The following is a 982117-nucleotide window of genomic DNA, read 5'->3' as shown; positions in this document are numbered from 1 at the left end:
GATACTATGGCGTGCGTGCGTCAAACGGCACGTGCACTTGCGGTTCTCGAGAAGTGTAGAGTACATCGAAATTATGTGAAAACATAAATTGAGAATTAAAAGATATCAGCAATCGAAATGATTAAAAACAGCTTTTGCTAGAAAGAAAAAAAGGAAGAGAGAGAGAGAGAGAGAGAGAGAGAACGATAATTGATAAACAGCATTTCGTCTAATGGTAGCCGCAATTTTTTTATATTAAAGAAAAATACCCGTGAGACTAATGCAAAGTTTCATAAAGTAATATCTGAAAAAATATTATATTCAAGAAGGAAGGAAAAAGAGAAGCAAAATAAGCATGAAATAAAAATGTAAAACAATTCGTGATATTAATACATATTAAATATCTATACATATAACTAAGCAACGTATATAATGATTACAAAATCAAAAGCCAGATTCAAGAGACCAAGTTGCAACTCAATCAGGTGCACCTTTACTTCATTTCAAGCCATCTCGATTCGACAGCTACTATTAGGCGCGAATGCGTGGTCATCTGTCGTGACGTTTTCGCGTCCGGCACTTTTGTTTTTATAGCGGCGGCGCACGCACCATCAGGATATCATAGTGTCGATGCGGTGGTTCGTGGCAAGCGACAATGATGATGGCACGAGGATCCCCCGCTTGGAATCGTCGTGGGCCTTACCGGCGACGCGACGCGACGCGTTCGCCGTTCGAGCGCAGCCGATTCAATTTGTCCCGGCTGAAGAAAGATAAATCGCGCAGATGTCAACGGTATTAGGGCGACATGATCGCGAAGGAAGTCTCGGGGACCGGCGGCCTTCGAATCCCACCGCAAATATGCCGCGGCGAAAGCCGACAATCGAGCCTTCCTCGATAGAGAAACCCCTTTTAATAAGGGCTCCCAGTCAATCTAGCCAGTGCCGAAATGCTCTTTGCGAAGTTCGATACTTAACTGCACGCGAGATACGTCGAACTGAAAGTTCGTTTTATTTATATACCGACCTTGGAGGTCTTTAGAATTTTAGTGAAAATAATAGTAGATCTTTTTATTCTATACATATAATAAAAGTACAAATAATACAGCTTATTAAGCAATAATAATAAATGTGAATAATACACGTCTTCAGTGCTTGCTGGAGTTTACTGACAATGAAAATAACATATTGCTTCGTAGTTTCTCATAGTTCAAAGAGTATTAATATTTTGCTTACAACGGCCTGAAAATGTCAACTTCTTATATTAAGATTATCTGTTCAGAAATCGTGAGAATGAAATTATTTTTCCATTTTCTCTCTTTTTCTTTCGAATCTATTGAAAGTAGAATTATGTTTCGATTGGCTTGAAATTATTTTGATTAAAAGTATTCTCAGATTATTTTAAATAGATAACAGTGGTCTCTTTACAATCATCAAACTTTAATAGATTAAGTTTCCTAATCATCCTATCATCATCTCTCAGTTTGCATAATAATTGCCGAGATGTGACGACTCCGTCAGATACCATTAGCAAAATCCCGATACGGACCTAAGATATACGCGTCAATCATGGGCTTGCCCTCGCCCGAGTCAGTGCCCCGTCCAAATCGATCGTCGTCAATCAACAGCCAGGTGGATACCGTTAGGTATCAGGGCGTCATGAACGAGGAGTAATTTGCAGAAAGCGGGTGCAAGGAGTGAATGATCGCGGTGGAGTTAGCATTTGAAAGAAGCATGAAGAGAGAAGCCAGGGCTTAAGACGATTTTTACTGTAGGTCACCGGATTATCCGTGTCGGTGTGTATTCACTCTCATTTCGCGTCGCAACGAAGAAGAAACATGCTCGGGATCGGCACTCGCTCGACGTCCATGGTATCCTCTCCTAAAAACACCGTTCAAACGGATAGCGAGTAATGTCCGATATCGTGCTCGTAGTTCTCTCTCTTTGTTTCTCTTTCTCTCTCTCCTCTCCTCTCCTCTCCTCTCTTTCTCTGTTGCTCTCTCCCTCTCTTCACGTCGACTCGGAGAGAATGGCCGCGAACGAGCGTCTTGGCACGCGCCAAGAAAGCTGAGGACAATGGAGCGACTTCTCCGTGTCACAGGGTAATATGAACCCGGAGAAATCGCCGGGCCCTGATCGATCGGCTAGGGACGCAGCCCCCCGTCGGGGTATCGCGTGCACGGCCAAGGAGGCCGGCCGCGACCTGGGTCAATCAATCGAGAACAAAAGAATCTCAGTGTGCCGTAACAGGGCAACATGCCCGCCTCGCTCGCTGGTCCCGATCGATCTCGTCGTGGTCGACGTGGACGGACGACGTGGGGATATTGATGAGCGTCGGGTCGTTCTCCGGTGACGTCACGGTCGATGATTCAAGCGATGCGTCAGCGATGGCCATCTCTCGGTTACCGGTACGTCTTGTCGATAGTAGACTTTCGGTCGCATCATCATACATTCATCCTCAAAAAATACGAAAACCCCAAAATGCGAGAATCATCTGCCCATCAACCATTTCATGTTTGAAGTAGCATTAGTGTAGAATGGGAATTTGATTGACATCAATTCTATCGAGTGTCAATGCTTTTATCTGATACACGTGACAATTCTCTTTCCTAGAGAATTCGCGTAAGACGCGGTCGCCCTCGGCTCTCTGGACGGCGAGACTAATTGAGCCTGCTGGCTGAAGAGTCGCGTGAGTTCCTCAGACCCGCGGCTTTCACGCCTGACTGATTCCGCATAAAAGGAATGCGGTGACAACGATCAGGACGTCATAATGTCCGAGCATCTGGAGGCGCAAGTGCACCGCCATCTTGCCGCCACAACCCTCGATGGGGAGGTGCCGACCAGCCCGCGGTCCGCCCGCGCGTGTAAAGACGCTCGTGTCCATTTCACCGCGATCGATGTTACGCATTACCGCTCGCTGGTCGAGTTTCGGCAATCGTTCCGCGCGGAAATCGCGGCCGAACAAACGGTGGAGAAACGGCGAAAGGGTTGTGGGCGGTAACGGAACATTCATAGAAACTCTATCCGGCAGTTAGGAGCACGAGGAGGCGATTCGGCATTTGCTCCCCCTTTACGAATGCCGGGTCGCCGCCTCTAATTGCGGTTGCTCCTCCACGGCTCGTATTCGGCACGTCCGGCGCTCAACACATCCGCACGTAGTGATTTAGGTACGTACGTGTGTCTGGAGGAAATTAGATCGATAAGTACTCAATGAAGCGTTTGAGTAAGAGCCCTAGATATCGACTGTTCAAGACTGTGCCCCTTTACTTGAATTGGTTTGTACGTAGGATTCTAATCTTCTATTATTATTGTAATACATGATGGCACCTGGAAAGTGCGAGATACACATAAAGCGTGCGGATCATTGCGATCGGATTCTATAATGAGAGTGGAGAGGGTGTACAATTATCAATCACTTTTGAAAATCTATTGCACGAGAAAAATTGTAATTTTCTTTAAAAAAATAGAGAATCTGCGCTAACTTCCTGAAAAGAAAAAGCTGACATAAGTACACCGGTTAATCTAATTGGAAGTTACAGTAAGTCTAAATAATCGATAATTGTGTGATTTATCTCAATATGAAAATGAATGAAAATATGACGAGTTCACTAAGCACATTTGAGATAAAACGATTAATCTGTGTAGTCGTATGCGTATCATTGATAAGTGCATGATAAATATAATGCATACAAACGTGCCGCACGTTTGATATTTCAATAAAGCGACGTCGCACAGTTACATTTCTTGCTGCGTTAGTATTAAGTGGCACTGATTGTTCAGAACCCAATAAACCGTACGTGGGTCACGCCTGCCCTTGTTCGACGCGTTAGAGAGAAGAAAGGGCTACCACCTATCGACGCATGCAACCCTAGGATTTTCCAACAGTTTCCTTTGTTCGTGAGATTATCATTATATCCCATTATGCGCGATTATGTACGACTGATGCATGGTCACGGATTCGGACCGCAGTGTAATTGGACGGATTATTAGCGGATAGAGGAGGATTATCGGTAAGGTAAACGAACTGTCAGGAAAGCAGAAAGCGAGACGAAAGCCTATCGCGGCGATCGATCGATGGTCGCTGCTGTGTCTTGTGTCTTTTTGTTTTGTATTATTTGCATAATTGAGAATCGTATAATTTATAAATAATTTTATATCGCGATATTATAGTATGATGGATATAAAACAGATTATATTCCAAATTATTAGCAAGTTTGTTAAGATGGAGATTAAGAATGTAACTCTTTTTTCTATTCGGAAACATAATGTCTGTTTGTTTTTATTTGCACGTGATAAGCACAGTAAAAATTTATTTGAGCGTTTTATGATGTTTCTGCTGCGAATTAGCAATGCAATGATAAAAAACTGTTTGTTTCCAGTTTAATTTTTACTGAAATTCGCGGCATGTACATTTTTACCTAGCATTCGTATCTAAGCAAACGTATTTATGTTTTAATATCAAAGTGTTTCGTATCCATCCACTTGACGACGTTCGCCAAGAAGCTTCTGCATCGCCTATCATTCGCGAGAGCTTCCTCTGGTTTTTTTTTCGACACCAGGACGGTATGGCGCGCGGGGGTGTACGGTTGTCCGTTCGGCGCGGCGATCAGGCGGAATTCGCTCTCTCTCTGGGTGGGTGGTTTCCAATCAATCGGCCGCTTCCGGCACTATCAGAGCAACATGAGCCGGCCGGGAAAATCGAACTTTCCTATCATTTCCCGTTCGCGCGCGCACGTGTGTGAAAAACGTGCGTGTTCCCGGTCAACGATGCGTCGCTCCTGATAGACGGCGACGCGTTCAAGACTTTTAAAACCGCTCAAAGGAATCGCCGTAAGAAATCCGAGGGGGATTCTGGGGGGGTGATGCTGACGAGACACGCCGCACGATCGCGCACCGCCTTCACATATGAGGACGATCGCGCGGCTAAGACAGAAGGAAAGAGTTAGTCGTTCAAGTGCTTCGAGCCACACATCGCGACAGGGGCATCATGAAGCGGCAGAAGGTTTCCTAATATTCGTGAGGTCGTTACCCCGAAAAACCCCTCGACCCCACCGGAAGGCAGATGGACAGCAGTGACGCAACCAGGAGCTTCGACAGCCCCAGCCCAAGCCGTCACAATTTGATATGTTTGCCCTAGTGTTTACCAACGGATAGATAATCTCTGAAGAGTCATGCTTTTCACGGTGGATTCTATACTAGGTAGCCGCTTTAAGTGAAATGAAGCGTGAAAAATACGAAAGGTAAAAAGGGTACGACGTGTGAAATGTATTATCGCCACTTTAAGCTTGGCGCTTTTCATATTTGCTATTTCGTCTAAGAATACATTTATGTGTAATATTTTCATCAAGAAATTTACTATTAGGTCTTTCTCTTTAAGATACCTGCTTTGAGTGCACTGAAAAATAAGTGATTCTTGGCTGAAAAGAAGTTTATGTTACATATAATTAGAATACAACCCTGATACAATCATGAAATAGTTGAAATACTAATGTAATATAAACAATGAACGTAGGTTTTTCTTAGTTGCTGACTAAAATCACAATAAATTCCATCAGCATACATTCTTGCAATCTTCACTTTGCAGCTTTTCAATTCCCTCGAAGAGGGAGAATCTATCCGACCAGTTCCAGCTGCAAAACCGGTTTGACCGCGGAGTTAGAATTCTCAATGGCCGAATGCTTGGCGCCTAATTGACACGTTCGGTTCGCCAGCTGGGTGATCACGGCTGACGTTAATCGTGGGTTGTCAGGAGGCCGGCCGTCAGATCGATGGCATCAATAACACGGCTGCGGAACAGGCGAGAATCCTGGCGAAGGAGGCGCGTCTTGAGCCGCATTCCGGATTCGCCTTCCTTGAGGCGAATCGTTCGATCGGCCGTCGTCGATGCCGGGAGAAGCGGAGTATCAATCGCTCCGATAATCGGAAGGGCTATCGGCAGTCTATTGGTTTGATCCCCCGTTCCCAGGCTAACAGAAGCGGCCGAGTGGTCGTACGAAATTCCCCGGGGGCCTCGTCGTCGTGGTAGTGCGCCGTCACGGTCATCACGCGCACGCACTGCGCACAGCACTGACCCCCTCGTCGCCGGTCATCGTCTCCTCGGAACGTCATCACCATCGCCGCCGGTTGGTCTTGGTATCATTTTTTACGTTGGTCATGGAGCTTTCTCCTTGGTCGTACCAGAAGAGGCCAAACGGGTTAATGAGCGCCGCGGGTATACGAACATGATTGCCATGATCTTCCAATGAAATTAATGACCGTGGGATTAATAGCCGTTTCATGAATCTTCCGTTGAGTGTTGAACTAATGATCGTCACTTTTCACTGATTGCATGATGGTCATTAATTTCATTATGAGAATCGCGTGTGCTGTTTGCCTCGTACTCTCAATTTTTTCTACTCAGGTTATTTCTGGGTTTTATTTTTATTTGTGTATGTGTGTGCGTGCGTGTGCGTGCGTGTGCGTGTGCGTGTGCGTGTGCGCGTGTGTGTGGATGGATATTAGGGTTTTTAAATAATAATATAAAATGTCGTTACTTATCATGCATATTTTGCGTTTTATTATTCCTTTCTATACGTATAATAATCTCTTGGAGAAATTTTCATTTATTATATTATATATTACATTATATCTTATAATATTATATTTATTACATTCTATTAAAATTTTTAATTATTGCAATATTTTAAATATTCTGGAAATATATTTCTAAAATATCATTTTTATATATAAATATTTTTTATTCTACAAATAATTATATCTGTGTACGTGCTCTCTTAGCCAGCTACACGTGGAAAACGATACTATATTATATAATAGAATATAATCCTATCTATTTATATATATATATATATATATATATATATACATCTACTATTTCTGTTTATATATATAAAAGAAACAGCAACGTGGTGTCTATAGCTACATAAGTCCGACATTTCAGATGCAAATCGACTACTCGATCGCTCGGCAGTGAAATCCGGCGGTTCCACGTCGCGACAAGGAGAGCGGGCCTCGCCGGCGACAACCCCGCCGCGGGAATAATTTAATCCCGCGCCTGAGGGAAAGGGTTGAATAAAATATATTCACATATTCGAAGCAGGCGAGCATCCCGCGCGAGAAAGTTGCGCCGCGTTCATTCGTTCGTTCGTTCGTTCGTTCGTCCGTCCGTCCGCTCCCACCGCGCGGTCGATCGTTGACGATGGCCGCGACTGATCGTCGTCCTTAGGGACTCATGCTGCTCTGATCGTTGTTCTCGCTCCTCGGGAACTGTCGTTTCGCCCGGGCGCCTCGTCCGCCTCGTCGAACGAGGACGCGAGAAAACGAAGAGGAGGAGCAGAAGGAGGAGGACGCGATGTTGCGGAGAACCCTTGACGTCGCGAGGAACACCTGGATACTCACCGGCTACGGTTCTTCTCCGGGTCGCCAGGGTTGGAGCGAAAGGGTTCGCCTCGTCGGGATTCCACCCACGCTTTTTTCACAGGGTAACATCCGCGCGAGAAATCCGGTCCGCCGCTTTCGGTCCGAGAGAGAGAACTCGCACTCGCGAGGTCGATGACATCCTGTTGAAGTACCGACCGCTTGAAGTGCTAAATATAAAGCGCATCATTAGATTGCGTACGCATCGCTTTGTGTCTTGGGGAAGTATCGTATCGCGTATGTTTTCGCGAAGAATGTCAATAAATTTCTTGGTTCGCATAGAGTGATATCTCGAACGTGTGCTTTAATCACACGTATTACAGATGGTATTAAATTAATAAAAACAGAGATGGTTTGAGTATCTAGATGTTAGTATATACTTACACGTATAATTATTTAATCAACGATAAAAGATTCTGAAAAATAATTCAATTTTACAATTTCACGCAAATCTCTGTTTATCTTGTAAATGCAAAAACATTCTCTGAATCTAATAAAATATATTCTTCTCTTTCGTAGAAATATTTTTCATATTCCATATTGTACAAATACGTATTTTATTTTTCATAGCTACGTCGAAGGGTTTTTAGGGTTGCCGCCTTATTCGGCTTGGGTGCCTGAAGACCTCCTGCGGCCTGATGAGCGCCTGGACGTTGTCACCTGCGGTGTAATTAATATTCATACGTACCCATTATGGGTATGATCGTTCCTACTCGCGTGGCTGCGTTCGTACGTCGCTTTTATTGGCTCTACGATATTTTCACGAAGCGACATTATGTCGAGTGCACGGGCGTCATCGTCATCGATTCAGGTCACGGCCGGCCATCTAACTGGGGTCCTCCGTAGGAAACCCCTTGAACCCATTCGCGGCCCAAGTATATCAGGGTACCATAAGCGCGTCGCGGACCGCTATTGGACACCATGCAAAAGTGGTAGGCGAGCATAAATCGTTGGCTTCCTCAGGTGATGACGGGCCCATGTGACCGATCGATAGGCTGGCGGAAGTGTGAAAACGAATGATGATTTCTTGATGACCTGTGACGATCTTAGACAATACAAGAGTAAACAAGATGACCAGGTGTGCATGGAGCGTGCGGAGGTGGCCGCTCGACCCTCGAATTAGGGTGCTGAAATAGGGGTGGCATGTAGAGGCCGGCTGTAGTCCCCACCATGAGGCGGTTCGGTGGTTTAATGGCTTGAATCATCGTGGGTGACTGGCAGTTAGAGTGGAAAACGACCAACACGATCTACCACGCCATCATCCCCAGTCATGCTTGCATTTACATTCATAAGTCTGTTTTATATGTGTCTGTATAAAAGACATAATTGTATTAAAATCGATGTTATATCATTTAAATAAAAATCACATAAACTATAAAAATTACAGTTTTTATTTAATCAACAAAATAAATGCATCAAATTATTATAAGCATCTTATCTGTGTAGAAATTACTTGAATTTCTGTCTGATTATTATTGTATCGTTTGTAAAAAGAATCAAATAATTTGACATACAGATACCTGTACGAGTTATTCTTATATTTACTTAATTATTCATTTAAACGTGGCGCACTGACAAACATTATACTTTCACGTAATTATACGACTCACACAGCAAGAAGAATCGTAATTTCGGTAAAATTAGCTCGTTTAAAGAGCAAGCTTAAACGAAACCGTGTCAAAGTCCGCCTTCTGCGCTGTCCAGGCACATCGCGCAACGCCCAGCAAGGTGCCGTCTTCTAATCGTTGTAATCAGAGAGGGGTTCGTTCACCTACCGACGAGGGTCTCCTACACCGCGTCTTCTGGGCGTATATCTGGGCCACACACACGAGTACGCCTTATCGTCTGGGCGTTTCCGTCTCCCTCGAAGCGGCCTTTCATTTGAAAGAGTGTCGCAATTTCTTTCTTACCATTGTCGACGTTGTCGCCTGTTTACGCCGACAATTCCTCCAGATTGATCGACGAACAATGTTCTCCTTTCACATGATAACGATCAGTTTCAGGAGGTATTAGCATGATTTTTAAATAGTGTCACGGTGTGTTGGCACGCGGTTCCGCACCGCCTCTTCATGTCAGGGTTCCGCCCCGCGAGTTTGACGGCCTGCCCTCCGCGGGAGCCGCCCCCGCTCTTTGAACAGGAACACAGAAATTCAAAGGAACTGACCACCCGCGGAAGACAGTACCGATTGGTGAACAGGCCTTTGAATATGATCAAGTGCAACTCAATTCTTTTGGTGCATAATGGTGATGAAGCTCATTGGACGTCTCTTCGTTCGCCATCAAGCCGGATGACTGTTAACACAGACCTTTAACGCGGACTACTGCAACGTCGACGCGAAAGTTTTTATTCTAGCTATTTTAATCAAGTTACGTCATGATTTTTGTGAATTATATAATATAATTATATATAAATATTATTTGGATTTTTCAACAAATATACGCAGCTCCTTATTTGTTACTGGAATTTTTATTTCCACTGAATTAGAAATCCCACCGTGTTAATTGACTTTTCCATATAGATTATTTTATAACGATATAATGGTTTCATGTTATCTGTATTTCATGCACTTTGACGTTGACAAAATATATAATAGATAGTTGTACGAAACGTTTTTTCATCTCATAACTTGTTGAATTGATTTTATAGTGACGTGCGACGTGATAATATACAACAGTTATACTATAACAGATTTTTAGAATTAAAGTTTTCGTTACATCGCGATTGAAATTTATTTATAACTAAGAATTCTACATCGTGTATGTTGGATTTGTAGAGTGTGATGTATAGTTTCCGCCGTAGTGAGATATATCGTACAATGTAATGGATGCGATGTTAAAAGAGACCGTGCTTCATGTTCTCCTAGCTCTTCAAGCAGACGTACCGTTGTAATATCGGTGCAATATCCTGATTGCGATCCTCTTGTACATTCCTGTTTCGCTGGCTAGATCGTATAACGTGTGCTTAACGTGGAGTTAAAATAATGTGCATCCTCTGAAACATTTTCATGCATTAACATTAGCAACGCAGAAAATATAAGTTAATATCTTATACAAGAGACAAAGAGACATAATATGAATAATAAAAATAAATCAATAAAAAAATAAAAGTAAATCAAAATCCAACCTAAGCATTCTAAACAATTAGTAATTACATTTTATATTTTATTGAATATTCTCTTTTGCATTCTGAAAACAAATAGATAGAAATCAATTTGTAGATATTTTTATTAAAATAATGTAATATTTTCAGATTTTTTGATTAGCAATAGATATATATACTATGCTAAAGAGATCAGTTTATTTAGTCAATATAATTTCGTGCACTTTATCCAGAAATTACAAAACGTCGAGACAAGCACAGCTGAAGCCATCGCTCTTAATCGACACTACTACCCTGAGCATCGTAGAGGTCATCTCCAACCCCCAAACGAGCATCCCGGCCTGCAATCGATTTATCCGTCCTGGAAAGTCGCCACCCCAGGGACGCAAGGACCAGCCTTCCCGCCTGCCCTCGCTCAAGCCGGCAGAGCCGGGATCGTCTTTTCGACATGCGTAAACACGGGGAGTGCACCCCGTGAAACCGCCGCCGGGGTGGAGAGCCCCTTCCAGAAATCCCTAATGAATCGCGCAGCGCGCATTGCGCATTGCTGGTCGTGTCCCGGCACGAAACGTCGTGGGTAGGGTCCGGGACGAGGCACACGAGCATGCGTGAGAATCGCCCAAAAGCGTCTGTCTGTGTGTACATGCGAAAGGGTGTGTATGCAGTGATGGATTTCGACGGCGAACGCCCGGTGCCGAATCCAAATTGTAAAGACCAATCCTGATTAGTAATTTTTCTAAATAGATCCAAAACATTTTGAAGAGCGTGCAGTATTGTTACCCTCCCTCGTTAGAGGGAAAAATTATGCGATGAAGTAACAATTTAAGATATTAAGATTTAATTTTGATCTGTCAGAAAGGGAAACGTATAGCAGGTACCTTGAAGAAGACACTGAAAAGATGATTTCCATTAATTGAGGAATCTCCAAGGGACAGGAAAGCTGAGCTTTCTTATCTCCGAGGGAACCAGGCGTGCGCCTCGCGCGGCCACACGGCGATCCGCCACTGTGTACGTGTGTGCGTCCTGGCGTCGGAGCAGCGGGTGCCGGTGTCGGGGGATCGGTGGCGAGGATAGGACGAAGGGAGCTGACTGGACCAGCCTCACGGCTCCGAAGGATCGCGCAGCCGACGCGAAAGGAGGAGAGAGCCATCGGCGGCGGTGTGGCTCCCGGGGAGCGAAGCTGGTCGGCCGATGCGGCTGGGAGTCGCAAGGTTGGACGAAAGGGCCGGGCGCACGAGCCGCTCGAAAAAGGGTGCGACCTTCGGCGGCCTCGGCCAGCCCTCGGGGAGACCGCGCCCACGCATTTTTAGCAGGATCCCAGGAGTCGGCTGGAGCTCGTTTGGCCTTGGATGTCTCTCTCTGGCTCCCCCTTCTTGCCGGGCCGCGTCTCTTCCTCCGCGTCCATCGCGATCTCGCTCCCGACCAGGCCCTCGGAAGGGTCATGTCAAGGGCCGCCGTCGTTTAGCTGTCTCCCCACCGCTCGGAGAACCGATGGCGAGGAACGGCGCCGTCGAGTGCTTGGCAGAGTTCGAAACGAGTTCTCAGAGGCGATTGGCCGCTGCGCTCGGATCAGTTTGCGTTCCCACTTGCCGGAGACAAGAGTCTCGGAATATCGCGTTGCTTCTGATGCTGCCACGATGCTCGAATTTTGGATCCCTGATATCGTGTTACATCAAAAGGCCGAAAAACGCATGAGGACACGCATGCACTTGCGAATTTTGCCAAGTAACACCTTGATGTCGATCAATGGTTTTACAAGACTTACAGTTACACACTGAGAAAAAAATGTAATTGATCTTACGAAATGTTTTGTCACGGGCTGCCAACAAAATATATACTTATTTCAACAAGTTATATATTGAAACAAATATGTAGTTCTTGGATTATGGATATGGATGTGTAATCACACATATGAGAATTATAATCCAACAATTATATATTTGATTCAATATATAACTTGTTGAAATAAGTATATATTTTGTTGGCAGCCCGTGACAAAACATTTCGTAAGATCAATTACATTTTTTTCTCAGTGCACATACTCCAATTCTAGATTTATAATGAGTTTCACATTTTTATGTGGAAGGACAGTTGTGTGTAAGAATCGAACAGCGCAGTATTGTGAATGTGGATATAGCTACATTTTAGAAAATAGCTTTCTGATATTGGATATTGAACATCCTCTTTGAAATTTACCGATGCTCAAACTTTGGATTCCTGATACTGCATTACATGGATAGTAAAAGATCAAAGGACATGGAAATAGCAAAAAAGAATATGGTTATATTGAAAAATTACATAATGATGTTGAATATTTTGATTAAGATGTCATTTTCTAGAGAAATGCGTTAATTACAGTCTTTAATTTATTTATATAAAATCTATGTGTGATAAAAGAGTTTCCTATGATATAACATATGTACTTACATAAGTATATATATTTTTTTCTACATAGAGTTATTCAAAAACACATATATGGCGAATGGTGAGTAGAATTCTTGGAGAAATACAAGAAGATATCATGCACCATGAAAATATGATACTCGTGTCATAATCGTAGCTCCTGTACATCCTGCTTTCCTATCTTGCGACATATGAGAGATATGAATCGCCCTATCTACGGTCTTTCTTGATCGTAGCTATCCCTCGTGTCCCTCATAAAAACTTCTCCGTTTGCACTCACATTCCGCATATCTATAATCCGGGATTACTCTAATTAATATTATCTACAGTGGTTGGAAAATTCCGGTTCAACAGGTTGTTAGCAGCAGGTTTCTTCAAATAGATATTCTGCATGAATGTATTGTTCGAATGCATTGATGATATTAAAATATCAAAAACCCCAAAAATAACATGTTGGCATAATGTGTCTTTGTCCATCACGTACAAATGTATCACGCTGATAGTTGTTTAGCTACATTTTACAGAAATGGTATTTCGAATTGTAAGTGCTCCAGATAATTCAATCGGAAGTCATCTAATACACGTAATGAAAGACCAGGACGCTACCTCCTTGCTTCGCGATAATATGTGACTCTGGTTCGTGGTTTCCCGCCCTACCACCTCTTCAGTGCGTTTATTCTCCTGCTACCTCGATGTAACGGAGTTGTTTACACTGCGCATGTAATATGGGGGCATCGATGCGTTTTTCTTTCATCATAATTCGCGTCGCTGTGAGGATCACGAACACCTGGAGCTCTACGCTCGGAGGTGCGCCAATTCTCCCTCGATACTCTTTTTACAAAACGCGCGACACCTCAATACAGCGTGTAATTTACATAATATCGTGCCATCGGGAAACTATATAATGTCGTTTTGCGTGTTAATCATTTCTCCGCATCTGTTACACTATTCTTTTCTTCATGCGAGGTACGATCGATACCGTCGACGTTTTCGCAAAACACGAAACAGCAGGGGCGCATTATCGCGAGGAACTAAAATGTCCCGACGTCGGGATAGGCATCGCCGAAAATACGAGCCGCGCAGGAGTATTAAAGGAACAAGTTCAGGTTATCGTGATATATCTTTCACCAGGAGCCCATCGCGACTCGAAGCTACACTTCAAGGCAGGAAACAGGCCGTTTACGTGAAAACATGTTACGGGAGCGAAACACGATCGTGAATGAAAGCTAGAGAACGAATGGCGATACATGACAGATCAGGATCGCAGCCCTTCGTGGAAGGGTAGTCCGTTTCCGGTGAGCATGAGAGGGTGCGTTAAGTTTCTAATGTAACTTCGTATACTGCAAAAGTGAACAGGTAATTGAAATTTCCCCGTTTATTCCATTACGGTATTTACAGAAAACAATATAAGAAATCGCACTGCGGAATTAAATAATCATACTGTATTATTTTTTTGGTGAAATAATGCGGATGCAAATACGTAATTTAAATATGCAGTATTTAATGCGTTACCCGCATTATGAAAATTCTTTATTGTTCCGTCAAAAGGAATAAAGTTCGTTGATGAGCATTACGATCTGTAATGCCGTAAACAGGGCTGTTTATTCTGTCAATTTCCCATTCCAACCTCAAACCATAGAAACCCGACGATGAGATATGAAAAAAATGAAAAGTGATATCCGCGCTAACAGGAGACCATCATCATCACGGAGTTGGCCGAAGAGGCTGGCTTTTACATTTCCCCGAAATCACTCCGCTATTTTACACGACACGACTAAAATGTATTTTTATCAATTTTTATAATCACGAATGCTTAATAAAATTGCGAGATGTTACTGGTGATTAAGGTACAAGATACAGAATTTTCTTGCTACAAATTTTCCGCCATTTGTTTTTCGCGAAACTGTAGAGAAATGGGAAAAAAATATTTATTTCAAAAAAAGTATATCTTAAATAACGCATTTTCAATAAATATCGCAAAACAACGAAAATACGATTTTAATCGGAAATATAATGGCATTTCCACGCGTAACAGGTAACAATGTACGTACCAGCACGCACGGACTCGTCGTGCGCATTCTGGTCTTCGGATTCGTCGGTGGAATCCACGATGGCGTCATAATGACGGCAATTAGTTTCGCTCCATTGAGTTCTAAATGCGGAGACTCGGCCATCAGGGATGCAGAGTGCCCGAGGAGGCTCAAAGGATCTTTGGCTGCCGGTGTCGGCCAGGAACCACAGCGGCGCAGGTTCTCCTGCGGTTTCATCCTACTATCCTGGCCGCTGTCGCCGTCTTTCTTATTAATATGCTAATTTTACACGAATGTCGGCCCCAATTATGAATGAGATTCCCGCGGGCCTGACGATCGCGTCGGAACCGACCATAATGCCTCGACGCCGTCGTCCAGGGTGTTCTGGGGATTACAGCCACGTGTAACACGAAACACCTGCGATCAGGGAAGTATAGAGCTATGCAAAGTGGACTCATCATCCCTCAGGAGCCACACCTTCGAGACGCGCGATGCGTATCTTGAAAATAATCACTATAATCAATTCTGAGACGTCATTATGTTCGGCGCATCTGCAATGTAAATTCATCTTTGCTTGTGAGCGACGTAATCATCCCAACACAGTAATCAGCATCGATTTCCGTTTCTATTTCCATTATTGTCTATTTCAGCGTGTATATTTGACGAAAATAATTCCGTAACGAAAGATCAGATTTGTCGTTCTCAACATTCTCTACACTTTCTTTTCTCTGGTGTTTCTTCCCGTTTCCGCTAAATTTCATGTTTATAAGTAAAGTTTAACTTTCTATCTTATGAATTTTTATGAATTTCTTGCTTATAGAATAACTTAAGTCTTAATATATACTGTAATATAAAATATCGAATCGATTCACCTCGCACAAGTGAATAAAGCACCCGCATGAGCCAGCCTAATTCGACTATCGCTTGTGTTTCTTAGTGCAGCGTATATGCATCTGAAGGGTGCGACTCGTCCCTGAAGACGATTCCAGTAAGATCGGGATTACATCAGGCTTCAGGATCGCTCATGAGTGCCTAATCGGCCGCCCTTTGTTAATCCCCCGGAGGGTAAAAAGATTTGCCGCTTCAGTGGCTTTGAAAGAAAGTGGTACTGCCAGTTGATCAGGAGTGCACGAGAAGATGGAGGCAACCATCCGATGGGACGCGCGAAGATGACGTTACGAGTTCTTTCGTACAGTGATAGCTTCCTGAAAGCAGTTCTCATGTAAAGCAAGTATACATGCACTGCTCGAAGATATTATACGAAGATGTTTCTTTTACTTCTATTACATTATAATGACACTTCTGAAAGTAACATTTGCACTTGCAATCTTTAAATAAATCAAAAAGAGCATCTGAAAAATATTGTATGTGTGTGCGTTTCATTTTTAAATTTCATTTTAATAATAAGTCTTTTATGCAAACGCGGCGGTGAAGTTTTTCAAAATAAATGCGATGCGTGCGTTTCGAAACATAATTTGAATAATTTATTTTAAGCAGGTTTCATTGAGATTTAATTATAAATATTATACAATATATACTCGTATATAATATTATCTAACAATAAGAGAGAATTCATCAACATAATTTTGTTAAAAAATAATTTACATCAAATTAATAAAGATCCTGATTAAGAAATCATCTAGAGAATTTTCTATATATTATGTAACTGCCATATATTACAATTAATTAATATAAAGGAAGAATATGCACGCGCGCAATACTAGAGCGATCCGCCCACTGCCAATGGACGCGTGATCACCGCAGTACCATCACTGTTCTCAGCGCAAAATGACGATGCAGGATTCTCGTTTCGCTTCGTGACCGGTCCTGCTATCGGCAGCCATTTGATACCAAACTCAGACTGCACCCCACCAGGGTATCATGAACGCACCATGCATCACTTCCGCCGCGGTCATCAAAACTTGTTCGTGTCCAGTAGCACCAATCAGTTACGGTCGAGCAGGTTCGAACGAATTTCATCCTGGCCTCCAAGGATACCATAAATAGCATGGCGGTCCTCTCGAGAGAGCGTCGAGATCGTCTCTTTCCAGTTCGGTGGTACACTTTCACCGTCTACGAGGCCGTACCACCGTTCTTCACGCGAGCGATATCCATGGCCGATTAGGGTTGTACGGAACATGATTTCACGACTGGCCGGTCTGACGTGTCCGCAAATGACCGCTGGTACCGATCGCGCGTGTTTTTACAAGCGGAAGGAACTGAACCGGCTGGCGCATGCGATTAGGAGCATATAAGACGAGCAGGATGAAAGACCTCGAAAGGGGTGGCCGACCAGTTAACGCGAGTCGTGTTACTTTAGCCGTTTGGATAGCGTCGATTTGGCCTCACATGATCAGGAAAGCATCTCGGCGAGGGTGAGGTGGACGGTGCACGGTGGTGCGACACAGGGAACAGGAAACGAGTAGGCGTGAGTTATGATGACGACGACGCGAGCTCACTGGCCTGGGCCATTTGCGACGTCTACCCGTTGCTCCATGAGTGGGTCTAGCTTGGGACAAGCACGAGAAGTAAATGCCAAAAGCGGCGAATAGATAAACAACCTTATGGGGATCTTAGAAGCGGACAGAAGGTTGAACGCGTGCTAGAGCCTCCCTATACCGAGCCCGAGCTCAAGGGCTGTCCTGCTTCTCGTAAGGCTACATTGGTGGTACAAGAGGCTGGAAGTTTACACAAACAGATAGCTCTTATCTGGAAAAGATCAAGTTTCTCTGCTTTACAAAGAAGAGAAAGAAACTTTTTCAGATAAAGGAAAGATGAAAGTAACGTTACGTATTTTGCACCGCAATTAACGCAATTAGCAAAATGATCTTATTGCATTTGAAAATCTTTAAACTTATGCGCAACACTGGATTGATATCGTGTTTGGTCATGTTTGCAGTAACGGCGAATGTAGTATAAGATAATCGATTAGCCATGCGGTAGACGATTGTCTTTTTGCAAGCAATTCGAAAGGAGCAATTTATTAGGGATATTTTATGTGTGTAGATTTGTAGAAAAGTGTTTAAACGAGGTTATGAATTATGAAGTTGTTTGCTGAGCCGCGAGTCACGATCAAGAAACGGTTCGAGATATTTATGCGATATAGCAAACTCGTTAAATTGGCTACCTGTCTGGAAAGGATTAGGAAACTGATCGAGCCGGCGTCGAGCACGCAAACCGGAAGGCAAGTGCGAGCTGCGGTGCTACACGGACCTCGTAATCTGAAATTAGAATACATTCCTGAAGAAGTGATCCAGCCAACGCAGGTTCTGAAAGACAACATTTTTTCATGCTATTTCTGTTAGACATTTTATTACATATTAATGTCATATGTAGGTAATGTCATAAAGTGTCTTACTAAAAGAGTCTGACAGTTTCACATCTAATTCAAGATTCCTTCTCTATTTTACTGCACACACTCACATGCACATGCATGCGTGTACATACAGACACAGAATATTGTTACTTCCTGCTCTTTAAGTGAAATTGCAATTGCTGTACGGACACATAGGGGGTAACCATATTTGCATAGCAAATTCTGATCTTTTGGTAAACCTTGACATCACATTATATATCGTGCTATCAAGACCTGACCGTGGAAATTCACAAAGACACCGCAACGGTACTCGCACGTCGCCTCGCCGTGAAAATTTCGCTTTCACTTAAGAATCGATTCGCGGTCGAACACGAAGGTTAAAAGTCGCCAGCTGAAATGCAACGTAGCGATAGACACTTTCTCCGTTCGCCCCGGCGACACGTCGTTCTCGTTCCACGCTTCCGGTCTCAAAACTTCGCCGATCTTTTGCGCTGGAATTAACGTCGACTCGTCGTAAGGTCCGCGTGGACGTGCGCTTCTGCGGGCTGACCGGAAGCGACGTGCTTCTGTGGCGTGGCGAACACCGTAGAACCCCGGAACCGACCATGGTCCTCGGTTTTCAAGTATCGGGCACGATCCTGGAAATGGGCGGACTGGCACACGAACAGACAGACTATCAGATAGGCGAGGAGGTCGTCGTGCACAACTATCCCGCCTGCAGCGGTTTGGCTGAAACCTGTCTAGCTCATTACAGGGTAAGGCAAAATTGTCTAGAAAAACTAACATTACTTTTAACCGTACCTTTAGGTGTTTGCAAAAGTTTGAATCGGCGCGGGATCAAACTATTGTCCGAAAGATGGCAAAAGATTATTGATAGCAACGGCCAATACTTTGATTAAAGTATTATATCACCTCATTGTTATTAATAAATAAAAATAGTTTTTATCATTAATGAACTTTTGCAAACACCTAATAGAACAGAGCTAGATTCATTCCTACTATGTGAGTTACTATGAATTATAGTGTGCCAATATCTTGCCGTTAGAGTTCATAAATATCATTCTTTATACGCCACGTTGACTGCTCCTGCTGGAAGAATAACTGAGTGGAGTAAATGTTAGGATGTATTTAGGATATATTTAGATTAATGGGACGAGTGAGCATGGAGAACGCGGCGGTCGTTACGGATGATTATTTCTCGGCTTTGTTGGCGATGGGTCGTCGAGCTCGCATCCAGAGAGACGAGAGCTTTCTCGTTAACGCGAAACACTCGCGTTCTGCCCTGGCTGTCATCGATCTTGCTGTCAAAGTGTTTGGAGCGAAGGTATCCATGTCATCCGTCTGCTTACCATTTTTGCTTTGTCAGAAGGACGCGTTTCTCTTCTTTAAGGAATATTTATAACCGTTGTGTAATGAAGCACGATTTTTACAAATTTATCACGTGAAGATATTTCTTTGAAAATTTTGAATTCTCGTGAATAATCATTAGATTGAAAGATCAAACTGTCTTCTTTTTTTTCTCAGCCGATAGCTATATGTGATGATGCAAGGCGGGCCGAGCTGTGCGTCGAACTTGGTGCGTTAGTGATACGTGATAGAAATGGACGGTGTTTACCACACAAATTGAAAGAAGTTAACGGAAAAGAAGAAGTGCGCGTGATAATCGAGACCGAAGGCGGGCCGCACTTCCGGAACATTATCAAATGGTGAAATCACACTGTCGCGTTATGAAACTAGCGCAAGTTTCTTTCTATCGATAGTATCAAAACTAGGAAAAATCATATTGCAGAATCGTGGAAGCTAGATAGGTGGAAAGTAGGCTACTAAGACATTAAAACAAAGATACGCGACATAAGATGAATTATGACTTTCCAATTGTTAAACACGGCATGAAAGTCCGTTACGACACCCGATGTTATGTTACATATGTGTGCACTTTTATTGCCAGCTTGGAGCACGACGGTCTCATCGCTTTTCTTGATTCTGCCCGCAACAGACGACATCTAAATCTTTGTTCCATGTCGTCGAACTACACGATATTCGTCGTCGCTGCGGAACACTATAAAATTGCTGACACATTAATATATCGGTTGGTAGCAATCTAAAACGTTAGAAAGCGAAGCTAATGACATGTGTGTATATACATAATCAAAATTAATTATATAATGTACGTATATATTATTTTTCGATAGGGAAACTATGCAGCATTTGTTGGATTATCAATCAGAATGCGTAATTCGTCCTCGTATCTCGGCGATTTTCGGATTACATCGTGTAAATGATGCGTTCAAGTATTATATGAGGGTGCCAAGCGGACAAGTGTTAATTGATATGAAAAATTGTAATCGGTTAACTCTATGCGACGAGCGTTAAATATTAGTCGAGTAGATAATACTTAATGTAAACTAGTGATAGAAATGTAATATTGTATGAAATAAAATATTTAAATACTTTTTCATTTATTGTTTTAACGAATTTCAAATCATCGAGAACTCTCTAGGCAATATGCCAAATAACAATATAAATAGCACAGAACTCCTCGGAAAAGAAAAAAATTTTAATGGCTAGAACTATTTCATTTATTGTTTTAACGAATTTTAAATCATCGAGAACTCTCTAGGCAATATGCCAAATAACAATATAAATAGCACAGGACTCCTCGGAAAAAGAAAAAAATTTTATAAGCTAGAACTTTTTCATTTGATTGGTTTTTGGATCAAGAACTTGGACCAATTTCTAGCATCGTGTATGTACACAAGGCCTAAGCCAAATTGTATATAATGCACGTGCGTGAAAGAAGCATATCATATTGTTGTCAGCTGTAGCAATATACTGTAATTGACGTTAATTGACATGGTTGACAGCAGGTACTAGTATAATAAAATGTTAAAGACTGATACATGCACAAGAGTTTATTTAAGTTTTTATTCAAGTTCATATTTATTGAAAAATGTGCAGAAACGTAGTGGTCTAAGTCTTCTTAAAATTCTTAAAATTTTCCTCCAGAAAAAGAAATAAGAATATTGAAAAGGGCCATACATTAATGGGGAAACTTTTTCAACATCTGTCGTAAAATTTTCATCTTGTTCTTTGAGTTTTTATTTTATCCCTCTTATTTCGAATTATATTTCTAAATTATAAATTTAAAACGGAAAACTTTATTGTTAAATTTTATAAGTATGATACATGCAAAAACGATCAGCCAAGAAGATTTGGAAAGAAGTTTGGAAAAGATCTAACAGTTTGTAATGACGAGTGTCAAACATTTGGCAATGTTGCGTTGAGTCATGCGATGTATTATCGACTACAGATTCATTTACCATAACAGTTGCACTTCTTACTTCTTACCGACGCGAAAAAGTTGTAGCATAGATTACCGATAAGGCTAGAATTCGAATTTGATGTCACAAGTGAGAAAAGTCGGAAGTTCTAGGTGCAACCTAATACATCGAAGTTTAATCCTGCGTTTCTATCACAGTTTTCAGACTTTTCAGTTTTCCCATTAAAAATTTAAATTTTTGTCTTCAGAAGTGCGAAATGTATCGAAAACTTTGTTTTAGTGATGACACAGTGTTGGAATCGTGGTGTTAATTTTTATAGGTCAATTATTAGAATCGTCATGACAGCTACGAAATTATTCTTATTTTGGGAATTATTTTACAGTTGTACGAAATGTATCCTGACAGATCAGAGTTTTCAGCACATCTTACAAGATTACAAAAATATTATTTTGGAAAAAATAAATCTGTAGGACGAAAGAATCTTGCATCATGTCATTTCTCGCATTTAACGTCATTAAATCTAAATAATACCTTAGAGACAGCTTAAGACATTAAAATATTAATTTCATTAATTTCCATTACATGCTTACTTACGCTGTTCGCTTTTCTTTCTCACGCTCTCTAAAGATGAAACGCATTCTCTACTCGCGTTAGGTGTAGAGAGAGTAATTAAAACGAACAGTATGTAACTGCCGCGATGTGATTGGTCCATTACTTCGATACTACGAGAAACAATAATGCACTGGGAGAATTTTTGAATTGTCGCCAGTTACAGGACGTGTCGCGATGGATTATGGTGCCGGTTTCGAGTCGCTCCGTATTTTTCGCGATTGTTACCGTATAAAAGTGATTCTCGCGCGCGGAAATTAATTACAAATATCACGAAAACGAAAACGCAGCCGCGAGTGATCATTATTACGCACCAAAACCCTATAATCTTGTCAACGATCTGCTTCAGAGTGCTTGGAATTGATCGCGATTCTTACCTCACATTTCACGCCGCCATGTTTTCGTCAAAAGAGCAACGAAGGTGCGCAATCACCGACAGGTATGTAAATGCCATTCCATAATTAGTTGCATCGACAATTTTTTGCAATAACGGTGCTAGCATGCCTGACTCGATGTGTATTCTGTACTGCGATTTTATCAATCTCCCGATCGATCTTCCGATTGCTTCGGGCTCTACTTGTTAATTGAGCCTTACTTGATGTTAATTGAACCTTAATTAATTTTACCCGGGGCTGCAAGTTTTATATAACATTTTGTCGATGTAGGTAGGAATGCAAATAATATTTTACCATTAACCGGTTTAAGTGGATCAATACTCGCAGTATCAGCTGCAGATGAGATACGGACTTTTGCATATAGATGAATATAATACTATATAATCAGGATATTAAAACTATTCGCACTAAAATAAAATAAGGATCACATGGGGCCAAGCCTTTCCTATTAATGTAACGGGGACTTGAAGCATCCGTTTTCCAAACGATTATTGCTTGAAAAGAATATACAAGCAGCTCAACATTTAATATATCATTTTAATATTCGCACATCGCATTTTCCATTATGAAATCTACACCTTTATTCCCCCCCCCCTCTCTCTCTCTCTTTATACCTAATTCTTATCTTTCTTTTCAATTTGAATTTCGCCGGATCGCGTGTAACGAATGAGAAGTTTGGTCGCGATTCCCGTGCGATGGCAGCACGCTGCGCGAAACGGCGCGCCGAGCGACGATGCACCTCGCGGCCGGCGCAGGCCAAGGTAAGCGGCGCGTGTCTGCACCGTGGTTACGCGTCGTGTCGTAGTGAGGCTCCCCTCCACCCCCGGGCGTGCTGGCGGCATCGCGAACGCGTATCCCCTGGTCGGTGCATCTTGGTACGTATGTTGGGAGCCCGTTGACGCGTCGCGTCCCTCCGTTCCTCGCTTTGTCGATTCGACTTCGAGATAACCGTTGGTGCAGTACCGCGAGTGCAGTACCGCGCTGCCCCGCAACTGCTCCTTTCTCGCGCGCCGTGCACGCGACTCGGCGCAGCTCGACAGAGACGTACTCGCGGAATAATACTCGCGCGTGTGACGGAGCGAGAGGGAGCGCGGGTGAGCGAGAGGGACGGAAGGGGAGGAGGCGAGACAGAGCGCGTGCGACGAGTATCGCGCGGCGCCGCGGTTCGCGCTCGTCCGTTGTCTTGCATCGTGACGGTTTTTCCCCGGTTTTCCCTCGCACGTTGTCTCGCCGTCGTCCGTTCGTTCCTCCATTTGTTCGTTCGTTCGCACGTACGTTCGCCCATTTGTTCGTACACTCGCATGCTCGTTCGCACGTAAGTACCTTCGTCGATACGTCGTCCGCCATATCTCGCGTCGATCTCTCGCGACGGGGACGGCGGTGCAGTACATGCAACCTGTTGTTTTCTCGCACTGCGCTCCACCGCCCGATACGCAGCCGTGCTGAGCGGCCGTGCGACGACGTGCGACGTGCTGGCGGCCGACCTAACCTCGCACCCGCCCTGGGAAACGCGCCGGTTCGTCGACGCTGGGAGCTGACGGCAGTATGAACGGGTAAGACGACACTCTGATAAATGTTGTGCGAATTTCTGCCTCGGAGCGTGCGAGAAAGAAAGAGAAAACGGGGAATAGAGCGAGTGACAGATGGAACTGGAAGGGGGCGGGAGGAGAGGAAGTGAGAGTGACAGCTGAATGCACGCATGGACGGATGGGAGAAGGAAAAGGTGTAGCTATGTGTCGAAATGCGACATTGTACTAGAGAGAAAGAGCGAATGGGAGAGGTAGAGGAAGATAGAGAGAGAAACGATGCATTGATTTGTGATTGTCCATAGAACGAGAGAGGTTATCCTGTCGTGTAGAGAAAGAGTGAGAGAGAGAATGAGAGGAATGAGTGAGGCTCCTCATTGTCACGTGTCATTTTTTTCCTTATTCTACTCCGCTCTCTCTTTTTCTCTCTCTGCTCTTTCTTTTCTTTCCTAATACTCGATCGCTCCTGTGAAGGTACAGAGTACTTGTATTTGGCTGTCTCTACGCTGCAATCGTGCAGCGATCGCGTGCGATTTTGCGAGGTGAAAAAAAGAAATTTGCTGTTGAAAATTAATTAAGTTACGTATCACAGTCCTTTAATCTTCAATACTAGGTCGATTATGTTTAATTACAGGATTGCATTTGCTGTTTTAAAATGCCCTTTGTAACACCAAAAGCTTCTGTCCGCGAGATTCATGCTTTTTTCCGATCACGTTCCATTTTTGATAATACAAAGGGAACATGATACACTTGATAGGAATATCACAGTGGCTTTCGCCACTCGAATTTAATCGCAAGCCGCACCGATTCGCGCTAATTTTCGCAAAGCGCAACAATCGTCTCCCTCATCGCGAGCGCGCAGCTTTCAAAGCGAATCGGCGGATCTGAACGGCGTCGCCTTCATAATTTCTCGGAAATCGAAACTGTTGCGTGTGTATTACTGTGAAATATGTTTACGTGGGTGTTGCGCTCAGTTTCCGAATGGAAAGCCCGAGCTTTTAGTTGTGTTTACGCAACAACGTACAGTTTGCTTCCACGCATTTTATGAATAATATTCGATTACACCGTGCAACAGTATCCAATATGTGCAACGTGTTCATTCCACGCTGTTGGTGTCCAATGGCTTTTGCCGGTGAGCGAGCGAGCGAGCTTGGTAACTCCATTCTACTTATTTTTTTCCCCACCATGAATAGTACCGTGCACTACCGTAAAATCGCGGTTTTTCATTCTCGGATAAATCCAACATGCGAGCGTATCCTAAGCTTCCTGTAATCTGGCTTCTTGGATTTTTATTTGTATTGCATATTTAACATTAAACACAGTCTGATTGTCTGGCTGACGGCAGCGTGTTTAATGTTTGCTCGAGAAAAGGAAAATAACGTACGTTAAATACAAGTGTATTCAATATCGAATACGTGGGGAATATGCAACTTAATTAAAAGCACCTGAAAAACAAAATTAAAGAGAGAGAAGATTATTTTGACTTGATTGTAGCAGTATTACGTGCGCGATTTCCGTTACAATTTCCGTAATTTAAATGCAACCCTCTTGATCGCATTTGTTTCAAGCCCGATCCTCGTCTAATCAGTTTTCCCCGAGTTTTAGAGGAGTTTCCGGTTTTAAAACCAGTATTATATCCAGATATTAACGAAAGAGCTCGCGTCGGTCGGAAGAGTTACATATCTACGCTACACACGTAATACGATTAGCGCGAGCCCGCGTTACGTTTTTCCGAATGATTATCGAATTTCGCTCGCTCCCAGAATTTAATCCTTTTCGTTTCCGAACACGGCGGAACAATACCGCGCATATTTACGGGCAACGGCAATGCGACATTTCTGCTGATGGAACTGATTTTGCGGTGCGGCACGGACGCGCCGACCTCACGCAATTTCGCACAGTTCCGATGAGGCTGTTCGCATTGCTGTGGCTTTCGCGGCGCGTTGTGACACGCGGAATTCTCACGTGTCGCACGCACGCACTTCCGCGCATTACACGCTCACGCACGTAAATTGCACCACGTTTGACTCTTCGGTCGGTATTTGGCCGTGCACGTGGTAACTTCTTTCGTACAGACAAAGGGGTTTTATCAACTCACGGTCACGTCGAAATCTCGAATTCGACCAAACGTTCAATATACTCCTATCGTTGGATGATAAAAAAAACCTTCTTTTTCTCGATCCTTTCTCCTTTTCTTGATCACTGTGCGTGTGTGTGCACGCACGATGCTCCTCCGCGCTTGTATCTCAAACCGCGCGAGATGCGCGGAATTAAGCGAGAGCTGTTACTTTAATTAAGTCGGTGCTTGTCGACGTCATGATTCACGCCGGGTGATTAATTGAACGTCGCGTCGGATCGCCGTTAGAGTTTACTATGTCACGAATGCGGACGCTATATTTATTTCGCAGCAGGCGACGCTAAGCCGCAATTAGATTTCGGCGTTTCGCCGCCTTACTGCGGAACATGCAGTAAGATCTTAAGTCCTGGCAACCGATCGCCGTGGATTCGCGCCAGACGATAATTTACACTGTGGAACGTGTGTCCGGCGTTCGCGACACACGATTCGCTTCATCTGATTCGCCGTCGCCGGATTTTAAGACGGTGCCTGCGCTCTGACGCCCGCAACGTGATATCGGATCTGACAAACTCCGTTGCGCAAGATATTCGACAAGTCGAGCCCGAGCCACGCGACGGGCATAGCAAATTCCGCATCAAAGAGCTTTCTCGCGAAAGCAAACTTCCATGAAATTTTTCGCGAGACGCGCGCCCGAAAATTCGTGTCTTTGCGTTACGTTTTTTATTCACGAGAATGCGCACCGAATGTGTGGCTCTTTCCTGGAGTTTTTCATCGCGTGCGACACGAATCGAAAGACTTGACTAGTACATTATAGATTGGTGCTTCGCCGATGAGTCACCGATAATGCTCTTTACACTATCGATACGATCAAGGCCATGCATTCTTTTTTTTACAGTGTAAAGACTGTATTTCCTTTCGAGGTTGAAGCCGGATCTCGGATTTATATTTATTATATTACATTATTCTATATATGATTATTTGGACTTTTTACTACAAGGATTTGTCAGTTTTTCTAATTTCAATCGCGATACTCAAACATTGAAAAGTAATTTAATCATTCCGCGTATACATTACTAAATTTGTCATTCAGTTAGCGAGGCAGGTTCAGGTAACACATCAGACGAATGAAAAATAATTTGCGTAAGTGTGGTAGTGCGCGGCTCCATTGGCACAACTGTATTTTCGAGTAGAATCGTCGTGACGTCGACGTCGCGTGTTGAAAGTGCTCCGTCTAGCCGTATTCATCTTTTATACGTGTAATGACGCCACGTCATTAACTCGCACGAGAACTGAATGCTGGCTGCGGGGCTTGCTTGCTGTCTGTCTTCGTGTCTGATATTGTGCTTTACTGCGGCCGCGCATTGATGCGGTTGGAGTTGAGAGGTTGGTTAGTAGTGCTCGATCAGATGATTCTCTGGAATTATTAGGTATGAGCTTTCACATCGAAATCAACGTGCATTAGATCTCGCTGGCGTTATTGAAAGCGAAAGGATCATTAAACTTTAGCTCGCCAACTGTTGTAATAATATTCGGGAAATGTTCGCAGCGATGCAACACCGTAATCCGGAATATAAAAAAGCGTACGACTAGATTGATGAACGAGAGTCGTCACGTTCATTGATGCGAATGTCGATGCGAGGTGGTTGCATCGAGCGGTTCGATTGACAGATACACGACGACGATCGGTAATACATCCAGTCGACGAAACTGCACATCAATCCGGTCTACGAAGGGATGAAACTCTACGGCGCGGCGGAAGAAACAGCTGTGCAAGGGAAATGCAATGTAATGAAATCACGGATGTAGCTTCGCTGCTGCGGAACGCGCTTCGTCCCTGTGACAGTAATTATTGTGCGTTCATGTCGCGGAAGTGTCTCTCTTTCGTTCACACGCGTTACACCTGTACAATCTGGCATTGCGCCAAGCGCGATTCAAATGTGGCCTGCGCGATACCGAAAGTCGTATCCAGCTAAATCGCGCGATAGCTCGTTCCAAATTGGTCGAATCCTCATTACTCGCAGAATTCATATATTGTCGTAAATCTTGATCATCGTTGCTATTAATGTCTGACGAAGATCTGCTTTAGATTATTATATTTTGACATACGAGATGGAGTTATAAATTGACTATTGAAAGATGGAGTAATTCAAAAGCAACTGAGAATGACTCACGAACTGCTAATTTAAAATCCGATCGAACCTTGATCGATATATCGCTATATCGCCGTTACCATTCACCCGCGCCGTTAAACTATCGTTTCGTTGCGAAGCTTCACCGCCGTTGCGTCAGGCCTTTCTTCGTGAAGCATGCACGTGCGTGCCGTGGGTCAAACTTCACGCATCGCCACAGCTTCATAGAATAGCGTACTAAATGCATAGAGAACCCGCATACGGTGAGAGCGCCGCCCGCATTTCGTCGCTATCGATGCGTGCATCGAACCGCGTGCGCAGCCTTCTGCCTCGGGTAAATGCTTATCGGAACGGCCTGCAGCGCTTGATGATAATTAAAATAGGCTCGCAATAGCGTATGCAAGTATCTCAAGCGAGCATCAACAACCGTCAGCGATCTGCCACGATATTCCGTATTTAATAATGTACGGTCTCCCTCTCTCGATGATACCTTGTCGCATAATGTTGCTTGCGAGAGCAGCGAGTCGTTATTGTTCGCGGAAAATTGATAGTCGAAAAATTCAGAGGCCGCTTTGCCTTTTAACGATGATTCTCTTGAGAAAAATGCACCAGCTCCCACGTATTGTCACAAGAAAAATATAAACGAGCACCTCGAACATTCTCGACTTAATTTTTGGAAATTGCAGCATCAAGCCCGTCTTCGTGCACCTGCGTCGAAGCACAGCGTTGATTATTTGAATGGCAGTTGCGGATCTGTATGCACCTGCCTCGGATAGAGCGCGTTCAGAATGATGAATTAATTTTAGACAATAGCCGAAAACATTATGTTCATCTATATGTAATGCCGCTTTGTTAAATATTTCAGACTACGCTTTGTAATATTGCTCTACATACATATTTGAATTATCATAAATCATAATATGGTATTTCGCGAAACGCGACGAATTTAATTTCAGTGTCATTTCATGACCAATTAACATAGCCGTTCACTTCCCGCCTTAATGTGTACAGTGTATGTAGTTGCCACGTTGTAAAATACGGTATTTTAATACGGAGAGCGAGCAACTCAGTCGGCATTAATCTCGATTTGGTTTCATCATAAAACGAAAGTGTGCCTTCACATGCTCCTAATGTTATATAGAGTTACTCGGAATGATTTCCATTGAATGCAGGTGTTGAAAACCGAACAAAGAAAAATATTTTGCGTTCAACGAAGTATTCAAATTAAAAATGATTCAAAGTTTTACAATAACCTAACTATTATTATTATTATTACAAAGAAAACTGAATTCCAAGATAGTTTTTAGAAGATTTAAGATTGAAATTATTTTTCATTAAACTTGCTTCTCACAAATGATCTTTATTTTGCTACAGAGTGTTGATTATATTTCATCAGGGATGCGAACAGATAAATTTACAGATAAGTCTAATATTGCAATCGTACAAACATTCTCGATCGAATTAGAAAATCAACTTCAGATTAGCAAAGAAATCTGCTTTACGAGACCATGATGATAGTTTATAAAACATCCTGTAGTGACAAAACGCGTGTCTTATGATCTTTGGAATCCCATCGAACGTGAATAATCGCACACGTGAGTGCTCGCAGGCAACGATGATTCGACTTTACGTCTCTGCAAATGGTCGATGGACGGTCGGTGCCCGCGGAATTTTATTAACGACCGTAACGCGCCGACGTCCCGATATTTGATGGTTACCTCGGCATCGATGTCGGCGCGTGGGTGTGCACTAATTAAAACTGACGCATGGTGTCCCATGACGCATATCCGCACCGTGGTGCAAACGATGCTGCCGGTCCACGTCTCACGCTGACTTCATTGATCCCGCATTGTCGGCCTTTCACTTCGCCCTCGCTTCGTTTAGCCCACCATCATGTCGCGTATCGCATCAACCGACGTAAACGTCCCTCCGGTGGAATCAACTGAAAGACATGGAGAAATTTTCTGAAATCTTTAATAATTCAATTAAATTTAATTCTGTCGAAGATTGCAATTAATTTCTTCAATGTGCTAAATTTTTTATAACGTGATTTTTATGTTTTATCGTATTCTGTATTTAAAATACCATATTCAAAGTAACGAGATGAAAGAGACTAGTTCGAGTTTCATATCATATATATTCTACCCCGATCTCGAAAAACTTCGAATCAGATTAACGCGCAGGTAAAAATATTTATCACGTCATGATCGAATCTTATTCGCAGTCGGCTCTTATATCCGTTTTACCTTTGGCTGGGCTCAGCGTCTCGAAAATCACCGCCTTGGGAGGAAGTCACATCGGAGAGAGGGGAATATCTCGATTCGACAAGCCGTCCCGATATTTCGATCCTAAGAGCACACAAAGCGCCACTCGAGGGTGATGCGCAAATGACAAATCGTTCGGCAAATAATAAATCGAAGACGACATTCGGCCCGGGATTCGAAGGGTCGACAACGGAAGCGAGGTCGAGGGTCGCGTTTACGCGTAACGCGGGTCGGCAAGGTATTGAATATTCCTTACGTCCTCCACGTCCTCTTTTCGTCAGCCGCGGTTAAACTTGGGAATATCTGGATGGAATATTTCCTCTGAAGTGACGGAAATGTGATTCTCGCGTGAGCCATCGAGATATATCGTGTTGGACGACTCAGTAAACTTTCGACAAAGATGTCCATTCAGGAATTAGGCTATAGTGTCATAAATAAAGACTCGCGAAGGACACTATTTTAGATTATCATCAGTTAAGAAAATTGACAAATTTTATTGATTATCATAAAACTTGAATTAGGATTATGAGAAAATAGAAAAATCAGCTTCGGATTCTTAGATGATTAGAATCGTAGTTGATTGACTTGTAACGAAAGTTGCAAGTGTTACTTCACAGTTTGTACAAATTACTGTATATAAGCTTATAAGCTATTCAAGGCGATATATCTGAATTTTATATTCTTTTGTAGAATTAATTATCTAGACTGACGATCGAGCAGTATATCTAGTATACATACTATGTGATCCTGATTTGAAGGGTGTGCTGCAAATTATTCTCAATTATGCTGCATCTTCAAGGATCAAGCATTTCTATTATTGATCATCATCTCTATCGATAGTCACCCTCGGGGAACATCAAAATTCGAGAGAAATCAATTCTCCCCGTGAATCTCCCCCGCGCGTATCGGGTTCGCTCGTTTCGAACATTTCCTAATTATTCCGCAATTTGTGCAGTCGCGAGCCGTAGGCGAGGGTGCGGATTTCTAGTTTTCGGCATTATTATGTTAATTGGAATCGAATAGTCCGGCAGGGTGAAATCGGATTTGCGCGCTCCGAGATCGGCGCGAGTCGTCGTCGTTTTCAGCAACGGCGTAGGATTCTCTAATTTCGTTCTAAGGGTCCGAGGTTTGCACAGTCGCTCGCTCGCTCACGTGTACCTGCTAGTGCTGGCTTCTCGGATTTAACGGGATTTAGCGGGCGATATTACGTGGCCCTGATGGACGTGAAATCGGAGGCGATGTCGAAGAGGCGGGTGAAGAGGCATCAACGAGAGCTCGACGTTCGTTTCATCAGTCACATGATTCTCAGAGCTCAATGCTTGGATTCGCATTACTTTTTTGTTTTCATGCGCAGAACGCAGTACCGCGGCGAAATACATGTAATCTGCAAAAAACGAAACATTATTTAGTTCGCGTATGATAATAATCCTGAATAATCTAAAGAAGACATGACTCACTCTCTTTCTCTCTCTGAATAAATTACTTTATATTATTAGTGTCTCTGAATAAAGTACTTTATATTATTCACTTCGATTTAATCGTATAATAAATTAACAATATGATACGTAATGTAACGGTGTTGTAAAATCAAATACAATTCGGAGAATATATGTTCTATAAAAAAGAATCATAGAATTATGTCGCTAATCACACATTTCTTTTGCTAGTTCTTGAGCAAATTGAAATTTGGCTCTGCCAAATTTTTTTCAACATTCAATATTTTTGTAACCAAGTCTAGAATCAAAATATTTCCGCGGAAGCGGAAACCTGTCGAAAGAATCGAGCGAAGATCTACGCTTCACCTGTTCGTATCCCGAAATTAAATTGCTACGATTCGCTGCTTCATGCTGCCGCACGTGGAAGCAAGTTACATTCTCCCGAGTTTTGCCTCAAGTATCCGTAATGGAGAGATAGTGCGCGATACCTGCGACACCCCGTACACTTCTCTCTCCCTTTGGACGAGCGAGCTGCGCCACTGTGCGTTGCCCGAGCGCGTACCCTTCGACCGGAAACCCTCCGTCGGGATTAACGGCTGGGAATGGACAGTTGGCCCGCGAACGAAAAGCCCGTGGGGATGGCGAAGGTCCGCCTGGGCTCCACACAGAGAGCCCTCTCGATAGCGTGCGACCTCTCGCCGTTCGTTTCAATTTCGATCACGCGATCGTCCGTATACAAGAGAGAGAAAGAGAGAAAGGACGAGAGGTACGAAGGGAGGGACGGAGGAAAGAGAAGAGAGAGCAAGAGAGAGAGAGAGAGAGAGACTCTCGTTCGTACAAGATTAACTCCGTACCCGTCGAAAAGTCAGTCGGATGTAGTAAAAGGTAAATACACAAGATGGGAATTTTACCCCTTCAATCGATCGATCACTCTCGTTCCTCTCGTGGAATAATGAAACACCGTTGTTATATGCGAATGGAAATGATATGAGGTTCGAACTCGACCATAAAATGGGCATCAGCCGTAAATTGGATATTCGATATAATTTCCTATAACAGCTCCGTGATTGTGACGGGCGTTTTGGCGTTGCTTACTGCGCCGTGGTAAATGCGGGTTAATCACGCTGCGACCTCCGAGATCTGTGTGACATTTAATTCCTTTCAGGTATGTTCTTATGAAAAAGGAATGTTGAACGGGTTAATTTTATATTGCGCGCACGTTATCGTATATATCATAAATATAAAGAGATTTGAGAAAAATTTGAGATATATTATCTGCAACATTGCCAGTCAGATTTCATTGACTTAGTAATGTAATAATCCCTTTTTGAAGTTAATAATTTTTAACATTCGCAAAATACCTGTGTTGCAAGCAGACCAACTGTAAAGCCATTACAAAACTAAATCAGTATTTCTGTCCAATTTTAATTCAAAATTCGATTCAACCCATTTTAATGTTTAAATTGCGCAGCCGTAGTGTAACTACCGGATGTGTAACGGCATTTGCGTAGCTTATTCTATTCCGGCGTGTGTATCGAATTTTTACATAGTTTGACGTCGGTATTTTGCACCGACATGAGGTAAAAGGTTGATTTTCCTCTGAAATTTATACTTCTATCGCTTGTCGGATGCTTTGAATAAATCTAAATTTTATTTTAGATAAAACGCGAGTAAAAAGCTTTAGATTTCATGTATTTCGTATCTGTTCATGGCTCATATTGCTAAATTCCCCATTAAAACAAAATTACATAGCTTGCGATGACCCAGCACGCGCGCAAGTGATCTGGACTCTCTATCTGTTGATGTAGCAATCTCACGGCCGATTAACTGCAAATTAATCGATATCACCTTCACATTTCTTTTGCCTTCGTTACAAAGAGATAACCTTTCCCCTCGTCTCGATCACTTTACCTCGCTTTCCTTATCGCATCTTCGTGCGTCTATGATAAGAGATAAGTGATCCCATCAATGCACAAGCGCTTGCATTACATTCATTGATCAGAAATGATGAATTTGCAAGATTGGATCGATAATCATAACAGTACGTGATAACCGTATAGACTATAAGGTTTTTATTAAAAATGCGTGGTAATTTGAATTTCCTCTTTAGTATAAAGCATACATTTCAAAAGCGAAATTGAAATGGTTTAATATTTGGTTCAATAAATGTCAGTATCATGACGGCAGCGTAAAATATTTAAATCTCTTTGATATCGAGTGTATTTCGATACGCTACGCGTGAAAAAGGGGATGGTTGTAAATTACGTACGATTCCGTCTGCTCTTTACTCTGTAAAACTGTACCAGTATCCGATTTAGAGTGCCTGCATCATTTGTTGTAAATGGAGCCTCTCGTTGAATTGGAGTTCTTATCCTTGTAATGGTGAAGTGGAAAAATATTGGATATTAAATATTTTTGCCAATATCGCAGTTTGTTATCGCCTGCCGTATTTTTCTCTTTCTTCCTCCTCTCTTTTTTTCTGCCTCTGGCGCTATAATAGATTTAATGAATAAATCTTCGTGGGCTCGCGTTTGTTTGACGCTTGTTTTCGGACTGCACGTGGACGGTAATTTTCTCATTAGAATCATGATGAATTACGAAATTACGAATCCCGTGGCGAGCCAATCAGCCACGTTCCACCGTTCTGTCAGATTAATGAAAAACGTTCCCGACTCGTCGACACTCGAGAAGTGTAGTTTCGGTTAACTCGACGTTGGTCGGTCGTAACGCGATGTACAGCAACGTAATTATCTGTCGCGCGGCTGCCCGACAACGGCCGTATTAAAAACGGAACGATGAGTATGCAAACGAGCGTGGTAGCCTCGTTAGTTTCACGCAAACGGGAAAAACTGTGTAGTATCGACTTCGTCAACGTGCCTCGGAGACACTGTCTCACTGACACAAACGTGTCGACGTGAGACACGGACGCAGCCGCTGGACCGAGGCGAGATGGGATAAACGATTAAAATGCTAATTTTTTCTGTCGACACGCACGCGCGGCTACGCTCTTGCACGCGGCTACTCTCTTGTGCGCGTCGAGGAAATTTTGCTTATTCTCGATCGAAGTTATATTACAGTATAGATATAAATGTATATATGTATATATATTACAGAAGTTATATTACGGTAGTATATTACAGAAGATTGACACGAAACGCGCGGATTTTTTATGTGGAATGGTATAAATCATTGTAAATCGGATCACTGTATCAGTTTTATCCGCGGAGCGGGAAGTCTATGATACGTGCAGTTAACCGACTGATGAATTCAATTTGGGATGCAAACTCGTCGATTTTTCAAGGTGAAGCTGCAGCGGGATTCGCTGGATCTTCTGATGAGATCTTTTTTCACGTGCATCTACGAGAAACATTCGACTCCAAGAACTTCGACGTTGAGCTCGCGTTTCTGTCTCGCGTTCTCGAGCGATCTGACGCGCGATGTCGTCAAATATAACCGAACACCCAAAAACAACTTATCTTGATGACATTTGCTACTTTCACGGCGAATCCAATATTCGTGGCGGTTTTGTCGCGGGCGGACGATGTGAAAAATTCATAAGACCAACCGCGCCGGGCGCGTCGTCGCCCGACTTTCGTCAGTGTTACGTCGTTCCGTGTGCGGTGCGGCATTGTGCGCGGAACAATGCATGGGCCACGGCCCCGGCGATTATGTGCCGCTTTGTGTCCGATAGATTCTTACGCTCTTACATATTTCATGTTGAACTCTGCGCGTTTCCCCGCGTTGCGCCATTAAAAGTTTCTACTACTGCCAAGCGGTTCGCGCCGCACCGCTGTATTCTTCCTCCGATTCGCTCCGCATCGCCGGACTTAATCGCTGTCGCTTCTAACTTCTCTCTTCAAGATCTTTCTCTGTTTCTCTTTCTCTCGCTCGCGCGTTCTCTCGCAGTCCTACGGAAAATCGTCGTAGCCCGGCGACCTGGCAAACTTCGATAATTGCACCGCGGATTATTGTATATCTGACATTTTCCGTTTTCCGGCTGTAAGCGGCGCCGGTTTCTAATTACCGATTTCTGTTGTCGAAGTTTCTTGTCTTGTGGTTCTGTGAAATGTCACAAGTTCGCCAGACACGTAAAGATTCTAAAGACACGTTTCCTCTATCCGAGACGACAACACACCGGGACGCGCACATTATTATTAATAAATCAGTGCGGTTATAACAAGCGAGTCTCGCTACATTCCGTAAATATATGTATATAAATGCACACAGACATTTCTAGATTGTATATAACAACTGTATAACAGCTGATTTGAGAAACTTGAGGAATCTACCTTTAGACTCTACGTTAAATATTGAACATCACTGAACTCGTCAAATACATGCCATTTTACAATTTTAACATCGTATTTTTACTATTAGATACTAGGAAGGATTTTTTTAACCGAAAAATTGTCGCTACTGGCTGCGACTATAAACAAGCTATGAAAAGACATGTATAACACATCACTATACGTTTTGAAAGCCGCTTAAGCCCCTTCGAGATATTCTCGCGCAAATACTCGTTTGGTCGCGACCGTAAATTCGGGCCGGTTTGGTGGTCGGATTAACGGCGGGATAACGAATAATAATTGTCCTCGCCATTGGAAGTTGTTGCACCATTCGTTGAAAATCGAAGCCTAAGCTTCAATTAATAACGTTCCGCTAAACTGAGGAAAAGTACTCGCTCAACTTTTTCAACCTGAAAAAAGCTCTCATTGATGCATGTCCTTTTAGGGATTTTCTCAACGAACTTAAAAATAAGCCTGTGATTTTTCTTCCTTTGTTACTTGCCAACATGGACGTTATTTCATTCAACTTAACAAAGATATTGTAATTAAGAAAGGTAAATTTCGTGTCACTTATTATTAAACAATTGCGTATGCACACAGTTCTGAATCATTGTTCTCTGTACAATTTTGAGCCGACGTTTGCTCTTCGCATAGAACTTTCGAATGCAATTATCGTTAAATGCATTTGTTTGAAATTTTTCTGTTACACGCCTGGGGTGTGTAAAAACTTCGTGGCATATCGCGATTTTCTTGGGCACTTTCCTGGAAATTTAACATTGAATGAAACGATAACATTGTTTTATATAATAATTTATCTGAATTAAAAGTAAGGGAACAAAGGAAGGGGGGCGGGGCAGCCGCAGGCGTCGCGATGCGACGACGATAATAAATGGAATTATTAAAGAGATCTCTTGTCCCCCATTTCTTTCTTATTCGCAATATTCTTGGATAAGGTACATAGAAAAGAATAATCAATATTACAAATAAGTGAGAGGTAAAAGGATTAACCAAGGAAGGAAGTATTCTTCGATTCTGATTGCGATTGTCATTTACAAATTAGAGTTGCCCGTGTATTAGGACCTTAATCTTTCTGGAAACTTATTTAAATACTGTGAGAAAGTTCAATATTAATAAATTAGCTGCTCATCATGCTGTTCGGTGCTTAAATAGAGAGTGCAAATCGAAACACAAAATTAGATGGTGATTTTGAAGCCAAGTATGAGTAGTGCTTCTCATCGCTCAAACTTCTCTGCACTCGTACACAGCAGCCAAGGAAATGAAATATTCAGCAGCAATTTGGTAATGCTACTTCCTTGCCTTCTCAATTTTCCTCAAGTTATTCTATGCAATATCGCAATTATTTGATATTGGCAATTAAATACACACGTGTTCAGTGTTAGTCTGCGAGATAGCGCAATTATGCGCATGTAACCGTTTATAGGAAAAATATTTCGAGAATTATTGCCATCTAACATTCTCGTGAAGATTAAAAATAACAAGAGTTGTTTGTCATCTCGCAGCAGTAGATTTTCCTTTCATAACCATGCATATTATCACTTAAAATGCCTGAGAAGGAAGCCCGACCTGATAATTCGCGTGTAGCGAAGCACGTTGGCCATTCCGTTTCTTTAGTTAATTTCAGCACGGGCTGGCCTTTTGCGAGAAGAGAACAATGTATTATCCGCACTTGACCCTCTCATCGCCGTAATTAACTGCCGTATAATAAGGCCGGACGCGGAGGATATTAGGAGGTGGGTCACGGGAACAGACAGCTTTGATATTTAATCACGTTTAACGCAAGCACACCGAACCGCTTTTAATTCTGTTTGTTTCGCGGAAAGATAAATGTCCTGGGTGGCTTTTCTGCATCCATCGCAATATTAATCTCTCTACTATTCCTTCGTCTGTACATTTGATTCGTAAATTATGTGATCTCGATTATATTAATGCTTGCCCCGAATTTCACAGTAAACCTAGAATCTCTTTTTTCCTATGAAAAACTCGATTATGCGCTGAGCATACACGTGCATTTTAATTTTTAACGTTAGCGATATTCCCCGATAATTAAAGTTTAAATTAAATTTCTATTATAGCAAGCGATAAAATTAACGGGAACGCAAGATCTTTCTGTCTGTTTATGCCTTCGAGACTTAATTGGCAAAAGCTTAAATTAAATTTCTACTTCTTCTGTCTGTTTATGCCTTCGAAGCTTAATTGACAAAAGCTGAAATTAAATTTCTATCCTTATTTCTCGATTTAATTTAAGATGAAAACAAAACTGTTAGCGCTATATTTTAGCGATAATTTTACTCTGTTTATCGTACTTTTCTGTGAAAAACATGACATTAACGTATTCAGTAGGCAATCTAAAGTTTTAATTAATACGAGCACGCTTTAAAAAGCGCGGTGGTCGCGTATGTGCGCGTCGAAATTAACTAAACTTCGTGTGTTTTCCTGTCGTAACTAGGTAATCAAGTTCAACGGAAACGTTAAATATATATCGCGCATGTGCGATGTCTAGAAGTCATGAAACATTAACGTTGTATACATTTTTCCTCCTTTCCTACGAACTTCCGACTAACTATCAAAGTCGCAGTAAACAAATTTCTCGTTATTATCTCTCAAGGGTGATGTACTATCCTACACACATTTCACAAGGGTCGTATTCTCTGAATGTAATATGTTATATAATCAGGAATCGATGATAACTACATGCGTATTATAGATACATTTATTACAATTTCAGTTTTTATAAAATCACTTCAAATCTCAAACTTTTAATTAATAGATATTTTATCTCTTGATTCAATCCTTTCCTCATTTTTTCCTTTATTCAAACAATAATCATGATACTTTCTTCGAAATTTGCCCGAGAATTGTGTGGCGAGGATAAGATATGGGCTGACGTAATGCCGTAGGGTTAGTTAGAGGGTTAATGAGGAGCCCTCGACGTGTTTGGGGGATTTCGGGCAACTTCCAAAGTTTTGGGCGCTATAATAATAATAATTGTATTTACTTGGCAATCTGGTCGACGTGATGGTACTCGTGTATTTTGCGAGCCAGTGGTCGTTCCGCGTGTTCATGTGTTCTCGTCCTTGACAATCCCGGTTCTAATGGGACTGCAAACATTTGTGCATGAGAATCAAATAGAATACCTCGCCGATGTCATCACGTCGTGCGTGCCACATCGTCATCGAGTCGTGTCGCGTCGCTGATTGCGCTACGTTCGCCAACTGCGAAACTTGTTGCTTGTAGAGAGAGAATTTAGAATAGTTTCGTCAATTTATTCTTTTCAAACCAGTTGCGTGAGACTTACAGTGATTTGTTTTAGTTTTAACTGGATGGGAGAAGGAGCGATATTGCGATTACACGTATGATGATCGCGCGTGACTCGCCATTCGTTTGCGCGCTATGCGACAGACACGCTAATCGTGCGAAAATACAGGGCGGGAAATGGGATGTTCACCGTCGTCGCCGAGTTCATCCGGGAAACCTTCAAGATCCCGGCGATTACTCCGCCTAGGTTTTTGAAATTAGCTCCGCCACCTCGCTGCCCGAAGTAATCCCCCATTTATTCGCTCGTTCGGCTACCTCTTTTCCAACCCCCTCCCTCCACTTCTCCCTTTCATCCCTCTGGCCAGCTGTAATACTTTTTAATAATGAAAATCCCGTCTGGGGAGGGGCAGGGCGATCCGCCGCTGCGCCCTGCGAAGACGAGAAGGATGAGAAGGAGGAGGAGGAGGAGGAGGGAGGCACTTGCACGGGCACGAGCGGGAACTTTTTAATGAGCGAAAATGTAGCCGATATACGGCCAACGGCTCTCGGGAAATGGGATGAGCAGCTCGTAAAAAACACCATCGAGTTCTCCTTCACTCCTTCTCCTCTCCCACTTTCCTTCCTACTCCCGCTGCTCTCCGTCCAAAAAAGAGCAGAGAAAAAAAAGGAGAAAAAGTTAATATCGAACTTCGGTCTATCGCGCTCTCCGACGAGGTGAAATTCTGCGCGGCGTTGGTATTAAACTTTTAACCCGATAGATGCGCGCGGCGGCGGCGGCGGCGGTGGCTTTGCCGATTTTATCAGTTCCCATCCGATAAATAAAGTCCCGCGCCCTTGCGTCTGCCGCGAACACTTTACGTTGCAGCTCTTTTTACGATTACTTCGCGATTTAGCTCGGACACTAGGATATCAGGACGAATTATTTATCGCTATCTCTGCGCTCCAACGCCATTCATTATCTGCTTATTCGAGACAATCTGCACAATACGTTATTTTACAATACCACTAATCTTCGATGACGCTTAAATCGCGTTATGGTTTATGGAAGAGCCGGCAGCTGACAAAAGTTGGGAGTTTGGACCACGGTAATCACGAGTTTTTATTTGTAATTTTGTAAAATAATGGTTTGCCGTTGAAATGATCGCGATTATTTTGTTACGTGTGCATTTTCCACAAATCATCGATCAATCAAAATTACGCAGTGTGGAATATCGAGGCAAAGGGAAGCCGTAACGCGTGTTGTTTGCTGTTCCTTAATAATCAACTTAAACATGTATGTGCTGCGATAGTACAAGTTGACAAATTAAACCGAAATTCGCTGCTTAAATAATCAATATTTGTCATTAATAGCGTTTGATGACTAATATTTACGATTAACATCACGTTTAACCCTTTCTGTAAGATTTGCGTTGCTATTCCATAAATTGTAGCATGTGGTGCTAATTTTCCCTACAACGGCATTGATAGAAATAGCATTGATTCCTTTCATGTAAAATGTAAAAGCCATAATTTAAGTCACGTGTATTTTCATAATTAATATCAACGTGGAATCCGCTAAGTCTCTTATTTGCGATTGTACACTTGGGAATCTACGCTCGTCAGAAGAGTGCGTATAAAATGAATACACGAAGATTATGTTTGGTAATGTAACGTTTGTTAAGCGGAACGCGATGTGCGTTGCGTGATTCATATTTTTACTCTGTGCATTTGCATAACGGTGTGCAATTATATTATAACACAGAACTACAAGTCCATTTAATAAAGCGAGCAAACGTGAGGATTTTTTGTGTGACGATGTTAAATTAAATAGGCAAAGCTGAATGAGGTATTGTGCTTCATCCATTCTTCCACTCCCCCTGCAATTAAATTTCATTAATTACTTTCATTTAATTTTATACACCGTTATCGCGTCAATTAATTGTTTATGAAACGTGTGTAATCAATGGGGAAAGCGCAAGGGATTATAATATGATGCAGAAATAAACTTTGAAGGTTTTAATTATTTGTAAATTATGAAATTACATTCAGTATTAAATCACGTAAATTAAACAATTTATTTTCTATAAACATGTTTATACGCAAGAAATATTCGTACATTATGCATAGGAAATTATAAGTCCTCATTTATTTCATGTCGTCTTCGTTCTATAATAATTTCATCGTTGAAATTTTCATCTCTCATTCTGACGTTTCAACGTAATATTCTTGAGATACTTTAGCTATCAGTCAAACCATTTCTTACGGATCACCTACCGGGAAGCCCTTCTAGATATTTATCTAAAACTATGCCAATTAAGTCGGGAAACTAGGATCAATTATCGCGAGCTGCGGAGCTCTCGAAGCGTTTTTCCATTAATTCTCGCGGCACCGACAAGTGCAAGTGCATCGGTCGTAGCCGCGTTGTAGCCGCGCGCGCCTCATTTGCATCGCCAACGAAAAAGTTTCTCGTTCGACTCATTAGCGTCGTGAATTCTCGACGTGGTCGTCGAGGCCAGGCCCATGAACCGAACGAGAATGGTTGTGCAATCCATTTTCACAACTGGAAAGTTGACAAATCGAATTCTGTGTTTCGATCAAAGTTATTCGTCTCGCGGGCGTCTTTTATCTTGTTTTCGCAATTTATAAAATCGTGTTTCCAAACGATCCGTTATTTGTAGCACTTTATCTTTGTGTTGAGAGTCAGAGTATGGTTGTGTCGATGTTACTGATTGGTGTGTTGTGTTTAAAGTCGCATAATGCCACATGAAGAACATGCTTTATGAGTTTTGATATTGCGTTATATTCTACAAACAATTCAGCGCGGAAAATGTATTATTATACGTCAACAATTCCTGACTCATCATTAAATACATGATAACGTTCTCTGTATCATGTACCAACGGTATATATCCCTTTTTATTATGATATAATAATACATGTACGCGCGCGTACGCTGACAAAAAATAAAAGCGGAGTAGGATACATATTTTACAATATGTCGCGGCATTAATAATTCTGAATTTTATTTTTACGCTTGACGGAATGAATTTCTCTCTCTTTTTCTCTTGCATATTGCTCGTTTTGGCCGCGTGAAATTGAAATCATTTTACTGTTGCGCTTATTGCCGAATGGCGAGGAAAAAAAGGTTTGTTCCAATCAACGTGCATCAGTCGTACGGTTAACCGAAATATCAATTGTTATACGTCGCGGCCGATGCGTCGGTTTCATTAAATGAAAACAAAGTGCAAAACGTAGTTTCGGTCTTGGTTCGAGGCCTACTAAAATAAAAAAGAAAATAAAATATTCAGGCTATATGAAATCTTTTGGCACTAACTTTTCGTTAATGTGATAAGCATTTCACGAGAGAAGATCTATCGTCTCATTCTTACTTTTTAAATGAAATGCAGCTCACATGCCATCTTTTAGAATAATGATTTTCTTCTATTGCGAGTTTAACCGAACCAAAAAGGGAAAAGATTGTTCGAACATATTCAAATCCGCGTAGAATTAAATTCTCGTTTAACTGAAATAAACCTGCTCGGAAATAAACCTAATTTTGATTAATAAAGGAAGAAGAAGAAGGCACAGAGTTTATTTTCACAGAGAAAATGTTTGCTACTAAAGTAGATAATTTTTACGGCTTCCACAAGAGAGGAAGAGCTTCAAGTCGGAACATCAAAATTGCACTTGGTCTCTCATTGTATCGCAGCCATATAGTTCTAGCAATTAAACTTGTTAATTTAATTAACGAATAATAGTCTTGGCGCGGGATTAAGCGATTAGTCCTCAAACAGATGGTGACGTATAAAGCGACTCTCGCACTACAGATGCGCCATCGATTACGGAAGATTAATGCTCGATGATGCAGAGACTGGAGTGTTTGCCGTCGCTTTGCGACGGGAAAGGGGGATCACGAGAAATGTCATCATAAGTGCAGTTTGTGTACATGCATGTATGCATTAGCCGCTTGGCGAAGCATGTAAGCAACCCTGTCAGTTTGGCGGCGCGTAATAACCAAGTAATTGAACTGTCCGAGATATTGGCAACAATAGTTTGCTTCCCCGGCACTCCCTTCATGCAAGCCTTGTCCCTCTGTCCCTCGTGCACCTCCTCCGCTTTGTCTCTGTCCCCGTCTCTATCTATCTATCGACAGTCGCTCACGATGGTTCATCTTGCAACTTCGATGTTCGCGGCTTAAATGGAAATTTCATGCGTCACGGTTCGCCAGCGTCTCCTCGTTAATGTACGTGCCCCGAGAAAATCGCGTCTCGATCTTGAACTTCGTCGATTATCACGCCGCATCTTCGATTGCGGGTCACAGAGCTCAGAAATTGAGACGTGAGCGCGAGACTTTCGCATTCGCTCTTCGTCTCGACGATCAACGATTTTTCAGCTCTTCGCGATGATCAGCCTCCCAGAATCACGACACGCTGCGAGAAGGAACGGCGAGCGCGCGATCAATCCGGCCAGGGGATCATAATCCCGTCTTACGAGGTTCGTCGCCGTCGCCGAGTCCAATCGCTGTTCCGCCAATCGTAGTCCTGGTAGCTCGGAGCTTTCTCGTCGGCCGAGCATCCGCCGGAAGAGAGCTATCGGCTCGGGCAATTAGACAGCCCCGCGCGCTTACCATTCGATCAATCCCTAATTACATTTACCTGTAGTTGCTGCATCATCCTACCTCTCGCTTATCCACCCTCCTCCCAGGGGCGCACGTACACAATCGCAATCACCCTCGGTGCGGCACACACATACATATCTAGCCCGATCGACGAGGATGTCATATACGCGGCATCGTCGAGTGCCAATTCCGATGTGGTATCCGTCGATGGGTGTGCGCGCGCGCACGAGTGCATACATATATGTGTACGACTCTCAAGTGCCTGCAAGTAGATGCCGGTGTGCGAGCCCGGGCAAAACACGTTCTACATGTCACACGTGCATTATCGTTTGTGGGTGGGCGTAATACGCTGAGGGAGCGGCAGAAAGATGAAAGATCGCGCGCGCTCAACGACGTTAGCTTTGTCATGAAAATTTCGCGCTGTCGCGTAAAACGATGCGATACTGGTGACAAACCGTCTCGATCGCACGCGGAGAGAAAGACGCGACATCATAAACGTGCGTTCCGCAATAAAACGGTGGAGTTTTATTGAATCGGCATTACACGGTGTGCGCTTCCGTAATCCAGTTGCTGCGCGCCCGTTTGTTGATTTAATGCCGTTAATTAATAGCATAATTAATGCAACGATGTGTGTCACGCTATTACAGTATTCGATTCCGGTGTTACATCGTACGCAGGACATCGATGATACATCGCACATTAAGGGGACCGGCACAATCAGCGTACTCCGATTCGGTACTTCGCGCGAGATGTTTGCTTACGGCTGTAGCACGTGTATAATCGGACTAAATTATAACGCAAACCGTCGCTCCGTCTCGTATGCTCTTACCTGGTCCGGCATTAAGCTTATTTGTAATTATGGAGAATTAATGGAAACTTCACCATCGACGAATTTAGATCGTATTACTGCGATATCAGGAAGATCGCCTTATCAACATCTGCATTTGTTGTTTTACTGGCTAATTAATAGTGTTACTCGTAATTAGCGTATTACTCGTCGCTTCTGTTACGTTCAACATTTACTTAGGTTTCGATAAAATATACAAAAGCATTACGAAATTATTTAACAATCCCAGGATAAACTTTGAAGAATAAAGCGTTAACAAAAAGATTAATAGCCACTTTAATAGTCACGTATTTACTGTCTCGGGCAAAACCTTGGGGGCTAATTTCTTTACCCGTTATGGCGGGATAAACTATATTCTGCGACTTGAATCGCGGTTTACCCATCGTTCGCGTCCTAAGTCGAAATTCCGCTTAGTTCCTTGCGCAGCTTTGGTCCTCACGCTAGGGGAGACCACCGCGCGTTATCGGGGACCAACAGGCAACAATTCGCGAGGGGTTGATAATGCCGGCGACGACGTGCTGACTAATTAGAATTCGTTGCCAACGGTACGCAAGCAAGACGCGCAAACTATACACGGGGCACTTTGCCGCGCCTCGAAAAATCGTCTGGACTATCGCGGACCGGAAGCCATTCCGATTTCAGTGCTGCTGCCTACGTAAATAGTACTTAAGGGGGAGACTTTGCCGTACATAGTGGACTAAATCATCTCGAGCGCCGTTTTTGCGTCGTAAAAATAAATTTCAATTAGTATTAATGTGGAACTATGGAAAGGCGATTGAGGTTTCCACGGTTCAATCTGTGCGAAGAATTATTTTTGTTGCAGGACTTTGGTGCTATGTATGTACATATGTAATTACAGCGTTTGTAGACGAAACAGAAGTTTGAAGTAATTACACTATAAAGAAGTATTTTCGCCGCTTTAAATTCATGTTCGCTTTTTAAACGACACGGATGTTACATTTATTTTTTCGTTTGTTTTCAGTTACTTTAATTTGGGCAATTTTCTTCAATTTCTTTCAGACCGAAAGCTGCAGCCAGTGATATTGGGGACGGAAGAAGCCGTGTTTAGCCATCTGTAGGTCTGGTTTCATACGTTTTGAAATCTTAAATTGTAAAAATGGAATAAATAATCTTGTGGGATATATTTTTGTTTTTTTTATTTTTTTTCATTGGACCTCTTATACATTGAAATCGTACATAACCGTATTAAAGAACTTCACAAGTTGCAAAAATTTATATTTCTCTAATAATATCTATTTCGTTAAAGTAAATATTCAATTGATGAAATTTATTTATAAAAATCTTAGCCCATTCCACCACTTTATCTATGTGTGTCACTTCTCTCTTTTCACTTCTGTCACCCACTTTCTGTGCTTTTCTCTTTCTCTCTCTCTCTCTCTCTCTCTTTCTCTTTCACACGCCTATCTTCACATTATTATGATCTTTATTAATAAAATACAAATGACTGTTTCAATTTAGATTCGTGTCTCGCCTGCTATACCCGCTCTCTACCATCTATCGTATTTGTATGTACACCTTCTCTAACTCTTCTCTTTTCTGTTTTACTTTACAGAGATACTCTTCACAGCGGGCAGAAGGTACGAGCTCTCCCGTATATACGTCACGTTTTTAGTTCTCTCTTTTTCTCTCTTTTTTTTTTACTTCTGTTTCTCGTAAAACTCTCTGTATATCTATCACGCCCTTCCTTTTCTCATTCTCTTTGCATCTCTATGACTGTCCCTGTCTCTCTTTCTTATCATTTCTAGAAGTAGTAAATCCCGAAAACATAATTGAAAAATATAATTGAGAAATTCGTGGATATAAGAGATAAGATTTGAACGAATTCTTTATTAAGTTTCACATTATCTAAGAAAAGAGCAAAGAGAATTGATTGAATACAATCAATATCGATAAACTTCTCTTCGTTAAATTGCTTGCAAATGAAGTTACGTTAAATCGTTGATATAGTATTGATCGAGAATATAAAATTATGAAGTAAACTTGATGTGTGACTTAAACAAATTTTTTCGTATATATGGAAGGAGCGTATAGTTTAACAAATACAAAGAATAATATGGTATAGTTTAACAAATACAAAGAATAATATATTGCACTGTTTGTAAAATAGTGCAATGATTATTTTACCGAAGTCATTCGATTCGGTCTTGATTTCGATCTCTTCCACTTGTAACGATCAACCCGGTCGATGTGATGTCCATCCTGCACTCGAAATCCTTCCATCTGTCTTCTTGAAACTTCTGCCATTCACGTAAGTAGACATTTTTTTGTTTTTTTATCGCTTTGCGAATTTTTAATTGCGCGATCGTTTCTTTATCGTCGCACGAGATTGATCCGCTTGACTCTAGTTGCGGAAACGACTCGATAACGTAAGCGAGAAGAGCCGCGCGAGTTTATTTCGGGACAAGTTAGCTCTCGGAAGATATCGTTTGCGACGAAACTTCATCTCCGAGTCTCCGTGCGAACGTCATTCGGGGGGTTAATAAAGGCAATTTATCAATCATTCCGCTGGATCGACAGCAAATAGGATTTCCTGTGCTTCCGTGTTATTTATTGTCGGCCCCGGAGAGACCTCTGACGAAGGAATAAGGAGGAAGGGCCTGCGTGTATCGCGGGACAGATTTTTCCGATCAATTTTCGGGACCACAAGGCTGATGTCGAGTATGTAATCGTCTGTGTGTATGTATGTGTGAACACGCTTGACATTTTTCTTTAAAAATCTCTATCGACGTTATATTCCGCGCACTCAGCTAATTATCATGCATCGAAATGCCGCTGCAGTTATCATTTCCGGTATATCGAGGCACGATTATTCACCATGAGCGCATTTGTAGCTCTTCTTCTGGTTACCCAAGTAAGTTGACGCTACCGAATAGCGAACGCGATACCAAAGTTTCCCCCGAAACGCGGATCCGTTGATACCCGACCATGTTGGATTCCTGTGCGACATGCGAGTTTCGAATGTGATCCCTTCTGGTCCTTTGTCCATCGTGAATCCCCGCTTCTTTGTTCTCCGGGTTCGACGTAGTACGTAGGTACCATTTCCACGGTAACAGGACGACGTTTGTCCGCAATGAATTCCCTTTCTGGGTTACTCCGGTGTAGCTGTTTATCGTCGGATTAGTATCCGATACTTGTCCAATTTAGAAGTTAGTATGTTTGATTTTTCGTATATATGGAACATTTTCTATATATTTATTATGAGTTATCGGACGCACTTAGCAATATTTCAATTCTATCTACCACTTCATATCAATTATGGATCGCGATAATAAAACGAGAAATTTCAGGTATTCAGGGGGTGTTACGCGATAATGCGGACAGTATCCGGATTTAACGGATCAACAACGGGCCGTTATTCAAAGTTTTCGAGCGGCGTTAAAACGCGCTCGCGCAATTTTCCCTCGCTCGAATATTCGGTGGATATCGCGGTCTAACGAGCTCCAAGCCGTTTAACGTTTTATCCATTGCGGCATCGTGTCGTACGGATACGCGGCTCCCACTGCGACGGCGCTTCCGGTTTCGTGGAGTGCTTGCTAATCGCGCCGGTACACCTCGGTCAAAGCGCCGAGAGCGCTTAAACGTATGCGTAGGCAAATACGATTCAAAGGTCCGGTGCTATATACTGTAGAGGACTATAAGTCAAGAGATAGCTGTATAATTCGGGGTTTCTCCTGAGCGCAGCTAATGAATAACATAACAAACGGAATAGTGCGGCAAGTGCAAACTATCGAGCAGCTGAGGATTAACCATGGCCGCGGTAATTGTCGGCCTTCCTTACCGTAATAACGCTTGCAATATTGTGTTATGGTCTTAACGGATTACGTATGGACCGCCTAATTGCGACTGTTTTCGTTCGATGTCGCGCGCGAGCGCAAATGTGCCTCCGTATCCAGTGCACGTATTTTGCGCCGTCGAGACCCGATATTTCGCGGAGTAACGCATAAAGCGGATCGCCTGTGAGCCAGATGCGAGCCAGCGCGAACGCAAAGCCGGATTTCTCGCTAGACGTAACGTTAACGCCTCGGTTCCGTTTGCCTAGCAAATTATCGGACGGACTGCATTCGCGCCACGTGCGCGAGTAATGTAAATCTTGGATTAAGATGTCCCAAGGAGAAATTGTGAGCGTAGAGCGCAATTCAACGATAAATAAACTATTCACGCCCGCGAGTCTCTTGCATTACGTGTGCGTTGTGTGCGACACACTTGGTACTCCCATTTCTTGCGCTAAAGAAGATCCAATATTTATTTCGTCGCGTAATATGCTTTCTCATAAACTGCTTTGTCTCGCATATCAAATGATGCGGTTCAAATGTCGACACGTGTACGAAGTCTCACACGTGTGCGATATTCATATTTAATCATCGGACGCGATCTCGTTCCTGCGATCGAGCCGCATCAGCGCGATTACGAACGCGTCCGCATCCTTCGTCCTCGGTATAATTGCGAGCATTTGCACCGTCGTGTCCGCGGCGAAATATTATTCGCAACGGGCTCACGTGCCGACAAACTGAATCGCCTGTGTGAAAACTGTGAAAACGAGTCCGTCACGGCGGCTGGTGCCGCGTGCCGTCACGGTTCATCGGGATGCGTCGACACGCGCGTCGCATCCCGTCGATCCTCCACGCATATTTGGTAACGATGCACCAGCGGTCGATGCGCTCGTGTACGCCACGGACAGAGAAGCGGACAGAGACTGATTTCCTGACGCACGATATACGCCACGCAGAGCGTGCAGTATACTGCATTGCGCTCCGAAATTATGTAAACTTGTTTTCTGTATGAACTATTTAATTCTCCGTCTATGCGTTGATTGTTGTGTACAGTCAAGTTGGTTAAAGTTACAAAACATTCGTAAGATACATAAGCGCGTTGTTAATCCGAGTCAATAATTAGATTAAAATTTGGCTTTCATAAAAGAATCCTTGCCCGGCGCGTGACTTTTTTGCAATCTTCTTATTATAAACTTTATAATAAGAATTATGAGAAAATAAGAAGAAAATTGACGTGTTTTGTATACTCTAATTTACGTTAACTGCATTCCTGTTATTAACTTTTTATTGTTCGTTGTTTCTGTTGTTGCTCCTCTCTTTATATTGCCCCTCGTTGTCTCTATAGCTTTTCCGGTGATCTCTTGATTTCGAGGGCTTTATTGAGTCAACATCGGCACTCCCGAAAGCCATCATTAATCTCCTCGAATCGTTAATTAACCGTTTGATGCCCCGCTCTTGCACTTGCATTGCGCGCGCGTGGGAGAGTGGCTTTTGCCATAGCCACTTGAAATCTGTTTGTTATTCGTGACAACGAAACATCGTTTAGCAGTTTGATAATCCTCGACGGGGTTCGAACATGAACGACGCCGCTCGGACTCGTTTCCGATTGGACGATAGCGGGAATGAGGTTTACGGGTCGTGCGGATTCGACAGAGCGATTGAATTTCGTTTGCTTTGTTGGTTTAACGGTGCCGATTCATCCATGGCGAATAGTTATTGCACAAGCAACTAACCTGCCTTTCTATTTGCATTTAACAGTGAACAATTAGGATCATAGAATTCTCAGTAAGAGAATCTTAATAATCATAATTTATCCGACAAAGCTTACTCCTCATTTTGTTATAATTGATTGTTATTGTTCGCGAAACCGGTACTGACTTCGAGGGCTTAAATCGTACAATTAACTAAACTAGCTTGTATTGTATTTTTATTCACGTATATGTTCGAGCAGAGACAATATAAATATTTCTCGCTCTACTTGTGGTAGATTCCTCAAATAATAAACAAGGAACGTCTACCCCTTATTTACTTCTCCAAGCTTTAACCTAAATAGTTCAGTTTAGTTACCGTTGATTACTGTCAAGCAGAGCTCGTAGCTTGCCCGAGTTTGGTAAAGTTGTGAACTATAAAACGTATAAATTATATTTGTGCTTTGTAACAAAGTGTGTATGATCAGTGCTCCTTATTGTCTCTCACTATCAGTTGCATCGTTGCTCCATGTTAGCAGGCTTTTCGACAGCATGATTACAGACATTAACAAAATTAACAGCTATAAATATTTACGCCAAAGTAATTACAATAAATTATACTTTGGAGAAAATGGCAACTTGTTATCAGTAATTTTTATTATGATTGATTTGCGCTTAATACAATTCGATATCAAGACATCTATTTTTACGCAAGGCGATGATACGAGCTAATAGAGTAAGCTGCTTGATCGATTGGCGAGAGTCGATTTTCTCGGCAGATTAGTGCAAGAGACTTGGTAGAGAATAGGCGCGAGAAGCTTAACGGACATACGTCCACCTTGGGCCGGCCGTGTAAGCGCGTACGTAGTCAGATAATTCAGGTCAGCGTGGGTTAGGCTGTTGGGGTCACGTCTGCACTAAGGGATGATTCCTCCCCTCGATACACAACAATAGTCATTAACGGATTAGATGCGTTGACGACAACGACGACAACGGCGACGGCGCCGATGACGTTCATGACAGCGACGAAGAAGACGACAGCGATGATAATGACAGTGATGACGACAATAATGGGCATTGATGTTCCGCTTATCGAACCGCACAAAGCTGATCTATAGCTATATACTAGTAGTCTAGCGTGCATCAAAGACCCTTTACGAACACTCCGTTGATTCCTTGCGGAAACTGATACTGGAAATTTGTCTCATTATAGGATGCATCGGGCACTTGCCTCGTGAAGCTTAACTTAGCTTATCTCTTGATATGCCTAAAGTTAATCTTCAAACCGAAAGAGGAACAAAAGAAATGCCGCGAGCAGACAACTCTGAAACTATTATCATTGACAGACTGTTACGCAAATCTTGATTTTAATCTCGGAGATTCACGGACTGTAATTTACGCGTAACGGAAATCTCCGCAAGCGTCTCCCACGAAGTATGTAAATCATGCGAGTGTTCTCGATGAGTGAAAAATCTACGCGAGCGTTAATCGCGAGCAGCTCGAGGGCCATCACGAGATCCATAATCAGAACCCTCAGGATTTGTATCTCATGTATAAGGATGCGATATGCCGGAAGGGATTTCGCCGTGTACATTCCGCTATATTCATACATACGTGTACATTATGTATACGGATATATAGATCGCATCAGCGGCCGTCACCTAACATGTACATTAAAAGGGACCGGACCTCTTCATGAAAGATTCAAGGTCCGCTTTTCTCGCTGATCCTGACATATCCCTGTGAAGCTTGCCTTCTGGCAAGCATATCTACTCTGTTTCGCATCGCCTTGATGTCTTGGACCGTTGTCGATTAATTAAAATATTCCTCTCTGTGGTAGGAAATCATTTGGCAAAACTGAAAAGCGAACGTACCATGCATTCCAACTTGTCTAGTATCCTTAAAGTTTTTATATGTACAATTATCATATATGCGTTAATATGTTAAATCATTACTATCGTTGTTGCTTACTAAGTTTTTTTTTTCATTAATCTGTTTAACGAGGACGCGTTTTCGTTCTTATCCGACAACGCGATTTAAACTTTTCGTGCGATACTGCAGCAGTCGACTCGAGCTCTTTTCTACGTCGTTCTTAGCTGGAAAGTTTCCAAGCCAATCCAGAAGGTAACGCGCAATTTGGCCAGGGTATCCCGATTTGGCTTAATAATTCTTGCACTCGTATATATCGTCCATGGGAAAAATTAACGGTTGAGTGGCGGGAATGCTCGTTAAGCGACTTGGATACGCGCCATTCAACCGTAAAAATCCGTCATTCAAGCATTCCTCTGTATTTTGCTCTGTACAATAATTGGCCATGCCCAAACGGCAGTATAACAGCTGTATTATTAAATTTGATAGTTATCCTTCCGATTCACTACGCAACCGGATTTTGTTATACTAGTTGGTTGAAAACATTTCCGACCAACCATATCAAATATTTTAAGCTACCGTTATTTTTTAATATTTTCCACCGCTTCAAAAAACCGTGGAAAAAATTCGCGAAAGCTACTTTGCCCAGGGAAAACAAGAGAATTTGTCGCTAACACGATTTCCAATAATAGGATTTATTTCTAACACTTTCGTGTTACAGATCTCGTGAATGAATCGAAAAAGTTGACGGGAAGCGTGCGCACCGAGCTAAGAATTTTCGTTAGACGCAACTATCCCATTCGTCGTTTCTCCGCGCCACTCTTCACGGTGTACAAACAATCTTAGCACAAAATTACCCCCGTCGTCTTTAGGGGCTGACTGCTTTGGGGTAGATCGAGGGGGCGAAGTCACTCGCGCGCAAAATGAAAGTCGGCCGGGAAAAGAGCTTGCGGCCCCTGCAGTCGTGGGCTTGCGAACACGCAACACTCGCAAGCGCAAAGCCTCCCTTGCCCGACGACGGTGCCGACGAGCTTAATAAGCTGCGAGGCTTAATTTCGTTCGACGTTGCGCGCGCTACATATCCGTCGCTCAATGCCACGGTACCGTATAATTCCTTTAGTTTCACAGAATATGTTACTTGCACACGAATACGCCTAAAGCGGCACATGCACACTGCACAGGAACTGCGCGAGAATGAAAAGTGTGAAGAGAAAGACAAACTATGATATTGCGCGATAATTTCAATTATGAGTTAATTAATTATAATTGTCATAAAAAGCCTTAAAGCTTGCAGAGTACTAGTCGATTCTTAAAGTTTACTATAGGGGAATTTTCTTTTGTATTATGCAATATTCAAAGCACATAAAGTACATAAAGTACAGTATATATGAGGTACATGAAGTAGAATGTTGCAGATAATTTTCTTCCGTTTGTTATAATTAGCGTGCCGTTAATTTACGTTACAATTGAACGAGCGTCTTACGTTATTGCGATTACCAGCGTTGCTCATATAGTCCTAGTGCCTTCAAGCCCTTTGTCGTAATCGGATATCCTTTCCGGGAGCCGTAAATGTTTATACCGATTTTACTGGCTCAACGGGGGAGCACCCTCTTCGTTAACGCATTAATTAACGTCCCTGCTGACGACGCTGCGACGGGATGGCTATAAAGACTTCGTTACCGCTGCTACCGAGCTTTCGTTCTAACATTGAATTCCGCGTCACTTAACGCCGCGCCGTGACTCCGCTCGGATTATACGTGAGACGTTTCTCCGCGCGGCGAATATCTTTAGGATGAACGTCGGGGATTAGCGGACGAGAAGGATTTTGCCATGGAAATCGGTGCGTGATTGTAATAAACTTATCGTGATTATAACCGAGGACGAATACGAAGAAACTTCGCCCAATCGCGCAGCCGTCGTTACCATTGCAATCAGATTAATCGGAAGTCGGATAAGTCGGTCGGCTCATAAAATCAGACCGAGGAATACCATAAAATTATCTCGACTAGCTTAAATCGCCAGGGTCAAATTCTATGTAGACTTACGACGCGTGATAAACGCGTTGGATGAAAAGTAGATGATACGTCAATTTCGATGTAATCTTTATAGGATGATAAAACAAACGTAGTAAAATTAATTAACAAATTACGAGGTAACAAATTACGCCCGCTAATGACAACAGTGCTTTGCTACATTGAAACGTGTATTGAAATCTAATAATGCAATTTTTCTTTCTCTGTCGGTTATGTTATATCAAGTTTCTTTGAAGAGTCACTATATTAAAAAGATACTCGAAACTATGAAATTAACACGTATCCTTGCAACAGTACTCTAGTAGCTTCACATCTCCACAATCATGGAAAACTATCAAACTACACCATTTCGAGATTCATGTCAGTCGGCGCGCTGCGTTTTCGCGCGACGGCGCGTTAGAATGATTAATGTCGTGGTCTTAGGAGCGCAAGGAAGCGTCATTGTTGCCACTGTCGACTAATAGATACAAATGTACGCATTATGCGCTGGGACGTAATTACCGTTTAAGCCGCGCGGGGCCCGGCCCGTGTCGCGAGCGGGCGAACCCATTCCGTGCAACCACCATCACCACCACCAGTTCCCATATTGTCCGAGCGCTCTGGAAAACGCTCCGGTTTATTTAGCACCGTCCGCGTCGGGGAGGACGGCTTAAGCCCTCTGTCCACATTTCCTCCGTTAACCGGCATCCTAATAAAGTCGGTTCCTCTTCTAGCCACGTTCCCCTTCCGACTTTCTTGTTCTTTTTCGTCGTGAAGTCGTCGCATCCGAGTAAGCCGGGAATTTCATCGCTAAGAAATTTGCTTTCATTGAGCTCTCTCTCTCTCTTTCTTCGTGCACGAGCTATTATATTTCATTGTGTCAATTTAGCAGAGGTGTTCGCCAGTGAATAGATCTTTCAGCACGGTTTAGAAATTATGGAGCATATTTATACAGATCGAATAGAAGAGTTCAAGTGCAATATCAAAGTAACTTTCTGCTCCAAGCAAATATCAACGTATCGTCAACATCTCTAATTACCGTGTCTGCCCTATATTCCCGATTAAAAGATGCAAATGAAATGAGTAGTAGCAGCACTGCTACGATAGTAGTAATAGTGGTGATCCCCATGGAGCGATGATTCTCGCCGTTTAATTTCCCCGTTTTGCAGCATGTCGGTTGCAGTGTCAGTTGCTCTGTTCTCCATCTGTAGAGCGATTCCTATGCGTATTTAGCGAAAGGAGGCAAAGAAAAGCGAGCAGAAAGGTCACGGCGAGCAAGATCGTCGTCTCCGAGTCGACGCGCGAGTTATTCATAGAGAATATATTACGCGGGACTTGGCTTTGATCTGGACTCCAGACCTCGGATTATGCGGGCCTCTCCGCACTTAGTTGCGGAACGCGTCCATGTGAACCCTTGGTCGACGAGGTGATGTGCGAGTACCTTCGCGCGCGCCTAAATGTCTGTATGTACGTGTGTATGCGCGGAAGCCTACTCGGGCAAAGTGCATTACTCATACAGAATAATGTACGAGCGTACTGGTTATCAGAAATTCGCGGAGAAGCTTAGAGAGGTCTTATGCCGGAAACAGAGGATGTAAGTCTGCAGAATTATTGCCATAGGCTTTTGCGCTGGTCGAGTGCACACCATACATATCGATGAGACAATCATTATGACCAACGCAATTTCTTATCATGGTGTGAGTCACATCAAGCCGATACTCGTCTTGCATGTTGCGAATGTTCAGAAGCTCGTGTAAGTAGAGTATTTCTTGCTAAAGATAACACATATGACACAGAGATGTATACGATAACGCTAGTTATTAATTTACTTGGCGATTTTTCCAGCGTGATATAAATAATTAATGACTGCAATAATTAATGACTGGTCGAATATTTGACGTCTTGAATTCCGATTTCGATAGAATCTTTCTCTTATACAAATTGCATACATTTGGACTGGTTTATTTGGGTAAATTGAATTTTGTTCGATAATTTATTCGATCTTGGTAAATAAAGATCCCTCAACGCGAGGCCGAGAGAGTGTCACAGCGCTGATAAGTCTGACCTGTTACTTGTATTTACTACTGACGCAAGCTTGTGGGTCTATCTGCGGGTCAACGGCATGGCCACGCTATCATTGCTTAATTTCGCTTGACATTTATACGGATCGACGTGACACAGCGGTAGACGAGGATATATTCGGACATCCCCAAACGGTTTCCGAGCGATCCGGTGCCCTTCTTCATGACGACATGACGATGTCTTACCTCTGTCAAGTAGAAAATCCATTTTCCCGAGGACCAGAATTAAATTAAACTTATCTGCACGTTTGCACCGATCCTGATTTTGTTACGAGCGAGCGTCGTAATGAGGTTTTGCCTTCGTGATAAGTGAAGTCGACGGCAGAATCGCGCGAATTTCTGTACCAGGCGTTTCCAAATTATCGCATGCGTTTCACATGGTGAAGTATATTTTCACAATTTTATGTGGCATTACCATTACAAACGTCATAATTAAAGTAGATACGACGCGTTAATTTGTACTTACGCGTCACTCGAATTTACCGCTTTTGAAATTCGCATTCCCGTTTAAGCTCAGACGAAGTCGACGACGTTATTCCCGGGGATGAAAACATACCGTCATACGGGCGGACGTTTCAGTGATTTTAGTTTGTCGCTGTAGGGAAACGCGAAACGAGGAAGAACGTTTAAGCACCACGGAAAATTCAATTTGGAAAAGCGATCCGGTCTTGCGTATCTCGGCTTCAATTTACCAGTCTCGAAAGGATCATGCTCCTGTTATGGATACTGCGGATTCGACGTGAACTCCATATCGCGTTGCCAATAGAAACCAGAAACCGTATCAACCCCCGGGGCTGATAGAGCGCCGCTTTGCCGTAACAGAGGCAAGTTTATTTCCGCATGTCGGCTTCTTAATTTAGAACGATCTGTTTCCGAGAATGTTGCGGAGCGTATGCTGATGAAATTGTTTCTTAGCGAACGAAAACGCGCATGCACGTTCATTTTCAACTGCAATCTTTAACGCATTCATATCATTTTCTTTTTTACATTGTTACATATCAAATATCCTCCGATAAATTTTATTCTTTTTATATTTATATATTTTTTATATTTTTACATTTTTATACTTTTCATATTTTCATATTTTTAAAGCGATCTGAAATATGAATATAATAAAAATAAATACACGTTTGGACATTTACTTTGGCGTTGCGTCGGTAATTAATCTTCGTGTTTCAATACTATTATTATGAAATTAATGCAGTCAGTAATATAACAGCAGTATAATAGTGTAATCGAATAGGAATTACATAAGCATGAAGCCATTTACTTATCTGGCCATTGTACTCATCTTTCAATATAGTTCCCGTCTGCGATTAACGATATCGATTGTTATACTTCTCTTAGCTCAAGGAGCAGGCCATCAATAGATATATATTATATAACGTCGCATTAGAATAGCGATTGTGCGTTTTGAAACGATCCTTTTCAAACCAGACTTTGGCTCTTTGAAATGGTTTTTTATTTTTTTCGCGTACAATGATTATCAACGTAGTCCAGTATAATCGACGTAATTGAAAAATACGGCGAGATAAAAATTTAATTTTCGCAAACTATTATGCCGTCGCACATTGTACGCAACGTGATAGTATCATACATATCAATGTATCTTTTTAAAGTATTATAATACTTTCAGGATAGAATGTGAAGAGAAATTATATTCTTTTTTATTTTTATATTTTATTTTTATACATTAAAGTTATTAATAAAATTGTAACAAAATTATATTAGATAATTATTGTACGTTATTTATGAAATAACAACGATTATAAATATTACTAGAAAAAAAGACACATAATGCAATGATCCCAGAGTAAGTACAAACCAAGTCTGCCCAACATGCATTTCGTACTTCGGATAACTGTGCTTCAAGTTTGAATGTCACACAGTGTGTTAGAATATGTCGTTTGCTTTTCGACGTAGGACGCAGGGAGTTCTCAGTTGAGCTTATTTCATTTCATCGACGCTGAACAAAGTTCCAGATAACGTTGTAAGTTAGTCGGATCAGACTGCACTCGCAATCAACCTGTCAACCGGAATCGTACCAAAGCCCACAAGCAACGTCCACGCTGTCTCCATGTAGCGTACAGGCAATCAGCGATGCGATATCCGTCATCTCGGTACAAAGGGAATCGCAAAATATGCCGGTATTGCGTCCTGATTTGGTGATGCGTTACTGGAGTGTCATTACAATCTGCTTAGTAAAGGATTCTCTCTCTTCCTCTCTCCCCTTCCTTCCGCCGGAAGGTATATACCTAAATGCAACGTCATGGTACCGTAAATCAAAGCATCGATTCATCACAGTCGCAATTTACTGTCGCGTATAATTACATGTGGAATTCAGATTCTATCGAATTTAGATTCGTATTCCCTCCGCTTAATAATAAATCTCAATGATAATGCGTTTCAAGCTTGTTAACTGACGAGGCTTTCGTTAATTACATACAATTACGCAGTAACATACATCTACACATGATAATCATAACGTATGAGTTTAGCATACTCCGTGGAGCACTTGGCTGCGTTAAGCATCTCTTCCAACTCGCATAAGTCAGCACGCGCTCGTTTATCTTCGTGGCCGCGGCGAGATGTATTCATTTTCGCGAGATCCGCGAAAATTCGCCGGGCACAATCCGCGATTTTTCAGTTGTGTTAACACGGTTATTCAGTTCGCAGGTCCATCGCGGATTTCATTACAGAGGAAATACAGTCGTGTCGACGGAACGAGATTTTGATGGACATTACAAGCCGGCGCATTGTTGCGGACTAATAATATTCAAGCGCGGAGAAAGAGAAACGGAATGGCGCGTTTGAAGTACATACATTGTTAATGAATTGCGTAATTATGTGTGCACAGTAGGAACGGTAGAAATTCGGTTTCGTGGAAATGCCGGACGGCGGCTACGAAATTCAGGCTCTGCCTCGCGTTAAATCTACGCTCGGGATTGTTGCTCTTTGTGTCCGGGATACTAATAGCTGCGTTGATGCGGACGCGGTCAAAGTTATCGTGCAGTACGCAGTAAATGTTTAATGCGTGACCTCTGACCTCGTTCGTTCGTCGTTTGGGCTAGTGCACGTACCATACTCGCGACAGGAAATAAAAGCGCTGGCGTTTCCGGTACGTGAGCTTACGGCTCGAGTTCCCTGGTTAGTTAGGTTAGGAAAAATGTGCGAGTCCAAAACCTCAAGTGCTCCCGGGGGATCGGGACATCCGGCGATTAGGTTTTTATTTTTCCATGCGATGTATCCAGCGGCAGCGTGGAAAAGCCGACTCCGTGCGAGCGGTTTATCCCGTGTTCTGCTCCGCGATCTTCATCTTTCTGTCATGATCGTAAAAGACACGCAGTAAAGCTGCAAGACGGGGATTATGGAAACTTGCTGAAAATCGGCCACTTCCCGTGATTGCGGCTACCCGATAGCCATTCTTTTTCACGACTTTGTGGGTTATTTACGTTGCGCACGAGTTGTCAACTGTTTTTCTTCTTATCCTCCTACTTTATGCCGAAGAGGACGCAGGTGTAAGCGGAAATTTTCAGTTTTTAATTTTTCTCCCGTTGTCGGGCTGAGATGCACTTTATTATCTTTCAGAATATGTATGCAATGGATTTACTCGATTTCTTTTCCGAGTTTTATCAAACATGCGTACATGACATCGATATTTACTTTGGATACAATTCAAGATCTCACGTAATATTAATCGTACGTGGCTTATATGCACTGCTTTACGAGACGACTTTAATTAGCTAATTGATTTAATGTATAATGATTCCATGTTACAGTTTCATCGAATCGCACTCACATTAACATCCTTGATACGCTCATCTATGCGTCGAAAAGCCGAAAAGGCTTTGACGTCCATTTCTCCTATCTATTGTTTCATCCCACTGCCTTCAGAATGGCACCGCCTTTGTCATATGTACGCGCACTGTTTAATTACGAATTTACAGCGAATTTGCTTGGATGCATCAGTGCGCAACAATGCAGATAAAGCCTTTTGTGAACTAGTCCATCCAAATGAAAAAACATAAGCACTGTGATTGATAAAACAATATCTATCAAAGTGCTTATACATGATGGAATAGTGTACAAGAGACTTTACACACAACGCATTCTATCAGATAATGTGACGACGAATTACTGAACTCCGCGCGGACCCATCTAATTCATTGACGTACAATGCATAGCACTTTTGATGATTTGTATACGTGATGGCCAGTTACAAGAAACCTACTTGTACATTCTCTCTTTTGTCACTTTATTCATTTTTTTGCCGCGACATTTATACATTGTTTCAGGTTTTCCATTAAATCCAACTAAGAAAAGAATAAATTAATAGTATTAATTCATGTTAGGTATTACATCTATTTTTTTGCCTCTGCATAATATGGGATACATGGCCATACATGGCTATATGGGACTAATATAACGATATTTTCTTTTTAACGATACATTTTAGCGCAACTCCTAAATCAACTACAACGATGTACGTAATACGCTTTCCACAGATTTCACTTAGTTCCATAGAGGCAGATTGAAATGTACAGGTTCGTAGATCACGGCCGTATCTCTAGGACTTATATAGCTACCACGAAAAGGCACGGTGCACCGGCAAAAATATCGCAGTCCTTTGGCAGCGGTAAGTCGGTAGTTTTTGCAGTGGGGAAGCGCAACAATCGCGATACTTTTTGCTTGAGCGACGCGCGGTGGAACTTCCGCCAGCGGGGAATATTAACGCCGAGCTTTCTCGGGAAAGCCGCTCGCGGTCAGCGACAACGACAACGACGAGGATGACGATGATGACGATGATGACGACGGCAAGAGAGGCGAAAGGCAGAACGAGCGTTCGGACGCTCGCGAAACATGCAGGCTAGGAATAATAGGAGCATCGTCGGCGGTTTTGGACGGCTGTGGTTTCCTCTGCAGTTCGCAAGCCTGGCTTTAACCTGCGGTCGCACCTGTCGATTTCGCCCAGCGAAAAGCTACCTGGTGACCGCACCGCCTTTTAGTGCCACGGTCCCCCGAGTTGTCGACGACTTAGTTTGTTCGGCGATGTTCGTTCGGCAACTTTGGCACGTCGAGTCTTCGTGGCTTTCTTCAACGACAGCTCGCGCAGCCGGGGAAGTCGCGTTTCTCGCACTGCGGTAGTAAAAAGTTGCACGGCCGAGTGAAACTTTGCCAGCCGGAGTTAAGAGAGATCATTGTGGTAGGGCCCTCGCAATGTCGGTGCTCTTACGTCACCTATAAAGTTAATAACATTACTGAATGCATATCTCCAACTGGCAGCTTACAAAATGTTATTATCCCGCGGTCAGTTTAACTTAAGTGCATGGTAAGTGCGTGGAACTGGAAGGTAAATCATATTTCCCTTTGCAGGACAGAGAACCGTGACCAGTTTGGGAAAAAGTAATCTATATTAAATCACATTTTATCGCGAGCACACGAACATTGAAATGAAATTTGTCAGAAAATTGAATTATGTTTTAAGGATTCGACTAAAGTTTTGAAGATACATAACATTTTTACTTATTGCCATAGGCTCTTACATCAGCAGCGTTAATCCTGTCGATTAACTAGCTTCGATGACACAGGTTCCTTTATTTCGGCGCAGTAAAGTCAACTCTCGTCAATCTTCGGAAAGATAAGCGATAGCGAGAAAGGCAAAGTACTGTGCCTGGAGGAAGGGAAACGACAAAGAATGGAACGGTCGCGTGCGCCGCCGTTTCGTCGCTCTCGCGAGGAGACGTTTCTCGCTCGAACGGGACAAGAAATAGGGGCCCCGCTAATTGTTGGAATAATGAACAAAGTTCCTCACCGTTCACCGTCGCCCTTCCTCGCGCAGTTATTTCAGTCGCGTATACACGCGCACCTGTTCGCGTCGTTATGCCAGCAGGTTCTTCGTTGTCGTTCTTCGTTGTCATTCGTCGTCGTCGTCGTCGTCGTTGTCGTCGTCGTCGTCGTCGTCGTCGTCGTCGTCGTCGTCGTCGTCGTCGTCGTCGTCGTCGTCGTTATCGCCGTAATCCTTCGGCGCTGCCTTTCATACCTCGCTGAGGCTTTTGTCCTTTCAGAGAAATCCGAAAGATCCACTTTACGTCTCGTGGGAGCTGCTCCTTATTGTTAGTCGCGGCTTACAAGTTGCGGAGCGTTAACAAGCCGGTTTCTCCGAAGCAGTTAACATCTGTAAGCTGCGGGCACGCTTTCGTATCATTCGATCGTTATGATTTCTTATCGCAACGTGTCAAGTGCAGTAGTAGTCGGTGCAACTAGCGACTGGCGGATCTATTTTATGCGCTTGTAATTTGCATGCTTCGCGAAACGCTCGCGGATTCGGTGATAGTAATATATAGATCTCTCTCGTTTCCTCTCGGTTAGCAGGATGGATGTCCGGTAGCTAATGACGTAGGTTTCGTTCAGCAAGATATACAGCGAACGAGGAAGGAGCTGGAGGTACCATATTGATACTATTTCACTGCTTTCTGCGGATGTAACGAAAAGAAACGGGATTCGCGTCACAGGATGCAGCGCTGTTCCATCTTCACTTGAAGATGGGTTTCTACTCGGTGCCTCGCTGCCTTGCATACGTTCGCTCGAATTTGTCTTTATCTTAGAATTGCAAGCAGCCGTAGCGCGCGTTGCATTCGTTCGGTATGGAAATTCCCAGGCTAATGTTGCTCTTGTCACACTGGTACGTTCGTACACTCGCGCGCGTATTTCTGCCGGTGGTGGTGACGAAAGATCGTTTCAATTATTCAGTACCTGAACCCGATGCATATCGAGGCGATCGCGCGGTAGATACAGCTGCGACGTAAACGCTGGTGCGACTTCCCGACAATCCTCGGAGCTGGATAGGAAGCTGCATATATGGATTGCATGTAAGCGTGCAGTTTTACGGACGTATTTGACGTCACGTCGTCTAAGCGCGGATTATCCGAGGCATTTTTCCGACGCTAAGAACATCTTTTCTGGATACGATAACTTTAGATGCGCACGAGAAATGCGCTATACGTCTGTCACGAGTGTTTGAATGTTAATGTCGTACTACTGCGATCGTGCCTGTACGATAGAATGGATTTTAATACGGCGTTACGGTCGCGCGTTGTGAAACATCATTCCTTTAAAAATTAGTACTTGTAAAACTTATTCAATACGTACAACAGGATCATCTCTCAATGTGTTCAACATACCTTCTCGAGTATCACAAACATCTCGAGTTTCTCGCCATTTCTCTGATCAAAAAATGGTCAGTGATGTTTTTACAGTTACCTTTGCAAAACGTGTTCGCTAGAACGCTCTCTCTCTCTCTTTCTCTCTTCGTTCCCGCGCTCTTTTAACGAACGTTTCGAGTGTCGGCCACGTTCTTTTAGTGAGCTTTAAAAGCCCGTGTTCCCTCACATAGCGCCGCTTTTTCCAGCGCTTTTCGTCCCGTCGAATAAGAAAATACGCGGTACGGATATCGAGAGCTCGCGAAAAGCCACGGGCGAGAGAAGAGGAGTTCATCGGTCGTGACATGTACTACCGAAAAATCGATTGTCCCTCTTTTTCCCGATCCGCCCGGCCGCCCTTCCGTTTTCCCGGCTTTTCCGGCGAGGCGAGTTACCCCACGCGGTGGAAGCTACAGACAAAAAAGGCGCGACAATTAACCTCTCTTCCGCATCGAGTAGCCGAAAATGCAGTCTAGCGCGAAACACATGTACGTCGACGAAGGGTCGAGAGCACATCGGGAGGACTCGCTGAAAGAGAAAGCGAGAGAGCGAAGCGGACAGAAAAGAGAAAGAGAGAAAAAATATATAGGGGATGAGAAACAGGGTGAGAGGTGGCTCGTGCGGAGAGTATGGGTTAGCTCGCATCGCCGGAGGCTTCCGCAGCTTCGGCTCACCTCGATACGTGACATGTAAATTCGTGCTGCGGCGAAGCCCTCCTTTTTTATTCTGCATGCACGCGTCCTTTCACCGAACTCTCCCTTGTTCTCCACCTCCATCGTACTCGTGGTTGATACTCATGAACGCGCTACGTGACTCCTGTTTCATGGCGAGACAAAGCTTAAACAGCGAGCGTTGTAACTTTTGTTCCGCTCTCTGATCTTTCCAAAATTTGTCGCGAACCGATCGTGCCCGTGCGACGCGAGAATCCTTGTTGCCAGAATTATTAAACGATCGATTTCCGTGCGTAGTGTATCTTCGCGTTTTATAGAAGTAACATAATTTTTTTCGAGCTCCCTTGCGCGTGATCGAAGCTCGCTTCGTATTCACGCGAGCAATGAATTCGGCGCGAATGATTCCACCTTCTTGGATCACGATTTTCGAGACCGCGAGCGAACGAGATGGGAGGTCTTAAGACGGAATTACAGGTAGCGAGATTAGAAAGCTGCTCTCCTCTCTCCTCAGAATATTCGCGTACTGCGAGACGTACATACCTAGCCATCCACCCTCGGATCTTCAAATATTCATTTTCTCATACCGACCGCCCGCGAATGCATCTGCTCCCTCCCGTTTCGACGCCGCAGCTTCCGCCGCAACCGCTATCGTCGAGGGATGTAATGTTACGGATTACGCGGTAGTACTGTAACGTTTGTATCTCCCCGAGGTCCGCGACGGTGTTTGTAAAAGCTAAAGGGATGATTCTGCGGGACTGTTGTCCACGATATCATGAAGGACAGTAGTAGCATAAAAAGACATGAGGTCTGTAACATTAGCAAAAAGTACCAGGAAAAGAATTACAATTATAATTGTAATAAAAGTATTAGAGACTTTTGTACGATTAAATATTTATTTATTATCGAATTTGCTTTCCTTGAAAAGAGCTATCTGTGATCTCAGTTGGAGCACAATCGTCAAGGTTCTGGTTTCCTTCTGATTTTTTCCTATTGATAGCTCCATATGCCAGCTATCACTATAGGGTCGACGATATCATGAAGGATGGTAGAGCGTGCGGGCTTCCCATTGTCGAGCGAGTAACGAGGGGCAATTTTTGCAGCGGCGAACAATATGTCGCATTAACGTATTGTGCTAGCATGACATCGACTAGTTGATGCTGTCATGCGACACGCTAGTATCGCAGTTCCGATGCTGTGCAATTTGCATCTTGTGAAAAGGCGAATTCCAGCGTATTCGAGCCGCGGAATCTAGAACATTTTTATCGTCGCCATTCTTCGAGTCGACCTGGAAACTACATGTGAAATAACCATTATAATAAAAAATTAAATCATGTGGAAAAAAGTAGCTTTAATTTCATGCGCACAGTAACAAGATATAAATATTATACTTTCTGAATCGTACAGTTTAATTAAAATGTTAATTATAAAATTTGCTTTTCTGAAATGCGTTATGTCTGTTTTATATAATAATTGCATCTGCTATTTTTTCATCATTTAATTATGTATAAAATAGTTTTCTTGTTAAAAGTTATCGAATACTCTACTTACGAATTTCAAATTTGCATAGTTTTGTAGTAGTGAGCATTCGATTTCTACAGGAAATTGACACCCTGACCGGTCGGTTCGAACTCCAATGAATTCGAAGGTGTCCGCGCATTTCCTCTCACGTACCGTGTACACTTTCAGCTCGGGACCGCTCCGAAAACAATCACTCGCCTGTCGCGCAAATAGTAGCGGCGGTTGGTTGGTCTCTTCGAGGCTTATTTGCCTATGCAAATTGCCAATCAACGGTGTTTCTCTGTAGTTCCCTTTTCCTCTCCTATCATTCGTTTCAAGGCGAATTTACATGGTTCGCTCTTAACGAAAAAGAAATGTGACTGTAAACATTGTCATTAACGTAAATGATCTTCCATATGCACAAGTCCGACTTTGCACCCGTCGTTTTGCTTCCACGTCTCCATTTATGCATGCAATCATTTTCACGATTCTTTTGGCGACCTCGAAAAACACACGTTCCACTGTCCGCTCATCCTTCCGCATGTCCGTCCTTTTTTTCCATCGTGTTTCTGGGATCTTTCTGTATTCACTCTCACAACGTCCTTTAGCTCAAACGGTAGTACATTTTTCACGTCAAAGCGCGTTTTTCGTACGCACGTGACTGGGAGCGCAAAAACAGACTGGAAATACGCTTGCAGCCGCGCGGGTTTCCCAAGTATTGTCGCTGTAGACCGCGACAAAGGCTGAAATTACAATTAAAGCTCGACGCTGCAACGCACGGAAGAGTGCGTTCGCAGAGATAATTCGAGTTTGAGATAACAGCAATTTCGTTTCGTTTCGCATGCGTATAATGGCACATGGACAAAACAGATTAGTCCAGAAAGAATCTAAAGTCCCGATACGTGAACAAGGTCGCGAAAGAGAACATTATTCTACTTTATAAGGTATTTCATATTTAGGCAAAAACGGAGAAAGGCGAGAGAAAATATGATACATATATTATGGTATATTTCTGCCGGTCGATGTGTCGGTGCATTGTCGAGCGTGACTTCGTGTTTCGGTTAAACGCGATATTTGCGCGGGATTCTCATTTCGCGCGATGGATCCGCGAATTTTGAATATCGCATTAACGTGAGGCATCTCGCGAATCTAATTCCGAAGCCACGAAACACCGCGACTTCGCAGTCGCGAGCGCCGCCGGCAGAATTCTATTCATTAGCAATAGGGAAAATGGATTAAGCATCGACTGTTTCGAACTTATAAAGAACACTATCTCGTCGTATTAAACTCGACAAATCCTATTTCGGGCACGGAGCTTCGATCGCGTCAACCGTCCGAGCCATTTCATATAGATCGCAAGTTATCCTGTTACTTTTATTTGTCAAAAATGAACAAATTAAGGAAGACGAAGGAAGAATCTCTTTGCAAAGTTATGAAAGTATTCAGCTTTATGCAAAAACTTTTTCTATTTTATTCGTGACTTTAAATCTATTTTTTTAAATCATCATTCTGTCGACAAAAAGTTTCTCTCTCTCTCTCTCTGTCTCTCTCTACGTTTTTGCATACATGTGACTGTGATAGCTTTTAGTTTCCGCTGCTTTCTGTCGTCAGGTGCAACAATATTATCTTTGCGGACGTCATTTCAATTGGCGCGGTCATGTATACTTTAAAACGATAGAAGTTTGGTCGTGTTTAGTTCCGGCTTCCCGTTTGGTCCAACTATTAACTAGTTTTGCATTTTGAGCGTTCAATTAAATGTCTTACAAATGAAACGATTAAAGTCGAGCACTGAAACAATAGATGATAGGATAAAAATGCTCTTAATTGACAAATGTAAACGAAACGTTAAACTATTAACATGTTACCTGGTTTTCGAGTCTTCTAATTTTACTGGATATATTTTTACACTGCATAATTTTTGCATCGTTTACACGAATTAAACAACTTATACATGCATAAAAGCGCATTCTTAATTAGTTTTCTGATCCCCGCTATTGACGGTCGATGGTCCAAGTTTGCATTTCTGAAGTATCGGATATGCAAGAGTTGGAGCTAGTAAATATTTGCGCAAACAATGATGAAAATATGTAGCATTTGAATAAGGCGGCTGGTTCAAGAGAAAGAGGTGTATCGGTGCTCTTTTAATAATAATAAAATATCGTTGAATGCGATATTTCAATGGCGTATCCAGCTAGAATTTAATAACACACACATATTCTCAATTTTTTGTCTTTAAAATATGTATCGAATATTCTTCGTTCAATCTCGTGCTCGCGTTTCTTCACTTTCCGATAATTCTCGCAAAAAATCGCGGATTAGTACTAACGAAGAGATAAGTAACGTTTTACACAACATCAATCGTACATTTTAGCGACTATGGAGAACCGTAAATAAGCTGGAGCGGAATGCATCTGGTCGCCGACAGTTGTACTTAAGTTCACTCCGTCACAGTGTGATTCGCGAACGGTGGAAAGCTGTACGGTAATCCGCGGCGGAGTCTCAGATCTCGCGGGTTTACATGGCTGTTAGCACTTTTCATCCTTAGGAGAGACAAGGCGATATGGTCTCTTGGTCGTGATGGTACTTCGTGGGCGACGATGCGCGGTGTTTGTCTTCGTTTCGTCGTCGTTGCATAATCATTGCACGCGGGAGGACGCCCGCGAGATCCCTCGCTCGCTCGCTCGCAGCTCTTCCGCTCGGCGCGATACGCGTCCGGAAACGGATGGAAACGGAAAGAAGACAAACACCGGTTGCCTAGGGCGGATGATTAATTTCCCTGAGCGCACTCGCGCACCGCAGGTTTCTCGGGAAAGCTGGGGGCTGCATATTTTATATACGCGTTAACTCGTCGTGTGGCGAACTTAATTTCTGGCGAATTTCATTATGCCTTTCGTTTATTAGGCTGCCTTTAATGCGGTGCCGACGGCTGCGGCACCGATCCCGTCGGGGATTTTTGATGACGTTAATTTCGGCTGTAATTGCAGCCAGAAACGTGAATGGCTCTCAGGGGTGGTCGTGCTGCCTCGGCGCGCCCTGATAGAATCATGATTCCACGCTCGCTTGTTGTATATGATAAAAATCTACTAAAAATAAAGTTTTCGTGAGAAAATGACATGTACGTTCATTAATACTTGAGCATACAGCACATTGAATTTGTAATGTAACATTTGCAAACTATTGAACGTGGAGTAAAAATGGAATATAGAACGTTTCGAAAATTTTATGATGCAAATCAATAAAAATCAGCTTACTTATTCGCGATACAGAAGTATTTATTTACGCAGTTAAATTCGGAATCTCCTAGCTTTGACAACTTTATCGATGCTATTAGCAAGTGTATCGCACTTTCACGCCGTGAGAGAGAAGCATCAGATACTAAACGAAGCAGCGTTGCGCTTCGTATTTACTATCATCGTTACTTTTACTGGTGCAAGTAAACTAGTCTCTGCGGAAAGTGCATCGAACTGCAAACATATGTTGAACCGCAAGAAGGGAACGAACTCGTGTGTATTCTACATCTGATATATAGTACTTATTATGCATATTTGACTTATGATATCATTCTTAACTTTTTAATAACATGATACTTTATTAATTAGGAGAAAGAAAGGATCTCTGATAAAGATTCCTACAAGTTACATGAAAAAGCTACATTTGCACGCGATTCGTGTCACAAGTATTTTTCTCGCATAATTTAATCTGGGATTTTTATCTGAATTGGGCAAAGAAGTAAAAATCGTTTAAATAAGATTACATACGACAATATTTACATATATCTGACACAACACGTGCTGGGATTTGTGTACTTAGACGATTGCTCAATAGCAAGTTTACGTAATCTATCACCTTTTACTGCGTAATTCGAGCGTAGATATATTTCTATTTATACACGAAACAGAAAATAATTATTAACGATAGAAAATGAGTTGTTAACCCGACAACGTTTGCACTCGCAATCGCATCTGGAGGAGTATTAGGAGGAGGATTAAGAGGAAAAGAATCGTGTTCTATCGATTCCGCCGACATGTTGGCCGACAACTTCTCCCAGAACTCCATTCTGTTGGACAGGAAATCGGTTTGCACCACAATATCCGGCGATATGTCAATTCCGAACCTCATGAACTCATGATGATCACGGTAATCGGGCCACGCGGGGATCTGCCATGCTCTCGGTACTCTGTAAATATGTAATAATAATTACAAGATCATTCGCCGTCGCATTGCCGATATGAACTGGTATTTCCTAGCGATAGATGTATCCCTATCGGCTTTACACAGGTCACGCATAAATGATAAGCGTGTCAGTGCAAAACGAGGATCTAATATGCTCGAAAGACTTTCAATTTTGCAATATTAATTGGTAATAAGAGATTATTATTTGAACCTTGAGAGTCCATTAATATCATATGGATTTTCTTAACATTGTATAGATTTAATACATGTCGCATAAAAAGATTAAATCGTACATCTTTTATCGCATCCAATCGTACATCTTTAGGATATTTATGGTATGTACATTTTATGGTACTGTTAATCATAGTTACCCTTCTTTCGCAAAATTTGTCCACATTTCCGTCATGATATTAATCATAGCAATATCATTCTCCGTATTATGTAGCAATTGATCCTGATGCTTATTGTTCAGTATGGGAAATAAATAGTTCAAATCGTCGCCGTGAGAAATTCCTAAAAATATATTTTAATATGGATTTACGTGTCCGAATAAGTGGGTTCGTTAAATTTATGTAATTGCAATCTCAATTTCGATGTTGTGGGGATCATTGCGATCGTTACGGATAACGTACCATAATGAATCGGGATGCCCGAACTGAAGGTATATGAAAACGTGCCTTCATACGCGAAAAAAGATAGGTAAATACTGGAGTTTCCTTTTTTCAATTGATATTGCAAAGCTTGATATATTGGCCATATCAGAACAGCATCGCTCACTAACTGAAAAAATAATCTCGTCGTTAAACGTTGCTTCGCCTACTTGATTTGTTCTTGTAAACGTACATCTGTGATGTTGCTCTTAAAATTCAACATTATGTTTCCCTTAAAGTAAAAATCCTTTATCGAGCCGGCTAAAACACTCATATTGAAAATCGTTGGTTCATATTCCAATAAGGGGGGCAAGTATTCTTCGAAGTTTTTTAGAAAGTCGTTCTCGGCATTCAGATCTGTAAAGAAAACTGAAACAAACATATAAACATATCAGTATCATACGATCTCTTATTTCGTATTGAAATTAATGTTTATGAAAGGACCCCGCACAAACCTTATGGAAAATGGCTTTCGGTGAAATTGGCTGAAACACATAAGCCCGGCTTACTAGTTATGAGTTATGTGTATACCACCAATTCTCTGTTTAAGACTCAATTATGATAATAAAATAAAATGCGAAAAAAACAATCTCTGTTTGGAAACAATTAATTCATTTTGTTTCGCGTTGCTATTTTTATTTTCTTATTTCTGACAGTTGCACCCGCGCGCGCGCGCGCACGCACACGCACGCAGCACACACACACACACACACACACACACACACACACACACACACACACACACACACACACGTGCGCGCACGCACGCATACATACAGAAAGGGTCAGATCCATGCTACGTCCATGTCGTTGACTCCTAGAGCGAGAATGTATTATAGACACTATTAACAAACTTTGGGCCTTTTTAGAACAAGAACGGCTCATAGGATTGACTTGTTGCAATGGTAACTTTCGATCAGCATCACTTCAAGTACAAAATGGCAAAGTTTCAGCCAATTTCACCGAAAGCCATTTTCCATAAGGTTTGTGCGGGGTCCTTTATGAAAAATAATTGATTAAAGCCAGTCCTACAGATATTTTAAACATATAAAAAAGTGACAAATTGTGCATTTAATTAAATATAATAATATAATATAATAATATAAATCATATAAATATAATTACATTCTGCTCAAACAAATTGCCTGTTGCCGTTAATTAATTTAACTTGAATGACAATTTTAATTAACTCGAATATTAGCAGGATAAGTAATAACAGAAATTACCGAGTGATTTCAGCAAACCCTCGTCTTGCACGACTTGTATTATTGCTGGTATATCGCGGAATAAACCAGCCTTCATTATTTGCAATGGTGGCATCGTTACAACAGCGTCTTCTGAATCATCCTCCAATGTGGGACCAAAGACACACATTGGATTGTCTTTCCAAATACGCTAACACAAAATAATTTGTTATACACGGACATGTTAACACACTTCTAATACCACTGATAGTACTTACAAATGAATTCGCCATTCTAATTATTTCCCTCGCATTAATTCTTGTCATACATTTCATCATATCTTCATCATTATCCGCGATATAATTCTCTACAGAAGTTTCGTTGGTCGTTTCGTTTGACATAATTATATCGTCATCTATTTTTGGTAGGCAGCCGACTCGCCTTGCTAATTCCAAACAATATTGTCTATATGTTCTCGTAGGATGATAAGTCCACGAACCTAAAGCGGATCCGCTGTGCAAAATATATCTGTGGAAGAGTCCTTCCGTTTTGTTTGAGAGGGCGAGTAAATGAGTCGCCCCAGCGCCTGCACTATGTCCCATAAGGGTTACCGATCTGGGATTTCCTTTGAAACTATGGATATTTTCCTGTATCCATTTGAGAGCCATTTGTATGTCCTTAAGGCCATAATTACCCGGTGAAATTTTATTCGTTGTGCTAAAGAATCCTAAGAACAATCGCGTTATTATGTTATTATCTATCACGATAAAAATCTACTTTCAATAATCATTTTGAATAGCTTCGAAAGCTACGCTTATGTCAAATTTTTTCTTACCTAAAGCATTAAGTCGATAATTCATCGTGACAAGGATCACTTTTTGATCCAGCAAATAATCGGGCGCGAGTAGTTTGCTATCGCTGCTGCCGGTATTATATCCACCACCATGTACCATAACCATAACCGATAGTTTCTCCTGTGATGTGTCTGGAATCTATGTAGATTTCTAATAAAATTATGTAATAATCATAAATATTCTACATATGCAAACGGAAGCACGGAATATGCATTTCATAGATTGCACTAAACGTTTAACGTGAAACCACCAGAATGCCGCAATAATAACGTAACCTTGATTCGTTTAAGTTTAATTAAGTCACCGGATGGCCTTGTGATCTAATTGCGTTCGTTCTTGAAATGTCGCAATTCTCTACCTGTTTTGTTGCAACTCTCTAAATGAATTTGGCAGAAGTATTTTTTTCGCGAAATTTACATGCAACGCTAATTACTTGTTCAGAATTAATCATTTATGTGAGAATTTACGCTCACTTTCGAAGTGATGTTCTTTTATTAATATTATAATATTAGTTATAATATTAGTGTTACATTCTAATCACATTACGATTAACATTTTTTAAAGACAAAAATATTTTAATATGACACTTTACTTACGTAAGGAACGAAGATATTTAAATAAAGGCAATCCTCGTTGCCAACAATTTCAGACTTATACCGATCCCATTGAACGCACTTTTCCCTATCAAACGTAGCGTCATAATCTGTCATCCATACGCGATTCCAACGTTGTGGGCTCTATTAATAAAAAAATTGTAAACATTTGATCAAATAATCTTAAATCTTTCGAAGTTTTGGATTTTAATTCGAGTATCCTTTTCTTCTTTTCATATATTACACAAACTAAAGAAAGCAGTAATAAAGCATTAGCTCTTTTGTTAACGAATTAACGATTAAATTTACCCGAAACATTCTTTTCTGTATATTATTATTGTTATATTACATTATTTTATATTTATTATATCTGATAACTTTGGCTATTTGAGAAATATATATAATAAAATATCAAATATGTACCTTAAATCTCAAATTGCCGACCGGGGGTAGCGCATACGGTATCCCGAGAAAATTCGCAACCGTCTGATTACGCACGGTCCAGCTCCACTTGCCGCGGATAAAGCCCCATTTCGTGTTGGTTACCGGATAATCGCCGAGACCACCAGTGACCATGAAAAGGAGCACGAGGGTGCACGTACACCACCACCAGATCCTTTCGTTCAAGCAAAGTGTTGGCGCGTTGTAGTGTGCATTCGGCGATTTAGGATATTGACGCTGCATGTTCAGCGATTATGCAAGCACGCGTCGTACTCGAATAACACAAACCAACTGATATGAAATGTGGTCTTTACCCGTGTAAAAGCGCGGAATCGTGTTATCGCGGGTGGTGACGGGAGACTCGAATGCAATACGTTAATTCACATATGAACTATACATGATGCCGAGCCGAGCCGAGCCGAATCATCGCGCCGTTTACAGACGGATTCTATGGGTGCGTTCCGAGTCGCGCATATGCGCGCATTTATCTATAATGAATGTTACGTATAATATATATAATACGCGCTTCATGCGCGACTCGGAACGCACCCTATGTGTGGGATTCTGTCGTGGTTTAACAACTGACGAAGCTTGACATTATTATGCACACAAACGGCCGCGAATTATAATTGTTAGGACCTGAGGAAAATTTCGAAACTGGAAGGGAGTCCGGAGTAAAATTGGACGCTCGCGGTGCACAGCTGATGTTCAGAAATTAGTTGAGGTATACTTGTACTTGTAATCCGTTGTCAATATCTTGTGCATCGTACACACTGAACACGCTAATCGCGTTACATGCAATGCGCTCGGCTTGGAAATTGGCTCAGAAATTCAGTCATTTACCAGAGAAAAGTTTGAAGCGTGTTGCACAAAGTCAAGTTTGAGTGCGAGAGGAAAAGATAATATAATTCAAAAATTTGAAACTTTCGCGCTGGTATAAATTTTGGTTTCCGGATTTCCATGTTTCCTGCCACTTTGAGTTCAACGTTTCGTGAACATTTCAGTCCACTTCATCAAGGGGCGAGAAAAAACCTGATATTGTTTCTCGATAGCTATCTCTATATAGGTATAAGTAAAATCTGGCTATTTAGTGGGTGTTGGAAGGAGAAAGAAGGAAAATTTAATTGGTCACACAATCGAATTAAAAAAAATTTTTAATTTCTAAATTTAAAAACATTTTTTTTAATTTTATTGACCAATCAAATTTAATTAAATTGTTATCAAATTGAAACGGTTTCGTGTATGTTTTGTAATATACAAAAATCAATATCATTCCTTATTGTGTTGAAAAATAATAGGTTAACTACGTTAGACAATTGAAATTTGCAAATTAACTATAATTAATGCATAAACGCAAAATGAGTATGATTTTATACATCAAAAATAAATTTCGAAAATCTGAGAAAATTATGAGAAAGAATAATGATTAATAAGAATTAAATAATGATTAATATTTGCGAAAAACTTAACCAACATTATTTTAAACATATTGTATGCGACATATTTAAATAATCACTCATACCTTATTGTTTAATTTGCCAGAGTAGAGATGGGTTTAAACACGAAAGTAAGCTGCCGTACATGCGTATCAACGAATTAATAGAGTCCAGTCATTAATCTACTGACTTAATTCGCTGGTGTCAAGCTCGCATCGTAATGGTACGCATAGTCACGAAATTGTTAGTGAAACCAAAGAAGTTCCAAAGAAGTTAATTGATAAGCGTGTGATCTATTTAAATAGCCGACTTATTATGCATCTACTATCCTCAAGATTAAACATACAGAAAGCAAATATAATTTTTTGCGATTTACGCGTTTACGTGTAGTTTATTTACAAGTTTATTTCTTGTTAAGTCTTTCTTAGGAAACGATTAAATATTTCGTATTCACCCTCGATGCCTGCGTATCATTTATTCACAGGCAGGATCTCTATCAACCGTGACGTATTATTAAGCGAGAGGTAATGCGGCTTTTGGCGGAGCTTAGCTACACACTGCACATTATTATAGATGAGCAACTTAACCTAGGTTACTCCTAAGCATTTCATTATTCAACGCGTTGCAGTTTTAACTCTACGTCATGTCACTATTTTACAATGTTAACAATAATGCGGGAATATCCAAAATAAGTACCTAACAACTGTTTTGTCACTGCTGTTATGCTGTTGTATATCCGAAATGGAATAATTATGTACAAAAAAATATATGCAATATTATATGCAATTAAAGAAAGTTTAGTGTAGAATAATAAGGATCTAACATCCATTTCTTTAAGAACTTTGGAAAATGTATTATAAATGGAGAAAGTTCTAGAAAATTTTTAATCTTTCAAATTCTAAAAGATTATTTTCATAGGTCCTTAGGAAAAATCAGTCAAGCCACTATTACATAAAGTCCCTTAGTTTTAGGATTAATAAGTGCAAATATTGTAAGCTTTTTTGAGCCTTCTTCAGGTCGAATATCCTAAGCGCGATGTCGCTCATATTTCCTCGTATTTCCGAAACGTCGCATGAGGAACTTTGAGGAGTGATCGTTCTTTATTTACCTCAAGTCGTGCGACCATCTAATTCGGGTTTTACTGGTACTCTTACCGCATCCCGTGGGTCTTCTTTCTTGGGTTTTCTACATCGACCATCGTCGCCACCGCGGCGGCAGAGGATCCACTTCCGCCGGCGGTGGAGGTCCTAACAATTTCCTGACAAGGGGTTTCCCTCGAGAGTTTCCGGTCCGTTTCCGCGCGGAATCTCCACGGCACCTGCACTCGTTACGCGTCGTTTGCAGAGCCGTTTATCTCCTCATCATTAGTTATGCCGTGTTACTTGGCCACGAGTTCCCGCAGTTGGCAACAGAAAAATTTACGAAGATACGATTATCAATGTATATTCGCGATGCTATAAATTAAGCACATGAAATGCGTTCCCATTTTAAGTTCTGTAAATCATTCATCAAATTGTCATGAATATGCTTACAATTATGACATATCATTTATCTATTTCTTTATGTTACTTTTATTTTATCTGCGTACGTGCAGCATGTAGAACGAAACGCATGTTGACCCTGAAGAAAGTAAAGTTAGCACATGGTTTAGTTTTCTGTTTTCTGCATTATCCTCTTTACTGTTGTTATTATGTATCGCAAAATCATATCATAATTTTAAAAACTTTACCAATATTTTGTTTGCATTTGCCTGACAATAAAATGGGACTCTATCAGAGACAGAAAATAAGTATCAACTTAATTCCTCGTCCAAATATGTCGGAGTACATCATTCCTCGTAATGGGATGAGTCTCAAGTAGTGCAACGGGACAAATCGAGTGTCAATACGATCGAATATCAGCGTCTCCATGTCCACGTGCGCGTGGCGAGACGTCGTGTTTGATTAAAGGCGAGCGTCGTAGATTAATTGTAGCACATGATGCAGCCATGCATCACAACGGCAAAAACCGTCCGGAAATAGTGCGACGCTTGCCTCCACTCGAGAATCCACGTTCTAGCTCCATCATTCTTGACGACTTTTATCACTCCCGCCGAATTCCACCATGATTGTTTTGCGCTTGCGAGATTATACGCTTTCTTATACTTGTTATTCACATTGTCGCGCGTAGATCCGCAATGATTATCTTTATGAGCATTATAAACTCTGATAAGATTGTTTGATGCCATTTAAGACACGCATAATGAAAATCGCTGTTACTAATAGTTTCGTTTTCTTATTATTTTCCTCTTGCACCTATTCAAACGCGATATAGACGCACATCATACTGGATCTCGTGAAACGTAAAGCTTCTTCCGGCATTGCGTCGAGTTATTAAATGAAGGCGGAGAGATACATAATTTTTGATGATCATGAATACGTTATAATAATGAGATATAAACCGAGCATTTCCGTGGTTTAACGTATGCGCCGTTCGTGTTTCAAGAGATGGGACGAGCGCGGTTTTTATCGCGGCCGCACGATAAATCTCGCGGGGATCGTGATGACGCGTTTGCGTAACGAGACGATTTCCAGGGACGAGTCGGCCGCAAATTTTTCCGCAGCACGATGCCGTCATCGTCGGATGGTGCAGAATGCGTTCTGCGCATTCCGCGTTAATTTGCGAAGCATCCTCGTCGCAGCGGCGATGAAGCGGCGTGAACATTTTTCGCTTCGCGCGTCCGTATGATGGGGGTTGCAGCTTTTATCATCGGTCACAGTGTCGCGTGCAGTTATGTCGATAATGTTGAATTTAATGTAAACACGACATTACTCGCACTCGTATAGATGCGCGATTAAACGAGAAAACGAATTTACCGCCGATGCAAAATTATATTGTAATGCGTCACAGGAATAAATATGTGGAAACATGCATTAAATGTCGTGAAACAATGTATTAACGGACGCAAATGGTCGCCACCGTGAAATTATTAATTGTGATGTTATTTATCGACGCTCGAGTTTCCCTTTGCCGTCTTCGTAATGCGTCGTCTTTGCACGACGTCATTATTATGCATTCCGACTAAATATCTTGTTATTTTTTTATTGTTGTGTTTTATCCTCATTTAATGCTGTTGTTGAAAAGAGCACGTAAAAGAATTACGAACAATGGGAAAATGGGAACGCTTGGTCAAATGAGAGTCGTACGTCTTGTTTTCTCTTCTTTTTATCCTTTAAAAGAAAATTTTGTTTGAGGCGAATCGTTCTGACTCGCTGACGTTTGCAAATGCTCGAGGAGAGAAATACGAGATATAAATATTGTAATATACGAACAATTATATATATATATATATAATGCAAAGCCACTAAAATATCAAAACAGAAATTGAATCCCAATAGATCATGGATGTAATTTCTGTTTTGATATTTCAGTGGTTTTGCAAGTTTTAAAAATCAGAATGTTCGTAATTCATTTTCTAATTGTGGCAACATTAACGATTAATGGCGAATGCCATTTCGTGTAAATGTATGAAATTATTATTATTGAACGTTTCATTTTATTAATCTGATTTTCTCATTTTGATTAAGAATGATCGGTTCTACTGAGTAGATAACATAAATTTTACGTGAAGATCTTTTTCAGTTTACTCTTTTATAATCTAATTTATTATCATTTTGCCAGTAGCAGTAAGTTAGTGTCATGAAATATGCATTAGATTCCTTTATATTTTTTTTTTATGATGATAATCTTCTTTGTCGAGAAGTCAATACGGGCAAGAAGTTTTGATGCTGTCGAAAATGCGACGGCCATGTAAAATGTTCCGAGGGTCAAGAGTGTTTCATTCCCGCAGAGTTATTTTCGTCAAACGCCATAAGCGCTTCCCACACTTACTTCCCTTCGCGCCTTTCGTACGCATTAGAGCGTTCAAGGGCAAAATATCAGGGGTGCGGAGGTGAATAATACATGGGAAACCCGTCGAAAAAAAGTTACTTCCATGACCTCCATTCGCGACGCGTTTATTGTAAAGTACAAAGTTTAGGAATATCCCATATATATATATATATATATATATATATATATTTGCTTGGTAATGTCTTTCTCATCTCCTTTTCTTTATTCCTTCGAAGTGTGACACTGAAATCATGTAGTTTCTAATAGCAGTTACGGGGGTAATATTTCTTGATAATCATAAAGATGAAAAGCAGCGAGATAAGAGGTCTATTATAAGAGATTGTAAATCAGTTAGACATATATCTCCAATTTGAGATAACGCAATACTTTGCGTACTTTTCGACACGATGAAAAGATATTTGGAGTGTAAAGAGCTTCTGTTATCGCTGATGCAATATCGGTGTTGCTGTTGGCGCGTGAACGAAGTAGTCGCGAATTCCTTGGGAGCGCGAAGAAAGCGCCAAGATTCCAAATTGGAAAGGTCCTTTGACGTCGCTTCTCCCGTCACGCTCTCGAAATTCCCTTTAATTCGTCTGCTGGCCGAGCCGAGCGCGAATCTACTCGAGAAAGCGGAGGAGCGAAAGAGAAAGAGAGACAGCCGGTGACACCTCGTCGCGCGAAAGTGAAATATGTACGTTAGACTGCCGGCGAGGCGAATCACCAACGGCAGTAGCAGCAATGGCAGTAACAGCAGCAGTAACAGTAGTTGCTTTCGACTTGTATGCCGCAAGCCGCGCGCAAGTGCATGCACGCTGCATGCATCGCGGCGCGTACTCGAGAAAGCACTGCGGCTCGGTGATGCATTGCCTCGGGAGATTAATGCATCGCGCCGCACAGTTTGTTAGAGTGAATAACGACCAGTCGCAATAATGATATCGCCATTAACCTGTCCGCGAAGGTCTCGCGATTCCTCGAGTTCGCAGCAGCGAAGAGCGTGCCGATCGTTCGGATTGTACAGATGATAGATTCGAAGTATCGGTATTTGGAGAACGGTGTCGTTTCGGACGTATTCCATGAAACATCGGCTGCGAGCTCCGGAGAGCTAACCATTTTTCAACTGAATGATATAATACTCGGTGTTGAAAATAGCGAATGTAGATCGTCGAAATTTGAGAGGGGTCTCGGGAGTATCTTGGGAAATGTATAATCCCGTAAGAAAAATCGAGAGGCACATGGATCCCCGTATGGCGGATCCGATGAGAGTCGGGAGTAATACGAAGCACATCTTAAAATTGCAATGCGCCCGCTTTAATGTTCTCCGAAGAATTCCCCGCTGCATGTAGCGAGGCACGAGCTTGAAGAAAATTAGCTGCAAAGGTCAAAAGTGCACGTCAGTCGTATGCTCGCGAAATGAGCATCAGGTATAGAAGCGGGATGATTTATTAACTTGGCAGCTCGATTTTATATCTCATTACCGTTTTAAACAAACGAGCCTTCCTAACGCCGATCCGTGCATAGGAAACATTAGTCTTTTTTTCCGGCAAAAAGAGTGGATTTGCTGTATCGCGAGAATATTTTGCCGTACCGCATAAATCTATCTCGACAAGATCGCGCGAATCTACGATCGGGAATTTACCACAGAGTGGTAGGCGGTAATGATACCCCGCGAGAAGAGTTATCACAAGCTCAGCGCGAATCTACTCGCTACCTTTAACGCTCGTTAAGGAGTTGCCGTTATCATTTTTTGGCGGTCGCGAGATCTTCGTTTAATACTTTAACACGACCAAGGAACGCTCGCGCGTCTTCTCGTAACGTGCCGCTCATAATAGCGCTGTTGATTGCAACTTGCCGGCACGAAAATTATAACACAGTTGACTTAATGCCGGCCGAGAGAGATGGAGATAGTCGAAGCGATTACTCGGCTGCCTTAATGACACTTAATGTAGCCCTCTGTAGCGATTTCTCGTGTTGGCGCGAAGGGAGTGAAGCGGGCAGGAAGTACAGCAATGAGAAAGAAACGCTGCGCGTGCCACACGGGGGTTGCTTCATCTGCTCTGCGATTTCTCTCCACCGTCTCTTGGCCACTGGGGTGCACTAACGCGCTAATGAAGTATTTACCATTCTATTACTACGTACCGCGAGCTCGCCGCCGTTACTGTCGCTTCTCGCCACCTTTATCGCCATCTCCCCTCGTTCTCAGCCACCCTCGCGTTTCCTCACCGGCTCACCTCGTCGGTCCCCTCGATTGCTCGGAAATGAATCGCCCCTTACGGGCGTGAAGCGATATGGACTTGCGAATCACCGTAGGCATTTTACGGATTATAGGTATTTGCAGCTGCAATGCTTCCTGAATCTAAGCTAAGCGAAATTCTTAGCCGCGTTCGGTTTTAATCTTTAACGCAACGTTTCAATCGACTTGAAGGCGATTCGGATTTTTTTACGTAACTTTTATCATTGCATAAGTTATCATCCTGCGGTAATAATTGTTTCGCGTCGCACATGACTCTTGTTTCACGCACGTATCATTATTCCTGTGATCTATCTCTACCAGTGCGAGAAACGAGACGAGATTGTCTCGCAATTTCTTTCCAACATTCCAAATCGTTTGCCAAGTACGTAAGGACAGGCCGCGAGCGAGCTAATGAAATTTCGCGATAGTTGCTGCGAAGTTACTCCGCGCGCCGGACTGTCTGCTTAAAACTACTCGGAACATTCCTTAACTACCGACCGGAGTTTCGAAGTTGTTCACAGACGATTCCGCGTCTTCCCTGAGCAGCACACACGCGCGTGCGACGATATTGCGTCACCGACTACGCGCCGGATAAATATTTGATATCGGATATGTACAGCTACGTGTATTCTTGCAATGGGAATAAATATGTATTTTTCCTAAAACGTGCAGATATGTGTGCGTGCATGCACCACGATGCAAACGGCGCCTCTATCGAGATTCACATACCGAAGTGTTTGCCTCGTTCCTCGATTCTCGACGGCGGTCTCATCTCATCTCTCAGACGTCGGCACGTATCGGAAAGAGAGTATGTGTGTGTGTGAGAGAGAGAGAGAGGACGAGAGAGAAAAAAAATTTCCGCTCGGTGCACTTTTCATTAGTTTCCGTAGCATTGACGGAACATAACCGCACGACGGATAACCCGAATATTGGCGGTGGCGTCGCTGGTGGAAGCGGAGCAACTTTAATCTACGCAATCCGCCGGCCGTATTATCGGAGCGTCCGCGAAATTCAGCGGCGGCTCGTTTCAGAATTCCGCTTTGCGGCAATGCATCCGCCCGATCGCTGATCGCGCATATTATTAGGCGAAGTATCGACAGTTACGTCGATACGCCACTAAGGATCCGCCGGAAAACTCATGCACGATTGGTCACTCTTCAAAGCAAGTTATGACGCTGCGATCACGAGTTCACAACTTTACGCGACACCAAAACGATTCGCGTGGCGTATCACGCTGAAAGAAACGTTAAAAAAAGCAAGATATAAATCAGGATGCTCTTTTTTATTTATTTGATTGATTAGAAATATGTAAATTTAAAATTTAGGTCAATTGGACTCATCTCTACTTTTATGCGATTTTCCTTGCGTATCGCTCTGTCCAACAATATAGGTAAATATTACAATTGACAATGCGTAATGATATCTGTGATCTGATGACAGCTGTTTACCATGAAAAATACATTGGACAGGATTGAAATATTTATTATTGTGTAACAGAAAGAAAGACGGACTTATCGTATGAATACACTTGTATTTTGAGCTATGACTCTTTCGTAGTAACTCATAGATATATCGACGCACACATGCATGCATGTCTCGCGGCGCGTCAATCGCGCAGCTCAATTTTTTGCATGCCGCGAGGTCCAGCGTTTAGCGATGGTCCGTCAGAAATGGACGGATCCGAACTGGCTTTATTCCATCTTCGTCGACAGCGTGCGATGGGTGCATCCGCGTCAATTCGACGATATCGCGTGTAAAAGCGCGCTGGTATCCGGTGGCGCGAAAGCAAAACATGCACGAGCGCGCCTTGGGCTATATCGCGCTTTCCGATGCTGCGCTTTTGTAAGCCAAATAAATTTGCGACGCGAATAGATCGCAAAAGAGTACTTCCCGTGCTGCCTGATAATTTAACGTGAAAATTGCGATCTTTGGTATCAAGCATCCCACATAATTCTTTGCGGACGCGATAACGAATTCACTTTATTATATTTTGATCTGTATCACTACATTACATTTTATTGTGCAATCAAAATCTTACGAAGGTGGATGAATAAATGCGCTCGGCACCGCTCTGCGATTAATGGCACGATTTCGGAGCCGCGTCTCAGATGGGGTGGTTCTCCATTTACGTGTCGTGCATGTCACGCGCCATTATCATCCCGATCCCGAAAGAGACCGTAATAAATCGAACACGTTGGGCACGGCAGCACGATAGTTGTATCGAGACTGGAAAAAAATAGCGATCGTTTAGACGTAACGAGCCATACGTGCAATCGTGATGCGAGCGGAAACTATCGTTAATGCTGAAACTCCCGAAATCTCGATAACGCGTTGCGAGATAAAAAATCGTGAGATCATCGAGAAGCAGCATCCTCTATTGCACGTTTGAATGACGCGAATGACGTGCTTGTTATTGCCTGATCAACTCATAAAAGAAACAAATGGTCGTTTTAAATAAATATGCAATGATACATGTACATAAATACAGTTCGCATTGCAATTGTTTATTTAAAATGCGCTGTTATAGAGCTGCGTTGCAGAATATTTTTCTCTGATTTTTCTCCACATAAAATCACACGTGGTGCGGCATTTGCGACGTTCGTGCCTGATCATCGATTAGCAGGTTAGCCTGGAATTACGCTCCATTGCCGTAACCCACTTTTAATTCCGTATAAATGACACAGATGCACTTTCAAATATGTCACAAGTGCATGTACAATTAAAACAATTTACGAAATAGACGCGCGCTGCATTTTCCATTCCGAGTACGTGTAAATAGCGATGTGAGTCACGCGTCGCCTTTGTAACGCCATTGTTGCACAGCCGCGATCAAATATGCACGCCTGCATGCATGCAATCGCGTATATACAAGCGCTTACCGTGTTATCTTTGCGAGGGTCACATTCGCCATCTCTTCCTCTATTCTGCTCTTTTCCTCGTCCGCCCGGAGTTATTCACTGCGCGCGAATAACTCCGATTGCTGGTCTCTTTTTTTTCGCGTTTTCGAAAACGGAACTCGTCAGCATTTCTATATGTGCTTTTTACGAAAGATTCTGCAGCACCACATGCGGGGAAAAAACGCCGCTTCCGTTGCGGCGCTTTTTTCGCACACTTGCACGGTTCGCATACTCCATCTGCAAAACAATAATGCCTCGAACGGAAGATAGTTCTCGCGTTGTTCACGCAATGGTACCGGGTAAAAAACATTGCAACAGTGCAAGGAAATGATTTATGAGGTTGCACCGAGTCGCGCGCAATCGCCGTCATATCACGCCTTTATGAAAACAATATTTAAAAAAGGATATTAAGTTTATATTAATCGAAAAGCGGCATGAAAAACAGATCAAAGCTGAGACGGGTCACGCTTGACACCTATCTAACTATCTAATTAACAGAATACAACGCTTAATTTTTCTTGTTGCTTTAATTTTCATCGCAACGGGAAGCACGAGCATACACGATCCGAATTTGTCCTCGACGAACCCCCCGTCGATTCTTTCTCCGACGCGGCATCCCGAGCTGGGTCGATCCGTTGGATAGTTCCCGCGAGTCGCGCCCCCGCTCGCGGGGGACGAATAAATTACCGGCGACACGTGAATACTCGGGGGCGAGACGGGGCCGGTTGAGTCGCGCGAAATCCTCATGCATAATTTTCCAACGTCCTATTCGAACACGCGTTTACACGCGCGGGGATCGCGGCAGGAAGAGGATACACGTACGCGCCGCGCGGACGTGCGTGCAACGTGGGCTGAAAACGCGCGTTGACCCGCGCGTGCACTCGCGCACTCGCTCCCGCGTACGACGTGCGATGCAAATTTCCCGACACAAAACCCGGTCAACCGCGGCCACCCTGTATGCAATCCTGGTTCCGTCGTACTGACGAGAATCGGCGGCTGTGCATAGACGTTGGATGCTACTAGTGCCGCTACTAGCATTGCAGCTATTGTTGCTGCTTCTACTGCTGCTACTGTTGCCGCGCTTGCCGCAGGCACGATTGATTTTTCCGTGCGATTATGCCGCCGGGAAGCGTGTTTGCACAGAAACAAAAGCGCTACCGGTTGTCGATGTATAGAGTAAAAAGTATTTTAGAATAAAAGAATTAAGGCATCATTCATCGAAATACGTCTTGGTATAGTCTACCTCGTTTCTGACTTTTTCGAAGCTCACCAACGCTACTGAGGAAAGTTGAGCGTTTATTAAATCAGAATGTTAATTTGGATCCATAAAATTTATTTTGAGCACCTGGCTGCTCGAGATTTTCATTATTTCTTACATCTTTAGAGGATTTAATGTCATTTCGTTTACGATGACATATTATTAAGGGGATAATTTCGTTTTCCTATTATGGTAATAATTTTCAGAAATTTTAAGTTTATCTAATTAAGAGACAAATATTCTCTCTTTTATTGCTGAGAAAATTCAATCATAATTATAGAATGTTTTGAAAGTAAGATTACGAGATCGAATCGTCAGAAGTAGCGATAGAACCATTGGGTTTGCGCATCATCGCGTACAACACCATATTGGAAACTGATCGGACATTATTGAAGTGTTCTCGATCTTGATTACGCCGGGCATTGACGAATAGCGGACACATTTCCGATGGACATTCCACCTGAGATCAAAGTTAATCCGGGCAGCCATGGTAACGCTTGACCTCGAGTATCGTGGATCACGGGGGGGCTATTAATAAAATCTTGATCGTGCTGAGTGCGCAATTATTCGCAGTCATGATCATCCTTCCGGTGAAATGGCATATTCGTGCCATTTTGTTGACAGGCTCCGTACATTATAGTGACTCTACCGTGTGAGCGAGCATAGATAATTAATTATCGTTATCAGAGAAATACATTAAAATTACCGCGAATGCTCAATATTAGAGAATATCGTTCATAACATTATGTGATTCTTTCGTTTTGATAACGATCGATTATCATTAGCAGGCATTGTAAAATACTTCAGTAAACTGTGTATCAAATCTTTGCGTGAAAGTGATTAATTTAGCGATTTTTAAAATTTTACACGTGCATTAAAAGTGTTTAGTTTTTCGTTTTCTAGGCATAATTCGAAATTTTCGAGAATTGGCATTAAATCAAGCGTGCACTGGTCTGCTAGATCAAAATTCGAGTCTGCGCTAATCGAGCCTTGCGCGCAAGAGTACTGCAAGCAGAGGCTTTCAAATAGGAAACAATGGCGGAATCGTCGATTACCGCTATCGTGGTTGCACACCCAATTCCGTTTGGAGTGCATGGCATTTTAGGATGCAGCGTCGCAGAGCGACAGGTCGTGGTGACCGTTGATGCGATTAATGACATCGGCTTTATGGCTGTGAGAATTCGCGCGATAATTACGTTTATACATGAGTTTAATGTCGATCTAAAATAAACTTGCGAAGAACAATCTGCAATGTGATAATAAAACGTTCATAGGAAACGGCAAGAATAAAAAACTAGTGACGTTTCATACTCTTTATTTGATGATCTCCTTAAAGTACAGCAATTAGTAGTTTATTATCTATATTTCCATCATTATTAAATATAATAGTTTATTATATTTCCATCATTAGTTTAGGAGTTTTGCGTAAAAATAAATTTAACAACATAATATATCAACAGCAGCACAAAACAAAATATTATATCACAAAAAATTTCTTTATTTCTTACAATAAACTTCACGGTAAGATTCGTAAAAATCCGATCTGCCTCAATCAATCTCGCTTGGAAACATCATCAACATTCGCTGCTATGTGTTCTCGTCTTTCACCGCATCTCTTTCCGCTGTGTGCGATGTACGCGGAAGCGGAGCGCACCGTCGCGTCGCGCGGGAGCCCGCATGTCAAATCACGCGTATATCGCGGGCAACGGGTGATTCGTCCATCGGCCAATATTGTCATGTGGGTAATGAACGGTCGTGCGTTGAATAAACACGCACCCATCGGGCGCACTTGAGGGCTGCACGCGAGCACGCGCATGCAAATGACGATGATCGTTGTGTCCGCGGTCGTGGATGTCATTCGCGCGACCTCTTCCACCGGATCCTTTGAAATAGACTTCTACCCTCGCAGAAAGATCAGGAGCGACTGCTCTCTCCTCTCCTCTCGTTTATATCAATGTGGCTTTGAAGTCGCCGACTCGTGTCGTAAAGCTCGTGTTTCTCAAAGATGGCACACGTAGTAGACAACTCATAAAATTCTTTATTACATGCATTTCACCTTTAAAACCATTCCTACGTTGTTAAAATTATGTATTAATTGATTTAAAGAAACGAATGTTTTTCAGTTGAAATTGGAAATTATCTAAATTCTTTTATTATTGAAATTAAAGATAATTTATTGATAGGATTTGTACCAAGCTTCCTAGGCAATTCGCCAAGACATTCTGTAAGCATCGACTTGTTGTAATGGTGTGACATTTATGAAGCCATATACTTTGCGTTGTGATTGCTGGCTCGACACATATATATTAGACGTTTTATTAAACTACGTCGTCGTTCCGTGAACGTGACTGATCCGAATATTGATTATTTTAACGAGCAATCTCAAATAGAGACCAGATTACGGGATTATGGTAGTCTCCGGATATGTATTCGCATGCCCTAATAAATAAATACAATGATCGTAAACGCGCGTTGGTGAACAGCAACATATTTTGTGCCGCGCGGAATATTTTTATATACAAATATAATCTTGTCCGATAAGATATCTGATAAAACACGTTAAATAAAATACCTTGACGGTGCCACGGATGTCGCGCTAAAAATACTGCCGAATTGTCTTACCAGGCGCAAGCAGAAAAAAGGAGAGGATCGAATAATCGGCGGTGGCTCGAAGGGTGTAGAATTCAATAAACGAATCCATTCAGCGCTTATCTCGTACAAACTTGTAGACACAACGCAGAGCGTACAATACGGTTCCCTGTTTCCACGGGGGCACATAGGTGCCGTCGTGCGGGTGTAGTGGTCCATATGGCTGCACGTACGAGTGAAGCTGCTTCCTCTATTCGTTCGCGGAACGAGCATTCCGCTGGTACCACGATACCGAAATCGGGGTTCTCAACCTGCAAGAGAACCGAAGAACTTGCACTAGACAACCAGACTGGAGCGAGACCAAATTCTAAATTGGCGTTTAATTATTAATACTCGCGAAAAATGTGATCTTAATAAAATCGATCGCAAGCATGACAATCAAGTGTCACAAGATAGAAGTACATCTTTCGCAAGGCAGATTCCCTTCTTTTGCGGAGGTGAAGTGATGGCATCGTCGAGTGCATTCGTGCCTGTATGTGTTTCGAGCGAAATGACTGTCTCTGCCCTACGACCGTCCGTGTGTGCCGTTTCCGAGAGTGCGGCTGTAGAAATGCGTGCACCCGCGCGATTCGCCACGATACGCACTATTATCGTTAATGTATGCGGCTCGCGTGTACGGGAACTTACACCAAGCGAAGTCGGTTATCAATCATCGTTGAAGGAAGGAATACGTGCCAGCAATATCGAACAATAGCTACGCCAGGCCTGAACTGCGCACAATATCGGCGTTACTCGCTTTCGTCGGTTTTCGCGAATTCAGCGAATGTTTTCGTATGTTGTCGATGCATAAGTTTTTCGCTCGGCCGTGTGGATGTGTGTTTGTCCCGCGCGTTACCATTCAAACGTATTGGAAATTACGTTTTGTATTTTTTCCCCCGCTTTTGCCACTTCTTGTTTGCGCGCGAGCGCGCGCACGAGCATTCCGCACTATTCATCCCTTTGCGCCCGCCACTTTTTGTTTCCCTTATCGCGTTATAAAATTTGTTCAAACGCGAAGGGTGGATGGAAATACGAAAGATAAAATTCCTGCACTCGCGACGGGCGAAATTTAATTTGCCTTTGCGGTCGGTAGGAAAAAACAGTCGCGGTACCGTTGCGCCGCGCGCCACGATTCTTGCGATCCAAACGAACTCTGGCCGGATATTATTCTTCCGTTGCCGTAATCGAAGTCATTCAGATTTTTGCGCGCAACTTCGTCGACCAAACGACAAATAAGACGTCGAGCAAATTGTTCACGGTAATGGCGAGGCCCCGATACGCACACCTGATAAGAGCCGCAAATGCGCCTTGCGCCGCTCGCAAAGAACACGCAGTAGACGGTTCACGTAATCGATATTACCATCTACCACGATTCGCCATTAATGTAATTACGAGCCTCCATCGTAAAGCCAACGCAGACCCACGTTGATCAAATTTCCAATATTCGAAACATTATACCTTCCGATCGGATTACCGTGTCGCGTAGATTCGGAATTACGAATTGATTTGATAACGAATAGATTCGCCTGCTGTATCCATTTTGGAAATATACATCATCGTTGTATCATTGGTTAAGCTGCCTGAGAAAATGTGTTTTGGTTAGAGTCACGTCAAAGAGAATGAGAAAGAGAGAGAGTCAGGAAAGATTTATTTCCACATATGAAATACTAATAGCTAACATTAAATTGAATTGGAAATTTCAAAACCCACTCTTTGATTCGCTGTGGAATAAAAGAAAAGTACATAGAAATGCTTAAACGATTTTTAATTAAATGCTCCGCCGTGAGCGTTTGGAAAATTAAGGAAAGTAATTTTGATTTTGCTTCTGACGGGGGCAGGGGCAGGAACAAGGAAGAGGGTGGAGGATGAAATGTTGCCGTCAACGTCCGGCTCGCAACAAGTTCCTTTATGTATATTTGAATCCTCACAGAGAAAGCTATTTTGATGCCGCAATTTCACCATTTTCTGTTTCAACGCGACACTGCACAAATTTAGTTACGTAACTCTCATTCGCAAAATCATCCCAACTTTTGTACACGCTCAGTCATACGTCACTTGCATAATATTCGTGTAGCATTTACAGTTGCAATATTTTTAATCATATAACACTTAAGTGTATAATACTTTGTACCATACGTAATGAAAATACAACATGAAAAAAATCATACGCTCATACCATTGCGTTTGACGAATGATTGCGTGCGCAGGTGGCGTAGCAAGTGAAACCCCATAACCCTGAGAACCCGGATTTACGTGCGTCTGCGGACATGGGGTAATCGCGGGGCGTGAAGAATCGCTCCTTAAATTCGCGTCGGTTGTCGAGGGGTGGAACGATTGTTCTTCGTCCGTTCGTGCTGCACCCCTTGTACCATTAATTAACGCCGACGAATAATAATGACATTATAATAATTACGATCATAATCGTATTAATTACGATAATAGCCGTAATGTAACCGCACCTTTCGCTCACGCGAGTAGAAGCTCGCTCGATTCCGTAACGTAAAGGGCTCCAAAAGATCTACATTTTTTTATCCTCACATGGAGATTTTCTTGTGCAGATACTTATAATGACACAGTTCCAAATTTTGTGTCAAAATTTTCTGCTAACATAAAGTCAGACTTGTGAGACTCCCAAGTCTCCATACGTAGACTCACGTAGAGTTATAAACTGATATGCGGGGTAGTTTAGTTTCATCGTCAATCTTTAATTGTAAATGCGGATGCATAAAGTATATATATAATTGCATGCTAGTGTATTATGTATGTATTTATTTATTTATAAGTATTAAGATTCCTGAGAGTTCCCTTCCACCGCGTTTTTCTTGCCACCAGAAGAAGTAGAGATTTATCTGCGAGAAAAGCGAGTGAAAATCGAAATGGGGTGCACGCGGGGGTGTGTAGGGCGCAAATTGCGGGTCACGCATACGGTGATGCCCCACTCGTAAGAGGCGCGGGATACAACAGGTATAGAAAAATAATGAGTGGCGGGAGGGAGAGCGGCAAGAGGGTATCCTAGCTCGCGGATGATATTTATTGATTCACTTAAAAGCACTGCCGCGTGTCCGTGTGACGACACGCTACCACCCCATATTTTTAGATCGCGCTGTTCTCCACTTAGAACCGTTTATTTTTCTTTTAGCGTGTCGTCAGGAAAAAACGAAGCGTGCGGTAGCGGGTGACTTTAAGGTCACGTGACATTATCGTACGTGCATGACGCAGCAGCTGGCCGGTGGTGGACATGAGGGTCGATGAGGTAACATTGGTCGTTTTACGCTTTATCGATGCAAATTGCATCGTTATTATATCGTAGTGTTGTCATTTGCAGTGAGCTCGACAATTTGCGAGGACATTTCGCGTCCTATATTCTTGAGCATTTCGCGCTGTACAATGCAATATGATTTCTGCTTCACTATGTAGAATCCTTTATTTTTGTTACACTTTTTTCCTTAAGATTTTTGCTAAGAAAAGATCGACTTTTTATACGTTCAAGGGGCTGAAAGATAGGCTTTATTAATGGCTGAAATAGTATACTTAAATCATGCATTTCTTTCTCTTTTTATCTTTATTATGTTTTTTACCCTTTTCATGTTACATCTGGTAATGATCTCATTATTCTAACATTTGTATAGCTGCGACTGTAGGCATAAGATATTCAACGCGACCTTCCTTCTCAGCCAATGGAGCGTGATATATCGCCCAAGTTTTAATGAAGGGTCTCTAATTCCGCCATCTGCGAGGAACAAAAATTAAAACTTGCGCCGAAACGTCAGGGCGGCTATAATCGAATTGTCGTGCAAAAGTTTCAGCTTTCGCGCGTAACTAGATTTATTTCGCGGAATATCCGTGACTAAGGGTGCCGATGATTCAATTTAATATCCGATATCCAATTTAAATTGTAACGTGCATACGGATTAAAACGAATATACTGCCTGCAAAAAAATTGCGCTCTCTGTGCCCGCGACCGGAAACGCTCGCGAGACTGTTTACGAAGAAAAAAGGAGGAGGAATGCAGAAAGCTTGTTATCACCGTGCAACCGAGTTTGTAATTAATTCGCGCCGTAAATGATACGCCGTGCTTTTTACAAATATAATCTGGGAACTCCGGGATGAACTTGGTACCCGTCGTCGTGCAGCTTTGAAAGTCACTTAAGCGAGCTTAACCGCCTCGCGTTCCCTGCTATCATTTGCGATGCATGCGCGACGTGGTTCTTTTCTTCCTCTTTTTTCAACTTTTTCTTTTCATCGCAAATGAGATTACCCGTGGTACGACGTTCAGATACCATCCCGTTCGTTTTTGTTCACCGTTTACGACTCCGTTTTTGTCGTTGTGGAAATTTTCGATGCGCCTTGACACCATCACGAACCACGTAAGATACGGAGGCGGTTCTGAGGCGCGCCTACTATAGTTCGGCGGTGTTTATGCGTTTAAGTAAAGGCGTCAAAATACACGGAACGTTCCTGGTAGGCGCTATTTGAACGACGCAAAGTTTTGGCGGAATCGCTATGTCGGTAAGTCAAACAGCGACCGAGCACGAAGCCCGTGTTCATGGTTGGGCGAGGTTGGCCACGAGCCCGGCTTACATTTTCGCCGACACAGATATGGGCGGGCGGACGGGCGAGGAGATAGATAGATAGATAGGCGGGTGGGTAGGCATGCATCACGCGAGAGAAAGAGAGAGAGTAAGAGACAAAAAGCGAGAGACCGGGAGGATCCGATGCCAGATTCTAAGACCGCAGCGGGTCGTGCGTTTAGTAAGAGACTCTGACATGGCGGTTAATTAACTCGCCATACTGCGGTAAGCGCTGCTCGGAATTGACTTGTCTGCGACAATTAACGCTCCCGTAGTTTCCGCAAAAATAGCCCGCGACGATTTATGACGATTCTCTGCGTCACGCTCGGTGAAATCATCGCGAGTCATCGTCGTGTCGACAAATATACTTTAGTCATGAAATTATAACGTGAAGCGTATCGCTCGAGATGAACCCGAAGCGTTGCTAGACATGCCAAGCGATTAAAAAATCGCGACTGATGTCTAGCTGACGGAATTAGAAATGACTCAAATGATTCCAACGCATTTTTTTTTGAGCGCAGTCAGATTGTCCTTATCTCTTATTGCGAATTAGCGTCTTATTAATGTGATAAGACGTCGGTTAAGAGTTTGGATGGTATCGCGGTTGAAGACTCAAATCAGTCAGTCTTGCGATTAATAGCGTCGGAGAACGCGTCAAAGCATTAAATGTCAGCGACGTCTATTGATAGCAGTCGTATATTCAACTATATGTGTATGTGTGTATGTATATACATAAACGAGATTTCGTAAACGATAATACATAAAATTACTCGAGTGAATCATGAAGTCACTCGTCGAGTTTTATATCCCTTCTCCAGCCAGTTTATTGCATTTATTTCTGACATCTTTACGATATTCACCCGCGCATGCTGTGTTTCGCTGTTTCGGACAAGCGTCGCCCGTAACGATGGAAGAAAACAATGTATAAGGAGAGCAGAGTGTAAGCGGACGGATTAAACAAGCGAGTCGATTAATTAACCGAAAGACGGATAGCAGATGGTGCATGCTGTGGAGATGAAAGGCATGGGAAAGGGCGAAAAAGAGAGCGAACAAATGGAGGCTGCTGCAACGTCGTTTTTATAGAATTGGAGACCTGATGCATCGGCAACACTCCAATCTACATCAAACGAAAAATGTGTAGACGTCCTTAGTTTTTTATACATCATTTCTCGTTCCTAGTATTGCTCTGCTTCAATATCTTAAATAAATAAAATTATTTATTTAAATACTCTAATATTCTCCAAGTCTAAGTAATGTGGTGCTCGGGAAAATGTTGATGAGAACAAATGTGAGCGTGGGCATTCGTTCTGAATTTATGAATATTTGAATATCGAGGAAAATTGATCCAGTGACGAAAATAAAAAAAAGGACAAAGCATTTTAACTTCGCGGCGAAGGATTTTTAGAAATTGGCGAGGCATTTTCTCAGCAGAATACGATACTGGATCGCGATGACTGGACTGTGTTGCGGTCTAGCGTCGACGTTCTTAGCGTGCGGGGGAGCGTCATTACTTAATTTAGATTAATTTCAGTTCTCTTGCTTCTGCGGCCGGTCGCTCGTGCAATTCAACCGTGAGCGTTCCTCGAAAAATTCACGATGCAATGTGCAGAAAGAATATCACGCGGTGTTTTCTTTAACAATTCTTGATGAATATTGTAATACATCATTAGACGAGACGTCAGATCAGGATCTTGCTGACGACATATGTATAGAATTTCAAACATATTACAGGACGTAATGTTGATGCAACTAATCGATAAGTATCGGTTTAAAAGCCTTGAAATTTAGTATGCGCGCACATCCATCTTCATATACGGCGTATAAAGCATCGATATTTCATCGACTATAAATATCCGCCGTGGCCATAGCAGTGTCGTCGCAGTGACGCTTCACACGGTAAATAAAAACACATTCGTAGGAAATGGGCACCCGATAAATTGTCGGACGTTAAAACTTATCGGGGAGGAGGAGATGCGCCGAAGCGGATAATATTTCTTGCAACGCGTCCTAAATTGCGATTGGCATGATGCCGCAATTATTTCCATAACTTCATAGTTATTGCGCGATTTACTTTGCAAATATGCGGCGGCATAATTCGTTCCAATCATTTACTATGTATAAACCAGCCCCTCGCGCGCGCGAAATTTATTGAATGACGATGGAATGCGCGGGGCAAGTGTACGACGTACCAATTAGGACAAGTCTTACCCTGGATTCAGGTTCACGGTTACTCGATCGCGATAAACGATAGCACTGCGTCCGGTCGACTCGTCTAATCATTCGCGTTTCGCTTCGATCACTTTCATCGAGCGAGCACACGCCGAGCGATTTCGTTGCATTTCAAATTTACTTTTGTCCGGAATCATTCTTTTCTGCCTAGAAAAAGGAACTTTATTACGGAAGACTTAAAAAAAACATTTATCTTTCGCATCACTGCGAGTAATTATAATATAAGCGCGTCAAAATACCTATTTCTGGTAAATAATTGTTGCGTTTCTGTAATTATGATAAACGTTTCTGTAATTATAATAAACGTGCACATTCGTCACTTTTAATAAATCCGCATACATTCGTTTAAATGTAAAAGAATTGTACGTATGAAATGTTTTGAATTGTTAGAACGTTTCGGTTGAAAAACAAATTTAAATATTTAATAAATGCTTCTCTCTCTATCTCTCAGCGTATATATTTATTTTATTCAATAAATCTCCAAATTGCGCATCGCGATGAAATATTTATTTTAGATTTGCATGTGAAATATCGGCTATAGAAATTGATAATAGAAACGAGACTTTACAGTCTCGCCAAACAGCTGATTGATTTACAGCGATCCACTTAAGGCAGATTTTTCCGGGTCCGTGTGTGAAGTCTAATCGCCTGCTCGAGCGAGCATTTCTAGCTGTTCATTCGTGTGATGCATGACGCCACTTGTGCCAAGCATGTGTCGTCTACGTTGAGACAATTTGCGATCGTAGGTGTTCGCTTTTCATCAAGCTTCAAGACGTCTTTGCTGTCTTGGCGAAACTCACGGAAAACTTCAAACGAAGCCTTATTTAAGAGAATCCTTACAGTTTCCAGAAAGTTTCCAGCTTGATTCAGTTCGTAATGTTTGCGCTCGGAGGTATAATGTTGGAGAATGTTGGAGACATACTCCAACATTACACGTATACGATGATTTGTAATTATGGTTTCATCTTAATGCCGAAAGATGATTCCGTAATCAGCGAGTTCTCTGCCAGGGCTACCAACGTAATATGGACGACGCGCGAACTTACGGCGAGGCCCATAAGTCTTCGTCGTGACTTTACGGCAGCGCGAAAAGGCTTCTTGGTCAAACGGCGGCCGCGATAAATCTTAATTCGCACGTTGAAATGCGGCGTTTAGCGTTTCACACCGGGTGAGATATGGTCCGCTCCGCTGTCTCTCCTTTTCGTGCCGCGAGTGCTGTTTCGAGGTTTGAAGCTGCGAAATGCACGGAAAATCTGCAGGCGAGAGCTCGCCTGGTTTCTGTCTTTCTCTCTCTCTGTTGCGCGCGCGTGCGACCTCATTTGCGTATTTTATTACAGGACCGATGAAAATGTATTTCCGCCGGGTCGCTCGATAGGGTCAAATAGATTCTCAGCCATGGATCATGTGATAATGATATGAATCACTATCGTGCCACCTTCGGTAATGCACGTGGGAGTGGGATTTGCCGTGACATGTTTTATATCTAGGACAATAGCTAAATATATATCGGATGTTACTTTTGTGACAAAGTTTCAGATAATTTTTTAACATTATTTTAATACCATTACTAGGTTTCTGTTAAAGTCGCGCGAAAATTTTGTCTTGAAATATACTTTATATATGTTTTTTCCGTTGCACTAGAGAGAGAATTTCTGCGTATAAATATTCATAAGATGAGATACTGAGAAATTGGCGGATGTTTGTTGGCTTAAACTTTTTTGCAAATCGTCTTGAATTTTATTTTTATTCCGGGAATGAAAAGTGTTGGGCGATGTTAACCTTGAGGGCATAACGTGATATCGTGGGCGACTCGATAAAATAGCAAGCAATTTAAAATAATCGCTCTGCGCCATTAAAAAGATTAAATTGTTAGTAGCTTTCTTTCCAAACGATCACGACAGTTCTAAAACAAACGTTTTAATTTACTCGCCATTTGATGAAATTAACTTCAACCTTAGAAAATAATAATCGTCAAAGATATATGCATACATATAGCATAAACGGGTATAGATTATATAGCAGGAAACAAGTACATTACAATCACATATGACTGTATATAACAAATATGAAATTGCATGATTATCTCTGATGATGGCGATGCATGATAAGCGTGCCTAGATAAGTGGGTCATTAATAATTATGTACGACGAATCGATGAGCAATATGTTTTCCGCTTAGATGCTTAGAAGCTTGAAAAAAAGCGATGCAAGTAGAAAGTAAAGAAGCTTCATATCGGAATTCAGCAAGATCAATCCTGTTATATTTCAAACAGATAAACTTTCAATTACATTTCAAATCAACTCTTCACATCGAAGACATTGCAATAAATTGAAACAGATTTGACGGCTCGAGCTATTTTTCTTCTTTTTCGTAAATTATGGCACAACAGATGCAAACCAAGCAGAAACGTGGAATCGAGTTATGCTAACCGACACTAATATGATTAAATCCGCGGGAACGGCTGACTCAGGATTCGTTAACTTGGACTGTTGCAACTCCGTGTAACTCAGTATCTGGAATCTACTCCTGCGCGAGCAGGTTCGTAACCAGCTGACTTTATCAGGATAAATCTGCGACCCATAAAACACTCCTGTCCCCGTACCTTGATCCGGTACCCTCTATTCCCGATGTTAAATCTGCCCCGAGCCGAGAACAGACCCGAACGAGGAAGTCGGCGGTGTCCCTGCCCGTTTCTCGGGCGGGAAGGGTTCGCGCAACCCTCGCGAAATGGAAAGTAACGATTCTACCCCACGAGAAAACGGCGCATCCTCTGCCGGCGGTATCCTTGAGCCTACATTTTTTTTAACGTAACCCTGAGACTCTCTATCTCTCTTTCTCCCTTCCTTTCTTTCTCTCATTCTCTCTCTTTCTCTCTCTATTTCTTCCTCTTTTTCTCTTCCTGGCACGTACCTCCCGCTGATGCAAAAGGAACACATACACGTATACATTCACGGTCCATACGGGCCGCGGTACATACACGGGCGAGCGCGCGAGCACGAATGTGCAATCGCTCGCGCGAGTATGCGCGCGCGCAAAAGGTGGCTCGCTCTCGTCCTTTGTGCGCGAGCGGGATCCTGTGGGTACGTTCCCATGCAAATATGCAGGGCCGCACGATCCAGCGCTTCCTTTGTCCGGCGTGATGCCAGCCGTTCCGTCACATGTTACGTCAATATCGCACCTTCGGAATGAGACTGACGTTAAATGCCTGATGCTCGAGCGCAGGGAGAAATTGACGTTGTCCTGGAAAAAGGAGTCTTATCAGATCGAGATTCGCGGCTAGGATCACTTTTTCTAAATCTGCAAACTTTTTTTAAGTTTCATCAATCTGTGCTTTAACGTAGGCAGAATGGTAAAAAACTCCATGTATAAACGTGACTTACGAGACTGCGGCGAGCAGCGCTGACTAATACGGCTATTTATAAGTAAACACGCATCGTGCTAAGAGCAAGCGACACTCGCCAGTCGATAATAACGTTATTGGGTAAACGAATCCGTGTAATCTTTACAAAGCCGCGTTTAATTCGTTTTAAACACTGGAGGTGTTTCGGGTCACGCGTTGCATAACGGCGTTGCAGAGTTTCATGTGCGCGCACGTCGTTAATGAACGAATTTTACTGATTAGTCGGTTGATACATGATATATCCCTGGCTTACATTTGCTTTTCGCAAGGTACCACGGCGATTTCGTCGTCGCCGACGTCGAGCTTCGTTTGACGCGCTCCCACCGTTACGATTTGCTTTCCAGTTCGCAGGTGTGCACTACATACGTCGCGTACGTGCTGTAACTTGCAGAATTGAAATGCAATCATAACGTATTCATCATATATCATTGGCACGTCTTCGGAATTAATTCTGATGTATATCTGTCGATATGTAAAAAATTGATTTGAAAATCAAAACTATTCCGATATCCAAACTGAGGCAGAAATGAGGCAGAAATGAGGCAGAAATGAGGCAGAAATTGAGGATGTGAAAGTGAGACATTGAGCAATCCTCAACTACAACTACAAAACAGAAAATTACTTTAATTATACCAAGATTTTGAAACAACGGCTACGTAATGTCACGCTAGAAGCGTTCAGAGAGAGAGAGAGAGAGAGAGAGAGAGAGTAAAGCACGTTCTAGCGCAACTTTTTTTATTTTTTCGTCACCGCGCCCTCCACGTGTGTCGTAATTCGTTTCGTCAAGCTACATTAATGCGTCCTTCGATACATCGATCGAACTTCGACACCGTCTCCTTTCGATCGGCCGCGCGAAAATCGCAACGTTTATTTCCTAGCGGATTCTGGAGAGGCATCTAATAGGGGCATCGGTCCAAACTCCTCGGATCCGTTGTCAAAAATACGCGGTCCGCGGCTAAAAATACTCTCGCGGGCGAAAGTGCACGAGAGGAACGGGGGACCCGTATCGAGTAACACACATCGCGTCGAAAAATACCCCCGGCATTCAAACGCAAAACGCAATCCGGTTTCCGCGCGTGGTCCCCCGGCGAACGAGAAGGGGGGCCAGGAGGACAGGGGTGAGAGGGAGGGGGCAACAGGAGGAACCTCGTCCGGGGAAGTAGCCGTCTGAGAGGGCCTTTATGCGCGCGGTTCGCAGACGGTTGAGGGCCCTCTTGCCCCCTTCTCCCCCTCTTTCTCTCCCGATTTCCCCCTCCTGCCATTGGCAGGCCCGCTCTTCCCTTCACGCGACTGCCATCCGACACAAAGCATCGTTCCCTACCAGCCGCCGCGGTGTGCAAGGTCTCCCGTTCGTTTCCCCGGACACCCCTGCCACCCCTCGTCCCTCTTACCGCCCGCTATGTTCATCCCTCTCATCACTTTTTCATGGCGCGTACCGTTCTCGTCCCACCAACTCGCTTCTTCTTCCCGGGGCCCGCGCCGCGCCGTTCCCTCTTTCACCTTGCCGCACCGTATTCTTCTCGTCTGTGTGATCGTTGTGCACGTGTATGCATACCGGGTGGGCCGCGCAAGGATTTTTCCGTGCGCTCCTTTGTGCGACGGGCTTAGATGCCAGAGGGTGCCGAACAGGAAAGTTCGTGCTCAGTTGAGTCTGTCACGAGCGAGGATGATTACTTCGAAAGGAATTTTGGTAAATATTCACTTATGGTCAGCACCCGCAAATGTCAATGACCTTGACATATGTTATAGAGGTCATCATTCTAAGTAACCTTCTGCAAGTTTTAGCCGTCGCTCGTTGTTTATTAAAAAGTTATTAAAAAAAAGTTTAATGATTTCGCACGACTTTTCAGCTGTCCACGCGAAGCAAGAACGTGATATTGACATATATTACAAAGGTCACTTTCTCGAATAACCGGCACTAGGATTTAGTTGTCGATCGTTGTTTATTAAAAAGTTATTAACAAAAGAAGTTCAAAAATGTAGTAGTTATTTTGAATATTCAAAGACATAAACGACGAATATGTGTATGAACGAAGGAAGGAAAGTCATTTAAAGCAGTGAATCGTTAATATTTAGAATAGTTTGTTTTAATATAAGTACAAAGTATTCTCTGCTTTAACCTAACCTAACCTAACCTAACCTAAGTTTTTAAGTAAGGTCCTTTAGAGAAAATCTTTGAACTACGATAAATAAAAACTTGGAATGTCGAATAGATTACTACGTCATAGATAAACACGACTGTTCCTCATTTACAACTCTCCTATACCAACTATTCTTTGCTTTAATAAAAAAATATATTAATGATTCACTGCTTTAAATGATTTTCCTTTGTTCATACATGTACTATTTTACATACACATTAGTAGTTTATGCCCGATACCGTGTGTTCTGCCAATAATTGTAGTCAAAGGGTATGTCCTTGACAATATAAATTTAATGAAAATCCTTACCATGTACATGGTGTCCAATAATTACGTATAATTTGTAAGATTTATTTTGTTAATAACTTTTTAATGAACAGTGAGCGACGGCTAAAACTTGTTGCCTGTTACTCAGAAAGGTTACCTCTATAACATATGTCAAGGTCATTGACATTTGCGGGTGCTGACCATAAGTGAATATTTACCGGAATTTTTTTAATAGTTAGAAATTTAATTTGATTAGAAACTTGTGATGCAAGCATTTTTCCAGTATGAGGTTTTAAATTAAATAATGTAAAAATATTATTTTTGAAAAATATTTAAAAAAAATGTAAAAAAAAAGTTGTTTCTACACGAACAGGAAACGTGAAAATGGCGTGGGACGATTTGATTTTGATTTACGGTCGTTTGTCGTGACATCGACGCATTAATAATTCCCGCCGGACATGTCAACTAAATATTTTCGAACGGTAGAGTATTACTCGCCGAAATAAAATCGAAATTTGGATTATGCAAATACCAACAGCACCCATATTATGCAAATCCCGCGAAGATGCATGCCGCGCAAACTCGTATTATGCAAATGTTCACGGTGAAATATTTATTTCCACTTTCCTACACGAAAATTCTACACACGAGTTAACGATCTTTACAGCGTGGCAAATCATTTCACCAAACGTTGCAACTAATTGAATCGCGACGAAAGCGTTCACATGTGCAGCAATCGCCAACAAAATCGCTCCGCGTAGCCGCTGAAAGGATAGCGCGTGATTGTTGGCGGATCTCGCGGACACCCCGTATACACCCTAGCGTGCCTCCTACGTCGTTCTCCACACACATACGCGCATCAGCGGTGACGATACATCGTGCCGTAAGAGCAACGGAGACGACGTCACCGCGACACGGAGACGCGCGAGAGAGATCGCGATAGATCGAGTCGAGTCGGCTGTTGCCGGCTGCGAGTTTGCCCCTCCTCTCTTTCGTAGGAAGCCTAACTTCCCCCTCTACTGCCCGGAGCGTCAGTTGCCCCGCGTCCCTCTGTTAGGACGGAGTTGTGTTGTGTCGTTTCCGCTCGCGTCCCCGCACTGCCCCTTGCCGCAAAGCGCGCGCTCCCGACTACGGTAAGCTTCCCCTCTCTTCTTCTCTATCTCTGTCTCTCTGCGCGAACCTCGTGCCTAACCTTCTCCTCATAGAGAGAGTGAGAGAGAGCCGCCGTCTCGAGCGCATCCCCTTCGCCTCTCGTCGGCGTTCTCGCGGCGTGCCACGACTCGTAGCGAAGTTTTAGCGTTGCCCCTCTCTCACTCTTTTTCTGCATCTCTCACTTTCTACGGTCGTCCGTACGGCGTGCCTACGGATTTTAACCGGATCTATCGCGCGAAGTTTTCGCGGTTACGCGAGCTTCGAAGAGTTTCTCGTTGATCGCCGTCTCATTTTGCTGGTACTATACTTCGTTTTTCTCTCGCTTCTGTTTCACATCACCACGTGTTTCGTGGCACGCCACAAGCACGTTATTCTATTTTCGTCCTTACATTTCTCTGACCTTATTGTTAATTTATTCTGCCGGTGTGTGTTGTTTCTTTTTCTCACTCGTGCGGTGTTTACCCCCGGTGAAACGAACGATCGGTTGATGCATAGACGGCGTACACAACGTGACGCGATCGCACGTACAGTCGGGCTCGGTATACCCTCGTGTGGGAGAGAGTCACAGTGAGAGGGGCAGGCGGATAGAGAGAGACGGCGGCCGCACGTAGCTCGCAGGGAAAGGCGGAGAGAGGAAGGAGAGCAGTAGCTAGCCGGTGGTGCGTCGTCGTCGTGCGCTTCCTAACCTCCAAAACGGCTCCTCGCGACAAGCGACGCGTACGTACGTGCGGTACAACGGAGCGACGCTGCCACCTCGACGCGCGCGCGTGTGTGTGCCTGTGGCTCTCTCGTGACGTTGTCTTCGATTCGTAACGAATGATCTGCAGTTTGCTGCTGTCGCTGTCGTCGTCGTCGTCGTCGTCCTTGTTGTCATTCTCATCATAGTTCAAGGCGGTATTTTCTGTCGCGTGTGTGCAACGTGCCAGCATCCTTCGGCACAACGGGAGTAAATTAATCGCGAGGCGAATAATCGGGCAAAGAAGGAAATCGCGAAGCCGAAGCTTTCAAGTTCCCGAGAGCTTGTCAAGATTGTCAAGTGATCGCGGCGATCAGTGAGTGAGACGAAAGCGGAAACTACGTTGCTTCGACGGATATTTCACGGTGTTTGGCCAGAAGGGTTGCTGCTTTCATCCTCTGCGTTGTCATTGCCGTTGTCGTCGTTGCCTGGGAGCCTACCGTGGACACGGTGAGTACAAATGGCGAATTCGCGATCGGCCGGCGGGAGAACCGCCGGCTTCTCCACGTTGCGTGAGCGAGTTTCGTCGTGCGGCGCGCGCGGACCCGCTCCGCTGCGCGCGCTCCGAAATCGCGTGGACTTCTCTCCCTCGCCCCCGTGGTCGCCCGTGTGCGCGGGGTTGCGAAAGGCGCATGTCCGTCGTTCTTCCGCGTGTCGAAGCTGGCCGCCACGATGTTAACCTGCTCGCCGGTCTCACGCGTGACTGCGAATGTCGGCGCCGGCTTCGCGTTTCGATATTCCATTCTTCTGTCGAACGCCCGAGCGTTAACGCGTTTTTGTCGCAACGTTCACTCGCTACTTCGATTCTAGTCTAGTTTCTAACAAGATAGACGCTACACTTGCAGATTTCGCGTAGACTTCAGAGCGCGCAGCCGAGTGGAAGAACGGTTCTTCTTTTGACAAAATGAAATTGTGTTTGTTGCCTTGGCAGATTCTTGTTGAATTCTCGCTCTGGGAAATAATTTGGGTATGCAAAAGAGCTTTTGCGTAAATTGATTAGCATTCTATAATTTACTCACTTATTGAACAAAGTTGGAGATTGATGTTAGAATGAAATCTTTAACTGATTAATTGATACAAAGATCAGATATGTCTTATTTATTTCCACGAATAAATATAGCGCGAGCAATCACACGAGATCTTAAACGGAGCACTTTGTTTATCCTCTCTCAATATCGAGAGAGATCTATAAATCGTATTTATAACTCATCTATACAACAACATTGAATATTTATACTACATCGCTCATTAACAAATGATTTTCTAAAGCAATTTTCCTCGCATTTTTCATCGCATTGCGCGAGGTCTGCGAGGTAGCATACGATCATCTTTTCTTCCTCGATAGAAACCTGAACCACATAGGCGTGTGTGGCAACCGTCATTTGCCCGCACCGATAAAGGATCGTCATCGTTTGGGCGGAAAAACGAGACGACAATGACGAGCGACGTCAATGAGGATCGCAGCGCGTTGCACTCGCAGAGAAGAGGCGAGCGTGTTTTTGCGGAGCGGTGGGCGTAAAAATTGCTGCCATAAACAGTCCGGCTTGACTACCGGTGGTGCATAGTTACGCGGCTTATCGCGGCGCCGCATTGCGCGGCGCAACTGCGCGTTCCTCGAACCCGGCCTCTGTACGTGTACCGCCGTGCGCGTGTATTGCACCTGGCTACGGTACCCTGGCATGATAGGTCGGATTGGTGCGTCAGGTTCCCTGGGACCGTGAGAATCGTCGTGCTGCCCGCGGACGACGGTACCCCCATCGTCTGCTCAGTCTCCGCGACTTAAGACGCGAGATTCATCTGCTTCTCGTCCATCGCCGGGATAAAAATGTGTCTGCCGTTATTGTTAGTCCGCTTCTCGATCTGGGTTGGCAGTGAGACAGATGACTGACGCGCGTGTACCGCGCGTCTGTCTATCCGCGGCGTTCCCGAAACGTCGAGAGCCGAGAGACGGGACGAAAGCTTAATCAAAGATCTCTTCTTACGCGGTCACTCGCGTTGCGACTGGTGACCGAGTTGCGACTGGCTCCGGAATTTTCATTCGCGCGTTGGGATATTAGCTTCCTCCGGAAAATACTTCTGCCCTGCAAAATACCATCCCGCCTCCGGGGTGCGTAATTTGCTGCGAAATGCAGCGTTGTGTCGGGTGCTTAGCTTGCTCCAAAATTCCAGTGCCGTTGCATTCATGATGCGAGACCGAAATTTGTATCCTTTCGTCCCGCGCCTCGTTGAGCAAGATTGTCGTCGTCGTCGTCGTCGTCGTTCTCCTCCTTGTTGTCGGCGTCGTCAACGACGCCATTGTTAATAGAAACTAGGCTGCAAACCGGCAATCGAGCGCACCTCCTTGCAAGCCAGCCGAACGCGAGCGCGGCGCGAGTCCCGCGAAAACGACCGAGTGAGGAAACTTAGCACGTATAATTGCTTCCCCGGGAATTAGAAACCGCACCTTTTGCGTTCGCAGTCGCGAGTCTCGCAGCTCGACGAAATAGGAAATCCACTGTAATCGCAATTAGCCACGGTACAGTTTCTCTGCGGACGAAAATGGCGAGGTTCGTGAGATCGATTTTAAGCGAGTTCATTAATCATGAGCAAATAAATACATCTGCGTTCACTTTCGAGACGCTCGATTCGGCGAGACTATAGGACCAGCGTGAGGACCGAGAAGACATTTTCTCTTCGATAATTTTTCTCGCGCGCGTCGAAAGGGTTTTCGCCTCGCAATTCTTCGCCGCACGTCGCCCTGAAATTCCACGACTGGCGATATCGGCCGTAATTGTGGCCGTGATCCGAATATCGATGACGAGGGACCCTCTCGGGTGTATTTTTGCGCGAATGGTAATCGCGCAGCACTCTCGCGAAACCGAGAGCTATTTTCTCGCGATGATGCGCCGACACCTGTGTCAGTGTGCCGCCTGGGTCGTGCACTTGGGTTATGATTAAACCATTTTTCTACCGATGTTCGTCATCGAGGCCGCCGGCAATCGATGATGACGATCGCCGAATCGCCAGAACCGGTTCCACGCTATCGCGGCCCTCTTTCTGCTGGCTTTATCGTCGCGCTGTAACCGAGACTGAAATCGCCACGGCTCATCACTATGCGGAACGCGTTTCGCAATTCGACGGAATTCGTGCTCTCCGTTTAGCCTCGAGTGCTCTTGACGACGAATCGACGTTAGGCGCGACTTTGCCTTCACCTCCACGTCCGCGAAAGTACAATATTTGCCCAACCATGATCGCTCAAAACTCTCTCTGTCATGGTAGAAGAATCTCTCGACAAGTGTGCGATGATTTAGTTAAAGATAGCGAGCCATCGAGATGTGCTTGTACCTGGCTGATCTGTAATCACAGAAATTGGAGCAATTGCGATGTTTAATGGGTACATCGACACATCAGAAGACGCGATTTCACGGATAATCTGCGATGAATTTTATCGGCTATTTACGTTATTATTATCGAGTTTTAAAGAAGCGCTGACCCGTTGCGGATACTCGTTCGCCAATATTTTATGATTGCACCATGAGTCGCGCGCGTTAGATGTCTCATTTTACCTTGATATCGATCCGACGTGTCTGTCCATCCCTTTTAATCTTTTCTTTCTTTTCGTCGCTTCGTTCTCCTGCGTCGCTTAGTGTTAAAGCACTCCGGCCGACGTTTTCAGGACGTATCATACTCGCAATTTATGGGAACCCTATGCCGAGAATGCCGGGCATGCGCTGGAACGATCTTACGGACCTACGAGGCGACTAAATGCCTCTCATAACCGAGATATTAAAAGATTTATTATTAAGCACGGGGAGTCAATTTGGCTTGGGGTCATTTTTGCAAGTTAATCGTTTCCTCTTGGACACATTTTTTTACACGTGAATCAGTCATCATTAGGACTGTAACTGTTATCTCAGTCAGGACTGCGACGATCGTCCATGATAATTAGATTGTAATGTTCCGTTTGCATTATCTCATTATCTACTTTCCTTACTGATATGGCGTAATAATTGTTTTGCACGCCATCAAAAGGACATGTGATTCAATTTATAGTTTAAGATCTGTATCACAAATATGATAATGTTAACCTTGTGTTTTGCATTAATTTTTATTTTTTATTTATGAATTACCATCATTCGTTACGAAATATGCGTTATAAATATTCATAAAATTTATGCATGCCTATCTGACAGCCAATCACGTGGTACGCGAGTTCTTGCGATCATCAAGATTGTTCAACTTCGTAGAGCAATCTATCAATTCTCCTTTACAGTAGCGCGAATAGAATATTTCCTTTCAAAGTTCTTCTCCTCTTCTATTTTCTTCCCGCTGAACTTGGACCTCTCGTATTTCGGGTTTGCGAAGCGCATCATATTTTTCCATTCCGACGTTTATGGTCGACGTGTCGCGTCCCGTCGATTTTTCTTTCGCGATTCGAGATTTGTAAGCACGGATTATACCCGAAAGTCCTCTCCGTAAGGGACGACGGAAATTCCCAATAAAGAATTTGACACACGTAACATCCGGCGCGCGTCTCGATTAGATTTTCTAGCTTCACTTTTCTGTTATTTATCAAATTTTCTTCGCGATTTTTACGTATGCACTCTGCTGAGCGATCTCGCACGAATTTTCAAGTATCCACGTATTTATAGCCGTCGATCTGGACTCCTTCCAGCACTCGTTTGTCAATGATCGCATCGGTTGTCCATCGAGGTTATTCCGCTACGTTTTCGCGAAATGCCTGCCTGATGTATGTGTGATAAGAGAACGATTCCTCTGCGAGTAATTGATTGCTCCCCGTGTTTCTCTTTCTCTGCGTGTGATTTTCGCGATTCGCGGTTTTCGGATCGCCGCCTGGCTTTCCGCGGAAGAGAGTAACATTGCGAGAGGAGCAAACGATTTTCTCTATCCCGCTCGTTGCCTCTGTCGGAGTCTTCCACTCGGGTAAACACCCACCGGAAACTATCTCGTGGAAAAATAAGCAACGCGCGCACGGGTTTGCGTGGCATTGACGTGATGTTTCGCGGGAGGCGGAACGCAATTTCATTCGGCATGAAACGCGTGTAACTTAAGAGCCGCCATCACGCGAGAGCCTTTTAACCCGCGAGTGCCGCACTCTTAGATTTTACGGAGTGATTGCACGAGGTCCTATCTTGCGAATAACTTCATCTTTACAATGCTCGGCATGCGCGATCCGCCAAAGTGGAAACGATGTGCGCGTTTCGATTTCTCCCAAGTAGAAATTTTCTCGCGTATTTGTCCGTCGATTCTTCTTCCTTAATCCGCCTCGCAGTTCCTGAACGTTGTTCTTCTCGTTCGCGAGATGGACGAGAGGCTTAATGTTTAGGCGCGTCTCCGGCAAGACCGGTTCCATTTTCCCGGACGATCGAACGTCCAACAGGGTACTCGTAACTCATGTCGCGCGAAATTAATTAATTAAATCGCCCTCGTTGCGCGCCGGATGATCGATACTGAAAATTAACTGCCGCCGTAATACTCACGGCGCAGGCCCGTCTGTCTTTCGTAGGGATAGCCTATCGTCGACGGTGACGACAAATTAGCGGACGAGCTTGTAATCATGAATTCGCGGCCGATCGCGCGATTATTCAGCTCCAGATGGAACGACAATCTTCTGGACGATCTTCTCAATTTACCTGCAACTTTACTCGATGATCTTCGCAATGCAATCTTAATTTTGTAAGATTCGAGTGTATTTTATATGTGTATCGCTTTTCTCGCACGACTGATCGCCATTTGTTCTCAGCCAGACGTTGCATATAAATTAATTTTCCAAGATCTCAAGTCGCGAATTATCAAGTCGCGTCTCGATGAGTTGCCGCAATACTGCTCGCGATGCAACGATAATCGACAATCGGTCCGATCAAATATCGCTCTGATTTCTGGAACGCGGCCGAAATAAAGGATTCGTTCGTCGCGTCCGTGCCGTAAATAAATCGACAGAATAGCGTCCCGGCGAGCCGCTGAAAATAACGCCATGAGCCGCGCAGCTCCATCGCCATTCGTCAGCGACGTTTGTCCGACAGTTTCAAAAACAATTTCGTCGCGTACACAAAATCGCCGATCGCCAGCACCGCGCGTCCAATAATGCAAACTTTCGATAATCCGATCACGTATCTTTGTTAATTAGATCGGATTACCGAGATTGCGCGGCCGTGAGCGCGATTTTTGGTCGTGTGGACGAGAACGCGTTTCGCTCGCTCTTTTCACCTCTTTCTCTTTTTTCCCGTCGCCGAAAATCAATCTCTTGTTACGCTTAAGCTGCAAAAACGTTCTCGCGATCATGTATTTTTTTATATATCCCTCCCAGGATAATAGTTTTCGGTGCATACCTGGTGAAATGGAGATTTCTTGCTCTACCTGCAATGTGAACGGCAAATTTCTGTCGTGGAGAAATTTTCGCGATAATCTATGACTTGATGAATATTAGTATTAAAATAATAGACTCTATTTTGCGGTATGTAGCGAATTCTGCTTATTCCGGAAACAATATTCTAGAAATGTGACGGAGGGGAACTGCTAGACTTCCCGGCGTTATGAACGTAGTATTTTGCTGTGCATAATGCTAATTATTATAGAAAATGACGCGGTGTAAACGGAGCTTAACGCGCGCCGGTTCTCGCGTCGGCGAACACAATCCCGAGGCTCTTCAACCAGGAAGCGAGTAATTTCGCTATCCCGCACGTCCACCCACCGGGCGGAGAGAGATACTTAATTAATTCTACCGCGCGGTGAACACCGCCGATATTCTTGCGCGATAAAAATGTCATGATATAATGACAGCTGCGCGAATTTCATTGGGGATAAATAACGAGGAAATGTGACCTCGGTAATATCCGTAATATAAGATTTGGCGAAGTGCGATATCGCAATCTGATTATTGCTTCAATATTTCTATCAGTTTTTTTTAAGCGAAAAGTATTTTACGTGGGGAAAATATTAGCAAAATAATTTTGTCTTTTTTTGTTGCAATAGTTTTTCAGAAGTGTCCATGCTGGATGGTCTTAAAAAATCATGATGTATCTGTGTCAGGGCGGCATGTCGCGCATTCTCGAAACTGTTAGATTCTAAGAGTCATTAGTGACTATGAACAGACGCTGGATTGCAAATAAACGATCGATCTTACTCAGCTGCTAAAACCAATAGATATATATTATATACTGTTAGCGCCGTTTATTTGAATCTATATTGAGGCTGGGTTTCGTCAATTCTGACTCAGATTAACACAAGTCAATCTTTTCTCTCTATTAATAGCATGGAACACAAAATATGAATAAACCGCATTCAGATCAAATCTGAGTATTAACTATGAACTGACTACTATATGGAAGCCACATTTGAATCTTTCTCGTAATACTTAATAATTGAAACATATCGTAAAATAAAACTTATCATAATTAAATTTCTCTTGATATCTCGATTGCGCAATTTGTACAAAAATTGTACAAAAATCTCGGCATATTCGTACGAGATGCGCGTTACGAGATGCAAAATAGCAGTATTTCGAGACCGTCTGTCAAGTTAAGATTTGAAAATTCGATACTTCGCGACAGCCATGTAATGTCGCAAAATATTTCTCGGGTCCACGTGTTGGCTGGTATCTGGTATCCGTGATCGTTTATTAGTTCCGGTCGAATAACCGAGCGGCATCGGCAGCTGCCTTACGTCAGATATCTCCGATCATAACCCAGTATTCTCGTCGAGCCGTTCCTCGTCTATGGATCGCTTCACGAATACGACCTTTCGAGTCGGCGAAAAGGTTACTCGGGGGATCGGCGTCTCCGTTCGCGCGCCCTAAATCGTCTCGCCCCAGAAGAACCACCGGACGAACGAGTGCAGCTGCTCGTCCTGACGTTATTCTTGCAATGTGCATTACACACATACTCGAAACACCGGTGTTTACATTGTTACAAACGCTTCACTGTCACGATTTTGGACAGCTGCACTTGCCCGTTCCGTCCGCGACTTTTTAACTCGCGATGGCTTGCATACGTTCCGTGATAAAAATAAGGTGTTAGTCGTTTTGTGAAGTGTTAAAAGCTACGCTTACGAGAGGTGTGCGAAGCTCGTATAAATAATCGCAGCGGAAAGTTGGAAAAGTACGCGTGATCGACAAGGCGGTATAACTTTGAGTAACGTGACAGCTCGCGATAGCTCCGCGTAGAAGTCGTATAAATGAATAGGTATCTTGCTTTTGTAAACGCCGTTTTAGGATGTAACAATGATGCGAGAGGCTACGGAATATAATGAAAAAAATGAATAATGAAGTGCATATTACCACGAGACGACTGCGTTGTGCGACAAGATGTGCGCCAACAATAATTTCTCTCGAAACGCGCTGTATTTCTGTATTTTCACGTAACGTGACGAGGTAGGCGTGACAAAACGTGCGAGGATAGAATGCGACAAGCAATCATCGCGTGAAATAATCTGACGGGTCTTCGCCGACAATTTGCGCTGAATGTCGCGCGGTCCATTCGCGAGCGTATCATTGCGCATCCTCGCTCGCAAAGGTGCCGCTCGGTATAACGCTATGAGATTATTGCGAAATGAGGCATTGTTGCCGACGCATTCTTCGAAACAATATATCGTGCTCGGATGGACACGTTTCGATTATTGATGGACACCGTAATCTCATTTTGCGTGCACAATTGCGCATTCGATGTGCTTAGCTATGCCTAAATTCCGCATTATTCGAGACCAAACTGATCAGACTATCAAACTATTCAACTGTTTCAACTGTTTTGTGACGCTAATTTTGTGACATCTCTCTCGTGCTAGTAAAACTTGATGATAGGCATTTTCGAGATAATCGCTTTGTTCACATTTGGGTGGTTTTATGAGATTAATATAAGCCAATTCAATATCAGAATCGGGCAACTGCTGCATTTAATCGGTTAATATTTTTAAATAAAATATGTATTTAAAGTGTCTTTTCTCTAATCTCGGATTAACTTTAATGTTTAATTAATGTTTGATGTTTAAGTTTTGTCTTATGGAATTTTGAAGCTAAAAGAAAAAATCGCACTGTTCTTTTTTAAGTTTTAATAATCAGCCGGCGTTTTTGCGCGAAGATAACGTGTGCCGATCGTGGCTGGTAGCGTTCTTCGATTACATTATGCCCGTGTCGGCGCGGAAACGAGGTTACCGTCTGCGTGACGGTGATTTAATGAAAGTGACGTCTTGGCACCGGGACGCACCGATCGGAGATTAATCCACTGCACTGTGTGTGCGAATGCACATGTGCGCACGTGTGACGACCGTCGCATTACCGAGAATTACGCTCACACGTAATGCGCGCGTAGTCGTGCGCGTGCACACGCACGATTTTAAGTCGGCTGTCTATGTTGCCTCGAGGCGAGTGCACGCTTTTATCAGCTTATCTTTGAAAGCGACGGTAAACATTTGAATTATTAAGCCGGCTCTACGCTTTGGTACGCTCCGCTTGCTGGATGAGCCCGACGAAGAAAAGAGCGTGGCGGAAAGAGGAGCGCGAAGGGGCACCGACATAATGGCCACGGGACGAACAAAGGGGGCCCCCGAGCAACGTCGAATGCAAGAAATTAACCCTCCGTGAACCAGGGCGATTTCCAGCTGGGGTAACTCCGGAAATGCGGTATTTTCATAAGATGAGATCCTTCGAATTATAGGCCTGCGTGGCTTGAAGAGAAAATCCCGTGCTCGAAATTTTCGCGATCGCCCGTTCTCATTTAAAATGCCGCGCGATATTTGACGAATATGCAGTTTAAGTTTGCATGGTTAATTTCGGAATATTGTTACGCGGGGATACTTTGGTGCGTGCTATAAATCGGATTACAGAGAGATAAAATTCGCGGAACACGGAAAATTTAATAACCAAAACACGCGGAATATTGCATTGCTTGTTATTTGATACGTTTGACGTCATTTGTATCCGATGATATACAGCGTGTCCCGCGTAAAACGAGAATGGTATCGTCAGCTGGGAAAATATTACGGATAGAAAGCACCATACAGAGCGAAACACCTCCATCAATGAAAAACATTGCGCCGATCGCGCAATATATCTTGGATACTTTATGAGCGTTTCGCACAGTAACAATTTTTCACGTACGTTTAATATTCAACGCGATTAAGCTGAAATACGCATTTATGATTTCGTATGTAAACCGGTGATCCTGGATAACAATGGACGATGGATTTGTAAGAACGCTTCAACAGTATGTAATGGTGGGTCTTTGGGTTAGCGAGGGAACCCAGCGGAGAACAAAGGAGAAGGTCCTCTTACCTTTTCCGGCATCCCTGTGCCCTCTGAAAAACGATGCAACAGTAGTTCTCAACTCTCGGCGCACGTACGTGCTCATTATTGTTACTCGTCTTAATGATGTAATCGATGAGAGATGGAATCTCAACGTCGGAATTGGTACGTGCGACGAGTAAGTACAACACGTTAGCGATGTGCCGGCACTAGAATTATCCCTATTGCGGTCAACGGTTCATTCACCAGGTTTGTGAATACTCGGGAATTCTCAGGGACAGTCTCTGAATTCTCACGGTGAATAAAGCGCACTCGCAGATAATGATGTTTCGAAAATCGAAACTGTAATTCAAAATTCATTGTATCTTTCTGCAGACGTTAATATTTGACTTGTCGAGACATTGAGCAAACTTCATTAAAAATTACGACTTTGATCGATCGAATGAAATGTGCCGCGTTTGACTTTCGAGAGCAAAAATGTAAACACTCATACAATCTTCAGTGACAACGTTCGTTACGATGTTACTGACGTAATATCGTCTTCGGATTTATCCCGTCATTACGAGCGGAGTTTGCAAGGGCGAGTAGAGGAGCAAAAACTTTCGAGAGAAGTTGATGAGCTTGTTAGAGTTCTCGGGGCTTTTTCAGAAGGACTTCCACCGTAGAACTTTCGCCCTCGATACCTGCGTGCCTTCGCTCGCGGCTCGATGTTGGCCGTGGTTAGACTTTTGGTCGACCATCTTCGTCGATCGCGCGTTACGATGTACGAAAGGAACGGCACGCAGACTCGCCTTCTTGCTCCTCGAATGGAAAAAAAGTGAAAGTATGTTGGTAGGTCAAGTGTAGCTAGGGAGTCTTGCGTAATTGCGAGTCGCGATCCGTCTCGTTTTCTCGAAGCTATTCAGTCGAATGTCTCGTCTTTAGCTTTTCTCTCTTTTATTGTCAAATTTGTTACTTATTGTGATCCGATCGTGTCAATTTCTGTTCTGGAAATTACAATGAACCAAGACTCTCCACTGCTCGCGAAAAATATCGAAAATGCTTGCCTTAGTGGCTTCTGACTAATGATCAAAGAGAGCATACTTTGTCCGTAAGATATATTTCCGTAAAATATCTCCACCTACACCTACCTATAAACTACCTGTTTGCACATAAAGTATCGACATTACGGCATTGATACTTTCGCGCCGATATCGAAACTTTTCGTTGATAGTTTCCTGTTATCTAAACTACCGATACTTTCCAAGTATCGATCCCGTGCCCCATCTTCGCTACGTGTTCGCGCGTATTCAGAGTGCGGGCCACGTTTTCGTAACTTCTCTCGGTTACCTTCCCAGGTAATTTCCCGAAATGTTCAAGGCCATGAAGTCGAAGCCTCCACAAGAACGAGGACCACTATAATGGATTCGTAAAGAACACGCAATGATTTCTAGGAACCAGTTTCTCTCTCTCTCTCTCTCTCTCTCTCTTCTATTTTCTCTTTTTCTCATTCCTCATTTCCTCTTTGCTCATCCTCTCCTACTCACGTTTGCTTTGCGCTTCATCGGCTCTCTACGTCTCTTGCTGTCTTTTAAGCGTCTGTATGCGCAGGCACACGATTATTCGTCGCTCCGACTGTAATTGTGGCTGTGGCCGACATCTTGGCCGACGATCACAGATGTTCCTCGAATTTTAAGGACTGTGGGTAACACGGGCGAAGGACTACCAGGTGCCTCAGGTTTTTCGTGACTCGCTCGTCCGAGGGTCGACATTCTTCAAACCGGTTAACTCTCACTCCCTTCGCTCCTCCTCTTGCTGACTGTCCTTGTTCTTTATTCCGTGATCCCGCGCGTTTCGACCAAAAATTTATCTCGTGATTTTTAGAAGCTGTCGTCTCCTAAATAGTTCCATCAGCGTTGGATTTTGTCGTGCGAACTGATTTTCTTCAAGTAAAAATTATGTTAGTCATCACTCGTTCTCGTGACTCTTCAACGTTGAAGATTGCCGTTTGGCGTAACGTGTATCTTCGCATGAGTTGATGCGCAAATACGCGATAAAATGCGTGTGCCTCGCTCGGGTCGTTTGGCAAACGACTGCGCGCATGCACGCACTCGGCCAATCGATTAGTGCTTTATCCCCGATTAATTGCGTTGTCAGGTTAACAAAAGGTACGAGACTCAAATAGCCTTTATCCCGGGGTGCGAGTTTATAATTATGTAACGCGAAACGCGACCCACTTTGAAAACGCCGACGGGGAGGTGATAATTATAAGCGGCCGGTTTGCTGCCCGATAAGCCTATTCGGCGACCGCATCGGCTAATGCGGCATATTATTCACTTTTGCACGCGCGCATCGCCTCGGTAACGCGCAAATATTAACAGCCCGTTATTATCCGAGCGAGTGCGGCGAAAACAGCGAGCGTATACCGTATTGCGTATAAATATGCATACGGGCTATTTGTCCTCGTATTTGTCCGTTATACGTCCTGGACGCGTGCAACTGCTGGCCGTCGATGTTCCGCGCGAAATACGAGATTAAAGCGTGTAGACACAGCGTGCAGGATTGTCAGACATTGTGTATTATTTAGGTAAACGGCAAAGTGTATGACGAGTAGCTGAATATTTGATGCCGGAAACTGTCTCTTGCTGAACATTTTTTAGTAATTGCGGAATCAGGTAGGTTGCGCAAGACGGACAATAATCGATGGGCGACTCACGTAAATATTCGCAGGTAATGATCGCGTGGACGCTTATATTGACAACGGTCGAGAGAAAGAGAGGGACTTGCAATTTTGCATCGCGACAAACGCTTCTTTTCGCTTCTTTTTATCGAAGCAACCTTGAAGATCTGCGATTGAGAACCATCGGTAAAATAAAATAACGTATGCACACGGTGCGTCAGTGTCTGAACGTGGCTTCGATGCGAGCTCGATGGGAAATACTTTCTTCGATCGATCAAAATTCGTCATCCGTACGACGGAAGTTTCCTCACAGTCCACGCCGTTGTCGGATGCAACCTTAAACGCACCAGATGCGTGAGATCCTCGCGTGGTATTTACTTCTAAATTAATATTGGATTGTAACATATATTCCTGTTTTTTAAGTATTTTTAATATTTAATAAAATTTAATAATATTAAAATATATTTAAAAATATTTTAAAAACAGGACGAATATATAGTACAACCCAGCAATACACACGTCGCGTACACATCCGTGTATTACGGAGAGAAACTGAATAAAATAATTCCGGCCGATAAAAAATAAAGATCTCTGGGATAGAAATGCGATGTCATGCCTTCGTATGGGAAAAGTATTCATTATTAATCACACCCAGGTTCTTCACGGAAAGTCATAAATGTTGCGGATTACGCAACACGGATCGGAACTGTTTACAGAATACATGTGTCATCGAAGGCCTGCGACTTATCGCGTGAGGAACGATTGTTTCTTCATTTGTTGCGCGACTCTCGTTTAGCTTAGCCTTCACCTTGTTCATTTCAATATGTTTTCGGTGATCGATGAAATTCTATTAACCATTCGCACGCGATATATGTGTGTGCATTTGTGAGACTGTGGATAACGCAAGTGGTATCTCGCCACTTGTCGAATTTTTATCGTGAATTAGAGAGTTCAGAAGACATTCTGCGTTTTGCGTATTATTTGGTCGAAGCAGGGAAACAAGATATTTCTCTTCTATTTATACTTAAAAATTCGCATGCGTGAGACATCGCTGGCAGCGAGACGAAAGCTTCGTCGATACTTTGCTCGTTCCACGTGGCTCGCTCTTGTAACCTTGTCCGACATTTTTTGACGCGTGGGATGATTGTATGGTCCGGGACAATGGAAAGTTCGTTTGCGACGGAGCACGTGCTCGAAATTTAACAACGATCGCACAAGTCGTTGCTTTCCAATCCTGAGGATGGGCCTTGTTCATAAGTTAAATATGACAACAATTTTATTACGAAGTTTTATCTTACTTTAATTGTGCAGAATAAATCGATAAATTTTGTTAGTAGCAAATTACACGTCTGCGTGCCAAAAGCATTATGTCAAAAAGGAAAAAACTGCAATAATTGAAATTAATTAATTAGATGAAAACAGCGTGATTTTATAGATTGTTTTGTCATGTTATATATAAATGATCGATCACAATTATCTCTCTATTCGATTATTAAATTCTTGGATCACGATTCAATTTGTAGACTTTAATTAAAAATTTTTTAATTCAATCTACATTATTGACTAAGCTGTGTGCTTTTGGAATTTAATCAGGCAGATGCCTTGAGAAGTACAAATCATTTTTAATACGCCCTGTGATTTTCAATGAAAATACGTTATCACGCATGGTATGGTTACGTGATCGCGCAAATGAAACTAAAACGGCAGTGGACAGCGTATTCGCGTGCGTGAAAAAAAAATATCGTGATTGTATCTCGGTGTTGTAGCGTGGCGGCGAGTTACGCGGTCGGTCGATCGATCGAATCGTATGAACATCAGGTATAGAGTTTATACGGGCCGTTTGCACGATCTAATCAGCTGTGCGAGGGGGGGAAAGGGCCGGAGAAATCAATATCTTGGTCGATGAGTCAGTCTGCGCGGCGTCACCAAGCACCTCCCATAAAATTTACCAACACACTTTACGCTAATCTCACGCGACTGTAATCACTGCAGAACCTCGAGAGCTCGTTCCTCTAATTGCCATACCGCTTGGTTTCTTGTGCCAGTCAGTTCAACAGGTTTCATTACATCCTAACGACGAACGTACGAAAAACGCGATTTGAAAACGTCGCCTCTTAATCTCGTTTTACGACGCATTAATTTTTCAATCACGCCCTGACCATCAGGAAGTTACTCGGGACGAAGCGGATTCTGCCGATGTATCTAAGGACGAAGGTAGAATATTATTATCTTGAGTTAATACTCGCATGATCGTTATTCACTCTCTGGGAAACGTTCGTTGGTCGCAATAGCGTAATAAATTGCGGATATACGCTTCTTTATTGAATTGAATGAAATTTCTCTCTCTCTGTCTCTGTCTCTCTCTCTCTTCTGTTAATTGTTCTCTCGAAATGTTAATTGACTTCCGAAAAACACCGGGTTGTCATCAATCTCTTTGCTCTACGCGTAAAACGCACCGGTTATTCAATCGCCGGTAAATATATACATATCCGTCCATCGATATCGTATTTGCTTAGCCAAATTGGTGGTCGCACGTGAAATCGAACAAATTTCAAAGCGACCACTGGCCACTGCGTGTGTCGGAATTCACGTCGAAAAGGATCAGCCTCTACGAAAAATAATTTATTGTCAACGACACGGAATTTGCTTGTTAAAACGCAATGCATTTCTTTGAATTTTCAAGCTGCCTGAACGTATTTATCATTTGTTTAATGTCCCATTGATCAGGCATGAAATCTATCTAGTTTAAATCGCCTTTATCCTCGGATCAAGCGCGGTGTAATTATATTTGGGCATCGTTTTGCATAAATTTATCGATTCGCGAATGTATTACGTCTCGATGATGAATATTATTAAACCAGCTAAATTTACGAATACGATTGCCGCGGTTATTGATTAATTCGCGTACATCGCGCGTAGGCGAAAATAATTATTTATCTGGCCTGGTTGCACGGTTTATGAAATCTAATTAGTCGCATCAACAAAGTCCGACATAAAGCAGCAATCTTCACGTAACAATAAATGTATCTTATTAATGAGAAATGCATTCATTTCGACACTAATGCGTACCGGATGTAAATAAAATTGCAATATCGTACTTCAAACGTAGTTGGTACATTAAGCAAATAATAATTACCGTTTAATAATTACCGATTAGGATAATTGTCACTGCGCATGCTGGATATTTCCGCGCACTCTCTTAGTTCCATCATATCGCTGAAATAAAGCCACGCGCGAGTTCGAGATCCGAAATATTTGCGATTCAGGGAATGTCATCCCGCATTCGTGAATGCGAAATTGACCAGGGACGGCGGTATCGATTCTTCGGCTAAAAGGAAAACCGTGTAATGGAGAGAATAGCGAGAATTACATAAATGCCGGGAACCGCAAAGTTTACACGATGATCGAATTACACGGCGTCGGTTTGCTGGCCGACGGCCAATCGGCTTCACGTTGCCGTTTCGAATTCTTTTTGTCAGTTACGCGAAGCGAGCAGCTGCACTGGCATTTTTTACATTTTGCCGAAACGGATTTTTGGCAGACTGTATTTTCGGACTGGGCCAATGCGCACGCGAAAAGAGAAATGTGTTTGAAGCACCGGCTTTTTTCGGTAAAGTAACGTTCTTTCCGGACGTCAGCCGAACGCGAATCTCACGTGAATTTCAGTTTCCTCATGAACGAATGAACAAACGAACGGACGAACGGACGGACGGACGGACGTGGAAAAAAGGACGATCAACATTCCGCATTTCTTCCGGTAAAAGTACTTCATTCTCATTACCGGTTGCGACATCAGTTAGGCAACAGCCCGCGCGGTGACACGGATAAGAACGAAATTGCTATACCCACGCAAAGTGCCCCGATGGAATTACCGGGGAAACAGCCACCTCTAACTCGTAGATTGTACCTGCCAGTTGCGATTTTTTAATCGAGTTAGCAACTCCCGCTTATATAGCGCCGGCCAAATGACGTAACGCTGCCCAACCAAACTTCGACCTTTGTGTTAAAGTAAAGTTTAATTTACCGGGAATTAACCGTGGCATATAAAATGTACGACTTTCTCGTAGGACTAAATTATCCTCGTTTTCATGTTTGTGAAAAACGCTCTACGTAGTAGAGAAGTAGTCGTCCGAAAATAAGAATGAGGCAAAGCTTCCGCAATGCATGTTGCAAAATCGATGACATCCTGATGAATATTCCACGAGCATCTGGGAATTCCTACGGCACCGACCTGTCGGGAATTGAATTGTTTTTGCATAAAGCAAGAAATTATCACATTTGGGACACGTGTGTCCCGCCATTGTTGATAATGCCGTTGCGCGTGCACGAAAAGTTGCACGAGACTGCTGCAAGCTATTGGCAGCGATCGCAGACACATCGGCGGCACAGTTGTAGCCAGTCAGTCTTCTGAATTATTGAAGTCGAGTTTCGACGTAGCTCCACGTAGATACCACCAGCTATTGCCTTTCCCTTCGACCTTCGAAACGGCTTCGTCGACGTGAGAACGTCCTAGAACAGTCGATTCTTCGACCTTGCGTTTGTTTGCAGAAATCATTAGGAATAATCGCTATTTGCCTAATGGACGTGATCAGCAAGAAACAATGATCGCCAATTGCATCGCTGGGAAATAATGCGCCGTCACATTTTAACCGAATGTCGCAATCGCTGATTGATCATGCGAGTGATGCTGACAGATCACGCGCGATAATAGCGGTGTAATAGCGGATAATGATGTGTCACGTGAATTCGCGAGAGTGACGATGCCGGAAATTCGATACGGAGATTCATCCGACCCTCGTCGCGACCCCGGTCACCGAGAATAGATTTTTACCGCGACAGAGCTCGGCGGCGCACCCCGATGTTGCGCGGCGAATTATTTACTTGTTGCCAGGAATAGGCCGGCCGGAAATTTATTTATCCACTGTCTCCGCTCATAGGGCGCTCGACCGAAATACAGTTTCGTTTCCGAGAGGCTCTCGCTCGCTCGCCTTTGCGTTGCTCATGGTCTTGCCTCGCTCGAAGCGTTTCAGCGCTTCGACGCCGGCGAATCCGCCCGTCCCGGGACAGGTTTCCTGACATCCAGGCGACTTTGGTGGTTTTTGTCGCTTTATACGATGCAGTGCCTCTCAATGTAGCAACCAGCTGCTTTCGATCTACCTTGTTGCGATCTACCTCGCAGCGATCCTCATTCCCGATTGATTCGTACGTCGCGATCGATAATCGATATCACTCCGATGATTCAAGAGCACAAGTTTAGAAGAATAAACTTATAATTATTTTCATAGACATGAAACTTACAAGAAACGAATGAAAATCGTTGCGAGATGTGATAATCATAACTTCTTGCTCTCGAAAGAAGGCGATAATAGTTTACGGTTAATATATACATTACGCTTTTTTAAATTTACGATCTTACGTAGTCTCGACGTGGCTTAGGTCGTTGTTTATCTGTCGCGGCAAAAATCAAAATGCACATCTTGTTTTTTCATCGAGCATGAAGCATTGAAAGTGAACAAAATGTGTCGGAGTACTCGCGGAAAGTGCTAGGTGGGTGGAAGGTGTGACTTGGAGGACGCGCGACGTGATAGACGAATGAGCGCGGCAACGTTGGCCGACAATTGCCAATTAGTCAGCCCGACCTGTTAGGTCAATTGGAGCCGCGTTTCCAGCCGATTCAGGAGTCCGGTCATGTCCTACCGCGAAATTACTCGTTGGCCACACGTATCGCCGGTGCTCTCCTGGATCGCCGTCTTCATCAAGGCACGTCGTGATAAATGTCGTCATTTTCGCAAACAGAGGCGACTTTAATAATTTACAACGTGTTACCTTAGCCTCGCATCAAGCTTTAGCGAAGTGACAGGGGAAAATTAATGATGCAATATCGTTAAACTCACCAGGTCACGGAATTACGTTTACATTATAGAGAGAAAAATATAATTCCATTTCTCGAGGAGAAAAGCAGGCTTCCTAGGCGGAAAAGAAAACTCATCGCTGATCGTCAGCTGTTACTCTGTAGCGGTTCGCGGACCGATTTTTGCCCGAGGCTGTACACGCACACGTGTATCCGCGAGACGCATGCATGTTCGCCTCGACGACATATGGCAATGCTCCAACAAGTGGCGGTAAAAACGAACCATGTGCACGCATGTGTGCGTGCATGTGCGTTTATATGTATATGTATATGTGTGCGGGCAGATATCGGTTGTACACGTGACGTGACGCCTATTGTCCGCAGAGGTGGTCTGTAAAGGGGTGTCATATACTTCACCCCATCGATTTTCTATTCAAAAATTACACTCTCGCGGCGGCGACGCGATGCATCGTGCTCGGTATTCTGCCCGGAATTTTTATTCGGCGCGATTCACAGAGAACACAGTCCTTCGCGATTTTGCGAAACTCGGGGGAACGAGCAACCACGGGCGCACTTATCGATCCCCGGAAAAATCCAGGCCGATGCGTTCTATTTTTTATGAACTTGCGAAGCTGCGCCCCTTTATCCTCATCCCCTTTCCGCATCTCGATATTTATCTTCGTTTGCAGTTTTGCGTCTCGTTCGCCATTTGTAATCGTTCCGGGCCGTGCGATACGTCGTCAACGTAACGAAGTTACACAGGCTTACCGATCTGTTAATTCCATTTGTTTCTTGATGAGCCTGCGGATTAAGAATAGTTAATCGGTTCGGGGAGGTCTCGGGAGGACCCCTCGCTTCGTTACCGCACGAACTCGCGAACTTTGTCCGTTTCATCCTCTTTTTTTTAAACTTTTCAAACTTTTCAAACGTTCTTTCCAAACAAGGTACATCTGCCTCGAGGCCCAAGATTTATGACTATCTTACGAGAGATGACGCGTCGGCAACGTGATGAAATTAAAACGAGGATTCGTTGCTTCAATTTCTTTGTATTTCTTTTTCGAGATCAGGTTCAAAGCAAACGATCGATCTTCTGCGATCTTCGGATTCCGATTCCTGTAATAATCTCTCGCGAAGTGACGAGCTTTTCGTCATCGCTTTTATAGCCCGCAAATATTTGTTTCGTTCGTTTTATAATCAGCGCGTTGGATGTGATCAGAGCACAGATACGAATCAAGAGGAGAGATTTCTGCTTCTTCCTTACGAGACGGTCGATTTCTCCGTTTCGACGCTGGTGTGTCTATATTTTATTTGCGAGCGGCATTTCCTTTATTCCATTCCTATCTGCGGTCGTCGCGCAGATTGCACGGTGTGTACTTTGGGCGATTTATTTTGCGCGTGCTCACACAAGTGAGACGCGCCAGACGCGCGCGATCGTCGCCATGAACGACCGGCAACGTGCGAAATCACCAAGGTCAAGGCCAACCAGTGCCGTATCAAGAAATTCTCGTTCCATCTGGTTTCTCTCCTCGCCATTGTTCCTCGAGGAACACGGCGAATATCCGTTGATTATCGTCCCGGACAATCTGGCGCAGGGGCGCGTGAAGAAGGGAGGCGAATTAAAAACAGAACGGCAGGAAGACGAAGGAGAGAGAGGGGAAAAGGAAGAGGCAGTAGAGCGGAGGAAGCATGGCGGCGCTGCTCCGCTGGTTCGGCGAGGGCAGGAAAAGAAAAGGGAAAAGCAAGGGTAAAGGAAGCTGAGGAAAATAAATTGCCGCGCACGGGGAAAAGCGGAACGCGTCGCGTCGCGGTGGCGGAAATTTAGCATAAAATTACGCAAGAATGGCGGGTGGTTAACGAGAGCCGTTGGACGGATGGACGGATGGACGGACGGACGGACGGACGGACGGATGGATGGATGGATGGATGGATGGCACGGCGTGATGCGCCGATTGTAATTCAAATCGCGGCTCGCTATGCGGCGATGTACAATCGCCGGCAAAAGTGCGTGAGAAGATGCGAACGCGATGCGTAGACTGCGATAGATTTGCGATCCTGACGCGAGAATGACTCGGTGAATCAAGGATGGTACCGATGTTCCGAAATAACGATCTCTGATCTGAAGTCTTGGCAAGAAGAAAATTTGCCGGAAACGCCCAAGGTTTCTTACATATCCGAGTAGTTCTCAAATTTCCGGATCTTTGAGTATCCCTGACCGTTTAGAAAGTGAAAACATTCTTTTCCCGAATATTCGAAGCAGGCAATAATCTCGTGGAGGAATAAGTTTTGGCCGTGACAAAGGATTTCTAGTCGGTACGACGCATTGTTTCATTTTCCTCGTACGCTTCCTTACCGTCAGCGGACAAGCCCGGGTTCTATTTTATCCTCCAGCGGCTCAAGAGAGCCAGTCCAGTCAGCTGTTCGAGAGGAAGCCCGCCGATTTGACGGCCAGACCACATCAAGGTGAACGGCTAATCAAATAGTGCGACTTCGGAAGTCGCGAGCATGACAGTTCGCAGAAATCACCCATGGTCATCTTAGTACAATGAACCTAGGACAATGTCCTTTCTTTTCCTCGAAGCCTCCTTCCTCTGCATCACTTCCTCCTCGCGTCACGCGTTCCCACGTGATTCACGCTCCGCAACTTTCACGTTTGATCACGAGGCAACTTGCCATCCACGACGAAAACGCTCGTGAAGATCGTAGGATGCGTTTCTGTTAATTGAAAACCTCCGCTAATTACGCTACGCGAAAGTTTCGGATGCCTGACAGGAACATCCAACTCCCGACATGCTTGCGAAGTATATCGAAATACAGATGCATTAATAACTTTGGGGGATCGTATTTTCATTGACGCCGAATCCCCCATAGAAAAGCCCCATTAAGCAACGAGATTTGGACACGCGCGTCCGCGTTTTCTCCTTGGCTGTTCCTAATTTTGTTGCGAAATACATATGTCATCTAGTTTATGAAAGGCCGCGATCCTAATTCTCAGTTTTCGCTAAGCTAATAATTTACTCCTCGTTGAACGTTAGTACCGAATTTAGATACGAGTTCAGAAAAGGTGTTAGTTACAGTTGTACAGATAGAAATCCATTTTCAGATCAGTCCCCAGATATGTTGAGTGATTTAGACACACGGAAGCAAGAGAAGGGCGATTTAAATAATAAAATTGCCATACAATGCCTCGAGCCCTGCACTTTGATCTCTTCATTCTTTACCGACGCAGTTTGCATTCCACATTGCGTACAACTAATAACGTATCCCGAGGAAAGGGATGGTGGCCGTCATGAATAAATTGGAACTTCATCGGGGTGGGCGGCGTCCGCAGAAAAGCCTGACCGTGTTGCCTCATTAGCATGCAAATGCTGCATGGGCGGCGGTGTCAGATGCTCTCCTCGCTGAATTGTTCTTCTTTCGCGTCTTCTTCACTTCTTTCCCCTTACCCATCCAAATTTTCTGCGACCAAGTCGTTTCGACGATCCTCCTCGTGTCAGCAGCTCGAGTAACTGCGACCGTCACCGGTTATCTCGTCCGGGGATTACGTTACCTGATAACGCACGTTCGTGTTTCGCAGCAGCGATTCTTGAGGACTGCCTGCCACGATATATTTGCAAATATTTTAATCCGCCGCCTGCGATAATGCGCCCGTAAATAATGATCCATCTCGTCATTGTGCATCAAGAAAATGAAGGAGACTAAAGTTTCCGAAAGAATACAGCGTCTTTCGAAACATTCGTCTTTCGAAATGCGGCAGTATTAAGCTGGATAATAATAATAATAATAATAATAAGATACCGCAAGTGGCGTAGCCTGAGTTACCGAGATTCGCGTTTGTTAAAATAGTGGAGATATCTTCGCGGCGCGGTATAATAACGTAGCTCAATTGATTATCGTAACCAGAAGAAATCTTGTTAAGAAGGAAATATGTTACTTCGCGATGGAGACATCCCCGTTTCTTGCTTATATCCGCCGCGGTTTCCTCCGCCTTTATTGCGCCAGCAGGGAAAAGCATAGAAACTTGAATTATTGCTCATTAAGGTCTCGTGCCACGAGAATAAAGGCCGACTTCCGCGGTGCGGGAGCAAGAGCGGAGGGATAGGCGCGATTATAAATTCGTGAGATAATGGCGGCGTGGTACTTTTAATTAAAAAGCCGCGCGGCTCGGTGCCATCGCGAATTACGTTAATACGGGGAAAACTTGCGCTCCGCGACAGCAACCGTTGTAAAATTCGTGTCCTTCGCGATCTCTTTGCGCTCGCGGCGCTTATCGTGTACATCTCGACCAACGACAAATAACGGCGATGCGAGACGCGAGAGATTAACGGCACGTGTATTTTTCCTCTTTCTTTAACGGACAAACGCGAGGATTATCTTTGCGGAACTTTTACGCGGAACTTTTACGTGGAACTTTCGTGGCAGCTACTTCTTGCAGGATTCCTGGAGCGAGATCATTTGCCTATATGATTCTTCCTCATTTTCTTTCGCTCGCGGAATAATTCGCTCGGCATCCGAGGGGTTAATCGGCGGGAGGCGACAGTTAACATAGTTCGCGAGCGAAACGCGCTAAATTTAGGCGCGGTGTCGCGCGAGGGAAACCTACCTCCCGTCGTCGTGTCTCCCGAACGACATCGTGGAAACTTCGACTGTGGAAGTTGGAGCTTTGGCCGCGACAAGTTGAATCGGCAAAGTTACTTCGGGAACGTTCTCACCTCGCGCAGCTTTCGTCTTCCTATGGGGACCAAGCGTTTTGAATCCGCCGCCGCCGCCGCCGTCGTCGTCGTCATCGTCGTCGTCGTCGTCGTCGTCTTCGTGTTTCGTTCTGAAATGCCGGAATTGTTCCAGAATTGTGTAGGGACGAAGGGCTGCGAAAGCGTCGGGCATTCGTCACCGGCGCTTAAAGGCGCACAATGTGAACGCGGGTAAAAGTAGTCCGCTTCTACCCGCTCCGCGTACTCCCCTTTCTTCGCTCTTTCTCCGCTCCGTCCTTCCTTCCTTCGATTGAAGTGCACGTGGAAGCACGTGGGCGCCGGAAACTCCGCGATCTTCCTACTCTCCGGAAATTCCGACAGAATCGCGATGATACAGTGTATAAGTAACATTCTCGGTGACTTACTCGTGCGTAATCGCGAAGGTTTGCATAGGGTAACACGAAAGATGAAGGAAGACGTGGGAGGATTTCCTGCAGAGATTATTGATCGATTGAACCGAACGCTGGGAATAAATGGAAATATATTTTTTTACCTCTCGTTTTAACTACTCGGAGTACCTGTAGAAAGGTTCCTGTATATACGATTTTATAACTTTATTCAATAACAGACAACGCTGACGCTAATAGAAACAAAAACAAAAAATAACAGTGGAACAAAGGTAAAAGCCTGTGCCAAATACATATATATATATATACAGGGTGGGGCAATAACTATTACCACCTTAAATATCTTCTAATTTATAAGGTCCAGAGGAAAATTTATGTAATCAACATTATACGGTACGAAGGGGGCTAACATATGGCGATAATAATTTTTGTCCTGGTGGAGGCGCTTCGAAGATATCAAGGTCAACTTCATTTTTTTTAATAGGTTCGGTATGTTTTTTTTCCATAATTTTAGCCCCCTTCGTACCGTATAATTTTGATTACATAAATTTTCCTCTGGATCTTATAAATTAGAAGATATTTAAGGTGGTAATAGTTATTGCCCCACCCTGTATATGTTTTATAATCAAGTGAGATAAAACCGCGCGGGATTCACGTAAACGTGTATATAAATATATCGCGTAAAAGGAGCGTTGTCTCTGTACATAGAATATTTTAATTTCGCGCTACGGCCGTTTCGTGATGCAAACGTCCGCGGGTTAATTTGTTCGGTGACGGTGCGAAACCGCTGTCACGCGTCGCATTCCGCTCCGCCGCGCGTTCCCATTCGCGGTGCGCGTTGCGACGAAACGCGAGCGTCCACGTGCGATTTGTTGCGACACGTACGCGACAGCCGGCGTGGAAACGAGCGGCGTGCCACGCACGCCACGATGAAACGTGCGCCGGGAACATCGCGGTGCACGAACGCAGCCTCCGGGCACCTGTTACACGACCGTGACAAATCTTGTAACGGTTCGTTGCGCGCGGGCCGCGATAAAGCCCTTAGCCACGATGACTGTGCGAATTGTCAGTGAATTATTGGGCTGTCATCTCGTGCCGATGGCAAGGTGGAGAGAGCCGCTATATGCGATCGTTTTGCAGATCTTTCAGGTTTTCCCATGTGCACAAGCTCTCTTATCAGTCGCGTAATGTGTACGTCGTTTGACTCGAATTAAGTGTAAAAGCGAGTATCTCGGAATGCGCGAAAACTGATTTGTTAAAATTTTAATAATCGATTTTTGTAGATTGTGTGAAATCCGTTTTGTGTGAAATCTGATTGTTTTTGTTTTTGATTGAGATATTGGAGCATTAAAACGTTTCCAGCGATTGAAGAGAAAATTCAATGACTTTTTGGCTTTTCCGAATGTTACGTCGAAGTTTAATTGTCATAACAGAATTGAATCCGCGAATCTGCTTTACCGTGGATTCAAATATCAGAGATGAAAATCTGCAATGTTACAGCTACGTGTTGTGACGTTACGCTCGCTTTATATTACAGTTACGGAAGTTTAATGTTTAGCATAGATCCGGTTACATCCAGTGCTTCTTCCGGACGTTGGCAAAGTTCCGTCAATTCCTCGTTCTAAACTCGTGGAATTTTTCGCTGCCCGGAGCGTGCAAATGTTGTAAACGGAGCGATTGCCACGGAACTCGAGAAATTTCTTAACGGAATTACAACGACTTTTCGTTGACAAAATTTGTCAATGTAGTAGGATTGACACATAGCTCGCATTATTACTTGAACATGCTGCTTTTTATGGTTGAAATGTTACTTTTTAACATTATTACTTTATTGTAATTGCTTAATAATGACAATATTTACGTTTTCTTGTACATTTATATGTACAACGTTGCATCTATCCTTGATGCTACTTCTCCATGAATCTGATCGATTCTGATCTTTTTTTTGTTTTTGTTTCAGGTGAGTTTGCTTTCTTGAGGGACTTGAGCGTACTCAGTTGGTAAGTTAAGGTCGAAAGTTCTGTAAAGATCTTCCTCGATGGACACGGAGGTACTCTGCCGAGAGGATCTCTCGGTCGGACGAGTTGAACAATAAGGTCCTCTCCTTCAGTATCTAGATGCTTCCTCCGCGTCCATCGAAAGTGAGATCACAAAGAGGAGTGAGAATGTGCCGAGTGTTCCAAGCAAAAACACTAATTAGTAGAATGAATCGCGTTGTATCATCACGCAGTGATGACTGGCGTATTTAGATACACAACGAGACTCGCGTCTCATGCAATTTCCATGATATTACGCACCTGAAATTAAAACGTACGTTTCTATTATTATATATGCGAATTCTCCGTGCGATTTCCATTATTTGCAAACACACTCGCGTTTTCGGCGCGAGGGGCCCGATCAGAATGCTTATTATGCGAACGGGGATGAAACTCTGTCCGGGTCAGCAACTCGCTCGTTTCCGTCGAAATTGCGGAAAGCGCGTTTGCCCAATGCTCACTGAAGTAAGCAAAAAGTCCGCTGCCCGCAACGCGGGTAGGTCGGACGAGCGAGGGCGATTGGGAAATCGTTGGGCCGTGTCGGGAGCGCACAGTCGCGAAATTCTAAATAACCGATTGTACCCTCGGGTACACCGCACTCCGCTCACCCCTCAGCGACCAGGCCGTTCTTGTTGGCGCGTTCTTGGAGAGGGCGCGAGAAGGAAAACGGCCGCCGTGGCATTACGCATTTACAAAACGGAATTGCGTTCTTCAATCTGCTAGATCTCGAGCCCTCGTTGATTTCTTCATGAGGCTCGTTCCGCTCTCCCCGTTCTCTTATTACCAAGCGAACGCGCGAGCGGATGAGCGCGAGTGAATAAGTGGCCTCGCCGCGGAATGCGATACGGTTTTGTCGAAAAATCTCGGTTGAGATGAGCTCGCTCTCCCGCGCACCACGGTACTTTCTGCGAATGTGGAATGTTCCGTCTCATTTTAAGATTAAAATAAATATTGGAGCGAGTTCGACGCGTGCGCTTCGTTACGGAGCTCCTGACGGCTCGTGCATACTCAACTTTTTAAGGGAGCACGTTTCGCTTTATTATGGTGATAGCAGTGCGGCGATAAGGCACGTTCGAGATAAATTTGCTAAGCTCAACAAGGAACTCCTTGCGAGCGGTTGACTGTCGGAAATGACGAAATCGCTCGAGATACGACGGTGGTTTCCCTCGCACGCGCGCTATCCTGGTAACGAAGCCGTGGAAATTAATTGTAATTCTTGACTCGACGTGTGGCGTGTTTTCGACCACGTGTTGGAATTTATGCAGCGAATTGTCGTAATTTGGCACACGAACTGTTTAGTCTCTCCGGCCCATAAAATAGTTTATGATTAGTAAGATTCACCGAGTAAACGTATTCTTGGCATAAAATTTCTGTAAACGCTGCTACGTGAATTATGTGGTAATTTGCATGTAAACCATCGTAATTAAAGTGATATTAAGTAAAAGTGAAAGTTGTGGATTGAGTAAACGTGCTTATACTTTTTATAAAATATTGTTGCAAATCGCGACGCGAAAAACGAAGAGAAACATATTTTTGTCGTGTTTGGAGTTACCTTTTTGCCGAATTATTCAATTCCTAATAACGCACCGCGAATCGACGCATGCATCGTTTCGCGAGTCATCATCGATTTCCCGCGCGGTGCTGTTCTCGCGGGAATCGCAAATTTGTTCGACGCCATTCGTTCTACGATCCGATGCCGGCATTCTCGGCATCAGAAAGCGGGTCGGAAGATGGCCGGCGAAAACGAAATTGCGTTACCGTGCGCGGTTGCGGGAAGTTCGGGGGGGGGGGGGTGCAGAGAGAGAAGCCGGTGGTGGGCAGCCGGTGCGTGGAAATTTTCCCCACCTGTTGCCAAACAATTCCCATGGAAACGAAGTTACGGCCACGGTTTCCGGCGGATAAATACCACGCGTGCAGGTAACAACATACGCTCGTCCGACAATTCGCTCGACGAGAAATGCGTTTCCCGAATGAGAGAATGAAGAGAAAACGGTTTTCGTCGACTTGCCGTAAAAGGAACCCGGTCCTGATTACATCAGCATCGATTAACGCTCGTTATCTTGATTAACGACTCTCGTTAACTCGATTTTTTTTCGTCCGTGTTAATAATTCAGATCTGGCAAGCTCGATCTGAAAAGAAATAGTAACTTTTTTTACTTGAGACTTAACTGAGACCAATTGTTTGCAAATCATTCATAATTATTGTATCAAATATTAAATATTGTATCAAAATTTCTCGGCTATTGAATTCTTCTTTCATCATTTGGCGTAATTTTTGATAAATGCTTTTACGGTGAAGAAGATTTTTGTATTAATTTTGCCGATTGATGAACAGACGAACAAAAATTTTGCATGAAGGTGATTCGAGGAATTTAATTAAGAATTTATATTACTTTAATGAATAATTTTCCGTATAATTAACTTTGAGAGCAACGCTTCCTTTACGAACGAAAACGAGATATTTACTTTCTTTTTTAAATGGCTGTTGTGCTCACTGTCACACCGATGGCAGGTGCTTGTCGAAAGCATGCTGGACTTAAAAATTCAGAGATTTTAATTAGAGGCGTCTCTCGTCGTCGCCTCGAAGATCAGAGTCGTAATATAAGGGTTGTCGCCGCCGACGTCGCAGGTTGCACTGTAGGGGGTGCAATATACCGAAGGCCACGGGGGGGTCGAGGAATTGTTTCACGTCGGGTTATGGCGATGCGATTTATATTTTTTAATCAACACTGCCGTTCCTACACTGCAATGTTAGTAACTTTTAATTCCTTTTCGCTCTGGTAACGCGAATCCAAATTGTGATGGCAGCGAAAAACGAAGATTTTGTTAAACTTACCTGCTACGTTCTATCTCTAAATTACAAGGATGAAAAGTATTCATTATGGATTCAATATAAAACAGAAGAGAATGGTTTTTGTATGTATATATTTATACTGAGTTGTCATAATTTATTATTGTTAATCTTCTTCACAAATCTTCAAAAATAAAGTAAAAATCTCAATTTCTTATCTCCAAGAATTCAACATCCGGAAATGAACATATTCGCAATGTAAATATTCGCAATGGTATCAGACGATACCGCGCACGTTCACGTGAACGATAAATAATCTCAATCGTTAATAAACATCGCGAATTCCGGACGTGGGAGAAGCGCGCGAGGCGAGGTCTCCCTTTCGAGAAATAAATTGCACCGTGTACATCTTGCTTCGTGGCGTAAGCGGCGATGAACGGCTACAAGATGCTTCTAATAGAATTTTTCCCCGGCAAAGCCGCGCGCGAGGACGCGGCCGGTGATTTACGGCATATACACGGTGTCGCTGAAGACGACGCCGAATTAATCGTTATTTTCCCGCGGGACTGGCCCGGGATGTCGGACCGACGTAGGGGTGCGGAACGCAGGGGCGCGACATGTCTTACCGGGTACATACATACCTGTGTATCTACAGCTTGGTTGGCTACAGATATCACCTGGGTGCGCTTTATCGCTCGTTGAAGACGCGACGGGCGGTGGCCTTAATAATTTACAGCTACAAGGACGCGCGTCTCCGTTATTGGTCCATAAAGAACCCTCGCTTTACCATCATTCCTCTCTGTGTTTTATACCGTAGCGTTCGGTTCCTCGTCGTTGCCGGATCGCCAAGATCATGTTGACTCGCGGAATGAGGATTGTCACCCGCACGTCGAAACGAAACGTCACGAATATCGATGTATTCTACTTTCAGCGGTCGCTTCATCATTTCGCAGCATAATTTCACGTTGATAAATTAATGAAACTTTGCATCACTTCGATTAGGACCGAAGAGAGAGATTGGAACCAGCTTGAGCGTGACTCGACGCGGCGTAATTTACTTTAGGTAATGAACACGAGGAAAAACTAGATATGCTCCGACATACATCTGTACAGCATATGCTCTCTTATACGCCGGCAGTTTGCTCGTAGACGACCATTAACTTCGCCTTTATTATTTTTACCGGAGAAGTAACGTCGCGACCGTAAAACGGAGTCTCACGACGTTGCGTCGCGTCGGCGAGAGGTCAGTGCAAAGCCATCACGCTCGTAAACGCGATTATTTTAGGGTTTTCCTCTGTTTCTCGAAACGATCTTGCATCCGCGGTGCTTTGTAAACCGCCTGATATCTCATGCGTTCGTTCGGCGAATTATAATTCACGGTTGTCGGACACGTTAAATTACGCATTAAATAGCCACCGTGTCGTTTTACGTCGGTCAGATCATTCCGTATTGTCGCGTTACCGTTACCGTGCGCTTTGTTACATCACGCGTACGTGAGCGTGCGATTTGATTAACGGCGAGTTAAATTGAATTGTGATATCGGGCGTTTGTACGGTCCAATTCACGTCGTTTAAGCTTAAACCAATTGACACTCTCTAATGAATGAAAAATAGAGTTACACTGACGTGCTCGCAAAATGATATTCTTACATGTTCTCCCTCTTTCCGTTGTGTCGGCGTCGATACTTTGGTTTAAAAGACCGTCTTGAATGCCTCTTAATATTAAAGTCCGGGGGACTAGCGAGTGCCGTTATTGGTGCCCTTATATTAATCCGGTTATGTGTAGTATGTATCGCGGAAATTTGTAGACCATAAATTTTAAAACTCGCTTACGCACCTGCGTGTATGCCAACCGCTTCCGACGGTTTAATCGTACGCATCGCGACTGTTTTATCCGTCGCATAATTTTATTGAGAGCAAATTACGCCACATCTTTGTTCCATCCCCTTCCGAACGAAGAGATACAAATCCCGGGAAATCTTTGAAATCATTTAATCCCAATTGTTTTTCCAAATTCACGGAAAAACGAGTGATTTCCGTCGCGATGACACGGCGAGTAGAAATCCCGTGTAATTACGAATTGATTAATTATTGTATTAATATTTTATGATGGGGCAGTGGCGCAAACGTTAATTATGTAACACGCTTGATTATGCCCCGTTTCAATAGCTTATTAATGCCTCATTATGCGTGTACGATGCGGATGTTAATTATTAATGTAAAACGGCGTGCCACGTATGCAGCTATTGTTCTTTTCGCAATGCGGAATAGCTAATCGTTGATAATCATTGTTTATATAATATTTTTCTCATTGAGCATTTCTCTCTCCCTCTCTATCTCTCGCTTTCACAGTAGACATTAAAATAGGAAATCATTGTTTACGTCTGCAATAATTTTATGACAAAATAAAACAGTAAATTACCGCTATTAAGTTGATAAATGTATAATTATACATCGAGCATTACTATTGTTTAATATAGCTCGAAATATCTAAAACGAGGTTCCAAGTGGAATTTATCGCATTACAACATCATTCAGGTTCGTTATTCATTCAGGATTAACGTCGTTTCCAATTAAATTGACTGGAGACTCGTCTGAGGGTTATCGTCGGTCCTGATTGGCCTACTATTAACGACTATTGTAGCGCATGACAAATATAAATTAATTAATAACATCCATAAAGCATTCGTAGGAGTGGAGTGGCTTTAACAGTGCCGCTCTTGAACGGGGTTAGTTAATACCCGTTAAATTATCTCCGGCATTTGTGCAAAGACCATTAATTTATATTCCGATCATTAATGTATCTGTACTCGTATGCACATATGTGAACAAGAGGAGGCAGACGCAGACACTCGTTACAATCATATCTCGATGCACTCAAACTTGAGTGCAAATTTGAGAAAAAATTCCACGAATTACGGGATTTAGTTTGCGCGTTTAAAATTTCACAAAAATATAAATGGCGCGTTTCGCACGGCAGAGCGCGATGGATGGTGTTACTTTCTAAATAATGACCACCACACGGGAGAGCGGTTTAAATACTAGAATTGCGGGAAGCGCGCTTCGCAGCGCGGCGCGCCGCGGTGAAATGTTTCGCCGTCTAACAAATTCTCTCGAAAGGGCTTTTCTTTTTTTTCTTTGCCAGCTCGTAACGGCCCTTCGTTCCTTCCTCGCGCGAACCGGAAGAGATTAAAGTCTAAACGTCGCGCGCTTCGTCGAGAATGGGAGAGATAGAGAGAGAGAGAGAGAGAACGACAGGAGAGATGCAAAGGAAATGCAAAAAAGGAAATGATGCCAGAAGGCGCGGCGGATAAGGTGCTCCTTTAAATCCTCTAGCTGCGAGCGTGCTCTTTAAAACGATTGCACGCGCGCGTTTTCCCTGATTGACTTCCACTTTGCAGAAGATCTCCCGGTGTATGCAACGAGTGGAGGATGCTTCGGGGCGTCCTGCCCCTTTCCCCGCACTTGCACTGCCCTCGGAGCACTCGCGTCTATTTCGCGTTGCTACTTCTCGCGCGAGTTCACCGCCCGTAATTACTCCGGTTCGAGTCTCGCTTACTTACTTCGCTCGCCTTTCTTCGTCATCGACCTTTCCGGCATTTCCCGTTTCTGCGATTAAGTGATTGCAACTCGGAGCGTTTCCTCTCACTCTCTTCTCTCTCCCTACTTCTCCTTTCCATTCCTTTGCTCTCTCCGGGGATCGACTGGTAATTATTCATAATTAACGCAACAATTAATCGATAATCGTCGTTCGATAACGAAGATCCTGTCGCGAGGATTTGTACATATCATGTATTGATAAATTAGTTATAATTACACGTTTGGTAGAATTGGACAAACAATGAAACGCGAAATCATTTTTCTGCATTTAAAATCGTATAATGGCATGCGAGAATTTTATGTTGAGCAAATTTCCGTCAAAGTTCTGTAGAGAATTTCATGAGCTTTATGGTACAGTCTTCATATTTAACTCCAGAAATATCGGTACCGCTCTAAAGCGGCTGGAGAAAAGGAATTTGTCCCTTGAGGATAATTCAGTATTTTGAGGAGTATCGATATAGGAGCATGTCCAAATTATATAAACAAGTACTTGATGTATTATTTGATGAACGGAAATTCACTTTACAGTAGTCTATTTTAATGTGGCATTCAATCGAATTGAAATGCAAGCAGAAATAAATTCTTCAGACGCTTCTCTAGCAGAGTAGATTGCTTCTTGACATATTTATTCTGCAAAATATCAATTTATTCCATTTCTGTCTATTTAATTACTTATACACACAGAAATAAGCACGCCTAGTTTACTCGATTATCTAACTATCTATGCTATTAGAGCAGATTGCTTATAAAGAATTCATAAATTGTTATTGAGAAAAAGATATAAGGATCAAAGTTGGCCATTACAGTCACCCGTGCATTAAAAGCTTCAGCGAATCGACAAATCGAATCGGAATGCGTAATAATTGTTAATCGCTCGGTAGCTCGTACGACAACTAGTGCGTTTTTATTATGACAATGCCGATAATACGAGACTATTATTTTCTGCCGCGCGTGCATGCATTAAATGAGGAGCATTAAATCGGATACTAAAATCGAGCCACGCGAAGTACATCCAACGCCAATGTGGACACCTCGCGGTTTCTGGTCGATCGTTAAAACATGTCTGCGGAATGACCGGCCGTAAATCAGCCGCGGATTCGAGCGAGTATTCATCATGCCACGAATAAGGATCTTTTTTCATTCATGTCGACCGATAACCGAAAAAGAATGGCACAGTGATACGGAAAAAAGCTTATTAGATCTGTACTTTTCAGTTGCATTTGATGAACGTCCTTTCTGTTCCCCTTTCTCCCCGCGAACTGCTGGAACTATTTTTCTAGGTCGATTTAAACATGGAAAATGTGACTTAAAAGGAAGGACGTAATATCGAGGTTGCAGCAGAGGGCACAACTGCGTAAATTGCGAATCAGTCTATTTTAGTCGATGTTAAATTGCCGCTGAAATTGCGGTTCAATTAGCAAACGGAAAATGTGTTCGAAAATTCATAGAGGGAAGCAATGAGAATGGAAAAAGCCATGTCCACGCACAACGATACGTGCGAAAAATGTGTACATTTACTGGTCAAGACAATTATAATTTTTTCGAGCATTGGTTATTAATTACTATTTGTCAAACACACAGCGTACGCGCATGTGAAAGATGTTTATGTTGATCACTCGTGTAGTTTGCTTTATATTGTTTCATAATTTCTGCGTCATTGTTGCTCCGCGTTTTAATCCATATTTTTACCGGGGCACAATGTACAGTCTTGCATATTGCATGAAATTCAGTGTGCAATATATCACCGTAGCACAAACGTGCGTCTTTGACCGCGCCAAGTCGCATTTAGTTCCTGTGCTCTTGCAGTGATCTAATAATTATAAATCTCCCTCTTTCACACGTGCTTATTATTATTTAACGTGAAAGCGTAGCGTGCTTTCCGGAAAAGGCGCAACTAAGCAGAAGCACTCGATGTTTTAATGATCTTGTGACAGTGCGAGATTTTCCCCGGGCAAGTTCGCGACGACGTTTCTAGAGTGGACGTCGATTTGCGAAAAATTTACCAGGCTTTGACGAGTAGTCGTCGAGAGTTCTAGAAAGAAGCGGAAGCAGGAGATGGCGGAGTTGTGTCGTATAGACAGACGTCGCTCTAACTTCAGATCAAGTGTCGGTGGCACTTAGGTATAGTTCATTAGTTTCCGGTGGTTGCACCTGAAGTTGACGAGGGGGTTATCTGTGGTTTTTCACCTCGATCAGCACGCACATCCATCGCTCGTCAGGCGACCGCTCGCGCGACATAACTTCCGTTCTAAGCATTGGTTCCGTCTATATAATTAAATCGACTGCGACTTGATCGTTAGCATGACGTTAATGTATTGTTTAATGTATTGTTGCAAAAAGTCGATTGCATTCTTATTTTAATATCTTTTTTTCTTTTTTTTGCATAAAAATTTAGTGAATGAGACACGTGGATTTTTAAACTCCTTAATATAAAGTTGAATTAACGCTATAATAATGGAACAATATTAACATAACGATGTTCCGTTGGTATTGTGCCAAAGTATCTGCTCTTTTCCGCAGTTTCTTGAAACATTATTCTCATAATGTATCGATTGTCATTGATAAATGAAGGGAGTCAGTCGAGTATGTGCGATCGAGGCATCTTTCTATTAGCTCAATTAAAGTTTGCCAGTAGTGGTGAGATAAGTTCGCGAGTGTTTTATGTCGTAGGAAAAGTTCCCCGCCAGGCGCAGAAAGAATCTTTTTAATGAAAAGGGATAATTTGCCGTGCTGTGCTGGGGTAAAGATTCACCCCGGCCAAACTTCGTTCTTGAAGCCCCGATTGGGCGAGTGGCAGTTCATATAGATGAAAGCCTATGCGCAATTTTATAACTAATGACCGGTTACTACGCGAACTATTACGTCGCAGATGTCGGAAAAGTTCGCCGAAGTTTCGGGGCCGGGCACGCTCGTCCGAGCGGGATTTTTAGCGATTTTTCACGCGTCGTTAGCCTTCAAGCGGATCTCGTAAGAGCCGTTACAAGTCGTTTCATATATCGATCGGTGTCTTCTGTCGCATGAAACATCGCGCGTCTGCAAGGCGTCTATTCTCGCAAGATGTTCCTGGCAAGATGGTCGTCTTGTCAAGTATTTCCGTAAAGTAAAGTCGCTTTCCATAAATAGTTTCCTTTACATTTGCATAAATATAGCATTTTTAGAATTGCAGCATTGCGCAAAAAGTAAATTTAAGTAACTGACATCCTTGGGATGGAGACTTGGAATTAAAACTGAAGGGACGCTTTTGCTTTAAGCTTCGCGCGCTGCACTTCTGACAGAGCTTTTTCAAAAGTGCCGATTAATCGGGAAAGACGTAACGTCAAAACTATGCGTCTACGGTGACACGAGCGCTCTTTATGGTGCACTGATGGCTTTTCCAATGGGCGCCACGTGCGCGAAAAGGCTCCTTCACCGGTACGTATCCGCTGTCGTGCTCACGACCTCCCGAAATACCTTCGTGACTAATGTACGAAACATTCCTCCGCATTGGTTCCCCGAGAACGTCTCATTCGATCCTCCTTACGAAATTGTGTATGGGAAATACCTCGTGGTCGCATTTTATGGCACCTGCGACGAAATTGTTTTTAAGAATTTTACATCCCCATGATTGCTCTCGATAATTTGGACGCGTCGCTTTTCGCATCACGAATTAATTAACTTTTCAATTGTTTGATGTTTTTCCTTTCACCATATTCATTTCACTGCGCGATCATATAGCCAAAACTCGCTAGATGAGCAAGTTCAATTGTTCCCTGCACAAATATAACGCTAATGGCGACTTTGAAACGTTTTGTACGCGCGGCATCTTAAGAATATCATCGCAATTTGGAAGTAGTGAATTTTTATCGGGACGCAACTCACATTTATAAGCCGAAGCTGTAAAATTTTTCGTGACATTCCGTGCGATTTACAACATTGCAGATACAAGTGCGAGAATATATGGAGGATTTTTTATACCAGAAAATTCTCATATACTCGATTGTGTATGAGTACAAATCCAGAAGTTTATGTTACACTCCTGCGAATGGGCATTAAAGTTCCGGCAGATATAACTTTTCCAGACTTTAACAAATTTAACTCCTTGATAAATTATATTACGCGCAGCGATACCGAAGTATTTCGCAACTTCGAGAAGCGGCAATAGAATGGTTGATGGTGCGTTCGTTCGGTATCGATGCTCAAACTCGACTCGCCTGTCGGCGTTTCGTTGTCTCTCCGAAATCTCGCGGGACGTCTCGTACGTGCAGAAGCGAAAGGAAGATGTCAATGTTTCGAGTTTGATTTTATTCCCCGTGGATTTCTTGACTGCGTGACTTCTTGCGCCTTCTTGGCGTCATCAAAGACTCCCACGTTTCTTTCATTAGTTCTTTCATTTTATTGTTTCCGATTTCAATTAGATTATTTTCATTTCTTGATTGTTGACTTAAATATTCCTTTCACGTAATCTATTTTTTTCAAATATGCACTTTGTCTATTGAAAATATTCCGTTGTTTAAATTATTGTAATAATTTACTCTGGTATTAGACACTAGTTTATAAACCGGTCTAAACAAAATACAGCAATATAGTAAGACAATGAGCTCGTTCGGCATCACAGATCATCTTGGCATACTTTTTTTTAAATCAGCCTTATCGTTAGATTCAGGAATTGTGAAATTGCAGTTAGATGGACCATAATTACTGTTGCGTGGAATAATATCTGTAATATCAACGATTTAATAGGCATTGATCTGATTTGGTTCTTGTACTCAATCGACTATTCGTTGCCTCGATAAACGCACGGTGTATTTTTTCTTAAGGGAGAGATGAAGCATATCGTGGAAAAACCACGGACGCACGTTGGAAAGGGATTGCCAATACACAGTCGATACGCTATATCAATCAGCTGGCATTCAAACGGCGCGGAACGTGCAAGTCGAATGTTCTAAGTGCCGCGAGATCGCCGATAGAAAACGCCGGAAAAGTAATCCGAGTAATGGCCCTCCAGAACTCCGGACGAACCACTCGCTGCTTTCGGATTCATGGAATTATCGGCACATCCACGCGGGATTCCTATCCGGAATAGTATAGCGCGCCACCATTTGGCTCTCGCCTTGATCCCCAAGCGGTAATAGAATAATAGACGAGGGCGAAATTAAAAAGAACCGAATAGCCGCCGTGCACCCCCGTCCCGAAAACGCGGCATCTAATTTTCGTGAATTTCCGCTCGCGCGGGTGATGAAAGACACATTCGCCGACTCGCGAGTCAGTCGAATTCCAGAAACGTTAGAGCTCCCGCTACTGAATAATCCGACGTCTCATATACAATGTTTAATATTAAATTTTGACTTTCTCCTTTTCTTTTTCATCTGAAGAATGTTTTTCGTGAAACGTATCTTGCAACAGCGAGATCCGATACCGTGTTAAACGCCTTTTACGTGTTCGCCGTACTTTGTGTGACCTGATATCTTCGAGCGATGATCATTACCGTGCTTAACGAGTCACGATCTTAAAAATCCGTTGTTTCCCGGCTCGCCAGTCGCATGCAGCACGATCGATCGTGATCGGCGCGTCGACGACTCTTCGCGCTAAGACGCTCAAGCTTCCGGGACCTCTCTGGAGTCACTTCGACGTGCGCTCCGTTGCGCTCGCGTGCGGAGGGCGGTTGCTGCCTCGTCAAGAGTTGCTAAACCCGGCCCAGCCTAACCCAACTCAACCTCCAGAGTAAACCCCTTAGCAGCAGCAGGAATTAATTAAATATTGAGTAGGGAGGCAATCCCGAGTCCCCGACAACGTCGCTGTCCTCTCGCCCCTTGCGCCCGGTCGACTCCGCTCGCGTCAACCTCCTCTCCGATTCTCTCGCGTCGCCCCTCGTCGTTCAATCTTCAACGTCGTTCAATCTCTTGATCTTCGACGGGCAGGATGCCGGTCCGTCATTCAATTCCGGATAAATGATGCAGCCAGGCGACCGGATTGTGTTACGCAGACATCGCGCGACGTCACGCGAGCTCGACGAATAGTCGGCCGGTCGTCAAGCGGAATCGCGCGATTGCTCAAGCGGAATCGTCTCCTCGTGGCATCAGGTCCACGCTGGATCGCCTCTTATAATGTCAATTTGCGATGCGTGGATTATTAATCCTCATGATTAACGAGATATCGATGCGTCTCGCGTCGCGACGTTCGCGATTCTTGCACGGCCAGAGGATACGAATTATTGAGAATAAAAACTTCTCGCACGGATAATATTGAACAGATATTTCCGCGTTGCACGATGTACAATAGCTTCGATGGACTGTGCTCTTTGTTAGATGTCCGTATCGTGAAATGTCGTTAATACACACGTCCGATTAATCTTTTATTGACCGCGCAGTCTTAATTGAGATGTCATCGCGCGTGATACGATTCGCGCTTCGTTTTTGTTCGCAGCGAAATTAATCTCTGAAATGAATTCGATCGCAAACATGTGTCGAGTTTATCGATGCATCGACCAGAGAGAATATTTGATTTGTCGCGCAATCGGCGAAGATCGGCGGTAACGATAACAGCGGCGATGCGTTTATTGTATAATTTGAATACGGATTTGAATGCGTATTCAACGAAAGCGTTTTCGTGACCGTCGGTGAGAATCGAATCGGCCGTTACCGCAACAAATGCGCGAACTGTTGTTCAAAATACACGTTGATATTTACCTCGTGCTCTATTTGCGTGTTCTTTTTTTAATTAAATTAAGCCTCGTGTTTGATTTTCATCTGCTTTTGAAATAACACGAAAGTGAATTTTATTAAATTAGAGTCACGAAACGCTCACAAGCACCTCTTGTTAAAATTTGCCATCGTATCTCTCGAAAATAAATTGTTCAAATTAAATGATCCGCGGCGATATCTGTAATTATATTAACATATGCTTTTTATAATACACACTTGTCGTAACTAATTAAATAATAATTGAATCGCATTATTTCAGCGATTAACGCACCCGCAAATTACATATGTATTATATTTTCTTTACATGAGCAACGAGTTTTTGATTCGATATGTGTCACCGTGTATAAACAACAGGCGAAGATTTTCTTCTGAAATATGCAAATGCTGCTGACGGAATAAATAATAGCTGACTATTATAGCAAGTTTTTTCATTGTTACGGCGACGTATCGAATCATTAGCGTATTTCCGCGAAAGTAAGTAAAACCATCATTATTCTTTATTCCTACCTTCTGAAAGCAACCGAAAGTCGTTTTGCGGGAGAAAAAGTAATAAGACCGACAACGGACTCTTCGCGACATGGTTTTTGCTATTGTCTCTCCAACTCTAATTTGTCGTTATTGTCTTTTCATTATCATAATAATGTGCCTCATAAACTATAACACAATACGAACGACAAAACGTACTGTTCATGCCGTTAAAAGTTTCGATAATTTTTAATATCACGTAGATTGTAACGTACATGACTCCTTTTTACTGATATTTGTGCAGAAAGGAAGCGATAAAAGCCAAGAACCAGGGGTTAATGAAAAGCTGATGCATAAATTGAGCTTGCGCTCTGAATCTCGTTACATCGCTCGAGATGCAAACGCGTGCACGTCATCGCTAAACGAGAGATACGAGTTTCCGCGTGTATATAACTCGGCTACTTGAGCGCGGGCGCGCAACCTTCACCCTTCTGACGCGAGTTTCTGAAATTCATCCCCCGCCTGCCCTTCTCACCCTCTCCCGCCGCCGATGCATCGTCGCGACGCGAATGCACCCGCAAATCGAACTACTACCGAACTACTCACGGCGATTAGTAATAACTAATTAGACATCGAGGGCGTGGGCGGGCTGTTCGTCGCCATGGTATTCGAACTGCTCGAGAACTTGCCCGGATCTCAGAACTGTATCAGTGTCGTCAGCAGAAATCGCAGACGCCTGTCAAAATAGCGACGTGGGACCACGGGAGCCACGGTACATATTGGAAACGTGGTCGTTATTCTTAATGGGTTTCTGTCGAATTCCAGTAGTCGAGACGACGACTGGTCGGCTCGTCCATCTGACCAATTTTTCGCGATCAAGTAGTATTATATTAGGTGCAAATCTGTGAGAAATGATATTTCGCGAATTTCAAGAATTATTTTAATTTTCGAGACTTTTGCTAACAATGTACTTAGGTACGCGCGTATACGTTACAAAGGAAATTCTTCATAATCACAGTTCGCGTGCACGATTTTGGAATATGGAAAGATTAAACAAGAAACTCCACTCTCAATGCAAATTAGTCGCTTTAGACGCAAAAATAAACTCACGTCTCTCGGGCATCTGTAATCCGCGAATTGCCTCCCGACTGAAGTGCAAGCTCCGCGCGGTTACGGGTTAAATACCTTCGCCGCATTGCTCGACACAAAGAGATCTCCGGGCGAATCAAAAAGCTTTTCCGTGTATTTTCCCGCGGCAACAAAGACAGAGACACGTTGCTACCGGCAAGAGGAACGAAGAACTGGGAATGCCGCGATTTCCGGACGAGCGAGAGCGGAGAATCGGCCAAACCAACCGATACATTCATCGCATTCAATCGACTTTCAATTAGTGTCGAGCTCCAATTTTCCGCTAGGACGAAAGCGCGGTAGAGAGAGTGAAAAACAGGGATGCACCGATACCATCCGTTCACGCGGTAAATAGTGCTTGTTTGCCTGGAATGTTGTTAATGTTATCTTCTTTCGTCGCGTAATTCCGATGTCTTGGGTCTTGTTGCGTCCGGCATACAGGTTGTAATCTCGTAACGGAAAGATTCTCAGGTGCGGAGAGGATAAAACTTGTATATGTGCTTCTGTACAAGCAATTCCATGATACATGGAAATGATATGATTAGCATCCAAGCAGGATGCTCTAGATTCTTTGCATCGTTGTAAGGATAAAATCCTTGCGATGCTCAACATTCTTAACTCATAAGTGTGTGCCGGTGAAATCCTTACATCTAATGATGTCCTGAGACATTTTGAAAAGACATTTTTGAATAAGAAGAGGATTATTAGCAATATTATGTTACAATTATGCGGAATGCACTGGCGGTTGTGCACTTTACGCACATCTCGCGTACGAATTCTTTGAGCATTTTGGGGTTTTTCGTAAGAAAGGAGCTTTTTTGGTAACGAGATTTTTCTTTTTTAATCTCTTTTTAAATACTCTTTTTAAATAATCGTTAATTGAAGATTCTATTTTAAATTTCATTATTTTTGAATACGTTCTACTCAATGATCCCTCGTAAGTATAATTGCCAAAACATAACGCGCGTGCATCTCTGTGATATTTACACCGATAATTGTACTGATTTTTGCTAGTCGCACATTAATTGGGATCTCCTAAATGTTTATTCGAAATGGTATTGGTGGAAATATTCAAATGAAATCTGCCAAATGCAGTGCCATTTTGTTGCAGGCGCAATATCTATTCTCTCTAAAACTTATGATGCTTCCATGTAATCGCTGGATAATTAAATAAATTTATTAATAACCAATTAATACTTGATATTCGGAGAAAATACATGATTACATTAATTATAAAATTAATGCGTCTTATTGATGAAATTATTTTAATAAATTATTATAAATTAATAAAGGTGCAAAAGAGAGGATCAATCTTCTTGCGTACGTAATCCGCTTTCGTAGATGCCCTTTTTTTCTAAAGATTTAGTATTCATGAATCTCACATGTCATGATTTGTCATTTAACATTCGTGCTGATAGATCGATTGAGAATTTTGCTTTTCGATCAACGACGCGTACGAGAGCTACCGTCGAGTCGATTAAGCACCGAAACGAGAATCCACGACGGAATCGCGGCACTTAGTTACAAGGACGAACGAGGTTAACCGGAATTGGTGCTTCGAAGACCGTCCGAAGTCCGGAGACTGGAATCTCGGTTATTCTGATTAAGTCTTCGTCCCAGTAGTTGCGGCGGCTGGGATACACTTGGAAACGTAACGCCGCGTATTTCGCGTCTCTTCGTAATTCGCACGATTGATCACGCGATCCGAGTATCGGATCGTCATCCCTCGATTATCTCTTCAATCCTTTAATCTCGACGTGCCGATATTGAACGTTGAGCACGCTCTCACATGCGTTATTCCTAAATGCTCGTCGTCGTTGCGATCTTAAATTCCACACTTGCATCTTGACGTGCTCTAACGTTAATGAATATTCTTAAATAAGAAAGGCATGTATAAAAAAACACGAAAACGCATCGTCATAAAATGAGCGTCCAGATGAAATCGAACGCCGAAGTCAAAGATATCGGCTTTCGGCTTTTTCGGTGATCCCGGATTCGTTAATTTGGTAAACACACAGAGGGTGCATCAGGATGGCCTCGATATTAAACGAGGCGAAGGCAAAGGTAAACGAGGATCGCGAAGGATTCGTCAGTTAGGGGCCGCGGGAGGCAAGAGACGAGGTCCTGACAAGGCAAAGCCTTCTCTTTTGCGAGGTATAGAAGCGAGCGCCCGCTTCCTTATCGAAATTCTTAATTAGAAAATTTTAATTATGTTTTGAGGCTGCAGCGACGGCGTCAGGTCTAACATATAAAGCAGGACGTATACGTGTGTACACGCGAAGAATACACGTGTGTGCGCGTAAAAGAGGAGGGCAGGAAGGGGCCGTAGCTGTGGCGCGAGGGTAGTTCTGCGCCAGAAAGATAGTGAATTTCTGTAGGAGGGCGCGATAGAAGAGCCGGGTCGGGCGAGGGTGAGTTGTTGCTCTTGAAGACGGGGGCGCGAGATGCCGAAGGTAATTAAGCTTGCGCCTCATAAAGATGTTCCGACGGCGTTGTCTTTTTGAGCCGATATTAAATCGCTGCGCCGCAACGCGTCCCCGCGGCAAGATTATTAAAGAAATCTTGTCCTCACACTTTGCTCAAACAAACGGCGGGTCTTGTGGCGCACTGTCTCTTTCCCTCCCTCTTTTTCTCTTTCTTCTGTCATTGAAAGACAGACACGATAGGATTTTTACGGTTTATTACGAAGCTGTAGAATTTTTATTTCAGTCGTATGAGAGCAAGCTTTATTATGGCACTTTCTTTTCCCACGATTATAACAATGAAAAATGTAAGGTAAAATTTTAAAAAAAATTCTTTCCCCTTTTAATCTCTTTTAAAATACAATTTTTTTATCCCTCCCTCTCTCGTTATTTTATGTCAAAATATTCGAGCGTTGTGCCTCTTAAAATCTCTGACATTGTTATTAACTTTAACCACCGTTCTCAGCTTTGCAGCTCAAGTATCAGCATCAGCTTTCATTCTTGCGTGTTTGTCGTTCAATGGCCATAGGGCACATTCTTCGTAGCTGTTCGTAACCAAAGGGCTAACCTGCCGATAATAATTCGCCGTGTCGCGTAGCGTGTCGTGTAAGGGGAAGCCGTCACCGTCGCCTCTTCGTAATTCCATCGACAGCGGGGGTGCCGCTAGACGAACTCCATTAACTGTTTAACGAACCGCAATTTATTACGTTATAAACCCGCGCACGCTTTCGCGGAGATGACGCCGCCTTGGCTGGGACGCGTTTCCTTCGGTCGCTAAAGGATCACGCGTTCCGGTACAAGACGCTCGGAGAGAATTTGTCATTTACAAACGACTCCCTCGATATTCCACCCTCCAAATTTACGATAGTTACGGTAAAAGAGCTTAATTGTTATCCTCTTTTTTTATAAACGCTGATGTTAAACGCGAATGTATTAATCTTGGAAATTGTGTATATTCACTGCCACCGGGCTTTGGGGTGTGCGAAATTGGGGTGCATGACTTAGCATAAGCCACCTTTGTTGGCACAATATTTCTGCGATACTTCGGTATACTATGTAAGAAACCAACCTGTCGAGCCACGACATGATTATGCAGGGGTTCGTGCAGCAATTTAAATACTTGCACTTATTTTTGCCCGTGCAACATTTTGCTCGACCACCCATGCACGCCATAGATATCCCGTAATTAAGCGTGAAGCGCAAAAGCACCGCAAAAAGCATCACGTAGTAATCGCTAGTTCCGTAGTCGAACTACGGACTCTCGGCTGAGCACGAAACAATGGCGATCGATTATCCGCGATGACGGCGGTGCGCTTTAATGTTGTAACGTGGCGCGTGCCGCCCTGCAATCGCATTTACAATCTGGTTGGAATTCAATTCGGGCCGCGGTCGTTGCAGCGAACCGCGCGGAACCTGTTGCCCGGGATTCGCCGGTCTCGCGAGGTCGTGCGGATAATCGTGAAACTCCGGCCGTGTATCGACGTCGATTACTTTGATTACGAGTACATTAGCATCCGCTAATGTTCCGTGCGTTTCTATGTGCACTCGCGCTCGCAGAGAAATCGAACCGCGACGCTGGCGCTTTGTCGACGTTATCGTTTCAGCAACAATCGTTCTACTAATAATAGTCCGGCTACGATAACAGAAAGCGATTGCCTGACGATCGTGCATTTCCTTGTATCAAGATATTTCGGTGAGCGACGTTAATGGCTTGATTCTCCATCAATTTAACGATATTGATCGATATGATCGTCCAATGCTCTGCTGTATGGAGAAAAGAGCGCGTTATTGTACTACGATTGTGCATATTACCAAGTCCCACGTGTATTGATAGCTCGGGAGATTAATTTATTCGCGTGTTGCGCGCTAATGGACAGTCCATAATATTCTTAGATGGTTGTTCGATAAACTCGTAGTCAAAATAGCCAGAAGACGATAGCTGGAGGATATCAGGTAAGTAAGATTGCAACTGTGCCCTAACCCGGCATATTCATAGCGGAATTAACGATCCGTGCCGAACTTCGGTTCCCGTTATTCCTCCGGGAGCAACCAGAAGGCGAGAAGGTTTCCTTAGGATCCCGTAGGGGTACGTGCCCTCCTTTCTAATCTCTCCCTGCTTATCCTTAAAGTGATGGAAACGTCCGGCAGATTAGTTCCCGTTTTTGCCAGGGCTGTTGTAGTTAAAAGGACCCTGAAGATAATGATCAGCTTCGCACATTTGGTACGCGCAGATGAACGTAGAACAATTTATACGATATAATGAAAAAACAAATTAGTACCATCCAATACGGGCTAAACGATCCAATAATGATCCAAGATTTATCTAACATTAGGTATCTTTAGCATGCGATGGCCAATCAATGCCGCACCACTGTCGAATCCGGCAACAGGTACGTTAACTTTGACGAAACGACGTGAAATCGGCGTTTTGTGTGGAGAGAGAGCGAGAGTATGAACATTAAAGCGAGAAGAGGCAGGAAAAAGGGGAGAGAGAAAGAGTATGCGCATGAGGGAAAGAGGAATGAACGAGCGAGGGTGTGTTACGGTCGACCGAGCTGACGGCGCGGGAACGGCTCGAATATTGGCCAAAAATGTAAATTGCCTCGACACCGCATACCCCGACGGTCTTCACAACCGCTTCGACGCACCCTCTCGGATCGTGCCGCACTGCGAAATAATTGAAAACACGCGTCATCTCCGGCCGCTCTCGCTGACCAAGAGCCGGCCGCTTCACCACATTGACGTTGCTTCCGTTCTGCTTCCACTCTGCGTACTTTCGACGTACACTGTACCCTTCCGGGGAAATACGGAGGGGAAAAAGAGTAAAAGACGAGTGATCATGGACTTGTGAAAATTGTTGTCGACAGTCGTCGAATTAGGATATTTGATGTGCGCACGAAGTGTTATTAATTGAATTATAATATATCTGTTTTATTATGCATGTTTTGTAAAATTGGTATTTTTTGGAAAAAAAGATTATAATAGAGCTAGAAATTTTATTGTTATAAACGTGTTTATAACAAATTATTTTTTTATTATTATACATAGTTTCTCTAAAATGCTTTATTTCCTGGATCGACCACTGAATTGCTTATGTGTGACGTGAGCGTACACCTGGATGCAATAAGATATTGAAAAAACGTTATACATTGCATTTATTTTCATGCATTTAAATTTTTGTATTTTCAAACGTTATGGTAAATTGCGGGAATAGCAAATGTATCGGTTTATGGAATACGTTTGGAAGCTACGACTATTCACGTCGGGAGGGAAAGGAAAAACGCGATCATATTTTCGTAGCTAGAAACGTCGTCGCTCTCACCGATAATACGTCACCGTGTCATACAACGGTCGGAAAAAACGATTTTTCCAAAATTCCCCCTGAAAGCTGCGACACGTTCAATTTATCATTGAGGAGGGAAACGTTTCGTACCTCCCGAAATAACGCGCACATTAACGTCGACCCTTGACCATCGACTTAACATGTTTGACACTTTTATTTTCATGTCTGTCTCCATTAGCAGTTACGTGCTTTTTTCTTTAATTTCTTTTTTCTTTACGTGAGTGATCTATCAGAACGATTCTTTATCTTATTGAAAACAAGAGCAAGTGAAATCCTTTCTAAAGATCCGCGTCACCAGCACAGAATTTAAAAAAGATATATATAAATATTCTTTGTGTGCGTGCGCGTGCATGCGTGCATGTGTGTCTATCCACGCGTTTCTTGAGAGGAGCGGAGTTAATCGGCTCCGAATTAAATGCAGGTGAATAGAGAATTAACCAAACGCAAATCGTAGCGAGAGGAAAAGTGCTGGCGCGCAAGGGGGCGGAAGCGAAAAGAGGAGGCTCGCAGCAAATTGAACGAAGGGCAAAGAAAAAAAGCAACCGGAAGTCAAGCGTGATCAGGGGAAAACGCGCGATAAAGGGTGGAGAACGGGAGGAACCCAAGGGGCGGTGACGCACATGGGAACACGAGAGAAATAGAGGGAGGAAGAAGCGGCGAGGGAGGAACGATATTACGTGGGCGAAACTCGTAGGGGAAAATCGCGCGATGGATATCGCGTCGTGGTCGCTTTATCCGTCGGTATTAATGTGGAATAACACTCGCGATTGTCGCTTTGAGCGTGCGGAACGTGCGCTCCGCCTGCATTCGTCGTGAGGGATAACGAGAGCTGGACGATCACTTGTACGCATATTATATGCGTTGAGGGTTCACCACCATCGCGCCATTACCGTTGCTTTGCTGATTGGAAAGTCGATCTCCAAAAGACCGTTCGCCACTACTAATACGCGAGCGAATTTTTCAATGAATCCGTGTGCATTGTACATTAAATCCGCGCATCGAATCCTCTCGTTAAGAACGAGCCTACGGACCAGCCTATTAGCCGCGGATATTTTAATGGCCACGAATGGCAAACACGGTGGCGTCAATAGCAGCGAAATTACGAGGAAAAGACAGAATAGATTTCCGCGATTGGTATCAAAAAATCCGAACGAGAATGGATCGGATCATCACGACGGCGGATTGTTAGATCGATAATTGGCGCCCTCAATTATGAGCGGTCCAATTAGATCAAAGTTACTGGATAACGAAAGGTCAGGTTGCCCGGCACTCGATTCACCACACTTATCCTTGGGTTCGATCCGCGGACCGAATCCATCAAAAAAATTCGCTCGTGTATGTCTAGCTATTGACACGGGATCGAGTCGGATTAAAGGTCGTGATCCCGGATGATGAGTGCTAGCGGTTATGCTCGTTGTCAAGGCTTCGAATCGATATGCGCGCTTACAAAACGTAATGCCGCGAGTATCGTCGACTGAAGGACCACCCGATATTATCTTAATTGGCGATTTGCACGATTTTCCTGGTTGCCTCTCTTTCTATAAGCTGTGTGGATTCATGTCCTGTCTTTATGACACGGATGAACGATACAATATTTAAACAAATTCCTAGGATATCTCTAATATTGATATTACGGTTGCTATAAGTATCAGATATTGATACAGCTCTTCCAGCTATCTTTTATCAATTCTACGTTTAAAGCGAACTGGGACTAGAATCGATGCATCTTGCCTATCCATACGTTGTATTTTTCTATATAGTAGATAACGTACATCTTAAGGTGCACGATTTTATAGCGAAATATATTTTACATCGCTGCATTCTCATGTGATTCGCTGTTAAACATGAGACAATACGGGATAAAAAAATTAAGGCTGAAGACTAGATTATCTTTCCATTATGCAAGAATGAGCTTTAATTATACAGAAATAATAGAAATCTCTACAGCAATCTTCTACGTCATTATATGATCATGCATAATTAATTAGTTAGAAAAAGTAGCTTTAATTGGATCGACATCAAAATGTATTATCATTAATTATTACATCATTATTATGATACGATGATGTTATCAAATTGATATGTTCGTATGAATTGCATTTGCATGTATTTTTATACGTGCGGCATGCGAATCGTATCGAACGTAATCCGCTAACTTGCCCAACAAAGTCTGTTTTTTTTCCTACTGCCGCGTCAACAAATGGATGCCTCGTATTTATTTAAAAAATGCTCGGACTTCGTTATTGTAAAATGATCTCTGCGAGATATGCCGTAAGCACGATGCGCCGAGTATCGCTTACACATGTGTGCGTACTATTTTTCAAAATTCGCTTTATCTCCCGCGGGACAGCGCGCATACTCCACATATTTTCATCGGTATTCGCGCCGCGAAAAAATTCGGTGACAAGTGCATCTCGCAATCTACTGCGATACGATTTAACACTTCGAATGCGACGATACCGTCCGTCATGATACGACGTCACGCGAATTCATGTGCGAAAACGGGTAACGAGCTTATCGTAAGAATCTGAATTCAAGCGATCGTGAAATGAAGTACCAAGAAAGTTTACAAATTTTTTCACGAGTATGCAATTTTAAAGAACAAGGACAGCACGGGGGGAGCGATAAGGACGGAAATTGTATGAGATTCTATACGCTGGACCACTTCAGTAGATGATGTACTCGGGACATTAATGAGCCAACGTATCTGGTCGGAAATTGCATTTAGAAGTCCCTTTCGGGATTCGATCGTGACGCGGAGATCTCGTTCTCCGTCCATAACGGAACTTCTCGGCCGTGTTCCGTGGTGTTCACCGGGAGAGAGGGTTGTTTTATGCAGGTCTTGGATTTTATGCAATGAGACTGCAATATCAAACGGCGCGAGAAGCGGAGTGCCGCTGAATAAAATATCTGGGGCCGTCGAGAAAAAAGCACGAGCAGTGCGACGCGGGGTAGTGCGAGGCGGGGAAACGAGGCGAGGAACGGCCACCAGAAGCATTTCGATTTCCCTATACTGGCTGTTGCACAATAGATACATGGGAGATCTCGTGGGTGCATTAAAGTGCGCCTCATATTCCCGGCCGATCGTTGCAGTAATTTATTACGCGCGTTCGATCGCTCTCCACGCCGTTGTTTTCATGTTCATTGAAACGGGCGACCGCAGTGTTATCGTCACCCGCGTTTTTAACCCTTTTGATACACCCCCTTTTTATTCATTCTTTGGGGAAAATCGAAGGGGAGAAACAGAGGGAATTTTTCACGAGTCGCGTTTCAACGCGACAGCGGATATCGCGTGAATTTCTGAAAGATTTCGGAGTAGATTGAGATCGGGACATGGGGTCTACTACGTACTCGCGTCCTATTTTTCGTGCGAGATTCTTTTCATTTGGCAACATTATTTTGTTGATTAGTAACGCGCCGCATCGCACGATTATTTTAAATTAGTGGCACAAAGTGGGCTTAAAAGCGCAATATGCGCTACAAATGAAACGTCGTCTGATTATAATGTACCGGTACGCTTTATTCGCGTAATTAATACGTAATGTACATATCCAGTAATTGATCATTTCAACGATTATATCAACTATGTCCCGTCTCTATTGTATACGGTCATTCAACGTCAGCGTATAGCAACTCGAGTTTCCGTGAATAATGTCGTTTGACGTCATGAAATCGGGAAATGAGACAGTGCAAAAGCTATAGGGTGCACAGGCAAGGCATTGCGAAATAGGGACGATGCAGGCGAGAAGGAGAGAGAAAGAGATACTCTGAAACTTAGATTGGCGTCACGTGACTCTCGGCGATCTGAGAGTAAGAAACGGGGGCGACGGGGGAGGAATGCTAAGGAGAGAGTGCAGGAAAGAGCTAAGCAGAGATTGAGAGAGAAAGAGAGAGTGAGAGGGACGGGAATGCTGTAACAGCACGATCCGAGGCGGCTTAACCGACAAATCCGAGGTAAGATCCCTCGCGAAATCTCTATTTCCGCGAACGCCATGTTTCCACGGTGTTCCCCGTATACCCATAGCCGCCGGAAGTGCTCGTTCACCCGTTTCCCCCTGCTCTCGGCTCGTTCTCTACAGCCGATTCTAAAACCCGTGTCTGCCTGCGCCGCGGGCGCATGCCTTCCATGTAAATCTTAAAGGATTATGCTCATAATTGCCTGCGTCGCCGCGTAATTGAAGAGCACTTAGACCGGCTCAGAGCAGCGCGATACGTGACTGCCTCGCCTTAGGATCGAAGATCCCACCAAAACGATTCCGTCGCGGAATCCTCAACACGAGGGGAAACCGTCGCACGATGTGTGAAAACATGGCAAAACCCTCTCAGGCACCTCGTGTCCAAGCGCATCCACGACGGTGTAAATTATTAAGTTGCAAACACGTATTTGTACACGTTACTCTCATCTGTCTATCTTGCAGAGAAGCAAGGACATTTCGAGAAGAAAACTTGACAGATTTTGAAAGTCGGTCAATTAACGTTTGTTCGTTTCCACGTTATTTGACGAAAAATGTTACGACGTCCGGGAAGCGCATAATTTTGTCGCTGTATTTATTTCGACGGCGATTCAATCGAGCGCTCCTTCAAATCTTCGGTGCTGAGATAATCTGTTCCGAATTCTGGACGGGATTCAGTCTGTGGCGTTATTAACTAATGCAATCGTAATCGCGTGATCTTACCGCGACTCGTTGATTTTCGCGCGATCCAATCTGGATGCCCGAACTCGCTCAATCGCTATGCAAGCCTAATCATCGGAGTCCCGTTGGGTTTAATGGATTAATTTTGTAATTGGGTGTGGTTTGTATCGTAATTGAAGTTGCAACTACGCAGTTAGGACTACAGAGACGAACGCAGCGAGGGCGAGGGACGAAATTTTCACGGCGAGCTCTCCGGGTTTCCTGATTCTGTCGAGAGTTTTGGACTATGCTCGGAAATGTCAACAGTGCGTTACCGGTTTATGGAAAAGTTGTGGTACGAAACTATTCCGGTCCTTTGTCGGGAAGCCTCCACCAGTGCTTTGTAGCACCACAATCGATTGGCGTTTTAGCGATTTAACGACAAACCGACGGTCCGTCAGTCGATGCGGTCACGGCGAATATTATCCGTGCGTGAAACTTTCGTAACTGTCATTTTTAATGAATTTTACAGTGTCGCTAATAATCAACCGCTGTGTCACATTTTTATTTCTTGTTTCTCTCGTTTTAACTTGCTTGATATATCTTAATATATGTTGAAACATATACTTCTAATCATACCACTTCTAATCTAATATTTAATGTTCCATTTCTTTTTCGTGTTTCAGGTAGGTCTAATAGGCAATAGAATTGATCTGTGTACAATACACCAGCGGAAAATTCTTGTGAGGAATTTAGACAGTATGATGATGGCAAACCTACCCCCTGTTATGCTGCCACCTATTACGGACTACGGGATGCTGACGCCTACTCTTGGAATAAAGGTGAGTCTCCGACAACCTCGAACAGCGAAGAAATGAGTTAACACAGATATGCAATCGAGTCATTAGCCATTTTCGGTTGTGCTTCAGTTGCATGTTTATTTCATCTCCATTAGTAGTGCATATAAAAATTTACAAATTGCAGTCTTATTACATTAAAACTGCTTAATCTTATTACATTAAGCAGTTTTAATCGATATTTTCTTGTGAAATTTTGTTAACGAGACAAATACAAAATTATTGCAGATGAATTTTAATAATGATTGTAATCATTTTAATCGTATAAAATACTGTCGCGCGTATCAGAACGCTTCTTTTCGTATTTTCCTCCTTCGAAGCAATCGGGATCTTTTACCAATATAGTAATATAAAGACACCTTTAGCAGGTTTTGGAGCATCGCTTTTCATTTCTGGGGTTTTGTAATTTTACGTTGTACTCGTGCGAGCACTCTACAAGCCGCGAGATGTTAATTAAAATTCCGCCCGAAATACTTGCGAGGAAGAGCGAAGGGTGGCACGATGTATTGGCTAATCGGCGTTTGTGCCGACGCGCCTAATTTACTCGGCGATTTTCTGCGTTCTGAGATACACAAGTAGCTATAGCTAACATTCCATTATGCTACTTATGATAAGTTCGCATTAGAAGGCTCATGCTTATCTAATCGTCTTCAATAAAGGATATGATTAAAACTTAACAAGTTCAATGAAACAGATTTATCTTTCACGAAAAAAATAATGTTAAGATATAGGATAAATTTGTATGAAAATTGAACAGAAAAGACTACGAATTATACCCGTGGAAAATGTTATTGTCAGTTTTGTTATAAAAAACATTGATATCTGCACGTTACTGCATGCTATTTACATTATTATATAATGTTAATATCCACGCACGCCTTTTTAAAGATTAGCGTAGGATTTTTCATTTTGAAGCACAGTATAATGTATACAAGAGAGAGAGAGTTGTTCATAATTTTTCTAAAACGAAAACTGCAGAGACTGGTTCGTGAAAACAGTTTTTTGCGCATTCTTGCGTAAGGGAGTCTACCGATTTACTTTCATATTTTCGGTATGCCGAACAACGAAAAAACGGGCTTGTAATTGGCGCTGCGGGTGATGCTTGAATTCCGTCAGTTGTTATTCGCGTGCACGAGCGTTATAATCTGTGCTCGCGAATTTTTTGGCATTTCGTTACTCCTTTCCTTGCTCTGTTGCTGCATCCCTTTTGCTCAATGCACATTTGCGTTGTTACGTGCAGTTTACTGCTCTAACTCGCAAACACGTGTCGTCTTGTACTTTTTACGATTACTGAATACGAATTTCCATAAATGTTATCGTTTTTCGAGATTTTTGTTGAAAAAGAGCGATGAAAGTTTTTGTGTGAGACGCGTGACGTGATGCATAGAATGAGAATTTGTCTCGAATGCAGTCGACTATGAAAAATCATGAAAGATAAAATCTCATTACATCGGGTATTTATGTAACTTACTTTTATCATCATAAAAAGACACGTTTTATGTTTCCTTTATGAGCGTAAGGAGGAACTTTTCAAGCGAGTCTACGAAGCGTACTTTCAACGATAGGTAGTTAGCGATTGAGAGGATCCGAGGTACTCTTCGCTTTATTCTCGGTTCTTTCTCTTTGTCGGCCGAGCCATTGTGTTTTTTTCCACAAGATCGCGATCTGTGGTTTTTCTTACTTTAATTAAACTATTTCCAGTAAAAGATAAGAAACCGGATAGAATGTAGTTATCATGCTCGTAAGTCCGACATAAATGTTATCTCCATTATTGCGAAAGTCAAGTTTGAAATTAAATAAAGACATTTTCCATTATTTGCGCTTGTCTCGTGTTTCGCTGTTTCGATCTTTTACTTAACAAATCGAGAGAATCGACCGTTCGTGCGTGATAGTTTCTCTGTAGTGTTTCACATGCTTCGATATTGATAGTAATTACTTACAGCTCGCGTTCTCTCTCGAATAGCTGAGAAAGATCGGGTTTGCTCCGGGACACTTCGCGTAAGCTTTTCAGCGTTCGGTGCAGAGAAGTTCGTCGGCTCGTCGCGGGAAATATGCAACGTGCAGACTCGCGTTAGGAAGGGAGAGAAAAGAAAGCATTTCGGGCTACAGCAAAGGCTGTACGAACCGCTTCTATAGGAAGGCCGCGAACAAAAAGCTGAATAACATTAACTCGCTTAATGTATTCCCTTAATTTTAATACACAATGCCCGCCGGTACGCGACCCCTAGCTGCGTTCTCGCAGCAAACCTCCGGCAAAGATTTTTATTCCTGTTAACCTCCCCTTACATACCTCTAATCTTTTTGTCTGATTAATATTTATATTATATTAACATCAGTCTCGTTTTTCATTAAATAGAGAGACCTGTAATGGCATTTATTACAGTTGTTAAAATATATCGAGGACACAAGCGGGGCGAGTGCTAAATCTCTGAGAGAAAAACGATCTTCGTTGCAATCTTGCATAATTAAAATAAACATCATGATTCGTTTCTCGTACTTGCCTGCCAAGATATGGCGATACAATATCCACAATGATCGTTTTTAACAGCATCAACTTAGCATTGTCTCGGCTCTTGCGAGCGCTTGCAAGTACAGCCTTGTACCTACATGTTTCTCCATACATATCTCTCTCTCTCTCTCTCTCTCTTATTCATATAGTAGCTACACAGCCCTATTGCCCGTTGCGTTTTCCTCGTCATCGCTGTTTGCAACAGCATTCATGGACGGGCCCGCGGGGGCCCCGCTTGATGTTTCGCGCAGCGAAGATTACGTTGGGGATCGATTTCCCGCGCGTCACTTTGATCAATTCCGCGACCGTTCGACCGGAAGGACTTTTCATACACCGACGCTGCTCTCGCGCCCAAAGGGCGCATTGCTTCACAAAGGGCCCTTTCAGCGAGCCTGCCAAGCTGGGCCGAGCCGAGTCAAGCTGCGCCGTGCTGCGCCGCGCTACACCACGTCTCGCCACCCTCCCGTCGGTTTCGTATATTTTCTTTGCGTTAATTGCGTCCAGGTCGGTTGATTCTACATACACCGGGGTCGCGTTCTAACTCCCGAGGCGTTCTGACGTCATTCGTATTATTTCCACCTGCACTCCGTGCGCCGCATCGCCCACCTGTCAGACGCATGCATTGCGAGCAAGTGAGCGAGTGCGCGAGTATCAATTTCGGAGCGATTTGATTGTTGCGGGGAGCGGCGAATTAATTTCCATCGCGATTCCAAGCGTGTGGCGTGCTCCGTTCCACGTTTGCCTCTATAACAATCGTATTTATTAATAAACGTTACGGTTCTTGATATTTGTTCCACGCTGAAAGAAATATCGACTAACCAGTTAACAAACAAACACACGCTACGCCGTAATAAATGCGCGAGGATTTTTATGTATTCCGCATTCCGCGTTCTCTCTAACGTTTATTTATTATTCCGTTCTTATCCCCCTGCTGTTTTCCGTAATTTGTCTGTTATTCGTTGCGATATAAAAATCCGCGATGCTATGTGCGAACGGATCGTACGAAATTCCATTCATGTGGTATTATCCGAGAGGGTAATTTGTATATTATGTGATATTATATATTTTATCGAATTATGCTATATTATAACGGAGGACTTGTTTTTCGCGAAACATGTTCTTAGCTAGTTGGGATTGGTCACTTGATCGCTTGCACATGTATACGGTTTATTGTACATGATGCACGATAAAACGAAGAGGACGGGAACGTGCATGAATATCCCGGCATGAACACCTCGTCGGTGACCTCGTCTCTTCGTTTGCATACGCAAACAGAGGAATTAGGACCGGACACGTTGCGCTGCATGCTCGATCGGCGGTCCTTTACCCCAGGGAGCGCGTTATTGTCGTCTCGAGCAGGTTATTGTCGTCGAAACACGTCAGTACAATCGACAATATTACCCGAAATTCGACGAGTCCTCCGGGTCTCCACTGGCAAGAACATTAAACGCCAAATTTGCCGGCTCTTTTGTCTCGGTCGCTTTCGCTCACATAAAATATTTACTTCGATTATATAATTGCTCCATTTTTTCTAACGAGTTCAATCAATTTTTGTAATTTCATCTCCTGGTTTAGCTTCTCTCGCGATAGATTCATTTCTATTTCAATAAATTCTTGATAATGTAATGAGAGATAGTATTTATTAAATTAATGTTACAATGTAATTTGTTAAAGTAATAAGATTTGAGGTTAGTATCTAATTATTCATCTCGGCTTTTGCAGCATATCCGGACAATTCTAATAATTTCTATTGCACTTCAATTCTTTTATTTTTATTGTTCGAATAATACAAAGTATTTTTCATTAATGATTTGAAAGTAGTCTGAAGGGAAATGATTCACGAATTAGGGATTGCTCGCGAAAAATTCCTCGACGCGGCGGAGGTTAATTTGAATTTTTCACGTCGGCCCAGCCCCGCAGCATCCTTCGCGTGAGACACGTCATATCGAATATTCCATAAATAAATCGACGTTTAATAGAAAAATCGGAGAACTGCGAGGCACCTCATCGCTCACTGTCACGGCGTTGCGCTCTATACCGGTAGCTAGTATCTCAATAATATTCAGTTTATAAACTTGAAATGGATCCCTTATTACGTTCTCGACGTGGCTCGGTTCGTCCTTCATCCACTCCCTTCTTCCTTATTATCATTCTCTCTATCGCACCAATTTATTTGGTGTCAAATGAATATTTAAGTACTTTTGTATCTTTCTTCATCTTTATTCACATTTTCTTCCGTTTATGCGGTCTATCTCGATTTTTATGCATTATAATTGAAAGAAAGCGTCAGTGTTTCACGAAGTCGTCAAAGTCTTCTCATTGATTGATGTCTAATTGTGCGCGAATGTGGCTTAACCGATGTAATAATGATATGCTTGCGCCGAGTGTCAATTAAATGGAAGGATCCATCACAATCGATCAAGTATTGTTCGTGTCCCGATAATTTAATGCTCAAGCAACTAACGACGTATCTCGGCCCATCCGTCTTTTTCCGTTTCCGCCCGAATTTCGCGCGTGAAGATACAACTTTCTCATCCCGGCGAAAAAAAGAAGAAACGCCTATCTCCTCCTAAACAGGCGAATTTCCTAAATAGACTGTCGATATTCCCGAATAGGCTTTCGATATAAACATATAGTTCAAACAATTTTTGTCGTACCTATCTCGTGCCGTTAAATGTCGCGAACCTGCCAAGGTTGAGTTCGTTGCGATTACAAGCTGTCGTGGTAATTTTCGTCTTAGGGGCTGATATTATCATTTATCCTACACGCGACTCGACGCGACATTAGAATTTATTGTGTATCCAAGGCACGTTATCGCAATGAGTTTCCCATAAAAGCGTCCGCCCGAAAATGCTGGCGGGTAAAACACTTAACTACCCTCGCGCGCGCGCATCGTGTAAACTCCTCGATAAACATCGCGCGCAATAGCGAGCGATAAATAGGGCTTACGTGACAGTGGACACGGCGCTGGAAGCGACCATTTGCCGCATCGGAATGGCGAACGGGGGTGAGCTCGGAGATGGCCTTAGGGGGTGAGTTCGGAGCGAGCCAAGCCGCGATTGCTCTTTCCCATTGCCTACCGATTTTTTTTGCTTCCGGCTCGGCGCGCTTGCAGCTCCTCTTGCCAATTTTATTACGTTCGGTCCTCTCTTTCCGAAACAATAACCATTGTTAGACTCTCTTGCGGCATTTCCAGGCGTGCCGCGTTTGCAGGCGTTGCGCGCCCTCCGCAACTTTCCGCTTCGTTTGCCTCGGGACGAGCGTTGGAATAGTCGCGATGGAGGAGACGATGTAGGACGATGCGGTAGCTTTCAAACGAGTGTGTCAGTCCTCCCCCGATTTTCCAGCGGCGGTAACCGTCACTGCTAACCATTCGCCACCCCCTGTTTGCTTGATCGGCTCCCGGTTGCTTTCTTTCCACGCTGCGGTTCGCAATGCGAACCGTTTCGAATGCACGTAACTTTTTAATTACATAGATGGCCGGAAGGCCGATTTGCGATTTTGCATAGAAATAGGGTGTTTTCCGATCGATTTCCGCCCGCTGTATATCGTCCCACACTCTTTCGCATGATTTACATGTTTTCGCTATGACTCTTAATCTTGTACAATCTATTTTTTCCATTTTCTTCGATTGCAAAGGCGATTACTGTCAAATTATTGAAACAGTGTTATTAAAGGAAGTCGACTCCAGGTTGAGAAAGAATAAAGTGATCTCGGTCAGTATTATTACATGTGACGGCGCATCTATACATGCGAGCGATATACGAATACGCATTCGTCTTTCGATAATGATGGGGCGCAAGTTTCTATCCTCGTGGAATTGCCTCGTAGCTGCTGTCTCGATTGCAGCTCTCTGAAAACACGAGTCTCTATCGACATTGACTATCCTCTTCTCCCCATTTCGTAATTAAACTAATGGAAATCAGACTCGATGCTTTTATGCGACTTCGCGCTATGTGTGTACGAGCGAGTCTCAAACACCGAAACGCAATCCATTCAAGATTCTGGAACGACAAGCGAAAACCACGAAACTCCGCAACTTTGGACGCGTGTGGTGCGATTATAGCGATTAAACGCGATTCATGCGCTGATATCTCTCCTAAGAGAACGTGGAAGGTTGGATTAAAGATTATTCAATGTAAAAAATTATATACACTTTAAAGCAAGACTTGTTGCCTCGAAAAGATAATTTCTTGTGAAAAAATTTATTACTAGATTTCTTATCCTTTTATCTTATTTTTTAGAACTGTTTTTTCCTGTCTCCTCTGTGGTTGCGAAAATTGTTAATGCGATTCTTTTGCGCTAGATCAAAATTTAGAGAAAAATGTTACGTGCTTAAATCAGTCCAGCCTAATGCACGTTGCGGTAAATTTGGTTTGCAAATGCTGGCCGCTTTTAGGAGAGCGCGAACGCAGCCCGCTTGATAATAACGATAACGGAAGTGAGATAGCCGTCGCATGTATTGCATTACACGTAATGAAAACAGCTATCGCATTACGCATAATTACGATGTTATTTCATTATATGCGAAATAATTTGCGAAAGTTTGCGAACGCGCAGAGTAATTGAGGGTTGAACCAGCGTTACGTAAATGAACCGGAGATAATTGCGCGTCATTGTTCATTATTTTTATTAAAAGCCAGAAACCGCTTCGTTACCATCGCTTTGTGAAAATATTTTATTGTTTTTAATTAATGCCGCATAACAGAGAGAGAAAATAGCGTGATTTTTACATCGCGCCTTTCGGGGCGATTTTCCACCGTTCGCACGCGAATCGCCATCGGCTCGATGTCGGGTCTCAATTAATTTTAATTATCGTTAATAAAGTGCCGAAAAGATGTAACGTGACACGCGCGCGCCCGTTAAAAATTAATGATGTTCGTCAAAATTGGATGCTAGAGTAAACACGTCGACCGATACCGAAAAACTCGCGAGTCAATTAATTGCCCTGATGGACGTGATGATGTCGCATAAACGTCGCGTTTGTTTCATGCTCGTTGTTTTATATCACCGTGGTTTCACGTGAAAATCGACTGTGCTGGCGTCGTTGTCACCGCTTTCCATTCGCTCGGTATTTTGTTCAATCTTTTGCGAATTGCGCGAATTTGTATTCCGGAATCAGCTCGCTCTCCTACGGCATTTTCAATATTATCTGTTTGGCGTATTATATGCGTATTATATACAGCTGACGCGGCGATTGCTTGCTTTTCAATCTGCAAGCTTCATTTTTCCGATGCCGGCCGACTTTAAGCTGCTGTCGAGGGTCGGATTATTATAGGAATAAACGTCGCTCGACAGAAGCGATTGAGCGGCGATTCGCTTCGAAAGAAAACACAACGAGACGATTTCAATAAAAATTTTATTGTTCTAATTTAATGTCTGAAAATTTTGATAATTGATATATTATACTCGCGTGCGAAATTATCGATAAAGGAACGCTCAATCAAGATAAGAATGTTTTTTTCTTTTGAAAAAGATTTGTTCCTTTTTATAATCTCCACAGATAATCAAGATTAATATTGTTCCTATAAAATTATATGATAGAAAATATAGAAATGGTTTACACTCGCAAATAATTTTTATTGTCGTGTAATTTTTTTATATGTACAATGTGTATGTACAATATGTGTTTTGTGCTACTATGAACAAACAATCATGCAAGATTAATGATTGAGCGATTTTTTTAGAAAATATATATACAACAAATGTAACAGATGATCAATATTTATACAGCGTAATATAAAGTCAGAAAAATCTTTATCATAAATATTTTTTATAACTGTGTTATAATATCTGACAGGTTTTAACATATAATGTTAAATCAGAATTGAAAGAAAAATAAAGTTTGTGCCATCACTATTGAATTATCAGTGATTACGACTGACATTTTTCACTAGTTGCCGCGTATTGTATGTACATAAATGAATATCAAGCTACTTTCGAATCCATCGTCGATGATACATCTTAATGAGATACAATTAATGATGCATCTTACTAAGAATCGGGACGATATCAACGGAAATAACGATTTGCCGGCACTCTCTTCTGTTCTTTCTAACATATTGCTTGCGCATTCAGTTTGACAACTTTTCAGCACTCGAACGACAAAGTTTCCGCGTGAGAGATAAAGAACGAAATGGCACAATCAACGGCATAAACGGGATTTTTAGATTGCCAATGGAAACAGGAGGTTGATGCGTAAGCACAGTTGGAAACTTGTTTTCAGAAGTAAGGGAGAGGGTCGGGAAAATAAAACTCGTCTCGCATCAATATCCGATATTTACAGATGGAAGTTCCTGCGCGAGCTTTTAAGACCGTCTAACAGCCCGATAATTTATTCCGATGAGAATCGATTATATTTATTCGTCGCAGAGAAAATTCCGCGAGTCGAATCGCGGTAGTTTCCGGATTTAACTGTGACTTTAACGCGTTTGTAATCCACGCTGATTGTCACACTCTTATTTTGATATTGATTAACACCGAAATCAGTGTCAGTCACATTGATAGAATTTATAGCTAATGAATGTGATTAATTTCTGCTACTTTATAAAGCAAGATCAAAGCGCTTCCATTACATGATTTATAGTTTATCGTACTTCACGAACGTAATAGTACTTCATTGCTGTATTGTGTAATAATTTTAATTTTCAATTTGATGCAAACGCGTCATCACAGTTTGCACAAAGAGCGGAGCAAGAGAATCACCGAGGAGTAAATCAAATTTTAATTACATTAACGTGTGCCACGGTGTATTCAATTAATCTCGACTCCTTGCTCGATGGCGAAAAGTTTCATACGCGAGAAATAATTAAAGTTTCCCTCCTCTTTATTGTCTGCGGGCTTTTCGATGCAACCACGAGCAACGCGCCTCTTCAAGTTCAAGTCATAGGAAGCGACTCATCAGAAGCCGGTCGTCGAACGTTTCTAGCCGACGTTGTGGCCGATTCGCGAATCCCGACTAAAGTATCGGATTTTTTCGTCCGACCATTGTCTCCGATGCACTCGAGACAAGTAGTAGTAAACAAGCATCGGTGGTTTCGTCATAGACAATGAGGTTGTCACGCAATTCTCCCCTGGGCTCCGCCATCTCCCGCCGGAAATCGGTTGGGCAAGAACTGAGATGCCACGGGACGATATTGTCCGTAATGCTCCTGAATCTCTCTAATCGATGCAAGCTCCGCGGAGAGTTTAAGTCGATTCGGTTGCAACTGTCCGATGCATGAATCTGACAATGAACATCTGTCATGATGCGAAAATGGATAGTTGATTTCTTCGGGCAGCCCACGAGAATGGAAGCATTCTCAGAAATTCCGAAGAAATTTTGCTTGAGAAAGCTTCTCCAATTTTTACTTATATATAATTCTTCGTTGATGAGGAAAGAAGGTTTTATCCCACGCATTAAAGAGCAGTAAAAGCGTAGCTCGGCACGGCCTTCCAATAAACGCTTCCGCCACAATCCTAGAAAATAGCGAAATTGAAGTATCCACACTGGTAGCAAATGGAAAATTGAGCCCTCGTACAATTTTAGTGCGGCACGTGTCGGATCTACGAACGCATATTGGCCCGGCATGCTGCTATCTCGCGCCATATCACATAATGCTCCTTGGAGCTCGCATTTCCGAAGATGGTAAAGTCTATAAGTATAGAGAACCATAAACGACTAGCCAGAGAACCGTGTAACTGCACGATACACAGTATATGTTCCACGCAACATTATTGTCGCAGTATTTAATGAATGGTTATGGAAAGCGTAAATCGAAAATCGACTTTGCATTCTGAAAAAGGAGAGAGATCCTGCTCATTATTATTACAAACAAATATATACAAATTTAAGATGCTTTTAATAATGCTGTTATTACGAATCAAGATCATAAAAATCGTAATTTCTTCGAGATTTTCGGAGATTTTGTCAATGATAATTTTTTCAATCAAATCTCTCTCTGAAATCGTTAAGAATGAGATATCTTGCTTCCTTTTTTTCTCGCGCGTGCCGCCTACGTTGACGTACCGTAAATAAACTTTCCTTTAATCTAATTTTTGATGTCTTATTTAGGAAAAAGTTACGGACGCGGTCGTAAACTTGCAATACATGAAAGTCGTCAACTTGGGAATATGTACTCTTAAAGGGAAGCCACCCAAGTTATACCTTTTCTTACTTGTTACGTTCTCTCTCCTTATACTTTCTCCTCGGCGCTCTTCTCGTTCTTCTTCCTCATTTATTCCTCCTCTCTCTCTCTTTCTTTCTCTCTCTCTCTCTCTCTCTTTCTCTCTCTCACTTTAATTCGGTTTGCGCGAAACAAACAGTTCACTCAGCCGGCGTATAATTTTCCGTAATTCGATCCTCTAACGCAGTTTAAACGCAAAAACTCGCGCGTGGCACAGCCTCTGCCGGGTTGCGGTGCGGGTCCGAGCTGCGCGCTCATGTGTTTAATTGAGTGTGCTAATTAAGGGTGTGATTGAACCGTACGTGCGGCCTCCGAGCTCGTGTGTGCTCTTCTCCGAGCGCAGCACGTCCATCCGCACTCCCATCCGGGCACTTGTGTCTCTCTCTCCCTCTCTCTTTGACTGTTTGGATCCATGTGGATCTCGTGTGCGTGTGCCCATGAGTGGTTGAGTGGTGCCTGCTCTGATGCTTGTCCACGTGGGTGGCTGCGCTGGTCCGACCGGAAAAAGAAAAACGAAAATACAAGTACTGAGCGAGGTTTGCCGAATGTTTTCGCTTTTCCCCTTTTTTCCCCCGAAAATCATTTGCGCGCAGCGCGACGATACGCGACGGTTGTGTTGCACTGCGAGACGTAATTTTCATGGCTAAATGTAAATCAGTCGACAGCGTGACAGTTAATCGTTTCGTGGATGTGTTACACTTTTTTTTGTATTGTATATCGTGACCTTAGGATATGGCAGTTTACTGAATTTTGTCGTATTTCGTGCGCTTATCGGATAACGCGTAACATCGACATTTGGTCATCGTGTTACATTATACCCGCTTCTTGGATAAGATAAGTGTACAATGAAACAGTGCATTAAAGGGATGTAATGTGGATGTAATGATGCGCAAGTAAAATCTCGTTGCGTATTTTTAACTGTTGCACACGTGGAATAACATCAGGCATTATTCTCGCATGACTTACACTTGGAAACATTACGCGATTGCGGAAAATATCATTATCATTGCGAGAAATTAACAGTCGCGATCTGGACGCGATTTTGCAAATTTATGTTCCGAACTTGAAACGTATATTTTTTTAATGTGGATTTAATTGCGCATATGATAATAACCAATTGCAATGCGATGTTCAAATAATAAAATCGATAAAGGGTAATTAAATTCATTTTCATCGTTTATACTAAATAATAATTTAATTGCTTATATTACATATGTTACTTTTTCTCTCGTTACTGTTTCGATATTATATCATTAAACGAATGCAATAAACAAAAAACTTTCCTTCATGTTGTCGGAACAGGAAACACTTATTTTAAAACATTACAAAAAAAGTCTAATGAGACACTGTTTAAGAGAATCGCTGATCTCTCTGTACAATTAGAGATGCGTGATAAAAATAGCAAATTAATTACGAATTGACATTCTAACATTCTATGATGTAATCGTTTACCATACATCTCTCTGTATATATGTATTTGTCAATTTGTATGATACCCGCAACGCTGTCGCATTGTATCTCTTATTTACTATCAGATTCGCAATCCGCACGCTTATGTGTATGACCACGTGCATAAGATTACGATGCAATAACATAAAAAACGCAAATGGACGCGAGATGGAAACAATATAATAAATATTGTGTATGAAATATCATGGTAAACGAAACACGTTCCCCGCGAGTGCGTTATCGTTATTATCATTTTTATGGGCAACGCAAAAGCGACGGAATCTCCGTGTTCCATTATACGCTTCGCGTGGCACAGGCGCGTGTGAGATTAAAGGGGAGAGAATGCGCTTCATGCATTAGGGACAAATAGGGATTCAGTGGCAAAACTAAGAACTCAATAGCACCCCTTCCTCTGTTCCTGTCCCTGGAATTGTCAAACGTTGGTCGAAGGAATTACGCCAATTTGAGACGCGAAACCTTGGACTAAGACTTCTCGCGCAATTAATCAAAGTCAGCCAGCTGCTTAGAGAAACGCTGCTTCACTTACAGTTCATTTGCGGATTACACTCCTTATTTTGCATTGGGTCGCGCTTAAACGTTTCATTTAATGCGGCTTGTCTGCATCAAAGCAACTCGCAACGGCGGAGCAGCTAGCCTTCTTGATGAAACGACGAATCGTTCCACGTGCACGAATTTTTCGAAAAGTAAAATTGGAGAAGATGGAGGATAAATTAAACTGCGGTTAAAGTTGAGAGTATCAAACTTGTCTGTTTAATGTTCGAGTGATTGGTGTCAGCAGTACGGTGGATGCTTTAGTGAATTTTACTTCCCATTTAATCATTAATCATGATGATCGAGAATTAATTGGAGTTGGGAGAGCGAACTTTAAATTTCGATCCTGTAACCGTTACGTGAATTTTCCATATTTTCCCAATTCGATTAATTTTATCGAGTTTTTAGGTCATGAGGAGAGTTTCTGTAGCTTCCGTAGTGGTTTATTTTGACGGTTCTCTCCGAGGGAAGTTGTCCCGATTCACACGAGATAACCATGAGATCGAATGAGCAACCGTCTTTGAAGTCGCCCTTCATGCCTTTTTCACTTCATGAATTTAATAGGGTTAGGGCTTATTGAATCCGAAAATTACGCGAGGGTCAGTCTATCTATGCTGCCATCCCGCTTTTATTTTACTTCCTGTATTCTCTGACCGTAACGCCGGCTCTCACCCTCGTCTCTTCCCTTCCAGGTCTATTCGCCTGTGTTTCTCTGCTTCGAGCTATTAGATCAAGAATTTTTATGGAATGCAGTAAAAATGCCCGGATAGATCTCGAATAGATCGAAGCCGTGGGCGCCGGCTCTTAACGGAATAATATCCGAGTCCAAAAAGTCCGAAAATCGATTAGGAATCTATTTTCCTCGCCACGAGGCTTGCACGAACCTCTCCTGAGTTTGCTCTTCGCAGATTGTCCGATCGCAAATTCCGTACATTCCTCTCACGATGATAGTTTTGCGGGAAGAACGTGTTTCGTCGATCCATGAAACTGCGTTGTTGCGATTCTTAATGAAGGTGGAATTTGATACGCTTGGAGTTAACTTTTCGAGGAGTGTACTCAGATACACCGTAGAACTATGCCGAATATTTGTAGATATTGCCGACACAACAATCGAGTTTCTAGAAGATTGGGACAAGATTTAACGTGCGTTTATAAAATCGAGTCCGCCTTTGAGATCTATCGGTTACATGAGAAGAGAATGAGATATGTTCATACTCTTTTGGTCTTTGATATTTTTATCGTAATCTTGTCACCACGATGAAGGACAAAATGAAATTACATCACGCTTTATCGTATAACTCCGCGATTAGCAATCGCGACTTCGTGCGTTCCGCAGGGTTTTGATGTATTCTTTGCACTAAACGGAACTCGAAGAAAACAAAGTTGTTACGTCGCATAAATTGTGGGAATAATTGGCCACGCTCAAGCTAAGACAAAGTGGACGAAGAACCCAGTTTAGCCTAATGAGTGTACAAACAAGCGATATCTAGTGAGAAGATTGAAATCCTTCGCTCCTGCGCTCCTTAATTTTTCGTGAGATTGAAGCAAACCAGGGGCTCGTGATCGTCGGAATCGCGAGACGCGAGGAATTGTTTGAGGATGATCTGCTAGTAATTTAAGGGTGGCTTCACGCCATCGTACCTCGCATCTGTTACCTGATGATAGTCCTCGTTTCGTGTTCCGATCCTGACGCAATTGTCAGCGAAGAGCCAAGCTACGTACATTGGCTCGGCTGGGTGTGCAGGTGCCGAGATGTACATGTACATGTGTACACGTCGGTGTGTATCTCGGTCTCTCGAACGAGATCTTAATCGAGAGCCATGGCTCGCTGCACCAGGGGTAAACTCGAAGACGTCGGAACTAGACGGTGAAGATCGCGGGGAGACGGGTACCGGCGCAATTCGTGGCGATGATTTATTTACTCGGGTGGGTAGGGTAATGAACTGATGGAAACTTGTTAACCCGGAAATGCCCTCCCGCTCCCGTCCGTCGTGCGACAGCACGTTTACTTTCGACCGGCAAAAGTTGGCGAGTCGCGACCGAATCACGCGACGCGAATGACGCATCTGTGTTTTCTCGAGATTAAACCTCTCGCTTTAGAGTTTATTCTGTTGATGGATCTGATTTATGTGTGTGTATTTTATATATATACATGACGAAAATAGCTGCGCATGAATTATGTAATTATGCGATGTGTAATGACTGAAATACCTAAATGCGAGTCGATATTGACGAGATAAAGGGTTAATTGCAGATATCGCGCAATGGTGATACCGGGTGTCGTTAACACCTGACTGTTTGGTTAACAAGAGATACACGGGAAATGTTTTTCGTTGCTTTAGTCGTGCAAACAAGCTTTTTCCCTTCACCGTCTTGCGGACTTTGTTGGACGACGACGGGATTCTATTTGCCCGTCGGCTACAAATCACCCGAGTTTCCGATCCTCGCTAATCCTTTGGTTCTGAGGGTGAGCTATCGACGAAAGGGATTTTCGTCTCCGGACCGGACTGCCCTGAGCTTCCACTTCCTGTTGCGGATTTTCTGGCGAGATGTTTTCCCTTTTTTCGCCGTTTCGCCGTGTGTTCTTATATTTGCATCTTGATACATATACCCCTGCAATAAATTTTTGAGACAACGTGGATTCATCCTTGTATCGATTCTTCGTATTATTCCGATTAGCAATGTTCATGCTAAACGACCGATTACGAATTACTTGATTGCCGAGATTTTTAAGCCGCCACATTGAGATTCCAAAGTTGAAAACCCCGGCTCAAAATTCTGAAATGCCTTTGAAGGAGGATCATCGCGGTCTTCTTGAGGCGATAATCTGGTGAGCCAGATGGCGGATAAGAGATAAGGCGGGGGGATGACCGGCGAGGCTGTCCAGAAGTGTAATCGGCCTGCTGGGAACCAGGGAGGCATGGAAATCGCGACGACGGACGGCGGTAACTCTCACGGAAACGAAACCGGCGGAAATAGAGAATCGACCGGTGGAGAATCGACTGAGCGGTCGCTCAGTCTGCATCCTATCTCTCTCTCGCTCTCGATACACGCGGATGTGCGCCGGCCGAATCCCCCTCGCGCGTTTAAATCCCATCGGAAACGCCAAGTACTCTCCGTGCAGGCCGCGGACGGCCGGTCGCTCGGGGCTTTAAATAAATAAAGAGTGACTCGCGAGAGAGGAGTGAATGGTAGGTTCGGCGGGTCCGAGAAGGATAGCGTTGGGGGTAAAAGAGGAACGGACGATGGTCGCTCGACACGCGGGGGTGGTCGGAAGAATGGCAGATCGAGAGGGACCGCGCCGCGCTGTGGGAGCCATGCATCAACCCCCATTATCCGCGACAGCCTAACTATTGGCTTCCCGCCGGCTGTAACTGAAATCTACAGGAAACCCGTCCACGTAGTTGCCGCGGCCCCCAGATTAGGCAGATTCGCGATTCCGTAGCCACATTGGCGAAAAAAGATAGCGCGCGCGATCGGCGCCTCATTGTCAAGCGGAGAAACTTTAGTTTTACCCTCGAAAAATGTGCGTCGAGCGGAAAACCTCAACTCATTTTTCTTTCTCGTTCCTCGCACCTTAGGCTTTGCGCGTGACAGCAATCCCCAGGATCAACGTTTCCACATATCCAAAAGGCGCGCATCTCTTTTGCCTAAAATTCTGTCACGAGACCGTGTATATCTCCATATTCGTCATTATAATTCATTCGTCATCGTCGGTTTATTTCATCGTGTTTCCTGTTACCGTAAAAACCTTTCCGTCTCGTTTGTGAAACCGTGACGACTGGCCGTAGTAGCGATCACGAGATGAAGGGGCGGTGCGCCGTAAGAATTTTCCGCACGTCGCGTGACTTCCTCCGGATAAAATCGGTCTCGTCAAAAAATCCGCTGGAAAACCCCACGAACTTTTTTGATCGCCGGGGGATGATTAGACTGGCTAACTAACTGGTACCGTACACGTCGCGTGTAAAGTATCTCGCGGTTGTTCCTGCATCTCTGTTTCCTCGACAAAGCGTAAAACGATACGCGTGCGCTATTTATTACTGAACGACATATTTATATAGAGGGTAAGATCGCTACTCAACTGCGTTACACGCGAAACACGAGCCTTCCTTCTCCCTACGACCCCTCGAATAATGAATTGCCTGTTTTGGCAAAGCATGCGATTACGTGTTTTGGTTAACGAGCTCACCGTTGTTGCTCATCGTATCGCTTTTCCGTCGTCGCATTGAAATGTTTATCTGACGAGCCCTCGTTAGCGCGAATATCGAATCGCTATGAATTCACATGTAGAGTAGAAGCGGTGCGATGTGCCGATTAATATCGGAGATTCGTTAACTGGCGTCAATTCGCTTGGCTATTCGATATCTGGTCCATTTGACTCTCAATAAGCTTCAAAAATTGAATCGTACAATTAAATTTCAGTCAAATTGGCCGAAATACGTTTCGTGATATGAGAAATAATTATCAAGCATTGAGATGTATCCTGTTTAATTAAATAAAGAAGCTGAAAAGAGAAAACAAGATCGGCAATTATTTATATGCCTTAGATAATATCATATTTATTAAACAAATTACATGTTGTCGGAACAATAAATTGTATCAATGCAATTGCCCGATTAATTAAGAAATCATTAGATCAACTAACAATATATTTTATTAATCATGTAATTCCTTCAATTAATTCAATGTTCTCATTTGTTGAATTTTGTCGAATATTTTCTCAATGTTTCACGAAAATGCTCATCTCCTTACATCATTACGTTTTGATTGCGTATAATTGACCCGATGACGTGTGACCAGAAATTCATCGTGACCTGGTCTGCTGATTTTCGTGTACGAAAATTCGATAATCGTCGTGCAGGGAAACGGTGAGGAAAGAGTGACCGGGTCAATCGCGCGTATTTTCCTGCTAGAAACGAAGCGGACTGTACGAGCAAATTCTCCAGGGAACGGAAGTTTTCCGCGCGAGCGAGAAGGGGAACAGTGTATCGTTTTTTTCTCTTTTTTTTTTAGGGTATTCGATAATTTCTACATGGGCACGTCGACTGAATTTAGCGGACCAAACAGTTGTCGATCGGAATCGACGGTGCATAATTTTGTTTGGACGAATCATTATTGCGGTCATCCGCTAACGGTGCGCCGGCAGCAAATCCGTTTACGCGGCAGCTGTCCCGCCCGCTAAATTACGGCGCATGATTGATGTCGAGTCCGGACGATTGACGGGAAGATCGTCCGGAGTGAGCGCAAGAAATCGTAATGGATTATTATCGGGGACGATTCATCGTTTATGAAAGTCAAACACGGTCCGAGCTACTCAAAATCGAGCTCCATCAAGAATACGCCGGTAAACGATTTGTCAATACTAAATTATTCAGAGATTGTTGCCATTACGGTAATTTATGTATAATCACTGTCTCTCTATCATCTCTTTATGGTGCGCACAATTATTAATATAATATTAACTTGCTTCTTAATATTATAGTTTATTATGCACTATAATATTATACTGACATTATCCGTTTACATAAACTCGTGCTATCGAATTATAAATTCTTCCATAATACATTTTACCCTGTCACATTTTTTTCCTTTTAGAGGCAACATTCAGAGAGAGAAAGGAGCTTATTTCTTAATTGATATTTAAGGCTGTAGGTTTCTAGATTTAGAGTTTCGCGTACCTCTTATTACACAAGAACTGTCCAAATAGAAGCGAGAACCCGAGTGCTGGTGCGAGTTGGTATTTTTCATAGGAGCCGTCGAAACGTTGGCTCCGTCGCTAAACTCAGGGGAGAGCTCGACGGGTTTCCAGAAATAGTTGAAGGGGGCGAAGGGCCCATCAAATAGATTAAACGGCGAGTGCCGCAGCTGTCGCGCGGCGTTTCGACTTCCCGATTTCGCGCAGATCCTCTTTGCGCCCCTCCGGGCCGGCGCCCAAGTTAATCCTTAACGTACGTCGCGATTTCGCGATCTGCATACTGCTTACTCCCCGAGTAATTTCACTGGGGCTTAGAGAAGGGCGGCCGTGGGAGGGCGCGAAACGGTTTGCCCGACGTATTAAGTCGTCGGCACGGCGGGATTAACGATCACTCTAACGTTCCTCGCGATTTCGTTTGCACTTACTCCCGACGGGACCGCGATGCGCGCGACTGTATGTGTTATTAGAACGTTATTAGCACTATATTAGAACTGGTTTGTCGCAATTCGCAGCACATATCGCGAAGCCGATACTGTCCCGAGAACTACTAGGTCCTGGAGTTGGCTGAGCGAGCATTAAACTCCGGAAGTTTAGCATTAAATGCGGTACGGCTAAGCTGGCAAACTTTACACTATATCATAATGAAATACATCAAAATATATATATATACACACACACGCGCGCGCGCGTGTTTTACGACATATTAAGCACATACATCTTTCCTTCGCAATATATCCATAAAGTTCACATTTCTGTCATGAACAGCAGAACAAACAAAATCAGTAAGGTCCATATTCTCAGCTCACTTTTATCAATAAATGCGCGTATTTATTTCTGATATTCTATAATATATGTAACGTGAACTATATACTAAATGCATGCATCTATCATAAAAGTGAGCTGAGAATATGGACCTAAGTGTTTAGATCCTTGGTGATTCACACAAACTATGTCTAATTTTAATAATAAGTATATGAGTTTAAGATGTCTCAGACTGTTTTGGCTTTCTGAACTTTTTTTTTATCACTGATTATGAATATTTGAGAAATGTATATCTCACATACATACTGCATTACTGCATATAAAGCCTTCACTGAAGCAAAGAATCCATTGGAGAAAAGCGCAAGAGTTTCTCCTTCATCATCCTTTTGCGTGCTTCTGATAATTAAGATGTACTTGTACGCGCAAAGTTACCAACCACAGTGGAAAGTACAAGCACTGAGTGCTAATTAATTAGCCTCAGTAATGTGCAATTAGATATTTTTGAGAAAATTCACATGCTTCATACAGATAGGTATATTTTGCAAACATGTGGAAAGGAAATTTGCAATTTCATTACTCACTCTTGCGTAAATCAGGACGGTAATAGTAATTAATAATAAATGTATTATACATGATCACAAGCGTGATCTATATATTGCTATATAATATATTATTCCACATTTACTGTACAGTCTTTTATTTGCGTCTGTATCTACATTACTATTACAATAATGCAGATAAGTTAATTATTGAACATACGAAAAAGTATCTAACGGCAAGCTGCAAAAAGCCACTTTTATTATTAATTCCATTTCTTTATAATCCACATTATTATCTCTGGACAGAAGTCTCGTTACGTGAATCGACATGTAACGTATTATTGTATTAATACCACGACATCCGTGTTCCATATATAATTCTCGTATTAATTTTTGTTACAGGTAAGCACTGCCGGTCCCTTTGACATCGTTTTCTCTGGCACACAAAGCTTTTAAGTAAGTTAATTAAACTTTCCACAAGGAGAGGCGCAGCGGCTGCCTCTCAGCCGTGTGGCTTTAATTTCGTTGACGTAATTAAAAATATGTACAAAACGCGGTGGATGCCCGATAATGAACGTTAAAGTGATTGTGCGATACGTAGATCTAGTTGGCCGTAGATCAAAGCAAAATTAACTCGGGCTAATTTGCCAAAAATTGCGCATGATGTTCTGTCACGTCGCTTGACAAGTGCGCCTGGATTTCCAAGACTTTACGGATCGTGCAGTCACAATTTTCTAATAATGAGTATCATCTCTCTCATACGTGGGCCACATTTCATCCCGCACAAATTTAATCAAGGATTACTGGATATTTTTGTGTCATTTAACCTTAAGTTTATAACGCATTACATTTTTATGCAACCACGGCAAATAGTTGAAACTGCCTGAAACGTTTTATTTTTGTTTCATTGTTCGTCGTTCGCTTTGTATTTTATAGCGTTTCCACTGTTCTATATTTGACAATACGTATTTTAAAAGTGAATTTCAAACGCCATGACATTTGAAAATGCAGATAGAAAACAGTAATAGCGCGCTGCGGAGTTTATTAAAAATCACTGGAATAAATCTGCGACGAGTGTGTTCGAAGAGTACTGCGACTTCTAATTTAAAATCTGCAAATGTTTACCAATTTGTTGTATGCGCAATACGTTTTTATATAATTTTGCATGACAAGCTTGATACTTCCGCGTCGCGGGAAGCAGACAAAGCGCCCTTTATAAAAGTTGCAAGCATTTACAATGACACTCCAGTTTTAGCTTTTATAATAGCATTCTATTGACGTCACCGACTCACTTTTTAAACGGAGGCATACTCGATGATGTAACAAAACTTTCCGGAAAAATTCTTCGTGCTAATCTGTTAAAATGAATCTCAATTGTTATGCGTTCAGAGAACTGTGCGTTTTTAGCGTGTTTAACATGTCTGGTTGTATCAGCAAATAAGTATCCGTTTATCATTTCGTCGGTTAAATCTCGCCCGACGTAAGAGAGTTAGATATTGATGCGGAGACAACTCAAGTTTTCTAAAACCTGGTAACATATTTCTTCTTCTCTCAAACACATTTACTGGTCCCTTCAAATCTCTCTTTAGCAGCCTCTCGTCGCGACAGTTTCGCCTTTTCGGTAACCATCGGACAATCAAGTTACCGCATTAGGCGGTTAACAAAGTACCCTCGTAAACGCCCGATTTCGGCAAATCGTTCGTGTGCACGCGATCGATCCTGATCAAGGTCCGTTTCCAGAGCATTGAATTCGTCGATCGAACAATCAGCCCCAAAGAACCGTCGAAACTCTTCACGGTAGGTGGTCGTTCTGCCGTTCCATTCCGACGTCGAGGACGTCGAGAGATCGAGGGAAGTGATTATGCTTGAATCTCCCTCCTTCTCCTCCCCGTTTCTCTGATGCTTCTCCGCCTCTTTACGTCTTTCTTCCCGTGTGCCTGCGCTTTGTTTCTCTCTCTCTTCCCTCGCGAAAAACAGTAATCTCCGCTTGGAACAAACACTCCGAACTCTCGTTGAAGAGTCTCCCTCGCAATGCGCGGCCGTTTCCCTCCTTTCCTTCACACTTACACCCTCCTTTTTCTTCGCCTCGACTTGAGAATCAACGATTCACCTCGGTGTTCCCACCGCTTCCCGGCCCATTCTCGCGGATGCACTCACGAGGCTTCTGTTTACGCATTCCTCTCCGTTATTTGTCTCGGAAACTTTTTCATCCGCTCGACTCGCGAATGCTCGCTACGCGAAAGTTTCGGTTGTTTCAACGCGCCCAGCCTATCGCCATAACGCGCCGGACTGAGTGGAGGCGACCATTTGCGACGTCGGTGCTTTATCGTCATTCGTTGAAGTTCTTCAGTGCTTTTCCGGGAGAGCGCTATCGTTAAGCGGCGCGCACTACGATTGTAAGTACGACGGCGAACGTTAAAGGAAACGGGTTTGCTGATGTTTAACCTTAAACTCTGGCTATTATGCTAATTACCCTCGGTGAATGGCACCTGCTCGAGTAATACCGAGAACGTTCCCGCTCCTACATCAATTTTCAGGTCTGCGTTTGGAAAAGTGCAAGAAAAATTAGAATCGCTCAGGGGAATGAGAGCCAGCGATCGGGCCAGATGTTAAATCAATTCTCATCTTGTGAATCATGATATCCTGACATATCTATAGTAATACGCGTTTAATCTAGATACTACATATTGTTCGACAATTTATCGGCGAAACCATTGATTGATATAATTGGGATTATCAGGTCTTCGATAATTTCATATATTAATGGGCGATGTTCGTGTTTTAGGATAAAATTTCGCAGATAGTTTTATCATCGCGTGTTAATTGTACATCAATCGTTGCGTCACGTTCCTCTCCCAAGATAATTCACTCGGGATTCGTACGGATATTAAAACGCGATGTAGCTGAAATCGCTCAAACTAGTACATCCTACTAAATCTTCCGAACGTGCGGTAGATGGTCTTCGCGGAGAGGAGCCGAGTAGAATCTAGGCTCACTCACGGAAGATCTAGGATCCGTTCTAGCGCATAATAAATACAAGCTCTTTCCTAGCCCGCAACTCCCCTCCCCACCACTTTGTGCCGGCGCTCCGGATCTGTTTCGTGGCGGCAGGGTGGAAACTTAAGAGAGCGGTTTCGGGATCGCGGTGGCGCTCTTAGATGGACGGGTCCGAGCGCGCGGGGGTGTAGCGTGTCGAGGCTTGTGGAAGGGCTTCACCAGGCACCACGAGAGAGGAAGGTGGTAGTTCTCGGCGAAGGCGTGGAAGAGGCGGCAAGAGAGAAAGAGGCAAAGAGGGACGGGACTCGCGAGAGTATCTCTGCCGCCGCCGCCGCCGCCGCTGCCGCCACCGCCACCACCGCCGCGCAGACTCGACGGGTCTCGTGTGAGTTCGCGTTCTCTCGGTGTGCTATCGCACCCCATTGGTCGCACGCCGCCGCTCGTGCGGTGGGGGCCGAGAAAGGCGCGTTTGAAAGGCGCGTATACGCCGTAATCCGACTCGGCGGCATCAGCAGCGGTGGCGGCAGCAGCAGCAGCAGCATCATCATCAGCAACAGCAGCAGCAACGGTGGCGGCGGCGGCGGTGGCGGCGGTGCGGCGCGGAAGCTTACGCGGCGCCGCGCGAGAGAGACGCTCCTCAGTTGTGTCAAGCTAGGCGATCGAGTAGGACGCACCTTAATCGTTCCGCCTCCGAGTTTCTCTCTCTCTCTCACGAACACACACACATACACACGCCTCACACACATACACTCACACACACTCTCCTCTTCTTTTTTTCTTCCTTCCTCTCTTCCTCTGCCTCTGCCACGTCTATCTCATTCCACGCCACTCTTCCACAGTACCGATACACAGTCCGTCACGGAACGCACGCATACACAAGCGCCAGGCTCGCAGCATAAACGCTCGTACGATAAACGCACACACAGACAGACACACACGCGCCACTCATCAGCCTTGCCCGCTTCCGTCTCTACGCGCCAGCACTCGATTTTCCGCTTTCGTTTTATCCCCTTCTCGTCACGATCGGCGAGGCACGCGCGCGTACGAGCATCGTACGAGAATCGACAGACGGCCGTCCTCGTCCACGTCGTCGTCGTCGTCGTCGTCGCACGCCGTCTCTCCGCCTGCGACCACTGAAAATACGCGGTGCGAAGAAGAGAGGAGGCAAAGAAGCAACACCAGCAAGACCACGTGATCAGCGCCGTGGAGGGACTCTCCCAGCACGCTTAACGCTACCTCATTCTCCCTCTCTCTATCTCTCTACCTTTCTCTCTGTACGCCAAGTACGCATGCATAAAGCAACCCTCTGACTGCGCGCCCATTGTCTTCTCTCTGGGTCCGTGTGTGTGTGTCTGTGTGTGTCGAGCGCGAACCACCGGTTGTCGTGAAGCGACAGCTTGCTGGACTAAACTGCGAAGCGGTTCAAGGTCGTTATCGTTGACGCTGTCGTCATCGTCGTCGTCGTCATCGACGTCGTTGTCGTCGTCTTCGTCATAGTTGTCGTCGTCATCGTCGTCGTCATCGTCGTCGATTCGTTTTGTGGCACACACATGTCGACCGGGGATAAACTGGGCTTCACGAGGAACTGTTCACAAGGATTGGCTCTCCTAACTCTTTTCTGATCATCATCTGGTTGCTGCTAGAAGGAATATGTCAAACTGAATGAGAGATCACTGCATACAGTCACGAGAACTCCACGAGAATTCGACAAGAAAAGCTTTCCCTGTAGTCGAGGAGAACTTGGCACGAGACGCAAACGTATCTCCGCAAAAAGACGCGAGACCGACCACGCGACTTCTCCCACTTGAGCAGTTCTCCCGCCGTTAGTCTCGAGTCCGAGGAGCGATCGAGAGATATATATATATATATATATATAAAGATAGAAGAAAGCAGCGCGGAAAGAGACGTTTCTTTGCTCTGGCAATTAAGAATATCGTTAATTAAGTCACCATTAAACGGTAGTCGTTCGGACGTTAAATTATCAAGAGAGCGACTTCCCGAGACTTAATAGAACTCGAGTAACAGTAGTAGAAGAGAGAGTCTCGATTTTTAGGTACGTACGTGTGTAAAACGAATCTCATCGTTAAGTCTTAGGCTACAGATAGGAGTAAAGATAAAGATAAAAATTAATATCGCGTCATCTGCGCCGTAGGTGACCGTCGAGGAATAAAGAGAATCGCGTCAAGACAATCAAGTACTGTAGTGGGTTGGGACATATCGAACGAAAGAGAGGGGAAGTATATGCGGTCTTTTTTTCGGTCGTAAAGGATCGTAATGTACGTGTCCGTTACAAAGTAAGGGCTTGAGCGATCGGCCTTCGTGTCTTTATGTGATCTCCACAGCCTCTGTGCCGATTCTACTTGTGTATACACACGCTCTTATCAATATCTATATACACACAATCAGCATATATATATATATATATATACATACATACATACATATATATATATTTACACCTATATACATACGTTTATATGTATACAACCCTTGCACATATCCGATCGATGCGCCGCGAATCGCTGGCGCGTGATTCGAGTCCGGCAGGATAACCCTGAAGAAAAGGGTACGCCACGGGAGATCGAAGCCGGTTAGGAGATAAAGAAGGAACTTGTGAGGATCTCTTTCCCCGGTCCAGCGATAAGACTATTCTCTGTCAATCTTTGTGACAATCATTTTCAGCTAGTTCTTTTAGCGCGTAACTCGAGGTGTATCACCTTTTTTAATAGGATAACATTCGCTCGACGAATTAATAGGAAGGAATTAACGTGGAGAGAAAGAAGTAGAGAAGAAGGGAGGATAGATAAAAAAAAATATTTCACGTACCTACGTCGTTTCAATTACACGTACGAGCAAGAGAATCGTGCGAAGCGAGAGACGAGGCTGCTCTCCGTCTCTCTCGCGCCTCTTCCGCACTCTAAGTACATATTTAATCCGCACGCGTTTAAATTCCCCTCTCTTTCTGTCTTTCGCCCGTCACCACCCGCCCTCGCGGACCTCTTTTCCTTCAGCGCACACTCGTGGTTGTACCTCTGTCGCCCCTCTGCTCGCTCACATACTGACAATCACTCGAAGTGAATTCACTCACGACGACACTTCGTCCGTTCATCCTAGGATAAATTCTCGCACACGCCCATTTAGGGATCTCCTCCGGCTGTCTCGCGATTGCACGTGTAGATAACGCTTAGATCACGTTGCCGTTGTATCGATATTCTTATAAGAGTAGCGCGTGTGTACGTTAAGTGTGTATGTGTGTCGATAGTAGACTAGGTAGAGTCCAGTCCGTTCAGTGTACTAGTCCTTCGCGATCGTTCGCGAACCACAAAGAGGCTAAATAATCTACCGCGTGTCTCTCTCGTCCGGACGACTACGCGTAGACTCGATCTACCGATCGCGATCCGTCAGCAAGTGTACTCTCTCGTCGCTGCTCCATCGAGATCGGCGCAGCATTCATCGTAACGAGAGAGATCGGCCGATCGACGAGCGTTGATCGGTTCGCCGTGCGGAAGGAAGAGCAACCTAATAGTCAGTCGGGCGTCCTGTCCCAAGGGGAGGACGACGTGGAACCAACAAAAATAAGAGAGACACGAGGAAGACGGGCGTCCCTGAACAGGGACCAGCGGGGAGAGGATAAGGGAGAGTACTTGTTCAAGCTGTGGTGGCCCTCGTTCGAGTGGAGTCGCTCGTGCAAAACGGAAGCTCGCTGCCAGGCCGCGTCGCTGGAACGCGCCTGCTGGAACGCACAGGAACGCGCGCGGACCCTTTGGGGCCTGCAACAGGCGAATCGCGGCTTTCTCCTGCACCCATCGAGCAAGTCCTGGCTCGCGGAGACGATCATCGGCGCCGACGAGGCACGCTCCTCCATCACCACGTATTTTCATTCGTACCCGTTCGTCCCGGGTGGTGCGGTGCCCCTGCCCCCGCCCCTGCTAAACGGCATCAACAATCCGGCGGCCGCAGCGATCACCCCGGGGCTGGTAGGACATCTCTTCGGTGCCCAGCAGGCCTGCAATCTCGCCTGCACCTGCTCTTGCAACATCGTTGCTAACTGCAACCCCCATCATCAGCACCACCATCAGCAGCAACATCAGCAGCATCAGCAGCAACAGCAGCAGCAGCAGCATCATCACAGGACACTCGGTACCACGGCGGTTCTGCTGCAACCAGTTGATCATATCAAAGACACTATGGTGAGTCCATCTCTTTCCATTTAATCGCTGAGGAATCGCACGAGGAACAAGCTGCCGAAGATTGGTCCATCTTGGTTGCACGTCTGACGGTGAATCGGAAATTTCCAGTTTATTTATTTACATGATCCATGGCTAAATTATTGTAAAATTCGCTATGGAGATGATGTCTTACACAGTTGTTACTGCTTGATTTGAAACAATGCGGATATACCCGCGACAAGCTTGCTTAGTAGCCGTTGGCTTTTAGATTGTGAAAATTTATCAAGCAATCAAGAGGTCTCGATTAACCCGATTCGCGATTGCTCGCGCAATTACGTCGATCACATGAGACCCGTTGTCTTTCGGCATCGCGAATGCTATATTCGCAATCTTGACAATGGCACGCTCTACCTAGTGGGAATTTCGAGCATCCGCGTACTCCACGTGTCTCCGAAGACAAAGCTCTCACGGGGGTTCCTTGAGGTAACGAACCCTCCGGCAGCCAGTAACGAGGGTACTTACCACCGGGCAGGAGTAATACCTCCGAGCGGAGGGGTGGAGACGGCACAGTGAATCAGGAATGGATTTAGTCGCGACGAGACACGATGAATTACTTCCTACGTTTGCCGTGTAAACAGGATAGAAAGGGAGGGCGAGAAGGAAGGGAAGTATCCTTACCGAAAATCCGTGACTAGTGCGAACCCACCGCCTTCGTTTACGTTCTCGCTTCCTATTTCTCCTTACCGCCCCCTGTCGCTTGGTAAACGTTTCGCGGGCGGTGCTTTAAATCCCGGACTGTCTACGGGGGCATCCTCTTTAATCCTTCGATCGACAGGTGTCGAGCGAGAGAGAAGACGCGAGAGCGAGAGAAGAGAAAGAGAGAGAACACGAGAAAGAGAGCAAACAGGGGGAGGAAGGGTGAGAAAACGTGGGCAGGCGAACGTACCGCACCGCGACGTGACATCCCACGCGATCGAGAATCCCGAACAAACCTACCCTTTCCACCTGATCGGATGATCGCGTCGCGATCCATCGATTCCATCCCCCCGCCTGGAGAACCTAATTTTCTTAGCCGTTTCGCGCCTCGAGCTCTTCGCGTTTCCGCCTCGGCCTACCACCAATACCCGTCGTTCCATCTCATCCAGCTTCGTGCCCGAGTTGCCGCGTCTCGTCGAGCACGTAGTGAAAGAATCGCATTATCGCCGCCGGCGGTAGCACGGCATAGCCGACATCCCGCAGCCTCCACTGCACATACATGCGGGCGCGCGCGCGCGTTATGCGCATTTAATTGGCGCACGTGTAATCTCATGCCGCGGTTGTTGGAGCGCGGAACTTCCCGCGCGAGTGTGGGAGCCGAGACGGGCGTGTCGGATGAGATCGTGGAGTTTGCCTCACCAGGATCGTACGTGGTGCCGAGATCCCGGCAGATAGCACGAGCGAGCGAATCTAATTTCGTAATCGTTCGATCTGTTGGAGCACGTAATTTTGTGTACCGCCGGGATATTTGCCGTTCGGATTTGTCGACTCAACCGCGAAGCAAAGGGCTAAAAATCACCGTCCGGCTCATATAGCTGGCTCACGTTCTGCCAAATATTCCGGTTATTCGCAGTTCTCGCTTCCTGTGAATTCCTATGAATGGAGCTCGCAGCTTACGCGCTCGAGAAGTTGGCGGGAACGGGGTCGTTACCTTCATGACGAGTCGTTTGAGTGCGTCGTTTGCGAAAAGATTTACGCGCGCCCCGGATTTGCGTGAGTCGTGATTTTACGACATTTAAACCAGCAAGGCGTCGCGCGTATCTTTCTCATCTCGTAACTCGTTTCGTGAGAAACGAATCGGTCGTCGCTTATGCAGAATACTCTGTTGATACTTGATCCACCGATGTTTCATCGCACAGATCTGAGATATGAACTCGACGTATTATGGAATATACTCTATGTGGCGCGATTTACGCGCTTCGAGTGAAGTGCAGGATCTTTGTGGCAGACTAATAAGAGCTAATCCACTCGTCGCTCGCTCGTAATGCGTTTATGCATCAATTTGCAAGTATCGCTCGCTATGCACTTGGATCGTCGGTGCAAAGTGCAAAGCTTATTGCGATTATCTTGGCGTAAACTTGCGGGACCATAACTTTTCACGAGTGGAATTATTCTAACACAAAAATTAATTTTAACACCTAGGATATACGTATATCTTTAGAAATTACGCCGTTGTGATTTGCGACGTTTAAAAATGCTTGTTGACACTACGGTCGTTTGTTGACGAGTCGGTCTCGGTGACAATTACTTGTGCATCTCATCAAGTGAAGTAATTACGTTAAGTGCCTCGTTCAGACGTTTTGAAGGACGGAACGATGCGCGACTCATTTTGTAACGATATGCGGAGCTTCCGTTTTCCCCCTTTCCCCTCGTATTCTTCCGTCTCTTTCGTATTTACGTTTCCGATAAAATGGGTCATGCTGTCCCACAAGGAGAGTATATACGGCTCCTTCCTCCTTTCGTCGGAGGAGACTCGGAGGAAACGTCAACAGAGCGATGAGAAAGATGGAAAAAGCGCGGGAAGGGAAACTCGATAGAAATCTCCTCTTTGAATCTGCTTTTTTTGCTTGTTATCGCAATACTCCTCGCCGGTGCACTACTATTAATGTAACACGCGTGTTACGCGGAAAATGCTATGCTCGGTAAACGGGACGCATAGTCGCGTCAAGGAAATTCGATGGAATTTGATTGAAAAGGGGCAGAAATCGTAAAGGGTCAGGGTGAGGCGCAAAATAACGCGTCAATCAGGTTTACCTCTCGCAAACATCTTTTAACATTACATTCGCGGAAGTTATGAGATAATTTCAGTCTGTCAAATCTGGTAAACTGTAACGTACAATGATGTTCACATCAATTTTATATAAAATTCAATAAAATATGAGAGGAAAGAGTACTTCGATGTGACTGATTTATCTCGCTCATGCTACATTCGTTCAACGCGCTGTCTTATACATTTACAAGCAGAAAAAGACTGCGATACGCGGACATACTATTCCCTGTCCGAACAATCGATATTTCTGATCACTGCGACACGAATATTCATATGCACGAATACCGTATTGCTTTTTCAGTTTTCATCACGTGTAATCGTCGACAGACAGATCATAGCTTAGAAGAGCGTATCCGCGAATTGAATCAGGTAACGTTGCTTTAAACGAAACGCCGTTACTAATCAAAACGGAGTGTCGCCGCGGGAGATAATTATCGGACATCGCAGCCGCTTTTAAACGACCTCGAAACCAGCGGTCTTTTCCCACACACACAAGTGCATAATCCTTTCCTCTGACCCCGCAACACCGGCGGCTACCATCACGATCGTCCCGCTTAATCACCCCTTGTATTCCGTCGGCGAATTCGCCGAATGGCGCGCAACTCCGTGCCAGCAGTCGGAGTGAAAAGCTGGCGACGCGTCGAAATGAAAATGGACGTAAACTCCCGGACGAGAACCGTTTCCACGCGACTCCGTCCCTTGTTCTCCTCGCATCTCACCCTGTCTGTCTTCGTACGCGCGTTCACCAAGTGTGACGTGTGCATCAACCCGCCATCGCCAAATCCGATACACCGTATCGCGACGGGAAACGCGCGGGCGTCTCTCCATCCCCTATCTGCCTGAGGAAGAAAAATTGAAATTCTTGCCGACACTCGGGGATTTTGTGTAACCCTTGTTCCCTATTGGCGATCGTCACGGTGCCGGTGCCAGGAGGAAAAAGCAACGATTGAATTTAAACGACGAAGAAAGAGAAGAGATCGAACTCTTGTTCGCACGTAGACAAGCTATTTCGGAAATGTTGCGTTACAACGTGTTTCTTGCGCAACGGTAACGCACCGGCGCTCTCATTTTGCGCGGCCGCTGGAGTTCACCTTCACTCTCCCGTATATTAAAGTGTGAAAATATCGTTTATATCGTGGCGTTGTAATGACAGCGATAATTTCGTCTTGCGCCGTTCGAGTACACATAATTAGAACAACGTCATACGTGACATAACGTGCGCGCCAACATGTAGCCACGAGCGCGTGAGCACATAAGCTCGGTAAACTCCAACATGGTATATTCATCAGGAAACTCGCGTTCAACAGTTTCTCATGCCAAGTTAAATTGTAGCGAAGAACCGTCGCTTGTGTTGCGACCGCATTGGCCGACCGTCACATATCCCTCGCTCACACGTTGCTCATGCTTCTTCGGGAATTTCGGAGTTCCTGTAGGACCACGTTTGACCGAGCTACTCGGTTCTCGCTAGTGTGGCGTTCTCGATTGCTCTCGAGCTTGGTTAATTTCGTCCTATTGTAGACGTCCGTAGTAATGAGGATGTAGACGTAGTAATGAACGAACTGACAAGAACGAACGAAAATCAATATAAAATATCTACGACGGAGTAATACAATTTTTTCTGAGTTTTTTCTGTTATTTTTCGATCTTCCTCATTTTCTCAAAATGTGATTATTTTCCAGCCACGACATATATATCTATTTTGACAGAAAAATTTGTATTCATGGACAGGTTGTACAGGAATGAAGCAGTAACATCTAGCAAGAAAATGTATTCTTATAATCATCCGAGGGTCTTTTATGGCCAAAACGCGATAATAACCGCTCGTATAATCGCGTGAACGTTGTAAGATCGTTGTAATACGGCGAGTATCCACGCGTAATATTCCGGTATATGTGTGTTCGCTCGCGTCCGTCGAATACGAACTTTACGAGCGCGGATCGCGTCCGATCCCGGCGATGCAGCTCGATGCGGCTTCGATGCAGTTCGATGCGCGGTGAATTTCACTGGCGGCACACCGATTCTCTTCTTTACGAGCCGACGAAACAACGGAGCTCCTGCTAGTGTATCCAGCGCGCGACATAGTTTTATCGACGAGATCCTACGAGCCGTGCCGTGTTTTTCCCGATCCCGGAATAAAAAGATCGCGACCGGCTGAATTGTGTGTGCGCGCGCGCGCGCGCGAAAAGAGCGACTCACACGGGATAAATTATTCGACACGTGCAACGCGCATTGATAATTCGTCGGAGACTTTACGTTCTTGCGCACGAGGCAAGAGCTTTCTGTATTCGTCGGATTCGCCGACGCGAGTCGTTAATTGAACGTTGTACGATTTTACGGCGAACGTAATTTTCTAGGAGTGAACAAAGAGCGAATTGTGCATAGGTCCGCTACGCGTTTGCACCCTCAAACACGTCCTGTCTTTTTCATGAAGCGTGAAATTCGCACACGTAATGGTGTTTAAGTGCTGGCCGCGCGTCTTCACCGCGTTACCTAGTAGACTGACCGGTAAAAAGCTTAATAGTATCACCACGCCGAGCGGAGCAGCTGCTCGATAAGCACGCGACGTAATTAAAATCCGTAAGTAACGAGAGCTTACACGGGCGGATCGACTCGAGTGATCCGTATAATGCGACGCGCGACCCAAATCCGCGTAATAGAGTTTCCATGGCGAGGGATAAGAGCTTGAAAAGGAATACCTATGCTCCCCTTTACTTGTCGTTCTTTTCCTTTCTCTCTTTCTTTTGCTTTTCCTCACTTTCTCAAAGGGAAAACGCGAATCTCGTTTCGCTCCCTTTTATGCACATCGCGGGCCTACTTTCGATCTTGTTCTCGAGGATCGACTTCCATCATGCGTCGCACATACTTTAACCGTTGAGTGCGATTCCGTCGTAGATGAAACAGGGCCGAGAGCGCAAAAGAGAGAGAGAGGGAGATCGGGGCGTGGGTGCTGAGAAAGAGGATAGGGACAGGGGGATGATATCGTAATGCAGTATTGTGAAGACGTGCCTTGAGGGTCGCGAGACAAGCGACTCTTCCGGCGCGCAGTTACGTGCGCTAAAACGAGCTTTCTCAAAGGGTTCTTTCCACTCAAATACCATTTACGTCTTGAAATAAAAATTGTTGAATTATAGAACTTTTAACGTAACGTATGACACGTATATAATTACAAGCGCAAGATTAATACGTGGAGAAATGAATACCTAAACCAATCAATCAAGATATCATCGTCAGGTATTCTGCATTTTCTCTCGTTCCTTAGCGTACGTTTGAAAAGTGCTACCCCAATCTTAGAAATGCTACGTGCCAGAGTATGCGAAAAGAAAATTGCGCGTGGTGGATGTGTGCGCGACAGCGATGGCTACGAGCGAATTTTCGCGGCTTACTCGACGTGGAAAATTCGTTGCACGACGAATGGGGTGGTTTCCGGGCTCGGTCGAGCGGAAATTGGTAATCCGATTTCGAGCGCGCGAACGTCGGCGGGACCGGTAGATTTTAGTGTCGATGGATTTCGATTCTGCACTCTCTGCGGAAAAGATGCGCCGCATGCGTTCTTTTTAAATGTACTTGAAGCTAACAATGGAATTGTAGTCAGGGAAGTCGGGGAATAAGAAAGATTCGATCTAAATCTTAAACTTTCTCGAATGCATCTTTAAGTTTTTAATTGATCAATGATTTACTTGCTCAGCAAAATGCTCTGGTTTTCATTTGTCGAAATTGAATAACGGAAATAATGCGATTAATACTGTAGCTCAGGCAAGAACGCATTTATATTTTGATTTATTTTTTTGTGGACTGTTGATGAACACTAACGCGACTAACGCAACTATAATTCACTTATGGTATCAGTTGTATGTTGAAACATTTAAATCAATACGTCCCTGCACTCATCTATGGTACTTCATTTTTATTTCAAACTGAGTTTATTAGAAAATTGCTTTCCACTTCACGTAGACAATTTTTCTGTGAACACGACGTATGTAATTTCCATTTTTGGATGATGAGTAAAATAGACGATTTCAATTTCAACGGGATAAAAAAAGATTACAAAATTTTCCAGGCTATTTTGTAACATTCAAATATCACGTGTCACTTGAGAGCGTTTCGGGATCATTCGATGTAAGTAACAATTTCAGGATCGACTAGCAGACACATCCCGTGGCGACTCTCTTTCAGAGGCGAAAACTGCGAGTTTCCGCGATTCTAGCGAGCCACATCCCACATTTTCTTCGGTACATCGGAGAGTGCACTCCGTGGTATCCCGGTTATGTATCCTGCGGGCGAAGTGCCACGAGTAGCTATCGCACCGCAGTAAATGGTATGAGAGAAAGGGACAGAAAGAGAAAAAAAGAGAGAAAGAGATGGAACGTGTATGTACGTGGCGTATCAAGCATATTCTTGCGCGGCTCGAGTGGAAACACGAGTGCCAAAGAGTTCCTGTAGGATTACGCGGCCGTCTCCTGCGTTCTACTTAAGGATCGATAGTGTCCTGGCATTAGCTTACCGGTGTCCGACATCGAGAATAACCCTGCGGCGTCTCTAGGAGTGAGCTTATCGGCTTACCACGTCGAAGATGCCGACCGAAAATGCGTCGGACATGTCTTCTTTCCCCGCGCAAGTGTCCGCGCGAATAGTACGTGGGGTGAATTCCAATTTCGATCCGACGCTCGCACGAAACGCTTACTCTATCCGTTTCTCGAATAAACGATGCGCGAATGCAGTTGAAACGTAGCGAGGTCTGAGACGTCGACCGTGGACGATGTATCAAGGCATTTTTCGTAACTGTACACGCTAATGGCGCGTATCGACTTTGTGAAATTCGGTGCTTCACGTGACGATTGCCATTGAGCTGGCCAACCCCCCGATCGGCGCGGTGATGCCTCACGAAATGGAGAACCAATTTGGCGGTAGCTCAAGGTTTCAAGGGAGACTCTCTCCTTGCTCTTCCAACTCTTGCGACGTGCGATTCCTTCTCGTCCACGAGCACGGTGATTTAGGGGAATCCATCACGGGCCGCGGCTGTCTAGATCTATTATTGGGCGCCAGGACGTAAGTTAGCGGCCGCGGGGTAAGTCGGAGGGTGGGCGGCTCAAGGGTTCGCGCCGATGGTGTCTGGGGATAACGCGGCGGACGTATTAGGTAATTGCGGGGGCGAGTTCTGCCGGGATAGGGAGCAGATGGGGGTTGCGGGTGGCGCAGGAGAGGGCGGCGGAGGGATGTGATTTATATCGCCGGCACGTGACGCCGGCTAGAAATTATCGTTAGCCACCTTACCGCGAATCGTCGAGCTTTTACGTTCGCTGCCCGCCACGGCAGCGCGATACGCAAGCTCTCGCACGAGTTTACGTGCGTTTACCCTGGTTTTACCGCGGACGAGACACGGCCACGACGTCACCGTGTATTTTCGGTTCACCCCGTGCTCTCCCCCTTTCTCTCTGGTCACCCTGTGGCAGTACATTTTCGAGGACGACACGCCGGTTTATATACGTCGGCTTGTGCATGCGGCATGCACTTTCGCTCAAGCATGACCGTCTCGCGTTGCGCGCTTTATTTGTGCCACATGAGACGTTTATCCGGTGCAACGAGGAACAATTGCGTTAAAGTGCGTAATGCCAAGTATATTTATGTGACATTATTCTATTGACGCTGCTCGGATTTCTCGTATTTTCGCGATGAATAACATGTTTCGTGCAATAATGGGGTATTCTTAAAAGCATCTTGTGTTTATTCTATTAATAATTATTATCGATTATTACGTTTTTCCATAGGCACATCTGACAATCGTGCGCGGTATTGTGTTTCGATCGGTGGTTTGTTCGAAAGCGATGCTAGAAACGAAAGTATATTTCCTTTCGGAGCGAAATGACGCGCTATTATGACCGTAGGGAAATATTGTGCAATCGTCTTGAATGAAACCTCCACCCGAAGGACGTAGCAATTTTCTACTAGCGATCAATAAAGCGAGAAGCGTCGATTAACCAACCATTCCTTCCCCGCACTATATTACATTTCTCGTTTCCAGATTTAATATTATACCGCTGTAGAGCTATCGCTGCGCAATCTTCTAAACAGTTATGACGTTAATGCATATTTTGCATGGTTTCAGTTCCTAAAATTGTTATTTATTTCTACTTTATATTTTGTGTTCCAAATTTATCATATTACAGCGATATATTGCAAATTTCGATACGTCTAATGCGTTCAGTTATATATTTTTAAGTCATCAGATAATAATATTAATAATATTAATTTTATATTAATTTTACAAACATCTAAGTTTATATTAATTTAGACATGGTATGAAATATACTGTTCAATGAAATATATTGTTTAATGAAGTATATTGTTGCCACGAAGTTTGCAAAATATTGCGTAACACTATGTCCTCGAAGCTCGCCATTAACTTTTTTGAAGCGGCCATCTCGCCTGCGCGTCCGATAAATTTAATCAACATGTACCAATTAATTGACCGGAATTCATTAATAAATTTGTTCGCGGAGTATGTCTCGGGCACCGATACACATCTACAACGTTTCATGTGTTACTTTCGCGTGGCACTTGCGAAAGTATATCGTGTAGCTATTATATTTAACATCTCATTAATTACCCAGCGCGCATCGTCCACGGCTATCTGTCACGAACAAAGTTTCTGTCTCCAACGTGTCGAGTTTACCATCTTCCTTCCTCTCTCGCTCTCATTCTCTTTCATATGGTTCTCTTACGTGGTGAAACGTAACTCGCTCACATGTAACCCCAAGAGGCGTGCGGTCTACGTATCTAATTACCTAATGACGTTAGTTAGAGTCGAATGGCTGAGGATTCGCCTTTATCCTCGCCACGGGCGGTTTCGTCCGCTCCACCCTCTGTCTACCTCAGTCCACTCGGTCTCTCTTCTTTCTCTTCCGCGCGCGTGCGTGCGTATCTCTTGCGGCATCCCTCGCATTCAACCTTTGTTCGCATGTACTTGTTTACGTGCAGAGTTACCCAGTTCATGATATTAAACGATGAAGAAAACAGTGCCATTCATCATCTTTGTGCAACTATTCAATTCAATCAGATTGACGCAGGAAGATTTATAAGCGAAATTTTTTATGATTAGGGGAATTATCTGTGTATATGTTATAAATAATTATACATATACATTTCAAGATATGTTTTTAGCATAAATTTTTCTATAACCCATGACTAGTTAGCTGCGTTGTATCATTAATCTCAAATTTTTGCTGCATCCACTGTACGACACATTTGAGTGATATAGTTTTTACGTAATATTTCACGTCGATTTGTTTGACCGTAGTCTTTCCGCTGAATGAAACCGGCGATAGAAAGCGAAATGTTTAATCCCCGACGCTCAGATAATAATTAATCGCGTTCCAATTTAACGCTGGCACTGTAAACGGTGGCGCCGAGGAACGAGGGGGAGATTGGAAGTCGCGATATTGGAGGTAATTCCAAGGTGTGGGGCTGTAATTTCGTGCTAACGAGTGGTTATACCGAATGAGCGCGTTTTAAGCTGCTGTTTTTCTCGAGTGACTGCGTCGACCGTGATCCGCTGGTTTCCCTTACGTCATAAATGTTGAGACTCAGAAATTATATCATGTTATATACCACGTAATAATTGAAATTAACCACATCGTACATAATAAAAATCATACAGTAAAATATATAATTCCTTTACCAGACGAAAATATTATACAATTTACTTATTCATGCAAGCATTGTAAAATAAATTTTAACTTATTATATGACTCGATGCTGCGAGTACTATTATTACTTAATTACATAGTATTAGCTGGTACACCTAGCTCGAGATGAAAAGTTTCACGTAATCGACATTAGCACGTTTATATACTCCGGGTTGTTCTTGCTCGCGACGTATCTTGGAGCGAGTTTCGTCGACGCACGGCGGTTAATGACGAGGGTAAGGTAACCGAGTCGGCGGGGGTGATGCAGCAGTAGCAGCAGCGCGGGAGACAGTGACAGAAACCGGGGCGGCGAGGGGGCCGCGACGGTGGGGCCCTGCGGTTTGTCGGTACGTTACTGCGGTACGCGGTGCGGTACCGAGCCGTCAAGTTCATATTGCCGGTTTCCTGTCATTAACGCGCCGCATCGGGCGCCAGAGCAGGCTCCGCAGCCTCCCCGATCTCGTCCCGAGTGTTCTCGAAATACACGCCACCCGTAGCACACGTAGCACCGCACATCGCCGGCGTATATCTAACGTAGTTACCCGGCGACTCTGACGTGCGTAATCCCGCGCGTGTTGACGCGCGACACGTTCGTTTTCACGGTTACGCGGCGACGAGCGGTGACGTAAGTTGCATTCACGTGGCCTTTTACCTCCTGCTGTATCGAAAAGATTTTCTTGCGGAGGTAAATGGAGAGAGAGAAAGAGAGAGGGGGGAGATTATTTGGCTATTTTCGTGCAATATTGTGGGATGCAACGGGAAAGTGTACGTGTACAGCCTTAGGGTGTTGTAAACGGGTTGTTTGGGGCCTCGAACGTTGCCTGGAAACGCTTCTGAATGGATAGTTGGAATAGTTGGCGATAAATTGGGAAAGAATGCAAGTGAAATAACTGTCTGACGGATCAGAGCGGGATATTGCCAATTTAACACGAATTCCACGCGAAAATTTCATTCATCTATGCATCGTTATATGTATTAAGTGAAGCAGCCGAGACTTGCAACATTTGTGCCAAATATGCGGGCCGATATACCCGCTGTAAAGTCGATGTTCCAGAAAAAAAATGAAATGTTGAGATAGCAGAACGGCTTCGTTGACGCGTTGTCCATTCTACGTGCGAGCTGTCACGTTGACCTTAAATCAAAATCACTCGTTGAAAAATGGGACGTGGATAGGACTTGATGACGTGCGCGGTGAATTATTTCTGATCCGTGCGCGACTGCAAGGGCACGAGCGTGAAGACTGAAAGAAATCACGCAAACGGCGAGAGTTATCGAGCAAAATAAAAATGCGCCTTTTTGGGAAATTTCGTAATAAAAAATAAAGCAAGAGGTCTTTCGAAATGAACATCCGCGCGTAGCAATTGCACGAGAGATAAGCTCTCTCACCTATCGCACACTTATCGCGCACCTATCGCACCCTAACATTTCATTTACTGATACGAAACGTCAGGTCAGGTGCAGTTGGGGAGGAGGCGGGAAAACAGGTGGCCCGTTTGAAACCTCGATAACTGGAACTTGTCACCTTGTCGACGGCCTCTGCATTCGTAATCGCACTTCCTCTGCCCTCTCTCTCTCTCTCTCTCTCTCTCTCTCTCTCCCTCTCTCCCTTGCCTCTCTCTCTTCACGCCGATCTCTCGCTGCTAATCGCCAGAATCTTCGGATTAGCACGTAGCTGGAGTGCCGGTCGAAGTGCGGAATTCCGACCCGGCTTCCCAGAGATCTGCATTGGGAACGGTGCAGAGTTTGACGTTCCTGCGAGGCTCATGTCACTCGTTTGCGTTGCGTTACGTTACGATAATTTAATTGCATTGCTCTTTTAACAAACGTGCTCCATTTAGCATTTCTAAAGTTATTGATTTTTTTTATATAAGATATATAGAGCACTTTTATCAGTTTGCAATCAAATCGTGCGTTTTATTAGGAATATAAACGTTTCCTTGTTTCTATTCTCGATAATTAGTTTCAACGTGAATAAGATTATCAACTGCTCGTCGCGAATTCGGAGGTTCTTTTACATCTTTTCGCCTGGTTGTTCTTCCGTGGCGCATTCGGGGACCATTTCACTTTGTAGCGACGATACGCATAAACTCTTTCAGCTTTCTTATCCTCTCTCGCATAGAATGCCGAATGAACGAAACGCGTGCGCGCGTCTTCGCGCAAGAACAACGTGGAAAGCGACAAAAAAATTTGTCGTCTTCCTTGGATACCATTACGCGGCTTGCTACAATATGACAAAGAAGTTCGGGCCACGTAAACCCCTTTAAAGCAGCCCGCGCGCGTCTGTACGTGGTAGCGTCGCGGGAGAAAAAGATGCGTCACTCCCCGTCGCAGGCTTCATCTCCTCCATCCTTTGTCTTTATGCCAGCTTTCCATTTTCCCTCTTGTATTTTTTTCTTTCTTTTTTTCCGTCTACGACATCTTCACGTCCACGTTTTTATTCTCGTCTGCTGGTTCGGCGAATGGTGCGTTCTAGAAAAATTATAGTATAATCGAGTACACAAAGGCGTACGCTTAACCATGTTCTAATTAATTGTACAATCATTGTGCCGTCATGCAAAGTCTATTTAATTTTTCCGTGTGAGGAATTCCCGTTTAAAAAAGTGCTGGTTTAATGTTTGACGCACGGAGTCGCGTAATTACACCGCATCTTTCATGTAACTACTCCGAGCGATCCGTAAGAGGATTACATTTGTCGGAGCTTGACGGCAGCAAGTTGGAACGTCGGGCGGACGTTCATGAAACGATTCTTGGCGGAATTTCCTAATGCACTCGCGCATGGTGCAGCCCTTTCGACTATCCGCTCGTTGTGACGAATTACCATTGTGCCCGTTTCAACCCCGTCATGCTAATGCGCCGTACCGTACTTGCCGGCGGGGGTAGAACTGCTTTATTGCGGAAATCGGTGGTTCCTTTGTAGTCGATTGCATTCCTCGAGGATCTCCATTTCCCGCGTGTCATCGCGATTTTTCTGCGAGTGCCACACGTGTCTCCTGAATAAGATATCTTCTCCGGAGGTTGCGCGAAAAGTTACTTTGCGAAAAAGTAATAAGCGTTCTTCGAGGTTCATGCGTCCCCGATCTCTCGATCTCCGACGCGCAAAAATGCCATTTCCTCTTTCCGGCGTGATGAATTTCTCGAAAATGAGAAGCATCGTTTTGATAGTATCAGTGTGATGTGTTTACTGACACAACATTCGTTGCCATTTTTGCAACCATTGTGACGGCGAATGCATCCTGCGGTGTTAGTTCATCGAGGTGTAAACGTTACCTCGAGATAATGCATGCGCGATAATTTCCATGCAAGTAACTATAAACCATGGACTGTAGCTAGAAGCGACTACGCGGTATACGCGATAAAGCTTAAATCTACGCTTACATCTGATGTTGTATATGCACCCAGGTAAATATTATTTCGCTGGGAAACTCGCGAATAACAGCAAAACCATTTTCCACGACGTAAAACTCACGCGATATCGTTTGCTATCGTTCCTTATTCGGGGCGAGAAGATACATTTTCATCCTGACAAAATCGCACTATCTCAGAAATATCTGTCGATTCCGAGGAGAGAACTACGAAGAGCATGTTCTCGTGAATGAATAAATTGAAGCAGAAGAAAGGGGGAACTCGTTGCTTTATGAAGGAGTTTTGCAAGTTTTGCGAAAAAGTAGGAAAGGGAAGTAACCGGTTTCCAAAAGCCATATAAAATCTGCGAGATCTTTTCAATGCAGAAACGGCACCCGAGATTAAATTTTCTTATTTAAAATAGGGACGTAATATTCTTTGCCAGTATGATATTTCAACATCTCGTGGCACGACGCGGAGCATGTGACAGAAAGTTGCGGTGACACAGGGAGAGAACACGGTCCACGACCCATTTTCTTTACTCTCGGAGTTACTGCTTTCTCTATTATTACGATAACCTAGTTTCCTTTTATTGGACACACGTATGCGTTGTAGACCGTCAAGGCACACAGGATTTAACAATGCAAATGGACATCTTGTGGATTAAAGGACGAAAGGCGAGTCGAATGCTTGCGGCACCTTCTGCTCCTCGCTTCTCGCGGATCCGAATTTATGCCCGCTCGTTTTATGCTCGCTCGCTCGCGCGAGTATCGGTGTGGGACGAGCTCCTTCTCGGCCCTCTCGTGTCGCGGCGAAAGCTATTTCTGGAGATTCTTGGGAGGATTATTGCGGCGCCGCAAGGCGAGAGCGGCGAAGTAGTCTCCTAAGTCTACTTAATGCTCGAGTTGCCGGCGAATCGTTTAATTATTTCGCACCGTGATGCTCGGCTGCGCGTCCGCAAGCGTTTTTCGCGCGCGGAATACGCGCGTTGAAGTTGCTCAAAATTATTGCTTGCGCCCAAGTTGCGCTGTTTTAATAATGACCCCGCCGATCGCGCGGGGATGAACGTCGTAACTTTGTGTACGTCAATATCTCGACTTGCGAACGCTATAAAATACTTTATTGGTTCGCTCATGCTCCCCAATTTATCATTTCTATATTTTCCCTTCTTCCTTCCACCTTCCAACTGAATTCAGTCGCAAATTTAGTAAAAGTTGCTATTGGAATGTTTGTATGCAACTCTGTCTTCTTCATCTATCGATAGCAACTATCGCGATGAAGAATTTCAAGGAATTAGTCGTCGCTACTTGGACTACTTGTGCTACTCGTACTACTTGGACAAAGTTGCCAGTACATCCGACTGATTCTTAAGGGTTAACGCATCACTTTCGCGAGGCTTGCTCACTGAGAGGCGCATACTTGTCCCGTTGTCTGAAATTCTCCCTCACAATGGCGGGCCGTATTCTCTCTTCGACAGATCCCACGGCGTCTCCACGGCGACGAAGGAGCGTCCGGCGTCGCAACGTCTGTCTCGCTTCCTTTCCCTTCTTCGCGTTCCTCTCGCAACGAGGTTTCCTAGCGCTCGGCTGCGGCCCCGTTTCGATCCTATCGCGCGTCATCTTATCCGTGAATATCTGCAGAAGGAATATGTAAATAAGCCGACTGAGATATTCATGCCGCTTCCCCTGTTGTATCCCCTTCACCATCCCGATCGTCGTCATCTGCCTCGCGGAAGTATGTTCCGCGATGCACATCTGACGATGCACACGCGAGATCGTTTATAGGATTCTGCCGGAATTCTCTCGCCCAACTCGGTTCGAGTTTTCTCATGATTTTAGAATAGGCGCTCTCTTGTCAATCATTTTACGACACGTCGGATCGCGATTTCTTATTCACAACATTCGGTCAATTAAGATGCTAAACCTTGCAGCAATTAAATTGCAGATACGATCGACACAATTATTTCGTCGCGGTCGTCGCGCCAAATAATTTACAGTCACGCCGCAGGAACGAATATTGCTCGTCGGGCTTGCAAGGAGATGAATCTTCCGAGATGTCGACGTGCTTGAAAGCTTATCTCTTATTATTTCTTAAGGTTCAAGCATTGTCGAGACGCGATCATTACCTGACGTCTACCTGCGTGGGGATGCCTGTTTCTTCTTCGCGAGGAAGACAGCCACGTGGAAAAATCCTTCCGATCTCGCGGAGAGACACGATTTCGCCGGGTTGTCTTCCTTCATATCTTCTCTGTCCTCTTCCGTTTCAACCCGTACATCCGCCGTTCTCGTAGGTTTTACTCGGCATGAAATCGGGCGGCCAAATAAAGCAAACTGTCGTACCTTTCTCGCCGGGTGACGCCGGCGACGCGAAAACGAGGGCGTCGCGACGCCGCTAAGGGCTTTCGCTTGTTTCTCGGCTGTCACATTACCGTGACAGTCCACGAGATCGCGTTGTTGCTACAGATGTCAGGGCTCGCGGGTATCCTCTGCTCCAAGCAGCCGTTCATCCACGTCCGAGTTCTCGTTCATCCCGCGATCGTTATCATCGAACGAAAGATATACCTTGTCTAATGACAGATGTCAAGTCGCGCCGGGAACGGATTCTGACATGCATTTCGGAACAATACTAGATGGCACGCTGCTGAAGGTGAAATATCATCTTTGCTCAGGATTTAATTATACACAATGCCCGACGGTCTTCGTGATGCTAAGTATCCTCGTGATTGGGCCTCTCTAGTGACGGTAAATCTCTTGAAAGATATTGTGAACTCGTCAAGAAATGTATTGGGCAACCCACGTCCCTGAAATCTTAATTGCGAGGCGAATGCAGACCCGCAAGTTGTCGATATTACAGTCGTGATTCTACGGCGCAATATAAATCGTAACCGTGAATTATTTCGGATTACTCGGACGGAGAAAAAGGTGACTTTTTACCAGTTGGAGATGCACTTTCACGAGCGATGTGTCTATGTACCTGCGTCTCTGTGGAGAACCCGTTTAGAAGGACGCCTGGTCGTGGGCACGCCGTGATTACAGACTCGGTTGCCCCATGGCGGTCAACCGCCATTGTGCACCGCTTCGAAAGCTCGATGGACATGCACCCGGGTAGCATATACCGGCGTATAATGCAATAATGTAATAACGCGTCCTGACCTTCGTGTAGGCTTACGAAGTTCGGATATTGGTTGTACCGTGTTAGAACCCGGCGCTATTATTGTGTGCGTCGCTCCGTTTAATCCTTTTCGTCGTGGTCTCTGCGAACTGCAATATTACGATGCAGCACCGTTTCCAGCTCGCTGATAAAACGATACCTCAATGAAAGCACGTGTGCATCTCGCGAAAATCGATCGAAAATATAGAAGTTTCGCAGTTGCGCGTTTGAACGACTTTTGTGCTTGTCAAGAATTTATCGCCGTTGAATAATCGATAAATTGTACCCATCAAATTTGACAATTATTTTCTATCACGCTGTTCGAATCTCACGTGAGAAGTTATTGCCGCGCTACTCCCGCTCATATTTCAAAGCGCGCTTGGTGCTTCGCGCGAGCTATTTCGACTGCAGTTTATAGCAGCGTCGCTTTGAAAGTAAAATTCGGAAGATAGGAGCTGTAAGTCTTTTATGGCATGTACTGTGCGAGTGGAGGAACGTACTCGCCTTGCCATCGCGCTCTTTCGATCTTGCACAACCGATGTTCCTTCGGAAAATCAGAAAAAGATCACTTATGCTATCTTCAGCTTGGAGTGCACTTTCAGCAAGAGACTATCCGAGACTCACGATTCCAAAACACTGGCAGGATATATCACATGTAAAAGAATAAAAGGATGTAGGAGGTCGGATTGCCACTTTGACTCGTGTATAACTCTTCCCTCTCTTTGATTTAGAACAATTCTTGTCTTTCTTCGTCACGTTTCGCTCGTATACTTTTTATTATCTTTTCGCAACTTGTGCTTTTGTAATCTTTTATAACGTCTTAAAATGATTGACTTCCTACGTCATATATGTAAAAGATGTAGATGAATTTGTTGCGTCCAAGCATCATTATTAGATCAATTTAAGAGAGTAAGCTCCTCTTGATATATCATTTTTCAATATATCAAAGAAAATATTTCCATTAAATTTCCATTGTGATTGTGACGATTTCTAAAGAGCTCATGAAAACCACTCGTTGTACTATCGTTTTCTTGATAGAAGAATAAACAAGATCAGATCCTTCTAGGTAATATTAGTCAATCTTTAATCTTTTCTTCAGAAATCATTTGCCTTGAGAGATATACTATGGCGAAGATATTTTTTCTTCTCGCAACAGGAACTTTCAAAAGGAAAGAAAGTATAACAGCGAGTGGTAACTGCATCGTTGATAAAAAATTAGTTGAGAATTTATGAACTGTTCTCCAAGTTTTTGCTGTTGAGTTCCTTAATGTACCTGAAAAAGAGAAAAATTTCTTTCTTGATACTAATTACCTTATACTTTATATTCATTATGCAATTTTTTATTTAAATAAAATATATTTTTTTATAGAAGAACATGCTAGCACGAAAAGAGTTTTAGTACAGAAATTTGCGCGGAAATCTCGGAATCCGCGGCTACGAATCAGAAATATTTTTTAAACTCGATATCGAAACTTTTCCGTTTAAAATCTGTATTTCCATATGCACATTATGTATATCTTCCACGCTTTTCTCTGCAAAACTTTTATTCTCTTCGATGTTGGCTCCTCTTCCTACGAGAGTTGAAATTGACTGTTCGATATCCTTTTTAAACCTCCCTTATTTTTTATTGAGAACTTACTCCAACAATAATTCGAGCAGCTTAAATCCGGCCGAGAAAAAAGCAGATTTCGTGAGTCTTTTTCTATATACTTTATGAAATTGGTTCGAGATATGCGAAGAATCTTCAATGCTGCAACAAAGCGGAAAGTTTACACGCATGCAAATTTCTTGGAATGTTTAACTCAAAGTGTTTCCATTTCACACGAAGCTCTTGCGTATCTGCTGACTTTTTTTGATATTGTATCTCTCTCTCCCTCCTTTCTTCAATAATTCCTTGTACATGCGATTGTGCGATGTCAACATTATATTGACGTCACACATACATATATACAATAAACGCTGCAACGTACGCTACATAATCTGTCATTAACCTAATTTAGCGCCATTCTACGAATAGTATTCCGTCCATTACGTTATTGCATTTTCATCAAAATAGCAATCCGATAATGCGTGCTAAGACGAGGCACTATTTCGTTGATAAGCACTCGATAAAGCGAGAATTGCCGGAAGAATCGAACAACGCGCGTGCGAAGAATTGGAGTGGTCTCCGCTCTTGTACCATCGATTCCTGCAACTCATTGCACGTGCAACCGCAAATCTTAACATCGCGCAATCCTGCAGCGGTCTCCAGGGGGTTGCAGCTGGGGTGTGCAATTTTTACGCAGTCCGAGACCGGCCTAACCGATTGTCGCGGCTTCCCAATCCACTTTCTTTCGTTTTACGTGCGCGACCGTCGTAGACATATATCTTCTTCGCGTACGCCATCGCGTAAAAAATGAAATCACGCCGAAGGCAACCACCGTGAAACGGCCATGCAACAGATCCCTGTCACATCCGGCCGGAAGCAGACGTCGAGGCCGAAACAGGAGCGTTGACCGATGTTGCGCGTGCGGATTGTATCGTAATGCGCGTTATGTCGATCTTGTTTCACGGTCACGCTGTGCTAATTCCGCATGAATCTTGAAACGGCGCTCGAAATTTCACACTGGAGGCACGCGGTGATTTAAATATTTTTGCAAATGCGGAAAAACCGCGCGCAATTCTGCGACGTGTCATTCCATTCGAATGTCACACATTTTGTCCTGAATTTTCGTCAAGTTTGAAACACTGCTTCGCTTTTGTGATCGCGTGGAACTGCTTCTCCACGGTTTTCGGATTCTCCGCGGTGATCCGACTTCGATACCGGAACTGAAACGCGTGTCTTTGTGCCGAGATGCAGAATCGTGATGATGGTTTCGCGTTTTGTCGCACTGTCTGGAAGCAGTCGCGGGACTCCAGACGATGGATACTTAGATGTACCTTGACCTCAGCCTTGAAGCCGCGGAATGTGCACAAGAGTATAACTACTGTTCGCCCCCCACCGCATCGTGACGTTCTCGATTTATGCACTACGCGTTGCGCGTCCACGTGCGCTTGGTCGTTGCACTCTCCTTGTCTTTCTTTTGGCCTGTCTCCCCGCAGCAGCCTTCCTAACGCTTTGAGACTCGCGCGTTCTGTCCTTGCCACGCTCGTTGCATTCAGCTTGAGACTTCGAGCCTCCTATCTCGTTGATCGACGGATGCAGTTGGGCTTGTAGATTCAATAATAAAATAAAAACGTGTTTTAACGAAGAATGATAAATAATTAATATGGATAATAAATACTCCCTGGTCCTAAGATTGAACAGGTGATAAAGTTTCTTTAGTATACTTGTACAAGAGTTTATCTAAATCCTTTAAGTATGTCGGTGTAGACATAAAAATTGCAAGACAATACTTTAGCAAAATTTTAGCAAAAAGCTTTTTGTCAGTTAATATCCCAGATGGAATGATCTCTTTGGCAAATCCAAGGCAGAGAGGAACGCGTCCTCGGGGACAGAATGGCGTGATTTGTTTCTTCGATGTGAGAAGTATGGCAAGGCAACATGGTAGAAAAACTGGCTGCCCTTGTCCTTGCACCACGCTCGGTTTCAAGACATTCTCTGGACGACCGAGAATACGGCTTCACTTCGTACTTTCCCCATGCAATCCGAAAAAGCATGAAAAATATGCTTGAGAATATAAAAATTGCGTCGGTTGTACATCATCGGTGCGATTGATTTATGCGACAGGAATAAACTCTGATCTCACTTTTGGAGTTTCAGTGAACCGATACATTCCGATAAATCACAAATCGTGTACACTCATTTAAAAAAAAAATAAAATAAAAGCTCATACCATATATGTACGAGAATCTGGAATATCTCTCTGTACCATCGTGTACATTCACAAAGAGAGAGGGAGAGAAGAAAAAATCGTTTCAATTAATTCGCTTAAACTGATAGAAACTGATATTTTATCTGTTTCTTTAAATCCATCAATAAACGACCGTCGTAAACGTATCGGGTAAAGTTTATTTCAAAATCAGATTGATCCTATTTTTTATCTTCCCTACGAATAAATAATTGACGTGTACACCGTTAAAAATTGTGCGTCCATATGTTAAAATTTTCTTGTGTTGCCATGTTTTGATTACTACTTCAATGTAAAATTAACATACAACTGATATGTTATTATTTTTATAACAATTTTATATGTTACATTAATGTTAACTTCATAACTCGACATTTTGTGTATGTCTCTTAGAAATGGAATATTATTTGAAATACTTTTAACACAATAATTTTAAACAATCAACATGTCACAAAGTCAGTTTAACATTCTAAAAGAAGTTGAAGTAAATCTTCAAATAATCATGAACTTCGACATATAAAATAATCAAATTTACTAAAATTAAATGTTTCTATCAAAAATAATTTAAGTTGAAATAATTACTATCATGTGTTAATATAACATAAAAAGTAAATGTTCATATTGTATGAACGAAAATGTTCTATCAACTTTTCTGATGAGTTATTGTAACTTCTCTTCCATGTAGTTTTCAATTACTTTGTATGTTATTTTTACATCACACTTAAAGTTACAATAACAAAAATAAATGTAAAGTATTGTGTTAATTACTTAACATTTCTAGTTTGTCAAGAAGTAACACATGACGAATGAATTACTTTCATTTAAAATTTAGAGTGGACTTTCTGGGACATGCAAAAAATGTTAAAATTAACATTTTATTTTTTACTGTGTACGAGAAACGATTCACAATTACGCTGAGACTACGCTGACGCGATAACGATAGTTGACCAATAACCCACGCATAATTTAATGATATTTCTCGGTCCAAGTCTTCAGTAATTAGATTTCGGATGAGCCTCAACCGTTACCAGCAGCAAACACAGTAGACGACGGGCACGTGCGAAGTAGTAAAACAATTTCATAGCAATTTGAAGTTACCAAATGGACGGTGCCCGTGATTTCCCATCTCTCCGTATCTCCGAATTCAACAGGTTGCAGCTGGTGGCTGGAGGAGCGCCTCCTCGTTCTTCTTTTACTCGCCCTTGCCTTCATTCCTTCCTTCCTTCCTTCCTTCCTTCCTTCCTGCCAGCCTGGCTGGCTTCCTTCGTTCCCTTTTCTCGTTTCAATTAAGCGGCCTGCGACCTTCTCGACAGCTTCTTTCAGCCACGAGCGACACGCTCCGATCGCACGTTAATTGTTCCCATGCAATCACCAGCCACTTATTGTGCACATGTATCTGTGTGAATGTGCATGTGCACTACGTACAGTCGCACGCATATGACTGTCCGTCTGCAGAATGGCGTGAACAAGCAGGGCCTAGCACGCTGAATAATGTCTGATGAATGTTAATGAACAATAATGTTGATGAACATACGAATCTGTTTATTGCAAATTTATGACGAGGAAACAACCGTGGGGGCGTTTTGTAATTCCTTCGTAAAAAACTCAAGCGAGCAACTATTGCGTCTCTCAATAAGTTTCTTGCAAACAACTCGCGTTTGCGGAACCGGCCGGAAGGAGTATGCAGACGGGCAGGGAAGATGGTAGAATGAAGAATCGAATTGCACTTCCTGCCGACTCGCAACAGACCGTGATAATCAGACCTGAGTCGACGCGTGCTTGTCTGTTACGGCTTTATTCACTTATTATCTCTTTCGCAGCATTTAATGCAATTATGGGGAAGATTTATCATACATGATTATCGATGTTGAAAATAATTAAAAAAACAAAAGAGGATTGGAAAATATACTTTTTACACATTTCAAAAGATATTGTTATGTAGTCATACTTCTTCGCTTGTCTGTTGCAGGTAAGAATTCCAGACCTTTCGAATTTTCGTCCGTTCCCTACAGCACCGTTTCCGGTGGTAAGTTTGACTCACATCATATACACACTCGCTATATAATTTTTAAATGTAGCATTATAAATGCAACGTTTACACATTTACACGCAGATATTTTTGTACATGAAATGATCTATATTTATCCTGCATATTTGATCTAAATAGTTCCAATTTCGGATTACGATGTCGAATAATTTATAACCGTCGATTAACGATCATTAATGACCTATTACTTGCGGTCGGAGACTCCGTAAGGTGATTTCCGGCGCGAGTCGAGAACGTTATTGAGCTATGCAAATGTTATCGCGCTTCCATTTCTCTCTTGCGAGGACGAAACAAATGTCGCTCCATTACGTGCTTCCGTTCGACTACGTGACCGTTTTATCGCTGCGTTACGACATTTGTTTTATCGTTCTTTCACATGCGCTCGCGACTCGGGAAACCCGCAATGCCACCAGTTGTAGAAGAAACAATCGACCACCCGCGGAATAAGTACAGCTTCCGTAATCGTAAAAGTGCGGGCTATAACGGAGCGTGAGCCTTCGGCGACATGATAACTGCGATATCTTTCCGCATTGCGTTCCTCCATGATCCCTTTCTTCCTATGTCGCTGCAATATCTATCGGCCGGGGCAAAGTGCTCGTGTTTGCTAGATTGTGCGTGTTCACCGCAGGATTTCAATCCGCGAGTTTCACCCAATGATGGTGAACGGGTCAATTTCCGGGTATGGTGAGAATTATAATACGCGTCTGCATTTCCTGATGTCGCAATTGGTCCCGCGCGTTACGAACGTGAAGAGAGTTAATCGAGAGTTTCGTGAGCCACTTGACCAGCGCGATACTGACCGCATTAATATTTTTGTGTTCACGACCGAGACGTTCTGTACGTCGCGCAGAAAGAAGCCAAGGTGCACGCCGGGTTAAGGAGAACCGGTGGACCGTGGGAGGGAATGCGAGCTGATGGATAATTGCTCACGGACCGCGGCAACGGATCGAGGGCCGTCGTTGCAATTTAAACGGATTTATGGTACTCTCGGTACCTTTAACTCAGCCGTTCCCTCGGGCATCGAATTTTCGTAGCAGCTTGCTTGTGTGTGTGGGTGTGCATACGTGTGTGATATGCATACGCGGGTGTGTGAACCACTGTGCTAGACGCTCACACGAACTTTTCTGTCATGGTCGATCGTGTTGCTTCACGCTTTGGTAGAGCACGAGGGGCCTCACTGAGAGGCTCTTGAGAAGAAAAGAGTGAGAGAATCGGAGAAATTTCGGGTCATTTATCACGATTCCGGACGTTCCACCATTTTCGATATTTATACCGTAGGCAGGTTGCTGCACGAATTCAAACTGCATTCGGACGAGTCGCGAGAAGTGTTTTATCGACCCCGAAGTCTTCCCGGAAGAGCAATATCGTGCCGTAAGAAACGGAAGCGTAACGATCGCAAGAACTCTCCTAGCTGTATTACCTTTCCTGCATGGTATTTTAATAGTTTATTGCATAGAACGCCTTTTCAGTATGTCTATTTTCACGCGAACGAGATTAACTAATTATCGAACAACGAATGATACTGGATTATGTCCGAGAGTTCGTTGCAGAAATAAACGTGATAAAACAGCTATTTACTTAATTATTGAGTTTGTCAGAATTGCATTGTTAATTTTCTCCTTCAGCATAAGGTTTTACAATTACTTGACATTTGACTACACATAATTTTATTTCAATCTGTTTTCAACGATGTGTATCGTCGCAAATATCTTTACAAAAATGTCATGCGTCAGCGTATCAGCATTGCAGTCTTTGGCAAGTTGTAGTCATTTTAACGACGTTAAATCTAAACTGAGATCTCGGAGAACTGTTAAAAGCGGCAACTACGAGAGACCCGTGCACCATTTAGTAGAATAAAGTGTTCGCTTCGCCAGTTTCAGCTTCGACAGGAAGGAGCAACTTGAAGACGGGTCATTGTTCTGCATTCGATAATCGTCTTCAAAGTACTGTCGAAGCTACGTGTTTACCCACGCCTCGGAAGCAATCTTTTCTTTAAACTAAAACGAAGTCCGTCAGAGCGGCACTAATCTGACGGCGATAGAGAAGCAAAGTTTCCGATTCTCATTCAACTCGCACCTCCTTGCTTTACCCGCCAAAATTTCGATTTATCGATTTTGTCAGGTCGATTATTTCAGTCTATCAATACTGACAATGCTATTTTCACGCTACACGATCGTAACAAAATGTTTGAGATTTTAGATGATTGCAAGCAAATGATCGGAACACGATATTAATGATTTGTAATTTTTTTAATACCTTATGGCTTAAATACGATATTCGTCATCGAATGCGGATATAAATTGCCATTTTTCATGTGGATGACATAACGATTTTATAACGTCGAGAGATAAATCGCTCCCTTCTTGTCGACAAAGTTCTTCCCCCTTTCTTGCGGAATTTTAAACGCGAACATCGTCGAGACGACGACGCTCGTCGACGGGACAACAGTGGGAATACGGTGCGCGGTCCCGGGACGCAAACAGTTTCCACTTTTCCGTGAGAAATTCGCGGCATTATCATGAGCAAATTTGACTTTCCGCTCTTCCGCTCCCGAAGATTTGCCGCGCTCGCTTTCCCCTCGAGAAGCTCCTCTCGCCCACATAACTAACCGATGGCGCGGCGGGTGGTTCCCCGAGGGGCTGAACCCACCACGTGCATCCTGCTTCTCAGCATCCGCCTGGTAACCGCCGCGGGATCGACTATGCATCAGGCGAATTCCGGTGGTCCGCCAATCCGCGCTTGAATCCCAAAGATTCCGCCGCGGTGAATAAGGACGACGGATTGACAGATGAATGTTTGATACTTTGTTCCGGCGCGGTTGCACGATTTTCGGAACCGTTCGGAATCACCGGAGCGAGATTTTCTCAAGGTTCTAAAACCGGCGAAATCATCAGTTTGGATGCTCGTCTCGCGACGACGAAGCTCACAGTTTGATAAATCTGTCGCTAATAATGCTCAGACGGAGAAATCATCGGAGAACAATTCGAGTTTTCTTGGTAGGCAATTTTTGTCATTCATCGCGCGTAAGGTAGTAAACTGCACTCCCATTCGGTGCGTATTCAGCGTACTTTTCATCCATCGGCAGACAGGCGCAATCTCTCGTAGTCGATTCAACCGGAGGCGGCCCTTTTCGTGCTTTTATTCACACGTTTCAGAACTCCGGCGTTTCCTTCTCTCTCTTTCCCTTCCCTCGTCGATACTTCGCATGTCGCGAGAGCTGAAGAAATTCACGCTCGAAGGTGCATCCTCGCGAACAGTTTCTCCTGCTCCCGTTCCTCCATCCCGCACCGTTCTCCCTCGAGCGGGCCCGAAGTGGATCGGGGGTTGGAAATTTACGCGCCACGGATTTCGCTCCCGTTTGCCCCACGGTCCTACGAAAGTCGAAGGTCGCTCGAGCGTACGGCGCGGATCGAGATATCTCGATTAGATATCTCGACCCGTTACTTCGGCTGAGCGGAAGGTAACTTTTCTTTCCGGGGATCTATCCGTCGTCTTGATAACGCCTTACGCCCGCACCCTCACGGAACTTCCCGCGCGAGAGAACCTCCACGCTCCAACGAGCAAATTTCATTCGCGAGAGGTATCAGAGTCTCGATGATGTCGAGCTTGCGGCTTGATGTCGCCCACGGTGTTTCGCGGGGTCGTTTTCCTTCTTCTTGAATAAATATCTCGTGCACCGTCTTTGCCGATAAAAGTCAGCCAACAAATCCTTTGCAGACGAAAGGTGATTTAATCAAAATTATATGAGCAAGTAGAATCTAAACCGCGATAGTCAGTATGTTATCCATATCGTATAAATGTTAATAACATATGTTAATAAGTAATTTAATTTGAATAAAGTTAATGTAACTGTTTTTTTAAACATCCTTTTAATCTCTGAGATCGACTTGGAATTAAGCATACTGTTTTCATTCTCACGAGGCGTAATGGACGACGTCTGATCGCGGGACTGTGCTTGATTACATGGCACTTTCCGTCCACCTCCTGGATTTGTTTCCCCCCGTTTGCCACTTAGAGCCACCCGCGGGACACGTCCGACGTAATTTTGAGAATGGAACGTAGCGGTGCGTGGCGTTGGCGGACGGCGCGTTGTTAAAAATTAAATGAATGACGCGGATTGCGCATTTTGCTGGGGACGAGCACTAGAGGCGCGGCGGGAGGGTGGTGCTGCTCGCCATCACGTGGTTTGAGGGTTGGATCAGCCGTGCAAACACGATTAGACCACCTAGGCTCCGCTGTCCGTTCTCCGGCCTATCCGGTTGGAAGTGATTCCAGGCCAAATGGACAACAAGGAACGCCACGTCTCTAGGGGATAAACCCTCGACCAGCGTGTTCGCGCCGTATCGCCCGTCCACCCTTCCGCCCCTGGCCGTGACTCGGTTACTGCGGGATTTCAAAAATCGCCGTGGTACGTGCGCAGAAGCCCGAAGAGGTCCGGCAACGGTGCTTCTCGACGACATAGAGACAATATGGAGATCCTTGATCGCCATCGGGAAAATTGCCCTTTTCTAGAAAATAACGTGCAGATCATCCCACCGTGATAATTGAAGATTATGATCGGGTATGATCGCAGGAATGAGAAAGCGCAATCGAGACTAGTCTGTTCTGCCGACCAGTCTGTCTACTTAAAAAGATTTTACTTACTCTTGCAGTTTAATTGTCATTTCGTATTCGTGTCGTGTTACGTCGTTTATTATGTCGTAAAGCGCGATAGACCTTTGCACTTTACACGAGGCGAAGATTGTTTCGATAAAAGTTAAATTTTCGGAACTCTACCCTCTCACGTCGTCGTAATTTCGTCCATCTACATTTTGACCGAACAATAGTTCTCTCGGCATCCCTAGACCGTTTCATGGATCCCTCTAATGGACTTTTAGAGAATTAGAGCATACGTCACGTGGAAAGCCCATATTAATATCGTTTCACAGTCCCCGTTCCTTCGTGAGGAAGTCCCACGGGAGCTTGACGTACCGTTGGTAAGCGCGACATTTACTTTAGAATCTAGCTTCAGAAATTTCTCCGCAGGTCTATTTACTAAATTGATCTTTTAATTCCGTAATTGCTGGTTCTTATAGCAATCGCGCAACAGTTCCAACTTTCCCCATTTTCAGAACAGTTGATTCTGAATTAATCTAGTGCATGGGCTATTTATCTCTCGATACTAAAAGGATTGAAATTACGTTTCTACTAATTTTGTTACGTATAAGAAAATAATGATGCGAAACCTTCTTGAGGAGCTTAAATGTATACGCTATTCTCAGAGCTTGCATCTGCAAGGAATTTATGAAAATGATGTTATCTCATTTATCATTATTAACCAGAATATCTTATTAGTAACTCAAATTTTACATTTATGACCTCATACATTCTTTTCTCACAGCTCACTCATTATTATCATAGCACATAGTATACTCGATCGTTCACGAGCATCGCGTTTCCGGATCTTTCCTCTTAGTCTTTCTCTCTATCCTCGCGGCATCTTCTCCTGCACGAGTGATCCTTTGTAATCATAGTTTCGAGCAGCATTAGTATCGCACAGTGTTAGATCGGTCAAGCGATGGCTTGCGCGCATTCCGCTCCAGAAATCTTCTCGTGCCGTGTTGGTTTACGGCGCGTCGGGTGATGCTCAGGGACCTGCAAAATAGCGTGCAGAAATGCCGCGGGGTGCATTGTTCAAGCTTGTGGCCTTGGTCATTAACCCTCCCGAACGAGGTTCTACAGCTCGCCGTTTCCTCTCCCATCCCTCCTCTCTCCCCTCTCCCTCTTCCTCTTCTGGCTACAAAACGCCGAGACCGACACGCGCCGCGTTCATCCCCTCAGTGCGCTTGTCCCTTCGGTAACGAGCCGGGGGATGCATGAAATGTTCGCATGAAATCTCGTTGAATACTTGGCCACGTTATATCGCTCGTCCGTAACGCGCTCGCTTCAACGGCACCGCTTGTGGCCATGGTGTCTGTCCATGTCCGCAACTACTTTGGTTTGTCGCTCAAATATTACGGTCTGATATGAGTTGATATGCAACCCGATGGAGGCATACAAGGGCACAATTATCTTATCACCTGTGATAATTTGTCGAAAATATGCGCTGCGTATTTTACAATTTATATAATGTACAATGTTTCTTAAGTGTTTATCGCGACGCGACGTGTATATTGCGTAATACGTAGGAGAGGGAGAGAGAATTATACGGTATATAAATAATTACTGCTTCCCTGCTGGGGAGGTGAAGAATCTCTGCGCTGAAACGCGATAGTAATTTAATATTATGGAACAAAACAGACGTTGAGCACGCGTTGCGGGGGAACTTTTAGTACGCTGCGATTTGTTTCGCGAGCTTTCGGAAAGTAATGCCTGGTCGTATAGTTGGGGAAGCGAAATTGCGGCCGCAGCGTCGTATAAACGCTCATCTTGACCAATAGGTACTCTTGTCCCTCCCTCTTTGCTAACTTACACGGTGATAAACCGGGAATCACGTGGGACAATGGTCATCCTTTATGACGATACTGTGGACCGCGGAATATTCCCGCGCATTACGCGCGTTGGGGCACCGGTCATACTTATAGCAGTTTGTTACTGGTCGAGAACTCGTAACGTGGAAATTACAGCGTGTTGCAGAGCGCGTATGTGTCAGAGAAAGACAGATCGAGAGAGAGAGAGAGAGAGAGAGAGAGAGAGAGAGAGAAAAGTTTCACAAAGTTTTATATGTCAGAGCAATAACAGACGCTATTAACAATTCAACACAATTGTATTTCGCTTCGATCCATTCGGTGACGTCAATAAAATGTTATATATTATATGACTTATAAATTAGATAAAATTACATTTGCGCGCGAATTTACAATATTCGCGTTCGGCAAATCCCCAACTGTTTCGGCCATTAAATTTCCGATAATTATTATATTGTTACGTTCATTATTTGTATATAATACAGTTTACGTTACATTTATCATGCAGACTCATTATCGCCGCTTTGATGTAACACACTGCGCTAAATATCCAAAAGCGAGAAAGATTCCCACGCGAAGCGCAGAAGCAACACGCTTCCATCAATCAGTCTCTCGATTGTCGACGAAATTTCTCGGTGTGTGCATTCCGCAACCAGCCGGCATTTCGACGCCACCGGAAACGAAACGGAAGATAAATAGTAGGGTACTTGTCTCCGGGGCTCATGGGGCGCTTCGTGTAAACGGGGGATTAAAATAGAGCGAGACACAGACCAGATGAGAGTGGAGGAGGGAAGAGGACGATTTTCGCGGTGGAAGGCACGCCGGAAATCCTCGGTCCTCCGCGAGTGGACATCGTGATTTCCTCATTTTCTCGGGACCGGAAAACCACGGGTACGGGGACCGCGATGGTATGCGTGTGTATATGTGCGTGCGTGCACGCGCGCAGGTCGGTTTTAATTAGAGAGCCCGCGTCCGGGGCTCTGCAGGACCGAAACAGGCTCTTCGATTAAATTATTAATTAACGTTCTAGAAATACCACATCGCGCGCGCGGCTTACACACACGCGCATGCACGCACACATGTGCACAGCGTGAGCTAACACGCGATTTCGAGCCGACAGTAACGTAGGAGCGGCACACGGAATGGAAGAGTGGAGGGAGAGGGTAGCGTTTTATGCGTATATGTGTACGATAGATGCATCATGTTATCTGCATCCAGTCGTTCGTGCAGCGTGACTGTGTAGTACGGGCGTGTACGCACGCACGCACACACGCGGCCGTTCCTCGTTGAAGCTCGAGCTCGTCGTCCCTCTCAGCGGTTGTTACACAATGCCTCTTCGAGTGCATTCACGTGACATCAACGTAAACACGACAAGAGGGAGAGAAAGAGAAAACCCGGGGAACACAAGTGTCCGATGTTGCACGTGGGGATTTGTTTACACCGCCGCCTTAACAACGATCGCCGTATCGCGGAACGCGTAAACGGCTACGTCGTGCATATTAAGTACATTAAAATTCAGGGGCGACCGCTTAAATGTTCGAATTCATTACGCGCGAGGGGGATGGGTTGCGGAGGGATAGACCGCGAGGAGCTTTATCTACCTGGCCTCCGAACCGCGAGTGTAAAAACCGGAAAACAAATCCTTTGCCCGCGCGCTTTACGTTTTATCACGCAGGCGGCGGGACGACGAGGGGATGAGAGGAACGGGGAAGCGGAATGGAGCGAGCGCGCGGTAAAACGCGCGGCTTACATTAGCCGGCGTGCGCGGGTTCGTCCCCGATACACACAACCCCTCCGAGCGAACGAGGTGGGCGGCCAGGCCGGGTGAGAGAGCAAAGAACGCGCACTGGCCGGCAGCCGGAAGGGTGCGGAAGGGTGAGAGAGGGATGATTTCAATGCATGAAAGTGCCCGTAGCGGCTGTCAAACCAATTAAGCTCGTCGCATTGTAAAGGCTGCTTTTAGGGGGTGGGCTTTGTTGCCGAGCGGCGGTTATAGCCGCGTAACCGTACCGTTGCATCTGTAATGGATCAGTTTTATGGGCGTGCGTGGACGACGCCAATGCGCTGCCGTGGTCCACAAAGCCGGCCACAAAGTTTGCCAAAGTGCATTGTGCCGCGGAACGCGGACAGATGGACAGATGCTATGATCGGTACGCCCGATTGCGCACCGATTCTGAAGATCATAGCGCGATGTTTCGCAGAATTATCATTGTATCGTTTCGCCGGCACGGAGTTGGATCCGAGCGCAAATTGAATGCACGTCGAGAGTCGGTTGATGGACGATCTCTTGATCAAGCAGCTTGACTTGGCAATCTCGCGTCTTTAGTTCGTAATCGTGGCTGAGGAGAAACGATAAGTCTCGTGAGACGTAACGATGCGATAATCGCGGGAAACGTCGGCCTGGCCGCGCGAATCTAATTACGAGCGTCAATCGGCGAGTCGTCTCGGTTTCGCGGTCGATTTGCGCTGATTGAAAGTGGCAAGCGCCCATGATGAATAATAAATGCTGATTAATGTCTGTAACACCCGTTTATACCACTCCCTGCCATAAATGTCTAATCAAGGGGCAAACTTCGGCCGTCTCCGGCAACCGAGATCCGCTCTCTCCTTAAACCGTCGAGTTAGTTTCCGGGGTAGTTTCCAGCATTCTACATTCAGTTCTCCGCCTCATCGCCTCTTTCTCCCCGCCCTTCCTCCCCTGGAAGGACTCTCCGTCCTTCTCGCCCTTATTTTCATCGACCCTCCGCTTCCGTCGGCTTTACCCGTGTTCCGCAGGGCCCTCTCGTCATATTTCTAAGTAAATTTCGTGGTATAATTAACGTTTAATAGCCGACACTCTCCTCGTCGACCGCCGCGCGGTTTACGTCACTAATGGAAGCGATCCCCGAACTAAAGCCAACCCCCCGTCTTTTGGTATGACGGATTAACCGAGCCGAACAACGGTGCAGGTTTAATGATTTGTCACCGGCATGGTGTGGCCCGGCAGCAATGGCGGCGAGAGGGCTTTTAGCTTTTCGCGCGGTCCCGCGATGAATCGCGCTTTTCCATCGAGCGAAAATTTCGACGAGATCGCGAGGAGCGTTTCCGACCGTTTCTCCCTCGTCGCTTCGTCTCGTCGTTCGACAGGAAACTCTGATCCGGTTCGCCGGCGCAATTGTAACAAATGTACATCGTCACAAGGAAGATTTCCGCACTTCCTTTCGTCGTACGAATGCGACACACGTTCATCGCGAAATAGAAGATACATCTTGCGGCCGGGGGCGCGAGGACATCTGTCGCTTTCGCTGTCCGTTCGCCTCGCCGACAGGGATCACGAGTCCTCCAGTCTTATCCTTTTATCGCCCCCTCCTCCCCTCGGACCGTATCATTTTTTTCCGCTTCTTCCTCTTGGCCTGTACGCACGAACCCCGGCGGAGATCCCGGCAAATCCGGAGATCCGGAGATGTATGCTGTGCGTGACGTATTCGAGCCGTTTTGCCGCGACACGATCGGGATCCCCGCTGTTTGTTCACGTTTATCGAATCCTTCGGGCGTTCTCGTTGCCACACATAAGCGACCTATAACCGCGAGAGATATCTCTTGGTGCTTTTGAAGTCGCGCAAGAAGGTTCTCAATGGTGAACTTGCAATAGATCGATTATATATTGTGTTATTTTCATAGATCACGCTCTATACACAATGTAAAGTACACGTGTGATGTGTGATGTGACGTATCTATCTTGAATCGAGATTTTCGCTGCACGTTCAGCGAATTCGAGTAGAACTAATTTCATGTACACGTAACAAAGAATTACTGCTTGGTAAGATCCAGATAACATAAATAAGTATCAATGCGGGGATTTCTGTTAAATATTGCAAACAGTTTTTCTCTTTCAAAAAGTCTTTCGTTGTTCGCTATTTACCGTGCAATTGAATCCGCCCCATAAGACCCGTTCGTTTTTCGCGAGCCTATTTCCGCTGCAAATCCCACATACGCGGGATATTGAGCGAGAGCCGCGGAGGATTAGACGTTCCCACTGTTTGTGCAGACCTCGTACCGCAAAATTTTCTCGCTCTTCTTCGCAGACGTCTTTGGGCTCGGGTAATCGGCCTTCGTGGATCCCACGGGATCGAGCCCCAAGACCAGATCCAATAGGATCCGCTTATCGCCGAAATAGGCGCGGGACCATTTGTAAATCGAGATGACGCCCAGCATGGAACGCCGCGTATTTGATTAATCGACGCCCCGCCGATGTCGATTAACCGTTTAACCGCCCTCAGTAGGTATCTCGTTTCGCCCCCGGTTCTTTCGAGTCCCTTTTACCACCCGCACGGACTTGTATCTCTCTTCGCGTATCCCGTAGGTTCCCACGGGGAATGCCACCGGTAAAGGGGACGAGAAAAAAAATGAGAGAGAAAGAGAAACACAGGGAGAAAAGAAACGAGCGGAAGCCGCGCAGAGATGGCTCCGTCCAAGAGGAGCTTCTATTATTTTTCAATTGCCCAGCCAGAGCGGGCACGGCGTGGGATTCCGGTATCCCGGGTGTAATTGGAGTTGGCTTTGCCACGGCGGATGTAACCAGCGATATAAGACGGCCTCCGGAGGAGCCGCGCGCGGAGAAACGGAGATAAAGAATGGATACTGTCCCGGATCGGGCGCGGCCGAGCCGGCGTTCCCAGCAGGGCGAACACGGAGATTTCGAGGAGGAATGGTCAGAGCGACGTGAGCGGCGTAACGTAACACGCGGGAAACAGGAACCACCGGGAGAGCGGTAACGAAATATGCACGTAGAACATGCCGTGCAAGTCCGCGTGATCGATTCCCGGGTGGCGACGACGGCGGCGCGTCCACATCCCGGATGCGGCTCGTCTCGATCCCGAGAAATATCGGGGAGCAGAAACAGAGGAGAGAGAGAAAGAGAGAGAGAGCGGGTCGGTGCGCGGTCGATGGCGCACGAAATTATTCACGACCCGCCGCGCTACGACTCCCCTTTATTCCTTTCGCTCGTCGTTATGTATTATTTAGCGTTTAATTTTACGCGCCGAACCGATCGAACCGGTCGGATGGCGTTCACAGCATGCACGGACGCCAAAAAATAAATTCCTTGACGAGTTCTCATCCCGGTTTCGTATCAAAACACCCCGTGCTGTGAACGTTCGTGACGATCCATCGGTTAAAGCATAGAAGAACGTAGAGCTCCGCTTCTTCAAGGTGGAAACGATTTCTCATTGGGCCGCGAGCGGAAGCGCTCCCGATTCCGAGGGATAGCCGGCGCGGCCGACTTTCGCCGCGAGTTTAATTAAACTCCGCGGCGCCCGTTACCTACTTTCCGCGGCGCGGACGCGAGCGTATTGTTAACGTACGCTAACAGCACGGAGGAGACAATTGGCGATCGTGTATCGCCATTGCCAGCCAGCCTGCGGGAAGTCGATTTCCTGGCTCGGCTCCGTTCTCCAGCGTCCTACCACCCCCTCGTCGGCCCCGTGCAACCCCCTTACGTAGCCCTCTCTGCATTCATTCTTCCCTTTATCAGCCTCGCATTGGCCCGAGGCTGCGAAGGGAAGTGACGTCGACTCGCTTCAACATTCTATCCTCCGTTCTCTCGAGCTTCGACTCGCTGTTTCTCTCTCTCTCTCTCTCTCTCTCTCTCGTTAGCGATACGGACCAGATACGAAACGCCATATTGTGAGCGAGGGCTTCAACCCCTTGCGACGTAGTCGTGTTTAGAACTCGATTCACCTTCAAAGGCAACGGTTGCAAACCATTTATTACGTTTGCTTATCAGTGGTCAAATATTCTTGAGATTCTTATTTAAGGACGTCGCAAGATTGTAACACGCTACTAAGACTAGTCAAATCGAGAATTTATTGTCTGTTGCATTGATCATTTGAACACTGATTATTCAATTTCGAATTTAAGATTGTAGTGGTTATCAAGAGGAAAAGTAGTGTAAATATTTAACTGCACTATACGGGTTATACGGAAAATACGGGTTATAAATATTATTACTCCGTAATTCATGGCTGAGCGAACTGTCTTTCATATGACGGACGAAACTGCATATGTTAATAATAACAATGAGCTGTCGTGAATAATTGAACGTCTAATACGTCATTTTGATTAAATTTCATTACACTCACAGCATTGTGAAATTGCGTTTCGTAAACACTGAATTAAATAGCAACATTACTATTATGACATTATGTAGTAATGCCGTTACTGTGTGTAATAACGGCTGCGCAGAATTTATAATGCAAAATTTCTCGTTTACCGCGCCTGCTTTGTAGTTTGTTGACCCGTGCAGTGGTACTCATTTCGTAATGTTCATTTCACGGACTGCTTATTCCAAAGTATAAGATACAACGCATCGCAAAATTGCATCTGCTATTTCGCAATTAATATTTTGCCTCGACATTTGTTGCTATTGCAATCTCTCTTTCCTCTCCTGCATCGGCTCATCGGCATGTATCTAATTTCTTATTATCTTACTCGAAAGTCAAGCGATCATAAAGCATGAGAGAGCAAAGCATTTAGCATGCAGCTATCTAAAACATTAACGGTGCCGCGATGGAAAAATTTACAGAGAGACCACATTTTTTATTCGCCGTGTGTTCGAGGATTAAACGCGGAATTAAAGTAGAATCGGAGAAATGAATTTCGATAATGTCATCCGTGCGCGCCACGCATGAAACGCAAGGTGCACCATGCGGCCATAAAATCGCGCCTATGTCCGTTCTCGTTCTGTATCGGTCGGGACAATTCCGATAACGAGCTTTTACACACAGTTTCGATCGGAACCTGCTTAATATCGAGGCAAGTCCGGTTCTCTAAGCGATACTAATGCACGGCCGCAATCATCGGTATTGTTACTTCAATCTGCCGCCTGCGGCGAAGCCGCGCGCGTGTGTGCGTTCGGGAAATTCGTTTCCAGCTTTTACCCTCGGAAAGCCATTCTTCGTATCTTGCAGAAACGAAATTTCGTGTTTCGCCGTCGATCATTCGATTTCGCGTGGCCGATATGTAAATAATAGACACGAGAGACGTATTTGCGGGCGTCATCGGCCTGAATCTACGGAAACTGGCGATTGATTTTGTATCAGTTTTCATTTATCACCGATTGCAGCTGCACGACGAATCTTTGTTATCATTTTCGTCTTCATTTACTTTGTACACGGTTTATGCACTCACGAACTGTGTTAAACGGCGACCGCGTATCGCGTTCCGAAATTTATCGTCGCTCCTCTGGATGCATTTTTCTCTCTCCCCCTATGCATTTTGCAACGAACTCTGTATCCATTTATAGATTTATGAGTCTTGTGTAATCTGTGAAATGATACGTTGAATAATTTAATTCACGTGAAATATAAATACGCAGTTATTTTTATTTCATTTCAATGAAAACTAGGACAACGCTGCGATGAAAGCTTAACTGTTTTTTATATTTCATGTAAAGCGGCCTTTTTAAATAGAAATTCGGACCTATTTGTGTGAAGCGCGTATATGAATTATAAATGTAACAAATAAAAGTTTAAATTCCATAAACCTGAAATTTTTCAGGTTTTTTTCAGGTTTCACATTCGCTGTATTACTCATATTGTAAACGAATCCATCAGTGCCGAATCGTCGATCGCGATTTACTGTCCCAAAACCACCATCGCGGATTGTCGTCGAAACGGCGATGCGCGTGATCGATCATATATCGATCCAATTTCCTTTGAGCGTGGCTGACCCAACACGGGGATTTCCACTTGAGACTTTGATCTTGCCGTTTCCGCGCGAAATTCTGTGTTGGCGAAGACGCAACGCCGGCGAAACGGAATATTGATGAGTTCCTCGTAATCGGCTGCCGGTTATCGCTATTAGCGGACATCGCACAAAGCGTTGCACTAATTAAAATGGATAATACACCGGTCCGCAAAGCGAGGCGGTAATTGGGCGTGGCTACGGGGGTTCATGCCCCATTATTATTAATTGCCTCGTTAATATACCGCCGGAGATCTCCGCCGAGTGCGATTCTTCTTTGTAGCACTCGCCGGAAATGAGCGATTCGGGATCGATGTATGAGATTAAACGTGACATTTATGGATCCGAACTGTTTGAGCCAAGTAAAATCTCTGCTCTTCTCTCGCGATCATGCCGATTAAAATAAACCGTGTACACGTCCCTTTTTACGTGACGCGTCGGTGACATACGCGAAGGAGATCGGCGAAGCACCGAGAACCCTCCACTGTGAAGAGTTCGATTTCCGACGGATCTCCCAACGAGCCCTTCAACGATTAACACCGCGATTACCAGCACCATCGGCGTTATCAGCTGCGTTTATCAAGTAGCGCTACGTTTCCCGTGATCTCGTTTTTACGGGCGATGGCACCGTTTCTCTTCTTCTCTCTCCCTTCCCCTCGTACTTTAATCGTACGTTTACGGGGAAAGTTCGTAGATTAGTTCGATCCCGATGATCGCATGCTCGACACGATTGAACGTTATCATCGTCGCGATAGGAATTACATTCCGGCGTGTCGAAATCGCGCCGTTTCGGCTCGGCACGAAGGGCGACCGCCCTTCCCCCTTTCCCGATACTGTCGCGATATGAACCTACCGACGGATCTACGCTGGATCTCCTCCTTCCTCGTAGGATCGGCAACTTGTCCCTTTTACGACGTGATATACCCGTGGAAACGGCCGCCCGGCAAACTTACGCCGTAAACTTGCTGCGCGCAGGGACTTACCGGAACCAACGAAGCGATTTCACCCGGTAACTTGCACCCCGTCCCCGATTGAGCGGCTCGTTTCCTCCCCGTTGGGTAATAAAACCCGCCGCGGCTGATCCTGATCTCAGCTGTTTGACAAGGAAAAGAATTGATTTAGATCGTAAGAGCCGCACCTCGACATTAATGTCGGAAGTGGCTTTCGACGAGTCGTTGCTGGCCGATAAGAATCGCGTCTGTCTCTTTCTCGGAGTGTTGCACTGTGGCTACATCCGGTGAGATACAGCCTCGAAGTTGGGTTTATGTCGCGGGTACAGTGCCGGTCGAAACTCTGAGGCATCAGCCAGCGAGTACGGCGAGACGTTATTGAAAAATAGATATAGCGGCAAGTTTTCTTTCATCTTGTACAAACTTTATTCTGTGGGAAGCGACGGAGACGTTTTGAGATTAAAGTTCAATAACTTAGTATAAGAGGACGCGCGAATTTGTAAAAAGAAAGAAAAAAAGAAGATGGTTCCGATTTGTTGTCGTGCAGCGTCGCATTTGACAGTCAAATGAAAAGTCGCTTTAATTTCAGTGACGCTTAATGAGGTATCAGACTTTTAATGAGTAATGTGAAGTTCTTCAAAGGTCGGACAGTTTTGAGAACGTGTTCGACCAGAGCCTCCAGGTAATCTCACGGTTTCTGAAAGGCATCAAAGGAGATTCGTTTTGCGTACTGAACGAGATTGGCAATAACTCTTACAACATCGGCTGATGGAGAGCGGAGAAAAAGCCGGAAAGGAGAGTCACGGTATTTTATCCTCTCCCCTCGTTTACTTAAGACGTACGGTGAGATAATTGCATCCGCGACAACCCTCGCCGACGGTTGCGTAATTTATTTACGCATTCTGATATCAAGTTCTCCTTTAATGTTTTTACTTCTGGGAGTAATTGCACTCGGATTTCTTTACGATGTAATATCGGGGAAACTAATAGGGTTTCCTCTTATCGTCCTTTTTTCAAACATCGTGCACGATGTTGGCGAGTCAAATCTCATTTTTTAAGATAAATATCTCGTTGAGTAAATAATATTTCAAAGAAAATTAATTAATAAAGGTAATTTTAAGCATTTTATAAATGCAGTAAATACTTAAAATTATAATCGAGACGATACACCATATATATATATCGTAGAGAATATCTTTCAGTTAAAGATTGTGGCACATCGAAAATATTTCCCATTTCGACGAAAGAGATTGCTCGTGTCAGGGAAAGTCAAAGTAAAAGCGCGAAGACACATGCGACAAAATCCGTCGTGCCATCTCCTGCAATTCCTTCGTTGTCTTCTTCATTTTTCGTTTCTTTTCTCGTCTTTGCTTTTTTCCTTGTATCGCGCTCGCGCGAATCTCAAAGCATGTTTGCTCCATACAGCAAAACGGGAACACACGGCGGCGGTTGGAACGGAAAGATGCGTATTGTTTTTCCTGACCGTATTTTTACATCGCGTCCCTCTCCGTGCGTGTTAACGTCCATCGCATGTCCGTTTAGTATCCGCGTACATTATGAAATAAACGGGTTCTTTGTATGAAATCCATTCGCTCTTTCGTTCCCCGCGCGTCCTTCTCTCGACGTTCTTCCTTTTCCCTTCGTTTCCCTGCACCGTTTAACCGTATTTCGTTGTGCTGGAAGTAAGAGTGCCCCGCCGGCAGTCTCATGTCTGATGTATGCACGAGATACTGTAAGAATGCGTACAACCGACGAGATTTCTTCAAGTAAATTAAAAAAGTCAATTTTTCTCGGAGAAAAATGTAATTTAGAGTCTTCGTCTACCTGTTTAAATGTTCATCTCGCTGAGAGACCAAATTCCATTTTTAAGTAAGAGTGCTCTTCGAACTCTTCGTAATCAATTTATTAGCCGAGACTTTGCTTTAATTTTCTTGTGTATAATCTTGAGGATGAATTTCATTCGTCGTTGTTTACATCGTAGAAGGTAATCCCCGATCTTTATAAGTCGAAAATTTCGCAGGCATCACGTGTACACTTTGTGGAAAATGTTCGCGTTGGTCAGCCGGCGGCGGCGAGATAATTTTCTTAAAAATTTGAAGAACCATCCTTGTACGTATGCAAACGAGAGTCGGAAATGGGTAAATAAACCGTTTGGAAAGATGGTTACCACCCGCGCACAGGGAAAGCCTTGGAAACCGCTCCGTCAGCTGATACTTAAATCTCTTCGTATCGCTGTCTGTGATCAGCTGGTGCTATCTCGCATTAATGGCTGCTACGTGCCCCGGAATAAATCGACTCACTAAACAGTTTTTCGTCAGTATTATTAACCGGCGAGCTTGGATCACTTCGCGAGGTTCTTTCAAGAGTAAATTTCCTCACGGCGTCTTCGGCACTATGAGAAGCGCTCAAGATAAATTGTTGTAGAAAATTACGTTACAACCGTATCGCGCACTCACGAGCACGCTTATATTTCTGCAATTGCATCCTCGACAAGAATCTTGAGAATAATTATCTCTGGATATAACGAAAACGCCGTCTGATCAATCAATGAAAGCGTGCACGCTACAATGCGCATTATGCGAGATGTTTCTCTCTCTCTCTCTCTATATATATATCTTTTTTTCTTTTTCTCGAGGATAAATTCGATAATAAGCTCCCGGACAGGATTTACCGATGTAGGCTACTGGCCCCAGTAGGTTGTCGCTAGTAGTCGAGCGAAAGGATTCTAAAGAGAGGAGGAGAAGAGGGAGGAAGACGACGGATACCGGAGACCCATTGAAGTGACACGTCTTTTGTGATTTTCTCATTACTGGAGTGGAAGGTCGATCCTGGAAGCCCATCTAGCTGCCGGGGTGACTTCCGCCTTCTCGCTTCTCGCTGCTTCGCCCCCTCTGATCCTTCTCCTTTTTCTCTCCATCTCGTCCGCGCCTTAATGTCCCGCAGATAACTTAGCCTGTGCCAAGAGTACCCGGACGCGATCGTGTACGTGGAATTACTTCTTTCATGCCGCTTCGTGGAATACGTATTCCCCGCGCCTAACTTCCGATCGGCGGCAACTCGGAAAATTATATTTCCCCGCGTCACCTCAATCGCCTTATGGCCGTTGAGCCTATCTTTTACCTTCTTCCCGCCTATTACTTATCCATTGTGTTCCTTGCACCTGTCTCCGCAGCGTTTTCAATAGCCGCTGCACCTCTTTTTCGCGCGTTCACATTGATTCCACGTGAGGGAAGAAAATGGGAAATCGGAAATGGGAAATTCGACGACGCTCGCGTGCGCCACAACGAATTCGAAGCCACAAAGACGCGGTTCCAGTGGGGACTCGACACTAATTTCTGCTTTCCGCTGATTCAGTAGAAACTGATTGGTTCTGTTGCGGAGACCAGAATCTGCAAAAAATCGAATAGCAAAAAGTACAGGAGTAGTAACAAAAATTATTTAATTACTGATTAATGAACCTCCGATCGTCTGTTAACGTGTGAGGTATTGAAGAATATTTAAATATTCAATCAATTCGTCAATATTGAACTTTTATTGAAAATAATAAGCTCCATACATTTAATTGCTGATGTGCATACAGTTAACAGAAATTTGAGCGACAGTTCGAGCGTCACCGAATACTTTGTCAACTCTAGAATACCGCGACGTGAATCGCCCATCAAACGACCAGCTAGTGCGAGTCGTATATTTCCAAAACGAGTTTGCATCGCGTCGACGTCTTTCTCGGTGATTCCACGACGCCAATTTGCGCTCTCGCGAAGGAGCGAGTCGTTACGCTGGCATTGTTCGTGCATTGTTGCCGAGGCATGCGCTGGCATTCTTCCTAGTGTCGTGTCCATTGTCGAGCGAGTTCGAGCGAGCTCGTAGGCGGAAGGGAAGAGAAGTCGAAGGCTTTTGTAAGGCGGAAGGGTGCACCCTGCGAGGGTGTCAGCTCGCTTCTACGGCTGATCCGGCCGTTCTGTCCGTCAACCGACATCAATTAGTATCGCAAGATGTTCGTGACTATGTATACATATACTCTTGCAAACCGACACGTTCCATGGAAGCACGCATTAATCCCTTCCGTGTACGTACATGCGGCAGATTGGCGTTATCCGATGGATTTTTTTGCAGTTTCTTTGTAATGAGAAATATCGGGAGAAATTAATTCACAACTTTTCAATTTTCAACATTAAAGAACTCTTTTCGAGTAAATCTGAGATTACAACTTTGCCTAGGAATTAAACGAATTATAAAACTTCCGATAAGAGATAAGTCACTTGAAGTAAACTGAAGAGTTAAATTCTCTTGTTCGTTTACACCACTGACGCTCGATTAACTGAGACATCCTTCTCCCGGCTTACAATAAAATAGCAATAATAAACCCAGTGCAGTTTGAGTTAATGCGCAATCAAGCTCGTGCAGCTGCTATTAGAAGACGAAACATTAGCGCGAAACATTTTCACGTGTGACTTGTACGGGGCAGCGATCGGTAATGCAACCAGTGCACATACATAGAGTGCATGTATACATACATATATATGTAACCTACGTAAGCTCGACGTGTGTACTTGTGCACAAGCAAACGGGCTTAATTTCACAAAGACGTTCGCACACGTGCACGTTCGATCGCGCACGCATTAATTCGTAGATTGCCGTACGCTCGGTTGCGTAAATACGCGCAAACAGCAAGCCGAGGTTGCTGCTTCCGTTGGTTCCATCGACATCCCGCCGTCGCGTCTCCTTGGGGCGTCATTATCATCCATTTGCTAATACGCCAAGATAAATTGCCTTTCCGCCGTCGCAACGTCATCTGACACAAGTTTTCTTCCTAAACCTACCCGGCTCATCCTGGGTTCTCCTCGTCATCCTGCTCGCTCGCTCGGATCCGCCCAGGTTCGCCGACGCCCTCGCCCCCGGAAGGATACGGCATCGAGTTTCGCCCGTCGACCGTCGTCGAGGGGCAACAGACTGCTCGTATAAAAAGTGTTGTTGGTTGGAATTCGATCCGACGTTGGATTCACTCCTTAACGCGCGGTAAATGGAATTCCCCCGGCGACATCGCGCTTCCGAGATGGATGGCCTCGCGAAAGTGCGGGAAACACGCGTAATGGAGCACCACCCGGTCTCTCTCCCCCGACCCGCGTAAAATTGTTCCGTGGCGGATGTGTCGAACGTGTTTTGCCGTACGTTAATTCTGCGTTCTCGATTCGCCAGTTGCAAAAGAGATTTCTGTCGATCTAGAATGGCGCGGATCGAGATCAGTGCTGATCCCGCTTCACGCAGCCCTCTTAAGGAAAAATCACGCACGCTTCGGCGATATTGATCGATACTGCGCCGCCGATGTGCACGTAATGCGTGCAATTAAAAATTTCCACGAGACCTACTTCGTCCTAAGTTAACTGAATGCATTGCAGATAAAAAGCACACCGGGAACACGAAGGCTCGCCGTATCGATTCTGTGTCGAAGAGTATGCAGCGAGGCAGCCTTGCGTGGCGAGAAAAGAAAAGGCAGCCAATCGTCAAAGTCGCGTGTCGGGAATGGCAAAATGCCGCACATCGATCGATCCTCGGCATTTACGCAAACACTGTCCGAGTCGCGTCTAGCCGGGATTCCCGTGCCGTTCGTTCGCCACGGCGACTGCCTTGTCGGCGGATCTCTCGCGATTATCGCGTCTATTATTCCGCGTGCACGCGGACAATTCGCGCTTTACGATGTTCGAGAGATTCCGCGTTTTTTACAGGTTCCCCGAATTCCCATACGCTTCTCCTCTTCGGTTTTACGTGGGCACTCTCGACTTTACGCACGCCTGTAAACGTCGCGAGCGTGCGAGCTCATAAAGACGGATTAAATTATAAAAAATTTTACGATGTCTTGTTCATTTACCACCCCGGCGGAGGCGAGATAAGCCTTGCGTGCCCTGACATTTTTGCGCGGTATTTTAACGGCAGTTGCTGACCGATGCAGATATTGCATGCGACGTGAAAATAAGTCCCGCGTCCCGCGCAACGACGAGCATAAGGCGGATTTTCGCGCTCGGTGAGCGGGAAATTAGGCTGTCCGTCACGAAACGAGGCAAACCATGACGCAACGCGTGCCTGATTTGGTCGATAGATTCGCTGGTCGACGTGTTAATCTGGCTATTAGGTGACGCGACCGAGATATCTCGCGCATTCAAACCGCGTGTGCCAGATGGCACGATCGAGATAGCTTGCCATGCATCTCACCAAGAATATCATCCATATTTGCTGAAAACCATCGCGTCCTGACAGAATGGGTCGTCGAACGAATCGAACTTTACCCCCTCGCTTTTATCTTTACGCAACCGTTTACACCGCTGTAACTCCTTCCAATGGTAACACTTCTTTTCTGCTTTTATTGGTAAATCTCTCTTTCCTTCTTTCTCTTTATCTCTTGGTTCTGAAACACAGTATTGCGCTTTAAAGATAAAAATTGCGCTTTAGTGATAACTGACCGCAAAAGATACAGCGAATATGTGTCGATGCTGTAATAAGTACGTGGCATAAGGAGCAGAAAAGTCTTTATTGGGGAGATTATAGATCCGATAACTCTTGCAGGATAATTCCATTAAATTCAATCGGGTTTCACATCTTCTATTGCGATGCTGCTTTGTTTCTGTGCTGTTTTGCAGGCAAAAACGATCGAACTGTACCGCTATGAAACGATCAGAATTGTAACTCGGGACCGATAATTAATCAAGTCTAACAGGAATGTAATTGTCGCGTTGATCGGTAGTCATGAGTTTGTCCGCAAAATCGCGCGTGCTATTCGGTGCGTCGCATAACTTCGAAAGAGCGGAATTTCGGGGTTGTGGAGTAGGAAAAACAGGATTTACCCTGCAAGCAGGAAAGAGGCAGATTGGTGGAACAATTGTGCTGGGATAACTTCGTTAAACATCGTAACTCGACTATAAGCCAATCCGAAACCGACGTTGCTCACGCAATGAAAACCGTATTGATGCAACAGTAGTCTCTAATGACGCGAAATTGCGTGTATAATAAAGTCATCCTCCATAACAATTTTGAAGCAAAGTTTGTCACACGAATCTTTTGATTGTAGTTGAGTTACATTGTTACCTACGTGGACATAAACATTAATACACGTACAATGAATCTTTATTATGCTTGTATACTTGTACATATTCCAACATCCAAATAATTGTTAAGGATTTCTATTTTTATCGCGATCGTACGTAATTACATAGATTACGCAGACAAGAAGCTCAAAGAAGCTCTTTGATCGATGCAAGAGTACTCATCTCTCCGTTTTTCTTTCTGTTTCCAGGTGAGTGTCCAGGAATTCCAGTACGCTCGCGGGACGGGCGCGTCCCTGACGATGGTAAGCCATAAAGCAATGTATACCGTCGTTTTATTCGCGCGTTAGCTACTGCCAAAAGGCTCTTCCCGGGACGATGTAGTCGTGAAGGATACGGGAAGAGGTCGTAATATCTCGCAGGCACACATCCGTCTTAATTAACGTCGCGATACATCTCGACTTTCGCCCGCCATCGCTGCCGTTGCATTCGGTTTAATATGCGCGGACTTACTCCTAATAATCTCGCCACGAAATTACGACGGACAAAAATTACAACGGGACCTCGTTTCTCGCCCCATCAGTTTCGTAATAATGCTACGTGCATGGCACTCACTTGGTAATCCCTGGAAATCATATGAATGAAAGGGACAGCATGGTGGTTTCGATTTATTTTATTTCAGCGATGCGAACATTCCGCTGATTATATGTGTCACGTTCGATATGCTTCTGCCGGTGTTCCTGCGTAATCCTTGTAATTCTCTGCTTGCGCGACATTAATTATCGCGAAATATATTGTTGAATATGTGCGTCGCTTTATAAAATTGTCGTCTCCTGTGTGCTCTGATTGTATGCAATGCGAATTTCGTAATTTTATAAATTTTTGACGTTCGGCTCGATCGGTGTCGCTCTTTAGTGCATTACGTATAAATGGCGATCCTATTGGGACAGTATAATGATCGCACACAGGCGAATCAATCATTACGCAGTAATAAATATTGGCATTTTACGTATTGAAAACAACAGTTGCTCACTACGGATATTTTCCATCGCTCATGCTACTTGCATATTAAACCGATCTAATGCGTCAATATAACGTGAGCACAACCGAATATTACACATTCATCCACGTCGCAATGCTTTTATTAAGCATGCTCTCTCCCCCTGGCGCGACGAATCGCCACTCGTGCGCCACACAATTTTCATAAAACGCGGAAAGATTTCGCGGCGTTAATCAAACACGACGGCTTAATTAATTAAACTTTTATGGAAACGCCGTGTAAACAGCAAAGCTATTCCCGCTTCGTGTCGCTCTGTGGATAACCGGGGGAAAAACAAAACCAAGGATGGTCATTGAATGAAAATAAAATGGAAACCGTTTCACCGTTAAGGTCTCTCCCTATGCATTTCCAAGCGTGCGAGCGTGCACGACGACCGAGTAGCGTGGTTTCGGTTACTGCTGGTTCCAACGTTAGCTTTTATATCCACTCGGAACGAGCCTGAATAAGCTTTCCATAACATTAGTACCTTGCGACGAAAAAAACGACGATGAAAAAGGCGAGATACAGCTTCGTGAAAAATCGTTAAGACAACGGCGCGCGAGCGTGTACGTAAGCGTATTGCGGCTAACGAAATTGCTCTATCGACACATATGAAACATCAAATATAATTACGGGAGAATTTCGTCCGCAGGAGGGAAACCTCTTTGTTTGATCGTTCGCTTGTCTTATTTTTTTATCGTTGCTTCGGCAATCTTTACTGAAATAAGAGACGTTACGTAGGCGCGACAGTGACGAATGTGTTTGTATATCGCCAAGTTGTTCGTCGGGGGTGGCGCGTAATGCGCAAAAGAGTGTTGCGAGTGGATGACATGATGGTCGGTGGTTATGACATACACATCAAACAGAGGGCAGGAAATCTACGTTAATATCGGGAAGGAAGAAGACTAGATTTTCGGCGACATGTTGATCCAATCTTTTTTGTGTTTGCGTGACACTTTGGGGTCACTCGTTAGCCGATTTATGAACAGATGACCTTAAAGCAGATAGAGAAAACTTTCAACAGGACATTCTAATTTTATTTCTCTTTCGATCTGCTTGCATAGATAATATATTATTGGAACGGGAGAATGGATCGTGGATATTTAGATTAATGGATATTTACTCGCTACGAAGTATTCTGCTGCAACAAATGCAACATATTGCAAGAGAGAAAAAGAGAGAAAGAACAAAACTCACAGGGAAGAAAAAACATTTCGGCTCTTTTAATCGATTTTGAATCGATCACACGTGAGGCTCGATCGTTTGATTTTCACGCCGTACATTTATTATTGTACATTTTATCGTATTCAAATAAAACGAAACGCTCGAAGGAATGAACTTTTCGTTCGTGCCGCAGATTTCGAGAAACGTGGTTGATCGAGTCTGGAAGAATATAACAAAGCAAGAGAATGACGAATAACTCATAAGATATTCATATTGTAGCTTTCTCATATACAGTTTCTAAGAGCTCATCCGTCTCGTTCCAGATGGCTTCATGTTTCCACCGTATCATTGCATGCACGGTACGTTACACAACGGCCATAACGATCGCGATTGTTTCAGAATACTGTGCCCTTACGACATACGTCGACAGCGCGACGCAACTGCGACGTCATGACGCATCGGCTTATCTTTATTCCGCGCGTAAACTTGCGGGAGCACGGTTCTTATCAACGAGTAAGCCTCCAGGTATCGTTAGAGCGCAACATGCTCCCGGCATGCTGGCGAACAAGCTGACCATTAGCATTTATTCCTCCGTTACAGAACGCGCCAACTCTCTTTCCCATCTCATTACCGGAAGTTCCTCCGTGTTTCGAGAAATTATCGCGGATGCCTTGGGGCGTTTTCATCCCTGGCATCGCGCGGCCTCACGCATTACATGGTGTCCTAAGTCTTCTTTTATTTATTCCTGTCGATTGTTCTTACTCCGGAGATGTTAAATCTTTACTTGTCAAAAGACAAGTTTCGATGGCATGTATGTGTTTTCATTTGTTTTATTGTAAATACACTGCGATTGTGGCGAGATCAATTTTAGTCATGGTAATAATCTTGCGCATTACAGATGGAAGGTTAATACCGTCAATCCGGCGTACTAAATAACAATTATTTGCTAATGTGGATTATTAATGATATTGGCTGAAATCGGGATTTGATCGAAATAATCTGAATTAATGTTCGCAGTTGACAGCGACGTGCTTGCACACAATACTCTAATAAAATATTCACGCAACCCCCCGCGACCCAAAATTTATATCATCTGACCCGCATGCCGCGGGAAGACGTCTCTCATCTTCGGACGATTTCCTGCATGAAAACGCCTCTTTACCAAGTGTTTCCCCTGTGAAGCCGAGCCGTTCTTCTCTCATCGCTTTCGCCTTTGTGTCGCGAGCTTACGTTGTTCCTCAGGACATCAAAGCTTGCGTGGGGCTTGGCGGTTTCTCGCTCTCGCGATTTCCTGGCCGGCGAATTTCCCGAGAACGTGACGTACGAAAATCGCTTCACCGGGCGAATCCTTAGCCCGATACTTATCTGGGGCTCGTGGCCCTTTAACCAACTCGTCGCTTCCAGCGAGTGAGCAGCTTCAAGGGATGCCGCGAATGTATCACAATTTTGTCAGATTCCACATAGAAAATATTTTGGAATCTATTATAATTGGAATTTAGTTCGATAATCAGCTATCGTAAAATATCTTAATTTACCTCGCACACATGCGTTAATATTTCTTAAAATAACTTCTTAAAATAATTTCTTAAGCTTCTCTTCTGCGGTATGCGAATGCATTTTCTAAACATATATTCCTTAATTTTTTTTATTAATTTCCTCATTTATTCGTGCCACGCATCCTACGTTTGTTGTTCCCGTTCGTAATATTGCGGAGAGCAGAGCGCTACATTGTATGATAGATTACTTTTACCCGCACGCTGGCTGCTGCTGCCATTGAGCGGCTCAGCCGCGAATACGTCACTTTGCCGCGAAAATAGATTCCGCACGATTCGCGGAACGGAAATACTATTCGTCGGCATTGGAAGCGCATAGAGGTACCAGAAGTGGGAACGCAGAAGATCGGGAACCATCATCCTAAAGCTATGTACGTAGAGGTAGATACAGAGAATGCTAGCCGGAAGCAACGGAAACAAGTAACAGAATATTATTTTCTTAATTTCTTGGCAATTGAAGGACTTAAGCTTTATGCACTACAAAAAGTGTATTATAGAATAAAAATTAATAAAGAATTGACAAAAGGGCAATTTTTTATAGAATTAATCTTGGGATAATTCAGGTAATAATCGGAGCATTAGAAGACTGCATTGTTAAAACACCTGTAGCATTAAATACATCAAAAGTTAGCAAGGCTTCCTGAGATTTTCGTTGAAGAAAGTCTCCAGATTTATTCAAAGATTTAACTCACGAATCGGTTTTCACATTGACATTTCCACCGACGCCTCATATGGGTGCGCGTGTCACCCTGAATCTCCTTCGTGTCTCAGTCAGTAGAGAGGGTGACTCGATCTTTCGAGCGGCACGACTCAATTACCATCTCTGTGACGCGTGAAAATAGCTCACCACCATCGTTCCTCCCTTTTTCCATCCTTCTACTACCGTTCGCTTTTCCACGCTAAGTCACGAGCACGCCCTATTACACTCCGTTGCATCCGCTCGTGGTGCTCGTCGATTCGCATTTTTCACTATCAAGCACGAATCAAAGCCTTACCATCACTTCCCACGTTCGATGGATGATCCGGTTTTCCCGATTCTAACGTGGATTAACAATTCGTGATTTATGGTTACCGCTCGATACTTTTATGTGGCACACGATCGCACGTGGTGCACGTTGGTTAAATTAACGCTTCCTCCTTTGTGACGCGAATTAACAATTCGTGATTTATCATTACCGTTCATTATATACAGTAATCCTTCATAGATAATTTTGTGCACGCGTAATATGGCTTTACTGTTTTCTCTTTGTAATGCGAATTAACAATATCAATTATTACTCATTTTACATTAATTATAATACTAGCATGATGCGATTTGCGATTATTGAAGCTAAATTGTCACAAATTTATATTACTTATTATATTTATACTCTTACGAATCAACAGTTGACATCAACAAAATCAATGTGTTATTTGTAATTACAAATTACGCATTTTTTTCAAAATAATCTTATTCCACATGAAATAGTCATCGCTTTATAACGCTCTCTTCGTTGATCTCGTTGAAGGAAGAAAAAAATCAAACGAAATCACTTCGTGTCAACTATGTAAGACGACTGTGCAAAATAACAGCCGCAACGGTTTGTTAAAAAAATAACGTTGCGTTTTCTTTCCACTAGAGCAATCATCGTGCTTCGTCGCTTCATAAATGGGACATTGTTGCGAGGAGAGTATCATAAAACGACCGTTGCGTAAAATCTGTCCTTCGCAAGACACCGCGCACTTCCGCCACGTAAAATCCGGATAACTGTGAGATGTCTCTTGTTGTCCGTGCATGCACAAACCATTTGGTAGTCAGCCGTCCTAGTCTGGACGTCGTTGATGATGTTAATGAAATGAAGTTCCGGATGAAGATTAGTCATTTGTAATCTCGACGCTTCACCGCAAGCTCCGTCGCGTCGCAGCGCGAATCAGATTTTAACTCTCTCGTGGCTCCCCTGGGTAACTTCCCGCTTACTTTACAAGCTTGAAATGTCTCTTGATGACGTCTGCGGTAAATGTCGCACGTACATTTCTCTTTGAGAAACACCGTGCGGCGATTAAATTAAAAAATTCTTACATTAATGTTCATTTCAACGTGCGCCGTAAGTTACAGTTTCCTCGTTACGTCGTTTTTTTATAAGAGCACGGATTTTTTTATTTAATCCGGTTAGTCGCTGTTGTGATATGTCCGATAAAATAACTTCTTCCTTTTCGAAAGAATGCTTAATGCACAGCGCACGTGTCCTTCGTGAGACGAGAGTCTGCCCTTCGGGCGATGGAAAGAATTACGCACATCCGGTATGTTCGAATCTCAAAGTTCCGGGTGAAGCCGGGATTTCGAGGATCGAGCTGCATGGTATTGCACAGATCGAGACAGATAAAGTGAATTTCTCGGGGTTAGAGGGCACGGCGGAGCGGGGGGACCGAGAGGCAGGCGGAGAGGGCGCGAGGAGGAATAAGGGAGGATAGCCGGGCGCCGATCGGAGCTCGAACACGTAACCGCCATGTTATCTATTAGCTCTCCGCGTGATAAACGATTCGCTTCCTTCCACACGAACTTCGCACGTAAATCGCCTGGAAAAGGATAAGCCCCCTGCATGGAGCTCGCCCGGTACACTCTGACCTCGCACCGCCGATTTCCCGATCTGCTTTTTTTAAACGCCGCACACTCTCGTTCTCTCTTCGAGTCTCGCCGAATCTCATCGTTCTCCCATTCTCTCTTTCCCGAAAGTTTATCCGCGCACAAATAGAAACTCGTGATACTTTGTATGTCCCGTGTGTCTATTCTTTTTGAATCTTATATGTTATTATATAAAATATACTCTTTATATTGATTATAAAATGAAAATTAAATGAACAGTTTTATTTTTCGCACTCATCGTGTTTTCTGAGATGGTGATCAATTAATTTCTCACTTTGAGAATAATTTGGGATACACGTGTTTGAGGTTGCCGCGGGACAGTGTGTGACTTAAATTGAGAAGCGCAAGTTATAACGCGCCAATTACACAGGGTAATTCTGGCGAACGCGAACCGTGCCAAATTTATTTTCGCATAACGTGTCACGACGCTTTCGCGTCCGTCACGGCAAGGAAACGGCGAGTTGATCATCGTTTTGCGTAAAACAGAAAAAAGGAGCAGAACGGCTCTTTGAATTCTCGCTTCAAAGAGGATCAAGAACGCGATGATGACGTCACATGGGCAATCCACTTCCGGCCTCATTTAGTAAATCGACTGGCCAACCAAAGGAATGAGTTTCAAGAGGGTCGAGCAATAAATATATCCGTTTATAGGCGTCTAGAGGAGTTCCGCGAGTCATCAGAAACTCGAGACTCCGTATTTCCGGTGGAGTCCAATGAAATAGGACTTGGAGTTTGTCCCCGTGGATCTCACGTTGCTGTCTTCGTCAACGAGAAGAGAAAGAGAGCGAAACAGAAAAGCAAAGAAACAGAGAGAGAGAGAGAGAGAAGAGAGAGGGTGAGGAATCAAAAGTAGGAGTGTCGAGGTTTGTTAACAACCCTGAGGGTCGCTCTCGAGATCCCATAGGCCCTTCGTGATTTTCCAATATTAGCGGAAAACGTCTGTCGCTCAGCCAACTCGTCACCGTCTTCTTAAACAGGTCTTTGATCTCGATATTTGCAAATATTTGCGATGCTGATCGAAGAAACATCGTGATCGTATTATGCACGCGGCGGAAAATCGGGATATTTAATTAATGATGTGTATATAAATATCAGTGGAGATAAACGTCAATCTTCTTTCTCTCTATATATATGTATATATATATCTTCTCTCTCTCTTTCCTTTCTTTCTCTTGTGAGAAGGAGAAAAGTAGATACTTTGTTATTAAACGCGGAAGTCTGTTTAAAGTATGCTACGCACGGCCGCATCCGCCTGGCATAGTTTGTTAATAGAAACTTCTAAGCGTCTCGTGCAAAATTCATTTTTGCGGCCGATTGGTAAAGCAGCTTTCGTCAGGACATCAATTATTAAAGTTCGAGCTTAACGTTAATAGGATATTATATTATATGGAACATGGAGAGAAAAGAGAGACACAGAACGAAATAGAAATAAATTAAACGAACCTTTGATTTTCGGGAGATCGCAATTACAGTAATGGAAGGAATACTAATATTTTCTCCTTTTTGCTACCTGTTTATATATGTGTTTATTCAATAGCAAGATATATTGTTGTGCAAAATACATTTGTTTTTGAGGAAAAGCTATTTTTACTACAATCATTTTCTAGTGAAGAGAATGATTAATTTTGTACTATTATTTTTTCATTTACAAAAATAATAAGCGGGACTCTCCGCAAAGCGTATCCGAGAGGATTATGGATCAGATTCATGGAGAAGCTGAGTTCCTCCATTTAGACGGGGATTGGAACTATCAGAGGGGCTACCGGATGCGCTCTAAAACCTGTACTTGGTTGTATGTTGCATCACCCTCGTCGCACGGAAGGTATTTATCATCCGAAGAAGATAAAAGTTATTTTGCACCGAACATGCTCCCTTTTCTATACTCCAATGGTATTGTCCGCTCCCAAACACTTTAGCTCTGGCTTCAAAAGCGTTCGACGGGAGCGCGATGACCTTAAACTCCCTTAAAATCAACCCTCGACCCCAGCTAGCACCCTCTCTACTAGATAGATCTTTTTTGCTTGGCAAACGGAATGTGGTATGATGAAACATTCATGTTTAAGGGTTATTCCCAAGATATAACAAATATATAATGAAATTCTTATCCCTGGAATAGTTTGATGATCCCTCCGTAGTAGAAATTTAGTTTGTTTATCGGAAGCTTTTGTATTTCAATTTTTAGCATTAAATATTCGACAGAGATGTAGTTACATTTGATTAATTTAAAGTTTTCTCAAAGATAATAAATTTATATTATATGACGAACAAATTGAAGAATCAAATTCCTTGTTAATAACATATTGTACTTCCGGTTTTCATCTGCTTTGATTCACTCGTCACTCGGCCGCCGTGAAGGATACACGGTGCAGACAGGCATCCCAGTCTGGTTTCCTCTCGTTCTGCCTCGATTCCTCTGGCATTCACTCTCGTCAGACGCGCGAGGTGTGCCCCAAAAAGATAACCGTGCACAGTGCTCAGTTTCTGGTTAACTGTAGACGTCATGCGAACGAGGCTAGCATGATATTACGGCTCCTCTAGATAAGGAGACAATGATAGGGACAGACAGACACAGAGACATCTAAGAATTTAAAAATGTACACAGTTGAATCTAGTATATATAAAAACATATTAACAAAATCAATCGAATAATAAGGAATCTAAATTGAGTTCTCTTAATAAATTATCGATTCTTTCATTTGCGAGCCTCGGAATTATAACACAATAACGCAGATCGCACGTAACAGTTTTACCGTTAAGATCTATGAATAGAGCAAATAGCCAAAACTGAGGAGGAGAACTGAAGAAACGGAGACGAGAGTAACAGAGTGAAAAGGAAAAAAGCTGCTTGGACTATTGTTCTTCATATGCTTCGGGGAAGGTCGAGCAGCTCCTCGTGCTTTTACCTCGATAACGTCGCTTGCGTCGGGGCGTTAAAATAGCCGCTTTTAAACGAAAATGAAAGCGGTTCACCCGCTGTTAGTTGCATCAGGGTCAACTGCAAAATGGCGAGCGACGTTGTTGCAACGACGTTAGACGCCGGTACTCAACGACTCGTTATACCCTCGCCGCAATTGAGTGATATCATCGCGAATTTAATTTGAATGCCTCGTGTGATCCTTCATCGAAGAAACAGCTGCAACCGGTTATGACCTCGTTGGTCGCGGATCCTATTCTAAAAAAGGCGTGTTAACTTCGTGAAGTTCTTTTTTATCGAATATTGAGGCCTCTTTTTCGCGACGCTGATTGGTTCTCTCGCTTGGCTCGAACTTCGTGTGACTTGAACTTCGTATTGCGAATGTCAGAATGTCATAGTGGCTGTCAGTGCGGTTATATTGACAATTTTGTTTATTATATTATTTTTATTTTTATTTTTTTTTATCTTTTATTTTACTTATAGCGCGCGTAGCGCGCGCCTGTGTGCTAGTTTAATAAAACGCCCCTGTTCAGATCTCTTATTCTCGATTATGCGGATTTCAATAAACTTCCAGATTGGGAAAGACACATGCGGATGTTTGTATTCGAAAATATGTAAAGGATATGTAACAATCATTTTACAACAGATTCAGTCACACAGATTCCTTGATGATTTGTTTCTATGCATTCATTTAATAAGAAACTTTATTGCGGACTTTCAGGCTTCAATGATTGATATTTTGGTACAACTTGTACATTATGTTTGTCTATGCGTTCCATCATTATTGCGTTATCGTTGGCGATGCGTTTTGATCGATTTGTACATGTCGATCGATTTTCCCTCAACGGATTGCCACTCCTATTTATCCGATCTGATCTGAAGGATACCTCAGTGCGGGTTCATTCGTCTTCCTGATCCCATTACTGCTGCCAGTTAGTCATTCTCGTTTCTCCTCAATCTCCATGACGTATATAAGTTCTGCGCTCCTGCAGTATTTTACAAATCGCTCGTAAATCTTTTTCCAACGGTCGCCCCGATCCTTTAACGCGGCAACTTGTTGCCGTGTGCATAATAGGCGCCGTTATCTTTGCCGATAACCGCTATGCTGAACACATCTATTTTTTTAAGTTCGCAATTCCGCATCTGGGTATTTCGCTAAGCTACGAGATATCGCTTCTAAAATAAAGTTTGAAACGGTTTCGCGAGACGCAACTTTTTTTTTCATGATTATAGCTGGCAGTTTCATCAGGGCTAGGCTTCGCTAAGAATATAAAAGCAATATAAAAGAATATAAAAATATATCGTTTACCTTTATTAATTAAAAAAAGAAAAGAAAGGAGAAAGTTCAGCCCTTTCGCTTAAACGTCTCGCGATCCTCTGGGGAGTCGTATGTCGTAATTTAATAGACCACGATATAACAAATGAGGAAGAAATTCATCAAGACACCGCGGCTAGAAATAGCTTTTGGTCTCTATAAGCGCATTGCGGTAACATTTAAAGACTCCAATTGTGCGTTGCACGAATAAACACTTGATTACACTTGACGCAGTAATTTTTGAAATATGCACGCGTGTCTTTATTTTATTCATACCGCGTTTCGCAGTTGCATACATTATCGTTGTGTTGCGTCGCCGGCGACTTTTGACCTTCTCTATAGGGAATCTACATCGTTCATTCGTTACGCAGGATTAATTTCCATATGATAGCAGAACAAGATCTCACGATAAAATGCCGTGATGTGATACGTAGGCGTATGAAACGCGCGCTATGGTAATACTGTTTGAAGAATACTTATGCAGACTGTAGGATTTCAGAATGGATCATCCGTTATAGATAACACGTCAAAGAAGTTTAGTAGAAGGGGAACGCGCGTGGTGATATTGCGGGAGATAGGGGATGTTATTATTAAAGAATCAAGATAATGGGGAGATTAACCGAGGGAACAGCGCGCAAAATGTTACGCGTCCCACACAATAATCCCGCATCCGGTTATTTCCGCGTCGCGTTACGTTAGATTAATTAAATCCCCCCGCGATTAATTGGCGTTCATCCATACATCCGGAGATGCGTGTAATAAAATTTACCGGCGCGATAAATTGCCCGACGTTGTTTGCATAATTACGCGTTGTCCGCGGAATGAAGTTTCGGCGAATCGGAAATTTTGGTGGAGGTTTCGGAATTTATCATTGAGAAAACTGGTTCAGCTTATCTCAACGATCGGTCGGTAAATGAACATGCATGAGGATTCATTCCGCGAGAACTTTTTCTTCGAGTATGCAAGTACGTGTGCAAAAGCGAACATGATTCCGTCTAATCCAGATGCGAATTGTACTACTGAACGGAAGGACGATGGTCGAGAACGGGAAATATTAATGCGCTCATTAGCCTATGCTTCATATGCATGGCATGAAAATTCGTCGTTAATTATGTAACGAGCCGCTCGTTCGCGAAATCGGACAAAATGAGCCGGCGAATCTATTATCATAAACGGTAATCGACTATATATACCCGCGGCCGCGATGAAACGGATGTAATCGGGAGTCCCATCATTTTCGCCATCCGCGAGAATGTTACTTGTTGGTAAAGGTGCTAAACCGTTCCCGTGAATTCGGATTCGATGGATGGCAAATCAATAGAGCAGTCTTCATTACGCGACATTAATTGTTCTTCGGTCGGAAAGTGACCCGAATATTTCGATTTTTGTATTGAATCGAAAATTGTTCCAGGACATCGCACAATGCACGTGCAATGCAATAAATCATGTCTTGCAAATTCACCATTAGTACATGGTACGTCCAACATCTTTCGCGACTCGTGAAAGGTCGTCGTATTTAACCCGGCTCGCAATTAAGCGAGCGCCTAGCGTTACCAACAATTCTAACGAAACGCGGATTTTCGTCGAGCGCGATGATGCCCTTGTCTGAGGAATGGTCTGAAAAAAGAAGCCACGGTCGGCGCTGCACTTCGCGCCAGATTTGTTGTTTCTTTTCTCCATCATCCCCCAACTCACCCTATTCCGCCAACCGTCTTCTGTTCTGTTTCTCTCTCTCTCTCTCTATTTTTTTTGTTTCTTCATCCATTCACATTAATCACTCCGGCGAGAAAGCGCGGGAACGGTCCTCCTCTCTTGCGCGCTCTCGCTTTCTCGTTTTGTTCTCGCGCGCGCTGTGTTGCAACTGCTACCTTAATGGGTTTCCCCGTCTGGAAACGAAGCGGCGGATTATGGGGCAAACCTATCAGAACCGCCGCGATAAACTTCGATAAGGTCGACTTAAATTACCGCAACTTGCTTTTCTTCCCCTGACGCGTTCGCGTCATTGTTCGTTTTTCTCCTCTTTTCTTGTTATACGTGGTTGTGGTCGAAAGGGGAAATTTAACATCCCGCTGCTATTGTTCCCTTTCCCGATTTATGCAAAGCGGGATGTCCAATTCAATATTTCAACTTCCTGTTACGTGCATTTACATTCATACGGTAAGGCTGATGTGGGAAAGCAGTATTCTGATTGCGGATATAACGGAACAAAGTTTCGAGGAAATTATTATTTGAAGATCACGTTATCGCATAAAAAATTAAAAACAATTACAAGCACACGAATTATATGAGTTATACGATTATGCGAAAATTCTCTTTCGGACTTTAACGCAGGCGACAGAATTTCAAGCGACAAATAGACATCCCAGTCGAGACCGAATATCGATAGGCAACGACGACGACGTGTTACCGCGCCGGTGACGAACCAATAGCATTGACGTGCCACTGCAGCTGCAGCGACGAACGTTTCGTCAGAGACCGATCGAAACGCGTGCGTTAAACACTGATCAAAACAACCGCGCTCAATCGGTGGGATTAACATTTATATTTATTTGTGGCCGTCACCCTCTGATTAACACCTGAGCATTTTCAATTACCTGGTTTGCGGGGACTAATGCATTGTCATCTAATTACGCGGTATTTCTGAATCGATCAACTTGTCCTGCGAAAGTAATTTCGCCGAAGTTTCTCGGTACAAAATCAGATGTTTTCATATTTTCAGAAAGTTCCGATTCCTGTTTGCGAAATTTTTATTGGAAAAATCAGACGTATCTCCACGACTTTTTTTTATTATGTAGCGCGTCGCGATACTTCGTTGAATGCGGCGAGATTATCGCGCCTGCTGCAATTTCTCACATCTCCGCAGCCTCGTTTCTTTTTTCTCGTAGTTCTTCCAACACCCTCACGAGTAATTGCACCCAAGAGAGACGTGCAAGCGTGGCCGGCGAGAAATTTAAATTGTCCGTCTCTGGCTACCGCCTTAAATTGCCGCCGTCGGTCTTCTTTCTTCGTTCATCTTGCCGTCTTCCCGAAATTTATCCGCATCACCTACGCGCAGCCGTGTGGATAAAAGAGCCGGAGATAAAAGATCGGGCTGAGAAGAGCTGATATCCGAGGGAAAATTATATCGCTGTAAAAATCGAATACAACACAAGGATGTGCAACGCGCGCGTGCGTGTCTCGGCACTCTCGTGCGCTGAATGGAGCTGTCGAGAAGGAACAACAGGGTATACAGAGTATCCTTGTATCCTTGAGGTCCGTATCTCGATGTTGTCAGGAAAACTGATTTGATTCTGAGTATATCTGGGCCGAGAATTGTTCATGATGAAAGCTGAGTTTTCGCATTTGCTAATGATGATAAATAATAAATGATTAACAGAAATATCTGTCAGAACTTTATGATACTTTATGACACGATGGATACATTACGATGAATGATAAGTAAAAATTATTATAATTTATAATTGTGCTTTAATGACTAATGAATCAACTACGGAAACATTTTAATATGGTTGTAAAATGAAACATATGGCAGGATTGGTGGAGACATCCATGAGTGCATTTCTGTGTACAGGGTGAGATGTCAGTAAAATGTCATGTTGGGCGTTATCCGCGATGCACTGGATATCACATATCAAACTTGACGTTGTTTCAATCAGGCGGAAACTGCGTTTTCAAGTTGTCACGGGGAACTCGAAAAGCGTGTTCGATTTTTGTCGTAAGAATAAGAACTGCAAAGTACAATATTAGCCCGTGAATGGCAGCGTCATGAAAAATTATAATATGTTGCGTCGTTCACAGGAGCAGAATGTACTGCCGAATAGGTTCAATAAAAAAATTTGAAAATTGATTGCTGAATTTCCATCTATTTTTGTGCTTATTATCTTTATCTTTTCTGTCTGTTTGTAACAGATATATTTCATAACCGTTCGGATTATCGTATAATATCAGACAAAGAATATATCCAAGGGTGCGTTCTTGCTGAACCTCGTGCCGTATTAACGATAAATTAGACGTACAAGAAACGATTCAATTAACAGTGGAATTAACGTGACCGACAAAAAGGATCCACGAACGCGCAGATAGAAAGGGCGGATAAAAAAATGAAAAGAAGGAACATCGGGTTTTTTTCGGGCCGAGAAACAACGTCGTGCAAGTTTCATGACTCGACGCGCACAGGTGCTGCCCTCGAAAAACTCGCCCACCGAATAAATCGTATTGTTGCGGTTGTATGTATAACCGAGGAGATAGGAAAAAAAACGCGGATAGTAAACACAGAAGGGAACTGCATTTGCCTTATTTTTTCGGAACACATTTTTTACTCTCTAACTCTCCCCCATTCCTGACCAAAACCGCATAATTTGCCACATAACCTTATTTGAAGAAATAAATCTTCTTCACTTTAATTTAATTAAGCCGCGCGAACATTTAATTGTAACGTCGTAATTACACTTAAACAAGATTATCGCACTACGAGGTTTTATCGAAAGTGCGATCATTGCAGAAAAAAATTTCAGATATGAGAATGTTGGTACAGAAATAATTGTTTGGATGGGAGGTTTCAATTGGCCTCGATTTGACACAAAAATTCCTTCGTGTCCGTGAACGCAACGTTATTCTGCTAGTGCCAAATTGCATCGTTAATATTTAATGATTAGCCGGGGAATCGATAGTACTCCTCGCTGCAAACGAGTCGCTTATTGGCGTTATCGAAATAACAGCTTTAATAACGTATCATGTCGGCGAAATAAGAAGACACCATGGGGGCTAAGAATAAGCTGGATTCCTTCTACTTCGTTCGTCGTTGCGAATTAGCCGATCCCGGTATCGAAATTTGGTTCACCTATCGTCGAACGACCGTCCGCTAAACGAATCCAACCGATCCGTAGTATTTTGTAGGGAGAGTTATCGACGCTCGGGTGGCTTTATTAATTGATATATCTATTAGCGGCTTTATTCAAGCATACTCCAGTGAATCGAATTAATTAATCAATTATTGTGAAAATTATCAGCCGACTCATCGGGCCGTAATGTTCCTATACGTTCTTTGATCGTGATACATTTTCCGAGATACTTTTGCGCAACCACAATTGCAGCTTCATAGTTTTCGCACTAATAACTCCAATAAAACGAAACCACTAATTATTACATTCAAGTGAATTGCACTTACCGTTGATTATATTTAACATGCACATTTTTGTGTATGCAAAACTTATAAAGAATATGTTGTGTAATATGTACGTTGTACGTGTTGTATCGTATCGGTGGAATTGAAAAAAAGCACACCCAGTTGAAAGTTAATACATTTCAAATAATCTAGAATTAATTAGAAATATTAGAATTTATTAGTATCTGCTGTTCAATATATCGTTACTTAATCGTGCGCCGTTTCCATCAGAAAATCGTAGGCTTTCCCCTCTACGAGTCAGCTGATCGCACGGTCAGCCCCGTTTTCGACGCGGTTGATTCACGAGGTTGAGGCACAAACGAGACAGAACCCCCAGCTCTTGCAATTGGATTGATCCATGGTAGGCACCTGATTAAATCCAGGTCGAACGAATTGGATTAAACCCGTGGCATCACCGCGCTTCGACTCGCGTAGGCGAATTGCAAGCTGCCTCCCGGCGAAAGGATCGCGCACTCCCTTTTTAATCTACCACGCTCGCCTGAAGAAATTGCGTTAACTCCGTTCCGTCTGATTCTTCTCCCCCAGGTATTTTCCCGGTCGGGATAACACTCCAGCTTCCTCTAAAAATAATGCATGCTCCCTTATTCTCCAGTTCTCCTGCCGATATCTGGTATCTCAAGATATTTCTCTTTTGATTAGAACATTCTTGTATTCGCTTGTGTATGTACGTGACGTGACTTCATTAAAAATAACATTTTTGATATCCATACAGCTGACGAGAAGATGACGCCTCCACACTTGGATGCTTTTCATTCCGTTCTTTTGAAATGTGCGCATTCGTAAGCGAAAAAAACCGACCCGCAAGGATACCGTGAGCTGTATGAGAGAATAATAATGATGGCAAACACAATGGACAGGGGATTCCCAAATTTACAACAAAAGTAGAAGATATACTGTCAGTAACCCTAGGCTGGTAATGAGACCATGTTGATCTGGGAAACTGGGTTAACTGCGGCACGAATAAAGATCATGCCGTTCGGTTCGGCGATTTCTTGCCGTGGTATTTCCGTCACGATATCGCCGTCGCGTCCTAATTAAGCCGACGTAAGCTCGTCTCGCTGTAGTTTTACTATTAGGATTCATCGCGCAGAGCCGTCACTCGCTCTCGAGGCCTTCTCGGAGAATCAGTGTCTCGTGGAAAATCGGAAATCACACGGTGCGGATTCGGAGCGGAGAACTTGAAAAAGCCATCGAATTTTTTAATTCCATCCTCTTCCTTTCCAATCCGATGGTTGTCAGGTTGTCCAGGGTGTAACGTACATTGTGGTGTCTCCCCAATATTTTGCCACCCCGGAGAAACGCAGGGAAACGCAAAAGCGATACATGTTTGATACAGTTAAAAGCAGATCTCTCACGAGATCGACTTTCGTTCCGTGCGAATGACCCGCGACCTTCCGTATCCCGCGGCTGAGGTGGTCGGTTGCAATCGCCTGCAATATTAATTCGAGTGCTCTCAGATGGGGTGAAAATTCGATACCACCTACCTCCTACCTATCCCTACGCTGGAGCATTCCCGCTTGCCGTTGGCCCTCTAGTACTTTGCACGGTTTTCCTGCTACACATACGCGGTGTCGTACAACGCAAAAGTGTCTAAATTCTTTCTTTCTTTCAATCGATTAGGTATAAGTACAATTAAAAAAGAAACTGTTTTTTTTTAATCTTAATGGGAATGTTATTGCTATTCTTTTATCGACGATATTTGCATCCTTCAATGGACCACTTGGCGCTGTAAAGATCTTAATTGATCTTAAATAAATTTTAAAGAATATTTTGATTAATATTTTCTCCGTATGTCGCCATATATATCTCCTTTCTTGAGTTTAAACACGTGTCGAGTGTACATAGTAGTAGAGCTTGTTGATCAGCGACACCCTATATACACAGAGCCTCCTGGTAACGCCACGACGATGGGCATTACGCTGTACTCTGAATGTATTGCCAGGAGAGAATATTCAATGGTCTGGTCAAGTAAATATTAGATGAACCCGCACGACGACGGGGGTGGCGTTTCTCCCTTCGAGTGAATATATCTTGACGTCTCCTACGATGGACTCGACGCGGCTCCTCGTTCGATATTTTTTCAGAAATAGACATGACAGAATTTCGCAACGACGTACGCGGCATTAGCGACACGCACGATCTTCTTTCCTCTCATTCCGGAAAGCGTGTTTGCGATTTCATGTTTGAGAAATGCGACAACGTTTACGAGCAGAAGAACGGGCGCGCAAAATACGGCACGGTATTATCGCTCGAGCGCGTATCGCGCCGATACGATAAACCGGCGCGCGGTTTGTGAATGTCACGAAATATCCACACGGTAATCAACGGGAAATATCAAATATCAGCGACGAAGAGGCGTATAAAACGAAAACCAGCACAATATGCGAAGTCGCTCGGAGTTTGTTTATCCGGCGCAGGTAGGAAGGAGCTCAGCTGCATCATCGCTGACATCGCGCTACATTTCATGTGAACGACCTATAACTTTCGACATGATTGAGAGATTAAGAGAATGTCGAGCCGGTGATTTTCTCGTCGGCTAAACCATCGCGACGAGAGGCGCGACGATTTATCGGTAACGAGAAAAGAATGATCTACCCCGTTTTCTTCCTGCTTCCGCGTTCTCACAGAATTGCGAAAGGGAAAAAAGTTTCCGTGAAAACTGAATAATTAAAAAATCGCGAAAGCGGTAACGCGTTAGCCGTTAGATTTCCGGGGAAGCGTACTGTTCCTCCGTTATATAATGACACGCAAGAATCACGAGTATGTCTGGCTTGAAGCTTAATCTTATCCGGATCAAATTTTAATCTGTGACGTCACGCAGATTCAAGATGGATACAGATCTCGTATAAGCGTCGCGGAAACATTCGTCCGACGTGAAATTATCGTTTCAGCAACTGCCAATACATCGTTATCGCCGATTCGAAGCAACATCCTCGTATCCAGCGAAACAACGTGTCTTTCGCACCGCCATGAATTATGCAACGCTTTCATTAATTTCCCGAATATGCAAACGGCGTGTCGGATTTTTTTCCATCCTCCGCGAATGTCGACGCAATTTCGGGGCACGGGGCAAGTGATGGGTAGCGACCCCTGTTTTCCCGATATTTCGTACAAAGCCGAAAGGCGATTGAGGATCAGAGCGCTTTTTCGCGCTCGTACGTTTAAATTAATCATGGGCGAGAGAATCTCTCTCTCATTCTCTCTCTGTTTGTCTCTCGTATCTCTCTTTCGAACCCCGAAGCGATTCCGCGACGGGAGAAACGGGCGCGAGAGAGTGCAAAAGGGGTCGAACAACGCGAGTCGGCGGGAGGAGGGGAGAGGATCGCGGGTATATACAACACGGGGGTGGATGGATGGCGAGTGGGCGTCTGGGTGGATGGGGTCGTCCGCATAAATATGGAAATTTCGCAAATCAAGTTAGTTGGCGAAGTGTCGTCGAGTTTTTCAGGGAGATAGAGGGCAACGTTATTTCTCAATTTTCTACCGCCCCGTTTTTCCGTTCTTTTTTTTTCTTTTTTTTTGTCGTATCTTCTCGCTGTTGCACGGAGCTGCAGCCCGGACGATTTGGCGGCCAATTAACTGCCGGTTTATACTGTACGTTGCTCGGTGATTGTGTGCCTTTTGTTCCCGCGCGGGTTAATTAATTTATAAAGGATGCTGTCGTCTGTCTACGCTACGTTATCGTTTCTCGTAATGCTCACATTATATAAAATCGATATATTGCGTATTCCATAAGGAGAACAGATTAATCTAATCTCGAGACTCGAATTGATAAATTATTTCGTACTTATCACTAAATATAATAAGATCAAAATTTCGTTCATTACGTTGCAGAATTTATTTATTTTTAGATCTAAAATTATTGATGCATTAAGACCCGATTAAAAAACCTGAGTAAAAAATCGTAGTAGTTCGGCCAAAGAAATGTCATTCATCGCTGAATATGTCACAGTTTTCTTTTTCACGATCTCGTTGTTTCGTTGAGACGTGGCGGTACGGTGCACATGGACACATGGCTTCGGGTAATTTCGAAAGTGGATGATATTGAGTTAATCCGCGACCGGTCTGCGAGCTCGCAACAGCGCCGGTTTAACCGCCGGGACTACATTTGCCGATTTAAGCCGCTGCTTAAATATTAGTTCAAGCGCGGCGGCTGCGGCTTCCGATGCCCCGCGGATAATCGCGGTGCCTTCAGTGCCGCTTCCAAATGACCACCGTGTGCATGGATATGCTCTCAAAACAGTAATGCATTCAATGCAAATTAATGGATCCGAAGAAATAATCAAAAGCCTGAAATGGAAGCGTGGTTAAATGTGAAAAAGCAAAACAAAGGGAATTACAGACGAAATACATATTATTTTTATAAAATATCATTTATTTTGAAAGTATTTATTGCATGAAATACCGAAGAGTTTTGAAAAAAGTTCTTTTTCCGAAGCTTCATATATTATAGTATTCAGGATATTTCACGCAATTTTGGAGTTCTATTATTTATTACCCACGCAGAAAAGCAGCAGAAAAGAGTGCAAAACGCTGCGTTTAATCGCGGAGAACAGTTTATCTAATACGTCTGATTAAATCCGATTTATCTGTCACTTGACATCGTACACGGTAGCGGATCTTTCGCAAAAAGACGAGAATAATCGCGGACGGACCACGGAAACGATCGCTTCGCCTCAACGTCGTAATTGAATCCCGTTTTAATTCCGCGATCGATTAAATAATAAAACGCTGTCCTTTGCGAGCATCGAGGAGTACGTAATCCAATCTTCCGCCAGAAATTCGAGATCATAGGGAACATTGTAACCCGGGAACTATCCGTGTGTTCGTCATGGATTATCGGGAAAGTGAGACAGATGGATAGACAAAGCGGAATGCAATGGGAAGAAAGCACAACACACGGCAACGACAAGCAAACAACAAGAAAGGAATCGAATTAAAATCCAATTGTCTTCGGTTGCAGCTTCGTAGCTCACGCGACGCGGCATTGATTCGATTTCGGGGCGAAAAAGGCGGCAAGTCCAGGCAATGAGAGAGAGAGAGAGAGAGAGAGAGAGAAAGAGAGAGACTCTCTCGGCAGGTCCGGACACCATCGGAAACGGCACCCAGGGGAATTTTCCGTCGCGCGAGCTGCCGCCCATTCTTTGCGGTATTTCATCTCGCGTATTTACGTATTTCATCTCCCGCATGTGCGCCGCGCTTTCTCGCGACACGTGGGACATTCGAATTTGATTTACGCCCCGCTCGATGCCCGTACGTCCTCGGCAAGCCTGTTGCGGAATTTTTGAAAAATAATGCGCGCACGGGCGAGCGATACAAATTTCGAGGAATGCTACGGGGAAATCTGTGAGAGCGCAGTTATTGTGATTTATCTGTTGATCCCCGATCTTCAAACAATTTGCAGATATCTCTCGTGAATTCCGCGGACTGTTCGGTAAGGGAGTAATATAAGAGCCTTGTCGAGGAGAGAATAGTAATATATGTGTGTTCCGCATACGTCTGTGCAAAAAAAGTTATTGCAAACGGAGTATTTGCTGAGTGAGTTACATCATTGTCTTCAGCCTCGCTTTCGTGGGATCTCGTAGAATTGATTTCTTAAAACTCGTCGCGTAATCGCGTTCAACGTCTACTTTGTTCAGATTGTTATGCCCTACTTTTAGAATACGTTATCTCTTCAGATACTTTCGTCGCATGCAGTTTTAAGATTCCTCCAAGCGCATCTGCGGACTGTCGAACGGATTTTGTTCTCGTTGAATTCAGAGAAATGCTCGCTGAGTGTTGCTAAATAATCGAGTCATCCATGTTTATTCTATTTCTCATTATTATTTGAGATTCAGAGAATTATCTTTTACCTGCTTCTGTGAATATACATCTAAATAAATGAACAAATTAAAAAGGACGAATAAAAGAGGAGTGTTGGTGATATTTTATTAAATGTCCCCGGAGAAGCGGGAGCAAGGAAATGGTTTATTTGTACGTATTAAAAAATGATAAGGGACAGCAGCTCCGAGGCGTCCCCTATAATTCAATGTAATTTGATCCAGCGGATACGGCGCTCCCATTCGTGCCGTGTTTTACATCTGAAAGTTCCTTCCTTCCTTTTTTTAAATCGTGCCTTAATTATCTCGCCGCGCGGTCGCAATCTGCGGCGGACTTAACTGAGGCGTAAATTATCCTTCCGTCCGAGCAGGCGCGGAAAAATGCGCTTCATTATTGTCCCACGTGCTCGCGGGAATACCGGGCCGCGTATATATCGTCGCGATGGATTTCGAACGCGTGCGGCTAGAAAAAGAGAATCGCTTTTCGGGTTCAGCGCGATGAATGATTAAAATCGAATTCCGCGGCTCGGAAGTCGGGGAAAACGCTCCGACATAGTTACGAACTCCCAGACTGGGAGAAAACTGGTCGGACCCTCTCTCGAGTCGTCCAATGGAATTACTTAACTCATCCATCCGTCGCTCGAGGGGAAAGAAGAGAACCGAGGGTGAATAGTACGCTGGAAGCGAAAGGGAACCAGGCGGGTGGGCTACTGGGGAACGCTACGTCGCAGTTACAACGTTTGTTGATCGTTAGGTCTGGCAATCCGATTTGCTGGATCTCAAGAAAGAGACCAGCGAATCATTACATTCGACAAATTTCTCGCTGACGCTGGTTGCCCCTTCCTGATGTCAGATCAAATTTCGATACTCTTGATCTTCAATTACCGTGACTGAATTTGAGTAATTCGACTGTTGTTGCCAAAACCGATTGGTCGATTCGACTTCAATAACTGAACGGCGTTTACGTTGACAGATTGTGAAAAATTTATCCGTCGTTCTGCCTTCAATAATAAAGCATATATGGTATCTCCCCTAACGATCGCCAAATATTTTATCGCGATAATCCCTCTTTCAAAGTTTCTTTCATTATAGATAAATCGGGAATTAAGGAGGAAAGTAAATATGAATATTAAAAATCTATCTATCAGATCCAAGCAGCCAGCGTAAAGCTTTTAAAGCATTCGCTCTTGTAAATCCGCTCCCGATCAAGTATTGAGTATCCATTATTGACATATCGCATCGGCGCGAAAACTTGCTGTCTTTCGCTTCGGAGGCAAGTTTCCTCAAGACGGTAAAATTTCCTAAAGTCGTTGTGTCGTCGACACGGTTCAAGTATCGTCCACACATCCCGGATGATCTACCTAAGATTACTTCGCAAACTTCAGGAAATAACTGGCGTAGTTACATGCACGCCCGGTAAGTTCCACGGGTTAAAAATAGATTCGCCCGCGCAAATGTGTACATTGCATCATGTGCCGATGGATAAAGGATTGTTTTTAATTACGGATCTCCGCTCTGGCGCTCATCCTCTGTTTTTCGTCGTCGCGCGGAAAAAGTTACGCGACTGGTACTCCCGCCCTCCGACGAAGTTGGGAAAGTATCGAAGTTCAAACGACCATCTGTTGATCTCCACAATCCTCAGCCAAAGATAAAGTGGTTCGCGTTCGGTCGCGAGATAAAGTGAAAAACGTATCTTGAAATTAAATGGAAATGTTTGTTGTCCTTTGAGATGGTAGATAATGAATGAACTTTCAACTTACTCGAGTGTAGCAGCAAAAATGATGACTATTACCTTCTCCCTTCGTGCAGCACATTGTAATTAATTAAGTAAAAAGAACTCGCTATCATTAGATTTTAACAATTTTGTTAATTAAATACTCTTGAAGGCAAGAGAGAAAAATTAGAATTTCAGGATAGCAGTCGTAGCTCTTTGCAGACATCCAGTCGCATCAAATCGCGCGAGAATGGTGACGAGCTCCGAGTCTGAGGGCCAATAAACGCGCCGCTGAAATCGCGTCATCGTCGTTCTCGTTGTGGTCGTCGGAATCTCGGAGAGGAGCTTACCATGACGGATTTTCTCGTCGCGCTCGTCTCGCGAGATGCGTCGAAAAATCCGAAATTCAGATGTAGCCCGTCGCACCGCGTCGGTGCGTCGCGTTCCCGGCACGAGAAAAGCCGGGGGGAACCAACCGGAGAACGGGGATTGCTTCGCGTTCGCGGGGGTCGGGTCGCGAATGGAGAATGGGAGGCGTGGCCCGAAAACTTTTGATAACACTTGCAAATTGCTTTCGAAAATAGAATAACAATCCAATTTCGCCGCTCGCGGCGGTCGACTGAGGCTGCCGGCTCTCAGCGAGGCTGCGAAGGGGTGGATCGAGAGGGCGAATACGATGTGCGCGCTCGCGTAGGGGTTGGATTCGACGGTTCGACAAGCTGGACAGACGGACCTCGAAGATTACGCGATCGAAACGACGTTAACGTTTTAACTGTCGGGAAATTTTTTCACGCCTGGCTAGTTTAAGCGGTGTATCCTCTGTTGAAGGGTTGTTTGGATAAGGGTGCGCGCAGATAGAATAATTTATTGGAATAAATTTGTGCTTGGGCTGGAATCACAGAACGGGATGTACACGGTAAATTGACTTTAGTATTAAGGTTGGAGAAGTTTTGCTGGGAGATATCTTAGGAAGTTTTTAAGAACTCTTCTCGAACTTTTATAGTTTTCAAATAAATGTTAACTAAAGATTTTATTTATTTAAAATATGTAGAATATATCTATATTTTTCGTACATTTTAGGTAATTATAAGATATTAGTTTGCATTAACGATTTTATTCTCTCCAGTGATTTCTATTAGTTTGCCGATAAGAAATCTGAGGAAAATTCTTGTCGAAAATCGACATCGAGTCAGAAATGACGCTCTTGGAACCAGATAGAGTTCAGGTAAGAGAGTTGAATGGCCAAGAAAAGACGAAAATCGGCTTCGTGAAATGTGCCGGCGACGGCAATCTTCGTCGCCTTCCGGACAATCGGGCGACGTCTCTTCCGCTTCCGGAATCCATCCGTCGTTTCTGCCGATATAATTGCCGTTATATATCTCAAGGAAAATGCTCGAAAACGGTCATTTTATCGTCTATCGACCAGACAGACACATTTTTGTCACGTTAAACGAAAATCACGCGATTAGTAGAACAATTTTCATCCTTTGCTTAAGTCATTCTCGCGAGCAATTCACGGAAATAAAAATGTTCTCAAATTAATCTCGCAAATTTTAAATCTTGATAGACTAGTTTTCCAACAAAAATATAAACTCTATTTTTTTGGTGAAAATACACTAACTGTTTTTGTAATTGTTACGAGTATTCGAGTTTTTCTTTCGAACAGTCGAAATAAATTTGCGTCGAGTTTCCATTTTTCCACAGAAAGTGAGATGTTATGTCTGTTTCTGAAGAGTTTAGAGTAGTTGAAATTTAAGAGAACTTGTATGTACATGGAAAATCGCGCTTGTTGCTTAGGGTTAAACGCATTCGAAGAACAAGTCTCCTCGAGGAACAAGCTTTTCTCTCGCGTTTGTTCTTACTTGGCTCAAAAAGCAGACTGTAAACTGGCTTTTACGATCAAGCTGGCGACACTGTACAGTGAAAGCGTTATTTTACAAGTTCCACTCCCACAGGATCCACTCTATACCATGATACGCACGGCCACTTCAACCATCTTTAGCAGCTTCGTCGTTTATTCCGAAGTATTCAGCCTTCCATCGTTTTCGTTTTAGATAAAGGGCCAAGTATTCTTCAATTTTTTAATCATATCGTTCATTTAAAAAAATATTTCTTTCTGTTATTCTAAATGTTCAAAACATTTTTTAAATTCGCATGTGAAAATACTTATGGAAATATCTGCAATCTAATGAAAAAATGGTATAATGCAGAGTTAAGTACGTCAAGATGGAAAATAGGAAGTTATTACAACTTCGATCGATCACTTCTGCCTCTTCTCGAGCAATTAAAGATTCTTCATTAATCGATGGGTAATTACCGTCATTTCATCCCGTCGTTTGAATCATGTTATTTTCCGACATTAGCCTGTCTTTATCTTCAGACATTTCTTCTTAGCACTTCTGCCAATGATTTTTAATCAGTAACGGTAAGTTAAAAAAATCAATGAAGAAATTGTAGAAATTGTAACAATTGTTAGAAGAGTAGTTTTTACAAATTTATATTATATTTTCATATTATGATTGAATAATAAATAAAATATTCTTAAAGAAGTAATTAAATATATAAAATTGTTAATATTTTAAGGAGGATACATTATTAAAATTCAAGAAGTGGTATTAAAAGATTATTAATAAATTATATGCGAGTTTTTTTTATTTTGATGTCTGTTTAATTAAATAGATGACACTGCACATACATATGTAGAGATTGATTATTTAATCTCGTGGATTACCTTAAGATTTATCTATCGCGGTTCGAAAGCATTGAAATCGGCTTGTCAGGGGATTCGCGTTTTCTACATGAAAGTGAAATATCCGAACCGATAGCGACACGCTTTTGTAGCAGGATCGAGATATGCCGTGCATGAATGACGGAGCATATCTCAAAGGATCGAGAGAGGTGCGATACTTTAAATTTCATCTGCGCCACGTCCGACCTTAATCGCATCCGGCCGACTAAATTTCCCATTCAGCTTTTCCCGCGGGACCGTTTCCCGTTGCGGACTTCCTCGCAACGGAATTATAAAGGCGATCGCGAGCTCTCGCGAAAAATCCAAATTGTATCGTCCGTAGCTCGATGGCGGCATAATAGAACCATAACGACTTCTATGCAGACTCGGCACAATATTCGATTTTTCCGCCTTTTTTCCATTTCTTCAGGATTCTCGGCGGGATCAAATCAACTTAGATACTTATAAAGCTAAAAGATAAAATCCGGCAAAATCTTTTGAAATTTTCTTACGTAAACGTTTTAATTGAAAATTTTATTTCTTTGCTTATTCATGTAACAATCGAGACAATCACGATTGTATGACTTTGAATCTATTGGATATCTTTAATATGTCAAGGGTCATTTAAATCACTATAGTGATCATAATACGAGTATAGAGAGGTGATAAATACTACTGCTTCACCAACCTACGGTGTTGAGAACATCCAGAAAAATAGCAACAATATTCAAGAAGATAAAAAAGGATGAAAAAATTTAGAAAATAGAAAAATGCTTTTCAGACAATAAAACAAAAACATGGAGATTCCGGGAAAATTGATTATTCTTCCGTGGCTTCTAACTCGCAACTGTCTGAAGGATTTTCAGGGAAAGACAAGGAATTTACCTTGAAAAAAATTTGGTGCGAGATTCTACGCGCTTTACGCTTTATCCACTCGCACTCGCTTCCTCACTACTTCCAACCGATAGTCCAGTTTTAGTCCAGAGAGAGAACTTCTTGTTTCGACTAGCTTTTCGTCGAACTCTTCAGTTTTCGACGCTTTTTCCGAACGGCGACCCGCACTTTCGAAACTCGCGCAACGCAATCTCTTTCGAGAAGTACTTGGTTCGAAGCGTCTCGTACTTTTCTTCTCGATTCGATGCCATACCCCGGCAGAACGGATATTATTTTTGCGCCACTACGTTTACTCTCTCTCTTCTTTTTTCTTCTCTTCTTCTCTCTCTTATTGTTTCTTGTCGATGTCGTCGTCATCATCGTTGTCGTTGTCGTCGTTCGCTTAAGCTTTTTAGCCGGCACAAAGAACTCTTAAGTAGCTCTTGAAAAACCGTTGGTAAGTCTACTTTCTTCCGCGATTATGGCTTATTAAACCTCCGTGCCTTTATTAGGCAAGCCTCTCCCTTTTGTTCTCCAAAGATTTCACGATAATCGGCGTCCGTGGAGCAGACTTCTTCTCGGATTGTCTTCCATCGACGTCACCTTATTTATTTCTTTCAAAGTGTAATCGCTTGATTAATAAAAAAAATGCTACACACATTCCTGAGAGTAACGTATTGTCATCTCAATTTGAATTCCATAAAAAAATGACAGTAATGAGCGCGACGCATCTCGAAGTTTAGGTAGATAAAAAGCACTGTCGCTTCTTACTTGTTGTCTACGAGAAAAGTTAATATTAATCATGTGGCTCTCATGCGTGTGTTACTTGTCGTCGTGTTGTTATTTGAGCTCGTTGAAGCTATATTACTTTCCTCATATTTCTTACGCCGAGGGTATCGAAAATTTACAAGATACCCGCGTCGTTTTCTACATACACGCAACGGAAGTTTGCGAGACATAAATTACAATACGCAAGGCCTACACGACAAACTTTCGCGTACCCTCTACCCTTATCTTGCGCCACGTTCCCACAGGATGTAGCCAGAACGACAGAAACGGTGATATTCGGGGTCACCGGATGTTCTCTTCTCTCTCTTTTTCTCTGCCGCGCTTTCTCCCGGAGGTTCCTACGTATTTTTTTAAGAATGCGTTATTCTGAAATTCATGAAGTCGAACGGCGGGATCGCGATAAAAACGCGGAGCGTGAGGAAAGCCGTTGCGAGAATCTCATCTCGCGTATGAACATGCGAGATCGAATGGATGTTTCTTCTTTGAAAATTGAACTTTCCGCGATTTTCCCCAGCCGTCTCTCTTTCCTATAGTATTTTTATTACTATTTTACTATTATTTACAAAACTCAAAAGAGTATCTGAAAGTTTATGTAATGCAAGACTTTTATGATTAAAGCCACGTGTATACGTCTGGCTGGATTTGCTGTTTGCTCGACTCTCGAGGTTTTTAATAAATTTTCATTGCGAAGTTGCGTTCCTCGAGACTTAATTTACTCCACGAAAAGTCGACAAATTTCCGCGCGCGTCTCCAATCTTGTGTTTGGTTTTCGGGAAAGTTGCACTTGTCGCCACAAAACACACACACGCAGGTAGGGCTCGTTGTCATACGGGTTTTGCTCTTTCGTGAAGATGCTCGCGCATATTTCGTAGGCAGCGGGCCGGAGCATTATTTTGAAATTCATGAGGTCGAATGGCGTAACCACGTAAAGGCGAACTTCAGGGTAGAGGGACGGGAAGGTAGCTGCACGGGGATGGCGAAGTGGCCCGGTTGGAGTAACTTTTGTCGGCTACGGAACGAGGCAGCGGGAGGAGGACGGCCCGAGGAGGAAAAAAAGACGCCGCAATGCCTCTTCGGCAAACACATTCACTATTTTGCATGAGCCGGCGGAAAGTGCAGTGTCGATATTTGAATATCTATCCACGCGTTCCCGGGAATTAAATGTAATCGACGGACGTTATTTTTGTATCGGCGTTGAGCGAAGCTGCGAATGGTTCTTCCGACCAGCGCTTCCTGGCGAATTATTTTTCACGAGTTTTATGATCACAATAAATGTGAGTTTGGGTATAACTCACGATATAGTTACGTCGCGATTATTCTTCCACGAAACGTTTTTTAATTGTTCTTTCGATATTCAACAGGGAAAAATTGTATTTGTCTATCTGTCAGTCTTTTCAGGCGGAGCGTTTCAATATTTGTTATCGGTTATTCCGGAAGAAATCATGAAATAGTTCATAGAGGCATTTCGTGCCGAGTTCTGAAAACAGTTATACACGAATTACCGCAATTTAAAAGATCAAAATTAACGGCAAATTTTAATATGTGTGATACTTGAATAAGATAAAAATACTCCAACATCTGTTCGGTGCAACCCTTCGAACGTGTTTCTCGCATGTTTCAGGGTACGATCATCAATCATTGATCTATTAATTATGATGTGTTAGATCGATGAAAACCGACAGGCTTCTCCTGACCGCAAGATGCAAATGAAACCTCGCTAGTTGCGCGCTCTAATTAAGGCAAAATTCTCGTATCGACTTCATTAGCGGATAGATATTCCGGCCGCGCGGAAGGAAACACCACTAATGATGATAATCACGGCGGTGCGATAGCATATTGATAATGTCGATCGGCACTATTATGTACACGTTGAACTTTTCAATACGATCATCCTCATTCACGAGCATTAGATTAACCATCCCGTACATCAAGCGAATTTTCACTCGAGAGTGCTAAAGTGCGAGCTTGCATAATACGTCGCGTCCGAGAACCGCCGACATTTCTTTTATCCAGATGCACTTCGATCGATTAATTTTTTCCTCCACGCCAATTTTTTTCTCGGCATCTGGGCGGCAGGTTTTGTCCTGTGAATGATTAAAACCAGAAGCTCCTTGCCAACTGCGCCCACGAGGGATAAAGAAGCCTCGGCTTCTCCTCTAATTGATTGCGAATGAACATTACTTGAACGGGAAATTCGACGCGTTCGCGGAGTTGCGACGAGATCGGATTCGTCAAGGAATTCGTCGTTAACCACTGATTCTCGGGCGCTGTATTCTGATTTTGTATAATCCGGGCTGGACGTGGGTAAACCGCAAGCAAGACGCAAACCCGGTGATAATCCCAGCCGATAATCCGGCCTTCCATCTGCTCGGCCTGACTCGGGCTCGCGAAATACCAACGTGAATCTACGAAACACAAGACGCAATCCACTTTCGCGGCTCTTTGTATGTTTCGAATATCGGATATCGTTCTTCGTCCCTCTTTCCTTCGCCCTGCTTCGCGGTTCAGTGATGCCGAAGCAGGGCGATTCACAGTCGAAGCGTTTCTCCTTAACGAGCAGCTTTAATTTCTGCCCTCTTTCCACGTCATTTGCCGCAGAGGTGGGCTTCGACGAGAATCACGACTTGACGTGAAACTTCCGCTCTGTCGAATTACTCAGCTCGTAAGCGAGATGTGATACGAGTCGCGTTAAAGACTTTCCTTATTAGTCGTTGTAACCGATATTACCAATCTCATTATCTATTAGTTTCCGTTTCTTATCTCTATTTGATTTAATTTTTAATTTTTAATTTACGATGTTTTAATAACTTTTGCCAAAATTTTTTAAATTACAAGAGACAGAATGTCTCATAAACTTATACATTTAAAATTGATTAATAATTCTATATCTATAACCCATTAACTTGGTGTTCACTATTCTTTCTCCCTTTCTCTCTTCCGCCGTTTAATTAATCAACTCGTCTCTCGCAAGTATGAATTTAATAGGTCAATAATTTTCAATTCGTCGATGAAATGGAACAACGTTTATCTCCTCGCAGGTATCCTTTATTTACAATATTCAGGCTTTTATATCGCATATAACGACGGCCTGCGGTCGCAGGTGCGCGACGTCGATCAATCGTCGGTAAATTTCCGCCAGGCGTCATTCGGTATTAATAACTCTTTTCGCGATTGCCAATCGAGAAGACAAAACTTTATTCATCAGCAGGCATATCGCACGTATGCGAAACGGAAGACGCTCGATAGCGGATAATATCGGGAATGGGATCCGTACATAATCCCGGCCCATAAAATGAAGTGATCTAACTCTTTCCGATCTCAAAATCTTCGTAATCTCTCGACAGAAGTTTCATCCGTTGTTGTTCCGGGACAAGCACGTGTATCCACAAGCCATCCATCTCGAAGAGCAATAATGGCGTCCGCATCCTTGCCCCGACCAACCAGCCCTTTCCCTGGCAGCCTATCACGACGGCTATCTTCGGCCAATATTATTTTAGTGGCGCTACGTCGCGTGCTTCGCATCTTTCCGCCACTCGTCGTCGTCGTCGTCGTCGTTGTCGTCACCTGAGAGGATTGAGGCGAGAAAATTGACCTACCTACGGATAGACAATCGCCGGCTCGCAAGTGGCGAGTGACCATGGGATAACAGAATCGCGACTAAAATTGCTTCCGGTAACGACTTTGGGATTTAGATTTCGCGATGAAAATCCTGCCGTTGAATTTTAAATTTTCCATTTTTTTCTTTAACAATACTCGTTGCACTTTTCAGCGGTCGATCGTGAGTCGTTACGTTCGCGATCACGGTGTTTACTCATCTGTAGTCACCGATCCTCGGACGAGCTCGACAGAGCGTGTCATAAGGTTCCTCTTCTCGACAGCATCCGTGGCCGAAAGAGAGGACAAGAGAGAGAGAGAGAGAGCTCATCGGGCCCGTGTAGTCGGCGCGTGAGATTGGTTTGTCATCCGAGCGAAACTCGATCGTTCTTCCCGGTGTGCTCGCTCTCGTATCCTGACGTTCACTCAGCCGCGCGGACGATCTTGAGACAATTCCGTGCGGATCGTCAGGTACGTAAAACGCTCGCGCGCTCTACGCCGGGTCACACAGGAGATTGGTCTCTCGGCGGAGACCAAGATGACGAAAAACGAAAGGAAAACAGTGAGGCCACGATAGGGGAGGAAAGACAGAGCGAACGGCTGCTTCCTGGATTTAAGATCTCGACGATGGTTCGAGGATCGAGAGAAAACAACGCGCGATCTCGGCAAGTTGAAAGAGGAGGCGGGAAAGAGGATTGGGAGGATCGACTGGCGGGCAGTCGAGGGTTGATTCTCCGGAGCGAAGAATTGAAAAATATGAGAACAACGTCGAGATGGAGAGTCAGACAAAGAGAAACGAGGTCTACGATGGGGGTCTGTGAAGCGAAAGGGGAGCGGCAGCCTATAATCCATACGTCCACGGGAAATAAATAATACACAAGCACACTGAACGGTTGGCTCCACCGGATGTTGGCCAGAGGATGTTGAACCCCTGTCCCCTACATCCGTGAGGAAAATACGGAATCCGAGTTTCTCCTCACGGCTCGTCTCCATTCACGACCCTCTCTCTCTCTTCTTCCCTGTGATCATACAGAGATAGAGATTCTGTTCCGTACGAAAGCTCTTTCCTGCCACTCTTTGAACGATATTCCGTCTAACAGCGCGCACATGATGCGCTGTGAATGTTTACGGTGTACTTTTACAAGATAAACCGTGTACGAGATGTGCATCGTCGCAGAAACGCGTCTAATTGCACTTACGAAGACACTTATCTGTATTTATTTTTCGAGTTGGGATAAACACTTGCGACTTGCATGTTTCTATGTAAGATGTAGCCTATATCTAAATGTAATAGTTTTATATCGCAATCGTTCGCCGTACTTTGCGTGATGCTGTCTCGAGCGGAAAACATCATTAAATCCGGAAGAAGTAACGTTTCCCTTAAAGTCGAAAAAGTAATACTTCTTCGTAAAGTAGAAATTGCAGACCTTATCTTCCTTAATTTATACGAAAGCTTGCAAATCACAGCGTGACTTTGACTTATGCTGTAATTTTCTTCGTAAAATCAAGAGAAACATTCATAAGTAGAGATAAAATTGAATAATAAAATTGATGCTTGCCGTAAAGGGAAGTGATAAAGGGGTGCTTCGACTAAAACTTGCGAATATTAATATAAACGATATTAATCTATATTCAACAATTTTCTCTTTGGTATCACTTTCGATCTCATCTAATGCGAAGATTACTATAAATTAATTATTAACACAACGAGTTCTTTTAAATCGGATCAGCAGGATATCAAGAAAATACTTATAATGACTAACTGTAAGAAAATCCCATTTTTATTATGGTCATAGAAAATGTATATATTATTCTTTCTTTTATAGAATACGCTAAAATGGAAAAGATCGAGAGAGAAGATAAAAGTATATAAAGTTACGTGTTCTATAATTGCAACGTAGGAAGAAAGAAAATAATTTTTTTGCCAGCGTAACACTCACAGAATAATGAAGTCGGGGCTTGCTCTTTGCTCTTTGTTGCCCGATGACCCGAGGGGTAGATCGCGGGTGGTGAACCCGCAAGAACCGCATCCCCGTGGTTTGCTTTCTTTCACTTCGTCCAAGCGTCTTTTCCGTCTTTGATCTCGCATTCCGTCTCGACGGAGCCGTCGAAGTCCTCGTGGTTTTCCTTACGAGTTATGAATTATCTTTCGCGCACCGCTGCGGGGGATCTCTCGCTGTCAAAGCTCGCTTGCTGCAAATTTAACGCGGTGCGTCCGACCGCGGCTGCATAACGCAATCTGTAATTCGTGAATAAATGCAGCGACGCTCACTCTCTCTCGGCGCCAAATGCCGCCGACGAGAAAACCGCGACTGCATAATGAATCGCGTACGAATGTGAAAGTAGTCATCGCGACAAGATGAATACGTATGTACATGATCGTAAGTAAATAGAGCACGTTAAATTTTTGCAGAAAATCGTATTATTCCTAAATGAAAATTGTTTCCTGTATTATATAAAATACATAGACGTATAGCAAAATGCAACGAGAGACTAAAGAATTTGTAGATAAATGATTTGCGTACGTAAAGCGTAACGTAATCTGAACGTTCATTAAATTTACGATTAATTATTCTAGAAAATTGTAAATATAGCATTCACTTCGCGTGTTTATTCCTGCAAATCGTTTTTTTACTGTAACTACCGCGAGTCGATTAAGAGACCACTCGAAGAAGAGACAACTCGAAGGAGGGAGATTCTTCGTAGAGGATAATTTGCGAAGGAAGCGAAGGATCACATGGATTAATTATTAACATCTCGCGAGGGGCTCTTCCCTCTTTGCTCGAGTGACCGCAACGTTTCTCCTCGAGAGAGCCCGTTAAGCATTTAGATGCGGACTTGCGTTAAAAGCATCTTACCGCTGTATGCCCCCTGAAACGTTTCTTTTGACGCCACGTCCGAGATTTATCAGCGCTCTCAGGACGAGACAGCGAATGGATTTCGTCGAGGATTCGCAATACTTCTTTTCGCTCCTTAAGTAATCGAGAGAAGCTCGACGCGATAATTTATTTCAATTTCCTTCAAAGCTTCCGGAGTAAAACCGGAACGATCGGCGCGATTAGTGGTCGTGCAGCATTATATCGTCCGGCTTAATGTTATTTCGCAAATTACTGTAGTACTTCACGCGATTTGTATCTCGCGATGATATTGCCTGTGAAACACGTAATTAATAACGTCAAAGAACCTCGTAATGCGGGTTTATGCACGAACGCGGGTGGCATTCGCGGCAATTCTACGTTATTGCATGCGGACGTAAAATATGCGGCGCGTAAAAGTCGAATTTATCGAAAAGTCGTCGTGTATGAAGAAATTACTCATATCGCACGAATGCGTTCTATTGTTACAGAGGGGTAGCGATGAGCTTCTGTCGCAAAGCGGAGCAGTCAGCAATGGTGCTTCAATGAGTCCTCAACCTCATCACGCGGCCGACAACAACAATGACGCCAAGAAGGTAAGTGTTTTTAATTAATTAAAATATTGCGGGAACCAAATTAGACATTATCAGGGAGGAATAGATGAATAGATAGATAGAAGGTTACCAAAGTAAATAATTAGAATACTTTTTAAACAGAGTTGCAAAAGGATGTATTAATAATTATGTATACAATTCACAATTCCAATAACTTAATTGATCAACAAAATCGAAATTTTCTGGGAAATACAGCACATTGCTGATTCGTACGTATTTTCGTACGTAATTCGTAGATTCGTACGTTGTATTTCGATAATGTCCCCTTTCGATTTCGCCAAAACTGAGTTTAGTTCACGCAGCACGACGAAATGAAATACAAAGAATACCGATAACTTCCTTTTCGATCCGTCCATTTCGCGGATGGTATACGGTCGTGCGGAGCTTTTTGGGAGAGCCTTTTTTTATCCCCAGCTGCCTCGGCGACCCGACCGCAACCAGAGCGCGCAACGAACCATAAATCATTGCATACCGGAGAGAAATTCGTATGCAGTGACCCCGATTGAAATGCGTCCATTGAAATCTGATCGGTCGCTTTCGCATTCTCCAAAGAGTTCTCGCGTAGCTTTCAGCATTTCCGTCGCGACGGAGGTACAGACTGCCCATCAAAAGGATCGCTTTTTCGGACAAGTCGACTATGATGCCGAAACTTGCGCTGCTCACGGAAATTTGTGAAAAATACTGGCCGGGCTCACGGAGGGAAACTTAATTTTTCACACAGTTATTTTCCGCGCGTAACGACGCGTGTCAACGAGGGATGGGACAAATATTAATTAGTCTTGTGTGTGCGAGAGATAATCGACGGCCGATAGACGAAGAGAAATTATCGACGTGTAACCGTGCAAGAAAAATTAATTCCCGGCGCAACCCTTCGAGCCAATGAAAATTGCAGTGAAAAGAAAATGGCCATCCGATAGAGACTGACGATTATTAATCGATCTACTTACTACGGGATCAGCATCGCGTATAGATTATTTCGCGAGCGCCATTAAGCGCTCTATTTATATTTCATTGAAATTGATAGTCGCTTCAGAGGTAAACTTTATTCCATAGGATATAAGAGTCGCTGATAAATTTCTTATCTCCGATATAGATTTCTGATAGATGAAAAATTAGCCCATTGCTGAAACTATTTTATTAACATATCACTTAAATAGAATTAATTAAATCAGTATACAAAATATCTGAAATGTATACATAGAAAAAACATTTAAAATATTTAATAAAAGCGACAAATTAATGAGAGAATTAAAATTACCATGAATTTTGAAATTTCAAGAGATGCAAAATGTACAAAGAAAAAAAGCGCAACATTTGTTTCCACGAGAGTGAGGAGAAATGCGACGTAAGATACGACCTTTTAGCGAGGTAACGTACCTTAATTAATATTTTGCACGCGGCTACCGAGGCGACAGCCGTTTTACGGTGTAAGCTTTGCCACGGTGAAGAGGGCGGCGACACTTTTCTCGCGCACCTGCTCTCGTCACGTATGCTCGACGTCGTCACACGTCGTTCCGACGAGGACGCGAAAAAATGGTGGAATTTCCTGAACGAAAACGGCGCCGGCCGTGTATGAAAACCGCACGGGACGCCGGGCGTGTCCGGATCGTTTGGTTGCACGTGCAACATTGAATGTACTGAAAGTTCGACCCCATTCCTGGCGTCGTTAATCATTTTCGTATAGCTGAAAACAGAAGCAACCATGATGCGATATGTAACGGTTCGCCCTGTTTTCATTCTCCGTGGAATTTTACCGAAATTCCTGTTTAACTGAATCGAAGCGAGTTTATGCGAACTGTCACCTAAAAACTGCCAATACTGCGTTTGATTAATAGTTTAGCGGGATGGCCGCGCGTATTTCGGTCGGAAATGTATTAACCATGCACTTCGAAGCTATCCGCTTATCTTCTATCGTATATTTTCATAAATTATAAAGATGTAAGATAATACCTTCGATCTACCACCTTCCGTACTTGTGGTATTTTTGCGTGGTGATTCAGCATACGCCATTGTTCACGATAAATCGGCGAACCGAGCGATAACGTACATCATGTGTTATTTCTCTCAACTTTACCGTTATTTTTGATCATGATAAACAACGACATTTAAAAATGTCAAGATTTATAATAGCCTCGTTAAAATAACTGTCGGGGCGCGGCAGTTCCGACTAGTCTCTGATTTTTTAACTGGTAAATATGCGCGTGAAATATTGTTTTATACCGCGTTCCAGACACATTATAAATATGCTAAATACATTTTAATTATAAACTATCCATTACGAACGTTATGCCTTCTCAAAGCGTTCTAGAATACTTTCGACGTTGTTTCTCCGAAACGGCATGCTAATTAATTTTCCGCAAATGTCTTGATTATCTCCGACGTGTCTCGTTTGTGAGAACCGTCTTGTCATGAAATAATAGCGATTGATGTTTTTTATGATCGTTATTTATTGTTTCACATAAAGCATTCGCAGAAATGAAAATAATATCAATGCTAATATTTTTTTTCATAACGCACGTTACAAATTCAGGGATGCAAACGCATGGCGCGGATTGTTAATGTGAAAACGTCGCTTCTATTGGTGACTGTCGATATTTTTTTTTAACGTGCGTTTTGTACGTTTTTAAATACAGGGTGAGGCACCTAAAACAGGCCACCTGAATATCTCGGCTGTTATTGGTGATAGAAAAAAATGTGTCAGACCAAACTTGCATGGTTTTGAGGGACACATAATTTGTTCTAAATAGTTTTTTATTAGGTGGACGCGTAGAGATCATATGAAGGTCAACTTCGTTTTTTTAAATGGTATGATATGTTTTTCTATGTACCATCTAGTAAAGCGTTTGAAGATGCGCACATTGATCTAAATCTTGATCGGGTCAAAATCATTCAAAGTCACTGAAGGCTAAAATTTCTAAGCGCTAGAACTTTTTCATTTCTGAGTTTACGGTATTTTCAATAGCAGAGAACTCTAGGCAATATAAAAAATAATGATAACAACAACTCAGAACTTCGCGGAAAAAGAAAACATTTCTATTGCCTAGAGTTCTCTGCTATTGAAAATACCGTAAACTCAGAAATGAAAAAGTTCTAGCGCTTAGAAATTTTAGCCTTCAGTGACTTTGAATGATTTTGACCCGATCAAGATTTAGATCAATGTGCGCATCTTCAAACGCTCTACTAGATGGTACGTAAAAAACCATCATACCATTTAAAAAAACGAAGTTGACCTTCATATGACCTCTACGCGTCCACCTAATAAAAAGCTATTTAGAACAAATTATGTGTCCCTCGAAACCATGCAAGTTTGGTCTGACACATTTTTTTCTATCACCAATAACAGCCGAGATATTCAGGTGGCCTGTTTTAGGTGCCTCACCCTGTATGTAGATACATGCGTTTATATGCAATGTGTTCTCCGATGTGAAGAGAACGGTGTATTAAGTGGTACAAAGCTGATCCCTTCGTAGTCGCCTTTTTTACTTTGAAAACATACGCTCTACTTTTCCGACGATCGCGTACGACAAGAAAGCCCTCAGCAAATTATTCGTTGTTGACGAGCACACGTGCGTTCCGTGCCACCTAAAATCACGACATTTTTATGCGTCGCGCGGAAAAAATACCGCTGAAAAGAAATACTGAAAAGAAAAGCGACGAAAAAGAAGAAACGCCAGAAGAGCTACGAGGGGAAGCTTTACTAGATATTTGTATGTGTGAGAATAACGAAAAACAGAAGTAATGATTACAATGAAATTAAAAGAAAATATCTAATTCGCACGTTGGCACATAGAGATTTGTTTACGTGATATAATAACGTAATACAATAACGTAACGTGTAATGAAAATCTTTCTGTGTGCGTGCGCGCGTTTGGTGAAGAATATCATTGCAATATCACAGTTAAATCAATTGTGTTGTACAGAAAAAATATTCCAGGATTATTTCGTCAAAAAGGTTTCGCGATCGTCTCGGGTAGGTTTCAAAATCATTTCGCGTCTAACAAAGTAATCAGAATCACGATTTGTCGGCCGCTATCCCTAAACACTCGAATAACCCCCGAAACCTTTTTCCCGCTGCGGAATTGCCTCTGCTAGAGCAATTTCGACCCAATCCATGGTATATATTGCGGGACGACTCTGCCATAACACGTATGCCTCTTGTTTAATATAAATTGGTGCTCGTGAAAAAGGTCTGGAGGGTGCGATTTATCAGATGGGAAATCGAACTCGCGTGCTGCCCGCTCTAGCCGCGAAATCTGCTAAATATAAGGCAAGTCGATTCCTCGACGAGGGGGATGCGGGTCGCCCCGAGAAATAGCGCGTAGGGAACGTCCTCTTATAATATTCGGGGGTGGTGCGTTTTCATCTTTCTTTCCTCCTTGAAACCTGAGCACTAGCCGACGTAGATCATCCGCTCGCTATCATTGCGAGCGTGCGATACAGCAGGTGTTCCTTCCCTTCAACGTGTACTTTTCGCTCTTGTGTCTCTTTTTCTCTTGTTCTCTTTTAACGGTACTCTGTTTTTCCACACCGTAATCTTTCGTATACTTTCAATTTATTTTTGCGCCACCGGCCTAAAAGATTTTTCGTGTCTCTTTATTAAGTCTGGTAGTGTGCTTTTATGTGTTGATATGAAAAGAAAAAAAGAATGTGCTTTTTTTCTTTTTCAACTATCTCCCTTTCCAACGATTAATTAACTGTTCCTAAGTGTTCCTAATAGTGTTTACAATGCACGTTCGCGAGATTTATGCGAATTAATCCCGCCGCAGAAAAGTCAGAAACCGCCGAGGAATCACTATTCCACAGTGCTTAAAGTGAAAATCGGGTGCGAAGAGTCGACCTTTCTAAAGCAAGGCAACAGGAAGGTGACGATGAAAGGCGGGAAATGCTCTTTCTCTTGGCGGCTCGGCGCGGTGGTACTGACGAATGGCGGGGGTGGGCGGTAGGTGGAGATGAAAAAGGAAAAGAGTCCTGCCGATGTTCCTAGACGGTCTGAAGAGGTACGCTCGAGGCTCGTAGAAGCTCCCATTCATTGCGCCTTCCAGCGCTGAATAAAGCTTCGAGGGGAAAAGGAAAGAAGAGCGAGCGAGCGAGAGCGGGTACAACCTTCCTCCATATTTCTACTATCTTGCCTTCGGGGCTTTCTCCTCGATATCAATCGTTCCGGATTCACCTCCAGATTTGTCCTCCTCTTCAGCAAATCTCCGTGGAACGACTGTCCCCATCCGGTCGGGATATCGTATCAATCGAGGACGAGTCGAGTCCCGAGACAGGTTTCTCGATCGTCGCTGGTCACTTAGGATTCTTTACTCAACCCTCCGATCGATGATGGGATGCGTGTAGTAGTGGTCTCCTACGCTTGTGATTTGTTCTCCATTTAGAGACTGTCGTTTCTCAATTGCGCAACAGTATCGCGTAAAAAGGGACTCTCTCGCGACTCTCCACTTGCGTAATGCAAAACGCACGCGACGCGATGAATGCAACGTAACGAAATGCGAGAAATAGCGATGCGGGATGGTTCTTCTTGTTGACAGGTCGTAGTTCGCACCCTTTCTCGGATGGCACACACAACAGAAAATCGTATAACACGGTATTAACCATATAACGTCGCTAAGTGGATGCGGATCCGCTTTAATCCGGATTTTTAATTTGCTCTGTAAGATCCCGTCTACCGTGAATAATCGCGTTTGGGAAACGCGGATTAAACGGGGGTATATAAATTGATTAGTTGCACGCTCGGCTTAATGAGGACCGTGTAATTTACATTCCAGCCGTTGTGAATTGCTAATTTTAATAATCGCGAAACTGGACTCGCTGAAACGTAAATACGTCTCTATCAGCGTTTCATTTCCGTTTCGTAAATAACAGTCCATATAGAATTAATATTGCAATTTGTATTTCCATCAGTCAGAGCCGCATGATAGAGGCTGTTGCGATTCTTTCGAAAATTCCGCGTTTAATCTTCCGCCATTCTGCGTACGTTTCATGAATCATCAATTAGTTCTTCGTGACTCGCGTTTTATTAGGGATGAGAAAAATTGTAAATCACATCAACATGGTTTATGTCAGCAGTTTTTAAATGTTCAAATGGCATTTAATTATAGATGTTGAATCCAGTTACTTAATACTTAATAGATTGAGAATAATCAAGATAAATAATAAAAATATGTAAAAAACTGGAGGAATATCATGCATTTTCATCTAGAAATATAATTTTCATCTAGAAATAATCTTTACTTTCTCTTTACTCGTTAAATCCCTTCTGTTATCAGTTCGGTCTCAGCGAATACTTTCAAATTTTGTAAAGCAAAGGGTAAGATCTTTGGACGAGCGGTCCACACAAAAACAGCTCTAATGTGTTCGCCGGTCCACTTTATTAGGACGACAACGGGTTCTTTTGTCACCGTTTCTTTTTGATGTAGCATTTTCTGCTTCGTTCCGTCCCATTATCCACGAATAGTAGCCATGTCACCACTTATCCATCCGCGTGCTTATCCCTCGTGCCTGGACACCTCGGAGGACAAAAAGGAGAGAAAAGACCAAGCAGAGCAAGGCTTCATTAAGGGTGTTACGACACAGTTGATTATTAGCTCTTCACGACTTTGCTGTTTTCTCTCGATCATCTTTGACATAACTTGTAATTATCCCATGATTCGCATCATTATGCTCGTATGACATTTCGTTTGAGTTCCGTCATAAATATGATTCAAACACAATTAAAGTAAATTGAGAAAATTTAAAAATAGTTTGTCATCTATTGTTCCTTGTCATATTATAGAGCGATTTTAAATTTAAAAACATCAGATATGTTTTAGATGTATAAATAAAAGAGATCCAAATAATGCGGCTAGTAATGTCCTTTTTAAATTCTTACGTATGTATCTTTCCATCTTCGGAGCACGCGTTTCATCCTCGAACGAAAGTAATCCACTTGTTTGCAGCGACTCGAATCGATTATGATGTAACGAAGCATTCAATACGTAAGTCGATTATTATAAGAGTACACGCATACAAAGACTCCAAAGAACGATTCAAGTCGATCACGAGCATGAATAGCTTCATGCCAGCTTTGTATGATATGGTAAGATTAGATATTCTTATAGCCCTTTTGTCGATGTTGCGGTGCTCTCGTTTTGCCGATTAAGAGCGGCAGAGAAGGTCAACACGAACAGTGAACTTTATGAACGCCGTTTCTGTCGGAGAAACCGTCACTTCCACTTCCGGAGCGGCAAGCTAATTTCGAAAGCATCCAAGGAAGCTGCATTCGAGTCCCCTTGCTGCCATATCGTTTTTCTTTTTTTTAACGAACTTAAGCTTGCTTCTGAGTAGCAAAGTACTCCAAAGTGGAAGGCAACTCTAGAATTTCGATCTTTCGCGAGTTTGCGTTATGCGAAAAGTGCAAATGATGTCATATAATTACGTGCGAATGCTTGCTTCAAGTTAAGTTCCAATTGGAATATCCAAGTTAATCAGAAAGCATATTTTATTCAGCTACAATCGAAAAACGTTATTAAACACTATTAAAAATGTAACAAGCAATGCGAATAAATTCGGAGATTTCTCGCGAAATGTATCAGTTTTACGTTCTCCATCTTCGCATTTCCTGCTGGAGGAATGTCCGTTCACGTGTTCACGTGCTTACTTCCAACTACCAATAAGTTGACGTAGTCGTGTCGGAAACGGCGAAGTATTCGAGATTGCTGACGGCGTGCACGCGAAGTTGCCTCTCTGCTCCATTCTCTCCGCGAATCCTGGAATTTTATATTAAAAACGTATATACGCGGGCGAGCGGCAGGGAAGGCGGGGGCCAATCACCGGTGCGGGACGTCTGGAAACCGGACTGGAACTTCTCGCTGGCATGTCTGACATATTTCATGCCGGAATGTTTCTCTCCGAATGCACCGGAACATCGGGCACGATTTTCGAATGCCGGCCGTCCCTCGTGTGGATAATCTCGATTTCTCGATTCAAGAGCGGCAGTATCGTACGGTGCTGCGCTGAGCAAAAGTATCGCCGGCACGTTCGCTCGACCGGCAAATATTTCTTTTTACGGCGATTAATTCGAGTCGCGCGTGGCCGAATACGTCCCGTAACATTTTCCGATCTTCCACCCTCCTCCCGGGGCTGAATCGCGACTTCTAAAAACCCCGGGAAGCTCGACAACATGCAGGCACCTGATTCTGAGAACAAATGGAGTGCGTGTAGTGATAAATGACAATTTCGTTTATTGATCGCGTAGGCGCTATCAGTAGAGAGAATCAATACTTTAATCGGATAATCGGGAGGCTTTGGAAGCCTTTCGACGCGAGTTTATGCGAATCTGCACTGATAAAAAACGTTTTATAGAATGATGGATGTTTGCGCTATGTTCCAAATGCGAAGTCGAACAGAACTTTCAATCATGTTGGACAGAATCGCACAGAATTTTTTGCACGGCCATTCTGTTTAAAGTTTGCCGGCAGTGCATTTAGTAGCATCGATTAATACGACTCGTGACAAAAATGCAAGCGACATCGAATCGAAATAGATGATACAGCTTGGGGAATCAGGTTGCAGTTGTTTTGAGCCAGCACAAGTCGGAAAATAGCTGACCCGCGGCGTTTTCAGACATCAACGATTATCGATGACAATTCTACGTTTAAAAATACGTCATTGAGTTTATAATAAGCGTAATACGTCTGAGGACAGAATTAAGAAAGTTTGCATTATTTCGAGAACTAAGAGTATGATGGAGTATCTTTATCGATGTTTCGTCACATTATGTTAATACGTATCAGTATATCTCTCACATATCGATACATCGATAGCATCTCATTTTTAAATTAATAATTTTACTTTATTTGTTCATTGTACTTAGATAATATCGAAAAAGAATACTGCGGTTAACGATGTACAGCCGTAAGTTATAGCCACAGATGCAGCTGTGCTGATAAATGATAACGATCCACCCTCGCGTAAAGCGACGTCGGACAACGCGATCGGGATGATCATCCTTATCTTGCCGGTAAACCAGCAATCGTTACTGGACGCTGTTCTTGTCGGGGAAAAATTTTTTTACGTTCTTATTACGGGTTTAATGCGTTGACGTCACGTTTACTAACGAACTCGATAACGACGGTAGTAGTGTTAACGATACGGACGACACCGCACTCCGCCTATCTTTACGACGGCTTTTATTTGCCGGATAAGCAGAAACTACAGAAACATTCTTTCGCACCGGAAGCATGCCACTTATAGAGAGGAACGGCAGGAAAGTCTGTAGCACACGAACGGGGTCCGTCGTTCTCTCTTTCTCCCTGTCTTTTCCTCTGCGACGCGCGTAGTCGGCTTGAAAATGCGAAAGCGCGACGATGAATTTATCGACGTCTGTCGACGCGCAAGAAAGCTCTAAAGCAGCTTTCACAGAAAGAGGAGGGAAGCTCCTCGGAATTTCCATGCCGCAGAATAATGTAGAGAGGAAAATTTCGTCCCGCGAATTTTCGAAAGAGGTCCTTGTCCAAAGTTTCAAGTTTATCATCGTGCCAATGTAGCGTTCATTAACATGGCTCAGTTATGTATTATAATAATATTATTCGCTTCTGAAATATGGAAATTATAAACTTTCTCCCAGTTAGTTAGCTGGAAATTGTGAAATGTGTAGTACGTTTACGCGAGCAGCGAGTGTTTTTTCTGGCAAGTAGTGAATATCGCATGCATAATTGATCTCATTGAGCTCACGCTGGGGAGGCAAAACATGATAAATCGGATGAACACGCGGAGATTAGGATAATCGAATGGAGAACCGTTGCTACAAGTAGTATGAGACAGGTAACAAGATTCCTATTGAGATTCGAAGCTGCTGGAACCGTGCCAAGACGCGCCTTCTGAGAATGTGAGTAAAAGTGTTCACGTAAGTCGCAGTCGCATCGTGAATGACTCGAGCAAATCGTGATCTCGTCTGATACTATTGATCACTCAAATCAGCTTCATTAATTATTTTAGTGAAGCACAATAATTTTTTTATAAGATATTGATTCTGCTTGTCGCGCTCGACTGTATGAATAATCTAAATTAATATTCTTTCTTCAAAAATATCTAATATCAGTTTTCTTCGAAAAGAGAAAATATTTTGCCGTTTTTGTCTGCTAAATATAATATAAAAAGGAAAAATTAATTTAACGTCTAGCGTGTCACTTTATCAGTTAGTTTAACATTGAGTGGAATTTTTTAGACAGTTAAAACCACGAAGGTTGAAAATACCAAAAATTTCCAACATTTTTTACATAATTATGCTGCTCCATGCTATTTTTCTGCATTTTTGTCTTTAATTCGGAATCTTGGCGTGCACTCACGTGAATCATGTATTTCAAGAGCGTAATGAAGTTACTTGGCGTTTTCTGCTAACGAATAGTCATAACTATGCTGTTTCTAAAGAATTCTGAATTGCAAACTCTATCTGAATTGCCTGCCTTTTCCCGAAAAGTAGAAATATTTTAACATACACGCATATCTGGAAGAATTTTTTCAGCTTGTTGAGCAAGCATTGAAATACTCATATAAAGGTACGCATAAAAGCATTTTCTCAAAAGACAAGCTTGCGTATAATCATGTTACCTTGGCCAAAGCAATTTTTTAATTACGTTTTTTTCTCAGACATAAATAATAATTATGTATAAAAACTCCATCCATATACATCTGTGTTTTGATATTATTTTCATGACAAAAAGGAATTCTGAAAACTTGTACGTTTTATACAGTAAACAATTTTGATATTTTTATCGGAAAAATAATTTTGACGAGATGAACATTCAGTAATTTTATAAAAATCATTTATAATTATAGGAAAATATATGAGAAATATTTATGCAAATTGTAAAATATACATATTATGTAGAAAAACTGTAATTTTCATTATTAAATATATATATATGTATATATATCGTAAGAAAATGTGTATTACATGGAAATTTCTGCTTACTGTCGAAATATAGATATCGAAATTAATTAACATATGATTTTATGTTAAGCAGGCTTTGTCAGCCGAATGCTGATGAAATCATTATTAACTAATTCGTGTGGTGGAGGAGTTTCTGATAATGTATCAATGATTATGGTCGTATTGATACGTTATTAATGTAGTTGCAACACGACAGATATTAATTACGGTATTAATAAGTTATTAAACCGATCCGAGATGAAGGTACACGGACAAAACTTGATTGAATGAAAACTCTTAACGTCATGATATATATTTCTGGATAAAAGACGGATCATTACGACCAGACCGTGAAAGTTCGTAAGGTTCCATGGCGAGTCATTGTAGTTAACTCCATGATAACAGCTAATAGTAGAACAGAAGAGAGTTCTGCTTAGGTCAGAGATAATTAGGTGCTCGCGTTTCTCTCTTGTTTGTTCGCTCATGTAACATCCCAACGTAACGTTAGACAGCTTCGCTTTACATCAAGCTTTATATCAAGCTGACATGTAGGAATAATTGCTCTGGGATCACTTGAATCTTATGCGAACATCGCTCTATAAAATCTTCCGAATTCTACGTGTCCTAATTACGGCGAAACGATGTGAAACGTGACATCGCATTCGTGAGTAAAAAAAGCTACTGACATCCGGGGAAAAGCTCGATTTCGATTCCCCGTTGCTTTTTTGTCGCCATTTCCCGACGAAATTCAGCTTTTCGCATTTCTCGCGCGCGCGCGTATTGAAATCGTCGCACGTTGAGGCACAACTTCACTTACACGAATATTTTACATATCGACAAATATGTTTTTTTTTTCTTCTAGTGCGCTCTTGCACGTGTATACATTCATTCTGCGAGTTTATCCGACGCGTGTCCTGGCAACGCGTGCCCCGGATCGAGTTCTCGAACTTGTAGCACGCGTATACACGATGATATCCCGATGAGCCCCTCCAGGCTGTCGGAACTTACTCTTATGTTTGGACTTGTTCTACATGCTGGGAATTCTTGAGCAAATAGAGCTCTGCTGCGGTATTAATCGCAACGAAGAGGGATCCGCGCGTAATCAGGCGAGAGGCTTCGAGCGTCGCTTTGCAAACATGTCTAAGGCGATTGATATTGATGCAAGATCTTTTTTTTCATTCCGTACCTCGATATTAATAGGAAAACCATTGAAATTTTATACGTGATATAGAAATATGTATAAAGAAATATTCAGTTACATTAAAAAGTAAATTCTGTATTTTATATGACTAGATAAAAGTAGATAAAAGTTGTTTAAATCTGATAACGATGACAATGAGACAAGTAGCTTAGTACTAGTAGTGTTATTTAACTTGTAGTAGTGCCACTTATATTGGCAATAAAATCGCAATCACAGTAAATCCATGTATTACAAGTAAACAGAATATAAGATTGTGTTGCACAGCACATGTCCTCTCCCTCTTCTCTTGAAACAAAATAAATGTGTCTTTTTTGATAGTACTATTCTTAGTTTGTGTTACGAAGTCCATTTGTCATACGAGCGTTAATGACGAGAAACAAAGAAGCATCGATCAGGCTGTATGAATAAAGTAGTGAATTTTGCCGAACGCGACGCTCCGTTCTTTCATTTGCATTTAATCGAGGCATGATATCTACGGCGATATCTACATCATAATAATCCGCTTGATCCTGGAAACATGTCGACAAGCTCAAGCCGATCGTTACGCATACTGCGTCATTAAGTTTATGCATGCGGCGGCCGTAACTTACGCTTAATAACTCGAGCGATTGTTCCGCACGAAAGCCAGGCTACAATTAAGTAGAATGAAACCGAAAATGCGATCCCGACGTACTCGAGCGATGCAAGATATCAAGATTAAAAGCAGTTTTTATTTACGGTATCACCTTTCATCGAATAGCTTGTGATACATTTATGATATTGTTCGCTAATTACATAAATATTTTTTATATTTTTATTGTTCACATACTATCGCTGGAAAGAGAGAGAAAGCCATTCGCACTTTTACCATAATTGTTTTTAATTGATACCTGCAATATTCTATCAAGGATACCGTAAATAAACGCGCATTGATTGAAAATTGATTGGACTAATTTTGTGCACAAGCAACGTTTCATTAACGACGTCCTCGCAATTTCGAAGTAGCATTTACCGCGATTTATAGCGTAGCATCACCGTCGATCCATTTACTTCACGCACAAACGATCGAACCAGGTCCATATCCCCTCAGTCTCGCTAATCACTCGTGTGTCTTAATGTAATATAGCGCGGATTAAGTGTCTGTCATCGCAAATGAGCACACAATCGATTCAGTGTCCAAGAACTCGACGAAGCTGTTTCGATCCCACGCGCGTCTTTCATATCACGCGCGGAAAGAAAGAGCAGCGCGATTAATCACATTGTCGTGTATAAGCCGGCCACTGTACCCGAATATTCATTGTATTGCTCTGTGTGCACGCCAACGCACGCTAGTGGACATAAAGGGGTGAACGCGCGCGCGCGCGCGCGGAGGGTGAACGGTTCATCAATAACCAGCATTCGCTCGTCCGCCCACGAGTCTCCAACCCCTCTTGCCGTAAAAGCAATGAAAATGTAGGAATCTCCCATCACGGTATTCTACCAATTTATTAACCGACCCTGTCAACTTTTCCCGCCGACCCTTTCCGACGCTCCGCGTAGATGCCAATTGCGAAAGCTGGCTGCGGTCTAACGATTTTACGAAATGATTTCAACATTGATACACCCTTTACGGCGAATAAACTACTGCTTTCCGAATATATTGTATTTGTGCTGGATAATCGATGTTTCTTAATGGATTCACATGATTTGATTCACTTCTTCTGATTCAATCTTGGAACTTAATTGCATTTCTCGTGAGGGATTCCTTACATTTATCAATTTAATTATTGTGAATGTACGATCATCCCAGCGCGTGATCAAAATTGGCTCTCACGATATGTAGATTCATCTAAATTCGTGTATTATCCATCCGAGATTGTGGCGTCGGGAAAATGCATTGAACTCCCATCAATTATTCACAAAACTTTGATTTGGTTTAAGGCGACGCGCTGCCATTAGGAGGATATTTCCGTTTTTCAATGATCGGTAAACCGACTGTGTCTGTCACGTGAGGTTCAGTTCACCGGGTAAATTTTGATTCTGATTGCTGACGATTGCGATTGGAGATTTGATAATATTCTTGTTTAAATCCGTGCTATCCGGTTCGTACATTATTTACTTTGCCGCATCGAGCACGAAGAAGCGGGAATACGTGTCACGTAATAGGCAGATCGATCTTTCTGCCGTTTGATCGTGATTTATATAATCTCGGATGCGAAATCGCGTACATTTTGCGTATGCAACAATATCACGCGCGGTAAATTGACCAATGACGCCATTTACCACTGCCATCTTCCATAAACCCGACGTCTCTTTAACATTTTAGTATTGCTTATCTTTTCTACGCTTCCACGAGAGGTAGAATTAGTAATAACCGGCCTTTCGCTACCAATTGAATATTTAATATCTATCGTTATCGCGCATGTTATATAACGTTGTTACACAATTGTTGAATACATTACGGCGGTATACATATTTATCGCCGGCAGGCTGGTAAAAAGTATTCCGTAAATCTGATATCAAACGTAGTATTTGGTTTTATACCATTAATTATGATATTTCATTGTTCCTATTTAATACAGCAATTCATGAAAAGTTGAAGGTTGCAAAACGAAAAGCTCGACTATTTATGGGAAAATCGTACATGACATGTTATAAATTTTATTTTTATTTTAACCTCTCGCAAAACCGATTGTAGAAATATCTTGCACGAGATAGTATATATTAATCCCATGTCTGCGTCTACAATAAAAATTCGTCAAATCGTTCCCGAAAATCCGTCGACGGTAACGTTTCTGTCGGTGATCGAGCGTGTCAAATCGGCAAAAGAAAGGGAGTAACGAGCGAACCCTTTGCCGGAGGCAAAGGAAAGGATAGTTAAGGATAGTCGAAATGGCAGAAAAGAGAAAGAGAAAGAAAGAAAGGAACGAGCGGAGAGATTGCAGATTGTCGAGAGGATGCGCGGAGGGTTGAATCTCCCTAGAAGAGCCGGGGGAATGGTGTCGGGCCCGGGCTTCGCGAGTGGATGGAGAGACGGCGAGGTAATGCATATTGACGTTTTGCCGATAATTCCCGCGGCGTCCCGGCGCTAGGCGTCGAACGAGAAGATCCCCGGTTTGCGCGTGGAATTTGCGGGAAGGATGCGATTCTAGTACGAGGAAACGAGGGTGAAAAAATCGGAGTTGGTGAGCGGCTCGATAGAGGACACATGATTTTCCGATGGGGAAGCATCCTCGCCGAGGGTTGAAACGTGAACTTTTCTGTGTTGGAGAGTTCTTCTTCGTTTGTTATTTCTTAACAAGATGATCGAATTATTGTTCCCAGTTATCACGTGCTTTTAAATATTTGTCCTCTCGTAAACGGTTCACTGTAATATTACTATAAATTACGCTCGAAAAGCCGATTTAAAGTTTGCTCCGAGGAGTTTTTATCGCGCGAATAACACTCTATGTACGTTCGATCATACATGCGTCCACGCGTGGCACAGCATGGATGATATACTCCCCTATTTTTGTAGACATGGGTGTTTGTTTAACATTTAACAAAATACACCGGACGCGTATTCATAAACACCGATGGGCCGCGACCAACCGCCGTTGATCACCGTCATCACGCTTGCTTGTTTTCACGTTTGGGCGCGTGAATGCGATTTCACTGCGATACATCGGGCTGACAAATTTTTTCTCCAACCACTTTGACGTTCAACCCGACCCCAGGAAATTTCTAACGCGAGCGAGCGATATTATTTTTTGCTTTCCAACTGTCGAGTTGCGCGGCCACGTCGCAGTTATCGAAAATGCGAGAGCGCGCGGTTTTGCGCTTTCGAACGTTGTCCGGCGCGCAAATTATTCCCCGAATACAACTTGGTAATGAAGCGAAAACCGATTACCGCACTATTTTCACTTTGGAAACGTCCAATATTATCGATCATCGTTTTGCACGAGTCTGATGTGCGGATTCGTCCGGCTGTCCAAGTTACAATGTATGTAATGTATCATAATCACCGCATTATTATTTGTTGTAGACATCATAATTTTATTAATCGTTTATATGAGATTTAATTAGCTCGCGCCGTCCGATATCTCCTGCCACTCAATAATTACAGAATAATCGACTTCAAAATTGTCCTGCAGTCTGTTATTAAAAATTAATATCGTACTTATCGTATGGGACATTCTGCATACCGACAAAACATCAAATAAATGACGAGAAAGAGTTTTTGTAAATATGCTAGGAGAAATGGATTTGACACGTGACTAAGGTAGAAAAAGAAATTTAAAAGCAACATACGTCGGTTTTATTAAACGCCCGGCGTTCCCGTTCGGCTCCGTATTTCTAAAATTTACCGGACCATATTTACCCGGTCGGTTTCTCGATCGCTCCGTCAAAACAACCCCTTCATTCGTGTAGCTCGCCTCTGGCGTATGAAATTCGATCGAATTAATTAATCCGCGGTGGTGGCGGCCGTTACGCTATATATTCGCGCGCTTTTTCACGACAGCCTCGCAGCCGGTTAATTCCGCGGGTTCGTCACAGGGAAAGAGAGAGAAAGAGAGAAAGCGAGAGGGAGGAACGGTTCCCTGACGTTTGCGAGGGGGATGTACTGGTGGGGGTTGCGGAAAGACGGGACAGGGCGAGGGCGCGTTGTAGAAAAAAAAGAGGTACAAGTGTCCCATCGAAATCGATACCGTGGCTGGTATTCATCGGAGTTGAACTCGCACGATGATTGGCGACCGGTGAGCTGCGAGGGCGGATGCAATCGGCTGTTGCTGGGGTGTTGCGGGGTACGCTGGCGGGAACAGGCACCGTGGATGGGGAAGCGGAAGCGGCCGTTTGCACGACTGTACAATCGAGTGCGTTAATGCGGTTCCGGCGTGTTCACGTTCGAACTTCGCGCAATTCAAGAAGCGTGTGTAAAGACACGATTGCTCCGTTGTTCACCCCTGGCGAACAGCGGTAAGAATCGCTGAATCGCACCACGTACCCCTCTGACGTAAATCCAGACGCGCCGGACAGCATTAATGTATCCGCGTGTACACGGGACCAGGTGGTGCTTGCTCGTGGCGCAGAATAAGCCATACGGAAAATAACTCATTATTGGCGTTAATTAATATCGAGGACGCGGGTGCCCGCACGTTTGCAACGCCCACCTTCTGCCCCTTACCTTAACTCTTCCACCCCAACCCCTCTGGATACATTCCTCATCGCCTTTTCCCTCTCTGCCTTCACCGTTCTTGTTCTCGTGCGCTTTTCCGATCCTACTTTTTCTCAGTAGAAGACTGTACTGCAAGTTATCACCGTTCGCTCTCGCGCTCGATTTATCTTCTCGCTTACTTTCTTTTATCGTCGTGTGATTGGGATGGCTCGAGCCAGCTTTGTCTCCCTTTTGACCAGTTTTTGTCTTCCTTGAAGCGATTGACCAATTAAACGAACCGAAAATTCTTCTTCTCACAATTCTTTTGTCATTTTTTGGGAAAACTTGCGTCGATTCGTGGATTTATCGTAGTATTAATGATGATGACAGTACCACGAGCGATCGGTGTTTCTTTGTCACCAATCGCTTTCCTGCGTCTCCCGCGTTTTTCTGGGACGTCGGAAAAATGAGTTTAGTTCTCAATTCGTGCGCTAATTAATCCGTTCGATACGGCGAGGAAAGGCAAATCTATCGCTGATTCCGGCAACTTAAATTATGCACAGTGAAATGAATTTTTGACCGTCCGCTTTCATGAATTTTCCGGCGCCGCATATTAAATCGGGATAACAGAAATAAAAATACTCGTTTTATATTCACGCCGCGTATCCTGCACTAAATGTAATTTTGTTCTCCATTTTTTTCTGTTGTGCACTACATTCCATTCCGTAAAATATGTTGCTTATTACACAGAACCCATAAATATAAACCGAGGATACGCTGTAATTGAAAGCAAGTGCACACGCGGGGCGAAGAGATTGACGGTTTACTTTGCAGATAGCAAAATATTCGCAGCAAAGGATCACTCTCTCATGAACGTTTTACGAAGAATGATTTCGTTATCGGTACGTCAAAGAATCTGCGATGAAACTTTAACGGTGGGACGTCCGGTGTAAGCAGGTCGACGTCATAAGAAATTCGTCGTCAGAATGTACGTAAGGATGCACAAAGACTCGACGACTTGGTGCGCGAATGCATCCCATTGTGAGCGAAGGAAGTGCAGGAAGACCAAGCGGGAGGAGCGAGAGATGAAGGGGAGGTTTCTCCTTTCTGCGTCATCCTCGAATGCACTCGGGTGCATCTGTCGCGGGCTCTTGCGCTTATCTCGGAGCACCGGAGACGCTTTCGGGTGGCTTCCGAAGAAAGGAGCCCGGGTTATCCGCTTCGAGGACGAGGAATGAGGTTGGCCGAAGGGCACGGGGCTTCCAGCCGGCACGGGGTGGCGGAGCGGAATGGCGGGGGAGGGTCGTAAGTTCTGGAAACGGGGGACCGGGGCGCCTACTTGGATTTCTAATGGAGATACGACCACCCCATCGCCACCGTCGCCGCCGCAGCCTGTTGCGTCGTGGCACGTGCCGTCGAATCTAAATGCACTTGCACCATTAGACGACGCTTGCTCGCCCGTTCAAGTGACTCTTCGGAAAACGTTGTGCTATGAATTCGTGATGACGTAATTTCGCCGTAAGCCGCAGGCAGGTCTTCGCGCTGAAGAGAATTCGTGCGTCGAAAATGGAAAATGAATAAATGAATAATTGATGGATTTTATCGTTATACTCTTTTTCATTGGAACATGTTCACGTTGTAATAAATAATGTAATGTAATGTAATAAATAATATAATAAATAATGTACAATGAAAAGCTGAAATTGCAAAATGCCGCAGTTTGCAGTTACATTAGTTGAATATGTGCGCGGTTGAAATTTATAATATTGAATGATAAGCATATTCTTTTTATTTTTGATCTGCATTTGATCATTGAATTATCTTCATTAGGAATTCTAATTGTGAAACAGAAGCAAATTTAACTCCTCATTGACATTAACTCGTACCGGAGTGCTCTCGTGTGCAGAGTATCAAAATTCGCGAAAGCTCAAGCCAGACATGTCCATCACCTCTCTCTTCATTTGCATGAAATAGAATTTTTAAACGTTACCGCGCAGCTTTAAGGACTTTCTAGTTTCGTTTTAAATCGAATAAGTGGAAGTTAAATCGAAATAGTCCATAAAATAAACTACAATTTCTGCGCTTATCAGTCTAATTTTAACTACTAAAATTTCCTACTTAATTAGCTGTCGACTATTTCGATCAATTCTTTTCGTAACATAATTATGCCATTAAATAACTATGCAAGACTCAAACATATTGAAAAAAAATATCAGATGACCATGAAATATCTTTATATTGCATATCGCATTTACGTAACACCACAAACGGTACGCGTATGTTGCCTCGCAACGCTGAAGGCCAAGAAAACTATCGCGAATTGGTCGTAAATGCATCTGCAACAAAACGGGTGTAAAACGATTGCGGAAAAGGAAAATACATCATAAAAATTTCGTGTATAGAGGAGAATCCCCTATTATGAGATATGCTCCTAATATGAGATAATGGGGTTTCTGCTAAACTAGTGAGCACCATCTGTTAGTTCCACCATGAACTTATTACTCTTGGTGTAAAATGTATTTAGTGAAAAATTCATTGTTCGTTATTGCGTTTAGCCTTTGCAAGAAAAGATTTGTGAAATTGTGAACATGTCAAAGGAACTTGAGGTAAGTCTTTAAACCTTGTTTATTATATAATAAGGAAATGGTTGGCAATAAATTCAGTATGCAATGAATAGAGTAGAATCATAGTAACAGGAAAATACGCAATTTGTTGAATTGCTTAATTGTAGAGGTTAGATTTCATGATCGCGGAACCGCTAGGCGTGTGGCTCGTATAATGAGATATTCAGGGTACTCTTAATATGAGATAATTATTGCTCGAATATGAAGATTATGTAGTGTAATATAAAGAAAGAAAATACTACTTAAGGTTAAAGAAAAGTTAATACGAATTTATATTACGAATTTTTGTGTATTTAATTTTTATAGAATCTGACTATGGAGGTTAGAGATACGAGGAAGCGTCGACAGTGGAATCGTGAAGATTTGGCGAAGGCTGTGGCAGCAGTATTTTTATAAAACTATCTAATAAAGATTTTAATTGCAATACTGATGTATTTTGCTCTTTTAACACCGATTTCTCGAAGTATCTTATATTAGGAGCACACTTTCTTGATCCTGCGTAAAGCTCTTTTTTCAAAATTGTTTTAATTTTCGGAAAAAATAATATTTAAATTAGATTTTTCATTTTACCAATCTAAAGTTTATTAAATTCTCTTCAAGATAACGTATTACATTTTTAAATTCTGCCTATAGATTTCCTTACATTCGGCAAAATCGATATGGTATCTCATAATCGGGGACTTTCCTCTAACTATTATACATTTCCGATTTTACATCTATAATAGTTGACGCACGTCACGTTTGCGTCGGATGCACGAATGCGGTGTAATACCGGGCTCGCGGCGGCGGGCGGCGCGCGTCGCTGCCAGCCGAGATGCACCGAGCCGCGGCGGAATCGTCCGAGCGTCAATGTGACATCGACCGAACGGGTCACGCCGCAACACGTTGTTCCGCGGGCACGTTCGCGCGCGACGGATGCGACGCGGTGCGTCGCGTTGATGACGGCGACGGTGGCGACGGCGACGGCGGCGGCGGCGGCTGCAGTAATAACAGCAGTAGCGGTTATGTTTCGGTTTATTAACAAGAACCTGCTGATCGGGAGCGTGGAAATGGCGACGGTGGGCCCTGACGTCGGCGTCGAGCACCCGGTGCCGCGCATCCCGCACGATATTTATCGCGGCGAATCTCACCACCTGCTGGCGCTCCATGGGGGATCCATGGGCATGCGCGGTAGCCTCAAGCACGAAACGTGGGGCAGGAGAGGCTCGCATCTCAGGATGTACGTGGACCTTTTTGGCGTAAGTTTGTCCCTCACTCAACGGCGAATAATCGGTAATCCACAATTGCGTCGCGAAACGTGTTGATCCGAATCGTGAATTCCACGTTGATCGCTCGTTCTTTCCCGCGTGGAAGTGACATGGCGTCCACGATGCCGGAGTGAGTCACGTGGACCGAACGCTCGACGTTCACGCGCGTCGGTGATTTAAATTCAACTTTTAATCGAGCAGCTCGATACGATTTCGCTCGACGTGACTCTTGGACTCTCATTATGGGCGCTTGTCTTTCCTTCATGAAAAGTGCGAACAATGGCCGAAAACAATCGGTCGCGCCTTTCCCTTTCTGCTTTACGTCCCGCGCTCGCTTTGCGTCAGCGTTGCGAAACTGGGTCGATCTTTTCAATTGCATTTTTTTGCATTCTACTCCGAGTACCATTTATACGCGACGCGCGTGATGCGCGTCGTTATTTATTTACGAAGGAAAACAGTGTCGGCTCGCGAGACAACACTGACTCTCATTCGGAATATAGTGCGGTGCGATCCGTAAAAAGGAAATATTCCGCGATAGTTTTCTCACAAAACAGGTCGGCGCACACGTGCGCGCCGCCATGTTTACAATGAATCCAGTGAAACTTTTGCAACTCGCCGGAATCATATTCCGCGACCGGGAAAATAAATTTCAATAGAGAACGTGGCTCGCGGTCGGCCGGAAGCCGACTTACTTCGAATTCGGGGTCATCCTCGATCTTGCGCGCCCGGCGTGCCTCCCCTCGCCAATTACTGGCGACCGAGGTCGGAAGTTTATGGTTCGCGGCTACTGCGTAACATTTATCTTCCTCCAGGAGCGAGGAGAACGTGCGTGGAACGTGCGTTTCCCCGGGTTTCCCTTATTTTGGAAAATGCCGCAGGGCGAGCAAATGAGGCGAATGCACCGGCCGTCTGTTACGGGGTCTAAATCACGTTTTTCCCTACTACCCCTGCCGCCGGCTCTTGTGTCATTTGACCGCTTTCTGATATCAAGCGTCCGCTGCGTGGACCTTGGTGATTAATGTTGCGTTCAGATGTACGAAATGTGCAAGACAATATAATTTCAGTGAGACCTGAGGCGTTCTCGTATTGTTTCTGCTGAATCGTGGAATTTGGCGTAAGGCATTTATGGACTAAAGCCTGATCTACAATGTGCCCTTGTTTCTTGAACCTTTTCTCTTATTTGATGCTTTCTCGACGTACCTGTCTGTTTTGATGACAATTGTGTTTCTTGTCTATTCCACAGTTCGTTAACTTTTATCTTAAAATAGTGCATTAAGAAGCCAAAAAGTGAGATGAAAAGAGTAAGAAACAAGAAGCAAAGAGCACATAGATCAGGCTTAACGAACGCCGCAACTTTGTCTTCATTTTATATTGGGTCGTCCGGAAAGTTCGTGCCGATTTTTAATAGATGGCGTTGGAACATGTCTGAATATATCAATGTTATTGAAAACATACGATTTATATACATATGCTTAAAGGTGACATTTCAACGCATCTTTACGAAAAAAGTTGTTTCAGATAAATTGATTCGTGTCAGTTTTGTACTCTTTTGAAGATGGAAGAAAACAAAGAACATTTTAGACACTTGATGCTTTTCTATTACCGGAAAGGCAAAAATGCCTCACAAGTAACAAATTCGATATGTTCTGTTTACGGAGAAGGCGCTTTAGCTGAAAGAACCGTACGTAAGTGGTTCGCTAAGTTTAGAGCTGGTGATTTTAACCTTAAAGACCAAGAATGCTCGGGCAGACCCTCTACTACTGATAATGACCAAATCAAGACACTGATCGAGAATAACCCACGCTACACGACACGTGAATTAGCAGAGATACTGAAAATATCGAAAACCACTGTCCACGATCATGTAGTGAAGCTTGGTTACGTAAGTCGCTATTATGTATGGGTTCCGTATAATTTGACCGAAAAAATTTAATGGATCGCATTTCCATCTGCGACTCGCTGTACAAGCGCAACGAAAACGTACCATTTTTGAAGCAATTAGTGACGGGTGACGAAAAATGGATCATTTACAACAATGTAGAACGAAAAAGATCCTGGGGTAAGCGAAATGAACCAGCATTAACCACTCCGAAAGCCGGTCTTCATCCAAAAAAAGTCATGCTCTGTGTCTGGTGGGATTGGAAAGGAATCCTATATTATGAGCTCCTACCACACAACCAAACGATAAATGCAGATAAGTACTGCTCGCAACTGGACGAATTAAAGACAGCGATTCAGGAAAAACGTCCAGAATTAGCTAATAGGAAGGGCGTCGTGTTCCATCAGGACAATGCCAGACCTCATGTTTCTTTGACTACCCGACAAAAATTGTTGGAGTTTGGCTGAGATGTGCTACCTCACCCACCGTATTCACCAGACATTGCACCTTCAGACTTTCACTTATTTAGGTCTTTGCAAAATTCTCTTAGCGGCAAGAACTTCAACTCTTTGATCGACATAAAAAACCACCTTGAGGAGTTTTTCGCCGAGAAACCTAAGAAGTTCTGGGAGAATGGAATCTTCCAGTTGCGTGAAAGATGGACAAAGGTTGTGAAACAAAACGGTGCATACATAAGTCAATAAATATTTATCGACATAAAAAAATGTTGCCTTTGAATTTTCCTTCAAAATCGGCACGAACTTTCCGGACGACCCAATATTTGATTATAGCTGATGTTTATTTTTATTGTCCTTAAGTCTTCAGATCGCTTTGGCGAAGGCAGGTGTATTACAGTCTCGAGTACGCGCAAATAATTGAGATTTAATGTGTCGTTTATCTTATGCACTCGCGAGACAGAGAGTGCGAATTATTAATACACACACGTAAACACGGGGTGCACATTAATACGACGTAAAGTTGCTCCAGCCTTGAGGTGGAGGCGCAAAGCTCAGCCGGCGCGATTGATCCCATATTATATGCAACCGTGTAGTGTAGTGCGCGGGTTACATTATACTTGCTGAACGCGAACGTAAGTTCTCGGAACTGCACGTATCCTGTAATATAAGTGCATATGAATCATCCCGTTATCGTGATAACCATTGAAATTGCTGCAACATTTTGCCGCATGATTTTTTATCTTTGCCCAGTTGTTATATACTCGCGTTTCGTTTGGTAATCGTTATAAGGCCTTGAATGTCTTAACGAAGTCCGTAAAACGTTTCAGAATATTTCTTAATAAATTTGTTTAACGGAAATGTGCTCGCGCATTGCGAGAACGTATTTTGCAATAAGCATTATGCAATAAATATATGAAGTCTCGTATTTGAAATCTAACATCGTAATCTTTCATCTTATCGTCTTTACATCGTATTTAATTAACTCGCGTAGCGTTTCTACGGATATTAACTTTTTCAGATGGAAAGATAATGTCATTTTGCGCAGTTGCACTAACTGAGAAGCATCAACGAGATAACGACCTCTTTTCCAAGACTTGAAACTTAACTTTCATGCTGCTTATTGATCGCGAATGCCGAAAGATGCGAGATTCGAGATGGGATTCGCGCGGCAGATCGATGGCAACATACGTTCGTCGTTTTCTGTAACGATTGCTTTTCACGATCGACGTGACTGCCTAATAAGCCCCGTCCGTTACTAAGCCGCTCTCATTTACAGATACTTTTAAGACTGGAGGCATTCGCTTAACGGCAGCGGCGCCATAAAGGTTATTGGCATGTTAACTTCGCTTTTACACGCTTACCTTCGGCACTAGAACGCGCGGGAAGTTACGATCACGTGTTTATCGTCCGCGCAAGACTTCCTGCCGACACTTCATGGATAACACGCGCTTCAGATGTAACTCCTTGTAATACGCCACGGCGAATCTACAATTACTACCGCGGCTGTCTGGTTTACGGCGTCTTGGGTGCGTGCATCCCATGTAACACTTTATAAGGCACGTGTTTAAGACGCAAAGATATGCGTCTATCTCTCGGCAGCAATCTATTGAATTACGACATCGTAATTTTTTGTGTCTGAATAACACGTTTCATTGAATTCTTATATCATGGCGAAATATTCGAATGACACGAACATATAGATTCGTATTAGCAGTGATATTCATGTTATTAAAATTGAATTACTTTTTAGATTACTTTCGAATAACTTTAAATTAATTGATGGACATTTTTAACGAAAAATTGCATTATCAGAATTATTGTCATCGAAAAGTCTTTATCGACTGCTTGTGTAGTGTACGTGATGATGATGGTACGTAACGCCTTAGAGAATGTATGAGCCTGTGTCAGACAAGAATGCTATCGCGACCGTGCAGCGGTACATTGCCGATAAATCAGATCGCAGGTTCATGTTCGACTTTTGATGGCCGCTGTGACGCACGTAGCTCGCATAGCCTATTTCCTACGAACGATTTTCCACGAATTGCCTCTATTATTCCCAATTATCGGCTCCGATGAGAAAGAGCGATCAACGAGATCTCCGGCACCAAGATTGCGCTTTGGACAATTACAGAAAAAAAAAGAAACACTCACTTTTGTAAAGTAAATCTCGGTTGTCAACGTAGAAGTCTAGAGATTTAAAAAAGCGTTCTGGCTCTCTCTCTCTCTCTCTCACACACTACAGCTGTTAATGTGGCAAAGTTGCTAGTATTATCGCTTTACGAAATAATTGTACGATCATGAATTAAACAATTATCGAGCGCGAAAAAATCAACGCGAGAGAGGCAAGAACGTACAGCGAGCACGTCAGTGTTCACCCTTACACGACGAAAGTGGAGAAAGTGGAGAAACACGTTGTCCAAAGCTTAAGATGGGAAAGAGTGCGGTGATGGTTCTGGAGACCGTTCTCGACGGTGAATGAACGCCACTTGAAGCGAACCTTGTTTGCCAACGGCCACGTCTCCACGGCGTGGTTCGCGCCCGGCGCGGGCGGAGGAACATCGAGCAATTAGGGCGCTTCTTCTGGAATCGACAGCCACTCGTGTCGTACCGCGATCCTCTCTAGAACTCTCGTGGAATTCTTCGCGTCGCTCAAGCTGTCTGGTCCCTCGGATCTTTCGCGTTTAGAATCGATTGCTCCGTCGTCCGGTTAGCGTTAACTCTTGCCTTGTCGTACGTCTTTTCTGTTGTATCTATTGTAACACGAAATTCTTCGTGTTATGACCGTGACTGCACTGTAAGACGAAGGAACGTGTAAAGTTCTCTTGTGCTACGCTATTCTCTTTTATTTCTTCATTTATTGACGAAGACCTTAATGGGAAATTCGAAGTAGGAGATTAGAGAATTGTTACGCTGCGTAGGATAGGAGACGTAAAAAAGGGTTGTTTCCGTCCGCGATGGGATACATTTCTCGATTGACGATCCCAATTCAAACTCATTTTATGTAACAAATATCTTTCGTAAACAAGCTTTGTGAGATGTTAATTGTTAACAATCAGTGCATGAAATACTGTGGATGAATGCGATGTTTCTTTCTAATTCTGTTCTCAGAAATGAGTTTGAATATTGCAAGGAATCGAAACACGCCGTGCCGTCGCGACTTTGACCTGTTGAACCAGAAACGCTTTTCATGACGGGTTATCGCCGGCCACCCTCGTCATGGAATCCGTCTTGTTATGTCGGCACACCACCGCGATACGGCACGCCAACTCGTTTATAATCCGATTTCGTTGTTGTCGTCGACGCCGGCGTCGTGGCACACTTCGTACAAGCGAGATTAAAGCGACGACGTGGCCGCGTCATGGCCTCACGAAAAGGATTCCGGGAAAATTGAGGAGAGCGTAAAAAGGGATGTTGGCGAAGGTTGATTTTTAATTCATTCATGGATAGTTGATGCGACTGCCGGACTCAAGTTAATGCCGACGGTATTTATGAAAGACAAGGGAGACCGTTTAATCCGCATCGGATTTCTCTATTATGTATCATCAATTTTATTTTACATTAAACATTTTAATATTTCATTCTTTCTAAATGAATATATGTATATTTCAGTATATATATTTTAGGAAAGAGGTGGAGAGAATTTCAGTAATTGTTTTTATGATGCTTGATATTGTTGTTACTTGTTACATTTCATAAAATAATCACACCCACAGATTTTGAAAATTGATTGAATTTTTCACACAGATAAATGTGTATTATCCAATTTCAGAATCTCCATATCTATCACAAGTATATTTTATTTATTTTAAATATTTTATTTATACTTTCCGCCGATGGACTCGTTTTCGCGAGGCATCCATTAATCAAATCAATTATCCGTTAATAAACTGTAATCCACGAAGTGTTTTTAATTACTTCGCCGTTCTCCATTCCCTGTGCCTTGTATCGATTGACACGTTCAGATAGAAATATCTGCCACTCGTTCGAACTCCGTTCCGGGACGCGAAAGAGAGATGGATTAAGGATGGGGTGACTCTGAAATATCCATCTTCCTTAACCCGGTAAGAAGCGCGTTTTCCGATCAGTTAAGCTCGACTAAACCTCAGCGACGTTCCTAAGAGAGCCTCGGAACGACTGGGAGAGGAGGTAAGCAAAAAGGAGAAATAAGAAAAAGACGAGGGAAAACCAGCGACCCGGTGCCGGGAGGATAGGTTTCGGGGGTTCTCCTCGGAAGCGACGAGAGAGGAAACGCCAGCCTCTCGACCGAGTTCGACTAGATAGAGGCGTGATTGAAAAGTCCGCCCCGGGCGGCACGAGTCTCAATTTAAGTGTACACACGAAGCGTGGTACATATCTCCGGCGCGTTCTTCGACTTCCGACCGCTGCATATGGAGTAGCATAAGTGGCTGGGTTTGTAAATTCGATCGGAAATTCAATAAATTCCCTCCCTTTTCCCGCGCTAGCGAGGAGGATTGCGTGAAAGTCTCATCAGGTCGGCTGACCTCTTCTGTCCCAACGCACCATGCGCGAGTTAATTCCCCGCGCTCATATCGGAGGAACGTGACGCGGTTCGGAGGAGACAATTGATACTATCTCGTAAATTGTGTATGCGCGGGATATAGCTGTCACGTACCGACGTGCAGTCTCTCGAACGATGTCATGTATCTTCTAACTGTTTTCGTTCAGCGATTATTTCGATTCATGTGCTACCTTTTATCGTGTTTGCCACTGTATTATTTATTAATCTGTACATTTATGTGATGCTCACTGTCTAATTTTGATGTTTCTAAGAAATATTATTCGCGCCCAAAATTTTCAGGAATATTGTTTGCCATACTTATGTCGTGAATATTAACCGTAACCCTTCAATTTGTCAAAGTATGTTCTTCAACGTGATTACATCGTTAGGCTTAGGGTAGCGGAAACACAAGATTATATTCTTGGATATTACATGATCTCAACATTTTCTTTTATTTATGTGACCATTTATATTCTTTGTCTTTTGCGGGTTGTATATTTATGGCGAGCTAGACATTAAGTTCTCGGCCCTCGTTTTATCCGACGACTCACCGGGGATTCATTCTTTTTGTTCCAGGTTAAGCTCGACAAGAGTCACAGTGGCAAACCTTCGAGAGTCATTCATATCAGGAATATACCTAACGAGGTGTCAGAGGCGGAGATCATCCATCTGGGTCTGCCCTTCGGCCGCGTCACCAATGTTCTCGTTCTCAAGGGCAAGAATCAGGTGAGTGCATTAATAATAATACGTTCAACTACCGTTGAACTGTTTGAAATGCTGTTTCGCGCAGGAAAAACGTGTGTAGAATCATCGTAAATCATTATCGCGCTTATGGTCGCGTGAGTAGTTGAAGAATCAACGGCAGAGCACGGCACGAAGAAAAATATTCCATTTAACCGGTCACGGAGTTTTCCTGCTGCGAACGGCATCATCATTGCATAACGACGTCGTTTGCACGTACTCGCAAGTGCTGCGATCGTTCCTCATCACCGAACAGGACAGAGCAGAGACACGAATACCGCAACGCACTCGAGAGAGGGTTTGTGGTCGTACGAGTGACGCGCACGGTTGGCCGTGCAATAGCAAAGACAATCGAGTCGTCCATCCGATCGGTCGATCCCAGTCGGCGATCGCCCGTTCAAGCATTATCCATTATTATCCGTACCGCGCCAAAGGCGAATCAAGCTCGTCGGCCGATGGAAACGCACGCAACCCCCTCGATTGCACCGTCGTTGACTCTATCCAACCCCCTTCGGCACCCGATGTACCTACCTCGGCAGCGCGTCCTTTCAACGCTCGTTCGTGACGCTACACGCATCACGACCCTATTATTTCGCACGACGAGAGCCGGTTTATCGAGTTCCAGTTTCGGTTTATCGAGCAACGTTTCCTATCGACCGGCCCGTCCAGTTCTCCAGTTGTGATCCGCTGTAGACGCAGCTCTTTGAACGCGCTCGCGGGCTCCCGTGTCTCAATTTCAACAGGGTTAGCAAGCTATCTCCTTCTCATGTCATATTTACGTTGATTTTCAGAATGTCTCTTGTCATGTTCATGCGTAATATCGTTTTTTTTTAATGTGTACGTTTTTAGATGCCCGCTCCGTGTATGAAGTTTTCACGTGTCAATATCTGTTACTGGTTCGTGAAAATTTGAAAAGTTTCTCCTTTACCGTTATTGTAAAATTAAAACTGACAGAATAGCAAACTGCGAGCAATTTTCTGGCCTGCTCGTTGCAACGGTACGATCGAATTTTAGCGGACGATACTAATCGACCCATCTGCGATCTCGCGCGGTGTGTACGCTCGATTACGCCCAAACGAAATTACGTTTATGTGGACGCGCGAGCAGCCATTCCGGCCTGCGTGATCAAAATATCAATTCGCTTTGACGACATTAATTCCGTGCTTGCACGTGCGACAATACTCGCCAGGAGGTTAACGTTGCTTCATAAACCTCTGCAAATTTTGCGATGTGCGTCGCTGGTAATGACCGCGTATTCAAATAATGCCGCACGTCCATCCCTTGCCGCATCATGACTTTGTGCTTGTACTGCGTTGCGATATGCAATACAAGTGGTCATACGGACACATTCAGATAATCCATATTTGTTATCCATGGGCTCTTACACGGGTTATTTTTTTTTCACGGAAAATGCAGATATCGTTGTTCAGCCTCATCGACACAAATATTCATGACTTCATTTAGATGTAATGAAAAATGATGAGTGTTGTTAAAATCATCGTTATTCGTTGTATTCGTATTAGCTTAATGAATAATTTTGAGTAAAACAATTCTGCTTCTAAAAATTGCGAATAAACGTAATTTTTCTCAAATAAACTTTCTGTATTGCTTTCCGTTTCACGGAACTTCTGGTTTTTGAAAATAGAATTTAGTACAAAATGGACAAACAATGTGTATCATGCGCATCCGATGTACTTCATCAGGATGTCTCTACAAAATTTTACAATTTTCGGTGGCAATGGATATCTTCAATGATGTAAGCACGAGTTGCAAAAATGGGCCGACATCCAACAACTTCACTTTTGTGCATACGTTGTACCAGATTTCGAACAATGTAAAGAGAGATAGCCTCCGGTAACATACCGAAACTTCGCGTGTTTAAAATGCGCTACAAACCCATATTCACGATCTGCAATGCTTTAGGAATTAATTATATTTCGAAATAACATATATTTAAATATAACAAAATCCACTATTTTAATATCTTGCCGGTAATACAAATCAAAAAGCAATGTATAAAAAATGGTGATTTTTTTACATCGAGGAAAAGAATCTATTTAATTTAAACACATTTAGTAAATACGGAGCGAAATTTCACAGAATATTTTATTGATTTCCTTCGCAAACGATTACGTTTAAATGATACGGAATTGAGTTATAAACGCAGACATATTTTGTTCATCCCACGCCAATCGTTTGCTCGAATTCGCGAGTAACGTACAAAAATGTGTTTTATTGCGTATTATTCCGAGCTATTTTCCATTTTCGACGGATCTTCGGGTTAAAGCTTCGGTTTTTTGACAGAGCGAATTAATAGCAAATCGTCTAAAATGGGAGAGGGTCGAACACGCGAGGATGCGATTTAAACGCGGTGAGCTTCGAAGGGGATTAAATTGGAGCACCGAGTATTCATCATAGCTTACGCAGCGGACGAGAGGGAAGCGGAAAGAGGAGAGGGAATATTTGAATAACTTGTAAATCCCTCGAATACGTATTTGATGGTACGCTTCAGTTTCGAATTCTACCACAGGGTTCGTTTTGTTTCCCCCGTGCCGTTCCTTAATTTGATCACACTCTTTGCTCGAGCCCCTCGATGTCTCGCAGTAAGTTGCTGCATCGTTTTACTCAAAAGTTAGCTCATTACACCGATAAATGATCGGTACTCCTAATCTTATTTCCAAATGGTCGTTGGACCGAGTTTATTAGCGAAGTGAGCCGATACGCGAAACTTTGTTTTGATAAGCTCGGGAATACGATTAAAAGAAAGGCGACCTCGTGAACGTGCCTCTAAAAATTTAAACTAACATTTTGGCTGGCTTTGGTAAGCGGCGCAACATTTACTTCGCTAATCGGATTGTGCTTGTCATAATCTTATTGTACGAGTGTCCCGGCTATGTTGCGGACGCATTTCGAGAAATTTAAGTCCTTTGGGCACAAAATCAGCGATACGTGGAATGTATGGACCTTTCGCTGTGTGTATGTCGCTTCAAAGCGCATTGCCTAATCAGCGTGGTTAATTGCAGCATGCGCTTTGCGCGAGGTACGCAATAGGCGAAGCGTCCTATTTGGAATCCATTAAATGACTGCGCTATAAGCGGACACGGAACTCCTTCAAAGGAATGTTTGCTCAACATTATTACATTACGCTAGTCTTGCGTGGGATAATATTCGCGGAATATTCCTATTTTGCAGACAAGAAAGATTGGATTACTCCGATATCGAGCGTGCATGTTGCAAAAGAATCGACTTCCTGTTGCATCACACGAACAACACGAGTGTCGTGACGATCATTCTAGTGAAAATATCGTAATTAATTTAATCTTTTACGTTTTGCATTGATCTCACCACATTAAAAATTCATTTGTTATAACAATGTTACTACATGTCATATCTATAATACATGTTATATTAATAGAAAATGATTCCATACTTGTGATCAATGATTCGAAGAATTCTTGATGCTCGACGTCAACGATCGTATCGCGCTCCTTTGATGCGTCGTGCAAGATGTAATGTTGCACAGACATATACACGCACGCACACATACACCGATGCATTAAATACGCGCACATACAGAGTTATGTGTGCGGAGATCTCGCACGGTGCGTGAGCGCCGCTAATGCGTATGTAATTTGCACAAGGGGGTAAATCTCTTCATCTAGCTCAATGCGGCGAACCGGTGCATCGATGCATTACTTTAATCCCTCCTTCCCTCCCCTAACCACCCCCCGGTATAAACAGCAGTGCACGGCTCCGGCTCGATTCGCATTATTATACCTGTTGTGCACCATGAGAGAACCGATATTAGGGGGTGGTGGTCCCCGTATGCACGGGGCGCGACGCACGCGAGCATTAAACACACTCGCATAATCTCGGGATCTCGGGGGCGCACTGATAAAGCCCCGGCGATTCGTCGAAAGCCAGTCCGACGACCCGCGATTTCCCCAAATCAGTATAACGGAAGAGAATGCGGCTCTATCGACCGTACGCACACATGACGAGATCTGTCGTCCGCATTCCTGTGGCTATCTTTTCTCGGTACCGGCTCATTGCGCATCGATCCTTGTATCGGCCCATCGACTCTGCCGAGTGTACGAAACGTCCCTGTGAGTGATTTTTTTATGAACAGAGAGAAATAATTTTAATAATCTTATTTTTATTTATTTTAATCCCGGGAAGCAATCGCGAAAATTACAATTGGTCAGAGAAGGATAATACAGTCGATGTGATTCGTAATCGCATTACTATCGCGATAGTGAACAAGTTACGGATAACGATTAGCACCTTTAACCGAAAGGGATTTTCCAGTTAGGCTAACAGAAACGCGAATCGCAGAAATGCCCCTGCGTCTCCCGCAAATGCAATCTCCCGGCTGTTCAAAATCGCGATTTGCCCTCCTCGTCCATTCTCGACGGCGTGTCCGCCCGCGGCGGCCGAGACCATCCCGAAGTAACTCGATCAGCTGGGGAAACTCGCGTTATTATCGTACACCCGGGCTTAAGCTTCCCAATTACACGCAAACAGACGGCGCGTCCGCCGCAACGATGACGAAGACAAAGATGAGACGGCGGCGGCGCACGTGCATTACGCCGCAGTAGTAAATCGAGTTTCACGATGAACCGCCGTTCGGCCCGGGCTGACCCCCCGCAGGCACTTTCCTCGTGTTTGCTTTGATTCGAAGTTTCCGGTTAAGTTGGTTACCGGAACGAGCTCTTTGTCCGATCCCGCGCACAAGCTCCCGCGCCGCCGCTTCTCTTTCCTCTCTCTCTCTCGCTTCGTCCCTCTCCCGTCCCGTTTGCAGATTTTCCGCGCCGCTTGACGGCCCTGCAGGCCGACGGGATTTTCCTCGGGATACGGATTCGACGAAAGAAACGTGTATCATCCGCAGAGGGCCGGAAAACTTCGATACGTGCGCGTTTCAAAAATCGTCCGTACTACTAATATACGCGCCGTGCGCGAAACAATTTCTATCGATACGGTGCATGTGTATTTACTTGCACACAACGAAGTTATGCGGTAATAAAAGTATTTTTCTGCCGTTGTAATAAATACAGCGCATACCTCCGGCAATAGAACACCGTAACGTGAATCGTTCGAAAATAGTCTGGTTTATTCGTCGGTCCATGTCGTGCGCGGCGCGCGAGGTACTTCCTGTTTTGCTGGCGATTTTTCTCACTGTTGATCCGTCGTGGAGATCCGTCGGTTCCCTTCCGAATATATTTGCCGAAATAATTTACCGAGAGCTTCGCGCAAATATCAATCGATCGAACATGCTCGGCGTGCTTGATTTTCCTGTTTTTCTCAGTTTTAATTAGCTGACGAGCCACGCGACGACGGCCGCGCCTCCGCATCGGATATCCGATGTAGGGCGCGGCCCTCGGGGAAAGAAAAAGAAAGCGGCTATCGATCAACCGTTCCCGGCATTAGAAACGTATTTTTGCTGCGTTTTGTTTAATCCTTGGGCTCTGCTGTCGACGAAACGGAAGCGCTCGCCGCCCCGATGTCCGCTCGGCCTCTCCGACTTTTGCGCCAGTATTCAATCTACAAAAGCAACGACCCTGGCTATGGTATCCAAATAGGAGCACGTTGGCGCGTTTGTTATACCGGAACCTTCTAGAGTTTTGTTTTTCGTGCGTTGAATTGGATGCATCAGTTGTCCATAGATATCGTGCACATTGTCAAGAATATTTCGAAAGGAACACCGTTGACACGCTGTCACGTATAATTTAGTAGTATTGAATATAAGATCGTGATCTTATCGCTATACAGTCACTAAATATTTCTAAACGTCGGTACTTGGAAGAAGCGTTATTCAACGCGGATGAACGGCAAGATAAAATATTATCTTGCCGTTTATATTTATATTATAATATTTCAGCGGTATCCGACATTTTTTATATTCCGCATCTGCCGTCGACGTTAACTCTCGACTCTTTGCCGGGTATCTGTTTACCTTTCATCCTGAATCTCGTTGCCTGCGCGAGGAAAATATTCCGCGTGGCTCCGCGGAACCGCTTTCAGGGACACCGGCCGCAATCTCTCGTACGTAATTTAATTAAGAAGAGAAGGTAACGACAGAGGAAATGCGAAGGGAAACTCCCCCAATGGCATTCCCATATGATTAACGCGACTTTTCAATTTTTGACTTTGGCTAATTAATTCGACTGACGAGTGACGCGCTGTTAAAAGGATTGCAGGAAAAAAGAAGCAAAAAGGAAGTATCGCGCGCACTCGCGAGCTACGTGGTGGAGGTAATGTGAAGGGAGGATAGGAAATAGTGGCAAAGGGCGGAATGCCGCGAGCACGATAACACCGCGGGCGGGCTAACGTAATAACTGGCGACGATATTAATATTTTAAATTCAATTTAAATTCAATTAAAGTTAGATCTCGCTAGTAGCAGTCGTTGCCCATTGCCGGCGGAAGCGGAGATCACGTAACGGAAGGAAGGGTAAAAAAAAAGGAAAGAGGTCGGTCGCTTCGGTTTTGCTTTGTGCGCATACCCGTCCCTAATTATTGTGTCGCGTTCGTTTCTCCGAGCTTTCCGTTTCCGCGATGAATTTTTCCTTTTTTCTCACATTGCGCGAGTCCAATTAACAATTCTCTCTCGCTCGTCGATTAGTCACAACGATTCTTTGTCTTCGCGGAAAAAAAATTGTCGAATGGGAGAAAGACATCTGGTAACGCGTGGGAAATGATTGGCCGAGAATTTCTGTGTTGAACGTCAGCTTGAAGGTTTGTTAAACTTGCTGGCTTTGCGGTGTATTTTTCCGCGTACGTTAACCAACTTGCAAACTAACTTGCTTATCGCAAACGATAAAATTTTGTCTCGTTAGCGAGAAAATGCATATGCGAGCCTTCGTGCTTCGTCCGTAACACATGCTTCTGGGTTGTGTCGATACTTCGCAAGAAGGCGCCGGTCGCGGCACGTGAATTTAGATTGAAATGAAATTTCTATTATGCAAACGTACGGATGCATGGGGTGCGTGGTCGTTCGCGGGGCTGAGCTATTGATTTGCTCGTTGGCATCGCGTGCAACGCACTCGTTCATCTAAATACGGAGCCTGCCGTCTCCTCGAAACTCGACCCACTTTCAGCGCTTGCCAACGACATTCTGATACGCTTTTTTGTTCGTGATAAATCGTCGTTTTGATAATAAATATTATAATAATTTCCTCCATTGCGCCATGTATGTTTAAATACGTATGCGCGCGTGGAAAATCCACTATCTAAGAATGGACTCTGGGAAATCCTGGGAGACGGTCGCACAGACAAAGGAAGCGTATGAACTTTTCAAATAGAAGCGATGAAAGTTTTCTTGACGTGAACTTTATATCGGGCAGATGTAATCGGAACGCTCGCGCATGAAAAGAAAACGGTAGATTAAAAATTTATAATGCGAATCGATCATACTACAGATAACGTCGCGCATTCTGCGAGAGTAAGATATCTGAAATATATTCGAACGAAAGCTGTTATTCGCTTATACATAATGTACGATAATTTGTTTATACATGAAACATAATTCTCGTTGAATTTCGTTCCCTATCCTTTTGAGAACGAGCGATATGAGAAAAACGTCTCGCGGGAAAACTCGAGGATGCGGCTTGTCCCTGTTTCGCAAGTATATGTACGTCTCGCGGAATTTTACGGGCTAAGAGAAGAAACTGAAGTGTAACGGCACGGTATCATAAGGCTCGCAGGCAAGAGGGCGGAAAGAAAAAAGGCTCAGCTCGTGTCGAGTACAGAACACGCAGTAGTGACAGCGATTTCCGCCTCTTCCGCTATCGCGGGAAATTATTTGCGTCTTGCAACATCCTCACTGACACATTTCGGCGTATCATTCGCAGATTCATTTATTCATTCGATCCTAATTTATGCGGGAATTTCTCCTTTCTACCTTAACAATATACTTTGATATTGTTTCACTAAAGCTGTACGTTAATTATGCACGATCTTCCTAAGCGACATTCGATGGCTAATGCATTTTAAAACAATTGTTAATTTTAAACGTGGAGCTTTTAACGATCACGCAGGAATCGGTGAATTTATTCAACCACGATTTTTATTGCGCAATGTATTAATTTATTATATCCACTTACGCGGATTATGTGGGATGCTCCCGTCGTATTACGCTCCCGCGGATTTACGTCCCGAAATAATTGGCCGAATATCTTCCGCGGTCGCGATCGAACTCCCCGTTTAATCCCGTGATTTCGTTAGCAATCGTGCATTTTAATTCGCGGCCGCGCGATTGCCATTTTTCCTCCGAACATCCAATTTGCGCGAAACGTTAATCTCGTTTTCTCGTTAATACATCTCGGTCCTCGTCTCTCTCCGAGCATTGCGGAGAAGATAGAAATTCATCCCGCGTACGTGTGCGGCATCCTTTAAAGTTTACGACGACCGGTACGAGGGTCGGTGGCGGGATTGGGAGGGAGGAAAAGGAGGCACATACGTCGAGCCTCGGCTCAGGGGAAAAGGTCGGTCCTGGTCGGCCGCAAGCGCGTCGACAGCGACTGCAACAGCGTGACGGAACTAACCGCTCTCGCCTGTATTTTTTCTCTTTTTTTTTATATATGCTTCAAGCTGCAATTTGCAAGAGAACATATGATGCAGAGTTTCTTTACGGGCCGTCCCACGATGTCGTCTTAATTGTCCATTATGAGAATAATGATGCGGTAGCGTTGCAGGTGCTCCGCGTACGATGATACGACGTTGACGAATTTTAATTACAAGCAAAAACGCGCGTACGCAAAAAGACGATAAAAGAATGTCGTTAATCACGGTTTTCAATTACGATCGTGCGGTGCAGCACACGGATACCACAGTCTGGAATTATCCGCGAGAAGTTTCCGTGCGCGATGTTTTCCGCGCGCTTAATGACGACGACGCAGTTTTAGTAAGAAAGTTGTGCTCGTCCGTGTCACTTCCGTTTTCATTCCTGATGTTTATTCCTTCAGTTCGCTTTTCCTTCCTATTTTTTTTACAGCCATCTATTTCGTTTGCGATCAACACCGTACACCGATCGTACACCGACTTGGGTCCCTCTTAAAAACCTTTCTCGACGAAGCGGTATACCGCTCTTGGCGAACGGTACTAGCTGGAGCGCTACACGAATTTTTCGTCGGTCTTTGAGAAGAGAGGTCCTTTAGGCCGCGTCTACTCGCGAATTCGGACGGGCGATTCGGACGGGTCGTGAAACTCGGACGTTCGGATAACCCCGGCCGTCGTTGCGAAAATGTGTATGGTCGGAGCGGTACACGTTTAGAGAGAGTGGTCACGTCTGCGAAACGGGTTAAAGACTTTTACGACCAGCTCCCTGAAAACACGTTTCCCTGCCGTTTTGTGGGGTTGGGAGGAAGGGTTGGGTTCCCGGTTCGCTTCAGACGCCTCGCGAGACGGCTCCGCTCGCCGTGACGGAATTGCGGCGAGAGCACTCGCGCGTTCTTTTTATGCCCGTAAACGACGTAAAAAAAGGGGACAGAAACGCGACACTTAACGAAGTCGCATGTGCGCCTTTACTCCACTGTCGGCGGAAATTCGCGCGATACAGCCGCCGACAATCCGCCGTTGATCTGATCTACGTTCTACGAATGAGAGCAGCTCGGTTGTAATTGAATTGTACAGTGGTACGCGATATAGAACATTTTATGTGAATCTCGCACGATGCTATGAATTGGATCAATTACGAAAAGTTAATTGTGTGCTACTGTGTATGTGTTAAAAGTGATCTGGTAATGCATTTTACTATTAATTAGGAAGTTCTTAATGGTCCGCAAATTGTTTGTTAATCTAAATTGTGCGCGATGCGGGGATGCTTGTTTGAACAATTATCGCACGAGACACCCGATATACATCGTCACCTCCTCTCACGTCTGGAGCGCGTGGCAAAAATATCACCAGTCGACGTTGAAAAATACTCGTCGTAACTATGTTGTCGTGGTAAATAGTGAAGCGAAATAAAAACGGCGTGAAAATATGACGCGATGTATCCAGTGGGATACGACTGAAACTTCCGTTTCGAATTTTCAAACTGGAAGTTTGTTGGCTACGTGTTGCATGAAGAAGCACCTCGGAGACTTAGGGAAATTAATTACTCAAGATGAGAATGAAATTAATGATCTCTCTGAAAAAAGGGAAGCTAAAACGAAATTGCTTTGAGAACCAGAATTTATTTGACTAATTAAAAATTCTTCTGTGATCGTATATTTTTAGTTACTTTTAATATTTATTTTATGCTTCGGGAGAGTCAAACTACTATTCTACTATACGAGATTTTGCAGAAATTTTTCGAGATCCACCCGAATGCACGTCGAAATAACTCAGCATCTAAAACAAAAAGAAGCATCCTCGCTCTGTCCAGCGCGATACGATCGATTCGCTTGGACGCGCAAGGCCGATTAATAAATTGCTTCCGTTCAATTATAGGCTGTGATAAATCGAGCCGTCTACAGGTAGTCGCCTGGCTCGTCAGCGAGGAAATTGAGCGACGCCCTCCCCCGTTCTTCCTCTCTTTCTCTCTCTCTCTCCCTCTTTCTGCTCCTCTCGCACGATCAGGCACGTATACTCACACATACACGCATACAACGAGTCTACACCCTCGCAAAGTTGGGAGGGAAAATTGAAAAGTTAGTCCGTCGAGATTGACTTCTCCCGATCTCGGCGCGGACCGTTCGTGGATGTTTCCGCGGGAGTTAAACCCGGTGGAAGCTGCGCTCGGCGTCGCTGAAATCGGCTTTTTTGCGTTAGTCGTAATAATGCGGTTATCCGAATTCGATAGTGTCACGTAGCGTCGCGAATAAAGTTTGCGGAAACTTGTTTACGAAACCAAAGTTTTCCGGAAGCTCTCGCAGTCTTGGTTCCGCGTCGTTAATACGTAACATAGGTTCCGCACAGGGATTACTAGTTTTTCTAATAATATCGTACGTACCGTTGAAGACATTATCACCAATATCAAGAATGTCAGATTTTGAAACATATCGGCGATATTTTCACGAAATGAATCTGCGCGCGAGCGACCGATCGACGCTCGGCGTGCCGTTCTCGGTTGGGCGAGCAGCAAATTCGTCGTCCCGACGTCGTGGAAGGTAACTCAGTTAAGCGACAGGATCAATGCCGGGGTTATACCCGGCCCCGGTCTTAAGCGAGTTACTTTAATCCAATCGCAAACAGGATGGGATCCGATTAACCCATGTTAGCCGGCTATTTCCAGCGATCCCGATTTCCATCGAGCCTCGCGTTCTCACACTGCTCTCAGCTTACCCTTTCGTCCTTTCTTTCGAGTTCCGACAATGAGCATTCGTGCTGATCGAAACATGAAATATGTACACGCTGGGACTTGAGAGCACGTTACGAAAATTAAAATCGATGTAAATTTGATGAAGGAGATCTAGGAACGGGCAATAAATAATTTGCTCTCGCGCACTTTCTCTCGTTTTGCAATTGGAAGATCCGTGAATCCATTATCGCCCAGAAATCAGATCAATACGATGATTATGCAACGTCGAGGATATTTTACGCGTATGCACGGGTGTAATGCGATCGTTTTGTTACGGCTATTGGACGTCATAAATCGTATTATCTGATAACACTGCATCGCTTAAAGCGCTCTCCGCCCTGTAATGCGATTTTACACGCTTTGTTTGTCAGTGAACGAGGATATCGCAGGAGGGTGGCGCACACGTCATTCTTTGCTCTCCACAGTATTCGCCACATTTTCCGCATTGCAAAGAGAGGAAAAACGAGCCAGAACCGAGCTGCTTTATTGTACTGACATGGTGGTGGATACGGTGATCATTAGCACCATTAGTGCAACCTGCATTCGGGATCAAACGCTCCGCTACCGGGCTGCTTCGTCCCATCAATAATGACCTCCCATTGTTCGCGTTAGTTCTCCGCTCTCCTTCATTCTACGTCCGAACGAATCTCGTAAAAGCAGGAAAGAAGAGCGAGAAAGAGAGAGAGAGAGAGAGAGATGCAACATTTTTTTCTGCGCTGCGAATTGGCGTGTACAAAGCAACGAAAGGGAACGGTCGAGACACGGGGTGAGTTGGCGAGAGAAACGAAAATATGAGAAACGATCTGCGGTCGTACAATAATACAATATTTGCGGCGCATGATGCGACTCGTGATACGGAAGACGTATAAGTACAAAAAGGAAAAAGCGGGAGAGGTGAGAATTCAGAGCGAGGTAAGGAAAAACGACGGGGACGAAGATTGATTTTTAACTCGCGCTTATGCATATGCATAAACGAGCGTGCGCCCTCGTCAACGATTTTCCGCGCGTCGGTCTCAAAACGGAAACGCGCGTGCATGTGCACACGCGAAAGTGCACTCGATTGCGTCGTCGGACGCGCGGGACAGACGAGGAGTGCGCACTCATCAGCGTGCACTCGCATCGACGCTTACGCCGGGATGCTGCGCTTCGTTTCGCGCCTGGTCGACGGCCCAGCGGAAGGATCTCCCGTGGATTAAGCCGAACGAACGCGATTCCAACTCTTGAGAAGCTCTCTCGCAACCCGAGACGTTATTCCGCGGCGTTCGCGATTCAGCGATTCCGCTTCGCGAGCGAGATACTCCCATCAGATTACGCGTCTTTACACGTGGATGATAAATGCGCGCGGCCCCTTTACTACTCCGCGGCTTCATTTATCTGACGTCTTCCTCTCTTTTCCGCGTGATCTTTATATTCCGATTTTTACGCGAGATTTCTCTCTTTTTCCCGTTCTCCTCCTGTTCCCCTCCTCGCGTCGTTTATTCTTCTCCCGTAGCTGCAAAGACGTCGGAACCGGTCCTGTCGGACGAGCGCAGCGTGAAACCGCGTTTTATGCATCAGTCCGCTTTTTTCTGCGCTCGACTAGAGATAGAAATAACACCAGAAATAATGGAGATATCGCGAATACGAGACCACACGATTATTCGGTGAATTATCCAGGGAACGCATTCGCGCGATAAAAATGCAAATCGTTCTCGCTAATTATTAATTATTAATTATTCCGTATAACGATTTGCCGCTGTACCTGCGCGCCGAACTTTCTTCGCGGTGCAAATTTTCCGTATTAGAGAGCGCACCGAATAAATATCCTCTCCGCACACTCATGCACATGCATGTTTGACCTGCACGGTGATAATAACGAGAAACGTCTGAATAGCCGACGGATTACAGATGCACCGGTCGGGTAATTGCGCTCGCGTTCGGCGAGTTAAAATTTTCGATTCATTAGCGGACTCTTGCGCGTGTCTCCCTCTCTCTCTTTTTACATACACATATATAGATACGCGTATACACAGGTGATGGGAAAGCTGCAGCTGATCGAGAGGAAATAAACGACCCGCTTTTCGTGGCTACGTTGGTCTGCTGTGCGTTAAGCCGCCCGCATTAAACACGGCAAATTTGAGAACCCGCGCGTGCGAAATTCGTCGAAGTACAGTTGCGTCCCGGCGTTATTAAACCGCTTTAGAATACGATATATTTTTCTATATCGTTACCCTCTGGTGGTGTTTGCCCAGCGGGGAAAAATATTTTCTGCTGACTAACACCGCTAACAGATACGCTTGCTTTATTATGCCGCTTTAAAATGTTTTAAGTACCGAATATCTCGGAATTTTTTAATGTGCGTTAATTTATACGCCGCCCTTCAGAAAGCTTGATTCTCGGCGGTTCGATATCAGCGCGATAACGTTCAGATGATAGAGGACAACATCATACAATAAGTTCCCATTACAAGAAATAGGCTCTTCTAATTCTCGAAAATCTTCTGTGCATTTGCTCAACCTAAGAAGCCATTCAATCCGCTCTCGTTTGAGGGATCGTTCAAGTGCTTTGCGTCGTAGAGGGGTCCTGCTTTTTCGATCAACCCCACGTGAGCAGCTCCCGACTTTGGGGTTCGTTCTCGTTTGCTAATGATGACGTCCTCGAATTCCGGGCGAGCGCTTTACAAATGTGACCGGTCCTCGGCAACCCGAGGCAACCCTCGTTTTACGGACCAAGTTTTTAATCGTTTAGTCTTCAGATTCGCCTGCGGTTGCGTCTAATCACCATTTTACTCAAGCCTGCTATCTCCGCAAGTCTTCTATTCGTGGTTATGATGGAAAGAAATATGTCATTTTGCGTTTTTTTTAATATGTCTTTTATGGGCGATCTTGGACTTTATTCGTCGATTGCATTCTTACCGCACGTATAAAATCGTTTTTCTTAAAATTTATCCGCGATTTTTATAACGGTAGAATAGCGTTTTGCATGTACAGCATTTTTTGTCTTATCAAAAGTATATGCTAAGAGGATGAGCGAAATTGCACGTTTCTACTACTGTGTGTAAAAGAAAGAAATCTGGAAATATATGTAATGAACGTACTACATTATGAAAGTGGTTTCGATAATTAATGGAAATGTTGCGGAAAAGGATTTTAATGAATAAATTTCCAATCGAGATCGAAGAATGAATTCCTATATTACATGTTAAAAAAGCACTGAATTATGAAATGACCATCGCATGCGTGTCAGAAATATAAATTAGATTATCATTCTATTAAAATTTTAATTGATATTATATTCTCTAAAGTAAAAATGAAATAATTAGAGTAATGCGACTTATAAATATGATTTGTGATATTTTATTGAAACTATCGCAATGTTCACGAGAAAGAATTCGAAAGAATTGAAAATGAATTATAAAACCGTATTATCTCATAGAATATACATCACTAAAGTCAAAGTTAAGGAAAGAACAGCCCGAATCCAATATGTGCGCGAAAATCGCACGTAAAAGTGATCGTCGGCGAATGCAAGGAAAAAGGAAACTTCCGCGTGCGCCACGTCTCTGATAAAAACATTCCATAAAAGTTGCTTCCCATTTCCGGAGAAAAACGGGGCCGAACATATCATCGGCACGCACAAAGAGGTGGTTTCGCCAAGTGATCTAAGTAGCACCACGGGGCGAGAAGAGCGGGGAGAAACCTCGGAAGTGAACGAGGCAAGAGTCCGGATGAAAAACTTTCCCGCGGCAAGTTCCGCGCCGGGAGAGCGAGAAAGGGGAGCCGAGGGTTGGAATTCTGGTGCGCGAGAGGGAGGACAGGTACGACGAGGGTGGTGAATACCTCCGAAACGAAGAGGGATGAGGGAAATGCCCGTCGCCAGCGAGCCAATGGGAATCGAAGCCGCAGAAGAGCCTTTGGTGGGAACCCCCCCGGGTGGTGACCCTTTCACCCTCATCTCTGCGCCACTTTTCCCGCCGCGCGTCTCATCCCTCCCTCTGCCCGCCTCTCCCCAGCTCTCGCAACATTCCTCTTTGCCGTCGACAGAGTCATAGAAGTCGAGGAAAGCTGATCGTACCGCTCTGTATCATATAAGTTCCTTCCTCTCGCCCTCCTCCCTGCCTGTCACCGAATTCGCCCTCTAATATCCTCGGGTTCTGTCATTTCTCCCTCTTCCCTTCACCCCCATTCGCCGCCGCGACCGAAGGTTGGCACAAACGGAGGGAGCGAAACGCTACTCCCGCGAAGCACGATTTTTCGACGACTACGTCTTCTCTTTCACCATCATGAATCGTTCAGGCCTGTAGACCTGTAATTCGGGAACTGACTACTGATATTGAAGATCACGATTTATACGGCGGGTGAACGCGCGTTCAGTGAGATTTGCATGCAGTTGAGACATGCAATTCTTTTCCGAAATTTCCTCGCCGCCGACTAAGTGCGTGAGATTAAGCTTCGATACGGAAAGTTCCCGACACATGGTCGAACCGCTACGGTTTGATTAATTAATCAAAGGCTATTATCGGACTTTGAGACCCGAGTACTGTGAGGAAAGCTGCACTTTCCTTCCTCCTCTCTCTCCCCGAGAGACGCAAGCGAGTATGATAGTGCTGAACACATAGTTCGATTTCTCCGACGCTGTTTTCCACGCTGTTTTCCCTTTCTTTTGTTCCCTTGCCACTGGCAAATAAACAAGCATCCACTTGCCATTAAGATCTTTTTCTCCCCTCGGCCGATGGCAAAGTTTTCGTGCTGTCCCTTTTTACAGGGTGGGCAGATAAGCAAATAGTCTTACGACCACCATGACATTGTTTGGAAGTGTTGTTCCTGGGGCGAAACTAACTCGAGGACCCATCTCGCTGTTGTTATTAGCTAATGGTGTCTCCGGAAGTTTCGTGAAAATTCGAAAACAGGGTGCGAAGTGTGGAAGCAGTGGTAGAACATACACGTACGTGAAATTTGGCGCGAGTCTCCTCTAACAATCGTTAACAAAGTTAACGTTGCTAACAGGATTAATATTTTCCAAGGTAGACGTGAAGATGTCTCGGAATGCTGAAGAAGCTCTCAGAAACGCCTACACGCATAACGCATTCGTGTGATTTATACATACATTTATTTAGGACTGCCTCCAATAGTGCTGCAATATAGTTACATTTTATATCGATTGTTCAAGTATCGAACAAATTATTTATCTAGTTTTTAAATTGTTTCTCATTTTTTAATTTACTCTTTTGAAAGATTCTCTCCCGGTACTACTTTATTCAACATGATTCCCAATCGTTCTCTCATTCCTCTCGCCACTTTCTCATTTACCCTTCCCTTCCCTTCCTTCCCACATGCCGCGCGAATTACTCTTGCTACCATTTGGTAGATAGGTCGAATCACCACCCACTTCCCTTGCGCTCCTTTTCTCCTTTCTCGGTCGTCACGTAACCGTAAAATTTGCTTGATTTATCGTAATTGTCGTCAGCCTCGAATCCTGAGGGCACCGACGAAAGTACGAAGCGATTTGGTTTCCGGTTTGTGAAATGCCGCGAAGTCCACCGTTACCAAACAAGATGGACTCATGACGTTTTTCTTCTGGCGTGAGAGTTTCGGGACTGCTCCGCAATCCCGGTGCTTTATCTAATGTCGTCGCGGTGATCTCTCGGTATCTTAGTCTGCCGCTGCGAGAAATTACACGGTCGCGTGTAAATTACACCCGAGTAAACCTCGCCGTTCCCCAGAAATAATACGGAGTGCATTACGAGCGCATGTCATGGTCGTCGCTTAGTTTCCTGCGCGCCGGAATTTTATGATATCGTGACATCGTCGTGCACACGCGAACCGATTTCACGTGCATGCGCCGAGCTCGTCGGGCTTCATTCAAACCGGTTATAATCCGCTTATCCATCAGGGCGCTTATTACTTTTTAGACGAAATCGGATCGTCCCGAGTGGCGCGACGCACCCGATTGGCCGCAAAACGAGTTTGACAAAAAAAAAGAAAAAATACATAAAAGATGGAATAAACGAAGCCTGCACAGGGGTAATACGCGTATCGATGCGTTGATGGATGTCGATATGCAGAGATTTGTGAAATGGAAGATTCTCCTCCCTTCCACTGTTCCATCCTTTTTTTACTACTCTTGAAAATCGGCTGTTATACGGTATTTTGTGTACCGTCGACTGACGTTTATTCCATGGTCGTTGCGCCGCTTTTGTTCGCACTGCGGGCTCGAGGAAAAGGGAAAAGCTAATCGAGAGAAAAGGTATTGCTCCACTCGATCTCGTCGGAAAAATGTCGGGTTTTATAAAAGGAAATAAACGGCGCCGCGGCATTGCTCTCGCGAGCCCGATCCCGCGATCGCGAGAGGGTCATGTTGTTTTCTCTTATTCTTTATATATATAATATTCTCTCTCTCTATATATATATATAACATCTCCCATTGTTGTTGCTCGACTTCTATGGGGGATTATTATTTTTAGCGTCGATACTTGCGGATGAAGGAATGGGAATAAAACTCGGCTGTATACGTTAATGTAAAGTCATTAAAGCTTTGCATTGCAACAAAATGTAACATCACATATCACACAAATGGAGAACGGAGCTTTCGTGTAAATCCGATCTTTCGGTATAATATAATGCAAGTTGAATTTTTCCAAGCTCTTTCATCCGTCTCGTCCTGGACGAGTGTCCTGCACCGTTTTTCGACGTCGTTTATCCCGTCGAAAGTACGATCATCATGATTACCTTTTTACAACGGAAGTGTCCGCTAGAGCTTTCAAGCTTTGTCACGTATAACGGCGTCCAGTCATGTCTCGAGCTACCCTCAATGCGCCGATTTCAATTTTGCGGGATAAAAACGCATCGTTGAATGAGAGGACGATCCCTTACGTTGGTTTTATACGGAGAGGGTATCGGATGTCCCGCGCTATCCCTCGCGTTTGGCTTTCAATATCTACGCTGCGAAGAAAGTACAGCACTTCCGAAGACGTCCGTGTGTATCGATAACCCTGAATTTCGATACAAGAAAATGTAGCATCGTCACCGAAGGAACATATATTTCGGCGGGTGCGATAAATGACAGAATTAAAGTTGCAATGTCATCGTTAAAATGAACTCTGACCTTTTTTACTTTTTATTCCAATTCTGCACGTTCTATTAATATTTGCGCACACCCTTATGATGTTCTGTAAAATTCGGAAGAAACAGAAACGATTCATATATATAATCGATTCTGCAATAATTATAAACACGACCGCTTTTTAATTGAATTTCCCGAAAAAAAAACTGACGCACGCGTCGTGCGTGTTACGACGGCGGTAAAATTAATATTACTCTACTGTGTGTAATTACAAGGGATAATGGTTATTAATGTATTTTTAAAATGTCTATCTTTTGAGCGTAATGGACGTATAATTTATTCTAATTATGGAAGACGTTAATTTGGAATAATCCTCAGCGTTCGAAAATGGACTCTTTGTAGTTTTAGCATCATTTACCGGAGGTTTCTCACATCAATCTTGCAATATAGATAATCTTGAAAAAGCAAGCATCTTAGAAGAGTATTATTAATTCCACACTGCGTAATTAGCCTCGTTGAACTTTCTACACTGATGATCGACCAAAAAGATATTTTTTAAAAGCGGGATCTTTATTCAAATGAGGAAACATAAAAACAACCATGCTTGCTGATAAGAGACGGAAAAAGGTTTTTAAATTTTAGCTTAATTGCAGAACGCTTGATTTATGTAAAAAAAGGCAAAAACATATCGCCGCGATATGCGCAAGGGGAATATACGAGGAGGTTAACGAGTTCCAGCCAGGAGATATTGATATACGCAGGACGCATATTTTTATGGGACCCATAAAAATCGGTCGCGCTACACGATGGCAGCCCCGTCGAAATAATCGTAAAAATTTCACGCACGCGCGCAAGCCGCGCCCGTTCTGGCAGTCGTGCATTCTTTACTTAGTCACACACTCGCGATCTCAACGAACCTATAAGTCGTAAACAATAGTTACGCCCGGTATATAAGGCGCGTCAAATTATCAAGATATATATTCCTGAGGTGCCCCGGTGGCTGAAAGGCTCGAGGGTACAGTAGTATGGGCGCGAGAGGGTGAGGAGGGACAGAGAGAAAGTTGGATGGAGGCGAAAGAAGGAGACAGGGTGCTTTCGCGGAGCGGAGGGCCGGGGTGGCCTCGCTTGGGTGGTTGGAAAATCGACAGAAGGAGGCTAAGAGAGGGTGGTGCGCTCCACGCAGACACCCAGCGTCCCCATTGCACCCTGGGGTCTGTATTAATGATATAATATTTCTTTGATTCACCGGAGCGCCGTACCTCCCTTAACAACCACCCCCGTGGCCCCGAGTTGCTCCCAGTCCTCTCCGTTCGTCTCGCCTCCTCTCGCTTCTTCCTTAAGCAGCCGCGAGGAGATGGAGGAAGACAGCGGACGAGTTCAAACGTAGTTTCTTCTCGCTCCGGCCGTAGGAAAACCCGTTTCGCGTCCCTTATAGCGGAGATAAATTACATTCATGTTCTCCATCCCGCACGCCCGCACCCCTCGTGCCCGGAGCAACCGGGCAACCAGAGCAGCTCCGGGCTCGGCACGAGTCTTCGTTCGAATCGTTGGCGTTGGAAGACGAGATTCCGGGAACGTAGCGGAGTTTATTTAAATCAGAAATAACTCTCCTTATTCCGTTCCCTCCCCTCTGGAGTATGTCTCCCTTTCTCTCTCTTTCTCAGTCATTTTCAACCCCCGCATTTCCCTGTCTTATCATCCTCTCTGCATCGAGACTCACTAGAAACTTAACGGATGACTTATAACGGTTAAACTCCATCAATGGTAACGAAGTTCCGCTTTATCTGCTCTAATAACAACCCAATGACAAAATATCTACTTCTGCGAGGTATCGTGACATTACTATGGTATCCCTCGGCTAGCAAGTCGCAAAGTCCAATCGGCTTAAATCTTTTTTAAATTTTCTCTGAAAATTCGAGCTTCAATATTATTATATTATACAATGTCCCGCAATTACGTATAATGGAATTTAAATGAAAATTTTGTTGGACTTGATGTCAGAAGAGCATGGAAAAGAGACACGATCTTTTCGAGAATTGCTCATGATACACCCTACTTTGTACATCTACGTTTTTTCTCTTGCGCTTGCATAGTTTTTGCGAAAAGGCAATAGGGAGAAAGAAACTCTGGATGATAGTAATCTCCATGACCGCCGAATACCGCGCGATTATCGAACTTCCCAAAGGACCACCCTGAGACTTGCAAAATGCGAGACGTACCGCTAAGAAAGCACCCACGGGAATTCGCGAACTTGGACGGACTTATTCACCGGATGCGAATAAATTTCGGCGGAGCTCCGCTAGCGAAGTCGAACGACGCGGAAGGGAAGAGGGCAAAAGGATGGCTTCGAAGGGTCGATTTTCGCGCGAAGGCGACCCTCTTCGATCCGCCGGGACAGCCCATTGCCGCAGGACCTCTGTACACACGCAGGCACACAAACGCGGTTACACGTACGTGTACGCTGATACGCGTAATACGTTGGTAGATGGATGTTTATGGCGGAGCGCGAGTATTCGATCCAATAACGGCTTTATAGCCGACATCGAGCGCGAGTGTCGCGGTTCCTCGACGGCAAAATGTTAGAAAGCTCGTGGCCAGGCTCGCCGAATGACTGCCGGATAATCCGGGATCACAAAAGGCGAGGCGCCCGTCCGGATCGAGATTCGGGGAGCTAGCTCTCGGGAAGCAGAGGACACGAGAAGGGGAGCCTGGGTGCCATATGTCACGACGTGGGGATTATAGAATTTCGGTCGTGGCGAAACGTGTTTGTACCGGGATTGTCGATTTAATTCGATCTCGATGGAGGAGCTCTGGCGAGGGGAATATATATATCCAATCATAAATAAAAATTCCGCAATAACGAATTGACGTCGCAATTTTAAATTGTGATTGCGCAATTTGTATGGAGGAAAGAGAATCAGTGCGTCATGTTTCTCATAGCAAGAAAGGAAATGCGGATTCAGATTTGCGATGTTCGTCCTTCTCGATTTCGAAACCAAAAATAGACATCGCGTGCCGTTGTTTGAAGGTACCGATATATAAAATGTAGGTATCCGGAAAATAATAAAGTTGCTCCGGCTGCCTTCCGCGGTGATGTACGACCCCATAAATGTAGCCGGCTCCCTTGTAATGGGGTTCTGCCTACCGTTGGCGGTACGCCCGTACGATTACCACTGTGCCGTTTCTCGTTTCGAGGTTTTCCGCGATTGCCCGCAGCGTGTTGCTGCGCTTTCTGCGCGACATATTAAAAACTCGAGACTCGAAATCTGATTTTGAGAGAGAAATCGCGAGATTGCCGGAGCGAGAAGTAGGTGCGTCTGTCGAGCGAATAGTCGAGCGCGATGGCCGTCGCGATGCTTGATTAGGATGATCGATGGATTAACTTTAGCGAATATAGAAATAACCATCGTTACGGCGATGTGATGTAATGTTGATGGCATCGCGTAACAGATCGCGATATTTAATAGACTTGAAATCCACGCTCGCCTCCGCACACGCTTGAAAAGTGTGGCACCCTCGATCATAATTAAATACAGCGTGTTGCGCGGAGTGCGCGGCAACGAGTTACAAATGGTCGCTGGAAAACATTTCCCGGATAGTCCATGAAATCCGAAACGCTTTCGAAATGTCACGATAAAACGGCAAACAACGCGAAACATCCGCGCCAACGAGCGATGCGCGCCAGCCAGCTCGCTGCCAAAGAATGCTCTCATTTGCGTTTTATACGGCAGAATCGGGAGGGGGAGGAAGAGGGGAAAGCAAAAAAAATATACACCGGAGTACATGCCTGGCTTTGTAAAATGCAACGACCGACCATAACAGTGTAACCGTCTGCTCGATAATTATCGATACGTCGGGTGTACGCGCGCGTGAACGCGTGTGCAGTTTTGCGATGGGGCTTTGTTTCGTTCAATTCCCCATGTCGTTGTCGTGCGAAACGAAAAACACGGCGGCGCAAATCGCTCGCGAATAACACGCACAATAGGAAACCGCGACTTGTGACACGCTGCGATCTGTGAGATCGGTGTCGCGCGGCGGAGTTGTCACGCGAATTCCTCTCGACTGGCGTGAATGTCATCCTGATCGCAGTTACAAAACTGCACTGACTGATATTACTTCAACCGCAATTTCCGTGCTGTCCCTCAGTTTCGATCGACGCGATCGACGACTCGACGCGGCGACGGCGCCTCATTTCGCCGCTGCAAATCGATCATTGTGCGCGATCCTCGCGCGATCGACGACGAGTGAGCATCGCACGCGCGTCGTTAGGTGCCTGAATAGATCATTGTGTCGAAAATCGCAGCGCTTAATCGGCGACGCGAGCAACGTGATCGCGCGGCCGACCATGTGAGCTCGCCAACATAAGGGTTGATCCTGGATTCAGCGGATCCCGCGCGGAGGATTTCGTCCCATTCGCACGGAAACCCAATTGCGCGGCTCTATGCGTCATTAGCGCTGGAAATGGAGTTAACGCCGTTAAATCCGGGTCGGTCAGTCCGCCCACGATATTATTCGCACTTGCGTCTGCTCGCACGTTCGCTCGTTCGTTCGTCCGTTGATTCGTTGGTTCGTTCATTCGTTCGTTCGTTCGTTCGTTCGTTCGTTCGTTTGTACGGTCGCATGCGCAGCCCGTACTTGTGCAGGTGCGCGGCCGCTGCGCGAAATGACGACTCTGATGGAAATGCGAATGAATGATCGTTCATCCCGACTAACTCGATTTTCACCAACAAACTACGTACATTTTTCCCCTCGAGTCATCTCTCTTGTTTCTCTCCTCCGCAACTGCATTTCGTTTCTTTTCGAGGTTCCTCGCAACACTTTTCGCTCGGTACTAATTTGATGATTATCGGAGCATTATTATCAGGAGAAATAATCTTGGATTCGTTGACGTTCGCAGATAGTAGACGAATTTGATGATAGCAAATCTTGCATGGTATGTTCTTGCAAGCTGCTTGTCCGCCGTGAACATTTGACAATCCGGAATTGAATTTCGGTCTCACTGACCAGACGCGGGCAAGTAAAAATAACGCTCATCGGAAAATCTAAAGCAGCAATTTGGAAAGTCCCGCGCGATGATAATCGCGCGCAGTCTGATTTGTGCTTTTTGTACGGCAAAATGAATTTTTCTTATTTACGCTTTTGTGTGGATTTGCTGACAAGAAATTTGATTTCCTCCAACATTTTATCAATATCGAATCTCGCCGCGTTACCAATATTTTCTACTCGCGGCTCATTCGACAAATATTTTTGATCTGTAATGCGCGAATAAATCTGTGTCACTGCACAGGTAGGAAGAGTATTCGATGCTTTTACATCCTAATGAGCTTAAACACACGTGTAAATAATTTATGTATGCATAAATTAATTGGCGAACAATGAGCCGCTAAACATACTGCTTCATATTCGATAAAAGCACTTGCGCTTATTACGTGGGTTTTTCAAATATTTATTTTAATCGCGCGGATTTAATCCAATCCGTCAAAATAATTTGTTTATGGATACGCAACGTAGACGTCACGCATGTTGTTTATGCGTTATGTCGCGAATTGCAGCCATGCGTTCAACCTGCATTAACAAATTGCTTTCTCGTTAATTGAAAGATTATATCAGCTGCAGATCACATAGTGTGGATACAAAGGACAGTTTGTTGAAGTAAATACAAACACCACACATAAAGTAATACCATTGTTTGCTTAGTGTTTCAGTTTACAATTAATTAATTTGTCCGCGCTATGTATGCGCCGTAATTAGTGTAAGTGTATGGTCTAAATGGAAAATGTGTCGACGAGTGTGTTTAGATGAAGCAAATTTGAAATAGTGCAACTTGTGTGACATTATAATAATTCCCCGCGCTAACTCATTTTACGGAAGAGTGACATAATGGCGCATATTTTATGACGTGTTTGTTACAGCGACATTCGGAGTGTATAATGAACAAATATGTACAAGTTGCCTTTTGAATTTTACGGTAATTTTCGTTTTAAATTTCACGTAGTCTCCACAATAAATTTTTTAATGTTGATATCATTTGATTTGACTCGTTTCACTGCATAACGAATATTCATTTTGTCTCATCACGTTATCACGACTTATTTCTGTAATTTTCCTGAGACACGGCGAATTAAATTGATGCTTCTCTCTGTCCTCTTTTGCCAATTCCAGTTTATTTGCTAGAGTGTACCGCAGAAAACGCACGTTCAAATAATCTAACACATAATGGATGACTCCGCGATCGCAAGCTAAATTAAATATCGCGGACACTATCCCATCGATAATAATGCGCTCTCGATCTTATCGTTCAACAGAAAAAGCTAAAGATTTATAACAAGTTCGCGAACGTAAAAGAAAATATCAACATGCGGGCGCTATTTATTTAAAATTGTTTCTCGATATCAAGCTTTTTGAAGCGTTACAGTTTATATATTACAGAGCACAACATATAATATTTATTGAGGGATCATGTTATTTTCTCCGTGCTTTTATTTGCGCAAAGATAATGAAATTTTACGAAAATTGCATCACGTTAAGTGCACAGTGATGAGTATACATGAAGACATGCATCATTCTTCGCGGTGCTCTCTTTGTATGTAATATAATAATAAATAATAACAAATTTTGAGATTCGTCCGGATCACGATCAAGCTACATGCCCCGAGCTTTTCTATATAAAAAAGCTATCATTCGCGTTTCAATACCGTCTTTCTTCTTTCCGGCCATGACGAAGAGAAACGATGAGGCTTTAAGTAATATCGGTCCGATGTGAAAGGGCGAGTACACGAGTACAGGAAGACGAAGGAAGACGCTGGAAAGTGAGGAGAAAGCGAACCTTGCGAATGCATCGAATGTATTGAATTGAAAATGGATCGCGCGGAAAAGGAAGCACGAAGAAAAAGACGGAAAACTCGCGGAAGGCTCGGCAATAATGACGACGACGACGACGATGAAGAATATAACCACGATCTGTGCATAAACATTCTTCTCCCTCGTTTCCACCGTGTCCAACACTTTATCCATCGCTTATAGATTATGAGCAAATGCAGCTATCGCGAGACCTCGCTTCTCCGACGATTACGCGACATTTTATTAATTTTCTCTCTGTATCTCTTCCCCGAGCGAATCAATTTGCCTTCTATACTCGGCTCGATTTCTGCCTCAGCAAGATTGTGCCCTTCTCCTTCGTTCTTCGTGCATTTATCTGTCTATCTCCGTTCTCTTCGTTTCCCTTCGCTGGCCGCGATAATATAAAACGCTCGAGGGACGAGGCGGTGTGTAATGCTTTTTATTAAGCTTCCTCGATAAACGTACCACTTGACTATCGTGGATGGAGACTTCGCGAGCGTCTTCGGGGAATTTCCCTTTACGCCGAGTTGCGCGCGGCCACATTTTAGAAATGCGGGATTATTAATTTTATGAAGACTCAAAGGAGAAAAGGAACCCGAGCGAGAGAGATGCCGCGGCCGGAATGCTTTCTTTTCTCCGTTATACGATTTACTTTTATTTCCGATGTAGTTACGTTGGAAATTATTGTAACGAGTAATGTAGCATTATACATACAAAAAAAAACAGAAATAACTTTATGATAATATATTTATCTAAAAGAAGGATATATAGATGCACAATTTTTAGGACTATATTTAAAATTAATTTAAAATAAACTATATTTAATATAAAAGAGGTTTTTTTATTCCGAGCTAATTACAATTCCTTCGTTTCCACGACACGAAATTAAAGCGAAATTCTTGTGCGTACAAGTTTGCTCGAAGCCCACCCCTCGTCTTTCTCTGCCGTCCGCTTGAATTTTGTCGTCTGTCAGTGTTTATTCATACGCGAGTTGCAGATATTCCATTATGACTGGTGCTCCGAGGTAAATGTAAAAATGCTTTCTGTTCTACCCTTCATATTTTACCTCTTCGCGCATAAATCAGAAAATCTTAGCATAATTTCCCAAGATCAGTTCGGATTGACATAACTGCACGGATCATACGGTCGAGTGTCTTTTACTTCAAGTTGTGCATGAGATTTTACATAACGAAACTGCAAAGCGTGAACACCTTGCAATGTCATGCACATACGAGCAACGTCAGATGTTGATATATCGCGAGAGGATAGATAATAATAAGTTTGCGCGAACAGATGAGAAAGAAACTAGAAGCGATGAGTTTATTATAAAATATTCGTTCGAAGAATAATGTATATTTTTTCTTTTTTTTAAACGTCATAATTCTTCTTTTCTCATCAGATTTATCTTTCTTATTGCAGGCATTTCTGGAAATGGCGGACGAGAGTGCTGCCGCGACCATGGTGACCTACTACGCTTCCGGTATGGCTCAACTCAGAGGCAGAGCGGTTTACGTACAGTTCAGCAATCACCGTGAACTCAAGACGGATCAAACGCACTCTAACAACGCGGTCAGTAGCCCAACAAATGATGTCGCCAACACTTCTGAGGTCTGTGTCATACTTCTTGCTTCACTTCTTTCTTGCTTCACTAACCCGCGGGAATCTGCTGCATGAACCACCACGCTCTGCTCTCGAACTAACTTTCGACCGCTTCCTAACACTTGCATGCCTTTCTTCTGTCTTCTTGCGTATCTCGATGACACATCCGATACCGAAAGTGCTCAAAGCACAATACAAGGTTAACAAGACACGTTGAAATTATCGTCTCACGATGGTCTCACGTTTCATGAAGGTTGATTTCGCGCGGAATTCAATTCCATGTGAAAACTGGCATTTCAGCAACTGCGAATCGTTACATCTCGCATTTTTGTCATTCTAACGAGTACCCTCGTCGTTATATTCTGTTCATGACGGTGACTTCGATGCCCCGAGGCGTTAACCAAAGGTGGCAAGCGTGAGACAAGGAGGGTAGAGTCGAGTCGCCCCAGCACAATGGATGTTAACTGCGGCGTTCGGGTCAGGTCGTGTGCGTCGATAGCGAACCGCTTCTCGGCAGTGTGTTATTCATGTGGACTAGTTAATTAAGCCGATACCAGCCCCTTGCACATATCCTTGCCGCGACCATCGAGGCAACAACCGACGGCATTGGCGCGACCACGCAAGAGACGCCACAGCCATTTCACCGTCAAGTCAATCTAAACACTCGCGTCCACAAACTCCGTTATAATTAATGCGTCCATAATTTATGAACGATCCCTCGGGCGCGAGCGAGCGCGGCAGTGCATCCCGCCGTACACACCTCTTCTCGCATCCCTTCTGCCTCCCTCCCTCCCTCCCTCTCTGTTTCTCTCTTTCTCTCTTTCTCTCTCTTTCCCATAGTGTGACGCACCGTCTGTCACGCATACTTGCAACTTGCGCGCGTGTCATCGTGCACCACCGGTCATCATCGGAACTAGTTAACTCGTTGCGCAATTCGGCCGCCGTTTCCAATGAAATTTGTCGGCGAATTAATTAGCATGCGAATTCGTCGGCGAATCAATTAACGGAACTCGGTCAGAGAGCGTTAACTCACGCCTCACTGTCATCACGCGTATTTTTTTTTTTTTGAACAGCTCCCGATGCTTTAACGTTTTTCATCGAAATTTATTTGACCAACTGTTTCCACTCGGAAATCGAACGTGGACGTGATGCTAGAATTACGAAGTGCGCGCACGTGCTCGGCAGATCCGCAGCACCATTGTATCATCATCTTTTCGCCGTGGTCTTTCAATTTCGACCGCGTGACCAAGCCGATATTATCGTTAACCAGCCTTCGCCAATTCGCGTTGTCGCCCTCGTAACTCCGCAAGTTTCCCGATGCCACGGTGTGTCGGTCTGTCTGCTTCCATCCCCCTCGAAGCTACTCTCCTGAGTTACCGAACTGCCGTTCCTACCCTCGGGAGCGCAACTTCACGGTGGAAACGGACACCGATCCCACGGGGAATCCTCCGGGAAAGTTTCGCGTGTATCGGTGGGGTGATGGTCCGCACGAAAAATAATAAATAAGGGAGTAAATAGCCCGGCGACGCGCGCGGTCGCCGCCACTGTCGCCGTCGATGCTTCTTCTTGACACGCGGAAAGTTTTCGCGTGTAACCGTGAAAACTTTATCGTCGGCAATCCGTACATTTAGCTGTACCTTCACCACTAAAGTCATCACATATATATATATATATATATATCTTTCTCTTTTTATTCCACCTGTGTACTAATTTATTCAGAAATAAAAGTTCTCAGAATCCTCGACACTTGCAGAACTTGCAGTTTACCTTGTCATATCATTTTAGTGAAAACATTATTTCATAAAAAATGTATTTTCCTTTAAAAGCGTTTTTATCAAATCGCTGTAATTACAGATGCATTCTCGTGGTCTCATTTGCTAGCTTTACACGCTCAACGAAAATATCAAAAGCACTGAACGTTGAAGCGAGACATCATCTCGTATAACGGTGACATTAGAATTATCCCCGCATTTTCCCTGCATGTAGAACACGATGGTATTCCCGAGAGACATGCAAAGATGGTCGGCGTTTTGGTTTCTCGGCGAATTCGCTCGCTCTACGGCGGAATGATTTCTCGCCGAGCATCCGGGCTGACAAACGACGCCGAAAAAGCAATCGCCGTGAAAGCCCCGGCGATGCGCTTCTCGTGCGGCCTGTGTCTCTACGTGGGGGCGACGATGCCGGAAATTCCGCGGTCGGAACGCAAGACGAACGTCGCTATGGTCCGTGACCGATGCGCTCCTTCCGAGCTCGCCCTCGGTGTAGCAACAAAAAGGCAAAAGAAATCAATTTTACATGAACGAGGAAACAAATCCGCGACGACGGCTGTCACGAGACGCGCGCCTTTTATCCCCGATTAAAATATCGTTGCACGTTTCCAACAAGAGAGGGATGATTTATCCGAGTCCCGTCAGATTTCTCATCCCTATGTAATTTGGGACTACTCAAACTCCTCGCGCGCGCGACGCGAGCAGTTTCTATGCCTCTGAATTTCGGTTGCTCCTCGCGTACCGTACGATGCAATCCAGTTGTAAACTTTTAATGATTTAATACTTTCACATCTCGTTTACCTGAATTGGTATTTTTTCTTGCACATGCTCCGCTGCTATCGAGAAATAAGAACGAGCGAAGGAGTGAAACAGTAAAGAGGAATCAAATTGAGTGTAAGAGAGCGAGAAAAAAAGAGAATATATTTATGACACGCAGTTAATGCGACCACCCCTGGGGGCGATGTGTCGGTTAAGTAAATGCCCTACCGGCGAACTCGTTTAATAAAGACGCCGTGCGCCGCGGCGCCCCGGCATTGTTTAGTAATTAATTTAGAGCTGTGCTTACCGCCCCAGAACACGTTGCGGTGCTCTTTAGAGCAGGCACGAGCAGATAAAAAAAGTGTTTCGGGTAAGAAGTGATAAACGCGCGGGAGTGTTACAACGTGACGCCGCATTGCGCCCAAAAATAAATTATTATCAAGGGAGATATCTAATTAAAAGCCAAATTAAATCTCGTTAAGGTGAACGCTGTGAGCAATTAGGAGTCCTAATTACACCTTTTAAATGTATAAAATTACGTCGGAATTGGAATAATACATGCATTCTAATAATAGTTACTGAAATTAGGAAAGTTGAAGAAAATTGATATTAAATGTTTTATAATTGTATTATATGTGTAATGTATTAAATGTTTTATAATTGTATTATATGTGTAATGTATTCTAGTACTGAACTGTAATGTACTGAAAATCAAATTTAACATTGATTTTTTATAAAATCAAGTTAGGTATGCTTAGATTCATTTAATATGGATTTATCTGATTCTGTAGCCGCAAACCGAACGGGAATAATGAATTGTAGCAGCAACGTGTGTTGCGCAAACTTAAATCAGATAATTTATCGGATTAGTTTATTTCACATGCTTTATACATTTTACATGCTTTACACAGTAATGAAGTTTTAAAAGTATCGTCAATTTCTTCTTAAAATGCACCGTTCTCAAGTTTCCATGCTCGCGAGAAGTTTTCCGCGGGAATCTGGAAACCCAGAATTAAGAGGCATTTTTATGTGGCTTACCGCATAACATTGGTGCATTGCCGTGTTAGTTAGTAATTTAGATTAATTTTGGTATTCCGGACTCCGTTTCTGCGCGGTCGCTTTTATTGCTCCTGTCCTCGTCCAAATGATTTCGCTTTTGTGCTCGGAACTTCGGCCGGATTTAATTTGGGCTCGCGCGCAAATACCTTAGCGTGCACGGAACGGAATTTCATAGTAATATACCTGCTTATAACTGTGAACACGGTTATAGCAAGCGTGGCTTACATATGAGTTCAGCGAGAGAGCAGGTTTTTTTTATTTCGGAACAAAGAAATTTGAGATGTTTTCAACAAATCAATGCGCCATTTGTTCGCTCTTTTTCATATGTGTATACACTGTTATGTATTTATTTGATGCTGCTTAATTCGATATCGTTATTTAAATTTCACGATACGCGATGTTAGCCTCCGGGAGTATAAAACCCTGAAGCAAAAAGCAATCGGGAGTTTTTTAATTGTAACAGGCCGCGCAATACACGCCCGTATTTTATATTGTAACTTTACCTCGACGCTAATTGGTATTTACTTCGTACCTTTACGTATCATTGTCAAATATAGAGTAAACAACAGAATCGTAACCGTAGACCATACAGCTTTTCAATGCAGACTGTATCTTTTTTTTTTGTTATTCATGATGAAAATATCTCTCAATAGTGCATGAATTAAATATTGATCTTTTTCCATGTCATTGCAAAATTTGTGAGTATTTAAATGGATCATGTAACATTATTTCTTTCTCAATGACCGGTTTACTAAAGCACTCAACGAAAACCAACGAAACGTTTTACAGGATAAGCGACGCAAAAATTGCAATACACTATTCGTTCGGAATATTATTGCGTGCTCGCAAAATATTCAAATTGAATTTCCGTAAGCAACTTGACCGTATCCTTCCGTTTGACGCACACGTTTCGTTGACGGGTGGACGGCGTGCTCGAAAATGCGAGTTTTCGCCTTCGTGAAGCGCAGTCTGGCGCGGAAATCCGCGGAAAAGTTGGCCGCGCGATAGGCCACGCGCGAGCGGAAAATTTTTATCGCCTCGCCCGGTGACTCTACGGCCGAGGGAAGAAAAAGAGAGAGAGATGAAGAGAGGGAGGCTCTCGGTTCCTAATACTTTAAAACAGATTTACGCGAGAATGCGCGGTCGTAACAAAGCCGGCAACAAAGGCGCGTCGCCCGTCTGTACGCGAAAGGGAAGGCGCGCCGCGGCTAATGGTTTTTCCGACGAGGAAAACTTTCGGTAGCCTTTAGTAGTCGCTTGCTAACTAAACCCACGCCCAGTGAGAAGCCCCATAAAAGGCGGCCTCGTGTCCTGCTATAACGGCGCGACATAATTCTGCTTTACACCGTTGGCGAACAGGCCGAGCGGCGGCGACTTTTTTTCCGTTACGCCGGAAAACTTTCCGTCAGCAAAGAGAGAACGGTATCGCGATAGATCAGGCTCGTTTCTAAAACCCTCGTAGGTTCCGTACTCGCGCGGTATTAACGAAACGCGATTCTTTCGTAGCTTCATCTACGAGCAAAATTTATAGGGATTTTTATAACGCTTCGAGACCGCAGCGCCTATATAAATTTTCTGCGATTAACTCGTGTCAACATTAACATTTTTCGTCGGCATTTAGCAGCGTTGCGCGCGATAAACGCGGCAATCATGAATAAATCTACGTTACCGCGAACGCAAACGTGTCCGCTGAACAGCACATTTGACTAAAACTTTATCGTTGTCTTTTCTTTTTCATTATCGTTAGTATATTTTCGCGCATGTTACAAATGTTATGGAATCGGAAAGAGAGCGCGAAAGAGAGCACAAATAAACCAAGAGAGCGATTTTCAAATAGAAAAGGTAATAAGCAGTCAGAATGCAAAGTAACGCGGTTGAACAAGCTGGATAAACAGGACGCAGGAGCTCAAGAGTAGAAAAAGTAAAAAGCGAACAAAAATCTGAATATAGTCGATTTAATGGAGAGACGATAAAAATGGAAGAAACGTGCATACGCGTGCACGAAACGGTACGTGTATTCATGTAACGATGTACATACGATATGTGAAAATCTTTACGAGACGCGAAACGAACGTAGAAATAAACGGAAGATCGGGAACACACGATTGGCAGTTGTAATCTCGGATTTAACGGCAATTCTTGAAATCAATTCCAACGATACGTTACCTTCCCTGAAGAGCACGTAACGCTATTCCAATTGAAAAGTTAAATTACACGTACTAGTTTAATCTCGACAACGGTAACGTAGATTATTAATCTGTTCACCGCGCGGCCATTGTTTACGGGCTAATGCCTTCCATCGGGGTAATTGCGAGCAACATAAAAGCGGGCGTTAAAGCCGGAAAAGTGATCGTACATATATATAATCTTGCCGCGTCCGGAGGGAAACCGGCGATGGATCTCACACTCTTTTTCCCTTCGGGGCGGCGTATATACGCGCGGCAAAGTGGTGTAATTTGGGGCATTGTTCTCGAAGTAAATACAACGGGGGTACCTCAATAAAACCCTCCCTCCCTCTTCCCACCCGTTACATTAAATAATTAATACGTATGATACAAGCCTGCGCTACCATTACCACGATTGTTGGATACACACTATTTTATAGATACAGACGTTCCTTTTATATTCCTCGGTAGCATCTTGCTTTTATAGGAATCACTTTCCTTCCTTCGCACGCGCGGGACTTATTGGACTCGTAAATTTTTATATAAGCTACAAAGACAAAGAGAATCACGGAGAGTGGCAATTTTTGTTATGTGTTGATTAACGATAAATTAAATAATCCGAGTATACTTTTAATACACGTCTCACAACTCAATCGTCGTAGACACGTCGGTGGTGAACGGCGTGCGATTTTCCAGGGATTTTTCGGGATATTTTTGCGTCTACCGTGAGTGACGTGGAACGGGGGAGGGGGTGGGTAAGAAGACGGACGGAAGGAGGCAGGTGAGAAAAGAGGGTTGGGAGAACCGGGGAGATACAATGCACGGGGCGTCTCACAGAAACAATGCGGCGCGCCGTAGATCACCCGAGACACCCTCCATTAAAAATATTACGCCATCTTGCCCGCGTAGCCATCCACCGAGCCCTCGCCGTCGACCCTCTGCGTTCCCGTGGCCGGCAGCTCAACCCTCCTCCCCCTTGCGCAGCTACCCTGCTCCACTTCGGCTGACAGCCGCGACAGGTCCGAATAACAATGTGCCATTGTTAGACCTACATTCACTGCATCGAGCTCTGAAATATGCAAGCCACGAAGACCGTCGCGCTACACAGAGGCCGAGTCTTCCACGCACCCTTGAGCCACGAAAGCGCCACCCCACATTCACCCCCGTCCGTCCGTCCGGTCGCCAGTCCGAGCGAGCTTTATCGCCGAGAGGAAATGTTTCAACCCTTCTCCTCGCGGCGAAATTTCGGCTCGGCCGAGAATGTCTATCCGTTGCGGGACGAACGAAATTTCCGCACGGGAATTATCTTGTAACACCGGCCTGCACTTTATCCCGCTATATATGTACCACGCGATCGACTTGGGATAATAACAGACAATCGATTTTTGTGACGCCGATAATATACTAATCTACACGTCACAGGAATAGAGGTTCAGCTGTCAATTAATTTAATGGCGCGCAGTACGGTATATTTTTTCTTCTTTCTGACAATATTTACTTTGACAAATTTGGATTTCGCTATTTTCGGACCCACGATGGCCGTATTGCATTATCATGTCAGGAACGGCAAATTGCATGTAATTTTTTTCTTCGGGATGTAGCGCTCGAAATAGATGAGCTTTTCAGTGGCGTGCGAGAAAACTTTCCGACGTGTCGCGATTCGATGAAGTAGACTTTGTAATTTAATACAAACGGCCGTGTAACTCAACCCTCAACATTTTCGACAAAAGTAGACTTTGCGACGGTTGATTAACTCCCTCTCCCTCTCTCTATCTCTCTCTCTTTCTCTTCCTTTCTTCCTTTCACATCCATTTATTAATTCACGATCCGGAGCTTTATGAGTGCACTTTATTGCGGCCGGTGACATACAAGTAAACTCGTTTATTTCAGCGTATATGCCGCAAGAAAAAGTGACCTACGGTTTCTCGCTTCTGACGTCATAATACAGCTGCGGTGCATGCATAATATTTGATTTGAAAATAGATATTAATCACCCCAAAAATATGGAGGAAATGAGGTAATCATAATTGCTGATAACGGACGTTATTACAGTCGTCGCGTGGAGATAATGGTCGGTACTACCGTGAATGTAATAATTAGCTACATTATCTAGATCGTCGTCCAATGTGAAATATGATTTCACGTAATTTATCATCGAAACTCAAACGCATGATATGAAAAAAAAAAGAAAAATTAATCTTAATCTTTGTTAGCGCAATGGACATGCGAATAAGAAGCGCAGCACAATGCACGTAATTTTGAGGAAGCCTCTTTCTGTAGCAGTTAAAGAATAAACAACATCTATCTAATCCATCATTTCCACGTTCGACGCGTTTTCCATTCTACGTCATATTTCACCCTCGGTCCTTGTCGCCATGAGGGTGAGAGAGAGAGAGAGAGAGCGCTCTTGCGATGGCGAGAAAAATCGAATATTTTCCAGCAACAAATCTGAAAAATCGCCGTTCTCCCCCCTTCGAAACCCGAGAAGCGCGACTCATCGTCCACCCCCGACTCGCCGAAGCCTTTGTGCGCCTCCCTCGGTGTCGGGTCTCGTATCGATGGCTTTGTACGCGTATCGCGAAGCCGCAGACGCCGAGCCTATTGGCACTTTACCAATACGGAACAGAGCTGATGCTGGCCGCGGAAACAGATAGATTGTCACCATTTTTCCGCCGTTGTCAGCGCGTACCCCGTGGACGCACCAGGAGGGATGAACATGAAGACGTAGGAGCGTCTTGGGAACGCGAGCGGCAGTAGAACGTCCCCGTCTTTCCGCCAGAATCGACTTTCGTGTAAATTTTTTAGGCGCCGACTATTTCGCTGTTACATGGGCTGATTCGGCAAACACTACGCGTATAGGGATGAATACCGTCGTATGTAGGTGTCGGATGTGGGTAATTCCCAGGGAGCGCCATAGTGGATATTTTACATCGAATTACAATGTGATAGCGAAAGAGAAACACGAAATGGAAAACGCTCATCGTACATACGTCAAGCGGAAAGAAATTAGAGAGAAAGCACTCGGATCTTTTTCCAAAATTTATCATGCACTCTTTCCTTCTCTCTTGTCTGCTCAAGTTTACTGCCGAGTGCTGTAATAACTATGATGCTCGTTAGATTTTGCTCAATGTCGCGGTAGTTTCTCGTGTCTCGGTGAATCGGTGATTCTGGTACCGGCACGAGTGGTTCTGGGACAGGCGAACTGCTGGGAGAACGGGATAAAAAAGGGGTGACACTACAAGCCGGGAAGACTGATTATTCTGACTGCAGAAGAGTCCGTCTCTTTCTTTTTTTCGGCTGGACGGCCCACTCCATCATTTTGACAACGGCGAATCCCGCTCGTAATGTCGTCCAATGAACGCGGCGCGTCCTTTATCCCGCGAGCGAGCGACCGAGTGAGCACACGCTCGCGCGAGTATGTACGAGCATTGAAAAAGAAGAATGGGGACAGAAAGCGAAAGGCAAAAACCGTAAAAAAGTGAGACTAGAGAGCGACGGGGATGGCCGGGCTCGGGAAACCGGGCGCGTATAATGGAATCCGCGACGCTACGCGCGTCCTCGTAGGGCAGGGGGTGAGAAAATGGTGTCAGGGTTGTGCATGATTGAAATCGATGGTCGTACATCGACCGGGCCAACAAATTTTCCCCGGACCCAAACTACGCGCCGAACACACCGTCGATGTTAACGGCGTCGGCGCGTAAGCGAGGATTGATATCGCGCTGGAAATCGGTGCCGCGCGCATGAATTTCAGGAGGAATTTAATTTGACGAAATCGCACGTGGAATTGACGAAGTTTGGCCAATACGCCTCGTTCCTCGTTCGTTTGTCGTTTTGCGCGCGAATCGACGTGAATTGAATTAAATCTCGAAATGGACGTTTGAAGCGCCGGAAGCGCGCGATGAAAATGGAAGCGGTCGTACGCTGGGCGTTTGTACGCGACGTACGATCTTTCGCATCGGTCGGGCTCGCATTTTTCTCCGAAACGTCACGCGTTTCAAGAGACATTCGTTCCAAAAGAGAATAATTCCAATGCGAGATGGAAATCGGTACGACAGGGACACGAAATGATTTCGATGTACCGACTCCTCGGAGCTGCTCGAGGTACGACTAATCACGTCGTACCCTTCACTTTTTCACGGTGAAACCGTTTCAGGATTAAGCGTGGAACGTCGCTCTGATGAAGTTCGCCCGATTACTTTTTATTTCGCGCTCTTCACTGTCCGTTAGCGGTGATATACACGTTGGCTGCGCGCCGCCGTCATGGCAGCATCTCCGCGTACGTACGGCGGAAATTCCATCGCCGCTGGCCGATGAATTATTCAGGGAAAATTTCTACGTTGCCCGTGTAACGAGCGTGCAGCACTTCCCGCGCAGTTTTCTTATCGCGCTCCTCCGCGTTTTTTAACGATGCGCCTGTGTCTCTATTTCTCTCCGGCACGGCCGCGAAGCATCACGCGGATAACCGTGCTCCGCCGTGTTATCCTTGCTCGTTTCGCCAAGAAATCGCAGGACGTTTCCCGGCAATTCGAGGGGCTCCCTTCCATTCGACAATCCGCCGCGGCTTCTCGCTCCCAAGCGTGCATTAATTCTTAATCCCTTCGTTTCGCTTTGAAGTGCACGTTGCATCGCATGGGAAGGGCCGTTCCAGAATCAAGCTAAAGAGCGCGCCGTAGAGTAATCTAGTCGACGATATTAATTAAAGAACATGGAGCTATCAGGAAAAATGTTAATCTTCTCTTCATTCTCTCTTGAGGGAATGAAATCGCGCAACGATGTGGAGAAGAGTGACTCGCTGATGAACGCGAGGAATTTATGTATAATATAATAACACAATGAGATGTTAATGAGGCGTCGAGTTTTCTGGCGCCAATTAGTAACAAATCTTGTTTCGAAATGTCAAATTAATCGCGCAATTCGGAGCATAACGAGATGGCACCGCGACTTTGCGCCACAATTCGCAAAGATTCTGAAGCCGTCTGCGATTTCACGGAATCCTCTTATTTTCTCAGACACTATTATTTTCTCGGGCAATTCGACGAGCGAGTTGGAAACGGTTGGGACAGGAGATACTCTCGAAAATTCTCCTCATCGCAACTCTCATTTCGTCGAAACAAATAATTCCCGGACGAATGTAATTTATTTCGAGTCGCGGATCGAACGCAATTAAGCAATGGGGAGACACACAAAAAAAAGAGAAGTAACAATGGTCGGTATTAATCATTCTCTCGTAACCGCCGTTCCTTTTTTCAATAACTTTAGCGGTGAGAGCGGGCGTCATTACTCAAATTTGATGCAATTAAAGAGAAACAATATACCGTCGATCAAATAACTCGTTCCAATGATACGAAGCCTCTAAGAGAGAAATAACGTAAAAGAGAAAATGGTCCGCTAATAATCGTTCTCATTTTTCCATTCTAATTTGAAGTTTAAAAGCATTGTCGTTTGGTCGCTATCTTTATCATATCTTTACCAGTTCGCATTTTATCACGATTATTAATGCCGTGTGCCATTATTATTTATTATCTGGGCCATTTTCATCTAGTGCTCTCAAAGAGTGACGGTTCTTTAGCCGCGAATTCGTAGAAACTTCTCAGTTTTGAAAGGGAAGCAAAACCCATCGCGGCGAAAGATTTTTATCAACGACACGATGGAAACTCCGGAAACGCAGTTGGTTCGGTTGATCTTCAGTCAGAAATCTAAGAACCGCAAACCGCGGTTTTAGATCGTGACAGCCGAGCCAAAGCTTGAAGAATCGCAATCTTGACGAACGAGAGCGGAGATTTACCCGACGAGGAAGACTTACATAAATCATGACGTGTTCGTGCGAACGGATTGGCTTATTATCCCGCGTGAAGCACGACTTGTAAATTTTCAGATAGACTGGCAGTGAGAGAACGGATGAGAGATTGCGGGGAAAGAGAGAGAGAAAGAGAGATTGAGGAACACCCGCGACTCAGCCCTTCGCCAAAGGTCGCGTATAAAACTTTAACGCCCGCACGGCTTTTCGCACGGCGGCGGCGGTGGTTTTAAACGAAGTTTTACGGCGCGATTTCGACCGCAGCCAACCGAATGGTTTCCGGCGCCGCGGTACCAGCACCAGGATACGATTATCCGCGGTGTGGCGAGTAAAAATAGACTCGCGGGATCTTATCGGATGCAGGTCGGATGCAGAGACGCGTTGCGAGATAACGATCACGATTAGCCAAATAGAAAAGAGCAGAGAAAAAGAGAAAGAGAAAGGAAGAAAGCGAGAAAGTGTGGAAAGTAGAGGTGGATGAAAAAGAGGGGTGATAGATGGACGAAGATAGGGAGAGAGAAACAGAAGGAGCAGAGGATCAGCGGTAACGAGTAATGGAAGGTTATGGTAATGTTCTCAGTCTCGGCACTCACCGTTAGTTCCGAGGCCACGCTATCAAAGGGGGATAGAAACTACCCCTAGGAGTAGTTATTTCATCCCTTGAAAGCTGCTTCGGGCAAGTGCATAGTCGCGGTAACGATCCGGACCGGCGTTCCGCCACGGCAATCTTATGGCCTCGGAATGTTCGCCGTCTTACACGCATTGCGGATCACAGCATCGCGAAGCTGCTTTATCACTCCTCTTATCATTCACTGTGCTTTTTCGTGGTGCGGACTCTCGCGAATCACGGGACCGGCAAATCACTCCGGTTTTGAACTGGTTCTGGTCCTTCCCGCAATTCGTCCGTTGTTGCGTTCAAACATTGATAGAATCATGTCTGTTGAGTTAGCACCCCCCACCACACAAAATCGAAATACTAAATATACAGGAACTAAGTGCTCTTTATGTGCTAATTATGTGCTCTATTCACGATTTTTGTGCTCAAGCGGTTTAGCGAGAAATCGCAATTAAAAATGGGGGTGCTGACTTAACGTAAGTTAGCACCCCCACTCATTGAAAATGCATACCAAACCAAAAACTTGATACGCCAGAATTATGTGCTTTTTATGTGCTTTTAAGAGCATTACACAAAATTATCCTATTTGAAATAGTTTAGGAGATGCATGTCAAAAAAGATCGATACATACATCACTGATACAAGAGTAAAGTGCCCGTTAAAATAGAGATAGCGAAATGATTCTGGACTCAAAATGTGGCTCGATTTATGTGCTTTCGGAATATGCACCATGAGATTTTTATGCTCATGCTTTATATACATATATTATATATATAAAACAACAAAAAAACGTAATACAAAATACAATGTATGATTTCCACAACATTCCACGCGAAGCGAGTTCCAGTCCCACGCTACATCGAGGGGGGGTGCGGGTGGGGGGCCTAAGGTCCCCCGCACCCCCCTTCGGTGTGTGTGTGTGTGTGTGTACGCGCCGCAATCGCTTGTCAACCGGATTGCGATTTTCTCCTCTTGGTTAGGTTATTTTCTTCGAGGTGAGGTGCAGGAGGAGGGACCTAACTTACGTTAAGTCAGCACCCCCATTTTTAATTGCGATTTTTTGCTAAACCGCTTGAGCACAAAAATCGTGAATAGAGCACATAATTAGCACATAAAGAGCACTTAATTCCTGTATATTTAGTAATTCGATTTTTTGTGGTGGTGGTGCTAACTTAACAGACGTGATAGAATCAGCTTGAGGAAGAAGGACGAGACTATCAAATAGAATAATCGCATTAATGATCATCAATGCGAATTTAATTCGAGTAACTCACGCTCAGCTGCACGAAATAAAATGCCGGAATAGAAAGCGGGAAGGGATTTCCGAAGGGGTTTTCATATACATTTCTAAGTCATTTATAGCTGGAGGATCGTGGAAATTGAAAGAAAATGCGCGACGCTCCTGGGACACCCCGTGTATCACCGAGCTTGTTAAGCAGCCCGTCAGTAAAAGCAGCAGCAGCAGCAGCCGCCCGTTACTTCTCCAGGTTCTATTGTGCGATTCGCGATAACAATAATTAGGATTATTATTTCACGGCGAGAGTTTCGAACGAGAATGGTAGTTTTCGGATGGAAGACTCCCTTCGTCTCGTCTGAGGATCTTTCTTCGGCGGCTTAAAGGACGGCTTTAATTGAGCCTCTCCCAGGCCGCTCGCAGATGGTGACTTTATTATCGACATTCAGTATAATTAAGTCGCTCTAAGCGGCGGGGAGGCAGCGGATCCCTTCCGTCTTTTCATCGTAATCTGCAAGTACTGGAACGGAAACGTCTGTCTCTCTGTGTCGTAGTGACGTTTCATTGAACAATAGACGCAGTTATCGTTTTTACGGAGGAAAATGCAGAGCGAGAAACGCGGCGAAGCGAAATAAAATATTACCTTACTTATCTAATCGCGAGACCGACGTTCGGAGGTATCGTGCGTTAATTAAGTAGCACAATAAATCGCCGACACGATTTCTCCATTCTGTCCAAGTTTTATTTACGTCACCAGCTCTGCGTAGACGCGGAATAATTTCGTGCAAGGACGAAGGAGATCTCAGCGCGCGGCGCCGTACCACACACCATAAAGTTAGTATGACCATAATGCTGTAATTTTAATTAAGAACTAGTTAATATACACGTCGTGCACGACGGTAAATATTTAGTAATGTACTTGTAGGCACGTATGTAGGGATTATACATAGAAGTGCTTATTTCAATATTAATTCACGCGGCTCACGCGCCCGTGCAGATTCTCAACTAAAATAAGACGATGACAACTGTAACTTCGTTATTAATTTATGCTGCATTCTCGAGAGAGCGACGTCGATGAGCACGGGCGAGGTATAACGCGGAATAACGTAAAATCTTGGCGCGCAAAGTCGAGGGATTTATGGCAAATCCGAAGGGTTTGTTACGAACGAGGTGGGATATTATCCCGCTGCATATAATTAGCCGACGTCGCGCGTGAAATTCATCGTTGCTCTCGCACTAACGACAAATATTATACATTAGCGGGGCAGTCCCTTCGAACGCGACGACCGTGGAGTTCGCATCTCCGACACGATATTTGATTTCTGTCCCGATGAGCGGCAAATAAAATTAGATTTCGCGAGAGCGCGCTCAAGCCGGCGGAAAATTTCTTTTGCGGCTTGATGGGATTCCAGGAATCTCCCGATATCGCGTGTCTCTCCCGGAAGACGCATGGTTTCGATAAAAAGGATTGCACTGGGAGAGTCGATCCCGGGAATGCCTGGAAAAAAAGGAAAGGGATAGAAGAGGGAATGGGAAGATGGAAGAAAGACGGGGCAGTAAGAGCGCGGAGTGTCGGCGCGAATTTATGTTTCACACGCATGGGAATTTATGGGCCGCTAATTGGGGGTGGGATCGGCAGCAGGTGAAAAGATGGGAAACGAAGATGGAACGAGGCTTGAGGGGAGGAAGGCCAGAGGCCAAGAATATCTGCCGCGCCAACTGTTAGGATTAATTCTCGGATAAAACGGCCGGCCGCACGCCAGTCTTACGCGCGGATGGTCGGCTCGGCAGGGTGCGGGGAGCAACCGTCGGTTAACGTTTGTCAGGCTAATTAATTAGCACCTGGCAGACTTTCGCCCTCGTTCCTCACCCCGTCTCTTCTCGCTCGACGTCAGAAACGTCGAAATTAATCCTGCCCTCTTCGTAAGAAAGCGCGGCCGATCATTCGAGCGTTGCCGGTCTCGTGAAGGGTCGTCAGAACATTGCTGAGCCGTCTTCTGTACGCTTTTAGTTTCACGTGCGAATAATTTCCACGGTAAAATTGCCTCGTCCGCATTTACAGCGAATTATTTATATGATAGATGAGCGCAAAGCGCTCGGAGTATTTATACTTTAATTAATTTCGATCCGAGCTGTCTCGCGTCTCAGCTTGAATTATTCTCAACGTTCTCCGTTCAACGTTCGCTCTTATTTTATTATTATGTCTGATTTTATATTACATCAGATTTTTTTATCAGTCATGTGGAATGCATTTACAGTTGAAAACTGATACTCCTCGTTTAGGTTCCATCGACTTCGCTGCGTATAGCTGGAAGCTGCTTCGAATCTGGTAACTCATCTAAACCTCGAGCGCACGACGTGAACTTCAATTGCTCGTAAAATTATTAGCAGACGCGGTATATCTATCCATCTGCATGCTCACGACGGCGTTCCAATCTGCTTTACGTGGTAATTAAACGAACACGCGCGTAACGAAAACGACTCCTCGGAATCGAACTGTGGTGTAAAAGCCCCCGCGCTTTCGAGGGTTGCTGTCAAAAATTAAGTTAAGGGTGATAGTCGGACAAGAAAGGACGGTGCAATAAGACTAGGTTTAGTACGCCTGTAAATACCATCGATGCTGGACACTCATATAATTATTTAATTATTATTTAATTATTCGTTTGATTTCGGCAAGCTGCGAGAAGCAGCTGCGAAATATTATTGTACATTAATAAATTCATACATTGCTATTAATATCAGCATTCTTTTTCTCTGAGCAACTTGAGAGATGTTTGAATGCTAAAAAGTAGTTTTGCATGTTTTTCTTCCTAAATTATTTTCTTTTCGTATGATACATCTTCCAGTGACGTTCAACGCCGCAAGATGAAGGTGGAAATCATTATTGAACTTGTCCGTTTTTTGACTTGACGTATTTGAGAACTATCCTGACTTGTTCGAGCACATGTAAATGCAACGCTTGACATTACTGCAGATGGCGAAGGTTTTTACGTTTATAAAGATCCCTCGAAGTAGAATTTTACTCTCGCCTCGTGCGCTCGAGTTATTTCTTCGGTATTCCGAATTGCTTCACCATGGTTTGCGATCACCATCCGTCGCGAGGAGTTATACGTTTTGCAGCTTGGTTTTACTTCTTGCTTTTACGTTCTTTTTTAGCGCGCCGTATTTTTGAGGTCAAGACGTTGCGGTTAAATGTTACATTTTCTTCTGAGTGTAGTATTATATCTACGATTGTGTCTCTTCCTTGCGGATACGGTAACGTAGTTTCCGCCCGGGTTTGTATTTGTCTCGTGCTTGTTTATCGGTTATTTCAAATCGCTTTTATCGAGCGTCTCCATTAAAGATGTGTATACCGCTTCGTGGAAAACGCTACGAGAAACTAAATATTCCTTGCAACAATCTCGTCTTAAGTGGCTTTCGATAAAAGGCAATAACAATCGTTTACACTCGCAGTAATAATCAAAGATTCGAATCTACCTTCGAGTTCTCATCTCATCCATTGAAGCTGCTTTTCTTGCATCTGCTATTATGACTTCTTGAATATTCATTAGTACCAAAATTGGATAAATTGCTATCTCAGATGACTTAGTCTCAATCGGACGTATATATTCGTAAGAACTTGTTCGCTTGCAATAATCGGATGATTAGTTGCCGCTCGCACTCGAGAATTTAAGTTATCCGGAAACTCTGCGCGAACTGGGAGCGAGACGATTTCCTGTCGTCCTCCTCGTGGAAATTTCGTTAGGATGCTCGACTCGAGAGAAGTTATTTTTACGAAGTCAGATTTAGGAGCCTCGCCGGGTGGGTGCCGCGCTTTAATCTACATCGAAATTCTAATGTGGCGCGTTTCTTTAGCATTTTATGCTAATGCCCGCCGCGTCGTACCCCTTAAAGTTCACTTTGACAGCTTTACCGGCAGCGGCAGCTGATGAAAACGACGACCGGTCCACGAGATGCATTTCGCACGTACGAAGGATAGGAGGGACGAACGACGTTTCGTCGTTTATTTCTCTGTTCTTATGATAGCGGGATTTATCAAGAGAAACATTTCTGCAAATTTAAAAAAAATACTATCTCTTGGATGGATTAAATCTTAATTTTACTTTGCTAATTCTTGTTCGTTGACTTTTTGTCAGTTTTGAAAGAAAAATGTTCAAGTGAAATTTTTTAAAGCATTTAGTCGTTAAGAATGATATGGAGAAATAATATTCACACACACACACACACCAATCTGCAATGATTAGCCTGCAAATGTACTAAGATGAGTTGTAATAAAAATTGCACAATTCTTGTTTCTTACTATTTCTTTGGCACAATCTTAATATTACGGTCGAATGTACCGGGTGTTTCACTCGCTGATACTCGGCTTCTTTTAATAACTCAGCAGCGCCATCGTCCATTATATATACGGCTCTCACTTACAAAGTATAATGTCTCCTCCTGTTTTTACGCTCGGTATGCGTCTAATTTTAATACTCTTGCATCTATTTTTATTTGCTCTTCTGCACCCCCCTCACTCTTCTCTCTCTCTCTCTTTATATTTCTCTTTTTTCTCTTTCTTTATTTTTTTTCTGATGTTCGCTTTCTGCTTTTCGCTTCAAAGAATTCATTTTCCATTCCGCTTCATCACGTTCAGCAGACATACCGAGAGAGAATTTTCGTGATCCCTATACCCACATATGAAGGAGAAGGATCTTTCGTGCATCACATCAAAGCCGTAAGATACATATATTTTTCACAATGTATTTCTTAAGATATTGAATTTTTCTAATTATTTCAGTCTGAAAGACGGAACTATCTTGAGAGATATATATATATAAAGCGTTTATTTTTATGGTTTACAATAAAATCAATATTCTTTTATCTCCGATTTTTTATTTTCTCAATACGAACACATACAACATCTCAATACCAAGTACTATGAACGCTTAATATTGTGACAAATAACGTAAAACTTGTGATATTTGTCTCATCCGAGATATATTTGATATAATAATCATTTAAGTGCTGATAACCTGTTTAGTTCTGCGAGATGCTTAATTTGTTTCTATTTCTGTTCTCTGTTGCAGAATTCGAACAGTCAAGTTGCGATCCCTGGACAAAATCAGGTAACTGGTGCCGGCGAGACCCAGGGTGGACCCAACACGGTACTTCGAGTCATCGTCGAGCATATGCTTTATCCGATCTCGCTCGACATCCTGTATCAGGTAAGCACGCAACGAATCATCCAGTACATGACGACCGGCTCATGCATTATTTCTTCGTTTTATATTGAAAGCGGTCGCGGTCGCTACGCTGAATGCAGTATCGCGTGTAATGCGACGATGAATTATATACATATTCAAATATGTACGCGTGCCAGAAGAAGGCAGGAATTTTTCATGAGCTCCTACGTGACTGCGAACACTGCGAGTTTTTTGAGGGGAGTTCCTCAATGATCCGGCAGGACGTTTCAGGAATACAATCGTTAATTATGAGAAAAAGATTTCTCTGCGTACGAACTGTTCGCTCGCGTATTATTACGTGGCGAGGGGAAAGTACAACTCTGATTGGGGTACACCGGGGACAAAAGGGATAACATAATTTTATCTGACGACAGTTGTCGTCCCCGAAAAATGTCGCACGTACCGGCAAGCCAAATTAGACGAATTTCGTAGACAATCCCGTGGTCGTTAACTCGCTGGCGGATATTTGATCAACGTTTACAAGTCAGGCGTGAATTCTGCTTGATTAATCCGCGCGACGCGGAGTTGCGGCCGCGGCGAAGTTACATCGCGTTTTACATATTGAGTGCTTGTCGTCGTGAGCGGTACTCGGCGACTGTTTGCAGTTTTAAAATTGAATATACGCTGGCCGCCCTGCTGAGATAATTGAATTCTAAATAATTGATTGTCAAAGTTATAGAATAATCTCCCCCGACCGTCCACGACTGCCGGATTTCGTCGGAGCTGCCTCGTGCATAGCGATGGATCTTACGCGACATTCGTAAGACGCTAATTGCACTCGTAGGGAGGATTGACATTTCGCTTTGTTATTGAATTGCTTTGAAGATGCCGGAACTTAAATTGCAACGGTTTTAAACTGCCATGCCAAAGTAATTAATTTTATGCAGATTTATGTAAATACATTTCCTAAAGGCCAGCGAATTTATTCGCGTGAGACGAAAGGGAAATTATATCTTAAATGGGTAAATTAAAATAAGAATAAAATTAACAGTTCCATTTTTTTCTTCGATTTTCGATATGACGGTATCTAAAAAAATGATTGGTTTAATCTTTAATCTTTTATTTAATAAAATAAAAGCTTAAAAAATCCGAAAGGGAAGTAATTCTTCGTTTGTGGTAATTCTTAGTTTGCTTAATACATCCATTTCTGCAAATAATTTCCGCGTTCATAGAAATAAAACTTTTTTCTCGCAATCAAACGTGAGGTGCGTTAATGTGCGAGGCAGCGCACTGTTTTCCTTTCGAGGAAACAAAGGAGCAAATATCGCGAGTCATCATTAAGGGAGGGTGTGTCTTGTCCCGAGAGGATACTGGATAACAGGATAACACCGGAGTGCTTCCGGTCCGAGTTGAGTGGCCCATGCATTTTTAAGCATGCTCAATAGCACCACGAATAATATCCTCGGCGATGGTGTGCGTACACGAAAGCCGCTCTTTCTTACATAAGCACATGGAAGGAAGACGCTTTGTTCCGTCTTTGGCAAACGATATCGATCTTACATGATACCGATGAGAGACAGGCAGCGTTCAAATACATTTTTGATGAATCTTTATTGTCTCGTCGAATCAGTGTATATAGTGCCAATGTAACGTTAAAATAATATTAAATAGAGGAGAAAAGCAAAATTATAAATACATCGATGAGCGCGTTGACAAATGCAAATATTCGAATGTGCAATATAAAATGATAAATCTTTTTTGTTTTTGATATTTTGAAATTTATTGTAAAATGCAGTGCACATGTTATTTATTCGAAAATGTTTCTCGAAACTCTATAACGTCATTCGATTTGAGGCTTTCTGTTTGCCGGATGTCCAGGATGAGTTGCAAATGCGTATGTGCAGTGTATGAGAAAACTATCTTTAACACTATCGATTTACCCGAACCGCCTGGTACATAGGGTAGTGCTTCCTTTTTTCTCGCGTGGAATCGGGTCGTTGAGGAGCGGTGAGTGCAGCGCGGGGGAACCGTACTAAGCTGATAATGGACCGGCCAGAAAACATTCCCGGATTACGAACCGACGATTGGCCGGGTATATGTTCGGCTGCGTAAGTAGACTTGTACGATGGTTCTAGCAGCAGTAGGAACTGGATTTGTGTCCGGTTCCTCACGCGACTGTAATCAGCTCGAAGGATTAACTCGCGTCAACCACCTAAGAGCTTGCTTATTGGCCAGATGGATTTTTCGATCCGTTCGAATATCGAATAATTTTTAATCACAAAGAAAATCCCGTCACATCGATCGACACTTATCTCGAGAGATCCGAGATGACGCATGTTACCTAAGAATGTCGAATTTTTTTGGCGGAAGCATGGATTGTGAGGACACGTAATGTCGTATTCGATTGATGCGACTACCTTCGCGAGGGATTTTGCACGAATTTGTTATGTATAAGGCCCTTGTAATTCTAACTATTGCTATAATTTGTCATAAATCGCGTATTTTTAATTTTTCATAGGTAGATTCGTATTGCAACCAATTTTGTTCTGCAGCACAATGTCTCAATTCACATGAATTGAGCGATGTAGCTCGCGTGCGCTTTATCCAAGTCTGACGAAAGGCTGACTTATTCTACTGCACGTAATCCGATGTTCTCAGAGAGAACATACAAATGCTTCTTTCTCAAGTGGGATTAAGCATTGCCTTGAAATCTCAATACCGTATTCCGTTATTTAAAGCAAGTCTCACGATATATAAAATATATATTAAATAAATTTTCCAGAGAAATATAAATTACGTTACGTATAGCTACCTTTTCAGGATGTAGTCGAAGTTTTATTATTTTTGAGATCTCACGCACACGCTAAAGCGCATTTTAACATTTACCTTTTACATCATTCGCTTCTTTTTGTAAGGGTACTTTATGAAATTTCCAAGTATCTCCCCGGATTTCTCGACTTGGCTGAAACAATCGAGAATGCAGTTTTGCAGTTTTCGCGTCCAGAACTTCGATTGTTCCTGCCGGCGATTGAATTTTAACTTCGTCCTTTATTTGTTTCCGGTTTGTTCCTTGGTCGCCGCGCGACCTCTTCGCGCGATTAACCGGCAGCCTCCGGCGACAAAGCCAATTTACGTGGCGGCGGTGTTTCTCGCCACCCCCTGGCCGCGTGCTCCCTCTTAGAAATCCTCCTCCGATATTTAACTTTACGGTCTCCCGAGCCGAGGCGGCTAAATGCCGCGAAAAGTCCGTCCAAACAGGGTGGAAACTTCTCTCGCGCGACCCCCGGGAAGGAAGGAAAGACTGCGTCCCTGCGGGGGTTGTGAGAAAGGGATGCAGGTGTTCAGGTGCGCTCCCTCGACGCGAGTACCGGCGCTCTGAAAACTTCGTAATCCAGCCGGTGCTATTAGTCGGCGTCCTTGCACCGGAAAATTCTTAATGATCCGCGAACTCGATGAGAATGTATCGTGTAAAAAAATTGGACTTGGGGAGCTTTTCCTAATCAGGAGGCCTATTATTAATCAAATGTACATTATTTACCATATGCGCTATTTAATAAAATTTGTCTTCTTTTGAAGAATCGTGATTTTTTTGTTTCGTGGATTATCCTAATTAATCACAGGACACTTATTCCCTCGCGGAATTTGTTTTGTATAATCATCTACAGGGTAATTTTGTTTCTTTTTGACGAAAAACAATTTGCTTTCCATTTGCCAGTGCTCTCCTTGTGAGATATCCGCGAAGAAACGCTTCTCTTAGAGACACGGTTTTAGGATTGTACTATAAATCCGATTACACGGTTGATGGACGAAAACCGACATAAAACGATGGCGACTCGAACGAGTTTCTTCGCGGTAATTTCTATTCTGTATTTTTTCCCCGTGCACCCGAGCGATCTTCCTCTGACGGGGTGCATTTCTCCACACTCGACCAGCAACGGCCACGAAACCCTGTGTCTGAGAACGCGCCGAAGCTCGAATGTAAAACCGGTCGTAACGTTCGCATATCCGCGGAACATAACGGGAGAAACGGCGGGCTTTTAACATTTACGTCCCGGTTAAATGGTCCGGGAACTTCGTCGAGGTACACGACGGCATAAACTGCCACTACTGAGTCCCGGTCTGCCACCTGGGGCGCCCTAAATCTCGTCTTATTAAGGCCCACCCGGTCTGAAATAGCGACCGCGAGCGTCATCGGTGCTGAACGAAGGATTTAAGATTTAATTACCTTTCCTTCTTTTCCTTCAAGCACTGTCGGTCAAAATTTGGCGTCTTGTGAAGATTTAGTTAGGACTTAGAGCTGTGCGTGTGTTTATAGATTCTCGGAGATTACTTACCAGAAATATATTTCATGTTTAAATGTTATAATTAATGTGAATGTCAAGTGAGCACAGACGTACTGCATATAAAAAATATCAGTTTAGTACGTGGGTGCATCCACGGGAGGGCGCACGTTTTAATAAAATTATCCATACATTTTAAGTGTCTTCGATTTTATATTATTGATGTTAATATGACGAATTTTAAAGGAATCTCATTTATTCCATGTAATTTGCAATTGCGTCCTTTTTACATGTAAAATCGGAGATTATACTTTAGATTTCGTCATAAATTGGTATCGTAACGTAATGAAGCTTTTTTCTATACCGTGAATTATAAACATGATATAATGGATTTTACAAATGCACCATCATCGAAATTTTATATTCGATAAAATGTCTCTTTTTTCCAACACACTCGTACACGTATACACGTGCATACACATTACTTGTTATATTTTTAAAATGAGAACTGGTATATCAGAGGATTATGTCGCACCGTAATATGTACGATATTTTTCGCAAGAATAGAAAATTGCAATGGCAAAAGCGATAAATGAAAGACAGCTAGATAGATAGAGACAGAAAGAACGCGTGGTAAATTAATCATTCGCGACGATGGTAACCGGCAGTTTGGCTGTATGATCTCGATGGGAGGCGACGAAGGTACCGAAGAACGGTGACTCGAAGAAAACTGAGGGAGAGAGTGTGAAAATGGGAGATGAAAGGGGGTTGAAGTTAGCGCGCACAGAGAGGGAAACATTAATCACCTGCCTCCTCGTGCTGTATGATTAATGGTCGCTGGCAACCGTCTAATGTCTCGGTTCGATCGTTCCAGTTGTTCGTTCGAGTACGAACAAGCACCTCTGCGTGGGAATGTTTTACGCGTTGTCGCCCTGGATCCGGCTTTAAATCAATTGAAACACGCAATTAAAAGCTCCACCATTGGATAAATTGCAGCGATTATTTCGGCACTTACACGCTTTCCAATCAAACATGGAGTCTATATCATCTTCTCGCCTTTAATTACAAATAAAAATAAAGATTGGTCACGAAAATACGAATCAAAAGTACGAGAATAATCTTAATTAAAACATCATAAATCTAGATCATGCATTATAGTTATCGCATATTTACTATTTTTATATTATGAATTTTTGCATAAAGCGTTGCATAATGTATAATAGAACGATGAGATATGCGTTTCGCGGTAATCGACAAAGTTTTGCGCGATATTTACCTGGGATCTGCCGTGAACATTACCGTTACATTGTTGCCGCTGTTGATGTTAATAGAGAGTGAGATTGCGTCGTCAGAAGCGCAGACCTGCGAAAAGGGGTATACGCAAAAAGAATTTTACGACAATGTCTCTGATAGCGTTGTGTGTTTTCTTGGTGGCACACAGATATTAAAGATATAAAAGTTATCTCGCTAATGGGCGACGCCTATGACACAGCTTTAAAAGCCTGCTCGTGGCCATATAGTCATGTCAGGATGCATTTGTGGCGATTAATAATGCAACCGCGCGCGCGCGGCATTAACAGTCCCAGCTTATGTATTACACCCGTCATATAAGCAAAATGCACTCAAAACCTCTCTTGAATTCGAAAAATCCTTACACACCGCTTACACACAGTGCGCGATTCAAATATGATTATTATTCAACTACTCGATAATTCATCAAAAATGAAAGTTTTTGCGCTACTGAGCGACTGGTTTTTCTCAAAAATGGTCAATCTCATTATAGATGCATTTATTTGATACAGTCTTCTTCTTTGCACAGATAATACATTAACAATTTTCCGACGCGATCCTAAAGAGGCATAATGTTTTCTTTAATTTTTTCAAGTTCACACATCGAACGGAAGAAATCTGTCTCACCCGTCGGTCAACATCCGCGCCGTAATCGGCCCGCTCCTCTCGCAAGCCAAGAAAAATTGATCTCGCACGTAACTATAATTGCACAACTCCCGAACTGCAATCGTTGCGGCCGCAATACGAAACATATTTTCTGAAAGAGGAAGAACTCGCACAACTTGTCGGGGAACTTCGGCCAGAAATCCCTATCCATTTCCGCGCGGAACTCGTTCGTCGCGCGGGGGTGAGCCAAGAGTTGGAGCCTTTTCGCCCGTAAACTCCAACTCGTGCCGTCAGACATCGAACTCCCCCTCACGTTCCCTTCAACCCCCACGATCGGCGAAATCCCGGCGAGCCGTCATATCTAAATGAATAACGACGCATCGCCGCGACGGGGAATCGCGTAGCTGCTATTGCGCGTTATTGCATTACAGAAACCGCGGAGACACCGCCGCCGGCCGCCGATAATCGAGCACGCGAATTAATAACTGTTACATCAATCAATATGCCGGCGGTAATGGGCAGCTTTTGCGGACTGGAATGGAATGGATGGCGAGGGAGGAGTTCGGTCACCTGTAATCCCCCCCGGCATGGGGAAATCCCCGCGGGATCTGTGAGCGATGGCCGGCGGCCAAAGGGTCGCCCGTTCGATTTAATAACGAGCTGTTCCCTGGTATCTTCTACGCCCTTCCCACCTCGGTTCTTTCTCCGTCTCCGCCCTCGGGAGGGAGATTAAAAAAGAAAATAAAGCATCACGCGACTATGTGCTGCGCTGTCGCACATCGCACGTCGTAAATACTGGGAATTATTCTTTGATAAATTCACCGACGATTTATTTCGCTCTCTTTCTCTCTCCCTTTTTTCCCTTTTTCTCCCCTGCGAAGATTTAAGCTGAAATTTTCGGCTTTCTGTTCGAGTTATTGCGTCTGGAAATTTAGTTTTCTGCAATTATATTTCCACGAAGTGGAAGGTGTTAGCTGAAGGAAAAAGAGAGTCGACTTCTCTTAAATCCTGAAAGAACGCAGGTATCCCGTACGTGTAGAAGAACGCATACATTCGAGTTATTCGAGTAAATTTGCGCGAGCGAGTTGAACAGCCATGCTCGAAATACACGTAGGAATGTTTGCAGAAGAAAGGAATGATTCTCCGTTGATGAAATATCGGATGAAATTGTTACGCCGTTTGCAGGCAATGCGTTTCCGTGCGTTCCATTCATTTCTCCCACGCCCAGCATCGCCTTGTCGAATTCCAGGTCAGTCTTTTCACCGATATTAATCCTTGTAATATCACAAAAGGCTGTCAGCATTTTAATTTTTATAATATCATCCGAAATTGCGAGCGTAGATTTTTGGAGAGATCGTAACGAGGCATCGCGAGTAAAATCTGTAATTCACGGATTTCGGGGCGCATTACGTAACGACTGTAACAATGCGTTCAATAACGAACGTGGAATTTCGATTTCTGTTGTTTTCCCACTCCCCCTCTCCTCACCTTTTTTTGTGCATGCATTTTTATTGAAATTCTCTGCGTTTCTCCTCGTGTGCGTTTCTCCAGTTTACGTTTTCGGTACAATCGGGACGTCAAAGGTGTAAGCGACGAGCGCGGCGCGTGCGTTTCTGTCAAATAGTGGCCCGAATTGATTCGCATAGTCGACGTGCCTCGGCGGAATGGGGTTAAGGGGGATTGCGTTTGTAAATTAACGCGAGCACCCTTGAAATAAACGCGCGTTGGATATCTAGCACAGAGCAGATGGATGATCGCTTAATTCGGTGCATATCTTACATCATTAGAGAGGAATTCGTCGAAAGTCTATTCGTCTAAATTCCCAGTTTCTGCATAAAATTATCTGCTAACAGTAATCTACTTTGAGTTGTCTTCATATACTATGATATTGAACGTTGCATCACGAATGAAAATACAAAGCTGTTCTTTCTCCAAAACAAAGTGATACAAATTAACGATATAAATGATCATTTGTCGCGGATAATTCGCGACAAATTTCCATTTACAAGCCCCTTATTGACGAATAATACTCTCGATAGTGTAGAACAGATTCCGCTCCGACAAGTTTAAGATCAATATCTTATAAAAGTTTTTTCGTTGTGTACGAACTGAAAATCTCGACAATAGCGTCGTTCGGCTATTCTGAGCCGGAGCCAAGCGAAAAATTCTTAAGCCGTCGTGTGCACATTTTCCCGGTCCTTTTCAGAGAGCAACCCCATTTCGGGTGTGGATGCGGTAAGCCAACTGGAAACACAATGAAGGGAGTACAAGTAAAATACTAACGATAACTTTCACAAGGCACGTACAGACGAGCACGCGTGGGTTCGCACATACATTTGGACGTTGCGTGCATTGTCATCGAGATTGCGATTGCGCAAATGCTTTTTGTCTGCGATAAACAAAAATTGTTTATCCGAGGCGGCGCGTCGGATCAATTCGAGCGTATCAGCACGCACTAAAAAGGGAATTATTAAAAAATTCGATGAACCGTGAAAAATCACGTGCAGAGATAATCCTGTAAAAGGGTGGGCGCGTAGCGGGGATGAAAATTTATTTTGTTACCACGCCGCTCTAAAATTAAGAGCCCTAATTTTTTGCGATTTTATTATTGAATAATTCAGCTGTAATTGATTAATTATATATCCGATCTCGCGTAATCGCATATTGAATAACATGTATTTCGAGGCACATTAATTTCATCGGATTACAATCGCTCGTTAATGTAGAGCGCACTCATTCGATTCCAAGTTTCAATTACACGAACCTTAATCATTCGAATCGAATCAAGACTTCCGTTTCATAACGATACAAGTTGGTGAATTATTTTCAATTTATCAGTTGAGCGCTCTATTTCTAGTCTCAAGTTTGTTCTACTCGCACACTCGGGATCGATCGACGGCAAATCTTGTAATCTTGTAATTAATCGCGATTTTTTCGCATCTGTTTATTTTACTTCCGTAAGAAGTAGACTTATGCTGAACTAACTTTCAGTTTCCGTTACCAATCATGCTCCAAAGTGAGTTTACAATGATTAAAACTGGCTCTGATTAACGCGCGCTGTTTCCGCTGAGTTTCGCGCGCAGAAAAATGTTTCGATCAAACAAGATCTCCGATAACTCACGGTCGGTCTGATTGCAAAAGTTATTTGAAACGATGCTGTATCTTTCGAGCGTTCATCGGCGACGAACGAATGGATGTGCTCGCGCGTACGCGAACACAAACGCGCCGGGTGCAGATGCAGAATGCACATGCTGGATGATTTCCCGTGGGATTCTCGCCAACATGCGCACACACGCAACGATTCTACGTGTGTGTAGTCGTGGACTTAAAAATGTAACGCCACAACCAAGGGAAAACCTCGTGGTTTACGCACGAAACGAATGTTGTAACAGCTTGATTTTAGGGAAACAACCAGCAGCTTCGCTTAGAGATCTTTCCTCCGTTTCGCAACATTAATTATATCGCTGTTACATGTAATGTTATATTATTATTATATTATATATCAATAGTTATATTGTTGGTTCACGGTGACGATCTCAAGGCGTGATCTTCGCGAAATATCGCGTTCAGACTTGAGCGACTCGTCGAGGATCCAAATTAAACTTATATTTGCACGAGGAATCATTAATAGATTTCAGTGCTATTCTAGGATCAATCGGTCGCAATGCTTGACATTCCGCCGTTCCTGAAATAAGATATAGCACCTGGTTTTTGCTTGATTTTATTCTCACATTTTCTCCCCCGTTCCTCTTTCTCTCCTCGCTCGATATTCTTTATTATTCTAGCATTCAATGGCCTAATTTCCTTATTTTAGGCGTCGACGGGGAACTGTTTCACCGGCATCCACTTCATTCGACCCTCATTAAAACTTTTGTCGCAACCAATGCGCGCGCGCGTGTGTGTATGTGTATATGTGAGCAAGGGTGGCTGATTCGTCCCAGTTTCAATCCGGCGCAGAACTCGAATCGCAATTTTCTTTCTTTCACCGCCTGCCGAAGTACTGACTTATTTTCAGATTTCCCGATTTTCTCCGATTTCCGTTTTATTTACATTTAGGCGGGCGACGTATTTTGCTTCTGCTGAGTCGCCGGGGCGCGAAAGCGGATTGCTTTAATCCATTCGTTACAAAGTTGCACGAGCGTTGAAACATCCAATATTATCGACTACTTCCTGGATGCAGATATTTCACGACTCTTGTCTCGTTCTCATGAACGAAGCTGGAAATCAATGAGATATAAATTGAAAATAGCGACTCATCATGTCTGTAATACGTTACGTGCATTTCTACGAACGCGTGTCAAACATGAATCACAGTCGTGCGAGGTACTTGTTAAATAGGCTAAAATTATAAAGTGTATTACATTATTCGGTGATAATTGTTGATATGTCGTAACTCGTTGAGAGCGAAAGAGCGAAAGAGAGAGAGAGAGAGAGAGAGAGTAACGTAATTTCGGTCGCACGTGCCGCATGATGTATAATACATCGTAAAGTAGTAATACGGGAGTCGAGTATATTTCCCCTTAGCCCCTAATAAAGGTAGGAGGCAAATGCTGATAGCGGGATAGGGGAATAATAGTGCAATAACGGACGGGAGTTTGTGTATATTTGGTAGCAATCATGGAATGCGCATCAACTGCGTCGATAATAAACGTTACCGGCCGTACTGGGGCTCGAATTTCTCCCAAATTCACAGGGACAATTTACGCCGGTGCGCAGAAAGCGGAAAATTTGTCAGATTTCGAGTAATTAATTAAATACCGGTTTAATTAATTTTATTGTACAGTATGTTTGTCCGGACGCGCGCGTAAATGCCATGAAAGGACGAAAATTTCTCTCTCTCTCTCTCTCTGTTTCTCTCTATCTGTCCATTGCGCCGCCAACATTTATGCGCGCTCAATCCTCCGTTGGGTTTGTGTACCATTACGTAAAATAAATTACCCAAAAAGCGTCGAGTAAACGGAATTGAAAGTACTACGAAACTGATCAGATTTCTGATTGACTTTAGATCGAAGTAGAATTTCAGATTTCAATTTACGGTATAAAAATATTTGGAGGAAAGACCGTTGCTTGAGATCGCGGTGGCTCTCTACGAATTCATCTATAAAAACGGAATAATCACGGGGCTGCGCCGGGATTATCCCAGGATTAGCCCTTCCCGTTTGCGATCGCTCGCGATTATCATCGATCCATTCGTTTATTGACGCAATCTCTGGTAAATACTGACGGGAGCATCGCGACTTCATATCCGCTCGCGATCGAACTGTTTTCGGTCGGACGCATGCATCCCGAAGCCGGAAACATGACCGGCAAAAATTCGAATATCAAAATTGAAATATTTCCCGTTTTATCGGAAAACGGATAAAAACATGCACGGCCCGGCAGCGATGCCGCTGTTGCTTTCCGTATTACGTGTTGTAAATAGCGTACACGGTTACCGCTCTCCGACAAACGCAGGCAGTTGCAGGTGCAACAAGCGTGAGAGAGAGAGAGAGAGAGAGAGGGGAAGACAAAGAGGGGAAAAATAAGGCAGAAACAGAAAGAGAGAGAGGGAAGGGAGAGAGATCGAGAGAGGAATGTACATGGTCCAGCGAGCTATTACGAGCGAACTTGCGGCCTGTAATGGATGCTGCGGACGTATGGACGTAATGGATGGAACCGTAATCCATATATCCTAAGCATTATCATTGTTATCACCTTCCCCTTCGCTATCCCTGGTCGTTCGCTGAATCCGCGCACATTCGTGAACGATTTATCTACTTTTAATGTATCCACTTTACTATTTTCCTCGTAAGCGTGTAATATGGAGCAGTAATGCGTCGGGTCTCTGTTTAGTCTAACGCGAATCAATATGCAAAGTACTTGACTCGCCCGTAGCATTCGCATCTCGCGCGGGAATCCCGTAAAAGTCGTCGAATATCGTATATTCTCTCGCAGGTTTATTCGAGAATATCGTATTACGCGAGCATTATCGTCGACGTCCCGACCCGGACGGTGTTGCGCAGCATCACATCGCGGGAAATTAAAAGGAACAACGAGAAAGATTCTATCGCCGAGCGCGAAATTAAGGCATCGATACGTTCGCCGGTGTAATTGCTGTCGGCCGTCCCGGAAGCTCCGAATCTGCGCACAATTACCGTAAAAATGAATCTTATTGCTCGCAGCGCGACGTAAATGTAACGATAATGAGAATCTATTGTACTTGCGGGGAAGCGCTGATTTTTATCGTTATTGGTATTGCTTTAATGTAAGCTACAATGACAATAGTGGCCGTTTATTTCCGAGAAAATTTCGTGATTTCCCGCTAATGCGCGTTTGCAACGATTTTTGTGGATTAGGAAATTCACTCGCTCTTTATCAGAACAAGCTAATCATTGAATGGTTAAGAAAAGACTAGAGGAAATGCAGTATTTTTAGAAGTTAATATAATATGTGACTCTATTCGAACTAAAGCTACTACTACAGCTACTATTTAAAAGTGTCACTATAAATTTTAGATCTTTAACCAGAGATCAATCAAATTCAATAGAGAATGTATCATTAAAATTCGATGTTGGCATAATTGACTTGTCCGGTGTACTCATTCGTATAATGCAAATATCTCATCGATTCGATTCTATTTTACGTGATCGATAAGAGTATGAGAGTGCACTGTTGATTGTTGGTGTTACACATTCAGAGTTACAACGCGCTGTCGAGCTGTTAGAAAAAGCGACGTAGCCTCGGCTCTGTCAACCCTTCCTGCGCGGTGACACGCAAAAAGTCTTTGTTCCAGGTAGTATGCGTGCACCACGAATGCGGCACAATTACATACGTCTTTTCTCTCTGGAGTCCACTAAGTATGAAACCGTCGTGAAAAGCCCGAGGCACGTGTTCCTCATCTTTTCGGAGCGGTCCTCCTCCTGCTATGTACCACCCAAGCGCAGAATTCCATTCATTATTAGAACAATTTTTTCATTCGCGAGTGTGTTGTTCTTGTCGCGGAAATGTGCGCGTTAACGCGCGAATTCGGAATTAATCCCAGGGAAACGCGTCCGCCATGAGCTTGTTCTTTCGACATTTCCGCGCTCATTAACTGCTCCGGAAATCAGTTTTCAAATCCGCGAATTGCCTCTCTCGCTCGCGATCTTCCTGCGCCGGTTCTGTGAAACTCGCGTTTGTGCATTTTTCGACAACAGTGTCGGCTGAAGAAATTTACACAAATGTTGCAAAAATCACAAATATTTATTAAAGGCAGGCATACTGAGGAGAGTCCGCGTCCTTGATCAAAAGAAATTGCGACTTTAGAGAAAATGAACGTGTACTCTTTCGTGTTTTCTTCGGCACTGTCGACACTGCAGCTTTTTTCTACGCAGTTTTTCAGCGCTGTTTTTTATTTTTAATTTCATGAATTTATCATCACGTTAGCGGAAAATATATAGGTCCTCATTCGATGCACCGACGGCGACGCCCGCAGGCGTGCAATATTGAATATTCGGGAGTTAAAGCGCGTGACAGCGGCTCGCATTAGTGCGTTTTCCTCGCTGTTTTTTCCGCGGATCCCTCTCCCATTCTATCGAGAATTTTTCATTTCTCCTCGCGGTCACGCTTTTACGAGCTTTTACATATTTATTCACCGTGAATGCGCCCTTTCGGTCATCTCGAGCGCTTAAACCAATGTCACTCAACAGGCTGTTAACCGAGATCGTGGTAGGATTAAACTCCAGCACTTTGTGGGGGAATTAAAAAGATTCATCGAGACGGCTAAATCGACCGGTAGACTAAAAACTTCATTAATCGCAGCGCGTTGTTCAGGCCGAATCGTACACAATTGGCCGTCACGAATGCAACGGCTAGCGGGGCAAATATTTGCATTCGTGGCATTAATGTGATCATCGGCATTGTCGACCAAATATATGACAATGATGGCGGTTTGACGTGCACTGTGCGCGATTATTAGCCCGCGGCTCCGCGCCGGATACGCCTGTAAATATTGCGTGATACTGCGTCCGCTGCTGGCCCGCCACCGCTGCCGTCGCTGTTCGCCAAAGAGGCTTTTGAAAATTCATGCGACCGCCACCACGGACCTTTGAATATCGCCGGGTATTTATGCAGACCTGCCATTCCGCGCGTTCCCGCGCTTGTTTGTCGCGAATCAATTTTTTAGGACGCCGCCACCCGGTTGCCCGTTAATTACGAGCTCCATGGCTGGTTTTATCGACGATAATTGTCGCGTTATAAGTCTGATAATCCGCCACGTCGTTTTGCGGCCCGTTACCCCCGAAATAAATCGCTGTGTCGCGATATCCGCGTTGCAATTATTTTGCAATTTCGCCCCGTCGCGAAATAGACGTCGTCCGGCCGGGATTTGTAATTCTCGTCCCGGGAATTTTGTTCTGCACGGGCTCGTGTAACGATACGATTATGACGATTGTAACTTATGCAGACGTTAATTACGAGGCTCTGTCGAAGCATTTTCGCCGGAATATCGGTGTCGAACCGCTCGACGTCGCTGCGAATCATGAACGATATTACGATTACACCTATTTCCGACACATTTCCAGCGACGTTGTGTAACACGGTGTAACAACGAGATACTCAGTATCGAACTTAACGCTTAACGAGGATATTCTGCAGGCTACATAAACCGATCGATCGATATTTAATCCAAGGCTCTTTTTATCTGTTACAGATTTTCACGCGCTTCGGCAAAGTCCTGAAGATCGTCACTTTCACAAAGAACAGTAAGTACAGCGTTCAACGTATCGCCGTAGACGTATTACGTTCTAGAATCGATGTGGCAAAGGGAGAACGAGCAAGAGACCGTGGCACTCTCGGGCAGAGTTATAGATCCCGCACTCGCTGGCAGACACGCCACGGCACTTTAGTACTTCAGCGTGCTTGAAGTGCGTCCTGGCCCGCCGCCGTCATTGCGCACACTTGGTGCCGTTAGTACTTTCGGAATCGCGCCAAGTATGCGCCAAAGGGTGTCCCTGAAATACCCGCCCCGAAACAAGATCGTTACCGGCGAACGCACGTACGAATACGTTGTTGCAATGACGAGCGCTCGCGATTTGCAATCAGTCATCGATAATTTATTAGCATCATGAGACAAAATTTTCCGGGAACGATCGAGAAAAATGCATTCGATGTTTTCCATGTGCGCATTCAGCGCGCAATCTTCGTCGCACCCGTTACACAAAAGACAGAAGGGAGGCCGGCATGCAGCCAGCGAGTGCGTTACGAATTCATAGCTAGGTGGATGAGCGGGAGAGCTCATCATTTCGTCTGTGCGCAATTTTGCAAAAGTGCGTCGATGTATGTGTGTGTGTATGCAACGAGTGATGCGCGAGTCGTAATGCCGAGTCTCCGAGTGGTTGGGCACACGCATGTGCTCGTCGCCCTGGATCCCTTCAGGATTCAGCTGGGACCTCTTCTCGTTGCCAGCGATTGCCGACAAGTTTCGCCGGCAGAACGAGGGTTTACGGAGTCGTTGCGCAAACGCGACGAGACTGCATCCGGAAAATCTTGACGAAAGTGCGTTCCGCTGTCGGAAACTCGGTTGTCGGCGTCGCGCACTTCTGGGAGCTTCGCAACCCTTGCGCGGTACGCTCCATGCCGATTATTATTTTCTGTTACACGCGGCGAAACGCAATTTCCCGAGACGGCGCGAATTACTAATGATGATATTATTTCAATTATCTTTTTTTGGCGTAGCAAATTGGATTACCGGCACCGTTTTTGCTATATCATCCCGATTCCTTTTAGGTTTTTTATTTATTTATTTTTTCCTCACTGCAAGCGAGAGCTTGTAACGGACGAAATTGGCCGATGAACATTTATGAATGAATGAACATTTCTACAGTCGGTTACTGAGGCGCGAGATTAAATTTACACACAGCACGGTAAACGTTATCGCCGCGATTATCGTTACTGCAACTATTCATCCAACGGCTGCAATTGTCGTGGCGAGTCAAAAGCGCGAGCTTTCGCTTTGGGGTTGCTGCGCGCCGTGCTTCTTTCGCCGACATTCAACACACAGCTTTTTCACCGTGAAAGCTCTCCTTTTCGCTTTCAGATTTGAAAATTAAATAACGCCGCCTCGGGCCAATCCTTTGTTTCGTATCATGCGCGCTTTTTGCGTAATAAAATACTGCCGCGCGGCACAGTCGAAGCCACGCCACGAAAATTCGACCAACGCGAGATTAAAACTCGCGGAATTATGAGTTAATCGAGATTTAATGGCAATTATACAACCGGACCGCCATACGACGGACGCGAAGAGCGGCCGGTACTCTGAAATATTAACTTTGCGAAATGCTGCCTCTCGCAGGATGCTTTTTACGTTTGTCTTTTCCGTGATCGTTTATCTTGACGTACATTACATTCGTTCGCAGAATCCTCGCTTCGATGCAGATATCAAATTAGCAGGTCCGTTAATTATTTAAGGAATCGTTACTTTTGCCCAATTAGCGTCAGTTAATTCGCTCGACTGCGTTTTCTATTTTCCGACGGGCAGAACGTACGGCATTTTTAATCGAACCGCGTGGAACATCTGACCGCGTATTTCCGTACATTTCTCATTCTAACATCGTGCGATTATGCTATACTTGCACAACGAATTTAATTCAACGTTTCTTTTAATTCGCATAAAAGCAGAATTAATTCCATACGAAACGATTCGAGTTCGGAAATAAAAGGATTCCACACGCGAAATTGCGGTCATCGTGTACGCGCGCGCGTGCAAGCTTTCGTGTATTACTGTAAAGAGTTCCATTATCACGGTGGAGCAAATTCGAAAATGAAATAGCGTAGCCACCGGCTGGAACTTTGGTCAACGCTGCTAACGAAACAATTCCGGCTTTCCGGCCGCACGGGAAAAACGTATTATCATGACAGAGTTAGTTTCCCGCTACGCTCGCGCACTAAATTAACAAATCGCTGCTTTTTACCCAGGGCTGGCTTGGTATTTCGAATGTACGCATTTTACACGCGTACTATTTAACAGAAAAATCCGTCATTCTCCATTCCGAGACGTATTTTCAAGAGCTTTTTCTATCTTTAGAAGCACATTTTCAATAGTATTGTGTACACCCGCGCATTCCCAACGTCGCAGAAAATATTTCGTACTTTGTAAAATTAATTGTAGTTTTTATTTTACATTTTCCATCTTCTATATTCAAAATGCACTCGCGCGCGATGACTCGACCGACTCATTGTTGTCTTCGGGGCAGTTATGAAAAACAAACAAAAAAATATCCGAGCTTTGTACCAATTGTACCGCTTTGTGATTATTATAACTGCTGACCTGTTTTTCCGCGCAACTTTACCATGCGTTGACGTATTTGCAATGAATTTGTGTTAACCATCGCGATGATTTTCGAGATTTCGAGCGCGACTCGCAGAGCATGTAAAATTTATGTCGATCGATCGCATCTCATGATTTTTATCGTTTCTCTGTGTTTCAGGCTCCTTCCAGGCATTAATACAGTACGCGGACATGCTGTCGGCGCAGACCGCTAAATTCGTAAGTATCTACTTGACTTCGTCCTTCTCCCCGCGCCCTATCATTTCTTTTATTTCTTCCTTCCGCCATCAGTGCGTCCGTTGTTTTCCTCCTCTCTCGTCCGCTTTTCCTTTTCCATTTTTCTTTTTCTTTTACTTCTTCATCCGAGCATCGCCATACCGGGGCGGTGCTTATCCGCCGTGCTCCCGCGGGACAGATCGAAATTTTCCGTGGAACATCTCGCGTTGGAAAAATATTTTCCGACCCGCAGCTTCCCGCTCCTCGCAAGAAGGCCGCTGTACGGCGGTTAATTGCCGGAAGCAAGCTCGATGAACGTAATCGAAAGATCGATGGCGGAAGAAAATAATTCGATGCGGAGGAAGCAACGAGGAGATCGCGCGATGCGTACGTACATATATATGCATATGTATGTACACGACATCCGCCCTGATTTATGGAAATATCGGCTGCTTTACAAACCAAATTAACTCTTGGAACAGACGAATCGCGCAGATGCGCGGTCCATCGTTGTTCTCGCTCGGTTCCTCGCACTTCTCATACAAATCTTCGGTGCCACGAACTTCGCTCGAGACTCTCCGCATCTCTGCTCGCGTATCTCCATCGCCGATATTATGCCTTACCCGCAACTCTCTCTCTTCCATAATTGTTTAAAGTCTGCAAGATTTACAAGACATGATAATTACTTCTATTTGTTTTTTTTTTCTTTAAGGAGGTTGAGAAAGCCGTAGCATTAAACTTGCCGCTGCTTAAGGTACTGCGAATTGTGTCTCTGCCGTAAATTTGGTTTCGCCCGTAATCCCCCTGTGATCGTTTCGTCCCCGTAATCATGAACGTCCTGACGATACCTGCTTCTATCTTTCTCTCTCTTTCTCTTTTTTTCTTTCTCTCTCTTTCTTTCTGAGAAAGTTGAGAGACTCGCAGCGTTAAAGTCGGCACTGCTTAAAAAATGAAAAATGTACATGTACTTTTTCATTCTGAACTTTCCTACTATGAATAGAGTAAGAAATTTCTGCTGTAAATCCATTTACCAGTATCAATCTCTTAAGAATGCACGTTGTATAAGCTAGCGTACACCCAATGCTAACTATCTTTACTCTGAATTGTCTGAGGAATAAGAACGATTCTATAAACTTTCTGGAAAAAAGCTCGGATTAACCCTTTCAGATTCCTGACTGTAACTATGTATATTAATTCTGGCTTCGTTTCTGTTGATTTAAACACGTTTCCCCCAGCTGGAAACTATTGTACATACATATACATATTATATTTGTTACCGTCTATACTTTCTCAAGCAGATTCTATTGTCTTTTATGTGTGTTTGATAAAATAATAACTTTTGTGAAGTGAGTGTGAAACAGCTACTTTTCTGCCGTGTAAATATCTCGAATGTTTGTACTAATTTTTTGTATTATTACTTGATATTAATCGCTGTCACTTAAAGTTACGTTTATTTCTTTAGCAACTTGTGTTTTAACGAGATCGATATTAATCAATACACAAAGATATCTCTCCTTTTGGTTTCAAATTTTCTTTCTTTTTTAATGAAGGATGAAGGATTTGTACATCCAGAAAATCATTTTTCCGGCAACAGTACAGAAACCGTAGGTCTGGAAGGGTTAAAGCGGATGGCGATACAGTCTGCGTTTTTTAACAATTCGGAATTACTTGCTTCGAGTATATTCGCGTGCAGTACGTATTGCCGCATTGTTTTACAATTAATATTAATAACGACAAACCATCGTGAACGGAAGCTTGCCAGGGAAACTTCCTTGGTCTCGGACGCTTTCCGCAACCGTTCGAATTCACCCCTTCGCGAAATCTCTCTCGCCCGCCCGCCAGTCCACTTTTGCCACATCCGTGCAGTAAGCCGCAAACTAGTAAACCTACGCGGTGATCAAAGGGAAAATTAATTCGCTCGAAATACACCGGTTTCGCCGCCCACCATCCAGTATGCGCAAAACAGAAAATTAATTTAGCTTTGTTGTGAATATCCGATTTCCTGCCTCGTCCTCATTCTGTCCTCTCTTCTTCTTTTTTATGACGTATGGCACAAACGATTCAGCGATTCGATCCTGGTTTTCGATCTTTCGATACTTCATAAAGTAAGCCCGAATTATTGTTCGAGTCCAGCGAAACAACCGATATTCAGAACGTTGCAGTGGATTAATTTGTAACTACGCTGTAATCTCAACGTCGAGTTATATAATTAAATAATGTTATTCCAATGTAAAATATTACAAAAGATCTATATTGCAATGATAAATTAATTTTTTAATGTAAAATAACATTTCTACTTATACGAAATTTTAAATTAAAAATTATTTCTTCTTATCTTTTCACACAAATTATAAAGTCCGAGTTCAGTTTATCTCGGAATGAAACCCCATCAACACGATTAATGATGAGACTCACGAATGCATATGATGACGCGTCACGTTTATCCTTAGCTGAACGATTTGGAAAATTGCCATTTTGTTCCGAAAAACGTTGATACGAAATGGTCAGGAAAATCGACGAAATCAACTCGTTCGTTCATTATGCAGGTGCTCTCTCGGCCGCGAATAAACTGCCGCGAGGAACAGCGGGAGAGTGAAAGAGGGTGCACAGTCACCGCGCGCGCGCGCGCCGGAGGCTCGCGGCGCGGGCCGACCCGGTAATTATGTACGAAATTCATTAGCCCGTGTAAATATAGAGCGAGCGTGGCCAGGTACACACACGCATACGAGTATACAAATACACGCGTCGTCGCACAATACGCCACAATGCTGACCGACTGCTCAAACAGAAGACCGAAACCGGAGTTGCGTCCATATCAGCAACATGAAACATTCGCGAATAGTCTGCTACATGAATCCCACGATCCCAAAAAAGCTCGCGAATCAGTCGCAACGGATGCCTGATCGATCGGCGAGACCGGAATCTCGATCTGCTGCAACGAGAAATTGCAGGTCCGAAATTTTGCGAAACTGAGCGATTTTACAAGTTTGCCAAAGCAAAATGATGATAACTGTAATGTTCCAAAAATTTTATCTGCTGAAGAAATACTCGGCAAAGCGATACAATTCCGAGGGGTTGCGGAAGGGGTGAAGCGGTACGCGCGCGAGTCACTGCGGTCGCTGTATTCGCCACCTTGATCCCGAGCTTGAGCGTACTTTCCTTTAAGCTTTGTGAAAAACGAATTCCCACGATTTCTTGTGCAGTCGCTGGACGGGCAGAACATCTACAACTCCTGCTGCACGCTGCGCATCGACTACAGCAAGATGCAAAACCTCAATGTCAAGTACAACAACGACAAGTCGCGAGATTACACCAACCCGAACCTTCCGACCGGCGACGCCAATCTGGACGCGGCGTCGCTCGCCCTCGGCGGCGAATTGCTACCCCAATTGCTCATGGGTGCTGGTTCCCAGCCACGTGCTAGGATACCCGGTGAGTATAGTAATTACTTAATATTACATCATCGAAGATCCAAATCCCTGAGCGTGGGCGCCCTCTCGCTTCATTCACATTTGACCTATCGGATGAATCGCATATTTATTGGGTGTATTAATACTAAAACTGGATCGCGGGTATACGGGATGCATAGAACAATGAATGATGTTAATCTTGCGTGATTTTATATAATAATCACAGTAATGGTTGAATAGAGTCGGGGTCGAGTCGCGCGACGACCGCTTGCAAAATTCATCGTCATTAAACGGACCCGGCGAGATTGGACAGAAACAATTCTGAATGGTCATGTGTGACGCATGAACAATGAACGCGTATGTGTTACTCTTGAGCGATTTCATATAATACGCGGCACAGCTGAATACGCGCGCGTAATAGGCGCGTGCAAAATTCATCGGCATTAAATAACGACGTCAATCCGGTGGAATTGAACGGATGCAGGTACTGATTGTTCCTTTCTGGTTTCCCTGGAAGGAACTTTTGTTTTTTTTCGGCGGGAAAAAATTTCGCGCGCGCGAGAAATATTATTGAAAGGCCGAGAGGGTACAATTAGCGGCGCCGACGTCGCGTTTATCGGGGCTAATTGCATTAATGACGATGCCGATTCTCCGTCACGCGGAAATACGTCGCGCTGCATTATTATTACCGTTGTTATTATTATTATGATTATTATTATTTCGCGACGGCGATAGCAATTTATTAGCGTTTCGAACTCCGTCCTGTCCCTACACCGGTCGGACGTTATTATCTTCTCGGGTAAATTAATTACGGAGTACCCGGGCGAGCGATCCGGCTTGCCGAATCGTCTGGATTTTTGCGTTCGCGGCGGCAACGCTAGTTTAAATTACACGCTCCGCCGTGCCCGCGCTTGTTTGGATTAAATTAATTTCACGGCGCCGTCGACGCCGGTGTTTAATCTGTAACGGTGTAATCCACTTTGCGTCCCATCTATATCCCGTTGCGCAAACAGTCCGCCGATGATTGCCGATTAGGAAACTCCTCGCGGTGGTCACCAATCACCGGAAGTATAATCAAATGTGATTGTCGGTAAAGATGGATGGTCCACGCGGGAAGGGAGAAGTTTCATCCGCATCCGGCAGCATCGTGATTAGCGGCGCGAACTTCTTTGATTCCTGAAAGCGCAGTGCGGTCGGGCCGCGTTCCCGTTTTCGATTCAAACTCGATTCGCGGTTCCCAGTCGGTGTGCTGATTCACCACCCTTTTCACCGCGAGCGCAAAGATCTTATCCCCTTATCCCTAGAACAGGGTACAGGTCGACAATAATAATAACGTCATCTGAATTTCCTGAAGTAGAGTCCATTGCAGGGGCACCGGGTGTGCTGCCCACGCCCTTTGCGGCCATGCACGGCCTCCCCTCGCCCCTGGCTGGTCCCTACAACGGGGTACCTCCAGCCGGAGGACTGGCTGGCCTCGGCGGATTTCCTCTCGGTGCGGCCGGGTTAGGTGTGCGGGTGCAGGGAAACGCGCAGGCATCGGCTGTGCTTCTCGTCAGCAATCTCAACGAGGAGGTAAGTGCAAGGAAGTCTTTAAGTCAACTCCCTCTGACTGCCCTCGAACGCGTGGCTGCTACGACGTAAGGACGAGAGGCCGGAGATCCTCGAGGAGATGATGCACGAAGAAAAAAGCTGGAGAGATGCATATCCTGCGGCGTAATTTGGCAGTTCGTCGCTCTGTTTATTTGTCCGCGATGTTCCAGCGGACCATCGTAACGCTAAAAACTCTCTGCGTTCTGTGCCCGGGAGTTTTCTTCGTGTATTTTTTTTTCATCAATCGCGAAATCGCGCGGCGCACTGTCGATGGCACGATGGAAGCGGGGAGTTTCGCTTCTGCCGAGCGTCCACATCCGTTTAACTCTTCGTCTCGGAATGACCGAACGATCGAGGAAGTTTCGACTTTCCACGGGGAAACTCGAACAATTTATGAACAGAGATGATCACTTAATATACAATGCATGGGCAAATTATACCTGTATAAAAATTTAGGATATATTGAGAACAGCTAATCGAATTTTAAATCGACTGATGGGTTCTCTGAAGGCGATAATGATCGCATTAAGTGCAAGGTGATTGTTTAATGAAGAATATCAACAGATTTTTAAGCAAGAGACCACATGTACGTATACACATAAACATATATGTGTCTAAACGAGACGAGACGAAGCGTTAAATGGTGCACGCGACAATAACGGGAACGTTAGGCGAGTAAGTCAACGTAGCACTGAGAGAAGTAGACCACCGCCACATGCGAATAAGTGTCTCGTATGCGGGTATAATATCTGTAGTGTGGCATCTGTCGTGTCTCTATGCAGCGAAAGAGAGAGAGAGAGAGAGAGAGAGAGTGTGTGTGTGTGTGTGTGTGTGTGTGCATAGGTGGATGCGTGCGCGCGTGAGTCAGGGTGCATGTGCGCGGGTGTGCGAGCTACCCCCTGATCCGCCGCATCTCTCTATCTATCTAATACGTAATCGTCGTGCCCGTGTGCACGCACACACGCACAAACACGCCGCCTCCTCTTTATCTCTCTATAGAACTTCTCACTTCTTTCCCTCGCTCTATTCTCTTCCCCGTCTCGGACTCGTGCTCTCCGTATTCTCACCCCATCAGCCTCGGAGAGTAAGAGAGACCACACGCTATTTCTCTCAATGTGCGACACGCGCGTTCAGCCAAGACCCTCGTCCGGCACGTGCATACACGTATAATTACACGGCCTAACGAGCGAGTTACAACGTAGTGCTAAGTAGGCGTACCCCGCAGTCTCTCGATCCTTCGGCGCGATCTTTCTACCCCTTGGCTGGTCTCGGGAGCCGCAAATCGGACGATCTGATAGGAAATTGGCCAATGCACGAGCTTGCACGGTCAAATCCTATGATGTTTTACTCCTTCTCTTAAATTATTATTAATTATTAATATCAATAATATCAATAATAATTATCAATTATTATTAATTACTTTTTGTCATTAATTAATATATCTGAAAAATATACTTGGTAGCTATCATTCTCTTCAAAATTGTCATAAAGGATACGCGAAATGTACAAAGATATTTGTTTCGAAAGTAATGATATTTAGCGCATAATTCGATTAAATTAAGAAAAAGGAAATAATCTTTATTCGCAGAAATCTATTCTATGGGGATGAGTGAGATTCTCCGAGATCGCCCCGTTATCTTAGAGTAGAAAGATCGAGCCACGATGCGTATGTGCCCTGTTTCGTCACGAGACCTTTGATTCTGCCCTTATTTGCCCCGCTCATTCTCGAGACACATACAAATCACTCCAAAACGTCACCCTATCCTGCGCCCTAATTAATTCGTAACGTCGTCGACTATCAACGACGTTACTTCCTGCGAGGCGACATTCATCCTGGCACTTGCGATTCGATAACTTTTATCTGTGTTTTCATTCCACGTGTGCAACAGAGTATCACGTAATGTACGCATTTGTTTAAACAATATCTCGACGTTTCTGTCGAGGAGATTTATACGTGATCTTGCGATCGATTGCGCACGAACTTGGATACGGTGCACGAAACCAAAAAACCGTGGAGCATATCGCAGCAAGAAAATCACCGAGCGGATGATGAATGTCGCCCCGGCAAGAAATTGTGTGTCGACGTCACACTTCGCAGCTGCAACTTGTCACTACTGTACTATAACTGTGTGTACTACTATCGTTGTGACGCGCACAAGCTTCGTGAGTGATCCGGCGATTCTGTCCGCCGAATCTCGTTTTCAATTTTTGTGCATCTCCGTTATCGGGACTCTCGCCCCGAAAAGCCGATCGTGCGAAAGAGATTGCCGAAAATCACCGGCCGGGCAACATCACAATAAAGTTTCTTTATTGCATTGTCGATTTTTTCCGGCCGGAGTTTACGTGAAGATAATTGTATTTTTTCGTCCGTAACTTTCTCTCTTTCTCTCTCTCTCTCTCTTTCTTTCTCTTTCTCTCCCTCTCTCTCCTCTCTCTCTCTCTCTCTCTCTCTCTCTCTCTCTCGGAAAAAGCAGAAAAACGAATCTTGTGCGCACACCAACACTATACATTGAATCCTATTATACTCGCTGACTACTGACTGGACTCTGTCTGTTCTCTGTGTAGATGGTCACGCCTGACGCTCTCTTTACCCTGTTTGGTACGTCTCCACATTTATATTATTAATTATATTACATTATTATTATATTTACACCCTCGCGTTCTCTCACGCATACGCGCGCGCGCACAGAACACGCATACGCACACGTATACACATGCTCACACGCCACGTTCAAACGCGCGACACATCTCGGATACCTGCACGCGCGATTAAAGGTAAAAAAGAAACAGAAACTAGGCAAAGACAATCATCCGGAAGAAAACGTGGATTTTTCCCGGTCATGTGAATATTCTTCATGATACGAGCAAAGTACACTACACGCACAGACACACGCACGAACGTAGAAATTATTCTTACACAATCGTCACGTCCGACAGTTACATCATACGGAAAAGAAAAGATTTCTTCCTTTTTCTCCGGTTTTTTATATATTTTTTCTTTATATATATACATAATTGTATATATACATTTTTTTCTTCTCGGCAGCTCACAAAACTCAATCATCGTCACTCTTCCTTTCGTCATGTTTTACTCTCGTGAAACATCCGCCATAACATATTCTGATTTAACGTTTAATCCGTTTACTCTTCCAATATTTTCGTGATTTCAACTTATTTTATTACTACAAGCTATTCCATTTTGCAATTCACGTCATAACGTCATAACGTCATCGTCATACCGCCATTGGCCACCACCGAACACGTTCTCTCACGTTCTCTATTTCCAAGCATCTCTTCTAAATTATTTCATTAATATTTTATTAATATCAGTTCCACACACAACCTTAATATTACGTAAGCTTTCGCTTATTTTACGTAATTCCATAGGAACTTACTATTATAATGAGGCGCGCGACTCGGCTGCTGACGTGTTTTTCTGCGAGCAATTATTCCGCAGATTATGCCAAATAATTATGGACGAACGCAACGTTCATGTATTACATAATATTATGTTACAAAACGCGTTCTCAAAATTATTAAAATTTCTAGCCCTCAGATATTTATAAATATTTTCAAACTTTTGAAAATTCAACCTATTTTTATGCATTTATAATATAACGTTGAAAAATGTAAAATTTAATTAAACAAATAAAATGTAAAATTTAAATTGGAATCAGACTTATGCACAAGACGTGGATAACAGACTTGTTATTATTTTATTATTTTATTTTACTTCAACACATATTTTTATTCAATATTAAGATATTAATTAAAGGTATAACTATACAATAATTATTCATTAGATTACATCACGAAAAAAGAAGTTAATTCAAATTTCCCGAAGAGAATGTATTATTAAAAAAAAGAAACGTATCTATTATATATTTGCGTATTTAAAAAAATAAGAAGTTGGGATATTAGTGATAAAATCAATATTAAAATTATTCAGCTAAAATGTTCATTCTCTAGAAGAAATATTTCCAGCCGAATCGCTCGCTTCTTGCATGTCTCGAATCTTAGATCCGATCGTACCCCGATCTCGATCGACCGAATATTGTTCCCGTTCATCTTCGACAATCCTTAGACGCATCTTTATAAAAGAATACATAATTACCACTATCACTCGAGTTTACTAAAGAGAAATTTGCATATTGTGCATGTAGGCGTTTACGGGGATGTACAGCGTGTGAAGATCCTCTACAACAAAAAAGACTCGGCACTAATACAGATGGCCGAACCACATCAGGCGCTTTTAGGTGAGTGCACTTTATCAAGTGTAATATGCAAGTAATTTGAAATTATTATATAAATAATTTATTCGTAAATTAAATTTGTGAGATGATTCTTCACGTAAATTCACAAAGGATATAAACTTCATATATTGTATATAAAGAGATATCTCTCCGCTCTGTTGAAAATAAGAGGATTTAATTTTATATCGCACGATTTTATCCTACGTTGTGATGAAACCGCAGTTACATCGAAAAATATGAGAGTAAGAGTGTTTATATAATTGGTATCGTTCGTTTAATTAATCCGATAGCTCTGACCCACATGGACAAATTAAGAGTGTTTGGAAAGCAAATCAAAGTGATGCTGAGTAAACATCAAACGGTCCAGTTGCCAAAGGAGGGCCAGCCAGATGCGGGCCTGACGAAAGATTACACTAATAGCACCCTACACCGATTTAAGAAGCCCGGCTCAAAGAATTATCAGAACATCTATCCGCCGAGTGCGACTCTGCATTTATCAAACATTCCGTAAGTAATCCGACGTCGACGACGATCGGGAAGATCCGGTATTCACGCTGCATTTTCTTCCCCGCGGCTTAACGACGTTTAATTTACTCCTTCAGGGCTACGGTAGCTGAGGAAGAGATCAAGGATGCTTTCACCAAGAACGGCTTCACCGTGAAAGCCTTCAAGTTCTTCCCAAAGGACAGGAAGATGGCTCTCATACAGATGCCCAACATGGACGACGCCGTGGCTGCGCTGATCGTAAGTAGCTTTCGCAATTAACTCGTTACTCCCGCAAGGGAGGAAGGCGATAATCCTAATTTCCCACGACGGAAAATAAAACTCTTCGCGGCACTGAGCGCTTCGTTCTAAAAAAGAAGACGTACATCGAGTCTCCCTAAGGCGCTTTCATTTATTGAAGATACCCTCGAAAAGTAAGGCAAGCAGAAGAGAAATTTTTAGTTTCCCTTTTATCTTTCAAAGTAGAATCTATTAGCAGAACGTCAATTCCAGCTTCGATGTTCCTCAGGCCGATTTCTTGATGGGTTGAGAATTGAAGCAAATTCCGTCTTTTTCTCTTTTACAGAAAATGCACAACTACCAGCTCAGCGAGTCCAACCACCTCAGAGTGTCATTCTCCAAAAGCAACATCTAACAAGAATCGCCACCGCACGAGCAGCAGTGGTACCAGCCCTACGCCCTAGTCCCCCTTTGGTCACCCGCTTCGGTCTACGACTGATGGCCCTCCTGCAGTTGGATTCGCATAGGTGCTCGTCCGATTCTGCGAGAGTTGCGAGGCTGCTGTTGGTCAGCCGTATGGTATGCGAAACCCATACGGGACTGCATCGCGCACTCAGACTTCAGCAAAAGCAACACACGTGGACAAGAGCTTACCTCGTCCGAGCGAGCTTAGGATGCTTTCGAGGCCTTGCCCTTGTTGGGACATCTTTACGGCGCGAACTTTACGGCGGTATTTCCGGTCGATTCTGTCGATTCGAGGGTTGCTAGGGTGTTACGAGATGTACCAGGGCTGCAAGCGCGAAAGCTGTGGAAATGACGAAGAGATGAATTCGCGACGGCTTTCTCGAAGATAGTTTCGGTGCTGGCTTTCGAGCACAATTCAGTGCGAGATTTCATAATTGTAGAAGCCAAGTGAGGCGATAGGTGACATTTTTAACGAGACAAGACGACGAAGGAGAGAGAAAGAGGACGCGTGCACGCGCGATCGATTGATCATTCTCATGAAAGCCAGGACCGTCGCGCGAAGAAAGGTACACACACACAGAGAGAGAGAGGCAAATGAGACGAAGAGCCTGGCAGTCAGGCAGCGTTACGTAGAGAAAGCATGCCTAAGAGAGGAAAGAGAGATTAGGATGTAGACGGGAGCGAGGAAACGGCACAGTTCGACATACAGTCCTCGACTCTTGTACAGAGTTTACGCTAGGGAAGATAAGATATATTATTGTACGTGTAAAATTCACGATCGCGTGCGGCCCGATCGGGTCGTACCGACCGATCTACACTGATTACGGTTAAGGATTTTTCAAAGTTGCGTGGACACAAGGGCGACCGTCTCGGCGCCCGTGATATCAGTTCGGAAGCAGAACGTCTCCGTCGTCGACGTGCTCGTTCGACGAGCGAGCGAGCGAACCAACCAACCAACATGGAAAGGATGGTGCGCAAGGATGATCGCGCCCGACAATCGTCCCGGTCATGCTCGTCGTACGATCACACGCAACGCGGCAGCCGAGATCCGAGTGAACCAGCAGCGTTTCCCGCGAGACAATCTTCATTCTTCTGACGACCAAGAAAACGCGCGATCGAGCGTACTTCGTGGCTTCCGTTCCGTTCGAGCAGACAATACGATCGACAATGCTATGCATCGAGAAGTATGACGGGAACGGCGTGTTTGCATTAATCGTGCGTCTAAGCAAGAAAAACGGCCAATGTCACGGGACCCTTTCCATGCTTTCGTGAGGAACTATCATTCCGCCGACGAACTTATCGTCCTTGTTGATCTTACGTTACGGAATTTGAGCGGCGCTTGAGAAGAAACGAACGAATCCGAAGGGAGAAAGAAAAAGAGACAAAAACGATGCGACTAAATTCAGATCAGATCAAACGGCCTTGAAAGTTTCTTTCTCGCATTTGGATTCGTTCTCGCGGATGACGTTTCCATGGCGTTTCGACGGAAGGTCGCGATCCGTTCGTAAGGCGGAACCGATGCAATTATCAAAGTCGTTCGTTGCGTGCTGAGAGCTACTCTATTCGGGGGGACTCGACTGCGAGTGTGTCTGGCCCGCTCGACCCACGTTTATGCTTCTCCGAGGACGTGTTCCTCGGAGGTACCTCCAGTATTTTCGACAAGTGTCCGACACAGTCGAGCGCTTCTCTCTTTAGAAAGGGGTCGAGCGTGGGCCCGACCGCTTCGACCGGTCGAGATGAATCCTCCATTCGTGAGGACCACGTGGCGCGACTGCGCGCGTTGTCGTACGGTCGTCGCAGGTGGCATTTTTATAATTTGTACGTTTCAGTTCAGTGAATAAGTATTATCGCACCCGCACACACGTATCCGCGTCTTTACGAGACCGTACGGTTATGCAGTTATACATACACGTCTACACACACAAAACACACACGTGCATACACGTAATCGCGCACGCACCGCGCGCGAGATAAATGTATCGACCGCCCTCTGATTTATATATACGCGCATACATACACACGTACAGACATACAGACATACAGGCGCATAGATACAAGCGAATACGCAAATTTCTTAGTTAGAGTAGATGCTTAGGCATGTGTTAGGATCTTAATCGTATAGTAAGCGACTAGAAAAATAATTGACTAGGAGAGGAAGGAGTGAACCGTTGAACATATCGCTAATTAAAAGATTTGCAACGTGCGGAGCGCGCGCGGAGTGTGCGTACCGTGCGAGGCGGATCGGCGAGTACTGCTCGAGTACTGCCTTGAGGATGATTCGCGATGATGGATACGATATCCGTGCGAACGGAAGGGGTGCGCGTTACTTCCTCCCTCTCTGAACGAAGGATAGGGATCCATCGCGCGGCGCGGCCCGATCCTACTACCCCCACTGAGAGTTCCTGATGTCAAAGCATTCCTTCGATAGTCGACGATCGCGAGAGAGGTTTTACGACGCCGCGCAGTTAAAGCAAGCGAATGTCTCGAGCGAATACCGGGCGTGTGCGAGAGACGATTCAAGAGTTATCGCACTCTTGCTTGCACGAAGAAGCGACATAGCATACATAGACACGAGAGAAAGAAGCAAAGTAACAAGTTACAATCGTAGAATCGTGAATCTGACGGGAAATCCTTAAGTAAGCCGCGAAAATCGGGACGATTCTTGAGGAGCTTGAGACGTGATCGCCGAAAAGCCGCGCGAGACCAAGTTTCAATCGGGGGAGAAGGGTCAAGACTCGACGATGAGTCCGCAGGACCGCGCGCGCCCCAGCAAGACCTACGGGTTTCTGTCTGATTGACGTTCTGTTGGAGTCAATTAAATTTTACTGATATAACATAACTGATCGTATAGAGACAAATAGGGAGAGGGGAAAGCGAAAGAGCGCGCGTTGTAAGGAGACTGCTGTGCGAAGGCGTAATTGAGCGAACGGAAGAGAGAGAGAGAAAGAGAGAGCGTGCGTGTGTACACGAAAGAATGCAATTGCGCGAGTGCGAGAGAAAGAAGAAGAAGAAAACGGAGTAACAATGCGCGATTTCGATGGGCTATAAATTCTGCAGAGGGATGGGAAGAAGTTTTTCGTACCGCGCAGCAACCATTCGAGGCAGGGAAGTGACGAAAATGTGAAACAAAGGCGAATGCCGGCCCGGGTATGTGTTGTTTGTGCCAAAGTAGGCTAGCCGTTAAAACTCTGTAGACCGGGATCTCTCTTGGTGAACCGTGCGAACGGGGCATCCTTGTCCGATCGTGCGAACGTCGATTCCCGGGGTTCCCAGTGCAGCGTATCGACGACGATCACCTCGTACTTGACGGATCCCCGGGACGGATCGGCGTCCCGCTGATCGAGTACTGACCAATCAGCTAGTTGTTTAGAGACGTAGCGAGTAGCCGGCATGAGCGAAGGGGCCAGTCTTTATCATCTACGATCTTGCGTGTATCTTTTTTCCTTTTTCCGATATCTGGTTCACCGCGTTACCTACTACCGCGACTACTGCATTTGTACATTCTTCGAAGACGAAGTTGCTCCGTCTGCACACCTCAGACTGCAACGCCTCACGTTGCGCTCACGCGAGAGGTATATTCACGAGACTCTACGTGCACCGTAAGTAATGATCACGCGCGGAAACGCGTCCACACACGATCACCCGAACACACAATTAAGTACACGCGGACTCCAGCGCGCGATGCGTGTTTTCACGGTGCCTTGCCGTAACAATTGGCTCTCTCTGGCGTTTTTAACGATCCGGAATCTAAAGAAATCTAAAGGCGTTCTCGGTTTCACGCGCGGATCTTGATTTTGTCCGTTTCATCCCGATTCGTCTCTCTGTACTCGCAAATTGCAGCGACTCTTCCGCGTATTGCGCCCGTGCGCTGGTGTTTTCGCGCTCGCGTATCGCGGGAGCTTCCGTACAATTCTAACTTCCGGCACGATATCGTCTAAAGCGTACCTGAACAGCAGTCGCATAGAGTGCTACTACTCTACTTCGAGTTTTCATATCGTTTATCGCGAATCGCAACGTCGAGCACCCACCGTTCGCGCAAGATTACCAATTACATTTTGTCACTCTGCTGGCCGTTTCTCAGCACATTCCTTTTCGGCGCGTGCAAGTCACGCGTCCGCACACTCAAATCCACCATACACGCGCGCACACACACATGCATATACATATATGTGTGAGACACAGTACGATGCACGTGCACATGTACGTCCAGCGTTCTTTTCTTTCGTCGGGATCACTTACAGCACGACGGCCTACCGTCGTTCGCAAATCCTTTTTCCTTCAACAAAAAACGATATCGCACCACACTACTGGTGACAATCAGCTCTTTTGCTCGCAAGGGGGAATCGCGTGCGAGAGGGATTCCCCCGAAGTTATTGCCAAAGTAACTCGTTTCGCGAACGGCGCGAGTCGTTCTTTCGTAAGGGACTATTACTAGTAGAAACGTTGTACCGGAAACGGGAAAGTTGTACGGGCTATAGGTATCTACAGGGTGCCCGACGTTAAATCGCACAATTTTTCTGTTTGTTCAACCCGCCGTCGCCGTACGACACACGTTTAGATCGGCCTTCCTCCTTTTCCGCACGGGCGGTCCTCACCGTGATAGACAGAAAAGAAGAAGAACAGCAACAACAAAAGGAGGCACCCTGTAGACGGATAAATCGACTATATCACTAGCTGGGTTGAGGGGGGCCGAGGTGAGGGTTGGAGTAGCCAGCACTCGCTACATGGTGTCGTAGATTATTCAGACTCCGAAATTTCCCCAGACTCGTGGAAAGCGCGAGGAATCGACCGGTTGGAATCGGTAGGGATCGCGTTTGTCTCCACGTGAAGAGCACGGCGGTTTCCGGCAGAGTTTCAGGCGAGACTACGCTGGAATCGATACGAAGAGTGTCCGCAATATCTGTAAAAATGAAAAGAAATTGATTGTCTTTATTGCTCTTTCAGAAAACTTTTATGCTGACGAGTATAGCTTTCTATGATTGCGTATGATTTGCACTTGATTGCGAGACATCCGGATGGTCCCGATCTGACTCGGTCGATCGCTCGGTACGTTGATTCCGGAAGACGCGGGCGTGGAAATCGGCGACACGGCAATGCGGTGAAATATCGCACTCGGACCAAGGAAATTCGGGGTCTGATAGGGAGCCACGCAGTAGAGCTTAGCCTACACCTATACCAAATTCACACACTCACATACACATGCATACACAGAGGGTATACTTAAAACTATGTATGTTAACATAGAGCAAGATTGTACCCATATACATCCACATACGTACACACGCATGGACAGACGCGGAGACACACACACACACACACAAACAACTCTACACAAACTCGCACGACTTTATCTACTATATATTTGATATATCGCATTGTAACAGGTGTGTCCAAAATGCGCAGCGGCTGCATCCCGATAATCTATATTTTATTAATAAGGGATAAGATCTTACACATAGGATTATTAACGTTACGGATTATCGCATAAATTAGAAGAGAGAAGATTAATCTATATGAATATATTGTATAATTGCGCGACGGGGTTCAAGTACACTAAGCGTGAACGACGGAGATCACGCAAAGAGACGCACACACCCACCCACTCACACACGTGCATATACACTTACACGTACGCAACGATCAGGTGGAGACGTGAGATATATATGTATATGACGAATTTTAAATGAGCTATGTATCTGTGCTATCGTAGGTAATATCGTTGAAATTCAGGATACGATCCGCTTGCCTAATCGGGGCCTTAGGCGTCGTCGTTCGTATATACCGGGGAAGGAACAAGTCTAAAAAAAAGTAAATGGACGCGAAAGAGACGTCGAGACGTTCGGCGCATCGATCCGTCGATTTTAACGTCGATTGCGGATCGACTCCCCGTCCGACGTTCTCATATCAAATTTTTTCCGTGTTCTAGAGTTAGGATGCTGAGATTAGGCGAAGAGGCGGTCGGTTGCGCGGCGGAAGTGGGCCACGACGGTCACGAGGATCTCGAGGTTCCTCGCGAGTCGCTTCTCTATCGACGATATCGATCGTCATCCATCGTCGTCGTGCAATCGGCTGCTTTTTCCAAGATTCGGGGAACGGTTTGTGCATGTTACACGGTACGGGCGGCTGGCAGCAAGAAAACACCTCACGGGCACACAGAGTACACGTACACAGACACAGACACAGACACGTGGAGAGGAGCGCAGCTCGAAATTAAAAATAAGTATACATTAGTTTATCGCGAAGGGGGAAAAAGCGTTTAAAAGACACACAGGGTCTCCAGAGTGCGGACGGTGACGAAAATCTTTGAGATGGACAGTAAAAGAAGCGTTAAACGGGCATCTAACGCGCGAATTTAAGGATCGCAGTAGCGACTGTAGTCCGAATATCAATGTGCTGTAATGTCGGAACAATCGTATTATTAAGTAACACAGTTTGAAAGACTCTAAAGACTAAAACACAAGAAAAAGCATCAGTAAAGTCGCATGGATCATTAAAAAACCCTTTTCGGGCTGAATACTTATTAACTTTTCGAGTCATCAAATACCAAATTGGGCTTCTTAGAATTACGTTCAAGAAAGCGATGCTTAAATCGTGTTTATTACTTGAACGTCTATTTTCTCCGGCGATTTATTCGGTCGTTACCTCGACCCTTCGATTAGGGTGCGCGGATGAAGGGAAACAGACGCGAGATTTCTTCCTTAGCGTCCCGACGAGCACGGATGCGCGGATTATTCGTTGGTGTGCCTGTTGACTGAATGACACCGCGATTTTCTTGCCTGCTCTTACTTCCACGAGAATTACGCTAGTTTAGATCCTGAGGGTGCGAACACTCACGATGCAGTCGGGAGGGTGGGACGGACTGTGGGCGAACGCTCCTCTCTCTGCAACGCGCGAACGATCGATGAGATTCGCTTCGTGATTTTCGCGAGAGCGAGAAGGAGAGCTGCTCGACCGGCCCTCGAGTCCCGCACGACGAGTCCTCGGCGGACTTCCGCTTTAAAAGGGAGCAACGAAGAGAGAGAGAGAGGGGTCTCGATATTGGAGCCACTATCAATCGTTTAAGTAGAGTGTACCGCTGTCGCTATCATCACGCCTATGTAGCCGAGTATCGCGAGGGAAGAGTACGAGCATAGAGCACCGTATAATTCAACGGAGCCTAATTTACGAGATCACAGTAGAAAGAAGCATAGAGAAGGAGATTTTTTTCGCGATCGAGGGTGTAGAGAATGCTTGTTTCTTCTCGATAGACGGCACATTCGCATTTCGCGCGAGCAACAGCTAAATCGCGAGTGAAACGCTAATACGTTTATAGGTCGACGAGCGTCGTAGAAATTAATTAAGCCAGTAATCGTTACGCCGATGAGAAGCATGAGATGATGAGAAGTGAAGGGAAGAATAGGCGGGAGGAAGCGCAACCCCCGCACTGTGACGAGAAATATTAGCGAGATAAAACGTTAGTAGCGTCTTAGAGTCGTGTAGTAGCTTCTTTCTAGTTAAGCCTCCAGACTAAGTAATGTGTATAGTTAAATGACAATCACTCGACTCTCTGTATCGACAATTGACGACGGAAATCTCTGAGCCGTGATAAGCTGCCACGCACCGAACCCCTTTCTTCGTGTCCCCCTCTTTCCCCCTGACTCCTTATTCTTACAACGAGGTTTTTCCTTCTGCCCCGATCATCGGACCTTCTTTTCCCAAGGGACCCTCCACCGAGCTGGCGGACTACTAGCGCGAATTCGCGAGCTTTCAGAAATCAGAAGTGTAAATAAAAAAATGGACCTAAAAATCATGGATTCGTCTCTGATAAGTCGCCGTTGCCGCGACTTGTTTGTCTGAAAGTGTCTAGATCGACAAATAAGTCGATGTTTCTCGTGTAAAACAAAATTATGATTGTTGCATAATTATTGGATAATTTGTATACTCCGAGAGTATCATGCGTGTGTGCGCGATAAACTTTCTTTTATCTCGTAACCGATACTTTAACTCCACTGTGTGTGTATGCGTGTGTTGGCTCTCTAATTGGTTCTTTTAATCGAGACGAGAAATTGTTCGCACGGATATTTAAAAAATATTTCGTTTGATGAATTTGTTAGGAAGTTGAAGTAGCATTTTTGATATTTCGTGTTTCTCTCAGCGTTCGGAGATTTCACGAAAAATCTCAGGTTGTACATACACGAAATTTACTGTTTCTTCGATATTAGCACTCTAGCTTTATCAGCAATCTTGCCGTTTATATTTTCGCAGAAACTTCCAAATCTATCGTGTCAGCTGCGCCTTTTAACTCTCACATTTTCCAAATTCCGTGCCCAGGAAAATCCTTGATTTTCTGCGTCTACTTTCCTCCTTTCCTTCACAGTTTCGCAGTCGTCGTTCTCCGTTGCAATCGATGTCTGATGTCACAATTCCGCGCATCACTCTCGTTGAAAAATGATTTCCTGCTTGAGAGATATTTTTTAAATGTTTGAAAAGAAAAAGAACATCCATACTCTGGATGCTCTCTCTTTCTCTCTCTTGCAAATGATGTGCTTGCGGAATCGTGTCATCAGGACTTCGATCATCGGCGAGGCGCGCTCTGAAACTGATAGATCTTAAAAACAAAGAAGATACATGTGAGAGAGAAAACCAATCATGGGCCAGGAATTGCGTTGCAAGTCACAATCAGCTCGTCTCCGGCAAAACAGAGAATTTTCTTTTCGTGAGAAAACTAATGGGGAACCATTGTCAGAGCGGGCGTTTTACAGTTAAGCTCTTTCTTAGTAAGTTCGATTAGGGATTAATCTATCGGGTAGAGAAGACGGACATCGCGAGCGATCCCTCTGTTCGTCGCGCTTGCACCGCGATGCGATTCGTGATGCGAGTGCGTGGCAGGAGAGAATTAGGAAAAAAGAAGAGAATTATTCAGGGACAATTGTAACGCGGAGAAAGGAGGACAAGTAAAATGAAGGAGAGAGGAAATTTCTTTTTGGATCTCGTCGGCACGATCGACAGGTCGATTTTTCTATTATCGATCAGCATTTACGCGAGACACGCGCACGTCCACACATGTCACATTTATCACACACATACCACACATCGACACACATGACACGCGAAGACATACGATTGACGATCTTCCACGTGCCTTCTTGGCGCGACACGCTTACACAAAAATGAATACGTACGGTATACGCCGACGCGATATTATTAACAATATCGCCCACGACCTTTTTATAGCTCGACTCTTGGACCCCCTTTTATGAGAAATATTTTTTATTTTCTATCGACAGATCTGGAGATGCCTTTATCGTTCGGTCTCCTCCTAAATGATCGATGAACGTTTTCAATGAATGACGCCTCGCATAACTCAACTAAATGCAAATTCTGTATCTTGAATTCTTTTTCTCGAATTTTATACTTTATGGCCAGCTTGCATCGAAAATTGTACGTTTTGTCGCGAAATGTTTGATTTTATTATTGGAATTCGAATGATAACATTTTGCGCGGATTTAACGGAAAATTGCATGCGTGATTTATTATCTTATTTTTATTATTTTCGTAATGCGTATTAGGCGAAGGTAACTTTGCAGAAATTCTTGTGATTTGTCGAATCTCATCGCGCGGAAAGAGTTCCTTTACGTTTCACGTGCACGTGTAGAAAAGTACCTCAGGAAATGTTGTAAGGGAATTTGTACATATCACAAGTACGAGAATTTTGCTTGTACATTTGTATGATATCTTCCAGGTCTGTCTGTGTCAGCATCTTACGAATATCCCGTTCCTCACTTTGATGTTATCGGTATTATCATCGTTCACTTCTTCCCGCTGACATTATCGTTTCTTTTTTTTGCGTTACTCCCGCCTCTTTTACTTTTAATCTTACTTTTGTACTTTTTAATCATCGCCGGTTGCTATTATTATTTTCGCCACTGCGATCATTATCTTTATAAGCGCTAATTATTATTAATTGTCTACTCTTATTGTAATTGCCTTATTCTTACGTTTAATAAATTCTTTTCCTTTTTTTAATCTTAGCATTAACGACGCGCTTAATTATGTGCCGAGAGAGAGGCCACTCTTTTCTCGCTAAAGCAACACGTCTTTTAGTTCATGTATTCTTTGCGTAATCACCCTAATTTTAGTTCTCCTAAACTTTTTACTGGCGGTGCCACTCCGTTCACTATTCTCATCTATCATTATCACCTGCTACTACTCTGCTACTATTACTACTCTTACTATTATTCACTATTCACTACTTTCTACTATCAACACACTGTTACTCTTTTTGTTTCATATCTTTTCTTCTTCTATTAGAAAATCAGAACGGACCGCATTGCTTGCATCAATTTCAAATTATCAGCGTATTCTCAACTAAATTGCGAAAAATGGAATTATAAAAAAGTAAGGAAAAAATGTAACATATTTTAGATTTCTACATTATTCGAGATCAGTAGCAATGCGGATCGCAAGTCTCTACGTTTAGCTTCTATTTCATAACTATACTATACTATATTTACTTTCTCTCTTTGTCTCTCTCTCTTTCTCTCTCTGTCTTTATCTCTCTCTCTCTTCATCATCTACATACTTCTATTTCTCTTAATCTTTCTCACATACTCTCTCTCTCTCTACATATATTATTATTATAAATATATACATATATATACATCGTATGCTTTATACTACTTCTATTCTTATCATTACTATATTACTCTACTATTGTATTACTGTACTACTACTTATGAGTGCTACTGTTGCCGCTCCGACCAATGTTTGCTCTTACTATAACCGTCAATGCGTTTGCGGCTCGTAAGTAATTGTATGTCCTTGCCTGTTCTTTATTTTATCTCGTTTTAACAAAGCGACCTTTAATCGAATTACCACGTGTTTCCTCTGCATCCCCCTGCTACACATTTTGACCTTATACTTGGTGTTTTGCGAATCTCTGTACCATGTTTCTCTGTCATTTCCCCATCCTTCATCATTCATTCCGCCACTCCCCGATACGTTTATTTCTTCCATCGAATTCCCGACCCCGATATCACCGAGTGTCGAAGCGAGAATAAAAAGACTTCGCGCGAGCGAGCAGGACGAAAGTAACGTATACATATAATTAATCCGATTTGTCAAGAAAACGATTGAAAGAAGAAAAAAAATAAACCTACCCGTTTTTTGTGTTCTTTCTGTGTCTCCGGCTACCCGATCTACCAATCCCTCCGAAAATTTCTCCCCGAGCTATTTTCCATGTCGCGCGATTCTCAGGGGACGACCTAAGGACGCTGCGTATCAATTCATTCCGAATGCGATCTATTTTTTATTCCCAAAGAACGCGATGTATGCGGAGGAACTTTATGTCGCCCTTTAACGTGCGATCCTCACACCTCCCGCTCACGACCCTTTCCGTTTCATTTCATATTGGATTAATCGAAAAGTCCGTGAGGATTTTTTTAGCGAACTTCGAGAGAGAAACTTTGTATTAATTCTTAATGCAAAGTATTCTCTTTGAATGCCACTAAACAAATCCGCATGGACTTTTCGATCAACCTGATATTATTTTTCTTTTCTTTTAATTAATTCGATCGAGAAAATCGCGCCGATGTGGATCGAAACCGGACGGATCTAGACAGTCGTGATCCACACGTGCGCGCGCGCGCGCGCGCACAGCGATTCTTATGATCTACGCAGGAAGAAAGGGTAATCGAACTCGGTGTGTTTCGTATCTTTCGACGCGTCGGATAAAGGCCTTATCAGAAAAAATTATCAGGAAATAAAAGCGCGAAGACCGCAAAATTAATTGTTAACTGCAGATCTAAAGCAATTTTGCAAAATTGCAAGAAGCATATTTACAATAATACTTTAGAAGTACGTTAACATTTTTTAAAATCATCTTGTAAAATAAAATCACCTATATGTATATTATTAACATAGCTTCTGCATAACTCTAGCAGCTAAACTAATATTCATATATTTCATTTAAGAAGCTAGTTTTGTGAAAAAATACTACCATGCTACGTTAAAAAGTGAACAAGATCTCTCCGATGCGTCCGAAGATCGGGAAATGGAGTTCCGCCGTTCGGAAGTGAGGGATGATTTTCTTGCGCACAAGCTCGCCCAAAACAATCATTAGGAATTGTGCCTAGATGTTTAAAACATTGTATTCTATGGGATCAACGTCATTACCTTTTTAGAATCGAGGAAGAGGATGCGCGAAACGAAGCGACGAAGGAAAAGAGAGAGAGAGACAAAAAGAGAACGGAAGCAAATTGAGGCGTCTATGTGGTATTTGAGAGAGCGGATCGAGTCTCGATCCACAGATAATTTAATATATATATAAAAACATGCGTTGGTAATGTCTCTCCGCCGCGATCGACCGATCGAGTCGAGATTGCGAGCGCGATCGGAAGCCGTGCGATTATTTTGTTCCGGTGGCACAAAAATTTTGCCGAGGTATATATATATATATATTATATTATATATATGTACACACACCTTCCGATGCGCCAGAGATCACTCTCGAGGTCCATCCACGTCCTTCTGAAATAGGTATCGGCGAACGATATAAGGAAGTAAGCCGTTCTTTGCTCGTGATATCAAAACCGAAGAAAAGTATCAATATTCCGACTAGCGATTATTACTAACGGTTTTCTTAATTATTAATTAAAACAACTGTTGAACGGGCTTGGAAGACGAACTGGACGAATGTTGAAGTCTCGCTCGACAAAGAGATTGTTTCCACGCATCGTTGCAGAATATATCGTTGATGTAAATAAATGTATTTAATACGCATTGAACTTGACCGAATATCAAACACGAGAGATGTGCAGATTTAGGAAGCTGCGCCGTCGGATGGATGTCGTGTTTGTCTCTGACGAGCTTGACCATTACCGTACTAACGTTTTGTATTGTCGACAACCGTAGCTGCATAACTAAGTCTAGTGGCACTCTATAATTTCGTATTCCATATATCATGTTCTACTTGTACCTCTAGCGTTCCGTATATCTATGTAGTTCTACATCTGTCTGTATACTATATACATGCTATATATATACACTCTTATATCTCAATGTATATATATATGTACTATACCCTATCCTCTTCTACCATCTAAGACTTTCTCGACGTAATGCGTTCTTTTCTTTCACGTAGCCCGTTACGAGGGAGGCACCTCACGTTGCGCTGTGATGTTTGCAATCGCGATTCTCATTGAGATCTTAGAGCAATAATGTGACAATAATTTTCAATTGATTTTCAATGAATAATTTCAACAATTTCAATCAAAGATGAAATTTTCCGTTTGATGTTTCGTTTTGATTGAATAATGCTTCTACGTTTTCAGAGGTCGCGTTCTATTTTCGATGAGTAAAGTAAATTTGGCGTGGACTCGATTGTCTCGAATAATGGCTATTATTCGAGTTGGCTGAGTCTATTAATCTACTTATTGAATTTTATTTATCTCTTTTAGATCTATTTCAGTTCCTCTCTCCCCGATGACTCTTCTTCCAGCTCGAACTGATCGTCGAACTATCGCTATGCTACTGCCTGTCGTCGTCTTCCCCCTCGCCATCTACTTCGAACGGCCTACTACTAACTACTATTACTATACTACTACTATACCGCTATTACTATAATTCTACTCTATTACTACTACTACTATTGTCACTCTGTTATCACTGGAAGCTAATCTTCCCGGCACGTGGACACTTACTAAGGCACTATTATGTCGCTATTGGCTCGATTATGACGTTGCTATGCATGAGAATCAACTCTCTCTCTCACAATCAGTCTTTACCGTGAAAATTTATTTTGAAAGAAACATTATTGAACACCATGCTTAGCGTCGAATCAAGAACGACATGCAATCGGTGTCGCTGTGATTTCCAACTTCTGGACGAAGTCTTTCTCCTGCATGACGCCTCCTGTGTACATCATTGTGTTATAGACACACGCGAGACATACGTCCACAGACACACATGCACACACGCTCGCAAAGCAGAACAGTACGTTTAAACCGAATGCATTTTAGAGGTCGAATGCGTACGAGGTCAACGTCCGTCAATGCACTTCCGGTCGTGATTTAAATTACTTTGGACGATGAGGCTCGTCAATGTTCACTAAAATGATACGACGATCGGTCTAATCAATTAATCAGTTAATTGCCCGTTAAAATATATATCGTTGTGTGTGCGGTGGCCGAGCCATCGCGAAGGCTTCGCGTAGTTAAGCGTAGACGAACGGACATTCAGATTATGCGCTTTATCCACAGATGGGGACGAGTAGAGCGAACGTATTCGCACCGTAGAGAACAAACTTGGTCGAGAAATTTGTGAGGAGATCGACCGTCTCTCGGCGGTGTAGTCAACATTTAGATTGACGTTGATATTCGCAATGAGGAAGCATTGATCGCTACATTAGATAACTTAGATCATAGTACATAGCACGCTCACGAGGTATTCATAGTATGTATATATGTCCCTGTACTTGAGTGTTCCCGAAATTAATAGAGAAAGAGAGGGAGAGAAAGAGTAGTGGTTCAACTAATGATTAGTCGAACCAACATATAGCTTAATGTATAAATATAAGTACGATTAGTTTTCTTTGTGTTCCGTGCGATGGGAAAATCAAAGATGTCATTCCTTTGCGGTGGGACAGTTAATTAAAACATTTTATTATTTTTTCCAGAGAAAATATTAATTATTATTAAATTAAATTGCGGTTAATTCGAATTGTACTAATATTCATGATGCACAAGTTTATTAACATTAATAAGTCTTTCTGTCACTTTTCTAACATCCAATGATTTCCATTCGCTTAATGCTTTAATCATCCTTTTTTTAACCGTCAAAGTATTATTATCAGTATTAAAGGAATTTACACTCATATGGAACAGTATTAAAAAACGTACGAAGTTTGTTTGCAACAAGTTAATTGCTTTCTTAATCTGTCTTTACAACAGATAACTTATATATTATCGATATTATCTCTTTAGATTCGATTAACTTTTCTTGATGTGATATCTCTTGTAAATTCTTCTCGTCCGTCTAACTTGTTGCCGAGTAAACCACGTGTATCTTTTTTGTTTCACCGTGCAGTGATAATGATTCACCTTTCAACAATTCCTTTCGGCGAGAATGTACCGTGCGAATGACGACGAGGAATTCAGCGAAAGTACGTTAAAGGGCGCGAGGATTAATGACAATTCAGAGAAGAGTGTGAGAACGAGAGAGAGAGAGAGGGAGAGAATGCAAAGAAAAAGAAAAGGAGAGCTCATCGCCTATAGAATGATTAAAAGTCTTTTTAGAGACAAGCACGAAGTCAATTGTTCGTAATTAGCGTGCCACAGAACGTGCACGCCATTCGACCATAATCAATCGAAATCGTCGATGCGTTATAATTAAGTCACAGCGAGATCACCCGTGTTAATTACACTCACACGCGTATGCAGCGATGTGGACACCCCTAGGTACATACACACGTATACACGTACCACATACACATACAGGTATACAATTATACTCGTATATAACAAGCGCGAAGAGGAAATAAACAATAGCGAACTACGTAGAGAGAAAGAGAGCATTAAGTACTAAAATTTTATCGTCGTCAGGTAAGTCAGCAGTAATTTCGCGAGATTTAGCAAAAGAAATATAATAGAGAGACAAACAAAAGAGAAAGAGAGGAAAATTTATCAATATTCGATGGGCCGCGTTGCGCGTCGCTTTTTTCCATTCGGGGGAACCATAGGAAGAGCATTATTAATGAAATTTTCAAATTAAGGAATCACGAAGATTCACAAATCATAAATCAAATCACAAAATTTTTATAAGGCCGTACAGTGATACTGCACCACGGGCATGCGGATAAAGGCTCCGTCGAAGCGTCTTTTCTCGCGTAAATCGCCGGTGCCCTTGCGAGATCCGGGAAATTACGTCGTCCGATCATCTGCTTTTTCGTTAATATTTATCAGAGAAGACCATCCACACGTTAAATAGAGTAAGGCATTGCGATCGAAGGCACCGCGATCAAAAGCAAACAGACGATGCCGGTGAACGTGGTGCGTCCGATTCTCAGGATAAACTGACATTAGCGAGAGATGTAAAGCTGTGAAAACTCACGTAAATGGTCCTCTTGGCATGTAACATTTCCGACGCAGCAGATGCTGCACGACTGCTGTCGCAGTGCATTTTCGAAGGATTTACCGCGAATAAGTTTTATTGATTTTATTGAAGTTTAATCGTCGACTGATTAATCGAACAAAGTTCCCTGCCTTTTCGAAATCGCTCGTTCAGACAATTTATTTTGCGATCCTAGCGGCGCTCCTGAAGAAGAGAAGATCGACAGGTAATCTCTTCTCGAGACTATTTTCGCTACCACGAAGTGTCGCCAAGCATTTGTCAGCTAAGGGCAGCGGAGTCGATATAGATTTAGATGATTGAGCGATGGCAGAGACGATTGGACGTGAAGATTGTGTCACACGAACAAAAGGCTCACGGAGGAAAGGATATTGAGATATTGTTGCGATATTGCTCATGCACGTTAAGCGATAATATTTTATCTTTTGCAAAAGTATTCTGGTTGTTGCTGCGTGCAGTAACGGCGAACATCGTGATGAGTCGCGTTCGTGGTAGTTTGTGCTTATATATAAATTCTATATCTTGTTTTCGTGTATGTTCTGATATAATTTAGCTCGTGTAGACGTAAGGGATGGAACGTGAGATCCCCTTAAAACCGCGCGGGAGATTAATAAGAGTAGCTTTTCAGGGCATTTCTCGAACGATTTTAATTGCAGATTTTATTGACCTGCGCGATTTTAAGGCTTACGGATGTTCGGCGCGGCTGAGAATATTGCAGCAAGCAACGTTTATAGGTACAAATGTGTATTCGCCAGATATAAATGGATACTTTGAGAGGAATATATATATATATATATCTCCTAATTTAAATATATTCGAGACATTCGCGTAATGTTAGCCGAATATAATAATAACGTTCCGTACATTGCTGCAACTGATACATTATCTATCACTGCTAGCAGCATAGTGCATGCATATCGGAGGAGGGAAGAGAGTAGGAGGCAACCGAGCAGGTGATGTAATGCAGATAAGTAAATTAAAAAAGCAAAAAAAAACAGAAGGGTATGCGCGACGAGGATCGGAGGGTATCGATCAGCCGAGCTTCGAAGTCAATGCGTTTGACGTCTAGAACAAGTGTGTTATATATAAATATGAACATTATAAATACATATATTAAAATTTAGATTTATATATATATATAAATATATATATGTAAAAGAGAGAATGTTATGTATAGAAAAATGGCAACGGCGAGGCGTGCAGAGGTACAGATACCAATTTACGTCGTTACAACTCTTCCCCCAACACAAACGCGCGTCGCTATTAATATAATTTTATTAGTTTGTATTATTATTTTTGTATTATTACGTCATTATTGTATACACATAATTGCCATTATCATGATTATTAACGAGAGCGGTGAACGTGAATCGTACCGACAGCCATATCACATTACTGCCTGTTTCCGTTGTCCAGATTACCGCATCGATTGCGAGTGCGATTATGCCACTATCACGACGAGCGCAATTTCAGTATTCTCGCTTCGACGTGCGCGCGAGAAGCGGATATAGTTGCAACATCGATCTATCAGCTGTAATTAATTCCGGATGCGCCTGCAGTCGTCGAGATTCCTTCTGCCGTGGTAACGAATTTATTCACGCAGGCCGCGGTTCCTCGAGCTTACATCTTGTAATTATATTATGCAGCCCCTCCCGGCGCACAGGAATATCTAGGAATATAAATCGGGCCAATAAACCGTAGTTCGTGTAACTTTTCCGATTGACATTATTGTCTAACGTCTCGAAATTCAAAGAAGCGAGCATGTCTCCAGCGGAGCAGTTGCGTTGATTTCTTGCGTTCGGATCTCCAGCTGCTTTAATTAATTTCTTGGATTAATTCTGAGAATTCGAGAATCTCCTCAGAAACAGGTGAAACTGAGTAAACTTTTGAGACAAGGTATTTTTCGAGCCTGTAAATTGTCTCGTCCAAAATCTCCTAAATGTAATTAAAATATTGAAAACGTGATTTGCCTTAATCGATCATTAACGTCCTTTTGTGCAGAGCAGCTGTTACACGGCGCAGTTACGTAATTGATAATTTTATAATTAAGCATTACATTAATTATCAATTCCATTACGAGGAAGAAGCTGCGATCTTTTGTTTCTTTAATATCCCTTTTCTATTTAATACTATAACATTTTACGCCGATAAGTACCAATGTGTTTCCACTAGCGTAACAAGCGCGACGATGGTGGCGATGGCGGCGATGGTGGTGATGGCGACGACGATGCTGATTTTGATTATCCTTATCCTTAGTATCGATTACGCGTACTATTACTCCGTTGTATTGTCCGACAGCATCCTGCATTATTTTGTAAAGAAGAATAAAAATATCTTGACAAACACACGCAAAGGGGATATCAGTGCAGTCTGATTATTTCAGATCGTCCGATCTTTTATTTGTTCCACGTGCATGGTCGCGTATGGTATCGAGCTACACGTTCCCGGATACATTTCGCATTCACAGAACGTTGTACGTGACGTAGTGAAGAGATGCCGGCGATACGTATCTAATGAAACTCGAATGCGCGGAACTCAGCGGAATTACGCTCAGCGGTGCAATTACAGTATTGGCAATTTGAGCTTGTACATTTGCGCGTTGCGTCTGTGGTCCTGTCTTTATTGGCGTGGTTGCCCCCTCAATCGACGTTCCTCCGCTCTGCAGGGTGGTTGCCGCTGGGGTGATCACACCGGAAGCACCTGCGGAAAATGCGACGATTGTATATGCAGCGATATATAACTCGTATCTCATTTCGAGTGTTACTTTTTATAATTTACCCATGCAATTTAACGTGATTGTTGCAAAAGCGATCCGCGGTACTAACAAACGAGTTTATGAACCGGTCGTGATCCGAGAGGGGTGACCTCAGACGGTCTTTGGTCCCGGAAATACGATGGCCTTCGAAGAATGGCGGAAGAGGCGATCGACGAACGCGAACGAACGAACGATAATGAAATATTATATCGTGCAATCTTTTAATAACATATTACTCGATGAAAAAATAAGTTTAAAAATCCCGATTAAAAACCCAGATCAGACGTCATTGTTTTGTACGTTGAATTCTTTGTTTTTAAGGTATAATCACAGAATAATTTGAATGGCTGCACACGGCGAGACGCCACGTACAGCCGTTATAGGACACCATACCGCGCGATTGCGAAAGCTCGAATGTAGTTGTTAAAAATAACCCGCGGCGATTTAATATCTAATGTAATCGAAGTGGAAGAAGGAGAGTGAAGGGTAAACGAGTTACAATCGTAGCAACCTTGGGCGATCGATGACTCCGGAATGGCAGAAGGTTCGATCTCATGGTTTCCATGGGAGATCCGAAATACCGGCACCGCGTGTTGGCCCAGTGCCTGAGGTAACAGCACGTGAGAGGAAATTAATGGGATCGCTGGGATGTTTGCGCCGACGATAATTTCCTGCGTCGCCCTTCCGCTGGATTCCTGCTGGTGTTTTGAAGATGCCGTTGAGGAATTTTGGCACGAAAATATTCGCAAAATATCGAAATGCTAGTAGCTCGAATATTCTATTAATATTCCATCCATAATGTCCAAGAATTTACAAAATTTAAGGACTAAACTTTCCATTAGAAGTTTTACTTAAGAATCTTTATAACTTACGCAGAATCTACAAAATACGCAGAAAAAAAAACAAACTTTTAAAATACTTCTGAAATGTTTGATTGTAAATAATGTACGTTACGATATCATAATGTTATCAAAGGAAAAATCAAAGTTACGAACTGATATTAATCATTATATCATTAATTATTTTTACGCAAGTTTATCGTAAAAGATGTATACTCACAATGCGGATGCCCTGCAAATTCTTTTCGCTTTTCTTGTCGACGCCGCTTTTGGTAGCAATCGCTTGCAGAGTTTCATCATTTTCCTTTTGCGGTTCAAGGTTCCCCGTATTGTCCACTTCACTGTCCTGTTGCTCCGCTTTCAGCAGATCCTGCGCGGATTTAGCTTCCGGTTGTTCCTGTGTCTTATCGAGATTCCCGTCATCTTGGTTTCCTTCGATCTTCCTTTCCTGCGCATTCTCTCGATGTTCTCCGTGACTGTGTGCCTGTTCGTCTCTCCTCGTTGCCATTTCCAGAGCCTGGAGATGCGCGACGCGGGCAGCCATCACTTCCGGTGTATCCTGGACCGGAAGTGGCGCCTGTGGTAGATTTGTGGCAGTCACTCGGAAGCCATTTACACCGGCGACGTACTGTGCGGTCTGGATGACGCCGGTTTCGTCGACGTAGCTGTAAGTACCTCTGGTCGCGCCGTCGGACGTCCTGACCTCTGACCTGGCCGATCCCGGCGCGCTGTAGCCGAAACTGTATTGACCCAGGCTGTCCTGATAGCTGAGGAACACCGGCGGCCTGGCAAGGCCGGTAGCGATCAGACAAAGGACGAGCAAAAGCTGAAAACGCACTTCGGTCAGCTTACGATATGCACGATTTGCAATGGTGGCTTGTGCGATTTGTCAGGCTTGCGGGCGATCTTAGACGTTTAGAATTACGGATTAGAATATCCGCGGATGATATTACAGACGCCAGCGGTTCGTTTCGAGAACGACGCCAAGCCACAACCGCGTTTTATCTGTGTTTCATAGGGAATCAGTCGCGTCTCAAGACTCGAGTGTCTGCTTTTAAAAAAAATTCAGTTTTTATTTAATTATAATTTTATAATTATGTAATATTTTTATAATTATAACAGATCTATCTGTACGAAATATTAGGTACGAAATTCCACTTGGTGCGGTAACTCTTCTCAAGTGGAACTTTTTATATAGATAAAGTGAAACTTGCACGGCTAGAGTAAATCTCCACGATATATCGATCGTGTCTTCCCAGACAGCGAAAACGATTCTAGCGTAGGTACGTGCAACCCACGTAATACCACGAAGCGAAGTGTTCTGATGTGATATCGACAAGTTTTAGAGTCACGATCGTCCTACGCGAGGTATCCTACGTAGGATCAGCACTTACGGTTGCGCTCTTCATGGCGATCGTATCGAAGACACGGGTATCTTCGATTCGACGCAAAGCCAGGACACTTTATATATGCAGTGCCAGTGGCGTGCAACCACGCCCTGCGGTGTCCGCTTCTCTTCCTCTTCCTTCGCAAATTTGCGAAGTCGCCGACGTCGCCGAAGACCACCGCCGCGAAAACTGGTCACGCGAGTGTCGCCGAGGTCGCGGTCATCGGAATCCGGCTTCGTGGTGCTTGCTGTCCAGCAAGGGCCGGAGCTTTTTTCTATGGAGGCCGGGATCCGCCTCATCATGCCCGAATACGTCGATCGTCAAGGTCGCGATAATATTGCGCCGCCGCGGCGTGATACGGCGATTGCAATCGTTATCGCGAGGGGTGCCACACCGACGAGGAGGTGGACGTCATGGATTTTATGAATGTTAATTTATCGCCCGATTACCTCGATCGTGTACCCGCGTGGAACGTCTCTCGATCATGAGAGTCGTTCGCTGGCGCACGCGACGATCGACCGCTTAGGGGTGCGAAATTGGAATCTCGCGACTGGCTTGTCATCAAGCCTGTAAGGGTTCTCATGGAGACTGCGGTGAGATATGGAAAACTTTATTGTCATCTTGTGCATTTGCGTCTTGAGACGAGTCCGCGAATGGTTTGGGGCAAATATAAAAATGCAAAATGAAGGACTATATTGGAATAATGTAAATTAAAGTTTTTTGCTATATATTAATTTGATTTACATGATATTTATTTTTATACATTTAGGATACATATATAGAATGCATATATAATGATTTCCATTGAAAATTATCGTTTTACAAACAAGGAATATATAACGTCTGCTTCTATCATACCGATGACAAAATATTAACACATTATGTCCTTTATAGAAAATTTACAGAAACCAGTAATTTTTAATTTTTTAGGAAACAGTTTTATTAATATGCATATATATAATATTATATCGAGTAAAATACCTCAGAGATAAATTTTATAAGAGATGCAAGAGATATATCCCTAAGGGATATATGAGTTTATCCGTGGGATAATAGCAGTTTATTATTTAGTTGAAATGCAAGTATATCCAACGTAATAGTAAGTCAACTCAGGTCAGACATCAGCATGTAGACATTAAGATATGTCGCAGTGTCCACATCCTCTTCGAGTGTCGACGGATCCTTCTTCAGTAAACCAATCTGCCATAAGCAAGAGCCGGACCAGCGACCGCCAGGGCATCGACAGATTTCACGTTGTTCAAATTCCGATTGTCGTGCACAGCAACTTCCGGCGCATCCAGGGGCCTGCCGTCGACGCCGACGGGTACCAGGGCGGCGACAACGCCGTTGCCGAGCACCAAGGGTACCACGGCGCCATCCGCAAGACGCGCAAGAGTATCGCTGGTCCTCGCGATCTCGTTCGCCAAGTTGATCTTCTCGTGGGCGGTCCGGGCTGCTGCGACTTCCGGCGTGTCAAGAATCCTGCCGTCCGGACCGATCGTCGCTTCCGGCGTGGCTCCGACGTCCGCGCGGTCGGCGATTTCCGACGAATCGGACGCACCGGACCTCGCAGCCTCGCGCGCAAGCTTCAGCCGCTCGTTTGCGTGCGCGGCTGCGTGCGCCGCCTTGGCGACCGCGACTTCCGGTGTGTCCACAACCCTGCCGTCGACACCGAGGGGTGCTGGAGATGTTGAGACCCTCGGCGCATCGTCATGCAAAGACTGTTGTCTCCGTGGCGATCGCGCGGCCGCTAGGTTCGCCCTCTCGTCGATGCGCGCAGCCGCTTGTCGCGTCCCTGTGACCGCCACTTCCGGTCGACTGTCCGGCGTTCCGCTGTTGGTAATGATCTGCGTCCCGGGCGTTATGGACGCCGCGTACGTTAACGGTACGGGCAGGAAAGCAGGCTTGGCCGAAGCCACGCTGGTCAGACCGAGCACGAGTATGACCACGAAGCGCTTCATCTCGCGGTATTTGCGGTATTGTTCCGTCGCAGCACTCGATAAGTCGTATATCGAATGGTTTTGATTCCACGCGAATGGACGATCGACGACGAGCTGAGGAATTGGTCGCGAGATGCACTCGATGCACACTGGCGCGATCGTGGTCGGCAATGCGGCTGCCTTTATAGTCCACCTTAGATCCTCCTAGATCATGTAATAGGACAATCGATAGGGCTATCGAGGGAGGGATCTCGCCTGGTGAAAAGCTCACGTGCGGTTGGCTGCTTCCGTTTCGCCGGGCAAGGTAAGCCTGTCTGTAAAGCGAGAGCTTACGGCGAACGAGGAGAAGCGGCGAGGAGGGACGCGGCAGGGAGAGCGAACGCGGGATGAAACAGGAGAGGGATTTTCTTTCTTACGAGATCGGGAAGACGATCCCGTTTCCATTTCTCCACTGGATCGGCCGTGATCTACAAGGTTGCGCCGTCGACGTTGAAGGCTGCATCGATCGCGTAATCGGCACTAGAGTGGGCTTATTGTTGTTTTTGCTCGATTAAGCAAGAATGCCTGGCTCTGTCGGCCTGATGACGGGATTACTTAATCCCTAATTAAATCGCTGGAAACAGATTCCACGATCTGTCATCACGTGTTGCATGCTTGAGAATTTTTTGATTGATGTAACGTATACAGATTTCAAAGAACGCACTTCTCTTGATGACGTACATTAATTTGTTACAATTTTGTGAGCTAATTAAACAGCTATGACTTTGACACGCAATTTTGATAATTTTAAGAATGCATTTAAAATAGGAATTTTAATTGTTTATTCCTAAAGTTGCATATAATGGTATAAACTTATCTGAAGAGTTTCAAGACATTTTTAAATGCGCTTAATGGTGTACTTTATAGTATATACACGCAAGACTAAAATAGAGGACATTTCTTTTTGACAAAAAGCCATGTTATAGACCATGAACGTATGCAACCCTCCGAGGAACAAAGACTTTTAAGTATTGCATCACAAGTTTGCTGATTAAGCTGAGGACATACAAAAAAATCATCGAAGAATTGGCGACGTTGAAAAAGTGAACGCGACGAATCGCTCTTGGGTCGCTTTTACGCAGGTCCGATCGGTCTAGTCGCGGGACCAATTTAGGCGACTGACGGAGGTGATACGATTCGTGATTACATGAACGGGAGCAAGACGACGGGCGTCAATGTCAGATATGTCGGCTCTTTTATTTGGCACTTATTGGATTGGAATTTATATGTGCGATGGACATATCCTGGTAGCGCGCTGTTCGGCGCCGATGAAGTCTTTTTTTCTCACGGGGTATATAAAGCGTGGTGGACAGGATGGTGCACGACACATAATCCGAGTACCTTGGCGAGTACTGATCCTCAGCAGCGCTAAGGAGCTAAGCGATTTCGTTCGACAACATGAAGGTCTTTGTGAGTATCTAAAAGGATTCCGAAAATAGGAGATCTGCATAATCTGATTAATCAAAAATATTACGTCGACCATGTACCGTGATGTACGTATTGTTTTAAATTGATTTCACCTGATTGCTTGTACGGTAAAATCAAAGGAGAAGCATAACGGGATAATGTTAAATCTTTGTTTAATCATAGATTGCATAGACTTCTAAAAAATTCTTCTATAAGATATTCACGTGGAATGAATTTCATTTCTTATTCAAGAAATCCATGATGCAATTAATCTTTTGATCTTCTCGAAATTTATTTATTTATATATAGACTTTCTTGAGGAGAGATACGCAAGAGAACAAAAGAATACAGAAACCTGCCGAGTGTATCTTACTAGATTTAAGTTTTATTTTTCAATATTTAAGAAATACATGTTTCCAGTCTCTCAAATTATGCAAAACCTCAAGCAAACAATGTACACTTCTGTCCTTCTCAGATCGTTCTCTCCGCCGTTTTGGCTTGCGCCGTCGGTTCGCCACTGATTTACGCCAAGTTGGTGCCCGGTGCTCCGATCGGCCTGGACGGCCGAGTGGTGGACACCCCGGAAGTGGCGCTGGCCAAGGCCGAACACGCGGCCGCTCACATCAACGAGAAGATCAATCTGGCCCAGGAAGCCGTCAAGTCAGCTGATCAGCACGTGATCACTTATGCCGCTCCAGGCAGCGTGACAACCGTGCTTGGCGGGTCGGAGCTGGTGCAACCGGTAGTAGCGACGAAACTGGTCCCCGGCGCACCGATCGGACTGGATGGACGTGTCGTCGACACGCCGGAAGTGGCCCTCGCCAAAGCGGAACACGCGGCGGCACACATCAACGAGAGACTTGGCCACCAAGCCGCGAAATTGGCCTCCCATGAACAGCCGGCCATCGTTCTGGGTCACGTCGCATCCACTCCGTTCGATCCACTTTACATCATTTGAATCTGATTTGTCATCGATGCACACCAGTATTGCTCATGTTATTGTCGTGTAAATAAATTTGAATTCTCTTGCGTGGCGTAATCTTCAGAGTGTTTCATTTCGACTTCCTTTTTGAGACACGAGAATTTTTCCACATCTTGTAAACTTATTCTGTGGCTTCCGGGAAGCGTTTGAATAAATGTTATTCCTTATGATAAAATTTGTTACTGATCTCTTCTTTGTTTTATAATATTAATAAAGTAATGTTATTGATTATAAAACGAATGACTATGTCTTCGTCTTTAAGTAAGGTTTGAAAGTTTATATAGAAGCCTGTTGACTTGCAAAGAGGCAATGTAAGCGGCGATGTAATTGCGTACAATTTTTACTTTCTAATTTTTTGAAGAATGAGAGTACATTTATTAATATTTCACAAAAAAGACTCGGGTTTTACATATCATTGCCTACTGAGAAATTCTATTTATTGAAGAATTTTACTTCATTATTTTTATGCTACATTTGTTTTTTTTTCTTCGGAAGATTACGTAATGAAACTATAAGTAAACTTGATCCAGATACATAAATGGACGCTGAAATATCTCTCTATTATAATCATATTACATACATATACATAAAATCTTATTAACGCGGTACGAAAATTACCACGATCTTTTAGTCACTCGCGTGAAACTTATGAGGAGCTGTCAAAGTGATAAAGTAGTGCCATTAAAGAAAACCATAGTTGTTAGTTCCGGGAAAGGTCGATCGTTTGCACCACAATGAGACGTCGCAATAATTCATCCGTGGGATGCAATCATCTCGAATCGCGCGTGCCTCCTACGATTTAGCGTTCAATCAAAACCGTTGACCGTGAAATGGGATTAACGGGCCGGCCATTCTAGACATTTCGTCTGAGCCCACACCACATCACCAAACAACGATATCTTCTATAATTAATGTTACGGCGAGCGCTTTTCGTAAGACCGTGTGTGTCGCCAACAATACGTAATCTCGCTAATAATAATGATATAATCGCCGGCACGACAATGACGATGACGGACCTGTTGCGTACAGTTTTCGGCCGTTTCTTGCATGGTTGACTTTTTAGGTCAACTTCATCTATGGCGGTTCCACTACGCCACGTAACGGATTGACAGAAGACAATTCCTCGCAACGTGCAATCGTCGGGTTTTTCGCGAGTACTGCCGAAAAAAAAGAAGGACCGCTGCTTTCTCGTGTTACGTGCACACACGCGTTCACCGAGCGATTTAGCGACGGTTTGCGTTTCACCGAATGTGAAATCCGACCGAATCCGCGAGCAGAAAAATTCCACCTGCTTCGCTTCAGGTCGTTGTCTCGGACTTTTGTCATGGCTATACGTGTGAGTTTCGCGTTAGAATGTTGCAGCATGGTGTTGCGACAAGGCAGGCGACGAGTTGGCATTGAGCACGCCATGGCTATCTCACTTTCATAATGCTGATATTCTCCCTTTCGTTCGTTCGCTGGGCGAGACAGCAGCTTGGGGGTGGCCGATAGGTCGCTGGGATCTGATCGGGCGCAGCGATGCGGATTGATAAGGCGCGACAATAAATTAACGACGGGCGTTAACGAGCGAGACGACGAAGAAAGACACGGTCATGCGATATGTACGCATGTACCATGACAGAGAGTGTCACGTCACCTTGCTTGTCTACGTCTCCTAGCGCTCTTTGCAGCGTGGGTTTTTATTGTATGTCGCATAGTGTCAGAGGTGTTCACGCGAGACACACCTCTTGCATATGTCGCGCATATTCGTATTTAACGTTACGATATGTAACATATGTATTCCTCAGATACGCAACGTATCAAACTTATTATTTTTTTTAATTGAAATCCAAAACGCCACAACTACTAAGAAAAAACAGCTTCAAAACGCTATAGTTAATAAGAAAATGTAATAGTCGCGATTTTTAGAAGTGATCGTAACTTTGTAATATTTACATGAATAAATATGTATGAGCGAGTTAATTTGTAATAGCGATTACATAAATTCAACAGAAATTCAATAGAAATTCAACAAACAACCACGCGAGTCGCGGAGGTCCGGGTAGACCATGAATGCATTACGAGCAATGCGCTTTATATTGTGTGGGAATGCATTCTCAATACGGATTGTCCTTCGACTTCCAGTCCTTCGTTTGCTCAGGGCTGGTAAGTCGTTTAGCGTCATGCGCTTTTGTTGCTTCTCGACGTCGAGGTCCATTCTATCAGCGACGTGATTTAACTGAGATCACTCGAGGCAGAATAAACGATAGATATTTGTTCGGTAACGATAAAGATATCGAATTAACGCATACAACTCAACAAAATCATTAATTTCTTGTATTTAGAAATTTGTCGTATTTAGAAAAGATAAATATCTTAATAAATAATCATCTTAAAAAAACAAATAATATCTCAGCTTGAATCCAGCAAATGAAAATCCGATCAACGGGGGGGATTTAAGTCCATCGATGCACTCGAGATGCGATCGAGTGCTTCATTAGCTCTTCGACACGCTTCCGACTGCGGAGTGCAGGAACCGCGTTCAAATGTCAAGGTCACCAAAGGGGCGACGATAGCCTTCCCTTTTCCGATCCATGGGCGAACCTCCCCGGTTCATCGGTTTAGGCGATCACATCTGGCTCCCTCCAGGTCGCCGGCGATCCGCTTACGTGGGAGGGGACGGACGAACGCGACTATAAATGGTACCAACCGGCCGTTCTCCAGGAACACAAAACGCCGAACCGACGACCGGCCCGGGCTTCACTCCTGGGAGCGAGTACTGACAGACAGCAGCGCTCATTTTACCAGGAAGAAGTCGTGTGGGAGCCCAGCGGAGAACACACGCCCCTAGATCGTCATGAGAGGCCTGGTGAGTGATCCCGAGACAAAGAAAAGTGAAAGGGTTGCGGTAGGTCAAGAGGAACCGCCCAGTGAGAAATGTCGATCGGGACTGCGCAAACGATGACTTGATAAACGATCAGATGAGATACTAATCGCGTGTTAACGTCAAAACGTGATGGCTCTTAAGACACGTGCAGGAATTTCTTTCCTCTCTCTTTCTTTCGATGACTGTAAAAAGAAATAACTAAAAGTCGTCTCATAAAAATTTTGTAAGAGAAGAAGTGATTCTAATTTTTGATAATGGTGTATATAAAGTGTAAAAATATAATGGTCGAGCAAATGTGTATTTCTAAAAGACATAATTTTCTTAAATCTTAAGTAGTCTTCGTTACTCATCTGAATCGTTTCTCTTCCAGATTTTCCTGTTCGCCCTTGTGGCAACCTGCAGAGCCGCTTACGTTGGTTCGTCGCCGTACCCCTTGGTTCACCACGGTTCACCGCAGCAGATCGCTCCGAATTATGCGCCACCAGCTCCAATCGGCGAAGACGGCAACGTCATCGATACGCCGGAAGTGGCGCAAGCGAAGGCTGCACACTTTGCCGAATTTGCGAAGGCCGCCGCCCGTGCGGCCCAGGACGAGAAGAACAACCAGTCCCCCGATTACAACCCTCAGATCTCCTCGCCAACGTACAGTTATCAGGCCGTTCAACCGACCGCGGTGCCTTATCTGAGACAGGCCAGTTATCAGCAACCCACTCCGATCTACCAGACGCCCAATCATGTACAATCACCCATCTACACCCCATTGAACTACCAGCAACCACAGCCTCATTATGATGCCCGGGCTAACTTTGTGGGTCAGAAGAACTATGCGTTGCCCGTGAAGACGACCACCTTTATGCCGGCGCCATTGGCCGAGGACGGGACGGTCGTAGACACACCGGAAGTGGCGGCCTTGAAGGCAGCCAGACTGGCCGAGCTCGCTGAAGCCGAGGCCCGGGCTTACAAGCACGCGAGTGCTTATCCAGACGAGGACCAGAGTCAAGGTGAGCTGAAGAGGGGTTGGGTGGGATGATTTGCTGCGTGGATGGGTCAAGTGCGTGGGCCGCATAAGACGCGTGAGCATAAATTCGAGATTGACGTAGGGCGCAGATGGAGAACGCGTTCCCGAGTCCATTTGCAGCGGCGTAAGGTAACGCGGACTCAGAAATTCGATAAGACAAACGCTGATCATTAAAAACTCGAACGCTATCGAAGCGTAGAGATGTGTGAGTTATTTCAAAAAATAGTTCGGTAAGAAAAGTACAACGTACTGAGGATGAAAGTCTACAATCTCGCTCTGGAATAATTTATTCCATAATTTAATTTCGCTAATTATTCGCGTGCCTATTTTATTCTTTCGAAAGTTCTGTGATATTCATGTTTCATATACATATATATTTACATATGATTTTAGTTTACTCCGGATCACCAGCCGGTCCTGCGCCCGTCAACTACAACCCCGGTCTGGGACACTACGGTAGTTCCCGAGCGTTCTCAGGACCTGTGTACCCTGGAACTCAGCCTTACGCCACGCAGCAAGCATACAATCCGTCAGTGGGTTATCAGCCTCACCATTATCAGTCCCAGCATCTCATAGGAACTTACTGATCCTGACGGACGATCGGTCGATCGGTACGCTCCGCAGCCTGTACATACTCTAGATGAATAAATTGATTTCTTTTTTTACGAATCAATCAAGTCTTTTTACGACGCTGTCATTTGCAGACATTTGTACGCCTCTTTTCTAAATATCCGCTAATTGTGATATATAAAGACTGCTCTGAAAAAAGATTTCGTGACAGGATGAACCTGACTTCTTGTCCTCCTCTTGTCCTTATCTTTCCTTTTTTTCTCCCTCTTGCGGATATAAAATTAGTTGAAATTATTTTACATAATCGATAGGATAATTCGAAATAATTTAATTAGATCAAAGTTTACATGTCCACTGTAAATTACTCATTGCGATACATCGCTCAGGTTTGTTGTCAATTAACGAGTGTTGCGTGAGAAATATTTTGTAACTTAATATGACGATCGATATTTCTAATTTACTAATTAACCTGAAAATCCAAGTCTCGTTTACGCGCCAGTCGCGTTTCTCAATCTTGCATCGTATTTAACGTAACTTAATCATGGCGAGGATGTGGTCTCATTGCATTGAAACTGTGAGAATATTAATTCAGGACTGTAAAATTACCACGGATGCTTACAAATGTTTACACAAATAATGCCTGCAGAGAGAGATTGTGATATTTTTTTATTTCATATAATTAGCTCTGTTTCACATGCTCGCTGAATCTCGTATGTAATTAATTGCGTGTTAAATTTATATCAAGATAGATCAGTTGAATCACATTGCAGCACGGAACTATCGTTAGTACGCGCGAAAACAAAAATGAGATTCGCGAAAGATCGCATTGTGAGATTTCTCGCGGAAGAAATCGCGGCGGTTGCTTGTGATGCAACTCTCGTGCCTTAATCCAGATAAAAATCGGACGGACAAGAAGGGAGAGATCACAGATCGTCGTAAGGTTTCGATTAGGAAAGTTTTCTGTTTTCTCGCGAGACAATATCGTAACGATCGTCTCGAACGATTGCGGCCTACGCGCACGCAATTTTACGCAAGCCGAATCGCACTCGTCGAGGAGAAAAAAAAAGACGGAACCTTTCTGATGTAATACTTATGGTCGACCAACACCGTGCCGGTTTGCACAGCGATTTGCACATAACAAATAGATATCGGCGTTGCAAAATGCGTCAATAAGATTGTTGCTTGAACGCGCCGCGTTCTTCCAGAAAGCCTGTAATATTCGTGACACTATATTATAGTCGCAAGCTGAATCTCTGGGAACCGAGGAATATCCATGTAAATCCCAGCAAGTATTGAAACGTAGTCATCTCATAGCGTTACAGTTGCGGAGGTTGCCACATAGGTCACCGGTGTACGAAAGACGTGAGAAGAAACGAATGAGAGAGCGGAATAATAGCCTCGCGCGTTCATTCCTCGAGAATGAACTCGAGCATCGTAACTCGCGACGGAAAGGTCAGGAATTCGCTTATAATACGGAATACCTGCGAATCGCGAGAAAAAGGGATGGATCGTGTGTGAAGATACAATGGTCCCGGAATCAAAGAAGCAAACGGAACACTCATCAAGTAACGGGACCGAAAAGCAAACGTGACGTCATCGGTGATCGACGATCTCGCGAAAACTGATGAAAGTTCCCTCGGAAGAATAATCGATCGTATTCGCGAGAGAATGTAACTATGCTGCATACATCGCTAAATTGATCTCGACACGAAGGCGCGAGGGATATGCAACGCCCACCCATTCGGGAGGAACGAAACATCCCGCGATCCTCTTCGAAGGATCGGCGTTCGGATGCTGCGTAGAATATTCGCGGCCGCGGTTTAACTCGTTACGTGTCCTGTGGATTATGTATTACGAGACCCCGTTGTGCGCGCAGATTTGCGCAATCATCGCCCGCGACGCGCCAGCAGTCGGCCGAGTTCTTCTGTCTCACGTTACGCGCGGATCGGCGTGGATTTGCCGTAACGAGGGCAAGATCAAATAATCTTCTCCCTCGCGTTGTTCCACTGACCCCAAACTGACAGCTAATCTGTTTGATGTCATGCTTTATTGTTGGGAGAAGCAACAAAAGGATTTGCAGCATCCATAAATGTAACAAGCTGATTAATATCTGCAATTAATATTAATAATGAATAACTCTGAGAAAAATGAAACACATGTCATTTTGAAGAAAAATATTTGAATGATTTTGTTAACAGAGATTTATTTTTGAGGCTTAGATCTAACTTACGTGGATCCGTACCTAACCGATGGGAAACAGTAATTTTCAAAGGTTCCAAGGACGCTGGGCGAAGGAAGAGGACCGCCTTGAAAGGATCATCGGGTAATCTATGATCCAGGCTGGTCGTCCGTGAATCGGACGGTGAAGCGTGTTTTGCAACCACAGAAAAGTTCGGACGAATGCACGTTGCACTGTTGCGTTGCGGTGAGTAGGGTGGTTGCGTAAAAAACGTCGCGCAACAAAGGCGAGAAGCGAATCGACAAGACGACGAGCATCCCAATTGAATGATCATGGGCATAATTATGAATTGAAGGATACCTCCACAATTGTGAATTTTAATTCTTAGTCAAAAAGGAACATTTTATTCTCCAAAAGTCGATTTGACTGACAGTTTTCAACAGAAACTGGGGACAAAGATATAGACGCTGCACAGTGCGGCTAAACCGAGAGTGTGATAAAAATAATAGCAATTTAATTATGCTGAATGATCAATTTTTAAGGTCGCTGTAGCCAAGGCTAAACATCTCGCAGCTCACGCCCGCGCCGTGGCGACTGCAACGTCGTCGAGCTGCGAATTCGACGCCTACAAGCGTGAGGACTTGCTCTACTTGTCAGCGATCCATTTGGTATTACCGATCGTCTATCGGGGACCGTCGGCCCCGGATGGCCGGGTTGTTGATACACCGGAAGTAGCGGTGGCGCGTGCAGCCCACATGAAAGCCTACGCGCGCACAGTCGCGCTCACAACTGGCTATTATTGAAATTATTAATCAAGTTTTTCATAAAATTGATTAACGTTTTTTTATACATTTAATAATAATTAATAATTGACAAAATAATATAGAGGAAAGTCCCCGATTATGAGATACCATATCGATTTTGCCGAATGTAAGGAAATCTATAGGCAGAATTTTAAAATGTAATATGTTATCTTGAAGAGAATTTAATAAGCTTTAGGTTGGTGAAATGAAAAATCTAATATAAATATTATTTTTTCTGAAAATTAAAAAAATTTGAAAAAAGAGCTTTACGCAGGATCGAGAAAGTGTGCTCCTAATATAAGATACCTCGAGAAATCGGTGTTAAAAGTGCAAAATACATCAGTATTGCAATTAAAAAACTTTATTAGATAGTTTTATAAAAATACTGCTGCTACAGCCTTCGCCAAATCTTCACGATTCCACTGTCGATGCTTCCTCGTTCCTCTAACCTCCATAGTCAGATTCTATAAAAATTAAATACACAAAAATTCGTAATATAAATTCGTATTAACTTTTCTTTAACATTAAGTAGTATTTTCTTTCTTTTTATTACACTACATAATCTTCATATTCGAGCAATAATGATCTCATATTAAGAGTACCCTGAATGTCTCATTATACGAGCCACACGTCTAGCGGTTCCGCGATCATGAAATCTAACATCTACAATTAAGCAATTCAACAAATTGCGTATTTTCCTGTTACTACGATTCTACTCTATCATTGCATACTGAATTTATTGCCAACCATTTCTTTATTATATAATAAACAAGGTTTAAAGACTTACCTCAAGTTCCTTTGACATGTTCACAATTTCACGAACTTTTTCTTGCAAAGGCTAAACGCAATAACGAACAATGAATTTTTCACTAAATACATTTTACACCAAGAGTAATAAGTTTATGGTGGAACTAACAGATGGTGCTCACTAGTTTAGCAGAAACCCCATTATCTCATATTAGGAGCATATCTCATAATAGGGTATATAGAGGAGAATCCTCCTCTATGTACATATACATATTAAGGTTTGTCCATGAATGTCTAAAAGAATTAGAAAATGATTTGAATTCTATTCATAAGCTTCTTCGAATTGACGGAAAGACGATTTTGTGGAACGAAGCTCTAATTTCTGTTGATTCTGGTTAACGATAGGAAAGGAAATTGTATCACGAAGACGAGGCAGAAACCGGTTTCTATAACAGAGACAGCATGGAATAGTTCTTCGCTAGCCTAGACAGCTTGTGCCAGTAGTAGCAAGGACGTGATTAATCGTGCCTGACGAAGTATGTTAAGTAGATTACGATCTCTGATCGCATACTGTTGCGGAAATAGATTGAAATAACGGTACACATGACATGCACGAATAACAACACCGAAATAAATATAGGAAATAGCAGAAAATAACGGCAAAAATAAAATAATACGTTTGCGTTGAAACTGAGTAACGCACTCGCAACGCGAATATCCTTACATAAATTTACACAAAATTCTACATTTGAACTTGTAAATTGATATAAATTTTTAAAAATTGGATCTTTCATTTTTGCATGTTTAAATCGAAGGATATTGGATGTGGATGTGTAAGAAACAAGGAATAACCATCTTTTTATAACTACTGCTCTATCTCTCGTGTACATATATGTATATATTTCTTCCACCGCATACACCGGATACAAGTACTCACGCGTGACGATAGGAAACGCATGAAATGCAGCATTGACAGACAGAAAGTTCACTGAGGGATATATCAGCGAGAGGGCACCGCTCGCTCACTCGTGATCGGGGAGGTAGTCAATATATTCTAGTTTTCGAATTCTGAGGTAGCTGAGGAGGATCCCGAGGATTGTGCGAGTGGTCCAGCATGATCGACCGATCCATCGATCGCTCTGGAGCAACGGCGTCCATCGGACCAGCGGAAGTGCGTGTTTCGGGTCGTCTTGATCCGGTCGTCTCCCCGCGAACGGCGTTCGCTTTTAATAGTAATTGTGAACCGGGCCGTTCCAGGCGGGGTTGTAGGCGCCGCTGTTCCAGGACGGATCGTAGGCGCCGGAGGAGATTGGATCAGCTGGACCAGCCGGCACGCGCCGCGCTTCCGCATTGTAGAGAGAGAAATGAACGGCCTTGGCTTGCTGAACCTCGGGTGTGTCGACTACGCGTCCATCCGGACCCAACGGAGCCGGTGGTCCGCTGTAATGCCGATGAAAAGAAATTTTAATAAAATCAGATACTAAGTTTATTCTTGATGCTTGAATAAGATAACGAGATCGCGAAACGAGAATGTCGAAAACAAACCTGTAACGCGAGATGTAATTCCCAGAGGCATATGATGGGGTATACGACGGGGCATATGACCCATCAAGTCCGTAAGCATTTGGCCCTGGTCCCTTAGGTGCCCGCGCATTAGCCTCCGCCAGAGCGTTCAAGTGGGCAACTTTTAATTGTGCGACTTCTGGTGTGTCAACCACGCGACCATCAGAACCCAGTGGTGCTGAAGAAGCATGATGCCCATACCACTGTGGAGCTGCCTGAATGACGCTGGATATAGCGAGTAAGAGGATCTGTAATGTAAATCATACCAAAGTACAGTAATTAATTACATTAATTAATTACAAACTTAAGGCGATAAGATACTTACCTGCAAATTAAATTTTATAGTTTTTACTTGATCAACTTGTCGTTAGCAAGCATTAATTATATTATTTATTAAGTAAAATTAATTAAATTATATGATGTTAGGTAACAACATTACAAAACTGTAGGTTTTTCAGCGATTAGTATTAACAAAATTAATAATAACGTTAATCTTTTCTTTCTTTCGGCAAATTAATATAAATTTCCGGATAACAAGCATGAGAAGCCAGAAATTGAAACATCAGAACGTCACTTCACTGCACCTCCGAACTTCCGAGTATACTCACGAGGTATCCGATCATCGCGGCGAGTCTTGAGGAGGTACTCCGTCGTCTAGGTCTCGACTATGACTATCGACACATGCGTTTAGATCCGCATTAATGACTGCCATCAACGTGCATGGTGCAATTTATAGGAATACGGGCATGCTGTCGTGCCCCACCTGGACAACAGCGACTCGCGGGGTGCAACCACACCCAGGAAAATGCTCTCCTTAAACGAGCCCTGCCCCGTAACATTTACAGCGTGCGTTAACAATGACACCGTGATCCTGCGCGTGTCACAGATAAAAGTGCGCAATGCAGTTACATGCCACACGCAACATACATCATTTGCGAGTGCAATTCAAAGTCATTTGGGACTGCGGCTGATTTTTCGACTTTCGCCAAAGTGATTTAGGATTTCCCGAAGCAATAGAGTTTGTCGAGAATATAAACAGCTACTACTTCTTCAAGCGCAGCAAAACGCAAATTATTGCTCTTTTTTTAAATATTTTACACATTTTAAATAGCTAAAAAGTACATTTTAATTATAATGAGCTTTAATTTTAATAAATCATAAATATATTATAAAATTAATATTGATATCTTCAAAGGAGGAGACAATAAAGATATTTTATAAAAACCAGCATCGATTTTGAGCAAGATCGATTTACGATTGTGTCATGTGTTTTTAAATCGTATAATCGGGCAATATTCGTGTTACACCCACTATAGCAGTTTATGGGATTATACTCATACGTGTCGAATCAATCACAATAGTATGTCACATAGAGTGGCGATAACAATAGTACTTGAATTACTAAAACGGAGTAAAGCGATGTCGCAACTAACTGCTTGGTTCATCGATCGGGCCCTGTGCGTACGGCTGATCTGAAAGGAACTGCGCATTTGTCACCAACGCAATGCCGAGAAGGCGCGAGTTCAGGCATTTAGTCGAGCTTGGCGGAGTGTCAGTTGATTGCAAGTAATCGACACGTGGGATTGACAACTGAACTCGTGCCTTCGTAGAACAACTAGCGGATTTCATTTTGGCACATTGCCAAGAGCACTTTCTTTTTTCACGAAATTGAGCAATAGCAAGGAAGAGTGCTCGCATTATGGAAAAAGATGTAATTTCGTATGAATTTTTCAAAATAAAAAATGTCAAAGAAATTAATTCTTGCATTTCCCTATATAAATTAAGACCTATTCGCAATCGCAATGTTCTTGAATCGTCTTGACTGACAAGGAAATCGGAAGTATCATATTATTATCAGGAAGAATCTAGGAAAATCATCTTTTAGAAAGAATCTTGAGAATATCATAAAAAAGAAATTCACGTATTACTCATTGGTATTTTTTATTTACTCTTGCGACATGTCGTTAAAATGGCGTATACACAGAATATCTTGGAAATGTACATTTACCAGCCTTGCTACACCAGCACGCTACAAATAGAAATCCACGTCAACGCGCGTTCCCGCAACGATCTTCCGAAGCCTGCCTCTACTTTCTTCAATCTCTACTGCTACATATGAATGAAGTTAATTTCCTTCTGCAACGTCTCGACAAAGGATTCACCATTTGGCATGCGAATAGGGATCCAGATACGACAGATGAGCGATCTTGGAGAGTTCCTCAGCGTGAGCGGCCAAATGCGCGGCCTTGGCATGAGCCACTTCCGGCGTGTCCACCACTCTTCCGTCATGACCGAGCGGTGCCAGTGGTCCGTGATACGCGCCGTGATGTGCTCCATGATTGTCGTAACTTCCGTCTGCGGCATATCCCACGTTATATCCACCGTGATGCGCCGTTTTGGCAGCCTCCGCAGCGTACGCTGCCAGATGCGCTTGCTTGGCGTGCGCCACTTCCGGCGTGTCGACCACGCGGCCGTCGTGGGCCAGCGGAGCCGACGGCCCGTGATATCCGGCCCCGTATGCTTGATGATAAGGCACATACGCGGACAAAGCCAGCGTCGACAATGAGAGGCATGATAAAACGATCTGAAAAGACAGGTAGATAAGAGATTTAGTCAGTTTGTGAGAGATAAGTGCTGCGTTAATATTAATGGGAAGTTGCGAAGTACAGATGAGCGAGATGATGGTAACGGTAAGAGAAGTGGTACCATGATAAGTAACATGATGGTGATTGACAGATAGTACAAGTAGAGGGAGAATGTGTTGACCTAGATGTTATCGCCCTTCCGAGGTGGCACCTTTTTATAAATCTGTGACAGAAAATTGCAAGAGACTTAATGAGGGTATCTATGTACTCACGAGGGACTTCATGTTTGCGTGCGTCTATCTAAGATCAGACGAATCTCTGCCGATACGAGCGGGCCACGTGGACCTTATATAGCCGGCGAACAATACGGGCACCTATCTCGTTTGTATTAAATAGCGTAAACGTAACGTGGACACGGGCCCGGCTTGATTTTCACATAATAAGAACAAGGGGGGGGCCCAGTTTTTCTGTTCGGCTACGCGCGGCTCTGAGGAACGAGATGGAGATACATTGAAGAGACTACCTTGCGAGACTAGAAAAGAGACTAAAGTATCACGGTGCAACGAGGAGGAACAAGAGGGAGAGTGAGTGAAATGGGGGGTGCGATGAGGAGGGAGGCTGGAACGCCGGTAAGAGCGAAATTACGATTGCGCCAGCAACGAAAACGTGAACATTCTACAAACGATGTTGTACAATTGGCTCGATAAAAAGTGTCGGTGGCATGAAAACATTTTGGTGGAGATCGATCGAACGAGCAATCCCAATCTCGCCAATTCTGATTACGGACAAAAGCTTTGAAAAAAGACTCAAGGTTGAAGTCAATGGAAGTCTAGAGGAATGTTAATGCTTGTTGCAATAAATGAGCGAAAGTTTGTCCATGTATCTTTGATATTATTAATATAAAATGTAATGTCATCACAGACACAACAAAAATTTTCTGTAAAAGGAATGACTTGAAATGTTTAGAATTAAAATCACTTTTCATGTTTTTGCAATTAATATTGCATGACAAAATAAATTTCTATGCATTAATAACCGTAACAATCTGCGGTTATTATCATGAATTAAAAATTAAAAATTTATCCAAACACTATGTTAGCATTTAATTATATGTTATAATTATAATAATTTATATAGTTGATATTATATTGAAAAATCAATTTATCAATTATATAACTGTAACTGAATCTTGTGGTGCTGAGAATGCAAAAAATATCAAAAAATGTGCATCTTGACGCATTTCGCAAAAAACGATCGATTGTATTTTAGCTGAACGGTATTCGCATTGGTGGGGTGATGCTATTAGGTAAGATTAAATTGCCGATTGTATATAAACCGAGCATTTCACGCTCGATGGTTATAAAACAGTAGCATTCCATTTCAGATTGAACGTAACGATGAAGTCCTTGGTAAGCGATCTTTTCGGTGTACAATTGTTCTTGTCTTCTTGTTTTATTTAACAATCTCCTCAAAACGAAAAATCAAATTATGTTATATATTTACTTGTAATAAAATTGTTATAATCTCTACATAATCTCAGTTAGTTAAAAAATTTCTAAAATTATTTGGCGACTTCCAGAAAAATTAATTTGTTTAGCATCATTCATGATATTATGTACCATCACTTTTACACATGTTTTTTATTTTTATTAACAAATTTTTACACGTATAGATTATCTTAATCTCCATCGTTGCGATAACTTTGGCTACACCGACGTATTATCAATACCATGGACCACCGGCGCCCGTAGGCCACGATGGAAGAGTCGTGGATACACCGGAAGTGGCTCATGCTAAAGCGGCGCATCTCGCCGCCGTGGCGGAAGCTGCCGCGAAAGTTCCGCATAGTGCAGCTTCCTATGCAGAAGATGAGGACTATCACGGATATTCGAAACCTATATCCGTCGGCCATCGGATGTACCATAACGAACATAAATACCACGGACCGCCTGCACCGCTGGATCACGAAGTAAACAATTTTGTCGTATTTATTCTATCTGAAAATTGTCTTAAAAAGTTTAAACTAATTTAAATTTTAATTCTTTCGACTTTTTAAACAAGGGCACTGACTATAATATAGGAAAATTCGTTTCTTCAGCATCTCCTTTGTTTTCAGGGTCGCGTGGTAGACACGCCGGAAGTTGCCCGAGCGAAAGCGGCACACCTGGCAGCTTACAATCACGTAGCTTCCACGGCACCTGTCGCGGTCACCGACGATCGTTCGCAGATTTACAAGCCACCGGTTTACAACCACGGCTATCACGGCTCGACGGCCCCCTTGTTCCACGACAGAAGAGTGATTAATACCCCCGACGTCGGACAAGCTCATGCCAATGCAGTTCACGATCATGACAGTTACGACGATTATTGACTTTGTTAATTAAAGGAACGAAGAGTGGACGCGACGATGTGTTCGAGAATTGATTAATCCATTCGTGATTAATTGTTGATTATGCGCACAAAATTTACTTGTGGAATTACAAGATCGTTCGCAGTACTATTGCATAACTGGAGAAGGCGTTCCTCAAATTTTTTATGCAGAGATGTAGCCTGTTATATACGGTGCATATTCGAGTTTCTTACGAGACACGTCGTAAATCGCTTGCACCTCCGATCATAACTTTCAGACTGAGTCACAAGATTTATGTACTGGCTGGTACTTTACTTACTGTTATTAAAAACGTGTGTCTTAGCTCGTAAGTAATAAATAAAGCATGCTCTGTTGTTACCTGATTTGTGTTGTTCATTTGTTAATATTACAACTTTGACATTGCTGTTGAGTCAAATATCTCTTCAATTTGAAATAACTAATCTACAAAATAAAAACCAATTAATTTGCACGTTTATATACTCATTATTATATACTCATATAATAGATTAATCTTAGATTAATTAATCTTACGTTATAATAATGTAATTTATTTACTCGCTTTGATATGTTTTAATACGCGATCAAAAGTAAAATTAAATGTGAAACAAAATAAGGGAATGTTCCGCATAATGTTACTATTAACAGTAAATCTGCTTTGTGTGTAATTTACGGGCGTTAGAAGGAAGGATGTGATTTAAGAGAGATCCGTCAGCTCGGTGCAGGCGCTATAAATAATCGGCCGGTTGTCGAGAATCGACGTATGCAACAGGCATATACCTGTCAATATCCGCCTGCGGCCTCGCACGCTGGCAACATATCTCATCGTCTTTTTACGCTGGCGAATCCGAGAAATGATTGATCCGATCACTACATCCTGACTCTGTCGTTTGTTCCGAATATGTCACAGCCAAATTCGATTCAAAGCTCGCAACATTTCATCTCGCTTTCAAACAAATGATTCGATAAGCCATTCAGCTCTATACTTTACGTGCTATATGCAACGTTATTTGCAACATCACCGTGACAAATCCCTTCCAATCTGTGGAAAATATGGATTGCGAGTACTTAAAAAAATGAGAAACATTATCGTATAAATTTTTATTAAGCTTTATAGTTTTATAATAAACACTCGTTTTCTACTTTATCGCGGAATTTACGTTTATAATCGTGTAAGATATTAATTTTCTTATAATATGATATAATTTTTTATGTGATGAAGATTTTATTTAATTGTGCTCACGTAATTATCTTAATACGGAAACTGCTGTTCTATTTACAGCTGCATGATCTGTCTAGAGTCTAGACAGTATTTATGGATCGCTACAAGATCGATGTCCAGCCCACACAAACATGCTCGAAGGAAAACACCAAGTTAGCTAGATAATTATGAATGTCGTTTAATGAGCATTTAAGGTATTCGCCTCGATTGTACTTCATACGTGCATGTATGCTAACCAACAATAGGATCATTGGGCGTGCTGAGATTATCTCGAAGAAAAAGGGCTTTTGTTCGCTGAGTCGTTGCGCGATCCACGTGTTATTAAAACGCCTACATATAAGTATGGACAAAATTTTCGTCTGATGTTCAACCAAAAATCAGGAAAAATACATAAATTATGCCATGCATAAATTATGAATCCCTTTTTTCTTATCGATATCTTATTTTATTTCTTAAGCGACCTACTGGCAAGTTTTTAATTAATTATTTAAATAATTTACTAGACAGTAAAAAGTCAGTTAAAGTTGTAATACTTATGAACTTACTTCATTTATATGCAAAAATCATGACATTACTGATTTGCCATTATGTGCAAATGCAATCTTAACTCGATCGAGCATTGCTCAACAATGTCACGGCGAAGCGGTATAATGTAATAATTACAGAGATACTTACAATCTATTATTGACCTATCATACGATTGATTGAACAGCATTCATAACAGAAATAAATCGTTTAACTTTAAAAAGATGCGACTTTACAAAAGTTTAATTGTCTGTGCTAAAAGCTCCGATAAAAGTTTAAAAGGTTCTCAAAGAATATTCGATAATACGTGCCACGTAAATGATAATGTATTTTGATTTTCATGAAAAAGCTTTTCATTTCTAAGTGAAACGATTTTATTTAATTTTTAGGAAACTCGCTCTTGCGTGCGCTTTTAGCCCCGAGCGAGATTCAGACGGTACTCGCTCGAGCCGCACAAAGAGAGTTTCATCAGGAAGCAAGACCTTGCTGTCGGATTTTCGATGACGAGCAAAAAGGCGCGACCGATACTCGCCGAGTACGTCAAAACCGAGGGAGCAGTCTGCTCGTCCATTCAGGAAAAATCTTCCGCTCTCGAGGACGGACGGGCAACCTTCGTTTTGGCCGGCCGGCGCTCTCTTTTTCTACGTCGCACTTCATACATTTTAATTACGTCTTGTCCCTTTCCTTTCCACCTTTCAGCAGCTTCACTTTGATATCGACAAGGACGGCCATTGATCGGTCGTTTCTGGAAATATTGAGATAAGTTGTGGTAAACGGTGAATGGGTACTCTCTACTAAATGCGATGGTATGCAACCTTGTGCCGATCTTTTTTTTATAAAAATTCCTATTTTTTACTATGATCAGATCTATCACTGAAAAAATGATTAGGGTATTAACATTAACAGACACAAGTGTGTTACACGATCGCAATCGTTTGATACAGACGCGATGAGGCAATTATAGATGGGCAACAGAATTGCGTGATCTATAATCAAATAAGGCTGAATTAAATATTATTACATAATGTACAATTCGATATAAAAAAATTGTTAAGTCTCATTTTATCATATTTTTAATTTAATATTCTAATCATATCCCGATGTCATATCGTTACAAAATGTTTAACGGGAAAAACGACAAACGAGACGCTCATGACAAACGATACCCCATTAGCACGTTGCGTAAAAAAATGAAACATGTACGTGCGCAAAAACTGCTTTAGCACGTTGTAGTTACATTTAGCGCCTTGCAGTTACGTTCCCCATGAACATTCATTAGCCATTATTTTTGTGGTAGTAAAGGGTAGCCTTTACGGCCCGAGTCACCTTCCACACGATCCTTCCAACAAAAATTAATCAAGTCCGGCGAGCCGCGCCGAGGACTTTCTGGTTGGTCTCTCGGCATCAGCTACTGTTGTTGTTGATGATGATGATGATGATAATGATGATGATGATGATGATAATGCTGAGGATAAAAAAGAACAGCTAAGGAAGTTGTCGAGGACGCAACTGACCTCGGCGATGCATCCACATCTGTGGAATATCCCTCCCGGGCAGCTTCAGGCCGGGACGGTAGCAGGGTCTCATTAACGTAATGTCAATGTCAGCACTTTTGAGGTGTAACACATACTGCCAGGGTGTGGTCCCCTCCTACGGGTCGACGACTCCCTACCAGGATTCACAGATATAAAAGGAGATCCGAGGCTCGACACGGTACGACATAACAGTCCATGCTCTAGGGCGAGTACTGGAGATCATCCAGCAGCGCTCGACCACACTGATAAGACATGCAGACTCTCGTGAGTATCGCCAACTGACTCCGGAAAAAGCTAGCTAGCTACAAACAATAATTTTATTTAATTTAGTCACTCGCTACGTGACAACATTCTTAACATAATTAATAATATTTTTCCTTCAGTAATCATAAATCTCACATTAACGCCGGCGTTCTTCATTATCATTTTCTTTATTCGCAATTAATTTTCCTTGCAAGTACAAAAGTTCCCTTACAAAAACTTATAATTAGAGAGTTAAATTGAGCACATTTATCATGGAGCTTCTCGAGCTTGTCAAGCTCAATTGTTTTAAATTATTCATTTTACAGATCATCCTCTCCGCACTCTGCGCGATCGCGGCTGCAAAGCCAGCTTATCTAGCTTATCACATTGGCGTGTCGCTCGGACCGGATGGCAAGCTCTTGGATACGCCAGAGGTAGCCCGGGCGAAAGCAGCGCATCTCGCCACCCAGGCTTACGAGGCCGCCAGGAACACGCTCGGCTATGGATACGTGCCCGCTGCTGCTCTGGCCGTTTATGCACCTGCAATTACGTACGGCGCGCCCATCGGTGCGGATGGCCAAGTGGTAGACACACCCGAGGTCGCCCAGGCCAAGGCTGCCCATCTCGCCGCTCACGCCCAAGTACGACGATCTCGTTCAGCGACGAGATTACACAAACGACACAGTTATTCGCAGTTGTGCGCAGGAAGGGCTTGTCGTTCGATTTAACACTTTCGCTACTCTAGCTATCAACACCGTGCGAGCACTGCAGGTCTTTTTAATGTTCAAATTCCGGAGTCGCTCACGCAGCCTCAAATTTTTCAAGCTAGATCAGCCGACAAGAGCTGCTAATATTCATCGTTTCGTTGTACCAAATATTAACTACATCTCACATTTCTGAAAATATCGATACTTTGAGTTTGAAGTGATCAATGTCGATCTATGGACACATAACGTTAGGTAGTCATATGATAAAATGCGTTGTTGCTTGTTTCAGACCTCTACAATATTTGCATCATTAAAGTCTCCTTTTTTATTCCTTTGCACGACTGATCGACAAGAGATTTTTTAATTGACGCTTATTCACGCAGGAGGCTGCCAAAGCGGTCGGACTTCTCCCCTATGGTGCTCTGGCATATTCTACTTCACCCGCGTTCTATACCTATAATTATGCTCCACTTGGACCCGACGGCAGAGTAATAGACACCCCCGAGGTGGCGCAAGCTAAGGCCGCACACTTAGCCGCACACGCACAGGCAGCCGCCCGAAACGCTAATTGATGATCCTGACAACTGTTGGAAACTGATACGCCGCATATATTGATCAAAAGCTCAATCCGGAACCAATTCCAGATCAATCGGAGAAGAACGAGCGGAGACTCCCGTGCCATGTCTTGTCTATGGATCTGATATGTAGAAACGCTTTGACAATAAATGAATTTTGACAAGTTCGATGCTTTTAAAGGTGCATTATAGTAATTTATTGTTCCTCATTACATCATATTTTATCGTGACCAGTGTTCTTGGCAGTGTGGTAATGAGACCCTGTTTCTGGATTATAATTTAAATAAATTAATGTCAAATTAAAACGCAGTGTTTCGGGAGAAAACATTATTTTTTGAGCATATCAAAAAATTATTTTTCGAGAATATCATATTGATACGATGTTTCCTCTAAGCGCGACTCAAATAAATCAGTTTAAGTCGAACGTAAAAAGAGGAGTCGGGAATTGTTCAATAATCATTAACGACCTAGCGCTTATCAAACATTATTCCGACTTTCCGATTTCGAGCGCTTTACGCGCCATAGCCAACGCACCATCCCTGGTACCGTGACCGCCGATAAACCGATTGGCATGCACAAATCGGGCGCCTTCGATTCCGCAGGCTTCCACAAGCGCGTCGTTAGACAAACCGCCCCACTTCTCCGGCAAACACAGCCTGCATACGAAACTTCCCAACGCTACCGGCACGCATTGAACCCGATACGAGTCGTTGCCATCAAAAACAGCGTACTTTATCGGTGGCGATACGCTCATCTCCTTTTCCAGTAGGAACAGATGTTCCTTCCACGGTGTTGCCTGCGACAGTGCTATTATCTCTCCGCTCGAGTCGACCTTTAACATACGTATAAAAACACATGTTATTTTACACACAAAAAAACAATCGAAAATATCTAAAAGTCCGAAAAAATTGTTTTACCTCCAATCGATTCTCTATAGCGCGACGCACGATGTCCCTTGCTGGTAGCCAAATGTCCTTCGTGTATCGTACAAATTCCAGAAACTCCTCTAGGACCAAAGCCATAGCTTTCTTAAATCGTTCGTCGACATTGACATCCTTGCTGTTCCACTGAGGATTCAGACTGCTCACTCGGGAGCTTAAATCAGTGACAATTCGGTACCTGGAACAAAGAAACATGCGATACTTCAAAACAGTCTGTCTATAATACAGACATAGCGCTATGGATTTTATTTAGGGCACTTTTGTCTTACAATGGCTCTCCATCGTACATCAGCACACCGTTGTCTATAGCATCGATCTCTTTGATCAAGGTATCGTAGACCTTCATGAAGACCTCATCGATAACTTTGTCCTCCCTTACATCTGGAAGTACACTTCTCAATATTTCATGGCCGAAGTGACAATAGATCAGACCTGCACTGCTTAATTTTATTGTCCACTTATACCTTGGATTCTTCATAACGGTACTAACTGTCTCCTTAAATTCCCTTAAATACAAAAAGAACAGGGATCGTGAAACGTGTCAGGAGCAACGAAGGATTTTATAGCGTAATGCATTACCTACCTCATGTGATGGTCGTATCGGTGCCTGGAGGGATCATATTCCCGGCCGACGTCCACTACGATATCACAGGTATTCAAGATACTCTGATCTCGAGATCTAGAAATAGAACGTGACATCCACGGATGTTTCTTAATTCTTTTGCTTCTCATATATTTTAACGTTCTTTTAATGTTACGATTAAAATTGTCCTTTCTAATTTTGTCTCTTCCCTCGAACTCCTTAGTTACAAGTTTCAATTACATAGGATGATTACCTTACTATAGAGGCATCCTTGTACTGTGGCAGCAGTTTCAAGAGTGCACAGGCAAGTACTTCGTCGCAGTGGAAGGTGCCGTCGTGCGTGCCGATTTTCACCGCCGTCTTCTCCGACATCGTTCTGAACACGAAATTGAGCACCGATGATTTCCTCCACGGGAGAAGATTAGAGAATCTGCTGGAACATGTGCTCTTTAACAGATCGTTGCCAAGTTGACTGAAAACTCGAATCGTCATATTGAATTATGCTCTCAGGATTACACCACGTGATTGTATTCCATGAACGTGTAATTGTTAATTCTCACCAAATTTCGATAATGGAGCAAAAAGTGAGTCCAAACGGCGTTCTGAATTGAGGTTACTTCAAAACACGCGGTACAATGCATTTATAGCGCCACTGCGCCAGTCAGCACCTTTGAGGTGATCAAAATTCAATTTGTAATCGCGCTACTGTGCGAAAACCTTCATCTAATCTATTGTTTAATTGTACTATTTAGCAGTAAAAATTTGGCTTATTTATCATTGAGCAATATTACGTACAAATAAAAAATTCTTTCGACTCATTGCATACTATTAAAAAATAAATAAATATAATAAGTTGTTATACTACTGTGCAAAGAGGCTACGTTTGACATAACATTGAGTCATATTACTACCTCATTTCTCGACCAAAAACAGTGGAGGCTCGTAGCGGACTTTTTAGGAACTAAAAAATAAAAATCTGCGGCTGTGTTCAGTTAGTACTGTGAATGCTAATTCGCAGTGCTACTACAGTGTAAATACTGAAATAGCAGTACGATTTAATTTAGAAGCAGTTTTTATTTTTATACAAAACAATTCAACAACATAAAACGAAAAGATTTTGTTTTGAAGTACGGTTCTCAAAGGCACGTTAAACAAATTAAATTTTGAATAATGCAGAAAAGGAAAGAATGAGTGAATGTAGCAAAATGTAATTTATGAATCGAAAACTCGAGTCGAACACGTGCTGCGTCTGCTGTGACAGTATTGGCAAAATAATCGGTATATTCGGTTAATTGTCTAACACAAGTCTTGGAGATGCCGAAACGTGCTTGTCCCTACGATGGTGATCTGTTGCCGCAGATCAAGGTACACGTAGGACAGAAGGAGGTAAATAACGGCGTGTCCAGCGACGAACGGATGAAGGATGTTTATGGTAAGGAATACAATTTTCTAACCAATACTTATTTATTTTGATTAATCTTATTTATTCTATTTATTTTGCATTTGAAATAAAACAAATTTTCCATACAAGTTTTGACAATGCTCTTTGTTGCATCGTTTTAACTTTGATTTATTATTGGATTTTTCCAGATAGAACTCTAAACATGCTTAAGGCAGGCGTAAAGGCACTCTCCCATAGATTAAACACCTCAACGCAAATGGATCTGGATCTCGCACTGCCTCAATCACCGTTATTCAGTAAATCTAAGACCACATCCAACCTAAAGCAGATGTTATTGACTGACAAATTGCAACTGAAAGCTAGCAATAAGATTATTAATGTAGGTCTGGTATGATTATTGAAATCTGTGATTCCTTTCTGCAGGCTACTGCAATTTTGATCTTTTGCAGGATACGAGAACGGAACTCTGTGGGTGCTGCCGAATAATAGATCAATCAGCAATAAGCAAATGTTATTACTGCGATCAGACGTTGTGTTCTTCCTGTTTGTCTGCATGCGTTCACTGCTCGGAATTGTTTTGCCAAAATTGTTCTCTACCTGTGTAAGTCTCGAATCACTACGCGTGTCTTTACTAAAGTCTGAAATTTGTGCGTTTCGTAACTGCTTGACTAAATTTTTGTTTCAGATATAATCGCGAGGAACAAAATATGTGCCTGAATTGTTACCGATAACTATGAATGAGAAGAGAAAATGTTATATCATGTGAAAACTTTATGATCGTGAAGCTATTATGTATGTCAATGATTTTTTATGCGCGCGTATTATTTATTATTAAAATTATTTGTACATTTAATAATATAGAATTTGAGAATATATTTTACTAATCAGTATTTAAAAGTCTAAGTTCAGCAAAAGCAAAATGTTACAAAACACTCCATGTTACGAGTGCTATTTTACATTTTTGTGCAACACTTAACATCTCAATATATTTCCAGAAGAATTAACAAAGATTTAAAATTAAAGTATTAAACATATTTAAAATATGGAAAAAGTATTATTGTTTGATTATGTATTAGATTATTTTATTTATTCGTAATAAACTTTAAAATAAATTTTTACAGAAATCAATTATGTAAATAATATTATCATTATCTCCAATAGCATATGTAAAATTGTAAGAAATAAAAATCTAATTTTTATATATAATCATTTTCTTCTAAACTTATGTCAATCAAAGTCATAATGTGTCTCCACAACATTTTTATAGTATATACAACATTTTTATTAATTTTTTTATTGCAAAATACATTACTCCATGTATAATACAATTATTCGTGTTAAAAAAGTTTCGCTTATAATACAAATTTTATATCTTAAAATAGTTGACGCATTATATAATGCTGTTTAATATAATTATTTGATTGAATATATTAAATAACATGTTTATATATATTATATATATATATAAATTATATATATATATATATATATATAAAAGTGTTTTAAATTTTATTCTCAAATATCACATTTTTTTGTTGAATGTAAATGCTATAATTACAACATAGCATTTTTTTATCTCATATGTGCAATATCATTTGCAATATATAAACAGATCACGTGTTTTACTTTCAGTCGATAGAATGAGAATTTAATAAAAATATGAAACTTCTAGGAGATAATATTATAAAATATATAATTCAAAATTAAGACCAATTAAAATAGCGATAATGCGATACTATATTTGCAAATGTTTTCTATGATTATTTTCTCTTTTGTATATTTTATATAAAATGTAATTATATTACTGTTATGTTTGCTTTATGTTGTTTTAAAGTTTCAAGATTGACAAGAAATATATGCACATTTTTATAATAAATATGTTGTATTATATATAATATAATGTATAATACAAATAAGAAAATATATTTCAACCAAATGTGATTTTTCTCGCCTATTATATAAATTAAGTACATCTGCATAATGCGTGGAAAAGTACTGGTAAGACTTGTATACGTCTGGAGTAAGAATTGTTATCCTATTATCAATAAATTCTTAATTAAACATCACATTATGCATTTATAATATACAAAATCTACTTAAAAACATGTTGGTCAGTCATTGCATTTGAATATAAAGAATCATTTGAGATAACGCGAAACAACAAACTCTCGTATAGATTATTGGCACTATACTTCTGATGAAGTGTATTTTGAATGTGGCAGATAAAAGGTACGAGTATTGTTACAGAATTAATGCTTAATTATTTACAGTTTCTTCTGTTAACTTTATTGTAAGAGATATAATACTAAAAGTATAAGTGAGAGACAAGTTAACAGAAGAAAAATTTTCATCACATGTGGTTTCAAAGATTCATACAGGAGTTATATCCATAGGATCCTTTGCATTCTTACGATAATTCGCAAAATCTACGGCTAAATCAATTTCGTCTATTTCCTCGCCGAGAAGATGGCTCTCCACATCGAGTTTTGATTTTCCAAATAATCTGTAAATAGATTTCATAGGAAAGATGCAAAGTAATTTGATGATATTTATTACATTTATTTGTTAATTGATTATAATGATCAAAAGCATTCTAAACTAAATTGTCAAGTGCCAGATCTCACACACATGCATAAGTGTTATAAAAGTATCATTCTTTTTCAAGAAAGTGAAATAAAAGCCTCTTAAAACTGAAGAATTTTATTTTATTAATAATTAACCCAATACGTAAAAAATATACGCAAATATATACTAATATAGTATATTACTATACGAGATGCATGAGATATATTGCGAATGGTCTACTTTAGCAGATTATTTATGTTTATTGGAAATTTCCCATAGCATACCATCAAGCAGATAAAACACAGAAAAGTGAAGTTATTATATTAGTAAAATTAGTAAAATATAATTATGCTCCAAGTGATGAAAAATGGCAACTATAAGTATATTAGTAGAAGCTGAGTAATTAGGATTAAATAATGTTACATATCTATTCGCACAAAAATAGTTATGAGTATTTATTCAAAAAATATATATATATATACAATAAACAACAGGTAACAATTTAATATGTATATTGTATGTACTCCAAGAATTTATCAAATTGATGCTTTATTTACAAAACTTAACTTAAATATCATATTTACAACACTATTGCACAGTTAGACGATGTATTTTCTTCAAACGACATAATTTTCAGTCTCTTATATTATTGTTGTAAATATTTAGATACCCGTGAATGTTTTAATAAACAAACGATATCTTTTCATAGATATAATATCAGCCTTAACGCATCAACTTGTAAACTAATTTTATGTATAAAATGTCACAGCTCGTTTGTAAGGAAATATTATATTACCAATATGTATAAATGCTTATAGAGCAAAATGAAATATATCAAAAATATTACAAAAAGAATCAATGAGATTGTTAACTAGAATGTGCGTGATAAGGGTGAAAGATATTTACAATATTGAGCGTCAATAAAATCACAAGGTATTTTACCAGATATTTACATTAGTGATAATGAATAATAGATGATTGTTACAGAAGTGATTGTCGATTATTAGTTGTGCCTGATTTGATTTTGAATAACGTTATTCGCCAAATAATATCAATGAGTGATGAAGAGAAGCGCATATTCCATTATTAAGACTAAATCTACTGTACATGCTTGGTACAATAAATAAATGATTAGTGCTTCTCCCACGTTAGGATGAACCAGTTGTAAGTAACGCAGCATCAAGCAACGGAGTTATTACAGCTTTGCGAAACGTCTGAAAGCAGCAGATCCGTTCGCGCATACCTGGATAGTGTGGACGTCGACCTGTTCATGACCGAATCGTCGAGTCCACGATGAATCGATATTGTGTCTAAATTCATCATCGTGGAATTTGCGTTCATGGCTGCTAAATACTCCAAAGTCTCCAACGTAGCTTTCGTCGGCTTACGGTAACTGCACAGATAATCAGATGCATTGATTGCAAGCATCTCCGTATTGATTATGAAACAGATAATGCTTTCTTCATTTTGTCACAGAAATATCTTTATAAAAATCAAAGACTAAGAGCGTATGTACTTACAGCTTCAATAATAGAGAACTTCCTACCACTGACACTGAACTTAGCGCCATGGCGGCAGAAGACATCCATGGTTGCAGGAAGAAGCCGAGCGAGCTGAATATCCCGGCGGCTATGGGAATGCCCACAAGATTATAGACACTGGCAAACAAGAAATTCATTCTTATCCTGCGGACTGTTTTCCGTGACAGATCTAGACACGCGATTACATCCAGAAGGTCGTTCTGAAAATAGATTCACATCAATTTTGCAAGATTGCTCTCTCTCTCTCTCTTTCATTTTTTGTGGATGATTTTATGGTGCAAACTTACGCGCATCAGAACCACATCAGCAGCTTCCACGGCAACGTCCGTGCCCGACGCAATGGCAATACCGACGTCCGATTGTGCGAGTGCCGGACTGTCGTTAACGCCGTCTCCTACCATGGCGACTCTTAGGCCTTGATCCTGCAGCCGCTGAATCTTAGCTACCTTATGCGATGGCAACACTTCCGCGAAGACTTTGCTGATGCCGACCTGTACATCCCCAAGAGACAAAGTCGATTAAGAAAGGATTCCTCCTGCAGAAATTATATTCGCACGAGACCTCGTCTATACCTGTCTGGCAATTGAAGCTGCGGTTTTCCTATTATCGCCCGTCAAGAGGATCACTTCCAGTCCCATCTTCTTCAAAGTATAGACTGCGAGGTGCGCCTCGGGCTTCACGGTGTCAGCAACGCTAATCATGGCGACTAGAACGTTGTTGACGGCGGCTAGGACGGCGGTGTGTCCGAGATCCTCCTCGCTGCCCATCCTCGTATCCACCTCCTGCGGGATGCCGATCCCGTTTCGACGCATCCATTCTCTGTTGCCAATGCAGACCTCGTACACGTCGTTGACGGCATCGTGATCACCATATTGTGAGTCCGGACTTAACAGTAATTGCAGATCTAAGTTTTGCCTCTCCTGCGTCGACCCAGCGATCGGCACATTGTCGATGGGCACATTGTTGAGATTGTACATCCCAGCCGGTGCTCTGTTCGTTTGATTTATGTAGTTGACGATCGTCTCCGACTTGAGTGCGTCAGACAGAACGGCATTCAAGTGAGACACCTTGCACTTGAGACCGCAGCCGGCGACCGCTTGGAAGTTCGTGCACTGTCCGGTGGCTTCCGATCCGATAGTGTCTTTCACGTAACGTACAATCGCTTCAAAAAAATATATCAATGATTTATGATTCAAGCATGATGATTAGAAGTAGAAGAAACGAAATACTTACCTGATGCGATGGGATGCTCGCTGTTTATTTCTGCCGTGCAGACAATCAACAGCAACTTCGCCAGCGAGCAGATCTTCTCGTCCACGAAGAGGCTGATCTTAGTGACGATTGGTGTGCCGTGCGTTAGCGTTCCCGTCTTGTCGAAGACGATGGATTTAATTTTGTGCGCATTCTCCAGCGGCTCGGCACCCTTGATCAGGATACCGTTGATCGCGCCCACTCCGGTGCCGACCATAACCGCGGTCGGCGTCGCCAGGCCCAGCGCGCAGGGGCAAGCGATCGCGAGCACCGCCAGTGCACTTCGGAAGGCATACTGGAATATAATCTCCTCGCGGTTCATGCCGTGCTTGTTGATTTGATCGCCGTGTGATATCGGCAGCTGCTGAATATTCACGTAGCCGACGATAATCCAGATGAACAGCGTCACCGTGGAAACTCCTATGACTAGCGGTATAAAATATCCGGCTATCTTGTCCGCCAGCTGCTGAATAGGCGCCTTGTTCGTCTGCGCCTCCTCCACTAAGCGCACGATCTGCGCGAGCGTCGTGTGCTCGCCCGTGTGCGTGGCGGTGATCAGCAACGGCCCGTTCTGATTGATCGAGCCGCCGATCACTACCGAGCCCTTCTTCTTTGCCACCGGCATACTCTCACCCGTAATCAGACTCTCATCGCAAGTCGACTGACCGGACAGAACGCGCCCGTCGACCGGCACTTTGGCCCCCTGGACCACTTTCAGTGTGTCGCCGCGTTGCACCAGGTCGATGCTTATCAAGCGCTCGGAGAGTATCTCGTTGTTAGGACCCAGCGAGACCAGCACCGCATCCGTGGCTTTCAGGGACAGCAACTTCGAGAGAGCTTCTGACGTTTTTCCCTAAAAGCGAAACGCTTTGCATTATCCTCAGGGTGCATCATAAGCCTCTTCTCCAGAAACAATCGTTGGATAAGTACCTTTGCCACATGCTCGAGCCATCTTCCCAAGCTGATGAACACTAGGAGCATTGGTGGAGTATCGAAGAACGTTTGCGGACTGACATTCTCCTCCATTATCATTGCGGCGCTCAGCACGGCGATGGAATAGAGATACGAGATCGTGGTAGTCATCGAGATTAGAACATCCATGTTGGTCGTGCGGTGCTTGAGAGCCTTGTAGGCTTGCACGTAGAAATGCCAGCCGCCAAAGAACTGGAAAACAACGTAAACGATCGCTGTCGAGCAAACGCATGACGAGATAAGAGATGATCTATGCATCTCGTAGACGTACCTGTACTGGTGTGGAGAATACAAAGAGTATCAAGTTCTCCCAAGAGAGACCGGGTATCACGCAGCACATATCCTCGTGAGATTTGTCACCGACGGACATGACCACCATGAAATACGTCATGGCTATCATGCACGGAACACCAAAGATCAGTGACAGCAGAAACGCCGATCGCCATTTTCTTATCTCTTCCCTGCGCGAAACGCGAAACAAAATGATCGTCGTTAGAGGTTTCAACGTTGCGCGCACACATGCACGTGATCACGAACGTGCGTTATGCGTTATTACAAACTGTGCTTACTTCTGATCTAAGTAGTCTCTGTTCTCTTTATCTCGGTTGCTGAATAGGCTTGCGGTGAAACCTAATTTATTGATACTCTCGACGATATCTCTGACGCCAGTGTTTTCCACGTCGTACGTGAACTTTCCCCGTTGCGTCGCCAGGGCGACCACCGCTGATCGTATACCGGGTAACTTCTTTACGGTCGACTCTATTTTATTCACGCACGACGCGCATGTCATCCCCATGATCTGAAATGAATTTCATCAAGAAGTGCGAGATGTCCAACAAATTATACGTATAGTCGTAATAGATAAATAATTTAAAATCGCGTTTTTTCTATGTTTAAAAATTGTACTCATTATAAAGAAAGATCGATTCTGACACATAGTGTCTTAATTAAACGGAAAACTTTTTTTATTATTGACCTTTTTATTAAACTATTAATATTAACTTAAAGTTATAGATCCTTGTCTTACTTTTAACTCCACCTGTCCTTCTCCGGTTTCGGACTCCTCGATTAAAGTTGTTGGAAAACCCAATTCTGTTATACTGGAAGCGATATCCAGCGCTCTTATCTTGCTCGAGTCGTATGTAACCTCCGCCTTGGCAGCCATCAATGCCACTAGTATGCTGTTCACCCCGTACAACTTTTTACAATGCTTTTCTATAGCGGCGACGCAGGAAGCGCAAGTCATACCCTTTAACACAGACATGTAGATTTATCTTTCGGTTTGCTCGTACCGCAAAATACTGCATTGTTGTTGTACTTGGTAAATTCAATATCTAAAATTTATAAAGAGTGGAGCGTAACGTACTGTTATGTGCAGGAAGCACTTGGATAATTGTTCCTTCACATCACCGGCACCGTTCGCTTGCAATGCTACTTCCATTTTCTTCTTGTTATTCGTATCCGACTGCGGTCTCACAACTTTGTTGTTCACCTCTTTTACGTACGCAGTAAAGCCCATGTCTTCTATGTACATCGCTATCTGCTCGGCCGTTACCTCACTGCTGCTGTATGAAACTTTGGCTTCTTTACCTTCCAGGCTAACATCCACGTCCTTTATGCCGGGTTTTTCGGACAGAGTACCTACAGAAGATAAAGGCTCTTATTGGAAATGTACAATTCACAATGCGAAATCATGTTGTAATTAGTAATGCAGCATTCAGCTGATCTAATCTGAAGTTTAAAGTTCCAAGTTCCAAATTAGATCTAACAAATTTGCTTGCATCGCACTCTTTTTCTTTACGAAAAGAGAATATAAATTTAACGAATACAAGTTGAGTTCGAACTGGAGAACTCTGAAAATTACACGCCTCATAGTTGCACTTACCGGTGATATTTTTGACGCACGATGAACAGGTCATTCCGTCTACGTGTATGCTACAGGTACTGATGGCAGGTACTATCGAGAGATCCGAGACTTCGCTCGTTGCGTCGTTGGACGTCGGTAGGCTGGCAGTGAACCCCATGTCCTCGATCGCTTCCGCCAATTCCTGCGGTGTGGTCTCGTACGTCTTATACTCGATGTAACCGGCCTGCTCCTCCAGCACCACTCTGATGTTAACGACGTCGGGCCGCTCGCCGATCATCCCCTCGATATTTCTCACGCAACTCTGGCAGGTCATACCCTCAATGCCGATTTTAACCGTGCTGATCTCTTCCGCAAGCTGCCGCACTTCTGGTGCCCGTGGAACGCGCACCAGGTGCGTGGTACCTTCGTAGTCGGTGTCATCGTCGCCATCCCTTCACAGAATGTTATAGAACGTTTAGACAAGACACGAGTGATTTGTTATCTCGATAAAGAAAGAGAATACATTTTATTTTAAATGCATTTAATCATGTTTAATTAATATTCAACGTGATGTAAAGAATACCCATGTAAAATATTAATTATAGTGTAATTGAATTTTGCTTATTTTGATGTAGAAATATTTTTAAAAGTAAAGTGCCTTTTGTTATATTTAACGGGTAAAATTATGTTAATATTTTACAAACTGATGGAAATGGAAGAATAAACGCACGTGTTATTTTGTATTCACGCTATCTATAGAGAGATACATTTTAGAGATATCTAATCTTAGAGATCGATCGATTTCGTCCGCACAAAAACATCTTTTATTGAAATTTCGGCAGTTCTTACAAATTCTATTCTAATACACACAGAATCACAAGATACACGTAACTGATCGCGTTTGGTATCACGCACTTATCATCGCAAAATAAATTATCACGATAGTTTTGCAATATTTTAAACCGATTAATATTTTGTTTACCGTGTTAATTTCTTTCGTAAATTCGCGATAAGTCCGGCACGATAAGTCATAAAAAATTCCATGCTTATTGTTCCACGAATAAACAGCGAACAATGAAACCCGTAAAATTTTAATATTCACCAGCGTAATGTGACACAAAGCAACGGAAGGAATGCCAATCCGATCCAATGCTATCGTCGATTTCGTAAAAAATTCTCGCCCCTTTATCTGTCTAACCCGTGCCTGCAGATAACGACAGTATGTCGACCGCGGAAGTAGGTTTCTACAAATACTGAAAACAGCAGTTTGCGTATGCTAGAAACGATAGATAAGTTGACTCATGAAAGGACTGTAATAAATTAGGCAATGTAATAAAATATATATATTTTTAATCTAAATACTGTCAGAATAAATTATTTATATATGATTGCACTCTATTACATACAAATTCACTTGACATTCTGTCTCTTGTAAATTCTAGAAAATAATAATATAAATAATATAAAATTAATTAGTAGCTCAGATATCTTTGACTACCATTTGCGGAAACGAGAGAAACTGACGTATCATTTTCTTTGAAAAATTTTCTTCTGAATAAAAATAAGCAAACGTAACATTGCAACCGCCAGTTGTAATGCTCTCCGAAAAGCTTACCAAAGGGCATCGGTGGCACCGTAATTTTTGCCAAGAAGAGGCACTTTATCCTCACCCTTCATCGTCCGTCAGAGACGACTTTCTGGACTTTCGGACTTTAACACTACTGGAAATTAGAAACACTACCAGAGGCACCGGTTGCTCGTTCCCCAAAATTATCTATTTCCTATCATCCAATTTTAAACATGACAGATAAGCGCGAGGAAACTACGTCGTTTCTAAAATTCTTGTAGGCGAAGTTAAGTTTTTCAAAATTCGACGTAAATATTTAATATGTAAATTCTGTTCGGTAATACAATACGTAATACGACCGTCAGAAAATTATGGGTCCTTTGCGTGGATGACGTCAGGATTGAAAGACATAATTTCTCGAATTTCTGCGGAAGAGAAACACTTATCTCTTAGGCAATCAGGAGATTCGAGTACGACGATAATTTTATTTGCGCGCTATCATCTGAATTGGTGACACGTGCAACAAATTACTACGCGTTAAAGTAAACATTAGATTTTCCTCGGATGTAACGTCAGCTGATCGCAAAAGGAAAAGAAAAGCAGATGTAAATCGCGGGAATATTCTCGTATCGAAATGTTTGAGGAAAATTCTAGTTCATTGTTGCACTCCGATAAGGAGTCACGATACGGAATCGCGATCCAGCCGCGACAACTGGCAATCGGTGATCGAACCGGATTTATCGTTCAGTTCCTTGATCGCTCATTCACTGCGAAAACTTTTTAACGCGTTCATCTGGCAAGACTGAACGTGCCGCGAACGTTGAACGGAGCACATACGTGAACCGATCCTTCCCTGCGAAAATGCGAACTTTTTGGTATGAAGCTCAGACGATTCCGGCGATCTTGTAGAATATAGATCGTGATCTTCACGATCAAACGGGTACCGATGGCGGCACAAGTGGGGAAGACGCAACGCCGAAATATTACGCAGGATACTCGACACGAATTGATATCACCGAACGACTGATAAGTCCGGTAATCACCGATCGGTGTATCGCCACACGGCTCGTTGCTCACGATCGCTTTTTGCTCACGGCACTTATTTCGACGGAGAAGATCGTATAAGAGCTGGCTGATGCGGCGACCAAGCTGGCATATGTGACCGTGCTGTTCTGGAGATGCAGCAGGATCGCACGACGAAGAACGAATACTTGGAGTGCCATCGCGCCTGAGTATTTCGCGGGGGTGTGCCTGCCAGGATATCCCACCACGGCTGGTATTAATCACCCCATTGGTAAAGGGTGATGGAATGAAATTTTCCTCCAGCATCTTCCCCGTCGTAGTTTAATCTCGAGGAAGGAATTTTATTGATTTTAATGACGCCGATAATCTCTGTGCCGACGTAATTCATTCGCACGTGCCTCGACGCGCATGGACCGCGATGATAATGATCATTAGTTGAAATCATTGCCGAGTTTGTCTGATTTTTTTTCGTTTCTTTTGTTACGTCTTGACTATATTGAGTGAATTATTCACGTTCGCAGTGTCGTGTATAACTTTGGAGAATTGTCCATTCGAGATTAAATCAACGAATTTACAATGTACACCCATCACGCGAATATTTGAATTATACATGATTGGCAATATTCATGATTGCATAATAACGTTTTCCGTTAATGATAATGTTTCGCGATACGCAGAATAAATCCAAAAGATAAGCTCATGACGCGCTACATCATATCGTAATGTAATTTCTGATATTTCATTTTTGGACGTACAAGCGCGAAATTCTTTCTTTATTGATGTGGCATTTTATCTAACTAGAAACGAGCGATAAGTCGATCATTATCGACTTCCGGCAATTATCCAGACAGTATGCTTGTCGTAAAGCAAGGTCATCCGTGCATCTTACTTTTTGTATCGTGAAGCCTTACTAACACAGCATTAAATTCTGATTGTGCCATATACACGAATATGTGTATCTGTGTATACATGATAAATACTTGTATCTTATGTATCACATGTCCCAGAACTGCGTTGGCTTAATTTCAACGAGTGTGAAAGTTACTGCGATTTAGGTAAAAGGCCTTCACGCTTTCTGCTCGTGGTGAACTTTCGTTTGGCAGACCTAATGCATATCATGCGTGGTGCGCAATTAAACGTGCACATTGTAGAACGTGCAGACGTGGAACTAACGAATTTCATTATACTAAAATATGCTTGGTATCTTTTGTAACTCCTGAAAAGCTATCGAGTGAAATTCTCACATAAATATACATATATACGTTAGCACATAAGTACATATTGTAAATACGATAATAAACATTATTAATATTATCCAAATGTTTAAGACAAACGATTTCACCGAGGTAAATTAGAAATAGATAATTACAATAACCTCGTGCGAAACATTCTCAGTGAATGCATTTTATAAACCGAGAATATCCACTCAATCCACTTGAAAAAACAATTCTTCAAAATAATATAATTCAGTAAATGTAAAAACAATTTCACAGAGAAGTTTACACGTTTCTGCCACCTAAAGCAAAATTGAACTACAAGCTTTTTACAAACAACATTAATTAATAACGATGATTTACAAGGTACATGCATACTGACCCGAGCAGTCTCACGTTTTCGTACGATATCGAGTGGTGCATATTCGGCGTCGGAGTGTCCGTGAGATTGCGATATACCAACTTCACCCGATGAACTAATGGACCCCCAAACTTTGTCATCTCGCGTCGCATTAAGCAATACGACACGCCACACGGTTATGCACGTATTTTATGCACGTATCATGCGTTATCGCGGATTTACATTGCTCTCTTTGCGATTTCCGAGTACCCGAGTACCGATAATTTCAAGAAGTAACGCGATCAAAATAACGTTACAGATACATCACTAAACCTGCGGCAGGAACCTCGTGCGACCACGACCAGCGATAATTTACTGAAGCAATCATCGCGACTCTTCCGCAAGTCTAAAAAAGCACGGAGTCCGACGATGAAGCATTACTTCAACTTCTTAGAACCATTGTGACTATCATAAGTGCAACACTTTACAAGAATCGCGCACAGAGAATAGTTTTCTATCCAGAGAAATGCAGATAAAATACGTTGCACGATATATGAAAACGATACGTGTTTCAACGAGTATAAACCGAGAGTGAATACCGGGAGGTCCAGGTAGTTCCGACTACTTGGATCGACTACCCGAGACAAGTAACTCGAGCGAAAGAGAGAAAGGCGTGCTCCAGATCGTGGAACCTTCCTTGCGAGAATGAACGGGACTTTGTGCTAGTCGTAACATGCGTGATGGAGAGAGAAAGAGAAAAAAAGAAGTGTTTATTTCGGTAATGCAAGATAACTTGAAATACTGGTATAAAATTTTTTATTTATATTTTGAAGTAATAAAGTATATCTGGTCGGATCGGGTACCTATCACGTTTCAAATATGAGGCAATGCGAGGTAGAATCAACATTCTAAATTCTGTTGAAGCCATAGTAAGACTCAACTAGCTAATTTATTAGTTTACGTATTAGCTTACGTGTAGCAAGAAGGAAGTCTGAGATAACGTAATGCAAATAACTCGATAAATGGCTTCGTTATATTCCTCATCTCTAATTAACTTGCATAGTTTTAATAGGAAATTATCATCTCACGAATATTAATTCGTCGAGAGAAAAAGGTAGGTCATTAATTAAATGAATTAAATAAATAATTAATTAAATAAATTGATAATTGTCTGATGTTGCAGAGAGAAAGCAAGATACATCAAAAATATAATTTATAAATTGTGGTTGAATTTTAAACATTAAATTTAAGAAATAATGAAAGTACTTTAGCTCTTCTGCGTAAAGTTCTTTCGTAGAATCTGTTAATGACGTACGCACGATTTATTTCGTGTATTTTCAGGGATTAAATATGTGATAAACACCTCTAGCAAAACAGGAAACGTTTTAAAAGTCAAATACCGACTGTTTGTGAAGAATAATGCAATAAATTTTAAGACTAAATAAATAAATATACTTGACTAATTTGCAATTGATCTCTTATTGCTGAAAATCTTATCGAACATGTTATCTATCTTCATAAGAATTTAATTTTCCAGTATTATCTTTAATCGATCCTTTATCTGAGCAATACACAATTTAATAACTAACAAAGTTATATTGCTATTATGATCACGTCGCATGATCTCGCTTAATAGTTATTAAGCCGCGACTCGACATACTGCCACGTGCGTTGTTTGTCTGGAGACGTCAAGTATCACAATGCAATATGCTCGAGTTTCATAAAGTGAGAATGGTCACAAGAATTAATCTCATCTTACCACCATTTAAGATTGAATGCACTTTAAATTACAGTGCGTTAGATACTGCTATTGATATACATCGTCTAAGAAAATGCATTTGACTATGATAATGTGACAATTAAAAAAAATCTGATAATTAGCGAGATTCGTTTCATTGACAAATATCAATCAAAAACGTGGAGATCTTTGAAAAATCTTGCATTCTTGGATGATAACTTACCCAAAGGAAGGCACCTCTATTAGCACGTTGTATTTCCACATATCTTTAAACTTTCGCATTATTTTATATCACTCGAAAGAAATTCCACGAATTTTTCAAATATGTGTTATTATTCTCGATAAGTTTGTCCTATCTACAAAACGTCGTTTTATTTTTTCTAGTTTAGATAAATCTGTTTCTAAAGAAAACGTATATATTTTTAAAAAAGTTTCATAACGAAATTACCATGTATTATTACAGTTGGATCACACGCTATTACACCGAGCGATTTCGCGTACGTGATGAGGCGAAGGAAAACGCGAAGCACCTGTTAATACATCTACATTGCATTCCGCGTCAAACCGATTCGGATCAAATGCGACCTTACACAAGATTCCAGTTTCGATACTCGATCGGGGTTCCGATTACAAAAATGATGATGGAAGGGTATTACATCTACGTAACGTGTTATTAAACAGTATCATGTTTTTTCATGCTACGCTTGGTCTCTGTATTGCTTAGCGAAACAATTCAACTGTGAACAGCCTGTGAACAGGCAGAATAAAAAATCAATATCAATTCATATTTCATACATTCGTAATTGCGATTTGATAAATTTTGTTATACACATGCAAGGAAAGCAGCGAAAGTCATCAAAATCGTATTATCGGAATTATGAAATTTGACTGATGCGACGAGGAACTATATGGATACCGAACAATCAAACGTTTATTTGTTCACTGATAGAACAACGAGCTACAACGACTATTTAAAATAAACTTAGACCTCTTTCGTATGAATAAATATGAATAAGCATTGTATGATGTCACCAAACGCGATAACGGAACCGATCAATGTTGCAGCAATCATTCCGCCTCTCTACGCAATGTCAGAGCGAGAATTTTAATTAAACATGCAATAAGTAAATCGTTTTCGTGTGTAAATTGCGGTATGACATAAGTAAACTCGTGGCAGTCTATGAAACAGTCGCAGATAAGATAATCCAACAACAAGATTCTTAGCAGACCTTTTTTAAAAGATACTCTTTTTGTGACAGCGCTCTGTACCTTACAACGAGCTATTATTGTAAAACATTAAATCCAATGTCGTCTTTCCACACGACTTATTAGCCCTGATTCATTTATCTCAAGGTTTAGTGCGTTAGATGAATTGACGTCATTAAACCCAAATTGATTTAAAAGTCTATTTATCAGTATTCTTCCTTTTTTTAAGGAATTATGCATTTGTAATTTGAAACTCTTCAAAAAGAATTTCATCTTTAAAATATTTACATTTTTAAATTTACATTTTAATAAGTTGAAGTTTTAGTCAAGACTGATTCATGTGAAAAATGTATTTTACTCACTTTTCCTGCATAAGTTGATCTTCTGCCTTTGCGTCTTCAATATCACTCTTCTTCGCTATAAACAGATATAATTAATTAGTGATTTATAATAGCAATTAACAAACGATAATATATTTTAGTATCGAATCGAAATCATGCTCGGTAATTATTTATAATAGCGGACACAGCGCCGATCAACAGTTTCAATCATCGCTCGTTGTTTATTAAAAAGATTATTAACAATCGAAGATTTTTGTGACCCGGTGCTTCGAGCGCGAATCGGAATCTATAACTGGATATTTTTGCATATATTTTAAGGTTCATAATCTCGTCAAAAATGAATAAAAAATTACGTAACTAGAGGAAAACTTTACAGGAGGAAATTTTCTCATACTACTATTATACGTACTATTAAATACTTGTGCATTTAGACTGTGCAATATTTCAACTTTGATTAATAGAGATTAATAGATGTTCCAAGTTAGTTTTGCTTCTGATTTGAATCATTACAAAATCATTACTCTGAACACACATGTCATGGACATTGAATCTGGCGTGATTGTAAATGCAATTACCTGTCCTTGATTTATAATGACTCTTTAACAGACAATGAGTAACGTTAAAAACCTTCTGAATATTACTGAGGATCATGTCTTTGATAATATATGTAACATAATCAACTGTGTCTGTTATCGTAAATAATTACTTCATGCTCTCTTGTTTTGATCATGACACCATCAGCTTCACATAGAAATTTCTGTGATTTAGGAGCGGATGCCATGCAACAAATGCCATGAATAAACTGATATACCAGTAACTGGATCCACATGACCGACGATCCTCTGACACTCCTCTATCTGCGGCAGCTCCATTCTCCTCTGCAAGCAGACAAAGTTAGAGCGCGTTAGAGCCTCGATCTTACTAATCGTCCGGCTGTTTTCAACGTGCACACACACACGCACACGCACGCATCGCATGCATGGCGTACAGTGCACTCTTGTCAAAAGGACTAACTAACAGGGATGATTAGTATCTTTCATCGACCTCAAAGTGCGATGCTTTGTGTGATGCTGCACATGCACGTACGCTGCGTGACGCATGCATGACACACGACATGATTATCACCACAAACGTACCGTCCAACATGCGAGCTGCTTCCCGCAGCTTCTCACCGAATTATAACCTAAATGCCTCCTCGAGCTTACTCAGCGCGGACGGAATTTCGGAGCGAAGATACGACGCTCATCACTCTCTCTCTCTCTCGAATGCGACGGGATTGCTGCGACTCCAGTTGACAGAGAATCACATGAACACGTTGCTAGGAGCGGTAAGCCCGCAACGTTATCCCGGACACACTCGCGACTGTGAAACGCGCGGTATCGCACATGGAACTTGGAACTCGAACGAACGTACGAGTGAACGAACGGGAACAGCGCGAGGCGTCGCGTGCAAAATGCACACGCACGCTTCCGTCTGTCAGACGTCGCGCAATCCCACGTGATCTCGCAGCTAACTGTCGAAACGCCGTGGTCGACCCCGTCGATCCTCATCCAACGACTCTCAGCGCACAACTTCGCGTCGTTCACGGCGCTTGTAAAATAGGCTGCGAGAGATTGATATCTCGCATATGAATTCTGCCTTTTGGGCAAAATATAAACATTATATTATCTTTAATCTCATAATACTCATAAATTTTATATCTTATTTTAGTTTTTCGTCAAGGCGAATACTCGGCGCGTATACTGCGATGACCGAGACATTTATTATGTAGAAATCATCATGGACATTGTTCTCTGATAACTTTATAGGAAATTGTACGGCAGCTACTTGTAATTAATTGTAATAATAATGTTTCGTTAGCATTTTAGCGATAAGTTATCATGTTAAAAAGGAGGAAACAAATTGTTGTCTAATTCGACGCGCGACTTCACGCAACCTTACGTCAGTACTAGACAGCTGTCGACTAAAGTGTATCGAAATGATCACTGTATTTCCTTTCTATATTTCTCTAGTAAAATTATAAACATTGATATTTAAACAACATATTTTAATATGGATTTCAGTAATATATATTAGGGACAATAATAAATAAAAAATTAAATATTAAGTTTACTTGACTTTATTTTATTTAATCTGTTGTGCGTTTATTCGATAGAATTAAACTTTCGTAAGAGTCAAGTGTGAAAAGGAGTGGAATGAAAACCACTGTTACAACCTGCATCGAATGTAGTAATCGTAATTGCATGTGTTTGCAAGTTAAAATAATCGAGTAAAAGCGCTGTTTTCCGACGAGATAAAAGTCTTAAAGTTAATTAATTTAAATATTCCCTTGTCAATTGATACGTGTACCTGCGACGTACGTTAACTGTCAGTGAAAAGGAAGATGTGCAGGTGGTGAGGTTAATTCCCGTGCGATGTGAAGTGCGCGAGGTTAGTTTTCGCTCGTGGGAGATTATCCACGACGATAAGGATTAAAAAACGCCGCAATTACACGTCGACAAACTCAATTTCTTCGATGTACGAGTCTGCGAGTAGCCACAATCATGATTCTGTATCCCCTAATGTAAGGACACCACGTTTAACAGCTCATTAGTGTGATTCTCTGCATGGTGTGTAATTATGATTTGAGTTTCTCTAGCATTAAGGACCGTTCTCAATTAAATAATTTTTAATTTTTATCATTTTACCACTTTATCAGAGGAATCAGATTTTTATGTTGAATTATGACTTGGTTGTAAAATTACTAGCTTAAATGTTCTGTATTAATCCTTTCTTCTTCTTATTGTAGCAACATTAATTAAAAAATATATTGTTTTTATATCAAAATATGCCGTGTGGAAAATTTATTTCAGTCAACTTGTCATTACAGGACATCTGTCATCCTATCTATAAACATGCTGTTAATACTAGCTGCTTGTAAAGTATTTTGTATACTCATCCTCTTACCGATCCTACTGATAAAATGGAGAAAGTTTTATTCGAAGAAGCGCGACATGAGGCAACAGAAGGGAACAGTTGTTGGAATCTTTCATCCATACTGCAACGCAGGCGGAGGAGGAGAAAGAGTGCTCTGGGCCGCAATTCAAGCTATACAGAAGAGGTATGCGTTATAAGATTTATATTCCGTTTCAAGTTTATTTATTATAATGGCAAAGATACACGTTTCATGTTTATCAATATAATTATATCTCTATCTGTGTTGAATGCTTGCAGATATGCCGATGTACATATAGCTATATACACTGGCGATCTCGCTGCTGATCCCGAGCAAATACTTAAGAGAACTGAAAAGACATTCAACGTGAAGCTGCAGCCGAATATTGAATTCGTCTATTTGCACAGACGGAAATGGGTGGAAGCTTCCATGTATCCTTATTGCACGCTCCTGGGACAGAGTCTGGGATCTATCTGGTTGGGCATCGAGGCATTGAACAATCTGCCACCAGGTAGCAACATAAACTGACGCATATATATTCGCTCAGCAATTATTTCACGATCTCCATTAAGCAAAAAATAACATACACATAAAAGTACAAAGGTTTATACACATTACAGACATATACATCGACACAATGGGCTACGCGTTCACGTATCCCTTGTTCAAGTACATCGGCGGCTGCCGAGTGGGATCGTACACGCATTACCCCACCATTTCAACTGACATGTTAAAATACGTTTACAAAAGAGTCGTTGCGCACAACAATCGAGTGATTATCGCGAGAAATCCATTTTTCTCGGCGGCGAAAGTGATCTACTATAAATGGTTTGCACGGGTGAGCATACAGATTTAATCGTAATTCACTTTACGAAAGAAAAACAAACGGCTATTTGACAGTAGAATATTTCAGTTGTATGGGCTGGTCGGTAGCTGCGCCGACACCGTGATGGTGAACTCGTCGTGGACCGAGAACCACATCAACTCTATTTGGCAGTGCCCATTAAGGACGCACCTAGTGTATCCCCCGTGTAGCGTGGAACATCTGACGGCGCTGCCGCTTCTCAGCGACGAGGAGAAAGGCGGCAACATACGCATAGTCGCGGTCGCGCAGTTCAGGCCGGAAAAGAATCATCCGCTTATGTTGAGGACGATGTTCGAGCTGAGATCGATCCTCAAAGAGCAAGTCTGGGAAAGAGTAAGGTCTAATGGTTCGCCGGCTCTCGGGCATAGAGATACATTCTGAAATTGTTTCCACGTTGTTCAGGTCAAATTGATCTGCATCGGTTCTTGTCGAGACGCGGAGGATGAGATGCGCGTGAAAGATATGCAAGACTTGGCGAAACACTTGGCTCTGGACGAAAACGTCGAGTTCAAGCTGAACGTCCCGTATCCCGAGCTCGTGTCGGAGATGCAAAGGGGTATGATCGGCCTGCACACCATGTGGAACGAGCATTTTGGCATCGGCATCGTGGAGTGCATGGCCGCGGGGTTGATCATGGTAGCTCATGCTTCTGGTGGGCCCAAGTACGTGTGCTGAATTAGCTCCGCGAAAAACATCACGTGAGATTAATGAAGGGCGACTCAAAATTAAGTGAAAAATGTTCTGCGCTTCCAGGGCGGACATCATAGAGACACAGGCGGGGAGTGTAACCGGTTTCTTAGCGGAGGATGCTGAAGAGTATGCCAAAGTACTGGCGCATATCGTGCACATGCAACCGGACGAACGAAACGCCATCAGAATTGCCGCCAGGTAGACAGATATTTCTAATCGAGATTTCTGATTAATCGAGCAGATCTTTGTGATTATCTGATATTTTATTGTAAAAGTAAAAAGGATTTTATCATCAATGTCTCTCCTCAGATCATCCGTGGACCGTTTCTCGTGCCAACTCTTCGAGGGAGAATTCCTACGGACGATCGAGCCGTTTTTCCGAACGAAACAGGAGTAGCTTCGTTGCCTCGTAATTTCTCTAAAATGGTAAAAATCATGGATGCGTCGATGCGTGAATGGTCAATCTCAAAATCGGCATGTAGACCTTCTGTAGATGTTACATTATTATCTTATATGTACAAGTGAGGTGTAAACACAGACACGAATGTTTTCTATGTGACGAATTCCTCGTTTAGAGATACGAGAGGTATGCTCCTGCTCGATGTCCATTAATCTTAAGAATGTAGTGAAATGTTTCATTATTTATGTAATGAATTACATAAATAATTGTAATGTAAATTCTGCATTGTATAATATGATTATTATTAAAGTATATATTATTTATCAAAATGGCTTTTAAATTAAATCCTAGAAATATCAGAATCGTGTACGAAAGTCTGCTTGAACGATATTGTTACAATTTATTAGTAAACGATAAACGCAAACGCGAATTACAGTGTATAACACTTACATCGAGACGGAATCACTGAGTAAAACTGTCCCGAGTTTCATTGATCAGTCCGCAACCCTGGCACTCTAGAAAATAGGACGTGCTATCTCCGCTCTCGGCACTTTCCGATAAATTGAAGCGAAGTCCGCGCTTGCCTAGCATTATCTCCGCGACTTTCATCGCGGTCTCCGTGTGGCAAGTGAGCTTCTTATCACCGACCTTTATCCTCGAGGTGCCGTTCGCCAACGCCATTAGAATAATCATCTGCAATGAAGGGATGCGGCAAGCTGAGAGTTAAAGCGCCTTTTGCGGCGGCCTGCAGCGTCATTGCCTTACCTGGTCCTGCATATGTTCGTCGACGCACGCACCTGCCAGAAGGGGCTTTAAAATTTCATTAGCTGCCACTTCACCTGGGGGTGGTCCCCCCTGAGATCGTCCAGAGCCCAGGCCAGAGCCACCGAGAACGCATCCAGTACTGGTGTTGCACACTATGCTAATATTCATTTCACATGTATATTACTGGCATTTGCATTTAACATACATAAAGCTAGAGAAATTTATAATATAATAATCTCTTACTTGATGCCAGATCCATTTCCGACAGCCATTGCTCTGTCTTCCCTGTAAGCTTCGATGGTAATCGGCGGTACTCGAATGTTGCTCCTTGCTAATTTATTTGTTAGAATTGTTTTAGCATCGCTGGCCATCTTATGCGCTTCCTATAAAATGTAAGAATGCAATTAACTCTGTATCTGTGCGATTTCTTTCGAAACTTGATCGAAAGTGACGCATACATTTATGTGTACTGCTCCAGCTACATACGACCAGCCTGCTATCCCCCGCGGCACTCCTGCGTCGGTTAGCACGACTGCGTTCAAGCTGCCGACCGGCCTTACGCGCAAATGCAGTTCGCCTCCTCCCTTCGGATAATATCCCCTTCATTTGTTTAATTTTAGCGTAAGTGTGAAATGATATAGCGAAAACGTCAACAAGTCGGATACGATAGGTCAAACGCACGTACCTCCTCACAACTATGAAGTCGAAGTCTGCGCCAAATTTCTTCAGCATCGGCTTGAACACCTCTGTCAGATGTTCTATGTGCGGACCCATAGGAACGTTCGAGCCTCCCTTGAGAATAAGCGTGACTGCGTCGCGGCACGGAAAGAAGAGAGCGCACGGCAGAGCCACTTGGGCCAGCAAGCAGATACATCCAGCGGTCTGCGTATCCGCCGTGAATTCCGTCTTGTTCCTGTTCAGCGGGCCGGGACGGAATTCCAAACGTGTTGATCCTATGTAGCCACCTCTGACTTGGGCGTTACACATCTCTTTAACAAGCTCCACACCTGAAGCATCGCGCAGTCAATAATTTCAAGGCTCATGCGACTACGATAAGCAGAAACGTGGAATTCTATTTTCGTAATTATAATATGCTGTACCTTTTAGATGCTGCGCCGCGAGGCCAGGCTTGGGCCTTCCTGCGCGTATGTTTTCTATTTCAATGGGGACCCCATAAAGTGCACTCAGGCAGAGGGCGACTCTCAATACTTGCCCACCCTGCAAAAAGATTGCATTTTTCAAAGAGATAAATATTAACACAAAAGAAACAGTCAATTTTATACAATAACTAGTCGATGGCAAGAAACAATACAGCTGTCATCTGTGACATGTGTAAACCGCATTTATCTTGAAAGCCAGAGCTTGAATTAGATTTCATAAAATAAAATTAGAAATGTGAGTATGCATAGAATCGACATACTTCTGAGGAAAGTTGAAGACATAAATAACAAGAAAGATATAAAACATACTGCGTAACATGCACCATAGTGTATAACCTAACATGTCTCCAGCAAACAAGAATGACAAGGTGCTGGGCTATTGTTGCCGATGTAATACTTACACCTTCGCCCAGACTGCCGTCAATTTGCACGAGGGACGACATGACGCGACAGCTCCTCAGCATTCAAGCGGCTCGTCGCGTTAAAGAAACATCGGCTCCTAGCGATACGCACACGCCGGTTCCGCGTTTATTTTCAGCGCGCTGCGGATTATCCCAGCGCGTCGCGGATTTCTGCGGCAGAAAAATGTAAACCGTTGTAAGCGGTCGGCGCGGCCAGGCAGGGGGGGAGCGGACAGGCATTTACATCTAACTATAGAACGAATTTTGCTCGCCCGTAAACTTGCCGGGTTCCAATCCGCGCGCACGGGTCTTCCATTCCGCGACCACGAAGACCTGTCAAACTCACAGCGATCTCGTTCGCAGTAACGAACGAGATGTAAGAAAAATTGGTCTTTCCAAGAAAAAAAATCAATATAACAACTATCTTGAAATGGAGCATCAAAATGATCGAAATGCGCACATAAAACTTCAAATGTTTGATGTATGTACAAAATGCACGAAAAATACTCGAAAAAGATTAAGTAATTTTGCTCCTCTTCTTTTATAAAAGTGATTATTTCCAACGGCAGATTCCTGAAATTCCTGAATCACGGACCAATCAGTGTAATACTTCCCTTCTACTCGTGAAAATTGTGGGGAAACTCCACGTGAAGATTCAAATAATAAATTCAAGTGACGTGAATATATCTGTTTTAGACGCGCTTTCTAGATTCTGCATCTTTCTTCTTTTTTTTTATATAGATTTCGACATGTATTTCGAAGAAATGTATCGAGCTGCTGCTAAAAGAAGTCCCTTGCCGAATAAATATTCTCTAATTTTATTGCACCTTGCTCTTTGTTCTCGTCGTACCTGAACGTATATCCCGTATGACAAATGTTCGTATATACATCAATCTACATGACGCTTCGTACGTCTTCGTAGGAGGACGACAGCAGCGCCATTTGACAGTGCAACCGAGTACCTACCGAAGTCGGCCTTTATTCTCACAGAGCCCTTCGGTCCTGCTACGTGAAGTGCGAGGTTAAAAACAGCTGTTCTGCTGGATGGTTGCTTTGACAGAGAGATCGACGGATCAAGCGGATGATTTATCAGAAATCCAGGCTCTTAAATGATATCGCGAATATTCCGTGGGGAAAATGAGAATGTCGCGGTCAAACGCAAACGGCAAATCGACACTCTGAAAATCTTTAACGACAAGTAAGGATAATTCGTCTACGACTCTCCCGTCTCGTCATCGTAACCTCTCGTTAACCTCATTTGAATCGTATTACTGGTAATATTCGTTCGCGCTGCTCACATGATGACGAGTCGTCGCTCACATCGCGGAAATCGGATCGGATCGCTCGCCATACTCGTCCTCGCGGTGGTATCTCTCGATACGTCGAAACGATCCAACGCTCGTCGAGAATCGCGATCGCTTCCTATTGACATTTTTTTTCTTGACGTTGCATCGTTTTCCTAAATTGCGCAAACGTCGTGCGTCATTTGAATGAATCTTTTATAGTGCGGAAGAGAATGGAATTAAGTTGATGGATGGAACAGGAGACAAACATTGGCTCGTGATCGTTCTTGAATTTCGCTTGTATAATATTTATGATATCGTAACGTATAGTAATATGTTGCAGTGTAATAGAGCTCAGAGAAAATGTGGACTATCAAGTGGAATTTCAAGCTGGCGAAAAGCGAATGGCTATCGTGGTCTCCTTGTCGCCCAACTTCCCACTGGAGAAACCGGTACTCAGAGTTTCCCCACCGATAAGCCACCCCTGGTGTAACGAGCACAGTGAAATCACCAGTGCACCAGGATTACTGAACGTGAGTCATCAGAGTCATGAATATGTATTATATACCTCCTACAAATGTACATTTGTATGATTTATTGTCACCCATTTCTATTTTTATGCTTCATGCGTCTGGAAATGGATAACCATTTTGCTATTTCTGTGCCAGTTTTCAGTACACAGTGATCTCGGTCGGGTTGTTCAAGCCATTATCAGAGAGTTTAGTAAAAATCCACCACAACTGTTGGAGGACATTTCGCCTGGATCTAAATCTCACAGAGGTACCGCGCATCGTGTACTGAATTCGTTGCGCTTGCTTGTCTGCCAGCGGAATAATAATATATTGTTCGTGTATAATTGCAGACTTACAGGGAAGGAACTCACCGTCTTACTCCCTTCAGCAATATCCCGCCGAAATTCCGTCGACGTCGTTTAATTCGTACTACAATACGCAATTCCCACACTTGTCGTCCTCCAGTGCGAACACGTGCATTTATAATTATAACTATACTAACTCCGGTCACACGTACGTCTCGGACTCGAAATCGTTCGGTGGCACGCCGCATCACTCGCCGTACATCCCAAGCTCGAGGAACAATGCACTGCACAGCAGCACACCCGCGCGATACACCTCGAATCAGCACGGCACGCCTTACCTGAACTCGCATTACGTTAACGCCAACTATCAACAGCCGTTGCCGAGTCAATCGCAGGCGAAGGCACCGCAGAGCATAATATTCCCCGAGTTGAATAGTTTGACCAATGAGGAACTGAAGAGGCTCAACGAGGATGACGATCGGTTGGATGACTTTCTGGAGAAACATTCCCAAATTAAAGATATAAATGCAGCTATCGAGGATGCTATGGATTGGGTCGAAAAAACTGCTGGTAGGGGACGTTTTATTATTTTATTATTTAAATAATCGTGTTATATGACCGCCCTACACGTCATTTTCTTCTGCTTTGTTAAGTTAATATTCTGACTCGCGAATATTTCGCAATAAGTTGTTCGTATTTCTTTTCGCAGAAGCTAACGTAGCCAAAGAACCGGAGCTGAAGCAATTACAAGCTGACGTGGCAGACAAAGTAAAAACGGTGGCGGTGCTGAAAGCCAGATACGATCATCTCATACAACGATATAACAAACTGTCCGAGGTCTTTACGCCGGATCACATAAAGGAATGTCTGAGGCGAGAGGCGGACGAGAGTCACGAGGAGAGCGAGAAGATCGCCGAGGATTTCCTTAACCGGAAGATCGACGTCGAGCGTTTCCTCAGCACGTATATCGAGTGCCGGAAGTTAGGCCAAGCGAGACGAACGAAGGAAGAGAAACTGGCGCACCAACTAAACGAACTAAAGCGAGCCGGTTTCTGAGACAGAGATGAAGATGAGATGAAACGCATATAATCATTTTTTTTCTATAAATGGATCGAACAAAACTGTAAATAAGATCTAGTTAAATTAAACGTTATTGTGAATTTAAAATAGCATTCGTGATTACCAAAAATATCTGATGTGACTATAGAAGATTCGGCCGGGAGGGACGTACTTCGCGACGCGTAAATGTGTTTTACTCGCTTCTTATCTACGCTGCATTCTGCAAAAATTCGATTGAATCGCATAGCATTCCGCAAGAGAGAAACATACGCAAGTGGCGCTAAACGGGCGAAGTGCTTGAACACCCAGTGTTTCAAGATTCACCTCGACATGGATGTACCGTTACACCGTTACTCCGGACAATTTTACAAGATAAAGGGAAATAATATAGTGAATACAGTTAGGAAGAGAATGAGAGAGTTGAATCCGCCGTGTAACGTAACGTTGATCCAATGAACCACAGTGAAAACAAACATGGCTTTAATTATATTAGTTTTGCACATGTAATGTAATACTGTCGCGATCAATTCTGAGGCAGAGGTACGTTTTCTTACTGTGTAAATAAATGTGCAGGGGGCAAATGTGATTAAATCGATTTTTGAAACTTTGCTATTCGGCGTGACGTTACTTTTAATTATTTATCCTGCGAATGTTCCTAATATTGTAACATACTGACGAGTTGTATAGATACAATGAAAATTCGAAAACGAAAATGTCGAAGCGATTTAAACCTCCTCTTCCTTTCGGCCGTGCCTAAAAGTAGAAAATAAGAAAGAAACGATTAATAATATACAAGAGAGTAACGTAATACCTAGTAGGTTTAATCCTCATTGCAATAAATTTTATTATTGGACCGTTCATATTGTATGTTGCAAGTCGCTTAGTCATTAACAGATACGATTATTGCAACGATACGACATACATATATATTACAATTTTGTTATCTCGTATAAATTTGCAATCGTTAACTGTGAAACACGATTGGACTGCGCATTTACATTGGAGTACAAAAATAATATAATAATATTGTACATTGATTAAAAGCAGCTCTCCCCTTTATTAAATGCACTATTCGCTCCAGTCAGTGACGATTCCTGGTGATGACGATGAACACATTCAGGGTGGAGTTTCTTCCAGTGTTTTACTTCCTGTCTTTCTCCTCTTTTGATATTCTTCGTTCTAGATAGGGGCTTCTGCAGTTTTTCGGTACAGCGTGCTTCTGGCAGTGCGGCAGGTCTTACGACTCGCGGGTTGCGCTCGAGTTTTATCACGGATCCACGAAGGAGATCATGATGTAACGCGTTCCTGCAGTTACTCGCAGGCCCTCGTGATAGTGCGTCAATCTCCCGGGATGCATCAGCATCCAGCCGGGCTTCGTATCGGTGACCGAGCAGTTGTACCGGATAAATCTGCATCCACCGCCCTCGTAATCCACTTCCGCTTGATTCAGGGCGATGTTGATGGTGTAAGTCGAGGAGTCGTGATGAGGCTTTAAGGACGGTTGCTCGTCTGGACGATATCTCACGACGAAATTCATGAGCGACCGCGGTGGCTGTTGGGACAAAGGCGTTAAAACGGTTACGACATTTCGATCTCTGCTAAACACTTTTGGCTTTAAGTGATCATTTCTGGGCTCGTTCAGCTACTCAAGGTAATGCAGAAATTCCCCACTCGTCTGAAATACGAAGCGGTACGACTACGAGATTGTTACTTGACCCGAAAGCTGTGCGTTCAAAAAGTGCGTATATTATTTTGCGTGGATTGTGCGAGCTTAATATACCACCTCCGTATAGTTTTCCGATTTCAATGTCTTACATAGTCGTCGTAGCCTGTAAAGACACGCTGCTGCAGAGGACCGACATAATCTTTGAGAAATTTTAACCAGGCGCCCTCAAGCCCGACTTGGTTCATGTGAATGTCTCGAGTTGGTACCGCTTCGTATCCGGATTCCAGCCGGGGATCCTAAAACGATCAGCGTAAATCAAGTGAATCTTACGTCGTGGAAGTAGCCGGTGAAGACGAGTTCCTGCAACGGCCTAACGTATTCTTTTAAGAAGTACAACCACTGTGGTTCGTATTGAACTTGATTCATATGAATGTCGCGGGTCGGCACGTTCTCGTAACCACCCGACAATCGTGGATCCTGCCAGGGAGAAAGTTCATTGCAGTACAACAATCTCGATTGCGTCGCTAAAGCTAGCTAAAAGCTCGCGGGACTGAAGAGTCAATCAGCTTACGTGATTAGTTCCGTCAGACCACTGTCCATAGGACTCCACGATTCCTATGAGTTCTCTGGTGAACCTGAGAGTCGCGATGGGGAACCAATAGACGTCGGGACACGGCTGGAAACAATGGATTGTTGCACGTTACAGACAATATGAACGAGCAACGACACGAAGAAGCATTCACGTGCTGCGGCTATCGCTTACCTGTATCGGCTTCTTGTCAGGATGAAAACTCTCGCTGTAATTCGGATGAATGTACCGCTTCTCCCAGTCCAACTTGTTGTCCATGATTTGGTACATGTCCGGATGGGTAAGCTGGATGTTGTAGGTCTCGGGGTTGACGAGGTGGCCGAAATCGAGCCTGTTGCTGACGTACATGAACAGGCCGCTCCGCCGGTTACCTTGTGCAAACGCCATCTCCGTGTCTAGGCCACCATCCTCGTAGGACGGCCGCGTCGCCTTGTTCCCTATGATTGTCGCGTTGATCAGGTAGCAGTTGGTGACGAACGGTACGTTCCATAGTCCTCTGTAACGTACGTCTCAATGTGATTCGGTGAAACGCTGACGTTGAAGAGCAACGTGTGGGCGCAACGAACATACACGAGATACACTTGTTTGCCCACTAGGATACGCCGTGTTGTTTCCGGAGGTCAGCGCTTAAGTGTTTTGTAAGGTGATCGCTGGCTGCGGTTTGCCGGGATTGGCCGATGAACACACTTGGCAATGGGTTATGCATAATTATCCAATTGAGATTCATAACTCTGTCACACCAGCGAGTGCGTGTGTCCGCCGCGCGTCGCGTGGTCCATTCGTATATTTTAGGCGGTACGTACTAGCGGACCTGGTCTCCGTAATATACACTCCGTGTGTCAAAGGTCAGCCAAGTGCTCCGAAACCTCGGTAAGGGTATAAAACGCATGTCTGTGTAAATAACGCCGATAACTGCGTCGCGCGAGGAGGTCTACATTATAAATTGCGCTCATTGTTGCTCGTCGGAACACGATTCATTGATTTCATCATTGGATTTCTCATTGAATTAATATATATATATATATAATAAAGTGGCGGATCGATAGATATATAAAGTGGCGGATGAGTTTAAGGCTGTAATGTAAAGTGTTCGCGGTCGGGCTGCGTTGCAATTTCGGTTGCCAGTGTCGTCGAGAGTTTCTCTACTTGCAGATCAAATGACGAGATGCCGGCTGGTTTACTTGTTCCTATTAGCGGCTCTGATAATGGGCATAACAGAAGCGGCGAAGGGCGGCGGAGGTAGAGGGAGAGGTCGCGGCCGAGGAAGATTGTACGGCTCGCGAATACCCATCCTGATACCCAACCGCAATCCTGCCAGCACGCACTATTATGAGAACAAAGACGTGAGTCGGTTGTGCATTTCGTAGTCGCGTCATTTGGCGACGATTATTTTTTTTCGCAGGGTGCGAAGATCGTGAAGGCGTCACACTTTGAGCTGGACTACATGCTGGGCAGGAAGATCACGTTCTTCTGCATGGCCACTGGTTTTCCGAGGCCGGAAATCACTTGGCTGAAGGATGGCATCGAGCTGTACCATCACAAGTTTTTCCAGGTAAGTTTTCTAATTAACTTATTGGAGAACAGGTATTCGGTGTCCTAAAAAAGGATCCATCGTTAATGGGATATCTGTAATCGCGAGCACTTAAGGACGTTTAAATTGCTAGGTGCACGAATGGCCGGTCGGTAACGACACAATAAAGTCAAAAATGGAGATTGATCCCGCGACACAAAAGGACGCAGGATACTATGAATGTCAAGCGGACAATCAGTACTCCGTTGATCGCCGGGGCTTCAGAACAGACTACGTCATGATCTCGTATTAAATCGCTTTTCCGATTGTAGCACTGCGATTGTAGCATAGCAATAGGACGATTAACGTTTCAATGAATAGAATAGACAACGTTGTTACTGAAGATTTACTTCTTGGTAGATTTTTACCTGCCAAACAAATGCATGATTAGTTAGTTATTGTTAATACCTAGAATCGCGAAAAAAGATTTTAAGATATTAAGAACCACGAAATTAGTCGAATTTGCATTTGAATAATTATAATAAGACTGACAAGGCACTTCTTCACATGTTTTTAATCAGCGAAGTAAAATTCACGTTATTATTTAACATTGCGTAAAGTATTCTTTGTATTACCAAAAAATTCGTTTCTACAACGTAACATAAGCAAAAAGATTTTTTCCTTTGTTCAGAATTGTCAATGAAACATGCGGGAGAAAGTACAAATGCAAATCCGGAGATTCCCCACCCCCTCAATTCTTATTCGTTAAAGCGTGATTGACTGCTGGAAGGGTGATACGTATGTACACGCGAGGAATATATCGAAAATGGTTCATCATTGCGAATTTAACGAGGTAATTGTGTCGGGCCGCGCAAAAGTGACATGGAAGGGCATATTTCACTGCGTCGCCACCATCGAACGCGAACGATCTGTAACAATGTGTATTAAATGACCTGCACCAAGTACCATATGCGATCGCACTTATTTTCGCTTAACTGCAACTCCTCTCGTATTCCAGTCTTTAATTCTTGACGCGAGACGTAACGCGCTTTCCTGCACATTTCGGTTGTGCGTTTGAGTTGCCACAAGTGAGCGCTTTATCAGCTCTACTAACTGATCTAAAAATGATGATGAAAAATCGTAAACAGCATGGAAGATGAATCATCCGGAAGTAGCGGATACGGTACTTGAATTGATGGATAAGCGGTCCATAGATTTGATAGAAATAATAGCGCGGTCACGCCGTGTCAAAGGAATAACCAGTGCACATGCATAGCGCCCGACAATATATCTGCATATAAGTCTGTAATAGATACGAGAGGACACTGGGGGAGTAATGAGTAGGTGACTGTCAGTTACATCGGAGTTCCGTGTGATCGACGAACGTTGCAGCAGGCGGTGAGTACCCTCGACATGTTCGTTCCGATAAATTTGTACGTCGAGCACGATTCCACTTCGTATAACGCAATAAAACATACGCATGCTCTTCCGATGATTCGCGAGCATTGAGTTTAACTTCGACTCGCTGTTATAAATCAATTTCGATCACTTCGACCGCGGACTGTGACGATTACTTGCGAAGAACCGGGGGCGTATAACGCGACATTACGCGTGTTAATGTTCCACCTTAATCTTGTCAGATTATCATGTCACGCTTCATGGTGCTGCTGATTCTGCTGGGTATACTGTTGCTCAATTGCCAAGAGACACTCGCTCGAAGAGGACGAGGAAGGAGCAGGAGCAAGTCCCGCGTGCAAATTGGATTGCCCATCACCGGGAAGTACCGTGATCCAGAAAGCGATCAGTATTACAACAATAACAACGTATGTACACGGGAACGTGCACAAGAATTTTCGTCCGTGCATCCCTCGGTCGTTTCAGATCCTTTTCAGAAGCCAGATTAGAACCATCGTTGATATATATATATATTAACTCTTGCAGGGTGCCAAAATATTGCTCGCGTCGCACTTCGATCTGGAATACGTGCTGGGGCACAAAATAGCTTTTCTCTGCGTCGCTCGTGGCAATCCGCGACCGCACATTACGTGGTTCAAGGATGGCACCGAGATTTACACCCACAACTATCTGCATGTCAGTATTCTCAATACGTAAAGTATATGACTATAAAGATATGGATTAAGAAATCGATCTTGGGACGAGAATTGATCAGAGTTAAACCGCGAGTTTGCGATAAATCAATTACAAACCGAAACGATACCCTGTCCTTCTGCGACAGATACACGAATGGCAAAATGGACCTGACAAGGTGAAGTCGAAACTCGAAATCGATCCGGCCACTCAGATGGACGCGGGGGTCTACGAGTGCACAGCGGACAATATGTACAGCATCGATCGGAGGTCTTTCAAGACTGACTTCTCCATCGCTTTCGATTAGTATGCGAGTATCCGAGAGCCCCGAGACAAATACATAATTTAGGTGAAGTACGTAAAGTAGGTAAAACCTACGTAACGTAGATAAACCGTGTGTTGAATCTCGTGTAAAATCTCTACGATAGAGACCATAAAACTGAACCGTAGAATCTGAGAAGACGATTTAGAACATGAAATGTATTGTAATCGCATTGTAATGTGCAGAAAGATACTAAATTGCTTTAACTAAAGAATCTTTCTTGATCCTGTCAAAAAATGTGTCAAAAGAGTGTGGAAATTAGCGTCGATCTAGAGAGTAAGCTGCCTCCTGTCGAAATTATCACTATCTAGTCATACACGTATAATTCAAAGACAACGGATTAATATTCACGTTACCTGCGTTCGTTCTTTATTATCTCCATGTAGTCAAAGCTCCTCGCATAAAATGCGTCGTCCGTTATGGCCCCCCAGAAGTTACTCCACGCTTTGTACGGTCGAACCAGCAAAGGCGCAACGATACCCCTCTGCTGCTCCACCAGTAGCTTCAGCGTGTGTTCGTTGTCCAAGTGCGCGATCGCGTCGACCGACAGGTACCCAGAGCATTTCTTCAACAAGCAATGTTCCCTGTGAAACAGATCGCTCTTCAATATTCATCTACGCTCCCTTGCGTACGTTTAACTACAAACCGCACGTGTAAGCTTTTTCGCACCGGCAGATAAATGGCATCCACTTACATTGCCAACTTTCTCGCCTCGACTTCGCTGATCCCGTCATTCGGCAATACTTGCTTCGCGCTCAGATATTCCTTGCTGACCGACTCGAAAAAGTGATCCACCACGCTCTCGTGATAGGCAACATTGTTGTGAACGAATAAGTGTAGCCTCGACTTTGGATAAGTTTGACGATGGATAGCTCGGAAAAACTCTTCCAGGAACGGCGTAGGCTGTTCGATGAAAATGGCTATCAGGATAACAGGATACGTTTCCGGCTTGCTTCTGTCGAGCTCGATAGTTTGGTCCCAGCAGGCTAGACATCCTTCGTCTGGCGTCCAGGCGCGGGCTAGATAATTGCCCAAGGAATTTAGGACGAGTTTGCTGAGCCCGTTGCCGTGAAGTACCAGCGGCACCGTGTTGTAGACGATGTTTTGGAGATAAGACTCTTCTCCCTTAAACCTGAGCTCCACGTCGGCTGTAAAGATCAAACAACTTAGTATAACAATCGCAGATATAAATTAAATCTGATATTCTTTATCACGAATTCCGTTTGCCCTCACCTACCGCACCGTAGAGATTCTGGAATATCTCGGATTTGTGGTCCAGCTTGATCTTGTGCCGCATGCGAAGCTCACTACGTAGATACACAGTGGTGTAGAACAGTTGGTCATCGTCTTCATCCTTGACGTCGGCAGTGTCCAGAATCTCGTACACGTCGGTCGCATATCCGATGAAACCGCCCGAATTTAGGTACCGTTTGCCCCTCGATACGGACGGATAGTGGTCCGCCAAAGATTTGTCTGGCCAGCAATTCCTTTCCGCGGAGAACAAAACTCGCGCGCCGGTATCCAGGAACCGCTCGACGATAGCGGACAGACCGCCGAGAAATATCACGTCGTAACTGAAAATAAAACATATATATTTATAGGTGCTCTATACACACATCTCAAGAAATAGAAAGAACTTTCTCGCAATAGAATCCACATCAGAATGCACCAACCTGTCAGTAACTAAAATGATCTTTTTCTCATCGTTCCGATGCTTTTCCAACGCTTTTTTAAGAAGATTGACCTTATATCCACCGCCTAAACTTAACATATTGCCGCCTCTCCAGGTCTCGCCTAGCCCAAGTACGTTCAAGTTATCGCGAAATCCATGGATCTCGACTGACCGCAAGTACCTTCGGAAGCCGTCCGTTTCGTTGGAGGCAACAGTAAACACCAAAACATCTAAAACATACGACATTATAATTAATCGTAAAACAGAGAAGAAGATTATGATTTAAAATTGAGCAAAATTAAATAATAACTGCTGCTAATAATTTTTATAACAAAATTATTCTTCAAAGATTTTTCATTATCAGCAGTAACTATTGATATAAGAAATCAATCAACGAGTAGTTGGTTGATTTTTAGTTTCTGATTCGCTAAGAAATAATTGACAAAATTTCTGTTAAAAAAAGAGTTCATATTGCTGATGAAGGCACATTTTATATCTATCCTAGGGGCAATATCGAGTCGCTGAATGAAGTCGTGCCGATTTCGTCATCGTTACCCGTACGGTGAACTCGTTACTACGCCGAGCTCGTGATATCATGCTGAGTAGCGCCCACGAGAGCCGCGGCACGTACACCGGCTGCGTCAGTACCACGAAGGCCTGCTCTTTCCGCGCTCTGCTGTGTATTACTGAGCTGTCGATGCACTTACGCAAGCTACTCGAGATATTCTTAGAACGGACATTCCCGAATCCAGGAGAATTCAAGAAGAGCCTATTTTAAAAAGAAGTCGAAGGAAAACCGGAAATTAATTTGCTAAAAATGCGCATACGATGTTAGAGCATCACATTTTGAGAGATTTACTAAAAGATTATGCATAATTATCCAAATGTGCATAGACATAGTATTAACGTGTGTTAGCTTGCTACTTCAATTAGACAGAATACAGATTGCGCGCAAACTTTTAATCACACAGCGATTGTTAAGAAAAAAAGACTAAGCTTCTCAACTATTCGCATGATGAGCAACGCCGGAAATGGAATGATAAGGACCGTGCACTCGATCCAGTTACACGCTGACTGAAAGAACAGAATTAAGTTAGCTCGCATTCCATAAACGAAACCATTATGTCACGCTAGATATTTATTTGTGTCACTCGATCATTGCTGAGACTCAAACAATGAAGCGGTTTTATGCGTAAAGTGCAACTTGGAAAGTTTCGCCGTTTATGCTAACAGTAGTTGTGTTACGGTAAAAAGTAAAGGATTGGCTGAAATCGTCGAGACATCGAGATTAAAATGCGGTTGCGCCTTAAGAAACATACTATTTGAGATTATGTAACTTACATTACGAGATTATGCCTATTATAGATAGCCTTTGTGACTCTTATATCTTTGAATAATTCTTCGAATCCGCATTTACTCGCGAAAAATTCGAGTAATCAGATATTCGGGATATAAAGTTAATTATAACGCACTTAATTATAGAACATTGGTAATTTATGTCTGCAAAAGAGATGCAACAAAATTTGCCGAGTTCTTCGGAGTGGCGGTTCATTCAAGATTTTAGCACTTTAGTCTGCTTTCTAGTATCACCGACGAAGGAAACGAGGTGTGCGAGGTACGCTTCGCGAACAAGGTAAATTGTTTCAGGCACGTACTATCTCGAGAAGAAAAAAAAAAGAGTCGAAACTTGTCGCCAAGCGAATCGACGGGGTCAACGAACGACTTTCCCTGCCACTTCCCCGTGCTACCCCTTAAAAAAAAAGATATGTTATTAAACTTCTGTCGCAAGTCGGTTTATTTCTTTCAAAACGAAGCGAGATGAGATGCGACTACGACTAAAATAAGATTCCTCAGAACGGAAATTTTCATGGATCTACGCGTGGGTGTCGAACATGCATCGGGTCTGTGATTGTAAGCTAGTAAAGACCATAAAAAGAAGCGTAGGAGAGTCTATGAGCCATCCGCTACTATGAATATATCTTTTCATTAAAACTTATTTCTTCTTCTAATATTATATAAGTAATTTCGATTGAATAAATACTCGTGCGTAAATTGTTAATGATCACTTAATAAACTTTTATAACCCACATATCGTTTTTCCTCTTCAATGATTCTATCAAATCAACAGAAATCCTATTGAGGAATTATATATCTCCATAAAATAGGCGGCTGCATATACAGGGTGTTTCCTGTAACTGTAGCACTTAGAATATCTCTGCTTCCTTTGATGATATGAAAAAAGTCAAAGGACGAAAATTGTTCGATTCAAAGAGACTAGTACTCTGGTAAGAAAATTATTTTTTTTAATGTGACCTTTCACAAGATATCAAGGTCATGAACATTTTTTTAAATGAGATGGTATATTTTCCTTAACGAAATGATGTAGCTTGTAAAAAAACAAATTCAACCATACAGAATATGTTGACCTTCATTTGCACGGAACATACTCGACGAATCATTTCCTGATCGCTGGATTGGACGTGGTGGAAGAATTTCTTGGCCGGCTCGATCACCAGATCTTACGCCTCTTGATTTTTTTCTTTGGGGACACCTAAAACATGAAGTTTATCGCGATATTCCGACAACACCTGAAGATATGCGAGAAAGAATTCAGCGTGCGTGCACCGCAATTACTCCGGAATTTCTCAAAAACGTAAAACAATCGTTTATTCATCGAATTCGAAAGTGTATGGAAGTAAACGGTGATCATTTCGAACATCTGTAAAAAAGGTATATCTTTGTAGTTATACATACAATAAATAGAGTTTCTTTTCCTAAGCGTGATTTTTGTGGTTCAAAGTCATTTGAAGGTCAACATATTCTGTATGGTTGAATTTGTTTTTTTACAAGCTACATCGTTTCGTCCATCTCATTTAAAAAAATGTTCATGACCTTGATATCTTGTGAAAGGTCACATTAAAAAAAATAATTTTCTTACCAGAGTACTAGTCTCTTTGAATCGAACAATTTTCGTCCTTTGACTTTTTTCATATCATCAAAGGAAGCAGAGATATTCTAAGTGCTACAGTTACAGGAAACACCCTGTATAAAACAGTATATCCCATCTTTTTGATTGCATCATCGCTTTTTTCAACTCCTTTGTTTATTTCACGTTGCCCGCGCGGCTGCAAATGTAATGTGATGCAGCTGAGAAAAACAGAACCTGCTGGTATATAATAGGTTCAGTAGATCAAAATCTACTGAGGAACAAAGTCTACTACATGCAGATTATCAGAATTTTGTATATTCGATAAACGAAGGAATAATGTTCTCTCCTGCATCTCAATCTTTCAGGTTGCATCTCGCAGACTCGCGTGCCTCATTACGAGACTCGCGCGTGGACGCTTGGACAACGGTGAAACGAGCGGTACGAGGACGGTCCCCGCGTATCGATCTTCAGCGCGACACGCCGGCACGGATTTATCCCCGTCGGTGCTCTGGTTCGCCAATCGAAAGGGCAATCGCGCCATACCGTTAGTGTCGACCGCCGGTGCCTCGCTGTCCACGTAATACGCGAGGAAGACAATGCACCACACGAGCCAGCATCCGATTGCCGTCCTGCCGTCGCCGAGCATCTCTTTCTTCCTCCGTTTCTTTCTCTCTCTCGCGCGCGGGCGCACTGTGACTGACAACTCGGAGCTAGCGAGTCTCCACGCCGCTCCTCGACGAAGACGCGCGTCCACCGTCCACCACTCGACGTCGCTCAGTGTCGACTGTGCGCCGTGAGACGCGAAACCAGCGAAAACCGTCGAGCAGAGCCGTAGCTAGGAATCGCGGTGCCCATTGCGATGTCACGAGATTCTCGACGCGATGGGGAGGCTACTCCTGCATTTGAGGAAGATTGCTCAAAATGCGAGGTGTTCCTTAGCCGTTCATAGTTTCCAGAGTTTCGACTTAATTTATTTAATTTATGCCTTCAAGCGTCTTCAACGAACGAGAATTGCCATTCATTATGCAGGAGAAACGTGAGGAAATCTCTCCTCGAGCAACCGCCGTGGTGGTCAGCGACTATCGATCTTATTACTCAGTCGGCGAAATGAGATATCGCCCGCCGATAATTCACGGTAACCATAAATTAAAAGGATCAAACATGCCCGTGCGCTCCGGGGCGATTGTAAAAATAAATAAAATATTGCTCGTTGACGTATACTTTTGTGCGTATCAATTGTATACACGCGCACGCATCAAGCGTCGATGTTCCGTGACGGGAATTGTCGGTAATTCTACTTGGGTGGTAAAATACAAACATTTACGGAACGCAAGAGCAAATGAATACCCAGTAAGCAAAATGTGTGCAATCTGCCAGCAGATTGGCAACAGATTACTGCAGAAGTTGATAGCAAATTGGCATCCGTTATGTCCGCATTAGGATGGTGATCTGCCAGCAGAGCCTGCCAACAGACTCCGACAGCAGATTGGCGGCAGAAACCGAGCAGGATCTGTTAACATTTGACGTCAGATTGGCGGCAGAAACATAGCAAGATCTGCGCATGCGGAATCTGACGGCAGAAACCGAACAGAAGCTGCAGCTTTTGGCCATTCATATTTACGATATATTAAAGCATGTGTTTACTTTTAACACACTATAAATTGTTAGAAGAACGCATTTGTTTGTTTGTTAAATTAAAGTACATTTGGCTTGGTGTGTCTTTCTGACAGTTCGTTGCATAATCTCTCTCTTATTGTTAATTTATTCTAATCCGAAGTCCGAATTTTGCTTTCGAACTTCAGATTGCTTATGGCGTGCGTGAACTACATGGACGTTGTCCATGGGAGCCTCTGTGTCGCAAGTGCAAAAATTTTCAGAAAAATTAATATTATCGTGCCAAGGCGCGTATATTAACTTATATAACTGTTAGGCTAAATCTTAACATCGAGTAAGAACTCGACGTGTGCACCGCATAGCGGTGCGGAGCGAAAACACATATTCATAGCCGTGTAAATTTGAATACTGTCAAAAGCTGCAGATCCTGTTCGGTTTCTGCTGCCAATCTGCCGTTAGATTCCGCGCGCGCAGATCTTGCTCGGTTTCTGCTGCCAATCTGCCGTTAGATTCCGCGTGCGCAAATCTTGCTCGGTTTCTGTCGACAATCCGACTTCAAGCCATGTTTGCAGACTCTGCTCGGTTTCTGCCGCCAATCTGTTCTTAGATTTTGTGAGCAAGCTCTGTTACATTTCTGGCACCAATTTGTCGAATTAATCGTTAATAACAACTTCTGTATCAAATTTGTTGTCTTTTGGCTGGCAATAGTTGATAGCAGATAGTTGGCATCATCTGCTTTCGGCAGACTTGGCTATCTGGGTACGATCTTGTAAAAATATCTAGAATTTCGAAATAAATAAATTTATTTGTATTAAGCAATGCAAATATGAGTCGCGTACCTGTTACGTCAAAATCCGAGAGGCGACTGGACTCCTTATTCGGTCTGTATCGTTCGATGACGAGTAAATTGTCATCCGAGATAACATTATCCTGACACAGGTCGTTCGATGGCACGTATGCATCGTGGTTTGATCTCGACTTGCACACTCCTTCGATTCCCGTTGCGAAATCATTTCCATGGTGTAACAGTAAAATAATCGATAGCACCAATTTGTTCGAGACACCTCGCATTGTCATATTGCGTTATCTAACTGTCAACACGTCATGCATACACGAAAACGTTCTCTTGTTATCTCTCTCTTACACTTATCTCACTTAATCGTTCTTGCGATTGCCAAGATGCAGTTTTAATGCTAAAATTGTGCGTAATTTCACTTAATTTCTCTTTTTTTTTAAATTAATTTAAAACTGTTGTTTTGCTATTGTCTATTAACAATTGTTTAATATGTAATTATCTCGATATATTTAACGATGATAAAGTTATACCTCGTTCTTAAAATTCTTTAGTTCTTTTGCAGCGGTGCCGCTTGCTTTATCGCGCCGATCGCTGTTCGATGATTACGCCGAATTACATCGATCAGTATCAAAGATTCGGGCATTTATAGGAGAAAGTAGGAAACTCGAAAGCGAGACGATCGATGGTTTTTGTGGTCGAAAAGAGTTGCCGACTAACCGCCGCACCGTGTCGACGCTTTTTCGCTCGCGTGATTTCCTATTCCGAACGAACATGCCGTCGTCGACCCGTGAAGTTCGGTAATGCGTGAATGAAATTTGTTCCAATTTGTCATCCGGCCTGTAAACAATACATGTGAATTGATGTCGAATGAAATCTATTACATGTATGTCTCCAAGTAATTTCTTCCTACGCCCTTTTCTTGATAAAAATACAAAATCTGTCTTTTGTATTTTATGCTATTTAATTCTAGACTATAGTTTGTTTTTATTTTTGAAAAACATAGAAGTATATTATACTGAAAAAGCATTATATCATGTATGTAGGTAATTAAGTTACGAGCTAATGCCCCCGACAAATCGAATTAATTTAATACCATTACCGGGGTAGCGGGGTAGACGATCTTGCGGCTTCCTTTCTGTATCGTCGGAAATCGCTCGGTTTTCACGTGTCGTCAGTTTTCATTAAGTTATCCTGACCGCGTGAGTGAAACTGCGCCGCACTCAGAACAGGCAGAAATGGGGAAAGACGACGCCGAGACCGTAGCCCTGAAGAAGGAATTGGAGGACCTCATCAACAAGTGCAAGGTTTAAGCGGTTTCTGCAGGAGTTTATGACATTACCTTATAATATATTACAATTACGCGTAAGCCCTATGAGGGTATTTCTTGCAAGCTTGCCTTTAATCTTCCATTTACTCGTCCCATCCGCTAGGAAGAACAAAAAAAGCAGCAGGATACAACGTTAGAGGAGGCGTGCAGCGGAGTCGCGGATGCTCCGAAAGTTCGGCTGTCGACCAAGAAGTTGCTGAAGGGGCATATCAATAAAGTCAACTCGGTGCACTTTAGCGGCGACAGTCGGTCAGTTTCGTCAGCATTACTTCCTTGATTGCCAGCCGTTAAATACGTTTCTTGTATACTTCTTGCGCACTATTATTTTTCAATGGTCGACGTAGCAATAATCTTCGAAGTTTGTCTCGAAAATCCCTTGTAAGCTCTTGTATTTGAGACTAACAGCAAAGCAAATTTTCAGGCATTGCGTGACCGGATCGTTGGACGGAAAGCTGATCATCTGGGACTCGTGGACCGGCAACAAAGTGCAGGTCATCCCGTTACGTTCGGCCTGGGTGATGTCCGTGGCTTTCGCACCGTCCGGCAATTTTGTTGCGTGCGGCGGCATGGACAATATGTGCACCGTTTATGATGTGAACAATCGCGACGCCACGGGGTCGGCCAAGATTGTGAGGGAGTTACTGGGTTACGAGGGGTTCCTGTCGTCCTGCAGGTTCCTCGACGATAACAAGATCATTACTGGATCCGGTGACATGAAAATGTACGTAGTTTTGAACAAGTAAGCGAGGAACAATGTTTCGCAGGTAATTATAAACATTCAGTACGTTATCTTAGTTGCATATGGGACCTGGAGGCCAACAAGAAAACAGCAGACTTTGCGGCGCACGCGGGTGACGTGGTGAGCATCAGTTTGTCCCCCGACGGCAATACTTACGTCACCGGCTCGGTCGACAAAACTTGCAAACTGTGGGACTTGCGGGAAGAGAAAGCCAAGCAGACGTTCTTCGGCCACGACGCTGACGTGAATTCGGTTTGCGTAAGTTTTTATCGTTCTTCGAGGTATCTCGTACGTTCGCAGTTGCGCGGATTTATTCGAGACACTTCGCGCTCCTGGCTGATCCTGCATTCAAGTCGTCGCTTCGTTTCCGTAGTATCATCCCTCCGGGCAAGGCTTCGTAACAGCGTCCGAAGACAAGACGGCGAGACTGTGGGACTTGAGATCCGATCAGCAGTTAGCCACGTTCAAGCCGCCAAACTCGAATCCCGGATTTACATCATGCGGCTTGTCCCTGAGTGGCAGATTCATATTCTGCGGCAGTGACAATAATTACATTCACATATGGGATACATTGAAAAACCAACACAACGGTGAGTCCACCTGATTTGCCGCGGCAGAACGCCGCGTTACGCGAAATTACAATTAACAAAGTATGTGTATCTTCGAATCTCGCTATCGATTTTAACAGTTTTAAAAAGATGATGATTTTTACATAAACTCATTAATTAATACCAAATGAGTGTTTGCTCGCTTGTTTCAAGGTGTCATGTCGGGCCACGAGAATAGAGTGACGTCGCTCAGCGTCACTGGAAACGGGATGGCGATTGCCAGCTGCTCCTGGGATCAGTACGTTCGAATTTGGGTGTAAACGCAGCACACGCGAAAACTATCTGAAGTAATCGATAAGAAAACTGTATAAAATAATATGTTATTAACAATAGTATATACTGATGTTGAAAGATTGTTTCTTTTTCTGTACAATTTGTAGCGCTGCCCTTAATTAAATTTTTATCGAAAGCTGCTGCATTCAGCACATGATTATGGCATAATTGAGACTTTGCGAAACTCGCAATTTACATTCACTACCTATATAACCAATAAGGTATATAACTTTCGTATCGATATTAATATTATCGATCGATCTAAATCCTAAAATCCCGTTGGAAAATAAATCTCCGTTTTATCAAAATAATTAAATGTGATTTGGTGTTTCTTTTTTTTTTACCGCTAGTGTGTTATCAATGTTTCAACGATCTTACGATCATAACAACATAAATGACTGCGACGTGTAATGCGCGATGCGATGTATAAAAGCTGCAGTAAATAAATTACCTCACGAAACCTCCCTCGTGAAACGTCGTGCAAAAATATTCGTCAAACACGCTTTTGGTGTCGGTGGTAATGCGAGCTGCATTTGCGTCGTTTATTTCTACAACATAGACATATTTATTACACGGTTTCTTTCTATCAGTATTGCGCGTGGAAGTGCGTTAAAAAAATTGCGTCGTGTCTCGTGAGATTTACTCGCTAATATAATATCTAGATCTAGAGATTTGGTATATTGATTAGGCGTGAAGCGCGGGCGTCGAAAATACTGCGTTCTCTTCGCACAGACAACAGAATCAGAATCGTCGCCGTGACGTAATATTCATAATACGCTATTGAGTTTTCGTGAGCATCAACCTAGGCCAGTCCTAGCGACGAATATGCGTGACACGCGTACGTTTTGAAAACATTTAAACTTATCCACTAATGAAATTCTTTGTCAGTGCGTCACAGAATTCTCATTGCTACCCAGCGAATCCTCCCCAAGAATCTTTCTGCTTACAGTCCGCGTGAATGTTTTTTTACATAAATAAACTAATACTATTACACAGAGAGTTACTTGTATATTGTACACAGTGAACGTTAAAAGGTAACTAAAACCCTCGATTAATATAATGCCTAAGCACGCAAGGTAACGGTGGAATTCTGACGGTCCTCACGGAAGTCCTTAAACAGCTAAACGGATATCGGGAAACTTGCGCGGAGCCTAACATAAATATACAACGCGGAATTTCGACGGAATTGAAACATCAATCTCGAGTGTCTCTTACCACAGTTGCGTTAAATGATCGACACGTCGTATGTACAATCACTCACGGTCTGTTATTGAAGACTCGCACATGCTTCGCACGCAGGCAGACGTGATGAGGAAACTGAGTTCATTGAAAACACTTTTGAAACAACGGTACAGACTTAAAATCCGTCCAGATGAACGAGCAGAGCAACGATCACCGTGGCGCCAGCCTCTTTGGTGGCCCACTTGCTGGACTCGCAGTGGAGATCGGTGCCATCCTTGTCACCGGGACTGATCGTATACGAACCGGGTCTCACTAGCAGTTGAAACGCGGTTGAAGCGTTCAGTTTCTTATTCGACTGCGTGTCGATATACCTGCAAAGTTCGAAGTTGCAACATCTAGTAAAGATGCAAACGCACATTACTTTCGAGACGTTACTCACGGATATTTTCTGGTAAATTCATCGGACGCCGCGTACTTGATGCTGGGCGAAAACGACACCTGCGGATTTTGATCCTCGCTCTTTGTACCCGCTGTCAAGTTGCTCACGTCTAGTTGCTCTTTGGTCATTAGTTCTCCTCTATCCAGGATCAATCTGAATGCATAATACACGCGGTATAACTGATGAGAGAAGAGTACAACAATCTCAAAAAACAACAACTAGTTTTCGAGATCAATATTTACCTTATCGCGTCGAGGCGTATACCATAGAACGCGACGTGCCACTTGTCCGTCGTGCTCTGCGGGATCTGATTGGCGTTGATGTTCTGTTTCAACGGGAACCTCACCCAGCCGACCGGTATCGCGAATTCTGCTGGCGGCTCGCCCTTCTTGCACGTCGCGTTATCACCGTCCAACTTATAACACGTGCTGCAGTAGCACAGCATCTCATCAGTGGAAAAGAACTCGTCCGGCAGAACGAGCGACTTCTTCAGCTGCATGCATGCTTTCAAGTAGTCGCATTTGCGCGACGACGCGACCACCGGGGGACCGAGAGGAGTGGACGGCAACAATGACGGCATCAGTGACACGGAGGACGCATTGTACACGGCGTCTCGTAGATTCGCCGTCGTGTTCTGGCTCGGAAGTACATTGCCGTTGAAGGAGTTGTCGCGGATCGGCGCGACGTTCTCCCGGGCAGCGTAGGACCGTGACTCGTGGAAGCCGGAGCAGGCGTTGTTAGGAAGATCCGCACCCGCGCCCGCGGTCATGTTGTTCGCGGACAAATTGTTCTGCTGAGCGCTGCTTACATTATTTGCCTGACTATTGGACGCTATGCTTTCGTTAATCGCGTTGTTGGCGTTCGACGCGGTGATCGCCGCGTTCAGACTGGTCATGTTACTGGCGCTGGCCACCATGCCTTTCTGTATATTAATGTTCGTCGCATTGTTAATCTCTACATTTGTACACTCGTTCCTAATACTTAAGACGCTCGCGAGAGCACGATTTTCCACGTCGAGATTAGATTCGCTCTCGAGGTTGTTCTCGGGTTGATTGTTCGACGGTGGTGCCGCTTTGTCCAAGTACAGTCTGTTCTTGGCGCTTCGCGCGTCGTTGCTCAACTCCGACTCCGAATCTGAATTATTACTGTCGATGCTCGATGCCTTGTTCCCTATACCGTTCGTCAGATTCGCGCTGTTGTTGCTGGAGTAAGACGAGTACTCGACGAGATTACCGTCTCTGGTATTCGAACTGCATTGGCTCGGCACGCTCGGGGACGTCGAAGACGGAGAGAGATCCGACGAAACGGTTGCCATCGCGTTCTCCTTTTCGTGACACTCCAAGTCGGCTTTCTCTCGCGAGTTCTCCACATCCTCCGCTTCCGCGCTCGCACATTGTTCAATAGGCGCGACGAGCGCATTATCAATGGCGACATTGGTGTAAGAGGACTCTTCGTTCACCCGCACGATGGATACTTGCTCGCATTGGCCGTACAAGTCGATCACCGCGAATACGTACGGTGGCAAATCGGTCGCGGCCACGCCTTGGTCCACGCCGTTGATGAACAAATGCAGTCGGCTGTCCTCGTCAATGAGTAAACTCACGGTAGAGTTGTACTGAAGATTCTCCAGGTCAGCACCGTATCTTGTTTTCACTCTTGTACCATTTTGGAATATCCAATCGCTGCAGATGATCCACGAGTGCCTCTTGAAGGCCAGTGCTGTCAGAGGGAAACTCGCCTGCTTCTCCGGCGATATGCAGGAAACACCGCAGAGAATATTCGATACCCAGCGTTCGTTCAGCTTCTCTATTCTCACTTGGAACGGCTTGCCCTTTATCAACGGGCGACTAGACATCACTACACCCTGGTTATAACTAGCCACCCGCCTGGCGATCGTCTTTGTGTCCAGTTGAATGTTTCTGCCATGATTCTCATGGAACTCGTAGTTGCAATCTCCATCGACGACCACGGTGGCGAGGGGGGGCTGTGTCGGCGTGAGCGTCGCCTCGTTCATCAGCTTCCCCTCCGACACGTCGATAGACGTGTCCATTCCTGCGTCGTTTCTCGGCGGGACTGGATCCAGCAGGAGCTCCAGGGAATCTTGCAGCCTCAAACTAGCATTGGGAGATATTGCGGGATTCTGCTGCTTACTGCTGGTGATGTTCACAGCCACGGTACTGCCGAAGAGCTCTATCACCGCGTACACCATCTCCGGCACGTCGGACGCCGCTACGCCCATATCCTCACCGTTCACGTAGAACTTTAGGTTGCCCTCGTGGGTGCGCCTCACGCCAATCTTGTCGCCCACCCGCAACCAATCCAGACTCGTGCAGTAGTTAGTGGCCAACGCGTAACCGATATGTCTCACCTCATTGCCCGTCAGGTACCAAGCGTCGCTGGGAATTGACGTCATGCCAGGCACGAGATTCATCATAGTCAGCCAGTTGCCCGTCTCGTTGCTCAGGACACCAATCTTCAAGCAGCCGCTCCACTCGCGGGCCACTTCCTGAATAGCGATCTCGAACAGCTCGTTATTCTCCAGCGCGTCCTCGCTCAGCAGCACGGCATTGTTGTACTCCCGACACCTGGCCGCCACCGTTCTATCAGTGTTTAGTTGAATATTCAGTCCGACCGACTCGTGGAACTTGTGCAAGATCTCCGTTTGCACTTGAGGTTGGATCACCGACGTCGGCTGTTGACTGATGCTGTTCTCCGATGGCAAATACTGTTGCGTCAGGGCATCCCTGCGCTCCGGCAGCACGATTGTCACCTGAAAGCAATTGTTTAGAATCACCGAACGCTAAAATACACGATTGCGCCTGTCGGGTAAGCACACCTTACCTGTGCACATTGGCCATACAGATCGATCACTGGATAAACGTTTGACGGTAAATCCGTGCAGGCAGGCCCCTGATCCACCCCATCCAAGAAGTAGTGCAACGAAGAATCGGCACAACGCATCATTCCGATCCGATTGCCCTCCATCAATTTATCCAGGTCGCAGGCATAATTATTACGTACTGTTACTCCGTCACGCATCACCGTCGACCCGGACAGCATCCACGTGTCGTGATCGATGTCCGTCATGGTTGACGGAAATTCCAACTCGTCAGGTTTTATCACAGTCACTCCTGCAAACGATTTCATCATTGGTGGATCGTAGAAAATTGCATTATATTTATAATAAGTCACGTGCGTACGTAGTAATAATCACCTGCTTCAATAGCACCCGACCATCTGGAGACCATTTTATCTATCACCACCTCGAACATCTCACCGTCGCGTAGCGCACGATTCGCAATCACGATAGCTTCGTTGAACTCTCCGAGAGCTCGCGGCCTGGACGCCGTTAAGCCGTTATTCGTGATCCTCGCGTTTTTCCCGTGAACATGATGAAATCTCAGATCGCTGTTAACAGAATCGCGCCATTATCCGCGCGTGAGCCGACGACGAAATGGTAATTGCCAGAATTTAATTATTTTTTTATTATTAGAGGAGAATCCCCTATTATGAGATATGCTCCTAATATGAGATAATGGGGTTTCTGCTAAACTATTGAGTACCATCTGTTAGTTCCACCATGAACTCATTACTCTTGGTGTAAAATGTATTTAGTGAAAAATTCATTGTTCGTTATTGCGTTTAGCCTTTGCAAGAAAAGGTTTGTGAAATTGTGAACATGTCAAAGGAACTTGAGGTAGGTCTTTAAACCTTGTTTATTATATAATAAAGAAATGGTTGGCAATAAATTCAGTATGCAATGATAAAGTAGAATCGTAGTAACAGGAAAATACGCAATTTGTTGAATTACTTAATTGTAGAGGTTAGATTTCATGATCGCGGAACCGCTAAGCGTGTGGCTCGTATAATGAGACATTCAGGGTACTCTTAATATGAGATAATTATTGCTCGAATATGAAGATTATGTAGTATAATAAAAAAAAAGAAAATACTACTTAAGGTTAAAGAAAAGTTAATACGAATTTATATTACGAATTTTTGTGTATTTAATTTTTATAGAATCTGATTATGGAGGTTAGAGGAACGAGGAAGCATCGACAGTGGAATCGTGAAGATTTGGCGAAGGCTGTGGTAGCACAGTATTTTTATAAAACTATCTAATGAAGTTTTTTAATTGCAATACTGATGTATTTTGCACTTTTAACACCGATTTCTCGAGGTATCTTATATTAGGAGCACACTTTCTCGATCCTGCGTAAAGCTCTTTTTTCAAATTTTTTTAATTTTCAGAAAAAATAATATTTATATTAGATTTTTCATTTCACCAACCTAAAGCTTATTAAATTCTCTTCAAGATAACGTATTAAATTTTTAAATTCTGCCTATAGATTTCCTTACATTCGGCAAAATCGATATGGTATCTCATAATCGGGGACTTTCCTCTATTATTTATTAATTATTAATTATTAAGAATGCGTACCTGTACAATGTTGTGTTGCTAAAACTTGAATTGTTCGTGGTCGGGCTATAAAAGTCTACATTGTCAACTATAGTGGCTTGGGCGGCCTGTCCATAGAGATCAATCACGCCGTAAACCTTCTCGGGTACGTTCATCGCAGCTACCCCTTGATCGGCGCCGTTCACGTAGAAGTGCAGCGTCGCATTGTCTTTCCTCATTACGCCCACGCGATCGCCAATCTGCAGCCGATCCAGATTCTGGCCGTACTGATCAATCATGGTGGTGCCGTTGTGCATGACACCGTTCCCCGTCATCATCCATGTGCCGGATCTGCAAGCGATATGAGCCACCTTCGAGCAATAACATCAGCGAATAAACTTACCGCACGGCGGTCCACATTGATTGATTGCGAGTAATCGTGATAAAACGCTGAAGCTCAGATGTCACTTACCTAACGTTCGTCATGGTAAAGGGGAATTCCAGTTCCGTCGGGGAATGTGTGGTAACGCCAATCTCGATAGAGCCAGCCCACTTCGTGACCATTTTGTCCAGCCTCACCTCGAACAGCTCGTTGGGCTTCAACGGTCTTGAAGTTAACACGACGCCGTTGTTAAAATCATCTATGGCGCTGCAAAAGGATTTTTTATATTTTGTGTTAAAAAAAGCTCCTTCTGCGAATACGGGAGGCTTGCCGTTAATGTAAGAAGAACGTCCTCGCTTACTTGGGTCTATGCGCTGTACGTCCATTGTTGATCACATCAGCGTGTGTGCCACAACAGGGATGAAACATCAGTCTATCAGGCTCTTCCTCTCCAGGTTCTACAAAGCGTACACATGTTTTAGCATTAACGTGCTTAAATATCGCAAGATCATGCGTGCAATTTTATATATTCAATGGATTATGCAAATATTGGAATCTTCGGCTTCCGATAAGATTTATAGAGGAGGGAAACGAAATATATGTATTATTACCTTCATTGTCTAGACCTTGCAGCTGCATGGTGTTCCTCCTAGTAACGAGATTTTGCTCCTCTCTCTCGTCACGATCGACAATAGTCACTTTAACAGTCATTCCGTAAAGATCTATCACACCCCATACGCCGGCGGGTATTTTAGCAGCAACACCTTGGTCCAACCCATTTATTATGTAGTGGAGATCTCCATTAGTCTGCCGAATCATCCCTACACGGTCGCCCACCTAAGAAATCACGCAACAAGGAAGTAATCGTGAGTTTGAAGAGCGGAAGGAGAGTTTGAACGCCGATTTAACATGGCAATTTCGGTCTTATCGTATTACCCGCAATTCGTCCAAGTTAAATTCTCCGTACTCCCGTTGCGTGCCTTTGCCGTTTGTTAGGATACCACAGCCGGACATCATCGTCGTGCCGGAGCGCATATTGGTCATCGTCGCCGGAAATTCTAGTGCTGTAGGGCTGTGAGTGGTAACGCCAACTTCTATGCTCCCCGACCACTTGGCAAGCAGCCTGTCTATTCGTATCTATGAATAATTTGGTTTTATATGATTTAGATTTATACGAAGTAGAGTATCATGAAAAATCACAAGCAGGAAAAGCCAGTTGGTCCAGCTGTTGCGATTAAAATTTTTTTTTTGATAGGTAATATTTTAATAAGTAATATAAATTTTATATGTATATTTGAATACTTGCTTCGAATAATTCATTATCTCGTAGCTGTCTATGGGTCATCACAACACCGTTGTTAAATTCATCGAGCGGCCTCCGCCTCTCGGCGGTCCTGGCGTTGTTGGACAGTTTGACCAATGAGCCTCCTCTCTCATGAAACCTCAGTCTATCTTGCCGTATGGCAGCGGGGGTTGGGTTTTTCGGTAGATTAACATTTACATTGACGCTTAAATTAACGTTTAAGTTAGTGACTAGACTCGCTGTTGAGGAACTCGAGGTTTCCCCCATAGCAAAATCGTTATTGATCTCGGCTTCACTTTCTTTCGGTGCACTATTATGCGTATCGGGAAGCCTGGGAGGAGCTATGCTGACTTGCGAACAGTCGCCGTACACGTCTACAACGGCAAAAACACGCTCCGGAATGTTGCTGACGGCAACGCCCTGCGATACGCCATTGATGTGGAATACCAGCTCATGCTACAACGTCATGAACAAAAATCATCGTTAGTCATTGTCTCAAGTATTGAATGCACGTTAATGAATGCATCGTATGTTACATTGGACGTCCGCATTACTCCTAAGGTGCTCCCCTGGCCCAGATCGTTGAGATCCATAGCGTACATCTCTACGATCTGGACTCCGTCGTAAAATATGCAAGAGCCGCTCATAATCCAGGACCCATGACGCAGGTTTATGGCACTTGATGGTATTTCCATGGTCTCCGGATCGCACTCCGTTACTCCAATTTCCACATTGCCGCTCCATGGTATCATCTGCATATTAATATACGTATTACAGTAATAAGAGAAGAGAAAGGCACAATACAATGCATGACAATACTTATAATGCCAAGTAGAGATAGTAAATTATTATTTATGTAATAAATTATTATTAAATCTTATTTTGTGCGAGAGCCGAATGTATCCACTACATTTGCACATACACCCAATGAGCATGACTTATATCCAACGATTCCTTTGTGATCTCTAAGTACATCTTTTCCTTATGAAATCATACTGTTTCAGAAGTTTTGTGCTCGGACCAAAAACTTGGCAAATTACATGTCACAAAGCATTCTCGTGAACCCGGACACACACCAGGTAGCAATAACCAACTGTCCCTACTCGTACCATATTCGTCTGAGAAATTAAATTGCAATAGAAATGTCACAAGCGCGAGCTGTCATGGTCCAAATACACACGACACATCCGCTTATTGACAAACACAGCGCACGTGACGTGGGCATTCCGGACTGACTTCGCGATTACTTCGCGTCGGAATGTACAAATAATTCTTATTCATCAATCTAGGCTGAAATAGGGATTTGACAAATGCGGCAGCGGCACGTTACGGTCGCGGGTCGCACATGCGGCCGAGCCCGTTCCGGGGGACGAGCGTCCGTGTGCGCGCGTGTATGTACGTGTACCTTCTTGTCGATGATGATCTCGAACAGCTCGTCATCCTGGAGCGGCTTCGCGCTGAACACCAGGCCGTCCTCGAACTCGGACAGGTTGCGCGTGGCGGTGCAGTTGTTGTTGCTGAGGGTGACACGGCGACCGCATCGCCGATGGAACATGTCGAACCGCGCTGGTCACCGCGTCCGTCGTGCCGTGCGGGGCCACGGTCGACATCACAGTCGGCAACTCGGCATACCAGCGCGCCGCGCCGCCGCGCCGTCGCCGACGCATCGCCGCCCTTCGCCCTTCACCGCGCGACGCCCGTGCAAGTGCACGCGCGGTTCCGCGGCTGTCTGCCCGTTCTGCACTCACCCCGCGCTCGTGAAGCGGAATGCATACGGAAATTCAGGTCGCGGCGGAAAAAAGAGGGAAGGAAGTCGGAAATGTGAATATCACGGTCGACACAGCCGAAATTTGGCTACTGCGGTAACGTTGCACGCTGCACTTTCTGCACTTGATATGAAATAGATGAAATTAATTGGTACCGCGGTTGCACTTTGGTTTCTGGGGGTCGATTGTGTATCATATTACTTGGGTGAAAATTACAGAAGTGAGCAAATTTACTAGATGTTGACCAATGAAATTATAAATATTCTAGTAAATTTGCTCACTTCTGTAATTTTCACCCAAGTAATATGATACACAATCGACCCCCTGCTCTCCCTCGCGAGTTTTTCTCGCTGCTTCTTGCTAGATTCTAGAGTGTGAACTTATTTCGAGCGCGGAAAACTTAATGTAGATCCGCAATCTTGGAATTCGAAAGAAATTAAGTGATTTTTAGCAGTGCGGTAAGTTTTACTTGTGTTTCGGCCCGATGGTATAATTTAAATTGATCGTAAATTGCACCGCGCAAAGATTTATTTCGTGCGCATCACGCAGTAGGTCAGTTGGATAAATTGGAGCAGGACAAAATAAATAAAAATTGATATAATGATCTTTTGGGAGTATTCAATACTTTGTATAACAATTAATCTCGCACTTACGCTCCTGACAAGATGGTGATTGAAGCAAGAAACTCGTTCAACTTAGATGGTAATAGAAGGAATTACAGTTACCTACGTATTATTTTTGGTTCGGCTGAAAACAATAAATGTTATATTAACACGTTCCGTACCAGATCGATTTTCGGTGACTTTCCGTTTTTCACGCCACGTGGTATATGCGCTCCACGTTATCGAGAATAACAATTTTGATTATATAAAGTTTGAACAAAAAAGAAGATCGAAAAACTAATCGTTACGCGTGGGGCGTGGACAACTCACGGCATGATAATTGCACTATATACATGATATTTACACATCAATATATGTTTTTACAAAATATTTTATGAAAACTTCTCATTTAATAGTGAAAATTTCAAATGGCTCAAACGGAAAGTTCAGAATGGAGCGTATACGACCCACGTGGAAAGTATTAAGAGCTAATTTCAGTACGACACTTTAAAAAAATCGAATTTTTGTATATCGAAAATATATACAGGTTGTTTCTTATTATCTATCGCCCACTAAGAACATAGCGTTATTCCTTATCGAAAATTGAGTCAAAGAGTCTTGAACAATTTTTCTCTGCGATGCTTAATGAAAGAGGTATTCTTAAGGAAATAAAATAAAAATGTGTTAGTAATGTGCGTGAGTGCACACTACCCGGCGCGCGACTCACAGATAAATATACTTCTAAAAGACGACGCTGATTTACTTAAGAATATCTCTTTCATTAAGGGGATGCTGGAGTTGCTAGTGAACTATTTTTTCACTATAGCGATGGTAATTGCAGTTTCGAAAATTCTCTTTATTGCTTGTGCAGAATAAAAAATCCTTTTCCACAAATGAAGTATAGATAGAAAGTCCGCTCTACAGGACTTTATATTCAAAATGGAAAAAAGTTAAAAACTTGCATGTTTTTTAACTTTTTTCCATTTTGAATATAAAGTCCTGTAGAGCGGACTTTCTATCTATACTTCATTTGTGGAAAAGGATTTTTTATTCTGCACAAGCAATAAAGAGAATTTTCGAAACCGCAATTACCATCGCTATAGTGAAAAAATAGTTCACTAGCAACTCCAGCATCCCCTTAAACATTGTAGAGAAAAATAGTTCAAGACTTTTCGATACAACTTTCCACAAGGAAATAACGAAATTGGAATTTCCAAAATTTAACAATACATTAACAACAATAAATACCTATGTATTTAGTGGGCCGTGGATAAGAAACACCCTGTACATTTAAGAATGTATTCTTAAATTTTGGAAATTCCAATTTCAGTTTTTGCGGCTCTCTCTTTTAGAAAGCGCAAAGCTCCTTTGAATTACGGAGCCATTTGTTCCGAATTTCCGACATTACCTGAGTCGCCTCTACGCCTGTTTCAGTTAATATCTCTTTTTGAAACTTTCTTGTATACAACAATTAAAAAAAGCAATAAAGCAAGCTGAAGACATGAAAGGAAAGGAAATAAAAAGGAAAAAGAGTACAATACCGTATTATACCATAAAAAGGATAATTACCTAAATATAATAAACTAAAGAATCTCTCAAATTACTACAGCTTAGCTATATCGACCCTCTGATTCGGTCGAGGATATATAAGAAAAGCAATATGGACTACGGCTGCGTGTTCCAAAATTCACTGCCAGCGCTGAAAAGCTATAGTGTACGTGACATAAACTATAGAGTTTTAGTACTGGCAGTAAATATTAGACGCAGCCAAAATCTTGGCCGATGGGAAATCCCAATACTTATACTGTCCACAGGGACGAAATATCATTGATACGAATGGCGTAGAAATGAGACTGCAGAATCATTAGACAAGTATCTCAGCATTTGCTCCCTTTCGACGACAAAGCAAATAATTCTTAAACTTATTTAAAAAATCTCTCGGCTCTAATATTTAAAATAATAACGAAAGCTTTAACTCGTGCGTACGATATTTTGCCGTTAATGATTAAAGAATAAATATTTTTTAAAACAGATTTTCTTTCTTATCTTTTGGTATAATATAAATTATTAAAATATTTAAAGTATTTAAAATAAATTATTTGTGCAGAAGAAACAATGCATATATTATAATTCTAAATAATCAATAAAAATTCTTGAAAAAAATCGATCCCTTATTCATATCATTACTCTAAAGAAATTTCTTCAATATTTATAATGTTACTCGAACATTTCTCTATAATCTCACTGATGTATTATCTATTATCGCTTTAGAATGTATATTTGTAAACTGATATAAAAATATCTCTGATAGATCTGTCGGTTATATGATGAGGTTCCATGATTGATAAGAGAATGTTATTGACGACAGCTGTAAAACGTGATGTAATAAAAATCAATTTGATCTAGATGAATGAATAATGAAGTTTTGGATGATCAAGACACAAATATCGTTATTTTTGACATATCTACCCTGATAAATCATTTTGTTACAAATATCGTTAAAAAACGTGAAACTATTAAAATGAAAAATAAAACTAAAACTAAAACTTTGAAGGTTTCGATTGTTTGCTCGCATACAGTACGTTACTTATCTTCTTTTAATTAATTCATTTACTTCTTGATACGTGATATCAATCAAGAAAAACAGGCTCCCAACAAATAGTCATATAAAGAATGACAGCAAAATGATATAAGAAATGACTAAAAATTGAGTTATGATAGTTATTTTCACATTACATTGACGTCATAGTGACCTTCCGTTATGCTTGGACTGTCTCACAGTAAGAGATAAGATTGAACAAAGATCATCTTGTTAGAAAGAAACATTCTCTTCATAGATAAAAAATTTATATAAATTAAATTTGTGCGATTTACTATTGTCTTCCATTCTTTTCCTCATTTTCACTATTAATCCGTTCATCCCTGTCTACCGTTAGAACATGAGACTTGTTTCGACGTAGAGAACCCGATTACGATTGATGTCCAACAAGAGAGCTTTTCAGTTAAGCTCCCACTCTTAAAACGTGAATAGAGATTTTTCCAGGGACTTATCGCCTATCGCATTTCTCCAATTCGTTACGAGTGCTGTTATGCAGGTACAAACAGCCAATGCAGTCTGAGAATCGATATGGGCAAACTGAAGCGGCCAATCTGGACTTTGAGCGGTCAAAGATTGGATCCAGACGATGCACAAGAAGAGAGGTCTCCATCTCTTCGCGTAGGCGAACATATCGAGTTGTCCTGTCGAGAGGAACAGTTCATCGCCAGTCAGTCAGTCAGTCCGTTTGAAGATCTTGTGAAATCAAGAAGGAACTGGGAAATAGTGAAGAGAAAAGCATCAGATTGAAAATGTCTTTCACTATAGAATTAAATCCACCTGGGCCTGAAGCTAGGGCCCTGGCCGAGAAGGAACTCCGGGAGACCGACGAGAACGTGAAAAAGGGCATCGAAACTCTAAGGAAACTCCTCGAAGGTTCGTAAAATTAGAATTTTTCGTGAATTTGTTAATCCTGGACACAGACTATCCATTGTAAATTTGTAATGTTAATTTATTTATAGTCGTAATATAATTTTATTCGTAATATAATTCGTAAAATAAGTTTTCTTTCTGATATTAAAAATATAAATAATATGATCTAGTTTTCCGCGTTCCGATGTTAGAGTATTTTTTAATTCATAAAGTAAATTGTGGGGATTTGTTTCACTGCGTTATTACAAATTTGTACTTTTGCTTTAAAAATAAATTCTCTCTGGAGAGTATCTTACATACATCTTGCAGACTTTCTAGATAGATTTTTCTTTAGGGAGAATATCAAGAAATATCAATTTACAGTTACTAAAATTGTAAGCTTGAATTGGAAATGAAAGTTCAATATTTTAAACTATTTCTTTTAGTTTCTATTTTATTCTATTCTTATTCTACTAGATTCTTTTTTAATAAAGGTTTTTCTATCTTTCAGAAAAATTTAAAGTTTAATAAATTCAGTCTATATATGCCAATCTTGCAAAAAAGATGAATAGTTTTATCTTATCAATTGCACAATTACCAGTTAATTATATTTTTAATTTGTCATTAGCTCAAAAACAAGTGATATAATCATAAAGTATAGTTTTTTTGAGCGTTAAAAATTATTTAAGATATATACCCTATTTCAGAAACATTTTACTTGTATTGAGAAAATATCGAAATTTATGTTCGTTTCGATTTATAATAAAAACATCCATTTTTCTGAAAATTTGATATAAAAGTTCTGAAGAAATTCCTCGAAGGTTCGTGAAGTTAATTTTCTTATATAGTAGTTTACATTATGTATATCTAATAAACTATTAAACGCGACGCGTTATTTCGAGGACTTTTCAATTTGCGATAATTCGGATCTCTGATTGATTTCAGTATATCTAAAAGATTGGCGTTATCATGTATTGCATTAATTTTCCGTCATATATTGATTAACTCTTATCATATGTTTAATGCCAATTTTTTATCGAATTTCATACGAAATAAGAAATATTTTTCTGCAGTAATAAACATCAGCTTTCGCCAGTTTCGCTTGTGGGAGAAGATTAATCGCAATCTAAAATTTATTTTGAGTATTTTCCTCTTGAAAATTCCTGAAAATTTTCGGTAATACATTTTAACTCAACTATCAAAACTGTTTAGCACAGCTCTGTTGAATAGATACATTGAAAGATAATATGGAGGTCACGCTATGACATTCTGATAATACTTCTCACATCTTTTACATTTTATCTTTCCTCGTTTCAGCTACTTGCGCAGAGCGGACTCGATTCATTTTCTTGGACTTAAAACTGAACTTCTTAGATCTTAAACCTTAAAATACGACGACAATTCTTAGCAGTTATAATCAGAATATAATTGCTATTATACTATATTGTACAACATTATTATTGCACTAATATTTTCCAGATTTTAAGCATCAGAACGTTCCTTAACATAATAATTAAAAAAATAAAGTACATACAAAAAAAGGTACATACATTACATACAAAAAAGATTTTAAAAAATGTGAGGTACTTTATTACAGTGTTTTACAGTGTTATCGCTACATAACAATCGTATCAATAAAACACAAATCAATCAATATTCACTGACTTTGCTTATATAACTTTATGTAAATTTGATGTAAATCGCACGCTCTAAAAAAGAGATCTGCAATAGAAGAATATTTTAAGGAAACATTTTTATCACGGATACAATATCTTACGTATGCGTTATGTACAGTGATAATAGATTCTTGATAATACAGATTGATCCACAAATCAAGTGATATCAGTAGCGTACCTTGACCCTCGATCACAAATAAGAGAAGGTACATAAGTGATATCAAGTACACACTAGTCGAGTGCAACGTTCAGAATCTTTTAGAACTTTCGACGATAAATCATCTTGCCCTCGGAAGATGTCGGAAACTTTGTATTTTTATATTTCTGCGGGATATCTTGAGATTACGGAGCGGATTAAAATGTCGAATGTTATTTATCATGTATTGAATACATGGCCATGATGATATAATTATGCGATAAAAGTTAGTATCGCCTCTTTGGCAATCGAACAGTTTTACATCTGTCGTTACGCGGAAATAGAGTAATTTTGCGCTTTTTGTTGACCGTACATTTTTCATCGTCGACGTCCTGCTAATCGTTTTTGGCTGCAGGATCATTCATTACTCCTTCCTGATGACGGCATTGTGCATTCGTGTCGCTTTACATAGTCCGTACATCTATTCCACTCGAAATAGAATAAATAAAGACCCTCGCAATTTCCTTAATAAGAAGAACCGAGGTGATTTCTTTAAGAATAGAATCGTGACCTCGCACGCAAAGTCATCCCGAAACGCTCCAGCAGCTTTTACAATGTCAAAATGGATAGAAAATGTAACAAGGATTATCGCTGGCAGATTCTCTCGACGTCGCTTGAAAAAATTATTTTTAAATCTGAATCACGGAATGGCTTATTCATTATTAATTCATTATTGTTAGCACGCGTGAAAACTTTATCCGCTACGACATTGTTGATAATGACGACGACTGTGTGTCTATGTACCGCTTGACAATGTACCTTGATCGAGAGTCATATTTTGATAACGTGACGAGCGATGCAAAGTCCGGTGTTTCTGCCAGATAAGCAGAATAATCTGCTGACGGTGAATCATTGTAATCTATTGTTTGGAAGTTCTTAAAGTGCGCGTACGCACGTGTGATTAATATTTTTTGAGTGCGAGGATGACGTTTACGCGACATCGAATCGCTAACACGAATGATGTTACGTATCAGGAAGAACATTCTAGCGTTTAACAATTGATTTCGCATTCATTCTGCAAAAAACACGTGTGCTTAAGCGGTTCCGTGATAACGTTCTGAGCGAGTAATAACATGCAGGCAAACAATTTTTTCTAATAATTTCATTCGTATGAGCATTTAAAATTGAAGTTATTAAAATGCAAGGTTTATGGAAATTACAAATAGAGCAACGTAGTCCCTGTAGACTGGATTATAGATTACTCCGTTCTTAGATATAGATTTATTTTTACAATTAATCACCGATAATTGTTAATTTCTACGGTAACCTTGTTAATTCACATGCAATTTCTTCGCATTCCAGAGGACAAGACGATTTTCTACAGCACCGATGATGATTTCCTCATGATCTTCCTCCGGCCATGCAAATTCTACCCGGAGAGTGCCTTACAGCTCATGAAACGCGTCGCAGAGTTCAAGGACAAGAATGCAGCTTTGTTGAACAACCTGATGCCGAACGATGAGAAGGAAGGCTTCATGGAGCATAATATCATTAACGTGATGAAAGGTAAAGATCATAAACATCGCAGAATACTGATGATGAATGTCGGCAAACCTTGGGATCCTTCTAAGATCACGTGCGACCAGATGTTCCGAATGCTTTATCTTATCCACGAGCTGGCTATGCAGGAACCCGAGTCACAGGTACGAATTTCACACGAACAATCTTATTGTCTGGAAGAGAAACTTTTTAAATTTTTCAAATTGTCTGGCATGGATGCGAGTGTTGCTAACATTTTCCTTGTCTTTCAGATTTACGGTAGCGTGGTGATAATGGATTTCGATGGGCTCTCCATGAAACAAGTTATGGGACTGACGCCAACTTTCAGCATGAGATTGCTTACTTTTATTCAAGATGCTATGCCACTGCGCTTGAAGGAGGTTCGTATTAAGTTACTTCCGTCAATGTAATCATGGAATCAGGTCAAATATTAATGAGATCTAGCGTTACATACCCCGGGGGCATTCGGTAGCAGCTATTGTTCTCCGTTAAGTAATTATCATTGTATGAATATCGAGTTCTAATCATTCGTTATTCCAGGTTCATATTGTGAAGCAACCGTTCCTGTTTAATATGGTATGGCAAATGTTCAAACCGTTCGTCAGAGAGAAATTGAAGAAGCGCATGTTCTTCCATGGTACCAAGATGTCATCTCTTCATTCTCATATCCCTGCAACTCATCTACCGAAAAATTACGGCGGTGAATTACCAGAGATAGATTACACCGGCGCTGACTGGTATCCAGAAATGATCAAACACGAGCAAAAAATTCGAGGTAATTAATTAATTACAGTAAGATCAATTAAGAAAAAAGAAAATCTTAGGTTGGTCACTGACAATGTCTTCTTGGTAATTCTAATGAAAAGATAAATTGCGCAAAAAAGAAGTTCAAAACTTTCAAAAGTCAGTTCCATTATTCTAACGTGAATGTTTAAGTGACTAATTCTAATTTCTTTGTTTTTTATAGAATGGAACACATACGGATCTCGCAAGGATTAATAATCCTCGTTCTCGTGGCCTTATGAAGTGATATTATTAAATATTTTTTTAGAATTCGATATAGATAGGATTTTGAAAAATATAATGTACTTTATATGATGTAACAGTACAATATATATTTTTATACATATATTTCATACGTGTTTAAAATAATTTTTTACTGATAGATAATGATACATAGTTATAGAAACGAATAAACTTAATTGCAGTAATTCACAAACTTATAAATATATTCGAAATTTTTATTTACATTAACCGACATTAAATTTACAATATTAGGTGTGCTTGCAAAAATTCGTAAAATTACCTTTAAATGTAACGTTCTCTTCGAAACTATGAATTATCAACCTGTCATCCATTCTGATCGAATATAGTCAACAATTAAAAACTAAAAAGGAACTTAAGGAAAAAAATTATTAAATCGCCGCTACAGTTCATAATTTTACGAACTTTTGCAAACATATGTTATAATATATATGTTCCGTACTTTTATATATATCGCTTTTTTTTATTATGATTTCGTTTGGGTATTTCGCGGCGTTATACGTCACTGGGCTATTGTCGCCGTTTCGTTGTTTTTCCCGAGTCGCGCGGCGCGAACGCGAGCTCGTAGAACCAGAACGAGTCCGTACGGGCATGCGAACAGAAGCAGAAGCAGCCCAAGTATATTTTTATATAGTGCGATTAGTGGACTGTAAAAAGTAAAATCGTTTGTGCTCTAAATATAATAAGTAAAACGAAGCTCAAAATATTTTCTCGCCCCACCTGGAAATACGTGGAGACGAGGGCGTCATTACAGACGCGGCGGATCGACACGACACAGGGTCGTGGCTCGATTGCATCGAAAGGTGCGACACCGCGCACGAGGCACGGAAGCTTCACAAAACAATATAATATGTAGAACAATATGTAGAATGCACTGTTTTATACATCATACATTGTTATAACATATTTTGTAATATTGTAACTGCAATTAAATAACTGCAATTAAGTATGCTATGTTGAACTTGAAAATTAATAAAAAAACGTATGGGTATTTATTATATTATTTTCAATGAATCCTCCCTACACAAAACTTCAAATTTTTTCTTTTCCGAGAAGTTCTGAGTTGATGATATCATTATTTTTTATATTGCCTAGAGTTCTCTGCTATTGAAAATACCGTAAATTCAGAAATGAAAAAGTTCTAGCCTTTAGAAATTTTTTCTTCTTCGGAGAAGTTCTGAGTTGATGATATCATTAATTTTTATATTGCCTAGAGTTCTCTGCTATTGCAAATACCGTAAACTCAGAAATGAAAAAGTTCTAGCACTTAGAAATTTTAGCCTTCAGTGACCTTGAATAATTTTGACCCGTAGATCAATGTGCGCATCTTCAAACGCTCTACTAGATGGTACGTAAAAAAACATATCATACCATTTAAAAAAACGAAGTTGACCTTCATATGACCTCTACGCGTCCACCTAATAAAAAACTATTTAGAACAAATTATGTGTCCCTCGAAACCATGCAAGTTTGGTCTGACACATTTTTTTCTATCACCAATAACAGCCGAGATATTCAGGTGGCCTGTTTTAGGTGCCTCACCCTGTATATTTGATATCGTCTTATAACATAGCGTCATATTAAATCATTTGCAAAGAATCTTATCAAATTTAAATAAATGTTGAATGTAATTTTTGGAAATAAAGAAAAACGTAAAAAAATATTACACTTTATTATAATATTGCTTCTGCCAAAAATTCTTTTTTCGATTCTAAGGATGACGTACAATCCATACTGATTATTCAAACTGCGCCAGATATTGCGTCGAACAATTCAAATGATTTGTATTTCAAATATGAATTAAATTTATGAATATATATCACTATGGTCAATTCTTGCAAAGATCAAGACGTTGACACATGTTAAAACAATTGTGCAACTCGTATACTTGAAAATTTGAATCTTTTAATAAAATTATACTTAAGCTAATTAAATTTTAAAAAGCGATGTGAGACGTACAAAATGCTAATAGATTTATAGTATATAAACTAGATTTATGACACAAACTGTCATTCAAGGAATAAGAGAATTGTAAGAGAATGGATTCAATATCTCAAAGAAAAGAAAAAAAAGGAAAAAAAAAGAAAAGGGCTTACTTATTAATGTAGAATTATTAATCCGCCAGTAAATCATTAATATCAACGAGAATTGCTCATTTTTAGTCGTCACCAAAACCTTATAATCTTGATGTTCAGGTAACCTTTTTCTATGTGAGTCCTAAAACTTTCCAATTTAACTAACTGCGCGTCAACGGGATTTGTCGGACTTACAACACTGCTATTTTTTTTGCTAGAAAGCGACGACACTAAATCATAAGCTATATGAAAAAAATTACCGCGCAATTACTTAAGTTGGAAAGTTTTAGAACTACTCACACAGAAAAGATTATCTGAATATCAGGGTTAGTGTCAAGTTTTGATCGCTTAAAAATGAACAAACATATTACCTAATTTTCCATGTTAACTATATATACTGTCATATGTCATGTTCTTCATTTGAATTGTATATGATTATAGTAATTCGTGTGCGGATTATGTTCCGCATAGGTAATCTTCACGTTCCGCAACGTCACGTTCACATAGAAGTGGGGAAAAGCTTCGAATCATCTTGGCGGTGTCGTTTGGACACAGTCTTCCCCGGTGAATCGAGTACCTTAGCACTGGACTGGTCAGCTCTTCCAGCTGGTCTTTCCTCTCTTCTTTGTTTTCTTTGTTTTCTGTCATTCGCGGTGGGTACTCGGCCAAGCTGGGAGCAGATCAAGTGAGCCATTCAACTCCACAGTACTGGAGAGTGTGCCTTTCTTACAGGATTGTTCAAAGATGATGTGTGTTGCATAATGTTCTTGGTAGTGAAGTACATGATTCTGTGATTGAGGATTGTTCGGGAAACTGAAATTGAAGTTGCAGAGTTGAAGATTACTCAAACCAACTGAGATTCTTCTTTCAACTTGAAGTACATGTGAGATCACATTGAATTATTTTAACGAGTACCGTACACACCGTGTAATAAAAACGTTCTTTTGGCGTGGAGACCTGAAATATGAATAGATGGACAGCGTTTATTGTGAGATTTAAGATTTGCTTTCTCCTCAGTCGCGCTTTCTCTAAATCTCGGCATTTTTATTCGCTCGCTTGAAAAAGTTGACAATACATTATTTGTTGCGAGAAATTGGATACGTGCATTGTGATTTGCAACTGACATTATATAAAAAGGTAATTATGAATCGAATTATTCCTATTGCTTGAGGAATGCTTCGTCGAAACGTTTAATTATACGGGAAACAGAAAATTAAAGCAATTACAATATGTTTATATATAATCTATCATATAGAGTGGTTCGCAAATTCGATGTCTATTTTCAGAAAACGTAGTAAAATTGATTTAGCGCTTCTGAATTTTAATAAGCAAGAATCAGCATATTCCAATAATATATGTATTTACACTTTAATTACGAGTTGGAAAGATATGCTTATTTCATGGCTAGTAAATTAATTATTATATACTATACGAGTGTACTCAGAGAGAAAACTATTATGTCAATTAATTCTTTTATGTAATAATTTTTGTTTGTTTCTTTCTTTCCTATTTACTTATATATAGAGTTGTTTCAATAATCATCGTTTCGGAGAAGACCTTATTGATATAATAATGCTTATGTAATAATAATGTTCCATAACAATATCATAATAATATAGGTTTTATTTGTCAAGTTGAAAGACAATCATAATTATATTTATGAAAGAGTAATTTAATGCATGTTGTTTGCACGAATGCTTTAGCAGAAATGCAAAAGGCTTTGGGGCGTTACAAAATTATTCACTCTTAAAATTAGCACTTCGTATATTCTGTCTGCGAATAAATATTTTTCTTACGATACTTGTAAATTTTAAATACAGTCGCAACGGTCCATTCAAATAGCGAGTATTTCACATTAAAAAAGAATAGCAGAATAACCAAATAAGCATTTGCAAATTTTTTTGAAACAAAAATAAAGGAATAGAGAAAACAAGCAGTTTGAGAGATTTCATTACTGAATCAGTGTCGAGATAATGAGCAATGTCACAGTGTACAATAACTATTGTAGATCGAGATATGAATATTATCTCGCATGCGAGGTCGGCCCACGGAAGTGGGTCTGTTATGAAAATAAAGCTTTATTGAGGTGCTCATAATTTCAATTGATTATTAATTCAACACTGAGAAAAATTTCCATTGGATAAACCGATTAAATAGTAGTGTATCCGATTGTTACTCTTGTTTTCTGATTAAATAATGGATATGTCCGATCATTTTCTTTGTCTTTTATACAATTTAATCGGATATATCAGTTTGTTACTATTTAATTGGATTATCCGATTACATAGGCCATGATATTTTTCTCAGTGAATTAATGATATATGCCATTTATTATTAATTTCGTACTAAAATAGCGATGAGATCCTTCCTAAGATAGCTACTTTATTTTAAAAATTATTCCTATATTTCACGCGTGATTTTATAGTATAAACGGAAGCATTGATGATTTTTCAAGGACGAAATATATTAATTAATCATTGTTGAAGAAAACGAAAGTTCATTTTCTCTGTTTTAAGAGCGAATGATTATCACATTCTCTTTCTCCCTCTCTAAATATTTTTCATTTTAAAACATATATCTATTTTTAAATGTTTTGAAAATTTTGTACCCGTGTTAACAAAAGGACAACAGTTTTATAAAACAGCGGAAAAAGAGGAAGATTTTGCGAACCACTGGAGCTTCTCCAATCATTATCTCGCTGTGTAATTCCCGTTGGGTTTCAATGTGAACGCACAACGTTCACGTGTTCCTAATAGCATATCATGCTTCATTCGTATCAGTTCTAGTCACACAAAGAAAAATGTTCCATCCTGCATATGTACGAACACGTATCTACTTCCGTGACCACGTGAAAAAATTCCGATGACTATTTACATCGTTGAACGAAGCAGAACGGACGCACAGGATGAAGATGAAACTCCTGCTTCGACCTGCTTTTAAGAAATCCGTAAATTCGTCACAATAGTTTTTACGCAAAAGTCTAATTTGCGAGATTGATGAGCTGACGTATTTGATAACAGGATATCACGATTTATTTAGCTCTTGTCTCTATTTACTATCGAATACTAACTATTCATTTTATTTCTATAATAGATCAGCAATAAGATTCGTTCTACGATTGTCTGACACTGATTGATTGTGTCGCGATCAAACGAAACATGATGTCTTCATCGTCGGAGCAAGAAATGGATCCAGCCACGTTAATTACCACAAATCATCTTCGGAAAATAATGACGAATGCCGCGATCGTCACGATCAGTAAACACTCGATCAACATTGAGTTGGAGGATCCTGATGAATATTTCATCCAGAAGGCCAAAGATGAGTTGCGGGAAACACCAGAGTTCATTGCTCAAGGTTACAAGGAGTTGAGAGAGTATATTGCAGGTAGCGAGGACTCAATATCAATTGCATACACGAAATAAATCCCCGCATCACGCTTCAGCTAAACCGTCCGAGCTGGCAAACACGACGAGAAGGAGAAATGTAGTCGATGAAGTTACGTAAACTAACATTCACCAACCAGTTCTCCAATGCGACAACCCGTCGAGGTTCGTCAGCTCGGTGTCCTTGGCATTGCTTTCCCTCCTTAGCATCGTCCTTTGACCTCCAACTGATTTTCGCACATTATAAAAAGTTAATTTTTCTCTTTTTCTATTGTTTTTAGAAGAATGTTAAGAGAGTTTGATATCTATCCTTTTATTCGCTGGCAAAACATCCTTGTGCTTTCGTATTGAAATTATTTCTATTTATAATCAAAGAGAAACGTAATACTGACGTAGGTATGTAAGGTCTTGCGATTGCAATTTAATAACGGAAATGAGAAAAATGAAATAATTCGTAGAGACGCGTACCCGTGAGAAATCAGAGGGTTTTCTCTTTTACGTAACGCTTCATGAAATAGGTGCACTATACATGAAATAGGTGCACACTACACTTCGTGTAACGTGTATTCGATTAACTAGAATAACTAGATAAATTAGTTTTATAATTCGTAGTAGAAAATCACGTAACAGTGATTAATTTCTCGTTCTATCTGGAAAGCGTTGGCGCGGGTGACGAATTGCACGGTATTTGCAGAAATAAAATTTCGCGATTATCGCTCATGCAGTTTAATAGTAATATTGGTCTGCCGATAGTAAAAGTATCCAACACATAGAATGTACAAGCATAATTCCGCTCGCATGAGTGCAGTGAAAACGAAAGTTGCTCGTGCTCACATCGCGATAATCTCCAGCAAAATCATGTTTTTGCCTTCCAGTAAAAATGTCGAGCGGAAATTCAGAAAAACATTATTCTGTTGCAAAGGAACGGTCTTTCTTTTTACAGCGATTAATATTTATTGCAAACAGGGAAGAGAGATATTAATTGCGAATGAAAAAATATTACATAGAACTGTTTATTTCAAGAAAAATCTAAATGTCTAATCATTGACTTAGGTCAATTATTAGCATTACAGCCGATGATTAGGATAATATAAGCACGAAGTACACTTGTGCATTTTGCATTGTCAGCTTTCCGTATGCCTAAGCAAAGTGTAGAAGGAAATGTTTCACCAGCTTTGAGATAATTATTTTTATGCGATAATCATATCCATTATTGTTAATAAACTGCTTTGTCATGCGATAGTGGGAAAAATGATTGTGGCCAAACTGTTATATATGTATATATATATCTTGTATTGTCCTCGTGACCCATTTCTCCGTTGGTACCGCTTGCATAAATCATACACGAAACACGCTACAAGATTGCGCGGCTTCAACGATCGATTTTTCTGTGTGCAGCGTATAAACACGTATGCAATATACATATATATCACGTATATATACGTAAGAAGTATATATACATATACGTCTCTGCATGCCTTCTGAATATTCATGCGACAACAATGACACGGTGAAATTAAATCTATTCTCTTTCCGTTTTATGTCATCAGGGGAACCTAATTTACACCTACCGGATGATGAGGACTTTCTTATAAAATTTCTAAGACCATGCAAGTGGTACGCGAAAAGTGCTTTCCGTCTTGTAAGTCAGGACATCTGAATCAAATTATACATAATTAATCTTATTTTGCGTACTGCATGTTTCTATATAATTATTTATATAAAATCAATCATGCATCAATTGAACACGTAATGTTGCTATACGGTCTCAGAACCATCAAATGTTGTGCATAAGTCTTCCGGTCGATTTTTTGAAGTCAGTCGGCAAGGAAATTTTTGAAATTTGCCAAAAAGCACAAAATCAAATACATTCGATTGTGTCCTGAGGCACTTCGTTCGTGACAATAAAAAAATAATAATAATAGCATGTACAATCTATAGATAGAAGTTTATAGTTATATTTGAATACTGTTATATACACGTACTTGAACTCAACAGATACAACGGCATTTTGGATTCCGTCAGACTTATTCGCATATTTTTGTCAATCTGTTACCCAGCCACGAGAAGGTGGCATTTTGCTCTAATTTACTATATCCGTTACCGATTCGCAATAAAGATGGAAGCAGAATAATACTAATAATGGGAGGAAAGAAATGGAAACCGAAGGAAGTGTCACTTGATTCGTATTTCAGAAGTCTCCTGTTCCTCTTATTCGTGGCGATGACGGAATATAAAACTCAGGTTTCCTATTAAATAATATTCTTTCATTGATTCTTGAGTAGATGAAATATCTGTAGATTAAGATTCTAGAGTTATTGAACTTCTAGATTTATCGAAGAATTTGTAGAGGATTCATGAGTGAATAGCCGTAAATCATATCTCTAAGCGTAGTTAAACCACATGTGACTTTCTTGTATTCTTCAGATTTCAGGTGTGCAGATTATTTTAGATATGGAGGGCTTGACCCTCAATCACATAACGTATATCACTCCAACTTTCGCCAAAATGTTAGTGGAATTTATACAGAGATGTGTGCCACTCCGTGTTAAATCCATTCATATTATAAATCAGTCGTTTTTATTCAATATGGCATTTGCAATATTTAAACCATTCCTAGAGGTAGGTACAACTTCACGAAATGATCGACTAGAAGTTGTTAATGTAGCCTGCGCAACAATGTCCAATAAATTTATATCATTTTCCATAAGATCTTCATAACGTAATGTAACTGTATGTTGCAGGAAAAGCTTCGTAAACGGATTTTCTTCCACGGGAGAAACAGAGAGCCTTTAATGGCTCACATAGATAAGAAGGCACTATTTAAAATGTACGGGGGCGAGCTGGATGAACCTGAAGAATTATTTGGCACCAATTTGTGGCAACTTATGTGTCAATATGACGTCCTGTTCAAAGGTAATCATCCTTCATAATTAGCAATTTCTTTGCAACTGAAATCCTGATGACAACAAAATGCATATTATAGTATTAGATTGACGCAAATGTAATTACGGTTTTTGCTATTAAGTTGAATAGCAAAAATTGCAATTATTTTTACATAAACCTAATATTCATGTATGATCTATAATTTAGATTTCATTATGCATTGACGGAAAATTTATACATTATTTCAGCTCTTCTTGAATTTGGATACAGAACAAATGATAATAAGAAATGATCACTAGCAATCGTATGTACAAAGCTACAGTGCAAAATTATTTTAACTGTTGGTGTTCACTTGACAACACTTGGAACACGTGTGAATTTAATTCTAGTTGCGATTATCAATGGCGATCGTCAATGAGTAATTCACGATTGTGTAGGAAGAGTGCGATTCATATATGAAACGGTAGTCCATTTTAAATTCACAATTTAAAGATGCAAAACATAAAGGTAAAGATAAAAGAGATAGAATATCAATAAAAAGTATTATAGCTACAAAACCGTACAAAACTTTTTGAAAGAATTATTGTATAAGTTTTTTTCCGAATTTTTTCTCCGAAAATTTTTACATTTTATCAAAATTATACATAATGGAATGAAAAGCGAATAATGCTAAACAAATAGCACAACCTATTATGGACTGCTTTAAAGTTACAATACGTTTTAGGATGTAATAAAATAGCATTAAAAAAAAAGTTTAACTGGAATATCCAGGAAAGCAATTAGAATATTATTTTGTTAATATTATTATAAGATAATATATATAAGTTGTATGTTATAAAGTAAAATGCAGAAGACACATACTGGATGAAATTATTTCTTACATATCTACTATTTATTAAATACATATTAAGTCGTTAAAAGGAATAACGACATTTTAATAGATATTTATATCTATGTCAAAGTTGCATACCAAAATTATTTACGCACAATTACCTGTAATAAGTACATAAACCGTAAATCAATTTTATACAAAGAGAGTAATAATATCGCACTAAATTGTAAAAATGATCACATTTCCATATTCCCCAAACGTGCAACAAAAGATACTTGAAAAATGAAATTTTCAATGCAAATCTACTAAATAACGATAAAAATATTCTACACGGAATGTATAATATTTTCATTAACCGATCATAAAAATGAGAGATTAATCACAGGTTTGAAATATAATCATTAACAGTAGTTTGTAGCTTTTGCAGTATCAGAGAAACTATAAAAACGACGTGACATAATGTGCAAACATTACGTTGCGTTTTCTTGCGTTTTTTTCCGTAATGTAACATGTTCTTAAAAGCCAATAGAAGTCGAACGATTATATACGGTAACACGTTACAAATAAAATTATTCAAGTGAGCAAGATTCGGAGCGAAGTTCCGACGAGTGAACGGAAGGGATCCACATTCATCGTAACGAATACTAGGCCGACGTTACGCACCGGAAATGCCGTATTTTCAATTCGTACCCCAGCATAATCGAAGTCCAAGCACCTATCTTCTACTGCGGTGATATCGGCGACACAGATTATTTCTTCTTGTAGCCGTACGAATTGATGGCTGCAACGGAAAGAGATGGTTCGTTAGTCAAATTTGATCGAGAAGCAAGTGTCTGGATCGAGATGCGTCGCGTCAAATACTAGCTTCCGTGAGTTCTCACGTGAACTTTATTATCAGACACTCGCGGTACGCGACACTGCAGTTTTTCTTCTTACTCACCCTCGTATTCCTTTTCCATCTGGATAAATAAATGGTACCAATCCATCGCAGTCACTTCTACTGCGCCTAGAGTGCCGCCGTAACACGCCGGTAGACACTTCGGCGACATATACTGATGCAGCGATTTCCGGTCGGTGCCGTGGAAAATGATCTGACAGAAACGGACAAGCAGACGCGTAAGTCGCTTGACGAGCTGAATCGCGAACGAGCTGTTGTTCAGGAGAACCTCGGGTCTCGCCGAAAGAATTTATTACTCACCCTGTTCTTCAGCTTCTCCCGCAGGAAGGGCTTGAACAGAGCAAACACCATGTTGAACACGTACGGCTGGTTCACGATGTGCAAATTCTTGATCCTCAGCGCCACCACATCCTGGAGCAGATCGACTATCCGCTTGGCGAACGGCGGGGTGAACTGCCACGTTTGCTGCAGGCTGAGGCCGTCCATGTCGAAGATGATGACCGCACCGGTGATCTGTGATGTTGGTTCCAGCATTGCGGCCTCCAGGTAGAGCACGCATCCCTTGTAGACCTCATCAAGACTACACTTGTTGTGCTTCCACTTCTTGCCAAGCTCGATTATCAATATGCGTCGGCCGTGCTCATCCAGATTGGGCAGCACGGTTAGGATGTTCTGTTCGAAGATGTTCCTCTCCTTGCTCGGCTTCAGATTGTCGTATACATTCGCGTGTTTCACCTTGAAGTTGTAATAGTGCTTGACGCGATCGCGCGTCGACTCGGGGTAGTACTTGCACGGCCGTAGAAATCTGATCAGCCAGGCTTCGTTCTCCAACGGGCATTTGAGATCTGTTTCGGCTGTTGGACAAAAAACAAGGTTTTAGATGACCAGACACGTTCAAGAAGATTGAAAAGATATTTTTTGAACTTTTGAAAAATTGGAAAGATCGCCTCCGCTTTAGAAACTGAGCGTGTGTCTGACACGTATGTGTTACACACTGATATTTACAACATGAAGCATGCTTCGTATTTTATTTTATTGTATTGTATCTTAGCTTGTTATTTTATTTATTTTTTGTTGTTTAGCACTTTACCTTTTAATAATTCTCTCAAGCGTGCTATTGACTCCTTCTGAAGTTCGGGAGTCTCCCGCAGTTCCCTTTTAGCTACTTCTTGAAATTCTGGAGTGGGAGGATTAAAGTCGAGTTGGAGAATCTTATTGCCATTATATTTTACGGACGGCACTTCGGTGATGTCTGATAACATAACGTCTAAAAAGAATATAATAATATAAATTATAAGTTGAATATATTTTCTTTAAAAACTATTTTTTAACAGTAACAACAAACGCTTATAGCTTTGAACATGCAGATAAACTAACAGCAATTAGTTGTTAATTGTTAACAACAGCCGTTAATTTAAGTGAATGAGGCAAATTATTGAAACTATTGATAAGAAAAAGGCAAGAAAATGTTGCAAACATTTGTTTTACGTTACATTAATCTCAGCTTGATATAAAAGCTAAGATATAAAAGTAGTAAAATTTAAGGATATTGTATAATCTCGACATTGTGTAATCTCAATTTTCCATTCTTGATAAGTTTGTGAAGAGAAGATCAAGCTTACGCATATTCGATTGTGAATTCTGACACCACGCGAACAGTCACGAGCGAAAACGTGCAAACTTTGCAAAGAATCTAATGATACTGACAATCGAATGTGTCGACCAATCGCACGAGAGTTTATTCGCACATCGTTAATTAACGCATATTATGGATGCAGAGAATAATGCAGTCGACTTAGTCGTTTCGATAGATGTTGTATCATAAAAATCATTGACACATTATGTTCACGGACAGCCAATGACTCAGCTACGTTATCGGAAAATTCAAAGGAGTCATTCTGCGGTTAAAAACTAACAGAATTATACCGAGTTCTTGGCGAGAAAACAAGATTGTAGTGATTTGTTATTCTCTCTGCTATATAATATCTGTCTACTCTCTCTATATGGAGTAATCATTAATTTTATATGCGATCTTAATACATCCGGAGAACGTAACAAACTCGTTAGACATAAAGGAGCGTTAATATCGAGAAATAATTTAATAAATTGTGTATGTACTATTAACGAAAGTTTATAAGTGAGGAAAAAATACAGAAAATAAGCCATTGCTCATTTATATAATTCCGACTTTTGAACTGTACACGTCAGTTAGTTGTTTTGAGAGAATTTAACGAATGTATTCTTGCATTATTCTGCGAATGCTAATCACAATTCTCACTTTATTACGTGGCCCCGACCTATGCCCTTGACCACAGGCAATCCTCAATTACCGGCCAGGTCCGGAGAGCTTTAATATAAACGCAAACTGCTTACGTGTGCTTAAAAAGAGACGACACGTGCTGAGTGCGGAGGAAATTACGTTATTGTTTGCTGACATAAAGCAATAATAATGTCATCGTTATTGTCATGCGTGTATGTACGCGGTGCGACTCGAAACCGTCATGTCGAAACGAATAAGTAGTAATCAAGAATCATGGCTTTACGATCAAGACAAGAAACGCGATATAAATTTTGATGGATTCTTCTCATTCACTTTCCCAGTTTCTGTCTCATTCTTGAGGCCGCGTTATGTAAGAGGTGCACACACTAATTGCAGTACCCAACTTGTTTCAACGTCGCTTTACTTTCACGAGACTTCTGGGTGTCCTGACGAAATTGCGAATTATCGATCGTCAGAAAGTTACAAAAATTAACATTTGTGTGTGTGTGTGTGTGTGTGTGTGCCGAAGGATAATTGTATATACGTGCACACTTATGTATAATATGCTTCTCGGTGTACGTCGCTTGAAATACTGGCATTCAACGAAGCGAAAACGGCAGCGGACAGTTGCTATCAACCGCGCGCACTTTATCATGTTCTATTCGCAATGATAGCATACATTTAATTTGCAACGTGTTGGAGAAGTGATTTCTTTATTCACTTTATTCACACGTGGCAGGCAGAGCAAAGGAGCGCGAAGTATTACGCCACACACTCGAAATGCGATAATTTCAATGGGAAACAATCTGCGAAACGGAGAACGGTTACGGCGCGCATCAGAATTCGCGATTACGCAATAATTAATACAGCCTCGTACGTCATTAGTGACACAGAATAATTCCACGGCGGCACGTTCCTATTTTCCCAGTTTCCCATTTACCGCAATGACGTGTGTTTGTCACGTTCGCCGCGTGCTGCAGCTCGAGCTCAGAATCTTAACGGCGCGACGTGCGACGTGCGTTTCGTATTTCGCGATTCCGCGGGGGCCGGAATTACGACAGTGCCTTACGTTGCGAATCGATGAAGCACAAATGCCGACGCAGATATTCCTGTCCGTGCCCCGGGAAATCATGCGTTGCACGTTGCAATTACGTGCCGAAAATAGTTATTACTTGTCACCGCGCACACTCCTCTTCACATGCAATATAAACTACGCAAACGTGGTCGATCGCAATCACGAGCGGGAAGAGCGACAAATCATCGCCATTATCGTTTGATTGTCTCCCTTATTAGGCCCGGTAGGTGTGGATAACAGCAGTTTTAATTACATCCGTAAATACGCCGCTAAATCATATCCGAAATGTGACACGTTTTATGACGCTGTTTGCGAATATTGTGATAATAATAGAATGACGTGAGATACTTCAAATACGTGCTAATTTTTAAATACTTGGTTGTTCCGAGGCATAGCACGTCACGGTAACTACATTTCGAGTTTGGAATCAGGTACTTCGCCTCCTGCGAAGTTTACGGAACTTCTGCTTTAATAATATATCGACCTCTGTAATGGGATGTTGGTTGATAGGAAAAATCCTTTTCTGTTCAATTCTTCCTGGATACAATTTTTCCGTGGTAAAAAAATGTCAAGATGTTGATATAATTTTTATTCTTTTAGTAACTATGAATCGTTCAGATTGAGAGAGAAATATGTACGATGATCCTCTAAGATGTTGAATAAGATGTAAAATACGCGAATCTAATACGAAAGATCACGTTGCAACCTGCTTTTCATGGAGGAAAGTCATAGATGCTGTTTTGGATTGTCAGAAGGAGACAAAATGAAAGAATCTTGCATAATGCAACATCTTCACGGGACGTGAAGACGAGTGAGACTAGGCAGAGAGTTGCGGATGCTATAGATTTATCGCTTTACGTTCACGGCTTGGCGAACGAGAACTGTCTGACTGGGTGAAAATTTCGCGTTTGACGAATCGCGGAAACGTAAATGCACGGAAAAGGAAACAGACAGCAAAGAAAAGAGAGATAGGGGGCGAGAAAGAGATATACACACAGAGAGAGAAAGAGAGACACAAGTGCATGGAAAATAAAGGAGCGTCGTAAATGGAACGTCAAACATTTCTTCGCACGTAATAAAACCTCGCCATAAAACCTCATCCTCGTCCGTGGAAAAATGAGAATGCTAATTACTTTTCCCAGATCGACCGATGGCGTACGCAAACTCTTGGCAGAAGAGATGCCATTCCCTTAAAATGGTTACTCTTACGTCAGCTCGTTTCCCAAGCGCTGGAATCACGTAGATCAAACCGTAACGCGATGTTGCTGAAACCTTATAGGACATGCTTCATTTGAAGCAAGAGCAGACTTAAGTGTTTATGATAATAAGGGGATCGCCTTAAACGTAATGTCCCATTTAGCACGCTCAAAGGCTCGCTTTATTCTCATTAAAAATTTTTTATGGGCATCCTGAGATTAAGCAATGATGATGATGTGATTCCTTATCACTGTTCTTAATCGTTCTTAATCACACGGTGATTAACGCGAAAGATAGGAATATCATCTCATCTATCGGTCGAATTGAATAAAAAACAAGGCAGAAATCTCTCGCTTTTCTGCTTTCCCTCTTCTGGTAATAAGTAGTGGATAATCCTTTTTACTCAAGCGAACAACTTTCCTCTGCTTTTTATACGGCTCGTACAAGTATACTCATCTCTGCAACTACACGTAAATGTCATATTAAATTATTTAGAGAACTTTTATAGACGAAAGAGACTTTGTGGGAAACCGCTGTCAATTTGTGCACATCTATGTCAGCAGTCAATGCGGCATGAAGGAGAGAATATATTTTCTCGTGGATTTCAGTTTAAATCAAAAGATATATCTTGCGGTGACATTTCACCTTGCGATTCGGCGAAGAATGGCCAATTATGTATGCGCACTATCTGTGTCACGGTCGTAGAGAAATTACATGGGTGGATTCGGAACCCGTTTGGAGCGTAATCTACTTTTTGGCACACAGTGACAAACTAAGCGTAGCTTTTGCTTTGGACGAAGAAAGTTGAAAACAGTTTTGCAATTTTGCTTCTACAATTATCTTAAGATGCTAGACTAATCGGATAAAACGTTTAAAAAATAACTGCAGTTTCAACAATTATACCTTGGTGATTCTATTAAACACGCAAGTCGACCATTTCATTGCCGCTATTTAAAACTCATATTTAAAGCTTTGCTTTAAGCATACAGCTTTCGATCGACGATGATTTGCGACAGATGAAATCCGAGGGGGGATAATTGAGAAATCGTCCAAGCAATGTAAAAAGCCTGACGTGTAGTAAGGCTCGGAGTCGAGAAGTGCTCAAAAAAGTGATCACCTATGAGAAATGTAAGTGGCTGAAGAGCGCCGTTAACTGTTCGCAATATGGAATTACATCGCTCCAGTAATTCGTTTCTAATGAACGCTCGACTATATTAAGTAGATTGCAAGCAACAGTTGTTCACGGTTCAAGGATTTCGCGCGAAAACATTATATATCACGAATTTCTTCTTTTCCTGTTTTTGTTAAGAACCAGTCGCGAGCTGCTTTATTTGCGTCTTTGCGTCATAGACTACAATTATAAGTACATATATGCAGCGCCCAAGGGGCTTATTAAGTATTGAAGAAACGTACGTTATGGATGTATCATATATCATTAGGAGAACAATTTTATAATACTCGTGTAACTAATTAAGTGCTGAAAAAAGATATAGTTGTAGTTTAGATACATCGATGAATTCATATATATATTTTTTAATCCTATGTAATACATCTCATTATATTTAAACAAATATTAAGCTTAAAATAAACGTTTAAATATATAAATTTGTAAACTTTTTTCAGACGCACACAAGATATCCTGTGTGTACGCGCTAATTACTACATAATATCTGCAGATAACATAAAATATGATAATATTATAAACTACATATTCTTCATTATACTTCAGCGTATTTATGAATAAATAACAGAAAATAACAGGAAATAATAAATACTCACGGCAGTTACGCATTACGTGTCCATAATATCCGATCATCAAAATCACAATGAAGGACAATATAATACAAGTATAATAATACGTTATAACAACAAGTAATGTTACAACCGCAAAAGTGCCAATTTCGCAAATTTCTCTTATCGTTCTTTATAATTTCGATTGTTTCGAGTATCTGGCGCAATGGTCATGCAATCGAGCACATATCGCGATTATTACAAATTATAACTTTGCACACAATTTTGCGACGATCACACTCAGAACAAAGGAGCAAAGGCATTCACCTTCCGAATTTCTTCCAAACTTTCGGATTTCCATTTCTGGAAATCGGTCACGAGGAACAGCACTGATCTCTTCTGTCGCGGAGAACATTGTGGTCAGCTCTACTTACGTTTAAGGGCGATATCTTACAATCACTCTGACACGATCGTGATGGAAAAAATCGGTGTACGTATCGGATCGAACGGCAGGAAGTACGCACTTTGCCAGCGCGGCGAACGCGATCGAGGTAAAGCGTGCGTTTGAAAAAGAGACGAAAATGCGAATGGGTATATACCCGGGCATTCACCTCATCGCACGCATGTTCACGCATACGCACACTCGGAACTTAGAAAGTAGCGATACCACCGATGTATCCAATCGAAACTCGATTACACGGAATAGAATCTTACAAATCCGCCCGGCGGTGTCAATCTTGGGAGTGATCGCCACGATAGGATTGTCGGCGTCAAATCGGAGCTGAAACTTCCGAAGCGATGTGAAGCTATAAGCGACGTAACAACGAAGCTTAATTTGCCGAGTACGATTCGATGCGAGTCTCTTTGACGTATTAATCGTCGTCGCGTCATCGTCGTGGAATTCCTTTTGCGGACACGCTTTTCCAGTCGAGCGAAAGAGAGTGAGAGAGAGAGAGAACCGCGCGGTCACAAACGCCACTTTTATTCAGAACGAAGTACTTACTTTCCAATTTTGGTGCCATGATCCGTTTGTCTATCTATCACACTATCGGTTGCAGAGACACGCACGTGTACAAAGGCGGAAACGTAGAAGAAACCCGAAGAAACGACGCGACGACCCGTTATCCGCACGCCCGACGATTCCAGATGACGGTCCGAGCGACACCGAAAAACGAATGGAAATGTGGCCGGCATCGTACCGGCATCCACTCTTATATATGCCGTAATCCTCAGGGTCAGGATAACAATCAGGCGGCATCGGACCGCTGATTTTCCCCAGACGCACGTGGGCACTTGCGCACGAACGTGACTTACGTCTAATTTTATTGTCATTGCTGTCAATGTTCCTGCGGTGATATTATGAGCGGAAGGCGAACCCGCGTACAAATAGATACGAAGACGAAGATGATGATGAGTTTCATGATGGACGCACGCGACGGACACGGCAAATTTAATCGACATGTGCAACGATCCCTGGACGAGTCCTACGTCATGCATGAATATTCGATTGGACAATTGCCGATTCAATGGAAAGTATGTTTGACATAAGTTGATAAATAAGTACCGTGTGAAATTCACGTTCATTAGAAAAAAACTGGAATTTTACTGGTACAAGAGATCTGTTAAATCATCGCGATGATTATTTTTGGAGACATCACACTCTCTCGGACTACAAATCTGTCATATTGAACATCTGCGTGGAACGTGATGATAAATTGATAAAAAGATGAAACCTGTGTGCCTGTATTGATTGCCGCATTGACATTTCGCGTGGAATGTAATAAAAATTTATCATTATCAAGTAAATAAACTCTTAGCACGTGCGTTAATTGTTTCCTACGATCAATAATGAACACTTGACTGTATGGCTCTTGACGCTATTATTGTCATAATCATATTATTTTGAAATCTCCTTGTCGTATCACATCGCTAAGTGGTAATAATGGATAATGGATAATCGATAATGAATGCAGAGCCATCGATAGAATTCACGGCGCAACAATCCGTTCATCCGATTTGATACAGTTACATATTACTACAACTCGCTTTTCATCTGACTTCGTTTATTCTGCATCTACGACGATGGATTTTGCAAAACTTCGAATGTTGTATTATCTGACTTGCGAGAAGTATAAAATACTTCTATGAAAAAAAAAATACGAAAATACGAAATGATATCGAGAAAAGTATCCTTTAGCTTATAACTTTTAGAGAGCCTCTGCAACGTGAACATGAATTTGAAACTAAGTACCTTCTGATATCATGTTCTTGTGCGATGTCATTTTCCCGTCGATCCGATTCCGTAGATCCGATCGCGAGCTGCGATACTTGACAAATGAAGTGCGCGATCCAACTAATTGACTTGTTACTTGTGCACGGAAGGCGTGCGCTTTGCAAAATGAAACTTGTGCGGCATTAATGTATGCACAAGTTTCTCTATATAAAAGAGTGGGGCTCATGGCGATTAATCTTTAACCTTTCATTGGCTGACCGCTCTTCTGAACATCTATTATCATTTTCCATCGTGAGTCGAGATGTTACCTGACTCCCTCTCTTATTGTTTGGCCGAAGGCTAGAATTTTTAATATTCGCAAATTCCAAATTCCAAATAAACAGATATAAAATAAGATCGCTGTCTTATATACCATTATGTAATATTAATGTTTCTGCTTTTTATATCACATTTTTTTATATCGCGAGATGCAAGTGAATCGTTTTTGCATCGTTGAAAAAATCATCAAAAGAATATTCTTACTAAAAAGACTATGCCTGTTAAACAGTAAATATTTTCTATATAAATATTTATAAATATTTGCTCTCTATATTTTCATTCGATCACAAGTTTTCTCGCAAATTGTGGAATCATCTTCGTTACATCTCTCTGGGCATTACATATTACTTATTTTTTTCAGCGTTTCTTGAATTGCTGCGCGCTAATGATCATCGTGCCAACAGAGAAGGAAGAATATTGCATAAAACGTAATGTACAAGATCGTTTGGAAAACAAAAAACTATCGAAGATTAATATGTAAAGATTATTTTTCATTTTGATTGAAATCTTCCTGAAGTAATATGAGGCTTTGACAAGAATAATGCTTCCTTATGTATATAAATTTGCATATCATCTGGTATTATTTCGCAACTTTCACATTCGATCTTTCTGTTTTTAACATGTTTTTCATATCCTTTTTATATGCAAAAACGTATAATTATAAGTACAATCTTTTATGTATGAACTTGTACGCATACAGTTATTTTTAGCTTAAAATTTTGCTATACGACACAGTACTGACACAAAATAATCATGCTGGTTAGAAAATCGATGTTATAGAAATTGATGGTCGATAAATGATAAAAGTAGTATGGATCATTGATGTTGTGATCATCGGAGGACATCCAGTCGATCAGTATTCCGAGGACGCATAGTATAATGTGTCTAATGAACTATAAAAGTCGACCAACAAGTTTTCTTTGGCTAGACCAAAGTTCGATTTTTCTCCTTGTCCTCCGATATCACTTAATCCAAAACACTGAGCAAATTCTTAATGAGACCGCAAAGAATATATATATACATAAAAGTAGGTATCATATAATATTATGCAGCGTTGAATTTCAAATATTCAAGTAAAGAAGAAGTTAAACTTTTAGAGATTTTAGTAATTCAAATATGGTCGCTTTCCAATTACTTTTGTAAACATCAGCAAAGAATCGGCAGGAATAATACGAAATATGTTTTTTACATCTTTTTATATGCAAAAAACAAAACAGAAATTAACAGTCTAATTAAAGTGCAAATTTTTACGTGAACTGGTACGCATACAAGTTTAGCAATGTAGATTGCTAACATTACATAAACAAAACAATGCTATTATGTAAATTTCGTAGTTGCTTGAATGATAAAAACGAAGTTTCTTGACCTCTTGGGGAAAATATCGAAGAAGAATTGTGAAACTTGATTGATAAAAGCGAGGAGTATTTCTGACAGATCTCAGGATGAACTGTCAAAAGCCATATTTCTAAAAAATTAAAAAAAAAATCCTTGACGATTCTCTGTGAAACTGTACTTGCGATTGCAACGTAAGATCAGCCGAGTTTTTTCAGATACTCGATGGACGCACGCACGCGCGCTTTCGCAATCATGCGTGCGTGCATGCGTGTCAGCAGGACGCAGAAAGACAATCGGCGGCGAAATGCAAAGACCGGTTGCACGCCTAATGCATGCTTATCGACTCTTACCTCAAGCCATTTCCTCTCAATAAACTAGAGTACAAGTAGCGATTACGACAAATTAGTATTCGCGCATTGGTAATTGTCGGTGAAATGCTCCGAAAAAGATGTAAGAAAACGAGCGCGAGAGAAAGAAATTGGCCAAGTCGGATTGGCGGTTGGATTAATTGGAGTAAAACAACTCCAAAAATTCGCGTGTCCGCAGAACAAGTTCCATGACAGACGTGCTGGTAGCACGTGTGTGACTTACGTGATTAGAGTCTACTTTTTCTGCGACTAACAATAAGAGTAATTGATCGCAAGTAATTGATTCGCACGTGCACTATTCAGATAGTGAGATTCATGAAAAAGTTTGCTTTCATTTATGATATAATACATGCGCATATAGATATACACGCGTATTTGAAGTCTGCGTGTTTATTTAAAGCAAGATTCAGCTGAAGGCTCTCTACTCTCTACGACAATAAAATTGTCGGCCCATAATAAAATTATCTGGAAAGTAATCATATCCATAAGATTCTGCTTCGCTATCCTTGCTATCTTTGCGAAAATAATAGAATAAAAGCACATAGACCGGAACTTATTATCGGAATTTATTCCGATTAATACGTTTCCTTGCTTTTTTCATTTTTAATCTTCTTCTGTACATTAAAGCTTAGTAAGAATTGTAACATTCAACGGCCAATTAGAAGCGATCTTAATTAAGAATGCTGGTTAATATCACGGCCCATAATAAAATTATCTGGAAAGTAATCATATCCATAAGATTCTGCTTCGCTATCTTTGCTGTCTTTGCGAAAATAATAGAATAAAAGCACATAGACCGGAACTTATTATCGGAATTTATTCCGATTAATACGTTTCCTTGCTTTTTTCATTTTTAATCTTCTTCTGTACATTAAAGCTTAGTAAGAATTGTAACATTCAACGGCCATTCATTAAAAAGAAGCAAGAAGTTGCTGACGTACGGACCAGACAGAAAAAAATCAATTCGTCGATATCAATGATAAATATATCCTGCCAGAAAAGATAAGTACAGATCAAAGTAAAATAACTCAAGACTTGTCTGATTATCGTGGATTATTAAGTTTGACCAGAAAGTCCAAAATGTCAGCCCAATATATATCAAAAGTATTAAAAAATCAGTGTTTCACAATACTGTTATTAACATTTCATTTCGTGGAATACTGCATGTATATTAATTTATATGGATAAATGTTTTCAGATGTTGCTCAGTTCAGTATAGACGACAAATTCTGTTACGAGGTTAATACAATTTAGATATGTTAATGAATGTTTAATTAATTAGCGCAGATCGAAGATAGATACATACGTTAAAAATCTACTTCCGCATCAAATTGGCTTCTCTCGATCCTATTAAGCGTATCGGTTCTATTAAAGGCTGAAATCATAATTGACATTCCAACTGATTTTCCAAGTCAAATTGGCTCGGATTCTATTTCCGTTTAATTTAATTTCCGATTAAATTCAGACTCGGCGATTATATAGAAAATGATCGATTAATTACTGTTTGTGCTATGGATGTTAATTGGATGCACAATATATAAATATATTCATGTACATTGAAGATCTTATCAAGTTAAAAACGCAGCGAGTAAATCCTCGTCATCTCCTGCTTACGCAACTCCGTTTCTGAATCTATGCATTATCAGTCTGTGCATTAATCCGGGAAATAGATCCACGTGTAATAAATTAATATTAATATTCAGAGTGCAAATGTCGCCACGTGGTTGTAACGCATGACCGATAGTCAAATGAATCTATAATTTTCTCTGACTACAAATTTCGGCCGCACTAGTATGAAGCGAAAAGCGAACACGGGCTCTCGCAACATCTTCTTTAAAAAGCCACTCATCCAGATTTACCGATTTAAGAACTTAATAAAACAAAATCGCAGAAGAAATGTTGGGAGAACATGAATCTTCAGTGAACATTAAGCCTCCCAAGACTTTTCCTGCTGCTGGGACACACACACACACACACACATATATATGTACATATATACATACACATGTTCTACAAGCTCAAGAGGATTAATTGAGCATTGATCCAACGTTTGCATAACGATGAACAACTAATGATCGAACTATCGGACACGAATCTCTGTTCTCGTGATATCACACACGTAACGAGACAAGGCGGAGACACCATTCGTGCGGACGCGTGCGTACGCCGATATGAGTCCACGATCTTACGTAATATCTGCGGCGGTATGCGTTTTATGCATTATATATATTATATTATAATATGTATATATGTATATACACGGCACCGCGTGAGACCTGTTCTATTGCGCTTCCGACTTCGGATAAATTTAGTTTCGTTCGCCTAAGCGACGATTTTCCCTTTCTACGTGTGTAGCTGCCCGATGGTCTCTGCATCGTTTAGTGAGAGTCTACGCATGGCAATTGCATAAGCACTTTTAATGGCAACGTAATCCGCTGCACATACCCGGTGTCCTGTCGCTATTCTAATGTATCATTCTGATATATCGCAGTGGAAGCTCGATATTAGAGATACCATCAAGTGTTGCGAAAACACTGTCTTTCCTCGAGTTAATTTAGTATGAAATTAATTATCTATAGAATCAATAAATATATTCCAATAAATACGTTCAGCCATACTAGTAATTTTGCACGTTGGAACTTTATCTTGACGTTTTGCTGCGAGGAGCGATAGAATATTATGTACAACTATATAATATTTAATACTAGAGAATTGCGTGAAACGACCTCCTTTCGTTCACCTTTCTGCTAACGAACAGTTGGCTGTAAATCGAATTTTCACTATAAAATAACTAAACATGAACCTCAGATTTCTCGGAATTTATACCTTCCCAGGCAAAAAATCCGTGCTGCATATAACGTGTTTCTCAAGCGATCAAGCGATTATTTCTTTTTCTTCAGATTTTTTACCTCAGTATGATACTCTGCGCAGCGAAGAGACTATTCCTGTAAATATTCTCCGAGTAAATTCATTACTCGTTACGTACGTCTCGACGATCAACGAGATTGCACTGTCACCGTCAGTCCTTCCGCCCTCACGTCCTCCGACCTCAGTTCCGCGTCGGTACTTTCATTAGGAGCCATCCGTCTCTTTGACAGCGCGATCTTCGCGAACCTCGAATCTCGTCCCGCGCTGCGTTATGAAACGCAGCCGCCCCTCGTCAGGCTAACTCGCAGGTAGCGGGCGCACATCCACGCGACAGATATAATTTCGCGGGTTCCGCTATGTCTTAATTCCAGTTCTCTCATAATCCTCTCGTGATACAGTTACGAGATCCCGTGCTCGAAGCGCTCGACAAACCGTGCGACACTCTTCATGTATCCCGGAAAATGAACGCACGGAGCTGACCCGAGTGCGCGAGAGACAAAGGGGGATCAGAACGTGGGGATGTGCTGTTACGCATACCATTGAAATTCTATCAGATCGCAATACACCGGGCAATTTCCGCCGGGTTCCCTGGCCGGAAGCGACCGACGCGGAATTATTATTCGAGCGAGACGAGACGTGCTCCGATACACAGGCCTGTGATCAACGATCCGTCATCCATTATCTATTAACCACTCCGCGAACGTTCTGCTTTGCGAGGTATAAGATGAAGGCGGGGTTCTCTTCCAATTTCACGTCAAGTTAAGCTCGCGAGCGGTGACGGTTCGACAGCTAACTAAGTGCTCGATCATTCCTGTCGCGGATCGGGGATCCTCCCGCTCGCTCGGCGGATTATCTCGCGCGCGATGCACTAAATCCACGCGCTAATCTGGCCGACATTTACGTGAGATAAATGCACGTGAGTTAACGCTCCAACGAAATCAATGCAAATACCCGTTCGAATCGGACGGCCGCGACCTTGATCGAATCCCGATCTGCATATCTATCACGTATTATCGCCGCTCCGTTTCCTCTGGATCGCAACATCATTGTCGATTATTGAGTTTGCTCATTTATCATATGCTCATTTATCGATAACATTATCGCGTTAGAAAGTAGCGCAGTTGGTGGTCACAAGGCGCTCTTCGGCCTCCTCGCTGCATTTTAACAAAGTAATGCAGCCGCTGTGCTAATAACAACCTTCACTGGACCTTCATGTCGGAGAGTGTTCCGCGTCGACTTCTGATACAGATCGTTTACCAGAAGTAGGCCGCAAATATTTATAATGAATGGCCTCATGGCCGGTCATCATCTCAACTGGCCGAAGCCAGTTCCTTGCCGGTAATGTACGGCATTGGCCTTCCAGTGGCGAATTAACGCCACTCTCTCAGATCCTGTTCCGCACGCATTTACTTCCTCGCATCCTGAAACTTTTATTCCGACGTTATTATCCGCGATCGTAAATCTCTTGTGCTCTCTACGAGCGAACATCGCGAATTAATTTGCGAGTATCTCTGCGCCGCCACGCGTCGTCGCGTCATCTAATTAGCTGCGTTGATGATTATTGGCAACAACGTGTCATTATATTATCAATAAAATATATTTGTTATTACTGAAGATAAGATAGCCTTTGCAACTTTATCTTGGGAAACATCACTTCGTTTGCCCCAAGATGTTCTGCTCAGTTTACCTTACCAGCTATAAACCTGTCACCGCGTGTTGCGCGTTTGCAACTCTGTTTATTAATAGCCGTGCTCTGCTAGCTCCATCAAAGTGAAACGCTTTCGCGATCAAAGATGATTTTTGCGTATTGCAAAATTGAAGTATCTCAAGTGCAATGTGCAACGGTGCACGAAGCGACGATGCAATTTGTTATCAGAAATGCCTCGAGTGACGTTCGGCAAAGCAGGATATCATCATTGAACATACTGCGCATTTGATACACCATCTTGCCGATTATCCGCCCTCAAAAATCGTGATCGATTTTGTATAATAGATAACCCGGATACGTCTCCGATTAATCTGAGTTGTCGATTCTATCGAAGAAGGCGATATGTCGCAGTAAACTAATATTTCAAATTCACTGCATGTTCGCGCGCCTGCAGCCAGCTTAATTACAACGGAAATTAATGAGATAACCGCGGCGGTTTCGCAAGCCGAATCGCACGCGCTTAATACAACCGCGAGACCTGCTCCGTTGTCCGTTGCACGTTAATTACGATCGTTATTGTGGGAGCTGCGGCGGTTATCGGCCGTCCTTGCTCTCTTAGCAATAGCTCCTTAATGCAGAATCAAAGGGCAAAAGCTTCGGCAGCGATATCTTATCAATAAGATGCGCGTAAGATACGTAAGATACTCGCAAAAGTTCGTACGATGAAAACTTATTAATTATTAATAAGGTATTAGTTATTAATGACGATGACATTTTAATCAAAATATTGGTCGTTGCTATCAATAATCTTTTGCCCTCTTTCGGGCAGTAGTTTGATGCCGCGCCGATAAGGTGAGAAGCAATCCATTCATCTGTGTGACCTTGCGAACTTTTGCAAGAATAATAAGAAAAGTGTCTTATTTGTTCCTCTCCTCGTGCATCAATTCCTTCGTCCCCGCCCGACTCATCCTACAAAATCCTACGTAATCTGCTCGGCTAATCCTGCAGAAGCAATTTCGCAAATGAGACGTAGCTCCGCAACGAACACATCGACGTCGCGTTCGCATGCGAACGTTCACGGTCTCATCAGCGGCAGGCGGAGAGCGATGATCGTGAACCGGAAGCGCAAGCGTGGGCGCCGACTGACTCAACGGTCATCATGAGAGTGGCTCGGGTCCTCCTCAGGAAGCTGGACCGACGGAGTTCACATGGCTTAGACGACGACCCCGCTCGCCGTGGAAAGGCGATTGTGCCATGTGCGGTCGTGCAACTTTCTCGCTGCCGGAATCGCGTAGACGCGGAAGAGGTTGCTGAGTACCTCGAGTCGCTTATGGCCGATCCGCTGGTCAGTACCCAGTAGGATACCAGTAGGATCGCAGTCCAGCAACGATCGGGGTCCTCGATCGGTGGTCTATCGTGGTGAACCCTCCCGTTTCGGCGACCTCCCGGTGAGTTGCCAAATCGAAATCACTCTCGCGAACCACGAGTGTCGTTGCAATCCTGGCTGATTAAATTGCTTGATCAAATTGGTGCCAATCGAAACTTGCGGCTTCTCCGATCGTCTCGCCTTCGTGTTTGTTATACATTGTAGGCAGTGCTGTAATTCAGACGTGGCTGTAATTCACCAAGTAACATCTTCGCGGTCAGCTGTTAACTCGGCCTGACGCAATCGAGCTTTCGAGATAGTTCAGTGGTTTGTTTTGAGAGGCTGAAAATTTCACGGTCTCGATATGTTTTGTGTACTTGGCACGTTTCCTATGTAAAAGCCAATTACTGTACCGATAATACCACGATCCGCGTTTAGCAATGTCAATATCGGAGTCTGGAATGGCACAACGACGAGGATTTATATAAATCGTAGATTTTCGGCAGATTACATTAGTTGCTCGTGAGCGCAATTAAAGGAAATTACTGTCTCAAGTACTTTGGTGATACATCTCAAATACTCTGGTGTCACAACGTCAATATTGAATTTTGCAATTATGCAACGATGAGTGTTTACAATTCGCCAATTTTAGTCAATTAAAGGCTTGTAGTTAACAGCGGAAGTTAAACATTTACGAATCTCAATGGACTGGTTAAATATACGTATATCTTCGCGTATTATTTATCGCGTCGCACGGCTTCAAAGCTGCGTTTCAAAGAAGAAAAATAAAAGATAGTTCGAAGGATAACTGCGCTCTTCAGTAAAGACGTTTTTTCTTTTCGTTGAACTTTGTATGCTAAAATAACGTCATTTCATCGCAAATAATAAGCAACATAAAAAGGATTTATTGCAAGATCGTGCAATATCTTGATAATTAATACTACTTGATTTACTACTTGATAATTACTACTTCATAGAAAGATTTATTATTTATATAATCAAACAATACGCGAGTCATCCATTCAACATCTATTTTCAATCAATCAATTATTGGTAAATTATATACAAAACTAAAACATTAATTGATATAAAAAATAAATTTATTTTACATTTTATTTACATTTATGTTGCTAATACTGTTGACAATATTATGTTAATTATTTGATACAAAAGTATTGTGTGAAAATGTATAATCTGACAAAAGTTATAGTCGTATTATGCTCATTCTCGATAGCTATTAAAAGTTTAGATAAAAGGAGTAGAGGCATAAAATGTGTTTATACATCTTATGTACATCGCTACACGATTTATATGCGTATACATAAGTTATGCAGAAATGGTAAGTTAGGTTTATTTACATATATACATACATATAATTGCCATGACTGGTTACGCATGTACGCCTAATCTGAATGGCTAAATGTCTTTCGGAGAAAAAAGTCAAGAGATTTGAATATACTTATTTAACACAAGAAATAAGACGCAATGATTTATAATATGTGCTTATCGATGCAATACCACTTTCGATTTCGAAAAATAAAAATACGCAAAACATCACGCAAAAATAAAAATGGATGAAACGCATTGAATGTAAAGGAATAGCGCGCAGTTTTATCGATTTTGCACCTTTCTCTTTAAAAATATCCATCGGAGTAGGTACCGTTTTATTTATAGCCAAAAAATTGCACAACGGTGTATCATTATTTATGAATATGCGCAATGTCAGTGTCGCTCAAAAAATCTATTAAAATATTCAACACGGATTGAAAGTAATTCATTGAATAAACGAATTAATCAACTGAAAAAGATATAGATTAAAAATGAAAGAAGAAAAACAAAAGGCTACAAAATTGCACCTTCGATGATACTATAAGTCGAGAGCACCTGCACAATGTTGACTTGGAATTTGCAAGTGTATAAACGTTGCATATCGGCAGGCGCACCTTTCGATCTTTACGATCACTCGCGTCAGACCAAGGACTCGACGAGATCAAGGAAATCAGTAAAAGAAGAGCGAGTTTTGGTTGTTACCGTGGAAGATGAAGATTGATGTAAAAGCACTTGTTATGTCACGGGTAAGTTAATGCGATCCACAAAAAGGAGAACTCATTTACGAAGCGATTTATCATGCTTTCAAAGGCCGACTCTGAGGGATCTCAGGGATCCTTTCCCGCAAACGTGAAGACCGATTTTTATACATTACGTATTACCGGGCGAGCCAGGGATATCGCACCCTTTCCAGCCACGCTTGCTTTGATCAGCTCGGCACTAACAAGATTGTAAGAAAGATCGCTTTTCTTAAAAATGAAAAATTTTGGCGGGTCACATAATAACGCTAAATACATGCATACAAACATTCACACTTTTATTTACCGCTACAGCAAATTCAATCTCTAAAAAGTCGCTAGAGAATTGCTGGAGAGTACGTTTAATAAGAAATAAGACTTTTTAGAACAAAAACGTGCCTGCTAACGCAATAACTTTAAATGTTGTGTTGTAATATTGTTACGGCAGCGTTCTACTTTAAGCTCTACAATGTGAATTCTTCGATGTTTCGTGAACGAAACCCGTTGATAATATATAATGAAGGCAACGGTGATGCAATAGATCGAGCGGTATCGGAAAACTTGAGTTCTTGACGGTCGATCGGTGATAAGTACACAACACGCGCACGGCTTAGACGTGGAAAATGTGTTATTACTGCAGGCGTGCTCGTGACGAAATATCGCGTAAAAATGACAGAGAAAGCATTAATAACGTATACTTAGATTACGTCAATAAAATGTCATTGCACCGACAAGTTCGGCACGAATTAGTATGATCGATCACGTCCTCGCTCTCTCTTCCTCTCTCTCTGTACACGTCTGCGTTACACGCGAATGGATCCCACGCTTTCCTCCGAAAATCCACGGATAGATCGTTGCGTTGCGAAACGAACAATCTCACGCTTGCAACGTCGCTTCTCGCTCAAAGGATAAATTTGCCGTCGGATTATATAAATCCCCGTCGATTCCTCTTCGTCCCTCGCGACCGTCGGCGGAGCGCGCGCGAGCGTGGCCGCACGCCTGCATGCGATCGTCATTGCTATACGTAACTTGCTAGCCGTTAGTGAAAGCGCCGGACTATGGATACAACAGGGTGACCCTGACATATATCTCCAGTAATTTCCAGGTGCGATTGGTATCGGTGGTCAGGAGTTACGAGGCCGCGCCTCGTCCTCTTCCGGAGGACAGGGAAGCGCGCCGCCGCGTTCCCTTCCTCGCGCTTCCTCCCGACGTCCTCGAGGAATCGCTCGCGCCTGAAGAACACGCGAGTGTTGCGAGTTCACGCTGGAGAACGGCGCGATGCCACCTCGCATTCACCTCGTGGCAATTTCTGCGAGAGCCTTTCCTCATTTTGCAGCAGCAGACAATAAACGGCCTCCTCGGTATTCTATCATTTTCGCATTGCTACACGAGCAATAAGCGCGCGCGCGCATACACGCGCGCTAATAGCAAATAATTTCAAGTATTAGAATGATAACGTAATATCGTAGATAACGAGACATTTTCTACATGCGCGATAATTAAACGATTCATTGAAATTATGTTCGAAGTTCTTTTATGCGTTCGCGAAATATCACGTAAATTTTCAATAATTATAAGTCGGTAGTTCGTAGATCTTGGAGAAGCAAGCGGAATTTGCAGCTTCCGAATAGAGCATCGCGTGAAGTAACGTTTACCTGATGAGTCTTGACATGTATACATATCAAGTTATTAATACGATTCGATCTATTCTCTATGATATTAGATTAGATATTATGATTTTCAACTTTGTTATCTATTTGGGTCAGTCAGAAAGCTCAATTTTTGCGATCGATTTTTGCGTCAAAATTTACTTTATTGCATTCGGTAGAAACAAATTATTTATCGACCAAATAATCGCCATCGTTGTCTATGATCATAGAGTACTGGTAATTACTTTCGGTAATTACAAGTCGAACTATCGACTTGTAATTATCGAAAATTTACGTCATGATATTTCGCGAGCATAAAAGAACTTTGAGTATATAATTTCAGTACATTATTTAGTTATCGCGCATATAGAAAATTTCTCATTATCTACGACATTACGTTATTATTTTAATACTTGGTGAATAATTTGTATTTCTACCAAATGCAGTAAAGTAAAATTTGTAAAATCGAACGAACTGTTCGACTGACCCGATATATTATACATTTATCAAATGACAAGACATACATCAATCTCTAATTTTCTAATCTTTTTATCTGTATGATTTTCACATATTTATTCAATAACAAAATATTTCGCGTCCGATATAAAAACAAGAAGCAGAAAGAGAGTTTCAAATAACAGGCTCCCGTCAGCAAAAGCGCGCACTGTTCCACAACAATTAAACAAACAGGACTGCAGAGAAGAGAAACGCGCAACAGAAAATTAACAGAATCTCAGCTACCTGAGCTATTAGAAAAGGCTTTTCCCCGTTTAGTCGAGATCGTGAGTAGCAAGTATAGCAACCGGCATTCCAGTCACAAGTTTGCAAGACGATCTCGCGTGATGGTGGCCACACTTGGCCTTGAACACGCAAAGAGGTACTAATAGTCGTGTGAAATGTCCAGGACGTCCTCGCGCGATCTTGTAGACGCGTTTTCGACGTCAAGACGTAAGGTGAGAGGTAAATTACCTTGGCAAACCTCGGTATAGACAGGGAACTGTGCGCTAGTTGCATCACTCTACGTGCGGTACCGGTAAGCAACATTATCATGTCGTACGTGCGGAGAACAGCACCTGGATCCCTCCTCAAGTAGTGCGCCTCGATGCCAGAAGAAAGCAAATCTCGAAACCTACGGAAACGCGATCATCCCACACTACGGTCGACTCGCCGTCGCGTAGTACGTGCATTGTGCATTGTGTTGTATAATAATTATACGTGTGCAACAAGAAGAAGTCTCGCTCGAGAAGACTTTTTTCACCGACAGCATTGATAGACGATGCGCGGAGAGTCTTTTTATGAGAATTCGATCGAGGAAGAAAATAATTACTCGTCAGGAGAGCGAACAAACAACTGATCTCGTGAGTCAACGCTGTTAAAATATGTATAAGTGAGACGTTAACGTGTGCTGAATGTAGACAGCAAATCGGACTGGTCGGTTGCGTAATGCTACTCTCAGCTGCACCGTTGAAAGACCGAAGAAAAAGGAGTTATAAACCAACACTTTGGGAAGTATTTCAACTTCGCGAAAAGGCATCCCAGGGGTATTAAGGGTAAATTGAATCGTGCGTTTCGTAATCTCGGAAAATTACCGGGATTAAAACGCACGCGGGTATTGCTGCAAGAGCGGAGCACCAGCCGGAAATTGGCTTTGTAGACGACGAGAGAGGCGTAGCTGTTGTTGCACATAGTGCAGTGAAACATCCACGAGAACATACGTTAAAATGCTACTTGATGTCCTTGATACCGCGTCCTGCGACACGCGTAAACGACAAGATGTAAAATTATAATACGCTCCAAGATACTCGCGTAGCCATAAAACAGACATTCTCTCGAATCGACAAAATATTAATTAATTTTATCGCAAGAGTGATACGAACGAGTGAAATGTTAAATGTTAACTTGCAACAATATCTTATCGATGTAATATCTTATCAATGCAGCAGTGATAGCAGTTCATCACACTCGTGTCAAACTCTTTTAAGTTTTATCCATGTTGCCGGATATCCGGAAAAATAGCAAGAAATTTCAAGTATTTGCAGCTCGGCTGACGTCAACGTGTTGATGCGCATAATAAAAATACCTCCAATCGCCGATGCGTCGTCTCTTTTATAAGCACATAAAAAAATAAAACGGTTACAAAGTTATATAAAATACACAAAAAAAAAGTATTACAAATGTAATGTTTTTCCTGATCGTGACTCTCTGTGAATATGCAAAGAAACTGACTCATGCGGTTTTCAACTTTAGCGTTGGACCCGATCGACTCGATCGTGGATCCTTGATCGTCGCAATTTATGATCCTTGCAACTTACTGTAGCCGTGTCAAAATAATTTCCAATCAAAGATACGTGTCTCACAGCCGACGTAACTTCGAAAAGAAACATCCGCTTGCAGCCGGGCAAGACCCACGAAACGATTATTTGCTTCATCACTTGTGTGTGCATGCTGCGCGCGTAGCAATCGTTCACGCACATACACACGCACGGGTTTGTGCGTATGTGCATACTCGCGTGCATAACATATTGGTAGGAGTTATCTGGTAAAACTGAAGGCACAGAAGCAGCCGGCTATAGTTCAACGAGTGTCGGCGCGATCCGCGACTGAATGCGCGTGAATCCACTCTTCCGCGACGAGTGTCCAGACACGCCGTAGATCCCGGGAACTCCGTGGATGGAATCGTAGATCTTAGATGAAATAGATCATTATCCGTGCCGTGTGTTACCATGCCGCAGGAGAACAAGACCAGCACCGGCGTTGGCGAGCCGAGGAAGGATTGCCAGGTCGATACCGGAAGAGACTCGAAGGATCAGCAGATCGCCAAGAAGATCGATGCCGAGGATATGCCGGAGCTGAAGGATAATCAGGAGTTCCTGGAGGACGAACAGGTTAGCCTGGACCTCAGCGAACCGCCGCCGGAAATTCTGGAGTACGCCAGACGTGAACTCGGGGAGACGGATGAGGTCAAGTGTCAGATGCTGCAGGAATTCCGCGACATGATCTACGGTAATTTATATTGGAAATGCTGGAGTTGAAAAGAAAAAGGTATTATAAGGAATGTTGAAGTTGAAAAAAAGGTAGCGAAATGGTGCAAGAGAAAGCGTGTGTATCTTCCTAACGTGGAATCTTGTTTCAAATAAGTTAATTTAATTGTAAAATAAAACGAGTACGCTCTTTGGTAACTTTAGAGGGAAAGTATTATAAATTTGTTGTAAATGCAATCTTTTGACGTGTTTGTTACATACATCAATGTTTTAACGATGTTATTTCTATTCTAAAACTGTTTAGTTTTATCGCAAATCTAGAGATATATGTTTCTTCTGCACAATATAAAGTAAATTTTTTAAATCAAGTAGATATAAAAGATAATAAAGTTCTTGGAATTACTAAAGGTTTTTACAGAATCGCTGCAGTTTCGCGAGTATGAAAGAAAATTTTGCTGGATGCTCTTCCTATTTTTTTGAAGTTAGCGAGTTTGTGATTTATGTATTTTTTAATAGAGAGAGGTGAATGTTTGCCGCATAGGATGGATGATAATTTCCTCCTCAGATTTCTTCGTGCCAGGAACTATAATTTGAAGAGCGCGCATAGGCTGGTGAGTCATAAATGAAAAGTGATATTCACTCTTATGAACAAAGAACTAATAGGATTATAATTTTATTATAAGATAGCAAATAAGCGGTTTAATTAGATTTCTCAAATTAATATTTCTCATTATAAGTATGTTCTTAAACGTGTTGTTAAATGCATGGAGGGATAAACAAAATTAATTACTTTTTAATTTTTAATACAAAATAGCTATAAAGTTTATATTAACATTACCTTTTATTGTTTATTTTATATGTCGTCAGAGAATATATGATTCAATAATATAACAAAGTAAATATTATGGACGTTGACAATCATAATTTTGATTTTATTATATCTTGTCAACTTCATATTAAGAAATTAATCCAAGTTGATTTAATTTTATCATATCTTTCACTGATAAAATATTTCACTGATAATATAACTGAAACTCAATTTCAATCAATATGCATACATTGACGGTATTTCGATATCACACGAATAATACAATTATTATTGTTCTTTCGAACTATCGTATTTGAACAATTTTTATTTCTGAATACATATCATTATTTGCATATTAATAACAAAAACATTATGTGCAAGTTTTTTCTATAATGCTCAAATTTGCAACATTTCAGGAAAAGTAAATGTTTATTGTCATCGGCAATGATAAGTAATGCTAATATATTTCTAAATAAGCGTGAGAAAACAGTAAACAGACTTAAAAGAAATGTTATGCAGTTGCCAAGGTGAACTGGTTTATTAATAAAGATATAAAATAAAAACGTACATAATACACAAACTATTTCACAAACTTGATAAATCAAGATCAAAACATTTCAAACTTATAATTAGCTTTTTAAACTGATATTTATCTGTCAATCTGTCTTCAATCGTAACAAATTCATATTCAAACCGCAAAGTATGAATCACAAGTTATTATCGATCAGGATCAGATCCAAAAGATGATTTAATTACGATTTCCTGCATCTGCATATGCATTGGGCGAAACAAATGGGTTATTCATAAATGCCACGATGAAAACAGTCGATGAATAATAATAATGATAGAACGCCATTGTGTAATTCATTAACTTAATAACGATCGAGAATGCGTAATGATGTTTATCTTCGCGCACGATAATAAATGAACGTCTGGCGTTTATGCCCTGAACGCCCTGCGATTGTAGTACGAAATTAATGGGACTGGTCGGGTGAGTGCGCGATGCAATTACGAGTCACATTTTTCTCAAGGAATTTTTCGACACAGATAGTAAACTACTACAACTTCAAAGGGGAACACCCAGAGATCTATCAGCAGATGGAGATAGAGCAAATAAAGATCTTAGGTGACGACGATGTGATGACGGTGCCGCCCTATAGGACCCAGTGTGGCAGACGTATAATAATCTACCGCGTGGGCAATTGGGACCCGAGGAAATATCCTGTCGAGGAGCTCTTCAAGGCCACGGTCAGCGTGCTCGAGTTTGGCCTGCTGGAGCCTACGGCACAAATTCTGGGTGGCTCCGTCATTTTCGACTTTAAGAACATCACTATGGCTCACGCGTGGACTGTGACGCCTCAGGTATCTCATTTCTCTCTTCCATCGTCTTTATATCATCCTTTTAAAATCAATACATTCACACACATTCAGTGACAATATTCGATAAATGCCTAGCCAAAGTAAGATACGTAGGAAAAGAAAGGTAATACTATATACATTATATTAGAAGTATAACGAGTTGATGGCCTTCTAGGTGGCAAGTATGATGCTGTCCCTGATGGTGACCTCGTTTCCTATCAAGACACACGCAATACACATTCTCCATCAGTCGTGGGTCTTCGACGCGATTTTCGCAGTTTTCAAACCGCTTCTCGATACCAACATGCGTAACAAGATATTCTTCCACGGGAGCGACTATGAGAGCCTCCACGAGCACATCTTGCCCACGCACCTGCCGAAAATGTACGGCGGCATAAGAAACGAGTTACCTTACTACAAGTGGATCCAGGCTCTGATCAAAAACCCAAAGATCATCGAAGAGATGAACAAGATGGGATACATCCTGACCGACGAGATGCGCGAGGACTTCGCGAGGCTGAAGTGAAAGCATGAGAATGGAGTCTCCTTCAGCATGTATACTTCGGAATTGCATAATCTTCTATATGTTACCGCAGCGCTTATTAGCTCGCCCGTCCTTATTCGCTATTTGCTATCCACGTTTCTTAACCGCCGATTAAAGATTAAGTGTACTGAATGCGCTTCGCGCGTAGTAAGATCTCCCCGATGGATTTAAATCGACTCTAGATCGCAGGATAAAATAAACTCTTTATGTTATTTATATATATATTCGATATTACGTGTATCTTGGTAACTAAGTCTTTTTAAATAAAAACTTTCGCTATAATTAGATGGACGATCGATCACCCGTATCAAGTTGGATGTTACTCGGTATTCGTGCAATGTATCGCACGAACGCATGTACCTGGCGATCCTTCAATGACAGCCTAATAACGCAACGCCCGCGATAAGGATCGTTACGTTTCTCTGCTCGTTTTTATTTGATGAACCTGATGCTATTCTGGTCGCATGCCGAGTCACTTCATCGACAGGGTTGATTTCCTTTCCGCAATCGATCGACTATCAAGAAACGATTCATCCATTCTCCATTGTTGGCTTCGCGCGAAAGTTTGTAGGTTTAATGCACATTGCAACGCACCGGTTAATCGAAGATCAGACGCGCTTGCTCTTCCTTCCTTTTGCAACGAACCGTAAAGATCAGTTGGATCCACATGTTTTATAAAAACAAGCGAAGCGATAATACAACTCCGATAAAGTGTCGCGAGTAATCTGCTGCAGTAACATGAAAATCGTGACACGATTAAGAGTAAATGAAGATGTAAAAAGGTAATGATCCATGTATTGATTTAATAAGATCAATTAATGAGAATTCAGTGTAAACATCGAGTAGTTTTTATAATCAATACTACGAGGAACAACAAGATAATTGCAGTAAATAATGTTTATTTAACTGCTTGCATTGTTGCATTTTGAAACAGGTTTCTGAAAAGTAATTGAATATGGAAATCATACCGATGCGCACAGCGTAAAGTAATCATTAACGAACGGTACGTCTTGATAAACGAAGCCTACTATTTAAGACTGTAACAGCCGTAAATGTAATTGAAATAAGAGTTAGTGCACATCTGAAGTAAAAGTAGCTTTCTTCAAAACCGCAATAATCTTGGAAGCATTAAAAAACATATGAAACGTCCGTATCGTCAGTAATTTAAAACCCACCGATGCCTTGCCATTCAAGCAAAATTTGTTCTTTAGCTTCCGTTTCTGATATCTGATGTCTCGGGAGAAAGCGCACTGAATATTAATCTAAATAACCTGATAATGAAAGATATATCACTAATTATGATTTTCTACTAGTTTTTTGCGGCGAAACTTGCTGCCTCGCCTATAACACGTTCACCGAGCATTTCAATCGTTTGCGATCGAGAGGCCTTGGGCCAGAAAATCTCCGCGGCCATGGCGGCTCGCATTCGGCCGTGTTGGTCTCGTCCGAAAATAAGAGCGCGTCGCTCCGGGATGAATTCGAGATAGAATCGGGAAGATGAGTCCGCGCGCGCGGAGCGTAGGGCTGGATCGCTAGATACATACATAGGTAGGACCGCAAAGGAGGCGCAGGTAGGGCCTGGCGTCAACTGCTGGGGTTTGTGGTGGTTGATATCGACCCGGGTTGGAGGGTCGCAGTCAGGATCGCAAGGCGCACGCCTGGACGTCGGGCGCGGGGTGGTATGAAGGGTGGCGTGACGGGGAGAGAGAGGGTGCGCAGAGAGGTGAGACAGACGGAGATAAATAGATGGAGAGACGCGGAGCGCGGCGAGGAGACGAGCGAGTTGGTGGAGTATTGTGAGATATACGTATATACGCATATATATGTATGTATCGCGCTGGTCGACGACGCTGGAAGCGAGAAGGGTAGTAGCAACCAGCCGGTAGTAGCGACCCGGCTGGCTAGTGCACCCTACGCGCGGGTGCAGGCGCCGCATCCCGAGAGAGGAAGTTCGTCCTTCGGACGAATGTGTGCGTGAGTGCTGGAGTGCGTGCAGTGTCCTCCGTCCAGCAGGATAACAGCTGCCTGAGCGAGATCCGCGAGTCCTGGACGTTCGTATCGACGTCCAGTGACCGACTGATTATCTGACTCGAATCAGTCAGGGGAAAATCCTCGCCTCGGCGAGGCCGGTGATCCAGCAGCACTAGGAGGACTGAGTTCGGGTTCTGAGGGATCTACGTGTGGGATCTGCGGGAAACCGTTTCCCGAGGGTATCCATGTATATCCACGAGGAGGAGAAGGAGCAGTTAACTGTGATCGGTCGATCGTTCTCGTAGAGGAGGACGCGACGGATGCGGAGATGCGGTAGAGTGCGAGGAAGGGAGTGCACGGTGGTGGTGTGCGCTTAGCAGAAGACGACAACGACGACGACGACGACGACGACCGTTACATCGGCGCCATGTCACAGCGGCTGCAGGCCTCGAACGAGGATTCTTACCTGACCTGGGGCAGGCCGTCGAATCTGCTGAAGACGAGATTCAGCAGCGCCCGTCTCGAGAAGCTCTACCGCGCCTCCTCGCTTCAGCAACGTCGCGGTGGCCTCACGTGCTTCCTGATGTCGGCGATCCTCTACGGCGTCTACACCCTGGTGACGCCGGGCTTCGAGCTTCCGGCGCGCGGTGTCAGCGGGACCTTCCTCGGGCTGAGCCTCGTCCTGCTGATCTGGGCCGAGCGCGGCACCGTCGCGAGGAACACCCTCTGGTCGCTAATGCCGTGCGTGGTCTGGCAGCTCTGGATCTGGCACCTGCTCGCTCAGCTGCTCCTCAGATCCGCGCCGTACCTCAAGATCGGTGCGAATACCATCAAGGTCACGCCGAGGGACAGCCTAGGCTGGATGTTGCTGCTGATCTATCTACTGTTCACCACTTTGCCGCTCAGGCTGTGCCGTTGCACGTTTCTCGCGCTCGTCACTGCGATCATGTACGTCTCCTTCGTGGTCTTCATCTCCAGCCCGACGCTGCAGGAACTCCATATGCAACCGTTCGATGTTCTGGTAGGTAACGCGGTGTCTCGTTTAGCGCGACGAGTCGAGTTGTACCGATTTGGATTCGAGGTCCATCGCGACTCGGATCCCGCGTCGGCGGATCCTCGAGAGAGGGTTGGTCCAAGACCCGCACTCGAGATGATACTCGAGAGAATTGGGCGGCGAGAACATCGAGGTTTAAGTACCGCCGAGAGATTCTTTTCTCCGCCGTGGATTCGGCGAGGGAGGATAAGAGGATTTTCAAAACGAGGGCGACAGTGATCTCACCTCGCGAGGACTCGTTTCGCTCTCGGACGCCTGAGATACTCGTCGTCTAATCAATGCGAAAGCTAGTCCTGCGAAAGCTCGCGTAATCCACCACGTGACCTCCTTTCATTTATAGCGCCCTACGGAGTTATTAAAAATAACTCGAATACGCATATACCCTGCGTTCTATATTTAATGTGTCAGTCCCTTCAATACTCGTGCCTAAAAACGGCGATAACGCGCGCTCAGAGCGCGGTTACTCGATGCTCGAAGAGAGCAGCTAAGAAAAAGAATAAAAAACACCAAGTCGAGTAACAAGCACTTATTCCGACGAAATCATTTTAGACGCAGCTACGACCGCGCGTGTTTGAAAAAAGATGACACTAACGCGTGTAACACGCGTGCTAATTACACGCAAGGGGTGAAACGCTTTCCGATACGCGTGGAGGACGGGGACAACGATGTGCCGGCATTGTCTTTGACAAACTAATTCACTGTCAGCCGGAGACGCCGGCGACGCGTGCACTAACATCGATCCATGCTCAGCGAGGCATGCCGCCGCTACTTTTATTACGAATTAACACGAAATGCGCGATAGCGCATGTCCGCAAAACAAATTCGGATTCGAACATCGCGATCCGCAAGGATCGCCTTTCGCAAATCGAATCGAGAATTGACAGAAGTGGGATGAGAGCGTGAAAACGCGATGTTACATTTTCGAGTTTAAAAGATCAATCCATCATCGGTTGTTAAAAAACGTTCAATGCACCGGGAATTCGTTTCGTTGAAACGGGAGGTAACTAGAGAACGCGTAGGCTACGCGGACGACATATTTAGCGGCACTACTATTAATTGCAAGCTGTACTATTTTTGATGGTAACTCTTGACCTTAGATGGCTATGCACTTTGACGTTCGCCGCAACCGACCGCGAGTTACACTATTTATCGCATCAATATGTTGCAGCGGATATCAAGGTCGCCACGAATGCCTTTTTTCTCAATTAGCGGCAATTTTTTTTCAAGTGTTATCCAGTAACTGTTAGCGTTGAATTAATTCGCGTGCACGCGACGATTATTTTCATGCAACGATCCAAGTATCGAATTACTGAGAATCGTTCAATACTTACGGCCACTTGACGTTTCAATTGTAAGTATCCATTTTATTATTATTATTAAGCAATTCAAATGTTCGTTTACTCGTTGCCGGCAGTCATTTCGCTAGATATTGAACGACTTGGCGGACGTAATATATTTTAGTATATCGACGAAGTTCGGCATTACCGTAGAGCCATAAAAATTGATCCATACGCTTTGCTCGCTGTGCTCCACGTAGGCTTGCCTTATCGATCCCGGTACGCGATGTAATATCATTGTCGAAGCGACAATAGCACATCGTACATCACCAGGAAAGTTGGACTCGTATCGCGCCGATATCTTTCTTTCGAAGGCGGCATCGGACACCACGCTGGTGGTAACCGAACCGTACATCGTCGCTCTCGCGTGTTGCATATCTCGCAAGTGCAATCTCGTAGCGAGTGCTACGATACGTCCTTTACGAAAAAGGTATTTCGAAAACCTGAGAAATCCGTGGGGCAATCGCTTCGTTACACGTTCGCCTTCGCCAAATGTTATCTCTATAAACCATTCCACCCCGAGGAACATCACGATATTTGACTTAAGTGGAGAGTACACACTGCGGGGTTTACCCCGCACTGAAAAATATCTGGTTGCATTAATTAGAAATCTGGTAGGTTCAACCAGTTTGTCTGTTGGAAAATGGACGCATCAGAATTCCTTTAGGAATTACCAGATGAGCATGATTAATTCCCTCCTGTTAAATTTACCAGATTTTCTTGATAATAATACTAAATGTATTTAGTTAAATTAACATGACTGTTTAGTGAAAAGAAACGTTTTTCTGTTTCATTACCGTGAGTTTTCTTGGATTGCTGCAAATGAAATATCATGTTGATATTTATACAGGATGTCCCGTAATGATCGCCTAACCTCTCGCATGCCAATAGAGCAGATCGAGACGAACAGAAAAGTCCCATGTCATTTTGCGATATTCGCAATAATAATCGAAATATTGCATATTAAAGTCAAGCGAATCCAGAGCGCGCGGGGGCGAGTGCCGAGCCGCTCGAGGTATAGGATTATTATTGCGAATATCGCAAAATGGTACGGGACTTTTCTCTTCATCTCGATCTGCTCTATTGGCATGCGAGAGGTTAGGCGATTATCACGGGACACCCTGTATAAAAAAATATAAGAAGAGAACACGTTTTTTCATCCGCCATCACTTCACAGCCATTCCACCAACTAATTTCATTTCACTAGAGGAGGAAAACGTGCCGTCCGTGCCGATCCGTTTCCCGAACATGCAGCAACACGCACGACACGAAACAATAGAATGCTGCTGGAGTGCCCTGCGATTAACCAGAATTCTGATTGCATCTTCGTTTGTTCTTATGTCTAGTGTAATATAACTAGAAGTTTTGTAGATCCAACTGGAAAATACTAACCAAATTCTTATAGTACAGTCTATCAAACGTTCTAGTTATAAAATATCCAGTCCTATCGTGATAACTAGAAATTCTTGGTTAGTTTAACCAAAATGCATTCTATCAGATACGTATTGTTGATACAATCAAATCATTTTTCTCAGTGCGGAACTCTTTCATTTCGCCAAAATGAACTGGTCAAACATGAGGTGCTATTAGTTCTTCTTACCTCTCGCGTTCGTGGTACTTCAGGACCCCTTCCAGCCCTTCGCCGAAAGGGATTCGTTCCTTACGCACTTGACGCCTTCGGAGCACAAGATCGCCGAGCGATTTTACGCGCGCTCGCTGACGAAGGGGGCGTTAACGGATGATCGGCTCGTTGGTATAGCTCATTAGTGCGACATAGCATGATAAATAGCACTGTGTACGGTGAACAGCAACGGCGCAACGGCCGAGGCCTGCGAAACTTTCGGTAACGAATATCGTGTGAGAGCGAAAGCTGGAAGCAGACGTATGGCACGTGGCTCTTGTCGTTAGTAACACTCGAGTAGAGTTTGGTGAATGGTAGTTTAAAATAGAGAGTGAGAGAGAGATAGAGAGAGAAAGTGGTAAAGGCGGAGGCACGTAATGAGAGCGAGATGGAGTGAAAGAGAGGCAAAGTGAGAAAGAGAACGGCGCTGCGCAACGATGCGAGAGGTTGCCTCTCGATACGCGACGCTCGATGCTTTCACGCTGGAAACATTGCGCTACCTTGCACCGGCACGGCGGTGGAACGTCATCCGGAAAAATGACCTCGCGATCGAGATATCGGCTGCGTTTGTTGCCGACGGCGAAAAATGCTGCATGAGCCTTTCGACCGTGACGCAGCTTTCCGATCCACCCCTATTCACTTTTGACAGCGATCGCTGGTCTCTTTTATCTCGCCGATATTGAGTACCGTGCACCGAGAGTGCTAATGAGAGCAAAACGCTCGGAAAGTAAGCTATCGAATCTCAAACGCTTTACGAATCGCGCGGTCTGTCGAGATTCGCGATTCGCGTCACTTGGATCGAGATGTTCATTCTGAGCAAGCGAAAATTCTGTACTTTTCTTATTTCGATCTAGCAATCTAGCGTGATCGTTTACAAGATTTTTGATGACAGTTCGATGGTCTCGCCGCCCGTTCTCGCGCCGACGAGCGATGCGACCAGATCGCGTTCTCGCACAGCCACTCGTAAATCAATTTCGTAAAAATTCGCGTCACTTGGATCGAGATGTTCATTCTGAGCAAGCGAAAATTCTGTACTTTTCTTATTTCGATCTAGCAATCTAGCGTGATCGTTTACAAGATTTTTAATGACAGTTCGATGGTCTCGCCGCCCGTTCTCGCGCCGACGAGCGATGCGACCAGATCGCGTTCTCGCACAGCCACTCGTAAATCAATTTCGTAAAAATTCGCGTCACTTGGATCGAGATGTTCATTCTGAGCAAGCGAAAATTCTGTACTTTTCTTATTTCGATCTAGCAATCTAGCGTGATCGTTTACAAGATTTTTAATGACAGTTCGATGGTCTCGCCGCCCGTTCTCGCGCCGACGAGCGATGCGACCAGATCGCGTTCTCGCACAGCCACTCGTAAATCAATTTCGTAAAAATTCGCGTCACTTGGATCGAGATGTTCATTCTGAGCAAGCGAAAATTCTGTACTTTTCTTATTTCGATCTAGCAATCTAGCGTGATCGTTTACAAGATTTTTAATGACAGTTCGATGGTCTCGCCGCCCGTTCTCGCGCCGACGAGCGATGCGACCAGATCGCGTTCTCGCACAGCCACTCGTAAATCAATTTCGTAAAAATTCGCGTCACTTGGATCGAGATGTTCATTCTGAGCAAGCGAAAATTCTGTACTTTTCTTATTTCGATCTAGCAGTCTAGCGTGATCGTTTACAAGATTTCTGATGACAGTTCGATGGTCTCGCCGCCCGTTCTCGCGCCGACGAGCGATGCGACCAGATCGCGTTCTCGCACAGCCACTCGTAAATCAATTTCGTAAAAATTCGCGTCACTTGGATCGAGATGTTCATTCTGAGCAAGCGAAAATTCTGTACTTTTCTTATTTCGATCTAGCAGTCTAGCGTGATCGTTTACAAGATTTTTGATGACAGTTCGATGGTCTCGCCGCCCGTTCTCGCGCCGACGAGCGATGCGACCAGATCGCGTTCTCGCACAGCCACTCGTAAATCAATTTCGTAAAAATTCGCGTCACTTGGATCGAGATGTTCATTCTGAGCAAGCGAAAATTCTGTACTTTTCTTATTTCGATCTAGCAATCTAGCGTGATCGTTTACAAGATTTTTGATGACAGTTCGATGGTCTCGCCGCCCGTTCTCGCGCCGACGAGCGATGCGACCAGATCGCGTTCTCGCACAGCCACTCGTAAATCAATTTCGTAAAAATTCGCGTCACTTGGATCGAGATGTTCATTCTGAGCAAGCGAAAATTCTGTACTTTTCTTATTTCGATCTAGCAGTCTAGCGTGATCGTTTACAAGATTTTTGATGACAGTTCGATGGTCTCGCCGCCCGTTCTCGCGCCGACGAGCGATGCGACCAGATCGCGTTCTCGCACAGCCACTCGTAAATCAATTTCGTAAAAACGTCCCGTAGATCCTGACGGTGACACTCTTTGCCGGCGCCGCTATTTTCGGTGCTTGCAGCTACTGCCTGGCGGAGTTCCAGCAGCGCAGGGCGTTTCTGGAGACCAGGCAGAGCCTGGAGGTACAGTTGCTGATCGAGGAGCAGAGCGCGGAGCAGGAACGGCTGTTGCTCAGCGTCCTACCGGAGCACGTCGCGGTCAGGATGCGGCAGGACTTCGGAGAGTCCTTCAACTCGCAATTCAAGAAGATCTACATGTCCAGGCACGAGAACGTGTCGATACTCTACGCCGACATAGTCGGCTTCACCGCGATCTCGTCGACCTACAGCGCCAGCGAGCTTGTCAAGATACTCAACGAGCTCTTCGCGCGGTTCGATCAGCTCAGCGAACGGTATTAATTTATTCTCCATTTTTTCTTTATCACGTTAACTTACAAGTCTTTGTTATTAAATATATTCTAAAATATTATTGACATCAAGTCGCTACATAAAATATTAAGATAGTTATCTATCTCCAGAAAGAGAAAAGAGATATTTGATATTAGTACTTTTATTTTATTTATATTTATTTTTTAATTCATATTGAATTAATTTACTAACTTCTTATTATTAAATCTATTTCATGATATTATTAATACGGAAGTGCAGAAAGGCGTTACGCGTGATAATGTAATCCTTTAAGGTATTCGGGCAGAAAAAACAACGAATTGATATCAGACGGTATTTGTGACTCAGCCAAATATATGCATGTCAAGCGGGGCTTTGCGTGCTATCGGATGCTAATTCGGTAAAATGGCAGAATTCCGTAGCTCGCGCGTTCCATTTCCGCCGGGAATAACGAAAATTGTACGATCGGCGCGACGACGAACTTGATTCCGCCAGTGGATTCTCTCGCGATGTCGTCTTCGGTTACCCGGCTCCGTAAATCCTGCCGCAGGGGGAGGTCCTTCGAGGACACCGGCAATCGATATCCCCGGGGACATTTTCCGTCGTCGTCAAATGCACTTTGTAGCTTATGCGACCGTCCGTCTCGTCGCGAAGTATCGGCAGCATTTATTATTTGTAACCCAATTGCAAGGGACATTCTTCCCCTGCCGGGATATTAAATGAGAACTAGTAATTTTGAGAATCACCTGAGAAGTTCTTCAACTAATTCTTCAGCAATAAACGAACAATGGAATAATTAAGATTAGTGAAAAAATTAAGTTATTTGAATTTCTGTTCATAGATACGAGCAGCTGCGCATCAAAATTTTGGGGGACTGTTACTACTGCATAAGTGGTGCACCCGTCGAAAGGCCGGACCACGCGGTCCTCTGTGTGCACATGGGGTTGTCGATGGTGGACGCGATCAAATACGTTCAACAGACGACGAACAGCCCGGTCGACATGAGGGTGGGCATTCACACGGGCGCGGTACTTGCCGGGGTCCTCGGCCAGAGACAATGGCAATACGACGTTTATAGCAAGGACGTCGAGCTGGCGAATAAGATGGAGAGCAGTGGAAGGGCCGGGTAAGAGAAGCCAATAAATTTCGGATTGCAAATGCGTTTGCCTTATTGCCTATTCGATGACTGATTAATTGGCTGAGAAGATCTCCGGTTAACGTCAGGTTCATTTCACCGTAACGATCGATGCGATCCCAACGCAGTCGGCGCTAAGTCGCTAAAGAGGAGAGTATTATTCACTTGAGCGTTCACGATCGAACAAAAGCGCAATACAATTTTCTGTTAGCCAAGGCCACGCTTGCACGAGTGCACGAACGAATGAATGAATGAATAAATGTTTCAAGGAGGGTACACATCTCGAACGCGACGCTGAGTTTCCTAAACGGGGAATTCGAGGTCGAGCCGGCGCACGGGGAGAATCGGGAAGAGGCACTCCAAAAGGCTGGCCTTGTCACTTACTTCATAGTGAGAGCCTTGAAACCATTTAAGCCGGCGGTGACGAAGAGCCTCGCGTCGCTGGCGGACGCGGAAAACTCGCAAAGGACGATGGAGAGTGCGCAAGGCAGTAGGAACAACAGCAGGGAGGATTCCGAGGAATTTCAGCAACGTCTGAGGAAGAAGCTCGACAGTAGAGGTAAAATTAGAATTAGTCGAACGTCTTGAGGCGGCGTCGCGTCGCTTTAAATAAAGATCCTCGCGCGGAAAGGATTCACCGATGCCTCGTTTGTATGCGTGAAGCGACTTAAAAATCCGCGCATGCGTTCGCAAAGTGCCACTCTCATCGGCTGTTGCAATTATCGACGCGGGTACTGATTACAATCGACGCTCGAGCGAGCGTGCCGCTACGTTGATTAACATCCAACTACGCCTGAGGAACGCGCCGACAAAGAAAAAAAATACGAGAAGAGAAGAAAACCATTCTTCGTATTTAAATTTGCGGGTACTCTCTGATTAGAGAGACGCGAGAGAGAGTTGCCGAAAGTTTCACGTTTGAATATTTTTGCCCCGGAAGTTTCCGCAAATTTATTAAGAAATTAAGCCGGACTTTTCCGATGTCGTAAGTCGAAAGATGAATTAACATCGGCGAGAACGTTATCGATAAGCTCGACGCCGGTAATCGCCGGACATCCGGCTGCTATTAACGACTCAGCCTGAAATGTGACGTCGGCACGTGAATACTCGTAGGTGGTGGTACCGACCTGAAAGTTCGCCCCTCCTGGTTGACCCTGCGGTTCAAAGATCCGAACGTGGAGACGGCGTTCCACAGCGTCGATGAGGCCTTCTCGCCCTTGTCGCTTCTCGGCGGGCCTTTGGTGACGATCTGCGCGGCACCGGTCTGGAGGCTGCAGCCCTGGGGGCCGTTCACGTGGGGTGGCGCCGGGGTGGTTGCCCTCTTCGGCGTCGTGCTGGCCGGAGCCACCTGCCTGGGCAGCGCCGTCAGGGCGACGTGGCTCAGAAGAACCCTCGCGCTCCTGATGATATTCTCCCTCATGGTCTTCCTGCTGTTAGACATGGTACGGACTCGCACGACTGTTGCCAATCAATACTTGTTGCTGCAACTGAGCGCTCGCGGGATTCAAGTCTTCCTGTCGCTGTCGCTTTTCCTATTTATGAGTTTTATATATTTTCAATTTTATGTACATACCTCGAGACTCGCAGATTTATTTTGAATTTATTTTGAAGCGGGAATTGGAAGCAAAACTTTCATGGGTGGTAATCATCGTGCTCAACATTATGATTTCAGTAGTTGGGTATTTTGACGATTAAACGAATAACGTTGGATAAACAGTAAAAACAAGTTTATTATTTCCAATGTTTTAAAACTTTAATATAATACAGCTCTCGAAAATAAACTGGGTCACTACATTTGCTGTTTGTTTCAGAGCAACTGCGCGATCATCGACGAGATCGAGCCACCGGCCAACACGTCGCTAAGCTGGTCTCCGCGATGTCCGTATCCTTCTTATTACTCGTACGTCGGCGTTCTGGCGCTGGTCGCTATCTCGATGCCGACGTACCTCTGTTACCTGAACAAGGCATGCTGGATGTACACCCTCGCCAGTGCGCAGAGCTGCATCAACATCCTCTTCCTTGCACCGAGTCTCGAAAGAGAGGATCTGTCGTCGACCCCGTCCGCGCTCTTTCCACTAAAATACTCGCTGTCAGGCACTCTGTTCGTCATCGCAACCGCGTTAATCATCGTGGCGAGACACGTAAGTGTACAAAATGCTTCACCATTAAAGCGTTATAGCTAAATTGAAATATAAGTGCCCCAGTGGCGTTTTCCTGCGATCTTCTAGCGATTTATTGGCAAAAAAGATCGATATTAAATATATGATTGCACCGACAATATAACAAACTTGGCTTCGAACGGGACTACGTGAGATTCTATGCCGATTATGATCAATCGTGACAAGCTTTAATGGGGGGTGTATCCACACGGGCCACTTGATAAGTTCACATAAATTGATTCGCGGCGCGTTATTGCACGCGAGAATGGAACGGCTCACGGAAACAATTCTTTCCATCAAGGACGTACAGGTGTGTCGATAAAAGAACAATCAATTCTCACAGGCTTATAAGACTGTACTGACAACCACCTCAATGATTCATTCTGCGAAAGAAATGATCGAAACAGCTATCTAGAGCACAACGTCGAACGCGCGCCATTCGTGCAAATCGACAGCGTCGGCGATATATTTTCACGTGGATCGCCGTTTATTTCGGAGCAAACCTATTTCTATCTCATTATCGCAAATGGATCTGTAGTTTTGCATACTGAAGGAGTAAGATGAACGCTGCTGTAATTTTCCTGAAATAACCGTCAGGGCCGTTGATACGCACGGGATACGAAATGAAAACGTAATCCATTCGCTGATAGCGACGAGAAAACGGCCGGGTTCGATCGAGAAATTGGACCTCGAGTAATTTGCCCATCGAGTGGGCTTTTCACGGCGCGTTGAATGACACTTTATTCGCCCAACACGACCCTCTACCACCCGTCTGCTATTGAAAGCGCTGAACGGGGAGAGGAAAGGCGAAAGCAATTTCACGGAATTTTCGTTCTAACGAGACATTTCCCCTGTGCACGTGTCGTCGTGGAAATATATCTCCCGCGTGTCCCATGAAACGAGGAAATTTTCTAGAACAGTCAACAAAACTGTGAAACGAGCTGAAACTAAACTTGCTAAAACTAAACTAAACTACCTCGAAGTTCGTGATTTATTGACATGGAACTCTGTCTGTGCGTTTTCCATTAATAATATCGGTGATGGTATAATTTTATTATCATTATTATCTTGTTCTCAAACATTATTGCAGGCTGAGAAGGCGCGAAGGATGCTGTACTTGCGAGGACGAGAGGTCGTCGCGCAGAGAGAACGAGCGGCGGATATGAAGCGAAGAAACGGTGCGCTGATATACAACATCCTGCCTCCCCACGTGGCCGCGTACTTCCTGTCGAGTGCAAGGCACCACGACGATCTTTACAGCCAGAGCTACGCCGAGGTGGGCGTGCTGTTCGCCAGCATGCCGAATTTCGCGGATTTCTACAGCGAGGAGAGCATCAACAATCAAGGCCTCGAGTGCCTCAGGTTTCTGAACGAAGTCATCTCCGACTTCGACGCCGTAAGTTCCCTTTCTTGTGTCTAGTTTATAATTTATGATCTACGCGAAATACTCAATTTTTATCAAAACATAAATGTAACTTTACTTCCGCTTATTTAGTTTTATAAGAGAATTAATTTGTCTCTGCGAAAAATATTTCTAAATATTTCCATGAAAAAATTTTCTCTTAACATACTTAGAATAATCGCTTGTATATTCTTTCCTGCCAGATCCTTGATCAGAATAAATTCAAGGGCATTATCAAGATAAAGACGATAGGATCGACCTACATGGCCGCCTCGGGAATAACCGAGTCGGTGAAGTCGGAGGACGGTCCTCGGTGGGGTCATCTCTGCACCCTCGTAGAATTCGCCCTGGAACTTAAAAAAGCACTGTCGAGCATCAATGAACAGAGTTTCAATCACTTCGTTCTGAAAATGGGCATCAATCATGGACCGGTGACCGCCGGTGTCATCGGGGCACGAAAACCTCACTATGATATTTGGGGCAACACCGTTAACGTTGCGTCGAGGATGGAGAGCACAGGAAAAGTCGGCTGCATTCAGGTATTTCGGCAATTAAAACATATGTTGATAATTATTTCACATTCTCATAATTAATATTCTCTTTTATTTCTTTGATAAATTTTTTTATGAATTCGACATGATTTTTACGCGAAACTTTTACAGAGCAGAATTTATTATAAATGAGTAAACAATTTGCAGGTCACCGACGAGACGCGGAAGATACTGGAGCCGTTCGGCTTCGGCTTCGAGCAGCGGGGTCTCGTTTTCGTGAAGGGCAAGGGACAGCTCCTGACGCACTATCTTATCTCCAAGGATGGCGTGTCCCTAGATCTCGACAGCGATCTTCCCGTCGAACCTACCCATCCCATAATCTACCAATAATGTATTCAAAGGCTCTAACTCGAACGAGGAGAAGTGCAATCTCCCTCAGGAGGGAGTGTTCGATTGGATGTTAGGTTCTTTCCGAATCCTCGCTCGATCAGCGACGAGCGGAGAGAAGCGGAAGCTGGCGAAATCACGAATCGTAAATTTCGCGACGTCCTCTGTACACCGAACGGTCCTCTCTTCAAGAGCGTTCGGCACGCTAAATGTAATGTCGTAGAGAATTGTTTAAATGTTAGCATCCTCGTGTCTCGAAAGGGGAAGTAGCATGTGCAGGGAAGAAGGAAGAGGGTCGGGAGAAGCGGATCGGGCAGGATCGACGCCTAGATCGGTTGCGATTGTCGTCGAGTGTTATCGTGCATAATCACATCACCGTCAGCAGCCACTAATTAATGCGAAGGGGCACACAGATACAGTCGCCGTTGACTATACGTTGTCTAACATTCGCACACGTGCGCGCAGGATCGCGATACGCTTTGGAGCGTGTTTCGTGAACCGGAAGCGTTGCTTCTCGAACTCGTACAGGGTATACTCAAAACCAAAAAGTAATAGATTTAGAGGCATACAGAGGCGCGAGCTGGAAACGAGCAGCAGGATGTTTTGATGTCACTGTGTAAATAGCAGCAGATCCGTAGAAGAAGAAGCAGATATGTAACGTTATACCGACGTACTATCGCTGACAGGTAGTAGACAACACGGACAACGTCTCTGTCGGACGACGAATCTCGAGGATCTGGATAACGTAGAAATAATCACTTCGTGTGTGGTAAAATCTCTCTCATGTTCTAGATCCGACTACCTTCTTCGTTTTTCAAGCCGCCGACGCGACGCGTTGAAAGTCGTAGCACTCGCGAAAGCGATTCGCGGATCCTTAGTTGGTGTGTCGATGTCCACCGATGTCGCGGATCTTCGTTAATGCGACGCAATAATCTGAGAAACTTACATCCGCAGCTCGTGATAACTCCTCGCCGATTTCCATGCCCGATCCACAGCTCGCAGTTTCGTCTCGGTCGCGCCCTCGAAATCGAGATCGGCGGTGATCGACACAAAGAAATCATTCGGCGAACCATACGCTTTCGGCAGAATGAAGTATCGATCGAAGGTGAATTCGATCTGTGATAACTTCGTCGCCATTAAGACGAGAATAGGAAAAACCTTATATATATGTATTTTATATATATATATATATATATAAGGTTTTTTTCTATAATATATATATATATAAAAGAGAGATATATATGAATATATAGATGGAACGAATATATCACCGGTTTCTATACGTCAGCACACTTCCGGTTATCAGTGACGTACGTACGTGGTATAATTTATCGTTTATCCGATTATAGATCATCCGGAGCGAGGGTAGCGATTACACGACAATTTAACGAGCGGCGCGTTTTCTTAGAAACTCAGAGATGCATTTACCCTCCGTATCAGCCTCCGGATGCACGTCATCCGTACAGGTGCACGCAAGATATTATATCGGTGACGTTGTATGTACGCGTACAAGCTACGGTATTTAATCGAGAATGAAAAGAAGAGCACTGCACATAGGGGACTACGTAAACGTGCGCCGCAACAAGAAGGAGAGGATGAGAGCATCGCCATTATACGGTAGTAATTTATTTTTCTACAGTCGCCGAGTTTATCACAAACCAAGATGACTCAAGAGTAACGTGCACGGGCGAGTTTAGGAGAGATTTTCTACTGACTCTTTCGTTACACACACGTGCGACGGCATAAATCTCAAATACGAATGCGGAAGCTACACTCCTTGCGCGTGTTCAGGAGTATTTTCTATTTTGCCCTTGGATCAAAATGCTCTTGGATCACCCATGTACAGTTCGAACCGATCAACCGCAGCGCGTTCGTGCAATTCGCGGCCGCGTTGATTGTAACGAGAGGGTTGCGAGAGAGAAGATGGAAGAGAGAGCAATAGTGAGAGAGGACGATGAGAGATTGAATGGTACGAAAATAGGGAAGAGAGAGTACGGCCTAAGCGCGAGAAAAGTTGAGAAGTCGAATGGGTCCTTTCGCAGAGAAAGGCATTATACTTCCGGATCGTTCCACAAATCGCGTACTTCCATTTCCGGCCGGGCTCTCGCCCGCATAATCACGCATACACACGACGTACACACGGAAAACACGCACATACACACGAGAAACCGACGTCGGTGCACACGCGAGAGACGCATTAATCCACACACACACACACACACACAGATGCGTGCGCTCGCGCGCGCGCAAATTGCAGACCGGTATCTTGTAAGGTAGCAATAAACGGACTTTCGTGTACATATACATATACTATACTTCCGTGGATCGATTGATCGATACGCAAAGAGGATGAGCGGAATCGGGAACTACGGGCGACGTGTGACAAAAGCCACTTATAAAAATAGATTAGAAGAAATTAAGGGAAGCTCGGTCTGCAAAAATATAGATTCCTAATCCTTGAACTTCAAGATTAGCTCTTAATCTTTCTTTATTAGAGAAACAAGCGGCTGTTACTACTTGCGAATGGAAATAGGTAGAGAGAGAGAGAGAGAGAGAGAGAGAGAGAGAATATTTCTAGATTAATCTGCGATATCAAAGACTGAGGAGGTCGTATCTGGCAGATAGAGCTTCCATTTAATTTCTTTTGATGGCGAATCTTATTTTTTGCGAAATCGTCACACGGACAGACACGACGACAATGCAGGACGCGCAAAACGGTCCGAGCGAGTGCGTGTATAGTCATGTAAGGAAAATATATCACTGTTGATATCTTAGCACTTTAAACGACGAGGCAAACTCGAAGGAGAAGAGGGAACACTTGCCGTAAAACTTTCAATCAATTTCCCAGTGCGATGGGCAAACGCATTAGAAAACTCCGAGGGTGACATGTGAAATTACGCGAGAAACCCCACTTCTGCGTCGGCGAGATAATAAATGTCTTTGCCTACACGAGAAAATGGTATTTTTTTCCAAACGAAAAGTCGCTCGCGCCACTTTTCGAGGTTTGTTCGCTGAGATCTGAAAGATCCACTATCTGTCCTTTGCGTTCCGTGGATCACATCCGTACAGGATCCCAGATGATCTTTCAATTGTTAGTTGTTGAAACTTAAGATGGGCCTCGAGGTACATGGTCTTAGTTTACCTTAGGATAAGACCGCCGGAAAAATAAGACGTCTCGTGAATGATGTCTTATGAAGGTAGCATAAAAATAAGACGAGCTTAAACATCAAAGGCTTGGCCTAAATAAATAAATGTTGGTTTTGGAAATTGCACGTAATTTAGCACGAGGAACCTCAGAAATAAGATAAGAACCTTTCCAACCTCGTTTTAGATTCCGACTATGAATAAGTCTGAGGATGTCTATCAGCGTTCTGAAACAGAACTTTGTCTACTTTCGGTTCGCCTGTCTTGCAGTTGGTTTTTGCAACGGAGGAAAGCAGGTCCATCTTCTGGGTCCGTCTTATACCAATCAAAGACACACGAGTAACACACAAATGTTAGTATTAAACAACATTAAAAATATCTTTGTAAATAATAAATTTCAAATTAGAATTCTGTGAATTCTGTGAAAGTAAAGTGAGATTGACGGATGAACGAGGTTTGCTTGACTACTTGCAGTCCTAAATTAAACCCCTCTGATTTCCATTTATTTGTAATTATATGATTATGGCTCTCACACACCATTCGGAAAAACTTGAAGTGATTTCCAGCTACAGAGGTAAGATTAAAAAGACTTAACCGGCGACTAATAATTTCGTAGTTTTTTTATTGTTTCATTTTTTGTTTCAATGGAAGAAAAAGAAAGGTGTGTTTTTTAATTTAATTGTGAAATGGGACGATCGTGTGGAAATACTTACGTTTGCAAGCAGTAATATATATATAACAACATCGATGGTTAAAGTCGAGAAATGCTTCGATTGGCACTAGCATTAAATCCAATACTCGGTAATTTTACATCGAACCAACCCATTTCCATCACTTCCTAGGATAAGATGAGAGCGGAACGGAACTTATTTTGTAAGTATGCAAACGTGTAGGCATTGATCGAAATTCACGAATATCACTCAATCATTTTCAACTGCTCTTTTCACATTTTTGCATTTCACTTTCAATATTTTCTCTTTTTTTCTCCTATGACTTACATTACTCATTTACATTAACACTAAATGCTTAAAAAAGCACAGTTGATAAAACAATTTATCCTTTTTCGAACATTAATTAAAGATTAAAGCATTAATGTTGAAAGTGTTGCTTTGATATACAACGCCATAAAATAAAAATCTAAAATTGTCAAAAAACCTTAGATTTTTCATGTTGATATCATTTCTATGTCGAGGAATACATAATGTAATTGATATCTTAGTCTGATTGCAAGATTAACGGCAGTATACGTCTCAATTCTGGAGTATGAAATGAGGATCTTTATTTAGCAATTTTGGCTTTGTTGATCACAAAATGACCGTCATAAGATTCAGCTTAAGATTGTAGTTGCGTATCGTACAAAGAAGACGAAAGAAAAATATTTGTTCTCTTATATGCCGTAGTGCATCAGCGTTACATGTACATATACATTGTACAATACGATAGTTAAAAAAAGTAGTGTACGGTAGTTCCGCTATATCGTGACGCATTTTGGATTATTTTTAGAAATTTCGTTGCTTCGTACAAAGCACAACATCAAAGTAATGAAGATACACTTCCGTAACGATCATAAATATATATATGTATAGTATATATAATTTTGTATATGTGTATATATATATATATCATACTTTATTATATGCAAAAGGAGCATAACTTAGGCTGTACGAAACAAGCTCAGAGATGCTTTTACGAGTATTTCCTTCGAGTTTTCGCTGGCTTAAAACGAAATCGAAACCGATCCTGGAAACTGGCAGAAATAAATTGTACTTAGAAACATTTTTCAATGAAAGGGAGTATATATCAAGCGAGCGGAGAGTTTATTTGTGTTAACTGACGTAACGATCAATGTGAGATTTTATAAAAATATGCGACACGTGGATCAATGGTTCATGGTACGGAAACTATTTAGCATCGCGCACGAGGCCTCGATTTAGTTTCAAGCCTCGTCGTGTCTTATTGTTAGACAAAGCATAGACGATAAGTTGCCTTGAGATTTAATTTAATTTTTCATTTTGCACCTCCGGAAGCTGCTTGGTCTATCCCGGTCCGTCGTTTCCGGCCGGACGCCAATTCTACCGGCGGTATGAGTTGTGCTTAACATTATACTTTGATTGCCGGGAACGAGCGTTTCCCGGCCGATTGTCACGAAGAGAAGTTGCATAAAGCACTTGGACAGTCACAAAGTTCCCAAAAGATTCGCGAGATTATGCATTTGCATGCGGGCAGACGTGAGATGACGATTGCGCGCGAACAAGGCACTGCAAAGCAACGTGGATTGGTCGGTGAAAATCAATACGTTTTAATGCCGAGTTAAACAATGAATTAAATAAATAAAGGATATCGAATCGTGACACAATATGGCCAAAATCATCTTTTGAACAAGTCACACTTGCTGCGCGTTTCATTTTTCCAAATATCGATTATAAGCTGAAGAATGAGGATTTCATCAATTAAAGATCTTTTTAAGTAAAATAAAAAATTGATTGCGGAAAGTTATCTTAATTGAAATTTGGAGATGTTTTAGCAATGTCAAGGATACAATCATGTAATGTGCGACCCTCTGATCAATATCGTTTTATACAAGAATTTGAGTTTGTGTTGGAGTCGCTGTTGAAACTTGAAGCTCAGTTACATAAAACAGACTCACTCGAACGTTTCCGCATAGAATAGACTTCACGGAGACGATATGACAGATGGCTCGATCCACAATCGTCCTCTCATAGTCGTGCAGCCGCAATCCGGCCCTTATTGACTGAGACTCGACCCAGTTACCACCCATCAATGATGCGATATAACTCGCTGGAGGATATTAATGCGAGTCGCTGAAGGATATTTTAGCGAGTTCGCTCAACTTGGAGATGTATTGGGGAAAGCAATGTACCGGAAATGCTGTTTTTCTCGGCGATACTTCGAATGTACGCATTTGCATTCGTTATAGAAATGAATACTTCAGACCAAGTGCACTCGTCGGGATTTCATTCCGACGAGTGCGCATTTGTTAACTCGCGCGTATAATTATTTTGCAAGAAACAGACTTGGCTATATATTCGTAGCAAATACACGTATGTATCTAGCAACGTTTCTTAAATGTCGTATTTTACGCGTTTTTGTCGAAACTTTTCTCGACGTCAGATCTAATTTATGCGCATTCGTCACAACGCAGAGTCACCATGTAAATCATTATTTGATCCGAGAACTGCACACGCAAGTGCGTATAATTTACTTCGCCCATTCTTGATCCAATAAATCATCATTACCAACAGTATCGATAACGCTACCGTGTTTCTCGTTGTGATTCTCACATTTCTTTCCCTAGCGTCATCCTTCCTCGCTGGAACTTTGTATTAAATACCAGAGTACACACATTGCGTTACGCAGTAAAGACAACAAGACATTGTATATAAAATCATTTCTACACCCTGGCTGGTTAGCCTTAGACTCAAGCGTATCGCGGTGTTCGGTTGTCACACGTGCAATTCCATTCATACTTCATTCATGCACCAATCTCATGATTTACAGAACCAACGATCACTCGGGTTTGACGTGGATTTGAATCGCGGAGGTAACGTCACACAGCATCCAATGTCTCCTGGATTGTCTTCTTTTTCAAGAGAAGCAAGTCCAGATCTTTGCTCAGGCCTCGTCAGGCGTTACCGCTGAACGTGTCGCTGGTACCCAGACGATTGTCATCCTGCGTCGATTCAGGATACCGGCTGGGTTCCAGCAGCCAACCTCACGTCTTGGCGAACTTGTAGACCACACCGAACACCAGCACGCTCACCAGCATCAGCACCAGCGCGGTCACCACCTTGGCGAACGCGTTCATCCCGCTTTCGGTGTGCTGCTGAGGTCTTCTGGTTGGCATGCTTTGTTTGGAGGCGAGACCGCGTGCCAGGGCAGGAAATGCCAGGCTCTGGGTGAAGGTCAGCTTGTGCAGGGACTCCGATAGGGAATACGGGCCCACAGATCCACGGGCCGCAGCTCTCAGCAGGGCGTATTCCAGATCCAGAGCATCGAACATGCTGTACCTGCTGATGGAAGTATAGTAATTACTCTTTGCTGAAACTAGATGTATTATAAATATTTTAATTAATTACTTCACTATATTATGTTTTTGCGCAGGAGATCTATAGTACATTTAATAATATTTAAAAGGTATTTACCAACATAAATTTCCTTGTTTCGTACGAGATGATATTTATGTTTATGAATTCAAAATATTTTTATGTATATTAATTTATTTATACGTCGAATACTACTTTATTATTTCATTATGCGCACTGTGGTATAATTAATATTATTACCTGTGCTGTAATTGCTTGACTCAGTCAGTTATATTGTACGAACGAGCAGACTCTCAGCGAGAGTTTCTGTAAAAGCTCTTTCACGAAGAGCTATTTCTCTTTACGAGTACTTTAGAAACGAGTGCAACAATTCTGGCGTGATTTCTCACTTTGAGATCAAAGTACGCGCGGCGGTACGATGAAGGAAAGCATGAAAGTGGGCTTTTATCGAGACAATCCAATGTCCTGGCCTCGCGCAAGGTCCTGCGTGCTCACTCGCGAGATTACGAGTTCGCGGGTTGAAAAAGGAGCGAAATTGGGACGCGGTCGAGCTCAGCCGGGGAGGAAACGATTTCCTTGAGATCCTCGTTGAAGAAAGAGCCATTCGGTATTTGCGGCAAGAACATGTACAAGTGCGAGCAATTCCGGCGTACTTACACGTGTACGCGGTGTGTCGACACTGGTGTGACGTACGTGTATTTGCATCGTGTCAGGGTCGTCCCTTGACACGAGTCAAGACCGACTTCGACACTGAGCGCGTATCGCACGATGGATTATTCCAGCCGTACGGATCTCCGGGACCTTGCCTGCCTCGTGCACACGCGGCCAAGGATAAGGTCGCCTTCGCGGCAGCAAATACGCAATATTTTGCGAATGCGCGGGAAAGGGAGGTAAACCAATTGGGAGTTGTTACTCGTCAAACTTGTCGCGACTTATCAAGGTTCTAGATTCAGCGACGACAGCTCTTGCGATGCTGATGCCACTAATCCTGAATCTACTATACTTGCGACGCTGAAAGATCAGTTATTCATCCGCCAGCTGAAGATAATAAGTGATGCGGTTAAATGAACTACCTGCTGCTGCGTCTCCTGTCCTGGGAATTCATCGACACGATCGCCGAGCTTGGCATCGATCGTAGGCTGCTGGTGGTCGAGCTGGTAGGACTCGGTGGTCGGTCCTCCTGATCCTCGTCCACGGACGTTCTGTCCGGTGACGGTGGGCTCTTTAATCCAGTGCTATGGTGGTTGTGATGAAGGTAGGACAGTTGCAGCCGCGCGTGATCCGGATGCAGCAGGCTGGCGCGTCGCGATTGCTGCGGCGTCGTCGCCGGACTGTTGCACGTAGCACCGCATGGCGACGGCGATGCCTTTAACATGGTTTTGTAAAAGTTATGATATTTTAAATATCGTCATTGGTTTGACAAAAATAAAAGACGAGGTGAATTTCAAAGACACACTCTAGTATTTATATCTTATAAATCGAAATGCATTTATGATATTTATATTTTAAATATCATATTTTATCTGATAATATTTCAGATGTCGGATTGTTCATCGGAGTGTTAATAAAACAAGAAGAAAAGTTTAGTAAAAGCCTAATCTACTGCGCTATGCAAGACGAATCTCAAAGACACACCTACTCTTGTATTCATATCTTATAAATAGAAATGCAAAGTACAACGTGTCGCAGCAGCCAGATTTGCTTAATTTATGCAAATGAACGAAGAAATACTGGTTTCATTAAAGTTTTACCTGAATGGACTCGATGCCGCTGTCGTTGACGCTTTCCTGCACGTCTGGGAACAGAAAGGCTTGAGCCTGTCCGTTGCTCTCGGCTCTGGGCGACTCGCTGGGCCATACTTGAAGAAGAGGAAGGCCGCGCGTCTCGTTGCACACTTCGGCGACAACAACGTTGTTCGGTCCCCCAGCATTGAGGCACAATTGGCCCAGCTCTCTCAGTGGCTTCTGCTAAACGACATTTAGTTCTTAATCATTTGAAAGTTTCGCATTCGTTATTTTTTCGTGAAAAAATGGGAACCTCTTTTCTGATTTCGCGTAAATTATAATTCGCGCGAAGGTTGTCATGCCTTGATCGAGTACGTTTTGGAGTATAAATATCGACAAAGCGATATTTAAATATTGCTGGTGGTAGTATGCTTTTTCATTTGTGTACTGACCTTGAAATATTATAAGACTCATATTGCGCGACACGGACGACAGCTCTTGGTCACTTTCTGTTAGTCAATGACATTCGATAACAAATAACGCTGGTGGAAATGGAAACTTTGTAATGTCGTCGCGGCACGAGACAAACGTTTTCTCTTGCGCCGCATGAAAGAGTGATCCTTCACGACGGAATATTAGCACGTGAAATATTGAAAAGAAATATTTTTAGCCACGGTCGCGTTTCAAGAGATTAATCGATGAGATATCCACTTGTTTCGCTGTCGAGTTTTATTTCCAATCTCGATTAAACAAAATGCGCTTAAACAAAATGGTAGGGAAATAGTTTGCGCGTTTTCTAGGAAAATAGAAAAATCAAACGTTCAATTTGGCTTTGATACTGGATGTATTGTGATGTTACGCAAACAAAAGCGCAGGCTTAATAATTACCTTTGCCAAGCGGTGACAAATCGAAAGCAGTGATCACGAAATAACGTGCTCGTGTCTACATATCGATCATTTGTAATCTCACAGACTATCTTTGACGTCATACCAGTGATGATTACAATTTTCGTGGTGTGTAACTAATTATAACTAAAGTACTGAAGTCTCGACAAACTTCGAAGAATCCCTTATTTGTTTGTTTTTTCTTTATTACTACTCTAAATTAACTAAATTAAGATCGTAATTAACGGATTAGATTCTAAGTATAAGTCCCATAATATCGCGCGAGTATGAAATATTGGCAAGTAACACGCGATGTCTAATCTCTCATTTCTCCAAAGTAAAATCCGATGCTTGCATGCGTACTCTCGAGTTAACGAGACTGCTCCTCGTTTTACAATCTCAAATTAATATATGCCGGAATTGAAATAATTAATGTACATTAAGCAATCCGCATAAAGGAAAGAGAATATCATACATGCAGATCACGAGTAACGTCCATTTTTAAGCTCCAGCATAATATCGATCATCTGCTGCTTTATTCAATCCTGCACGTGTATCCCAGTTTCGATTATGTATTTTGTATTACATAAGCTGCGTTAGCACCTATAATTAAGGTTTACCGAAAGCTTATTAAAGCACAATCTTCCAAAAGCATCTTTCCATAATTTCTTAATGAATTATTATTTATGCCCTTGCTCATGTCTCACCTTCGGCCTTTCCGCACGTCAACCGGCCGATTCGTCGCAAGGGCTCGCTATCTGTCGATCGAGCGATGTGATTTCATTAAGTCTGCGACAGTGGACAGTGGATAATAATAATACACGTTCTAAAGTTCAAAATGTAGTCGTGCGAGAGTCGCAGCCACGCAGGGAGGACGCGCGTCCAATGACGAGGCCTCAGCCGAGGGATGAACGGTTAGTTGGTTGGTTTCCGGTGCGACGAGCTCGCAAAGGTCGCCCCGTTGTACAAAAAAACGTCGGGAAAAACCGACGCGACGACCGCAGAAGCAATATGACAGATCGATAAAACGCGAGCGAAAGGAAGTGCGCTGCTGAAAAAAACGCGCTGCTCGTCGCAACCCTCGGATCCATATCCCTAATCCCCATTTTTCTACAGAATATTTTTGCATAACATGTACATAATGTATACATGTAATGTATACACGCGTACCGATGAACGTGTGTATCAATTTTCCGAATAATCGATGCTTCTTCAACAGGAATGCATTGATGTATCATCGATCTCTATGCTGCAGCAAGAGAATATTGACAAAAGATTTCTTTATAAACGCGTAACATTTAAATGTGAAATGTAAATGAAAATTTTTAATATTAATACGAAACGGAGTATTAATATTCGATACGTGCGCACGTTGCACTCTCTGTTTACTCAGTTTTACTGTCACGTAGCAGCAAAATTGAATATTACACGTGCAAGATGTATGTATGGCTGGTCGCCGATAAAGGCAGCTGGAAAATGCGATCAAGAAGTGCTCAGGAGAGAAAGACCGATGGATATTTTGAAATGTCTGCTTGCCTTTGTGAAAAACATCTCTAAAGGATATCATTTAGAATGCTTCCCCTGTCAAGTGAAAAAAAGGTCGATTCGAGGGAGCAAAGGTAACGCGAAGGGATGGTCAAAGAAGAGTACGGAACAGATCGATAATGCGTGAGCAGGAAGTGGTAGCGGTAATGGCTAAGGGTCATGTCGGAAATATCGTTGAGGAGCCGAAACTAGACACAACATTTATAATTATCGCTCCGTGCACATAAAGAGCAGATAATCACGGATTAAATAAAAATGTTGCAAAATGTTAGAAATCCAGCGTGTGTTGTTTGGTGCATTTTTGCGCGTTACCTCTCGCTATTCTTTAACGTTCGCGCACAAATATACCCATCAAAGAATTTTTTTATCGCCGCGCAATGAATCCTAGTCACGCTAAAGGTCGTAGCGAGGGGAATGCACGGTGCCGCAATGTAAAATTAGATCGATAATGCAAAGGTTCTTTTTAAAGTGCAAACTCGTTTCCGTTGTTGTAAAAAGCGTGCAACGCGAGGCCTTTCTCCCTCCCCTTGCGCGGATCGCGAAAATAGTCGCTACCATGACTAAATATGATGAATCCGACAGGAAAAGTGATTATTTGTTTCTCTCTTTTTGGTACGATTTGTGTGTCACGTCACGATGAATCCAATGACGATGGCAATTCGATCTCTCAGAATTGGCTAATACGCAGGAAAAGAGAGAGATATCAGGCCATTATGCGCGATGATGTCGCGAATAATCGCGATATTACTTCATACTTTGCCAGTTCGCCGGCACAATTTCGTGTTGGACACACGCGTAAATGTCTGTTCTTTTTTTCGTGGGACTTCCGCCAAATGGTAGCTGCGCGTTACGCGAAACGCGAGTCTGGCGACGGTCCAAATTGACCACCGAAAAACCCTTGCAATGGGGAGAGCGCGGATGGCTCGAATGCGCACAGTAATACCTATAAAGAGATAACGTCTCCGAGCTACGCCATTCCTTTCATCTTCGCTTTGATTAATTCGGAGTCAACGTGGAGCCGAGAAGTCTGTAGTCGTAGTTGCGACTACTGCGGGAAGGATACGCAGATCTCCCTCGGGATATCCCTTCGTGCCTGCGTTCTCGAAATCTGACGTTTAAAGTTGACGATTCTTGCATGAGTTCGCGAACTTTAAAAGACACTCGCGACGTCGAATCGAACAATCTTGCCAAGAAGTTTAGCGCAAATTGCATCGTGTGCTTGCTCTACAAATTCTCTTTGAATCTCGCAAGCTCGCTGGATTACTTCTCTCTATTATATTATTTAAACCAGCAACCGTGAAATGTGCCCCTACACGTGCAGCAATAAAATTCCATGCCCCACGCGATTCCCGATGCGCGATTAGTCGTTCCGTTTCGCCTTGCAATGCCTTGCAATGCCTGTACAAAATTGATACGTACACGAAATCACAAGCCTTCATTGAAAAATATTGTGAACGTCGCGTGCGTGCCAGCAAACGTTATTAATTACTGATTATATGGCTTCTATTTTCCATTGCTGATACGATTAAACGTTTTGCATAACAAAGTGATTAAAATCATAATGCAACGTATACCTCTTGATCATTTTTAAAACGTGAAAAATACGTGAGAAAAATGTGTTCATTAAAAGTAAATTACGAAAGTAGCTAATCGATTAGATATGCAAGAGTATGATCGTTAATAATATTAAGATAAGGCACCGATACACATAACAATATAAAGAGACACGTTCACATTCGTGACCGTGACTAAGATCTCGTCTTCCTGTCTGGCCTTGGCACAAGACGATCGATGAAGAAAAGAAAAAAACGTGGAGATCGTTTTCCTGGCACAATGCCTGCCTCGACTAAATGAAAAGACCCTTGCCCGGAGTTATGTTTTCACGCACATCTATTGCGTATATTTTCAACTGAACTGAACTGAACTGAACGGTCATTTCGTGCATTTTTAACAAATTAATCTATTTATTACAATGAAAGTAAATTTAATCATAAAACAGATATGTTATAAAATTAAAAGTCACATAAATTATAAAATCAGAAAAAATAATTTTGCAATTTAGTAGCCTTATAATTTTACATTTATTTAGTTACTAATTTATTTTTTGACTAATTATAAAGGCTTTAAAAAAATGAATGAATAAAGGGAAACTGAGAGAAAAAATGAAAGATAAAATAAGGTAAAACGATACATGTTTCATATAAAACAAGTCGGCCCTTCAAGTTCCTTCGATCGTTTTAGGGCGACTCATTCGTTCGTAAACTGAATCCAACAAGTTTTCATAGCGGCCATCTCCGCATTATCTAATTCAATTTACACGGATCGTGAATACGCTTCAGAAGCGTGCGCAATAAAACTAAAAGATGAAATGTAGCGAAGTAAAGTCATTTGAAGAATACGTGCCAGGGACAAAAAAGTGAGCGACGCGACGTATAAAAAAAATAAAATACAGTTAGACTACCGAGAAAATAATACACTATAAAATTTTTACATAAAATGACAATTTCTTTTATTTCTTTCATTTTCAATTATCGTGCCCGTACACCTCCAATGATATCAACTATTTACTATATAATGGTTGATGGATTATCGATCGCCCAAGACAGTTCAGACGTCCAAGCCACCTGTATGCTTCACACAGTCGATTTTCGTTAAGGGACGTGACAAACAGACTCTCGAGCAAAGAAACATTAACAAATTGATTTACGCGATATCGTGAACGATCTACATACCACCGTTTACTTTCGCTTCAGCGATAATCCAACGAATATAATTCCACCGCACATAATTCGATCATTTAAGAAACCAACTCACCCCCTTAAGTAATGACTTTAATGAATTTGCTTCTCGACGAAACAAAATGCCTACACAAAGTGCCTACTACCTGCCCTTTGCTTCTCTCGTAACTTATGATCGTATCGCAATTATTTTCAGGATCGAGAAAGAGGGAGCGACGAAGGGTAAAAGTAAAAGTTTTCCTCGAGTTACTTCAACGGCGCGGTTATATGTTCTTGTCAATCGGATACGGAGCAAACGGGAGCAAACGACAACGGATCGAGGGGTCCCTACCTGCATGCTCCTGATCGCATGGCAGGAGATCCCGGCACGATCCTCCGAGGTGCCCGTTTACTTGGTCCAGGATTACGGGCTCACGCGTACGGTCTCCCCGAGGTTCGAACTGCGACTGGATCCGGCCGCACGCGCGGCAGGACCGTGTGCTTTCGCCCCGCGGGGATCGCCAGTGGTCCGGCAGCCCCGCAAGAAGGGGTAGAAAGCCAGGTGGTAAGCGCCACGAGGAGGCGGCGGGGGTTGTTTTCGCTGTGCCAGTCGAGGGTGAGAGTGGTGGTGGACCGTTATCCGGTGAGTGCGCGGGGTGATGAGCCGCATCGGGTAGGTAACTAGATGGATGAGTGAACACGCAGGTTTAAACGGTTGGGACGTGAATTTTCCTCGAAAGCGAAACAAAAAAAAAGAAGGTGGCGAACGCATTGTCCCATTTCGGTTGTTTATTATTTCATTTTATTCGATAATTAAACGGTTGAATGCATAAATGGACCCCTGTGCCGTATCTTTATCAGTTTCATTTTCGGAATGGACTTTTCTTTATATGTGGCACATCCGAATATGCATGATCGCGGAATATTCTGCCGTTTGCTATTCGAATCGTTCGTATTTTGAAAGGAAGTGGAGCTGAGATATGTATACGTACATTAAATTATCCAAATGTTATCTCAAACATTATATTGAAAGTTAATATTTAATTAGATAAATTAAAAGACATAATTATCTTGCAATAACTTTCGAATGAATTATGTTTGTATTATCAGATTTCCAAAGATGGTTCACATATATGGTAAAAAATCTGTTTTATTTTTGTTTTTAATCTGCTAAGTGAATTCGTTATTTTCCTTGTTGCAGCAGTGTGTGGTTTAATAAGTTTCATTAATTGTTAGTCTGTAATCACTCTTCTTTTGCGATTACATTCCGCCAATTAAACTAATTGCGTATCTTGTAACAGGGAAATCCAGGAACATGAGGATATAAATAATTCATCAACGGCTGTTTTGTGGAGTATTCCTCTCAGACAAGGAATGTACATATTGGGTCATTAAGTATGAAACTTTACAAATAGAACATAAACTTTTGCATTTTTTGGCACATGGACATGATTTATTTTCAATCGAAGTATGCGCCCATGTTATCTACACACTTCTGCCATTTTAGTGGTAGTTGGTCTATGCCTCTACTATAGAAGCCAGGAGTACGGGAATCGATGAAGTCGCGGAAGGCTGTTTCGACTGCCTGTTGAGAATTGAAGAATTTTCCCACCAACAAGTTGTCCAAATTCCGGAAAAAGTGATAGTCGGTAGGTGATAGATCTGGTGAATATGGTGGATGACGGAGAGTTTCCAATTCCAACTCCCGTAGCTTTGCCACGGTCAGTCGTGCAGTGTGCGGTCGAGCATTATCATGCAACAGGATTGGCATTGACCGATTGACCAATTTCGGTTGTTTAATAGCAAGTTGTTGCATCATTTCGTCCAGTTGCTTGCAATATACTTCAGCCGTTATCGATGTACCAGGTTTCATAAAGTTGTAGTAGATAACACCTGACCTGGACCACCAAACAATCACCATAAGCTTCTTTTGTGTAATGTTGGGTTTCGCGTGATGTCTCGGTGGTTCATCAGCGTTCAACCACTGATGTGAGCGTTTACGATTGTCGTAGAGTATCCACTTTTCATCGCAGGTCACAATTCAATTCAAAAAAGATTCATTTTTGTGACGGGAAAGCAAAGAAAGTGAAGCCTCTAGACGTTGCGCCTACTGCGCATCAGTCAATTCGTGCGGGACCCATTTGTCCAACTTCTTTATCTTACCAATTGCAGCTAAATGAACCAATATGGTGGGTATGGAAACATTGAATATCGATGCCAATTCACGTGTACTTTGAGATGGATCGGACTCTACTACGGCTCTCAAGTGATCATTATCCACCTTCGTCTTTGGTCTTCCACGTGGCTCATTAGCGAGGCTGAAATCTCCATCTCTGAAGTTTTTGAACCAATTGCCCACCGTTGCTTTAGTAGTTGAACCTTCACCAAATACAGCGTTGATATTACGAGCTGTCTCCGACACTGTGGTTCCACGGCGGAACTCATATTCATAAATCACACGAATTTTGGACTTTTCCATAGTTCTATAAAAAAGAATCCACCAATAAAACTAATGAAGATATTTGAAGAAACAAATATGACATTTGAAGAGCGAACATACATCTATCACACTAACCTAACCTGATACTGACGTCTGGCGCCAAATTTGAGATAACAAATGTTAAAGATGGGGCTTTTACATTTGTAAAGTTTCATACTTAATGACCCAATATATTCACTTAGATTTTATAATAAATATATATATATATACACATATAAATATAAATTTTCCAATAATTATTTACAACCAAACTTGAACCGTAATTCACCGAGATTATTTTATCCTCTGACGAAATTTGATATAAAAGATGTCTCACGCTTTTTTTAAGAAATATATATATATATCAAATTACATATCGGTATTATATATAAACAATAAGAATGGATATAAATAACGAGATTGTGAGCCGGACTTAATTGGAATTTCAAATAAAGTACGAAAAAGAAAAGATAGCATTGTTTCCAATCGTGAAGATGTGAGTCTGCTGGGAGTGAAGAGGGTTGAAGAAGAAAATATAAGTCACATCAGTTCATGCTTTATGTAGGATAAAATGGGAAGCTCATATTCTTGTACGATCGAATAAAAAGAGAGGCAAATATTGCAACATAAGCAGAAATGTGGATCAGAAAGGATAAAAGAATAATCAGAAACGAGATCAATGGATGACAACAAAAGCGCTAGCAAAACTAGCTAGTATCCGGGTAAAATATAACAAAACATCAAGGATCTTCAGAATCTGAGACGCGTTTGAAGCATCTCTTGACTCGAATGCCAGCATGTATTTCACATCCTGATAAATGGTGACAACTGCACGAATAATCGTAAATGTTGTTCCTGTTTATCCCTGTGGTCGCCGTTTTTTCGCGTTCTGCGACCACTGTTGCAAATGTGACGAAACGCGGGCAGTCATGGCGGCGTCCAGAGGTGGAATATGCAGCAGGAAATATGAAAACGATAATGGAATATGCTATAGCTACAGAGGCACGAAGGATACGAGTATGTGGCGTAATGTGTCATCCGGGTAGACGGACAGACAGATTTAATTTATTATACCATAGAAAAGAGAGAAGATCGCTCTTGTACTTGGCAAGAGATATCTGGAGAAAAGTATTCCAAGTAGTAAAGTGATGTGAGAAGATGATATAATGATGTCATTATGCTACTTGGAATACTTTTCTCCAAATATATCTTGTCAAGTGCAAAAAGGGTCTTCTCTCTTTTTTGACCTACCTGGATGACACATTACACATACGTCATTATGTCGTTTCTTATGTCACTTTGCTACATTATAAAGAAAAGAAATATAGAGAAAAGAGGATATCGCGCCATCAAGTATTATTGTCGAGAGTGGGGATGATGAAACTGAACTGAATTGAAGAGGAATTATTGAGGAGAAACGTGATCGTATTACTTTGAGAGGAAAGAAAAATGCAGGAAGGACAGGACAGACAGAGAAAGAAGAAAAGAAAAAGATAGAGACAGAGAGAAGGAGAACGGTGGAATAAAATGAAAAGAATACGGGGCAGTAATGCGAATTTTAAAAGAAAGATTTCTCGAGATTGTTCGGCAACAAATGCTCGCGGGACGAGACTATTCGAAGGATGCAATAAGTCGAGATATGGCGCAGATGAAAAGTTTAAATAAAAGAGGGAGAGTGCAGAATTGACGGATGGACGCAAGCATGCGATCCCATACATGAAGAACAAGCTCGATCCCTTTTTTCTTTCCCTTGAAAAGACACTAATTATTTCTACGATTAGACTGCTCCGAAACGTCATATTTGCGCGTACCATTATACGTTACAGATGAAATGATCGTTTTGCTTCGGCGTACCCGGGAATACTCGGAAGATTAGTGCATCGACAGCTTGTGCAGCGCACACAGGACGACTACGATAGAACATAATTCCCTATCGGTGCCCCGATTTCCTAGTCCATCGACTTCCATAACCGGTGCACCCCCGAGGTCGCCAGACTATCGGCGATGATGCAGCTATCTGATCAGATGCGCGGCCGGTAGCAGGTGCAGCGAGATAAATCATGTCGCGGGAACATAGGTAAGACGAGGATGGGACGTGGCCGCGCGAGGGTCGACGAGGACGCGACGCCGGCGCGGCAGGAACCCCCTAGGTCAAGGTCATCATCGGCCACGCAGGGGTGCGCGCAGACCATACGTTACGGTCCTGGGAATCCCGTTCCTAACGCCGACGGCGAACCAGCCTCGGACAGGACGATCTTTCCGACTCTTTCCTCTTTATCCCCCTGAAATCGATATGCCTACCTACGTATGCTCAACATCCCCGTCCGACCGGACCGTCCGCAGATGCAGGCAAAACGGGCCGCGGATCCTGATGCACCGCATGCAATGCGCAATATTGCGAGGTAATAATTTCAAGTTTGTGCACGCACCGCTCTCGTTGCGTACGATCATATTACGGTGACAAATTGTCCGTCCGACAATTTTTTATGCAAAAAAAGGATCTGGCTTCATCACTTGATACAGCGCGGTATAACAATCTCAGGCAAAATTGAGAAGATTGACCTTTTTGCGGAGGATATGCCATATAAATTGTGAGCCGAGAGGCCTCCGATACAGACACATCGGTGAACGATCGGTGGCGTAACGCGCATTACATTACGGTGATCGATACGATACGCGAGTCCTTCGAGATCAATCCATATCCGGTAAATTGAATACCGGCGAGGAGCTTATTTAGTCTCCAGGACGATCTAAAAATTGACAGTCAAGGTCGCGCTACCGGAACGGGAATGACGGGGATGAAGTACCTCGGGGGTGTATTTGCAAAATCGTGCATCGTTTATCGAAGCGCTCGATCGATCATCCACGGATATATGATAAATATAGCGCTCTCGCTTGATTACATGCGATTCATCCGTCTTGAAAGTGGTGGACGCTCCGTCTCGCGAATCCTGTTAAAAATCTAACCGATCGTCTCTTTTGTCCTTTTTTCCAACGCGCGATGTATTATCGTCCGCTCGTGCTTTACTCCCCTCGAAAGAAAAAACGCGTGTTTCCTTTTATTGGATTATCCCTTGACTCAATTTGAGCATGGCTTAATGCAACGATCGATGAAGCCTTCGCGATGAATACGTGGCGACGAGAGGAATTGCGCCGTTACACGCTGCGACGAAAGGCAGAATGAAGCGGAAATTTCGCGCTTAGACGAGAGAGGATTTAGCGAGGCCATTTGGTCAACTGTGCGAACAAGCTGCATACTGCCGAGATATGCACATGAGGTCTCACGTCGTAAAACGGAGCGCGAACTCTTGAATATTCAACGGAGTACGTAATACTCTTAGAGGATTTCTATTTTCATCTGCCTCAATTGCAGGGGGTGTAAATAACCCCCGCCTTGAAGCTGCTGTTTCAAGGTAGGTACGATTGCCAAGGTGCTTTCGGAGTGTCCTTTTAAACACCCTTGCACACATTACGGCAACGAGGGGGAGAATAAGAAGCAAACGTACCGCGCAACCCCTCTGAATTTGCGTAAGCAAAATTTCGTCGGAGGGGGTTGTTTACTCAGCGCGCCTCTATATTACTCGCGTTCCGCGCTTTGTGCATACGCATACGCTAACCGGCGATCGATGAGTTTGGCCGCGACGCGACATTATCACAAACCGCATGGCGGTTATTCATGCATTATATGAATATTGCAGGACCGCGCTCGCGCTATCGCTCGCGGTCTCCGAGGAATTGGGAATTTCATAAAGTTCCGTTGTTCCGCTGCATCACGCGACACGTCATGCACCCACCGCCGCGCCGTCTGGCACTTTCGTGCTCGCTTTGATTAATTCAGCCTCCGCTTTGACAATATCGCGTGCCCATGCACCTCGACTCGTGCGCACGTGTACCTTCGTGTTTGTACGTGTGCAGTTGATGTATGCAGCAACGCAAATCGACGCGCAATACTCGACAAGATCGAGGAAGTGTCGAGCGGAGGAAAAGAAAGATTTCCATCAAAATAACAAAAAGTCGGTGGAAATAAAATTTTTTTTTAATTGGTAAAAACTCTCGAATGCAGTCTGTTTTAGAGAGATCGCGGTGATCGATTCAGGGTGGCAGCAGTTGTTCGTCAGAGTCTCCCGTACCGGCACACGATTATACGCGATCTCTCGATCACTTCTCCCCATCGATCTCGCGGATTGCATTTCATCTATATTTCATGAGAGTCATTCGTCAGCAGGAGTGGCTATTAAATCGCCCACTGGATCGGGCGTTTTGTGATAAATCCGCGGGAATTAATCGCGTCCGGTATCAGACGCTCTATCCGTAAGTCGGAAGCGATCAGTCAGGATCGAGGAGGATCGTATGATCGACGATCGAGGATTGATCGCCGGCACTGGATATGCTGGATCAACGAGAGATGGAGCCGCCGGTATGGCGAGCGATCTTACACGATACCTGTAGAAACGCAACAGCGGCGATCGGCGATGCTTTGGCCGCGGGCAGAGAAAGCTCTCCGCCTCGAAGGCTTCGAAGGTGCTTAGCCGTTGCCTCGTCTTCTTTCCTTTCACCGCCATGGCATATGTCACGTCAGGGCCGCACCGATCCGAAAGACCACCGCCTTTTCGCAACGTCGGCGATAAGGGAGCAACGGGGATCTTGCCCAAGAACCGCTCCCACCTTGCCCAAGAGAGAATCGGCGCGCGACACTGAAAAACATACACCCTCAGAAAGGATTTCTGATAACGAGACGAAAAATATTCTTGACTAATTTAATCGTATTACAAGTATAAAAAATATGAAAATAAAACAATTTTTAATTTAAATCAGTAATTTCTATTCTTCTCTCTCGAATTAAATAAGATTGTCTTACTGTCTTGAGACAAGAGTAACATTTATGCTTATATATTCTTGTATGTAGAATAATTTGATATTAGCGCCACTTTATAGTAGGCTTTGTCGATGTCGACGCATCATTTTCTCACAGTCGCTCGTCGACTCGGCGCTTCTGCGTCCTTTATTCCGATAAAACGGCCAATATTTATGTGTTGCAATCAAAAATCGGGAAAGTGTTTCTGTGTATTTCCGTGTTTCTGTTAGATATGGAAGATATGGAAATGTAAGTAAGTATATACAATATACTTACTTGAGAAATAAGATTCGAGATAAGACATTTCCATATCTTTTAATATTTCTTGTAGAGTATTGCACTTATTCATTGTAAATAACAGAAACACTTTCCCGATTTTCGATTGCAACACATAAATATTGGCCGTTTTGTGCAGATTCTACAAATTCTCTTAGAAGAATAGAACAAGATGTCTTTTAGATCTCACAATATTCTTAAATCAAGAATATTTTTAACTTGCTACAAATTTTTATCTAAATCCTTCTGAGAAAATTAATGAGATAGCACTAAGATTATTTTAATCTAGATTTTAGAATTTTCTATTCAAGATTAAAATATGTTTCTTTTCAATAATAAATATGATTGTCGCTATAGCGATCTTATTTTATGATAGATTAAAAAGTAATAGCATTAAGTCCACAAATCTTTTCTGTGGGTGTAGATTTCCGTCGAATAAAGGTCTCCCCGTTGTTGTATCTGCAATCGATTCCCTAGAAGAGTTACTTCATTTTTCACATTTGTGATAATACAATCGGAGAATCTTAAGAATCACCGCGAGTGGTTTTCCGCAATCGTATATTCTCTTCACAGAGAGATCAGGAAGATTGTAAGATATTACCGTCGAACGTGAAATTACGCATTCTAAAGTATTCTACTTACGGAGGACTAAATTACATGCAATCACTACTCCGTGCAGTATATCTCAATGATTCCTTCAATGATTACCCTGCTCCGCGCCATTATCATCGACATTTCGTTCCACCGTTTTTCCGCCGACGCTATCGACGACTCCGCTAATCGCGTCGATTATCGCGCGCGCCTCGCTTCGCGGCAAATTAATTTGCAGCCGACGTACGCGAGAATGATTACCATCGATCTCGCGAATTTTTCTCGTTCGGACGTACCGGCAATCCTGTCCGCCAACGCGATTGGCTCGACGCCAATCCGGATGGATAGCCTTAGCGATTATCGGCGATCGACATCCTGCGAAGCGTTTCCACGCTTCAGCCTCAAAGCGGATAGACGAATCGTGATGGAACAGCTTTCTAAGCGCAGCACGGCGAAGCGATGCGTCGCAATCGCGCTCCGTTCGGCGATCGCAATTACGTGAATCATCGTCGTCACTCAGAGGCGCCGCCGAGCCGGGAAAACGTAACTTGTTCTTCGATCGGAGTTCTTCGCTTCGAACGCATCCTCTAGCACTTCCTGCTCTCGTGAGCGATCAGCCGGTCGAGACCGGCTGATGCCGACGCGAATCCAGGCCGAGGAAGTTGCACACAGGACGCGTTCTCGTGACGACGATCTAGCAAAGCATCCTGCATCGAGCGGCAAGATCGCCGACGCGATGAACTCTACGTGGTCGATCGCTGCTAACGGATGATCGTACGCGGCGATCGTACAAGATCGATCAAGACAAGATCACCGTTAGGCCGCCGTAATCGGACGTGGTGGTGACAACATTTCGATTCTTTCGCTCCGTCAGACGTTTAGATGGGCGAAATGGCATTTCTTGCAGCGGCAGTCGCCGATTTTATACCAGGCAAAGGGCAAATTCCTGGCGCGTACGTGCGTGCGATCGACCACGCATCGCGCAGAAACGCGCGACCGTGCGGTCGGCACGGCGAAACGAAAAGGAGAAGCGGCAAACGGTATTATCAAACGGTCACCGGTACTCGGGCAGGAGTTTAATGGTCGTTACACTAACCGCGCGTTAGCACGAGACGTACTTTCTAGCGGTTTCGAGTTCGCCGCCGAGTGAGCATTGTGCACCGCGATTGCGCCATATGGAGAGGCGTGCGATACTCAATTGCGCTGCTGAAAATGCGAAACGCCGCGAAATCCAGATACGCCGCGCTTTTGTGCGCGCGGCAGGCGGAAATCCGCGAGCGTAGGTCAATCCGCTCGACACGCGAAAGCAATTGTCGCTTTGTTACGTCGAAACCTCACTGAAAGCGAACGCAAGAAAGATGCATGGGTCTCTATCTACGGCGATACCGATCTACACGTGTTCGCGAATCACGCCGATCGCCAGGCGCACGCGAGTCGGAGGCGCGTGCACGACCGCGTATATCGCGATCGTAGAATTCACAGCCGGCAAAGGGTACGCTCTTGCGCGAGCGCGTGTGACTTCACCGTGGTTTCCCGGGGAGTCATCGATTCGTGAGGAAAAGGGGGGTCCATCGTTAGGATCCGTCGATTAGATTTGCGAACCGTGGCCTGGCATTTAGCTCGGGCGGCGCGCGAGTGTCGGCGACGATGGCGCAATAATAAGCGTGTGCAGAGATCGCGCGGGCCCGTCCAAAATGCCAGGCGAGCTCTCGCTCTTTCTTTCTCTCCGTTTTTTTTCTCGTCTCTCTTGCTCTGACATTTGAGAAAAAAAATAAGAGATCAGATCGGGACGACGCCTGCGGGGAATCTTGGCGCCGCGTCGCGCGGTATTGTGCGGGCGGCGCCGCCTCGCACAGCCACCCTCTCTCCCTTTCTTTCTCTCTCTCTCTCTTTCTCGAGAGAGAAACGATTGTGTCACGGAGATAACTGAGATATTTCGATATTTGATCCGTCATTAACAGGCGCGACAACACGACCGGTATGTCCGTACTCGGCTGCGAACGAGACTGCGTCCACGATCGTTTCACTTTCGAACGCGCGTCGTGGACGTTCCGCAACTGCAGATCCACAACGATGATGATGGCGATGATGGGCATCGTGCGGCGCGACGCAACGTTTGCTTGCAGCGTTCGTTTAAGTAAAGTAATATGCGAGAAAAAGAAGCAACAGGGGGGATGACGGACGAATATTTAATCGCTTCATTTCTCGGCGTTATGTAAAAATCTTAGGTCATCGTAGAAAGCTGGTGCGCGCACGCGCTCGCGCGATGCAGGCGAATTTTCGCGGCTAACGATCGAGTTCTAATGATCCGAACGATATAAACAAATATTACGTAAACCGTTTGATCGCTTAGCGATAACGTTAATAATATCGTTCGCGAAACTTTCCAGCAATTACGCTCGGAGGCGTCTCATTTTCTACTCGACTTTCATACTCGGCTCCCGGGGCGATCCGCCGGATAGTCGGACGTAATTTCTCCGGGCCGAGACATTTCGCGACGGATACGAGGTATTTTACGACGTCGCCGAGAGCGCCGATAGGACCCGTAACTGTTCACGACGTTGTAATCCCGATACGCGCGATTTCGAAGCAAACTCGACTCGAATCACCGAATTACCACAACGTATCGTCCTTACGACTTAATGGGAATTCCAGCGGAACTTTGGGCTGTACTTTCGAGACAACCGCTGCAACTTAAAGCCGATAAACTAGGAAGCGTTTAACAATCGCCGGTTAAAGCTGCAGGGTGGAAAGCAAGTATCATCATTATTTTTACGATTGCTTTCTTCGAAGATGACATTCTTTGCAATCTCGACGTTCCGATTGCATCTTTGAGTCGCCTGGCCCGATCAAGGATCACGTCGCTATTCGCTTCCCTTGATCTTACTTACGTGATCTTACCGAAACGTTAATTTATTAAAGGGGGTCGTTATTCTCCCGACCTTGACAAGCTTACGTCATTACTACCTCCCATCACTTTCTCGACTTGTCAGCGTAAACCTCCTCCAAAATGCCAACATCGCTCGCATATCCTCAGAAATTTGAAAAATATTCACGGTTTGCTCGCGGGAGGATATTAAAGCTGGAAACTTAATGCGTAACGTAGATATTCGTTATCTCCGTCGACAGAGTCGTCGCGATTTGTTAATCTTATGAGTTTTGAAGCATTTCGCGCGCAAGGAAATACGCGCGGATGTACTCAACAACGCATTATTGCAAAGAAGTTTACGTACCATCGCGAAACGTAATTTACGTACTCTCGGTTGACGATGATAAAGATGAAGTCAACGGAACGTGCATGCTGACTTGGCGTAGGAATTTTCTGCGAAAGCACTTAAAAGTAGAAGATACGTCGTCGCGGATGATTTAAGTTCCTAGGTCGAGGTCGTACGCTTCTCGAACCTATCGCTGACATTAGAAGAATTACTGCGCCTTGCATCTTCATGCGTCGAAAAATTATTGACCATTTACGCCACGTATTTCCGCTGACAAACAGACGATTAATGATAGTCGTGGATGAAAATATCTCTCCAACGGGGTAGCTAGATTCATATAATCTCGCGAGATTGAATTTACCTCGATTACGCTTGAGATGGACTTGTGCTGTCGCTTGGATTCAACATCAGACGTTCTTGTTCAACTGCCCATAATTATACGTCTTCTCGAGAAATTGTTATATTGCATTGTACAACTTCGAAATTTTAATTGTTACGTTCTTTTCAGGAGGCGTTCTAGCAAGTTCGTTTATCTCAGACATCCAAGATCTGCGGTCGCCGAGGCAGCAATTAATCAGGGAGGAATCAGGCCCGCGGAGGGTACAACGGAGGCCCGTGAATCGAGAATCGTGCACGCGACTACGCGATCGAGTCGGCCGGTGTATCATGCTCCCGCGGGTGTCGCGGAAAACCGGTGGTTTTCGATTCGTACGTTCCTGGATCGGCGGAGGTACGGTCTACGCGGGCGGCAATTCTTAAAGATGAGAAAGAGGGGACCCGATCGCGCACCGTCGTGGTGGTGGCAATATAAGGCCCGACGAGTGGCGGGCCTCAGCCAGTCCGTGAGCGGTACCTACACCTTCAAGGTCCGCGTCCTTGAAGGCGAACTCGTCCCCGATTTGTCCGCTAGCCCCGCGTGCCGAGGATTCCCCGTTCGGGTGTCTCGCGCGACCGAGAGCTTCAGCCGGGTACCCCTCGTAGGAATCGGGCCCCGCTCCTGCACTTTGACCCCCTCCCGCATCCACCCTGCCCCGGAAGTGGCGAACGGGTACGTCGCTACATCGCTACCCCACCTCGCGAACGGTTCCCTTTCATCCCTTCCCGCGTCGGACAAACATCAGTTGACCGGGAGTGATCGAAGGGTAAAGAATTGGGTGGTGCCGAGGCAACTCGTGATAAGACGACGACGACGACGACGACGACGTCGAGAGGAAGACATTAGGTTCCCCGTCACGGGTCAGGACGAGCATGAGGTCCTCGTTGGTGCTGCTCTTGGTAGCAGCTTTCGTCCTTGCCGGTGAGTACCAGATTTCTCTGCCAGCTCTCTCGCCGCTGCGTCCGTGTACCCATGTGTGCGGGTATCGTATCCTCGCCGCGACGTGGCATGTGAGAGTTCTCCAGTCCTATCCGGTCGTGACGTGGGAGGCTATTTTTACGAAGACCCGAGAACCACCTAATCCGAAACGGATTTTCTCGCTGATCGATCCTGATGGCGTGCTAATTATTCTCCACCCTTTGTGTCGTCTTTCGCATAAATTGTGCAAGCATCGCTGATGACTACGACTCGATTATGCCGCAAATAATCTGCGATGCGATACACGACACACGTTGACGGGGATCTCCGACGATTTGGGGTCGCATGTTAGAATAAATGTATACATATGTATCTCGACTGGAATTTTTTATTAATAACTTGATCATCTTATATATTTTTAAGACGAAACTAGGAGTTGCTGTACATGGTAGGGAGTTAAGTATTCATTGTTGATCTCGGAATATATTAATTGCGATGTATAATTGAAAGATCCCGAAGTACCGCACGCGTGGACACGTGAGATCGCGCACGACAGCCATTCAAAATGGCGAAAGTGTCACTGCAATCTGGCGCTTGAGATTTTCTCGGTCTACTTCTTGTAACTTCCTCCATTAGAACCGGTAGTCAATCTTTTTCGCATCGTAAACCGGCGATGCTCGCGACAGGAAGAATAATTCCGTGTAGCCGAGCCGATCATCGAGACGACAGGTTGCATAAGAGATTAGAGTGTGAAAGCTCCTCGGTCCGGTCGGTCCCGGATGGCTGACGTCACTGCCGTGCCCCGGGCGTCTGAAAACGGCGCGGGTGGGGGCACAACTTTCCCTGTTTGTCGCTCCGTCAAGTCGTCTCGCGAGCCCTGGGGACTAACGAGACCGAACATTTATCTGACAGACGTGTTTCATCGGATATCAGATGAAAAAATCCCCGAGAACCGAGATTTATAATTGAAACACTAATCCACGGCATCCCTTGAATGTAAGCTCGCTGGAATCTTGGTTTTCTTATGTCGTCTTAAAAAAATTCGTAAGGGATTATTTTTTAATGAGCTGATCAATATCTCAACTCTAAAATGGTTATAAGTATATTACAATTACTTGTGCATAATTAGAGTACATCGTATTACGATATGAGAGGGAAGAATTTACTGTAATCTGCTTTCCTTCAGGCACAATTCATTTTACTAGATTAGGGCCGGCGTACATTTTTAGGATTAAAATATCGTTGAATGTACAAAAACGGTGGGTGGCGATAATTAATTGCAGACGAGATAAAATCCCCATCACAAACTCCGCCGCAAACTCCGCTGTTTCTTTCCAGAGGGCTCGAACCGAGTCAAGCGACAGGAAGACAAGAAGGAGGAGAGTTTTGAGAACGAGATCTGCAAGGACAAGGATGCGGGCGAGTGGTTCAGATTGGTCGCCGGCGAGGGTGACAATTGCCGCGACGTTATCCAGTGCACGAGTTCCGGCCTGCAGGCGATCAGATGCCCGGCTGGCCTGTACTTCGACATCGACAAGCAGACCTGCGATTGGAAGGATTCCGTTAACAACTGCAAGCTGAAGAACAAGGAGAGGAAGGCCAAGCCTCTGCTTTATACCGAGGAACCGCTCTGCCAGGATGGCTATCTCGCGTGCGGAGACGGATCCTGTATCGAGAGGGGTCTCTTCTGTAACGGGGAGAAGGATTGTACTGATGGCTCTGATGAAAACATTTGCGGTAAGTCGCAGGAAATTTCCGTATTCCCTCAACGAGAAGTACTTCGGATCTGCAAGGAACAAAAATCTCTTTTGAGAATTGAAGAAATTTTGCGAGGCTGAACGATTGCGATCTTCTCGACGTTCCAGACATGGACAATGATCCCAATAGGGCACCACCCTGCGACCCCGTTGTGTGCGTCTTGCCCGACTGCTTCTGCTCGGAGGATGGCACCACGATACCTGGCGATCTCCCATCCAAGGATGTACCCCAAATGGTCACGATAACGTTCGACGATGCCATCAACAACAACAACATCGGCCTGTACAAGGAGATTTTCAGCAAACGCAAGAACCCGAACGGCTGCGACATCAAGGCTACCTTCTTCGTGTCGCACAAGTACACCAACTATTCCGCGGTCCAGGAGATGCACAGGAAGGGCCACGAAATCGCCGTTCACTCTATCTCGTAAGAATTGACTCCTTTTATTAACATTGTCATGTCTCTTTCTCTCTGTCATTCACGTTTCATCCGGAGAATCCCGCCGGAATTAGCATCCTCTGCGGGATTATCGCGACGGGACCCTATCGAGTGCAAGGTCTCAGGAAAACAGATTCACGAGGTCGAAAACTGCAGAGCAGGTTCACGAGTACAGGTTCCTGTGATGCACGATCATAGTCGCTCGCATAGTCATAATTGTTAAAAATGGAACTCGGTCACTACATATTGTTCACATGACAACTTTGGGGCAAGGCACAATGACGACGAGCGCTTCTGGTCGGATGCCACCGTCGACGATTGGGCGAAAGAGATGGCCGGCATGAGGATCATCGCCGAGAAGTTCGCCAATCTGACGGACAACAGCGTGGTGGGCGTCAGGGCGCCGTACTTGCGAGTCGGCGGTAACAATCAGTTCACCATGATGGAGGAGCAGGCCTTCCTGTACGACTCCACCATCACCTCGGCCCTGAACAACCCCCCGCTCTGGCCGTACACCATGTACTTCAGGATGCCGCACCGCTGCCATGGAAATCTTCAGCACTGTCCCACCAGGTAAGCGTTTAGCTGCATAGAAACGTTTCGGAAACAATATTCTACATTAACGAGTACCTCAACTTAAACGTACAAAATGTTGCGAATATTTGCAGGTCGCACGCCGTATGGGAAATGGTGATGAACGAGCTGGACCGTCGCGAGGACCCCCAAAACGATGAGTACCTGCCCGGTTGCGCGATGGTGGACTCTTGCAGCAACATCCTGACTGGCGACCAGTTCTACAACTTCCTCAACCACAACTTTGACCGTCACTACGAGCAGAACCGTGCGCCCCTCGGCCTCTACTTCCACGCCGCCTGGCTGAAGAACAATCCCGAGTTCCTGGACGCCTTCCTCTACTGGATCGACGAAATCCTCCAGAATCACAACGACGTCTACTTTGTGACGATGACTCAGGTGATCCAGTGGATCCAGAACCCGCGCACCATCACCGAATCGAAGACCTTCGAGCCCTGGCGGGAGAAGTGCACGGTAGACGGCCCGCCAGCCTGCTGGGTGCCCCACACCTGCAAGCTGACCTCGAAGGAGGTGCCCGGCGAGACCATAAACCTGCAGACTTGCGTGCGCTGCCCCAACAACTACCCCTGGGTGAACGACCCCACCGGTGACGGCTTCTTCTAAGTTGCCGCGCGCGATCCTCCTTCTCGTCTAAGTCAAATCCATCCCTCTCCTTTCTCCTCGGTTCTGCCGATCCTTTCCATCCGGAATCTCGACTTGAAAGCGCGTCGCGAGTCCTCGCGGTCCAACATCGCGCCGGGCACCGCCCGGACCGACGCGTCAGCCGAGTATCCTCGAGGCTTTCGAGAGCAACGGCGACTACGACGATGGGGCACATGGGATAAAAGAGGAGAAAGGTCGTCGTTAGCCCATTAGACTCCGGTGACCACTTTAGTTGCCAATGTTTCGCAATGTTTTATCGTTGAGAACGACGTGTCTGTGATGATTAGTTCTGTTCAGTTAGAACTACGGAGTCTAAGTGGACTAAGGACCAGTGGGAACGGAATGAAGCTCACTACCCGCTTCGCATTCACAGAATTGTCCCTTCAAGAATTAAATTGACGTTCGGCTTTATCGAGATTGCATCCGAAATTCGCATTCCACGCTACAGAAAAAAGTGTCACTCGCATTATTCGGGGAATTCGCAAAAATTATCTTTCTCCCTCGCGCGTACCTCGTTATCAGCTGACATAGTTCAAGCTAAACGTTCACCATGCACCAGCAATCTGTGATAGACTCCCGAAGGCGGCGTCCTCGAAGTCCTCGAGGTGGCAACGACGGCCGCGTCGATCATTGTGACGACGGTGACGATGACGAGAGTCACGCGCATTCCAATCGAACCCGGCAAAAGTAAAGCAAAATGTCGCGCCCCACCCGATCCCACGAGGAGAAATCGCGGATCTTTTGATGGCGGCGGTTCGCGAGTGGGATTCCATGTGTAATATAACCGTATCCCTCCCTCTCGCTCTCTTGCACCTTCGTTGCACCGGTCGAAAATCACGACGACCGATACCGATCTATCAGCAAGTGCGCTCTTCTCCCGTCGAGCTCTCCCCAGAAGTAATCCCCGAAGACCGCCAAATCGATTGTTCCCCGATTCGAGGTGCGCCCTTATTTTTTTTAAGGGTTCGCCGATTTATATAAATAAATATATATATAAATTTATATATATATATGAAAATTATAAATATATTGTACATGTATAATATTTGTAAAAGTAAGTGATATCAACACATAGCGTTCTCGACGAACTTTTGAATAAAAGATTCTGAGAAATCTCTCTCACACACACACAAACGAACGGACATGTGTTTTCTTTCTCTCTTTCTCCCCTGGCGCGCTCATCGTATTATTCATTACGACCGGTATTCGATAATGGAATGGAAAGTGGGGCACGTTTAGGTCCCGCAAACTTGACCGCCATTCCGGGGGGAAAATTCGTTTCTAAGGCGTAAGAGAGCGGATGAAAGCGCGGGTGTACACCGGGATTTATTCGTTCATTAATCTTGGCATTACGCCGGGCGGTATGGACCGCGCGCCGACCGCTCCCGCAAAGTATCAAAGCTGTTCCAAGTTAATCAGAATTAATGTTCCTCATTAAAATCGCGCGATGCGGACACGTCGCGGAGAAGGTATCCGCTACCGTGCGCACGCCTTTACAGCGCCGGAGAAAAATCTCGTTCGTGAATCGTGAACACGCGTGGTTCGCCTCTCGCCGGCCGGACCCTCTCTTTCTCTCTCTCCCTCTTTCTCTGCGTGCGTTTCCCTCTCTCTGTTTCATCTCCTTTGCAAGAACACGATTCGACGTTTTCTCGACCGACTTGCATCTGACGGCCGTTAAAAGCCGCCTCGCTGCTGCAATCACAATGCGTGTGCAGGCGCATGTACGCACATCGCGAGGACCGCGCCCGATTTATGTTAACACCACCACGGAAAGCTCGTTCCGGTTTCGTAATTGCTCTGAAAATCCTGCACGCCTGTCTCGGCTGCCGCCCCGTCGCGGCCTTGATCCGAATTCGATTCACGATACCGTGGGCATCGATGACGCGACAAATTAAGGACGACCCGATCCGACCCACGCTGCTCGAGAAAACGCACAAGAAAGTGCCCCGAATTTCGAGAGCGGCGATGGCGGCCGAGAGATCCTCCGTATCATTATATCGATTTATGTTATGTTTCGATATTACTCAGACGCTAATTAGCTTCAGATCAATTTCATCACGAGTGACAATGATTTGTAATATTCCGAGATATTGTCAAACTCTTAATGGTGCTTTAAGTTCTCTCGTTATCAGCGATTCCAATTAAGGGGAGTTTGCAGATCGATTACAACAGAAGAGTTTCTTGGAGAGGAGTTTCTTGTGATAACTTGAGAGAGAGGCGCAACAGATAATAATAAATCTCGAAAAAGGGAAACGGCGTAGCACGCAAGCTTCCGTTCGTGCAGACTTCGAATTAAGTCGCGATAAAGCGGAGGCGAGCTCATCACGAGCATTACAATGGCTCGCGCGTCGGTTGGCTCTTTATACCGCTTACCAAGTTTGCCTTGCTAATTAAGCGGATTAGCGGCATCGCGCTGCCCATGTCGGACGTCGAAGACTACAAACGTGCAGCACCGCGACAATATGGGACGTTTGCATACCGCCGTCTCGCCGTTATTCCCGGCGAACCGAGGCGAAAGAAAGGAAAGGACGAACGCGGGAATAAGAGAAAAATAATGGTAATCTTCTCGTGAAATACCAACCGGCCGCCGACTGGCGACAGCGGCGATTGCATTCCGATGCAGCCTCTTCTTTCATCGTCGTTTAAGTGTCCTTTACGCGCGTCGGGACACTAATCGGTGTTAGGAGGATTCTGCTGCCGTCGATCCTGCCGGGGGACTCCCAGCGAGCGAGCAACAGGTTCCTCAATCATGACCGCGGGATCGTAAACCGAGGGACTGTGGATAAAATTGACCGTGTGTATTTGATCGTGCCGACCGTCCCCAGCGGTCTTGTATTACACGCGGGATAGATTTGTACACCGTAAACCCGTACACGCTTTCGCGGGACACGCTGTGGCAACCGTGAGCGCGCGCGGCCTCGCGCGTTACTCTTCCCTCATTATTCAAATGCCTACTCGCGAACGGTTGCAGGCGTTTGTCTGCACTTTTAATCTCGCGGTATAAACTCTTTGTTAGATAATTTCCCCGCGTCACGCGAGCCCCTGGAGGTGCACCCACGATCGGATCCCACTTATCCGTAGAAGGTACGCCAATAGATTTCGCAACGACGAAGGTGGCATTCTTAAAGTAGCACCTGCAGCCTGACGGCGCTCATCTCAGCTCGTTCAGCATTTTTCGGTGTCAGGCATCGGTTTGGTAATTTCTATAGAAAAAAGCTCATATGACAGACTGCCTGAAATATAGCTGCAATTATGATTTACGTTTGACAAAGTATATTAGATTTATCTTGACCTGGATCCGTTCTTGATCTTCTTATTATAATTAATATACCACTTATTATTACATCCAATTATGTGGATTAATCTCCCTCTCTAATCAGCCTCAACATCTCCATTTCTACATTAAATTATTTATAAGCCGCTAATTGTTGTTAATAAACCGCGAGCTGATGAAAATTCATGAGCTTATGATTTTCGAATGTGAAAGACGACGCGGATGCATCGCATACACCGGGTAGGACGAACTTCTTTCTCACCTCCCGTGGAATGCATCGTCTCCCGTGCCGATGCCAATAAAATACGCACTAAACAGCGACAACCTGAAGATCTCGCGTAAGCGAAAGTAGAGAAAGCTGCGTATCTCTCGCGGAGCCGCGGCAAGGCCGTTTCTGTTTAAAGACGAAACACGCCTAACGGCACCATCCGGATGCTGGGATCACGTATCACGCGCGGCACCCGGTATTAAGTGCGTGCGCGTACCGGATCAAGAGACACGCTGGTGTCTCGCGCCAAGTGCACGCGCGAGGCAACGCACAAGCGGCGGGACTGGACTGCCCCGTAGATATTAGCACAACATTTTTTCCAGGCTTATTAAATATCACGCCAACACGATAAAACTGCTCGACAGATATAACATTCTTGTAATAAGAGATTGAGTATAATTACCGCTATGTACAATTAAATATTTAAGAGGAAGAAGATTTAACATAGAGAGTGAAAACTATCGTGTTAATTTTTACACAAAATAATGACAAGGAAGATATATTCATTATAGATATGTGTCTTTATATAGGAAATTATAGAGAAATTATACAGGAACTAAGTACATTCCGATAGACAAACCTTATGTTTCTGAAATAGATCAATTAATAACCTCCTTAAGAATCAGTCTTCAGTCTTCCTTAAGAATAGTCTTCAGTATTTATAACGAATGCCAAACAAATCTTGTTCTGCCCTAGGTGGTATCTAAAAGAAAAAAAATGGATCCAATCAGAAAAATAGACAAATGCTATAATGCACATTGGCACCACATCATTCTTGGAAAAATAAAGAAAATTAAATCCACCATTTATTAGAATGGGGAATTTTTAATCATAAATGTTTAATGTATTAAATTTTCCTTTATAAAATGTTAATTTGTCACGGTAAATCTATCTACTGAACATTATTTCTTATTTTAAATTAACCGTTTTGTAAGATAAAGTTTACTACAATATGATAACAAGTAACGTAATAACTTACATGTTGTTGGCTAGAAGTTGATGAGGTTTGTAAAGTTGTATTCTTTAGGTTTGAAGTTGATGAGGTTTGTAAAGTTTTATTCTTTAGGTTTGTTCTACTGTATGAAATAGTACAAAAATCTTCGGGTACAAGTACAAGCGTTTTGTCATCAGTACATATGTTCAGCAATATGGCAAAAGCCTCATCTTGTGAAAACATGGGAGACACAGCAGGACCCGTAGCAAATTCCTGCGGAGTCAAGCTCAAAAATCTTATCTTTGAGAATGCATCTCCAATAACAGATCTCAAGTTTTCTCTGTTTGTTGGATCAATCAATTTTCTACAACATTCTGACTTGGCCCATTTTTCTACAGCGATGAATAATTCTATCTCCGAACTGATCTCCAAATCCTCCTGATCCAAAACTGTGAGCAGTGTTGCCAGTCCTATGTCCTTCCAACTAGATTCATTCAATACTTCGCTGGTCATTGTACATATGATGTCTAAACAGTCGTCCATTAGCTCACATTTCTCAAAGAGCTTGGCAAGTTCGTACGCCCTGCACGCTCCCTTTGGTGAGAGATTGGTGCACAAATATTCTGTGCATTGCCTCACCAAAGATGGCAACATGTATCTATTAGCGCAGTAATACAACTCGCATACCAACTTGAAAGAAGTAAATTCCGCTTTTTCTGTGTATATATACTGTAATAAGATTTTGAACGCTTCAGACTGAACATCCCTTATTGGTATTGGATCGTCCTTCTCTGCCGTGCTACCAAAGAACATGGTTTCGAAGATTGGACTGGACATTGCCAGAAACAACTTGTGGCCGTTGAAGATCCGCTGCTCTGGCTCTTGTCCCACGATGAACTTACAGTCGGACCATAATCCAGTGTCGAACAGATATTCGCCGCGTTCAGAAAGCTTCTCCTTGCTGGTCTGCCAGTCAAAGCAGGGAAACGACATCTTTGTAGTATAGCGCGTTTATGTGCACGCTTGTGTATACTGATTTCCAACTGTAACGCGAGCAGAGCAACAAGAAATTTTAGAAAACTGACCTAGGAAAACCTTTATAAAGATGCCAGAGTCACACTAAACAGAGTCGCACGTACGCACGCTTGCTTTCTTCTGCCATTGTTCTTCCGCTGTTATCGCGACCAATCGCGATCGAGATCGCGATTTAATATAGATCTTAAGTATTTATGATTCATGGCGAATCTGCTCACGCAACTATCGTGCTGCCACCAGAGATGCCAGATTCCGGTGGCGCTGATCGCATTTGGTAGCACGTGGTGGGGATGACATGACGCACACAAGCTACGTGTGGTATCCGTGCGCTCGGAACCATTTGAAACCGTTTTGAAACCTAATTGAATTTTAAAACTTTTACACGTTCTAAGTAAAACCAGTCGTAAAGTAATTTTAGATCAACCGATCAAACCGATGTGTAATTTTGCACAATAATGTCAATCAATTGGGTTTTAAGTAAAAACTGTTTGTATTCTCGACAATTTGTATTTCGACTTAATTACGTTTCTGTATTAATGACATGCTGAAAAGAGATAGTTTCGGCTTGAGACGACGTACATACACGCCAATACTCGGCCGTGCAATTGCGAAGGTTCTGCAAAGTCGTACATTAATAATACGGCACCGATTAATACAGAAAGCTTTCAGGAAGGTTTTAAAATCATTTCAAGATTTCACATTTCGTATGCAACATTTCTAAAAGGATTCCGCAATATGTCATATGAAATGTTGCAACAGAAATGTTTCTAAAACCTACCACATGCAATAAATTTGAAAAAATGTGAATATTGTAAAAAGTAAAATTATATATATATATATATAATTATAAAATATATATATATAAAATAAATATATATATAATAAATATATGTATATAAAATATATATATATATAATTTTACTTTTTATAATATTCACATTTTTTTCAAATTTATTGCATGTGGTAGGTTTTAGAAACATTTCTGTTGCAACATTTCATATGACACATTGCGGAATCCTTTTAGAAATGTTGCATATATATATACCTAGACCAAGTATTCGATCTTTAATGAAGCTAACCAGTTGACAAAAAAATGCATTATCTTCACGTATCCTTTTTTTCTTTCAAATATAAGTGTTGGTTGAACAGAGAATTATATATCTATATAATTCTTTCCGTTTAATCAACTATTTGGAGGAAGAAAAAGGAAAATATATAATATAAGAACGGCTCTTTGTCAATGTGCCAACAATTCACGCCTTTTAAAGGGAAACTTGGTGAATACTTGGTTTAGCTATGTATGTGTATATCTATATATCTTATATATATAGATATATATGCATAACTATATACATCTTATATATATTATGTATTTTTTTCATTAAGCATATTTCAGAAATCATATTTATTATATTAATTAGATTGCAAATATTAAATAAAAACGTACAATAAAAATAATAAATACATTTTATATATAATTTTTATTATAACTTTTTAGTATTTGCAATCTTCTGAATACTCGTATAATAAATTTAAATATAATTTCTGAAGTATTTTCAATTTATTTTAATAAGAGCTTTGTAATTTGTGTGCAACATCATAGGAAAGTTTGAAAATTATTTCAATTAACCTTTAGTAATATATCAAAAAGATTTCAGCTATTTTAATAATCTTTCGACAATATTTCAGAAAGGTTGCAGATTGATCTATACCTTTCAGCACCCTTTCTGGTTAAGGTTTTGAATGCAAGTGTCGCGGACATTTTGCTATTCCGGAGTTGTCTCATAACTGTTGCAGAAACATTTTGCAATGTTTATGAGATGCTTTCATCTGTCAGATGAAATACTTCTGAAATATTTCTGAAATGTTTTCGTGCTGTATGGGTACGTTTCGACGGAGAGAACGAATTAAGCTAGGGATGCAATTTCGAAAGCTGCAACGCTGTCTGGTGCGCTTCCAGCGTATAGCTGATCCCGGCTGAACGAAGCGCAAGGTGTTAAGCCGCTCGCAAGTGTAAAAATACCGATAATGGAATATTTAATAACTGCCGTTGCACTTTCTGGTCGACGGCCGGTGATGGCGTGCCTCGATACGAACCGAATGAATAAGAAACGGTGAATCGGTGAAATTGACTCCTATTAGGTCAGTAGGTGACGGAAGGCGAGTAATGCGGCCAGATATTTGTCTATCTGTTTGCCACGACTTGTTTTCAATCGGAATATGCAGATAAACATCGTACCGGCCTATCTCTGTGTCGTAAATTGAAGTTCTCCTTGCTCGTCGAAGTTGGAGATTGGAGAAATTCTCATAATGCTTCATTTCAATGCTGATGAATATCGTATAATGTAATGGATAATGTAGAAATAAATTCCGTTAAACGTAATAGATATTATTGACATGAGTAAACACATGGAGTTAGCCTGTCAATTTTATTATACAAAGCACATGGAATAAAATATATCTTATTTTTTATTTAAATTAACATAAAATTATTATGTAAAATATAGATTTTGTTTGATATGAAATTGTTAGGTTGCTATTTTGAAAAATTGAGGTAAATTATATTATTTTAATGACGAAAAAAAGAGAGTCCTTCGAGCCGGATTTGAACCAGCGACCTATGGATGCCTGCTGCACGTAGCTCTACTCAACCTCTACAGTCCACCGCTCTACCAACTGAGCTATCGAAGGTTTGATGACCAAGGTTGCTTAAATTGTATATATCTATTGAAATATCGTTTACATTTATTGTAATACAAAAATTATATGCTATGTTAGAGAAGTTTAGAATAAAATAATATTGAAAGAGATAAAATATTTTCCAAAGTGAATTTGAATTAACAATATATAGGTTTTTTAAAATGATATTTATTGCTTTAAAGAATAGGAAAATATTTGTTTCCAGAAAGATCAGTATTAATGCGCAACATATTTTATTATTAGCGGTATTTTAAAAATTAAACGAGAACAAGAAAAAAATTCCTTCGAGCCGGATTTGAACCAGCGACCTATGGATGGCTATTTTGGAACACGCGATCAACTACAGTCCACCGCTCTACCAACTGAGCTATCGAAGGGTACGGACTTAATTTTCTTAAATAAAAGTCTGATGGCACAATAATATTTAGAGCAAAATAAAGTAGTGAAAAATTCTACATTTAATACATAAGTCATAATTTTCAAACACATTTTACTACAAATGCATAATGTGACTGAAAAAAAGATTAAAGATGGAAATCGATATTTCTGAAAAAAATTTCTAAGCCAGATTCGAATCATATATTATTGTAATGAAGAATTTATCTAATTTGTTATAATCCATGTCTGCAGTCGAGTAAATTATTTTAAAAAATTATTTAGATTTATAACAAGGTAACAAACAATTTTCTGTTGGATTTGAACCAGTGACCTATAGATGTCAATTTGTTTAAATAATTGTACAACTACAGTCCACCGCTCTACCAACTGAGCTATCGAAGGCTTGCATTTCATTCGCTCAGATATAATTAACCATTTAAATTGTAAAATAATTCAGAAGAAGAAATTAAAAAATTTCCTTCGAGCCGGATTTGAACCAGCGACCTATGGATATCCATTTGTTTATATTATTGTACAACTACAGTCTACCGCTCTACCAACTGAGCTATCGAAGGCTTGCATTTTATTCGTTCAGATATAATTAACTAATTAGAAGAATTCAGAAGAGAAGAAATTAAAGAGAAAAAATTTCCTTCGAGCCGGATTTGAACCAGCGACCTATGGATGTCCATTTGTTTAAACAATTGTACAACTACAGTCCACCGCTCTACCAACTGAGCTATCGAAGGCTTGCATTTTATTCGTTCAGATATAATTAACTAATTAGAAGAATTCAGAAGAGAAGAAATTAAAGAGAAAAATTTCCTTCGAGCCGGATTTGAACCAGCGACCTATGGATATCCATTTGTTTAAACAATTGTACAACTACAGTCCACCGCTCTACCAACTGAGCTATCGAAGGCTGTTATTACCTCGTTTAAGTGCATCAATCATGAGCAAATTGATAAAAAAGAGCAGATAGCCTCAAGTATGCCGATAGACTCATGTCCCGACCTGGACAGTGATGATAAAACAACGGTTTACAAAAAAGCGATGTAAATTTACGACATCGCCGGCGACGCCCGCTTTTTGCGGTTCACCGTGTTCCGCTACTTTTGCTGCGATATTAATGTAACACAGCCGACGTAAGACAGGTAGAGAGCGCGTAATAATAAACCGTGTTTCAGCTACCGGCATTACACGAGCGTTCCGCCTGGACGAGCAGAATTTTCTTCTCACTCCGGTTCCGTTGAATCGCGGCACCGCTTATCGTAAACGGTGCCTACGTGAAGCAACAAGAATAATTGCGCCTGTACGTCGTTCTCCTCTCTTTACCGTAACGAGACATAAATTACAGCGGACGACAGACCAATACTTGGAAAATCCTGTGGTGGTCTACTAAGAGAAAACTCAATTAATGGAAAATAAATCTTAGATATTGTTCCAAAGTCTGGCCGGTCCGGGTCTTTTTACTAAATCTGCTTGAACGAGTCTGGCATCCGATCAATCTCATTAACTCTTCTCTCTCTTACGACTTTCTAACTATTCAGGAAGATGGAATCTGCAGCAATTAAAAAGCGCATTTGCATTTCATTATGTTCAACTGACTTGACCTGATTAATTACAATTCGTACTTCTCGTCCAGCCAATATGGAAGCTTCGCGAAGCGGATGCTTATTTGTCGCTGAATCAGTAGCTCGAGATCCTCAAGTACTGCATTTTACTTGAGGCACGCGCCACACCTCGTCACGTCACCCACGTACATTCCAATCGCTTTTCTCCTGGAGAAGGTGCCGCAGAGCCCAAGTTGTCTACGGTTAACGGTACTACGGGCTCAGGTAACGGAGAGCAAGCACGTGCCACGCGGTTTATTACCCGTTAAAATAATAGCATTGAGATAAAAAAAAGGAGGCTTGTTAAGTGTTCTGTCGATAGCTGGGAGCAGCTGTTCCGGATGGACCAACGGTTCTCCTTCGAGCATGCAAGGACGCCACCGGAAGATCGATTGAACAATCGTCGGGTGCCACGGCGAAGTGCATTACTCGACCTCGAGACTGTATCGTCAGTGTCACGAGAGCGCAAATTTCTTGCGATCGATCGAGCGGCACCGTCCTTGCTTATCGGCTTGCTTCGTCGGTTCTTATTTCCATGCGTTTTAATGACGATTGGAACGCGATATCGGAAGAATTTTTCTAGTGAAAGGCATGAGAGATCGCCGTTTGCAATCCCAAGTTTAGTGACTGCCGATATATAGTTCGTTAATGTGTAGAACTCATATCTCGATTCGATTCGTCACACAGATGCTAAAAGACATCGAGAGACATAATCAGCCGATTTGTATGCTGAAGCCTGTGCATATCCAGTTTCGTGCCAACACACGTATACGATTTGCTAAAAGTTTATCATAATTATGCATAGGTCAATATAAAATGTTACGGAGATTTTTATAAAGGATCGAGATACATGGAGAGGTATTTTTGCCGGCTTGTAGAAATCATGGATGAAAATGAAATTGGATTCAAGAATGGCACGAGAGAGCCTCTCGGCATCTTCCACTGTCGCTTTCAACTTTCAACTCGCTGTAACCATCGCGTTCTCCCCACTCGATAAGCTTTTTTTTTAATGTCGCGGGATGTACATCAAAGGTGTAACGGGATACCTACGTTTATTACGACACTTCTTATTATACGCAGGAGGATCTTACGAGAGAGGGTCATGCCAGGAGACGACATACAATCGTCTGAATCGAATCAAGCGCAGAAGCGGCGTATCGGCATCTATTACGCGATTTTCTTGAATGCGTTCGCATTATCTGATCAATCATGCTTAAAGCGGATTATGATTGCAGAGGATTATATTTTCATTATCCTGCTTGAAAGACGAGAAGATTATACGGCAATCGGTGGTGTCAAATACCATGCACGATATCCTGTTTAAAGTCATCAAGAATAGCTACTTGATAATGATTATATTTATCAAATGCGATCACTGATAAGTAAATGTATAACTTCCGGTACACAATTACACGAGTACTTAGCACTTGGAAACAAAAAGAAATGTGGAAAGGCTTGGCAAAAGGAAAATTGCAGTTACGGGACTCGAAGCTTGCACAGACTTGCCTAATTAATCCCGTTTGCTTAGTTAGCCTTAATTAATCCAATGCTTTCGCTCTTAGGCGTAAGTGGCGTATGAAAGTAAATGTGATCTGCACCAATGCGAGTCACCGTTTAACAGGCTTTCATGAATCGCTGATCATAAATGCACTATGTAGGGTTCGCGGAACGGAATATTTCAGAGTTTAGACATTGTTGCATTATCTACAAGTGAACTATAACATATGCTCGTGCGCACTAGAAAGCGCACTTTTTGGCTGGTGCCCTGGCGAGATCGCAGAAATAAAAGCCGCTCTACAACCTCGCGTGCGCTCTCATCGCCTTGTGGCCGCTGCATCTCTTCAGCTTCGGCCCTGGATTACATGACATACAGCGTTTGACAGTGAAAGTTATTTGCGATCGTGCTGTGTGCCCCCGGGGGGTGTCGTGCAGCGCAAGAACCGCACGCTCGCCTCTCGTCTTGCCTTCAGCCAGAGAACATGATCCCGAGTCATCAAGTCTACCTATGTTTAATTATTCTCTTGGGCATTGCTTGATTATGAGAGCTTTTCTTACTGCAACAGTTGCGAAACTTGCCTGCTACGAGAAAAGATGTTTGTGAAATAAGGTTTCTTCAAGCGTCTTTGATTCGCGTATTTTTTCCTCGTAGCTCTGAAGACACACGGGGGAAAATCGATCGACGATCCGAAACTGCTGATGAAGAGCTACGAATTTCGCGGATCGATAGCTCGCTCCAGGGACACCCCGACTGCGCTCCATCCACCTCACCACACCTCTTCAGGGGCAAGGTCGACCGCTCCCTACCACTATGGCACGTATGGTACGTACACTCGTGTACAGTTCCACGGAATAAATCTTTCATCCAGGTACCACCATGTACTGCCACCTCGTCCGACCCTGCGGACGAACTGGTGAAAGTAACAAGAGGCAAGGTCGTCTCGGGCCACCAGTTACAAAATCAGGAATTCCTCGAAAATCACGGAGAGCCACGTATCGAGCCACGGTTCAATCGATTGTGCGGGGATAACTTGCGCAAGGTTTGTAAAAATTAAAAATCATCAGCATGGCTGATTTGAGAGCTGCCTCGCTCTGCCATGTCACGCGGAAAACATTAGCGATGCTTGCCAAATGGTATATTCTCGTGCCAGTTTGAGGAACGTATGTAACATCTTTAAAGGGTCAATTGGCTCTCGTTTCAGCGATATATTCTAAAGATTATTTCCGACTGAAAATATTGTGTCAATACTCTCCTTTGAATGTATAATGTCCTCTTTTCCTATATCTTTCTCCTCATGTAAGAAATCACAAGCATCTCTTTACCGGAAACCAATACGATTACCGATATTCCAGACAGGATGTACTTAGATAAGCTCGCATGATTAACGAACAAGCTGGGCGAGATAAAAATAATACGACTTGCTCTATTTTCTCTTAATTCATATTTCCAGTAAACAATTAAATTTCACCGACGATTTCTACAACGGAACGTCACAGTTCGAAGAGACGAGGACTCGTTCATCCTCACGAAAGCGTGACAAGGTGATCACCCATTTGATCGTAAAACAGTTTCGAAGTGTCAAATACCACCGATACCAGCGGATATTGAATAAGCACTTTCCAATAATAAAAAGATAGTTATCTCGAGGAGATAACATGAAATCAATTTATTGCAACATGCATATTAATTTCATTTTATTACTATTATTAATGGAAAAACAGTCTATCTAAAAACTCGATAAACTTTAACAAGTTTCTAATAGATATGTATAAATCTCCGTAATAATGAAGAAAACAGAATATACTTCCCAGGTTCTTAGGTGTTTGAACATCGCATGCATGTTCCGAGCAAGATGTAACGAGCTGCGATAAAATTACGTGTACCTCATGGAGAAAGGTGCAGAAATAAACGTAGTCTACAGCCAATTTCCGGGATGTCGTCGCTCATGATCGTGATAGCCACCTGATCGTATACGAAGATCGATCGTTTCCCAGTAGATAAAGTAACTGTTAGGTGCATGCATGACGCGTTATCGCAAACGGCATTGAGGAGATATATAGCTACAGAGATTTTCCAATATAAATTAAGATTTTCCGAGACATAAGTGAAAAATCAATCAAACGCTGTACATTTTTATCCTGTCTATCAAGCACTTTTGTGCCTTTTTGTGTCAATATTGCAATTCATGAAAACTACCAAATCTCGAGAAGACGTTTAAAGATGAACTTACGCGTTTAACAAAGTCGATACCCTGCAGATTGAAAATAGACGATTACTTTCACTTATTCCCCAGATAGGACTACTCATCTCCGTTTTTTTCACGAATAGTTTTAATTCACCTTGACTTTTAGACGGCTTATAGCTTGCCAGCTTAGCCAGCCGGACATAAGCTAAAGAGGAGAATAACGGGACACGTTAGATCAACGTTGAATTTCTGAAGGCACGTGTTGTAACAGTAATATTAAGTAATATATGTTGACAGGATTACGACATCGGCTTAACACTTGGTATTTCGTTTCGTTGCTCATAATCGCTTCGGTGAATCGATCGCACGAAAAGGAAGAAAAACAGAATCGACTTCAATTAATATATTTATTTGTACGCATCTAGCAACGAAGTTAAAGATAGGAATGCTCATCATCGTACTGAGATCCTGGTTTTCGTTTTAAAAAACGGGCAAATTTGATTTTATGCCGCTAATACGGCCCTGTCGGGACGTCGACATCACGATCTAGAAGGCAATTTAGAAAGGTGGATCACAAAATTCGGGTCGCCGTATGGACTTTCTTCGAGTCGCGCAACCGCTGCTCTCGGGGATCCTCGTTTCTCTCGACGGCTTCTTTCGGTCGAGCCACGAAAAAGTGCACACAACGCACGTCCCCAAAGAAAACGGGAGCTAATCCCGTTTGGGCAACGAACGGGGATGGCTGATGAATGTACATTTGCGAGGACTGTTTAACCTTCCAGCAGCAGAGACTGCTCAGACGCTATTTTTCTCCGTCTGGAAATGGCTCCGCGCATAATAAGCGTCCCGACGACGCACGAGTCGCATAAGAAGCAACGCGCTGGCAAAACAAAACGAGATGGGCGAAGAGTCGAGTGTCAAGAGCTGCTGCCTCAGCTGTCCCATGGAAGCTCTTCGACGGTGAATAATCGCTGGCAGAAATGGTACGCGTAAGTAACCGGCATAAATATTTCATCGGTATATTTAATCCGTCGTTACGCGTCGAGTTCCAATTCTGCCCACGTAAAATTACAAATCCACCGATATCCCTGTAACGCCCCAATTCCTGACACGGCAACGATCAATCCCAACTCATCGAGTGTGTCAGCTGCAACTGGCTGCGGCAACTGCGGCGACCGAGCGTTGGCACTGCACCAAACATGGTCGTGCCCTTCGGCACGGTGAAAAAGCGGAAAGTGAGAAGAAAGAAATTCCTGGTGTATGACAGATCGCTAATTCGAGGAAAGCGCTAGGCCTAATGCGTTCTGTCGTTATCGAAAGGAATCGATGGCGCCGCTGGCCGTGGATCACGGAAGGCTGTTTCTGCAAGGTGAACCACCTTCCTTCTCACCTACGAGAGCCGGCGGTGCCTTTCCACATGCAGAATTTCTCTCCCGCGATTCTCTTTCAGAAAGTTTACGGCGTCGGATAAGAGAAGCAATCCCCGCTGGATCATTCCGTATCGCCGTATAAGGGGTGCCCTGAAGCTTCAAGATTAATCAGAAGCTTCTGTTGCACGTCGACGAAATTCAGTTGTCTAAGGCTCTCGCGATTTCTTCTGCAACTGGCGAAAATGATGATCATCCCCCCGGAACTTTTTCCCTCTGATGAAGGAAAAATTAATTTTCTGGAATTTATCATTACAGGATTGATCAGTCGCGACTTTCGGCACACCGTGTAGGGATGGTTCTCCATAGGAACGTCTCTTTAATTAACGTCTCCCTCGCGAATGCGACTCTTAATATTTGCTCGAGGCTGGCAATTATTGGCACCGAGATATGCCCCGGAAGATTCTTCGTAGAAACTTTTCCATTTAATCGGACGCCGATGAGAGGCGAGAATAAATTCCGCTCTCGACGTGGAGGAGATTTTACACGGAAGCAGCCAATAACTCTTCCTCATCGCGTTCTCGTTGAACTGTTCTTCGTAATGTGCACTTTCTGCATACATTAAGGCCGCGACTGTCATTATACATTATTAGCCGAGAGTTTGAACATCTCGATAATTTGTTATTAAAATCTTCCTTGATTACGACCGGTCATTTTGCATACACTACGCATAAGATTCACTATACTCGCTAATTTACATCTCGCTCGGGATCGTGCGCGAGGACGGGTTTTTATTAATCAACGGGGTATCATCTCGCGGCGCAGACATTTTCACTTTTCACAAATTCACGAAAATTACGAAACCGCGTTTTATATAATATACACTCCTGCTACTTTTTTTTTAACGGGAGGCAATTATATTTGTACGCTTAACAGCTTCTTCGTCGATCGCGAAGCGAAGCGGAAGGCTGCGCCGTCACAAGGTGAACCGCTTTCGTTCCCGCGCGATGTTGCAATTAAATTGCCGATTCAAGCGAGAAATAATTCAGCTCGAACCGTAGTTTTCCTTATATCCCGGCAAACTTAATCGGCGATCAGTGCTGGGATCGTTTTAGGAAACCATTAATGCTGCATTAGTCACCGGTTGTTTATTCAGCAGTACAAGGATAAGGAATTGACATTCCATGTCGGAGACGCGAGCGGAATCTTTGTTTAATTTCGCGTTAATTTCCAAAGGGAGGTCGGCGTTCCCAAAAGAAAATTGTCCACATTACTGACGCAAAGCTCCGAGACAAAGGCTGATTATTCTTCGCCTTTTTCCTCATCGGAAAGCGTCGGTGTCTTCGATGGGAAAGTCTAGATAAGGCGAGCCACGCAGAACGACCCGCGAGAGAAGAGGCACGTTTCGAAATACGAGATGCGCATAATTACACGCGCCTACTTAGGTGCATCGGGAATGCAACGGCGTCCCCCGTTTTTCTGGCACGCCCTCGTCCTCGTGGCCATCGTCGTCTGCCTTTCGATCGGCCTTTATGGCGCGTATCTCTCGTAGAAACCCGCGAGTGCCGTTTCCACTGCTATCGCCATCGTCGTCATTGTCATCATCATCGTCCACGTTGTTGGCGAAGCGCGAGAACGGTATTCTTCATCGAGGGGAAAATTTCGCGGGAGAAATCGCTCGACATCGTTTGCCGTGGTTTTCGCCATGGACTTCAGTCATTGTAATTGCACGCTTATGGTTGCGTTTAGCTGCAAAGCGTACTTCGCACGTGGCGAGCAGCGGCCCGAACATTCCGCGATCTTATTTCGTAACAGTTACATCATTATGCGTTTTGCAATGTGCATCGAATGAGAGAACGCCAGTCTCTGGAAAACCGCCGTTTTCAATGATTTGTTTGGTCTCGGGATATTTTGTTCGTAACCGCGTGAAATTACGAATTTACGATCTCCCGTGTTATTTTCGTGTAATTGGCGTGTGCGCCAATTTTCCTCTCCTATACTCGATGATTAACTGTATTATACGCGTGTGGCGCGTACGTCGAAAAATAGAGTTCTATTATAAAAGTATAAACGCGATTACGCGCGTAGGCTTTTATATTGGCGTGACGTGAATCCAATTTGTTCGCATTTACCACGAGGAAGTTGCTCGGATCATTGCGTTTCTCCTGACTTCATCGCGGCCCAAAACGCGGAGGAAACCAGGTCAAATCGATGATCGTAGATCAAGCCACGATTCGACCGATGGAATTCCGATCACGTGGCGGAAGAGGGTTCGTTCGTATGATCGACGCGTAGCAGGAACGTGATTTTCACCTTGACCGTGAACGGGTCATTGTCCACTGGCTACATCGATCTCTCTTTCTTTCTCTCTCTCCCTCTCGAGATGGTCGACTTTTTGGATTCATTGGACTAACTGGAGCACGTCGTCTCTGGTGTAATAAAAATTGTAATAACGCCAAATTACGATGAAACAAAACAGATTGAAATTGATGATAGAATAAAGAAACACAACGTGACATTATTATGTAATTTATAGTGACAAAAGAATACGTTAATGACAGACTGAAACTAGGTTCCGGACGCGCACGAAACTTTCGCTTCCAATATCCCCCAATTTATACGAAACGGCGTTCGTGAGCAAAACTTGGACATTGTTCGACGAGTTTCAAGAGTGATTATAAATTAGAGGATATCAAAGGTGAGAGTTTCTCGTAAAAATCTTGTGTGCATGTGTGTGTGTGTGTGTGAGGCATGGTCGGATTAAGTGCCAAACTGAGAATCGTGTTCTGTTTCGGAGATCGCTGCCACGTGTAACTCGCGATGCTAAGAACTGGCTTGTCGAATTAGCATATTTAACTCGACGAAGACTTGGATTAAACTTGCTCGCACGCGTGCTTCTTAAATAACACAGTTTCTTACAGTTTCCAGTCGTTTTTTAAGATCCTCCTCGGAAGATAAAGGTTTTTAAGATTCTTAAGTTCCTCTAAAATTAACTTGACCGACTTTGATGAAAGTTGTAAAAATATCAGAACTTTTTTGCAAGCGTTAACAGCGCGAGGTCGGCAATGGATCAAGACTGACCCACTTTCACCATCCATCATTATTAAATCATTATTATCGGGTAGAAATCAATAGTAATGATAGTTGGAACCGAGAACACCACAAGAGTACTTCGGAAAGCTAGAAAAATTAGAAAAGCTTGAATAGAGAAGCTGCTCGTCGGAAAACGGAAGGAAAATAGGAAAACTCAGGTCAGTGCACAGCAGCACACATTTAGGCGAATATTTGATCAAGGATTTTGCAGCTGAATTTAGTCAAGCAGACATTCGCCGTAAATTACATTTCGAAAGAAAGGTCGACATTTATGAACCCTCGACATTTATGAAATGAAAATAAGTTATCAGAATAACCAGGCGCTATCATATAACTGTCACTTCCACCTTCGTGGTTATCAAGATATTTCAAAGTCTGTGAGAATAATCTTTCGTAATTTCCTAGAATTCTCCAAAACGCTGTTCTACATTCATTCATTTAATTCCGTACACGTTTGTTTCACAAACTCCAATTTATGTATTGCATATAAAATACCGCATCGTGATCGTATCATTTCACCGATTGCAGCTCTGTGTTCGAATTTCTATCCTAGATTCAACTCACGATCTCAGTAACGATGTTTATCGCGCCTATCGCGATAATTACTTTTCCATTTCTTGCAACGCAACGATCGAGGCAACTCGGCGCAAAAAGCGAGCGCAAAAAGCAGCGACGAGCGCCGTTCTCCAATCGATGTTTCTCATCGCTCCTCGCGAGCGATACGATTTAAAAATCTTCCTGGGATCGTCCGAAGAAGTCGAAGGTGAAGCTTACATCGGCGATCGTCGGGATTAGCAGTAGTTCAAGGAAAGAGCGAATGAGCGGCGCATGTAAGGGTAATCGGCGGTAAGGGGTGGAGAGGAAACGCGGGGGCTGCAGGTGAAGAAAAGCTGCAGGTCAGTGTACTGTCGGCTGAGATGATGGCGCCTGAGAGAATAGGCTGCTCCTCGCTTCGAAATGCCGATTGGCAATTGACATTTATCGTCGGCAGCCGACCCCGCGGCCGTCCTGGACGAGATAATGAAAACTCTCTCGGCTGCGATTAATCCGCGACGATTGTGCAATCGGTGATAAATTTAGACACCCGAGTGCGCGCCGCAGCGCCGAAACGATATTTGCGCTTCAAATCACTATCTTGACTTTTACGAAGCTTCAAGCTACTTGGGAGGTCGCAGTCGTTTCTCGCGAGCGAGCAGCAGTGACGTATGGTGACGATTGGTACCGGAAAGTGACGGCAGTCCCCATCCTAGCAGCCGCAATTTTTAATTTTTCGCCCGGCCACTTTTACCCGCAGGAGCAGCCAGTCGCTGTTCGTGCGATCTCTAAAAGATGGGATCGATCGCAAAGATAACGAGGACTCATGCTCGTCTAGGAAGGTCCCGACGAGGCATAGGTCGAGAGGGAAAGGGGGGATGATAGAACAGGCCGTACATACGCACACCGTGAACTGAGACGAAAACTGGTTTCCCGCGCGGTTCCCCATGTTCATTATAATACGTATGGTGAACGTGTGCCCCCGTTGGCATCTCGACGCGTGCATCTCGCCAAGGACTCGGCACGAGCGTGCATCTAGAAATGCCATTCGGCACTCCCGCCCCCGCGATGCTGCAGGAAAACCCCCGGCAAAACGCGCGTACTCCTCGGGGCTCCTCTCCTGCGCGCTCGCGTTCGAGAATGAGAGCGAGCGAGACAGACAAGAAAAAGAGAACTTGCGGAGCAAAATCGATCGAGAGAGCCCGACGTTATGCAGGAATAATTACGCATTATATCACGTAAACTGTGCCTGATCATTACGGACTTGCACCGGTGCTTCGACTCGGGCAGCGGCCCCAACGGTACGTCTCATTTCGCATTGCGTAACGAGCATGTGTAACCGGACAGAAGGAGAGAGATTATTTCGGTATTATGATATATACGGGGCTCCTCTTTTTTCGTCTTTCATAATGGTGTCTTATAATTCAGCGTCGCGTTCCGATTGCGTCCGCGGCGCGGCTAAGCGCGATGGCGTTTCGTAAGCGTACCAGACGTGTGTTCCAGCCGTGCAATTATCGAGCAGGAAGCAAGATCTTCCGCACCGCGAGCGAGTTCACCGTGGTTCACGGTAGTTCGAGATCTACTTCATATTCTATTTCACTCGATACGTTGCTTCTACAGTCTGCTACGATTTTTTGAGCGATTTTTTCCTCGGTATTCGAGAGGATTCACATTTCTTTTCGTTGCTGCTTGCGACATTCTCGCGAGCCACCTGAATTTGGAATAAACGGCGGCGACGCAAATGCGATGCAAATGCCTCGCATAATGGTACGCGTATTGCGATGTTCTTTCGCGACGACGCGACATGAGTAACCTTTTCTGCGTAAATCGCAAATTTATTGGCCGCCGAGCGCATCATGTCGTCGCGAGGAGTCCAAGGATGCGAACAATATGGCCGCTGGCAGACAGATGCGCTTCTTTCGTTCTTCTCTCGCATCAAAGCATCCCCGCACCTGAATCGTCCGAATCGTTGCATCCCCCATTTCGAGAATTCGCGATATCTCGCGAAAGGTCAGATTTCTCGCGAAACATAGAAATCGCCGCGGCTCGCTGCACACGCAAATAATATTATTTCCGGAAGGGTTCCTCCACTCCCACGTACTTAAAGGGACTGAATCGCTAACGATTTCACGGGATGCGAGCAGCCGATTAACTCCCGCACGCTGTGAGCGATTCTGCGATTACGATTCTACGCGCGCCATGGACGCCGCGACCCCGAAACGCAGCTAAAAGAGCTCTCCTCTTCCCACGCGCGAGCGCGCGTCTTCGGGCGCCGTTAATACGCCATTATACGGCGCAAATCGGATTTGCTGCGAACACTATTTCTTTTGATGATCTCTTTTAGTGTGCAGTCCTTAAATGGCATTTAAACGCATCATCGAGAGCGATTCCCGAATGAAAGTATCCCACGAATGACACTTTCTCGGGTTCTTTACGAGCGCGGGGATCCACTTCGCGGTCGCTTCCGGGACATCACGTGTCTCGTAACATTTTCATGGGGGATCATAAAAAGACTCCCGCGATGGGTCCTCGTTTTCACTTCATGCATACGACCGAAGTCACGGCGCGGAGCTTGCACATTCCTCGACCTTGCATTGCTAAAATTGTCCGCGACGTGCGTTTAGATATGGACAGCTCAGACGTATGGAGTATTTAAATATAAATCTAGGAATCTTAAGTTTTTAGTTCCCTGCACAAAAGCGCATTACGGATCCAGTTTTCGGATCGCGCGGCCGTGCAGCATTCCTGCTTAGCCACTTAGCCCGACGTCGATGCGTCGGGTTAAAAAGAAACGATTTTCACGTCGGACAACAGTCGACGGCGCAAAGGTGAACGATAAATAACGGATCGGGTCGCCAGGTAGGGAGCGGAATCCGCGCGCGGCCGCTTAATTCTACATTCCACCATGCACCCAACTTGCATTCGTCCAGTTGCCGGAGCCTTTTTGTTCTCGAACGAACGTTCGGTGGTCTCCAGGATTGTGAAGAGATCTTTCCTATTCGTGGTCCTGATTGTTTAAACCGGAGGAAGTTATTAATAAAATAATTGCAACATTGCGACGGACGATCACCGCGCGTGTAATGATCTTTACAGTCAAGTTCTCGGTGACAGAGAGAAAGAGAGAGAAAAAGAGGGACGGAGCGTTGGTGGGGCTTCGACTTCTCCCAGCTCTTCGTCTTGTGTCTGATAAACAGGACGCACTTGGCTCCTGCCGCTTTCTTGATGTCCACCTGAAAGGTGGCAGCACGATCCGGAAGGTGAAAGTCTTACGATGAAGAGGGAAGGAGTGGTGGTGCACATATAGAGGGGCGGAGAGGGCGCGGCTTGTCCAGACGCTCTCTGTCCTGACGACGACGACGACGATGTCGCCGAAGTTGATATTCCTGCTAGGATCCCTGTGTCTACTTGCCGGTAAGTGCAATTTACGTCTACCCGCAACTGGATCGTCCGCGAAAACCTTCCCGCGACGTCAATTCATATTCGCTAGAAATCGTTTTTTTATCTTCAATTCGTTGAAAATTGTGCAATTTTGAAATGTTTATTCACGCGAGACGTTCATAATTCATAAGGAAGCTTAATGAAGCAAACTGCCACGTCGCACTCGTGAGAAATTAATTTTAAAGTCGCGAGGAAATTGATAAGCTAGACCGTTACGCAAGAGAGGAAATGTCCACGGTCGATAGATCCTGGAAAAATTGGACTTATAAATGAAGCGAATCCACGAAATCGACGTCGACCGCGCATACATTTTTGAAAGAAAGGGAGGGAGAGGCAGAACCTACTTTGGAGAGCCACTGTCGCTTTCCCCCCCGTGTTTCGCCCTGACATTTCCACGAGACTTTCTACTTCTACCGGAGTTCACCGACCCCTACTTCGATCTCCGATCGCGAAGCGCGTCGTGAACCAATCGTGACATTTTCAACGATTAATCGATCCGCTTTGTCCCCCCGTGCGAAATGTCACATTCGATTGAAACCTACCTTTGATCGAGTGATCCCAATTCCGATGGACGCCTTCGTTACACTACCGTAACGCGAAAATGTTAGCGACAAGAATTTCATTTAATAATTAGCGACATTTAATAATTATTATATGGAACGGCTGTCAGAAAAACGATTGAATTTAATTTAATCTAATACGCGAGCCAATTTACATAGTGGAAGCACTGTTAATTAATAAATTATATTCGTATTTCCGCAGGGACACAGGTCCGGGCGCAAGATGAGGAAGGCGGCGATGGACTCGACGCAAACGCCGAGGAGCTTTGTCAGGACAGACCGGGCGACGAATACTTTCGCTTGAGCGTTGAAGGCGACTGCCGCGATGTCGTGAGGTAAGCCGTCTTGTTATTCTACCCATGAATGCAGGATCGGATCGAACCGCTGCACAAGTTGCCGAGCTGGACTGGAACATAAATCTTTACCGTTTCACGGAAGAACCGGCAATCGTTTTCAAGAACTTGAACAACCTTCGCGACTGATTCGCTTCGTACCGCTCCGTAATTACACCGCCTTCTACTCGATTTAAAAGCAACTGCGGGTGAATGGAATCGCAGGGTGAATCAGGTTCGAAGCCAAAAAACTCGCTCGCCGGACACACTTCCGCCCATACTTCGACTTGTTCTACTGACTCTACCGGTCGCCAGGAAGTGGCTGGCGTTTAACGACTGTTACTTTACTACTCCGGGTCACGCCGGCTTTAACCTCATCGTGATTAGACTCCATTCATCCACCGTTACTTGCACGTGCCAAGCGAATTTTGCTATAAATAATTCTACGCAAGACTCGGAAAACGCGCGGTTGCATTTTTATGACACCCTTTGCTCGGCGTCATGACACGCAGGATGTCTCAAGGACATCCGGTTTTGACAACCGCGTCATCATTTGCAAGATGCATCTTGAAACGCCTGTTCGCAAAGTAAAAAAAAAATAGTAACAAAAATTGATAAAAATAATGGCAATCGTCCATGTAGTCGGTCCAGAACATGATCCAAGATGTGACTGATTACACAAGGCAGGTCGATCGAATTCCGACTCTCCAGGGCTCAAGGCGATCCAGTGGATGCAAAGTCGAGACCAGTTTAATACATTTCCTGTCGTCTCTCTGACATTCTTCTTTTTTTTTTCTTTTTTTATAATCGAACGGCTTTCCTCTAATGCGATAACAGCGTCCGCTATTCTCTCATTTGCTCAATAATGCCAACAACTTTCATTCACGCACGGTCGAGACCCAAAATCACATTAACGGAGTACAATGGGGGTACATAAGCTGCGTTAGTCGCCCTATTACAGCGCGACAATGATTCACATGTGACCTTTCGCAATATCTCGTATCGTACGTACATTTGTTTTAAATTATTCCATTGTTCCATCCACCAATCCCACCCCCATTGTACTCGGCGCTTGATTCATTTCGCCGGACCGGAATCTCTCGGACATCCGGGCTCGCGTGAAACGCGCGATCTGCGAGGAACCGTTCTCGATGTGGGAATGATCCTAGGTGCGACAAAGCGACCGAGATCGGAGTGACCAGGCTGGCTACGGTGCGGTGTCCCACGGGTCTCGCGTTCGACATCGAGCGGCAGACCTGCGACTGGAAGACGAACGTGAAGAACTGCGATCAACTCGAGAGTAAGCGAACGTTACGTCTTTTTCCCCGCCTAGACTCACGCAGGCACCCTTTTTGTTTTCTGTCCCGGCTCCGGCAGGTGTACAAGGTCCGGCCTGAAGCAAATCACGTGCCCCAGCGGACTGGCCTTTGACGTGGACAAACAGACCTGCGACTGGAAGGGCAAAGTCACCAACTGTGACAAGCTCGAGAGTAAGTCGGAGGATTGGCGATGGCGGCCGCAGCATCGTGCGGCCGGTGGATCGCCGATCCCCTCGTAGGCTCGCAACGTAGCACGCACCATTCGTATTCATTAGTACTAACGCATGATCGTCTTTCGCGAGAGTCGCGTTCACGATGCGTAGCGATCCCGAGAGCGTCTCCGAGGCTGAAGAGCGTAGAGCCGACTTTTCGAAATTCGTTCTCGGGTGGCAAATCCCGGCGGGATTTCCGGCGTCGCCGATCGATGTCCCGACAAGCGCGTTACTCAATTACACAGCTCAACAAACAAAAAACACCGGAACGAGACTAGTCGTTTCTTATAGTTTTTTGGATGCTGAACACGAATCCGGTTTCCAAATTGCTCCATCACGTCACAATTTTGAGAAATTTGCAATTAAAGATGCAAAAAGGGCTATTTTGACGAATTGCATCATATTATAGCTACAAAATGTGACGTGCTGGAGAAGTTTAAATGCAATGAAAATAAAGTATGTTATTAGGACTTTCAATCCTCAAAAGGAATTTTTGGTGTCGGTTATGGTTCATAAGATATTTATGGTTAAATATGAGGTGTATTGTTAGAGAAGTTAACTGTGACTTAAGTGTTTTTTAAGTCGCTGACAAAAAAAATCTGGAGAATATTTACATGTTCGTGTCATTGTAAACTCAATCTAAGAATAAATCACGGGTTCTCTTCTGTTAGTTCGCGTTTTGTCGCTAAGTGCCATTTATCTAATATAATTAACTTTTAAGCTGTAAAAGCAGAATGCTTCCAAGTTAAGAACATTTATATATACTCTCGGTTTATGATTTTTAAATGCGAGTATGTATCACAGGGCAACATCTAGCGGCAAGACGCGAACTAAACTGACCCAAGTTATTTGTATTCTCATATACTCCATATATAACCATGGATATCTTATGAACCATAACCGACACCAAAAATTCCTTTTGAGGATTGAAAGTCTTAACAACATACTTTATTTTCATTGTAATTAAACTTCTCCAGCACGTCACATTTTGTAGCTATAATATGATGAAATTCGTCAAAATAGCCCTTTTTTATACCTTTAAGTGCAAATTTCTCAAAATTGTGACGTGATGGAGCAATTTGGAAACCGAATTCGTGTTCAGCATCCAAAAAACTATAAGAAACGACTAGTCTCGTTCCGGTGTTCGAAAAAAAGTGATTTTTTGTTGAACAGTGTTATCAATAAGAAATCATTTCTTAATCGAGATATTCGAGACAATTACGCAATTGGCCGCTTACGTAAGCTGCGAGGATCGAAAAAAGCCAACTATGCGAAACTTTCCAGCGGCGGGTGATGCCATTAAACCGGAAAGCGCGCATTAACATAGCGACGGGGATTCGACGCGAAATTGTCCCCTCGACGGGGACCTGTACTTTCAGCGGTGCGATTAACGATCGAAAACGCCCGGATCCCGATACTTTCGAGAGACGTTGCTTACTCGCGCGCGGTCTCTCGCCCAACCACTTTCGTTCCGAGACGCGGCGCCGCGGCTCGATGGGACTGGTTTCGATTTTCAGCGAAAGTGCGAACGGAAAGCCCAACAACGAACAACGAGAAACATTTCGGAGACGCTAGCGATCGCGAAACATCGGGCGCCACGCGAGCGGCTAACCCGGTTTCGTTCTCTCGAAAAAATCGCTATCCCCCTGTTCTCCCTTGCAACTTCCACGATTCATCGTGTGCGAACTAACAGAGTTACGCTTCCCAATGGAACTGGGCGAAAAAGCTGACGTTCTCGCTCGATTTCAAGCTCTAGTCTGACCAGAATCATCCTTCGTCACTTGAACTAATAAAACAATCGTCAAGTGTTCCATGAGTATATCGATTAGTTAGTTCTTTTGTAATAATATCAGAAATTTCTTTTGTCAGAGGACCTTTTTTATACCTGTAACAGAGAAAAGCAATTTTATGCAGAATAATTTGCGGGACTTTGTAGGATTTAATTGAATGTAAATGAGGTATTTTATTTGCGGTTTCGTCCAATTCCAATTTTCAACAGACTCGTTGTTAGCTTAACATCGTCCAATGATTAATGCCAAATTGCGTGCCAATGCATATGCGGAAGGCCATTACGCTTCCGCGTTCTATTCCCTCGTGAGCGGCGGTACGTGGTAATGAGATACATATCTCCCGCGTGAGTATCAGCCACATTTCAATTTCCATGTTGAAACCGTTTATTTTTAAGTCACAGCCTCTGAAACGATCGCACATAAATGAATTTCGGTACATCGTGAAAGATCATCGCGAAGCGGTTTGCGCAAACACGCGCGTAGAATTTGCAAAATCACATTTCGCAACTCGTGCATCGATAATCTCCCCCCCGCAGCGATTTTTTCGCACACGTTTCAAAATGTAATTTCATTCACTGTGTTCTGCCGACGCCGGCGAAGCGTTTCCACCTCGAGCTCCATGTCGAACGAATTAATTCCAGTAATTAGTTAAGCTCTTGAAGAATGCAACGCGCCACCACACTCGCCAGTTCATAAATCAAAAGCTGAACAACCCGCGATCGCCAGTTTGCATCAAGTGCGCCACATTGCCGCCGTTGCAAATTTTAAATGTCACAATCCCTCTGCGATTCGTACGAGTCAACATTGGCACGCAATGATTTTCTAACATTTTTCTAACGCTCCCCCCTTTCCCCTAACGTTCGCTCCAGGTACGAGGTTGCACGTGTGCGCTCGCCGATCTTTCTCTCTGTATCCAGATCGGTTTCGCTTCGACGATCTGGCCTCCTTACGGGAGCTCCTCGCTGCTCGGCCGGCGGCAATCTTGCCGGCTCGCTTTTACCACTGAAATCTGGAAATTACGCGCGCGATCAGCTCGGCCGTTAATCTGTCAGCGACTGAAGGACTCTTCTTTCGCTGTTAATCCTCGTTTCGCGACTGGAGGACGACGGAACACGACTACGGGATATTCTCGCAATTCCATTTCCGTACTCTCGATCTATCGCAATCCGTTGGCATTTGATACGGGTGCACAGGATGCCGCACACTTTCTCTCGATTATTACGGTCGGCCAATGCGAAAAATACAAAGACAAACGTAAAGAAAAGAGTTGGGTGATTTTGACGCATCAAATTTAAAATCGCTGGTCATCGATCAATTCTGAAAAGCGCGTTACTCGACATCGCCAGATACAGCCAATTAATCCCTTGCGCTCACGCTGCTTCATACTCTTCTAATTACTCTTTCACTTGCATTCTAATTTCTTCTCTACTTCCCAACGATTATTCTCGCTCTCTTTCGTTTCGCTCGTACCAACACACTCTCAAAACTCATCTTTATCTCGCTCTCTCTCTCTCTTTCTCTTCATACTTCCTGTCACTTTTTCATACACACGAATAACAAACAAGTTTGCGTGCATCGCTGCCAGTCGACGAGGCAGACAACTGTCGAGACACAGTTTATTCTCGACCCCTTCACCATCGGGTTGAAAGGCAAACACTCCTCCTGCGAGATTCACTAGGGAGATTGCAGGACGAGACACGCACGTTTATCTTTCGTGGACAGTAGAACGAAGAGCTACGTGTTGACCGAACGACGACATGCACACTTCTCGTAGCGGGCGAAAAGTATAGAAAAAGGACGAGAGGACTGACGACGAAAATAGACAGAAGGAACGACGACAAACGAGACGAAACGAAAGCCATTCCGATGGAGGACCAAAATGAGAAAGAGCCCATTTCGGTGGGCAGTGGCGTAGGAACGAGCGCGTTTGCCAAAGTGTTTTCTTCTCTCTGGGAAAATCACGAAAACTCAAAAAGTCCCCCCCATCCCTTTCGAGTTCTTTGTACATATACATTTTCCGCCACCGCCACCGCAAAAGTATATAGAGCGAATATGCGACGTTGCTGTTTGCTAAGGTGACGAGGTAGACTGCGGAATTGGGTGACGCGAATTAATTCAGCACGGCTCTTTCAGCTTGCCGGTTTCATTTCGACTTTGTCTCTCTGTGCTCCCCAAGTCCACGCAAGTAGAGCGACAGTAGTTCCTACGCTGCTGCGTTGATCGGTGTAAATAAATGAATGGGAGACAGTGGCATTTTTCGGGCCTTGATTACACCTGTAGCTGGTCACACGAATCGTGTAGAGCACCAATTGCAATAAGAACATCCGCGCAGTGTTTGGTACCTGGTCATAAAGTGCCTATTACGAAATCTTTCACTTGCCTTGGCCAATTAACGACGTTAATTTGAATCACAGTTGAACCCCAATGGGGGAAACTGTCCGTTATCAATTAACTGATCTACGTGAATTAACGTCTATTAACTGATGAGATTGATATGTCATCGTACTGGGCGCTATGGTCATCCCGTTGACCTTTGATGGAGTTTTGTAGCAGCAGCTCGCTAGCTCAACTGGTAGCCAATTGGCGGGATGAGCGGTCACGTGTTCTAACAGGAATTGCGTTTTGCAGAGCCGCGTAAGGTCTTGCCCATCCTCAAGACCGACGAGCCCGTCTGCCCAGAGGGGAAGTTGTCATGCGGTAACGGCGAGTGCGTCGACAAGGAGCTCTTCTGTAATGGCAAGCCCGACTGCAAGGACGAGTCCGACGAGAACGCCTGCAGTAAGTGTCGCAACGTATCACGTTCGCTCGTTGCGATCGAGTGACGGATAAGTCGATTCCAGATTTAGATTGTAGCCCGAATCGCGCGAGAGTTGTCGGGTGTAATTATCGAGGCGTATCAGTGCTCCAATCTCATTCATGTGAACTTATATTAATTCTCTGCGTTGACTCCAGCGTTGGAGTCTTGGAAGGCGTCAACATATCCTTAAACATGCAATTTTTACCGCACAAGAGAATCTCCCACACCTACATCGCGATGTTCTTAATCGCGTTACAGCTGTGGAGACCGATCCCAATCGTGCACCAGACTGCGATCCCACGCAATGCGTGCTGCCCGACTGCTACTGCTCGGCTGATGGCACTCGCATCCCCGGCAACATCGATCCCCAACAAGTGCCGCAGATGATCACGATCACGTTCAACGGCGCTGTGAATGTCGACAACATTGACCTGTACGAGGAGGTCTTTAACGGGCAGCGACAGAATCCGAACGGCTGCCAGATCCGCGGTACCTTCTTCGTCTCGCACAAGTACACCAACTACTCGGCTGTCCAGGACTTGCATCGACGCGGCCACGAGATCGCAGTGTTCTCGTTGACCCACAAGGAGGATCCGCAGTATTGGAGTCAGGGCACCTACGACGATTGGCTGGCGGAGATGGCTGGCGCCAGGTTGATTATCGAGCGCTTCGCCAACATCACTGACGGCTCCATCATTGGCATGCGCGCTCCTTATCTCAGGGTTGGCGGTAACAAACAGTTCGAGATGATGGCCGACCAGTTCTTCGTGTACGATGCGTCCATCACGGCGTCCCTGGGACGAGTACCCATCTGGCCGTATACCCTCTACTTCCGGATGCCACATCGTTGCAATGGCAACGGTGGTAACTGTCCGTCCAGGTCGCATCCGGTCTGGGAAATGGTGATGAATGAGTTGGATCGCAGAGACGACCCCACCTTCGACGAGTCCCTGCCTGGTTGCCACATGGTTGACTCGTGCTCCAACATTCAGACCGGCGAGCAGTTCGCCCGGCTGCTCAGGCACAACTTCAACAGACACTTCAACAGCAACAGGGCGCCACTTGGCCTGCACTTCCACGCGTCCTGGTTAAAGAGCAAGAAGGAATACAAGGAGGAGCTGATCAAGTTCATCGAGGAGATGATCGCCAGGAGTGACGTATACTTCGTTACCATGGTTCAGGTGAGAAATTGATCCTGCAATTTTCTAGAGTGCTGCGGCCTTTGATTATTGTGTATAGTACAGTAACGTAATGCACCATGTTTCACGTTTCGTTTTCGTTTCGTCAGGTGATCAAGTGGATGCAACAGCCGACTGAGCTCTCCGCGCTCAGAGACTTCCAGGACTGGAAGGAGACCTGCGACGAGAAGGGTTTGCCCTACTGCTCGCTGCCCAACGCCTGTCCCCTGACTACCAGGGAGCTGCCCGGCGAAACTCTGCGTCTTTTCACCTGCATGGAGTGCCCCAACAACTATCCGTGGTTGCTGGACCCGACCGGCGACGGTTTCTCCGTGAAGAAGTGATCCGTCGTCCATGAAACGAGCAATGCCGCGTCGATCGGCAGCGCGATCCGATTTCTTCGAGCGGTCGGTCGCTGATAAGGATGTCGGAAGCGACGCCGATCATCCGCGACGTCATACATTATCAAGTAACACGGAAATCGCGCGCCATCGATCTCGGCCAGCCAGAGACTCAAGAGCACGGCTCTGGAAGACGGAGAAAGACGCGGAGAAAGCAATCGGCGGCGGCGGGGTGTGTCGAGGCGCAAGATCTCGGACGATCTCAGAGTCGTCTTATCGCGATTAGAAAGCGTCACCTGGTCGGAGGGAGATCGAGTCGTGTGTACGAATGTAGAGAAACTCTTTTACTTTTGAAGGAAACGCCAAGAATGCCGCGTGCCGCGCCGTTTCTCCGAGTCCGGCTCGGCTGTCATTATTATTTATGTAAATTAGTGTATCGGTAAAACACACCGCCGCCTGTGATCGCGGTGAGGATGGTCGCGTGTATCTCTCTCTCTCTCTCTTTCTCTCTCTCTCTCGAGGAAAACGCCATCGCCGCACGATCGCCGATGAAACTCGCGGGAAAAAGCAGGACGTCGCTCTTATTTCTTTCTGCCCGCGAAACGGGAACGAGCTCGTTCGCGAGCGGCGTCGACGGCTGCCAAGGAATCGACGTCCGTCGGGAACGAGGTGGTTCCGTAGCAGACGTCCCACTTGTACATATCCACCGGATCCTTGCCCTCCTGATCCTCGTCCTCGTTGTTTTCTGGAGGCGCGCGTTACGGACAGAGCTTTCTCGCGGCTGACGAAGCGAGAGACAGAAGCTGAACACACCATCCCGCGCCTCTTTGGACATGTACTCTCTAGGATTTAAGCGACGCGCGAGAGTCTAAGTAATTTTTAGTATCCTTAAAATATTTCTCAATAAAAACTGTACGTACAAAAAGCAAATAAGAATTACGTTTCATTTCGACTGTCAGAAAGATTGCATAAGGAGCGCATAAAGACGCTTTATCCCCCTTACTTCAGATTATCCGCACCCCGATTCAATGTACTCTTAGCACATGAAGAAATAAATTTACAGACCAACGTGATTCGATGTGCGAGCGCATCAATTTCTCTCGCGTGTTCTTCGAGCATCAGAAATCGAAACTTTCTTTTCTCGTACGTTGCAATCATGTCTCTTTCTCATCGCGCTTCGAACTGCCACGCGGCGTCTAATAGGTGGGGCGTGGAATGTCAGTTCTGACCCGGAGGCCCCTTTCGATTTCGGACGACATTCCACCTGGCTCATATTCCGTTCATACGGGGAAATAATTCCATACGTATCTCTAATGCCCCTGGCTGACCAATTTCATTATCGCGACATTAGAAAGATACGACTGTTGCTCCATTCTTCTGCCTCGTGCGCTTGTTTCGCAACCTCCGAGGCTTATGAAAGGCGAGAATAGCTAGCGAAGACATAGATAGATAGATATCGATTATGTAATTATGCAATCATTTATTATCCATGATGCCGTTGACGCCTTGCAAACCGGTTGCGCAGAAAGTTTCCGTTATTCGCGAATAATCTATACACATATACATTTATTCGAACAAACCTCGGCAATTAGACGGAACGATTTTGCAAATGCGGAATAAAACTGACCGTGCGCGGTGAAAAATACAGAATTTCGATAAAACTTGGGAAACGCCCTAACTAAATAATATTCACGAGATCACTTTGCGAAATCTAATAGCGATTGATGCTAACCGTGCAGTGTCGTCGATCGATACAAATAGTGTTTAGTTTGTTCACCATTTGTCATGTTTTACAGAGAAAGCACAACCAGGAAACGCTGTTTTCCCTCAGGAGAAGAGGAAGAATGATGTGGGAGTCGGTAACATATAAATGCAACTATGAGCAACAGATTTCGCATTACCATTTTAAATGAAACCAATTACGTGCGATCAACCCGCTATCCGTACGGCTAGTGGAAGAATCGTGGCGGCGCGCGCTTCGATTCTTCCTTTGGCGTTAAAAATCGATAAAACGTAATCTATGTACATCAATGTGCTAGTGGTGCGGCCCCTCGAATCCGTTGGAAGCACTCCGGTGCAACATAGTTCACTCGTTTATCACAGTAGCACCACGACGTCGTACCTATATCCTAAATTGCATCCTGAAGATCTGCTGCTGCTGTGTGTGTATGTATGTGTGTGTGTATGTGTGTATGTAGGTGTACAGCAATTAATTCAACTATACGCTAACGAGCGATCTTAATTACCAAACAATCCGCAAATATTTGTCCTATGATACCGTGCGATTACAATAACTTTCCGATACTTTGCACTCGTTTTAGTAGCCAATTATGCCATATATGTCAATGCAATGCTGCGTACCTGCTCTTATCTTATAAGACTTCTACGCACCGCCCGTACACGTAAAGTCCTCGAGCGTTTATCGTTTAGTGTCCGTAAATCGTCCAAGTGAATCGTGCGTTGCATGCCGAGTACACTGCATTTGCCTTGAATTCGATCGCTCATAATCGTATTAATTATCTATAGTGACATCAGGAAAAGACGTCCTGCTTTATCGCCCCGGTCGCACATTTCGGGTCATATGCCAAGATAACTGCAGAGGATGAAAGCACCGCATATGCATAAGGCGATCAGTATGATGACGAACCAGAATGGCAGTGTGTCTGTAACATTCGAGATGAACTTAGTAACTAACAGCACCTTACAAAATTCTATCGCATAATTATTTGCTTTATAAAATAAAACTTATTAATAAATTATTAATTATTAATTACATTATTATTAAAAATTGCTTTATAAAAATTGCATAAATTGCACAACAAAACACTTACGTCTAAATGGTATACTGTGCACGCAGATCCTATTGTCCACGGAGATGCTGACTACCGCGGTTTCCGTATTGCTGGTAATCGCCGGGCCGTCGAGCTTGGTAGGTAGAAATTCCAGGCCGGTCACGAACATGCTGTGCGCGCCGGGTACATGGAGCGCCTTCCTCAGACTGAACGCGACGAATATGTCGACGCTGCCCGAGAACATCGTGCCGACGGCCACGAATTTGCCGTCGTCGGAGACCGCCAACGCCGACAGGGTCTCCCTGTAGGCGGCCGATCGGACGATCGTTCCAGCGTGTGCATCCCACAGCTGCAGGAAGCTAGGGTTCTTCGCCACGACGGCGTTGGACAGCACGAACAGGTCGATTCGCGTTTTATCCTCCGCGACTTTTCTGAACCGACACCTCTTGTACATGTACTTCGTGCCGTCCTGCGGCGTCCAGGTGAGCTCGCGGTCTCTCGTGCCATCGTTCACGTTCCACAGGAAGGCCTTTCCATCCTTGGCGATGCTCACCAGCAGATTGCTGTCAGGGCTGAAATCTAGATCGTCTATCTCCTTCCCGTGCGCGTCGAGGTCATACAGTTTCTGCAACTGTGGGAATCGCCATAGTCTGACTCTGCCGTCCGTGCCGCCCGTGGCCATGATCTTTCCGTGCGAGCTCACTCGGACGACTCTTTGCAAAGGTTCACCGTTGCTGCAAGCGAAAGGACTCTCGTTAATGATCAGTGCGCTGCTGTTTGAGATGTAAGTCGTGGTAAACCACGTGCGTCTTACCCAAATGCCGTTTGCACGCTGTCAGCAGGTTTAAGAACCAACTGCAACTTCTTGCTCTTGACGTTGGAATTGTCGTCTTTGATTTCCTCTATCCTCTCCTTCTGCGACTGAGCCTCCTCGACCTTCTCGCTGTTCCTTCTATGTCTAAGACCATCCTTATTAGTCGCTGCTGCCGGGCCTTTGATCAATTCGCCGTTCTCCAAAGTCACCACTTTAGGATTCACATTGTACAATTGACAGTGGCTTTCTTGACCAGCAACTATCCACGTTTTCTTGCCATTGTTGTGCGAGGCACAGTTCATAACTACGCTGGGACCCGTCTCATGTCTGGTTACTTCCTCAGCGATGAAATGCGTCCCATTGTGTGACAACTCAAAAATTTCCTACAACGTGAGCAATCGTGTCTGACATCAGTCTCCTTCTTATCAAACTAAACTGTCAATGCCAAAAACGTTAAATGCAATTAAGATAATCCGTCGGTCCTTTTAACATTCTGATGCAAGAATCGTGCAAGAGTAAGAGATACTCATTTATCAACTTACAAATCCGTTGGCAACTCCAGTCTTGGAGGAGCCGCCTCCACCGCCCACCAGGATATGCCTGCTGGTAAGCATTTGCAGTGTGTAAAGGGGAAAGTTCACCCTGGCCAGGAGGCCACCCTTGCTCCTTCTGGAGGGCATGACGGCGTGAATTCGATGTCGTCGTCTAGCTTCGCACAATTATGCGTGCCTTTGGAATCCTTCAAGATGACGAAGACAGAATTACCCTCGTAGGATCGATGATTCAGGATCAACACTGCCCGGGGTTCCACGTGTCACGTCCGCGTCCCATCGCCTCGTTTAATCGACCGCCGTCACACAGGCCGACCTTTAACGAGCCACGATAGCACAGCGGTTCGTGCACCGTGTGCGCACCAGGTGACAATCCGTGGACTTTGAGCGACAAAACAGCGAGGTACACGTATTCAATCGGCGCTTCGCGTAGTTGAGCGCTCCGTCACTAGATCGTGCCACCATGGCGATCCAGCGGCGTCCGGCGATCGAGGTATATTTGAATCGACTTTCTTCGACATTTCGTCTTCCAGAAATAAACGTAGCAGACAGAGAAAAAAGGGAAGAATTATTTCAAGAGTGTACGATAAAACTTCAAGTGCGTAGAAATAATTTATCAGGAATGGGAGCAGTTAAAAATGTCGGAATTGCACAAATGAGATAGCAAATCATTCGATTAGTGCAAGAGTCGCCTTTCAAATTGCAATTTTAAGATATGAATTTTGCATTTATCTGCGCGAGGATATAATAAAGATATCGATAGTTGATAGTTGCGATTGCTTTGCTGACCGAGGGAACGTCTGACGTCTGACGCGCCCCCAGTCAGCTGCACCGAGCTGCACCGCCGAACAGATACGGATACCTGCGAAATGGCAGGCGCTATAGTGCGTTGTTTTCAGGTCCCGAGGAGACAATTGGGTGAGTTTTCCAGCTTCTGCTTGTCATCCGGAGTGCGTGGATCGTCGCGAATCGCCACCAGTGCCGACGACGAGAACGGCGGACGAGCGTATCTTTGAGTACGCCGCCTCGCCTACCGCGACATATTTAAACGCGACGAGGTTATGTAATGAAATAACATTTGCACTATTTAAAGGTCTCCTCGGATCGAGTTTGAGCAACCAGCAGCAGAGAACATTTGCCGATGCCGCTCCGGAGGGAAAGGTAAGGCTCGACCTGGACACCGAGAGCTCATTCATTCAGCGACACTTCCTGCACTTTGCTTCTTTCCTCTCCCTTTCTTTTTAAAACTTTTCAGTTTACACGTTTTCTAGAAAGTGTTGCTAGAGCAGATAAAAATTGTTATCCAAGGTAACATCCCTGTGCTATCTTCTTATTTTCTATTCCAGAAAAGAGGTGCACCTCTGGCTGATCAGGATCGCATCTTCACGAACCTGTACGGCAGACATGACTGGCGACTGAAGGGTGCCATGAGCCGTGGCGACTGGTACAAGACCAAGGAGATACTTCACAAGGGCGCCGATTGGATCATCAACGAGATCAAGATCTCTGGTTTAAGAGGGCGCGGTGGAGCTGGTTTCCCCTCTGGAATGAAGTGGTCTTTCATGAACAAACCGTCCGATGGCAGGCCCAAGTACCTGGTAGTCAACGGTGACGAGGGTGAGCCGGGCACGTGCAAGGACCGCGAGATCTTGCGTCACGATCCGCACAAGCTCGTGGAGGGCTGCTTGATCGCTGGTCGAGCCATGGGAGCCTGCGCTGCGTACATCTACATCCGCGGTGAATTTTACAACGAGGCGTCCAACATGCAAGTCGCCATAGCCGAGGCTTATCAGGCCGGTCTGATCGGCAAGGATGCCTGCGGCTCCGGTTACGACTTCGACATTTACGTGCAACGGGGAGCAGGCGCGTACATCTGCGGCGAGGAGACCGCTCTCATCGAGTCCATCGAGGGCAAGCAGGGCAAGCCGAGGCTGAAACCACCGTTCCCGGCTGACGTCGGCGTGTTCGGGTGTCCGACGACCGTCACCAACGTCGAGACGGTAGCAGTGGCGCCTGTACGTATCCCCGAAACTGATCCGGCGATCTTTTTTGCGATTTAAATGATGACACAACGCGAGGGATTTAATTTATCGCAGTGATATTGTTTGCGCAGACAATTTGCCGCCGGGGCGGAGCGTGGTTTGCCTCATTCGGGCGCCCGCGTAACCACGGAACCAAGCTCTACAACATTTCCGGCCACGTGAACAAGCCATGCACCGTCGAGGAGGAAATGTCCATCCCCTTGAAGGAGCTGATCGAGATACACGCCGGCGGCGTGATCGGGGGGTGGGATAATTTACTGGGCGTGATTCCCGGAGGTTCCTCGACTCCCGTCATTCCTAAGAGGTAAACGATTCTTCACGATCGATCGATCCATCGTTCCGAAAATCACGAGATGTCGAAATGTCTCTTTCAGTGTGTGCGACACCGTGTTGCTGGACTTCGATGATCTCGTCAGGGTGCAAAGCTCGTTCGGCACGGCCGCAGTAATCGTGATGAACAAACAGACGGATATAATTAAGGCTATTACTCGTTTGATAAGCTTCTACAAGCACGAGTCCTGCGGGCAGTGCACGCCCTGCCGCGAAGGCATCAGTTGGATGTACAAGATATTGAAAAGGTAGGGGTTTACGACGGTTAACTTATTTTGCAGAAAATTATTTACCTCTCTCTCGACCTTATCGCATCATAATCCTTCGCAGATTCGCGGAGGGTAACGCGGAGGTGCACGAGATAGACATGCTGTGGGAGCTTACGAAGCAAATAGAATTGCATACAATCTGCGCCTTGGCGGACGGTGCCGCGTGGCCCGTGCAAGGTCTGATTAGGCACTTTAGACCGGAGATCGAGGCGCGCTTGAAGAAAGAGAAGGTAGCCGCGTCCAGTTGAAGAGTCGTGCGAGATAGGAGCAGCAATCTAAGATTAGATGGAATACAACAGAGAGGAGGAGATAATTAGAGCGATCCCTGTAAGATTTTGTATTTATTTCAGTGTATATATATATATGTGAATCTACACGCGATAGTCACGATTTCTGTGTAACGATGTCGGACCCGGGTTAACGATACTGACGAGTATCGTTCCGGCGGTTCAACTAATAAAAAAAATGTAAAAAAATTTCTAGACACAAAAATTTCTTTACATTTATATACACGCGCGTGCGTAGATTGCAAATAACTCTTTTGGGATAACAGATGAGATGACACGTAGCATGAGATATATATGATGCGTTAAGCTTTCCAGAAGAACATACGACGGAGGAGAGACGAAGTTAGATCTCTACGAAAATACATAATATCTACTAAACTCTAAGAAATATCTACAAAATTCGACTTACCTTTGGATATCAACGAAATTTATTTGGCGCCGTAAAACTAACGTCTCCATCTTCCGTGCTTCTCTCGCGTGCAAATTCCTTCTCACGCGGTTTCTCGTGAAAATTATATACACCACGCCCGTTGCAGGTGCTCCGAACACGCCGCGCTGCGAGTTACATTAACGATCCGGCCGGTGTATTATGCAGGTCAAGATAAACGATGTGTCGCTATTGACTGTCGGATATTTTTACCGAATGCCACGGCGAAATGAAGCGGGAACCTCGTCTTCCTCCCACCTTCCGTGAATCATGCATGCGATCCGCGATATTTATGCTTACGCGGTAAAACGAACGCCGGTTTGGCCGCGACCATTGGGATGGAAATATTCGCCAGCAGATTTATCGAACGATATTTTTGCATTTATTCGTTCATCATACAAGAGAATTCGCTAGTTCTAACGTTCCGCCGACTACAATACAGATAATAACGTGGCTTTAGATACACGGTATAATGTGCGTATACAATATATACAAAAGCGCACTCGCTCGCGTTCCGCAGACCGGCGTCTGCTCGCTCTCGCTCTTTCTATCTCTCTTTCGCTCGCTCGCTCGTTCGTTCGCTCTTTCTCTCTTAGCGCTACTAAAAATCGGAACTGTCTTTTTCACGGTTTCTCGGGTTACCGTTAGTTACTTAAATAATAGATTTAAGCTAGCCATTACATCTCGAGGTAGCTCGCCCGTTCCGGCGAGTCATCTCGGTTGAGTTAGTAAGCGCACACACTGTCTTTTATGATAGGTCCGTTGTTACGTTGTCTCCCTTTTCTCTTTCTTTTTCCTCTCTCCCTGCGCGTGTATACATATACTTATATACACATACATTTATCTACCAAACCCATATAATACGTTCCCCTTTATTTCGCTTCTCGCGTTCACGACTCGCGGGCAGTGATGGCAAGATTGCTCTGTCCCAAGTACCAGTGCTTGATCTAGATTCGTTAACATTGAAAATGCACGTTCGACGAACGCACTTTTAGGCACTAACATTTAAGGATTCGACACGCAACTGCGTCTTTCAGTGGTCTACCTTGATCCCGTGGAAAGTGTCTATTCTCAAAGTGTCTACCGAGTTAAATAGCTACGCCAGTAGACTGAACGCAGTCGTTTCTAAATTCTCACGCTCTCGCTCTATATATAAGTAAATACTACTTATAGCTAAAAGAAAAATCTATCCTAAAGGTATATTTAACAAACATAACAAATTTTCGAAACTGCACATCGAATTTAGCAAATCAAGATCGTCGTTTCGGCGGCGATATGAACTCAATTTAAACTTCGCTGATACAATTATACATCTTGCAGCACGACGATCATAGGTCGTAGCACTTGTCGTCGAAGATCACCTCCTCTCGGCAACCATCCAGACACGTGGCACGTGAGTAGTTGGCCCCGTTAGAAAAACGAAGTATCCCGGAAGTCAAAAACTTTATTTCGTCGGGAGAACCGACGTGCATCTGCTGCGTGTCTGCGTAACTCGCCAATCGTCTCTGGATTACTCACTTCCCATCACTGCTCACGACGACTCAACGATCCCGACGACGCTAAAATACAAGCCGAAGTCCGCATTACGGCGCGCGGAGCGTGTTTTGCTGCCGGTTGCTCTGTCCGTCTGCTCTTGCTCTCAGCACTGCGCCGCATGTTATCGCGTATGACGCGGAACAGGCGTCGCGCAGCTTTTTCGACGTCACACGAGACAAGGGGGTACATGGTAGCACGTGATCGTTTTTCCGTCAATCGACGAGAAGCTCCAATTGCGTCTCCTGCTCGCTCGAGTCGCGATTGAATTACGGTTGCGAGTTTCATGCCGCGCAATCGGAGCGGAAGCAGATGGGACAGCCCGCAACGTCAAAGCGTTGTCGTGTGCGACGATCGCACGTGCACAGCCAGCCAGCCAGCTTGCGAGCGAAACTGATACGGAGACGCACGCGCTTCGCGTGCGTTTCGCGGCTCCCTCGAGACGCGCGAGGAGAACGCGATTGGTAATAAAATAATTGCTATAATAGCAGCACGTTGCTCTCGCGTTACGCTCTCGCTCCCGGATTGTACTTGCCGCGCGAAACGCCCTGTACCCGCGGGGGACCGCGCGCCACTCATCTCGAGCTCCGTCGCCGCGAGAGAAGGTACACGCGTTTATGCACGATATGATTGAAGACTCGCTGGTCGCCTGCTCTTTGGCGTGATCATTGGCTGTCTTCCGGCAAGATCACGCTTATTGTTGGAGATTCCCTGCCGCTGGACCCGCGCCACCGCGTCAGTTCTCCGTTATATATCTGCCATAAAAATAGACGCGTCTCTATCGCAGTTTCGCTACGTCAGTCCCCTACCTGTGCTCTCGGAGGATACGGTCCCGTCTCCTTCTCCTCGTCGCCGCCATCGTTCCCGTCCCGATTTCAAGGAGTCTATTCTCGAAACCGTGCGAAAGCGCTCGCGCACGTGTGAATGGTACTGTCCCCAATGGGGGAGAACGTAATCATCATTGGTGAACATGGGAGATGATGCTAATTGCCTGCGCGCAATGTCCGCGGATTCGAGAATTGCGTGCGCTCGATGCGGGTCGAGCGATGTGTCCTTTGACAACCGGACGAACCTGGCGCGATAGGAAACCGACGATTACGAGTGACCGGAGGATCGTGATACCACAAGGAAGAGTTCCTCTAATAATAGCGTTAATACACGATATACCGACGATTTACTTCTTCCGCTCTCGTCTGTCGCAACGTTTACCGAATCTCTTTCTCACAGCGATATATTTAGCGATTATTATTACACTAGGCAATAGTACGAAGGAAATCGCAGGGCTTCATTGAACTCGTTCCAGAGCGCCGTCAAAGCACCGCCGTCGCGGGATAAATTTACCTCTTATCTAACTGTGACTTTTCTGTCAGTGCCGAAATGGTCCGATGCCAAAAGCAACACCACTGCCGAAATATGATCGATATCGCCGATTCGCCTCGTCGCGACGCGTCGCGCCGCGCCGGTCCCGTGGCGAATTTCTAAATTCGCAACGAAAGAATTTGCTCAAGAACATCTCTCCCTGAGATCGCTCGCGCGCGTCTTCGACTCTTAGGAAAAATTCGTCGGACACTCGACTTAGAATCATCGCTCTTATTCTTCGATGATAAGACGTTACTTTTACAAAGCGGATTTTTGAGAAATGGATCGAGCAATATCTCTCGTGAATCAAACTGTTCCCGTAAGATTGGGGAGTAACGGTTGCGCGTCGGTGACTCCCGCCACCGTAGAAAATAGAAAAGAGATCGCGATTTTCCTCGTTTCTGTACGTCATAAATCAAGATGAACGATACGATCCATCGGAATACCATGCTACCTCCGACAGATGCATCAATCTTCTCTCACGTGTTAGGGGTATTCGCTCCAGTGGCAGTGACTTTTTGACCGCTGCTGCTCAAAGGCGGCCGAGACTCCCATTCTGCAGAACGTACATTTGTCTCAGTCCGCTCAGAGCGTTCGCATAAATGATTTTTTACATACGGATTTCCGTATCGCAGTTGCACAGATTTATTATACAATTGCGCTCGTACGAGCCGTTTGCACGAGAATTGAATAAGAGATTATTCTGTCATTTCTGTCTTTTTCATTTTCCATTCAAACAAATTCAAACGATGTTATCTTCTTTCAAGCTTCTGCCGCATTTTACATGAATTGCCCGCACGACCGTGGCACGACGTGGTTAAAAGAAGTTTTTCGATCGATAACAAATATTGCGGTAATAGTAATAATAATAATCACACATTACCTATTGTTATCGACCATTGTCCAGAAGCTACAACGAAGTCCTGCGAAGACTTGCGAGTTCCACATCGACCGATTGATCGACCGTGCAGATACTTCTTACAGGCCGCGCCGTTACATAGAGAGAGAAACGATTGTAGGAACAATCATTACGTCCTATTACGACATCTCACTCGCCGGCGTGATTCGGCGCTACGTAACTGTACTGAGGGATCTCAAGAAGTCGTGGAGGAAAAATATGAATATTCAGAAACCTGGAAACACGTTGCGTAAGCTGCACAAGACAAAAATAACGATAATGACGATCTGATTTATTATTTGGCTCCCGAAATCAGGACAGTATCAGGGTAACAGATACGGTAACAACGTTGTCTTTTGTCGCTATGATTAATTCTCGTAATAACATCGTCTCGGATCGTTCGCCCGCGCGAGGGATTTACTCCGCCGCGCGGCTCTGCCAGAATATATGACGAAACGCGAGCGAACATGCATTTCTGCGCGTAGCCGCTGGACCGTCAGAATTGTTTCCGTTCCTCGAATTATCGCGATAAACGCCAAGTCACTCGTCATCACTTATACATCGACGGCAAGTCGCAGAAATGCAAATCGAGCGGCGGGATTGTTCCGGCAATCCCATTTCTCTCGGATCGCAGCCCCGAGAAGTCCGACGGTCGAATTATAGGGGTATGTACGTTCCTTTGTGGTGTCTGTGTACATGTGTGCGTGTCTGCATTTACTACGTGTACGTACGTAGAATCTGTATCTGTGTACGTGTACTCGTATATATATATATATATGTGTGTACGATGGTCAAGATCGCTCGTTGGCGGATGGAAGGCACGGGGTAAGGATATCAAAAGGGGGTTCGAGGCTCGATGGTGATGGCGGCGGCGACTCGCCGCCGAGGAATCCGCGTGGATCACCCTCGATCTCGTCGTCCAAACTATCGATCGTCGCCGCCGGTCCAATCGCTCGCCGCCCACGCTGGTAGCGGCGTCTCGTACTCCCATCCTGGGCCGCAGTAACGCCACGCGTGCAGGTACATCACCAGGTCCGATGGCTTCGGGTCCCTGTATTTGACTTTACACTCGTAGCAGTGCGGATCGACGGTGACTTTGTCATTGGCGAAGGTGGAGTCCGGCGGTTCCGAGCCCGTTTGCGTTCCCACGGTGACTTTCAGCGATTTCTGCTGCTGCTGCTGCTGCTGCTCGTCCTCGACTAAACCCGGGGTGGAAGACGGCGAGGAGCCGTCCTTGTCATTGCCGGAGGCTAGCATGCGCTCTTCCAGCTCCAACTTCGGCTTGAATAAGCTCATGTCGGAATCGCCGTCCATGCCGAGCCAGTTCTCCGCGTTGTGAATGCTGATGAGGTCCCGGACGAGCTCTTCGTCGGTCTTGCCAATATTGCCGCCCTTACCTTTATGCGGGCCGAAGACCACATGATTGTACAGCGGGTCGTTCACCACCGGGTAGCCGAGATACTGCAGATGGACGCGTATCTGGTGCATGCGCCCGGTTTGCGGCTTGCACAGCACCACCGATGATTTGCCGTTGTAACTGAGACGCTTGAAGCGAGTTACGCAATCCTTGCCTTTCTCGGAGACCTTGCAGACGCCGATCTTGTAGGAGACCACCTCGATCGGCTCCGAACAAATCACTTCCTCCTCGGGGAACTCACCCTCCACCCGGCAGACATATTGCTTGTGGACCTGAAACAACACACGGACGCGGACTTCATAGACACATACGCATTACGTCGTCGTCGTTGGCCAATTTCGCGTCTCGTCGTGAGCGCGACGAGCGACGCCAGCTGCGCCCGCTGTTTTTCTCGCATGTCGAGCGCTCGCGTCTAACTGACCTGTCGATTTCTTATTTGGTGCTCCATCTGCCTCGCCTTTTTCGGCGTTCTGCCGAACAGCAGTATGCCGCTGGTCAGTCGGTCCAGCCTGTGAATGGTCCTGAGGTTCTTCAGGTTGTACTCCTTCGCCAGAATGAAGACCACGGTGTTGTGCCGGTAACGGCCGCATGGATGCACCTGCGGATCACAAACGGTCGTTTCACTTTGCTATTCGCCACTTCTGCTCGCTTAAAATCTCGCTTGAAGCTCCCGGCGCTTGGAAAGAACGTTCTCCAAAGCCGCGATATATTGGAAAAAGGCAGGGCGAGAGATCCGGGGAGTGCTGTGCAGTAGTTTCGTTCCGAGTTCCTGCTAGTGTCTAGGACCACATTTTCCGCATTTTCGCGACGGACTTTCCGCCGAGTGACCAGAATATCCTCAGGAAGCGGAATGTAGGCGATAAATTTACGAAGTGCGCGCCACTCGACGAAGCGCCTACCGGCATGCGGCCAATGTAAATTAGAGATGCATGTGGATATACACGCACGCATACACACGTGCGTGCGCACATGACGCGCGCGCGTGAACATCAGCATACACACGAGAACAATTGACCCACTTTTCCTGGCAAATTCGGGACAAAAAGCGCGATCGCGCCTACAAAGGAGGGTCGATTCATCGTTTCAAATCGGCGCAGCGTGGGAATGGCGCGTTTTTCCGGCCGACAATACGCGGATTTGTAGGTACAACGAACAGCCGGCATTTGGCGGATCGTATCGGACCCTTCCTGGCACGATAAGTCCGTACGATCTATCAGTGAATATCAGCGGCGCGGTTCACGTATGTACAATAATGCGGAGCGACTCTATCGGCTCGCCGCGCTCGGCGAACCGCTACAATCCGGCGATTGAAAGCACTTTTCGATGCCGCGAGGGGTTTTACACCTTTCACGTTTTCCCATCGCGAGATAAAGCCCGACAATTTCGAGCGAGCGGATAAAAGCCTTAGATCTCTGACACTGATCAGCACAATTGCCAGTCAATTATTCGTCTTGCTTTCGCGTTCTCCGGTTTACCGAAGCTATAACGTCGTCAGAGTTTATCTGTCGCCCATCCGCTAATGTCTTCGTGACAGCTGCATCATTATAATTTCGCAAAATTGAAATACCTCAATTGTTACTCGGGTACTTTAGAGGATCTACGTGACGCGGAAGGTAAAGTAATTTGATTTCGTTTAATTCAGCCGGAAGCGATCCGCGGGGAATAGCGAAGCGATGAAGAAACGAAAGCGGCGTCGAACTCGTGCGGTGTTCAACGATTGCGCAACGTTTTAACGATGTCCGCACGCGAAAATTAATTCGGCCAATCGTCGAGTTCGAAACCCGGGATCTCCCGATGAGCCTCTTATTCCGCAGCAGAGTACGATAGAAAAAAAAGTACTGGAGAAGGCGACACGAAAGCGACCATTAAATCGCGCTTGTGCCCCGTCCCCCCCGTCGGATGCTTGTGCATCGGATTATTTTTGCATTAATGCCCGGTGTTTTGTTGCGCAAATTCTTGTTAACGAGTCCCTCCAGGGGGTGCAGCCGCCGACGCGCCGTGCACGCGATGGCATTTGAGAGGAAAGTAGCCGGTTGAATTCGCCAGGCGATATACGCTACATTTACACACACCGATATATATATATATATTGCTGTATTTACCGCCAAGTGAAGCCTCACGGTGTGCCCTTACAGAGGAATAAAGCTCGCAATCGCTGCAGCGGTATAACCAACGGTCTCGAGAGTAAAAGAGATATATAAAAGGAGACGTGAAGAAAAGGCACAAAATGGGAAAATCTATCGCGACCTCCATCGTTCCTCCTTTTTCCAGATTTATATTCCATCTTTTCAATGTACGTGTCGCGCATTATCATTACGGTCATCACGATCTAAACAGTGCCAAAATCAGTGCTCAGAAATAGAACGTGGAAAAAAGTGCTTTGAAATTTTTTCGTGGAAAACATTTCAAGTGCTTATGAAATCATTGATACACAGTTTAATGTGTCGGACTCGCGAGATTACATTACCACCGCTGAAAGGTACTTTTATCCTCTTTTTATGACGTTTGCGGAGGCTGACATTATCGCAGCCGGCAATAATAATAGCGCGGAGTAAATTATCCGTGATTTGCGAGCAGTGTAATACGCGCGATTAACATTTTAGTAGTAAGGTTTACTCGCGCGTGCAGTCGCCGTTGGACATCGTGAATCGCACTTTCGTTTATGTGAGTGTGTCCCGAATTTTTTCCCCCCTTCCTTTCTCACTGGCACGACTGTTCCAAATCCAGAGGTATCGAGAATGAAAAAACCGAATTATGTCGACGAGCGCTGAAATACGTTGCATTTTAAAAGGACGGAATTCTTGACGTGCATTTATTAACCGTGCCAAGCTTCTTTCGATCGCCATCTAAAAACACATGTGACACATTAGCCGTAATTAGGTCATCTTTTGCGCGTTGAAAAAAAACGCCATCGAAATCTGAGGTCTCGATTTTGCTGCTCCGATTGTTGACGCGATAAAAAATTCTATTTAGTAAAATTCTATTTGAGATCCATTTTTGAGCAAAGCGACGGAACCTAATCAGCATGGTTCAAAAGAACAGTTTTGAGATTTAATGGGGACAGCGCTAATTTTAGGGAGATAATGTTTGGAGCGTGGGATAATTTTTAGTATGAGCAATTAAACATAAAGATACTTTCCGGGAAATTACGAGGGTAATAAACGAGTGGGTTTTGTATATCAAGCGATTTTATTGCGTGGAGGCTCTCTCGGGGCCTCTGATGGGTCTCGTTCGTGCAAGGGAGCGTGTTGTGTTTGGTCTGATGTGTGGTAGCAGGTATATGTGCGTGCATGTTTTTTTCTGTGTGATACATGTAGATGTATCTTGGTAGGCAACACGATAAACGATTTTTTGGCAGTACAGTTCTGGCAGTACACCACTTACAGGGATGGAGGCGGGCTTGTTGACCACGACGACGTCCTCGTCCATGTGTATCACCGTGATCGGCTCCGAGGTGACTGGCACCTCGTGTCTGCAACACACCAATCGCAACCAGCTTAACGTGGCTTTGTTCCGTTTGCGCTTGCACATCTTGCACGTACATACGTACGTATACGCGCATACATACACACGCACATACGTACACACGCACGCACTTTCCACATACGTACACGCGCATCGATTCTGTAGCAGGTAAGCCCTCCTCGGCCGAGCAGACAGTACTTCCCCACGGGGAAGTGCTGTCGATCGGCTCGGATTGAAGCGGACCGGTAATGAAGTCCGACAGGTAATTACCGCAATGCCGAGAGAGGAACGCGCGGCGGGCGATTGATAATCGGCGGTTTATCAGCGCGATTAGAAGCTGCCGATCGATGCCCGGTACTCGCGCGCGGTTTTCTCTTTTTTTTTAACGCACCGGGTGGAGCCTGCCGCGATCTCTATTCATGAAGGCGGAGAGTCCGGGATCGATCATAACACCGTTCGACCGCGAAAAGGTGGAAAAGTCGAGAGCTGTGCAGCCGACGACGTTTCCATGATGCGGTCGCGCGCGTGCAAAAACGTACGCGAAGTACCAACGAGCGAGTCGAGCAGCGAGTTGCGGAATATAGGGCGCTTTTAACGTTAAGGTAAACGGGTTAACGGCAAAGGAGGACAGAGACGGAGAAATAGAACGGAAGGAACAGAAACGAAAAAAGAGAGAGAAAGAGAAAAACAGATAGAGAGAGAGAGGCAAATATGGCAGGTGGATGCATGTGCATGCGCGCAACTCCAATTATGCGTTCCATCTACCTAATGCATTTCCACTCCGCAAAACTATGATCGCGGTGCTGTTACGAGCGCGTAGGTTCTGCGAACGCGAATGCGTTTCCTTCCGCATGAACAATAAGGAGGCCCCATTGGAACCGAGAGAGAAAGAGAAAGAGAAAAAGAGAGATAAGAAGAAAGATAGAGAGAGAGAGAAGGGTTGAAAAAAAGGAGAGGAGAGAGAGAGAGCTGTCGGCGAATCGAGATTGAATCTGCGAAATCTTTTTCCGTGACGCGGGAAAGCGCCGCGTGCGCGATAAATGACGTTTTGCGAGATGGCGAACGTATCCGATAGCTAGGGATACGTACCGGATAAAACACGTGACAAACAGAATTCAATTCGAGGAGCAAGACGTTCGTAAACTTTATAAATTGCGACACTACCGGGAGAGAATCCCGAGTATACTCCGGCACGTTCCTCTCGAAAACTAATCGGAAATCGATGCATCGTTAGGCGGATGCATTGTCGCGCGGATCGCTGCGGAGTGGATAGAAGAAAGCGTGAATCGCGCGAGACACGGTAGCGTAATGCAATAACGCAGGGTAGCGTAAAATCGTGAGAGTTAAATCGAGGGTGAATTTATAATGGCATTTCATAGCTTCAGAGCGAAAAGATTACTCTCTTCCAGTATACCTGAAACCATTTTTTCCCGGTGGACGTTAATGCAGTTTGATTACTCAAAAATAATTAACGGGACGCAATCATCGACGCGATCACGTTTCTACGGTTGCCTCGGCCAGTCGATTATTTATTATGCACATAACATTAATCAAACCACGATGTTAGTCACGCACTATTCTAATTCTTAACACAGTTCTATCAGTTACGCACTAGTGCAGGTATGCTTCATGTACGTTCCCTTTAAAGTGGAGCACTGAAAACAAATGGTCACGATACGTTGTATATTGTACTCATCCTGGGACACACAATCGAGTGTCTTTCACAGTTTCGCTCGACGTATCCTTCTTCGGGAAGGATAATCACGAGATTTACAGTACACTTCACTTCATTTTGTGAAATCGAGAACCGGCGCAATCGTTGCATGTGTATTTCCATCTACCAATTGGCTGATACGATATTATGCAATCTTAAAGGGAAAAACGATAAATCACCTTCGTCTCGTAAATCACGTTTCCGCATCAACATCTCGGCTCGCCGCTTTCAAAGTATTTTCGTTGCACGTGCAGACATTCGCACAATACGTCATCCCGCCATGCCTTAAAGTTCGCGACCGAATGTCGAATCGCGTCTCGTATAAAGGGAACATTAAATCATGCACCATTCCGTTCCGTCGAAATGGCGTCGTATAACACGATGTGCTCGCTCGCGAAGAGTGTAACGATTCTCGTATCCTATCTTTAGTGACGTTGGCAACTATCTCACAAGTGCTTTGTCACCTCCGAATTCTATCCTACCGCTCGTTCCCTATTAACATATTTATTTTGGGCGAGAAAGACACGCTCTTCATTTCAGTAAACCAATGCACTGATGTATCTGTTACACAAAATTATCGGAAATTAATTAAACGTAATAAGAGCTATGTACATTACACACAGTATGCAAGTATACATGATATACAAGCAATGCATAAGTAAAATACATAAAACATTCCAATTGGCATTCACCAGAAAATGTTATCTCACGTGAATCGTCCCAAATATTATAAAAAGCTCCATGAAAAATAGTTTTTTCGGGAATGCTTATAAATTAATCATTTGCGATCAATGCGATCAATTAGTAGGTCAATGGGTCTATTTGCACATCTATCCATCATCGAAAAAGAGGAAGAAAGAGAGAAGGTACCAACTGGTTGCACAGGGAATTAATCTCGCGAGCTGCTTTCAGCAAGCAGCTCCGATCCGCTTCTCGCGTGGCATTTGGAAGATGCAACATCACAATCGGTTTGCGCGTGCAGTCGACGGCTCACACGGCGACGACTGCGTAGCTTCGAAGACGAGTGCGTCTTCCAAATTTAACGCGGGTCACATGCCGACGTGACACACGCGTCCCTCCGTTCGTTCGCGAAATATAGCGCGCGCGTTCGCGCGCTGACAAAACCCGCTCGCGTGGAGCACCGAGCGGAGACGGGGGAGCGCGATGATATTATTGCGGACGCGGGTAGCACGGGGAAGAATTGTTCATTAGACGAAAAGGGACGGCAACGATGACGCGCGGCCGGACCGCCGATTTATTTTCGGAACGTCCCGTCTGCAAGAGCGGAATTGCGAAAACGCTCCCTGGTCCCTCCCTCCTGTCCTCTCCCGCATGTATGTGCGAGGGGACTCGAGGAACGAGAACGCAGATGATTGTAAATGACATAATTAAGCAGCGCCGTGACGCTGCTGGCGCGTCTTGATTCGATTCGCGTGCGAGACGCGCGATTCCAATTACATGCGGGAAGTTTCGAGCGAGAAGTTGCAAATGGTAACAAGTGCTGTTTCGCATCGTCGCAATTGGACGTCCACGTCCAACTTGCCGATCTCCCGGTCGGGTTTCCAGCAATTAACCGGTATCGATGCGTTCAATGGTGTTATCACGCGTGCTTGTGTTGCTCTCCATGCACGCTTCGGTGTGTATTTTGATATCGCCGATGGGAGACACAGGCGAGTTAATTGTATCGCCGGGAAGGCCTGCCGCTCGCGCGCATTTTCGCGGCCGTGATGCTGCGCGAATAACATTTCACCGTAAACCCCCGTCGGAATTGCGAGGGAGGCGGACCGAAAATGATTTTATAATGAATTTTGCCGGAATTTCGGTGTGCACATCGCGCGCGTTTATATAGGTGCAGTCCTATGTATAAATGAATAATATTGACTCTACCGGCGGTGCGGTAAATCGACGGTGACGCACGTGCGTTCAATATTTTCCGTTTAAAACGATGTTTATTTTGCCGCTTTTAAATTCGACGCGAATTATATGTAATATCTATGTGTACAAATGCACTCCCGGTGGTGCATCGGGTGGCTCCATTACCGTTTTGCTTTTTTGGCACGCTGTTGGATGCCCAAATATGTCCAAATATGTAGAGATTTAGCCCGCGTAATGCCCATCTTCCACATATTTCTATATATAGTTCTACATTATAATTGAATAATATTGACTCTGCCCTTTCTCCCTTCCTCTCGTTTCCTTCCTCGTAACCCACGCACTGTCCGCACAACTCGATATTTACGCGGGATGTTTATTTTTCTACTTCACCATATGAATGACATGAAATTTTTAGCTACTGGCTTCCCACGCGCATCCATGCATGCACCCGTTCCCGGTTAGAAATCCATTTAGAGCGTAATGGAGCGCGCACGCGGATTCAACCCGCGCGCGAGCGACGACAGCGCGCTGCAAAACCACGATATTAAAACTTTAGCATACATAATTTCTGCAGAACCGCGTCAACGGCACGCGAACGTTGCGCGACACGCTGCAGTCGCATTATGCATTCGCGATCGCAACCCGGTCCCCTCCCTTCCCTTTCCCTTCCCACCCCGGCTCGCGCGATGTGCGCGATCTAATTAATAAAGAAATACACACGCGCGATCAAAGCGTGCATGCGAATGTAATCATGCGTTACGCCCTCCTCGCTCTCCCATCCATCGCTATTGAGCGTAACGCGACGAGAGAACGCAGTTGGCTTTGCCAAGCAACTATCGCTTCATGTTTCACAGCCGGAGCCACTTCCGAGGAGACCTCGTCGTCTGGCCAGCGCCAGTCTAAATTTATGGTAACGATATTCCAACGAAATCGGCGAGTCGCCGTGGGAATTTATCGGCGATCAACTTTTACGTAATGAATCGGCAACGTCGCGAGATTAGATCGCGATGAAACTCTCGAGCACTGGTTAGACCAAGCGCGGCGACCCACGTTGTAGCAATTTTCCACTGCGGAAGGTACACTTGGTACCTTTTGCCTGGAAATGCGACGAGCCGGAAGTTCCAGGGAAACCGTCACAATTTGCGAGATACCGATGACGCCGTCTCTGGTGCCCGACTAACAATCATCAAGCTTTTATCGTAGTGATCGTAATGCCGTTCGCCTAACTCGGTTGTCATTTAGCTGAACGATGTATTCAATTACGCGGCTGTTCGTTAGGCCGTTGGTGTAAACGCACCGTTTCTGATACTGCTATCTTCCGCCGTGGAACTAGTGACAGCTTCATGCATGAAACATCGATGCAGTCCAATACGCTTTAATGTGTCAAAGCGACCTGCGGCTCCCATAGGGCCGCGGCCTACTGACTATTTGAGCCCATCCGTGCGAACTATCACGTCCTATTGGGACAAAAGCCCACGTAATGAATAACGTGATTACCGAGATACAGGTCGGCCAGTTGGAGGGACTTTCACCGGCAGTTAATCGTCTACCAGGCGACACCGACTTCCCGCAAGATTTGCAAGTGAATCGAACGATGCTCTAACCATCTATCAATTACCGCAGCTCCTCCATTACCAGTTCAATCCGCAATACATAACTACTCAAAACTGCATCTATTAGCGATCTATAACGATCAATCTGAAATGCTCATTCGGAGGGAAGCTCTGGAGTCGGAATTTATTTATACAGATGCGACATTTTAATTACGCATTTTGTGCATGTAATTGAGAGAAACGCTGCACGGAAGAACAGTTTAACACTGACGATTTATCTACGAGTTAAATTTCCTTTCCATTATCGCCATTTTCGACTGCCCGAGCGGTTCTCTCTCTCTCGAGAAGGAATTTTTTCCGGGCTCGTTAGCTACTTTCTGAAATAGCATCGCGCGATTTCGCTTCGTTAGGCCCAGACAGACAGCTCGATTACGGGTCGCGGTTAAATTTCCCAACGGCACAAAGGACCGCGGTCGTAAAGCGATTATCGAAGGATCGGACCACAGGATAGACTTTACCCGGCAAGTTCAGCAGCAAGTAGGTAGGTCGCGTTAATTCCGCCGGATTGCAGGCGAATTCCGGTCTTGTCACGACGGAATGCGCTCTCGAGACGTCGAAGCTACGACGTGGAATCTAGATACCGGCTCGGCTCGAACGGCCTCACCGCGAAAGGAGCAAGGCCGGTTGACGTAAAGGACCGCGGGAGCGGATCGAGTTAATTCTTCATTAGACAGGATCGGTTGCCGAAGCGATCCTCCAGAGATCCTCTAGATCGTTTTTAGATCGGGAGAGCTATAACGCAGACGGTTATAAGCTGTTGCATAATTTCTGTCGTATTTTGTGCGCTCATCTTCGACCCGCGAGAGATGAGATTTGTTTTTGAACTGCACTGCTAGGTTGCATACTATCTTTGCGTATTCCAAGCAGTTAAAAACCGAATTTAATAATAATTTATTGCACATCGAAGATACGCGCAGAAAAACGAGAAATTATGCAACAACCTAATATGTCGCATCGCGCTATTTTAACCGTCATTTGCAGTATGTGCAGTTTTTATTCTACTTAATCAGTGTTCCATTAACGATTCATCAGCTCGCTAAATGCAATCGATTACATCTCGTATGTAAATTAAAAAGACACATCAGCACTGTCATCAATCGTGACATTCACTGTTGAGAGCACCGTTTTTTCGAAATTATTTATCCCTCGCGTTGCGAGAGAGGAGAAGGAGTATTGCTCAGGCATGTTATTTGCCGTTATTCGAAATAGAAGATCGAGAATGTCACATTGAGAGTCCGCGCGTTTCCTCACGTTCTAAATTTTCGATAAACCGATATCCGCCAGACATCGCGTTTCGATACTGACGTGACCTCTTGATTCCACGACGAGCGTTACTCAATATCACTTCGATGGAAGTGCTTCACTGACACTTCATTAGAAAAACCGGTAGGACGCGCGGCGGGCACAAACGCAGCAACGAGAACGCACGCAATACACAGACTACACTCGGCGGACAACCAGTTGGCGACATCACGGGCTCCTCTGCGATGTGGCCGGGACACCGAATTAGAATTTCATGAGAATCCTCAATTAGTTTGAGCATGCATAGGTAGCTTGTCGCGCACTCCTGGACACACAAGTAAGACGAGCCGGCGACTTCCCCCGGTAATAGACGCGGGCTCCTTCTCGCCGGCTCAAAATTACGCCGTGACCGCTAAATCCACTCGGAGATTAATCTATCGCAAATTATACGCTCGCCGAAGGCGGTTTTCACCGTGAGAAAAAAGCACTTCGTCGCTCCACGTAATTCCCCGCTCGTCTATTAATCTCCTCTTCTGGGAAGGAGCCGCTTTATCGCGTTTTCTCACGATCCTCGCGAAAATTGCCGTATAATTACGTGGACTTCAGCGGTCATACAATCGCGGATTACGTAGCCGCGTCACCGCGCCATCGTCCTCCAGGATATGCATATTTCTTTCAATTTACAGGAGCCTTTGCCGCGGGCGAATGTATTTTCCGGTGAATGTCAATCTGTCTCACCGTCGCTTTAAATTATTCAATTTGCGCGCGAGCGTGGCGAAGGTGCAAAAGGGAGCGAACGCCTTTGGCGAAATTAAAGACTTCAGAGACGCTGGCGGCGAATAGGGGGTGCACAGGGGGTGCGCGATAGAGAAGCGTGTCGCAGGTCGAGGGCGCGAGTTGTGCCCGGCGACAGGTTGATTTATTAGCGTGGACCGGGCGCGATGATATCGAAACGGAGGGGTTGGAGGACGGGTACCTCCTTCTGCGCTTCACCCTCGTGTCCGCAACACGTAAGGAGAACGCCTGCAGGTGTCCTGCCTTATCATACGGATCGCGCATGGATTTCCGGCGGTCAGAGCCAGCACAGGGGTGCACAGCGACCACCAACATGCTTTTTATCAATATAATCCTTCATTTCGGGAGCGTTTGCCAAGTTCTCCGTTCATTGCGATACTTTTCTCCTTCTTTTCTTTTTTTTCAACTGTTGTTCCGTCACTTTGATTCCTCGTTATTCCATTCCTCCACGTAACCCCGCTCGCGACACGCCAGTGGCGCACCCCTATAGTCTTTCGCGCCCTTGCAGCACGTACTCTCGCGCGCTCACGCGTCCTCGCGATCGATCTTCGCGCTGATTGCCCGGCCAAATTCGCGAGGGTTGATCGCCGAGCGGATATTAAGCGATCACGTTTCTTCAACGAGCCAAGCGTTGTGCATCGCGCATCGTGTGAAGCAGTTGGCCGAGATGGACGCCCGTGCTCGGTGACTCGATCAATATCGCTGCAAAGAAACTCGGGGGGATTAATCGCTCGGAAGGCAGCGGGATCAAGGCGGACGCGCGTCCATTCTCCGATGTTACCAATGCATCGGCGGGGACCGCTCTCCTGCGAAATTACACGGCGGACCCAGCGTGCAGAAGTGGATCGCTCGCCTACGGTGGGGCTCCGCCGGTTAATTGAATCATCCTACCCAATTTCCTGCATCACCGGGGGGACACGAGCGACTACGACTACGATGTGGATCGGGACGCCCCGAGGTAGAGCGATCCTGGAATGAAGGCCGACAGCGAGCGAGAGCTCCGATGCTTGTCACGCCCATGAGTCTCCTTTAAAGGCCCTTTCGAGAGGTTGTTCTGGACCATCGATCGCCGAGCGGGATCCCGCGGACAGCGGGACATTAATTGAAAAATGGAAAACGCAGCGTCCGCGTCGTCGAAGCCGCTCGTGGAATCTTTTATCTCGAATCACGTAAAAGCGTCGTTGTGCGTGTGCGTATGTGTGCATACGATGTGAGACCTTCGGATATCAATCTCTCCATTCCGCGACTTAATGATTAGCTACTCACCTTCGATTACAATGAAATACACAGATGATAATCGAATCCCCGTGTCTAATTTGCATTCTGCGTTCGACGCGGACCTTCTGTTGCTTGTCGCACGGTGCAAGAAAGCGCGCCTCGCGTGCTCATGGATCTGCGACGCTAACGCGCTAATAACGGCTGAGGGAAACGCGCTAACGCGCTTATGACGGCTGTCCCGACGTGTACGTACGTGTCAATTATTACAGCACCGAGAGACGGCAATCGATAGACTCGATTAATCCGCGTCTTCTCGAGAGAAGGGGCGGGATGGACGCATCAATGATGCTGGCGTCGTAAACACCGCTACGTATCGGGTGATTCATGATGCATCCGCATAGCTCCAGCTATGCGATTCACCGAGATGTATGCCCGTGATCGGAATTGATGCCGATCGCGAGGTGATGGATGCCCGATCGGAGCGGATTGCGAAAGATCGCGCGCGTTATCCAGCCGTATCGTCGATTGCGCCACGCGACTTCATCGTGTCCTTCGTGTAATTGCATCGTCGTGCGTTGTACGCGTTGGCCATTACGTCTGTGTCCTTCGGGAGTATCGGAGCCACCGCAGCTTTCTCGCCCTCGAGGCGAGTTTATCGGAGTCGTTTCTCGTCGCGTTTCCCCGCCTTTCCTTTCTGCTTTCGGCCGCGGCTCGCTCCGCGCCGCTCGAAGGGACCGAAGGAAACTTCGTCCTCGAGTCACGAATGGCCCGAGAAATTCCACGGTGATTAAACGACGACGATCCGAGCGGCTGATGTCAGCGGGCTTTTCGCGAGAACCGCCGATGAACAATCGCGCTTACATACTTCTCGACTGAAAGCGACGCTTTCGAAACCCGAGGAGATAGATCGCACGCGCCTTTCCCTCATTCTCGAGTCGCGGATGGCTCGTGGAATTCCACGGTGATTAAAGGACGACGATACAAGTGGGTGCAGTGACCAGCGTTCCCAAGGAAACTGAATGGCAATTAGCGATAAGCGGCTATTTATTAGGGGTGTGATTTAGTTTTGAGGGTTTGTTTTTGCTCAAAAACGCATGTATTTAAATATGATAATGAATGAATACCTTAATCAAAATATTTTCCTTCGTTTTCTATAACTTTTTCCCATCTTTCTGGCAAGAGATGGATTCCACCACGATAAAATCACTCTTCTTTTCAGTTGATCCATTCGTCGACGAATTTTCGCACTTCTTCCAAATTATCAAAGTGTGTATCCTCTAAAGCGTGTTGCATCCACCGGAACAAATAATAATCGCATGGAGCAATGTCCGGAGAAGACTTGCCACTCAAGCTCTAATAGTGTTTGTTCCACTGATAACGCAACGTGAGGTCGAGCGTTGTCACGAAGAAGAATCACTTTCCGTCGTTTACTCGCAATTGCTGGTCGTTTTTGGTCCAATGCTTGCTTCAACTTGTACAATTGGTGTCGATAACGATCAGCCGTGACAGTCTCATGCGGATTTAACAGCTCATAGTACACTATCCCACCAAATACAGAGCATTACTTTTGAACCGTGAATATTGCGTCTCGGAGTGGATGTTGATGGTTCGCCGGGATCCACCCATGATTTTCTGCGTTTGGGATTATCAAAATAGATCCACTTTTCATCCCCAGTAACAATCCGAGACAAAAGACTCTTCTTTTTTTGCCTGGCGATCAACGAAATGCAAATGTTCAAATGGCACTTTCCGATAATTCATGTCGAACCCATTTCCCTTCTTTCTGAATTTTTCCCATTTCATGTAAATGTTTCGTAACTGTTGTACGATCAACATTTAATGCTCTGGCAAGTTCTGAAGTGGATTGTGTTGGATTTTCGTCCAATAATGCTTGCAAATCTGCATTTTCAAGCTTTCTTGGTTGTCCCGAGCGTTCTTTGTCCTTCACATCAGTATGACCACTTTTAAAGCGTCTAAACCAGTATTCACACGTCTTAATTGATGGGGCAGAATCACCATAAGTTTCCACAAGAATTCTATAACCGTCAGCCGCAGTTTTCTTTTGATTAAAAAACAAAAGCAACGCATGTCGAAAATGCTGTTTCGGAAGTTGCATTTTTACGATGATATAAACACGACTGTTATTGCATCTATTGCTATAATGCTACTAAATGTCATGGATAATGTCAAGACTGTAAGAAACAACAGTTATCGGAAACAGCTATTGGAACAAACTGACACTACAGCCATCTGTTGCAAAACCCTCAAAACTAAATCACACTCCTAATATCACTGGCAACGTTAAGAAAACGCTATTCTCGAACTTGGAAGAGCACGAGGAGATGCCTGGCTTGCATCGTATCTAATTCGCTTCAGATTAATAATTCATGCATTAATTTACCCGTGGTAACCGTGGCAGATAACATCTCACCGACTCGGCGTTTCACCGACGTAATTACCGTACAAAATGATACACGAGTAGCGGTAACGCGCGAGATCCGCGCGTGAGCGCGGATTGCCGGATTTGTTTCGCGTGAAAATCTAGCGCGATTGCGAGGAGATGCGCCGGCTCATCCGAGCCGGAAAATGATTTTTTTACCGCGCTACAATGGCGTTTGTGAATTTTCGCACGTCATATGTGCCGTGGCACGGTAACAATACGTGGCGGACGCATGCCCTGCCGCAACGACGTAACGTAACGGCGCGGGTGTGGATTGTGGGTCGTCAATTTACTTTCCATCCATCTCCACGAGCGTTCGCCTATCGTAACAGTCGTCCGGTAGTCTCTCGGTACTGTTATTCCTCCTCGCTTCTCCATATTTGTATTCCGAGTGCATCTTTACGCGACAATGCGCGCGCGCGCGCGAGTGAGCACGCAAAACGAACGCGCGTAATGTAATTGTTCCGATAATGCAAACATCGTCGCGCTGCTTTCGTAAGCTCCTGGCCGACCTGGATCATTTCTGCGATCCTGGTTTAATTGCGGGATCGCGTACGTCCGATCGGGAAAGGGGATAACGGATACGTTATACGTAAGATCGGTGATTTAAGCAGTTTAAGATTGCATTTCAACTGCGAAAAGCGCGGTCGCATAATTTTCCCGCGTCTCTCGCAGTCGAGTCGAGTGAAAACTCCGTGCGAGTTATCCTTATCCTGCAAACGCTTTTCTCCGATCTACCGGTGACGTCACGCGATGCATGTCATTATTAATTGCTAGCGCCTAGCGATGCCTATCCGGCTGGCCTTCACCCGGTTCGCTTCGCTCTCTCAACGAAAATTTCATCGACGCGCAGAGAACTCGCCGGAGGAGGAGAAGGAGGAGAAACTCGGCTCGGTCGCGATCTCGGTAGCACGCGCCGGCGAAAAATCGCCGGCAATTACGTCGCGAGAATGAACCGACTTTGCGCGATGCTTGCAATTAAAACAGCGAACGTTACTATTACGCCAACAGACACGTGTGGCGGGATGTGGGACGCGAACATGTCCCGCGTGTCGCGCGGGAACACCTGAAAAGTACAATCGCCGGGATAATTGCTGCGGAATTAGTATGCAAGCGGACAGAGCGCATTAACTCGACGCGCAGGACGCGGAATAATTTAATCCAACTACGTTGGCATCAGGACCTCCTGCACGTCCGCAAACAGCGAGAAGTATGTGCTCCTCTCTCTTTCTGCCTGTGTTTTTCTTTTCTTCTCTCTTTCTTTGTCTCTTTTTCCGGATTCGAGATATATGGCATTCTTCACCTTTCCGGAGCACTCGCGGAATCTCAAGGATCCCCCGCGCGTTTATCTCCGAGCAGAAGCCACCGGCAAGTTCTCGGGAAGTTCCTATGATGACTGTGCCGATAGCGTCGAGCCTCGTTGAGCGTTGGCGCGTTTAAAAACTCGCCGGGAGCGTGCGTGCGCGCATATAGTCGTCGCGGCATATAGATTCTTATATCCGTGCCAAGGATAAGGCGCCCGGCCATGTGGTTCCTCCTCGTGCGAGCACCGGGAGGATTCGCCGAGGTTCTTCTTATCGCAACGCTCTCGTAGAAGAGGCGGATGATTTATGAGTTCGTCAGACCCACCGCCGCGCCTTTCTAGCATGCGCGACGATTGTTCGTTACGCGTTTATACTCCTCGAACGATCCTCGAACGCGCCTTCGTGGACACGCGATTAAAGAAGCGGTTTCACCTCGAAATGAGAAATTTCGGTTGGATTTGCCAAAATATCCAGGGATCCAGTCGGGACGCTTATTATGACGGAAGGACGGGCGCTCTCTTTTGTTACCGTCCACCTTTTCACGCAGCGAATAACGGATGCGCTCTAGCGCGCGAATTCAACCGTTTATACACGGATTATGCATTTTAGACTTCTGTTCTGTTTCAAGCACCGCTGTAATCTGGCACTAATCCGATGTTGCCCGCTTTAGCTGAGTTGCTTCCCCGCATACGTTTCCGTCCCGTGTAAATCAACTAAATTTGATCCGCATTAGACGCATTAATACATAACGTAACGTAACATGCGAACGCATACGCTCGTCCATCCACCCGCGGCCGACCGGTAACGTTGTTGCCTTGTATTCTCCGTGAAACTCGCGCGAGAGAAAAAGCGAAAGGTTCATTAAAGAGCGATGTGCAGAATGAAGGTAATCGGCTTGACCAAGTATCGATCGTGCCGATCGCCCTGATACCGCGTTTCACGCGGATGAAACAAGCTTAAGCCGGGTAACTCGGAATTCCCGAAATTAAACCCGGGTCTCATTTATGCGTGCCTGACAAGATTTCCCAAATTCCCCGGGGCTCTTCTGAAATCAAAGTAAACTCCTGTCGAGGCTAACCTGAATTTATGCGGGGCCAATAGGCTTCGTTAAATATGTACATTCAGCTTTCCTGACACCGAGCGAGAAAAGCCATCCCGCTCAACCAATAAAGAAGCTGAGAGGAGACGGATATTCAGATATATAGAGAATCTGATTGCCAAATCGCCCGTGTGAATAAAGAAATAAGATAGATCGTCCCTTGCCGAATGATGCATCATTTCGGTGTTATGAAATGCCATTTGAAAAAGTACAATCTACGAAAAAGTCCGTTGCCGAAGTGGAAAACTGAAGATTCGCGCGTCACGAGATCGCAACTTCCGGCAGACGTATAGTACCAGTCGAGTACACGAGATCAGTTGCAGAAGCGGAACGGTGACGTCTATTCCGATGTTGCGGGGTATTCCGGGTGCTCGACGGCGTGCTCGATATTGTCAATCAAACTTTGCTCGCAAGTCGGCGCCGTTTTCCCGACAATAGCCACGACCACGACATTTTCCACGAGAATTCGGAGGAGCCTTAAGGGTGCTCGCGACAGTGACAAACGCGGCCCGCGAGAATCAATCGAACGTTGCGCGATACGTGGCGGGACACGGCCGCTTCCGGCGGAACATACGAGGCATACCTGTGGACGACGTTGGCCAGGAGGTCGTTGTGCCGCAACCTGTAATCGACGTCCACCTTCTGATAGTTGACCGTCAGAGTGCCGGCGCGAATGCATCTCTCGTATTCCTCGGCTGGGTGAGCACGGAATTCCCTCGCGAAGACCTCCAGGATCTTCTCGCCGACCCATCGACCTTTCGTGAATGTCGTGAAGGTAAAGTAATACGGGTATACCTTACGAAGACCTGGAACAGACGGAGGTGGCTGTGAGTCCGATAAGCGGCAACGATAATTACTTCGATTCGCCGTGAGTCGTCTTTAAATGTCACGGGGTTCTGAACGGGCTATATCAGTGGCATTACGAAACGATTCGCGCGATGCGCCTCAAGCACGCTCGCAATTAGCTGGAAATTAACATCCGAGTAGCGTTAAGCTGACTCCGAGGCAAACGCGCCATGAGATCAGCGCTAGAGAAACGTACCTTGGCAGTGAGGGACCGTAATAAATCATATTGGACTTGACGGATACGCGAATATGTCGATGTTCTTTGCGAATCTATTACCGCGACGTTGCACCGGGAATGATTGCTCTTGCGAGAGAATTTTGTGTCGGAATTAACATAAAATCGATCGCAAGTCTTTCTCTTCCGTGGTCTCGCCGGATAAAAAGAAGGCAAGAGGGGTATATTTAAATTTCCCAAGCATCCTGTTACTTGAATTGACTTGGAAATTGACTTGCTTCAAACGGACGGTTCTTGCCGAACGACGGTATTCTCAAAAATTTCTTTTTCTTTTCTCATGTTAAGTGGAAATTAATCCATCGGTTCGAATCTTCGTTAGACGTCACTTCCAAATGAGATTCCCGCTCTGAGCGAAAAGCGAAGCGAAGTTGATTAATAAGGCGCGGGAGGAAGGGAGGTTAAGGGAAATAACGTTCTCAGTTCCCTCCGAGGAGGATACTCGATGCGCAAGTTAATGAAAGACATACAGCGCTTTATGAATTCATGTGCTTGCCATTTCGCGTGATTAAATAATCTGATACATTTTATTTAAAAATTATCTTGCGATATACCTATCTGCATCGCACGCTTTCACACGTTCTGAATATTCCAAAGTAATTTTATCACTCGCCTCGCGGCTAGGTGGAACAGTTAACTCGAGCACGGCAAGAACGTAAACGTTCCGTTTGCCGTTACTGTTTAAGAGAGACACTCGTGAGAATTTTATGATCCCGAAATGGCTTCTTCGAGTGTCCACGGATCACCCGGAGGGTAGCGCGCCGTTACGGGATGTATCGCGTCTCATCTGAACAAATCTCTCGCTTTGGGATCCGTGTCGTGCAATTTCCCCGTTGTTTTTCGACCAACAGAAGAAAATAAATACCGAGGGAGAGCTTGATTAATGTTTCGCCGCGCGTCAAAAGCGCCTCTTTCCTATTTTATATCGCTGAAACACGTCGTTTAACAGACGCTCTGCCCATGGAGGATTAATGAAGGTCTGACATTTAAAATGAAAAAGGCGTAGAATTATTCTCTGCACTTTGCATACCGCCTCGTATAAACATTTCAGTTAAAACAAGATGTATCTTACATCAAGTCTCATGTATTTTGCCACGTCTCGATAGAAATCACGTCTCGGTATTATCACGAGATTTTTATCATGTTCAAGATTAAGTTATTCTGACTAGTTGAGCTCTCGCGAGAAATAACATAGCCATCACACACACACATACAAAGATTTTTCGAGTAGTCGATGAGGGAAAATTGGAGGCGGAGAGCAAAAATGCATTCGCGTCAAAGGATTTGCATTCGCGGTTCTCCAGAGAGTCGGATAAGCTGGTAAAGAAAGCTGACCTTTGTAAAATCGAACTAGAACGTGGAGGAGATCCTGAATAAACAGAAACAGTTTACAAAGGGAAGGATCGCCCGTCTCAGCTGTCTCGCTAGCCTGAAGTTACTTTAATTAAATTGCCTCGTGCGGAAATGCCAAAATGTCGACAATGGTGCTGGGGCAGTATTTTTCACCAGAATCAAAGAACTCGGAGGCCATTTGACAATCGAAATACCTCGGAGCAGATAACCACGCTCGGGGCGTTCAACGTGAACCAACCAAGAGAACGAATGATCTCTTTCTCTCTCTCTCGAGCTTTCGAGATCAGAAATAGAACCATCGCAGTTGGTTAGCCAAGGGTCTTTCGAGAAGCGGAAGGAAATCGTCTTCGTGCATACGAAGAAAAAAGTAACACGGCCGGAAAAAAGGGAAGAGAGAAGAAAGAAGGAGAGAGGGAGAGAGGAGAGAAGGGGAAACGAGCAGAGAAAGGAAAAAGAGAAAAGATTAAACGGCCCGCTTATAGACCCTAAAAGAAGGAACTTCCTTTCGACATCGTCTGTCGTCACGCGGAGAAGTATATAACTTTCAGCCTGGAATCCTTAAACGAATCTGCGTCAATGATTATAATACAGATTAATAAAAAAAATATTTTAACAAAAGTTTGTTGGAAAAGTTTGTCGGAAGGTTGGCATCATGTTTATACAACAGATTGGATTTTCCTTAGACATAATAAAATATCATAACTATAGCGCGAGAGACCATTGAATAATATCGCAATTAACCATAAATTCGTGTTTCCGTCGGTGGGTTTATTTCGAGGCGATCGTGGGATTCTATCGAATCGACCGCGATCACGCTTTAAAGTAATTACGGCGCTATTACACACCGATGGGACACAACCACCTCGCTCATTGCAGCAGCCCAGTAATTGCCCCCGATGTCGGGGTTGTTCCTTTGTTTCTCACCGACATCGTCCGCGTTCGCCCCCTCCGTCTTCTTTCCATTTTGCTCGGTAACGTCGTTCGCAGCCCACGCTCCCGGTTCTTCGTCGATACCACTCGCAACGCGAAAAATCCGTCGGCATGCCCGCGCAATTTCGCCTCGGAAATCTTTTTCCCTCGTCGACGCGAGATTCCCCGACTTTCATCGATGAATAAGATGCATATGTAGCAACTGATTTTCGAGAAACGCCAGGCGGGAAAAATCAAAACATCTGACACAAGCAATTCGAAAGGAAGTCACAAAACCCTGTCTATCTTCGGATGTATCGACATATAATAAAAGTGCGAGAATAAAGTTCTGATATAATTTATATAGCAGACGATGTATTATTTAATACTTTCTTAATTAGATCTTATTATCTCAATTTTGCGAGTTTGATATTAGTAAGATCAAAAATTTAGATATCCGATGTCGAAAAATGGAAAAGTATGACGAATATAGAACAGTAACCGAGCCAAAACCGATTTAAAATTTCTTCCAGAATAGAGCCCCGTCACGTATCTTATTTAAATCTCTAATCTAATCTAATCTAATTTGAAGTGCCATCAAGATCAAGTCAATATTAAATCACCTTTAAAATGTGCTATCCTGCACGTTACTCAAAATGTAACCGGTGTTAAGTGCCCGTCACCAGGACGAGAATTACTAATTCTATGCGGAGCCACAGATGATTCCTAGTATCGATTATCGGTCGTGTCTGCAGAAAGTCAAAGGAAACGTAGTCGTCGTGAGTCAGCTCACGGGGAATTACGACGGCACCGAGGGGTGGCTCGAACCCTAACATCCCGTCCGCCTGGAACGAGGCCTTGTTTTACGAGTAGTAAACCAATGGCGGTGTCGTCGTGGGCTGCTTTGGGTTTCATTCGCTATCGATCGCCTACACCGTGCCCCGTGCTTGTGTACGCACGGCCGGTTTTACGGAAGGAGTAAACACCCTCGGTTGCAACCCTTTCGCACGCCCGCGACTTGCATTTCTGCGGTGCTCTTTGCTTCCGCACTCTTTCCATCCGGCACTCGAGTTGAGATCGTGATAACACGACACCCTTGTTGCATTTTTAATTGGGTTATACATATTGTGTAAACCTCTCCCCCTGGATACTGTATGTATTAGATGGCTAATGCAACAGACATTGTTACAGTAATGTAATTAATTGCATTGAATTGTCGAATAATGTTACATTGTTATAATTGTGCGTGTGGCTGTCTCTAATTTTATATTATACTAGCTGGCGCTTGTTACTCGCGCGCCTCGCGCGCTCGGTATATTTGGAAAATATAAAGAACGTATTTTTTTACGACGCGCATATTTTTAGAAGTTGCAAGACGATTGCACATAGCCTATGTTACTCAGGAAGATCTAAGCTATCCACCAGTGAAAGATTTTTTCAAATCGGTTTAGTAGTTTCTGAGATTACTCCGAACAATGGAACAAACTTTACCTTTTTATTATATTAGTATGATTATGTCTAATTACTGATTATGGCAAAATAATTGAAAAAGACGATAAGCGCGTTCCATTGTGTCAAAGGATAATAACATTTTTGTTTATTAATTATATGTAATGGCACGTTCAGCCGTAATGGCACTTAGCACCGATTTCCCAATTCTAAAGATTGATGAGCCGATTAAATTTATTTATTTCTGCGTACATTTTATTTATTTATCCGTTATTGCGTGAATAATTCACGGCCAGACGGAGCACGATCGAAGGACCTCGCACTACGAAGGTCCCGCGGGAGAAATTCGGCAAAAATAATCGTCCGCTCTTGTGAAATTCATGGGCGGTGTGGTGTGAGCGGCAGCTGGATATCGCTAAATATTTAACATCGAGTTTTATTGAGAGATCGTAAATACTGTGTGTGTCTTGATGAAAAAAACCATCCTTAATGACGCGACACATGTACAAATAGAACTCTTGCATGCGCGTATACCGCAAATATCATTGCATTAGTGTATAAAGTTGCAAAATGTATGCACGGAATATACAAAAGTGGAAATCCCAAATCAGAATATCGTTAAATAAATCCTCCCATTTAATATAATATTTGTTTTCGTACTTCGACACTTGTTTGAGAAATTACGCGTGTCACAGGTCGAGCGCTATGCGACCACCAAAAATATCTTTCTTGTTGGTCCAGCTACACAAATCGAACGTATATCTGATTAATATATTTTACATTAATATAATACAAAAACGTACATCACCGATTCGGCGACAGACATATTTTACAAAGCGAATCAATTTAGACTTCACGTTTTTCGCAAATTAAACCTTCTGCAATCAGCTCTGTCACATTTTCTCTCGCCGTGTACTCGTACAAATGGTAATAATAAAATATGACTTAAACCAGTCGCGAGATTCCACTCTCGAAATACCGTATCGATCCTCAGCCTCGCATGTATAATTCATAACACCCCCGCGCGTTTCGCGTATCGTCCCTCTCATCCACGGAGGAGGAGAGCCACGCGTATTTCCGAGGTATGCACTCCACGACCAGTGGTGCATGCGCGAGTTCTTAATCGCACTCTGGGAATATTTTCCTCCTTTTTCCCTTACTAATCGCCAAGTGAAAACCGGACTGATCATCGCTGTTCGTGTCGCATAACATGCATAAAGCGCGTATCTGCATGCAGCCGAATAGCGGAAAGGAGCCACATGGCTGAAATACAGTCTCGATGCATACGGGGTGACCGCAAATACCCGTGTGTCACCTCCGGATGACGGATCCTCCGATCAAAGTGATACGAATTTGTTTTTACCGAATGCTCGATCAGTTTTTCGAAAAGAGATTACGTATTTCCGGTAATCGAGCAGGAATATTCGTGGCACAAACCGCCCGGAATACGCGGCCACGCTGTATACGTCGCGCGCGCACACACACGTTGTTCAATACGTTGTCCCGCGGATCATCGCGCCGCACGCGAATTTCGTGTAATCTCGAGATCCCGTCGACGTATGCTAGTAAATTCGAGGCTTGTGTTACCGTTCCGCAAGCGGGCGTGTATAATTCGCGCGGAGATAAGATTAGACGAGTGGATGTGGACTGTGCAGTGTAAGACGTTGAGATACAGGCAGGATTTATGGTCCGTGGGGGACCGGATAATAAGGGATTGCAAAAATGCATCGCTGCAAGGGATCGATGCATGTTTCCCGTGACGCACAGCGAGATTCGTGCGAACAGTATTTAACGGCGGCTGATGGTGCACGTTGATTTTCGTTAACAAGCTGATAACCGCCCGCCAGCGAAAAAAAATAGGCCGAAAATCAGCAAGCAAATAAAACTATCGCAATCAGAATCATGAATGTTAATCATGTATGTTTTTTCGATTATTTCGATATTCTGTGTACTGCGAAATTTTCAATTGACACGGGCTGACCATACATCGAGCGTTACTACTCGCACTTGAGCGTTACATTGCGAACCAAGGCAGTTTGTCATTCGGCAAAGCTCGCGTTTCGCTTTTACGGATAAATAAAAAAAAATACGATAATCATGTATTCCTTTTGTGTGGCAAGGGGGAATTTCGCAATGTATCACGGGCGATATCGGCTCACAAATGGAATGTAAAATACAACGTACCGTTAACGCTTTTGCGCGCCCGCGTTCTCGGGTTAATCAAAAAGCGTATCACTTGCCATTTTTAAATCATAAAATTCTCCGCGTTTGACCATTATACGTACCATTGTTGAGTGGACGGAACTGGCTAGATTTTCAAGCGCCCAGTCGTGCGGAATAACGACCGTTTTTTTTCAATTAACAAAGTACATCAAAAATAAAAATTTACCTAGCCGCGTAATCCGCGTTCCAATATTATAAATCCGTCCTTTAATCTAGCGCGGCGTTTGCGACGACCGAGCCGCGTGACGTTTTACAAGCAAATCATTACGACAAGTAGGTGATCGTTACACTAGATCGATTAAGCTACCAGAATCTACTCTAGATCGATGTTTAAGCGTACACATGATCTCTGTTTGTCTTTCAAGCTAAGTACGGAATGAAGCACGGCGTACCGACGAACCAACACGCCTCGACAAAGTTAGACGATTTCTTCGTCACGCACAGGTAGCTTTCGTTCGTTCTACATGCTGCGCATTAAATATGCAAGGCAAGGGCCATCGCTGGAATATGAATTAGGTCGTCCCTAGTGCGGCAACCACGCAACTTCCATTCAAAAGACGATTGGTCCCTTCTTGTTGTTCCCATTTTTCTTTTTTCCGAGGATAAAACAAATTTTCAGATCTATATTTATGCATCAACCCTCTTTCAGGGATGTATAACGTTCCTATAAAAGAGAGAGGCACAGGGAAAAATTTGCCACCAGAAATAACATTCCATTTCTCATTCCCCGACCAATCCCGCCGGCGATCGGGGAAGTTCGCAGACATCAAAGTAGGAAGCTCGTAAAACACCGAACAAACTTGCAGTTCTATATCCCATTTCACATCGGCCCGGTGTGACTTCTATTACAGCCCCACTATCTTCCTCCGAGAGTACATTACACCGCGATTCGCGCGGAATCTCGAGACGTAGCACCGCTCGCATCGCGTTGATACCCTCGCAAGAAACGCGGCTGGTTACGTTTCAACGAGCTGTCTGCCAGCTATTCTCCGCTTGGCATTTTACGATTCCATCCTTGCTAAGTAACCTTGTTAATTAACCGGTTAAGCGATTCAGCCGAGCTCGTGTTAATTTCCGATATCTGCCATCGAATTCTTCCATTACGTGCGGCGTGCAATATCGCAAAATAAGTGAAGGAGCGAACGAATGAAGCGTCGCTGTTGTCCCCGGGAGAATTTCCCGAACGGGTAATTATGAAATGGTATGCAAGACATTCCGGATTCAGCTAGTTATTCTCAACAGCGAAAAACCTTGTACAACGAATTCACAAATAAATTACAGCGAAATCAATAGAGGTATGACGCGTCAGGATGTTGCGCTAGCCAGACTTCAAAGCAACCAATGTGATCCGTCAGACAAGACGTTTAGAAAACCGCATAACGTCACGTTACATTAGCAGATGAGCATCGGAAGGGGGCTCGTGTTCCCGCAGTCGCGAAGGGTTGCCAAAACGGTCCTCTGTCGTGAAGAACGTTCCTCTTTCGCCGGCGAGTGCCAAGATTCATCTTTGGGGCGGGATCAGAGCGTGAGGAGTGTCTTCGTGGCCTATTAGAACGACGCACTATCTGCGAATAGTGACGTGAGTAGGACGGCACAATGCTTCTCGAAAGGGGTGCCCATTATGCGATTGGATGACGATCGCACGATATCGGGATTTCCGAAAGCGTGTTTTACAGTGCGCGATTCATTTGAAGCTCGTTCCGTCCACCTCGTTCGTTCCGGATGACCGCTTGGAGCATTCGGCGTGATTAAGTGCCGCTTCCGAAATTTCACGAGGGAGAAATCGAGACGGGAAGGATTGGGAGGAGGTCTGCTTAACCGGGACCGAATTACCGGGACCCGGAGAATTTCTCGGCTCGATAACGTACGCCGGGCTTCTTAACTCCGGGGATAGGGTCGGATCTAGATTTGAATCACGTAGAAACCGACCGCGCCGGTCTTCGCCCGTAAGTCGCGTGTACGTGCACGTAGGCGCACACGTGTGTCGGCGGCACGGGGTAGCTGCAGATCGCAGATGGCGAAGATCCCATCGCGTACGACGCGCGACGGTAAGCCGACGTTTCGGATTTCGGAGCTACCAAATCCGGCGTTTGCGGCGTTCGCGAGTGGCGTTCTATACCCCGCTGAAACGACCGAGCCCTGCCATTCTACCGCATAAAACCCCTTCCGAAACGATTGTGGAATCCTGCAGTTTCAATGAAGTTTCAAATAATGGGATTGCCCGAAAATCTCTAATATTCTCCTCCCGATCGTAACCTTTTCACGTAAACGTTGATGTGGGCACTCGTATCTTGAAAACGGAAAGGAAAAAACGGGAAATTATTTTTCGAGTACGTAACTCGAGAAGAGCAACCGTTTTGACCTAGTCTGGACAATGCGCCGCCCTTAATTCCTGCCACAAGCTTGCGCCGGCGAACGTACCCACCTAAAGGCGACCCGCAACGTCTTCGGGTTCGATCGAGCGTGGTGCATTTAAGGGGCGCAAGATGCACAGGGGCGGACTGGGACGGGGACGTAATCGGAGAACGTACGTGGAGCTGTCTGTCCTCCGAGTGGCATTAATAGGTCTTTGTTTCGCTGCGGGGGAGTAAGGGAGGTAGGGAGAAAGAGGGAAGGAGAGGGAAAGAGGGAACGAGATGCCCGGCACACCGTTCGCGCGGCTCTATTATTCGAATGTGGAGCAGATATCGGTTGTCGATATTGCCATTCGCCCGTCTAAATATCCGATCGATCGATCCCTTTCGCGTTTCCGTAACCGTTCCGGCACCCTTCGCGCGCCGCTCTCCCTTCGGTCTTTCTTCATGCGTCTTCCGCCGATGGCAATTCCGTATTCTCACCTCGACTTCCTCCCCCTCGTCTCACTCACACATTCTCTCATTCCTTCACACACCTTCCTCTCTTCCTCTCTGCAGCTGTTAGCCGCACACCCTGCAAACGGTCGTTATCGCGAACAGCAACCCTAACTGGCGATAACGAGCCCACGTCTGCGCGCCTCACGTATCGCTCGATCCGACAATGCCGGTCGGATCGTTCCCGCCCTGAAACGGCGCCGCGGCTTTCTTCCTCGCGATGGATATACGTTAATCGCGCCAATGACTCGCCAAAAGAAGCGCCGACTCGAACTACTGGAAAGTTAACCGGGGGCTTGTATCGCGGTCTGCACAATTGCACGAAGAACCGACTTTCCAAGATGGAAACGCTGACGTTGAGACGTGTTATATCTTCCGTTTGTGGTTCGTCGGTTTACCAAAAAGACGAACTACGCGAATAATTTAATCTTTTTTTCTTCATATTAAAAGAATTGTCATTTTTCTGGTAATCTGATTGAAATCTTAATTATTCAATAATTATAATTTATTGAATTCGCACTCTCTTGATCGCGAAACCACTAGCACTCTGCTCTGAAACTCTGATGGAGCTCTGTCTCGACAACAGCGAAACCGGAGGAACTTCGCGGTGGCGTTCGCGAGACGAGAGTAACGATGGCTCGATATCTACGAGAGCGTACTCGCATTGATTATCAAGTCTATCGTATTGGTAGACGGCGAAGAGTCCCTTTCGCCGAGATGGTAATTTAATCATCCCTCAGCGCGCTTTTCCATTTCCACGCTCGCTTTTGGATTCCGCTTTCCTCACCGCCGCGACACTCCCATCGCATTATCGCGGCTGCAACTGCGATAATGAGCTGCCATCGTGCTATTCGCGACGATAATGCCGCGGGGCGCAGCGCGAAGGGTGAATACGGAAATGCTGTTTCCAGTGGAACCGGATATTCCGATCCGGTAGGACGTATTGGCACGCGATAAGCTCGCGCAATGTCGAAGTCTATTGGCTTGACTGTTATACGTATCTCTCCCGCACCTCGGAGTTACACGCGAGTTCGCACGTAAATTTACTTACGTGACGGGACAGTTTTCTTTCCAAAGAAATGTACCGTCACTCAACCAAGTGCTGTATCGGAGCCCAGCAAATAAGTTTCGGGTACCCGAACTCTCGGGGGTGGTTTTCGAGACGCTCCTCTGCAACAAACTCGAAAACGTTCGGAAAGCTCGCGTCTCCGTGTAAAACGCAAGTTATTTTACGAACACCGTTTCGGGAACTTTGAGTATCCATCGCCTCGAGTTGCCAATGAAGTAAGGCGTTATCGCGAACCGTAATCGCGCTTATCTAAATTGGCTTGGAATTCGAAAATAATGGAGAGATCGGAAATCGATGATGTTCACGGAAATACGTCTCGACGTCTCGCAAAATCTGTTGCGCCACAGTTTCATTCTGGCTCGTCCTCTGCCGCGAGTAAGGAAGAAGTCGAGAGCCTCGTTTCGACTATCGGTTCGTGCACAAAAGAGGGAAAAAGAGAGATGGAGAGAACGAGATAGGAGAGAGTCGACGGATTATTGCACCGCTCGTATTTATCCGAGAGATTATCCCCGATTACTTGTGACTCCTGGCTGGCGAACCTGCACGCACGAGTGCAGAACTAACATTGTTACAAACTAATCGATCCCGTTTAAGGGCTCGTACATCGCCGAGCATTTTCCAGCGATTTTCACGAACGTCTGTCGCAAAATGTTGGAAGTCGAATTATCAGCTCTTAACGCGATATTCCCGAAAAAAAAGAAAACAGGCAAAGAATCCGGCACTTACAAACGATTCTAACGATCTCTTGTGCGGAATTCGGGACTGAGATTACAGGGAATGCGTTAATCTGCCGGTTAATCTATCGTGTTGAACGCAACCTTGGCCCGTAACCGGAGATTAAATTTGAAACGTCTAATGGAAGATACTGACCGTGCTCCACGTAATAACTGGTCTCGTTGTACCGCTCGTCCGTAAATCCCGGCCTCTTCGCTTTCAGCGCTTTCGTTTCCAATTTTGCCTGGAACAAAGAACGCAGTAGATAAGTGTCCGGTCTGGTCGGCCGCGGCTACATGCAACTTTGCGGTGTCCGGAATAACTGCGCTTTGTACACGAAAAGGGAAAAAGATGTGAAACAATAGAACTTTTCGTGATAATAGATGAAAACGTATATATAAGTATCATTCCGCGAGTGAAGTACATTAGTTGCATCGGTTGCATCGATCGCGCAACACGCGCCACGCCACGATGACAGCGAGCGTGGCGCGCGTTCCGTCATCGAATGTCCTTAAATCGAAAATGCAAATTGTATTTTGCCGGTGCGACCGCCGCTCCGGTTTTTATTCCGCTGTGGATAATATCCGCGGTAAAAATTCCGGTTATACCGGATTTATGGCAGACCCGATTAAAAACGGAGATATACAGGTCGACGTTATTTGTCACTTGCGACTGAAATAAAGGGCGCAGTAGATAAGTGGACGAGCTAGTCAGCCACGGCTCCATACGGCGCGTTCGCGAGGGCTGACGTATGGCGACGATAAATTTATCATACAAAAAATGCGGCATTTCCAGACAACAAGGACGCGCGGGATCGCGACAACCGCGCATACAGAAAATGAAACTCACGGCGCAGTTTCGCGTGCATTGTCAGTAGCCCCCCTTCCCTCCCCGTGGGGTGTCCGCTTATTGAATTATCGTGGACGTTTATTTACGACTGTAGAAAAATTACACGTGAGAGATGGGAGGCGATGGAGGGGCGAAGCGAATTAATCACGCAGAATAAAAGCGCATCTACGCATAGAATTTAAAGTTTTGCGTCAGAAGAAAACATTAACACGTCCGACGCGATTCAAATCTCGATAATGGCGATGAATCTCCCGAAATCGCCGCCGATTTTCGTTCGTTGCGACTGTCGCGCAGGTCGCGAAATTTTCTTAGCGACGCGCGTGCTCGTAACGAATTTACACGAGCTCGCGTTCGTGAAAGCAAGAAAGTGACGGAAGGATGCCGTTCTAATTGTTACGTACGGCGCGATGAAAAACGTGCGAAAGCGCCTAAGTGGAATTATGTAACAACGATGACAGCGTCGTCGCGCACGACTGCCAAGTGCGATGCAACGAGACAAACGTAATTTCGCGTAAACGCGATGCGATTACGGGGAGACGAAAATATGATGTCGCGCACACGCGCGCCTAATTAAAAAGTAAAACGCTGCAGGCTCAATTGCGTACGGTATATGCACGCGCATAAAAGGTGTGCTCCGCATTGCTGCATCCGTCGACTACTGACGATGTTCGTGTCTCGCATCAAACTTTCAAACTCCAGCGAACCACAATATCCCGCGATGAAGAATGCGCGATTAGCAAAACGAGCGTAAATCCTCGCGAGACGCATATCCGCAAGCAATCTGGAGATCTCTTCAATCAGATGTAATGGTTCTTCATTTCGCTAGCAGATTCATTATAGCCAAAATCGTTAATGGTGTACATTGTGTAGTAATTCGGCAGTTAAATGTTCTCTGTTTATGTTTATTAATTGGATTAAAGTGCTTTGATGCAATTGGACTCGCGTGCTCGTAAATCGTTTCCTATTCTCAGCGATTCTTCTCGTACACATGCGTTAGTAAACTAGCGAGAGCTAAGAGGGGACGACAGACTCGTGTCCCAAGGAAGGATTTCCCTCTCTCGAAGGAATCATTTAATTAGGACGTTAATTAAAATTAATAACGACATCGGGCGCACCGGATGGCCGCTTTTCGCTCGTTCGAAACAAACGACGCATTATATTAATGGATCCTAATATTCGTGCACGCGAGCACGTTTTAATTAACGCGGACAATAATTAGTTGAAATCGCGGAGCATCGGCCATCGCGTAAATCGGATTATATAAGGCGGCGTTACGTAAATTTTCGATAGTCGACAGTCGCACGATATGATGGATATTAGTGTACGATATCGATAGAGAAAGATATCCTTATGGGCTTACGTGTCCATCAATAATCGTCAGTTAGGGCGGGCATGTTCGATAAAAAATAATTAGGTTGCTACAGAGAGTCGACATTACGGCGAAATAAAGTACAATTACGTCGAAGCAAAGCGTCATTATCGATCGTAAGTCAAATTACATTTCTGTAGTGCGATATGAAATTGTAATGATAAATAATTTTAAGATCGTTTCATTCATGAAATAAAATAAGGTGTCAGTGTATCGCTTGCCCTCTTTAATCCTGATATAATCATTTCAGCAAAATATATTAAATAATGCATAGAGAGCAAAATCGTGTTTTTGCATCAGTGCATCGAGTTGCATTACAGCTAATTATACTTTGCAATAATGATGTTATTTTAGCTCGTACATTCTCGCAAGAAGCAGTTAGCCAATATCAAATAGGAAAATTTATCCTATGTATATACAGGGTGTCCCGGGTTTTAACCGACAAACTGCGGGAGCATATTCTACTAGTGGAAATAAGAAAAAATTCTTCTATCGAGTTTGCTTAGAAATGCTTTATTACAAAGTTATAAACCAATATTGAAAAGAAATATGAGATAAGTAACAACGGATTTTTCACAAAAATAAAAATTATCTACGCAATGATTTAGTGACGCATTTCAAAATGTTGTCCTTGCACATCGATACAAGCTAGACATCGACGTAGTACAGAATTTGTTACGGTACGACATTCCTGAAAATTTGGTTGCATCTCAGTAACTGAATTAGTAATTCGTTGCTTTAAATCTATCTGGTACTCTCCTGTTAGGAAATCTACGTTGATACTCTCGTACGGCAGCTCGTGCATTTCCGTTACAGAATCCGTACACGAAACGAATATCGGTGTATTCCTCATTTGAAAACACTTTTGGCATTCTGATAGTAATTGCTAGTTGACACGACGATTGAAATCTAACAGCTACTGTTGTGAAAGTAACAATCATACTGAATCGTTTCAACATAGTGAACATGAATACATGTGAATACACGTAACATAAACGTCTTCGACCTTCCAAATTCTACACTATGTTCCGTTGTTACTTATCTCATATTTCTTTTGAATATTGGTTTATAACTTTGTAATAAAGCATTTCTAAGCAAACTCGATATACGAATTTTTTCTTATTTCCACTAGTAGAATATGCTCCCGCAGTTTGTCGGTTAAAACCCGGGACACCCTGTATACAAGCATTGGCATATAAATAAGAAAAGCAGATAACTGATATTCAAAGATAGTTACGATGTTAAAAAAATTTCAGAAGTGATTTAAATGACCAGTTACAATTGCAATATAATTGATTCGTGAGACTAAACAATAAAGACGATAAAGCATAAAAAGATAATAAGAATAAATAACAAGAGATGCAGACAATACAATAGAAATCAAACATCGAGAACGATAAATGAAAATAGGCCAATAGTTTATGAAGGAAGATGTTCCTAGCCTTCCTAATAAAACAATCAATCATACGAAATGTATCGAGCCATAAAATCGCGCTCATAAATTTATGATGGAAACTATGTATTACATCGAATATTTTTCCACTACGACAATGGCTATAATAAATTCCCCGCGGTTACAACGATTCATTATTTCAACAGACAGACAGACAAATAGATATTCAGTCAGTCACTCAGTCAAAACATTATCCGATATTCGTTTCCGTTTTGTTTGCCTTAAAGGCAAATTATAATTATAATATAATTCACTAATCAAAATAAAACCAATTTTACTTTAGCTTGGTCGAGTGTCTCGTTAACCGTAACGGGGTTCCTCGAAATTTTTGCCTAAATAATTAACGCTCCCACTACGTATTGTTTGTGATCTCGAGTAAATATGTTAGTCACTGTGGTGCAACCACAGGAGCAAAGGAGACCGACCACTACACAACGACAACGACGATGACGACGACGACGACAGCGACGAGGAAACACGAGACTCTCCAGACCTACAAAGAGCATGGAGTTACGAGGCGCGGCATAGAAGGACGCAGAGTTGAAGAGAAAAACGAAGGGGAGGCAGGAGGCAGGAGGCCGGAGGGAGCAAAAACCACCCTCGGCCGAGCCTCGGTTTCTCCGTTTAGTCTCTCGCGCGACGATATATTCTCATCCACACGAATTTTCGCGCCACTCGGCTCGCTCTCTGGACTTTCGGCTGTATCGACCGGCCCTAAAACATCCCTCCCTTTCACTCTCCAGCCTCGAACTCGACTCTCCACACCCTCCCGGTCCGCCACCGCCGCCACCGGGTACGATCCTGTCTCTGTCTGCGAGCGACGGTCTCCCTTGCTCCTGGGGGGTCGATCGACCGCGTTGCTTTCATCGTCTGAGGGTTTCCTCGAAGTCCTGAAGCTTCCCCTCTCCAACAGCCTCATTCTCTCTCGCGACGTGCCATTTAGGCTCGCCCTTCGTCGGTTCTCCACCCTACACTGAGAACCACGTAGGACGTAGCCCTCTCTCGCTACCGTGCGACTCGATGCACGATATATTTATACTATTGGTATTTATGCGAGCCCCTCACCTCATAAACGCGACGTGCGCTATTATATTATAATATTGAATACGCGGACGCGTGTGTGGAATGTGCACGACAATGAAAGACAAAGAAAGAGAGACAGAGAGAGAAATGCCAGGGCTGAGCACGCGTGCGTGTGCATTCCGATTTCGGATACAGAGAATTCTACCGCGTACGGCGCATATCTCTGCCTTTCACACGCGTATGTGCAATGTGAATTACAGGAGACAACGCGCGCGAGACGACGCGATGATTTTGCCGCGTCAAGATTAACGGTCGCCGTGAAACATCGCGCGGCTTAATCATCCCTTATCGAGTCGCGCGTACATGCGACGCGTCTTAAATACTTCGTCATCGGACGGCTGTGCGCGCAACAGTCTGTCACTGTACGCGTATCCCCCTGATTTAATTTACGACGCAAGGGAACAGGAGGGAGAGAGAGAGAGAGAGAGAGAGAGAGAGAGAGAGAGAGAGAGAGAGAGAGAGAGAGAGGAAGAGTCCACGGTTCAACCCTGGCAAGATGAATTACTCTCGCACGCCCCGATGCAACGTATCGCCTACCTCCGCCGAGGATACGGGGATGTTTCTTTCGCCGCGACGCGGAAAGAATTTCGCGAGCTCGCCGGAGCGCGAGGCGCGGCACGGAGTAAATCCGCGCCGAGGCGACGTCGTGTAGAAGATACGACATCGAGCGTAATGCACTTCTACCAGCGTCGGGTCACGCCGAGCAAAAAGAGTAACGAAATGGGGAACGACCACCCGTACATACATCCACATACACACGCACAGGCATACACGTAAGTACGTACGCGCGCAGACACGTCGGGTCGAATCTCTGGCACGGCTCGTCGCCGCCTGTTGCTGTATACGGATGCTGCCAGATGCGGATGTTGCTTTCCGGTAAGGCGGTGGTTGTTTCAGCCGTTGCATCGGAAACGAGTGAGCGAGATCGTCACCGAGTCTGGCTGAGAAAAGGGAAATCCCCGCGGCCCTTACGATTCCTTTGCCTTCCTTTCGTATGCACATCCATCGATTTGCACGACGCGCCTTCCTTTTGCGCGACTGCAGTTCTTCTTTACAATCGGGAGACTCTTCGATGAAACAAGGAACACAGTCGCGAAGAAAAATGTGTTTCAAGCGCACGTTAAGGGACGGCAGAAACGATGTTCTTCGTCTGTGAATTTAAACACGCGCAGTTTCTCACGGAGTTTCGTATCGACTTTACTTACAAATCAATGGTGGATTAACGGACTATTGTTGGGCTTGACTAGTCGCGCCCTGAGATTCCTAAGCGCTACTTCGGCGATTAATTTCATGGCTACCTTAGCTTAACTCGAAGCAATCTGCGAACTATTGACCGAGCAAGTCCAAGAAATAAACAAGCTACTACGGTAATCGCGAGTTAATCGCAGGGAAATTATTAGAGAAACAAACTGAACACCGGGCGAAGTGAATTGCGTATCGCCTGCAGCACGGGTGCACCGAATAAATCAATTTTAAATTTAGTATTTTTATCCGTGTTGTTTCTGTTCATTATAGCTGGTCGATTAGACATCTTCCACTCGATCGCTCAAACAAACGCGTATTAACGTGCATGCATAGAAAGAGAGAGACATTCTGTTTTTCCACGACAAAGTTGCCCGTAAAATAAAAAGTGATCTAACTATTGCGTTTGCAATATTCCGAGCAATCTGCACGATGAAAGCGAGTCAGTGACGTATAGACGATCACTCTTTTTATTTCACGTGACGCTCCGTCGTCAGCGACGTCGTTAGGCCTCGCGTTAAAAGTCGAGACGCAAAGTCGCATTCCAGCAACGTTAAACGTCAAAGAGCGCCGGCAAGACTTCTCGCGACAGTGACGCCGAGTAACTCAAGTTTCTCAAAGCAGGCCCCAGCTAGCGGCTCCTCGGCTACGTTTATTTCGTTAATGACGGCAGCGCGCGCCTCGCAGATTAATGAGGCCGTGCCTCACGGCTGACGGCGCCGCGGCATGTCGAATATCGACGAGGACGACCGAAATACACGGACAGACTCTACGTGGGTACGCGATCTGTTCCCAGCTCCCTCCCGTGACGTCCACGTCGTATGACCGGCCCAGGCAGTGAGTTACGGGAGTTAGCTCGAAAATGGATCTCGAGCCCCGGTGAATCCCGGGTTAATGACGCCACGTTACGTGTCAACCGCCGTGGAGCACCTCCATGGATCGGGCGTCGGAAACCGAACGCTCTCCGAAAAGGCATAAATGGGTAGAAATGTACCGACACCGCGTCGCGTCTCGCGCGATCAAAAGCAGGAGGGAAATGCGATTCCGCAAGCTGACTCGTCGGACGAGACAGGGGTCAACTAGTCAAAGATCAAGTTGCTGCCCCCAACTACGCAGAGTTGGGTCGCCAGAGAGGTGCAAAGTTCATGAATACTGATTACTCCGGAGTAGAGCTTGCAACCTGATAATATCCTCGAAGTACGAGCGTTTTGTCCCTAATTGGGACGCAACCTGCTTTAACATCTTACAGCGGCGCCGCAGCTAAACGGCTTCGCAAACGCAGCCGGCGCGCAAGCGGAGCACAGCTAACGCTTACCTTCTTCAGATCTTTGCTGGCGTCGGCATCTTCGGCTTTCCGCTTGACGGCGATTTTCGGCGCGGGCACTGCCACCGTCGCGTCTCGCAGTGGTTTTATGTCGACCTGTAACAGAAACAGAGCGCGCCTCGTTACCACCCCATTCGTGTCAGATTCTCCCTAATCGGATCGCTGAGAGTGCGTGCCGACCGTCACGCGCACCCCTTGATTGCATTTTCTATTATAAATGCCGTCCGAGCGCCTTTAACTCTCGCGCTGCTCGGCGCCTAAAGTGAATCGCGACAGATTAACAGATCGCGAGTTATCCGCGTCAGATACAATGGGCATAGACAGACAAGGCCATCATTGGTCATTGTGCATCTGGATGTTGCCACAAACGGGCACGCACCCGGCAAAGGCCCGGATGCGCATCGATTTATGGTAATTCGGTTAACTCGTCTCTATTTTACGCGCGCGTTTACGTTCCACATACTAATCCGGCGTTAATGGGACGAGTAAATACAGAGCGGTCCGTCCGAATGAGTCCGGGGCTTGATTTGGCGTACTTGATCATTCGACACCGTCGTACACCCGGTCCCCGTTAATGACTATCCCTTCACATCGATGTACACGGCGCGAAAGTGCAGGCAGAACGGACGGAAGGACAATCAATCGGTCAGAATTTACATGGAGCCTTAATCGACATTACGAGGCGCGGAATTCCTCCTTCCATTTCCTTTTTTTGAATTTTTGGGAATCCGATTTCGTCGCCCGAGGAATTTAAGCGCTGCCTGGATTACCATCGTTTTGTTCTTCGCGCCCGCGTCGGCGTTTTCACCATTTAGTTTTCTTAATTAAATCGGATGGCGAACGTAAAGTATGCTGCTTTCAGCTACGACGCCCATCCGCATTTAAAGCGAAACAAAGCTAATACTCGGGGCTTGTAAGAAGAAAGGCGGGGGAAGCAAAAAGATTGGAGGTAATTGCAGAAAGTGCAGTTAAAACGAAAAGACTTATGGAGTACGTGGGAGAATTCTAGTATCCGCCGGAACCCGCCAGCCCCGTGAAACGTAGATGCCGTCCAACTGCGGGGGTTAACGCAATTACGCAATAGCGTGTCTAGCGCCATTTGCATAACGACGAATTAACGGGATTACATCGCACGTCCTATTATCCACCCGTAATCCTGTCACCGAGATATACAGATTACAGGCCGGATTCTGCAATTCTGCACAGCCGATTTTCGTGAAAACGAAACGAGATCTCACGAAAAGCAAGAAAAAGACATCATCTCTTTCCCTCATCCTCCCTTTCCAACGAAAGAAAAAAAAAGAAACAAGAGAAAAAATTATTGTCAAGTTAAGCGCAACGCGAACGTTTCGCGAGGCACACATGCAACGTTACACGCGTCAGAGGTTCGGGGAGGACATTTTGTTGTGATATTATTGATCTCGCGGTTTGACTGAGCCCCGCGGCCTAGGCCGAAATTCGTTCTCGACGTGTGAAACGAGGGCTAGTTTCCAAGGACGTACGTCAACAGAGCGAAATCCGGCCGACAAATGGCAGTGGCGATTTGACGGCCGCGGTTCGAGCGGATTACGTTCGCGTGGCCGGCATCTCGAAACCGGAACCGAGAACCCCGATCGGACGTTGCTTCGTAAATGCGGATCGCCGCACATTCGGTGCGAATGAGGCCTTAGGGTCGCTAGGGTCGCCCCTGACAACGCCCTTGCCTGCATTGCGGTAGCTCTTTCTCGCCACCGCGGCGGTATCCTTCCACCATAATGTCCTGGAAATGTCCCGAGAAAAGAACCGTGAGGGAATTCACACTTAAGGAACTTATAAGAGCACGACGTCGCGTCGCAAGCGTCGCCAGGTAATCGTGAAATCACCAGCTATTTCCATTGAAAATGCAAGGAGCGACGCGTCTCGCGTAAAGGACTTCCGAAAGTAATTTACGTTCATCCGGAAATCTTTCGCGGCTCCCGCGTTTCGGTCGCGAAATTGGCTTTACTTCGCACGCCGCGAATTCGTCACCCTTAAAATAGCCGAAAACGCGACGCAAACAGGAGATCCCAGAGATCTCGTTTCCGCGGTATGTGACTGCGCTGCGTGGCACGCGCGTGTGCGTGTGCATGTGCATGTGCGTGTATGCACAATCACATAGTGGTGGATCGCGAACTTTCTGACAAGCAGAAAACTGATTAATAAATTTCGTTAGGCTTGAGCGCAATTTTTAATAACGGTGTAATGAGCAGTTACATTATACGATCATTATCCTGAAAGGATCGAGTTTCAGGATGAAGAAGGATCGCTCATCGCGGGCAAACGCATCACACCGATTTTATTTATGAATAAACCCAAAGAGCAGCAGCCGCGCGGGACAAAGGGTGCGGAAGCGTGGCCTTTCTTCGGGAAAACGGGACACCCATTTGGATCCATCCATCATCGGCGATATAATTGGAGAAAGCAGATCGCCTGCATTGAGGATTTACATTTAGCGTCGCGGCGGGAACTCGATTTATCCGTTCGTGCCGTGCCCATCCCGAATGAACGGACAGACCGGGCGAGGTAATACACTTTGGAGTCATTAGCGGAAGTCGCTGCCGCCGCTCCGTGTCCCGGTAACGAATTTTTCATGAATTTCCGCAGTCGCCGCTTCGCCCGAGCGACGTACCAAATTGCCACGCTTATCGGCTTGTACCTGCACGCTCCGTGACAAAAGGGAGCGCGGCGTTTCCGAAACGGAGCGCGCCTCCGCTGTTTCGTCATGTATATTATATTAACAGGCGAGGACGCATGAATATTCAGCGGCTTGTAGTTACGCGGGTTATGCCACCACTCGCCCGTCCGATAGCCCGATTCTCGAAAGAATCGAGCAAGCTCGGCAGGACCGCCTGCCAGATCGTCCAAGAAATTTCGCAGTTCGATCGGCGAGCTCGCAAAAAACTGCGCTGCGACGATGATAATGATCTTTTTTTTATCGAAATGACCGCGCGCCACTTCGATCACCCTTGACTAAAGCCATCACCCAGTAACATTTCTTTCTTCGCCTTGACCGAGTGCGACGCGAGTGCGATACGAGTCCATTAATCGAGCGAGCGTCGCCTCGCGATCCACATTTAATCGCAATTACCGCTCGCGTGTAAGGTTTAATACCAGCCCGTTAATGTTCACTTAAGCGCTCTATTAACGTACATCTTACATACATATACGCGGTGCAATTTCTCGAGTGACGTTTCCGGCGTTCGATGACGAAGACGAAATCGGGAAATGAGCTCGCGACCGGTGCTTCGGAATGATTGAGCGGCATTGTTATCATCGTGGCAATAGATCATTTCATTGGCAACTCAAGTGTATCCCTCGGTGATACCTTTATGCATATTTCAAGGTATACATGTCTGGCTTGATGATTCATGACGTTGCGCGCGTTAATTAACGCACAGTATTATCCAGGCGCTACCGTAAAAACGAGCGGTTAAGGTTTACCCGGCAGAAACAGCGTTCACGTAAAAGGATATGGGGTAACGTCGTTACAACGCTGGCTGCGCGATCCGCGAGTTAATCTTCCGTGCGGGAAGAGCCCCAGCACGAAGGCCCAATTTTTCAGCGGTCGAATGGAGCGCGAGGAAAAAAATGCTTGTTGTGCCGAGGTGTCGCGTTAATTAATAGCCGTTCCGGGTAAACGGCCATTCTATCGACGACGATAGCAATAATTGCCAGCAGTGCAACAACGATTTATCATTTACCACGCGCGTATCTCGCTGCACCGTAATGCCGGGCAGTCGTTAATCTTTATCAGAAGGCCAACACTGTGAGTCGTAATAACAGCATCAATGGCATATACATATTAATGTCACGGTGCCGATATAAAAACGCTCTGATAAGCACGCGTGGCAAGCCCGAGAGAAAGCGATCGTGATGAGAGCCAAGAAATTTCCTCTTTATGATCATCCAACTGTTGACAATAGCGTGTGAGAAAAGAGTTGCATCGAAGGAGTCACGCGCTACGCGTTTACGACTAAAAATACCGCTGCGTCGCGCATCGGCGTGCATCCAGAACGAAACGCGCCGAGACTGATTGTGAGACTGCGGATCAGCGATCGCGCGAGTTTCTCCGCTCGCAAGCAATTCGCGGAGAGCTAATTAGAGGAGTATTTTCATGTCCTGCCCGGGACAACATTGGATTAAACGGGAAACGACACGGGGAGAAAAAGTGTGGGCGTGCGGGCGCATAATGCGGTTGTCTTCGCGTCTGCCTTACCCAAATCCGACGTTAATTCGAAGCAAAGCGAGCGTGGGAAGCGAGGAGCGGCCGCGAGGAGGAGGAAGGCATGCAAGCGTTAGTCGCGACTTCGTTAAGCCGGGACTGCCTCATTTCCTAATGGACGCGGTGCGAGACCTCGCCTCTCTTCTCCACCTCATATTCTCGCCGTGTTTCCCGCTCTCTATCCGCTAGTTAAATACCACCGACGAACGGCGCGCGCGAAAGGCCGAAGCTTTGTTAAAACGTTCCCCCGATAGCCGTGTTCTGCGTGTTTCGCCGCGTTGCACGCGATTAGACCGGTGGAACTTTTCACGGCGATTATCCACGGGCGTTACGTTTCATCTACGTACTCCTTTGACCAATTTCGAGTCCATTATACCACGACGGACTGATTTGTGAACTATAAACGAACGGAAGGAAACGGTTTTTCTCTCCGATATTAGGCTCCGTAAACGCGAACGCAAGATTTTAATTTTCATTTAATTCTGTTTCGTCAAAGGGTCCCGAATGCAACAGAGAGCTCTCGTAAATGAAAGCTAGCGAGACCCGAGAGTGTTCACTATTTCACCGTTGGTTGCATGGACAAAGTACAAGCAAATCTCAGCGCGCGCGGTTGTGTGCATATGTGTGCGGTGGGATAATTTTAATGCAAAAGCTGTTCTCATCACAGAACTTCATTATTCACGAAATATAACGGTATAATAAATTATTTCGCGATAGTAGAGCGAATGTGTGTTATATCGCTACGCGAAAATTCCCTCCTTGTAACTGCAAACTTGCAATTTGTCCAGTGGCACGCGATCATTCTCCCGTTCCGCTATTGCAGTTCATCGGATTGTCGTTGTAGCGATTGTAATCTCGCGAGATCAGCCGCTGCTGTTGATTATCCCCGGTGTAATTTACCGTGAGAGCTACGGCCTGAAGTATTAATGCATGTACAAGCGAAAATTGCGCGAAAACAGCGCCGGCGTCGCGACGCTCGTGCGCGGACGCGCATTGTCCTTTTGAGCGACGCATGCAGGCACACCGGGTTTTGATCATCACCGTGATATTTTGTCACCTGGAATGTCTTTGTTGCGCAAAATTGACGCTTCGGCGGCCGACCAAAGCAAACCAGTCCTTGCCCGTAAAGTATAATCAACATCTCGCGTCTAGGAAGTAACTCGAAGCGGAATTCCGTAAAATGCAACGTTAAATAAAGTTCGCATCATTATTTTCGTGAAAGTACGTAATAACATTCATATCTCACGTTTCCAAGACTTTAACAGTATTGAACAACAATCGTTGATTATAGAAACGAGCAAAAATCTCGAATTCTCGAATTGATGCAAGATCAAGATGAAACCAATTGAAAGCAACCGCTCACGAAATACAGCAACATTTTATCTACTCGCGATACAAGTTTTCGAAACAGTTTGACCTTTCGCCGATGGCGACCACCGTCTCGAGTAAAACTGAAACTGTTTTATCAATACGAAAACGGCGGCGAGAGAAGGTCGGTGCTTCGCGCGAACGGTGGGCACAACCGCCTCCACCACCGTCTTTCCCGTATTTGCCAACGAGGCGCAATTTGCAAGTCGGTGCTAATTTATTTTCATCGCGGACGAATCGCAGCAGAAGTTTGCCGGCGAAAACTGAGCCTCGCCACCGTGTCGCGGAAATTGCGGAGTTTCGAGACGGAGACGGCGCATTCAGCTCGCAGAGACGCGTTCTCGAGAAATGACGACGAACTAAACGCCACGAAACGATATAATCATCACGCTTGTGCGATTATCAAAGTGTACCACCGCGCGTTCGCGACTTCGGGGAGGAAGAGGAACCCAATTCGAGTCGAGTCGACATTCACATGCGTACGAAACTTTCTCAGCGTGATCAATAAGTTACATCGCGATCGGTTGTGGAACTGAATTACGAACAAACATGTATACCTTGGTCTCTTAATGATAATATACACTAACCGAGTCTGCCGAGTTATGCAGTAGGTATATGCGGTATTTGTGTAAATGTTGGTTTAACGATAACGTCGAATCGAGAACATGCTTTTATGAGATTATTGGAAAAAGCAGTTGCAAATATCGCGTAGAGATACGTTTGCCAATTCTTGGCACGGTCGTCTCTTATGAACTCATAAAATATGCGAAAACAAACACGTTGGTTAGTATAGTGCCTGATTACTACTATAAATATTTCGTAAACGGCTGGACGATCCTCTCTTCGAGTGGCTTTAGAGAATCGCCCAGATGCATAAAGTATTTCGATATAACCGAGAGGGAGAAAAAGAGAGGGACAAGAGGATACAAAAGATAATACATTTTCACGTCCGATGCAGGCAATTTATCGAATCGTTCGTTTTCTTTAGAAATATTTCGCGAGCGGAAACTTCACAAAAACAGAAATAAAATTTTCATCGCACTGACTCGCAAAGTAAACGGTTTTTATTGTCACACATAACGACTATATTATTATTATTTTATATTTAATGCGAGTAATGTTCCTCCTATCGATCCCGTACAACAGCAAACACATGTTGGCGGTCGTACGCGCCCCGGATCGAACAAGATGTTAAACTTCGCGTGTCTTTGCGCAATCAGACGCTTCCACTTCAATGCACGCCGATATGTGAGAAAGTTTATCGTAACTGCGCGCGAGTCATTACGGCAAAAATCATTTGTTCTTCGAAAATAGGCGGGAGAGAAATAGCGCGAATGAGTCGTCATGCGAAAGATATAAATTGGGATAAATTCATAAATATGATAGCAAATATGAAAAAGAAATTTAGATACGGTGGCTTAATCGAGTAACCAGCAGGCTTAATTAAATTATGCCGGAAAAAAGAAATAAGTGGTGACGCGGTGCGTAATGAACGTGTGGCACGCAACCCACGATTAGTATAATAATATAACACACCTAAATTATGTATAATCTATCCTCTCTCTAATGATTAATAAAACGTAGAAGAAAACGAATAACCATTACATACGCGCATATATAAACAGAAATTTTGTATTTCGATAACTTGTCAAAAAATAGTGCGCGCCTGACATAACGAAATGTACGGGGGAGGTGGCGGATAGCTCTCGGGCATCGGCCGCGATAGTACGTACGCAACAAAAAACCGACGGGAACAACAAGGTTAATTGAAATGCGAATAACGAGAAAAAAAATGGCACGAAGCGACGGAGGACGGAATGATCAGGCGACACGCGATGTCCTTTTGATCGGTCTCTGCACTCCCTTTTTGCGAGCCTCTCGCCCCCGCAAGGAAAAACGGGGAGAAAGGGAGAGTAAGAGAGAGAAAGAGAGAGGGGTTGGATTGCGTGCCAACATCACGTATATTCCATGGCACGTACGATCCGTACACGTAGCACCGTTCTGGACACCAGTGGCGTATCCAGAAGCCAGATTAAAGTGGGCACAGCGTCGTAGAAAATATTAATTATGCACCCTTCTCACGTGAGGTCCTTAGATATTACAGTTTAACATTTTCGGGACGAGTCCTCGATCCTCGGCATACGTCCACTCTCAATCCGCGCAATCAGTTTTCTTCAATTATTCAATGATCAAGTAGTAGATTAATGTGCATTGTATCTTGAATCATTGAATGTGCAAAGAATATAGGATCTTATATTCTTTTGCACACAATTACGCTTTAGTTTCTCTGATTGTATGTAAATGCGAAATGTCATCGGATAAATATATCGTGACAAATAATTGTTCATCACTCTATACACGTTTACTGAATAATACAGTCCTTAACATGCATTAAGATATAAATATAGTATCGCGCAAAATATACGGAGTGGCACGCTCGTGGCTCTCTTCCGTCAACTACTCAAATATTACGCTGACGTCGAAATAATTCCCCATTTCTGCACGTCCCTAGAGTTCTTATTTTTAACAAAACTCACCGCGGCAGAAAAAGGGAAACAGGAAAAGGGAGGGAAAAAGAGAGACGGAAAGCGGCGTCCCTTCACATTTCCTCGACTCCCATTCCGCGTAGGACGTATTTCTCGCATTCGCTATGCACGCTGCCTCGCCGCTCGATCTCGTTCTCCCAAGAGCAATAAGACAGGCTCACTTGTACGACGAATGAGAAGCCGAGAGTACCGAATGAAAGCACAAATAAAATTCCTTTGGGGATGAAAAAGTAATTCCTCTTATTAAAGTAAATTTATAAAAATCCATTTAAGGCCGGATGTATCTTCAAGTTTCTACCAAATCACTACAATAATTAACTACAATTATTAACGTCCTATCCCTTCGCTAAATTCCTCTTTGGAATTTTCTGATAACATCCGTTGATTTTTCTCAACGTAACAATCGAAGGTCCCGTGAACACACTCAAGTCGCACCTGTGCAAGCAATGGTACGTTTCATCCCCCTCGGTACCCACTGTAACGTGAGCAGATCGCGGCATAACAGTGCGCTCAACTTTGACGGTTCACTACCATAGATATATACCGGAAGTGAAACGCCGGTGCATTACTTAACGTCGTCAGTGGGTTAACCGCCGTGCACTCAGGATAACAGGAAAGGTCGGGAGCTGTGCCGGACGTTCCAGGATCCGCTCGAGTCCTGCGGTCAAGTAATGCGCGCTTTTCAATATCTCCAAGTTAGAACAATCAATCACTCTCTATGGCTCGTATCCATAAATGGGAAGTAGCGAAGCTGAATCGAGGCATCCAAAATTGGAGCAATTGCCCGTCAAAGTTTTGCAATGAAAAATGAAGCGACACCGTATCCATCAAAAGATTCGCCATTAATGGAAACACCGGCAGTCGCCGTGTAACTCGCTCTACGTAATTCCGTCCTTTCTACACGGATACGCACCCGATCCCACGCGCTGTTTCCTCGTTCGCCTCTCTCCGGCGCCTTCGTAGTCTCCGGCAGGATGCGCAGGAGAACGAGACGCTTTAATTAATTTCCTCTCGTCCTGGCAAAGTGGCGGTTGCACGCACGAGAACGCATTTCAACGAGCGAAACGACGTACCGGCATGCTGACATTTTTACTCAGAGAAAAAGGAGAAACAGAAAGGTAGAACGAGGAGGAGAAGGAAGCTAGAGCCTGGTGGAGGATATGCAAAAGTCGGAGGTCGACGATGAACAGCAAGTGCAAAAAAAAGAAAAAGAGGAAAAAGTAGGCAGGGAGAAAAAAGCCGAGGATACCAGCAATTAAAAACTTGCGCAATGCCGGTTCTCTGCGCGTTCCGGTCACGAGAGCTCTTATCCAGATTCTCGAGGATCTCGGATCAAGAATATCGATTGCGTTCGTGAAGCGATGGAGCTTCACGTGGGGGTGGAGGACTGCAAGAGTGCATGTACGTGTATTAATTGGGCCATCCATGTATGCTGATAACATTCTACGTTCTACGTGCGCGTCCGCAATATAGTCTGTGCGGCATCTCCCTGCTTCGCAATTGCGCATTAATAAAAAGCAGGAAAAAATAGCGTCGCGTTTTGGCGAAACTAATTACGCCGATTACGTAGAAGAGGGCCAAGGCATCGGATGACGTATGCTCAAGCAAGCTGAAAAGTCAAATGAAAGCCGCTGCCGTGTCTGTTATTAGGCGTAACGAATCTTTAATTATAACTAAAAATTATGTTAGACGAGCGTAGTCGGACAACCGTGGCAATTTCGTGTCCCTGTGCACGGCACGCGTTCGCCGACAGGAAGAAGGATTACGCGCAAGCACGCATCGTGCCCTCGTCTTCACGTGCCGTGCGGCGTAAATCAGTCGTATCCCCGCACGGTTGCATTTGCTGAAAATTTTTTTTCCCTCGTCCGCCCTCGTTCCCGCGAGTAACAAGCTCGCGGCGCGTGACTTATCGTCATCCGTCCTCGCGAGGTAATTTTTATTTCGCCGATGACGATTCAAGCCCCGCAACACTGCCGCGTGCAAGATCAAATCTGAGAGACGTTCGCTGTCTTCAACATGAGAGCGTCTGAATCGCGAATCGTCAGCTTTCCAGCTGATTGCCTGACAATTAATTTTCTCGACAATGAATGCTGCTGGTTACATAATATGGTACAGCTCAATCCCTCCTCACTCTGACGTGCAATCTAGCTCCGTCTTACTGCAATCGTCGTCGACTCCTCAACATCGTGAACGCGCTAATGACACGTAGTTTGATGGCTAATCGCTATTGAAACAATATATAAGACCTACCGCGTAACAATCGCAGTTAAGCCCCGTAAGTTCGCAGCTTCGGGAACTGCATTATGCATCGTCTGACTGAAGTTTTAATAGCTGTTACTACTTTGCTACGTTTGCTGCTGTAATTTTAGTAGGTTTATTGTTCCGTGCATTCCATAAAGTAGTATGCTTAAGTGCTTCGTATTACCATTGCGCACTTTTCGTAATTAAACCTCCGGCGGTTTGTACTAATTAGAAACTTTTAATGTATCCCCCCCCCCTAGTATCGCAAATTATTGTTCCAAGTATTATTATTTATTTGCACATGACGCGAAGTTAGTTGACAAAACGAGTTATTGTTAGACAGAATCCGCTCAATTCCTAGATATTGCAAAGTATAAACTGCATTATGTACGTGTATGTGACTTGCGTATCGCAAATAACGATAATATATTCAACTATGACAGATTCGAAGGTTCGTGCTTCAGAAAAATAATTTCCTTCGTTCTCTTACGGCCACGAGCGCAAGTAACTCACGATATAATACTTTGCATTCTCTACGCCCGTTGACATTTTATCTTTCTTATCGCCGGACAGCAACGAGCCTTAAGGCGGCGGGAAAGAATGTTCCCGGCTGGCGCGAGACTCGCGTGGCGTATATTTTTTCGCGTGATACCCGCGAAATATCGCGGCCGACCCGCACCCTGAAACCCCGGGCCGCTTTCTTTCGCAAAAGTAGGCAGAGTATATTCGATAATGCACCCGGAAGCCAAACTCGTCCGAACTCGGAGAGCCGGCGAGCCGCGAGGGTGCACGGCCCTCCTATGTATGCATACACGGTGTCCCTACGATGAAATTGTCGAAACGAATTTCGGGGGAGACCGCGTCAATTCATATGTTTAACACTTACGACGGTATCTTTCTTCAAAAACAAAATCATCGACTAATATATTTGCGCAATCATTAATTTATCTTGCACTTGTGTGATCGGTTTCTCCTTTATAGGACAACGGAACTGCTCGTGAGCACTGTCGCGGTTATCGGGACACCCTGTAGACACGAAGTTGGGAATTACGCGGGCGTCGTTTCGACGTGGCTGCAGTAACCGATCCTCGAGTAAACTCAAACGAAGCCGAGGCTATACATCGCGGTGGTGATTTCGATCGACCTCGCCTAAGAATTTCGTGAGCTCGGCCATGAGAGACGGCGGCGGGCCGAGCGAGTCGGGCCGCTCCCGAAACGCCCGTGATAATATTGCAGGATAAAGCGATAAGCGATCGCGGAAACGCGCAGATTAACGGATCCCAGGTCTTCCGTAAATTAGACAGATCTCTCCACGGGGTAAGAAAGGGGAGACACGAGACCGCGATAATCTCGATCGTAAATATTCCGCGACGTTTCGTAGGCGCGAGGGTTCGCCGACCTGCGGGAATTATAATCTCAGAAAGTACAAGGCTGTCTTATGCACACGTAGGAATGAACTGGAAGAGGCCGTCACAAAGGGAAGTAATTTCGTTGATGTGCTCATGAAATTAGAAGCGCGCTCGAGAACGTCTCGGTGTAAATACTCTTACAACTTTTTTCTTCAACGTATTTAATAAACGAGCGATTAGATTATTATCATAAAAGGAGCATAAATTAAATGACGTAAAAAGCAATTTGCAATAGTGCATAATTCTTTGAATGAGAATCCGCTGACGCGTACAAGGAAAATCACACGCTGACGTGGGTATTTTCAAAGTGGGAAGAACGAATGCTGGTAGCTGGAACGGCCTTGTGTACTGTAGTAAAAAAGTCGAAGTCGGGGAAGAACCGTGCATAAACTCGAAAACTCGTGAATTCGCGCCGTTGTACTTCAACTCGAATGGCATTTAAATCTGCGCTAAGTCCGGCCGCGAATTGAGGACAACTAAGGTAGTGCGAGAAGTACTAAATTCACAACTTTGCAAACTATCGGAAATGAAGGCGGAGGAGGCGAGTGTAAACGATGGATGGTCTACGCACGACGTGCGATCAATAAGCTTTATTGTACGAAGCAAACAGCAGCAATCTTTGCAAGATGTTTTCGAGCTGATACACTCTCGCAAGTACGAAAGAGGCTTAGAAAAGTATCCGCGGTATCTGATCACGGTGCTCCCTAATATTATTTCGCTAAGTATATTATTATGTCATAAGTCGATGAAATACTGTGTCGCTGATCCACCGGCGTGTCTCGCAGAATATACAGCTTAAATTTAATGAAATTACATAAGATCCACTTTAAATTCGAAAACAGTTTACATAAGAATCCTATCGTGGATCAGGGTCGCTATTAACTTTGCTTCCACCATCGACAATTTGCGTAAAACGAAGTGAATGTTACGAAACATGTACCGTGAAAGCTTTTGCCTCCCGTTGCACATCTCGCGCTGGGAAAATTCGAGATTCGCGTTCGCGCGCAAGGAGCGGGACACTGCTGCAACAGCGGGAAAAAGTACGACTGCTTAGACGCGGGAATATATGCTGCGTCGGGAAATAAAATTCGCAAGAAAGGCTGAATTTACATTGTTTGTTCAACCGCAAGTAAATTAGATCTTTTTTTCCGCCCGCCCGGCCGTCCCTCTGCTCCTCTTACTAGTTTGCAAGAGCGCCCAGTAGTTAATATCCGGCGTGTTTCTTTGTTGGACCACGCTTAATTTCCTCCGCCTATCTGCGGTTTGGCGCGCGGCTCGTTCCGAGATAAAACGTGATTGCGAAGTCGCGCGATTCCGTCGCCCGATTCTCGCCACGAGAGAAACGTAGAAACAATGAGAAGCAAGGCTGGTGTAGAAGCACGCTTGATAAAGGAACTACTTTCCTAAATTACTCCCTTATCTTTAGTAAACCTGTTTCATATTTACCTAAAACATATCCTAGCACCGTATCTCGGTCCGTGTCCTCGTCTATTCGCGTTTGCATATGAGCGTTAATGAATTTTCGAACCCTAAGGACCCAAGGGTTCTCCAATATTACCCTTCTGTTCGTGGGTTTGTAAAAGCAGAGGATAGTAATATCGATCGCAGCAATATTCCCTGATTTCTCTCGGCTATCCTTCCTTACCCCTCCTCGTCTCGTAAAAAGCGAAGGGTCGGAAGGGCGGAACACACGCACGAAGCACGGTCGATAGGAGGGCCTGTTGCTCCCGACCAACATCGAGCGTTCGCCGTTAGTGAACGGTTGCAAGAGTGGAGTGTCGCTGCGTGAGGAAGGCGAAAGAGGGATGGTGAATTGAATAGGCTAGGAAGGTCGGGGGAAGATTCGAACAAGTCGGAAAAAGGGGAGACTCGACTATATCCTGGAGAACCGTGGTTTACGACCGTCTGGCCGCCTGCCGTTCGAAGGACAAACCCTGCGTGCTGTAAGTGGTGGGTGGAGCGCAAAAAGGGTAGAAAAAGTAATCCGAACTGTAGCCGTCAATTAGAAACCGAAAATGTAATTTACGTCGAGCCCTGTCCCGCGCCGAAAATAAGATTGAGGATAAGCTCTAATCGATTTTGGCGGATGGGTTTCGTCGTCTTTTCGGATGACTTCAGCGAGGTCGACGTCTCCTGGTGGTCGACTCCCTTGGGAGGGTTGCACGTTGACCTTCCACCGGATCTTACTCGCACGGTTTCCCCGCCGTGAAATCTTTCTCGGGCAATTTCGTTCATGCCGCGCTAAACCGTGAGATGAACCAAGGCAGACGCGAACATGCGGAACTCGAGATTCAATTTAGATACGGCAGTTTTGCCGTTGGATGTCCTGTACGTTCGGCGTTAATAGCGCCGAGAATGTTTACGAAAATTTTGGGGAGAAAAACCGACGGCAAAGCGTCCGTTTGCGTTTCGGAGGCAGTTCCGCGAGTAGTTTGCAAAGCGCGCATTTCTTAAAACAATGCCGAAAGCAACGTTGCATGTCGAGTCTCTCGCATCAGCAGCAGAATTCGCAGAGCTACATTACATTGTACGGTAATTAATGGGGAATTAATCGGGCACGACATCTTGGACTATTTCATTTCCTGCACGCTGCATTTATTTGGCTTCGCGCGTCGCGCATATAATCGATACACGGCAGGCACAGGTTTGCGCGAAAGGTCACAACGGAATTTACCATGGCCTAGGTATACGCGCCTGTGGATCAGAAAGGCCAGAAAGTAAACAATTTTTATTACGAAAATTCGAAGGACACGAACGTGAAATTCCTATCCTATCGCGGCAAGGACAATGCGATTGCGCAAATCCGATTACGCTTTGCCGACAGGTCGGCGCGCATACATCGGACGAGCGAGCTTGACTTCTTTTGCAAGATGACAAAATTTTTTACCTACGAACGAACGCTAACCGGTGGCTATTTATATAGTTGCGTCACTTCACCTGACGCGGCTGCGGTAATAATTGTGTTGCGCAACGCGCGCGTCGTAATCGAACGCCACACGAGTGCGCATCTTCGGCAGATATTCCTTGCACGTCGCGGGAATAAAATGATAAAGAACTTCCCGGACTCAGGAGACGATGATGAGGCGCCGTATCGTCGCCAAAACGTCGGCTTCACGTTTCCACCCATTAATTGCCCTAGCGAGATCCCGATTTTTGCTGTTAATCTTTTACGCTCGGCTTGCGTCATATCCTGGCTGTTAAAGCGAGGTTGCAAATGTTAGGTCAGGCCATGCACGACCGCTCGATGAGAAAAGGTCAATACTTCGAAAAGGTATTTTTAAAAAATTTGGAGCGTGCTTTTTCTTCGTAGTATAATATTTAATGCATTTATTATGATAATGCATTTATCATAACGTATAACTTACAAGTAGCAAATGTAAAGCATCTTTGAATTACATCTTCAGTCTTCTTAGGTATATACAGGGTGAGGCACTTAAAACAGGCCACCTAAATATCTCGGCTGTTATTGGTGATAGAAAAAAATGTGTCAGACCAAACTTGCATGGTTTCGAGGGACACATAATTTGTTCTAAATAGTTTTTTATTAGGTGGACGCGTAGAGGTCATATGAAGGTCAACTTCGTTTTTTTAAATGGTATGATATGTTTTTTTACGTACTATCTAGTAGAGCGTTTGAAGATGCGCACATTGATCTACGGGTCAAAATCATTCAAGGTCACTGAAGGGAAACTGCAAGGGAAAATAATTTACTTTATATTGCCTAGAGTTCTCTGCTATTGAAAATACTGTAAATTCAGAAATGAAAAAGTTCTAGCCGTTAGAAATTTGTTCTTTTCCAAGAAATTCTGAGTTGTTGTTATCATTATTTTTTATATTGCCTAGAGTTCTCTGCTATTGAAAATATCGTAAATTCAGAAATGAACAAGTTTTAGCCGTTAGAAATTTTTTCTTTTCCGAGAAGTTCTGAGTTGTTGATATCTATATTTTTTATATTGCCTAGAGTTCTCTGCTATTGAAAATACCGTAAACTCAGAAATGAAAAAGTTCTAGCACTTAGAAATTTTAGCCTTTAGTGACCTTGAATGATTTTGACCCGTAGATCAATGTGCGCATCTTCAAACGCTCTACTAGATGGTACGTAAAAAAACATATACCATTAAAAAAAACGAAGTTGACCTTTATATGACCTCTACGCATCCACCTAATAAAAAACTATTTAGAACAAATTATGTGTCCCTCGAAACCATGCAAGTTTGGTCTGATACATTTTTTCTATCACCAATAACAGCCGAGATATTCAGGTGGCCTGTTTTAGGTGCCTCACCCTGTATATATGGTAATCTTGCTTATTGCTGAAATATGTTAATTTTACACAGACGTTGCTCGTTACACAACCGGGCGTGCCATAATTTTTACGAAAACTACTTTTAGCCCGAACGTCGTGTTTTCAAACTGAGGATCGTAACAAGACTAAGAGATTAGCTTTAATTTGGCACCACATGATTGTGACTTGTGTACACTAGCAATTATCTTATTTCACATACTGGATTTTATACGTCTACAGTAATCTTCTATTTGTTAATTTGCACGTCTCGCAGTTGACACGTAATTTCTCTCTGTCGTTCAACAACAAGAGCGATTAACAGCCGAGTGACGATGCAAAAATAAAAAAAATGATTGCTATGATCCCGGTAAAAAGAGCGTGAATGAAAAACTTGGTGCTCGTCACAAGAGAGATCTCGTGGAGCCTCCTTCGTTAAGCTATTAATTATTGCAGAACAAACCTTTATGAAAGAATGAAAGAAAAGTCTGCCACACCGTCGCGAATAATGTACTCTTGATGGTTTTGTTATTATTCGTTTCGTGTTCGCGTTCTTATTTGTGCTTTTGTTTTGTGGGGATAATCCTTTCTTCCATTCTCAAGAAAAGACAAGGTATCTTCGTCATAAACCCGACAAATACAAGAAAAGAGAAACGAGCGCTCATTCATGTACGCTGGGACATAATAATTATTTTTCAACATAATCATATTTAAGAGAAGAAGAATATCGCGAAAGTTTATTAATAAAATGCATCGAATCGAAGCGCGGATGACGAGGACACGGTGGTCGCGCAAAAACATCCGAGCAGAACCTGCGAACTCGAATGAGTTCAAATCCAAAGTAATCCAAACACCCGCATGCGGGACGATATCGCAAAACGAGGAGCGAAGTTTCGAATCCCGCGGCATATTTCTCGTAACATATTTCTCGCATATATCAAGCGAGCCATGCCGGATGGACAAGGTGAGCGGCTAGATAAAAGTCGGACACGGTCCGGTTTGGAAACTTTATTTCGCAGCGCGACTGCCAACGAAAGGCACGTTTCGCACTTCGAAAGGTCTCTGGAAACTCGATACATATTGCGATGCGTGCGAGGAGGAACCGGTCGCGTCGTTGTAATCGCCTCGAAAGCCGAAACACCATTCTACATGGTAGCCACGACCCTGGGCATATAAATTATCTTTTTTGGTATCTGCGGCGTTCTGCCTCAGAGAGCACGATCAGCTGATCGATGGCGGCGAGGGGGAACCAAGCAGGGAAGGGAGAGACAGCGAGGGAACACGGTTGTGTGCAGAGAGGTAGAAGCGATTACTTCCGAGTGCTCTCTTGGGCTACTGCTAATTCGCTAATCGAGCACTGTACTGATTAGGTCACGTGATCGCGCCTGATCAATATTAAGCTGGAATATCGGTGGTAGTATCAACTTTGACATCACGACGACCGTTTCGAGCTCGGGTGACTCGAATTATAATTCTGGAATAACTCTGGAATAAGGAGATTTTACGGGGAACGAGGGAGGGAGGCTTCTTCCATTGCATGGTACACGACGATCTCGCGCAATGCGATCGTTTCCTGACGAGCTTAGAAGATTAGGAATTTTAGAACAATATCCCAAAGGAGAGATTTCCAAAAGGCGCGATCGAGATTTGAGTCAATAAACGAAGTGCGAACGCGTATTATTTGCATTACCTTCTGGTTATTAATTACGCGGTTATCGACGAGGGAAGAATCAATCCTGACTGGAGCGGGGCCAATCTCTCCCCGTCCGGCGTAGAACAGTAGTCACATTTCCCTAATTTAACAAGGCAAACACTCATCGATTTCCGATAATTAAAAGCATTTAGTATTCCGCGCCACGTGTCCGTACATGCATTTCGTTGTAAAGGGATCGCTCCTGGACACTATGATAAACCGAAACGCCCGGTTTTTCGAGAAACTACCTCCTTCGAAAGTCATTCTTTTTCGCCCGATAGTTGCGCCGGTGGCAGCAGTATTTTTCCTGCCACTGAAAGCGATACACACGTGACCGAACACATACCCTTTCGCCCTCCACCCTGACGGAAGTAAATTTATGCCCTGCAGGATAATAAAGCTACCTGCCGAAGAAGTATAGCGACTGACCTCGCGCTGCGCGAGCCGCTGGTATATTCTTTTTAAAATGTCGATAGAGACGAATCGCCCGAGTTGCCGGAGATGTCGTCCCGATATGTCGCCGTAAACGACGCGGTAACGAGGAATAAAATTGACCCAGAATTGCGCGCTGGGTACGAGAAAAAATTTAAGTGCTCTCCATGCTCCATTAAGGGCATTATTATTTATTGAACAATTTTACCGGTGACAGTGGCGAGTCGACGTGACTGCGCGAAACGCGCAGCTGAAGAGCGCGGAATTACGTGCCGCTGACGCAGTTTGCGCCGACAACGGCGTTAGATGACTGTTGTCCGGCGTCGGTGCACTACGTTTTAATCTGCGAGTGCATGAATTTACGGGGAACCGGCGAAAGAAAGCGGCGATGACTTTGCGTATACAATATTCATACGCTCTCCGCAACGCCGAGAGCTGCGAATGCGAACCGCATCGGCGATGTATCCTCTGCTTACAACATTCATGAACCCTATGCGGGAGTACGTTGGCGACGCAGCAGGTGCGCGTGTAAGCCTCCGGGTGATAACGCCAAGTTTGCGGGAACAACGGAGCAAGAATATCACGTGAACACGCAGTAATAATCGCGTCGGAGAGGCTCCGAGTTCAGGCTATTATTGGGCGAAACTGCATCGGTCCCGGGATTTTACGATAGTCATCCAACGCAGTACCGACGGCGCTGTACCGGCGCTTTACAGCCAACAGTGACTAACGATCCTGCGAGCGACGATATCGCGTCAACTGCCGCGCGGAACAGCGAGGATCGCATCGCCTTTCACCGCGTTACTTTCCTCGGCCTGACGCCGCACTGGGAAGAATTGTGCTCGCTCGTGTTCAAGTACATTCAATTGTTCGCCCAGAGAATCGGTACTGAGATATCGAATTAGATAATAATGTAATAATATTAATAACAATCACGCATTTATATAATTATTGCGCATTTTATAACTGTTTTATATATTTTTATCAATACATGATACATTAAATTGTAAGCGACTGCAAGAAAATTGAAACTCGTTAACTGCGACCGCGAGAGATTTAGTCCTGTAAATATATATTATAATATGTAAAATTGTATGGTAAATATATAGTATATATCCAATCTCTAAGGAATGCTGGTGCATTTGGTGTGCATTAAGACAGCTCGGGAGTGAGAAGAGTTACCGAGCGATTAATTCCCTATTAACGGCGCGTTATGACTTTATGGCGGTCTACACGAAAGGATTTAATCGACAGCGCATTGCGGTAAACCTCGCAGTCGTTATGGAGATAAAAACGACCGTTTAATCCCTGTAAGCCGTAAAGCCAGAAAGGCCATTCAGTAGATTCTACGACAATGCCGGATCGCTAGTTAACGCTTGGGCATCCCAACGGAATTGCGCGAGGATTACGTAAGACCGGAGAGAACTCCATGTGGTTGTTTCATCGACGAAAAAATTCAATCTCCACGAATCACGGGCACCGTCCGCGTTTCCGCGGAACAAAAAGAGAAGGAACCCGACGTTCGGTCCTGCTCGGACGCGACCGGAAGTTAATCTCGTGCGTAACGGACGTCTGTGAAAAGAGCTCGTGTAGGACAACGTCGATGTACGAGCCATTGGGTATGCGGCCGAGCGACGGATAATAGGAAATTCATCGGAGCGAACGTAAAACAGATGAATAGAGAAAATTGCGTTTATATTACGGTTGTTATTCTCTAATTTGCGAATATCCGAATGTGCCACCGACGGAGAACACGGTATCGGTATCCCCTTAACAAATGTCCCGTGCGATCGTGGTTTAATTCGATTCCCGGCTGAAACACATTGGAATTAAGCCAGTGGTTATAATTGCGTTGGAACTCGTTCAGACGTTTCGATCGCGATCATGTAAAACTGATAATTTCCCCGAAGTCCGCGAAACTTAACTGTACTCTAGAAGCCTCGCTAATCCCCTCTATAATAACGATCTTTCGTTTTTTCAATTTTTTCAATTTTTTTACAAATATTCCGCTCCATCGGGCAATCGTGTTGGAAATGAAACGATAGAAAGATTGTCAAGAGAAATTCCAGCATCAGCAAAATCTCGCAAGCCCGCATTTGCGAGTATGGCTCTTCTTGCCTCTCCTGCCGCGTTACAACGTAGAACGAAGGTTTTAACTGCGCCGATTTTCAGGTACGTACCGTCCCGAGGACGATCTTCTCTCTACGACGATGTTTGCGCTGTGCTACCACGAAGAGCGGCAGTGGTTACGCAAAGGAGCTGAATTCGAAAGTTTCACAAGGAACAACCGCGAGATAATGCGATCACATCGGCTGTTCGGACGTTCCTCACGTCGATGATGTCGCTGTACGCGAATCTCAACGAGTCTCATAGGCACAAACGACATAGTACGGATACGCCAAGGGTCGAAGAAGCTTAACAAAGCTTGTTCGAGTCAAGTTCGCGATGCTTGCTACGTACAAAGTTAAACGAGTTCGTCGTTGTTTCTCGCTTCCTCGCTCCGCGTTCGCCAACGACCCGCCGCGGAAATAACGTTAGCCGAAGACGGAGCTGGATGCAACAGGATAGTTACGTCGCAACAAGTACAGCGGGTAATAACAAAGAAACGCTGAACAGGAAGCAGTTTATAAAACGAGCGAAAAACAATGCAGCAGCGAGAGGGGAAAGGATTCGAAAAGAGATTAATTTAAAGATTCTTGCAGAGGAACGCGCGATGAAAGTGATAAAAGCTCCGAAGCATCCGCACAATGCATCGAGAACACGTATCTTTTCCTGTATAAAAAAAAATTATCGTAATTACTGCGAGTGAGAAATAAAAAGAAGCAATCCCGCCTTGAAACGTGCCGCTGTAAGAAAGCATAGTTACTGCCTGGTATCCGCGTGGGTTCCGGCGCGTCCTCGTTAGAATTTCATTTATGTTTCATCTGCGTCTTATCTACGCGAAATAGCATCGAGCCGATGTTACCTGTCGTAAAAGGACCTCGCCGCTACGAGGAGGCGTCGTAAAAAGGACAGTGAAATTACGACGCGGTATTTCGCCTGGTCGCTGTCGCTGTTGGCCGACTCTTCCCTCCTAGGACGAATTATCTGTCGTCCATCCAAAGAGATAAGTGGAAAACGCGATCCTCACTGACGAAGAAATTTCATTCTAACCGTTCCGGATCCACGACAACGGATGCAACGGTAAAGAGTGAAGAAAATACGATCGTTTGGTCGCATCATATCACTACGATCCCCGCGGTGGCCTATCGACCGCAAACCACCAATGCGGGGGTGTTGCAGCAAAATCCGCCCCGTGGTCGCAGGTGCGATTACGCCACGTTGCACTCGTAAACGCGGGCGTTGCGCATTAACTGCTGTCCACGTGGTCGACGCGGGCGATAGGATATGCTTCGATTTATCCGCCACCCCCGTTTTATTCGCGATAACTATCACAACAAGTCGCCGCGTTGCGGTGATGACGCGGCGGATATTTCCCAGGGCTGACCTGGAAGGAGGATTTTGCAAGCACCGCGGCATTTCGTGAAATGGAAGAAAAAAGGGAATTTAATCGAATCTCGCTTATGAAAATTCTTTTCAAGTCGCGGAAAATAGGAACTAATCCCCAGAGGCGAGCGTTTCGCGCGCGCGCTTGCTTTTAAGATATGTTAAAATAATCGTGAGCCGGTGACGTTGCACGGATGATCGAAAACAATCGTGAGTATCCGGGAACTTTCACTTTACCAGGTTCGGGATAAAGATGATCCAAACTGCAATTTTCTCTCTCTCTAAACTACGTAACTACGAGTAACGGGTGACACGTACCTATTATCGTTACGCTCGACGTGCATGCCTTTCAAAATGTGAAAATAATCACGGCACAGTGACGTTGAGCAACGAACTCGCGCACAAAAAGCAAAGCTCGCGAGGGTGAGCTTTTCGTAAAGCCGGCACCCGAAATTCGAGCCTATCTGATTGCCCAGACCCGCTAGCGATGGACACCGCGAGCGCAACCGATATCACTTTACCGCGGGATATTCATTGTAATTAATTGAAGCCGACGCAACAGTTAATTAGTAGTGCAAATCGATGCATGATGCCGGCCGTGCACGCGCGAGCGTGCGCGCCACCGATAGTAATTTATCCCGGGCCAAATGCTCGTCGCCACGTGAACATACGTGGAATTTTCCATATCCCTGGCAATTTTGGTGAGTAACGCGAATACAAATCGCTCGTGCCGCAACGCAAACGGTTGAAATGCATTCGGGGCAGGAGGGAAGCCGCAATCGCGAACACATGGTGAAAGGTAATCGGGCATTCAGGCGGAATGTATTATAACACGCGAGACAGATGATAAAAATTTCGCCGCGGAAACATAATAAGCACGCACGCGGGATCAAGATTTAGACACGCAGATAGAGCCGCGCTTACTGTTCCCATTCTGACACGTAACGCATGCATTACCGTTGCATCCTTTATCCGGTACTATCCTGCACAGTTCTAACAAACTCTAACAAACTTTTCCTAAAAAGAACCGCAATTTCGCGAGGGCGAAATCCGTATTTATGTTACTTCTTGGTACTGTTTAATAAGATTGCGTTGAAGAAATGGTACTTCAAGTTACGTCTGTTTCGCGATACGTCATCGCGGATCGCCGGTAACTTGGTGAACTGCATCGCAACGAAACTTTGCTCCTGGCGGAAACGGACGCGATCTTTCGTCGGATTGTCTCACGGGAAAATTGGCTTCGGATGATACTCAAACGATACGATGATGTATTCAATAACAACAACACATTGTTGTTTGATGACAATACAGAAGTGATCACGAGAAAAACTGTCGCGGGAAAAACTCTAATTCATTTCACGTCACGGTGCGTATTTCTTAGACACGAGTTTTTCTCCTCAGGCGAGTTTTGCCTCAGACATCGTTCTCGTCATCCTTCTTTTCTCTCTCTCTCTCTCTTCCTCTCTAAGACGTCCCGCATCATCGCCGTGAATAACGACAAAGTGATGTCGACAGGCAGATCCGAGATAGAGCGTCAGAGGCGATCGGTCTGTCGAAAAGCTCGATTCAATGGCCTTTCTTCTGCGCTTCTCACATTGCCGATGAACGACTACTCGTTCTAAAAGTGAATTTTTATGACATAACGTCGATCGGATTTTTTCTGGTACCGAACAATGGGGGAGTCAAAGCTGGGATGATTATCGGAGAAGAGGTGGGCAGTTTAAAAGCAGTTATGGCATCAAATTGATCTTCGAGTTTTGTCAAAAACTGAGCGTACCAGTTACGAAACTTCTTGAACGTAACTGATTCATTCTGCATTATTAATTTTTATTCGTGTATCCACTAGCTTAAAAAATCACTAGTTTAAAAACGTTTTCTGACTTTGCGTGATTAAATCATGTCATGAAGAAAAAATTCACAGTACTAAAACAAAGTAGAATATATAAAAGTATAATATAATAAACAATAATCACTCTACCTAGATTGTGAAAATATTTTTCAAACTAGCGTGGCATGTGCATTAAACATACGTTAGTCTGTAAAACGGACGTGACAGTCGTTTACGCTCGTCGGAAAAAGAAAATCGTTCCCCAATTTCTGAACGTCGGTAATGCTATACGTTATTTTATCTCGCGTCGAGTTAGACAGCAGTCATCACGTCACGTTTATCCCGCACAAAATCACGAGGTGGTAGTAGTAAAAACACGTGCACGACCGAACGCTCGCATGTGGTAAACGTTACGTCCGCTATCAAGTCAAATGTCTTGTTTCATGATTGGCTAAGCATAGATCAGAAGAGAGAAAAAGCAACATCATCCATTACAAATATTTTTACACACATAATTTCGTTCGCATTGCATTCGCTCCAACTTGCAACTGCAATCGTAAAGTTCTTACATGACACGAATTCGAATGCTCGCGATGATAGCCCATGACAGGTCATGGTCTCCGCGTGTCACCAGCGAGCACTCATCGCGTGCACACAGTCACTCGCCTTGAGAATCGTCACGTGCGACACCGTGAATAGAGCATCTCCCTAATAAGTGCAGGTAAGGTGGCTGCTAGCCAAATGTAATGCTGTCAGTTATCCACGTTAAACCGACGTCCGCCACGTGCGTATTTTTATTATTTTCATTTTTATTAAATCAGAGTATTTCGATTGCGTAAAAAGAAAAGGAGAGAAAGAAAGAGAGACTGTGCAGTTTTGTGCCAACCATATTTTGTATGCCAACTACACCAGTTTTCTGTTGTTTGCCGTATTCTGTTCTGCGTGTGCAAAAAGTTGTATGATTTTGTAAAAATAATTGTGCGCGAGTCTAATCAATCCTGCGAAGATAATCGACCATACATGAACGCCCGATTTCACAGATTTTGCGGATGCGATTGCGGTGGAATGACTCTATGGCGTCTCGCGCAAAAATGCATTATCCCTTTTCGTTCAGCGAGGAATTTCATTCCAGACCGACAATTATCGTTATTGGAAACGATGCGATTCCGATAATCAATGATCTAATCGAGTTTTGTTGAGGTATCTGTAGAAGTTACTCGGCAAATGCGGTCTTTCTCCTTTATATCCGAGACGCTCATGATATCACAATTTTCCAAGTCAATGATTGATAATCCGATGGCGATTACGTGCATCAAGCCGCGCACACGTTACCTTCATATTGCACTTTACACTCTTTCGGTACTGAAAGCACCTTCGTATGCAACGACACGTGCAAATACTTGACGTGACAAGCAGCACACCTCCTTCCTCCTATCGCGCATGCAAATACCGTGAAGCAATCGAGGATCATTAAGCGAGAAGAAGTCGCGCGTGCGAAACGTGACGGACGAGCACAAAGCTGACCGTGCGAGAGGCGGAATCGATAAAATTTCGTTCTTTCTATCTCCAAGACCTTCGAAGAGCGTGTCACAGTATGCAGCTTCAAATACAAGCAAGCAAACTCTATTTTGACCGTCAACGTTAACAAAAAATTGATAACGTTAATGAAGATGGCTTTAATATATATTTCACTCAATATATCAACTTTAACGCAACACTCATTGTGAAATAACTCGTACGATCGCTATCAATTACAGTCTATTCAAGTCTATTTCAACTTGTTAAATTCCTCGCGACGAGTGTAAATTTCAACGTGAGGCATTGAGGAGTCGCTCAGGGCGCCGATATATGTAAAGTTGGCGCGCCACCGCGTCTTATCCCTTAGGAAATCTTACGACGCATAGACAAGCCGGCCCTATCGGGGTCCCGGTGCATATGCACTCTGCATAAAATACGCGACGTCGCGCGCGGTCTCATCGCTATAATGCCGCCGTATGTATGTCCTGGCGGTAACGTCCTCCCTCTGACTCGTGCATCCCTCGTCCTCGATCCCCCGACTTCTCCGGTTACGGAGTAACCCTCCCGTCGCCGCCAGGCGGCGAGGGACGTCGAACCTCCTTCCGCGCGTTGATCCTGTCTCTTTGTCGAGAATGGGGCTTTCGGTCTCGGATTACACGCGGGCTTCATTCGCGTCAATGATTAACGTCCTCGCGCCGCGGGGAGATATTCTTCCGACGCGTGAAATTTTACATCGTCGTTAAACGAATAATGGTTTCATTATTAAACGACAAATGTCGCGCCCGAGATGCATGAATAAACTTGTTAGCGTGGTTTTGTACACCGCTTCATTTGCATGGAATTTTTATATATTTTTTCCTCTCCTTTTTTCGGAGGGGAAACTTTCATCCGGTATTTGTCGTCGGGCGCTAATTACCGGTACGCTTTGCCGCTACGAACACCGTGTGAAATCGCCATGTTTCCAGCAGGAAAACCGGAATGAGATACGTGCACTATCGCGAGTCCGTTGTCGAGTGCGAGATAAACGCTAGTGCGATATATCTCGGAGATCTCATTGTTCCACCGAAAATAACGCAAAAGTTAACGAGACCATTTTAAGCCCTGCGGTCTGAACGCGTTAATCTCGGGGAAAGTCCCTTTAGCGAAAACGAGGGAACCCGCTAGCAGATAGTTACAACGCAAGCTTCTTTCGTCTCGTCTTAATGCCGCCACATTATCTGCCGTCTACCCGGTAGATCCACGGCCCACTTTATTGTCTTCCGCGTCGTTCGATATCTCAGAAATATTATAATAATGCAAATCACGAGAACAGATCGCTACGCGCCGTATCCATCATTTATATGCCTGACGCAAGTTCCTCTCTTGTCTTGCCGGAAAGTGTCGCCTCGCAAAGAGAATAACGTATTGCACCACTATCGACACGCGCATGCTGTACACTTCTCTATCGTGCTTCGCCTCATCGAGGCGTGAATAAAAACGGAAAAAAAGCAGGCACGCCGATATGAAACTACGCTTTGTGCGAGATCTCGGTTGGAAATAAATTCCGAAACTCTCAAGGAGCTTTGATCTTGATATGCTCGCGCATTCAATCGCCGTGTGGCGCTGAACAAAAATTCAACGAATCGGATAAATGTTATACGTATGTATCCAAGAATACGTCGGGTATCTTTATTATTACGTGACTCGATAAAATTCACCGATTTCACCGAAACTGTCGCGAAACTAATGTTGCCGCTTCCTCAACGTACATTCTTTATAGAAGAACGGAAGGAAATTATTATTTACTCGTTATGTATTTCTTTTGCTCAAGATACATCTTTCTCGTAAAGAGAGAGAGTTCTGGTTATGGAGATAATTAGCGATACGTATAAAAGCTAAGAAGTTTCCACGCGCGGAAAAGTGTGCGAAACACCTCCAACGGAACTTCACGGCAACTTTTTATCTCCGTTGCAATTTCATTTACATAAACAGCATAATTCCAGCGATTACCGCAGCGTGCTCCCCGAGTACTACATTATTGGAAGACATTATGCACGACATGAAAAACGCGGAATCTCTGCTTGAGGGCATGTGCAATACGCAAATGTCCGAACTTGTTAATCGATCGATCAGCCGATGAGCTGTTGCGATTTTTAATTACATCCAGATACAATAACTCACGTAACGAATAGCAATAACGGGATTTTCGACGAAGATAAAACACATATTGCACGTATATTTATTTTTAGAAAAAAATCCTATCAATTGCACGTTGTATATTATGTTTTGCGCAACTCTTCGATGTGCACAGGATATTAACGTGTACGTAAGCATATCAGATGTTGCAACTCCAAACTTGACGATCAATGCTATTAGAATATTCTGCCTCAGGTCTCGGAACGAGAATTGGATAACGCGGACGCGCTGCGCGGCTCGGGATAATTTTCACGAAGATTAAGCGGCACTCATTATTGCACGAATCTCGGGCCGAAGAGACGATCATTATCGCCTACGTAATTACGAGTGAACGCCTGCGCGCGATTTGACCTAACTCTTGGAGGAGTAATCGATTCGTCCAGATACCCGAGTCCATTTTTCCCATACTCGGCAAACGCGTCTTTCCTCAGGTAGCTCTAAGCAATTAAGGTACAAGTCTCGGTCTATTAACCAGACCGATGGGTTCGATATCACTGCTGTACTTATCAGTTCGACAATTAACCGTCGTAAAATGATCGTTAAATCGTTGAAGACGCAAACGAAGGTGTACGAAAGATAACAATTGCTCTCGGAAACTTGTAAGGAACCGTGAAATAATTCTACGAAAATTCCACGGTCGTTTCGAGTATTTTCGGAGTTCCCGAGATATCTCCGAGAGACTTTTGATATTCCAAATCTGTGCTTAAAGTTCAATTTTTATCTCGCACCTCCACGGTGTTCCTCGCACCGTTTACCCGATCTAATCAACGAAGACCGGCACGCATCGAGCTGATTGTTATCGCCGCGTGAATATCTTTGACCACCCTTAATCCCCCATCTAAATGCGCTTTAACGAACCCACACGCTTTCTCCGCGTGTCCGCCACCTCGCCGGCTCACTGACTGACCAAAACTCGAACGGGGCACGAAAGTTTCCGCGGCGGAGATCACCAGAGATACAGGATAATACGATCTCTCGTCGGAGGTGCGGCAAACTACCACTCGCACGCAAAATCCCGCGGAGGCCATCCCTGCAAACGCTAAGTCCATCGAAAAGCCGCCACCAGATCTCGGATTACCCATCTCCCACTCCGACGGGGATGACACGAGCGAGCCGCACGGTAACGGAAACACAGAAAGTTCTGACACTGTTTGCCAAAATACGTCGACGGAAAAAGAAAATCGCGACTCGCTGCATTTTTCTCGCGGAACAAAAATAATGGCTCTCCGAGACTTCGACGTTTTTTTATTTATATTGTACGTACGGAAATAAAAAAAAGAGAGAAAGAGAAAAATAATATGGTGCTAAGAGTAACGGCATTTAGGAAAATTAATTCGGTCATGATTAATAATCGCCGGCTTTGCATTACCGCGAGACACCCGGCTCACCTGCGACACCCCGGGAGCAGAAATCAATTTTTGCGAGCATGGTAAAACTCGACGCATTGCTGCGCGACCGAGGGCATTTCCCTCCTCGTTTCCCCGCCGCTCGATGCAGCACGGCGCCCGCATCAGGATGCATGTCTGAGGCACGCGATTCACATGGCATCTATCAATTAAAGAATTTAAATAGGCCACGCTATGCGGCCTAGCGCAGCCTGACGAAAAATCGAATTCGTCTCCTCGAGCGCGCGGCGAGCGGACGGTTCGAGGCCGCCCCGGGCCGACTTCTCCACCTATTTTCGTTTTGTTACAGCCCGCTGCTGTTTTGTTGCCCGTAGCACCGCGCGAGCCTTGACCCGCGACTAATTATTCGGGAAGCTTTCCGAGAGGGGGTCCAACCCCGCTGCCGTCGCGATTTGGCTGGGCTGTGGTGCGAGACGCAAGGAACGGCGACGAAGGCGACGAAGACGACGACGACGACAAGCGAATTCTGCGATTGCGAAACGACGTTTGGCGACGGCTACCAGGCCGTGCCAAAATATTTGTTGTGCTGTACCCCATTGCGTAAATTCGCGTCTTACGACGCTTACATACCGTCTCGGAGACGCGGACGTTAAATGGGCCGTGATCGTTCAATTATCGCGGAAAGGTTTTGTGCCCGAGCCATCGACTTTCGAGGGACATCCGTTTCGCGCTAATTACACAGCGCTAAATATAGGGGACAGAGAAATATAATAATTATCTATGCAGTTACGCGAAGATGCGACAGTTGTACGTTACGTGAAACGTGACGAGCCGAATAGCCGTTACGTAAAAGTGGAGAAGAAACGAAGATGTTTCCGATCGAACGAAGAGATTTTCGACGTCACGACGATGTCGAAAAGAAACGAGCAACTTCCGTGACTGCCGTCATATTTCCGTGGACGTGTGACGAATAGGTACAAGATCTCAACGCGATCTGATGAGATCGCATGACAGAAATTGGCACGATTCTCTCTAGGCTAAATATCAGGGCAGAGGAATGCATAAAACAGTTTCATTAGCCGCGGAACTGCCGACGATCGATCGGAAAATTATTTATTACGTTGTATTACATATGTTACATTCTGAATTTCAATATCATTTCTGCACAATTCAGAACTGTATATTCCTTGCAAGTTTAAGTTTAGGCTTAATACGAGTTCGTTTTACTCGTTTTAGGCAACGTTATATTTTATACTAAAAACTGTCCAATGTATCGCATTATTGATGAAATACAATTTTAAGATCAGATATAAACTTTTACACAACATATAAACTTTTCATATTCTACGCTGGTTTAAAAATCATTTTATTTTGAAATATTATCGGTAGAAATTTATTTTTTATCCGAAATACAATATGATTATTTTATCAAGAATTCTAAATATTACGGTGCAAAAAAATTTCAATTTTTTAATAACAGTTACAATAAACGATATTGATTACAGTACACAATTTTAGCCTGTTATCAGAGCACTAGCCACTGAAATGAAAAAAGGAAACTGATAACCACGACATCGCTAATATTTGACATAGTTTAACAAATTTAATAAACAAACTGCGGACATAAAAAACAAACTGGTTTTTATTTAGCGATGACATAGATATTCCTTAGGTGTTCTGAATAAGCAAACAATATTTTCATCAGAAAAGTGCATTCGGATATTGCATCACACGCGTCCTCGTCGGGGAGTGATACCGGCTAATATTCTGTAAGCGGCCGACGCAAGTCATTGATAGAGCATTTCGTGTGACACACGGATATTAAGAAAGCCTCGCACAGCCAGAGACTCGCATTACGACGTTTTATAAATGGTTAATGCAAGAGAGAGGACGGGAAAATCGATAGTCTCTCCCGCTGCGGCACGTCGGAATTTCGCGCCGGAGCGATGTTCTGCTCGCGTGACACGTGAATTAACTCCTCGCTTCGTCGACCTTTTTCGCGGGATACGCCGTAATTATTTTTACGATTTGTATCGCAAATATCACGCTCGCGCGCGGATGTATACGTAGAGCAGAGACTGCTAATAAAACGCGGATTAATTAAAGGCGCGAGCCGAGATTAACGCCAGAGTCTGCAGACGAAGGTGGCCGTTAAATATTTGATCAAAGCAAGAGTTGTCACGCGTGTGGAAAGGTACGAAAGGCGTGCGCACCCGCGACCAGCAGCAAAGTTCGCGAAACGACATGTCACCGTCACCCCTTCGCCCGAAAATGAACAGGCGTGTACAGTAAAGGCTGCTGCCAAACAAGTTTATGAACTGCAGGAATACGAGAAGGCGATCCACCCCGCGGGAACGCACGACGAGCAGTTCCTCATCAACGCGCAACGTTTGGAACTGCCTGTAAGCCGCGACGTTTGAGTGACGCGGTTGCATATAACTGTGTGCATACAAATACATACGTATGCATACGAATACGTATCCCAGAGACGCTTACGAAAATATACGCTGCGGATATAAAGAAGAGGAAGACTGCGTTACTTGTACGGCGCAGGAATGAAGTGGAATACCGATGGACGGCTCATCGCCTACATTAATTTTGATATTTCTCGCAGTCAACGCGATTATTGATACGTGAGCAGACGTAAGCATATGATATTTGATACTAATCCGATGGTAAAGGCTTGCCCGTCTTCCGGAATCATTCCAAAATTTATTCGCCGTACGATTAATATCATGACGTTTCGCGCTGTACATGGTTAAACACGCTTGCCTCGGACTCATTCGTCGAAATTTCAATTATTGGTTCACCCATATCCGTTATGATGCATCTAATGCACCGCGCGCACAGGCGTATGTACTACATAATATTGCTAGGTAGCAACGCTGCGCCGGGAGAGTCGGCCAATATAGCCCGCTTATATAGAGTACACACGTATAATATATCTGAAATTTCATTTGGTTAATGGCGGTACAGCCGTATTGCAGAAACGTAACGTACATTCGGGCACGCGCGTACGGATGGGCAAGCAGGATCGACTTTGGAGGCTTCCGTACTATCCCCCGAACGAACTTCTAGTTTACGCTTCGGACTTGATCTGTTCGCCATAAAGAGCCATCGCTTAGCGCACGGTCCCAGCCTGTATTCCTATTAATATCCATTTTACGCTACCCTGCGTGTCGAATGATACATCGTAAATCTTAAGTACCCCATTGCTGAGGCAGTCGTTATTTTTTCCAGACCAGCAAAGAACTAATACACAGTCGAAAAATATCGCGAGAGAACCGCGACATAAGACCGCGTGTTTGCCACGCGCGCTCTTTTACGTTCGTCGTTGCGAATATCATTTCTTCGAGGTACCATTACGTAATTACCCGACATGAAGAAACAGAATCTTAGGTTGCTTTAGAATTCCGCCGTTATCCTCGATCGTTTCCAATTTGCGCCAACGAGCGTGCATCCATTATAATTTCTCGCTCTTATGCATCAGCGGCGAAAATCATAAAAATATGGATAGCTCGTGGCGAGATATTTCAAAAAGCAGCTTTACGTTGCGAAATCACGTCGGTCAGATTATATGCTTCAATAAAAGATCAAGAATAAACCAATTAATTCCGTAGCATATCTATACATTTCATGGGACTTGTCATTTATCCTGTGAAATTCAGCAGAAACGGATAACGTTTATACGTTTCATTATCTCAATCAAATACGGTAATCATTAGCAAAGTATACGAGGAGGAACGTAACGTTGGCTCTCACACCGTCATACTCAGTAGGACGAAGAGTGGTTTATGGACTTCACGTTGATGGACTCTTCGGTGTTCTGCACTTTGCCAGTAAATCGAAGTTCGCAGAAGCCCAGTGCCGATGGGATCACGCGAATGTCTTGGTGTGCTCTCCCGGTGAAATGGCAAAGGCAAGCGAAAGACCGTTTCAACCATCATCGTGAACTGCCATCGAGTTGCGCACGCTTAGGGACCGAAATACGTGCAGCTTCGTGGCATTCGCGTGGCTTACGAGCCCGCACGTGCCCCGCGAACGATACCTCGCCCTTCTCTTTTCGCACTTTAATCGCAGGGAGCAACTTCGAGCACAGTCATCAGGCGGCGATTTGGACGTCGGCCGAGCAGAAAAAAACGAAAAAAATAAAATAAAATTCGTGTAATCTTTTATTGCTGTTTTCCTCGAGGTACCGACACCTGTCGATACTCGCATGCCCCGTCCCGTGTGCGTTATGATTTTCCCGGTGTATCAATCATGCCGGGACACGATAAGAGTGATTGATACTACAAGGAGGTGGCGTCAACCTCAGCAGCGATAAAAACGACATCGTCAGTGAGTCGTACGTCCGCGATCCGCCGTCCGCGTGTTGCATGCACGTACATGCGGCAGGCATTACATCGCGCTCGTGTTATTACACCATCCAAGTACTTTCACCGATCCTCGCGCTGCTGCTAATGCTGCTGCTGCTGCTCGATCTACGATACGCACGATCTATCTCCATCCCAGAAAATTCGCTTGCTCTCGCGAGAGCAAACGGGATATCCTGGTAGCGCGAAAGTGGTCCCGATTATCAACGATTAATACCGATACATTCTGCACGAGCGGAACGCTGTTCATGGGTATCGATACGCATGTTCTTGCTGCGATTGCGAAATGTATTTTTCACAGAACAAAGACGGCACGGTCGAAAAAATTCGGTTCGAAAAAGAGAGAGAGAGATGACGAGGACCGATATTTCCCAATCAATCAATCAATCAATCATCGGCACCTTCGGGAATATCGATATTACACTGCTGCCGGCTCTAATTCCGATATTGCTGTCGGAGAAGCGCTAGCCGCTCCGTCGAACGAGGCCGACATACTCTTCTCTCGTTGTATAAATACACGTACACAGAGAGCGAGAAAGAGAGAGGAAGAAAGAGAGAAAGAGAGGTCTAACCTCGGTTGTTCTGGCAGCGGAGAAGACGCTCCTGTCATCCGTCAACGACGTCGGAGGTCTATATGTTACGTAAAGCTTCGTTCTCTCGCTCGCTCTCCCTTTCTATTTCGTCCATTACTCTCCTCGCTCTCTATCCATTTTCCTCCCCCTTTTACGTTCATTCTCGTTCCCCATTCGACATCGCGAAAAATGTGGCGGCCACGTATCTGCGGAGCCATTCGAGATATCAAAAATTCCCTTTGCACGTTTTATGTATGAGTATGTGGGTACGTGTGTGTGTGTGTGTGTGTGTTTGTATAAAGATGTAGTGTAACAAAGGAGGAGTCTTTAAATTCCCGCGAACTTGCATCCTCGTCGCAAGCTCAAATTTAATGAGAGCGCTTGGCCGCTCTCATTAAACAAAGTTCACCTCATTAAATTTCGTCGAGTCGCGCGAAAAATGAGATTCGTTTGATCCGCACTCACGAAACGGAGTGCGGCACTGGCACTCGCAGCGACGCACTTGCTCGCGATCGAGCCATTGTGCGGAGATAATTGCGCGCCCGGAATAACCGCAGCCTCGTATGGACGCGGCGACGCGGCGCGCCGAGAGCGGACCGCCGCGCGAAAGCGGGCGTTGCTGCGTACATGGGCGCGAAGATCAAACGCCATGTTACGAACGTGCAATCGCGGTAAATAAATAGATTGCGAATTAATGGCGTGGACGCGCCGCCGTGCTATGCCGTGCGCCCGTATGGCCGCTGCGGATTCGTCGTTTAACGCGACGGAAGATCCAATTGACGGACTCCGGCGCGCAAACGCGAGGATTCGTGTTGGGATTTGACGCATAATGGAAATGGCTGCACGATGAAATTGACGAAGGGTGCAATTTGCAAAAGAAAAGGAAATCATTCAAGTGATTTATATCTGTGATGATCTTATCGAGGATTTAATTGAGAGCTTGATTACCGAGTTACTTGAGCTCGAGAATTAAAAAGACTCTCGCGAGTCCAACTTTATGACTCTCTCTCTCTGCTCTTCCATCACTCCCCTTCTGCCTCTCTCTGGACGTTTAATATGAACATTTAAACATTTAATATCTGTCTAAGGAAAACTTTAATCTGAGACTTATTAATAATCAGGATGTCCGGCGTTGAAAATATAGAAGTTATGAAAACGACTTCGAATTAAAACTTCGCTCAGAGAAACTTGATTTCAACTTCTTCCAAGAACAGGAAGCTTATATCTAGTATGTATGCATCTTGCGAAGAAAAGAGATATAAAAGAGTAACAAACGCGCTTATGTAACTTTGATCGGATAATGACACCATTGTGTGCGAAAATAACAATTTAATGCCTGTTATTTCGCGTGTACGACGGGTATTGAATACAGCATTGTTATCGTATAATAATGGCGAATAAATGAATTCTAAATCAGTGTAATGTTTGCGTAAATTCGCCCATCGTAATCTGGCATATTGAAGGTGTGTCGAACTGAAACGCGTAAATCCTCGAGTATCGCGTTATCTCGGTTATCAACACGTTCAGGAAGAGAAAGAGGCATAAATAAATAAATGTCGGTATTCTGCAAAATTCGCAATCGATGGAAAACAAATAAGTATTTCCCTTATCGCCATTTCGCGCTAAAAATTATTGGCACTGGATGATCAAGCGCTGTCCAGTTTTTACGATGAAATGGTATCATTCGTGCGATAGACGCATCCAAGCACGCGAACGTGTCAGTCACGGCCACGTAAAAAATTGAATAAAATAAAACCACTAATGCCGAGAATGGAAAATGTAAAGATCGTGAAAATTGCCGGTATTGAGATGGAGAGACGATTGCAAAACGGTATTGTATCGGAGAATAAAATATGTAAGATCATTTGCAAGACCGTCACCATCTTTTGATATCCGTAATATGTCCAGTTTCGCAAGGCATTGTCGGAATCGATTAGGTGTCGCGATGCGCAGCGACAGGAACGGTCGCAAGAAATAATGTCAAATTAATGCAGATGATCGCGCATAGATCCCTCAACCGGGAAAACGGATTGCCGGACTGGTCGAAGGTGCGGCGCACCTGTTTGCTCGTAAAGTGTCGCGCGCGTACGTGCATGCGGCTCGGCGTCCAAGGTGCACGCGAGCGTGTATCTCACGGACGTAACGACACGTCTGGCGACTGTTTCGGTGGCAAGCTTTATCCCGATCCAGGCAATCTACATGTCCCAAAAGGCAGAAGCGTGCTTCACGATCGATAGATCGCCGCTGCTTCGCGTCGCATCGGAGCAGATTTCGTACGTTCGCTTCTCGTCGGCACGAATGTAGTTGATCGCCCGATTACGTTTGTTTAATAGTCCTCCTTAGCGAAACTTTGGAACGTCCGTCAACGTTATATGGGCGTAGCGTAACGTCTGTTCCGCGACGTCCCTTCCTACCTGGAAGGAGCTTTATACTTGGCGAATTACGGTAATGTCGGAGCGCGCGGGCAAGAACGAGTGTCGCCTCGGAAAAGTGCCGCCGCAAATGCGAATGCGGCAAAGTGACGGCAAAGTGCTCGTCAAATTATAGATATGCACTCGGGAAACGTTTACCCTGTCGCTGGAGTGTATCCGCCGTCGTTCCTAACAACCACGACGACGACCACGGTATACTTGCTTGATACGAATTTCTAAGAGAACGCCGCTAGTCCTCCCGGCGGTTTACGCGAGAGCAGACCTGAGAGAGGCGGAATGAAAACGGCGAGAGGGGCCCACCTTTGCCCCCGGTAATTTCATTACACGTCGAGGCCGTGCACGGACGCCACGACGATCTCTTTCATCCCGATGCCGCGAACGTTGCGCTCAGAGAGAGAGAGAGAGAGAGAGAGAGAGGAGAAATGATTTCCCTTTCGCAAACTACGATTACATCTTTGCCTCTCCCTGTAACGTCAAGCAAAATCGAACTGCTCCGAGTATCGGTATGAAAAAATATTGCCGCCTCCGCGCTTGGGATCATGATTGAGCGATCTGGCCCACTAATCGAGCAATGTTGTAAGCGAGACAGCATTAAGAAGCTATTAGCACGCGCCGGACACGTGGGAAGAGATTTACGTACAGTTATATCGAGTTTGATGAAGCGGCTCGGAGTCGTGCCGGTAGGCCAATCGCGACACAGGCCGAATTCCGTGCCTCTTATTATAGAACCGTGTTTTCGCGAGAATAATTTACTTCCTTTTTCCCCGCCTCTTAGATAAATAGAGGTGAAAGAGGAAAAACAGTTGGTGGAGGAACGATATCTTCGTTCGTCATACACAACTCGGGCCGTGGAGGCCGTAGAACCGCAAATCGGCTCGTTCGCTCATCGCCGGATGCCGGCCGGGCAAATTTTTCCTTCCCTTCCGCTCAATATCGAATCATAATTCACGATGCAGCGCGAAATATTCAGCGACCCTGGCGAACGCTATCGTTCTCGCTATGGCATTCCGACGAATTCGGGACCAGCGGATCGAGACTAAGGGTGCTGACTCTTCGAGTCGAGCATCGCGTATGCATGGCGCGGCGCGACGAGTATGAATACTTGTCATGCTATCTCTAATACATGCGACCAGCATTCTGCGGGTTATTTTAGATGCATTCGCCCTCGTACGCACCCATCATTTAGATTTTACCTAGAATAGAAGCGCGCTAAGGACAACAGACAGCCCAGATAACTGGATCGAATTTGGTACACGGACAGGTTTAATTATTTATAAATAAGAGGACCAGTTGTTTCTCTCTCTCTCTCTTTCTTCTCTGAGGAGGCATCCATATATATGATATACGTATATGTTGTTAACAATAGTAATAATATATGAAACGGGTCTAATACTGGCGGGCTTCTTTCATTAGGATTTCTCAATCCGGATGTCTGCTATTAATACAGCCTTAACGATATTTTAATTCACGACCGAAGCGCGTTGCAACGCTTGTAAATTTATCTGATTATTCTATTGTGTAACAGTGTTCTGATTATTTATTGATTGACACATTGATTCAAGATATACAAGTAGAAAACTTTCAGTCACGTTTTTAGCAGCGAATACGCGTGATATTCGTTGATGAAATCAGAACCGTTCATTAATTGTGCGTGCCGACGTTAGCCTGATTAAGAAGACAGTTCGATAGCGCCATTGTGAAACGTGATTCATGAACCGGAACGCAGCGCGTCGTCTTACTGCTCACGTCAGCATGAGTAACATTCGATGCAATTGATCGTAACTCGACCTATCAGCGATCATCGCTTTTGAATGATCTACTCGCGTCTCGTTCGCGGTATCATCGGATATAAATAAATCAGAAAGCGCCCGGATTCTGACGAATCAAATGGCGCGCTTTGTGGGTGGTTCCGCGAAATGGAAAAAGAGTTGTGCTTCCACGAAACAACTTTTCAATTACTATGACTTGGTCGCTCCGCAATGAATCGAGCTTTTGCTCGAGGAGCACGAACGCTAACCCGTCCGGCGATAATGAAGAGAACGAGCGCGCTTACTTCGCGATAACCAACTTTAAATCTCGAAGACCCAAGTAAAATTAAAACTTTGCAGCCGGAATGAGAAACATGATGTATCTCATTTTCGAGTTGAGAGTTTTCGTCCGGGACCCGGAACCAATTTCCAACTTCTATAGCTTATTTAACTCGATTCTCGTCAACGTTCAAGTGATTCTCCCGCGGCGCGCACTACCGTACCGCACTCCCGCGGAAAGTAAAGTCCTCTGTTTTACAGGAGAGATACGCAGCGTTCCGTGAGAAACTGTCAACGGGGAAGTTGCTGCGACACGGTCGTTTCGTGGGACCGAGAGTTTCCCGGACGAGATGTACGGATAGTGGCTTACCTTTCGTGGTTCCGGCGCGTAAATTCCGGGTAAAGGCGCCAGCAGGTGCAGGCCGGCGGGATTGGGGATACCCGAGGCCGGATGTCCTGGCGGAATCGGCAGCGGTACCAGCTTTAGGCCCCAGGGCAAGTACCACGGCGCCGTGTGATGCATTTTGACCGATCAATGGGCGACCACGCTCCAGCGTGCAACCACGCGATTCCACCTCGCGTTTAATCGCGGGGAGATCAGGGAGAGACGCGATCGGCGACGACGAGCGCGAAAACACGAGCGGTCTGAGGAGTACGCGAGGTAACACACCGCCGCTGTACGCGAGGACGACTCACGACGACGACCGTTTCTTCCCTCTAGTGCGCCAGGTGAAGGAGAAAGGGGGGATCACCTTGGCATTTTCCGAGACAACCGTCCGCTACCGAACTGTCCAAGTGTCGTTACTCTCTCTCGCTCTCGGAAAACTTGCTCCTTCTTTCTCGCTTTTCTCTCGACCGAGAGACAGAGAAAGAAAGAAAGAAAGAAAGAGAGAGAGAAAGAGAGAGACACGTCACACGCGCGAAGGATGCGGGAAGCAGTAACGCGCGGTTACCGTTGTCATCGCGCGCTGGGAAACGTACACGAGAATAATGCCGCACTCGGTGCACGCGAGTGCAACGGGGAGCAGGGAGGGCGGGCCGTGATTACGTTAATTCGACACGTGTCACACACCGTGTGCGAGTGCCTCACGCACACCGTGCAGACACCGGGGAAACGAAACGAAGGAACGCTCGTATCGTCGATACGCACGTCCGGGTCGCAGAGCGCAAAGCGACAGCTCTGACAAAAGACACGCGCCCAGTGCGAACGCGCGGCGTCGACTGATCACCGATCAGGCGTCTACGACGCGAGCACATGGCCGCGCGCGTTTCCTCCCACCATCGACGCCACCGCTAGATCGGCGAGCTCCGGGCTGCGCCGCAGACGCTGGCGTCACGAGACGCGACGCCTTCGGTTCGGCGCAGGACGGATCTCGCAAATTTATATTTATCGACATTAAAAAAGATTACATTCTACAGCGAGATTTATTATGAGACCTTCCTCATCCATTTCCCATTCATCTCACTGCTGGCTCTTATCGCAATCAGGAGCGAGTTGCTTCTTGTTTTTTCTCTGCTTTTCCTTTTTTTCTTCTTTTTTTGTGATAGCACTTTTATCAAGCAGATGTGGAAGTCTTTTGATCTTGTGTAATGGATGTTATTACGAGGACTGCCTGTATTAGGTTTTTCTGGGACGTAAGCACGTAAAATACTTTCTGCTTGCAGTAAAAATTAATCCAAAGAGATTTTAATTTGAGATTTCGACAGACAAATACAGTAGGAAAGAGGAACATTTTATTACAGAAATCTGATAATTCTGTTTTGCGGTAACTTTATTCCTGCGCTCGGGTCCATCACAGTCGTAGAATTGAGCTTTGATGTTGGGAAGTACGTCGCGACTCGCGTTGACTCGCCCACGAAAATCAAGAGATATCCACTGCGCGGTAAGTTATGCTGAATCCGAATCATCCGGTTCGCTAACTCGCTGATTTCAGAGCGATCCAGCCGGACCACCGGAACATGTTTGACGCGTAATCCATATTAGAGGTATACCGGAGATCCAATTCATTACGGAAACCGAGAACATCGATGCAAACCGAAGATATATACAAGAATCGAAGACATACACGAACGTTGACGGAACAAAAACACGCTTAATACGAAACAGCTGATTTCACGGACAATTGAACATGTAAATGGAAAACGAGTCCGAATACGAATGCAAAATAGTGACGTTTAAACATATAGAGGAATGAAGATTCGCAATAAAATAATGATTTAAATATTTATTATGTTGGCTGGATTCCAAAAATAACGGCAGAGGAATTAAATTTGGTTTTTGGAGTTCATCAATTTGGATTACATCAATTTAATTAGAAACTAAATTCGTTGCATCTGTCCGAATTGATACTAGTGATGTGAATGAACATATATTTAGAGAGAAAGGGAAAGGCAGAGGAAGAGAGAGAAAGAAATTATAATTAGGTATAGTTTAATTAGACTGCATCACCAAAGTTGGATGCACCCCATCTCCCTCCCTACCCTCACCTCCCTTTTCTCCCTCCGGGAAACTGACCCCATCTAACTTTAACCCTGGAGACAGCTCGTGTCCGTCGTAATGTGGCCCTGGTCAGCTCAATTATATAACTTATTTATCGATATTACTTTGCGAATAATGTAGACTCTCCGACAGGTCCGTCGCGCCGTAATTGATGAGAATCGCGCGCACAGACGGTTCGTGCCTGACAGTTCTTTAAATATGCAGCTCGATTAAGTCAAGCTCGAGATAGAGGAAGATGCGATACGGCAAAGTCGGAGCCCAGAATTGGAACAAGCAATTGCTCCACTCTGCGGAGGTAGCGAGACAAATATCCTGCGTGTAAATACGTGATGTTTCCCTCCATGCCTCCATTCACTTTCGAGCCGCGGAGTGACGTCGGCTATTCCATTTTCCATGGCATTGAAATGTATAGAGGATACGTTTGAAAAGGTAAAAATCGATAGGAGGAGGCGTTTCTGTTCGGCCGACATATTCAAACGCGTAATCCGTAAGGACCCTTTGTAACTTTTGTTCGATTGATAACAAAAGTGATCGGTTATCGATCATATCCGATTATCGACACGTCTGTCATCCCCGGTCGTCTAGATTTCCTTAGTGTCCGCAATTTAACAAGGGTACACAACTCGCATCGGTACGCTGTTTTACAAAAGGTAAATATATCGCGTGGTAAAACAATATCTACGCAAACAGTTGATCGATTCTGGGCTGGCTTTCGCGCTCCAGGCAACAAACTGTGTACGGAATGCACCGGGAACAATATGTCAAAGTAAATATTGACAAACGATTGGCTGTACAGAAACGACTATCGAATATTAATATTAATGTGCCCATGATATTACTTGCTAATGATAGTTTCACCGCGTTCGGGGAAGCACACAAACATCGCGGAAATTCCTGAGGCATCGATTAACGATTCTGTTAATTGTTTGACACCTCGCAGGCATGTATGTACAAACAGAATCAGAAATGGGAAAAGAGGAATTTTACCGGGAAATCTATCACGCTTGCGTAACTACAGCCCTCTTTAATTATAATAATGGCTTCAAGAATGCTTTATCTCATGATCCTGCTTGAATTTAAGCATTGTTATTCAACTTGATAAAACGGTCGAGAAAAAGATCGAGAAAAAGCTCGAGAAAAACAAGTGGAACTTGGCGAGGAAAAGAATTCGCGATCTGCTGTTGCACACCGTACCTAGTAATCTAATCGAAGTTTTGCCTTCGACGAAGCCGAAGGAGCACGTAGACGAAGTCGAGAAAACCTCTGCTATCTCGGTATCGCAAATAAACTCAACATTTCAATGCGCATGCGAATCGGTAAAATGGATCCAGCGAAATATTAGCCGGCGCAAGTTTCAGTCAATATTCTGCCAATAATACTCGTAGAATTCGCGAGATATTATTAAAGCAAAAGCAAAAATTGTTCCACATTTCGACATTTCTCTGATTTAATGATATTTTCCATCGAGATCAAGCATGACTATTAAATGTAATCTTTCAAGAGAGAGTTCTCTCGTTATCCATTCCCGCGAAAAGCGAAGTTCTGATTACAATATAAAAGTAAGTTACAGACAAAAGGATTAATAAGGCCAGAAAACCGTCCAGTGACGTGGCGAAAACCAGCGCAATCCTCGATTGCGATTCGCGATCTAAAAGCTAAAGAACCACTCGTAGGTAAGAGTCGGAGAGTCAGCGTGCATTATCGTAAAGCGAATGTATCTCGCGATTAGCGTAAAACACATGTTCTTTCTGTTCAGCGCTCTACGCATGCACGCACGCATACAGAGTGTATCCAAAATAGAAAAACTGGTTTTTTTCCAGTTATTAAATTTTTCCCGTTCGATTTTTCGCGATCACGAGATATTTGTCCATTCGTCTGGTTACACTCGGTATAAATGCACTTACCTTCATACGCGACACGCGATGGATCGTTGACACAAGGGCCACCGAGTCGACTTTTGCGTAACACACGTTAACATAACGTAGCCGTATCACACGATACGGTCGAAAACACGCATAAACCGCACGCGGGTTCGCGTGCCCGGCTAAAAATTTCCCTGACGCGTGTCCCACTTTACGGGTATTTAGTACCCATTCGTTCTAATCGATATACGCTTAGCATACGTAAATTTCAGATATATGTGGAAATGTGTAAATGAGACGATTCAAATCTAAGGGCCTAAGTGCAACGGGGTTATCGCTTGAAACGAACAATTTCAAGATTCGTCACTCATCAACGATTTAACATTGGCATTGTTTCTTATTGATTTATAACGGATGTGAACGCTGTGGACGACATTTATCCATTTCCCCTTCCTTTTAAATCATATTCCCTTCATTATATCCTATCGTAATATTAATTCCGCAAGTCGGGCTACCAGCACTTCACGGTTTGCCCGATCGACCCAGCTTGCACGTAACGTGAATATGTAAATTGTAATCCACTTACGCGAGAAACAAACGTCAACTGTCAAATTACTGTCTGCTCGTAATCTCCCTGCAATCTTCTTCATCACGTTGACTCTATTGCATAGAGACACATGTACGCGTATGCGTGCATGTATGAAGAAAATCTGCAGGTCAAATTAATCAAACAATTGCAAACAATTGAACCTAATAAATTCGCCTAATATCAATATCATTGATTCTCCTCGTAGAGTAATAGCTTTATCGACAAAAATAATGCGCAAAAATATATCAATACTCAAAGGTACGAGTCACCGGCGCTGATGAAGATCACAATGGACGAGGAGTCGCCAAACGAAGAAAAGCGCTAGTACGTGTGATTAAAAGTAACGATCGCCGGTGCGGATTTCACGCGCATGCAGAGGAGTATTTGCCGAAGGAGTCGGCTCTAGCCTTTTCTTCCTAAACCGAAATAGACGACGGCGGGTGGTTCTCCAGCCGGCAATCTCGTCTCTCAGAGGCTCAAGGCTGAATTACAGCCTCGCGTATCTTCTCCACTTGGTGCTATAACTCGCGTGGGTGTACGATGGGAGCCGCGCCCCGGGCTATTTACCCCCGTGATATTTGTACACTGTCGGGTAAAAGAGGCCTCGCGGCGCCTCGCCGAGCTTCGATCTCGTTGTGGTTTCGAGAGAGAAACGGCGCGGACATAATCGAACCGACATAATCGAAAATCGTCCTCGAGTTGGACGTTTCTGTCGATTGTTCCCAAGCGCACTCGTTTCCCAGTCGCGTGACAAAAAAAAACCAAAAACGAATTAAGCGCGTCGAGGTCGCTTAAATTGAGAACTCATTAACATAAAATAAGGTTCCCTCTATTTTGAAGTCAGCATACTTAAGCAATTTACCCGGAGAACGGGGATAAAGTTGTGCACGATTTAAGATTGTTCGCAACCGGCGGAAGGATGGGATAATTAATTGAGAGAATTATTCTTCTCTCGTCGACGCTGAAAAAATTCGCAGAGGAAGACGCACAGATGCCAGAAACGAAATAGCAAGAGTTTTTGGCTGACATCGAATAGTAGTTTCGCGAAAGGCAGGCTCTCGGTTGTTTAAGAGCACCTGTCGTCGGTTTGTCATTCACCGGGCAGACTCGGCTGCAAGCGCGAATAATTTACAGCACGTACTCTAGAGACGAGATCAAGTATAATGGCTACTATGATTCGTGCAGTTTTCGTGACACCAGAGCGATCGCCAGGAATGCATCCACTGACACTCGGAAAGAGGCGCGTGTAATTTCGACCAAGGTACGATGAAGTTTTCGAAATATATACCGCCGCTACATCGCGCAGGAAGTGATGTCATCGTGAAGTTCAACGAGCTTGATTCTGAATGTCGCGTCGCACGTGCGAGGCGGTTTGCCGCGCGTCTTCGATCGCGTGAGAACGCACTCTTTCAAAGGAACGTAGAAAGCAAACGTGAGGTGGAACGTCGCGGTTAATCAGATGCACGGTATGCGTTTGCAAGACGATGAAAATTACACGGAACACGGGAGTTCTGCGAGATCGGTGCGCGGATCGCGTAGCGTGTGGTAGATCAGTAATTTTTAATTATAATTAAGATCAGGAAGAGAGAGAAAAAAAGAGAAAGAACGCGTTTCTTGTGATATATAAAATAACTTCTTATCCATAAAAAATAATTATAACGATTTCCTACTTTTTAATTCTATTGTAATGTATCTAACCGGTATTTTACGCAATCACTGATAAAGCGAGGAGATCGATATCTCCCGCACACTGGTACCAACGTTGTGCAATTACAATTTCATGAACGCACTTTCACGCTGTGAAATGAGAGGTAGAGCTCCGAAATTGGTCGAGATCCTACGTATGAAATGTTATCTATTAAATAAAAATGTCCAAGAGCAAACATCACGTATGAGAATTCGTCAGAGATGGCTAATTTAACTCGTGAAATTAACCGTGACGAGGAAGATGATTCATATCGATTTTTGTTACCGCAACTCGGCTCTGACGAGATCGCGACGTAAGGAGGAAACTTCGCTCGTATCGTCCCTCGAACTAGTCCTGTGCTACTTTGCTGTTTTACGAAAATGGAACGAAGACGCGAGATGAAGTCTGTGTTTAGTTCGCGAGTCGAGCTGAGTGGCATTGGCTGAAATTGTGTAATTCCACGCTGCAAAGTATCCCATTAAACTCAGTGTGTTCTTCAAGTTCAAGAAATAGTATTTCCAACGATTCCAAACGGTATTTCAGCCGCGCTAATCACACGATTAATTAAATAAATACCGATAATGAAATTTGTAGACTCGGCTTTAATTTGCACGAATCGAACATGGTAAAAAGACTGCGACATGGAAAAAATGTGAAAACGCTCGCTGCTGGAGGGATAAACGCTAGTAACATCGAATACGCAATCGTACTGTAACAATGGCTGCTAGTACGCTCGACTATTGCGTTCTCGTCGATAAACCGATGACCAAGTGATGCATTTTAACGGTTGTGCCGTTTACGTGCGGCGCCGATGTTGTGCAAATTTGTCGACCAGTACCAAATATAGAGAACTTCATTTTTCGACGTGCAAAACACAAGTCGCGTTCGTAAACAGAATCCTTTCGCGGAAAACATTATCGATACGCTTCGAATGTACCTTCTTCTCGTGAAAAATGATAAATTGTTATACTTTTCATTAGACTAGCAACAATGAATTTTATTTGATAAATATTTTAAATGGAACGCGCTATTAAATTAAATTTTGCTAAAAAGGGGATTATGCTCACTTCTTGATACGTATATTTTGAATAATTTATTCCTGCTTCGATATTTTCGTAAATTGTTCTATTTACGAACTTTCTAATAATACAATCAAGCGTAGACGTGAGCATGAATGAGATTATCTTGGCAATATCCATATTTTCGTAAAACTTCTCACTCATATAGAAGGAAATTGGCAAGTGCACCGGAAATTCCGCATAGCACGAACAATACTGTCTCACTTCGTACATGACGGAAATTTCACACGATAGTAAACGTGGATGCTCGTCCCTTTATATAGAACAAAATGTTTTATTTACAATTCAGAAAGCCCTCCAATTTATTCAAAAAGTTCCATTCATAGAAATCCTACACCGAAACTACCTGGTATTTTAATTAAAAATAAAACCTGTCTGAAGTTAGCAAACAATTTTCCGAATTTTGATATAATTGATAGAATTTCGGTTTTTCCTAAAATAGCCCCGTAGCTCCTCATATTGTTTCAAATAACGTTTCAACAATTAAACATAAAAAATAAAAACCTACGAAAAATACGGATCATTAGCTTTCAAACTCAGCGGAGTTTGAGAAACTTTTGAAGAAAAATCAAAATATTAGCAATTTCATCGAAAAGGTCGAAAAATGAGATGTTAATATCGTAACAATGAACTAGTTTAAATAATCTATTAAATATTCGCAGGAGATGCAAGATACAAGAGCGCGTAATACACGTGTAATGACGTTGTAGACAGGATACGACGAGGGGGAAGAATCTTGATTCTAAAATCTTAAAATATTCTCCGTAAATTTCGTGTCATCGTCGCAATATATCCAGCGCGTTGCCGGCTCATCTTCACGGCTAAATAAAAATCTCAGAATTTCGTGTTACGGGCTTTCATCATTGGAACAACACGATTGTCGAAATAACTTTCCCTCGGCTGACACTAAAGTGCCAGCGTAATGGGCATGCGAGCGGTTAACCGACAGGCCTGTTTGCGCGCTCATTTAGATAGCAGAAATAAAAACCGGCGAAGAACGTCGCGCGCATCTGGTTCTCGGCCACTTAATCGTTTATCACGCGACACGTTTTTACGAGGCCGTGCACGGCCCCTTATTACTACTAACGAGACCGTTAATACCGTACATCAAAGTAATCGGAGTTTTGCAGCCGAGGGAGCGCGCGTGAACGTCTTCTGCGAATGTATGTTTAGTTTAACGTTTCGACGTTTCATTATCGACAAGCTTTACGATGGCCTTTAGAGGCTCGTCGTCGATACATGCTGTCTTTCAAATAAAACTCATCCGTTTCTTCGTCACCATCATTCCGCCGACACATTCTCATTCGAACGAGATCAAGTGGGTGTTTTTATGTAAAAATAACGACGATGCTACCAGATGCTATCGCTGTTGCACAAATGCCGTGACCTACCATACTGTAGATTCTGTATTGGATAATTGCAAAGTGACAGAATGTTAATAAAATGACACATCGATGGGGAAGGATAACGATGTTAATTAGTAAATTTTGTACAGCATATTTGATGTTGTACATATAATCTTGATATATGTATATATATATATATATATATATCTGTTTAATATATATATAACATTAATTTGTAATTAAAACATTATTCATGCATTTTATCAAAAATCATATAATTAAATATCTAAAAAGGTCTCATATAAGATTAACAACTGATTTTATATTCTTAACATTTCCAGAAAGAGTACTTTAAGACTTTACATGACGTTGTTTTTAATAGACGATGCTTCAATCGAAAAGGGTAAGCTTAATAAATCTCGTTCAAATTGACCCAATTATTGTCAGAAGACGTATGAAAAGGTAGACCGGCGTATCTATTATACAAGGGATATCGGGTACTTCATCTACTCACTTTGGTATAGCGACTAAACAAATCGCAGTTAATGAAAACATGCAATATTTATCCGGTCGACCCCGATGAATAAATCGCGCTACAAACTCGGGCAAATGTCGATCGAAAAAAAACAAGAAAAAAATAACTCAACGGTCTGGCGCACTGAAACGTACATAGCTACAATCCAAAAATAATCCGGGATGTAGAAGTCGTATATATACCACTATCACTGTAAAACGTTCCGTTGGCTATAATCTATTTTCGATAAATATGAAATTGCAATGTGTTGTATTGCGAGAATATACTAAATAATTGTGAATATACTAAATAACACACGCAACGATTATATTTAATAAATTGATCCATTTTTCACAGGGACGAGATACTTTGTATATTTACACACGCGAGCAGCTGTGATCCGCTTTTTCCGCAAAGGGACGAGTAATAAATCGTTTCGGAGATCAGAGGAAATATCGGGCAAGTACATGACGATAAATCACGATAAAACATTAAAGATTGCATGAATGTTGAATGTCGATTCCATCAACGAACGGGAACGCTAATTCCCGAATACCAATTTTCCTTCCTCTCATTTACAGATTTTAACTCAAACGATTCCGCTGATAATGTAACGTTAATGTTAAATAGAGACAGGCACGAAAACAGTTTGAAACAACGTCATAATGGAGAACATTTTATTTTAGGTCGACTGCGACGAGTCTAGAAATTCAATGCTCTGCATTGCAGTCGAGAGATGCGCTACTGAGTCGCCTTAAGCTCGAGCTTAGTCCTCTTTAGCCTGCTTTAGCTGGCCACGCCGTATCTCACTCGCCACGTGACAGACATAATTTTTCATCGCAAATGCCGTCGCCTTCACCGCGAAAACACCGCGCTGCTGGCATAATCATACCCACCGTGCCTGCAACCGCTTACATTATTTAAACCTTTGCACTTCGTCCGTATTAGCGGCAACCTGGCAGCTCGTGCAACATTTGCGCAGTTGATAAACGCACCCTTAAAAAGCATGTGTCATGCGGGAAGCTTTCAGCAATAAAGACCAACCCTTAACACACGGTGCACTTCTTTTTTCTGCGCGTTTGTGCTGCGCATTCTTCCTATCGCGCATGTTACGTATCTTCTAAATATTTCCGTGTTACGTCTCGTTATGAGCTCAAAGAAGCATACGTAAAGAAATACCGCTGCAACTGCAATTACGTTCAGTAGACCGTATTAATTTCGCTCAGAGACGCATAACACTGAAAATAGTTCCGTCGCGCAGCGAAACAAATGAAATTTTTTCGTCGGTGCGTGATTTGTGCCGCAGTGACCTAAAGGGGCTTTGTGCGCTTGGCAACAGGTGAAAGACGTTAATTAAGAAGTTTGCGCGCTGGTATTTCGAGCAAGACCCCGAGTCTCGGGGAGTGTCGAGTATGCCATCTCGCAAGTACGATTCACGCGCAGACGTTTAACGCGATACGAAGACTGCGCGTTGTAACTGCGTTAACTACTACCGAGCTAACGAGGTAATCTCCCTTAATACGACATTGTATCTTGATAACTCTGTAATAACAATAATCGTTTATACTTTGCGACGTACGCACTGTTCCTAAGCAGATGGCACACGTGGACACATTATTCCTCGATGATGGGAGTAACTTTAAATGCGCGTAACGCGGTAACGCGGCCGTGCAGGAATAACTAAATTCGCATCTTCACGTACGCGTGTGTTTCGCATCATTGTATCATTTCCCGAGACTCGGATCTCTATCCGAGGGGAAATGGATTAGTCTTGGCACATCACGCGCACGCACCGTGCCTTTGGCAACGGTAAAACTTAATTAAGGAGCTGTCCGCGGTATTTCGGTCGAATTACCCGACGCTCGAGATGCAGCGACGATACGAGCACGAGCGCGACGATGATGGCGAGCTATCGGAGTCGCGATCGTCGACCGTGCCGAGCGATCCGCCGTCCGCGACGGAATTCGGGATTCTTTCGTCGTTGGGCCACCCTCCGTCCGCACACCATCCGTATCTCTCGCCGTGCACGTGAATTCACGTGCGTGTCTCTTTGGAAGAACGACTTCGCCGCCCGGCTCCGGAGCGATTGGCAAGGGGAGACAAATGCGGCGGGACAGAAATTGGCCGTGGCACGAGGGGACGAGGTAGACAGACTGGGAGATGGGATCGGGGTAGGCGAAGGGGAACAGGTTGGTCGCGCAAAGAAGACATGGAGTCAAACGGAGGGCCGCGACGTGACCGTGCCAACCTCGGGTTATTCGCATAAGCCGGCCATGTCCCATCAGCCATCTCTTCCTACTCCGCCTTCTTCTCCGCTCCGTCGTTTCCCGGATGGTACAGGGAGCTGCTCATGATTTGCCAATTGCATCAAGATACCAAAAGCCCCGTACTCCATGAAGGATACAAAATGAAAGTGACAAAAAGAAACGAGATACAAAGCAGGCAATTCTGTACAATACGGTCTGACTACTCAGGTGATTTCAATGCCGCGGCGAGGGGGAGGAGGAGGATTCCTTTTCTGCACGCGCGACGATTCATGCGACCATCCGGTATAACTTATACTGCGGAGATTCCTGGATTATACGGCGAGCGCGAGGAAAATAGAGAAGTGGCGTCGCATGACTGCGAAAGTATGAAAAATGCACACGTTGAGATGAGAATCGTACACCGGCGGGTTTTACCGCGACACTGGCAAACTGGGACAACGGGGTAATCCAATACGCACCTGCTGTGCTGCGGTGTGTTGCTGAAACTTTCTTTCAGCGTGTAGAAACAAAATGAGTTTCGTCGTCGTCGTCGTTGTCAGGAACGCTGACGAGAAGTGTCGCCTACCCTCTCAAGCAGAGGACGAAGGTCCGAAGTTCACACGAGATTGACATCGGCACGTGCAACTGTCGAGCGGCGGCGATTAAATTCGACGCGCTTCCGAGAGGTGAAACATTGAATTCAGCCGAATAAACGTGCCGGTTCACACCGGCAATATTGATATTTCCGACTGTCAACATCAGCTAAATGATATAAATGCTGTCATCCCCACAAATATCCGCATTTTTACACGGAACGGACGAACGGCCGCGCCGGCGACCGCGTCCAGGCTGCACGCGCAGCGAAACGGGAAGCGACAGCAGTAGAAAGAGGCAGACAGTGGACAGACGTTATATTTAGCGCGAGCACGTGGCCGGGTATCTCTCTCCCCCTAGCCCCGGACGGGTCGGTCTGTCTCTCCGCAAAGCTAATGGCAATGTGTGGGTACCTGTTGCCCCTGGGGACGCCCAGACATCTCTCCCTCGACACCCTTCGTCTCTTTCCACGCTTCCACCCTGCAATTCTCTCCCACCAGAGCAAGTTGCACTCGCAGCAGCATCACCGCTCCGCCGCCACCACCGCGCGTCTCCCCCATAATCAGCAGAAATCGAAGCTGCCGTCGTTGTCGGCGGGGGGCTGCGGCGAGGGGGTGCCGCGTCGAAACGCCTTGGCTGTGGTCCAGATGAAACCGCTTTTCGTGAGAAATCGGGAGACCGATCCTCTGGCTTCCGATGACGACGACCACGCGTCGTTTCGCCGGATTATTACAGCGCCGACAGCTCCGGCTAATGACGCCCCGTTGCCTCGGATTAACGTCCGTCTTCTCCTCTTTCCCAACAAAGTTGTCGAGCTCCTGGATCGCAGTGCTAAATCGGCTGTTACCTAATTAGCGCATGATTCTCCGTCTTCGCTGAGGAGCGTCTCGAGAAGCTCGACGCTTTCCTCCCGGCACGGAGGAAGTCTTTGCTCTCGTGACGGTAGCTTCCATAAAATTACATTTTGAAATTTCCACTTCGTAAACTTCGCTCGTAACTGTTATTCTATATTCCATCGAAGAAGTTTATGTTCACGAAAATATCTCGCTTCAGCCGTTGACGAAATCAGTAGAATGCATGGTTATAGACACGTATCTATCATTCGCTGCCGTTCGTACGCACTGTATTTACTTAACGCAAATGACACCCTTTGATCCAGTATACGGCGTTTCGGCTAATATATACGAACGGCTATATTCGTAACAGGATATTCGTCGTTGCCGCAACCAACGTCTATAACGATTTCACATTGACTTATCCATATTTCATCCCATGCTTCGTTTACGATAGTGGTATCGTGTCGAGAACAACGAAAATATTAAGAACGCTAGATACCCTGATATTACACTTTGTTAATTTCACTCAATATATCGAAGAAATTATAATTGTTATTGTACTTATTGACAATGCACACTGCATATTGCACGTGAAAACATCTAGTTCACAAAGAAGAGACATTCGATGTAGGACAGTGCCTCAAGCGAACGATACGGAGCGGACCTGAGATTCTTCCCGCTGGTCGAATCACGCTCTCGATGGGGAAATTGTAAATTTGCCGCGGAATTAATTAACGGCGGTGTGTCGCTTTTTCTAGTTCAAGGTTGATTCTACCGATGCCGGCATCGAGACCTAGAAAAAGAGGTAAAAAGGAGATCGTTCGCGAGAAGCGCACGCACTCGCCCTAGGTGAGGAGAGAGATTGCGCGAGCACGGCGAGCGATGATGTAAGGGTCTCGTCGACGCTATGCCGACGGCATTACGCACGTGTAGGAACGCCCGTAGAGGCTCCCGATTAGGTGAAAGTAATTGCCAGGCTCGTCCGCTGGGAGCCCGGGATGTGATTGCCTCGTAGAAATTCAGCTGGACGTTCCCATCGCGCGATGACCTATTAACTCCGTCGTGTCTTGACCCAGTACGGTCGGACGCTGTTTTCGACACGCGATCCGGCACGCAATTACAATGCGCGTCACTCGGCGAGGCCGATTCTGGAACCCCCTTTAGCTTTATCGCAGTTGGCTAATCAGCGTGGTCGATTCGGCATTTTACGATGCGGTCCGTTTGCTCGATGATGATTCGACCGAGCATCTCGCGTTGGGATATAAACAATTTCTGCTCCACGTTACTGCACGGCTTCGTTCGTGGGTTCGTTCAACCGCGCCCTACGCTGCCAGCGTGTGATGAAATTTCGCGGAACACATATTTGCATATGCGCTAATTATGCATTAACATGGCGTATATTGCACCGGTCCGCGGTGAATGCATTGTAAACCGGAATACATAAATATCTTCGCAAACGATGATTACAATGAACTTTCGACTGCTTTTGCCTCGTTGCGCGTGTCTAATAATTCAGCACTCTCCTAAGTCGTCGTAATTAGATTATCGTCGCAAATGAAATTATGTCAGTTTGTTCGCAAAGTATCGACAAAATTATTCGCATGATGACACATGCTCCGTCGAACACAACGCGCGTTAAACTCCGTAAGCTTCGAAACACGTGTTAATAATTGCGCTGGTACAAGATTGCTCGCATACGCGAGCGTGAATAATTAAACGGCGTACCAGGCAGTTCTACAATTGTCAAATTACCGTGATTTAACGCGATTACCGTGATATGACGCGCACAATAATTAAACGTCAAAGCGCGGACTCCATTAGGCTTTCATGTTTCTTCTTTTTTTACAAAGTAACATTAAAGAATGCCATGAATCTTGTTTTATCAGTCGCCGCGAGCGAAACGACCACTCGTTCCAACCTTAATGCAAAAATGCAATTACGCAGTTCCTGGTCAGGCTCTGACCAACCAAAGCGCGGCTCGCGTGAGGAGGCTTTTGCCGCTTTATGGCCTCCAACTCCTTATCCTTTCGCAGATTGCCACATAGAGAAGAAGGATAAATTAAAAAATCTAAAAAGAGCGAAAAACAAGAAACGCAACACCCACCGAATCGCTGGACCGAAACCCTGCATCGGCGATCGACTTTCACTATACTCGCGCGTACCGCGCAAGGTTGACCAGCTCTCAAGTCGAAATCCACGCGTGCAAATAAGCGAGAAAGAGAAAAAAGCAGAAACACTGGAAATCAGACCGCAATCAGAATGTCGAATCCACGCAGCTCGGCCGCCCGATTGCGTGAGCCACCATGATATGTACGGAATAACGTACAAGGAGCAACGCGCGAGGCGTGACGTAACGCTATTAACACTGGCTTCTCGAATCGGGGAAACGCAGTTTTCTGAGAAGACTAGCCTCCCTGCAAAATGGATTTACACGCTCTTGCGTGGATCTGTCAACGTGGCGCCAATGACGGGCCGAAGAAAAATAATTGATTAGCCAGCAGCTAGCAGTAGCGTCTTTACGCGCACAACGACGCAGTACCGTCGCGCCGCAGGATTGCCAAGAACCTGTAATTAATATTGGGTTGGCCAAAAAGTAATTGCGTTTTTTTTATATAAATAAAAGGCGAATTTTTCATGGGAAACAAAAACTTTATTAAACAATATATTGTTCATTTTGTTTGATTATCTTTTGCCATTTTTCAGGCAACTTCATGATTCCGCGCTCAAAAAAGTTCTTATTTTTTTCAGCAAAAAATAATTACAAGAACGATTTGATATCCTCATCAGCAGTCAAGGTTTTACCATTCAAGGCGTTTTGCAAAGAACGAAACAAATGGTAATCTGATGGTGCCAGGTCTGGCGAATATGGTGGATGTGGTAACATCATGGTAACACATCCCATCCAAGCTGCAACAATTTTTCACGAGTGACCAAACTTGTACGTGGTCTAGCGTTATCATAGTGAAACACAACACCTTTGCGATTCACCAATTCTCGACGTTTCTGTTTGATGGCATCATTTAATTTATCCAGTTGACGACAGTATACGTCTGAATTAATGGTTTGATTCCTTGCAAGCAGCTCAAAATACACAATACCTTTAAAGTCCCACCAGACTGACAGCATAATCTTTCTTTGGTGAATATCTGCTTTTCAAGTGCTTTCAGCAGGTTCATCACGCTTGCTCCACCATCTTTTTCGTTTGACGTTATTGTAGACGATCCATTTTTCGTCGCCTGTTATCATACGTTTCAAAAATCGATCATTTTCCTCACGTTTCAAAAGAGAATCGCAGATGTCAATACGCTTAGTGAGATGAATTTCTTTGAGCTCATGTGCTACCCAAATATCGAGCTTACTAATGTATCCAAGTCGTTTTAAATGGTTTTCAACACTCAATTTCGATATGTTAAGATTCTCAGCAATCTCTCGTGTCGTTAAACGCCGATTGGAATCGATCAGTGCCTTTATTTTGTCATCATCAATTTCGATTGGCCTTCCTGAGCGTGGTGCATCTTTCACATTAAAATCTCCAGATCGAAATTTAGTAAACCAATTTTGACACTGTCGCAGTTTTAAAGCATCTTCGCCATATACATGACATAACTTTTTATGAGCTTGCACAGCGTTTTTCCCTTTTCGGAAGTAATAAAACAAAATATGACGAAAATGTTCTTTTTGATTTTCCATTTTGAAATCGACGGCAAAGAAACAATTGTTAACGAAATCGTGTACTTTCTTTTTCTAAAACAAGCTTGAACTGTGAGTTGTTAACCTACATAATGAATTTGCGGTTTAGAATGAAGTTAGTTACATTTCAAGACATGTATATCCATCTATTGGAAAAAAACGCAATTACTTTTTGGCCAACCCAATAGTTGCTAATTGAAGTTGCACTAAAAAATTATTATTATTTCTCAACGTTGCTATTTCATTTTTCGATCTTCGCCTCTACTCAAGTATGAAACTTTGTTCATGGCTTTCTATATTTTCCAGTGACAAGAAAGATATTAGCTTCTTGATGGATTATCCGGGCAAAGTGGCTGACACGGTCGCCACTCTTCACCGATCTTGGTCGATCTCGCGCTTCGAGGGAGACCGATCTGATATACCGAGTATAAAGCGGGAGAAACGGCGCGTCCTCTCTCGAGAAGAAAAACGCTCGTAACGGGAAATATCTACGATATGGATCGATGGAATCGTGAAGGATACGATGGATGTAAGCTCCGCGGATCGGCGGAAATTCGCGGAATCGTCGATGCGCTACGCTCGCGAATCGGGATAACCGAGCGAGCGGAAATCGAGCTCCTACACACGTATCCATCCTGGATGGGATATAAACGATGTCGATGGAGGATCCACGATGGGCGGATGAGCAAACGGGATCCTCGGGCGGGACGGAAGGCAAAGTTTGTCGGTAAGTCGTTAAACGAGTGATAACAATGCTGGAGTTGGCACTCCGTCGACGGAGCTTAGGGAGCACTATAAATTCGGCAGTCACGACCACGCTCACGACGAACTGTTTTCGGCTTTGTAAAAACTTGCGCGGAATTATGGTTCATGAAGTAACGAGGACGCGCGTTCGGTGAAAATATGTTTGCCCGTGTCCCGAGGCCCACACAAACATGCTATCATTACGTTCGCTTCCTGAAGTTTTCGACCGAATCCGACTATCTCTCGCTGGCGGAATCCCCCCCGATTCCGCGCGTTTAAGGGGGGAGCCTGTTTTAGAACGCTGAAAATAAGGTATATTTTACGAATTCTTTTTGGAGAAACTATACAGCGGATCATTATAAAACTTTTATGCATTTATTAGTACATGTTTAAAGATAAAAAAAATTATTTTTCCATTTGAATATATCGCTTGTAGAGGTCGTCCTGGAGAAATCTTAGTGCAGCCGCGTCGCCGGCATTGCAAATTGGTGAGCATTCTCCTGCCTCCGAATTTCGTCTAAACTGAAAAATTGAAATGTGTTCTCGTTATTTATGAATTCCCATCGTCGATGAACCAAAGAGAGAAGAAAAAAGTTGAAAAGTGTCAAAATGGTGGAGCTTAGAACACAAAAGTACGATTTTTAGGCAAAGTTTTTGAACTTTTTCATGCAAAAATAATTGTTTAACTTAATGTTTTTATGAATATTAAAGGTTCATCGACGATGGGAATTCATAAATAACGAGAAAATATTTCAATTTTTCAGTTTGGATGAAATTTGGAGGCAGGAGAATGCTCACGAATTTACAATGCCGGCTGCACTAAGATGCCTCCAGGACGACCTCTACAGGCGATATATTCAAATCAAAAAATAATTTTTTTATCTTTAAACATGCACTAATAAATGCATCAAAGTTTTATAATGATCCGCTGTATAGTTTCTCCAAAAAAAATTCGTAAAATTATACCTTATTTTCAACGTTCTAAAGCAGGCTCCCCCCTTAAGTTTTATTTTAGGTAATTGTGAAGGAGAGCTCCTTCCTCTCCGATTTCCTTCAAACTTGGTAGAAATGTATATTTTGGTCCTAAAACACGATTGCGAGAAGGAAAATCGTCGCTCTCAAGTAGAACCAAAGTTACAGCTTACTCAAATGACGGTTTCGAGGTCAGGAAATCTGTCATACCGGCAGTCTACGGGCGTAGCGCACACTGACCAAGCATGCGCGGTGTTTTTTCACACGCTTTTTATGATTATTTTGTTCATAGTATACTTTATAGCAGCGAAATGTAAGATTACTTGTGTTAAGGCGATCCTCTGGAGTCGTCTGTATTACCGGCGGAATCGGTGATTTTCCTGCATTAATTTCCAAATTGCTATTACACTTCGGACACTGTATTTCTTTGTTTATTAAATGATGCTCATTGGCAAATAAAAGGATAATTTGGTAATTATAGTTAAATACACGGTATTCTCTGCTTTAACCAAAATCAAACAGTTAAATAGAAATGATTCTCTACTTTAATCGAAAGTAAAAACTGCGAAAGACCTAACCCAACCCAACCGCGTTTTTTATTTAAAATCGGGAAGGTCGTCTGTAGTATACTTAATTACCAAATTATCTTCTTATTTGCCAATGAGCATCATTTAATAAACAAAGAAATACAGTGTCCGAAGTGTAATAGCAAGTTGGAAATTAACACAAGTAATCTTACATTTCGCTGCTATAAAGTATACTATGAACAAAATAAGCATAAGAAGCGTGTGAAAAAACACCGCGCATGCTTGGTCAGTGTGCGCTACGCCCGTAGATTGCCGGTGTGACGGATTTCCTAACCTCGAAACTGTCACTTTTCAGCACGTAATAACTTTTTTTCTACTTGAGAGCGACGATTTTCCTTCTCGCAATCGTGTTTTAGGACCAAAATATACATTTCTACCAAGTTTGAAGGAAATCGGAGAGGAAGGAGCTCTCCTTCACAATTACCTTATTTTATATTAATATTTATTTATTTTATATTATATTATAATATTATTTTATAATACTACCGGCCACTTTACGAATGTACCGATCAGATCTTACGTCGCTGACGAATCGTTCACGGTTTTACAATTGCCGGATTTCTCCGTTGTACATCGCGATATCGAATGGAGGAACGTGTCAAAGTTTATCTTATACATTAATTATTTCACGCGCACAATTCTCCGTTTTCCAGCCTAGTGATTAATCGTTGCGCAATACCTTATCGCGATTTACACCCGCGGCAATAATAATAGACTTGTTGTACCGACTCATGCGATTTGTTGCGGTCGATAATTTCCAGTTTGGCATCACGTATCCCCGCAGCCACTTGCGTCCACCCGATTCCATCAATCCGGATGTAACTTGATGGATATATAGAGTGAATCGAGACGTGAGAGTACACGGTAAAGTCTATCATTATATCGCAGTGTATCTTCTCAATCGCCAGATCTTCTCAAAACTTTTACGTAAGAGCCAATTGCGTCGTGAAACGATACATGCACGCGTAGTAAATTGCACGCTGTACAATGATTGTCGAGTTAAATACATCGAGACAGAACGACCGAAACAAGCAGATACCCAAAATGACGATGCGCGGCCAGTGTCAGCTAAAGAAAATTACGATGGAGGCGCGGGGGATGCCGAGGTAAATCAGGAAACGAACGTCTTCCGAGAGCGGGCTCTCGACGCAGCTTTCTGGCAGCTGACGATGAAGGACGACGCCTTCATCTCCGACTTCGACGTTTTCGAGAGGCCGCGCCGAGTGTCTTTTGGCGGGACCAGAATGGCGGGGCCGCGATGCGCCCGCTAGAGCTCGCACGTAAAGAGCCACGGGGCGTACAGAAATAGTCGGACGCAACAGACCACGGGGTAGGCCTGCCGCCTCGCTCCCAAGACGCGGAACGAACGGCCCCGCGTGCGGTTACATGCATACATACATACCTTCCGCTCGCGGAACCGCGGCAACGCGACGGCGGCGATAATTATAAACCGACGAGACGGGTCGTGCGGCGCAGCGGCCCGACAAAAGGGTGCCCTATGTTCCTATTTTATCCCGCGGGACTTTCTTTCCGGAGACGCGCGCGCCTTGCCCAGACGCCGCTAATGCGAGTTAATAAATCGCCCCGCGTGAATCACCCGTCCGTTTCCCGAGACCCGCGCGCCTTTGCTTTTGTGCGCGCGGCGGATTTAACTGCCGGCTAGACTAGTACCTGCTGCTCGTATCGAGCAGCGATCAGGAATGATGACAGCGGGTTAAAAGTGAGAATGTGCGCTGGGATTGTCCGCTCCAACTGCGGAAACGAAAGATCAAAGCAGCAAAGTAAAGCAAAATCATTTGTTTATCGCATCGCGGAGCATTTTGGCAATCACAATGAGAATACGTGCACAATGAGAGTGCATACGTTAAGCAGTAATGCCGCGTAAATAGCGGCGCAACAATAACGCGCGTGGAACAATAGCCCGGCATAAATAAAGAGTAATCGTTCAATATTATTATATTATAGGTATTAATTATAAAATGCGATGCCAGAGGAAGAGTGAGGGAGAAGAACGGCTTCGGCTGATTCATCAATCGCAGATCGAGTCATCCATGCGGACCAATTTCAGCTGATTTACAATGAATTCGTCCGCCGGGAAGATGTTCTCACGAAACTGCGCAATCTGTCCTATCAAAATATATCTCAACTCGTAAATCAGCTCTACTAGACCCGTCACACGTTCCTCCGCGCATTACGCCCCGCGAACACGTGACGATCGTGCCAAATTATCCGACGATTCTCACACTTGAAACGATTTCGCGCTTCGATTCAAGCGCGGCATCCTGTCGTTTCTTCTCGTTGGCCCGATTGCAAGCCATTCTGCGGAAATTACGGGCGGAAGCTAACTCCACCGCACTGCAGGAGGATTAAATTCTAATTTGATACGTGGAGATTAACATCTTTACCGCCGTCATTAATATGCCGTAATAATGAGCGTAGGAGGCACGTAAACCTAAGCGGCACACGCGCCGAAAGCGTATGAAGATATATCGCATGTCGGGCAGTCCAAAGTGTCGTGTTCAATAAGTTTATTAAGTCGGCCGCGCTTTTCACAATCAAACATAACGTGTACAAGAATTGAGTGGTGTTTTATCTGCGATTTACCGCGCTGCAATTTTGTCGTTAGTCCAACAAACTCGTTACGCGGAAATGTTGAATTTCAGTACGTTACGTCCGATTGGTACCTACCAAACGGCTACGAGCTTAACGAATAACGAATATTGTATGAGACTGTCACGAAGCTTATCAGAAACGTACATTAACGGCTTCTTACTCTCTTTCTTTTACTAGCTTCACAAAACTATGGTGCAATCCTCTTTGAAAGCTCGCGTGGTAGATTTATATTTGAAGGCGTCTGCTCCATCAAGTTATTAGAGCGGGGGCGTCGTAAAGGAAGAAACCATTCCAAGTAGTCGTTGCGGAGTGTGCGACTAATGGTCTTCCACTTGGACGCGTTTACGCCCGTACGTGAGAACGACGAGTCTCGTACGCGACATCCTCACGAGGTATCCCCCGCGACGTTCCGCTTATCCGTAATGGGGCTGCTGTTCCCGCAAATATGACTAACTGTTGCGTTGCAGCGAGTCGTCCCGACCTCCCGATCGAACATTTTTTCCGAGCAGTGCATCCGCGTGCCAGATCGAGCCATTGCGAGTATTCGTGCGGGTGCGATGTGTGCTTTAATCCATCGCGACCTTCCGGCTTATCTTCAATGCCACCCCCTCGTTCGCGAGCCTCACAGATCGAATCTCATTCGCCGCGGGGCGTCGACGCGATGGGCCAAAATTAGCAGGTGCAGCGCCCCATGTAATCATTTTACGCTGACAGTATGCGAGTTTTCCCTCAAGGACACCGTCCGACCGCCGACCGACCGGAAATTGTGGAAGCTAAGCGCAATTAAAATCGCGACTACGAGCTAAGTTCAGCCTTAGATGGCGATTAAGGGGATGCACGTACTGCAGTTTTCGTGGAAGAGAATTCGTGACTGCAACATCATCATTTTTTTATTGACATTATTGATTGGCAATTATTTCAATCATTAATCATTCGACGACGATCATTTTAGATATTATTCTCAGTCGCGGTGTTTTTGATTTGCAGCATGACTAAGGGCGAAATCTTCGTCAACGACTCGCTACCTGCATCGTAGGAAGCTTCCGGAAGCCAACTACGGATTCGCAAGGAGCTTAAGATTTCTGCGGCTTAAGATAGACTCTAAGCTATTCGAGCACGGCGGTATACGTATACCACCTAAGGAAATCCAGAGATTGGCACGCGAACATGACCTTGCTCGACGTTAAGGGCTCTCTTATCCGCCAGATAGAGATACTTATCTGGACACAGTCGTTGAACGCGATTTGTGGACGGATATTGTGGTCATCGCTCAGCTTTAACTATTATCATCGATCGTTCCTCCCTTTCCTCCCCCTCGACAGCCGCATCTCCTGATCGGAATCTCGCGATAGGTAAAGAGGGAACCACCGGGAGATCTATTAAAATGCGAGTGTGCCCTACTTCAAGTAAAAGGACGCACTCGCGACGATAAAGACTGCCAGGTTTCACGTGTTCCCATCTGTGCTTTTTTTAGTGACGCACTCTAGCATTATGCGGTTGATGTTTTAATGTAAAACGCGATCCATCATTGTTACGATGCAGAATCCGTCGCGATTTCCGTCGTTCCCGGCAGGATTAATTAACCTTTAATTTCGCGAAAGGTATTACGCCATTTCCCCAACGGGCTGGTAGCCCATTTTAGAATTTGCGACGCTTTATCCGGCACGCGAAGTGTGACTTATGAATAATTTAGCGAGTATTATTCATGAGCGGGGAAAGTAGTTATAAATTGCACCTAATTGCACGGCCGATGCACGACTCGATATAATCCAAATGGATTTGTCGTTGACCCTTTCGGTCCTTGCGGTATTTTTTTTTCGTACCGCCGTAAGCGCGGCAATCCTGCCGGACGATGAGAAAGCGTCGTTACGACACGGCGATCGCACGACAAAACGCTCTTTGTGCCATTAGCAAACCTGCGAGAGAGAGGAAAAAAGGCGCGTAAGATCAATAGACCTTTCGGGACGGGGGCGGGCTATGAAGGCTTAACAAAGCGATCGGAAGCCCGGCGATATTGCCCGTCGCGCTTGGCCAATTTTCAGTTTGCACTCTTGTTTTCCTCTTTTTAACGCAATTGCAGCCTCGCGCAGTGTTTCAAATCTCGTCGCACCCCTGTGTAAACGCCGTTCGACGAGGACACCACTGGTACGGTCCCTGTACGCGTTGTCGCGCAACAAAGTGGACTCGGAAATAGAGGGTGTGCGAAATTTGGTCCCGCGAAATAGCACGGACGAATGGAACCTACATGTACGTTGTGCCTACAGTTTATCGAGCTCGATCGCGGCAGCAAACGATTGCTTTTCGATTATTATGAGGGAAAAAGAGGCGAAGCGAGCAAATTAAACGCGCGCTGGCGATCCGATCGAACCTTCAAATCTGCTGTACGGGTGATCGCACGCACCGCGACAGGTGCGTGCGTATCCCGTTCCGGCACGTACCGTACTAAAATTGCATTGTTTATCGTTGTCCTGCAACGTTGTCATAACGAGGCGAAACGCGCGGTCTTTACCGCGCTTTATTGGCCGCTAAACAATCTATTTCTCTCGCGTTTATACGCGCTCAACCTCGAGAGCAGCATGCATGCGTGCGTGCGTGCACTCACAGAAACGAGGCGTCGTGCATTCACGGGCCTAAACCCCAAAATAAACCAAAGCTGGAGCTGCCTAGATCCCTGTGTCTTCACCGGCGGCAACGACGCTTTTATTGATCTACAGTTCGCCTATTTCGCCCCACATCGCGTGGGAATGTTCGAAAAATTTCCCGTAAATGTCGTAGCAATGATGAATTTATGCATCGTAAATGCCTGGCGTTAATCATTCTCGTCTTTCGTCATTCGATTCAGTTAATCATCTTCACTATTACGCGCGATGGCGAGCGCGAGTGTTGTCTGCGCATTGATAGAACCGCTTTTTCCTCGGCGGATATTTTGCTCACAAAAAATAATTTTTATTGGCGTATGAATAACGCGAATGTTTACATGTTCGATGCTGGATTTCATGTAACGCCGACGGGCATTTATTTCGCTGTGGATTATCAGGGGCACGCAGAAACATACCGTGATTTACGACCCGATAGTTGAGCGCCAATGCGACTCGAGGTGTGATATTTCGCACAGCCAAACGATTCCCGGCATCGCGAGGGCAGTTAATTTCATTTTAAAAGCAAACTAAATCATGCGGCACCTATCGCCGTGCTGATTGAATGCAAAAAAACAATAAACGATACCGCTAAAACAACTATTCCCTCCACATAATAGCCCAGCTGTCTATGCGCATCAAGCTCTTAGATTTTAGCTATTCTTCAGGGAATTATCTTAAATTCTATCTCACAAGATTATAAAATGTTTTAAAATTCCTCAAAGATCAAGAGAGCTTTCCAACATTATAAAATAGCAAAAAGATTCTCTCAGATATCTATGAATAAAGAAATCCATTAAAAATCAATAACCCCTAATCACTAACTGATGATGATGATGACAACAGAGTACAAAAAATGCTGAAACATTAAACTCAATTAGCTGCCGATAAACGAGCGGATCACGCATTTTAATTGCTGCGAGGCCTGACAAAAGCGTTCGGCGAATCCGCGACACGCGTTGTGGCTTCGGTTATTTTATCGTCGAAACGTGACGTCGTGCTCGCGGTCGATAATTTTAAACTTTCGATGCAGCTGACAGATAGGATTCATCTGACCGCGTTTGTCGCTTATCAAAATTTGAACGGGACACGTGTCGTCGGCGTCCGACGATGACTGGGACAAAAACGGGAATATATATTTAGCTACGATGGCCGCTCCTCTGGTGCGTTGAACAGGTGATATAACGCAGCGCTTTGATATTCGCGGCATTAATGATGCGCCGTCTCGAGGAATAAACGATTCGCCGAGCTCGTAAACCAAATGAGCGCCTCTCCTCCATCGTCTTCTCTTTATCCCACTCTTGTTCTCCGCTATACACCGGGACACACCACTATGAGTCTTGGCAGCGCCACGACGTCCCATTTCAATCAGTCCGTTTGGAAAATCTCCATACGTTGTTTGACGGCAGAAATATCGCCGCTGGTGGCTGGCGTGGCATAGATCAGAAAGCGACGGCAGCAGCGACATTCATCGCATTTTCGCGCAACCTTTCTCGAGATATAACATCGAGATATAAAGGGTGTCCCGGGTTTTAACCGACAAACTGCGGGAGCATATTCTACTAGTGGAAATAAGAAAAAATTCTTATATCGAGTTTGCTTAGAAATGCTTTATTACAAAGTTATAAACCAATATTCAAAAGAAATATGAGATAAGTAACAACGGAACATAGTGTAGATGTTTATGTTACGTGTATTCACATGTATTCATGTTCACTATGTTGAAACGATTCAGTATGATTGTTACTTTCACAACAGTAGCTGTTAGATTTCAATCGTCGTGTCAACTAGCAATTACTATCAGAATGCCAAAAGTGTTTTCAAATGAGGAATACACCGATATTCGTTTCGTGTACGGATTCTGTGACGGAAATGCACGAGCTGCCGTACGAGAGTATCAACGTAGATTTCCTAACAGGAGAGTACCAGATAGATTTAAAGCAACGAATTACTAATTCAGTTACTGAGATGCAACAAAATTTTCAGGAATGTCGTACCGTAACAAATTCTGTACTACGTCGATGTCTAGCTTGTATCGATGTGCAAGGACAACATTTTGAAATGCGTCACTAAATCATTGCGTAGATAATTTTTATTTTTGTGAAAAAATCCGATGTTACTTATCTCATATTTCTTTTGAATATTGGTTTATAACTTTGTAATAAAGCATTTCTAAGCAAACTCGATATAAGAACTTTTTCTTATTTCCACTAGTAGAATATGCTCCCGCAGTTTGTCGGTTAAAACCCGGGACACCCTGTATAAGCGAAAAAGACAATAACGAGAATGAGAAACTCTTTGCTTCTCATCTATAACGTATCTGGCACCTGCGAGTATAACGATGGGAGTTCAAGCAATCCCAACGATTCGAGAAATCGAGCGCAAATGTGGAACGCTAAGGAGTAACAGTTTTAGAACGCGCGCGTGCCATTAGGAAGACAGATTCTCGACCGGTCCTCGTCCGAATCCGTGACCAGAAAAGAGGAACAGGACGTCTCGAATTTGGCGGAAGCGAGCACAGTAATGCGTCCCGCCGATGCTTTTGACCAGCGCACACGTACACGCGGATACAAACGCGCGAGGTGTTATTTGCAGCCGCGAGGCGGACGGTTCTGGTCCTCTCGAATGATTGATCGTTTTCTCCTCTCGCCTTTCATTTTCCGTTTCACTGTTTCGCTCCTTGAACCCCGCCGCCGTAATTCCACCTCGTCCCGCAGCGATTTTATAATTATCCTGTCTCTCTATTCACGTGTCCCTTTAATTATCCGCGTATACGTATTAATTAGATTATGTCTCCCATGTTGCGATGTCAATTACGTTTTATCCTCTAAAATTGACGTAACGTTGAAACGTTTGCTATTCAAGTTCGCAATTGTGATATATACAGGAATCCAGGAATAAAATGAATCGACCGCACGTTGCTACGACCGATTCTCTTTATACGTTTCTCCTGCACTTGAGTTTTCAACTGCTCGCACAACAGTCGAGACTATTCTTATCGACTTGCGCTTGCTTCTCATGTGCACGAGAACCGACCGCTATCTCGGATGGCTATTTTTTGTTCAACTCGAGCAAGTCGAGCAAGATATTTTCAGAAGTAACGCGACGCACACCGTGTGCGTTTTGTGGAAACGTTTTATCTGGACGTTATCAAGCATCCGTTGACCGTTGACGGCACAACAAAGCTCGCAAAAGGAGCGACACGCGCAAACACGCGACATTACGAGCATCAAAACTAGCTACATCGTGCGATCGTGATCCGACAAAGCGTATGCATTACGAACATAAACGGCTCATAATCGGCAGTGTAACTAGATTAATACGATCTCATTGTTAAACACAGTCGAGGTGAGAAAAAATTGAAAATTGCAAGCGCATATTATTTTACTGATCGTATCTTTAACGACTTGCATGACGATATGTTCGTGTTAAATATTTATGTAAAAAATTTACAGCGCAACATTTTATTTGCGTTTTATGATATAAATATCACGGCATTCCGTTTTACTCGGGAATGAATGGGAAATTCTGTTTCATGCAACTTTTACTGTATTACGTAATTTAATTATTTACGTTCCGATAGAGATGTCTATTTACGCGATGATAACTCATTCGTAATTTTGCGCCCCATACCAGAACCGTATTTCAGAGGCGAATGATTATGACACAGGTTTTATATAACATATTTCATTAAAGGTCCCCGAGATGATAAAGGGAAGGGAACAATCGGGTATTAAAGCGTTTGCGTCGCGCGATATCAGACTTTACTGCATTAAAAAAACCCGAAGGAACAGAGAGAAAAGGGGACATGCGACTCCCTTGCGACCGAAAGAAAAATGTGGAGCGGAATAATTTAATTCGCCCGCCATGTGATCGACCGTAAAGTCGTGCTTTAAAATTGTCCCCCGTACTTTTATTGTTCCTCGTTTTGTAACAGAGACCGGCATGGACTCAAAGCCAGTCGAAGGCCAGTCCCACGACAATTGCTAACACACATCACACACATGAGCTATTATTTACTAAGTATGTTACATCACGTGTCTTCGCACCTATCGTGAATTTTTCCGTCATGTACAGCGTACCAATTTGCATTACATATGTCATATAATCGTGGCGCACTGTGTGATCAAAATTTAATTAACATGTACGAGTTTGCTGATTAGAAGTTTACCAACCTCGCATTGAAGTGAACGTTTCATGTAAAATTATACGTCGACGTAACAAATTAGACTTATCTAGAGAACCAGTTTTTATTGTGCTACTATAGCATATTATTATAAAAGAGTGTGCTTCGATGCCTTTCTACAATCATGTCAGCGCGTAATCTCTCCTGAATAAGAAGCAAGAAGAATAAACAAAACATAGATTTTCTTATGACATAACACAGAAGTAATCAAAAGTAGCTACATGTGAAATAAAACATTGAATACCGGTGTTATAATAGTATAATAATCAATAATTGGCCATATAGACTTGTTCGCGAGCGAAACAAATTAATATGATATTCCTTATTAATTCATTAACAAACCAAAACGAGTTGTTTCGGCACGTTTGGGATTTCGCGCATTTTCATGTGGAAAATTTGCTTATTTTCACGTATAAATGCCGCCAGAATAAATTATATTAATTTCACTTCAAAACAGAAGCATAAGTGACATATTTTTTTTTCTTTAGCAAAAGTAACTTCATTTACATAAAGTGTAAATTTATGTAAAATTACGATATTTTACAAATATTTGGAGTATGTAAATCTCGTTCTTATGATTTCAAAATAGCACATTAAATAGCTGGTAGAAGCGCTGTATATAAAAAGCGATCGCGATAAGATTAAAATAATGTACTCACCTCCTCGTCGGACGGCGGCTCTTCGTAATCCGACAACGTGTTCTTAAAGACGAAAATGCAGTCTGACGGCTCGAGGTAACGCGCGTTACCGAACTGCGTCTGTCCGTCGGCGGCTTGTGATGTGGTCGTCTCCACCATGTTGAGAGACGTGTCTGTCAGTGACGATGTCGTGCGCGTCCACTCGCCCTTACTAATCGCGTCAACGCGACAGTCACTGGCAATTCGTGATCCGTGGTGTAACGGTACAGGTACGCAACCGCAGGTCACTGCAAAGGAACGAAAAATTCAGATACTGTCAGTAACACGTACTTTTTTCCAGCTTTTGTAAAATTAATTAGTCCTCGTTTAACGTTGTAAGATCTGGAAAGATAGTCGAGACTGACAGGTCGTATAGAGGATCGGAATGAAAACAAGTTGATCACAACAGTAGGAGTATTGGCCGTACAGCCTAAGCCCTAGGCGTGTGAACCAGGGATCCATCCCGGAGAGTTCGAGTTCAAATCTAAGGCAGTCTCCTAGTTATTTTTCGCCTCTTACAATTCAGAAGTGGGATAAAATCCGCTACCCCTCGAAGACGGTTGAGATTCATCCGCTACCCCTCGGAGAGGAGGGAATTGAGAAGCAGCTGGCCGGTAGTGAAGCCTGAACATGGAGGTCGGGATGGACTCAGAGGAGTGAACCAACATGGAGATTGGGAAGGACTCAGAGGAGTGAACCAACATGGATGTTGGGAGGGACTCAGAAGAGTGAACCAAAAATGGATGTTGGGAGGGACTCAGAAGAGTGAACCAACATGGAGATTGGGAAGGACTCAGAGGAGTGAACCAACATGGAGATTGGGAAGGACTCAGAGGAGTGAACCAACATGGAGGTTGGGAGGGACTCAGAAGAGTGAACCAAAAATGGATGTTGGGAGGGACTCAGAAGAGTGAACCAAAAATGGAGGTTGGGAGGGACTCAAGTGGAGTGAACCGACGATTTGGAGACATTCGGGGACGAATGTAATGTCAGGCTGGCCGAGCTGTAAGATCTGGAAAGATAGTCGAGACTGACAGGTCGTATAGAGGATCGGAATGAAAACAAGTTGATCACAACAGTAGGAGTATTGGCCGTACAGCCTAAGCCCTAGGCGTGTGAACCAGGGATCCATCCCGGAGAGTTCGAGTTCAAATCTAAGGCAGTCTCCTAGTTATTTTTCGCCTCTTACAATTCAGAAGTGGGATAAAATCCGTTACCCTCGAAGACGGTTGAGATTCATCCGCTACCCCTCGGAGAGGAGGGAATTGAGCAGCAGCTGGCCGGTAGTGAAGCCTGAACATGGAGGTCGGGATGGACTCAGAGGAGTGAACCAACATGGAGATTGGGAAGGACTCAGAGGAGTGAACCAACATGGATGTTGGGAGGGACTCAGAAGAGTGAACCAAAAATGGATGTTGGGAGGGACTCAGAAGAGTGAACCAAAAATGGAGGTTGGGAGGGACTCAAGTGGAGTGAACCGACGATTTGGAGACATTCGGGGACGAATGTAATGTCAGGCTGGCCGAGCTGTAAGATCTGGAAAGATAGTCGAGACTGACAGGTCGTATAGAGGATCGGAATGAAAACAAGTTGATCACAACAGTAGGAGTATTGGCCGTACAGCCTAAGCCCTAGGCGTGTGAACCAGGGATCCATCCCGGAGAGTTCGAGTTCAAATCTAAGGCAGTCTCCTAGTTATTTTTCGCCTCTTACAATTCAGAAGTGGGATAAAATCCGTTACCCCTCGAAGACGGTTGAGATTCATCCGCTACCCCTCGGAGAGGAGGGAATTGAGCAGCAGCTGGCCGGTAGTGAAGCCTGAACATGGAGGTCGGGATGGACTCAGAGGAGTGAACCAACATGGAGATTGGGAAGGACTCAGAGGAGTGAACCAACATGGATGTTGGGAGGGACTCAGAAGAGTGAACCAAAAATGGATGTTGGGAGGGACTCAGAAGAGTGAACCAACATGGAGATTGGGAAGGACTCAGAGGAGTGAACCAACATGGAGATTGGGAAGGACTCAGAGGAGTGAACCAACATGGAGGTTGGGAGGGACTCAGAAGAGTGAACCAAAAATGGATGTTGGGAGGGACTCAGAAGAGTGAACCAAAAATGGAGGTTGGGAGGGACTCAAGTGGAGTGAACCGACGATTTGGAGACATTCGGGGACGAATGTAATGTCAGGCTGGCCGAGCTGTAAGATCTGGAAAGATAGTCGAGACTGACAGGTCGTATAGAGGATCGGAATGAAAACAAGTTGATCACAACAGTAGAAGTATTGGCCGTACAGCCTAAGACCTAGGCGTGTGAACCAGGGATCCATCCCGGAGAGTTCGAGTTCAAATCTAAGGCAGTTTCCTAGTTATTTTTCGCCTCTTACAATTCAGAAATGAGATAAAATCCGTTACCCCTCGAAGACGGTTGAGATTCATCCGCTACCCCTCGGAGAGGAGGGAATTGAGCAGCAGCTGGCCGGTAGTGAAGCCTGAACATGGAGGTCGGGATGGACTCAGAGGAGTGAACCAACATGGAGATTGGGAAGGACTCAGAGGAGTGAACCAACATGGAGGTTGGGAGGGACTCAGAAGAGTGAACCAAAAATGGATGTTGGGAGGGACTCAGAAGAGTGAACCAAAAATGGAGGTTGGGAGGGACTCAAGTGGAGTGAACCGACGATTTGGAGACATTCGGGGACGAATGTAATGTCAGGCTGGCCGAGCTGTAAGATCTGGAAAGATAGTCGAGACTGACAGGTCGTATAGAGGATCGGAATGAAAACAAGTTGATCACAACAGTAGAAGTATTGGCCGTACAGCCTAAGACCTAGGCGTGTGAACCAGGGATCCATCCCGGAGAGTTCGAGTTCAAATCTAAGGCAGTTTCCTAGTTATTTTTCGCCTCTTACAATTCAGAAATGAGATAAAATCCGTTACCCCTCGAAGACGGTTGAGATTCATCCGCTACCCCTCGGAGAGGAGGGAATTGAGCAGCAGCTGGCCGGTAGTGAAGCCTGAACATGGAGGTCGGGATGGACTCAGAGGAGTGAACCAACATGGAGATTGGGAAGGACTCAGAGGAGTGAACCAACATGGAGGTTGGGAGGGACTCAGAAGAGTGAACCAAAAATGGATGTTGGGAGGGACTCAGAAGAGTGAACCAAAAATGGAGGTTGGGAGGGACTCAAGTGGAGTGAACCGACGATTTGGAGACATTCGGGGACGAATGTAATGTCAGGCTGGCCGAGCTGTAAGATCTGGAAAGATAGTCGAGACTGACAGGTCGTATAGAGGATCGGAATGAAAACAAGTTGATCACAACAGTAGAAGTATTGGCCGTACAGCCTAAGACCTAGGCGTGTGAACCAGGGATCCATCCCGGAGAGTTCGAGTTCAAATCTAAGGCAGTTTCCTAGTTATTTTTCGCCTCTTACAATTCAGAAATGAGATAAAATCCGTTACCCCTCGAAGACGGTTGAGATTCATCCGCTACCCCTCGGAGAGGAGGGAATTGAGCAGCAGCTGGCCGGTAGTGAAGCCTGAACATGGAGGTCGGGATGGACTCAGAGGAGTGAACCAACATGGAGATTGGGAAGGACTCAGAGGAGTGAACCAACATGGATGTTGGGAGGGACTCAGAAGAGTGAACCAAAAATGGATGTTGGGAGGGACTCAGAAGAGTGAACCAAAAATGGAGGTTGGGAGGGACTCAAGTGGAGTGAACCGACGATTTGGAGACATTCGGGGACGAATGTAATGTCAGGCTGGCCGAGCTGTAAGATCTGGAAAGATAGTCGAGACTGACAGGTCGTATAGAGGATCGGAATGAAAACAAGTTGATCACAACAGTAGAAGTATTGGCCGTACAGCCTAAGACCTAGGCGTGTGAACCAGGGATCCATCCCGGAGAGTTCGAGTTCAAATCTAAGGCAGTCTCCTAATTATTTTTCGCCTCTTACAACGTTTAACTAAAAAAAGACTGGAGAGGAGATGAAAGGAAATAAATTATAGTAATGGCCATAAATACGTGGTAGACGCTTGTAACGCAAAATGTGGCGATAAATGCGACGCTCGAACGCGGAAATCGCGCGTCCGTAAGGATCTGCAGAATACGAGATTCGTCATTTTTGTTAGATCCGCTTGCGGAATACCTTTGCATCATGAATATGCATCGCGCTCGCGCATCACGGCTACGCGGCGCGCTTAGCGCACTGCCAACGACAGATCGCCATCCTCGCCCCGCGCTCCTGCACCCCGCGATTAATCATTGCGCTTCAATACCAAAGCGTGACGGCCGCGCGGTTTTATCTCGCTCGACGACGGAAAACCGCGATTAATCACATCGCCGAAGGCTCGGATCGATGGGGATGAATCCGCGAGAGAGTGATGACGTTTCCTTTCACACGTGCGAACGCGCGTGTCGACGCGTGTGACCGCATGGCCAGTGACAGCAGCGGGTGGTAGCGACGAGAAAGGGAAGGAGAAGACGTGAACACTTGTGACACCGTTTGTGCGTGCGATTCGGGGCCAGGGTTAGGAAAATAGCGCGATGATAACGGCGCGCGCGATAAATTATAATTCGCGTGATTCGCCCACGTGCATATCAACACACACATACATGTACACATACCTCTCACGTACACGCGACACACGTGCTACGAGCGGTGCGAGCGAGCCTTATGGACAAGCTACGTTATGTATCTAGGTTATGTTCGCGACCGGCAACTTCGTGGTTCGGATGAATTTCGCGTACATCGAAGCGTCTCACGATTTAGTTACTTTTGCTCTCGATGAGCGAGTGAAAGTTACTTACGTTTATTGACGAGACGGCGGAGCAACGAGTTCGACAGTTTGGCAATGAGGTTATAGAACACTTGAATTTCCGCGAGACTGCGCGGAAAACTTAGCGGATACGTTAACTCGGATGTTATGCGAGGTTTTCGGGAGACGTGATAAGTTGATACTGTCTTGATCACACTTTTTAATCTTTGAATTGTCATAACCTGAATTTAATACACCAGCCTACACAATTCAACGCGCCGCGCACTGATAAATTCATCATCAGCGCCGATTCGAAATGTAATAATGATGACGACACCTGGTGTGAGAAACGACAGTCACCGAACACCTGTTTTTACCGAGGTATCGATACGTTATCATGAGATGAAGGAAAGATGAAAGAAACGTGCAAGAATAAAAAGGAATAAACTATATTTATTGAGAAAACGTGAAACATTTGCGTGTAACGATGTGTATTTTCATAGAAAAATTTAAAAATTTATAAAGTCCATTTTCTACATAGAAAAATTTGCATTTTCGAGGTGATGTACAATTTACAAGAATTTATTATGACGAGTAACGCGGTCGCATCACGATTCCGTCTTATTCAAAGTCATCAAAGCAGAGGCGCTTTTTGGTTTTAACATGAAACTTTTTTCTTTGTCAAATTTACATTCGTTGAACGAGATTTCCGATATCTCGCCGAATATCTCCTCACTTCCTATTTTCGTCCCCGAACGATTTACGGTTTCAGATTCCATTACTACAGCACAGGACTCGATTTTATTAAAGGAACACTCGGTCGCGGTAAAGCGAACATTATCGGTGAGCTGAAAAAAAGATTTATACTCATAAATATCTCGAAGGAACAATGCGCATCTGCTAAAGACTGTGAAAGACATGTATGCGTGATTTTACCCGTACTCCCTCGTAACATTTCTCAAAGCGGCACTCGTTCAGGATCACTTCACTGGTTGCATAAGTGACGACTGCGGTTCCTAATCCTTGAAAAACTGTCTTGTTAAATACCAATTTTGCACCCGGCATAGCAATTACACCCCACTTAACGCTACTTGGATTAGTACTCGAGACACATATTCTGCAATTAGTCATGACCGCAGTACAGTCTTTCCTGATGATTATGCCCGCCTGAAGTTCTTCCAAATCAATGCAGATATTTTTCAGCAGGATCTGTTACCGCGCACAAAATGCTACAGTTAAAATTAAGTTACGAAAATTGTATAAAATTTATTATTATTGGGATATGTAATCAGGTAGTACCTCGGTGCCGTGAAAATTCAGCAAAGATGATGAAACATCTGATTCCCTCGGAGAAAGAATAACTTTCTCCGTATCATGGATTCCTATGATCGTGCCCTTCTCTCCCAGTCCACTGGAATGCTTGATAGGGTGTTTCCCTTCACCTAGCAAAATAGTATCACCCACCTCGCTTATGTCGAGAACATCCTCCAAGTATCCACAAATTCTGAAATACACGTTACGATGTAGAAAGTATGATTGCCGAATTCTCTTAAAATTATTTGAGGGAGTCGAAGCATACTTAATGGACATATCCTCAGGCAACATTGTGTGAATCTTGTTGGAAACTTCCTGCAATTGTTTAACTGTACCACCCTCCCACACAAGGTAGTAGCTCTTGTCCTTGTCTGTATTATTACTCCGTTTCTTCTTCTTTTCCAGGGATCGGTTTTTCCAAAGAAGGTCTCTCATTTGTGGGTTCTCCAGCACGTCTATCTCTGCTTTGATCTGCTGAAGCCGTAGATGAAGCTGCATGAGCGCACACGTTTCCTTTGCCAACTCTTCCTGCGGGGCGTCATCGTCGTCAGGTAATGCGCACTCTAATATCGTAATCTTGTTTCGTATCTCTCTCCCTTCGCTGAGTAACGACTTGATTATATCACACGTTTCTTTATTGATGACTCCTTGCATGTCGTAGTACAATCTGAGCCTTGATCTCAGATGCTGGTCCACCCAATCAATGTCGTCGTCGTCATCCTCATCCCATGGCATCCACAAGTGGTTATAGAAGAGCCGCAGTCGATCCACGCAGTGTGCAGTGCCTGTTATCAAGTATGCAAATTATGTCAGTGCTCTCCTGAAGAAACTGAGCCCTCATTCTCTTTCTTTTCTCAAGAAAAAATTTCACTGTCTGATAGATGGAGAAAGGTATCAGAAAAATTAGATGGTGAACATCTCGAAGAGTGAGATATTATATTTCTGCAATAAAGGCTCGCTTTCTTCAGCAAGAGAATGAACTCCGTACCTAATATGTCGAGGGAGGTATTCTTCTGTTTGATAGTGGGATACAGTTCGATCAGTGGCACTTCGTGCTTCTCTGGCAGCTGTATATCATCCTGAACGGCTGTGATCTTCACACTGGCGCACAGCGTGGGATAATCCGTCCCCAGTACCTCCACCAGGACTACCGTCGGATAACGAATGTGATAATTTTCGCACGTGGAACGCGGTATGTTCCAGAATGCCTGCCAGCCAACCGGTTCTATGACGAGCTCCACGTCGCACGACCATTCCTCGTGGATCTGCGAGGCGGGTATCACTTTCCCCTCCGTCGTCAATATCTCAATGTACTCCTCTAGTCTTTCCTCGAAACTCTCGTGGAAGGTATATATATTCATGTGTTCGCTCATGGTTTCGCACGTGCCCCTTTCTTTCCTTGTAAAGAACTGCTCATACGTTACCGGTTCGAAAACACCGTTTTAAAACATGCACGTGCTTAGGGGCGACACCTACGAAATATTATTCACAGCAAGTTTTGTGGATAACGGGCCCAGTGAGCTCGATGATAACCGCGAAGCATCGACATGATCGATCATCGGTAACCAAATGTTTTTCGCAAATCAAATTATGAATATAATTTTCTAGCTGATAGTGGCCCACGTGGCCACGTGGTAACCAATCGTCGCCCGTTTTTCCGCACGTAACAGTACGTAAGGCAAGGCGATTGGTTGCCACGTTACCTCTTGCCAAGCGGCAAGTCTGCACTCGCTGCAAGAGTGTAACACATCAGATTTACTGAAAATGGATGTTACTTTGTTGATGTTCATCGCGTCAGCGCTTCTTTTATTAATCATCTTATGCTCTGTTTTCTTGCAACGTAAACTGGGTACGCTGCTGTTTGCTAATAGTTTCTTTCCAAGACGATACAGTAGATCGTAACTCGTGACCACGCTACTTAACCTATCCAAAACAGCTGCTTGACAGTTGAATGACGTTTATTGTTAATTTAAAGGGATAATTGAACGCAAGGATTTATCTCACTGATTTTCGGAATTTCTCGATCTTTAATATCATAAATGTTAAAAAGCTTTATGTCAGAAGCAAGTATATGTATGTCAATCAATCAGTAATTTGTTTTTATCCGTAGGTGCTGAGAAAGCACAAGTTCCAGATGTACAAGGTCGCCCGGTAAGGAGAGCAGCCGGTGTTAGAAATGCCAGACACCGTATGCAGGGAAATGTTAATCACCAGCCGCGTGAGGAAGACAACAACAGGGAAGTCGACGGAGGTGACGACGATGCGGCTGACAAGACAGAAATCCCAGACCACAAGATGGGAGCGAAGAAGCGGGCGAAGCTGGCAGCCAAAGCGGAGAAGAAGTTACAGAGAGAGGCAGCCGAACGAGACAGGGAAGAGCGCAAGAAACGGGAGCAGCTTTTGCAGGAGGAGAGGGACAAGCAGGCTGAGAAAGAACGGGCAGAGGAGCTGCGAGCGGAAGAAGCCGAGAAGAGAGCCAGGGAGGAAAAGGAGCAGAGGGAGCACGAAGAATATTTGAAGATGAAAGAGGCTTTCAGCATCGAGGAGGAAGGTTACGATGAGGAAAACAAGGAATACGAGGAAGACCTGTTGCAAGAGTTCCTCAAGTACATAAAGCAGAATAAAGTGCTGGTTCTGGAGGACCTAGCTGCACATTTCGGGCTGAAAACAGCCAGTGTAGTAGAACGGATTCAGGAGCTTCAAGCTAATGGTAATTTGACGGGGGTGATCGACGACAGAGGGAAATTTATTTATATCTCGAAGGACGAGCTCCACGCTGTTGCGAAATTTGTGCGACAACGTGGTAGAGTTAGCATCACTGAATTAGCAGAAAATTCGAATAGCCTAATCAATTTAACTCCTGCAAAGAGTCGTAGCGTTTCGGCTAGTTAGATACGTATTAGATTCTTCTTGTACATATTTTATGTTATGAGTAATGTATTGGTGAATAAGGTTACTGCTCTAATATGATCTCTATTTGTAATATATCTTGTAACATGATAAATATTTATCAATATTATTGAATAAAAATGGTTATCATGAATTTAATCCACTCACACTTATCTCTTCTCTCCGCGACGTTATGCTCTATTCTATTCCATTTTAATGCAACTAATAATCAAGTTATTTTGTCAACAGACTAATCGATAGTTTATTAAGGAAATTATTACATTGTACTACAGGTAAGAAAATTTTCAATTATCGATTCCAATTGAGTTTAAATGAGCTGCGATTGAAAGAGAACGGAAAAATTTAAATTTTGGGGAAAACCGTAAAAGCGGTTTCCAGCTTCGACGTATCATCCAACAATTTTTTATTGTTTTCCAGAAATTTTTTCGACCGACCGCGCTCTCGTTCAAATTTAGTGGGTGCATGGTATTCTTCCGCTGGATCCTCCAACGTCCAACACGTAGAACGGCAATGGGACGGAATTTTACGATGCGATGTATATCCTGACGACACGAAGAATTGATGTTGCATCAGATTCTAGTTTACCTTAAGTTGCAAGCTACACACGTCGATTCGTATTTTCCCCTGCGAATATATAATTTATTCCGCAGTGGGCACGGCGTTAATACGACTGCTTCATCGTAAAAATAAAAAGTGTATTGCGCGGTGGTTGCACGTGTAACCACTGAAAAGTTTCACGATGTCCGGTTTTTGCCAGTTTCCACTGCCGCTCGGTTTCCTCTTCCGTTAGAAAACATCCGCTTGCTTGGAAGCATTTATACATGCGTGTTACGTATAGTGTCAAAGATACAGAATACAAACGTATAAAAAATCAATGTTTTTTACAGTTTGATGCATTTTGGGAGGATATTGGGAGGATAAAATATATAGATTACTTTCACTTATGCAATTACTTTTGCAGGACCTTATACGAGAAGAAGGGAAAAAAGAATAACTAAGATTATTATGAGGGTAGTTTGAAGAGTAACGTGGTTTGATATTAAAGACCACAGTTTTAGTTTCACAACGTATCTTATTTTTCAACAGAATTCCCTCGAAGCTCAATGCACTTCCCCCACATTTCTCCAGGTTCCTGATTCCGTCGCAGAAGTGGATTTTTTCGAGGTGCTTAAAATAGTCATTTACAGCTTCTATTGTCTCACTATTCAACCCAATTCGATTGTTGTAGTATCATACAATGTTATTAATGATTAATCCTATATTAATGATTCTATAAATTATTAATGTTGTATTAAACGTTTCGATAATGTAAATAAGATTATATCATTATTCTTGTGATGGATGTTACGTTGCATGTTCTACAATTCTGAAAGACTAGTCCCGGCGAACATTGTCCGCCAGTAAATTGATGCAACAAAGTACATATTGTTCTTGAAAATCATACTTTTTATTTTTCAATATGTATCTTCAATACGCAATGAAGCAAAAATCGGACAGCAATATTAATTTACATCTTTTTGTAAAACTTTCCAAATTTACGCCTTGTTTCTTGCACCTCCTGTTTTTCGTCTTCAATGTGAATTGCACAGTGCTTGGTGCAACCGGAAAGAAGATCAACTGATGAACGTGAGCGCAATGTCCATCGTTATGTCCATCCAGCAGCCGCGGTGTCCCCACTCGATGGTGGTCAATGAGCGAGGAAGGGGTTTGCCAGGGACTATGTAAGAGCGGCAGGAGCGGCGAGAACCCGCAGTCTTCCTGGAGGTTTCGTGTTGCGGTCGTTCCTTCGAATTTCAAGATTCTGCGAAACTCGGTCGATCCAATTCGATCTGTTCCATCAGCGAGGAAATAGCGAGCATTAAATCGGTGCAGAGCTTCAATCACGGGATCACCCAAGTGTTTGCGCGGCGATTATCCAGATCTATGTGTCGATGAGGTGCAAGGTCTTAGATTGTCAAGGCAACTCCCCAACATTCTTACCCAGCGTCAGGTAAGTAACGGAAACTGTGACAAACTGGTTTCATCCAGCTTGTCGATCAACTTTTCGATTGTGTCATACATATATATCAAAGATCATTTGTGTCTGTTGATCGGAATTGCATGGAATATTTCTTGATATTTACCCAGATAACATTTTTTGCTAAAGCAGAGTAGTGCAATCTATTTGCTGGCAATTATTGCCATCATGTTGCTATAATAATGACAGAAATTAACTTTTGCCATACTTTTGTTGACATAATGTCATAATTATATATTTTTCACCGCAACTGTTGCCCCAAAGGTGCTGTAAAGTTGCTGTTTCGTGTTTCTTTGCTACCAATATTGAAACAAATGAGGACTCACCTTGTTGCCATTTTGTTTGCAACATTTCTGAGCAAATTCTTAGCAAAATACTTGCAAAATGTTATGTGGGTATATAATGTTTGCTTCTTTTTTATCTTTGATTCTTTATAGGAAGAGAAAAGAAATTTAAGGATAAAAAAATAAAGATTTATTGCCTACTTTAACATGCTCCTTTTATTAATTTTTCGTTTTTATATCCTGTTGATGAGAAAATAAATGTGTTAATGAAACATATTGAAGTCTATTTAATAAGATATGCGGATTTGCTAAAATAATTGTGTGGTTTAATGAAATTTGGAAAATGATGCCTCGAGGATTTGAAAGTCTTGTAAAGAAGCTATGGATATTCTAACAGGAAATGTAAATCGTCAACTAATCCTATTTCTTTTTCACGTTTTTTTATTTTTACGTATTTAATTAAGTAGTTTATACTGTCGAGATGACGTGTATAGTATATACCTTGTTTCTTCGAGACTTCGGAAAAGATCGGATATTCTAATTAACTTACGCAAACACGTTCGATGGAATATCAATGTATCAGCTTACCTATCAACAAGTATCGACTTATGTCTTTTAACAAGAAAGTCTAGAAATTATAATTTCTTACAACAGGAAAGAAAATATAACTTCTTACAACTTATGGAAAATTTACTACTCTTACTTTATTATTTTATGTTTGTCGATTGTTCCACTTAATTAGGCTAGCCAAAAATCTCCGGACGCGCAAAGGAAGTCGTCGGGGTAACGCTGGAAATAGACTTGAATTACTAGTCCTGGTTCATTTGCATCACGTGCCATAGGGTATGTAACTTTTGCAGATATTTTACGGAAACTCAGAAAATGATTCTTTTTAGTAAATTGAAATAAAAACGAGACTTTCTCATTTTGCAGCAGTAAAAGCGATCTCTCTGCGGCGACCAAAAGTAGCAAACAGTAAGATCAAAAAACTTTCTCCGAGCCATTGCTCATCGTCAGTGCAGATTGCTTTTAATCTACTTCATCAAGGATCAAACTCCTAACTTGTTCATCGGCTAAAGTTCATAAACGATACAAAAATGGTGTACACCAACGTTGACGGATCCATGATCAAAGGACCTTTTCAAGATATTAAGTACGTACAATAACGTACACTAGTACTTATTAAATAAAAGTGCTAAAATTTTAACTTTTGTACATAATCTGTAGCATACAAGAATATTTAATTAGAAAATTAAGTAAAATTAAGTAAAATAAAGCAACGCACTGAGATATTTTTCTATTGCAGGAAAGATAAAGGAGACCACATGTCACCAAGCCCTCAACAATATCAGCAGCAGCAGTCGCCAAGAAAAAATGATAAATACGGTTCCTGGGGACCGATTTTCAAGAACAAAGAAAACTTCATCGACATGCACATATGCTAATGATTTAATGGAATACGTCATCGCGTACGAGGTCACAATCGATAAACTTACGCATACTATTATGGATCTCGAGACAAGTACAAAATGATTTTTGCGGAAGCATTCAGGATAAAAGTTATTTTTCGCAGGTACCTGTTGGTATCGCGATAAAATATAATATTAATCGCAACATTGCTCCTCTCGATCGGGCAGTGGCGTAACTTCGATTCTTTTGGAGGAAAAGATCCAATCCAAATCCAGAAACGATAAAAATGAAGAAATGTGCGAGAAAATCACGAATGTGATCTTTTGAATTATTGCGTGAACTATCCAAGAATTTGTTACAATTAGATGACATCGATCGAATGGTATGAAGGTTCTTGGAGACTTGCTGTAATTTATATGTCTGGAAAAGAATGATTAAATTATAAGAATGATTAAACCAAATTTACTGTCATTCTTCGATAACCACGCGTGTATATAAGTTACGCCACTGCAGCAAAAAAGTTATTCTTGTCGACTTAATTTTGCACAAATGTCCAAATCGCGAATCTCATCGCGCTCGTCAAAAAATCTCTTCTAATTTTTCCAATGCAATAACACGTTTTTATCTCGACTTATGTCTAAAAGACGCGATTAAAACAACTGATTGAGAAGAACATTCAAGATATATTGTAGCGATCAACAGTAGCGAAAAAAATTAATCTGCATTAATGATGATAAAATGGTTCGGAGGAATCTAAACACTTCCGCTTTTCTCAAAATGCAATTTAACGCTATCTCGCTTTTAATTATTCACGGTCGCACGCTGTATGTTGGGTATATGGGAATATTGTATGAATTTTAGGTGCTTGAAATTATGAAATATTATAAATTGCAAATAAAGGTGCATAAAACACTGATACTGTGCAACATTGACGCAATCGTTCCTTGGAACTTCCTTGATTATTTGCATGTTGTTTTACATTAATAAAGTGACGCATGAATCCGTAGATCATATTGCTGCGAAGGCAACAACAATCCGATAAAAAATGATTAATTTACAACAAATGGAATCTAGTGGCAAAACAATTCTCCAGGAAACAACTAACGAGATCTTTTTCTTGACTTAGAGGGATAAAAAGTATCTTGAACCGAAATAGAGCGAGGGACCAAGCTAAAAAAGGATGATGCGTCGTGGTTCCGCCGGATATACAGAGAGAGAAAGAACGGAAGAAGCGATACCGGACATCGCAGCGTTTTTCACGCAAGAATTAACTGACAAGTAACTGAGAACGCTATTCTCAAGAATCACCGGAATTGTATCAGTCTGTAGAGAAGCTATTCTTGTGAAATTACGCGTCTAGGTCTAACAAAGATCAAGAGTAAACCTTTTTCGTCTGATGACCGATATTTCTCTGTAACAAATTAATTAATTTTGTCAGCAGCATGCAATAGTGATTATTACCACAAGTCTAATATTTTATATGATCATCTTAATGCGTCAATTGTTTGTCAAGATAAGATATAACGATTTTCAAGAAAACAGATGAGCTAACAAGAAGAATAAGATGAAACAATAAGATTAATTCCGATTAATGTTAATCCATTTGGATTACCAGTTACTCTTCTCAACGTGACTAGGAGGAACACACGAAAACAGCGATTTCTAAAAGTAAAAGACCGCCTACGTCTGGTGGGGTAAAGCTCCTCCCGAGGGAGGAAAGCTCGCGAGCTGAGCTTTTCCTCGGGGCGAGTCGGTGCAGCGCGATGCAGTCGGTCGGAGCGCGCTGATTCGTTCGGAAGTCCTGGAAGAAACGAGAGGCCTCGCGCAGTAAGCTACTCGCGGACCTTGACGTATCTGTCCGGGCGATTTATTAATTTATTTTTTTCTATTTATTTATTTATATCGTTAAAATAAAAAACCGCTTGAGATACGCGAGCGGTCCCGAGCATTCCAAGTATCTCTCACCGAATTTCGCACATCCGATCGTCCTCTTCGTTCGTTCCACTCGTGACGACGGATTCCTGCTCTGTTTGAGAAGTGCGATTCCGACGAAGAAATCGAAAAGAAAGAAAGGAAAAGAAAGGAGGCGAAGTGTCGTCTTAGACGCGGAACGCGAGAACCTCGAGAGGAGTCGACGGCCCGACGACGCTGCTATTTCGAGGTTGAAATACACCGGTAAGCTCTTGCGCGACAGTTTCTCTCAATCAACTGTATTACATTTAATCCACAATCTCTGTAATAATCTTTGCGAATCAAGTTTCCTTTAGGCAAGTTAGATCATCGAGAACGCAAGTTCTTCATCGAATCCATAATTTTGAGGATTTCAAAGACAAATCTGGAAATATAGGAATAATGCAATATAGTAGATTTTATAATAAATTAAGAATTAAAAAATTGTATGAAATAGATAAAATGTTAACGTGTGGTACACTAAATAATACACGGTATAACAGTGTATTTGTGACATCGATGAAGTGTTCGATCTCTCCAGGTCGCGATTACTTATATACCAGGGCGCGACTCGGAATTGATGATCGAAGTCGATGGAATAGCGTGTACTCAAGGAAATCGGCTCTATCGAAGAACTGGCTAATTATATGCTAACGCAGTCCGTATGCGCTCACTCATTACGCACACCGGCGGTGTATGACGAGATTACTGTCTGCATATCTTTTGCACTCGTCGATGCTCATTAACGATGTTTTCTGCGCTGTTGTTTCCTTCCCAGTTACAATATTAAATCTACCTTCGCTAATCATTACATATCTCTTTTTCCGCCATGAATAACAGACGATTGACCATTCGGAGGTGTAATTGTTTCGATTTTGTCAGTTTCACAAATTTGAGCTTTACTTTACTTTACTATTACTAACTTTTTGAGTGTGCGACGCGTAAATCTTCGGTTGTAGTCAATAAGCATTTGGATTCGGACCGGAAATAGAGCTTCCTCTGAGCGCGGAACGATTCTTTAAGTCGACCAAGAATGTAGACTCTTCCTCTCGTCTGGTCGATGCCGACGTTCGTTGTATCCGTAGGTGTATAACGCTGTCGCGCCGCTATTTTTGTCAGCATCCAACAGTCACTCGTCAAGGCAGGACTTCAACTACCCTCTCGCGTGCAGCCGGGGAGCGGCATGCGCGCGTGCTCGCTCTTCGTCTTCTGCGACCCTCGCGTGGTTGCTCGCTAGTGATCATCCCTATTCTCGTCACGAGGACTGCTTTTATGTGGTTTACGAGACCACCGCGAAATCTCGTTGCTCGTGTCACACAAAGGGATAACCAAGTTACAGTTAATGTTTGGTTTGTTGAATAACAATCCTAAGTGATTTTTATATCATTACACTTGTTATATAAAATGTTTTGTACATGTTTTTCACAATTCTTTGTCACAACTTAAAGCTTATTTTGCTTTGTTACGTTACATAGAATTAAATTATCTTTCATATTTTTTAATAATTACATATAACATATATCTAGTACTTGATTTGTAATATGACCAATTGCGAGATGCAAAGAAAAGCAAACGCGAAAAAGCTAAATGGCTTATCAAAAACTGTTGTCTCAGTTGTGAATCAATTTATCGTGATTTTTTTCATACGATGGCACGCACACGTGTTTGTCATCACACTCTTGCACGTGCTTTACATCAACGCAACTTTTTAACCAGAAGAGATTTATAACATGAAGGGTAGCTGCTGGCAAGAAAACTTTACAGAGTGGTGCAAGTTTCGTTTACAAAAAATTTACAATTTATGAGAATACCTTCCAGACAAATTCTTTTCATGCTTATTAAAAATAATATAATAACAAATATCAATTGAAATTAGATTATGAAGCGTGCACCACGAACTCGAACACGAGACGTACAGATCAATCATCAATCTTCGTCCCCGTGTTTGAAGTTAAGTATAGCTGGTGGCTAATGCGCCGGGGCAGCGATTTAGGTATGTTCTTGTCACCTCTTAGGATCATCAGGCACATAAACCACATGGTAATAGGGCATCGGGAAGTCCTCTTCATAGAGGACTTCCCGATTTCCTAGAGTATCGACACGATGTTAGGAGGATGGCACGTGCGAGCACGGCTGCGGGGAACCGAGAATTAGAACGGGGCGTCGCGAGCGTTCTCGATTAGGGGAAGTCAAGTTCGTTCAACTCGAGAACGAACGGCGCAGCCGTCACAAGGTACAGCCCCTCCGACTTTGGGTATCCTGACTCAGGATACCTAAGCCGAGATGTATCGCAAGCTCGTTGCAAAGGTCGTTCACCTCCCCCGTACTAATGGCACGATACCCAGATAGCCAAGTCTGCCGAAAGCAGATGACGCTAACTATCTGCTATCAACTATTGCCAGCCAAACAAACAACAAATTTGACACAGAAGTTGTTATTAACGATTAATTCGACAAATTGGTGCCAGAAATGTAACAGAGCTTGCTCACAAAATCTAAGAACAGATTGGCGGCAGAAACCGAGCAGAATCTGCAAACATGGCTTGAAGTCGGATTGTCGACAGAAACCGAGCAAGATCTGCGCGCGCGGAATCTAACGGCAGATTGGCAGCAGAAACCGAGCAAGATCTGCGCGCGCGGAATCTAACAGCAGATTGGCAGCAGAAACCGAACAGGATCTGCAGCTTTTGACAGTATTCAAATTTACACGGCTATGAATATGTGTTTTCGCTCCGCACCGCTATGCGGTGCACGCGTCGAGTTCTTACTCGATGTTAAGATTTAGCCTAACGGTTATATAAGTTAATATACGCGCCTTGGCACGATAATATTAATTTTTCTGAAAATTTTTGCACTTGCGGCACGGAGGCTCCCATGGACAACGTCCATGCAGTTCACGCACGCCACGAGCAATCTGAAGTTCGAAAGCAAAATTCGGACTTCGGATTAGAATAAATTAACAATAAGAGAGAGATTATGCAACGAACTGTCAGAAAGACACATCAAGCCAAATGTACTTTAATTTAACAAACAAACAAATGCGTTCTTTTAACAATTTATAGTGTGTTAAAAGTAAACACATGCTTTAATATATCGTAAATATGAATGGCCAAAAGCTGCAGATTCTGTTCGGTTTCCGCCGTCAATCTGCCGTCAGATGTTAACAGATCCTGCTCGGTTTCTGCCGCCAATCTGCCGTCAGAGTCTGTTAGCAGGCTCTGCTGGCAGATCACCATCCTAATGCGGACATAACGGATGCCAATTTGCTATCAACTTCTGCAGTAATCTGTTGCCAATCTGCTGGCAGATTGCACACATTTTGCTTACTGGGTAGGGTCCAAGAAACCCTCCGCTAACGTGATAGATTTAAATACCCTCTATCATGAGTCAAGAATTAGAGTTTGCAATGATGTGCACGCGTTATTCTAGTTGGATATACGTTTTCAGAAGTGTAATCACGGTATGATCAAACGGCAGTATCATATTTTTAAGCTTCAATGCACTCCGCACTGTGAGACTCATCTTAACAGATCTCATGTTGTGAGAACTCGTTGACAGGATCTGCGGTAAAACGGATGCTAACATATCCTGTCGGTGCTGTCCCACGTTACTTTTCATTTTTAACGTCGGCGTGCGATCACGCGAATTATTTCGTTCCACGATGTAATTACTTAATTCGCTTGATAAGCTGCGCTTGACTTAGCTTAAATGCGCTTTCGGTTTTTCGTATATCGATTGCAATCGATAGCCGTGATTACACTGTATTGTCGAAGAAAAATACGAAATGTTTGTTAGATTTACGCTAGACAGCAATAGAGTCTTAAAAGAAATTTGCGTCATGTGCTTCACACTGCACGCACTCTGGACAACGCGATAGATCTTAGAAACACCCTGTGTACAAAATGGGAAGGAAATAAAGGAGGCCGCCAGAAAGAGAAACGGGCGTATTCTAAGAATAGAAAAATTCTTTTTGTTCTTCCGCCGGAATTAATTGTCGGGCAGGACCGACTTTGGACTTACCTGCTCCAGAAATGCTTTGATGTCGTTATCGCATTTTGCATATTCAGCTTCCTGCCAATAGTTAGAACAAGATTTTTAAGATTTCCTGCAAACAGAGATCTATCCTTTTCTTAACGAAGTAACAAACCGAACTTGTCTCAGTTATACCAATAATTATGTCGTTAATCGTGGAATCTGCTCGAGGTCCCTTCCTGTCCCGCATTTCCTGCGGAAATATCGATTTACCTTTGCGGGGGACTCGCTAAACAACAATCTGGCGAACATATCGGCTTTCCCAAGGAATCTTTCTTTGAAAGCGTTACATGCAACGGCCGCTGAAAGATCTCGCCGTCTTTTTCGTCTTCTTTGTTCCAAGTATATCCGGGACCCCCTGCGAACGTAAAGGCGCGGTCGTAACTGCCATCCGGGATGAAACTGCATCCGCCGCCATGTGACGCGCGAATACAGCCAGAACGTACATACATATAGGTAAAAACTCACGTGTACATACAACAATTGTTACGTACAATTGATCTACCTACTTATTTCTCTTCTTCTCTGGTGGACCGTCTTATGTTTACATTTCTAGTTGTAGCATTTCAGAAAGAAGAATATTCCGACAATACGTTTTTTTTTCTTCTCATCTCCCCCTTCCCCGTTGTAATTTTGTTTAATAATTTACGAGTACGTGTTCATCCCGAAGCAGCTTTACCGCGATCGTGCAGCTTGAAACGCTCGGAGTATCGACCGACGGTATCAACCGCCCGGAGCATTCCCGGAGATCTTTCTCTCCTGGTGATCAAATCCCAGAAGAATGACGGCGTCTACCGGTACGTCGAGACGGCGGCGGCGGCAGCCGGTCGGTCGCACCTCCCGAAATAACTCCGCGTCCCGAACCCGCGTCGAGGAATCACGCACGTAGTCACAAGGAACCGGTTGCCATGGGGCTGCAAAAATAAAGAATTTACATGTCGATGCATCAGGCAGTATTACACGATACTCCCTCGTGATATTACGCTTTTACCGTTCACAGTTGACGTTAGAAGCGACGGCCATTAAGCGGAGGAGAAAATTCAAAGACCGCGTGTATCGCATATTTCTAGGTCCGTTCCCGCGGCTTCTGAAATCCAGTCCTGATTAATGCATCGTAATTATCCTTCTCGGGACGAGAAGAATGCAGATCCGAGAGCTTTTAACGCACACATACGCGGCAGATCGAAGTAATTGGGCTTTAGATATATCTGTGAGAGGATATTGCGCTTTGTTCATGTTGGCTTCCGGTTCAATTTTGCGACAGACGGTTTTGAATTAGAGCAAAATAGCCGCGAGCGACTTTGTCGGAGCGAATATTCCAAATGGAAACCAAGATCGGAACTAGACGGCTAAGGTAGACATTTCGGGCGCGAGACTGAACAACACAACGCGCGCACATGTCGAGCAGGCCACGTATAAAATACGATTATTTAGAAGGGACTGGGAACAAATAAACCAGCCTGGATCGTAGTCAAATGTACTTTGACCCTCTGATTGTCGGATTACGTCCCGTTCCTCCCTGCCGTTGATATCCCATACAGCACCGATTAAGGGGGGAGCCTGCTTTAGAACGTTGAAAATAAGGTATAATTTTACGAATTTTTTTTGGAGAAACTATACAGCGGATCATTATAAAACTTTGATGCATTTATTAGTACATGTTTAAAGATAAAAAAAATTATTTTTTTATTTGAATATATCGCCTGTAGAGGTCGTCCTGGAGGCATCTTAGTGCAGCCGGCATTGTAAATTCGTGAGCATTCTCCTGCCTCCAAATTTCATCCAAACTGAAAAATTGAAATATTTTCTCGTTATTTATGAATTCCCATCGTCGATGAACCTTTAATATTCATAAAAACATTAAGTTAAACAATTATTTTTGCATGAAAAAGTTCAACAACTTTGCCTAAAAATCGTACTTTTGTGTTCTAAGCTCCACCATTTTGACACTTTTCAACTTTTTTCTTCTCTCTTTGGTTCATCGACGATGGGAATTCATAAATAACGAGAACACATTTCAATTTTTCAGTTTAGACGAAATTCGGAGGCAGGAGAATGCTCACCAATTTGCAATGCCGGCGACGCGGCTGCACTAAGATTTCTCCAGGACGACCTCTGCAAGCGATATATTCAAATCAAAAAATAATTTTTTTTATTTGAATATGTCGCCTGTAGAGGTCGTCCTGGAGGCATCTTAGTGCAGCCGGCGTTGTAAATTGGTGAGCATTCTCCTGCCTCCAAATTTCATCCAAACTGAAAAATTGAAATATTTTCTCGTTATTTATGAATTCCCATCGTCGATGAACCTTTAATATTCATAAAAACATTAAGTTAAACAATTATTTTTGCATGAAAAAGTTCAAAAACTTTGCCTAAAAATCGTACTTTTGTGTTCTAAGCTCCACCATTGTGGCACTTTTCAACTTTTTTCTTCTCTCTTTGGTTCATCGACGATGGGAATTCATAAATAACGAGAACATATTTCAATTTTTCAGTTTGGACGAAATTTGGAGGCAGGAGAATGCTCACCAATTTGCAATGCCGGCGACGCGGCTGCACTAAGATTTCTCCAGGACGACCTCTACAAGCGATATATTCAAATCAAAAATAATTTTGTTTATCTTTAAACATGTACTAATAAATGCATCAAAGTTTTATAATGATCCGCTGTATAGTTTCTCCAAAAAGAATTCGTAAAATATACCTTATTTTCAGCGTTCTAAAGCAGGCTCCCCCCTTAATACAGAAAGCTTTCAGGAAGGTTTTAAAATCATTTCAAGATTTCACATTTCATATGCAACATTTCTGAAAGGATTCCGCAATATGTCATATGAAATGTTGCAACAGAAATGTTTCTAAAACCTACCACATGCAATAAATTTGAAAAACTGTGAATATTGTAAAAAGTAAAATTATATATTATATATATATGTACCTAGACCAAGTATTCGATCTTTAGTAAAGCTAACCAGTTGACAAAAAAATGCATTATCTTCACGTATCCTTTTTTTCTTTCAAATATAAGTGTTGGTTGAACAGAGAATTATATATCTATATAATTCTTTCCGTTTAATCAACTATTTGGAGGAAGAAAAAGGAAAATATACAATATAAGAATGGCTCTTTGTCAATGTGCCAACAATTCACGCTTTTTAAAGGGAAACTTGGTGAATACTTGGTTTAGCTATGTATGTGTATATCTATATATCTTATATATATAGATATATATGCATAACTATATACATCTTATATATATTATGTATTTTTTTCATTAAGCATATTTCAGAAATCATATTTATTATATTAATTAGATTACAAATATTAAATAAAAACGTACAATAAAAATAATAAATACATTTTATATATAATTTTTATTATAACTTTTTAGTATTTGCAATCTTCTGAATACTCGTATAATAAATTTAAATATAATTTCTGAAGTATTTTCAATTTATTTTAATAAGAGCTTTGTAATTTGTGTGCAACATCATAGGAAAGTTTGAAAATTATTTCAATTAACCTTTAGTAATATATCAAAAAGATTTCAGCTATTTTAATAATCTTTCGACAATATTTCAGAAAGGTTGCAGATTGATCTATACCTTTCAGCACCCTTTCTGGTTAAGGTTTTGAATGCAAGTGTCGCGGACATTTTGCTATTCCGGAGTTGTCTCATAACTGTTGCAGAAACATTTTGCAATGTTTATGAGATGCTTTCATCTGTCAGATGAAATACTTCTGAAATATTTCTGAAATGTTTTCGTGCCGTATGGGATTACATTTTTTATTTTTGTTCAATCAAATAATCAGCAATCGTAAAAGGTCTTGCATTACTCTTTAGGAATTTAATAAAATGATATCGCGCGACGCACATTTGAGCCGAGGCCTCGCGCGAGCGCTCTTGTAAAATACGAAATACGCGCGGACTACTGGCGCCAGAGAGACTCCTTTATCCGAGATATCTAGAGGCATTACATCGCCGATGAAATCGCGTGGATCGGCATTCCGCGGGATATTACTACCTCGGGCTGGACTTTTCACTGAAAACCGGCCGATTAGGCCGCGCGATATCATATCGCGTAACGGTACCGGCGCCAAGATACGCCCGTTTGCGTATCACTCGATTTGTACTTCTCGCGATTTAAATTCACGAGTAAGCAGCATTACGCGCCCGCGCGTCACGGCTGATTTACACTCCGCTTCGCGAAGACCGAGCAGTCGTCGGGATATGAACCGTGAATCGATAATCCGCGCGGAACAGGCTGCGAATACGCGAGCGTTCTCGTTCGTTCGACAATGAGGCAGCTAGCTCACGTAAAACGTGAAACGCGAACGTAAAGCGTGCTTTGGGAGAAAAATCGCCGGAAATCCCTGCGGCCGCTATATTTGGCGTTCCGAGTGACCCGGTAGCCGCGCGCGGGTCTTGCACCTCGCGCGACGCGTATGTACCGCTATTTCGTGCTTCATATTACCCGGATGCAGAGTCTCCATTGCGCTATCGAATTCCGTCGCGATACTTGAGCGCATTATTTATGGCCGTTCTTTCGATCTCCGCGAGCCTCGGTTTTCATTTGCGCGGAGAGAGATCAGAATTATTGAGGTATTTCCTCGTGCTGCGCGCGAAGATGAAATAAAAAAGAGACGAGACTTTCGGTTGGAGCTCGCCTCGCAGATCCAACAGAATGCGGACTTTCTAGGTGTACGTATGCAATTGCACTTTGCATTTCAGCTCGCTGCCAAATGTACGGTGCTACGAGCGGATCGTCCGACTGAGCTAGAGAAGCATGAGGTCCAGAGACTCCGTCGTGTACACCCCAGTGTCCCTCGGACCCGACACCGACGATGAGGAGACGCTGGTCAACGAGGAAGTTTACAAGAATGGTGAGTCTCGACGTGGAAAACCTGTAGAATATCAATTATCATACATTACTTTGTACATATTGCACGAAATAGACTGCACACGCCTCTCTTTGTACTTCCGACAATTCGTACTCGCCAGAATCAACATCGATGTGTCGGCAAAAATATGGTACGCTTATGCAATATTACTGACCAAGTCAAGCGGGATGCGATTGGGAATCGAGGATACCCGGCGCGCGGGGAGTCTCTGAGTCAGAGGGCACCTACGCGACTTCCGAATTCGAATGCGGGGAGGTAGTAACGCATGTGGGTACAGGCAGGTACGTGGGTGTGGGACGTGGACGTAAGAGTCCCGAATGGATCGTCATCGTCATCGTCGAGCTCCGTTTTTGGAAGCGCAATGCGCTCGTACGTGGATCAGTCGCGGTTGGCATTTGTTTCTACGCGTTCAGCGGGCCACCCGCATCATGCAGACCCGCCTGGCTGTATCGTTTCATTACACAATATTACATTTTTATTTATCCCGCTTACGTGAGCGTTGATGCGTCATTACGCTTACTTCTTGGAACGTCGCAGATCGCTGATCGAACGTGATCAACGTGTAATCGATTCCTCGTGTCAGTTCGAGGACGAATCGCTGAATTGCTCTTTCAAAGATTATGTTTCGGCTTATCGTTTGATTAGATCTTTCCTCTTTTTTATCGCAGCCTTAGTTGAGATAGCAAATTGTTAAAGGCGACGATCCCCGCTTTCCGGTCTTATGCGGAACACGTAGTGGACGCGTATCACGTACCAAGTGCACGCATATAGAACGAGGTCGTATCTTTCAGCGCCCTCGTGAGATCTACAATCTCGGGCACGTATAATCCCTCGAAAAAAGATCACCGTGTACACCGGTATACAGGGTGTCCCACAGTATTGTGAAGTTAGGTCGGATGTCAGTCTCTGTTTTACGACGAGGGAACTTATAATTTTTTTCAAGACTTTATTATCGGGACGTGTGCAACTGGGACTCCCGTGTATACGCCTCTCGCCAATCCGGCCTGGGGCGAAGAACTGCGTAACTTGGCGCGCTCGTCAGCCTCAGACTCTTACTCGCGCTTACACTTTGCATCGAGATAATACGTATTCGTACTCAAATTAATCATTTCGATAATTTCAAGAAGCTCTTCCTGATTTCTTCTCGAATCATCATCTTCCAGTAACACCGAGGAGTCCCGGCGGACTTAACGTGCCGTCGATCTCTTGGCGTTCACGCACAGGAAATCAGCAGATAAGCGAATAATTGCCGGGAAGGGAAGAGCGAATCGCGAGAGCACTCGCCTCAAGACGCGATAATCGCGAGACGCGAGATGCAAGTCGAGTTGATGCGCGCACGCATCGCGTATGCATTATACAGGGTGGCCCACATAACTCTTAACAGCTGAATATTTCGGAAACTATTTGTCAAGTCAAAAAGTTGTTCATAAGAAAGTTTTATGTATTCGAGGGGCCTTTCTAACTACATAAATATGAAGTTACCCCCCTGAGGGGGTAACTTCACAATTTCAAACGGGACCCCCTATAAAATGTTAGATGGTTGGGTTCTACGGGTAAAAACAAGTAAATTTTGTTAAAAACATTTTTTTGTCAGATGTTTCTGTTAAAAGATATGACGGTGTAAAGTTTCGAAGCTACAGGAAACGTGAGCGTCGCGTATCCGTGTCTTTCGTCGGTGATTCAAACATAAACATAAACATTCATACATTCATTGAGGTCAATTTAACTATTCATGAAAATCTTGTCAGTTGTAAGTTACTATTCAAACAGTTAGCACCGTGAAAATCATAGCCATCACTATGTTTGATACGGAAGTGAGTATGTTATTAGTGTTAGGTGAATGCCAAAAGAATTATCGGCGTGCAGCAGTAATGTTTTTTGAACGTTATGGGATTAAAAAATCGCACGTGTCATTTTTTAATTTAGAAAAGCGGCTTCGTGAACATGGTAAATTGCGTACAACTCACAATAAACGTAAAAGTATTACTAATGAGAGGAACAGTGCTGATGTTCTTGGTGCAATTACATTAAATCCTCACGTTAGTCAACGTGAATTTACCAGAGCATCGGATATCAGTCGTTCTTCAATTCAACGAATTTTGAAAGAGAATAGATATCATCCATATCACTTAATTCCATCACAAGAACTTTTGGTGACAGACTATGAACGCCGCATAACATTTTGTGAACGGATACATGATGCTATGGAAAATAATGACTTTCTGTACAAAATACTTTTTTCCGACGAGGCTACTTTTATGAATTCAGGGCATGTGAATAGACATAATATGCATTATTGGGCCGTTGAAAATCCTCATTGGATGCGATCAATTCCATTCCAACATCGGTGGTCTTTAAATTTTTGGTGCGGAATAATAGGAGACCTTGTGATTGGATCATATTTTTTTGAAGAAACTGTAACGAGTAATAGTTATTGTAACTTATTACAAAACCATTTACCTGCGCTTTTGGAAAATGTGCCACTACACATCAGAAGGAAAATGTGGCTTCAGTAAGACGGCGCTCCGCCACATTTTGCAAACATCACCAAACAGTTGTTATACGAAAAATTTGGAGACAAGTGGATAGGTCGTGGTGGACCTGTTCAATGGTCTCCTCGATCTCCCGATCTGACACCATTAGACTTCTTTTTGTGGGGATATGTGAAGGAGAAAGTTATGTTTGAACCGCCAACGACGAAAGAGAACATGAAGCAAAGGATACGCGACGCTTGCGCTTCAGTGACTTCCGAAATGTTAAAAAATGTTAGGAGTAATTTGTTGCTTCGAATAAATACATGTTTACAAGTCCATGGCGGACATTTTGAACATTTAATAAATTGAATAAATAAACAAACAGTGTGTTGTGATTTTGATTTCGTGTAGCTTCGAAACTTTACACCGTCATATCTTTTAACAGAAACATCTGACAAAAAATGTTTTTAACAAAATTTACTTGTTTCTACCCGTAGAACCCAACCATCTAACATTTTATAGGGGGTCCCGTTTGACATTGTAAAGTTACCCCCTGCCCCCCTTTAAGGGGGGCAGGGGGTAACTTCATATTTATGTAGTTAGAAAGGCCCCTCGAATACATAAAACTTTCTTATGAACGACTTTTTGATTTGGCAAATAGTTTCCGAAATATTCAGCTGTTAAGAGTTATGTGGGCCACCCTGTATACATATTTCCGTAAGAGTGCGATAACGTTCGCGCGCGTGCACGTGCTATCTGCATAAGCTTCGTATTCGCCCCGGCAACGGGTCCCACGATCGAAGTGTATCAGGCCTTGAATGAAAGACGGATACGGGCGAATGAATGAACCGGGGAACGGCCGAGAGTGTCGCGGCGTGCGTGGGCGAGCGCGAGGGGCACCTCCGCTGCACTACACCTCCGGAATAACGTAAGGCTGCCATTTTGACTCCTCCAATCGGCCGCTAAATCGCGCGGCGGCGTTCACAAAAATGATTTTCACACGTATAATTTGTATTCTACCCACGCGCGATTGTACACGCACGTTTCTCGAATGTTTAATTCGACGACGCGCGAATAAATAACTCCGTCCGTGCACCCGCAGCCGCGTAACGCTGCCATTTTGATTGCCGCGAGTCCCTCTCTGAAATAAATATTGCTCGCGGAAGACAAACAGCGCGTTTCCAAATAATTCAACAACACGCGCGAGTAAGTAATAATTTATGCGCAAACTTGAAACTCTCGTGCGCGCGTGTACGTACGCGGCCGAGCGATTTTTGACGCCGCGCGAGTACCGTACCGGTCGTCCATTCAAGCCAAACGCACGCGCACTTCCGCATATATTGTGTTGCAAATGAGACGCTTCGTCACGGCGGGGACGAGACCAGACGCGCGAGGTAGGTAGGTAAGATGCGTGCGCGTGCGTACGCGCATGCGTGTACCCTTCGCGGAGATTAAACGGTCAAACTAATCGAAACTAAAACGCCTTCGCGCGTCGAAGAACGGATTGTCGGACCCAATTGCGTCAGAAATGCGTTCGAGGACGACGATTACGGCGACCCCCTTCGCGTAAGTCTTAAGGGGGGAGCCTGCTTTAGAACGTTGAAAATAAGGTATAATTTTACGAATTTTTTTTGGAGAAACTATACAGCGGATCATTATAAAACTTTGATGCATTTATTAGTACATGTTTAAAGATAAAAAAAATTATTTTTTTATTTGAATATATCGCCTGTAGAGGTCGTCCTGGAGGCATCTTAGTGCAGCCGGCATTGTAAATTCGTGAGCATTCTCCTGCCTCCAAATTTCATCCAAACTGAAAAATTGAAATATCTTCTCGTTATTTATGAATTCGCATCGTCGATGAACCAAAGAGAGAAGAAAAAAGTTGAAAAGTGCCAAAATGGTGGAGCTTAGAACACAAAAGTACGATTTTTAGGCAAAGTTTTTGAACTTTTTCATGCAAAAATAATTGTTTAACTTAATGTTTTTATGAATATTAAAGGCTCATCGACGATGGGAATTTGCAATGCCGGCGACGCGGCTGCACTAAGATTTCTCCAGGACGACCTCTACGAGCGATATATTCAAATAAAAAAATAATTTTTTTATCTTTAAACATGTACTAATAAATGCATCAAAGTTTTATAATGATCCGCTGTATAGTTTCTCCAAAAAGAATTCGTAAAATATACCTTATTTTCAGCGTTCTAAAGCAGGCTCCCCCCTTAAGGGGAGTTACGGGGGGATCTGAAGAGGATCTACGATTCAAGATTTCAAGCCGACATCAGGCACGTGAGTGCTCCGCGTGATGCCCCTCGACTCCACGTACCGGCATTTACGCGTACACCTACGTCAGGGGGGCCATTGACTGCTCCCCGTGACTCGGTCGACGTCGTCGGGAACGTCGCGCATCCGCCGGTCGCTTACGTGCCCACGGCGAGGGAACCGATCCGCTCGCGCGCAACGAGCGTTCGCTTGGCCGGCCGCTGCATGAACGCAGCGACCTGATGGGGAACCGGTGCGGCGTGCTCGCGTCGCTCGCTCCCTCGTTCCGTGCGCGCGCGCGGAACTGTGTCGTGTGCGTGTAAAATTACGCTCACGTACGACGCTCGCGTGTGGACGCGCCACGTGGGCGGACTAGATATATCCCGTGTTTATCGGGGCCCGTCGATTCCGCGGTATGCGTTTTGGAGGGGCCCCAGGCTGTTTCCCGTCTATCCCGCGCCCCTGGAGAACAGATCTGGCCCTGAGAGGCTCTGCGAACGAGCGGAAATTCGCTTTGTCTCTGGCAGGCTGTTTTTTTCCTGATCGATCGATCTCAGAGGATCGTCCTTGGTTGATCTTGGGGAGAAGATGAGTTTTCGTCAACGTGGATGCACGGATGCCTACACGCAGCTCCTCTTTCCCAGCAGAGCTTATCTCCTCTAACGAATCTCTCGTTGAACTCTCAAAGGGTCTGCCGACCCTAAGCCCATGAAACCAATTCGACGAATGCTCGCTGGAAGGGGGAGAAACCAGAGCGGGTTCCCGAGTGTCTACGAGCCCTTCGAAGCCGTCTACCTGCCGCGTGACGTGGCCCCGAAAAATTCTTTTCGTTCCCTTTCTGCGATTAATTCTCAGAGGCGGAGAAATTACTCTGCTCTTAGATCGCAGGGGTGTGCGTGTATGTGTGTCAGGAATGCGAAGCATCCGAGCAGCGGCGTTCTCCATTGCGGTTAGCCTAAATGTGTCGAGAAGAAAAATTATTTCTTCATTAATTTCTTCATTAAAATAGGCTGAAGAAGGAACAGGAATGTCGCGAGAGGCCGTAGCGGATGCTCCGAAGATTCGATCGACTTTGGTTACAATTTTAATTCGATTAAGTTCAGCGTGATATATGTATGTCCGATGATGTATCATTTCTGGCGGTAATGTACAGGCGGCTACGGCTAACGCTTACATGGAAGCGTGGAAATGGCGCGTGAAATTCCCAGTGACTGGAACAGCCTATAATTTTCGCGGAAATCGCAATGCCGAAGGACGACGCGGAATCCGCGTCGAGCGTGGTCGACACAAGTGCCGCTTTACACCGCTAATGCGATAATTCCTGCAATTGTGAGAATCGGAAAACTTTACCTATTGCCTGGCAGCAGTCGCTCCAAGCCGATACGTTTACGTTACAAAGAAGCCGCACGCATCAGCTCCCAGACAGGTTCTTACGATAAGGAATCCGTGAGGAACAAGCTGTGTGACGAGATTTACTCGAATTACATTGTTTTAACGCGATTCCACCTTAAACCTTTGCCAGCTTCGATTACGGTTTCGTAGCAGTAGATCGAAATCATTTAAACGCGATGCAGCCGTTAAGCAATATTAACGATTGCGAATACAATACCGAGGACACGAGGAGACACGACTGCAAATCCGTTTTTTCAAGCAGCGGTTGTTCCGTGCTCGTACACGGCGAGTACAACTTTCACGTTTATTAACATCATCCGCGAGAAAAATCTGGCGAATGTTCGTGGTGCAGGAGAAATCTTGTGGTCGTAGCCAAGATGTTTATTAGTGAGCGCCATAAACGCGCGGCCGATTTAATGCACCTATTCATATTTCTTCGCGGTTACCACGATTTACAAGGCGCGAGAGACGGCGTGATGAAGATAAATGACGATTACGTTTCTCGTTTCTTCCGTCGACGAATTTTTATCCACCTGAATTCTCTGGAACATATCCGCAACATCGTGCGATAGACATTCGATAATTGATCATTATTATCGACGACTTGTGCCGCAAACTTGAACTTTTAATATTGCATCGCACCGTTTGTTCACGACGATCGTTTTCGGCGTTATCGGAGGCTTCTTTTATTGCGCTTTTTTTTATTGGTCTTACAGGAAACTCGATCGTGGGCGGGAGTAATCTCGTCGCATCGTCTCCTATCGTGACGATTAGCGGGAGGACGATTTAACGTTTAACATGCCCACGCATCCAATTGTATCTAATACGCCGGTGGAGCTTCAACTAACGCGAATAATTTTCGGTCCTTTAGAATGCCGGTCAACGTTACGGCGGGCACTCCACGTATGTACATGCGCACGCATACGAAGCAATGTCAATGAATGTAAAGAGATCTATCTCGCCTACTTTCGCATTTTCAACGCCGTAAATAAACGTAATTCTTTTTTCGTGCGTCTAGAAGCATTGAAAATTAACGCCGGATCTTCTGTCTTTAACATTCACATGCGAATTTTGCGAAACAATCAGAGATCATGAATCTCTTCGAGATCCGTAGAATGTTCGAGGTATCGCCACGAGGTATTTGTTACATAAAAAATTATTTGCAGCACGACCCACGTAGAAATTGCCGAGGTTGTTTGACTGGCCCAACATTGGCCTAGTATTGGTAGCCCAGAGTACGGCAGCGGCGTTACACTCCAGTGTCGGATCTGTACTGGCACAATACTGGCGGCTAGTACTGCAAAGAGTTGGCAGACAGTCTTGTCCCAGTGCTTATTAAAAACCGGGCCATGTGACGGGCCATTATAAAATACAGACATGGACCAGTACTGGTTGCGAGACGGGCCATGCTTCGGCAACCGACACAGACTCAGCGTTGGACTACATACATTGCCGATAATATATAACTAGCAACACAGGCGCGCGCTACGCGCGCTATAATAAAATAAGAAATAAAAAAATAAAATAAAAATAATATAATAAATACAATTGTCAATATAACCGCACTGACAGCCACTATGACATTCTGACATTCGCAACACGAAGTTCGAGTCACACGAAATTCGTCGCGGAAAAGAGGCCTCAATATTCGATAAAAAAGAACTTCACGAAGTTAACACGCCTTTTTTAGAATAGGATTGTAACAATATATTGATTCACCAGCGACCGATAGATGGCCAGATCAGGCGTGACGTTCTCGCTAGAAACATTTGCGTTATCACGTATAAATAACCATCCGGAAAACCGATTTAACATCTTTTTCTTTTAAACGCGATATTAATTCACGCGACATTTACAAAATGATTTTACTAATGTTGTTTGCATTAGTCTTTGTTTATAATATTTAAGTCACAAATACAAATAGTACAAAATACATATTATATATATATATAAAAAATACATTTATACATTAATACATTAATTGGTCCACTTCTATGCCCAATGCTGGTGCAGTTATTTACCGAATACTGGTCCATATATTATTGCCAGTGTCGGATCAGTACTGGCAATTAAGTACGGCAGCGGCGTTACACTCCAGTGTCGGATCTGTACTGGCACAATACTGGCGGCTAGTACTGCAAAGAGTTGGCAGACAGTCTTGTCCCAGTGCTTATTAAAAACCGGGCCATGTGACGGGCCATTATAAAATACAGACATGGACCAGTACTGGTTGCGAGACGGGCCATGCTTCGGCAACCGACACAGACTCAGCGTTGGACTACATACATTGCCGATAATATATAACTAGCAACACAGGCGCGCGCTACGCGCGCTATAATAAAATAAGAAATAAAAAAAAATAAAATAAAAATAATATAATAAATACAATTGTCAATATAACCGCACTGACAGCCACTATGACATTCTGACATTCGCAACACGAAGTTCGAGTCACACGAAATTCGTCGCGGAAAAGAGGCCTCAATATTCGATAAAAAAGAACTTCACGAAGTTAACACGCCTTTTTTAGAATAGGATTGTAACAATATATTGATTCACCAGCGACCGATAGATGGCCAGATCAGGCGTGACGTTCTCGCTAGAAACATTTGCGTTATCACGTATAAATAACCATCCGGAAAACCGATTTAACATCTTTTTCTTTTAAACGCGATATTAATTCACGCGACATTTACAAAATGATTTTACTAATGTTGTTTGCATTAGTCTTTGTTTATAATATTTAAGTCACAAATACAAATAGTACAAAATACATATTATATATATATATAAAAAATACATTTATACATTAATACATTAATTGGTCCACTTCTATGCCCAATGCTGGTGCAGTTATTTACCGAATACTGGTCCATATATTATTGCCAGTGTCGGATCAGTACTGGCAATTAAGTACGGCATGGCGTTACACTCCTGTGTCGAATCTGTACTGGCACAATACTGCCACGATGGCAAACGGTACAGTCCCAGTATCGGACCGTTTTGAAATTTCTACGAGGGGAGTACGGTTTCTTGTTTGAGCGCCGAATGTGCGCTATTCTTCGTGTTCGACGATCGCCAGTAAGATTCACTGAACGCGTGTTATACAGTGCCCGCGACCGAACGGTTCTTTTTGCTCAGGACCGAGCCCCGTGCCGGCGTCCGTATAAGGTCCGTCTTGCAACACACTTGCCGAGGCATGAGCCCTCTGCGCCTCGTGATGCGTGCACTCTCTTGTTACGTTATCGTACAGCGACATTGACCAACATTTTTACCCGACATTTCGCGAGTTAACGTTTGTCCCAAACGGTAGGCACGATTTATCTATCTCGCCATCATTAGCATTTCAGGTCGGTGTTACGACATTTGGGACAAAGCGGCAACCCGTTTTTTTATGTCGCTTTCTAATCAACGTCTATAGTGGTTTCTAAAGACTAATAAATGCAGATTAATTTTATTTCGAGCAGGCGCTGATTCAAGCGCTCGGCTCGCTTGATGATACCCTAGATGACCGTCGTGTTTCTGCGCTTGGGAGCAGGACGAGGAGCAGGCAGAACGTGATCATCGTCGTCGTCCTCGGCGTCGACGTCGTTTTAATGATGAGTCCGTCGAGCGAGGTGCTCGTTTAATTACCGATGCTCGTTTCAGCGTGGGCTCTGCCCCTGCCTGCGTCACGTCGCTATTGAATCTGCGATCCCGGTCCGCCCACTCGTATCCGCCGCACTGGCCCACGTAGAAAGGTGCATTGACGTACACCTATACGTCCGCACATCGACGCCAGAGTCCACTGCACCGATTTGCTAATTCGATCGAGTTTTCCCGGGTCTCTCTCTCTCTCACACACCTTCTGTCTTTCTTCCTCTCTCGTGGAACTACGTGTCGCGTATCGCGAGCGTACGTCGTGAAAAACGACGACGCACATTCAGCGTCGTCCGGCAGAAATCAGACTTGTAAAGTGTTCCCGCGTTATCACCGATGTTCTCGACCGCGTTCATCCCTGGGCTTGCGCCGTCCTTTCGGAACAGCTTCGCGTACAAGAAGAGCGGACTGCTCCTCTCTCGTCCGCCGGAATGCTCGTTTAATAGACCGGACGACCGCACGCACAACCGGAGTCACTGGAATCGTCATCGGCCGAACAAATCATTGCTTGCTTGAAAATCGCGCGGCGGCCATCTGCACGCTATCTGCAACGCCCGACGGGAGACTCCCTCTCCCTCTCTTCCATTCCTTTTTTTACGCTGACACGCAGATGAAATAATAATTTTAACAGCGGCGCGGAGCGAACTCGCGCTTCGCCGAGGTTCGCGCCGGGCGCGTTGCATTTAAATTACCCGCTTACCGGCGACTGTAGCGTCGCGATAAATATCCCGACGCGTTCGCCGCGGTCGGAAGATCGGCTACCGTGTCCCGATACAGGAAGCGAGAGGCCGACTTCCTCCGGGGAACACCGCTCCGCGATGAATCTTACCCGTCTCGCCGAATCTTCTAGACCATCGTTAGAGCATGCTTTTTCACCGCGAGCTAGGCCGAGAATTTAAAATCCCGAGCGCAAGTTGCATACCGCGCGTTCGAACTCGTGACCTCGTCACGCCCGGCTTCCCCCGTAATCGTCCTCCCCCGTTCAGCGCCAAAAATCAAACTCGCGCGTAGGTTCCGATGCACACGGGCTGGAACTTGTCGCGTAACCGACCGCAGCCTCGCGTAGTGGCGTGTAATAACGCGACCGGTAGATAGGTAGGTAGGTAGATGGTAGGTAGATAGGAAGGTGGGCAGCACACGGCAAATTGGCGGTGTGTCCGCGCCGATAGCCCGAGTTTCGCGCTGCCAGCGTCGCGAATCGCAAATAATAAATTGCGGGGAATAATTAGAGGCGCGCGTGAAAAGAAGTTGATTCCATATCGAGTTAGCGGCTGCCGGGGGGAGCCATCGATCTGGAACCCGCGTGGGACCATCGACCAACAGATCAGACGGCGAGGATAGAACACGGCGAATGCACACCATCGACTCCTCGGTCTCGGTGTACCCTTTCTCTCTCTCGCCACGATCAGCAAGAGCCGTTCAGCATGGTCTCCGGGTTCCTGCGGGGACCTCCGATGACCTTCCGATGCGAAAGAAAGGAACGTGTGCCGGTGCGCGCATGAGGATCATGCATTAGGCCGAGATGTGAAAGTAGAAAGTAATGCTCGCGAGCGCGAGCCAGACACGAATAATCCAGAGAACAAGCGCACCTGTTACACGACGGAAGGACCGTCCTTTCTACTGCACGTTCCTATCGATCCCTGATTAAGGGGGGAGCCTGCTTTAGAACGCTGAAAATAAGGTATATTTTACGAATTGTTTTTGGAGAAACTATACAGCGGATCATTATAAAACTTTTATGCATTTATTAGTACATGTTTAAAGATAAACAAAATTATTTTTTGATTTGAATATATCGCTCGTAGAGGTCGTCCTGGAGAAATCTTAGTGCAGCCGCGTCGCCGGCATTGCAAATTGGTGAGCATTCTCCTGCCTCCGAATTTCGTCTAAACTGAAAAATTGAAATATCTTCTCGTTATTTATGAATTCGCATCGTCGATGAACCAAAGAGAGAAGAAAAAAGTTGAAAAGTGCCAAAATGGTGGAGCTTAGAACACAAAAGTACGATTTTTAGGCAAAGTTTTTGAACTTTTTCATGCAAAAATAATTGTTTAACTTAATGTTTTTATGAATATTAAAGGTTCATCGACGATGGGAATTCATAAATAACGAGAAAATATTTCAATTTTTCAGTTTGGATGAAATTTGGAGGCAGGAGAATGCTCACGAATTTACAATGCCGGCTGCACTAAGATGCCTCCAGGACGACCTCTACAGGCGATATATTCAAATCAAAAAATAATTTTTTTTATCTTTAAACATGTACTAATAAATGCATCAAAGTTTTATAATGATCCGCTGTATAGTTTCTCCAAAAAAAATTCGTAAAATTATACCTTATTTTCAACGTTCTAAAGCAGGCTCCCCCCTTAAGGAATGACAATAAAATGATTCGACCCTTTCAACGCGCTGGTTGCGACTCTGTTCTTCACTTTTAGTCCAGAGAACGGACATTAGACTCTCGCCTACGTCCAGAAACATTGATGCTCGGAGAAGAATAGCTACTCTTACTGTTTTCTAGCATTCCCGAGTCGAAATTTTTATCCTACATTAAACCTGCAAGTTTCATTCAATTTGGAGAACCAATGTAGTACTCGAGATATGAGTGATTAAGTCCTTCTTTGACACTACAAACTGTCACTTATTGCCGCTTTCTCCGTTGTGAAGGCTCAAAAGAGTATCTACTTAGAACCTCTATAAAATCTCCAGGTCCTGTACTATAAACATTTCTAGGAAATAAATATTCAGAATTATTTAATATTCCATTATCATATTTACTTTACTTGCATTTAAGATATATCTTAAATGCAAGTAAAGTAAATATGATAATGGAATATTAAATAACTCCGAATCACAAAACAGACAACTTTATATAATATATCTTATTCGTATTGAATCTTACCAAACGTTATTATCACTGCATTGTACAATTCAAGAATTCGCATTGAAAATATCTCATTATGGCAGTATTATAGATTATTAAAAAATGGCTATTTATATGTGTCGCAAATGTATTTACATGAACGTTTTTATTTATAATGGGCTACATTATAAGCCGTCCAATGCATTGAGGTACCTCTTTATTATTGAAGAGACTGCTATTTCTTCGGGCGTTAATTACCACGAACGATAAAACACGATGAAATAAATAACACAAAGTTATCAATATAACCGCACTGACAGTCACTATGACATTCTGACATTCGCAACACGAAGTTCAAGCCACACGAAGTTCGAGCCAAGCGAGAGAACCAATCAGCATCGCGGAAAGGCGGCCTCAACTTCGATGAAAAAGAACTTCAAGAAATTAACACGCCTTGTAGAAAATTTTTTGATACATTTTAGAGGTTCAAAAGAGATTCCAAAGAGGAGGTAGGAGTTGTAAGGACTAAAGTAGAAATTGTATAGGACAACGAGATCTAATAAAGGCTAAAAGAAGGCGTTAGTAAATTCAAGATAGAACTTGTAGGCCAAGGAGCATTATTAGAGGCACAAATGACTGTGTAAGAGGTTCGTAGTAGATCTTAAATTTCGACCCGGGTTTTCTAGTGTTCCTCGTTCTAATCATTTCGGTAGTCCCTTGCCCAAGAGACTTCCTGCGCTTAGCGTACATGAGGAACTTGGTGCTCTCGATTGACAGAGACACATCATCGCCAAGCGGAGAACAGTAGGTTCCACGGGCGTGAGCGGGGCGCGCGAGAAGAGGATTCCGGCTGCTACGGCAATTTCCGTCGTCTCGCAACTGCGCATGTGCCTCTCTAGCAAGGCAGAGGACGAAGAGGACGCCGCCAGAGAGAGAAGAAAAGGTCGTGAGCGGAGGGAAGGAGCAGGACGAAGACGGAGAGCGTCCGTCGTGAAGGAACGACCGTGAGGATCGGCGGAGTCGTCGGAGCGGCCACCAGCCGCTCGACCAAGCCAGTCGACCAGTCGGTCGACCTGCCGGCCAATCAGCCAGCCCGGGCGTCGCGCGAACGGCCACCGCGCCGCGTTGCGCCGCGCTGCGCTCAGCCGCCGGCGCTCCGGCAGTCAGTGCGCCGCGAGCCTTCGTCGCGCGTACGTGCGTGCGTATGTGCGTTCGATCTAACCAGCGCCGATGATTTAAAAAAAGGAGAAAAATGACAACGGCGCGAAACGTCTTGGAACCTCCGATCGGATCGCACGATCGTGCCATCAGCAGTCGTCGTCGTGGAAGCGTGATGGTCAGGTGCGCGTCCTGATCGCAGCGTCGTTATCATTATCGTCGTCATCGTCCGTGTTACGCGCCAGCTACTTGCGTGCGGACAGCATGTGTGATGCGACTCGGGTGTGTTGCGCCGCGCGGTGTTCGAGGATTTCTTCTGCCGGGCTGAGACGCACGTCCGCGCGTGAACGAGAGTAAGACAGGGACATTCACGCAGAACGGAGAGAGAGAGGAAGGGAAGAGCGTGAAAAGAAAAGGAAAAAAAGAAAGAGAGGGGACGAGAGAGAGAGAGAAGCGACATGGCGCCCCCCGACAGATCGGCTCGCCCCGGCTCCGGTCTCAGCCTCTCCGTGCTCGGTGAGTTCACGCTGGAGATTATCCGGCCCTCGCCTTTTCCTCCTTCGCGAGATCCACTCTCGGCAATCCGTATATCCCTTCAATGTAATCGCGGCGCCAAGCACCGTTTCCGGTGGCGGATCTCTCTGTCGAAGGGGTTGAATCTCCTTCGATGAGGCGACGTTCCCAGGTGCAGCAGATCCGCCCGAATCCCCGACGATCAGGTTTGTCCGACGTACAGAAAACTCAAAGGATTATGTTTTTCCAAATTACGAGAGATCGATTTGACGAACCTCTCGCACGCGACACGCGTTTTCGATCTCGCCTTTGCGCGACGGGCCTGACGGAATGTGAACTTAATTTTAGGATCAATTAATAAGGTGCGTCGGTGCATTTTAATTTTTTGGAGCTGAAAAGACAGCTCGCCCAGTTGTCACGGGAACGCAACCGCGTGCTGCTTGCCGGTTGCATTGATTCCTCGGCGACGCTCGGATCGCGTGCTGTCGCTTATTATGGCTGACGCTTTCTCGAGCACGCTACGCACCCGGTTGATAACGATATTACGAAAGAAGATTGGATGACGAGTCTTGTGTATTATAAAATGAATCAAACACTTTTGCATGCAATAAACTGAGGGGGAGACTAAAATACCGCCAAATTTTTTAAATTTCAAACTATATCTCTAATTCCTAAATTTTCAAAACTTTAATTACAATAATGGGGTATCAAATCTCGCCTAGTATTCCCTGGTAAAAGCAGTGTTCGCGGAGTTACCTGTCGTGAGAATAATTGAATGACGTAAGACGTTGGCTCGTACAGACGCAATATTGAATAGCTGATAGATCGACGCCTTTAATTTGCTCGTTCTTAACGTTAACTCCGCAATGATTTTCTACTATTTTCACGGGGTATATTCAGCTATCCTCTTATCTTTCAGTAAAGCCACTACATCTGCAAAAACGCTTCGATCTCGCCGCATCTCGATCTAATGATCGGTTATCAAACGCTAGTTCAGCATCGTTAGTTCGCTAGCGGAATAACAGTAATCTTCAGTACTACATAGAACTCTGAGGGAAGAGAGGCGGCTACGAAATTTATCCTGGTACTTGATGGATACTGTAAATCAAGGGTGGGAAGCCGACGAGCGTTGCTGTATATTCTATTATAAATGCATGTCTGAGTTGGGTTGACGCCACGGAGTCGAACAACGAACTTCCGTTGTAAAGTGTACGCGTACGTGTGCACGGGTCCGTACCTGTGCTGGACTGGTTCCCATGGAATACATTATTTCGAGAACGGACGTTCGTCACGTCACTCACCGACCATCTGTTGCTCTCAAGAGGGTCTTGCACGATGGGACTCAATCAACGAGACCGAACCCGATCGATATCGGCTCGGTTCCGAGGAAACCGAGCACGCGAGGAAATGTGCGTACCGAAATGTCCGCAGAATCAGGCACGCAATCCAGGAGAGCAGATATACCTGAAAGAACCGGAAAGTCGCGAACATGAGAAATCATTAATCCAAGTACGATATCGTGTAAAGAACTTATCGCATCGAAGATCGGAAAATAGTTTATCAAGTAGATAAAGAATCTACATCTAGCTAGCTAAAAAAAAAACTGCGAAGATAAACGTTATAAATCTCACTCTACAAAGTCCCGGCGACTGTGGCAGTCCCGACTACTGCAATTTTCGAAGAGAAAGTCCCTCCGAGGAGAGAAGGAGAGGAGAGCACGCGCGTACGCGACCGAACACTGGGATTGTTGTGATCAATATGACCCAATTTTTATTACACTGTCACCGACACGTTTCTTTGCTGTCGTAACGGTGCGTCATCGGTTTTGGTGTAATTAGCGCGATGGGCGAGAAGAGCCGAACCGGCGAAGAGAAAAATGATGCGCGTCTCCTCGATGTCCATTATACAGTAGTATATATTTAGCCGGTTATGCTGGACCACACAGAGGCACACGTCGGGTCGCTGATAACGCGCGGCTATTATCAGGGGACGGAATTAACTGTAGAGTGAAGCCAAGAAAAGCCTGCTTACGGTTTATCAGTGATATTCCTACGCGGCTGTACCGCGCGGACGCTATCATCTTTTCTTGCGTGCACGTACAATTTTTACGATCAACTATACGGTAGGACGGAGGAGCAGGTGAATAGGAACATCAGCTTCTACCTACAGATGCACGCGGTTCAATCCTGCGTGTGTGTACGTGGAGCACCTTGCGAGGCTCTATTTCTTAGCTGATCGATTTTATTGGCATCGTGAAAGGCATTTACACAAATCGATTACTACATTGCCCGTGTTGTTTGATTGTAAAACTCTGCAAACGCGCGAGTCTGCATAGAAAGCATAGGAGCACAAAGATTTCATTAAAGTAACGATATTAAAGTAAATAAATATAAAATAGACATTAATCATTTCTGTATCGATGACGTTATGAATATGTAACGAGCGAGGCACAAACGTAACAAAACTTAGTAGTAACAGTTTCATCATTCGTATGCAAAGTGAGTGTTCTTACGAAACGCTGAATAAATCGCGTTCACATAATTCAAGCGCGCGTTTATTGAGTATGAAAAAGCGCAGGAGGCTTATATCCGCTAATATCTCACGACTGCCTGCAATGCGTCGTTGCGAAACGCACACACCTGTAGCACGCACCTTGCCCTGGATACTGTCTAACTTTCTCTGTCACCTGTATTTAAATTGCGCACATCTATATATCTCACGTACTGCGAATATCGATTACTTATGCGCACTCTGGTCGTTAACACTGATTATTGATACATCATCAATCAATCACGTTTCAGCACGTACGCTGCTAACGATGACACAAGTGCTCTACGTCGTTCGCGTCTACGCAGGGTCTGGCTTCCCTTTATTGCTCTGCACTGGAATGTCTCCGAAATTACGTCACCCACATTAGATGCATCTTGCACCGCAAACCAGCAGAGTGTCGATAAGTAGGCCACTCGAAGCGGCTCTCTTTCGAGAGGCGCGCCTCGCGAAAAGAAACGGCGCGGCCTCGCGAGAAAGAGGCCCCGAATTCGCTAACGTGCACCAGCATGACTGGCGCTTATAATTGTACACCCGTCACGGAGGTGCAACCCTTGCGAAATGCGTGCACCTGTTTACGTGGCTCGTCAGGATGCGGATAAAAGGACGGAGGGAGCAGAAGGCGGTCCGCAATCTATCATTCAGATCGTCGGGCGAACGTGAAACGTCCGGTCGTACGTACAAGGCGACCGAAGCCACCAAGCCTGATGGCTGGTAATTTTTCTCCCGAGAGACAGACCGGTTTATTTCGAAAAACGGAAGAACCGTGCGTCTTTAGTCTACCTACATACGCTCTCGAGACAATCCTCGAAGAAGGTACACACGCGGTGATCTCACGGTGTTAGCTATATGACTCACTCTCTCGCAAAATCGTTTTCTTCTTTCAGCGCACGTCTCAGTACGCCGCAAAACGATGAAATCTCTCATTTATTTCACTAAACGCAAATCTTGTACCTTAGAAAAGCAACTTTAGACTCTCTTTAGCGTGTGTAATTTTATTAATAACTAAATTGGGTGGGATACATGAGACTGCGAACGTGTCGGATGAGGTTTCCGCTGGAGATCAACTGCTCGACCGTTACGTGCCTTCTCCTGAGTGAACCGTGACACGTAGAGGCATTTGATTCATGTTAGCCGGACGTGCTCTGAATTGTTCTCTTTTTCTCAGCGTGCCGAAAATATACCTGCCAACAATAGCGGACACTCGAGCGTGTCAACTTCTTTACATTCACTACATTTCTTTTTTTCCTGCCTGCACATCATCGTGCCGATCATTCCTCTTAGCAGTCTTGTCGAAAATATTTCGAGAATGCACGAATAATAAAAAAAGAGATATCTAAGATACATAATAAAATATAAAATAATTTAACAGTTTTTGCTAATTCGTTCGATCTGTTTGCCGAGAAAAGGCTCTTTCGACGGTGTGAGCCTTCAAGAAGTATCTCGCCGCCGTGCGCGAACCCGTGCACGCTCGTGAGCGGTAACACGGTTGTGACGTGAGTAAAGAGCACTCGGGGAAGCGAGGCGAGGACACGATCGGCGGTCTTACCGATCGTGTCGCGTCTGGCACCTCCGTTCATTCTGCGAGCCAAGAGCCTCGATGTTCGATCCGATCCGATTCACCGAAGTATCTCTCTCCTCGATGAATCCCCGTGTCAAGACGAGAAATTATTGCAAATCACTCGCGATGATCTCGTCCCTTTTTCTCAGCCGGGCGTGCTCGGAGGGATCGTGTGAATCACCGAGGGAAAGTGGGCCACGATCGCAAACGGGCGCAGAATGACATCTTTTCGATCTCGGCTGTAATAATCGGCTTTTTGCGCGCATCGTCGTTGTTTATATTACAAATTAAAACGCCGATATTGTTCGCGCGTACATCACCGCGAGTTCTCGCACGAGACTCTCTCGGTTTCGCTGCCGAAGTGACTCACGCCGCGATTGACGCCGGCGCGTTTGCCAGGGCGTTTTATCGAGACATTATCGAGGCAGGATTTAGCAGGTGATAAACGCTTCGTCGCTTTCCACAGACAACTCAACAGTCGTAAGTCACGCCGGTAGGGTCCGAGATACGTGAGATCGTGGTCCGCCTTTACGTAAATCGCAAACACGCTAAACCTGCTCGCTAACGGGAAACTGTTCGCCGCCGAGTAGGCGAGAAAGTCTCGGTATCATTTCATTCATAAGTGGCCCGGGCCACAACGACAAAGCCGAGCGGTTGTACAAATGCACGACCGGAAGTACGGGTCCAGCAGACGGGTCACAGTAAGAGCAAAAACGTACGATATCTCGCAAGTTGGCGGCGACGCCAATATGCGACAGGCAGCGGAGAGAAAACGCACGACGATTTAATCCGAACAAATATTTTCCATAGGCGCGGTGGTATGCTGATAGACCGGAAAAAGTAGGAATTTTCCGCCTGGAAATTTGTCTTTCTTGTATGTTCTCCCGTGATCACAATCGATGGATCGCGCGAGTTGCGGCTCTCGCTCGGGCGTTCGTCAGCTAGATAAAAATCCGATAAAGAAAATTTGAGAGACGTAACAAGACTATCCCGATCGAGCGCGATTATCGTGTCTCGCTGTACAACGGCATCGCTCGATCGGCGGCCTGGCGCGGGCTGTCTCGTGTTTGTTGCGAAACGTATCTATCTGGAAATTGCATTTAAGCCTTCGTGACAGGCCCACGTAAGGCACCACCGTTATCTAAATTAATACCCGTGTCCGTCGCACCATAACGACGCCATGTGGACGTATTAGAGAGCTTTCGAAGGTCGCTTGTGAGCGTCACACATGTGTGCACGAGTGCCGCGGGCAAGATCGAAAATCTGAGACTGTATCGCGCCGTTGAAGACAGAGCTGCGTACATGCCGTGTAAGAGTAAATAATGAGACATTGCGGAACGAGACGTTACATGTATAACGAGATTTTCAGCGCGATTTCTAGCAGATACGGGGAAAAAATTCCCGCGCTTTGAACGCGCCGTTGAGCGCAAGAGCGAGGCGCCGCGAACACTTCGAGCTAGGCAGAAGAGCGCGAGTTTTTCCTCCCGTGCTGTTTGATCTATCATTAAACGTGAGCCTCACGGATTTTCGTTATCTGCCGTGCCTTATCAGCGGCAGCGTCGCGCCGGTTAGCCGCGTTATCTCACGCGAACGAGCAAGTATGTTCTAATCTGTGACCCGTGCGTTTTCCATCCAGACAAAAAGCGGCGGATGATCCCCGCGATCTCCAAGCGCTAAAAATCGCCATCATTGCATCAAAATTCCCGATCGATTCCTCTCGAAGTCGATAAAAAGTTCGCGCATCTGTCGATGATCGATGAGACAGCGTTATCAAGCTCTCCGTAATAATAATCATTGTTAAGTCATTAAAAGGCAAATTTTCCATGATGATGATCACGCGTAGCTCGAGATGATTGCAATTAATATTAGTGACAGTAATTGCGGCGTGGGTAGCTTGCTTTTCCCATAGCGGGTCGTAACATCATCAGTTACAACGTTCACCCAATGTTCGCCGCCATTAATCGTCCATGTAAGCATCCGAGATTGACGCTTAGACCGTAATTCACGCAAGCCGCGGAGAATTGCTCATTGACTCTCAGCGATTATTCTGGAAATTAATTTCCAACTTTCTCCCGGATCTTATTCAAGAGCAAGCGCGAAAAGACGCGGCGCGGCGCACAGTCGCCTCTTCTTCTCTGCCGGTTTCAAATGGAGTACAACGTTGGGAAACAATTATGAGATCTACTCTCGAAAGCTGTCGCGGCTTAATCGTGTCGCGGAAATCGGACACAATATTTCGTAGCCCGTCGGTGTAACACCGAGGGCATCGATTTAAATACGACAGGACCGTAGGCGAGCACCTCGGTGGAGTAACTTTCTCTCACTCTTCTGGACACCGAATAAAACGATTAATACACGTGACTCGTCGAAACCGAAACGACACGGGCAGGTAACTGCCGTTCTCCATCCGGTGGCCTCCGTCCCCTACCGTTTTCAGTTACCGCCGTGCGAGATCTATCAAAGGTGTCTGGTCTTTTAATCAACGTATCTCGACAGGCCGCGCACTTGTTTTCCCAGTACCGGCAGTACGCCAGAGGCCAGACACACTTAATTCGAAATCACGGCGATGTTATCGGACGCGAACGCAATAACAGCAAATAAATTACGATGTAATACACCGACGGGTAACGAGCAAGGTGATCCTTATTTATTAGAATCGTCGAGATTGAGAAACGCAAAGAGAGAAGAAAAGGACACGGCGAATTTCAGGCTGCGCTGGGATTGCAATGGTGGCCGTGCTGGCAAACAGGGGGAGAAGAGACAGAGCTTCCGGCGATGGGACCCGGGCATTGATTCGGGTCAGGTCGTTTGCGGAACCCATTTTACGAGGATACATGCCCGGCTCCGCTTCTCGACGATGAGAGAAGGAACAAGAGAAAAAGGAGAGGCAGCAACGTGCGGGCAGGCGTGGAGAACGGAAGCGGAGACGGGGAAGTCGAACCAGAGTGGACCAGCCAACAGGTGGCCCTCGCTGTGGACGTCGTTCTGCTCTATTCTCTCGCTTGGCGAGCGGGCTTTAGTCGCCCTCGTTCCCATCGGTGTCGGCCCAGTGAACACGAATCTCATCGTCTCCAGCGAATCGGATGAATGAATTCTCGAATAGACGGTATCGGCATACGTTCGCAGGAAATCATCAATTTCCGAAAAGATCTGTTTCTCACACAGAAATTTTGGAGAAATTATAAGAGATCGATATCGAGCACTCGCATGGAATTATCGGAAAGAAATTACCGATTTTCTTCGATCGCACTAACAATAATGTGTCGGTACGGGAAAGGAGTAACGAAAGAAAGCAGCTCTCCGCGCGTGATTTAAGGAGGCGATAAAGTTATCGTTTCTCTTCTTTCGCTTCTCGCCGTTATATAAATGGCCGATTTTCAAGCGCGAGGTACGATATCGGGCTTCACCATGTTCGATTTAAGCGACTGCAATTTGTAATTGTGCTAAGTTGCGCGAGCCGAATGATCAGTCGCGATAATGAGCGGCGAGATAACAGAGAGTCCAATCCCCAAAGTGATGCTGCGACGAAGCTCTCCCTCACGATAGTTTCAAAAGATTCTGAGAAAATTGGGCCAATGGCAATCTCTGTATAAATGAAAGGTAAAATTGTGCGTGATACCACGGTTTCTATTGTGCCTTCGTGGCGTCGCGAAGATGCGTTTGCATCTTGGAAATATTCACTGTCGTCCATCCACCGATCCTCGTTCCTTTAACCTTTCCTCGGGAAGACGAAGAACGCCAAAGGGCAACACGCGAAAGACTGCAAAGCGCGCGCGAAGCATATTCTTAGTCATCGATAGACGCATTCAGTATTACAAGCCGTCACGGTCTAACAGACGTGGGAATAATGGATACCGGATCTACGTGTGGTACGCGCGTGGCACGAGAAATCAGTCGTACTTAATTACCATGCTTTTTTAAAATTATATCGAAAATTACGTTGGAATTATTTATCGCCCAATTAAGAATAACAGATTTGTGCATCAATCAAACAAATCAGATCAGTTGTCATGAATTAAATATAACTGTATTATCATCGACTGAAGAAAGAATATTAAAGTAAAAATAACAATCACATGACAAATGGCGTTGGTCACTTGATGATGCCTAAATGTTTAAAAATAACAAACCCGAAGGAATAATAACGGAACACGGTGCGTGCATTGACACAAGGAAAGTCGGATGCAATTAGCGATGATCCGACGAAGCGCGACCGCACATCTAACAGATCTTATTGTCAGGCTTAGTGTCGCTGGATGATCCCGTCCGATAAATGATCGGCGTCTATCGGCAAGCAACTGACGCGCGTGACGGTAGAAACTGGATGCTGCGACGACTGGAAGACGCGTGAGTCAGTAACGCATCCGCTCGGAGAAAACGACACCGATGCGCGCGAGTTTACGGTCGAAGCGAAGTCTTCATGGCGCGCATCGGGTGCGTTGACCCAGCTTACGGTAACCCAGGCCGCGGAGTTGCACCTGCCTCGTGCAGGAGTTACCGGCGCAAAGGGTCGTGCGACTTCCTTATTTTCTGTTCTCTTCCCGTTTTCCAGCTCGTCGCGCTTTGGTCCGCCGATCTCTCCTCGCGCACTCGGTCGAGATCAATCCGTAAACGAGCTGCTTTCAACCCTCGGGTTGAACACCTCTTCCTTTCCTTTACTTTCTTCCTCTGTTTGTTTGTTACAGCTGTGTAATTATTATCGTGTTAATTAAGTACGTACATTGTAAGAAGGAGATGCTATCGAACGTGAGACCTACAAGTACGAGACTCGTCGTGAAAAGAACAGAAGAACGCCCTGGACGTGACCCCACGAATGTACCCGAGGCAACTTGATTCACATCGCCTTCTTTCTCACGCTGATGGATCTCTGCTTTATATTTCCGGATAGTTTCCAGTTTACGATACTTGGGGCGCAAATTCCTCTGGCTGATTCTTTTTCTATCCGGTCTAATGGCTTAATCACAGGCACGCTACACACATCGAACGGTGCAACTAACGTTGCAACTGCATTCGCGGACGCAAAGGAACTCTCGCGATCCCGAGAGTTAATCGAGCGAATACAACGTCGTTTGTAGAGCAAATGTTGCTAAACGATAATGTGCTAATGAAAACAAATGTACCGATGCGCCAGGTTGACGTAGAGACACGCGCGACAAATCTTCCAGATGAATACGCGATAAAAAAGTCCAAAGTAATCTATAAAGATACCTTTACGTAAGACGCACTTCCTCGCAACGCTCAACGAGCACGACTATTCGCTTCTGCTACGCGCGCGTAGCGTTCAGTTTATTTTCTCGTCCGATTAATGCCATGCGATTTATCGACGCGGTAGTACCACCGGTATGGCGAGATGTCATTTGGATAATTACTACGTTCGCTAATTAAAAACGGACCTCGAAACCTCTCTTTATCTCATCGATATCCTTGACCGTTAGATCGCGGCGATGAATCCTTTCCCACCTGCGAGCTACGGATAACGGATGCGCGGATTAGAGGATCATGCATTATTCCGATCACGCGTTCGAATTAAAACGAGTTCGACTCTTTCTCTTCAAGTTCCATATATTACTGCGGAATTAAAAATTTCTCGACAAGAACGGAAAATCGTAAAACTACGACTTTCCCTCGTCCGTTAGTCGAGCATGCAACTTGAATACGAGAAGAGGATCCAGAAGGACAAAGGAGGTGCACGTTAGGCATTCTGTGCGAGTGCGGCGTGCACGTAGACACGTACGATCGAGAGGAGATTTCTTCTTGACCTTACTTTCTAGGATGCTTTGAATGCAGCGCGGCGGCTGCGATTCGCGCCATTCAATTTATTTGCGCATTTATCGATGAACGAACGCCGCTCCTTAGGCGCGCATGAACGTGTCTCCCTGCTAACCGAGATATCGAGATCCTCGAACAGCTCGCTCGTGACAGATGGGCTTACTGTCAAACGGCCAGCGATCTTCAAAGTGGCACACTGCCTCGATTCGATTCAATACGCGAAAGTCGTCGCTGTACAGAATCACGGCTCGGTTCTCGAATCGCATTCCTCCTCATATCGCGCGCGTTTGCTCTTTTTCGCTGCCTGGGCATCGATCGCGGGAGTGTTACTTATAGGAATAACAACACGAGACTCATTGCTCTTGGCAGACCTGGCGCAGATACGAGCGTTGGTCGAGTCGACGGGGATGCTGGGTGGCTCGACATGTCCATCCTGCGAGATGCCGTTCGACAAGGGCAAGAAGCGTCGGCTGATCGACTCCTGCGGCCACGAGCGTTGCTACTCCTGCCTGTTTCGCAGCGAGGCCTGTCCCCTTTGCCTGCGCGGCTGCGATCTCAACGACGACGAGGACGAGCTGGAGAAGCCATCTCTTGGGGATGAGTTCGCTGCCTCCTCGGTTCCGCTGTCCGCCTTCGCACCCACTGACGGTTGGCTCGACGAGTCATCGGTCGTGAACTCCCTCTGCGGCAGTCCCAGGCCGCGCAGCAAGATCACCACGAGAGCCAATCTGCCGTTGCGAGTTATGCACGTAAGGCTGTTTTATCGATAGGCAAAAAACACTAGTTTCCTCCTTGTGCTGCGTATTTTTGCAATAATCTACTTAATTTACTGGCAAGAAGAAATATTCGCTGATCGACTGCATTCACGACGAAAAAGGGGATGCTATGGGAGAGAAAGCGAATTTCCCGTCATTATTTTCCCGTTTATTAAGCCGATCGTATAAATTACTATTCTCGCTCATAGTTTATTCTGTTTTATTTCCAGCAGCGAGGCGGCGAAGAAAATCTCTCGCTGGTAGCGATAGCGAAGAACTTGAAGAGCAAGCCTCCGCCACTTCGAGATCCTTCTCAAGGCCGGCAGAAACTCCAAATGACGCAAAGTACGTCGGCAAGCGCCTGATTCAATCTGTTTTCCAATACTTGCTCCAATACTTGAATAATCCCCGCACACAGTCAAACTTATCAAAGTGTCTGCTATTAAGAACGTGATATCGATGCTGCAGGCTGCCTCACACCGCCGAACCAACGGAGAAGGTTCTTCCTCAACCCGAAAGTGCTCAGAAGTTCCTTTGCCGCGCAGAAATCCTCGAGACGTACAGCATCCTCGCCCGAACGGACTGCAAATGACAATCCTTCCGCATTATCAGGTACGAATTGATTCCTTGCGCATCCTTTTCATCCATTGTTTCACGTGTCAACGTTTGCTCCAAGAGCAATTCGATTATCGATTAAAGAAAGAGTTGCGTGCAATACTTTTAACATGAAAACCACACGCACTCCATGCGCACACAGTTTGGATGACTTCGTCCTGGGAGGGAAAAGCGAGATGGCCGGGCGTTGTCCTGGGGAAGATCAAGTCCCTGTGGAGCAGCAGCCAAGGCACGGCTAATGACGGGCTGAATCAGCTTATCGGTTCGTCGCACAAGATCGCAGGCAGGGAGACCCCTTTAGAATCCCTTTAGAATAGATGTGTATTGCAATTGAGACACGTTCGAGATGCTTGGAGTTTGCGAATGAATGCGAGGGTGCCTTAAGAATCGTCACGCGCGAGTCTAAACTCGCGTGAACACTCTTCTTCGTACAGCACTTCTTATAGCACCTCTCTCTTTTAGGAGCATGACGCACAACACGCATTCGTGAATTTTTGCCGTTACTTCTTGTTACAATTGTTATTTATGACGATCGCTTTCGTTGGAGAAGGAGAGAGAGAGAGAGAAAGATCGTTGTTGCACATAAGTTGTTAGACAGCGCTGTAATGTCCTCTGTGACTGCCATATTTCTATTACCATAACTAATTTTTAAATTAATTTTCATGACATTTATTTAAACTTGAAATTCCTATCTGCTAAAATCTCTCCACTTCCTCGTAAATTACATTCTTTTCCAATCGAGGACTATCAATCGAAACTGCTGAATGATTCATGAACAATAGCCCGCACAATAGTCTCAAATCACTTTCCCCACGTTTATGCCATCGGTAATCGGTTTTACGTATCTAAATGCCTGTAGCATTCTGTTTTTTTATCCATTTTGCGGCGTGCAGCATTTGCGTGTGTTACATCATGGCGATACGTTTAGACGGACAATAAGAACTGATTAACATAAGCAGGAATGAATATAAACTTAATTTCACACGTAGTACGTCGACGTACTCGTACTCGCAGCATTATTCAATCTCGCACTTCGAAAGGGCACTACGTGCAACAATGCGTCCGTCTTAACGTATTTCAGTAGTGTTGAATTTGTTTTTGTCGAGTTTCGAATATGCAGCACGAAGCATCTGCTGAATTCAGCACTATTTGTGTGGATTGTGTGAATAATTCTTCATCGACGCGTATCTCTGACCCGATTTATTAATCCTTCCGTTTCCGTAGATGACGAGGGCGGTTGCGTCAAACCATTATCCTCGAAGACGAGGAAATCGTCGCAGTCGGACCTCTACATGAGGCTGGGCCTGCTGTTGGGATCCGGTCGAGCGAACGTGAACGTGGAACCAGGACACGCGTGTGCCTCGCGTGCTCCAGTGCAAGGGCACGACAGTTCCGCAGCCTCCTTCAGCAGCCTGACCAGCTTCGAGACGCAGACGGTGGCTTCGACGAACACGAGTCCGGTGTCGACGTTGACGGGCACGTCGAGCGAGACGGAGGCCGCGGCGGCGCTGCGATGCCCCGTCAAGCCGAAGGTCAAGGCCAAGGGAAAGGTCAAGTCCAGAGACTGCGACAGCGCCGGCAGCCTCGCATCCATCTCCACGTCGTTGTCCGCGTCCACGTCCATGTCTATGTCCATGTCCGTGTCCGTTTCCGGTTTGTCGAACGGCAGCTCCAGCCCGCTTACGCCCAGAAGACATTCCGTTAACGCCGCGGGTCAAGCCGACGAACTCGGGCAGTTCAAGACCAGGCGATCCTGCGCGCGAAGATCGGCGAGAACTGGCAACGTCAAAGGACCAGCAGACGCTAAACGTAATTATAAATAAATCCAGTTTTTATGTTCAAGTCCATTATTGATGTTGATCCAAAAATATAACGGAGATCCATTAATTTCAGTGCGCTTCGTGCAACATCACGCGACACAATTAACTCTGAAGCCGTTGTTCTTCGAGGTGCCATTGCTGGAGGAGAATCCGCTCTTCACGGGACGGCAGTGGCTGTTGCACGAATTAGAATCCGTGATCAGTGGCTCCAGTCCTGGTATCCTGGTCTCCGGGTCGCCGGGGACCGGCAAAACCGCGTTGGTTCTGCAACTAGTGGAGCACAGCTGCTTCGGAAGACGAAGAGAGCAGCTAGCAGCCTCGGAAGTGAGCGAGGAACTCGACGAGAAAGAGAAACCGAGCACCAACGCGACTCTGCAGGCCAACATCCGACATACTAACGAAAAGGTATGGTTTTTTCGCCACTGCCATTTCGTACTTTTACACAAACAATATCTAAAATTGATTACGAGTGAATTGCAGGTCCGTGAATTAGCGTCACACGTGGTAGCTTATCATTTTTGCCAAGCCGACAATAACAGTACCTGTCTAGTGCCCGATCTGATTCACTCGCTAGCCGCGCAACTCTGCCAGGCTCCTCAATTGATCTCATATAGGGAATACCTCCTGTCCGAGCCTCATCTTCAAGGCTCGCTGTCGCAAAGAGAATGCACTGTCGATCCGGATCTCGCGCTTTCGAGGGGCATCATTGAACCGCTTTTGACTCTGAAGAAAGCCAACAGACTACCAGCCTCCAATATGGTAGCTATCTTTTTTTCATGATTTTCTTTGGACGAAACTTCCACAAAAATTACATTAACGAGCATTGCTTGAACGTATGCTCTTTCCAGGTGATATTAATTGATGCCCTTTGCGAAGCGGAGTATCACAGGCCGGACAGAGGCGACACTATAGCTTCTTTTCTGACGAGGCATGCACCGAACATTCCTAGTTGGTTGAAGATCGTCTGCACCGTCAGGACGCAATTGCTTGATTGTGCGAAACAGCTGCCGTACACGAGGATCTCGTTAGACAAGACTGCGAACGACACGATCGGCAACAGCATCGCGAGGGATCTGTCCGATTACATCGGCTACAGGCTCGCGCAGAGTCCTTCCATACAGGCGAACGTTACCGCGTCGATAAACGGCAAGGCGGAATCATCGTGCAACGCGAGTCAGACCAGGTTCGCCTCGCACTTGCTCGCGTTGGCCAGAGGCAGCTTCCTCTTCGCTAAGCTGACGCTTGATCTTATCGAGAGCGGACATTTAGTAGCCAAATCGGCAAGTTACAAGGTACGCCCAACGATTTCTATTCAATGTAATGATCAAATTGTAACAGGCTGCTAGCGGTTTCTTTGGTGTTGCGATCAGATATTCAAGCGATATTTAACAGACGGTATTTCGTCCTTTAGGTATTACCGGTCTCTCTCGCGCAGATCTTCCAGTTACATTTCAACTTGAGATTTCCTACAGCAGCTTCGTTCGACAAGGTGCAACCGCTCCTGGCTGTCTGTTTGGCGGCTCTGTATCCACTTACTTTACCTGAAATTTTCTACTCTGTGAATTCCTTGCACGCGGATAATTTCGTTTCATGGGAAGACTTCTTACAGAGATTCAAGGCAAGTATATACTTAATAATTTTAATAATATAATTATATTATATCTCACTTTAAATAATTATATATAATAATTCTAGTTTCTCTTTTCCTCTCTCTCTCTCTCTTTCTTTTTCTTTCTGCTGACAATGAGGAAACAATGTAAGTCACAGTGTAATATATTAGTAAAAATTTTAATTGGTTATAAAAGTCGGAAAAAAATAAAATGATTATTTTTAGCAGTTACTAAATTTTCTTATACAGTTGTTTATTGACATATGTTTAATTTATCAATTATGTGTCTCTTTGGACTCTGTCGGATACATAAATTCTCGTAACGTATCCGCCCATTTAACGTAACGATGTCCTCTTTTCATCAGATGCTCTCTGGCTTTCTTGTGAAACGCTTGGACAACACGTACATGTTCTTCCATCCATCGTTCAGGGAATGGTTGTTGAGACGAGACGAGGGAGAATCGACAAAGTTCCTATGTGACTACAGACTCGGGCACGCGGCAATAGCGTTCAGATTGTCGCGTCTTCAGGCACCATTGGACGGTGACAAGGCTCTGGAATTGGGCCATCACGTGCTGAAGGCACACGTTTACAGAGGCGTCACTCCGTGTTGGCCCTCCCGTGATTTGCAAGTAAGTCATCACGAGTAACATAGACACACGCAGTTGTTTTAATTAGACGACGTAACGCAGTGAATTAATCGAACCACGAATTTGTCCGCAGGCAATCTGGCTAACATTATCGACGAAATGCGTTTCCTCGGCGTTGTGCATGCTGCGGAACATCTACAGCCCGAACGTGAAGGTATCGCGGTTGCTCCTGCTGGCGGGCGCATCCCCGAATCACATTACCGAGTACCTGGGTAACGCACCGGTTCTGTGCATGTACGCGCACGAGGGCTCTGTCGAGATGGTGTCCCTCCTCCTGGAGTTTGGCGCCGACGTTGAGCTAACTAATAGCCAGGGTTGCACTGCGCTCTCGCTGGCGGCCGCTCGAGGACATTGCGACGTCGTCAGAAGGTAGAGTTACATCGTTTTTCCTTGCAGTCTCTCCACATCAAATATCCAGACATAACGTAATTATTTATTTATATCTTCACAGATTGGCCGCCGCTGGAGCGTCTTTAGGACACGCGGATATGGCCGGCCAATGTTCCCTTGTGCATGCAGCAAGACACGGCAGACTCTCCGTGGTTGGGTATCTTCTCGCTTGTGACTGGGTCGTGCCTCCTGATGATGAGAGCAAAACGGAGAACGGCATCACGGAAGTGGGCAGAGAGGAGGCTGCTCAACAAGCTGTTGTTGCCGCCGCGTCACAGGGCCACGAAGCTGTGGTGGAGTACCTTCTGGACATGGCCGAGGTAATCGTGGATCGGCCCGACACATTGATAGGCGAAACCGCCCTGACGATCGCCGCTGCGAACGGTCTGACCGGCACGGTTTCTGCTCTCTTGGCCCGCGGTGCTAATCCCATAGCTGTGAACGCGAAGGGACTTTCTCCTCTCATGCTCGCTGCCAGGGAAGGACATTGGGGTACCGCCGAACGGCTTCTGCAAGGTTTGTTCTTTTAAAAGTAATAGTGAGATACTCACTTTGCATTTGATACTGAAGATCAGTTTTAGAATCGTTGGATTATTTTGCAGGAGACTTATCCACCAGCACGGACATGGTATCGGATGAAGCTATATCGCTTCTGGAACAACGCGACCTTGCCGGCCGTAACGCGTTAATACTGGCCGCTTCCGAAGGCCATACTAATCTAATCGAGCTGTTCCTCGATAAAGGATCAGTTCTAGAAACGAAGGACAAGGAAGGGCTCACTGCGCTTGGCTGGGCCTGCGTCAGAGGACGTGTACCTGCCGTGCAGATCTTGCTCGATCGTGGTGCCGATGTGAACACAAACGACAACACTGGTAGAACTCCTTTGGATTTGGCCGCATTCCAGGTAGACGATTCTCTTGTATATGCTGCTTTGTTGTTCGCCATGTATTGCTCTTACGGACCAATACTTGCAATAATACGTTACAGGGTAATCCAAAACTAGTACAGCTGTTGCTCGAAAAGGGAGCCGCGGTGGAACACGTCGATCTTCACGGCATGCGACCGTTGGACCGAGCCATCGGATGTCGCAATATACCGGTGGTTCAATGCTTCTTGCGTCGTGGTGCGAAACTAGGTCCGGCCACGTGGGCGATGGCGGCGGGGAAACCGGACGTTTTAATTATACTGCTCAACAAGCTCTTGGAGGATGGCAATATTTTGTACCGGAAAAACAGGCTGAAGGAAGCGTCACATCGATATGCATATGCCCTCAGGAAATTCCCCGCTTCGCCAGAAGAAGACTGCCAAGGGCAAGAGCAAAGCAACATGATGCTGCAGCTCCAGACCTTCACTCAGCTTCGCATGAACTTCCTGTTGAATCTCAGTCGATGCAAGCGCAAGATGAACGTTAGTGATCCATTTCATTCATCTAAATTATATAGATTAAATCAATCATATCGTATCGTTCACACACTAACAGTGTCTAAGCTGGTTTTTTACATTAATAATGTGGAACGTCTTTTCGACAGGAATGCGCCGAAGCTATCGAACTCGCTGATGAAGCTCTCAGCGTCCGACCCGTGTCCTACGAAGCCTTTTATGCCAGAGCTAAAGCGCGCGTGGATCTGGGATTGTTGGAGGACGCTTTATCGGATGTTCAGGAAGCTCTACGACATGCATCAGCCCACAACAAGCAGGATCGTAAAGTACTCGTCACTCTGAGGGATGAGATTGTCTCTCGGATCGACGGCGCCGGGACCAGTAAAGAACACGATGATTGCAGATCTCGCCTGCGGGCATCAGTGGATACTCTTACAGAATTGTAACGATACTTTGTTAAAATGAATAAGCAAAGCTCATATACAAATTGCGATTCGATTTAAGAGTAACGATAACAATGATAATTTATCATTGTCATTATTGATCCAAGATGCAATTTAAGGCCACATTTAGAAAACGGCCAAACAAGCTTTATCTTTTAGCACTTTTGAGACTCAAGCTCTCCCACTTTTCGTTTGCGCTTGAATAAATTGAATACGAGTGACAAAAATTTGCCGAAAATTCGTTGAGAAGTTAAGCTTATAATATGAAAATGCCTTTGTATTATAAATACAATTTCTTACGCATTTCTTATCATACACGTTCCCGTATTTATATATATTATTATATAGATATTTAACTCGTTGCGTTACAAAAATTCAATGTGACAGATTAATTTGATTAAATTTATATCTTATTTTATATAGGAATAGCTTCACTCCTACTCAGACTGCGATTGAGAATATAATTGTTAAATAATTCGTGCGACTTCCTGTTAACGAACATTCACAACTCGCTTTTAAATCATCGATGATTCACACAATACGTACATTTATACTATATCATATTTAATGAGATACGATTATACTTAAAAGCCAGTTTTGAATGATAATTCCATGGTGCCTGACACCGTTAGCTATATATTTCTTCGAGTTGTACGTTGTCCTGTAAATTGCACTTGTGAAAATTCCTTGTCTAGTACTCTTTTGCAGTATCTTAAAGATATTCTTAAAACAATGAAAATTGGTTAACATTAATATTCAATCATTCGATGTATATTGTCCGGCGTGATTTGCAAATTGTCGCGATAACCTGCAGTTGCTACTACATTAACAACGAATTATACATATTATAATTGATAACACAATGATGTGTTGATAAATTATTATTAATGTGCGAGATACTCGGCGGCCATATTGCTGGCAATAGTGACCAAAAGATCAATCTATTTAAATATAATTTTAAACTCATAATAGGAGAATTTGCAGTGTTATACAAGCATTACAAAACATTATACGATTCTCGATTCGATTAAAAAATTAAATAAAAATACACACACACAATACGCAAATAATTGTGTAATATATGAGCATAATAATTGGACTTAGAGCGTGATTTTAATTTAAACGAACTATTTAATTGTTTTCGTCAGTATTTTGTATAATTATAGATAGTGTGCAACATTCGTTATATATTGAATTAAATGTGAAAGTGTAATTATTGAATCATATATCACATTTAAAATCATTTAGCTTAAAATACAAAATAATCGCAGAAATTTTTGATTTGAGCATGAAAAATGTTAATTTTGTTGTCGAATAACACGAGATGAGCTGCTCGATGCTTTAACCATACAGCAATATTTATGATGCTTGTATCTTGCCAAGAGTAAAAAAGATGTCGCAGAACTACTAGCATGTTTCTTTAGCGAAAAATTTGATTGGATTTTATTTACACTTTTAAGTAACGCAACTGCCAAGCAAAAGCTGCTAACGCTTTATTGAAATATAAATGACAATTAATTTGACGTAGTTCTGAGATAGCTTGTACATACGTATTTTTCAATATATATTGAGAGAAAGAGATATAATATCTTGATCGAAGATATATTGATTAATTTACTAAAACTGTAACTTAAATACAAGACACAATGTGAGACGAAATGATAATAAGGCACCTGATATCGCTTGTTTCTCAAGATTAGCTAAAGAAAATGTACATTTTACGGGTTCTTCTATAATTTCCTAAAAATACGTTCCATAAAAGTGATATTCGGTGCGTTTACTCTCAAGGGAACGTGCAACGTAGAATGTACGAAGCGTATATTTCCTTTGGCTAATTTTCAAAATAACAATACCAGGTATGCTATTATTATTTCTGTCCCACATTGCATATGGAGCTTGTATCCACGAGTTTCAACGAAGAGCTATATAGTTTTTATGTGCAGCTCCACTTTACGAACGTTCCAAGTGGAAAAGCAGGTATATTGAATGTTATTGACCCGTCGTCGTAACAAAGGTGTCAAAATAAACGAACTTTTCATTCAGATGGATCTCTTTTTACTTATTTCATATCTTGATTAGACGATTACATACATACATTTTTAGATATCGTTAATACATCGTATATCCAAGTTATTAGTTAAACACACGGCCGTATTCAAGAAAATGCCTTTTCTTCAAGTTATTTATATAAAACATAAAACAAACTATATAAAATTAGAAAATTTGCCATCACCATCGTGAGTCCAAAATTATTATTCTGCAATATTAACTTGTAAGATACTGAACTCGCATAATACAAAGACAATTTTTCAAATAAATTTTGAAATTTTTCAAATATAATCGAGTGTGCCGATTTCTATTGGAATACTTGTAACACTGAAATACGAAATTGGTCTCAAACGTGCCAGACGCGAATACGCCAGCCAGTTAAAATTACAGTAAGTACACTTCATATTTAATTACGTATAGATATTATGTTTAATGTACACGTGCATCATTTGAAAATAACGACGCTGTGATACTTGACATACATACGAGTACATGCCGTGTATTCGAAGCATTGTTAGCGAACGATGTACCAGCTGCTGTTTGTGGGCATTCATTTTTAATGCAGAAAAATATTATTTTGGACATGTGCATAATAGAAAATAATTTGTCCAATTATACGTTAAATACTTTTTTTTACCATCACTTACACAATACTATTATAATATTTTACCATCACTTACACAATACTATTATAATATTTTCGATATTATCTTATATGTGGCAGAGTGATATTCGCATGCTAACGTCTATTATATCTCTTTGAAATATAAATATGTTATTCTCTACACGAGTAAGCAGGTAACCAGTAAAAATGTACTTGAGGATTCAACGTAACTAGTTCGGTTAAAGCGATTTTCGCGCTTTATGTACAAAAATTGTATACGTCGTCTTAAAACTCAAAAACTGTTGATTGCAAATTGTGCAAAGTTCATATAGAGGTGTCTTAGAATAAACGCATACGGAATCATTCTTTGTACCACGAGAAGCGACTTTTTCCTTTAATAAAATTATATCCAAACAAGCTTTTACATGAGAGCTATTTAAGACTGGCAAGTGTACATTTTACGTTTGTTTATGCGCGTTTATTCTGAGACACTTGTACAACGAAATCATATGTTTTCCATTTCATGCAATTCTAACGATAAACAATGTCTTGCATTGGAAATGATTGTATTCGTTTCATCGTACAGTGCAAGTTTCGCAAAATCAATTTTCGATGTAATATAGAACAAAAATATATATATTACAAGTATATATAGTGTAATATTTACGTGGATTTTATAAGTAGATTAGGTACTTAATTTTACATATGTTAAAGTTATCTTTTCTCTCCTCCTCTCAAAGATCTCACAACAAAATAAATAAAAATATGTTATATATAAAAATCAAAAAATAACATCGCTTCTAATAATCAACAAACAAAGCTGAACAGAAAACTACGAAAATACTTAGAGAATCTATATATACGTAGATAGCAATAGATGAAGTGAACCAATGAAATAAGTCAGTTATCACGAAAGTCAAATATTATCTTGCAAAAAACAATGTAAGTCCTAGGAGCGAAAATATCAAAAGAAAATGATTGCCGCGAACGTGTCATCGACAAAAGTCACTGATCACGCGCGATATTGCTATCTCAATATGTCAAGGATGATAAATTTTCGTCAATCGGATGTGCTCAAGACGTCGGGCCGCGTACGATACGATAGAAAAATTCAGGCCGCCACGATGAGCAGCGAAGATTTGAAATGCGCATGCTGCTGGATTACACAACGTGTAACAGTAAGGGTACCTATCGTTAGAACATTCGGACGACTACCACTAGTGCGCTTTGCTGTACGTGTCTTTATTCTGGTAGCCTTGAACGTATCCGGATGTGTCTGCTACATCTTTGCGACCGGCTATGCCTTTACCCTTTCCTGCCTCGTCGAAGCGTTGCTTGTGGGAACCGGTATATTTGCTGACATCGGTCAGCCTATCGACCGTTGACGCTGCCTTCCCGGCCTGTAAATCACGTCGACAGCTAGATTAGCTAGATTAAGAATTGTATTGACAGATATCGTTAATCTGTATCGCGGAAAATCGTATGATAAGATACATGACTGATGCGATCGCAGATTGAATAAAAGAACAGAGAAATCAATTTCACAGCTGGAGAAAGATTTGCGAATTCTGATAAACCTGAATAAAGTCTAGCAGAGAGAGAGAGAGAGAGAGAGAGAGAGAGAGAGAGAGAGAGAGTTGAATAAACAAATGTAATACGCACCGCTGAGCTGGAGCCGGTGAATCCAGGTGGACCGCAATTAGCCATCTTCTTCTTTATTTCCGCTAATTCCACCTTCTTACCTTTGGCCAGTTCATCGAGGAACGCTTTGTACTGTTCAAGATTAAGTTTCACAGATCTGATAACAAGAGAAACAGATTGATCATAAACATAAATCATAAACGATATTAAGCACTAAAATAAAATTATTTGATTCCAAACCAGATGACAGAGACGATGAAAGAGAGAGGACGATGATATTTAAGAGAGATAACGAATAATAGTTTGACAGACATACTTCTGCTTCTTGAAGTAAATGCCCGTATCCGTGGTGGTAATCTTCTTTCCGTCGATCACTTTTGCCTGCTTCATCCACTTGTCGCTTTGACTTAAGGTAATCAGTTTGCCGTCACTCTTCGGATCACCGAACTTGGAGAACGCTTTGAAGCTTGTTAGAAAGCTGCCCGAATCACCTGGACTACTCGGCGTTGGGCTCGTCGAGGTATCCTCGATCTTCAGGTTCGTTACTTCGTTGGTGACAGGTGCCATCGAAGCATCGTTCTTCTCCGCTTGCATTGTGATCGCTAAAATAAAAATTTGTCACCCGTTTAGTCAAACGTGACAATCGCTCTGGCTGAAAAGGCAATATTATATTACGTAATCGTTTGATGTACGACGGTCGGAAGTTAAAAAATGATAGATCGTATATATGTAAAATTGAAATGAATATTATTTTACTGTTTGAGATTTCTCATAAATTATATACCCACATAACACTTTGCAAGTATTCTGCTAAGAATTTGCTCAGAAATGTTGCAAACAAAATGGCAACGAGGTGAGTCCTCATTTGTTTCAATATTGGTAGCAAAGAAACACGAAACAGCAACTTTACAGCACCTTTGGGGCAACAGTTGCGGTGAAAAATATATAATTATGGCATTATGTCAACAAAAGTGTGGCAAAAGTTAATTTCTGTCATTATTATAGCAACATGACGGCAATAATTGCCAGCAAATAGATTGCACTACTCTGCTTTAGCAAAAAATGTTATCTGGGTAGTTACCGGTTTTGGCGTAAAATTAGCTTTTTTAACGAGAATGTGTGTTATTTCTTTCATCTATTATTGGGGGTGACATAACGAATGCGCAACAAAGACCAACCGTCCGTCACCAACTGTTGCGTCTTCATTCATTATACAGAGTGCTCAATTGTATAATCAATAATGTTAGATTCCTTTAAAATTAGAGAACGTGCCACGAAATCGAGTTAGACCGGATATATATTTCATTTTGCGGCATTTTATACGATATTTTGTGATTTCGAAAGAAAGGATTTTATCAAAATAATTTTATATTTTAATGTTTAGATTAAAGAAGGACGAATACCTTGCACTCGAATAAAGAGCCTATCCACGCAAAACTAGCCATGAGAAAGAAGCATTAGAGAAAAATTGACTCAGGGTCGAGATGTGGTTTATACACAGCAATATCGTGTGACACATATTTCATATGTGGTCGATTATCCAACAGAATACATAAAGTCTCTGTTCCCATTATACTCATACTGCATAGAAGCCTGCAGCAACATTGCAGTAACGTTGCTTCTATGCTGAATGGACAATTTTTTGACACCTTCAGATATTTTGCCAATCCTAAAGGAGCTCGTGCGACTTTCAAAAACTGCTGAGATACATGAAAATAAAATAAACGATGCAAGTGCGCTTTTATTAGCAGTCTCGACGACGAATCGAGCGGAGGGAGGATTCCTAGCGCGTAAAATAAAAGAACGTACGAAACGTATGCGCGCATGTAGAAAAACATGTATGTCAAACTGTCAGACCGCAACGCGCGTCGACGGTTCCCGCGGCTCGCGGGAACATAACGTTTGATTTCACGTCTATAAATAGAGCTTACGAGAGCGTTAACGCAATTAGCGTCATCGGTCGGCCGGTGCGATGCCGACTGACGAGCGATACTGCCGCGATCAGGTGTCAAACACAAAGATGCGTCCTCCATAGCTCCATCCGATCGCGGGACGGGCACCTCCACCTGCATTATTTTTATTACGGGCACACACGTTATGCTCGCGCGGCACGGCCAAGCGGATCGACTCACCGGGCCTGTCAGCTGCCGGGGAAAAGAAACGACGATGACGTCCCGTGAAGTTTAGCGTTTCTAGGTCAGTGTGCGCGTAGGTATTAACGTCGGCGTGGGGGAACGACGGGGTTCCGGCAGTGCCGAGCTCGAGGAGGAAGTCGACGCGTCTCGCGCAAGCGGCACGGCCTCATCCGCGTCGAGAGTGTCGCCACGGTCCTCTACGTTTTGATTCTTCTCGCGCACCTCGAACTAACGCACTGTAACGCCAAGTAACACAAACCTCGGGAAGCGGATCACCGCGCACGGATTGCGCCGCGTTGCGTTACCGGAGGCGAGAACTCGTGCGCGCCGCGACGCGTCCAGGCGCGCATGTGTTCTATCGATCTACCCGTCCCCAGGAAGCGGCCCACGACGCACTCACTCACCCTCTCGCATCTCTTCAACTGCGTCTCACCGACCGACAGCTACTTCCTGCCGACGCGGGGGAGGAGACGCCACGCGTCGTTCTGATTCGTTCTCGATTCGGGGATACATGGTCCTCGGTTAGAGAACTGATTGTATATAATTATATTTTTGCAATTATTTTTTGCGTCCTTCGCAGATGGAGTTTTGCTTTTTGTGATCAGACGCGAACGTTTTGCGGTGGCAAGAGTATTAAGAGCGGACTTTTCGGCTTTGCAGAAGCGCGGGAGGTCTTCGAACGTGAGGGATGCATGTGCATCGCGGCTCGAATTAACGTCACTTCTGTTTTGCCAATGATTAAAATAAAGTCGTAAGCACGTCTCACGTTTCTTTTTGACACACTGAGAAATGCGAGATCACAATCCACGTGGAACGTTCCGTGAAGATTCGTAATCGTTTTATTTTGGCCGCTGCGGAAGCGTTTTAAAATTTCTGACTTGACATTTTCATAAATGACAATCGCAGTTTCAACGTGCAACGCAGCGCAGTAATTCTCTACGATTTATCGCTCCGACATTACCCTTGTCGTTATCTATAGCTAGTGGGCACACTCCTTCGTAACCGGCTATTTATATTCACCGTTCATTTGTGTGTCCTGTATTATTATGTTATCTGTCACATACATGTACAAACAACAGTGCTAAGAATTAAGAGTACGTCGTGACACCTTCCTAATACCTTGCAATTGAGAGCAATTAAAGCAATTTCGCAGGCCAACGTGTAATGAAGGGAGAAACGAAGGCGATTAACTCGGTGATGTCGAGTCTTCCTTAATCCACGATGCCAATTATTTTTTCACCTGCTCAATTATTTCCGAGCCGTCACCGAGATCCGCACTTGGTCTCGCAAATCACGCAAAAAACGCTTATTATAACGGCAAACTTTTATCAGCCGATACGAGCCCCGAGCTCATTTCCGTGACTCCAGCGGGAACGTTATGAGCAAGACTAAATTGCCACCGCCTCTGCCACCGCAAATAGTATCCCCTCCTGCGACAAGTATGTATCTTTCAGGCTGCAACTTCTCATCGCGCGTGCTAAGTGCTGCGAAGCTGTCGCTATTAGCTTTTCAGTTATCTGCAATTTCGCAATTATAACAAATGTCAAAGAAATTCGATCAAGAAATAAAAGAAAGAACAATATAGTGCCTTGGCATTGAATAGTATTTAATCGCTATTTGCCAGCTTTGTAATTAAACATATTTCTTGCAGCGTTGTTTGCGATCATCGTCGGTAGCACACTGGTAGCATCCTGCCAAAATATGTCATCCAGTGAACAGCAAATCGATTTGCGGAATCTATCCACGGCGTGTAACGATTTTACGATTTCGTTGTACAAGGTACGTGATCGATATAATAATAATAGCTTATAATGATTTGAATGAAATAAATATTGTGTCTAAAGCTTCAAGTTTAAGCTCGCCTTTAAGCTGCAATTTATATCCAATTTATAATTTGCATCCTAAATTTGTAATTTATGTGTCTTTGTAGCACTTAGCAACCAGTAGTGGCAACAACATTGTGACTTCTCCATTGAGCTTACATCTGTTATTATCGTTACTTTCGAATGGCGCTGGAGGATCCACCCTGAATGAACTGCAGGCGGCTCTCCGTCATGATGACAGAGTTTCTTTAAACGACGAATTTAAGGCTCTGATATCTTCGTTAAATGTAAAGCGGTGAAACGCGAAAACCTGTGACACGTAATCTATCCGGAGAGTCAGAAATGTATAAATGTGTTTTAGAACCTCGAAAGTGTTGATTTACATATGGCGAACGCAGTCTACGTGCAGGATGGATTCCAACTGATAGCCGATTTTTTATCGCTATGTACAAATATTTTTCAATCGTCGATTTCGAGGGTGGATTTCAAAGACAGCGTACAAGCAGCGAAGTCTGTTAATTCATGGGTGCAAGAAAGGACAAACAATAAGATATCCGATGCAATTTCTTCAGGTATACGATTTGATTAATTATTATATTAATTAAAGATTACAATAATATAATATAAAGAATATTTTATAATTGTTGTATAGCGTTATAAAAAATGTTTTAATAATATAATAATCGAATACTTCGAGCAGATGATATCGACGAAGATACGAGACTTGTGCTGGTAAACGCTATTTACTTTAAAAGTAAATGGCAACATACGTTTGATGAAGAGCACACGACGAAACGCGAATTTCATGTTTCCAAGACGGAGATAAATCTTGTCCCGACAATGTTTAAAAAATCCAAGTACACTCATGGCGAAATACCAGCTTGGAACACGAAATATATTGAGATTCCATATATGGTAAGTCATGATTCTGCTGTGAAGATACATAATTTGCGAGACTCGAGTTATATTAAAGAACAATCTTGCAGAATCAAGACATCGTAATGATAATATTATTACCGGACAGAGAAATAGAACTGCAAACTTTGGAAAGCAACTTTAATTGGAATACATTGGCAGACGCGCCGAAATCTGCTGAACAAGTTGAATTGTATTTGCCCAAGTTTAAATTCGAAATTACTATAGACTTGGAGACTGTCTTGCGTAAGGTAAGCGCAGATCGGCAGAATATATTTTAAGCAATCGATATGAAGCAATTTAAATAAATTTTGGGAATTAAAATACGCTAGATTGGTCTGAATTCCATGTTCGGAGATTGCGCCAATTTTACACGCCTCTCAGAAATTCCTCTAAAGGTAAGCCGCGTGTTACAAAAAGTTTTCGTGGAAGTGAATGAAGAAGGTTCGGAGGCTGCCGCCGCGACAGGTAACTCACCTATATCTGTGAATAATCAAATTAAACGGCAACTATAAATGTTAAAAACATCATAAGCATAAAACAATTATTGATTGCAGTTGCAACAATAAGACTAAGAAGAGCAGCATTTTTACCAGAAATAATAAAGTTTGTGGTGGATCGTCCATTTATGTTCGCAATTGAATATAAACCAAGCAGAATGCCGCTGTTTTTGGGAAGTGTGCGCAACATAGAATCTTCTCAGGAGAGAGATGAATTATAAATTTATTCGTATACTATACTTTATAAGAACATTTTTATATATATATATATATATATATATATATAATGCATTTTGAAATATGAAATCCTTAATATTGTTACGTGTCCAATTATTCAATAGAATTTCATAATTTTATATTTAATAAAAGATCATTTATTTTAAAAATATACATAAATGTCTACAATATTATAAAGAATACAATAGGGAGGCGCAATGCATATAAAAACTTTTTGAAAAAAGTACGTGCGCATCTATGCGTGATACTACGCGCGACACTCGCGTGCTTGTAATAATCATTAAACTGTTATTATCAATGTTTTTCCTCGTGAAGTTTCCAATGCCAGCGTCGTGCATCCAATATCACACATGTATACACACATACAATACCATTTTCTATAAACGTACTACGACATTCTATCTGTTCCTTTAAACTGGCGTGCCAGCTTGCCTGACCTTCTCCTTTCTTTGATGTCTTCGTCATGCGCATTGCTTCTTCCTTCTCTTCTTCTTCTCTTTTCCTCTCTCCTCTTCTCTCTCTTTGTCCTTCTCTTTTCCTATATGTCTTTTTCTCTCGTTCTCTCTCTCCCTTTCTATCTCATCTCTGATTCTCTCCCTCTTTCTCACTCTAATGCGCAAATGCGTCAGTGAGACAACCATACTGCGAGTCGATCGGGCACATTCATTTCAGTCTCGCGGCAATTACTGGTGACTAAACACTGTACAGACGCCTGAAACGCAAAAACGAGCAGGTAAGTGATGACCAATACGTTGTACTCATTACTTCACAAGAAAACTCGTCATTTTCATTAATGCGAATTTGATATGCTCATTATTCCGTAATCGTGAATAGATGAATTGTCTGCTTTCCACGAGATTTGTGTCAAAAAGCGTCCGTGAATGGTGGCAAAGTGCTACGGTTTTTGGTGGCACTGGATCGACGATTTCTCGTTACGATGAAATATCGCAGGAATTTCCATCGTAAAGTGAAGAATAGCCTGTGAAAGATTCATGGTGAAGCACATCGACGTTGGCGCGCTTCACGTATTTCCGACGCAGTTTTTCCTGGCTTCCGCGCAAAACGTGCAAAAAGCGAGTTTCAAACCGACAGTACAAACCGATTATGCACACGTGAAGGTGGATACAAATATTCTGTGTTGATCTTGAATCATTCACGATCTCCTTCACAACGCAAGCGAAAAGATCCTCACAAAACGTATGTGTGAAGCATGTGTATGTGTGTGTATTCCCTTCTGCGAACAATTTTCGATCCAAGGATACCGACTGCGTGAGACAAAACTGTGGAACGGAATCGTGCCGCAAAACTTTTAACGACAATTTAATTTGAATTGCCACGTTATTAACCATATCTCTCTTCACATTTTGAAACCTGCTCTGGTGGTTCCATTACTAATTCTTCGTATTGTAGGTTTATTTAATGTCAATATTGATAGATGAGGAATATGTTTTAAAGTGGCGACTGGATTGAATATTTATAAAATGTATCAATTACCGCTTTATCTCAGGTCACTTCTTTGTCAAATTTATTTCATTTTATTTTCAGAAAATGAATTTCTGCACTACGCTTGGTATCCTGTTTGGGACGCTGCTGATTACCATCGTCCCTGATACAGCGGCTTACAGTAGTAAGTAATATATTTTTCTCTCTACAATTCCAAGGAATTTTTTCAAATAAATAATAAATTCTGAAGTTTTATACTTTATTTTATTGTTATTTAATGCTCGTGTAAACTGTCGCTTCTGGGATAAGATTTTATGCTTTTATTATATTTTTTTAATCGGATTTTAAAATATATCTGTATCTCAGGATTCAACACGTTTTATATTTCTTTTATATCACACTCGCCCTTATCGTGATAATGATACAATACGAAATAATTGCAATTTAGTTATAGGAAAGTTATTATAAAACAAGTATCGAAATAAATTTTATTTTCTTGTGTTGACAGAATATGGCAGAACTTGCAAGGATATCGGTTGCCGCAGTGATGAAACGTGCGTGATGGCAGAAGATCCTTGTACGGGCTACACTGATAAGTGTGGTCGATATCCGACTTGTAAAAGGACATCAGGTAAGAAGCGACATTTAATAGTTAATGAGTTTTAATTATTTTTAATTATTCTCCGTACTTAATATGATGTAACTAACGTTGGCAGTTTAAAGACTAAAATATAGTGTTTCATTCATTTAAAATTTACTAGAAAATAATTAAAGAAATAAATGCTCAAAAGATGCTTTATTTTAATTCTTTTCTATGACAACAATAATATTAACGTAATTTTGTTTTTTTATTTTATATCTAAATATTATATATCTAAATAAATATTTATATATCTCATGTTATCTCAACATCTTTCGGAAATATTTGCAGATGTGAGTTGCGTTCATATAATGTGCGGACAAAACGAATATTGTAAGATGGAAAATGGTACTCCAAAATGTGTAAGCACTACGGCACAAGGTAAGTTTTTATAATTTTTGTCATGTTCGATAGTACTTGATACATTGCGAATATGAGGACGTAAACTGATGGATAGTCAATGCACGAAATGCATGATACAGTTTCAGCCAACTAAAATAAATTGTTTGGAATATTGAGGTTTCAAATTTGCGCTTATGAAAGAATGAATTCTCATAATTAAGAAATAGAAAAATTAAAAAATTTAAGGAATTAAGATCTTTATCCTTCTATGCATTTCATAGCATGTACAAGATTGCAATACATATAGGATATGTTATTACATATGTATATGGAACACTAATTATATACATATATATAAAGCACGTTTTATTCTACAAAGCTTGAAATACTTGGCCGCAATTTGACATTAATTTTTAGTCATGCTATATTAAAGTATACAATATTTTACAGAAAAAAATAAAATTCAAACAATCAAATAAAATAATTATTTTAACATTTGAAGAACTCAAAAACCGCAAAATAATATAAATACGTGCCAGAACTAATGCATAAAATTTTATCTGGAAAGCACAACTTGATTTACAAGTAAACAAATCTTATTAGGTTTCATACGCTATAAACTGTACTAACTTTATACTTGCTTAAATCAGCGCAAAAGTGCATATTTGAAGTAATCTTTCTTATTTGTTGAAAATATGTTTTAAATCAAAAAGTCTATTTCAAGTTTCTTATTCTCTACGTAATCGTTTCTCGCTTATTGCAGTATATTAGTTTTTAATAGACACCCTGTATATTTTTTGTAGATAAAATAAGTCAACTAAATCTAACGGCTAATCTCTTCTCCTTTTGTAAAAGCTATATAACGAATCTTCACATGGAATTAAGGAAGTAATGAAAAATCTACTTATAAGCATTTCGTAGCAGCCAAGTTTGTTTCGGTGCGTTATCATCTCGCAATGTCTCCTGTGATCGTGTACAAAATATCGCATTCGCGCATTCGAATTCCCGAGGACGCATGTCGAAGCAAGTGAGCATCTTTCCAGGCTACGAGTCGGCCGGTGTTTCTTATGTAAATGGCGAACGAACGAGCGGAAATAACGCGAACCCCTATGCGAACGCTAACGCTCCACCGGCACCGGCGAATCGAGCTGAAGGCGGATTCCACCAATCTTCTTCTTCTTCTGGAAGCAACTCGGCGTACCCGCCGTACCCCAGCAACACCGGTTCCTCGAACGGGTATCCACCCTATCCGCAATCCACCAATCAAGCCAGCCACACCCGGGACCTGGGGTATCCGCCGTATCCGACGCAGAACAGGATGCCCATGCCGGGACAGTCATCGTATCCGGGCTACCCACAATCATCCGGATACCCACAGAACTCCGGATATCCGCAGCAGTACCCGGGACACCAAGGCCATAATCCTTATCCGAATTACCCTCAACAGAACTATCCGGGTCAAAATTACCCCAATCAAAACCAACGTGGGTACACCTACAGCTCGAACTCGCTTTATCGTAGAAACGCCGCGTCAGTCGGAGTGATCGCTTCCATGATTCTCGTCGGATTCTCTGAACTGTTTGTCTTCATGATGACGCGGTTGTAATTCAGCCAAATGTTGATAACGCTTTACTTGTCTTTGTCATGATCGTTGTTGATACTTTTATTGACCTTCTCGTTGCCAATCGATGCAGTCGAGGATAATTTGTTAAGGAAAAGTATTAAGAATTTTGTACAGGTATTTTACAATGATGATTTTTAGTTTTTCTAGATGTGCACGACGATTCTTTTTAATACAACTCTTTACTTTGTGTTTACCTTGTGTTTAATGATTATTGTCTTCCTTATCGCGTAGGAGAAGTAGAGTTTTACTAATATATACATATTATACGTAAACTAAATGTGTAATTTAATGTAGCTTGTATCAAAGAGTATATATTTCTACGGAAAAAATAATATTTTGTCTATATATCGATATGCAATCGTTAAAAGATATAATACAAATATGTACGTTTTAAAGAAAGATTGATAAATCAATCGAAGAATTTGGCCTTACAATTAACGTCCTGGTTGTGCTGTGTATTTACATAATATATATAAAGTTTATATCAATGCTACATGTCACAAGATATGTACCAATCGATATAAAATTTATATACATGTATGTGAAATTTTTGGAATATAAGATTATCGATCATCTGTATTTTATTCTTATTTTGTGCTAACTCTGATGGCTCATATATTTTACGAGCAAGCTTATGTACAAAATGTACAAGCACTTCATAAATAAATGAATTATCAGTTTGAACCTTGACACGTCTTATCTACTCGAACGCTATGTAGTCGAAGCGATTTAAATTATTACATCTTACTGCATCATCCTTGTTTTGCGCAAAACCGATCGATTTCATCAGCAACACATGCATTTGTACGTCATACTTTTCTCATCCACAGATTTTCCAATAGCGCAAAGTACTTATAAGAGTAATTTAATATATTGTTTATATAATAGATGATTGTAAAATAATATTGCTTTAATCGTAAACAACTTTTTTTAAAAAGGCTTAGATTAATAGGATTAGATAAAATAATGATATAGAACAATAATGAAATTATAGAAAACATATAATATACAGGGTGTCTTAGACGTTAAAAGAATCTAATAAAAAACTGTGTTAAGAAGATATAGGCTAAAAAAAAACAGAAAAACAGAGATGACGTTGGTGGAGTTTCGAAACATCACTGGTAGCCGCATGGAAGTGGGAAGCAAATCGATCTGAAATTCATCTTTTCTTAAATATCCTGCATATCCTGAATATTGGGTATAATATTACGTCTGGTAACATTTTTATAATAAATGCTGCTGGCACGTCGATCTAACTAACAAAATGGCATTAATTCTGTCTCTTCTAATACTATGATTATTATTATTATTATTATTATCAGTTTTTTTCATGTAATTTAATAGCACCGTTTCCGGGACTAAACGGAAGATCGCGAACAACAACGAGAATTCCATCCAGATATCCATCACCAACACCACCACCACCACCGACCAGATCTTCGTCATATAGAGGAAGATATAGCGGTTATTCTGGTACTAGAAATACTATAGGTAATGGCTCCATTTATAATCGCATATTCGGCGATGACCGTCGCGCGCAGTCCACAAGTCCTAGGAGCACCACGCAAGCAAGTGGAAACAATTATTATCAGACTCACACTCACGTCGATAGTCATGGGAACAGAGTGTGGACATTTTCAGGGTAAAAATCGACTTTTCACGTTATTGTTAACTTCAGAATATATTATCAATATTAAAATTTAAAATATCCAGAATATATTAAAACATATGCTTACTAAATGATTTCGACTGGTTTTAATTGTTAAGAGTGTCTATAGTAAACGCTCATTGATGCAATTATATTATTAATTGGAAATTAAGGGGATGCTGGAGTTGCTAGTGAACTATTTTTTCACTATAGCGATGGTAATTGCAGTTTCGAAAATTCTCTTTATTGCTTGTGCAGAATAAAAAATCCTTTTCCACAAATGAAGTATAGATAGAAAGAAAGCCCGCTCTACAGGACTTTATATTCAAAATGGAAAAAAGTTAGAAAAGACAAATGCAAGTTTTTAACTTTTTTCCATTTTGAATATAAAGTCCTGTAGAGCGGACTTTCTATCTATACTTCATTTGTGGAAAAGGATTTTTTATTCTGCACAAGCAATAAAGAGAATTTTCGAAACTGCAATTACCATCGCTATAGTGAAAAAATAGTTCACTAGCAACTCCAGCTTCCCCTTAAAGTAGATTAATTATAGTTATGAATTATACCATGAAAATAAAATTATGGGCAGAGCATACCTGTATTTATAATTTGTGCTCGCGTTACGTGTTGGTACGTACATCTTGGCATTGGCTCTTGTAGAATCCTACAACCGATGAGAGGGAGTAAACTTTATACTTTCCCAGTATAAAAAATTAATAATATTACAGTAAGGAAGTTTATATGTATTCTGTATTCTGTGAAGGAGAATACACCTTTCTTTTTTATTACGCCTCTAAAGTCACTTCGAAAAGCTTCATTATATTCCTTTATTTTATTCCGATACGGGACCGCCTCAATCTTGTGCGTACAAATTGCGAAATTTTTATAAAAAGCATTTCAACTATAATTTTTGTATGTGTATGAGTGCAAATGGCAACACTGTTTCACTTCAGTTTCACACTAGTCACTTCAGGATCCCCTTAATTATAAAAATTATTGCTTCCCAAACTGTGAAAGTGCCTTCCTTAACTTGCCCAAACGATCCCCAAATGATTGCAATAGAAAACATTAGAAAACAATGAGATATATCGAAGATTATAAACATTTTCCATTATATAGGGTATGGTCAAAAATTCCCTAGCGTTTTGGCTTGAAGTCTGGTTGATGACATGAAACTTTATTTGGAGATGCAATTATTATTTCCCAAACTCTAAAAACATTACAGGCGTATTTCCCAAATGATTTGGCGTTGAAAGAAGCGAAAAAGAACACTATTTGGAATGATAACTATACGCTCAACTAATTTTCATTAATTATTAAAAAACTATTATTTCCCAAACTCTAAAAGTTGTTTCCTAAACTTTCCCAAACGATTCCCAAACGATTGCAATAACAAAAAATAAGATTTATCATATTTGCTGCTAACTATACGGCGGTACCTTATGGCCGGTATTCACAGTCGAATCTTATATTTAGAAGACCCGTCTTAAGCTTATCTGCAGATGCTGTATAGGCCATTTCATTGGCTACGGAGTATCTGAAGATACATTTCTATCATCATGCTTTAGTCGCTGCGCTTCGATTCGAGCTATGAATAAACCTGAACCGGAAGTCACGTGAGCCCAGGCTTCCGGCTCACAAGCATTCCTCTCCACTTCGTTTTGCGTACCGCTGAACTGGTAGGTCACGAAAGCCCGAGCTTTGAAAGCTGATATAAAAGTATTACGGAAACGACTCGAAGCGATTACGGACAGGAATAATGGCCGGAACAGTCAGGAATTTAGCGAGACTCAGCGTGGGATGGCCAAGCAATATTTTCGTCAGAAATAATTACCTAAACTGTACGCACCGATTTAACCTCGTTATTCTATCTTCGCATGCCGAACTAACGATAGATCATCATGCGTGTTACATGCTATTAATATATCAAATGATACTTTTTACGATCAGTCATTGTAACAATTGCTCGTGTTACATCACGATCAATTAATGAGAAATATTCTTCGATTAATTATATGTTGTCTTAAAAAAAAATTAATTTTATATATTCGGAAAAATTTGGCAAGCACGCTTTTATTTATCTTTAAGATGCACTTTTACGTACCGAACAAGGGCTCTTGTACGTTCTTATTAATCTCTGACTGATCATATTTCTCTGAAAAGAATGATGCATGTTTCTTTTACAGTTTATAGATGTCTGTATTCTGAAAGGAGTTTGGGGTTGCAAGGTTACGAGAATGCAAGATTAAACTTTCGTAATCAATTCTTAAATGTGGAAAATACATTCCGTACCAAGATGCAAGAGGTGTGCAGTCAGGAATCGAGCATGATCTTCACAGAGGACTTGAAGTCCATGCTGCACTTGGCCCAGAAAAAGCCCGAAGACATCGAGCTACTCGTGAAAATGATAACCAAGTTTAACAATCAAAACAAGGAGATGAGATTCGGTAATTATGTCTTTGGCCCCGTGGTAATGCGCACTTTTTATTACCTCGACGAGCCAGATCTCGCGCTGACAGCTTTCAAGGACCCACAGTTTGAGGAGTTCTTCGATCAGTTAAGTTCCCACCAGATCCTCTTGTCCCTGTTATATAAGCATGGCAAATACACAGAAATGAAAGATGTGTACAGCATCATTAAAAACAAATTTACGAGTGAGAAAGGGAATCCTAGGACTACTCTGGTACTAATTATGGCTGCTTGTTACAAGGAGGTAACATTCCGTTAAGTAATAAAAAAAAATAAATTAAATCTCATCAAAGCTTATGTATAATTTCGCATTAACACTTTCAGAATACACCAGAGGCGTTTGAGTATGCTTTCAATATCTGGAAGGAGATGAACCAAAAGGGAAACGAATTTATGCGCAGGGCCATCGCATTCTTGGCGGGTCTGGCTATTAAGCAAAATGCGCCTCATATAGCTATAGAGATTATAAGCACAATGAGGACAGCGCGATTCCCCGACACGAGAAGTTTGAAAGTCCTGGCGTATACGGATCTGAAGAGATTCACCGAAATAGTGCCGATCTTGAGAATATCGTTGGAGAATTACCGAACAGTTGGTCCGAAAGAAGTTTTCTTCCAGGATGTGGTATGGTTTCAATTTGTACATTAGGTTGACCGAAAAGTCCGCGCGGATTTCTCTTTAACGAAATTTAAACGCAAAATTTTTCTTGATACAAAGTTTTGCGTTTAAATTTGGCTAAAAATAATTCACGCGGACTTTCCAGCAAGTCCGGTAGTGTATATTCAGATAATACGGTGCACGTTACTACGTTTGTGTTTTGCCGACTTTCAGATCGATAAATTGGAGCAGTCTATGGCGGAGGAGAACGTTCCTCAGGACTTCGAGCTGTACAAGTTAATCAACTTGTTGAAGCAGAATGATCATATTAAATCCAACGTGAGTTCAAAAAAAGTTACGCGTCAACTCGTGGGCTGTTTGCTCTATGTTCTTTATTTCGTTCTCGACGCTGCAAGAATTAACGTGACATTAACGCGGCGAATTAAATATGATTTAACATAGATTGGGCTGTGAAATACTCTCTGTATAATTTATACAAAATTTATACGTAACATTTGTTTCTAGCAAACTTTGGAAGAGTACATCATCGCGGAAATAGATGTGGATCCAACGAGGAAAACGGCAAGAGCACTAGCTATGCAGTCCGACATGCGGGGACGATCGCGGCAATCGTTTTCATCACGTGACCATAGTAGTGATAGACGACCAATGATGCAAGACTTTTTGTAAGCGTGCTTCACTCTCGGTTATAGAGCGGTTATGTTCTATGTAACCTACCGATTATTAGTTTACCTTAGGTAAATCTACTTGTAAGATCAAACCAATGAATAAATAAACGTCAACTATGTTACTCTATATTTAATGACAAATTGCTCTTATTCGCATACCTCCCCTAGGTTCATAAATTTTTCTACAACCTCTATATAGAAGTGATAAGACTACTTGACTTTTTAACTTATATTTATTATACAATTGTACAATACAAAAAATTATACATACTTTTGGAATAAACTTCTCGTGTTTACGAGCTGCGAGCCGCAATCTCTTGCGCGTTACGCAGCAACCAGTCTGACATGTGTCTGGAAGTTTGAAACTGCGATCGTACTGTAGATATTAACGATAATAACCATTGGTTATCAAGCTTAGGATCCTCCTTCGCGCATCTATAACGAAAAGAATAATGAGAGAAAATAATTCGGTCGAGGTGCATAAATAATAATATAATAGCTTTCCAATAATTCTGACCTAGGTAGAACGGCAGCGATAAAACTGCCCCAGCTCTCAACGTTGGCAGGATATGTAAATATATTTTTCTGAGCCTGTCTGAGTCCCTCCGTCGTGCCGAAGTGGCTGTACGCTGAGGCGCAAGCGACGTACACGATATCGGTCATGGACGTGTTCCTACTTAGGACCAGTGCCGTCCGTGCGCATTTCCGGAAGATATCCAGGTTTGGATTCAGCAAGGAAATCCTAACGAGACGTATCCAGTGTCTGATGTCATCTGGAACAGTGAAGCACGTTAGTTTCAAAACGGATAGACATCTCTCTGTACTTCTTGACAAATGAGACTGTTCGTCATTTACCTGGACGTCGCATAATAGCTTTGGTGAAGGTTCGAATGGCCTCGACGAGATCTCCCCGAGTGACGCGATGATACGCGGACAACGTGACGGCGTGATGGCCGTACTCGTGATGATTCTCGTACGGTTTCAGTTCCTTCAGTACCAACGACGTCAGATTGGCATCATCGTGCAAGATGCCTAACGCGGCAGTGGCCAAGAGCCCGGCCACGGTCGGCGGTTCTATCTGTATACACTGGAACAGCAGGGTCTTCACCGCGTCTGCCCCTTGGAACATGTGGGCAATCGCAGCCATCGCGCACAGGACGCTCCCCTTGTGCGCTCCGGTGACCGCCAGCCAGTGTAATGCCGCTTCGTACGCGTTGTACGATTCTTCGTACTCTTTCGCTGCGGGACATATAAAATAGTTCGTTTTTTTTTCTGTAGAGTTACGCGTTCAGCGGGTTGTAAATTTGTGAGTACGCAATTTCCGAAGCTCCCGCACCTTTGAACAAGGCTAGTGCCAGGTGACACTGGCAGTTGAAACTCGCTGATTTTACTTGTCTGCACAACTCTACCGCCTCCTCATGCTTCCCGACTTGTATCAGAACACGTGCCAGGTTCACGGATATCATGTCTCTCTCCTTATCCTCGCTGAGCTCTAAAGCCGCGGCGAACTGCTTGACTGCTGTGTTGTACAATTTCTGTCGTTCCAGCAACAAACCGTAGGTGTTCAGAGCGTAAATATCCTTCGGCTCGTGTTCTGAAAATGATAAAGTCACACGAAGTTGAAACACAAAAAGTTTTTTACGATTTTATACGTTACACCACCACGCTGATAGCATTGTCCGTTGCTGTACCTGTGTACCAAGTGAGGACATCAACCGCTGCATCTATCGCGTGCATCTTCTCGATGAAGTAAACACACAACGGGTCTCTTTTGAACGCAGGGTTCAGAAGAGTGGTAAGTACCCAGTGAGCGTAGGCTAGAGCCGCTTGATTATGGTAGCCCAGTAGCGTCGAGTGCCGAAACAGTTCCATCGCTTCCCTCCTATAAGATATCTCGGCGATTAATCCTTGACCGATCCAGCTGCTCATGTAACTGGGATCCGCGCGTTGGGCTCGAGAAAATGCCTCATTCCCCTTGTACAGATCTCCTTTGTAGCAACAACGTTATTTGTTAGCCGTCATCGGTTGCCTCAGAAAATACTGCATTAAACTTATTAATCCGTAACAATAACGTGACAATAATCTGCAACAGCCTGTTGACCTAACGGAGTGAAAAAGCGACAACTATCTTCAAGTAACTACCCAAGTGCAGATACAGTGTTCCCAGATTACTCCACGCTACCGCGTTGTTCGCCTCCCTGTCGATCGCCATAACGAAACAGTGCTGAGCCAAGGCGTAATTTTTGACGTGGGACGACATGCAGATCACGCCCAGGATGTTCCAATGCAGCCAAGATTGCGGGGACAGTTTCACGGCGTGTTTCGCAGCGGCGAGACACTTGGCCGCTGCGTCATTCTTGTCGAGCGCGGAATCGCGATGCAGCTGCACGTAGTAACAGGACGCTAAGTCGTGCCACAACAACGCGGAATTCTGCGTGATCGAGAGCGCCCGACAGAAGCATCTAGAAGTAAAACGATATAATGTCGTTGCAGAGCATACAACTAGACTTTCTGGAAAAGGGAAAAAGATGTTTAAAAAATATAATGGCGATTTTTGTATTACAATAAAACGTATCTTATTTCATATTAATAACTGTAAGTGCGATAACACCGTCATAAAAATGTTTACCTCGCCGATAACATCAGTATTTCATCCCCTTTAATGCTCACATAGTTTTCCGCGCTGTCGCGTTTCATTAAAATCGGCTTGACTCTCAAGTAACGATACTTCTCTGGCATAGTGGCTACTTTATAGCACACGTCGCCGAGCAGTTTCCAATTGCAAGACAGATCAGAGCGTATCATAACGGCGTCCGTGAGGCTGTCGGCTGCTCGTTGCAGATTATCTCGGCCGCGACACAGAAGCTGTCTCGAAATGTTCTCCCTCGCCAGACCCAAACACGCTTGGGCCAAGCCTTTCAGCGCGGGGATGTATTGCTTATCGTTTTCCAATATGTTCTCGAAATCCTCCCTGGCTTCCTTGTGTTGGCCGATGAGCTAGAAAGAGAATGTTTCATATAAATATGCAGTTGCATCAGCTATGCGCAATATATATATATATATATATATATATATATATAATTTAAATTTGCACAAACGTGACATACAAGTTTGATATTTGCAAGTTGTATTATCGGATAGAGGGATCCTGGGCTTAGCTGTAGCGCGCGTTGATACGATTTCAGTGCCGACACGTGAGCGCCGCCCACTAAGTACGCGTCCGCCAGAGATTCCCAACTGTGACTGCATAACGCAAGCTCGCGATAAGAAATGTTCGCGATATTTTAAGACAAGACAATAAAACAACAGCGAGTTAGATCATACTTGTCGTTAGGATCGGTTCTGATCACGTGCTGTAACGCTTTGATGGCCTGTCCCGCATCGCCTTGATCCAAGTGATGTAGGCCCAATTGCAGCCAGGCCCACTTCGGCCCGGTACTCTGCATGGTTACCCTTTGCAATAGCTGCATGTTAGCCTCCTAAACATACACGGTATACAATCATCATTATAATGAAAATAATGAAATTTATGATAAATGTTTGTATTTACAAACGAGAGATTCGTGTAATGCTCACGGTGTTCTTGAGAAGACGATAAGCTGTGCTCAATCCGATGCCAGCCTCCTCGGAATTCGGATTGATCTGCAACGCGGCGTGGTAACACCTCCTCGAACGTTCTATGTCGTTGCCATGCTCGCGGTAATAGTGGCCCAGGTAAATCATGCACTCCCAATTATTGCGATCCGCCCGGAAGCCATTTAGAAATGCCATCAGGCTGTGATTGTAGTCTCCCATGTGCCAATAAATTTTACCGAACAACAGCCAGGCTTCAGAGCTCTCTAGCGCCAACTCGAGGGCGTTAATAGCTTCCTCGTATTGCTCGCGTTTCATTAGATGCAATGCTTTGAGAATAAACGCCTGGATTTTGGTCTCATCCTGAGACTCCAAGACGCTTAATGCGGCGACAGCGTCGGGCTCGTCCAGCGATACGTTTACTCGCACATTTATCACTTGCAATTGTACGGAAGATTCGATGTTCAATAACTAAAAAAATAATAGTCTGTGTATAACATATAATTTAAAATAAACATTTGGTTTCTGGATTTGTAGATGTATTACAAATCCAGAAACCAAATGTTTATTTTAAATAATTGTCTGCGTCGAACCCCTCACCTCTTCACACATCTGTCGCGCTTGTAGCAACTTTTGTTTACTACCGCTTCGGCTCATCGCCTCGAGTAATCTCAATTTAACTCTGCGACACAATTTCTCTTTCAAATTGGACTTCATTAATTGCAGCGCTTGTCTAGAAGCATTCTCGGCCTCCTCCCAGCAGTAGAGCTTGCAATACACTTGGCTCAACGTTAACCAAGCGTAAAATGACCGCACATTTACCGCGATCACTTGATTCAAGCACTCCCGTGAGCTGATTAACTCATTTGCACTCTTAAAATAAGCCGCTTTCGCGATCAACGCGATCTCGGAGTTCGCGATCAGCTTCAAGAGAGACTCGTAAAAGTATGTTACGTTTACTCCGAGCTCGTGTCCATTTAGTATAGCTTCCTCGTAATAGACACGGCAGATCCATTCTGTTTGCGCAACGAAACTGATTATGTCGTGGAATAATGAAAGCTTAGCAAGAATGGCTAAATGTAGTTACCTAGGGACTGAGCATCCTGTGGAAACTGAGCGTGCATGTCCTCAGCCGCTGTTAACAAAACTGTGTATTTATTTGAATCGTACAGCGCTTTCAGATACCTTCTGTAATACTCTTGCCTATTCATTAGGTCTGTATCTTTTATAACGGACGCCAATATGTCTTCATAGAGCTCCTGATGGTTTTTGACACCACTACTGGGATACTCTGTTAAAACCCAAGCCAGTGTCTTATCGATCAAGCTCGTCCTTTCCTCAGCAGAAACTTCCCGTAGCGTGCTCAGTGTGGTCAACACTTCTGACAGTACCTCGTCGTCCTTAATCCGCAGAACGATCTCAGAAACCTTATTTATAAAATGCGTGAATTTGGGAGAATCACTGAAAAGAGAATATTATGTTTGCATCCTTTCTTATAGAGTCTAGAAATTTTATCCGAAAAATTTTAGCAACATTCTACCTGTCCAACTGTAAAAGTTTGCAGTAAGCTGTAGCCAACTTTCTCCAATTGTTATCGTCCTGTGATGCTTTCTCATAGTACACCACTAAACCCTGCCAAGCCAATGGATTGTTTGGTTGAATCTCCGTGGCTTTTTGGAGAACCAAGACCACCTGTGATTTAAATTCCTCCACCTCTTGCATGGCTCGTGCTAACAAAACTAATGCCGTGTAATTGTTTTTATCCTTCTTCAAAACCTTCTTGCATTTTTTCATAGCTTCCAGATGTTCATTCCGCTTGAAGGATTCCCGAGCTTCCTTCAGCAAAGCTTTTATCTCGTCTGACATTTTGCTCTCTGTGAAGTAAAAAAGTAGACATATGCTTGCAATGATGTCTTGCTTCCAAATTATGATTCACATGATATGTTACAATAATAATAATTAAAAGAATAATTAAAATAATACCATGTAGATAACGTAGGATATCGAAACACACCGTAGACAATTGTAATATCACGATACTGTGACACCGCAAATCCTCAAAATTCAATTTTATAATCTTTGCAATCGTGAAAACGTAAATAATCGTGTAAATAATAAACACAAGATTATTATGTCCCTATCAGGCTACTCATTGAGGATTGAAATTGCAAATATAGATTGAGATTCGACCAATCACAATGTAACAGGCAACGTTTTGATTGGTCGAATCTCAATCTCCAACGCGAAGTTTGATACAGGCTTTAGGCATCGAAAATTATGATATTACGACAGAAAAAACATATGTAAAATCAGAGAGAAGCCTGAGAGCGGTCACGCACGCGTTTTAACTGTAACGCCTCAAACGTGGACATATGCGTTCCACTTGACGCTCCCAACGCTCGCGGCGTCATTTTATCTTTATTCAATATTCAGTGAGCAATAAAGACAGAATCACTTCAATCACTTCAATGTCCACGTTTGAGGCGTTACAGTTAAAACGCGAGCGTGACCGCTCTCAGGCTTCTCTCTAAAATCATAAAATATTTACACATAAATATACAATACAGCTAGAATTCCTCTATCATATGAAGTTGCTTTGGATGCAGACGCGTGTCATATATCAGACATATTTAATGATACATTTAGCATCTATTAATTAATTTTATATTGTATAAACTTTAATGTAGAGCCACAGTATAGGAAAGAACAGTAGGCTCACTCGGTGTCGGCACCTTTGATCTAATGACTAACAGATCGCCATATTGCTGGTTGTGCGCGCGCTCTAATTTGAAAGGCAATCGGTACAATTAAAGAGATATATATGTATATATACCTAATAACAATATTATAGAAATACTATGAAAAGGTTGTATTAAATAGTTACTTTTAATTAAAACACAATTTTATTAAAATCAAATATACAATTATTATATACAATAATTGTATATACAATGATTATTATTAAATTATTAATAATTTTTATATACAATAATTATTAGTCTTAATAAATTGTAATGAATGTATATAATATTTTTTAAGATAATATTGTTATTTATAAAGTATGATAGTGTAAACACAAATGTAATATAACTTCTATATACAAATAATTTTACTAATTGTGTGTGTGTAAAATGATAAGACACGTTAGAAAAATATAATTGATAGATATAAAATATATGTATAAATGTATTCGTCCTCGATCAGTCAGAATTTCAGATCTGTTTTTTTATAGTTGAACTGGTTACACTAATTCAAAGTTTATCTGTTTTTTTCAAATATGGAAGGAGAAAAATAAATTCTAAACTAGCAGCTAGTTCAGTTATAAAGTACAAACTTCAGTTAATAAAAACAGATATCTAAATACCATGTCCACTTCTTCTTTTTTCTTTGAGTCTATTGATGCACATTGTGCAAACCTAAAAAAATAATTAAGAATACTTAATTAAGCATAACAAATAAATAATAAATATATTTCATATTATTACTATTATATAACTTTATAACTAGTTGCAAAATATATTAATGAAATTATAGAAATGTTATACTTTATTTAGTATAAAAAGTAAAGTTATGGAAAAATAAAATAATTATTTTGTATGGGTTTCTAATAGAATGTTGTTTTATTTTCTTAAACTTTTTGGCACCATTAGTTTATATAAAATTCAAATAAAGAAAAATATAAAATGTTTTATTAAACAACAAGCAGAAATCTATGATATAAATATGTAATAAAAACATAAATTGCACTCACAGTATACATACATGTATGTATATATATAAACTAATAAAACAGTATATGTATAACATGTATAACACGAATAAAAGTATAAATTATTACTTATGACATAAAATAATAGTTTTTCTGTTACTCTTCTTTTTGGTTTTCAAGTCTCTATTAAGGAGATGCTGGAGTTTCTAGTGAACTATTTTTTCACTATAGCGATGGTAATTGCAGTTTCGAAAATTCTCTTTATTACTTGTGCAGAATAAAAAATCCTTTTCCACAAATGAAGTATAGATAGAAAGAAAGCCCGCTCTACAGGACTTTGTATTCGAAATGGAAAAAAGTTAGAAAAGATAAATGCAAGTTTTTAACTTTTTTCCATTTTGAATATAAAGTCCTGTAGAGCGGGCTTTCTTTCTATCTATACTTCATTTGTGGAAAAGGATTTTTTATTCTGCACAAGCAATAAAGAGAATTTTCGAAACTGCAATTACCATCGCTATAGTGAAAAAATAGTTCACTAGCAACTCCAGCATCCCCGTAATAAATTTTAGTATGTAATACAATCTTATTCTAATAAATAGTTTTAACAAATAAATATTGGGAAAATTACGACAAGAATGGGAGAACGGAATAGTCGATAAAATTTGCATATACTTTTGCATAACATTTGTTTCAGTAATAATATTGATATTTTCGAAGAATTTAGTATGTAATTCTCTGATATAATTGTAAAAAAAGTAACAGATGGAGGTTATATCACAGCTACTGCTGGCTACTGCTCACATATGTTTAGAGCCGCCATGTTGTTGGTTGTGCGATTCGGTCATGCGCGAGAGACAATTATTAGTACGCGTTTTCGCAGAGTGAGCCTACTGTTCTTTCCTATACTGTGGTAGAGCCAGAGGTTTCTCTCTGGTAGAGCCTATACATATATTGGCCGCATTCAGCAGACTCAACCGCTCAGTAGCAATCGAACATAATTGGTTCTAACTTTTAGAACCAACAAATCAACATCGAGTGCCAGCGGAAAATCTAGTAACGTTGCCCAACTGTTGAGTCTGCTGGGCATCTATCACGTAACTTTTCCCCTAGGATGGAAAATGAAAAATGAAAATTTCGCGTGAACTTTTACGTTATGATTTGCTGCTGAGATGAAGAAATTTTCATTTTTCATTTTCCATCCTAGGGGAAAAGTTACGTGATAGATGCCCTGGGGGTCGATTGTGTATCATATTACTTTGGTGAAAATTACAGAAGTGAGCAAATTTACTAGATGTTGACCAATGAAATTATAAATATTCTAGTAAATTTGCTCACTTCTGTAATTTTCACCCAAGTAATATGATACACAATCGACCCCATGAATGCGGCCAATTGTTAACCAAAAGCTTCCGTGTTCGTAAATAGTACTCCCGTGAGAGTCTAGTGACATCACATTTTCATTTTGCCGGCAGCCAATCGCTCGTGCTTCTTCTTGCGAGATGAAAGTGCGAGAACGAGAAAAATCGGCGAGGTACAATCGACTCCCTCATGTGTTGAGGCATCTCATGACGCCGTGTTACCTGTTGTGCACTGCTGCGCGAACGAGTGCGAAGGAGTCGGAAGGTGTGGAGGAGAAGCTGGTAGCTCTACGTGCCAGGAAGCCGCCCGATGGATTTGCGCTGCTCGTTGTGTTTACATCCGTTACGTGTTTGCCTTCCGACGATCGCGCAGGACTAGTTAGCGCCGTCCTCGTCCGCAGTGCCGCGTTTCGCCCGTATTTCTAACCTAAGCTCGCACCTGACAATTGTCCGCACGCGAGAGGGATGAATGCCATGCACCTTTGATAGAGACAACGCACGTCGTCGACGACAGAACCACGGCACGCACGGACCCCCAGCTCGCATCGCCGAAGACGTCGCCGACCGACCGACAACGGCCGACGACGGAAAACAACGTTCGTCCTAAGTATAGATCCTCGTTTTTACGCAGTTGCTCCTTGTTGCAGCTCGTAAATTTTCGCACCACCTCGCTCGCGCGGATACTCGTGGGGGTGTGGCTGCCGGTGTGTTATTCCTTGTTCGCGACGTTCTAGGCTGTCACGCGAGCGCGTGTTTGTACCGTGACGCGACGATTCAAGGTTAGGTAAATCCTCGCGGCGATAATGATAATCGTTATCTGACGGGTTTTAACCTAGACCGTTACGTGCGCGAGTTTTCCTCTTCCCTCGTCGTTTTGTTTTTCGCCTTTGCAATTTTGCGGTTTTGTACGACTTTTTGACGATAAACCGAGGCAGTGGGAGACGCTGCATTTCCGTTACGCGATTGCTAGAATTGCGCGATTGTTGCGCTGTCATTTATACATGCATGTACGAAAAATGGGTGACATATAATAATATCAGTAAAGATCTGTCTGGTATGTCAATTATGCTAATGACCGCTGCTTTCGTGTTATTTAGGTGCAGTTACTATACCTGATACCTAATACTATCACTGTGTATAGTAATGTCTGTTCCTCCTACGTCCTCCAACAATATCTCTGACAATAAACTAGGCGGTGCCAGCCCTAGTCCGATTGAGGGAATTGAGGGTGTTCCTGGACCAAGTTCGCTGGATCCTATGAATTCAGTGTTACCACAGGATGAAGAATCTGAAGATTATGGAGATGATGAAGACGAGGGCGATGAAGAAAGTAGTGAAGGAGAAAGTGAGGTAAGTAGAGCAATTTTATCTGTATATTATCTACTCTTTTTGTTTTGCAACAAAAATAATAGATCTGTGACAAATGGTTTGTTTTTTTTAGTTTATACTACATATAAGTGCCACAAATAAATCCTCTCTCTCTCTCTCTCTCTCTAAAGTTTAACATCAGGTTTAGCAATATCTCATAATTAATGCCATATAATGTTATTAGATTAGTGACAGTGGATTATTCTGTGATACTGAATGTACACCAGAAGTTGAGATCAATAATTGTCAATCGCCTGTGTCACAATCTCAAGTCCTACCTGAACTGGACCAGAGTCCAGTATCGCATAGTTACGTGCCATCAGATATTGCCCAGTCTCAAAGGAAGCGTAAGAGCGAAACAGAGTATTGCCTGCCATGTAAAAAGCTTAATCCAGAAGAAAAGTCTCATACAACGTGGGTATTGTGTCTGACGTTTTGGTCACGAGGTGTAGAGAATTTACATAAATATATGTATATGAACGTTAACATTCAATTTTAGCGTCAGAAAGCTAGATGATAAAGGTAAACATGTTAGATGTGTTATTCCTACCAAGGACAATCCTCCTCCAGAGATGAGCAGTTGGCTTTTGCAATTTCAGGTACATAAGTAGGCTCTTGTGCAGTGCATGCTAAAATAATAATATACGAATGAAGAAATTATAGAAATAATTATCGCGTTTCAATAAGTGTCTTCAGTAGAGAGTACTTAAAATTAATACTTGTTACAGAAGTGGTCAAACGCGGAAAGAATGTTAGCGATAGACGAATTAATAGAGAGATGCGAGCCTACGCAAGTGCGCCACATGATGCAAGTGATAGAGCCGCAGTTTCAACGTGACTTCATATCACTGCTGCCGAAGGAGTTGGCGCTGTCGGTGCTGGCCTTCCTCGAGCCGAAGGATCTTCTGAGAGCGGCGCAGACCTGTCGGAACTGGCGATTTTTAGCCGACGACAATCTGCTCTGGAAAGAGAAGTGCAAGGCTGCCGGTATAGAGGACTTGAAGGACCTACCGCCTCCAAAGCGCAAGAACTGCAGGAGCAGCAGTAACAATTCGTCGCCGTGGAAGCAGGCTTACATGCGGCAGCATAATATTAAAATGAACTGGAGAACGAAGCCGATCCGTACGCCGAAGGTGCTGAAGGGTCACGATGATCACGTGATAACATGCCTCCAGTTCTCCGGCAATCGGATAGTTAGTGGTTCGGACGACAATACATTAAAAGTGTGGTCCGCCGTCACGGGCAAGGTAACTAAGCCGTAAATGCGGAAAGTTTCGATGCGAGGAGCACGGGCGTTGCGAGTGCAAAAGATAAAAAAAATGTCACACACGTTTTTTTCTCGATGTTTCAGTGCTTACGGACGTTAGTCGGGCATACCGGGGGCGTGTGGTCGTCGCAGATGTCGGGCACGATTGTTATCAGTGGTAGCACAGATCGTACTTTAAAAGTGTGGAATGCGGAGACTGGCCTGTGCATTCATACTCTTTATGGTCATACATCGACCGTGAGGTGTATGCACCTGCACGGCAACAAGGTCGTTAGTGGTAGCAGAGACGCGACGCTGAGGGTATGGCACGTGGACACGGGAGAGTGCTTACATGTGCTCGTGGGACATCTAGCAGCGGTCAGATGTGTGCAATATGATGGGAAATTGGTGGTCAGTGGTGCCTACGACTACATGGTTAAAGTTTGGAATCCGGAGCGTGAGGAGTGCCTTCATACTTTACAAGGACATACCAATCGGGTTTATTCCCTCCAGGTGAATGCGTCTCGACACTCGGCACTGTCTTACTCTCTTTTTTCTTATCATTATTTGCCTGATCTTTTTCCTTGAAAAATTTCCCTCTCATTTTTCTCAATACTGATATCGATTTTCCTCGTCAGTTCGATGGCGTGCACGTTGTTAGCGGCTCGTTGGACACCAGTATAAGAGTGTGGGAGGTAGAAACCGGTGCTTGTAGACACACCCTGATGGGTCATCAGTCTCTTACCTCGGGGATGGAGTTGCGCAACAACATCTTAGTGTCCGGCAATGCCGACTCCACCGTTAAAGTGTGGGACATTGTTAGTGGTCATTGCCTTCAAACTCTTTCTGGCCCGAACAAGCATCAGTCAGCGGTCACTTGTCTTCAGTTCAATAGCCATTTTGTGATTACATCCTCCGACGATGGCACAGTGAAACTCTGGGATGTCAAGACTGGTTTGTATATTTGTCCGATCAGTTTTTTTTTTTTTTCATATCTCATCGAGACGCACATGTCGACTGTCGCGAACGCTCAAGTGTATACTTTCTGTGCTTGCAGGTGATTTCATTAGGAATCTAGTAGCTTTGGAAAGCGGGGGTAGTGGTGGCGTGGTATGGAGGATTCGAGCGAATGATACGAAACTAGTGTGCGCGGTAGGTAGTCGTAACGGTACCGAAGAGACGAAACTGCTTGTTCTCGATTTCGACGTTGAGGTAAAATAGTGCGCTCCCGCCGTGGATCCGATCGCCCCCTTTGTACGACCTCTGTACATATTTTTGATTAAGTAGTCCAAACTACTCTACACTTGTACAATGATTCATGTATTACATGGTGTGATTGTGATAAGACTGTGTACGCGTCGTAAAAATCGGGTGAAATTCTTGCGGGAGAAAGAGAGTGAAAGACCGAGAGGAAGTGAAGCGAACGAAAGAGATGTTGGCGCATGATCTCTAGGTGGATTTAAAGTGCCCGTTGGAAAATTATATCGTTTTTTTTGTCGGAGCGCGCATGCGCGTTGTGGTGTACAAACGTGAGATTTATAAGACTCGTCAACTTACGGGGGAAAACGAGGAGCTTATCAGTGTACTTCTGAATTTTCACTGTTCAGCGATTCAGTGGAATGATCAACAATGCAAAAATAACAAACATGTAACAAAATTCAGCATAGGTAGCATAGCACAGATTTATCATGTGGGCATTTAGGAGCATTTGTCAACAGTGGCGGACGAAAACGAGGCGGCGCGCTGAATGTTCGGGGTAAAAAAAATGACATTATTTGAAGAATCTCAGAATTCCCGGAGCAAATGAGAGAAATGACAGTTCCGACACGTGATGATTCGGACCGTGCAGATCTTTTTACGAGAAATTTTAAGCGTCTGTTACATCGAAACAGAAACGGTTCGTATAATTTTATTGATCGTGTCAGCAAATTAATTTCGTCAGGTAGCTTCGACATCTCTCCTGATCGTGTAACTGAACTTTACTTGCCTATACGAATCATCGATCTGGTTAAAAACAAATATTTTTATACATCTTTACAAGCCGATATTTTCATATTATTGACGTTTATCGAAAGAAGGAGCATGAACTTTTTGGCAATTGCTAAAAATCAAGATTTCGATACACATAACGTTCTTTTGTAGAAGAATATTTCTTCCAGCATTGCATATTTCACTCCCATCATGGTGCAATATTCAAAAAGTAACACATTTGTTCACGTGCAATACAGATTTACAGTGAACAGCGAACTGGTACAAGTTTTATGTAAAAGGATAACATATTATATACATATATATATTTCTTTCAATTAAAAAGTAAAACCATCAATAGCACATGGACTTGCTGGAAGAAGAATATTTGTATTAGCCAGATCTTTCCATTTTTAGTGTAAATTGTAAAGACTTAGATCGCGACATCTCTCAATTGTGTCACTGACGAATTTTATATGGATTCTACTGGATCATGTCATGAATGGCATTACTCGATAATGCAATTTGTGCAAATGCATCTTTATTATTGGACCTAGGTGTCGTGTTTATTTGTATATTGCTCAATAGTTTATATTATAAGAATGTGTTACCTGTTGTATCATTTTTTTATAAGAAATAGAAAAAAAATGTTGCTACATATTTTACATTTTGTTTTCCTTTTTTTAAAAATTTATTGCGAATGTACACATGTTCTTGTGCTAAGAGAAACATATTTTGTACAAAATAAATGTTCGATTTCGACCTCTTTCTACATACGCAGCTGTAAATTATCTCTTTACATCGTACAATTAAAAGTGGGGAAAGAGGATTGTGCTTAGTACACACAGACATCTCCTCGTGTAAGCATGTTTAATAATATTGCGCAGGAGATACTCGCAGAAAAATGTTTATAAAAAAATAATTATATTCTTTTTACATAAATTACATATTTATTATGTCTGAATAACGATAATGAGTGTGCAACCATCACACATCACTCGAAGCGCAGTGTCCTTCTCTCGGAGATCGTCTTTTTCAACAAAGTAACAGCCGCCGCATCTGCAGCGGTAGAAGAACGTGTCGTCGGACTCTTCAAGTTCGCCCGGTGACAGACGCTCGTACACCGGATGGTCTTCTTCCTCCAACTCCTCCTGCTTGCAAGCTGCATCGTACTCCTTTCTCGAGTGTGGATGTCCGAGTACGCGCCAAGCTTCCCTGACGTCGTGAAATTCGCGGTTGTCTGTGGCATCGTTCTTATCAGGATGAAACTGCAGCAAACGTTGGTGATAAGCGTGCTTGATCTCCTTGTAGCTAGAGTCTCTGTTACAGCCGAGCACTTCGTAATAATTCATCTGCATCTTTGGTCGCAAAGATCGCGTCTCCAAACGAAGTATCACGTTCCTTGGGTGACATAACCTAGGAGGAGTTGTTGAATTCCTTTCGTATCGCGACTATCCGTGCCGGCGGAGAACACATTATCACGTTTGCTTCCTTTTTCCTTGGATTTTTATTTCGAATTGAAAGACACAATGCTACACCACGTTCTCGCGAGTACTGCTTCATGCATTTATCAGCATTCGCGCTCCACGCGATTCGTGGCATGAATGTGTATACATATAGGAGCTTCGCTGTTTGAAAAAAAAAAAAGATACCTTTTCCAGTGCGAACATCTGTCACTAGCAACTAGCAGCGCGGAGCGGCGGGAAATTTAAAAGCGTGGCACAAGAAACAAGTTGTTTTATTCTCACAAAACATTTCTCAAATTAATGACACACACACACACACACACACACACACTCTCTCTGTCTCTCTCTCTCTCTCTCATTGAACGAATAAAATTCAAAGTACAAACCTAATGATGATTTTTGTAGAGTCCGCAATTTATGAAAAATGATGTTTCACAACATTGTTCAATGTACATTGCAGACTGAACAAACAAATGAAATCGTTATAATACAAAATGCCATCGTCAGAATACGAAATGTGTAAGTTTTACACTAAGTTTATCAATTACACTAGTGAATTTTAGCACAAAGTACTGGATCGATATCCTCCAGAGAATTATGTTATGCTCAAAATTAATAAAGATATTTTATTAGTTCACATGATATCGGATTTCGTCAATGATATACATACACGTATGACTGATAGACATCTTACTATCTACCGATAAAACTCGATTGCACTCGTAAGTCGCATTATGAATGGTAACGCTAAGAAAGAAAAGAGTTTACAATTTACTTTCGCAATTTATACATACAGTCGACTAGATTGGGTTTAATGATTTCGATAGACGTTAAAACCTGAAAACTGCCAACGCCTCTCCATATTCGCACCGATACCGAACAATTCCTGTTTGAAGACCTGTGGAAAGCGCTGCATCAGAACTTCCACCTCATTCGGCTTAATGCCGGGCTCCATTTTCTGCAGATAGGACCACAGGTAATCCACACTCGCGCCGAATGGATGGATATGTAGAAACGTTGCTATAAGTCCTGCAGAACACCATGTATTAATCAGTGATAATTTAATATATATAATTTAATTTTTAAATTAACAATTGCGTGTAGAATGCTGCAGTTATTTTTTTTTAAATTGAAGCAATTGATCGATACGAACTGTGACATTATATTTACCAATGAGTTTGGCATCCTTCTGGGTGACTTGCACAAAGTTGGAAGTGAGAATGTGCTGCTTCGGCGTACGCGGCTCCTCACTTATATCGTCATCTTTGTCAAGTGTGATAATCTCGCTCTCCCTAGGTTCCTCCTTCTTCGTGGCGTTCAGCTTGATAGTCAAATCCTTGATCTTCTGATCATCCTGCGCTTGCTGCTTACGTGACTGCATCAGCTGCTCCTGCATACCCTTCAGCGTTTGCTGCAACATTTTCACTTGCTTCTCTTTCGCTTCCAGCTCAGCCTTCGTTTCTGACTTCAAGAGGTCGACCTTTACGTTAGAACATTTATAGATTAGAGAGTTTTGCGTAGGTTTTGTATAATTTCAATATTGCAATCGCCCGATTGATTTATATCAGTATACGCACTTCGTTCTTGTACGCTTCAAGCTGGCACCTCAAGCTGTCATTCTCTTCCTTAAGACTTTGTAATCTCTCGGTCTCGTCGTTGCCGTCAGACTGATTGCGCGTCTTCTTACGTTGCGGTTCCTCCTCCGAATCCGACACGTCCATCTCACCCTCGCCCTCGATCAGACTATCTTCCAGCTGCACCGCTTTTATTTCCTGCGTTGTTACGGATAATTCGAATTAGAAGGTGCGCCGATCTGCGGGCGTCTTTTTCTCACACAAATACATGCAGAATACAATGTAGTTTGCTATCTGCCGTTCAAATGATATTTACGTCTGTAAACACGTCCGTGAGCCTTTTATTGTCATGAATGTATAGCATTGTTTTAATTTCTTTTTGCAGAAATAAATTTTGTAAATTTCTGTATTTCAGAGTTGGATTGGCGCGATTTTTCTCACAGGTTTTCTTTACGTTTCCGGGATTTTGCTCGCCTAGGCCTTGCCTTTTTACGACGTTCTTGGCTTACCTGAACACAAGAAGCAGATGCAGCTCTGAAGTACAGAAATAACAGTATTGTATATCGAGTAATATGCTGATCGGGAAATGAGACGAATCCATGCTGGGTAGTAGTCTGTAGTTGCTTTTCGTTCCGAAAGCGCTAATCTCGTATTACCTTTTTGTTCCATGTGTTGTTCTTAATGTAGTGCCGACAGGATTTATCCGCCTACTGTCACGATATTCCACGGGGAAAAGTATCAAATTGTTTACGCACGAGGAAAAGCACGAGTCTCTCGACTTTTCTTCGTTGCGGCCGGCTCTTCGACTCATTCGCAATTGTCACTTACCTGTGGTATCTTAGAAATACAATTTGCAAAACGAGCGTGTTCGGAGGTATCGTGCAAACTCGCGAACGAGCAAATTGCGAGATAGATAGGACTTTGCGATTGCTTTGAGAAGTTATGGAGAAAAAAAAGAACGAGGTAGCAGAAGATGTACACGCTATATCAGCATGTAGGTGCGCATTACGTACATACCGAGGATTGCTTCTTCCACATCTCGATGTTCTTCCGTTGTGCCTTAGTGAAGTGATCCCAGACCTTCTTGTGGCTGGCCGCAGTAAAGACTCGTTCGATCTGACTGACTGTTGATGACATGTGGTCGCATGTTGCATACAAAAAACACAACAAATCCTCCGTTGTATACCTTTTGCTTGATACTCTAAGCTCGGTAGTTTCGTCTATCACTTTAGTACTGTTTACGCGTGGTTTACCCTTACTTTCGTTTTCACGTTAAACATTTAGCTATATCGTGACATCCCTGGACGGGAATGGAATCTCGAGCCCTCCTTTACTTTAATCAGAGCGTGTTTCGGTACGTATGCACAGTACAGCTACGAATATAGTCTCACAGAGTCTCACAGAGTAGATTGTGCCGAGTGTCGGAGCGCATCTAATCTAACGTAAAGTTGCTTTCACCAAACATTCCGCCCTCATTGCGTTCACCTTTCCACCTTACTGCGGATAATGTAACCCCGTGGACTTGCAATTCGTAGACCTCCGATGCTAAAGACCATTTTGAATACGTTCAGCCATCAATTGATCTCGTTGTTGCGCGCTCATACACATGCTCATACACATTTGACCAAGGAGAGTCCTTCGAAGCGATTCGCTGCGTCCGTGGCTCAAAACAGTCTTTTAGCAATGGACATCCAGCCCGTCACCCTTAATCCTTAGCATTGCCAAGCATGCAACTTTCCAAGTAATACACTATGGCTCTATAAAATAGAATTTCCAAGAAACCGCCTTCTCTCATCGGCTTTCATTAGATCTTAAGTCCGAGAAGATAGGATTTTTCACCCACCTTATCCTCGCCTACTATCTCTGATCCTTCCTACCGAGTCGCCTCCAATCGTGCATTGACCACAACAGAATTCATATGACGGACTCGCTGTGATATATGTTTGAGAGATCGCAAAAGTTAGTGACGAGACAGAGAAGTACGTCGTTGTATATTAACAGATTTTACGATGTCGGAGTGTCGTATCACTTTCATATGCAAAAGCCGTTTTTCGGAAAAACAACATGTCGCAACATGTCGACAAGCTTGTAAAACTCGAATTGTACCTTTCTACCTGATTATCAATCGGTTGTCGTGACCTGAATGACACGAGTCGTTACTCTTAATTATCATGTGACAATGTAACGTACCTTCGTAACTGCTATAAAAAATCTCTGCTTTCTATTGGATTACGATTACGTAGCACAAAGATTCGTCATACACACAACGTGAACGATATAGCGATATACCGCTGTCGTCACTTTTACACGATCACGATCACGATTTTTGGCTGCGTTTGCTATGTCCAAATAAAGAGACCGTATTTTCCTCTCGATTGCCGTTGGGCCTATTTGTGGTACCAAGGTGAACTTACCAGCCAATGTGGTATGTGTGTGCAGATTTTCTTAGTGCACACGAAATATGTACGATAGTACGGAGTTATCTCAGAGACGGGGGAAAAAAAGAAAATATATGCAGACGTACATTGTATGAGTAGTCCTTGCATTCTTCCCTTCATCAGTTCCTTAGCCTTCTGGAGTTCTTCCTCGTACACAGCTTTCTCCGTCAGGAGCCGTCGCACGTGCGAGTTCGTTGACTGTATCATTGAATAGAACGTATTGGCGTTACGTTTCGTGCAGTCTCCTCGCTCCAACCACGTTACAACAACCTGCAAGAATTACATGTATGTTTTTTTTTATGGAAATATAGAAAAATTAATCGACTGCAAGTTACAAGAAATTCGAAGGTGAAACATAATTGTTCTCTCTTTCATCAGCATTATTACAATCACTCACTTGCACTGCTTTCATGAATGTGTCGTCTTGTTTAATTTTCTCGCAGATATTCGATGCTTCGTGATCGGTGTAGTGCACTATCGGAGGCGGGCTTGACGGTGGCCTCTGTCTCTCCTTCTCGACTCTTTCTCTATGACGCTGTTCCCTCTGCAGCTGTCGTTGTCTGCACTCCCATTCATACTGATCATCTCTAGCCTGCACATTATCAATCGTGCCAGATAACTTGGTAAGAATAAATATAATCAGATCTTCTGTAATCGGTAATTATACATTTCCCAGCAAATGATTCGAACAAGTAACAAACCTGAGCAAAGTCCACGTGAAGTCTACCAGTGTTCGCTGGTTCCCCACTGGATCCTATTCTAACTCTGTAGCCGGACAGATAAATTGCCGCATCGACGCTCCCCTCCAAGACGAAGCGTATGTGGCAAAAGTTCTTCTTGGAAAGACGCAAAGTAGTTATCTCCCCACATCGCTCAAATATCTCCTGTATTATGACCTCGGTGATATTCTCCGGCAGCCCTGTGTGCAGATATTACGATGACAAAAAAGATTCAATGATGTTAACTGATTTATCATTCGACAACTGATTCTCCTGACCTCCAACGAAGATCGTCCTACATCCCGGTGGTCTTTCTCGCGTGGTGGGCGGTGGCGCGTTCGGATTCGGCGGGAACAACACGCAGCTCTTACAATGTATGATCTCCTTGGTGCCTTGCGGCGTCGTCGGCGGTGGCGGTAAGCTCGCCGTCATTATCTGCGCCGCATCCGTCATGATCTGCTCGGCGCCCAGTATCTGTGCACCTATCATACTTCCGTCGTGCGACATCATGCCCATACCCATTGGGCTGTAACCATGCGTGTGGCTCATGTGCGGACCCAATGCCATCTCGCTCATCATGGGTGCCATCGGCCCCATAGGGCCCATACCCATCATGGGATAGCCCACTCCCATCCCCCAGACACCGGTGGTAGGTTCCATCTGCGTGCCTATGCTCGGTGCGTTATTCGTATTTGTTGACGACAAGACTTCGTTGTTGTTCGAGTTGCCTGAGTGATTGTTGTTATTCTTGGCGGAGTTCGTGCTGTTTCTTTCCTCGATCCTTCGATCGTCCCTCCTGTCCCGCTCGTTCCTCTCCTCCCTTCTCTCGCGGTCCCTGTCGCGTCTGTCATTGCGCTCGCTCCTCGACCTTTTTGCAAGATAATAACAAGCTATAACTAAATTCACAAAATACATTCTATAAAATTGTGCCAACACACATTGTGATTGTCTTAGTTTATTATTGCTTTAATATTCAATTATGTGACAATAATGTGACAAAAAAGTATTACCTCCTGTTGTTGTCCCGTGCCTCACGACTATCCCTATTTTCTCGATCTCTTCTATTGTCATTCTTGTCACTCCTCCTGTCGTTGTTATCGTCCGAAGTCTCTCGTACTATTGGAGGCTGATTTTTATTTGTGCTAAACTCCAGAGGCGAATCATTCATTCCAGGCAGTGGTATGGGCGGTGGCAGCGGTGGGAATCCTTGACCTGCAAGTTCCATAAAGCTCTGTGGTCCTGCTATTGGACCAAGTGGACCTATTGGTCCCATTCCTGTGAATTATATGCTGGTGAAATCATGATACATATTTTTGAGATCAATGTGAAAGAAGTAACTATTTTACTTCTCTTCTTCTCTATACAACAATTAATAAAATAACAATAAAAAGGAACTTGTCATCATAGAAAGTAAAAAATGGCTGAAGAGAAAAGAGTAAATTAAAAGGATTATACGTCTAACTATAAGTGGTTAAAAAATCATCTATTATTAAAGACAAACTGATGTATCAAGAACTATCTACAAAACAAACACAAACATGGAGCTTCTACTGACCAACTAAGTGAGCATTTTACAATCAAAATAAAATTATAATTAATATCACAAAAGGAAACATCACATAAATGGATTAAAAGAACTACTCGAAGGACGACAAAAAATAATCAATAATTAAATAATTACGAAGAAGAGATTACAAAAATAAATATTGGTGTCAGGAGGGTTAGAATACATTCCTTACCCATGGGTGGCATAGCGGTTGCTGGTACCCCAGGAAAGTTGTAAGCCATTTCTCACGAGACACGATTCCTCTCTTGATCCCGCCGACAGGCAGGAAGGACAACAGAAGTAAATGCACCGCGACGGAATATCCCGCTCGTTGTAATTGAAGTTGAAACAAGTCGGAGATGGACGCCAATGGATACCACTAGGGCCACGAACTGGCTATGATCGAACGAACGTAATTAGCGCGAGGTTAGTTCTCGGGCGCATGACAGGTGACGCAACCTGTCCCCGCTTTACTCGGCTTCATTCCGCGCAGCTGGGCAGCTCCCTCGTCTGATATTTCGTTATCTGTGATCTCTGTCCACGGAGTTCCGCTACATGTAAACAAAGTTCAAAACGCGAGGTTGGGAACGTGGTCGCGAACGAATTTTGAAAACTTGTCGCACGGAGGACAGCCCAGCCATGAATTCGAACGGCATAAAGTTGATGAAGAAAACGTGAGTGTGATCTGATCGTGCATTCTCGCGATCGTGGTCTCAAACGGAGAACCTGTGTTCATTTATCCGCATCTAAACATCAACGGGGTTCAGGTTTCAGTCGAGTGGATGCAGGAACAGTGACGTGTCGTTGAGATTCTCTTGATCTTTCTTTGCATTCTAGCGATCCGTATCCACAAGGGATGCGTTGTCAAAAGTGCTTGGAGATGGGACACTGGAGTTACGAGTGCAAGGGCAAGAGGAAGTACCTGCATAGGTCCTCTCGTACTTCGCAGCTGAAGAAGGCTCTGCAGAAGCAGCAGGACAGTAGCGAGCACGTTATGTGAGTTTTTAAGGATCTCGTCTCATGTTACTTATCCCACATCACTTCCGAGGCAGAGAAGAGAATTCTGATACAAGCAGAATTAAATTGCATTGAATAAGGATAATTCCTATCATTAAGGATAAAGTGATGTTCTGTCTTTCAGAGAGGCTCAAAATAAGGGGACAAAGAAAAGTCACGTGAAGAAGAAAATGAGAAAGGAGGAGTCCAGCAGCTCGAGCGACTCAAGTTCCTCCAGCAGTGAGAGCAGCGAAGATTCCAGTAGTGAAAGTAGTAGCAGCAGTTCTTCATCGGACAGCGAATCGGACTCTAGCGACAGTGTATCTAGTAGCAGTAGTAGTAGTAGTAGCAGTAGTAGCAGTAGCAGCAGTAACGATTCCCACAAACAACAGCACTGATCGCGAAGTAAATTCAAAAGGAAACTTCTCTTCCCATCATCTTACGCTACTTTTCTAAACGATGCGTTATCACTGCGCGCACGAATGTTATACTATCGAATAAAACAGTTTCATGGGGGGAAAAAAAAGACAAATGGAAACAAGACGCACAACAGGATACTCTTGTGAGAAGTCCTCTCGCCTTGTGTAAAATACATAATTTATATTTTTCTCTCTTGGATCGACGTACACGAAGTTGCTCATAAAGGGACTTTCAATACTAAATTTGTAATGTAATTATGCTACAATAATATGCTACGTTTCTACGATAGGATATTATGTATCCTATCGTAATTATTGAATTAATTTTCACGTGATGTATATACAGCATTACGTATTTTGTTACAGCAACATTTTTTCGTTGCAAAATTATTTCGTATGCAAATTCTTTTGCATTATATTAGCATTTATAGCATATGTTGTTACTTTCATAAAGATTAAACAACATTTTGATATCCGATGCGACTGTACGAACGTGTTACGAGAACCGCAAAATTGTACAAAATTGACATTTAAATACGTTATTTTTGCTACTGTGTATGCACACACACATACATATATGTATATAGAATTGACAACTGCTTGATTTGCCAGGAAAATAATTTAATAAAATTAGATCGATGAGATTGTAATGATTATACTTAGATAACAATAATGTTCAACAGAAGATGTTATTTTTATGACAAAGAATGTTAACAAGTCTTTTGATGCTGTCGACGATAAAACACGTTTTACATACTACAAAGGATTACTGTTTCGTTTTATTTAAATACACATGCGAGGCTGCAACGCCACTTTTTTTCAAATCAATCTTCGATACATTCGGGAAACGTCTGCACTATTACTTTTCTTCTTGAATCGTAGACGAAATTATTCGTCTTGAATATATCACTCTCGTAGAATGGATGTAGATTGTGTATGTCAATCTGCTTCGCCTGGAATCGCGAAACGACATCAGTATAAACGTGATATTCATTAATTTTCATACAAACGTAAGAAAAATTAATCTACGATCGATTATTTAGAAATTGTTTCGCATGTAACTTTTGTGTTAAATGTAACATTATTATTACCCGTTCCAACAGGTCCTTTTCGGTGACCTCAATAGTCATGATACGTCCACCGTGTAGAGCTTTTTGGAAGGCCAGAGTATCCAGAGTGATTTGTCGTAGTATATAGTACAGGAGTTCGCTGTGATCTTTCTTATATGACAGATATTTTTGGAATGTCTAGAACGAAACGCACGTGCGTTCAGAAATCGCTCTTAAAATTAAATGGCAAATTGAAAGAGCAGCGAAAGAAAAACAAATAAAAATGTACCTGGCGCATGGATTTCATAACGGAATATTTCTGCGTGTCGACGAAACTGTCGAGGACCATCCTGATAGCGAGATTCATGTCGCTCTCTTGAACGTGATCTCTCAAGTGCATCTTGGCGCTAGCCTCCGCCATGCGAATTATGCTCTCGATGTGACGAACGGTGATCGGTAAGCTTCCAGTCGCCTGTAATGAGAAAAAATAGAAAAATTAAATATCGCACGTAATTATTAAATGAAATATCCGTTTTTAATATTTTTAACACGTATTTGTTTTCAACTCACCAAGCTTTCTTGTCTCAGTTGACTGTACAATTTCGCCACTTTGTCCTGATCTATGCTGGCCAGCTTCGGATGCACGGTTTGTTTCGCGTAAACGATATATTTTTTGAGGAGATCCTGCGGGATGCATAGACTCCGCGTAGCGGGATCCAGCTCTACAGCTTGCGTCCTCTCCGTGCTCGTCGGATGATGCTTGATGTGCGAGTTAACGACGAATTTTGCCAGGTGACGATCCTGCATGGGATCGACTTCGTCCTTGACTATGCATAGCGCGTCAAATCGCGAGAGAATCGGCTCCGAGAGGTCCACCTGTGTACGATGTAACATATTAATTTTATATATGTGTAATTTAAATCGATAATTCATAATTTAGGAACAATAAATTTTTGTACATGCACATACATTTTCCGCGAAGGTCATGCTAGGATCGTATCGACCACCGATAGGATTAGACGCCGCTATCACTGCGCATCTGGCGTGGAGAGAGGTGACGATACCAGCTTTGGAAATAGAAATGCTCTGCTGCTCCATAGCTTCGTGAATAGAGGTTCTGTCTTGATCGTTCATCTAGAAAAAAAAAAATGAAAATTATGCAATATGTAATAATGATTAAAGTATGTATATACGCTTATAATAATATATTTCTAATATTAATGTATTATTTGCTTGAATTATGCAAATTCGTACTTTGTCGAATTCATCGATGAGGCATATCCCATGATCAGCAAGGACCAAAGCTCCAGCTTCCAAGGTCCACTCTCTGCTGGTGGGCGATCTTCTAACGTAGGCAGTCAAACCAACGGCCGACGCACCCTGGCCCGTAGTGAATACCACCCTAGGTGCCACCTTTTCTACGTACTTCAAGAACTGCGACTTGGCGGTGCCGGGATCTCCGCACAGCAGAACATTTATGTCACCCCTCACTTTGTGCTTATTACCTATAGATCACGATATTATTTATGATGGAGACAACGATAAGGAAACCAGTTAAGTAAAGAAGATAGTTCGAGGAAGAATAAATTACCGGGATTCTTCGGCTCGCCGCCGAATATCGCCAATGCCAAGGCTCTCTTGATATTCTCGTGTCCGTAAATCGAGGGCGCGATGCTTGCAACTATGCGATCAGCGATGCGCTGATCCTTGCTGAGAGCGAGTATACTCGAGATGTCCTCCTCCGTCAGCGAATCCACGATTTCCTTTGAATCCTTGACGAATAAGTGGTTGGCTAATAATACTGTGGAGAACACCGGGAAGCCCTGTTACGTGAAAGAGATATCTTAAAATTTCATTTCTGCAGAAATTAATTTTCTGAGCCGTGGAGCAAATCTCCGATGTATTAAAAAGGAACGTTATGAAGAGAGACATGCTTAATATTTGGTCTTACCTGTTCAGTATTCAAGGAACCGTCGTAATTGTTTGTGTAAATAGCAGTGACGTCTATCTCGTCTCCCGGTTTGCAGCGATCGCAGAGATCGGACAATAGAATGCAGTCTTTGCTGCGTGGTATTCTGCCAGCGGGTATTCTACCTGGGGACTCCTGGATCGTGATTTTTTGGTAGTTCCTGTATATAGTTTGTTCCATATTGATCTGAAACGGGTATTCAATTGTAGGATTAAAGACAATTTTTTTCAGATAAAGGGCAAATAAAAATTCAAATGTAAGGATCAAGCAAAGTCCGAAGGTCTTACCATGAATGGACCGACACTCTGGCACTCGGGACACGAGCCTGGCTTGACCTCTGTGTTCTGCGATTGGACGAATGGTCCGAGAACGTAGCCGCACTTCGTACAGTCGTATTTCACCACCGACAGTTGTGGCAGGACTCCCGTTGTCGCCGTTACGACGCCAAGAGTGCGGACCAATTGATTCAGGTGAAGCTTCCTGTTAAACAAAATAAATATGAGTTTGTTATATCATTATATGCTGTATATGCTATATCGTCGTACTTCAAAAAATTGATATTAATTAAATAAAACATATAGGTTTTACCTAAACGTGCGCAATTCTTCTATCAATGGTAACTCCGATATTCTCACGTGAATTTCCGATGTAACTCGCTCGTAACTGGGAAAGATCGTTAGCACCAGCTCTTTTGTCACTTTATCAAATATTTCGAGCATTTGGAACGGCGCTTCTGGTAAAAAATAGGCCAAAACGTGTTCCTTACTGGCAAGAATAGGAAATTCCACGATAAAACTGGACTATCGAAATAAACATAAAAAAATCACATGTAATAAAAATCTTGTTAACAAATAAATTCGATACCTTGGAATGCAAACAAATATCTGATTTTTATAAGCATTTATTCCGAGGTATTCTCTTAAAATTACAAATAAATATTAAATATTAAAAATAAATTTAAAATATTAAAAATAAAGTAAATATAAATAAAATGCTTCAGATGAAAATTATTTTATCTCAAATTTGACGTCATACCTGATTACTTTCGCACATGTGACGAATACGTTCCTTATACATGTACTGCCCCTTGGAATTTGTATGAGTACGAAGAAAGCTTTTAAAGCGGTTCGAAATTTCTGTTTGTGGTCCTAACATCATAACCCATTCTTTCACTGAATGTCCTTTAGTATCCTCCAAGTTTTCGATAGACTCGACCATCTGAAACGTAAAAATTTCGTTATATAAAATAATTAAAATCTAAAGCCTGAAATATTTTGTGCATTTGTGTATTAAGTGTTACCTCCACATCATCCATCAGGCCAGTAGCAGCCTTTTCAGCCATGCGACGTTTGCGTGCTTGCACATCTTCCTCGTCAGTTTCGTCTAGAGATATAAAAAGCATTTCCTCACAAAAATATATATTCAATAATTTTATAAGCGTGTTTCTTTAACAGATTGTTGCATCAACTTTCAATCTATTATTCTTGCTACTTGGATAAAGAATGATAAAAAATTACCATAAAGTAGGTCACGATCATCTCTTATGATGCCCGCGGCACGATCCCTTTTTCGCATTTCTACTTCCGCAGCTACACGTTCGCCCTGAGACAGGTCTGAGTATTCTTCATCATCGAGTAGATTAGGATCGTACCTGTCCAATGCTGACATGGGCCGATAATCTCTGCCAAAGCACACACATTATTCATTATATCAAGTGTTCTCAAATATTTACTACATTCATCATATTAAAATGCATGTCATTCAAAAATAAAAAAAATTCTTACGCTTCCATATTATCCCCAAACAGCTCCTCCCCTTCTTCTTCTTCTTCTTCCTGGTTGTTAACATCATTTTCTTCACCAAGTAAATCAGCTTCATCTTCAAACGGTTCGTCCATGTCAGGTGCGGGAGAAGTCATTGCCTCCGTGTGACGGTCAGAACGTAAGGGGGAACTTGGTTGACTCTAGCAACGATGAAATCAAGTGTGTCTTATTCTAGTTACAAATACTATAATAATAAACAAATGTCTTCTTTTTAATTGTATCCTAATTAAGCTACTAGTTACTTGGTCCATACATACACGTTTGTATACACTGAAAACAACACAATGCATTCTTAAACTCTTACCATGTTTAGCGCTTATAATACACTTCTGCCGCAGAAGAAACTCTTCTCTTGTATTATTAAGTAAGACGCACTATAATTATAACTTGTTGTAAGAAACTCTCTTCTATCTTCGTAGTTATTATAATAAAAGCACAAAAATAATGATTACACCGTCACAAGTCGTCCGGTTGTGAAGACATTACATTTTGGCGGGAGTGCTTCATAAATGCCGCAGATTCCGTGGAATTTGTTGACAAAGAAAGATAGGCAATACCGATGAAAATTCTTAACCAATAAGGAGTACTTATTCCCGATTCAACGAATCAGATGCTTGCAAACTTGAGCAATGGTCGTGACATCTATGAGCATCTTTATCACGATTACGAACGAGCATCTCTAATATTTTTCCATCATGCCTATTCTTAATCTAACCTGATTCTCTTTGTCTACAACGTCCACAAGAAGGAAGATGGTAAAACAATTTGGCTTTCCGCACGTGAATACATGTGGCATCAATTGTGGCCGCAATTTTTTCTTCTATTGATCTCACGTTTTTGCACAATTATTTCGTATATCTATGATATCTCGATTTATTTACACGGCTGTTTGTTGATGGTTTAAAATGGAATTTTCTGTTTATCACGATAATATGCACGAGAAACTTCACGTATAAATTGGTATTGGCCGGTATGTTATTACAATATCTTTGCGATGCGATCCAAGCGGAAACCAGGAAGGACACTAACACAAACCGCTGCAGCTAAATAGGTAGTAAAAAAAGTAAAGGATACTTGTCAATTTTTATATTGATTCTGAATTTTTATTCAATGATCAGTTGATCACTCTTAAAAGACTTTACATTTATTACAATGTACTTAGCTTATACAATAAAATTCTTTGATATATATCCAAAATAATAAAAATAATAAAATCTGTGATAAAATTTTGTTGTTAACACACACACACACACACACACACACACACACACACACACACACACACACACACACCACACACACACACACACACACACACACACACACACACACACACACACACACACACACACACACACACACACACACACACACACACACACACACACACGGTTTCTGTAACTCACTTGTACGATGCACAAATCTACTTCCATAGTTGTCACATACCATACATTCGAGTTCAAAGTAGTTACTTAATGTCTGTCACTATATATATATATATATAACAAGGTATATAACGTACTACGTTATATCACCATTTTACTCTTGTTGCCTTAAATTAACTAAATTAGAATCTTTCAGTTTATCAATCCTTACGGATTCTTATGGATAAATATATGTATATTTATCCTATATTCTTGTACGTATCTATTATACTGCAATATGCAATATGTCTATAATACTGCAATAACAATGATTCGCGTGATAAAAAAATCTAGATAAAAATAATTTTGGATTACAGACAATGAAATGGAATAAAATAGAATCGCAATAATTACATTCTATTCTTTAGTCATTGAGACCCGATGTACTGCTGCCACTTCGGCTTGTACCGTTGGACAAGTGCAATCGCGTTACCTCCTCCCTCACGTATTCTTCATCTGCAATAATTCATGATGCATGTCACGTCCGAGAATTGCAAATCGCGTATGTAACAGGAGAAACTAAATCTAACAGACAACGATCTTTATACTTTTTTTCGATTAATAAAGATCTGCTACCTGACTCATTATCACTCAGTTGACGTGGCGAGAATTTGCATCCCCGCGCTAAATAATTTTTCAATTTGCCCACGCTGGCCAAAATCAAACCAAGGTAGGGCGGCGATGGTTTCAACGGTCTCGACAGATACTCCGGATGGAATTGCGTAGCGACATAGTAACTATGCCCCTCCAATTCAGCAATCTCCATCCGTATATTTTCGTCGTAATCGCGGCCTACAAGAATCATCGGGAGATTATTAGTGACTTTTTCACATTACCTTAATTTAATGAAATCTGTAAATTTTATTTTATTTAGAGAATTATTTTGGAAGATGCATTGTAACTTACCTACGAATTTTAAACCAGCCGATTCCAAATCGTTAACGTATTCGGGATTTATTTCGTACCTGTGTCTGTGTCTTTCTTCTATGACGTCCTTATTGTCGTACAATTTCTCTGCAAAAAAAAGTGGACATTTATACAATTGTAAATTTCATGGAAAAACACAGAAGAAATTTCTCGAAATGAATAAAATTCTATTACTGCTTACTTAATATGGAGTTCTCGTTGTAGAAACGCGTTCGCCTCTTGCCGAGTCTCATTGTTCCGCCCATCACGCCATGATTGTGCTCCGGCATGTCTATTACTACGGGACAGATAGTACGTGGATCATTTTCGGTAGTGTTCGCCGTTTGGAGATTCAATACGTTCCGCGCAAACTCGATGACCGCCGCTTGCAGACCCAGGCAGATACCGAGGAACGGCTTGTCGTTCGTCCTGCACCATTTGCACGCGTTCATCTTCCCTTCCATCCCTCTCTTTCCGAAACCGCCAGGTACAATGACACCGCTAGACGCGCAACAAACGCATTTTAATTTTGCATCGAGCATAAGAAAGAAATCACGAGTGTGTGAAAGTGTACAAATATCACGCCAATAAATTATACTTACTTGCTCTTGCAAAGCTGCTGCCAAGCCTCGTGATACAATACCGGATTCTCTGTTAGCGTTGCCTGCTCCAAATTAGCTGCCTCGATAAACTGCAACAATATACTCTCATGAAACAATACGTAATCGCGTGTATGCAATCGTACGTTTCAAGCTCTTGCGACACCCTACCGTCAGGCTCAATTTATATCCGGCCTCAATGGCAGCGTGTTGCAACGCCTTCGTAACGGAGGCGTAAGAATCCTCGAGTTTTGTATATTTGCCCACTAGAGCGATGTTAACATCTTTCCGTAGATGATCCAAGCGCTCGGCCAAGTCTCGCCACTTCCGCATGAAGCAGCGCGGACGCGGTAAACCTATGTTCAACTGCAATCGATCATTGAGGAACTCGATGACACCCTGATGCTCCATGATGAGCGGCACGCGGTATATGGACGTCAGGTCGTGAATAGTTATGACCTGAGCAGAGCGTAAATCAGCTGATGTTTCATCGTTACCTTGATTATTGTTAAGAACAATTGAGATATTTGTCATAATAATTACCTGCTCTGGCGCCACATGACAGAAATTCGAGATCTTTTCTTTAACGGAATCGCCAATGGGCTTCTCCGATCGACAAACTATGAGATCGGGTGCCAGACCTAATCCACGTAATTCTCTTACGCTTGACTGTGTCGGCTTTGTTTTCGCCTCCCCGGTCGATCTTGGCTAAAAAAATATATTTCGCAAATTATCCGTCAAAATTATTCTCAAAATTTTCTTCGAGATATTATTCGTGCATTTATATATCGTCACTCGACGTTACCTGCGGCACCAAAGATACGTGGGCAACACAGAAATTCTCTTTCTTTACTCGAAACTGAAACTGCCTAAAAGCTTCTACAAATGGCATTCCCTCTATGTCGCCTATTGTGCCTCCCAATTCTACTATGCAAACCTAGAAATTTTATTAATAAATTATGTAATTAGATAAAATAAGAGATTTTTAATTTGCATTTCTATTCTATGCCGCGCAATTATCTAATCATATGTAACAATAGTAATTCTTACATTAAGAATAAAATATGTTATATATTAAATAATATAATTCTATATTAAGGTACCTCTGGTTGAGTTCCGTCTTCTGTTACAGACTCGTTTGCAACTTTCTCAACCCATTCCTGAATAGTGTCAGTGATATGTGGTACCACTTGCACCGTTTTTCCTAAATAATCTCCACGTCTCTCTTTTGTAATAACATGTTGATAAATCTTCCCTGTGGTGATATTATTATCTTTATGCAGAGTAATATCCAGGAAGCGTTCGTAGTTGCCCAAGTCGAGATCTACCTCACCACCATCATCGAGTACGTATACTTCTCCTGATAGATTAAAAATGAGAGGTTTTATTCGAACGTATTCTCTTACCAGGAAGGCGAGTGAGATACAGGTAGAATTGTTTGTAGGAGTTCTCAGTAACACAAGAGTATGTTATCTTCAAGGAATGCTTACTTCGTTGAACAATGGCGATAAGCGTCATGTTTCCTTAACAGACGTCATTTCTAACGATTGACGAGTGTAATTATGCAAGTTATATAATTCAAGACATTACTAATTTTTTATGAATTTTTTGTTGTAATTTCACAACTAGAATAATTTGAATAATGATTATTATTTGTTATATATATTTTGTTACATACTCTTATATTTAATACATTTATATATTACACTCATCTATTTATTCATCTAAATTTATCTAAACTACAAAAAATGTATTACATATAATTTAATATAGGGGATTACGTAGTTAGAATCACAAAAATGGTAAAAATATCATACATGTAGTGAAAATCACAAAAATGACTGGATTTTTTAGATACTGACCGATAAGAATATATAAATAGTTTTTAGTAATATTCTCATTATAATTTTTCTTACGTAGCAATTATTTCTCTTAATGCACAATCATACTTCGAATTTGTGAATTAATGAGTAAAAATTCGAATCAAAAGATGTTTAAAAGCATATTTATTGCGGCATATGTATTATTAACATACCCAGTCAGCCAGACCTGCGAAGAACAGACATTGGCAAAATCTGTTCGACAAAATATGCGAGCAGAGAGGCCACAGATTGGGTACAAAATCCACCCAGTAAGCACACTGTCAGCAGTATGCCGACAGATTGGCAGCATATCTGAAGCAGAATAATGCAACAGACCCGGTACCATCTGTGTCCGCATTAAGCTCGTGTTCTGCCAGCAGATCCTGCTTATAACATGATCCGACAGCAGATTGGCGGCAGAAACCGAACAGAGTCCGCCGACATAACCTGGCGGCAGATATAGAGCAGGATCTGCGCAGTGTAGTTGGCAGCAGATTGGCGACAGAAACCGAACAGGGCCTGCCGACATAACTTGGCGCCAGGTTGGCGGCAGAAACCGAACAGGATCTGCAGCTTTTGACACTATTCAAATTTACACGGCTAGGAATATGCGTTTTCGCTCCGCACCGCTAGGTGGTGAACATGTCGAGTTCTTACTCGACGTTAAGATTTAGCCCGACAGTTATATAAGTTAATATACGCGTCTTGACATAATAATATTAATTTTTCTAAGAATTTTGCACTTGCGGCACAGAGGTTCTCATGGACAACGTCCACACACGCCGCAAGCAATCTGAAGGCATTAAATTTGCCCATTTAATCAAATTGAGTATTGATTAAAAAAACAGATTACTTTACAATAGTGGACCAATATAAGAAATTAATTCATACCCCACATAAAAAATTAATTTATATTGTTAACCAATATTGCTCCAATAAATTTGTACTACTACGGCACTTTCTCGCGGAGCCTGCTCGATTTCTGCTCCCAATCTGCTGCCAACTACACTGCGCAGATCCTGCTCGGTTTCTGTCGCCAATCTGCTGTCAGATCGTGTTAGCAGGATCTGCTGGCAGAACACAATCTTAATGCGGACACAGATGGTACCGGATCTGTTGCATTATTCTGATTGAATCTGCTGCCAATCTGTCGACATACTGCTGACAGTTTGCTTACTGGGTGAGTAATGCGTTTAGCGCTCATCGACATAGTTATCACGTGTAACTTAATTTATAATTATATTATATGAATAATACAAAATGGTGACGCATAATACGAAATGGCGACGTAAGAACAAATATGGCTGAAAATTTTACCGCCATAAATCTGATCCTTGCGACTGCATTTATTTTATGATTTTCGTCCAAGTTTATCACAGAATTATATATTTTTATTACCATGAGAAAATAATCTGGTCTTTCTTAAATCGATAACAAGAAATTACACGCGGATAGTAATGAAATGCGCTAGTGAAATCATTAGCATTTAAGCTCATGATACCAAAAAACCGAACTTTCAATGAATTATGTTCAAATAAAAATGCAATGTTAAGATATGGGGAATAATAAATCAAAGCAACGCAATTTACAGATTAATTCGTGACATAACTAGCTGCTGTCATTAATATAATATTGATTTTCGTATACAGGATGTTCGATAATGTGCAGAGTTATCTAGTTAATCTCCTCAGCTGATTCGAATACATTACCGAATATTCTGCATACATGCTGTGTACATGCTCGGAAAGAGAAGAACGAACTTCACTTCCAGAATTACGATGATTTCGAATACGTCGTAAAAAGTTCTCGATTGCGGGTGAATCGAGAATAATTAATATCGTACTCACCATGCTCATACGGCGAAAAAGTTCCGGCGTCTATATTAATATACGGATCGATTTTGATGGACGTCACACGGATATTGCAATGCTTGAGGATAGTACCGAACGAGCTGGCAATAACACCCTTGCCCACGCCGCTAATTACGCCACCGGTTACCAGAATGTACTTCATTGCTTGGCCAATTAATTTTACTGCGCAAAGATTACTCAATAATTATGTAAGCAAGAATTATCGCAAATCCATGAAAATTGTTGAGCAAACTGAGTGGATTCAGAATGAATGGACGCCACGTGTATGTACCTCAACTAACGTACTTGCATATGACCGCACGCCCGCACGCTCCAACCGCACAATGCGAAGTGCCAGAGCACGCATTATGCTGTTATATGAATGCTTCGTACACCATAGATTTTATGAAGATCGGCGCCCGAACGCGATTTGGTTACAAGGTTACGCTGAACTTTAAGGGGATGCTGCAGTTGCTAGTGAACTATTTTTTCACTATAGCGATGGTAATTGCAGTTTCGAAAATTCTCTTTATTGCTTGTGCAGAATAAAAAATCCTTTTCCACAAATGAAGTATAGACAGAAAGAAAGCCCGCTCTACAGGACTTTGTATTCGAAATGGAAAAAAGTTAGAAAAGACAAATGCAAGTTTTTAACTTTTTTCCATTTTGAATATAAAGTCCTGTAGAGCGGACTTTCTATCTATACTTCATTTGTGGAAAAGGATTTTTTATTCTGCACAAGCAATAAAGAGAATTTTCGAAACTGCAATTACCATCGCTATAGTGAAAAAATAGTTCACTAGCAACTCCAGCATCCCCTTAAAAATCCTTTACTTTGCGCGTCTTTAACTTTTTTAAATCGTACCTTCTGTCATCATATTTTCTTCCAAATTTGTTTTATTTTGATTGCACTTGCATTATAAATACAGTAATGCAACAAAGTGCAACTGAGGCCGGCATTCATAGTCCATTCTTATCCCGTTTAGTTATTAATACGGCTCTCTGATTGGCCAACAAATGTCGCAAAATCATATGCAGACGACCTTGATACGAGAACTGTGAATACCTAATAAATGGATTTCTTTTTTAGTATAAAATGATAGGCGAATGTGGCGCTCGGGCGGAATTTTGTCTTTTTATTACATGGAGATCGTCCTGCGCGGTCGGTAAAGTCGTTATCACCGCGAGCAGACGCATAATCACATATCTATAATAATCTATATGCATATTCTCCGCGGACGGCGAAAGCAGCTCGACGACGAGACGCAGTAGCGTGTGTGCGTGGCGTGCGTGTTTGCCGTGTACACAACGGAGGATCGCGCGAGTGCGCTCGTGACACCTCGAGATGTCAGATTCATGGCAAGTATCCGATTTCGGCGTTCGCACGCCAAAGGGGAACCGCCCATTCGCCCGCGCATCTCGCGACGCTTGCGTTCGGCTGTACGAAAAAAATGTTTGGGATCAGCGCGTACGCGTGTGTCGCTCCATGTGTCTCTTCGCGGAAGACAAAGGGGGAGGAAAAAAAAGCAAATCCCGTGTTGTTTCGGGCAGGCTTCCCTCGTGACGTAGGGATGCGACGCGGAGGGTATCTGTGATCAGAGTCGGTCGCAAAACTGTACTTCGCCTGTGCTTCCTGCATATTTATGAGACGGGAAATAGGGCTCGGTAGTTCTCTCCGCGTGGACATTAACTACCGGATAAACTCTCAATTACAAAGTAGGCGTAAATATGCGCGCTGCGGTATGCGACGCGCGATGAAGCAACAGCGAGATATACCTTCTTGAATTGCTGGACGCGCGTCACGCGTCTGCGGATCTGGTAAATGTTCAGATAACCGGATAACGGAACTATCCTGAAGTATCGTCCGCTCGGGATGTTGGTGCGCGTTGTGCGAAATGCTGGTGTAACATGTAACGTGGGGACGTCGCTTTACGACAATTCATAGTGTTATTCGCACATTGTGAATCACAAGGACCGTACATGTGCGTGTATAATAAATAAATAGATAATATGTTTCTTAATTCTGAAGGGCAAAGTTTGTCAATATGTCTAGATATTGAGTTTTGCGTTAATAACAATAACGGTGTCTTTCAGATAAATAGAAAGATGTGATGGCTGCCTCGGCTACATCTCGCAACGACGAGGAGGAGTTGAACGGAGAGACGGAGTCGGAGGTCAGTAGCATATACCAGTGTGGCTCGGTAATCTCCACTGTGCCCGATCGTCATGGGTTCCTGGGTGGTTCGCAGTACAGTCCCGAAAGGTAGGGTTTCCTTTCTCCAGTCTCGGTGCAGGAACAGCGAGTCTCGAAGCTGTCTCGTCTCACGTAACCGTTAATCGTAGGAAGCAGGCGATACCGCCTGATGTGATCCTGCGGAGGGAGAGGAAATGGATACAGATGCTGAACAATTGGAATCTCTTCATGACCACGAATTATCGGAAGGTGCGCGAGCGATGTCGCAAGGGTATACCGCCGTCCGTGAGGCTGCGCGCCTGGCTGAACCTCTGCGGCGGTCAGCTTCTGATGAACGAGAACCCGAACATGTACGAGGAACTGATCAAGCTACCGGGCGATCCTAAGTACGTAGAGGACATCAAGAAGGACCTCCATCGGCAGTTTCCGCATCACGAGATGTTCGTCGAGAACGCGCCCGGTCAGCAGGAGCTCTTCCAGGTGCTCAAGGCATATTCGATCGTCAACAGCAAAGTGGGTTACTGCCAGGCCCAGGCACCCATCGCCGCGTTCCTGTTGATGCACATGCCAGCGGTGCAGGCGTTCTGGTGTCTCGTCGCGATATGCGACAAGTATCTCAGCGGCTATTACAGCCAAGGCATGGAGACGCTGCTACGCGACGGCGACATTCTGTTCGCGCTTCTGAAAAGAGTCTCACCGGTCGCGTACAAACATCTAGTCAGTACATAGGAATGATGGCAGAATTGTCCAGTGCGATTAAGCTGAATCGTGAAAATTACTTATTCCGCTTATTATTTCAGAAAAAGCAGAAGATGGAGCCGATCCTGTACATGACGGAGTGGTTCCTGTGCGTTTACACGCGCACGCTGCCGTGGGAGAGCATCCTGCGCGTGTGGGACATGTTTCTCTGCGAAGGCGTGAAAGTGATCTTCAAAGTGGGTTTAGTACTGTTGAAAGGTAGTCTGGGTCGTTCATCTCTCGCCAAACGCTGCCCGACGACGTACGAGACTCTCCAAGTCCTAAGGAACCCGCCTCAACATATCATGGAAGAGGAAGCTTTGATCTATCAGGTGAGAGAATTTGTTTTCTCTCGATACAAAATGATATTTAATGTAGGTTCGATTAAATTTGCCAGTCATGTATAATATGTATGAATTTTTCTCCTTTTTTGTTTAACCTGTAATAAAAACTACATGATATATATAATTCGATGTTGCAGATTCAGAGGTTGAATCTGAGCGAGGAGGACTTCGAGTACGAGCATCAGAGGCAAATACTGAAGAGGAAAGCGGCGGAGAAAGAAACTGCCAATCGAACTGACTGATGATTAAGTAGATAAACGGAAATACGGGGCGGAACGTATCTAACTTATGATGTCCCAAAGTGTGCCTTCCCTTCCGTTCTTCTGGTAATGTACAGATTTGGTGATTTGTACATTTAGAGTTTCTTCATACAGAAAGAGGAAAGAGAAATATGTTATACGAAAAACGGGTAGTTACGTACACTCGCAAAGTAGAAAGTAGTTCATATTCATAACTTTGCGCGCGTACGCGCCACATACATTCACATTCACATTCCCCAATCAACTGGCAAGCATTATTTATCACTACTTCCTCTTTATCACTTTAATATGCGCATTATAGAAAGAGAAACATTCGTACATAGTGCTATTTAACGGTATTTTCTCATCGTATTTCTCTTCGTAGTTACTCGATATGACTCTCTTCGTGGTTAATACTATTAATATTTATGTACAAAAATTTATCGCATTTTTCAAATAAAGTACACTATATGACAATGTTATATATACTAAATAAATAATATCTTTCGTTAATGCCAATCTTATATTAATCCTTATCGATTAAATACGATAGGTACATATTTTTAATCTTAGTTTACATTTTTATATGCATAAATTTCTGATAAAATATTACAGTTTCTCCTTTTTTCGACGTTTCTTATTTCACGTTAATGTACGCGTTAAATATTATTTGCAATTTTTTTAAACGCACAATTTTTTTCCTTCTCTTCGAGTGGCCGAGAAATTTTGTTATCGCAGAATTTAACGTATGCGCGAATTCATAGATACTTTCAGTTTCTCCCTAACGTAAGACGCGATAATTTTGATTGTATAACTCGAGCTAGCTGCCCTTAAAATTTCTCCAACGGCTGTGTCGATCTATGGCATTCGTCACGAGGGTTGTCAGACGTAGGAAGTCATCGTTATCGGCTACTCGCGCGTTGAAAAGATCGAAGTGCGGCAATTTTGGTAGAAACAACACTCCCATCATAAAAAGAAGCGCCATGCTGATAAACGTGCCGATCGCCACGAAGAGCGGATTCATCATTTGCTTCTGAGTGCTTTGCGACGTCTCTGTGGCCGCAAAGACCGGTACGAGCTGTAAGAAACGGCAGTTAATAATTCAAGCATTTTTTTCACGTTGGCATTGGATTCTGTATAAAATCATTGGCTGAGGGCTTGCGTGAAACCTGCCGCGCCGGGTAATCGCAAGAATCGCGACACGCGCGTAACGGGTGGTGCAACGGGTTCGAGACTTTCGCTTACTGCAGTCTGGTGATGATCCCTCTGTAACTCGGACGCGAAGCTCTTTAGCGGGAAGAAGTAATAGTTGTACATCGGGTGTTTAACCGGTGATTGCAGGTGACCGACCTGGGACGGCGCATCGCCCGCGGCATTCAATGCTTGCGTTAACGATGCGAGGCTGATCGTTGACCCTTTTTCCAAGGCCTTCTTGTACAGCGCAGCCAATTCCGTACGCGTGACCGACAGCGGCTCCGGTTGTTTCACCTTCGGATAACTGACCGTAGTAGCAGGGTTGCCTATCTGGAAATTTTGTGAAAACGTCTCTTAATCGCAAGTCGACAATTAAAAATTTAAAAGAATGCCATTTAATATCGGCCCTTGGAAGATTAAAACAAATAGAAAAGAACAGCAGAATTTATAATGTTCATAAATTATCAAGAACATGTAATCTCGCGAAATAAAATCCCAGCCCTCTTTTAGATTTATCTATTTGCTGTGTTGTCCCAGTTAATTAACTAAATTTAAATTCTTTACGTACTGCATAATATTGCACTGCGTTTGCGAGGGGGTGAGTCTTGTCCGCGACGGGTACGCTTGCAATTTGCTTCTGTGCATCTTGATGTTCCGTGTTTTGACCACTATTAAAAAAGCCGCCGAGCTTGCGATAAGTGTTGTCCTGGCTGTGATCATTCTGATAGTTGGCGAGCTGATAATTTAGATTCATCGATAGCCGGTCGCGCGTCGCCGCGCTAGATGGTACATTTAATTCCTGAAGTTCAATCATCACCTTCTGAAGATACTCCCCGCTCGTCTCGGCGACACTTAATCGAGCATTGACGAAGATTAATGATATTAACGCCGCTAGTTGTAACGGCTTTGACATCTGCATTAAATTCATGTCGAACCGTTCTTGCCGGCTTTTAGTACCTATTAAAGACGAAATCACCGGGCATTTAATTGCGTGTTTATTAACGCGTATCTATTTTTCATGTAAATACTTTGACTCGAGAATAGTATAGTATATTTTTCATGCTTTAAACGCTTATATTTATTACTTTTTATGTACATAAAAATAAACTTACGTATTTATTAAAGAATCTTCTAGCTTCTGTGATGCTGATAATGCAGCCGAAACGCATCTTTACTCCGAATGTCCACTTCGTATTTTATAAAGTACATATATATTCCACACAGAGATACCAAAAATGTTTCTCAATATTTTTATTGCATCTCTTCGATTATATGATTTTTAATCCCGAAAATGCCAAAAATGTCAAGTGAGAGTCAAAGGTAATATAAAAAGTTAAATAATTATGTTCGAGTTATGTGTGTTGTTAAGTTTGATATTAGAATAAGTAACAAAAGTTAAATTATTTTATTTTGAAGTTAATATTATTTTCAATTAAATTGGTCATTTTCAAAGACAGATACTGGAAGATGAAATTCTTCCGAAAAGGGGAAGTCACGATGTATTGTTGAGGGAGAATCCATTTATCACTAATTTACACTGATAAAAAGTACGCATAATGTGGCATACGTGTGTCCAAGAATTCGCGATAATAATCAAAAGATAAATTGATCGATGTCATACACACAGCTCGAAATCGCAACTGTTTCGCGGTAGATACGTAATCGAATTGAATCAAAGAGACAGAAAACTTGCGTGCACGATCGAGGTGGATCGTCGAGCACGTTTGCGAAGATACTACCGTGAATGAACTTCCTTCACCAGTATACATTTCCCCCACATATATTCGGTGCATCCTTGCGAAAACATCGTACTGCCGTAGGTGACTATTTCCGCGAACCATTAATCGTAACCATTTTTAATCATAAAAGTCCATTACATAATCTCTCTCGTAAAGCAGCTAAAAGATTTAATCGTGGTAATTTTATTCTCCAAATTATGAATTTTTCATCTTTAGATGCAGTTCCTTAAAAGTGTTCAATCTCTGAGCCGGAAGACTTTTTTGTTATGCAATGAAAAGGATTTCCAAACATTTTTCAGTTAATTTTTCTGATTTCGAAAATATAAACTTTTATTTTGTACAGAATTTTAGAAGAGAATTTCTTTTAACTCCATCCGCGGCAGATTGTTGATTTTATAAAGTACACTGTTATCAATAACTGTTATTTTTTATTTAACATTGTACACAGTCGAATTCCTTGAATGGAACCTCCGGTTCTTTCGTCCGAAGTAAAACCTGCGAATATACATTGTGACGTCGCCAAACCAGTATTTTATTCGGCTTGGTACATACGTAGGTAATATAACGGACGTACCCGAAACCCCCAGGGACCTGAATCGTATGATCCGTAACGATCCACATTCGACGATCACCGCCCAATGCTTGAATACATAATAATTAGCAAATTTTTGACAAGACTGACATTGCTCACGTGAGATCCGTGGTTGATCGCTGACGTAGAATGGTTTATTATTCTGACACGTACTTCCATTATAATATTCTCTGTCGCAGGCGTGGAGCTAATCACCATTCCCCAATGGTAATTGTAAAATTTCCAATGATTTCCTAAAATTTATAAAATTTAATTCTCGGAAATTTATTATTAAAACAATATTGATTACTAACACAATACATGCTTTAATTATTGAAATAAATCTGATATTACTGTCGAGTAAAAAGAAAGAATTCTTTTCTAAATTTATCAGTATCTTATTAAAATTAAACTAGGAATTCTAAGAGGCTTAATAGACGCCAATCAATTCAGGTTTATTAACATATTGCAGCGAAACTTGCAGATCGTTCTAGATATTCGATCATGTTGCAGTAGTACAAGAACGCAGCGAGAGTAATTAATGAAGATCGAAGAGGAGGAAGTTTAATGCTTGAGGCTTCTCTCGTTCTAATGCGAGCAGACAGAATAAATTTACTTTCGGAATTTCGTATGTATGTCGGTAAACCCGATTCGCCCCGCGAATCTTCATGGGCCGTATCGGGCTGAGATAGAGATTTCAGAGCACTTCGCTGCGCCGTGGTAAAAGGAAGCCGCGACAATCCTCCTCTTAGCTGCCATAGATGTGAATTGATGAAGGCACCGAAATTGGTGTAGTGTTTTTCCTGAATTTTCGAACGCGCTGTAAATATACGAAGGAAAATGTTATGACAATTATCGTGTTTGGACTGGTTTGTGTTTGGCCTGTCCTGAATTTATATCGGGGTCACTTTTTCACGCGTTCACGGTATCTGAAATCTGGCTTTAATTGAATTGATTTATCTGACGTGACATTTCTTTATTCCACATGAATGAAAGGAATCGCGCTGATAAAATAAGCAGGAGGAGCCGTGCGGAGTCGCGGTTCGTCGATCGGCCGATACAAGCCGTTAGGTGACAGCCACCCGCTGATTAGCCGTAATTATTGTTGTTGAAAAGGATCTTCCGTCTGCGTGGACTAGAAATCGTGATACACTCGGCGAACACACGTTCATTTCCTGGCTCTTCCCATGAGCAATCATATTGGCTCCGCAAAAAAGATACATGAATTATTATAAAAGATAATTTTGAAAGAAACTTATTCTCTCTCTTATTAGAGATATTAATTTAAATATTTAATTTTTAAAATTAGATATTATAAAGTAAAAGTTACAAAATGTTTTAAATATTATATATTATTTATTTTTTATTATTTTTTGGCATTTTTGCTATAATTTAGTTTGAATAATATATTTATTACTTATTCTAATCACCCTAATGTGAGATGAATTCTCTTTTTCCTATTCGAGACACTAACATTCATGTAATTATGATTTGAAATTCATGATGTAAATAATTTATCCCTCCATGAGGATGTTTACTACTTCCTTGATGATCATTATATAAAAAGTGTGCGTGTGAAAATATTTATATAACTTTTATTGTTACCTAGTATGTCTTGCTGTAATTTGTAAGAATTCTGGGGTTCCTGGATATATCGTGCAGATAACTGCGATCCGCTTAAATAAGAAGCGCTTGCATATACAACGCTTTATTGCAGGCAGTGAACCGTTGCTTAATTATCGGTAATGACACACACGACCGTTATAGAGCCATTTGTCGAGTATCAACTATGATGAAGCATTTCATTTGATAAGCGGCAGTTTTCAATAAATCATAACTATTTCTTGCCTTACAAATATTTAATTTATAATTTCTTATAAAACAACAGTTATGCAAATACCATTGTATTTATAAATTGTTATATATTTACTTTTGTCGTAATCTTTTTAAGATTCTTTTGTTGATTTTCTCTCCTCTTTCTGAAAAGTTTCAAATAATCAGCATTAAATGATTGCATTTTCTGTCAAATTTGTCAGTTTTCTACACGTGTGTTCTTTCGTTCATGATCTTACAATGTGCAACAGCGAAAAGAAGAGTAAATGATTCGGAAAAAGACGAGGGAAAAGGCTACAGCTCATTATTGTGTCATGTATTTCCTTTCACATCGAGTGCACTGTTACCGATATTGCTTTACAACTTTTCATACAAAAGAATGATTCGATGATGAGCGCAATCCGCTGGTTCGGTACGCACTTTTGCAAGTTTTACTCTCCGAGAGCGAAACTCACATGATTACGCGTGTCTGGACATCTTCTGGTCTTAATCCCGTATGCACGTTAATTACTCGATCCTTATCAGTACACTTAATATCTCACAGATATCGATCTTTCAGCGTGATCCACCTTGTCTTCTCTCCTCTGTGTGAGTATCATACAAAATCTAAGACTATATATGCAAATGTTTCTTATAATTGTAATCACGTACGAACGTAATTGTTAATATTAATACGCGGCGGTATTAATTTTCCGCCTGCTATTTTAACCGTTAAGTTAATTTACAAAATTCGAGCCTATCGATAGTCGACGAACAGACGGAGACGGCGGTGATGGCTTACAGCTTTCGCATGAGATCGCTGCTCTTAAATCTGCATTTAAGAAGTCATGAATTTACGAGTTGGGTCGAATCGAATGAATTCCGTTAAGTGCTTTTCCACAGTCACACAATAAAGACGGAGAAAGAAGATTTTTAATTATGAGCTCTAGCGGTGTGATTTAAAAATCTGCGGTAAAGGATGCGGTACACCGCATTATGGATGTAGATTTGTTGTGTCGTAACGCACCGTTGCTCTCCAAATGAATTTATCTATGCGACATTCTTTGCTTTGCACATTGACTTTGTTTTCTTTTATATTTAACCGCCGTCTCCTTTGATCCATGTGGATTTCTTAAATATATAATACACGTCACGCACACGTCCTTACAGGATACGCTCCTCTGTCATTCGTGCAACGCGTTCCAGCCGATTACGTGATGGTGCGTGTGCACCTGTAACGCACGGGAGTTATCACTCTTGTCAGGGAATATCTCGAATCTTGAATGAGACGACTGAAAAATAATTACCTAAGTCACTTTCTAAAGTTACATGGATATTAATGATATTTATACTCGCGGGATAATCTGTGAAAGATATACATTGGTTCAATAATTATGATTAATACACTCTAGGATTACGAATGCTATGCCCTTTTTTGGTTTACTTGTAATTGTCGTGATAACGAAGGATGAAACAGCTAGTTAATTATGATTAAGACAAGATTGGCACGTAACTTGTAGCTAATACGATTTATAATATTTCGTTGATTCGCGATTCGAGATGTTCTCGTATTAATCGATATATGATAGTATGAAAGGCGGGACGAAGTAGCACTGTTTGCGTCCTTTTATCCGTCAAAATTAAATGATAGCTACGCAAATAAATATCGTTCATTATTTCGTACTTTTTCATAAACTTGTAATACAAAAAGGACTATGGAAATTAATAAATCATATTTGTGTGTTAAAAATGTAACATTTTGGCATCTTGAGATTTTCTTTCACAATTATCAATATATTTCAATATTTAATAATATATTAAAATTTATCCAAATTTTGTAAAATGTATTAAGTGTAAGAAGAAATTAGGCCAGATGTTGTTACGGATAATTTTAAAGAAATGTCCATTTGCAGCCGACTAAAACGAGACAGAGTGCGCGAATATCGTAGAGCGATGAGGAAATCGTCTACTCGTCCCCCTTCACCCTCACGTTAGTAGGCCTTGTATCGTTAAACATTAACGCAATCTTGCACACATGTGATACCAGTGGATATCTCGAGTCTATTAATTATCAGTTTGCAAGTAGATGAGCATATTATCCGCGTATCGAACCTCATCGCCAGTCATGAATAGTTCGCTCCAGGCTTCCTGGCCACACCGGGATTCGATGAAACCCGCCTTCGGAGGCTTCGTTCCGAATAAACAAACCATCGCTTTTCCTCGGATGAGCAGTTGCGTTCTGTTCGTCTTTCGAGTGTAAAAATCTTAAATGTAAAAATAGAGTTACATTTGTGGCAACAGTCGAGCAGCGCGTGTGGTTTATCGGCCCGCAGCGAAACCACGCGTAACCAGGAAGGGTTGACGTCGTACACTTCATTTTATCAAAACAGTATTATTATTGTGCTAATGACGATTATTATTAATACATAATAATTATGTATTATCGTATCCAAATCTTACTTCTTAGTAATGCGTGTGGTTTCCATTTCTTCCTCTCGCGAATGAAAGTACGTTTGTTCGAGGCTTGTTTGTACGTTTGTTGTAGTATAACGGAATCATAGTTAGTTTCATCCGTTCCGGCATTTTTCCGGTGTCGTGTCGTCCTACTTGAAACTGCATCGTGAATTCAGAAAAGAACGTAAATCCCACTCGAACAAAGGCTACAAAAATATATCACCCAGAAATAAAAAAAAAACAAAAGTTTACAAATGTATAGAAGTATTTATATATTCGGATAAAAGAATTGGTACGAAATTTACATGTAAAATTGCAATTCGTCAAATCTATTATAAAACATATACGTATAAAAAGAGATACGTAGGATACAAAATTAATAAAAAGCATCATTATTACAGAAAATTCAATTTCTAATCTTCGAATTCAGAGACTGAATAAGAAATTATTTACCATGGGACGTGTTTAAAAATGTGTTATAAATTACTTGAATCAATTAAAAGTTAAGAAATTCAAGCAATTAAAGTCAAGAGAGGTAGAAGAAAAATTAAAAAGTTTAAACAACCTCTGATTTCAAAGATTAGCTTCACAGATCGATTTTTCGACTCGATTGTTTTTCGTAGGTTTGTCTGGTGTTCTGGTGGCGTTCAAGTTTGTTTATAACTTTTCTCGTCATCCATTACAAATTTAATTCTTAGGCTTAACTTTCTCGCCGATCTGTAGTTAAATAGTACGTCGGCTGTTTTGCCGAAAGATCTCTGCGGAATGATCTCTTTCGCTTATCTCTAAACGATTCTACGAGAATCGTGATCAGTATACAGAAGAGATATCTCGAAATCGGATCGATACAAACGTTAATTCTCGACGAGGTATATCACACGGATCGTGCGCGAGGAGTTGAGTGCTATCAGCAGAATCCGGCTTCGTAGGAGTCGCCTTCTCCCACATTCGCGTCAATTAGGCGTTGGAGATTACAAATTATATATATATATATAACTTATTAGAGACAAGTACAAGAAACTACGCTTGATCGCAGGTCGAGGATTTTCGGTCCGCGTGACGTGTATTGCAACGCTACAATAATCAAGCGTGACGCAATAAAATAAAATACTAAGTGTGTGGAAGGTACGTTTGCAATAACAGTCACAACTGTTCGACTGCTAATCGATCGCGACAGGATCAACGCTTTATAATGTAATTCAATTGCTGTAAATAATAGGAAGTCACAATTGACGAGCCACGTGAGTAAATGTGCAGTAAAGTATCTCTGTCGCGGAGAAAAATGCCTGAAATATGTTATTACGAAAAATTATTAATGATCTCCGTATCAGCGTTATTATAATAATTACGTCATGAAGATAAAAACATGTTAAAAGATTTGTAACGATAATAAATATTTCTGCCGTCTCCCGTCGAGAATATTTGCTTCACCTTTATTCGCATGACTCAATATGCTTATGGAGTCATTTGTGTAATTGCTGTGCGAGAAAATCTAATCCAGGAAGTACAGAACAATTACGTCAGATGTTAAAGTTAATTAAAATGAAACAAAACGTTGCGTGATCTTATAGAAAACGCACGTAATAACAACGGATATATTAAAAGGAGCACGAAACAAGTATTGTCACACCATTCATCGATACAAGTAGCAACAGCGATAGGCGGTAGTATAACAATGTTTTATATATATATATGTATATATATTTATATATATTTATATATATATAAATACAGGCGGCGCGCGCAAGAATGCTATTTTTCTAGAGGCTCTCTATCAACTATAACATAATCGAAGCGAGTTATTAATGCGGTAACGACTAAAAATTAAAATATATCTATTTGTCGCATAATAGGGCGGGATAGATCTATCCAGCGCGTTTAATGTTGAAATTTGGGGCCCTCCAAATATGAGTCACGATGATATCGCTAGGATCGGATGTGTTAGAGTTAAACTTGTAAATTTCTTTCCTTTTTTGGACGTCCTTTTTTGGAGAAAGAAGTATAAATCACCCTGCAAGGTTTAGATTTTATTTAAACAAAAAGCTCGTGCAATTAAAAAATGAAATAGACGATTACGTAACTTCGTATCTCCTATCGGAGAACCCCCGATCAAAATGGAATGAAACTCATACCTGCGAAGAAGGAAAGAAAAAGGAAATAATCGGACGACGCGGTGCGAATCGTAATTAACATGATTGTCTCCTGCCCCCTGTAAAAGGCTATGGCCTGGCAACGCACGTGCTGGAGTTTATAAACTTGACTAGAACTGAACGAGCGCGCGAAAGAAGTAAACGTGTAATTCCATCCTTTTCTCTCTTTAATCACTTAATCTATAATTTCACTTAAATTTCTCTTTCCCTTCCTTTGTCTATATCGACCGGTTGTTCCGCCGTCGTCTTTTCTCACACAGGGCTAGACGATATCTTGAACGCGCGCTAATTATTAAATACGCCTCGAGTACCGTTTTCTATCCATGTATCATTGTTTATTAATGAAATTCTCGAGATTATCTCGGATCTTGGATCATTTTCGTGCCTTGCGTTTCCGGAATATGCTTTCGAAAGGTTTTTGCAATTTGTTTAAAATAATATCTATCATTCTATATGACAGTTTGCCTAGCCCATTTAGTACTCGACTTGGCAAATATAATCCCCGTATCGTCACGCGCGAAAGAAGCACATCGCGTATTCTATCGGTAATTATTTCCCAAGTATGGAAAGTAAAGAAAAAAAGTCAACGACTATCTTTACCTCCTTCGTCCCTCTAGTCAGACAATATTACGATTCACAGCGAAATGTCAATGTTGTGCAAACGACGTAACGTGCTTTAGTCGCGTATTTCGAACTGAGTAAGATTATCAGTCTTTCCTTTCGAGAAGAGAAATCAGCGCACGAGATACGCAGATAATATATCGCGATAATAAACGCATACATAGTCAGAAGAAGAACATATATAAATATACGCAAAAACGCGCGCGTAATCACTAATATTACTCATCAATATTACAGCAGATCTCGCGTTGTCGCGGGAGAAACGCCGCTTCCGAACGAAGCTTGCTCCCGATCGTGAACGAGATTGTGTAATCGTTTTACCTTGCCTCGTTGCGTTCGCTTCAAGAGAAAGGACGATCTGTAGCAAACGTCAGGATAACATATGTCGATGGGAACTTCGGAGAAGTGTCTGCAAACGGATTTTCAGATTGTGCGAAGAATCGCGGTGCGTCGAGCCTCTCATCGTTCACCACTTCACGAAGGAACGAAGCGGCTGAGCGAGGCTCCGCGCCGCGTTGTACACTCGTCAGAAGAACATATATATATATGTGTGTGTATATATATATATACGTAGTCATACCTATACAAACACACCCGTTACCTCGCGCCGAGTTTTCGCTGTACAGTCGTATCGAGAGCTCCGACGACCCTCCCTTCCGTCGAGCGTGACCTCTCCTCTACCGAACGGTCGGGATCTCGATGCATTGAAAGTTCGACGCACCGTGGATGCATTATTACGATACATACTCCCCAACTGGACCATTAGACTACCGATAAAAATAAGCTTCTGTAATAGTCTCGTGACACACACACTGCACTATGCGATTCCGACTAACGAACAATCAGACCTCTCTGCGCGTAATGGAATCGCCTTTGGATCGATTTCATCAGTCATCAATCTCCGCTAAATGGTTCCGGTTCTACTGTTACGATCACCACATGCAAAATCTGCAGGCATATTATGTACAAAGAGTCTCCAAAGTCGCATGCAACGCAATGAATTCGCCTCGATGATGGTGATAACGATGATGACGGTGATAGTAGATGTGTGATGATAATGACGATGATGTCAATGATCTTCAATCTTGATGCTCGTTCATCTTTGGTAGGGGCGATATACAGCTGCTCGAACGTTCGTGGATCCTCCGTGGGGCACTCACGATCGTCACGGAACGTCCTCGCGCACTTGTCCGCCCAGAAAAAGAGTATTTAAAACAATCTAATCTCGCTTTTTGCTAGTCTTCAGACATTATGACACCGGCTCGTCGTCGGCCAACTTGTGAAGATCCGAGTAATTCACTATGGCGCGATGAAGAAACTCGTATTGCGCCTGCAACAATGCGACAACAAACATTACGCAAAGTATAATTCGATCGTTGCTGCGAATTTTTCTTCGAGCGTAATTGTTTTTAGCAACGAAAAAGGAATACTTACGAAGGTGCTTATCATGCCTTGCCGCTGCGAGCGGAGTTTCTTCGTCGTCGTGAAGATGTCCACGCGTTTCTCGATGCGCAACTGCTGGACGAGTATGCTAAGCGCCACGAACATGGAACTCCGATCCGACCCGTAGCTGCAGTGCACGACCAGCGAGCCGCTCGTCTCGACGTCGTTTGTCAGCGTCTGATCGACGAGCTCGATGAGACCGCGCGTCACTTCAGGTACTTCACCCTCCACCGTTGGCCAACCATGATACTGATACTGTTTCACGATCCCGCTCTCGTCAGTCTTTGTATTTAAAACGCAAAACTCACGACGCGTGTAATACGGACAGCTTTCGCCGTGGATGTAGCGGACCCTTATGTGACCGTAATCGGTCTCCTCGTCGGGCCAATAGCGCAAAAACTTCCGTGGACCTTCGTTTAACTGAAACCAGTATGCTCCATTTTACATGTGTTCCCATGTGATCAGTTTTCTGTGCAATTGTAATATTTTGGAATATTTTTCTAAAGAGATACAATTAATATTTGTTTCTAGTAAAGCTCGGGGACTCTGATATTTTCTTCACCCGATGATATAGTCTTATGCTGCGTATAATCATAATAATCACAGAAATATATACACAACTTTGATAAAAAATTTGTATTCTAATAAAAATTATAAAAAAACTTGATAGGAAATTATCATATTAATTAAATCATATTTATTTGGATGTGCTATCGATGTGTTAAGAAAAAACTATTTGCACAATTTGTCAAAATATCGTATGAAATTGCGTACCATGTGCATTGTATTAACGCAATATGCATACAGTTATTTTTTTATTAAAAAAATAGTTTTTCCCTTGAGTGCAGTAGAAAAAAAAATATGAAAAGAGAATTAAAAGATATGCACTTACATCGGATAACATAACTATTGTGGAAATGCATTGTTCCGAGATCATTCGCCAAAAATCCGTTATGGTGGCCTCGAGGGGATCTTGCGTGATGATGAATGACTCGGTATTATCATAGCCTTCAATGAATGACGCGTTTATGTACGTCGAGTGTTCCCTGCCCGAGACCGGAGTAAGTATCACGCGGTTTCTGTCGTACGGTATCACCGATTCGCTTCTGTTCTTCGATCTATTTTCCTCTCCGCCACCGACCGAGACGGACTTCCTATCTTCCAGTACTGAACTAATTTTCTGCAAGTGGGAATTTATGTGTTACATAACATGTTAAGAAGAAACTTCTTCGTTTCTCAAAATAATCTTGACATTTTAATTTTTCGATTTCAGACTTGTACTGAAGCCTAAGTATTAAGAAATCACAAGAATCGCATGAATAATGGGCATGTAATACACTTGTGGTAAGATTGAGCTACTTACGGTATAAATTGCATCGTTAAAATAATATATTAGTAATATATTGTTGCGGCACTTGGCCGTTCAATCTTCATTAGGACCTTTAAGACTTTGCCGATAACTTACATCGTAATCCTCCTCCATCTTGCACTTTTCCTTGCCACTGTCACGCTGCCTAAGTTTGGCGACTGTGGTCTTGAGCTGAGGCGCCGAAATCTCCGTGTCGCCGTACTGTGCCATCTCCATGAGCGCGCGATAGATGAAAATGTACTGCTTGAGAGATTGCACGAGGAAGTTGCGCTGATGCCGCAGGTCGCACACGGTGTTGAAGATGGATACCTGACCCTCCTCGGTCAGCTGCTGCAGCAGCGAGTCCAACGCTACGAGCGTGCCGGTGCGACCCACGCCGGCACTGCAGTGCACCAGGATCGGTCCCTTCTCCAGCGAGTACGCCTCGTTTACGCGCTTAATGAAACGGAGGATGGCGTGCGGATGCTCCGGCGCGACAAAATCTTTCCACACGAGGAAGTGATACTGCACGATCGTGCGCGCGTCCCGCTCCCCTAGCCGTGTCATCCTGAGCTCGCGCACCACGTAATCCGAGTAAGTGCGCTCCTTGACGTGCTCCACCGTGATGTCGCCGAAGTTCTTCGGCTCGCCGAACAGCTTGTCCGGCCAATATTTTGCGCACTTGGTCTTCGAGTATTCCTCGAGGTTCGTGAGCATGAGGATCAGCTCGAGATGTTGCTCCCAGATCATGCGCCAGAAGTCGCACACGGTGTTCTCCATCGGTCCTTGAGCGCAGATAAACTTCTTACGTTCCTTGTAGCCGAGGACGAAGTTGGCGTTAATGTAGTCCGAGCCGCAGATACCGTCCAACAGCGTCAGGCGTACTCTCGTCTGATCGTAACACTTGATGTCCGGATAACGATTCTTGAAGAGGTTCTCTTGCGCCTCGGACGCACGCGTTGTCCTGTCCGTGAATCGGTCGGGCAACAACTCGAATTCATGCTGAAAGCCATAGTCCGAGTCCCGATGGCGTTCTAGGTACGCTTGCAGCAGATCACCCTTGGGTACGGGCGGCATGTCCGGCGGACTCGCCGCTACAAGCTGGTGTCTGCCTGTCAAGCTCCTGCAGAGATGCCTGTACAAACTTTTAATATTGAACTAACAATTTGTTCTTATTATACTAAGGAACGAAAAACTAATAAATGTATCATGAAATTCTGTTTATCGTACTTATAAAACAATAGTTTTTATTTAAAACAAAATTGCCGGGTCTTCATCGGTACTCACCTGAAACTGTTGCGTAACGTTATCACTTCCTCCCTTTCTTGTGCGCGCTTCGTGTATTTGTACACCAGAAAGAGCGCGAGGAACAGGAACATGAGCGTTAAAATCAGGGCGATGAAGAGTTGTACTATCACCTCTTTAATAGTAGACGCCTCCGCGGCTGTTACACCGAGGGGTTCCACTCCGCCGTAGAGAGGATGGAAATAACTACTGTAAGCCGGTAGAAACTGATCCTTGTGACTACCGAACACTGCAAGAAATGGCCGATCGTCAAGTATCGATAAATAATTCACGGTTTCTATCGACGCATGCGATTTCCATCATATATGTACCAATAACTTCGATGAAACCGGTGTAGTTTGCCGTCTCGTCGAGGAAACCGTCGTGAGGCGACAAGCTAGGCTCCCCGGGTCCGTCCACCGACGTCTTCTGCACAGATGAGTTATCTCTCTTCTGCCTCTTCGTCTTCTCCGTCGCATTGACCGCTGGCACAGCTGTAGTTGTATCCACTATTGCAGTACTGGCAGTCGTCGTCGACGCGGTGAACGTGTTGCCGATTGTGCTGTTACTGCTGCTGGTGCTCGCGGATGACGTCGACGTCGACGTGGTTGCTGATGTCGTAGTAGTGACGGTGCTGGTCACGTTGTTCGAGGCGACCGTTGTCTGAACTTCCGGGACGAGGTGAAGCAACGGCGGCGCCGGCTTGGGCCGCAGGCCAATGCACTTGTTGCACATCGCGTCGCCGCTGGACGACTCGCCGTCGCCGAGAAAGACCTCGGTCAACAGTTGATCGCTGTCGAACGTCTCGGCAATGTAAGCACCGCCGGCAGGCGTACTGTGCACGTAGTGATAAGAGTACACATTGATCTCCTCCGGTGGCGGCAAATCGCTGACCGTCTTCTGCGGCGGCAGTTTCACTAGGTAGATACGGTAGCAGCAGATCGGGCCGTTTCGCTCGGAGATGCGCGGTAGGTAGAGCTTGAACAGGTGCTTGCCTTGGTTCTCGATCTTACGCCAGCTACGCATGTTCATGCTGTCGCGATCCGGAACCGTGACCGGGGCGGTGCAGTTGCCAACGGCGTCCTTGCCGGGGGTGCGGGATCTGGTCACTCCGTGCACCCGAATCTTCGAACAAGTATTTTTCAACGGTCAACATGGCCATCTCAAAAGTTTATTCATTAATATAATAAAAATAATTCTCAAAAAAATGAAAATTAAAAAATTAAAAATAATTGAGAAATGATTTGATTAAAGAGATAAAAATAATTCCAGAAATTATATATATATATATATATATATAATTAAATTATAAATAATAAGAATTATAGAATTAACATCTATAAATTATAAAGAATTGGAGATACCTACCGTATAATTAGTATTGGGAGGTATCTGATTGTACCGCGTGCTATTCCTCTTAACGCTCCAAGAAGGCGGTCCAAAGCTATCGATATCCACGCGTCCCATGTCATTCTTAAATCTCGCCACGCCATTCAGCTGTATATTGTATCGCTGTATAATGCCATTGGGTTTCTCCGGATGTTCCCACGTGATGGAGATGAAGCTAGAGCTGCTTATATTGTCGTAACGGCAATTCACAGTCAGATTCTTCGGAGGACTCGCCACTGAAAGGGGGCGAAAAGTATGTTTCAAGCTGTTTCATCGAACAATTAAAGTATATATTTATAATATCTTCGCGCCTTTCGTCAATGTACCTCCGTCCAGCGTAGTGCCGTTTACCTCGGCGCTCCAATTGCCACATTGCTTCGTGTACTCGCTGCAGGCGGCTATTTTGAATTTGTACGTCGTCGCCGGATCAAGATCCACGAACGCGTACACGGTAAACGGCTGGGCGGGATATACCGCTTCCCTCTTCTGATCGGCGTGAGTAGCCATTAGATTATAGTAGTGCACGTGTTCCTTTAAATCCGGCGGTGGTAGAGTCCAGCCTATCGTGATCGAATTTTCCGTCACGCCGTTTACGGACACTTTTGGCACGAAGATCGGATCTGTATAGAATATTTTGAATAAGCAATAGATTGATAAAAAATTATATAATTTATATTAATTTTATAATATTCTTTATAATTTTTTTTATTTTATAATATTACAATAATTTTACTAAATTTATTTGTCAACTGAAATTTTTCGAATATAAAGCAGGGGAAAAAAGAATGTAACACTAAAAATGTGCGACTCGTAAACCTTTCTCAAGCGTGGTGATCCACCGCGGATCCAACTGCATGTACGACGCGCCCACCACGTTCGTGGCGCTGATGCCGATCTGATACGCGGTACCACTTTCGAATCCCTTGAGAACGTAACTCGAATTACCGCCGCCGATCTGCTCGGCGTAGTACTGACGCTGATCCGTGCCGTTCTTCATGTGCTGGATGAAGTACTTCTTGATTGGCTCGTTGCCGTCGTTGACGGTCCAATTTAAAAATATACTCCCGGCGCCAACCGCCTTCATGAAGTCTATGCTCACTTTTGGCACATCGATGACGAATAGGTGCGCCGACGCGCTCACTATTCCGTTGTAATCGTTTGCCTGACACACGTACGTGCCGTTGTCCTTACGTGCCAAGCTCTTGAACTCTAGGGTCAAGACAGTGTAGGTTTCGTTTATCTGTGCGACGCTGGTGAAGTTTTTCAAGTGCTCGCTGCTCTCCGAATCGTTTCCCTTCAACCAGACAAACTGGGATAACGGGTAACCGTGTACGCGGCACGTTAAGCTCGCCGCTTCCATGACTTTCGCTCTCACGTCGCCGTCGGACATTATTTTGCCGGGCTCTGGAAAAATGAGGAGGAACTGAGCAATCGCCAGCAATCGCCGCTCATCCGACCACCTCGAATCTCTTATTGCGCAACAGCGCGAGACGAGTGCGGGGGAAAAAAATGCGCGCTTCTTAAATGAAAAAAAGATAAGACGTTATTCGCATTAGGTTCATCATACCTATCACTCTGATATGGATATTTTTCTCGAGCAATTCGCCGCTGGCGGTCTTCGCCGAGCACTTGTAGTCGCCCGTGTCGTTTCTGCTGGCCTTCTTGATGTCGAGCCGCCCCATGAACTCGAAGTCCTTGATGGTGGTGAGATTCCTGCCGCCGGTGCTCCACCAGATCTGGCCCGGTACGCTGAGCTTGCATACTAGCGATGGCGTGCTGCCCGCCTCTATACCCCCGATGTCCTGCGACGATCTGATGTCCAGCAGCGCTGTTCGTTCAATCTTCGGCTCCGCCGCTGCCTCAGATTTTTCTATAACTGTCGTAAGAACACAGTCATGTCGGGAGACGTAAACATGGAGAGAGCAATTTTTTCTAACACACATTCGAAATTTTAATTTATGTAATAAAATTCTTGGTAATTATGTACTTTAACGGACCCAACCCCGATGACCTTGACCTTGACATATGTTGTCAAGGTCACCCTCCTGAGTGACCTTGAAGAGGTTTTAGCCGTCGCTCGTTGTTTATTAAAAAGTCATTAACAAAAGAAGTTTAATAATTTTGCACGAATTTTCAGCTGTCCACGCGAAGCAAGGACTTGAGTTTGACATATATTACAAAGGTCACCTTCCTGAATAACCCGCACTAGGTTTCACCCTTCGCTCGTTGTTTGTTAAAAAGTTATTAACAGAAATGTTTAATGAATAAAGCATAATTGTACGATACCATATACGTTTACGAAAGAGTATATTTGATGGAATTTTAGCTTTAAATCAGAAATAGGTTTGGGTTAGGTTACATTTTCCGAAACTGGAGCCCCGGACACATACGCTCGTTTTCAGCCCGCTACGCGGGAGGGCGGGGGGAAGGGGCTTTGCCCCTCCCCCCGCCGGAATCCGTGGCGTGTACCAGGTGATCAAAATCTGCACGGTGAAATCTGTTACACTGGCCCCGGCGGGGGGGAGGGGCAAAGCCCCTCTCCCCCGCCCTCCCGCGAAGCGGGCTGAAATCGAGCGTGTGTGTCCGGGGCTCCAGTTTCGGAAAATATAACCTAACCAGGTTAGGTTAGGTTAGGTTAAGTTAAAGCAGAGAATACTTTTTATTTAACTGTTTGTGCTTTTGGTTGAAGTGAAGAATACTTTGTACTTATATTAAAAGAAACTATTCTATATATTAACAATTCGCTGCTTTAAATGACTTTCCTTTCTTCGTTCATATACATATTCGTCGTTTATATCTTTCAATATTCAATATTCTTTCAAAATAACTACTATATTTTCGAAATTTCTTTTGTTAATAACTTTTTCATAAACAACGATCGACGACTAAAACCTAGTGCGGGTTATTCGGGAAGGTAACCTTTGTAATATATGTCAGTATCATGTTCTTGCTTCACGTGGGCAGCTAAAAATTCGTGCGAAATCATTACTCTCTTCGTTTACAACTTTTTAACAAACAACGAGCGACGGCTAAAACTTCTTCAAGGTCACTCAGAAGGGTGACCTTGACAACATATGTCAAGGTCGGGGCTGGGTCCGTTAAAGTACATAATTACCCTCTCTCTATTCTTACAGCATATGTCTTAATTGGTCTTAAACAAAACGATATAAATACATGATCACGAGTTCCACGGAACGCGCTGTTATTTTTTTGATTATCATTGTGTTGAAATCTGCGGCCTATTCTGATATCTGATTCTGCGCGTAAGGTAATTTCACGGAAAAAACACTCGCGCGATACTGTCGATTTCGGTTGCACAGTGCTCGCCCCTTTAATTCCCGTATGCTATTCTTGCGCGATCAATGAAATCAAATTCAGCATAGCTCGTCGGCGCTCCGCGGCTGTCCAATTTTCGATGAATAGAGAAATGGACGCGAGGACGTATTCTTTTAATTATCGGATCCCCCTTCGTTTCCATTCGAATTGCTCTATTTTCACTTTAATCGATTTCTCTTCTTTTCTTTGCCACAAGACTTAGCCGATATTCCAATTTTATTTTTAAATTCCCCCATCGGATTCACCATGTACGGTTCAAAAATTAATACGGTACCGTGTAAATATCGCCGGTCATTTATAAATGTATTTGCCAAGCTGCCGCAGCATTGCTAAATATTGTCAACAATCGATTGATATTCTTCCGAGAATCGTGTCAAAACGTCCGGCGCATTTTCCTCTTTCTCAACGTTCTTAATCTGGATTCCTCGTACAAGACAAGAAAATTTACGGTGGGGGACGAGGACTCCATTCTCGCTAGATTATTTCCACAATTTGGCATGTCTAATGCTAACGACCGCCCCCGCATGCTTCGCACACGCACACGCGTTCCGCACGCGCGCGTTGCGCGCGCACATCTCTACCTTTCTACACATACACGCAAATGTAACATACACATGCAAATGTATGTGGTGAACAGATGATAACGCAGTCGCATACAAAAATACGCGGAATGTACGTAGATACGATCGGTGTAACACGATGAAGCAATCGCATATACAGGGTGTTCGGTAATAGACGGGTTCAACGAACAGGTCAATATTCCTCGTTTAAAGTTTAATCGGAGGGCGCGTGGCATCTCGAGCATTTTCCAAGCCTCAAAGTTACTCGATAATTATAAGACTAACTAAAACCTAGGTAAAGCAAGGTCTATCTAAAATTAAGATTACATTTTCATCTTCCACTCGCACCTTCGCAGTAAAGCTCGTACTAAAAGCTCTTGCTTTTTAATCGCTATGACTGAAGAAATATAAATGTTTACGACAGTTTTGTTAAGAAACAATAATTTCTCGGAAAAAGTATGCGCACAATGTATGTGTGATAAGTATGAGTGTACTTATTATTAAAGGCCCTGTATAAACACGCACGTAGAGGAGAATCCCCTATTATGAGATATGCCCCTAATATGAGATACTGGAGTTTCTGCTAAACTAGTGAGTACCATCTGTTAATTCCACCATAAACTTATTACTCTTGGTGTAAAATATATTTAGTGAAAAATTCATTGTTCGTTATTGCGTTTAGCTTTTGCAAGAAAAGGTTTGTGAAATTGTGAACATGTCAAAGGAACTTAAGGTAAGTCTTTAAACCTTGTTTATTATATAATAAAGAAATGGTTGGCAATAAATTCAGTATGCAATGATAGAGTAGAATCGTAGTAACAGGAAAATACGCGATTTGTTGAATTGCTTAATTGTAGAGGTTAGATTTCATGATCGCGGAACCGCTAGGCGCGTGGCTCGTATAATGAGATATTCAGGGTACTCTTAATATGAGATAATTATTGCTCGAATACGAAGAGTATGTAGTGTAATAAAAAGAAAGAAAATACTACTTAAGGTTAAAGAAAAGTTAATACGAATTTATATTACGAATTTTTGTGTATTTAATTTTTATAGAATCTGACTATGGAGGTTAGAGAAACGAGGAAGCGTCGACAGTGGAATCGTGAAGATTTGGCGAAGGCTGTGGCAGCAGTATTTTTATAAAAATATCTAATAAAGTTTTTTACTTGCAATACTGATGTATTTTGCACTTTTAACACCGATTTCTCAAGGTATCTTATATTAGAAGCACACTTTCGCGATCTTGCGTAAAGCTCTTTTCTCAAATTTGTTTAATTTTCAGAAAAAATAATATTTAAATTAGATTTTTCATTTGACCAACCTAAAGCTTATTAAATTCTCTTCAAGAGAGCGTATTACATTTTTAAATTCTGCCTATAGATTTCCTTACATTCGGCAAAATCGATATGGTATCTCATAATCGGGGACTTTCCTCTATATACTGTCGAAGCACGTGCGCGCGGTTTCGCGAAACGAGCTCAATGTCGCGGTTTGACCGCGAGTTCGGGCGGAAAAGTTTTCGGCGAGCAGCTATTTTCATCATCCGCGAAGTCGTAAGTGGATCTCCTCGGGCAGATCTGGCGCGAGGAGCCATCCTCTCAGCGACCACCTGGCACGCCGTCGACGTGGGTAATGCGCGTCGAGGGACGATTACAATTCCGGCTGGGCTAATTGTCACAATAGTGTCGCGCGAAACGCTAAGCACGGATGGATGGATCGGATCCAACGAGCGTCGCGCGACGCACCGAGTAGGTAAAAGTGTTAGCGCTAGCTTAAGAACTGAACGCCGGAAGTAGGTTTTTCGGAGAAGCAAATCGCACACAACAAGACTTTATCTGACTTGTTCTGGGCGGAACGAGGATAGTCACGCACGCATTTCCTCGTTGAGAAACTGGGGGAATCCGCCATGACGGCGCGTTCGAAAGTTCGAAATTTGAAATTCACCGGTTGAAAATTTCAATTGTTAGAATTTTAAATCGAAATCCGGTAGGAAACTCGAAGCGGCTTCTCACAGTCGGGAAAGAAATCTGGAATAAAATGCGCGTAGATCCGCCCATGTTTAACCCGGGCCGCGAATTTAAATTTAAAATCTCTCCACGGATTCACGGATCTCGGCTCGAGACCTGCCTTCCTTTTTGCGCTTCTTCTCTTCACTCTCGTGAGCGAGTGCAGCATCGGAAGGTGCAGTCGCAGTACGCGACAACCGCGTACTCATGGACGCGCCGCGTTCCGGTACCCCTCGTCCCTCCCCTCTCTCCCGTCCCCTTTTCAGCACGTCGCGAGCAGCGACACCGGACTTACCGGATTCATCGAGGCCGGCCGCGCCGATCACGAGGAGGCAGAAGAGCAGCGGCGCCAACGGCCGCGCGCACGATGCGACATCGTTGCTGTCGTTGATGCTGCTCCTGCTCCGGGGTAACATGGCGGTCGTGACAGCCGGTCGGGGCGTGCGCGGCGTCTCGCGAGAGGGTACGCGAGCACTCCGACTTCCCTTTGCCTTCGCGGTGGTGGCGAATTCCGCCCTTTCCCCGAACGCTGCCGCCGCCCCTCGCACGCGCCGCTCTCGTCCTCCGGTACGGCGATCCAACCTCTTCCCGGGGAGGGGGGAGCCGTGTCCCTTCAATGCCGCCCTCGCAGGCCCATCGTCGAGGAGATGCGTCGCCGCGCGCGCGCCACCGCGGGTGTCGTCGTCCTCGTCCTCGTCGGCGATCCGACCGCGCTCGCTTCCCCGTGCGCGGTCCTCACGCGGTCATCGCTCGCGCGCGCGAGGGGACGCGCGACGTCGCCGTGCAGTCGCTGCGCGCTCGGGCTCGACGGGAGAAACCGCGCTGCGTGCACGCGTGGCCGCGCTCGCGCTTCGTAACGACGGCACAACCTCGGCTCGGCGCAGACCGGACACGGGCGCTCGCTCGCTCGCTCTCGTGCGGCGGCGACGGCGGCGGCAGATCACCCGCTCACCACGCAACGGTGCGCCAACGAAACTGAGTCGCACCACGCGCAAGGCAAGGCAAGCTAGCGCGCGCGACGACGGACGTTGACGTGCGCGAGAGGGGGGGGGGTAACGGGGTGAGAAGGCGAGCGAGCTATGCTGCTATGTTCAGGGCAGTCGGTAACTAGCGGCCGCGGTTGGCAGAGGACGCCACGTGCGTACCGATAAAAAAAAAAGGTGTTCCATCTATCTTATTATTCTATCCGTGATTATTCTTCTCTGTCATCTTTGTCTCTATTCGCGGATTTCGAAGGGGGCAGTCGTCAGGTGCGCGACGGTTGTTCCGAGTTTTCTTTTCTTCAACTCGTTATTTCGTATTTTGCATTTCACTCATTTTTGCAATTGGCCGTATCGAACCTGAGAGGGATCGGGTGCCATTAAACACTAAGAAGAAGAAGAAGTCTCTATTCGCGCGGTGGATTGCTGCGAAGAGCGTACTGCATTTTTGAATGCTTCGGGGTGCATTGCGGTGCACTGGCAGTTTCGACAGAAATATTTGTCAAGAAGGAACGAAGATGTTACGTCTTAATTAATAATAGTGACAGAAAGAGCGTGTTATCATCTAAGTAAGAACTGCGAAGGGAAAAAATCATATATATTAATACTTGGTGCCTCGTTTTATTACATTTGTTTAACGTATCATATTTATTAATTTTAATAATCTGTACATATATTTTTAAGCATATTCACCGGTAATTGAGATTTCGACAATTCGATATATCTTTTTCATCAGAAAATAATGGATAACATCTTTGGGAAAGGAGATTCTGGCGATGAGGGTGACCATGTTGACATCGAAGATAAAGACAAGGACAGCCCTTTGCAAAATTCAGTGTCCAAAGATGTTGAAGTTGTCGACGATAATGGTGTACACATGAAGGTACAAGATTTGCTGGAAAATTCTTACATTCCAAATACATATTTTTAAGTAAACAATTACGTTGTAGGTGGAGTCCGATGCAATGAGCTCTCAATCGCAGTCGGACACCGAAGAGAACGAAAATGCAAAGGCAAATTCTATGTGCGCGATCGTGGAGGACCAAGTAGAAACTGTGAAGCGAGAAATCGAAGTGAAGCAAGAAGATGACCAAGCGGCAGAGGATATATTTGGTAACGATATTATGTTACCCCATGCCAATCCAATCAGAGCAAAAGAGAGGCGAGAGAGTAAAGAGAAGAGTAAGAAAGAGCTGGAGGAAGAAGAACGAGAAAAGATGCAGTGTGTATTTTACATTTAAATGTGCACTTTGATATATATATTCTATATTTTTAATTATAGTTTAATTTCTACAGAGTATTAGTATCCAACTTTACTGAGGATCAGCTGGATCGGTACGAGATGTACAGGCGGTCTGCGTTTCCAAAAGCAGCCATAAAAAGGGTATCACATATATTTTTTTACATTTCCTTATAGCGATTCTTATTCATATACTTTTCGCCTAATAAATGGCAAGAAGCGACAAAAGTTAATAGAAATTACTTTATAATCAAAAGCATGATTCGTCCTTCAAGATATTAATAAGAAAATTTGTATAAATATGTTGCAGATCATGCAAACCATAACAGGCTGCTCAGTTTCTCAGAATGTTGTTATAGCCATGTCGGGAATCGCTAAGGTATTTGTTGGCGAAATCGTGGAAGAAGGTACAAATTCGTTTACGTAATAAAATCTATCACCGCTATTGCTGATGATTAATTTAATCGTCTTACCTTTCACATAGCTCTAGATGTCATGGAGGCTCAGAACGAAACTGGTCCGTTACAACCGAAGCACCTGAGAGAAGCTGTACGCAGGTTGAGATTGCAGGGCCAAATACCAAATAGTCGAGCGCACAAAGCTTTCTTCCGGTTATAGTTTATCTGCTAGTTGTGCAATGTCAACTAGTACAACTGCTTTTCTTCCAGAAGCAATAATTATTAAAAATAATAAGACAATTATTAGACCAATTGAATGGTTAATGTTTATCAATATTATAAATGCACACATTGATCATTTGTTTTTCATCTTGGAATGACATAGTTATGTATATTTTTATACAAGCAAATTTTATTCATACATGGAAATGTTATATTCTCGCGAAATATTCCACTGAAGAATATAAGAAACGTAAAAAGGTATTTTCTCACGCATGCTCTATATACACGCAATCAGATGCAAGTATCTGCATTTAAGAGTTTTACAATATCAAACATAATATTTATTACGTGACAAAAATTTAATAATAATATTTAGTTTTAATGATAACATTCGTGTATCACGATGTATTTAGAAATCATTATTTATTATTTTCATAGGCTATTTTTAACTATAGATTAATTTAAGATTTTATACTTTTACGTCTATTTAATATCGTAAAATTATTAATCCCATATTTTATGTAAATATTGTCGGATCTCATAATTTAGTTATTAAAATATATCTTTTTGAAATTGTAGATTAATAACTATAGAAAACCGTAGGAAAATAATGTTAAGATTATAGCACAAGGAAAAAACATGGACAATCCTAAGATGACCTGATGTAAAAAAAAAACGAAGATATAATTTTGTGCAAGTAGCAAATTTTTCATTGTAAGAATTACATTTACAATACAATTACGTATTTTTCATCGTTTCTCCGACGCAGTCATTTTTCTGACATTCGTATTGTACATGAATGTAGGTATAATTTTTATCGATATATATTTGTGTGAATCTGTGACCATATGGTAAGAATTGAATTGAAATGTGATATGCAAGTGTTATTCACATTAATTTTGACATATAATATTATTTATATTTACTTCGGCTGCTTAATGTGTGAAATATTGAGATTTCCAAAATTGCATACTGTTCAAGCATTTATGATTACTCCACCGAGAAATTGCGTAGTCTTACCGATTACTCGATTGGACGATGGATTCAGAGGGTAAAAATGTCAAGGTTACATACATTATCAAACTTCTTATTTATATATATATCACATGATATATGCAACATGCATTACTATAATAAACATAAATGTTTTCATTTTCTGGTGGAAGACTGCGAGATATATAATTATATTTTTATTTTGCGTAGCCATAAGAAATCGATTTCGCTGTGCAATATCCGTGAAATTGTTTTAATCAACAGTTTATCAATACATTTTAGTAATCTAGAAAGCGATCATCATTGGGGCATTTGCTCGTTTATTTACCGTTCCATTCGACCATTCGCGAACAATTCTGCACAGGTGCGTGAGACAGGAATCAAAAGCATAAAGATAATAAGATTTTGCAATACGATTTCTATAAGTTACATCACATGTACGAATATTTTTCCATTAACTTCATTATAGGCAATAACCGAGAAATTAATACCGAAACGATGTTATTGCAAGAATGTAAAGAGGAGTCCGCGTATGAACATTAGTCGAACGCATCGGCGAAAGTTGCTTGGATACGAGCGAAATTTTCGCGAGCGAATTCCAGGACGCCATAAGTGTCATGGGATGCATCGAGAGATGATTGCAGTGAAAAAATCAAAATTAACCGAAGAGAAGCGAAGCATCGCTGCGAGAGAAGCCGAGCCAAACGATGATGACACAGGTGACAGAGCAATCGGAATAGCGATTTTGTAACTGAATTAACGTGGAATAAAATTCAGTTTTGCGAAGCGGAATATTTAATCGCTCCTATGTATTTTGCTATCTTTCGCTGTAGATGTGAAAGCATGGGATAACTGGAGTAATTGGAGCACGTGCAGCGTGACTTGCGGGCAAGGACAACAAGTTCGTTGGCGTCATTGCTCGTCTAAAGAGTGTGTCAAAGGTCTCAAGATGGCACAATTAAAACGTTGTCGTCTCAAGAATTGTACTAAAGGCTTCCTCGGTTGGCTCGGGATAAAGTCTCGATCTATATAATTAATTATGTAATAAAAACGAGATCAACAAGTCTTATTTATCTTGAAATCATTAATCTTGAATAATAAAGAGAATTATTTCAAATAAATAAAGTAGATAAAAAGCTTTTTACATAATAGATTACGATATAAAGAGTGTGTATTACTCTTTTTTTTCTAAATAAACTTGATTTGAGAATAATATATGTATATGAGAAATGTTGGCGCTAATCAAATAAGTAAATATATTAGTCTCTATTTGCAAAGGAGAACGGATGAGAAATGTATATTGATATATTTAATAAATCTACAATGTATATTTGCGGAAATTAAATATTGCGTAATTGGATGATTTAAACAGACAATGAGACATTATTATTTCTCTCTTATATAATCTTGTTACAACAGTATATACAACAGCATAATAGTCATTTGTTGAAAACTCGATTTATTATATATGCAGCACGAATCAAATAAATTTTAACACAATGATGAAGCAAACTTCAGAGTACACCAATCTCACATACAATAAAATTATTAAAACTACCAATGAAAAGAACTCAATTAATATCCATTCACTTTCTAATATTTCTATTTCTTATAAGTAATGACTAAAACATTCAACATTAAAATTTTTAATTCATAGGTGTATCCTATTTAATTTTCAGGATTTGAAGCAACAACTCTAAAAATGACCAGAATATCGTCGAATATTATTCCTGCTCTCGTAGAAAATAGGATTAATAGCACACTGGAAAACAAATCAAATGATCTTCGGCGAAAAAATTATGACGTTAATTGCGAGGATGATAGTCATAAACAAGACGACAATATCCAGTTTCAAATGAAACGAATAGGTAAATACTATATTTAATAATATACAATATTAATCGCGTATACAATTAAGTATATATTGTTTCAAAATAAAACAAATCTAATACAAATTTATGAATAATTGTAAACTTTTTTATTTTTATTATAATTTATGAATAATTGCAAATTTTTATTATATGTATATTTTATGTAACAGGATGATTACTTTTCCATTTTCAGTTTTGATTACTCAATGGTGACAGTAATCATGCGTAATAATGCATACATGCGCTTTGATTTGTCATTACGTTATTATATCAAGTACATTTACGAAACAGTGACTAGATAAAGTGTGAAAGATTATAATTTAGTCAAGACTGCTTGAGGAATGACTTGGCGCGATTAATGTGTAGCGTAACATGTAAGCACGCGAGCAACAATAAATAAATAAACGAGAGTAGGTTGTCAGAGTGCGAGTCGTGCATTCAGCGATCGCGGCTTTCTCCAGATACATACGCGCGCGCCGGACCGGTTCAGGATATGCCTTCTTGTAATGTCGATCATTGAAACATACGTGAACAAGTTTTTGGCAGTGCGCGAACTTTCCACCGGCCAGTCACCCGGAATGTTCTTCTTTTTCAGCACGAAACTCAACGCGCATCGAAATCCTTACGTTACTAACACCCGAGAACTCTTCGAGCCGTACCTCATTTGTCTTCTTTTTTTCTCATGTAATTATAACTCACGTCGAAAGAAAACTCTTCGTTACTTTTGCCCTCTAGCCGCCGGAATCTGATTTGATTTGATTTGATATCGCGGACGATGGCTGAAACTTATAATTTATAACCGTGACGCACAATTGAGACAATAAATGGAAATTTTTCATCAGTTAGACTTTTTATCGAGGACCTTCTGCGTGTCGCGCGCGGTTAAACTCCTTGCGAAGCTAATCAAAATTAATTTTTTTTTCGTAATTACGATATTCATACTCGTACAGAAAACAGCGTCTCGTTAATCACGGCCTCTCGTTGCTAAAAAAATTTGACCTACATCAAGCTAACAGGTGAAGCTTATAACTGACGTGACGCAAACAAGGTTTCGGTAGTAGATGGAAAATTCCACAAGTTGCTCGATTGTATTTTGTAATGAAGGGAACTTTCACTCGAGTCACATTAAAACCTTCTGAAGAGAGCCTAGGGATTAAAATTACTGACAAAATTGAGGAAAAATTCTGGTCGTATTCACGTCTGATTTTCCTTCATCTCTTTGGGATTTCAATGTTCATATATTGGAGTCGCATTAACGTTATTTCAGCGAGAAGAAACGATAGAGAACCGAAAATCTGGGATCAATGGGGCAACTGGTCCGCATGCAGCGTCACTTGCGGAATAGGGAAGATCATGAGATGGAGGCACTGCATAGGTGGAAGTTGTTCCTTGGGAGAGAAGAAAGCTCAATTAAAAACCTGCACTTCCGCAGCGTGTTGAGACATTTTGCACTTGCAGAATTTAAGAAGGAGAATTTAATAACGCTATCAATAAAACGTGTTCTTATTTCTAACTAGCCTATCGTCCACCGTCTAAGCCTATTATCACTATCCTAATTTTGCTTTGCATAAAAAAAAAGAATGTGAAAGAATGTAAAAGGAGAGTGTGAAAAAGATGGTGACAACGTGTAAGTGATGATTGCGCTGGGCAATAAGAAGCAGATGCAGACAATACTGTGAAACGGTGAGTGCGCGATGTGTGAATAACATTCATTAAATTTACTTTATATGCAGCCCATCTTCCCTCCTCATTGCGATGTCATAATGCGGATATATCACAATCGGATATCACTAATCTAAGCTCGTAAACAGTTCTCGAAATTTGCTCTAGTGGCAGGTACATTATGATCTACGTCTTTCTCTTCGTCGTGGCAATGTTTTTTATTCTCTTTGAAAATAATCATCGGATCTGTAAATTACTGGCGTCTTATACGTTGGCACTGAGCTCGAGGCAATCGGTTCCTGAGTCTTTTTCTGAAATGTTTGAAAAAAATCAATTGAATTTCGCTCTTAAAACAATTTTATACGTAAAGGATTGCCTAAAATGTATTTATCTACTAATTTAAAATGCTACTTGGACCAAGTTGTACTTACAAAAAATGATAATGGATTCAGCATCCCGAACAATCTGTCCGATACACCGAGTTCAGCCTCCGCCTTATCCACCGCAGCTTCCAGCGTACTCAAATTCATGTTGGCCATCGCGACAACGTGCTCGAGCGCGTCGATTCTCCTGTGGAGAGTTGCCATGCCGTCCTTCATGTGTTGCAACTTGGGAAGATGCTGTTGCATACACTCCGCACTGCCACTTTCCACCTTGCGGGACAAAAATGTTCAGGATAGAAAGTGCACACAATACGGGCGGTTTGTACTCCATTTAGACTCCTACTAACCATCGCGACAATCGACTGAAACTCCTCCAGACGTATCAGCGTGTCCTCGATGACGTCGCGGAAGTTCTTCATCTGAACGTAAGCACAATTATTTATTTAGTGTTTTTGCTTCCTCAATGTGCGTGCACGTGGAAAATAAATGTGATAATAAATGCACTTGCCTGATTATCCCAGTCCACTTTCGTGTAACTCGCGTAATCTTTAACCAACTGCTCCGTCAACTCTGCCACATGAAAGGATGACATTTTGCTAGTAGCAGTGGAACGAGGTGTTGTTATTGAAGGTTATAAACCGCAAGTATGCAAAGAAACGCGCCGTGCGTCATTGCATTGAAAGAGATTCGATGTATTTCGATTATTCTGGCATGTTGCCCGAGATAAATGGAGCGGAATGAAATATCATTAACCGAAACTCGTATTCTGTTTTGCGCGTTATTTTTTTGTGTTATTTCGAAGAATACGAGCATCGACAGGTCCGCTCTCGTTGCGTTGCTACACTGCGTCGCAGTGACTGCGATACACTATCTGCACTTGAACAGGTGTATGTTATATAATCAATCGTTGGAAGAAAGAGGAAAAATACAAATTAAAGCAAAATATAAAAGTTGTATTATATTATAATTGAAAAGATCTAATAGATCTAATGCGCGCGAAATTTTGTTATTTTGTTATATATATAGTAACATGATTTCTTTTTTATTTATTCTTTTCACTATGCTTTTTTTAAAATAATGCTGAATTAATTAATATTAAAAATACGAATAAACGCGTTTATTTTATTTTAAAATTTTATAATTTAAAAAATTACCTGTTTGCAAACATAAAAATTAAATAAAAATATTATACGCAGTTCATATAAAAAAACTCGAATATAAAAAATATGAAAATTTATTGTTTTTGTATTTATGTTAATTATGAGCAATATAATTTTATAGTTATGATTATACATAAATGAGACACGGAGTTCCAATTTCCAGGTAATCTATCGTTTTTATTCTTATATATTCCGGCCCGTTATCCTGTATCATTAGTGCATCGATATAATTACAGTTGCATAAATAATGACATTAAAAATGCGTATGGAAATCTCAAGCACATTTTACTTAATTTATGATCGACATCATAGCTTTATATAACATATATGCTTTTATATATATATATATATATATATAAAAGCATATATGTATATATATATATATATATATGTTTTTTTCTGAGAATATTGCCGATGGCCACAGAATCCGTTTAAACTTTGATATCTTTTTTCTATCGATTGCGATGCTGTTATTAACTTCTCATTTATATGGCATTATTATTATTCAAAACACGTGTTCTTAATTGGTGTCAGATGTCAGTAAAAGCCGAATGTAATAATGAATAATAATAGGAAGAAATCGTAGGAAAATTAAAATTCTACTGTGATTTAATATTTAAAGAAATTTATATTTATCGTGTAATTCGATAACTTATAAATTGTTAAAATATTTTGATAATAGCGATTTGGAGTAAGAATTAATTTCTTCTGCTTCAATGCTTTCCTGCGAAGCTAATCTAACAATCAGCATATCATTATAGTACATGGTGTATCATATTAGTTTACGTATTTACCTTGATACGATTAATCTTCCTTATCCCGTATCATAAATATTTGCAGGCATACTTTTATTGTTACGGTAGAATTTTCTACTCTGCAATAAATCCCATTTTTCATACTATAATAATTAATCGCACTTTCATATTTACAGCAGAGTAATTAACAGATACGTACATCATATATCACTTTATTTCCATTTAACGGATTCTATATTATCTCCATCAGCTAGAACTCGATAATATAAAGAGTGTCTGCATATATGCATTTATCGGGAAATTATTCTCGGAAAGAATTGTGATTTTATGTGCGCACTCATGCACGCACGCATGCACTCGTGCATATCGCACAAGAAGAAGAGATATATGTATCAAGAGATATTGTATTTGTATTTAATGAATTGAAATGTAATAATTGCAATGTAATAATTTTACTTTATCTGATTTTTATTATAATGTTATGTAGACAACTGTGCTTTTCTAACGTCCAACGGCAATTCTACCTGACACTCAAATTTCTAGTTCAAATATAATTTGAGCGTGTTCTTCGGTCGTTGACCTGTGCATTTGTCTTACGTAAATTGTTTACGCAATGGAAATCTATGAGGATACGCACTGACCAAACACTAAAGTGTTACGTATGTGAGCACTTGCTCATAAAAGAGAGACAAAATATTCCGTCAGAATTGTACGCTATGTGGAAACTATTTCTTTCCCTGTATTTTTCCGTTTCTACAATTCATTGACAAATTATTTTGTATTACATATAGAATGTACATACATTATTTAAATTCTACCTAAGGAAGAATGTAGCAATAAAGTGCAATATAATCACAATATTATTTATTCCACTTAATAATCTCGCGTAATTATATACATCACAACACAACACTCGATGATAATCATTTTCTGCGTAAAAATTCTCAAGATTGCTACTTGATCGTACTACACTTTGATCTCGATGATATAATAAATATAGTATAATAAATGCTTTATATATACATATATATATTTTTTTATACATATGATCCACATCTACGCGATCAATTTCAAGTAGATCATAAATCGCTGTCAAGAAAGTTTCTCCTCGATGTAAATCGTACTTTGCGTGACAAATTCAATTATTAACACTGATACATTGAATTTCCTGTATAAAGAATGTTTTAGATTTCAAGATAAACTTATAAATATCTTAGACGAAAAATAATATAGTGTCAGATTTCTTGTTGGGTTTATTAACTCTTGTGAAATTCTTTTTCTACTCGAAACAGCATTTCTTCGCGACACTGAAGGCGACAGTGGACGTCTAATAATGTTACGTTAAAATCTCGTATATGTTAGTATATATATAGTATATGTTACAAGAGATGCAAATTCTTCATCGTAAAACCGACGTTTTACAAGAAAGTTTTTCTATTTTTTTTGCCATGAAGTGAGGTCAACTAGCTCTTTATTTGACACATTTTATCAGTAAATTAAGAAGTAACGCCACTCTAGCGCCCGGAAAACAGCCAAATTTTGATAATTTTTTATGGGAATATAATAAATGGAATACAAAATCCGTTTAAAGGCCTTTATTGTACATACTTTGAAGTGTATTTACAAATTTTTATTGAATTTTTTTACAAAATGGCGGCGCCAGAGCTCAGCCTCTTCTCACAGATAGTGTTCCGCGGCCGGAAAGGTTTCTCCTCCACTTTTTGACCTGGAACAAAAACCTAAACATTTTTGAGTCTTATAATAAGGTTAGCTCGGGAACTACGTACGGAAATTAAAAAATACCGTTTTTCGTAAAACTGACGCACGTTTGAACAAAAAGTTTTTTTACCTAAAAGTGAAACTTTTTGTTAATAATGTACATACATTATTTAAATTCTACCTAAGGAAGAATAAAGTCACCTTAAGGTGACGCAATTAAATCTAGGTGACATAATATGAGGAAAATATGGTATAAATAATTAATTCAGTTTGTTTGAGAGATGCAAAACTACATACTATTGTTTTGCGGACTGTTAAAACCATTTCAAGGTAACCGTGTTAATTAATATTGTATTACGATTTAAATAAAAAATATATGCTACTTGCAAATAATATAGCATGACATTACATATTACATGACGTATTCATGTAGACGTTTCATTCTTGTTCTTAGTAATGGCCATTCTTAGAAAAGAGTTTTACGATAAATATAATAAATACAATAAATTAATGAGAATAAATGACATTTATTTGAAACTGTTATCCAATCTTCAACTCAATTAAGGTTTTTATGATATATTTAAAACTTGAAATGAATTAAAGAAGAAGAAAAGCATTTATTATTAAAAGCAACAATATATTAGACCAGTCAAAATAAAAAATATAGAACAAAAAGATATTCTATATTGTATCTTTCTCACTATAATGTGTTTATGATATTTTTCATTTTATAACTAAAATCAAGAGAAAGAAGAATAAAATGTTATTATTATATAATAACATTTAGTGGGATATCTAGTGATATAATAATATAAACCATACTGATTTCGATTTTTGTGGAATATTACTTTATTTCAAACATCCACTCGTTTTACAAAACAATTTCGATATTTCTGATTGTAGGATGCATGAAGAATGCAAAAAGAGAAAAGATCGAAAAGCGAAGGGTCAATGACCATTGATTATTCACGTGTGTATTTTCAGAATCCATGAGCGTACAATCTGGTGCAATCGGTAACTGGAATTAAATTGGTAGTCATTCCGGATGCACTTGTTTTGTTCAACACGATGGAAGTTTTCGCGTAACTAACGGATTCGTAATAGCGTAATAGAAAGTTTTTCGAATTTTCTACTCAGCGCTGCGAGAAAATTAATTCTAATTGTAGAATAATGAAGAGAAAACCTAAAAATAAACGTCAAATTAACATTCAGTTTCTTGTAAGTTGTATTGAAACATTATAAAAAGTTATAGTTTTATTTTAGGTCGATAACCCTCTACATGACGAGCTTTCACATTCATCCATACTCCATTTCGTTGCTTTTTGATTATATCTTATCTGGATTTTATAGGTATTTAGCAGGATGGCTTGATCATCCAATCATAGCAAATGCAGCAATAATAATATAATAAGCGTAAAATATGTATATTTATAGACAATATTCATTTATAGATAATAATAAGATCTATTAATAACAAAATGGAGATCTAATAACATGTTGACATGTGCGTTAGGAAATAATGAATAAAATAAAGATGATGTCCGTTGTTTATTAGGGTTTAAATTTAACAGCAAAAGGAAGCCCTGAGCAGTATCGGCAATAATAATATTTGTTATCGGATCGATTTTATTCTACCTTATTTGTTAGGATGCTGAGCTAAGTTTTTCCTGGAGCCAGTTGGAACCTTACCGTCCTACCGTTCTCATTCTCATAAATCTTTCTGCGCAAAGGCAATTGTCAATTTTATAAACGCCATTTCATAAAAGCCATCAGGTATCACGTACAATGCCAACTCGTCTTTTCAACTCCGTTGTACATGCAATTTCACCACCAATAAGTCATCAAACATGCGTCAAACTATAATCGCGTACACCTTGCCGCGTGTCGGGCAATATTACGCGTACCTAAGAACGGCGAAGGTTCGTGAACTTCTTATAGGAACGAGAGAGTGAGAGTGGGAGAAAACCGACTGGTTACTCTCTCGACAAAGAGGAACAGAGAGAGAGAGAGAGAGAGGGAAAGAGAGTACATTCGAGTTGATCGCTATCGTAACAGCTTCTTCCGCCAAGGTAACATCAAGAAACCATTTCCCTGGCACAAGCTTACGATGAACTACGCAAAGTCAACAATGAATTCCTACTCTCTGCATTTTTCCATCATCTACCTCAAGCAAAATCGTCGCACATAAAATCAAAACGATTTGCATGCATTTGCAGTTAATGTCGGTTTGTGGTAAGATAATGAAAAAACTTATTGCTATAATATTCTTTTGCTCCGGTTTTGAAGGATGATGGCTGATCGATTCCACTGATCGATAATGACTGGAAAAGAAAATGATGTGCCTCTCATTGTGCAATTACGTAATTACACGCAAGTGGGGAGGAGTGCAACAGAAAGAGAGAGGAAAGAGTGCGGTTCCTGTCCAACAGTACAACTTTCAGTGCGGATTACGGAGGAGCTCAGTAACTTCTGGAGACGCGAGGTAGGCGTGATTTTCGCGAAGTAACGTGCAAGACGAACGAGAGCATCAGCCACGAGTTAATCGTAGGATTAAATCGAACGTGTGCAGCATCATTGACAGGTACTCAATCTTTTGTATTCTTCTCGCATCGTATTATTACGTCAAAGCGAAGTCTTCGTTAATTTTCAAGTGATTCTTCTTTCTTTTTGCAAATTAAAGTTAATAATGAAGAGATTGTTTTACCATTAACTTTAAAGTATTTAGCATTTATTTTTAGGTTTAAGTTTATTTTAATGTCCGTTCTATAAAAATAAGATGAAAAGAAAATTATAATAATATTGATCTATAATAATAATAAGAGAAAAATAAGCTGTACAATTATAATTATATATTATAATTTGAACCGATGACTTGAATTTTTCGATGAATCGGCGCTCTTGACATCTGTGATCAGAAAAGTATCTTAAATTAGTCCTAAATTAGTGTAATTCAATGTAGGTAATGTAATTATCTTCATTGTCATTGTCGAGACGTCGAGACGTTGAGACATAAATCTCGAGTTTTGTTATATTTTAGTTTCTTTAGATACATTCGTGTTTTTATTATGACATCATAATAAAACTGTATGTGAATATGACAGCAGCATTATGCTAAGTATAGTATTCGCGAATTTAATGAAAATTAATTTGCAAGGCTGTTATTGATTAATTGTAATTAATTACCTGTATAATTAGCATGCCAAACGTTACATCTCTATTATCTTAATTTATTAATCTCGTGAATACTAATAGTGAATTTTAATCATGTTTGACATTTATTCTTTCCTAAACAAGACTATTCCTGTCTCAGCTGAATTTATGCAAGACCTTAGTTTGTTCCTGTTTACCAAGTAAACGTTCATCATGTCAACCTGTATAAGTTTTACTGCATTATGTTACGTAATATTCAAATATAGATTTACAGGTGTCTTTAGGCAAACTTTTTGTGTTTGTGCGAAACTTGACGCGCTTGTTGATGATGAAGCTGTATTGATAGTGCCTGACAGAAACTTATTATTAGTCTTTACCATAGTTTTTCAACGATCATGACATACTACTTACATGACATACATGTGTGATCTTGGCAATAATTTATTAATTTGAATTAAATTTATGAGCAAAAACGAGTAAAAAAGATTTAAAGATCTCGAGTGATATTGTTTGATACCGCTTGAGTTCTTATATTTTTAATTTAAATATGTTAATTAATTAAACTTAAATCATCTTTATAAACTTATAGTACTTGCAAAAGTTCGTAAAGTCACAACTGAATGGATAGCCTCAAAAAACAAGTCATTTTATCGGCGCGAGATCAAACTATCAGATGGCAAAAGGTTATTGATAACAATGGCCAATATTTTGATTAAAATATTATTTGTCATCGCATTGTTAGTAATAAATAAAAAATAGCTTTTATCGTACGAAATTTTGTGAACATCTAATATAAATAAATCTTGATATAAAGAGATATATCAAAATAACTAAAGATAATGGATTCTCACGGAAGTTTATCTAGATGTAACATTAGCCTTGTATATTGAACATATTGATGCAGTATAAAAGTTTCTGATCATTGCATATAATGACAGATTACGTATAACATTGTTTATCACGTGCAATACATACGTGCATTACGTGCATTATTGAGCGAGGTATGACAATGTAATATCGAGAGTTAATATCAGGAAGAAAGTAAAAAGAGAGATAGAAAAAAGAGAGAAAAAAAGAAAAAGAAAACCATAAAACAATTAATAGTACTACGTTTCGACAATTTTGGTCCTTTTCAAGTGAACAATACGTCTTTTTCTAAAAATACAAAAAATACAAAAATACATAAAATACAAAATAAAATTAATTGAAATCTTGTATAAACGTGTAAAAACCTTACTGCACGATAAAGACATAAAGTTAAAAGATGAGTAACAAACCAAGTTAAAAGATGAGTAACGCGAAGAGACGTCAGTAACCAGTGGGAGCCAGCAAACAAGTGAAATCAAGGTAAAGACCAAATATTTTTCAAATAACATCATATGTACCGGGTAACTTTTCGGTATCTTTCTGCAAATTAATCGAATTCTTATATTTCTTAATAAAAATCATCTCTGCGATCTCACGCTTTCTATTGTGTTTTTCTTGATGGAGTATATTTATTTTCGACCAATCAAACTCATGGCCATTCACCATTCTATGTCTGCTGACCACTGACCATTCATTCTGACTCCTCCTTACATTCGATTTATGCTCATTTATGCGTTTATCTAAGTGTCTCTTTGTCTGTCCTATGTAACATGCCGTACACTCTGCACAATTAATTTTATAAATCACATCTGTTCTTTTTCCCGTAGTCAAGATGTCTTTACTTCGTTTGATTAGACTATCTAATTTGCCGTATAAGTAACTCTAAGTCGACAGCGTCTCAAAATTTCACATAATGTGAAATTTCAGACGAAGGGACACTTAGACACGCATAAATGAACATAAATCAAATGTAAGGAGGATGAATGGTCAGTGGTCAGCAGACATAGAATGGTGAATGGCCATGAGTTTGATTGGTCGAAAATAAATATACTCCATCAAGAAAAACACAATAGAAAGCGTGAGATCGCAGAGATGATTTTTATTAAGAAATATAAGAATTCGATTAATTTGCAGAAAGATACCGAAAAGTTACCCGGTACATATGATGTTATTTGAAAAATATTTGGTCTTTACCTTGATTTCACTTGTTTGCTGGCTCCCACTGGTTACTGACGTCTCTTCGTGTTACTCGTCTTTTAACTTGGTTTCCTTTACGTCTTTTTCATAGTACAGTAAGGTTTTTACACGTTCGTTCGAGTTGAAGTTTAATCGAATGAGAAAGAATGTAAAAGAGACAGTGGAAATTTGAGAGAAAATAATGCAGTTACGGCTCATAAAACGCATAACTGCATAACGATATCGTTTATCAATTCTCCATTATTTCGGACAATTTAGTCCGTGTTAAAATGAGCGTGAAAGTGCAACAGATAACAAACTCGTAATGCAAATTTGATACGACAGATTCCATCAATTATGTCACGTAATGTAACATGCCGCGATTTCGCAATTCTTTAATATTTAATACATTAGTTTGATTGACACAAATATTTGTATCTTAGCAATTAGCAAATATTTTCCGCTCTTCTTTACCAATAAAAGTCAATAATATTGAGTGACTGAAAAGTTCATGCCGATATGTTAACAAAATGCAGATGCAAAACTTTGCATTAAAGATTAAAAGAACAAAAAGAATTTTAGTAAAAAGTAATACAAAAATTTTACGTTACTAGAAGATTTGTGTCGATTTTTAAAAATTTAAACACAAACTTAAGAATTAGTATTAAGAATTAGTATTTTTTTAGTCAAGATAATCGTGCTAGATACTTGCGATCTTTTTATGGAGTTCCATAAAGGTGTGTCTTGAATATACGTACAACATATATCAAATCACGTTTTCTAATGCATCCATTTAATTTCATAATTTAAAAATCATTTTACTAGTTTCTACAATAGAAACAACTTTCACGCATACTCATGCGTGACTCGTATAATATTGATTCGTTTATCAACATCGAATAATATTTATCGGTGGATTAGCGAACGAATTGTCGAAATTTCATTCGAGCACTAATTGTACACGATGGTCTTAAAAAAATCCTTTTGCTATTTTGTTCAGTAAAAGTAATTGTTACTATGGCAAATGCGCTCATTAGTGTCACAGAAATAAACCTTCATCCTGTGATACAGATCGGGCGACAGAGTTACAATCACCTGTGCCCTGAGTATAATTGATCGGCCTTTCACCGATTTTCACTTCGCTTTCCGCGCTTCCTATTTGCGCAGCACATTCCGTTAACAATTTCTGTGCGAGCATTATACGTCGCAATAAAATAATAGAGTCGTGATTTATGAAATTTAGCGTGGCAACAGAAGTTACTCGAGTCAAATAATTATGGTGAATTTGTAACAACGTGTGCCACAATGTGCAATATCTCGCGTAATTGCAACAGTCACGGTAGAACTGTGCATGAGGATTAGGTAGCATGAAGATTATGTAGCAGGAGAGTTTTATTATGTAGCGAATTGGATTTTCCCTCTCCTCTGGTATACTTCCTTGTAATTTTAACTTTCTCCCCCTCTGTACTTCACAATTGCAATACGGCAAATTTCTGCAACATTCCAGCGCGGCATCATGGGCAAATCGAATCTATCCGAGATTCAGTCTTTCTATAAAGACAAGACCATTTTTATCACCGGCGCTTCCGGATTCATGGGCAAAGTTCTTCTAGAGAAGTTGTTGTACAGCTGTTCCGACCTCGACAAAATCTACATCCTGTTACGAAACAAGAGAGGTCGCAGTTTCGATAATCGGCTGGAGGATATATTCAAGTTGCCTGTAAGACAACTATATTTTGTCTTATATTACTTTTTGAATAGTCATATGAGATTAATCAGAAGGCGTTAGTACACGTATGCATGAGAGATCAATAACAGATAGTTGCTGATGGCTGACTCTCTCTCCCTCTCTTTCCATAGCTGTTTCAAAGAGTGCGAAATGAGAAACCGGAGACTTTTAAGAAGGTGATACCGCTACAGGGCGATTTATCCTTGGAAAATTTGGGTCTTACTAAAGAGCAGCGCGAGCGTCTGATAAACGAGGTGCACTTGGTGTTCAATTACGCTGCGACTCTTCGATTGGAGGCGAAATTGAAAGATGCCGTGGAGATGAATCTAGTAAGTTATCAATCATCGTAAATTTGTGCGCGGTATATTTCACTGCACCTAAAATAATAATTTAATCTTTTCTTGAAGGTAGGTACAGAGAGAGTACTAGAGCTGGTGAAGCAGATGAAGCGCCTGCAACTCTTCGTGCATCTAAGCACGGCCTTTTGTCATATCGATCAGGAGGAACTCGGCGAGCGAGTCTATGATTCTACCGATGATCCTAAGGATATCATAAGACTCATTCAGTGGCTGGACGAAGACATCATCGATCTCATTACACCCAAGTAATTGAATTTATACTGTTCATTTCAAGAATTTTAAGTTATTTTTCGATACAATATATTTATTAAAGTTTATTATATTAAAATTGTACGTATGTAGAATTATGCATATCCACCTGTGATTGCAATTACAGATTATTACATCCGCATCCAAATACTTATACGTATACGAAACGTCTGGGCGAAACACTGGTAGCCAGAGAATATCCTAATCTGCCTTGCTGCATCGTTAGACCAGCCATTGGTAATTAATACTGGTGTAATTTAGTAATTTTTATAATTACAAGATGATATTAGTTGCGAATAAAATATATAAATAAAGATTAATCTCTTGTTTCACAGTGATTCCTAGTTATACGGAGCCGATTCCGGGATGGGTCGACAATCTTAATGGACCAACAGGTTTGCTTGTCGGTGGAGGAAAAGGTGTTATCAGATCGATGCATTGCAATGGTGATTATCACGCTCAAGTTATTCCAGTTGACGTCGTAACTAATGCTATGATCGCGGTTGCATACACGCTTTGTAACACGAAAGAAGAGTAAGTGTTTCCATTCGATCTTCTTCTTTCCAATAATTAAACAGCGTTTATAAATCAGAGTACATAGACTCTTCATTTAATGTCATATTTTTTGTAATTTTCAAACTCTCTTTTATTCTTTGTATTATTCACTTTTATCGTTATGTTGTTAATTTGCATAATATTTGAAGTCTATGCTTTAGAATGTCTCAGAGACACTCAATTTTTTTAATTTCCTAACATTTGAATTCTACTAATATAATAATTATTTAATTTCTTTGGTTTTATTAATTATTTAAAGAGCAAAAAATATCCCCGTATACAACATGACGCAGAGCAGTGTATTAGAGATTACATGGAGGGAAGTATTGGATCGAGGCAAAGAAGTACTTCATGAGTATCCTTTCGAAGGACAGATTTGGTATCCGGACGGCAATATACGCAGCAATATATATGTGCATAATCTCTTCGTCTTTTTCTTTCACATTATCCCTGCATACTTGATCGATTTTTTGATGATAATATTTCGACAGAAAAGATTGTAAGTTTCGTGTATTTTTTACTTTACAAATTAATTAATTTTGCGACTGGTTACTTATGCACTTAACTTATTACATTATAACGTTTGTTACATAATTGTACGTTACATGAACTTGCCTGACTTTTCTTCTTTTTGGCATTGCAAACAGTATGGTCAGAATCCAGAAGCGAATTTCATTGGGCCTACAGTTGCTGCAGTACTTCACCACGAGGGAATGGATATTTCACAGTGAGAAGATAATAGCTCTGCAAGATACGTTATCACCGGTAGACCAAAAGTTATTTCCATTTGTCTTTTATGACATCGATATAAACGAATATTTAAAACACCTCATCCTCGGCTCACGGCAGTACTGTATGAAAGAGGATCTATCCACTTTACCGAGAGCTCGTCGACATCAAAAGATGTGAGTATCCTCCGACTAATCTAAAAATTGAAAAATTATTTTCCTTTTCTATTTATCATTATATCTGAAATCTGTTTCAGTATGTTCATTATCCACAATGTGGCGGTCTACTTGTTCTATTTTGGTATTTTGTATCTGGTTTACAAGCAGTTTGAGACAGTGAGATTTTGTTTGGACTACGGCACCGAGAAGATGAAATTGATGCCACTCGTAGGCGGGCTCATGCAGAAGATGCACATCTGAGGATATTCACGTTTCGGCATTCATAGGCATGGGGTAGTTTGTGGAATGTAGCGCGCAAGCAGTGATAGTCCCATTCATTCTCTACTCAATCTCATTAAAATTGTGCGTGATAGTACTTGAATTACAAGATGGAAAGCAATTTTAGTACATCATATGACGTAAAAATCTCGCTACACTTGTCAATATTAGCTGTAATTTTCATAGACGCAGTTTGTATCGCAGACGTATCTGAAAAAATGGTTCCAAACGTGTCTAAAAAATTATGTAGGATGCATTAGCTTTAATCTTACCAATCAAAATGTATTTAGTATATGCATTTCTAGGAGGCTGATCGACTCTGCTTAAATGCACAAAATATTGCAGACGAGATATACGCGCGAGCTTTTCTGCAATATAGGCTGCGTTCCGATATTGACTGCCAGTACTGAAAAGCTATAGTTTATGTCACGTATACTATAGATTTTCAGTACTGGCAGTAATATCGGAACACAGCCATAGTCTTGACACAATGTTGCTTTGTTATCCGTATCATTATGATATATGTATACACGAGCACATATATATTTACTGTCTTATATGTAAGAACATGTATTTTCTCGATGGTGAAGGATGAAGGATTTAAGGCACTATCATGATATAAAGATTTACTGATGCCAGCAGTAATATTTTATTTAAAGTACAAACTATTTAAACTCACAGATAAAAATATGTGTGTTACACCTGTTTTATGAATGCTTTAATTCCGACAATATTTGCCCGTAGAATTCAACATGCAAGTTATATCGTCTCGTTCGACGATGCTTTTCGCATATATATTTTCGATTGAATTATTTATTTCATTCGTTATTATTTATTAAGTAATCTATGATCAAAACATATCCAGAGTTTTATTTACAATTCTATGCACTTTATGTATATTTTGCGTGCTCCTAATGTTCCAGGTGTCATACGTATTGCGCGTAAATAATTCGGTTTTGCCCGAAATTGTATGAATTATCGTCCGCGAGGCGGGAATTTAATATCGTAAAGAACGAAATAAAATCCCATCCCATTCATCTCTTAATAGAGTTAGCGAAAATGACGGATGCATACCAAGCTTAATAAGAGGGTAAAAGACGTGATAAAAGGACTTTCCGGTTGTCTTCTTACAGCCAGTGTCTCCAGGAGAAAAATATTTTTGTCTTCGATCATTTGTGTCAACTTTGGTAGATTTGACAGTATTCAATGCAAGATAGCAAGATACGGTAACGATGACTAGATATTCGAACTCGATATCAGCAAGAATTTATTCAATTTCCTGGGTACGACTTTTCATAGGTACCTCAATCGATGCTCTTCTTGAGATATAAAGGGATGCTGACGCCGTTGCTGCACACACACACACACACACACAGCTGCTCCTGTATATTTGGACAAGATCTTCTGTATCCATCGTGCAGCCACGAGACCGGAATAAATATTGATAGCCCACAGCGATAGTGTTAGAACCTCATAAATGATCGTCACTTATTTAATGTTTAAAGTTGTCGTTTTAGACTACACGATGTAGAAACATTAATAAATGTATGAAACTTTTTAAATTTACGATTAGGAATAGAATAATGAAGCTTGTATAATATACGTGGAAAAACAGAAGAGAAAAGAGGGAGAATCTATCTTTTCAGAGGCTCTGAAACTGATATTCTTGAAGAGAATGGGAAAGAGCAATTTAGTTTATTTTATAAATGTTGATTAATTTTTCTAACAAGTGAGAGAGTGTAACAGTTATTAGCATCTTATTCCAAGAGCTATTATGCACTGTTGCATATTAAAGATTTACGGATTTTGTATAATGCTGTTTTTGCATTCATGAGTGCTTTAAGTATTTCATTATAAAAAGTACATTAGCGTGTTCTCATCTAAACTTGATATTTTGGGGGATTGGAGTAGGGATACAAAGGATAACAAAGATCATCGTCATCATCATCATCATCATACTGGTAAATCCGCTATCAATATGCATGAATGCATATCCGTGCAGTTCTTTTACATCTCACTTTCGCGTTACTTCAGATAATTCAGCTGATCGTGATTGGAAAATTTTTTCATTTTTCATCCCGCGTAAATATATATTGCGGAGAATCGAATTACGGCATTATTGTATACTCCTAGTTTCTGTTATTCTCTTACCTTATTCTGTCGACGCAGAGTATTAAGCAAAGGAATTAATTGTATAAAAGGAATTTGCATTAATAACGTGGTATGAAAGGTTGCTGTTGTTGCTGGCTTGTAAAGTAAGATTTGTGTATAGCTGGCGATATAAGGTGAACTTATGAGCTTGTGAATTAGTTTCGAGATGAATTTGCGCTTCAGGAGATTGTATAATTACACATAATAAATTTTTTTGCCCGATAAGTTCAACGAAACTAAAATCAATGATAAGAAAAAAAGATATTCTCTCTGCTATACGCAATTTTGTTGATCAGAAAGTTATTAAATTAGTTTAACAAAATCGATAATAATTCTATCAGATTTATTAATATTATATTTAAAGTTTTATCTTCTTGCAACTAAAAAGATTGTTATGAAGAAAGCATTGAAAGTATTTGTCGTATCATTATTATTTAAAATGTTAATATCGATAAAATCTCTTAATCGGTTATAATTTATCGGAGAAAAATGCTGAGCGTAATTTGTGTCACAACGTCTAGATACAGATCAACCTTGGTGAAAAATAATTAAATCGTGTTGCGATAACTGAGGGAGAAATGTGCAACTATATTTATACAATACCAGTAAAAAAGTATATATCCTCAATTGTGGTTTGTAGTCTTCGACTACACAATCTCGACTACACGTAAGAGTAAACTTACCATTTCTCGAGTAAATCCTCCAGAAGCACGAAGTAATAATACTCGAAATTGAAATTATAACATATCTTGTAAAAACCTATATATGTTCTTCCATTTCTGTTTAGACTACACGCACCTCATTAATAAAGATATAATAAGATAATTTTCTTTGATATTATAAAATTGATATTAAATTATAAATTATGAAAATTTGATATTATATTATAAAAATTCTTCGATCAAAGACGATATATTAATCTACTAACTATACCTTCTTTTAATCCTGCTGATCATTTATTTTCTGTATATATTTTAAAATCTTAAAAACTTTGAACTTTTATATTCTAATTGGTATTTTAATTTAACATCGTACCTTAATATTTATCTTTTTTTAGTTAAATAAAATTTTATTCCATTTTGTAGAAATCCCTATCAGAAAACGGAAAGTTAGGATCATTAAGAAAGGTCAGAAGTAATATCTGCAGATTTATCGCATGTTAAAATGCAGAAATATATCGAATGCGAACCCAAAGCAAGAGTAACAGGATTAAAATTCAACCACGAGGAAAGAAGGAAGGAATAAGTAACAGTTGCTAGTTCCACATGACATGGAGGGATGGCGCTGGAAATCCCAGCCAACCCCCATTTCATTATTGATCCACCCTCGCGTGTTCTCTTCGGAAAAGCAGCTGCTTTGGTCGTACAGCATGATGAGAGATCTCTCCTGCTTCAATCTTATTCTGTTGTGATCCCAGCATAATTAAAATTGTATCTGGAGTTACATAGGCGTGAATCGTGGTCCTAAGAGTGGATCTTGAGGGTGTTCTCCGTGAATAGCATTCTGTATTTGTCAGATTTTCTGCCGAATTTCTGCTGGAAAAAGGCCCTGGGGGTTTCTTTCGTGACGTTCCGAAAATGATTATAACCGACACGTGTATTTTACTTCAACCGTTGACGTTCCTGGCACGTGCCAAGTAAATAAATCGTCGAGCGAACGTTCTCGCGTACATACATCATACAGAAGCGCAATGAAATACGCGTGACAAATGTAACACGGTTGCATCCTGAGAAAAGAATTACTTTAGTTTTGTAATTAAATGTTGCTCGTGAAAATTATTTATATTGTTAGAAATAAAGTTTCCATAAATTTTGAAAGGTACAAAGATTGAAAATATCAGAATCTTAGAATTTTTAAACATAAACTAGAGAAGAATAAAAGTTGAAAGATTTCGGCAAAATGTTTAATGTTTAAGAAAGATTTTCTATGACGTTCTTTAAATAATAGGGTGTTTAAATCTTAAAAAAAATGTGTAAAATGTCGAATATGTTTTAATGTCAAGCTTAAGAGTTTAAAAGAAAGTCAAATACCTTGAGAAACTGTGGTTTCAACAGGCTTAATAATTTAGAGTTTGCCGGGACTTTATAGTCTGGATCTATGAAAATTTCATTGCCCAAGAGTCTCTGAAAAACTAATGACACAAGAGATTAAAATTGCGCGAGAAACTGCAATAATATGCTCAGTATAAAAAGCCATAAATAATCCCTGTGAAAAATAAGTGCAGATCGAGTAGAATAAAAATGCCAATAGCTTGATCCAGTTATATCTGATGACCAAACTTGCACAATCAGTGCAATCAAAATTGCATCATTTGCACAATCGCACTGCATTTTAAAATTTTTGTCTGACTTTTATTTGAAATTTTTTGGTTTTCTTTTAGTTTGAATATTTAATTTAAACTTATATTTTTGAGAGATGAAATTTTATATGAGATCCTATACGTGAGTCGAAATATAGTTTACTTAGATAATGTTATTGAGAAAAGACACATGGAACTTTTGATTGCATGTGTAGATTATGACGTAAATGAAATTCTGTAGGACAGCGATGCAAAATAATTTTGTTCAAAGCGCGACTTGTCAGTATTCATATCATGTGATGTTCCAATGCACTTGAGCATTATCAGTAATATTTATGCTGACTCGTAACTACGAGTTTCTCTCTCTCTCTCTTTTCAATATCAAATATAGTATCTTACTGTATAGTCAGATAATAAAACATGATAAAATAGACACGAGTAAAAAAAAAGTAAGATACTTCTAATAATTCTAATCTAATAATCATTTTTTTCTTGTCTTCTCTTTTTTTTATTACGTGCCATAAGTAATAAACTTACTAGTTTGGTTATAAAATTGATAACGTTTTAATTAATGACGCGCACATTTTTCTTATGAGGATATTATACAGGGTGTCCCAGACCTACCGTACCACCGGTTAATGGTAGATTCCTGAGGTGATTCTGAGACGAATGTTCCTCTTGCAAAATGTCGAGGGTGGCGTAGTTTCGGCGCTACGAAGGGTTGTAGTTATCCTATCCTTGTGTAGAATTTTTCCGCGTTCAGTGATGATGGGTCGAAGGGGTCCCGCGCATCGCGCACACTTCAATTTGATCTTAATTTTTCGCGGCTGTTCAAATGTACGGTAGGTCTGGGACACCCTGTATAATAAATATATTGTAGAGCCTCTGCGAATTTATCCTTTTTAATATTCAAAAAATAATATATGAAACAGCTCTATCTTTCTCTTTTTGATCTGAAATTTTAACGTTCAACGAATCGGGATCTCTTTCAATATTTACTCGCAAAAAATACATAATATTATATATATATAAAATATCTATTACACAACTTTTTGTACCTGAAATTTTTATATATTTCCATATACGGGGATAAACTTTATTATATTTTTACCTATTTTATATTTATTCCCTTGAGAGAAAGAGAGAGAGAGAGAGCAATTATATTAAATTAAATTGTACATAATCTTTTAGCAACATATAAAACATATAAAACAAAGTGATTAGACAAACTTTTAAACTCCGCACATTTCCTCTTATTTTCTTATAACTTCTTGAAGCGTTTTAACGCTGTCCTTTTGGATTTTAATATTTTAAAAATGCTTCCGGCTCGCGTACTAAACGATTGTTTAAATACCTTTCTCCTTAACAAAAGAATCCTTAACAGCTTTTATCCTTTATTCTCAAGCAGCCACGTCTCAAACTTGAGCGTTCATCGCTCGGTTTCTCCTCAATTTGCACAATTAGTGCGCGTTGCGCGCCAACTCGGAACTTCGGAACTTGACAATTGCACCTGCTCGATTACTCGACGACAAGCGCAAGAGAACCTGCGAGAGAGAGAGAGAGAGAAACAGGCATACGTCATCCATTAAAGACGCTCGACGTCCGCGTAACGTGATGGTTCCAGCGGGTGGCGTCGGCGGACTCCGGCGGTCGCCACGCATCGCAAAGGGGCGCGTGCGCCAAATTATCTTGGTGCACACTCACTGGGGGTTGTTTGAGGCGCGTACTCTCGATGGACGACAGGTCAGTCGACGGGTCAGCCTCCAGGAGGCACGATCGCATTGATCCACGCGACACGAGCGTGTCCGCGCTCTTCCGCGCTCTTTAGAGGTGACTGAAACTTAACGTCTCTGCCTCGCAGGACCGCTCCTCCTTCACCTTGACCTGGCTGGTCACTGCTGGGCGTTTCACCTGGTTCGATACTGCACGCCGCAACGAGGCTGATCCCCGTGAACTTCTGCAATTACACGGTTCTCCTTTGCGTTGTCTCTTACTCTTTTCTTTCTCCCTTCCTGTCTCGAGGAAACGAGAGACAAGATCACAGGACTTATGATCGAGATCCCTGATCCGCGCGGCATCCGCGAACATGAATGAAGACACGCTCTCGGTGGACGGAGTGACCGATATCGTTGGCGACACGCGGACCAGTGCGATCATTGAGAATTAGGCGGGAAAGGGGGCACCCGATCCTGGTTTTACGATCGCGGCTCAAGATCACGGAGGAGAGCAAGAATGTCACTCGTCGTTATCCTGAAGAACATTCAGGGTCTCAAGTGCAAGGGCGAGAAGGTCGCGAGAATCGACTTTCGAGGTACATGTAACGCTCTAAGTTTGAGATTCGTTAATTGCCAAACGATCGCAGGAAATTAACGAGCGCGATTTGCTTGAGTCGGTCTTCCGCGCTCTGAACGATCTACCTGTGGATATTCGTTGTACAAATTGAAAAGAGAAGCGGTTCGCGATATGTGACATCAATTCCGATTCAACGTTGCCGTTGTCGAGAACTTGAGCAACATTTTTTGAACAAATAGACGATTATTTATCAAGTTACCAGAGAACTGCGTTTTGCTCCGGCTTTTTCGAGGTTTATTTATTTGTTTGCTTCTTACATCTCGGAAGGCGCAGCGATTATATTTCTTGAAGGAAGAGAGTTTTCTTGAGGAGCAAGATTTTGAAGATTTACGAGACAGATTTGTTTCTGTTTATTTTATGGAATAATTCCTCGCGCTGTTACGCGCCGTGTACATCTTTATTCGTTGGTTTCCTTCATCCGCTATTGTCTTTGTTATACAAGAGTTGTCGTTGTCGTTGACTAAAGCTTACCATGTGGATTAATGCACGAGACATACCTGCCACGTGGATGCATATCTCTATGCGTCCTTTGTCTAGCGATTGATCGTATCGGAGATTGATGATGCCATTGTGTGAAAACCACCCTGCTAAGCGAATGATGATCCACGCTAATTTCCCTAATTCTCGTCGGTTAACTGGTCGTAATTGCGCGCTCTCATGCACCAATAACTTTCCAACAATTCCGATAAATGCCGGCTTTCATATCATCGCTCGAGAGTTTTCGATAACTGAAAGATCTCGGCACGATCAGTAGCATGTGACACGCCCCCGTAAATAATCCAAAAGCCGCGTTTATTTTTAGACCGTTGTAAAACCTCCACTGTTCGAGTCCAGATTTGACGTTCTTCGTGGCGCAGATCGCTTTACAATTGCATTTATAGTTGCATTGTTCAAACGTATCGACGCGTCCTATTTACGTCGAACAACAATTGCATTATCCACCCCGTTATTAGAAAATTATACGTAATTTCGAGAGCATGATCCGTACGATGCTTTGTATGGATCATGCTGCATACGGTTTCGAAAAACTGCGTATCCGAACAGCTGCCAGTCATCCGCCTTACATCCGGGAACCACCCTTCCGTATAGTTCTTACTATTCTTCAGGTACTCCCAAAGTATTTATCTCTCCTAGTCCCCGTTTCCTGTCGTTGCCGCGAGGCATTTGCACATGATTGTGCGTGCATAACGAGAGACGCATGCTGCGGCCTGCGGGGCTTAACGCAACAGGGAGCTACATATCATTTAATCATACCTGTCCCAGTTCGGTTGACTACGTTACATGAAATACGTTACCCGAGAAGAGGCAGAGAGAATTCTTGATCACGAGGTCCGTCGGCGAACGATATTAAAGAGATAAAAAGACACAAAAAAAGAGATGAAACAAGATATACGTATACATTACGTATATCTACGTATAGACCGAATTCGAGCAAATATTATTTATTTATTGCCCAGTATTACGTATGTATATGTAAGGAATTATTAATATGCGCACAGATGAAATATCGTTGTCCAAGACTTGTCTGGTATCCGTCGACTAATATCAGGACATTCTTGCGACGTATGGTACTAATTTCCGTGGATTATCGTTGGACATCAAGATTATAAACATAGCGTCGAACCATTGGAATTTCAACCGCGTGACCGCCTGGGAATTGCGGAAATCACGTCGGTAATAGGCAAAAAGCGCGAAATTAACATGGAAAACATGGATTCCTGCGGATGCGCGCATGAGTAAAACACATAAAGATACTTGGAATCATAAAAAGAGTATTGCGCGATGCACGTCGTGAAGATTAAAGCTTAGGATTAATACGCGTATCTGCACACGCTTTTATATTACAGTGAATTATGTGATACACAGTTACGGGCCGATATTAAACTCGCGCGAATGCGGCTGGCAGGATTTGATAAATCGCCGAAATAGCGGTCGGCGATTTAAGTTCATTCTCGAGTATCGCCCTTTCATCGCTCGCGCTACCTCCGCGTAAATCGCAAGCTACCCTCGCAGTTTGCCCTTCCCCCAATCTCGTTAACGTTCAATGTACAAATCGCACGCGTGCACGCGGAAAAGTGATTAATTTCACCGGTGATCCTCACGAGACAGTCGCGCAATCGACACACCGACGTCGTTATGTATTCCGTAATTAGTATTTACGTCATTTTAATGAATAATAATCATTCTCGCTGCAGCGATGCGCCGTTGCAACGTTGGAAGCGGTCGTTGTAAATAGAGACAATTTCCCGTTGGCATCGCGCCGATGCAACAATAGTCGTCGATCAATGGCATAACTTTCTACATTGCATTGCCCGCGACCCAGACTGACCGGTCATCCAGGAACAATAGAGCACATCGTGCTCGGCGCGAGTGCACGAGTGATGCTTTTTACGGTTTCTCTCTTTCTCTCTCACAAAACCAGTATGGTAATTGCCATGACTGCTATTTTCAGACGCGGACGGCGATCGCCAGTACGGATAAAGTGCTCGCTACCAAGCAATTGCAAGCGAGACGGCGGCGAGTCGATTGCTGGCATTTCTTATGCAAACGGAAAGCAATGCGTTCGTGCTCTCGCGGTCGGGATCGCTTCTTTTTCCCGCGACGAGGAAACACTCAGCTATTTCTGCATATAATACCGCATTTCCCCCGCCGTGCTCATAACTAAGGAAAAAGAAGAAAAAACGGAGAAACTTCCTTGAACTGTTCAGATCGCCGATACTGCCTGCCGCTGCCGGCAGTCGTTGTTTGTTTTGCATAAAATTGCATACTGCTGGATGCAATTTTATGGGACTGACCCGCGAATGAATTTATAATAAACGTAGCACATACTGTTGCACTCTAATTGTCGCTGCACATCGATCATACGTTCATACGTGGGAAGATCGCGACGATTATGAGTCGAGCTCGTAGCGTAAACGAGACAACATTATTATTTTCATATACATATATATATAATATTTAAATAACAGCGAAATGATATCAGAGAAATGTAATTTTGTGCTAATTTATATATTTACAAATCTCGCGATTAGTCGACAACATTTCGATATCAGACATCTTCATATAAAATTCCATTTCTATGAAGTATTCTATTAGAACTTAATACAATGAAATATTTGCTGTTTTTTTATTAATTTTGTACGCATTAATTAATCTTTTTATTCGTGCAGCAGAACTCTTGAAAATTTCATAACTATGATTTGGAAAACTCCAATTCCACGCATATAAATGAATTTTCTACGCAGTTTACGGGGAGTGGCGTTTTTGGCGCGCTAGGTCATCGGGAACATCGACTGCGCTTCGCATTGAAAAACGTTGACATTTATAGAGAAAAAAGTTGTGAAGAGTAAAGGAAGCAGGATGCGGCCGGCCACGTGCATGCGTAGCGACAATTTTATTGCGCTAACGAACCCGGCGTACGCAATTTCAGACGCACTCGCGCCGCGATGGCTGGCTATAAAGCGTCTTATCTACTGCGCGGACTTTTTTTTATCGCCGCGCTTTCCGTCCTACGCGACCGGTAGTAATTTTATCTCGTCAATGAAACTGCGCTCGTAAAGCAGAAGTTGAGTCGCTCTCCCTCTCGTTCTGTAAACAGATAATTATCGTGATAATTACCGAGATTTCCGCGGGCGATAAATGGAGTCACGGAAAGCGCGAAAAGTTAGATGACATTTCCGTCGTTGCAACATGCACCCGCGTGTTTCACGATAAACGGAAGGCATTTACCGCGATTGTTTGCTTTCTTTTCGCGATGAATACGTACGCGAACGATACGTTCCGAGGATCGTTTAATACCACCTCGAGCGGCCGATTATTTTCGCGTTGTTAATTCGAACTTGTGCGCCGCGCGTATCGCAACGCAATTTAATCGCATTGCACTCGTGCCTAGCGTTGCGAGAATTCTGCAATTGCGGAATGGAGAAGCGAGGTATTTACCGTTGCACAAGGATAAAGGCACTTTGCATGCCTCGGAGTAATCCTTATCCCGTCATACGATGCTCGAAAGCGACTCGCGATACATTCTTTTTCTATTCTTTTTTTTCACTTTTACGAGTACCGGCGACCGCGCTTTTATATGTGACACAAATCTGCAAAATGTTATTTTAATTTGCTCCACAGTGGGCCATTATTAATTATGAATAGCCCACAGATGTAATGAAACTTTACATCCGCGTATGAGCTGTAATACGCGACACAAGTTGCGTCGGCGTTTCTCGCAAAAGCTTGCAGGCATACTTTTGCGTGAAATGCATTTGAAATTTTAGCAAATTAAAAATTTTTACTCAATGCACCTTTTCTCTTGTCTCTGTTGCAGAAGTATCGCATTATTCGACGATTCTCGAGGATAATGGGGACGTTATCGAGGTGGAACAGGTAAAAAGCTTTTCCTCTTCTTTTTGCCGTAAAATATAAATTAGAGTCCTACAGAACGCCGGGAACGAGGCTTACGATAAGTCTCATAAAATCTGGAAAATACGCGCCTATATCCAAGATTAAGTTCCCAATACAATCAGGGCGTGCGTGGGCGCGGCAAACAAGAGAAGGCGCGTTTAACATGAGAATGCTTATCTTGAGTTTTTCACAAACTGTTATGTTAACAAACTTGATACACTTTCTCTAGGGATCCCCTTCTTCCTCTTCCTCCTTTAAACGAAATTACGTTTCATATACTTGGATTACAATTTAATTACAAGTGGATTAGAACGATAGCGAGTTTTGAACGAAAGAGAAAACATTTTCAGATTCTGGAAAGGAGAAAATAAAATCAATTTTAAACTTTATAAGAAATAATTATTACAAGTGAAACAAATTATACATAAATTGTAAATAAATGTACTAAATCGTTGATTGCACAGAAAATGCCGCAGAAATATTCACAAAAAATTATAATTGAATGCAGATTTGTGATTTCCGTTCGATAATATCTCGTGTTAATATATGATATCGCTGGACAGATATCATCGTGATAATTGCCTTTCGAATAAAACGTTATTAGCTAGGATTGTATTATTGGAGTGTCGATGTCCCATTACGAGCGTAATTATGAACGTCAGAATAGCGAACGTGCATTTCACCAGGAAAATAACGACTTTACGTCACGCCCTATATTACGAACGCGTTAGATCGTCGGCATCCGTGAGCGAGAATAAATGGAGTTTTCGCGAACAAACCAGAAAAAAGTAGGATTCATCTCATTGACGCGACGACGTCCACGTTTATTGATGAAATTAGGGGACAAGAAAATGAGATGAGATGGCAGAAACTGGACGAGGAATTTCACGATGCCGAGGCGAGCAGAAAGAATTGCAAGCTTAAAGGAGACTGAATTTTAATAAGGCGTTGGGTCTTCACCAATCTTTCGGTCCGATAACCGCTACTCCTGCGTTAATTATTACTTGCAGAAAGTTTGTTCGATCCTAATAAACTCCTCGTGTACTTCTGTACATTGAAACGAATTCCACGGATTTCCCGACAGAATTGTATACGAAAAGTCTCTCGTAATTTGCATCGCCAATCAACTTCGCCTTTATGCTACAGAGAGCAATTATTCATGATGAACAAATCGCACGACTGCTCGCGCGAATTTTCACCGTGCAATTACGCAAATTCTCACTGGACTTTTACCATTCAGCACGCGTTTGTTGCCGGGAGAAAGAGAGTGGGAACAAACGCATGTATACTATTTGTTAGCTAATCCTCATTTTCCGGAGGTGAGATGCGATCTCTCGATTTTGCGTTGCTTCGCGCGCAAAAAGCGATGCATTAAACGATATAGCTGCGTTGCGGGAAAACATTTTATTCAACTTTTATGTCATGGCCGAGCTAAAGGTGCGTGGTGCCGGAATCGATCCATGGACGGACTCTCGTCGTGGATACGGCGCAAGAACGGAAGTAATGCAGCTCACGTAGCGCATTTTCGCGATCTTCAATTCCGCGCATTGATCGTGACAGATCAGGACATCCTGTGTACACAGCGATATATCCGACATGAAAAAGCGAACGAATCGATCGTTCCTTTCGTTTGCGAACATTTCTCAGCGAGGATAACGCATTTGCAATTAATGACATATAATGCTACTCGAACGTTGCTTCTCTCTTGCGCTTCTTCTTTTTCAATAAAATGGCACTTGAATGCAAAAACGGTCTCGACGTGGCCAACGGCGTACTCGATCAAACCTTTTTCTTGCGCTGCCTGAATAATTGACCAGTTTTCACGAAAAAAATATGTGTATGTATATATCCGGTTATTTGATCACTTGCGATAAGTCGTGAATAGCGCGGACTCACAATGGCGGCACGGCTCTTTGTAGTACTGCCTTCTCATTGAATAGAGACTTCAACGTATGTATACGTATATACGTACTTTCCAGATACATGTAACGCGAAAGCAAATTGTTACGAAAAGAGCGAACTCCGACACGCAGAGCGGGACGTCGCGGGCTCTGTGTGAAAATACGCGTTTTATATATCTCTGCAAGTTTAATTATGCTCTCTATTCTTGCCTCTTGAATTACAAACATTCATAATCGAACATGTGCTCATTTTCGTTTGCCAAAAATTATTTAAAATGCTGACCTAGTTATCCTGTGCGTGGCGGTTGCACAGGATGCAGAGGCTGTTTGATGAACATCGAAACCTCGATTTAATGACGTTAACGTAAACCAATCCATTACGGAACTTCCGCGCCACAGAAACTTGTCTGACAGCAAGCTGTCTGACAGTTCTGCCTAAGTACATATATGCACCGTTTCTCGTAAACCTGTCTGTGAGGGAAATAAACGTTTTGCAATATCCTGATAGCCTGGATTACATCGTGTTCACCGATGATGAACGCCGATGTAACTAATACACGTGTCAAATTTGCGCAGACGATCGAAGTTACGGATGTTCGTGAATTCGAAGATCGCGATTTCATAACGCTTTTAGCAGAAATAGTCAGAAATGTCAGTTCAAGGTTCATGTTGGCGAGGTTGCAAGAGTTCTGATGAAATGAAAAATGGATTTGAAATGATTTGCAAGAAAGAAATTCATGCCTGTGAAGTCGACCTGACATTCGAAATTAATTCGCTAAATTCCAGATTCTTTCTCAGTAGATGCAATACAACTAATTAGATAGCAAAGCAATTAAAAATTAAATGATTAACTGTGCGGTAGAAAAATAGTATTATATCTCGAACGATTCATTATGAAAATTAAAACCATCCAGCAGAAATATATAAAGCATTTTATAATACTATTTACTTACAATATCAACTCTAATAAAACTCTAATAAACAAGACCATAATTTCGCGAAGAGGATTTTTGAAAAATTTGTAGAGAACTCGCTTTTTTGTATTTTTTCGTTTACCAAGAATAAAGAATAACATACAAATGACGCTTTATAAAACATAGACGGAAAGAACTTGTTTTTAAAATTGAATAGTTTTGAAACCACGCATTGGTCCTCGTTTTCATAGTTGTTTTTATTCTATCCTACTCGATTTTATTTTCGATATACCAATACCAAGTATCGATACTACATATAACTAAATTAAACCAGCATGCGTAACACACGAAGGAACCTACTCTTTTTTATTAAATTTCAATTTGTTCGTAGAGAGATTGAAATCATTGCAGTAAAACAGTCCGAGAAGGAAATTGACGGTTATAAGCTATTTCTCTGATTCCGTAAGATTTTACCAATTACTCCTTTGATTCCGTGAAGAATTTATAATTGTGTCTCTACCAATTGCTCTTAACAGTTATCGATTTCCTTTAATTCACCTATATTTTGCTGATGACTCGACAGAAACGAAACTGGAGCGAATACGCGACATGATGGGCGTAACTGTATTAAAAATCTCGAAGAAGCATCTCGCGTTTCTCGACCGTAAATAATAAATCGTCCTTATCGCGCGGTTGGTCCTCGCTTCGGAGTCTTCTCAATATCGCTTTTTTCTTAAATATCGCGTGGTTCTCCCGGAGGTATCCGGGACTCTCACAGTTTATCGATTTCCCAACTTTATTTATATACGTGTCTCGCATATTACGTTATTTCTCGTGCGTATTACGTTATTTCTTCACACGTGCGTGCGAACCAAACGCGTGTAAACTCGTGATTGTGATTCGAGTGGCCTCACTTCCTTTTTATACGAGCAGCGATTATTCAGTTTGCGGGGGTGTTTGAGAAATAGCAATGTTTTTTCCATAATACGCCCTCAAAAGTCTAAAACCGTTCTCTATTTTATATTTACGTGAAGAGCAAGTGTATAAAAGTAACAAGGATCCATTCTGCAAAACCATCAATCTTCGGTCTTGAGCAAATCAAAGGATCGATGTACAAACGTTCAAAAAAGTATTATACATAAAATTGATCTCTTCATCATGCGCTTAATCTCGAAAAGCAGAGAGACGATGTTTTTGCAGATTGAAGAAATCTCACAAAATCGCTTCTTTTAATCCAGCTGTTATATTCAGCTGATCGGAGAAACGTTCCCTATTGAGAGAACTATCGGGAGGATCTGAATAATCCACGTTCTCTGTTTTCAGAGCTTCACGTGGAATTTGGGAAGACCGGTGGACGAGGCGGAAGTACTACAGTTGGCAGTGGTATCGCGTGGAGTCCTCAGAAACGAAAAAATTGCAGCAAGGTATGGACTGGTGTTGCAGACGGTGGTCCGTGAAGGCAGGATCCTGATCTCGGACTCTCTGGTCGACCTCAATAACAAACCACTTCCGGTAAGTCCTGATATCGAGAGACGAGTGACTGTAGACGTAATCACGTGATAATTATCGTGTACACTGGCCACATAATTGTTATTTTGTTATCGAATATTGCTAAAAAGCTGTCGGATGAAAGTTTCCGGTTTGAGCGTCTCGTTTGAGATAACAAAGTTCTCGTTGCCGTTAATTGACATTTTAATGTGACGGAGGAAATTAGGGCGCGAGATATTTAAAATTCAAACGCGCGGGGAAAAATGGAGAAAAAAAGGGGGGACTGCTCGAAGACCTGCATATATGTTGCTCGTTGGAACAACAGCAAATTTATTGCTAATTTACTCGGGGTAGCAACTCGAGTTTTGTCTCTTGTCGCCACGTTTCGCTCACAGCAATTATATTAAATGGTTAGCTGTAATAGTAAAGCGCCTACGTGACCAGCATTTTCAGCCAATGTACCAATGTACTCAAGTGACTATGGCATATCTACATCTCCAGATGTTTAAAATGCACCTTCCTTCCTAGCCGCGTATTTTCGTTCCTCTGAAAGAAGAAACAACTCTGCTACAAACGCAAAATTGCGATCTTACTAAACGGAACTCTCTTTTAGTTGCTTTTCAAACTTTTATTTATATGTATTAAGGTACAATTTCATGCTGTCGCTCGTCGCTCATTTTCAGCGACAAAACACGTCACGTGATCAAAATTAACGCTGGATATTGGTCAATTTTGATCACGTGACCTGTTTTGTCGCTGAAAATGAGCGACGAGCGACAGCATGAAATTGTACCTTTACACATTTTATAATTTACTGCCGCGCTTTCTGCCGTTACTTGTAATTATTCACGACGAAAGACAGTTGATCTGAATATCCAAATGAAATTACGTTGTTAACGAGGTTTAAAGCAGAAAATGAAAAAAGTACATGTACTTCTTGCAGGCTAATCCAGATATATTAATGTTTCTTGTGATCTTTAAAACTCGAAATGTATTACGGCTTTCGCGATTATCAGATTACGCGATCATCAGATTATAAAACACGCGGAGTGTGTTTGAAATAGAAGGACGAAGAGCAAACAGTCCTTTTCCCACAACGCGGATGGCGTAAGTTCACATGGAAAGGTCGCTTGTCAGAATGAGATATGTTATTTTGAAAGATTAAATAAATGATATAAATTAATCAAATAAATGATATTAAAATAAAAGGATGGAGCTATAACATATTTGTGAGTTCCAATAAAAATATATACACTTAATATTTCGCACTTCTCAAAAACGCGCTTCAGCAGTTCGCACATTTTTGAACATTTTCCTTGGAATTGCGAAGAAATATTGAAGAAATGCGTTACATAAAGTATCTCAGTCTTTCCTTGATTCACAAGCGATATTACAAACAATGACGTGAGGCGTACCTGCGAAGTTCCCGTTCAAAGGCTCACACATATAAGGCTTTCTACTCCCCGGAGCGTTAGATGCATTTTTCGGACGTTCTGTGGAAACATTCAACAATATTGCTGTATATTTTCCGAACCGTTCTCCCGTGTACATTTTCCTATAAATCCAAGATTATGTGACAGCATTACTGCGATGTGCCGTTATCGATGATGATCCACACAGGATTGTACGGATGGCACCATCAAAATCGACGATGGCTTTTATTCATGCCGCACACGTGTCGATTATTATAACTCCTATCTATCGATTCCACCTAATGTACTGCTGTTCACGTGTGCAGGCGGTGGTGTGCTTCGAGATCCGATACAACCCCCCAGATGGAAGTTGCAGTTCATACGCCGCTTCGGAATTAACGGAAGACGAGCACAAAATGTTAATCGACATCGAGCAGAACATCGCGAACCTTGAGAGGAGCCTTGAACAGGCCAACAGTAGCAATGGGAAGAGAAGAGGCTCTTGGCACACCCCCGAGAAAACATCGAAAAGGGGCTTTCTACCAAGGGGCACATCGTTGTCGACCAGCGATAAATCACCCGAAACTCGAAAGCGGTGAGTGGATAAGCAAGTGGATTATCTTTTACCACGACAAAAGAATATTTGCATTGTTGGATGTCGTGGCAATGTATCTTCCTCGCGAAATTTTGACATCTCATTGACAACAACGTTCTCCTTGAACTCTGAAACGTTGCGATCATCGAGTTTCGGACGAAAATTATGCGCACGGTATAATTTTGTCAAAATACTTCCTACATTATCATCGATGAGGATATCCGAAACATGGGAAACGGTTATTGTATATACAGGGTGTCCCGGGTTTTAACCGACAAACTGCGGGAGCATATTCTACTAGTGGAAATAAGAAAAAATTCTTATATCGAGTTTGCTTAGAAATGCTTTATTACAAAGTTATAAACCAATATTGAAAAGAAATATGAGATAAGTAACAACGGATTTTTCACAAAAATAAAAATTATGTACTCAATGATTTAGTGACGCATTTCAAAATGTTGTCCTTGCACATCGATACAAGCTAGACACCGACGTAGTACAGAATTTGTTACAGTACGACATTCCTGAAAATTTTGTTGCATCTCAGTAACTGAATTAGTAATTCGTTGCTTTAAATCTATCTGGTACTCTCCTGTTAGGAAATCTACGTTGATACTCTCGTACGGCAGCTCGTGCATTTCCGTCACAGAATTCGTACACGAAATGAATATCGGTGTATTCCTCATTTGAAAACACTTTTGGCATTCTGATGGTAATTGCTAGTTGACACGACGATTGAAATCTAACAGCTACTGTTGTGAAAGTAACAATCATACTGAATCGTTTCAACATAGTGAACATGAATACATGTGAACATCTTCGACCTTCCAAATTCTACACTATGTTCCGTTGTTACTTATCTGATATTTCTTTTCAATATTGGTTTATAACTTTGTAAGAAAGCATTTCTAAGCAAACTCGATATAAGAATTTTTTCTTATTTCCACTAGTAGAATATGCTCCCGCAGTTTGTCGGTTAAAACCCGGGACACCCTGTATATATGGCTTATGACCTTGTACATTTATGTTTCGAGATTGAGGAGAACGTTGAGAAGCGTTTCAAAGTTCACTGCTTCCAAAATAAACGGGTCGAAAGTTATTATATTATTTACACGTGAAATTATTCTTGCCGGTGCAGTCCGGTGTCGTTTTATCATACATCGCCATAATCGATGGTATATCCTCGGGATAATTGTAAATGTACGGTTCTCGTGCAAGTTATCGCGAGTTCTCATCTGGATGAGAGTTTAATGTGTTTGCAATTTAGACATGTGAGAAATATTTCGTACTTCATATTTCGTAATTGTCTGCCATGGTAAATATCGCGAAATTATATTGTGATTTAATAGCAATCGTTACTACAAATATTGTACTTTTGAAGAAACGCAAAACAAAATCATACATTGAAATTGTTCACGTAACTGCGAGATGTGTAATTGCACTACCTACGTTATATCACGCGCGTGAGTTTACCATCGAAAAGGACCAAATTGCAAGCTGAAATTACGTATCAGATCGTACATTCCATTTAATTTTCTCGGAAAATTTTCATATTTGTTTCATCATACATTTGTTTTCATGAAATATTTACAGCACGCGATATGCTGTCGCAGTCATTGGCGTTGACGTTTTAACATCGCTCTCAAAAATGTAAAAGACTTTATTATATTAATATCTACATAGAGAAACGCATAAACTGCATTTACTTGCTCTATTTAAGCGCTTGGAATTACGAGGAGATAAAAGTAGCGTATTCAGGAAGTTCGCTTCTTATATTTTATTTATGTTTGCAGAATATTCGCGTCTGATCACTTTGCAATATCGCGTATCACGTATGTAAAAGCTGCTATGTCTATTTTCCGCTCTGTGTAAGTTCAAGAAAATGTTGGAAAGAATGAATGGGTTGCTAATTAAAGTGGCTTGCGATCGCTTATCTATTTTTGCGTGGTAATAATCATCGATGACGATGCACTCCGATGCTTTGATCATTAGCCGACGTCATTAGTCTATTACTACGTATCATCGCCACCGTGTCATCGAAACGTGAAAAGATTGCTTGGTAAGGACGACAGAGCATTCAACAATGCCAGTGATGTTCGTTATCGCGGTAACTCTTAGTGTAAGCTTCTTTACGATGGAAAGGTCAGGATAGGAGACGCAGAGTATAAAAAGATTGGCTTGGATCTAATTTACGTGATGCAATATATTTTTGTGTCGTAACGTGGAAAGACATTTAGTGGAATTAATTGACGACACTGAAAAATTTAATGGAATTCTGGAAAAAAAGGAATAATCACATAATGCTATAAAATTTTGAATTTTTTCATATTAAATTATGCAAAATTATCCTCCACTTTTACATTAAATATAATTGAATTCTCTGCAGTAATATGCAAAGCGAATATGTTTTGCAATACTTGTACAAGGATTTGAAGTAACTTTGTAATGTGCCATTGTCAATCCAAGATTATTTTCTGCTTTTCTTCTTTTTCAGAAAAATGAGCGAGAGATGATTTATATTTTTTTATACGTGTATGTACTCTGCCAGCTATTATTAGAATCTTATCCGACACGTCAGGAAAAGAGAGGCTTTATATTAAGCTTCTTCGGTCTAGAGTCTCCAGGGGATGTCGTGGCAATTCCTGTCGCTGCCTCTTGGCGCGAGAATGTGATCGAACGTATCCATGATCATCCATACGTACAATGACCCGTGAGTGACATATTCTCGTTCGCAAAACCGCCCTCAGCTTCCATTGACGACGACATTATAATCGATGACATCAAGGTAGAAATTAGACGTGATACATCGTAAAATTGACTCGGGTCCTCATCAATTTCCGTCCTTTGGTCAATAATATATGTCTTGTCAACATATGTCTGGTGGATCACAATAGATTAAAGACGTACAGGATGATCATGCGCTGGAACTGACAAAGCTTTACTTTTTAATTTCTTTATGATCATGAAGAATTAATAAAGGTAATTGAAACTTGAATTTTCCATCGTTTTCCACGTATGATCTTATTAAATTATATAGCAATATGAAAAGTAAGAAATATTAAAGCTACTTTTCGTGAAATTTTCTCCACATTAATTTTTAATACGGATAAAGGATCCCCAATTCAATTTGCGCGTCTGGAATTTCCGACCATTTTAATCTGCCAATACATATTACATGGTTTTCGCGGTTACGAGCGCGATTTAAGTGACATTGCGGCTTAAAGAGACTTCGTCAAGTCGGAAACTGCCAACGTCGCCAGTGTGGAACAGCGAAAAACTCTACTAGAATTATATGAACATAAGGCTAGTAAGCGGCTTTCCAAGTCACCCGAAGAAGAGGAAAGTTATGTCTGCTCCGTGAGGGATACGAATCAATATGAATTAAGACAGAGTCATAGAGTTTAAATATCGAAGATTTAATGTCAAGAGAGATATTTCAGAAATATTTCAGAAATATTTCATAATATTTCATATTTTTCTGTTCCTTGCTCGTGATGTGATAAACCACGAGGAAATTGTACGACGCAAACTGCTTTTCTGAGAATTTAAAACGTAAGAACATAAAATATGTTTCATTTCAGTTAATCTTTTTCGATACTCCTTTATCATAAATTAAATTCAAAATCTGCGATTATTATGATTACCATTCAAAGATTAGATTTTCTACGTGATTCATGGAGAATTCAACGTTGACGAACATTGTACTAAATTATACATTCTAATTAACATCGTGTCGAGCGATAACTGGTCCTTAGAGAACTTCTTGTCGCTCAAGTCATCAAAGTTTCACGGCGTAGATTACAACGAGAATTAGTTTACAGGAGAACTTGTACCCGCTGAATTGAAATCGAATTCCTTTACGGCGTTTTCTTCACACAGAAGCACAACACTGAAGAGTATGAGATCCTTGCTGAAATTGGGAAAACAGAGACCGCCACGTGCCCGATCCTGCGACAGCAACTCGGAAACGAGAGAACTCCTTGACAGACGAGATTCTAGCTGCCCAACTTCGAACGAGCCTTCACGAACCAACTCCATGACATCTCTCGAAACAAATGCGTCCGATAATGACAGCCAACCGAGTGCCAATACCGAGCGAGTGGAGACTGTTCTAAAACCGGCCAAGAGAGCAAAATCCAAGGTCAATATCTTTTGCGATAAATCATGTTAAACTGTATACGCACAAATAAGCATGCTAGATAAAATTCTTAATCTCAAAAGTTACGGAAGATTGAGAGAGTTACGTATAAGTAGATGAAAATTTCAGTCTTTCATAAGAAAATTAGAAAAAAATTTAAGAATCGTGAAATTGACAAGGTTTTGGTAAGAAAATGCAGAAAATTGAAAGTGCTTTCGAAATGTCACGACAAATTAATGCGTGTACGATAATAGCTGACGTGGCAGCAATTATGCATAAATGATGGTGCAATTATCTTTAAATGAGATTGCGATCGATCGGTTCTGAATGAGGTGAGCATGAATTGCGAGTAAAAGACAAGCGTAATTTTTACGTGAAACCATTTTGTTCTTTACGATAAACGATTTTGATGTTATCGTTATTCTCCATTGTGATAAAATACACATTTGCGATGTATTAACGCCTCATGATAGTATATTGTGAAACATAGATATTCTTTTCTATAGACATATTCTGAGTACAGTTTCGTGTTACATTGTCCTTTATGGGCATTTGTTATTTTTACAACAAACGATATTAAGCTGCTCATATCAAAAGAAAAGAATACGCTTTGTAAACTTGCGAAGAATAAGGCAGTGACAATAAGGCATTAAAGTGACACTTTTCCCTTCTCATCGTCGAAGCAAACATCATTTAATTGCGAATACATGTACAATGCTTATTCTAATGTTTTGCAGTATAAATGTGGATCTTTCCTTTAGATTTACAAAACGTTATATATTTGCTTGCGATATTTTCAAGTAAAATTTTAAATACTATCAAAGAAAAAATGTATTTTAAAATTGCTTAGAATTAATTAAGTATATAGTTCAAATCCGCGAACGCAAAAAGTAGATGCAAACTTTTTAATTTCCTGCAATGTGAAAGTTCTTATGACATGCAAAAACGCATCCTGAAAATGATTGATGACGTTAACAATATATTCTGAATACCTTTTCTTCTTCTTTTCATTGTATTATATCATAGCATTTATATGCAGCACGCTTTTAGTGGTTGTAATCGTTGTAGAAGCATTACACGCGTCATTTCATAATTCAAATTATTTAAATTAAGGTAGATCAGCACGAACTTTCCTCGTTTCACAGACGAGCGATACCGGGCAAAGTGCGTTAAAAGCTCAGGATTACCAAGTGTGTGTTACGATCATCGAAGCGAGGCAGCTCGCCGGTCTCAATATGGATCCGGTGGTTTGCGTGCAGGTCGGAGATCAGCGCAAGTACACGAGCGTCAAGGAATCCACAAATTGCCCGTACTACAACGAGGTAAGACATTTTTTCTTTAAATAATTATTTAATAATTATTTCAGTAAATAAATATTTCATAAATATTTTATTTATGAATTAAAATAATTAAAATAAGTAATGCATAAGCTTTAAAGCATGCTTATATAACTAAACTTGAAATTTAGATTAAATAATTAAAATAAAATATATCATTAAGATGTTACGTAATTCGAGAAAGTTAGAAATGTAAAAATTGGAAAATGAAATTAACGATGGAAATTTTCTTTTGTAATTCTTTTACTTTCTGTATTCCGTTAAAACTTTCTTTATATGTATATGGATATTCATCAAACTAATCTCTTCGTTTGTTTACATTTTCAGTATTTCGTCTTTGATTTTCATATGCCGCCTGTGATGCTCTTCGATAAGATCATTACGCTATCGGTAAGTTTATTTGCATGCGATTAATTTATATCGTAAACTTAAACCTCCAAAATGATAAAAATTGATTTTTTGTGCCCAATAATCAATATGTTTGAGATATTAATTCATTAGACGGAGAAATGCGCGTTTACTAAGAATCTCACTCCATTATATCTTTTTTGTCTGCAAGTCTGCGATTATTAAGATAAGTATCGGATATATCGATTATCGAGAAAAATTTAAGGAACGGATATTTCAATTCCATCGGAAATTATTCGATGGCGAGCTCGATTATTTTTATTATTGAAGGTGAACATGCAAGTGAGCAAAAATCGAAGGAGAAGGGTCGCTCAAACAGCATTTTAATAATACGCAGGTGCAGCAATCGCGGAATCTCTTGCGCGCTAATCTAACGCTGGGCATCTTTAAATTAGACATCGCGACTGTATGGGCACAACCAGGTACAGGTTTCACATTGTCCAGAGACTGGATGAGTCTGATGCTCGGTGTACGTGAGATTTTTATTCTTCGAAAGCAGCTCACGGTAAATCCTGAAAAATTTACTGAAAAAGATATCGCAATATTCCGAACATAAGTCATAAATCAAGTTGTTAAAATATGAAATATGTATCACAATTAAAAAAAATACTATATGCATTGTATAATACATGATATCATAGTAAACAATCGACTTCAAACATGAGATACATGATTGTCTTGAATGAAATTCAAAAATCGTTTTATATACAGAACTTTTTTTCTTTCAACAAATTCCAGCTCAATATGTCGCGATTTGTGATCCGATTAAAAATATTTGAAGATAGTACTTCCCGAAAAAGTAAAAAAATTCGTTTGATATTCGAAAGTTTCCTGTTATAAAAACTTTTATCGATAGCAGCTGTCGCAGAATTAAATTCTCAAGCGCACATCTGGTATGAGATTCGGTATGTAATGCTGGCAAGTGTGTTTCATTTCGTCACCGACAAATAAAACGTTTCTCTTGTTACCATTCTCTGCACTTTGCCTGCCGAGTTTCGAAGAGTCCCGTGTGTATAAAAAGGGTGTCTTCTTACGGCATATAATTTTAGAAATTGGCGTAGAGAAATTTATTACAACGCGTTCTCTTTCAACAAGAATATCCTGTCGACTCAAATATATTCTGCTTCCCTAACTTTTCGCGATTACGACTTGAAGGATTCTCTGAAACTGTGTGCAAGATTTCATGCTTCATAACTATGTACAGCCACAAGCTTCAAAATTTAATCGGATTTTACAAATTAGCTTTTTTTAATCGAATTTAATCATTGGGCCATTATAACGAGATATTTCACTTAAATTGATTAATTATAATTAACGCTGCATAAATGCAGATTTAATATCATGTCATTTCGGTGTAACCTAGATTGTAATGATAATTTAATCAATCGATCTTGCAACGCATTTTGAATCTTTCATAATTCTAATATAATTTATATTTTGCTTGTAATAATGTGATGTATATTATATTATTTTATTATTAATACATATACTAATATTTTAATAATTGTTATTTTATACTTATTGTTAATTTGTATGTTAGTAGCGTATTAATGTTTTCTCTCTTATTTCACCGTATCTTCGAGCACATATACCTTCCAATTTTCAATTACATGCATTTACGTCGCTAGCGAATTGTTCTGAATAACAAATTTTCTTACATTAATTTTAAAATAATATTATATCGTATTGTTAGCATATTCTTATACATCTACACAAAGACGCCCACTTAGCTGTAGGCTAATGGCAGTCTCATACATAATAATTAGCTAATTAACAGATGCACTTATTTGCAAATGGAACTACATTTGAGTGAACAAAGAATTTCGTAATATTTCGCAGTACCAGAAATTTTCTCCTATTTTATTAATCTATCTCAATGATGGTTTTATAAAATAATGGTGCTTTTAAAAAATGTGTTTTTTTAATTAAAACGCGGCAAAATCATCACATACGTGATCGTAGACGTAATTTATCGATTAACACGTTGAAGGGAATTATCTGGAAAAACTGTGAGGTGCCAGTGAAATACCAATCATCATTTGTCCGACTCGTTATTTTTACGGCGATTCGTTCGCATGTCAGGCTTCTCACCTTCATAATATATGAATGTTTTTACGCATGTATATTCCGTAAATGTGTACGCCAAAGATAATCCTGAACCACGCCTTCTCGCACACGCTAAACTCTGCATCACGTGCGATGCGGGTAGAAATTTTACGGTCGTTTGTTGCACATTAGTTAACAGATCGCGTGTGTGATCGGATAAACTTCCGGATTACTCACATCGATTCGTTGCGGATCCGCGAGCTGCTTGAATAAAGAGATATTTGCCTTGATAATAAAGATAACGTAGAAGCAATTTTCTGAATTGAGTTACTTGTTGAAAATTTGTAAATTTCAGTATAAAATAGTTTAGTCAGATATTTGTAAATTTTAATTTCAACAAAGCCCTGGAGCAATTTGTTCTATGTTATTATAAACACTTAAAGTAATTTCCAGATAAAACCCAACTTAAATTGATTGACAACGCGGACGGTTTTATACGCGCTGATCCTCTACTTTGTATTACGTCAAGTCACGTTACGGTCATTCTTCGACACTTTGATAAACATGAATAAACTAACATTCTACCGGGGCCGAAGGTCTCGAGCGGAGTATCGATTGCCTTGCTAAAGTCCTAGCATAATCCTTTGCTGTTTAATTGCATTAAACTTGCATAATATCCGTGCGCTCCACCGTTCAGTGCCATTATTAAATGCTTTCCGTTTATTTATGGAAGACAAACGAGCATTTCGAATTAATTTATTACGAGCAATACATGCGTATCGCAGGTGTTCAATAATGTAAAGTGATTGTATGTCAGTTTTATTTGATACCTCCATTTATTGACATATTTGATATTGTTATTTAAAATCGGAATGCGTGAGTGAGACGTGTGGTTTTTGGATAAAACTTCTATCAAACGTTTCTCGAAAGAGTTGATAAAAGTGACTATATTGACATGCAAATCATGCATCTTACTTTGATCTCGAAACAAGTCCTTTGTCAAATCATACTGCAAAACGAAATCTATCTACAGAAATAATAAAATCCAAGATTTCCCATTTTTTCATGTAAAAGAAAGATAAAGATAGTTTTTGTTTGCTTGTTACAGATCTCCTTTCAATTTTCAACTGTTCTCTTTGTCCGTATTTCATAATTGTCTAATTGTGAAACGTAAATTAAAAATTGAAGAATCTACCTGAAAGAAGATATATAGAGTGTTATAAAAATTAATATTTTCTTATTTTATTTTTCATTTTTACACAATTATTTCTGTAATTATATTTAAAAATGTTTGTTTTCATTTTCAGATACAAAATAATCCAATTCTATGATTCTATGATTTCTCTTCAAAATATCTGTTATTGAAAAGTGTTTGTCTATGGTAAAAAAAACTAGTACATATACATATATATATACTGTTCTTTTTTTGAGGTGATTCTTCGAGATTATTGTAAATTTGTCTCTCCTTTTGACAAATCGTCGCGTGTTACAAATCGACGTCTCAGGAAACTTGATTCTCCTAGACCACCAGTTTTACCACAAATGGGCTTTGCTCACCGATCCGGACGACATTGTCGGCGGGCCGAAAGGCTATCTGAAATGCGACATAAGTGTCATCGGAAAGGGCGATACTGTGAAGATCCCTCCGAAAAGCGAGAAGGACGAGGACGACATCGAGGGCAATCTCTTGTTGCCGGATGGCGTACCGATCGAGAGGCAACGCGCGAGATTCGTGGTGAAGGTCTACCGAGCAGATGGTCTACCAAAAATGAACAGCAGCATCATGGCGAACGTGAAGAAGGCTTTTACGGGGGAAGTGAAGGACCTGGTGGACCCATACGTTCAAGTGTCCTTCGCAGGGCTCAGCGTAAGATCGATTCTAAAACTTCCTTTCCAAATCATCGAAGATACATTTATCTGACAAGTAACACTACCCAAGTGTCACACGCCGATTTTGATAAGCTTTGAATATGTTGTTGTCTAGGTCAAAATATGAGATACATATTTTTTTATATCGGCCCGTTTTGCCATTAAGGGGGTGAAACACCCTCTTGAAAAAAATCGGGTTTTATATTTCTTAGCGAATACCGTCGAAACAATAAAACATATAAGAAAAAGTTTCAAGTAAAAGTTTTATGGATTCTAATGTACTTTATAACAGTGCAATCAGATTTTTCGAAAATGTCATATTTTTCAAAATTCCTTTCCCCCTCCACAATTTTTGAAAATTTTAAAATTTATCTTTCAGCAAAACTTCAAGCATATTTAACGACAATTCAACCGTATATGATAAGGTCATATTCTGAAAACGCATTTTTCAAAAATAAGCTAAAAGTACCTCTATATCGCTACATACGCGCCCCGTCCGTATTCTCGTATTTAATACGCTAGTTACTCCTGGCAACAGTTTTTTCGCACAGAGATAACAATGAAGTCGGGGGATTACTTTTAATTAACAAAATAAGTCAGGTTCTCGCCCTCTGCCGGACCCAGAAATGGTCAACGTAGAGCTGACAAGAAAATTTTACTTTTTTTATTTTTATCAATATTTCTAAATTTGTTTGTTTTTTTCTCTATAATTGCATATATACTAACATTTCTTATGAATCTGATTGCACTGTTATAAAGTACATTAGAATCCATAAAACTTTTACTTGAAACTTTTTCTTATATGTTTTATTGTTTCGACGGTATTCGCTAAGAAATATAAAACCCGATTTTTTTCAAGAGGGTGTTTCACCCCCTTAATGGCAAAACGGGCCGATATAAAAAAATATGTATCTCATATTTTGACCTAGACAACAACATATTCAAAGCTTATCAAAATCGGCGTGTGACACTTGGGTAGTGTTACTTGTGAGTAGATCTACGCTGAATTCGGAGCGAAATACAAAAAAAGGAACATTAAATGAAGCACTATAAATAGCAATGAGGGCAAACCGGCGTTTTTCTGTTCGCGACGCTTTAGGGAAAAACCAGTGTGAAGAGGCACAGCTACGCTCCGGTGTGGAATGAGCAGATAGTCTTCACCGAGATGTTCCCGCCGCTTTGCCAGAGGATAAAGATACAGTTGTGCGACAACGATCCGGTGCATGCCACTGTCATCGGCACGCACTTCGTCGATCTGAAGCAAATCAGCAACGATGGTGAGAAAGGTTTCTTGCCGACTTTCGGTCCGGCGTTCATCCACTTGTACGGCAGCATCAGAGATTACAGCCTCATCGACGAGCACTCGACATTGAACACTGGCTTGGGCGAAGGAATTTCCTATAGAGCAAGGTTGAAATATTATTGAAACATTATTATATAATTAATGTAACGCGTTTAGCACGTTATTATTATATTATTTTTATTTTTCGACGTATTTCATGATTAAAGGACACAAGCAATGATAACTTCATGAGCAAATCGAATCTACGAAACGTTAAATTGTGATTTATATTCTTTTTGTTTTCATTGGTCATTTCATATAGATTACTGATAGCAATACGAACAGAGATTACCGATAACGTGGAAATGGCACCGTCGGAAGTCGAGGTGGAGCCAACAGTACCGGTGAACGAAACCGCCTACGCCAGAAACGAGGAATTCTTTCTGTTCTCCACTATAATGGACGCCACGATGATTGATAAAAAACTCGGCGACAAGCCGATGTACTTCGAAATATCGATCGGGAACGCGGGCAACGCTCTTGATGGTCACAACGAGAGTTTCAAGGTGAAGAACTCGAATATAATTAACTGTTGTCTGAGAAGAACAAGATCGACATGTCAATCTGAATCAGTGGGAAAAATATCTTAAAAAAAATTAAAGAGAAAGAAGAAACAAAAAAAAGTTATATATAAAAGAAATATCTCTCTGCATGAGAAATGAAATGTTGTAAATCATTTTGGTATAGATGTATGATACGGGATCGAAGAGTGGGACGAGCGGGGAGGAGGACGACCTGCTAGAAGTAATCGCTGGATCTTGGCAAAGTACTACGCCGTCTAATAAACCGATGACGCACGATAAAATTTATTATTTCCTACCGTATTGGGACGACAAGCCGTGTCTTCACGTGAGAAGCATATGGCCGGATTATAGACGTAGAATGTACAACAGCAATATCATCGGCAAGATTGTTGATAAACTGGTTAGTTCACGTGTTTTATATAATTAATTTGAAGCATCACTGACCCCGACTAGAAAGTAAGTTTAATCAGATACCGAAACATTTCTCGTTTATGTCAGTTAAAGCAACACCGAATGTAAATCAATTTTTAATAAGTTAAGTCTAGTGTCTGAAATCAATACAAAAGTCTAAAATTAGACTATTATTTTTATCGATAACAAATTGTGGTATTAATTCTTTATTCGATGTTTCAAATACTTGATTTTATCATTCAAGAAATGCATTTATTTGAGTATTCTTTTGGAGGAGCTAGATTCTTGATAGACAATTGGTTGCTGCGACCGGAGTGAACAAATTACAGTAACCTCGATTCGTCAAGAAATGGATTCGTGTTAAATCAAACGGTTTTTCTTTTGCATCCTTTACCAGGAAGAAGGATTGTCAGAGGTGCAAGCGCACTTGGAGGACTCGACGTACGAGAAACTCTTAAAGACCAGCCTCGAAGAGCTGAGCGCCAATTGTAACCGGTACGTCAGTATTAGCAAGTCTAGTGTAACCGGTCCAGGCGTCGGGAAGACGAAACTGGACAAAGAGCGAACGAAGTTGTGTCAGCGAGAGCTGGAAAATATCGGGATCATGTCGCGCAATCTCAAGGCACTCGTGACCAAGAGTAGCTTCAAGGAGAGATTGAAGACGGCTCAGAGCTACCTGCAGAAATTAAAGTTCCTCGTCGAGGATGTCAGTAATTGTCAATGAATCATGCATCCCCCAGTTGTCGCGTTAGTTTCACGAAAGTGCGAATCGCGAATGTTTCTCTTGCAGCCGCAGGATTCCCTGCCGGACGTGTTCATCTGGGTGATCAGCTCCGGGAGGCGAGTGGCGTACCAGAGGATACCAGGCCGCGAACTAATCTACTCGGTGGTGGATGAGGAATGCGGTCGACATTGCGGCAAAGTGCAAACTATGTTTCTCAAGGTAAGTAAACTTAATGCTGTTAACTGTAGCTACGCGAATGGAAGCAATGAATAGCAAAAGGAACGTGGCTATTATTATAGTTACATCATCCAATTATAGCCATAGCTGTAATAACTAAGATTTCTGCAGAATTTTTAATTTTCTAAAAATTATCTAAAAATGTTCTAGGTTTTCTAGAATATTTATATGTCACAATCTTTTAAAAATTTATGTCTACGTAAGTAAATGTTATTGTCTAAACAATGCCATGTTATCCTTGCATATTAAGTAAAATTCATGGATAGCTTCCAGGCAAGAAGAAATTTGGACCTTCGGGATGGGCGATTCAGACAAAATTGCAAATTTATATGTGGTTGGGGATTCTGAAGCACAAAAAATACTTCATCCAAGGTTTGCCAAAGGGCTATGAGATCAGCCACGAGCTGAAAAATGTGGACAGACCTCGTGCATTACCGCCTATCGTCATTCACTATGTTCAGAAACACGTATGTTTTTCACTTTCTTTTTTTAGTTCGCACAACCTCTTAAATAAATGCATAATAGCGTGTTATACCTGATCGATCGCTAGAAATTTCAATTGAGGGCCCACATGTACCAAGCGAGATCATTGATTGGCAGCGATGCGTCTGGTCTCTCTGATCCGTTCGCAAGAGTGATTTGCGGTGAATTTTGCAAGTGCACGCAAGTGATCGACGAGACTCTCAGCCCAACGTGGGACGAGCTGCTGTTGTTCGATGATATCTTAATCTATGGTACCGCCGAGGAAATCAAGAAGGATCCACCGTCCATCGTCATCGAGCTGTTCGATCAGGACAAAGTGGTAAGTCGCGTCTACAGTTTCTCTTCGGTTTGATCATTCGCCCTTTTTCATTTCTCCATTTATAATCGTTTATTGTTTTACGTGTAAAATAAAAATTTGTTAAAAATCCGACTAACGTTCGAAAAAACGGTCGCTTCGCGGATTCTTTAAACTACTTCGCGCAATTTATGAATTCAGAGTTACTCAAAGAGTGTCCAACGTGCAAAAATGAACGATTTGGGAGACTTATATCCAGTTTTGCATTAAATATAGATAGAATTTAATTGGAATCAGCGATAAAGAGAATTACGTACAGAACGTTCATTGACAGTACTACCATTTCTATGATTTCGTTCTTTTTACAGAGTCGTATTGTAGCTATGGACATAACACTGCATGAGGGCTCTGCTTTAACAGTTTGTATACAACATATTGACATTTATACGCTGTCGGATACACAAGGCACGTTGTGCAGACACTCTATCATCCGCACCGAAAACACGCATGACACACGCTTGGCATGGCACTCGTTATTTGTGCGTCGGAGTTGCATAGACAAAACGACAAACTCGTAATATCGCTATTTGCCTATTCGCCAACTATTTCAAGGGTCCAACGTATGAGTTTCCAACTGCTGAAATTGCTGCAGTTGGTTAACGAAAAGTCACATGCAAACACAGTGGCACAACTGCAAATGAGTTTTCTGTAGAACTTGGTTCCCCCTATCTTGTTCAATTTCATGTCATTTTGTGACGAGCAAACATATCTGTATCTAGGCTACTAATAATATTACTATCTTCATGCACAAAGTATTTTCAGGCAGAATTTACGTCTTTGAATGGAAGAAGAAGTTACTCTTTAAATCTCTTCTGTCTGTAGTCCCCAGATTTCATCGTTTCGCACTTCCTGTATTCGTAAATGTCTTAATAATCGAATTTGAATTTATTTAATTTAAATGATATTGTTATCGCCCTTCACACAATTTCCCCGCATCGTTATAGCCATCGTTATGGCTGAGTGATGATACTTTTATTTGGTTCGCATCGGGATATCCACGTAACTTTACAGGGAAAATCAGAGTACATCGGCCGAGCGATCGCGCGACCTCACGTCAAGCTCGCCTCCGAGTCTTACACTCCCCCACAATATCCGCCATCCTTGGAGTGGTACGATGTCACCAGAGGGGCCTCGAGGGCCGGCGAGCTTCTGGCGGTCTTCGAATTACTGGAATACCCGTCTACCAAAGATTATGGCTTCCCTACTTTGCCGGATCCCAAGGATTTCAGCTCCGGGTCTCAGGTTCCGGGTTCCGGTCAGGATCAAGGCCCAATTCTTCCGGTGCCCGTCGGGATTCGGCCCACCCTAGCGAAATATCGGTAATGTTATCGATTTTTCTTTTTAGTTCAGAATACCACACATTACGGAAGACGCTAATATGTTACAAGTGAAGAAATTAATTTTTATAATGCCCCATAATAACGCTATACGGGGTTTAGAATCGAGGTGCTCTTCTGGGGTTTGCGAGATCTGAAGAGAATCCACCTTCTGACCGTCGACAAACCCCGCGTGGACGTGGAATGTGCCGGCCACATTCTCTACTCGTCCGTCATAGCGAACGCGAAGAAAAATCCGAACTTCAATACGCCGATCAAATTTCTGGAATTGGAGCTGCCCGAGCAAGAGCTTTATCGACCGCCGTTGACCATAAGGACGGTGGACTGCCGAAGTTTTGGCCGATATACCCTCGTCGGTACCCACACAATCAACTCGATTCACAAGTACATGTACTATCCTTTAACCAAAAGAGCAAAGGACGCTCAGGAAAGGAAGAAAAGCTTGTATCAGCTACAGTGCATGGGTAATTACGTAACTGATCGATTAATTACGGGACGCTTTGAAATTACCTACGTATCCCTGACTAGATATAACTTCGTAATAGACAGAAAAGTGAAATAACACATAGAGATATCATTAGTAGAGTTAATAATATATTTATAATCTATCATGGTTTTAGCATTTTAATTTAAAATCTTGATGTTTCTGTCGTAGCACTCGATTCATCTAAATCAAGATATCAAACTTCATTGCCTGACTCATTGACTGACTTGGAATCTAACAACGGTGACACCATCATCACTCTTGGCTTCGAGCTGGGATGTGGTCCTACGAAGAAGGATAAAACAGAACAAAATCTACGCAGGAAGCAGAGTTTGTCTAATGACAACAGCGTAGGTACGTTTGCAAAACAGTTATAATTATTTTACGATTATTTAGCTGAAATTATAATTAACTGTTATCTTCGTATCTTTATTATTAAATATTGAAACTTGAAAAGATGGATTTATAAAATATGTTCAGGCGATCTGGGCGCGTTGGAAGACGGGGACGGCTGTCAGGACTGGTGGACGAAGTATTTCGCGTCCATAGAGGCGATGATCGAGGAGAACAGAGAGCTACGCAAGGAGAAGTCCATATTGCAGAACCAACCGAACGGCACACTACCGATGTTCCTGGATGAAACTACGCAGGGTCAGTTAGCTGTCGCGAGCGAGAAAAGTCCGGGAATTAATCCCACGAAGAAGCTGTTCGGCCTGAAATCGCCGGCGAACGCGGCAAAATTCGTCTCGAGACTGAGTCCGAAACAGACTCAGGGCAAGTCGAAGAAGACCGCCTTACTGAAGATCTATGCTGGAGAACTGGAAGCGCAACCCGAGTTCGAGCAGTTCAAGGAGTGGTTGCACACTTTCGAGCTGTATCGGGGTAAGAAGACCGGCGACGAGACCGAGGACGAGTCTAGGATTGTCGGAAGTTTCAAGGGCGCACTGAAGGTCTATAAATGGCCGCTGCCCAAGGATCTGGTGGATTACACGGTGATGGGCTTCGATCCGCAGTATGGATTCTTTCAGGGTGTCCCGTCCAATGATCCCATCCACGTCCTAGTGCGAGTATACATCGTCAAAGCTAACGATCTTCATCCATGCGACTTGAACGGAAAAGCGGATCCTTACGTGGTTTTGCAACTGGGAGGCAAGAGAATCAGCGATAAAGAGAATTACGTGTCGAAGCAGCTGAATCCTGTTTTTGGCAAGTACGTATTTCTGCAGAGTCGATATTTGAAGTTATTTTTCACATTTAGAATGTCCCTCTCGTTTAATATCTTATGTTCGAATCATTTGTAAGAATACCATAAAGCATTATGCTTCTCAAAGTTTACATTGATCACGTTGCTATAAGAAGAAAGACTTAAGATTGTATTTCTGTAAGTTTCTAATGTAATTGCAAATTTGTGTTTAAGATGCTTCGAGATAGAGGCGACATTTCCGCAAGACTCTTTGCTCACGGTGCAGGTCCTAGATTGGGATTTGGTCGGTGCGGACGATATGATCGGTGAAACTAAAATCGATCTGGAAAATCGTTTCTACAGCAGACACCGTGCTACGTGCGGGCTCGCGAGAAAATACGACGAGTGAGTTTAATGAATGCTACGTGAAAGGCAAATGAATCTCAAGCGATAAATTAAGTGGTATCACACACGCGATTCCGTAATTTAACAACAAAGTAATTTTTATCCCGCCGCCGCTGGCCTAATAATTATTCGTTTAAGATTAGCGAACGAAGAAAACGAAATATCGCGGACTAGGATCTAGCTTTAATGAGTTTTTCTGATTTAACAGATACTTCTACTTTTCTTTATTTTCTCTATTTTGTATATTATTTTTACATTACTATTATTAGTACATTTTGTAAAATACATAATATTTTTTACGCTTTAAAGAATTATATATATAAAACTATGTCGATGTGCGAGATAAGAAAACCAAATCTGAGGACGGAAATAAATTTCGATACATGAAATTGATTATATGTTATTTCTGTTCCAGATCTGGATATAATAAATGGAGAGACGCGATGAAACCGACCCAGATACTGTCGAAATTGTGTAAAGATGGCAAAATGGATGGACCGGTGTATTCTCACGGACGCGTTACTATCGGCAGAAAAACATTTTCTCTCTCGAACGAAGAGATGGAATTTTATGTGCACACGAAGGGTTCGTAAAAAGAATGAGATAGAAAGCGAATCAATATTCTAGCGCTTAAATATGTACTATTCGTATACTATATATATATAGTATACGAATAGTACATATTTAAGCGCTAGAATATTGATTCGCTTTCTATCTCATTCTTTTTATATATATATAAAAACTTAAACTGAATATCAAAAAGTACATAAAAATGGAAATAATTAATTAAAAATTATCTTACTAAAAGTTATTATGGTATCAACGGCACATTATTCATTAATATTCATATATTAATTATCGTATTGCGTGATCAATGAATATGATTTTTAAAAACTGAATTTTATATTGAAAGAAAACAATATTCAGTAATAAATGTCTTACTACATAAAAAAATTTGATTGCTTGTTCAGGGATGGAAGAACATCTCGCTCTAGCGGTTCTCCATCAGTGGAACGCTTTTCCGCGAATAGGTTGCGCTTTAGTACCCGAGCACGTGGAAACCCGACCGCTCTACAACCCTGAGAAGCCCGGAATCGAGCAAGGAAAATTGGAGATGTGGGTAGATATGTTTCCGATGGACATGCCTTCACCCGGACCGTCCATTGACATCTCCCCCAGGAAACCCAAAAGTTATGAGTTGAGAATTATCATATGGAATACAGATGATGTCGTCCTAGAAGATGACGCCTTTTTCACCGGCGAGAAAATGAGCGATATTTATGTAAAGGGGTAAATTCTTTTTCCTTGAATTAAACAAAACAATACGTGACTATAAAATGTGCAGTACTCTTAAACAGTTTTGTACATTTGAAACTGTTATATCATTTTGTGTGTATAACTGTACATCTCAAGTTTCAAATTCATTGCTTGACAGGTGGCTGAAAGGATCAGAAGACTGTCAATCCACCGATATCCATTACCGCTCGTTAACGGGTGAAGGGAACTTCAATTGGCGCTTCATATTCCCATTCGATTATCTGGTGGCAGAAGAGAAGATCGTTATCAACCGTAAGGAGAGTCTATTCAGCTGGGACGAGACCGAGTGTAAAATACCGGCGCGTCTGGAATTACAGGTAATATTTATTGCATAACCGGTATGCATTCTCGGTGCTATTTATGATGAATGAGACGACACTCAACTCTTTGAAGGTATGGGATGCAGACCATTTCTCTGCGGATGACTTTCTCGGCGCAATAACTCTCGATCTCAATCGATTTCCTCGAGGAGCGAAAAATAGCAAGCTGTGTTCGTTGAGCATGCTAAAGACAGACGGCTCTGTGCCAATGGTGAATATCTTCAAGCAGAAGCGTATAAAAGGCTGGTGGCCATTCTACGTGAAAAAAGAGAACGAAGATATGGAACTGACGGTAAATATTACGAATATATTATTAATAATAAATAATAGCAAATTGACATATAAGATATATATTATATTTATATTCTATTTTTCAAATATGTAAAAGTATAAATGTAAAAAATACATATAAAAATTAACATGATTAATGTTAATTGTGTTTTATTAACTCGTACAGGGCAAAGTCGAAGCTGAGATACATCTGCTCACGAAAGAGGAGGCTGAGAAAAATCCTACTGGGTTTGGTAGGAGTGAACCGGACCCACTGGACAAACCGAAGTTAGTAATAATAGCATAGTGATCAATTTCCATATCTTTCTATAATTAATAAACTGTTATTTTTTATGCTGTTAATACTTAATATGCTTTAAATTTGCAGTCGGCCAGATGCATCCTTTATGTGGTTCCTCAATCCGCTCAAGTCCATCAAATACATAGTTTGGCACAATTATAAGTGGGCTATCTTAAAGGCGATAATCGCAATCGGTTTGATCATACTTTTCCTCTTGTTTTTCTACGCGATACCAGGTTATTCCGTGAAAAAAATCTTGGGAGCTTAAATACCATGTTTTGTGATGCATAACTGTTGCTTTTGAAATCTAGAGAACAATCTGATGATTAAAAAATGTGATAGTATCACTGTTACATTAAATCGACATAAATTAACATTTTATTTGATTAATTTCTTTAATTTTTTTTGATGACATTGGCGTATGAAGATTAATTTTATATAGTTATAAAACAAATATGGATTTGTAAAATGGATCTCAGTAGAAATGTACATGTAATGTTTCTCAGCAGCATATAAAAATTACTGAAATACTTGAATAACTGAAAATTACCTTTCATAAAATGTCAAACTGAATATTTTTTGAGGAAAACTGTTTATCTTGCACTTCTATTTTGTACTATAGATAGAATTGTTAGAAGAGTAGAGAGTATTATTGCATACAGATTGTCGTAGATAGTTTCAATAAAATATTTTGTTCTTGTCCCGACAGTACAGCTTACAGTTAAAGAAAAGACTTTTATTTGAACAGTTTATAATGGACCAACATAACACCAGAATAGTTGCAAACTAGAATTGCATTGTAAATAATTTGTGCACGTGGCAATTTTAAAAAAGTATGAAGAAACGGAATATACTAGCGGGAAGATAGCGGCTTGTATAAAACGCGATCTATTTTTACTCATAACGTTCTGTCACAGAGACAATTTCGTGTTTCGCTGGCGAAAACACAGAAGCCTCAACTATTGTCCATCGAATTATTGTCATTTATTGCTCATTGTACATTATAAAAGAAATATATGTATGTAAAGGAGGCTAAATAAAAGATTTAAGGGAATATAAGATTAAACAATACATTTATTTTTACGAATAACTACTTCATTATTAAAATTATAACTTTTGAATCGTATGATAATTTTATTATGCAATCTCAGTTATCTTTATTATACATTTAATATTATATATTATAATATTCGTTATTTCTTCGGAAGTTATTTCTTCGGAATGAAATAAAAGAAAACCTCTTTGCCTGGTTGACAAGTCAACGAGAGGATGAATAACTATTAAATAGTTATTAAATAAATATTTAATAACTATTTAATAAATATTATTTTAACATTAAAATTGTACAATGTAAAATCAATGTAAAATCAAAATTTAAAAAACATTTAAAAAATATTGCCTGCTCATTGGGCTAAGGCTCGCGTCAGACCGCCGGTCGCAAACGCGTTAATATTATTTGTTCATTACATACATACAGCCCTTAAACTCTTACTACAATACTAAAGTAAAATAATATAACAACATAATAATAGTAATATAATATCAATAGTATTTTATGTAGCCCACAGTTTAGCACAGGAACAAATAGAATACTGTGTAAGATATAATAATAGTCCGAAGAAGTAGCCAGTTATTACTTTGGAGTGAAATAAACGAAAACCTCTTCGTCTGGTCGATAAGTGATCGAGATAGTGGTACGAATCGTATCGAATCGAGTTTTTACGCTTTTTACCCTCCACTTTCTGAAAATCGCCGTTAATACGATTTTCATTGAAAGTAAAGCAAATTTCTGACCAATGCAGTTTCTTGGCCCACCACTGAATGGAATATAGGCATACGAACTTCTGTGTCTCGAATTTTCTGGAAGGAACCGATCCGGATCAAACTTTGTTGGTTCTGGCCAAAGTTCTGGATTTTGATGAATTGCTGCAATTGGCAACGCAACTTCTACATTTTGCGGAAGTATGTAATCACCTAAAATACAATGAATCCACATAACAATCCCAAAACATTATGTAGATTAGTTTTCTAAATAAATATATATAAATAAATATATATACACAACTTATATAAAAGATTAAAAAAATATATATGAAGATTTTGTACAAAATTATAATTGAAACTAAGTTATTATAGTGGTAATTATATGTATCATGTTCATCTTCATTCTTTAACACAAAAAACACATTTGAGGAATATCTTTTTTACTTTCTCTAAATACTGGAATTAAATTGACAAATAAATACAAATCGATAAAAAAATAAATACAAATAAATCAACATATTAAAAATTTTTTAAATATCTATATATGTTGATTTTGACAAATAAAAAGAAAAGCACGTACCTATTTTTACGTCTTCAGTTAGATACCTTGTGATGACAGGTACGGCTGAAAATAATCTAAGCGCTTCTTTTATTACTCTATCAAGATATTTTAACTGCGATAACTTGGTTCCATCAGCTAGTGTTTCCGTATCTTGAGAATATTTCTCAAGTTCTTCGTGAAGTTTCTCTTGATGCTCGAGATTATTACCCAAGAGGAAAATCGTCCATAATGTTGCAGCTGCAGTTGTATCATAGGCCTATATGTATAAAATTTAGGTTTTAATTTAACATACATACAATGCCTCTAAATATATTTATGTATTATCATTATGGGGTAATTCCGGTATAGATGACCACAAGAGAGAGATAATCAATCGTTCTAATTTCGCTACTGGCTGTACAACTGTGTTATCATTAAATCTGTGATGAGTTTTAATTATGTTTGCAAAAGGAGGTTTTGTAGAAAAATATAATAATTTAGAAAATATTTCTATTTGAATCTTTACTGTCTGCTGGTAATTTTTTGTGTGTTACTATTTTGGTTTAACTATCAGAAATATATCTAGCTTGAACTGACAGAATTTACGTTTATTCAAAACTCTCTGCGTGTGCCTGATGTACAATTTCCACTTGCGTCCGTTATATTTAATGAAGCGGTTTGATGTCTCTCGGATAATTATGAGAGGTGGCTATAGCACCTCGAAATACTTGGTCAAGTGGCCATTGAATTATCATTATTATATTTTTCTACAAAATTTCCCTTTTATTTTTCATCAGGTATTTAACGCTAGCATCCATGAAGGAAAGAAAAGGATCTAAGAGATAGTATTAACAATTTTTATCAATCTCTTTTTTAAAAATATAAGAAATTTGTTTACGTCTTATTTTAATTTGAAAATTATTTCTTCTCTTCTGTTTATATTTACGTTAATTTTAATGTTGCTCAATTAAGTTTAAATTTTATAGTCATTTTTCTCTAGTATATGAAAGCGAATCTATTTCTAAAATTCTTTTTGTAAAAATTTAAATATATATGTTTCGTTTTATAAACATTAATGTTTCATTAAGATACTACTAGCTTATTTTTTAACATTTTATTATTGAGAAGCAGACAGTGTTCTTTTCGCACTAAAAAAAAAGCGACTATGGCCATCTATCCCAGATTGATAAATCTATGTATATATATAATGTATGTATAATAGATATATTATACATACATTATAAAACCAATACCAATTGAAATACATGAAAATAAAACTTTTGACTCACTGCAAGCAAAAATGTATGAACCTGTGCCTGCAATTGATCATCACTTAAGGGATTGTCAGTTTTTTCGTTCTCGTCTAACAGCAAATCTAAAAAGCCTTTTTTCTTTCGTGCACCTATAGCAAAAAGGTTTTTGTTAAATACAATTTATATAAAATAGCAAAATTATTATATTGCGTTACAAGAAAATCTGTGCGAATTTTTCAAACAAACTTCAAACGCAAAACTTTGTATTAATACTTAATATAAAGTGGTTTTAAATTTTGTTAAAAACATTCGCTTGGACTTTTCAATCATTCCAAATCATACCTATGTCAAATTCGTCTTCATTATTTATACTGACATGGTTGCTTTGTGATTGCCGTAAAGCTTTTTTCTTGCGCATTATCTGAAAATTTTCTATTTGTAATAAGAATTTGGTCAATTTTTGTAACGCTTAATACACTGCTATTGTATATTAACTTAATATTTGCTAATGTTAGTTGCGGAAATTAATTCGGCATTTTTGTTTGAAGAAATTGAGTCTTTATTTATAGAAAAATAATAAACATATCAATCTTCGAAAACTTCATTATGATTTTCTTTTTTTTCATCTATCGAGTAACTGACGAATCTTCTCTCGCAAAAAAGGCAGCTATGAATCAATGATATCCTTGATGTATTCTCGGATATCTTTTATTTTAGCGAATCACGCGATTAAAATATGCATCGGTCAAGTACTGCTGGAGCGATCGAAATAAATTGTAATCTGTAGAGACTGCTCAGGTCAAATAAACCGCATTTCTCAGACCTTTCCAGCTTTACGAATAAATAATATTTGTCACTTTTGCAACATGTGGCCGAGCGTTATAGCTGTAAGATGACTGGCCGTGTTTCATGACTACTAAACGAACTTTTCCCCTCTATTTCACCAATCAAACGAACCAGTTATCATTGGTAATAGACAGCATTAATTGTTTGCAGTAACTCATAATTTATCGCGGCCTTCATATCTCACTACATAGGTAATAAAATTTGTTTTTCGAAAATATTGGGTTTCGTGATCGATGTCGACGGTTGACTACAGTTAATGGAAGGTTCACAGAAACTCTGAAGCATTATATGAGAATATTCTAAACATTCTCCGATATTATTCTATGAATGATCATAGAACGATCTTGTGCTGTATGGGTAAATTGCTGGAAGATATTTGAATTTAAAGAATTCTTTAACTTAACTTAAGTTATGATTTATTAAATGTAAAAGCACCGAATTAATTTCCGCATCTAATATTTTAATGATGTAACATGTATATATTGTCAGTGTTCAGCATACCTCGTTTGAAAATTTTTGAAATTTATTAAGTACTGATTTATATTCTCTTCCACTACTCGACAGATAGTAGAGCCAATCAATCCAGAACCACGGTTGAAGTAGCCGCTCAAAGGTTAATTGAAACATTCTAAGAAATACAATTACTAAGTTATAAATGTATATATATATATATATATTATTTAATTAATAAATAGTATTATTTTATTAATAGCATGAATAACTAATTATGATTGTTAAGGGCTATATAATCGATGTATGTAATCGAAGGCTAAATCGATAGATAGGATAATCGATACGATAGAAAGTGCGCATGTGTGAACGATTAAGTATTCGGTTCTTATTGTAGTCGAGCGACGTGTGCTCCGGTCTCTTGCCAATCAGGCGCGTTTCGGAGCAGATGTAGTTTCGTTTAACCGTGATTCTTATAAACGTTCTTTACATTGTTTCGTTCTTTTCATACTGTATTAACTCTCAGTAAATTTAGTTTAAGAATATCTAACAATGATGTATCAAAATATGTAAGCTGACCTATCTATTACAGACTCTATTTCATTTTCAGCTTCCTGGATTCGTAAATTCACTCCCATTGCTGTATCTGCAATTTAACAACTAGTGAGATTTATTTTTATTTCTTGTAGTGAGATATTCTTGCTAATACGTCGTCACTTATAAAGTTGAAATTCGAAGTAATAATTATAATTTATACAAACGTTACCGCATGTAATATCGAGAATAACTTTTCCAACGAAAGGAACAATATCGATAGCATTGCCTGAATTTCTTTCGATTTCTCTCTCGAGACATTTTATTAGGATAGTTGTTTTTTCCGATGTAGTCATGATATATTTGTTCAATATACTTGTATGGAATGTTGGCGCAATGAATTTCCTATCGTGGACCCATTGTGTTCCTGAAGCAGTATTAAAATGAAACAGACAAGTATTATTTAACAGAATAGTAGGAGATGATCGAATATTGATAAATCCTTAATATAGAAGCCAAGTAAAAAATACATTACACGTCCATTATTATCATTTCAATTATTTTTTAAATGGTGTGAATATTTTCTTTTCTTTGAGTTTCAGTACCGCGTTTTAGCAAAGTAAGTGAATAAATAATTCCATAAATTATATAACGAAAGTGAAATGCACAGATATATCTGTACAATGTAAGTCTATCATTTAACAATTATTTCATGAAAATTAGTTTATTTATACCTGTAGAAGTGATAAGTCCTTCTCCCAACATAGGTTTCATCAGTCTATAAAATATTCCCTTATCGATATTCGCAGTACTAGTCAAAATAGGCTACAAAAAATTAAGTTAAAATTACAATATATAAATATCTATAAGGTTTCTCAAAATTCACTTGTAACACCTGTAAGCCAAAAGAAATTTACTAAATGAGAAAAGGAGTAACGTTCGTTAATAACAGAACTGAAATTTTGCGCGTTCGAAAGTATATCGAATACAACATGTATTGGGTTAATTGGTAAGCTTGTACAGATTTTTTAAGGAAAATTTAAACGCAAACTTTTATATCAAGTCTCAATACAAAGTTTTGTGACTGAATTTTGCGAAAAAAATCTGCATCGACTTTATTCGGTCAAACTAATATTTCATTCATATCCTAGTGTTTTCTTCAATGCAGAGATGCTTCATGCTGCGCATAATGCTCTGTCTACACTGGAGGATGATCCTATTTGTGGCTCATCCGATGCCTTGTCTATACTGGAGGATGATCAACCAACTTCAATGTATGATTTTCGACTGTCTTCGGATGAGCCACAAATAGGATCATAAGAAAAACAATTTATTCATGTTGAAGTATAATTATAGTCTCCCACTGTTGTGAATCGGCGACGCGCGCCTTTATAATCGAAGCGCGCGGAGTAAATCGCGCGCTCTTGTTTCTCGCGCCGCGGCTGTGTCAGCTGTCCTCGGATCAGCTGATTGCGCTCGAACAATAAAGACAAACGTCAATGTTAAATCGATGAAAAAAATAGACGTTGTAGTAACCTGATCGTCTTTAAAAAAACAGAAGTAATTTCGCCGCGGTCGCCGTCGAAAGCGTACGGATCCGTTCTTCGTAACCCGAAACGGTATGATCCAAATCGCGAATCCGACGTTAATTTACCGTCATAAACTCGGCCGTGAAAGGTGTATTAAAAGTGTATCGTTGTTGTTAAATATATGTTAATTGAAAAGTGAATCTGAATCATTCTTTCGGTGTGTTAACGGTGGTCGCGTGTGCTATTCCGGCGATAAACCATCCGACACCCACATTTCGCGCTAGGTGCGCCGATATTATTTTTGTTTGTTTTGGTATTGTCATAGAATATGGAATTTAGAAGATTAATCTATCGATCGAAGACAGTCGTTGGTTTGCGTTGGTCCAGCAAAGACGTTCTATTTTTCGTCCGCTGAACAAATTTGTCTAGCGAGTTCCAAACGTTGTATTGCGGCGCGTACACGACTAACACGGCCTGATTAAATTCTTTGTATTTCGTTTTTCTAATAAATCGACTTTCACATAATAGTCACAAAGTGATTGTTACTCTTCGTATCTCGTTGCTAACTTCCTCTGCGATACCTATACAATTTATGAAGTTATTAGTGAATATTTATATAACGACTTCAAAAAATATTGTCAAAAAGGAGTTCTATTCGCCTCAATATCTATCCTGTATAATATTTCTACCTAGTCGGACGTACAAAAGTTCTGTTCTGCCATTCACGAATTTTAACTGCTTTTCATTTAAGAACAATTGCAGTCTCCATTCCTTTCTATTAAATTTTTATTTTTTTCCTTGTATATTCCATAGAATCTGCCTTTAAAATTATATATTGCTCCCTTATAAACTAAGTAACAAGAATTCTATTTTTGAATTTTTCAGCAAACATATATGAATGGTACTATTATCAAATAGTACTGTTATCAAAATTATTTAATTTTTGCAGTAATAATATTTAACGTTTAAAATTTATTTTAAATTAAGTAATGAAAAATGTATATTGAGTTCTTACCTGAACAAATTCGGGCTTAAATATAAATATTACCGGCATGCCTGCAATCCATTCTAAGACTATACCTTCTTTAAAGCTGTTCATGAGTGACAGACACCATTGTAGTCGTTCTGCACACAAAAGCACACGTTCGCACAACTAGACTCACTAATTATACTACATTAATTACACACATATATATGACATTATTAGAACATGTTTTATTTCTGCAATAATAACACTTAATTTACAATATTTCCTACCTTGACCTAACATTTTTATTAGCGCAAGAGAACTGCCAATAAAAGGATACCCATTCTGAGGAAGATGTCTGACTTTACTCCAAGTAACATATTGTCTATGCATCATCCGCAAAATTTGCAGAATTACAACCATGCATAAAGTACATAATGTAAGAAAGATGATATCCATTCTTGTAGTCTGTAAATATTTTAATATACATTAAGATAAACGTATAATTTATGTAACGTATTTGTAGAAATTTATAACTTTTCTACATATATTGCTTACTATATCTGTATTATGTAATTTTATGATTACAGGTACACTTCAATCCAACATTTCAGCTCTCAGCAGTACAACCGCTTCGGACGATGTCTGTCTAATACTTTGGAACATTGCAATAATAGGTATTTATAGAGTGTTACGATGCTTATTCCAAACTAGTTTTTAGTATTTGTAATGAAAAACTATAATAGTACTAGAGCATTTAAATATGATATGTATTGACGCAATGTTGGTTTTTGTACCGCATTAGACTGTAATCAGTGATAATCAAAAATAATTTACATGCTTCGCGTGTAAATCTATATACTGATTTACATTTTCCTTCAGTAGGAATAAGAAAACATAGTCAATCTTTTTTCTCATGTAGTATTCATACCGAAGCATTCGCTCGAATGTTTAACAGTTTAAGAAATCTCTCAAACCAACGTATCTTATTTTCAATTTGAAATTCAATCACTTGAATGACAATATAATTAGTATAATCCTAATCTTTATTGAACAAACCTCTTCTTGATCTTATATTTTCTCATATATAAATATATATATATATATATATATATATATATATATATATAAAGAAATATGATTCCACTTCATTAACAAATTTATTTCAATCGAACGCTCGGCGTAAGAAAAATGAATATAACCGTTAAAAACTATAGGATAATTAAGCAATAAAGATGTAATAAAACACATAGGTAACGTAACTCGTGTACACATGTGTTATAGAGTGCGATGAATCTATTGAATTATGTGTGTATTAATATGTAATATATATTTATATAATTATAATTATTGTGTACGTATAATTATAATATGTGTGTGTGTGTGTGTGTGTGTGTGTGTGTGAATGTGCACAGTACTTATTAAGTTATATGGATGAATGCAAGGAGATGTGAACAACAGCTGAACAATAGAGAAATATGTGGAAAGTAAAATTCGGGAAATGTCTGCAATGTATTAAAACCTCACTCGATTGATAATACAATTTACGGTACAGCGGAATGATCACTCAATGCTCAGGATTTACTTTATGATAAACGGTTCGAACCGAAGTTATTGTAATACGATCGAATGTGCTGCCTTGACGATTTCATGAGCGGCGAATATTTGGCAGTCTAAAAGTGAATGAACGTAAAAAACAGACCGACGCCGACGCATGCTGGGTCCGTAAATGATTGGAATACTTTTTGTAAATATCTACTAATATGATTGTGGCGTAGCTAAAACGCGGTTCTGCATTTATATCCTTTTCCAGAGCCAATCTTCTGGAAAGATCATAAATTCTATACAAATATTTGTTAAGGAGCCGTCTATGAAAACAATCGCAATTCCGCAACGAAAGCTTTCAAGACATTAAGGAGGAAATACTTCTGTAGGTAAAAAATAAGCTATTTTCACGAAGTTTTTTGTCGGAAACAATAGTGGCAATTAATTTTAAACTTGGTGTAATTAATAGTACATATTCTGTTAGTATGAATTTTTATAATCATATATGTGGATAATAATATCGGAGATACACAAAAGTTTGCGTGACGTGTTTGAACGCGCGCCGTTTCACGGCGACCATAAAGTCACAAAATACTAAAACAAAAAAGCAAGAAAAATAACTAATCTACAAGCTTGCCGCTATCGCCTGAACTAGAGAAAGAAAGAACGAATTACTTTTTCAATCATTTTAAGGCGTTAAAAATTATACTTGAAAAATCGCCAAAATAAAAAGTCGACAGTCCTCCTGGTCTCTAGTCTTCATGGCTATTACTTACGAAGAAATCACTATTGAAGAAATAAATTATAATATAATTATGTATTTCTTCTGAGTGTTCTTTTAAATTTTATAATGCATACTTTTTAATATTATCATGGAATATAAAAAATACTAATAAAAATATTTCATAAGATATTTATACTAGCAAAAATACTAGTATAAATATCTTATGAAATAAAGAAATACTAGTAAAAATATTTGATAAAAAGGAATTGCTGCAAAATTTCAGAATTCGACACAACATAAAGATTAATGCGATAAGAGAAACGTTACTTTCATTTGCATTGCAAAAGGAGGTACAACAATAATTCCTATATTTCCATTATTAAATGCTCATTTCATATATAGTCCTTGATACCTGGATACATGTAATAATGACGCGTAATAACATGTGTAAGCAATTCAGCGATGCCGGGATAAAAATATGAAACAGAATAATATTCACTTGCTCTTCTTTATAACAATATCACGTGACAATTCAGCGGATTTATTATTGCTTTATGATTACAGAAATACAAGTGCCGTAATTAAAAAACCGACAGGCTTCCGCGTAATGATCGTTCGCTTTTCAGTCTCGTCTGCTCCGAAAATTCCAACTCGCTACTCTATTCTTGATACTATCTGCTACGCAACGTGCTACGATCGCTTCTCTCACGCCGCACGCATTATCGGTTTCACACGCATGTCGACACACGCTTATTGAAGATAGCGCGACTAGTTGCCAAATATTCGATTTAATCTGCTCCGATTTCAGCTATCCTTGAGGCATCTTGAGATAGGCACGCAAGTTAGGCGGGTACACATATTAATATTGTAATCACAATAGTATATCAATAAAAAATTATCTCAAGTTTTTCGTGGACTCGTTTTTGATGCTCGAGATTACTCAAACCAATAATTAAGCGTCCAAGTTACTGCAATTAGGATTATGTCTTGGCTCTATTTTCTTATGTATTTTTTATTTTAAGATACAAACACGCAATATGTTTTTATTATAAATGTATAAAAGTATCATTGCATATACATTATTGGATCAATGCCAGCAGAAATTTGAATAAATCGTTTGATTCACTGGAAGCATAAATGTGAACTTGTGCCTGCAATTAATCATCGGTTAAAGGATAAGTTTTCTATCAGTTTTCTCGTTCTCGTCTAACATCGAATCTAAAAGGGCTATTTCCTTTCGTGTAACTATAAACTGATACTATAAAAAATGTGTTGTTTTTGTGTCGCTCGCAAATAATTCCTTCGTTCAAGAAATATATATATTCAAATATAAATATATAAAAATACTCTAACAATTATATAATTGTTTTTATTGTGATTACAGGATTAGAGGTAATTATATAAGTGTTTTAATAGTGATTATGGACCAAGACTTCAGCTTTCGGCGTTACATTACACTTTGGACACAGTCTAATACTTTGAACCATTTTAATGATAGGCATTTATAAAATGTTACGACATCAGTTTTTTTGCTTCAAACTGATTTTCAATTTTTTTAGATGAAAAAAATGTGACATTAATAGAGCATTTACATATATTTACATAAATGGAAAACATACTGTATATTTTATCATAATATTACCTTTGGGATTTTTTATATTATATAGCAATTTGTGATAATGGGAGCAAAGATAAAAACTAATTTTTAAAGTCTTATGATACATTTGGAAAACATATTAATATGTGAAATAATACTTAGTTGATCCATCAGATAATTTTCTCATAGACTACATATGAACTATTGGCCAAATATGAAATTATCTTTTATTTAAAGCGCTATAAAGAGATGCTAAGAGGAAATGAAAACACAAATCCATAATGATAAATATCAAAAGCGCAGGTTAATATAAATATATATTTTTTATTACTTATTCATAATCTGTCTTTGCGGCTTATGATAATTTCCGGTACCAGAGAGAGAGTAGAGAGAGAGAGAGAGAGAGAGAAAGAGAGCGCACTACGAATCGTGCCCCCGTTCTAACTCTGTGAATCTGACGGCGAGCACGCTGCGAGCATTACATTACAGGCTCGGTTCGTCAAGTGTATAGGTGTGTCACGCACCTTAAGATTTAGTTCTACTTAGAATAATAATGAGAATAGTAATTGCTAAAAATCACTTTTTCTTTTAAAGATTAAAGATTCTATAATAAATGGCACATGGAACAAAAAAATTGTACGTGCCCTTTATTCCGCATGACTCATTAGCCATTTTCCACAAATTTTGCACTTAGATCAATCTTCTTTACTGGTATCAAACCTTTGTTTGCAAACACAGCATATATTATCTTTGAAATAGATACTTACATTATTTTACTTAAAAAAGTATACATTATGAAAGAGACAGTCATGAAAAGAATGTCCCCTTCAACTCTTTTTACTATCCCTTTCAAAACTAAGTCTGTTTTTTTTTTTAATTAACCTCAGAACAAACAAAGTATTCAGTCTAATTTCTATATAAATTATTCCTGTTGCAATGGAATATATAACGAAATTTTGTATGTATTAAACTTTAACGTTTATTATATAATAATATCTTTAATAGAACACCAAAATATGATGAGAATTTTACTTACAGTTGCGAAAATATCTCAACGCGGCTCACTATTTTGTTACTAATGATAACTCCGTGAAGTTTGCGTTGAATAACTAAATAAAAAATACCTTCCACGCGTAATGTATTTATTATACTTTACAACATGATTTGTCCCTTTCAAGGCACCTCTCCCCTACTATGTGAAAGTATTATGTAAAATTAATTCCTAAAATCGTTATTCAGTTTTATTGTAAGGTAAATTATTTTATTGGATTAAAAAAAAAATGAATTTAAAAAAGCCCTTTTAATTTTAATATTTCTATATTTATAAATTTTCAATTTTTTAAATTTGCATTTGTAACAAAAGCAAGTCTTTTGGAATTTTAAACAACAAGTGATAATAAGCATGATATGATAAAGCAATATTTGTTATATTCACTCCCATCTTAATAGCAGAATCTTGCTATGAACGTATTATTATTATATAATTTGTGGCGATTATATTGCCACATACGTCATCGCCTAGACGGTCGGCAGTATCGCGCGGCTAGATTTAGGCGAGGCAAACAGACTGAAAAACACGTCGTCACAATAAACAGATTAGCGGATAATAGACTAGACCGTTGATAGGGAATCCCCAACGAGCCGTTGCAGATTCGCAAGCATTCCGCGGAATTTCGGGGGATTCTGTACCGACGACCGTTGACGAGGCATACCCGCGGCGGCTGAAAGTTTGGTGATCGCGCCGTGGAAGTGCGGGTCGCCGAAAGAAGCAGGGCGCGATAATTAGGCGGAACTATTCCTCCTGTAGGAAATTCAAAAGGACCTTCGAGAGGTCCAATGAAACAAACAGGCTCATGAGAGTAGGCTTTCAGCGACCAGGAGCTCGAAAAATAAGAGATTCGACTGGTAACCGTCTACGCGAGCGGACGTGTCTTGTATTCGGACTTATAATAAAATTCGGGCTGTGCTCTTCATATATCGAACAAATATTACATTTTCCTTCACACCCGATCCGCTCCTCCTTACACGGCATCGTAAGCCAAAAATTATATAAGTATAGTACACGATATATGTAGTATTATATAATTTTATTTACAGGTATTATATAATTATATAGTATTATATAATTTTGGTAATTATGTACTTTAACGGACCCAGCCCCGATGACCTTGACCTTGACATATGTTGTCAAGGTCACCCTCTTGAGTGACCTTGCAGAGGTTTTAGCCGTCGCTCGTTGTTTATTAAAAAGTTATTAACAAAAGAAGTTTAATAATTTTGCACGAATTTTCAGCTGTCCACGCGAAACAAGGTCTTGAGTTTGACATATATTACAAAGGTCACCTTTCTGAATAACCCGCACTAGGTTTCACCCTTCGCTCGTTGTTTGTTAAAAAGTTATTAACAAAAATGTTTAATGAATAAAGCATAATTTTACGATACCATATACGTTTACGAAAGAGTATATTTGATGGAATTTTAGCTTTAAATCAGAAATAGGTTTGGGTTAGGTTATATTTTCCGAAACTGGAGCCCCGGACACATACGCTCGTTTTCAGCCCGCTTCGCGGGAGGGCGGGGGGAAGGGGCTTTGCCCCACCCCCGCCGGAATCCGTGGCGTGTACCAGGTGATCAAAATCTGCACGGTGAAATCTGTTACACTGGCCCCGGCGGGGGGGTGGGGCAAAGCTCCTCTCCCACGCCCTCCCGCGAAACGAGCTGAAAACGAGCGTATGTGTCCGGGGCTCCAGTTTCGGAAAATATAACCTAACCAGGTTAGGTTAGGTTAGGTTAAGTTAAAGGAGAGAATACTTTTTATTTAACTGTTTGTGCTTTTGGTTGAAGTGAAGAATACTTTGTACTTATATTAAAAGAAACTATTCTATATATTAACAATTCACTGCTTTAAATGACTTTCCTTTCTTCGTTCATATACATATTCCTCGTTTATATCTTTCAATATTCAATATTCTTTCAAAATAACTACTATATTTTCGAAATTTCTTTTGTTAATAACTTTTTCATAAACAACGATCGACGACTAAAACCTAGTGCGAGTTATTCGGGAAGGTAACCTTTGTAATATATGTCAGTATCATGTTCTTGCTTCACGTGGACAGCTAAAAATTCGTGCGAAATTATTAAACTTTCTTCGTTTATAACTTTTTAACAAACAACGAGCGACGGCTAAAACTTCTTCAAGGTCACTCAGGAGGGTGACCTTGACAACATATGTCAAGGTCAAGGTCATCGGGGCTGGGTCCGTTAAAGTACATAATTACCATAATTTTATTTACAGGTTACAAGTACACTTCAATCAAGCACTTCAAAGTAACTCTTCAGCTTTCACCATTACTCACTTCAATCGACGGCTGCCTAATATTTTGGAACATTTCAATGATAGATATTTATTGAGTGTTACGATGCATTAGTTTGTATTTATTCCAAACTGGTTTTTACTATTTGTGACGAAAAAAATGTAATATTGCTAGAGCATTTGCATATGATTGAAAAAACACGGTATATATTGACGCAATTTTCGTGTTTTGTATCACATTGCACAGTAATTACTAATTCAAAGTGGTGATAATCGGAAATTATTTGCATAACTCACGTGTAAATACCTTTACACGTGAGTTAACTTTACTATGTTCTATGCTAATTTACATTTTGATTCGGTATGAATAAAAAGAGAGCCAATCTTTTTAATTCCACAGTAAAAACATTCTTTTGAATATTGACTGAAACGACCTGAGAAAATAATAAAGGCAGCAAAAGCGTGGCGAACAGTTTGTAAGACTCTCAAACCGATGCATCGTATTCTCAGGTTGAAATGTAATTACTGAATGACAGTATAATTAATATAATTCTAACCTTTATTGAATAAATATCCATTCTCGTAGCCTGTTATTATTGTAAGATACATTAAGAGGAATGTATATATTTATGCAATATGTTTATACTGCAATTTTATAACTTTTCTACATTGTTTACTATCCCTGTATTATATAATTTTATGATTGCAGGTATGTACACTTCAATCAAGTACTTCAAATTAACTTTTCAGTTTTCAAAATTACTCACTTCAAGCGACTGCTATCTAATACTTTGAAAAGTTCCAATGATAGATATTTATAGAGGGTTACGATGCATTAGACGTTTATTCCAAACTGGTTTTTACTATTTTAACGAAAAAAAGAAATATATTTTATATGTAATAGTTCTTACTAGAGCATTTACACATGATTGAAAAAACACGTTATGTATCGATATTATCATCCGTGTTTTGTTACCCCATTGCACTAATTATTGTAATAATTAATCAGTAATTACTGATTAATTATTACAATAATTAGTGATAATTGAAAATTATTTGCATAACGCGCGTATAAGATTTCTACTGTATTATATATCTACTGATTTGCAATGGCTGCGTTCAGCAGAAAAAGCAGATCAGTGAGCGCTTAGTGATTTTTTAATATAATTGATTCTTGTCTTTAGATTGTCGCTAGATCTAAGTGCAGAAATCAATCATAATGAAGAATCACTGAGCGCTTACTGATCTGCTTTTTTGCTGAACGCAGCCATTATATTAAGAAATTCAGGATTTATTTCATGATGAACGGTCCGAATCGAAGTTATATATTTTATATAGCAATACAATCGAATGTGCCTGATTGATGATCGATCTCGTGAGCGGCAAATATTTGGCAGTCTAAGGGTGTAAAAAAAGGTCGGCGCGTGCCGGTCCGTTAAATGATTGGAATATCTCTTGCATTTGTAAATATCAATTATTGTGACAGATAAGAAACGAGATTGCATTTATATCCTTCCAGATCCAATCCACTGAATAGACCCTAAAATTCTGTACAAGCAACTTTGTCAAGGAACATTCTATGAAAACAAAATTCTGCAACGAGACATTTCGCGGACTGCAATGTCTGCGGAACGTCGGCACCAAGCTGTCATAGATCGATGAAGAAATAAATTATAATATAATTATGTATTTCTTTCGAGTGTTCTTTTAAATTTTATAATGCTTACGCATATTTTTTAATATTCTTCTGGAATAAAGAAATACTAATAACAATATTTGATAAAAAGAAGTTTGCTGCAACACTTTAGTATTCGACATAATATAAAGATTAATGCGACAAGAGGAAAAGAATCATCACTTCCATTTGCATTGCAAAAGGAGATACAGAAATAATTCTTATATTATTCCCACTATTAAATGCTCATTTCACATACGTTCCTTGATACCTGAATACTTGTAATAACGATGTGTAATAACATAAAGAACATAATAATATTAATGTAATCAATATAGTATATCAATAGGAAAATTATCTCAAGTTTTTCGTGGACCCTTTTTTGATCCTCGAGATTATTACTCAAGCTCGATGATTAAGCGTCCATGTTTTGCGATTAAAGTTGTGTCTTGATCCTATTCTCTTATTTATTTGTTAATTTAAGGTATCTACATATAATATATATTTATTATAATTATACTTAGATATTATGATTACACATACATTAGTGAATAATGATAATAGAAATAAATTTAAATAAACTTTTCGACTCACTGGAAGTATGAATGCACGAACTCATGCTTGCAATATATCATCGCTTAAAAAACAGTCAGTTTTCTCGTTCTCATTCAACATGAAATCTAAAATGCTTCTATTTTTCGTGCAATAGTATAAAAATTTGTTGTTTATGTATCGCTCGTAAATATTTCTTTCGTTCAAGAATATTCAAACACATATTAAATAAATTTTCTAACAATTATATATAATTTTGATTATAGATATTTGATCAAGACTCCAGCTTTCATCATTACATTTACACTTCGAACGCAATTTCATACTTTGAATCATTTTAATGACAGGTACAGTTGTAAAACGTTACGCATCAGACTTTTAATTGGCTTCAAACTGGTTTTTAATACTATGAAAATGCATAAATGCTTGAAAAATATGTGATATTGTTACAGTATTTACATTTGAGTGGAAAAATATGTATATTATATATATGTATGTTTTATCGTTTAATATTCAGTCATTTGTATTTTGTTATTACATTATATAGCAATTTATGATAATGGGAGACAAAGATCAAAACTAACTTTCAAAACCATGTCAAACATGAGAAACATTATATGTATAAATGTCTTAGTCGCAGCATTTGATAATTTTGTCATATTAGGCTGCATATGAAATATTGCTCAAATGAAATTATCGTATTTGAAGCATGGTAAGGAGATGCAAAGAAATGAAAGAACAGGTTTGTAATGACAAATATCAAGGACGCAGGTTATATATAAGTTATAAATATATATTTTTATTATTAAATAAGATATACATATAACACATAAAAATAGTTCGTGACTTTACAAAATAATTTCTTGCTCACTGACGTAATTTTACCTTTCAACTACTTCTAAAGGTACCACATTGCAGCCCAGGAGGCCCTTGCCAACCCAAGGACGTGGAGTTAATGACAGAACTATCACGTTGGATTCACGTTTAATTTTCACATTGACCACTTTGTATCTACTATTTTCCACTAACTTCCCGATGTCCGCTAAGGATTTGAAGTTCCGGTAGTGAACAGAACCAAATTCCAATATCAGATCCTCGACTTGAATTCCCTGAAAGCAGTGGTTGACTTTATATCCAAAACTTAATGAAGCCAAGGGAATTAACGTATATCGCGAATAAATATACTCATAAATAAATCACAGAGAAAAATCAATTAAATTACGTGAGAGATTCTGAATTATTCAGGTGCGAGAGCACTGAGGTGAAAGTAAAATAACGTACTGCAATCTCTGCCGGTGAACCGGGCGAGACCAAATTCACTCTGAGGAAAGGCTCCAGCGTTTCTACCTCCTGATTATCAGGCACACTGGACAGTGGCTGTTGTACTTCGTTTGCCCCCATCAGAGCATGGATTTTGTGCAAACCCTCCTCTATCTTCTTCATCAATGCTTTGTGATCGTTTGTGAGACCTGGTGGCAATACAGTGTCACTCGAATGCGCACACGACAAACCATCGCTCCCTAGTATCTAACCTAAATGCATCTACGCACATATTATTTTGTGCCTCGTGTGTCTCACTTGATAAACGTCGATATCCTGCTTGGGATATCCTTCCGCATCCACCAGCGGCTCGTCCATGCCGACATGATTCTGCAATCACGCGACACAAACAGAGTGCAACAGAAATTTGACGGGTCATGCTGCGCAAAATAATTTTGCCGATAGTAACGGCGGCTCTGTAAAGCGTAAAATTGCGCGTGACATACGTACAGAATCTAGGACCTCCTTCAACGCACGTATATCGGCCTCGGTCTTTTCTTTATCCGCTATCATTTGCAGGACCGCGTCTTTAATCTCCTGCAGCTCCATGTCGACCACCATTTTCGTTTGGATGCCATCGTGAAGCGTGAACCAGGCCTACAGGTACGTGTCGTTCGTTCCCGAATCCCACGTCAATGAGAATCAGATTATGCCAATAATTTCATCGTTGTTTTGCAACGTAATGTATACCTGTATTATATTATATTATAATATATTGCTACATTTTTTATTAGATTTTATATAGATTTACATATTAAAAATATTTCTGGCACTTAAAGAAGTTCCTTTGATGGAAGAAGCGATGTCTGACCCGATATCAGTCATGCTACTACTTTTCGATCAATACTGTGACGGCTCGTAGTGAATTTATTGGTAATTAATAACTACAAATTGAATAAAAATACAGGCCGCCTGTATATATCGCAATTAGCTTAACTAATCTTCCCTCTCCCATTCCCCAGAATATCGGATAATTTACAACTCCATCGAGAAATGATTCACTATTTATATTTTTAAATATATAGGCTTATTTACAAATTTTACATTTTACAATCTCTGGCCTTCCATAGGTGTAATAACGTGATGTTACTGCAATTTAGTGTTTGTATATTTATTTATACAATATATATATATAATCTCATTATAATAAATTATATATATATTTTTTCTTAATATATATATTATATACTTATGTACGCGTGTGTAATTGAATATATATGTATATATACATATATATGTATATACAGAATGAAAGCTCTAATATTTGTATTTCAAACATTTATGTTGTTTTTAAAAATACACGTGTGAACTCTTAGAAATAAAAATATACAAAATCATGTAAATTTCATATTACGAAGATGTAAATTGCCAGTATAATTCCTCTTTAAATAAAAGAAAATTATTATAATTTTTATGCGTACACATGCATGTACGAACATATATACGTATATTCTTCCATATCATGTAACTGTTTGTTAAAAGTTTTCACATAATTCTAATAGCTTTCAGCAAAAACAACAAACCTATTTTATATACAAATATTTGATAATTCACTCTGCAAATATATATAAAATAATTCCAAGACGAGTTATATGTATACATACATACATACACAGACATACACAAACACTAAATCTTGTAGATATATTCTTTAATCAATTTAAAATTGATTTCTCCTTAAATTAGGTATTCTATATACTGTTCCACATACATTTATTTTCCCAGCAACTAAGTAACAATCAAATTTAAATTGTTTTAAGGTAGATTACATACATAGATGTAGAAATAATAAAATTTTGTTCATTCATTTTCATTCTTCAAATATAATTTGCAAGAAACTTTTTGTGATATTCGTAAATAAGAATTACTATTTATTTCTAATCACTAAAAGATACCTCGACAAGAAAAACCGATTTTAAATTGGACAAGCAGTGCACCTACAAAATTTAGTAATCTATTTCAGAATCGCATTGTACATATATGTTGTATAGAAATAATGTTTGACACGATTTTGGCAAATAGATTGGCTAGGACAAATTATATCTTTACGATTTACATAGTTAATTGCAACTGACGTTCTCACACACACACGCTTTCACTTTTTTTTTTGATTAAAATTACCATCAAGCTTCTATATCTGAATTTTGGACTTTGCGTTCTTGCACTTGCATTTGCATCATTTGTTAACAAACAGCAGATCGTTAACTAAAAATAAAGGTACAAGTGACTGTATATGATATTGAGAAACGTTCATTATGAAGTCAAAACGATCAAGTTACAAACGCACTAAAATTTTCTTTTTACGAAAATACAGAATAATTAACTCCTCCTTTTTAATATATGTATGTTACTTTCACAGGAAAAAGAACAAAATGAAATTCAAGTTAAAAATTAGCAACATTATTTATATCTTTCATACAGAAATTCCCTTGGTCCCATAGAGATAAGACCAGATGAAGTACGTACAACTTATTATATCATAAATTACCCTTCTCAAATATTTCAGCGTGTGAAATCGTTAACACATTTTTAACACATGTGAATCCACTATCTGCTAACATATGTTTCTTTTATCGCGCTTTTTTATCAATCTATAATCACCCTTATTCTTAATAATCTTACCTATATAATAAAACATTTGTCTCACATTTATATATATATATATAATTATTTTTAATAATATAAGTAATATGTATATATATATATATATATATATATATATATAGTGTAATATATATCATAAATATACATATGCAGGACACTCTAACAAAGATGGATCAGTAACAATGCTTCTCATGTAGTCTAAATTTAGTCCAGGCTTAAGTAACTATTTCACATGAAATTGAGGAAAAGTTATAGAAAACAAATACCATGAAATGAAAGCCGCTAAACAGATCTATTCCAACTTTCGTCAGAATACAGTTCTGTGTTACTGATACATGATTTTGCTAGGGTATCATTTATGTATAGGATGTCATAAAAGTCGAAAAGTAGAAACAAAAACACTGCAGTAGAAAAATACGAAATTAAAGCAATTGTTCTTCTACATACATAATTTATATACTTGTTACAAAATTTAAATTTTGTTCAGTCATGAACTATGATTAAGCAGTCTGTGAGTTGTATGCATGATTTAACGAATGGTGTAACTGTAGGACACAATGTTTCAGTTAAGGACGATCATAATAGACACAATCGTGGGTTCCTTAACTGCAGTTCATGGGATCTACTAAATTATAAAATTATTGTATAGAAAAACATTTTTTTCTCGCAGGTTTTCTCCAGCTGCAGTGTTCTTATATTCGAATTCTATCACATCCTGTATATACATATTCATATTTATATTCATATCGTAAATAAAGCTCTTAAGCCGAACGAAACAATATTTCTATACAAATACACTGATTTCTTAGGAGATTGAAATACCCGACTATAGTGTTCTTTTAACAAACGTACAGTCACACTTCGTGTCATTGAGCTCACATACAACAATGATCGTTTTCCATTTTGTTACGTTTTTGTAACATCGCAGGTATAAACGGTAACGTAATATCTGTAAGTAAAGTGATTCCTTTTGTGATATCGACTGCCCAGCAAAATGCAGCTGTTAAAAAGTCCTGTGAATACATCTTTTTTACATATTGTACCTATCATACAGACATAAAAGGAGAAATTCCTTCGATATATATTTCTTTCCGTTACTTGTAAATTTGTAAATCTTGTGCAAAGTTGACATTTTTCTTCTCTGTTTTTTGCATAGTTAACATAATAGAGTATATACAAATATATCCTTACAGTTAAATGTTATAAGGAAGAGATATTACATAATACATAATAAAAAATTCTGATTATTACATATATATATATATATATATATATATATATATATGTTCCTGACAAAAAATATTTCTTTTTTTCTGTATAATGAAATATAAAAAATTATAATAATTCGGAACGAAAAAGAACATTAATTATAGCCTCTTATTCCGCTTCAGTTTAATGACATTTTATTTCACAGCATGCATCCTAAATATTACAATTTTCATATCGCGTTTTAACATCGCGCTTCGCAATAATTTGCAAATAATGTTAACAATACGATTAAGATTTCGCATTATTTACATATGGCTTTTACAAGATACTATTCTTGTGAGCAGTACCTTGAGCTTCTAAAGACACCATTCAAAAAAATGTGTGTCTACCATGTATACTTAAACAATAAATTAATTAAACAATAACGATTTTTGAATATCCTTATGTATACATAGCAAGTGGAGTAGGATCACACGCTACGTGCACCAGGCTCTGCTACATTCTTCTAAAAAATGCTATATTATTATACATTACGTGTCGTTTAACTAAACTAAAGGAAAGTGTTATGTAGGAATCTTAATTACTTATCGAACTACATAGATACACGAAGCTTAAGACCTTAAGCTTATTTGGCAACAATTTCTTTAGACATTTCTCCCTTTATGCCCCGAGCAAATCTAAATATTGGACGCATAATATACATATTTCCGAGTGACAAAGTGCTAAAATTTGTAAAGAAATGGACATACAAAAAAGAAAATTAACATAATCACAGTTGGTTGGCAGGCTTGCGAGCGAACGCAGGCATGATGCGTTTGGACAGGCCATTTCGACGCAAACACCTTGTTTTTCTTTACATCGTTTTATCACTTGGTCAATATAGTACTTCAGTAGCCTGTTAAACCCTCTGCATTAATAGATTAAGTTTTAAACGTAATCGTTTGTCCCAGGACTCGTCAACGGTTCTTGAGCCTAGAAATAAATAAATAAATAATTATATATGCTATAAAACTCTTCATAAAAAGATATTGCAAAGTTTCATTCTTAGATCTGCTTGCAACTTTTATTCCATAATCCATAATTTATTCAAAGTTTCAGATATCTCTCAAGTAAAAGCGTGTTTGAATAACTAAAATCATGAAAACTAAAAAAAAACATGAAGAGCTTATTTTTTCAAAGATCTTTTTATTTTACCTCCTCTCCAACTGTAGCTGCAGGAAGTGGAAATCTGTTTTTCTCGAGACTGAACTGATCTTCCGTAGTCTTCCTGTAGACGGGGTTATCGAAATTCATACTGGTGACATTACGATGAAGATAATGCCTGTAGCAGAGTAGCGCCACAAGCGCGAGTAATATTACTCCCAGGGACACTACGCCTATTACTATGCCAGCGACCAAGCCAGGATTCGATTCACCTGCTAGACTTCCCTTTCCATTTGCATCTACTGGAGACAGTGGATCTACAAATAGGACATGTAACGTTTCAGAAAAACATATGCAAGAAGTTTTAATATTCATACGTAAAGAAAGTTGAGAAATTTTTGTTACCGCTTCACTATGTGAGGCTACGTGAAAATTACTACAGAGCTAAATTAATAAATTAATTAGTAAAAGATCTTAATAAATCCATTTCTGTAAGGACATGCATAATCATATATTATTGTAGGAATACACAGAAAAATAATTCAAATGTAGGAAATGCAATCAACTAAATAGCATTTTTATAATATGAGGAAAACATGTATGCAGAACATATGGCTCATTCATTTCATGTAAAGCACAACATTTATTAAAAATATATTTAAGATACCATTTTTAAAATAACGTGTTATAAAAATTATGTTTAAAAAAGATGTGTCTCCAATTTAAGAATGATTTCATGAATTCCCGTGAATTAATAGGTGTTAATGCTTAATTATTCATTGATTAATTAATTCTGCATGCTAGTATATGTGTATATGAGTTTCAATACACCCCCCAAAAAATCCGGAAAAAATTATTATTCCACCAAACTTACTGGCAGTCGTAGTAATATTCAGAAGAGGCTCGAGCCTTCGGAACGGCATCATAGCTGCTTGCGTGGATGGTGCTACGGTTGTAGTAACTGAAATACCCCAAATCCATGCAAGACGAATGCAAATAAATAAAACAACATAGATAATAGGCTTATGACAACTCTTCGAGTAACTATTAAACATCGATAGAAATTAATGTATTTCGTGAATCCTCGTAATGGAGCGGTTAATGGCATAATGCATACAAAATTTGAATATATCTTCTATTAATGATAGTTTTGGATTCAAGCATTTGCACGTATCTATCGCACAATTTTACTGGTAAACTAATGTAAGAATAGTCATGCAAGACGTCTTACCATTGTTTGTGCAAGTAATTCTATAAATGAATTATATGTTACTTGCGTATGTATGTATGTATGTAATGATTTCTCAATGCAAAAGTAAATTTTCACCAAAAATGATTTAAAGCATTCTTTTTGTCGATTTACATAATAAGCATAAATAAAATTACGCCAACATCATGCGACGACTTCCGAACATTCAGATTTCATTCCCATCGTGTGCTGAATTACGGTTGCTGAATTATTCGCAATAAATTGACGAATAGCTTCCCATGATCATTCATGATCATGACGATTCATGATATTTACCAAGTTGATCTATCTATTCAAAGAGATCCGTAATAATTATTTTAAATGTTATTTCCACAATGTTTTGCATAATCTTCCGTTATATTAGTTTCGCATTTGTAGAAACGGTCAATACGTTAACTCCTTGCATTGCGTCTATCTCAATCGATACTTAAAGAGAACAAAAGTATACATTTACCACGATTTTGTCCAAGAACTGATCACTTAATACTTAAAACTGTCAATCAGTTAAGAATGCAATAGCGATTCATGGAAAATCATTCGTCAACCGCCGATATTCTCCTTCGTGCGGACTCACCATTCTCCACGCACATCAATCCATCGGACAGTAGTCGTAAGCCGTCAGGACAGGCGCACGATAACAACGGCGATCTAGAGTTGATCTTGGGTGCCGGCAAGCACAAATGGCTGCAATGTCCGTTGACGGCCTGGCACTGATTCATTCCATCGGGCTGCCTGTAAGGGTGATACACGTGGACTACCATTGGATGTTGGAGCGTTCTGATCGACGTTACAGCTTCCACCTCCTGTCCGGTGAACTTGTTGGCTTTGAAGATCGTTTCCTTGTCCCAGTCAGTCCAATATACGTAATCCTCAAAAGTCGTGATGCTGAAGGGATGTCTGAGATTATCGGGAGAGTAGAGCACCGTTCGCCTGCCGGTACCGTCGTAATTGCAAGAGCCTATGATGTTTAACTTCGCATCTACCCAATAAACCCTCTTGCCGATCAGATCCAAAGTCAAGCCATTCGGCCACTTGACATCGTTACCAACAATCACCTGTAATACATTTTTTTAATGAAAATTGAGATACATCGTACATGAAAAAATCTATATATATATATGCATATACAGGGTGTTTCCCTAAGTAAGTAGACAAACTTAAGGAGGATATTCCTTGGCTTATTTTAAGAAGAAAAGGTCATATAAACATATGTCCTAAACTGCTTTGTTTTCCAAAAAAAGTACATCACTGTTTTCGTTCACTTTTCGTTTATTATAGAACAGTTTGTGTTATTGCAAATGAAAAACAATAGTAACCAAAAAGAAAAATTATAACGAAAAAGAAAATAGTAACTAAAAAGAAAAATAATAACATCACAGTAACTGCTGAAAATGTCCACCTGCAGCCATGATACACGCCTCAACTCTCCTTTCCATTGATTAACGCACACGCTCAAAAATACCTGGAGTGTTACGTATTCTTTCACATCCATCTATTATGCGATTTCTGAGATCTGTTGAAATTTGTTGACTCGTACTGCAAAAGCACGCTATCCGAAAAGTGAACGAAAACAGTGATGTACTTTTTTTGGAAAACAAAGCAGTTTAGGACATATGTTTATATGACCTTTTCTTCTTAAAATAAGCCAAGGAATATCCTCCTTAAGTTTGTCTACTTACTTAGGAAACACCCTGTATATGCATATATATATATATGCCTCCATAATTATTCATATCCAATCGACGTAAGAAAGAAAGAAATTCTATAACATTTGAGAAACAATCTTCAAGGAATATAATGTTAGTAATAGAAATATTTTTAATTAACGTTATTAATTCTTACCGATCGATGAGAGCCATCCATGCCAGCACGTTCGATACGAGCTTCGTCGCTCCAATCTGTCCAGAACATCCAGCCTTCCAAGGGATTCAACGCTATTGCCCTAGGCTCATGAATGCGATCTCGTATCAGAGTCTTCCTCATGTTTCCTTCAAAATTTGCCAGTTCAATGGTATCCTTCCCAGAGTCTGTCCAATAAATGTGGCTGTAAATCCAATCGACTGCCAATCCATCCGACGTAGTGAGATCGTTCTCGATAACGACTGTACGCTCGTTCCCTTCGTCTATTGGAGCTCTAGATACATCGTACGAACATTAATATTATTAATTGCGTAATTTTTATTTTATGTTTATTATATAAACTGACAGAAATGTTCTATGGCTATCACGCAGTTATAACATACTTGTAAATTTTCTTTTCACTGACGTCGCTCCAGAAGATCATCCCCGTGCGAAAGACAAAGTCCAAAGCCGTTGCCATTTTAGTATTATTAACGATGGCAGTCATTTCTTGACGATCCAGAGCTACCTTTCGGATATCGTGTCGACGAGCAAACAACAGACTCGCATGACCCTCTGCGGCTTTACAGTGTGTTAGATTTCGCGGATCTTTAAGGTAACCAGCGGCGCAACTACATTTGAAACTGCCCTTTTCATTCTGACAAAACTGAGAGCAGCTGCCAGGCACCAAGCATTCATCGATATCTGAAAAAATCACGTAACACTTTTGTAATCAAAATAAAATTTTTTAAAACACTTTTTCAGATTATATTTACACAACTTCACGTTTTAGACATAATAATTTAATAAATCTGAAAAATCTGGAATCTTAAGAAACTAAAGTATCAATTCGAAACTGAAAGAATTTATTTCTTACCATCGCACGTGCGATTGTCTATGAGTCTGTAACCTGCGTTGCAGTCGCACCGATAGCCAATGGGTAGATCAACGCAAATCTGCGAGCATCCACCATTGTTCTGTGCGCATTCGTTCACATTACAAAGCTCAGCACTCTCGTCTTCCCAGCCGATGCAATCTGGATTTTTGTTACAGACTTTGTCCAGAGGAATGCACGAGCCTTCACTGCATTCGAACTGAAGCAGTGGATCGCAGCTCACGATTTTACCTGTGCAATTCCTCTCATCGCTTCCGTCAGCACAATCGGCTTTACCGTTACAAGACAAGTGACCTAGATAACATAGATAATCAAAACTTTAAAATGTGCACGACATTGTCATCCAATTATTTAATTATTTAATAGAAAATGCTAATAATAGTTTTATTTATTTCACATCCAAATAGTCAAAAATACCCGAGATGCAAGACCGTCGATCTTCGCATTGGAATTGGTCAGGTCTGCAGGTGACGTTGTGACATCTCTGCGGAGATTCGTCTGCACCGTTTGGACAGTCCTTCTCACCATCGCAAACCCAAGTCTGATGGATGCAAGTAATACCGTCATCGCAATCAAACTCCTTATTCGCTATGCAGTGACCTATCTTTCCTCCGTTCGGCTGGTCCTACAAGAATAAATGTTAAAACTTGTATTAGTTAATAATATTTAGACTGCGTTTATACAAATCTAGAGAAAGAATTTATGAAGTAAACAGATTTATAAATTTTTTGTTCACTTCATATCTCGATAGAACTATGAAAATTTTGTAATTTCGACCACATGTTATTAGAATTCTATAACTCTGCAAGATATTTGTACATTATTCTGACATATCTTCTATATATCATGAGCCATAAAAAAGACAACCAAAAAGACAACCAAAAAGACAAATCTTGATCATTGTAACGAAATCAATACAAATAAATGAAGTACCTTGCATCCCAATTCGTCGGATCGATCAGGACAGTCATAATCGCCGTCGCATCTCCATCGCGATGTTATGCAGTAATATTCGGAGCAGGTAAAATCAGTACCGGGATGGCAAGTTATCGGTTTGCAACCCTTCTCATCGCTGTTGTCCCCGCAATCGTTGTCGTTGTCGCACACCCACATCTGCTGAATGCAGTGCTTGTTCGCGCAGGTAAACTCATCGGATCGACAAGTATCGTCTGAGGCACACAATTTTTCATGTAAGAAAGATAAAGTTATGTGATTTAATTGTAACAGAAATATTTTGACTCTACTAGAAAATTTATTGGACTAATTTTAACTGTAAAATAAGGTACTTACGATTATCATTAAATACATTAAGTAGATGAAACACATATAATTATAGAACACAGCAATTGAATGGGTAACATTTATTTTTATCTTAATCATTTTTCATTCGAATAAACTTGCTTTTTATGACATCTTGATAATACAAGTGAAAAAAAATGGACATGGATAGATTAAATTTATTAAAGATCAATTGCAAGACATTTCTCAATTTTTCGTATAAACTTTTTTCTGCTAAAATTAATCAATGTTTTGCCCATTAATTGTTGTGTCTCTTATCGACCAGTAAAGTAGCGAAAGAAACAGAATCGCCGAAAATCAAATCAATGTACACCGGAAAAAACAATTTCATCTTCTGATTGAATCATCGTAAAAGTAAAAATAACGTATAACTTGTACAGTCACATATCTCAATCGCTCACAGATCACAGTTTACATATCTAGAACATAAGTGATATAATACATATAATTTGTGTGATATGTTTAAAGCATTCGACATCAGTTTTAAATAAACTATTACCAAGCTATCGCCGCATTAAAATTTTTTGTCCGAGTTTATTGATCATTACAGGCATCATTAAGTAAGCAACGTTCACTAATTAAAATATGCGCGTGGTTTTGTACGTGTACGTGCAAGAAATAACGAATTTAAATAAGTTTTCCCGAATTAAAAAAAATAAATAAATTGCAATACATTTACTTTTATTTCTTTCTCTGCAGACGTACTTCATAAAAAAAATGCATCGTTCATATATGCACATACATGTAAAATACATACATTCACATGAAACTAAACCAATTTTTCATGTACTTGGTACCCAGTCGAGAGTTTCGGAACATTCATGCACAAATACAAGACACAGAATCGAACTGCCAGATTTTAGATTACGATGCACAATACGCTCCGAAAACCCAGAAGTGCCTCAACCAGAGAAGATCCCAATGTCAATGATACCAAGCGTGCAATGAGACACACAAATTAAATGAAAAGGGAACAGATAGATACAAACGGAAAGCTTTTATGGAAAGAGTAATCCACATGCAGAAGCTTACTGCACTCAGCCTCGTCCGAACCATCCGAACAGTCGACGTTGCCGTCGCACATCCATGTTAGTGCCACGCACTCGCCATTTCCCGAATGGCATGTGAATTGTTCAGGCGTGCAGGTCTTGGTTCCTACAAGATGACAATTGCGCATTGAACCAGTTTTCTACAACAATTGACAACGAGCTGCAATGCGCTGGTCACAAATTCCGCTGAAGTGAGCATCGTACTCGGCATCCCGATAGAATCACAGAATAATCCTTGCATTCTTGCATCCTTGCACCGAGTGCGTAGATTCAAGCATGCAAAAATAGTCTATCTGTAAAGCAACTGGAAGATACGACGCGTTAATGTATGTCATTCCTGCAATATCTGCATCAGGATTGTTACTTGGAGAAATTTAAAAATAGTCTCCTACAAGAACGCTGTAAAAGTCATTGATTACTTAATTAATAAGTCCTTGAGATAGATGTAAAGGACACAACTGTCACGTCTCATGAACCCGTTAATAATTTTTACTTTGCATATTATAGCTTCATTGCAACGAGTAACTCATCACCAATCTCACCAATTAAAAATACCCTTCATGCTCGAATGTTAGCTCGTGTTAGTTGCCTCATCGATTCCTCGAAATCATTACATCCAACGCAATGTAATTCGCCATTTCCAATTTTAATGTGTAACCCGCATGCAATTAATGAAGTGTAAATCCAGTTTTGTCACGTTTCATACGAGGAAACGTGTACATATTGAACACGAGGATGCAGTACGCGATTCTCCGTGTCTGCGATTTGCGCTTTGTCGTTATACGTTCCATAACTTCCGGCTGATTCCGCTTCTCCTTGCTGCTTTCCGATCAATACCTACGTTAAATTATCTAACCGCGCGACGACTTACTGTGACAATCCTTCTCGTCCAGACCGTTGGTGCAATCTACCTGGCGATCACATAGCCAGTTCTTCGGTATACACTCGCCCGGGCTACATTGGAATTCCGTTTCGCCGCACGGTATCGCTCCTTTTTTCATTCAATATCATTCAATTAATACAATTCCAGGTCGGCAATTAATTTCGATTATTCAGTAATCGGATTCGACATTTCGACTTTCTGCAAGACGTGACTGATCTTGCGGGATCAAGTACGGAGTAAATTTTTATTGAATAACATGTCACGCTAGCAATAAAAATCATCGTATGTGTACTACGATTGGGACGAGAGTCAAACTTACAGCGATTAATTGTTAATTTAGTGATATGGTACTTTTTCGATCTAGGAATGCTATTATTTTCTCCTTTATTTAATATTACTGATGTCGCTAGAAGATAATGATCCAATACGAACATTTGAAAATGCTCGAACATCTATTGAACATATGAAAACTTCAGACCTCTCTCATTTACCGTATTTTAATGCATTATTTATTCCAGTTATGTGCAACTCAAAAGATTCGGGTTTCACGCTTTACATCGTTAAATTGTTGCCTCTGTTGCACGTGCACGTGCGTATGTCAATGTGCCTTTATTCAATTTGACACGTTCATGTTTTATGTATTTTATATTGCTTTTTTAAATATCGATGTTTTACGATAGATGCCAGAAATTATAGTGTAACAGAAGCAAAGGGTATTATTTATTCCATGAAACATAATAATGTATAATACATAATAATATCTGATTAGGCTGAAATAGTCTTCAACCTTTGACATTGATAAATTGCATTACCACCCGTTATTGTTTTTAAATTCAAGATCGAAATAAAAGAAATAAGTAGTTACAATCCTGTTTTACTAGTAACGAGTTAATGTTGAAAAAATTATTTATTTGGCAACAAACTAGAACTAGGAAGTTTGTTGTAAGAAATGATACGTGGCAAATGGCTAACGAAAATCTCGGTCGCGGTTTTCCATTTTGTATAATAATTTAATTCATATAAAAAATTAAGAATTTTTAACGAATATATTTGCAATGCAATTTACATCGTAATTGAGATAATTAAATGCACGCATAATTATATCGGTCAAAAGAGCTTTGCGTCATACAGTAATTAATATTAAACGTATTCTGGTCTGCAATTACATTGCGATCTTCAAGGATCAGTCGGATATGATCAAGCTAAATTAAAACGATTAATCGATTTAACATCGATGCTGTCCTTGTTTTGGTATAAGTACTGCGAATTGAAAACAAACATGCAAATATATTCGATGACATCTGGAACAACGAGTAATTTGCAATTATAATTAAAAAATGCAAGTTTCACCATCCGGAATTTCATTAAATATAATCAACTAATAATAATCGAATAATTGAAAAAAATGTGTCTTTTAAAAACATTTAATAGTGCTTCTGTAGCGTTTGGAATATATTAAATTATTTTAAAAAATTAAAGAATATCGTATTTTTCTCTGCAAATTTCAAGTTATTCTGACAAAATTTTATTGTGACTTTTAATTGTAAAGAAGTATGGATTATAATAATTCAAGATTTTTTGCAACAAATGATGATTTCTTAATATATTCAGACAATCGACTTGGAAATCGACAATCGACTGATCAAAGAACTTGCAATGTCGAAAGAAAGTACGTTTAATGAAAAATGCTCTCTATACTTCACCTGCGTGAAACCGGTCTTCAAAGTTGCACTTTCACATACCGACCGGCACGTATGCATTATATTCGATTAAATATTCATTCCATCAGTCAATATATGACAATGTAAAAGTACGCTATTATCCAATATCATCTTTCAAAGAGTCATCTCTTGACATAAAAGTACAGTACAAACGCGCAAACGGCACGTATAATTCTCTCATGTAACGCATAATTTTCCCCATGAAACATTATCGTGAAACGTCCGAAGATGTATGCGGCAAGCGCGGTGTAAAGAATTGCATTATAACTTACTGCAAATTGCGGGGTCTTCGTCCACGCCATCCGGGCAATCGCGGTCGCCATCGCATTGCCATATATTCGGTATGCATCTACCGTTGGTGCACTTGAAGTCGGTGTCTTTGCACTCCTGGGTGTCTGTAACATTCATAGCAGAATGATCGACGGCGTCAATTCGGAGGATGGCCGTGCACGCGAGCTGCAACAAAATGTACATGCACCGGGACGCGTCCAGGAGGCGCATTGAACTCCTGCCGGGCTGCATGATCTCGAGGGGAAGTGCCTTCCTCTTTGCTCCCGTCGGCCTTTACGCGCGATTCACACCGTGAATTCGTGTGCAGTTTGCCGTTTGCCGCACCGTGACCTTTACAGTGCACTCGAAAAAAGCGGTCAGTGCCCCGAAGAAAAATTAATTCCTCACGCGGTTGGCTTGACCAAGCGCATGCGATCCCTCCCACGGACACCGAGAGGATCGAAATCTATCTCGACCGAAACCTGAAATTGGTGGCCGATGAATTTGTTTTGGCCTTAGTCTCGACAAACAAGCTCCTTCGCAAGATACTGTATCGAACTATGCCATTTATCACATATTATTGTTTCATCAAGCAAGACGGGACGATCGCATTGTGCTATTATTATATGATTCCACAAGAAGCGTTCTCTGTTTGGATCAGCCGGATTATAAGCCCGCCGAGATCCTCAAGGAAAACACCTTATACCACACTTCGCGCAGAGCAGCTACAAAATCATCACAGTCTACAAGACCATCACGTCTCACTGACGTATGTATCGCCCGACGAGAACGCTCGCGTCACCAGGTCTCTCCCGTGAATTTCTCCTCACCGAACGGTCCACCGAACCACCTGTAGGGAGGGCGGCTTCATTGATCGATGCTATTCTACTGATCGTGAGCTGCGTATCTCGCGGTTACGCGTTCCACGCACGACGATAAAGCGGTAAACGGCGGCCACGAATAGCGGCGACATACGGATACAGTCTCCGGGTCACACCTGGCACGATGTAACCGCGGTGCCAGTCGTGGATCCTGTAAGACCGCCGCTCCGCAAAGGGCCGCCTATATATGGGTTTGGCACAGATGACGGCGGCGGCGGTGGCGGCGGCGGCCTCAGGAGGAGGGAAGCACCAGCCAAAGTCATGGAACAGTTGTTCCTCCTCGTCTCTATCTAACATGTTTCTCATATTTCCCTGAAATCGAAATTCGCGTATACGAGTACGATATCCGCGCGAATCAGCCTGAGGAAGCTCGTTCAAATTTTTTGACTTGTAGGGGCACTGACTTAGGTTTCACCGCGAAGATACAGATTATTTTCTCATCTTCTAATAAATATTCTTTGCATGTGTATTAAAATATGCGCAAAAGTTTCTTTGGAATAATTGCCGAAACATATATAAGACTGCATATGATAATATATAAGAGTATTTTTACTTGATGCATTTAAAGAATAGACGTTTCTAGTCGTTGCGATACTCCAAAAATTTCTCGCATCAATTTTAAAAAATTATATCATTATACACAAAATTATATAAAATTATTTTATTAAAAAAAATCGCTGTAGAGAAAATAGAGGTTCAATTTTACCCTTTTCGTACAAATTATAAATTTAATCTTTCTTTTATAATATTGCTTTTAAAAATAAGATATTTTTGTGTATAGGACACTTAGTGATACATTACGTTAAACGAAGATATATGGTGCACTAACGGATATAGAGATTAAATTACCTGTATGTGTATGTTTGATACGAGTAAAAATATGCAATGTCAACATATAAGTTAACTTAATGTGTCGGTTCAGCACATAAACGCACAAACACAACCTTGATCATTTGTCACTGTACGAATGGTAAGATATAAATTCATAGATTTTATATTTCCTTCTATTGTTTACAGAAAAAAGTATAAGTCTAATAAATAAAACTAGAAATAGAAATTATATAACGTAAATATTCAGGTCAGTCAAAATGTCAGTTTAAATAAATGGTATTTTAAATATTTGAAAAAGCAGTTATATATGCGTGCATTTATAGATTTAGTAATTTGTTTTTATATATATATTTATATATGTACATGTATAAGTGTACACACAGGTACGCGATCATAATGCATCAATATATAACGCGTGTCGCCATTTATCAAGCTGTTGGAACGCAAACGCAATATATCGCAAATGGTGCACAACGATAATACGAGAATAATGTCGACAACGCAATCGTATGCAATACTGATACAAAAGTACGAAAAATAGTACAGCGAGACATAACATTGAGCTTCAGAAAGCTATTCAATGCATATAAATGAAAGCACACAACGGATTAACCATGAAAATCTGTAGCCTGACGCTTACATAATAAATTTGTTTATTATCGCTTGTTTAAAGCGAATTCGATAATAATCGCGTATTCCTTTACGTTTCCAATATTTCATAAGGTTTCTATTTATATATGTCAAACATCATAATAAACATTTTATGACAAATTTGTTGGAGTAAAGAGAACAAATAAAATGATTTATTTCGAATAAATTCTTCAAAGTTATACTGAAAGATAATGTCAAAGCAATATCAGACGTCAATAAAACATTAAAGAACATTAGTCTCCGCAATTAACGACTATTGTAAACACAGTTGATGTAAAAAATGGGCTGATATGTTAGTTAATATAATATTTATTCTGCTATATAATCTCTATTTTTGAGAATTGAAATTTTATAAGATATCTCTCGAAAAAGGGGAATTTATTCCAAAAACTTAAAGGCGACAATTGAGAAAATACGACTATTGCTGCAGCACATACACAATGTATATGTTTATGCACGCCGGAAAGCGAAGTGCATGCACAAAGTGCACGTATCGTTGCAAGGTATGGCCCGTTACAAGTGGGGTGTACAAGAGTACGGCAATCACAACCAGTTTCTGGCCATAAGAATCTTGTCCTGTCTCCGATTAAGAGCAGCCGCCTCATCGTTCCCTTCTCATGCAACTTAGCTTTCCGTCCTGTGGCTAGACCGCGCTCTATCACTGCGATATCTCGTCGATCACGCATGTGCCCGAGATATTTCCGCGTGAATTGATCAATTCCTTCCTAAATTCGAAATGCACGCATTTTGCTGATGCAACATCGAAGTACTGGATCGACCGGAAAGTCCATGCCGATCTCCTTAGCAAACTTCAAACGCAAAATGTAATGTGTTTATTAAGAATAAATACAAAGTTTTGTACTATTCATGCGAATTCTTTTGGCAGGATTCAGACGCAAAACTTTGTATTAATTCTTAATGCCGAGTATTGCGTTTGGATTTTGCTTAAGGGGGTCACCATGAATTTCAGGTCAATGTTTTTTAATTTTTTAATAATTTTTTAATTTTTAAATAATTTCCCTGCAACTTGATTCACATAAGTTTTTACATTCGCACAATTCACATAAATATTCATATTGGCAACGACAAAGTAACTCGAATTTGGAGTTTATGCCGGTAAGTTGCATTAAACCTGCGATTGCGCATCCTCAAACTTAACAAAAACTGAAATTCAAGAGAAACAAAAGGTCTTTCTTTTTGCTTTTCTTTATTGTTACTTACTTTTTCCGTAAAAACCAAGAGAGACGCGTTTGCGATTTGTAACCTCTGTTCATGGAAGCTGCGAACTTCGTGCTATGCTTTCGTATTTTATAATAGATACCAATTGGTGGCTTAACGATTCCCAAGCTCAATTGAAATCAATCGACTGCGGCAGTAAAAAAGCGCCAGCGAAATCCCGCGACAATCACTGATCATTGTTCAGTATCATCCCAAGCGAGTTTCGCGAATTTTATCGCACGTCATTAACAAGTATATGCTTTAGTTTCTCACTACGTATGGATAACGCCAAGTCATCTCCTACATCGTTCTCCTATATCATTTCTTAAAAATCAAATTTTTTAACAAATGCAAGTTTCAGGAACTAACAAAAAATAATTGAGAATATTGAAAGAGACAATGTGTTATTTATGTTTTGTACATCCACTTTATCTTTACTTCGAAAAAGTCGTCTCTTACGAAATCGGTCGCATCGCTTCCTCTGCGTGAATCGAACGTGCATAATGAGAATGCCGCAAAAAGATCTCCTTTCAACAAATTGAATTATTTGCAGACTTTTGAATAGAGAGCGTCAACGCGTATGTGCATTGCTCATACACACGCGCGCATCGAGCGTGATGCATATCCGTGCATCTACCATTAATATCTAATATTAGCAGCTCGAAAATGCGCGGATTATTACGTGACAACAACCCGCGGCGCAATAACCACCGCGTAATTTGATACAATAATTACATGACGGCCATTAATTAATCATTTGCGCGTTTAACTCTCGCGAAGCCGTCCGCGAAATTGTCCGCGTTCTCGCTGAATATATGTAACGTATTTCGGATGCGCCTCTATAACCTCGCGACGTAAAAAAGCCTCATTAAAATTCATGTCTCTTCTTTTCTTTTTTTTTCTTCTGCAATCGCGCGATTCTCGACTTTGCACTCCGGGTTCACATCCTGCTCTGCTACGCGGATTACATAAAACGCCGTTCGACTTCTCTCGATTCGATTGGAAGGATATCAGGCGACTTTTTCCGTCGTCAGTCGGCTGTAATCGATTGGAAAATACCGGCGCCGCGAAATCGACGCCAGATGCTCAGTATCGTCGTATTGAACTAAACTCCGCGCTGCAACTCGGGATCCAATGAATTAGCTCGCGTGGATATAACGGACAGCCTCGCGACACGCAGTTAAGCGGATTCTACAATGAGAGGAATAAAGAACAAGAAATTAAAAATAGAGAATTAGGAATAAAATATTACAAATAAGCTAAAGTCGATTCACAATAAAACGACGAGAGAATAAGATATAAAAACGTTCTAAAATGTTTTAAAACAAGATACGACGTTTCTTGTATAAGAAATAAATGTTCAGTTTAAAATGTAAAATTAATTGATAATCTCTTATTATATTATTATATAAAAATAATCTTATAAATGTTATCTTAAGATATCAAAATTAACTATTACACACAAGTTCTAAGAAACGGAATCTCTGATGTTCCACATCCCAATTCTTTCTTCCTTTATTGTGAACGCATGGCTTTCCATAGGTCGAAATTTAATTCCCCATTGCTAATTCCTCGTGTTTAATTTCTTGTTCTTTCCTCTCATTGTGCATGGGCCCTTGCACTTAACCGTCCGTGCGTGGCCTTCCTCGGAAAATACGCAGGATGTTTAAAAAAGAAAAAAACAACTCAAAAAATATGCCACTAACAAATAACGAATAACGCGTCGATCCGCTTTCTGCCGGTTCTGTCATTCGAGAATAGCCTCGTCGTGCGCGCGCATCTCGTGCATCGCACACGCATCGAGATCTCGAGGAGGCGACCAATCAGCGCGCGGGCCGATGCTCGGGCGCGAATCATGCGATTTTCTATACGCACACGTCGTGCCGCGCGCTTTCACCATAATTACATGGTGCATCGGTAGCCGGCGTGCAACCGAATCGGCACGCCTCGCCGACGACTGATGCAATCGATGCGGGCCTTGCGCTACAAAATGCGGCGACCCTAAACGAACGGAGGCCGATGGAGGAAGAACCGCAACCTCGCGGACACCGAACGAGTCCGACACGAGGGAGGGATGCGCAGGGCGAAAAGAAGAAGAAAAAGAATAAGAAATCCAGAGCCTGATGCAACGTTGCCTGGGCCTTACGGCCGCGACATAACCTTAGGTCGACGGCGGCAACGAGATCAATCGTCGGCGATGGATCCTGTGATCCATCCCGCGCGGCTTGCGTGCCTGCGTTTGCCATCTTTTTATGTTATTAATAGCGATGCTCCGCGATGTCTTCTTTGGGGAAATATTAGTTTCTCTTTTTCTTTTTTTTTAATTTTGATTTTATATAGAATTTTATCGACGTATTTCCTAATTACACGAGAAATTTGCTTCTTTGCATTTCTAAGATAATATTTGCGTCGATTGTGTTTGAAATTGCATCTCCGAAATTATAAGCATCTATTACCGCGAATACTTTCAACGATATTTGAGAAAATAAAGCAAATAAAGTAGTCGAGATGTTTGAGCGGAATCGATGAGACTAATAGTCTCAGTCGAGATCTCAGACCGAAAGGTGCAGACGAGGACACGCAACAAGCTGACTTGAAAAAAAAAAGAAAAAGAGAGAGAAAAAGAAAAGGATTTGGAACGAAGCAGGATCTGCGTGCAAAGTGCAAACCTTGCGAATATTCCGAGAAACTACAAAGAACGAAGTCGGTTCGGTTCGTTTGGCAGTCTCATTCGTTTTCCATTGCTCTTTCTCGCTCGTTAGACGGCACTCTTTCTTGTCGTGGTCTTTATCTTTCTTTGCCTTCTTCATTTTATTATTCCACTTTGCTGCACTAACGTGCCGCAATTTATCTATTTAGTTGCTTATTGGGTTATCTGTTCATGTGCACTTTTGCAATTCCTGTTATCAATTTATATAAATATAGGAGATATTTTCCAGAAAATTAAGTCTTATAAAATTATATTATACATCATAAGAGAAGCATAATATAAGACTACAGTCAGATGAATATTTCTGTATTCATTTAATTCTTAATACAAAGATTTACGTTTGAATTTTGCTAAAAAAATCTGCAAAAATCTTTCCGGTTTCGATTAAAATTAATTAAAATTCCATTAGAAAATTAATAAATTATTTCCGAAAGAAAGAGAGAGAGAGAGGTCTACGCAAACTATATTATATAGCATTATCTAGTCATTGTTAAATATATACGAAATTTCGAATAAATAATTTAGCGCTTTAATAGACAAGTAGCAGGAATGCGCGAGTATACGCTATAATCTTGATTTCTAACGTAAGAAAGAAAATTAGATCACTCTGTCTGATGCAAGACTGACCAGAGGCTGCGTCTTATCCGCGCCGATTCTCATATGTCTAATCGGGGAGACCATAGGCATATGGACAAGGACGGCGAGTTTTTGCCATAGAATTTTTGCGGAATCACGTACGCGGCGTGTCTATAATAATATAATCGCATACTTGTTAAAATTATGGTGATACTGGGCTGCTGTTCTTATCCGTTTTCTTTTCATCATGCGATCGCGTACCTGAACTACAAGGAAAGGCAAGAGAGTATTGCGTGTGAACTTTATATTTCCTGATTGATTGCTGTTTCGTTACAGATATGTGCTTACATTCATAAATGCAAACGCGAGGCCGATTATTATCTAGCTGCGCAGTAGAACTTTGTTTTAACTAAACGCATTCTTTAATCATCTGTACTTTAATCGTTTGTAACGTGATGAGCTAGACAAAATGTGTGATTACTGTTGCGTATTGTATGCAGTGACGTTTCCTAGCCGAGAAACAAGTTTTCTTCGATAAAAATGTCAGATCACAAACAATTGTCGAGAGCAATTCAACGAAAGAATTTCGGTCGAATTATTTCCCAAGAATGCGAATTGAACATTAAAGCTTCAAAAACGGCGGAAGACTGAATTGTGAAGCGTTTAATTACGTTTTAATAAAAATCGTGTTCATGAAAAGCGCCTATTATAAAACATTGTATATAATACTGGAAGAAAGATTCTTTTGTTAAATCATTTATCGGATGAATAATAATGTCTTCCCTGTTCAAAACTCAATTTGCATCAGAGCAATATTCATTAAAATTTTAATGAAAAATATTGTAGCGATACAAAGGCGCAGAGTTTTGGTGGACTACGTGCTAAAATGCAATACCACCCTTGCGATTACCATCCTACTGTGCTTAAATAAACCACGCCGAAAATTAATAGATATCCAATAATAATGTAAGTAATCTTCAAATTGTATTAATCTTCCGATTGTAATGGAACAACAATAATTTATACGGAGATCGCGATTGACAGTGCGTTTATCTATGATTGCTTATCCGCAGTAGAACGCATTCACGCAAGACAGCAGTGTCACGAAGGTTATTACGATAGGTATTTTTTAGGAAAACGTGTGATAAGCTAAATGCAGCGGATATGCCAATAAGATTATCCGCTCATTCGGCGAATCTTGATTGTTCAGCGATTTTCCTCGCAAGATTTTATTACGCATATTCCATCACACTCGATGCTACGTAGCATTATAAATTGGAGTTGCTCATTGTGGAGCGCGCGTCATTTTCATCTATATCTGTAATCTGTAATGGAAACTGATCAGAAGTCGCACGAGCCAAGTCAAAATCGAACGATTTATCAGCGCTAGTCGAGCGATGTGCGCGCCCGCGAAGCGTGCGGATTATACCGCGTCGAACTCATGCATATTGACGCGATATTGTTACGTCATATTATTGCAGTTGTTAAACGCCAACTATCTCATCGAAACACAATCCCGATTGACGCATATACCGGAGGCAATGTGTAAACAAATTCTGATCGATCGGATGCTGGCAATGGCGAGATTGGCCAGCCAAGGCAGTGGCGTTAACTCGCGGTTGTGAAAATTAGTCTCGTGCGACTGTTCTGTACGACGTAACAGTCTAGTCGAGATCGACGAAACTCCACAAGAACAAACACGCGTATGATTTGTTTGTTAATAGATCCCGTGTCGTTTAATCAACGAATACACGTGCATGTTTAATGAGCGACAAATACGCTTGCAAATACAACAGCGCAACGTGACTTTCAAAATGTCTCTAATAAAAATGTTTTTTGTTATAATTTCTTCCTGTATCAGTCTGGTATCTATAATTAAAGAAATTACACAATTTTTTTATATATTTGTACAAAAATATGGACAGATTATTTTGTTGTATTCTCTACTTTTTCTTATGTTATATCCCATGTTTCCAGTAATTTAAAAGTAAACTGAGAGGAAAAATCATGAATATGAAATATAAGTTGCTTTCGAAAAATCCGAATAAAGTAAAAATCGATCATCGCTATTCATGAATATGTATTAATTAAGTAGGAGACTGTTATTTGTCTTATACGAATAATAAGAAAGAACTAACATTTTATTGGCGTTTCTATATTGATGTTACATATTCTTAGAGGAAAAAATCTGGGTTTTTGGAGCAACATCGGATTTACAAAACTCTCCAGAGTAAACTAAAGTTGTCACTCTAATTTCATTCTGTTTCTATATTCTGTATGTATCTGTTTCTAAAATAATCGAAACTTTTTCTGTACTTTCACATAAGATATTTAAGTGTTATTCTAATATATATCCGGTATATGTTATTTCTCTCTCTCTCTCTCTTTCTCTCAAGCTCTGATTTTGCGTTAATCTAAAATCAAGATGTAAAATTAAAAGAGTGCTAAAAAGAAAGAAATGTCTAATCATGGTCGAGCCTGGAAAGGATAGAAAATTCGCAATTTTTCTGCATCGACATAACCAGTGATTTTTTCATTTATGCAACGTCAATATTTGTTATGTAAAATGATGTTTGTGGTTCGACTCATGCGCAAATTTAACGCGTCAAAGAGTTGCGCAAATTTGCGTTCGATCATACGAACCGCATCGACATCATCGCGTTACGTTGTATATAGTTATATACGTTTGATTGCACGTGATATCGCGTAATTCTGCGGCGTCACTTACTTTTGCATTCCTCCGGACTCTCGTCGGAATTGTCGATACAGTCATCCGATTTGTCGCAGACCCACGAAATCGGTATACATCTGCCATTGGCGCATCGGAACTGCCTCAGAGGGCAAGCCAGTTTACCTGAGAACCAAAGAAAAAAAATGCACTAGTCTGCGAATCATTTTTCAATCGTCGATTTTCAAAGATGCTCACATCAAGGCAATGGTTAGGATCGTTTCGGGTCACAAGGCGATGCATGCGACTGGACTTATTCAAATTTTGTTGCTAGCATTTTTCAACGCGCTGCGAATTATCCCGAGTTTGTTTGTCGCAAATAAATGAACAGATTGAAATACCGCCAAGATTTGCAGCCGGTTATAATTGGAGCGGCTCACCGTTAGGAAACGACGTGACTGCGACGCACGAATTAGATTTAAATGCGGATGACGATAAAGTTATAACGTGTGATACTGTGATCCCGTCGTAGCTCATTTGTATTAAATGACTGGCAGGACTATTTCGCGATTCTTATTTGCGACAATAAAAATAGATATCTATTGGGTCGTCCGGAAAGTTCCTGCCGATTTTTAATAGATGGCGTTGGAACATGTCTGAATATATCAATGTTATTGAAAACATACGATTTATATACATATGCTTAAAGGTGACATTTCAACGCATCTTTAGGAAAAAAGTTGTTTCAGATAAATTAATTCGTGTCAGTTTTGTACTCTTTTGAAGATGGAAGAAAACAAAGAACATTTTAGACACTGATGCTTTTCTATTACCGGAAAGGCAAAAATGCCTCACAAGCAACAAATTCGATATGTTCTGTTTACGGAGAAGACGCTTTAGCTGAAAGAACCGTACGTAAGTGGTTCGCTAAGTTTAGAGCTGGTGATTTTAACCTTAAAGACCAAGAACGCTCGGGCAGACCCTCTACTATTGATGATGACCAAATCAAGACACTGATCGAGAATAACCCGCGCTACACGACACGTGAATTAGCAGAGATACTGAAAATATCGAAAACCACTGTCCACGATCATGTAGTGAAGCTTGGTTACGTAAGTCGCTATGATGTATGGGTTCCGCATCATTTGGTCGAAAAAATTTAATGGATCGCATTTCCATCTGCGACTCGCTGTACAAGCGCAACGAAAACGTACCATTTTTGAAGCAATTAGTGACGGGTGACGAAAAATGGATCATTTACAACAATGTAGAACGAAAAAGATCCTGGGGTAAGCGAAATGAACCAGCATTAACCACTTCGAAAGCCGGCCTTCATCCAAAAAAGTCATGCTCCGTGTCTGGTGGGATTGGAAAGGAATCCTATATTATGAGCTCCTACCACACAACCAAACGATAAATGCAGATAAGTACTGCTCGCAACTGGACGAATTAAAGACAGCGATTCAGGAAAAACGTCCAGAATTAGCTAATAGGAAGGGCGTCGTGTTCCATCAGGACAATGCCAGACCTCATGTTTCTTTGACTACCCGACAAAAATTGTTGGAGTTTGGCTGGGATGTGCCATCTCACCCACCGTATTCACCAGACATTGCACCTTCAGACTTTCACTTATTTAGGTCTTTGCAAAATTCTCTTAGCGGCAAGAACTTCAACTCTTTGATCGACATAAAAAACCACCTTGAGGAGTTTTTCGCCGAGAAACCTAAGAAGTTCTGGGAGAATGGAATCTTCCAGTTGCGTGAAAGATGGACAAAGGTTGTGAAACAAAACGGTGCATACATAAGTCAATAAATAGTTATCGACATAAAAAAATGTTGCCTTTGAATTTTCCTTCAAAATCGGCACGAACTTTCCGGACGACCCAATATTATATGCAAAACGTTTTATTAATACATAAATAATAAAATCATGTTTCTCAAAATTAATTACAGAAGACACTACTTTAACAAAATTTATTTATTATAAAACTCAATATTACAGAAATATATGATGTCACAAGTTAGAAAGTACGGTAAATAGCGATCTGTTTCCACATTTCCGCTAAGAAAAGCAAAACTTGAAATTAATCAAATAAGATTTCATTAAGATTAAGATCACGTGCAAACAACCATGTAATTACATAAAGTGCCTTCCTCATCGTGACAACTTTCGACGTTACAGTTTCACGTTTCTAATCTGCGATGCAAGTTATGTGATTTTTTTATTTCCCCGATCAATTTCTCCTCTTTCGTCCACGCAAGCGCATGTACACACGCATCTTACACATAAATGTTATAATAAATAAAATAATAAATAAAATAATCGAGAAGTAAATACTAAATAATTCAATTACAAAGTTCCAAGAAAATTAGCAAATTTTATATAACTTGCGATGTTCGATATTGATCATTGAGAGTTTGCTCGCATCCTCCCGATATATAAGGATATCGGTTTCCGGCGAGCCAATGAATGGACGAATAGATGAGGCAATGTAGCGCACGCGGCACACCGCGGTTAACGTAATCTAAATACACGCAATCTTAGGAGTTGCTGTAAATTCACGTGCGGCTTGCGCATTGGTTCGCGAAACACCTTGACAACTCCCATCGGGAATTGTCGATACGGATTTATCATGCGGACATGCGCCGGGCATTTCCGTTGCAGTTTACGCTACCTCATAAGTTCCTTGGTGAAATTATCGGACAATGCTGATAGGCTAATAGGAAGCCAAGATATAGAGTATCAGTTTCTGACGACACGAAGCTATAATAGAACTGGTCGCATGAGTGTTTCCAATGAAGGAACTCCGTTTTGCGAAAATTTTGCTATTTTTGACCTGACGCTTGAATTCGCCAAAAATATCATCTCTCTAATTGCACGAGCGTAACGAATGTGTGCACTCTGATCCCCGTTGCGACTGATGCAAAAACATATTTCGCAAAATCTAGTAATTTCGTCATTTTCTTTCGTGCGTCATTACCAAGATATAAATATAACCGATAGATTTTTTGTTGATAATATTTACATTTCTCACACGCGCATAACTTCAAGAACCACGAAGGAAGATTTAGAATTCCAGACTTCTTTCGGGATAAATTAATACATGATGGGAAGTTCTTAAAAATAATTGTTAAGTCGTCGCAAAATTCTTCAACGAGTCCTCAACAATTGCATGATCTCAAATGTTGCATATCTCATGTAAAAATTTAATACTTGAAAAAAATCACGAGTTTATACGCGACAAAGATTTTGGTTGCAGAAATCATGATCTTACTATTGTGGGCGCCACTATAGATTACTACTCTCCCCATGCCTTACGGCATCCCATCTGTGTACATACAATCGGCGAGTCAGAAACAGAGCAAAAGTGAAAAGGAGCAAATGTGCGACCATTGACAAAATAGCGTCTATTTCAGGTTTACAATGCGCGTCAACGCCGGCCGAACATCCCCGCCGCGGCGGGGGAGGCTCGGAGATTACAGAGGGATGATTCGTTACGAACGATCGTTCGTCGCGCACACAAATCACATTTCGCTCGCTCGAACGTGCAATATATTCGCGAGTTCGACATCTGGGAGGGGGAAAAAACGCGCAAACGAGCTCGACAAATATTATTAACCAGAGATACAAATTGCAACGATGATATTTCGTTCACGCGTCCTTGTATTTGATGGATTTCTGAGAAAAGGGGAGGAAAGATGAGTCCAGAGAGTGGGAATGGCCGCCATGAAACGCTCTTCCGCGTCAACGCCGGCGTATTTTTTCAAGATTCCGCGAAGGCGAAGATAGCCTTTCCACGGAGTGAAATCCGATTTACGTCATCGAGCTCCGAGTTCACGCGCTCTCGTGAGCACGTTGGACAGCGCGCAGAAGTAGACGGTTAACGCAGTGGCATGCTCGCGTGACGACCGTAAATAAACGCATTTACCACCTCGCGGGATCCAACGGTATCTAATAACGCGCGGAATGAACGATTCACCCTCCGGAGAGCGCGCGTTCAGGCGCGTCGACCTTAAAACCCCGGGTTTGATCATCGACTTTGGAGATCAGCCCGTATTATCGACGCGCTCGGAAGGGGGAGGACGAGGGCGATGAATTCACCTTCGGGCGAAGGAAGTCGCGAGTACGAAATCCGCCGCGATATATCGAGGAACGGTCCTTAGGAGACTATCGATAGGGAACGTTCGAGATGGGCGGCCAGCTTCGCGAGGAGCCCCCGTTGAAGGCGGGTGTACGCGCCAGGCGTTTCAGGACGAGGCTCCAGCCCCGCTCACCCCCTCGCTTGCCTCCCTCTGACCATCGCTCCGAAAATATCTCGCGCTCTCGTAGGAAAATGCGGACTTACTGTCGGTCGAGAAGCCGTCCGCGGCCGCCAGCACGGCCAGCGCGACAAGCAGCAACACGCCACGGGAGTCTCGCCCCATAACAACCCTCTTTCTTCTCACGGTCGTGTCCTTCGTGATTTCGTTCCACCACCGTGTCACGGCGCACCACCACCACCGCCCGGCGCAGCAGCAGCAGCAGCAGCACCACCACCACCACCACCGCTGCCAACCTCCCCGGTGCGTCTCTCTGTCAGTTTCTTCTCTGCGTTCCCCCTTGCCCTCTCTTTTTCTCTCACTCTCTCTTTCCTGCTCTTCTTTGCCTTTCCTCTCGATATAGATATCGGTTAATAACGAGAATTTTAATAACGATAACAATAACACTGAACGAGAGTGGTCACTGGTGGAGCCTCGCGCAAGAACCACGCGGTCCGGTGGCCTCCACTCCGCGTCCGGTATCCGCGGACCCGTCAATCGAGAAATTCGCTCTCTCTCTCTCTCTCTCCTTCGTTTACCCTAACCTCCTCCGTTTTGTCCTCCGTCCTTTTCCGTGTATCGTTCACTCTCTTCTTCGCGGCTACACGCGGCAAAAAACACACCTCACGAAGTGGCGAGACTGACCGGCCCGCCCCGTCTGCGGATATCTTCGTGTGTCTCATGAGGTATATCCATCCTACTCCCTCTTGCCCGTCTCTCTTGCTTACTGCGTCGATTCGGCAGTGGCGGACCGCCGCGCGAGCGCGTGAGGCATCAGCGCCCGGAAATCTCGGGGCGACTCGCAACGCGAAAATTCGATATTTTTGTTTCCGAACAGTAGACACCGAAAATAACGGGACGTTGGACGGTTCCCGAGCCGTCCGAGCCGACACACCGCGCAGCAACGAGTCCAATTTTCGATGTTACGAGTACGAGGAAAAATATTCTCGTGCAGCTTTTCACTTGTTTACAAGTTAGCATTAAACAAGCACCATCACGTGCCCATAATACTCACGGGTAGACACGCATTAGCTTCGAGTCCGAGTTTCTTTGACCTTTTGCGCGATATAGAGAATTCAATACGATTTTGCGTCTAGGAAATTTCGAGACTTTGTGGAAATCTCAGAACTTTATATTTCTACTCAATGCTGTTAATTTTAAAAGTGATAATGCACTCGTTAAGCCTTCAATGCCTTTTTAAATGCAAGCTTTTACCCGTGATGAAAAGTATCGAAAGCAATTCGCCCGACTTCTTTAATCCGGCACTGCACTTCGGTCGGTTTCTTTTGCTTTCTGCTATTGCGCTCTGTCGCGCTCCATCCTCCGCGCAAAACGATTTCCCTCTCCTTCGCTCTCGCGTTACCGGTGACCAATGACTCTGACGTACCGAATGATCGCGCCACCTGCGCGCGCATGTTCTTCCCTCCCATCCGCTCTCATCTTATTTTGCGAACTGGCGCCTGTCCTTGTCGCACCGGCATTAAAATGCACACACTCGAAAGTCTTTTTCACGCACATCATACGCGCGCGTGAACTGCCGAGTACATACGTATATGTGTGTGTAGTATGCACGTATTACGTATGCACATCAGTGCGATTATGTGATGTGACCCAACTTAACCTATATTCTCTCTCACTTCTGTCGGAACGTCGTATGAGAAACGCCCGCGCGGCGGTCTAAAATTTCTCGCGATCGCGTTTTATGCATTGTTACTTCGCGGCACAAGTGTAGTGTGCAAACAGGTTTTGCGTAGGGATTGTAGCAAAATCTTGTTAATTATCATTCAAGAGCATTTTTTATCATTTCTTGTTTTCGCATGCGAATTCTAATATTTAACTGTCCAAGAGAGTACTTGATTTTATAAAAACGTATCATTATATTATATAAATTGTAATACATTATAATACATGTATATTCATGTTTGAGAGCTAAAATATATTAATTATGTACAAATATTACAATCTTAATAATTATTCATCAGTCGAATCAGCTGAAGTAGTCCACATCAATATATCCGATCCGTTGGAAGCTAAGAAGCAATTCTTCTGTGGATGAACACTTATGGATACGGTAGGATGTTTGGTTGGCTTAAATCCCGACAGTTTTGCGACGACTTTTTGAGACACGAGATCCCAAATCCATAACTTTCCGTCCGCCGAACCCGAAAGGATCTTCGAATCGTGATAATCCACGCTTGATTCCAAGCACAGGTCTTTCCCAGTATGTCCCGTGAATTCACCAAGCAGCTCCCCAGAATCTTTGTCAATCAATCTGACCACGTCGTCCGCACAACTGACGACCAGACACTGGCCATCTCTTGTAAAACTAGCACACGTGACTGCATCTGTATGCAGGCATATAAATCAGAAATAAATAAAAAATAGTCTTTTTTTATTACGAATAAATAATTGCAAAAGAAAGGAGAGTTTTGTATCGCCACGAAAGACAAAAAATCTATTTTATTTTTATCTTAATTTTGTATTTCTACTCAATAAAATTATGCTAATTGCATATGCACCATATTATCTCGTTACACTTTGTTATACGTGTACTTACCTCCCACGTAATCAGCACAGAGCTCTCCTACACGTATATCGTAAGTACGTACTTTGCCATCGAAAGAAGCGGACAAGATTTCATGATCTGAAACTCTCACGCTCGAGATGGAATCTTTAGCGTCGCTCAAGCATTGTACAGCTTCTTGCGATTTGGAACGTCCGTCCCAGCACATGACACTGTTATCACGTGAGCCAGAGACTATCATTGAGGATTCTTCGTTGAACCTGCAGTTTTGAGAAGAAACATAAAGATTAGTTTAATTAATTTAGCCAACAAAAACTTGTTTCTTGAATATTACAAAGACATTTTATCACAAATATGAGAGGGATATATAAACTAATATAAAATAATATTAAAATAAACTATAAAATATAAATATAAAACAATATTTAACACAGTTCATCACTGATTTACCTTACTGTTGTAACTGGACCTGCATGTCCCCTAAAGCGACGTACAGGTAGGCCCGTTGCTACATCCCAGAGAATTACAGACTTGTCTAATCCGCAAGATGCAATTTGACTGCTGTCACAGGACGCGGAGGCATCCATCACTTCGTCGCCGTGTCCGCCATAAGTTTTCAAGGAAACTGCCTTGTAAGGATTCCATAGCTTCAATTTTCTGTCTGACCCACAGGTTACGCAGTAAGAACCATCGACTGAAACACATAAAATATAATTTATATATAACACAGTCTATATAAAAACACATTGTACTTACAATTTAATATCTTTCTTACCACTGAATCGTACGGATCTGACGGCTCCTTGTTTGCAATCAATTTCTTTCATAAATTTGTATTTGATATCCATTATTTGTGCAAAAGCAAATTGGATAGCAAAATGTCTCTTTTAATTTTATTAAAACAATTATTAGACGCTCTCTTTATTATTTGTACAGTTACAAGTCATAGAAGTATTTTATATTTGTCATGTTATCCCAGCACATCCATGTTTTCAACATAACAACTGTTGAGTAAAGACATTATCTTAAAAGTGATCTTAAGATATGTGGTAGCCAATGAGATAGTTGCATTGGTATTTTTAGAATGTCCGCTACGAGTCTCCACTGTTTCTTATGGAAAATGAGGTAGGCACTGGATAATTTACTATCGCGCTCGTTCTTGATGGCGAAGCACATGTTTCATGGCACATGTATTTAAGGTTATGTACTACAGAAAAAGAAAAACGAGTATAAAGTAAATCACATTAAGGAAGGAATTTATTGTTAAACGCTATGTCTAAACGTCCAGAACATTTAGCACCACCTGAGGTGGTAAGTTATAAATTAATTAATTTGTGATTCTTGTTTATTTTCTAAAACTAATGATTAAAATTCAAGCGAGAAGAATCTAATTTTGCATGTTAGTGTGTATGTCAAATGAAAAGATTAATATTGCATTTCTTCTTTGTGTTTCCAGTATTATGATGAAAGAGAAGCCAAAAAATATACACAGAGGTACGTCTTTACATAATCGCCTTTATGTACAATTTTATCAATTGATTCCTCTTAGAAAAAAATATGTGCAGCTCTCGGATGATGGATATCCAAGAAGAGATGTGCAGGCGTGCTATAGAACTTCTTCTGTTACCTGAAGATCAGAGTTGTTTACTTTTGGATATTGGTTGTGGCTCTGGTCTTAGTGGTGGTGTATTGGAGGAAGAAGGACACATGTGGATAGGTGTTGACATCTCTCCAGCTATGCTTAGTAAGTATTCTGACTGTAGCGCAACTATATTTTAACTTTCTTCTTTCATAATTAGATTTAATATATATATATATATATATATATATATTCGTAAAGTCACGATTGAGTATTTACTTTCCAGATGTAGCTGCTGAAAGAGAAACAAGTGGTAACTTAATCCTGGGGGATATGGGTCAAGGGATGCCATTCAGGGCTGGTGTATTTGACGGCGCTGTTAGCATCTCCGCGCTGCAATGGTTGTGTTACGCCAACCAAAAATCGCATAATCCTACAAAACGTTTATACCAATTCTTCTCGACATTGTTCGCATGCTTATCGAGGAGCGCGAGAGCGGTGTTACAATTTTATCCGGAGAACAGTGAACAGATCGATTTGATTACCACGCAGGCCATGAAAGCTGGTTTCTTCGGCGGTGTAGTCATAGATTTTCCGAACAGTACAAAAGCGAAGAAAATGTTCTTGGTACTGATGACCGGAGGCGCTGCTCCACTTCCAAAGGCACTGGGTACAGAAAACGAGGAAAGACAAACTGTTCTTAATTCAAGAAGGTACAAAAATCTCAAGTTTTTGCGATACCTTGTGATTTATCTCATGACGTGCAACTCGAATTGTTACATCTACACTTTAGCTTGTGTAATAATTTTCTAACATTTGTCTGTCCGTTATAGAGAATATATAAAAAAAGCTAGGGGTAAACCGTTAAAGAAAAGCAGAGACTGGATTGTAGAGAAGAAAGAAAGACGACGGCGGCAAGGAAAAGAAGTCAGGGATGATTCCAAGTACACTGGACGAAAAAGAAGCGGACGATTCTAGGATGCATTGTTAAAATATGGATATTGTTAAAACATTTTTAAAATAAAATATTTAATATTTCCTAGAGTAATTTTAATGTGTTCTTGCTACTTTATAAATACTATTTCTAAAATCTAGATAATCTTAATAATCTTTGTCTTTTCGTAGAAAGGTTAGAAGATAAAGAATAAAGCAACGTTTTACATTTTATTTAATTAAATATCATAAATTGTGAAATACTCTTTCTCATGTCATTAGGTAATATTTTTTCGGCTTCCTCATGATTCAACCATTGATATTTTACATTATTATCGTTAATACTTCCATCTACATATTTTGCTAGAAAATAAAATATTTTAGCACCGTAACTTCCTTGCTCACGAAGTTTCTTTGAGTAAGTATATTTATAGAATCCAATAGGTGCGTTTCCATAAAATTTTGCTTTTATCTCTGTACCACATGTATCTTGCAATACTCTTTTAGCAGTCTGCAAAAGTAAAATGGGATGACGTTTTCATCAAAAATTTTCAGTCCTTGTTAAAATATTACAAAAATATAAAATTATTTATATAAAAATGCTATACCTGTCGCATAGTCTCTCCTTCCTTCCGAATACCCTGCGGAGGTATCCAGTAACTCTTATTACCCACTTTTTGTTGTACCAGCAAGAGTAAACTTTGATCCAGTTTACGTTCCAAGGATGACGTTATATTTTGTTCATCAAATTCTAAAAGCATTATTTAGAAATCGGTAATTTTGTATGTTAAAAAAATCATCCATGTACACACATGCAAATCAAATGACCTTTTGTTTTGTGATGTTTTCATAGATAAGAGAAAGAATTCCATAGAATTTTATCATTTTAAGTGCATGCATCTCATAATCATTACTTAAATGTTTCATAAATTTTTGTTTACGAATTCTAATTCGTTAATCAATACATACTTGTAATCCTTGGTGCAAATTTAAAGTTGTTAAATTCTTCCTGACAATTATCTTCAAAGTCCTGTACAGTCTGCAATAAGGGAGAATCCATATCCGCATTGTCATCTACCTTCTTTAACTGTTTTTTTTCTTCCACTTTTAATTCATAATCACATATCATGCTGTTCTCAAGTTCGATTTGCTTCAACAGAGTATAAAATTTTAATTCTATTTCTTGCATCGGTTTTGTTATAATGGGATGACGTTCTAAACAGACAGCACTGTATAAATCCCATGTTTTTACAACTGGGGCAGTGCACAATGTTTGAACATTCTGAGGCTGAATCACGCTGGCACATATCGTATTTCCCTTTTTTGATATGCCTGTGTAAAACATACATCATTGTAATATCAACGCATATGCATCCATGACAGACATGTAAGCGCATACAGCTGATTACATCAATATAATGGAAACATGAGGCAAAGGAAGTGGAATTGTCACTTTCAATCAAGATTTTATAACATCCCATCTTATTGTTGCTTACCTGGTAAAATCTGATTTACATTACACAATGCAAACGATCTTAAACCTTGCTTGAGCATTTCACACCGGTTGTTCAATAACCTAGAACGCAAGCCTGACTAATGGAATATGTAAGAAAGTGTCGAGAAATTGATTTATTGTTACTTTATTCTGTACTACGCAAAACTCTGCATTAATAATTAATATTACAAAGCTTTGCGTCTGAATCGTGCCAAAAAATCTCAAAACGGACTTAAATTAACTTGGTAGGTTAGAAAACACTCGGTCAAATCACAGTTACCTTCAGTGCAACCAAAATTGATCGATAGTATCGAAATTGGTTTTATGGATTGTAGATATGCTATTAGTATTTTTGAGTTCTTAATAATGCGATATGTAAAAAGATGGCACTAATACATTACAATGATTTTCTATTATGTCTTTTTAATCTTAACAATCTTATTTATAATAAACTTTAATGTATAATAATCGAAGTAAATATGTCTAACTGCAAAGAAATAATATTGGGTCATTAAGTATGAAACTTTACAAATAGAACATAAACTTTTGCATTTTTTGGCACATGGACATGATTTATTTTCAATCGAAGTATGCGCCCATGTTATCTACACACTTCTGCCATTTTAGTGGTAGTTGGTCTATGCCTCTACTATAGAAGCCAGGAGTACGGGAATCGATGAGGTCGCGGAAGGCTGTTTCGACTGCCTGTTGAGAATTGAACAATTTTCCCACCAACAAGTTGTCCAAATTCCGGAAGAAGTGATAGTCGGTAGGTGATAGATCTGGTGAATATGGTGGATGACGGAGAGTTTGCAATTCCAACTCCCGTAGCTTTGCCACGGTCAGTCGTGCAGTGTGCGGTCGAGCATCATCATGCAACAGGATTGGCATTGACCGATTGACCAATTTCGGTTGTTTAATAGCAAGTTGTTGCATCATTTCGTCCAGTTGCTTGCAATATACTTCAGCCGTTATCGATGTACGAGGTTTCATAAAGTTGTAGTAGATAACACCTGACCTGGACCACCAAACAGTCACCATAAGCTTCTTCTGTGTAATGTTGGGTTTCGCGCGATGTCTCGGTGGTTCATCAGCGTTCAACCACTGATGTGAGCGTTTACGATTGTCGTAGAGTATCCACTTTTCATCGCAGGTCACAATTCGATTAAAAAAAGATTCATTTTTGTGACGGGAAAGCAAAGAAAGGGAAGCCTCTAGACGTTGCGCCTGCTGCGCATCGGTCAATTCGTGCGGGACCCATTTGTCCAACTTCTTTATCTTACCAATTGCAGCTAAATGAACCAATATGGTGGGTATGGAAACATTGAATATCGATGCCAATTCTCGTGTACTTTGAGATGGATCGGACTCTACTACGGCTCTCAAGTGATCATTGTTCACCTTCGTCTTTGGTCTTCCACGTGGCTCATTAGCGAGGCTGAAATCTCCATCTCTGAAGTTTTTGAACCAATTGCCCACCGTTGCTTTAGTAGTTGAACCTTCACCAAATACAGCGTTGATATTACGAGCTGTCTCCGACACTGTGGTTCCACGGCGGAACTCATATTCATAAATCACACGAATTTTGGACTTTTCCATAGTTCTATAAAAAAGAATCCACCAATAAAACTAATGAAGATATTTGAACAAACAAATATGACATTTGAAGAGCGAACATACATCTGTCACACTAACCTAACCTGATACTGACGTCTGGCGCCAAATTTGAGATAACAAATGTTAAAGATGACGCTTTTACATTTGTAAAGTTTCATACTTAATGACCCAATATATGTACATACATATATTATTTAAAGCAAAATATACATGCAACAAAGAGTAGGTAATAAGATTCGAGTTACTGGATACCTTCGCAAAGTATTCGAAAGGAAGGAGGGACTATGAGACAAGTATAGCATTTTTATATAAATAATTTTATATATTTTTGTAATATTTTAACAAAGACTGAAAATGTTTGATGAAAACGTTGTCCTTCCATTTTACTTTTAGAAAAAGTAATATCCTGTTTATAAAATGTATACGCTTTCGGTAAATTAAATAAATGTGATATAATAATCCGCCAAATTCAGCTTTCATTTATATTTTTCAAATATTATTACATTTATAATACATTTCATATCTTCGCAACATATTTAACGTTAATTAGGACAAATAATAATTTCCACAAAGTGACACGATAATTACTAATATTAGTGATAAATAAAAGAAATTAATAACATAATAATAGATTTAGAGAAAATGCAAATAAGTTTGATAATTCATAAACTAATTAATAGAAAACGACAACTTGTCTTTATTCGATCTTATCTGCGTTCATTTTTCTGGCACTACGAAGTGTAACGGGAAGTGACGTGAAACCTCCAAACAGGTGAGTGAGTACGGGAGGGCACGAATGATAAACGTCGGGGTTGCAGGAGACCGATAGAGGATACGGGCGTCGGATGGTGTTGGATCTCTTGACGGGTGCATCGATGTCCACTGGCTCCCAAGGGAAATCCACTTCATGATGGGAATCCCATTATTTCCCGAGCGATATAAAAGTAGGTAGTCCAGTCGTCCACGTGCTGTCCAGTTGAGGCTATTCCGACGGCCGTCCTCCATCCTCCCGCGCCACATTGAGGCTCTCTTTTTCTCCATTTCTCTCTCTCTTCCTCTTCACTTTTTTGTTGTCTGCGTCCTCTCTTTGCCTCTTTTTGTCGCTTTACCGCTTCCTTTCCTCTTATATCGTTATCATTGTCTCCTCTCGTTCGCTCTTAGATCTCGCTGTTCTTCGTCTATTCGCCATCCACTTGATTTCGAGCCTGTCTCTTGAAAGCGACGCTCTAATACGGAAGCCGTTCTTGCTTCAGATTAATACTATACATCGCCATTACGCGATTGACTAAGATCGACTTCGGATGCGCAACTAAACAAATTTCTCCTGATCTTGAAATGTTGTGTGAAACTTCGTGCACGCATCGTGCAGCTTGGCGAGATAAAACTTGAAATTAGGAGTCTTTTTTAGCGCATTGAAAAAAAAGATCATATTGCAATTATATTTTGAATGATTAGTTTAACGTTTTTCGAAAAACTTATATATAATTCTTGTCACCGATGCAACGCGACGCGAACTTCAATTTTTACAGATTGTAATAAGTAAATCATGTTTGATAAGTTGATAAAATCAGAACATTGGATGCGTAGATTTCGCGAAGATGACGTCGTTGAATGCCGCCTCGTTTCAATTGAGTGCGCGTTCGGCTGAAGCGACGGACGGTGGAATCCACGTCGGAGGAGAGGCTTGATAAAGAATTCCATCCCGTGGCCCTGGAACGGTCGTGCAAGGTGCGGGCAGTATAAAATAAATATGTGAGACGCACAGGGGGGGTGGCACTCCAGAAAAGATGGACGCCTAGAGAGGGCGTGAATGCTCGGCACTGCCTTCGTAGTGGGAGAGGAGTGGAGAACGGGCTAGGTTGGGTGGACCATGCGGAGATATCGGGTGCAGGACTCACGTGTGTGCTGCTGGGTAATTGATTTCTTTGATACCACCCGCGCGCCAAAGGAACATTGTAGATGCTTGCCTCTGCGTACGTATGTAGAGCCCTCGTAGGAAGGGACGAGCGCCACCCTTCCCTCCCCCTTCCCCCTATTCCTCTTCCCGGTCCATCTCACCCTCGCTCTCTTTCTCTCACCGTCTCGCTTCCCGTAGTAGCCAAGGGTGGATAAAGGGAGGCGAGTCCTCCCCGGGATATAGAATGTAAGAAGGGGGTAGAATCGAGGACGGATCTACCGTCTTTCGGATCGATGGATATCTATCTGCACGCCGGACAGGGCCCTCTCCACCCTATCCCTCCCGTCTTCCTCCCCGAGGATGACCAATAACAAACACCGTCGCTTCTCTCCCTCTAATGGAGTTTTTACCGATAAAAAATTCACTCCCTTTTCTCCTTTTTCCCGCGGACGGGGTTTCCACGCTCCTCCGTCTCTACCCTTGTCCTACTACCACCATCGGACATCTACGCCCGCACACTCGCCCGGCTGACAGACCACGGCCACCCTCTAGCACCACCTTTCAAGCGCTGCCTATGGAACGACGCTTTCTTCGCGACGCCTCCGAGTTACGACACGGCCGTCACATTTGACTAGGGAAGCTGCATGTATCGTAACAAGATAAAATATCCGAGATGGAAGATGCTCACGTTATCACTCTGAGACATAGTGCTTCACGGAGAGTATTATTATTAAATTATTATTAAATTACAGTAAATGCGGTTTCACATTAAATGAAAAATATACTATAGCAGTGTGTTCAAGTACTTTGTACTTTACCGCGTTACGTTGTGACTATTTGCACATGATTTTCTCGATAAAATTCTATGTAAAAAGGAATCTAGACGAAACAGTCTTTAAAAATGGGAATAGATATTGACATACATGAAGAACAGGTGATTCTGAGATTGTCGTTTGGTAAAATATGCAAAGTGACAGGCAGATGTTGGGAGACTAGGCAGTTTGTGGTCATTGAACGATGGCAATGGGAGCTCGATTGGCTTAGTTCGGCTAACACGGACCAGGAATTCGAGTTCTATCGTGCTGATAGTATGTATCGATTGTTCCGCGATGTAATGCGAGCCATGCACATATGAGACCATGCGGGTGTCGAATATACGAGTTTCCTTTTATTATAATCGTATGTAGATATTTGCTTTCTCTCGGGTTCATCTAAGGGTTCATCTGAGTAGAAGCTTGCTTAAACTAGATCATTCTTATGATATTTAATTATCAACAAATGTTTCTCACTGTATGTTAAAATGTATACAAAGACATTAACTACAATTCTGGAATTTTTATTATTTATTGAAACATTGATACATAATAAATCTGATTAATATTTATCTACTTTACATATATTATTTTTTGATAATTCTTTTTTTGTTGCAATACATAAATAATAATGTGAGTAGACATGCGTGTTTTGTATCATAAAGCGATTATATAAAATCGATGCAATCACGGTATATTCATTGGACGTGAAAGCGGAATCATACTTCATCATATACATGTATAAAACTTCATGTAGAAAAGGTGAGACAGTGAAATAAAATAACGAGAAGGAAGCTGTCGTCCGCGTCGCCGTCATCCGTACGGATGTCCAGCGAGACGAAGAAGGTCCACGCTCGAAGAAGGTCGACAAACGAGTAGCGTCGGCGCTGCCCTTGCAAGCTTCCTCGTGTATTGATCCTCATAATTTGGGCGGGGGTGGAGGGTGGCTGGGAGACGGCGGGGAGATGGCGGCAGAGCGGTCGGCACTAGAAGGGGAAGCGGCGGCAGCGGAGAGGTGAGTGGTTGTGAGGGGGGAGGGTTTCGAGCCCCACCTCACCAACCGAGAAACGTATGCGTCGTGGCATAGAACATGGCTCAGGGGGTGGCTGGAAGAGCGGAAGAAAGGAAGGAGCGAAGGAGGCAGAGTAGGGTGCACCCGCGACCAATAATAAACCGGCCGCGTTATGATAATGTCATATCATAGCGTCGCGGCGATATCGGTACGCGTTATGATTGGATCCGCGAATCTCCCAATGGGATCGCGCGGAGCGAGTCTTCTTGTTCATATTCATACGGGATCCTGTCTCTGCGTTCCGCATGTTGCGCAGCATCTGGGCACTTCTCCGTTTGCTACCAGATTGACGGATATTCCGAAGAAGGCGGATCGTAGAATTGAATATATATGTATCTCATTTTGACGTGGATGAAAAAGGATTTAGACAGGGTTGTAAGAGATTTTATTCGACGGTATTATGTGTTATTTATAATTTCGATATTCTTAACGCGCATCGATTACTTACAAATAATGTTATTTCTTGTACTTGTTATAATAACGGTTTCTAATATATGTATTATCGAGTTTTACATTAGGGTATTGGTACGTATTAATATATAGTTAATAATATATAAACTAAAGTAGAGGGGCACGAGTACCTTTTATTTATTATTTTATTTATATGTATCAAATACGGATTTCCCTCATATGTTTAAGAGACTGATATCCACATTCAAATTTTACGTAATTTCAATAGAAACGAGCACTTTCTAAACTTATAAGCATTCGTGCCTTCCTGCTTTTCTCATTTCGAGATTACGCGAGGCGTTTCATCGACACATTTGCCGTGATGCACAACAAGCATAGCGACTGTGTGGACGTGGGTTTGTACATGTGTATGAGTGTGCACAGCGCAGCGTCCTGAGTTGCTCTCCTTTACATCGATATTTCTTTCCCCGCGATAAAATTCAACCTTTCAGCCGACCAGTGTTTTACGGCCAATAGGAGGCCAGGAGGAGAATCGCCCGAATAGCGCAATACACGTAGGTATGGCGTTTTATTGGCGGTGGAAATGGGTTCGTATATAGCTTTCGGAGTATGGTATCGGAGGATATTGATCCTCGCGTCCGTCAAGCAGTGTGATGGTCTTCGAGTCTTCCCTGCTCCTGTGCTCCCCGTTGCTTTCCTTCGAGTCGGCGACTCTTTGGGGACAGCAGAACTAGCCTTTTGGGAACAGAAATATCTCTGTTCACGCTCCGTTCGCATCTCTATTACGTTATTGCATACAAATTATGAATATTTACGTCGTAATGATAGTGCGCTCGTTTATGATTAACACCCTCATCTTGTACGAACTCCTCTTTTTTTCAGAATGGATAGATGCAAGACTAGGCTTATCGCATCACTGTATTGATATAGGCGAATTAAATCTAAGATTATTAGAGTATTAATATCTAACTTAATACTTTTTTATTCCATAACGTGATTCCGAAATACAGCTAAAGCTCTTTCTCCCCCATCTCTCTCTCTCTCTCTCTCTCTCTCTCTCTCTGTGGGAGTACATTATCGCGCGAATTTTCGATTCCTCTCAGGGAGACTTCTCGTCGGCCCCGGAGCGCAATGAGGAAAGAAGAACATCAGATGGCGAAGAATGGACAGTGGTCTGCAGACCGGCTTGGAAGATTTGCGCGCGCATCTCCCGCGCCCCACCAACGTAGATGGTTTTTTTGAGCCCACCTACAAGAACGTACCACTCCTCCGTGAGAAAGTTCCACCGCGAGAAAGTTCCTGACGCACCGCGAGGATGCTCCTCAGTCTTCTCGTCCTCGTTGCTCTGCCCCGTGGAAAAATTCAATATTAATAACGAGGCGGAGTGAAGAAAAGTCCGCAATGCGCCAAAGGCGCGGCGGATCCGGTATCGCGCGTCGCCATAAACTCCCCCGTGATCTCTCGTGTAGGTGTGAGATCATAATGCCGACCAATGAGTACGCGTGGGCGTGCGGTCCACGGGGGTGAAGTCGATATGATGGATTTATGGATCTAATAAAAAGAGCTCGCGGGATTGGCCCTCGCGGAATATGACGGGCGGGGCTGGCAACAGAGACGGTACACCCCGTTGAATTCAGCCACAACCACCGCCGTTCACCCACCCTCCCGTCCTTTGCCTCCTCATCCACCTACAATCTCCCTCGCGTTCCCCTGCAACGGCCACGAGAAGAGGAGAACGTCCTCTCCCGTCCTCTGATGTTGAGTGGGGATGCAATCTTGATGTATTTCACCTTCTCCTCATCTCTCTCTCTCTCTTCATCTCTCTCTTTCTCTGCAGTTCTATCCTTTTCTCATTTCGCCTTCCTCGGTATCTCTGGCTGTCTCTCATCTTCGTCATTTCCGCATTTCTTTGTTTTTTTCTTACGTTCTCCGAGTTTTTCTGTATTTTAAAAGTTAGACGAGGTACATAAGAATCATACGTGACGCAAGGACATTATTCACTCTACGGTTAGTCTGACACTTTGAACTGAATTCTTTTCAATTTGGAGCATTTTTGTACAAGGTTGAAATGACTCATGACATGACTCATGACTGAACAACAAAAATGTTGATCAGTTATACTATTATTTAAAAGAATAATGCCAGCAGACACGAGAGTGGTCTTATGTATTATTTCAAAGTTTCACAAAGTACATAAGAAAGGTCTCGATGATATTTATTGCATTTTTTATTTTCTTTGTCTTTTTTCAGCAGCAGTTACACGCAGCAGGACTAGCAGCTTTTGAAACTTTTCTGAAAGAACGCTTTCAAAGCCGGGAGAGCCTTGCGGTACCGTGCAATGGCGCAGTCCCTCGTGTCAGCGTATTGCGCTAAGATAAATCTTTAAAAACGGTCGACGCTTACCGGGGGCGTCGGCGGGCATAAGTCAGCCCCTATCTGAAAATATATGGCAAACTCGACGATTTAGAAGTAAACTGTTTACAGCGTGTTACTCCGCGCCGCGGGATATCCGGAGCATACTCATCCCGCGCGCCCCACCTTCTGCCTCACCATGTGATCGTTGAGAAAAGGGTGAATTCCACGTGGCGCACGGAGGTGGAAACGAAGGTAGAAAGGGGGAGGGGGGCTCGAAAGGGGGTAGGATAGGCGGAGGAGTGTGCCGTGAGGCATTTCAGTACGTTATCTAAACGCGTTGAGTTTTCGACTCGGGGTGAGTTTCGGGGGAAGGTTCAGGTGGAAAGGAGCGGAATGGTGGATGAAGAGGCCGGTGGAGGGAGGGTGATCGCGGGCTCGCTGGCATTGCTTAGCCGTTTATTCTTCATAGCAATGGTTTCGAGGGGTTTCTCTCCGCGAGAGGGTGGCTGCTGCGAAAAGGAGGAGGAGGAGGAGGCGGCAGAGGGAGGTGACGGGGAGTGGGGATGAGATCAAGATATAACCACGGAGAGAATTACTTTCAGGCTCCCGGCCGCATTATATCCACGCCGCTTCGGCGGCTGAGCGCGGCGGAGGAACGGCGGGAGAGGGGGAGGGGGGAGAATAACGGGTGAAGGAGGTGAAGGAGGAGGAAGAGAAGGGTGGACCGGTTGGGTTCGGAGCGATAGAAGAGGCAGAGAAGCAGACGAGGTGGGAGAGGGGAGGGGGAGGTATAGCCGAGGAGAGGCTCTTTAATGGCCGGATCTCGGAAATTGTGCGCACATATATCTGCTGGCAGATTTATGAAAGTGCTTTTCTTCTGAAGTGGGGAAAGCTGCCGCCGCCGCCGCCGCCGTCGTTGCCTCCTCTGCCGCCTGCTGTTGCTGCTGCGTTCTGCGTTGCCGCCACCGTCGCAGACGCTGCTGCTGTTGCTGCTGCTGCTGCTACCACTGTCGCTGTTATTGCTACTACCACTGGATTTGGAACAGTGCTGGTAGTGACGGTGACGGCGGCGGTGCGATGGTAGAGGAGAAGGAGGCGGCAGCAGCCAAGGGTGGCAGCGGATGGGCAGAAGGAGAGGGGAAGTATACGTTTTACCCCAACCCGGGATCTTCGAGCCTCGCGCCTCGCCCTCCTCTCTCTCCGAGCCACCTCACCTTTACCGATCGAGGGGAGTCTCTCGCGCTTTCTATCCTCTCCCCCCTTCTCTTTACTCTCGTTCGCCCACCTTCGATGCAAACTTTCCTTCTCGTCCTTTCTTTCGCGATCTTTCTGTCTATCCTGCGTTGCTGTAATTTTCCAGTGGGAGATTTATACGACGTTAAGATATGTGTTGTATACCTTACTGCTACAGTGCGCCGCGCCGCGTTGCTTTGCACTGCGGCCGCGCTGATTTATCGAAATATTTGCCGAGCGATAACGCGCCTGACTGTTGCCGATAAAAGTCGCGGCAACAAGAAAGTTATCTTTGCGAGAACTTTATACAGACAGGGCATGAAAGAGGGGAAATTTTTGCATTATCATCCCGATCTCCTAACTACATCAGCTTCACATGATTATCGCAATGTGCGAAATTGAAAATGTGTTGTCACAAAAATGAAATCTCTTTGTTAGCGTGAATGAAGATTCAAGTCTATCATCGTGAAAAGATCATCGCTCTCGTTACTCATTTTAGATCGTCTTCTCATTATTCTTCCTGTTTCGCTCAAATGTCTCAAACGCAACACTCAATACAGATCAAAATCGTCGTCGGAATAAAGGAAATTCTAGCGTGGCAAAATGGCAATCGCGGTTTCATATCAATGTATTCCTTTCAGTTTTAGTTTGCTTTCTTCGCCATATCACGCGAACATCCCCTTCACCGTATCTATCTTTTTCTTTGTCTCTCGCGATCGAGGAGCGCTCATGCTCCTTGTCAGGATACATCATGAGCCCGAACTCGTATAAGGATAAAACAAAGCTACCACCCCTCGGTTTCATCCCCCATCGGCGCATAAACGGGCCGCTTACCGAGAACTCGGTGCGGCGCAGCGCGCGCGTTGGGGTGGCGGCTTCCTTCGCTTGATTTCTCAACGCTACGTATAAATTGATGCGTACGCCGTACGGGGGGAGGGAAAAAGCTCTCCTGCGTTCGGCGGCGTTTCCCTTTTTAAACGGGCGATATTCCGCGCGGGATGCGGCTGAACGCTCTCGTGGGCGATGATGCGGGGTTGATATCCACGGTTGAAACAGATCGCGCCGCAATTTTCCCCCGCGGTGTGCCGTCTTCGCTTCTCCTGCTTCTCGAATGCTCGTTCGCGGTCGGCGGAGGATTTCATACGTATTCAAGATTTCATATCGTGCCAACGCGTGATTTTTCTCCGTGTCATTATGATTGTAATTTTATTCTTCTTCTCGATGCTGCGTATGATCTCTCACGAAAAATATCAGACGTATGTGTAACTTCGTGACGCCATGACGAGGAGAAAAAGGAAGATAAAGTATTCGTTAAAGCATCAGAGAAACCGATCGCAGGCAGACGAACCGGCAGAACATCATTCGATGTTCTAGCGAGCACAGAATTTACCGGAGCAGAAGTAACGGCTGGCGTGGTTGTGACAGCTACCCTCTATCTCTTGGTTTAACCCCTCTCCCCCTCCGTCCTTCCACCCCCGAATATCCCCTTTGCTTCGACCTAACGTTTTCACCGCAATTCACCCCCTCATTGCTCCTCAAACGTCTTAAGCGTTCTGCTGTACCTGACGTTCGCAATCTTCTTGAACTCTCAGAAAATTGTAATACGAAGACTTTTGTACCGATTACGATTAGGCTTTCTCTCTCTCTCTTTCTTCTCCTTCTCATTTTCTTCCGTTTTGAAAAAGAGAATCTCGAAAATTGATTTCGATTTTAGCAATTGGCAAGGTTGGGTGAGACTATCGCTCTACTTGTTAGACTTACTTTCGCATATACATAGAACATGCACGAGATTCCTACTTTATATTAACAAAAAATATAAAAAGTTGAATATCACATATTTTTACATTAAAGTTAAAATGAGTAAATTAAATTTTCGTATTAATGAAAGCCAATTAAAGAAGCCTAATCGAAATATGTTTTATAAAAAGAGATATATACATATGACGAATAAATAAAAATATTGAGGTTTGCAGCAACTACAAGTAAAATTTAAGAAATACAGTTTTGTAACACGCAAGAGAGAATTATCATCGATGGGCGGTGCTATGCTTATGATATGGTTATGAATGAAACACCGTGGAGCGTTATTGGTCCGTTGCGTCGAACCAACCCATAGCCGAGGGTTATCATATCTGTTGGATGATACGCCGCGCCCTCGCTGTATGCTCCACCCCAAGCAACAATAATTTCAGAACGAGGGGTAGCTACCGCGCACCATTGTGTCTGGAAAAAAAATAGAGTAATGAAGATAAGCAATTCCAACCAAGAAAATGGTTACTTTTGGTCACTTTCGAGCATTATTTATGGTCGCATTTTCAAAATTTTTCATGCTTTAATCGAGAGATACAATTTATTAGACTAATAAATGAAGCAAACGTAATTCTGATAAATATTGCTTAGATGTAAGACCTGAGTCACAATCGATAACGTCTTGCTTATTTATGTATAATAATAAATATTGATTACGATCTTTCTCATTCATGCGAATTAATGCATTTATAAGTAATGTAATAATGTTTAAAAAAGTATTATAGATTAAACTCGATGTTTTTAGTTTTTGAAAGTTGTAATTAAAGATTTTACTTTATAAACGAGAAGAAAAGCAGATAAAAATAAAATGATAAAAAACAGAGACAGTTTATGCAATCTTTATGGAATACACTATTGTTGAAGAATCCTTTTTCATTATGTAACATCATCTATGTGCTGTTTCCACGAATTATTATAAATTACTCACGCTTGAGAAAAACTAGAGTAGGCATGCGCGTCGAGATTGAACGAAGACTCTTGGAGGATTAGAATCTTGACGTCACCAGAGAGAAATCTTTGGAAGTCTTGGAAGGCCGCTAGGAATGCCAACCCTCCAGCCTCATTAACATCTTACGTTTCCATCACCGTGCACCTTGTCCTCCTAAGAAGACCATCTTCATCGTAACAATTGTCTTCAATATTTTTGCTTATATACACGTTCATTAATTTTTTTCGTCAATGGAGGAGACACAAATTACGAAATAGCCCAACAATTGCGAAAGTTGGAAAACTATGCATATATGCATGCTCAACTAGAAAATAAAAAATATTTATTTAATTGTTAATTTAATTATTAGGATATTTAGTTACGTTTCGAGAGTGAATCGAAAGAGGGAGAAATATTTTTCTGCTAATTAGTAATTAATACTGATGTGTGCGTGCGTCGTGTAAACGTATCAAATACAATTTCGCTTTCGCTGATGGACACGCAAAGCGTAGCCCATTCCGTGGCAAGATCGACAAAGTGCGGATGGTAAGATCGAATCGGGTGGAATGGAGCGGAGTGAGTGGAGTAGCGTGCCGGAACCAGAGCCGGGATGTTTACGTTGGGGAAATCTTACTAAAGAATGGTGGTGCGGGGCGGAAAACAGCTGGGCAAGAAACCAGCTCGCATCTCATAACGAGGAACTTGTTCGTCTTCTTTTATTTTCCGGGAGCGTTATCGAGGAACAGGACGGGGGCGGGGAAAGGACGGCGATAGCGGAGGAAAGTGTCTGAGAAAGAGAGAGAGAGAGAGGAAGAAGAGTTCGAGGGCGGGATGGTCCGGGTGGCAATTATGCTACCGCTGTCCCCGGATAATATAAAGTGTCCCCTCGACCCGTGCTGCCTTCTTTGTAATCTTGCATAATTTATTTCTCGGCTATTGTCCCCGCCATCGAATTTTTGCTTCGCCTTGTCGAGGGAGAAGCGTCGCTGCGCGCGGTAAGCTCGCGGGGCCCGCGTGATACTGTACTTCGTCCAAGAAAATTCCGCCTGCGGAATTTTGTAGGCTCCTTGCAATCCCGACAATCCTTGAATTTATTGTGCGACGCTCTCTACAATTTCACCGTTTCTGTTATTCTTTACTTCGAGAGCGCAGATTTTTCAAAAGCGCATCCAAGAATACTTTTGTTCATTTTGTGTTAAAAAGAAATCAGGCTGGAAAGAGGCAAGCGATTGGCATCGCAATATATTGTTTTCATATCGATAGTACATATTGACGTAATCGATAGGGAGGGATAATAAACTTTATATATTATATAAATCTTTCATCTCCGTGGTATGAATTACACTTGCACAAACTGATTTGTTTTCCCTGACAACGTCTTAGCGCGCAAGATTACATATCGAGGTCGGCTTCAATCGGCTGGGCGAAAAATATCGAAAAGCGGTTGGTTTATACAGAGCAGTGGAGTAGACACTGCACACGAGGCGAGCGACCGGTCGCTATCCGCCTATTTGATGTTAGTACAACAGCGGCGCCGTGTTTGCGTTGAGGCCCATATTGATTGCCACCCCTGTCGCCACCCTCTCGGTGGTACAGCCACACCATATCGTGCGATACCACCCCCCAAGCGTATACCATAGGAGAGTACGTATCGCGGTGGGCTGCATACGCCACACGTACGCTCCCAGACTGTGTCGGCGCAGTGCAGTTTGGCCGGCAGGTATACCGGCAGCCAGTTACTACTACGTCACCGGGCGATATTAACAGCGACAGCATCGTTGTCAGCCGCAGCGCCGCTAGCCGAGATTAACATAAAGCTAACGTTAGTCCCTGCCTCTTACACGTTAAACCGTTTCCCGTCAATGGTCCAATCACCGTGCCCTTATCATCCCCCGTATGCTCGTTTATCCAATCTGGTTTTTTGCGTGACACGAATTTCTTCTTTTTTTGCCGCAACTCTTCAGTCGGACTACGTAGTTTGATCGAGTGATGTAATTCACTAAAATGAAGATATTCATGTCCACGACGGGTTGCTCTTTTCCACGTACGTGTCATAAAGGATAACGTTAATGATAAAATGTAGTGTACAACGTATACAGCGTAGCTAACAGTTAAAGAGTAGTTGAGACTTGGTTGTACTGGTTGTAATGTTCACGGCGATGAGGGCAGAGCGTAGCTGGAGGGTAACTCAGCCTTCTCTCGTATCTTTTAATTATTTAGCTAAGCGGGATACGAGTTACGTTAGTTATAAATGCGCTTTCCTCTGCATGCTCGGGCAAGGTTTATGACCCTAAACCAGCTAAGTTGGGAACACCAACGTTCGTCGTATAAACTGTAAAGGGATTTAACTTTCCTTTCAGAGCGAGCCCCGTTACCGGACTAGCGTTTTCCCTCTGCCTGCCTGCAAAATTCTAGACCCTCCTATCGCACTAATCCGCTGTGTTAAATTACCTGTTATTTTCGCTATCCTAATATTCCGCCACTAATTCCGTTTTCCGAGCAACTGATCTTGTTGCTAAACAATATCGCGATTAAAACTGACCGCAATCGTATTAATTGTAATCGACGTGAGTCGATTTATTTATACGTAAATTATGAATAGGCACATGATTCTGAGGCATTGTAAATTATCTGCGTACTAAAGTGTGCTATAAAATACGGTTCTTATCGATTTTCTGTCATAAATATTGAATTTATTCATATTGAGTTGTGGGTAGCAACTTATGTTTGGCAGAAAATTAAAATTTGTCAGCTGCGCGTCTGTTACAAACCGAAAACGAATTTCAGCAACGCGTTAACTTAGAATTACAAACAAAACGATGTATAATCATGATTACTTCGCTAAGGGTTGCCAATACCGATAACGAAAAAGAAAATCACAGTTTCACGTTCGCTTACGCGTTGCAATACAATGAGATGGGATTAAACATTCTACTTACACCAATGGAAACGTTACACGGCTCGAGCGCAGTAAGCTCCCAGAAATTCACCCTCCTTCCTTCGAAGAAAATGATGCGTGGGTGACAAATCAGTCGATTGAGCCGCGATACCCTCAGCCGGACCGGGCAGCGGTGGTTGTAGCGTTGTCGAGCTGGCGTATGGTGGAGAGGAACCAAGGGGACAAAGAGGGAAAGGGGGGGACAGAAGGGGGGCGGAATGGCTGGATGGGTAGCATCGGATTCTATCTTCACGTATTGATCAACGCCTCGCCACCCTCCTACAGCCGAGGGGGGAGAGCCCCGATCGCCACCCCCGCAGCTGCCGGCCGCAGCTACGGCCACTGGACCGACTACTGGACTTGCTTGCGCGTGTGCGTGCCCATATAAATGTGCCTCATCTCCAGCGTTTCGGACTATAACCGTCAGCACACGCGTGTTCATCCATTCGTCTGAACGAGATACGGGATGAACGCTATACAGCACTCACTCGGGCACCTGTTATTTCCAGCTGTACTTTATGGTGGATTGATTGTTCTTCATGTGTGACCGCTTACGATGAGTCTTGATAACGGAGGTTTAAAAACGATGAAGAAAGAATAGGTTTCAGCACTCGATAGTACTTCTGTAGACGTCGAGGGAAGTGATAATGCACAGTATCGTTCGTTGGTTAGATTATTATTATTTTTTGGACTAGGTTTACGATCAGTAATGCGTCCATGATTAACTCTGATCGGTAAGTCTACCAGTTCATGCAATAACATTAACGTATAAAGTCACATGGGAGCGTAATAACTGCTAACAATAAAAGAGAAAAGAGCGAATAATGTGAATATATTGTTGCATTTTGTGCGTTTCATTTTGTACGACGATTTTGAAGAAATCAGCTCCTTGCTTATTGCGATTGACGTATAATATCCGATGTAACATGCTTATTCCGATTGACTCTCAATACAACGCAAGATTACATGAGCAAACCAAAAACGAAACGAAGCAATCTCGTGTCAAATGCTCGGTATCTCAGTGCACAGTGAGGCACGAATAAAGGCCAAAAGATTGTGAAGAAAAATAGGGACGCGAAAAACAGACCCTCTCCCTCAGCCTCTTTTCCGTTTCTTAATTCCTCCGTACCCTCAATAAGTTGGCTGGTTATGGCGGCGTCGAAGGTGGGAGTCGGAGGAGGCCAGTGGCCGGTGCGGGTTATTGGATGGCCGCCTCGCACTTGTCACGAGCGTGTGGCCGTCAGAGGAGATGGGGTCGGGGTCGGAGAGAAACAGAGAGACAGAGAGAGGCAGACTCGGGGATGCTGGAGAGTGCTTGGAAGTTGAGGATGCATGGGTGTGTGGTGGGATAGACCGGGGGACCGAAGGGAGTCGGAGGAGGATTTGGAGGGGCTGGGAGAAAGCATCATAGGCATTCCGTAAGACATACAGCCTTCTCCATGGACGCCCGAACGGAATAGAGGGGTGCTGGTCAGTGAGGGTTCTCTAGTTCTGCTAGTGACCACCGCGTCAATACATGGGGTCGCCGGAAAAAGGGGTTGCGCTTGCGCGAAGCCATACACATTCTGGCATACTTGCTGACCGGACAGTTTCACAAATCATCGGCGTGTTACTGACTGTATCTCTTTGTCAGGCTGGCCGTAGGAAACACCGATCGATCTACCGCGTAGACCTCGAGAAGGTTTTAATGAATGAGAGAGAAAGCAAGAGAGAAAGATACTCCCCCTACCGAAATTCCGCAGCAACCCGGTGATAATGTCACGATGCAGCGTGATACGAAACGTTCCAGATTCGTTGATACGAAAATTCGTTTTATTTTATTATATAATTAAGTCACAAGTAGAAAGGCAATTGTTAAGTTAGAATTTTGCTAAATATAGACTGACTGCTAAGAATTTCGTAAAACTAAATTAGATTCTTTTCTCAGAAAACAGTATATAGGTTTAGATTCTCTGTCTGTAAATAAGATAGTTTGTAATAGATAATAATACTCATAATAGATTTTAATAAATGTGCATACATGTACATTCCTTTAACACGTTTCTCTTCGACGTCAGTAACGCGCAATAACGCATTTATTCGAATTGATCCTTTTTGCCTTCTCATCCATAAATGCAAGACAGTATACAGCGAATAAGGACGCAATATTGCCAAGGTAATGTTTCTTCATTAGCACCAAGCAATTTTCTTTATGGCAACAAATCTTGTGCCTTCGGCGACAAGTCTTTTTATATCTTGTCCTTGGAATGAACAATTCGTTCATTCATGATGCTCCCTCAAATTGTTCTTCTTTCCTTTTGGGATACTGTATCACGCGAATAAAATGGAGTCTTTTTTACGCATTTTAATTATATGTTTCAATATAAATTTTATATTTTATTCACAGTCGTGATTAAGTGCGAGAAGTCGTTGTGTGCGCTTGTGGAGAACCAGATGCCGAATATGAGCTGCGACATCATTCGTTTCCAGGGTGTGGCTGGTGGACGTGATTCGAGAGGGTAGCACCCTGACTAATATCGCGCGTCCCCTTATGTCCAATATTAACTACATTTATGCGCGTTGTTTCAGATTAATCCGATCTCTTGTATTCATTCTGGTCGTATCCCTATCTCCATTATGTTCTATTGGAGACTATCGCATCTACTTCCGTATAAAATGGAGATGCATGAAGGTCTTTAATTATTTTAATTACTTAATGACATATAGGTATTAAAGAAAATATGTCATAATGTGTTGCGTTGTATTATGTGTCTATATATGTATACTCATACACGTACATAGACTTAATAAAAATTAACATAAAGAGATCGAGAACTATTAAAATATTAAAATAATTATTTATGAGATATGAGTAAATTAAAAACATTAAAAATACAGGAACACTAGTCATAAAATTACAAAAATATACAATCTAGCAAAATGTACAATCTAACAACATGTTAAAAACCATAGTGAACGTTATGGAAAGATCCGCAAGCAGATATTACTCGCCAAACAAGTCGGAAATTCACCCGCGCCGGATCGTTTAACGATGAATACAAAAAACTCTTTTTGCACCGTAAAGTGCCGTTTATCTCCGGAGGAAAAAATCGCGAATCGCAACTCGGCGAACTTCTTCACGTGATGTGGCGGTCCCCCCCGCGTTCTGCTGTCCCGACGTATATCGACCATGGTATTCGTGCCGAGGAGACAGAAGCGAGAAGCGCCTTCCTGTCGAGCAGCTAATGTATTCAAATCGTATGCCCCCAGCCACCGCGCACCGTCGATATATTAAATGGAAAGATTGCAAATTTCCCGACATAAAGTGCCCGGCGTAAGACTAATGGTGCGGAGGGCCGAGGGTGTCGCGGAAGAGGGAAGGGGTGCCCCGTCGTCGGGGCGCTACACCCGCGCGCTGCGCGGCGGCCGTCGGTTGCGCAGCATAAAAGAGCGCTTGGGGATGAAGGCGGATGGTGTGCGAGGCCGGGGGAAAGGGGGATGGACCGTGGAAGTAAAAAGGATCGTCTCGTCGTGAGTGATTAGAGCCCCGCATGGCGCGCGCATAGAAAGCGAGAGTGTAACGCTCGGGATGGCCCGTGGGGTCAATCTGAGGCTAATCAAATCATGCAGGTTCCGTCCGAGTCGTAGTCGCAGCCGTCGTCGCCACGGGGATTCTATCCCCCGCCGTTCTCCTCCCCCTCCCCCTCCTGTCACCCGACCCCCGTGCCCTCGTACGGGTTGATTCCGGGTTCCGGCTCCCTTACTTTCCTATATTGCCGCCGCCGCCAACGCGCCGCTCGTGTGTCCCCTTTCTCCGTGGCCGGCACGGTGTGTAGCACAAGAGCAGATTGCTCGGCCGCGCTTTATTAATTCCATCGACGGTGGGGCGCCAAATCGTGCCCGCCGATCGCCAGCCAAGTGACTAATAGGACGTGTCTACTACCGTCTGCCGGGCGAGCGCGACGCGCAATCACGGGGCTGATACGCGCCACCGCTAATAGCCCCCACGTAGCTTAACCACCTTAAGCTCGTTTCGCGCGAGTCATGATTCAAGGCAGATCTTCATGATTAATTAGGGAACTTATTAAGTTTGTCGTGCGCCCGAGTAAAATAGTATTTAAAAGCCAGTTTCGTGGAAATGTGGATCGTAGGCGATTTAAAGGGATTTCAATTCTAGAATAGCGGAGACGTATAATGTTCTATGTTTTATTGAATTATGAGAGGCGAAAGAAAGAAAAAGGAAGAGAGGAGTTCTACATTATTTCACATATATGATTTCCGGCCTTTATCTTTATTTCAATACATCAATTAAATCGGCTTCTTTCGTAACAAATTTTTTAATTTATATGTTTTCTGATTTTGAGGAAAAAATCTTGTACAAAGTAATTATTAAATCATGTTACGTTTGTTTTACAAGTACTAAGCGACGAATTATGTCACAATTCCTTATCGATTTTATTTTACATACCTGTGAACAGATAACGTTCATTTTTAATATGTAGACATGTTTAGAAGATTGAAGTAATCATTTGCTTGAGTTTTGTAATGCGAATATTTTAAGGGCCTCTGATTAGTGATGTATATATGGATGATCTCACGTACTACTTTCCGCATGTTGTTGCTATTAATTTAGATATGATAGTATCATTGAGATTCAAGCTACAGAACCAAAAGATTAAATAGTTGGTGATATTTAAAATGTAATAGCCAATCATGTTTGTGATTTTGTCATTTATTTAAAACGCCGTATTTAAACTCCTACATTATTGACGAAACACAACGCATTAGTTCATAAACCAGGTCGCGAACCTAATATACCTTGTCGAACGTACTCCCTTGCACTGTATACGTGTCCACTTTAATCATATTAGAAATATCCCATTTTAAACGCTTCGCCTTGTCAAATTAAATAAAAGAAATCAATTTGATTAAATGCGACGCGGTTAAATTGTCCTTAATTGTTGCCATTAAACATTCTATTAGCGAATCTCAGAATTGCATATTTCAGTGACACGCTTGTCCGTTGAATTCGTTCTGTAAGGGCGATTAATGGGCTTGTCGTATTTAATTCACCAGCGTCGATCTCGCTTATCATGCCTATAACGAATATCGAATTAATATCGAATATCGGAATATCAAATCCGGGAGGATCGGGTCATCCTGCGGTTCGCAGCATCGATTCGTTCGCGGATCATTACCATCGCAAGACGCGGCACGAATCGGAAAAGATATTCGCACGCAGATCGCCCGGCGAGATATATTTGCGCGAGGCTGCGCGGGTTACGGAACCTGCGGAAGATAAGCAAAGCGCGGCGTGGTGTTGCATATTGATTGACGCGCCTGCTGCCGGATCAGTAGGCGGGAGGGTGGAGAAGAAGAAGAGGACGAGACGGAGAACCGAGACGGAGGCCGAGCAGACGGTGGGAGCGCGGGGTGAAGGTGTAATGAAGCACCCGCGCAGACACGCCGCCATGAATATTCATAATCTAATACCTGAACTGAACTGAACTGAGGCGGGACGAAGTCTCATCATCTAGGCCTTCTGCTATATTAGACATTATTGGCGGAGTGAGAAAGGGGAGAGAAAGGCAAAGAAGAAGACAGACGGAAGAACGATGCGCTATGGGGTAGTTTCACACCGATTTTCTCGGTGTCTCGCTCCTCGAACTTTGCGGCAGTTTTACGTGGTATTCGCATAAAATGAGATACTGCGATAAAGATTTTTGATGAAGAAATCTTGGCATAGGTTGCAAGAGACATTTATACGTATGCGTCTCTCAGATCTTGTGATCTTAATGTTAAGATTATCACGGAATGAATAATATCGATGCGTTCTTGATAAGAAATCTGAAATATATTGCTAATATGATTGGAGTAAAATTTCTCTTGCAAAATAAAATGCACAAATATTTCCTAGCAAATGGATTGACTTTACGTCGTTTTAATGAGGTAAGTTGTGCATGAGGAACGCGCAGCTGCATATCTCAAAAGTCGACGTGACTTCTGAAGTCCCAACTCGTTCCGCTCCGGTTATTTGCATATGAAAAAGTCGTGTAAGCCGTGATGTCACGTTCCAGATTACTTCTTAAACTCGGTTCGACGGTAAGCAGCAGCTGAGCGCTCGACTTCGTCGAGTCAATATCCGCGCGATATTGCCGTTTTATGATAATGTTATCAGCGCCCGGCTCCTGATGAGCTAGCGCGATACCAACACCGGCTTACGTGCGTGCGTGTACGCGTAACCGTCGCGCAGTGACATACGTGTATGTATCTTCCCAGCCCGGGGTTTCATCAAACCCGGGATTTAGTAATCTATCGAGATTTATGAACGGCGGTTCATCCCTCTCCCCGCTCGCCCGCCACCCCGTCTCGCCGTTCCTACTGATTGTACCCCATTTCCCCTTTCCGCGTCCCGCGCATCTCTTGCCCTTCCCTATGAAATGAACTTGCAGCTTTCCATCCTTTTGGATTTTTATCGTCCGCACATGGGGATTGAACCGCATCTCACCGAGGAAGCCGCGATTGAGCTGGCTCTTAGTCGATCTGATTAGAATCTTTGACTGATCGATGCGTGTTCTCCATTCTCACCTGATGGAACTTTATCTTATAACTTTATGTGAATTTAAATTTGGTTTCTGTCGTAATGTTATTAGATATGTCGAGTCTACTCATACTCGATTCCAATAAACACTTGGAAGATAATTAGACAGAATTGTGACGGTCAGTCAGTCATCAAAATTTCCTTATAAATTAATAATAAATTCTGATAATTTCACATTCACAAAATTTCGCATGATGATAGTTTATTCTACTCGTTGAAGATTTTTCATATAATAATACACAAATGTAAGAAAAAAACTGGTTGTTTTACACAATTCTGCTACGGCACTCTATGCAATTGCAACCTGCGTGTCTTTTGTTAGCGGCACAATCCGTTTAGTGCCGGATTGATTTAAAAAAGCGAGGAAGCCTGCCGGGGAAAGCTCGCGTTTTTCGCCGCGAGTAAACATAAATAGAGAATAAAGTTTGGGCGGCATCGGGCCGCGTCTTCTGGCTTATAAAGTATTCGTAAAGGGGCGAATCGCGGAACGATGGGGTTGAGCGGGACCGATCGGGTTTCGCAGTACGAGCGACGCCGAGAGTTGCTGAGGCGACGAGACGCGACAGTCGCCCCCCCCTTTCCCCTTCCAACCCTCGCCGTCACCCACCGGAAAAGGAGGACGCCACGCTACGGCGGCAGAAAGCGCGACGAAGTGGTGCGCTCGATGGGGATTTTAGTTTGTTCAAGTAAATTATATTCAGGATGGTGTAGACGTATATACATCCATCCGAGTCCCTCTCGCGCCCGCAACTTTCCAACACTGTCTCGCTTTTGCGCATCGTGACGCAAATTACAAGCTTCCGCGACGACTGCCTCGCTGCACAACCCCGACGACCCGCCAGCCACCCCTCCGACCGACTCTGCCTCTATTCGCTCGCTCGCTCATCATCCGCCCGGCAAATTCTCCTTGCCTATCATGAATTATTAATTAATTGTTTCAATTAACGGCGCAATTTATTATTCAACTCGGCGACGACATCCGCACCGCGGTCGGCGCGTTGATTCCAAGCGCGCGCGCGCCATCGCGCCGGACGAACAATCGCGGGTTGAGTGCGGATGCAATTCGAGAATACGTTTGTTTATTTATCGGAATATTACGCGTAAAATATATATTTTTTAGATTTTCGCCATAAAAGAGAAACTAATTTTGTCGCCGAACGTTGGTTTAATAAAATCACTCGTGCAACCCGTGCTAGAACGGTAGCGCCCTTGGCGGGAGAGAAAAAAAATACATTACCTGTCTGCTGGTGTCGGTTCAATCGTGAAATGAATATTTACTTTCGGCACCCTAATCCAACGAGTTGGCTATCTCTTGCTCGCTTATTAATGGGAATATCCCACCCTATTCGCCCATACCTTCCTTCCCTTTTCGCCTATTTACCGCTCAGCTCGGCAGACACGCAAACCGCAAACTTTGATAACCAAGCGGCCAATTTCCGGTTGCGGTTCGGCGATCGGTGGAGTACTCGACTCAACGGCGTGTTAAGTCTGATCCAGATTGACGTACGCTAATTCGCATGATGGAAGACGTGTTCCTCATCAACATGAATGCTGATTGATTAAATGTACATTTTGTACTAACTGCAACTTCGATCGAGATAGGATTACGTCATTGGAGTTTCCATGATATTAAATATAACAAATTAATATGTTAAATTTTATGCAGCACATAAGTTATTTTATATTATAAAATTTCTTATATATATATATATATATATATATATATATGTATATACATATACACGATTTGATCAGGACATAGTTTATTTTTTGCAATCTTTGGGGAAATCGAAGATGTAGATGTAGATGTCTGCGTTTGTAGTTAAAACCTTATGTTCTTAATATAAGACTGTTCTTAAATATTAGGACACGTCAGGTTAAGGCAAAAGATGGGTTTGCGTGACGGCCACCATCGGGTCGTTGATTGTTTGAACTAAGCAGTATGATGAGCGCCAACGTCGGTGTTACTGCTTGACGTGACGCTAACCATTACGTGGGAACCACTTAATTATAATATCGCCCAGAATTAAACTCTATCTGGCGCGAGCACGTACTTGTACCGCAATTATTGCCCATCTCTCCTTATTACACGCAAAAGCGAACGGAATTGGCTCTCCCAACTCCCAACTGCTTATTCTTACTTATTCACATTTCCACAGCTAGTGTAGTTCTATATTTATAATGATTGAGATTAAAAATATATAAATTTCTCATGGATTAATTCATATACGAGATGTACATATATTTACAACGAAAAACATTTCGTAATATCTAAATGTTCTGAGTCGTTTGCGAAATGTATACTGGAATAGTAACATCTTCACAGAAGGAAAACAATGCATTATCTGCTTCAATCAAGTGCAATAATTCAAATAAATAAAATGCATTAATTCGCAATCGAGTGCATTAATTCCATCTTATGCGCCTGGTACGCTGACCCTTGTTATTTTTGCGCGCACAAAACGCTCGTGCCGTGCAATCGATCATATAAATGAAAAATACGTTTCTTAAATTGCAAAAAGAATCGCGTCGTATGCAATGTAAGGCAATGTACTTGGCGATGACGATTGCGGATCTCCGTGACACTACGTCAAATGCTTATCTAGCTGTCTCATTTTTTCTTCGATGGGGGTAGTTGAAATCCTATTTTTTATAGGGTGCCAGTGCGTGTTGCGGCTCGGATGGGAGCCGGATCATCCGCAGATAACAGGGTGACAGTGGGCATGAGAAAAATTAGCGATGTACGCTTGTAATCCTACTGAATGGCAGCGGAACGCACGAAATGGCTGATCCACGTGACGGGAAACGTGTCGAGAATTATGGTACATCCCCGCTTGCATTTCAACAATAGATCATTAAGTTGTATTAAGGATGTGTTACGACAAGATAGAAGACGGTCGCTGAACAAAAGATAAGCAGATATATATCGCTTTTGCATGATGAGCTATTCGTTTTTCCACACCGTTACACCGTTGAAGCTTAGTTAAGCCGTTGAAGCTTAATTAGTTGCGAATACAGATTGTCGTATTATTGCTCTTTGTGTTAGATGCAAAATTTGTGCTGCGTCTTTACGTTTAATATTACGAATATATCAAGTATATTATTTTATTATAAATATTACCAAATGTTATTTAATTGCGGATTTCCACATATAAATGAAAATTGTGTTTAAGTTCCAAGAAGATCCGATGAATAAATAATTTGTATATTTTCTGCGACAGACTTAATTAATTCCACATATTTTTGATAATTTCCTCCATGGAGAGACTAATTTTTTATCTCTTTACGATGAATCGTCATGTTTGATTGACCATTTGAGCGCTCTAGGGGTGCATAGTCACCGGGGGATAACCAGCCACGCGTAAGGAAAAGGCGTATTATGTATATTAGGGGTGTCGAGGATCAGATAGCCAGGGCATTTAATAATGCTGTTCCTGTCAAAACATACAGTGAAACCAACTGAGGGTATAATGTAGATAAATTGCTCCATAGAGAGTGTGAAAGGGAGGGAGAGGCGCAAAGAGTGTGAAAGAGAGAAGCGGATAGAAGAGAGGGGAGGATATCAGGTGTGAGCATGACCCCTCTTTTTAACCCTCGTCTCGACTATTACTTGTTACCATTTCGATATACTGTGAGCAGATACATTTAGCACTGCAAAGTTTTTTAACGAATCGATTGATATTTAATGTAAATAAGCGAAGTCAGAGCGGAATTCGATAATTCCAAAAGCTTTTAATTTACCGAGCAAGATAGCTGTTACGATTGTCAAATATCCTAAAAAAATCAAACCTAATTTGAACGCGGATGCACGAAGTTGTTATCCGCTTTATTGCCAATCTACAACAAAATGAAAAAAAAGATTAATTACACTGTTATTTTGGCTGCATAGCGGTACAATTCTTTCCAAGTTTTGCAAAATAACAGCGAAGCGTTGCATTGATCCGAGCAAGTGACGGGACGTTAGTTTTGACCAAATATTTGTTGATGGAAATGGAACTCGTTCGGATAGTCGATGCTATTGATCGTTTTTTTTATTTCGTGCTAAAATTTCATACTCGTCGTGCCTTTTAAAAATCTCCATTTTATTTAGTCTTCTTTCTTGTAGTAACTGTGTAGTAACAAGAATAAATAATATCACACAGCTACTCCACTTCCTCTGTACTATTTTGACAAATATCGGGATACGAGGCACTTTCGTGATTTTGCGCCAACTCGAACGCTATCTATTCAATCAGTAAGAAATTCTGAAAGCTTTATACGTTTCACAGGTCTGTAAGTCTGCAGTAGCCGAGCCGAATGTGTAATCAGGCTGCGCAGCGTTAGTACAACTAATTAGCCGGGCACAATGCTCGGATAATATTATATTACCGCGGAGTGGCGAAGAATGGATGTAGTTGCCGCGTCGGCTGAAGGCCGAACGTGGTCTTGCCAGCTCTAGCTGAAGCGTCTATGAGCAGAATTGAGCTACTAAGTTATTCACGTCGCACTCCAGTCATGCTCGAAGCAGACAGTTCCAGACACTTGCGCTATGGTTAAACCCAGATTGGTGGGTAAGGACGAATTGTCGAATCGTTAAATTTGGTTTCCTCGTGAAAACACATTCTTCGTTTCCCGCCTTGCATTCTTGTATTCGCTGCCGTAACACGCGAATCGTCGCTTTGCCAATTCGTTTCGTCTGTTTATATGTAATATTTTCATATTTAACCAGATATTAGCTGGACATTTGAGAGCATACGAAGTTGATCTAGTCATTGTAGAAAAATGATGTCTGATAAAGTAGTTTGCCTCAAATATTGATGAACACTTCACCTTAATGCAGAGATTAGGAAAAAAACGAGAGAAAAAGAGAGAGAGAAAAGGAGACTTAATTTTTTTATATCTATTAATATATTTGTTAACTTTATATACGTATGTGTTTATCGAATCGAGCGTATTTCTCCGTCTTCTCCAATTTCGTTCAAAGAAATGGAGTTTCGATAGAGTTGATGAGGTTTCCTCTAGAAAATACACACTCGACGTGGGTATGCGGGGGGCAGCGGGGATACGGGGCGCGGAAGGGGGGGACCGGTCTCAAAGTTTCCTTTTTTTTCTTCTTCGCGGGAGGAATGTATCTCGGGGGCAAGAGTGGTACGAGTCAAGGGGTTTGGTCAGCAGCAGAGATGGACCACGCGATTCTATTGGTCAGATGTGATGCGCATGAGCCGTACGGGGGTGAATGAGAAACGACGGCAACCTGCAATATAACCTGAAGAAAGACTCGATCGGAGTCAGGTCACGTAATGTTCCTCCACCTCTTCGGGCTCTACTTTATAACTTCTATTAATCCTTTCGCATCGGGGCTTAGGCTGTCCTAATGAAAAATCCCTTTCTCGCGACTAAATACGGCTATTGTTTCGCCTCCTTATACGTATCCTTGCATGAACGTGCAAGGACGAGGTGGCCGCCGCGCCGGTCGTTTCGCAAAGATCTATGCAAAATAAATCGCAGTACGTGACGATTTCCCGAATCCGATAGCGGATAATGGATTTGACTCGGGATAGCTGGCGGTGCTCGAGTCTTCGTCCGGAGGGCTAATTAGTTTCGTCGATTAATCGTAATAATACCGCGGGATTACGCGTCTTCGCGAAGAATTTCTCTTGCAGAATATCGTTGAGGCGGGTGGATTAATTGGGTCAACGATTTGCTTAACGCTAGCAGCTGAAAATCCGAAGCGGGTAGCGGGAAGTAGGGCCGACGCGCGATCCCCTTCTCAGTCCATTCTCGTGGAAAATGAACAGAGAAGTTGTAGCATGAACCATCGCCGCGACATCTGCGCTAATTTCACACCGAGCTGACTGCGTCCAGCGAGTTACCCGTCTACCCGAGCAGTCTGCCACCCTGATTGACTGCTTGCTTCGCCACGGTAGTAGCGCTAATAATCAGGCAAGAGTTGCCGCACGCAATGTCCGTCTGGATTGGAAACGGAGGTTTCCAGTTATCGGCTTTACCGCAGAATGGTTATCGCAAAACTGCTGAAACGACAGATTCTGCAAACATGTGTTGCTATGTATTTATTTGTGCTTTATATTGAGACTTTTGTCTTTTTTATTTTTTATTTCTTATTTTTATACTTTATATTAATAATGAATTTACTCTATATAATTATATTGACATTACCTGTTCTTCTTTTTTTTGCTCATAAAATATTCTTGGCATTAAATTTTAACATTATAGAATAAAGATCTTATTTTTAATTCAAGATGAAAGGAAATGAGAGCGTTAAAGAATGATGAAATAATAAATCTACTTCGCGTCAAGTTTAAAATTTTCGCTGATGCTGTACTCCAATCCCAATCACTATATCGCACAGAATCAATTTTTGTGTCGGATCGCGAGACGGCGTTTTTTTGCCGTGAACGAATTCGAGGTGCGGGAGATACATTTCTCTCGTTATTGAAGAAAACACCGACAGCGCTATATATAAGTTACCGGCGAATATAAGAAAAGGGCGGACGGAGGGCAAGGTGGCGGCGGAGCGGTACGCGCATCAAGGAGTTTGGGTCCTGACATATAATACAGAATCGACAGTCGATGGGTTCGTGAGTCTGACAGGGGGAAAGCAGGAGCGCGGTCGGCATGAGACGGGGGGAGGAGAGGGTAGCAGAGGAGGATACGACGAGATGGCGCGACGTAGAATACGGCGGGGGGAGGGAGGGAGGGAAGGAGGGAGGGAGGGAGGGGACCCCTGGCCGGAGGTGGAGGAGGAGAGGGTGGTGGAACAGGAAGCCACCCCCTCGAGGTTCGCTCGTGCCGCGCAGCACAATATCGCGGCAACATAACTCTTCTCCCCTCGTTCATTCCCCGCAACCCAGCGGAACGGCAGAAACATCAACCCTCATCCTCCTCGCTGGGTCGCTTCCACCCCCCGACCCTCCACCCACGATCCATCCGCCCGCTCCCCGCACTCTCGCTCCCCCTGTCCTCACCCCACCCTCCCTCTCGCTCTCGCTCTCTCTCTCTCTCTCTCTCCTTCTCTTTCTCTCTCTCTGTTTCTCTCTCGCCGGAGAGAGAGAAGCACCCGACCGCTTCTCTTGTCCTCTTCCTGCCCCAACTTCATACCCTCGGTCCCCTCTTCATACGCGCGCGCCAGGCTTCATCCCGCTACACCTCCGTCCCGCCCGCTTTGTTTCAATAATACTGTTTATATTGGAACGTGAAGCATTGATCTGTTTGCGCGACGACCGCCTCGTGTCCGTCGCGCTCGAAGATGGACATATCGGATATGCATATACGAGGAGAGGGTAGTCCTTTCGTAGTTCCGACACTTTCGGTGCAGATTAGCAATTGAGCAGGGCACCATGTCTGTGCGAAATGTAGATATATGTTATAATATAGACACATTATGTATATAAATATATGTAGTTATAATTGTTACTACACTTGGAAACAAAATATTAAAGATATAAAAATAGCGATGTAATATTGCATAAAAATTCGATGCATGATATATCAGATTTAGGAGTTTTCTTTGTTGTAAATTTTGATCGAGGCAAGAATACACTTTTCTACAAGAATAATCATGTATATCAAGCAACAGATAAACAATATAACAATATATTCTCCAAGTGACTGCTACAACGCAACCACGTTTCTCGAGAATAAATGGCAGTTTGGTTAGAGCAGGAGCTGCGTTCGCCATTGCGCAAAAAGTCATCTGCTTTTGAGCGGGTGATATCATTTTTCTTGATCATGTCTGTTAGGGTACCCTGCCGAAGGGTAAGTCGGAGGGATACTGAGGGTCGGACCCTCGATGCTGAGTCTTACATCTTTCCGACTCCGCCTTGGTTCCTGCTTTGATCAGCCCACAATCCCAAACACCCGCTATTATGGACGATCAATCCAAAAAATGGACTCAGTAATTCATCTTGCAAGACGATTACGGCATGATTATCGAGTTCATCTTCACGCGCATTAGAGAATTAAAGACATCATCTCTGATTTAATGAAAATTTTCTTCAATTTTGATAATACACATTCCATATAATACATTTAATATATTTAATCTAATTTCATTCTGCTAATCGTAAGCAAATTTTATTTCTTTCGTTATTAACGTGAAACACGAGGCGCTCGGAAAATTTGTAAGCTATTCGCATTTCCTCGGGTAACTTTCATTGCCGAGATGAGAAGCGGACTGTAACATAAAGGTCTAAAGAGGGAGTGTAACGAGGATGACCGCATTATTCAGGACGCGTTTGGAACAACATGGCAGCGGAAACCTAAGGGATGTTGTGGGAGGGGTAAGAAGGGGGTGGGTGGAGAGAGAGCAGCAATCTTCTTGGCGCGTTTCTCCCGTGCAGCCAACAATCCGCGTCGATAAATAAAGGATTGGCTGCTCCTCGGTCAATATTGATTTTTAAATTGACCGCCGAGCGAATCCGCGCCTTCACGCTCCCTCTCGCTATGGGAAGAGAGAGAAAGAGAGGTGGAAGAATCCATCCTCGATCTCACGCGCGTTCGTCTGTGTGTTGCTCATCCTCGTTCATACGTGTACGCGTTTGTGTGCCTGCGTATATATCTGTGTGTGTGGGTGCGTGTGGGTGTATGCGTGTGTGTGTCGTGTCCGCGCTCGCGCTTACCTCCTCGCGGACGAGTGTGTACACATTCGGATAGAAATTCAGACCGCCACCGCACCGGTTGCCGGTATACATGGAATTTGATTATAAATAAATGCGAGCGGGGGTGAAGCTCCGGAGCCAGCCCGACCAACCATCTCGCGTACGTTGCATACGGGGATGGAAAGAGGGTTGGAGAGGGCCGGAAAGAGAAGGCGAACGCGCGGAACGCGGGAGGAAGAGGGACGAGATCGAGGGGCGGGAGGGGGGGGTGCAGCTAGGGTGGTGGTCCACTCCGTTGCATCCATAATGCAGAGACACGGTGTGTTTGCGTTCCCCTAAACATCCCTTGTGTGTTTTCGGATACTCTTGATGCCCGGTTTGTCCGCCCGGGAGTTCCTACTACGAAATTCCGTTATCACCCCCTCCCCCCCCCCCCGCCGTCACGTATGTATATCCGCGCCATCCACGGAGATTTGCTTTTGAATTTTCGACGACAAGCATTTTGGCATGCACTATCGCACCACTATCGGCGTGGTCGTGCCGTGAATATCGCGATGGGAAGATCGCGTGAACCAACGGATCGCGATTATGTTAATTACTTCAGCAAATATATCCCCCGACGCATTCTTGATCCTTTAATCTTTATTTCGATTTTTAATTAAACAGTAGACAAGAAAGCAGTTATGCGCATAGTTTTGATGATCCGGGAATTATAACAATGTTATTACGAGAATTATGACAATAGCATCGATGAGTATATTTAGCGGTACGTGTAGTTTGAAGAAGGGCAACCAGCTTATTGAGAATATCCACCGAGTGACGGAGCGAAGAAGGGGATCGCACGCAAAACGATTAAAGATTCTTTGATGTTCTCCTAAAATGTTCCCGCTGAAAGGCTAACGTGTCCCGAGCAATTTCTGCAGGTGAGGTGGATTCTAGATTCTCGCACGCAGGGGGTCGTACGCTTCATTTAATTGTGGGAATTCGAACTTCATGGGGAAACTTCTGCACCCGCTTAATAACTTGGGGAATCCTTACGTATGGCTTAACGTTCGGTTAGAATAGGTAAAGTGAAATCGCGACGCACCGCATCGCGGCAAGCGCGGTGTAAGCAATTGCAAAAATGGCTAATGACGTAACTTTATATTATTTATTATTACATATTTTCGCCGCTGATATTTATCACACGGTAAAGTTATTTTTAATTTATAATTACGCGGATTTTCCAGAAATTCACAATAACAAATACTAATATATAATTTCTAGTTTTAGTAGAGAATTAATATATATTTCGTCGAGTTGATGAATCCGAGCGATGATCATCCGACAATTTGGAAACGTCTCGTTTATTTAGGCAAATCCGAAAAACGGATAACGGATTGCATCATCGCTAGTTCTGTTTGCGTCTCAGCTATGGGAAGACAAAGGCGGAGGTGGATGTAAGGGCAGAAATAGAATAGGAAGAACCCACCTCGCGAGCGTGCGGGAGGAAAGGAAAGGACGATCGCGCGCGCGTGTGTGCATCAAGGGAGAGGAGGAACGACAGAGCAGAGAGTAAAACGGGGAGCGAGAATGGCATGGGTGTACACGCACACGTACGCACACGTGCGCACACAGAGAAATTCATCCCTGAGAATCGAGGCTGTGTGTCCACTAGTATGGCGGCTGGCCGCTCAATGCACTCTCCACCCCCCGAGCTGACCGACGCCGGGCGTCGCGGCGGCCAGCCCCTACACGCCCGTTGCCATAGAAACGCGCTGTCATTAAAGCATCGCCTTATCATAACCGACGCGCGTCCTTTCTCTCTCTCTCTCCCTCTCCTCGGCCGCCATCTTTACACCCCCCTTGGGCTATCCCGTTGGGGAACCAGGAGGCTGCTACAACCCACTCTCCGTTTCTCACCGCGTTTTCCTCCCTTCCTCGTTTGCTCTCTCGTTCTCTCGCTCTTCCTCGCTCCCTTTCTCTCATGCTCACTTCGCTTTTCCGGCAGCGGGCACGCTGTCCACGTTTCTCGTTCTGTCTTACTTGCTTGCGGGTAGCGGTCGCGTGCGTGATGACGGGGATGGTGGGGACCGCGCGACGGGTCCTTTCGCCCTTCAGGCGATGTTCTCGCGCTCCAACTATTACCGGACCGCGAGCTGCACAACTAGTTGGATATATCCTAAATAGCACTACGCTACGAGAGCTTAGCTGGGCAGCAATCTCGCCATTTTTATGAGAATTAACGTGCCATACGTTCACGCGTGCGGAGATTATATTAGCGGTACCGGCTAAACTATCATTGAAACAAAAATGTAAAAGCCGAATTGAATTAACAATTGCTACAGTTGTATCAAACAAAAAACGGAAAAGAAGCATTGAACAGAATAAGAAATAAAAGAAGGAGATGAAATATAAATTATTTTTAAAAATCTACAGCATAGATAAATCTATACATGTTTGCGGCGGAAATGATTTAAATTAATAAAATTAAATTAATAAAAATTACGGTTATGCTAAGATAGTTGATGGTAAAACAAAATCTTTTTCGCGCAAAACTTAACAGGAATAGGGGGTGTGATTTTATCACTAGTTTTTATATCAACAATTTCATCTCGCAAGCAGGTTGAGAAACATTTACTTGTTCGAGTTTGTTTCTCAAATAACATGTACAATCATACACACGTACGTACGTAGTCAAGGGTGTCTAATTCAGTCGTGGAGCAGTGAACGATACGTACAGCACCCGAGTTCGGGTCCAAGGGAGATCATTCTGCCGGAACTGCGAGTCGCGCGAGCGCGCGCGCGCGCTCGCGCGGCGTTGAGCCGGAACTGGAGTGTATTTCTGTGTATCTCATTAATTTTATTCCATATAATACGGTATCCACAGTGCGGCGCCCTTGACACACGGCGTTGCCGCTGATTAATGAAGTCGGCTTGCCATTTCAAAAGTGTATCCCTCCCGCGGAATTTGGGTTTGACGCTCAGCTTTTCTCAGAGAATCTTTGATTTATGGTTCCAATAACACGCGAATAATCGAAACCGGCACGAAGCACCGCGAACTTTGTGGAGGCATTAGGAATAATTAATTGTCTCCGGAGCCCTTAACGCGCCAGTGGTGCGGTGAGTCGAAACATGAAAGCGGCCGAGTTGGCGCGGAAAGCTTCTTAATGCCAACGAGCAATCATTCATGTCGCACAAGAAATTTAATATTTAATTAAAAAGGTCCAAAACTACGCTCTTCCTCTCCCTCTCTCTTACGTGAGAATGAACGTACAATTTCTCCTCTTTCAATGCATCTTTATCAAATTACGCTCGCACCGCATGAGCAATCTCGACAAGATCCTGCGGAACTTCGATCGAGGATCGCTCTGTCGACGAAATTCGAAAGAGAAAAACGATTACGTAGCAAGGTACACCGTGAGCGCACGCGATTTATGTGCACGCGCGTGTCAGCGACTTGTCGGGACATATTTGTCCACGTGGTCTTACCCTTTATTCTCCGCTCTCGTCCTTCGCCCGCTGTGACCCTCTGCTGGCGGGTGACCCGTTCCCTCCTAACTCTCCTCTCTTCTACGACACGGGCGACTCTCGGAGTGGGTCGCGAGTCACGGCCCTCTACGGAATAACGAGTCTCATTAATCCAATTAACCAGTAAATAATGGGATAGCATTTTCGTATTTACGAGAGAATACTCCGGCCGGCCCTAATGGAGTTTTGAGCTGACTATCAATATATTCCTGCCGGCGCGGCGCGAGGGAACAAAGTACGGGTCACTCTCTCACTTAGTTAACCGGGCTTCGGAGCCGGGGAGGTTAGCGTCCCCGGACTGGCTGGAGGACATCGATCTCGTTCCCTTCTTAGCTGAGGGAATCTGATTTTCAGAAGCAGTGTCCGATTATATCCCCGTGTCGCCGTGCCACTACGAGTTTTCGTTGACTCTTGCTGTAAGAGAAAAATAGAGGCGGAATTAGCCACGTGCTAGAATGGAGTAGCATTGATGTTAACGTTATTATCTTAAAAAATAGTCAGTGCAAAAAAAACAATATTTCATGGGCTGTATAAATTGCGATAACTTGCACAGCGAGATTTTTCAACGGACATGGACCCACTTGTTTCGTCTCTTTGTTCGCAGATAATTAGAAGCGCCCCGTATTCTATATGTATCGAGACACGCTTTCGACAACTTTTGCAATCAATCTCGTCACCCGCAAGAACCGATCCGTAAATAGTAGGTTGTTGTAGATTCTGGAAACTTCTCGTGCTGTCGTTGGAATATTTTCCGAATTGGCCAGGCACTCTGTCCAACTTGTAATTCAAGCATTCCGATATTTATTCGTTTATTTAATATTATTCGAATTGCGTATGAAGTTTGCTTTGTTGCATACCGTTCTCCGTAGTCTCTACATATATTGGTAAAACAAGAGAAACTTGTCGATCAATATCAAACACTTTCCACGTGAATATGTGATTGCACGCTCTCCTTATCTCCAGTGCTCGTTCGCCGATATGAAAGAGAAATTCTCTCACTTCCGGCGCCACGCCACGTGCATGCCAGCCAGCGTGGAGTGTAAATTTTTAACTTTGCAGCGCGCAGCTTCGATCTGAAGCCCTTGAAGTTTACTGATAAAGTCGAGGGGCGCGTGGCGGGTACGCGATGCCCCGGCTTAATGAAAATTGTTTACACCCTTAATGGTAATCTTTGAGCAGAATTGCCTGCGCTCTTTTCCCCGCCGCGGAAATTCTGGTACGTAGTCGCTGATAGCGCGAGGAATGGGGGGTTGCGGGACAGGAGGAGAAAGGGGTAGAAAAGAGGGGTGGGAGAGGAAGAGAGAGGAGTTGAATCTCTCTCGCGCGCGCGGAGCACATTCGGCGCACGTTTCTCCTTTAGATCTGGGGAGCGTTAAGGATATCTATTTGTGTCGCCCGCTAGGTGGAAGCAATAGAAATTACAGCGGACCACGTTCTGGGTTGGCTCATGATTTGCATATTCGTTTGAAACAATATCCTCGGGTGAGCGCGGCGGTAGGTCGTTTTAACACGAGTAGGGGCGCCGGAGGGAGAATGGAGGGAGAATTTGTCGCCTTCCGCGGGGGAGGGCGAGGGAGAGGACGGCTAAGAGGAATAGAGAAAGAGGCAACGAGGCGGTGTGGGTGGAAGCAAGGTGGCGCGCGGTGGTGTTCGACTGTTTCAATTAAAATAAGCATACGCCGCTAGCGAGCCAATACCGATCACCGTTTCCCTTTCACTCTCTACTTTCAACCGCCCGACAGCACCCTCTCTTTCTCCTATTCGGGGGAAGATCGAAAAAAAGTTATCCCTCGTCCGGGTATATTACTCAGCGCCGTCGAGATCTGAATGCGAAAGCAACCACCGCTCGAAAAAAAAAGGAAAAAAAATTCGATGATATTACCGTACCTTTTCTCGATCGATAACGCGCGATTTATGTTTGAGAGTAACGCGATGCACGACGACATTTCGATGCAATGCGCGAAGAACGGGGATTGACGATGAAAACTGAATTTTCACTTAACATTTTTAGAAATCTTCTTCCTTGCTTTTTCCTCTTCTCGAGTCTTACTTCTGCGTATCCTCTCTCATCCGGGGAGAGAGCGTGTGTACATATGAGATACTTTAAGTGGGAAATCGAAACGCTTCGCGGATAACTCTCCTCGAGTGAGAATGTATTCAAAATGGCTGCTAGGCGGGCGGGAACGTTATGGATAGGAAAGAGATAACGGTAAATCCCCTATGATGATACGAAACACATTCTACCTTTAAGAGCCTGAAGACCGCTCCCTCGCTTCAGCAATAAAATAAAGTTCATCGTTTTCGTCCCTCCGTAATTCGCCCAAATTTAAATGGCGGCGGTGGATGCGAACGCGAATCCGATCGAGAGAATTTTTTTATATACAATGAACGATGCAGGAGCGATTAAATTAGTATTGATTGTTACATTTACTGGCAATCCCCAATATAAATGTCGCGATAATTAGGAAAGCTTACGCAAATAAGGTGCGAAATTGCACAAATAATTTACTATAAAAAAAATAAAAAGAATGTAAGATAGTAATATACATACGTATACATATACAGGGTGAGGCACCTAAAACAGACCACCTGAATATCTCGGCTGTTATTGGTAATAGAAAAAAATGTGTCAGACCAAATTGCATGGTTTCGAGGGACACATCATTTGTTCTAAATAATTTTTTATTAGGTGGACGCGTAGAGGTCATATGAAGGTCAACTTCGTTTTTTTAAGTGGTATGATATGTTTTTTTACGTACCATCTAGTAGAGCGTTTGAAGATGCGCACATTGATCTACGGGTCAAAATCATTCAAGGTCACTGAAGGCCAACTGCAAGGGAAAATAATTTACTTTATATTGCCTAGAGTTCTCTGCTATTAAAAATACTGTAAACTCAGAAATGAAAAAGTTCTAGCCCTTAGAAATTTTTCTTTTCCGCGAAGTTCTGAGTTTAGTTATCATTATTTTTTATATTGCCTAGAGTTCTCTACTATTGAAAATACCGTAAATTCAGAAATGAAAAAGTTCTAGCCCTTAGAAATTTTTTCTTTTCCGAGAAGTTCTGAGTTGATGACATCATTATTTTTTATATTGCCTAGAGTTCTCTGCTATTGAAAATACCGTAAATTCAGAAATGAAAAAGTTCTAGCCGTTAGAAATTTTTTCTTTTCCGAGAAGTTCTGAGTTGATGACATCATTATTTTTTATAATGCCTAGAGTTCTCTGCTATTGAAAATACCGTAAACTCAGAAATGAAAAAGTTCTAGCACTTAGAAATTTTAGCCTTCAGTGACCTTGAATGATTTTGACCCGTAGATCAATGTGCGCATCTTCAAACGCTCTACTAGATGGTACGTAAAAAAACATATCATACCATTTAAAAAAACGAAGTTGACCTTCATATGACCTCTACGCGTCCACCTAATAAAAAATTATTTAGAACAAATTATGTGTCCCTCGAAACCATGCAAGTTTGGTCTGACACATTTTTTTCTATCACCAATAACAGCCGAGATATTCGGGTGGCCTGTTTTAGGTGCCTCACCCTGTATATTTTTTTCAAGCTTTGCAAATGGATTAAATATCACGCGGATCGATTAGATTCGTTTTGTATTTGCCTTTGTCGGTAACATCGTGTTAGCACGTCGATGAACGTATCGTGCGAACTGACGTCGTGGTTACACATGGCACGTTTAGCAAACGGACATCGACACGGGGATGTGTCCGTCCATCCAGAAAATAATCCGAAGATAGCATCTTCCGCGTTGCTACGTCCATAAACGACGAGGTAGCGTCATTTTAGGGTTGACAAGGGGGCGCGTTCGCAGCGCGCACCGAGATTAAAGATTATTTACGAGATGACGATAACGTTTCTAACGATAACATCGAACGATCGGCTCCGAAAGGGGAGACCCCACACCGACCGTTTTCACGACAGACTAAGCGAGAAATGCCGCTCGTCACGATGCATTCATTTATCTATTGGCTGGTGCCTCTGACAGCCGTCTGGCTTCGATGCTGGTGAAACGTTACAGCTACCAACGAAGATAGTTATTAATTGTTCAAACCACAACAGTCTGCTGTAAAAAAAGAGGTGCGCCTTATAATTGCAAACGTCTTCGCCAATATTGTTAACAAAAAAACCATTGTTAATGAGCTGATTTTGATAGTTGTATCCTGCATAGGGGCATATCGATTATATATCGATTATATATATAAGCTCGACATAAATAAACGCATTTGCACTTGAGTAATCATTACTTATATAACGGCATTCAGCGAGAGTTCCTCACTAAGTGGCGGAGCGCCATACGCTCATTGTCAGCGTAAAACGGCGCGAAAGGGGTCGGTACGTCACGAAACGAGGGAGGTGCGAAAAGAGAGATGATGCACGCATAAAGGAATGGTCCGAAGGTCTCTACTCTTGCACAGAGAGGAGGGGAGGACGGGGGATGCTGTTATTTACGGTATTTAGATAACCGGCTTACGTAGGGCCGCTCACACCCCCATCGAGCGTGATCCCGCGCCCAAGATAGCGCTAGGCACTATGGTGTCGCGCAACCCCGGCGACCTGCGAGAGGATCCGCGCGCATTCGACTTGTAGATTATTATAACGAGCATCGCGTTGCATTAGCATACGTATCTGCTCTCCCGGGAAACTCGCGGCAGGCTGCCGCCGCCGCCGTTGCTATTGCTATTGCTGCTGACGCAGTATTATACCCGGAGAATTACTCCGGTTCCTCACTCTCACCCTAACTGCGTCTACGAGCGTGATGGAGCCTCTCGCGTTCGCGGCACCGTCACTTCCGCCTACTCGATCGGTCGATTTGGTCCTTCACGGCGCGGCGTTCGGCCGTGCCGCGCTTCCGGTTGCCCGGATTAACGGGCCATCCGGTAATCGCGGCCTGATTGTCTCGACAGGATAAACACGATGAGACTCGCGCGCCGATCTTGGAGCAGAGTGCAACTTTCGAGAGAGCAACTCTCGACTTTTACTGATAATTTTGTTAATATTTTGATAAGTAGTTTTTCCGTATCAGTATCTGGTTTTTTAAAGGCAGCTGATGATATCGATTATAGAAGTTACTTTATAATGCGATAGATAGACTATTAATATAAATGTTGTGATAATAATGTGAAATACAAAGTGCATTACTGAGTGAAAAATGATACATTTTTAACGATACGTAATTAATCGCTTATAATAGCGAGCATTTAATCACGACATAAATTGTTTATTTTTCTTCTACGAATGCAATGAAGAGCTTTGTAAGTGTATCACTTAAGAATTCTCTTGTCTATAGATATTTTTATCTAATCTTATGCAATCGAGAAAAATATTGAACTTAACAAGTAGCGGAAGTTAACGCCGGATTTCGGGTTTCAAGAAACAGGCAGATTTTACTTGATATTATCTAATTGAGTTAATAGGGGAAGGATACGTCGTTCTGCTCTAACTTCATGGTCGGTCGCGCGTATCTTCCGGAAGGAGCAGATCCGACCGTATCTCCT

At 42.7% G+C, this 982117-nt stretch overlaps 58 protein-coding genes, 9 long non-coding RNA genes and 5 other non-coding genes across 147 annotated transcripts; 31 read left to right on the top strand and 41 right to left on the bottom strand.

Moving 5' to 3' along the window:
- Window positions 1-9839: 9839 nt before the first annotated feature.
- Window positions 9840-11543, bottom strand: LOC105275602. The gene is made up of 2 exons (XR_893259.2): window positions 11370-11543; window positions 9840-11124 (listed from the first exon to the last, which is right to left on the bottom strand). It is a non-coding gene; the product is annotated as an uncharacterized LOC105275602 (long non-coding RNA).
- Window positions 11544-18845: 7302 nt separating this feature from the next.
- On the top strand, window positions 18846-20670 carry LOC113562479 (quinone oxidoreductase-like protein 2). The gene is made up of 5 exons (XM_026972068.1): window positions 18846-18995; window positions 19373-19564; window positions 19765-19946; window positions 20189-20329; window positions 20433-20670. Exons 1-5 carry the CDS (start codon window positions 18846-18848, stop codon window positions 20611-20613), a joined length of 846 nt encoding a protein of 281 aa, XP_026827869.1. The 3' UTR covers window positions 20614-20670.
- Window positions 20671-23275: 2605 nt separating this feature from the next.
- On the top strand, window positions 23276-374187 carry LOC105275603 (polypyrimidine tract-binding protein 1). 24 transcript variants are annotated; one of them, XM_026971636.1, is made up of 19 exons: window positions 23276-23400; window positions 23963-24078; window positions 154124-154279; window positions 203911-203967; window positions 226392-226445; window positions 260797-260901; window positions 289428-289577; window positions 316173-316361; window positions 334821-334958; window positions 349761-349812; window positions 352537-352595; window positions 353305-353346; window positions 355796-356024; window positions 357357-357574; window positions 360158-360191; window positions 361756-361848; window positions 362136-362352; window positions 362448-362589; window positions 362915-374187. In XM_026971636.1, the coding sequence occupies exons 3-19, from the start codon at window positions 154199-154201 to the stop codon at window positions 362981-362983; spliced, it is 1929 nt and encodes a 642-aa protein (XP_026827437.1). In that variant the 5' UTR covers window positions 23276-23400; window positions 23963-24078; window positions 154124-154198; the 3' UTR covers window positions 362984-374187. The 24 variants fall into 24 exon arrangements, with proteins under 24 accessions (XP_026827437.1, XP_026827443.1, XP_026827444.1 ...); XM_026971642.1 differs by lacking the exon at window positions 23276-23400 and adding an exon at window positions 174368-174421 and having other exon boundaries at window positions 23407-24078; XM_026971635.1 differs by lacking the exons at window positions 23276-23400; window positions 23963-24078 and adding an exon at window positions 101885-102931.
- LOC105275607 lies at window positions 27042-45975 on the bottom strand. 3 transcript variants are annotated; one of them, XR_893265.2, is made up of 3 exons: window positions 31680-45975; window positions 30504-30605; window positions 27042-30199 (listed from the first exon to the last, which is right to left on the bottom strand). It is a non-coding gene; the product is annotated as an uncharacterized LOC105275607 (long non-coding RNA). The 3 variants fall into 3 exon arrangements; XR_893263.2 differs by having other exon boundaries at window positions 30504-45975; XR_893264.2 differs by lacking the exon at window positions 30504-30605.
- LOC105275605 (esterase FE4) lies at window positions 65157-74160 on the bottom strand. Its single transcript, XM_026971648.1, has 10 exons — window positions 73649-74160; window positions 73229-73369; window positions 72614-72770; window positions 72057-72505; window positions 71821-71989; window positions 70788-70963; window positions 70577-70724; window positions 70316-70457; window positions 65823-69948; window positions 65157-65566 (listed from the first exon to the last, which is right to left on the bottom strand). The coding sequence occupies exons 1-9, from the start codon at window positions 73907-73909 to the stop codon at window positions 69651-69653; spliced, it is 1941 nt and encodes a 646-aa protein (XP_026827449.1). The 5' UTR covers window positions 73910-74160; the 3' UTR covers window positions 65157-65566; window positions 65823-69650.
- LOC105275604 lies at window positions 96536-99981 on the bottom strand. The gene is made up of 2 exons (XR_893261.3): window positions 98439-99981; window positions 96536-98025 (listed from the first exon to the last, which is right to left on the bottom strand). It is a non-coding gene; the product is annotated as an uncharacterized LOC105275604 (long non-coding RNA).
- Window positions 374188-378604: 4417 nt separating the features above from the next.
- On the bottom strand, window positions 378605-384793 carry LOC105275608. Of its 2 annotated transcripts, none has more exons than XM_011332555.3 (4): window positions 384126-384793; window positions 382952-383557; window positions 382404-382587; window positions 378605-381837 (listed from the first exon to the last, which is right to left on the bottom strand). In XM_011332555.3, exons 1-4 carry the CDS (start codon window positions 384138-384140, stop codon window positions 381599-381601), a joined length of 1044 nt encoding a protein of 347 aa, XP_011330857.2. In that variant the 5' UTR covers window positions 384141-384793; the 3' UTR covers window positions 378605-381598. The 2 variants fall into 2 exon arrangements, with proteins under 2 accessions (XP_011330857.2, XP_011330856.2); XM_011332554.3 differs by having other exon boundaries at window positions 382404-382590; window positions 384126-384792.
- Window positions 384794-384862: 69 nt separating this feature from the next.
- LOC105275612 (cuticle protein 18.7) lies at window positions 384863-387250 on the bottom strand. Its single transcript, XM_011332563.2, has one exon. The coding sequence runs from the start codon at window positions 386078-386080 to the stop codon at window positions 385307-385309; it is 774 nt and encodes a 257-aa protein (XP_011330865.2). The 5' UTR covers window positions 386081-387250; the 3' UTR covers window positions 384863-385306.
- Window positions 387251-387398: 148 nt separating this feature from the next.
- Window positions 387399-388656, top strand: LOC109610747 (cuticle protein 18.7-like). Its single transcript, XM_020030483.2, has 2 exons — window positions 387399-387508; window positions 387981-388656. The coding sequence occupies exons 1-2, from the start codon at window positions 387497-387499 to the stop codon at window positions 388461-388463; spliced, it is 495 nt and encodes a 164-aa protein (XP_019886042.1). The 5' UTR covers window positions 387399-387496; the 3' UTR covers window positions 388464-388656.
- Window positions 388657-389016: 360 nt separating this feature from the next.
- On the top strand, window positions 389017-408168 carry LOC105275769. Its single transcript, XM_026972067.1, has 10 exons — window positions 389017-391335; window positions 391724-392354; window positions 392765-392955; window positions 394180-394303; window positions 395281-395366; window positions 395663-395851; window positions 402491-402787; window positions 402935-403183; window positions 406960-407352; window positions 407802-408168. The coding sequence occupies exons 1-10, from the start codon at window positions 391324-391326 to the stop codon at window positions 407988-407990; spliced, it is 2361 nt and encodes a 786-aa protein (XP_026827868.1). The 5' UTR covers window positions 389017-391323; the 3' UTR covers window positions 407991-408168.
- On the bottom strand, window positions 397549-399382 carry LOC105275611 (pupal cuticle protein-like). Its single transcript, XM_011332562.3, has 3 exons — window positions 398842-399382; window positions 398216-398481; window positions 397549-398110 (listed from the first exon to the last, which is right to left on the bottom strand). Exons 1-3 carry the CDS (start codon window positions 398854-398856, stop codon window positions 397897-397899), a joined length of 495 nt encoding a protein of 164 aa, XP_011330864.1. The 5' UTR covers window positions 398857-399382; the 3' UTR covers window positions 397549-397896.
- On the bottom strand, window positions 400158-401487 carry LOC105275610 (cuticle protein 2-like). Its single transcript, XM_011332561.3, has 2 exons — window positions 401091-401487; window positions 400158-400817 (listed from the first exon to the last, which is right to left on the bottom strand). Exons 1-2 carry the CDS (start codon window positions 401100-401102, stop codon window positions 400392-400394), a joined length of 438 nt encoding a protein of 145 aa, XP_011330863.1. The 5' UTR covers window positions 401103-401487; the 3' UTR covers window positions 400158-400391.
- Window positions 408169-408171: 3 nt separating the features above from the next.
- Window positions 408172-410355, bottom strand: LOC105275609 (UPF0160 protein MYG1, mitochondrial). Of its 4 annotated transcripts, none has more exons than XM_011332556.3 (6): window positions 410078-410355; window positions 409771-409964; window positions 409518-409613; window positions 409204-409440; window positions 408911-409112; window positions 408172-408825 (listed from the first exon to the last, which is right to left on the bottom strand). In XM_011332556.3, exons 1-6 carry the CDS (start codon window positions 410156-410158, stop codon window positions 408478-408480), a joined length of 1158 nt encoding a protein of 385 aa, XP_011330858.2. In that variant the 5' UTR covers window positions 410159-410355; the 3' UTR covers window positions 408172-408477. The 4 variants fall into 4 exon arrangements, with proteins under 4 accessions (XP_011330858.2, XP_011330862.1, XP_011330861.1 ...); XM_011332560.3 differs by having other exon boundaries at window positions 409771-409947; XM_011332559.3 differs by having other exon boundaries at window positions 409771-409989; window positions 410078-410188.
- A 181-nt stretch (window positions 410356-410536) lies between these two features.
- Window positions 410537-411970, top strand: LOC105275613 (apoptosis regulatory protein Siva). Its single transcript, XM_011332564.3, has 4 exons — window positions 410537-410949; window positions 411108-411298; window positions 411369-411520; window positions 411605-411970. The coding sequence occupies exons 1-4, from the start codon at window positions 410832-410834 to the stop codon at window positions 411648-411650; spliced, it is 507 nt and encodes a 168-aa protein (XP_011330866.1). The 5' UTR covers window positions 410537-410831; the 3' UTR covers window positions 411651-411970.
- A 476-nt stretch (window positions 411971-412446) lies between these two features.
- Window positions 412447-428582, bottom strand: LOC105275614 (copper-transporting ATPase 1). Of its 3 annotated transcripts, XM_011332565.3 has the most exons (15): window positions 427660-428582; window positions 427335-427401; window positions 426545-426599; window positions 419134-419546; window positions 418615-418889; window positions 418276-418497; window positions 417818-418047; window positions 417520-417709; window positions 417207-417440; window positions 416259-417129; window positions 415598-416187; window positions 415313-415516; window positions 415005-415225; window positions 414728-414877; window positions 413290-413422 (listed from the first exon to the last, which is right to left on the bottom strand). In XM_011332565.3, exons 2-15 carry the CDS (start codon window positions 427393-427395, stop codon window positions 413290-413292), a joined length of 3849 nt encoding a protein of 1282 aa, XP_011330867.2. In that variant the 5' UTR covers window positions 427396-427401; window positions 427660-428582. The 3 variants fall into 3 exon arrangements, with proteins under 3 accessions (XP_026827720.1, XP_011330867.2, XP_026827721.1); XM_026971919.1 differs by lacking the exons at window positions 426545-426599; window positions 427335-427401; window positions 427660-428582 and adding an exon at window positions 423281-426247 and having other exon boundaries at window positions 412447-413422; XM_026971920.1 differs by lacking the exons at window positions 426545-426599; window positions 427335-427401; window positions 427660-428582 and adding an exon at window positions 420710-421769.
- Window positions 428583-428760: 178 nt separating this feature from the next.
- LOC105275616 (GDP-Man:Man(3)GlcNAc(2)-PP-Dol alpha-1,2-mannosyltransferase) lies at window positions 428761-431437 on the top strand. 2 transcript variants are annotated; one of them, XM_026971922.1, is made up of 8 exons: window positions 428761-429132; window positions 429393-429623; window positions 429737-429969; window positions 430079-430296; window positions 430372-430656; window positions 430726-430985; window positions 431077-431211; window positions 431323-431437. In XM_026971922.1, the coding sequence occupies exons 2-8, from the start codon at window positions 429418-429420 to the stop codon at window positions 431408-431410; spliced, it is 1425 nt and encodes a 474-aa protein (XP_026827723.1). In that variant the 5' UTR covers window positions 428761-429132; window positions 429393-429417; the 3' UTR covers window positions 431411-431437. The 2 variants fall into 2 exon arrangements, with proteins under 2 accessions (XP_026827723.1, XP_011330874.2); XM_011332572.3 differs by having other exon boundaries at window positions 428762-429086.
- Window positions 431258-434795, bottom strand: LOC105275615 (RNA 3'-terminal phosphate cyclase). Of its 4 annotated transcripts, none has more exons than XM_011332571.3 (8): window positions 433740-433883; window positions 433279-433396; window positions 432864-433185; window positions 432637-432778; window positions 432422-432561; window positions 432179-432335; window positions 431864-432106; window positions 431258-431431 (listed from the first exon to the last, which is right to left on the bottom strand). In XM_011332571.3, exons 1-7 carry the CDS (start codon window positions 433800-433802, stop codon window positions 431876-431878), a joined length of 1173 nt encoding a protein of 390 aa, XP_011330873.1. In that variant the 5' UTR covers window positions 433803-433883; the 3' UTR covers window positions 431258-431431; window positions 431864-431875. The 4 variants fall into 4 exon arrangements, with proteins under 4 accessions (XP_011330873.1, XP_011330872.1, XP_026827724.1 ...); XM_011332570.2 differs by lacking the exon at window positions 431258-431431 and adding an exon at window positions 434706-434795 and having other exon boundaries at window positions 431789-432106; window positions 433740-433910; XM_026971923.1 differs by lacking the exon at window positions 431258-431431 and adding an exon at window positions 434024-434117 and having other exon boundaries at window positions 431789-432106; window positions 433740-433910.
- On the top strand, window positions 434133-434560 carry LOC109610739. The gene is made up of 2 exons (XR_002193014.1): window positions 434133-434220; window positions 434309-434560. It is a non-coding gene; the product is annotated as an uncharacterized LOC109610739 (long non-coding RNA).
- Window positions 434724-437510, top strand: LOC105275617 (vacuolar protein sorting-associated protein 37A). Its single transcript, XM_011332573.3, has 5 exons — window positions 434724-434937; window positions 435366-435555; window positions 435691-435802; window positions 435885-436409; window positions 436549-437510. The coding sequence occupies exons 1-5, from the start codon at window positions 434849-434851 to the stop codon at window positions 436893-436895; spliced, it is 1263 nt and encodes a 420-aa protein (XP_011330875.1). The 5' UTR covers window positions 434724-434848; the 3' UTR covers window positions 436896-437510.
- Window positions 437511-437722: 212 nt separating this feature from the next.
- LOC105275623 (procollagen-lysine,2-oxoglutarate 5-dioxygenase) lies at window positions 437723-450365 on the bottom strand. 2 transcript variants are annotated; one of them, XM_011332581.3, is made up of 9 exons: window positions 450128-450365; window positions 444747-444975; window positions 444307-444647; window positions 443768-444221; window positions 443430-443657; window positions 439328-439649; window positions 439136-439240; window positions 438895-439041; window positions 437723-438450 (listed from the first exon to the last, which is right to left on the bottom strand). In XM_011332581.3, the coding sequence occupies exons 1-9, from the start codon at window positions 450363-450365 to the stop codon at window positions 438166-438168; spliced, it is 2349 nt and encodes a 782-aa protein (XP_011330883.1). In that variant the 3' UTR covers window positions 437723-438165. The 2 variants fall into 2 exon arrangements, with proteins under 2 accessions (XP_011330883.1, XP_011330884.1); XM_011332582.3 differs by lacking the exon at window positions 450128-450365 and adding an exon at window positions 448218-448747 and having other exon boundaries at window positions 438166-438450.
- Window positions 439867-443303, top strand: LOC105275621 (immunoglobulin domain-containing protein oig-4). 2 transcript variants are annotated; one of them, XM_026971924.1, is made up of 6 exons: window positions 439867-440023; window positions 440306-440496; window positions 440556-440705; window positions 442304-442486; window positions 442605-442754; window positions 442900-443303. In XM_026971924.1, exons 2-6 carry the CDS (start codon window positions 440311-440313, stop codon window positions 443056-443058), a joined length of 828 nt encoding a protein of 275 aa, XP_026827725.1. In that variant the 5' UTR covers window positions 439867-440023; window positions 440306-440310; the 3' UTR covers window positions 443059-443303. The 2 variants fall into 2 exon arrangements, with proteins under 2 accessions (XP_026827725.1, XP_011330880.1); XM_011332578.3 differs by lacking the exons at window positions 439867-440023; window positions 440306-440496; window positions 440556-440705 and adding an exon at window positions 440972-442061.
- A 954-nt stretch (window positions 450366-451319) lies between the features above and the next one.
- Window positions 451320-453342, top strand: LOC105275620 (guanine nucleotide-binding protein subunit beta-2). Its single transcript, XM_011332577.3, has 6 exons — window positions 451320-451388; window positions 451515-451660; window positions 451833-452132; window positions 452207-452408; window positions 452524-452740; window positions 452912-453342. Exons 1-6 carry the CDS (start codon window positions 451320-451322, stop codon window positions 453016-453018), a joined length of 1041 nt encoding a protein of 346 aa, XP_011330879.1. The 3' UTR covers window positions 453019-453342.
- A 200-nt stretch (window positions 453343-453542) lies between these two features.
- Window positions 453543-462382, bottom strand: LOC105275619 (neuralized-like protein 4). The gene is made up of 13 exons (XM_011332576.3): window positions 462142-462382; window positions 461273-461488; window positions 460740-461192; window positions 460370-460570; window positions 460045-460270; window positions 459795-459891; window positions 459524-459700; window positions 459094-459402; window positions 457867-458060; window positions 457494-457783; window positions 454895-457422; window positions 454653-454805; window positions 453543-454584 (listed from the first exon to the last, which is right to left on the bottom strand). The coding sequence occupies exons 1-13, from the start codon at window positions 462289-462291 to the stop codon at window positions 454389-454391; spliced, it is 5190 nt and encodes a 1729-aa protein (XP_011330878.1). The 5' UTR covers window positions 462292-462382; the 3' UTR covers window positions 453543-454388.
- Window positions 462383-466319: 3937 nt separating this feature from the next.
- Window positions 466320-471961, top strand: LOC105275618 (clavesin-1). Its single transcript, XM_011332574.3, has 5 exons — window positions 466320-466576; window positions 469727-470067; window positions 470176-470304; window positions 470465-470699; window positions 470892-471961. The coding sequence occupies exons 1-5, from the start codon at window positions 466453-466455 to the stop codon at window positions 470921-470923; spliced, it is 861 nt and encodes a 286-aa protein (XP_011330876.1). The 5' UTR covers window positions 466320-466452; the 3' UTR covers window positions 470924-471961.
- A 1624-nt stretch (window positions 471962-473585) lies between these two features.
- LOC105275625 (alpha-tocopherol transfer protein-like) lies at window positions 473586-480154 on the top strand. 4 transcript variants are annotated; one of them, XM_011332588.3, is made up of 9 exons: window positions 473586-473926; window positions 474061-474180; window positions 475824-475990; window positions 476137-476430; window positions 477980-478071; window positions 478428-478673; window positions 478857-479051; window positions 479174-479345; window positions 479564-480154. In XM_011332588.3, the coding sequence occupies exons 4-9, from the start codon at window positions 476202-476204 to the stop codon at window positions 479605-479607; spliced, it is 978 nt and encodes a 325-aa protein (XP_011330890.1). In that variant the 5' UTR covers window positions 473586-473926; window positions 474061-474180; window positions 475824-475990; window positions 476137-476201; the 3' UTR covers window positions 479608-480154. The 4 variants fall into 4 exon arrangements, with proteins under 4 accessions (XP_011330890.1, XP_011330892.1, XP_011330893.1 ...); XM_011332589.3 differs by having other exon boundaries at window positions 473587-473696; window positions 473776-473926; window positions 475824-476430; XM_011332590.3 differs by lacking the exon at window positions 475824-475990.
- A 31-nt stretch (window positions 480155-480185) lies between these two features.
- LOC105275624 (alpha-tocopherol transfer protein-like) lies at window positions 480186-489668 on the bottom strand. 2 transcript variants are annotated; one of them, XM_011332584.3, is made up of 5 exons: window positions 489560-489668; window positions 482136-482312; window positions 481346-481899; window positions 481088-481238; window positions 480186-480928 (listed from the first exon to the last, which is right to left on the bottom strand). In XM_011332584.3, exons 1-5 carry the CDS (start codon window positions 489588-489590, stop codon window positions 480897-480899), a joined length of 945 nt encoding a protein of 314 aa, XP_011330886.1. In that variant the 5' UTR covers window positions 489591-489668; the 3' UTR covers window positions 480186-480896. The 2 variants fall into 2 exon arrangements, with proteins under 2 accessions (XP_011330886.1, XP_011330887.1); XM_011332585.3 differs by lacking the exon at window positions 489560-489668 and adding an exon at window positions 488312-488437.
- A 12480-nt stretch (window positions 489669-502148) lies between these two features.
- On the top strand, window positions 502149-507997 carry LOC105275627 (alpha-tocopherol transfer protein). Its single transcript, XM_026971990.1, has 5 exons — window positions 502149-502517; window positions 503892-504162; window positions 504657-504751; window positions 505996-506310; window positions 506483-507997. The coding sequence occupies exons 1-5, from the start codon at window positions 502455-502457 to the stop codon at window positions 506831-506833; spliced, it is 1095 nt and encodes a 364-aa protein (XP_026827791.1). The 5' UTR covers window positions 502149-502454; the 3' UTR covers window positions 506834-507997.
- Window positions 507998-508411: 414 nt separating this feature from the next.
- Window positions 508412-524767, top strand: LOC105275628 (adenylate cyclase type 3). The gene is made up of 9 exons (XM_011332594.3): window positions 508412-509843; window positions 515228-515607; window positions 516444-516728; window positions 517007-517296; window positions 517848-518176; window positions 518546-518875; window positions 519984-520289; window positions 520499-520834; window positions 520994-524767. The coding sequence occupies exons 1-9, from the start codon at window positions 509250-509252 to the stop codon at window positions 521174-521176; spliced, it is 3033 nt and encodes a 1010-aa protein (XP_011330896.1). The 5' UTR covers window positions 508412-509249; the 3' UTR covers window positions 521177-524767.
- A 794-nt stretch (window positions 524768-525561) lies between these two features.
- LOC105275630 lies at window positions 525562-535750 on the bottom strand. 3 transcript variants are annotated; one of them, XM_011332598.3, is made up of 4 exons: window positions 535605-535750; window positions 530133-530348; window positions 529455-529747; window positions 525562-528345 (listed from the first exon to the last, which is right to left on the bottom strand). In XM_011332598.3, the coding sequence occupies exons 1-4, from the start codon at window positions 535608-535610 to the stop codon at window positions 528051-528053; spliced, it is 810 nt and encodes a 269-aa protein (XP_011330900.1). In that variant the 5' UTR covers window positions 535611-535750; the 3' UTR covers window positions 525562-528050. The 3 variants fall into 3 exon arrangements, with proteins under 3 accessions (XP_011330900.1, XP_011330898.1, XP_011330899.1); XM_011332596.3 differs by having other exon boundaries at window positions 525562-528348; window positions 535605-535749; XM_011332597.3 differs by having other exon boundaries at window positions 525562-528348; window positions 530133-530345; window positions 535605-535749.
- Window positions 535751-547546: 11796 nt separating this feature from the next.
- On the top strand, window positions 547547-552532 carry LOC105275631. The gene is made up of 5 exons (XM_011332600.3): window positions 547547-547965; window positions 549301-549699; window positions 549828-550146; window positions 550432-550731; window positions 550827-552532. Exons 1-5 carry the CDS (start codon window positions 547917-547919, stop codon window positions 551353-551355), a joined length of 1596 nt encoding a protein of 531 aa, XP_011330902.2. The 5' UTR covers window positions 547547-547916; the 3' UTR covers window positions 551356-552532.
- Window positions 552533-555434: 2902 nt separating this feature from the next.
- Window positions 555435-557041, bottom strand: LOC105275632 (BTB/POZ domain-containing protein 1). The gene is made up of 2 exons (XM_026971652.1): window positions 555916-557041; window positions 555435-555639 (listed from the first exon to the last, which is right to left on the bottom strand). The coding sequence occupies exons 1-2, from the start codon at window positions 556861-556863 to the stop codon at window positions 555589-555591; spliced, it is 999 nt and encodes a 332-aa protein (XP_026827453.1). The 5' UTR covers window positions 556864-557041; the 3' UTR covers window positions 555435-555588.
- A 2454-nt stretch (window positions 557042-559495) lies between these two features.
- Window positions 559496-559596, bottom strand: Trnay-gua. Its single transcript has 2 exons — window positions 559560-559596; window positions 559496-559531 (listed from the first exon to the last, which is right to left on the bottom strand). It is a non-coding gene; the product is annotated as a tRNA-Tyr (tRNA).
- Window positions 559597-559885: 289 nt separating this feature from the next.
- Trnay-gua lies at window positions 559886-559982 on the bottom strand. The gene is made up of 2 exons: window positions 559946-559982; window positions 559886-559921 (listed from the first exon to the last, which is right to left on the bottom strand). It is a non-coding gene; the product is annotated as a tRNA-Tyr (tRNA).
- A 477-nt stretch (window positions 559983-560459) lies between these two features.
- Trnay-gua lies at window positions 560460-560558 on the bottom strand. The gene is made up of 2 exons: window positions 560522-560558; window positions 560460-560495 (listed from the first exon to the last, which is right to left on the bottom strand). It is a non-coding gene; the product is annotated as a tRNA-Tyr (tRNA).
- A 75-nt stretch (window positions 560559-560633) lies between these two features.
- On the bottom strand, window positions 560634-560732 carry Trnay-gua. Its single transcript has 2 exons — window positions 560696-560732; window positions 560634-560669 (listed from the first exon to the last, which is right to left on the bottom strand). It is a non-coding gene; the product is annotated as a tRNA-Tyr (tRNA).
- Window positions 560733-560806: 74 nt separating this feature from the next.
- Trnay-gua lies at window positions 560807-560905 on the bottom strand. Its single transcript has 2 exons — window positions 560869-560905; window positions 560807-560842 (listed from the first exon to the last, which is right to left on the bottom strand). It is a non-coding gene; the product is annotated as a tRNA-Tyr (tRNA).
- A 12658-nt stretch (window positions 560906-573563) lies between these two features.
- Window positions 573564-583170, top strand: LOC105275634. Of its 2 annotated transcripts, none has more exons than XM_011332605.2 (6): window positions 573564-573684; window positions 574474-574606; window positions 575981-576093; window positions 580553-580702; window positions 580980-581902; window positions 582010-583170. In XM_011332605.2, the coding sequence occupies exons 1-6, from the start codon at window positions 573636-573638 to the stop codon at window positions 582241-582243; spliced, it is 1602 nt and encodes a 533-aa protein (XP_011330907.1). In that variant the 5' UTR covers window positions 573564-573635; the 3' UTR covers window positions 582244-583170. The 2 variants fall into 2 exon arrangements, with proteins under 2 accessions (XP_011330907.1, XP_011330906.1); XM_011332604.2 differs by lacking the exon at window positions 575981-576093 and adding an exon at window positions 575773-575903 and having other exon boundaries at window positions 573565-573684.
- Window positions 583171-583702: 532 nt separating this feature from the next.
- LOC105275635 (prolactin regulatory element-binding protein) lies at window positions 583703-586805 on the bottom strand. The gene is made up of 4 exons (XM_011332606.3): window positions 586389-586805; window positions 585847-586229; window positions 585072-585766; window positions 583703-584903 (listed from the first exon to the last, which is right to left on the bottom strand). Exons 1-4 carry the CDS (start codon window positions 586524-586526, stop codon window positions 584818-584820), a joined length of 1302 nt encoding a protein of 433 aa, XP_011330908.1. The 5' UTR covers window positions 586527-586805; the 3' UTR covers window positions 583703-584817.
- Window positions 586806-587202: 397 nt separating this feature from the next.
- Window positions 587203-589514, top strand: LOC105275636 (NADH dehydrogenase [ubiquinone] flavoprotein 1, mitochondrial). Its single transcript, XM_011332608.2, has 6 exons — window positions 587203-587315; window positions 587491-587558; window positions 587744-588412; window positions 588511-588743; window positions 588814-589017; window positions 589100-589514. The coding sequence occupies exons 1-6, from the start codon at window positions 587267-587269 to the stop codon at window positions 589284-589286; spliced, it is 1410 nt and encodes a 469-aa protein (XP_011330910.1). The 5' UTR covers window positions 587203-587266; the 3' UTR covers window positions 589287-589514.
- Window positions 589515-590111: 597 nt separating this feature from the next.
- LOC105275639 (RNA pseudouridylate synthase domain-containing protein 2) lies at window positions 590112-703155 on the bottom strand. Of its 6 annotated transcripts, none has more exons than XM_026971967.1 (8): window positions 702827-703155; window positions 697997-698262; window positions 630680-630784; window positions 623525-623612; window positions 612308-612530; window positions 598344-598431; window positions 595381-595557; window positions 590112-595231 (listed from the first exon to the last, which is right to left on the bottom strand). In XM_026971967.1, exons 1-8 carry the CDS (start codon window positions 703011-703013, stop codon window positions 594467-594469), a joined length of 1899 nt encoding a protein of 632 aa, XP_026827768.1. In that variant the 5' UTR covers window positions 703014-703155; the 3' UTR covers window positions 590112-594466. The 6 variants fall into 6 exon arrangements, with proteins under 6 accessions (XP_026827768.1, XP_011330916.1, XP_011330917.1 ...); XM_011332614.3 differs by lacking the exons at window positions 697997-698262; window positions 702827-703155 and adding exons at window positions 669027-669443; window positions 669610-669901; XM_011332615.3 differs by lacking the exons at window positions 697997-698262; window positions 702827-703155 and adding exons at window positions 669027-669443; window positions 669638-669901.
- Window positions 703156-703207: 52 nt separating this feature from the next.
- LOC113562447 (protein nessun dorma-like) lies at window positions 703208-705667 on the bottom strand. The gene is made up of 5 exons (XM_026971969.1): window positions 705077-705667; window positions 704354-704873; window positions 704074-704278; window positions 703711-703983; window positions 703208-703622 (listed from the first exon to the last, which is right to left on the bottom strand). The coding sequence occupies exons 1-5, from the start codon at window positions 705459-705461 to the stop codon at window positions 703383-703385; spliced, it is 1623 nt and encodes a 540-aa protein (XP_026827770.1). The 5' UTR covers window positions 705462-705667; the 3' UTR covers window positions 703208-703382.
- Window positions 705361-707136, top strand: LOC105275637 (DDRGK domain-containing protein 1). Of its 2 annotated transcripts, none has more exons than XM_026971970.1 (2): window positions 705361-705435; window positions 706199-707136. In XM_026971970.1, exon 2 carries the CDS (start codon window positions 706279-706281, stop codon window positions 706978-706980), a length of 702 nt encoding a protein of 233 aa, XP_026827771.1. In that variant the 5' UTR covers window positions 705361-705435; window positions 706199-706278; the 3' UTR covers window positions 706981-707136. The 2 variants fall into 2 exon arrangements, with proteins under 2 accessions (XP_026827771.1, XP_011330911.1); XM_011332609.3 differs by lacking the exon at window positions 705361-705435 and adding an exon at window positions 705780-705937.
- Window positions 707137-735384: 28248 nt separating this feature from the next.
- On the top strand, window positions 735385-755474 carry LOC105275641 (protein TANC2). Of its 2 annotated transcripts, none has more exons than XM_026972014.1 (15): window positions 735385-735896; window positions 746140-746519; window positions 746759-746870; window positions 746994-747137; window positions 748365-748949; window positions 749034-749365; window positions 749441-749719; window positions 749809-750252; window positions 750372-750578; window positions 750935-751201; window positions 751293-751588; window positions 751671-752125; window positions 752212-752513; window positions 752597-753016; window positions 753139-755474. In XM_026972014.1, exons 1-15 carry the CDS (start codon window positions 735839-735841, stop codon window positions 753433-753435), a joined length of 4578 nt encoding a protein of 1525 aa, XP_026827815.1. In that variant the 5' UTR covers window positions 735385-735838; the 3' UTR covers window positions 753436-755474. The 2 variants fall into 2 exon arrangements, with proteins under 2 accessions (XP_026827815.1, XP_011330924.1); XM_011332622.3 differs by having other exon boundaries at window positions 746756-746870.
- On the bottom strand, window positions 755474-761244 carry LOC105275648 (TPPP family protein CG45057). Of its 8 annotated transcripts, none has more exons than XM_011332639.3 (5): window positions 760981-761095; window positions 759130-759163; window positions 758043-758328; window positions 757748-757883; window positions 755474-757485 (listed from the first exon to the last, which is right to left on the bottom strand). In XM_011332639.3, the coding sequence occupies exons 3-5, from the start codon at window positions 758318-758320 to the stop codon at window positions 757303-757305; spliced, it is 597 nt and encodes a 198-aa protein (XP_011330941.1). In that variant the 5' UTR covers window positions 758321-758328; window positions 759130-759163; window positions 760981-761095; the 3' UTR covers window positions 755474-757302. The 8 variants fall into 8 exon arrangements, with proteins under 8 accessions (XP_011330941.1, XP_011330933.1, XP_011330938.1 ...); XM_011332631.3 differs by lacking the exon at window positions 760981-761095 and adding an exon at window positions 759658-759833; XM_011332636.2 differs by lacking the exons at window positions 759130-759163; window positions 760981-761095 and adding an exon at window positions 761102-761244.
- Window positions 760254-763489, top strand: LOC105275646 (antichymotrypsin-2). Of its 2 annotated transcripts, none has more exons than XM_011332630.3 (8): window positions 760254-760382; window positions 761513-761640; window positions 761792-761971; window positions 762046-762256; window positions 762385-762599; window positions 762671-762850; window positions 762932-763067; window positions 763157-763489. In XM_011332630.3, the coding sequence occupies exons 1-8, from the start codon at window positions 760373-760375 to the stop codon at window positions 763318-763320; spliced, it is 1224 nt and encodes a 407-aa protein (XP_011330932.1). In that variant the 5' UTR covers window positions 760254-760372; the 3' UTR covers window positions 763321-763489. The 2 variants fall into 2 exon arrangements, with proteins under 2 accessions (XP_011330932.1, XP_011330930.1); XM_011332628.2 differs by lacking the exon at window positions 760254-760382 and adding an exon at window positions 761167-761300.
- A 456-nt stretch (window positions 763490-763945) lies between these two features.
- On the top strand, window positions 763946-768073 carry LOC105275645 (SAC3 family protein A). 2 transcript variants are annotated; one of them, XM_026972015.1, is made up of 5 exons: window positions 763946-764069; window positions 764882-764963; window positions 765288-765410; window positions 765711-765800; window positions 766805-768073. In XM_026972015.1, the coding sequence occupies exons 2-5, from the start codon at window positions 764885-764887 to the stop codon at window positions 767365-767367; spliced, it is 855 nt and encodes a 284-aa protein (XP_026827816.1). In that variant the 5' UTR covers window positions 763946-764069; window positions 764882-764884; the 3' UTR covers window positions 767368-768073. The 2 variants fall into 2 exon arrangements, with proteins under 2 accessions (XP_026827816.1, XP_011330929.1); XM_011332627.2 differs by lacking the exon at window positions 763946-764069 and adding an exon at window positions 764462-764533.
- Window positions 768074-770665: 2592 nt separating this feature from the next.
- Window positions 770666-772917, top strand: LOC105275644 (pentatricopeptide repeat-containing protein 2, mitochondrial). Its single transcript, XM_011332625.3, has 5 exons — window positions 770666-770874; window positions 771220-771746; window positions 771827-772126; window positions 772334-772438; window positions 772625-772917. Exons 1-5 carry the CDS (start codon window positions 770793-770795, stop codon window positions 772787-772789), a joined length of 1179 nt encoding a protein of 392 aa, XP_011330927.1. The 5' UTR covers window positions 770666-770792; the 3' UTR covers window positions 772790-772917.
- Window positions 772918-773002: 85 nt separating this feature from the next.
- On the bottom strand, window positions 773003-778525 carry LOC105275642 (tetratricopeptide repeat protein 37). Of its 2 annotated transcripts, none has more exons than XM_011332624.3 (14): window positions 778376-778525; window positions 777902-778235; window positions 777449-777822; window positions 776962-777377; window positions 776365-776832; window positions 776113-776267; window positions 775896-776031; window positions 775418-775785; window positions 774931-775250; window positions 774480-774776; window positions 774125-774382; window positions 773644-774027; window positions 773306-773561; window positions 773003-773223 (listed from the first exon to the last, which is right to left on the bottom strand). In XM_011332624.3, exons 2-14 carry the CDS (start codon window positions 778225-778227, stop codon window positions 773082-773084), a joined length of 3900 nt encoding a protein of 1299 aa, XP_011330926.2. In that variant the 5' UTR covers window positions 778228-778235; window positions 778376-778525; the 3' UTR covers window positions 773003-773081. The 2 variants fall into 2 exon arrangements, with proteins under 2 accessions (XP_011330926.2, XP_011330925.2); XM_011332623.3 differs by having other exon boundaries at window positions 778345-778522.
- Window positions 778526-779582: 1057 nt separating this feature from the next.
- On the bottom strand, window positions 779583-780970 carry LOC113562364. Its single transcript, XR_003406882.1, has 2 exons — window positions 780872-780970; window positions 779583-779777 (listed from the first exon to the last, which is right to left on the bottom strand). It is a non-coding gene; the product is annotated as an uncharacterized LOC113562364 (long non-coding RNA).
- Window positions 780971-781692: 722 nt separating this feature from the next.
- Window positions 781693-786782, top strand: LOC105275650 (F-box/WD repeat-containing protein 7). 2 transcript variants are annotated; one of them, XM_011332641.3, is made up of 8 exons: window positions 781693-782024; window positions 782526-782778; window positions 782981-783210; window positions 783296-783395; window positions 783525-784043; window positions 784148-784555; window positions 784681-784996; window positions 785100-786782. In XM_011332641.3, the coding sequence occupies exons 2-8, from the start codon at window positions 782572-782574 to the stop codon at window positions 785261-785263; spliced, it is 1944 nt and encodes a 647-aa protein (XP_011330943.1). In that variant the 5' UTR covers window positions 781693-782024; window positions 782526-782571; the 3' UTR covers window positions 785264-786782. The 2 variants fall into 2 exon arrangements, with proteins under 2 accessions (XP_011330943.1, XP_011330944.1); XM_011332642.3 differs by having other exon boundaries at window positions 781693-782035.
- On the bottom strand, window positions 786688-787628 carry LOC105275649 (dnaJ homolog subfamily C member 24). The gene has a single exon (XM_011332640.3). The coding sequence runs from the start codon at window positions 787366-787368 to the stop codon at window positions 786964-786966; it is 405 nt and encodes a 134-aa protein (XP_011330942.1). The 5' UTR covers window positions 787369-787628; the 3' UTR covers window positions 786688-786963.
- Window positions 787629-787732: 104 nt separating this feature from the next.
- Window positions 787733-794161, bottom strand: LOC105275651 (ecto-NOX disulfide-thiol exchanger 2). Its single transcript, XM_011332644.3, has 10 exons — window positions 793947-794161; window positions 793218-793482; window positions 792486-793075; window positions 792190-792407; window positions 791886-792080; window positions 791575-791758; window positions 790068-790174; window positions 789054-789248; window positions 788647-788956; window positions 787733-788505 (listed from the first exon to the last, which is right to left on the bottom strand). The coding sequence occupies exons 1-10, from the start codon at window positions 793993-793995 to the stop codon at window positions 788288-788290; spliced, it is 2331 nt and encodes a 776-aa protein (XP_011330946.1). The 5' UTR covers window positions 793996-794161; the 3' UTR covers window positions 787733-788287.
- A 122-nt stretch (window positions 794162-794283) lies between these two features.
- Window positions 794284-795925, top strand: LOC105275654 (zinc finger CCHC domain-containing protein 10). The gene is made up of 3 exons (XM_011332651.3): window positions 794284-794427; window positions 794591-794749; window positions 794895-795925. Exons 1-3 carry the CDS (start codon window positions 794393-794395, stop codon window positions 795145-795147), a joined length of 447 nt encoding a protein of 148 aa, XP_011330953.1. The 5' UTR covers window positions 794284-794392; the 3' UTR covers window positions 795148-795925.
- LOC105275653 (DNA replication licensing factor Mcm2) lies at window positions 795808-807058 on the bottom strand. 2 transcript variants are annotated; one of them, XM_026971986.1, is made up of 25 exons: window positions 806957-807058; window positions 806648-806833; window positions 804042-804298; window positions 803744-803875; window positions 803482-803646; window positions 803110-803397; window positions 802942-803030; window positions 802542-802840; window positions 802340-802447; window positions 802010-802225; window positions 801821-801889; window positions 801429-801432; window positions 799704-799867; window positions 799487-799569; window positions 799222-799404; window positions 798775-798986; window positions 798474-798666; window positions 798169-798372; window positions 797809-798040; window positions 797472-797722; window positions 797187-797351; window positions 796788-797093; window positions 796507-796689; window positions 796260-796415; window positions 795808-796121 (listed from the first exon to the last, which is right to left on the bottom strand). In XM_026971986.1, the coding sequence occupies exons 1-25, from the start codon at window positions 807015-807017 to the stop codon at window positions 795993-795995; spliced, it is 4335 nt and encodes a 1444-aa protein (XP_026827787.1). In that variant the 5' UTR covers window positions 807018-807058; the 3' UTR covers window positions 795808-795992. The 2 variants fall into 2 exon arrangements, with proteins under 2 accessions (XP_026827787.1, XP_011330952.2); XM_011332650.3 differs by lacking the exons at window positions 801429-801432; window positions 801821-801889; window positions 802010-802225; ... (7 more) ...; window positions 806648-806833; window positions 806957-807058 and adding exons at window positions 799971-800149; window positions 800314-800764.
- LOC109610738 lies at window positions 804191-804527 on the top strand. Its single transcript, XR_003406916.1, has 2 exons — window positions 804191-804283; window positions 804383-804527. It is a non-coding gene; the product is annotated as an uncharacterized LOC109610738 (long non-coding RNA).
- An 801-nt stretch (window positions 807059-807859) lies between the features above and the next one.
- Window positions 807860-810662, top strand: LOC105275656 (TBC1 domain family member whacked). Of its 2 annotated transcripts, none has more exons than XM_011332656.3 (5): window positions 807860-808009; window positions 808745-808913; window positions 808994-809561; window positions 809645-809914; window positions 810064-810662. In XM_011332656.3, the coding sequence occupies exons 2-5, from the start codon at window positions 808762-808764 to the stop codon at window positions 810166-810168; spliced, it is 1095 nt and encodes a 364-aa protein (XP_011330958.1). In that variant the 5' UTR covers window positions 807860-808009; window positions 808745-808761; the 3' UTR covers window positions 810169-810662. The 2 variants fall into 2 exon arrangements, with proteins under 2 accessions (XP_011330958.1, XP_011330959.1); XM_011332657.2 differs by lacking the exon at window positions 807860-808009 and adding an exon at window positions 808039-808632.
- A 12-nt stretch (window positions 810663-810674) lies between these two features.
- LOC105275655 lies at window positions 810675-814961 on the bottom strand. Of its 2 annotated transcripts, XM_011332654.2 has the most exons (4): window positions 812472-814961; window positions 811928-812316; window positions 811411-811689; window positions 810675-811243 (listed from the first exon to the last, which is right to left on the bottom strand). In XM_011332654.2, the coding sequence occupies exons 2-4, from the start codon at window positions 812285-812287 to the stop codon at window positions 810986-810988; spliced, it is 897 nt and encodes a 298-aa protein (XP_011330956.1). In that variant the 5' UTR covers window positions 812288-812316; window positions 812472-814961; the 3' UTR covers window positions 810675-810985. The 2 variants fall into 2 exon arrangements, with proteins under 2 accessions (XP_011330956.1, XP_011330955.1); XM_011332653.2 differs by having other exon boundaries at window positions 811928-814961.
- An 836-nt stretch (window positions 814962-815797) lies between these two features.
- Window positions 815798-833158, bottom strand: LOC105275771 (tyrosine-protein phosphatase 69D). Of its 2 annotated transcripts, none has more exons than XM_026972035.1 (11): window positions 832371-833158; window positions 827738-828046; window positions 826987-827574; window positions 826497-826790; window positions 826150-826406; window positions 825114-825906; window positions 824785-825031; window positions 823615-824641; window positions 823042-823329; window positions 822141-822569; window positions 815798-822036 (listed from the first exon to the last, which is right to left on the bottom strand). In XM_026972035.1, exons 1-11 carry the CDS (start codon window positions 832489-832491, stop codon window positions 821956-821958), a joined length of 4434 nt encoding a protein of 1477 aa, XP_026827836.1. In that variant the 5' UTR covers window positions 832492-833158; the 3' UTR covers window positions 815798-821955. The 2 variants fall into 2 exon arrangements, with proteins under 2 accessions (XP_026827836.1, XP_026827837.1); XM_026972036.1 differs by having other exon boundaries at window positions 823615-824632.
- A 180-nt stretch (window positions 833159-833338) lies between these two features.
- On the top strand, window positions 833339-835670 carry LOC105275657 (transcription initiation factor TFIID subunit 11). Of its 2 annotated transcripts, none has more exons than XM_011332659.3 (6): window positions 833339-833624; window positions 833740-833938; window positions 834006-834277; window positions 834352-834439; window positions 834606-834702; window positions 834780-835670. In XM_011332659.3, the coding sequence occupies exons 2-6, from the start codon at window positions 833798-833800 to the stop codon at window positions 834911-834913; spliced, it is 732 nt and encodes a 243-aa protein (XP_011330961.1). In that variant the 5' UTR covers window positions 833339-833624; window positions 833740-833797; the 3' UTR covers window positions 834914-835670. The 2 variants fall into 2 exon arrangements, with proteins under 2 accessions (XP_011330961.1, XP_011330960.1); XM_011332658.3 differs by having other exon boundaries at window positions 833342-833624; window positions 833792-833938.
- Window positions 835671-836358: 688 nt separating this feature from the next.
- LOC113562458 (A disintegrin and metalloproteinase with thrombospondin motifs adt-1-like) lies at window positions 836359-837463 on the top strand. Its single transcript, XM_026972038.1, has 2 exons — window positions 836359-836627; window positions 836742-837463. Exons 1-2 carry the CDS (start codon window positions 836441-836443, stop codon window positions 836939-836941), a joined length of 387 nt encoding a protein of 128 aa, XP_026827839.1. The 5' UTR covers window positions 836359-836440; the 3' UTR covers window positions 836942-837463.
- A 289-nt stretch (window positions 837464-837752) lies between these two features.
- LOC105275658 (biogenesis of lysosome-related organelles complex 1 subunit 4) lies at window positions 837753-840697 on the bottom strand. The gene is made up of 5 exons (XM_026972037.1): window positions 840333-840697; window positions 840172-840243; window positions 839873-840094; window positions 839502-839752; window positions 837753-839167 (listed from the first exon to the last, which is right to left on the bottom strand). The coding sequence occupies exons 1-4, from the start codon at window positions 840414-840416 to the stop codon at window positions 839660-839662; spliced, it is 471 nt and encodes a 156-aa protein (XP_026827838.1). The 5' UTR covers window positions 840417-840697; the 3' UTR covers window positions 837753-839167; window positions 839502-839659.
- A 2622-nt stretch (window positions 840698-843319) lies between these two features.
- Window positions 843320-845773, bottom strand: LOC105275659. Its single transcript, XR_893269.2, has 2 exons — window positions 843543-845773; window positions 843320-843465 (listed from the first exon to the last, which is right to left on the bottom strand). It is a non-coding gene; the product is annotated as an uncharacterized LOC105275659 (long non-coding RNA).
- A 170-nt stretch (window positions 845774-845943) lies between these two features.
- On the top strand, window positions 845944-853347 carry LOC105275661 (putative fatty acyl-CoA reductase CG5065). Its single transcript, XM_011332662.3, has 9 exons — window positions 845944-846039; window positions 850159-850371; window positions 850512-850709; window positions 850788-850984; window positions 851116-851225; window positions 851324-851522; window positions 851803-852042; window positions 852191-852448; window positions 852529-853347. The coding sequence occupies exons 2-9, from the start codon at window positions 850168-850170 to the stop codon at window positions 852689-852691; spliced, it is 1569 nt and encodes a 522-aa protein (XP_011330964.1). The 5' UTR covers window positions 845944-846039; window positions 850159-850167; the 3' UTR covers window positions 852692-853347.
- A 530-nt stretch (window positions 853348-853877) lies between these two features.
- LOC105275660 lies at window positions 853878-857824 on the bottom strand. Its single transcript, XR_893270.3, has 2 exons — window positions 857784-857824; window positions 853878-856991 (listed from the first exon to the last, which is right to left on the bottom strand). It is a non-coding gene; the product is annotated as an uncharacterized LOC105275660 (long non-coding RNA).
- A 1072-nt stretch (window positions 857825-858896) lies between these two features.
- LOC105275662 (otoferlin) lies at window positions 858897-890766 on the top strand. Of its 4 annotated transcripts, none has more exons than XM_011332663.3 (28): window positions 858897-859470; window positions 863830-863888; window positions 868045-868233; window positions 869948-870216; window positions 874096-874357; window positions 875500-875676; window positions 876019-876081; window positions 876437-876521; window positions 879669-880012; window positions 881114-881424; window positions 881619-881862; window positions 882044-882280; window positions 882689-882997; window positions 883082-883234; window positions 883519-883719; window positions 883803-884054; window positions 884399-884449; window positions 885102-885409; window positions 885530-885891; window positions 886083-886265; window positions 886392-887121; window positions 887329-887499; window positions 887915-888084; window positions 888471-888789; window positions 888935-889133; window positions 889210-889428; window positions 889594-889694; window positions 889795-890766. In XM_011332663.3, exons 1-28 carry the CDS (start codon window positions 859392-859394, stop codon window positions 889973-889975), a joined length of 6228 nt encoding a protein of 2075 aa, XP_011330965.2. In that variant the 5' UTR covers window positions 858897-859391; the 3' UTR covers window positions 889976-890766. The 4 variants fall into 4 exon arrangements, with proteins under 4 accessions (XP_011330965.2, XP_011330967.2, XP_011330966.2 ...); XM_026971701.1 differs by having other exon boundaries at window positions 859001-859129; XM_011332665.3 differs by lacking the exon at window positions 884399-884449 and having other exon boundaries at window positions 858898-859470; window positions 883803-884051.
- Window positions 890767-890839: 73 nt separating this feature from the next.
- LOC105275664 (cytochrome P450 4C1) lies at window positions 890840-898259 on the bottom strand. Its single transcript, XM_026971809.1, has 11 exons — window positions 898150-898259; window positions 897882-898059; window positions 897640-897749; window positions 895830-895920; window positions 895328-895522; window positions 895141-895207; window positions 894613-894739; window positions 893608-893686; window positions 893302-893414; window positions 892052-892289; window positions 890840-891681 (listed from the first exon to the last, which is right to left on the bottom strand). The coding sequence occupies exons 2-11, from the start codon at window positions 898048-898050 to the stop codon at window positions 891341-891343; spliced, it is 1530 nt and encodes a 509-aa protein (XP_026827610.1). The 5' UTR covers window positions 898051-898059; window positions 898150-898259; the 3' UTR covers window positions 890840-891340.
- Window positions 898260-907839: 9580 nt separating this feature from the next.
- On the bottom strand, window positions 907840-908960 carry LOC105275665 (26S proteasome non-ATPase regulatory subunit 9). The gene is made up of 4 exons (XM_011332669.3): window positions 908771-908960; window positions 908551-908650; window positions 908282-908469; window positions 907840-908109 (listed from the first exon to the last, which is right to left on the bottom strand). The coding sequence occupies exons 1-4, from the start codon at window positions 908879-908881 to the stop codon at window positions 907882-907884; spliced, it is 627 nt and encodes a 208-aa protein (XP_011330971.1). The 5' UTR covers window positions 908882-908960; the 3' UTR covers window positions 907840-907881.
- Window positions 908961-912230: 3270 nt separating this feature from the next.
- On the bottom strand, window positions 912231-936753 carry LOC105275667 (very low-density lipoprotein receptor). Of its 4 annotated transcripts, XM_026971978.1 has the most exons (14): window positions 936362-936753; window positions 932077-932202; window positions 922484-922606; window positions 920479-920598; window positions 919591-919713; window positions 918193-918428; window positions 917677-917884; window positions 917242-917553; window positions 916769-917069; window positions 916368-916659; window positions 915100-915580; window positions 914151-914237; window positions 913328-913593; window positions 912231-913105 (listed from the first exon to the last, which is right to left on the bottom strand). In XM_026971978.1, the coding sequence occupies exons 1-14, from the start codon at window positions 936438-936440 to the stop codon at window positions 913061-913063; spliced, it is 2799 nt and encodes a 932-aa protein (XP_026827779.1). In that variant the 5' UTR covers window positions 936441-936753; the 3' UTR covers window positions 912231-913060. The 4 variants fall into 4 exon arrangements, with proteins under 4 accessions (XP_026827779.1, XP_011330973.1, XP_011330974.1 ...); XM_011332671.3 differs by lacking the exon at window positions 920479-920598; XM_011332672.3 differs by lacking the exon at window positions 919591-919713 and having other exon boundaries at window positions 936362-936552.
- A 99-nt stretch (window positions 936754-936852) lies between these two features.
- On the bottom strand, window positions 936853-939818 carry LOC105275666 (WD repeat domain-containing protein 83). Its single transcript, XM_011332670.3, has 4 exons — window positions 939614-939818; window positions 939289-939532; window positions 938872-939098; window positions 936853-938659 (listed from the first exon to the last, which is right to left on the bottom strand). The coding sequence occupies exons 1-4, from the start codon at window positions 939684-939686 to the stop codon at window positions 938286-938288; spliced, it is 918 nt and encodes a 305-aa protein (XP_011330972.2). The 5' UTR covers window positions 939687-939818; the 3' UTR covers window positions 936853-938285.
- A 53-nt stretch (window positions 939819-939871) lies between these two features.
- Window positions 939872-941465, top strand: LOC105275668 (probable 18S rRNA (guanine-N(7))-methyltransferase). 2 transcript variants are annotated; one of them, XM_011332675.2, is made up of 6 exons: window positions 939872-939963; window positions 940038-940149; window positions 940295-940332; window positions 940404-940582; window positions 940704-941130; window positions 941251-941395. In XM_011332675.2, the coding sequence occupies exons 2-6, from the start codon at window positions 940111-940113 to the stop codon at window positions 941393-941395; spliced, it is 828 nt and encodes a 275-aa protein (XP_011330977.1). In that variant the 5' UTR covers window positions 939872-939963; window positions 940038-940110. The 2 variants fall into 2 exon arrangements, with proteins under 2 accessions (XP_011330977.1, XP_026827780.1); XM_026971979.1 differs by lacking the exon at window positions 939872-939963 and having other exon boundaries at window positions 939977-940149; window positions 941251-941465.
- Window positions 941466-941567: 102 nt separating this feature from the next.
- On the bottom strand, window positions 941568-943134 carry LOC105275669 (39S ribosomal protein L46, mitochondrial). The gene is made up of 4 exons (XM_011332676.2): window positions 942847-943134; window positions 942320-942682; window positions 941959-942101; window positions 941568-941861 (listed from the first exon to the last, which is right to left on the bottom strand). The coding sequence occupies exons 1-4, from the start codon at window positions 942902-942904 to the stop codon at window positions 941586-941588; spliced, it is 840 nt and encodes a 279-aa protein (XP_011330978.2). The 5' UTR covers window positions 942905-943134; the 3' UTR covers window positions 941568-941585.
- A 10115-nt stretch (window positions 943135-953249) lies between these two features.
- Window positions 953250-978438, bottom strand: LOC105275670. Of its 2 annotated transcripts, XR_893272.3 has the most exons (4): window positions 976759-978438; window positions 976566-976691; window positions 954980-955153; window positions 953250-954465 (listed from the first exon to the last, which is right to left on the bottom strand). It is a non-coding gene; the product is annotated as an uncharacterized LOC105275670 (long non-coding RNA). The 2 variants fall into 2 exon arrangements; XR_002193023.2 differs by lacking the exons at window positions 976566-976691; window positions 976759-978438 and adding an exon at window positions 957919-958225.
- Window positions 978439-982117: the final 3679 nt, after the last annotated feature.

Source organism: Ooceraea biroi, chromosome 8 (assembly GCF_003672135.1).
Source record: "Ooceraea biroi isolate clonal line C1 chromosome 8, Obir_v5.4, whole genome shotgun sequence".
In the NCBI taxonomy this organism is placed as follows: domain Eukaryota; kingdom Metazoa; phylum Arthropoda; class Insecta; order Hymenoptera; family Formicidae; genus Ooceraea; species Ooceraea biroi.
Note: the sequence above shows the minus strand (reverse complement) of the source record. Positions and strands in the feature narration are given on the sequence as shown.

Coding starts and splice junctions, on each gene's coding strand:
- LOC113562479 (XM_026972068.1), top strand. CDS start 18,846: ATGGTCCTCGGTTTTCAAGTATCGGGCACGATCCTGGAAATGGGCGGA. Junction 19,565..19,764: donor TCAAAGTGTTTGGAGCGAAG/GTATCCATGTCA, acceptor TTTTTTTCTCAG/CCGATAGCTATATGTGATGA. Junction 19,947..20,188: donor TTCCGGAACATTATCAAATG/GTGAAATCACAC, acceptor TTTTATTGCCAG/CTTGGAGCACGACGGTCTCA.
- LOC105275605 (XM_026971648.1), bottom strand. CDS start 73,909: ATGCAGCGTCAATATCCTAAATCGCCGAATGCACACTACAACGCGCCA. Junction 72,771..73,228: donor TAAATATCTTCGTTCCTTAC/GTAAGTAAAGTG, acceptor AAATCTACATAG/ATTCCAGACACATCACAGGA. Junction 72,506..72,613: donor TTATCGACTTAATGCTTTAG/GTAAGAAAAAAT, acceptor GATTGTTCTTAG/GATTCTTTAGCACAACGAAT.
- LOC105275603 (XM_026971623.1), top strand. CDS start 281,687: ATGACGGCGACGGTGGCGACGGCGACGGCGGCGGCGGCGGCTGCAGTA. Junction 334,959..349,760: donor CGCTCGACATCCTGTATCAG/GTAAGCACGCAA, acceptor TATCTGTTACAG/ATTTTCACGCGCTTCGGCAA. Junction 349,813..352,536: donor CGTCACTTTCACAAAGAACA/GTAAGTACAGCG, acceptor TCTGTGTTTCAG/GCTCCTTCCAGGCATTAATA.
- LOC105275608 (XM_011332554.3), bottom strand. Junction 382,591..382,951: donor ATTTGCAGGGCATCCGCATT/GTGAGTATACAT, acceptor TCAAAACACCAG/CAGGAATCCAGCGGAAGGGC. Junction 381,838..382,403: donor GGAGTCATCGATCGCCCAAG/GTTGCTACGATT, acceptor CATTTTCCGCAG/GTGCTTCCGGTGTGATCACC.
- LOC105275612 (XM_011332563.2), bottom strand. CDS start 386,080: ATGAAGCGCTTCGTGGTCATACTCGTGCTCGGTCTGACCAGCGTGGCT.
- LOC105275769 (XM_026972067.1), top strand. Junction 392,956..394,179: donor AGCATCTCATAGGAACTTAC/TGATCCTGACGG, acceptor ACTATATTATAG/TCGCAAGCTGAATCTCTGGG. Junction 395,367..395,662: donor CGTTGCACTGTTGCGTTGCG/GTGAGTAGGGTG, acceptor TCAATTTTTAAG/GTCGCTGTAGCCAAGGCTAA.
- LOC105275611 (XM_011332562.3), bottom strand. Junction 398,111..398,215: donor AATTACATCTCGCGTTACAG/GTTTGTTTTCGA, acceptor TCGGCATTACAG/CGGACCACCGGCTCCGTTGG.
- LOC105275609 (XM_011332556.3), bottom strand. CDS start 410,158: ATGCATTGTACCGCGTGTTTTGAAGTAACCTCAATTCAGAACGCCGTT. Junction 409,113..409,203: donor ATGTACGATGGAGAGCCATT/GTAAGACAAAAG, acceptor TCTTTGTTCCAG/GTACCGAATTGTCACTGATT. Junction 408,826..408,910: donor CTATAGAGAATCGATTGGAG/GTAAAACAATTT, acceptor CGTATGTTAAAG/GTCGACTCGAGCGGAGAGAT.
- LOC105275613 (XM_011332564.3), top strand. CDS start 410,832: ATGCCGAAACGTGCTTGTCCCTACGATGGTGATCTGTTGCCGCAGATC. Junction 411,299..411,368: donor CTAGCAATAAGATTATTAAT/GTAGGTCTGGTA, acceptor GATCTTTTGCAG/GATACGAGAACGGAACTCTG. Junction 411,521..411,604: donor CAAAATTGTTCTCTACCTGT/GTAAGTCTCGAA, acceptor TTTTTGTTTCAG/ATATAATCGCGAGGAACAAA.
- LOC105275614 (XM_026971919.1), bottom strand. CDS start 423,411: ATGCGACGCGAGATGACAAAGTTTGGGGGTCCATTAGTTCATCGGGTG. Junction 418,048..418,275: donor AAGGACAGGTGGAGTTAAAA/GTAAGACAAGGA, acceptor AATTCATTTCAG/ATCATGGGGATGACATGCGC. Junction 413,423..414,727: donor TCGACGTCCACACTATCCAG/GTATGCGCGAAC, acceptor ATCTATTTACAG/ATTATTTGGAAAATCAAAAC.
- LOC105275616 (XM_011332572.3), top strand. CDS start 429,067: ATGATTCTGTATCCCCTAAT. Junction 429,087..429,392: donor ATGATTCTGTATCCCCTAAT/GTAAGGACACCA, acceptor TTGTCATTACAG/GACATCTGTCATCCTATCTA. Junction 429,624..429,736: donor ATTCAAGCTATACAGAAGAG/GTATGCGTTATA, acceptor GAATGCTTGCAG/ATATGCCGATGTACATATAG.
- LOC105275615 (XM_011332570.2), bottom strand. CDS start 433,802: ATGCTGAGGAGCTGTCGCGTCATGTCGTCCCTCGTGCAAATTGACGGC. Junction 432,336..432,421: donor GGAAATGGATCTGGCATCAA/GTAAGAGATTAT, acceptor AATGAATATTAG/CATAGTGTGCAACACCAGTA. Junction 432,107..432,178: donor ACGAACATATGCAGGACCAG/GTAAGGCAATGA, acceptor CCTTCATTGCAG/ATGATTATTCTAATGGCGTT.
- LOC105275617 (XM_011332573.3), top strand. CDS start 434,849: ATGATATCGCGAATATTCCGTGGGGAAAATGAGAATGTCGCGGTCAAA. Junction 435,803..435,884: donor TGGATCTAAATCTCACAGAG/GTACCGCGCATC, acceptor GTATAATTGCAG/ACTTACAGGGAAGGAACTCA. Junction 436,410..436,548: donor TTGGGTCGAAAAAACTGCTG/GTAGGGGACGTT, acceptor TTCTTTTCGCAG/AAGCTAACGTAGCCAAAGAA.
- LOC105275621 (XM_026971924.1), top strand. CDS start 440,311: ATGACGAGATGCCGGCTGGTTTACTTGTTCCTATTAGCGGCTCTGATA. Junction 442,487..442,604: donor AGTATTACAACAATAACAAC/GTATGTACACGG, acceptor TAACTCTTGCAG/GGTGCCAAAATATTGCTCGC. Junction 442,755..442,899: donor ACACCCACAACTATCTGCAT/GTCAGTATTCTC, acceptor CTTCTGCGACAG/ATACACGAATGGCAAAATGG.
- LOC105275623 (XM_011332581.3), bottom strand. CDS start 450,365: ATGACAATGCGAGGTGTCTCGAACAAATTGGTGCTATCGATTATTTTA. Junction 444,222..444,306: donor GAATCTCTACGGTGCGGTAG/GTGAGGGCAAAC, acceptor TGATCTTTACAG/CCGACGTGGAGCTCAGGTTT. Junction 439,650..443,429: donor ATAATAAAGAACGAACGCAG/GTAACGTGAATA, acceptor CGTACGTTACAG/AGGACTATGGAACGTACCGT.
- LOC105275620 (XM_011332577.3), top strand. CDS start 451,320: ATGGGGAAAGACGACGCCGAGACCGTAGCCCTGAAGAAGGAATTGGAG. Junction 451,389..451,514: donor ACCTCATCAACAAGTGCAAG/GTTTAAGCGGTT, acceptor CCCATCCGCTAG/GAAGAACAAAAAAAGCAGCA. Junction 452,409..452,523: donor CTGACGTGAATTCGGTTTGC/GTAAGTTTTTAT, acceptor TCGTTTCCGTAG/TATCATCCCTCCGGGCAAGG.
- LOC105275619 (XM_011332576.3), bottom strand. CDS start 462,291: ATGTTCCATCGGCGATGCGGTCGCCGTGTCACCCTCAGCAACAACAAC. Junction 459,892..460,044: donor GCAAGGTCTAGACAATGAAG/GTAATAATACAT, acceptor TACGCTTTGTAG/AACCTGGAGAGGAAGAGCCT. Junction 454,806..454,894: donor ATACGCCTCGACGCGATAAG/GTAAATATTGAT, acceptor TTATGCATTCAG/ATTGATCCTGGATAGAGGAG.
- LOC105275618 (XM_011332574.3), top strand. CDS start 466,453: ATGTCTTTCACTATAGAATTAAATCCACCTGGGCCTGAAGCTAGGGCC. Junction 466,577..469,726: donor TCTAAGGAAACTCCTCGAAG/GTTCGTAAAATT, acceptor TTCGCATTCCAG/AGGACAAGACGATTTTCTAC. Junction 470,700..470,891: donor ACACGAGCAAAAAATTCGAG/GTAATTAATTAA, acceptor TGTTTTTTATAG/AATGGAACACATACGGATCT.
- LOC105275625 (XM_011332591.3), top strand. CDS start 476,202: ATGATGTCTTCATCGTCGGAGCAAGAAATGGATCCAGCCACGTTAATT. Junction 478,072..478,427: donor CGAAAAGTGCTTTCCGTCTT/GTAAGTCAGGAC, acceptor TGAACTCAACAG/ATACAACGGCATTTTGGATT. Junction 478,674..478,856: donor TGACGGAATATAAAACTCAG/GTTTCCTATTAA, acceptor TGTATTCTTCAG/ATTTCAGGTGTGCAGATTAT.
- LOC105275624 (XM_011332584.3), bottom strand. CDS start 489,590: ATGACATCGCACAAGAACATGATATCAGAAG. Junction 482,313..489,559: donor CAAGAACATGATATCAGAAG/GTACTTAGTTTC, acceptor TATTCTTTTTAG/ACGTTATGTTATCAGACATC. Junction 481,900..482,135: donor CTTGAGAGAATTATTAAAAG/GTAAAGTGCTAA, acceptor TTTGTCCAACAG/CCGAAACAGATCTCAAATGC.
- LOC105275627 (XM_026971990.1), top strand. CDS start 502,455: ATGAGAATTCGATCGAGGAAGAAAATAATTACTCGTCAGGAGAGCGAA. Junction 504,752..505,995: donor TGAAGAGCGCGCATAGGCTG/GTGAGTCATAAA, acceptor TTTTCGACACAG/ATAGTAAACTACTACAACTT. Junction 506,311..506,482: donor CGTGGACTGTGACGCCTCAG/GTATCTCATTTC, acceptor ATGGCCTTCTAG/GTGGCAAGTATGATGCTGTC.
- LOC105275628 (XM_011332594.3), top strand. CDS start 509,250: ATGTCACAGCGGCTGCAGGCCTCGAACGAGGATTCTTACCTGACCTGG. Junction 515,608..516,443: donor TTCGATCAGCTCAGCGAACG/GTATTAATTTAT, acceptor TTCTGTTCATAG/ATACGAGCAGCTGCGCATCA. Junction 520,290..520,498: donor TCATCTCCGACTTCGACGCC/GTAAGTTCCCTT, acceptor CTTTCCTGCCAG/ATCCTTGATCAGAATAAATT.
- LOC105275630 (XM_011332596.3), bottom strand. Junction 529,748..530,132: donor GCGGCATCGAGTCCATTCAG/GTAAAACTTTAA, acceptor ACCATGTTAAAG/GCATCGCCGTCGCCATGCGG. Junction 528,349..529,454: donor GACAGGAGACGCAGCAGCAG/GTAGTTCATTTA, acceptor TACTTCCATCAG/CAGGTACAGCATGTTCGATG.
- LOC105275631 (XM_011332600.3), top strand. CDS start 547,917: ATGAGGTCCTCGTTGGTGCTGCTCTTGGTAGCAGCTTTCGTCCTTGCC. Junction 547,966..549,300: donor AGCAGCTTTCGTCCTTGCCG/GTGAGTACCAGA, acceptor GTTTCTTTCCAG/AGGGCTCGAACCGAGTCAAG. Junction 550,147..550,431: donor ATCGCCGTTCACTCTATCTC/GTAAGAATTGAC, acceptor CTTTGGGGCAAG/GCACAATGACGACGAGCGCT.
- LOC105275632 (XM_026971652.1), bottom strand. CDS start 556,863: ATGTCGTTTCCCTGCTTTGACTGGCAGACCAGCAAGGAGAAGCTTTCT. Junction 555,640..555,915: donor CAACTTCTAGCCAACAACAT/GTAAGTTATTAC, acceptor TTTTTCTTTTAG/ATACCACCTAGGGCAGAACA.
- LOC105275634 (XM_011332604.2), top strand. CDS start 573,636: ATGTCGCCGAAGTTGATATTCCTGCTAGGATCCCTGTGTCTACTTGCC. Junction 580,703..580,979: donor GTCCGACGAGAACGCCTGCA/GTAAGTGTCGCA, acceptor ATCGCGTTACAG/CTGTGGAGACCGATCCCAAT. Junction 581,903..582,009: donor ACTTCGTTACCATGGTTCAG/GTGAGAAATTGA, acceptor TCGTTTCGTCAG/GTGATCAAGTGGATGCAACA.
- LOC105275635 (XM_011332606.3), bottom strand. CDS start 586,526: ATGCCCTCCAGAAGGAGCAAGGGTGGCCTCCTGGCCAGGGTGAACTTT. Junction 586,230..586,388: donor CTGGAGTTGCCAACGGATTT/GTAAGTTGATAA, acceptor CTCACGTTGTAG/GAAATTTTTGAGTTGTCACA. Junction 585,767..585,846: donor AGCGTGCAAACGGCATTTGG/GTAAGACGCACG, acceptor TTTCGCTTGCAG/CAACGGTGAACCTTTGCAAA.
- LOC105275636 (XM_011332608.2), top strand. CDS start 587,267: ATGGCAGGCGCTATAGTGCGTTGTTTTCAGGTCCCGAGGAGACAATTG. Junction 588,744..588,813: donor ACTCCCGTCATTCCTAAGAG/GTAAACGATTCT, acceptor TGTCTCTTTCAG/TGTGTGCGACACCGTGTTGC. Junction 589,018..589,099: donor ATGTACAAGATATTGAAAAG/GTAGGGGTTTAC, acceptor AATCCTTCGCAG/ATTCGCGGAGGGTAACGCGG.
- LOC105275639 (XM_026971967.1), bottom strand. CDS start 703,013: ATGACAATTCAAAGATTAAAAAGTGTGATCAAGACAGTATCAACTTAT. Junction 630,785..697,996: donor AGCCGCCGTCCGACGAGGAG/GTGAGTACATTA, acceptor TTTCTGTTACAG/GTCGACATAAAACCACTGCG. Junction 598,432..612,307: donor CTGGCCAACGTCGTCCACAG/GTATGCCTCGTA, acceptor GGTGTGTTGCAG/ACACGAGGTGCCAGTCACCT.
- LOC113562447 (XM_026971969.1), bottom strand. CDS start 705,461: ATGAGCGAACACATGAATATATATACCTTCCACGAGAGTTTCGAGGAA. Junction 704,874..705,076: donor TACCTCCCTCGACATATTAG/GTACGGAGTTCA, acceptor ACTTGATAACAG/GCACTGCACACTGCGTGGAT. Junction 704,279..704,353: donor CCTGAGGATATGTCCATTAA/GTATGCTTCGAC, acceptor CGTGTATTTCAG/AATTTGTGGATACTTGGAGG.
- LOC105275637 (XM_011332609.3), top strand. CDS start 705,853: ATGGATGTTACTTTGTTGATGTTCATCGCGTCAGCGCTTCTTTTATTA. Junction 705,938..706,198: donor TTTCTTGCAACGTAAACTGG/GTACGCTGCTGT, acceptor TTTTATCCGTAG/GTGCTGAGAAAGCACAAGTT.
- LOC105275641 (XM_011332622.3), top strand. CDS start 735,839: ATGGCGCCCCCCGACAGATCGGCTCGCCCCGGCTCCGGTCTCAGCCTC. Junction 746,871..746,993: donor GAAACTCCAAATGACGCAAA/GTACGTCGGCAA, acceptor TCGATGCTGCAG/GCTGCCTCACACCGCCGAAC. Junction 750,579..750,934: donor ACTTCTTACAGAGATTCAAG/GCAAGTATATAC, acceptor TCTTTTCATCAG/ATGCTCTCTGGCTTTCTTGT.
- LOC105275648 (XM_011332631.3), bottom strand. CDS start 759,798: ATGCAGGTGGAGGTGCCCGTCCCGCGATCGGATGGAGCTATGGAGGAC. Junction 759,164..759,657: donor CTAATTGCGTTAACGCTCTC/GTAAGCTCTATT, acceptor TCTCATGGCTAG/TTTTGCGTGGATAGGCTCTT. Junction 758,329..759,129: donor GCTCTTTATTCGAGTGCAAG/GTATTCGTCCTT, acceptor TTTTTATTTTAG/CGATCACAATGCAAGCGGAG.
- LOC105275646 (XM_011332628.2), top strand. CDS start 761,240: ATGAGCAAGACTAAATTGCCACCGCCTCTGCCACCGCAAATAGTATCC. Junction 761,301..761,512: donor AGTATCCCCTCCTGCGACAA/GTATGTATCTTT, acceptor TATTTCTTGCAG/CGTTGTTTGCGATCATCGTC. Junction 762,600..762,670: donor ATATTGAGATTCCATATATG/GTAAGTCATGAT, acceptor ACAATCTTGCAG/AATCAAGACATCGTAATGAT.
- LOC105275645 (XM_026972015.1), top strand. CDS start 764,885: ATGAATTTCTGCACTACGCTTGGTATCCTGTTTGGGACGCTGCTGATT. Junction 764,964..765,287: donor TGATACAGCGGCTTACAGTA/GTAAGTAATATA, acceptor TTGTGTTGACAG/AATATGGCAGAACTTGCAAG. Junction 765,801..766,804: donor TGTAAGCACTACGGCACAAG/GTAAGTTTTTAT, acceptor GCATCTTTCCAG/GCTACGAGTCGGCCGGTGTT.
- LOC105275644 (XM_011332625.3), top strand. CDS start 770,793: ATGGCCGGAACAGTCAGGAATTTAGCGAGACTCAGCGTGGGATGGCCA. Junction 772,127..772,333: donor AAGTTTTCTTCCAGGATGTG/GTATGGTTTCAA, acceptor GCCGACTTTCAG/ATCGATAAATTGGAGCAGTC. Junction 772,439..772,624: donor ATGATCATATTAAATCCAAC/GTGAGTTCAAAA, acceptor ATTTGTTTCTAG/CAAACTTTGGAAGAGTACAT.
- LOC105275642 (XM_011332624.3), bottom strand. CDS start 778,227: ATGTCAGACGAGATAAAAGCTTTGCTGAAGGAAGCTCGGGAATCCTTC. Junction 776,268..776,364: donor ATCGTCTTCTCAAGAACACC/GTGAGCATTACA, acceptor GTGTATGTTTAG/GAGGCTAACATGCAGCTATT. Junction 773,224..773,305: donor ATCGCTGCCGTTCTACCTAG/GTCAGAATTATT, acceptor TTTTCGTTATAG/ATGCGCGAAGGAGGATCCTA.
- LOC105275650 (XM_011332641.3), top strand. CDS start 782,572: ATGTCTGTTCCTCCTACGTCCTCCAACAATATCTCTGACAATAAACTA. Junction 784,044..784,147: donor GGTCCGCCGTCACGGGCAAG/GTAACTAAGCCG, acceptor TCGATGTTTCAG/TGCTTACGGACGTTAGTCGG. Junction 784,997..785,099: donor ACTCTGGGATGTCAAGACTG/GTTTGTATATTT, acceptor CTGTGCTTGCAG/GTGATTTCATTAGGAATCTA.
- LOC105275649 (XM_011332640.3), bottom strand. CDS start 787,368: ATGCAGATGAATTATTACGAAGTGCTCGGCTGTAACAGAGACTCTAGC.
- LOC105275651 (XM_011332644.3), bottom strand. CDS start 793,995: ATGGCTTACAACTTTCCTGGGGTACCAGCAACCGCTATGCCACCCATG. Junction 789,249..790,067: donor TGTGGAAGAAGCAATCCTCG/GTATGTACGTAA, acceptor GTAACAACGCAG/GAAATAAAAGCGGTGCAGCT. Junction 788,506..788,646: donor GAAGGATGCCAAACTCATTG/GTAAATATAATG, acceptor GGTGTTCTGCAG/GACTTATAGCAACGTTTCTA.
- LOC105275654 (XM_011332651.3), top strand. CDS start 794,393: ATGAATTCGAACGGCATAAAGTTGATGAAGAAAAC. Junction 794,428..794,590: donor ATAAAGTTGATGAAGAAAAC/GTGAGTGTGATC, acceptor TTTGCATTCTAG/CGATCCGTATCCACAAGGGA. Junction 794,750..794,894: donor GACAGTAGCGAGCACGTTAT/GTGAGTTTTTAA, acceptor TCTGTCTTTCAG/AGAGGCTCAAAATAAGGGGA.
- LOC105275653 (XM_026971986.1), bottom strand. CDS start 807,017: ATGCGTGCTCTGGCACTTCGCATTGTGCGGTTGGAGCGTGCGGGCGTG. Junction 803,876..804,041: donor AAGACGGAACTCAACCAGAG/GTACCTTAATAT, acceptor TAAAATTTCTAG/GTTTGCATAGTAGAATTGGG. Junction 802,448..802,541: donor CAACGAGAACTCCATATTAA/GTAAGCAGTAAT, acceptor TTTTTTTTGCAG/AGAAATTGTACGACAATAAG.
- LOC105275656 (XM_011332656.3), top strand. CDS start 808,762: ATGGCTGCCTCGGCTACATCTCGCAACGACGAGGAGGAGTTGAACGGA. Junction 808,914..808,993: donor TCGCAGTACAGTCCCGAAAG/GTAGGGTTTCCT, acceptor CGTTAATCGTAG/GAAGCAGGCGATACCGCCTG. Junction 809,915..810,063: donor AGGAAGCTTTGATCTATCAG/GTGAGAGAATTT, acceptor TCGATGTTGCAG/ATTCAGAGGTTGAATCTGAG.
- LOC105275655 (XM_011332653.2), bottom strand. CDS start 812,287: ATGAATTTAATGCAGATGTCAAAGCCGTTACAACTAGCGGCGTTAATA. Junction 811,690..811,927: donor ACGCAGTGCAATATTATGCA/GTACGTAAAGAA, acceptor CAAAATTTCCAG/ATAGGCAACCCTGCTACTAC. Junction 811,244..811,410: donor GGGATCATCACCAGACTGCA/GTAAGCGAAAGT, acceptor CGTTTCTTACAG/CTCGTACCGGTCTTTGCGGC.
- LOC105275771 (XM_026972035.1), bottom strand. CDS start 832,491: ATGTTACCCCGGAGCAGGAGCAGCATCAACGACAGCAACGATGTCGCA. Junction 823,330..823,614: donor AGATGGAGGAGGATTACGAT/GTAAGTTATCGG, acceptor TCCCACTTGCAG/AAAATTAGTTCAGTACTGGA. Junction 822,570..823,041: donor CAATAGTTATGTTATCCGAT/GTAAGTGCATAT, acceptor TACTGGTTTCAG/TTAAACGAAGGTCCACGGAA.
- LOC105275657 (XM_011332659.3), top strand. CDS start 833,798: ATGGATAACATCTTTGGGAAAGGAGATTCTGGCGATGAGGGTGACCAT. Junction 833,939..834,005: donor ATAATGGTGTACACATGAAG/GTACAAGATTTG, acceptor ATTACGTTGTAG/GTGGAGTCCGATGCAATGAG. Junction 834,278..834,351: donor GAAGAACGAGAAAAGATGCA/GTGTGTATTTTA, acceptor TAATTTCTACAG/AGTATTAGTATCCAACTTTA.
- LOC113562458 (XM_026972038.1), top strand. CDS start 836,441: ATGAACATTAGTCGAACGCATCGGCGAAAGTTGCTTGGATACGAGCGA. Junction 836,628..836,741: donor GCCAAACGATGATGACACAG/GTGACAGAGCAA, acceptor CTTTCGCTGTAG/ATGTGAAAGCATGGGATAAC.
- LOC105275658 (XM_026972037.1), bottom strand. CDS start 840,416: ATGTCATCCTTTCATGTGGCAGAGTTGACGGAGCAGTTGGTTAAAGAT. Junction 840,244..840,332: donor AAGTGGACTGGGATAATCAG/GCAAGTGCATTT, acceptor GCTTACGTTCAG/ATGAAGAACTTCCGCGACGT. Junction 840,095..840,171: donor TTCAGTCGATTGTCGCGATG/GTTAGTAGGAGT, acceptor TTGTCCCGCAAG/GTGGAAAGTGGCAGTGCGGA.
- LOC105275661 (XM_011332662.3), top strand. CDS start 850,168: ATGGGCAAATCGAATCTATCCGAGATTCAGTCTTTCTATAAAGACAAG. Junction 850,710..850,787: donor ATGCCGTGGAGATGAATCTA/GTAAGTTATCAA, acceptor CTTTTCTTGAAG/GTAGGTACAGAGAGAGTACT. Junction 851,226..851,323: donor CATCGTTAGACCAGCCATTG/GTAATTAATACT, acceptor CTTGTTTCACAG/TGATTCCTAGTTATACGGAG.
- LOC105275662 (XM_011332663.3), top strand. CDS start 859,392: ATGTCACTCGTCGTTATCCTGAAGAACATTCAGGGTCTCAAGTGCAAG. Junction 883,235..883,518: donor TGCAAACTATGTTTCTCAAG/GTAAGTAAACTT, acceptor ATTCATGGATAG/CTTCCAGGCAAGAAGAAATT. Junction 884,055..884,398: donor TGTTCGATCAGGACAAAGTG/GTAAGTCGCGTC, acceptor TTCTTTTTACAG/AGTCGTATTGTAGCTATGGA.
- LOC105275664 (XM_026971809.1), bottom strand. CDS start 898,050: ATGGATATCATCTTTCTTACATTATGTACTTTATGCATGGTTGTAATT. Junction 895,208..895,327: donor TATTCTCGATATTACATGCG/GTAACGTTTGTA, acceptor GTTAAATTGCAG/ATACAGCAATGGGAGTGAAT. Junction 892,290..893,301: donor TTCATACATTTTTGCTTGCA/GTGAGTCAAAAG, acceptor TTATACATATAG/GCCTATGATACAACTGCAGC.
- LOC105275665 (XM_011332669.3), bottom strand. CDS start 908,881: ATGGTGGTCGACATGGAGCTGCAGGAGATTAAAGACGCGGTCCTGCAA. Junction 908,470..908,550: donor CACGAGGCACAAAATAATAT/GTGCGTAGATGC, acceptor TATTGCCACCAG/GTCTCACAAACGATCACAAA. Junction 908,110..908,281: donor GTTCACCGGCAGAGATTGCA/GTACGTTATTTT, acceptor CACTGCTTTCAG/GGAATTCAAGTCGAGGATCT.
- LOC105275667 (XM_026971978.1), bottom strand. CDS start 936,440: ATGGGGCGAGACTCCCGTGGCGTGTTGCTGCTTGTCGCGCTGGCCGTG. Junction 920,599..922,483: donor CGAAGACCCCGCAATTTGCA/GTAAGTTATAAT, acceptor GAATGAAAAAAG/GAGCGATACCGTGCGGCGAA. Junction 917,885..918,192: donor CCGACGAATTGGGATGCAAG/GTACTTCATTTA, acceptor TTATTCTTGTAG/GACCAGCCGAACGGAGGAAA.
- LOC105275666 (XM_011332670.3), bottom strand. CDS start 939,686: ATGGATATCAAATACAAATTTATGAAAGAAATTGATTGCAAACAAGGA. Junction 939,099..939,288: donor GGTCCAGTTACAACAGTAAG/GTAAATCAGTGA, acceptor TCAAAACTGCAG/GTTCAACGAAGAATCCTCAA. Junction 938,660..938,871: donor CTGTGCTGATTACGTGGGAG/GTAAGTACACGT, acceptor GCCTGCATACAG/ATGCAGTCACGTGTGCTAGT.
- LOC105275668 (XM_026971979.1), top strand. CDS start 940,111: ATGTCTAAACGTCCAGAACATTTAGCACCACCTGAGGTG. Junction 940,333..940,403: donor GCCAAAAAATATACACAGAG/GTACGTCTTTAC, acceptor AAATATGTGCAG/CTCTCGGATGATGGATATCC. Junction 941,131..941,250: donor ACTGTTCTTAATTCAAGAAG/GTACAAAAATCT, acceptor TGTCCGTTATAG/AGAATATATAAAAAAAGCTA.
- LOC105275669 (XM_011332676.2), bottom strand. CDS start 942,904: ATGCTCAAGCAAGGTTTAAGATCGTTTGCATTGTGTAATGTAAATCAG. Junction 942,683..942,846: donor TGTAAATCAGATTTTACCAG/GTAAGCAACAAT, acceptor TGTTTTACACAG/GCATATCAAAAAAGGGAAAT. Junction 942,102..942,319: donor ATTTGCACCAAGGATTACAA/GTATGTATTGAT, acceptor TAATGCTTTTAG/AATTTGATGAACAAAATATA.